Raw genomic sequence first — 1,153,433 nt, 5'->3', positions numbered from 1 at the left:
GCTGGCATTTAAAGGGTTAAAATCTGATTTAGCCAAAAACATACATTTACACCATTGCAATCTCTTGCCAAATTATATACAGCGGTTACATATTTTGTGCAGCACAAATCCGTCCAATCCTCCAGTCTGTGGGACCTTGTTTCGCCCTTCTGGTACATTTTGGTAATTTTGAGCATGAAAGATTCGGCCCAAAATTCCATAACTTTATACACAGATGCGCAATCTCCCAAGGGATGTATGTGCAAAAATGTATGTTTGCAACATTGATACTTTTCTATTTATCCTCAATACTTTGTCCTTTCTGTCCCCAAGGTGGCAGTGAGTTCTATCATGTCTCAAAAGAAAGCACAACAAATTCACGTTTAAACTGTGACATTTTTACAATTATTTAAAGTCTTGCTGCAGAGATAGGAGTTTTTAAAGTGTATTCCTGAAATAGTCGTTGTGAGCAAATGGCAGTCCTCTGTCTTGCCCTGGACCATTTCAGCTGCCACCAACTGTCATTTCCTTCAAAGCAAGGTGGGGATTTCTCAGCTTAATTGAAGTTTTTATTGCCCCTTCATACCTCAGACTTCCTCCCCTGGGAGCTTCATTGTCCGGGTCCCAGCAGAGACAAAGTCTGTTCAACCCCGTAATTATCAGGGGGCTGTCAGTATCTGCTGAGAGAGAGCCCTCCTTTTGGTGCCACCCCTACAAGTAGAAACCCTGTTTTTCAACTTGCAACTCCAGCCACCATTGTTTTAACCTTTAATTTCTGATCTTAGATCCAGAATGAAAGCAAGCCGGTTGCATAAAATAACCCATGTTATACAATCTCACCAGCCACAAACCCCTTCATATTGCCAAAAACGGGTAGGCTTTCATTCACCAGTGTACTGTTCCAACACACAGGCATTTGTTTTTCTTTAGTCTGCAAAAGGCAATTTTTTTACACAGGGTGCAGCTGGCCTTCCTTTTAAATTCAACTTTTCATCTCCAGCAGATTCACACACTGTCTGCAGCTATAGTTATTCTCTTGAAATGCTGGAGTTGGTCTGAAGCATGGATACAATGAAGCAGGCATGGCTAGTTAGAGTCTATCACTGAACAGCTGAGTTTTGGATACTTTTGCAAAGAAAAGGTCCGCGTTCCCATGTGAGTAAAAGTAAAGCTCCTGGTTGATTTTTCTTTAGAGTTGGTTTGACTGGGCTTGTCAATTCAGCATAATGCCTGGTTTTGCTGAGGTACAGTGAGACTCACAGGGCTTGGTAGGGCTTATTAATCACAATGGCTTAAAGGAACAGATGGAATTATCGTCACAGCAGCCTTTTTTAAAGGTGAAAAAGGGTTTCTTTTCAATGGAGATTTTGGCTTTTGCAGCAAAGTAATGCTGCTTTTTCCACTTTATTCCTTTTGTTTATGTGGGAACCCACTGTCAATCTCCTTTAATGTGTCCCCTGGTTTCATCCTGCCCGATGTGTGCATGGCAGTTGTTGCAAATGCAGTTTTGAGCCATGGCGCTCACAGGAGCCAGCGCAACCCTTTTGTGGTTGTTTTGTCATGAGTGCAGCTGAGTGATCTGGGGCAATGCTGTTAAGTGGGTCAATATATCCCACACACCCCCCCCCCCAACTTCTCTTGGGCTTCCAAGTCAGGGGAGAGTAAGGCAAGTGGGATTTCTTCATTGGAAAAAGCAATATCAAGCAGGCATGAGTCCATCTTCCATCAGAGAATGGTGCATCCTGCTCCTCTCGTTGTCTCTGGTCGGAACATGGAACAACACTCCCCAGCTTCCTCTTGGATCTTCCTCTCATGGTGTGGAATGACAGAGAGGCCCTCCTTGGTCTTTAGACAGGCGCAACCAATAGGAATTTATGAAAGAGATCACAAACCGGTTACGACAATTTCCCACTAACTGCCCACCAATCGGGTTGACAGCAGTGGGATACGCAGGAATTCAATGGCAACAATTGATAATGAAGAAAAATACTCCCTGTTACATTATTATACCAAAACTGTATCTGTTCCCTTCTGGTTCTTGTTTTTCTTATTCTCATGTTTCGTCTCCTCTGTTTGATTCTCTCTGGACTCCTCAATTTGTTGCAAAGTGTGCCTACAATGACAACTCTTTAGCTGATTAATATGGACCCATTTCTCTTCTGTCAATTCGCCTTTGGGGATGCAGATTCTATTGGGGACAGGTGAGATTTTGTCTACAATTTCAAAAGGTCCTCGCCAGCTAAGCAAAAATTTGCGCTCTTTGGTCTGGTTCCTTTGGAAATTGTACAAGTAGACCCTGGACCTCATTACGAGTTTGGAGGTAGCCATGGTGCTATTAGCGCCATGGCTGCCTCCAAACTCGGGTCCGAGTTCTTTGAATTAGGAATTACCGGGTCATTCCAACCTTGTAATTCAAAAAAACCATCCCCATAGGGCTCAATGGGAATGGGGCTGGAGCTAATAACAGGCCCGTTAATAACGGACCCCTTATTATCTCCCTGGTCCCCTTGCAGGACCCACAAAGGACGTCTGGTCTGACCAGACATTTTGAGCGGGTCCCGCAAGGGAACCTCCTAATAGGGTGGAATGGATTTACCGGCACCGCCACCATTACCGGCGCCGTTAAACCCATTCCGCCCACCTCGTAATGAGGCCCACTGTCTCCTACTTGGTATTCCTTTTTGGTTGTTTTTAGATCATAGTGAGTCTTCATCCCCTCTCTAGATCTTTCTAGATTCCGCTGAGCATACGCAAAAGCATGTGGAAGGTGTTTTCTTAGGTTCTCAACATACTCATGAGTTGTGGAGGTGTTAATCAGTGTCTGCTCCTGAGTTCTATACAGCAGATGCTGAGGTAGCACCATCCTTCGTCCAGTCATCAGCTCAAATGGAGACATCTTAGTTTCACAAGAAGGTGTAGATCTGATGGCCATCAGGACAAGCAGTAATCGGATGTCCCAACTAGGCCCAGAATCTGCCACAAACTTTTTTTAAATGCTCACAATGATTTTATTGTGCCTCTCAACTCCACCACTAGAGGATCGGCGGTATGTAATGAGAAGTTTCCTTTTTACCTCAAGTATCTCCCACATCTTTGTCATCACTTCACTGGTGAAGTGACTACCTCGGTCTGACTCAATCCTTTGGAGTAGGCCAAAATGCGAGAAGATGTGATTGATCATCAGGGCAGCTGCTGTTTCTGCCTTGCAATTTGGGGCTGGGAGAAATTCCACCCATTTGGTAAACAAGCATGTTACGATTAACATGTACTTGTTTCCCCTAGAGAAGCGAATCACGGGCCACGATGAAATCTACGTGTAAATCTGACCAAGGCAGTGTCATCCCCTCTTCTGGAGGGGAGCTCGGTGTGTGAGTGATGTTGGCTGAAATTGAGCACACACAAGACACCTCTTCAAGTATTGGTGGAGGTCCTGCCCCATGTGTGGCCAGTATGCAACCTCTTGCAAGATTTCGAAATTAGTGTGAAACCCACGATGACCGTCTTTGTCTGCATCATGGGCGTGACTTTTCATCAGGCTTCGGAATGAGGTAGGGACCACCCACTGGTCACAGCCAGATATGGATCTCCTTACCAACAAACTTTCTTGGATTCAGGAAATTTTTGGACATTTCATCAATACCCTGAGGTCCTCTTTCCCAATGCAATCGATATCCGTCAGGGGAAAGATCTCAGGGTCCTCAATGTGTTGATAAAACTTATCAATAATTGGATCCCCTTTTTGTGATGTGATTAAATCAGCATCTGGGGTCTCCTTACTCCATTGGGCAGTTGAGAGTTCATTGTGAGCATTTGTCTGGGACCTAGTGATAGCAGTGACCTGGATTTCCCCTAACAGGGACTCGATCTTAAGGAGCTCCGCCTGGATGGCTGTGGTGTTGGCCAGCTGATCAGCTAGGTAGTTTCCAGTTTTGTCTGGCCCCTCTATTCTGGAATGACCCTTGATCTTCTTCCAGTAGATGGTCATCCCACTAGAGGTGACCAGATCATCAATATTTTGGATGGGTTTGCCATGTGTAAGTGGTTTATTCTTAGCACATAGCATGCCTCTGGTTTTCCAATTAACCAGGTGCTCCAGAAACCCGTTCCGGACATAATCTGAATCAGTGATTATGACCAGTTTGTGGAGTTGGTGTTGGACAGCAGCGAGGATGGCTTGATGAACTACCATCAACTCTGTCACCTGACTACTGCAGTGACTGATTTTTTACCCAGCAGAGGGTTGCAGGGCATCATTCACCCAGGCATTCCCAACGCCGGCCACCAGTTCCTTTTCCCTGTTGTTGTGAACATGGTTGGAGCACCCGTCCACATGAAAGGTGGGCATTCCCTCACACTTGTCTTCTTCATAGACTATGTGCAAGGAATTCAGGTACGCCTCCATGTTGTCCTGGGTTTTGAGACTTTCGTCCTCGAGACAGTTTTCTCTGGAACAATCATGCAAGTCAGACAGACCTTGCGCGAGGGGACTCTTCTTGTTTTGCCCATATCTGACCTCCACTGGAAAGCCTTGCATTGACAGAATCCAGGAAGTAATTCTGGAATTACTCACATTTCCGGCCTGGATTCTGTCACTTTGGAGATATTGCAAAGGCTGGAGTGGAGTCTCCACTATGATGTGTTCCCCCTGGATGAACAGGCGGTAATTTTTCAATGCCCACAGCGTTGCCAGGAGTACCTTCTCACAATCGTTTAATTTTTCCTCCACAGAGGATAAAGTCTTGCTTGCGAAGGAGATGACTTTATTGACCTTGTCATGTTTTTGATATAATACTGCTGTGAATCATGTATTCGAGAACCCTGTCTCCAAGAAGAACTCCTTGTTTTTGACAGGGTAAGCTAGACAAGGCACTTGTGAAAGGCTTCTTTTGAGTTGCTTTACTGCCTCGCTTGTTCTGGACCCCACTCCCACTTGACCCCCCCTTCAACAGATGAATCAGGGGTCTTGTGATCTCTGCATAACCCTCAATGAACTTCCTACTGTAATTAATCAGTCCAAGGAGACTTCTTAGCTCACACAGAGTTGTGGAGCTCTTCCACTTTCTTCTCCTGGGGACAGAGACCCAAGCTCCAAGAAGTTTACACAGGTCCTGCACCACTGTAACTTTTGGACAGAGAGTTTTGCTCCGGCAACCCTCAACTGTGTCAGAACATAACGGATTTCTGTTATGTGTTCCACAGTTCAGCTTTTTATCAAGACATCATCTATATAGGTTAGGTTACCCCTTTCACCTAAGTCAGGCATGGCCTTTTGTATAAATATGTTGAATTTGTTGTCGGAGTTGATGTATCCGAATGGAGTCCGGGTCCAGGTGTACTGCTGCCCCCATGAAGGTAAAGGCCAGCTTGTATGGGTCCTCCCTCCTGACAAGCACGATCCAGTACCCATTGGTCAGGTCAATGACGGTGTATACCTTTGACCCCTGGATCTGGGCCAGACCCTGATCAATGTAGGGGAGAGGCCACTGTGACAGGTGGACCCGCGTATTTATCTCCCTAAGGTCGGCACAGAGTCTCCACTGGCCATTCGGTTTTAAAATCCCCAGCACCGGATTATTAAAGGTGCTGTGGACTGTATGAATTATCTCACGGGACTCAAGGTTTTTGGTTATTTCCGTCAGGGACTCCATGGATGCGAGAGGCAAGCACTATTGCTTCACAAACACTGGAGTCATTCCAGGGTGCGTGAGAATTGTTTTATGTATTTCGGTGTGACCACAGTCATACGTGTCCCCTGCAAAGAGATCTTGAAAATATAAGAAAACTTGTTTCAACTTTTGCTTTTGGTCTGGAGTCTCACAGGCATCAGCTATGATGACTCGCTCTTCAACCATTTGCCTGAAGCTTGGAAAGACTTCTGGTTTTGCTATCTCAACAACCTCCTCCAACTGGGTGGAGAGGTCCCTAGTGAGAGTACTGACCTGGACAGAGGGTTTCAGGTAGGCAAGGCTGTCATTGGGGACCTGGAAGATCACTTCATCCTGCCTGATGTCACAAGTCACCTCTTCCTCTTCTTAAGGGCAGGAAGAGTACACCACAAAATTCCCCCCTTGCTTGGTGAAGATCCGGTCTGGTGGTAAGTCATTGTCACTATCACTGTCAAATCAGTCATTGGCAATTGGTCCTATCAGTGAATTAGCTAGATCCATGGAAAAATGTTGGTCATCAACCACCATTCCAATAATGGTGCCTGCGCCCAGAGTGATACTCCTAAGGTTGCTGTTATCCATCAATATTGGAATGGTGTTGTGTTCTACACTGACGCATGGTGTTGGGTTTAGCCCCAACCCCTGCCATTGGAGATGGGCATTGAGGTGTACATATGCGTCAGGATTTTGCAGTTTCTGTCCTCTTTTAATTTTTAATTCAAGTGGGAATAGTCGTGTCCATCCTGGGATGGTGACCTCCTCTCCAATTTGAACTTCAACTGCATACGGCAGCAGTTGGGCTGACCAAAATGCTTTTTCTGAATCATCAAAGTGCATGGGATTGCCCCCGAGTCGGGACCAGGCTTTGTAATTGATCAAGTCCAAATTAATGGCAAACCGATTGAGAATGTCACTGCCTAAATAGAATGCAGCAGGGTCATCTCACATGACCCAACAATTATGAGCTTACACCTGCTAGGCAGCAGATGTTTGAAATTGGGAGTTTCCAGGCCCATTTCCCACTTATCGATCAATTTAAATGTGGGAATGGCAGGATCTTTTGGGAGCAATCGGAACATGGCTTTGCTGATGTAGCTCTTTCCGTTGTTCACGCACACTCGAGTGAGAACAGATTCCTTCCCCCATTTCACTGAATAGGGATGAATAACTGTTCTCTAATTTTCTGAATGTCAGCTAAACCTTGAGCTGGTTTCTCATCACTTTTGACAATGGAATTGGGATTTTCAGATTGTAAACCAGTATAGAATTTGTAAGTATTTCCTTCCAGTGTGGAATGCCACTTGAAACTGGAAGGAAGGTTTATTTTCAGGAATGGAGAGGAGTTCCCATCACCAGTTTGTTGTCCTATAGCAATCACTGTCACGTGCGGTATCTGAGTGTTCTGGAAATGGAACTCAATATGATCAAGTTTTTGTTCAACTATGTGGCATGTGCCATTTAAACTAACATGGTTGACACTCTGTTTCAATTTTATTGGCCTGTTAGTCTAAGTCCAGAGGACCTTGTTCACACAGTCTATTAAGGGGGACAACCTTCGCAGTATGTCATTCCCTAGTAGACAGGGTGTGCCCTCTGGAGTCATAACTATGACAGGGTGTTTCACCTTATGTCACCCCATTTTTATTTCCAAATCTGCAATCCTTTCGACAGGAATTTCATTCCCATCAAAGTTCTGCAGTTGGCCAGGAAGAGGGGAGAGAGGGATCTGGTATCCCTCCCCCGTTCCTGAATTTAACTGATCAAAGGCCCTTCTTGACAGAGTGGCTTGGGATCCAGTGTCCACCAGTGCCGAAAATGGTACATTGCCCCTGCACCTTGGCCGGGGCATAAAATCTACCCTCCTTCTCCTCCAGAGGGCAAAGATAATGTGCATTTTGGGCAAGTTGGGTCATCAATTTCCTTATTTTGGACTCCGTCACAGGGGTACTTTGGGCATAATTCTGTGTAGGAGTTTGGGAATCTGAAAGAAAAATGTTGCACTCAGAGATTTGAGGAGTGTTGGGCTCCTCCTTTTCTGATTGTGGGCTGCCCCACCTTTTTGGAGACAGCCCACAGAATTGCTTTGGGAAGTTTGGGAACCCTTTTTTTAACATTATGTCTTTGTGATGCTCATTCTGGGGTTCTAGCATGGGCGATTCAGAGTCACTCCCCACTCCCCCCCCCAGTCTTCATCTAGATCACTTGGGACCCATTTTTCTTTGGGAGGATTCCCCACTTCCCTGAAGGAGAAGATCTTTTTCTCAGGATCCTCTAAGGATTCTTCCCCTTCAAATTGGAGGATACTAACCTCCTCCACAAACTGCGTCTTTTTGAGTTCCTTATTTCTCTTACCCCCACTCTGTTCCTTGGGTGGCAGGTTTTCGGGGGCAGGAGATTTTGGTTCCAGTTCCTGGGTGTCCAGGGGCTTTCCACGAGTGAGGAAGGAATCTTAGGGCTTTACACCTCCCTACCCCCGTGCCTCTTCCTCTGGAACCGGTGAGTTGTCAGGGTTCTCGCCCCATCATTGTTCTGAGGTTCCAGATCATTGGTTTGTGGGGTTCTGAGCCGCCATGTTTGTCTGAGAGTTCTGTTGGGCCCTCAACATGCGACCCAGATCCTGGGTTAAGTTCTGGATCTGGCGCTCAAGATGGGATACCTGTTCCGGCTGGTACAGGGGTCTCTGGTCAACCCTAGGTAGATCACGGGAAGGGTAACTATCCCTCCCTCCATAGTACTCTGGATATGGCGAATTTTGGTAACCCTCCACCCTTGGCCTCCCCTCTTCCGAATTGGGTTGTCTGGGTGCCTGAAAGCAGGGAATGAAAGTAGGGTTGTCCTGCATGTTGGGGTTTTGTGGGTATCGGGGAAAGAAGCTTAACCCAGCATTTGGGGAATTCCTGCCCTCCTGCGGGAAGTTAGGATGGAAGTTTCCCAGGGCAGCACTTACCTGGTTGGATCCCCCTCCCCTGGGCCGGGGGAGTCCATACATACCCAAGGATTGGTCTGTTGCCCTTGTATCGGGGGCTGATATAATCAGGGGCGTTCGGGATCCCATTAATGGGATTATCTTCCTGACTGCCACCTGTTTGTGACTGGCCAGAAGGCCTTCTAGTTCTTTGATTCTGCTGACTTTGTGCAGGTGTATTTTTAGGCTCCCCATCTCTAGGTCTAAAATTGGGGCAACCTTCACCTCCGCCACCTTAGCAGCAGCAGGAGTGTTGGCTGGTTTGGGGTTTTTGTTCAGATTTTTATTTTCTGCAGGTTTTTGGACCTCATAAATGCAGGTCGTCTGCTTTATGACCCAGTCCAGAGTTCTTTTCTCGTGGAAGTCACTCACCAGCTGGGTCATAATATACTTGGTGAGTGCATGAAAGAATGTGGTTACAAACTCCTCCTGGCGTACCCTCCTAGTGGTCTGGGCAAAGGTGCTTATTAGCTCCTGCACAAACTCTCGTGGGCCTGATCTTGCCTGCACTGCAGATTGTAGGCAGCTTTGCGAGCCTCCTGGATGTTTCTGTGGGTGGAAAAGTATTTCAAAATGACCGCCCTGTAGGTGGACCATCTTGAGTGGTTCTGATCCTCCAGTCCCGCAAAGAAACTGGAGTATTCAGGGAAAAATGTCAATTTTACATACTCTATACAGTTTTGGTTGTCTTTCAGATGAAAAGTGTCCATCATCTGCTCATAGACCTCCAGGTGTTCCCAAACAGAATATTTTGCATTTTTATGGTAGGGGGTAATGACACCCCTAAGGCCTTAATCTGACTAGTGGGATCTTTGGTCATAACTCGCTTGAGTTTGTTTGCCTTCTTTGGCTTAATCACCCGTGTCCACTCGCTCTCAGACTCTGAGGCGCTACTAGTTGAGGTCCCCTCATAATCCTCTAGGCCCTCCCAATTCTGTGAGCTTGAGAGGGGCTTACAGAATGGTGGGGCCTAGTTTCTCCACACCTGTGGGGCACAGGAGAGTAGTCTTCTGACTCCTCCCTACTCCCAGGGTTGGCAGAGTATTCCCCCCACTGCCCTAGTTGGGTAGAGGTCTACAGGATGCTATTTTTGGGCTTCATTTCATCGGGTTTTTCATTAAATTGGACCAACTGGACCCATGGAAAGTAATGTTTCGGTGGATCTAAATCCCTGACCCTCCCTTCATAGGAGACTTCCTTGTCAGAGACATCTGCCTTAATGTTTGGTTATATATACAGGGACGCACGTCCATCAATTTCTGGGAGAGCTGATCTGTGATTTCCATCATGCTTGGTCTATTGAATTCTGACGGCCTCATGGTTTCTGGCTCATGTGAACCGGAAAAACATGAAGCTGGCAGTGTTCACAGTATTAAATGGGTTGGAGTCCCTTAGCATAGAGGTCCTTATACTATGATCAGGGATTACCCTGTCCCTCTCTACCTGTTCGGGGTCCCACCAGTTAATATTAAATCTAGCACCCTCTTTCTCCAACATTGCTAGTTTCTCCTTTTCAGCCCCTGCTTCTAGATAAGGAGCAAAGATCTGAGCTTTTTGTTCAGCTATGAAGGCATTACTGGCCTCTATGACCCGCTCTTGCGCTGCCACTTATTTGTTGAGCCCATCATTCTTTTCACAGAGAGCCTCATTGTCTCTCTGCGCTTCCTGTATGGTCTGGGAATACTGAGACAATTTCTGCTGCAGGAGACTCACCTCCTGAGTTTTAGCATCTTTGGTCTGGGTGTTCTCTTCCAGGGCACCTTCTACCCATCTGGCGTGCTCCAGTAGATTCCCATACTCTGTTTCTAGTCCATTGAGTTTCTGGAGGGCTATCTCACTCCCCTGTAACCCTATTTTTAATTTGCTGATTTCCTGGCATAGGGCATCTTTCTCCAGATTTAGGATGCCTCTCTGTTCAGCCAGGTCATGCCTTTGTTGCCTGATGATATTGAATTTCTGGCACTCTTCATCAAATTCTGTTTGAGAGTGGAGGTCTCTCAAGACTAACTTATTAAAATGTATTTGTTGATTTTACTTTGGTTGACTCCTTTTCCTTACACTCCTCTTTCAATGCTTCTAATTGGGTCTCTTGATATGCATCATTGTGCTGTTGGAGAGCCAAATCATCTTTTAATTTTATGATGTAGTTTGCAGATTCTACCTCCAACTCCTGGCTCTTTTGTAGTGCTTGTTCCGCTAAACTTAAATCAATCTGGAATGTATTTAATAGTTCAGATTGATTCTGCGCTAGAGTTTAATTTTCCTCCTGGTTCTCCCGCATCACTCCCGTGTGGAGATACAGGTAGGCCGTGATTCTGGCAATTTTGATTTGCTCCTCTTTAATTTTTGGGGTCATATATAGCTCGCTGAGAGCTTGGTGCAATGGGCCACCATCCTACCGTGTATCCAGGTTCAAGGCGGTGACCTTTTGTGTTATTTCTAGCCAAACTTTCTCATCCTGTTCTGGCCACTCACCTCTGACAAATAACTGCAGAAGGTGCTCCCTAGCCATATTAATTCCTACTACGGTCTTTTTGGACATGTTCTTTATTTATTTATTTATTTATTTATTTATTTATTTATGTACAGGTAAACTGTATTCTATTGCTTTTTCTGTCTATTTTGGGGTTGGTTTAGCTTTTATTTTACACACAGTCCTGGTACTTAGAGTGTTTGTTTTGGGAGGCGCTTATACAATGTAACCCAGTATTCCAACCACACAAAGTATTACTGCCTTGCAGGTTAGTCTACTGTGTTAGACTGTCACAGGTGGCAACCAAAAACCCAAAATCCTGGCTTACGAGCCCCCAGGTTTGTTAAGGATTGCACACTGTGGTCTCTGCCTAGTATGTAGCGCCTAACTGAGGTGCTTTTCTCCATTTATGTGGATTCAATTTTGGGATGGTACACCACTCATATCACACCCCCTTTTCAAATACCCTGGGTCACAATGGACCATGAACCAGGTTGGTTGGTCAAATGCAATATTTATTTATTTATTTATTTATTTATTTATTTATTTAAAATTCAAAAGAAATTACACGCTTTTTAATATGGGGCAGCAATCACCAATGGGGTGATAGTTACAAAGGAGAATGTGAGCAATGCACTGGGTTTGACATTTTAATGGAGCATATACATGGCACAACAGGATAGGAGCACTTTTGGTTTAGGACAGATGGCACCCAAGTTAGAATTTCCCCCTGCAATGTTCCCTCAACCCACCAATAATCATTTCTGAATGGATACAAAGAATCAGCTTGTGACCAAGAATAAGAATCTGAACACAGAATCCAAACTGACCTTCCCTCCCCAAATAAGAGTGAAACACGGATTTGAAACCCATGCAATGTTAAAAAGAACACTCAGAAATGGATGAATAAAATAAGGAATGTGTGCAAAAACCTTGAAACAAGTACAGTTCTTCACTAAAGCAACAAGTAAAGGTACTAACAATCACAAGCAATGGATTAGCAAGAGCATACAGTTTTTTAAAAAAACTTTATTTTTGGTATTTAAAACATAGTACAACTTCACACCCACATTAGGGTGGACTTAAACTTTGCGCCAAAACCCAAATCCCTCCCTCCGACCCCCCTCCCCCTCCACCTCTTCTCTTGAGTTCAGTGTCCCCTTTGATAAGTATTGCACCTTTCCAGTCTCTCGGTTTGAGGAAGTAGAGGTGTATAGTTCATGCCTTCACCGAGGTGTACCCTCCGTTTCTGAGGTGTCTGCTGAGGGGTCTTCTGCTTCACTCATCAAGAACAATATCAGCGGGCCCCAGATGTCTGGAGGACGAGCATGTAAGGGTAGTTGTTTAATAAAGTTTGTTTCTACATCCTGCCAATAGAGAATGTCCTTGCGCCAGGCAGCGATTGCCGGCGGGGGACCTGGGCCCCAGGCCATGGCAACTCTCCTACGAGCTAGTGTCAGCAGAACCCCAGCCAGTTTCCTTATTGGAGCGGAAAGTAACCTTGTCATGCCCAATAAAGCTGCTGTTTTATTCGGTTGTATCGCTTCTCCCACAATTGCCGCTGTCGTCTCAAGGACTTGGTTCCAGAAAGGGATTAGTTTGGGGCACTCCCAAGCGAGGTGAACAAAGTCTGCTGAAAGAGTCCCACATCTATTGCATTTTGCCAATGCGCCGGGATGGTGTTTGTTGGCTTTTTCTGGTGTGTGATAGGTTTAGTGAAGGAAGTAGAAGTGGATACGTTTAAGGCATGAATTAAGAGCGACTTTTTGCGTCTGTTTCAGGATGTAGATCCAATCCTCTTCTGAAATGGATATATGCATTGACTTTTCCCACCTGGATTTTGCGCGTGTGTGATCTGGGGGTCGTGCTGGAGATAATGGATTTGTAGATCTGCGACACCAGCCTACCTTTGCCTTGTGCCTGAATAACGTTATGTAACAGTTGCCAGGTTGGTGGTTGACACGGGAAGTCAGGCAGGAGGGTTTGTAGGGTGTAACGAGTCCTGAAGTAAAGGAATACGTCCAGTGCAGTGTTGCCCCCTTTCAATTTTGCTTGGTCAGGGGTTAGAAAGCCATCCTCTGTGAAGAGGTCCACTAGGGTTTTTATGTGCAGTTTTTCGACCCATTGGTGAAACACTTTCTCTGAAGTCAGTGGAACTCCTGGTATAAACTTAACAGGCAAAAGAGGAGAGTATCGTGATTGTACCCTGAGCTTTTGGGCTAGTGTCTTCCAAACTTTGTACGTCGAGAGCATTACATTCTTTGTGGTGTTGGGGACAGGAATCTGGCTAAAGATGACAGCAGACAGTAGGTTAGGCGTTGCCAAGGCTCGTTCCACTTGTACATGAGGTCGGATTACTTGAGTGGCATACCAATGACTGAGGTGTTGTGCTTGCGCTGCCCAAAAGTATTTCTCCAGATCTGGAAGGGCCAGCCCTCCACTTGAAACCGGGAGTGTCAGTGTTGCGTGTGCCACTCTGGCTGGCTTGCCCGCCCAAAGTAGTTCAAGGACCAAGCTTTTCAGTTTTTTCAGAAAGGTTTGCGATAGCAGCAAAGGGATATTGGTGAATAGGTATAGCAGTATTGGCAGGATCACCATCTTGAGCAGGGAGGCCCTTCCCCAAAGAGTTAGTGGAAGAGTCTTCCAATGTGACACTCTTTCTTGAAGGGACTTGACCACCTCTTCGTAATTATCTCAAAACACCTCATGCTGATTCAGTGACATATGTATCCCCAGGTATCGGACCTTGGAAGTTTTCCATGTAAATTGGAAGTCGTCTGTAAACGGCTTGGTGACTGGGGTCAGTGGGAATACGATGGATTTTGTTTGGTTGATTTTTAATCCGGAGGCCGCTCCAAATTTAATGACTTCCCTCATGACAGGGTTCAGATTGTCCTCGGGGTCGCGTATGAACAGTGCCACGTCGTCGGCGTAGAGGGACATGATGAGCTTGTGTGGCCCTATGATGAGTCCCCTTTGCTGACGTTGTTCTCGAAAGTTGGAGGCTAATGGTTCCATTACCAAGGCGAAGGTTAATGCCGATAGTGGGCAGCCCTGTCTCGTGCCTCTCTGAAGTTCTATAGGGGCTGATTTGGCTGTGCCTAGAATAATGTTAGCTCGTGGCTTGGTGTATAATAGAGAAACAAGTTTGATGAAGCGGGCACCCAGTCCCATCCTGGTGAGTACAGTGAACAGAAACGGCCATTCCACCGAATCAAATGCTTTTTCGGCATCGATAAGAACTGCAATTGCCTGCTTTGAGGGGTCCAGTGCCTCGATGATACCGAACATTCTCCTGATTCCGAAGGTCGTATTGCGGCCTGGAATGAAGTCGGCTTGGTCTGCTAGCACAAGGGCGGGCATCAGCGGCATCAACCTTTTAGTAAGCACCGTAGCAAGTATTTTATTGTCGAGGTTAAGCAGGGAGATAGGATGCAAAGTCTTCTGGTGGTTTGCCAGGCTTGTGTAATAGGATGACATTGGCTTCACAGGAGGAGTGTGGAAGGTTCCCCTTCTCCAGTGCTTCCTCGTATACCGCCACCAGGAGGGGATATAGGGTGCTTGAAAATGCTTTATAGAATTCTCCCGTTAGGCCGTCTGGGCCCGGTGCTTTGGAGCAGGGGAGGATCTTTATGGCCTCTATAATCTCTTCTTGTGAGATCATCTCATTCAGAGGTTCACGCAGGGGTTGATCGACCCAGTACAGTTCTGTGTTTTTCAGATATTCTAGCGGGGCGTTTGAGTCTTTATTAAGTTTGGCGCTGTAGAGATCTTGGTAGAAGAGTCTGAATTCCTCTGCTATCCTTTCGTCGTTGTGGATCGCCTCGCCCTGTTTGGTTCGAATCCATTCAATTTGAGACTGTTTGTTGTCGGCTCTGATTAGGTTCGCTAGAAGAGTGCCGGGTTTTTGGCCCTCACCATATTGTCGGACTTGACTGCAGCGACTTAGAAATTTGATCTCACGGTCTGCTGTGGCATTGAATTTTTGCAGTTCCTTTTTCAGAGCGACTGCTATTCTTGGGTCAACCGTGCCTGCGTTCTGGAGCTCAAGGTGTTTTCATTTCTCTTCGCTGGTTGCCAGCTCGCGCCTGATGAGTTTGAGGATGCTGTTTTCTTTGGCGTGGCAAACTCTGCTAATAAAGCATTTTAGAGACTCCCAGATTGAGCCAGCAGAGGGGACAGATCCTATGTTGGCTTCGAGAAACACATTGATCTCCTCCCTTAGTTCGGAGGCAAATACTTCATCACACATCGAGCCTGTCTTAAAGCGCCGCCGCTGTAGTGGCGATGTAGGGTTGGAAGGGGTAAGACTGAGGAATAGTGGGGAGTGGTCAGAGAGCGTTCTTGGATGGATGCAACACCGGCCGCTTGACAAGGGGCTATTTGCTGAGGTGAAGAGGTAGTCGATTCGGGAGCTCGTGTTGTGTATGGCAGAGTGAAAAGTGAAATCTCGTAGTTCCCCATTAGAAACTCTCCAGGTGTCTTGCAGATCGAATGCTTTGCAGATTTCCTTTATTTGGAGGGAAGCTTTGGAAAGAGGTTGTGGAGTGGCTTTCGATCTGTCCCTTGTTGGATCTAATACTGTGTTCATATCACCTCCGCAGATTATGGTTGCCGGGTCTTGAGTGGAGAGCTGAGTTAACACCCCTCCAAAATTGTCAGGGCCATCCACGTTTGGTGCATAGGAGTTGATGAAAGTCATTTTCTGGCCTGCTTTGATACCGCTTACTAGGACCGCTCTCCCCTCGGTGTCGTTCACTGTGCGGACCAGTTTGAAGCTGATCCTCCTATGTATGAGGATGGCGGCGACTCTAGAATAGGAGGAGTATGAGGAGAAGTATCTGTGGCAGCCCCAGCTCTTAGCCCACTGGCGATCTTTCCCTGGGAGTAGGTGAGTCTCTTGAATCATGGCCACGTCCAACTCATATCATCTGAGGTATTGGAGGATTTTCCTGGTTTTGGATGGGATATTGTCTCCTCTTATGTTCCAGGTCAAGATATTGAATGGGTCGAGTTAATCATTATGATGGACCCCTTTTTGTTTTCAATGATCAATATTGATGTGGCTAAGATTAGCCCAGTGTTGGGGTCAGTGCCTGGAGGTAGGGTGCCTGAATGGTGTGGCGTAATCGATAGTGGGCTGAGGGATGGGGGACCAGAGGGCGGCTGGGAACGGGCGGCGCTGAACTTTCCTGGTGTACTCCGAGAGCACAGTCCACGGGCAAACCCCAACAGGCCCGTAACGTTTCTCTCCTTAGTGTGGGCAACCCCCAACTGGCCCACAGAGAGGTCCCTCGTCAACCAACAAGAACAAATGGCAGACCATGGAGTTACCATGCCGACGGGTGTACTCCACTCCAAAAAAACGCAACTTGTGAACCAAACAGTTGCTGTGCTAGGGGCACCTGGGGCCTCCCAAGTATCTCAGCCCCATCTTACATTTATTGTGGATGTTCCGGCATTCTCCGTGAAGTGGATAGACTTGTAGCGTGCCGCCCGTCCCTTTCGTTTATGGTGGATTCCTGTGGTTTCTATCTCTTTGTGGTCTTGGGCAGCCCAATTGGTATAAAAATACGTTCGCTTCGTCCGGGGTTTGAAAGATGGGGACTTTCCCATCGTGCTGTACTCTAAGTCGCGCAGGTAAGAGCATTGAGTAAGCCATTTGACTGTTTCTGAGTCTCTACTTGACGCTGGCAAATGTTTTCCGCTGTGACTGCACCGCTGGGGAGAAGTCGGGATAGAAATGTATTTTGTCCCCCTCATGGAGAAGTTCACCTTTCTCTCTGGCCAGTCGGAGGATGGCGTCCCGATCTCTATAGTTAAGTAGCCTCGCTATGATTGGCCTGGGTGGCGAGCCTGGAGCAGGTCTGGTCGAAGGTACCCTATGTGCCCTCTCTATTATGAAAAGTTGAGATAGTGCATCTCGGCCGAAGAGGGCTATGCAAAGGGACGCCACGTAGTCTTCCATTTTCTCCTGCGTTTGGTGCTCTCTCACCCCAACTATCCGTAGGTTATTCCTTCTTGAGTGGCCTTTTAGGTCCTCGCACTTGGCAATAGTTGATTTCATTTGAGATTCCAGTTATGAGACTTCATTGACTAGGGTTGTTAAGTTATCATCAAGATTAGATACTCTCTGCTCAACATCATTCATGCGTTCAGCGTGGGAGTCCATACAATGTTGCAGGAGGTCGACTTTAGAGGCTAAACCATCCATTTTATTGTTCAAGCTGCCAATGCCAACTTTCAAGTCTAGGAGGATTTCTTTGATCTCGAATGGGTTATCGAATGTTTCTTCCTGGAGTGGACAGACTGACGATGAGGCCTGGTCCTCTTGATGGAGGGGCACTTTTGGGGTTGAGCCACTTTCAAATTTCATCTTCCCCTGGGATTTGTCATTTTTCCCTATCGTGACTGCGGATTTGGGTATGACTGTTGGGTCCGGCGGTTGGACCGTTACACCTAGGGCACTCCGGGGAACCTTCTCTGGGCAGGTCTGTCCGTTGTTCGTTATGATCGGTGGACGTGTAGTCTTGTAGGGCGGGGGTCCGCAGCTATTGTGAAGGGTGGACTCTTGTCAAGTTCTGTTCTTACTTTATTTGGAATGGGTGACCGAGCACGATCGGTACGAACAAAGCTTTTTCGGCTTCCTCTTCCTTCAGGGAGGGGGGAAGCGATGCAGCAGAGGGCTATGGGGCAGGTGTTTGATAAAAAAAAACTGCTTTGTGAAGATGACCGCTGGTTGCTTTTTATACAGGAGGAAGATTAACAGCTTTCAGGTGTTGCAAGTGTGATGAGAAGGGTGGGATCTAATCCTCTTGTGGTATGGCTGGCTTCACTTTTCTATGGCGTTGTTATCCTCTGGGTTGACTGGAGCAATTGGGCCGCCCAGGGGCCTGCGATGCGCCACTAGCGGGGGGACATAGCCAAGAGAACGGCCGCAAAGAAGGACGTGTGTGCCAAGCCCAGTGTGTGTATTTGCGCGTGGGGGGGAGGCCCGTGTTCGTGCCGGCTTTGTTCAAGGATCAACGCGACCTCCCTCCCTCTCCTTACCTCCGCACGCGGCAGTCCTCACGCCCCCAAGGCGGTCGGGCTCTCCTCGGGTGTCTCGGCACTCATGGGTCCCTCGACGTTCCCCCGCCCTCGAACCCGCTGATGGTGACCCGGAGTCCGGAGCAGGCTGGATGGTTGCTGGGGGGGGGAATAGGGGGTGCGGCAACCTGCCTCTCACCCGGTCGCCTCGTATCGTCCCCCGGCCCCAGATGGACAAAGGGGGGCAGGATCCTCCGCCGGTCTGCTGGTGGACGCCTCTTTCCCACCACTCCAGGCGTACTCACTGGGTCACCTCATCTGGGGCTATCGGGCCTCTACAGGGGGCGGCGTCGGCTGCGGGCGGGCCGGCACTCGGCAGGCCTGTTACACGCGGCTCGGCCTCCAGGCCGCGCGGGCCGTTTGTCGTTACAAAAAGGCCGATTTTGCCCCAGATTTCAGAGGATGGTAGCTGGAGTGAGCAGATATTCAGGGATCGGGACAGGGTTTGCAATATCACCGGGAACAGCAAGGATTGTTCAGGATTGATCCGGGGCTGAGCGGGAGCCTAGACCATGGTGGCCATCTTGGTTGGCCCTCTAGCGCCCTCAGCAAGAGCATACAGTTTGAAAAATGAACGGAAGATTTAAAACAGTTTACAATCAAAATGACACGTTAGAAACTTTGCAAATATTTCTGTTTTCTGTGTAAATTTACCAAAACGGTTTCTTTGAAAAATGGGTGAAATATTGTAAATCGCAATGCAGTGCCTTTGTTGGGGGATAGCTATAGATCACAGGTACACTATGGAAGTGAAAGTAAGTCTATAGCTGGTAAATTTAATGAGTTATGCAAGATCTAAGAAGGTGCACTTTGAGTAAATGAAGGCGCGAAAAAGGAAAGGAAATCAGGTTGTGATAAGAATAGTTTTACTCTACACTAGAGTATTCAGGCAAGGCCACCAAATAGGGACACAGTAAGCTCTGGGGTTGATTTGCGAGTTCAACCCTCTCACCCCAGCGCCCACCGTGGCGGAACCAGTCCGATCACTCGAAATAGGATTAATGGTTTAGGATTTCACAAGACAAAATTACTAAAGAGATGGTGCTAGCACTACAAATCAGTGGCAGGGTTGCAAGAATGATTCTGACAGTTTTACAAGTTATCAAGATAAGGATAGGATGACTTAGTGAGTGGGATAAGGACCAAGACAAGATAGTCTATGGGTTTAAATGGGGTGGCAATTGATACTCACAGTCCACTTTTTTGGATTTTGGACAGTCAACGGTTCTGGTCACTACATGGGAGGGCACCTAGCAAACAGCTTGGCAGTTCTGGTTACCGGGTAGCAGTTCTGAACTGGCAATTCTGGTCACTGGATAATATAGGTCATTAGGGTAGCAGGAGTGCAGCAGCCTGCAGTGAGTGGCAGCAAGCCAGGCTGGATCAGGATGCCAAAGGTGCCACAGTTTTCCCCTTGTTAATGGGAAATTTAGTGTTTTTTTTATATTGGAGACCTTGCTGGGAATGGGATCAGCACTGCTTGGGTTTTGCAGTGGGCCCTGGAGTAGAATCAGCAATGCTTGGCCTTGTAGTTGGAGTCTGGATCTGGAAGATGACGGGTACAGGAACGCAGCATAGGAAATCAGGAAGAGTGTGTGTGTGTGTGTGTGTAGAGTCTTGTCAGGGACCCTTTTTTATAGTGCATAATGACATCATCAAAGTATAGTCTGGGCAGGGTTAACTAAGCACACCCCTCAACTACTTGGATTGGACAGGGGTTCTAATCTCCGCCTTGCTCTCAATTGGTTGGGTTTCCAAGGGAATTTTGTCAGATTTATGTGGTGAGTTTTACAATGTCCAAAAACTCCCACATTTACTTTACTTAAAATCCAATTTTGCAAAAAACATACATTTACACCATTGCAATCTCTTGGCAAATGATATACACAGGTTACATATTTTGTGCAGCACATATGCGTCTAATCCTCCAGTCTGTGGGACCTTGTTTCGCCCTTCTGATACATTTTGGTAATTTTGAGCAGAAAAGATTTGGCCTAAAATTCCATAACAAGGTGGGGATTTCTCAGCTTAATTGAAGTTTGTATTGCACCTTCACACATCAGACTGCCTCCCTTGGGAGCTTCATTGTCCGGGTCCCAGCAGAGACGAAAGTCTGTTCAACCCCGTAATTATCAGGGGGCTGTCAGTATCTGCTGAGGGAGAGCCCTCCTTTTGGTGCCACCCCTCCACTCAGAAAACCTGTTTTTCAATTTGCAACTCCAGCCACCATTGTTTTAACCTTTAATTTCTAATCTCAGATCCAGAATTAAAGCAAGCTGGTTTCATAAAATAACCCATGTTCTATGATCTCACCAGTCACAAACCCCTTCATATTGCCAAAAACTGGCAAGCTTTCCTTCACCAGTCTACTGTTCCAACACACAGGCATTTGTTTTTATTTAGTCTGCAAAAGCCCATTTTTTTACACGTGGTGCAGCTGGCCTTCCTTTTTAAATTCAATTTATAATCTCCAGCAGATTCACGCACTGTCTGCAGCTATAGTTATTCTCTTGAAATGCTGGAGTTGGTCTGAAGCACGGATACACTTGAGCAGGCATAGCTCGGCTAGTTAGAGTCTCTCTCTGAACAGCTGAGTTCTGGATACTTTTGCAAAGAAAATGACTGTGTTTCCTGTGTGAGTAAAAGTAAAGCTCCTGGTTGATTTTTTTTTAGAGTTGGTTTGACTGGGCTTGTCAATTCAGAATCATGCCTAGTTTTGCTGAGGCACAGGGCTTGGTGGGGCTTATTAATCACAGTGGCTTTAAGGAACATAGGGAATTAGCGTCACAGCAGCCTTTTTGTAAAGGTGAAAAAGGGTTTCTTTTCAATGGAGATTTTGGCTTTTGCAGCAAAGCAACGCTGATTTTTCCACTTTCTTCCTTTTGTTTATGTGGGAACCCACTGGCAATCTTCTTTAATGTGCCCCCTGGTTCCATCCTGCCCGATGTGTGCTTGGCAGGATGGTGCAGCCATTTTTGTAGTTGTTGAAAAACGCAGTTTTGAACTAAGGCGCTCACAGGAGCCAGCGCAACCCTTTTGTGTTTGTTTCTGCACAAATGCAGCTTAGTGATGTGGGGCAATGCCGTTGAGTGGGTCAATATATCCCACAGTTTGCTGTGTACTCAGCGTATTTTGTATCATTCCATTTCTTCCACGAACATTGCCCTGTTCAAACAACCCATTGCGAGCACAGCGTGAGCCGCGGGCAGATACCTTGAATCATTGCGAACGAGAGAAGGAAAGTGAGCCAGAGCCAGCAGCAGCCCCAAAATCGCTCCCCGAGCTGGAGGGGATGGATAGCATTGCCACCCATCATCCGGGACCAGAGAGCGGCGCATACGAGAGAAATTGAGTGGCCAGGAGGAGGAAGGAACGGCGAGGGAGCCCGGCGCAGGCAGCGACTGCTACTGTGTTGCAAGTAAGTCAGTCCCTGCGGGGGTTACCCGGCAATAGATCCCCATACAAGCACTGTATGAACTTTTGTTTAGAGGTTGGAAGCAAGCCGACACGAAGCAGCAGGTTTAAAGCTATACCGCACAAATACACAATAGCAAACTTAATCGTGAAAGTAATGGTATGGCAGTAGTTCTCATTTCTTAAACTTGGAAGACAATAAAATTGTGCACGTTTAAACCACTCGGCCAAGGCAGTAGTATCATGCTTTATCGAATAGGCAAAACCGTGCGCAGGACAAAACCAAAGAACAGCAAATAACAAGGACCAAATATTTTGGAGGGACAGCCCAAAGCAAATCGGATCTCAGAAGCTACTCGAAGGGGTGTCTGAAATCAAACTTTGTAAGCAACACACTACGTACAGCAGCACTGCTCATGCAGTGCAGAAAGCGACATTTCATTCCAAGAAGACCACACAAGGAGGAATAAAACAGCCGCCATAGAGACTGGGAGAAAGTATGGATCCTCTTCATTCCCACCAACAGAACCCTGAAACGGGGTTCAAAACAATACCTCACAACTAAGGAAAACCCGTACTCGGGAGACCCAGTTGCAACAACACTACTGAGGTAGTGCAACAGAATCAGACCACAGGCACGGAATGGGGCGAAAACAATACGGCAAAAGAGCACAGAAGCGTTCGGGACATCGGGTGCTACCGGTAAGGAGCCATGTGAAGAAGGGAAGACGGCACCAAAGAAACACCTCTGCAAGGTAAGTAAGAGAACACGCACAGAGGGACACCAGAAGACACACAATTTCCAAACCTACCGACGTTCCCACAGCCAGCCAGGGGCCCAAAGAAGCACACACTCGGGCAGACAAAAACAAGCCAGCCCCAAAAACTGCTTAAAGAACTAAAACAAACCACTAAGACAGGACAGAAAATCAAACAGTCAGGTAGCACAGCAAGCAGAGCATTGGCATTTTACATCCGCTCAGACACTGTGTTTCCAGTGTCCAGCACGGGCAGTACCAAACACCACCAGCCTTTAAAAATCAAAAGAGTTATGCGTCACGTATGGTAAACCTGCACAGAAATGCAGATCCGGTCCTTGAGCACAGCAAGCACAGTGCTCTTTTAACATCGACCCAGAGCCTGCCGACACAGTTTCTACCTCCGGCACGGCCAAACTCAACCTTTCACCTCTCCGAGGGGAATAAATCAGTTCCACACGTCAGGGATAATAATAATAATACAGCACTCAGATAGCTAAGGGTCACAATTAAAATGTTTAGCATGGCCAAGACCCAGCATCTGCCCAAGTTGCTCGCACCAACAGCACACATACCAAAAGTGAGAGCCGAGTGAGTATAACAAGCCTGAAACTAGGGAGTCAACAAATAAGAAGCGTTCCAGACCATTTGGGATTTCCCGCGACATGCAGGTAATACACAAGTTTGATGACCAGTTTTCCAGCGGTTAAAGGTGACAGACCACAGCAAGAGCGGGACAGTTTTGAGCCACCCAAGAAAGACAATGAAGCACGTTTTCTGGGCAAATGATTAAAACAGAAGTCACAGATACAAGCATATCCAACCGAGATAGGGTAAGAAGCAGCATCAACACAAGAAAGCAGGACAAACGAGAACAAACTGGGGCCAGAATAAGAGCCCAGGCTTGCCACAATGGGCAGCCAAGGTAACAGAAAGGGTGATATATCTCTAAACATAGTCACCACCCTCACAAACTGTACAGAACAGAAAAGAGGGGGGAAAATAAAAGGGGTACCGGAACATATAAGAGAATAAGGTGTACAGTTTTTAAACACAAAGAGAGGCCATAGCACGTGTGGAAAATCACAAGTCAGGCAGAAAGCACATCGGGATGCTAGATAATAGGGCGACACAGCCCATATGGCAGCAAAAATACTCTGAAGAAAATACGAGCAAGATATAAAGCAACCAAAAGGCCAAAAACCAAGGGCTGGGGGCAGAAAGCTGCTAGTAGCACTGAACCCAAAAACAGGTTTCTACAAATTAATAAGCAGTGAGGAAAAGTACCACACAGCACAATATAACAGGCCAACGCCCGAGGGCCAGGGCCAGGGAGCTACGATTTAGCTCCGAACCTGAATGCGGGTGCTAAAAATGTTTTAACAAGCAATTAAAAAACGGGTGGACCGTCCCATAGGAAACCCGGGAAATTTCACAACAGGTTACCGCACTTTGGGTCACAGGGGGGAGGGAACTCATTTTTATAAGAAAAAGGTTTTGGCATGCTGGAAATATGTACCAGGGCCCATTTTGAATAATTAATTCCAGGACCCCCTAATGTTGATCTCAGTCCCAGTGGTAAAACACCATGTAACACAAAGACAACAGGCCAACGCTGCAAAGGACCGGGGCCGCAAAGCATCTAATAACAAGGGCTGGGGCCAGAAAACAGCTAATAGCATGTATAACCAAAAACGAGGTGAAATATGAGTAAATGGGAATGCAGGGGTGGAACGAGGGGACTCCCCAGGAACAGCCCAAAACACTTGCACAATAAAGGAAGCAAACTAATAAAGCCAAACCCAACCCTGCGAGGGATACAGTGTTGAAAAACCTACACCACAGCAGATGGGCTAAAAGGCCCCTCCGAGCAGGGCTATACGTAGGTACTACATCAAGTAGACGAAATAGAAGAGGACATAGAACTTTTTAAGACCGCGAGCGGTCAGAGCGGGAACCATCCCACCCAAGGGGTAGCCAAGGTCTAATTTTCTTAAACAATCTGGTTTTGATTGTTTTACTAAAAAGAAACACACTTAGACTGCCGTACAAGGGGAAATAGGAGGCCAGCACAAGTCGTTGGGCCACACACAACTACAAGCCAGCAATGTGCGGGCAAATAGTGGGAGAACAGCTTTGCAGCATTAACGCACCCCGTTAAGGATAAGACCAGGTAATGACAAAGCGCTTACAGGGGCCAGTACCAGGCACGCTCAAGGGACTAGCCCAAAATAAGGGGAACAGACAATGCAGCAGGGAAAAAACAAGCAACAACTTTTGGAGGAACCTGGACAGCCAGTAACCCACCCAGGTCGTGGCGGCACAGGCCAGAGGGTAACCTCAGGACCTGATGCCCAAAAGTACAGCATATTATGGTTAGTGTAATTATGATTATGTTTTTGTTATGACCATAACTGTGAAATAAAATCCTGCGGCCTTAACCAACACTTACGCAATGTTTCGTGTACTACCTGGGGGGGGGGGGCAATGGGACGTATTGTCACCCAGGTCAAGTTACCACCCTGCCTGCAATCTGGGACCACTGGTTACATCAGCACAGCTCCATGAATATGCTCGTATCAGTAATACCAGCAGACTGGATTTTTCTTAGGCTAGCATTACTTTGCATGCTGGACATTGTACACTCCCATTCAGGTTGTGTCAAATAAGGCTACTAATATGCTAATTTTGATCAATATGTTACTGTGACATTTTAGGTTGGTTTGTTATGGGGTGTGTCCATGGTTGCAGCCATCTTTACAAAAACAAAGTGTTATTTTACCTAGTGTTTTTACTCGTTTTCAGTTGACTGCCCTGACTGCACCCCAGCCCTGCCCTCATACCCCTTTTGCCGAGCCCACAGTGGAATCCCAGAGTCATGTTGTCCACTAGCAGCACTGACTAAGGGGACATTTTCACATTGTATCCAACAGAAAATATAAGAATGCTAAATATGGCTATTGAGGAAGGGCCTAGAAGCAATGGCTATGGGAGAGAGGAAGACACCTGAATTGTTTCTCTAATTCCCTCTGCCTTGTCTGTCTGTTCCAATGCCGTTCCAACGGACGGGGGTGTGTGGGGGGGTGGGGAATGTGCAGGTGGCGGTGCTTGGCTGCTGTGCTGCACCCCGGCATTGTGCATAGTAGAAGGCGCCTGTGCTGGGCTGCTATGTTGCACTCTGCTAAGCACAGCATGGACTCCTGTAGCTGGTAATTGTCAGATGATGTGGTCAAGCGGTCATAAAAGGCCTGCACAGCCTGGTCCCCCGAGTCAGTCAGATGCCTTAGAACACACCATGCAGGGAAGATAATGCTAAGTAAATATTTTTTTTAAAAAAAAACACGTCAACAACAAACGTTTGCTCAGACCCTCGAAAAGAAACGTGTCTGTTTAATCCCTTAATTTCAATGCAGATATGGTCAGGGTGTGCAATGCTTTCCTATGTAATTCTACCAATGACTCTTCACCCAGAGAACTACACTTCTGCTCCCACGCCACTTTCTTTTCGAATGTATGGCTGCCTTCATCATAACCAGTACTGTAACCAGCACCTTGATGCCCACGGCTTTAGAGCGCTTTACAAATGTAAAAATAAATAAATAAATTCAGGTTGAAAATCTCTATCACCTAAGGCGTTAACCGTACATTTATCACTACCTGTACATTTAGACTCAGCAACATAAAGCAGAACAAAGAGAAAATAGCAATTCCAGAATCAGAGTTCTGGGTGTAAAATGTGTTCACTTAAAATCTCTGCGTATCCTGCGAGCGGCCCCTGGAGCAGGAAATCCCCCTCAGTGCAGGCCTACATACTGGCAGGATGGTACCAGCGTATATAATGTATACATGTGTTAGGATTATGGCGTAAATTACGAGGCAAAGAATGAAGAACAGTACCCACTAGCAGCCCCTGAGCAAGCCCCTCGGAGTGCCTGTCACATCTGGTGTTCACTGTGCACCATGCTCTAAAATGTTTACTCAGAATCGGGTAAATTGAAGCTGATTAGCTTAATTCATGTTTTCACCTCCTATAATTATGATGAGAGCAGGATACTGTATTTAAATGTGAACAAATGTAAAAGGTTGGACAGTTTAAAATGGTTTGTTCCTCTACTGTATGGGAAAAGGCCAGGACACTCACCTCCAACATTGTTATATATGGAACATTCCGAATTGACTGACAGGGAGAGTTTTTCTGAGGGCAAGTGAGTTGTTGAATGGTGAGGCAGTGGCTGACTGACAGGGCGAGAGTGTCCTCAGGAAACTGTCGCTGGACTAGAGCACTCTCTTGGTCCTGCAAAATGTCATACCAACCCCTCGAGGCAGTGCCACAGGCTACCTGACCTTTTGTGGTGTGTGGCGCCTGCAGACTGGTTATTGAGGCACTCGTTTATCAGTGAAAGCAGACTGCCAAATGCCAGAGCGCAGGTGCAGCTGGCGATGCCTAACCAGACACCTGCATTGAGCTGATCCAAGACGTGCAACCACTTCCGGGCACATGAGGGGGAAAGATCAATCAGGTGGGAGTGTCCGGGTTTACACCAAGTGTTTTTCTCAATAAAGTAAGGCAAAACGTAACTCTTTATATAATCTGAAACAACTCAAAGTGTCTATCACCGGTTTGGTTTTGCCAGGAAAACTATATCCCCAACAGGCTGCGAGTCCGCTTTATTTTTTGGGGGGCCTAGATTCCAGTTTTCTCTTTCCAGTTACATCACCATCAGTTTCCCTACACCAAGATGGAGTACAGCAATCATCCCTCAAGTAAAGATGCAAACCCTCAAAGCCCCTCACGGGGTCTAAGACTAAAGGAACTATGGGATCTGAAGTTCTAGGAGTGGGCCGGTGAAAGGGAATCTGAGTGGTACTCAAATGGGAGAGGGAGTGAGGTACCCACAGGCACTGTCATTGTTAAGGGAACCTGTATATAGTTGTTGTGGACATACTTTACCTAGGCTATTGTTCATAGGTGTGAAAAGAGGATTGGTGAGTCACAGGGTCACTGTACCATTCACCCTGGTTAATTGGAGAGCCCTTAATATTCCAAGTGAAGGCACGCCGTGCGTATACACCCGGGGCTTTCTGAAACACTGATGGGTTCAGGTGGTGTGCTATAATTGGTAAAGGCGGCCCCTATCTCATACAGGGGCAGCACCATAGCACGTCCCTCTCACCATCTAACGATCACACACTGGGAAAAACAGAAAAGAGGATAATACCTAATCTTGAAACACTAAAGTTATAACTCTTTGTAATATACAGACGTTCTTTATGCAAACTTATCTTTGTAGAAAAACTTGACAAACCCAGTCGCCAACCCCATGGCGGTGCACAAGCAACTGTCGATTTCAATAGGAAACAAGTTCCTGAGATAATCCCCTTAAACAAAGTGTTAAAGGGGCAATACAGTCAACTGAAAACACCATGTATGACTTTTTCTGTGAAGAAGTCTTGACAACTACAGCCCCACTTATTCACACATCATGGAGTGACCACCTCATGGTGCCTTACATGTTTGACGGACTACCAGACTCACTCCCTACTCACAGAGTACATGCCGCCATTCCCATAAAAACTAGGAAAACAGTCAACTAAAGGAGGTACCCAAGCCAGGCAGGTCAACACTGTGGCACAGGCTTCCAGAGGAAGGAGCAAAAATACTAAAAAATTAGATTCTGGAAGCCCTAAGGCCTAGGGAACAATTCACCACGTCAGACAAAAAACAAGCAGCGCGATGGTTCACCCCTAAACTATGAGCCATGAAAAAGAGAAACTATAAAGTGGGGCATGCACGGCGGAAGCATGACTGTCCTCAAGACAAACCAACAAAGCAGTGACCGAACGTACACTACAAAGAGGCAATGTTACAGTCAATGAAATGACACTGGCCCTCATTACGACCCTGGCGGAGAACCATGGTGCAATTTGCACCATGGTCCATGGCGCTAAGCTGCCAACTCCGCCATGGTGGTTGGCGGACTTACCGCCCCATTCCGACCTTGGCGGGGCGGTAAGTCCCCAATCCCCATTTACCCTTCCCCATTCCCATTTTTGCCCCATAGGGTATAATGGGAGTGAGGAAGGCGTTAATTACGCCACCGTAAATTACGGTGGCGTAATTAACAACAAGTCCCGTAGCGCCATGGATTTTTCCGCCTGCAAAAAGCAGGCGTAAAAATCACCATGGCGCTACGGGAACTCGTACTCAGGCGGAAAGGTGCGCCATGGTTTACGCCGGCGTAAACCCCTTTCCGCCAGGGTCGTAATGAGGGCCACTGTGTGAAAAGCATCACAATGGCAACTCATCCACAAACTAGATTTTGAGCGATGCTAACTCATCCAATAAAATTCCAATATCTACCCAGAAACTACACAATGACATTAACAACCACTTAAAAACAAGAGCAAGAGCATCCAGCAAGCCACAGATGCAGCAAAAATTAACAGGAAAAATGAAATTCCTCACAATAAACTGACTCCATCAATGGTATTGATTAATCAATTCAAAGATAGCATCAAACTTGAAATCTCCATACTAGCGAAGAAGAGCAACAAAGTGGATTTTCCAACTAACCCTTAGACCCCAGAAAACTACAAACACATTCTTGTCAAGGAAACCCTTGCCCTTTTCTACCTCAAACCCATTAATTCATCACTGGCAACAAAAATTGCATCACAGTATTTTAAGGTGCCTACATTAAACCACTCTTCAAAAACACTAATGGAAAGCAGGAAGAACCCAGAAGCTATTGATCAATCTACAATTTACCATTCCCTGCTAACATTTGGTAAAGTTATGTTTATAAGTCATATTCTCGAACACACAGAGTCAAACAACATCCTTGCTGTGCACAGTTATTAGTCAGGCAACTGAGGGGAACAGAATAATCACATGTATCCATTTGGGATGACTGTAAGATTAATATGGACGCCCACATCACCAGGTGCCTCATAATCCTAGTCAAATGAACAGCCTTGAACACTATTAAACATGCACTCTTAATAGAGAAGCTTGAGAAAGCAGGACCTTGCAACACTGCACTGGAAAGGATGAAATCATTTCTCTGTGGATTACCGCAAGGATCAAGCCTATCACCTCTGCCCTTCAGCAGGTTCCTGGCCCCACTCATGATACTCCTCAAAAAGGCACACAGCCTCACTTGTTACGACTATGCAAAAAAAGCACCAATCATTGACTACCAGTAAATCCATAGAAGCTGCCCACACCATCTCCAACCCTCAAGTGAACATTTGTATGGTGGGTAGCAACCGTAATCTAATCTAAACCGACACAAAAAGGATAACATTATTTTGTCAGCAATAGCCACACCAACGGCTGCAATCGCTTGACCTACAGAGATGTGTAGCTTCCCCCAAACCTTAAAAGTGGACAATATTGTAAAGAGTTTGATGTACAGTTGACTAATCCTGGAGCCACAATTTAGTGCTGTAGTAAATAAATAATTCCACCACCTAAGCACTTTCAGGCTAATAATGCTCTTTCTCAACTTCCCACACGGGACTCTTACCAACCTATTGCAGGTTTCATCAAGAAATGACAATGTCGGCAGCGTATACACCGGAATGCCAGATCTCCTTTCTAATACACATCAATGCCTCCAAAACACAGTCACAGTATGTGTACTACGATTCAACACGAGGTAACACATACACCAATGCTAAGGACACACCAATGACTATCAGGCAAAACAATAATCGATTTCAACGCACTCTACATTACCGGCAGGGCTCTTCAGGGTTGTGGCACCAAATTCATCCAAGAGAAGGTCACCTCAAAGCAACTCAAGGAATATGTGAGATCCAGCAACAAAGTACCCCATAAACCTCTGCGATACGTCAGGAAAAGACACAGACTCCTCTAAAATTACAATCACATTCTGGAGCAATGAGAATATGCATAATCCTGTAAATGCTAACGGCCTGCCTTTTCAACACAGCTTCACGAATCAGTCCCCTCCATTCATCTCCCACTGCACAGTAAAGCAGCCCATACTGTGATTCGCTCACTGCGCTCCATCTAAATGTTGCCCATTGTGTTTACTCTCTGGTACCAAATAGAATGAATGCCCGCTGAGGCCCCGCTAAGGCTCCGCTAAGGGTTTGCAGTCAGACACCCAATGCAATGTTTTGCCCCATAGTGCATAGTACTTTTAAGTATCTGCCGAACACAGAACTGAGCCCCCTACTTTTCTTGTAAGTGCATTTAAAGACCAGCTCAGTGTCATGTAAACATAAGTATCGGTCTAACCAGCGCCTATTATAGAATGATGCCTGGGCAATGTCATTCTTTAATAGGCACTGGGCCAGACCGGTTACCAGACATTTGGTCGAAAAAAAATGGTCCACAGGACAATTGGTCGAAACCATTTGGTCGAAAACCAAATGGTCGAATTTTATTTTTTTTTATTTTTACTTTTTTTTTTGGGGGGGTTCCCCCAACCCCCTTTTTTTCTAAAAAAAAACCTTTTTTGCCTAAACGAAAACCTAAAAAATATATATATAAATAAAAAAAAAATGAGACCATTTGGTTTTCGACCAAATTCCGTCGACCATTTGTCTTTCGACCAAAATGTCTTTCGACCAAATGTCCGGACACCGACCAGACCGATATTTAAGTTTACTTGACACTTAGCTGGAGGCAAGACGCCCTTTATTTGCTGCGCTGGGGGTCTGGGGGATGCCCTTTTGCGGCCACACCCTCTGAGCATGAGCACACCTTGAGCCGTCAGTGGGAGTGCATAAATGCTCCCACCTCCTTCACTTCCTCTCATCAGCTTGGGTTTCCCTTAGCTTGGCTGTGACCGAGTGCCTCTCTGGTTCCCTGAGACTCTGCTACAGTGGCTTCTGGTCAACAGAGACTGCAGCACTCAACTGAGTCAGGATGGGATGAGAAACAGCTGGGAAGAGTAGTCACTGGTCAAAGAAGTTCGAGGGTCGGGGGATTTGGGGTGCAAACTAGCTGTTTATTTGCTATGGTGCAAGACATTACCTTTTCTGCTGAGATCACCACAGTGCGAAACAAGTGCAAGGGCTGGGCACCAGTAACATCATGCCACAGGTTTATGCTGTGACAATTCACTGTGTGTGGTGAAGTCACCTGATAGCAATGAATACCAGCAGGCCAGCAAGGCGGATTCCTCACTGTGTCACTCTCTTCCCTGAGTCTGGCCTTCGACTCTTCCTCCCTACTAAATTCATCTGAGACAATGCACAAGGATCTGTAAACACACATGCGTGTGATACCAAATCACTATCACTTGTCAGATGCATCCACAAAGTTATTATTCATTCACACATTTTAAAGACCAGGGGGAATTCGACCTTCTTTTACTCTAGATTTCATTGGGCCTCATTACGACCCTGGCGGAGTGGGTTTACGCCAGCGGTATTCGCGGCGGACCCGTCCGCCCTACTACGAGTTCCCGTAGCGCCATGGAGCGTTTTCCGCCTGGTTTTTCCGGGCGGAGAAATCCATGGCGCTACGGGACCTTGTTGTTAATTACGCCACCGTATTTTACGGTGGCGTAATTAACGCCTTCCCCACTCCCATTATACCCTATGGGGCAAAAATGGGAATGGGGAAGGGTAAAATGGGAAATGGGGATTTACCGCCCCGCCAAGGTCGGAATGGGGCGGTAAATCCGCCAACCCCCATGGCGCTATCGGCAGCTTTCCGCCGTGCTCCATGGTGCATTTTGCGCCACGATTTCCGCCAGGGTCGTAATGAGGGCCATTGTCTTTCAGCTTCCTAACACTCGGTTCACCTTTGACACTCAGTATTAAAGAACATATCTTACCAGTCCTGTAGTGTCTCTGTATGGATTTTTCAAGGCTCCGCAAACATGGTTCACAACTACAATTACCCATGTCACAGTCCTAAGTCTCACAGAACAAAACAAACATTGGTAAGAAACGTACTTCTTCCCCATCAAGCTCTTTTGTTTGTGGACGGATGTGACAATGTCAAGTTTGTGTGTGGCGCTTATGCCGGATGATTCACACGTTGTAGTCTCTGTGGTGCAGGCATGGCCACAGTCTGCATCCAGCTCTTGGAGAGGTAGGATGGCCTGAGGTTTGAATGTGTTTTTTGGCAAAGAGGCTGAGTGAAGGCATACATGATATTGTTGCAAACAATGTTTCTCCCAACCTTTTACATAACTTCTAAAGACACACGTTACCATACATATTTATTCTAGCCCTGCAAAATCTCCTGCCAAATCAAACATTTCCCACAAACCGTGGATCACTATGAAGTATTTCCCACTCTAAACAAAAGTATGGGGACACCATGTGTAGGTGTGGGCCTCCAATCACCTTAAACCAGAGTAATCCCAACTCTTAAGAAGCAAGTGCACATTTTGTCCATAAAGCAAGTTTATTGTACAAACGGCTGGGAGGGGCTAGATGACCCTATGGAGTCAAACCAACCCAAGTCTCCCTGAGCCACACAAGTTGACACATTATATTTTCAGCACTTAAAATACACACATATATTTTATTAGAAGCCACCCCCACACATGATTAGTGAAAACCTATACAAAGAAATCCCATCTTTCTCCAATTACCCCATTCTCATTGGTGGCCGTTATCTTAACTACCATCTTCAGCTCATGTGCAGAACTGTTAAGAAGCACACAATACAAACCACGATACATAGGGTGGCAGGCACTATGAGGGGCCAAAATCACAGCAGGTGCCATGTTTGTCCCTCCTGCAGGTGCAACAGGCTTTTGCAGCCAACACAAGCCAACGGAAAACCCAAAACAAAGCCCACTGGGTGAGGGACTACAATCTCCAACAGCTTTAGCAGCCCCAACACCACAGAAGTGTCACAGCCCAGGGAGCCTGCAAACTCTCTGGTCAACGTCCAAACCAGCGCCCTTACTTACGTGCATGCATGCGTATTGAACGCTTGTTCGCGCTCAGAGCTTCACTGGCACGGATGCACAAAGAGATGCTCCCAGCAGGTAAACTACCTCACAGGGCCATTCCTCTGGCTGCGGCAATACCCTCAGGCCCCGTGGGCTCACAGATAAGTGCAGGGGATCGGGTGCTTGATGCAATCAGAGGGAGCTCAATCTAACGCTTTAGCAATACGGAACCTAAGAGCATGCAGTTGGGAACGGGAGCAGGCACCGGGTGGAGCAATTAACACAGAGCCAATTAACCTGCATGATGAATGTTCGGGGCTCGGACCTCTAGTGTTGCATATGCCTTTGGTGTACCATACCATAAACTAGGAGCACAGTTAGTCCGAGGCATGTACTAACTTCCCCCAGCACAGATGCTGCTAATTCCTTGGTCTAATGCTGCGGGAGCAAGCAGATTACCGGGACAGACTGCGGAACGCATGAACAACTGAATCTAAGTGCAGATTTCTTTGATGACATTACGTAAAGTGTGCAATGTGTAGTTCTCATGGTGTGATTACTTGCAAAGCACTTTATGCTGTGTAGGGTTATGCCTAAAACTCAAGCTGGGTGCTAAGGCCGGGCATCCTGGTCAGAGGTTCTGGTCAGGGACCAAGCTCCAGAATCAGTGTCAAGGGGCTTACCACATGCTCCATAAAACATGAGGGGCAATCACAGAGCACACACAAATGATTTTGTATGGGGTAAACTCAGTGACAGCACAACAGAGTGGCTAACCCCTATTCTGGGTGCAAGCCTGTATATATGTGGGTACTGTGAGTACTTTGCGCCAGAGTGCGCACCTGCAATAAGTCAGCCGGAAGGAGACCCACAAGGCAAGAGCCAACGAACATGTTTTCCCCTAACACCCCTAGCTATCCATAACCTCTCCATAACCCTCTTTCCAGTGTACCCACTTCCTTCTTCCCATCCAACCCATGGACCCTAACCCTCTTTCTCTGTGAGAGTCATGGTGGCTTGTGTTTTCACTACTACAGGCACTAAGACCTTCAAGGGGAGGTAGGAGTTTGTGCTGCCTCTGAGCTGGACCAAGATTCACCTTGACAAGAACACACCTCTTTTAAGAACACACCTCTTTTTAGGTTCTATCTGTAGTAGGTCATAACACCATCATACAGTTATACACTCACATACATACATAATTCCTTACAAGTGACAGCTGGTCTTAGACCTCTTAAACCTAAATGTAATTGGGACATGGTTTGCTCGGATACTTCAAACGACATGAGAGAGAGAACAGACATTGGAAATTCTAATCTAACGACTACCAATTCAGCACGCATGGCATATCCTGAAAACAATCAAAACACAGGGAGTATCAGTGAACCCTGGCCTCAGGCATCCTTCATTTCAAATTTATTGTGGGTTAAAAGCAAATGTTCGGATCCCTCTGCAAGCCCCCATGTACTTAAAAAAGATTAGATCTGCCTTTGCTATACTACCAGGCCATTAAAACCCTGGCTGGTTTGTTAGCTGAGCTGACTGTCTGCTAAGGTCACATTTACTCATTTACCCTTCTTCTGGCGTTTGTGAAACGAAAGGGTGTCTCACCCACTAGTCCCTGGGGATCTCTCTCTCAAGTGGCCAGGGCACGGCCATCACCATCGGATCCAGACCATGGAGGTGGACCAGTGCGCCAGGATAACCTGGGTGAGCGATCTTCGGTGAGTGGGGGTGAGGCAGCCAATGGTGAGAGGCGGTATTCCACCCCTTTTTTGTTCACTTAACCCATCCTATTTCTTAGGATTCTCTGAGCTCCCAGCTTCCCCTCCTCCTTTTTTCCTTTTTACACACACACTGGGCAGAGAAAGAGGGTGACTAAGTGTAACAAGACTAACTCTTATACATTGTACTGAACATGTCTCGCTAATTCGGTCAGGCAAAGTCAGGCACTTGACTTTAAGTGCATACACCTGATACCAATTAGCTCTACCCACACAGATAAAAGGCAGAACCTGGAGACACACTCTGGGCAAGGTGGAACACAAGTATGAGCAGAACTTCTGGGGTGAAGTAAAACCTACTGGAGCAGTGTGACAGACTAAGGGACGAGAGCAGAGGGTCAAAAACCCCAGGAGTGCCCTACCGGAGGTCGTTGCATCCAAAAGGCGGTGAAAGACACATGGAGAAAGTTTGATCGCAAATCAGAAGGCTGCATTGTGTTTGCAGGACACCAGCGACCCTCTGGGGTGAACGGCAGAGTTGTTTAGGCAAGGCCAAGCATGTGGTACTAACCTTGACTCATGAATTGAAAATCAAAAAACCAAGAAAAGAAACGCACACAGCTAGTGAGTTGACTAGTGACCTGAAAGACCAGTTAAAGAAAGATTGAAGTAGCAAAATTATATCGCAAGTGAAGGCTCCGTGTATGTGGATGAGACGCAAAGACAGGCAGACCTGTGTATGAACTTTGAAGTAAGAACAGCTGGGAAATCAGTGATACTAAGTAGCGGAGTGGTCCAGCGAAAGGAAGTAGCCCACTGGAAAGTCTCAGTGAAAGGGACATTGTTTGTAAAGATAAAATGAATGAACTGCAAGAGCGAAGTAAGCCAAATTAACCCTGAGAGAATGGGAGAGTAAATGCTGAGCATTGAACTTTGAATTGGAGTGGTCCGGCGGAGGTCTGTAAAGAAAGCCACACACATTCGAAAGTCTTTGACATCTGAAAACGGTCTGAGCCCGACTGAGGGAGACCCAAGTGTAATAGGTTTGGAGAAGGGAGCCCCTGCAAGTATTGTCAAACTTTGCTGTGAAAGCTCTGAGCGAGACAGAGGGGGACCAAAGTGAACTTTTTATTGTGAAAGATCTGAGCCCGACAGAGGTGGACCAAGGTGAACCTTTTGAGGTCTGAGCCCGACAGAGGTGGAACGTGAACTTGTGTTTTGAAGAGGTTTCAGCCCGACAGAGGTGGACCGGTGTGAACTTTTTGTTGAAACATTATTTGAAAGACCAAAAAAGAGACTTCAATGTGGAAGGCCAGGCGGGCCTCTATCCACATCTTTAACTGCTTTGTATATAAAAACCTGAGCCAGAGTGTGTCATCCTGCCTATGAAGACTACATATGTCCTTTAAACACTTTTTGTATAAGAGGTAGGGCAGGCATTAGGATTTGTTAGTATAGTCTACTTTGATTTGACAGACTCCACTAGGACTGTTTTGTTTATCGTTTGATGGTCGAGACTACTCCCATCTTAGTTATAGGCCAAGGTAGGAGTTTCTCCAAACCCAGAATCTTTAATAAAGGTTTTACAAATTGCACCTTTTAGGTCAGTGAGATATGTCTGATAGCATGCCTCCCCTACAGGCCTCTGAAACTCTGCAAAACCAGTTTTTCTAAGTCACTTAAAATTCATCTTGCAAAACCCTGCCTGCTGAGTTTAATCCATTTATTTAAAAAAAGCCCACTACATGTAGATTTATAATTCCCTGTGTATATATATGAGTGTGCATTCATGTTTATTAACTGTAATGTTTTCTGCACAGTGGGTTCTCTATGACCGGTCCCCTTCTTTGTATGTGCATTATGACACTCCTTGTTGCCCAGCTTCTAGGCACTCCATAGCACATCATATCTGGACAGTGTTTATATTTCATTTGGTGATTTTGACATCTATCTTGCTATGCAAGTGCTAATCTAATTTGCATCAATATTGAAAACAAACTAACACTTAAATAAACACATCCCATTCATATTTAACTACACTTTATTATATATATAAAACTGCAACATCGTGCTAACTTTGCCGCACCCCCAGTCACAAATATGGTGCGTGCAATGTAAACCCCTCTTCATCATTGGGACCGTGCCTGCCCACCCAACATTCTCCCTTTGGTTAGTACTTTAAATAATAAACCAAATTTGTGTACTTTTAAACCATTTTCTCAGGTAAAAACCCTACCATCATCTCTCACATTGGTCCCAATATGGGCATATTCCTTCACTGGACAAACCCAACTCGTCTCCCCACCATTTCGGCAATCTACCTGCTGTTCCACACAATCATCCCAACTTGGTGTCAGACACAAAACAGTGTCTGTCTGAGTACCCATGTGATATGAAATGGTAGTGGTCCCAGATGTGGACAGGGTTACAGTCATCATGGCAGGTGCGTTCGGTACCTGGGCGGAACAACATCGTAAGGGCATTAGACAGGAACAAAAGATAATAAGAAAAAAGACAAAAATAGGTACTAGAATTCTCACAGCTAGGCTCATCCAAAATGGAACCCAAGAAAAAAGAGAGTCCAACCAAGAGTCATCAGTGATTCCTGCTTCATTTTCCATAATCACTCTGAGCTTGTGCAAGGCAGCAATAGTCTGAGTCACAGACCAATTTTCTGGGAGGCACAAACGTACAGCACGTACTTTCTACCCATTTTGTAAGGTTATAAGTCTCAGGGCCCACAGTTCTTCCTTGATGGCACTGAAAGCTGATTCAGAAGAATTGACAAACAGCATCAGTTCATACCGGGTCACCTGGTGCCACTTGGCATTTGCCATGGCTTGGATGCCAGGTGCCAGTAGGGATGAAAAGAAGGTCTCTGTGCGACTAAACAGCCAATACTGTTCAGGGATGTTCATTAAAGCTTTCAATCATGTCGCTGATGTAACGCTCACCTGGCTCCCACAGAGGCGCTGGTCTGGTCTGGGTTGCTGTGGCCTCTTCAAGCGTGATGCGCAGAATTCGGACCACCGATTGAACAGGACCCCCAAATCTTGCTTGTCGGGCCCGAGGATTATCCTTCTGCAGATGAGAAAGGGGATTAACTGTCTGCCGAATAGTGTGCTTGCTCTCCCCTTCCCCCCTTCGTTCTTCTCTGATTCCTCCAAAACCCCCGGTTTAAGCTCACCTTATGGTTTGGAAGGATGAACTCTCCATCCTGCTTCTGGTGCAGGGGCGCGCGTTCGTCCAGTTACTTCACTGGTTTTCAGAATGGCGCTGGCACATCCACTTGACTTTTCTGAGCGATACGCCGTAAGTATGAAGATGCACAAGTTCAAGTGTGAGCCTCCTTTTATGTTGTCTTTTCTGTCCTTTATTTCAGGTGCAGAACAAAGGCGATGCGTTGGGGGTTAAATTGCCGGTGGTAAAATCAGGTGAGTTAGTGATGAGGGCGACCCCTCTAAATGTCTTTATAATTCCCCAGTAATGTCTTTTGTCCTTTCCCCATAGGGGCCGGGGTGCGGTACCTGCCAATGATGCGGCGCTGACCCGAGATGTGGAATGGTTCACCAAGAAAAGCTGGTAAGTAATATGGCTGAAAATGTCCTTTCCCCATAGGGGCCGGGGTGCGGTACCTGCCAAAGATGCGGCGCCGACCCGAGATGTGGAATGGTTCACCAAGAAAAGCCGGTAAGTAATATGGCTGAAAATTCGGCTTTCCTCTTGTGTTCCCTTGCTCACCTTTTGTCTCTTTTTCTCTCCTCTAGGTGCAGAGATGTGGCGACCGGTGCTGAGAGCCGCGATGGAGCCGGGCGGCGTCTCGGGAACAGGTGAGTGAAGCGCGGCGCTGCAGCGAGCAAAGCGGTGCTTTTAAATGGAAGTCTTCCTTCAGGAATGCTGGCGTGAAGATTCCGGATGCAGGTAAGATGGTTGAATAAGTTCTTGGTTTTCACCTTTCTCTTCTCTTATTCCCTTACAGGTGTTCTAGGTTCGAGGCGGGCGTGGCTGGAGTCCAGGTGCAGGAGCAGACACGGTGAGCGTTCAGCTGCTGGGATGCAGAACAACGCAAAGCACGTGTGGCTGTCCGGGCGTGGCTTAAATAGCTTTGGAAGAAGTTCCAGGTGAGTATTCTTCCACAGCCCCACCCAAGTAACAAAATAGTTCCTTCAGAAAAATAGTCCCTCCTAAGCCTCATTTGGCTTGGTTCTTCATGCAGCATGGTCTGCATCAGGTGAGTGTGCAGCATGGTCTGCTTCAGGTAAGTGCACCAAACACTTCCCCTTATGAGCCTGGCGCCTATGGCGCCAGGACTGATGTCCAACATGAGCCTGGCACCAACGGCGCCAGGATAGAGTCCAAAGAGCCCCTATAAAGGGCCGCTGGGCTTTTACCCGGGGGCGTGATGCCTGCTCCCGGGGGTGCTGGGCCTGGCCTGGTGCTCCAGGGGTAGGCATCATGACAGCTGAGATGTAATTGGATCCTTTGGTTTGTCTCAATAGTCCCTCCTTTCCGTGGTTAAACAAAGTTATTGATATGTCCATGTGGTGTGATACAGGGGATGCAAGGGGCACCGGGGACATAGGCGGTACAGATGTGGCTTTGGGCATCAGGTGGGCCAGGATCAAATGTTCCTCCAGAATGACATGGATAGGCACCTGTTATGTGAAACTGCACACACCTTGCCATGCTGGAGGCAACTGCCTTTAGGCGTACTTTCCGCAACTCAAACAAATGTCCAGAAGAGCAGCTGTACCTTCAGCCATGTCTGCGATGTGAAGCGTGTGGCTGCAGTTCCCATTTTTGCCAGAAGGCACTGTGCCATTGCCCTGAAAACAGAGACAAATAGGTAAGTGTCTGTATCTTAACAGGTTTTTCTGGCTCCTTGAGCCATGTCAGATGTAGATAGTTTTGCCACACACTTCCACATTCTTGGTTTATCCGTGCCACCCCTTCTTCTTAGAATCCCCTCATCCCTCCAGCTTTGCAACTCTTAACCCTTAGCTCCCATAGGTTATTGATGATAATAGTCCCTATTAAACTCAATTGGACTCTTTGCGTACACCAACGCTTCTTCTGCTCTTTACGATATGTAGCTGAACATTCTTCATCAACTGGTAAAATGGATGCTGTGACCAATTGTCCTTTGAACTGCCCTCAGACCCTGCACATAGCTAGATGCACTAGACACCTGCATCTGCTAACTCTATTTCATTCAGGCTAAACACTCTTAGGACAGCAGAAGCCTGGGAAATGAGAGAGCAGATGTAGCAAAATCCTACAGATCTCTCTCTCCCAACCCTCCTCATGTGGCTGTACCATACGTTATCTGCTGCAAAACCATGTGTAGCAACTATTGGGTCTACATTTTCATTATCCTCATTATTCAAGAAATCAACATCAATATTCCTTTTTGGCATCAATAATATGTCCTCAATTTGCATGAGACTGGATCCATTTAAACCATTCATATCTATATTGTTTGCCATCTCTGAACATGATGGAAAAAGAACCCACAAAAACATGTAAACAATTATTCTAATAAACATTATTAATTCAAAGATTCCTCTTCTTTTTAAAACAAGGAAATGTAACTCCTGGATTTCTATCCGCACCCCTCCCCCTTTTCCCCTGGAATGAAATGCTAATCCTCAGGGCATACTTAACTTTGAGCCTGCTCTTGTGCCAGTGGAGGGCTACTGGTATCTCTTTGTATATTGCTGATGTGCACCCAGCTTTTGTTGCCCTCCACCTTCACAGCAGTCAGCGCTGCATAAATCACACGATGTGGCCCATTGAAATGCTGCTCATTCAAGCAGCGTACGAAGGTCTGGATGTAAATCCAGTCTCTAGGGATTAGTAGTTGCTTGTGCTGATCGTCAGCTTCCTTGCCACTTCCTCCAGTAGACTGTTGGTGAGAAGACACAACCTGTGAAGATATATTCTTGACACTTTTGGTTGAAGCCCCAAGGTACTCAACAAACTCCTCACCTATCACCTCTTTGGTCTTATGTGCATCTGATGCAGTGCATGGAGGTGAGAGAGATTTGAGTAATCTATACACCATTATGATCTGGTGAGGGATGAGATGGTGCTCTTTCCCTGCCTAGTTTCTCAAATGAAACAACACCAAAGGCAGGCAGTGCACACATGATTTTCTTAAATTGTTGCACATCTTGGCCAGCCGGGCCTTGAGGACCCCGTTCAACCTTTCCACAAGCCAGTTGGCCTGCAGGTGATACATGAATACATCCTGTGCTTCATTGCCAAGAATAAAGTAATTTCTGAGAGCAAGGCATTAAAAAAGTGGATTCCATTGTCAGACTTCAAAACCTCACCAATTGCCCACCATTGAAATAACTTCCTCAGCAGAAATGTGCTGCAGACATAGCATTGCGGTGTCGACAGGGACCAACCTCAAGCCACCAGGAGAATGGACAAACGATCACAATAAGACACTGGCAGTTATTACATTTCATAAGCATATCAACAAAGTCTATATGGAGCTCAGGAAATGGCCCAGAGGACCTCAGCAAAACTCCCCTTACTGACTTCATGGTGTTTTCAGTAATGAATTCCCTACAAACTATACAGTTTCCTACAAATCTACTTACCTTTTCTTGGAGGTTTGGTATAAACCATTCCTCCTGGAGCTCTGCTGCAATTTGTCGTTGAGAAGTGTGCAATGGGTAATGTAGTTGCTCTAGACCCACAAGAAGCAGTTCTACAGGCATTACCAGCTTCCCCATCAGCTCTTGTCTCCACAGCAAATCCCTAGGTGAGACGTTGCCTCCTCACTTTGCTAAAATCTCCTGTTCCTCTTTAGGTGCTTTTCATTGCATTTCTATGATTTGAATCACCAGAACTGCAGTATATGGAGCTGGAAACTGTACTTGCTGGGACACAGCTTCCATTTTCTGGGAATCTGTAAATGGAAAATATGCTGCCTCTTTTGCTGCCCTGTCTGCTCCATCATTTCCAAGTTCTATGGAGTTAGTATACACCCATGTGCCTCTCAGCAGTGTCCTGATTGATGGCTGAGGATCCATCAACAAAAAGTACCTCGCATTTCTCCAAAGCATCCCCCCTAACACTCATCCTCTCATCCTCTTCTCCGTCATATGTTGCACAATCATGCACAATGTCATCAGGTTTCATTGGCTCAGCTACAAATGTCACAGGATTGACTAGGTGACACCATACAGAAAGTATTAATGTATTTGATCAAATAACCTTGTATCCCAAAACTCTTTGAGTTGTCAAAGTCAACATGGACTTTTTGTAAAGACTGCATGCTCCACGTACAATGTCACTGAGTAACCCACAGTAATGGTAGAAGACTTTTGAATTGCAAAAAGGCACTGCCAATAAAGCTTGCTCACAAGGAAATTGTCCCTGCATCACTGTGTCTAGGAGTCTGCTATAGTGTGCTAAAGGTTTATGGCCTAGCAATGTTTGCTGGGTCAGGACTGCTTTCATCACCTGCTCATTCGAGTGAGAGAACAAATAAAGTGGTTGCCAAGACTGGAGCACTGCTGATTGCCACCTTGAGTTCCTAAAGGCAAGTTACCATTTCTTCAGACGATTCTCTTGAACCCTTCACCTTTTGCGCTTCCTTGAGTCCCTGCAGTAAGGGCCGCACGTAACCAGAGTAGTCAAAGATCCAAGATCTACAATAGTTAGAGAGTCCCAGAAACTGCTGCATTTGTTACACCGTGACTGGCTGAGGCGTATTCTGAACTGTGATGGCTCTCTCTGGCATTACCTTCCTTCCTACAGGAGATATCATTTGCCCCAAATATACTACCCTGGCTGGCAGTACTGCAGTTTATCTTTGTCCACTTTGTACCCCTTCTCCACAAGCAGGATGAGGAACATTACTGATGCTCTTCAACATGCTCTTCTGTAGTGATACATGTTAGGCAGAATCCTGTGCAGTTCCCTTGGGGAACACTGCAAAAAGATTAAGACTACAGGAGTAAGCAGTAAACCCAATTGGTAGCAGTCTGCACCACCCAGATTTACCTGGTAGCTGTGGCTGAGCAGTCAGACTTCTCTCAAGAAGAGTAGGGCAGTATGCAGAGTATACACAATAGGGCCAAAACACAGTAGAGCAAACAAACACTGACCAGAGCTTTGTATAAAAAGTATATAATTATTTATTTAAAACACACTTTATGGCATATACTAGCACTCTCAATTAAAAGCAAGTTAAAACACAGTCAGGTAAATTATACACACCTCCCTTAATAGTTATCAGACAAGTCAGGGTTAAAACACTACTATTTGTTAGAACAGAGGTGAGCGCTTAACCAAGATGGCACTCTGATAATGTAGTTGGAGGGAGAGAAAAAGGCAGAGCATAAGAATAAAACAGTTCCCAACACTTTTAAGAGCTCAGAGCAAGGGGAGAAAGGCAGGTTATACTGTAGAGACAAAGTTCATAGGCCAGGCCCACTTTAAATGGAGCAAAGCGAAATGTGCCCAGGATCACATGGTTTAAAGTGCACTGAAAGTCTTTGCAGAGTGTTCAAAAGAGGTTGGGGTGGTTCAAAAGATATAGTTAGAAGGCCTGGAGCCAACCCAGTTTAGAAGCCAAGGATTTAAGGGTCACCTTTAGCAATCTGTAGAAAGGGAGGCCAGGCAGGACACAGTACCTTAAAGAGAAAGTAACCTCCAGCGGGGGCAGTTGTTCCTGGCAGTGGTTGAAGTTCATGGTTCCGACCAGGGGAAGAGAAGATCTCGTCGAGGAGGGAACGTGGAGTCGCTGCATTGCACAGGGATGAAACCAGCCGCAAAGTTCCCGATTAAAAGGTGCGGTCCTTTTATTCGTGGTCAAAAGTGGTGAGCTTGGCTCTCCGGCCGCCGGGGTGCTTGGCATGGGCGATTCGACCAAGAGATGTCTTTGGAAGTCGAAAAAGGGCGAACTGGTTGATCCCACCAGCTCAGGGGAAGAAGACTCGTCCAGCAGAACATCTTCTCTTGTCGTTGGGAAAGTGGTGAGGTGGTTGCAGCAGGGCTTCACCAGTGGTGTCATCATTGCAGATGGCTCAGCGGCTTCCCTCTTCGGATTATTAGGTCCTGTGGTGACTTCTGAAGTTCCAGTCCCAAAGGCCCTGCTTTTATGCAGAAAACCCCCCATTCATCAGCTTAGCTGTCAATCACACATGCTAAGTGGTGAGGCTGGCGGCTCACCACTGGGCCAATCAGAGTAGAGTGTGACTTGAGTTGCTAAGGCAACGCAGTCCAGGGTGCCAATTCCCCCCTCCAACCTTCCTGTGGAACCCAGACAGAGTGGCACCATTTGGAGGGCTTCTGTGGAGAAGCCTGCCAAAATAGTGAAACAAAGGGCTCGACCTTGGTCAGAGTTACAGAGACAGACACAAACACCATTTTAGAATCGAGTTCTGGCAAAAAAACCCAACCGGGGATTTAATATTAAATAAATAAACCAGGGGTATCTTTAACATTGCACCAAAAAGTGGTGCGTTTAAAATCAATGGGAAAATCCCATAGGGAATATTCCGGTGGAATATTTCGTGTGGTAACCACTGCCACCAACCAGAAACTCGACAAGGGGGGACTGGACAGTGCCCCCTTGAAAACAGACCCAGGGGCAATCGAATTACCCCTTACCAGTACTTCCACAATATGATGGTTTGTACTGGTTCTGTTCACAATTTTGGACTGGTAAAGCCAATGGTGACTTTACATGCCCTGGGAGACAGTAGTCATTCCCAGGGTATGGAGTCTATATTTTGGGTCACTGTCACACCCCTGTGGTACTGCACTGAGGGTGCTGTGTACCACACATACAGAAAAACAGATGATACCCCATGGAGGAAAAAGAATCCCCATAGCCCATAAGCACATAACAAGTCAAAGACATACCTCAAATCATGCCTAAGAGTGGGAGTAAAAGAGTCTCACTCTTAGCAGGAGAAAAAAACAAACCCCAAAAATCCAGCAAAGCTGCTGTGGACTGACTAGGTTTGGGAAATTAGCCTTATAAGAGAATTCTCCCTAACAATACAGACTAGCAAAACATCCAGGTACTGTATTACTATACTGGACACATGTAAATTCCCCAAATCCATTTGAACCACCCGGTTGGAAACACTCATAGATTCACAGTACCCCTGGGGCAACCTCATGTGCTTGAATCTCTGACCACGATACGTGAGCGCTGGGAGGTACTGAGAATCGGGGTCTAAGGGGACCAAGAAAAATGCATTCTTCAAATCAATCACTGTGAAGTGGGTCGACCCAATTGGGATATTACAGAGAATGGTTGCAGCCGGATTCGGTACCACTGGAAATTCTGCCTCAACAATATTATTGAGGTGGTGCCAATCCTGGACCATCCTCCAACTGGATCCCTTCACCTTCTTCACTGAGCAGGTGGCTGTGTTACATGGCGATACAGAAGGTTGAATTATTCCTTGCTTCAACAACACCATAATGGTCTCATAAATCTCCTCATCTGCCTCTCTAGACATGGGATACTGCTTAACCCATGGTAATATCACACCAGGTTTAAATTTTATTTGCAATGCTCCAACACTCTTTAGCAGCTCCACATCATGAGGATTGCTGGTCCATAAAGGGTTCGGCATCTTTCCCAAATCCTCCTTATAATGTGGTAATGTATTTCTAATGATGAGCAGGGTCTGTGGTACTTCCCTTTGCTCTAGTGCTTTCTGGCAAGGCACCCCAATCTCACAAAACCATCTGTCCTGTGTCTTCGATGTCTTCGAGCAATTGCTTGTCAGACACATCCCTTAATGATGAGGTCGAATCGATGCACTGAACTGTGCACCACTCTCCGCCTCCATCATCAGTGCCTGAGGGAACCACCCCATTCGTCTTGATTACTACTGCCTCTAGGAGAATCGTAGCAATAGTGCCTGGTGTTACCTCCTGCGGCACAACAATCCAAAACAAAAACTCAATCGGTACCCACCATGTCTAATCTCTAATTGTCGGGACCCAACTCAACAAAACCATTACCCCATAAATAAACAAAGTTCAATGTACAGGCACCCCCCTTATCACGCTGTCAATAGAGTATGCATGCAAACATGCTGCTTCTCTTACCGGATACAAACCTGAAGTAGAGTATACTATAATTTCCTCCGGGCAAGTGATGGACATTCGAAGCTTGCTCGGGAGATCTCTGCCCAAGAGATTTGCTGGGGTATCGGTGCAATACAACAAAGGAGCAGATACATTTTGCGTACCTACCTTAATACATAGATCTTCAATATAAGAAACTGACAGGATAGCCCCAGGGAATCCATGTGTGTCCTCATTTTGCCTGACAAGTGGAACTCACCTTCCTTGATGCAAGATTTTGCAGCACCTGTATCGACCATGAATGAAAACATTTGGTTACCTACCTGCACACCTATCCAGGGTTCCGTTTTCAGATCAGTGCTAAGGAACAGGACTGGACACATCAGAGATCCCTGTGGGCTGTCCTACTCCTGGTACATAGTAGCACCGGGAGCAAAAAAGGATTCCCTCCAAAAAATACTTTCTCCAGTGTAATGAGTGACCGTTTCTTGGGGTAAAGGATTTTTCTCCTATGTCTGTACTGGTGCCTGTGCTGGCATGGTTGGTTGAATCACATAGGTCTGTGCAGCCCTAGTCGCTGGGTTATGTTTAACCCATGACTGCTGCAATTGCACAGACCCTGGGGCACATGGCATGGTTGGGGATTGCATTTTCTGGGCTCTTACATCAAAATACTGTGGTATACTCTGGCAATCCCGTGACACCTGTGCCAGCCTTCTGCATGACCAACACTGAATCCCATACAATCCTCCATAGTTAGTTCCCAATGGCCCATTAAACCAGGGTCCCATTCCTCCAAACCAGCTAAATGACCCACTTCCTTGTGAAAATCCTCTGCTAATACTCAGAAACTGTCTCATTTGCCTAGGACTGGGGGCATACTCATCCATCCAACCCTGTGTCATACCTGATTCACCATGTCCCTGTTGTCCCAACTACCCCTGCTGTCCGTCCATGGAGCTGGTAATCACTGCCCCTTCCAAACAGATTTTCTCAAATCTTTTCTGAACAAGCTTGGCCTCTGCCTTTTGTGCCTGTTCTATGCTCCCCTTTTCCTTCTCTTGCCTTCTTTTACAGAAATGCACAATGTGTGTCTGAAGTTCCAACCAAATCTTGACCTCTACCCTTACTGCTTTATCTAGATCATGCTATACTTCCTTGGGGAGTTCCTTCTTTAGCATGTGGTAAATAATTGCCACATTCTTATCCCACGCTTCTCCGTTCTCTGCCCTCCGCATCTCATGAATTAACTGGATGTGTGAAGCAGGATCATAGTCCAACTTCATTGTTTTGGCTAGAATTGAATTTATATCAGGCATATCAGGATTCATAATCTGCAGGGCCCCCCCATACCGGCACCCTGCAATTATTAAAAACTACTCTATCATTAGCATTTGAATCCAACTAAACTCCCGGATACCCCGCTCTCCTCCAAACCTCTTCTGACCGTTCCCCCATCAGAGCCGTGAGTTATGGTATGTAAGTGTGCATTTGTATAGCACCTTATATACCATTAGTATCATCTCAAAGAGCTGTGGGTTGAACGTCCTCCGGGACTGTAGTCCAGGTCAGTGGAAAGCATAGGGTGACAAGTAGTGCTTGGGTGCACTCAGTATGTGTGCAGCCAGTGCAGTTTACGAGGTGTGTAGCAGCATTTTAATGCTAGGCATGGTGTGATGGTTGTGTGAGATCAGTAGAATATGTGCAGCAAGGCCATAGCCCTCAGAGTCTGTATTCTGACAAGGATGGAGCTTGTGTATGAGATTATGTGCGCAGCAAGGCCAATTATTTTTGTGGGGTATAGCTGCTTTCTAAAGACTTTTGAGGTGGTCATGGAAGTGTGTAGGTATGTGTGCAGCTAGACCAAAATGTATTGTGGGGTATAGCTGCATTCTATTGTTTGTTGGTGTAGAGAGTGAGCATATCAGCATATCTTAGTGTCTGCACGGATTGCTGGGCAACCCCTGTCTATGGCCAACATGACACCGGTGGTGTGTTTCTCTAATGCATCAATCCACTTCCCCACCCCTGCAGTGAGCGAAGGGAGTGTCTTCATCAAATTAGCCTGGTCCATGTGTGATACCTTTCCCGGACCCTTCTAGAGCAACGGAAACTGAGTTGCACCTGCTTTTACTGGGGCATCCCTGATCTCTACCCTGCTACTTACTATGGCCATGCAAGTATCACATCGAGACCTATGACCCCATGGTGTACTCTCTATCAATGCTACTGGAGCGGGAGGTGGGGTTCTATACCCTGCTCTCCCTGCTCAACATCTGATTCCCATTCCTCTTCATCTCCTACTCCTGTTATCACATCCCCTGACACTTCTGCAGGTATGGAAGCATATTCAGCACTACCGTAGGGTGCCGGCTCCCATTCTCCGTGTTACAATCCTGTACCCATAGCAATATTTATGTTCTCCAGGTCCACATTGACATCTAGGATAATTGATTTATCCAACCTATCAAGAACTTGCCCATGTCTCCACCTTCCTTCTTTTAAGTCCTTTGCCTGTCTATTCACTTCTTTCCACTCCTTATTTCTCTACTGCCGTAACAACACTACATCTTCCTCCCATAGCCGCAGTGCATCTTCCAATGTTTCCCACTCCTGTGTCTCTACTGCCATTCACAACCTATCCTCTATCCTAGCAGTAAATGGCATAATGTCCTCATTCTCCCTCATTATCATTCCTTCATCTGCTCTCTAGCTGCCGGCCTCACTCTCTCTTGTTCTTCCACCCTTAATCTTTCTGCTAACGTAGCAGTCAGGGGGAGTTATTCCCTTTCGACCCTCCATTCTCAACCTTTCTTCAGTCCTTCCTCGCTATCCCACTTCTTAGGCATTGTAGCTGATAGAGGAATTACCTGCGCCCATCTTGCAATCGCTGGAGTGGCCGCTGGAGAAAATGGATGTTCAAACTCAAGGTCTGCATACCCCTCTGAGGGCAAAAAGGATAGCCCCCGTATAGGGGTGGTGCAGAAGGAATTTCCGCACCCTCCTTTTTTGGGCCTTCCGCTGATACTTAAACATTATGGGCCTTCCCACCTTTCAGAGATCTAAGATGTTTAACCACTTCTTGTAGTTAAAAAGTATGAACGTTTTCCAATATTCCCTTATCATAGGTCCCCTCAGTAGGACAAGAATTAGTTTCCTGCAGCCATTCCCGATGGTATTTTTAAATCTTCACCTTATATCCAAGAAGTACCTGACACAAATGATTCAGCGGAGTCTCCATACTCCAACCCAATTTCTCTGAAAGTCTGTGGTTCCTTCGTGGTCACCAAAAATGTAGGGGCAGGCCTCCAATCACCTCAATCTAGAGTAGGCCCAACTCTTAAGAAGCAAGTACACTTTTTGTCCATAAAGCAAGTTGGGACTGGTAGGGGCTAGATGACCCTATGAAGTCAAACTAACCCAAGTCTTCTCCCTGAACCACACAAGTTGACATATTATATACATTTTTGCAACAGTTAAAAAACTCCCATATATTTTATTACAAACTACCATCCACACATGATTGGTTAAAACCTATAAAAGGAAATCCCATCTTTCTCCAATTCTCCCATTCTCATTGATGGCCGTTATCTAAACTACCATCTTCAGCTCATGTGTAGAATACACCCCTTTTTAGGATTCATCACTAATAGGTCATGAAATCATCATACAGTTATACATTCACTTAAAAAGATAGTTCATTACGCTAACTTTGCCGCCCCCCAGTTACAAACACAAATATGGCACATGCAACGTGACCCCTCTTCATGATTGGGCCCTTTCCTGACCACCCCAACACATGCAAATGTGTAGAACTCGTTAGGTGCACCTTAAAGGGGTTTCACAGCTAATATTAGTTATTTCTTTTAATTAGGACTTACCCTCCATTTTATGTGATGTTATCAAAAAAATCTGTTAGGCTGGATTAACCATAATAACTGACGGTCAGGAGTTATTAGAAATGAGAGTGGCCAGGCATCATATTACTCGCTCATGCATGCAACCCACCACAGACATGGTCCCATCTTCATCTATGGCCCAAATGCACATTTCCACATGCCATTCTCTCAAGCACCCCACAGGCCCACATTCCAAAAGTCCATCACCCTCATAACCCCAGCGACGTAGGTCTTCCCTCCACAGCCTTGCACAGGCACTCCCCGACCTTGCAAATGTTTCATATGCAAATCCTCATGCCTGTTCCACCCACTTACCCCTGTATGCATATTACTATGCTCTACCCATTCCCCTGATGGCAGTGCCCAGCTCACCATACAACTCCAATACACCAACATAGTCATAACACCACTCTCTGACCACATTCTCACTGCCTCATCCCCCACCCTACCATAAATATTTACCCTCTCGAACTCCTGTACAGCCATATTCCCACACTCCATTCAGCCCCCAATTGGCACAGGCAGCTGCACCTCACATCTAAGGTTCCAGGGGGACCTATCCTTGTCCCCCTACACTGCCCAGCTGACCACAATCACGGGGAAGAGAGGGCATGGAGAAGGGAGGGATATGGAGGAGAGGATAGGAAAGATAAGGGGCAGGAGCAAAAGAACTGGCCAAGTGAAGAGGTAGCCAGCTTTGGAACCATAACATCTGCGTAGCAACATTTTGTTAGTTTAGGCACATTGTTTGATCCCTTTATCCTGCCTGCTTATCCTTTAAATGCAAAAGCGTGCTTAGAAATAAATTGAGCACTCTCATCAAACATTTCATTAAATCAAAAAGACGGACCAATAGATGAGCAGTTTGGATTAATCGCTAAACTGTAGACTTTGAAACAAGAAGGTATAGATTCTAATCATGTCTTCCACGATTGTGCAAAACTGTGTGATCTTGGCATATTACTTTAGCTGCATTTACTCCAGTTTCTCTAGCTCCCAAATGTCTGAATAGTTAGAACTGAACATCTGTATAATTTGCACCGTTAACCCAAAAAGATTTAAGAGCGAAGTGGGGAATGCAGTCTAGCAACAAATGTTCCACCTTTACATCCAGAAGTTCCAGATTCTTGTCCAGGTTTAGGCTTTGAACATTTGACATTGTGAAAATCAATCAATGCCAGTATAAAGAAAGCACAGAATTCACACGAACAAAGACCGGCGTTGAGATTTGTGGTCTAGGAGCTAAATGAGCTCTTGGAGCCAGAAGGTCTGGATTATAGTTATGAGCATCAGTTGGGTGCAGCGGTTGATTCCTATATGTTGCTGTCTTCAACTACTGCGGACTGCTCTGAAATGCCTGTGACCTGACTGCTGGCCTGTTATTTTTCCCAAGGACTTCGGCTTTTGGGAGTTTGATAATGAGCACCACCACCCAACTATTTATGCACATACTGCAGTTTCAGGATTACAACAAATACACTAACCACACCATCTAGGTTCAGGATCATTAGATGCCGCTTTCTGCAATGTCATTGAAGTGCCCATGGTTTTTTGATGTCACTTCCACGACATCAATGATTTTGGTGAAATAATTCTAATCCCAGTTTCACGATTTGCTCAAAATTGTGTAAAAGGTCACAAATATCTTTCGCCAAGTGATTCAGCTTTCATATCTGCAAAAGCAGGAATAGTAGTACATAAAATGAAAGGATGTAAAAATAAGGGCCTAGAAAGGCCAGAAGGGGAAAGGGAGGTGATTTAGTGAAGTGTCAAGTTGCTAGTTTTGGAATCGGACAATCTGGATCCTAATCTCGGCTACTTTACTTGGTCAAAGTGGTATGATCTTGGCAAAACGCTATCTCCCATTGCTTCAATTCTCTTATCGATTAAATATTTGTAATTTTGGCAAATGAAATCATGTGTCCTATTGGCACGTTAACGGGCAACTGGATCCTCTATGTTTCAAAAGTGCTGTTCTCATCTGAGCCTGCGTGGGGGCAGAGATGGACATTTGTCGACTGAGCTCACTCAAAAGCCTGGTCCTAGTCTACCTTTCATTTGATTAAAATCATGGGGATTGGGATTTGTCTTATGCCATGTCTGCGCTCATTGGAAGCCGGTTATCAAAGGGGTGACAAGCATGAAATATTTCCAACAATGTGTGAAAATTCCACACAAACATGGATCCATGGTTGTAGCATTTTCTGCACTCCTGGACTTGATTCACATTTCCATCTGCATTGCAGGACACCAGAGCTACACAGACACATGCGCAGGCACACACAAACACCCACACACACCTCACACCACAAACGAGAGGCAAACCCCAAGCCAAGCGTACATGAACCCTGCTCTCCTTTCAGCGTCTATATCCCCCACCATAGGCTGGATCTGCTGGGAATCAGCTTGCATGACTACGGTCTGATGTAGCAGAGTAGAACGCCTGGCATGCATCAGAGAGTCTATAGAGAATAAAGCTGGCCTGAGGCCACTACTCCTGTGTCCTTCATTGCTCCAAAAAATGCCTGATGATGCCTGCAGGCTTCCGGGGAACTGAGTCCATATGGAGGCAAGATGCCTGGGTGGTGGAGGAAATTAGTTTTTGCTACGATTTTTGTCTTTCCAACCCACTCCATTTCTTCAGAGTCTCCTCCAACAGGCTCATAAACTGGAATAGGAGGGCAACCTTGCAGAAGAGTGGTGCAGCTCAAAACACATGGACACACTTGTGGAAGAGTGGTGCAGCTCACAAGACATGGGCAATCTTGTGAAAGAGCGGTGAAGCTCTCAACACATGGGCCCCCCCTTGTGGAAGAGTGGTGAACCTCTCAACACATGAGCATCCTTGTGGATTAGTGGTGCAGCTCTCATCTCATGGGCAACCTTGTGGAAGAGTGGTGCAGCTCACAACACATGCTTATCCTTGTGGAAGAGCGGTGCAGCTCACAACACATGAGCAACCTTGTGGATTAGTGGTGCAGCTCTCAACACATGGGCAACCTTATGGATTAGTGGTGCAGCTTACAACACATGCGCAACCTTGTGGAAGAGTGGTGCAGCTCACAACACAGACACTGCTGAAATGCATCCAGCTCTTACATCTCAATGAGCCGAGTAGACCTGCTTCCTTCTGTTTGCATGATGCAACCAACTTGCTATGTGTATTTATTGGCCCCAAGTAATCCCTGTCCATCCCTTCACTGTCACCTGTGCAGTGCACAGTGATTACAAAACTGGTCCAGCGAGGATCTATAAAAACTCTCCACGGTCTGCACGGGTGAATTTTGGAAATGGCTGAATTCCCCACGGGCTGTTCCAAGGTTGATGTCGCACCTTAATGAACACCTGTGTTAGTAGTTCCAAAGCAAGACTGAGAATAGATAACTCAAGTTAATGGGAACTGAACTAAACTACTGTATATTGTTATTATTTGTGTCAATTGTGAGGCTTGTAAAAGGGGTGGAGGGGGCGCACTGGAATCTACTGTTTTGTTCTCATCATTTACAGAATGCATATGACGCTGTGTATCCTGTTTCCACACAACATAACAACCCATTGATTTTTCAAGTATTTCAAGGTGCTGATATACAAAAACTGGTAGTCCTTTGAATATGTTTACTTTCATGTAAGATGCGTTTTAAACATGTATAGGTTTTTTTGGCCATAGATAATGCATGTTCGATTTGTGACAAAGGATCAAACGTGCATTGTGCACTATTTGGTAACTCATGTTACAACCCACTTCTAAATTAATAGAGCTAGATTAATGTAAATCGTATCACTGCAAAAGGACTCTGCCCAAAATAACTTATTACAATAGGGAGTCAACAAGAGGAGTCACAACCAAAAGAACTGTGACCATCGGGAATCAACAAAAGGAGTCACCACCAAAATAACTATGACCATCGGGAGTCAACAAGAGGTGTCACCACCAAAATAACTGAGACAATAGGGAGTAAAGAAGAGCAGTCATGACCAAAAGAGACAACGGGGAGCCAACATGAGGAGTCACGGCAAAAATAACGAGACAATAGGCAGTAAACAATAGAAGTCATGACCAAAAGAGCTGAGACATTAGGGAGTCAACAAGAGGAGTCACCGCCAAAAGAATGAGACAATAGGGAGTAAACAATAGGAGTCATGACCAAAAGAAATGAGACAATAGCGAGTCACCAAGAGGAGTCACGACCAAAAGAACTGAGACAATAAGGAGTCAACAGGAAGAGTCATGACCAAAAGAAATGAGACAATAGGGAGTCAACAAGAGGAGTCAACACCAAAAAAAGGAGACACTCCGTAGGCAACAAGAGGAGTCATGACCAAAACCACTGGGTCAATAGGGAATCAACAAGATGAATCATGACCAGAAGAACTGAGACAATAGGGAGTCAACAAGAGGAGTCACAACCAAAAGAATGGGACCATTGGGAGTCAACAAGAGGAGTCACCACCAAAATAACTGAGACAACAGGGAGTAAACAAGAGCAGTCATGACCAAAAGAACTGAGACAACATGGAGTCAACAGATGCAGTCAAAACTAATAGTATGGAGGCAATAGGAAGTCAACAAGAAAATCACAGCCAAAAGAACTGAGACAATAGGGAGTCAACAAGAGGAATCAGAACCAAAAGAACTGAGACAAAACGTTTTTCTTAACCATCATTATTCAAACACTAGAAAAGAGCGACTATAAAGATACATGCTCAAATTCATAAACTCGATTTCTTCCGACTTTTCTCGTTTTTTCTTTTGCTGTTTTTTAACTTTTAAATAAAGACAGGATGTTCGGTAGCATTAAAATTAGTAAGTACTAATGGTAGTAGTATTAAAATTAGTTGCATTGGTAGTTCTAGCATTAGTATTTTGGTAGTAAATACTATTGGACATATAGACATTGTGACCTTCATTAGAAGAATCATTGCACTTTTAGGGAACTTCCAAAATAGCTTTTATTTTTTTTAAACAAAAATCTTGAACAAATTAGTGACCTAGTAGTTTTTGTCCCCTGTAGAGGCAGGTAGTTTCATGGATATGTGGATGCCTGGCTGTTTTCCCTATTGAACCTCAGTTCAATAGATGGATGAGAACTATGTCCAGAACGTTATGCTTCATTGGTATTTAGTGTGCAGGGGTCTTCTAAATCACTGCTCATGGATGTTTTACATCATGCCAGGGATGTTACCATCTGCACCTTTCTTCTAAAAGTTGTTCGTAGGTTACACTTTGAAGCCAAGCATCTATATGCATTGTTCTTCAGGCGATAGCTTTCTCTTCTGTTCTATGTAACACCTATCCAAACACTCCCATTGGTCATTTCCTTCCTGAAGGGTTCTCTTCTATTTTATTGTGTTAAAGGTCACCAAAGTGCCCTTTCGCCTCCCAGTGGGTTGATAGCCGTACAGTCTGATGTCAAAGGAGGTGCAGAGATACACCTAAATAAGATTAAATGACCTCGTCGAGAGCGGATGTTCTCATACTTGGTCCATCCCGCTATATGTGCATCCAGTCATAGGGAAGATAATTTGGTGGTCCAGAAGGCTGCATATTAAGCTCTATGTTTTCTGAACTCTGGTTCATCTGAACTTGCGGATCAGTCCACTTATGTAATCTTTAAATTATCCAAGCGTTACTAATTCTACCCCCAACATCTCATGTGCATATTCCTTAGTTTTTGGTCCTTTGTATAGCTTATGGCTGGAGCAGAACTTTGCTTCCAATCCCGCTAAAGTTCTACTCGCCAGAGGACATCTGCTCCACGCTCTGGATCTGCTGCACTTGCTTGTAAGTGATATTCAATCAACACTACAGCTAAGTCAATGCCTAGTCTGGGATGCTGAGGAAAACCCTTATTGATGTATTTTTATGTCCAATTCAGTACTCTGGATGACAACCCTTGTATAACACCCCCCTCTTAGAATCCCCCTGACCCCACTGAGCCAAGAAGTAGGTCTGTTTTGCAAATTTAAAAGGTTTATTTGGGAAAAATAACAATATATATCTATCACACTTTGATAATAAATTAATATCTGGTAGTACACTGAGACATATGATGTGGATCCACGATGGGTAATGTTGCAGTGGTACACTTGATTACTTAAGTATAGAGGATGAGGTAGCTGAAAATGTTTTATGGTTTCAAGGAAATGCAAGGTGGAATAAAATGCAGTACAGCAAATAAACTTGATATGATTTCAACCAACAACACTGTAATCACTTTTTCTCTGGCAATTCCCCCCCCCTATGCAATGTAAGAAATGGAAGGAGATGGAAAGAGGAGCACACAGTTCTCAGGAATGCAATCAAATACAATACGAAATTCAGTTCCCCCCCAGCAAGCTTAGAGGAAACAGGTAGAAGTTTGAAACACAGGCCCAAAATGCTTTTGAATGTGATGGCAATGGATGGGAAAATGTGCTAACTGATTTTAATTCCCTCTAGAGATTCAGGGTGAGTGAGAGATGCTTGTTGGTATTAGTTCAGGCTCACTTTAGCAATGCTCTATGAGTTATTAGCAGGTTGCAAACGGATTTTAACAAAGGAAAGAATGGAGCGGCTATTTTGACAAGTGGAGAAATTGAGCCAAAATCGTAAATCGGGATTGCAGAATAAGTATAGTGAGTAGGAAATCACAGCTTTAAAATGAAAGTTAAATTTCGTTCCTAGCCCAAACGGTTCCCGAGATACGGACGATTTAATAAAGGTAGATTTTCGGATTTAAAGTAAAACTCTAAATGACAGGTGACAGCTTGCAGCTGCAGAATTGACAGGTGACAGTTGTGCAGCTTTAAAAATGACAGATGACACGATTTCTAGGAGGCAGTTCTACTTAGGTTAAAATAGCTTGAATTAGATTATTTTAACTAAGAGATTGGTTCTGCACAGTTCTGCTAGGTACTCACAATATAAATTTGAAATAGGCCTCGTCACGGATCTGGTCAACACGTCCAGCGGCGGTTCTGTCTGCTCGGCTGGTCAATCAGGCACCGGTTCTGCTCACAGTGATCCGGATCTCTGGTTCTGCTCACAGCGGTCTGGGTCAGCTCTGCTCTGCTGGTCTAGCCTCTCTGGATACAGCGGCCTCTGGTTCTGGATACTGCTCTGCTTTCCGGTCCGGATCAAGTGGATTCTGGATGTAACACTGCTTTCTGGGTACTGGCAAAAGTTCTTGGCAAAAGAATTCAGACAGCTCGCCCGGCTGTGGAATAGTTTGCAAATGATTTTAAGGATGCTGAGGCCTGCTGAGAAGAGTTCTCAGTTTGTGGGTTTAGGCCCTTGCTTTAAGTTCTGAGTAAAGTTCTGGTCTTTGGAGATTGATGGATGTGAAGTCTGGAGTCTCCCGGCAGAGCGTCCGGGAGAAAATGGAATTCAATCTCTCTACCTGTCCCAGCAGTCTCTTTTTATGTGTTTTGGAAGTGGGTGTGTGTGTGGCATAACTGAGCCTGCCCCTCTCTACTTGTCATTGGCCCAATTCTCCCCTCTCCCATTATTGGGGGAAGGAAATGGATTGTCATCATGATGAGGTCTGTTTATGGATCTCCCCTGGTCAATTTGCCCACAAATCTATATTTGATTCAAATACATATTTCCCAGATACACAATTTGTTGAAATTACATGTACACATTATATATTCCTTATGGTCCATGCTTGTCCGCCTCTGATCTTCCTGGAGGCTTGCATTCAAAAATGACAACATTTTGCGCTTTTTGACTGGTTTACCAATATCGGACATTTACCAAAAGTTACACACATGTGCGCAAGGAGTATGGACATTAATTGATGAAGTGTCAGATTTTTAACATGCAGACATTTGGAGTGAGACCCTATTTTCCGCTGGCAACCCCCAGAATACACCACAGGGTCCTAACGCCTCTTAAAACGTGCACAGAAAAAACACAAGAATAATGATATTACTTATATAATTTTGACCAGTCCGCACTATGAGTTATCTATCTTTTTAACTTATGCCCTGGTCAAAAAGGGGTGTGGCTTCCCACATCACATGGTGGAAGAACTGGTTTATCCACTTCCCCCAAGCTCAGCTGGCTCTCACAGGCACTTCTCCTCCCACTTCTCCTAAGAGGAAGCCACTTTACGGCCCCCCTAATATAACATTTGCCTGAGTCTATTGTTCAGTTTCCTGCAGTCCCCAGGTAATTCAATCAGAGAGGTGTCACCTCCTTTTTGTGGGGGCAGCAGAATGCAGCCAGGCCTGGGAACACAGCTGTTGATCCAGTTTCAACTCCTGTCGGGGGTAGTTGTCAGGCAGAATCCAGTTTCATTAAGCCAGGTTTCAGCTAAATGTCACTTTTTGTTCCCAGTTTTCTACATTCAAATCAAACTGACAATTTTTACACATGCAGCTAGAGTGCTGATTCTAAGTTCAAAACGATGACATTTCAACAGTTACAAACTATGTGACACTCAAAAGTAGGTCCCTCGTTTAATTTAAATATTTCGATTTTAGTGGTTTTCAGTTCAGTTTAACTTAAGCTGCTGACCTCCACAGCTCAGCCAGTTTTGTTATGAACATTGTTTTGGGCTCTTTTTCTTTCCAGATTTTGTATGCACACAAAACTTAATTCTGCCAAATGTCTGCTGGTGTTCAGTGAGATTTTTGAATATCCTGCAATGTTTGACATAGGCATTTTTAGCTTGCATTCAGAGAAACCAAGGTGATTTCAAAGGGCTTTTTAAGCTAACAGGCACTGCTGTTTTTCCTTTGGCATACATTCCACTCATGGCACCCCTGGCCCATCACGCTCGCACTGGTGGGTGGAGGGTTAGGCGACCATTTTGGTGTGCGCACAAACTGCGCGGTTCTCCTGGATTCTGGCGCACATGTTGGCTTTTTGGCCATCTTGGATTTTCTAAGCCCACAGCAGCAAATATTGCAGCTTAATGACTCAAACGTGGGTCAATACACCTGACAAAGCCCCCCCACCTGACTGCACTTTGAATTTGAGTCGAGGGGGAGTCGGGTACGAAGAATGTTTTGACCCACGCACTGGTATGTCCGCATCATCTTCTTCCAATTCCGCAAATGGCACAGTTCAGCATCTTTTCCTCCATCCGGTTGGATCGATCGGTTCTCCTCGTCGGTCCTGATGGGAATATTGGGCGGTACCCCGGGCCCCTCGGATCTTTGCCCCCGGTCTCTAGATCGTCCTCCTTGGCCAGTCTCCAGGTTTTCTTTCTCCTAGGACGACAAAGGAAAGCGGCAATACCTATTCGCAGACATTTCTTCCCCACCATTGATATAGTGGGGTGACATATACATTTTATAGTCACAACATCTGCGTTCTTATTTTAACAAAAAACAAGATACAATCATAAGACATTTTTTCTTTCCAAATCATAATATTTTAGAGACTATATGTGGGATATTTTAGGGTTGGAATTGAATTACTCTGGGGCGGTCCCCTCTGGTATTGCAGAGGACTCCTCCAGTTGTTGCAGGTTGTGCCTGGGATGGCAACACTTTAGCTGATTTATATGGACCCACTTATCTTCCCCCTCTGCCAAACTGCCTTTGGGGATGCAGATCTTATAGGCAACAGGGGAGATCTTGTCTATAATTTCAAACGGTCCCTTCCATGTAGGCAAGAATTTTCGCTGTTTGGCCTGGTTCCTTTGGAAATTGTATAGCGAGACCCGATCACTCACCTTATATTCCTTTCGGGTAGTTTTGAAATCATAGTGGGTCTTCATGCTCTCGGCTGATCTTTCTAGATTCCGCTGAGCATAGGCAAAAGCATGTTGAGGGTGTTTCCTTAAATTCTCCACATACTCATGAGTTGTGGAGGCATTTATCAGTTTCTGCTCTTGGGTCCTGTAGAGCAAATGCTGGGGAAGCACCATCTTGTGCCCCGTCATTAACTCAAATGGTGACATTTTGGTTGCAGATGAAGGGGTAGATCTGATGGCCATTAGGACCAGAGGTAGTCGGATATCCCAACTTGGCCCAGAATCTGCCACAAACTTTTTTAATGTGCTCACAATTGTCCAGTTGTAGCGTTCCACTGCACCAGAAGAAGCTGGCCTGTAAGCAATGTGTAGCTTCCTTTTCACCCCCAGTATCTCCCACATCTTTGTCATTACTTCACTGGTGAAGTGGCTACCCCTGTCTGACTCAATCCTTTGAGGTAGACCAAACCGAGAGAAGATGTGGTTAATCATCAGGGCAGCTGCTGTTTCTGCCTTGCAGTTTGGGGCTGGGAGACATTCCACCCACTTGGTAAACAAGCATGTGATGGTCAACATGTACTTGTTTCCTCTAGATGAGCGAATCACAGGGCCTACAAAGTTGATTTGCAAATCTGACCATGGCAGTGTCATCCCCCTCTTTTGGAGAGGCGCACGGTGTGTGAGGGATGATGGCTGAAATTGTGCACACACAAGATACCCCTTCAGGTATTGGTCGAGGTCCTGCCCCATGTGTGGCCAGTGTGCAACCTCTCTTAAGATTTACAGTGTTGTGTGAAACCCCCTATGACCGGCGGTGGCCGCATCATGGGCGTGACTTAACATCAGGATTTGGAATGAGGTAGGGACCACCCACTGATCATGGCCAGCTTGGGATTTCCTTACCAACAAACTGTCTTGGATTCGGAACCTTTTTGGACATTTCATCAACACTCTTAGGTCCTCTTTCCCAATGTAATCGGTATCCATCAGGGGAAAGTTCTCAGGGTCCTCAATGTGTTTTGGTAAAACTTACCAATTATTGGATCCCCCTTCTGAGCTGTAATCAAATCAGCATCAGGGGTCTCCTTACTCCATTGTGCAGTTGAAAGATCATTGTGAGCATTTGTCTGGGACCTAGTGATAGCAGTGACCTGGATTTCCCCCAACAAGGACTCTATTTCTATTAGATCACCGTGGATGGCCCTGGTTTTGGCCAGCTGATCAGCTAAGTCATTTCCAGTTTTGTCTGGTCCCTCTACTTTGGAATGACCCTTGATCTTTTTCCAGTAGATGGTCATCCCATTCGAGGTGACCAGATCATCAATATTATGGATTAACTTCCCATGTTTCAAGGGTTTGTTATTAGCACATAACATGCCTCTGGTTTTCCAATTAACTAGGTGCTCCACGAACCCGTTCCGTACATAATCCGAATTTGTGATTATGACCAGTTCATGGAGTTGATGTTGGACGGCAGTGAGGATGGCTTGATGCACAGCCGTCAACTCTGCCACCTGGCTACTTCGGGGACCAATTTTGTATCCAGCGGAGGGTTCTGGGGACTCATTAACCCATGCATTCCCTACGCCGGCCACCAGTTCTTTCTCCCCGTTGTTGTCAACATGGTAAGAGCATCCATCCACATAGACAGTGGGCATTCCCTCACACGTGTCTTCTTCAAAGACTTTGTGTGGGGAATTAAGGTATGCCTCCATGTTGTCTTTGATTTTTAGACTTTCGTCCTCGAGACAGTTTTCTCCGGCACAATCATGCAAGTCAGCCAGACCTTGCGCGAGGGGACTCTTCTTGTTTTGGCCATATCTGACCTCCACAGGAAAGCCTTGCATTGACAGAATCCAGGAAATAATTCGGGAATTACTCACATTTCCGGCCCGGATTCTGTCACTTTGGAGATATTGCAGAGGCTGGTGTGGAGTCTCCACTATGATGTGTTCCCCCTGGATAAACAGGCGGTAATTCTTCAATGGCCACACCGTTGCCAGGAGTGCCTTCTCACAATCGTTGAATCTTTCCTCCACAGAGGATAAAGTTTTGCTCACGTAGGAGATTACTTTATTGACCTTTTCATGCTTTTGGTATAATACTGCCGTCAAGCACGTATTAGAGAACCCTGTCTCCAGGAATAACTCCTTGTTTCTGACAGGGTAAGCTATGCAAGGCGCTTGTGAGAGGCTTCTTTTGAGTTGTCTTACTGCCTCGGATTGTTCTGGACCCCATTCCCACTTGACCCCCCCTTCAGGAGATAAATCAGGGGTCTAGTGATCTCTGCGTAGCCCTCAATTAACTTTCTGCTGTAATTAGTCAGTCCAAGGAGGCTCCTTAGTTCCCGCAGAGTTGTGGGATCCTTCAGTTTCTGAAGTGCTTCCACTTTCTTTTCTTGGAGACAGAGACCCGGAGGAGTAATCTCATGCCCCAAGAAATTAACATGGGTTCTACACCACTGTGCTTTCTGAAAGGAATGTTTTGCTCCGGCGGCCCTCAACTGTGTCAGAACATAACGGATCTCCACTATGTGTTTCTCAACAGATGAACTTTTGATGAGGACATCATCTACATAAGCCAGGTTACCCCTCGCAACCAGGTCGGGCATGGCCTTATGTAGGAAAATGTTGAATTCATTGCCGGAGTTGAGGTATCCGAAGGGAGTCCGGGTCCAGGTGTACTGCTGGCCCCCAAAGGTAAAAGCCAGTTTGTATTGGTCCTCCCTACTGACAGGCACGGTCCAGTATCCATTGGTCAGGTCTATTGCAGTGAATAGTTGTGACCCTTGAATCTGGGCCAGCCCTTGGTCAATGTAGGGCAGAGGCCATCGGGAAGTATGGACCCGTTTGTTGAGCTCCCTAAGGTCGGCGCGGAGTCTCCACTGGCCGTTTGGCTTCAATATTCCCAGCACCAGATTATTGAAGGTGCTGTGGACTGGACGGATTATTCCCCGGGACTCAAGGTTCTTATTTATTTCAGTAAGGGACTCCATGGATGCGAGAGGCAAACGATATTGCTTCACAAACACTGGAGTCATTCCAGGGTCCGTGAGAATTGTTGTGGTTGGATGTCGGTGCGACCACAGTCATATGAGTCTACCGCAAAGAGATCTTGGAAATCCAAGAAAACTTGTTTCAACTTTTGCTTCTGTTCCAGAGTCACGCAGGCATCAGCTAGGTTGACTCTCTCTTCCACCATCTGCCTGAAGCCTGGAAAGACTTCTGGTTTAGCTATCTCAGCGGCCTCCTCCAGATGGGTGGAGAAGTCCCTGGTCAGAGTGCTGATTTGGACTGGAGGCTTCAGGTGGGAAAGGCAGCCCTCATGGACCTGGAAAATCACCTCATCCCTCCTGAAGTCACAAGTCACATCTTCCTTACCATAAGGGCAGGAAATGTACACCAGGAAGTTCCCCCCATGCTGGGTGAAGATCCTGTCTGGTGTTGTATTGTCCTCACTGTCACTGTCAAAACAGTCCTTGGGGATCGGTCCTAACGGTTCATTTCCTAAATCAATGGAGAAATGTCGGTCATCAACCGCCATTCCAATGATGGTGCCTGCGGCTAGAGTAATACTCTGTAAGTCGCTGTTATCCTCCTCTATTGGAATGGTGTCATGTTCTAGGTTGACTAATGGAGTTGGGTTTATCCTCAACCCTTGCTGTTGGAGAGAAGCATTTAGATGTATGTAAGCATCAGGGTTTTTCAATTTTTGTCCTCTTTTAACTTTCACTTCCAGGGAGAATTGTCGGGTCCTTTTCTGAATCATCAAAGCCCATGGGATTATCCACTAATCGGGACCAAGCTTTGAAGTTTATTAGGTCCAAACTAATGGCGAAGCGATTGAGAATGTCACTGCCTAAGTAAAAGGCGGCAGTGACGTCTCGCACGACCCAACAATTATGGACTATGCTCTTGTTGCCAATGGAGATTTTGAGCATACACCTGCTTGGCAGGAGATGTTTGGAATTAGGTACTTCCAGGTCCATTTCCCATTTGTCTATCAGTTTGAATGTGGGAATGGCTGGATCTTTTGGGAGTTGGCGGAACATGGCTTTGCTAATGAAGCTCTTACCGTTGTTCACACACACTCGAGCGAGAACAGAGTCCTTCCCATCATTTAACTGAACAGGGATGAACAACTGCTCTCCAATTTGCTGAATATCAGCCAGGCTCTGAGCTGATTTCACATCTTTCTGGACTATAGGAGTGGGAGTGTCTGATTGTGGATTGGTAAAGAATTTCAGAGTGTTTCCTTCCAGTGTGGAATACCACCTTAAACTGGAAGGAAGGTTGATTTTCAGAAATAGAGAGGACCCCCCACCACCAGTCTGTTGTCCTACTGCTATTACTGTCACATGTGGAATCTGTCTATTCTGGAAGTGAAATTCTACTTGGTCAGATTTGTGTTCAACCATGTGGCAGGTGCCATTTAAACTAACATGGTTGACACTCTGTTTTAATTTTATTGGTCGGCTAGTCTGGGTCCAGAGGACCTTGTTTACACAATCTATTAGGGGTGACAACTTTCTCAGGAGGTCGTACCCTAGTAAACAAGGGGTGCCCTCTGGAGTCACTACTATGACCGGGTGTTTCACCTTGTGTCGCCCAATTTTGATGTCCAAATCTGCAGTCCCCTCGACAGGAATTTCCTTCCCGTCAAAGTTCTGCAGTTGTCCAGGAAGAGAGGTGAGAGGAATACGGTAATTCTCCCCCCTTCCTGCATTTACTTCATCAAAGGCCCTTTTGGATAGAAGGGTAGCTAGGGATCCAGTGTCCACCAGTGCCGAAATTGTACCCTGCCCCTGTACTTGTACCAGGGCATAATATCTCCCCTCCTTCTCCTCAAGGGGGCACAGATAATGCACATTTTTGGACAACTGGTGGGCTAACTTTCTGGTTTTGGACATTGCTAGTGAAAAGATTTGTGCAGAATTCTGTGGAGAGCATGGGGAATCTGAAAGAAAAAGTTGGCAACTGGAAATGGTTTCGGGTTCTGGGCCGCCCCCCCCCCCCCTTTTTGGAGGCAGTCATCAGGATGGGTTTGACCCATGAGATTTTGGTATTGTCGGTTCTGGGATGAGATGATGGGCGACGGTAGCTCAGTCTCCACATCTCCCCAGTCTGAATTGGCATCCCTTGGGACCCATTTTTCCTTGGGAGGAGTTCCCCCATCTCTGAAGGAGAAGATCCTTTTCCCAGGATCTTCTGAGGATCCCTCTCCCTCAAATTGAAAGACCTGTACCTCCTCCACAAAGTGGGTCTGTTTGGGTCCTTTGTTTCTCCTACCCCCCTCTGCTCCTTGGGAGGCAGGCTTTCAGGGGCAGGAGATTTTGTTTCCGGTTCCTGGTTTTCCAGGGGCTGTTTACAAGTTGGATAGGAAGCTTCCTCCAAGGCTTTAGACCCCCCCTTCCCCTTGTCCCTCCTCCCTGGGAACCAGTGGGTTATCGGGGTGCTGCCCCCGTCATTGTTCTGGAGCACCAGGTCCAGAGTTTGGGGCATTCTGCGGTGGCATGCTCATCTGACGGTTCTGTTGAGCCCTCAGTATGTGACCCAGATCCCGTGCCATATTTTGGACCTGGCGCTCAAGTTGTGAAACCTGCTCAGGCTGATACAGGGCTCTATTTTCTCCCCTGGGCTGATCCCGGGAAGGGTAGCTATCCCTTCTCTGGTAATACCCCGGATTGGGAAGATTTTGGTACCCCTCCACCCTTGGCCTCCCCTCTCCCGGATTAGGCGGTCTGGGCTCAGGGAATTGGGGAAAGAAGGATGGTTGATTTTGGGGCTGGAAATTGGGTGGATACCTGGGGAAAAAGTTCTGCCCAGGATTTGGAGAATTTCTGCCCTCCTGTGGGAAGTTGGGAGGGATGTTCCCTGGGTTAGGTGCTTGGCTGGATCCCCCCCTTGGGCTGGAGGAGTCCACACATAACCCAGGATGGGTCGATTTCCCTTGTAGCGGGGACTGACATAATCAGGAGAGTGAGTGACCCCATTTGTGGGACTACCTCCTTGGCTCCCTGTCTGTGACTGGTCCGAGGGCCTTCTAGGCTGGGCATTATTAGGTGCAGGTAGGTTTTTAGGCCCCCCCATCTCCAAATCCAAAACGGGGGTGACCTTTACCTCTGCCACCTTGGCAGCAGCAGGGGTGCTGTTGGTTTTGGGGTTTTTCTGCGCATTATTTTTATTTTCGATGGGCTTCTGCACCTCATAGATCCGGGTAGCCTGTTCAATGACCCAGTCTAAAGATCTTTTCTCATGAAAATCTCTCACAAGCTGGGTCATTATGTATTTGGGTAAGGCATGGAAAAACGTATTGATAAATTCTCTGCTATCCGTGTGCACCCTTCTGTTGGTCTGCGCAAAAGCACGCTTCAATTTTGCACAAACTCATGTGGGGCCTGATCTCCCCACATTGCAGATTGTAGGCTGCCTTGCGAGCCTCTTGAGGATTTCTGTGCACAGAAAAATGTTTCAAGATGGCCGCCCTGTATGTGGACCACCTTGAATGGTTTTGAACCTCCAGCCCTGCAAAGAAACTGGAGTATTATGGTGAGAAGGTCCATTTGACGTACTGGATGCAGCTACTGCTGTCCTTCAAATGGAAAGTCTCCATCATTTGCTCATAGAGCTCCAAGTGTTCCCAAACAGAATACTTGGCGTTCTTATGATAAGGCGTGATGACACTCCTTATTGCCTTTATTTGTTTCAATGGGTCCTTAAGCAAGGCCCTTTTTGCCTTATTGGCCTTTTTGGTTCGGGTCACCCATTCATCCTCTGACTCCGAAGCACTGCTCCCAGAGGTGCCCGTCTGATCTTCCAGGTTTTCCCGGATTCTGCAAGCCTGGGAATAGCTGGCAGAATGTCGGGACCTGGTCTCCTGTGTCCTGTGACGCTCCGAGGAGTCTTCAGATCCCTCCTTGCTACCAGTATTTGATGGGTACCCCCCCACTGACCTAACTGGGCAGAGATTTTCAGGATGCCCTTAATGGGCCTACTCTCCTGGGGTTCCCCACTAAATTGCACTGTGCTTGGGTGCCCATACCCGGAAGCCCGCCCATCCATTCCTGGGAGGTACTGGGCTATGAGCCCCATACTTCTAGCTGGATAGTAATCTGCCATCCCCGTGGCCCTGGGCTCATGTGCGCGAGGGGACATGGGGGTGGCAGAGTCCAGGGACTGGGAGAGATGAAGGCCTCTGTTACTAGGGCTCCTGAGGTTATGCTCAGGAGTTTCTCTTTCCCAGCGAACCTCATCTCTATCCGCCCCTGTTCCCTGTTGCAATGCAAGAGCCTGCGCTTTCAGTTCCTCAGTTAAGGCCTTACTAGACTCTATCAGTCTTTCCTGCATCGCTACCTGTTGCTGGAGCCTATCATTGTGCTGGCAGAGAGCCTCATTCTCTCTCTGTGCCTCCTGATTGGTCCTGGAGTGCTGGGCCAGTCTCTGCTGCAGGAGGGTTACCTCCTGAGTCCCATCCCTACTGGCCTGCTCCTTTCTTGCCAGAGCCTCCTCCACCCTCCTGGTGTGCTCTAACAATTTCTGGTGTTCTTTTTGGAGGTCACCCAGTCCCTGGAGGGCCAGGTGATTTTCTTCCATTTTCCTTTTTAAGTGGCAGACTTCCTGGCCTAAGGTATCCCTTTCCTGACTAAGAGCCTGCATCTGTGCCGCCAGGTCGTCCCTTTGCCTTTGGAAGGCACCAGCTTTCTGGCGCTCCTGGTCAAACTCTGCCTGGGTATCCAGGTCTTTCAAAATCAGTTTATTGCTTTCCTCTTTTTCCCTATCTAGGTGGCTTTGCAGGGTGACTACCTGCTCAGCACATGCCCTATTGAAATCTAATTGTTGCTCCAGCTTTTTCTGGCTCTGCAGTAGGGAGTCCAAACCTTCTTGGTACTCCCTCTGTAAGGCCAGAAATCTGGTATCCTGGTCAGCCTTTTCCTGTTGCAGCACATCCATATCCTCCTTTATTTTAGTGATGTACTGTCTGCTGTCCTTTTCTGACTCCTGGCTCCTGAGCAGCCTCTGCTCAGAAGAGTCCAGATCAGATTGGGCCTTCTCTAACGTCATCCGTTGCCTATTTGCCAGATCTTGGCCTTCAGCACATTTGTCCTGCATGGCTCCCATATATAGGTATAACTATGCTGCTATCCTGGCAATCTTATTATGTTCATCTTTGGCTTTAGGGGCCATATATAGTTCACTCAGGGCCACATGTAGGGGACCCTGATCTCTCCATGTATCTGACCCTGTTTCAGTGACCTGTTGCGCGATTCCCTGCAACCAGACCGTTTGGTCCTGATGAGTCCACTCACCTCTCACTAATAGCTTATGTAAGAAGTGCTCTCTGGCTATTTTGATGTCTACCAGTGTCGTCATTCTGGAATTTGAGTTCCTTCCTGACTTACAGAAGTTTGTATTTTATTTTTGCAAAACAGACCATTTCCTTAGAGCGTTCCTTTGAGGAGTGCTTTACAGCGTAACACAGCGTGGTGATCCGACCAGATGTATGTCTCCTGTCAGTTAGCACACTGTATTAATCTGCACAAGTGATAGATCTAAGCCAGAATCTCCGGCTACGAGCCCCCACTTTGTAAGCGATATTCAATCAACACTACAGCTAAGTCAATGCCTAGTCTGGGATGCTGAGGAAAACCCTTATTGATGTATTTTTATGTCCAGTTCAGTACTCTGGATGACAACCCTTGTATAACACCCCCCTCTTAGAATCCCCCTGACCCCACTGAGCCAAGAAGTAGGTCTGTTTTGCAAATTTAAAAGGTTTATTTGGGAAAAATAACAATATATATCTATCACACTTTGATAATAAATTAATATCTGATAGTACACTGAGACATATGATGTGGATCCACGATGGGTAATGTTGCAGTGGTACACTTGATTACTTAAGTATAGAGGATGAGGTAGCTGAAAATGCTTTATAGTTTCAAGGAAATGCAAGGTGGAATAAAATGCAGTACAGCAAATAAACTTGATATGATTTCAACCAACAACAATGTAATCACTTTTTCTCTGGCAATTCCCCCCCCCTATGCAATGTAAGAAATGGAAGGAGATGGAAAGAGGAGCACACAGTTCTCAGGAATGCAATCAAATACAATACGAAATTCAGTTCCCCCCCAGCAAGCTTAGAGGAAACAGGTAGAAGTTTGAAACACAGGCCCAAAATGCTTTTAAATGTGATGGCAATGGATGGGAAATGTGCTAACTGATTGTAATTCCCTCTAGAGAGATTCAGGGTGAGTGAGAGATGCTTGTTGGTATTAGTTCAGGCTCACTTTAGCAATGCTCTATGAGTTATTAGCAGGTTGCAAACGGATTTTGACAAAGAAAAGAATAGAGCTGCTATTTTGACAAGTGGAGAAATTGAGCCAAAATCGCAAATCGCGGTAAATTTCGCGAGTGCGTAAATCGCGATTGCAGAATAAGTATAGTGAGTAGGAAATCACAGCTTTAAAATGAAAGTTAAATTTCGTTCCTAGCCCAAACGGTTCCCGAGATACGGACAATTTAATAAAGGTAGATTTTCGGATTTAAAGTAAAACTCTAAATGACAGGTGACAGCTTGCAGCTGCAGAATTGACAGGTGACAGTTGTGCAGCTTTAAAAATGACAGATGACACGATTTCTAGGAGGAAGTTCTACTTAGGTTAAAATAGCTTGAATTAGATTATTTTAACTAAGAGATTGGTTCTGCACAGTTCTGCTAGGTACTCACAATATAAATTTGAAATAGGCCTCGTCACGGATCTGGTCAACAAGTCCGGCGGCGGTTCTGTCTGCTCGGCGGGTCAATCAGGCACCGGTTCTGCTCACAGCGATCCGGATCTCTGGTTCTGCTCACAGCGGTCTGGGTCAGCTCTGCTGGTCTAGCCTCTCTGGATACAGCAGCCTCTGGTTCTAGATACTGCTCTGCTTTCCGGTCCGGATCAAGTGGATTCTGGATGTAACACTGCTTTCTGGGTACTGGCAAAAGTTCTTGGCAAAAGAATTCAGACAGCTCGCCCGGCTGTGGAATAGTTTGCAAATGATTTTAAGGATGCTGAGGCCTGCTGAGAAGAGTTCTCAGTTTGTGGGTTTAGGCCCTTGCTTTAAGTTCTGAAGTAAAGTTCTGGTCTTTGGAGATTGATGGATGTGAAGTCTGGAGTCTCCCGGCAGAGCGTCCGGCAGAAAATGGAATTCAATCTCTCTACCTGTCCCAGCAGTCTCTTTTTATGTGTTTTGGAAGTGGGTGTGTGCGTGGCATAACTGAGCCTGCCCCTCTCTACTTGTCATTGGCTCAATTCTCCCCTCTCCCATGATTGGGGGAAGGAAATGGATTGTCATCATGATGAGGTCTGTTTATGGGTCAGAGGATCCTCCCCTGGTCAATTTGCCTACAAATCTATATTTGATTCAAATACATATTTCCCAGATACACAATTTGTTGAAATTACATGTACACATTATATATTCCTTATGGTCCATGCTTGTCCGCCTCTGATCGTCCTGGGGGCTTGCATTCAAAAATGACAACATTCTGCGCTTTTTGACTGGTTTACCAATATCGGACGTTTACCAAAAATTACACACATGTGCGCAAGGAGTATGGACATTAGTTGATGAAGTGTCAGATTTTTTAACATGCAGACATTTGGAGTGAGACCCTATTTTCCGCTAGCAACCCCCCAGAATACACCACAGGGTCCTAACGCCTCTTAAAACGTGCATAGAAAAAACACAAGAAAAATGATATTACTTATATAATTTTGACCAGTCCGCACTGTGAGTTATCTATCTTTTTAACTTATGCCCTTGTCAAAAAGGGGTGTGGCTTCCCACATCACATGGTGGAAGAACTGGTTTATCCACTTCCCCCAAGCTCAGCTGGCTCTCACAGGCACTTCTCCTCCCACTTCTCCCAAGAGGAAGCCACTTTACGGCCCCCCCAATATAACATTTGCCTGAGTCCATTGTTCAGTTTCCTGCAGTCCCCAGGTAATTCAATCAGAGAGGTGTCACCTCCTTTTTGTGGGGGCAGCAGAATGCAGCCAGGCCTGGGAACACAGCTGTTGATCCAGTTTCAACTCCTGTCGGGGGTAGTTGTCAGGCAGAATCCAGTTTCATTAAGCCAGGTTTCAGCTAAATGTCACTTTTTGTTCCCAGTTTTCTACATTCAAATCAAACTGACAATTTTACACATGCAGTTAGAGTGCTGATTCTAAGTTCAAAACGATGACATTTCAACAGTTACAAACTATGTGACACTCAAAAGTAGGTCCCTCGTTTAATTTAAACATTTCGATTTTAGTGGTTTTCAGTTCAGTTTAACTTAAGCTGCTGACCTCCACAGCTCAGCCAGTTTTGTTATGAACATTGTTTTGGGCTCTTTTTCTTTCCAGATTTTGTATGCACACAAAACTTAATTCTGCCAAATGTCTGCTGGTGTTCAGTGAGATTTTTGAATATCCTGCAATGTTTGACATAGGCATTTTTAGCTTGCATTCAGAGAAACCAAGGTGATTTCAAAGGGCTTTTTAAGCTAACAGGCACTGCTGTTTTTCCTTTGGCACATATTCCACTCATGGCACCCCTGGCCCATCACGCTTGCACTGGTGGGTGGAAGGTTAGGCGACCATTTTGGTGTGCGCACAAACTGTGCGGTTCTCCTGGATTCTGGCGCACATGTGGGCTTTTTGGCCAGCTTGGATTTTCTAAGCCCACAGCACCAAATGTTGCAGCTTAATGACTGAAACGTGGGTCAATACACCTGACATGCTCTCGTTGGTGGTTTGGCTGCTGTTGGAAAGCCTTTTCCTTATCTGAAATGTCGCTTCTAAATACGGCCCTAGCTTTCTGAGAAGGACGTTTGTGAGCTCCCTCCCCCTCATTGAAAGTAACTTCTAAACCGTGTAGTTTTTATTTGGTGTCTCAAGGGCATTGTATGTTTACAAAAAAAGGACCCTCTCCATAGCAAGCCCAGCCAGTTACACTAGGACAGTTGACAGGTCCCTTAAGATCCAACCTAATTACATCTATCACTGTGTCCCGTCAACTGTACAGGAGACCATGTTTCTATGGATCAGCATCAGAATTGTGGGCCGTTCTCATTTTACGCTAGATGTTTGATGTTAGTTAGTGTAAGGCAGTGGAAAAGGTTTAACATTGTCCAAACAGGCACATTTTGTCTAAAGTGTAGCGCAGCCTGCTTCACATACTTGTGTCCACAGCCCAGCCCCAACCTTTCTTCTCTTTTCATCCATCTTCATTTCTCTTTCCTTGTTGGTGTCATTTCTCTCTCTTTCCTCCCATCTTCCATTATCCCCATCTCACACCGTTGTTTCTTCCTTCTCTTCCTATCACATTCCGAGGGAAGGCCAGTGATGTTAGCTGGAAAGAATGGAACAGGCTGTCATAGGTTCTGCGCCCAGAGCTAAGTCCACAGTGTGACCTCTGTCGCCTGTGACCTAGTGGTGCGAATGATTATAGGTTTATCTTTGTCTAACGTGGGTAAAACTTTCAAAATAAGAACAGTGAAACCTAAATGTTATTCAATTTGGTGGCAAGTTTGCACCCAGTGCAATTTCTGCCAGCACTCCAAATAGTTCCGACCCCACCTCTACCAGTGGTGGAGCCAGCGGTGGGGCAGAGGGGGATGCCGCACCCCCTTTGTTCCCCTCTGGTTCCCAGTGCCCCTCCCGCAGCCTCCTGCAGGAGCACAATATTCCCACCCCAGCACCAAAAGCTGCCTCCGCTACTGACCGTTACACTAGTTAAGAAAAAGATAAAGGCAGGTTATTCTGCACTGAAGGCCCTGATAATGGTAAGCCTATCAGCAGGCGTCTCGCGGGTATTTCCCAGAAGGCATTTGCAGGCGAGTGTATCTTTATTGACAGCATTGAGAGGCAGCGCGCGATGCTCATTCTCCTTTTCTCTGTCACTCACAGCAGCGAAAGGTATCTCCTGTAAAACTACATATGAAGTGGCGACCGTCTCCAATACACGCGAGACTCCCGCCTCCTGCCAAAGGGCACCCTTTGTGGCTGTTGCTCTATAAATAGTGTCTCTTTTAGGAAGGTCGCTATCTCCTTTATCTTTCTTGACACAATGCGCCACTAATAGGAATGAAATGAAAGGTCACGAGCTAGGCCTAAGCCTGACAGACTTCCCTCCAGAATGAAAGAAAGCATCCGTTGAAGGTACAGAGCGCCGGCCTTCCCAGAAACCCAAGGGGAAGGGGGTGGCGTGGGATACATTTTCCGTTTCTCTGTATCACACGCACACATTCCCTGGAAATCTCCATTTGCAAGCACTGCACAGGACCGAGATATGTACACGTCACAGCATCCATTGATTTACAGTGGAATCTGTGAAAGGCGAATGTTCTGCCATGGGCGACACTTCATGATAATCCTCTGAACTTTAATTCAAGTGGCCACGGATTGGCTAATAGCAACCCCTCTTAAGGCATGCACTTTGTAAAGTTATATGTTTAATTGGTTATGCATGATTTCATCGCTGGTAATAAACATCGTGGGGCAAACGATATTTTGTTTAACCCACTAAGCACTTTTCCCAGCATATTTTAGGATTGGTGCAATTATATAAACAAACTCCAGTCCTAGAATATTTGGGGAAAGTGTTGGATTGTGGCTTAAAAAATATATTGTTTCCCCCTCAATGTTTATTTCCAGCGATGAAATCACTGGGTACCATTTAAATTGCATCTTTGTCACAGCCAATGGTATCCACCTCTCCAGGTTTGATGGGGACAATGCATGGGGGTGCTACCTAAAGGTGAGGTTGACGGTAAGAAGACCGTATCATATTATGTTATGTTATTGTAATTTGTACAGCGTGCGGTCACCTGAAGGTATCTTGGCGCTAGAAAAGAGTGGAGTAAACCACCATGGACCAGTCACTGTAAACTAAAACAGAAAAGTCTTGACAGCCCTGCTAAAGGCCAAATGATTTGGCAAACTTTTTATTGTCTGCGGCAGGTCGTTCCAAATTTGGGCAGCAACAACTGAGAATGCCCGTCCACCAATGCGTGAACAGCAGAAGGTGGGCACGAAAAAAAACCCCAGCTGTGGCAGAGTGCAAATGTCGAGCTGGAAGATACCGGGTGAATTTTTCCTGCAGATATTCAGCTCCAATTCCATGTAAGGCCCTATGGACAATGCACAGTGACTTGAACTTGATACGCTGCACCACCGGAAGCTACCAGGGCGGCCAGATTTTGAAGACGATGCAGTCGTTGGATCAAACCCTTGGGCTGAGCCAGGTATAAGGAGTTACAGTAATCCAAGACGCTGAGCACCATGGCCGCAATCACCGGTGGAAGAAGGGTAGCCGGTATCATGGTAAGCACCTTTTTTTATTGTTTTAAGGTGAAAATGACCTGCTTTACACACTGCAGAGACTTGGTCATTCATGGAAAGGGAGGCCTTAACAGTCACTCCCAAGTTCTTCACCTTAGTCACTGGGACCGGAAAGGGGGCGGGAGAAGAAGGCCAGAAAGAAGACACCCAAAGTGAAGGATCAGAAGGGGCACCTACCACCATAACCTCCGTCTTGTCTCCATTCAACTTCAGCCAATTTCGGCTCTCCGCTCTCCGCTCTCCAACGGCCGTCAGGCACTGATGAAGGCACAACGACATCTCAGCCTGATCAAGATCTAGGCGGATCAGGATCTGAGTGTCGTCAGCATAAGCACAGCACCTGGCTCAGAGAGTCGGATGAGACAAATCAGATGCCAGATGTAAATATTGAAGAGAATGGGAGACAAGGCGGAGCCCTGCGGAACCCTGCAGGTAAGGTGGCAGGAGCCAGAGAAAAATGGTGGAAGAGAAAGCACCTGGGAACGATCGGACAGGCATGAGGCGAACCAGGCTAGCACCTGACCAGAGACACCAATTTGAGCCAGGCATGTCAGCAGGGTAGGGTGGTCCATGTTGTCAAAAGCCGCTGACAGATCTAAAAGAATCGGGGCACCCACCCCCGCTCCCCCCTGCATCACCCAGCCTATCACCCAGCTTTCTAGCTCTTTTACATACTCTAATGAGGGTTGTGGCCTGGCGAGAATGCTCCCCATCATTCAAAACATTTTCTCCATGTGTTTTGACTGGAAATATAATAACATGACAATAGCACGAGACTAAGGACATCCCAGGTGGTTGCAATGAGAGTACTTTTAAATTAGATACCCTATAGCAGGGATACACAACCTTTGCTTCTCCTGTTGTTTCAGACAGTAACTCTCATCAGACCAAACAACATAGTCAATGGTGAAGGTCCATGGAAGTCGGAGTCCAAAATATCTGCAGCCCCAAATGATGTTGACGCTAGCAAAATAGTTAAGGATAGGTCTGCCCTGCTGCACTTGGCCTCCAAACCCAGGATTCTTCACTAAAGTGTCAAATGTAGGAGAACCGTGCAGGAACCTGTAAGAAAGAGTTAATGCTCATTTGCATGTATATGATGGAGAGTAGTTTACAGGTAGGTAGAGCGCGATCGGGATAGGAAGATTCTATTGCAAGAGATTTGGTCGAATGCAAAACCATGTATTTCTTTTGACCGAATTTGGTTGAAAATATATTTGGGTGGTGGGTAAAGGTAAGAATTAAGGTGGAGGGAGATATGGGGGGGTCTTCTTTCTCTATATATTGACAGCCAAATGGAGTAAAAGAGTCCATCGTCAACTGACTTGTTCATACCAATGTTAAATATGTTGGTTTATTTGTTGGCAGTGTGGTGTATTCATGCAACAGCTTATCGCTTCAGAGTGTGAGGACTGGGAACCATAAGGCTAACAGTCTTGGGAGGAAGGTAGAAAAATTGAGAGTTGAGAGTTCAATAAGGAAGTGTGAAATGATGAGGATTTAGTGACCTTTGCAATGTAACGGTTCCCTTTTACACCCAGGGACCGCGTATGCCTGTCCGCTACATGCAAAATCTTGCATCCCTCAATTTATGCACCGGAGCACCAGCAAAATGAAAAGATGGCCACTGCAGAATCGACTTGCCTACTGGACTCCCAGCCTGCACTGCTGTGCATGATCAGTGATTGGCTGGAGCCCATAACATCCAGAGCTCTGCCTCCAAGCCAGGAGGCAAAGCCGGCCCTCAGTAAAGACCTACAGTTAAGGCCAATGATATTGTCTCTGCCGATCCCCTTTTACACCCAGGGATGGACATATGCCTGCCTGCTAGATGCGAAATCTCGCATCTCTCAATTGATGCACCGGAGCCCTAGCAACTGGAAAGATGGCTGCCACAAAATTGACTTTCCTACTGGGCTCCCAGCCTGCCCTGTCGTGATCTCGATTGGCTGGAGCCCACAACACCCAGAGCCCTGCCTCCAAGCTGGGAGTTAAAGCTGACCCTCAGTAAAGTCCTGCCGTTAAGGCTGGTGGATATTGTCTCTGTTGCTCTACGCCAGCGAAGCATTGTTGCGTCGAGACACATGCACATCATCCTAGATTCTCCACTGTCTGCTGCTCAACCTGCCCCCACAGGTAATCCTATCGTGCTGAATGTTGTAGGAGCCCAGGCTTGGGCATATTTAGGGACGCCCACTCGTTGCATCTCTCAACTTGCTGCGCTGCCTCCATCTACCTCCTTCCTGCCACCGCTCACGTCGGGTCTCTGTAAGTGCAAACCTCAGAACGTTATTGCAGTAAAGCCCACATGCGAATGCAACCTTCCACTGCCCACTTAGTTCCTCCCAACCCTGATTGAAATACAGCCACAGCCTAGCACTTCTGCACAGTCTGCCCTTCCACCAGATGCCACCACATTGCTAGATACCTCCAGCTATAATTCGCAACAGAAAACCCACTCAACCCAATCACCCCTACGTTATGCATATGCAAGCCGCCCGCCCATCTTTACCGCCATATACTCAAACCGATGTCCTTGCCGTCATGCCACTGGATTGCACCTCAATATAACATTCCAGCCAGCTCTGAGGGAGCCCACATCCAAGAGGGTCACTCTCCCCCAACCACACCTTGTGGGAATAAAACAGTCACCTAAAAAAAAAAAATTGAAAGCATGAGAAAACAAAAACTAGGCCCTCCAAGAAGAGGCCTTATGCCTATGTCACATCACACTCAGCACAGCTAACATCCCCACCCTGGCGCCATATCTAGTCATCTTGATAAAACAGACTACAGGACACTATCTCGCAACAAATCTACCCCTAGATCCAGAAGCTCATACCCCCCAAAAATCATAGCCCGGAATGACCACTTGCAATATAGGACATAACCACACTACACACCACTGGAAATCATAGTCCAGAATGCCCACCTGCAGTAAAGGACAACACCATGCTACACACCCCAACCACACTCCTAATCTTCTCATGGGATTACACCCAATACCTCTAAACATTATACACTGCCTAGAACTACACATCTCAACATCCCACACCCCATGGACACCATTATCGGCATCTCACGCCCTTACAACTCACCCTTATGTTGTGCCCTCCCCAACACGAGATCGATCACGGCCCTCCCGCACGATATCCTGGACCTCATCACTGCTGACGACCTAGACATCTTGGCTGTTACCAAGACCTGGATCTCCCCTACAGTGGGCCAAACTCTCTCCATCGCTGTACCTACAGGCTACGCCATCATCTGGTGAGATAGGGCAGAAAGAAAAGGAGGAGGAGTTGCCTTTATCTTCAAAGACTCACTCTTGTTGTACACATCTAATTCAACAATGATCCCTAGCTGTGAATCCCTTTTGGCCAATCTGAAATGCTCACAAAATAACATGCTCATGTTACATCTTATATACCACCCTCCTGACCCTATTGACTCCTTTGAAGAAGACCTTACCCAACTTATTACTACCAACCTCAAACCATCCATACAACTCATGATACTAGGTGACCTCAACCTGGGCTTTAGTGACCCCAACAACACAGACGGTACTGCCATAGCTACCACCCTGTCGGCCTTTGGATGCACCCAAATCATTACAGAACCTACACATTCCCATGGCTGTATCCTGGATTGGCAGCTAGATCACAATTGCAACATCTCCATCCTATTCACCAAACCAAGCCCCTGTTCCGACAACCATACTATCTGATTCACTATACCCGTCACCAGTGAACATACTAAGCCAGCCTCTCTCCTGAGCACCATCATGGCCCATAGTTCTCGCAACTTTACTAGCGTGAACATTATTCCGCTCATCAACTCACCTCCCCACCCCCACACAAGACCCCACAGCTTTAGTGGACCACTACAACACCCTGCTCCACAAGACCATTGACCACCTCTCAAAGCAATGAAATCCAAGAACCCGATCCATTGTAACTCCTGGTTCACCCCGGACCTCCGCGTCGCACACGCTGCAAAGAGAACGGCTGAAGCTACCTGGCAAAAAAATCCCACTCCTACCAATAAAAGTCACCTCTCTAAGCTGTCGCACCAATACAGACAGCTAATCCTCACTTCTAAAGCCTCCATCTACAACAAAAGAATCACTTACACATCATCAAGGTCGCGCAAACTCTTCTCCATTCTCCGTGAGTTAGAAACCCCCCATTCCCTCACCGGATGCCATCCTGAAAGACCATGCCTGGTGTAATATGATCCAAGACACCTTCACAGGCAAAATCACACAGCTACAATCTTAACTACAAGTGAAACAAGCTTCTCTACCAATGGCCTGCCACCCACTTTGCCCATCTCGTGAGGACATACCTCTGTTTATGTTCCAACCTATCAGCAGCACTGCCCTTGCAAATACCATTGCATAGCTTAAACCATCCCGCTGCAAGGGGGATGCATTCCCAGCATCCCTAGTTAAAGAATGTGCTGAACTGATAATCTCTCTCATTGCTGCAATCATTAACTCTTCCTTCACAACCTGCTCCGTTCCATTGGCACTGAAGGAATTCTGGATTTCACTGCTCCTGAAAAAACCCACCCTTGACTCAGCCTGCCCCACATACTATCGCACATCACTACAGTCTGCTTCATCCTCAAAATCATGGACAGAGTGGGATACTTACAAATACAAGCTTTCCTAGAACACCACCACATTTTAGGCTCCCACAAGTCAGGCTTTCGCCGAAACATGGGACTGAAACAACCCTCATTGACCTAAAAAACAGCTTGACCATGCCTATGACATGGGCACCCTCTCCCTGCTCTTACTCCTTGCCCTCTCGGCAGCATTTGACCTTGTAGACCTTAAGATCCTCTGCTGAGCCCTGACCCCGGCTGCCTATTTCTTCCCTGAAGCCACCAAATGGATCGCCTCATTCCTGTCGAACAGAACCTCTAGAGTATTTGCACGGGAGGCCACTGACTCTGCCACACCCAACTACTGCGGAGTACCCCAAGGCTCATGCGTGTCCCCCACCTTGTACAATGTGTACAACAAGCCTCTGTTTGACCACCTCGATGCCCTTGGAATATCGTACACACATTACGCAGATGACACCCATATTCTTATCCCCTCACCAGCGACCACCTGGTAGACACGCTCAGAATCAACAAAATGTACGAAACCATCCAATCCTGGATGGCCACACAAACAGCCTCTACCTCAATGATGAAAAAACTGAACTCTTACTCATTGGGCCTTCTGCCCGCTTGAAGAACCTACCACAGGAGTACAAATCCTTCATCATTGATGGCCACAAGATATCTGTTGCCCTCTTTGTCAAGACCCTGGGGCTCTACCTTGATTCTTCTCTAACTATGACCCACCAGGTTAACCACATTGCATCAGCATCGGATTATGCTATCAAATTGATCAACGCCAGTCAAACCTTCCTCACTACCACTAATCACTTGGAAGTTGCCCGGGCAGTGGTAGGCTTGAAACATGACTTCTGTAACTCCTTACTCTGTGGCACCTCTGAGAAGAACCTCTGCAAACTACAAACAACCCAAAACAATGCACTTGATATTGGCAAATGGGACCATATATCGGATGTAGAAAAGCAGCCCACTGGCTCAGAGTTAAGGACAGACTCAACTTAACAAAATTCTCTCTCTTAACGCATTGTGTTACATTGCGGAAAAACAAAAAAAACACAACTCAGAAAGACCTACAAGAATCGCCTACAGACAATGCCTTGTCATGCCAAGGTTCAAGCGCTCAAAAGCGGGAGGATCCAGCTTCCCAGTCCGGGCACCGTCGCTATGGAACAAGCTTCCCCCTCACTTGAGAGGTGAACCCTCCTACATTGTCCTCCGAAAGCATATCAAGACCTTGCTTTTCAGCTAACCCCCAGCCCTACTGCCTTACCACATCTCCACTTGGTCTGTTTTCCTGTAACTAGCGTCTAGATACCCATGGGCTTTGCGCGCTGCTATAAATGCACAAATAAATAAATAAATCTCATGAAATGTTCTTCAACGCAAAGATGTATCGACAAGGTATTCCAGAGCTTCATGACACAGGCACTAAACATACAAGCTCCAGATCTAAGTTTCATTAAAGTGGGAACTTTAAGAAGTCTGGGGCCAGCCAAACAGATGTTTCTGACCAGGTTGTATTTTGTGATGCAGTTCTGTAGTTAGAGTGGACTGTTTCTGTGGAGAGCTTTTTTGCTGATACACAGTGTTTTGAACAGAATGCGTGAAGCGACCGGGAGCCAGTGGAGGGGCTTCAATGCTGAATTGATATGTTCAAGAAGGTTAATGTTTAGGATCAGTCTGGCAGCCTAACTTTGAATTCTTTGGAGTTATCTTGTAGATAAGGAGGGACGCAGATGTTCAAAGAATTGGTGTAATATATTCTGGATATAGTTATAGCTATAACAAGGAATGCCCAAAGATGTCTTGTGCACCAATATTGACGTTTTAGCAAGTCACAGATGGTAGTTGCAGTTTGTTGTTAGTGTGTTAAATTGATTTGACAGAAAAAGCTTATAATTAAAGATAAATGGCAGTCGATCCAAGCTCTTCGTGACAATGATTTGAACCTTTGGCTTGTACTAGATTATTCTTTCATGTCTCCTGGACAGTAATTGGATGTCTTGGCTATTTGGCTTTGCAGTCTAGGAATGTATTTCCATTCATTAACAAATGACGCAAAAATTCAAACTGACCGACAAATGACAGCATATTTTTGAGGGGATGGCGAGAATAGACCTTTGCAGGAGCAGTTCACAAACACTGCTGCATCCCCAGTGATGTCTGTGGAGCTGACTATCAATAGTGATACCTGGAACATCAACAGAGTGCAAACCCTTAAGGAGGGGAACATTCATGCAATACTTAAACGATAATCAAGTTGCATTATTCTTATACTGGAAACTCATTTAAGAGAGTCAAAAGATATTTTGTAAATTTGAGTTGGGTATTAGCATAATGGTTCATTTTTATTTGGTCGAATTGGTACATTTGATCGAATTTGGCCTGTACTATTCGACGAATAAAAACCAACAATTAGGCTAATACATACCGAACATGTGGAGCGGCAGTTGTGGGGGTGTCCCCCGCTCCCTATGGTTGGTATGTATTAGCCTTGGGGGGTTCTCTGGGGTGTCCCACGCTTTGTCAAAATGGGAGGCTAGGGACTGAAGAAAACAAAAATGGACAATGCAGCGTCGGATTCGACCCGCGTTAGAGGGCCTGATCTGACGCTGCAGGGATGAAGGGGACCAGGCGTCGTCCAAACAGGCAAGTAGGGTTGTGGGGTGGGGTGGGGGGTTGGTTTGGTGTGTGCGCATTTGGTTTGAGCTTTGGTCATCTGTCAATTGATCGCATGCGGGCAGTTTTTTTTCATTCTGTTTACTGGGATAAATTGTCAGACGAACAAACACCTCCAAACCGTGAGTTGTGCATAGGTCCAATTAGAATTGCGAGGATGTAGAGTTTGTAATTTCTCTTCTCAAAATCTAGCTTCATACATGGTTTTTCGACTTTAGTACTCATGCTAAAGAAGACAGATAATTATGGAATTCTGGGTCTGAACCTCTTCTCGTTCAGGCCCATAACGTGGTTGCTTCAGCTATCCTCTAATCACCAATCTGCAGTGACGTGTTCCCATTGTGAGATCCTCACAGTGGCTCGGATGCAGGCACCCAAGGAATGGGTGAGGCAGGGAGAGAGCTCTTAACTTGGCTATGGGAAATCGGTTGCACTAGAATTCTCCAGTTCTTTTTCCATCTCCCAAACAGGAGTGGGGGGAGTAACCTCTCTGTCCTTTTTCCAGATAGCTCAAAGACCTGTGAAATCCATTATTTGTTTATGTATTGAAGCTTTGGCAGGAAGTGAGTGGATAAATAGTAGCCTAAAAAACTGCATGGAGCAGAGCTTCTGTGATACTCTGGGCAATGCACAGTGTGGGACAAGTGCACTTTTACTGGTCGAACTCATGACAACCAACACTGCACGAACAAAGGGCAGACTTTAAAAATGAAGTCTATGAAAACAACTGTTGGTAGGACAGTGTGGGGCAGCATGCACCGCCATGCATTGTGATGTGCCAAATATGATCTGAGCTCCTATGAGTTTTGGACTGTGCCATCACAAGATTGAATGGCCCTCAAATTAGAGGGGCATCATTAGTGTATGTTCTGGACCTCTTTATATCCATCATTTTAAACACCTGATCTCCACTGCTCCTTGAGCTTGATGTCCCCCACCCTTGGTGCTCCTTGAGCTTGATGTCCCCCACCCTTGGTGCTCCTTGTGCTTGATGTCCCCCCCCCTTGGTGCTCCTTGAGCTTGATGTCCCTCACCCTTGGTGCTCCTTGAGCTTGATGTCCCCCCCCCCCTTGGTGCTCCTTGAACTTGATGTCCCTCGCCCTTGGTGCTCCTTGAGCTTGATGTCCCTCACCCTTAGTGCTCCTTGAGCTTGATGTCCCCCACCCTTGGTGCTCTTTGAGTATGAAGTCCCTAACCCTTGGTGCTCCTTGAGCTTGATATCCCCCCCCCTTGGTGCTCCTTGAGCTTGATGTCCCCCCCCCTTGGTGCTCCTTGAGCTTGATGTCCCTCACCCTTGGTGCTCCTTGAGCTTGATGTCCCCCCCCCCCTTGGTGCTCCTTGAACTTGATGTCCCTCGCCCTTGGTGCTCCTTGAGCTTGATGTCCCTCACCCTTAGTGCTCCTTGAGCTTGATGTCCCCCACCCTTGGTGCTCTTTGAGTATGAAGTCCCTCACCCTTGGTGCTCCTTGAGCTTGATATCCCCCCTTGGTGCTCCTTAAGCTTTATGTCCCCCACCCTTGGTGCTCCATGAGATTATCTGCTTCTAAACCCTCATTTCAGCTTTGGCACTTTCCAGGCCAGAAATTTTGCCATCATTATTTAACACCACCTCCAATGGAAATCTGAGTAGCCTGATCGTATAACATCATTATGGCCATGATGGTAGCAACGGTAATTCTGTCCCATTTGTAAACAATGAAAATACAAAAAAGATAAATACAAAAAAGACTTTTACCACCACATAGACTGACCTTGTCATGGCATCGCTTATGGAGATTTTAATCGCTCACTGTGTCCAACTATTCCCTCGAACCTCGGAGAAGCAGAACCTGCAAGGAGACAAAAGGAACATCATTAGCAGCAGCATCTAACCTGCAGTCTTCATCTTTAAACGCTCGCAGCTACTGAGAACAGCTTCCTCGAATCTGCACATCTCCCGGACAGAACGACCTGAAAGAGGAAGATAGAGGCAACATTAAAGAAAGCAGTAGAGACATATACAAATTACGAACTGCTCAAAAGGCTTACCTGGCTGGTCCCCTCTCGGCTGTTACCACTCCGGACATTCCACTTGCGCTGAAGAACACAGCGACCTACAAGGAAGGAAAACACAGGTTAACAAAGGCAAGACTTTGTAGCGCTGCCCATAGCGCTTACTTACCGCATCATAGCGCTCTTAATGCGCCATCATTTACCAACGGGGCTCAACCAAGCCAGTTCGCCGCGCTGAAGCTCTGCATACCTAAGGGAGAAAAAAGAGACATTTTAAACAAAGAAAGGCATGCAGGATAGCAACAAAACTAAAGAACAGCAATAAGACCTACCTGAACAATATCAAATGGGCCGGCGTCAATGGAGTAACTGGACCGCACTCGCCCATGAAAGACAACGCGCCCCTGCAAAGAAGACAGGCCGGAGAGCACGCATAATTCTACCACTAGGCAGAACCTTCCCCGCAGACCACATCAGGGCAAAGCTGAGAAGCATACCAGCGAGTAACCCGGCTGGGTGGCGTCCCTGTGGATACCAGGTGAGCGTAACACACTTTCAGGCTAGACAAAGAATTCCAAAGGGAACATTATTTTCCTGAAGAGACAGCACTTTCAAACAAACAATGGCAAAACCAATAGTTTTGGCTTAGTAACATAGAAAGTAAGATTTTCATATTTTACTGTGTGAGCTTTAGCTTTGCTAGCTCTAGCTCCTATTCAAGAAAATTGGGCTCTGGAACACCAGATAGACAGTAAAGATCCGATGAAATTCATTGGAGTCAAGCACATACATCCAAACACAAGATGGGGAGAACGCAAACTGTATTTGAGACAGGAAGAGGCGAAACATATTTGCAAATTAAAAAGTACTATACCTGAATTAAACAAGGACACAGAAATTCATACTTTCATATGAACAAGGATGGAATGTATGAAGACATACTGTGGTTGAATTCTAACTCTGATCTGATACCGCAAAACCAAATAGGATTTGCTGTATACCACTCATATGACTCAAGATTTCGTATTGATACCATCTTTTGTGCCTTGGGAGACCCACTCTAGTGAAGCATACCAGCGAGTAACCCGGCTGGGTGGCGTCCCTGTGGATACCAGGTGAGCGTAACACACTTTCAGGCTAGACAAAGAATTCCAAAGGGAACATTATTTTCCTGAAGAGACAGCACTTTCAAACAAACAATGGCAAAACCAATAGTTTTGGCTTAGTAACATAGAAAGTAAGATTTTCATATTTTACTGTGTGAGCTTTAGCTTTGCTAGCTCTTGCTCCTATTCAAGAACATTGGGCTCTGGAACACCAGATAGACAGTAAAGATCAGATGAAATTCATTGGAGTCAAGCACATACATCCAAACACAAGATGGGGAGAACGTAAACTGAATTTGAGACAGGAAGAGGCAAAACCTATTTGCAAATTAAAAAGTACTATACCTGAATTAAACAAGGACACAGAAATGCAAACTTTCATATGAACAAGGATGGAATATATGAAGACATACTATGGTTGAATGCTAACGCTGATCTGGTACCGCAAAACCAAATAGGATTTGCTGTATACCATTCATATGACTCAAGATTTTGTATTGATACCATCTGTTGTGCCTTGGGAGACCCACTCTAGTGCAGCTCACAGGCACCTCTGATTGAACACTAGTGACAGGAGGAAGGTATATATTGTTCATAGTATCACTTAGACCATATGCCCATTTTGGGTTTCTGAATTTACAAACCAATGGGATATAAGAATTTGATAAGTTTAGATATGCTAGTCTGAATGAATAATAAACATGAGAAGGAACAATACTTCTGGCACACAGCTGGATTACATACAAGTATGAGTTGGGAGTGGAATTACACAATGTCCTTAGCATAGGTGTGACGTCATCACATCACAACGCGTCATATGATGACAATATAAACTAGTTTGAGCAAGATGTCTCCAAATACGTACTACCCTCACCATATGCCCAATGGGGCTCGATATTCTCACATCCAATGGGAAATACATAATTGAAAATCTTTAATATAATATCAGGCTGAAGAGATGCGAGTCGGAATAATAAATGTCTGAAGGTACAACACTACGGATATTTAGCTGAATTATGTATGAGTACAAGTCAGGAGTAGGAACTGTGAACAAGTAGATACCAATACAAAGCAATCAATTGGAGCACTTAATGCCAATACTCACGGGCGGTCTTATCCGTGCATTAACCATTGTTTACAAAAGTGGCCGTCATAGCGTCATAGCATGTCATAGCTTGACAATACAAATAAGACTGAGCAAGATGGCAGCAGCGTTCCCAAATGCGGGATGCTGCTGATGCCTCGGCTGAAACAATGCACTCATCTACAGGTTAGATTGACAATGAAGATATGACCTTATAGTTGGGCTCTGTTGCCATTGTTGTTTTTGCCACTTACAAAAGTGGTGTCTTACTTGATTTAGATTTCGATGTTTGATGCGAAATTAAACAGGAATACAACTATGATATGCAGATGAAGAAATTGTTTTGCCAGACTGATCTAAGGTACACCATGACAATAGTAGGGTCAACTCTGAGTGAGACTGTAGATTATGAACAGTTTTACTAATTGAATATATTTTGTAATTTTGTAGATTACCATGGAAACTGTAATATAGAAAATAATTGGAAGATTGGATACTATGCATGTATATATATATGGTTGCCTGTAACATAAAGAAATTATATATCACAGGTATATACATTTTGGCCGAACTAAGAGGATTTATCCAATTGGAGTGCAAAATGAACAATAATGTTCTCTGTCATATCACAGGATACAGGACTAAAATTGATTGTCCAGATTTCAGTGGAGTGATCTTAATACATGTGGTATTTTTAAGTGCAAGTAGTGAGGTAAGCAGAGTAGACAACACTAATTATTGATTTGTTTCATAAGCACAGCCAATATTACAAGGGAATAAGGGGTAAGAAGGATAACATTTTGTAGAGTGTCCACTAGAGGTGTTGGTCAGTAGTGTGGGATCCCGAATCCCAAGTAGACAACATGGGTCGAGGATACTAGCAATGTTAGTTTAGGAATGGAATTGGATATGGACAAATGTCAATTGATTTCTTAACACAGACCCATTTTTGCAATGAAATATTGATTCAAAAGAATGTGGATTAATAGGACAGACAATATAGAAATGTTTATGTTTATTATTGTATGTTTAGGTTGACAGTATACTTACAGAAACAAAGTAAAATTGTTAAGAATTGTATTTGGAAGTGATTATGAATTACTGTTAAAGTACACTGCCTGGATAAAGCCCAAATGGGCGAAACATTAGCACATGATCGCTAATGAGTAAATGTTGTTTTTTGTGTTAATTTTTGTTGAGATAAAGGTTTTTGAGAGTCTTGTTCATTTTTGTTAAGATAACCACATAAAACCTTTTGAACCACAGCGCATGGAAGTGTCTGGATTATATCTTTAAAATGTTAATACTGGTTGCTTTTTAGTGTTACAACCACCAGACAGTCATGCAGCACAGGTGGTCAATTGGAAGTAGCTAGATTCCATACTGAAATAACCATACATCTGAATTATAGTCGATATTAGGGGACCACAGTGTCCCATTACTAAACACTTAAGCCAGTTTCTCAATCTCATTAGAGATGAACCTGAGGTGAGACCCATTACCTGAACTCACCTTCACCCAAAGTAACGACCCCAACCTAATAGATACCTTTGGCAGGGCAACCTCGGAAGAACAAGGGCATAGCCAAGCAGGTCCCTTTTTCTTTTTAAAACAGGGGTTACTCTATCAAGGAGACATGGGGAAGGATGGTCTTCAACAGACACAACAGGTGTTTCCCGTAGTCATCTGAGGACAATGTTGGACCTGGCTCACCCCCATCTCACTGCCGCCCATCAGGGAATAGGGAAGACCCAACGGCAGGTAATACCATGGTTTTACTGGCCCGGGGTGTTCGCAGATGTGAAGAACTGTGTCTCCACCTGTGAAATATGCTAAAAGATTGCAGCCACCCCTGTTCCCCAGGTCTCATTACAACCACTTACAAATATTGACGTACCCTTTTCCCGAATAGCAATGGACATAGTGAGCCCACTAAAAACATCTACATTGGGGAATAAGTACATCTTAGTGATTGCTGACTACGCTAGACGATACCCCAAAGCATTTCATTTTAGTAATAATTCTAATCAACAGATTTTAACACACCTCCTTCCTCTCATGAGTGGAATTCCCCAAGGAAATCCTCACAGATTTGGGTACCACTTTTATGTCGACGATCATGAATGAAGTAAAGGAAATGCTGCACATCAAAACTCTAAAGATCTCTGTCTATCATCCCCAAATGGACAGCCTTGTGGGGAGGTTTAATCAAACCCTAAAGAGAATCCTCCACAAGTTGGTCGAGGCTGATGATAGAAATTGGGACATTATGATTCCATGGGCTCATTTGCAGTTAGGAAACCCCCTGAGGCGTCTCTACAGTACTCTTCCTTTGAGTTACTATATGGACGAGAACCTCAAGACGTACTGAATATGTCGAAAGAGACCTTGAAGGAGAGAGACAAAGCCATCCTATCCATTTCACAGACAACTCAGAAGTTAAAATCCCATGTGATTGCTGGAAGAGAAATTGTCAAACACCACCTAGGTAGGGCACAAGAACATCAAAAATCCTTACATAATAGAAAAGTGGTAGCCAGGTCTTTTTCCACTGGGGAATCGTCCTAGTTCTCCTTCCCACATCGGAGTACAAAATTATCTCAAAATGGTACGGTCCTTATAAAATTCTTAGAAAAAAAGGTCCCTTGAATTATGTAGAGGCCCAAACAGATAAACGGCAGAAAACCAAACTCTGTCGCATAAAACTGTTGAAAGAATGGAAGGTCGACCCTGTGGGGGAGACTATGGTGAGCATGGCCACCCTCCTTACAGCAGATTAGAGAACAGAGTCAAAGGCTACCCTTGTCATTAACGCAACGGAGGTCGCCCTATTTTGGCAGTGAAGCTAGATTTGTATATACTAGCTCATAGAGATCACCAAGAGTAGAGATGTCTTAAAACAAAGTTTAATTTCTTACAAAGACAGACATTTAACAATACATATGTGCCTTAAGTGGCACAAAGGGTATGTGTAAAACAAAACAGTATGTATATCCTTGGGTTAGTAAGCAAAGTAAAAAGTGACTGTCATTTCATGCACTGCTATATCGACTAGCAATACGCAGTTATTGTCACTGTCATTTCATGCACTGCTGTATCAACTAGCAATACGCAGTTATTTTTGACACAGAAATGAGGGTGTTTCTGGTTCGGTGAGGATTGGAACTGTAGCAGGGGCTGTATAGAGTAAACAGCACTGGGAAAGCACCGAACTGCCGTCAGCACACTGATTCTGATGAAGACGTTGTTGGACAAAGTATGACGTGCCCCTAGAGAGAGTTAGAGAAGGATGATTTAAAAGGTGATCAAGGAGTAGAAATTCACAGGAAGGGCACTGCAGAAAAAAGGGGGGGTCCTACCTAAATTAGTATGGAGGCGTCATGGCATAGAGTTGTTAGTGGTTTGCCGGCTGTCTTTGCTGCAGATGGTGTTATTTCAGCCTGACTTCAGACTCTGGTATCTAAATAATAAAGATATGTATAAATGCTGGCTTGCAATAAGTTACTGAAACACAGGGATTAGTAGTGAGAACAGGAAAAGCGGTACCTGGGACCTGTTGAATGGAGTCCAAGGTAAGGTAAGTATTGAGGGATAACTTAGCTGAGTCTTCAGAGGTTTGTTCATTCAGGAAGCCAGTGAAGGCTTAGTTCTGCCTGTAATTAGGAGTGCAAAGCTGTAAATAACTGTAAAAAGCGGCTTCTATGTTAGTTAGGACGTGCCATCAGTATTAGTGCTGCAAAATGCATCAACAGTGTGGCTCGAGACAGTGAGGTAAGATGGAGTCAGTGGATGGCAAGGGTTCGCTATATTAGATGTAGGCATGAAAAAGAGTGAATGTTTAGGCGATTTTGGATAGATCGCGTACATGCTCTTAAATGAGGTAGGATCTAAATTGGTGCTGCCTCGATACTTACCTTACCTTGGACTCCATTCAACATCGTCTACATCAGAATCAATGTCCTGACGGCAGTTTGGTGCCTTAACAGTGCTGTTTACTCTATACAGCCCCTGCTACAGTTCCAATCCTCAACGAACCAGAAACACCATAATTTCTATGTGTCGACCATAACTGCGTATTGCTAGTTGATACAGCAGTGCATGAAATGACAGTCACTTTTTACTTTGCTTACTAACCCACGGATATGCATACTGTTTTGTGTTACTCATACCTTTCATGCCACTTAAGGCACATATGTATTGTTAAATGTGTGTCTTTGTAAAAAATTAAACTTTGTTTTAAGACATCTCTACTCTTGGTGATTTCTATAAGCTAGTATATACCAATCTAGCTTCACTGCCAATGTAGGGCGACCTCCTGTGCGTTAATGACAAGGGTAGCCTTTGACTCTGTTCTCTAATCTGCTATTGCTACCTAACTCTCTAGAGTCAGGCCCCCCTTCACTAAAAAGAGGGTGTCGGCCCCTTATTTCTCTCACGCCCTCCTTACAGACCAACAGTTGGTCCCTAACCATCTACCACTCTCCCAACAAGATCCTTGCAAAATGTTAGAACAATTTCCAGAGGTCTTCTCTGAGCAATCCAGTAGTGTGCAGAATTTCTTTCACTACATACGCACCCCAGCTGGGCAAACAGTGACTTAACAAACATTACCAGCAAGGAGGAAGATTATTGAGGCAGAACTCAACAACATTAAGACCTCAGAGAGTCCCAGGTCATCCCCCATCGTGTTGGTTGTAAAACCGGACAAGTCATGGTTATTTTGTATAGATTTCAGGAAATTAAATTCCATCTCCACTTTTTATAATTACCCATTCCCACAAATGATGAGCTTATTGAGAAGTTAGGGTCATCAAATACATATCCACTCTGGAACAAACCAAAGGTTATTGGCAGGTACCCCAAAACCCAACTGATAGGGGAAAGAAGTATTTTCTACCACACAGGAGAGCTTTCAATTTAAGGTACTGCCCTTTGGTTGGCATGGTGCCCTTGGCACATTCCAACAATTGGTGGAAAAGATCCTGAGTCCCTAGTCTAGCTTCTTTGGCATCTAGTTGGTTGACATCATTATACATAGTAAGACCTGGCCCGATCACATGAACCATCTTTGTGTAATCACAAGAGCCCTCTGGAGAGCCGGTTTAACAGACAGCCCAAAGAAATGTCAACTGGCCCAATTTGTTGTACAATATCTGGGCTACTTCATGGGAAATTAACTGATTATGCTTCAGACAGAAAAGGTCAAAGCTGTACAAGAAACACCCGTACCCAAAATCAAAAGAGACCTTCAAGCTTTCCTCAGATTGACAGGCTATTACAGATGGTTCATACCAAATAATTCAACCTTGGCCACCAATCTTACCGCCAACCTCAAGAACTCACACCCACAAGAGCTTGTCTGGGAAAAAGAAGACCAAAGAAGCTTTGGAGGACTCAAACAAATCCTATGTCAGAAGCCTGTCTTGAAGATGCCTGACTTCAACTGAGAGTTTATACTTCAGACGGGATACTGAATCCAGTTACAAAAACAGAGCAAAATCAGATAGCTATCGGCCCTCAGTACAACACAATGAACTCCAGTGTGGTTCAATGTGTTCAGTGAGAGACGCTGTACATTAGAATGCATTGGCTTCTTATACTTTTTGTGAGCATGATGTCCAGCCCCACTTCGGGTTAATATTCCACTAATACATCACCGATCTAGGGTTCATGCCAAGTCTCGCACATCCGCATATAAATGGTTTACTTTTAATACATATATCAACAAGCCTATACGGCAACTGTGTATACTGGGATTTCCCATGTAGGTCTTCTTAAACATTAATACAATGTAGTTAAACAAGAGTTCTACGTTCAGTATTTGAATACATTGTCTTTATTGTATACTCGTGGATTAGTTTCATTGCACGAGTAATCCGTTACACACAGTTCAACGAAGGACAAGGTCTCAGTTCATGACCTCAACAAGTGGCCTGCAGGCAAGTTACATATTAGCTATCTACAGAGGTCAAGACGGCCATGTTGTATTTTGGACTGACATCGTCCACCATTTTAACTCACTGGGTGACTTTTACAAAGCGAACCTAAAATGGCGGATTGACCTAAAATGGCAGCTTACATTGATTCTAAGGTCAGGACCTTGCAACACGGATTCCTTCGCAAGCGACTTACGAGCAGCTTGGCGTAGGCCAATAGACATATATTTATTACATTAGGAGGCACAATATAATTTCTCTTTTGACAAACCCTCCTTTTGGCCTATGCCAAGTGCTAAAACTACTTTGGATCTCCTTGCAAATAACTCCATGCATCATCCTCCATGCACCCCGAATCACTGTCGGAAATATCTATTGCCATTAGGTCATTTGCAAACATTTCTTTCAACATATATTCTTTGGAAGTTTTATCTGGGGCATACACTTTATGTCCTATCGAACCTATCGCTTGTGCGCAACATCCCCCTGGCATCGAACATATACCAGGTAGACACTGAATACAGCAACAAAGACACAACAGGATTCCCAAAATAATCAGCAAGACCGAAAGTACCTTCCAACCCCAAGATTGCAAGAAGTCCCAGAACCAAGCACTAAGATCCCAGTTTCCCTCGGGAACGTGCACTTCTGCACTAAGGACATGCAGATCCTGTATTGCCTTGAAGATGATTGGAGAGGAATCTGGAACGAAAACACAGCAAGCGGACCCCACAAATTTACACACTCCACCACATCTAATGCCATCCGGTTTTGAAGTGCTACTAGTCTTATCGCCTTCTGTTCTAACATCATATTATAGAGTATGTCCGTGGTCCGGTTGATGGTTCTCTCCAGTACTCTCGCTAGTTTTCTGATATCTTCTGAATTCGCTATCTGCCACCAAAATGGCACAACTGATTTTGCTATATCTCCCAAGATTTGTCATGGGGTGTCACCATCCTCGTCCCGCCGTGGATGAGCCTTTGAAACTTCTTTTGTACTAGCTATAAACAACCCAGGTAACAGGATCCCTAAATAACAAGTTCCCTGCCAATCCCTGGGCAACCACGGAAATGCTACATTACCGCAGACAAAGTAGATAGGTTCGCCTACATACAAAGGTCTGTTTTCCCCAGTCAAATTTGCAACGTTGGCACAACCTAGAAAATCTTCCATTGACTGAGTTCCATTCCTCTGTATGCAAAAAGAAACTGAATCGGGGCTATGATTTACAGTGTAAGAAGGAGGCATGGCATACTTATTGCCTATTGGAACCATCTTAAAGGAAATCAAAGATTGGAAAGGACGAGAAAGTTTATCAGAAGGCCTAATAGAAGCAACGTTAGGTGTACTCCTGTTTGCGAAAAGGCGAGCATCCCAGGGGAGTCAAAACACGTTTCTCAAAACTATTCAAATTGGTGCCATCAAAGTTCCCTGAGATGCTATCATTCCAACAGCCAAAGAACAGTACTCTAAGAGAGGCATAGCAAGCAGTTGTCAAAGGTAAAGGATGAATATACCAACCTAGCCCCTTATCCCCGTGTTGCGGTAAATGTGAGCAAACAAAAACAGTTAGACTTATTAAAAATGGCATGCGTAGCATTCATGATAAGTAGTAGAGTATTATTGTGGTACCCTTGTCTATGCTTGGGGTCCCTAGGGGACAGAGTATGCAAATGTACAAAGGGAGTAGGAACAGCAGGTATACTTTCAGTGGGCAACAAGGATTCTAAAGGATGCATTTCCTCAAGGTACCACAATCCTAAGACAGTGACTATTATAAACCCAAATATCATTATAAAAACACAGCAATACGTCTTTGGGGCCCAGGCATTTTGTCCATTGTCCCGGTTGGTCACCCCCTCATTTATAAGTCCCATACGAGCGGTAACAGTAGCAGGCATTGTAGTCTTCAGACGGATACCCTAATGTTCGTTGCTGGCGACCTCCCAGCCGCGTGACTTCTTAGTCCTTCCACAACCCTAGCCAACAGAATCCCCTTTCTCAAATTTGGGCAAAAACAAGCCCTCGATGATCCGTTTCTTCTTGGAATGCACAACCGAACCGTGCCGCAAGTCTATCAGATGCACAGCAAAACCGTGCCGTAAGTCTATTTTCTTGGACGCAGATTGTACCTTACTTTTCCTGGTACTGATTGATCCGGAAACAATATGTCATCACTTACCGTTGGAAGCAACGTGTCGGAAATAAGTGAAGATGCTGAATTTCAAACTGCAGTTTCCGGATGCAAAACTTTTGGAGAGTGTGGAAAAATGGCGGCTTCCCCAAGCCTCACGGGCTCAGAGAGATTCTCCGACACACTCTCGGTGCTACTTACTGCTTTGGGATCGTTGGTTGCCGCATTAGTGAGGGGTTCTGTTTCTTCTGTAACATGTGGTACTGGGTGAGGAAGTTTTTTGACGGGGGACGCGTGGATCCAGTTCTTTCTCCCAGAGACCCGCACCGCTGTTTGGGTGACCAACAGGACTTGGAACGGCCCACGCCAACGAGGCGCAAGGCAGGACGAGCGCTCGAATGCTTTGACGAGCACCCAGCTTCCAGGCCGTATATTGTGGCCCGGGCCCTCATATCGCACAGGTAAAGCTTCTCGTACCTGGTGATAGATCAAATACAGGTTTTTAGTCAACTGACTACAATAGTCTGAAAGTAATACATTTTCAACATTTCGCAATTAATTGCATTTAGGAAGGTTCCAAATATTGGCAGGTCTCCCCATTACCACCTCAAATGGAGAGAGCCCAGTCTTAGTTTGAGGGGTTGTACGCATAGATAATAACACGATCGGTAAGGCGACCGGCCATTTCAGTTTGGTGCTGGCACACGTCTTAGCGAGCTTGTTCTTGATGATACCATTGTGTCTTTCTACTGGTCCGGCGCTCTGAGCATGTCTGGCCGAATGGAACCGTTTGTCAATTTGTAACGCCGCACATATCTGCAGAATTACAGCAGCGACAAAATGTGGACCATTGTCCGACCAGATAACTCTTGGTAGCCCGAACCGCGGGAAGTATTCCCTTAACATGGTTTTTGCAGTAGTCATGGCTGTAGCATCCTTAACAGGGAAAGCCTCAACCCATTTACTAAAAGCACAGATGACCACCAGTACATATTTTTTATTGTCGCATCGTTCCATTTCAATAAAGTCAAAGTGGATAACTTCAAAGGGGACGGAGGGTGGCCCAAAACTTCCCCTTGGAGTTACTGTCTCCTTTCCCACATTGTGTTGTAGGCAAATCATGCAATCCTGGACGTAGCGCTGGGAAATTTTCGAAATGTTGTCATTTAGCCAAACTTTCTTTAACATTTTTGTCATCTTCTGGGCACATACATGCGTAGGACCATGGGCCATGATGACCATCATCATTATGTACACATCAGGGAGTAGCCATTTCCCTTCCACTATATCCACCCAACACCCGTCATCATCAAGTTTCCCCAAGCCTTCAGCCCACCCTTTGGATTCTTCTAACGTGGCATCAGCTTGGATATACCGTACAGACCCAACACCCTCATCCATTGCATAAGCATTTACAGTCTCCCTTGAAACATACATCTCTGTAAGGGGATCGGTTTGTATAGCTATCTGATCAGCGAAAGCATTCTCTTTCGCTATGTCATCTGTAATCTTTCCATGTGCTGCACATTTCATAACTGCTGAGTAGGGAGCGCAAGCGCTGAGAGTAGTTGTACTATTAGGGAGCCATGTTGGATTTTGGTGCTATGTGAAGTTAGGAACCCTCTCTCTGACCAAAGTCTCCCAAAGTTGTGAACCACCCCAAAGGCATACTGACTATCAGTATATATATTTACTGCAAGCCCTTCGGAAAGTTCACAAGCTCGGGTCAATGCTATAATCTCTGCGGCCTGCGCAGAATTATGCGTGATTCTCTTAGTTTACACAACCGTGCTTAATGTGGTGATTGCATAAGCAGCTGTGGATGTACCATCCGGAAGTTTGAAGCAGGAGCCATCACAGAACAGTTCTCCTTGCGGATTATCCAAAGGGGTGTCTTTCAAATCAATTCTACCCTTTGTCTCTTGTTCGTTAGTATACAAACAATCATGTGACTCTTCATCGCCGCAAGTAGTATCTTGCTGGAAAGGTAGGAGTTCAACCGGATTAAGAACACAACACCTCTTAATTTGAATGTGAGGAGCAAACAAGATCAATTCATATCTTGTCAACCGTGCAGAAGTGAGGTGTTGCATTTGGGTTCGGTTCAGTAGAACATCTACAGAGTGAGGCACCATCAGGGTTAGATCATGGCCTAGGACCATTCCCTCACTCTGTTTTACAGACGCAGCAGCAGCAGCAACAGCTCGCAAACATCTTGACAAAGCGCATGCTTCAGGATCAAGGGCGGAAGAAAAGTAACCGCACGGCCTGTTCTTCCCTCCATGTCCCTGCGTTAATACAGCCAAAGCACATCCATCACATTCATGCACAAACAACACAAAGGCCTTTTCATAGTTTGGTGTGCCCAAAACTGGTGCAGAGCATAATGCAGTCTTAAGCAAGTCAAACGATTGCTGGGGTTCCGTTTTCCATGGCAATGGCGAAGAAATGCCCTTCTTTGTCAAATCCAACATCGGTTTGATCACTCGTGAAAAATGTGGGATCCACAACCTACAGTAAGAAGCCATACCTATCAAGGCTCTAACTTCCTTCTGTGTATTTGGGACAGACATGCCAGAAATGTGTTTTATTCTTTCAGATGTCAATCTCCTCCCCTCCTTTGACAGGAGGTAGCCTAAATAGGCAACCTCCTGGCAACAATATTGAAATGTTTTAAGTGAAGCTTTGTGACCATGCTTGGCTAGATGGATAAGCAATAACACAGTGCCCTCCTTACAGGCACTCTCAGAGTCAGCAGCTAAGAGCAAGTCATCAGCATACTAAAGCAATGTACAAGTAGAGGGCAATTCAAGGGTATCAAGTTGTTCTTTCAAACCCCTACTATAAATGCTAGGACTCTCTGTGTACCCTTGAGGTGCACGAGTAAATGTGAACGAGCGTCCCCCTAGAATGAACGCGAACAAGTATCTACTATCCTTGTGTATAGGAATACTAAAGAAAGCATTCTTTAGATCAACCACACTAAAGTAAGTAGCTGTAACTGGAATCATGGTTAGGATTGTCGTTACATCAGGCACAATTGGAAATTGTGGGGCCACAACTTTATTAATGGCACGTAAATCAATTATGAAACGGAATGAAATTGCATTATCGCCTTTTTTGTACACGGGTAAAATCGGACTATTACACAAACTTCCTGAAATTTCCTCAATCACCCCGCGATGCACAAAATCGTAAACAATGCATTTCAAAGCTTGCTCGTCCTCAACTGAAATCTTATACTGGGGAATGCGTGGCAGCTCAATTCCATGTTTCAAAACTATCTTAACAGGTTCAATCTGTAAAATACCGACATCATTGTCGTCAACAGCCCACAAGCTCTCTGGTACATTAATGAATTCTGGCAGCAAAGGTCTAGTCAAGAATTGCGAGACAGAAAATTGCTGTGGTGAAATCGTCAAGCGCACTCCATCAGGAGAACAATAGATCACTGCATTTAATTCTTTTAACAAATTCAACCCCAGCAAGTTCTCTCCATAATTTGAAGTCAACCGAAATGGACAGTGGTCCTTAAAGGTACCCAAAGAAATAGGTACCGGCGAAGAAACCGAACAAACAACTGGTGTGCCAGAAAACCCTACAGAAACATTGTTTTGCCCTGACAGTGGAATGTTTGGAACCCGTGAATGATCAATGGAACACTTCTGTGCTCCAGTGTCTATTAAAAACTGATGTTTCCTATTTCCCACCACCATTTCGACATAGGGACCTTTCTGACTGACGGAAATAGGCGTAGGTTCCAAACCCTGCTTCGGGCAATCCTAACGAAACAGAATGTCATCAAAATGAAGCTCTTCAGATAAATATGCAGCGGAAGGATGATCAAATATGTTCCTGGTGTCCACACTCGAAATCTGATTATCCTGCGAGAAAGGTTGCTGAGGATCCTGTGTAAACTGACCCCTATCAGGGCCCCCTACACCCGGGCAACCTCTGGATCATCTACCCATATTCCCGAATGTGTTATTCGACCTTTGTTGAAGGACGGGGCATTGTGCACGCCAATGACCCTCTTGACGACAATAGGCGGACTGGTTAATGTTCACAGGACCCCAGGGCACATTCCCTTGCGGGACATACTGACCTCTAATCTGAGAACTACCCCCTCTGGAGCCTCTAACAATTTGCTGCAATAGCACTTTAGTTTTCAAATCACCTTTTCGTTTTTCAACTCTATCTTTTTCATTATTGACACAGTTCTCATAGTACTGAGCCATGTGCAGTACTTCTGATTGCGATTTTGCCTGCAAAGCGCTCTCAGAAGACATACTTTGTGACTGGATGTCTGGCAACAATCCATGCACAAATTTGTCCACGAATAATCTTTTTCCAGACTCTGTGCCTAGGTCTTGTCCACTGAAATCCGAGAATACCTGTTCGGACCGATTAAAGAACTCGGTAACACCCTCAGACTTTCCTTGGACACCGGCCGTAAGTTTGTCCCAAATAATTCTTTTCTCTGGAATTATAGTTTTCAATTTTGCAATGATTCTATCAGGCAAAGTTAATATCACCTGAGGCGGTCTTTCACCAGCTGGCCTTTCTCCATCGAGTCTAGTTATATTTACCCATGTATCTCACAACCCTAGCACGTCGTCTATAGTTCTAACGTGTTTCCACAAATCTACGGGCAGGAGTACAGGGAATAACAAATCAATATCGCCTAAGATGAACACTGAGGATTGCAAGACGGACTCTATTTCTTTATAGAATCCTGTCAGATTTTTCCTAATATCAGGAATAATAATAGATTGCCTAATAGTATGCGGGAGATCTGTATTATTTAACTTTCCCCACATTGCACATAACTGAATCCCTAAACCTTCAATAAAAACATTTTTCTCAGGATAATTATCCATATTACAAAGTGTGGCAAAAACATTAGCTTAATCATCCTTCTCCATACAATACTTAGCCCATGCAATTAACTCACGTTTCTTCTGGTACAGTATTGCGAGTGACAACCTTTGACCCTGCACCTCGATCGATTACAAGCGGCTCAGGACCACTTGGAAGAGAGGGAGCAGGCAAATTCAATGGAGGTACTGTAACTGGTGCGATAAGAAGAGGTGGAGGAGCTGGAGGAAGGGGAACATTAGGAGGAGCAGGAACAATGGGAACAACCGCAGGTAGAGCAGGAATAACAGGAGGGAGAGGCAAAGCAGCAGGAAGAGGAACATACGGAGGTGGCGCAGAGACACCAGGCCTACGTTCATTTAACAATTTATCTATAAATTCATCGGAAGCATGGAGGTCTTTGGAAGGATATATTTTTTGAATTCCAAGTGAGAAAGCCCTATCCATATTCCTAGTCAATTCAGAATGTTTATCTTGGTCATACAATAATGCTTTTTCAGCGTTCATCTTATGACGGCGCACATGTTTTTCTCTACTTTTAAGTTGTTGCAACGCTTCTTTTTTCCAATTCTGCAAAACATCAAATGCTGCAGACCTAGCCTTTTACTTTAATAGAATTGACTCTAAATACTCAATACGAGGGATTTCAAAACTACCATTGATTGGCCACTGAAGTTCGGAGGCATGTTTGGTTTGTCTGTGCCAAATGTCATTAAATACTATACTTCCAATGCCATGCTTACAGTACATAGTACATGCTGGTGACCCCTCCTGTGGCTAAATTCTAAAGATTGTCTATCGCTGCGGAACAACGCCCTGAAGCAGGTAGACAATTTCCCAGGCATATCAAATTATTGGTGTTACCTGGTCAATAATTGTGTCTGCAGATACAATGCGCCAAATTCAAATTTTCAGGGTTGAATTAAGAGTCGGGTCACGACTCACCTGAACAAACCTAAGGAGGTCCGATTGGATTTCAAAGAATCTTACCTAACTAATCTTACCTTGTGTATGGTGATTTCGGCAAATCTGCCCGCCTCGATAAGTGGACCCTCGTCAAGATGCCGTCTCGGACCACAAGCTAATCGTCCAGGGATCGGGTCGTGCAGCGCTGCTGAGGTGTCACGTCTCGTTCAGTGGGGCCCCTTTTGTCACACCCTCCGATCCCGGTCCGATAGCGTGTGTCAACCTTCGACAATCGGGCATCAATCTTGAGGGTCCCTATTCGGGCGGCAACTGTGAAAACAAAATCAAAATATCGAGGCTGAGTGCCCCAAAAGGAAATACACCGAACACGAGTTACAAAGGAACATACAAAGTACTTTATTTTATATTGAATCCAGTTACAAAAACAGAGCAAAATCAGAGAGCTATCGGCCCTCAGTACAACACAACGAACTCCAGCATGGTTCAATGTGTTTAGTGAGAGACGCTGTACATTAGAATGCATTGGCTTCTTATACTTTTTGTGAGCACGATGTCCAGCCTCACTTCGGTTTAATATTCCACTAATACATCACCGATCTAGGGTTCATGCCAAGTCTCGCACATCCGCATATAAATGGTTTACTTTTAATACATATATCAACAAGCCTATACGGCAACTGTGTATTCTGGGATTTCCCATGTAGGTCTTCTTAAACATTAATACAATGTAGTTAAACAAGAGTTCTACGTTCAGTATTTGAATACATTGTCATTATCGTATACTCGTGGATTAGTTTCATTGCACGAGTAATCTCTTACGCACAGGTCAACGAAGGACAAGGTCTCAGCTCATGTCCTCAACAAGTGGCCTGCAGGCAAGTTACATGTTAGCTACGTACAGAGGTCAAGACGGCCATGTTGTATTTTGGACTGACATCGTCCACCATTTTAACTCACAGGGTGACTTTTACAAAACAAACCTAAAATGGCGGATTGACCTAAAATGGCGGCTTACATTGATTCTAAGGTCAGGACCTTGCGACACGGATTCCTTCGCAAGCGACTTACGAGCAGCTTGGCGTAGGCCAATATACATATATTTATTACATTAGGAGGAACAATATAATTTCTCTTTTGACAAGGGGAGCCACCTCCTTTGAGGTTAGGGAGGTGAGCACGTTAAGCAAGACCCTTCATAGGGGTATGGGCAAGTGGGACCTCACTGGGGTTGGCTCTCCTCTTGGGGATAAGGACTCCAATTTCGATCAGGAACTCAGAGTCCAAAACACAATCTCTGCATATATGGGTATTGTCATGTAAGTGTCTCCTTGCAGAAAGGAGCACCGGACAGACCACACAACTTTTCCCAAGAGCACCGCCCATATCAAGCAAGTACATTGTGGGTCCAGCAGAACAGGAGGCAGGCAGCACGGCAAGATGTATATGAACTATATGTTTGACACCGTGAACATAGACAAGGGCTATGATAAAGAGGGCCAGGAGTGGGGGTCAGAAGCCAGCAGCCATCCCTTTCATTGGCCAATGCCCCAGAAGTATGTCTTGGTTGTTCTATTGTCTGTTTCTTCTTTTGAGTAGCAAGGAAATAAACTAGGTTAGAATAGGATTTTGGACAGAGGACTTCATTTATATTGAGCCATCCTGACACCCTAACGAGCACCCTTTTGACTTTCTACTCTGTAGAGAAGGGTTTAGTATCACACACTTAGGGAAATATTAGGTCTTTTTACTCTAAAGAGAGAATACAACTGATACACCTTGTCTGTCTCCAGATTCTGACTTACCACATGACATATTTTCACAATGGCATCCACTATCTCCTCATGCATTGAAGTGGATGGATGTAATGTTGAGTTGAGTTGACCATAGTTAGAACTACACCATACCTAGAATGCCTTCCCTGGATAACCCTCTGCAAGAAAAGGTCAACCCATTGAACCCCTGTACAAGGCATTGTGATGCAAAAAGTCATCACACAGAGACAGCTCAAGCACATCAAAATATGTAGATATTAGGAACAGTATGTGTGGCCCCATGGTGCAGTAAGTCATGACATTGTTGAGGGACACCCCTAACATCAACCTGTTGATGGAAATCTCTGTAGTAGTTATAAGGCCTAGCAATCCAGTCACTGGACATAGAGATATACCCTGTGTGGCATGACTTGCAGATACACCCTTGCCTCACTGCCAAATATGTATGTGCCCACTGCTTGGCCCACAGGAGCTCATCAAGAAATGTAGTCTGATTATGATGGAAACACTGCCAGCACCTCCAGAAGGAAAGGTGCTACATGAGGAATATATGCAGGCACAACCAAAACCACAGCTGCCCTTGCCATGGCAGCTCTTGCCCCAGCTGCCACCACCACAATTATCCTGTTTCAGATGCCACTAGCACATTTACAAAAGCCGCCAGTGCATCAGATACTAGAGGTGTAGCTCTGGGTCCACAGCTGCTCGGCAGAACCCCTGAAATGGAAGGAAATTCAGCAGCCTGCTGGCCTACACATTGGCTGCCAAATAGGCATCTGCAACATATGTCCCGATGCACCAACTGAAGTTAGCAACACTCTGCTTCAAGTGGCTTGTGAGTTTCAGGACTCCCTGCCTACTGGTGAGGACATCTCTGTAGTTCCGAAGGAAGAGATGGCAGAGCATACAGAAGAGCCTGAGGCTGGTGTTCCATGGGAGTGCTACTCTTGTCACAATCAACATGACATGGCACCTACAAATGATGATGTTGGGTGGTGCTTATGTGGATCTCTCCTAACCCAGAAACCCCCCTGTACAACACCCCAAACACCTTAGGGAATCAGTCCATGCCAGGGAGCCTTAAGCATGATGGATATCCTCCTCATTCTGGTACCCTGCTTAGAGTTGAACATGCATCATGATGCACAGAGGCATCTTGTGACCTGCTAGGTGGAGGAACTCTGATCCATGAAACAGACACTTGTTTGTGTGAGCCACAAGGCAGAAAGTCATCTCAGTTGTCTCTTTCTGCTGCAAATTGCATACTGTACCACTTACATCAATTTGCAGGACAATGGAGACAACTGAGTCTATATCACATGGCTGTGGAGTGCTCTCAGGAATCCTAAGGAGGATAAAGAAGCAGGGGATATTGGGCAGGATCCAGTGCAGGGGCCTTCCTATGCCTCAAACTAAAATACACACTCAGGGCCTTCACACAGCCATAAAGGGGGTGGGACTACTCCACTCTGTCACCTAATGGCAATATGAAGAGGGAACAGAGTACTGAAGGCTGATAGGCTGTATTAGGGAGCAGGTTATAGTGGGAGTTGGGCTGGGTAGAGAGCATGATAAGCCAATGTGGCAAGAAAGTGTGATAGTGGCAGTTGGGCTGGGAGAAGGTAGGGCAAGCCAATAGAGCAGCAAAATGTGATAGTGGTAACTGGGCTACAGAGGGTCTTAGAGGGTGGACTTCTGTAAAAAGGGGGAAAAAGTGTTCATACAAATATTTACTTCAAACTGTTTTCATTGCTCTGTTCGTGGTATGTTTATATGTGAAACATGGGTGTAACTTATTGACTTTATTTTACCTTAGGAAGCCTTAAAATATTCATAATTTAGAGGCAGAAAATTCTATTCCCCCAACTAGTTCCTCTCCTCTGTCTTCAGAAATAGAATCAACCAGTGAAACATACAGCAGTGGTACAGAACAAGACAGACGCCAATCAGGAATCAGAATTTCCTTTTTTAGAAGAATTCAGAAGGCACAGAAAAGTACCAGATTAACCACTATTACAACAAACTACCTGCAATTAGTGATAAAATGTACATTAGATCCCAATATCAACTCGAAGTTCACACACTCTATTTCTGCGGTTGACTGGAATGCTAATGGCTCAAATACCTTTACTAACACATGACTTTGCTTGCCTTCAGGAGATCTGGTGTACCAATCAGGTTGTATTTGATAGATATCATTGGTTCAGCAGCTTGCTACCTCAAGGAACGGGCACCGACCATCATCAGTGGGCCTCATTACAGCAGTAAGAAGCTCAATCCTTAATAAGATTGAGGTAGTCTTGGAAGTAATTTATGGCTTGTTGGCAGCAAAAGTCTGGCAAAATATTCCTAAATACCCTAATCAGGGATCGGACTGTCCTTTTTTAGAGGACTTGAGAAAGTACAGGCAAAGTACCAGATTAACCAATATTACAACAAACTACCGGAAATCAGTGATAAAACCTGCAGAATGTTCACATGCATCAACTACATATCAAAACACAAAGGAGGGAATAAAGGGGACCATACGAAACACAGGAGAAAACACAACAGGGATAATGACTAGATCACAGAAAAGCAAAGATCAATCTCATGTAGGCAAGTCTTTCATTTATCAAGTATCTGTCCATTCAAATATTTAATTTCAGCTCTCAACAAAGGTCTCACATTCAGCCCAATGCACAACCATGACTATTTTCAACTTAACATTGATATATTCAAATTTTGCAGATGACTAAAGCTCCAAAAAATGTTTTAGTCGCAGCCCGAGTTTCACATGAAAGACAATCCTCAATGGTGAATATCAACCATATTGAATAAGCTAGCAGAAAATGCTGTCACATTGCTCAAGTTAGAAGGAGTTGAAGATGAATATACCCTTGCACATTTCACTGAGGAACGGAAAATTAATACAGATGTCACTGAAGAAAGAAATCTTAAACTGAAATCAAAATATATACCAACGTTACCACTCGAGAATGTCATAGACCTTTTTAACAAAAGTGTACTGCAGGATTTAAAACAGCTGTACCTCAATAATGGCAAATATCAAATCAAACATAATATTTCCTGCAAAGAAAGTAAGGCCTTTGATGAATTACAGCTCAATTAGGATATAATAGTAAAAACAGCTGACAAATGAGGCAAAATAGTTCTCATGGACAGAGATGATTATATGAGAAAAGCCTTGAAACATTTGAATAATTGGAAATGTTATGAAAAGTTGGAACTCAACCCCTTACAACAGAAAATGGCATGAGAGCAGCCTTTTAAATGAGGATGAATACAGATAAATCAATGCTCAATATCCTATTATGGCTACTATACATTTCATACCATAAATACACTAGAAGTACTTGAGACTTCCCACCTGCAGACCAATAATCAATGGGAAAGCATCCTTAACAGAGAGGATTTCTGAATACATAGATATATATTTGAACCCTTTGGTTCTTAATCTAGCCTCATATTTCCTAGACATCCAACATGTAATTCAACAATTGGAATCAATCTTCTGGCAAGACAATTACAGATGTGTGAACATGGATGTAACATCATTGTACACAAGCATACGGCATGAGAAAGGACTACCAACAAATGTGTATTTTCTGAAACAACGCTCCATTTCCTTTTTGAGCAAAACCAAATACCACTGACAATGCTCAAATTTACACTCTATAACAATATTTTCTTCAACTTCAAGGAGTAGCTATGGGTGCTAAATATGCCCTTCTCTATGCTGATCTCTTCATGGGGCATTTCGAATTTAAATTTGCAGGGACACACCTAAAGGTTTAAAACTCAAGATGTACTAAACAAAACAAGATATCAATATACTTTACCATGATGACAATTATGTAAAGAACGAGGTTTGAAACGCAAGAGGTACTAAACAAAACAAGATGTCAGTACACTTTACCCTGATGGCAATTATGTAAAGAACAGAAAACAAATGAATAAGGTTTGGAACATAAGAAGCACAAAACAAAACAAAATGTCAATATATCTTAACCTAATGACAATTATGTAAAGAACAGAAAATAAACCAAAGACCAATAGGCGCCCAGTCTACCAAATGTTGCATTTTTTCCAGCTCATGTCATATATTGGTCAGACAGAATATTCTATTTGGGTTAAAATGAACAACAAAACAATCCTGAGATTGAGAATTATCACCGCAGGATAACGTTTGTCTAGAAACCGAACAGTTCTAAAGTGTATTCCAACATAAACAGTTAACATAAAACATAGTATCCATTCAACAAGTGAAAACCACGTGTGTTTACATTATAAAATCACTTCCATGCACATCAGTTCATATTTAATGATGCCTTTGTACTGATTGGTTGGACCCAACTCTGCAATTCCCAGATGCCCCTAGATAAGTATGAGTAAACCCATGACTTGGGCATGTTGTTCCTTGTGACCTAGTGTTATTTGGTTTCCAGAATCATGATGCAACATGTAGTACAATCAAAGTGTTATAGAGTATGCAATGGGTACTTCCCACCTTGTTTGATAACAGAGGCCTGTCTCTCTATGGGACAAGACACTACAATATAAGAGGATTTATTCAATCATAGCACAGAGTGTAGCTCAAGGTCATTAAAAGCATGTAAAAGGGGGGGTAGCCTGTGTCCTTTTCTCAGTCTGAGGTAGAATTGAAGAGGTAATGGATATTGAGTGAAGGTGGGTGGAGATATGTGATTTGGGAAGGCTACAGGGTTGTAACTCTACATGCAAGGCTAAGGCTAAGCACATCTTTCATGTTGAGTGTGTTTCCATGAACCTCAGAAGGGTACTGTTGTGCAAGTCCATGGGCCTCCTGAATGGGGCAGGACCAATGGCACATGTATACAATTCACAGCTTCAGGCAATTTTGGAAACCTCAAATTTGCGAGATTCTGTTCTCTGCATCATTGTTGACCTCTGGGGTAGTGGTGAGGGAAATGTGCTCCTATTCATGTTTCAGAAATGCATAAAGCGCCTACGCCAGGACCATGTAAAACCCAGGATGAGCTATTCATGTTAGGAAATAGTATTAGGCCTTGATCTCCATGCACACTCTAGATAAACAACAGGTGCTAGCTCATGAATGTAGACTGGAAATTCAGGGCTTAGTGAGGGAACAGATGACAGACTTTCATAGATGTTGCATTAATTTCTTGTTTGCTGCCATGTACTATCAGTGTCCAAGCCATCTATTCAGTTTTTCAAAAGTGCCAGTCTCAAAGAAATGCAACAATGACATTAACAACAGAAATGGGTAAATACATTTGTGCAAGTTGGTTAAACTTTATGTGTCAGGTCTGTCAAAGGTCAAGCGATGAACTGACAATTTGAGAGCAAATAGGTTCCAAAATGCAGTGACTTATTTCGGTAAAAAACCAGAGGCTGGAGTAAGTCTACAGATCTACAAGGATACATTTCCAGAAGACAGTGCAGAGGTTCAGGGAAAGCACAAATAAGTAAAAGGAATTTTCAAACTCTAATTTAGGGTAGGACTGTGGCAGGAGTGGACTGGCAACCAAAGGAGAGCCTGCATTTTATTTTGCAAAAGTTGCCCCATATTACACTGTGCAAGAACAAATAGCATTTTAATTCTGTCTGCTGCATACAGAAATATAAAACATTCTGAGTTCCCCGAGAAATCTGGCCCAAGCTGCAGAGAAACACTGGGAAATCTACAGACTGTAGGCCAGTCGAGCACTGGACTGTGGCCCGGAGTCCAAGTTTCCTAGTCTACAACAGTTCATGGTCAATGGTGTCATCCTGAATGGATCACACTAGAATCACTAACCTTACCTGCAGGTTCCAAGGATTCCAGGGTTCTTCTTCTGTTCTCTGTATCAAGGTTGGCCATCTAGATCTTGTAGCATGGCATCCAGTGATGATTCTCTCATCTCCAATGCCTTTCAGGCACATGCAATGAAAGATGATTTCTCTCTGATCTATCTTAAGCTGATTATCAGACTGCAGTTATTATCATAATGCCTCCCCCAGCCAATGATGTTCATCATGTCTCTGAGCTCACAACAGGTTATCCTGAAGGGAAGCCCTATCACAGGCCTTAGCCTTACTGCATTCATAGGCTTAGGTTGCCCAAAACTATCAATAGGCCATGGTAGGGATCTTCCCTTATCAGAACTCAACAGAATGGATAGGTTCCCTTTCCTCTTAAATCTTGGTTATAGGCTCTCAGGGTTATACAATCTATCCTCTCCCTATGTGTACCTAGCCCTCAGCATATCTTGCTTCTCGTTTTCTTACTTCTCACCTCTGGCATCTTGTATAGGCCAAGGTCAGAGCCAGAATCCACAACTAGTTGTGGGCACGTTTCCTTGCCTGCCATCACAGCAAATGGATGAGTTGTGTTAGTCTCTGTCAGATTTTCTCTTTGCAGATCCTCACTTTATGAATCACTCTTTCATCCTCATCTCTCTTCTCTGATGCCAACCTCCTCCTCACACCTCTGCGTCAATCCCCCTCCTCCTTGATCTTTCCTTCCTTTGGGTCCAGCCTCGTTCACGGCCAGGTCCTTCCTCCACCTTCTTGACTGTTCCCTACCCCAGGTCTAGCCTCTCCCTTTTCCTCCTTCTTTCTTCTTCACACTGTTCGCACAACCTCTCTTCTCTATCCACATTCCTCTCTTCCTCGCCCTGCCTCTGACCTTTTTCCCCTTTTATACTCTGAGCTGCTGGAAATATGGGAGAGTGGGGACTGTGCAGGGAACACATGGGCCACTTATTTGGTGAATATGTGTGATTGAGTGCCTCACTTTTGTACCTTTAGATCTGGTCTGCCAAATTAAGTTCTGATCGCTCCCTACAGATCTGCTGCCTTTTGGGCTTCATTGAGAAGAGAGGGGCCGCCATAACCTGAAACCGCCATGTCCTCCCATGCTCACCCAGGCGTTTCCTGGCTCGCCAGAAGATTCTCCCTTGGCTCTCCCCACATGTCAAAACTGATGCATCTGCGGGCCCATTTGCAGTCCCACTTGCGGGCCTTACGTTCTTGTCTCTTCCCCATGAGGCAATCCATGCCACGCTTGTGATGCTGCTTCCTAGACTGTCACTGTCCCTCATGGCTCTAAGAGTCTTCTATCTTTTATCAACACATACAGTTGTATCTGCGGGCCAAGTCTGCAGGCTGGGAATAAGCATTATGGAGCTGGCAGCATTCCCCCGTCCCAGCGATTCTAGTACCTCTAATTCAATCTGATCACATGTGACGTTGTCAGAGGCCCGGTAAGCTGCCATAGGCCGTCTATTCTGCTCTGTCAAGGAGGTAGAGTGTCATCAGTTGCTGGTCTCTTAGACTTCAGGGTGATGGTCTGAGTCTGGGGAGTTCCGAGTATTGCGTCCTCAGGTTCTTTCTCCTCCTTAGTGTGAGCTGCTATCTCTGCAACTATCTGTTTCCAACTAAGAGCATCAAGAGCTCCTGCAGGTGATGGTTCAGCGCTCTGTTTCTCAGCATGGTGCTCGCGCCGTGCTTCTCACTCCTGTGAAGTGGAGGAGATGGTCTGCACCATGGCTCTTCATGGTTTGTGCTGCTCGGGTGCTTATAATTGTCCTTTTACTGTCCTAATGCAGCTAAGAAGCCAAGAAAACATAGTATTGCGTTTCCAGTTAAAGGCATTATATCTATGATGATATTTACCTTGGTGGTGCTGAGGATGGCCCCCACAAGTATTGTGTTCTAATGTAGCTTGATTTGATTTCATAAGTGGCTTATGTTGTCAAAGGCTCTGCTACTAATATTCAGGCAACCTTTTATTTTTTTTTAATTAGAAAAGGCTGGTGATTTATGACAAGTGCTAACCTTGAAGTGGGGGATACATTTCTTATTTCACTGCCTCTTTTACTAAAAGTATTTTACTGGTTTTACACACTACATTTCTATGAAAAGGACAATACATTTCTTTATTTTCCCAAAAATCATCAAGGTTTTCCAAAGTTTTAGATGTAAACTCAATTTCACAACCAGCCTATGTTGCAATTAGTTTCCCTTTCATTTACATATTCAAATTATGCATGCCATTTTCCAAAATAACATTTGGGATCATTAGGGGCAAAATGCGACGCTTAATTAAGATAATGGTCCTCATCTGGAAGGATTTAACGTTCAATTTAATGGGCTTTTGTGCTCTTCCGCAATGAATCTTGGGGGAATGTGGTGGCAAATGGTGCATTCTAAAGCACGGGAAATTAAGTATTAGCGGCAATGGTGCATTTTGAGTCACACATGGTTAGTAACATTGTTAACATGTTGGTACAGTTTAATACCATTTTATAGAGAAGCTTGGGAGTATCAGCCTTAATGTTTGGAAGAATTTAGCGGCATGTTCTTTAGACCTTATTAATAATAACTGCATTGGATTTTGAACAGGAGTATTGCTAATTATTACATAATTAACCGGTTTGCATGTATTTCACTTATGTGCCCAATTACGCTTTTGCCAGATGGGAAAAATGTCAGAAGATGGCCATTTATTTCACCAGGACGCTGCAATGAGTATTAACATTTCTGACGGATAATCTCTGACAAATAATATGTTGTGGCATCAACAAAAAGCATTGAATGTGCCTATTATCTAATGTTGGGCAGTTGGGAGAGCATGCCACTTAGTGGCACATTTGGCACTTGTCAACTTTGCATAAGAAAAGAAGATTATAGTTTTCAACAGGACATCAGGTTGGGAATTTATGAAACCTATTTTGACTATTAATGTTTGTACCAAAGGGAAACGTATCAGAAAAGTATGGAGTTTTCACAAGGACAGTGCCATCAGCATGTAAATGTTTCGAGAAATGATATGCATTAGTGTGAAAATGTGCAAAACTTGCGTGTACAATACAAGTCCAGTGCAAAATGTTTAATGGTGGACCGTTGGACATTCATGCTGCATATTTGCCCATGAGGCACTTGCCAGACTGCTACAACTCTTTAGCCCTTACTGTTTGAGATTCTGGCCCTAAGATCTGTGGCCAACAGTCCAGTTCCTGGCTTGCTGCAGCAACATTTTGGGCCACCCCTACAGAGTGGGCCAAAGTGGGTTAACCAAGACAGTAGGGGTTGCCGGTGGGTGGATGTCACAGCACTGCTTCAATGTCAAGGCCTTTGCAGGGTTCACCAGGCCGGCCTACTTCTTAGCCCCCTAAATTACCTCAGTTGCCTCATTTATCACAAGGCCTAAGCAGTGTGGGTGTACCAATGACACCCCCAACAACATGGTCTTCGCAAGACCTGCGTAATCTGCAGTTTTAAGAGTCACTTGGTCCACATACTGCCATGCTCCATACAAAGTACACAGTTTCACAACCACCATTTGTGATAGAGAATGAGAAGCAGATTATTTATTATGCACAGACTATCAGATCACTTAACCAAGGCCTCCAATGCAAACCGTATCACGTGTCTCCAGGGTCAGGTCATGCGGATTAGCTAGCCATCCTGCTCTTCTCTAACTCAGCCACTTTGTCATTGCTGCCTCTTCCTCACATCTCCTTCTTGGCACAACACTATTTGGCCTAGAGTCTCCATGCCGGCGATGAAAATGTCAATGGGGTGCGGGCAACATGTTGCTTTCAAGCTACACATTGGGGATCACTGCCCTAGTGGAAATGGGTAAGTCTACCCAGGAATAAGTGTATGCATCTCATTTCATCCCAATGTGGGAAATGTATTAGAGACACAACAAGCATATGCCAAGGTTGGATTCAATGCAGCAAATGCACTCTTGGGGAACTATTTGAAAATGGGGGGTTGCTTCAATTGGTTTGGGTCTATTTGACTTAAAACATTTGACCTAATCCCATTTGATGAAATTACTTTGACCTTTTTTCAGTCTAAAATGCGGGGGAGACCTCCCACAAACCTCTTCTCCACTTTCCCTCAACCTAATCTATATCCTTACCCACTCCCATATGTATATTTAATTAAATTTGACCGAAAAAAAGGTTAAAAAAAATCGATCAAATGTTTTAGGTCAAATGTTTTTAGGTTAATTATGCCAATACCCTTCAATTCACTTCATTTTAAATGTAAAGTCACATTACAGGATTACTTCCACTATCAACATCTAATTTTGTGTGTCCTTGCCTGACATACAAAGAGGCTGATGTCCCCCTACGATGGAGTCCCTTCCCAGTCTCTTTTAGGGTAGAGAGTTGTGTGGCCACATGGTGAGAGATAGCGCCACCTGCTACATGATGCTGGGTATGGCAGAGGTTTGTAGGGTTCCCCTGGCACACCCCGCCACACCACACCACACCACAACCTTTTGGAAGGGGCATGTCATATTAAGCAAGAACATGCCCCTCTTGCTTTAAGGGAAGCTCCAAGTGTGTATGAACATGTAAGCCATGATCACCGATGTTGTGCAACTGATAAGAAATTGCACGCAGTAGGCCCAGGAGCCCCCTGCTAGTCGCCATTACATGCTAATTACAAATCCTGGCAAGGGAACACAGCGGCCGTTGGATACAACGTTTTTCAAGTACTGACTGTAGAGATAAAACTACGACAGATTTACCAAAGCTGGGACGCCAATAGTGGAAGCAGTGCTTCCCTAATTCCCGGTGAACACTGCACTCAGCAAAACCTTCCTTCTGCTGACAGTCCTGCATGGATGAACGGCGGAGTGCTGGTCCGCAGGATGCCAGTGTTTGTGGCAGCAGCACCACTACCAGTTACAACATTACATTTATTTTATTTATTTATAATGTGACTAGTTTAAAATAAAATGTTCACATATACGTTATACAAAAACCAAATAAACACATGTATACATAATCACTTATGGACCGTATTACATTGCTTATGTAACCCCTAAAACCTACACGTTAAAAGATTATCAAAACAATCTATCATACTATCCATTCACAAACAAAATAACTTCTCAAATTCAGAGTTAAAATTCAGTTGCAATTCTTTGGAAACCACCAACCACACCCTGTTTAACGCACAATTCAATGACTTATTTCTAGTTTTTAGACAAAGCTGCCAGAACTCTACACTTTTTATCGTATCGTAATCTCAAACAAAGTTTCCCAACTGACACATAGATGGCTTTCCCATTACTTTACATTCGGTCAAGGAATGCCTAGGTGTTTCCACTATACTTTCAACTTTACAAATTCGACAATATCATTACTCGTCCACTACTTTTTGTGTCAAAGTCCAGCCTAATAGGGCCAGCAGTGGACATTTCGGATGGCCATTGCATTAATATAGAGAATCCCTTGTTTTTTAAGAACCAAAGCTGGCATTGATATCAACCCCAATTCCAGCCTCAGACGGGTGGGGAGATCAGCCAAGTATATTTCAAATAACAGGGGGGAACAGAGCGGCCAACATAGCGGGACCAGAGGGGTTGTGATTGACACCCCCACCCTGTGCACCCACCTTCACTTACACCTGCTTGTTATCATGTAGTAATTATAATAAAAACCCTCAGGGCAACCATAAGTCCCCTCTTCTTTGACAACCTATCCCTATTGACAGAGTTGAATGCTGCCCGAAAGTCAACAAAAACGGCACACAATACTGGCTGATTCCTACACTTAGCTTTCCCAGCCAGGCAGTCCATCCACCTTAGATTGTGGGTAGTTGCAGAGCCAACTCTAAAACCCATTTGAAATGCATTCAGCAATTGTACATTCTCAGCCCGTCCGTGTAGCTCTTTTAATAAGAATGAGGCAAAGATTTTCCAAGTGATGCTTAACATGGACAGCAGCCTATATATAGTTCGAGTGAAGGGTGTAAGACCCTTTTTTATGAATCAGTGTCTATGTGGCTCGCTGCCAAAACAATGGAATAATTCCCTGTTCACATATTTTGGCCCAAATCTCGGGATTACTTTTAAGCACTATATTAGCCAGACCTTTAGGTCTGGGGCCCTTGATATATTTAGTCCACGGATCTTAACTTCAATACTTGTACTATTAATATCATGGTCTATTTTCCCACATCCTTCCCCTCCTGTGTAGGCACAATATCTTCCAGTATCAAAAGTCTGCCTAATATATTCACCCCACTGAACCACACCAATGGGGTTAATCACTATCCTAAGGCCTTTCACAATACCCAACATTTCCCACAAAATTCTAGGGTCTCCTCTTTATCATTGCTAACATCTTTTGCCATCTAGCATTACGTCTGGACCATCTCCACCACTTGATCCAATTACGATATCTGTTCTTGATCAACGTTATCACACCAACCAATGAGGGGTTTGAAACATTAGTTTTAGCGTGCCTTATATCCCTTCGCATTACACGTTTGGAATCCATAATCTCCTTATTGAATAAACTACCCTCATTTTGGCCATCATCAATTAGATATTTTCCTTTGGTCAGTGCGATTCAGGCAGACCATTGAGTCAGCCAGCCCTCTATTTTATTAACACATTTCTTCTATCCCTTGGAAGTGACCATCATTAAGATTCCTCATATATTCATTCACCCTGTTTATATTTTTAGGCGACCAAGGAATTTGATTACCTTCGCCATTCACGTTGACATCCCCGATCTTAATTTCATCTAATCAGGTGTCCAATCCAGTGCACACAGTTAATACTGCATGATCACTAGGGGGGCTTTTATCATACGTCAGGCAATGGACCAATGGTAGAACGCCCGAGCTACCACATGCCCACCTGTGGCAACGTTGGAATAATGTAACATGCTGAGATATCACATCGCAATGACCTCGTACTGAATTTTCAGTGTTGTCAGTATAACATTAAGAAGTGTAGCACTCATTTTCATAAAGGAATCTGCTTTTTATGGGAGAATTAATTAAATAAACAAGCACAAGACCAATTCGAAAAGGTGTTAACCTCGGGAGTATTTGAACCCACCTCTCACAACTTCTCATTCGGAGTGTTGTAACCAGACCACAATCCAACACAATATGCCTGAAGCCTTTCGAAGCATTTGACCTTGATTACCATCAACTCTTTTAGAGAAATGGATGTTCAGTTTGCTGCATTGTACCGAGGGCAAAACGTGGATGGAGTCATTGGGTTCTACGTTAAAATAACGAATTAAAAACACACAGGCCCAAAACACCGAATTTTATTTACTAAAATTCTTACACCCCCGCACCCCAAATCTGAAAAAAGGTGAAAAATTCCTGCTAAAAACGACAGTAATAAAAATGTGGTGTTTTTGTCTGCATTGTTTTTGGATTCGTTTTTTGGGGGGATTATCGAGTCGTTGTACTTGAAGAAGTTCTGCTGCACCTTCACGATGGATCATGTGGGTGTCAGGAAAACCTTGATCCCAGCTTCAGGCTGATTTTTCTGATGGAACAAATGTCCATCCATACATATATATGTGTTATACAAATATTATACTTGAAGGGATTAGGCCTCTTTTTGTGTTCACTATTTTAAATGTAAGTAATTTGCTGCTGATTTTCACATTTTTCATTCACACCTGTGGTCATCTGCCAAAACGCTGAAAGAAATCCACCTTCAGTGGCAAGCATCAAAATGAGGTGCACAGTGTATGTGTCAGAAGTACATGTAAAGGTGCAGCGGGAGGCAGTCATAGAACAGGGCACCTTACAGAAGGACATCAAAACCAGGCCCCGCTCTCAATGTAAAGGCTTTGTTGCGCTTCATCCCCACTAGAACTGCCCAGTTCAACACTTCTTTGTTGAAATCCTCTTTTGGCTGCGGCGGCTGAACCTTTTCCTATGGATGAACAACTGCCACGACTTTCAACCAGGTTCTATTGGTCAACATCCAAGACATCTGCGTCTGCTTTGGAGCTGATTTTAAAAGAGCTTGTAGTTTGGCAGCGAGGAGCCATTACGTTAGCACTGCAACGTAAACGGCCCAGTGGCGCCAAATTTTGGTCATTTACACAGCAGAGTGCAAAAGTGCAGGGCAAAAGGTGGCGTGCAAGTGTGTATGCCACCTTTTGCCCTGCACTCTTTCTCACTACCGTGCAAATGAAATAAACGGCGAATGACATGCACGCATGGCAGGCAGCGTTAATAATGGATCCCTAGAGTCTAAAAACGGCAGGTTACAGGGGGATCCCCAGTATTTGCGCCTGCATGAAAAGGCAGGTGAAAATGCTGGGGTATTTGTATGGTGCAGAGGAAGCGAACAGCAGGAAGGCAAGTTGCATTCCGCCACAACTCTCCACCATACAAATTAAAACATGGCGTAAAAGCCTACCAAAGGTTTTTAAACCATGCATTTACATTACGGCGCAACGAAAATGGGTCCGTTATGCTTGAACCAGTCACTTCCTGTCTGGTTTTACACCACTACAAAAGATAATGATATATACAAAAAGGGTGGCAGACATCCTGCCCCTGCTGGACATTGTGTGCTGATGGCCTATCAGGCTTGTTTACAAAACATAACACGTGAGTAGAATTAGAAGAAATCCACATTTAAAATCAGTCATAATTGCATAGCACATAGGCCAATCCGTTTGGAGAAGAAAATAAATAAGTTAGATGCTTGATGAAAATGCTAGTACTAAGGTGCCATGTTCTTAGCTAGGGGTGCCGTTCTGGTCAGGTAGATCTTGGACACTTGTGGAACAGACTCTGCCAGGGTTTGCCATGTAAGACTGTGCAGGCAGTGATTATGAGTTTTTTTAATGCGTTCAGGGAATTAGCGAGTTTCTGCATGCTGTAAGTGTGTGTTAAGAAAAGCGTCTCGAGGTCGCTGAGTACCTGTTTGTCCGGTTGAAGGTCTTGGAGAAGATGCCAGGCTGTCAGAAGGTCCTGTGGAGATGGAATGACACGGGAAACCAGCCCGACTCCCACCCGAATGAAAACCGGGTTGGAGGTGAACCATCTCCCACCGCCACGGGTGCGCTTTCCCCTGATTTACATGGCCTCAGGACAGTGCAGGCACTGACAGGGGAAGCGTTTCCTGATGAAAGTTCAAAGTCCCTCTCTAGACAGCAGGATCCAGATGATGGCGGAACCACAGGCAATGATGTGGTAATGAGAGCTGATGAGTCCAAAAGGGCAGTGTACCAGGCAGGACAAGAGGCAAGCATGATAAGGCAAGGCAAGGGGAACCCAGGAACAAGGAGCTAGACCTACCCACGGAGGGAACATAAGGGGAACCACCCCAGGACAAAATGGGGCCAAAGAAACAGGAGGGCCACCTTCCCAGGAGCAAGGAAACAAGGAGACAGGACCAGGACAGCACAGCCTGGGGAAGGAGACAGGCAACAGGAAAAACAGGAATCAGGCCAGGAAGAAGAACTGGAGCTCAAGGAGCTCCGGCCTGGACACGATCTGGAACAAACCATGCCGATACACGGTTTGTTCGAATGGCCCGGCTCCTTATAAAGGGAAACCAACACCTGGGAGGCTTGGAACGCAAGCCGTGCTGTTCCCAGGTGTTGGTATACCCAGAGAGAGGCTCGGACCGCAAGTCCGTCTCAGCCCGAGCGCCCTGTGCACAGCGCATGCGCGGAGAGCGAGACACAGCTGTCCGCGCATGCGCATTCCAGCGCAAACGGGAAACCCGGAAGCACCCGGGGACATGGAAATCCCAGGACCCTCCAGATGAAAGCACGGTACATCTGCCAGGATGGGGCACGCCGTAAGTGGAAGGAGGACCCCGAACCCAGGTAAGTGGCATGACACTATGTCCCCTCTCAGAAAGACCTTGGGCCCCAGGCTTCCAAGGATAGTGAAGAAAGAATTGCGAACAATACAGGTGTATGCACATTGCAGCGTGGCTCCCAAGTGCGATCGCAAGCAGGGTAACCTTTCCAATCCACCAAAAACTGGAGCACACCCCGACAAATTCATGAGTCACAAATTTCCTGTACTTCAAACTCAAGGACCCCCTGTACTTGAATGGAGGCAGGACGAGGACAGGAGCGCCCAAAGACATCCACCACAAAAGATTTCAAAAGGGACATATGAAACACTGGGTGTACCCGCCAGGATTGAGGCAACTGTACCCGAAAGGCCACCGAGGACAGGCGTTTGATAATTTTGAAAGGCCCATAGAATCGGGGTGCCAGTTTAGTAGGCAAATAGCACACCGGCAGAATCTTTGATGACAGTCAAACCAAAGCCTCTACTTGGAAGTCTGGTTCTGCGGTCCGGCCCTTATCCGCCTGCCTTTTCATGCGCTCTCGTGCCTCTGCCAAGGTACTGCGTGCCAATTCGGGTTGCCTCTGGATATCGATGACCAAGTGATCGGCAGACAGGACAGCACTGGGTTGTACAGGGCTAAAAGGAACAAGCTTAGGATTTTGTCTGGCGGAACAGTAGAAGGGACTGACACCGGTGGCGGCGTGAGTGGCATTGTTATAGGAAGCCTCAGCCAGATCTAAATGCTTTTTCCAGTTGGATTGAGTGGCATTAGCATAGCAACGCAGGTAATGTTCCAAGGTCTGGTTTGTTCTTTCCATCTGCCCATTGGTGTGCAGGTGGTAACTGGAACTCAAAGCCCTGTGAATTCTGAGATGACTGCACATCTGATGCCAAAAGGAGGAGAGGAACTGGGATCCTCGATCAGAGATGATCTTTTCTGGCAAACCATGTAACCGGTAGATGTCATGTAAAAATGCCAAGGCTATCTGAGAGGAGGTAGGTATTCTGAGAAATGGAATGAAGTGCGCAGTCTTGGAGAAACAATCCACAACTACCATTATGCAAGTGTAGCCCTCCGATGGTAGGAGCTCGACAATAAAATCTGTGGCAATGGTGTGCCATGGGTAGGGCGGTGTTTCAATGGGACGTAGCAATCCCAGAGGCTTTCTTCTAGGTGTCTTGGTCTGAGCGCAGACAGGACAACTCTCCACATATTGGTTAACCCCCTTGGCCCAGCCCAGCAACCAAAATTGTCTGGATACCAACTCCTGGGTAGCTTTGATGCCACGATGACCACCAACCTGTGAATCATGAAATCCGTGGAGTAGGTTTACCCAAATAGAGCTTGTGGGAATGTACAATCTGTTCAAAAAGAAGAGTAAACCATCACGTTCTGTGATCTGGGGCGTTTCAGGAGATAAACACAATCCGGGACAACTAGAGTCTCTTGCAATATCTTCTGCAGGTGAGGGGAAAGCGTAAGTATAAAGTGTCTGGGAGAAATCAGTGAGGTGTTCAAACAGGTGCTATCGTCTTCTTTCTCCAGAGAGTGAGATAGGGCATCAGCCTTTAGGTTCAAAGCACTGGGAACGTAGGTGATATGGAAGTCATAATGACAAAAGAAGAAAGCCCATTGGGCTTGTTGAGTGGTGCGACACTGCAAAGACCGCAATATTGCAAGTTGCGATGATCCATTCGTACTTCCACTGGGAAGCTTCCCCCAAGCAAATGGTGCCTCCATTCCTCGAATGCCGTCTTTATGGCCAGAGGTTCTCTCTCAATGACAGCTTAATTCTGTTTGCTGGAAGAGAGTTTTCGAGAAAAATAAGCCACAGGGTGTTCATCGCCGGATACAGGATCTTTCTGTAGGAGAACGGCGCCAACAGCGAAGTTTGAGGTGTCAGCCTCACCGATGTATGGCATCTCGTCGTTAGGATGACGTAGAACGGGGGCCGTACTGAACGCTGTCTTCAAAGACGCAAAAGCTGAGGAAGCCTGTTGATCCCAGAGGAATGGTATCTTGTTGCTGGTCAACGAGTTAATGGGGCCGTCATCCGTGAAAATTGTGGAATGAAGCACCGATAAAAATTGGCGAATCCCAAGAACCGCTGCAGAGACTTCAGATTGTGGGGTTGTTTCCAATCTCTAATGGCTTGAACTTTGTCAGAATCCATGTGTATGCCTGCACTGCTGATCACATAGCCCAAAAACTCCATGGGCCTCATTACGACCCTGGTGGTAGCTGTGCCCTTATTAAGGGCACGGCACCGCCGGTGATGATTTTTTACTAGGTCCAAGAAAAGGGCAATAACCGGATTATGCCGACCTGGCTGACCCGGTAATTGCCCTTTTCTTGGACCCGTTAAAAATCAATCCCCATTCCCATTGAGCCCCATAGGGCAAATTTTTCATCAATGTAATTTCCGGAAGCCCCATAATCCAATAAACCATGGATCTCTACTGTTTTATCAAGCCACCTCAACTTGATCTTCAAAACCATCATCTGTTTGCATGGGCGGAAGCACAGGACTGGAACTGGAAAGGACTGAAAGCAAGGAAGGACCTGTTGTAGCCTTTCCGGTACACAACAGGTCCTCTAGTTTTCCCCCTTCTTGAGAGGGTGCAGGGGACAGCTACCCAGATAATGACCAGCAGCCCCACAATATAAGCACACTCGCAGACTTCTCATGCATTTCTTTTCCTCTTCTGACAAAGGACCCCTTAAAGCACCCAATTGCACAGGTTCTGGAGTTGAATCCAAAGGTGCCGATGTTCAGTTTGGTATGTTTGGAGGTCTGGGATGCAACTTCTCAACCTGACGTCTCTCTCCTCTTCGCTCGGCCAATCTCTGGTCAATCTGCAAAACCTGTTCAATAAGTCGCTGGAGGGTTTCAGGCTCAGCGATGTGTAACAACTCGTCCTTGTATTCCTCTCTTAATCTTCTTTGAAACAAGGTCTTCTGGGTGATTTCAGGCAATAGAGAATCGGTTTCCAGTTGACGAAAACGACCGATATAGGAGATTAAATCGCTGTTAGCTTATTGAATGTCCATTAGTTGGTTCTACGCTGCAGAGGCCAAATTAGGAGACTGAAAGACTTCCAGGAATGCCTTTTCAAAGTCCACAAAGTCATTGAATATAAAGGACTGTTGGTGACAACCAAAGGCGTTGCCCAAGCAAGAGCATTTCCTGATAGGTTTCCTAAAATGTAACCTATCTTAGCCTTATCATTGTTGAAATGCGTGGATCTGTAGAGGAAATGTATCCTACAATGGTTACAGAATTCACCCATACGTCTAGGGTTACCATTGAACTTGATTGGTGCTGTGTGAGCCATGGTGCTTTCTGCCTGAGGAGCGGGTGCAACACTCTGTGTCACCACCTGACGTAACATTAGATTCTCCTGATGTAGCGCGGTCATCTCGGCACGTAGGGCTTGTACCTCATTCCAAAGATCTTGGTTCTCATCCATCTCCGAGTCTGAAGGAAGGCATCTCAATCTGTTAAGAAAAGCGTCTTGAAGGCGCTGAGTACCTGTTCATCCGGTTGAAGGTCTCGGAGAAGATGCCAGGCTGTCGGAAGGTCCTGTGGAGATTGAATGACGCGGGGAACCAGCCTGACTAACACCCAAATGAATACCGGGTTGGAGGTGAACCAGCTCCCAATGCCACGGGTGCACTTTCCCCTGATTTACGTGGCGTAAGGACAGTGCAGGCACTGACAGGGGAAGCGTTTCATGATGAAAGTTCAAAGTCCCTCCGTAGAGAGCAGGATCCAGATGATGGTGGAACCACAGGCAATGACGTGTTAATGAGAGCTGATGAGTCCAAAAGGGCAGCGTACCAAGGCAAGACAAGAGGTAGGCGCGATAAGGCAAGGCAAGGGGAACCCAGGAACAAGGAGTTGGACCTACCCACGGAGGGAACAGAAGAGTAACCACCCCAAGACAAAATGGGGCCAAAGAAACAGGAGAGCCACCTTCCCAGGAGCAAGGAAACAAGGAGACAGGACCAGGACAGCACAGACTGGGGAAGGAGACAGGAAACAGGAAAAACAGGAATCAGGCCAGGAACAAGAACTGGAGCTCAAGGAGTTCCGGTGTGGACACGACCTGCAACAAACCACGCTGAGACGCGGTATGACGAATGGCCAGGCTCCTTATAAAGGGCAACCAACACCTGGGAGGCTTGGAACGCAAGCCGTGCTGTTCCCAGATGTTGGTATACCCAAAGAGAGGCTCGGACCACAAGTCCGTCTCAGCCTGAGTGCCCTGTGCACTGCGCATGCGCGGAGAGTGAGACACGGCTGCCCGCGCATGCACAGTCCAGGAAACCCGGAAGCACCCTTGGACATGGAAATCCCAGGACCCCCCAGACGAAAGCGCGGATACATCCACCAGGATGAAGCACGCTGTAAGCGGCAGGATGACCCCGAACCCCAGGTAAGTGGCGTGACAGTGTGGATATCTACATCATTATGAGAAATACATTAATAATGCAGCAAAACATGCAGTTTTTTAGAAATACAGCATAGACTATTTCTTAAAATGTGCATGAGTTTTATTTAAACTGTTCCCAATCTTGTTTTGAGCAGGGAAATTCATTATTTTCTGTAGCAGATCATTTAGCTATTGTACAATTTTTAATAATGCACATAAGGGTCTGTATGTACCCTTCAATTCATTACACTGAAGAAAGGGTGTGTAATGGGTTAATTAATGGCTCTGGTCATGGATGAATATCCTCGTTTGATGTAACAATAAATGGAATTGTTCCCGGGTGCTGTGACTAGTTTATTCATCCATGACCAGAGCCATTAATTTACGCATTACACATCGGAAAACTTTAGAGCAGATCTGAAGAGTACAACATTTAGACATAACAATCAGCACTACATAACTTTGAGAACGACCGGAGGGTCAAAACACGTGTTGGCTGATGATCTGAATAAATCTGTGCACAATTTATCTGACGATTCAATTGTATCAACTCTTATTGGGCAGTGCGCGGACTTGCAGTACTTACTTTTAATACAGAACTATGTTACTTTGTGGTAGTTGGGGTACTACCACCTAGTACTGCCACGCAGCCAGCCTTTTGAAGTGATTCTAGGGCGCGGGCGCACCCAGTCATACAGGTACACTCCGGCAAGCTTTCAATCCTAGTTACAGATAAGGAGTTGTATTGGGTAGAGTCAAAATATTGAATACATTCATTATATATAGTGGTTACAATAGATAGACAAAAGGTGGTGCATACATGTGTCTGTGACAGTGTTTGTGTTTGTGAACAGGGTGGAGACGGTGGAGCCGATGGTGTGGTGGGTGAGTGTTGGGTAAGTTTAACTGCAATGGTCTTGTGAGAAGAGCCTGGTTTTGAGGCCTTTGTGAAAGGACCAGAAGGAATCATCGGAACGTAAGGCTAGAGGGAGAGCATTCGCAAGTTTGGCAGCAATCACCGGGAAGCTGCTTCCCCCTGCTTTCTGAAACCTGTATCTGGAGATCACAAGTAGGTGGCAGTAGTCATCCCGGGTAGGTCTGGCTGATTGGGCCTTGGAAACTTTCCTGGATAAGTAGGAAGGTGCAGTGTTCGAGATACATTTGCGGGTCTGTGCTAGCATTTTGAACGTGATACGTTCATGGCCCAAGAGCCAATGGATATTAGGTCTGGCTGAGGAGATGTGGTCTTTTTTGGAGATGTTTAGAGCTGCTCTTACAGCAGCTCTAAACTTGTTTTGGATGATCTGCAAGTTTTTTTTATATTGCGGGTATTGGTGCCTGCATAGAGAGAGTTGCAATAGTCGTTCCTGTATAGTATGAGGGCTCTGGCGAATTAATACAACTGTCAGTGGACAGGAATGGACTGCAGGCATTGATCAGTTTTGCTATATATGCTGCTGCTGATGCAATGGAGTTTGCCTGTCTGTTAGAGATAGCGTGGCGTCTAGATAGAATCCCATGGTATTTACCTCTTTAGTGACGGTGATGGAGTTCCCATTGTGGCAAAGGATTTGTAGAAGTCATTGAGTGTTTCAACGTGGGATTGAGTGCCAATGAGGAGTAGTTCCGTTTTTTCATCATTAAGGCATAGGCCGTCTTGTGCCATCCAATCCTGGAAGGTTTGGTGTAGTGCTTTGGAGTCTGTGTTGTAGTTACCAGAGATGGGTGAGGATTTGGGTGTCATCAGCATAGTTAGTATATGTATATTAGGAAGGATACGGTATAGTGTGTCCAAATGCGCTGAGACAGTTCTGATTTGTAGGTGTGGCCTGCGGTGTGGCTAGTGGTTTATGGCTAACCCTTAAACCATAAAGGTAGGAGAAATACATGTAGTGTCCACTAGCACTTCATGCATAGCCTCTGCTTTCAAAGGCATCAATTGCCTATTGTTTCATAAGACAGTCCTTCAAAGAAGTAGTCCTGATTCTTGAGCGTTTTGGGTGATGCTTTTAATCATTCAAGGTATGTTATTTAGTTCTTGAAACAGCCAACACGTGTTTTGACTTGAGCCTTTTTCAAGGCTGCTTTGAGGTGATTCCGTACAGGACACTCTCCGACTAACTGTAAGTATGGACGAATTGCCAAGCAGAATGATATATTGTTAACTTAAATAACTACAAGACAACAACTATGTTTGTCTGATGCCCTCACTAAAAAGCAATACATATTGACAGGACTTAGGACCCATGAAAGCAACACTCGCCAGTACGGGGAACGGACAACGGTATCTTAGAACTTCAGAAGAGGATACAAAGCCAACTTATTAAGGTATGGACTGCTCACAGCCTTTATGGCAAGAGCAATATATTTGGGAGAATGTGCCATTTTTGTCAATTTAGCAAAGTACTAAAAGCACAATTTAATGGCTTTATTTCAGGTTCTCAATTAGCGGATAATAGATGAGAACTTCTCCACTTCTCCTTCCTCCTTCCCACGCCCCCCACTCTTCACCAACCTCCCACCTTCATTAAATGGACACTTTTGAGAATGGCAAATATAGTTACACCTCACTATATTGACAAAGTTATGTACAATTAGGCGACGATCATGGAATTTGGCTTATTTGTACTTCTTGGAGAGGGCTATAAAGCGCTGTTTGTTTTGATCAGATGGTGTTTATATCCCTATGTTCTCTGCTGCTCTTTTAGAGTTCCGTAAGGTTTTAAGATTGGGGGTATACCATGAGTTGAGGTGAGCACTTGGTTTGGGTTTACGTAAACTCAGAGGTGCTACTTTGTTGATGGCTTGGAGGATGGTTTGGTTGTAAAGGTCGACCAAAGTGGTGGGGTCTGTGTTTGAGTGTGTGTGGGCTCTTATCAGGCGAAGTAAGGGGAGTACGTTGGCTGGAGATAGGTTCTGTGAGTTGTAGGTAATATTTGTACATAATATTACTATCGCATGTGTTAAAATAATGCTATAGAGAGGATCTATTATGATCTTTGAGGATATCCACTTTATAATTATACTTATGAGGAGGGCAATAAGATCATGTAGGGAAATTACCGAACTAAGTTAAAATGTGTAATGTATACTTAGAGAAATACTGCTAGCGAGTATTCTTCATTTAGGCCAGTAGGGGCCATCACATAGAATTTGTGAATCCAGAACATTTCTCTTTTTGCTAATGCAAAGTTCATGTCCCCTCCTCTTGGTGGGGTTTTGTTTATTTCTAATACAACATACCGCTATTCTGCAATAGAATGTCGCATTTCTATGCCTTCTCTTCTCAGCAGTGCCTCACCTGCCAATGGGGCCCCCCTGACTCAGCTACCTGCCCCCATCCTCCAGCACTGCCTCTTGGCCACCCTTGCACTGGGACCTGTTATCTGTACCCTTACAGGTCCCCCCACTCCTCTCCTGCACTTATCAGATGTTATCCTATCTGCACTTATCAGATGTTATCTTATCTGACTTGCCCTGCACTTCTCCCCTCACTGGCTGCACCTATCACTGCTCTTATCACCTTATTTATTCACTTATTTTATCCACTAACTTATATTTTTCCTATGCCTCGCACTTATTTGCCCCCCCCTTTTTCCTTTGCACTTTTCCCCCTTTCCCTTCCCATGCACTTGTGCGGTCTCAATGTCACTAGGCCTAGTAAGGTCGTTTTTGTTTTTGTTTTGCTCCTCTGCTCCCCCTCCCTTTGCCTGGTCGCGCTCTGAAATACCTGTGTATGGGCGCGATATAAATAAAATATCATATCATATCATATCATATGAAGTGTCTGATCACTGGGGAAATCTGATTGTTGGTACGAATGTTGGATTTATGTTCTGTTAGTCTTTCTTTGATTCTGCGAATAGTTTGGCCTACATAGTATTTGGCACAAGGGCAAATTAGGCCATATATTAGAAATTTAGAGTCAGAGTTTGGAAATTGATTGATGCTGATCATTTGTCCTGTGCTGGGATGTCTAATTGGTTCTCCTTTTTGAATATTGTTGCAGTGACTGCAGTGTAAGCACTGGAAGGTCCCAAATTTAGGTTTGCCCAAAAAGGTTTCTCGACATTGGTCTATTCTTTCAGCCTTCGCCAGATCGTCTTTGGAATTTCTTTCTCAGGTATGCGCAATCAATGGTGGTTTCAGAAATAATTTGCACAATTGGGGGTCCAAGCTCGTGAGTTTCCAGTTCTTCTTCAGAAGTCGGTTTAAATGACAACTCTGTCTGGAATACTGCCTCAAATGTACAAAGGGTGGATTCTTATCGTGTATTTTTGGTTCCAAGAGGTTAGTTCTTGTTTGTACTAAGCATCTATGTTTCGCTTTTTCCAATATGTTTTCGGGATAGCCTCTGCTTTTAAATCTTTTGTTGACCTTATCCATGTTCTCGCAGTAAGTCTGATCTCCTGTGTTGAGTCGGCGTATTCTCCAAAATTGGCTGAATTGTAAGTTGTCTTTCAAGTGGTGAGGATGATAACTTTAGTAATGCAACGTGTTGTTCACATCCCTCGGTTTTTGATACGTAGACATTGTGAGTGTATTGCCATTAGGTGTGATCAATACGTCTAAGAAATTAATACTTGGTGTTCCGACTTCCGTAGTAAACTGGATCTGTGGATGTTGTTCATTTAGGTATTTCAAAAAGATATCTAGTTCCTCTTTGGGACCTTCAAAGAACCCAAAGATATCGTCAATGTAACATTTTCATAAGCCTAGTTTTTATTTCCATTGGTGATGTTCCAGTATGTGTTGTATCTCAAAGACATACATAAACAAATTTGAATATGCAGAGGACATTGACGAGCTCATTGATGTCCCTGATATCTGAAGATAGTAATTATTTTGAAACCGAAAGTAATTATTATACAGAATAATCTTTGCCAATTCGATAACGAAAATGTTGTTTGATTGTGCATAGTCCTCATGAAGAAGAGCCCATTCCAGGGCATCCAAACCATCACTGTGTGGGATGGATGTGTACAGACTTTGTACATCCAGTGTAAATATTGTCCATTCTTGTTTAAATTCTGTCAATGGTTCAAGTATGTTAAGGAAATGAGTGGTATCACGCAGGTAAGTTGTGGTTTTTTGTACAATTGGTTGGAGTACTTTATCCACATATCTAGCTAAGAGATCAAATATGCTGTTGGTGGCAGCCACAATTGGTCTCAGCTGTGGTGAATTCAGAATTTTTTAAAAGTCTTGGAAAGTCCATAAAACACTGGCTTGATAGGATAGTTGTTAAGTAAATAATCTTTCGTTTTTTCGTTTATCCATTCTTCATGTAGAGCCTTCAGAAGTACTTCTTCAATCAATTGTTTGATTGTATTTGTAGGGTCCTGATCCAGCAGGACATATGTGTCTTTATCACCTAGAAGGGATATACAACTTTGATTATAGAATTCACTGTTCATGATGACAATCGCACCCCCCTTATCTGCTGGTTTGATCGTGATGGTTGTATCGTTAGCTAGTGGTCTAAGGAGTCTGTGTTGGTGTTTTCTTAAGTTCTGTGCTTTCAGATCTAAATATTCTATTGATTTTCATTCTTTCATCATTGAGTTTTCAAAGAGTTCGCTGAGTTATGGAAGTTTGGATTGAACGTACTCTTAGATTTCATTTCTAAGTAATCAAATGTCCTTGATCTTTCTTCTATAGGAGGTGCTGAATCAGAAAATACTTTCAATCTCATTTTTCTTATCAGTTTGAACATATTTATATGTTCCTCAAAGAAGGAGGTATTGTTGGTTGGTACAAAGGAAAGACCTAGATCAATTAAGTCTAATTCTCAGATTGGAGATGTTGATCACTAATGTGCTGTCTTCTTTTTGGTCCTTAGTCTTCTTGTGTCCTCTTCTTGTTTTTCTCCGCCTAAAGAAGATTCTTGGTTCCTCTTGGTTTATCTGTGGTCCTTTGAGTATCAGCACCTGTGCCTTGGACAGTGTATACTGTACTGCTCTATAGATGGTTGGTATGCAACTGTAATCTATGTTATGTCTAGACCTGTGAGCACACAGGTCAGGCAGATCTGCGCTGGGGGCACCCTGCATACTCTTCAGTTGGAAGAATTGCAGGCTGCATCACGAGTACAAGGGCCAGCCTGAGTGGTGCTGAGGGCACACAACCCACACTTAATGTTGCAGGCATCACCCTTATGGCTGTGGTCACATGGCAAGACCTCCAATGCTGGGGTCTCCCGGACAAGCAGCTGCTCTGTGATCATACAGAGGAATCAGTGGCCTGGAGGTACCTAGATCACACATGCTGATATGTGGGTACCCTAATCAGCAGGGCAGTAGAGCCCTGATCACAAGGTGTCAGCCTGCAGCCCCAACAAATGAGATACAGAGGCACAGTGCCATTCATAGAATCTGCCGCCGTTCTGAGGCACGTGTGTGCGGAGGCTACTTTTATTAACATCCTGTTATGACAAAGTCATGACACATACTTTTAAATGGAAAATACACATTATTAAAAGGGAAACACCACACTCCTCATTTTTCATGACCGACAAACAAAAAAATACCACTGGACATTAAATAAATGAACGGTCAATGGGAATCGTAGGATGAAACAATAACCACATACATTGAGACTCAGGCAGTTACAAACATAAAAACATATACCGACCACTCTGTACTTATATTGTGGGTGACAGTCGGGTTGGTGTACTGCTGGCGGCATGTTGGCAGTTCAACCACATTGTGAGGGAAAATTTAGTCAGCAGGGGAGAACTAAAACTTCAACTAACGGATGACACCATTGTCAGCTAATGGGCCATATTGAACATGCCGACAATCTGCACGGAACAGAGACATCCCTTCTGGACTTAAAAATTCAGATGGAAGAGGCGAAGGACAAGGGCAATCTAGCCATTCTCCTGCTACTTGACCTCTTGGCAGCTTTCGACCTCGTTGACCACCAGATCCTCACAGAACATCTGATGGCTTCAGCTGCTTTCTCCAGTCAGGCAATTGCCTGGGTCCAGTCCTTCCTAGCCGACTGAACCACCCGGGTCTTTGCGCCGGGGGCTTGTGCATCTCGCCGACCTTATACAATATCTTCACTAAGCTATTGTTCGACCGCCTCGACAACCTGGGTGTCACATAAACAAACTATGCTGACAATACCCAGGTTCTCATCACCCTCTCAGGTTGCTATGAAGAGGACTCCATACCGTTCAACAACCTCTACCTGGAGATCCAGGCGTGGATGGCAGAACACGGCTTATCCATTAACGATGAGAAAACTGAGCTCCTTCTCATCAGCTCCCAACCACAGCTAAACAAACTGGACCCCCGTTACGCTTCTATCAACATAGATGGTAACCTAATCACAGTGGCCAAAGAAATTAAAGCCCTAGGGGTTTATTTGGATTCCACAATCTCGCTCAAAAAACAAGTAGACGCCACAGCGTCCTCCACGGCTTACACAAATAAGCTCATCAATGCCTGCAAAGACTTCCTCTCGCCTTCCAGTTGTATTACACTAGCCAGAGCGCTAGTGCTCTCAAAAATAGACTATTGCAATACTCTCCTCCTTGGCACTTCAGAGCGCAACCTGAACAAACTACAGGTGCTGCAGAACAATGCCCTTAGAGTAGAGTAGAGTACCTGGAAGACAAGTGCAACAAACACATATCAGCCAGACCAACGAGATCGCTGTATTCCCACTGCCTATCCATCCCCAAATTCTCCCTAAAAAGAGCAGGCGGCTCCAGCTTCCTGGTCCTAGCTGCCAAACTGTGGAACGCCTTACCTTTGAACCTCAGAGCAGAACCTTCCTTCTGGACCATCAGAGCAAAAACTAAGTCCTGGTTCACCAACAAGAATTCTCCCATTGCCTGACTTACTAGCCAACTCATCACCTCTGTATTCTTCCTGTCTGCCTCTTGATCACCATGTAACCTGATCATTTGCACTTACTGCTATTATCTTGTATGTCTATAATCTGTTGTAACCTGCTCTAAGTCTCCGGCACCCAATTACCTCAGGGTTCGGCGTACGGTATAAATAAACTAAACTAAACTAAACATATCCTTACTGGGACCACTTTAAGCACATCAACGACATGTAGGCTCACAGCATCAAAAATACACATTTACTGAGTCCTCTTTAAGCATTTGCAGGACTGCAGGAAACCAGTTCAAACTTGCACTTGTATCAGTCCAGAACAGTTGAGAGCACAGTTCATGAGCCAGCAAAGCCGCACATGGCTGCATGGGGGGGACACATCGGCCTAGTCCCTTGATGGTGGGGCAGGCAGCAGAACACTGGTGGCAGGGCGTCTGGGCTGCGTCACTTATTTCGCTCCCCCAAGCAGGAGTATCCCGTTACTGGAGTGGCCCCAGCCACTTTTCTCCCAGGGGGTTGTTGGCAAGACACTGGTTGCAGCAGAGGGCGCACAGGCACTCACACGGAGCTGCAACCCTCATGTGCTCTTGCACTGGGCATGTGCTTGGTCTCCTTACTATAGAGATGCTAATTCAGTTCTTCTTTTCCCTTTTAACTCCCATGGCAGAGCACACACCCTTTTTCTTTGTGGGCCGGAGCTGAACAATAGAATGGCTAATCCCCCACACTAACGTGAGATGGGGGTTTAGATTCTATTAAAGACAAGGAGGCGATTATTATGCATTCAATCTTTACTCTGAAACCACAGCAGCAAAGAAAAAAATGTTTACAAACAAAATAGTTTGAAAACAGACCTAAATAGAGTTCAATGTCAATGCAAGGGGGGACTCCCCAATCTATCATGGAGGACAGGTCATGCCCTGCAGGAGACCAATGAGCAGGGATCCTTCCTTATATAAGTCAGTTACTCTAAACCCAACCCCTCTTTCTGTAGCTGTCTTGAACCAGACGTCCACTGCACAGATCGATGATAAACGATGAAGGCAAATCCAGCGAGGCTCCCGTACCACGCACTCCACAACTTGTAACTGTGAGCCACACTTCTGATCAGAATTTCAACTCGTAGCTGTAAGAACAACAAGCAAGAAGGGTGGGTGGATGGGAAGAACAACAAACCAAAGAATGTTCTCTCGAAACACCTGTGCACATGCGTGTCCTAACTGTCACATCATATCAAGGGTTGGTGGGTGGGATAATAATCGCCTCCTTGTCTTTAATAGAATCTAAACCCCCATCTCACGTTAGTGTGGGGGATTAGCCATTCTATGACAAGACAGGAGGCTCATATTATGCAAGTTCAAAGCCCTTGCATCTCATTAGTACAACATGATAAATACAATAGAGACAATAAAATAAAATAATAGGAGAAGAAAAGGTGTTAAATACTTTCATTAGATCAATCAGCTGACCACAAGAGAATTGCCCAAGACTAGGCTGCCCGAATAACTGTCTTATAATGCATAGCCAAATCCACTGCAAGAAAAACAATTGGAAGATGTGCCAATTCCAGCGTTCCTTACAGGCCACCAAAACCAATTGGTTAAAAAGAGGGGGAAAACCCTGAACAAAGTTTTCCTATACTAATAGGGTAGGCAAAAACCCATTGGAATAATAAACTCCTCTGTTGTCCAATCAAACATTTAAACACTTAAATTCATCCCATCTATGGGAACCTAGATAACAAACCAAAGAAGATAAGCACTTAGCTCTCTTGGGGATAAAGAAAAATACTCCTTAGGTGTGAAAGCTTTTTAGGTTCCATCCCATGCGTTAAAGGAAGATATCGCCTTAGAAACAGGGCATGTCACATAACTACATTGGGGAACAAGTGGGAAAGACAAATCTTCATAATAGTAAAAATGGGAGAAAGGTCATTTTATTAATCTGTAATAGGATGACCCATCCTGGGCGGAGCTGAAGCGCAATAGACTTAACACCAATTGTATTCAGACCTATGTGTATACTAAAGTAGGTATGTCTTCTGGAGGCAGAGGCAGAATGGAAGAGAGAGGGCCCCACCTGAAAAGCTAGACCTGCCAAACCGCCAAAACGGAGACCTTGAGACCTCCTGAGCTCTTGAAGAAGAACTCTGCTACCATGACAAAAAGGCAGATATTTACAAAACCTGACCCTTAAGAGACCAAACCTGGCAAGGGGAAAAAATGTATCTTACATCCAATCACTACCATTATAGTGATATCTGAACCCCCTTGTAGATGTGCCCGGTGCTTGAACCTTGTTCCCTCCTCCATGGTTGATAAATCCCCTAGAGGATCATAAACTAACCGAAAGAGGACCCCTAAATTTCAAAGTCTTAGCAAAACTCTAAACTGCAAAGAACTGATCACTAAACCGTAAAAATGAAGTTGTTCACCAGAAGAGGGCTAGCCTCTATCTTAGCCAATTTGAATAACCTTGAAGCTCCCAGTACTCTGAGCTGGCACCTTATTACAGAAACAATCTCGTGTGAAAAACCCCAAAGGTCTACCTGCCATGCAGGTGGCTAGGAGAATCAATTCATTAACTAAATATATCCCAGCCCTCTGGGAATCGCACTGACAGACACCCTCTGATAGTTAATGTAGAGACGCATTTTGATAGGGGGATATTAGTAGCACTCCCAGACCCCTCTATCCCGCCAAGGGATATTGAGTATTTCCAAGGAGGAGAACCCTCCCTTCTTATGTAAGGAAAACCTTGCAACCCAGACGAAGGCTACCCTGAGGACCACACTAAAGCCCCTCTTTACACCCTTAAAATAACTACACACTTGCACTTCTAACCAACCCCCTGACCGTGGAAGGGGCTACGCTTACTTATCGAAATACCAGGAATTAGCACAAAGGAAAGTAAACTGACGGGAGGGAAATGCTCAGTGCGAGCCTGCACTGGTTATGAGCCAGAACTCCTGAAACAGGAAAAACGTAAACCATCGGGTGATACTCCAAGAGGTGTAATATTATGATGCAACCTCCCCCAAGGATGGCGGGAAGGGGAATGAGGGGGGAAAGGACTCTGGGATAAATATCGTACTCTGTAAATGAAAGGTTGTGAAAGAATACTGGGACCTCTGTCCCTTCAAACCCTGAGGTCTGAGTCTCTGCATGTGTGAGAGGCTGACTGGCCACTTATGGGAATCAGGGGAAGGGAACAAAAGCAAAACACATTGCCCATAGCAAAATAGCACTTATATAGTGCTATGAAATCTCCGGTATACGGATGTTGATCATCACTACTACCCATGGAGTGTGGTGAGGGGTACACTTATCGATTGGGGCAGGATGAAAGACTGAGTTAGGCCTCTCCAAATTAAGAACCTGCAGCAATAGGGTCAGTACAGATGTGAAAACCAGCACTCTATTCGCTGTACTATAGAAAAAAAGAAAATATATAATATATAACGAAAGAGGCTAAACAACTCTCTTGAGGGTACAGAGGCCTGCTTGTGCTCCTCGAGCAGAGGAGAAATTTTAACACACTGCTAGGCGGTTAGCAGAACCACAGGTCAAGCTTTGAGGGGAAACCCCTGGGCAGGCGCCAGAAAGTTATTATTTGGCGACTAGTCCCTCTGATACCAGCAAGTGTTTCCAAACACTCCATCCAATTAGAACATCGTTACCCAACCTGCCTTGCAACAAAAACTGAACAGATATCCTCGAGCTGATCTTTTCTCCACCAATAATCCAATTAGTATAATGAATGTCATAATGGGACACATAGTAAGGGAAACACGCCACTCACTAAAGAGAGCATCAAGCCCTGCAGACCTCAAAAGGGGCATAACTCCTCATTCTTTTCTTCCTCATGTCGAGAGAAAAATTCTGCAGCTTAATCGCACAGGTATTGGGTGGAGCAATTGTTATTGGGGAAAGCAAAAACCTAAAGAAAGAACTGAGTTGTCCTGAAACTAACTAAGGTAAAGGGTGACAGAATTTTAACTAAAAGACGAAGGTTAACACTTGAGTGATGGCTAGAGAGGAAGGTACAACCCCCCTACATGGGTCTGTTTATAACTACCTCCAAACACTCTTTTCTTTAAAGTATTTAATAAATAAATAAAATAATATAAATAAAATAATATAAAAATATCCAAGGAAAAGGGGTTACGCCCTCAGAGGGGTCCGAACCCCAACCTCATAGTAGCTGCTACCTACTGAGCTATTCGGGCTACTGACAAGTCCAAAAACGCAAATGTTGTCCAGCCATCACTTAAACAATTTGTTTAGCACAAGAGTAAACTGAGCAAGTGCATCTGAACAGCTCACCCTAGCAGGATGTGGAACCAGCATTAAACGAGGGGTTCACCTCGCAGAAGAACACAGGCAAGCCTGCCACCGAGCAGGTGACAGCACACCTAAAGGGAAGATAATGACAACTACCACATGCAGCACCTAAACAAAACAAAGCTGCCGACTTTTAAGGGAGGTATACACTGAGCAAGTGTACCTCCAACTGCTCGCCCGAGCAGGGCGTGATAACCAGCAGTGCACGAGGGGGTAACCTCGCATTAGAACTCAGGCAGAACCTGAAACTGAGCAGGTTATGGCACACAAACAGTTAAGGTAATCACCAATGCCATATGCAGCACACAAACAAAGTTGCCGACTTTAAGCGAGGAATACACTGAGCAAGTGCACCTCAAACTGCTCACCCTAACAGGGTGTGGAACCAGCAGTATACGAGGGGTCCCCTCGCAGAAGAACACCGGAAATGCTTGCCACCGAGCAGGTGGTGGCACCCTTACAGGGAAGATAATGACATCTGCCACAAGCAGCACCTAAACAAAACTGCCAAGTTTAAGGGAGGAATACACTGAGCAAGTGTACCTCAAACTGCTCACCCCAGCAGGGTGTGGTAACCAGCAGTACACGAGGGGTTAACCTCACATTAGAACTCAGGCAAAACCTGAAACCGAACAGGTTATGGCACCTACAGTGAAGGCAAATCACCTATGCCCTGTGCAGCGCATAAATAAATAAATAAAACAGCAGATTGGCAGCGTATGAGGCTCTTCAGTGGGCGAACTAGTGTCAATATAGCTGAAAATATCAATTTAAAGACAAAATAAAAAGTCACGTTTTTAAATATATATATATAAATACATATACACATCCATATGTGTACACCGCCAATGGCAGAAGCAAAGCCAGGTCCCTCTGCATGGTAAACCTGCAGCCTCCTTATGGAGCCATCTCGCTTATGTGCAGAAATAGAAGCATATATATATATATATAAAGAAAAAAACAGAGGCTTTTCAACCTAAAAGGAGGTTACAGCTGCACGCTGTAGATATGCTCACTGAAAGAGCTTTACCAACAAAAAGAGGGCTGTGCGCCTCTTTAAAAATATAATTTTATTTCATAACACTTTCAGAATGTTGATGTAGGAGGATAGGCGCGAACCCCCAACCTTTCAGGTACAAGTCACCAAGCTTACTGGCTGTGCCACAGACACAATATGTTCCAATAAATGAAAACAAATGAAATGGGGCCACGCACTGGGACTGAAGCATAAGCTTCTCATGGACCAGACCTAGTATTCCCCAGTGTCTCCTAACACAAGGGGCTTCCTGAAACAACAACAAAAGCCTGTGAGCACTGTGTCTAAAGCAGTAGCTTCCTATGAGACCAGTGCCCCCCCCCCCCTATGAGGCCCAGCCTTCGGCACCTGGAATTCCCAGGACAGTAATTAATCAAAGAGGCCTGCAAGTGCCTGAAGAGAAGCAGAAGCCTCCATTAGCTCAGCGTGCGAGCTAAATAAACGAAAAGAAACATTATCAAACAGGCTTAAAAGCCAGAGGCATACCAGCACAAGCTCTACATTGTGAAAAGAAAACACGTTAGCAAAAGTAACGGCTGCACACGCCCTTTCCAGACACAATGACAAAAACCATAAATATTCCTCACATGATAGAGGAAACCAATAAAATTAAGAAATACATTATATTTACACATTTTTAAGGCCTAATGTATTAACAAGGCCCACTACTGACAAACATGCAAGACACAACTGAAAGGGTTGACTTAGCTGTGGTCTCAGCAGCAAAGAAAGAGGGGTTGGGTTTAGAGTAATGGACTTATATAAGGAAGGGTCCCTGCTCATTGGTCTCCTGCAGGGCATGACCTGTCCTCCATGATGGATTGGGGAGTCCCCCTTTGCATTGACATTGAACTCTATTTAGTTCTGTTTTCTAACTTTTTTGTTTGTAAAAGATTTTTTCTTTGCTGCTGTGGTTTCAGAGTAAAGATTGAATGCATAATATGAGCCTCCTGTCTTGTCATAGAATCGGTGGAGTGGGCGTCACCTTTTTTTTTCTTTTTTAGCTCCAGCCTGCGGGCATCTTTCACTGGCTGTTTTTTTCCTCTCTCTCTCTCTCTCTCTCTCTCTCTCTCTCTATCTCTCTCTCTCTCTCTCTCCCTCTGCTCCAACCCAGAGCACTTCATCGTTCAACACCGGTTGGCCCAGGATCACCAAGGGGTGGGGGGGAGACCACCAACACAGCACAGTGCTGGCAGGCACTGCCCCGTGTTAACAGTGATTGCAGGAAGCCTTGACACTCATTTTCCCCTTTTTTTTCCATCCGCCGCACTTATTACACAATGCCGTTACTGCCCTGGTGTCTATGGAGCAGCTGGTGGTTTTCCATCTCAGTGTGTGTGCGGCAGGCCCCGCGCCGCTCCATTTTTCCCCTGGGCAGGATCTAATCACTTCAAACAGCGACTGAAAACCGCTGCACCGCGAGCCGCCACTTCCTCTGCATTTCGGCGGCAGACGCTTCTCCTTCCCCTTCATCCCCGACACCACACACGCCCAAGCAATACAGGGAGTGAATGCCCACTGCTGTGTGGAGGAAGGGCCGCCGGAAGATGGAGCAGCTTCCCACAATAGGGGGTTACTTCTTCACCACCTATGTCTGGATCTGTGAGCACACAGGCCAAGCAGTTCAGCACTGGGGGCACCCAGTATACTCTTCAGCTGAAACAGTTGCAGGCTGGCTCACAGGCACACGGGCACCCAACACGCACATGTTGCAGGGATCACCCTGAGGGCCGTGGTTACATGGCAATACCTCAGTTGCCTATGGGACTGCACGGGAATGCGGATTTACCGTTCCAGCACCTGCCATGATATCCCAGTGGCACCGGGATGTCAGGTGGCGTAAACAGGGTTACAGGGTTGCCGGTAAGCCGCCACCTACTAACAGGTTTTACCAGCAACCCCGTAATGAGGGCAATAGTCTTAAAAGGGGAACACCACAATCTACAAATATTATTTTGTTTATTACAAGGGGTGGCCGCGTTAGCCCTCTGTGTTTCGCATATTCCCATTAAGCACCTATCACCAAATGGCTCAAATGGTAAAGGCCATATCAGGTGATTGCCAATAACCACCATGAGCTACAAGAGCCACTACTGCAGGGGAAAACAGAAGAGCATTAGAAATGGCATGAAGAAAGTGGAATTATGGCATGTAGGATGTGTTCAGCCCTTGTGAGCTAGTGTTTGTGTTCGTGCGACGGGTCCACTTTTCCATACAGAGCTGGATCCAGAATGTGGCGCAGAAGCTCATTCTGCTTCCGCACGGAACGCGCCGCTCAGCACATAATATTAAATCGAAAAATCAGTGCACTAGCTGTTTTATAGAAATGTCACGTGTCTTGAATTTGTCAGAATGCCATTGCGCAAGCACTGCGACGTAGAGCCGACCCACGAGTGTGTCGACGCAATTCACATGTAAAAGAGCTGTGATCATTTCCTGAGACTCACAACAGAGCCAGTGCTAGACAAAAGTGTGACGGTATCAAGAGAATTTGCGGCTTGCTTGTTTAGACTCGTTATTCCCGTGAATTATCTTCAACAAAAAACACATCTGGAAACGAAAGCATGTGCTGTAGCCAATTAAAACTGAACGTGCTGTATACGTCAGTGCGAGAACAGTTTCCGGTACGCCATTTTGTGCATTCAGAAAAATGAGCCCATATGGTACCATTCTGTGTTCAGTCATGCAATGTTTGATGAGCTTAATAATGGATTTACTTGTTAAGCCTGGAAATATGTTCCCGCGATTGTAGAACGCGCAGCCTATCAGACTAGGTAGTTACTGTGTGAAAACACCGCCAAACTGTCAAACCTGAAATCAGAACGGGCTGTCCGCGAGCCCACAGCAGGGGGGGGGGGGGTGCTGCTCCATTGTCCAACTGCTGACAGATGCCGGGCCCCAGGCAAGATAAATATTGCCTTTTAGTGAGCACAACAAATGGAACCTCAGACCGAAGGCATTTAGCTCAAAATTCAGATCCATCACCAGCCCTGGCAAATGTGGTTAGTCCGTTGTTCGATAGAAAATGTATGGCTCGTGCCATTTTTGCAGTTTAACTTGGTTGTGGAGAACCTTTGAAAGATGCTATAGGAAGCTATGAGCTTTCCCTAGCACTGTTCCTAAGGCGGTCGTCCTGAGGAATACGGCGTTCCCATTAGGAAAGCCTCATGTATTTATGGGCGTTAGTGCATGTGGTCCCCGGAGGTGTCTATATGAATGTACCCCCACCAGTGCTGTACAATCATGAAGAAAATGTGGTACCTCTAAAAGATTGGTATTTTTTTGTAATTTAATACAATATGGATTGTTGCCCCACTGTTTAAGGGAATACGTGCACATGAGATAGCCTGTGTCAGCTTCCCCATAATCAGCGACAGGGCGCCCACCCGCCGCCCATTATGCATGAGCCAAAGCCAGCCTAGTGCAAACCTAAGTGCTCCCCCAGCTGCGACGTACAGACGAGGGAGCTCTTCTGGTTGTGGGCAAGCTTGGCGGGACTGCACGGGGTACTCAAGGCAAATGAGCTGGCAAAGGGCGAGGGTGTCTTCCTTCCCCAGGCTTGCATGGCCTATTCACGATGCTGGCTGGGATGCTGCGCCTTGCAAAATGTGTAAGAGGCACTCTTGTGGCTCACCATGGATTAGGAAGTCCTGAATCACTGCCACTCCATGCCCACGCCAGTAACCACAACACCTCACTCTTCTTCATGGTTTCTTCCTGGAGGGTGTACAAGGCCAGCCTTCTGGAACAACAAAGATGTAAGCGAGAACCCAGATCTGAGGCCACAAGCACTGAAGGTAAACACATACCTATTTTTAAAAAAGGTATATTTGTGTATGCATGCGAGGTGCTGCGTGTGTGTGTTTGTGGATATGTACAAGTATGCATGTGTTTGCAAGTGCAGCGTGTATGTGCGTGTGGCAGTATCCATAGAGTGTCAATGGACTGGGAGGTGGGAGGGCTGGCGAATGCGCGAGTGAGCAAATGAATGGCAGTGAATGTGTGAGTGAGAGACGAGAATGCGCAAGTGTATTACATGGGGCTAAATGTACGAATGAGGGAATGGAATGCGGGAAGGTGTGCATGCCTGATGACTGGTGCTGGCAGTGAGGGGCAAAACACGGGCACGTTTTCTTACAGTCGCATTGTCATTTATACCAGAATTATGGGCAAAGCTATTCTGATGAGTGCACTTATGCAGGGAGGGCCAACATTGGTGCAGCCAGCAGGAACATGTTTTCTCACAGTGGCATGTCATGTTTAACTGCTTTCTGGGGAACGCCAATGTGCTGAGCGTTCTTTCTTGAGGATACTCGCCTACATTGGTGCAGCTAATATGGATATGTTTTCTTACAATGGTATGACCTTTTTATTAGTATTATGGGAAAAGCCAATAGAAGGAGTGTTCTCACATCAGGGTACTGGCTAGACCTGGGGGAGTGAAGGAATTCATGGGTAAGGCCAAGCCAGGGCTGAGCCTGGGGGTCAGGCCTGGCTCTAGGAGCCCACCATGGGCTGAACCTGGGAAATGGCCGAACGGATTCGACATTTTTACCATCACAAACATGGCGTTACGGCCCATGGCAGATTCTGTCGCCGGGGCAGTGGGCAAAGTGGTCGTGGTCTGCAGTCCGTGGCGGAGGCTCAGAGCAGCAGCAGATGGAGGAAGATGACCCCCAGGCAGAGGAAAAGCCTTTAAGGTCAGTTTACAGGGTGTTCCTATTACAACTTCCGTTATTAAGCGCTCCTTTTCTGCATATAACGCCTGTGCCAGGCACGTTCCGTGGCAGCAACTCAGCTTTGCTCTTTATTCCACTTCTGCCTCTTTGCTGCGATGCACCGGTCATTTGGTTCAGTGTCAGCGCCATGCAGACAGGATAGGCCATGTTTACATGGACAGGTATCTTTTGTCAAGGCTCCCATGGGCAGAGCACCTGAGATGGCCCTTGCAGGGCTCTGATGAAAAGGCAAGACACACGAGCTGTTATGGGTTATGATGGGCAGGACGCACAACCGTCGTTATTGGCCTCTGATGGGCAAAATTCCTGAGCTGCTCCCTTTAAAGCACTGATGGCCAAGGCTGGTGAGATAAAGGTGGGGAAGGGCACCTGGGGTACAAACTGCAGCATTTTAGTCTGCAGAGGACAAGTGCTGCACATGGAATCGTACATCGTGTGTAACACGAAATGTCCATTGGAAGGATTAGGTGTCCAAGTCACAAGAGATTCCCGTGCCGTGGCAGTCTTAGAAGTCAGAAGGCACGAGATGCCCTTTGCATTGGCACATGAGATGCCAAGGCAGGAGCAGATCAACCCATCACGTGAGATGTATTCCTGCTCTTGCTGGACACGTCTCTTCGTGTGGCAGGGCTCAGATGAGCTGGGCACGTTACAGTCTCATTCTCTCCAGCTCTGCTGAGATATGCATGGCAGGGCCCCAATGGGTAGTGCACATGATATGCCCATGGCAGTAACATGTGAGGATGATGAAGCTGGGAAGCTAGTGTGTCTTGAGGTGTACACTGCTGATCATGGTGCACAAGAATGCACAGGAGGTGAGGAGGTGGCATGGCTGCCTGCCAAGAGCACAGATTCAAATAGCCCAGGCTACGGAAGGCAGGGCTAAGTGGATTGGCTAGCAGGAATCATCTGTTTTGATACAGTTTTTAAATGATGTGGGATGGATATGCACTGTGTTAGCTCTGTGGCAAGTGATAGCCAAGTGTCTGTTGTGACCCAGAGTGCAATGGCTCAACAAGTGTGTGACTCTGAAAAGGTGATTCAGCGCAAAGTAGTAGTTTACCCTACAGCGAGTAATAAGTACATAGTTTCATTCTCTCACACACTGGTCCGTACTCACTCCTACTGGTTCCCCCTCTTTGACCCCCTTCACCTCACTCATGCTCGCTCACGCACACTCATCTCTATGCCTCGGTTGTCTGTACTTACTCGCTTTGGGAATAAGGAGTTGACGCTTTCTTGGGATTGTTTTCAGTTAAATGAACCAGAAGGCAACAGAGTCAGATCAGATGGGCAGCAGGTCCAGCTCACCAAGGGTGCCTAGAGGCTATACAGCCACAGCACAGGGGGCTGCCTGGTCCCTTGAGGCTTCTTGACTATGTGTGTGGCATGGCAAGGCTATGAGGGTTCCTTGGAGGGGAGTTGGGCCCGCTTGTTGTCAGGTGACGCAATGCCGTCATGGCAGCCTCTATTGGTACTATATGTGGGCGGGGGAGAAGGTAGGGCCTCAAGTTGAGCATTAAAGACTCACAGAGGAAAGTTCTGATAGGAGTATGGACAACGTGGAAGACTTTGACCAAGGCAAAGGTCCTCCTTGACAATTCAAAACTTCATAACGGGAGTATGGAGTTCATTGCTACCCCCTCCTCACCAGCTGAGAAGAGAAAAAGCAAGTATTCTAGACAGGGCACTTGGCTGGAATGAGCGTGTACAGTGTCACATGAAAACTGCCATCTTGCCTTTTACAATCCTAAGGATGTGTGTAAAGGAGAGCAGTGCATCGGATGCTCCGAAGGGGCATGTGGGTGATATGATATGATATGTTACCCGTGTTGCTCCGTGTCGTCTTGCTTCCAAGACAAGCACGTTGCCACTGAGCTATCCTCCCGAGACAGTGTGGCACATTGTAGCCTCTCTATTTGTTTAAAGAGTCACATTCCCTCCAGAATGGGGACCTGTTGCACAGCAGCTTTCACAGTTGAAAGCGATCGCCATTGTTAGACATACTGGCGATGCTGATCGCCGACACTGCACCCATTTATCACTGTTAACATAATCCACCCACTGCTGGCCATGTACCCCTGAACCATAGTGCATGGTTACTTCGACCATGTTAGGGTTTGGTTTACTCTCATAGGTCACATCTATATCAACATATGTGTGTGTTTTGCGGGTTTATCGGGTAAGGGTGGGATACGGCGGAAAGGTGTTGCAGGGAACCCCCATTTGAAAAAAAAAAATTCATACGACTTACAAGATTCGACCAAACTGTGGTTGAAGTAACCACGTAGAACCCCCCTAACCATCTGCCCCCTGAACAGTACATGCAATGCTGGCCCTGTCACCACTGAGCAGTGCAACTCCGCTTGACCTGCATCCCTGAACAGTATACCCAGTCTTGCCCTGTACCATACAGCTGATGCTAATCATGTACGGCAAACAGCTGGTGGGGGGTGTGCTGCCGTTGAGTACACCCGTCATGCACCTGGACAGTATGTACTCACAAACGCACAGGCAGTCAGGCAGACACGCTCCTGTAACTTACAGGAGCGCATCTTTTTTTCCAGTTTTTTTTTTTAATGGATTGAGCGAGCCCCTGGGCGGGCTTGTGGCTGGCCCCTGCTTTGGGCAGGAATTGACCCAAGAGGGTGTTTGGGCCAGATCCCTAGGTTTGGGCTCGGGTAGACCCAAGCCCTGCCAGGCTCACCCAGCTCAACTACTGGCCCCTATAAGTGTAGCCAGAATGGACATGTTTTCTTGCAGTGACATATCATTTGTACTGGCATTATGGATAAATCCAAAATGAGAAGTGATCTTATGTGGGCATATTGGACTATAAGTGTGCAGCCAGCATGGGCACGCTGTATAATATCAATACTGGCATTATGGATAAATCCAATATGAGGAGTGATCTTATGTGGGCATATTGGACTATAAGTGTGCAGCCAGCATGGGCACGCTGTATAGAATCAATACTGGCATTATGGATAAATCCAAAATGAGAAGTGATCTTATGTGGGCATATTGGACTATAAGCGTGCAGCCAGCATGGGCACGTTGTATAGTATCAATACTGGCATTATGGGTAAAGCAAACGTAAGTTCTTGCATAGGAAAGCAGCCATATATTGGTGCTGCCAACATGGGCATGGATGGTTGGGTACAGCCAAGTTCATTACACTGTCAGATACTGGCATTTATTATGAGCACAGCCGTCATGAAAATACACTGGAGAATTTAGTGACCTGAAATTTATGAGATGTTTTCATATTTTACCCTACAAAAACGATTGTAAATTGTATGATTCTTTACCCCAACTTTCATAATTATTTATAGTGCACCATTTTAACATATTATTTATTTTTTGTGTAAGATATTTCTATTTGAATTTCAAACAAAGGAGAAGATAACAGTCAGGGAGAGTAGGCATATCAAACAAGAGAACATTTCGTTTGTACAAACATTATAAACCAAGGGACCATTAGAGAGTGACATGCATACAAGTACATCACCAGGGTTAAGTTAATTGAGCACAAAATAAATAATGAGAATGACTTCCACTGTTGAGGTATCTAGACACTATAATCTTCGGAGCTGAGAAACATTATCCAGAGGCGTAGCCAGGATTGTTTAGCGAATGGGGCCTGAAGCTAATGTAGTTGGGCCCACTGCACTGACATAAATATCTGTAAATGCCCACACAGCGCTGCTGAGTGGGCATTTACAGATTTTGGGTGGGGCTTGCCCGCTCAGGCCCTTCCCTGCCTACGCCTCTTTAATTCATGTATCACAAAGGGTAGCAGTGAGCTTCTCAAAGGCATAAATATAGCATATTTTAGCCCACCCCATATTCCATTCTGGGCGATAGTACGTTCCAATGCCGTGAGACTGGGATTGGATAATATGGAATGCAGAAACCCCAATGTAAAGATCTATTGTTCATCCACATCATTTAATAGAATCAGCATGGGGTCTAGCAAGAGTTGGATGCCCACAATCCTGTGAATCAAGTCAATATTCGCTTCCTGCCACCAGATATGGGTCATGGAGGCGCTCTCCCCGCAGCCTCGCCAACAGAGGGAAGAAAGTGTTGGATACATTTTGTGCAGCTTTTCCGGTGTAAGATACCAATGCATTGTATAGGAATTCTCCAGGGTTGGGGTGCATACTGATGTTTTGGTTGCCCTCCTCCATATGGTGCCCCAAGATGCCGGTGCAATTGCGTGCTCCAACTCATTCTCCCATTTCCGCATATAGCTTAGCGTCTCGTCCATATTGTCTTGGATTAGTATTTTATATATGTTGGACATTTTGTGAGTGGAGAGAGTGAAGGATAAGTCACACAGGATGGAAGCAATATAAATAAAAAGAAGAGAATTGACTTCCATAAATGCGCACCAAATTTTAGATGACTGAAAAAGTATGGAGAGAGGGTAGGATGAGTCTCCTACCTATCCCTTAACCTAGATGGGCGTTACACCAGCACTTACTAGGGGTATAACGGCCATTTGAGGGATAGTGAGATTCTTTTCGGGGACATTTAGCCAGATGTAGGTGACTGTAGATTCAGAAGTGGTCACTTAATAACTAGATTCTGTCTGTGTTGTGTTAAACTATATATGGGTTCAGACAGAATGTGCTAGCCCTGTGACTCTAGTTGTAAATTAAGAACTGCTGATGAACAGGTACATGTCGTGGGGGCAGTGGAGGAGGGGTCCTTTATTGGGTCTTCTACAGTGTTAAACTCTCCTCCCAGAAGCAGCTCCCCGTCCACAAATTGGGCAATAATCGGAAAGAGGTGAATTTAAAAAAAGCAGATTAGTGCTCATTGGGGCCATAGATCAAGAAAAGGGTAATAGGCTTGTCTCAAAGATTCCCGACAGACCTATATATCGCCCCTCGATGTCTTTAAGTTTGCGCTTTTTGGTGAAAGGCATTTTTGAGTCCTTTGTTTACAGCCTGAGGAGGTGAAACATTGGTGAGGGAACTTTTGGAAACTCAGTCGCCACTCAGACTTTTTCAAGTGGGTTTGTTGGAGTAACACCACATCTACGTCATGGTGGACGACCCTGTGCAATAAAGATTTCATTTTAAAAGGGGAGTTGAGCCCCTGTGTGTTAAGAGATTTATCTTAAGAGACATCAGCAGTCGTGAAAAGATTGCGTCTTAGCCTATCATTACCAATAGTAACATAGAGATGCTCCTTCCCTTTGAAAACCCCCGGCATGGGGTCTTCCCCCTTCTATCCCTTGACTATGCCCAAAAATACAGGGGATCCCCTCCACCAAATCTCTTTCAAACGAGCTGTAGGTGCCCTCCCGTTAGGAATATAATGTGAGCCAATGTGAAGCCGCAGTGTAACCTGGATACGTTTTTTCTTTCCCCAACCAAGTGTAACAAACAGTGAAACCTTTAAACAACTTGACGCAAACAGAAATGCATTTGAATCCAATAAAATCCGAATTTCCCCTATCATAATTATGTAAGAAGGTATCATCCCTTTTTAAAAGGCAAATATTGCAGGGGGTGGGGTTTAGCTCCTCGTATAAGGGGGAGGATTGGTAATGTAAGAGCATCAAGCAAGGAAGCTTTCTTCTCGGTTTGAAGTGAGGCAATATGTCTCAAAGTGGCATCAAGATACTTGAGGAGACTTGAGGAGTCTCTTGATGGGCCATCCTCAGAAGCCCTTCATCAGGCAGCAGTCTTCAGCCACTTAATGTGCAGGAGGACATTCAGTTTGGCTCTTCTTCCTTCCGCATCTCCAGGACCCTGCGCTGATGTTTCTTTCTCATGTCAGGACCAGTTGGCCTGCACATCCATCATTAGTGGTCGGATGCTTTGGTGAGGCGGTCAGGGACCTCCTCTGTGGGGAACCGAGTTCTGAGTAAAGTAGAAGCCTCTTCCGTGCATGATATCTGGCATTGAGTGTTATCATGGTCAGGGATGAGCTAAACTGGAAAACCCCATTTGTATGGGATGGTCGAAGCCAGGTTGTGACTGGTCTCATTCCTTGCCCCTTCCAGAGGGTGAGCTGTGCCAGGTCCTTGAAAAGGTGAATTTGTGCTCCCCAGAAGGTATAATCTTGGAACCCTTTGGGCTTTTTTATTATGTCATCCTTTACGTGAAAAAACTGGAAGATTTCACGAAATAGGGCCGGCACGTGGGTTCCAAGCTGTGCATCAGTGTTTGTTTGCGGAATGCCACGAAGCCTGATGTTATTGCATCTGGACCTTTTTTCCCCATCTTCAATTTTCTCAAGCATAAGTGCTTGCTGCTCCTCAACCACAGATAGACGCTGTTCAATGCCCACCTGCTCGTTAGATATTTCCATGAACAAGCTCTCGATGTCCTCAACCTTCTTCCCCATTGCATGGATATTCCTATTGATGCCTGCCAGTGCCCGAGCAAAGTCAGCCTTTCCTCCTGCTATGTCGTGTTTTGATTCCTGCAGCATATTGGTTTTAAGATTCTGAAGTAGCAGGACAATATCGCTTTGGTGGCTGGAGTGTGGTCTGGGTCTCCCTCGCCCCTGACATATCGGGGAAGTGTTAGAATCTACTGCTTAGCTCGACCTATTTTGATCTGCCACTGTAAGGAGGTCCTTAATGTCTGCCGAATTTGACTTTGTAGGTTTATTTGCAGCCATGACATGGGTTGCAGACCCTGTAGAGGGCTCTGGGAACACCTGAGGAGCTGGGGCGGTTGTTACTGAGCGTTCACCCGTTGACGTGACTTCTTGCTTAGCTGTCGATCGAGTGCACCACTAGCCATTGCTCTAATTCTAATTATCTAGAGCCGAAAGTGCTCAGCTTCCTCCCACCTGGCCTCTCCTGTGTTCCGGCAACTATCTCTTGTGGTCGATCGGATTCCCAGCCCTGGCAAGGAGTGCAGTCCCCTGCGTAGTAGCAACCCAGATGTGGAAGTTACTGGTTTCCAGGATGTGGCTGAGACAGCCCCCGGAGCCGACCTGGCTGGCTTCTGTGCCTTAGAGCCCTCACAGTCTCGGTAAAGCCTTATTGCTACAAAGAAAATGGGCACCTGTCGCTGCAACCCTCCGCGTTTAGTGCCCCAGGAGCAGCTGGAGCGTGCAGTTACAATACACCAGACAGGGCCTTCTAGGGGAGCTGGTGTGGCTGTTGTTGACCAAGTCGCGGGACAGGCAGCTCATAATTGCTACGCGCCTAGAGGTGAACAGCACACTCACTCACCGGGGTCATCGCCACTCTCCGCAGCATTCCCGGCACACACCGGCATCGCGATCGGGTTCAGTCCATGGGCACTCTCGGCCCAGCACAGCAGCCGAGACATGGCCCAGTCGGTGCCATTTTATAATCTTCTTAGGCCTGCGCCCCTGCATCTCGCCAAACCCACTGCTCATTCGAACGGGCACCAAACCACCCATGCACTGGTCAGGGCAAGCCAGAGGCAATCCCCCACCTAGCGAGACCAAGCCATGACACCCAGGTTAGCCCATAAGGGAGAAATGTGTGGCGTTCTTCCCTTGTGCTCGGAGCCAATGGGGAGAGCGTCCACATGCCTCTCTAGTTTGGCCACGCCCTCTTAACATATTATTTTGAAAACAAAATTCCAAGGGAGGACCGACACACTGTTGTTTGATTGGGACTCCCTCCGTATACTTAGTCACTTGCACACTTTTATGGTAAATGGTAAGCCCCTCCACTTAAAAACATCACCAGCCACTACTGACAACAGCAGTGGTTCAAAACACTGCAGTCCCACACAGACAAAATGCACTGGAGAGTACTGCTCAGCGAATATCTCCAAGCACAAAGTGGGTGAGAATGTAAGCGTCATCTTAGTTATGCTGCTATGCTCTTATTGTCAAGGCACCAGCACTTCTCGGTAAATCTGCAGTTATGTTTTCATTGACAATTGTCCAGCAATTCTCGGCAGATCTGCAGTACCTTTAATGGTACAGTAACAGGCATATATATAAAGGCTGTCATTGTCATCATCACCATATTACATTGGTAAAACGCTACATCCCATCGGGCTCATACAAACACTAATATGTTCCGCAAAGGAAACTCCGAACAGATTGGTCTTAACCAATATCTGAAAAGACAAAGCAATGTAGTATTTCTAATGTGAAAATACCAAATTTCTCAACAAAGCTGTCATATGTTTAATAGGGTTATTGCTTCCACTTCTCAAAAAGGTTAATATACCTTTAATGGGGCTGCAGCTGTCCATTTCAGCACGATTGCTTCAATTCTAATTGCATGCTATCCACAATAGGATTGCTACACTTGAATAGGACAATACCAACACTTCAGCACAGGGATTCTATATACTTCTTTGGATAGAATAAGCACTTCCCCATTTGGTTACTTTAATTTTAATAGAAGAACATTGAAGAGGATGCTGGTCACGTGACCAGGCCCTTCCACTCAGCTGCTCTGCCCACCACCAGCTTTCCCGTCTTCCAGGAAGCTACTTAAGTACTCCAGGCCAGCTCCAGGCATATGGCATTGAGGAGGCTGCTGGGCACGTAACCAGGCCTAGTGACCCAGCTGCTCCCCCCTTATAAATATCTCCCTGTCTTTCTATCAAAGCACCACACGCATAACCCCTTATACTGATCAATGCTCGCTCATCAGTCACTCATGCCGTGGAGATCACCATCCTCATCTCGCACAACTACCTTGATGCCCTCTTTATCCCCAAAATGGGATTCCACCTATCATCCCCCTACATTTTTGACGTTCCCCCACTCCCCAGCTACTGCATACAGCATGCTGATTGACTAGGAAGGGCTGGAGACAGAGTAGCATTTATCTACAGGAGCAATTGGCAATGCTCTATCAGCACCTCTCCCAGAAAAGGCTCAAATCACTTGCCTGCCGGTTCCCTTAATCTCAACAGGAATCCATCACCTTCCACCTCCTCTAGAGACCAACTCACATGAGTGACTCTTTCATTGATGAAACCCCCAACTTACTCTCCTCTGCCAAATTGGCACACGCTAATAATGTCTTTCTCACACTTTTAATGTCCCTGCATCTCACGCAGACAACCACCCTCAAAGCACACTTTTCTCACTAACCGTGAGACCTTAAAAAAATTGTACTCTATCCCATGCACAACAAAGGCAATGCCCTCGAGCTAGTCGTTAGATCATAATCACTCTTCACCTGCAAAGACCCTTTCGCACTCGACGACTGATCTGACCACGCCACCATCCCACTGTCGATCACCCACTAGACCACAGCCCACAAAGGTCTAGCTAAACGGCCCCTCTCTCAGCACTACCTAATCAAACCCTTTCAGATCAATGAGCTAGAAGCTCACAGACTTCCCTCACCAAACGGAATACCTCAGACCTCCTAAAATTATTCAACAACTCCGCTATGAAACTGGGCAGAGTTCTCTCTTCTCTCTCCCCGGACTTTCAAATAACGGCTGCATCCCACAAAACTAGCTCCTACTTTGATGCTATAACTTCAGCCTCCATCATTGACAATGAATAGGTTGGACGCTCAATGCACTCTTCGGCATCATTAATGCCTCCCTCACTGAAGGGTCATTCCCTGAAACATTCAAGACTGGTTTCACATGACCCCTTCTGACATAAAATGACCCTAGACAAAAACGACCTGGCCCATTATAGACCTCCCATTTATTGTCAAATTCTTGGAAAAAGTCGTCACTACACAACTACTTGCCGGAATTGAACTACTACACCTCCTGAATGACTATCAGTCTGGGTTTCGCTCCAAATTTAAGATCAAGACAGCTACTGTCCAGGTGGTGGATTATGCCCTCCAAATCATGGATAAGAGCGCCTCATGCCTCCTCATCCTCCTTGACCTCTAGGTTGCATTCAACACCATTGAACACCATGTCCTCCTCTCCTTCCTCACCAACAGGATGGGATTCTCTGACACCTTCCTGAGTTGGTTTATCTCCTACCTCTCAGGCAGACACCAGGCCTTCCATGTCAACATGTTGCATTCTAACCAACTAAAAACCTCCTACGGAGTCCCACAAGGCTCCATTCTCTCACCTATCCTTTAAACCTTTGGGTGCACTACTCAAAGATTCCAATGTAGCCATCTACCAATATGCGAACCATACTCAGTTATACATGAGAGTAACAAGCCCACAGGGCATCAGTCATCTCTGTAGTTTCCTAGCCATCATCCAGTCCTGGGTGTCAACTTTCTAACTCAAAATTAACCCCTCCATGACCGAATTCGTCCTCATCGTTCCACCCCAGCTAAACAACAACTTATCCAACAATGGGCCTCAATGATATGTGCCTAGAAAGAATTGATCTGATACGCTAAGATTCAGCAAAAGCCCTAGACTTCGCCATGGACAGTGGCCTGTCCTTCCAGAAACACATAGCCAAGAAAGGGCAAACGGCCTGGTTCCAAATCACCACCCTTCGCAAAATCAAATCTTCATCCCACAGCAGGACTTCCAGATTATAGTGCAGGGCCTTGTGGTCTTGCACATCAATGGGGGAAATTCCCTCTTGCATGCACTCCAACAAGCCGCAGGGCACCTTATTACGGGTGTGTAGACATTTGACTAAATCGCCCCCATCCTAAATCACCTACATTGGCTTCCTCTCCAGGCCAGGATACTGTTTAAGACTGCATGAATCATGCACAAAGCAGTCACGAGTAGCACACCAATGTACCTGGTGGCTAAGCTCTACAGATCTGCTGATACGCTCCTCATGCAAAAGAATTGACCAACAGACTTGAATTACAACGTGTCCACAAAGAGAGGACCTGCCAACAATCCTTCTCTTGTCATGCACCCACCCTCTCGAAATCAATCCAGGTATCGACTCGGAATGCCCCACAATTCTGCAGTTTTGCAAATCTCTCAAAAAGTGGCCTTTTTAACAACATCTGATGATTTGTAATCGAAATGGATGCACAGACAGACGCTTAAAAGACACCAGCCCACAGTGGATACCCACACCCTGTAGAGTGCTTCGCTGCTCTCTAGCTATGTCCATGATTTAAACAATAAAATAAAATTAAGTTTAAAAAAATGGAAGAGTGCTGATAGTCCTCAGCAGGAAGACTGCTTTCCTTCAAAAGGACAGTATTTTAACTGCTCGGCAGGGTTGTTATGCCTTTATCTCATTCTCTGTTATAGTTTGACTAAGGTCGTCTTCACCACCAGTGTGGATTCTTAGCACTTTTACAATATCTAAGAGGGTCATTATATCTGGCTATATTGCATTGGCAACAGCCATCTTGTGAACTGCCTGCAGAGTATAAGCTGGTCCCCACGACGTAGAAAAGGAAACTTTTGTCACCCTGCTGTTCTCTGGGGAGTCCACCAAGGCGATCCCTTGCTCCACTCCTTTCTAATATTTACATATAGCCTCTCATAAATCTCCTCCGCAATCAGAATATCACTTTCCAATCCTACGCAAATGATATGTAAATATATCTACCAGTGACCGTAACCATATTCCTTACCCTGTCTAGCAGCCCAACTTGAGGTTTGGAAGAAAAGCAACGATTTACATCTTAATGGTGACAAAACGCAGCATCTACTTCTTGGCACCAAGCATCCATCAGCAAAGAAATCAACCTTATTCCACCTCCTCCTTCCTTGGCTCCACCCTCAACATTTCCACCAAAGTCCAAAATCTTGAAAACATGAGAAATATACTTTTTTTTTTTACTTTTTATGTATTTCCTTTAAAACACTAAACAAACACAAAAACAGAAAAACAAGTTAAACAACATCTCACAACACATTTGCTCCGGCACTTTCGAGTCTGAGTCTATATTGTTTGTCTTCTGTACGGGTCACGGCTAGACCTCCTCCCTCTAGATCGCGTTGTCTCTGTGCTGGCCTGTATGTAAAAACCAGGTGTGGGCGGATCCACCTTCCTCCCCCGCCGGGTCGCTTGAGTCACTCGTGCTATCTCCGTCCTTGCCCCCGAGCAAGTCTCGTACAAGAGCGTTCCATGCCAGTATTCTGGCCCCGCTGTTGCTTTCTCCCCTTTGCGTGGCCCGTGTCCAGACTGCTGTTTCTGCTACTGCCCACTTTTGTAAATCCACCCACCAGCCCTCTATCGAGGGTTCTGCGCTTGCATTCCACGCCATTGCAATGCAGTGTTTCGCCAGTATCGTCATCAAGTCTTTCATCTTTGCCACATGTGTCCTCTGCCTGTCTCCCCTCGGGAACAAGCCCAATATGTAAGATGCCAGCGACCAGGCCTGCATGTGAATTCCCACTTTCGACACCCTTTCCCTAATCGTGCTCCAGAAGTTCATTACTCTCGGGCATGACCAGAACAAATGTACCATGTCCGCTAGTTCTGCTTGGCAATGTGGGCAGCTTCGGGTTTGTCTATCCCCCATGCTTGACATTCTTTTAGGCTTTAGATATGCTCGGGGTACAATGTATATTTGTACATGCCTGAATCTTGTGTTTCTTGAAACTTTCTTTGCGTACTGGAGGGCCCTGTTCCATTCCTCATCCCTGAAGGGTTGCTGGAGCGCCTCCTCCCATTTCGCTCGCGGGTTCAGTGCCCTTGTGTTGATGGTTCCCAGCATTTGTTCGTAGAGCCTGGACACGGTGTGTCCCCCCTCCGAGATGTCATACCACGCGTCCAGCGTCCCTCCAGTGTCTTCCTCCTCTGGTAGGGTCTCCCACCTCCTTCTGATTGCTTGGACCATGCTGTTATACAGTAGGAATTGGCCTCTGTGTACTTCTTGTCCCCCCACCAGGGACTGGAAGTCTACCCATTGCCCATCTTTCCACAGATCCCCTATTTGGGCCACACCCTTGTCTTCCCATTGTGTTCTGAACGTTGCCAGATTTGCGATGCGGGTGGCCACCAGTCCCACCAGGGGGATTTGCCTCGAGCAGGGGTCCCTCGTGCCCTGTGCTTTCCACGCTCTCTTCCATAATGTTCGGCCCAGCTGGATCATGTTAGGGAGGGTTTTTGCCCGGGCGGCGCTCACCCACAAAAGTTCTCTCAAGTAGTATTGCTGGAGCACTGGTCGAAAAAGTATTGCGTCTATAGAGGTATCCTCTCCCAGCCATTGCACCACAAATTGTAGTTGTGCCGCCAGATAGTATCACTCAAAGTCCGGGAGCCTGATTCCCCCCCACTCATAGCCCCTTTGTAGTGTACTCAGTGCTACCCTGTTCCTCCCTCCCCCACAGGAAGTCTCTTGCTATGGTGTGTAGTCTCCTGAAGAAGGACCCAGGTATGTTGTAGGGGATATTGGTGAAGTTGTATAAGAGCCGGGGTAAGACCGTCATCTTCAGTAGGGCCGCACGGACCATCAACCCCAGTGATAGCGTCTTCCAAAATTGCATGGCGTTCCCAATTTTGTCCAGGGCAGCCTGTGTGTTGGCCATGTGTGTCTCAGTGGTATCATGGTATCTGTCCACCCCTAGGTATCTAAAAGTAATCGGAGTCCATGTGAGACCCAGGTGTGGCAGCTGGTCTGATGTCATTTTTCGCAGGCCTGCCAGGGGGAACAATGAAGATTTTTCCCTGTTAACAGTGATTCCCGATAGTCTGCCAAATGCTCCTAGGGCCTCGAGCAGGTCCAGCAGGTGGGTGCATGGATCTCGGACATTAAGCAGCATGTCATCTGCGTATATCGAAATCTGGTGTGTTTCCCCATCTATCACTATGCCAGTGTCCCTGTATTGAGCTCTTAGGAAGGCCGCAAATGGTTCCAGGGCCAGAATATATAACATCGGGGACAGCGGGCACCCCTGCTTTGTACCCCGCCCTATGTTCCACTCCCCTGAGATCTGCCTACCCGTCTTTACCCTTGCCCTCGGGTCTTTGTATAACAGTTTTATGCAGCGTAGGAACCCCGCCCCTATCCCAAAGTGAGCGAGCGCTCCCAGGAGCCAATCCCAGTTCACCGAATCGAATGCCTTGATCGCATCCAGTGAAGCCACGGCGCACTCCCCCTCATCTTGATTCATTCTGTCAATGACATAATGGAGTCTCCGGAGATTCCATGCAGTGTTTCGTTCTGGTACATACCCTGTTTGATCTGTGTGAACCAATGTGGGTATCACTCTTTTAAGCCGGCTAGCTAGTGCCACTGTTAGGATCTTGGAGTCTTGGTTTGGCCTGTAGGACCCGCACTCTAGGGGTGATTTCCGTGCTTTAAGTATTGGAACTATTATAGATTCTGACATGCTACTTGTGTCTCCAGTAGTCTCGGGGCCAAGCTATCTTTGTATTTCTTATAAAATTCCCCTGGTAACCCATCAGGCCCCGGGGAATTTCCCGTCGGTAGCTGAGTAATGACTTCCGCCAGTTCCTCCACCGTAAGGGGGGCATTCAGCATGTGGGCCTGCTCCTCTGTCAGTTGAGGGAGCTTAATTTCCGCAAATGCATCCTTTAGGTCCCCCTCCTCTGCCTCTTGGACTCTGGAGTATAGTTTCTCATAGAATTGCGAGAACACCGCATTTATACCCTCTTGGGACCTTACCACCTCCCCCTGGCAGTTTTGAATTGCGTTTATCGGCTCCCGCTTGGTCTCCTGTTTAGTCAACCAGGCCAGGAGCCTACCGGGCTTGTCTCCTCTGCTTGCAATTTCTGTATATACTTCCCGTAATCTAGCCGCCCCAGCCTCTCCCAAGCTGCATACACTGTTATGAGAAATATACTTGTGTTCTCGTGCCATCACAGAGAGCCACTTGGATGCCCACATGCATTAGCAGGATTTACTCCATGCTAACACAGACATTTTCCATTACAATACCCTGAACTACGCCCAAGATCACAAGAGTGCTCTAGAGTGAGACCTGCCACCTCCACAAGAGATGATTCCATTCTGACCAAGGGATGTGATTTAAGACAGCTGTAGAAACCTTCTGTACAGGGCAGTAATCCAACGAGGACAGTAGAGGCGCTTGCAGTAAACACCGGGTGGTTTTAATCACTCTAACAGCAAACACCTGATTCAGATTTCTACCAGCCTCCCTCACAAGTCCTTCTTATGGAATTATTGGAGGACTGATCCGAAGTGGCACCCCAGTGAAAATAGATGGCAGGTAAAAAGTTCCTTTTTTTATTGTTAATGTGTTTATTAAGGCAACTCTTTCCAAAAATTATAACGCTAGTGTTTTAAATAGCTTATACTATTGTGGGGAAACAGTACTTCATACAGGTAAAGCGTACACATATCAAAACTCATGTCTTTTAAAGGTCCGCCATTGCTATTATGCCTCCGAGCTTTTCCAATCTGAAAATAGAAAGGTTTTGGGAGACAAAGAAAGTAAGCATGGTCAGGACACTCATTACAAAAGTCAAACCTCTCCCCAATGATCTGTTCTCCCGGGTTTGGCCTCATGTTCATATAAAGGCAGGCAAATAGAAAGTAGTGTTGCCAGATCTACATATTATAGGCGATATTGATTTTGTTTTTCCACAATGTCTCCTCTAAGTTGCTTGCCCTGTTTATTTCAACAGTATGTGCCTTTTGGGTTTCGCCTAAAGCCTGACCTCCGATTAAGAACATATGCTGTGCGTGTCAACTGCTTTGAAGGCCTTAACCAATAGGAATGTCCACGAGGCAGAGACTGGCCAATCCCAGGCACCAGAAGTTTCTTAGGAAGTGTACTTTTGTTTCTCCTCGAGCCTGGCAGTACTGGTGGAAAGAAACGACACTAGGCGGTGGGCGCTGGAAGCGCTGGCGGACAATACTACAGAGCTTGCGATAGTTGGCGAAGGGGATGTGTCTAGCAATTAAGATTAGTTGCAGTGTGGGTTAAATTTGTATTTTTGTGGGTACCACTATGCACGGGCCTCTGGGTAAACCCGTAGATGAGCCTACGTGACCGTGAATAATAATTTTTGTGATTAATATAAAAAGCTATACACATAGCATCAATTAGCACCCAGGGTGTGGGACACAGCCAATCAGGTTCCTCGGATTGTGGGCTGAGTCCCACGATCCAAGCCCGCATTCCCAGCAACCTGATGTTTGGTTCCTCTGCCCCACCATCTTCCTCCAATTGTCCCCCCATCCTCGCTTCCCTTAACATAATTTTCCCCGTCCCTCCCACCCTCACTTACCCTCACTTACCTCGTGGTGGTGGCTGTGGCGGCGGCAGCCCGCTGCTCCTGCTCTAGCTTCCTTCTTCCTGCCACCATGGAAATGGAAGAGAGGCTCCGCTTGGAGCCCCATCTTCCAGCTCCGTGGCAGCCCTCTCTACACAGTCTTTTCTATGTATGAATGGGACTCTGCAAGGCATCCCGTTCATTGATAGAAAAGACAGCGCTATCGGCAACCCGGGTTACCGGATTGGCAACCCGGGGCGCTAAGGGTATTAGTAACCCGTTCCACGGCCTATACCGGTAAGTAACGTCCCGGTGCCATTGTTAAAAGACCTCACTTGGCTCGGCCCTTTAACTCGGCTGCCGTGGCGTTACCCCCCGGTATCGGCCATGGAACGGGTTACTAACGCCATACTAGTAAATAAAATGTGGTGAGATGAAGACACATGAGCAGAGTGAAGGTCCGGGATAGGGTCTGTTGTAGATCCTTCAGAGGCTGCCAATATATGTATGCATTCCCAATGAGAAGTGTGCATTGACGGACATATTTGTGCTGGGAAACATGGGGCACCATGTAGCCTGTTGTGCTGATAGGTCCTTGCATGAATGAGGCAGCATGAGCATGTAGCCTCAAGAGGGTACGGTCGTCCGCAAAGTTAATAAAGCAGAAGAACAGTTTTAAAAGCTCTCAAATTTCTCAGCAGCCATGCCTTTGGATTCTGGGACTGTTCGCTTTTTCATTTCCATTTGAAACTCAGGAAGACTACAAGTCCCAGAATTCCAAGCAAAACCAGCACTGGATGGCCACAAGATACTTGAGAGCTCTGAGTTTTTTTGAAAAAATGATTAACCAGTCAAATGTACATCGGAGCGACATCGAGCAGAATTTGTTCAGGAAAAATAAGTCATAATCCGCTGCGAGGAGCAGCAGAGAAGAAGAGGGACCGTTTCAGCGGCTTTTACATCCTGAGACGTGTGATGATTGGTTGCTCTGGAGGGTCAGGACCCTTGCCTGTTGAAAGCCGCCATTTCAGGTTTCTTTTTCAAAACTGTCTATTTGTCTTTGCTTCTGGATGAGCAAAGAAGATAATGCATATTGGAAGCCTTTAGTCTTGACAATCAACTCTTGCTCTGCAAGCACTACCTTATGCTTGGTAATTATGCTTTACGTGCACTTAGTTAATGCTGTCCTTGTTCATTCTATTAGTGTGGATTAGTGCCTTTCACAGCCATATACCGCTATCCTATCTATCCTGCTGGACAAGTGTGTTGCTTACACAGAACAGATCCACAGCTCGACATTTCAGAGTTGGGTGTACCCAGGACTAGCTCAGCCACCAAATGTGGCCACCTTCAGCCCTCTGCCATAAGTGGTGGCGAGAGGTTGTGCTTTCAAGTGAGCATCTAACATCGGCTTTGCTGAGGGGAGTGGTGGGGGGGGGGGGGTGAGGGGGCCATAGCCCTGGGTCTTTTGGTTTCAGACCCGGATAGAAGCTCAGGGGCTACAACCAAACGGCTGGCTAGTCCCGAGTCCCGACAGTCCCGACATTAGCGTAACCCCAGATCTTTTTCAGACCTAGCAACACCTCTGGCATCTTTTTTTATCTTATTGATTTGGCTGATTTGAAGTCATCCTTTCAATTCACACATTTACGAAAGTTAAAACATCAAATATAGATCAAATAAAACAAATCAACATAAGAAAAAGAGTAACACATCAGTGCTTCTTGATTAGTATAAAACCAGCATGTACATATTTACAAACCTCTGGCATCTAACATTGCATCATACTTTCTCATGTCCCTCCCCCTCCCCTTGCACCGCTGCTTAAAACATCTTCTTAATTTTTCTTGTATGCATATTTGAAAATAGTTGAAGTGCTTTACAAGTGAAAGCCCAAGCAGACTACTTACTGACTGAAATAGGTGTGTTAAAGCCATATGCCTCGAAGCAAAACCTCTTTTCCAATTCTACGCCTAATTGCAAAGTGTACATCATCTAAAGGACAACACTGAAATCGTAGGTTTCCCAGCTGCTTGTGGATCTCCTTAATGGCGCCGAGCCCTTGTAATTAGTAAGAATCCATTCTTACCATCACTCCTGGCCAGCTCCACAGGTGTGATGAGGAGGGCCAATTTTCAACTCTTGAACAAATTATCCGGGCATAGTTGTTTGTCATTAGTGCAACGAGGATGAATGTGCTGGGAAAGAGGAATTCTTTATGCGCACATGTTATTGTGTGAGGGAGTTGTCTATGGTGACAAGTCCCCTTTCGAAAATTCCCATGGCCCTGTGCCAGGATCAGTTTCCTCGATCCCACCAGGTTCCAGTGAATGTCGCAGCATATCATTCTTTAGAGTTTATCTTATTCAATATATATATTTTCTCAAAGGTTTGAACATTCTGTCTCTGTGCTAAACACTCGGCTGACTTCTTTAGGTTGTTCGCTGGCACTTTTGATTTAGAATATTCATTAATTGAGCCGGAGCCGCTTAACAAGACATCTCATTAATCTTTCCTGGCATGAACTAATTTACAATCCAGCTGGAGAACAGGCGTGTGAGTGTTTTGACCCTGCTGAGCGTCCTCATTCTCCAGACAGGTTGGCATTTAAACTCTCTCTTTCTGGTGGTCAATGCCCGGTGGGTTGACTGCTGCCAAGTGAAGATGATTTATGCTGGTATTTCATGCGCTCTATTTTTCATTATTTATTGCAGCCTTTTTTCTGAAAAGAAACAAATAACTTTCATTAAAGAATTCCGCAAATGGGGTTTGAGACAATCACGATAATTTCAATGATTTTAGGGTGGCGGGACCCCGTTATCAAAATCATGCGGGTATTACATACCCTTTGACCTCTCTGCCCTCTGACATTACAAAAAGAGAAATTTCATGACCACTAGCGACAAAGAAACTGAAATAAGGTGTTGTGGTCTGGAGAATGTTCACACGCAGGCAGAAAGTTATTGTGATGCTTGTTTATTCACCCTGCACAGCCGGTACTGGATTCACCTCTTTAATGATAATGCTTGCTTACAACATATTAACTATTTACACATATAGGGCCTGATTCACAGAAGCATTTTCTAACGGTGCCATCCCATAGGAACGCGCTCTGCGAATCAGGCCCTACGTTTCTGCTGGCTTCACCTGCATGTCTGGCAATGTAGTGGGCCCGTAGAAAAGGAAGCTGCAAAGGGGAGCGTTGGGTTGCCTTCCTTCTCCTGGCGAGCCGCGCTTGTAATGTCAAAAGCGGGAAGCCTGCTCTAATCTCGCGTTCACCTATCTCAAGACTTTGCACAGGACTTCCTTGAATTCCTTTACTCTACTTACCTCCTTTTGTTGGACAACCTGTTTTACTCCATCTCGTAGTCGGTGTACCTTCCTGGCCTTCTTATTTGTCTCTGTGGTCTACTGCTCTCTGTTTGTCTCTTCTTGCGTTGTTGTACTCTTTTCACTGGCTCTCTCTTGTCTCACTGCACTCCTCTTGGGACTGGCTCCAGCTTGAGATGGTGTCCCTTCGTCCTGCTCCTCTTCATGTTCAAGTTGTTCTCTCGTTGTCGGGTTCTCCTTGGCAGAGCTCTCCTCTTGATTTCTCTGCTGTTGTGTTGTGGGGCTGGGTGCTTCTCCTGTCCCCCTTTCGTATAGCACCACCCTCTCCCAAGTTCCATCACTTCCCATCTTGGGTGTGGATATGGTTTGTCCCTCGCTGCACTACCCTCAATGGTCTGCTGAACTTGGATCTCTATGCAGCATTTTAATCTTTATCAAATCCCCTTTGTTGTGTGGCTTTCTTCTTTCATCACTATATCTCTTCATGTTTTCTTTTCTTTTCTTCACTCACCATACCAATTCTTCCATGTCCACTTTCTCATCCTCTCTTGCATTTGCCAACCATGGCGGGATCAGTGTGGATGCTGCCCTGCATCCTCTGAGGAGATGGAACAGCGATATGTTTGGGACCCCATTGGGGGTAAGGCGATAAGCAGATACTGCTTCTTTGACTGCGCTGAGCGGATCAATACCCACTTCAGTGGCTAACTGCAAGGCTGCCTTAATGAACCTGTTGGTGCGTTCTACCAACCCATTTGCTTGTGGGTGATATAAGGCAGCTTTGATTTGCTGGATGTTGTTCTCCTTCATAAACCTTTACATTTCTCTCAATACAAGTTGAACTCCATTGTCAGTGACCAGTTCTCTGGGCATCCCTGCTCTTTGAAAAATGTTCTTAAGGAACTAAATCACTGTAGTTGTGGTTATGTTGGATACAAAGTCTTCTATGCATTTGGATAAATAGTCGGCTAACACTATGCCGTACTTGTGTTAATGTTCCATTAGCTCTATCGGGCCTATGAAGTCCATGCCCAAGCTTTGCCACACTCCTTCTGGCACTTCTGTGGGGTGTAGTGGTGCTTGTCTTACTTAAGTCGCTTGTCACTATTCACACATTCATGACATCTCTATGTCATTGTCTCTATTTCTAAGGCCATTCCTGGCCACCAATATGCTTCTCTCACTCTCCTTTTTGTCATGTTGTTTCTGAGATGACCGGTGTGAGCTCTGCATATTATGGTTCTTCTCATTGCTATGGGTGGGATGACTTGGTCTCCTCTCATGAGCATCCCCTCACATTCGAAGAGTTCATCTACCACTTTCCAATAGGGATGCAACCCTTCTGGAATTGACTTCTCCTGGGCCACCTTTTCCTGACCCATTCCGTGATTTTTGTTGTGGTGGCATGCTTGGCTGCTTCTTCTTTCCAGTGCCCTTCGCTCATTTTGCGAAATTATCTACTCCTCGTCTCTGAGTCTTTGCGAAATGGCATTCTGGATATACTGTTCCCCTGGGCATTTTTCCAGCCTGTAATGTGCTGTATTTCATATGTGTATTCTTGCAGCTTCGCTGCGATGCAAGTGAGGTGGGTTGTCGATGTTCGGGTCCCTCCCAGGATTAGTGAGTGCACTAGGGGTTTGTGGTCGGTAACTAACAAAAACCTTGTACCCTAGACGTATGTGAGAAAGTAATCCACAGCCCACGCACATGCCAACATCTCCTTTTCTATAGTGGAGTAATTCTTCTCCGCTTGCGACAGTGCTTTGGACGCAAAAGCAACAATGTGTTCATCATCGCCTTTCTTTTGGGTGAGGGTCGTTCCTGTTCCATACGCGCTGGCATCCGTAGTGATCATAGTCTTCCATTGGGGATTGAAAGGCTGTAAACAGGGCGCATGCATGATGCCTTCTTTGACTTCTACAAACGACTTTGCTTACTCTGCATTCCACTGGGGCTCTGCACCTTTCTTGAGCAATTCTCTCATGGGAGCAGTGGTCTCAGAAGCAATTGGCACACATTTTGCGTAATATTCGGATTGTCCCAAGAATGATCTCAACTCTACTGTTCGGGGGAGGTGCCTTCACAATAGTTTGCAGCAAATCCTTCTTGGGGCTAATGCCTGCTTTGGATATCGTGTATCCCTGATACTCTATTTCGTCAGCCTGTAGTACACACTTACTGTAGCATAGCCGCACTCCTGCTTCTTGTAGTTTTGCCAACACTTTACAGAGAGCTGTGTCATGTGTCTCCTTGTCCTCCGCGTAAATTAGTATGTCATCTTGGAAGTATGAGACAGTTCCAATGTTTTTCGAAAGAGAATCCATCATGCGCTGGAACGCAGAGGCCGCTGACCACAACCCAAAAGGCATTCTGGTGAATTGATACATTCCAAATGGGGTTATGAACACAGTGAGGGGCTTGGACTCTCGATGCAAATTGATCTGGTGGTAGGTGTCTCTTATATCTAGTTTCAAAAATACTTTTGTCTCCTTCATCAGTAAAATCAGCTTCTTTATGCTTGGTAAGGGGTAACTGTCTGCCACTACCTCCAGGTTTAGGCTGCGTAAGTCGATACAGATGCGTAAGTCGCCAGTGTTCTGTTTCTTTATGAGGACCATGGGCCTGAGCCATTCTGATGACTCCACCGTCTCTATGGTTCCTTCTTCTAGCATCTTGTTGAGTTTTCATTTTAGTGTGACTCTTGCTGTCGCCGGCACCGGTCTCACCCTGTGCTTGACTGGTACTCCTCCTTGTTTTAACTTTATCTTGTGTACATAATTCTTGATGTGGTAGGCGTGTTTGAAAATAATTCCGGAAATTCTTCTTTGGTGATCGATGCCCCATTCTTGTTTATGGACAATACTTGTGCAGCCACGCTGGGGTCAAGCTTAATTTGCAATTTGGCCTGGTGATCGCAGCCTCATACTGGTGGTCTGTTTTCAGCTAAGTACACTTTGGTTTTGGTGACTCTTCCTTTGAATTCCACTGTCACCCTGATGTATCCTAGGAGATTCACTCTGGCACCCCCATACACCATGAGACTAATGTTTGTCTTGTACGCCTCCACTCTTTCATTCCCCACTATGCTTTTGTACAAGTTCAACAGTAGTATGATGAGGTCTGAGCCCGAGTCCAAAACAACATAAGGACCTAGGTTTTTTTTAGGAAAAGAGGTTGGGATCATGCCCTTGTAATGACCTTAAATATTCAAAAGAGATCCCATTACCTCTTGACTGTATCCACACGTTTCACCCAGGATAAAGAACCACCAGTTGCAACTCTGTCGTCTCTAGACATGCACAGGTCATATAAATTGCATAAAATTACTGACTACAGTGCATTATGAATAGTGTAGAGACGGGATCAATACATTATATCTTGATCCCCAAATTAATAATCACTCATTTATATGTTAAATTCTTTGTTTATTATTAAAAAAAGACATAACATGAATTCACATCAACCACTTCAAAAATCATTAAAGTGACTTGTGCAAAACCGTATACATTGTGCAAAATTCTCGAATTAGGAATTCTGTTTTCTCAGAAGAACATCAAAACAGGGTTAACATCACCCTTAAAAATGGCACTTACACCTGCTAGCATTCAATTAGGTGGAATATATGAATGTCTAACACCTACAAACTTATACAATTGTTGGGGACCTATATTAAGATCCTCAAAATAGACAAAACAATTCTTATTCTAACATCCTGCTGAATTTAGCAGTGAATAGACTCCCGACATGTTTCGTTCTTGCATAAGTCAAAAACAATTTGCAGAACATCTTCAGGGGAAATTCTAATGTCTTATCCAATTTTCTTAAACGTTCAACATATCATTGCTGGATGTCAATTGTCAAGAGTTCCAAGCAGTGGTTTCTTAGTTTTATAAATAAACAAATACTGCTGACTCTTTAGTATGATATGATATGATATGATATGGCATTTGTAACGCGCCTATACACAAGTGTTTCAAGGCGCGACGAGGCAGGGGGGGAACAAGGGGAGAACAGACAACGATCCTACTAGGCCAGGTGTCATTCAGATCACGCAAGTGCAAGGGGGAAGTGCAGTACATGGTTAGTAGAATACAAGATAAGTAATAGGGCCAGCTTGTGGCAAGTGCAAGGAGAGTGCAGTGCATGGTTAGTAGAATACAAGATAAATAATAGGGCCAGCTGGTGGCAAGTGCAAGGTAAGTGCCGGGAGAAGGGGCTGTAGGATACAGAGACAATCCCGTAGTGCAGGTAGGCAGTGCAGGGAAGAGTGGCTGGGCAAAGGACCGAGATCGGTGAGTGGGCAGTTGCAAATTCAGTGCAGGTTCAGTGATTTTAGCAGGGGAGAGAGGGAGAGAAAACAGAGGCAAAGAGGAAGGTTTTGAGGTGCTTCCGGAACCGGAGATGGTTCTCCTCAAGTTTCAGGGAGGCAGGAAGGCTGTTCCAGAGAGAGGCCCCTGCTGGGGTCAGAGATCTACCCCTAGCTCGTTGCTTGGAGAAGCGGCTGACCCTGAGGTAGTTGGAGATGGATGAGCGAAGAGCTCGAGAAGGAAGATATTTAGGAAGAGAGAGTTGAAGGTATTTTGGCCCAAGGCCCCAGAAGGCTTTGTGGACAATGCACAGGGTTTTGAACTTAATCCTCGCAGCCACTGGGAGCCAGTGTAGCGATTTCAGTCCTGGAGAGATACGGTCCCTGGGCTTGAGGCCAAAGACAAGTCTCGCAGTCCTGTTCTGGATGAGTTGCAAAGGGCAGAGAGTAGATGCAGGAAGATTTAGATAGAGGCTGTTATAGTCCAGCTTCGAGAGAACCAGGGCTCTGGAGACAGTGAGCTTCTGGGGGAAGGAGAGGAAAGGAAGGATACCTCTGAGGAGGTGTAGCTGGTAGTGTGACTTCTTAGAGACGTCAGATATTTGAGGAGAGAAAAAGAGTGTGGAGTCGCCTTGCAGGTAGGAGCAGGAAGAGGGCCAAGGGAGGCCGGCCAGAGAGCTGCAGGGAAGGAGGGAGTGGGTGTAAGTAGAATCTCAGTCTTACTGGCATTAAGACAGAGGTCGTTGGCAGCACACCATTCCTGGATAGCAGAAAGACAGTCGGAGATGAGGGAAGGGGAAGAGGAGGCCGAGGGTAGCCTGAAAATGAGCTGGATATCATCCGCATAGCACGGAAAGTTGGGACAGAGAGCGGCGATGCAGTGAGCAAGAAGTGCCAGGTACTGGATAAACAGCCAGGGGGAGAGGTTAGATCCCTGGGGGACACCACAGGTAGAGAAAAAGATGTCAGAGAGGAAGGAACCCAGTTGGACCTGGGAGGGTCGATTGGAGAGGAAGAAGGTCAACCACGCCAGAGCCTGGCCAGTGATACCCAGGTTATCACGGAGACGGTTGAGCAGGATGGTGTGGTTGACAGTGTCAAAGGCAGAAGAGAGGTCGAGCTAAATGAGAACACAAGGGGTGTTAGAGTAAAGGTTTGAAAGCAGGTCCTCAGGGATGTTCAGAAGAGCAGTTTCCGTGCTTCTGGCAGCTCTGAAGATGTACATGCGGTAATAAGGAGCACCTTCTAAATAGGTAACAATCACTCGATCACACTGCAGCCACTGACAACAAGCACCTCCTGACACTTCCATCGAGTCACGTGATTGAGGCATGTGTGAAAACAGAAGAAGGACATCAAATCGGAGCTCGAGTCTGCGATTACTCTTGTTTCATTTCCGTCGATTTTAATGGTACAATAGATTTTTCCCTCATGCTCGTGAAGCTGTTCACCATGAGGAATGTGGGTCATGCATCATCATACAAGTAGGCCTCATCTCTGCCCTCTTTGCTCTGGATTGCCGCCATGGTCTTCCTTCCTTTCCATGTGCACACCGATACAAAATGTCCAAACCTTCTGCATTTCGAACATTCTTTATTCCTTGTCGGGCATTCTCTGCTGTTGGCTAGGTGGCTGGTACTGGCACATCTGTCTGTGACACTTCAACGGGTCACATTTCCCTGCTGCGTCCTCTCCGGCCTTGTGTTGCCCACCATCTCTTCTTCCTCTCGACTGTACCCACTGTACTTGAATTGCTTTATCTAACAATATTTCCTTCTCAAGAATAAACGTATCTTGTACCTTTCTGTTGATCGTGCGCACTATGAGCAGATCCTTTCCTCCGATGTAGCTCCAAAAGCACACAATGCCGCCAACTCTCTTAACTTGACCATGTAGTCGTCGACAGGTTTTGCAGGTTCTTTCTTCCTGCCATAGAATCTTATTCTGTGTAGTACAATGTTTTCTTTGCACGAGAACCTCTTGGCTATTCTCTGTTTTGCCTCTTGATAGGCATCACCGCCTTCCCCTGTTTAGGCCTGCAAAGGTTCTTTGTCCTTCCACGCCCAGCACATTCAGCAACATGGCCTTTTTAACTCCCGCTGGACATCCTGTTCCCCACATTGCTTCTGGGTAAGTTTGGAACAAAGGCTCCCATTGGAGCCATCGAATTGCCGGCTTGCCTGGAACTTGCAAGAACTGCGGTGGTGGCATTGCACCCTGCATCATGGGGTAGTTGGGTCACTCTGGGATCCTTGCTGTCAATGTTGTGTTCTGGAGAATGATCACACCCAGGCAGGAAGTTATGGTAATGCTTGTTTATTCACCCTGCAAAACCAGTACTGGCTTCACCTCTTTAATTATAATTCTTGCTTACAACATATTAACTATTTACACATATAGTCTCTGCTGGCTTCACCTTCATCTCTGGTAATGGAGTGGGCCCATGGCAAAGGAGTCTGCAAAGGGGAGCGTTGGGCTGCCTTCCTACTCCTGGCTAGCCGCAATCCTAATGTCAAAAGCGGGAAGCCCACTCTAATCTCGCGTTCACCTCTCGCAAGACTTTGCGCGAGACTTCCTTGAAGTATTTTACTCTACATAAGGCCACCTGACAAGTAAGTGTTCTCAAACTACCTCAAAACAGGCCTGAAGGCATGAGGATTTTTTTTTATGGCAATTAGAGAAGTTGCCTCGGAGCCCTGTACTTTTTCTGCCAACACAAAGACATGCTAGCAACTCGAGCCTGAGTTTAAGTCTTGTAGTGATTCAAGGCTCTAGCAGGCACCCTCAATTTGCAAGAATGGCATTTAAGCAGCCAACCAAAAGCCTCAAATTGCCAAAAGGAGTCCTAAGGGTTTAAAAGGCCCAGCTCCTATATCTTACCCCTGGCTTAAAGGAAGCAGCCTCTGCCTCGGATATCTCCCCAATCTCATGGTCGGACCCCGATATGGTTACCACCGACATAAGCCTTCTCGCTCTTCCATTTAGAAATTCTTAATGGCGATGCAATGAATCTCTGTGGAAGGACCCTGTCTTTTACGAACAGTTCACGAAGGATATTTCCGAGTACTTCGAACGGAATGATACGGGGGAGGTGTCTAAAAATACGGTTTGGGAGACCGGAAAAGCAACGTGGAGAGGCATACTGATCAGAGAAGGAGCAGACAAAAAAAGAGAGAGGACATTGAGAGAAAATAGGCTCCGGAAAGAGATAGCGATCTTAGATCCAAGCACAATCCGGCAATGGGGATCGGGGAGATAGAATAGACGAGATGGTCCAAAAGATGGAGGAGCTTTGGCGGCTGGAGGAGGGACTAGTTGTTCACAGGCTCCAATTCCTAAAGCAGAAGCAATATGAGAAAGGTGACAAAGCAGATGCGCTTTTAGCTGCTAGACTGAGAGGACAGCGGGCTGAGCACTGGGTCGCAGCTGTAGAGAGTGACCATAACTCCTCACCCATTGACCTCCCCAAAGTATCCCCGAGGCCTTCATGAACTTCTATGGGCACCTCTACAAATCAGAGGCCACACATGGGGAGACAGAAATTGACCACTACATGGATGGGATAGACATGCCAAAACTCCTGATAGTTGAAGTTGAATCATTAGAGTCCCTGATAACACCTGCTGAGGTTGAGAATGCTATCAAACAGCTACCCTTGGGAAGGGCCCCCGGAAATGATGGGTACTGTTGGGTGTCCTGACCCACGTTTGAACTATTATGCTGCAACATTTGGTGCTGTGGGCTTAGGAAATCCAAGAGGGAGGAAAAGCCCACATTTGCGCCAGAATCCTGGAGAACCGTGCAGTGTTGCGCACAGCAAAATGGTTGCCTGACCTGCCACCCACCAGTGTGAGCGTGAGGGGCCAGAAGCGCCATGAGCAAAATCAGTGCTAAGGAATATGGCGCTGTTAAAAATCTGTTGCTATTAATGTCAAAAATGGGTGAAATACTGGCGCTCACCACTACCAGAAAGCCGGCGTTTTAAAACCACCAGACACTTGTGTAAAACTGAACAAATGAACCAAACCAGGCAAAAGTAAGACTTACTAAGAGGTGGATACAATGTAAAACTATATTCTGAAATGACTTGAAGGAAGTAATTGTCTAATGTATGTATTGAAAATAGCTGGGCATGTCAGCAGCTTAAGTGAATTTGGGTTTAAAGTCACTAAAATAAAAATGTTGAGTGTCACATAGCTTGAAATTGTTCAAATGTCATAGGGTCTTGGGCAGCAAAGTAATTCCACGTGTGGACGAGCTAATATACCTGAGATATGAAATCCTAGCTCACCCAACTTCAAACAAGGTGATACACTCCACTCTTAGGAAGACATCAAAAATTATTGCACAAATGAAAAATCTGTATGGAAGATTCTGCAAATTCTCAATAATTCCACTCAAGAAGTTCTACATAGGTAAAGTTGTCCCGGTCCTCCTCTATGGCCTTGAGGCAAAGCCTCTTCTGTGGAACTATGATTGGAGCAAAATAGAGGGCCTTTTCTGGAAATCTTCCCTCTATCTTCCATTGTGCACTCCTCTTGTTTGTCTGAGATTTGAGTTAGGACTAACCTCTTTGAGTTGCCGCGCGGAGTGGAAGCTACTGTCCCTCTATCGTAACATAACCACAGCCAGTATATCCACTCTTTTTTTTTACGTAAACCAACATCTAAAAAAGGCAAAATCAAAAAAACTTCTTGGCTTAGAAGAAAAGGTTGGCTGCATTTTATACAGACTGGAATTAACAACAGAAACTCTCATACAAAATCCTAAGAAAGTCAACAAAAATTAGAAATGGAGGACTGGATTAAAACGATCGAGGGAGTCAGAAGGCTTAACCCTCCAAACCTTTTCCTGAAAGTGGACAGAAAACTTGGCACCATCCCACACTACTTGGAAAAGTTCCCGGACCAAAGAATTAGAAACAACTTTCTCAGACTAAGACTGAACATGGCCCATACGGGTGAAATACTGGACCAAAGAAACCAGGGCGAGAAGGCAATAAGCCTTTGCAAGATCTGTGCCTCTCCGAACTTACAATCCCTCAAACACCTGCTGCTGGAGTGCGAAGGCACATGGGCGATTAGTGTATCATCACTGGGGAGATTTGTAACCAGAGAGGAGAGCCTAGTTCAGGATGCATTTTGGGATAGACTGATCTCTGGCCAAGAAGTAATGCTAACTGCTGCAATAGTAAAAATTTTGGAGAAGCTCACTATCTTAAGGAACTATCAACAAACTAGCCATGTTCTTGAGCCCTCCAGTCAATGGGATCAGTCTACTTAGTTAATCCCTGGTTTCTGAGCCTTCATTTTCACCCTTTTATTTTACCCTTTTATTTTCTGTTTTCTTAAATATGCAGGAAAAAATTGCTTTTTGTATGAAATCTGAACTTTCAATACTCTACTTTTGTAAAGGTTTTCTCATAAACCAAAAACAAATAAATAAAAAAAATTTAAATGTCATAGTTTTGAACTTAGAATCAGTGTTCTAGCTGCATGTGTAAAAATTGCAAGTTTGGTTTGAATGTAGAAAACTGGGAACCAAAGTGACATTTAGCTGAAGCCTGGCTTAAAGAGATTGAATTCTGCTTGACAACTAGCCCCGACAGGAGTTGAAACTTGATCAGCAGCTGTGTTCCCAGGCCTGGCTGCATTCTGCTGCCCCTGCCAAAAGTAGATGACACCTCTATGATTGAACCAGGGAGGAGCAGCTGGGGACTGCAGGAAACTGAACAAAGCACTGTCTTGGGCTCAGGCAAATGTTATATTGGGGGGGGGGGTCGTAAAATAGCTTCCTCTTGGGAGAAGTGGGAGGAGAAGTGCCTCTGTGAGCAAGCTGAGCTTGGGGGAAGTGGACAAACCAGAAATTCCACCATGTGCTTTGGAAAACCACACCTCTTTGGGGCCAGAGCATAATTTTAAAAAGATGGATAATTCATAGTGCGGACTTTTAAAAATTATATAAATAATATCATCATTCTTGTGATTTTTCTGTGCACATTTTAAGAGGTGTTAGAACTCTGTACCATGTTCTGAGGCAAAACCCCATGAATTATGGAGATTTCAGACACAGGGTTCACGCTAGAAAAATGAAAATTTACTGCAATATGTGTAGAAAGGCGGTGTACATTTGTGCCATTTTTGGTAAACGTCCAATATTGGTAAACCAACTAAAAATGAAAATAAGTTGTCATTTTTTAATGCAAGCTCTTAGGAAGATCAGAGTTGACCAAGAATGTACCTTAAGTCATCTGCAATCTGTACATGTAATGTCAACCACTTGTGTATCTGGGAAATATGTTTAGTTATGAAAAGGATTTTCTAAGGTAAAAGCAAAGCGGCGTTTCTTCAATGGACTGTAAGACTCTGACTCACTCTGACTCACTGCTCCCTTCTCAAACCAGGTCAAAGAGAAATCCTTGACCTACCAAATCGTGAGTGGGTTGGGCAAAGAAAGTTAGCATCCACACCCATTTTCAAAAGACATAAAAAGAGCCACTGGAAGCCAGACAGGGACATTCATTTTCCAACCTTCAACTGAATTTCTTGCGGGACGCTTTGCCGGGAGACTCCAGACTTCAAATCCATCAATCTCCAGAGACTACAGAACTTTGAACCAAGAAGGCGTACTGCAAGCAAAAGTATTCTCAGCAGGCCTCAAAATCATTTGCAAACTATTCAACAGCTGGGCGAGCTGTTTGAATTCTTTGCCAAGAACTTTTGCCAGAACCGGTAGCAGACCCAGAAAGCAGTGCTGTATCCAGAGAGACCAGAGATCCAGAGAGACCAGACCCAGACCAGATCGCTGAGAGCTGACCCAGATCGCTGTGCGCAGAACCAGTACCCAGTGGCGAGAGAACCGCCGCCAATCCTGACCCGATCCGTGATGAAGTCGCATTCCTGTCCAAAATATAGTGTGAGTACTCAGCCAGAACTGTGCAAAACCAATCTCTTAGTTTAAAATAATCTAATTTCAACTATTTTAACCTATTGAGAACTGCATCATAGAAATCGTGTCCCTCCTGTTGATTCAAAGCTGCAAAACTGTCATCTGTCATTCTGCGCTTTACTTTTATTTTGAGAATCTACCTTCACAAAATCGTCCGTATCTCTTGAACTGTTTGCGATAGAACCGAGATACTAAGCTTTCCAACAAGCTCTAAACCGACTTGCTACTCCTTATGGTTCCTCCGTAATTGCGCTCCACGCACGCGACTAAATTGCCGCGATTTGACATTTTGTTTCATTTCAGCCACGTGTAAAAATATTTGTCTTTTGCTTCCATTACGGAATTCCGTTTTCAACCTGGTAACCATCCCTGAATCATTGATAGGGCTGGCCTGAACTGATTTAAAGTATCTCTCACTCACCCTGAACCTCTAGAGGGAATCAAAATAATTTTTAGCATATTTTTCCCTTCTTTGCATACCACATTTAAAGTACTTTGCCTGTGTTTAAAATCATCCTTGTGATCTAAGCTTGCTAGGGGGGAATTGAATTCGGATTGTACTGTGATTGTATTCCTGAAGACTGTGTGTGTTACTTCCATCTCCTTACATTGCATAGGGGGGGGAGTGAATTGTCAGAGAAAAGTAATCATATTATCTTTTGCTGAAGTCATATCAAATTATTTCTGTGTTGCATTCTGTCCCACCTTGCATTTCCTTGAACCATATAAAGCATTCTCTGCTACCTTAGTCCTCTGTTCTTATTCATAAGTAACCAAGAACTGTCCCACTGTAGGATTACCTATTGCTGATTACTGCTCATATTCACAAGTGTGTTATCAATTATCAATTTATTTATAAAAGTGTGATATACATCTATTGTTTAATTTTTCAAATAAACCTTTTCAATTTGCAAAACAAACCTACTTCTTGGCTCAGTGGGGTCAGGGCATTCTAAGAGAGGGGCGTTATATAAGGGTTTATCATCCAGAGTATAACTTGTCATAAAAATATATAAATAAGGGCTTCCCTTGGGCGTCCCAGACGAGGCACTGACTTAGTGGGATCGCTGAATTGAAGTCGCTTAACAGAGTGGGGGCTCGTAGCCGGGGATTCTGGATTAGATCTATCACTTGTGCAGATTAATACAGTGTGCTAACTGACAGAATATATAAATTCTGTTGGATCACCACGCCGTGTTACACTGTAAAGACACCCCTCAAAGGAACGCTCTAAGGAAACGGTCTGTTTTGCAAAATAAAATACAAACTTCTGTAAATCAGGAAGGAAATCAAGTTCCAGAATGACGACCTTGGCAGATATCAAAATAGCCAGAGAACACCTCTTACATAAGCTATTTGTGAGAGGTGAGTGAGCTCATCAGGACCAGGCGGTCTGGTTGCAGGCAATTGCACCCCAGATCACTGAAACAGGGTCAGAAATATGGAGAGATCAGGGTCTATTACATGTGGCCCTGAGTGAACTATATATGGCCCCTAAGGCCAAGGATGAGCACAACAAGATTGCCAGGGTAGCAGCATATTTATATTTACATATGGGAGCCATACAGGACAAATGTGCTGAAGGCCAAGATCTGGCAAATAGGCAAATGATGGCATTAGAGAAGGGCCAATCTGACCTGGTCTCTTCTGAGCAGAGGCTGCAGAGGGGCCAGGAGTCAGAAAATGATAGTAGGCAGTATATTATTAAAATAAAGGAGGAAATGGATATCCTGCAACAGGAAAAGTCTGACCTTGCAGAAGGAGTACCAAGAAGGTTTGGAATTCCTACTGCAGAGCCAGAAAAAGCTGGAGCAACAACTAGACTTTAACAGGGCATGCACAGAGCAGGTAGCCACCCTGCAAATCCGACTAGACAGAGAGAAAGAGGAAAGCAATGAATTGATTTTGAAAGATCTGGATACCCAGGCAGAGTTTGATCAAGAACGCCAGAAAGCTGGTGCCTTTCAAAGGCAGAGGGACGACCTGGTGGCACAGATGCAGGCTCTTAGTCAGGAAAGGGACACCTTAGGCCAGGAAGTCTGCCAATTAAAAGAAAAAATTGAAGGAAATCACCTGGCCCTCCAGGGGCTGGGTGACCTACAAAAAGAGCATCAGAACTTGTTAGAGCACACCAGGAGGGTGGAAGATTCTCTGGCAAGAAAGGAGCAGGCCAGTAGGGATGGGACTCAGGAGGTAACCCTCCTGCAGCAAAGACTGGCCCAGTATTCCAGGACCAACCAGGAAGCGCAACACAATGATAGGCTCCAGCAACAGATAGCCATGCAGGAGAGACTAATAGAGTCTAGTAAGGCCTTGGTTGAGGAACTGAAATCCCAGGCTCTTGCATTGCAATAGGGAGCAGGGGCTGATAGAGATGAAGTTCGCTGGGAAAGGGAAACCCCTGAGCATAACCTCAGGAGCCCTAGTACCAGAGGCCTCCACCTCTCCCAGTCCCTGGACTCTGCCACCCCCATGTCCCCCGGCGCACATGAGCACAGGGCCACAGGGATGGCAGATTACTATCCAGCCAAAAGTATGGGGCTCATAGGCCAGTACCACCCAGGAATGGATGGGCGGGCATCCGGGTATGGGCACCTAAGCACAGTGCAATTTAGTGGGGAACCCCAGGAGAGTAGGCCCACTAAGGGCATACAGAAAACCTCCGCCCAGTTAAGTCAGTGGGGGGGTTACCCATCAAATCCTGGCAGCAAGGAGGGATCTGAAGACTCCTCTGAGCGGCCCAGGACACAGGAGACCAGGTCCCCACATTCTGCCAGCCATTCCCAGGCTGGCAGAATCCGGGAAAACCTGGTAGATCAGACAGGCACCTCTGGGAGCAGTGCCTCTGAGTCAGAGGATGAGTGGACCAGGGTTACCCGAACCAAAAAGGCCAATAAGGCAAAAAGGGCCTTGCTTAAGGACCCCTTAAAGCAGATCAAGGCAATAAGGAGTGTCATCACCCCTTATCACAAGAACTCCAAGTATTCTGTTTGGAAACACTTGGAGCTCTTTGAGCAAATGATGGAGACTTTCCATTTGAAGGACAGCAGTAGCTGCATCCAGTACGTCAAATGGACACTGTCCCCAGAATACTCCAGTTTCTTTGCGGGGCTGGAGGACCAAAATCATTCAAGATGGTCCACCTATAGGGCGGCCATATTGAAACATTTTTCTGTTCATAGAAATCCTCAAGAGGCTTGCAAGGCAGCCTACAATTTGCAATGTGGGGAGGATCAGGCCCCACAAGAATTTGTGCAGGAGTTAAAGCGTGCTTTTGCGCAGACTACCAAAAGGGTGCGCACGGACAGCAGAGAATTCATCAACACATTTTTCCATGCTCTCCCCAAATACATAATGACCCAGCTCGTGAGAGATTTTCACGAGAAAAGATCTTTAGACTGGGTCATTGAGCAAGCCACCCGCATCTATGAGGTGCAGAAACCGGTTGAAAATAAGAATCAGCCCAAAAACCCCAAAACCAACAGCACCCCTGCTGCTGCCAAGGTGGCAGAGGTAAAGGTTGCCCTCGCTTTAGATTTGGAGATGGGGGGACCTAAAAACCTGCCTGCACCAAATAATTCACAGCCCAGAAGGCCCTCGGGCCAGTCACAGACAGGGAGTCAAGGAGGTAGTCCCACAAATGGGGTCCCCCGCTCCCCTGACTATGTAAGTCCCCGCTATAAGGGAAACAGTCCAATCCTGGGTTATGTGTGGACTCCTCCGGCCCAAGGGGGGGATCCAACCAAGCTCCCAACCCAGGGAATTTCCCTCCACACTTCCCCCAGGAGGGCAGAAATTCACCAAATCCTGGGCAGAACTTGTTCCCCAGGTATCCACCCAACTTCCAGCCCCGAAATCATCCATCCTTCTTTCCCCACTTCCCTGAGACCAGACAACCTAATCCGGGAGAGGGGAGGCCAAGGGTGGAGGGGTACCCAAATCTTCCCAACCCAGGGTATTACCAGAGAAGGGATAGCTACCCTTCCCAGGATCAGCCCAGGGAAGAAAACAGAACCCCGTATCAGCCTGAGCGGGTTTCACAACTTGAGCGCCAGGTCCAAAATATGGCACGGGATCTGGGTCACATACAGAGGGCTCAACAGAACCCTCAGATGAGCATGCCACCGCAGAATGCCCCAAACTCTGGGCCTGGTGCTCCAGAACAATGATGGGGGCAGCACCCGGATAACCCACCGGTTCCCAGGGAGGAGGCACAAGGGGAAGGGGGGTGTAAAGCCTTGGAGGAAGCTTCCTTCCCCACTTGTAAACAGCCCCTGGAAACCCAGGAACCGGAAACAAAATCTCCTACCTCTGGAAGTCTGCCACCCAAGGAGCAGAGAGGAGGTAGGAGAAACAAAGGACCCAAACAGACCCATTTTGTGGAGGAGGTACAGGTCTTCCAATTTGAGGTTAGAGGGATCCTCAGAGGATCCTGGGAAAAGGATCTTCTCCTTCAGAGATGGGGGAACTCCTTCCAAGGAAAAATGGGTCCCAAGGGATTCCAACCCAGACTGGGTAGATGTGGGGATTGAGCTACCACCGCCCATCATTCTATCCCAGAACCAACAAGACCGAAAACCTCTGGTTCAAACCCATCCTGGTGACTGCCTCCAAAAAGGGGGGGCGGCCCAGAACCGGAACCAGGGGAACCTAAAACCGAGTCAATAGACTGGGTAGATGTAGAGATTGAGCTGTCGACGCCCATCATTCTATCCCAGAACCAACAATACCAAAATCCCATGGGTCAAACCCATCCTGATGACTGCCTCCAAAAAGTGGGGGCGGCCCAGAACCGGAACCAGGGGAACCAAAAACCGCATCAATATCCAGTTGCACATTTTTTCTTTCAGATTCCCATGACTCTCCACAGAATTCTGCCCAAATCTCTTCTCTAGCAATGTAAAACTAGCCCACCAGCTGTCCATAAATGTGCATTATCTGTGCCCCCTTGAGGAGAAGGAGGGAAGATACTATGCCCCGGTACAAGTACAGGGGCAGGGTACAATTTTGGCGCTGGTGGACACTGGATCTCAAGCTACCCTTCTGTCCAGAAGGGCCTTTGATGAACTGAATTCAGGTAGGGGGGAGAAGTACCAAATTCCCCTCACCTCTCTTCCTGGACAGCTTCAGAACTTTGACGGGAAGGAAATTCCCGTCGAGGGGACTGCAGATTTGGACATCAAAATTGGGCGACACAAGGTGAAACACCTGGTCATAGTAGTGACTCCAGAGGCCACTCCTTGTTTACTAGGGAATGAACTCTTGAGAAGGTTGTCACCCCTAACAGATTGCGTAAACAAGGTGCTCTGGACCCAGACTAGCCGACCAATAAAATTAAAACAGAGTGTCAACCATGGTAGTTTAAACGGCACCTGCCACATGGTTGAACAAAAATCTGACCAAGTAGAATTTCACTTCCAGAACAACCAAATTCCAGACGTGACAGTAATAGCAGTAGGACAACAGACTGGTGATGGGGGGTCCTCTCTATTTCTGAAAATCAACCTTCCTTCCAGTTTAAGGTGGTATTCCACACTGGATGGAAATACTCTGAAATTCTTTACTAATCCACAATCAGACATTCCCACTCCGATAGTCCAGAAAGGTGTGAAATCAGCTGAGAGCCTGGCTGATATTCAGCAAATTGGAGAGCAGTTGTTCATCCCTGTTCAGTTAAATGATGGGAAGGACTCTGTTCTCGCCCGAGTGTGTGTGAACAATGGTAAGAGCTTCATCAGCGAAGCCATGTTCCACCAACTCCCAAACTGATAGACAAATGGGAAGTGGACCTCGAAGCACATAATTCCAAACATCTCCTGCCAAGCAGGTGTATACTCAAAATCTTCATTGGCAACAAGAGCATAGTCCATAATTGTTGGGTCGTGCGAGACGTCACTGCCGCCTTTTACTTAGGCAGTGACATTCTCAATCGCTTTGCCATTAGTTTGGACCTAATAAACTTCAAAGCTTGGTCCCGATTAGCGGATAATCCCAAGGGCTTTGATGATCCAGAAAAAGCATTTAGGTCAGCTCAATTGCTACCTTATGCAGTTGAAATTCAGATTAAGGAGGAAGTCACCATCCCAGAAAGGACCCGACAATTCTCCCTGGAAGTGAAAGTTAAAAGAGGACAAAAATTGAAAAACCCTGATGCTTACATTCATCTAAATGCTTTCCTCCAACAGAAAGGGTTAGGGGTAAACCCAACACCATTAGTCAACATAGAACATGACACCATTCCAATAGAGGTGGATAACAGCGACTTAAAGAGTATTACTCTAGCCGCAGGCACCATTATTGGAATGGCGGTTGATGACCGACATTTCTCCATTGATTTAGGAAATGAACTGTTAGGACCAATCCCCAAGGACTGTTTTGACAGTGACCGTGATGACAATACAACACCAGACAGGATCTTTACCCGGCATTGGGGGAACTTCCTGGTGTATACTTCTTGCCCTTATGGTAAGGAAGATGTGACTTGTGACTTCAGAGGGGATGAGGTGATTTTCCAGGACCATGAGGGCTGCCTTTCCCACCTGAAGCCTCCGGTCCAAATCAGCACTCTGACCAGGGACCTCTCCACCCAGCTGAAGGAGGCCACTGAGATAGCAAAACCAGAAGTCTTTCCAGGCTTCACGCAGATGGTGGAAAAGAGAGCCAACCTAGCTGATGCCTGTGTGACTCTGGAACAGAAGCATAGTTGAAACAAGTTTTCTTCGATTTCCAAGATCACTTTGCGGTAGACTCATATGACTGTGGTCGCACCAACATCCACACAACAACAATTCCCACGGACCCTGGCATGACTCCAGTGTTTGTGAAGCAATATCGCTTGCCTCTCACATCAATGGAGTCCCTTACAGAAATAATTAAGAACCTTGAGTCCCGGGGAATAATCTGTCCAGTACACAGCACCTTCAATAATCCGGTGCTGGGAATATTGAAGCCAAACGGCCAGTGGAGACTCTGCGCCAACCTTAGGGAGCTCAACAAAAGGGTCCATACTTCCCGATGGCCTCTGCCCTACATTGACGAAGGGCTGGCCCAGATTCAGGGGTCACAGGTATTCACTGCAATAGACCTGACTAATGGATACTGGAACGTGCCTGTCAGTAAGGAGGACCAATACAAACTGGCTTTTACCTTTGGGGGCCAGCAGTACACATGGACCCGGACTCCATTCGGATACCTCAACTCCGGCAATGAGTTCAACATTTTCCTACATAAGGCCATGCCCGACCTGGGTGCGAGGGGTAACCTGGCTTATGTAGATGATGTCCTCATCAAAAGTTCATCTGTGGAAGAACACATAGCGGAGATCCGTTATGTTCTGACACAGTTGAGGGCCGCCGGAGCAATCTTTCCTTTCAGAAAGCACAGTGGTGTAGAACCCGTGTTAATTTCTTGGGGCATGAGATTACTCCTCAGGGTCTCTGTCCCAAAGAAAAGAAAGTGCAAGCACTTCAGAAACTGAAGGATCCCACAACTCTGCGGGAACTAAGGAGCCTCCTTGGACTGACTAATTACAGCAGAAAGTTCATTGAGGGCTACACAGAGATCTCCAGACCCCTGATTCATCTCTTGAAGGGGGGGGGGGCAAGTGGGAATGGGGTCCAGAACAATCCGAGGCAGTAAGACAACTCAAAAGAAGCCTCTCACAAGTGCCTTGCCTAGTTTACCCTGTCAGAAACAAGGAGTTCTTCCTGGAGACAGGGTTCTCTAATACGTGCTTGACGGCAGTATTATACCAAAAGCATGACAAGGTCAATAAAGTAATCTCCTATGCGAGCAAAACTTTATCCTCTGTGGAAGAAAAATTCAACGATTGTGAGAAGACACTCCTGGCAACGGTGTGGGCATTGAAGAATTACCGTCCGTTCATCCAGGGGGAACACATCATAGTGGAGACTCCACACCAGCCTCTGCAATATCTCCAAAGTGACAGAATCCGGGCCGGAAATGTTTGTAATTCCCGAATTACTTCCTGGATTCTGTCAATGCAAGGCTTTCCTGTGGAGGTCAGATATGGCCAAAACAAGAAGAGTCCCCTCGTGCAAGGTCTGGCTGACTTGCATGATTGTGCCAGAGAAAACTGTCTCGAGGACGAAAGTCTAAAAATCAAGGACAACATAGAGGCATACCTTAATTCCCCACACAAAGTCTTTGAAGAAGACAAGTGTGAGGGAATGCCCACTGTCTATGTGGATGGATGCTCTTACCATGTTGACAACAATGAGGAGAAAGAACTGGTGGCAGGCGTACGGAATGCGTCGGTGAATGAGTCTCCAGAACCCTCTGCTGGGTACAAAATAGGTCCCCGAAGTAGTCAGGTGGCAGAGCTGATGGCTGTGCATCAAGCCATCCTCACTGCTGTCCAACATCAACTCCACGAACTGGTCATAATCACGGATTCGGATTATGTACGGAACGGGTTCGTGGAGCACCTGGTTAATTGGAAAACTAGAGGCATGTTATGTGCTAATAACAAACCCCTGAAACATGGGAAGTTAATCCAAAATATTGATGATCTGGTCACTTTGAATGGGATGACCATCTACTGGAAGAAGATCAAGGGTCAATCCAAAGTAGAGGGACCAGACAAAACTGGAAATGACTTAGCTGATCAGCTGGCCAAAACCGGGGCCATCCAAGGGGATCTAATAGAAATAGAGCCCCTGTTGGGGGAAATCCAGGTCACAGCTATCACTAGGTCCCAGACAAATGCTCACAATGATCTTTCAACTGCACAATGGAGTAAGGAGACCCCTGATGCTGATTTAATTACGGCTCAGAAGGGGAATCCAATAATTGGTAAGTTTTACCAACACATTGAGGACCCTGAGAACTTTCTCCTGACGGATACCTATTACATTGGGAAGGAGGACCTTAGAGTGTTGATGAAATGTCCAAAGATGTTCCGAATCCAAGACGGCTTGTTGGTAAGGAAATCCCAAGCTGGCCATGATCAGTGGGTGGTCCCTACCTCATTCCGAAGCCTGATGTTAAGTCACGCCCATGATGCGGCCACCGCCGGTCATAGGGGGTTTCATACAACACTTGAGATCTTAAGAGAGATTGCATACTGGCAACACATGGGGCAGGACCTCAACCAATACTTGAAGGGTTGTCTGGTGTGTGCACAATTTCAGCCATCATCCCTCACACACCGTGCGCCTCTCCAAAAGAGGGGATGACACTGCCATGGTCAGATTTGCAAATCGACTTCGTAGGCCCTGTGATTCAGTCGTCTAGAGGAAACAAGTACATGTTGACGGTCACATGCTTGTTTACCATGTGGGTGGAATGTCTCCCGGCCCCAAACTGCAAGGCAGAAACAGCAGCTGCCCTGATGATTAACCACATCCTTTCCCGTTTTGGTCTACCTCAAAGGATTGAGTCAGACAGAGGTAGCCATTTCACCAGCGAGGTAATGACAAAGATGTGGGAGATACTGGGGGTCAAAAGGAAGCTACATATTGCTTACCGGCCAGCCTCTTCTGGTGCAGTGGAGAGATACAACCGAACCATTGTGAGCATATTAAAAATGTTTGTGGCAGATTCTGGGCCAAGTTGGGATATCCGATTACCTCTGGTCCTAATGGCCATCAGATCTACCCCTTCATCTGCAACTAAAATGTCACCATTACAGCTGATGACTGGAGGCAAGATGGTGCTTCCCCAGCATTTGCTCGACAGGACCCAAGAGCAGACGTTGATCAATGCCTCCACAACTCATGAGTATGTGGAGAATTTGAGGAAACACCTCCAACATGCTTTTGCCTATGCTCAGTGGAATCTAGAAAGATCAGCTGATAGCATGAAAACTCACTATGATTTGAAAACCACCAGGAGGGAATATAATGTGGGAGACCGGGTCTATCTATACAATTTCCAAAGAAACCAGGCCAAACAGCAAACATTTTTGCCTACATGTAAGGGACCGTTTGAAATTATAGACAAGATCTCCCCAGTAGCTTATAAGATCCGCATCCCCAAAGGTAGTCTGGCGGAAGGGGAAGACAAGTGGGTACATATAAATCAGCTAAAGTGTTGCCATCCCAGGCACACTCTGCAGCAACTGTAGGAATCCTTTGGAATCCCAGAGGGGGCCGCTCCAGAGTAATTCAGTTCCAACCCTAAAATATCGTGCATATAGTCTCTAAAATATCATGATTCTGGTATGAAAATGTTTCCTGTTATAAATTGTTTTTTAAAATAAGACTGCAAGATGTATCCGAATGTATAAAATGTAAATGTTCGCCACACCATTAATAGTGGTGGAAAAATGTCTAGGAATGTGTATTGCCGCTTTGCTTTATCCTCCTAGGAGAGATGAAACCATGGAGACTGACCAAGGAGAACGACCCGGGGACCGGAAGCAAAGATCCGAGGGGCCCGGGGTACCGCCCAATATTCCATTCAGGACAGGCGAGGAAAACCGATCGATCCAACCGGATGGAGGAAAAGATGCTGAACTGTGCCATCTGCGGAATTGGAAGAAGATGATGCGGACATACCAGCGCGTGGATCAAAACATCCTTTGCACCCGACTCCCCCTCGACTCGAAATCAAAGCGCAGTCGGGCGGGGGGGCTTGTTGGGTGTCCTGACCCACGTTTGGACTATTATGCTGCAACATTTGGTGCTGTGGGCTTAGGAAATCCAAGAGGGCGGAAAAGCCCACATTTGCGCCAGAATCCTGGAGAACCGTGCAGTTTTGCGCACAGCAAAATGGTCGCCTGACCTGCCACCCACCAGTGTGAGCGTGTGGGGCCAGAAGCGCCATGAGCGAAATCAGTGCTAAGGAATATGGTGCTGTTCAAAATCTGTTGATTTCAAAAATGGGTGAAATACTGGTGCTCACCACTACCAGTAAGCCGGCGTTTTAAAACCACCAGACACTTGTGTAAAACTGAACAAATGAACCAATCCAGGCCGAAGAAAGACCTACTAAGAGGTGGATACAATGTAAAACTATATTCTGAAATGACTTGAAGGAAGTAATTGTCTAATGTATGTATTGAAAATAGCTGGGGATGTCAGCAGCTTAAGTGAATTTGGGTTTAAAGCCACTAAAATCAAAATGTTTAGAATACATGAGTGGCCTACTTTTGAGTGTCACATAGGTTGAAATTGTTTAAATGTCATAGTTTTGAACTTAGAATCAGTGTTCTAGCTGCATGTATAAAAATGTGTAAAAATTGCAAGTTTGGTTTGAATGTAGAAAACTGGGAACCAAAGTGACATTTAGCTGAAGCATGGCTTAAAAAGATTGAATTCTGTCTGACAACTACCCCCGACAGGAGTTGAAACTTGATCAGCAGCTGTGTTCCCAGGCCTGGCTGCATTCTGCTGCCCCTGCCAAAAGGAGATGACACCTCTCTGATTGAATCAGGGGAGGAGCAGCTGGGGACTGCAGGAAACTGAACAAAGCACTGTCTTGGGCTCAGGCAAATGTTATATTGGGGGTTTGTAAAATAGCTTCCTCTGGGAGGAAGTGGGAGGAGAAGTGCCTCTGTGAGCAAGCTGAGCTTGGGGGAAGTGGACAAACCAGAAATTCCACCATGTGCTTTGGAAAACCACACCCCTTTGGGGCCAGAGCATAATTTTAGAAAGATGGATAATTCATAGTGCGGACTTGTAAAAATTATATAAATAATATCATCATTCTTGTGATTTTTCTGTGCACATTTTAAGAGGTGTTAGAACTCTGTACCATGTTCTGAGGCAAAACCCCATGAATTATGGAGATTGCAGGCACGGGGTTCACGCTAGAAAAATGAAAATTTACTGGAATATGTGTATGTGTTGAACAAGAATGTACCTTAAGTCATCTGCAATATGTACATGTAATGTCGACCACTTGTGTATCTGAGAAATATGTTTAGTTATGAAAAGGATTTCCTAAGGTAAAAGCAAAGGGGCGTTTCTTCAATAGACTGTAAGACTCTGACTCACACTGACTCACTGCTCCCTTCTCAAATCAGGTCAAAGAGAAATCCTTGACCTATCAAATGGTGAGTGGGTTGTGCAAAGAAAGTTAGCATCCACGCCCATTTTCAAAAGACATAAAAAGAGCCACTGGAAGCCAGTCAGGGAAATAAATTTTCCAACCTTCAACTGAATTTCTTGCGGGACGCTTTGCCGGGAGACTCCAGACTTCAAATCCATCAATCTCCAGAGACTACAGAACTTTGAACCAAGAAGGCCTACTGCAAGCAAAAGTATTCTCAGCAGGCCTCAAAATCATTTGCAAACTATTCAACAGCCGGGCGAGCTATTTGAATTCTTTGCCAATAACTTTTTCCAGAACCGGTAGCAGACCGAGAAAGCAGTGCTGTATCCAGAGAGACCAGAGATCCAGAGAGACCAGACCCAGACCAGATCGCTGAGAGCTGACCCAGATCGCTGTGCACAGAACCAGTACCCAGTGGCGACAGAACCGCAGCGAATCCTGACCCTATCCGTGACGAAGTCGCATTCCTGTCCAAAATATAGTGTGAGTACTCAGGCAGAACTGTGCAAAACCAATCTCTTAGTTTAAAATAATCTAATTCAAACTATTTTAACCTATTGAGAACTGCATCATAGAAATCGTGTCCCTCCTGTTGATTCAAAGCTGCAAAACTGTCATCTGTCATTCTGAGCTTTACTTTTATTTTGAGAATCTACCTTCACAAATTCGTCCGTATCTCTTGAACCATTTGCGATAGAAGCGAGATACTAAGCTTTCCAACAAGCTCTAAACCGACTTGCTACTCCTTATGGTTCCTCTGAAATTGCGCTCCACGTACGTGACTAAATTGCCACGATTTGACATTTTGTTTCATTTCAGCCACGTGTAAAAATATTTGTCCTTTGCTTCCATTACGGAATTCCGTTTTCAACCTGGTAACCATCCCTGAATCATTGATAGGGCTGGCCTGAACTGATTTCAAGTATCTCTCACTCACCCTGAACCTCTAGAGGGAATCAAAATAATTTTTAGCATATTTTTCCCTTCTTTGCATACCACATTTAAAGTACTTTGCCTGTGTTTAAAATCATTCTTGTGATCTAAGCTTGCTAGGGGGGAACTGAATTCAGATTGTACTGTGATTGTATTCCTGAAGACTGTGTGTGTTACTTCCATCTCCTTACATTGCATAGGGGGGGAGTGCATTGTCAGAGAAAAGTAATCATATTATCTTTTGCTGAAGTCATATCAAATTATTTCTGTGTTGCATTCTGTCCCACCTTGCATTTCCTTGAACCATATAAAGCATTCTCTGCTACCTTAGTCCTCTGTTCTTATTCATAAGTAACCAAGAATTGTGCCACTGTAGGATTACCTATTGCTGATTACTGCTCATATTCACAAGTGTGTTATCAATTATCAATTTATTTATAAAAGTATGATATACATCTATTGTTTAATTTTTCAAATAAACCTTTTTAATTTGCAAAACAAACCTACTTCTTGGCTCAGCGGGGTCAGAGGGATTCTAAGAGAGAGGTGTTATATAAGGGTTTATCATCCAGAGTATAACTTGACATAAAAATATATAAATAAGGGCTTCCCTTGGGCGTCCCAGACGAGGCACTGGATCGCTGAATTAATGTCGCTTAACAGTACACTGTGGGCTTCTATAGGACCTTGCTCGGCCCCCTCTTCCCTCACATGGTAGACCTGTTCAACCACATTCTACAAAAGGGAATAGCGCCTCCATCTTTTTCACAGGCGCTTCTGTTATTCCCAAATATGGTAAAGATCCCAGACAGTGTGCATCCTATCAACCCATCTCCCTGCTTAATTTTGACGCAAAAGATCTACACACGTGTGCTAGCCGCAAGGCTGGAAATCCATATGCCAGCCCTGATACACCCTGACTAAGTCGGATTTATTCTCAGTCGGCAGTGGGCTGATACCACCCGTAAGACCCTACATTTGATACACGAAGCAAGGAAAATGTTGAGCCTTCCCTCACTCTTGTCCATAGATGCTGATGCGTTTGATAGAGTAGAGTGGGGCTTCCTCAAAGAGGTATTGTGCAACATAGGCTCGGTCCGCTACTCAGAAGAGCGATTAAAGTGGTGTACACATCACCCCAGGTGATGGTAAACTCTGCATACTCTAGATGGTTCACCCTCGAGAGAGGCACAAGACAAGGTTGCCCCCTCTCAGCGATACTGTTTGCTCTGTCACTAGAACCTCTCGCTCAAAAGCTTAGAGCCAATACCCAGGTAGAAGGCTTGAGGGCCCATGGCAGGGAATACAAGTTAGCCCTCTATGCGGACGACATTTTACTTCATATTCATAACCCTCTAACCTTTGTACCTCGTGCCATACAGCTTATTCAGGCTTATGGCTCCTTATCTGGGTTTAAAATAAACCGGTCCAAATCAATTCTATTCCCCCTGCATGAGCCCACCCTTGAGACCTCCAGGGACCTTTCTCCACTAGGCCTGGTGATCGGAGGTGCTACGCTACGTTACTTGGGGATCAACCTAATGAGAAATGTTAATGAAATGTATGAAGCTAACTTCCCGCAGCTCCTCTCGGCGTTTCACACAGACCTGGCAAAATGGAGACCCCTCACGATCTCTTGGATAGTTTGATTGAACGCCATCAAAATGGTGTGTCTTCCTCGCTTCCTATATCCATTCCAGGTCCTCCCCCTGAAAGTACCGGACAAATTCTTCAAGGAAGTAAAGAGTGCCATACTACGCTTCCTCTGTGAGGGAAGGAGGCCAAGAATATCTTATGAAGTCCTTATACTTCTGAAGGATAAGGGTGGGCTGGGCCTCCCTGACATGAAGCTGTACTATCAAGCGGTCCAATTGCGGGTGCTGATTCCCCACCTGAGGGATAGAATTCAGTGGATACAACTGGATAATGACAATCTGGCTCCAGCCCCGTTAGCCGAATGGTTATGGGTTCCCTGGTCCAAACTCCTGAGAAGACTCCGAGATCACCCCATACTCGGTGCCATCTGGGATATATGGAAGGAGGGAGCGGACATGGTGGGTGTCACAATATGGGCCCCAGGGATTCGTGAAGAGATCCCCGACCACTCCAAATATCAGTCATGGTTTAATGCAGGTCTACAGAGGGTCGGGCAGCTCTGGAGGTGAGGGGTATTTTTAACAGTCCCAGAACTTGAAGATGCGCTCCAACTATATCCAATCTCAGTTTTTCTTTACCTGTGACTTAAAGGTGTAATATCTGGAAAGGAATGGCAAATGAAAATCCAGAGGGAACTGACACCATTCGAGAAGCTCCTTGACTTGACTACCGAGACCAAGGGCCTGATTACCCATATGTATCGAACACTCTTAGACACTGTCCCAAACCCGATTACGAAACTCAAACACAGGTGGGAGCAAGATCTTGGTAGGGAACTTGATCAGCATGTGTGGGCTTGGATATGCAAAACTCCCTCGCATGTATCAATTGCCTCATAATACAAACTACCTGCTATTAAACTGCTACACACATGGCAATACGACCCTTACAGGCTAGCTAAAATGTTCCAGACCACTAGCCCTATGTGCTGGAGAGAATGTGGAAATAGAGCCACATACTGGCACATTTGGTGGGAATGTCCCCGGGTACAGATGTATTGGAATGAAGTCTTGGGTTGGATAAAACAGGTTGATGGTATTTCTAGGGAATTAACACCCCTCCTTGTATTGTTTGGCCTGGAGGAGGGTGAGGATGGTGCATCAAGAGTTGGTAGTCTCGCGGCCCCCTAATGCTTGCGGCACAGGCCTAACTGGTGATCAGGTGGAAAGCACTGCATCTCCCCTCAAAAAAAGAGTGGGTTGGAATGACTACAAACATATGGACAATGGAAAGAATTACAGCTGCTCTTCACGGAAAATCGGGCCAACATGAAACGCTGTGAAATGACTTTGCAAACACAATTGACACTGTCTCCGAGAGGCACCCCGCATGAAAGCAATAACTGTTGTTGATGAAATCTGAACCAATTTGTAGCGAATTCAAAATAAGATGCTGCCAGCAGTCTCTACAATGCCAAGTCGATAGATAGGAGCCTTCCTGTGATGCCAGACAGGTCGATTAAGAGGAATACCACGGCCCTGCATGACAAAGGCATGTATGATCAATAATGTGTTCCGATTGCATAATTGCCCTGCCGGAGGGTGGGGGGGGGGGGTAATTGAATTATTAGCCGACGTACAGTATTTCAAGTGAACATTGCAAACCTAAGATTTGAATATGGTTGCAACTTGATGCTTATGCCGAATATGTAATGTTATTCCCTACCTTATGAAAACTAATAAAATCTAATTTGAAAAAAAAAAGAAAAAAGGCCCAGCTCATTTCCTGTTTTATTTGGGGTTTTGACAGAGGGTGGCTTAACAGGGTGAGCTCAGAATTGGATGCAAGAAATTGGGCCTCATTGCGAGGACGGCGGTAACCCGCCGGTTGCCACAATCCTCGTAACACCGAATCTGCCACCTGATATCCTGGTGCACCAGGACATTACAAGTCCCAGCGGCCTGGGATATCAGGTGATATCAGGTAGTGGATTCAGGAAGTCCCCATTCCTGTGGAGTCCTTTTGGACTCCACGGGAGTTTTCTGGTGCCGTTGTGCCTGGCAGGTCAGACCTGTCAGGCGCAACAGCCCCGGATGGCATAGTTGAAGTGTGGCAGTTCCGAAAGGGTGCCGGTACAGTGCGACCGGCACCCTTATTTCCGGACTGCCACATTCAGAATGAGGCCTATTGTGTGGGTAATATTTGTAGAATTTTGTAAGAGTTTTGGGAGACCTTTCTTTTTTTTACACCATTATCTGTTTTGTGTACTTCCTTAGTAAATGTAAAAAAAAAATGTCTGCTCTTTTCTGTTCCCACCTTGGATGCCCGATAGGGCACACAAACACCACAAGTATTCCCTTGTCTCCTGTTTTCTCTTAACGTTTCTTGAGAAAAAAAGCAAAAACAAAAGGTTTTTCCCATTTCCTTTAATGTAATAGTTTTGTGATCCTTTATCCATCAATTGTCTTTGTAGTTGTTTTTGCACTTCGGCTGTTTACATTTTATTTTACTTTAATATTTGGAAACATGTCACAGCCACTGATGGGGGTGAGGCTCTGTTTCATTTTGTGGGATCCATAACCTGTGGGAGAGTACCATGAATGCACTTCTTGTCTTTGCAGAATGATCAGCAGAAGGCAGGGTGGTGAGGCTATTGAGGGTGATTGCTGAGTTGTGCGATGACGACATCCACAGCAACACCAGGTGGCAGAGGCTTCAGAGCTAATTGAGCAGGGCTCAGCACAGAAGGTGGAGGCAGTGCCCTTGGGGTTTCCGGCAGAGGAAGGGGACTAGGCCATGAAGGAGAGCTTGGCTGCACCAGTGCATGGGGGGGCATGACAAAGGAGAAGGTGGGAAATCAAGCAGATGAAGTATTGATAAGGTATTGGGTGAGGTTCTTGCTATGGTCTCAATGCATAAGGAGGCGGCTGTTGCTGCAGGAAATCGTTACCAGAGGTGTCGGTAGGGAGGCTGTTGGGGCTATAGACCCGGGTATTTTGATTGTAGCCCCAGATAGAAACTCAGGGGCTACAACCAAAAGGTTAGCTAGCCCAGAGTCCTGACAGTCCCGACATTAGCATAGCCCTGGACCTTTTCCAGACCTATCAACACCAATGCCCAGTACAGTGTCACTGACGGGGCCCACAACTATGCTGTGCTGGATGTAAACACTAATGAGAGTGAGTGTCAGAATGAGACGGTTGCTGATGAGAAGATGAGAATCCCCAGTATGGCTCTCACATTGAGGCGTGGGTATCAGTGACAGTGGCTCATGTTCATGAGGAATCACCTTCTGTGTCTGCCATTGTAGAGGAAGCAAAGCAGGCAATGTAGCCCATGTCCAAATTCCAGAAGAGACAGTACACAACTCCACCCATCGCACACTCTACATGTTCCTGAGTGTGACAGTACTGGAAACTGCAAGTAGGGATGACTGTACAGAGGGAAGAATCCACTGTCCTGTGCATGCTCTACAAGAAAGAAGTGAAGAGGGATCAGAGAAATAAGATTTGTACGTTGGACATGTCGGCCATATTCAATGATCACATTCACTGTTGAGTCTGAACCCGTAGGCCCTTTAAAATGAGGTAGAACTCTAGCGATGGATGGGGATGCAGATCTTACTCTTGCAATAATAATCAGACCGACTCATGAAGTTGGCAAAACTATCGCTGTTTTATTAACAATAATCGAAAACAGGGAGTACAACGGGCATCAACGGACGCCACACAAGCATTCTCTCGATGATTCACATAAAAGAAACACTGCTTTATAACAAAAATTAATCAAGTGTGATGTCACACTACGTGGCAAAGTAAGAAAACCTATGTGGAGTTGTGATTTGCTTAAGAGGAACCTCTAAGTATACTTTCCATGTAGGGACGGGTTGTGATTGGGTGTCTACAGTCAGGTGGACAGCTAAGCCCACCCCTAGTGCAAGTGATCTTCCATGTCATACTAATACACAATGTTTCAATGACTTTCAAACTATAGGGCTCTTTGCACCGTGGCCCTCTACAATTATTTGGCACGCTTGTACTCTTCTGGAATATTCCACTTGCTGCTAACAGCACGCAAGCTGGTCCCACAGGTGCCGGAGGGTTGGACTTGACCATACCTCCCACTCAATTTCCCAACATCCATCATCACTCCTACTGTGTGCCATTCAATTAGTTCTTTGAGCTCGGCCTTGCAAAGGATCACTCTGCCTGAGAATAAAAGGGAGTGTGAGCAGGCCTTATCTTCTGGTCTCAATAGCTTTCCCAAAGTCTATTTTCATCTGACCATGTGACAGCAGACCACGTTTTGAACTCCTTTGTTGTAGTTAATACTATTAAATGAATAAAATCTGGCGCTTCAAGTGTTTTTCCATTACACCTCAACAGGAGCCTGTCTTGCTTCTCACGTTCATTGTATCACCTCGAATAGATAACCAGTTTCTTGGCTGCCCCAACCCTTGACACTGGGCCAGACAATCCTTCTTGAATCTTCCTTTGCCATCAGCTGTTTTCTTCAACTGCGCCACACTTTCAGCCCTTCTTATTCACGGGGTCCAAGTTTGCTAAAATGTGTCCAGATTATATACACACATATATATATATATATATATATATATAAATATATATATATATATATATATATATATATATATTGGCGGCACCGCCTGCAGTCTATTCACTAAGTATAGTCAGCATTATAATTACTTAGTCTGCTTGCGTTACTGCATCTGTAAAATTATAAAAACAGCTTTTGCATTTTCTTCAGTGCTCTTCACATATGCAATCTTCATTTTGCTCATGAAATGTTGCTCAATTATTTCTTTCGCCATCAGGTTCTACATGGTCTATGTATTCTCTTCATAGGCATCTCTTCTGGGTGTGTCATCCCTGCGTCATGTGACGTCACCAGTCTTCTCTTTCACTCATCTTCACACTTCTTTCGGAATTTGCTTCAGAAGACTGTCCTTTCTTCTCTGGTACATCATGTGAGGTTTTCTCAATGGATACCTTGTTTCAAGGACTCTTCGCGTTATAGGTACCTTCACTGGCATTGTGCATGTCGCATTTTCTGGTTGCCAACATGTAGGCAAAATGGGGCGGGACTTCCGGTAGAGGTACTTGGCTCCTCCTCTACACTGTGCCCTCTGGTTGATTCATCGACCAGTTTCCCATCAGTCTTCACATCTAGACCTCCTCGTGTGAAAAAGTGCTTCTTCAGATCCATATTTTCATTACTCCTTTCAGAGATCCTGCTGATTTTACATTTTCATCAACACTCTAGGTCATGAGACTACATTGTCCATTCAGGTTGCAGTAAATCCATCTTCCCACATACTTCTTATGGTTTCTTGGATACAGGAACTTCATTCCCTCAGGTACATGGATACTGGCTTCTATATACTTTCATGTCTTCATCAGTTGGCTCTTTGGGTCCAAACCCTGACTCAACATCGATCATGATCTTCATTCCTGTTGCTTTCTTTGCTGTCTTCTTGCACTGTGTGATTATAATTCTGATCACACAGAATCCAAACATGGATCATCACTAACAGGGCTCCAGGAAACTTGAAGATATTCGCCATCCATTGTGGAAACCACAAGTAGATCGACACAAACCAGTTGTCATCTGCAATGTCCTCTGTCTCATCTTCCATCTTGATGTGCAATTTCGTCAGCATCGCTATGGCCTCTGTCACGGTCCCATTCTCCTCATCATGAGACAGTATGAATGTGCAACATGATATTCTGATTTTGGCACAAACACCTCCATTCATGTCCATGACATATCTATTCTGGGGAGTCATCAGTCCTATGGCTCTAAATTCTTCCTTGATAGCTTTGAATCCCTTTATGGTAGTGTTGATCATCCGCATGAGTTCGCAGTGAGTGATTTGCTCTGGATCCACAGGCCCAGTAGTGGTCCATTATCACTACTGCTCCATCCTTCATTCCTGGTACATCGAAGATTCAACCACACTGCTGGTTCTCTCCAACTTTTCTTTTGCCATTGTTTCTGAAGCATAGTTCTGCACTGGCCAGAGGCACTATCTGCAACAGCCCTCCTTTGTCCTCAACCCATGTCAGCAGCTTTGCAAGCTTTGGCCAGAGAGGTTTGCATCCCTTTTACACACGATCTGTAAATGGTTTCTGGCCTCTTCCCTTGCATCTTCGTATTTCTTCATCATTTTATCCTTCACATTTGAGCTTTTCATTTATTTCCCATCTCATTTCTGCTCCCTTCATCCCAGGCTGTTTGTATCTTATCACATGATCTCTGGTATGTGCTCTCGCTCTTGTCTTCAAATCTTGCACGTCATCATCTTCTTCTGCAGCTGACCATTCTGTAACCCATACCAAGGATGCTGTTCGACCCCGGAACTGACCTCTTGTATGGCAGAGTGCAAAGTGAATCAGGCAATGAACTGTCTGGACTTCTATTTCTATAGCTATGAATATCTTGGATTTCCCCATGGCATAAGGTAGGAGAACACAAACATCTTCTCAAAGGTTCTTTTTCCCACCTCTTTCATGTGCTGATACCACATGTTATTGCCCAAATGTGCTGTATTGTCTAGATAATTCTTTAACTCATAATCATCTTCCCTTGTACTTCGCTTTTGTCTCCCTCTTGCAAGGTGAGTTTGCGCATAATGATCATGGAGTATATCAAACATGGACCTTCTTACAGGGTGAATCATAGGAACACTTGTCAGAGAAAGGGGTGTCTTTGCATGTGTCACTGTTGTAGGGATACTCACATATGGTCTTGGTCTCTTTGCAAAAGGTAATTCTGCATAAGTCATTGGAGTATGAAGAATCAATGGGACTCCTACCTTTTTGGGACCAATGAAGTAGACAGTATGGATCAGCAAATACTGAAAAAACATAATGAATGTTGAACACGCATATATCTTGCACCAATTCATGAGTTCCCACCATTTTCAATTCTCCACACGTCGCTGAGGTTGCTCATTTTCTGGGACTGCATTACTCTCAATAGTCCACATTGTGGATGTGTACTACTTTTAAGGAAGGAAAACACCTTTTTAATCAGGCAACCTCGTTCGATGCCCAGGAATCTGCAGGATCTGTTCAATTATCACTGCAAGTAACCTTCTAATCACAGGGCCACTTTTAGGATATTGCAGGAACACATGAATATTAGTACTATGCCAAACAAGAGCAGGATAGGCTTGAAGTATGTATATAAAGACAGTGAGAAGTAGTCTATGGGCATCGACATCTGATAGAAACATGAGGTTTTAACCAAAGAGAAACTCAGTGAGGAATGAATCGGGAAACTGCTCCCTTTTCCAATCATCAAACTCAAAGTCTAGATCTGGCATTTTTAGCACATCAACACTTTCTAAAGTCCAATTCAAAGTTTCCTGCAGCTCTAAAATATTCACTTTTGCACTCCTGCTCAAATATCTATAAAGAGTGTCTGAGGTGAGCCACAGTCCAAATGCATACTTGCATTTATTTAATCAGCAATCTTAGCGTCCTTCTTCCTTGTCATAGATTGAGTCTGCACGTGCTGAACTACTTCTTCTTGTCTTGCTTCTGAATCAACAGTTGGGATGCATCGGTCACACCAGCATACGGCTTCATGACACCCAGGTATATCCAGGTGGGCCGTTCTTGGACTTTTACTGCCGAGGGAGTGACATTTTCAACTATGAAGGGTCCACTAAAACGGGGCTTGTGCCACTTCCTTGTGAAGCTGTGCACTAGGACTGAGTCGCCAATGAATATTTTGGGCACAGTTAATAGTTCTTTACAACAGGTTGCTGAATGGTCTTCATCTGTGTCCTGAGACCGACACCCCTTGCTCTTGAGTTGATCTGAAATGACAGTGATACTAGCCGTCGTACAAGTCAAATACCTACACAACTAATTTCCTAACAATTCTGCAGTCGTCTGGGCCTCCATATTTTTCACAGGCGCTTCTGTTATTCCCAAATATGGTAAAGATCCCAGACAGTGTGCATCCTATCGACCCATCTCCCTGCTTAATTTTGACGCAAAGATCTACACACGTGTGCTAGCCGCAAGGCTGGAAATCCATATGCCAGCACTGATACACCCCGACTAAGTCGGATTTTTTCTCAGTCGCCAGTGGGCTGATACCACCCGTAAGACCCTACATTTGATACACAAAGCAAGGAAAATGTTGAGCCTTCCCTCACTCTTGTCCATAGATGCTGAGAAAGAGTTTGATAGAGTAGAGTGGGGCTTCCTCAAAGAGGTATTGTGCAAGATAGGCTCGGTCCAATACTCAGAAGAGTGATTAAAGTGGTGTATACATCACCCCAGGTGATGGTAAACTCTGCATACTCTAGATGGTTCACCCTCGAGAGAGGCACAAGACAAGGTTGCCCCCTCTCAGCGATACTGTTTGCTCTGTCACTAGAACCTCTCGCTCAAAAGCTTAGAGCCGATACCCAGGTAGAAGGCTTGAGGGCCCATGGCAGGGAATACAAGTTAGCCCTCTATGCGGATGACATTTTACTCCATATTCATAACCCTCTTACCTCTGTACCTCGTGCGATACAGCTTATTGAGGCTTATGGCTCCTTATCTGGGTTTAAAATAAACCGGTCCAAATCAATTCTGTTCCCCCTGCACGAGCCCACCCTTGAGACCTCCAGGGACCTTTCTCGACTAGGCCTGGTGATCGGAGGTTCTACGCTACGTTACTTGGGGATCAACCTAACGAGAAATGTTAATGAAATGTATGAAGCTAACTTCCCGCAGCTCCTCTCCGCGTTTCACACAGACCTGGCAAAATGGAGACCCCTCACGATCTCTTGGATAGGTTGATTGAACGCCATCCAAATGGTGTGTCTTCCTCGCTTCCTATATCCATTCCAGGTCCTCCCCCTGAAAGTACCGGACAAATTCTTCATGGAAGTAAAGAGTGCCATACTATGCTTCCTCTGTGAGGGAAGGAGGCCAAGAATATCTTATGAAGTCCTTATACTTCTGAAGGATAAGGGTGGGCTGGGCCTCCCTGACATGAAGCTGTACTATCAAGCGGTCCAATTGTGGGTGCTGATTCCCCACCTGAGGGATAGAATTCAGTGGATACAACTGGATAATGACAATCTGGCTCCAGCCACGTTAGCCGAATGGTTATGGGTTCCCTGGTCCAAACTCCTGAGAAGACTCCGAGATCACCCCATACTCGGTACCATCTGGGATACATGGAAGGAGGGAGCGGACATGGTGGGTGTCACAATATGGGCCCCAGGGATTCGTGAAGAGAATCCCGACCACTCCAAATATCAGTCATGGTTTAATGCAGGTCTACAGAGGGTCGGGCAGCTCTGGAGGTGAGGGGTATTTTTAACAGTCGCAGAACTTGAAGATGCACTCCAACTATATCCAATCTCAGTTTTTCTTTACCTGTGACTTAAGGGTGTAATATCTAGAAAGGAATGGCAAATGAAAATCCAGAGGGAACTGACACCATTCGAGAAGCTCCTTGACTTGACTACCGAGACCAAGGGCTTGATTACCCATATGTATCGAACACTCTTAGACACTGTCCCAAACCCGATTACGAAACTCAAACACAGGTGGGAGCAAGATCTTGGTAGGGAACTTGATCAGCATGCGTGGGCTCGGACATGCAAAACTCCCTCGCATGTATCAATTGCCACATAATACAAACTACCTGCTATTAAACTGCTGCACAGATGGCAATACGACCCTTACAGGCTAGCTAAAATGTTCCAGGCCACTAGCCCTATGTGCTGGAGAGAATGTGGAAATAGAGCCACATACTGGCACATTTGGTGGGAATGTCCCTGGGTACAGATGTATTGCAATGAAGTCTTGGGTTGGATAAAACAGGTTGATGGTATTTCTAGGGAATTAACGCCCCTCCTTGTATTGTTTGGCCTGGAGGAGGGTGAGGATGGTGCATCAAGAGTTGGTGGTCTCGCGGCCCCCTAATGCTTGCGGCACAGGCCTGCCTGGTGATCAGGTGGAAAGCACTGCATCTCCCCTCAAAAAAAGAGTGGGTTGGAATGACTACAAACATATGGACAATGGAAAGAATTACAGCTGCTCTTCACGGAAAATCGGGCCAACATGAAACGCTGTGAAATGACTTTGCAAACACAATTGACACTGTCTCCGAGAGGCACCCCGCATGAAAGCAATAACTGTTGTTGATGAAATCTGAACCACTTTGTAGCGAATTCAAAATAAGATGCTCCCAGCATTCTCTACAATGCCAAGTCGATAGATAGGAGCCTTCCTGTGATGCCAAACAGGTCGATTAAGAGGAATACCACGGCCCTGCATGACAAAGACATGTATGATCAATAATGTGTTCCGATTGCATAATTGCCCTGCCGGAGGGTGGGGGGGTGATCGAATTATTAGCCGACGTACAGTATTTCAAGTGAACATTGCAAACCTAAGATTTGAATATGGTTGCAACTTGATGCTTATGCCGAATATGTAATGTTATTCCCTACCTTATGAAAACGAATAAAATCTAATTTGAAAAAAAAAGAAAAAAGGCCCAGCTCATTTCCTGTTTTATTTGGGGTTTTGACGGAGGGTGGCTTAACAGTGTGAGCTCATAATTGGATGCAAGAAATTGGGCCTCATTGCGAGGACGGCGGTAACCCGCCGGTTGCCACAATCCTCGTAACACCGAATTCCACCACCTGATATCCTGGTGCACCAGGACATTACAAGTCCTGGTGGCCTGGGATATCAGGTGATATCAGGTAGTGGATACAGGAAGTCCCCATTCCCGTGGAGTCCTTTTGGACTCCACAGGAGTTTTCTGGTGCCGTTGTGCCTGGCAGGTCAGACCTGTCAGGCGCAACAGCCTCGGAAGGCATAGTTGAAGTGTGGCAGTTCCAAAAGGGTGCCGGTACAGTGCGACCGGCACCCTTATTTCCGGACTACCACATTCAGAATGAGGCCTATTATGTGGGTAATATTTGTAGAATTTTGTAAGAGTTTTGGGAGACCTTTCTTTTTTTTTGCACCATTATCTGTTTTGTGTACTTCCTTAGTAAATGCAAAAAAAAATGTCTGCTCTTTTCTGTTCCCACCTTGGATGCCCGATAGGGCACACAAACACCACAAGTATTCCCTTGTCTCCTGTTTTCTCTTAACGTTTCTTGAGAAAAAAAGCAAAAACAAAAGGTTTTTCCCATTTCCTTTAATGTAATAGTTTTGTGATCCTTTATCCATCAATTGTCTTTGTAGTTGTTTTTGCACTTCGGCTGTTTACATTTTATTTTACTTTAATATTTGGAAACATGTCACAGCCACTGATGGGGGTGAGGCTCTGTTTCATTTTGTGGGATCCATAACCTGTGGGAGAGTACCATGAATGCACTTCTTGTCTTTGCAGAATGATCAGCAGAAGGCAGGGTGGTGAGGCTATTGAGGGTGATTGCAGAGTTGTGCGATGACGACGTCCACAGCAACAACAGGTGGCAGAGGCTTCAGAGCTAATTGAGCAGGGCTCAGCACAGAAGGTGGAGGCAGCGCCCTTGGGGTTTCCGGCAGAGGAAGGGGACTAGGTCATGAAGGAGAGCTTGGCTGCACCAGTGCATGGGGGGGCATGACAAAGGAGAAGGTGGGAAATCAAGCAGATGAAGTATTGATAAGGTATTGGGTGAGGTTCTTGCTATGGTCTCAATGCATAAGGAGGGGAGATGCAGTGCTTTCCACCTGATCACCAGGTAGGCCTGTGCCGCAAGCATTAGGGGGCGCGAGACCACCAACTCTTGATGCACCATCCTCACCCTCCTCCAGGCCAAACAATACAAGGAGGGGTGTTAATTCCCTAGAAATACCATCAACCTGTTTTATCCAACCCAAGACTTTATTCCAATACATCTGTACCCGGGGACATTCCCACCAAATGTGCTAGTATGTGGCTCTATTTCCACATTCTCTCCAGCACATAGGGCTAGTGATGTGACTGCCCTTGCAGCGGATTTAAAGCTGCTTGCTGTGGTTGCAATGCCTGTTGTATTTGTTGTGCTTGTGCTTGATACATTGTCTGACCTTGATCAAACCCATCCCTATTCTGTGAGCTATACGCTGGAGGATTAGCTGCCCCCCCTCTTGAGAATTGACGATTCTGTGCATACCCTTGGCTCCCACATGTTCACGTGATGTGCCCTGTCATTCCACATGTCCAACATATAGGGGGGCTCTTATGACTAGCCCTCCTTGGTTGAATCCCCCTTGCCCATTCGTATTTTCATTGTGCACATTCTGAAACCGCTTTGGTTATTTTGAAAACCACCTCTTCCTCTGTAGCCCATTCCCCTGCCTTGGTCCATCTGGCGTTGATTATTCACCTACGATGTACTCACTGCTGGCTGCATTCCCAGTCCTCTCCACTTGTCAGTACCGCCCCCTTCTATGGTGTACTTTGACAATTTCTTCTGAATTAACTTTGCTTCCTCAAGTTTTCTAGAATCTTCCTTCTTCCTATTTTTCTCTTGTGACAGCCGACAGTGATGCGCGATAGTCCACTGTATCTCTGCCCATGACTTCGCTTCTATTCCCACTAATTTCTTGAGCTGTTTCTGTACCTGTTCTGGCAATCTGACACAAAATGTGGTAAAATACTGGCACTGATTTCCCCCATGGCTCCCTCATTTCCAAAGTCCAGCATTCCTGAATACTTTGAATATAAGCAAGCAGATCTTCGTCATCTTTCATCTTACGTGCCATAATTGCAACCATTTCTGAAGTATCAGTATACTGTACCCTGTGCACTCTCCAGACATCTGCTCTACAATTAATGGTGCTCTGTCATGAGCTGTGTTCTGTGACATGACACATAAATAGCCTGCTCTCATCCAAATGTCATCAGCACTTTCTCCGAGAACGGTTGCTAGGTGACACTTAATGTGCCCTATTGCTAGAGTATTTCCCCCTGTCATCTTTCCTAGCTCATAAATCCATTTCCTCGCACCCGCTGTTAAACTAGGGAGTTTGCATCTTAAATTATCCTTATTCATTTGTGGCCAGGGCATTTACTGTGGTCTAGCCCCTCTTTTCTCCAAAAAGCGAACTGCGTGAACCCAAATGCACAATTGGCTCACATCGTCTGCCTATCCATAGTAGGGACATTGGTTCCTGATTGCTTTCTTCCTGGCAATGACCTCAGCCTGCTCACTTATGGTGGCGACTCTCTTCTCATTATGAGATCATTCTTTATGGTGCTCTGAATATGCTATAGGATCTGGCGTCCTATCCTTAGGTTGCTCTAAATCAGACCACCTTACGTCCTTTTGTCCCCATCACCCTTATTTAAAATCAAGGCTCTATGCTCGAGAAGTAAGTTGGGGAAAGACATAATTCCCTAAAATAAGGTGTTAGGCGATGCATTGGGACATCATTAGCATTGGATCTGGGGTTCTATGGGTGAACAGGTCGGCAAGGCCAACTTAGCCGTTCAATCCTTCAGGGGTCAACAAACGAGTAGCATAGGCGGGGTGACATCTGATCGTTAGTAGTCTGGGTTTTTGTAAGACGCTACTATGGCTGGGAAGCTTTGGCCTACATAATGAATAGAAGAGAGGAAAAAGGGTCTGTTTAAGGGTAAGAGGTTGGCCCAGAGGCTCTCAGTCGTGAATGGCACTCCCCCAGGCCGTTATTACTCCCACAAGGTCAGGCAAGCCACAGAGGATCAGGGTAGGGGAGATTGGGCCTACATGACAAGTACAAATGGAATTTAAAGGTCAGCTTCTCCCGTCGGAAAGGGCACAAGACCGGGGATTCTTATGGGAATGAGTTTAGCTTGATAAAAAAGGGAGAGGACTCAGTCAAAGGGGAAGTAAGGTCAAGGTGGTGTCCGAAAGTCTAACTAAGTAATAAAAGCTCTACTTCACCCGTCATGAACAGCGCTCTCCTAGCATGGTAACTCCTGCAAGGGCAGGCAGCAAGTATAAGTTGGTTGGGGAGCTTTAGCCTGATAAAATATGGAGGGAACTTACTGCGGGTGCAGTATGAAGAATGGGTTGCCCGGACAGCCGGGTTAAAAGCAGGAGCCGGTGTAAGAGCCATTGCAAAGCCGGAAGGGTCTTCACTCTTTCAGAACAGCGCCTCTTGGGAGCCTAAGTGGCGGGGGAGTATGTTGGTAGCAATGAGGGCTCAGCTTCCCCCCAACAAGCGGCACTCTCTCAGCCCAGGAACACGTGCATGGGCAGGTGGGTCTGAGACAGGAAAGGCTGGGTGAGTTGTGCCTATTATGGACTTTGGAAAAAAGGGGGAAGTAGGTTTTGGGTGGGCCATGGAGGTTTTACAGAAATTGTGCACAAAGTGCACTAAGCACCTGGAGCTACGAAAGAGGAAAGGGGGGAGCCACGGTGGCCGGTAACCCACCTTCGGCGTGGCGGTGTTGTGGCGACCGGTGACAAGAGACAGACTCTGAATGAGCCATTGCACAGCCAGAAGGGTCTTCGCTCTTCTCGTCTTCTCGGACCAGCGCTTCTTGGCAGCCTTAGCAGAGGGGGCACCTGGTGGTAGCAATGAGGGCTCAGCTTACCCTGAACAAACGGTGCTCTCCCAGCCCAGGAACACCTGCAGGGGCAGGCTGGTCTCAGGCACTAAGGATTGGGAGAGTTGTGCCTACTGTGGACTTTGTTGGGAAAAGGGGGAAGCAGGTTTTGGACACGGAGCAGTCGCCGCACCTTTGGAACTATTTTCACAATTGTTTGCTGTGTTTTCTATTATGTGTGAAAATAAATCTGTGGCCTTTTATGCCAAAAAAAGAAGACATGTCTCATTCTACACCTTACTGATGGGGAGAAGAAAGGGACTGAGATGAATGAGCAAGAGTAATGTATATTGGTATAATAATGGAGAAATGCCCAGGTTATTGTTATTACAACCGACATTTTAATACCAATGACGCACTTTTATGTGCGTACCATGAGGCCATACAATCGTATAAATAGCCTAGCACAAGGTTGCTGGCAATAATGTGTCTATCGTTTGCAATGTCAGCTGCCAAATGCTGACATTTAGCACATGCATCTAAATCGCCATCACACCAAATGAGGGGCGTCGAGCTGGCAGTAATGCCAATGTGGCCGTGCCGAATGGGGTTTTGCTGCCACAGTGGTACACCATAACATCCCGCACCAAAACATCACAGCGAAATAGGGTGCACCCAGCAATTTGTTGGGAAGCGCTGCAGCATACAGAAATGATGGATGCCATGGAGAGATGCATATTCCAGCACCACGCTCCCAACCTATAGGTGTTTCGCCATCTTGGGAACGAGTGTCCTCTCTAGAAGATCCAGAGAAATCTGCAGGGTTGGCTGAGCTCTCTGAAACATTGGGGGTCATTCTGAGGTTGGAGGTCAGGAATTACCGGCACCGGTAAGGGTTCCGATGCCGGTAATCCCTTACCTCCATATTCCGAGTTCCCTTTGCGGGTCCTTCCTTACCTCCTGCTTTTAGCGGGAGTAAAGTACGGGACCTGCAAAGGTACTTCGGAGGTAATTACGGTACCGTAATTTACGGTGCCGTAATTACCTCCTTCCCCATTCCCATTGAGCCCTATGGGGCAGAAATGGGAATGGGGAAGGGCAAAAGGTGAATGGGGAATTACCGGTCCCTCCAACCCTAGAATGGACCTGTAATTACTCCATTCACCATGCCGGATTTGGGACGGTTTCGGGGTCAACCATGGAGCTAATTACTCCATGGTTAGTTCCAAACCCGGAATGAGGCCCATTGACAGTGTTGACACACTCTCTGGCTATGTCTCAAAAATTGCAGAAGCAGTTCCACTATGTGGTAAAACCTCACAAACAGCGGGAGAAGCACGTTCTGTGGCACGGTTGGAGGAATTTTGATGGTGAAACGTCATGCGCATGCTTGGAGTTTTAGCTCGGCTCGAGTTGAATGCGCATTACCCGCCCACCCCATGTGTCAATGCAATCAGGCAGGAGACATTGGTCCTTCTTATCATGACTCTGCTGCTCCAGAGTTATCACTGCCTTCAGTGTCAGTACCGCCACTGCTGTGCTTTTACAAAGCAACAAGTCATCATCTACTGAATCGGTGTTGCACCCATTAGCTCGATCTACAAACCGGATCAGATATTTCATTGTCAGCCCACATGTGGAGTCGGCTCATTTTAATACATGTAACGTGTTTGACTTGGTCTCAAGTGGGCACCTCCTGAATTCTAACAGTGTTGACCCTGGCAGCAATACAAATGGTAGCACGAAGGCTGTTCTGTCTTTCAATGGCCTATGGGAAAAGTACTTGGCAGCATAAGGACCAATTACCTATGGAAACCTTTAGGGGACCGTCATCCTTTCCCAGCCCGCATGGCTCATGTGCCTTGACAAAGCCATAAAAACCACTCTGTTCGCCTGATCAACACCTCAGTCCCCGGGGAATACTCGCCACGTCTTTTGATAAACCTGCAAATGTCCCTTCAACTAGTTGACTGTATTAATTTGCAACCAATGTAAAATATGTAAAATGTAAAAAATGTATTTTGTACCTCCCTGCAACTAAGTTCCCTACAAGTAACAGTGCCACGATGCCCATGGGCTGTTTGTGCGCTATACAAATGTAAAAAATAAATAAATAAATAAATATGCATCCACCTCGCAGACTTCAGTAGGCTCATTGTAGTGTCTCGCCATAGACTCTGATGCATTGAGCGTGCTTGAGAGGCGGAGAAGTGTATCCCAAAGTCTCTTCTGCCACCCCTTATCCTCAGCCAGTTCCAGGTGGGAGGGTGCAGGTACTGCCTGATGTTGCTGGCTGTGTTTCAGTGTGCTGCACGCAGGGTGTTCTTCCAAATGCCTCATCAGTGCACATGGGGAGCGAGGCTTATTCTGTGTCCCCTGAGCTCGCCTCACCCACATGCTGCTGGATGTTGTCCACCTTGACTTTAAGATGTTGGTCATAGAATGCCACCAGGAGGTATTTGTTGTGTACTGACTTTACTGTTCATGTAAAAGAAGCGAGAGGCTATGACTGTTATGTGGCTTGGAATCTTGGATGAGTGATGGGGTGAAAATTTGATGGATGGTAATTAGAAACGTGGTTTACCAGTATGCGTTGGTCTGTTAGATGCTCTTATTTATCATATCTCAACTCTGTAATCAGAAATGAACCGAAGGAAAGTTTTCGACATGAGTCTCTTGCATGACACTAGGAAGTGGGATGTCCAGGGCATAACAAATGGCAACATTCTGAACTATGCTGTGAATACCCATCTCCCCTCATATATTTGGTTATAAACGTGCACTGAAAGCAGCTCTATTTATTGATTCTCTTATATTCTAAACCTCTGATTTTGCACTGGTCGAAGTATAGTTGTTTTTTTCTTTGTTTTCTGTTTTGTCAAACGCTATTATGCCTACAGGCTTTCGTCTAGCGCTAGGTTCGCCGAGTCCGCGGGTGCTCTGGGGCCCGCCCCCTGGAAAAGGCCAATTGTGTGAAAGGCCCTATAAAGTCTACGCCCCTGTCTAGCGCTATACAAATAAAACAAATAAATGTGCATCATACCAGATAAGCATTTCAAGCCCAGCCTTGCCTTTGTTACTGTTTTCTAGTACAGTTCATATTGAATAGTGTTGTGTTTAATTAAAATATATATATATATATATATATATATATATATATATATATATATATATATATATATATACATATATATATATATCCTTAATTGGACATTCCTTTATTTTGGACTGCTGTACTATTTTTTTTGTGTTGCTAGTGTCTCACATTCAAACCCTTATTAAGAGTATAGCCTGTACACGACCCACGTCAACACAAAAGTAAAATTTAGGTCAATCTCTTATTTGTGCCTGTTTCACATTTATGATTGGGATCACTGTTGGTTTGTAGTAGTTTGAGGGCTGTGTAGGTGCTTTAGCCACTAATCCTCCTTGTACTCCTTGAGGGCAGTAGTCATTTCATCAGAGTGTCCCTCTCTGTGATGGTGTTCCCTTCTAAAGAACATCTGCCAAGATTGCACTCCGACTCGTTGTTCCCTAATTTTTCTATCTATAGCCCTACTTTTAACTTTTATATCCTTAAAATTTACTCTAATCCTAATCCTAATCCACTGCTATTCTGAATTAATCCCCTTCCCTAAACTCTGAGAAACACTATCACATCTAATCATTTACCAAACGCGTTTGGGTGACGGGGGATAGCCCAGGGGCAATGCGTTTGTCTTCAATGCAGCGCAATACAGGTTTGAATCCCGATTCCACTGTCAGGTATTAAGCGCATTATAAAAGAACAATAATAATAATAATGGCACAGAGTAAACTGCAGGTTGGGGTATCCGCATATATGAAGTCCATTTGCTCAATCAATTGCTACACAAATCTAAAAAATATGCAGAAATGTACCCTGTTAAACTCATTGAAATTCAGGAGGTTTGAGTTTTGCTCTTGTTTGTTCGCCCGGGCTTTCTCAAAGTCCTTGGCCATTTTAGCATCACAGGAAGTGTCATCATCAAAGTGAGTTAATAAATCTACAAAAAGTGTAAAACTGATACCCACAACTTCTCACAGGAGCTAATAAATGCCTACTTTACCCAGCCTTTTTTTAATGAGGGTACACCTATTACACAACAAGGGATGGCCAAAAGTGCCTAGATGTTACCATCACAACATCAAAGGTCTTCAAAATATATCATGATGCTGCGATGAAGTGACAGCGGGTGGTCAGTGTCTATTTGTGTTATTTTGAAATGCCTTGGTGGTGTTCAATCTTCCTGCTCTGCTTCAGTCCTATTGGTGATATGAGACAGATATCATATGCCTACAAAATGCCCAATGTGCCGTGTGTGCTGACATCAGAGGTGTTGGCATTCTGCACTATTCCTTGTATGCCAGGTCGACAAGAGGTAGATTTGACTATCGGTGCAAAAGTTAAACAAAACTTTATTGTGAGCACCTGTCAGGTTTTGCCCATGACAATTTACGGTCTGACAGTCACTAGATTTCGCATTCCCAAGTAGGAGTTGCATATCAGTCTCACAGTATTATTTTAGTGTCTCTTCCTCAGGAGGTTTTAGGAGTATGGACTCCAGTTCCTTCATGCACTGACTTTCTTTGACGTCTCTTTCTCAAGGTGCTCTGAAGTTCTGACTCAAGGATTTGAAGGAGTCGTTTAATGCCTCTCTTGCAGGAAGATTAAGGAGATCTGACGGCACCCAGATACCACATGTGCCTGGATCTCTGTCCAGGTGCTGCGGACCCCTAGCACGTAGTGTGGTCTTTTAAAGTCTGTTTCTCAAGTGGCTTACGAGTCGTGATTCCCAACTTCAGCATGGCCTGCTTCTTTCGATGGGGCTTTCTCAGTTCACTTTCGGTGCCCACACTGCCAGTGCATGCCTTTTTTCAATCTGTCGTTCTCCCTGAGCTCAGCAACACATATTCCTAAATTCCAGCGCGCATCATGATGTTTCAGTCTACCCTAGGAACTTGTACTATACGTTCCAGCATGAAGAGTTTCTTTTGAACCTGACCTAAGAACGTGTGGCATTCAGCCCAGCATACAGTGCCTCTTTCCAGTCCTCCCTTGGAACTGTGCTATTTGTTCCAGCATGTAGCATTTATTTCCTTACTGTTGGGCTCTTCTTCGCAGCATCTGGGCCTTCTCCCCAAACCTTTCTCTTGTGTATGTCTACCTGTCTCATTTCTGGGTATTCTCTGCTTCTCCCTCTCCTCGTCTCCCACTATAATCTTGCTTGTAGGTGCCCCCATAAGTGACTTTGTTAGGCCCCAGCAGTTTGTGTCTTGCATGAACTTTCTGTCCCTGCCTTCTTCTGACAATGCCCAAGCCCACTCCGTGCTAGTAGGCGTTGTACTAGCACCTCTCTATCAGACATATGCAGATTCCACAAAACACGGTCATGTCGCTCCTTTGCATGGAACATCTCTACACACTTCCACATCAGCGGTCCTGGTACTCCGTGATGTTCACCAACTTCCCTTTGTCCACAAACTCTGCCCTCCTAATGCCCTCCTAATGCCATAGACCTTTATTTCTCGCTGTGAAGCTGGGTGCTGGGTCAGCTGACAGTCACCATGGAAAACAAACTCAGATCAGATCTGGTATTACTTCTGTCAAAACCAACAGTTTTGTATGTGTTCCTATGAGCTCTGACTGTGCATTTACCACAGGGCGAGCACCACCGCAGTCATGATTACAGATATGATGCAGCAAGAGCCATGCAGTAACTTGACTGGCTGACAGGAAACAGCAAGCCCGTAAGGCTGTGCGGCTGTGACATGAGTTTCTGCCTTGTGGTCAGGCACACTTGGTGGAACATGACACGCCATAAATGAGGTTGAATTATTTTGCCTGAGGACTGGAATAAGGGTCGCATGGGTTCTAGTCAACAGACAGGTGTATGTATGATGGAGAGGGCCTCTGCAGGCCGATATTGTGTCACGTGGAGAGGCCTAGCAAAATTGTATAGACCGAGCATGGTGCTGTTAAGCGATGCCGCTCAAGTCTGTTGTTTATGTAACCCACTAAATGTATCTTGTATTTCTTTTCTTTGAAACAAATTCTGTAAAGCCCTGAGTAAACTGTGTGCCGGTGCCTGTTTCCCAGACAGAGATACACTGCCGGTTTCTCTGTCCATTTTTGCACAGCTCTATGGAAATAAACATTGCCTGGTTCCGTTAGCGGATTCATGGACGTGTGTCTACACTGCATAGGTGCTGGAGAGCACTTCATAATGCTTGCATTTGCATCTCATGCTAGGGTTGTTCAAGAGAGTACTTTAGTGATGCCTCGTGTGCCATGGGGGAAGAAGCTCTTAAATCAAAAGCAATTGTTCCCAACCCATAATGTCAGGCAACGGAAGATATCAAAGTCATTCGTACCATTGTAAGCACTACAGAACTTTGAGCTACAGTAGATAGATTGAGATTGGCGCCTGCTTCAGTGCGCCTGCCTGCTGACACCTTCCTTACCCCCAACTCCCGCCACTTCTCTTCCCTTAGGTCTTCAACTCCTTACATTCCTCTTAGCTGTTGTTACTTTAAGTGCCAAGTTCTGTGGAGTTTGGGGTCCCGGTACCCTACAGAGACTAGCTGCCAAAAGTGACAGCTGCTTATAACAGCTTCTTGCCTTGCATGTAGTGAAGCTTAGACTGGGCAAAACTGTTGAAACTGTGGCTGGCACATCTTCGCAAAACTGCAAGTGGGAGTAGGGTTGACTGGAAGGCTTCACAAATGTTTTGTAGAACTCAAATCTGCCAGAATCTCTTCCAATGATAATAATCGACTGGAGATTCACAGGAGGGTTTGGGTTTCAGGGTAGAGATTTGTAAAACTCAGAAGGGATGGTGTGACATTGGATTGGAAGATCGACAAGAGTAAATCGGAGGACGGACACACCCCATCCCTGGAAGGTTTCCCCATTGGTTTAGAAAGGTCTTCATCAGGGCACAAAAGATTACTTATAACCAGATCTTTAATCTTCTAACACCTCATATTTAAGGCAGTCTCGTTCAGTAGACAAAAACAGGGACAGGTTTCTTATTTGAAAGCCACTACGTCAGGCCAATATTTCTTACTCATAATGTGTATGGACCATCATTCACTTTCACTGCATTCTTGATTTCAGAGGGCCAAGATCTCGGGTCAAATCAATGTAGCCACACTGCTTCTATGTGTTGCAGTCCTTTAACTAGCCACAATAGGTCCTGTCCCTCGATATTCAAACCGGAACGCTGAATCCTTGACTTCAAGGAAGGCCTTTCAAAAACCATCGGGGAACCTTACCAGGGATGGGGTTTACCCTGGAGCTATAGGCCGAAACACAGTTTGTCGACTTAACATCTTTAAAACATCCAATAGAAATAAAAACCCTTGGGGGTAACGTACATTCAGTACCCCGCAGAAACGAGGAAAAGCAGTGAAGAGATAGGGCCACAAGATTGAACAAGGGCTAGTAGCCTGGTGTAGAGCTGTATGCAATACATGATGAATGAAAACATACTATGCATGTAAAAATGTCTCTTTTGAATTGAAATTATTTTGCGAATGTGCCCCAATCTCTGAGTTTTTCACTTGCTCTGGTGTAAAGACGTTCAGTAATCAATGTGAACTTCGAGTAATTTTTGTAGAATCAATGATTCCATGGCCTAAGAAGTATGCCACTGTTTTGTATACTAACCCATGTAGAATGAGAGTAATTGTTGGCTGTGATTATGAAAATCATGATGTTATTACATGTTTTTTTAAACAATACACCTTGAACGTAGGAAACCATTTGTAAAATAAATAAATGTATAGTGTGAAAACATGCAGTGTTTGAGGGTCTTTTTATGAGGTTACGGCACATTCGGTTTCGAGGTAAAAGGTTCTGGTGAATAACCTAGACTATTGACTCGAGGGTACGGATGACAGAAGTTATGTAAATAGTGGATTCCCTGTGGGTTGGGCATTTTAGCTCGGGTCATAGATGACTGTATCCCCATAAGGTTTAGAAAAGGGAGCTGACCTAGATTGCGGAAGGTGAGTCGACTGATTAAGTCTCGAGGAGACATTTTGCTAGTTAGGCGACGCAACAGGTACACATCGAAACAGAGAAGAATATTGATACACTCGGCTAGGAGGCAGGAAGACAGTTGGGGGGTTTATGTTGGGGTTGAATGTATTTTGTGGGTGACAGAGATATAGCATTGTGTGCACTTTGATTGGTTTCTTAGCACTATCTTCTTTAGTAAATTGGTGACGTCGCCCCCTTAGGTTTGCTGCATAGGACTTGGAGTACATGAGGTGGTGAGGAGGCGTTGTTGGAAAGTTTGCGACTGGCAGACTAGGTTGTCCAGTGGCGGTGCGCAGAAGGCGCATGTGCAAGATTTATGTTATGGTAGGTTAAACCATATGTAAATCGCAAACTCTCACCCCAAGGGGCATCATGGCGCTAAGGAAACACTATACTGAGACAACCAAAGAAAGACAAAGACCAAAAGTTTTAACAGCCCACATAAAGCTAAGATCATCCTCCGTAATACAAAGAGGCGTGGGCAGAGTACCACAACATTGCAGCCACAAAGAAAAGGAACGTTCCCCCACACAGTCACTTCTAACACGTTGAACCAAAATACAAGCTGTATTTGCTGACCTCAAGGAGCAAGCCACCAAATCAAGGCACATCAGAATCTGGGTGTTGTCAGAATTAGAATAACACCGAAACCCAAAGGAGTGTATCAAGGAGATCAAAGGCAGAATATATATATTAAAGAGAAGGGGAGAAAGAGCAGATCCCTGAGGGACTCCACAAGTCAGAGCACAGGGGGCAGAGATAAATGGGGAAAGGAAGAGTGGCTGGGAACGATCAGCAAGGAAGGAAGAGAACCATTTCAGAACCTGGCCGGAGATCCCCACTGCGGCTAGTCACTGGACCAAGATTGAATGTCAACAGTGTCAAAAGCCTCAGAGACATCCAAGGGGATCAATCCCCCCCATATTGACAAACTAAGCCATATCATCAAGAACAGATATCAGGATGGATTCAGTGCCCCGGCTGGGTCTTAAACCCAACTGGAAAGGATCTAAACAGTGAAACCGCTCAAGAAAGGAGCAGAGAAGAGGGGTAACCAAAGATTCAACCAGTTTCATAGGAAAAGACAGGAGTGAAACAGGATGGAAATCAGAAAGAAGAAGAGGGTCCAGATTAGGTTTTTTTAAACGTGGAATCACCAAGGTGTTTTTAAGAGAAGTAAGAATATGGCCGTTCACAAGAGAAAAGTTCACTGCTGACGACACTGAGGCAGCAATAGAGGGAAGAATTTCTTTCAAAGTTCCAAGAGGAATAGGATCTGCCGGAGAAATGGACTTCAAACTGCGGGTGGCCAAGATAACATCTGCCTCTGAGAAGGTAGGAAATGCCTCCCAAAGAACTGAGGCTGCTGCCTCCACAGATGCCCCCATCTCCTGCATATCCGAAGCCAGAAGGTCGGAAATCTTCTGGCGGATAGCTCCAATTTTGTCATGAAAGAAGTTAGACAATGAAGTGCAAAGTTGCATAGAAGGAATGACTATATTTGCAGAGGGCATGGCAGAAAGAGCCTGCACCACTTTAAACAGCTACTTAGAGTAGTTTACAGCAGCTTCAAAATGTCCAGAGCAGTAAACCTGCTTAGCTTAGATGATGGCGATTTGATAAACTATGTGGCTTTGTGAAAAGCCAACTGAGCTAGCGGGCAATAAACTAGCCGCCATTTACGTTTAGCACAACAGCGCTGCTTGCGAAGACCAGTCAGGGCCTCTGTAAACCAAGGCTATGAAGGGCGGGCTCAAGGTTTAAGGGGTTTCAGGGGAGCCTGAGAGTCAGCTGTGGACAGTAAGGCCACAGCCAGAGAATCAAGGTCAACTGAAAAAAACAGGGCCAAGGCCTCCATAATCCCAGCGGCGAACGCAGTGGTAGGAATGTTTAACCAGCGACGAGAGGGGGGACATGGGAGAGCGGAGATATGACCTGTGGGATCAACCTGAATAGAAAAAGGCACAACCTGGTGGTCTGTCCAAAGGATGGAAAAACTGGGATAGACTGTGACCAAAGTAGGAGAGGCAAATATAAGATCCAAAGTGTTGCCAGACACATGAGTTGGACCCACAATCAGCTGCAAAAAATTAAGGTCACCCAGACACGACACCAAGTTAGCCACCACTGTATCTTTAACATTATTGGGTTGATGATTCCCCCGGTACGACAAAGGACTCATATTGTAGGCACAAGTCGGTGAGCAGAGCCACGAAATCAGCCGAAAGGTTGGCATCATAGCCAGGAGAGGAAAGCAAAGCATGCATCGTGCAAGAAGGCGAAGATTCCATACGCAAAAGACATGCCTCCATATCAAGAGCATGTGTAAAGGCTTGCATAGAGCATGGGAGATCCTTGCGGTGCAAAAGTGCAATACCCCCACCTGCCCGTGGGGGAGATCTATAAAGTCTAACAATACTATACTCCTCCGGGAGAGCGTGGATAAGCGAAAACTCGGATGTATCTTTCAGCCAGGTTTTGGTGATAAACGGCAAGTCAGGTGACAAATCCTGCAAGAGATCATAACAATCTCCAGCATGGGCCACCACAGATCTGGAGTTCAGTAAAACACATCTTACCTGTATTTCAGTGCGAGTGGGTTTGAGCTTATAAGTAGCCGAGGTCGAGACACAAGACCAGCTTACCGGGAAGTGGTAGGGGCAAGGGAAGAGTTGTGGGTGTGCCTGAGGAGGCATAGGGTGAAGGGGTAGTGCACGGAGCACGCCTGATGGATTGTTTTTTGGAGCTAGAGAGGCTCGGAGAAAGTTAAAAGAATTGCTATTGTATTGTATTTTTTCCCTAACAGTGGAATGTTAAAATCCTCGATTTGATCTTAGGTAAAAGCAAGAGCAATGCATCAATGGAAGTTTGGGGGTGATACTCTCTTACAGCACCTGTGTAAGACTCTGCCACTTTATAGAGATAAGATTTGTGAATACAGCATAGAATGGACTGAAAGCACAGAGGGAAAGTTAACCAAACCGTGGCCACCATGCGGATGTTTCTCCAAAGATGTGCAGCAACCACTTCTGACACACTTACAGTGTACATGCAAGGGGAAGAAGCTAGCAAGCCATATAGCAGCATTCGAGCCATGGAGAATGTTTCAGGAGGGAGCGGGAGGGTGCAGCGAGGCATCAGTGGAAGCTGAGCCAGCAGGAGGTGCAGGGGCCTGCAGCCTCACCCTCTGTTCCCCCACCCTCTCCTCCAAGCGAGGTCTCATACAGATGATGAGCAGCCGATGTACCCACTACAGGAGGTAAAGGCAGCAGAGGGATATTCAAACCTTGTGTATAAACTGCCAGCACATACCAAGGAAGAGGGACAGAAAGGAACAGGACCGCAGATTGGCGAAAAGATAGTCAGCAGTGAGGTGCAGATGAGCACGGAGGAGGGGCTAGAGGGCATAGCCACAAACGAGTGGGTAGGGAGACAGATTATTTTAAAGCTGGAAGGGAAGACAACGGGGGAGGCAGTGGGAGTGACTAAAGAAATAGAGGGCCTTGAAGGAGGCAGGGAATCCAAGGACTGGGCTGAGATAATGGAAGAAACTGACAGGTGGGAGAGAGAAAGAGAAGAGGGGCTAGGGAGGGAGTGAAGATAAAGGAAGAGAGAGGAAGAGAAAGAACAGGAGAAGAGGGAAAGAAGGAGAAGGGAGCGACAAGAGAATGAGAGACAAAGGGAAGCAGATGAGAAGGAAAAACGAATGTTGATAGAGAGCAGAGGAAGGGAGCGAATAGCAATAGCGCGCATGTCAGAAGAAGGAGGAGGAGCAATGTGCAATCAGGAACATAAAGACACTATGGACAGTGAGAAAGGGGAGTGACAGAATAGGAGGGGACGGACGAGCAAAGCCAGACAGCACACCCACACAGGACACGACCACCACTGTACCAGGCAGAGCTGGCCCGGGATCCAGCTGGGGAGGGGGCAGGCACGACTTATATGACATCGACATGAAGCCTAACACAGACACCACTACTCGGAGACTGAGTTTTGTGGATGACTTCTGTAACAATACGAGCTCGGATTCAGACAACAAAGCAAGGGACAGTGGAGATGAGGGCAGTGGGAGACTAAAGCCTCAGTCCACGAGGACAAGTGCAGACAAATGTGTGACATGTGTATGGGGGACTGGTACAGAGGGAGCTAAGTGACAAAGGGATGACCACATGCCATACATTGAGAGACTTAGGGATCTCCCAGGACGAAAGAAAGGGGAGACAGCTATAGCATGTTCTAGAGAAAGAATCACGGGTGGATCCGACAACTGTGCGCAACTGCCCAGGGGAGAGACAACAGATGTATCCGCTGACATTAGGGACGCCGACAGGCAGATCATGTTGACTAGTGGAGTGAATGGGGAGGTAGGGTTCACCCAACTGCCCCTCGTGGAGAAGGGAGGGGTGACCTCAATATATACCATGGGAACACACTGACAAGGAAAACGTGAGATGTAGGCTACCTTCGTTAACCGCGATTGCAGAGAGATGGATATACGAAATGGAAAGAATGACAGAGGGACAGAGATTAGCAGTGGGGGAGGTAAAGGGACTACTAGTGGCCATCCTCGTAGAGGCCACTGATGGAAAAGGGCGGTATTCCCTGGGGTGACTATTCATTACATGGAGCACAATGGTTCACCATTTGCAAATTGCAGAGCAACCCCATGGCAAGCCTTAAGGACACAAGACCCAGACATGACAGAAATTAGTGCCATTATGGGCTGGAAGATGGGGGAAGATGAAGACCGCTTACACTATATTCAGGCGATCCAAGAGCTTTTGCGCCTTGAAACGCAAGAACTGTGGGACAAAACAGTAGCATTATTTTACCATATATTGTGCCAGGGTCTGCCAGAACCGGTACAGAAGCAACTCGAAAAAATTAGTGGGTATGGAGGCAAAACCTTGGCCAGAAATACAGCTCACAATAGAACCAAAATCAGCAACAGCAAGGGCTGACACCTACCACACGACTGCAAGCACACCAGCCCATGACACAGATGCCACAGATGCACGCACCCATACCACAGTATTTACAATCACCCCAGACTCGAGGCGGCACACAGCAGGTGCCACAGATACACAACAGCATGCAACCAGATGCAACCTCTGGCCCTTCTGCAGCCACCCCTCCTCCCTCCTTCTCTGCCTTTCCCCTTTTCTCTCCAAACGAGGTTTCTAGACAAGTCCGATCTGTGAAAGTCCCGTCGAAACAGGTTCACCCCTGTTCGTCTAAAACTATCAAGGGTCACATCGACTCCCTTGCGCCTGCCCTAGCAGATATCTCTAATCACTCCTTCACCACTGGAGTCTTCCCTTCCCCCCTGAAGCACTCCCTCGTGCACTCTCTTCTTAAGAAACCCTCTGCCGACCCCTCCTGCCTGGCTAACTATCGCCCAATCTCCATCACTCCCTTCCTGGGCAAGCTCCTGGAGAAACTGGCCATCTCCCAGCTCAATCTCCACACTGAATCTGTTGGTTGTCTTCATGACCATCAGTCTGGCTTCAGAGCTGCCTGAAGCATGGAAACTGCTCTCCTGAACATCTGTGAAGACCTGCTCACCAATCTCGACTCTAACACCCCTTGCATTCTTATCTTGCTTGATCTCTCTTCTGCCTTTGACACGGTCAACCATGCCATCCTGCTCAACCATCTCTGTGATAACCTGGGTATCACTGGTCAGGCTCTGGCGTGGCTGCCCCCTTTCCTCTCCGACCGACCCTCCCAGGTCCAACTTGGGTCCTTCCTCTCTGACATTTTTTTCTCTACCTGTGGTGTCGCCCAGGGATCTAACCTCTCTCCCTGGCTGTTCAATCAATACCTGCCACTCCTTGCCCACCGCATCGCCGCTCTCTGTGCCAACTTTCAGTGCTATGCGGATGATACACAGCTCATTTTCAGGCTACCCTCGGCCTCCTCCTCTCCTTCCCTATCTCTGACTGTCTGTCTGCCATCCAGGAATGGTGTGCCGCCAACGACCTCTGCCTTAATGCCAGTAAGACTGAGATTCTACTCATCGACACACCCACTCCCTCCTTCCCTGCAGCTCTCTGGCCGGCCTCTCTTTGCACTCCTCCCACTCCCACCTGCAAGGCTCCTCCCACTCCCACCTCGGGGTCATATTCGACTCTGCATGCTCCTTCTCCCCTCATATCTCTGACGTCTCTAAGAAGTCACACTACCAGCTGCACCTCCTCAGTGGTATTCTTCCTTTCCTCTTCTTCCCACAGAAGCTCACTGTCTCCAGAGCCCTGGTCCTCTCCAAGCTGGACTACTGTAACAGCCTCTATCTAAATCTGCCTGCCTCCACTCTCCGCCCTCTGCAACTTATCCAGAACAGGACTGCGAGACTTGTCCTTGGCCTCTAGCCCAGGGATCGTATCTCTCCAGGACTGAAATCTCTGCACTGGCTCCCAGTGGCTGCGAGGATTAAGTTCAAAACCGTCTGCATTGTACACAAGGCCTTCTGAGGTCTGGGACCGAAATATCTTCAGCTGTCTCTTCCTAAATATCTCCCTTCTCGAGCTCTTCGCTCATCTGCCTCCAACTCCCTTACGGTTAGTCGTTTCTCCAAGCAACGAGCTGGTGGCAGATCACTCTCTTCAGCAGGGGCCTCTCTCTGGAACAGCCTTCCTGCCTCCCTGAAACTCGAGGAGAACCATCTCTGGTTCCGGAAACACTTCAAAACCTTCCTCTTTGCTTCTGCTTTCTCTCCTGCCCTCCCTTGCTGAATTCCTGACTGAAATTGCACTGGTTACCTGGCCCCCCTTTTTGATCTCTGGCCCAGGCCAGGTCAATTACCCACCTGCACTGCCTCCCTGGCAACCCCTGCACTTGAGGACCATTTTTCTGTAACCCTTCAGTCCCCCTACTAGCACTTACGTCTGCACTTCCTTGCACTTGCCACTAGCTGGCTGTTTATGTATCATATTTATTCCACTTCCCATGTACTGCACTTCCCCTCTCCCTTCCCCATGCACACTTTTCCTTTCCCCCCTTCCCATGCACTTGTGCGATCTGAATGACACCTGGCCTAATAGGATCGTTGTCTGTCCTCCCTTTGTCCCCCCCCTTGCCTCGCCGCACCTTGAAACACTTGTGTATAGGCGCGTTATAAATGCCATATCATATCATAACAGATGCAGCCGGGACAGTAGCACACAGAGACGCTATGGCAACAAACCCTGTTAGGAGCCTGGGGGGGGTCACCATGGTAGGGAACAACCCATTTTCTGGGAATGGATGTCCTTATACCCTCAATAGGACAGCCAACACAGACTTGATGTGTTCCATCCTAACGATCACACCCAACCCTGCGGAGTAACCACTCATAGGGGTGTCGATAGGTGGCACAACATTTTCCTTTCTTGTAGACACAGGGGCGACTAGGTCCTGCATTCAAGAGGGAACTTATAGGTTGTCAGGCGATGCCATGAATACTCAAGGATTCTCTGGGGCTATGGAAGTGGTTCCTTTTACAGACAATACCTCCCTTTCTATAGGGTAACACAACTTATATTTGCCGTACTTTACTCTCGACACACACCTGTAAACATACTGGAGAGAGACATCATGAGCAGACTCAACATGACGATTTAATTCACAGACAAAGGGATAGTGTGCTCCACACCAGGGATACACATTTTTTACGTAAGGGAAATCCTTCAAGCCTATTGTGGACGGAAGATACAGAGGGGGCTGCCAGTGAACGAAGAGCTGATCCAATATGGGACTGAGATTGCAATTGCATGGCTCCCAGGGATTCAAGGGAAGATGTGGCAAGTTCCAAATGAGAATTTGTTCAGGCCAGAGATACCATTGGACGAGACAGAAGAGACAATAATACCACTGGAGATAGTAATAGTGATTGTGAAAGATGAGTGGATAGCAGTACATGGGAGTGACAACACGGGAAGTCCATGGCGAGCAGTGATCGCTGTAGCAGAAGGGTACAGTTTGACCACAGTGACAGATAAAGAACTATTCAGAGACGAAAGATCAGAGAATGAGATGGTGTTCGACATGAGTGTGACATATTGGCTAAAGATACATTACAGAGAGGTGCTAAAAGCACCACCATCCTGCTGCAAGGAGGATTTAGCCAAGGTGCCCAGCATTCTATGGACCAATAGTACCTATGATGTGGGGCTTTTGAAAGGAGTGCAAGGAAAAAGGATAAAGCTGAAGACTGGAGCAATTTTAGCCAGAGTCAACAACAATACCCGCTATCAAAGGAGGAAGACGAGGGTATTTATGAGAAAATTACAGCATTAGTGGAGAGGGGCATTTTAATACCATCAGAATCTCCATGCAGCACTGCTGTGTACCCAGTCAAGAAAGCAAAAGGGGGGCATGGCGTTTTATCCAGGATTTACGTCCTCTTAATCATATTGTAGAGGCAGAGTATCCTTTGGTCCCAAATCCATAGACAATTTTATGCAGCATTACAATGGAGGTTGCCTCTTTCATGGTTATAGACTTGAAGAAATCCCTCTTCTCTATACCACTACACCCAGACTCACACGATTTGACTTCCTTTATGTATAGAAACCAGAAGTTTAAGCATACAAGACTTTCTAAAGGGTACTGTGAATCACCCTTCATATTCAATAGGCTCCTACAGATGGACCTAGGCAATGTGCAGATGGAAAGCACGGTCATACAGTATGTAGATGACATTTTGATTTGCAGCACCACAGAAGAACAGTGTAGCAATGACTCAGTACACATGTTGACAGTGTTAGCTGACAGGGGTTATAAGGTGGACAATGACACCCTACAGTACTGTCAGAAAGAAGTGCTATACATTGGACAGATCATCTCACAAAATGGCTGACATGTGATGCCAGAAAGGGTGGAGGCCATTCGCAGGACAGCAAAACCCACAACTGTGAGAGAGATGCCGCAATCTTTAGGGCTATGCAATTACTGCAGGACATGGGTCTTTGACTACAGCACTCACTCCAGGCCTCTAGTGAGTGCTCTGAAAGAAGCACAGAAGGGACCTTAGATAATACGATCGACAACAGAAATAAATGAGGCATTCGATGAGCTAGAAGAAGCAATATGCACAACTCCAGTGTTAGGGATCCCTGACTACAAGAAGGAATTATTTTTGTCCTCACACTCCGATGGGGTAGTGATGACAGCAGCCCTGACACAGAAGACAAGCATGGGGAACAAGCCACTCGCATACTACAGTGGGAAGCTAAAACCAGTGATGAGAGGACACTATCCTTGCAAACAAGCTTTAGCTGCTGCCGCATTTGCAATGGACAAATCAGCGAGTAATACCCTGGGGTGCATCACCAATCTTTACGTGGAGCATGCCCTCTTTGCAATACCAGAGAAAACAAAGAGCACACTAACAACTCAGAGAGCATCAGGGTATGAGGTGTTACTATCAAAACCATCACTTAAAGTGGTGAGATGCAGACTGGTTAACCCAGTGACTTTTCTAGCCGACATCCTACAGGATGGAGACCATGCACATGACTGCTCAGAGAACAAAGAAGAGTTCAGGAGGATGCACTTGAGGGGGGAGACATGTTGTACATTGACGGGTATTTGAAAATTGACCAGAAAGATGGGGTCAGACATACAGGAACGGCAGTGGTGAGGTTAAGAGAGGCTGGAACAAGTGAGGTAGTGGTCAGTGCATGATTGCCATCACATTATTCAGTGCAGGCAGCAGAATTAGTGGCATTAATATTGGAATTAGAGCACAGCAGAATGAAGGAGGTAACAATGTACTCCAGTTCTGCCTATGTGACGTCCACAGTACACTGAGGACTGTCAGGATGGATGAGGCGGGGCTTCAGGAGGGCTGATGGGTCCCCAGTACAACATGCACTTTGTTGGGCAGGCTAGTAAAAGTCGTATAATACCCAGAGCAATTAGCCGTAGTGAAAAGCCAACACAAACGCAGGGGGAGGACCCTGTCTCAAGTAAGAATGATGCTGCAGAGGTGGTAGCAACCTGCGCCACATATTTTGGAGAGCTCCTAGAAATGGAAGTTTCGTCACATGCCTGTGACTATGCGAGGACAATGAATCTAAAGGAGGGATGCAATGTATTGCCAGAGACACAAATAATGGAGTTGCAGTGAGTTGCACCCACGGAGGAAAAAGGCGCATGGACTAGGAGAGGGTGTACAGTCTCCTACAGACGCCTTATGGCAACAGAATAACACAGGGAAAGTGGTCATGCCACTAGCTTTATTGCACACAGCACTAACTCAGTTACATTATCCAGCACACACCGGGAAGGAAGTGTTTGCCGCCCATATTGGAGAAACATGGTTCTGTCCTAATTTGGCAGAACTGTGGCTGAATTCATGATCAGTTGCCTAACTTGTAAACAGTTTACTGCAGGACATACATTGAGAGTGGTGAGAGGAGCCATACCTCACTGAAGTGATCCATTTCAACACCTCCACGTCAACCATGTTGACATGATCCAAGTCTGCCAAGGATACTACTACATGATAGTGGTTGTTTGCCCATTTTCCTGATGAATAGAGGCAGGCCCTTGTTCTCACCCGGATGCTCCAAGAGCAGTGACATTTTTGGTCAGGGAAGTGTTCCGAAGATGGGGCATGTGTGAGCTCCTACGATCTGACAACGGCCCTCACAACGCCGAGATGTTCAAGCATCTTACAACATTACTGGGAATTCAACACCGATTTTCCTGTGCATACCACCCGCAAGCAAATGGAGTGTGTGTACGCCTCAATGGTCTTTTGAAGGATAGCCAAGACCAAAAAGAGTACAAATAAAATCTGGCTCCACTGCTTACCCCCAGCAATGTTTGCATTGTGCAAAAAGCTCAGGTCCGACCACCATTTAACTCCACATGAAGTAGTGACAGGACGACACATGCAACTTCCCCTGACTGCTCCCACTAGGGCGTTAAAAGGTGCATAGAGTAGTGCAAGTGTATTAGGACAGGAAATGTTTGACTACATTACTTCCTTGATTGCTAGTGCATGTAGAGATCTGTCGGAGCAGTTATTTATTTTTGCAAAATAAACACTACATAGTTCACGGGGCTCACAAGTTAATCTGATACTGACACAATGACGCTTACTTTTGCACATTTCAGGTGGGCAACTGATATCCTCAAGCTGCCCAAGGATCCAGCAGCACAGTTAAAGATGTGTGAAATATTAAAAGTGTGCTTATTTTGTCGTGTCTCTTATTCCCAAGTGGGGTATTTGTATTCATATTCTGGTGAATATCGCTCATATATAGTGAGACCACTGTATCCTCTACTAACATTACCCCGACCCCAGCAGGTGGAGCGACCATGTCAGGTGAACAGGAGAGCACTGCAAACATGTTAAGGAGAGATGAGTGCATTGCTGACAGACATGAGGGGAGTAGATATCTATCTCATTGACACTGCTTGAGTGTCTAATATCATGTGGTACAAGCACATGACCAAAGTAGGTAAAGAACCCACCGGGGAGAGCTGTTATATCTACTCATTAATACCCTACGCCATGAGTACCTCCAGGATTTTTATAGCGACTGAAATACCAGCAGCAAGAGCACAATGCCTGATGTACCTGCCTATGTTACCAACTCGAGGAAGATTTCAAGGAAAAACAGCAACCTTGAGATGGATGTCTCAAACAATGTTCCCATATGAAGACAGCTACATAAAGACTCTTGACATGATGAACAATTATTGTGCAGCTAGATCAAGCTATACAGTCCATAACTGTCAGGCCTCAGAAAGGTGACACGAAAACAATAACATTGAAGGAGAAGCCCTTCCCAAAGAGGGGGGTGAAGGAAATAGGTGGAGACCAGGATTTTGGGAGAGACCACAGATGCTTGTATATGGCCAAGTATAAACAGAGGATTGATGGAAAGATGGAGTAGTAGGAAGCAGAGCACACACCCTAGTACAAGCACCAGTGAATACAGTACAAGTAGAGAATGACAAGTGCCTGAAGGAATGGGATGCGAGTGCCAAGCTGATCACCTGGGTTGAGAATTAAGCTGGGCCAATGCCTATAATACCCATGAAGAAAGCAGCATTGTGTTTCAAGAATGACAGTGAAGTTTGAGTTGGAGAGAACACAGAATGCTGTAGCACAGAAAACCACCCAGCAATTAAGGTAGGCATCGCAGTTCTGATGGACCACTACTAAGCATGTGGATCCAAGGCATACGAGAAACTGCTACCCAACTGGGGAGGGGTTTGCTCATTGGTGCACATCAATATTCCATCACTGGTAGTGACCCACAAGGACATAAAACTCGATGACTTCCCAAAGGTCAAAACTAACTAAAGAATGAAGAGGTCAGTAAGAACAGAAGCGAAGGGAAGCGACACAAGGTCAGAGGAAGTGAATAGAGTGAAAAGTAGCAACTATTTCGCAGATGCATTAGAAACAGCTCTAGATGACGTGCCACCACAACATAGGTCATTTGGAAGAACCAAAATGTTTTCACCACAATAGTTCCAGCAGTACAGACATACACAAATGCGGAATGGCTGCAAATTACCAGGTGGGATCTGATGATGACGATAAACTCTACAGTGAATGTATTCAGCGCAATAAAGGAAGATCTCCGAGCAGTAAGGTTGATGGCGCTACAGAATAGATATGTTCTTGATCTGCTCACAGCAATGGAAGGAGGAGTTTGCACAAAAATTGGCAGTTGCTGTTGCACGTTCGCACCTGCCAATGACAGAGAGAATGGTACTCTGACAGAAGCAGTGACCCAACTGTCAAAGATGCATGCCAAAATGGAGGAAGAAGCCAAGGAGACTGGAAATGACCAAAGCTGGACAGCAAACCTCTGGTCGGTGAGGCCCTTGTGGCTGACAGATGGACTGAAAGTATTACTAGAGGCACTAATATTGGTACTAGTTGCACTGTGTGTGATCAAGATCTGCATCACTCAATGCCGCAAGATGACAGAGAAATCAATAGGGATGAAGGGGAAGATGGATGTGAATGTAGGAGAAACAAAAGACAAGATAGTGGAGGAAAGAGACAAGCTGAGAAAGAGAATAAGAGAATGTCCACTATTCCCCAGGATACAATGAAGTAAGACAATCCGTATGATGGCAAGAATTTAGAAGGAAAAAGGGTATGGTGTTGCAGTTACATTACATGGAATTTCGACGATCATGCAAACTACTATGGACACTTCGGAGGGCTGACAAAAATGTGCCTGCCGTGAATTAGGGTAGTACCATTTAATGAAGTGGTTGACAAGTCGACCAGATGGGGGACTGAAGAGAGGGTCCCGGGAATGCCCCTCCTCATCCCCAAGTTCATGACAGGACGCAGAGCCAGGAATGCTCAAAGTCACCCATATTATTTTCAGACGAACCCCAAGTGCACCATTTGCTGACACGTACACAGAAAGGTATCCCCTCAGACAACCATTCCGACCATGTCCAATGCAAATCCTTCCAGATCCAGAGAACCCGATGGAGGCATAGACCCGAATACAATAATGGACTGCCTTGATTAAGCACCACGAAGCCATGATGCTGATGTCATTAGTGATACCACAACATAGTGGCATTAATCATGAAGCACACTCACATTCCTGCACCGCATTACACAAACATACATTTGCATACACGAAGAACATACTTACACAGTTAGAGGATGGGCACATATACATACTCTAAAAGCTTTCATTATTTCTCTCTTTAGCCAAATGCAGTAACAAAGAAATGCAAGGCAACAAGAGATCCTGAGCAAGCTTGCAGATGCTTATGCGAAATCTAGATTCATCGGCTCTCAGATCCACGTGAATGAAATTTAAAAGGTGACAGCCATGACTAACTTCTAATCTGTCAAAATACTCTAGGTTCGGGAAGCCATCCATACAGCTGAGCATGATGACAGAATGATAGAGCCTCTCATTCCGACTGTAACAATAATGATTTGATGCTTATATAGCGCTTTCGCCACAGCGCTGTCCATAGAACATTGTTACATACAATAAAAATCGGTACTCCTTTATCGACCTCGGAAGGATAAAAGGCTGGTTTGGCTTCACCGGGATGTATACCTGCAACCTGCAGATTACACACACATTGCAGCAGTGAGTGCTCAATCCTTTGGGTTAATTTACTGGCTGATGCTGCTCAAAGGTGCAAGAGTTAGGTTGGAACTGCTCACAGCCCCTTTGGTTGGGCAGAATAACTGATATCCTGCTGACTCAGAGAGGCACGAACATTTCAGCCAGTCAGACTATGCAGACGATTTTGGCCCATCGAGGCACTGTAACTCTGCATGTATCTTTCTTTAAAGTTAAGTAGGTCCCCACAAGTATTTGGCTGCCATGACTGAAGCCAATATTTGGCTCGCAAGACAAATCTGGTGGCCATTACAAACCAGGATGTTGCTTGAATTTCTTGTATTCTATACACAATTGATTTCATGAAAGGTTGTTGAAAATGTGATATTCTTGCCTACTCAAATCCTGTTACTCTTAAATTGCTGTAATTCTTTGATGGGAAGTCTACAACCCTAGAGCTACCTGCCAAAAGTTGTTTGCCACAGGAGTTGTCACACTGATTTGCATCTGTAGCTACTTGAAAGATATTGAAGTTCCTACACAGGACAGCTACAACCTCAAACCAATCTGTTCCACAAGATCTTTCCACACAAAACTCTTAGATTTCTGAATATAATTTCCTATCAGAAACAACCCAATAAAAACAGAACCAATCCTCCTATTATAAATCTATTTGCCACTGACATTTTATCTCTTTGTATGACCTTCTGGCAAGTTTGATGACGCAATTCTTTCACTGAAACTATTTCGACAAAAGAACAGCAAATAGCTACATACCATTGCCATCAAGTCCCAGTTGCTCACGTTCCTTCACACCTAGCATCCCCTGAAGAACCAGTCTCCTCACGAAATCTCCTTCACACGCTGGCATAGTCCTAATACCTGGCAGACCTTTCCACCACAATCACTCCACCTTCAAGAAGACCAGTCCTCAAAATGGAATGGAGAACCCTACTATCTCTCTACCGAACCCTTGTTCTCCTGATTATTGACCGGATGCTCTTGCGACGAAACCAGTTATACAGCCACTGCTATTCAGCAAGAGATTGCGGTCCTCGTGCTCTGCAGGACACCCAGTGCCAGGTGGGAAAACCCCCATCACATTCTCCTTTGTGCTTTTCATGCCAGGTACAACTTTGCCTATGCAGCCAGGAGGAACAATCCCTATTTCTCTCTCTCTCTTTCTCTCTCTCTCTCCCTGTCTCTCTCTCTCTCTCTCCCTCTCTCTCGCACTCCTTCTCCCTCTCTCTCTCTCTCTGAATCAGGGAAGCTAACACCAACAATATGCAGCAAACAGAAGTTATCACATACGGATAAAATATAATGAACACAATGTGAATGCCAGTGGGAATCTCTCCCTGTCCCAAAAACAATAGCGGTTATGTGTCTAATTCACAGAACGTTTAGCGCGGAGCAAAGAGTACACGCAGACTTAGTGGTTTTTCTGTGAATTAGGCACATTTAGCGCCGTGCAAAGAGTACTTTTGCAGTGCGGTCACTTTGCTCTGCTCTCTGAATTAGGCCAGTGCAAAGTGTATTTCTTCAGTGCAAAGGCGCTTTGCTATCCGCTAAACGTTCTGTGAATTAGGCCCAATGGGCCTAATTAGAAGGTTGGAGGTAACCATGTCGCTTTTAGAGGCATGGTTGCCTCCATACCGCAATCCGGGCCTGGGTTCCTCGAATGAGGAATTACCGGGCCATCGCAACCTTGGCGGACCCGGTAATTCCCCGTCCAAGGAACCCGGACCCTGTCCATCCCCATTTCCATTCGAGCCCCCATAGGGCTCAATGGGAATGGGGATGGAGCTAACAACGGGTCCGTTAATGACGGGCCCGTTGTTAGCTCCCTGGTCCCCTCGCGGGACCCGGTAAGGACGCCTGGTTTTTCCAGGCGCCCATTGCTGGTCCCGCGAGGAGACCTCGTAAAAGGGCGGAACGGGTTTACCAGTACCGGCACCTTTACCGGTGCCGGTAAACCCATTCCACCAATCTTACAGTGAGGGCCAATGTCTTCTTTTATGACTTTTGGGAGATACGTCTTTGTGCTGCCCTCTGACGCGGTTACTTCCATTCTGATGTTGTGTTTCTTTTTGCTGCAGCCAGTCCCTGTGCAGGTCATATCGTCATCATCAATAGACAGCTCGGGGGTGCGCCTTTTAGTGCCAGTCTCTTGCCTGTTGGGCAGGCAAGGAAAGCACATCTTAACAATTGTATTTGCAATACTATATAAACTCCTAACACTGCCGAGCTCAGCATGTTAACACTTCACATTTTGCCTGCCAATTGTGTTAGAAATGGTTACATGTCTTTAAATCAAGGAAATTTATAACGAATAGCCATACATCGAATCTTTTATCTTGAAAACGTTTATAGTGAATGCATGTTTCTTTGGAGGGCTGGATCCCCCTCCCATTGCCCACCCCTAAAAACCCATCCCACTCGTTTCCCAAAAATATTTAACCCTTTACCCCACGCTGAATACATTCACTATAAAAGTTTTCAAGATAAAAGATTCTATATATGGGTATTCAATATATAGGATGCGATATAAACACTGTATAACGTTAGAAATGACTCGGTCCATTGCTCCTCATTCTGGGATTTTGACCCGTGACCTTGCTGAGTAAATTTTATCTATGATCTGATTCGTATATTTTGCTTTCCATTCCTGGGAACTCATCCATCCTGGGACCCTTGCCGCAGTCATCATAAAATACATAAAGCCCCTTCTTGTTCTCCATGTTTCTCCAGTCGCCCTATCATTCTACCCAATATGGCATCCCCGCTTCCTCGTGCTCTCTTATGCCATGACACTCTGGCTGATTTCAGTTAGCATTTGAATTTCCTCCATTATTTCAGTCTCTGTGCGTGAAATCTCCACGGAGTAAAGAGCATCATATATTGGATGTTACGGCAAACTTTATATGTCATATAACATTGTGAAATACTCCTACCCTAACACCGTCCCCAAGTACATTCAAGCCTTTCTGGACATCACAATATTTCTAAAATTCAAACCTAATCCTACTACTAATGACTCTATCAATTAGGCTGATGGTCCCGAAAACTCATTTTCAGCATCCTTCATGTTGAACTTTCATGCTCAGGCTCTTCACCAATAGGTGAGTGAGCAGCCAAATTTCCTCCATCAAACCTACCCTTCACCTACTCTACCCTTCTGACTAACCCCTTCTTACATTTCACCTGTAAACTTGTCCGAGCACCTTCACCAGACTAACAAGACTGGTCGGATATGAATTCAAAGGGAACCGCTAGCTCTTCGATACCACATTCATTTACAAAGCACGCTACCTCCTTCAGGCTAATGATCTCTCACTTCTTGATGACCTAAATATCACAATTGCTAGCATTCCAAACCAGATTGCTCCCAATTTCCGCAGGTTGTGATTTTTCCACAAAATCTCTCCCCTTCAAACAAGAACTCTACAGGAATGCACAGGAATGGAGGAAGTCCAAATCCAGAAGTGGCAAATAGGATTTGAAAAATGCTCAACACTTCTGCACTTTCAAAATCGAAGAAAGGTCATTGCTTACATTTCATCCATAAGATGACTAATAAACCTAAAGAGCTCTTTAAAGTAGTTGCACTTCAAAACACCCGCATGACAGTCACTCCACGTCACTCCTTTATTAGACTGGTGTGTTGAGATGCAAGACTTTCTCACTTCCAAATTTAGCCACAAGATTGCATCTATCCCCCTAGGTGGGATAACTCCATTGTCACTCACCTACGGCTACCCAATCCATCCTATCCACATTCTGTAAACTCAGGCCTTCAGGTTTGCCATCTGACTATTGGTCTCCATGTTTCAACAAAGAGATCAGTCCTACACTTGTGTTGTTCATTCACACCTCTGTAACCTCAACTTCTCTTGGGGTCCCATCCGCTACAAACTGAAACTGTCCTGGATCAAACTTAGACCTGGGAAGCCTGCCCTAGACCCTAATTATCTTGCTAACTACAAACATGTCTCACTCTTATCATTCTTATTAAAGGTCATTGAGTTAGTCCCCAACAAGCAATTCCAGTGACATCTCAATACATGCATGTCCACAAAACTATGCAGTCTAGGTTCCATTCCAGACATGGAACATAAAACAGCAAGGGTAGCAGTGGGTGAACACTGCTTCCATATGGTAGACACCAGTGGATTTGCTGGCCTGGTTCTCCTTGACCTTTGCACTAATTTCCACACCTTGCCACAACACATCCTATTGGATTGTCTTGCATCAGTTGACCATGGCTGCTCAAAAAAGATTCTAGTTGTTTCTTCACAACATATTGACCAAATTATGTGATGGCCCCTGTGCCGATTCGGCTATTCTGTATACTAAGGCCCCAGCTTGGCTATTACATTCTTCAGTATTTACATGTAAGCCCTGGGCAGCAGGTTGTGGGTTGCCTCTTTTATGCTGATGAAACTCTCATATATATTGGCATCCCAGGGAATGGCTTCCACCAGTTAAACTATATGACCTCTATATGTTACTACCTCTCTAGATATCAGCACATTCTGATTCTCATGTCCTCTCAGAAGTAAGGGCCCTTGGGTTTCTTAGCACCTCTTAGATCCAAGTGCTCTCAGGGTTCTTAGCACCTCTCATGATCTCAGTATTTTCAGCATTGCTTAGGTTCAAGCTTTGTCAAAGTTCTCACTGCCATTTAGGTCCAAGTGTTCTCAGTATTCTCATTGGATTCAAGTGCTCCCAGGGTGTACAACAGCTTCCAGGTCCATGTGCTTGCCTGATTCTCTGTACCTCTCATGTTCAAGTGTCACCATGGTTCTGAGTTTCAGGTGCCTGTGCTCTCAGGATTATCAGTGTCACTCAGGTTCTAGAGATCTCTGGACTCTCTGCACCTTTCAGGCCCAGGTTCTCTCTATATTCTCTTTACCTCTGAAGTTTTATCTGTAAAAGTAAAGAAAAACAATTGTCTTCATTTCAGATTATGATTAAGCAAAAGGTTTCTTCCAGTTTGATGTGAGAAAACAGATAGCATCTTAGTCATGAACTCATTCACAACGAACTAGCTCACCCCACCCTCCAGACCTGCTCTTTTTATTCATTGTGAGATGCTCGTCTCCAAAACCTTGAGGGACATTAAGTGGGCCTTCTAGCATGCTCTTCCCGCCTACCACTTGAACAAAGATCCCCATTGCCCATAGGGACTAGTCCGTCCACAAAGATGGCAGCTGACATGTACTTCTGGTCACATCCTCCTCAGGCGTGGGGCATAAGGCCTCCATCCCCATAACACTTTCCAGCATTTATACGATGTCCATTTTCAGGGCCAGTACAGAACGGCGTGATCCACTGGTCCAAGTTCAGCGGCCTGGCCCCAGTAACCTGACACATGCAGAATTTGCATGCTCAGCAATTTGCACATGCAAAGACAGTATTATTGCATCCTGCAATACCTAGAGCCAATAGGGGCAGAGAGATGCCCTAATCAAAGTCCTCTAAGAAGGCTTAGAGGTACAGGGTTGATGTCATGATGAGGCAGAAAAATTTGGTTTTATGTTTTTTATCTATAAACCGAAAAGGAACCACCCACCCCCAGTTCTGCTCCCTCATTTTATTGTTTCATTCCTCCCCAATGATCTCTATATTATTAATGTTTCATTGGCTGGGGGATGTGCAAAGCTCCTTCAAGCTCCTTCTGTGTGACTCAAATGATGTTTCTTTGTAAGTTGTTGATGCTCTTTTTATATATTTCTCCCCCTCCTTTTGTCCAACCCCATTGTCACATAGGTGATAGACATCTCCATCTTCCAATATGGGTATGGATTCACTATCCGCTTTCAATCCAGAGCGACGTCTCACTCGGGAAGTTAAGTAACTTGCCGCCGCCATCTTGTTTTTCTCTAATCTGCTGTTCTCCTTGTGGGACGTCCACAAGCATGGATTGCCTCCTTTGCACCCCATAATGTGTGCCGCATAACAACGAGGCATAATAGCCAAATGCTTTTTTCCATCTTTTCCATGGCAATGGCGGGTCACCTGGTCCCGAAAGGATCATCATTGTTGGGTATGCAATTCTCTTCTCTGGTGGATAGCGCCTTCAGTCGCACTGGTGCGCTCGAGTGCCTGTCCTTTTGATATCATCAGTTCCTTCTTTCAATTGTATTTTTTTCTCAGAGGGGCGCCATATCAATTGCCCTTTCTGTGTATTAAATCATGATATTGTGTGCCGTCCACACATTATTGTGTCCGACGTCAGAGCAACAGTGTCTGCTTCCAGGCACTCGAGTGGGAGCGTTTCTATTATTTTACTTGATTGCCCTTATCTTGTCTGAACGTTCGCCTACCTTCTACTTGACAGCTTCTGGTCGCACTTTCTCAAACTTCGAGAGCCTTGCATTTCCAGCGGCTTCTCTATCCCACCCTCGTCGTCAATTTGTAATGAGATCTTTCACACCAAGGAACAGGTTAAGATAGTTTATTGGCGTAATTAGAGCTCCGCTGCGTCCCTTGCCTTCCTCCTTGACAGTTGCTCACAGCCCTCTTCCTTCTCGAATCTTCCCACGCATTGGACCTGCTGAGCTGATAAAAAAGATATATGATATGATTGGCAAAAAGAAAAGAACGCTGGGCTCTGAAACACGAGCGCTCTTGCGTCACCACACGCGCAGAAAAGTCACTGCTTGACATTTCAACATAATCGGTGTGTAATCCCAACATAGAACACATTTCGGATGTCACTTGCCGATGCATTTTATTCTGTTTTTGTTGTTGCTGTGGCACAATAAGTTCTTATGATTGTCTGAAGAGTCCATTAAAACTCAGAACTGAACTTCGTGCAAGCAAATATAGACGGCGGCTGGGCTTCCTCGGAGAGGCGCGTGGGGACTCGTAGTGTCGCACACATGCAGTTTCAAAGTCGCCTGCTAAGAAAAGCTGTACTTTCCCACGGCTTAGCATACGCGTCGACGCACCACCCTACCCGGGAATTTATCACCCAGACACTACTGCATGTTCTCTGAGACATCAGCGGTTCCCGCCAAGCCCTCACCAAACGTTGCTTTCTTAAAGTGCCAAGGACGAGGTATCTCGTCCTTTTTGGCACCTTGTTTTGAGCGATCCCTCAAAGCAGGGATCGCTCAAAACTGTAATCCAACCCCCGGGCTATGTGAGGGGGAGGTCCCCCCTCACTGCCAGGGCGCTGGATTACCTTCAGTTTCAAGTCGGCGTGCGTAACGCACGTCGGCGTGAAACTGAAAGTAAATTCCCCGTAGCAGCCATTTTCGGCTGCTGCGGGGAAGAGAGAAGGTAAGAGACCTTCTTTGTCCGCCTCGATCTCCGGCTGTATTTCAAGCCGGAGATCGAGGCGGGTATCGTTGGAAAGGGGAGATTCTCCCCTTTCCAACGATACCCATTGTCTGGCATTGCTGCCCGCGGATTGGGCGCAGGGCGCGCGATCCGCTGGCAGCAATGCCACCGGATCAATACAGATCCGTTTGTGACACAGGGGGAGGAGGGGGCTGCTTACTAGGTAAGCGCCCCCCCTCCCCCGTGGCCCCAAGGCATGGGGCCACAGCGGCAGAGACCCCTGGGGGCAGGTGATCACTGCCCCCAGGGGTGAATACGGGTGGGGAGGGAAAAAAAAAATCAGAGGGAAGGGGGAGGTGGGAGGGGGTTTGGGGCCCTGGGGCCCACTAGACCACCAGGGATTTTGTAAAAAATGGTGTCCTTGGAAAGGGGGGGTACCAAGGACACCACATATATGAGGCATTGCTGGGTTGCATGAGGTGGGGCCCTCCATTTGGGGTGGGGGGCTGAGGGCCACCCCCGTTGCAGTACATCATTCGCTGCCAATTTAGGGTGCCCCTCAGCCCCCCCTAAAAAGCAGCCTATGAATTTGTATTATTTTTTTTTGTTTACCCAACTTCGCTTGGTGCAGATGGCCACATTAGTGTGGCAATCTGCCCCTAGGGTGCCCAAACCCTACTGCCCCATCTATTGGGGGTCCTGCCCCACCTTTTGGGGTGGCCCTCTCCCCCCCACCCCAAATGGAGGTGGGGGTGTACCTCACGCAGCTGTTTGTAGTAGGCCCGGGGAGGCCTGCATGAGGTGCCCCCGCCAGCCGTTTGGGGTCAGGGGGGAGAGGGCCCCCAAAAATGCACAGAGGTCTGACTTGCGCGAAGCGGCCCAGAATTTATTACCCAGAACCCCAGACAAAGTGAACATTGTGTTTTTTCCCCACCAAATATCACATTTTGTCGGGGATTGTGGCTAATAAAAACTGGGGCAATTTGCGCAAGGCAGACCTCTGTGGATTCCCACGGGTGTCCTCTTTTGGGAAATGCATGGGGTTCCCCGTTTCCCTTGCTGGCTTCGACACCCTAGGCCCAAATCTGTAGGTTGCCCACATGAACAAAATGGGCAGTGGCGAATGGCTTGGGGTTCCCAGTGGGTTACCCTTTTCCTTTTGCTCCCCCGGTAGGTGCACCCACACATGTGAGATACCGTTTTCATCGGGACACCTGTGGGAACGCGGGACGGTAGGCCATGTGTTGTTGGGGGCGTGTTTCGATGGGTGAGCCGAGCGAAATGTGCGGAAAATACGTATTTTTTCCCACATTTCGGACTTTGCGGGGTTGTCAGGGTAATAAATTCTGGGGCGATTTGGGCATATCATACCTCTGCGGATTCCCACGGGTGTCCTCTTTTCGGAAATGCATGGGGTTCCCTGTTTTCCTTGGTGGCTTGGACACCCGGGGCCCATATCTGTATGATGTGAGAGTGTGACATTTCAGGTGTGAAAACAGACTTGGGGTTACTTGTGTTTTTGGATTTCCCCTTGGCGGCCAGGTAGGTGGACCCACACATGTGAGGTACGGTTTTCAAACGGACACCTGTGGGAACGCGGGACGGTAGGCCATGTGTTGTTGGGGGCGTGTTTCGATGGGTGAGCCGAGCGAAATGTGCGGAAAATGCGTATTTTTCCCCACATTTCGGACTTTGCGGGGGTGTCTGGGTAATACATTCTGGGGCGATTTGGGCATATCATACCTCTGCGGATTCCCACCGGTGGCCCCTTTTCGGAAATGCATGGGGTTCCCTGTTTTCATTGGTGGCTTGGACACCCGAGGCCCACATCTGTATGTTGTGCCAGTCGCCAGAATGTCTGAGATTCCGCTCTGAAAACAGACTTGGGGTTACTTGTGTTTTCGGCTTTCCCCTAGGCGGCCAGGTAGGTGCACCTATACATGTGAGGTTCCGTTTTCATCGGGACAACTGTGGGAACGCGGGACGATAGGCCATGTGTTGTTCGGGGCGTGTTTCGATGGGTGAGCGGAGCGAAATGTGCGGAAAATGCATATTTTTTCCCACATTTCGTACTTTGCGGGGGTGTCTGGGTAATACATTCTGGGGCGATTTGGGCATATCATACCTCTGCGGATTCCCACGGGTGTCTTCTTTTCGGAAATGCATGGGGTTCCCTGTTTTCCTTGGTGGCTTGGACACCCGAGGCCCATATCTGTATGTTGTGCCAGTCGCCAGAATGTCTGAGATTCCGCTCTGAAAACAGACTTGGGGTTACTTGTGTTTTAGGCTTTCCCCTTGGCGGCCAGGTAGGTGCACCCACACATGTGGGGTACTGTTTTCATCGGGACACCTGTGGGAATGCGGGACGGTAGGCCATGTGTTGTGTTCGTGTGGTTTTCATAACGTTTTGACCCATTTGCTGGTGCCCTTTGTCTCACAACCCTTTCTTTTCCCAAATGTGACCTACATTTAGTCGTTGCTTTAGCCACCATACACTTTTGTAACCTCCACAAGTCACCTACCCTTGAAAAGGTCTGCCTGTGTTCTTTCAAAAAATGTATGGCTGCCGTTCCTCACCACATTGGTTTTCCCAATTTACACATGCTAAGTGCGTCTGGTCAGGCCGTGAGCATAAAACTCCTGTGTACCGTGGCTCAGTGTTTGGCTTGTGGTATTGCTTGTTTTGTAAAAACACTACAAAAATGGTATGCTCTCCTGACTGCAAGAGTCGGGGGAATGTATCGGAGCATTGATTTTCTCAAAATTCATAGAAGCCATTGCCGAACCAAGCCAACCATATCCAACACATACCTTTTTTTTCAGTCATTTTCCCGCTTTTCCCCCATTCGATGGCAGTTTCCCCTACCTAGTTGTTGCCTGACCTATGCAAATCACCCCTTCCTGAACTTGGAATTTTGTCTACTTTTCAGAAATATATGCCTTTCTGTCCTCCAATTTGGCTTTCCTGCCCTTTTCTTCCATTCCGTCCATGCATGTCCAATTGGCAAAAATGGCAAAAATCGCCTACATCTCACAAAACGGTTGATAACCACATCAAAATATTTTTTTTCCATTTCCACTCAACCTGTTCCTGAAAGCCAACACATTGGGGAACTCAGCACAGCAAACCATTTGTTCCTAGCTCTTACAAGGAAAAAACCACAGGCTTCTTTGTACATCATTTTATTGGCATTTTTTGAAAAAACCCAAAATGTTCACACTTTTTCCTTATTTTCTCTCACCCCCCTACAGCAACCTGGGATTCCTGGGTGACGTTACGACCGCCTACATGTGGGAAAAAAAGGAGCCAAATTTGGCCGAGATATCTCATGTAACAAAAAAGTTACAAGCCATTGAATGGCCACATACCAAAATCACCAAAAAATGCCCTGGCACTGGGGAGAAATACCCATGGCACTTAAAGGGTTAAGTGTGACTGATTCGAGATAAACAAGCAACCACATCATATTCGGGAACATTTTGTTTTCCATCATTACAAACCATGATGCACTTACAGACAGAGCTGCAATTGCAACCCATTTGTAGTGAGAAATGGATGGAAATGAATTGCAAAAAACCCAAAATTAACAAAAAGAAAATGATCTGTGCACCAAGGAGATGGACATGGTGGAACCTAAGGCTAAAACAATATGGCGAAGAGACAGAGAGGCAACAGATAACTTTAATCACTGAAGGACCAAATCGAGAAAAGCAAATTGATAGTAGCCCTCAATAAACTGTAACCAATTAAACCAACGATAGCGGTGTATAAGAAACAAAAAGATGGCACTGAAACATGGGGTCAGTGTAACATTGCTAAATTCATTGTAACAGAAAATAGTTTTGAATCAGATCTCAAGGCTACTTTCTTTATTGGTTGTGCTATGGTTTATACCACGTTAAATCTTGTAAATTTTGCGATTGAATATTATGACAAGAAAGTGGTACCCATATGGGGCTGAAACCCTCCTATTTGATTTGGAAAATAATTGGCCAAAGCTAGAGGGACTCTTCTATAGAAGAGTCTTGAAGCTCCCACCGGGGTTTCCAGCCCCTGTTATAAAATATGAATTAGGATTACTCTCTCTCACTGTAATGGTAATTTGAAAAAATCTAAAGTTTCTTGCTAAAATTCTTTAGGCAGAGGAGGGGTCTATTTGGTGGCTTTTGACAAAAGAGGTCCAGGATGCAGAGGCCTACCGAGAAATCTCCAGAGTTCCCAATAGGCCAGTCAGCCCCTACGTCAGGATAACAGCGTTGATATTGAAGACCTGCTGGATGGTAGTCTGCAAATCAGAATGTATGAATGCTTTGAACAGCGATTAGCTTCACGGTGGCTGAGGGGATACACCCCAGCCTGTGTAACATCGCTTGACAATTGAAATAATCCCTCCACGACTCAAAGTGAACAGGTTCAAAATTAAAGAAATTCAGTTCTTTGTTTAAATGTGCTCAATTGGTTTGGGCCACTTTTTAAAATGTCTTTTTTTTAGTTTTGGGTTGGGTTTAGGTAATGGCAACTTATGACTTGACTTTTACATATTCAATTGGTGGCTCTTTACCTAAATGCACACTACTGTTCACCCAGCCTTTTTTCATTTGAATTTCGATTTGGGTTGCATTGGGCGAGGGTGCCCACAGATATGGAGATTTTTTAAATTGTATTTTATTGTGTAAAGCATGGACCTTAGTCGAGAGCAGCAGAGCGCTGTACACATTGTGGGTAGTCAGCTTTTGGGCTGGCATCTTTTAACAGTAGCGCAGTACTGTGAGGTGTGTGCATTGGTATGTGCCTCCAGTGGAATTAGTCCTTGGTCAGGTGTTGTTGAAAGAGGCATGTTTTGAGAGATTTGCGAATTTGGATAATTTTGGGGGCATTCCGAGCTGAAACTGGGATCAAGTTCCAGAGGGTGGGTGCATGAAAAGAGAGGGATTTTGTGCTGGTCCCCTCTTAGCGGATGATTTGTGATTCAGGCTGTTTGGTCGAGTTCCTGCACGAGGAGCGCGTGCCACCAGATATGCATAGTTTAGCCTCCAGGTACGCTGGTGTGCTATTCGTGACTGCTCTGTAGATGATACATGCAGTCCTGAACAGTATCCTGGCTTAGAGTGGAAGCCAATGTAGTTTCCGTAGGATGGGTGTAATTCTGACACATTTCTGTGCTCCCATAATAAGACGCTGCAGCATGGTGGACTGCTTTTAGGGGAGCCAAGTGAGCAGCTGGGAGCTCTGTCAGGAGAGCATTTCCCCCATCAACGTGTGAGACCACAAGGGCTTGCACTACTGTCCATAAATCCTGCGGCGGAATGAAGGGTTTTATTTTTCAAAGGGTTGATATTCTGAGTCAAGCTATTTGGGCCTTCTTGGCTATCTGTTTCTGGAATTACAGATTGCTGTCAATGGTGATGTTGATCTCCTACGGATTGTCTGATACTGCCTCTGGTCTCTTACAAGATGTTTGCATTTTTTCACGTTGGAAGTTTCTGTCATCCTGAGATGAAATGATAGGCCCTGGTTAAGTCAACAATCACTTATTGCCGTTCTTAAGAGGGTACTCCATGAAAAAGTTACACTCAATACTTTTATGCACATTGTGTATCCCTTCTGTGCCAGTCCTAACCCTTTTAAAACTGTACAGTTATTTGTTGTCCATTGCACTTTGAGAACTGCTTCACCTGAGATGGGTGCCAAACAGGAGGGAGAATCTGATGTTGGGTATCCCAATACAGAAATCCAGCAATAGCTGGTCCTTCTTCAGATTTCAATTATGCAGTCTGTCATCTACTACCACACAAGTGAGAAAGCAGACCCACAGAAGAGGGGAATTAGGCGTATAAGTGCATGTGGCACTGTATGCTGTTTCTGGTTGAAGTGGTGTGGAGTATTGTACTTAATATAGTAGGAGGTGAGGTAGATTTTAATGCCAACCACACTTGTTTGTGATTGTAGCTTTCCAATTTGTAGACCAAAATGTTGCTATTCTTCATAGAGTTTTTCTTTCTCATTCCTTTCTGCCATACCATTCAACCCCATGTAAATGCAATGGCATACGTGAAAGCACCCAGAAGCAACTGAGTTTTGCAGAGTGTGTGACACCAGTCAAGCACAAAATGAGGCTGGAATAAAATGTTTCCCCAGAGGGATACGCCAATATATTTTTCTATTTGCTGATACAGAGGAGCTATTTACAAACAGGGGTCCGCCAAACAGGGTATTCAACGATAGATTGCATATAAAAGCATTGCAAGAAAGTATGGGATCTGTAAATCCTGGATGAGGGTACCACCAAATCCTAGTGATATGCCATTGGTTTCCACTAGGTGTCTCAAAAAAAGAAGGCTTTGTTGCACCCAATATGAATTAACCTTGGACTGAGAATGGGAGATGAGGCATTCATACTTCCCTCTTGTGGGCAACCAATAAAATACTTGTCAATGGTATTTGTAATTTGGGCCGACAAACTATACACCCTTTACTCAGATACAAGACACATTAATGGGCCTCGTTACGAGGTTGCCGGTATCCTGGCGGTATTAATGCCAGGATACCAGCAACCTGTAACACTGTTAACGCACTCAGTCCGGCAGAATTTATCATCGGATTACAAGTGCCGGTAAGTGATGTTAATCCCCATTCCATGGAGTCCAATAAGACTCCATGGGGAGATTTACTGGTATTACCGGCAACAGTAATACCGGCTATTTCTGCCGGTAGGGTGGCGGAATTACCTCCAGCTCTTAGGACATTACCGCACCGGCAAGGTTGTAATGAAGGTTTATTTGAAAGTAATGGGATCTCGATACTCTGCTCCATGGTATTGGGTGAAAACTGCCCTGCTCATGCATTAGTTGCATGTTGCCATGAATGACAACTTGCATTAGTTATAAGATTAATACTATATCCGTTTCTGTTTCATAGTTATCTAAGTATTGTTATCTTAGTTACTGTTGTCAGGAATGTTCATCACAAGGTTCAGAGTATGGAATGAGAATGGTTACAACTCTCCATATTCCATGTGAAGGCAGTTGGTGGCTGCTTTCCTGGCTGGGGGTCGTACATCTGAGATCTCAATAAATTGAACCTTAATCCTGCACATCTGTTTTCTGTCTGGATGCATTCATAACATTGGCGACGAGTATGGGATCTAGGCTGGTTGGAGTGACGACCCCCGGCAGCTCCCGGCAATGACAACACTCCCCCTCAAGGCCCCTCTCACGGGCGTTCTTCTCCCCGGTCCTGGTTTGGCAGGGTTGTTACAGTGAAACCGTCTGATTAGTCTAGACGCATGGATAAATTCAACAGGTTCTCATGTGCGATCCTGAGGTCCATAACCCTCCCAGTCGATCAAGTAGTACAGTTTTGACCGGACTATCTTAGAGTCCAGGATGTCTTTAACCTGGTACTCAGGTTCTCCCTCTATGATTTCAGGGTCAGGTCGTTTTTTAATCCTAGTCTCTGGTTTCATGGGTTTTAGGAAGGAAACGTGGAATACGGGATGGATCCGCATATTAGCAGGTAGATCTAATTTTATGGCAGCAGGATTAATGATGGCCTTGATGGGGTAAGGTCCGAGGTCCCTTCAATGGAATATTCTTGGATGCCAACCATACTTTATCACCAACTTGGTAATGTGGGGCTTCCCTTCTATGCCTGTCTGCAAACCTTTTTTGTTGTTCTTTGGCCTTGATCAGGTTCTTGGTTGCTTCCTTAAGTGTTTGAGTAATGGTTTTATGTAAGGTGGTGGTTGCTGGCATTTCTAGTTCATCAAGTGGATCAAAGGAGGATTTCCGAGGGTGCCGACCATTCATGATATAGAATGGACGTTTGTCCTGTACTGGTTTGAATGGAGTTATTGTAAGCAAATTCAGTCAACCAGAGAATGCTTTTCCAAGACCCTACTGTCTGCTGCAACATACATCTTAGTTATTGTTCTAGCGTCTGATTGGTTCTTTCCGTCTGACCATCGGTTTGGGGATGGTGACTCGTGGATAGGCAAAGATTGGTTTGTGCTATTTTACAATATCTCCTCCAAAAAACTGAAACAAATTGAGTCCCACGATCCGACACCAGTACCGAAGAGAAGCCATGTAGTTTAATTATTTGTTCCAAGAATACAGTGGTCAGGGTTGCAGCAGAGGGAAGCCCCTTTAGTGGAATGAAATGTGCTATTTTGGAGAATAAGTCTACTATGACTAGAATTGTGTTGAAGCCGTCGCAGGGTGGCAGATCGGTAATGAAGTCCATGAACAACGTATGCCAGGGTGCAGGTGGTACAGCCAATGGACGCAATAACCCTGCGGGGCTTAACATTTGAGGTTTTTGTTGTGCGCAAACACCACAGGTTTCAATAAACTTTCTCCAGGTTGGCCACCAATAGTTTTTTTGAATTTTGGCCCGAGTCTTGGTAATTCCAGGATGTCCCTCCACTAATGACTCGTGGTAGTTTGCTATCATTTTGTTTTGTATTTCGTTGTCTTGAATATACAGCCTTCCCTGAAAATAAGGTAAATTGTCTTTAATGGAGTAATGGTCCCCTTTAGCTAACCATTCTTGTTGGGCTGTTTGGTCCATGTGAGCTTGGAGATCGACCTTAAAGTCTTCCCAGCAGGCAGTTACAGCATTCAATGATGGGTACTGGTTCAGATGGTATAAATGCGTCTTTGTCCTCTCCCTCAGAGCGTCTGCTTTTCCGTTACGCACTCCAGGTCTGTAAGTAATAAGAAAGTTGTATTCTGCGAAGAAAAGAGCCCAGCGAAGCTGACGCGAAGATTGGGCCTTCGCAGTTTTCAAATACTGCAGATTACGATGGTCTGTGATAACTGTGACTGTATGTCTTGCTCCTAGCAGGTAGTGTCTCCAGGTTTTAAGAGCTCCTTTTATTGCCAGTAGCTCTTTGTCCGTGATGGCATAGTTCAAATCTGGTGCAGTAAATTTACAGGACCAAAAGGCTATAGAATGTAATTGTCCCGTGTCCGGGTCCTTTTGTGGTAACACTTCCCCCATGCCATGCTGGAGGTGTCTGTCTCCACTACATAGGGCAGGTCAGGTCGGGGATGTCGGAGAACAGGTGCTGAGGTGAAGGCCAGTTTTAATTCCTGGAAGGCCTTTTCAGCTTCGGTAGACCAGAAAAACATTTTATTCTTCTTTAATAGAGAAGTGATTGGAACTATCTGAGAAAACCCCGGAATAAAACGACTCTAAAAGTTGGCAAATCCGAGTATGCTCTTCACTCCCTTGGTTGATGTTGGAGATGGTCACTGAAGAATAGCCTCCACTTTGCTAGTGTCCATGGGAACCCCTTGTGGGGTAAGCATGAAGCCCAGAAATTCGACTTCTGTAACATGGAAGAAGCACTTTTCTAATTTGGCAAACAGTCAATGCTTGCGGAGCTTTTCCAGAACTGCCCTTACATGGCCAACATGATCTTCCTTGGACGCTGAATAGATAAGAATGTCGTCGATGTACACGAGACCACAAACATCCAACAATTTGTGAAGTACATTGTTCATGAAGAACTGGAATGCTGCTGGTGTGTTGCATAACCCAAAGGGCATAACCTGATACTTGATGAGCCCGTATTTGGTTCAGAATGCGGTTTTCCATTTCTCGCCCTTTTTTATCCTTACCAAATGATAAGCTCCTCGTAGGTCCAATTTTGTATAGATTTAGGCACTCTTCACCTGGTTAGTAGCTCGGGGATGAGCGGCATAGGATATCTATTCTTGACGGTAATCTGGTTCAATGCCCTATAATCTATACAAGTCCCCTACCTTCTTTGGTACGAAAAAGAGAGCTGAGGAGGCAGGAGACTTGGATGGGCAGATGAATCAGTTGGCTAGGTACTGGTCTAGGTACGTTTTTCAGGTGCTGATTTACTTGCTCAGTCAGAGCGTAAATTCGACTGCATGGGATTTGTGCTCCAGGAACCAGGTCGATTTGACAGTCGTAAGGACTGTGTGGAGGTAGAGTGTTTGCTTGTTCCTTTTGGAATACATCCAAGTAGTCCTGATATTCAGGGGGTAATGAACCAGAGATTCCTAGGATTGGTTTCGCCTTGAGTTGTAGATTTCTCACGTCTCTGTGGTAGCAACTTTTTGCACATTCTTGAAGAAATGTCAGCTCCCTTGTGCGCCAGTCAATCCTAGGGTTATGGGCTTCTAGCCATGGCATTCCTAGGATCATTTGGAATTGTGGGATCCGATAAGATCAAAAGAGATGTGCTCCCGATGACCATGCTGACATAATAGCATCACTTTGTCGGTATGATGCATTACTGGGCCGGAGGACAACTGAGAGCCATCCACAGCCGTGACGTTCTCTGATTGTGGTTTTTGCTGGAGAGGAAGGCCTATCCGGGCGGCTAGGTTTTGATCGATATAGTTTCCTACCGCCCCACTATCAATGTAGGCTTATAGAGCATGTACCTTTGATGGTTGTTGGTGTTGGATTACTAGTACCGGGATAAATAGGTGTGAGTTCTCTACAACTTTCTTTATTTCGCTCAACAAGTGGACCTCTACAGTTTTCCAGATTCAGTTCTTTCTCTTTGTTGCCGTTGTCTGTGGCATCTACTATTTTCTTACATGGTTTTATGGGGCATTCACAGAGGAATTGTCCAGCTTTTCCGCAATATAAACAGAGTTGTTGCTGCCTCCTTTTTTCCCTTTCAGCCTTTGAAATAGGGGCTTGTAATCCCCAATTTGCATGGGCTCAGTGGGTTCATGAGTCTTGGTTTGGTGATCTCGGGGTCACATGTAAACCGACCTCCCTTCGGTTCTTGTATGGTCCATTTTTCGGTCCTGTAAACTATGGTCCACTTGCACCGTCAGATTGATATACTCTGCGCAACACTCGGGAGGATTGACTACTTGAGCTAGCATATCTTTTAACTCACCACGTAGCCCCCGTAAAACAGTTTGGCCCTTTTCTCATCAGCAAATTGACAAGGGGGGTCCTGGGAGTCTCTCTGCCAGACATTGGTCCTGGTTACGAGAGACTTACCCAGAGTCTTTAGCTCACTATCTTTCACAGAGAAGAAATATCCCAAACATATCAGTCTTTGTCCTGCCCTGGGGTAGTCCAGCACCGAAATGCTAGGCAATTCTCCTCTGAACAAGAGTACCAACAGCATCCCCAGACACGTGTTTTGGTCTGGTTGGACCTCATCAGTAGGGAGGAGCTGTGCCTCTCTAAGAATAGTGAGCAAGGGGTCCACGTCTGGATTCCCCTAGTAATTTAGGGTGAGACCCAAAGTTACTTGAATATGCAAATTGACAAGGGGGGTCCTGGGAGTCTCTCTGCCCTTAGCTCACTATTCTTAGAGAGGCACAGCTACACCCTACTGATGAGGTTCAACCAGACCAAAACACGTGTCTGGGGTTGCTGCTGGTACTCTTTTTCAGAGGAGAATTGCCTAGCATTTCGGTGCTGGACTGCCCCAGGGCAGGACAAAGACTGATATGTTTGGGATATTTCTTCTCCGTGAAAGATAGTGAGCTAAAGACTCTGGGTAAGGCTCTTGTAACCAGGACTCATGTCTGGCAGAGAGTCTCACAGGACCCCCCTTGTTATCTGCATATTACAAGTAACTTTGGGTTTCACCCTAAGTTACTAGGGGAATCCAGACGTGGACACCTTGCTCACTATTCTTAGAGAGGCACAGCTACACCCTACTGATGAGGTTCAACCAGATCGAAACACGTGTCTGGGGTTGCTATTGGTAGTCTTGTTCAGAGGAGAATAGCCTAGCATTTCGGTGCTGGACTGCCCCAGGGCAGGACAAAAACTGATAAGTTTGGGATATTTCTTCTCTGTGAAAGATAGTGAGCTAAAGACTCTGGGCATGGCTCTTGTAACCAGGACTCGTGTCTGGCAGAAAGTCTCCCAGGACCCCCCTTGTTATCTGCATATTTCAAGTAACTTTGGGTTTCACCCTAAGTTACTAGGGGAATCCAGACGTGGACCCCTTGTTCACTATTCTTAGAGAGGCACAGCTACACCCTACTGATGAGGTTCAACCAGACCGAAACACGTGTCTGGGGTTGCTGTTGGTACTCTTGTTCAGAGGAGAATTGCCTAGCATTTCGGTGCTGGACTGCCCCAGGGCAGGACAAAGACTGATATGTTTGGGATATTTCTTCTCTGTGAAAGATAGTGAGCTGAAGACTCTGGGTAAGGCTCTTGTAACCAGGACTCATGTCTGGCAGAGAGTCTCACAGGACCCCCCTTGTTATCTGCCTTTTCTCATCAGGCCAATTAGTCTGTGCTACGAGACGATTAAAGGTGGCAATATAAGTCTACAAATCATGGCTTCCTTGTCTGAGAGACAACATTTCATTATCTAAGGCTTTTCCTTGGGTGTGTCTGGCAAACAGTTTTTCCAATTCCCATTGGAACTCCCCGAAGTCTCGAAGTATAGGATCATCCTGATTTACCAATCGTATGGACCAGTCAGCACTCTGCCTCCCAAATAAGAAAGTACAAAAGCAACCTTGGCGCTATCGTTAGGGAAGGCTCCAGGTCGACACAAAAAATGAAGGTGGTACTGGTTCAGGAGTACGGCATATTTGTTGGGGTCGCCAGTGAAACGCTCTGGCGGAGCCAGTGGAACTGCCCCTGGAAGCACCACTTGCACTGGTGGTGATGGCTGCGGCAAAGGAGCTGGTGCAATCCCGGGTAAAGGAACCTGTCCTGCGTGTGCCTGAAGCATTTGTCTTGCCAAATCATCTGTCCGTTCGCAGGCTACAATAAGGTCTCTTCTTAGGTCATTGGTCTCTTGCCTAGAGGCATGCACTTCAGTCTGCAGCTCCCCTAGTAGTTGGGCCAACTGGTCAGTTTCTGAGGTCTCCATAACACCCAGGCAGAGATTCGGAGAGGCTTTGCGTTCTGTTATGCTCACCTGGTCTCTGCAGAACGTTAGGGCACAGTTGGAGCCCTCCCTGGATTTGGTTACCCTGGGACGGTTCTCTCCCCCTGATTCTGCAATGTGGACTGCTCCGGTTGCTGTTACTGCCTCTGAGGGAATACGAGAGGCAATGAGAATGGTGTGATGGTATTGCGATCCCCACCGAATCCTTCGTTCCAAAACGAGATGAGCAAGCGTTAGCCCATGTACGCTCACCTGATTTCTTGTAAGGCTGAGCTCTCCATCCTGCTCCTCATTAGCAGGGGGGCCGTGGATGGACCTAGTTGCTTCACTGGTCCGTGGTCGTGGCGGCTCAGACCGGCTGCAACCGAACACTTGGGAGGTAAGAGTCTTTTAACAATGATTATTGTCCGTGTTCAATCCAATGCCATTTTTGCCATGATTATATTTCGTAATTAGTGCAATGTCTTTTGTCGTGATTTCAGTTTGTAAATTCTTGCAATGTCTTTTCTCTCCCTTATACGCGTGGAGATGACTGCACAGAGTCGCTGGGTTTTAGAGTGGTCCCCGATGGAGCCCAAGAGAATGGCTAAGTTCGCAGGTAGGTGGTAAATTGGCCTTCAGGGTAACACGCGAGGCTCAGGTGTTGCGCAGCTAAGCGTAAATTAGTTATGCAATTTCTAACCTTGTGTGCTCTTTTTCTCTTGCAGGGATGGCCTTGCGTCATCAAGCGGGAATTGCTGTCCAAAGGCCTGTCCACGGTTGCAGGATGGAAGACTCTGTGAAGAGGATGGATGGAAGAAGCTCCCATGTAGCTGGAGGGCCGGAACAGGTAAGGATGAGCTCCAACTCCGATGACTAAGGAACCAGGTAAGATGCGATGCGCTGCAGGCGATGGTGTAGTTGGAGCCAGGTAATGCGCTTTCAGCGATGGTGTAGCCGGACCCAGGTAAGATGCGTTGTCAGCAATGGTAACAATAAACTTTGCACTGTTCCATGAATCATGCTGGAGCAGTGCAAAGTGTATTTTTGCAGTGCAAAGTGACTTTGCACGGCAAAAAGACATTTTGCACTGTTCCGTGCATCAGTGTGTTTGTTGGCAGTGCAAAGTCACTTTGCACCAGTTAAAAGTACTTTGGACTGTGCAAAACATTTCATGAATCAAGCCCTTAGTGTGTCTTTCTTTTCATTGATTTGTTTTGCAATTAACAGGATACAATTAACAAGATACATTTTAATTTCACTAATTAATTGAACACCAAGTCTTTATTTACCTCTGATTTAAATTCTCACATGAATGTCATATGTGTATGGTTACTCGGATTATTTGCAGTGTGTTTAGCAGCGAAAAGGGCCACCACTGCTAAAAACAGAGCACATAATCAGAGTAAGTAAACAAATATGATATTCATGTGAGAATTTGAATCGTAGATACATGAACATTTGGTGTTCAATTAATTAGTGAAATTAAGATGTAATAAGTTTTTCCTTTGTGGAAAACAACACTATTTGTTCATCTTTTTGGGTAGAATATGAAAAGAATTCTGAGAATGGACATCCCGGACCAAGCCGGGTACTTAAGCTAGTACTGAATAAATAAATTACCTGGGTTCTGGTTAGATCGCGGATGACTGTCTAACTTGTGTATGTGACAGTATCATAATGACACCCTCCCCAATGTATCTTTTACTTCATTACCAAGTATTCGTTCAAGCCCTCACGTAGCTTCAAAAAGGGCACCCCTTTCTAATTTACACCACCACCTCCATATAAAAAACATCATTCTGCCTCCTCTTCTGGGTTAAGTAGTCTCCTAATGTGTAACCTACCCTTTCACAGTAACACAACTGTTCTTTTATAGTTGTTTTTCGTATACCACTATTCCTGCGGTCACGTCACCTAAAATAGAAGACAACCTTTTACGCATCTGCCATAGTATGGGCCCAATTCATGGAAAAGTGCGCATAGATCCTGCAAAGTTCACGCAATAGTGACTTTGCAAGTCCATGCGCGCAGAAGATTTAGTGCGTGCTCTGCGCATTCATGGAATGTTATCCGCAAAGTAACCCCCTGTGCAAGTTGTGGCCAAAACACCCTAACACGTCCTCCCTCAAAGCAGCTAATAGCCACCTGTGTGCGCCTAAGCCACAAACGCATGCATCCCGGTAATCCTGCGTGGGGTCCCCTGCGACCAAGCCAGTGCCTGGCGACATTGTGTGGGGTCCTGTGTAACTTTTAACAGCACCTGACAAAATGCGTACCATTTCCCGTAACCCAAGTAATTATCTGGTCAATCTGCGTGCGAACACCTGTAAACCGTGCCTGCACCCCGCTACGCTGCATATGCGATCAGCCCCCCAACTGCATGTAGACACCCCTATATTCCCGATCGGACCTTACCTTTGTGCAGTGAGTCCTATGCGATTCGGCCTTACGCCTGCTTTCACTTGTTGGTGTGATCCAGAGCTTTGCATGCTGATTCCCCTGACATGATGTTGCTCGGCCAGTTCCATGAATACGTTTGGTTGTTTGCAGATGGGGGCGTGCAATATCCTAGCGTGGATCTAACCTTGACACGCCCACATTTTCCCTTATTCTTCCTCAGGATGATACATAAAATGTAAAAGAGGATCCATGACAATTAAACATAATTGTATATGAAGGCTCCGAGGCTAGAACACATGAGCATAACATGGGTACTACTTGATTAAATAGCGGCAAACGAGAAATCCAAGTGTACATTTAGGAAACTAGGGAAAGGAGATATTAATTTGCAAAAAAAGAGAAAGTTGCTTTATTTTATATATTGGAAAAAACACCATAAATTAATTGATAGGGCAATTCAAAGAGGAGTTCTGTGATCAAAGAGCTCACCAGGCCAACAATTGAGTTCTTCTTATCAGGTCACAGGCCTCACTAAGATGACTTGAAATATTCTTTTGACATTTGATAAGTAGTATGTAACCTCTTAGAGTGCATGGTCACACCAGTCCCCCTACGATACACCTTTCTATTGCCACTGAGAGTGCTTTCCCAACTGTCTAGACTGGAGCCGTGGCACTGTCACAGGCCCGCTGCTCTAGAGTGTCGGCAGGGAAGTCCACGCTCAGAAGCAGTCCTCTGACACAGAGGGAGACCAACAGCTGGCAGAGTGCCGTAGGTCGGCTTCTTTGCCACACCCAGCTCAAGCGCTGTTCGGCAAATCTGACACAGGCTTTGCTAGGACGCCCAGCCTCCTGTCCCTTTCTTTGTGTCTGAGGAGTCAAAAAAAGGCAGAGAAAATGTTGCATTAACCTGGCGTGACATCACATCAGTGGAATAGTTCATCTACGTTCCACTAGCGGGATATTACACTAGGAGGAAAATGCATTTAGAAAATAAATAATCGCAAGTGAATTATTATGGAAGCCAGACAAAACACTGGTATAATATACCACCCGCAGGGTCTACTCTGAGAATTGGGGTTTCACCAGCGGCTTTCATATTATCTGCTCCCCAGACAAAGAGCAGATGGGGTCAGAGCATGATGGGCAAGGCATAGTGAAAATATTCAAAATCCCTAAAAATTAACTCTCCTCCTCACGACTGGTGTGCTTGTGGACTCTTAGCAAAGAGATTCCTGGCTTGGTCTTTGGGGATTTAGATTTTTGTACGTTTTTCTCTCCACCTTTGCTATTTAAAATGTTGGTTGCTGGACCCCAAGCCTTAACCTACCTCAGCTTAGCCTCATACAAACGTGACCGCATCATGAAGGGATAGTTATGTTATGTTATGGTAAGTTGATTTATACCAGCCACAGGCAGTCTTCAGGCACTCGCGTGGCTCTGCAAGAAAGGGGGGATGGTGGGGTTAGTGAGGATAAAATGAGGGGATAGGCATCTGTGAGTGTTGTTTTGCATGTGGGAGTTGATACAAGATGCTCAGTTGGCTGCAACCGTATGGGTGAGACACTGTGCCTCAGGTGTGTGCCAGTGTTTGTGTTGTGTGATGGTATGGTGGGCTGTGGTTGTGTGCAATGGTTAGATTGTATCCATAATGGACCCAGAGTTGCAGTGGCTGTTGCTGTATGACTATCTGGTGTCTCTGTGTGTACTTGTGTTGTTGACAGTTTAATGGACCATGTGGCTGGTGGTTCACTCTAGGTGTGCTTCCAGAATCTAAGAGAGATTGTGGGGTGTGATTATTGAATTGATTCTTGGTGTGTTTATGCATAGTGTGGCTAGCGTAAACTTTAGTCTAGTGGCAATGGTTATGTTGGAAGAGCAGGAAGGGCAAATGGGTTATTAAGTCAGGCGGTTTGGTGGGGCCTCTGGTGTGACTCTTCATTTTTCGCTTGATGGTATATACCCACATTCTTGGTTGCGGTTCGTCAGCTAATCTCGCCTCCTCTCCAGGTCTGGGTGGACTTCCCTTGAGGTTATGGTCACAGGTTGGTGGTTGAAGCCTAGTGTGTTCCTAGTTGTGGTCGTAGTAAGTTGTCGAGCTGATGTCTGCTCGGTTCGTGGAGTGGTGCGTAGCTGGAGTTCTAAGTATAATGGGGATGGTGCTCTGTCAGGTGGTCCATCATTATACATCATGGTTGCCCTGGTTGTGTGTGGGCTAGTTGGGGGGGGGTACTATGATTTCATGGTTTATCTGTCTGAATTTCTTGGGGTATAATTGGGCATGGTGCTATGCCTAAAATGTTTTCTTCAGTTGGTCTACAGTCTTTCTTAGCTCTGTCTAGTTGTTGGGACGTGGGCAAGAGGTGGGGGTGGTGCCGTATCCTGGTCCTCTAAGTCATTGGCATTTTTATCTGTGAAACTGAGACCCTTAGTGTATTTCATTTTGGTCTGTGATGTTATTGCTGCCGTGTCCCTTTTTTTCGGTTGTCATTGTCTGTTGAATAACCAGATTTTGAGTTGTTTCCTGAAGGTGATGTGGTCTTCTGTGGTTCCAATTTCTTGGGGCATGGTGTTCCAGAGGTTTTCAACTAGACATGAGAACACTGTTCTGCCGAATTTCCTTTTTTCATAATGTTTTATCTCTAGTTGTAGGTTGTTGCTGGATCTTAGATCCCTTCTTGGGTGGTACCAGATGATCTTGTCTTGGAGGAATTCAGCTCTTTGGTTGTGCAAGGCTTTGTGGGTGATGCAGAGTGCTTTGAATATAATGTTTTTTTTTAACTAGTAGGTAGCCAGTGTAGGCTTTTCAGTGCTGGAGCGATGTGGTCTCTTTTGTTTAGTCTTAATAGAATCCTGGCTGCTGTGTTCTGCACCCTTTGGAGTTTATTGGTGAGCAAGCAGATGGATCCTGAGCAATGCATTAGACTTCTTGCTTCTTTTGAGCTGCAAAGCTTAGGAAGCTCAGCCTGTGAAGCGCTTTTCTTGCATCTGGGATCAGCATGCAGTTCGGACTTTTGAAGCCATTCTCCTTAAGTTGTCAAATTGCATAGCATTTGAGTGGGTAACAATAACACCTACTATTCCAGTGCTTAGCAGCAGGAGAAATCTACCATGGCGTTATATATCAAAATTGCTTAGACTCGGGAGGAATCTGGCGGAACGTTTTATTTAAAATTTGGCATCATTATAATATTAATTGCGTTGATCCAAAATGCTTGGATAGGTTGCATACTATATTTATGTGCAAACGTGAAATCCGAAAGCACATTATTGAAAAAAGTTAATATAATCCACAATCAAAAAGAATTGCAAGCAACAGTGATTTAGCAATGAAAAATGTAAACACAATAACATGGCACTGCCAATCATCCTGCCCTAGATTGCAGATGACTTTTTTTAAATTATATTTTTGAGAGTTTGGGTAATAAGCAGGATTGACAGTGCAGCATACCAGTGTATGAAAACAAACATTTTGACACTTGTCACGACATTTTACGCTTGAAAACAAGTGTTTCTCCTAATCAGAACAGACACCAGTCTGTTCTGATCAACGCTACACTCCCTATGCGACTCCACTGTACAAGGCATCATAATTTAGAGTAATGCACCCTCCTTTCCACTGTCCCTGAGCCAGGATCTATTACTGAGGTCGTTTGTCGCATCTGGACAGTTGATTATGCTGTTGGTGTAGGACAGTTTATTAGGTCATCTAAATTCCAGGGGACTACATCATTTTTTAAAAATGCATTACGCCGGTTCCAATTTATTATAGGGGGCATACATGACATTTGTTAAAACTACAGCCAATGCATGTGATCAGTTACGAGCCACACAGAAGCGATCCCTTGTAATAGAAAGCAGCTCAGTTAGCTAAGTGCTTGGCCAGAAACTTAGAAGCCGCAGGTTCAAATCCCTGCAGATTTATCTCAGCCTTTAACCTCTCAACTGCCAGGCTATTATGCAAGTCAATGCAAAAAAGATGAGCATACTCGTCCTTGGCACTCATCTGGGGTTAATGATCAAATGAGCAACATTGAGATGGATGATAAAACCTATTATTCAAACAACTAGTTATGTGCTCCCCTTGTGACAATGACCTTAAAACCTACAATCACAACATATTTATCTCCATTATCATTGAAGTGACCTTAAAGCATTCAATTGCAAGGATTCATTTGGTATCTGGTCATTGCATCGAATGCAATAGCATTGAATGCCAAACCAGAGGAAAAAAAGCATTGGGAAAAAAAGCATTGAATGCTTTTTTTTAAAGGTAAAGGGTTTAGTTTAATTAAAATGGGTTTTAAAGGTTAAAAAAGGGGCTTGGGGAGAACCCCCCCCATTAAAAAAAACATGAAAAAATGCATTGATGCTTTTTTCAATGCTTTTTTTCCCTCTGTTATGACATTTGATGCTATTGCATTCGATGCAATGACTATAAACCATTCATTCATGTGTACAGGTCGACCAATCATAATGACATTCGCATCGCACCATATATCAATGTATTAAACGACTTCTTTCGGTGGTGCATACATTACATTTAATAAATTAATATCTGCGAACCACACCGGTCCCCATCCACCATCATGTGATAATGTAAAGCATTCTACTGCACGATCGCCCTAGGGTTATCTGCCCTGGCAATAATCATAGGGCATGCCCCACTATGTGACATGAGCAGCTGCGAATGCAAATCAATGGCCCTTGTCAAAATGTTTGTGCACGATGGAGACAAACGTCCTCTGTACACAATGCATTCGCGTGTCGCCATGGAAATGTGCAAGATGCCTCTTTGTTTAATAAATATAAACAAGCCCTTTCTCCCATGGCAGTATTATTGTTTTTCATTGCTTCGTGTTTTTTAATGTATTTCTGAGCTACAATAATCTTAGTCTGTGGTATATTCCTACTCACTCCTCCACCGCTTCAGTTTACTTATGTGTTTCTGCTACTGCAAAGTGCTCTCTTCTATGTGCTTATAAGTCAAATGTTGTACCTTGTGTAATTGCTTATGTCTTTGCTGATTTCTTATTTTCACCACGAGCTCACTGAACATTTGTAACTTTATTTAACAAATAATGGATTTTCGGTCCCTTTGACTTAATCGTGGTACTACACCGTTTTTTTAAAGCAGATTGTGAAATCAAATTCTCTTCTTTTCTACAGTTTTTTCTTTCTGGCTTCATTCATCACCTATCATGGCTGGTAGTCAGGGGTTCATGTATACATGGACGAGGAAATTCTTTCAAGGTAATCCAGCAAGGAATCGGGGTGATGGTTGGTATTGGGGGCGAAGATTCTCCAGATCCCGAACTTACTCTAATGGAAGAAGTTTCCACTTGGTGTACTTGCTATTGTCAAATGATGCCTTTGACATCTACCCTTGGCGTCTACTTAGATCCAACACTATCCATGTCTAAACAAGTAAGCACATTAGCCTCGTCCACTTCCTACAGCTCCAAACTCATCTCCCTCAGCCGTAAATTCCTCTCAGCCAATAACTGTGTTACTCTAGCCAGAGCACTCATACTGTCTAAGCTAGACTATTGTAATAGCCTTTTCCTTGGCACTTCCAAAGCCAACATAGCCAAACTTAAACTCATGCAGAACAAAGCCCTCAGAGCAGCTTTAGGCATCAAAAAATCTGAACATATCTCTAACACCAGAAGAGACCATCACTGGCTCCCATCCAAGCCAGAATTCTATTTAAAACCCTGAGCATCACTCACAAATGCAGGGCTAACAAAGCTCCCAAATACCTCAACAACACAGTCATGATGAAGCCCCAGACCAGACTCCTCAGGTCCAACAAAAACGCATACCTTGAAACCCCCAGATACAAAAGAGAGAAAGCAGGGGGTAGTAGCTTCAAAACACTGGCCCCCAGACTTTGGAACGCGCTACCCACCCACATTATGAACGAAACCTCCTTCCCTAAATTCAAAAGCTTCTTGAAGACTTGGCTCTTCAATAAGTTCTAACTGAACCAGAGCACTAATCTGCTCCAATTAACTGTACATATCTGACTGCTTTGTATATTATTGTATATTATTGACTGCTATTCCTGTGTACCTCTGTGTTCTTCCTAAGATTTCATTCTCCCATTGTCTCTAACTACGCAGTGATACCCCCGGGTCTGGGCGTATAACAAATGTAATAAAATAAAATAAAATAAAAATAAATAAATAAAATAAATGTCGAGTTTGATAGAAAATACCTGTTGCTGCAAACACCCCACCTGTATGTTCTACATATCTGAAGATGATCTTCCGCCACTGTACGCGACTGAGCAAACAGACTTCAGGCCAGCGTGCCTTGATCATTCTGTTTTTAGAGTGCTGATGGTGCTTACCCACGAATCTTGTGGCACTACTCGTCCATGGGCTCCCACCGATGAGTATCATGTGTGTCCCCTTTAAGGAATAACATTCTTGAAATTGCTTTGAAATGACTGTACAATCCAGATGTCCAACAATCTCCAGGGTTCTCTATATTTATTAGAGCACTAGGCAGACAGGGCAGACTGGGCCCCTGCTTGCCATGGTTTTGTTCTGCCAAAGGGGGAGGAGGGCAGGGGCAGCAGTGGGCTGGAACACACCTGCAGCCTATATTTGCCTAATTTGCAGCAAAGCTGCAGTGAAGCCCAGTCTAGCACTTTGCATATAGGGCAGACTGTGCCCTATCTTGTCATTGCTTTGTTTGGCCAAACAGGGAGGAGTGGGGAGCAGGCTGGAACACACCTGCAGCCTATATTTGCCTCATTTTCAATGAAGCCACTGCGAAGCACCATGCAGACAGGACAGACTGGGCCCCTGCTTGTCATTGTTTTATTCTGCCAAAGAAGGAAGACTGCCGAGCCGGGAGCGGGCTGGAACACACCTGCAGCCTATGTTTGCCTCATATGCAATGAAGCCATGGCAAAGCACGGTCAAGCGCCACGCTGACAGGGCCCTTGCTTGTCATTGCTTTGTTCTGCCAAAGAGGGAGGAGGGCAGAGAGGGGCTGGAACACACCTCAATCTATAGTTGCCTCATTTATGGCAAAGCGCGGTCAAGCGCCACGCAGACAGGCAGACTTGACCCCACCTTGTCATTGCTTTGTTCTGCCAAAGAGAGAGGAGTGCAGAGCCGGGGGCGAGCTGGGACACACCTGCAGCCTATATGTGCCTCATTTACGGTGAAGCCATGGCAAAGCACTGTCAAACGCCACTCAGACAGGGCAGACTGGGCCCCTGCTTGCCATGGTTTTGTTCTGCCAAAGGGGGAGGAGGGCAGAGGCAGCAGTGGGCTGGAACACACCTGCAGCCTATATTTGCCTAATTTGCAGCAAAGCTGCAGTGAAGCCCAGTCTAGCACTTTGCATACAGGGCAGACCGTGCCCTATCTTGTCATTGCTTTGTTTGTCCAAACAAGGAGGATTGGGGAGCAGGCTGGAACACACCTGCAGCCTATATTTGCCTTACATATTGTGAAGCCGTTGCAAAGCGTGCCATAGCGCCAAACAGACAGGACAGACTGGGCCCCTGCTTGTTATTGCTTTCTTCTGCCAAAGAGGGAGGAGTGCAGAGCCATGAGTGGGCTGGAACACCCCTGCAGCCTATGTTTGCCTCATTTACAATGAAGCCGCGGCAAAGCACAGTGAAGCGCCACGCTGACAGGGCCCATACTTGTCATTGCTTTGTTCTGCCAAAGAGGGAGGCTGGAGGAGGGCGGAGCTGAAAGCGGGCTGGAACACACCTGCAGCCTATATTTGCCTCATTTCCAGTGAAGCACAGTCAAGTGCCACACAGACAGGCAGACTCGGCCCCAGCTTGTCATTGCTTTGTTCTGCCAAAGAGGGAGGAATGCAGAGCCGGGAGAGAGCTGTAACACACCTGCTGCCTATATGTGTGTCATTTACAGTGCAGCCACAGCAAAGCGCTATCAAACGCCACTCAAACAGGGCAGACTGGGCCCCTGCTTGTCATGGCTTCCTTCTTCCAAAGGGGAGCAGTGCAGAGGCAGCAGCGGGTTGGAACACACCTGCAGCCTATATTTACCTCATTTGCAGCAAAGCTGCAGTGAAGTGCAGTCAAGTGCCATGCACACAAGGCAGACTGTGCCCCAGCTTGTCATTGCTTTGTTCGGTCAAACAGGGAGGAGTGGGAAGCAAGCTGGAACACACCTGCAGCCTATATTTGCCTCATTTACGGCAAAGCCGCAGTGAAGCGTGGTCAAGCGCCATGCAAACAGCGCAGACTGGGCCAGCTGGTAAGCTGAATTCTCATTTCCTCAACTGTGGCCCAGGTCTGTGCTTACCGTCCTTTCTGCACTGCCAGTTTCTTCTGTCTGGCCAGCTTGGTTCACAATACCAGTTTTTCCCAATGTTCATTGTGTTCATGTTGAAAGCCCGTCGATCTCGACACTCTTCTTGGCCTGGCTGTACGCAAATTTGATAGACTGGTGTTCATACTGCAATGGCTGTGAGAGTAGTGTCGGACTATAGTCACCCCTCAAGCGATTGGGCGTTCCTTCCACCCACTGCGCCTTACAACCTCAGATTGACGCTAGGTTATGGAATGACCCTCTGGTACCTTTAACCCTCCACATGCACTGGCTGTTAAACTGCCGATTTACAGTCTCTGTAGACTCTGCAAAAGCTTGTACATAGCAAGCCTACTTGACATAAGATACCTCGTTTTCTATTAATCGCTACATATGTGCTTTATTATAAATGTTGCATTTTTGTTATTGAATGCCTAATAATGTATTTATAAGGTTTTTATAGTGTACAAGCAAAAATTACCCTTTCTCTGAACAGGTTCTGTGGACATACATGACAACACTCTCCACAATTGTTGAATAACAATGATTCTGTAGGTCGCTGTTCCGATTCGCTTGTCGTTTGATGTACTTTGCACTATGAAGTAAACTGCACTGAGAATGGGTGCGTGTGACGGGCTGACATACCCCAGAGCAGACATTGGGGGGGAGTGCATTGCTGTGCAAATATCTGAGAAACTGGCATCCTACCGTCTAGTTTTATTCCTCATGTCGACACCGCTCCTTTACGACCACATTGATGTTTTGCCGATTTTAAGCAACCGTCTCATGTGTGAAGGTGCTTACATTCAGGGAAAGGGGTGGAGTGTCGAAATGTTATGTAGCCAGTAATGTCTGGAAGGTCCTAACAGTTAACTATGCAAAATTTGGTGCAGAGTGATGCAACTGTGTGGAATTGTATAAGGAACAACCCTTCGCCAAGCCACAAAACCTCAAACAAATGTAGAGTTTTGATGAAATCCGGGAAAAGGTTTGGGGTGTGCAAATGTCATGTTGCCAGTAATGTCCGGAGGGTCCTAACAGGTAACTATGTAAAATTTGGTGCAGGTGGTGAAACAGTGTGGAATTGTATAAGGAACAATGCTTTGCCAATTCACAAGCCCACAAACACATTTTGACTTTTGCTGAAATCCAGGGAACGGGGGTGGGGTGTTCAAATGTCTTGTAGCCAGTATTGTCCAGAGGGTCCGAACAGGTAATTGTGCAACATATGGTGCACATTGGTGAAACAGTGTGGAATTGTATAAAGAACAACGCTTCGCCATGCCAAAAACAAACACACACATTTTCACTTTTATAAATACAGATTAGGATCATAGACTCGCTGACCTGGATATTTAATTAAGGGTTTTATGTATTGTCTGCACTATAAATATAACCTGCTAAGTTCCTGGACTTTTGCTTTTACATACTTCAAATTTTCAACAGTGGAACGTTTGCACTTGCAAAATACTTTGCACATAATCTGCACTGTTAGCACTTCTGCACTTTATAAAAGTTTTTGAGATTGAACTAATCGGAGTATATACTCTACCTATTTTCTCTGACGTCTCTGTATTTTAGCCAAATCAACCTAAATTCAACATATAGTTTCATCTATCAATCCGAATTTTTAATTTAAATTAATCATTTATTCTGAGTAAAAGATATTCATAAAAAAATGAATAAAACGAATTGTAAAACACGAATTGCTTGTTTTTTTAATTGCTGCTATTCATGTTGTAGAGGAGGAGCCAAGTACCTCTACCGGAAGATCCGCCCCTATTCGGCCTACATGTTGGCAACCGGAAATTGCGACATGCGCAAAGCCAATAATGGTACCTATATCGCAGAAAGTCCTTGAAACAAGGTATCCATTGAGAAAACCCAATATGTATCCTCGAAGAAATTACGATCTTCTGAAGGAAATTCCAGAAGAAGTGTGAAAATGAATGAAAGAGAGGACTGGTGATGTCACATAAATCAGAAGTGATGTACCCAGAAAGGATGCCAATGAAGAAAGAATATAGACTGTATAGAACCTGATGACGAAGTAGTGAATGAAGCAACATTTCAGGAGCGAAATGAAGATTGTACGTGCGGAGAAGCACCGAAAAAAATATGCAAACCCATTTTACAAATGTACAGACGCAGTAACACAAATAGATGAAGTAATCATAATGCTGGCTACGTAGTGAATAGATTGCAGGCGATGCGCCAATGTCTATATATAGGGATGTATAGAATCTTGATATTCCATGACGCATTTTAGCAAACTTGGACCCCATGAACGAAAGGGCTGGAAGTGTGGAGCAGCAGAATAAGGATAGCTGACGGTAAAGGAAGATTCGAGTAAGGCTTGTCTGGCTCAGTGTCAAGAGTTGATGCTGCCGAGAGCCTTGCCATGTACTCGGGAAGATACATGAACGTGAGAAGCAAGCCAAGCTCCTGTTTGAGGTTTAATGGATGCCAAGACTTCTTCATTTAATAGTATTAATAGTATTAAATACAACGAGGAGCTCAAAAACGTGGTCTCCAGTCACATGGTCAGATGAAAATAGACTTTGGGGTGAGCTACACCGAGACCAGACCATACTTTCACTCCCTTTAATTCTCAGGCACAGTGTGCCTCTTCAAGGCCGAGTTCAAAGAAGTTAATTGAATGGCAGACCGCAGGAGTGATGATTAATACTTATTTTAAAGAAAAGATAATTACCATTTTAGAGAATATAGAACAAGGAAGGATCACCAGATGTGAGAAAAAAGTTGAGAAAGATAGAGAACAAGAGGAAACTAAACAAGAAGAAACAGTCTTCTAGTTCGAAATGGTGGACAAAAAGATGATTTGCACGCTCTTGAGCCAATTAAAACCCACTAATGATTTTTCGTGTAGGATACCAGCATACATGACAATAAATTTAGCAAATGAATTGGCACCCTTTATTAGGACTTTCGTGAATAAGTCTTTACAAGACTCCCAAGTTCCTAAAGCTCTAAAAAAAGCACTAATAAAGCCACTCTTAAAAAAATCCAATTTAGACCCAGAAATAATGAAGAATTACCGACCGGTGGCAAATTTGATGTGGCCAGCAAAAATATTGGAAAAAGTGGCTTGTTCCCAATTCCAAGCATTTATAGACAAGGAAGAACTGTTAGATAACCTTCAGTCGGGCTTTCGACCAAATCATGGTACAGAGTCAGCATTGCTGGCCGTACAAGACGATTTGTTAAAGGCTGCGGATGGGGGAAACTCAACAGTATTATTAATGTTTGACCTATCCGCGGCCTTCGACACCATGAATCATAAGATAATGGCACAACGAATAGGGCAAGTGGGAAAAGCATCCAAAGAAGTGGTGAGATGGTTTGAATCATTTCTTCAAGATAGATCGCAGAGAGTTATATTGGATGGATTTATTTCCCAGTTGGTTGAGTTGGAATGCAGGGTTCCCCAGGGTTCCTCTTTATCTCCTCTCATCTTTAATCTGTAGTTCCATCCAGTCTTTCGAATGTTTAAAAAATATGGTTTGTTGTTTCACTCATATGCAGATGACACACAACTTTATATGGAACTCCAGAATAGTGAGGACACCTTCGAAAGAATTAATCAGTGTATGGAAGAGCTCAAGGAGTGGATGACTGATAACCTCCTACAGCTAAATGCAGCAAAAACAGAAATCATACTATTTAGTCCGAAGAATGAAATATCACAAGAAAGACAACATTTTCCTCCACTGATTTTAGGGTATTAAGCTTTGAATCACCTTGCTGCTCATGCGCCCTCATACCCTCGGGTCTGGTGCGCAATACAAATGAAAAAACTACAAACTACAAACTACAAAGGGGAACAACTGCAGTATGCTAGAAAAGTAAAAAACTTAGGCTGTTTCACTTTGCATTGCGATCTTTGCAGAGTATACTGCCTTATATCCCAACAGAAGACAGGGCAGCTGTGGTAGGGGCAGTGACTAACCCCCACCTAGATTACTGTAATAGTCTGCGGGAATCCCGCAAAAACAGATGGACAGACTGCAAAAAGCGCAGAACGCAGCAGTTAGAGGAATTGGGAACCTCAGAAAACGAGATCATGTATCAACTATGCAGAGATCCACCCACTGGTTGATGGTGGAGGACAGAATTAAGTTTAAGACAGCTTGCCTAGTCTGTAAATGTTTGAAAGGGCATGCACCCGCGTATTTGGCTGACAAGATCACATTATATCATCCTAAAAGGAACCTACGTTCAAAGGCGAAACTCTGGATCTGTACCCCTCGAACTAAATGTGCATCAAGAGGAAACAGAAGCTTCGGTGGCCCAAAAGTCTGGAATGAACTCCCACTTGAAATTAGAATGTGCGAAACACTGGATATATTTAGGAAGAAACTGAAAACCTTCCTATTTAAATAAGGAGGAAAGTAGTAGAACTAGAGTTCTACTTCTGCCCGTACTCTGTAGTCCAACATTTCAGTAATAGTTAACATCTGCGCCCGAATACGGTTCATTTTGTCTGGTGTGCTTTATAAATGTCTCAAAATCCCAAAAAAAATAAAATGATGGATGTTGGTCTAATTGTGTGGGGAGGCATGACCAGGCCAACCCCGAAGCACCTGGGGTACCAGCTTGCGTGCTGCTAGTGAGGGGAATATTCCAGAAGGGTACAAGCAGGCCAACCATTTGTAGAGGGCCACGTATTAAGGAGCCCTATAGTTTGAGAAGCCAATAATACATTGTGTATTAGTCTGACACTGAAGATGACTTGCAATTGGGGTGGGCTTAGTTGTCCACCTGATCGTAGAGACCCAATCACGTCCCTTTATACTATAGAAAGTAAATGTAGATGTTCCCCGTAGACCAACCCCAACCTCTAGTAGGTTTTCTATTTGCCCCGTAGCATGACGTCACTTATGATGAATCTTTAGTATAAAACAATGTTTTTTATGATATGTTTTCGCGAACTTGTTGAGCGAGCTGTGCAGTGTCCGTCGATGTCTGTTTTACTCCCCGTTTTAAAGACTTGTTATTAAAACCGCCTTGACTTTGTCAGTTTCCTGAGTCGGTCTGATTATTGATGTATGAGTAAGATCTGCATCCCCATCCATCTCAGATACTTTTACCTCATCTTAAAGGACCCGGTCCTCGGTTTCACTTGGTAGCAGGAGAGGATGGTTTTTGAAAGACCTATCAACATAGTAGGCTTTTAGAAATTCAGATTATCGGGTGTCCTGCGCCATTTAGCTGGACGATTACAAGGCTTCCTGTGGAGAGCGGCCAAAATAGAAAACTTGCAAGTAAAGAAGATAAAGGTGGGAAGTGTCCCTCTTTCATGAAATCCCTCCTGGTTTCCACAGGCGCTGAGCAGACTGAAGGCGAAGGTAGTCATTTGGAGGAGGAGACGATCCCGAGTGCCAGGAGCCGAAAGGCAAATGATGAGTGGATTGTGGGGAATGGCAAATAATGTGGGAACAGGGGATTGTTGTAATAGCAAAGAGTAACGGGGGGTTGGTTGATTAAATAGTATATGGCAAAGAAAATTGAGACGAGGAACATCTAGATAAGCCCAGAGTCCTACACTCAAGGAGCGTCTAGAAGGAATTATTCCAAAACCCAATGTGGGTATATTAGGTGGCACATGGACAAGGTCTGTGAGAGGGAATAACTCAAACTCCTATCGGAGTAGTTTAGGGGCAAGTAATAGCAGCGAAGAGCGCTGAGGAAATACATGTTGAAGTCGACTAGTCTGTCTGTGTATTTTATGTATTAAAGTGAAGTGTTTAGTCATTGTCAGCACCGGCTGAATTAGGTATATTGGAGTAAATTGCAAACTAGAGGCTTTGAGTGGCAACTGTTGGTGCACGCTCATATTTGTTATTTTTCTGAACCGTATTTTGTGTAAAATAATGGTCAGTATTGACAGTCAATTAAGACTCGTTACAATGGGGGATGTTACTCCACTGATGCATCTTCGTAAACAACTGCCAAAACACGCACCTAAGCTTAAACAGTGGAGTGCGGAATCGGTTAAGGGTACAGCAGACAGAATGTTCATGCCATGGCCACAGGGGGGGTTGCTGTCAAAAGCGTTTTTGCAACACTTGACCACATACTTGCATGCCACGTACACAGTGAAGAAATTGGAGAAAAGGTTAGCTAGGTTAGAGCTTTGGAAGATGTACCAGGAGGAACGGGAGGATCTACCTCCTGAGGATTGGATGCTTAATCAGTGCATGGTGGGGTGAGCCTTCTGCTCACCCCACCGCGCCTGAAGTAAATGGCGATAGCACAAAAGATGAAGGACTGTATCCATTAAGGGAATTAAAATCAGCGACAGGATATAGTAATCTGATACATGAACCACCTGCTTATAGCAATGATGAGAGCCCAGAAAGAGAAAGAACTAAAGGAAAGGAGGAGACCTTTAAGGTTCTACAAGACAAAGAGGAGAAGAGCGAACAACCAAATGTATCTTTAGATATAGAACAGGAAATTAAGCGATGAAAGGAGAATAAGATAAAGTTGACGAGGTTATGCTGGCACAGAACGAATGGATGGGTGGAAAGATATTGCTCAAACTCGATGGGAAGTATTGAGGAAGTAAGGCAAGGGGAAGATCAAGACGACAGGATAGAAAAGACAGATAATGAGAGAAACGATTGAAAGAGGATGAGCATAAAATGAAGAATAGACAAAGGCGAGAGCAGATGTATCAGAAGGAGCAACTTAGAACGGAAGAGAGGGCAGAAGAACAGAGAAAGTATGACAACAGGCAGAGAGCAATCAAATTATGAGACAGTCTAGAAAAGAATAGAGAAGAAGAAGAACAGAAATTATGAGATAAAAGAATTCAAAGACAAAGAGACGAAGAAGTGTGTAGAGCAAACGAAAGGAGAGAAGAGAAAAGACATAAAGAGGACAGAGTTAGATGGGAAGCGAAGAAGCAAAGGGAATTAGATGAAGAAATGGAGCAAAAAAAAGGAGACACAAGGCACGCGATATTGATCGCATTGAGAAAGAGCTGATTGAACCAAGTCCAGTAATATCATAGGGCGGCATAGATGAGTTTCTCCCATCGTAAGGAGCAATACCTGGACTGTCTAGGGTAAACCTAGATGAGAATTTTAAGATAGGAAGCATCAGATATATAATCGATAAAGCTTATCAGAAGATGAAGACAAAAAGTGAATCGAGAGGCAAGGGAAAAGAAGAGCGATCCATAGGTGTTTAGTCACGAGGTAAAGAAAGAAGCCTGTTAGTCTTGAGCATAGAGCCTTGTCTTTAGACAGGCAGACTTTAAACAGAAATGAGAAAGATGAAAGCCATACTAGTTGGGGACTAGATATGTCAGACGAAGACAGAGAAACCATCTGTGAGGAAGAGGGAGAAAGTGCATGCGGTCCTGAGGGATGTCTGCAGACGGACAAGGAAGTAAGATGGTCGGATTTAGACCAACCTAAAGATAGGATGCCAGACCCCATGGTGTACCCGGAGCGACCTAAAGGATGATTGCATAGTGAGAGGGGGGAATCGCCACCATAGGTGAACAGGTTGAGGTCATTGCCAGGTAAAGGGCAATCAGGAACCATTGTCCCCACTATTAGTAAGCAGATTATGGGAGCCAATTGCGGATTTGGGTTCACGCAATTCCCCTTATTGGAGAAAGGAGGGGCCAAACCACAGTATATCCCTTTGCCCCAAATGGACAAGGATAATTTAAGATGCAAACTCCCTAGTTTAGTGGCAGGTGTGGGAAAATGGATTTATGATTTAGAAAAAAATACAGGAGGAAATACACTAGCTATAGGGGACATTAAGGGTCTCTGAACAGCCATTCTTGGGGGCTGATGACATTTGGACAAGAGCAGGTTACTCAAGTGTCACGGCACAGAAGACAGCTCATGATGGAGCACCATTTAATAATTGTAGGGCGGCTGTTTTGAAAGCGCTCAGGGTACAGTATCCTAATACGTCAGATATGGGTGCAATTGTGGCATGTAAGATGAAAGATGACGAGGATCCGCTTGCTTAAATTCAAAGCCTTCAGGAACGGTGGACCTTGGAAATGAAGGAGTCATGGGGGAAATTAGTGCCAGTATTTTACCACATTTTGTGTCGGGGGTTGCCAGAACAGGTACAGAGACAGCTCAAGAAATTAGTGGGAATGGAAGTGAAACCATGGGCAGAGATACAGTTGACTATTACGCATCATTGCAGATTGCTGCAAGAGAAAAATAAGAAGAAGAAGGATGCTAGGTAGCTTCAGGAGGCGAAGTTGGTCCAGAAGAAACTGTCAAAGTACACCATAGAAGGAGCAGTACTGACATGTGGAGAAGGGCTTCGAACGCAGCAAACAGTGGGTATGTCACAGGCGAATAATCAACGCCAATCGGATCAAGGAGGGAATGAGTCTGTGCCAAGAGTTTGAGGAACGAGTTTCAGAGGAAAAGGTGGTTTCCAGAATAATCAGGGTGGCTTTCAAAATAACCAAGGTGGGTTTCAGAATATGCAGAATGACAATCAAAATATGCAAGGAGAGCAAATGTGAAGACTCCCTCCTATATGTTGGACATAAGGTATGACAGGGCACATTGCGCAAACATGTGGAAGCCAAGTGTATGTACAGAATGGGCAATTCTCAAGAGGGGGGACAGATGTAACGCTCACCTGGTATCCATGGGGACGTCACTCAGCCTGTTCTGACCTCTTACGACCCCGAACCCTTCCCTGGAGTCCACTCGACTGGAGACTGGGCCTGAAACACAGGATTGGTAGAGTTTAACTCCCTATTGTCTCTGTGTGCTTGAACCCCATCTTCCCCGGGGTCCAACCCTTCCCTTTGATCCACAGCTCACCTTGTTTTCTTGGGAAGTGTGCTCTCCGTCCTGCTTTCAGCACAGGGGCGCGTTGATTGATGCTGGCTCGTTGCTGCCTAGTTACTTCACTGGCAAGAGTCCGACAGGTAAGTACAATGAGTCTCTTGAACAGTTCTCTAACTTCATTCCTTTCCTTCCTTAGATGATGGCCGGCGTCCGGGGATGGCAACGTGCTGCTGAGATGAGTAGCGCTGAAGGTGAGTGAGAGCGCGATGCACGATGCGACCCTTTCGTATTTGTATTGAACTGAGTTCTTTTTCTGTGTCTTTTAGGTGCCACAACGTTTTCAGCGTGGATGCCGGTTATGAAGAATAAATTCGGTGAGTAAGTGCGGTATGCAGCGCCTCTAGATGTTTCCACGCTAACCTGGAGTGTCTTTTCTCTCTTGCAGATGGATGAGAAGTTCCAGAGACAGAGTTCCCCCAGAGCGGCTGGGATTCAGGTAAGCGTTTGAAGCTCGTACAGTCTTTAAAAGTAAGCAAAGATTTGCTGAATGCTTACTAATGCCTTTTTCTGTTATTTTCCCTTTTCCTTAGGAAGCGGCGTGCCGGGATGGGAATGACACTGCCGAAGATGCCCACAGAACAGAAGAAGTGATGAATGATGGGCAGAAGCACCACAAGGTAAGGCTGTTCCTAACTGTCTTCTTGTTCTTGCAGGAGCTGAGCGCAGAAGAAAGATGCAGGCCTACTGCAGACCGATCCGAACACAGTGAGTGTCACGCTGCAGGTGCAGAAAACACAAAGCATGTTTCTCAGCCTGGGCGTGGCTTAAATAGTCCCTGGGTATCCCAGGTGTCTCTGGGCTGAACCACACCCAAAAGACTAGACTGCACATGCAGTTCTGGGAACCGAAATATGGGGGGGCATCCATCTTGTCCCCATCAAAGCACTACAAGTCCAATCCCCTATGTTAACCTATGGGAGTGAGTGAGTCTGGTGCCACAAGCGCCAAGTCTGACTCCAAGTGGGTCTTTGGAGGGATGGAGAGGCCCTTGAGGGCCATGTAGGTGATCGTGGCCTGGCTCCAGCCTGACATCTTGGAGGGCTGGGGACATGAGGGGCAGGAATCATGACAACAGCTTATCCTCCAGTATACAGCTCACAAAATAGGGACAGGTTTGCCCAAGATCAGACAGTGTATCAAGCACAAGCGCCGGAAATGCAACAGGCTTTGCAACCACAGCAAGCACCACTGAATCCACTGCAAGGGCTGTCACAGCATGTACCCATGCAGATACAGCAGAGTGCAAACATGGAACAGTTATTGACTCCTAGAGTAGGGGGTGTCACTGTCATGGGAGGAAGTCCTTTTACAGGCACGGGAATGAGCATGTACCCACAATAGTACAGATCACAGGGTGTCTTGATGTGTTCAGTACTATCGGTGACACCGAATCCTCAAGAGGATCCAAGAGGTGAGGGTACCATGGGAGGCAAATCTTTTTCTTTTTTAGTAGACACTGGGGCAACTCGCTCATGTATACAAGAGGGAAAATTTTCCGTTATAAGGAAATGCCATGAATGCGCAAGGCTTTTCTGGAGCTACAAGTAGAGTTCCTTTTACTGATGAACTGCCAGTCTCCATACGAGAGTGTGATATCTCTGTACCTTTATTGTATTCAAGGCAAACACCAGTTAATATTCTGGTACGAGATTTAATGATGAAGCTAAATGTGACAATTTCTTTTACTGATAAAGGCATAGTGTGTTCCACACCAGGGATACATTATTTTAACGTGGGCAAATTTATCATGGCGTATACAGGGCAGATAGCTCTGCGAGGAATGTCATTAAAGCCAGAGGTCTTTCTTTATGGGGTATGCAGGTACCCGGCTTGGTGGGAAAGCTTATGAGGATACCTGATGAATTTTTGTTCAGGCCTTAGATACCTATGGGCGAAGAGGGGGGACTGATTTTTCCCTAACAGCTGCAGGCAGCCATAGTGCGAGGGAAACTGGCCATGCTTGAAGGATTTGATGATGAGGGCAGGCCATGGAGAACGGTAATTGGCATTGGGGAAGGGTATAGATTGACTGACGTCACAAACGAAGATATATTTAAGGATGATCCATCAGACGATGAATTAATGAGTATTACATATTGGATCAGAATAGAGAAGGGAAATCCCACAGCAAAGGGTGATAGTGCGGCAGTGTCCCGCATTTTTTGATGAAGATCTGGAAAAAATGCCAACCTCTTTATGGACTAGAGGTCCTTATGACGTAGGCCTATTGAAGGGGTGGGAGAAGTTAAGATTAAGCTGAAACCAGGAGAAATTTTACCTCGAGCAAGGCAGTACCCAATGTCTCGAGAGGCGGATGAGGGTATTTTTAAGACTATATCGGCTATGATGGAACAGGGCATCTTGGTGACGTCAGAGTCACTATGTAATACTGATGTGTACCCTGTAAAAAAATCGAAAAGGGGGTCATGTCGTTTAATTCAGGACATGAGACCAATTAACCAGATTGTAGAGGCAGAGTTTCCTTTAGTTTTGAATCCTGCGACTATTTTATGTAGCATTCCCAAAGAAGCATGATATTTCACAGTGATTGACTTGAAAAATGTGTTTTTCTCAATCACATTGCATAAGTACTCCCAAGACCTTACGTCATTTACTTTTCACCAAACTAAGCTAAGAGAGCACTCGTTTGCTCCAAGGGTATTATGAGTCTCCATCGATCTTTTTTTATAGGGTCCTGCAAATGGACTTAAGCAATATTTAATTGAAAGGTGTTGTGCTGCAGTACGTAGATAGCATTTTGGTTTGTAGCACAACTGAAGATGAGTGCAGGCAAGACTCAATTCGGCTAATGACTATCTTAACAGACAAGGGATACAAGGTAGACAAGGAGAAATTACAATATAGCCAGGAAGAGGTGTTGTATATAGGGCAGTTAATCTTGCATGAGGGAAAGAAAGTTACACCTGAAAGAGCTGAGGCGATCATGAAAACTCCAAAACCGCTCACAATAAAGCAAATGCAGCAATATTTGGGATTGTGTAACTATGTTAGAGCATGGGTATTTGATTATAGTTCATACACAAGACCCCTTTGGCAGGCTTTAAAGAAAGCCCAAGTGAACAATGAGAAAATAGAGTGTATTAAGGAAATGGAAGAATGGTTTGAGGAGTTGAAGAAAGCAATTTCTACAGCTCCAGTTTTAGGAATTCTCAATTATTCTGAGGAGTTCTTCCTGTTTTCACACAAATGGAACTGTTATGACAGCAATGCTTACACAGAGGACCACACTTGGGTATAAACCTCTGGCATATTATAGTGGGATTCTAGATCCAGTTATGAGAGGACACTTTCCTTGCGAAGAATCATTGGTAGCAGCTGTGTTCACTATTGAGAAGTCTACAAGTATCGTGATGGGGTGTTCCATGACTTTATTTGTTGAGCATGCTGTGTTTGGCATTTTGGAGAAACCTAAGTGTACATTGACATCTCGGAGGGCTTCTGCATATGAGGTAGTTATTTCAAATCCAGCAATTAAAATAGTGAGGTGTAAAATAGGGAACCCTGCCACGTTTGTTGCCGAACCTGTGACAGAGGACGAGCAAGTGCATGATTGCTCTAATTACGAGGAGTTCCATGACGAGATCCCAAGGGTAAAGGAGAATGCTCTAGCGCGGGGTAGGTTCTCTTTATTGACAGGTCGTCAGAAATTGATCAAGCTGATGGGGGAAAGGCATTCAGGTTCTGCTGTGGTAAGACACTGAGCTAATGGAGAATTTGAAGTGGTAGCAAGTGCAAGCCTACTGTCTCACTTTTTGGCATAGGCTGCAGAATTGGTGGCGCTTATTGTCACGCTCGAGAACCACGCAGGGCAGGAAGTGACTATGTACAGTGACTCCGCCTATGTGACGTCAACCGTGCATTAAGGGCTAGCACGTTGGAAAAGGAGGGGCTACCTCAGAGCAGACGGCACTCCAGTGCAACACGCTGCCTTATTGGACAGGTTTATTAAGGCACTACAACTCCCGGTAGCCATCGCAATAGTTAAATGCGCAGCACATACTAAGAGAACTGATTTTATTTCATGCTGGAACAAAACCGCAGACGAAGAGGCCAAAAGGGTTGCATATTCAGCTGATATTTCAAGTTTTGATACTCCTAATGTGAAGAAGAAATGGTCACAATTATTATTGTAAATAAAGGATTTAATCATTTGTTAAGAACGCAGTTGATGGAGGTTCAAGGTAGTGCTCTGCCGGAAGAAAAGGAGCTATGGACACAGTGAGGGTGTTCTTTATCCCCCTCTGAAACATTGTGGCAACAGGACAGCACTGGTAAACCAGTGATGCCTGTAGCCTTATTAAGGGTAGCGTTAGAACAGCTACACTACACTGCACATAAAACTAGGGAAAGCCTCGCAGCAACTATTGCGGAGGATTGTTTTGTACTAAACTTGTTAGAACATGTTGCTTTTTATGTAGTAAATTGCATCGTATATCAAAAGTTTACTGCTGGACACACATTGCGAACCATTAGAGGAGTGATTCCTCGACCAAATGCTCCTTTTCAGCACTTACATATCGACTATGTATGTAGTGGATATAGGTATATGATAGTGGTGGTGTGCCCCTTTTCAAAATGGATTGAAGCTGATCCATGTACACACCCTGATGCCTCTTATGCTGTGACGTTTTTAGTCAGTGAAGTCTTTCCCAGATGGGGAGTATGTGAGGTGCTGAGATCCGACAATGGGCCCCATTTTGTTAATGAAGTGTTTGAACAAATCAGTATATTGCTTAGTATTAAACACATGTTTTGTTGCCTGTCCTTTGCATTATATGCATTGAGGAATCAGTCCGGGTCGGACCACCACCTCACACCCCATGAACTAGTCACAGGAAGGCGATTGAGAACACCCCTGTCAACTCCAACGAGGAGTAGAAGTGATGATAAAACAACTGCAGAATTGTTAGGAAATGAGCTATGTGCGTATTTAACATGTATGACCGCTAGTTTCTCTGTCATTTCAGATCAACTCAAGCGTAAGGCATGTAGGTCTCAGGACACAGATGAAGACCATTGAGCAACCAGATACAAAGAACTACCTGTACCCAGACTATTCATTGGTGATTCTGTCTTAATTCGCAACTTCACTAGGAAGTGGCATGAGCCCCAATTTAGTGTACCATTTATTGTGGAGAACATTACTCCATCTGCAGTAAAAGTTTAAAAAAGGCGTGCCTGGATCCACTTGAATGACGTGAAGCCGTATGCTGGTGAGACCATAATACCCCCAACCGATTCGGAAGCAAGTCAAGAAGAAGCAGTTCAGCAAGTGCAGACTCGATCAATGACGAGGTAAAAGGATGCTAAGATTGCTGATTAAAAAGATGCAAGTTTGCATTTGGACTGTGGCTTTTCCTGGACACTCTTCATAGATATTTTAGCAGGAGTGAGAAAGTAACTGTTCTTAAGGCACAGGAATTAGTTAGAATTGGACTTTAGAAAGTGTTGATGTGAAGAAAAATGCCAGATCTTGATTTTCTTTTTGACAATTGGAAAAGGGAGCAGTTCCCTGATTCGTTTCTCACCGAGTTCCTCGATGGTCAGACACATGGTCCGGTCTGATGTCGATGTCCATAGAATCCCTCTCGCTGTCTCCATACTCAGAGCTTACCCTGCTCTTGTGGGGCGTAACACTGACGTCTGCACTTTTGTGCAGGATCCTAAAAATGGCCCTGCGATTAGAAGATTATTGGCATCAATAATTGAGCAAATCGGCAGCTACCTGAGTATTTAACGAGGCTGTCTGATTAAAAAGGTTTTTTCCTTCCTTAAAAGTAGTACACAGGTACAATGTGGTCTATTGAGCATAATGCAGTTCCAGAAAGTGAGCAGACTCACCGACGTGTGCAAAGACACCTGTGGGATGTTTTAAACCACTAGTCCATGCCATGCAACCTCACTGTGCGCTGTTTGCATCAGAAACAACAGAGTGGCCGCCAAAAGATCTTTGCGCTAAAAATCTCTGAAAGTGCGCAGGAAAACCTGAAAAATAGGCCGCCAATCCATCTTGCCTATGTCAGTGGTAACACAGGAGACCACTGCCAAAACCTATCATTTGGCTGCCCACAGAGGAAAATGAAACTACTTGAAAAAGCAGTGCTGCATTGCAAAGGAAAACCCAGAACTGCTTTAAAAATCCGTTTTTTCCTTGGCTGTGGAAAGTGCAAAAATCATGGTTTTCAAACCTCACAAAAGATCCAACATCCTTGTTGGGTGTTAAACATCACTTTATTTAAAGAATTCACTTAAGCACAAGGTCAGCAGAAACATGTTTTATTAGAAGAAAATGCACATTCAATGATGCTTGCTTGGAAAAATATGTAAAAAATGGGCATAATACCGCCACTCGCCTGTGTCAGAAACTGCTATTTTCTCATACTGTCATTTAAACTTGTGCCTTAAAACCAAAGTATGGAAAAGAAGAGATTTTCCATCAATAGCAATATAGGGTGACAATTCAATCTCTATGTTTTTAAAAAAAAGGCTGGAAAAGATTTGTTGCTATATTTGTAAAGATGTAAATTGTATTTTAGAGAAAGACTATTTTTAAACATTGTTTCAAAAGTAAGTTAAAGCCAGCCACACTGAGCTTCAAAGACATTCCACAGTTTCTCCCCAAAGGAATCTTCCCCCCTGCCCTCTGCTGAAGAACTGGCAGGGCGGTGTGAAAGGAAATGGGAGGGGACTTTGGCCTGTTGCTCTGACAAGAAACAAAAGGCTCCCTTGACTGAAAGGAAAATGCTAATCTGGGTGTGACAGAAAACAACTGCTGGCAGGAAGAAGCCTGGGACTGTTCTGGCCCAGCCCCAAAACCTTGGGGGCGGAGACAGACAGAATGTTTATTCAGAGAGCACAGAAAATATCTTTTTGAAAAAGACTCATGGAAAACTGAACAAAATTGGTAAAAATCTGTAAATATAGTGTTGTTAAAATGAAAATTCTGGTCATGTTTTAAAACCATTCTGGAATTTGTGCAATATTCGGAGATTGAACTACGAAAATGTGGACTTTGTAGCAGTTGTGATAATGCTAAAAATATGAAACTTCACAGAAGTATGCCCAGATGTTATGTGCATGTATCTGTAAAATTTGGTACAGATCTGACACTGGGTAACCAACCGAAAGCGCGAAAAACTGTCATTTGTGAACCGAAACTCTTAGGAAGATGAGACTTTGATGGATACATGCCTTATTTAATCTGTTATGTAAATATGTATTATTAGCAAGTGGGTGCTATTGGTAATGTGGTTTATATGAAAAACAGATTTTCTGTATAGGAACAAAGGGGAGGTCTCTCCCTGGATTGTAAATTGCCACATCACTATGACACATTATGACACACTGTTTCCTTCTCAAATCAGGGGAGAGGGAATACCTTAACCAATAGGCTTCTTAAAGGGTTGGGCATAGTATAATCAGCCTACCCACCCCCTTGAGAAATACAGAAATAGGGACTGTTGAGGACAAACCACACACACACATTCACCCATCAACTGATTTTACTGGTGAAGCGCTCTGCAGGAAGAACCCAGACCAAGACTCCAGAACCCAGATCAAGACTCCAGAACCCAGATCAAGACTCCAGAACTCTGAAAGCAGAAGGCCCAATCCAAAGCTGAACCCTTCTCAGCTGGATTTTAACCCCAAACTTCCAAGGGGCACAACCAATTCAACAGATTTGGTACAGATCTGACACTGGGTAACCAACCGAAAGCGCGAAAAACTGTCATTTGTGAACCGAAACTCTTAGGAAGATGAGACTTCATAGCCTCCCTTAGTGTTAAGAAATCCTTGTTTGTAATCTTCAAAAGCGCATCTTCATTTGAAATATTGACTCTTTTCTAACAAAATCGACCTTTAATAAAACCTCTGTAACTTTTGAACCGTACATGCTATAAACGAAAATTCGAAGGAACCCAAACTCACATTCAAACTCCTTATAGTTTTTCTGTAATCGCATTTCTCGCGCACTGAAAAGTTTGCCGCAATTCTGCATTTGGCTCAATTTCATCCCATATAAGACAGCTATTTTTTTGCATTCAACGTCTGAATTCAGTTTCCTATCTACCAGTCATTCAACCATCCTTATTAGTGTTTACCTGAACCTATCCAAAGCGGCTCTCACTAGTTCTGAATCCTATTTAGCAAATGAAAGTCATTTTTCAGTATTTTTCCATTCATTACAAAACCACATTCAAAGCATTTGACCTGTTTTAAAATCATTCCTATTTCTCTCTAAAGCTTGCTTGGGGAATTGGGATTGAAACTGCATTTGTTGAGTGTATATTCCTGAAACCTGTGTTCCCTCATTCCATCTCTTCATACTGCATATTAGGGGGGATTGAGTAGTATCAGGGGGAAAGAGTGATTACATTGCATTTGATTGAATTCATGTCAAGTTTTATTTCTGTGCTGCATTAATCTCATATCATTGAATTTCATTGAACCCACACAAAGTTTATTCTATGCAACAGTATTCTTTTCATCCCTACTCCTATTGATTAAATAGATTGTTGATTATTGTAATACCACCCAACGCTGATCAATGTATAAATATTAATATTGTGATATCCAGCTATTGTTCATAATTCATAAAAGTGTGATATATATATATATTGTTCAAGCCTTCAAATAAATCTTTTTACTTTGCAAAACAAACTTCTTCTTGGTTCAATAAGACCGGGAGATTCAAAGAGAGGGCCGTGATATAAGGGTACATTGTTCAGAAATAAAAGAACTTTTGACATAAACATATATAATTAAGGGTTCCAGCTGGGCATCTCACGCAAGGCATTGACTTAGCTGGAGTGGTGGGTTGAAACCACTTACACACCAATGGCGTTGTTTTATGTATTGGTGCATACTTTATGTGTGCATAACATCTGTCATTGTTTTTATATTTCTGCTAATGCATGCAGCTTACCTTCTTGGTTCTAGAAAGATAGAAAGTCCCTCTGATTCTCCCCACCCCAGTTACCTATGCAGAGTTAGACGTTGGCCATATGCCATTGTTCCTACACATGTGACACATGTGAAGTCAATCATTTCTCTGACCAGTGTTCCTATGATTCCACCTGTAGGAAGGATAAGGTCTGATGATCTTCATGAGCATTTCGCACATATTCATTTGGAAGGAAAGAGGCCCAAGAGAAGTGAAAGGGAAGATGATTATGAGTTAAATGATTATTTGGACAGCACAGCACATTTGGGGAATAACATGTGGTATCAACACATGAAGGAAGTAGGAAAGAGAACTTCTGAGGAAGATTGCTATGTGGATTTAAATTAGGCACACACCCAGGTCTCGCCTAGCAAGGTAGTGTGCAATTAAACCCTTATTTATTTTTGTCTATAAGTTCAATATTCTGAATGATATACCACTCATATCACACCCGTCTCAAAATACCTTCTTTCACACTGAACCAGGAATCAGGCTAGTTTGTAAAGGTAAATAGTTATTTTATTTATTTAATATACAAATGGCACATAAGTTTACGATATATATATATATATATATATATATATATATATATATATATATATATATATATATATATGGGGCAGCAACAGCGATAATACAATTCAGAAAATAATCAAAGCAATTGAATTCACTTATAATGAGGCATGAGTAGAAAACACAGGAAAAGGAACAGTTTTGTTTTGTGCACAGATAGCGTTTAGGTTAATATTCCCCCTGCAAAGTTTTAAAATACAAATGAGCAATCCTACACATATGTAAGTAATCAGCATGTATTAAGGATTGAAAGACAAGGTCTAGAGTTTATAGGCACTGCTTCCTCCCCAAACAAGAGAGAAAACCGTTTTTGGAAATGGACTCTTTTAAACTGACAGGTGAAAAATGGCTTTGTGAAATAATGCAAAATGGTGCAAAAATGCTTAAATGAAGAAAAATTCTGAGGAAAGCAACTCTAAACAGGTCCTAACTCACATGAGCTATAATATAAACAACAATACACACTTCAGATCAGGATGGGATGGAAGAAGCACTTTGAAATGGAACAAAGACACGTGTAACTTTTGAACTTTGCAAATTTGCGGCAAACTTTTAATATGCAATATTGGAGAAAAACGGGTCAAATACACTGTTCCGCAATGCAGCTTTTAATTGTTGATGTAGCTAAGGGTCTTAGGTATCAGAGAGGTTTGAAATTCTGTTTCTATCTTTAAAATTGAAGAAGTTACAGAGGTTTTAGTGAGAGGCATTTTTGCAAAATAGGCGCGAAAATGAAAACAGGAATTCGGTTTTAAAAATGACAGATAGGTTTTCTTATACTATATTAAGGACTATGAAAAAGAGGATGACACACAAGAAACTTCCCAGCTACGTTTCCAGCGCAACCATTCTGTGGTGGATACTCGATTTCTGGTATTTGCTTTAGTTATTCAAAATCACTAGGGAGTTATGGTTTTGTAATACAGATGAGAGAAAATCAGCGCAAGAAGGATTCTAGCAATACTATGGTTCTGAATTAAAGATGGGTTGGGTGTAGATTGGGATAATGCAGTACAGATATGCTATGGGTTGCTGTTTTTCCTTTTATACTTACAGTCCTTTATAATTAAATTGGACCGTCAGCTCTGGTCACTGGGTGGATCAGATCTACCAGCAGCAGGGCACCTCCGGAGTGATTGGATCAGCAACGCGGTTCTGGACAATTTTGGACTGCACTGTTCCGCAATGCAAATTTTAGTTGTGGATCTAGGTAAGGATCTTAGGTAACAGAGAGAGTTGAAATTTTGTTTCTATCTTTAAAATTGAAGAGGTTATAGAGGTTTTAGTGAGAAGTGTCTTTGCAAAATAGGCGCGAAAATGAAAACAGGAATTTGGTTTTAAAATGACAGATAGGTTTTCTTATACTATATTAAGGACTATGAAAAAGAGGATGCCACACATGAAACTTAACAGCTACGTGGCGGGCGCAACCAGTCCATGGTGGATACTCGATTTCTGGGATTTACTTTAATTATTCAAAATCACTGGGGAGTTATGGTTTTGTAATACAGATGAGAGAAAATCAGTGCAAGAAGGATTCTAACAATACTATGGTTCTGAATTAAAGATGGTTTGGGTTGAGACTGGGATAATACAATACTGATATGCTATGGGTTACTGTTCTTCCTGTTATACTTACAGTCCTTTATAATTAAATTGGACCGTCAGCTGTGGTCATTGGGTGGATCAGGTACACTGGCAGGAGGGCACCTCCGGAGGGATCGGCTCAGCGACGCGGTTCTGGTCTATTTTGGACTGCACCTCAGACTGGATTAGGATGAGCCCTTCTGGTTACTGGACACGGTAGATGACAGGAGGCAAGTTTCAGTGGGCAAACCTTAATGGTAGCAAGCCAAGCTGAATCAGAATTATTCTTTTAAGTTTTGGAGGTTTGCAATTGGGTCAAGCTTGCAATAGTTCATCAATGCTAAATCTGGATCTTCAAAGAATTCTGGAGTCAGCTACAAGATGGAGAGTTCTGGAATAAGGTGCTGCGCAGACATCTGGATGGGTTCTGGAAGCAGTGTGCTATGTGTTGTGCAGTTCCTATATTTATACAGTCAAATGTTCATGGCGGGGGCAGAACTTCAAAAACACCCCCCCATGTCTGTGAGTGGCTACAGGCACATGCTTTTTCCTGCTTGGTGATCTCAACAGAGCTGTCATCATTATGACAGGATTTAGGCACTCCCACATTGATTTTTACCAAAACATAACATTTGCCCACATGTACATTTCTAACATTATGTACCCTAATAACATTGGACACATATATTTTATATTCGATTGTCTACATTCACATTCACTCCCCGTCCTTGTGTGAGCTGTCTTTCTCATTCTACAGATTTTTATCAATTTTACCCATAACAGTTTGGATTAATAATTTCTAATTCGGTACATCTCTGGGCGCTGATCAGTGGATCAAGTACAAACAATTTTAAGCTTGCAACATTAATAGTTTTGCCACAATCAGTGTTTCTTATGTAATGTTAATGTTAATGTTAATGTTAATGTTAATGTTAAAGGACATTTGTACCGTGCACTATCACCACCAGAGTGGTCCCCTGGTGCTCTGGCGGCTCTGAAAGAGGAGGGGAGGTTAAGTTAGTGGGAGGAGGCAGGAAAAGTGCAAGAGAGCAGTGATGTGCTGTTGGCGGCCTCAGCCTGGTGGGTCCGTTGGCTGGGCCTGGGGTGTTTGCGGCCGGTAGTCGTTGTGTAATGTTGTGCAAGACTATGCGTGTTTTGCTTTGTTGTTGCAATGTAGTGAAGTTTGTGCGGTTTGTTGTGCTGTAGATTTTGGTTGTGTTTGGTTTGGAGTTTGAGAGGTGTATGCAGAAAGGGAAATTGTTAGTAGGGTTGGTTAGTTTGCGTCTCTATGCTGAATTCAGGTGCTCGGCTTGCGCAGTCTAATCCCTTTTACCTTCCCAATGGACCAACCCCTGATCCGTCACAGTTCTCAGCAGCTTGGGTGGGAGGGTGGATGTCGCTGCTGCCAGGGCTGGATGAGAGGACTTGCTCTCTCGGCCCTGGCTATTTAAGTCCCCGGGGGTACAGGCCATTTCCGGCCGGAGCCCCGAGGGCACCCTGACTGCGTCCTCCCTAGAGGAGGCGAGCCCACGCAGGGGGCGGCCAGAGGGGTGGCCCACTATGTGAGCTGTGCCTCTAGCGCCCCCTGTGTGGGCTGGTGCATCTGCTTAGCGGGGCTAACCCCTACTCCTTGGCCCCTTACATCATATTGGTAACATACATAACATCTCCTGCTTGATTGCCCCAATGATAGAGTTAGAGACATTCTGAAAGTTGGAAACATATATAACATTTTATTGGGAAAACATATGGTCGCATAATTTGGAGTCATCTTTTGAGGCCCCCCCCCATCCCAGCTCAGGTCTTATGCCTGCCTGGCACCAACCATGGTCCTTAGCCGGGTGGCTCCGCCAATCCCGCCTTACTAAAGTCCCATGTCCAAAAGCCTGTGAGCCATCTCACACCTTTCCGTTGTTGCGAGAACAGCCCGCCCTGGATTCTACTGCCAGTTCAGTCATTCCTCCAGAGAGTATGGAGCGAATAAGGCCACTGCTTCGGTTGTTGAAGAGTCCCAACTGTCCCTAGTGGAATCAGCGCCCGTGTAACCCCATCCTGCCTGAAGCAGCCAGTGGTTGTAGCTCACGGACCAGACTGCAGCGTGCCTCCTTCTCTAGGACCACCCTCGCAACTCTGCCACGCTTTGGGGTGGCCCCCCGTGACCCCAAATGCCCCCACACCAAATTCCTCTTCCTGCTAATCCTCACTAATCCCTATTTACACCCAGTTCTTGCCATCAGTCCCCATAGACCTAAATTGAAATGGCCCATCCCGTGCTCTGAAAGATGCACTCCATCTGCTGCAAAATCAATTGGTTTCCCTTCGCATAATTCCAGGTTTCTGACAAAAAACAGCCCTTCCTGCTTCATGAAGCGCTCCATGCTCCTGTTCACCCTCCTCCTAGATCTTTCTATTGCAGCGTTGGATTCTGCTCCTCGCCCTACCTTCCTTGGGATTAGCTCTGACCAAGCTATTTCCACAGCAGGCAGCATTCTTGCTAAAATCCTAATGCCCTCCTGCATTACTCTCATTAATTTGCCCCTCCCTACATCTGCAAGGTCATTCCCCCCAAGGTGCACTACCAACAACCTCGGGTGATCTGTCTGCGCAGTGGGGGGAGAAGTGAATGCCAACGCATGCCCGGGGTGCCTAACCACACCAGCTTGGTGTGCCAAAAACCCAAATTGGCCCCCCGCACCGGTTTCGTGCGGGCACATTGCTCCGCTCTGCTGATAAACGAGTGGCCAATTATCCAGATGGTACTCCCAGCTGTAATAAATCAAAATGCATACTTGTTAAAACCTTTTACCCTTCTTAGCCCCCAGACCTCCCCACCCCCATTCTGTTGTCCCCCTGGGACATGACCTATACCGCTGGAGGGGTTGGGTTGTCCTGCCCACCTGGGCGAATGTAAAGTTTATACCTGTCGGATTGCCATCTACCCAACTTCTGGATTGCTCAGCCATGCATCCCAGCTTGAAATGCTGTAGTTGCTGCCCCTATCCGGAAACCATGCGTGGACCATCCTTTCCCATGACACCCTGCTTTCTTTAAAGCCATGGCCAGTACCTTCCGAAATTGAGACATTGTCAGTGGAGACCCGTCCCTGTGTATTAAGAGGTACTTCCCACCGGCTGGCCTCATTGTCAGGTAGTGGGACAGTAGCCACGTGGGACAGCTGGACTGTTCCGCTGATCTTCGCAAGTTGATTAAGGAGCCCTTCCCGGCCTGATCGGTCTTTGATCTCCTGACCTTCACCATGAGGCCATCCTCTGTGAATGTGACATCCCCTGGAGCCAGTGCCTGCCCAGAGTCATCAGCCTTCCCTGTTGCCACCAATTCACTCACCCGGAGGGCCCCAAAGAATGCCAATGCAAATGCCGCCCTGAAGAGCCTGCGCTCAAAACCGTCTATGCATACCCCTTCCAATTCCACAAGTAACTTCCCCAGCACTTCAAAGTTAATGGGCTTACGGACATCCTTCCTGTATCCTTCCAGTTTCCCCCAACTTTTGACTGCTGCCTTTACTGAGAATTCCTTAGTTGGATCCCCCTCTCCTTTCAGTTTGGAATGGAACGCTACGGCGACTAAATGGCTTGTGACCCAGCTCCTGCTCTGCCCCTGGTTGTGTACCCACACAACAAACTGCTCTACCTGTGCTGTAAGACCCAAGTTTGTTTGCCCCGCTTCCTGCATCACCCTTACAAACTTACTGTAGCCTTTCTGATACCGGGACCGCACTCCTGGTGAGAGCGACTGCTCTCCAAGGTTCCACAGCGTCAGGTCCACGACAACAGTTGCCACCACTCCCTTTCCTTACCACAGATCTTTTTTCCTTCTTCCTTCTAACAAACCACTTCTGCTGACTTTACCTCGAGATATCCGCTGTGATCTGTAAAGTACACATAGTAGAACTCCTACCAAATCTTCAACTGTCTAGCATGAGTTCAGATTTATAAGTTTCTATTTTTCACTTGTCTACTTATTTTGTCTGCCATGTTAAATGTCATTAAGTTCTGAGGCAAAAATAAGTAATTTCCATTCAAAATCCAGGCCAGGTTTTTTTTTCTTACTTCCCATGTGAGCAAATGGACATTCCACATCCTGCCTTTCCTTTAGGACACTGGGTGTACAAGCCTTCCATTGTCCTTGGCTCAGCCAGAAGACAAATGTCTGAGGCTCTCTTTGTTTTCATTATGCAGGAACCATTAAGCCGCCATTAGCCTTCCTGTAGCAACTGAGTGTGAAGCTGAGATGTGAATCTTCCCAGGCTGGGCTGTCAGATCAGAATTAAATAGTTGATTAGCTCCAGACTGGGTTCCCTTACATTAAAGCCTTTCCATTTCGGGGCTCTGGCCCTTGCTGATTTTTGCAGCAACTCCTTTGCCTCAAGATCCTTCCCCTCCCCTCTGATGCACTCCCTTGTGCATCCTCTTCTCAAGAAACCCACAGCTGATCCTTCTTGTCTAGCTAACTATTGCCCAATTTCCATTATTCCCTTTCTGGGAAAACACCTGGAAAAGTTGGCCGTCTCTCAGCTCTCATTCCAATTCTGTTGGCTGTCTCCATGACCACCAGTCTGGCTTCAGAGCTGCCAGAAGCATGGAAACTGCTCTCCTGAACTTCCGTGAAGATCTGCTCTCCAACCTTGACTCTAACACTCCCTCTGTCCTCATCCTCCTCGAGCTCTCTTCTGCCTTCGACATGGTCAACCATACCATCCTGCTCAACCGTCTCCTTGAAAACGTGGGTATTGCTGATCAGGCTCTGGCCTGGCTGACCTCTTTTCTCTCAGATCGACCCTCCCAGGTCCAACTTGGGTCCTTACTTTCATCTATCTTCCTCTCTACCTGAGGTGTTCCCCAGGGGTCTAACCTCTCACCCTGGCTTTTCAACAAATACATGGCAACTCTCGCCCAGTGCATTGCCACTTGCTGCTCAAATTTCCAGTGCTACGCTGACAACACTCAACTCATTTTCAGGCTGCCCTCTGCCACCTCCTCTCCCTCTCTCATCTCCGATTGCCTAACTGCCATTCAAGATTGGTATGCCACCAATGATCTTTGTCTGAATGACAGCAAAACAGAGATCCTCCCCATCGGCACACCTTCCACATCCTTTCTCCTCACTCTCTGGCCGGCCTCCCTTGGCCCTCCTCCTACCCCCACATGCGAGGCTAAGAACCTCGGGGTCATCTTTGACTCCACCCTTTCCTTCTCCGCCCACATCTCTGAGGTCTCTAACAAGTCAAATTTCCTACTGCACCTCCTCAGAGGTACTCTGCCTTTCCTCTCCGCTCATGGTATACCAAGCTCTGGTTCTCTCTTTGTTGGACTATTGTAACAGCCTCTTTCTAAATCTACCTGCCTCTACTCTCCGCCCTCTGCAACTAATCCAGAACAGGACTGCGAGACTTGTCCTTGGCCTCAAGCCCTGGCATCATATATCTCCAGCTCTGAAATCTCTCCATTGGCTTACAGTGGATGCAAGGATTCAATTCAAAACCCTCTGCATTGTACACAAGGCTTTCTGGGGCCTGGGTCCAAAATACCTTCAGCTATCCCTCCGCAAATACCTCCCCTCTCGAGCTCTTCACTCCTCTACCTCTAACTCCCTCAGGGTCAGTCGTTTTTCAAATAAACGAGCTGGGGGTAGATCTCTGTCTTTGGCTGGGGCCTCCCTCTGGAACAGCCTCCCTGCCACTCTAAAACTTGATGAAAACCATCTCCAGTTGCGGAAGCACCTCAAGACCTTCCTCTTTTCTTCTGCCTTCGCTCCCCTCCCCCCTCTCCCCTGCTGATCTGTTCTCTCTTGGCACCATGCACCTAGCCATCCTTTGTCTTCTGGGCCCCAGTACTTGCTCACCCTGCCACCCTCCTGCAATGCCTCCGGGCCACCCCTTGCACTGGGGTCTGTATCTGCATCCATACAGCCCCCCTTTTTCTTCCTGCACTTATCAGACCTACCCTGTCTGCTGCATTAAACCTAGCACTTGCAAATTGCTTTCTGAACTACCACTGTTTGTTGCTTTTATTATTTATTTATTGTTATTTATCTGTTTCTCCTCTGCTTTGCATTTTCCACTTCTCCCCCCTTCCGTGCACGTTTCCCCTCTCCTTCTCCCATGCACTTGCGCATTCTCAATGTCACTGGGCCTAGTAAGATTGCTGTTTTGTTCTCCCCTGTTCCCCTCCCTTGCCTTGTCGCGCTCTGAAACACTTGTGTACGAGCACGATAGAAATAAAATACCAATATCAATATCAATATAAAATACAAGCACAGTTTATAAGGGATTTGGACATTTTAAAACAATTAGCCCTTCACAAACATGCTTTCGATAGGTGAATTTTGCCATATTAATCAGGAAACCGAAATACTTTTAAACTGGGTTTGACAGCTAATTTTCTGAAGCAGCTGTCAGTCATTGAGGCCTGGATTCCTCTGACTGCCTGGAGAATCCATGATTTCAGCACACTTTCCTTTCAATAATTCACTGGGGAAAATGACTGAATGTAGTGCCAAAACAGCACTTTGAAGGTTGCCATTGATTAGGAAGCTGTATTTAAGGGCATTTTCGGATTTTAGCCCACTTCTGTGGCATTGATTTATGTGACAGATGACAGGTGACAGCAGTGATTCCTGTTTTTATACCAGCTTTGCCTGTGTGTGCGACAGAGTGTGCAGCTCTTTTGTGGTTTATGAACCATATGCAATTTTTTAGATTTTAATGTGCACAGGGGTTATCGCCTCAATATTTGTCTGTTTTCTTTCCCCATTGGCAAAGGGGTGCAGTCTGGCGCAATATAAATATTCCACGTATCCCCCCCGACTCCATCGTGATGTCCAGCCGTTGGGGAGTTGGGCAAGTGGGATTATTTTTCTTTCGGTCCATGTGAAGAAATGCGGTTGTTTCTCCCATTAGCGGTGAATGCGACACGCTCTCCATGCTGGTTCTGGTTGGAAGTGTGGAGCGACACTCCAGGCTCTCGGTTCTTTTTTTTCCGGGCACCGAGGAGTCCTCCTTGGTGATTAGATGGTTCTTAGTTCCAGTGCTAGAAAACAGAACATAGCACTGTTATGGAAATTTCCCCACTACTGTTCCCCGAGGGGTGAAGTGGGGCGGATGCATGCATTGAATACAATTTACAATATTCCCCGCCTATATTTAATAAAGGTCTTAACCCTCTTTCCTTGTGCGTACTCAATGAACATGTAATAATTCTTTTTATGTCTCCGGATTTTACCCTTCTGGGTTTTCGGTATGCTCTTCTATTTGCTGCAAAGTATGCCTGGGATGGCAACTCTTTAGCTGTTTTATGTGGACCCACTTGTCTTCCCCAGCAAGTTACCTCTGGTAAGGTGGATTATATAGGTGAGGCCTGGGGTGTTGACCTGTACTCCATTTCTGAAATTCCATTTCCTACCGTAGCACTAGTGCCAACGGAAGGCTTTCTTTAGGTCTGCCAGGACCCTGAGATTTACTCTCCAGTTGGGACCGGGCTTGGCAATAACTGGGGTCCAAATTAATCTCCAGTTGGTTGAGGAGGTCACTGCTCATATAAAAGGCAGAAGAAACGCCTCACACAACCCAACAAGTATGTACTATGCTTTTGTCATCCCTAGACATTTTGATCATGCAACTGCTACGCAGAGGATGTTTTGAGCGGGTTGTTTCCCGGCCCCATACCCATGGCTGCACTGACTCTATGGCGGGTATGGTCTGGTCTTTTGGGAGTTTTTTAAATAACACTTCGCTGATGAAGCTTTCTTCGCTACTCAAGTCAACTCGGGGGAGGACAGACTCCTTCCCGTCATTTAACTGAATCGGGAGGAAGAGCTGTTCGCCCCTCTTCAGAATGCCAGCTAAGTTTTGTGCTGGTTGGATATCAATTTTGGCTATGGACTGGGGATTTTCTGATTGTACATTAGTATAAAATTTCAATGTATCCCCTTCCAGGGTGGAATGCCACTTGAGACTGGAAGGAGGGTTAATTTGAAGAAATGGAGAGGAGTTCCCATCACCCGTTTGTTATCCCACAGCTATGACGGTGACGTCGGGTGTGTCATTGTTTTGAAAGTAGAACCTGATTTGGTCCGGTTTTTGTTCAACCATGTGGCATTTGCCACATGTTTGACACTTTGTTTTAATTTAATTGGCCTGTGAGTCTGGGTCCAGAGTACCTTATTCACACAATCTATTAGGGGAGACAGCCTGCAGAGGATATCATTCCCTAATAGACGGGGGGTTCCCTCTAACACCACGACTAGGACGGGGTGCTTCATTTTGTGTCACCCAATTTTAATTTCCAGCTCTGCAGACCCTTCAACAGGAATTAGCTGTCATTTTGTGTCGCCTCAATTTTTGGCATTTTTCTTTCCCCATTGGCAAAAGGATGCAGTGTGGCACATTGGCGTGGATAAAAATATTCCACATAGTGCTCTCCTACCTTATGCGATGGGAAAATCTAAAATATTCATAGCCATAGAAATAGACATCCAGACAGCTCATTGCCTGACTCAGTTGCCAAGGAAAGACGGATGAAGAAATACAAATATGCAAGGAAAGAGGCCAGATGCAGATCTGGGGAATGGTACTTTCTCTAGAAGGCTGGGAAGAAGGCATAGTCATGTGCAGAGCAGTGGCAGTAACTGGACATCATAAAACAATTATAGATTGTGTGGGAAAGGGATGCAAACCTCTCTGGCCGAGTCTTGCAAAGTTTCTAACATGGGTCGAAGACAAAGGAGGCCCATTGCAAATAGTGCTTCTGGCTAGTGCAGAACTGTGCTTTAGAAACAATGGCACACAAAAGTTAGAGAAAATCAGCAGTGTGTGCGTATCTTAGATGTACCAGGAATAAAGGATGGGACAGTAGTGATAATGGACCACTACTGGGCCTGTGAATCCAGAGCACACATGAAGCTGCCCAGAGATTGGGGAGGACTGTGTTCTATGGTGATTGTTCATGTTCCAACATTAGTAATTCCAAAGAGTGATCTGAACATTGGTGAGTTTCCAAAAGCAGATGCTCGCCAGAGAAAGAAGAGATCTATTGGACTCCCTGATTGAATAAAGAGGGAGAACTATTTCTCAGCCAAATCAATAATAGCTTTCAACTCTATATCATATGAACACTGGTTGTTCAGTGAGACTTCAGCAGTGCTTGCCATAATCTCTATGCCAGGGATCCAGATGATGGCAAATGCCAAATGGTTACAGATAACCAGATTGGAGCTCCTGCAGACGATTAACACTACTATAAAGGGATTCAATGCCATCAAGGAAGAGCTGAGAGCCATACGACTGATGACTCTTCAAAACAGATATGTCCCGGATATGATTACAACTATGGATGGAGGTGTTTGTGCCAAAATCGGAGAATCATGTTGCACATTCATACCTTTTTATGGTGACGAGAATGGCACTTTGACAGAGGCCATAACGATGTTGACAAACTTGCACGTGAAAATGGAAGATGAAGTGGAAGACATTGCTGATGACAGTTGGTTTGCGTCACTCTTCCCATGGGTTCGAGAATGGATGGCGAATATCTTCAAGTTCCATAGAGCCCTGTTAGTGATGATCATGTTTGGATTCTCTGTGGTCAGAATAATAATCGCACAATGCAAGAAGACTGCAAAAAAAAGCAACATGAATGAAAATCATGATCGATGTCGAACAGAGAGGGGTCGGGGAAACTCTCTACCAGCACGAACACAGCCCATTGAATTGTTCTTGGGTGGATTTCCCCTGGGAGAGTCTCAACCAAGTATTTACTTCACTGTTCTTTTCATAGAGAAGAAATGTTCCCGCATATCAGTCTTTGTCCTGCCCAGGGTCAGTCCAGCACCGAAATGCTAGGCAATTCTCCTCTGAACAAGAGTACCACAGCAACCTCATATATGTGCTTTAGCCAAGTTGGGCATCATCAGTGAGGTGAAGCTGTGCCTCTCTAAGAGCAGTGAGCAAGGGTTCCACGTCTGGATTCCCCATGTAACTTAGGGTATGGGGTTGCTGTTGGTACTCTTGTTCAGAGAGGAATTGCCATAGCATTTTTGTGCTGGACTGCCCATATGGGCGGGACAAAGACTGAAATGCAAAAGGATACTTCCCATCTGTGAAAGGTACAGTGAGCAAAAAGTGTGTGCTGCAAACTCTCAGAACAGGTTATCATGCCATGTTCTCTCTGGAGAGGAGCGCCTGCTACCTTTTTTGAAGCATGATCGATGTCGAGTCTGAGTTTGGAGCCAAAGAGCTGACAGATGAAGAAATCAGAGACTATTTTGAGGCCAGTATTTATGCACCTGAGGGAATTAAATTCCTGTTTCCGAGAAACCCCAAGAAGTATGTGGGAAGATGTATCTACTGCAGTCCGAATGGTCATGCAGTCTAATGACCTGGAGTGTTGATGAACATGTGAAATCAGCAGGATGCCTGAAGGGAGTAATAAGGATATGGACTCCAAAGAAGCATTTCTTGATGAGGATGTCTGAATGTGAAGACTGATGAGAAAGCGGTCGATGAATCGCCCAGAGGGGGGGAGTGTAGAGGAGGAGCAAGTACCTCTACCGGAAGTTCTGCCCCTATTCTGCGTATAAACATATACATATAAACATTTTCCGGTTGCCAAAAGGCAACCGGAAAATGCGACACGCGCAAAGCCAATAATGGTGCCTATATCGCGAAAAGTCCTTGAAACAAGGTATCCATTGAGAAAACCCTGTATGTATCCGTGAAGAAATTACGATCTTCTGAAGGAAATTCTGGAAGAAGTGTGAAAATGAATGAAAGGGAGGACTGGTAACGTCACATAAATCAGAAGTGACGCACCCAGAAGTGTTGCCAATGAAGAAAGATTATAGACAGTATAGAACCTGATGACGAAGTAGTGAATGAAGCGACATTTTGGGAGCGAAGTGAAGATTGTACATGCGGAGAAGCACCGAAAAAAATATGCAAACCCATTTTACAAATGTACAGATGCAGTAACGCAAGTAGACAAAGTAATCATAAGGATGACTACGTAGTGAATAGATTGCAGGCGATGCACCACTGTATATATACATATATAGGAATGTATAGAATCTGGATGTTCCAAAACACATTTTAGCAAACTTGGACCCCGTGAATGAAAGGGCTGGAAGTGTGGTGCAGCAGAATAAGGATAGCTGACGGCGAAGGAAGATTTGTCTGGCCCAGTGTCAAGAGTTGGGGCCGTCGAGAGTCTTTCCATCTACTCGAGAAGATACATGAACGTGAGAAGCAAGTCGAGCTCCTGTTTGAGGTATAATGGAAAACTACTGGAAGTGCCAATATTATATAATATATGTCAATAGTATTAAATACAATGAGGAGCTCAAAAACGTGGTCTCCAGTCACATGGTCAGATAAAAATTGGGGCGAGCTACACCAAGACCAGAAGATAAGACCATGGTTTCACTCCCTTTTATTCTCAGGCACAGTGAGCCTCCGCAAGGCCGAGTTCAAAGAAGTTAATTGAATGCAGGAGTGATGATGAATGTTGGGCTAATTGGGTGGGGAGGCATGACCAGGCCAATCCCCCAGCACCTGGTATACCAGATTGCGTGCTGCTAGCGAGTGGAATATTCCAGAAGGGTACAAAAATGCCAACCAATTGTAGAGAGCCACGTGTTATGTTGTGTTAGTCTGACATGGAAGATGACTTGCACTTGGGGTGGGCTTAGTTGGCCACCTGATCATAGAGACCCAATCACGTCCCTGTATCCAATAGAAAGTATATGTAGATGTTCCCTGTAGACCAACCACAACCCCTAGTAGGTTTTCTTATTTGCCACATAGCATGACGTCACTTATGATGAATATTTAGTATAAAACAATGTTTCTTATGTTATGTTTTCGTGAACTCGTTAAGCGAGCTGTGCAGCGTCCATTGATGTGTGTTGTACTCCCGGTTTTAAAGACTTGTTATTAAAACAGCCTTGATTTTGCCAACTTCCTGAGTCGGACTGATTGTTGATGTATGAGTATGAGTAAGATCTGCATCCCCATCCATCTCAGATACTGTTACCTCGTCTTAAAGGACCCGGTCCTCGGGTTCAATGTTCTTTCAAATTACTTGTACTATCAAGTCATATGAACTTCATAGTATTGCTTGGTAATTTGTTATACAACAAAATATGTTTTCTCGCATACACCAATGTATACACCAATGCATATAATGACATGTAGGATGACTTAGAATAACCACACTGATCATATTACAGATCCTATTACTTATGGGACTCTGATTTGTTTACAATGCTTAATGAAAACCATATACATCTCAACATAAATTGGGTCTGAGTAAAAGTGCTCACCATAGTAACGTTGTCTTGTGTTTTAAATAAATTAATTTTGAAAATTAAAGATCTATAAGCGATTACAATCATAAATGGATAGTGGAAGACACCCCAACCATACCATATAAAAGGCCACTAGGAGATGCTGAATTTCAAATGCAATATTATTTCTCCATTATACTCCATATGCAAAAATACCATTACATGGCCTCTTAAAATGAATGGCTGTATAGGTCCATTTTCAACTATAGGTTGTGTCACTCAACATGGGTTTGTAAGATCAAAATGAAGGAGGTGTTCTTTACGGTGACTAGAAGGGATACTGATAAGAAGGATGTAGTGTGGATGAGTGCAGGTATTGTGTTGCTTAGTTATTCTGTACTTGGTTCAATGTTTGTAAAATCTTTTACATTTTGTTCGTATTGAGTAGCCAAACATCAGATATTCTATAATGTTTTTGTGTCGTCAGAATATGGTATGGTATGGTATTGTTTATTTGTAAAGTGCCTATACACAAAGCAAGTGTTTCAAAGCGCTCAAGGAGGGAGGGAACAAGGGGAAAAAACAATAGTCATTCAGAGCCCTTGAATTTCTGAACAATAAAAGTCAGCACGGGCAGAGTGGGTGCATGGAACAAGTGCATATAATACAATTAACGGTGCAGATAACAGCAAATAGGTCTGACAGTGATTCTGACATTTTTCTAAGTGCATTGAGGTGCCACCATGCAAGGAAGAGAGACAAGGGAAAAAACAGACGATCTTCAAGGCATGGTGCATTCAGATCGTGCTAGTGCGCAGGCAGGTGCAGAAGAGGGGAGGGGGACAAGTGCAGGTAGTGGGAAGAGGGGTTGGGGGAGGGGACTAAGTGCACCTAGTCGGTCAGAAACTGGGGTAGGTGGTGAGAGATGCCACTCTCATGGGTCATTGACCAAGTGCAGTAGCGATGAGGCAAGTGCAAGGCCCGGAGGCAAGTGCGAGAGAACTGGCGAGGGTGCCACTGACCTGTGAGACTCTGAAGTACATCAGGGGGCCAGTCAGTAGTCTGGACGGAAAAGGAGGGAGAGAGAGATAGATCAGAGAGAAAGGTTAGCTCAGAGAGAAACGTTAGTGGGGTAGAGGGAGAGAGAAAGAAGAGGAGAAGAGGAATGTCTTAAGGAGTTTCCGGAACTTAAGGAGATCAGGCTCAAGTCAGAGTGTGGCAGGGAGGCTGTTCCAGAGGGAGGCCCCTGCAGAGGATAAAGATCTCCTTCCAAATCTCTGCTTGGAGAATCATCTCACTCGCAGAAGGTTAGAGGTAGATGAGCAGAGGGCTCGGGAAGAACAGTATTTAGGTAGGAAACATTGCAGATAGGTATGTCTTGAAATTGATCCTTGCAGCTACAGGTAGCAAATGGAGGGATTTCAGCATTGGAGAGATGCAGTCCCTGGGCTTGAGTCCAAGGATTAGTCTTGCTGTTCTGTTCTGGATGAGTTTTAGAGGGTGCATAGAAGAGGCAGGGAGGTTGAGAAAGAGGCTGTTGCAGTAGTCCAACCTTGAGAGAACCAGGGCTCTGGAGACATTGAGCCACTGGGGGAAGGTGAGAAAAGGAAGAGTACCTCTGATGAGGTGTAGCTGGTAGTTGGACTTTTTAGAGATGTCCGAAATGTGAGTGGAGAAGGAGAGAGTGGAGTCGAAGATGACCCCGAGTTTTTTTTTGCGGGCGCAGGGCCAAGAGAGGCCAGCCAGAGTGAGAGTGGGAAAGCAGGAGCAGGAGTCCCAATGCGAACAATCTCAGTTTTACTGGCATTGAGGCAGAGGTTGTTTGCAGCACACCATGACTGAATTATGGACAGGCAGTCAGATATGAGCGAGGTAGAGGAGGTGGCTGAGGGTAGCCTGAAGGAGAGTTGCATGTCATCGCAATAACACTGGAAGTTAGAGATGAAAGTGGCAATCACATGTGCAAGGGCAGCCATGTAGACATTGAAGAACCAGGGGGAGAGTTTAGAACCCTGGGGAATGCCAGAGGTTGAAAGAGTGATGGTAGAGCGAAAGGACCCAAGTTCCACCTGGGATGGACGGTCACAGAGGAAGGAGGTTAACCACGCCAGAGTCTGACATGTGATTCCCAGTCTGTCATGCAGACGTGCGATCAGGATGTTGTGGTTTATCGTGTCAAAGGCAGAGGAGAGGCAGAGGAGAGGTCAAGAAGAATGAGGACAGAGGGAGTGTTAGTGTCGAGATTTGAGAGCAAGTCTTCACAGGTGTTCAGAAGATCCGTTTCTATGCCTTGGAATGCTCTTAAGCCAGACTGATGGTCATGGAAGTAACCAGCAGTTTCAGTGTGGAGGGTGAGCTGAGTGATATTCAGCTTCTCCAGGAGTTTGCCCAGGAAAGGGGTGATAGAAATAGGGCGGTAGTTTGCCGGAATGGAGCTGTCAGCAGAGGGTTTCTTAAGTAGAGGGTGCACAAGGGAGGGCTTAAGAGAAGTTGGGAAAACTCAAGTGGCAAAAGAGAAAAAGAGATTGCAGAGATCAGCCAAGGCTGGGCTGAGAGAGTCAATGTTGTCCTTAATGGTTATGGCGGGGCAGGGGTCCACCAGTTTGGATGAAGCCTTCATAGACCGGACTTGTCTGGCGACCTCATCAGGTGTGACAGGAGTGAGAGAATAGAGGAGAAGTGGTGGAGGGGCCAAGGGAGGCGCCTGAGGTGTTGGTGAATGAGGTGTTGTGGAAGAGAGAGAGGAAAGGGTGTCTTGGATTTTTGCAGTGAAGGGTGCAGCCAGGGCAGAACAAAGGTCCTGGGTGGGTGTGACAGAAGCGGAGACTGCTGCAGGATTGACCAGCTCCTTACAGACTTTGAAAAGTTTGGCGGTGCTGTTTGATGCCGCAGAGATGCAGGCTTGAATAAAGACTCTTTTCTTGGTGTGGATGCAGAGTTGATATTGCATTTGAAGGAGGCGGCAGGCCAGTTCGTCAGAGGGTCTGCCGATGAATTCTATTTCTGCTCAACTGCCCAACACTTGCGTTTAAGGGCTGCCAGATCGGAGTCGAACTAAGAATTGCACTTTTTGGAAGGCTTCAGTCGGAAACCTCATGACAGGGGCAGTAATATCAAGTGTGTTAGAGATAGAGAGGTTGACGTTAGCGAGGGCTGTGTTAGGGTGGGAGTCAGCCACAGTAGTAGGAGGTGAAGAGTATGTGGAGGCAAAGGCTGCCGCAGTCACTCTTTTCATGGGTCTGGTGACTTTGAGACCGAGTGGCTGCGCTGGGTGTTCCGTTGCAAGAGGAGAGGAGAGCTTCAAGTGTGATGAGAGAAGAGAGTGGTTCGTCCAAGAGAGAGTGGTAGTGAGAGAGATAGAGAGAGGGATGTCGGTAGAGATGAAAGCATCCAAAGTGTGGCCCGCAGTGTGCATGGAGCCAGAGGGTAGGATAGAGAGGGAGAGAGAATCGCATAAGTTGCAGAAAGGTCCTGAGGAGTTAGGAGATTCCAGATGGAGGTTGAGATCACCCAGCAGGAGGAGTTGAGAAGAGGAGGAAAGTAGAGAGGAGGCCAGGTCAGCCTATTCCGAGAGGAAGAGAGTGGAATGTCCTGGTGGGCATAAGGAGAGAAGATTTAGGAGAGAGTGAGAGCCTGCAGACTAGGCACTCGAAGGAGGAGTAGGCCTGAGTAGGAATGATGGACCCAGGTATCCATTCTGGGAAGATCAAGGCCACTCCCCCTCCTTTCCTGTTGGACCTTGGCACAGAAAGGATCTAGTATCCTTCAAAGAGGAGTGTGTCAAAGCTTGTGACAGAGCTGACCTTGAACCATGTATCTGTCATGGTGAGCACATCAAGATCCATGAGTTCAAGGAGGTTGCAGATGTCAGACGAGTGTTTGACAGCAGAGCGAGAGTTAAGTGTTGCAATATGGAGCAGCTTACCATCTTTGAGTGTCTTCCGCGGGAGGCGCAGAGGACAGTGGTCCCCCAAGGGTAGCAGAAAAGCCAGATGGATAGTGGAGGATGGCAGAGGAGCCAGGACCAACAGTGTAGCCGGAAGGAGAGGGAACCTGTGCGGAGGAGGAGAGCACAGTAGGCAAGGGAGCCTGTGCAGAGGAGGAGGAAGGCACAACAAACCAAGGAGCCTGCGTGGAGGAGGAAGAGGGCACTGTAGGCAAGGGAGCCTGTGCAGAGGAGAAGGAAGGCACAGCAGGCAAGGGAGCCTGTGCAGAGGAGGTGGAAGGCCCAGTGGGAAAGGGAGCCTGTCCAGGGGGAGAGGTAAGGTTTGAGAGGCGAGGTAGGAGCCTGCCAAAGAGCAGAAGGTTGCGTTGAGGACCATGAACCTTGATGGTTTCATTCCGATAGACATTAATGATGGCCCTGGAAAGGGCAAAGAGGTCGAGGAGAACCTCCCAGTGGGTGCCATCATTAATGGGAGAAGAGGCGATAGGAGAGAGAAAGGCAACCATGTGGAGAGTCCACAAGTTGGGTGAGAGAACGACAAATAGGATGTCTGTGAGAGTCTCTCTGGAGGAAGCTATGACATAGCTGTCTGCAATAGGAAGGCCTGGGCTGGAGCCCAGTATATCCTTTTTAAGTTTCTTCCGGCCAGATTTAGTGATAGGGGAAGGACAGGAAATAGAGAAGCAGTTAGAGAAGATAGGAGAGATAGATAGCGACTGAGCTAGCTGTGGTGGTGAGGAGAACACTTAGCAGGCTGATGTACTCAGGAATAAGGAGGGGGCTTTGCGGGGGAAAACACAGGGGGTGGGAGCCAGTGGGTAGGGGGAGGCACAGAGGACAGTGTAGGACGTTAATGCAGGATGTACTCACAGCAAATGCTATTTTTAAAAGTAGTAAGGAAACAGTTGTGCACCCAGCAAAAAGTGATTTAAAAATAAAAATGGTAACAGCCAGTACACAGCCGTGTTCGATTTTAACAAAAGCAGAATAAAGCCCAACGCAGCATGTGCACACAGCTGAGTTCGATATCAGGCACAGCGGAATGAAACACAGTGCAGCATGGTGCAAGGGAAACAGAAGAACCCACATTCGAATTAAGCATCACACCCCAAACACGTTTTTAAATGCAACACTGAATGCAGATGGTGCACAGGGAAACAGAAGCACCCAAATTCTAATTAAGCAACACAGCACAAAAAAGTTTGTAAATGCAGCAACACTGAATGCAGAGTAGCACAGGGAAACAGACGCACCCAAATTTGAAGTAAGCAACACACCCCGAAACGTTTTTAAATGCAGCAACACTGAGTGCAGATGGCGCACAGGGAAACAGAAGCACCCAAATCTAAATTAAGCAACAATGCGCAAAAACGTTTTTAAATGCAGCAACACTGAATGCAGATGGCGCACAGGGAAACAGAAGCACCCAAATCTAAATTAAGCAACAATGCGCAAAAACGTTTTTAAATGCAGCAACACTGAATGCAGATGGTGCACAGGGAAACAGAAGCACCCAAATTCGAATTAAGCAACTCCATAAATAAACAATCACATTGAAAAGTACTAGCCATTGAACTTGGGTCAACAGGTACGTCCACCATGGGCACGTGCTTGTCTGAATCCACTGAGACCACCAAATTAATTGTACTGTATACAGGGCGGGTGCACCAGTTGATCTCTAGGAACTTAAGAAAACACAGAGTTAATCATTCATTGACTGCATAAAACAATACAGCAAATATCACCCAAACATCTCCTACAGGTAAAGTGTCTACAGTTGGCCCTTTGAAATCTGTCCCTGGGAAAGGGCACATGTCAATTCTGTTGCCGCCACTATTCCCTCACCGCCAAACTAAATGTTTGCCAGTGAGGTTTGACTGATTTACCTGCAGATAACAGCTGGAGGTAAATTGGACCCCCGCTGGCAGAATACAGGCGGTAATACCTGCAACGGTATTACTGGTGCCGGTAATACCAGCATTCCCCCATAGGACTTCATGGAATGGGAATTTACCTACCGTTTCTGGCACCTGTAATATCCCGGAAAATCTGAGATATCAGGTGCCGGTAACGGTAGGTCCAGTTGCCGTGTTCCTGCTGGATTTACCGGCGGCATACGGGCAAACCTGGAATGAGACCCATTATCTTGATACTCCCCCCCCAAACCAAAGGTCATGCTGACTTTAGCCAACCTCTGACAATGGGTGTGGGCCACTGGTCATGCAGGATGCCAGAAAAGCCCCACTTCCGAAGATAATGTGCAACAAAAATTAATCTGGCATCATATGTCTTTGTAAAAATAGCTGCGACATATGAGGTGTGAAGAGCTTGTACTTTGAAGGCTGTCCTGGGGAATAAATATGTCACTGGTCATGACGGCTGCTGGAGATATTTCTGATCACATCCTCTTGACAACAAGCCCCCAAACCAAAGGCAAGAGTCACTTTAGCCAGCCTCTGACAATGGGTTTTGGCCACTGGTCATAGATGATGCGAGAAAAGCCCTATTTACTTTTGTGAAGTGCTTTGCTGGGTGTCTGGAATGTGTGAGATGAGAGAGAATATTCTGAGGTGAAAGTGTTGATGTATGAGTGAGGTTATGCTGGTGTTCCAACCCAGGCAGTTGGAAGAGGTAGCGTGGGTGCTGGGAGTCAGTGGGAAGTATCCTTTATCACACTGGCGACGAGTTGATCTTCATGTCTGCAGGAAGTGGATCTCAAAGTCAAGAGAGATCCAGTAAGCTGCTATGGAGGGTTCAGGAAAAGAGGACCCACTGCCCCCAAAAGTAGTGTTGCATTAACCAGGGCGACCCTCCATAGCAGACCTCAGGAGTGATAAAAGAATTAAGGAAGGTCCTGCTACAGTTTAGTACCTGTAACCCAGGGATGAAGGGTAAGGGTGTTAGGCCTTATCGGATTGAACACAAAGGGCCTCATCACGAGTTGGGCGGTAACGCCGGCGCCAACCTCCAAACCCCCCGGTGCTAACAGCGCGGGATCACAGGTTTGGCGGAACGGGTATTGCCCATTCCCCACTGAGCCCATTCGGAATTCCCCATTTCCCATTGGGCTCAATGGGGAATTTTTGTGCTCTTACCGCCGGCGGATTTCCCGCCGGCGGTAATAGCGCGAAATTTCGGCGGATTTCCGCCCAGCTCAGAGCTGGGGAGAAATCCGCTGAAGCCCTGATTTGGCAGACCCTTAAATCTGGCAGTAATAGCGCTACCGCCGGATTTAAGGGTTACCGCCAAACTCGTGATGAGGCCCAAAGAGTTGAAAGGAGATACCTAAATAGGAATAAAGGCCACTGAAATGGGCCAGGGTCTGATAAGGTGCTGTATGTCTGCCTAGATTGTGATGCATCCAGCATGTTTGAGGAAATGGGCGGAGAGCTCGTCAGGGTCAAAATGCTTTTAAATATTGGACTGAAAAGAACAAGGGCAAGGCGTGAATCGAAGTCGGCCGGTTCCAAAAAAACAAGCATTAGCAATGGCAACAGTTTGGAGTTTAGAAAGGGCTCTTACGGAGGCACAAAACTTTCTAGAGCCCTGGTTTGCTATTGCTATAATCTCAAAGCACTGGAGGGTCATCAAAGAGTGCTGCCTGGCTTTCAGGTCAGATATATCCAGGCAAAGCTGAAGGAGCCAGGTGTGGTCTCTGTCACAGGCAGAGGTTCGGTAGGAGAGGAAGAAATGTGTGCGCCTGGAAGAGAGCTGATGTGGAAACAAAATGATGCGACACCGAAGTACAGTGACCTGGAAGACTATAGTAAATGATTATTAACAGGTGGACGTCCATGTCGATTTCTGCATTGGGAGTGGAGGATGACCTGTGCTGGTTTGACAGTGTTGACAGAGTAACGCCTGGAATGAGCGGACTGTTGTTGCTGCGTGTATATGATGACACGCAAAGCATGCGATGGACATTGCTTTGTGGAAATTAGATGTGCGAACTGGAGTAAATTAAAAGCACTGCAGGATTATGGAAAAATGGGTAATAACCACTGAACAGATGCACAGAAAAAAAGAACCTTTGCAGAATGCATATAGCAACGCACATATTTACATGCCCATTTCAGTATGTTTTATTGTTTGCATATGTTAGGAAATAGGTTAAGCTGTGTTTAGCTAGGTGCGTGAGGTATTGATATGCAGTGCTCTTTATTGTTCAGGTGGGACATTTTTGGGCCTGTTTTTTTGATTGCCGCCAACACATATTCTTGAGGATTTGCAGGATTCGAGCTACTAAATGCAGTATGGACTTCTAGGAAAATGTATGTGCTATGGATATTTATGGAATTGAATATAGCACATATATGGTGCAATGATGTTTAAGTGCAGTAAGGACTTTTGGGAAATGTCAATGATGTATTGATAGGAAGGGTATTTTGTTAAGTAGACATGTTGTACTATGGGATTGGGTAACAATGTTGAATTGTTTTGTTATGCTATGGATAATTATATGATGGGTGTTGGTGTGTACTTTGAGGTGCCGGCAAGTTTGGATGTGTGGCATGTTGCCCATGGTTTAGAGCTAAGTGTATGCTCTGGGAAAAGGTAATGACTAAACTTGAGGTGGGTCAAAGGTATAGGTTGGAGCCACACTTGGAGGTGGGTCAAAGGTAAACGCTGGGCTACACTTGAGCTGGGTCTAAGGTCAAGTTGGGGCCTCACTTGGAGGTGGGTCAATGGTAAAAGTTGTGACTGCACTTGGAGGTGGTAAAACGGTAAACATTGGGATTACACTTGGAAGTGGGTCAAAGGTAAAAGTTGGGCCTACATTTGGAGGTTGTCAATAGTAAAAGTTGGGACTACACTTGGAGGTGGGTCAAAAGTAAAAGTTGGGACTAGATGTTAGAAGGGTTTGAAGGCATGTGCCTATGCCCAGTTCTATTTACAGTGCTACAGTGCTCTTTAAAAAGTTATGAGTGAGGAGTGGTGTGAGTGAGTGATCAGCATGTGTCAGGTGAGGTTTGGAGCGGAGTATGTGAGTGTGAATTATATGTGCATTTCAGGTATGATAGGATATGATATTTTATTTATATAGCGCCTATATACAACGTGTTTCAAAGCGCTGCATAAAGAAGGGAGATGTGTTGTGATGTGCTTTGAGTGTCTATGTTTGGTAAGGAAGGGAGGTGTGTTGTGATGTGCTTTGAGTGTCTATGTTTGGTAAGGAAGGGAGGTATGTTGTGAAGTGCTTTGATGGATGTCTGGAATGTGGGAGGTCAGAGAGAATGGTGTGAGGTCAGAGTGTTGACGTAGCGTGAGGAAATGCTGGTGTTCTAACCCAGGCAGTTGGAAGATGTAGCCTGGGTGGTGGGAGTCAGTGGGTTCGTCCTAAGCAACTTGATGTAACAGCAATAAAGGAATTTATGAAGTAACTTACCATGAAGTGTCACAAAGTATTCTTTATAACACTCTCAAAGATAATATACAACGCAAACCAATCTAGCTTCACATGCCATTGACCAAATGGGCACTGCAGATGCTTGTGCATTGAAGGCTGTCCTTGGGAATATACACATTTCATTGGTTTACCAGGCCACCAGAGACATTTCTCCTCACATCATCTTGATACCCTCCAACTAAACAAATTCAGGGCTCACTTTAGCGGACATCTGACAATGGGTGTGGGCCACTGGTCAAAGAAGGTGGGAGAAAGGCACTACTTCTGAAACTGTCTACAGTTAGTACTTGGAAGGATGTACCTGGGAATAAACATGTGTCACTGGTCCTGCCGGCTGCCAGAGACATTTCTCCTCACATCATCTTGTCACCCTCCTCCCCAACCAAAGGCGAGGTTCACTTTATACATTCCTTGACAATGTGTGTGGGCCACTGGTCATGGAGGATGCGAGAAGGGCCCTACTTCCAAAGGTAATGTGCAATACAAAGGATCTTTGCTTAATTTGCTGTTTGTCAAATGGCCACCACAGATGCAGTGTCTACAGCTAGTACTTGGAGAATAAATATATGTCACAGATCCTGCCGGCAGCCGGAGACATTTCTCCCGACATCATCTTGACATCCGCATCACAACCCAAATGCAGGCCTAAATGTATCCATCTTCTGACAATGGGTATGGGTCATTGATCATAGAGGATGTGAGAAAAACCCTACTTCCGAATATAATGCACAACACAAAGAAATCTAGCTTCCTTCCGCATGTTGGGTGTCTATAGCTAGGACTATTAAGGCTGTCCCTGAGAATATACATATGTCATTGCTCCTGCCGACCACCAGAGACATTACTAATTAGATAGTTTTGACGCCACTGCTATGCCCCTGGTTCTAGGTTTCGACATAGCATATTGTCATAATACGTCAATGTGTTTCCAGACCCCAACAAACAATATTCAACCAATTCAAAGAACAGGAATTTCTGAATCTGCACCTATTTCACAAATGAATCCCTTTTACCAAATTTATAAAGTGAACTTCTAATCCAATTTCTAATCCAAAAGAAGACCTTTTTTGTACTTTGGACTATGGAAAATACCTCATCCAGAACTTTGTCTTAAGTTTCTGAATAAATCTTTCAATCTTCTGCAGACAGGCATTTCCTGTCTTATTGTCTCTATGTTCTGTTCATGTTCAATCCTGCAAAAGGTATTAATATTAATTTTATTATGTTCTCTGTCCCTAAAGTTTATCTAAATCTCAAATTGTTTTTTTCGTATTTCAGAGTTTAATTGTTGTTTTTGCTGTGTAACAAGTAGATTGTGTTCAATATTCAGCTTCAACTTTCAAATGAATTGTTTTGTCAATCACTTACTTCCATGCAAGTTCAGTTTTCTTTCAAATGCATTTTTGTCAGAACTTAATTCGTCTAATAGGATGCCCTCCTGCATTGTCCGAACTTCAGTCATGCCAGGCTCTCAGTACAGTGCTGCAGATCTTCCTGAAAGACTTTTCATTGATAAGACAGCGGTTGCTCATCTGTGGCTTCTTAGATTCAGAGGTTGATAGCCGTCCTTATGCTGTGTTCACAGATTTAAAGGGAAATCACATCCACATGTGTAGCATGCGTTTTTCATCCAAGATGTACACAATTCACCAAAAAGGGCCGTCCAAGATCGACTGGCAAGTTACTGTCAGATGCTGTTCCCACTGTCTTCCAGCATGCACACTGACAGGTTAGTATAAAGTTGAAAAATGTTTCAATGTATTTCGCTTTCTTCCTTTCCTATAATATTCTACATGGTTTCTGAAATATTCAAACAAATACACCCTGAAATGAATGGGGGAGTGGGGAAATGTACTCCTCTGCGCACACCACTCTACATAAGGTCCTGTTTAGTTTGCTTGTAAATGTACCATTAGACCTCCTAGCTGCAAGGATTACCAATCTAGACTCCCAGCCCCCTTATGAGTCTACACCAAAGATATACAACAAACTACGTATTGGTTTATCCACTGCGCATAGTCCATCAATTAAGCTTCAAAAGCTGTTACTCAGTGTTCAAATTCTCATTTAGATGATTGAGTTGAACCAAAAAACAGCAGGCCCTGCAGGCTACAGGAATTATTCTGGATGTATATTAAAGCATAAAATGATTGCTTTCACATCAGGATTAATTCTTGACCACACAACACCACCTAGGAGCACAGGTATTAAATTACAAGATGGCTATTAATTATTTTATTGTGTTAAAAATTACACACCAATTTAAAATGTATATTAATTGTTTATTTGCAGTTGCTTGTGAGAAGATTTTATCATAAAATATTCTTTAATTACCTGCAGTCAAATTTGTAATTTGTAAGAGCAAGTGCATGCACCAACGCAGCCGTGCATGTCCAAACAAAGCGTAACATACTCTGTCAGTGTACAGAAAGCAATTATTTAATTATAGTGTAGAAACATCTAAAGTGCCAAAACTGCAAAACATATGCCTAAGCCAATGATTGCCTAAGCCAACATGTGTTTCGACCAAACATGGTATTTTTCAATGCTGTCTATTGGCATTTAATCTTGTTGGTAAGTGATCATAATATATATGTACAAGTAAAAGATAAAAAGTCCTTAATCAGACACAATGCAATGCAAAGAGGCTGGATAAAGAGGCAAAAAAGAGACACATTAGACATAAATAAAATATCTTAGATGGCTAAATGCATGAAATTCATGGTATGCAGTTGCAATGTAAATTAATTGTTCATGTTGGTAGAGAGACACTTTTACTCCTTTAGTTTTCAGTGCACTATAGAGTAAATAATGCAAAGAAAACCCTAAAAGGTTCATTCTATACCATCACAATTGAGATGCAACTAAAGACAACCATACCTCCATTGACAAATAGTGTATCAAAGAACAATAGAATAAGTGTAACGACCCACATACCATAGTGCACAACACAAATAATTGTCGGGTGAAGTTAAGACAGAACATGCTATAGCACTATCACAGCAAAAGGTGAATGCTCAGCTATTACTCTTGATATACCTTCTATATATATCGTCACGAAGGGAGAATCGGAATCTCAAAGCAAAATTGCTTCTAAAGAAGAGTAACGTACGGAAGATTTATATAATCCATAGTTATGTAGAGAAGATATTCATAACAAAACCACTGGCCTCAAAATAAAGTGGAAATATGCTTGATCATAATGTCATACGGCTCACTTGCTACAGCTATGACAGCATCTGAAGATATTAAGAGCCAGAAATGAAGTACCAGATAAAGTGTAGCAGTGCAAGCATACCTGAGTCTCAATAAATGCGACAACTATGCAACAGTTACTTACCCTGAGATGATTTGGAGTGGCCTGTAAGGGCCCGCTTAGCCTCTATTGGCATGCTGCGCGTGTTCACTGCAGCTGGCATCTTATTTTAAATGGGTGTATCGGTGAGGAAACAGGTAAACACGAATGACGTCAAACGTCATTATGTCACAGTATTCGATGTACATTTGTGTTATGAATGTTCAGGAGTGCAGTAATAGTAAACATTAAGTTCAGAGTAAGAGGTTAGGTAGAACACAGCAAAACAAAATGCTGTAGATATACATCCCTTGTGGTCATGCGTGGAAACATTTTACGTCCGGCGTCGTCACGTCGTGGCATACATTTTACGTGCATGTATTGAAATTAGTACTTTGTTCGTCAGTGCAATAATATTGAGAATTGAGTTCAAAGTAAGTGGTATGAAACCCTATTAATGGGTGTAGATATCCTACCCTGGAAGTCATACATAATACTGTGTGACATTGGACGCCATTACATCATGCCAACCTTAGTAAGTACAATTTGTTGAGTTAGTATTGCAGTCAGAAGGTATGATAAACCACCCCATTATAAAGAGATACTTGTACTCTACAGAGTAGATGTGAGTCTCTAGTTCGATAGCCACTTTAAAGTGTGTATCATCAAATGTTGATGCTATTGAACTGTAAGCAATGCATTGTAAAGTGTTATTAATATAGCCATATAATGCACATTTTATGGGAACAATTCTATTAAAGACTAATTTGTGTGGTGCTGTGAAGTTATATCAACTGCTATTCGAGCCTGTGCGTGTAGCGAGAGACCCTTGCGGTAAGAGCTGCACCTGCTCTCGGTTGCCAAAGCCTTTGCCCCACTGCCTCCATTTTGTTTGTTTAATCCTTCCTTGTAGCACGCCATCCCCTCCCTGCCCGTAATTCCTCCTTCTCCACACTGCCTGCCCGCCTCCCGCTCCCACTGATTGGTCAGTGACACTTGTCACGTGACCAAAATCAACATTTTGGCAGGCCCTCCCAAAGCTACCGGCAAGGGGCCACAGGCTAAGGGCAGCTCCGTAGGCAGCTCCCATCCCCTGTTTGCCCATTCACCAAGGGCACCTAAGCCAAACCAAACAACCTGCTGGAACACTAAGTATGTTCCCCCAAGAACTGTTCTTCCACTGACCCTTCTCCACCACCGAACAACCTCGCCAGCCAAACTGCCCAGCAACAACACCTGCATTAAAAATGTCAATCACCCCAGAGCTCACCCCTCTTGCAAACACCCTACCACAATGCTAGAACACCTTGCCTCACCTCTCCCTGGCATCTGAGTAGAATTCACCCACACACATAGTCTCTCCCACTAGCTGAAACCAAAGTGATTGCCATACCGGTCAGTTGAAATTAGATATCTCACCCGTTTTGATTCCTGGTACTTCCTAGGCACTGTTCATGTTTTGAATCTAGCAGCATTTCAAGCACTGTTCATGTTTTAAATCGAGCTGCATTTTTCAAGCACTGTACATTTTTCAGGTATTGTTCATGTTTTGAATCTAGCTGCATTTGTAAGCTACTGTTCATTGTTTCGGTACTGTTCATGTTTTGAATATAGTTGCATTTTAGGCACTGTTCATGTCGAGACTGTAGCTGCATGTTTCAGGCACTGTTCACTTTTCAGGTACTGCTTATGTTTAGAATCTAGCAGCATTCTCAGTTACTGCTCATACTTGAATCTGGCAGCGCTTGATGCATGCAGCTTTTCAGGTACAACTAAAGACTGTGAAACTGCTGCACTAGGTACATTGATTTCCTAGTCTGTTCACATTAAGCCCATTGAAACTCTGTCTCTAGCATACAATTAGGGTACTTCTATCTTAACTCTACCAGTATTGAGTATCACAGCTGGCATGAATCATAGTCCTACTTGAGCAGCTACAACTCCACTCCCTCATATTCCTCCCCACAGCAACCTCTGAACTTTTCCACTTCCCTGCCTATGCAGCTCACATTCTGCCCCTTTCCAGGACTAAGTACGCACAGAGAACCACAGCCCCTAGGAGTCGCCTCAACTATTTGAAGTCCTCAGGCAGCTTCTTTCCACCATGCCTCATAGCTGACAGATGAGAGCTGCACGTTGAGGCTCCAGAAACCAGACCCCTGGACCTCTCTGCAACTCCACCCTCCTCCCCTCCTCTCCTTACACATCTGGCCCCCTACATGCACACCCCTCGCCCCCCTCCACCCTAGCCTATCGAACACTACTCCTCCATCAACCTTACACACTCATCCACTCTTCCCTCACCCAAATTTCCCTACCCTAAGCATAGCTCCGGCCACATTGGCTAACACCACATTCAAGTTGAACCAAAACAAAACAGGCCCTGCAGGCTACAGGAATTATTCAACTGCCCCTCTTACACTCACACACACACACACACTACACACCATTGGCTCCCAGACACCTCCCTAAAGACAAAGGCCACATCCTCTGCAGGACATTGCACTAAGAATCCTCTCCTCTTCTCCATACAAGACTTAACCCTACAGCCCACTAGTATACCATCTTGTCCTCCCCCTCAACTCCCAACCCGGTCCAATCTCTCTTTGCCTACCCTCCAAAATCTCCCAAGCCTACCCGTCATCAACCCGAACCACCCTCCACCAAACAGAACCTCCCCCCCTTTCCTGCCTTCCCCCACCTGCTTGCATCTGCCTCTCCAGCTCACCTTTCTCCCTCACTTCTCTCTTCTCCTACCCAACCACACCCCTCTGCCCCCTCTCAGATAGACCTCGTAACCCCTACCCTCCTCTTCTCCCCTTAGAACCTGTCCTTCACAAGCACTCTTCCCCATCAGCTGTAGATCTCCCCCTGAATGCCCCTTGCCTTCCTTCGTTCCCCTTCCTCACCCACCTGGCACACCTCTCCTCCCCCCCGATTCCCACTCTGGGACTGCAACTAGAAATTCACAACCCTTCCCCCTGAACTCCCACTCATCCTTTCACTCCAAGACCTACCCACCCTGTGAACCCCACCTGCTCCCTTGCACCCTAATCAATAACAGATCTGTCACCAGAAACAAACATCATCTTCGACTTTATCTCTGATGAAAGCCCAGACATCCTCTTCATCACAGGCTCTCTGATGACTTTGAACCCATCACACACAAGGCTTTCCCCTCTGGTTACTCCGTGATCGTGCACAACAGGCCCAGCAGAGATGGAGGATTTGCCATCCTCCAAAAACAACATCTCAAAGTCTTACACTTTGAGAAATAAATCCTGCAACACTGACTGCGAATCATTGCTTGTGGAATTCCAAATCACTCCCACCTTCCCTAGGCTTCTTACTCCTTTACATACCTCCCTGCTACAGCAGAAATGTGCATACTCCCTTAGGGACTCCCTATCAGCCATCCAGATCCTGCATCTGTCTCTCACAAGGTTAGGAGTCTTCAACATGATGTCCCCTCTAAACCTATGACCAGTCCACTCATTGATAACATGGAAGCTCTCAACATAACCCAACTGATATCAAACCCCACCCCATAACGGTCCACCCATTACATGTCACGCAACTGATACATCTTACTTGCTTCTTCTTCATAGGCACATTGCCACTGTTTCAGCTTCACAGTGGTGCTTGAATTATTCTCATTTCACATCCTCTTGATGCTTTATCACTGCTTATTTTGCCACCATTCACTTCTTGCACCTTTGCATATTCTCAGGGTTCTTGCCACTACTTATTCTCTCGTTGCACAGTTTTTTGGATTCTTACGGCACTTGCCAATGCTTGTTCTCTCAGGTTACACAGCTCCCTTTTATCAGGGAATATTACAAAACTGCTTTCAATCAGATCATTAGTCAAAAAGGCTTTCCTTCATTAAAATCAGTCACTTTGTAGAAACCAACAGTTTTCTCTGGCCTCTCCTGGCCTGGCAAAAGCTTGCTAAACTCACACCTTCATTTATTCAACCCTGGGATTTTGCTCGGCTCCAGATTAGCCTTCCTTTAATCTCTTTCACAGTTTGATATTCACAAATCCTTTTACTCTATTTACTTAGCAGATTCCATACGGTCCACATCAGGGTCCCAGAGTCACTCAGGCTTCTCTGACTCACCTGGTACGCTGTCTCCAGGTGCTCTTCTCCATGGCAACAGGCACGCTGTGGCTGTCTCTGCCCTGTGTGCCTCTTCTACAGGGTTTCCGCTGCCTCGTCTGTACGGAGAGGGAGTCTTACTGACTCAAGGAGGTATGGAAACCAGCTCTGCTACCAGAGATTCTTGAATTCTCTGGCAACACTCAGTTTCTGCTGCAATGACTCTGCAGCTCATAGGAACTCTGGGCAGACATCTCTCTGGCTTCACCGCCAGCCTCTCCAGCAAGTGTTCTACGGACGATTCTTTTGGCCTCACCTGAGTGGGCCATTTATCCCGTCCCTTGACTTCAGGTGCAGGCAATGTTCATTCATTACATAACGATCTTGGTACTCGACATCCCTCTTCCTCGCCCCAGTGCCAGAGTGGTGTCTATTTGTGTAAGAGTCCAAAAAGAGAGGATGTATGGCTCTGATTTGTCTCTTCCTTGTCCAAATACCTGAGTGGTGTTTACTAGGAGATGATTTACTGGAAAGATGGGGATGGGAATGGTAATAACCTACAAATGCCTGGGAGATATTGGACTAGTTAAGAAAGAGAAATTGGGGATACTGTGTCTCACCCAAGGGTGACTCATCCCCACGCCGCAAGTCTCCTCCACCCAGGTGATCCTCCCTTGCATATCCACCCCCAGGGTCAGGATCCATAAACAACTGCATTTCCCTGGCCCCCTGGGAGGTGGATATATTCAGGAAAGAAGTAAGGACACCACTAGGTTCCTCAGTCTCTTATGCTAGTCAGATCAGTGCCTATAGGATCGAAATTGGGAAAGCCAAAAGATCCTATTATGGAAACCGAATAGCCAACTCCTGTAACGCTAGCAGGGAACTCCTCAAGATCATCACAGAATTCCAGACTGCAAGCTGTTCCACTCCACCCTCCCCCACTCCCAAGCACTCTGCAATGCCCTGTCAGACCACTTCTTCAACATCGCCATTGAAAGACAACGCTCCATGAACACCAAATTAACATCATTCATCCCCCCTCGTCTCCTACTTCTCCTTTCTCCTCCCCACCTCCTTCCACACACATGGTCCTCTCCTTCTTCACTGCTATCTCCCACCCTGAATCCCTGAAACTCTTATCCCAAAGCCACCCCTCTGTTTCCTCTGGAGACCCCTACACCCCCTCACCCTTAAAGAACCTCCTATCCCCAACCTGTGCACATCGCAAGATCTATAATTAACCATTCACTTGCATCTGGCATTTTCCCCAAAGTTTTCAAAACATCTGACATAAAGCCCCTTCTTAAAAATCCCACCCTCAATCCCCTCCTTCCATTCAACTACCACCCTATCTCTAACACCTGCTTCATCACCAAACTCTTAGACCGCACAGCATACACCCAGCTCTGCGTCCACACAGAATCAAACTGCCTCCTCGATCCTACCAAGTCTGGTTTTAGACCCCTCCAATGAATGGAATCCTCCCTTGTCTCCATCTGGCAAGGCATGAAAAGAACTGCAGACTCGGAAGGCTGTGCTGCACTTATCCTCCTTGGTCTTTTTGCTACCTTTGATACTATTGACCACTCCATCCTCACGGCAGACTCCACTCTCTAGGCATCAGAGATTCCGCTCTAAAATGGATCTCCTCCTTCCTCTCCAACGACTCACAAATCATACTGCTCCACCATTTCTCCTCCCTCCCACCCTGTCTCCAAAGGGGCCCCACAGGGGGCCTACCTGTCCTCCTCCTTCTTCAATCCCTACCTAAGCCCCCTCCCCATCCTCAACTGCTCTCATAACCTAACCTGCTACAACTACACTAATGATACTAAGATCATTTTCAAGATTCACAAGTCGCCTGCCTCCTCCCTTCCTGACCTCACCACCTGCCTCTATGAAATCGACCACTGGATGACAGCTAACCACCTCCTCCTCAATCCTGGTAAAACCAAAATCCTAATATGCAGTACATCATCACTGTTCTGCCACCCCACCCCCTGGCAAGATTCTCTAGGACCCCCGCCCATGGCATCAGACTCAGTAAAGAACCTTGGATGTACCTTGGACTCGGATCTAACACTCTCTCACCACATCAACACCATGTCCAGAACATGTAATTTCCACTTCCTCATCCTCAAATGAATATTCCCAATTACCTAATCAAAATTAACAGCATACCTAGACTTTTTCATAAGCAAAATAATGTATTCAAGCAAAACCTTTGTAGCCTTTTGTGACAACTATGAGAGAATTGTGAAGAAGCTACTTTGGTGTAACAAAAAAACTCAGTGTGCCAAAATATCACACAGGTTCCAGCTTCTAGGGATGATTTTGCTCTACCACAATTTAAGCTGTATCACAAAAGCAAAATCTTGCACCAGGTTTGCAGCAACTTTGAGACGCCCTCAACAACGTCCTAACTAGGTAATAATAGAATGTGGGCCTCATTACAAGTTTGCCAGTACAGTAACAACGGTACCGGTAAGCTTACGGTACCGTTGTTACCGTACCAGCAAACTACGAGTTCTACTTGCGGGTGCCTTTTTTTTCGCCCACCAGGTCTGACCTGGCAGGCGGTCCGGCACCCGCGAGCAGAGCATGTCGGATGCACCGGCACCATTCAGAACGGTGCCGTTGCATCCTGCCTCCCCATTCCCATTGAGCCCTATTGTGCTCAATGGGAATGGGTTGCATTTTTTACCAGCGCCCGAGAATGGCCAATCACCGGGTCCGGCTAGTAATTGCCCTTTCCCGGGCGCCGGAAAAATGTGCACGTTCGGCGGCTGCCTGCCGGGTTTACAGGCAAGGCTACCGCCGAACTTGTAATGAGGCCCTTTGTGGTGTTTGCATGGAGAACAAGGAACCTGCTACACACTGTTTGTAACCTTACTCAGAGTAATGAGCCATACTATCTACTGTACTAACAGAGTAGTATTAAGGTGAGAAAGGAAACGCACCCTATTCGAATAGCTGAAAACCTTGCAATGTGCCTCTTAAAACATGCACTGCACTGGACTAAACCTTTCATCACTATTAATGGAAAGCCACTAAACTAGAAAGCATTAAACAACTTTGTGATGACAGACACATCAATTCATTCATGAAATTTCTCAAAAGCTACTGGCTACCATGCAACTGCGGAACTACTTTAATCTAAAAGAAATATCTTTAAACTAACAGCTAGTTAGTAATTCCAGTTTTTTGGAACAAATAGATTAAAACAGCACAGGCAGTGAGCAAAAAGGTTAATCTCAGGAACTGGGAAAAGGAAAGAGTAGACACCTGCAGGTGGAGGACCAGAATGAAGAACAAACCAGACTTATTATAATGGAGAGGGTGACCTCTACAACTAGAGAGAATATTGAGGTCTTTGAGAAAATGTGATAAACTTTTGGAAGGAAATTATGGATGCGATCATTCAATGTTCAAATTCAATACTATAACCCTCTTTGAATTGATATCTTTCAACTAGCTGCTAGTAAGTAATTCCAGCCTTTTGGAACAAATAGATTACAAAAGCACAGGCAGTGCGCAAAATGGTTATTCTCAGGAACTGGGATAAAGGATTTCTTTTAATGGACTAACGCAAAGCAATATGCATAGATGGGATAATGAATTAGCGTTAGAAGCCCAATAGACTTCTTCATCAGATGATGCAGAGTAAAATGGTTAGTTAAGAGAAACCTAGAGGAGAGTTCATTCTCAAAGCAAAGACAAACTTCTGTGGCTGAAGGTACAGAATGTGTCACAGGCAGGTATGGAATTTCTGTCTGATCTCAAATACCACAAAAACTCCTAAAAGCAGGGAACACATGTAATCATTTGAAAACAACCCACATTTCTAGCTGGGAGTGGTATTTTAAGAAAACAATTGTTTTTCACATGTCACTGTTGAATATAATATGTTTTCAAAGTTAGGGGCAGGTAGTCTTGATTACTGATGTTATTCTTACCATATCTACCTGAGTGTTGAATTGTGAGAAAACACGTCTGGTTTAGATGTAACTGTTGAATGCAATTGTTTTCAAGATTAGGCACACACAACCCCCATTAAGTTCTCAAAATGATCTGATTAGTTTAAGGCACATGTTGAAGTTAAAGTTTTAAAACATACAATTGGAAGGAAGGGTCAGTATTGCATTATCCTCACCTAGAGTGTATAAGTGTGTTTGTATCCTCTATGTAGTGTGAAGACATTGAAGTGAATTTAATACAGTTGCCAAGGCTTCCTGGCTGGTAAACCATGTGACACTCCAATGCTCTCAGGGTGTAATTGGTACAGTCTCCAATGTTACATCAGTATTGCTCAAGCTTTACAATGGCTTCCCCACTTGCATACAGAATGGCCATTGTGAAATATGTTACCCATTTTTGAGCTGTAAAATGTCTGCTGTAATCTCGCTGTGTATAATGCTCGATAATAGGTGTCAACCATATGTGCTTAGATGCCCAAGATATCCATTACCAGTGCCCTGTAACCTCACCCATTCACAGTAGTGTCAAAGAGCTGTTGGTAAGATATGGCACTGGAGGGTTATCTGCTGACGTTGTTGATGGGATTGGATGGCTGGATCTGGTCTCAAAACTGGACATATTTTTTTATAAAATGAGGATATATGTTCAGACCTCTTAGGTTAAGCCCCTTCGGGTATTTCATCTCCCATGTTCTTTTGTGTGTGGTATACGAGAGGTCATCTTTTAATAGTATCACCAACATATCCTTCAATATGTGCCCATCCTGTGTGAAGTGTCGACCCACTGGTGTTTCTGTTTGGTACTTCGAGATGGTCTATCTCTGTAGGTTCATCCTTTCATGCAGATCCTTGCAGGCCTCACCTACATAGTATCGTTGCAGTTATTTCTGGCATTGAATGAGGCATACAACATGGTGTGCAGTCTGGTGTCCCTCTTGTCTCTGGTGCAAATATTTTGGCACTTTTTGCATCACATTACTTTGAATGGCTACATTCTAGATCTTCTTCTTTCTTTATCTTGTGGAAATGTATTCCTGGTCATATAATGTGATGGGGTTCTCAGTTGCTTGTATACAATGAGAGCATTTTTGGAAAATATCTCTCAACTCATCATCCCTGCTAAATATTGGTTGAAGGTCCTTAACACTATTCCGTTGTGTTAATGCTGGTTTGTATGTGACAATGAAAGGTATTTGTTCTGTAACTCTGCTATCTATGAATTGATGCAGGTTGTCACTGGGAGGTGACCCTTTTGCAAGAAGAATGTTCGGATTGCGGCAAGATGATTGGATGGAAACTTTCCCTCTGCAAGTATACTTTACTGTCTGTGGGTTTCTTGTATACAGCAGTTTCTAGGTGGCCATTTCTTCCAACACAGATAGTTGCATCCAGGAAGTCGATGCTCTTAATGGCAGATTCCAGGTTGAACTTGATGCATTTTTGGAAGCCATTTAGTGATTCATGCGCTTGTTTAATGTAACACAGGGATTGGTTTCAGGGATTACCATTGTAAGAACCCTTGGTCGAGGTTTGCCATAAAGGGTTACGCATACTGAGTTGCCATTTATGTGCCCACAGCTGTTCCATTTTAGGAAGCACATAAAAAAGTCCCAGGAGTTGGATTGTTTGATATGAGATGTTGGAGATGCTCCTTGGTGCTGCTTGGTGTGGATTTGATGATTTGTTCCAGAGTTTGTTTGTACTCCATGGGGAATTATCACTACGTTCCTAGTAATCATCTGTGTTACGATGTTGCCTGTATGTCTGTTGACTTTATTAAAATGAAATTGCATGCTTCCCTCTGCACTGGTTCCATAAGTTAGCATGGGAATGACTAATACAGAGAAGGTTGCCCATATTTATCAGCATGTGACAACATAATCAAGAACCGCTGCCGCTCGTAATACATTTGAAACCCTCCAATGGCGGGTATACATCTATAAATATATTTACAAGCTTTTGTAGAATTCAGCCTGAGTGACTCTTTAAGACCTGTCATGCATGATTGTGCTCCAAGCACCAACATGGGTGCTGGGAGCCAATGGCTGCATCAGTGTTGGGCCTGGGAGCCCAACACTGATGTATTCAAAGGGGCCAGGCTGCTCAACAGTGGCGTAGGGTCCCCCAGAAATGCGCAGTAAAGCTTTGTGAATGAGTTGACCTATGCTTTTTAATGAATCATGCAACCCAAAAATGTGAATCACCTGGGGTGATTTTGATGTACCCTATTGTTTGTGAATATGGCTCAAGGTATCAATAGAAATTTCAGGGACTCAAGGATTATCAGCAATCCCCTACAGGGATGTCATTGGCAGACGCATTACTAATAAGGAGAGGCTCCCCAAATTAAGGCTTTGCCTCTGGTGACTGTGCACTGAAGATGCTCCATTCAATTTCACACTGAATTGTGGGTTGAGCCACATGGTACACACATGTGGCATTATCACAACTTAAATAAGCGTGCCTGTATTGGGAGGACCAGATTTTCAAAATTAAAAGAAGCAGGACAGGGCACCCACATAAAAGTAGCAATACTGTTCAGCAGTGGGAAAATGGGGTGTTGGGGAGAAGGGGACTTCAGGCATTCCCTTGGCTTTATAAACGGTGTGGGTTTAGCTGGAACTGAACAATATGCTAAAAACAAAGGGTATTTTGCTCTGGTTGGTATTCCAGGCTTGGCTATGAAAGCAGTCTCTGTGTTGCAATCGTTTAATGCATGGGGTGTTAACTGAAAGGTGGGCAGTTCATGTCCATTCTAGGATGCCACAGACCTGGTGTAAGTGCTAATGTAAAATTGCTAAACTGTTACAATTTGTGTCTGTTGAAATGTTGTTTAACGAGCATTGTGCATGCAGATGTCAAACCCCTCTGTAAAGTGCAGCTGGGATTCTGCCAGTGGCCCATTTGCCCAAAACGGGGACACTGGTTTCTAATTATAAAAACTCTCGGGATGGGGGACAGAGGGCCCAATTTGAGCACAGTCCTGTGAGATATATTGACCCACTGAACGGCATTGCCCCACATGACTAAGCTGCATTTCCACAGAAACAACCACAAAAGGGTTGTGCTGGCTCCTGTGACAATAACAAAAATGGCTGCACCGTCCTGTCAGGCACACATCGTGCAGGATGGAACCAGGGGGCACATTAAAGGAGATTGCCAGTGGGTTCCCACATAAACAAAAGGAAGAAAGTGGAAAAAGCAGCGTTGCTTTGCTGCAAAAGCCAAAATATCCATTGAAAATAAACCCCTTTTCACCTTTTAAAAAAATGTAGCTTTGACGTTAATTCCCCTTGTTCATTAAAGTTACTGTGATTAATAAACCCTACCAAACCCTGTTTGTTTCACTGTGCCTCATAAAAACCAGGCATGATTCTGAATTGACAAGCACAGTCAAACTAACTCTAAAAAAATCAACCAGGAACTTTACCCTTATTTACACAGGAAACGCGTTCATTTTCTTTGCAAAAGTATCCAAAACACAGCTGTTCAGAGAGAGACTCTAGATGAGCCATATCTGTGTCAATGTATCTGTGCTGCCGACCAACTCCAGCATTCAAGATAATAACTATAGCTGCAAGTGTGTGAATCTGCTGGAGATGAAAAGTTGAATTCAAGAAGGAAAGGACAGCTGCACCACGTGTGAAGAAAATGGGGCTTTTGCAAATTAAAGGAAAACAAATGCCTGTGTTTTGGAACAGTACACTGCTGAATGAAAGCCTGCCAGACGTTGGCAATATGAAGGGGTTTGTTGCTGGTGAGATTATATAACATGGGTTATTTTATGCAACCGGCTTACTTTAATTCTGGATCTAAGATCAGAAATTAAAGGTTAAAACTATGGTGGCTGGTGTTGCAAGTTGAAAAACAGGTTTTCTGCTTGGATGGGTGGCACCAAAAGGAGGTCTCTCTCTCTCTCTCTCTCTCAGCAGATACTGACAACCCCCTGATAATTACGGGGTTGAACAGACTTTTGTCTTTGCTGGGACCCTGACAATGAAGCTCCCAGGGACGGAAGTCGGAAGTGTGAAGGGGCAATATAACTTCAATCAAGGGAGAAACCCCCACCATGCTCTAAAGGAAATGACAGTTGGCAGCAGTTGAAGGCAAGAAAAAAATAACTGATCCAGGAACAAAGGAATGGCCCTTTGTTCCCAAAGACTATTTCAGGAATAAACTTTAAAGACTTCTATCTTTGCAGCAAGACTTTGAAAAATTGTAAAAATGTTGCAGTTTAAAAGTGATTTTTTTTGTGCTTTCTTTTGAGACATGATAGAACTCTCTGACACCTTGGGGACAGGAAGGTCAAAGTATTGAGGATAGTATCAATGTTGCAAACATACATTTTTGTACACACATCCCTTGGGATAATTCGCATCTGTGCATAAAGTGTTGGAATTTTGGGCCGAATCTTTCATGTTTAAAATTACCAAAATGCATCAGAAGGGCGAAACAAGGTCCCCAGACTGGAGGATTGGACTGACATATGCTGCACAAAATATGTAACCTGTGTATATAAGTTACTAAGAGATTGCAATTGTAGAAATATCTGTTTTTTGGCCAAATCGGATTTTAAGTAAAGTAAATGTGGGAGTTGTGGGACATTGTAAAACTTACCTCAAATCTGACATCATCCCCTTGGAAATCCAACCAGTTGAGAGCAAGGCGGAGACTAGCACCCATGCCCAATCCAAGTAGTTTAGGGGTGTGCTTAGTTAATCTTGCCCAGCCTATACTTTGATGATGTCATTATGCACTATAAATAAGGGTCCCTGACAAGACTCCAGGGACACACTCTTCCTGATTTCCTGCGCTGTGTTCCTGTACCCACCATCTTCCTGATCCAGATCCAATTACCAGGCCAAGCATTGCTGATCCTACTCCAGGGCCACTGCAAAACCCAATCAGTGCTGATCGCATTCCCAGCAAGGCCTCCAATATAAAAAAAAACACTAAATCCCCCATTAACAAGGGGAAAACTGTGGTACCTTTGGCATCCTGATCCAGCCTGGCTTGCTGCCACTCACTGCAGGTTGCTGCACTGTCATGATGCCTACCCCCGGGCATCCGGATCAAGCCCATCAGCCCCGGGAGCAGGCATCCAGACATTTACAAAAACCCCAGCAGCCCCAGCTAGGGGCTGTCTGGGTTCAGTCCTGGCGCCGTAGGCACCAGGCTCATAATAAAAATCAGTCCAGGCGCCATAGGCGCCAGGCTCATAGACATTACTTACCTCATGCAGACCATGCTGCAAATAAATCCAAGCCAAAGTGAGGCCTGGATGGGACTATTTTACTACAGGGACTATTTTTTACTCGGGTGTGGTCCTGGGGAATTTCTTTCCTGGGACTACTTTGGAGGCTATTTAAACCACGCCCGAACAGCAGCACATGCTTCGTGTTATTCTGCATCCAGCAGCGTGACTCTCACCGTGCCTGCAGCCAGCATCCAGTCTTCTGCCACGCCCGCGTGCCTTCAGCCAGCATCCAGTCTTCTGCCACGCCCGCCTCGAATCCGGAGCTCCTAGAATAAAGAGGAAGAAAAGGACAAGGTTAGAAAACGAACTTATTTCAAATTCCTCACCTGATTCCGGATCCATTTCATCTCCCGACCTTGAAAGTACATCAGTCCTGCACGCGTCGCATCGCCAGCTTCAGCACGGCGCCATACTCACCAGTTCTCACAGCATCTTTCGATCCGGCACTGTCTCCATCATTTCTTCACCGTACTCCGGTACCTAGGGGCACAAGAATAACAAGGTGAGCCAAGGGAATCAACAAATACCTCTTACCACCATAGACTTACCTGATTTACCACCGGCGGTATTATTCTCCATATCTTCATATGCCGCATCTGTAAAGAGGGAGAAAAACAACACGTTAACGCATTCAATAGTTACCGGATAGCGTTGGGTAACACAGACTCTTACCTGAACGCCAGCAGCAGCTACAAGACCTTCTTCTCACGAACTCAGTTGCAACTTAAGGAAGGAAGGGGACAAGAGTGAACATCAGGCATATTGAACTCTTTGAACTTGATACTTACCAATCCCGCCTGGGACTTCAGAGTCAATGCTTACCGGAACTCTCCCAACGCCTTCAAACCAGTGAAGTAACTGGTATCTAAGCGCCCCTGCAAGACACGCAGGATGGAGAGCTCATCTTTTACAAACATAAGGTGAGGTTACTAGGGGATATCGGAGGTGATTAGTGGGGGAGAGAGAGAACAGTTGGGAGGCCATCACTAAAATCCACAGGTGGCTAATCCCTGTCTCCACTTGCAGGAAAATACTTCTTCGAGTCCAGCAGACAAGACTAGGCGGGCCAGTCCAGACAGTCATCTCTGCACTATGCATCACGTTGACGGAGACCGCAGCTGTCCGGGTCCGATCGACACCCCTGTTGGGTCCAGGTGAGCCTAACAGAACACGAAGACTTTCTAAAAATACCCACCCGGGTGTTATGGAAACCTCGGAAACTGACCAACTAGCCAAATTATTGGGGGAACTTAGGGCAGAAGTACATGCCGCTCACCAAGAGACTAATGCCCTCAGGAGAGAACTGATTGTCTCAAAGGAGCGCACTGATGATCTGGCTAGGCAAATACTGCAAAACCAAGCTGGGCAAACGCCCCTACCTGGATATGGGGGAAAACCAACCCCCGCTTCATCAAGCAATCCTGTGCAAGTGGTTTTACCAGGAAATATTCCATTAGCTCCACCCGAACGCTTTGCTGGGGTCCCCAAAAGGTTTGCCGTGTTTATGAACCAATGCCGCTTTCACTTTTTATGCAGACTAGGAGCCTTTCCAAATGACCAAGCCAAAGTAGCCTTTGTATTGTCATATCTTAGTGGCAGCGCAGCGGATTGGTCCATTCCGTTAGTCAACCAGGATGATTCTCTTCTCCGGGATTTTCAGGGTTTTCAAAGGAGCATGGAAAAACTATTCGCCAGACACTCACAGGGTCAAGCCCTGGACAACAAACTTTTATCCTTACGACAGGGTAACCAGGATCTGCTAACCTATATTGCAACCTTCAATAGGTTGGTGGTGGAAACCGGGTGGCCGGAGGAAAAGCAAATTACATTGTTTCATCGTGGACTTCGGGGAGAACTCAAAGACGTCTTGGCTCAAGTTGTGAACCCACCTCAGGATTGCACAGAATTTATAGACTTAGTGGTCCAGCTAGACCACCGACTTCAGAACCGAAAGACTGATCGAGCTAAGTTCGAGAATCGGGTATTGGTTAAACCCAACGTTGTCCCCGAAAGGAACAGATGCATCTGAACCTATGCAGATCGGGGGGGTTAAAGCACCCTTAACTCAAAAGGAAAGAGAAAGAAGACGACAGATGCAGTTGTGTCTGTACTGTGGAACCTCAGGACATTTTCTATGGGATTGCCCTACAAAACCACCCAAGAAGGTGGTAGGAGTTGCTGATAAAAGCCACATAGAGCCTGATTCGGGAAACGACCACGCCCGACAAGCGTAGAGGTCCGCTTGCCGAGCTTAAAGAAGGACACTCAGATCTCGCATCTGTTCATCCCAATGGTCCTACTTGATCCCAGGCAGCCATCACGTATGCACGCAGTAAGGGCATACATAGATAGCGGGGCCGTAGGAAACTATATGGACCACGAATTGGTGTCAAGGATGAATCTACCTCTTTGCAAAAAGACCACTTCGGATGTCATCACCACAGTTGATGGAACTGAGATTGCCTCGGGGCCTGTAACTCATTCCACTACAGAGATGACACTGTTGAGTCAAGATGGGCATCGAGAGACTATTGTATTTGATCTAATCAAAGCCCCACAGTTCCAGATAATACTGGGGATGCCATGGTTGGAAACACATAATCCTTGTATAGAATGGCGAGAGAAGAGAATAACCTTCCCGGATTGTGCACACACCTGTTACCCGGAGAAAACTTTGAACAAAGGCCTGGCTACAGTCGTTAACCCAATCGTGCAGTTACCTCAGGAATACCAAGAATTTCAGGATGTTTTTCAAAAAGAACAGGCCAATACATTACCTCCTCACAGATCATACGATTGTCAAATTGACCTCCTACCCGGTGCACAACCCCCATGCAGTAGAATCTACGCCCTCACGGAACCTGAAAATCTTCACCTACGGCAATACTTGGACCAATACCTTGCTAATGGCTTTATTCGTCCTTCCAAGTCTCCGGCAGCCTCAGCTTTATTCTTCATGCCAAAAAAGGAAGGTGAACTTAGAACGTGCATAGATTACTGCGCATTAAATCAGATTACGGTAAAAAAATGATACCCATTGCCTCTGATCCCCGAATTACTAGACCAAGTAAAGGATGCTTGTATCTACACTAAGTTAGATCTCCGAGGGGCATATCATCTGGTACGTGTCAAGAAAGGCGACAAATGGAAGACTGCCATTCGCACCAAGTACGGATTATTAGAATATCAGGTGATGCCCTTTGGGTTGTGCAATGCACCAGCAGCCTTTCAGTATTTTATGAACGATGTCCTTCGTGAACTCATTGACGTCTGTGTCGTCGTATACATAGATGATATTCTAGTGTACTCCTCCTCAGAATCAGACCATGTTAAGCACGTGCATGCAGTCCTTGAGAAACTACGCCAGCACACGTTATATGCAAAATTGGAAAAATGTGTTTTTCATGCTACGGAAGTTGAATTTCTTGGATTTATCCTGACTCCAAAGGGAGTCCGAATGGACTCTCGAAACGTGGACCGAAGAGGCTGAAAAGGCCTTCCAAGAGCTGAAAGCAAAATTCACATCAGCACCTGTCTTAAAGCATCCACGCCCTGAGCTTCCATACATAGTAGAAACTGATGCATCCAGTTTAGCCATGGGAGCTGTCCTGTCCCAGAAGGATCCTGAAACCGGTCAACTTCACCCAGTAGCTTTTTGGTCCAGAAAGTTCTCAGCACCTGAGTTAAACTATGCGATTACCAATAAAGAGCTATTAGCTATCAAATCCGCCTTTAAGGCTTGGCGGCACTACCTTCTTGGTGCCAGGCATACCATTACCGTAATCACTGATCACCGGAACCTGCAGTATTTAAAAACAGCCAAAGCCCAATCATCGTGACAACTTCGATGGGCATTGTTCTTATCCGAATTCGATTTTGTGATCACTTATCGACCAGGCCGCAAAAATGGCAAAGCAGATGCCTTATCCCGAATAGGGATGGGAGAAGCATATGCAAACCCGGAACCGGTGCCAATAATTCCCGAGCAAAGAATTCTTGGCATAACTACTCAACAGACACTAGAAGATATTCATTCAAAAATCCAACAACTCTTCGATCCAGCAACCCTGCAGGACTGGGTAAAGAAAGGCCCGGACTACTCAGTCGTCAGTGACCTACCTTACTATCAAGAACGGCTATTTCTACCACACAACGAAATACAAGAACTAGTCATCTCCAATTACCATGACACCCTGATGGAAGGGCACCCAGGTATCGCAAAAAAAGAAGCGAAAATTAAGAGACAGTTCTGGTGGTCCACTTGGTGAAAAGACGTAAAGTCATTTGTGATGTCTTGTGGCATTTGCGCCCAAAACAAAAGCCAGAAGAAAAATCCTGCTGGCCTTTTACAACCTTTGGATATTCCACCTACACCATGGCACACCTTGCCTTTAGACTTTATTACAGATCTACCTCCATGTAATGGATTTAACACCATCCTAGTTATTGTGGATCTTTTTTCCAAGATGGCCCACTTTATTCCTTTAAAAGGATTACCTTCCGCTTCAATTTTGGCCATGGAGTTCCTCGAAAACATTGTTCGAATACACGGATTTCCTTCCGTATTGGTCTCTGACCGAGGCAGTCAATTCATTTCACTATTTTGGAAGAAATGTTGTCAATTGGCGCAAATCGACGTGAGGTTATCAACCAGTCACCATCCCCAGACCGATGGTCAGACGGAGAGGACCAACCAGACCCTTGAACAGTACCTACGTTGCATGCTGCACCAGACCGAAAGCAATTGGAAGGATATTTTATGGATTTCCGAATATGCATACAATAACTCAGTAGTTATTAGTACATAATAGTACATTCTGGAACCGGACAAAGCTCCTTCTATACCATATACGGACATCGCCCTCGAACCTCAGAACTCGATTTGCCTCAGCACTTAGAAATGCCTGCAGTTAGTCATTTACACTCTACTATTACACAAGCCTTTAAGGAGGCAACAGAACATTTGAAACAAGCGAAAGAGAAATATAAGAAAAATGCTGATCAACATAGAAGTGATGCTCCACGATATCAGATTGGTGATCAAGTTTGGCTGGCTACAAAACACATACCTCTAAAAGGAACTCAGACTTTTAATCCTAGGTATTTGGGACCTTACACTATTAAGGCCATTATCAACCGGGTGGCCGTCAAGTTGGAATTACCCTCTAATATGCAGATCCATCCTGTCTTTCATGTTTCACTTCTGAAACCAGTTCAACCCGGGACAAGACTTGCCAAACCACCTGACCCCATCCTAATAGATGGAGAACCTGAATTCGAGGTAAAGAATATCCTGGACTCTAAGTTGGTTAAATCAAGACTTTTTTATTTAATCGACTGGAAAGGTTACGGACCACAGGAAAGGTCATGGGAGCCTAGTGACCACGTTCATGCACCTCGGTTGGTGAAGAAATTCCATCGGAACTTCCCAGACAAACCAGGGCCAAGGGGAAGAACAACTTTAGGAGGGGCCTTGGGGGGGAGTGCTGTCATGATGCCTACCCCCGGGCATCCGGATGAAGCCCATCAGCCCCGGGACCAGGCATCCAGACATTTACAAAAACCCCAGCAGCCCCAGCTAGGGGCTGTCTGGGTTCAGTCCTGGCACCGTAAGCACCAGGCTCATAATAAAAATCAGTCCTGGCGCCATAGGCGCCAGGCTCATAGACATTACTTACCTCATGCAGACCATGCTGCAAATAAATCCAAGCCAACGTGAGGCCTGGATGGGACTATTTTACTACAGGGACTATTTTTTACTCGGGTGTGGTTCTGGGGAATTTCTTTCCTGGGACTACTTTGGAGGCTATTTAAACCACGCCCGAACAGCAGCACATGCTTCGTGTTATTCTGCATCCAGCAGCGTGACTCTCACCGTGCCTGCAGCCAGCAACCAGTCTTCTGCCACGCCCGCGTGCCTGCAGCCAGAATCCAGTCTTCTGCCACGCCCGCCTCGAATCCGGAGCTCCTAGAATAAAGAGGAAGAAAAGGACAAGGTTATAAAACAAACTTATTTCAAATTCCTCACCTGATTCCGGATCCATTTAATCTCCCGACCTGGAAAGTACATCAGTCCTGCACGCGTCGCTTCGCCAGCTCCAGCACGGCGCCATACTCACCAGTTCTCACAGCATCTTTCGATCCGGCACTGTCTCCATCATTTCTTCGCCGTACTCCGGCACCTAGGGGCACAAGAATAACAAGGTGAGCCAAGGGAATCAACAAATAACTCTTACCACCATAGACTTACCTGATTTACCACCAGCGGTATTATTCTCCATATCTTCATATGCCGCATCTGTAAAGAGGGAGAAAAACAACACGTTAACGCATGCAATAGTTACCGGACAGCGTTGGGTAACACAGACTCTTACCTGAATGCCAGCAGCAGCTACGAGACCTTCTTCTCACAAACTCAGTTGCAACTTAAGGAAGGAAGGGGACAAGAGTGAACATCGGGCACATTGAACTCTTTGAACTTGATACTTACCAATCCCGCCTGGGACTTCAGAGTCAATGCTTACCGGAACTCTCCCAACGCCTTCAAACCAGTGAAGTAACTGGTATCTACGCGCCCCTGCAAGACACGCAGGATGGAGAGCTCATCTTTTACAAACATAAGGTGAGGTTACTAGGGGATATCGGAGGTGATTAGTGGGGGAGATCGAGAACAGTTGGGAGGCCATCACTAAAACCCACAGGTGGCTAATCCCTGTCTCCACTTGCAGGAAAATACTTCTTTGGGTCCAACAGACAAGACTAGGCGGGCCAGTCCAGACAGTCATGTCTGCACTACGCATCACATTGACGGAGACTGCAGCTGTCCGGGTCCGATCGACACTCCTGTGGGGTCCAGGTGAGCGTAACATGCACTCCTGCTACCCTGATGACCTATATTATCCAGTGACCAGAATTGCCAGTCCAGAAGTGCTACCCGGTAACCAGAACTGTCCAGCTGTTTGCCAGGCGACCTGCCGTGTAGTGGCCAGAACGCTGACGGTCCAAAAATCCTAATCAAAAGTGTACTGTGAGTATCAATAGAAATCCATAGAAATCCATAGTACATCTAAACCCATAGCCTATCTTGTCTTTGTTCTCATCCCATCTCTAAGCTATCCTGTTCTGACCCCAATATCTTGTTAAAATTGTCAGCATTCTTGCAACCCTGCCCTTGATTTCTAGTGCTAGCGTCATCTCTTTAATATTTTTGTCTTGTGAAATCCTAAACTATTAATCCTATTTCGAGTGATCGGACTGGTTCCGCCAGGGCGAGCGCTGGGGCAAGAGGGTTGAACTCGCGAATCAACCCTAGAGCTTACTGTGTCCCTCCTTGGTGGCCTAGCCTGAATACTCTAGTGTAAAGTAAAACTATTCTTGTCACAACTGATTTTCTTTCCTTTTTCGCGCCTTCATTTACTCAAAGTGCACCTTCTTAGTTCTTAGATCTTGCATAACTTATTCAATTTACCAGCTAGAGGCTTACTTTCACTTCCATAGTCTACCTGTGATCCATAGCTATTCCCCCAAAAAAAACTATTACGATTGCGATTTACAATATTTCACCCATTTTTCAAAGAAATCGTTTTAGTAAATTTACACGGAAACCAGAAATAATTGCAAAGTTTCCAACGTGTCATTTGGGTTGTAAACTGTTTTAAATCTTCCATTCATTTTTCGAACTGTATGCTCTTGCTAATTCATTGCTTGTGATTGTTAGTACCTTTACATTGTTGCTTTAGTGAAGGACTGTATTTGTTTCAAGGTTTTTGCACACATTCCTTAATTTATCCATCCATTTCTGAGTGTCCTTTTTAACATTGCAAGGGTTTCAAATACGTTTTACACTCTTATTTGGGGACGGAAGGTCGGATTTGCATTCCGTTTTCAGCTCCTTATTCCTGATCACCTGCTGCTTCCTTATATCCATTCAGAATTGATTATTTGTGGGTTGAGGGAACTTTGCAGGGGGAAATCCTAACTTGGGTGCTATATGTCCTAAATCAAAAGTGCTCCTATCCTGTTGTGCAGCGTATGTACTCCACTAAGAAGTCAAACCAGTGCATTGCTAACATTCTCAGTTGTAACTATCACTCCATTGGTGATCGCTGCCCTATATTAAAAGTGTGTGATTTCTTTAGAATTTTAAATAAATAAATAAAAATTACATTTGACCTACCAGCCTGTTTCATGGTCCATTGTGACCCCGCTGTATTTGAAAAGGGGGAGTGATATGAGTGGTGTGCCATCCCAAAATTGAATCCACATAAATAAGGAGAAAAGCACCTCAGTTAGGCGCTACATACTCGGCCTAGACCACGGTGTGCGTGTCGCTTGATTGAAATCCTTAACAGTCCTACCAAAGCCAATTTGTCTGGCCATCCTAGCCTGTGTATACATGGCAGTGATTCCCCTTCTGAGGGTCGCAGATGATGCCATGTAAAGCATATGTGCTCATGGGGAGCCTTATATGCATGATAAGAAGCTTGGCATACTTGAAATAATGCCATGCTTCTGATGCTGCAAGCTGCTGTGAATTTTAATAAAAGTTGTTTTCCATAAATTAGCTACCGGAAAGTCCTATTTGTTTAACACTATTAATGCCAAACAAAAATAGTGGCATCCCATTTCTAGTGATGTACTCTTTTTATGTGTATTTCTAGTTTGGTTACAATAATGTTCTTGTGGGCAGCATCAGCACATCAGCTGTCTTTGGTGTACATAAGCTTCTTGTACCCCATAAGTGCACACTTTTTTCTTGTATTTCTAGCTGGGCCTCATATGTTGGACAATTCAGGCAAATAAATATGAAAGATTGTGACTGATAGGAGAAAGGTTCAGCTGGCTCTTTCCTTTGGTTGAGACCCGTCTGCACATGTGGTGGAGACAAATCAATGCATCAGTGCATGTATGCAGAAAAGGGTGTAGAAACCCACAATACATCCCGGTTTGTAGGGCGTTCAACACACTTTGCCAGTGATCGCAGAGTGATCTCCACAATTTGTGATTGTGTAAAACAGAGATCAGCAATGACCAATGCCATTGCAAAAATGGCACTTGTCATTGCACCATTGTGACAGTGGCGTAACACAAAATGTGGGGGCCCCCCTGTGAGCCATGCTGAGGACCCCGAGCCATGCTGTGGCTGACCCCCAACTCTGAGACAAATCACGGATCATGCCACACTCTGGGCCAGCTTAGATCACCACGGTTGCGCAATACGCACAAAGGTGCAGCTGCAGGGGTACGCTGCAGACTTCACCAGGAGAAAGATATATAAATATGTGTTTGAATGCATTATACAGCACACTTTCAGAGAAAAAGTGTATAAAAGGCCAGAGCGTTTGCAATTTCTTTGTAGGGTAACACCAACCCAAAAATCCAATACATGCAAGTCACAAACACACAAATAGGTTTTCCCCTCCCCACTGCCTGTGTAGTTAGCACCTATCTCAACATTTTAAGAGTTAGCCCCTGCCCCTGAAATGTAGGTTTAGTTGCACCCCTGAACACAAGCACACACACCATTCACCATACACACACATGCACACCTGTCCACCCATACATTTAAGTGTGTACATTTTCACCATACAGGCACACACAGGCAGCCACACATACATATAAGTGTGCACCCTTTCACCATACAGGCGCACACACACACAGGCAGCCACCCATATGTTTAAGTGTGCACCCTTTCACCATACACTTGACATGCACACGCAGCCACACATACATTTAATTGTGCACCCTTTCACCATACACTCACACAGGCAGCCACCTGTACATGTGCACCCTTTCATCATTCAGGCACACCCAGCTAGCCACCCATACATTTAATTGTGCACCCTTTCACCATACACTCACACAGGCAGCCACCTGTACATGTGCACCCTTTCATCATTCAGGCACACCCAGCTAGCCACCCATACATTTAATTGTGCACCCTCTCACCATACACTCAAACAGGCAGCCACCCGTACATTTAAGTATGCACCCTTTCACCATGCACTCACACACGCATGGGGGTTGAGGGGATCCCTATTACTTCAAAAAGAAATGGTTCCTTTTTGAAGTCAATCCGACTTCATGAAGAAATTATTTACGTTAAGGAATGAACCATAATGGAAATAATTTCTTTATGAAGGCAGAGTGACTTCAAAAAGAAATTATTTCTTTTTGAAGTCAGAGATCCCCCACTCCATGACACGGAGGCCTCCAGCCTAGGGGCTTCCATGTCATGGGGTGGGTGGAGCCCTCTGACTTCAAAAAGAAATAGTTTCTTTTTGTAGTCACTCTGCCTTCATAAAGAAATGTATTTATGATGGCAGAGTGACTACAAAAAGAAAAGCATGTTTTTAATGTTTTTATTTTTTTAAAGTCCAATGGGGACCCCCCCTCTGAGGACATGTGGTGGCGGGCCCCCCTGCATTTTTTGCACTATGGAAATGTTTGCTCTAGTGCTGATTGCACTTGCGCCGGTGCAAAGTTTCTTTAATAATGTGCTTGGTTTCTATGAATTGTGTCTGGTGCAATAAACGAGGACCGTCCCCCGAGGATCGGAATGGAGAGCCTCTGTAGCTTGAGGATACTTTTTTACAAGTGCCAGAATGCCGCTTGGGTTCCGCCACTGGCGTGGGAATTCCTCCAGCCAATGCTGGAAATGGGTACTGAAGGATGCAGTGGAGAGATACATAAGCAGGTATTGCGGTGATGTTCTATGTATCCTTCCGAGGGCCTCATTTTCAAAGGGGCGCTGCATGCGATGGAGGAGTAAAAGCGAGGCATAATGCTGACATGCTTACATTCAACACTCTGCCCATTCCCGGAGCAGTGATGAGGCGGAGGAGGGGGAATAACATTCCGCTGTGCTGACATCCTCCATCTCATCAGCACGTGTGGATGTGCAACGACCGGAACCCTTGGAATCCGCCTTGCTTTTGCACCTGCTCAAAACATGTGGATCCTATAGGAATCCATTAGTAAACGCTGTGTGCAAAGTATAATTTGCAGGCCTTGTTTACTTTTTCACAGGACAGAGAGGAAATGGAAGAGTAAAAGAAAATTTGCCTCATTTTTACTGTTTCTACTTCCCCTCCGCCTCGTGAACGTTTAAAATTGCATGCAGGGGACCACGCAGCATGGAAGTGCTCACCTTGGTGGTCCCATCCATGCAATTTGGGTTTTTCATACAAAATTTGGCTGAAAATCAGAATGACATTTGAGCATTTTCTTTGTGGATTAAATTATAAGCAGCCTGATTTTAATGAAAATTATTTTCTTTCCAAGTGAACAGAATTGGAGTTGTGTCCTGTTACCACAGTGCCTCTCCATTTCGGATCCGACGACAACAAATGCCTGCGAACCCCTACTCGAAGTGTGTCCCTGTCAGCTCTATTGACGTGTGACCACCTAAGGCTTATTTGACTCATGTCGCAGTAAAAAAAAGGCCCTGGCAGTTGACGTTTCAGGCACGTGCAGATATTACAAATTCATTGTTCCTGAGGTAATCCAGCGTATCATCATTGGGTCTCATGCATGCGTACGATTTCAATAGGCAGTATCCAGTCGTGACCAAGATACTATGATAATGCAGTAAACGGTAGGCAGTTAAACTCTCTGAGCTAATTACTGCGCCATGGGGGGAGGGAGATGTTCAGATAAACAGCCGCATCGCCCGCCCCCACTGTATAGCGGTTTTTATTTCTGAATTTTGACACACGAAAAAGGAAATCTAGCAACACAAATACGTACATTTATGCTTGAATAAAATAGCTATATGTGGCCGCGAAAAGCTACAGAATGGCATCTCTAGGGCCAGATTACAGAAACTTTGCACCGGTGCAAGGGTAAAGTTGCACGGTATTAGCACTAAGGCAAAGTTTGCCCTATTTTTAAAAACACTAGGACATATTAGAAAACTACTGCACCATGACAACTGCACCTTAGCATTGTATAAGCACCTGGGAAAAAATTGCTCTCTTGCAAGAAAGATACATTTTGGATGTGTTTTTTCACCAGGGCAAAGTTTGCCCTAGTGCTAATACCATTCCGTATTAGCACTAGGGCAAACTTTGTCCTGTTGCAATAATGTCGGGAAAATCTATCTTTTTTGCACAAGACTAATCTTTGCCCTGATGCCTACACCATGCACTTGTCATGGTGCAATAGTTTTCTAATATGTCCCAGTGTTTTAAAAAATAGGGCAAACCTTTCCCTAGTGCTAATACCGTGCAATTTTGCACTTGCACCGGTGCAAAGTTTCGGTAATCTGGCCCCTAATGTCCTTATTGCGCCTCCAAATTGAGACACTCTCTCTCAAACGAAGTTCCTTGATGTGGTGATGGATTAGGTCCAGTGGGCACTGGGTATCAGAAAGTGACATGGATTTGTCAATCAGACTAATTACAAAAGGTGGCAGATGAGTGGAATGCTATATTGTGTGCCTTTTTAGGACCTCGTCAAAAATGTTGCAGCACATTTAAAATGACACATTGTGCACTTTTTCTTTGCGTGAGCAAAATCACAGTAAACTGGTTGCCTGGCTAGTGGTACTCCTGACATGCGCTTTCCAACCGTGCGGATCTGCATAGCTCCTAAACAATGGAATTCCCTACCAACCCACCTAAGAAAAATGGATTCACACACTGCTTTCAGGAAAGCCATTAAAACATGGCTATTTGCATAACCTGCCCCCCCCCCCCCCGGCCAACCTTGCTTGTTCCTCTCTCCTTTTTTGTATGCCAACACCTATGTAACGTTAAACCTCCTTCTGTTGTTTGGTAGAACTATGCGTAAATCATGCTTCTTGTAACCCACGAGCATACCCATTTTCTCATGTAACTAAGACATTTGCTTGCAACAGCGTCTCGATGCCGTGGGCTGTAGCGCGCTTTACAAATACAAACATTTTTTAAAAAATAAAAAATAAAATAAACCCTGCGCGGGAGGTAGCAGAAATAGAAAGGGCGCAACAAATAATCCACGTGCTTCCATTCCAAGAAGCCCTGTGGTAAAATACAGTGAGCTTTGACCGTGTTTTTATGCGGCTGTCAGCGTCTTCTGGGCTCCTGAGAATGTTGGTAAGCTGCAAGAAAAACAAATACACGTGTTTCGAACATTCCTGCTGTATTGTCCCAGTGACTTTCAGGGAGGGTGTATGGAGCTAGTGCAGCCTGTGTGTGGATATAGTGCAGTCTGTGTGCTGCTTTACGCCAGGCTACTACAGCCTGGGTTCCTGTCAATAGGCCTGACATAAACACAGCAGAGAGGCACCTCTGTAGAACGAGCATAACATGCCTGGCCCAGCAAGGGGAGCGAGGGCGAACATCCACGTTCTTTTCAGAGGCGGGAGAGCCAGAAGGGGTTCGAGCAAGCTCGGGCTTTGTGGCTGACCCCAGCCTGACCCTAACTACGAGTCAATTTGCCCTAGGGCCCGAGCTGAGACCTGCCTGTTCACCCCACTTGCCACCTGCACCTCGAGGAAAGATCAAGAAGAACAAAACACAGGGAAAACAAAAGTCTCGTTTCGTCTGGGGGGTGGGCGGTGTCTGCCTTACACTCAGTGCCCCCAGCAGGAGAGCTGCAGCCAGTCTGTACAGCCTGCTCCTTGCCCGCCTGTCGACACCCATGCGGCTGCTACCTGTGGCCCATCACGGCGAAGACCCTGTGAAATCAGCCCTACTGTGACAAATCCACACAGATCCTAACCCACGACTACACACTCAATCAGAGAAGATGGAGTAATGAGGCTCATGCCTCGGTATCCAAAAATCACAGCTGATGGATAAAATCTATCAGCAAGAAGAACACACCATGCTTTCAGCACCTCCTTGTTAATAATAGGTGCAGCGGGACAGTTTCGTATGCATATGAAAGGCTCTCCACACCTTCCTTCCCAACTCAAATCTTACTTTTTAACCTTGGTTTCTATCCCTCCAAACTATAGGCTGGCTTCAGGCTCCCCTCTCCCATGACTCCCAGAGAGTGAGCGTGCGTGCGTGTGTGTGTGTGTCGTTTTGGGAACATAACATATTCTCCAGGACATTGCCGTGGTAAAGTTTTGATTTTGTGTTGCTTTCTTGAAGGCAAATAATTGAAGCTGTTAGTTATCACGTTGCATTAGGGTACCTGTAGTACTCATTCAACTGAGGAAACTAAAAGCTAGAATCGTACTGCGACCTATTTCACTGGCTGGTGTATAACCGGGCAAGCACTCATTTAACTCTTAAAATCCATAAATGAGCACATATTTGCATACATGCTAACATGCTCTTTCCATTGACTCGTCCCTAGATCAGCGCAGTTTTTTTTCCTTTGCATCCTGTTACTTGAAGTCCTGGATTTCACCATCAAACATCTAGGATTAAAAGTCTGAGAATAAAAACAAAAAAAACACGGCTGGACATCTTCAAAATGGAATGGAGCATGTTGGCCTGTATATGATGTTACGTTAATTGACATTTGTGTAGCATCTACTGCCAATGATGTGGCCCAGACCAGGAAATGGACCGGAACAAGCTCGAGCGGCGCTCTGGTAAAAAATGTCTTGCCAGAGCCCTGATTTGTCCTCCAGACCCAGGGGGTCTCAGTCACGACTTTCCCAGATCCTGTGCCTCAGCGATCGGACTGCTTTCAGGGTTCGTGCTACCGCTGCACAACCCAATCTTCAACAAGCGTTCCAAACACTCAGTACTGGAGCCTGCATGCAAACTGCCGAAGCCTCACATAGAAAACCTTTATTTCTTTTTGTAATGCAAGCTCCTGGGCTGTGGCCAGCACCATGTGGCTCTTTACTTCTGGAGTGGCTGGCTTTCTTGTTCAGGCCCCTTTAAAAAAGAAGAAAAATAAGAACAGGAGTGCCACAAGTCCAACACTTTCAGCACTGAACCTAAATTAGAACGAATAGGAATACCAAATAATGTGTCTTTCTGCAATTCTATACAGTAATTGCTAGACTCATTAAAGGTTTATTTCAGGCACACTTCACGGGGTGAGTCACTGATTTAGTCTGTTCTTAAACCCATCAACTCACCCTTTCATCCTTCTGAGGTCGATAAATGAGTACCAACACAGGTTGGGTGATATTGGGTGTATATTTTTTCCATATAAAGTGCTTAAGCGTAAGTGCAATATAACAACACATCATTATCATTTGGACATGACGTCTGCTTGCATTCACAGTAATTTGGTAATATGGGCCTATACACACTGATCTTAACGATACATATGGCGATCCATTCTTGTATGAAATGTACATCACATTATAGTGATATCGTAACCATATTTTTTGTAGTGTACAATGCTATGTGATGCCACATCCTGTTTTGTCAATGGGTGAAAGGTTGTGTTCCATCACTTCCCCCGATATCACTTTGGGGTGGGGTCAAATGACATCACTTCCTGTGATGTCATCAGGGGGTCAAGGGTCATGTGATGTCACTTCCGCTACTCCTGGCAATTTGGTGAAATTATGTCCCTGTGTGTTGCACAATCTGTCCGGGTGCCATGCCCCTTTGCCCCACCGCCTCCTTCCCAAATGCCTGTCCCCTCATAAGAAGTGACGGTTCCCCCGATACAGGTTTTCCATTTCCAGCACTGCTCCCCAGGAAATCTCTGGCCCTCCCATCTGTAGTTCATTTAGTAAAAATGGGAGGGGCTGCATTGTGTCCTCGTAGAGGTGCTTTGTATTGCTGCTATCGCACTGCAAGTGGAGTAATTATAGAAAGAACAGAATCAGTGGCCACAAGCTCATGTTTTAGTTCCATACATTCGGAATTGGAACCTTCCTTTACAGAGAGTCTAATACAACTGTAAAACAACAAGAAATTATTTCATCGCAAGATATACATTTGACAGGTTCATGAAGAATCTTTCAGCTGTCCACCCCATGGAACATGAGATGGTTTGACCAAGATCACAAGGCTTACCTGCAGCAAATCCCTCAAACCTCACAAAACACAAAAGCACAAAATACACTGTTTACCCAAGATCACAAGGTTTGAATGCATCCAATATGATGTCAGAAACAGATGCAAGGAGACAACAATAATGAAAATATTGCATCTATCAAAGAACGCGCACAATGGTACACGTGCACAACATTTTTAGGATAGTGTACAGTTTTTGACCATAGATTCTTTGAATGTGATTTTGGTGAAGCAAAATAAATAAGTTGATGGTCTTTTGCTATCCTAATAATTAGTATTACCAGTATGTGCACAGCTTTAGCATGCAAGTCAATTTATGTTGCTACAAGATCCATTTCTTCAAATGTTTCTATTACCCCCTTTTTTTCGACACACCAGCAGTAAAAACTAAGTAACATTGTTTGGTAGTTGAAAAAAAATAAAAACCTATAATAGTAGATCCAGAGGATGCCAGCACAGCACTGGGTATATTAGACTGTCACAACTTAAACCTCTTTACCATTACATTTCCTAATTGCTTAAGTCCCCCAGAAAATAAGATTGAATTGCAAAGGACTGTGGGCATGCATGACATTTGCATGCCTGAATGGATCTGCAAAGCCCTTTTCATAGTGTCGGGGACATGCTTATATGCAATGCTACATCCAGAGCCGGTCTTTGTGTCAGGCAGATCAAGCGACTGCCTGACGTCAGTCAGCCTCTAAGGGGCGCCCTAACAGCAGTCTGCTAGTCCGCATTTCATGAAAAAAAAGAAGTTAAAATTAAATTAGCAAAAAAAAATTCATTCACTGTTTACCATCCGTACCTTTTTATGACACACATGCTGGCTGCACCACATGGCACCACAGGATTTAAACTTACTAAGTGAAGGTTTGCCCCATGTCTGAGCCTCAAGTGCTTAGTTAATTCACAGCTCGCAGTTAAACTACATGCAAATATTTGTAAAAGTGAAGAAAGTGTCCCCTTCAATTAAACTAAATGGTTCAAGGAAGCGTCAGCTCAATTAAGTGCTATTTATTTTGTATTTTTTAAAAATAAGCACTAGCTGCAGTTTTTTTTCTAAGTTTTCCGGGCTGGAGGAGCCCGGAAAACTTAGAAATAAAACTGCAGCTTTAAAAACGTATTTATGTTTGCGGTCGCTTTTGAAGCGACCGCAAACATAAATACAACGTTATTGTGTTGGAAAACGCTGCGGTTTTTCTTTCCAAGTTTCTCAGGCTCCTCCGGCTCGGAGGAGCCTGAGAAACTTGGAAAGAAAAACCGCAGCGTTTTCCAACACAACCGCGTGTGTTTCTGCCTGCTGTGGCTATCACTTTGGGTCTCCGGTGCTCCCAGGAGCACCGGAGACCCAAAGTGAAAGCCACAGCAGGCAGAAACACAACGCGGTTATGTTTACATGCCGCGTAGTGTTTCTACCTACAGCTGATTTCCCATTTGGGGCTCTCGGGCTCCCAGTCGGGAGCCCGAGAGACCCAAATGGGAAATGCTAAATGCTGCGTTGTGTCTGCCTAAATCTGCTTTCCCATTTGGGGCTCCCGGGCTCCCCGTGGGGAGCCCGAGAGCCCCAAATGGGAAAGCAGATTCAGGCAGAAACAACGCGGTTGTTTTCCGCAATACCGCGTTGTTTCTGCCTGAATCTGCTTTCCCATTTGGGGCTCTCGGGCTCCCCGGGCCGGAGGAGCCTGAGAAACTTGGAAAGAAAAACCGCAGCGTTTTCCAACACAGTAACGTTGTATTTATGTTTGCGGTCGCTTCAAAAGCGGCCGCAAACATAAATACAACGTTTTTAAAGCTGCGGTTTTATTTCTAAGTTTTCCGGGCTCCTCCAGCCCGGAAAACTTAGAAAAAAAAACGCAGCTAGTGCTTATTTTTTAAAAAACAATAAATAGCACTTACCGAGATTCAGCTGCAGCTTTCCTGCTCTGGTCTCCGGTCCCCGTCCTCCGCCTACAGCACTAATGAAGGGAAAGCCACCCAGCGGTAGCTTTTTTTTACTACAGCTGGCTGGCTTTTCCTTCAATAGTGCCGCAAAAGCAAAAGCCAGCACAGGAGGGCCTCCATTTCACAAAATGGATGCGCCCATGTGCTTGCTTTTGCGAATTTTGAGCTTGAATAGCTCAAAATTTTACATAGGAAGTTTAAAAACGGAGAATGCTAGTATTTTTTTTTATGTTGCCTATCTATTTTTTAAATAAAAATTTTTACTAGACCATCCCTTTAACATTTGTAAGAGGAGTCATTGCTTTGCTGTATGTTTCCAATCTGAAAAAGGAAACACTCGAGGGGTGACTCGCTGTCCCTTCCAGAAGGAAGGCACTAGCTGGCAAGCCATTGCATGTCACATATGATGTCTTCACGCAGCTCTAGAATTTTAAACTATCTGCACTCGCATTTCTGTAGTTGTCGTTTTCTATTTCCCATACGTGTGGATCTGCAAACACATGCCTAAAAAGACAGTACCAACTAATCTGACATGACGGGTCACAGTCATCATTTCGTTGCTTTAATTTTGCGGACAAGTTTTCAGCGCTCCTATTACTCTGTACTGAAGCCAGCGTAGACCACCAGCTCGGCACGGGAGTGTGGACACTGAACATGGAGAGTGGAGGAAAGGGAAAGGGAACAGGGTCACGAAGAGGGAGCAGGGTCACGGTTACGACGACGGAACAGATGGTGGTTGACAAACCATTGGGGAGGGGCAGTGACTGCGAGAATAAGTGGAACTAAGTCATTTTCTGTGGAAAAATGGCGCATGGAAGGATAACCTTGATCTCTCATGAAAACTTAATAGGTTTGATTTTGTGGCATGAGACACCTCTAAACCAGCAGTCATTCATCTTGATTGCTGAATCTTCATTTGACACCCTAGGTCTCAACAAACCCGGCCGGCCTACCACCACCAGTCATACAGGGGGCCAGTCTGAGTGGTGAATGCACGCAAGAAGAGACAGCAGTCTTTCTCTGCATAATTCCATCTCCTGCAGGCACATTCATTTTAATATAAATTAAAATGTATTGCTATGCTATTGTACCCTAAATGCTATCCACTGTCAAGGTGTGCCAAGATGCGGCAGTTCGCTTCGCTTACCTGAATGTTGAAATGGTGTCAATAGGGTGCCGTGGCCGAATGCTGTCTCGCATTTGCCTATACTAGAGTCTTTGCATATTTGTTGCAGGCATCTAATGTATGTCCTATTGCCTTCACTGAGAGTTTTTGAAGAGCCTGCTCTAGATATTCACCGGTTTAGTCTCTGCCTTTCCCTTGGACAGTGGAACTGCTGGGTGCAGCCCGGGAGCTCTAATATTTGGTAGGAAGGAAACAGTTGGCACACAGGTTTTCACGAATCTACCTCGAATTGTGATAGCACTTCAAAGTTTGAATCCCCGGCAGGGTAGACCTGCCCTACATCATTCTGATGTCGATACATTTGGTACCATTAACATAGGTATAAATTACATCCTTTATTATTGCGCTTCATAGTGGGAGGAATTTGCCATGAAGCGCTATATAAAAAAAGTGGTATATTATTTTGGAAGGATCAACAACGGTCAAACATTTTATCTTGCAGTTCATATGGACACGGTCTGCCCTTCAGCAATGGAGGAACAGTGAGTTTGTTTAAACTTCAAGTGCAATCAAAAACAGACGAATGGCAATTAACCCCTGCCAGTCTCCTTAAAGCAAAGTTGTTTTTGGGAACTGCCACACACCCTCAAAGCTGAGCCACTTTAATCATCAGCTTTGGATCCATTAGACTCTAACTTTGAATCGTGTTTGATTTCAGGTAGTGCTTATGTCCTTTGACTGATGCAGAAGGCTAATGGGGTAGAGGCCAAGAACATTTTATCATCGCATCATACAGCAACATTATTAAATTCAACTTAAGCAGCACATTTGGTGCAGATTTAAGCTCGGCTCAAATTCCTCCAGAAGACTCACTTTGCCAATTGCAAGGGTGTGAGCTGCCGAATATTAAGAATTCTTAAAGCATGGGAATTGGGAACGACTGTAAACAAAAGCCTCCTGCCCCGTGCTCGTATAAGTACTAAATGGGTTACAAGGCATGTAACGTGTCGTGTGTAGGAACGCACCAGCAGCCTTTCAACTAGGGCAATTTATAAGTGATGCTCATTTAACAAGCCATTCTTTGTATACAGTATGTGCTTAACATTTCAGTCTTAAGAACTGAACATGGGGCATTTTTATTCACCATGGGGCATTTCTATTCACTAGGCCAGCACAAGTATCAGTTAGCTGATCAAACCTATGCATTCTGCAAAGAGAATTAACATGCCACACAGAAAAGTTTAAAACTATTTCCTTTATTTTCATGTCTCTTTATTTGATACACCGAAACTTATTTTTTTCCTATATTACTTTTTAGTTACATCTGGAGCATACCTGGGACGGTTAACTGACATTTTTTATTGTAGTGTCTGCTTTGGACTAAATGCATCAGCTTAGCAACAAAGGTCTTTTAATTTTCTAAACAAGCCAGAGCCAGCCAATGGCTAGCACACACACCATATGGCAACCCAATGTGACTTGGCACCTTGATTAGGAAAGCAGGGTTTATTGTGTTACTGTGCAGACCATAGACCAGTGGTATTCAAACTGTGGGTCGCGACCCCCTAGGGGTCCGCGGGTGCATCCCAGGGGGGCCCTGAGAGCTCAGCATGAAAAAAGATTTTTTTTTTTTTTTAGATTGGAAGAAATGGGCAGGGGTGGCCCACATGGGCGGGCTGAAGCATGAAACTGTCTCAGGCAACAATGAAAAAGTGGCCCACAGTTGTAAATGGATATTCATTCCTTTAGTCACAGACTGGGCCTCATTACTACTATGGCGGACCAGTAACAACGGTGCTGGTAAGCTACCGGCACCGTTGCTACCGTTCCGCCATAGTAAGAGTTGTGCTCGTGGGTGCTTGACAGCCCCCGCCAGGTCTGACCTCAGCTCGTCGGATGCACCGGCACCGTTATTAACGGTGCCGGTGCATCCGAGCTCCCCCTTCCCATTTGAGCCATATGGGGCTCAAATGGGAATGGGGATCTACCGGCACCTTCGAAAGGGCAATTATCATGTCCGCCTAACTCGGCATGACCTAGTAATTGCCCATTCGCGGGTGCCAGACCCGGATGCAACTCCAGTGGCAGCCGTGCCGGTTTTACCGGCACAGCTACCGCCAGAGTAGTTATGAAGCCCACTGTTTCAATAGTACCCAAAGGGGTGCTTTGTGTTAAAATGTAAGTAAATTGTGATATATTCAGCAACAATGGTCAACATTACTAACTGCATAGTGGCCCCTCACCCATTATGGAGGAGCTAAGGAGCCAGCCCAGTGAAACAGTGAGCACTCCCTCAGCTGCTTTATCCAGCTAATGGAGTGCTCCTGGGCTGGCTGAACTGTCAAAGGGAAACACTGTTTCCCTTTGACAGTTCAGTTTAGTTCCCCAGCCGCACATGCTCACTGAGCCATGCAAGTGCTGGGGCGTTTTGCTTCGCCAGCATTGCATAGCTCATTGGAAATGCTGGCTGGGGCACTGCATGTCTGTATGTCCGAGGGGGAGCTCCTGCGCCTCCTCGCACATACGGACAGAGCAGCTGGAGCAGCACCCACACACAGGCCAATGCAGAAGGTACGTTTATGTTCATTGTTTTTATTTAAACATGTGTATGGATGCGTTATGAGTGAGTGTATGGTGATGGATGCTCATGTGAATGATAGAGTGATTGCTGTATGAATGTGCAGCGCCTTGCATATACACATAATCATGTTCATTGTGTTAGGACCAGTGGGGCCCAGGGGACAGGGATGGTATCTTTTTACCGGACATCTATCATTCAAAACCCTCTGCCTTGTCCACAAGGCTTTCTGGGGCCTCGGTCCAAAATACCTTCAGCTATTCCTCCGCAAATACCTCCCCTCTCGAGCTCTTCACCCCTCTACCTCCAACTCCCTCAGGGTCAGTCGTTTATCAAAGAAACAAGCTGGGGGTAGATCTCCGTCTTCGGCTGGGGCCTCCCTCTGGAACAGCGCCCTGCCACTCTAAAACTTGAGGAGAACCATCTTTCTTCCTGCACTTATCAGACCTACCCTGTCTGCTGCCTTAAACGTAGCACTTGCAAATTGCTGGCTGCACTACCACTGTTTGTTGCCTTTATTATTTATTTATTGTTATTTATCTGTTTCTCCTCTGCTTCGCACTTTCCACTTCTCCCCCCTTCCATGCACTTTTCCCCTCACACTTGCGCGTTCTCAATGTCACTGGGCCTAGTAAGATCGCTGTTTTATTCTCCTCTGTTCCCCTCCCTTGCCTTGTCACGCTCTGAAACACTTGTGTACGAGCGCGATAGAAATAAAATATCAATGCCTGCCCCCTGGACTCCCAGCAACAATTGCAAACTGTTTGGCTATTTACCCATTTTTTGTTAAAAGTATGCTCTACAATGCAACATTTTAACCTATTATTTAAAAAACAATTCACAGGGGGAAACCCCCCCGAACCTCCCCTTAATGCCCCTCCACTTAAAAAAGATTCACCAGCCGCCACTGGCCCTCAGACTGTGTTGGGAACGGGATGGGGGAACCGAGGGACTATGGTGGGAGCACAATGGGCGGGAACCATGGGATAGTGATGGGAGCAGAGTGGGGAGAGCCCTGGGTGTGTGATGGGGTGGGGAGAGACCAGCGACTGGGTATGAGTGGGATGAGGGAGCCCAGCGACTTTGATGGGAGCAGGTGACGGCGCGCAATATATACTGTCCATTTGGCATTTCTGGGGGGTCCCGACCTGCCCAAATTTTGCTCAGGGGGGCCCTGGCCAAAAAAGTTTGAAGACCACTGCCATAGACCGTGGCAAATCAGTGCAGTGATATGTGTGCAGCACTGATTTGTGTACTGCCCAAGTCACCACCCTGTTGGTTAATGGCGTCTATGTGGCACTCCCGCATGTAACAGCACATACCTGTTGTTGTCTGATGTGCCCAATGTCCATACTATAGCACATTTGAATGTTTTGTGTATGTGACTCTGACGAGCATGCCATACTGTGCCCACATGTAAACACATAAAGCAATCAAAGAAGTTGCCTCAAATTGTACATCCACTAGGCCAAACGCCCTTTCTACACTGCCACGCCATGATTTTCACTTGCTGAATGTCAGCGCTAATAAGAGATGCTAACGCTCGCTCGGATAGATCATGCGCCTGCAATTATTTGCCAAAATAACTCCTGAGGCCTGCGTAATAATAAGGAGGTAGTGGCTGAGGAACTGTGGACCCTTTACCATGCATTAGAAACCAGTTTTGTTAAAAACGCTTCATCAGCTTATTACGGGTCAGACTAAAGTTTGTAAGAGGTACAATCCTTTCTGTGTAGCCTTTCTGTGCATTGTTTATTGGGTCTGTCTTGTGTGGTATCCTGTACTGTCTGTAGATATAATTCCCTAAAGATGTTTCTGTATTGGGGGTTGGGCATGCCCACAGTGAGACCCAGCCCTTCCTCATCTAAAATTCTTCAGAAAAAAGAAGCAAAAGAGCCCTTGTACCCCATTTGAGTGTCTGATGTTGCAGCCATTTAATACTCGCATCAAACAATTTAAGCTGTCCAAATGAGCATGTATGGTTCATGGTTACAAACATTTTAATGTTAGGGTGAGTATTGGGAACTGTGATGTGAGCACCAAGCCATGCATCGGTTATGCATTTAGAGATTCACACATACAATCCTTTTATCAGAGACTTGTTTATCAAATGTAGAGATCTCTGATCACTCTTATAGTCCTGACATGCTCTGTGATTTAATGCAAAGCATAGAGGAACCCTCATTGGTGCTGTTTGTCCCCTTTCCCACTCTCAGAGAGGTATTTTGTAAGAGTACAATAAGAGTGTACCAGACTGTCCATCTTGGAATGAAAACCTACTATCAGAAAATTGTTCATATGGTTAGTGTAGTATTGTCCCTTGTGAAATACATGTGAGGTGGTACGAACAGAACACCTGCAAAACAATGCCAGTGATCAGTGGGCCCTCAGACCCCGGCAGGCTGGTCACACCGCAGTGTGCCAGTACAGACAGTTTGAAACTGCATTCAGGCAAGGCCTTCACCAAGAGCAGGTGACAGAAAAAACATTTACTTGGGCAGAAAAAGCTTTGTTTTCAATTTAAAATTCTCCTGTAAAGTACTTGAATTACAATGTAATGAAACTAGCTTAATTTATATAGCAATTATTTATTCATAATGAGGAGGGGTTTTGTTGCCCGACAGAGGTGTAGTTTGGGAGTGACGTGAGCCAGTCGGGGCTTGGGGGGCGCCAACGATGCTTCCCGCCTAGGGTGCAATCTGGTTTAAGACCGGCCCTGGCTACATCTTATTTTTTTAAGGGGGTACAGATGTCCCTTTTTCTAGCCCGCACTGGGAAACAGATCCTGAAACTGAGGTGGACATGGAACGACTGTATTAGCAGTACCGCTTTCTCGAATCCCCATCACTGCCAATGCATACCCATTTAGGCGCTGGGCAGTCGTCGGCACCGCAGCTCTCCGACCACATGGCACTAGTGACCAATGTAAATATGAGTGTCGGGAGCATGCATGGCACCTACATGAGCATGCAGGCGAGAGGCGTGGGTTCCATGAACTTGCAGTCTGCCCCTCCTCCTGCACATGCCCTAAAATGAATCTGTGGTCTTGTGGGTAAGAATCACTGTGCTGCTCCCATTCTGTCTCTATAACCGTTTGAAAATTGGGTTCAACATTTCAGAAATATTTAAAGGGCTGAAAACTGGGTAAGACAGAGAACAGGTTTATTTCCACCAAAAGCGGGTGGCAGCAGCTTGCCAGTGACCGCAGCTAAATACTGGAACGCCATGCCTCTAGCGCTGAGATCAGACCCATCCCTCTGGTCCTTCCGGAAAGAACTTAAAACTTGGCTTTTCAATCAAGGGGACAAGGTACGATCGCACAACTGTATAACCCTTCCTGAATTGGCATCCCAGTGTATTTTCTTGTAACCATGTCTCCCTGTATGACCAATGTATCCTAAGTTAACCACTGTAAATCCTTTGCAGGGCTGTAACCATAAGCAACATAAGAAACTATCTGTAACCATCATGCTTCAGTAACCTGCGTAACCAATGTAACTAGGATATCCACTGTAAATCCTTTGCAAAACTGTAACCATAAGCAACATAAAAAACCATCTGTAACCACCATGCTTCTGTAACCAGCGCCTAGATGCCCCAGGGCTGAGTGTGCTTAACAAATGTCAAAATAAATAAATAAATCGCTGTCGTTAACCCTCATGCTATGATGGATCACCTAAGGTAATTCAATGTGCTGTGCCCGCTTCAACTATAATGGTCTCCCAGTGCTTAGGCTTGTCCAAGTGCATGGGTGATGAGGCCCGCATCTGGAATGTAAAGACTTGAGTCTGAGCTAGGAGCTGTCAAGGGATAGGTATTGGCTGAAAGGATGGAGCGTGAGCAGAGGCAGTTGCAGAAGGTTGCAGAAGGTAGAGGAAGATTATGCGAGCAGGAGTGAAAGTATGAGCACAGGCATGTGTCATTTCCAGATGGTAGTGAGATCGTAGTATGCTGGGTGATGTGCCAAAAGAATGCTGCCTAGTGTTATTTGGGCAAATATTTGTACTTCATTAAGTAGTATTCGAAGAGTATTCATAGTCAAGCGATGGGCTCAAAATGTGCTGAGCATTCCAGTGACCTAAGGCAGCCATACTGAAGATGTGGAGTAACTTGAAATTCACCATTAATCCCCAAGTGAAAGTCTTGGGTTTGCCAAAACTGACACCCCCTAAAGCAGCTCTGAGTGGTGGGACAGGCTGGAATACTAGGATGCTAGCATTGCTGTTAGGCAGAATTACATGCAGTACCCTTTGGGAACACTACACACAATTAAGACTACAGGTGTAAGCACAATCTCACCTTTGGTACAAGCCTGTACTACACAGTTATGTGGTAGCAATGGCTGAGTAGCCAGACATATCTCATGAGTAATGTGAGCAGTACAAGAAGTTACACAAAGGACTTGCAATCACAGTAGTTCAAACAAACACTATTCAAGGTTTCTTGGTAAAAGAATATACAATTATTTACACAGTCAGTTGGAAAACATTCCACTAATAAGAAGCAGCTCAATATCACAATCTTAATACACTATAGTACACAACCAATACGTTTCTGAACAAGTTAGGCTCCCCTGAAGTGGGAGCAAAACGGCACTTCAGTAACTTCCAAAAGGGGTAGAAAGACAAAGGTTAAAAGAATTAAAGCACAATTACATTCATAGGTAGGGCATATAGTTTCAGTTCAGTACAACTGGTAATACAATTCAATAGGCCTAGGACAAAAGCAATGGTTCAGTGTCTTGGATAGGATAGCACAGTTGTGGTAGTAAACAGTTAAGTCTATGCCAATGTTCGAGGAAGTAGTTTGCCAGAAATAGAGTTATATGTCGGTTTAGGAGCGAACAAGTCTCCAAAGTTGGAAAGTTTCATAAACTTTCACCGTGGCAGAAAGGAATTCCACACCGCGTTCGCACAGTACCTTATTGATGAAGAAAAGCTGTAGCTGAGGCAGTTGTTCCTGGCAGTTCCTGCAGATCTGCAGTTCCTGAGCTTCAGCCGTGGAGACAAGAAGGAGGGCGTCGGGAGGTTCCTGCACCGCCCAGGGAAGAGGCCACAACATTGGCTAAGTGTCGGTTTAAGGTGTGAGTGCCTTGAAGTCCACAAACTGGTATCCTTCTCACTGGCTATCCGGGTTTCAACAGCACACTGAGGAAAATTCGACCAGTATGGAGACTGTGTCCAGGTGGCTTACGAGTAGGTTGTTCCCACCAGCACAAGGGAAGAAGTCGTCCTTGAAGGAGCTTCTCTGTCGATGGAGTTTCCGGCAATTCGGACCTGCAGCAGGGCTTCACCGGGCGAACCAATGGTCCAGGAGTTGCAGTAGTCATCTTCCTTCAGCTCGTCTTCGGTTCTTTCCTTCCAGTGGTCGACTCTGCCTTCCAAGTCCCAGAGACCTGCTTTTAAACAGTTTTCTCCCATTCATTCCAGCCTAGATGTCACTCACCCAGCAGGGTGGCTGTCCTTGCCGGACAGTCAACCAGCCAATCATGGCAGAGTGCATTCAGGTCTCCTAGGAGACTAAGCACATGGAGTTTTGCGCACCTCCCTCACATCCTGTCCACCCCAGACACTCAGACGCCAGAGGAGGGCTTCAGCACTGAAGCCCGCCAAAGGGTATCGAACAAAGGGACCAAACCTGGTTTGGCGCGCATAGTTAAACACAAGAAGGACCTTTCCTAAAAGAAACAGCGAAAAAGGATGACCGCAGTCTGTTTTTACAGAGGGGTCTTGGGCGCCATATTGAAAAACATGGCTCACCCGATTTTTAGCTACTGGTGTTTGCGGTCAGAAAAAATCATGGTAGTTTGTTGTAAAACCACTGCCACCAGCCATTTCAAGAGGACACAGGGGATGCTAGGCAACCCCTCCAGCACTCTATAGGAGGATAGTGTGTGCTGGGTCTATGATTTTAAAAGGACTAGTAAAGTCAATTTAACTTCACATGTTCTGGGAGATGGTAGTCAGTCCCAGAGAAGGTATTTAAACCTTGGGGAGTCTGAAAGACACCCCTGTGCCACTGCACTGAAGGTGCTTTGTGACACACAAGAAAATGATGATGCCTATGGAGTTTGTCTAAAAACTCCATATCCAAAGAACACAAAAGTAAAACACACATCAAAATACATGAAAGAGTGGGAAAAAAAGCTCAGACTCTTTCCAGGTAAAAATGAAAATCCTAGAAATCCAGCAAAGTTTCTGGGTTCTCAAAAGGTAAGGGAAAATAGCACATTCTTGAGAATTCTCCCTAACAAGGGCTGACCAAATAACCTAGGTGATGCCGTAGATCATGACCCAGCCCCACTGTGGGCATTTGAAGGCCTATCATTGATCCTCTCACTTTGGGTAAGAGTCAAGAGATTTATGAAAAGTGGATCATGAATTCAACCTCCATTGCCCATCTATGGGTACAGCTCTTCCCATTGATGTGCCATAGAGTAGTGGTCTGAAAGGCATTGAAGCAGGCAGAACTTTACAATTTAGCAATTCTGGTGCACAATAAGGGGTAACTTAGTTGAAGATTAGTAGTTTAAGTGAAAACATAATTCTCTTGTAGAGATTTATGTAGTACACACTCTCGTAAAGGTAGAGCAACCCTACATTTGAAAGCTATGCGCTAGTGTTAAATCATGAAGGTAGGGTAAAAGTCTTTTACAGTAAAGTTACACAAATTACGGTACTGACATGCATTATTTTTAATGGGCTACTTAACAAATTCCATTTCCTAATAACTGATTTCTAAAGGTGGGCTACATCATCAAATATTGATGGGGAAATGCTTGACACGAAGCTAAGTAGCATCAATATAAGGTGGACACTGAAGTTGATGGTTAAAACATTCTGATTTATTAGGGAGTGTTGCAAAGGCGTAGGTCAACTGATGGGAATGCAACTCCACAACTAAATATCCTTGCCTTGAAGTCCAAAGAGTAAAGTCCAAAGATTAAAGTGTCTGTGATCAACAAAAGTCTCTGAATGCATAAAATTCCATGGGTTCATCCAAATTCACTGGGGTTTCATAATCCTCAATCCAGAGATCCCTCTCCTCCACTCACACCTCTTAAAGTGATGGTGTGTTTTCCTCCCCTACAACCTGAAGGTCTTCCCCTCCAGTCTCATCTTTCTCCTCCTCTTGCTCATATATTTCTCTGCCTCTCCTTGCATTACTTTAACATTCCTCCCCTGATGTTCCTCCGAACTCCTCATACTGACACTTCTCCACCTCTTCTTCACTCCTCTGATGTTCCTCCTCAGTATGGCCTGGATCTCTTTCCTGGACCTCACTCCTCTTCATAATCCTCCCTGCCACTTCCATGTTTGCTTTTAACTCCTCCTTGCTCTTCCTCATAGTCCTCCTCTCCATCCCCTTTAGACTCCCGCTGATATTCCTTCTCTCCTCTTCATCGTTCCCCTTCACTTCCTCCTCCATCCTTCTGATATACTCCTCTGCAACCTCTTGTTCACCATGCCCCCCACACGTCTCTTGCACTCTTTGGCTTGCCCCTTTTGTTCAAACTCCTTCTGCTTGCCTCTGCAACTCCATTGAGTGTCCCTTCTCTGCCTCCAAACTCCCAGACCGCTCCTTTCCAGCTCTGACCTCCTGAGCTCCTGATATGCTGGTCTTTACATCGGTCTTGGGTTGAATGGCTCCCTCCCGATTGGCTGGAAGGGTCGTATGACCAGTCTGAGCATGCTCTGTCACTGGTATTTCTTCAAGTACAAACTCTTGAGGGAATGTTTTCAAGTAAAACAGTCATCATCATGAATCTCTTTCCAGCATGTTCTACCTGATGGATAGACTACTAATGCTTCTCCTGTCTCTGTCCCTCCCTCTCTCTCTGCCTCCCTCTCCCTATCTCTCTCTCTGCCAGTTGGTGGAATCCCCTCTGCCCCCGCCATTTTGTTTTTGGACACTTTCTAGCAAGCAGGCCAGTATCTGTATTGTGAACTGCTATTAGGGTGTGGGAAGTCTAGAAAACTGCTTCCCTTGTGTAGGTTTGCTGTCAATGTTTTATTTCATTAATATTAAAGAGGACGGGGCTGCAGGGGAGTCTCGCACTAACAAGGTTGTACCTGTGAGGAAGACATGTGCTTTCCACACAATTACTTTCCTTGTCGTGTTGGAAATAAGTGTTCTCTCTCAGTCTCTGGTTGCTGCATGGCTGACAGCTGTACTTTCTTCTGCCCGATTGGGTATTAAATGGGCAAGGGATCAAGAACCCTATGACTTTGAGGGAAGAAAAGCACTTTTGTGGGTTGCCCAAGATCTCCAGAGAGTCTTCCTGCCCCCATATCTGCAATTTTGTTTCCCTAATTCTCATGTTTGGGTTTCCCTCCGAAGCAGAGTTGGATTATGAGAGATATAGATCATCACAGGGTAGTTTGTTAGCAATGGCCGGATCACTTGGGCTTGGATCATGTTCTTCTAAGTTACTACTGGCCTCATGGACCTGACACAGGTTTCTCCATAGCCCTCCTCCTGTCAAATCCGAAGTTGACTCTCCCAGATCTGTTCCAGGCTTTCCTTCCAACATAGAGGGGAATTATTGAAGATGCACTCCTGGCTCAACAACATAGGTGGGGAGAAGAGAACTGGGAATGTAGCTCTTCCTGCAGTCAGTGGCTTTGAGGATCTGGGGGTGGCATTCCCATGTCCATGTGATGATGGCCATAAAGTCACTTGTCAAACGCTGCAATTACATTTTCACAGGAAGAAGAAGACTTCTGAAGGTTCCTGTAATGGAGATGGTTCAGGCATCCGATGCTGATAATGATAACACTGATACTTACCTAGAAACATATATCAGAACATCTGTCATTAGAAAGGGCCTTTGATGTGTCACAGACAAAAAATTCACTAATTCTGGGAATGACATTTACAACTTACGTCATGCTAGAAGATCACCCATGGGAAGAAGCCATGGTTTTCATGGCCGTAAAGGATACAAACTAAAAACTGATCATGTGTAAAATCTTGCAAAGAATGTTCCATAACCATGTGAACCCAGATAGCTTCTCTGTTAGATTCCCGTACCAATGCTAGAGGAAATTCAGGGTTGCGGGATGCAGGCTGTGGTCCTGCAGTGGTATCAACAAATGTTAGATGTGATTATTGGACATAAACACAATGATTTTCAATAGAAAAGACAGCAGCAGGGATGGCCTTGCTTTGGACCATGCCATCACAGGTGGATTATACAGATCAGCAATGAAAATTAATATTCTGTCCTATAGACAAAGCACACAGCACAAGACAAGTTGGAGCTGCCACAAATTAATCTTTACAAGAAATGGGTTGATAGTATTAGCCAGGTAATGGCTTGCAAATACATTCTGTTATAAAAAGCCAACTGCATATCGAAGTGTAAGGCGCTATGATTTTGTGATTTTTCCCATGATGTCTAACTGGGGATAGATTACAGACACTTTGCACCGCTGCAAGTGCAAAGTTGCACAGTATTGGCACTTGGGCATTTTGCCCTATTTATAAAAACACAGGGACATATTAGAAAACTATTGCACCATGACGATTGCAGTTTGGCATGCTATAAGCACTGGGCCACAAATTGCCATAGTGCAAAAAAGATACAGAGTCCATTGCAGAGTCCCAGTGATGGCATAATATTGCATACTAGCATAATTACAGCACATACTTTCAGTTTTAGCTTGTGAGGAGGTATTCGTCCTACAGCATTACACTCTTTAGAGACTGAAACGTTGAGCCGGTAATAAACTGTTAATTGACACTAGAACCGTCTTGCCCTGTGTGAAAAGCAAGGGGCGTGGAACTGAGTAACTTCCGAAAATCGTGCTCATTCGGTTTGTTGAAATGAAATGATAATTGATGTTGATGTGGGTGCACTTTGCCATTTGGACATCAGAGGGCAACCTAACACTCATAAATTGCACCTCACGCTCAAACGGTAGCACCGCAGATCCTGGTAGATACCTTGGCCTATTGTAAATATCTGTAATACCTGTAAATACTGTACATTGCAAATTATATCACATACTGTCTTCTATGCAAATGTAAACATTTCTGTAAATGTCTGTCCAGCACCCAGACACCCACGGGTTAGGCACGCTTTACAAATACCAAATAAATAAAAAATAAATTCATATATTGAAATGATAGTTGTTGTTGAAGTGAGCGCACTTTGCCATTTGGACTGCAGAGGGCAAGCTAACACTGATAAATTGTATCAGGTGAGTATGGAAACATACCTAAGCGTTTTATATATTTAGATGTTTGTGGTGGTTGTGTAGGAAACCACAGCAGCAGCACACAGCTCCGGCAGTAAAGAAGGTAAGATCACTTGGATCTCAGAGAACACCTTTCACAAAGGAGTAAGTTTCTTCCATCTGTACCTGGGCCATGAAACACATGGGAAATAGGCTAATTTGCAAAGCCTTGTATCTTGTTATTAGGGGGCAAAATGCTCACAAAGGAAGAAACATCAGCTTCCGGTTGATGAGATATGAAATGTTGGATGTCTCTAAATAATATTTCGTTTTCAAATGTATTTTTAAAGAAATGTTATGTTTTATTTACCCAACTTTGTTAACCTAACTGAATGAATAGTACAAAATAAGATTGTTGGCAATGTTTAATGTTATGTGATTTCTAATGGCCAGAGTGCTGTGTGCAGATTGACTTTAAATACAAATTAAAGAGAGATCTATTGTTGCTAAATTATTAGACTGGACCATTCTTTCTATTTCTTGCTTATTTTTAAGTTGATTACCTTGTTCATTTTATAAGAAAATGAAATTTATGTGGCCTCCATGATTGATCCATGAATTGAAAAGTTGGTATTTCTACTGATTGGAGATTGCCTTTGGTGCAAACTATATTCTACTGCCTGAGACATGGTGCAACACCTTTTAATAGCTGTCCTTCCTGTATTTACGTGCATTTCGATTTGAAAATCCAAAGTCAAGGGAGGCTTCAAACAGATCACCCTCAACCCCCTGTATATTGAAATACATTTCCCCCATAATCAGCCATCTTCTCATCTGGTTCGACCACAACCTACACCCCACTCAGTCATTTTTCCATGATTAATCAGAGGCTCAGCACTGTTTACTATCTTCAAACCTTACTGATCAGTTCTCTCAAATATTTGCTGCAGTTGACCTCAAGAAATGGATGTATGTCTTTACTCCTTCAGCATTCACTTTGCCATGTATTCGCTCTGGCACATTTACCTCTTCAAACCTTTATTTCTTCTGTCTTCGAATTCTTCTAACATTCATTTTCTCATGACAGGAGAAGACCTCCTGTGCCCCCTTCTTTTCTAACCCATATTCTTCCTCCTTTCCCCCCTTGACCCCAACCCTAAACTTACAGCTAACCTCCCATATCCATTGCTACCATGACAATATGAAGATGCAGATGAAGTAAATGTGTGAAGAAGCAAATGTGTGAAGAAGTTAATGTTAAAGAGGTAAGTGTTAAAGACTTTCTTTTGCGAAGTAAATGGGGATACCCAAGAAACAGCATGGGATGCGTGAGCTATACTTCTATGGAGGGGACAAAGCATGGTGGAGCATTGTGGTCAGGGTTCTCCACATGCTTCCTCTGGTGATTGAGTTGGAGAAATGTTGCCTGGAGTGATGAACTCTCTCTCTTGAATGGTAGGTTGTCATTGTTTTTCCAGCATGCAACATAACTGTAAGACAAAAGTACCAAAAAAGAAGCAAGTTTAAATGCTCTTACATGCTTCCCTCTGGCTCAGCGTGCTGCACCTGCCTACCCTGCAATCCATTCAAGGGCATGATGAGTGGAAAGTAGCCAGAGAACATGGGTAGTGCACTGCTGATGCTCTTTTAAGGCTCCACTGTATTGATAACAGAGCACTGATCATTCTAAGGACATCTGATGCCAGTGTGTCTCACTATCCTCCTAATGAGAACCGCTACAGCATTCTCTCTCATCACAGGGTAGAGTAGTATACCCACATGCCAATGTGGACTGTGTCCTGTGACAAATACAACTAGCGGTGTAACGGTAAAGTGATGATATGAAAGGTCCCACAGATCCCTGGGAAGGACAAGCTCATTAGAATTATCTTACCATCATGGTCTGTTTCAGGGTTGAACACTCTGCACTTTGTATAGGACTTTGACTAAAAACAGTGATGAAGCGGTCAAAGGAATTAGGGATCACAGGTTGTCCCAGCAGCTGTCTTTTTCACGAAAGTATGTTTGAGTAATTGTACAGTTGAACACGCAGACATTCCAAGTTTAGAAAATCTATTCCTAGGAGGCCATTGTTACTCCATAAATTCAGAAATGTCATTTGGTGGTCAACAGGGGTTGCAGTTGCAACCTCTGAGGTTTCCTTTGCTATCCCTGTGGTCGCCCTTACTACCCCTAGAAAAAACCCTTTTTTTAAAAAAAACTTTTTTTTTTCTAACTTATACTTTTTTTTAGATTTGAAAGCTCCTGGGCTGTGCACAGTGTCATATGGCTCTTTATTTTTGGAGTAGCTGACATTGTTGTTCATGCCTCTTAAAAAACCGGGGTTCCACAAGTGTATCACTTTGAGCAGTGACGCTAAATAAGAAAGAATAGGAATAACACATCATTTGTCTTTCTGGAATTCTATCCAATATTTGATAGACTCATAAAGGTTTATTTCCAAGCACACTTCAGGTGGTGAGTCACTGATTAGCCTGTTCTTAAACACCTCAACTCAGCCTTTCACCCTTCTGAGGTCGATAAATGAGTACCAACACAGGTTGGGTGATATTGTGTGCATATTTGATCTATATAAAGCGCTTAAGCTTAAGTGCTATATGATAACATATCATTATCATTTGGCCTTTGACGTCTGCTTGCATTCACAGTAATTTGGTAATATGGTCCTATATACACTGATATTAACGATAGATAGTGTGATCTATTCTTATATGAAATGTATATAACATTATAGTGATATCGCAACCACATATTTCGTAGTGTACTTAGAAACAATATGTGATGTCCCTTCCTGTTTTGTCAAGAGGTGAAAGGTTGTGTTCCATTGCTTCCCGTGATGTCACTTCGAGGTGGGGTGGTCAAATGACATCACTTCCTGTTATGTCACCAGAGGTCAAAGGTCATGCGATGTCACTTCTGCTTCCTCAGGCATTTTGGTGAAATGACGTCCCTGCATAAATTAACACTTCTGATCATTTAAAGGATATTTTGGGTAATGTTAGACAGTTATGGGAGATATGAGTCTCCTTACAGGGAGAAGAAAAATAGGTTTGAATTTCTACATCAAACCTTCTCACGGAATGCTTAATCCAAGAGCAGTATTTAAATCATCAGTGAAGACTAGCACCAAAGGTGTTGCCACACAAAATTATGTATTCAAAAAAATCTGCAGCCCAGAAAAACCTAGGGGCATCTTCAGTGAAAACTAGCACGCAAGGTGTTGCTTCATAAAAATGTGTAATTAAAAAAATACTTCAGTCCAGTACACCTAACGGATCTTCAGTGAAGACTAGCACCCAAGGTATTGCCTCACACAAATGTCTGTTAAAAAGTTTTTAGTGTAGGACACAGAGGAAATCTTCATTGAAGTCTATCAGCCAAGGTGTTGCCTCACAAAAATGTGCATTTAAAAAAGAAACTTCAGTCTAGGACACCTCGGGGGATCTTCAGTAAAGACTAGCACACAAGGTATTACCTCACTAAAATGTTATTTAAAAACAAAAACATCAATCCGCACACTTTGTCAGTCTAGAAAAATAGATACCTCTCACGACCAATGGCAATGTATCATATTGCGACGACCAACCGTCTCATGCACTAAACGTCAGAAATACAGACTCATAAGTTTGACCAATGTGTGGCCATTTTGATGTAGCTAGAATCGCCATTTTGTTCTCTAACATTTGCTCATTGCTTTTTGTTCACAACTGCTTAGCCGAAAGCTTATTCTGCTTATTCTGCTTCACTGATTACTTTGTTGTTCAAAGCGAAAGAGAAAGGCCGCGAGGCTGGGAGTTATTCATTGAAACAGAACGTAGGCAGCCCCAGAGAGGAACGCCCAATCCCCTCCCGCATATAGCCTTGGAGGAGAGCAACACGGCATTTAATCATTTCACTGATGCCAGCCAGTCTCGTTAATATGGTAGAAATGCTAGAAAAAAACAGCTAAAGGCTTGAATTATGCTTTTCTTATGGCCCCCCTTTCCTAAGCCCAGCAGAGCGTGCTGACTCCCAGGACACGAATAGCAAATAGGAGATAGCAAGGCCTGGAATGCGACTCTTCCCCCGTACGCAGCTTGCCTGCATGAACAGAAGCACTGTGTTCTGTTCAACAAAGAAATATGTCTTTAGACTCGCAATGTTGCATATTGTTGCTAAAATAGATGGTTGAAAGTGTCATATTTGTCGAAATTGTCAATCATTAGACCCAGTTCAAAGAAACTGTACAATGGGCGTAATGAACATGTCATGACTGATTGCAGGTTGTCCATTTTGTATATATGTAACTGATGTACGTTATTTGCTCTCTTGCGTCCCTCGAGGTCTGGAGACACACATCGTGGGGCGTGAGACCAAATTGGCCAACTGAGACTATTTGCTTTGCAATAAACCCTAGCTTTTGGGAATACAACCTCGTGTCTGCCGTGTCAGTTTGTGTGTGGTGATTTGCCTTGTTTCCATTACGCGAGGGTCCCTTAGGGGCCCCTTCAAGATGGCACCCGAATAGGGACCCTCCCCCACTTGTTTCATCGTGTACGTTGTAAGATAAGAAAGGCGGAGAGAACGGTGAGGAAGGGACGATCGAGCTGGGATCAAGAGGTGTTTGGGGCGCCCCTGTGTAAGCGATGAGACTCCTATGCAGATCTGCACACATCTGATCCCTGATCGACGTACCCGACCAGAGAACAAGGAGGCGAGGGTCCCGAAACGAGGCAGAGCCAAGAGACACAGACACAACATCATTGGTTGCATCAGTATATGGACGAATTGTGTCTTGGAAGACAATTTGACTTATCAGGTGAGTCATACCCCGATTTGAAATAGCCCTGATATTGGTTGAGAGTTGACTTTGCAAAATCAAAAGCCCAGTGTAAGGTTGATTAGCCGAGGGTAAGGTTAAAACATGCCTGTGGTATTGTCCACCCTAGCAGGATTTTTCCGCTGCGGTAGACAATCTTTGGAAGAATGCCAAGTTGTGCCACCTGGGGAAACGCCGGCGTACGAGATGTATGTAAAGTATGGTATGGGTGCGATAATATTCTGTGAGATTTGGCATAAGCAAACCAGAAACCAAGAAGATTTTCAGTGGCTGATTAATGGGAGTTTTGAGATTAAGAGAATAGATAACTTGGAGAAGGTGTTGATAAGAAAGAAAGCACATCCCGCAGCATTCGATATCCTTAGGGACTGGAGAAGGGAAGCTATGCTTCGTTGAAGAAGTAGAGAGAAACATGCGCGCAGGCATAAATCAAAAACTGAAATAGCGGAAGAAAAGGAGGAGGAGGAGTGGACTGAGAGTCTGAGAAGGACAGGTAGACGCAAACAGTTGAACATAGAAAGAATATACCCACAACGAGAATTGCATATGGCAGATGATTTAATAGAAAAAATGTTGACCGATACAAAGCGGGGTCCAAGACCAGAAAGTAAGACAAATGCGTCAGGAACCACTGTTCAGCCCCCTCCTATTGCCCAAACCCCCGCACCCCTCCCAATTGTTCAAATCCTAGCACAACCGCAGACTGCGCACATAGCACCTCCCATTAGCCAGCCAGTACCACAACAGTAACTTCCCGTTCCTCTTATCCCATCCGCACCACCCACCCTAGAAACAGACACAGTCCTGTCCGTCCCACCCGCGGTTGAACTTGAAACTACGGAGGCGAGAGATGGGACTGTACAAAGAGGATGCACAAGAGTGACCCGCAGTGCGATCAGCAAGGAGAGGAAGCGGGAATTGCAAGTTCAGGCAGAGATGTATATAGATGGGAACGATGGGATGACAGCATTGGCCTCGATGTATGACTTCCGAAGAAGCAATGAAAGACAGGTAGTATTGGAATGCATGGGTGAATATTTAGTGGGAAGATGGAAACAGTTAATTGGGAAATTACCACCACAACGATTGTTAGATTTGAATGCATTAGCACGTTGTTATAGAGAAAGAGATGAAGAAGTAAGGGAACATGTATATGGACGTTTTGAGATTAAAAATGAACTTGATAATGAATATGCTGAAATGTTTACCCTACCTGGGTATATAAGCAAGGACGTTGGGAAAGGGAGGACGCAAAAGGCGATTGTTGATGAGTTATTATTGTTAAAACAGGTGGGGGAGGATTTGAGAGCATGCTTATTGAAGACGAGAGTGCTACTTCAGCAAGTAGCGGGACACAACAGAGGGAGGGGGAACGCACAAGGAAGGAGTAATTCAAATATGCATGGAGTGTCATGATGCCTACCCCCAGGCATCCGGACCAAGCCCATCAGCCCCAGGAGCAGGCATCTCGACATTTAGTAAAACCTCAGCAGCCCCGAGTAGGGGCTATCTGGGTTCAGTCCTGGCGCCTTAGGCGCCAGGCTCATAGTAGAAATCAGTCCTGGCGCCTAAGGCGCCAAGCTCATAGTCATTACTTACCTCAGGCAGACCATCCTACAAATGACTCCAATCCAACATGAAGCCTGAAAGGGACTATTTTACTACAGGGACTATTTTTTACTCGGGTGTGGTCCTAGGGACTTCTTACCTGGGACTACTTTTGAGGCTATTTAAACCACGCCCGACCAGCAACACACGCTTCGCGTTATTCTGCATCCAGCAGCGTAACGCTCACCGTGCCTGCAAGTCAGCTTCCAGACCTCTGCCACGCCCATCATCCGTGAATCCCAGAGCTCCTAAAGAGGAAGGAAAGTAGAGGCAAGGTTAGAAAACAAACTTTATTCCAGTTTCTCACCTGATTCCGGAACCATCATGTCTTAGCACCTGGAAAGGACATTCTTTCGACACGCGTCACATCACCAGCTGCAGCTCACTAGTCCTCACAGCACCTTTCGATCCGGCGCTGCCTCCATCATTTATTCGCCGGGCTCCGGCATCTGGGGACAAAAGAAATAACCAGGTGAGCTGAGAGAGCCAACAAATGCAATCTCTCTTACCACCATTGACTTACCTGATTTACCACGGAGGCATTATTCTTTAACTCTTCACATCTTCAAACATCACATCTGAAAACGGAGAGAAAACAACACGTTAAATACATGCATCATTTATCGGACAGCATCGGGTAATAGAGACTCTTACCTGAACTCCATCTACCGCCACAAGACCATCTTTTCTGGAACTCCACTGCAAGATACGAAAGGAATGGGACATGAACATCAGACATATTGAACTCTATGAACTCTATACTTACTGGTCTTCGCCAGGAACCTCAGAGTCAACTCTCGTCCGGAACTCCCCAACGCCTTTTTCCAGTGAAGCAACTGGTATCTACGCACCCCTGCAATCCACGCAGGATGGAGAGCTCATCTTTCAAGAATATAAGGTGAGAGTACTGGAAGGGGATTTCGGAGGTTATTATTGGGGAGAGCAGGGAGGTGCCATCACTAGAATCCACGGGTGGCTAAATTCCTCTCTCCACTTGCAGGAGAATCCTTCTATGGGTCAAGCTGACGAGATTATGAGGGCCAGTCCAGTCTGTCATCTCTGCACTAGGCATCACGTTGGTGGAGGCCGCAGCAGTCCGGGTCCGACCGACGCCCCTGTGGGAGCCAGGTGAGCGTAACATGGAGGACCGTTGGGACAGAATCAGTGTGCACACTGCAAAGAGGAAGGGCACTGGAGAGCGCAATGCCCACAATTGCAAAATAGAACTGGGGGTGGTCAGAGAAGACAGCACCGGTGCACCCAGGAGCAAATGGACCGAATAGAAATAATATGCAGCAGCACCAAAGTAACCAAGGAGGTCAGAATCAAGCTCAGCATCAGAACACTACCAACCAGAGTCAGGGCCAGAGTAACCAACAACATGGGAATACCCAGAATGGGGGAGCTAGAGGGAGGGATGGGAACATTTTTGATACACAACAAAATGCGTATTACAGCAATAGCACTGATTACACATCGGACGATGTGTTATTCCCTCAATAGGACAGCCCAAGACAGGCGTCGGAACCAGTGTCTATTCCCGTGAACCAGAAGGACCCTATGTAGAGATGAGAGTCGGGGATACAGAGCACCGTTTTCTTGTAGATACGGGAGCGCAGAAGTGTTCAATAGATCATCACTTGGTTCCAGATATACCACTGTCAGGGCAAAAGGATGTTTCTGTAGGGTTCGCAGGTACACCAGTAATTAACCCAGTGTCCCAATCAGTCCCAGTAACAATAGGTCCATTCACTGAGCATTGTCCATTTCTCTTAACAGATAATTGTGGAGAAAACCTTTTGGGATTAAATTTATTGAAAAAACTAGGTGCAGTTATTCATTGCACTCCCGATGGTGCGTTTTTAACAATTTGGCCACAAGATGCACAGGTGTCTGAATTTTTGTCTAAACCCTTGCCAGGAGAGTTGAGTAAGGTGCTAATCTGTATATGGGCAATAAATGACAGTGATGTGGGATGCTTAAAGATAGAGCCAGTAAAAGTGATTTTGAAAGAAGGGGTCACGCTGCCGCGTATTCCACAGTACAGAATTTCAGCTGACGGAGAGCAAGGATTGAAAAGGATTGTTTCAGATTTGGTGAAATTAGGGGTAATTGAGGAAATTGCAGGTAGTACATGCAACAGCTCCATTCTTCCGGTATACAAGAAAGGAGATAACGAGGTACCCTATTGTTTCATAATTGATCGCGCGTTAAACAAGGTAGTCGACCCTCAATTTCCCTTAGTGCCAGACGTCACCACCATTTTGACAATAATACCTGCATCAGCAGAATACTTTAGCGTGATTGATTTAAAGAATGCTTTCTTTAGCATTCCAGTGAGCAAGGACAGTAGATATTTGTTCGCGTTCACTTTAGGAGGACGGTCATTCACATTCACGTGCATTCCACAAGGATACACGGAAAGTCAGAGTATTTATAGCAGGGCATTGAAGGAACAACTAGATATGCTAGAGCTACCAACAGGTTGTGTATTGCTACAATATATAGACGATTGTTGATCGCTGCAGACATAGAGAAGATTTGTAAAGAAAGTACCATTTTACTATTAACACACTTAGCAGTGCATGGCCACACAGTCAGCTTGAAAAAATGTCAGTATTGTCGAAAGGAGGTGGCGTATTTGGGTTACTTACTTTTGGAAGAAGGGAGAAGACTAATGCCAGAGCGAATAGAGAGCATTTCTGGCATGCCTATTCCAAAAACACAGAAAGGAGTCAGAGCCATAATAGGCATGGCTTCTTATTGCCGGCAGTGGATTGGAAACCTTGCGTTCATTGTGAAACCAATGGTGGCATTGACGAAAAAGGATGCTGTGATGCCTTTGCAGTGGAATGAAGAATGTCAGAGAGCATTTGAGTTGTTGAAAATTGCATTATGTTCTGCTCCAGTTTTGGGCACACCAAATTATGAGAAGATTTTTAGACTGTTTGTATGCGAAAGTGAAGGATGTGCATTGGCTGTTTTGACACAGGAACAAGGTGGAAGAAATAGGCTGTGCGGCTGTTTTTCTTCCGCGCTGGACCCTGTAGCGCGCGCACTGCCACAATGTTTGCCAGCTGGTGCAGCAGCTGCTGCATCAGTGAAACAAATGGAAGGGATGGTATTGGGGCACACTTTTATTTTGATGGTGCCACATGCCATAGACGTTCTACTAAATAGAACACAGACGCAACACCTCACCTCTGCTAGAGTGACTAGATATGAAATTTCATGGCCCACATCCAAATTATGAGGTGTAGCGCTTTGAATCCAGCAGAATTAATGCCACTGGCCACAGAGGAACTTGGTGACAACGAATCACCTCCCCATGATTGTTTAATGGTTACTGCGGAAGAAACGAAGGGGAGAGTTGATTTAAGTGACACCCCACAGAAAGAGCCAGATGGAGAGTTATTTATGACGGCTCTTGTTTTAAATTACCTGATGGCACATCAACTGCCACCTACGCTATCACTACCCTAGAGAGCATTGTAGAAAGCAAAAGAATCCCCTACAACTCGGCACAAGCCGCAGAAATAATAGCCTTGACCAGAGCCTGTGAGATTTCTGAGAATTTAAACGTGAACATATATACTGATAGCCAGTACGCCTTTGGCGTGGTTCATAACTTTGGCCGACTCTGGGCTGAGAGGGGTTTCTTGACATCACATGAGGCCAGAATCCAACATGGCCCTTTGATTGTATGATTGCTGTCGGCACTCACGTTTCCAAAGCACCTAGCAATAGTGAAATGCGAGACGCATAAAAGAGTGACATGTAAAGTGGGAGAGGGAAACGCATTTGCAGACAGGATTGCGAAACAAACTGCCACTGATTTAAATACCAAAATGATGACAGTACAGTCTGAGGAAGTGCCTTGCATGATAGAAGATGGGATTGCCACTGTCAAAGAAATGCAGGCCGAAGCTACTGCTGATGAGATACAAGGGTGGGCTGAGGGCTCTGCTGAATTAAATTTGGAGGGTTGTTGGGTGGACAAGAGAACTAAAAACTGGATGTTGCCAAATTCCTATGTAAATCAATGGTCACAATGGCCCACAGCCCTATCCACATATGTGCCAAGAAAATAATCCAGCATCTAGCTACGGTATGGGAGAATGTAAACATAAAAAAGAATGCAGAGAGGTTGGTCCAGAACTGCATCACGTGCTTACAGCACAATGTAGGAAAGGGAACGGTGACTCCAACAGGAAGTTTTGGCCCTCCCTCTATGCCTTTTGAGGTAATCCATTTTGATTTCATAGAAATGGAGCGATGACAAAACTTAAAATATGTTCAAGTGGTAATATGTGCATTCAGCAAATGGGTGGAAGCATATCCTTTAAAGGACTGCACGGCAATGAGCACGGCAAAAGTAATGCCAAAGGAATATTTTTCAGGGTTCGACCTGTCCCGTGTCATATGGTCAGATAACGGTCCACATTTTGTGGGCATAGTGATATTACAGATATGTGCAGGTCTCCAGATTGATAAACGATTCCATAGTTCGAGATATCCGAGTTCGGCCGGTCTTATTGAACGCCATAATGGAATCTTAAAATCTAAGATCAGTAAGATATGTGCAGGAATCAAGTTGAGTTGGGTGGACGCATTACCATTAGCGCTATTGTGCATGCGCACGTCAGTACAGGCAAGGACTGGGCTCTCCCTGTACGAAATTGTCATGGAGAGGCCGGCGAATGTTTGGTGCGCACCTCAGCCTAAGCGGCTTTGCGAAGTTGAGCATCCTGTGCTTAGTACTTATTGTGGCCTTTTAATACAAAAATTGCGTTTGATTCATCAGAAGATGCAGGAGGCTTTATCCGTGAGGTATACTGGTCCGGGCACGCGCTGGATCCAGGAGACTGGGTGCTACATAAAAACTTCAAACGAAAGACATTGTTAGCGCCCAGATGGCGTGGCCCCTATCAAGTACTTCGGCAATGCAAACGGCGATTCGTGTGGATGGGAGGAAGGCGTGGATCCATGCCACGCATGCTAAAAAGATCCCACCGACGCTGAAAGACTTGCCTGACCGAGACGACCAGAAAGAAACAGCAACTCCAGAATCGAAAGAAACTGTTGCCAGTCCCTTACTACAGAATCTGCTAAAACCTGAAGTGAAGCTTGAAGCGAAGCCTGGAAGGATTGCTATAAAGGAGAAAGGGCAAAGAGTGCCCCAACGTTGGCCAGCTGAATCTGCATCACTGCAGGTCGACACAAAGCGTGTACCACTTTGGCGCCCACCAGCAACTGCCATTGTGCCACTGCCTGAAACAAAATGTGCATCACCGCTGCAGCACCCACAGCCACTTGTTATTGTGCCACAAGACTCCGAGTTTGAGTCTGGGAGTGCACCGGCACTATTCATTGACCACACTGTACCAGGAGCTAATCGGTACAATCTGCGGCCTCGAAAGAAGGAGTGATCGGATCTGCATTTCATTGATCTTTCATCATTGCCTCTGGTTCCCATCACGGATGAAGAAGGAACTTGAGGTCTAGAGGAGAGAAGCGTGAGAGTTGTGCAAATCGGGCAACTCAAGACTCGCGGCTCCTCGGTGCGATCATAAAAATCCATGTGTCTGGAACCCGAGTGAACAAGCGGGGCGCACATGGTACAAAGGCAATTGATAAACTGCTCTGGAGTTCTTTTGAGCAACATGCAAATCCATAATGATCTTGCCTAAACGAGTAAGCAATCCAGGCTGCTAAGAACTGGCAGAATGAACTGTTGACATTTATCGAACTTATTGACATTCGGACGAGTGCCACAAGGAAAGATATTCACGACGACCACTGCGGAAGAAGAAGGACTGTGAGAGAGAGAATGCCAGAACCAGCTTTAGCCTCCTCCTGCACCGCTGCTGATAACAAATTAGGTATAAAGACTGAAAAGTTAGAAAAAACACATTGCCAAAAAAACTGTATGCTGATCTTAACGATAGTTATGTGTTATGAGTATGTTTGCACCAATAATGACGGTGTTGATACTATGGTACGTAGAAGCAACGCACCCATTGAATATGCTCTTGTTGGTAATTAATATCTCCACCACTGAAAGCCCGGTTCATGTAATTACTTACACCTTGTCCCCAATGAAGGAGAGGCACAGAAAGGGATATGGGAATAATACCCTATTGCTCATAATGAACATGACACATGCAATTTTAAAGAAATATAATTGCTGGGTATGCACCTAATTAACGCAGCATGCTGGGAAGGGAATAGGTTGGTATGTGCAGCCATTACCATTAAGTTCTGCATGCAGTGCATCACTGAATGCATTATTTTATGGGAAACTGAATAAGAGTGATACGGGTCAATTAGATAAAACAAACATTAATGAATTTGAGGAAATAATTATGAGACCCGTAGGCTGTTCTATATTTCATAAAGCACGAATGATAATCCAAAAACCTACGCCTAAACCTGTACGACGAGATAGATTGTCTCCACCATCCAAAACATCAGTAATCACGTTTCGTGTTAGAGCAGAAGAAAATAAAGATGCAATGCCTCCTTCCTATACAGTGAATTATAGCCCACGAACTGTCCCTTTTTGCCTAAAGAAGAAAGGCTCCTATTCAGTAGGAACGTTTACTGGTTGCATGAATACAGCGGTTCTCAAAAGAGAAGTAGAACCAGTGTATGTAGGTGATCCTGTTTATTTTATATGCAGAGAAAAAGCGTATCCCTGGTTACCCAGAAACTGGGTAGGCACATGTTATTTGGGTCTACTGTTCCCAGGAGTGTTCCTCTTGGAGACAGCAGACGTAGTTAGGCTATCCAGATCTAGGCCGCGAAGAAGTACCGAAGGCGCTTTGATTACAGAAGACTTAGCAAAATCATTCGTACCATTTCTGGCCCAAGCAATAAATTCCTATAACATAAGGCAACTGTCCAGAATATTAGAGAATACAATAAACATAACAACAGATATACTATAAAACATGACGCTAGAAGAAAAGGGGATTAGATTAATGATGTTGCAAAATAGAATGGCTCTTGATGTAATCCTGATTGATCGTGGGAGGTTTGCAAAATCGTGGGATCAGCATGCTGCATATTCATAAATGGTCCTCCCCTACGATTTTTGAAGCGATAAGAAAGTTACACGTCCTGAGTTCTGAACTCCATACCATGAATGGGAACTGGGAGGCAGGGTCCTGGTTCTGGGGGATATTACGTGCGTGGGGATGGAAGTTAAGCGCAATACTAGTAGTAGTGTTCGCAATATTTATGACTTGCTGTTGTTGCATACACTGTCTGCCCCTAGTTTGCACTGAGTTAAGTGAAGAGTGTATGCATATGGTAACCCAAAAACAAACATATGGCCAAGATCATAAAGATACTCATGAAATGAAAACAATAGAAGAATTCATGGCCATAAATATTGGTGAGAATGAAAACGCATATAGTGGCATGCAAGATTCAGGTTCAAATTCAAATTCAGATACTTCAGACACATCATCAGAGGAGGATGCAATGTATGGATAAGGCGTTTAGCAATCGGCCAAAAGGAGGGGTTTGTCAGTCTAGAAAAATAGATACCTCTCACGACCAATGGCAATGTATCATATTGGCCGACGACCAACCCTCTCATGCACTAAACGTCAGAAATACAGACTCATAAGTTTGACCAATGTGTGGCCATTTTGATGTAGCTAGAATCGCCATTTTGTTCTCTAACGTTTGCTCATTGCTTTTTGTTCAAAACTGCTTAGCCGAAAGCTTATTCTGCTTATTCTGCTTATTCTGCTTCACTGATTACTTTGTTGTTCAAAGCAAAAGAGCAAGGCCGCGAGGCTGGGAGTTATTCGTTGAAACATAACGTAGGCAGCCCCAGAGAGGAATGCCCAATCCCCTCCCGCATATAGCCTTGGAGGAGAGCAACACAGCATTTAATCATTTCACTGATGCCAGCCAGTCTCGTTAATATGGTAGAAATGCTAGAAAGAAACAGCTAAAGGCCTGAATTATGCTTTTCTTACAGCCACCCTTTCCTAAACCCAGCAGAGCGTGCTGACTCCCAGGACACGAATAGCAAATAGGAGATAGCAAGGCCTGGAATGCGACTCTTCCCCCATACGCAGCTTGCCTGCAAGAACAGAAGCACTGTGTTCTGTTCAACAAAGAAATATGTCTCTAGACTCGCAATGTTGCATATTGTTGCTAAAATAGATGTTTGAAGGTGTCATATTTGTCGAAATTGTCAATCATTAGACCCAGTTTAAAGAAACTGTACAATGGGCGTAATGAACATGTCATGACTGATTGCAGGATGTCCATTTTGTATATATGTAACTGATGTATGTTATTTACTCTCTTGCGACCCTCGAGGTCTGGAGACACACGCCGCGGGGCATGAGACCGAGTTGGCCAACTGAGACTATTTGCTTTGCAATAAACCCTAGCTTTTGGGAATACAACCTTGTGTCTGGCGTGTCAGTTTGTGTGTGGTTATTTGCCTTGTTTCCACTATGCGAGGGTCCCCTAGGGGCCCCTTCAACTTAGGGGATCTTCGGTGAAGACTAGCACCCAAGATTTTGACTCACAAAAATATGTATTTAAAAAGAAAACTTCAGGCTAGGACACCTAAGAGATGTTAGTGAAAAATAAGTTCCAAAGTATTGCCTCACAAAATAAATTGTATTTAAAGACAACTTTAGTCCAGGAGACCTACGGGATCTGCAGTGAATTAGACCAATCTCCAGCTGAAGGCTACAAGAGACTCCTCTAGGAACACCAATCAGGAACAAATCATCCCAGCAACACCAGGAACAACATCAGAAAGACCAACCACTGATGGATTAGGCATTCAGGTGATGAGATCATGTGACATCACATCTAAACGCCCTAGGGACGTCTAGCCAGGGGTGTCCCAGTTAATGGTGGCACAGTGAAGGGTGAAAGCCAGCTGTTGAACAGCCTCTTTGCCTATTAGACTTTTGCTTTGCTGTATCCTGATACTTGTCTGTAAGTATCCATTATTTCATCTCAGCTTCAGCCTCACCATGCGCTACTCATGCCATCTCTTCCTTTCCCTTCCACACCTTTCTTCACTCTCCTCCATTCAAAACCATCTCAACTCTCTTGCAATCCCTATCATTGCTTCTCCTCGAAGTCACCTAAGCTCTCTAGTCACAAAACCTACTGGAACCCTCACTTGCATTACATTTCCTTTTCTCGCATTTACCCCCAGTACCTCTCGATTTCTCAGACTCACGTCGCTATGCTTCTACATCTCACTCTCTTTCTATTGCTCTTTGGAATGCACAGCCTGTCTGCAATAAAACCTCCCTTACCTCATTCAAATACACTATCTCCACAATTGCTGCCACCCTATGGCATACATATTATCTCTCTCCACTGGCCACCTGGTCCAGTAGGTCAATTCTTCGACCACATCCCCCAACTAATTGACTCTCTCCCTCCTAATCACCACCTCATTGTCATTGGTGATTTCACCCTCCCCTCTCTCTATGCTGCTCTATCCACTGAGGATAACTCTCTTCTACCTAACCACTCACTCTCTTCTGTCCACTCTCTGCCCACCCATTCAAATGGAAACTCTCATGACCTTATTCTCATTCCCTCTGAACACTTTGCCTCTAATATCTCCACCGCTCTTTTTCCCTCGGATCACTCTATGGCCTTTGACTCAATCTCCACTCCTGCTTCATCCTCACTCTCCCCATCTACTACAACTATTACTAAGGACAATTTTCCCTCCTCCAAACTCCCTGACTACCTCTCTGACCTACATGACTCTCTCCCCACCTACGCTGAACTCACTGTTCTGTGCACTGAAAAAGCCTTTACTAACTTTAACACTGCTCTTCGTATGCCCTTCTCCTCTCACTACCCTCTTACTACACTCAGTCCTCAATCCTCCCCTCCATGGCCCTGGATTACACCTCTCATCCACACCCTGAAAACAACAATGTGGAAAAAGCTTTGCAATTGGAAATAGAGAAGACACTCATCTGATCTCCAACTGTGTCTCATGGCTCTTCAAAACTACTCCTCTACTATTGACTGTGCCAAATGTGACTTCTATCTCTCTCTCATTTCATCTCAATCCTCCCAACCTAGGCGCCACCAAAAATGTCTCAACTCAAATCTCCCACCTCCTAAACCCACCTCCATCTCCTCTACTCTTTCTGCAAATGGTCTTGCTCCCTACTTTGCTTCTAACATTTCTACCATTCACAATGCCCTTGCTACTTACCTTCTATCCCAAGCTCCTGCTACCTTTTCTCCACCACTCCTACCCTCCTCTCCAGCTTATATGTCATTGTTTGTCCCCACCCACCCTGATGAGATTTTTGCTCTACTCCTCAAGGATAACCCTTCCTGTGCCCAGATTGACCCACCGTCCCTGCACATTGTGAAGCACATAGCTCCCTGTGTTTTGCTCCACATTTAGCTTTCCTCTTCAACTCCTCTCTTGACAATAGCACTTTGCCCTTGTCCTATAACACAGCTGCTGTCATCCCTCATCTTAAAAAAACTTGTTTAGATCCTAACTGTCCTGCCAACTTTCACCCTGTCTCTCTTTTACCACACTATTCCAAAATCCTAGAGTGAGTAGTATTCAATCGACTCACTGAATTACTTGATAATCACAACCTCCGGGAGCCTCTTCAATCTGTCTTCCAACCCCACTATTCTACCTAGACAGTTCTCCTCAGTGTCAGCAACCTCATCTCTTCTGCTCGTCATGCAAACCTTTCATCTATTCTTAATCTTCTCAACCTCTCTGCTTCCTTTGATACTGTCTACCATTCTGACCATTTCTCTACATTATCTCTCCTTGGCATCAGAGATAAGGCCTTCACTGGGTTTTCTTCATACTTTAACCCCAGACCTTTCAGCCTTACCTCCGCACTCACCCCTCTTACTGTTGGAGTTCCCCAAGGGTCTGTCCTTGGTCCACTTCACCTTTTACTGACAACACTCAGATCGTCTCTTTTCACTCCTTATCTGACAAGCTGTTGTCAAAAAGTTCAAACTGGCTCTCCGCCATCCAATATTGGATGGTGTCTCAGTCGCTCATGCTCAACTCCACTAAGACTGATGTTCTCTACTTCCCAGCCAAACAGGCTATCTCTTCCTCTCCCCCTCTTCTTCTCTTCCGACTACCTTTCTTACCATGCTTCTGCTCATAAACTTGGTGTCATCTTCGACCCATCACAAAACTTCTCGCTCTAGATCTCCAAACTGGACACTGCAGCCAAACTCAACCTCCTCAACAGCAGAACCATATGTCATCTTCTTCCTTTCAATGCTCCTGAACAGCTAATCTCCTGCTTAGTCCTTTCTAGATCTGACTATTGTGCCAGTCTCCTCTATGGCCTTTCCCAACTATGCTTTTTCATCACTGAACAAAGTCCTCATCTTCGCGGTCCACACATTTTTGAACTTTTCTTGCTTTACCTCTACCTCCTCTGCTAGTCACCAGATTGGCTGGCTACCTATAAAACAAAAGGCTGAGTATAAACGTATTCTCATCATCTTCAAAACTATCGATGGACTCTCACCTCCCCAGCTACCTTTAGCGCTTTAGTACCCAGAGGACTTTTCGTGTGTGGCTCTTTATAAATATTGGAACAAATATCTACTCATCTCACTCCCTACTCGCTCCTCGCTCGTTATGATCATCCTTGGCTCACCTCCTTGCCATTACTCGAGCGCTCTCTCTCGTTTCCGTGCTCTCCCTCTCGTTGATCCCCTACTCTAGCATGTTCCTCCTCTCTCTCTCCGTACTGCTGGAACTCTGCCACTATTTTAATCCAATCTCAAAGCCCTCCTTCTTTCTGAAGAATCTGTTTTCCTAGAAATAAACGCTACTGCATCACCCCATTATCCTCTCTCCCTACCCTTCATGGACAACCCTACAGCACTTTTCCGTCACCCCTCGATCCCTAATTCAGCCATCTTCAACCATCCTGTTCCTATGTCATTCTGTCATGTTAACGTCCCTGGTTTATGTTTCCTCATTCCCCTGCAACAACTGTTCAAGTCACATTCTCTCACCCCATTGTAAAGGACCCATGTCCTCTATGGCACATTTTTTAAGTGTTTTTGTGCCAAAGATGCATTGTTTTCCCAGGGATTCTTATAAATAAACTCTTAGGTGATGTTTGTGAAGACTAGAACCCAAGGAGTTGCCTCACAAAATTATGTATTTTAAAAAAAAACTTCAGTCCCAGATACCCACCAGTTGCTCTTCACAAATACTCCAATAATTTTTCTAAATGAATGCATTGGCGATAGTTTGGAAACTACAAGTGGTCTCTAATGGGCCCATCACCCATTAAAATGTCATTCCTGGTAGGGCGACTAGAAAAATTAGCATGTGGTGAATTACCGATTATTGTAAACATATCATTGGGCCTCATTACGACCCATGCGGTAACCATGGCGCTACTAGCGCCATGGTTGTTGGCGGTATTTTACCGATTCCGCCATGGTGAATGGAGGAATTACTGCCCCATTCCAAGGTTGGCGGGGCGGTAATTCCCCATTCACCATTGGCCCTTCCCCATTCCCACTTGTGCCCCCATAGGGCTCAATGGAAATGGGGAAGGCGGTAGTTACGGTACCGCAAATTGCGGTACCGTAATTACCTCCAAGGTCCCTTTGCGGGTCCAATCCTTAACGGCTGGTAAAACCAGCCGTTAAGGTAGGAACCCGCAAAGGGACCTCGTAATTAGGCAGTAAGGGGTTAACGGCGCCGCCACCTTTTACAGCGCCGTTAACCCCTTACCGCCTGGGTCATAATGAGGCCCCTTGTCTTCGTTCATGGTTTTACCCCATGTACAGAATGTAAAAAAATGCAAAACGCCCTCACATGCGTGTTCAGGGGATGGAAATGCATGCAAAGGCCCAGGGGCATGGGGCGTGATATAAGTAGTTAAATACAATTTTTAAAAAAATAAAGGTAGGGCAGCAGTCATAACGATGACAATGAGGAGCTTGCTTTGGTATTTCGGTAGAAAAACGTAAATTGCCCAGAGGGGATTGCTTATGTCTGCAAACAGGTCCCCTCTGGGCAATTTCTGTTATTTGCACTGCAGAGTGCAAATGATAAGTGTAAAGATATGGGCCCTCATTACGACCCTGGCGGAGATCATGGTGCAATTTGCACCATGGAGCATGGCGGAAAGCTGCCAGCACCGCCATGGGGGTTGGCGGATTTACCGCCCCATTCCGACCTTGGCGGGGCGGTAAATCCCCAATCCCCATTTTGCCCTTCCCCATTCCCATTTTTGCCCCATAGGGTATAATGGGAGTGGGGAAGGAGTTAATTACGCCACCGTAAATTACGGTGGCGTAATTAACAACAAGGTCCCGTAGCGCCATGGATTTTTCCGCCCGGAAAAATCAGGCGTAAAAGGCTCCATGGCGCTACGGAATCTCGTAGTAAGGCGGAAGGGTACGCCATGATTTACGCTGGCGTAAACCCTCTCCGCCAGGGTCGTAATGAGGGCCATGGTGTAGGCCACTTTACACTTCTCTATTTGCACTCTGCAGTGCAAAGAGAGTAAAAGCCGCTTGCCATGTACGAATGGCAGGCAGCGTTTACAATGATTTCCTATGGAAACCATTTGTTTCATGCCAGCATGACAATCTCTGCTGGCGTGAAACCAAGTCGTTTGGCGGAGTTGAAGGTGGAGGGCTAACATGGGCTACCGGCAGGGAGAAGGGAGAAACGTAACTCCTGTTATGGCCTCACCCGTCGCCATCAAAACAATGGAAATTCCCCGGAGCATGAATGGAGGCGTTAACACAGGCATAGCACTCTCCGCCTGACGGTAGCACTTCCATTTACAGTCCAGGGGAGTATAAAAGGAGCCCCTGAATGCTGTTCCAGGCATTCTAACGCGCATCCCGTTCGCGACTTGGGGAATGCACACAGGAGTTACTTGCCTGTAATACCCCCCTCCCCCACTCCCTTCCCGCCCACCTGTCTATTCACATTAAGGGAGAGAAAGGGTTTGGGAAAGTGCCCATCTATGGTGCTTGCCTTATGGTGTCCATTGTTTACAGTGGGCCTCATTTTCTTTCCACAAATTATCACATCTCTCTTTTTGGGAACCAGCAAAAAACGATTTTACCTCCAGCAGTTTGGTGCAATTATTATGATTTTGCAGTGTTACTTCCTCTCCTAATAATCAAATATTTACCTCATGCATTGTTCCTAACCACTTGGTACCGCTTGGTGTACGTACCGCATGCAGCCCCAACTCGTACTGGTAAGTGCCGGTTAAAACAGTCGGTAAAACTATAATATAGGTTTTCTGCGACACACTCCTGGTGGCCTACTAAAACATAACACAGCCACAATTATTGCTTGAAATAGTTCTGTGTTTATTGCCACAAAACCGGATTCCAAATATTGTTGAGCAGAGGTGGACTCATTCCAAGTTTAGCTGTGCAGGAAAAAAGAGACTGGAGATAAATCAGGCCCCGAGTGGGAAAAAACTGCTGGTATTACCGCTGCTGGTAATACCGACAATCCCAGGACCGCCGTTACCAGCAGCTGGAATATCCCGGTAATACCGGCGCTGGTAGCGGTAGGTCTGTTTGCTGGTATACTGGCGGATTTACCGACAGGATACCGGCAAACTCGAAAGTGACCCCCTTTGTGTGTTCACCGCAACACTGTGCACATGCAGACTGCTGTCTGTCTTGGATTCAGGTCGTGGGAAGCGGCGAAACTGCAAGCCCAGTGCTGACAAAATGAATGCGAATTCTCTATGTGAAGGGGTTTATGAAGTCTCTCGCATCTGCTCGGTAACATTCATAAAACCTTTTATCACAGCATCACTTTTATTCTTTGAACCTAATCCTGACATGGCTTCTTATGTCTTAAATTACAATCTGTTCCTTACCTGTCTCTTGCGATCAGGTTTTCATTAATTTCGAAAACCTTTGCCATGTCTGTCCTGCTTCCAAACATTATGCCTCTCATTTCCTGCCTCATAAAAGACATTACAGAGGTGGAAAGGAGCATCACTTTATGGCCCAGGAATCTAAAAAAAGGTGCACAAGTTAAGAAAGTAAACCATGCATTTAGAATTGAGATTTGTGTGGGGGTGGGGGGGATAGTAGTACAAAGGGATAACTTATGTAAAATGTGGCACAATATTGGTCCCTAGTGATGTGACCCTAGCTTATGAGGCCCAGACTTGGAATGGCATATAGGGCAATAAGAGCAATGCCTGAACCCAAAACGCAAAATGATAGTTCGTGCCAGTTTATTGGGTCAAAGTGAGCCACCTTTTTTGGGCTATGTGGGCCATTTTGATGAGTTACTTCACCATTGCGGCTACTAGATTTGACCCCTTTGGGTACTACTTAAACTCTCTGCTACAAAAGGAATGAATTGACATTTGCAGCCGTGGGACACTTTTTCATCAGTACCCTAAACAATTGTATGCCCCAGTACGACCCTGATATAGCATGACCCCTTTTTAATTTATTTTTGATTTCTTCTTTATATCTTTTTTATATAAAATATATGTAATTTTCATTTGTTTTGATTTTTTGTATAACTCATTAAATTTCTTTTTAGTTATTTATTTATGTTCATTTGTTTGCCCTAAGATAGAAAGTATCATGGTTGTACCCCACCCCGGAAGACAGAGTATGTGCGACAAAGATGAGTGAGCAGTCCCCGCGTGCTTGAACAGCTGCCACCTCAGTGGTCATTCCTGGGGTGTGTCCAGGGACCAGTCAGTGGTCAATAGGGAATCCAAGCCCGTGACATATCAAGAAAGGAGGTTTTGTGGTTGGGGTTCAAGTATGTTGTGAAATGTATTTTGTTTATTGAAAGACCTTACCAAAGATGGCACTTTTGTTTAAATATTTATAAAAGCAAACAGCCTTTTATATGTAAAACACTACCTTGAAATGAAAACACAGATCAGCGGCTGTCCATATATATTGTTCTTTATTAAAAACAAACAGGTACTTTTACACACAGGCACAGGTATCTGCATCATAACCAGAGCCAACAGGCCAGATTAACAGTATTTTTTTCTTGGTGGGTACTACGTTATCAGGCCCATCTTCCAAGAGGGACATTTACAGGAAGTAGGGTGAGGTGCAGATCCTTGTGTGCCAGCCTTATGGTGTCCACAGATCTAAAGAGTCCAGCTTTAGTTCATCCAGGTGTTCGCAGTTGGCAGCATTACCCACCACTGTGAAGGGGACATTCAGTTTAGCCACCGCCCTCAAGAACAAATCACAACCTCTTGGTATCCTCTTTCTAAGTAAGGCATGACTCTTCCTCAGGCCCCATACTAAATTAAGCATGATGGAACTGTATTGAAACAGAGGGCAAAGAAAAATAGCCCTCTAACTGGTATTTTTCAAAAAAGACAACACAGAGTGGTTGTTGTATGCCAAATGCAAGGTAACCAAGTTTTATTGCATTAGACTTGGGGGAAAAGCAAGATTAAAAAGCCAAGCTCTTACTCCAGAATTCTCTGCAGCTCAACAGGAAACATGTTTTATAGGAAATATGATTACTTAGCTACATATATAATCCTATATGGCCCCAACTAGTGATTGGTCACCCTTATCTAAGATCCCACCCATAAAAGAATGTGCTACTCATCATACTTGAATAGTATTGGTAAGCCTTAAATTACTTCTGCAGTGAAAAAAGGCATGTGCTCATCGGTTAACAGGAGCTCTCATTCTCCTTGAACTGGCTGCATGATGACTTGTTTTATGTAGATTAGAGGAGAGGTAAGACAAGCGTATTGCCTTTGTTTTTTAATTAAATTAAACAGGCTATGTTATCTCCCCTGCCATGGTCGCCGAGTCTCAAGGACTACTTCTTGCACCAATATTTGTGCCATCCTGTTCTTGACACATTTATGAATAACTTTTTTGTGAGTCATGCTACTTCCACCCTATTAAGATTTCATCACGGCAATTAGTTGTCTTTTTAGTCGCATTTGCGTTCCTCTGTCATGCGTAACCAATCGCAGAGGCAAATCTGCCAACTACATATGACTTCCTGGGATGTTCAGTCCCATAAAATTGAAATGGTCTGCCACGTTATCATAACTTAATTTACCTCGACGGATGGATGCACACAATGGTATCTTGTTCCGTCATTTAACCCTCCCCTACAAAACCTTGGGTTTTGAGATTCCTTTGAGGCAGCTACAATTTAAATGTATTTGTTCGAGCATGCTTAACTGGGCTTTTTTCCTTAAAGCTGTAGAGCTCAATTCTCTGCTGTGCTGATGCAAAAAATGGCAGCAGCTTGTCATGTTATGTTCCTCTGCAGGACACATTTACTCTGCCTTTAATTTGCTATCTACCAAGTCCAGGTGCATGCCTGGCACATGATACCTCTAGCTATGGGTAAGCTGCAACATAACCCTACCTATAGCCCTGCTGCCCTACTTGTGTAGTGAGCCCCTATCCTGGGGACACGCCTCCCTGTAACCTAGTGTATTCTATTTAAAAACACACTAATTGTGCTAGTTAATGCCTTTTCTGTCCCCTACTTGTGTGGCGAAACTAACTATTCTTTGTGCCAGCTGCATTTCCAGGAGAATTTAAAGTGCAGTTTCAAATGTGTCCTTTCTGATTTTATATTCTGTTTCTTCTGAAGAAGGCAGGGGGCACATGCTCTCTAGTCAATAACTGCCACACCACAGTATACAATCTGTCCCGACTACACAAGTTCCCATGAAGCCACATCATTAGCACTCCTCAACTTGGACATCAACAAATTAGAATTCACTTTGTAATGATGGTTAATATTGTCTACCAACAGACAATGAGGGACTCCAAGCAAAAAGGTACACCCGGTCGTGCTTGGAAAAAACATGTATATATATAGAAAAACTAGGAGACCGAGGTATTGAATCTTGTTTAGGTGACCAGACAAAGCTAGACCATAAATGAAGCACTAACCAAACACTACCACTGGGAAAGTGCAAACCACATCACAAAACAGGAGATGAAAAAATTCAATTCACATCCTAAATTTAATAGAAAATTCTCATTTAATTTCATAAAGTGTATCATAAGATTTTTAAAAACTCCTAATGTGTAATAAAACATTGAAGTCATAAAATACAATTCATGGAAAGAGTTAATACATGATTGTCAAAAACAATTATTCAAAACAATAAGCAATACATCCAAACCCATACAATTCACCAATCACTCCATTCATACTAAATTCATACATATCTACAATTCATACCACAAAAACAATGGTGAAAAACACAGACTATACATAAACGCAGGTAAACTGATTGCACAAAATATTATAGCACCATGTTCAAATTCTAGTAAGTGGCGAGCACTATATTGCTAGAATATCATTAGAATGTCCTAACATTAGAGACCTTCAAAAAGTCATATTAATTGACAATTTTAGCCAAATCAATGGTGGACAATTTAAAAAACCGACATGTTTCTTTCCATCTTCATAATTAAGTTAATTGTGTGGAAATTCATCCGGGTGACTTAAGAATTGAAGTCATCAATGATCGATGGTGCTGGAGTGTTGCAAAGTTCAATAGGCCAGTCTCGTGCTGACACCTTAACAAGAAATGGGAGGGACAGAAATTACTCATCTCAAATCAAATGAATTTGGGAGTTCAGAATAAATCTGTAACATGCTCAATCAATGAGCGTGAATACAAGGTCACATGACCTGTAGAAAACACCAAAGGTGGGTCACAAGCAGCTAATGAAAGGACCAACAGGGTATGGTGACTAAATATATTAGGTACCGCCCCTCTGTACAGTGCAAGAGAGTGAATACCAGAGTGAGAACTATCTAGTTTGGCAATCTGGTGAAAAGCAAGCAATCCACATATAGTTGGTAATTCTAAGGCAGTACACCCAGGGTGCCCCTAGGTAACCATGGCTGGTCAGAGCCCACAGAGAAGATAATATGCTTTTAGCAGAAGTGATCTGGAATACTATAAAGAATGTTAATTACATGTTACATGTTACATTGACCGTAGCTCTGAGACTACGGTCAATGTAACACTTACTCTGCTGTATACCAAAGTGCGGCATACACCCCAATAGTTGGATCAAACAATTCAGACCAAATGCAATGTAACCAAACAGAGATCCTGTAAAAGTGTGCCCTATAGAAATGAAGCATAAAATCAAATCAAATGTGACAAATGGTAAATCAAAAACCAAATACATTGGCTCAAATGATATATCTAATCATACAGAAATTAATAGAATGAGGAAAAGAAAAAAAAAGAAAACGAGAACCGAACACCATAAAAACTTACTTGGATGGGTAGGTGTCGGCAAAACCTTGTATAGCAGTTTAAATTATGACGTACATCATCACATTGCCGGGGTCACATTCGTGGATGCAGAGATGGTCGTAATAGAAGCATCCCGTCACAAGTTATTTAAAGCATCTGACAAATGGAACCGTAAGAACAAACGTTGTTAGCAAGTTAGACAACCTGTAAGTGAATGTGCTATATAGATACACATATACTCAAGCACGAGTGACTCTGCACCGTATGATAGAAAAAAATACATTGCGAGTGGCGCATCTAACGAACGCAGAGGAACAACATGCACCCAGAAGACTGCAATAACAAATGTAGTTCTGTGCCGAAGCGAGCATGAAAACCCGTAGGCGGCGCATATCGTAGGTGTGTGTTAGTCAGAATCAAACGAAGTAAAGCTAACACGCAAAGTAATCCGTTTCACCAATACTATAAGGTAATACCAGTGATGGTAAAAAAGCAGAAGAATGGAGCCCCAAGAGCTGCACCATAGTTAGAAGGCAAAAAATAATTGTGTACAACTGGTATCTGCAAGTAAGAAATACACTTGAATGCTTACCGTGTGCGGGAGCCTACGTCGGGTGTCCATGGTGGAAGTAAACTCAGTCTCTTCAGGAAATGGAAGAAGGACTGTAAAATGAAAATGACAGCTCCATATATGCCGTAGAGTATCACGGTACTCATCACGTGTGGCAGTGCATTCAGAGTCAATGGATGCGGCCATATTGGAAAGGAGTCACTATTAACATAGCAATGCTGTGAATGATATCACGATTAATACAACAAACTAAATGGGCGGAAGAATACGAAAGAAAGAAAGAAAGAAAGAAAGAAAGAAAGAAAGAAAGAAAGAAAGAAAGAAAGAAAGAAAGAAAGAAAGAAAGAAAGAAAGAAAGCAGATGTTAACACAATGAAATAGAAATAATCGTTAATATTGTCCAACACTTCTCAAACATCCACATCATCTGTACTCAAGGCTGCTGGCTGGGGTAGTGGAGGGGCGAACTCAGGTTTAGGACTGAAAAGAGTCAAGGCACTTTACTCCTGCTCACCGTGGTGTACGTAGACTACATCCTTCTGCAGAACAATTTTTATAAAGGGACAAATTGTGATATGTATTTATATTCGTGAGGATGAGCACCACAGTCTTCTAGAAAACCAACTCTTTTGTTTTCATTTTTACAAATCAAATAACACACTCATCATCCGGGGTTGAACAGCATAGATTTTGATGCTGATGTCTGGAGACCAGGTACTACTTGTGTGCTCCATCACTTGTTTGATAAAAGATTGGTGATTAGTGGAATAGCTACGTCCTGCAGTTGATTTTAGAGGATGTCTTGTGTTACTGAACTTCTTGACACAGAGCTAATTTTCTTTTAAAGGTTTGTAAATGCTTGGGAAATAATGGTAGATTGCAGTTAAGGAAATAGAGGGAAATCTCGGCAATGGTGTCCATCATGTAATCAGAGGCAGGCCAATGGAGAACCTGTGTCTGCTCCAGGGAAGCAGTGACCAGTAGGCATCAACACCAATGTTTCACCGCAGGCATCCTGACATGTTAGGACAGCAAATTAGCCAATCATGAATGATACATTTGTGAGTGGATACATTGCTTGTATAACTAACCTGTGCTGCTTAGAGATGCATACAGCAGGAATGTCAGGAAAGTAAAGCACTGTGTAACGTCTCTAATCCTCTACAGTTATGGCTCTTAACTCAACTAATGATAAACAGAGCATTTTGGTGGAGTCCGCAAACGTTTCTAAAAAGAACAAAGGTTTGGAGTGGGGCATCTGCCTAATAAACACACTATTCTGTAATCTACAGGGTTTATTAGATAATATGGCATAGTAGCTGTTAAGGTTAATAACTCTGTCTAAAGCAACATCCCTTCTGAAATACATTTTGTGATGGTTAGGATATGACCAGGCTCCTATGGAGTACATATTCTGGGAACACCTTTTCGATCTCAGGATTATCGCAGACCTTACCCAGCAGGTCATGTACTGTCACCAGGTTCAGAAACGTTTGGGGGGAAAAGGCCATTGTCATTAAAAGTGGTAGGCAGACCCTCAGCAAATGTAATAAGCAGCATCCTGGTCAATACTTTACTATACATCTTATGCCAACACAAGTATATTCGAGTACGCCAAACTATGCTAACACAAGTATATTCTAGTGTGTCAAACTATGTTGGTTGGTGGATGCCACAGAATAGTTGCTGCATTGTCTAACATTTCTGGATAAAATATCTTTTACCAAAGTTAGACGGCTCCACCAGGATGCATGAGAAAAGACAGTCCTTGTTAAGAGGTTTATGAGCTGTACAATACTAACATCATCGATACCCATAAGGGAGCATATTTAGCTGTGTTTGAGTACTCTTTTATTATTAAAAAGAACATGTAGGGTTAAGTGTAAGAGTTGTATTGTTATCTGCCATTGTTCTTTACCTCTGGTCGATGTTAGACCTTTCAATATGTATGGTTTGTGAGATCCCTGGTGTATTCACTGACCAGCTGTATTAAGCTATCAAACTTTAGAAATGTTTAAAGTGATCCCTTAACATCCATAGAGATTTTACTGTTAGAAGTAATCACTTGGTGAGAGCTGCTCAAGATACAAAGAAACGTTGTTTATATGAAGTAAGCTTGAAAACAATGTGATATTTAAATAACTCCTGTTTTTAGGTCTTTAGGACTTCCGAGGCAAATTCCACAAGGGAGTGACAGGGGGAAAGCTTATTAATCCCTAAAGTGCTAAGGACGAGTTTGCTCGTCCTTTTTGCATAAACTTGAAAAAACTCAGCAGTTAAGTTAATAAGGGCATCCAGATAGTCTCGTAAGAGAGACTCATCCTCGGCTGCCGCAAAAATAACAGACTCTGTATCATGATATATGCTCCTGTCCAGCATCCACGGGTTGTGAATGTTAGCAAATGCCACACTTAGGACTGTGAATGTTAGCAAATGCCATACTCAGATAGGGTTGTGAATGTTAGCAAATGCCACACTTGGATAGAGTTGTGAATGTTAGCAAATGCCACACTTGGATAGAGTTGTGAATGTTGGCAAATGCCACACTTGCATAGAGTTCTGAATGCTGCCCAGCGGTGCATCGAGACAAACTGTGGATGTTAGCAAGTGCCATGCTTGGATAAGAGTTGTGGAGGTTGGCAAATGCCACACCTTGATAGAATTGTGAACACTGAACGGCATCGCACGCGACATAGCTGTGATTGACGGCATGTGCTACACTTGGAAGGAACTGTGAATTGTTGCCAAGTGCCACATCTGCTTGAATTGTGGGTATTAGCCTGCTTCACATCAGGGTCGGGCTGGGACAAGAAATAGACCCGGTCACCCAAAAAAAAGTGGCCCACCCTTCGCCTCACAACCCTTGACCTCTGATGACATCACCAGAAGTGATGTCATTTGACCCCACCCCAAAGTGAAAGTGACATCCCGGGAAGCGATGAAACACAACCTTTCACCCCTGGACAAAACAGGAAGTGGCATCAAACAGCAGTGTTCCTAAGTACACTAAAGTACTGTGAATCCAAGCAGACTTCTAAGACCAAATGATAATATGTTATATATAGCTCTTTTTTATAGAACAAATATGCATACACTATCACCCAACCTGTGTTGGTACTCATTTATCGACCTAAGAAAGATGAAAGAAACATTTTTTTTTCTATTTTTTTTTTCTTCCAATCCGGCCCAGGCATGGGCAGAAACCGGCCCCCACTGCCCAGGGACGATTAGGCCGAGGGGCCAATCTGACCCTGCTTCACATCCACTCTGCAGGATTCTCAAATCCAGGTGTAGCCTCCACCTTTGCCTATTGTATGCTGAAATGCAATCTACTGTGAAGCCTAGGCCCCTCTCCCACCTTACAGGATTCTCAATCTAGGTGCAGTACCCATTTCTGTCTATTCCATGTTTAAACTCACTTATTGTGGAAGCTAAGCCTCTCTCCGACTATACAGGACTCTCAAATCTAGGTATAGCCTCCATCTTGTCTACCAAATGGTGATACGTAGTGCATCGTTAAGCCTGGGCCGCTCCACCACTTTGCAGGACATTCAAACTTAGACAGGTCTACATCTTCATCTATTGTAAGGTGAAATATATTGTATTGTGAGACCTGGGCCTCTCCACCCCATACAGGATTCTCAAATATAGGCACTAGCCATATTGCGAAGGTCAGTTACGTGACATATAACCCACTAACCAAGGAGATAAACATTTCTGCATACTTAACTCACACAAAAACCCACACAACCACCTCTCGTACAGCAAGCCTCACGCACTTCACCACACCACAACAACAAAGATACAACACATAAACCGCACCAACAGCACAAGAGGACTGCCATTGTTCCGATACTCGCACCAAAGCTCAGCACACGGTGTAAACCGAACTGAAGCTGCCAACAGGACACCACGTCTCTCACTATCCTACTCCTTCTTCACCCTACTAACCCAACTCGCCTTCTTGTTTGCAGATCCGCCTGAGTGCCTTTAACATACATAACATCATATAGTTCCAACTGCGTGTTGGTAGTTGCGAAGTGTCAAGGGTTTTGACCCTCGTTGAATTATTAGACTGGGTAGATGTGGGGATGAGCTGTCGCCGCCCATCATTCTATCCCAGAACAAAACTAAATCAATAGATTGGGTAGATGTGGGGATTGAGCTGTCGCCGCCCGTCATTCTATCCCAGAACCAGGAGAACCGCGCAGTTTTGCGCACACCAAAATGGTCGCCTAACCTGCCACCCACCAGTGCATGCGTGATGGACTGGAAGCGCCAGTGGTGAAAGGTGGTGCCAAAGGAAAAATAGCAGTGCCTGTTAGATCAAAAGTGCCTTGAAATCACTGCTGTTTCTCTGAAGTGAAAGCTCAAAATGTCCATTTCAATGTGTTCAATGTGTTCAAAATCCTTTTTTTAATTGATGTCAACAAGTTGCTAAAATCAGGGGCACAAGACCACTCTAAAGATTCAACCTTTCTGAGGGGGGTTCCACATCACCACTCTACTGTAAGGATGCCCATCAAAACAATGGCAGCAAGGATTAGAGCTGTCAAGCAAAATCCTCCTGTCAAATTCAGGACAACTCTGAAAAAAATAGGTGCAGCACCAGCTTTGGACGCTAGCGGTCTAAACTCTGACAGTAGAACTGTACTTCAGGAGTTGCCAGCCTCCTGAGACAGCTGAAAACTTCAAAGCCTTTTTGGTTAATTAAAAATTTAAACACCTGCTGTTCCCTGAAGACAGGCTGATTCAATTAACATTGCAAGAGGCCGGGAAACTTTCTCACCTCAGAACTAGACACAAGAAGCCAGGAGATCACATGGACATGCTAACCACATGCAGAGTGGCCCCCTGGCCTGCTGACCTCAGCCGATCCAATAGACTCTTTCAATTGAATGGAGTATGCTGATTTGAGTGTTGACTGTAAACAGAGCTCTGCCTGGAAGAAGAGACATGTGATCCCTGACTCCCAAGTTTCTGGGGGCAGACCCAAACACTGAAGTGAATTGAATTGAAGGCAAATATATGTTTTATAAAAACACTGATAACTAATTGTAACCAGATGACAGAAATGTACAACTTTGGGATCTTTAAATTGACACATTCAATCCCAGTTCAAAACTAGGCTGGTCGCTCTGTGATGTTCTGAGCCAGAACCCCGCTAATTATTAATACTACAGACACTGTGTTTATGCTAGAGACCTAGTAAATTAATGGAATATGGGTAGAAAGGCGGTGTACATGGGTGCCATTTTTGGTAAACGTCCGATATTGGTAAATCAACTAAAAACGAAAATAAGTTGTCATTTTTTAATGCAAGCCCGAGGAAGATCAGAGTTGGGCCAGAATGTACCTTAAGTAATCAGTAATATGTACATGTAATGTCAAACAACTGTGTATCTGGGAAATATGTGTAGTTATGAAAAATGATTTCTAAGGTAAAAGCAAAGGGGCATTTCTTCAATAGATCGTAAATGGCTGACATCACTCTGACACACTATCCTTTCTCAAATCAGGGACCAAAGAATCCTTTGGCCTATGAAATCTTGAGAGGGTTGGGCATGCAGAATTAGCCGACCCACCCATTTTCAAAACACATAAAAAGAGCCACTGGACGCCAGACAGGGACATTCAATTCCCATTTCCTCGCGGAGCACGCTGACAGATTACTTCACATCCAGAGATCCAGACTTCAAATCCATCAATCTCCAGAGAACGTTGCCTGACAGACCCAGAGAGCAGAGCTGACCCAGATCGCTGTGACTTCAGAACCACCCACCAGAAGACCGTCCGTGGCGCGGGAACCGCAGTCCAAACCTGACCAGATCCGTGACAGAGGCCCATTCCTTCCAAAATTAGGAGTGAGTATCCTTAGGACTGTGAAAAAAACCCAATCTCTTAGTTTAAAATAATCTAATTCAAACTATTTTAACCTATTAGAACTGCATCATCAGAAATCGTGTCCATCCTGTTGATTCAAAACCTTCCAAAGTGCATCTGTCATTCTGAAACTGTAATTTCAATTCTGAAAATCTACCTCCACAAAATCGTCCGTATCTCTTGAACCGTTTGTCCTAGGAACGAAATTTAACTGTCATTTTAAAGCTAAAGCTAAGTTTATGGGCTTTCCAACGAACCCAGAACCGACTTTCTATTCATTATACTTTTTCCGTAATCGCGCTCAACGCACTCGGAAAAAGTGCCACGATTTGCGATTTGGCTCAAATTTCTTCACGTGTCAAAATAGCAGCTCCTTGCTTTCCTTTGCTGAAATTCGTTTGCAACCTGACAATCATTCATAGAGCATTGCTAAAGTGATCCTGAACCTCTAGAGGGAATTAAAATCATTTTAGCATATTTTTCACTTCATTGCATACCACATTTAAAGTACTTTGCCTGTGTTTAAAATCATCCCTGTTGATCTAAGCTTGCTAGGGGGCAACTGAATTGGGATTGTACTGTGATTGTATTCCTGAAGACTGTGTGTGTTACTTCATCTCCTTACATTGCTTAGGGGGCAGTGAATGTCAGAGAAAAGTAATCTTATTATCTTTTGCTGAAGTCATATCAAATTATTTCTGTGTTGCATTCTGTCTCATCTTTGCATCTCCTTGAAACCATAAAGCATTCTCTGATACCTTATTCCCCTGTTCCTAGTCATAAGTCACCAGAACTGTGCTATTGTAGGATTACCTATTGCTGATTACTGCTCATATTCACAAGTGTGATATCAATTATTATTTTATTATAAAAATGCGATATATATATATTGTTTAATTCTCAAATAAACCTTTTAAATTTGCAAAACAAACTTACTTCTTGGCTCAGTGGGGATTCTAAGAGAGGGGTGTTATATAAGGGTTGTCATCCAGAGTACACAAACTGGACATAAAAATATATAAATAAGGGCTTCCCTTGAGCAATCTTTGACAAGGCACTGACTTAGCGGGACTGCTTGATTGGAGTCTTTAACAGAAGCATGCAATGAATGTACTGACATTGAGGGAAGCATAGGACTTTCTTTAGAATTCTTTCAACACATGCTCACAATATCAACCTCTGAGATATCGCAACTACACACATCATAGGCCATATCATAGAGGTATTTGGAAAGCATATCAGGATCAGCATTGCTGGCTGTGTTTTGAAAGTTAGTCCTTGGTATAAATATGCACCAGAGAGTTTTAAGACACAGTTTAGCAAGCCTATGCCAAACGGGGTTCCATTCTATCACTTCAGCTCTTAAAAGTGCACCCTCCTTCAAATAGTGCCTTCAAATATATAGCACTGCTGTGGTGTTGCTGACACACCTATAGTAGTGCCCTGAGGACTCTTGTTTTTCATAGAGGAGTAGTTTGCTATATTGATAAAAGAGTTCCACAGTCATCAATATCTATTGGGTATCATTTTTCAGGGCTAGCTCCAGCCTGGTCATATACCACTTACCATTGAGAGCACTTTCATCATCAGTATGTCCACAACAGCGAGTTTCCTTACACTCACTAAAGGTACGAACGGTGTAAAAAGTAATTCACTTTCCATCCATAATGGCAAAACAGGATAGGAAAGCTGTCTCCGAGGAAACGCCTGGCATTTTACTAGGCCAAAGTACTGGGCAATGCCTTTGAAATCCTTGTACATGATGGAAGGGTAGTTTATATCATACTTCTTTGTTTTGTTGATGAAAGGATAAAGATTTGCCAAGTCATAGTAATATATTTTTTAATGGTAGCTGTTTCTTAATACAATTTAGCGGTGCTGGTGCACCCACAGTTAAAGGTGTCTCATGGCACCAGAGGCTCCAAAAAAGGATGCAGTTCAATCTGCTCGCATAACACAGGGTCTGCTTTTAACAGTGTCCCCACAATGTGTGTGCGTCATGTTCAGGTTACTCAATTTCTTCACAGTTCTGTAGTACAGATGTCTTGTGAGTGTTTTCTTTTTTGTGGGCAAGCTCCCTTTGTGCACGCCACATCCTTGTTAGACTATCTGTATGAAGTTACTGTCACAATCCTCTACGAACATAAAACATTGTAAGGACAGTTTTGTGTAACGTTTTGAGTACCATCGCACAGATGTATAGGTAGAAAGGTGATGGTCCATTTAAAAAATACATGCTAAATGTGGCCTAGAAAATCGCTCTAGAATGTTATGGTGTATTACAACGCCTGAACTGACACACCATCTCTAAAGAGTTTAAAGGCTGGCCTCAGGATGTTAAACTCCTGTTGAGAGTAGGAATATTGCTCCCTTTCAAAACCCAAAATATCAGAACTGCTGCTATGTGCCATTTGAGAAAATGGGATTTCACACCGGCCATCATCTCGTCCATGGCATACACATCTGCATCCTCCAACAGTCCACGTAGTCATGGTTCTGCGCAGTATTAGAAAAATTGAGAAAATACCCTTTGCCCCCTTCAAATCCTCAATTGCCAGTAGTTTGCTCAAGATCACTGATAAAAAGTTTAGAGAAGGAATGATACTGATCTTTAACGGAACCCATAGTCGACATCATGATCTCACGACCAGAGTTAAAATGGATATGTCAGTGTTGTCCTTAATCACCTATATTGTATTTGTGCTCTGTAAAAGTGTAGACCCACACATCGGTGCCTGTGAAGGGGCTGATGAAATTATGCACGTAACGACTGCCTATGAACTCCCAAAAATAGTTGTTTCATAGGTGTCTGGGATACCTAGAGTTGAGCACGCGCACACCCATCTCCTGACAGTATTTACTGTCAAAGACAATGTATGATTCAGTTTTGGGAGAAAGTATTTTATGAGTCATGTAGCACTTGTGCGTCATTATTGCAATAACATCAACTCTGAAAATGGCACATACCCTTCCTTTACATGCATGATAGTGTTCACATACACATACATGCAGGGATCTCAAACTATCTCCTTGTTGGCAGCCTTCTGCATGTGTATTTCAAAACAGGCTGTGGATCTGTAGAAAATGCCATAATGCTTATGTTTTACCCATCTGTGGGGTTTTACAGACGGTTCGACGTCCATTCATCGTCGTTTTGTTTTTTGCTGCATTTTCTGCTGCAGATTTTTTACAGCAAAAAAAACATCAAAAAATGGGGGGTGGGTAGAGAGATATACGTTTTCCTTGTGTTTCGGGACCAGATTCCAAAACATGTTGAAGGGAGTTTGGGGGGGAGTAACCCCCCCCCCAAAAAATCAATGAGGTTTTGCGTCAAAAAATCCTTGAAATAAAAACGGGCGATGGAATGACATGGAACCTTACAGACAACCGTTTGTTTGACAATGAATGCAGCAATTGAGACATTGCTGTGTATTTTTAGTGTTTAAAACCTTATTAGTTAAGTACCATACATATTTAGTGCAGAGAAAACTTTCAGTTTCAGCTTGCCTTAGGAATTCTTCTCTAGATGTGCAAGCGCACTGTTTTTGATCTCCGAGGACCCTCTGTCACGAAGGCTATCCACTTGTGATCAAAATGCAGCCCCTTAATAGTGGGCTCCAAATACAATTCAAATGCTGAACCATCACCGGAAGACGCCCCGCCATCAGCCTTTCGGTGAGCATGTGCTTTTCCAGCCGAGGCCAGTAAGAGGGCTTTGCTGGCTTTCAGGGTTTCCACGCAGCTTTTTACGCTTGTGTATAGACATACATTACCCATTCCATGGGGGAAATTGAGCAGGAATGTTGGCTTCCTGCCAATGACCTTGCTAACATAGACGAGGATCTCAAAATCACTCGGTAACATTTCCTGAATATTGGAGAGAAAGCTTGCCACATCTAAAAGTATCTGAATGCCTTCTTGTGTAAATCGTGTTGTTCTGAATGCCTTCTTGTGTAAATCGTGTTGTTCTGAATGCCTTCTTGTGTAAATCGTGTTGTTCTGATGATTCCCTGCGCTCAATGGAACTGCTACAAAATCATTAGGACCACTTCTTCAGGATAAGTCTGCTTAGATGACCCTGCATTAATAGCTGCTATCCCACTGGCACATTATATTATCCTGATAAATTACCAAAACAAACTCTTTAAAGGTTTCTAAGGCCATGAATATTTTATGGATGCAGTGGTAACTGCTGACACTCTCTCTTCGTGCCTACAAGACTACCATCACCCAGGCATGATGTTACTGGAGCGCTGCACTGGAGTTCTTTTCTGAATAATGTTCCTCACTTTTGCTCTACATAGCTTTAACTTGGTGCCTAAATCACGACATACAAAACAGCTCCTGACCATTTGTGACGGCCTTGTATTTATCCAAGTCTGTCCTACAAATCATGTTAACTTTAGGAACCACTGTGATAAAGTGTTCAGCTCTACATCTATATGTTTTTTGACTCAAGCGGTTTATTTGACTCAGGACCTCGCCATTTCTTAACAGTCTCGAAAGAACAGGGCACAGTACTTCCTACACCCTTCATCCTATTTAAAGGTATTGCATTCTAAATTATATTAAAACTGTTCTGTCTTTTGGGAATTTGTCGCTTCTCGCTAACCAATGCTAGTTTTCACTGTGAAAGCCTTCCAAATAGTTCATCAAACGCATCTAATGGCTGTGTATTGTAGGATGTCTAAGAATCTATGGATACCATGGGCAGTGACCACTTAGGGTCCTTGATGTTCTAAGAGGGTTAGCAGTTTAACCACTGTGTTTTTTTAACTATAAATAGTTATCTGGATTACTTCTTTCTACACAGGCATTAAGAGTGTGATTCCCATTGTGCATGCAATGTTCCCTGGCCTAGGGGGTGTTTGTTGATATGTAATGTGTCTCACATAGGCCGATAGCATCAGGGATATGTACTCGTCTGAACTGGTGGGGGCGTGGCCAGCAGCCATGCAGTAAAGATGTACTTCCTTTGCGATCCTGCATGATCCGTTCAAATATATGCCTTCCAGTGGAGTTTGTGTAGATCCGATTGCATAATATTGAACCAGAACCAAACAGGAGTTGCTGCGTGAAGTATGGACGCTGGGAAGCTGCCAGTAGCGGAGCGTGAGCTGCTTGTCTCCGAAGCGCGAAATAAATCTGAAATGGCGCCTGCTGCCTAACCTTATGGGGGAGGACTCCTAGCAGGGTGTGGTGGGCATGCTGCCAGCTGGATGGTGCGGCGCTGCAGAGGGCCTGTGGGCGGCGTATGGAGCATGTTTTCGTTCGCAGATGTTTCAGGAGTGGTGCGCTCCATGCAGCAGCAGAAGGTAGGGAGTAAAGGAGGAGGTGCTGTGGCTCTGAACGGTATCTTCGGAGGGAAGCTGACACAGCAACGTGGTGCAGTGTGGGCTGGAGCACGAGCCGTGATCCCGGCAGGCACGCCACCCATACTGGGAGCACAGCAGGAAAATCATGCACATAACAGAAGGGAGCCGCAGAGCGCTGCGGACATGGCAGGCCAGAATCTGTGCCCCTCAGGGTGCATCATGCTAACACGAGCAGCTTGAGGTTGCCGATTTAAGTGTATCAGGAGGAGTAGTGTGCAAGATCTAATCAAAGAAGTATAGTGTGCATGCTCTCATGGCCAATCACCACCAAAATAAGGCCAAGCAAACCAAAATGGAGGCATATGCACATAATGAAGCGCACAAACCCGCAGACTGACCTGAAGACAGTGTGACACCTTCGTCCAGAGAACATCCAGAGCGGGAGAACCAGATCCTGACAGCTATCGTCGCACTGCAATCAACGTTGTAGCAGAAGATTGACAAGGTCATGACTGACATAGGCCTTCTCCAACAGGATGTACAGACACTGGCAGAACAGCTGAAGGCTGTGGAGATGCAAGCAGAAGATAATAAGAAGTGTATCAAGGATACTCAGATGGACGTGAAGGACTTGAAAGCTAAGGTGAAAATATTGGAAAATAGAACTGAAGATGCTGAAGGCAGGGCCAAGAAGGACACTTTGCGGAATCTAAGACTGCCAGAGGGGGCAGGGAGTATGTCCTGACGTCATACATTGAAAATATGTTGCTGTAGGCAGCAGGCCCCAGCACTCTGACACAAGGCTTTACAGTCGAACGAGCGCAAAGATCCTTGACAAGAAATCCCCTGCCAGGTTCCCCAAACCCCCAGCCCCCAAGACCAGTGATAGCCAAGATACTGAATTATAGAAATCAAGAGAGGATACTGGAATTCTCAAGAAGTGGAGGAGTCCTTCAAAGGACCTCTGCAAAACTTGCGGTGTACCCTGATTACACTGTGCAAGTCCAGAAACAGAGAGTGATGTTTGGTCACACTAAAGAATGGCTACGAAGGGCAGGCATGAAATATATGTTTATATATCTGGCTAGGCTCAAGATACTGCATAATGGCAAATCTCATTTCTATGACAATACTGAAGATGCGCACTCATGGTTGGACTCAGATAGAGTGGCCCGCTTGAAGAGACATACGTTATTGGCACAGATCAGATCTTGATTAGTATATAACATGGTGTCTGATTGGACAGTATGGTACTAGAAGGCAGTATAACACTTTTCTAGCAGGGCGAGGGATCCCAGTAGTGTGTTGAAACCAGCACAGAGTCTCGTGAATTTGCAGCCGGCGTTTCTGGAACAGACCACATCTGAAAGATACCTTTTTTTATACCAGTTATGTGGGTATCCAGCTGCTGTGTGCCGCCCTAGTGAACAGGAATCTGGGGGTGGGAGGGCAGGAGAAGTAGTGGCGCCTGAAATGGCTATATGCTATTGGGCAAATGTTTAACTTGTTGTTGAGTGTGTGGCTAGATTGCTCTCTGCGTGGCTTCTCGGCGTATTCTCATGATTATACTGAATACTTCTTGTTGTATGGCTGCATCCAGTATTGGAACTGGAGAAGGTAACATTTTTGCGTATGGCATCAAATTGGGTCAGCTATTGGCTACATGGCCGGGTGACAGTGATGAGCGCTTTTAAACAAGTGTGATGTCTAGGAGATTGGGGAAGAGGTAGCGATGAGAACCGCCTTAACGATTGTCACTTGGAATGTCCGTGGACTAAACAGCTTTGTTAAGCGAAATAGAGTACATACATACTCGCGTCAGAAGGGCATTGAGATTGCGCTGCTTCAGGAGACACACCTCATGGCAGAGAGACAGATCACGATAGCCAGGAAATGGGGAGGCAATGGATTTGGCTCTACTTAATCTACTTATGCTAGAGGAGTATTCATCTGGCTCCATTAGTACCCTTTAAGTTGCTGGAGACCAAACATGATGAGGGCAGGTTTGTCAAAGCCCAATTGTTTTTGGAACACAGGGAGGTTTGTATCATGAACACATATGCACTCAATTATGATGCTGTCTCCTTTTTCAGATCATTGTACCATAGATTACTACACACAGAGGCACCCTATGGATATGGGCAGGGTATTTCAATTGTAACGTAACTCCAAGACTAGCTAGGTCAGACGAGAAATATTAGAAACCAGTCCCGCCGGCAAAAGTGCTTGGATCCTTGTTGATAGTCATCCATCTAGGAGATATAGGGAGACTAATTAATGGTTCTAGAAAATGGTATTCATATTATTCCAGTTTGCACAACATACACACAAGGGTTGATTATATGGTCACAGGGACAGAGACTTTGGGCAAGTTCACGGAGGCTGAAGATACTTGCGCTTGAGTAGCTGGCGAGACTGGATACAGATGACTTACCACACATGAAGCTGAGTTGGGCAGCAGAAACCTTCCTCTATTTAGGAGTTCATATATGGCATGACCCACAGAGGTCACACAGCGAGAACATGATAGGAGCCTTTAATCAAATGGTAAAATCCATGGTCCAGACTGCCCTTGTTGGTAACTGGAATAGCTGAAATACTTAAAATGGTGGCATTGCCGCCTGCTGTACCGTTTTGTGAACATACCATGTGACATTCTCAAGGCATTCTTTTGCATTTTGGATACTAAAGTGAGGGAATTCTTATGGGGTGGCAATAGGTGCAGAATAGCACTGAATATATTGTGCAGAGATTATAAGAATGGGTGAGAATCCTCTCACACCATGCTCCACATGTGGTGCGTTCACAGAAAACAACAAACAGACCATCAATCCCTGCGTGGAGGCTGCAAGCAGAAGCTTTGCTAGATGAATCCTTTTGGAACCATATGGAGGATAACATTGAAGAGTTCTTTGATTTAAACAAAGGTAGTTTTGATAGTCGGGGTACATTGTGGGAGGCTTTTAAAGTAGTCATCAGGGGAGAAGCAATAGGCAGGATGAGAGAGAGCGGAAAGAGTTACTAGATCGCCAGTCCAAAACGGAGGCAGACATAGAGAAGATGGAAATACTTCCGTACTGGTGGGAGCGGAGGAAGGGAAGATTCTTAAACTGCAACAAACTTGTATTGCAGACTGGGATAGGTTAGGCAAGTATGATTATGTTGAATGCACAGATAAGCTCGACAATAGAAGGGATAAACCTTGTAGGACTTTAGCATGGTTGTGCCAAAGTAATGCAGAGAGGGACACAATTAGTGCCATCAGAGATTAATGCAGAGAAACATAGAGGGCCCAAAGGGAAATTAATTACACGATCAGTAGATTCTATAAGCATTTGTATGGCATAAATACAGCAGGTGATGCAAGGGATATTGAGGATCCCTTTTCACAAATGACATTGCCTACACTGGGTGCAGAAAAAGCAATGATACTGGACTCCCCATTCTCTGAGGATCATTTGAAGACAGTCATATTATCCTTGCAAACTGGTAAAACCCTGGGAGCAGATGGACTCTTGGTGGGATCTTCCAAGGAATGCACCAGCAAATTAACACTCCAACTCCTCCAAAAATTTTAGGAGGTATGCGAAGTCGGCCAACTACCACAGAGTATGACGGAGTCCATCATAGTGTTGATTCTCAAGCCGGGTAAGTCTTCGCTGGAATGTGGCTCATATAGGCCCCTCTCCATGATGAACCAGGACTGCAAAATCCTTACTGCGCTCCTGGTGAACAGGCTAAAGTAAGTCATATCAACACTGATGCACCGGGATCAAACGGAATATGTTCCTGGAAAAAACACCTTCCAGAACCTACTAAGGCGGCACCATGTTCTAGACAGGACCAAGATAGATAATGCACATTATGTGGTTGCTTCGCTTGATGCGATCAAGGCTTTTGAATATGTCAGGTGGGACTGGTTACATGCATCCCTGCAGCATTTTGGCATGGGAATGACATTTCATAACTGGGTGCAATTGATTTATGCAAAACCGGTGGCCCGGGTGAGAACAGGCAAACAGACATGAGCTAGCTGGAACCTGCGAAAGGGCACAAAACAAAGATGGTCATGGAGTGGATGGACCCCAGCCGGCCCATAAGACTGGGAGTCTCCAAACAGCCCTTTAAGATGAGTAGCAGCACCCTCGAGATAGATGGGGATGCAGATTCATACTCTTGCACCAAATAATTATGAAAACTCAATAGTTTGGCAAAGGGAGTCCGTTTGATGACAAGCACAAAAACGTGGAGTTCAATGAACATCAGCAACTGCTCAATCTTCCTTCTCGCTTAAACTCCACTTAATTTCATAAAAAACACAGCATTTATATCAAAAACACGTCATCACTGAAGCGCAATCTTAAAAACCTAACATGCAACGTGATTGGTTATAGGAAGAAACTTTAACATAGGTACTATAACTGTATGTGGTAATGGGGAGAGGGGATTGGATAATCAATGTCAGGTGGGGCCCTTACTTCAAAATGGCCACTATAAATGTCACTAAAAGTACGACGTCTCATTGGTTCGACTAACTATAGGACCCTAGATTACACGGTCCACTATGATTGGATTGGCATCAACCCCACTCATACTTTTCCACTTGCGCCTAGCAGCATGCAGAATAACCAGCCAGGTGCAGGGAGTTAGTCTGCACCCCAGCTTTCCTCCAATTATTGTTACAATCATTGATCACCTCAGCGGTCATGTGTCAATTACTTCCTTGGAGTTTGACCTCGAGTCTGCTCTTGGTCTGGGAAAATTAAGGAGTTTGGGTATGGCAGGGATCCATGCGTAGGTGTGAAAGTCTCATCCCTTCCTGCCTGCCTTGTCACGTGATTCAGACACCGAGAAATCGGCCTCTTCTTCATGCATTGTAGTGTATTTGATTTCATTCTGCCAGTCTTCTACCATCTGTGGCTTATCTTGACCTTTCTGAACAGGATACTCTGATCTTTTTCTCTTTAATTGTATACACTGTTGGCCAATTCCAGCCCAATACGACCTTGGCTTCTTGGCATGGTTACCTTCAGCTGGGTTTCTCTCTGTCTTAATTCTCGAATTGTTTGCTGCAGCACTCTGCTCTTGAGACCTTTAGTAACCTTTGATCAATTCTGCTCATGTGCGTAGTGGATTTACACTCATCTATAACGTGCTTTTGAGGTATATATATATGTATAGTTGGCACTTGCCGCAATCTCTTTTACTACTAAGCATAAGCAAGCTTCACAATTGCTTTGCTTCTTGCGGTTTCTTGCATTTGTACACGTTTAAACTAACTGAATATCTTCATCATGTATATAGCATAAGTTTCTGCATCTTGACATCAACTGATTCACCGTAGGCTCAAGACGTCACTTATCCATGGTATTTTGTCTCTTTGTCAGTATTTTCAGGTCAGTATATCTTCTATATGTGTGTCCATCCGATTTCTCATGACGTCACCATTTGTCTTCAGTTAATATCTTCTTGGCTACTTCAGGTAATCCATTCTGACAAATGTCCTTTTGTCTTGCCTGTAGATATGGTTTTCTCAATGGTACCTTACTGTCCAGTTTTTCTTAGGTGTTGGTACTTCAATGGGTGCTGTTACTCTGTTAGGCACTGGGCAGAGCCGAGCTGCGGCTCTCTGCTGGTTTATCTGTTCATCATACGTCACATATTTTGGCCTGAACGTACCTGGCACTTCAAAGGGGTTGGTTCGAGTGCAGATGACACTTGGCACTTCCTCTTCAGTCACTTTCCCCTTTGTAATTTATTCTCACTTTGGAACCACTTTCCATTTTCCTTAGGTCAGAGTTTGCAGGAGCTGGTATAAAAGTGGACAACAATGTGCATGTCATTTCGCTTTACGCAGATGCAATGCTGCTTCATGTTCAGCACCCACCCAGATAATAATTTACCATACATTCTAGAGGTATTAGACAATTTTGCAAGGCTCTCTGGAATAACTATCAGCAGCGATATGTCATGCCTGTTCCCGCTTGCGGAACTGGCGGGACTGTATCCAGATGACTTACTACATATGGAGCTGTGGTGGGCTTCAGAAACCTTCTGCTATTTGTGGGTTCATATATGACATGACCCACAGAGGTCACACAGCAGGAATATGAAAGGAGCCTTTAATGGAATAGTAAAATCCATAGCCTTCTGGTCGAGACTGCTCCTGTTGGTAACTGGAAAAGCTGCAATGCTTAAAATGGTGGCGTTTCCCCGCCTGGTGCATATTTTGTGAACATTCCATATGGCATTCCTAAGACATTCTTTTGCATATCGGATACTAAAGTGAGGGAATTCTTATGGAGTGGCAATAGGTGCAGAATAGCGCTGAATACACTGTGCAAGGATTACAAGAATGGGGGATAAGGGTCCCACACATTGAATTGTATTATTTGGCTGGGCAGTTACAATTTGTGATGAATTGTTTTGCAGACAAAGCCATGCTGGAAAATGAAACTGCTTTAAGCTTTAGTTCGACCGCACCACTTAAATGACACATTGTGGAACCTGGGTAGGAACATTTGGCATATAACCTGGAAGCTCCTGCATCTAACAAATCCATACTCCAATAACATTCTTTTGGCTGCAGTGTATGGGTGATCTCACTGCAAGGTTAATATGATTATATTACATTGAGGATCTAAAGGAATAATAACTGTAGGAGACCTATTTAAATATGAAATATTGATGGGACTTTCGGAATTAAAAGCTGAATGGGATATATCTGAAGGCCAATTCTGTATGCATATGAGCATTATTCAAAGCATGGTGATTAGATTGTCAGATTTCTGCACAGACAAAGAGAATGACATGGCGCTGACAGTTCTGTATGATCTGTCCGAGGGTGGGCATGTGGTGGCTCAACTCGATGACCTACTACTGGATAATGCTACGGAACTTAAGATCTGGGAAGAGTTTTCATGGACCAAGAATGGTTGAACACACTAATGTGCATGAAAAGGGTGTATAGAAACGCAACGTTCAAGCTGACAAAATTATATGTTACGCATAGGGCATACATGACGCCTCACATGAGTTAACGGTTACGGGGAGCAAGTGTGCAGATTTGCTCTAGATTTGGAAGTTCTACAGCAGATATGATTCAAATGTTTTGGCAATGTATGGGGATCCAGGGATTCTGCAGGGAATATCAGACAAGATGGTTGGAAAATGATTGAAGTTTCAGGTTTGGTTGCTGGAGGCATGCCTTTTGGGGATGTTTTTCACGTAGCCGCTCAGTTGCACATCTCACCAACATGAAAGACATTATATGTATATTAGCCAAGCGCAGGATTGCACTAGCATGGAAGTCAACTACAGGCCCCAGTACTGAGGCGTGGTGTGCAGATTTTAGGGGATGGGCAATGGCGGAAACAACTGTTTGGTACCAGGCTGTATACAGGGGACAAAGAGAGGTTAGTCATGATTTGGAGGTGTGCAATGCACTGACACAAGTGATGTTTGCCCCCTCTGCTGACTTGCCCCCTGTAGAGAACAGATTGGTCCTGGTTGTTCTAACTAGGTGGAGCAATGTGTGCGAGCATAATTCTTAGTAGGGTATTGTTTGTTTGGGTTGGAATATAGTTGTTGTAAAGAAGGTATAAATTAGTATGGACTTTGAGAAGGATGCTTGCCAGCTCTAGCATGGTGTGACTGAGTGAAACAACAGTGAACTATTTGGAAGGAGAAGAGGTGGATTGTAAGGATTGTACTAATAATAAATCACGCAGCAGTGTTCTATCTTGATGTGATATCATGATTGTCATGATGTTTGGCTGTATTCAACGTGTTGTAAAAACCAATAAGAACAGTCAAAAAAACAACTGTGAAAAGGTTAGTATCCTAACTTTGTAAAAACAAAGAGGTGGTGGCAGGGAGGTTTAGAATTAATCTTTTTGTTTTACATCTTTATTTGTCATTTTCAAACAAGTATATGCGAGAAATTATAATACAAAGTAAACATACTATTAAGCAGACATTCTCTATCTCAGCATATACAGATATTCAGTGTTAAACCTATCTCAAATTTTTATTCACAAACTAAAAACATGCTTATTCTGACATTAATACCTAATCTTTATAACATTAAATAGTTAAAAACAAGAGTCACCCATATTCCCAAAGAATTAAACAAGAAAAAAGAAAAGAAGAAGAAAGAAAAAGAGAAGAAAAAAAATGAAAGACCAAAAACAAACACCCACACACACAAATGACAACAACTACACCTCATCTTTGCCGCCATTTTATCACTTAGATCAATGAGTGATTCATTCTGATGTTCCATTACCATATAAATCAATACAAGGTTGCCATAAAATCCAATAAGCTTCCTCCTTACCATTCCTTTGAAACATAACCAATTAAAAATCAGATAATATCAGTATATCATTAATCCAATCCTCAACATGTGGCTTTTTCCTGGATTTCCACACTTTCAATATCGGTTTAACCGCAATTACTAAAATTCTATCTATCCAAGACCCATACAATTGAGCCGTTAAACAACGTTCACTATTGGCTAACAGTAAGACAGTAAGACCTGTAGCGGACCTCTTGGGAATTTAATAGACAAAGTCACATCCAGCCTGTCTAACACCTCACAACAAAAGGTTAAGACTCTGAGGCAGAACCACAACATATGGAGTAACGACCACTTCTCTTTACCACATCCCCAACAAATATCATCAGCTACTAACCCCGATGTACACATGCGTTCTGGTGTCCAATACAATCGTCCCAAACATTTTTGGTGAATCAGTCGTAGCTTAAGATCCAGTTTACTGATGTGCCCAATCCGCCACACATGCCTCCAAACTTCATCAGTGATGATCAAACCTAAGTCTACCTCCCATTTAAATTTCAGGTTACTCCACAATTCCAAAACTGAAGCACCCTCTGGCATGAGTTGCAAATACGTCGAGACCTTCTAATTCCCCAAACCTATTCCTTTCTCTCCCACTAAAATGAAAAAGTCTTTGGAGCTCCTGGAAGGGCATTAAACATCCATCATGAATAAAATCCCCTAAGGACAAGATTGCCTTTGAAATCCAGCTATGCCAGTACAGAGTTTTATTCCCTATCTGCAAGGCAGGGTTATGACAAATAGAAGATTTAAGGTTTAAAAGCATATTCCCATTAAAATTAAGTAGCCACCAGGTCATCAAGTTTTTAGTCACCTTAACACCTTAACAGTTGGCAGCTCCCTTAGGTAGGTTTCCCATTGAAAAAATACTATCCAATCGTAATTGGGATAGAGCATCTCTCTCAATTGCCAACCAGATTGGTTCCTGCTTTATCCCCGCTGTCACATAAAGGGCCGCCTTCTTCAGGATAAAACCCCTCTAGTAATTTTCAAAGTTTGGATATCCAAACCCCCCCTCTTTAGCATCTTGTAGTAAACTTCGGAATCTTCAGAGTCTTTTTCTCTCCCCAGAGAAAATCTTGAAAAACCCGATCAATTTCCTTTAGCAGCACCTTTGGAAAATTAAGGGGTATTGATTGCATTATATATAAAACCTTTAGCAAGAGTGTCATTTTAATTGTATTAATCCTTGCCCAGATGCCCAGATCCCTGGACCATTTCCTAATATCTCTCCTAAGAACGTCTATCAATTAATCACATTAAATTTAACCATCTTTTGTATATCTTTAACAAGGTAAATTCCCAAATACTTTACATGTGTCTCAGTCCACCTACAATTCCATTCAGGAAAATCCCCCCTTCTTACTGCTGTCGAAAGCGGGAACACCTCCGTCTTGTCCCAGTTGATCTTATATCCAGAAAGCCTGCCTATTCTTCGAAGGAGATCTTTAAGAACAACACTTCCTTGTCCTAGTTTGAGAGTACCAGCACCATATCATTGGCATAAGAAAGCACCTTTACTTCAGTCGCTCCAAAATTTAGGCCACTGATCCTCTGTTCACTCCATATCATGGACACCAACGGTTCCAAAGCAATATTAAATAGAAATGGCGATAGAGGACAGCCCTGCCTCGTCCCTCTAGTAAGATCGAAAGCATCAGATAATTCATTATTAACCCAGACACATGACATAGCAGAGGATTGTAGACAATTAACCATCCCCATAAATCAACTTCCAAAACTTATTTTCTCCATTGCAAATCTTAGACATGCCCAGTTTACTCTGTCAAACGCCTTCTCCACATCCATAAAAACTAGAGCGGCATTGACAGGTTCATTGTGGTGAAGACTCACTATGTATAATAATGTCCTGATGTTATCATATCCAAATCTATCCTTCATGAACCCCACCTGGGATTCATGAATTATTTTCCCAAGACAACCACTAAGTCTATTAGCCATTATTTTTGTAAAACGTTTAATATCTACATTTAACAAAGATATAGGTCTATAATTCTTACACTTTTTACTGTCTCTCCCTTCATTTGGTATCAATGTAATCAAGGCCACCTTCATTAATTGGCACAGACCTTCCCCTTGTAGGAAAGAATTAAATAGTTTACATAAAATTGGGGATAAAAAATAAACAAATTTCTTATAAAACTCCAGAGGCAATCCCTCTAAACCCGCAGATTTCCTCAACTGGAATTGTCCTATTGCTAATAAATCCTCATCAACATCAATATCTGTTTACAACACCCTATTATCCTCCGATGATAGCCAATATCAATATGACTAAATAGGTTCTCTAGATCTTGCCGCAACACTGTTTCATCCTCCGTATACAAGGTCTTATAATAATTCCTAAAGCTTTCACAAATCTCAGCATTCTTCCACACCAACTGATTATCCTCATTCTCAATTCCCTGAACAAAAGACCTCCCATTCATAGCCTTCAATCCATACGCCAATAAACACCAACTTCTGTCACCAGTTTACCAATATCTTTGTCTCATGAAAAATAAACCCCTCTCTGCCATCAAATTGATCACATATGCTAGTGTTTCCTGAACGAGATTCATTTCCGACCTATCATTTGCTCTTCCCAACCGGAGCATATTTTTGTTGCAATTCTGCCAGTTTTACTTCCAGCGCACCCAGATCATTCACGGATTTCCTCCCAAGCCGAGAAGTCCAATCAATCAGATGACCTCTGATAGTTGCCTTAAAACTGTCCCATACAATACCGTGACCAGCAGATCGCTCATTGATCTAAAATAATTGGGTCATTCTAGACCGTAAGCCTTCTACTACATCCTTATCCTCCAATGTCCTTGTCTGTAATCTCCATTTCCTAAAGGATGGTGCTTTTATATCAATCTGTAAACAAAGTCCAACCAGCGCATGATCCGAGATTTCCCTTTCCCTGAAGTTGACAGTTTTTGTGATCAATAAATAGTTGAGTCTATAGAAAGAATTTTGCACTGGAGAAACTAAATCAAATTTCTCAAGAAAAAAAACAAATTCCTTACAAGTACTCACATTAGTATATCTACATAAACGAACTCTATCTAACTTATGATCCTGAACACAGTTAAAATCTCCCCCAAAATAATTGTCTCACCATGCATTTCACACAAAAGTCTCGAAATATCCTCAAAAAAGCCCTTACTAGATGAGCATGGTCCATAAATACATCCTAAGGTGATCAATTTCCCCATGAATTCGACATCCACACAAATCATACGGCCCTCTCCATCCTTTACCACTTTTGCTATCTTATATTTTAAACCTCTCCTAAACAAAATACTTACCCCCTTTGAATTGGTAGAGTAACAATTATACAGATCTTTATTATAACTTGAATTAGTCAATCCTTGCCTAGCCTCATCCGCTAAGTGTGTTTCCTGTAAAATAACTATATCAGCCTTAGCCCTCCATAATCTCGCCATCACTTTTCTTCTTTTCCTAGGACAATTCAAGCCCTTAGCATTCAATGTTATGTAGGGGAGGAGTGGTCCAAGGGACCCCCCTGGCCTACATCTCCACCCCAGGTGAGGGCCATGGCTCATCGGGCGTCCCCTCCTTACCACCCGGGCCCAGGTGGTGGATGGCTCACCTGCTGAAGACATTGCCCACACGTATTGAATTTAGCTAGGCCTCAGAAACCCTTTTGTCTAATAAAGATGGTGTGAGCGTAGCGCACTGTAGCGCGGCCCCCACCCTTGGAGAGTTTCAATTATCCCTGTTGCCGCAGCACCCTGGCAGATCCGCTGTGAGCACGTTCCCACGAACAGGACGGACATGAGCTAGCATAAGATACTAACACTGTAACATTTCACTGTCCGCAGTGTATCACTGCTCCCAGAATGACCCGGTCAGTAAGGCCTGGGTGATGGGAAGATCTGTAGAATGGTCATCTGATGAAAGCAGAAAGGTACCCAAATATGAATGTCAAAAACCACTTTTAACACATGTATCCTTTCCATACAACCACTTTTACTAAAGAAACCTGTAAAATTGTGTAATTATTGTACATGACACCAGCCATGAAGGACCCACACCCCTGCAGGGGTGTGCAAATGATAAAAGCATTCCGGGGGAGTGTACCTTATATGTACACCCCGCGGTCCCGCGCCATAACTGAACTAATGCTGCTAGAGTACACAAGAAAACAAATGTAACCATACAGGGGGCACATGTGAAGGGTGTGCGAGAATGCACTCGTCACGCGTGTATGTCTAAGCCCCTTACATGCCACCACCGTCACATACGGTGGCGGGTCATTTTCTATGTACTCCACCAACCTCAATACTACCTCACTTACTGCAAATGTATATGCATATAGCTAAATACTGTAATTGTTGAGACATAGTGTACGAATAAGGTGCTCAGACTGGATATAATTGAAACGCCTCTAGCGAAATGAAATGTATGTTTTCAAGTAATTCAAACAAATATTATGAAGTGTTCTAATGATTGTGATGTTTTCGCCTCCAAAAACCGGCAACACGCGAGGAAGATACCTTTGTAAATATGTGCAAGGCCATTTCCCCTCACACCCTGCGGAGACTGCCAAACATGAGAGCAGAGGCCGCGCTGCGCTGCCCCACCTCCCCCAACTAGACTGGAGCCGCTTCAAAGATGTGTAGCCCCCTCTGCAGCACCCAAGGCCACGGGCCGCCACCTGCATTATTTACAGCACAGCAGTAAACCTCTGCCTGAACCCACACTTCCAAAGGCGCCCCCTCGTAAACCCCACAACCCACAAGATCATCTTAGACTTATGGCCCTGTGCAATCAGGACACCCAACACTGTGGCAACACACAGCGGCACATTTATAACCACATCTAACAAGACAGGGAGGCTTGTACCGTCCGTCCCATACCCTGAAGCTTAGCCCCTCAACCTATGGCTCCGGTCAACAGGACGCTGGTAACCATGCCCTGACGAATGACCATTAGACCCCTCACAAGGTGCATTCCTCCTGTGTTGCATTAACCTGTAGAATAACCTATTGGAAGATTTACTAAAGAAGATAATATTGCAATGACTGAATGACTGCGGTGTGCATGGCCTAGGGCAAATAAGTCAGGAAAAGACATTCATCTCTGACACTGGCCGCGATGGCACAACAACACCGCCCGGATGAACTCGGCCAACCTGTCAGGCCCAGCCCAACCCACGAGGCTGACCAGTGACGCTCTCCAGCCACGACCAACCACATCGCAGCAGCACCTATAGTTAGTCATCGCCACCCAATCCCATTGGACTTGTGCCCCCTATAGTATGTAGGTTCTTATGACGTTTTTTGTAAATATATACGCCTGTCTTTGCTATTGTCAGACAGAGCGCTCTCGGAGTTTGCAGAGTTCTTTGCATGCCATATTCTGATTGATAAACTCCCATTTAAGCTCACCCGCACTCTGTCTTGCCGTTATTCCCTACTTGGGAGAGTCCTTCATTGTCTCTCATTGTGGGGAGGATCGTGCTGGCTGGGGACGCTCGCCTTCAGTGGTGACCCCGAAAGCGTGATTATTACTATTATTTTTTCCCGATCTAACATTACCGTCCCCTTTTGGCACGAGAATCTCTGGTCGAAAAGGGATACGCACGGTGAGCCGGCTCCGGGAGGCTGGCCGCCAACGGCGACCGGTACACTAAGAAGTGCGCACTCAAAAGAGAGAGGGTACGGGATCCCAGTTGAAAAATCCCCTTTTAGTACCGCTCGCCGGAGCCGGGGCTGACTGTTGAGCTGACGGCGACACTGCCTGGACGGACCCAGTTTCGGAGACTATCGGTTCAAGACGGGCACGTGAGTATTGAGTGCGAGCGATTGTAAAGGGAGTGGGGGAAGAAGTGTAGGACAGGGAACGAAGAGGGGGTACGCAGATCTACTAAGGATCATCCTAAAATTTCCTTGCTTTTTCTTTGCATATGGCCATTAGGATTAAGAGGTGAATAAGAGATAAAAGTGACGGGAACCTAGCTAGGAAAGGGGGTGGAAGGCGGCGCCGCATAGTGCTATCTTGACTAGTACTGGGAATATATGAAGAAGTGGAATATAAGATAAAAGTGTCCAGCAAAAGGGGGCACTGAGAATATATTAGTGACCGCTATTACTTCTTTCTTTTCTTTTCTTTAGGGTTAGGGGGAAAATAAAAGTGAGATTAGTACAAAACATAGGGAGAAAGTACGAGAGAGAGAGTCCTACTAGAAGAAGGAAGAGCAGACCAATATATATATATATATATGCACATCTATATATATCCGAATAAGATGGACAGGGACAGCCGGCTAGGGAGGAAAGGGAGGGCAGCTTGAATTGTGAATAGAGTGTTACCGGGAGGTGTGTGCACCTCGTATGTGTCAGACGACAATTTGATGTTGTAAGTGTGTAAAATGGCTATATATGTATAGAAATCGAATGGTCATGGTAAGTGTGACCGGATAGAACTTTTTGAAGAGAAAAACGACAAGATGGAGTGAGTGTGTACCTATTTGATTTCCGGGTTAATGTCGTCGAAATAACTGATGGTGAGAAGAGAAGAGAATAGAGACTGTGTACAGCCAGGTTTGTATTGCGCAGGCAGGGGGCAGAGCACAAAGGAGCCCATTATTGAATGTGAGGTAAAAGACGAAACCCATATTGGTAAGAGGTTTACATTGTAATTGTGGACACACAGATAGAAACAAGTACTAGGAAAATACACAAGATGGAGGCCGAAACACCCTTATCACATATTTGTAAGAACCTACCAGGCTACGCGGAGCGAATTAAGAAATATCATGACCAATGGATAACCGAGTTGAAGGGAGAGCGGTTACCCCAGATATGGCCCGAGGGAGGGTCATTTGATAAAAGTGTTCTGGATATGGTGGCCACATGCATTTGTTTGAAGTACAAGGGGAAGCAGTTGCAAAATAGGAGAGAAGTATTAGATCTCTGGAGGTTATTTGAGGAGATACCACCGCCTAAAGCACCAGCATTAAATCCTGACCTCCCGTCCACCACCGACAATCCACTGATGATACAGAAAGATGTTAAAGAATTGTCAAGTGTAGCGCCACCAATAGAGGTAATAAGTTTGTACCCGATATTAAACAAGCCTGTGCCTGCAGAAGGGTACAGTGACCCCACTTACGTGCCTCCCCCGACAACTACTACACCCCGCAGGCCCACGGCACCCCCGCCATATGAAAGTACAAGGGAGCGAGCCCAGGCAGGTACACAAAGGGTGGACATAGAGAAGCTCACAGATGATTTACAATCAAGACTTTCAATTAGCAAAAGATGAGCTCTCAAGGATAAAAGACATATGTGAACAAACAGCACTTAATGCGGCTAGATCAGGGCGCACGTCTAGAGCACCAGGTGAGAATAGAAAACCTGAAGACGGGTGGAAAAAGGGCGAGATACTGTTCAGAATTGAAGAAGAACCAACACGAATAATAGAAGTAGGGACACGAGAGGGAGATATTGATAATGAAGAAAGGCCTATGGGGGACAGAGAGGAATTACTATGTGATATAAGGGACAAGTTAGAAGAAAGCGACAGGTTGAGCATGGCAATGGGAGGGGGAAGCGAAGGGGGGTATGGTACATGTTCAATGAGAACATTGGATGATGAGTGGACGGGGCGATTAAGGAACAGGGTGGGGAAAATGGCATCACTGGGAACATCAGCAGTCAAAACAGGTCCAGATGTAACGACAAAAGGAAGGCTACAGCTCCCATTGATACATAGGGGACGAGGGAGGCCGAATTATATCCCATGGGCTCAGATGGATAAAGCCAATTTATTAAAGCTATTGCCCCCGTTATCGGGAGGGGCAAGTAAGTGGATATACGCCTTTGAGAAACACACTGCTGGGGTACCCCTAGCGATAGGAGATGTGAAGAGCTTGCTTGTATCAGCAGTGGGGGATCAGGCTGAGAGAGTATGGGTCAAGGCCGGTTTCCCGGGAGTAACATTAGACTGCGACCGCCATGACGGAGCCTCCTTTAACACAGTGCGTGCAAGGGTGTGGGATGCCTTGCGAGAAACGTTCCCAGATACGCCAGACTTACAGTCAGTAATGCAGTGTACAATGAATGATGGGGAGGAGGCTATGGATTACATTTTTCGGGTCCAAGAGATGTGGAGAGCAGAAACGGGCACGCCCTGGTATCAATCGACATCTTTATTTTATTTCATTATAAAAAGAGGGCTCCCCAAAGAAGTGCAAAAGGCGCTCGACAAGATAGCAGGTATTGAAGCGAAGGGATGGCCTGAGATCCAGAGCATAATAGTACACCATTGTAAGAGAATAAAGGAAAGGGAGAAGGAGGTGGCGCAGAAGAGATTGGCAGACGAAGCAAAACTAGTGCAGACAAAGTTGGTGAAGGTCGCAGCGGCTGTAGCCGCACTCTCCCACAGCAGGGAGGGAGACGAGGAGGGGGAGGGGCTGATAGCAATACAAGGAAGGGTGGCAACTAATTGGGTTGGAGCAGGACAGCGGCAGTGGAATGAGAAGGAGCAAGGCGGAGGTCCGCAGTGGAAAGAGTGGACCCCTCGAGGGGGACGAGGTGGGTACAGGGGCCGAAGAGGAGGTGGACCAGGATACGGGGGAATGGGAGGAAATGGATGGCAGGGCCCTAGAGGTGCACAAGGGAGTTGCTGGAACTGCGGAAGATGGGGGCATTACTCTAGGGAGTGCAGAGCCAGACCCAACAACGTGTTCCAAGAGGTAGAACAATATGGCCACCCCCACCCGGGGAGCCCATATGGCCTTCCAATGGGACAACAACAACTGAGAAACCCAGGCCAAGGTAACAATGAGCAGCAACAGGGGCACCAGTATAGAACACAGAACCACCCACAAAATAATGACAATATGCAGTACACGCCAGGCAACCCTTTCGCAACAACAGCAAAACGGGCCCCCGCACCAGCACCCTACAACGGCATGTCAGTGGTTTCAGGAAATGTCTTTAATCAGGGGGGGACGATGAGACACCCCGCATAGGACAGCCCACAGAGAACACTTGCGTGTCCAGTTCTATCTACAACCTCCAATGCAGTAGGGGAACCATTGGTAGGGGCGCAGATAGGAGACAAGCAGTTCATATTCATGGTTGATTCGGGAGCGGAGAAATCATGTATCCGGGAGGGCCGGTTCCCGTTATCTAACAGGAAGTTAGAGACGCAGGGGTTCTCTGGGGCTGTAATTGAAGTTCCTTACACAGAAGCATTGGATGTAACAGTGGGGGGTAAAACTGTAAAGACACCCTTACTGTATTACGAACATTCACCAATAAATTTATTAGGGAGGGATCTCCTGAGTAAACTTAACATGACCATATAATTTACCGAGAGAGGAATAGTGTGTTCTACACCCGGGATATGCCCCTTGCGTGCAATGTTGGTAGTGCAAGCCTACACAACCACACAAGAAGTACGAGGGTTGCCGGAAAATGAGAAAATGTTTATTGAAGGGCTAAAGACATTGGCCCTCATAATTCCAGAGCTAAGAAGAATGGACTGGAGGATTCCAGCGGAGTTCCTCTTCCGCCCCATAGTGTGCCCCGACACAGCACCAGGATCAGCGGTATCATTAGACTTGCACGCTGTACAGGTATCAGCGAAAAGGATCGCTGTGATTGGAGTGGATAGGGAAGGATGTGAGTGGCGTACAGTGCTGTGTACAAATGCCAACATCGCCCTACGAGAGTTAACAGATGAGGATCTCTTTTCAGACACAGAAGGGGATGGTGAGATAGTAATGGAAATAGCGATGCCCTGTGACATTTTGATTCAAGCCAGGGAAACCCCCGTCCAACTGATGGCAGTGGTAGGGGCACCGCCTCATTTTTTGATGACGACATGAGGCTCGTACCAAATAGTTTGTGGACAACAGGCCCCCATGATGTAGGGCTGTTGCATGGAGTACAACCTGTGGTAATAAAGCTAAAGCAAGGGGCAATTTTACCCCGAGTGAAACAGTATCCATTGTCCCGTGAGGCTGAAGAAGGGATAAAAGAGACCATAAATGCACTACTAGCGCAAGGGATAATAGTGCCTTCAACCTCCCCATGTAACACATGTATTTATCCAATCAAAAAAGCAAAAGGAGGGTCTTGGAGGATGATACAGGACTTACGCCCCCTAAATGATGTAATTCAGAAAGAGTTCCCTTTGGTCCCGAACCCTGCATCCATATTATGCAGCATCCCGAAACTGGCATCACATTTCACAGTAGTAGAATTGAAAAATGCATTTTTCTCAATACCCCTGGCTGAAGAGAGTAGATACCTTACAGCATTCACACTGGGGGGTAAAAGGTATGAACACTGCAGACTACCACAGGGATACTGTGAGAGCCCGAGCATATTCAACCGCATATTGCATGAAGACTTGGGAAACCTATCAGTTGTGAGTACGATCATTCAGTACGTAGACGATTTGCTAGTGTGTGCACAAGACGAAGAAGCATGTAGGAAAGATTCAACAACGCTCCTGACACTATTGGCCAATAAGGGGTACAAGGTTGATAAGGAGAAACTACACTACTGCCTGACAGAGGTCTTATACTTGGGACAGCTGATATCAAAAGACGGAAAAAGAATAATTCCCGACAGGGTAGAAACTATAAGATCAGTAGCGGAACCCACAACAGTGAAAGAGATGCAGAAATTCTTGGGAATGTGCAACTATTGCCGAGCATGGATATAAGATTATGCAGCATACACAAGACCCCTACTACAAGCACTCAAAGAAGCACAACAGGAAAATAAAAAGATCGAATGGTCAGAAGAAATGAGCACGTCATTCAAATCATTAAAAAGGTTAATTTCAAGCGCTCCAGTGCTAGCCAACCCTGATTATGGACGCGAATTTTACCTATTCTCACACTGCAAGGGAACACTCATGACAGCTGTTCTGACACAAAAGACGTCCCTAGGACACAAGCCCTTGGCTTACTATAGTGGTACGTTGGATGCCGTAATGCAAGGCCATTTCGCGTGCGAGCAATCGCTCGCTGCAGCCGCGTTCGCGGATGAGAAAAGTGCCACAATAGTAATGGGTTGCCCTGTAACATTGTTTGTGGAACATTCATTATTTGCAATCCTTGAGAGGTCAAAAAGCACACTGACAACACAGCGGGCAACAGCTTATGAAATCATATTGTCCAGCACCAACATCCATGTGGTGAGATGCAAAACAGTAAACCCCGCGACATTCATTACAGAAGCATGCACACTAGAGGACATGCAGGACCACGATTGCACAACCTACACAGGGGAGAGAGGGGAGGACACAGTGGTGTGTGATAACGCTCTGAGCGAGGGGGAGGTGTACTTCGTGGATGGGTCTGCATCGATTGATGTGGACACGGGAGAAAAGCATGTTGGTATGGCGGTGGTGAGATTAGAAGACGGTGAGTATGAAACATTAGTACAGTACCGCCTCCCATCACATTACTCCGCAGAAGCAGCAGAACTGATTGCGCTCATAGAAGCACTTCATGCAGCAAAGGGTTGCGCGGTGACAATATACACAGACTCAGCTTACATGATGACGACAGTACCTGGAGGTCTAGCGAGATGGGGCGGAGGGGATTTCGACGGGCAGACGGAACACCAGTACAGCATGCAGAATTGTTGAAAGAGTTAATTGAGGCTCTACAAAACCCTACTGCAGTAGCAATAGTTAAGTGCCAAGCACATACATCCAACACAGACGTTGTGTCTTTGGGGAACGCGGCAGCTGACGCTGCCGCCAAGGAGGCTTCCTATTTTCAGAAATATGAAGCAGGTGAGTACATGCTGCAGCACAAGACAAACGAAGAGCCCCCAGAAGGGTACAACATGATGCCCATATCACAAATACTAGAATTACAAGAAGGAGCTAGTGAAGACGAAAAATTGATGTGGACAAAACGAGGGTGCAGCAAGTCGGGAACAGACTTACTGTGGCGGCAAAATAACTCAGGAAAAGTGGTAATGCCAATCCAGTTACTAGAAATTGCGTTTCAACAACTACACTTCCCTGCACATAATACCAAACAGCACATTGCAGCAGAAATACAAGAAGAATGGTTCGTGCCCTGTCTCCAGGAGCACGTATCTCGATTAGCAAATGAGTGCACAACATGTCAAATCTACAATTCGGGAATGACATTACGCACGCTCCGGGGAACAATTCCCAAACCCATTGGCCCATTCAGAGAACTGCATATTGATTACGCGGACATGGGGGAAAGGTGTAATGGCGCACGGTACATGATCGTGGTTGTGTGCCCATTCTCAAGGTGGGTGGAAGCAGGACCATGTGCACGACCTGATGCCAAAAGCGCTGCAAAGTTCCTAGTGAGGGAAGTGTTCCCGCGCTGGGGAATTTGTGATGTGATTCGCTCAGACAACGGCACTCACTTTGTGAATGATTTTTTCAAGGAAGTGACTACATTATTGGGAATAAAACATAAATTGTGTTCGATTTATCATCCTCAAAGTAATGGCGTAGTGGAAAAGATGAACGGACTGCTAAAGGGCAGGTTATCAAAACTATGCTTTTCATTGAAGAAGAATTGGATCTACTGTCTGCCCCTTGCGCTATTTGAACTGAGAAATCAGCCAAGTAAAGATCACCATTTGTCCCCGCACGAAATCGTGACTGGGAGACGAATGCACAGAGCGCACTCTCCACTGCGAGAACACTCAGATGCACACAGGAGCGCCGCGATATTAGGAGAGGAATTCACAGACTATTTGAAAAAATTAACAAGGGCAGTGCGCGCAATATCAAAGCAGCTCTCCCCACCCTTCACTAGAGAGGAGGGAAACACAACAGGGTCTGTCACAGAACCTGAGCAACAGCTACAGCTAATGGCAAGCGAATTAATTTATGTCAGGAGTTTTGTGCGTCAATGGAATGCACCACGGTTCCACGGCCCATACGAGGTAGTGTTCTGCACACCCACAGCTGTAAAAGTGAAGGGCTTGAGGTACTGGGTACACTTGACAGATGTGCGAAAAGCATATAGCAATGTGCAAGAGGAGGCAGATGAGGAGGCACAGACAACAGCAACCGATTCAACTGAACAGAATGTCTGAATATTAACTTGTGTTTGTGCGTTAGCAATGAACGTGAATGGGAAAGTGACTGATGAAGTATTCCTGCATTCTCTTTTTATATATTACTGGGAAAAAAAAAAAAAAGGGAAAAAAAAGTTTTTTTTGGGACTTATATGTAATTAATGAAGTGATCAAATTATGACATGTTTACACCCTTGTCTGTGAATACCCTTCCCTACAACCCTACCCACTTCCATTACCCATCAATATATATTGGCACTAATGGTGCCAACAAAATGTTTACATGCATGCACTTAATGCACTTTTATATCTCAAACAGGAACTACCATGGCATCTAACAGGCAGCCTGCAACGGATAGAATTAGTAGAATGAGAGAATTATTAAATGAGAGATGCAAATATTCGTATGAGTGCGGATTATCTGTGTGCATTACGATGTTTTTTATGCTAATGTTTGGTCTGGTTACATATTGGTTTTTAGCGTTCATCTCTATCGAGATGAACGAGGGTGGAGGGATTAACAGCACTGGGATTAACAGCACCACTGGGACCAATGTAACTGCAAGTGTCAATATGAGGGAAGGTAATTTCTGGTATGGGATGGAACTAAACTTGTATGGGGTTATCACACCACACCATCCAATGCTGTTATATCAGAAAAGAAAGAGCCACAGGGTGGAATGCAAAACAACACAGTGTCTCCACCAGTGATGTACAGGTATAATGCTCGCAGTTTAAATGACCGAAACCCGTCTGCCATATCGTGGTTGTATGATACCCCCACCAGTCAACCTGCCCCGTCTTAAAAAACAACCTGCAAGATAAACTCAGGGACGAAAAGGAAAAGATGCTAGCAGCACACGAAATTTTATACGATGAATGGGCCAAGGGGGGCGGGAATGAGAAAGGGGGGTCTATTCTTTCTCTCGCCCAGGAGGCTGGGAAGTACATGAGGAACAAGAACAACAGACGGAAAAGGGAAACCGGGAGGAGGAAGTATGATGAGTATTATGGGTTAGGATTAGATAAAATGGAAGACCCACGACACCCCCACCAGATAAATAAGTGGTATGCAGATATGAGTGCCACAGCAAAACAAACAACAAATGAGAGCTGTTATGTTTGCTCTCTTATTCCTCATGCTTCAGGTACACCCAAAGTATTGCTACCCAAAGAGTTGCCAATTATAGATGCCCAATGTCTCCTTCATCTCACGTTGTGCAGGATTAAGAACACCTTCCAGGCACATGAAGTTACTTTTAAAATGCTGCAGGACGAGAAAACTTGCTATCCAAAGACGGCAGGGGTGGTATGTCTGGAGGAACCATTTTTTGTAATACAAGGGACACTTTTTTCAGACAACAAGTGGAAGGATGAAGAAGTAATGTGTAAAGCTGAAGCACTGAGAGGTGTGGCACCAGAGAAACTGCAGTGGATAGAAGAAACATGCACACCAGTATGGAAGGAACACATTTCAAAACTAACGTGGGTAACCGCCATTGAAAAACCCTTCAAACTACAGAGCGAAATAGACTATGAACTATGTTTCAAAGGAGAGGGGAAAACCACCATGGGAACAAACAAGAACAGTAACAAGACCCTCACCATCCCAGATCTGAGAAAAGGGACAGCGGCCCTAATGGACACGTACTGGGTATGCGGCAATCAGGCATACCTGCACCTTCCCCCATCATGGAGTGGCAGCTGCTCAATGGCCACTCTGCACTCAGCCCTAATGGTAATACCAGAAAGCCACATAGATGGAAGCAAAAGGACACAGGAACGCATACAACAGAGTGCAGCCCAGCCGACTGCGGAGTCACAAATGTATGTCCTGTCCTCCGGAAACAAGGGAGAGGTGCTGACCCGTAACAGAAGAGCATCAAATTACATATCAAAGGCATCATCAGAACTGTTGGCTCAGATCCCAGACAGATATCGATTATTCAGCTCAGCAGAAACATTCTTCGCCTCACTCATCTCAAGTGTCCAAGCAAGGGCAAACGCAAAATGGCTCCAGATAACACGTTGGGAACTGATTCAGCTGGCCAATGACACTGAAGAAGGGTTCAACGTAATAAAAGTGGAACTAAGGGCTTTACGGCTGATGACAATGCAAAACAGGTATGTCTTGGACCTGTTGACGGCGATGGATGGAGGTGTTTGCCGAAAAATTGGAAGTGCCTGTTGCACTTTCGTACCTTCCGAAGATGCAGAAAACGGCTCCCTGTCCCATGTGATCGAAGCAGTGCACAACCTAGGAGAAAAAATGAAAATGGAAGGTGGAGCAGAAGACAGTACGTGGTTCGATAACATTTTCTCCTGGGTCCCCTCATGGCTTGGAACAACTGTGACATTTTTGATGCCAGCTGTGGTGTTCCTCAATTTTATTTTTTGCCTGTGCCAGGTGGGTCTTCGATGTTGTGCTAACGCAGTACCTAATGGTGCAATGATGATGGTGACAATGGGCAACACTCGTGGGACAATGCATAACATGCAGGAAGTGCAGGTACAAACAGGAACAGATAACACACCAAGATATCAGCTGGTGCCTATCTATCACGACAAAGATATCGTAGATAAAGCATGGCACACCACCATTAGAGAGCCCCGTGTACTAGAATGGTACCAAGAGGTGTGGGTAGATCTGGCGGGAGATGGCGGATGTATATACCTGACTTGTACCCCAGATGAATATGCCAGAAGAGGGGAAAGCTTACGGGGGTTGTGTAGAGCATGGATGCCCATAAAAGGCACACCTGCATGGGATGAGGCAGTGATGGACGAAGCAGAATGCAGAAGGCTGGAGGAGTTAAAGTATTTGTTACTTAAGTAACGAAAGGGGGGAAATGTAGGGGAGGAGTGGTCCAAGGGACCCCCCTGGCCTATATCTCCACCCCAGGTGAGGGCCATGGCTCATCGGGCGTCCCCTCCTTACCACCCGGGCCCAGGTGGTGGATGGCTCACCTGCTGAAGACATTGCCCACACGTATTGAATTTAGCTTGGCCTCAGAAACCCTTTTGTCTAATAAAGATGGTGTGAGCGTAGCGCACTGTAGCGCGGCCCCCACCCTTGGAGAGTTTCAATTATCCCTGTTGCCGCAGCACCCTGGCAGATCCGCTGTGAGCACGTTCCCACGAACAGGACGGACATGAGCTAGCATAAGATACTAACACTGTAACATTTCACCGTCCGCAGTGTATCACTGCTCCCAGAATGACCCGGTCAGTAAGGCCTGGGTGATGGGAAGATCTGTAGAATGGTCATCTGATGAAAGCAGAAAGGTACCCAAATATGAATGTTAAAAACCACTTTTAACACATGTATCCTTTCCATACAACCACTTTTACTATAGAAACCTGTAAAATTGTGTAATTATTGTACATGACACCAGCCATGAAGGACCCACACCCCTGCAGGGGTGTGCAAATGATAAAAGCATTCCGGGGGAGTGTTCCTTATATGTACACCCTGCGGTCCCGCGCCATAACTGAACTAATGCTGCTAGAGTACACAAGAAAACGAATGTAACCATACAGGGGGCACATGTGAAGGGTGTGCGAGAATGCACTCGTCACGCGTGTATGTCTAAGCCCCTTACATGCCACCACCGTCACATACGGTGGCGGGTCATTTTCTATGTACTCCACCAACCTCAATACTACCTCACTTACTGCAAATGTATATGCATATAGCTAAATACTGTAATTGTTGAGACATAGTGTACGAATAAGGTGCTCAGACTGGATATAATTGAAACGCCTCTAGCGAAATGAAATGTATGTTTTCAAGCAATTCAAACAAATATTATAAAGTGTTCTAATGATTGTGATGTTTTCGCCTCCAAAAACCGGCAACACGCGAGGAAGATACCTTTGTAAATATGTGCAAGGCCATTTCCCCTCACACCCTGCGGAGACTGCCATACATGAGAGCAGAGGCCGCGCTGCACTGCCCCACCTCCCCCAACTAGACTGGAGCCGCTTCAAAGATGTGTAGCCCCCTCTGCTGCACCGAAGGCCACGGGCCACCACCTGCATCATTTACAGCACAGCAGTAAACCTCTGCCTGAACCCACACTTCCAAAGGCGCCCCCTCGTAAACCCCACAACCCACCAGATCATCTTAGACTTATGGCCCTGTGCAATCAGGACACCCAACACTGTGGCAACACACAGCGGCACATTTATAACCACATCTAACAAGACAGGGAGGCTTGTACCGTCCGTCCCATGCCCTGAAGCTAAGCCCCTCAACCTATGGCTCAGGTCAACAGGACGCTGGTAACCATGCCCTGACGAATGACCATTAGACCCCTCACAAGGTGCATTCCTCCTGTGTTGCATTAACCTGTAGAATAACCTATTGGAAGATTTACTAAAGAAGATAATATTGCAATGACTGAATGACTGCGGTGTGCATGGCCTAGGGCAAATAAGTCAGGAAAAGACATTCATCTCTGACACTGGCCGCGATGGCACAACAACACCGCCCGGATGAACTCGGCCAACCTGTCAGGCCCAGCCCAACCCACGAGGCTGACCAGTGATGCTCTCCAGCCACGACCAACCACATCGCAGCAGCACCTATAGTTAGTCATCGCCACCCAATCCCATTGGACTTGTGCCCCCTATAGTATGTAGGTTCTTATGACGTTTTTTGTAAATATATACGCCTGTCTTTGCTATTGTCAGACAAAGCGCTCTTGGAGTTTGCAGAGTTCTTTGCATGCCATATTCTGATTGATAAACTCCCATTTAAGCTCACCCGCACTCTGTCTTGGCCTTATTCCCTACTTGGGAGAGTCCTTCATTGTCTCTCATTGCGGGGAGGATCGTGCTGGCTGGGGACGCTCGCCTTCAGTTACTATGGTCAAGTTATTCATACCCACTCTCAGCCTATCTCAAACACTCATTAAAGCTTAACCACATGGCTGTCATAATATCCTACCCCTCCCCTTTTCACCTATAAGCGATGTAAGACTTATCCCAAAAATATAGGCCATCAATCTGTAAGGGAAAACAATCAGAAACTCTAAATGCAGCAAAATAATAATAAGTGAGGTGACCATGTAAGAACACAACTTCAAGACAAACATATAAATCACACATACACAGGACAAAACCTAAAATACAAAACAAAAGAAAGAAATAGCAAGATGAAATCCTGAAAAGATCTAAAGATCTTCCAGCAGACAATGAGTACCAAGCATCTCCGTACCTCCTACATTCCAACCCAATCCTTCCAAGATTGTACCTGCTGTATATACTACAAATATACATTTTATCGTAATCCCTCCAATGCCAATAACACAAAAAGTATGGCTAACTAAAATTATTGTAATAATCAATTAATATATAAGTGAGGTTATCAGCAACCAAAACTAATCAAGCTACTAGTAAGTACCCAAAAGAAAGCCTAAAATAACACCCACACATTTGCTATCACCCACTAATCCACTTCATTCCACCCCCTATAACGTTATCTACTAAACTATACACTACATTTTACCAATTACTACTTCCTTATCCAACACTCATTCTGAACACGTGACAGCGTATTAATCTCCAAGTACTAACAGACCACCTAAACGTGTATGTAGGATTATTTAGCGTGTTTCTTTAATGCAGCGCCACTGCATGGGTTTAATATATTGCTATAATGCGGTACAGCAAGCTATGTGTTGCCAGTGCAACATGGACATGTCAATGAAGACAGGATACTCAATCAAAAACACATCCATTTTTTTCCACATTCAAAATGCAAATGCACACCATTTTTTTTCACCTGAAATGCCTCTGTTGCAGGAGACACATTTGAGGATTAATGAACTAATATAATTAACAGTAGTAACATGATCTTAACTTGTTAATATCATAATGTGTTCTCCAAGTGCAAAATGAGGCAGGCTGAAAGTCATTTTAAACGGACATTCAGAATTTTTTTTTCCTTTCTCTTTCTCTGTGCTTGCCAAAGAAACAAAACTCGAATAAGCAGGAAATTAGTGGATACAGTTTCTTACTGAAAAGTGAGCTATTGTTTGAAGAAGGAGGGTATGACATGATAGATTTTTATTGGATGCACGTCACATGAAGGGCTGTAACAGAGGTCTCTTGGTGCATTTCGGGGAGGAAGAAAGGCAGTGGACATTTTTACACAGCTTGGGTGAGAAGCCTGAGGGGAGTTCCTATGGGGCTGCCTGATTGAGAGGTGTCATCCCAGTCAATTGCTGACTTTCCCAGGCTGGAGATTCCAGTCAATAAGCACCGGCTTGAGAGACTGCAGATCAGAACAGCATGTCCTCGCTGGGGTGCTTTGAAGGAAAGCCTTGAGCCATTTAAAGAAAGCGACCAGTCCGGGGAGTTCGTGTGCTGAACAGCTACAATTTGCTGGTAATTATCTTGTATAAAAGTGAGGGTGCGGTATGTGCATGAGACCTATTTTAGACAGGCAGTGTAGCGATAGCTTTTCACTGTGTTTAAATGACACATTTTAATGTTGCCAGCTGAAGGCAAAACAAACGATGTAATTTTTCTCTCTCTTGTGCAAATATGAAATGAAATTCGTAGTGTTCTTGCATTTTGTCTTTCTCACGTTTTTATTTCAGAGAGGATGTCTCACGGATGGTAATGTATCATTTTAAAATGAAATTGTGATAACACACAGTCTGCCTAAGGATATTCTTGTTTCTGTTTCATTTGGTGTCTAAAAAAAATATTATGCCATAGAGGGAATGATGCTTAAAGCGCCAAGTTTCTATGCAGATAAAGTAATGTTATGAGCAATTATAAATAGCTGTGTGCGTGGTTCCACTCAGTGTATATATGTGTGTGTGATTTCTGAGTGGAACATAATGAAATAGTTTGCTGGACGTATATGAGTCAGCAGAAAGAGAGGCCTCTGGAAATAGTTTCACTGATGTAAATAAATTAGTGATAATACCACAGGGGTTGTGAATACTGTATGTGAAAATTGTGGTATCCATAAGATGTAGGCCTGAGGTCTCTCTATTGATCACACAAACTGATTAAGTAAGGAGAAAGGGGGTTCTGGATATTGGGGCCACAAATAAAACAAAGGAATTATGCTCACCAAAAATACCACCAACTAAATATATCTGTGTACTGAAATAATGCATATCCACGATATTACCATAATACCAAACCCAATCTGACTGCAAGAAGTGATTATTGCTGAATGACTTTATTTTTGGCGGTAAGAAAATACCGCTAGGCCCCAAATCTACACAAAATACCCTACAGTTTACTACACAGTGCTCATGTTACCCTCATGCAGATAATGCATTTCCGTCCTACAATATCCATTTGTGTAATATCTCCCCTGGATATTGTAAAGTCACTTATCAGAGTCAGTAACCCCAACTTCCTGACCCCTATCTCCAGCCGTGCTGAAATATAAATTATGAAATACTTTGCGCTCAGTGTTAACAAGACACAAGAAATATCCTAAGCCTAATGCCAACTGAACATAGACATGTCAAAGGGCTGGAATTACATTTGGTGTATTCTTCGTGTGCAATTACCAATTGGACTTACTTTTGGATCAGTCAGCGCCAGACATGTAGTCATGTGAGAAAGTTTCCCCCACAAATGTTGGGCAGTTTGATTATATTACATAGTATATAGGCCAAACGCGGCAAGCACAGCGTGTCTCAACATTCTTTTGACATTAAGTATGGCCTCCTACCTGTGCGAGGGCCTTCAGCACCTGATCTCAAGGGGTGGGGGATGAGGGGATAACACGTCTTGTGGAGTAGACAGTGCATTTTTCATTTTTGCATGTTTTGCCATGCATTGGACGCCTAGCAGAGTGAGGGACGCTGATTTCTTCCCCATGGCATACCAGGAAAGCAGTGAGCAGCGATGTCAGATTGATAAGGAAACAGTATTTGCCCTTGCACCTGAACCCTGTGCGCTTGCAGTCATGCCTATGGATTGCCCCTGAAAGCAGTGATTCCAGTCAAAAGCAAAACGTTCGAAGAGGAGATTAATTGAACATTTGTGAACATGCTGGGTTGTGTCTGTGATTTTGTCTGTACAGAAAGCAGTGTCTCTTCACTACCCACAACATTGCTGTAATATCCAGTTACCTTCTAAAATGCCCGCGTGATCCAGGCATTCACAGTCTCTCAATAAGAACAGACAATGCAAACATAGATATCTGAGGAGACATTTAGAGAAATCTACCCCGAAGTTGCCCGCATGGCTGCATACCCTAGCCCTTCCACCCACTCTTCCATAACATGAGAACAGCTTGAACAGATGAGTGAATGGATAGTGAAGGCACTTTCCATCCAAAAGCCCTTCCATTTCATGTTTCGTTCACACCATGTTTTTTAAATCACGTTTTGTAATTATAAAACGTTGAAGGTAACAAACCCTATGGATGGCTACAGTCATAAAAAAATGACTGCAGCCATAGTTATGTTGACATAGGAAATCATTTCTATCCGCTGTCACAAAAGGCCCATATCTTCCACCAAATAGAATGGGCGAGCATTGCAGAGTTATTTGTTTCCTGCCACTTAACCGATTACAGGTGCAGCCAAATGCTACTCTGCATGGCTCAATATAATAGGGTCCGTGCAGTCAATGGCTGTTTTTAGATAATTTAATGACTTCAACAACAATTCGATGTTCGTGCCTTAAATGAGAAGGGGCAAGGATAACGGCCCTGGATCCTTAAAAGAATGAGCATAACTTCAGTTTTAAAACGAAAGCTGAACGCACAGCTAATATTGTTATAAAGCAGCTGATGTAGGCACGGTCAGTTTATAAACGCGCCTCCTGACATTTACCTTTTCACATGTGGTGAAGTGAATTCCAATAAAGACAATAACAGCTGACATGCCGGGCCATGATCTCACATGGATAGAGCTCCGGTCGTCTGTCAGTCGCATACAAGTAATTCACCCCAATTTACATTCAGGGTTCCATGAGCACCCCCAACCCACGATTACAACTGTCAATCTTACTCTTATTGCTGTTAAGACCAGCAATGTAAGTTCCATCAATAGTCTTTTCCTTCACACAGTGAACGCGTAACGGGGACCTCCACACGGAAGTTCCAGACTTCACGCTGGCCACGTTGTTTCAGATTGCTGTAGGTTCTTTCCTCAATTCACTACAACAATGCTATCTAATACGATATTACACGGGCACAGTTTAAATAAAAGCCAAAGTAAACGAATATTTTGGCACCTAGGTAATCAATGGCAAAAATCAAAGAATAATGAATAAAAAAAGCCAAAAAAGCTGACAAAATAAGCATCAATTAAAGTAAAACAAATAAATCAATTAAAGTCAAATTAAACCACGAGAGAAAAATCCCATCATCTTTTCTTCTTGGAAACAGATCCTGATCTCTGAACAGGCGCCTACTCCATAGGGTGGTGATCCAAATCTCAGAGGAACGCCTCAGCCCCGTGGTGATCAGAGGAAGAGTGCACTGTGCCATTAAGAACCACTCTCAGTATTGCTGGATATATCATGTAGTACTTCAAGTGCTTTCCCCTTGCTTTCTCCTTGGCAATATTAAAGGCTTTTCTTTTTTCCAAAACATCACGACTCAGGTCTCCAAAGATCATGATTTTATGGCTTCCCCATGTCAAATCACCTTTATCCCTAGCCTTTCTGAGCACCAGCTCACAGGAAACCTCAGAAAATGAATGATGAAGTGTTGAGGTCTATGTCCAGGTGACGGTTTAGGACCTAGGGACCTGTGTGCTCTTTCAATCTCCAGGGGAGTTTTAGGGTCAAGATTGAGCATTTTAATCAAAGCCCTTTCCAGGAACTCCATAGAACAACCCTGCTCAATAATTTCCGGGTATCCAGCTACAAGGACGTTATTTCTCCTTGAAAAATTCTCCTGATCAGAGCATTTAAAAGATAATTTCTCTACTTTAGCCTGCAAGTCCTTTATCTGGATAGCCGTGTTCTGGGAGTCATCACTCACTACTGTTAGATGAGTTTCCATGATGGTAACCTTTCCAGACAATTCATTATATCTGCTTTCAGAAGCCACATGGGAGGCCTTAATGTCAGCAATATCCACAGTCATTTTGAGCAGCAGTTCCATCAGTTTGTCTTCTCTTTGTTCAGAGTAGACCTCCTCCCCTTTCTGCCTCTTAGATGGTTGTACATTTCCTGAATTGTCCTCAGCCATTGTAGTGATTTCAATGAGGGATAAGGCAGGCACAGGAGCTCAGCCTTCAAGCATCCATCCCTGGAGCAGCGGGTTCTAGAATCTAGAATGAATCTTAACCTCTGGCATTGCTCTTGGCAACACTGTAGACCATCGTTATTCGCCAGCCAAGCGATTACAGAAGGGGAAAGACCATTTGCAAATCAGGCTTTGTCCCACCCTAAAAGGAAGAGTCCAGCCCGAACTGCTAGGTCACATCCCTTCTGCACGAGACCACAAGCATCCCCAGACATGTTTTGGCCTTGTTGAGCCTCATCAGTGAGGAGTAGCTTGGGTCTCTAGGGCCAGCAGGCACAGTACCCACATTTGGGCATACCCGTCCCACTCAGGGTGACAAAGCAAAAACAAAGAGGCGATGGCTGGAAGGTTTAGAATTAATCTTAACCTCTGGCATTGCTCTGGGCCTCATCATGAGTTGGGCGGAGCAGAAAGAGTGTGGCGGTAACGCTATTACCGCTGCATTAACTGCTGTGTCCATTCTCGGGTTGGGCAGAAAGAAACCCCTGTTGGGTGCAATGGACCCAATGGGAATGGAGATTAACTTCCCCACCGCAACTCAGGATCCGGCGCAAATTGCGCCAGACCAAGTTGCGGTAACACTAATAGCGTAGTGTTTGGAGGTATCCCGGCGCGATTAGCGCCAGGATACCACCCAACTCATGATGAGGCCCCTTGTCAAGAGGCGATGGAAAACCCTCCCAGTGTGTCAAGGCAGGCCAAACAGGGAGAAATCCAGTCAGTCCTAACCCAAAGGGGTGCAGTGGCAGATGGAATTACTTTCCCTCCCATCTCTTTATGTGCAGTACTAAATTGCTTCACCCCATGCCTATGACCCAAAAGGCTGACAGTGGTTTCTCTTTTCTTTTTGGAGGATCAACAGATTCAGGAAAAGAATAACCATGAGACAGAAAACCAGCAGTGCCCCATGCCAACATCTCTGCATGCTCCAGCGTGCGAGTGAACTAACAGGAAGAGAGACGGAGACCCTGCACTGCCCTCAGAAAGACTATGCTAACGATGTACACAAAGAGACATGGGATAGGATGAAACAGAGATTGTAGCCAGTGCTTGTCACAAGGCAGTAAGTGAAGCTGCATACCCCATGCCAGCGTCACCCTACCCAGGGAGGAGAGCAGGTCCACTCCCTTTAACCACCAGGGACATGCAACAATACCCCAAACAAAGTGTGGACTTACCTTAAGGGGGACAGCCAGACACCCACTAACACGAACTACAATACTGTACAAATGCCAATGTTGATCTCTGGTGGCCCTGCACAGAGAAAGGGCAGGGATTAAGGAACTATATAATGATACTGCTGTATGTTACTCCTCCAGGGTGGGGAGGACAGATTGGCCAGGTACAGCAGACCAACTAGAGGATAAAGGGGGCTTTAAAAGAGACCCCAGGAAGCAGGTAGCTGTGGGTTGTTAGTGTGAGGACAGAGGAGGAGGAGTTGGAAGACCAAGAGACCAACAGGAAGGAGAGTGGATTGTAGAGGTCAGTTTTGGACCAGGTTAGGTACTGGTTGGTAAGTGCAAGAGGTACTGTGTGGTGAGTTCATGTGAAAGAGTGGCAAGTGAATCGGAATTGCTTGTGTGGATGAAAGGTGGGGGATTGAGTAAAGGATGGGTGGCGTAGTAGTGTTAGTGGGCAGGAGGGAGCAGTAGTGTGGAGGGGGAGTAGAATTGTAGAGGAGGAAGTATAAGTAGGAAGGAGAGTGTAGAAGTGTCATGGAGGAAATAGGAACATGGAAGGGTGGAGGCAAGGCTTAGAAGGTATGAGTGACATTCGATAGACAAAGGAAGACGTAAGAAGTAGAATAAGAGAAGAGGGATAGAGTTAAAGGGAGGAGAATAGTAAAGGGAGAACATCAGGAAGTAAGAGGGAGAGGAGTATGTGGGCGTGGTAGGGGACTGAATCCAGCAGAGTGTCTGGACGGCCTATTCCAGTAGCCATATTTAGATCACTAACCACTAGATAATCTGGTGGCAGTCTAGGAAGTCCCTGAAGGAGATTAGTCAGATAAGGGATTCTGCCTTTAGGCCTTCTCATCTAGTACATGTGAGAATAATTACAGATAAAAAGAATTACATGTGTGGGCATTTGTGAGTGTCTTTGTGTGTGTCCGTGTGTGCTGTTTTCTTAATTGTTGAGATTATACTTGCTCATGCGATTTGTTTAGTGATGACCCTGCGTCTTTAATAGAAAATGGTATTCTCACACAAACACACAGTGCGTGTTATAGATAAAGCAATACATATGTGTGGGCATGTGTGTGTGCCTGAGTTGTTTTCTTCCATTTTGCCTTTAACAAGAGGTATCCTGTCCTCAGCACTACGTTTGCAGTGCGCCTTTTAAGCACTTGGGTTTGTGTGACCGCTGCAGCGTAATGATCACACAAACCCGAAATCCAATCCCCCAAGCTATGTGAGGAGGAGGTTCCTCTTCACGGCCCTGGGGTTGGATTTCATTCAGTTTCAAGCCAGTGTATGTAATGCACACAGATGTGACACTGAATGTAACTTCACTCACCTTAACCATTTTGGCTGCAGCGAGTGAAGGAGAAGGTAGGTTTGTCCCTCGATCTGGGGAATTGTCATGCCATTTTGATCAAGGGAGATGTCATTGGAAAGGGGACAGCTGGGGACAGTTGACCCGCATGGTCGGGTGATGTCCCCGGCCTTTGTCGCCTGTCTCCCATGTTGGGCTACCATCCCCAGGTTCATAGGGGGGTCACAGTGAGCCCTGGCAGTGTCCCCATCCCTCCCTGGAGGGAAGGCCTGTAACACAACCTAGCCAAAGCTCCAGGACAGAAGGGGGAGAAGTCCCCAGCCTTGGGCGCTGTCTCCCATGTGGGTCGACCGTCCCCAGGTGCAGTGGTGGTCCCAGGGAGCCCTGGCGGCATCCCTGTCCCTGGCCCGTTACAGCTTTTCCCTCTGGGAATGGACGGGGACCAGCCATTGAGCTTGGGTGCTGTCCACCCAAATGAGAGAGAGGCACCCAAGGCCGGAGACATCCCCCACCCTCTTGGAGCTCTGACTGCACTGCGTTAGAGCTTTTCCTCTGGGTAGGGATTGGGACCCTACCGGGGCTCCTTGGAACTGAGGATGCACTTGGGGTTAGTCAACCCACATGGCAGACAGCCGCCCAAGGCCAAGGACATCACCCCGATCAACCTGGAGCTATGGCTGCGCTGTGTTACAGAATTTCCCTCCTGGAAGGGATGCGAGCGCTGGCGGGGGTTCCCTGGGACTGACGCTGAACTTGGGATGGTCAACCCACATGAGAGACATACGCCCACCTTCCCGGTGCTCTGGCTGTGCTGGTTTACAGCTTTTCCCTCTGGGTAGGAATGGGGACCCTGCCGGGGGTCACTGGGACTGGCGCTGGATTTGGGGACGATCGATCCACATAGGAGACAGGTGCCCCTAGCCTGAGACATCAACCCCAACCATTGTGGTGCTCTACCTGGGCTGGCTTAGAGCTTTTCCCTCTGGGTAGCGATGGGGGCCCTACAGGGGCTCCCTGGGACTGCCGCTGGACTTGTGGACAGTCAACACTTTTTTATTTCCACCCATGTCAGTGCACCCACAGATGTGAGATACTGTTTTCAACAGGAAACCTGTGGAAACATGAGAAGGTAAGATATGTGTTGTTGCCGGTGTGTTTCGGTGGTTCCTGGTGGCAAATATCCGAAAATTGAGGTTTTGTCCCTAAAATTTTGACTTTGCCAGGCCTAAGGGGTAATAAACTCTAGGGAAATGTGTGCAAGTTAGACCTCTTTAAATTCCCACTGGGTCTTCTTTTCAGAAATGCATGGGGTTCCCTGTTTTCCTTGGTGGCTGGCGGGTTGGCTCTGCATTGTTCATTGGGCATTGCACAATCAAGGGGAAGAATACCCACAAACTAAATGTACCTGCTATCTCCCAAATCGCTCATTGCAATCAGCTTCAGCAGGTTTACTATGTGTACCATCCTTCCGGTGCTCTCACATTGGTGGTCAGGCCTTTTCGGTGGCTGCTGCTCAACTACGGAATGACCTCTATTTGGCAGTGAAAAATCTGCCATGTCACCTGGCATTGAGAAAGGCTTTAAAAGCATATTTGTTCTAGATGACTGATGCTGCTGGGTTGTGGATCTTTATTTCTCTCTCCAGCGCCATGATAGCCCCGGGTGACCGTGCACTTTACAAATTACTTTAACATAACATAACATGATCCCAGGCCCAAATCTGTGGGCTGTCCACAAAGCCAAATCCAGTCTTCCCCAGGGCATTTTATGTACAAGTGGTTTAGCCTTTTCCCTTTGCTCCCAGGTAGGTACTGTTTTCGTTGGGACCCTTGTGGGAATGTGGGAAGGCAGGATATTTGTTATTGCTGGCGTGTTTCGGTGGTTTCCTGGTGGCAAATGTCTAAAATTATCATTTTTTTCCCTAAATTGTGTACTTTGCCGGACCTTGTGGGTAATAAATTCTAAGGCGATTCATGAAAGTCAGACCTCTTTGGATTCCCATCGGTGTCTTATTTTCAGAAATGCATGGGGTTGCTTGTTTTCCTTAGTGGCTGCGACACCCCAGCCCCAAATCTGTGGGCTTTCCACAAATCCAAATCCACTCTTCCACAGGGCGTTTGATGTACCAGTGGTTTAGTCTTTTCCCTTTGTGCCCAGGTAGGTGCTGTGCAGGGTTTTGACCCATGCTGAATCAATAGACTGGATAGACATGGGGATTAAGCCGTCGCTGCCCATTATCCTATCCCGGAATAAAAATAAATCAATAGACAGGGTAGATGTGGGGTTGAGCTGTCGCCGCCCACATCCACGCCAGGATCTAGGAGAACCGGCAGTTGCACACACCAAGATGGTCACCCAAGGTGCCACCCATTTTTGCCTATGTTGTGAGCACAGAAGGTCACAGAGCCTAAAACCATTGTAAAAGGAGCAATGCTGATTGCCAAAAGCAACCCATAACTGTTGGGAATTCGTTTTCTTCAGGTCAAACATGGCTAATTTATGGGCACAAAATTATTTTACTGCAGAACTACACCAATGCCATTTGTTGAACCTGGACAATATACTTCCATGTAATATCTCTTGTTTGAAATGCTTGAATTCAAGACTGATCCAAAAAAAATGCATGCAGTACCCGCTTATGACTGAGGGCGGCGCTAGCGGTCTAAACTCTGACAGGGAAACTGCATGTCAGGAGTTGCAGGAGAGGCCTTTACATCAAAGGCTGGGAGTTAATTAAAATCTTAACCACATGCTGTTCCCAGAAGACAATCTGATTTAATTAACATGCCAAAGGCTGGGAAACCTCTCACCTCCAGAGATTCACACCAGGAGTCAGAATCTCACATGATCTCTTGATTGATAGAAGTCAGACTGGCTGGCAGCCTCCTGGAGACCACACAATAGGCTCTTGCACTTGAATAGAATATGCTGATGTTGACTGTTGACTGTACACAAAGAGCTCCCAGCAGAAGACACATGTGATCACTGACCCACCCAAGTCTTGGAGGCGGACTCCAACACTCTGAGAACTGAATTGAAAGCAAAATATATATTTTACAGAAATACTGATAACTCTTTGTAATCAAATGACAGGAATGTATAACTTTGAGAGCCTTAATTTAAAACATGTACCTTCGATTCAAGCCCAAACTCCAATTTGTGTGATGTTCTGGGGCAAAACCCCGCTATTTATTGACACCACATACTCTGTGTTTAAGCTAGAGATATGGGAATTTACTGGAGTAGGTATGGGCAGCCTGTGTATATGTGTATAACTTTTAATGAAGAACCAACTAACCCACTAAAATCGAAAATAAGTTGCCACTTTTGAATGCAAGCCCCCAGGAAGAGCAGAGTTTGAACAGAGTATACCTCATGTGATATGTGATGGGTGCATGTAATTTTAAACAAATGTCTATCTGTGCAAATATGTATTTGGGTCAAATATAGATTTGTGTGCAATTTGACAGGGGAGTGTCCTTTCTGCAGACCATAAAACAGCATCACCATGACACACATTTCCTTCCCCCAATCAAAGCAGTGTGGAGCGCTTGACCAATGGGCAGTTGAGAGAGGGGCTGGCTAGTGATGCTGCACACACACCCACTTTCAAAAGACATAAAAAGAGCCACTGGAAGACAGGTAGAGACATTCAATTCCATTTGCTGCGGAGCATGCTGACCGACGACTTCACATCCAGAGATCCTACACTTAGACTTCCAAGCTAAACAGAGACTACAGAACTTTGAACCAAGAAGGCCCACTGCAAGCAAAAGTATTTGTCAGCAGGCCCAAAAAATCATTTGCAGACTATTCACAGCCGGACCCAGCTGTTGATTCTGGCCTGAAACCCTGTGCCAGAAAGATCCAGAAGCAGTGCTGTACCCAGAGAAAGCAGAGCAGTATCCAGAACCAGAGGCCAGAGTGACCCAGACCGCTGTTCGCAGAACCAGAGAGCTGACCCAGATCACTGTGAAGTGCCGAGACCAGAACCGGAGTCCAGTCCAAAACCTGACCAGATCCGTGGCAAGGCCTATTTCAAAAATATATTGTGAGTACCTAGCAGAACTGTGCAGAACCAATCTCTTAGTTAAAATAATGTAATCCAAACTATTTTAATCTAACCAGAACTGCCTCCTAACTGTCACCTGTCATTTGCAAAGCTGTCACCTGTCATTTTGACTTTACTTAAAATCCGAAAAACTACCTTTATTTAATCATCCGTATCTCCAGAACCGTTTGGGCTAGGAACTTGGTTTAACTTTCCTTCGAAAGCTTAGAATCTAAGCTCTCCAACAAGCCTAGAACCGACTTCCTACTCCTTATGCTTCCTCCGCAATCACGATTCACGCATTCGCAAATTTTGCCGCGATTTGGCCCGATTTCTTTACTTGTAAAAAGATAGCTGCTTTTGCCTGAACTGCTAAATTTCGTTTGCCTCCTAAGAACCATCCCTGAATCATTGCTAGAGTGAGCCTGAACTAATATTAACTAGAGATACCAATCACCCTGAATCTTAGGCCAGGAAGTCTGCCACTTAAAAAGGAAAATGGAAGAAAATCACCTGGCCCTCCAGGGACTGGGTGACCTCCAAAAAGAACACCAGAACTTGTTAGAGCACACCAGGAGGGTGGAGGAGGCTCTGGCAAGAAAGGAGCAGGCCAGTAGGGAAGGGACTCAGGAGGTAACCCTCCTGCAGCAATGACTGGCTCAGTACTCCAGGACCAATCAGGAGGCACAGAGAGAAAATGAGGCTCTCTGTCAGCACAATGATAGGCTCCAACAACAGGTAGCGATGCAGGAGAGACTGATAGAGTCTAGTAAGGCCTTAACTGAGGAACTGAAGGCGCAGGCTCTTGCATTGCAACAGGGAGCAGGGGCGGATAGAGACCAGGTTCGCTGGGAAAGGGAAACTCCTGAGCATAACCTCAGGAGCCCTAGTACCAGAGGCCTTTATCTCTCTCAGTCCCTGGACTCTGCCACCCCCTTGTCCCCTGGCGCACATGAGCACCGGGCCACAGGGATGGCAGATTACTATCCAGCCAAAAGCATGGGGGTTATAGGCCAGTACCACCCAGGTATGGAGGGGCAGGCATCTGGGTATGGGCACCCAAGCACAGTGCAATTTAGTGGGGAACCCCAGGAGAGTAGGCCCATTAAGGGCATCCTGAAAACCTCTGCCCAGTTAGGTCAGTGGGGGGAGTACCCATCAAATCCTGGCCGCAAAGAGGAATCTGAAGACTCCTCTGAATGGTACAGGACACAGGAGACCAGGTCCCCACATTCTGCCAGCCACTCCCAGGCTCGCAGAATCCAGGAAAACCTGGAAGATCAGACAGGAACCTCTGGGAGCAGTGCCTCTGAGTCAGAGGATGAATGGACCAGGGTTACCCGAACCAAAAAGGCCAATAAGGCAAAAAGGGCCTTGCTTAAGGACCCATTCAAACAGATTAAGGCAATCAGGAGTGTCATCACGCCTTAACATAAGAACGCCAAGTATTCTGTTTGGGAACACTTGGAGCTCTATGAGCAAATGATGGAGACCTTTCATTTGAAGGACAGCCAAAGCTGTATCCAATATGTAAAGTGGACATTCTCCCCAGAGTACTCCAGTTTCTTTGCGGGGCTGGAGGACCAAAATCATTCAAGGTGGTCCACCTATAGGGCGGCCATATTAAAACATTTTTCTGTTCACAGAAATCCCCAAGAGGCTCGCAAGGCAGCCTACAATTTGCAGTGTGGGGAGGATCAGGCCCCACAAGAGTTTGTGCAAGAATTAAAGCGTGCTTTTGCGCAGACCACCAGAAGGGTGCGCATAGACAGCAGAGAATTTATCAATTCTTTTTTCCATGCCTTGCCCAAATACATCATGACCCAGCTCGTGAGAGATTTTCACGAGAAAAGATCTTTAGACTGGGTCATTGAACAGGCTACCCGGATCTATGAGGTGCAGAAGCCCATAGAAAATGAAAATAATGCGCCCAAAAACCCCAAAACCAACAGCACCCCTGCTGCTGCCAAGGTGGCAGAGGTAAAGGTTGCCCCCGTTTTAGAATTGGAGATGGGGGGGCCTAAAAACCTGCCTGCACCAAATAATCCTAAGCCCAGAAATCCCTCGGGCCAGTCACAGACAGGGAGTCGAGGAGGTAGTCCCACAAATGGGGTCCCCCGCTCCCCTGACTATGTAAGTCCCCGCTACAAGGGAAACCGACCAATCCTGGGTTATGTGTGGACTCCTCCAGCCCAAGGGGGGGATCCAGCCAAGCACCTGACCCGGGGAACTTCCCTCCTAACTTCCCCCAGGAGGGCAGAAATTCTCCAAATCCTGGGCAGAACTTTTTCCCCAGGTATCCGCCCAATTTCCAGCCCCAAAATCATCCATCCTTCTTTCCCCAATTCCCTGAGCCCAGACAACCTAATGCAGGAGAGGGGAGGCCAAGGGTGGAGGGGTACCAAAATCTTCCCAACCAGGGGTACTACCAGAAAAGCTACCCTTCCCGGGATCAGCCCAGGGGAGAAAATAGAGCCCCGTATCAGCCTGAGCGGGTTTCACAACTTGAGCGCCAGGTCCAAAATATGGCACCAGATCTGGGTCACATACTGAGGGCTCAACAGAACCCTCAGATGAGCATGCCACCGCAGAATGCCCCAAACTCGGGACCTGGTGCTCCAGAACAATGACGGGGGCAGCACCCCGATTACCCACCGGTTCCCAGGGAGGAGCCACAAGGGGAAGGGGGGTGTAAAGCCTTGGAGGAACCTTCCTTCCCAACTTGTAAACAGCCCTTGGAAAACCAGGAACCGGAAACAAAATCTCCTGCCCCTGAAAGCCTGCCTCCCAAGGAGCAGAGGGGGGGTAGGAGAAACAAAACACCCAAACAGACCCACTTTGTGGAGGAGGTACAGATCTTCCAATTTGAGGGAGAGGGATCCTCAGAGGATCCTGGGAAAAGGATGTTCTCCTTCAGGGATGGGGGAACTCCTCCCAAAGAAAAATGGGTCCCTAGGGATTCCAATTCAGACTGGGGAGATATGGAGACTGAGCTACCGCCGCCCATCACCTCATCCCAGAACCCACAATACCGAAATCCCCTGGTTCAAACCCATCCTGGTGACTGCCTCCAAAAAGGGGGGGTGGCCCAGAACTGGAACCAGGGGAACCCACAATGGCTCTGATCTCCAGTTGCCAACTTTTTCTTTCAGATTCCCAAGGCTCTCCACAGAATTCTGCCCAAATCTCTTCGCTAGCAATGTCCAAAACCAGAAAGTTAGCCCACCAGTTGTCCCAAAATGTGCATTATCTTTGCCCCCTTGAGGAGAAGGAGGGAAGATACTATGCCCCGGTACAAGTACAGGGGCAGGGTACAATTTTGGCACTGGTGGACACTGGATCCCAAGCTACCCTTCTGTCCAAAAGGGCCTTTGAGGAACTAAATGCAGGAAGGGGGAGAATTACCGAATTCCTCTCACCTCTCTTCCTGGACAACTGCAGAACTTTGACGGGAAGGAAATTCCCATTAAGGGCACTGCAGACTTGGACATTAAAATTGGGCGACACAAGGTGAAAAACCCGGTCATAGTAGTGGCTCCAGAGGGCACCCCTTGTTTACTAAGGAATGACCTCCTGAGAAGGTTGTCACCCCTAATAGATTGTGTAAACACGGTCCTCTGGACCCAGACTAGCCGACCAATAAAATTAAAGCAGAGTGTCAACCATGTTAGTTTAAACGGCACCTGCCACATGGTTGAACAAAAATCTGACCAAGTAGAATTTCACTTCCAGAACAACCAAATTCCAGACGTGACAGTAATAGCAGTAGGACAACAGACTGGTGATGGGGGGTCCTCTCTATTTCTGAAAATCAACCTTCCTTCCAGTTTAAGGTGGTATTCCACACTGGAAGGAAACACCCTGAAATTCTTTACTAATCCACAATCAGAAACTCCCACTCCTATAGTCCAGAAAGATGTGAAATCAGCTCAGAGCCTGGCTGATATTCAGCAAATTGGAGAGCAGTTGTTCATCCCTGTTCAGTTAAATGATGGGAAGGACTCTGTTCTCGCTCGAGTGTGTGTGAACAACGGTAAGAGCTTCATCAGCGAAGCCATGTTCCGCCAACTCCCAAAAGATCCAGCCATTCCCACATTCAAACTGATAGACAAATGGGAAATGGACCTGGAAGCACCTAATTCCAAACATCTCCTGCCAAGAAGGTGTATGCTCAAAATCTCTATTGGCAACAAGAGCCTAGTCCATAATTGTTGGGTCGTGCGAGACGTCACTGCCGCCTTTTACTTAGGCCGTGACATTCTCAATCGCTTTGCCATTAGTTTGGACCTAATAAACTTCAAAGCTTGGTCCCGATTAGCGGATAATCCCATGGGCTTTGATGATCCAGAAAAAGCATTTAGGTCAGCTCAATTGCTACCTTATGCCGTTGAAATTCAGATCAAAGAGGAAGTCACCATCCCAGAAAGGACCCGACAATTCTCCCTGGAAGTGAAAGTTAAAAGAGGACAACATTTGAAAAACCCTGATGCTTACATACATCTAAACGCTTCTCTCCAACAGCAAGGGTTCGGGGTAAACCCAACTCCATTAGTCAACATAGAACATGACACCATTCCAATAGAGGTGGATAACAGCGACTTAAAGAGTATTACTCTAGCTGCAGGCAACATTATTGGAATGGCGGTTGATGACCGACATTTTTCCATTGATTTAGGAAATGAACTGTTAGGACCAATCCCCAAGGACTGTTTTGACAGTGACAGTGATGACAATACAACACCAGACAGGATTTTCACCCGGCATGGGGGGACCTTCCTGGTGTACACTTCCTGCCCTTATGTTAAGGAAGATGTGACTTGTGACTTCAGGAGGGATGAGGTGATTTTCCAGGTCCATGAGGGCTGCCTTTCCCACCTGAGGCCTCCAGTCCAAATCAGCACTCTGACCAGGGACTTCTCCACCCAGCTGGAGGAGGCCGCTGAGATAGCCAAACCAGAAGTCTTTCCAGGCTTCAGGCAGATGGTGGAAGAGAGAGTCAACCTAGCTGATGCCTGTGTGACTCTGGAACAAAAGCAAAATATGAAACATGTTTTCTTGGATTTCCAAGATCTCTTTGCGGTAGACTCATATGACTGTGGTCGCACCGACATCCACACAACAACAATCCCCACGGACCCTGGAATGACTCCAGTGTTTGTGAAGCAATATCGTTTGCCTCTCGCATCCATGGAGTCCCTCACTGAAATAATTAAGAACCTTGATCCCGGGGAATAATTTGCCCAATACGCAGCACCTTGAATAATCCGGTGCTGGGAATATTGAAGCCAAACGGCCAGTGGAGACTCTGCGCCGACCTCAGGGAGCTCAACAAACGGGTCCATACCTCCCGATGGCCTCTGCCCTACATTGACCAAGGGCTGGCCCAGATCCAGGGGTCACAAGTATTCACTGCAATAGACCTGACCAATGGATACTGGACTGTGCCTGTCAGTAGGGAGGACCAATACAAGCTGGCTTTTACCTTTGGGGGCCAGCAGTACACATGGACCCGGACTCCCTTCGGATACCTCAACTCCGGCAATGAATTCAACATGTTCCTACACAAGGCCATGCCCGACCTGGGTGCAAGGGGTAACCTGGCTTATGTAGATGATGTCCTCATCAAAAGTTCATCTGTGGAGGAACACATAGCGGAGATCCGTTATGTTCTGACCCAGTTGAGGGCCGCCGGAGCAAAACTTTCCTTTCAGAAAGCACAGTGGTGTAGAACCCGTGTTAATTTCTTGGGGCATGAGATTACTCCTCAGGGTCTCTGTCCCCAGGAAAAGAAAGTGGAAGCACTTCAGAAACTGAAAGACCCCACAACTCTGCGGGAACTAAGGAGCCTCCTTGGACTGACTAATTACAGCAGAAAGTTCATTGAGGGCTACACAGAGATCACCAGACCCCTGATTCATCTCCTGAAGTGGGGGGGGTCAAGTGAGAATGGGGTCCAGAACAAGCCGACGCAGTAAGACAACTCAAAAGAAGCCTCTCACAAGCGCACTGCCTAGCTTACCCTGTCAGAAACAAGGAGTTCTTCCTGGAGACAGGGTTCTCTAATACGTGCTTGACAGCAGTATTATACCAAAAGCATGACAAGGTCAATAAAGTAATCTCCTATGCAAGCAAAACTTTATCCTCTGTGGAGGAAAAATTCAACGATTGTGAGAAGGCCTTCCTGGCAACGGTGTGGGCATTGAAGAATTACCGCCCGTTTATCCTTGGGGAACACATCATAGTGGAGACTCCACACCAGCCTCTGCAATATCTCCAAAGTGACAGAATCCGGGCCGGAAATGTGAGTAATTCCCGAATTACTTCCTGGATTCTGTCAATGCAAGGCTTTCCTGTGGAGGTCAGATATGGCAAAAACAAGAAGAGTCCCCTCGCGCAAGGTCTGGCTGACTTGCATGATTGTGCCAGAGAAAACTGTCTCGAGGACGAAAGTCTAAAAATCAAGGACAACATGGAGGCATACCTTAATTCCCCACACAAAGTCTTTGAAGAGGACAAATGTGAGGGAATGCCCACCGTCTATGTGGATGGATGCTCTTACCATGTTGACAACGACGGGGAGAAAGAGCTGGTGGCTGGCGTAGGGAATGCATAGGTGAAGGAATTCCCAGAACCCTCCGCTGGATACAAAATTGGTCCCCGAAGTAGTCAGGTGGTAGAATTGATGGCTGTGCATCAGGCCATCCTCACTGCTGTCCAGCATCAACTCCACAAACTGGTCATAATCACAGATTCGGATTATGTACGGAACGGGTTCGTGGAGCACCTGGTCAACTGGAAAACCAGAGGCATGTTATGTGCTAATAACAAACCCTTGAAACATGGGAAGTTAATCCAAAACATTGATGATCTGGTCACCTCGAATGGGATGACCATCTACTGGAAGAAGATCAAGGGTCATTCCAAAGTAGAGGGACCAGACAAAACTGGAAATGACTTAGCTGATCAGCTGGCCAAAACCGGGGCCATCCAAGGGGATCTAATTGAGATTGAGTCCCTGTTGGGGGAAATCCAGGTCACTGCTATCACTAGGTCCCAGACAAATGCTCACAATGATCCTTCAACTGCCCAATGGAGCAAGGAGACCCCTGATGCTGATTTGATTACAGCTCAGAAGGGGGATCCAATTATTGGTAAGTTTTACCAACACCTTGAGGACCCTGAGAACTTTCCCCTGACGGATACCGATTACATTGGGAAAGAGGACCTAAGAGTGTTGATGAAATATCCAAAAATGTTCCGAATCCAAGACGGTTTGCTGGTAAGGAAATCCAAAGCTGGCCACGATCAGTGGGTGGTTCCTACCTCCTTCCGAAGCCTGATGTTAAGTCACGCCCATGATGCGGCTACCGCCGGTCATAGAGGGTTTCATACAACACTTGAGATCTTAAGAGAGGTTGCCTACTGGCCACACATGGGCCAGGACCTCAACCAATATTTGAAGGGTTGTCTTGTGTGTGCACAATTTCAGCCAACATCCCTCACACAACGGGCTCCTCTCCAAAAGAGGGGGATGACACTCCCATGGTCAGATTTACAAATCGACTTTGTAGGCCCCGTGATTCGCTCCACTAGGGGGAATAAGTACATGTTGACTGTGACATGCTTGTTTACCAAGTGGGTGGAATGTCTCCCAGCCCCAAACTGCAAGGCAGAAACGGCAGCTGCCTTGATGATTAACCACATCTTTTCCCGTTTTGGTCTACCTCAAAGGATTGAGTCAGACAGAGGTAGCCACATCACCAGTGAAGTGATGACAAAGATGTGGGAGATACTGGAGGTCAAGAGAAAGCTACACATTGCTTACAGGCCAGCTTCTTCTGGAGCAGTGGAACGCTACAACCGGACAATTGTGAGCATCTTAAAAAAGTTTGTGGCAGATTCTGGGCCAAGTTGGGATATCCGATTACCTCTGGTCCTAATGGCCATCAGATCTACCCCTTCATCTGCAACCAAAATGTCACCATTTGAGTTGATGACTGGACGCAAGATGGTGCTTCCTCAGCATTTTCTCTACAGAACCCAAGAGCAAACGTTGATAAATGCCTCCACAACTCATGAGTATGTGGAGAATTTAAGGAAACACCTTCAACATGCTTTTGCCTATGCTCAGCGGAATCTAGAAAGATCAGCCGAGAGTATGAAGACCCACTATGACCTGAAACTTCCAGGAAGGAATATCAGGTGGGGGACCGGGTCTATCTATACAATTTCCAAAGGAACCAGGCCAAACAGCGAAATATTTTGCCTACTTGGAATGGACCCTTTGAGATTATAGACAAGATCTCCCCTGTGGCCTACAAGATCCGCATCCCAAAGGCGGTTTGGCAGAGGGGGAAGACAAGTGGGTCCACATAAACCAGTTGAAGTGTTACCATCCCAGGCACACTTTGCAGCAACTGGAGGAGTCCTCGGTAATCCCAGAGGGTACCGCTCCAGAATAATTCTATTCCAACCCTAAAAGATCCTACATATAGCCTATCAAATTCTGTGTTTCTCAAGTTTATGTGTTTCTGGCTCTTAATTTAAAAAAATGTGCATGTTCATATCTGTTGAGTTCTAAAATATATATGCCACCCCACTATATCAATGGTGGGGGAGAAATGTCCATGAATAGGTATTGCCGCTCTTCCTTTGTTGTCCTAGGAGAAAGAAAACCTGGAGACTGGCCAAGGAGAATGATCTGGAGACCGGGAGCAGAGACCCGAGTGGCCCGGGGTACCGCCCAATCCTCCCATCAGGACCAGCAAGGAGAACTGATTGATCGACTGGAGGGAGGAAAAGATGCTGAACTGTGCCATTTGCAGAATTGGAAGAAGATAATGAGGACATACCAGCGCAAGGGCTAAAAACCTCCATTGCACCCGACTTCCCCTTGATTTGGATCAAAGCGTAGTCGGGCGGGGGGGATTTGTGCAGGGTTTTGACCCATGCTGAATCAATAGACTGGATAGACATGGGGATTAAGCCGTCGCTGCCCATTATCCTATCCCGGAATAAAAATAAATCAATAGACAGGGTAGATGTGGGGTTGAGCTGTCGCCGCCCACATCCACGCCAGGATCTAGGAGAACCGCGCAGTTGCGCACACCAAGATGGTCACCCAAGGTGCCACCCATTTTTGCCTATGTTGTGAGCACAGAAGGGCACAGAGCCTAAAACCATTGTAAAAGGGGCAATGCTGATTGCCAAAAGCAACCCTAACTGTTGGGAATTCGTTTTCTTCAGGTCAAACATGGCTAATTTATGGGCACAAAAATTTTTTACTGCAGAACTACACCAATGCCATTTGTTGAACCTGGACAATATACTTCCATGTAATAGCTCTTGTTTGAAATGCTTGAATTCAAGACTGATCCAAAAAAAATGCATGCAGTACCCGCTTATGACTGAGGGCGGCGCTAGCGGTCTAAACTCTGACAGGGAAACTGCATGTCAGGAGTTGCAGAAGAGGCCTTTACATCAAAGGCTGGGAGTTAATTAAAATCTTAACCACATGCTGTTCCCAGAAGACAATCTGATTTAATTAACAGGCCAAAGGCTGGGAAACCTCTCACCTCCAGAGATTCACACCAGGAGTCAGAATCTCACATGACCTCTTGATTGATAGAAGGCAGACTGGCTGGCAGCCTCCTGGAGACCACACAATAGGCTCTTGCACTTGAATAGAATATGCTGATGTTGACTGTTGACTGTACACAAAGAGCTCCCAGCAGAAGACACATGTGATCACTGACCCACCCAAGTCTTGGAGGCGGACTCCAACACTCTGAGAACTGAATTGAAAGCAAAATATATATTTTACAGAAATACTGATAACTCTTTGTAATCAAATGACAGGAATGTATAACTTTGAGAGCCTTAATTTAAAAAATGTACCTTCGATTCAAGCCCAAACACCAATTTGTGTGATGTTCTGGGGCAAAACCCCGCTATTTATTGACACCACATACTCTGTGTTTAAGCTAGAGATATGGGAATTTACTGGAGTAGGTATGGACAGCCTGTGGATATGTGTATAACTTTTAATGAAGAACCAACTAACCCACTAAAATCGAAAATAAGTTGCCACTTTTGAATGCAAGCCCCCAGGAAGAGCAGAGTTTGAACAGATTATACCTCATGTGATATGTGATGGGTGCATGTAATTTTAAACAAATGTGTATCTGTGCAAATATGTATTTGGGTCAAATATAGATTTGTGTGCAATTTGACAGGGGAGTGTCCTTTCTGCAGACCATAAAACAGCATCACCATGACACACATTTCTTTCCCCCAACCAAAGCAGTGCGGAGCGCTTGACCAATGGGCAGTTGAGAGAGGGGCTGGCTAGTGATGCTGCACACACACCCACTTTCAAAAGACATAAAAAGAGCCACTGGAAGACAGGTAGAGACATTCAATTCCATTTGCTGCGGAGCATGCTGACCGACGACTTCACATCCAGAGATCCTACACTTAGACTTCCAAGCTAAACAGAGACTACAGAACTTTGAACCAAGAAGGCCCACTGCAAGCAAAAGTATTTGTCAGCAGGCCCAAAAAATCATTTGCAGGCTATTCACAGCTGGACCCAGCTGTTGATTCTGGCCTGAAACCCTGTGCCAGAAAGATCCAGAAGCAGTGCTGTACCCAGAGAAAGCAGAGCAGTATCCAGAACCAGAGCCCAGAGATCCAGAGTGACCCAGACCGCTGTTCGCAGTACCAGAGAGCTGACCCAGATCACTGTGAAGTGCCGAGACCAGAACCGGAGTCTAGTCCAAAACCTGACCAGATCCGTGGCAAGGCCTATTTCAAAAATATATTGTGAGTACCTAGCAGAACTGTGCAGAACCAATCTCTTAGTTAAAATAATGTAATCCAAACTATTTTAATCTAACCAGAACTGCCTCCTAACTGTCACCTGTCATTTGCAAAGCTGTCACCTGTCATTTTGACTTTACTTAAAATCCGAAAAACTACCTTCATTTAATCGTCCGTATCTCCGGAACCGTTTGGGCTAGGAACTTGGTTTAACTTTCCTTCGAACGCTTACAATCTAAGCTCTCCAACAAGCCTAGAACCGACTTCCTACTCCTTATACTTTCTCCGCAATCACGATTCACGCATTCGCGAATTTTGCCGCGATTTGCGATTTGGCCCGATTTCTTTACTTGTAAAAAGATAGCTGCTTTTGCCTGAACTGCTAAATTTCGTTTGCCTCCTAAGAACCATCCCTGAATCATTGCTAGAGTGAGCCTGAACTAATATTAACTAGATACCACTCACCCTGAACCTCCTGAAGGGAATTAAAAGCATTTTCAGCATATTTCTCACTTCATTGTCACCATATTCAAAGCATTTTGCCTGTGTTTCAAAACTCCTATCTGTTGTATAAGCTGCTGGGGGGGAATTGAACTGAATTCTATTTTATTGCATTCCTAAGAACTGTGTGCTCTCCTCTTCATCTCCTTACATTGCATAAAGGGGGGGTGAATTGTCCAAGAAAGTGATTACATTGTCTTTTGCTGAAATCCTATCAAGTTATTTTCTGTACTGCATTTTCATTCCACATTGCATCTATTTGAAACCATAAAAGTATTGTTGCTATCTTATCCATCCTATACCCACTCATCATTGATTATAAAGAAGTGTGCTAGTGCCAGACTATCCATTATTGATTACTGCTCAGATTAAGTGTGATATTCAATTATTAATTTATTATAAAGTAAAGTGTGATATATATATTATTTACATTCTCAAATAAACCTTTTAAACTTGCAAAACAGAACTACTTCTTGGCTCAGTGGGGTCAGGGGGATTCTAAGAGAGGGGTGTTATATAGGGGGAGTCATCCAGGACTTATGAACTGTACATAAAGATATATCAATAAGGGTTTCCATTCCGTACCCCAGACTAGGCATTGACTTAGCTGTAGTATTTTTTTTTTTTTTTTAAATGTATTTTATTTTATAACGACCACACAGTGCAACAGAACATAAATAGAACACATCAAGCCACAACAAAGGCCAAACAACAGATATGAAAAAAGAAAGGAAAGAAAAAACAGAACAAAATTAACTTAACAATCCCCTTCCCTCCCCCCTATGAGCCTGTAGGGTGTCAACCATCATTGTCCGTTCCGTGTGGTGGGGTTCCGTCGCTCCCAGATCCAGCCGAGGTCGACCCCGTACTAAACAGTTCAGCCAGTAGCACCTTCCATGCCATGAGGGAGCTCACCTCTTCCTCCCCTCCCGCCCTGCTGGCCTCCCACCATGCTGTCGTCTCGGCGGCAGCCCATTTCTGGAGGTCACGCCACCATACCTCCACCCGTGGCCCTTGACAATTCTTCCATCCCATGGCTATTCTGCGTTTGGCAAGTGTATAAGCCAAATCTTTAAGCTTCTCCACGTGCCGAAGCTTGCGCGCCCTGGGGTACCCTCCAAGCAAACAGGCCCAGGCCGAATCTATCTTAAGTACAATGCCCCTCCCTGCCAGCTTCTGCGCCACTTCACTCCAGTAGGTTGCAATCACAGGGCAGGCCCAGAACATGTGAATCATATCAGCGTTCTCTGTGTTACACTTGGGACACGCCTGGCGCCCAGCGTCTCGAAATCTGGAAATTCTCAGGGGGGTCATGTATGCCCTATGCGTGATATATAGTTGTATCTGTTTAAACCTGGCATTCCTCGATACTTTTTTGTGGTACCCCAGGGCGCGCTCCCACTGCCCATCCGCCATCGGGGCCCCCATCTCTGTTTCCCATTCCAACCTCAGGTACCCCAAATCCTTCCCAACCTTTGCCACCAGCATCTCGTACAGCCTGGAGACCTCATGCCCGCCCTCTGATGCGTCATACATAATCTCCAGCGTCGCATCCGGCTCGTCAGCCAATACGGTCTCGGGCCAAGTGCTCCGGACCTCCCTGACCACTCTGTGAAACGTCATATATTGCCCCGCATGCAGCCCCGCCCCCGCCTCTAGATCTGCGAACTCCGCCAAGGCCCCATCCTGCCAAATGTCCCCCAAAATGACCAGCCCCACTGACTCCCAGTATGTTCGCAGGATGGCCCTAAGCTGTCCGTCTTCCCCTGCCAAGGCCACTAGCGGCAGCTGCGGCATGCACGGCAGGGGATCCCCCATCATCCGGCAGGCTCTTCGCCACATGTTCCTGCCCAACGCTAGCATCTTAGGACGCCCCCTCATCCATGTGCTGGATACCCAAATAATCTCTCGCAGGTAGAAGGGGGAGCAGTCCTTTCCCAACAGTCTATGTTCCGGGGTTTCGTCGTCCGAAAGCCACTTGGCCACGTACTGCAGCTGCGCTGCCACGTAGTAGGCCTCAAAGTTCGGCAGCCTCACGCCGCCTTTCTCATAAGCCTTCTGCAATTTCCACAATGCGACCCTATTACGCGTGCCCTGCCATAAGAAATCTCTACATACCCCATGTAGTCTAGCAAAAAACCCCTTGGGTATCATGTATGGAATGTTATTGAAATAATGCAGCAGCCTAGGTAGCACGACCATCTTAAGCATAGCACCCCGGCCCATCATCGCTAAGGGTAGTTTCTCCCAAAACCTCATGCACTTCTCGATCCTCCCCACTGCCAATTCAGTATTGTGCCTGTGTTCCTCCCCGGTCGTGTGATATACGTCTATGCCAAGGTACCGAAAGGTGCTTGTCGCCCATGGGATTCGCAATACTGGCAACCTCTCAGCCGGTATCCCCACATAGCCGCCCAGCGGGAACAGGGTGGATTTCCGAGGGTTGACCGCTATACCAGAAAGCCAAGCAAACCTCTCCATCACCTCCAAGACATATTGCAAGTTCTCTTCAGGGTATTGGAGGTACAACAGCATATCGTCGGCATACAGGGATATCAGATGGCTCTCCCCCCCACCTCTATGCCCACCGGGTCATACTGTTGCCGGAGGTAAATTGCCAAGGGCTCCAGGGCCAGGATGTACAACATTGGGGACCAAGGACATCCCTGCCTGGTGCCTCTACCTAACTGCCACCTGTCCGACACTACCCCCGTACGAACTCTGGCTAGAGGCGCGCTATATAATAATTCGGCCCACCTCCTGTACCCTGGCCCCATTCCGAAGTGATCCAGTGCCGCCAACAGCCACGGCCAACGAACAGAGTCGAACGCCTTGACCGCATCCAGCGCCACTATCGCCGTTTCGCCGTCTTTGCTACATCCCCATTCGACCACTCTGTGTAGGCGTCTATGGTTGTGGGTAATGTTCCTGTCCGGGACATAGCCCGTCTGGTCAGGGTGAATCAGCTTGCCTATCACTCTCCTCATTCTAGCCGCCAAGACAGCTGTTAGGATCTTGCTGTCCTGGTTCAGCATTGACAAGGGTCGATAGGAGCCGCAACCGTGTCCCGGTGTATTGTGCTTGGGGAGTGGCACTATGACCGCTTCCCTGAGTGATTCTGGTAGCTGTCCCAGCTCAAACGCCTCATTAAACATGTCCAGCATGGGTGGGAGTACCTCCTCCCCATACGCCTTATAAAACTCGCTGGGGAACCCGTCCGCCCCCGGGGCCTTGCAAGTGGGCAGCTGTCGCACTATTTCTCTGAGCTCTTCCAGAGTGATCGGAGCATCCATCTCCTCTCGCTCTTCATCGCTGATTCTGGGCAGGCCTATATCCCCGAGTACTTCCTCTATCTCCTCTCGGCTCCCCCCTTCCCGATCTTCATACAATGTTTGGTAGTATTCTGCGAATGCCCCATTTACCCCTTCTTGCGTATCAATCTCCGCACCCCCTTCGGTGATGACCGATCGGATCGGAGCCCTAGGGGTTTCGCTCTTATATAGCCAAGCGAGGAGCCTGCCTGTCTTGTCCCCACCCGCATGCAACCTCTCAATGTACTTCGTATAATTCAAGTTACAAAGTCTGTCCCAATGCCCGGAGCACCGCTGCTGCAGCTCAGTAACTACTTCCATATCGGTCCCACCCTTCTCCAATTCTTTTTCCAGCTCGATCTCGGCCTCTCGCAGGTCGGTCAGGATTCCGCCCATTAATCCCTTGGACTTCGCGATAGCAACTCCCCTCATCACCACCTTAAAAGCCTCCCACAAAGTACCAGCCGATTTGACACTCCCTGTGTTCGACTCAAAGTACGCGACTATCTCCTCCCTCATGACCTCCTTGAATACCGGATCCCGTAGCGCTTCCGCCCGAAGGCGCCATGTTGGAATCCGTGCACGTGGGGGGCGCAGCCGCCAATGCATGATTAGGGGCGAGTGGTCCGAGAGGACCCTCGCCCTATAGTCAATCTGATCACACTCCGTAAGAATGTCTGGAGTGGCAAAAAAGTAGTCGAGCCTCGTGTGCAGTTGATGCGGAGCCGAATAGTGCGAATACTGCCTCCCACCCGGGTGTCTCGCTCTCCACACGTCTACCAGGCCTAGATCCACTAGCAGCGACTGCAACACCTTGGCCGCTGGGCTGGGCCTAACCATTTTGTCATCGACCTGTCCTCCCTGGGGTTAAGCACACAATTAAAGTCTCCACCCCAGATTACTGTGCTCCCCATCCCTTCACCGAGTCTCGCGCACAGTGTCTTGAAGTAAGTCGCTGTGTCCTGGTTGGGCGCATAAGTGTTTATGATACAGACAACTCTACCTTCCACAATCCCCCGAACCATGGCCAGCCGCCCGTCCGACTCCACAACCTCCCCCAAGAGCTTGAACGGGACATGTGGTGCGACCCAAACCAGCACACCCCTGGCATACGCAGAGAATGTGGATCCAACCACTGTCCCCCTCCATTTTCTCCGCACCATTTCAAGTTTATCCCGTGTCAAATGCGTCTCCTGTAACAAGGCCACGTCTATCCTCTGCCTCTTCAAATACAACATGACCTTATTACGCTTCAGGTAGCTATTCAACCCTCTAACATTCCATGTCAATACCTTAAGGTCTCCCATGATTTATCCGTAGCTCCCACTTCCCCCTCTGGTCCGATCGCCTCCCCCCAGTCCCGACTACATCCCTTCTCAGTTTCTTCCCCAGGCTCACATAACAACTAACACCCCCCACCCCCCTAACCCAACCAACCGCCCAGCTCCATCCCTGGATCTCAGGCATCCCCGTGTTCGGTTCTCTACGGAAGCCCCCGCAGAGAACCCGACAGGGTGTCACACCCCACACACAGTGAATAACCTAACCACACACTGGGGTACGAATGAAACGGCCCTCGGATGCCCCCTACACATTTATATCCGCGCTCGCGGACCATGTTCGAAACAGTTAAAAAGTGCATCCCCATCACAAAGTGGCAAAGACTATATTCCAGTCCAAATGTTCAAAGTCCGCCAGGCCCACTGTTTCACTTAACTCTCCCTGCTCCGTCCGCCATCCGCTCATCAGGCTCCTGAGGGCAGTTCTGCGCATCGAGCCATTCCATGGCCTCCTCAGGGGTGTCGAAAAACAGCGTCTTAGCCTTGAAGAAGACCTTAAGTTTGGCTGGGTAGAGTAACATATACTTGAAACCGGCCGTCCGCAGGCGCCTTTTGACCGCCCCAAAGTTCATCCGACTGCGCTGCACTTGTAGAGTGTAGTCGGGGTAAGCAGTGATGGTTGCCTCCCCTCGCCGTATGGTGCCCCCTTTACGAAAATGTTCCAGAATCTTCTCCCGGTCTTTGTAGTTGAGGATCTTGGCGATCACGGGCCTGGGCGGATTACCCGGCGGTGGCCTTCTGATCAGGGCCCTGTGTGCCCTCTCCACTGCGAATCCCTGCGTTAGGGCACCTCCGGTGATCTCCTGCAGCAGCAAAGTCTCAATAAAATCTGTGGGATTCTGGCCCTCAGCTCCCTCCGGTAGGCCCACAATCCGGATGTTGTTTCTGCGGGCCCGACCTTCTGCTTCTTCAGCCCTGCTTTCCAGGTTGCCTACCCTCTGCACCAGAGCATGGATCTCTCATTTGTGCGCGGTGCATTCCGCCACAGTCGGGCCCATCTCCTTCTCCAGGGTCTCTGTGCGCTCGGCCAGGGTTCGCACATCTTGCCTCAGGAGGTTCACGTCCTCCTGTACCGCCCCGACCTGAAGTTCCATCGCAGTTTTCAGCTCGGCCACCGCAAGTTGGAGTTTGGTCTCCCATGTCGCCTTCAGATCTGCGATCGCTGCCAGGACCTCCTGGTTCGTTCCTCCTGCGGCCATCTCCTTGGGCTGGGCCTTCTCTTTGCTCCTGGTCCCCTCGGTGCCAGGCGATGTCTTGGCAAATTCGTCGAGCGTGGGCTGTTTATTCTTCGCCCTCAGGAGCTTGCTCGTCATATCTTCGATCAGGAGCGTCCCTTCGATCTCGCTTAGGCCCCAGGCCTGGGGGCACTATGTCCCCCCGTCGCCACACAGTTTCAGCTACCTCCAGTCAGGCTTGCTTTCGCTGGATCGCGCTGAACGTGAACTGAGGGAATCGCCTCCAGAATCCGGTCCCCGATCCTTTGTCCCAACATCAAGCGACGGCAGCCATTTTGTCTGCCGGCGAAGCTCCGGCCCAAAAACTTCACGCGGCTCCTGAGTACACAAGCGCTGCACAATCCCGTATGAGAATGCATCCACATGTGCAGCCGAGCTTCGCATTTACAGTCATCACCGTCTATGCCACATCGTAGCGGCCGTTGCGCGGATTCAGCCGGATAATGTTCGGATCAACGGGAGCTCCCGTTCAGGCACGTCCTTTCACATGGCGTCCAAGCCACGCCCCCCGACTTAGCTGTAGTATTTAATTGGATCTTCTTACAGTGCACCCATATATGTTAGATACTGTTTTTGTCGGGACACCTGTGGCAATGTGGGAAGATAGAACATGTGTTTTTGCCGGTGTGTTTCAGTGGTATCCTGGTGGCAAATGTCTGAAAATTGAGTTTTTCCCCTAAATGTGGGACTTTGTCGGGCCTTGTGGGTAATACATTCAAGGGCGATTCGAAAAAGTCAGACCTCTTTGGATTCCCAAAGGTGTCCTCTTTTCAGAAATACGTGGGGTTGCCTGTTTTCCTTATTGGCTGCGACACCCCAGGGCCAAACCTGTGGATTGCCCACAAAACCAAATCCAGTCTTCCCCAGGGTGTTTGATATACTAGTCGTTTAGTCTTTTCTCTTTGTGCCTAGGTCAGTGCACTGACACATATGAGGTACCATTTTATTGGAACTCCTGTGGGAATGTGGGAAGGTAGAACATTTGTTGGTTTCTCTTGGTTTTGATAACATTTTTATACATTTGCTACTGCATTTTGTTACATAACTCTTTCATTTCCCAAATGTAACCTACATTTAGTCGCTGCTTTAGGCACTGTATGCTTTTGTAACCTGCACAAGTCACCTATCCTTCAAAAGGTCTCCCTGTGCTCTTTCAAAAAATGTATGCTTGCCATTTCTCACCACATTTGTTTTCATTATTGTCAAATGCAAAGTACGTCTGTTTAGGCCGTCAGCATAAAATCCTGTGTACCATGGCTCCGTTTTTGGCTTGTGGAATTGCTTGTTTTGTGAAACATGACGTAAAATGTGTGATTTCCTAAATAGAAGACCCAGGGGAATGTAGCGGTGCATTGCTTTTCTCAATATTCACAGAAGCCATTACCTTACAGGTCCAAACATGTCCAGCACATACCTTTTTTCTGTCATTTTTCCATTTTCTTCTCCAAACTATGGGAATTTTACACACATAGTTTTTGCCTGACCTGCACAAATGACCCATTGCTGAACTTGGGATTTTGTCTACTTTTCAGAAATGTATGCCTTTCTGTCTTCCTATTCAGATTTCCTACCCTCCTCTTCCATTCCGTCCAACCATGTCCTATTGAAAAAAAAGGGAAAAATCGCCTTCCTCTCACAAAACTGATGCTAACCTTATAAAAAATATGTTTTTTTGTTTCGACTCAACCTGTTCTTGAAAGATTTGAAAATTGAAATGGAGAACAGCAAACCATTTGTTGCTAGCTCTTACAAGGAAGAAACCACAGGCTTCTTTGGACCTCATTGTATTGGCTTTTTCTGAAAAAAACACAAGATGTAGTCACTTTTTTGTTATTTTCTCACACCCCCCTATAGCAACCTAGGAATCCTTGGTGGCATTCTGACCGCCTACATGTGGGAAGAAAAGGGTGCAAATTTGACCGGGATATCACTTGTAACAAAAAAATTACAAGGGATTGAATGCCAAAATACCGAAATGTCCACAATAGGACCCAGCAGTGGCAGGTAAAACCCTCAGCAGTTAAGGGGTTAAAATAGAGACTTCACATGCTTTTGCAATGGGTTGGTGATGACCTTGTGTTTTTAATAGCAACTGATATATCCAAAAACTCACACACGGCATACGTAGTTATAGATATACCAATACCTGTGTGTGTGACATTGTGTATACATTCATTGTGCAAATTCCTCGAGCAGCGCAGTCAGCGCACTGTGAGCAAAATAGAAAAAGGGACAGGGTTTTATGTACAAACCACTGCTGTTTTAAAATCGGGCATTATGATTAGGACCCGTGGGGGCGATACATCTCTGAAGCAGCATAGAGGCATTCGGACATGTTCTTGCGCTTGTTCCATCCGATCATGTACTGAGAAAGTGCATCTCTCTAAAGTCATTGTACTGTGAATGATGCGTTTATCTGTTCAATATCTTTTCAATGCATAGCAATGAACAGGCCTGATACAGAGACAAGATGGCGCGCGTACCGCTTGGTGATTTCAGAGTCTCTTGAGCCCGACAGGCTGTGCTCCAAGGTTCGAATGCTTGAATGGTTGGGCCGACATTGGAGCTATCAATAAGAAAAGACAGAGGCCATCATACAGATACACAGCTAGGCGGTGTTTGCTTGGCTGATGTGTGTTGATGACAAAGGTTTAGGCATGTCCATGATAGCGTGTCTGGTAACTTGCCTGAGACAAACGCACTCAGAAAGTAATTTTTCATATACTTATTTTGTGAAAGCGCATTCTTTGCGCTGTTTCCATCATGTTTGTAATCAAAAAGCAGTTGATGGTTGCAGTTGATTTCATCAACATTAGAGTGCACTGTGAATACCACCATAAAAACATGGCTGGCAAAACCCATCAAAGCTTAGCGCTAAGCTCTCACCAGGTCCCAGGTGCAAAAACATTCACCCATCCGAGATCAATACATTGAGAGCCACCACATTGTCACCACATAATGGGCCTCATTACAACTCAGGTGTTAAGGGTTAACGCCGTTGTTAACCCTTAACACCTGATTCCGATTTTAACGGCTGCTTTTAGCAGCCGTTAAAATCCATGGCGCTAAACCGCCTTGGTGCTAATTACGCCACCGTAATTTACATCTTTGCCTGTGGCGTAATTAGCGCCTTCCCCTCTCCCATTATGCCCTATGGGGCAAAAATGGGAATGGGGAAGGGTAAAATGGGAAATGCAGATTTAACGCCCCACTCACCTTGGAATGGGGCGGTAAATCCGCCATCCACCATGGTGTAAACATAGTTTACACCATGGTGGTAAAGTTGGCGTACTTAACGCCTGGGTCGTAATGACCCCCAATGTAGTGCTTAGAAGCAAGGAGGAATGAACAAGTGCTATCTGTACCAATAGTTACTTTTCCACTCAAAAACTTGGCATTTGAAATTGAATAAACCATCTCAGCGTGCATTTAGCTTGCTAGACACCAGGTTACCTCATTATTTGTCGGGGGCTTTCAATCAGACCTCCCACTATTGTAATGAATACATTTGAATACATGCACACACGACTTTAGGAATACTGAGGCTGTAATATTGAAAGTCATGCCAATAACACATTCGCCCTTGGAACACAGGCCTGTAAAAAAAACGCTTTCGTTGGTATGTACGCTGTTTTTTTTTTTTTTCATTCTTCTCAATTCTGAAAGCAGTGCACAAAACAAGGGATGCTGATTTTATGCACAGTCTCTGCTGTTCTCGTTACGGGAGGGTGAAGGTTTTATGTATAGCTTGGCAGAATAATGTTGAACCGTTATTTTGATGTTATCCACTTTACAGTTGTCATTTGAATGGTTTATAGTCATAATGTAGAAAAAAAAATGTCTATTTACAAAAATGTAGAAAAAAAATGTAGAAAACAATAATGTCGAAAACCTATACATATAATGAAAAGAGTCAATTTTTTGTAAAAAAAATGTCGAAAAACAAATGTCAATTAGCACTATCAATAAATACATAAACAAGAAGAGTATCATTTACTAGGGGGGGGTCCCAAAACCCCCAACCCCTCTACCCCCCCACCACCCTCTCACCCCTCATACTCAACACATTTTAATTAAATATATATTTTTTTTTTTCTTCAAAAAATTTGAAAAAATGTAGAAAAAATTCGACATTATTGGTTTTTGACATTATTGTTTTCTAAAAAAAATGTTCGACATTTTGACTGTCGACATTATTGCATTCTACATTATGACTGACCACCCATTTGAATAACACCAAATCTGCGCGACACATTTCTGAAGTATACATCTTTGCCTGTAATTATGACACGTTCATTAGCAAGATGAGGGTGGATGGCTACAAAAGTGAAGCGCTGGCCTCTGACACGAAGACAGATTGCACTTTACAAGTTTGAATTCCAGCGTGTGTACCCTGCAGGCAATGCATCCAGTGGTGTTGAAATACTGATAGAGATTTGCATTCTAGGCTGGGACCTCACAAACAGCTTATATGAACGGTTCTCTAGCACCCATAAAAAATGTGGACCAGGTTCCACCCCTGGTTTTACTTGCAGTCCTTGGTCTATTATGCCATCCTGAAGGGCCATTATCAGTTCTCTGGGGGAGAAAGAGCAGTGACAGTAAGTCAGGTTGGGGGTGGGGTGTTTTGTATATGGTGATTCTATAGTTGCCTTTGGTTGAAACTAGATCACAACACGTGGGATTCGGATCCATTCCCTGTAAGAACAAATCCATCTTTAACTTCCTGTTTTTTTAAAATTTATTTTTTAAAAGACTTGACCGGATGTAATTGTGTCTAATTCAAGGGGACAACCAACGTGACTGTTTCTGCCCCAGTCGTATGTGATGCCACTTCCTTTGATGGCATTGGGGCCAAAGGTCATGTGACATAACTTCCTGTGATGTCATTTGGTGTGGGGTTCAAATGACATGACATCACTTCTGGTGATGTCATCAGGGAGGTCAAGGGTCATCTGATGTCACTTTCGCTACCCCTGACATGTTGGTGAAATTATGTCCCTGAAATGGATCCCAATTCATTTTGTTAAGGGTATCCCTATTTGCACAGATGTAGCAGCACTACACGCCAAGATGAAAAGTATAGGGTTGAAAGCATGTGCTTGTTGCTGATAAGTTACCACACCTACTGGTTCCAAGCCTTTTGCAGGTATCCTAGAGTAGCGACTGGCTAGTAGTCACTTTCAACTAATTGGTACCAGAGTGATGCAGAAATATTATCTTGCTATGCCTAGCAACTAGTATAATCAACTCCCTGCACCGCATATCCAAGCCTTAAGCTATGACCTAGAATCCATGCCTGCAAATGATTCCCACCCAAGGAAAAGATGTCCTCTGTCCCGTTCATGCAGTGACCACCTGCAACCGACCCGACGTATGGGAGAGATGTGCTGTACCCTATCATGTGCCCTGCAACCAACTCAACACCTACAATTACTCTACACTGAAAGGCTGCTCTAAACTGCAGTTTCCTGCCCTGTGCCCCGCTCTTAGTGTGAGAACATGCTTCTGACATACATGTAGGTCCTTATTCTCCTGAGAAATTGCTCAACCCTACTGCCTCCACTGTTGGTGACATTTCCGGGTGATTCTCCTCACAATCCACTCCCCGCAGATTCCTAACGAGGATTCACCAGATTCATGGAGTGAATCCCTGAGAAGATGCCTAGGAAGTGGCACCTTCACAAGGGCCACTGCCGGTGTCCTGCTGAATTGTCAGTTTCTCTCTGAGTGGAATGTTGGGCAGAATGTGTACGGCAGTGAGATACAAGGGAAAATGTCTGTGTGCCAGGCATCCATCCACCTGTTCCTACCAATACCTGCACCACCCCACACCACAATCCACTCCACTCCAATAACCATTAATTAAGCTCATAATGGCCTGACAAATGCTTATTCATGTGGGCAGCGAAGATCTAGGTGATGCAGAAAGTCCTTGGACATTACACAAGTATTACAAAGGTAGCGGGCGCCCCTCTCTCGCAAGAACAGACATGATAACCTGTTCAGTGGTTATTAACCACTTGAGAGTTCGCAGCCACTGCTTTTACTCACTGTGCCTTTCACAGATGGGAAATATCCATTTGCATATCAGTCTTTGTCCTGCCCAGGGGCAGTCCAGCACCGAAATACAATGGCAACTCCAATCTGAACGAGAGTACCACCAGCAACCCCATACACGTGTTTCACCCTTGTTGGGGATCATCAGCGAGGTGAAGCTGATGCCTCTCTAAGCACAGTGAGAGGGAGACCACGTCTGGTTGCCCCCAGGAGACCTAGGGTTACCAATCCCAGGTTCCTTAAAAAATAGTTTTTACAAAGGTAGCGGGCGCCCCTCTCTCGCAAGAACAGACATGATAACCTGTTCAGTGGTTATTAACCACTTGAGAGTTCGCAGCCACTGCTTTTACTCACTGTGCCTTTCACAGATGGGAAATATCCATTTGCATATCAGTCTTTGTCCTGCCCAGGGGCAGTCCAGCACCGAAATACAATGGCAACTCCAATCTGAACGAGAGTACCACCAGCAACCCCATACACGTGTTTCACCCTTGTTGGGGATCATCAGCGAGGTGAAGCTGATGCCTCTCTAAGCACAGTGAGAGGGAGACCACGTCTGGTTGCCCCCAGGAGACCTAGGGTTACCAATCCCAGGTTCCTTAAAAAATAGTTTTACAAAGGTAGCGGGCGCCCCTCTCTCGCAAGAACAGACATGATAACCTGTTCAGTGGTTATTAACCACTTGAGAGTTCGCAGCCACTGCTTTTACTCACTGTGCCTTTCACAGATGGGAAATATCCATTTGCATATCAGTCTTTGAGACTGATATGCAAGCTGGTGGTACTCTCGTTCAGATTGGAATTGCCATTGTATTTCGGTGCTGGACTGCCCCTGGGCAGGACAAAGACTGATATGCAAATGGATATTTCCCATCTGTGAAAGGCACAGTGAGTAAAAGCAGTGGCTGCGAACTCTCAAGTGGTTAATAACCACTGAACAGGTTATCATGTCTGTTCTTGCGAGAGAGGGGCGCCCGCTACCTTTGTAAAACTATTTGTTAAGGAACCTGGGATTGGTAACCCTAGGTCTCCTGGGGGCAACCAGACGTGGTCTCCCTCTCACTGTGCTTAGAGAGGCATCAGCTTCACCTCACTGATGATCCCCAACAAAGGTGAAACACGTGTATGGGGTTGCTGGTGGTACTCTCGTTCAGATTGGAATTGCCATTGTATTTCGGTGCTGGACTGCCCCTGGGCAGGACAAAGACTGATATGCAAATGGATATTTCCCATCTGTGAAAGGCACAGTGAGTAAAAACCGTGGCTGCGAACTCTCAAGTGGTTAATAACCACTGAACAGGTTATCATGTCTGTTCTTGCGAGAGAGGGGCGCCCGCTACCTTTGTAAAACTATTTGTTAAGGAACCTGGGATTGGTAACCCTAGGTCTCCTGGGGGCAACCAGACGTGGTCTCCCTCTCACTGTGCTTAGAGAGGCATCAGCTTCACCTCACTGATGATCCCCAACAAGGGTGAAACACGTGTATGGGGTTGCTGGTGGTACTCTCGTTCAGATTGGAATTGCCATTGTATTTCGGTGCTGGACTGCCCCTGGGCAGGACAAAGACTGATATGCAAATGGATATTTCCCATCTGTGAAAGGCACAGTGAGTAAAAGCAGTGGCTGCGAACTCTCAAGTGGTTAATAACCACTGAACAGGTTATCATGTCTGTTCTTGCGAGAGAGGGGCGCCCGCTACCTTTGTAAAACTATTTGTTAAGGAACCTGGGATTGGTAACCCTAGGTCTCCTGGGGGCAACCAGACGTGGTCTCCCTCTCACTGTGCTTAGAGAGGCATCAGCTTCACCTCACTGATGATCCCCAACAAGGGTGAAACACGTGTATGGGGTTGCTGGTGGTACTCTCGTTCAGATTGGAATTGCCATTGTATTTCGGTGCTGGACTGCCCCTGGGCAGGACAAAGACTGATATGCAAATGGATATTTCCCATCTGTGAAAGGCACAGTGAGTAAAAGCAGTGGCTGCGAACTCTCAAGTGGTTAATAACCACTGAACAGGTTATCATGTCTGTTCTTGCGAGAGAGGGGCGCCCGCTACCTTTGTAAAACTATTTGTTAAGGAACCTGGGATTGGTAACCCTAGGTCTCCTGGGGGCAACCAGACGTGGTCTCCCTCTCACTGTGCTTAGAGAGGCATCAGCTTCACCTCACTGATGATCCCCAACAAGGGTGAAACACGTGTATGGGGTTGCTGGTGGTACTCTCGTTCAGATTGGAATTGCCATTGTATTTCGGTGCTGGACTGCCCCTGGGCAGGACAAAGACTGATATGCAAATGGATATTTCCCATCTGTGAAAGGCACAGTGAGTAAAAGCAGTGGCTGCGAACTCTCAAGTGGTTAATAACCACTGAACAGGTTATCATGTCTGTTCTTGCGAGAGAGGGGCGCCCGCTACCTTTGTAAAACTAAAAGACATTACACAAGTAACTGGCAACTCTGCTCACAACAGAATCAGCAGGTCATCTGTGGCATGCGATGTTCTTCAATGTCCCAAATGCTGCAGCAACTCCTTATTAGGAAACACTCCCGCCCACATGAATGTACAGATATGTAGAAAAAGCGCAGAAAGCCTTTTCACATATGTCGCTCCACATCTGTGAGAATGAGGGAGCAAGGAAAGAGGTCTACCGAGCACGGTGCAGTGCCATGCACTCTGGGAGAACCTATGCTTTCAATCTACACTCAGTGGCGATGTCAAGACTTTCTGCTTAGTACAGTATCATCTGATGGGTCTGGCTGGGTGTGTCTCCAGTTTGCAAAATAGCTCCACTAAAAGCGCAACAGAAGCTCTTTTCTTTAAAAGAGAAAGTGTTAATGTATTGTTTTATGAGATGTGTATACTGTAGATAGAACAGCTCATAATAAAGAATGGTATTTATATAGTTTTAGTGATTTAAAAAAAGAAAAGAAAATATATTTATATAGCTAACTGTCCTCCTCAGAGATCATCACTGGAGGGTGCAGTATTGGAGGCAACCTGGCTGCAGTGTTCTGCACTTTGGGTGGTGTGGGTGCATGGGTTGGGCCTGTGGTTTGGACTTTGGCTACATAGGAGGCAGCATTGGGACCTGTGACTTGGCTGGCAGGTTTGTTGTCGCCTTGCATAATGTCTGCAATTTTGCAGGTTTGTTTACCATTCCAAGATGTCTGCTGTAGTTTGTTACATTGCCATTCCTGTAGGATGTCTGAGAAGGAGCCCAGACAATCATGGCTAACATGCACTCTTTTCCTTTTAGTTGAGGAGCGGGCATTAGCACCTGTGGGCGTGGTAGCATACAATCTGGAGGCAAGAAGTGTGGACTGTACCTATCGGTATATATGCCTGCTTTCCATTCCTGCCTCCTGCACCACTCTGACGGGCTACCATGGTGTTTTCAGCTGGAACCCAGGACACCAGATGACCCCATGTCACCACCCCAAAATACCCCACTCCGAGGCACACACTCACCAGCCCGCCGTCACCCTTTCACTTTCTTCCCTGATGGTATCTCCTGGACCTCATATGTTTGGTGGTATCTTGATGGCAAATCCATTGAGATACCACTAAACTGAATTACTGTTACCCCACTTGGTCTGGTGGAATTATTGCTAGATTACAACTGGTCGTAGGTGGGGTAGTCCCCTGGACTCCTTGGGGATTTCGGCAGTAATTCTGCCGATTTTGCTAGGTTTCTGGCAGATCGTTGGCGTATTTCCTCGACCTCTACGACACGGAGCAGGACGATTAGGCGCGGCCAGTTCGGCGCGGGCCGATTCGCCGCGACCGATTCGGCGCAGGAGACAATTGGGCGCGCCCAATTTGGCGCGCCCAGTTCGGCGCTGCGACATTTGGGCGCGGGGATGTTTTGGCGCGGGGGTGGGGGGGGTGGGAATTGTCATTGTTTTGCGTCGTTCAGTATTTTTTATTGTGAATTGCCCAAAAAAAATAATACAGCATTTGATATGATATGATAGTTTATTTATATAGCGCCATGAAACACATTGTCTATAGGCGCTATATAAATAAACTATCATATCATATCAAATGCTTTATTATTTTTTTTTTTCTTAGACTGTTCAATCATGGGAGTTAAATATGTAACTTTTGCTGCCCCAGGCACAAGGCCAGTTTGGTCTTGTGGTTAAGTTCCAAGCCTCACAATCTTGCAGGCCATGGTTCGTGGCTGGGCTAAAGCTTTTAATTTTATTCTATTTGCAAAATATCACATTATTTTTTTTTTCAAATAGAATAACATTAAAAGCTCTATCCCAGCCACGAACCATGGCCTGCAAGATTGTGAGGCTTGGAACTTAACCACAAGACCGAACTGGCCCTGTGCCTGAGGCAGCAAAAGTTGCATATTTAACTCACATAATCGAACAGTCAAATAAAAAAAAATAGTAATAAAGCATTTGGGAAAATCACAATAAAAAATACTACACTTCACGCCAGTCACTTGACCCCAAATTATTTTCAAATGCAACAAGTTGTCAGGCACAGTTCCTGTCAACGTGCTGCATTTGAAAATAATTATGCTTTTAAATTTGGCGTGAGGGAGTTTAGATGTGGCTGCAATGTCAGCCACGTCCAAACGTCCCTCGCGCCAAATCGGCTGCGCCAGAAAGGCTCCCGCGCCGAAATGGGCGCGGCCAACTGGCCGCGCCGAACCGGCCCGCGGCGAAACGGCTGCGCCAAAAGGGGGTGTACCCCTACGACAAACTCATAGTACGGTGGTGCAGTAATGAGGCAGTAACATAGCAGTAATTCAATTACCACCAATTTTTACCACACTGCCGTACTTGTAATGAGGCTGGGTTCCAGCCCACATATCATGGCCTTAGAAATAGTAAAAGGATGCCCTCCCTTTACTGTTCGAAATGCTAACCATATTTGTTTGTTGTTCTTTTGAGGGAAATCAAGCGTGCACAATATGTACAGAGACAATTCTCTTTTAGGAAATTCTCTATTAGCACCCTAAATAAAGACTTGGGGTGCTAATAGTGTTAATCCTTCAATCTGGAAGCACAACCCAGATCACTTCAAATGCCCCTGTGTTTGGTACGCGCAACAAGAAGGACAATGGAGAGATCAGAATCATCCATTGATCCTGACACACATGAAATGCAAATATCACAAGAACAGACATATTTAAAACATTTTAGGATGATTCACCTAGGCCAAAGTTGATAAAATCATGTTCCCAGATAAGGCTATAAATGATAATACAATTCTATCATAAATGCTAGAAATGATCAAAATTATTCGTGATGGGTGTCGTATATCAAACAGAGGAATTGAACTAATGCCGAAAAAGGTATTCTAATTGCAAGACACCATTAAAAGAAAACATATTGTTATAATAAAATATTACAATTTCAACGTAATCCATATATAATATACATTTTCCCACACTGGGACTGCTTTGGTCCTCGCACTTTTGGTTTTCTATGGAGGGACTAGATAAACACCATACTTATAAGGATCGAGGCACTTTAGGGACTGGTCCTCATAATGTATTTGATTATATAAAACGCATCCTGTGAAGCCCCTGTGAATACACTTTGCACACTTCCATGAATCAGGGTTTGTGTCGGCAGTGCAAAGTCACTTTTCAGCAGTGCAAAGTCACTTTGAACCGTGCAAGACATTCCATGAATCGGGCCCATAATCTGTATACTCGTCTGCCACTGAATTCAACCTCCACTATCGAGAGCACCTGTGAACAGCTGTGATTCTGAATGCTGATGCCAGCAACTGCATTCCATCAGAAATATTTTTAGATACATTGCAGGAATATCTTCATACCTATGCCATGGGAGAAAAGGCACATCACAAAAAGGCATTCTATTGCCATCCACCCAGGATTTCCATTTATTTCGTTGATTGTAAATAAGAACCGTTTAAGGCAAGGTGACATTCGGTGGCCTCAGAAACACTGCCAGGAGCGAGGGGATGGGGGGAGGGGCTGCTGCCCCCCCCCCCCGACGCAAACCCTGGTGCCCAGTGCACCCCCAGCCTCCCGCAGGCACCTTATTATATGTCCCCCCTCTACTCCTCCCCACGCACCAGCCGCTCAGAAAAATAATCATGACGGTCAGCTTGGAAGCGAACAACTGGCCGAGACAGTATTAGCAATTTCCTGGATATTCGGCGAGAGCGATATGGCGCATCTATGCACTCTGACGCAGTAGGGCACCATGAGAGGGCACTGCGGAACTAGCCTTGGGGGGGTGCGGAGGGCTGTGCGCTCATCTAGTTCTCAAGGGAAGGAAAAGGCGCAAGTCCTTTGTACCTTGAAAAAGCAGCGGAGGGTGGCTGTGAAGACTCCTGTAGTGCCACAATATATCAGTGGCTCATAAAACGGGGTCTGCCAGTGACAGCCAATGGACCTGAGCTGGCAGGATCTGGAGTTTGTGCTTCTACATCAGAAGCTTCTAGAGAGTCTTTTCTCATTTTCTAATAAGGGCCAGAAATAAGAATGCTCCGGAAAGTGCACTGTCAATGAATGCCAGATTGGCTTGCAATGGGGGCAATTCATCGCAAGTTGCAACACATCTTTGTGAATCATTGCACGCCATTAGTGAGTCGGGCGGGGAGTGTGGGGGAGGGGAGGCTTATGGCTCTGTGATGTGCATGCACTCCCTTCAGCTGTGGATGAGACTGTAGGGCAGCACATGTTTGCCACATGGTGAGCACAAAATGACCAGTCGTCAACTAAAATGGTACGTCGTTTTGTTCCACTGACTAATTATCCACAGCCTACCTCAGTACAACGATAGGAACGGCATGTCAATGGGGACCTCTGACCTGGGCAGTGCTCTCCTCTTCTCTATGGCAGTCATGCTTACATTGTGACCCATCCTTTAAGGGACAAGACTCACAAAACTCAACGCTTTGCACCATTGCACCATGATTTTCAGGACAGGCCTACCATGCAGGAGGAAAGTACCAAACAGGGACTCATGATGCAAATGTGGTGCCAATAGATCTTCCATTCACAACCTTGTAATCAGGGTGGGCGGCCATTTATAGGATGATCAAGTAATGGGACGGTGTGTTTCCTTGGTCCGTGGCAACTGGTGTACATTTCTACTGGTGGGACCTAACACGTGGCTCCCACCCACTGTTCCAAGTTGTGCCCACTGCACCAAATGTGCCCTGTTGCCCTGCAAATTCCAACCGCTATCATACACACAAATACACATATAAACACATATGCAATGCATGTTCACCCAAATGCCCATACACACACAAACATTTTTTATTCAGGCTATCGCTCAGCTCAGCACACGAGTCGGATAATGCATCTAAGGTAAGCCCCATTGGGCTATGAATTGATGAAAATCCTGAAGTAAAAAATGCTTCCTTTCACGATCCCATAATATTGACAAGCCCCCTAGGGCTCCTAGAAATTATTTTTGATTTCCCCAAAACAAACACAGTCACCGCCACTGCCAGCCCTGTTGGGCTTCTCGACTTGATTCCAACGCCATTTCTACATTGTAAGATGGCCACCACCATGGTGGGGGATGAACCTAAACCAGGAGTCCTGCTGACGCGCCCTCCTCCTCTCGGCTCAGATTGACCGTTCCTCACAAATATTACCCTCGATCCTAGGAGCGGGCAGGCAAAACCGGCTCCACACAAAGCCCTCACACAAAGGCCTACTAACCCTGTCTGCCCAGGACACTGTTTTCCCTGACGATGCACAAGCAACATCCTCGTAAATGAAGAACCCTGCTGCCGTCCACCTGCATCTACTACACACAAGTCGGATAATGCCCCTAAGGTAAGCCCTGTTGGGCTAAGTATTGATGAAAATGATGAAATTGAAAACGATTCCTTTCACAATGCCGTAATATTGCCAAGCCCCCTAGAGCTCCCAGAAATTATTTCTGATTTGCCCAAAACAAACAAAGTTGCTGATGTTGCCAGCCCTTTTGGGCTTCTATACTCGATTTCAACTTCATTTCTACATTGTAAAATGGCCGCCACCATGGTGGGGGATGAGCCTAAACCAGGAGGCCTGCTGAATGGCCCTCCTCTGCTCGGATTGGCTGTTCCTCACAAATATCACCCTCGACCATAGGAGCCGGGAGGCAAAACCGGCTCCACACAAAGGCCTCACACTAAGGCCTGCTAATCCTGTCTGTCCAGGACACTCTGTCCCCTGGAGATGCACAAGCAACATCCTCGTAAATGAAGAACCCTGCTACCGTCCTCCTGCGTCTACTGCACACAAGTCGGATAATGCCACTAAGGTAAGCCCTGTTGAGCCACGAATTGATGAAAATGTTGAAATTAAAATTCCTTCCTTTCACCATGCCATAATACTGCCAAGCCCCCTAGTTCTTCCAGAAATTATCTCTGATTTGCCCGAAATGAAAGAAGTCACCACAACTGCCAGCTCTGTTGGGCTGGTCGACTCAATTTCAACCTAATTTCTACATTGTAAGATGGACGCCGCCATGGTGGGGGAGGAGTTTAAAAATAAGGAGGCATGCTGACTGGCCCTCCTCTGTTCCACTCAGATTGGCCGTTCCTCACAATTATCACGCTTGACCCTAGGAGCTGGCAGGCGAAGCCAGCTCAATACAAAAGCCTGCTAACCTTGTCTGCCCCTGTCCGCAGCTGGATGCAGCCCTATGCCTTACACACGGCCTCCCCATCGATTCCCACATCATTCCAGCATCAGTCGCGTGCGAAAACGAAGATGCCCATGTGACCGCAGTCTGCGAAAAGCAAGGTAATGATTCCTCGGATCTTGTGCACGTTATCCTATGCGACAGCCCTCCCCATTGCCGAAATGCTCCCAGATTACCGCCACCTACCCTCTTTCAACTTCTGCTTGTCTTCGGTAACGCTACTGGATCAGAGGCACAAGGCACTCTGCTGCGTGCTGAGACTCTCAAAGTCTTGCCTGCCCGCAAGCCCACGTTACATAAGCATTTTACTGCTACACTCACCAATGGCACCCATTCCACGTACACCAAAACATATGGACTGCAGCCCGCTAACGCTATCCCCGCCCATTGCAAAAATACACTGGACACACCCTCCTCACCAGGTTTCAGACTCAACTGCTCCACTAACTCCGAGCATAAACTCCCTGTGCATTTTGGGACCACCACCAACACTTGCCAATCCACCAACATCGGACCATGTCTCTCTCCTAGGCTCACACCCGCCTTGCCCAACACTGTTGCTTAGCAGTTACCTACTCTCCCCCTCTCCCATTTCACTACCATTCCCAAACCCATGCCCACCACCGGCCTCCCACCACTACTAAGTGCCATAACAGCTCTAGGCCCTCCACGGCTACCTACCACGATGCTCCATGTGGCCAGACCTCTAAGCAGCTCGCTGCTATGCCAACCACCCCATACCTGCCAACCTCACTGCTGCTCCTCGCTATGCCACCTTCAGCACTTTACCTTGCCTAGGCCATTCTAGACTTGAGTGTCTACCCACACGCACTCTAACAGCCACTGACTCACCATGCTGTGGCCCCTCCAGAAATGAGCGACTATATGCCCGTACCAGCCCACCACTGCCTCCTCAAGCACAGCTTCCCCCTTCACAGTCCTCACCCATCCCACAAGAACCTTCACCTGCTGAGCCTGTGCCTGCATTAATGCACTCTCCCTTTGCGCTTATGCACAAGACATATTCGATCTGCTACTGGAAAATAACTTCGACATACTTACCATCACTGAAACGTGGCTGGGCGGTGCTGCCTGCCCCTCGCTATCTCTTGCCATCCCCCCTCAATATACCATTCAAAGATCTGACAGACCAGCTTAACCTGATGGCAGAGTCGCTATTGTCCCCCTTCTCCTCACACCTCTTATCAAACCAAAAACCAAATTCCTACTTCTTGGTGATTTCAACCTCGGTCTAAACGGCACAGCTGACACTAAGGCTACAGCCCTCACTACTTCTCTACAAGAGATGAGTTTTGCTCAAGAAGTTAGCTCCCCCACACACGTCAAGGACTGGACCCTTCACTGGATCACGCACCTCAATATGCCTATCGTGGTCACTGCCATTTTCCTCGTCCCCTGGACAGACCACCCCCTGATCCAATTCCTCCTACCAGTGGAGTCCTCAAGCGCATGCAAAGACACTATTTGACTCCCCATAACCTCCAGACACACTTGCAAACTCATAGTTTAGATGCTTGAACCTACCATCTCGTCCTATCCTGCTACCCCACCTTATTACAATGACCCTGAAACCATCCTCGCTGCCTACAATACCCTACTACTTCACACACTTGTCCTAAACAGAAGCACGCTGTATCCCTATCAGGTGGTGCTATCCCTAGGTTTGTGGTGGTGTGCCGCCTATCTAAAAGAAAATGGAAGAGACGCTGTCCCTCCACACAACAATAATTTCGTATTATATTGCAAAAGACTAAACAGTCTGCAGTAAAAATCCAACAGGTATCTTACTTTACCAAAATCTGAACATTCCAGAGGGGAAATTAAGTTCCTTTTATTCACCCACAGTGCAGTGTGTTCAAGAAACAAGGTGCGGGCTGGGTGTCATTAAACGGAGCAGTATCCAGAATGCTCAATGCACCACCCCAAATGGGGAGTGCAAAACTTAATACAGTATCCTGTGCTGCTCAAGGGATATTGAGACAGGAGAGGTTGATTATTCGGTCATCATCTTCAGGACCAGGAGGTTCAGAAATGTATTATTCACGATGATCCATGATTCCATAGATTTAGAATCTGGCAGCCATCCCGTGACCTCCCTTCCAATTGCTTGTGGAGGTGCTCTGAATAGCAACAGTAGGCGGCAGTCTCTAGTCTGTGCAACGCCTGTCTTCCATTAGGATTCTTTTCAATTTGTGCTGCATGGACCACTTCGCTTTAGTAGCTTTTAGTCCAATTTAATTCTACAACAATTTGTACTTACTTTTTCTCTTCTCCATACATCTCATGTGTGTTATCGATAGATCATATTTACGATGGTGGAGAAGGCAAATATATTTTTAATAGCTTTTTCCCTGACTGTTATATGCTTCACACACTTGACCTCCACGCACCTCTCAAAACTACATTGCAAAAGAAATTCTCCATCCACAATTGGTTCACTTCAGAACTTATCTCCCTACGCAAACGCCAACGTGCCCAAGAAGACCTCTGAAGGAAAAAAAGTCCATCGATCACAAAGAAGTCGTCCTCGCTGCGACTAAAACCTATAAAGCTTCCATCACATCCACCAAATCCTCTATCTACAATTGTAGAATTTGTGAGGCCAGCTCCAACACTAAGGAGCTCTTTAAAAGCTTCACGGAACTTGAAGCCCCAACACCTCCTATTGTCAACTTCCCCAAGTACAAAATATGGCGCACCACTGTCCAATCAGCACTGACCGACAAAACCACCAAACTGAGAAAAACACCTATCCTCAAGAAAACCCTGATTTCCACCAAATATGCCTTGCCTACTCTCCCAGAAAAACCCCTACCCTCCATCACCCCTGTTCCACTTCTCCCAAGTCTCTCCCTCTGATGTCCACACCATCATCGAACACCTTAAACCTTCTAATCACATGGGTAACCTCTGCCCTTCCCACATAATCAAAATGTGTGCTGAGCCCCTAGTCATTGTGACTCTAATAGTACAAGAATATATCCTTTGCGGGAATGAGATCGACTTGCTTAACCAGCATCATCTGCGAAGTTACGCAAAGGACGCTGTCGGACTTGACATAACCTTTAAAGGGCGTCCTCACCTACAGGAAGGATTAGCCACCATTAGCTGATGCTAAACCCTCATATGGGAATCCTCGTTATGATTACAGACTCATTCCCGCAAAGGATATATTCTTGAACCATCAGAGTCACAATGAAAACTGTAATTAAGCTCAACTAATTTTAGAGCTAACACAAAATCTGTCCTAATTCCTCCTGATGAACTAGCATTGCTGTTGTTGGAGAAACATGTGTAGAGGACCCAGAAATCAAGGACTATTTACTCAAACTCTCATCAAGACTCTTTTTACTGAAAATATATTCAAATAAACGAAGTTAAAAAAACAAGTGACCCAACCATCTTCTTTTCTTTTCAAAGACAAATACATGGACTACATGTCCAATTGCAGTTTGCCACAATAACTGTTGCTCTTCTCTCACAACGTTCCTTTTAACCCTTATTGGGCAGACATAATATCTGGAGCAGTAGGTCAGCGACAACAAATATATAAAATCATAATAACGATGTTTGCCAGAGGTTTGAATTATGTCTACAAATGCATTAGTAATCTATCCTAATGGGATTAGGTATGATCCAATTATCTTTAAAGCATGCAGAGCAATGTTGTGGGTGCACTTGAAGAGAGCACATGCCTGTTAACAGAGAACAGTAAGATCTGTAAAAAGAAAGGGTACCGTTGGGTACGTTTTGGAAATAAAAGTGGCTTAATGTTAAAGTAAAGTGCCAATTAAGATCCATTGCACTCAAGTGTAATGTTTAATGATATTAAAAAGGAAGCAACGTAGTACAGGGTAGCTTGGAAGAATTTGATAGCAACAATGCAGAGACTGCTGTAACAATGTTCATGCTGCGAGCGACCCACATCTCTAAATGGCGGTAGAAACGCTGGGGAGGTAGGAGAGGACTAACCGTCAGAAAAGAGAGGGTTGTAGAGCACATATAATTGAGGAGAGGCCACCTGGCCCATTCCGTTGGTTCTTCAGATGACCTCTCAAGGAGAGAACAAATAAACTAAGCAAGTAACTGAGTTTCAACGGTGGATCTAAAATACATGGTATTCTCATTCTAAGCACAACGTGTGACCCTTGGCAAACACAGTCTACTGAATGTGCCACGCGTCCCATAGTCGATGTGCCTCAGTTGCCTTAGCTGCTTAAGCAGGTAGGACTTACACGGTCGACATTACTGGATAAAACGACGCTTGAATAACTGGAATACACATTCATGTGCTGGATTTGAGCCGGGAGAAGGTACTGTAGGCAAAGAGAGATATCTGAATAGGGTGTTGGCCTGCCAGACACATTCCATTTCTGCATCAGCAAGTAAAACATGAAACACTTGTGTATGAGCGCAATACAAATAAAATATCAATAAAAGAGGCTTCCTTTGTTTCAGCGGGCAATATTTGAGCTAATGGCCATAATAATATAGGAACCTTAAGAATGGCATATGAAAATATCTCTTCACCTAGAGGGTGACAACCACATGGAACTTTGCAAGGCTGACCACTGGTCGATGTATTAATCATAACCATTGGCAATGCTCTGGGAACCTGTCCATTGCATCCTTTTTAAGGCGGGTATGCCATTGCAGAAGGAGGGAAACAAAATATCGGAATTGGGCGCGGATCTACCCCGATAGGGGAAGCCCAGAATCAACGGCTACGTAGGTCACATCGCTTCTGCACAAGACCCCAAGCAGCTGCAGGCATGTGTCAGCCTCATTGCGCTGCAGGTCTAGACAACTCAATACCAGGACCCGCAGCTGGGCATACCAGCCCCAATTAGGGTGACTGGTGCAAAACTGAAGAGCGATGGAACTGCCTGCAGCAACGGAGAGGAAACACGTGGCTATAGTAGGGATGCTCACACATTCACCTTCTAAGGCCGGCATTTTTTGACAAACAATCTACTTTTTGAAGCCTTCAGAGTACACCTGAGACTAAATACGTTGTATGTGACATTGGTAAGGCATATTCTTCCGTTCCAATATGGCCGCCCAGGTTCCACGAATATTAAGGGACATAAAAGCAGGTCTACTGAAAAGTTTTTTGAATGTGTAGAAGCACATCTTGAGTTTTGGTGCTCTTGTTTATGAGCTGATGAAAGTATCACTATCCTCCACATTTGCTAGACAAACCCTGTTTCAGCTTTTTCCCAAGTTATTACTGAGACAGTGCTCTCCTCGTCATCGCTGCATTCCTATGCGTAAGTAATGTACTTTCTGATGATCAAATCCCATTTATATATGTTGGACATTATTTATAAAAAGGTGATAACCCACAGTGCATCCCTTTCTGTTTATGTATATTATTGAGGCAATTCTGGGAATCACTTTTACACACTGTAGCTGCAGCTACCAGATAAATTGGTTGCCCTTCAATGTACATCAACGTATTTGTTCTTCTGCTTGAAGCTATGTCCTTGGTTTCTATACATGGTTTGAGTGGGTGAACAATCTCTTTATGAGGGTTGCATAAGTGTTGCACAGTGTATAACTAGGGGGTGTGGTAGCCGCCGGTTTTGGATTAGAACATACCTTTAATGTTGTATGTTATATTTTTCTGATATATCTTGATCGGTGTTCTAAGGAATCGCCAATGACCCAAAATGAGAGTTTTTTTTATAGTACTCACATGCAATAGAGTGCTGAGGCTAGTTTGGAATAAATCACAGTCCTATTCATAGTCTCATGGGTATCAAAAAGTGCATGAATTTAATTACATGTTATAAAGTAAAATGGTAGTAGGACAATTAAGGTGATACATATCATTTTGCTAAGAAAAAGAAAGGCAAAAACAGTATGCATATGTCTGAAGATCTACATCAAGATTGAGCATTGGTCTCAAAATTGTGTGACATAAATGATTTACATGCAAACAGAAAGGACATTACTTTACAATCAAAAGAACCATCCATTGAGTCCAAACAAATCAGAGAAAATAAATGAAAATTGGGCTGTTGAGGTGCATTGGTGAAACTCAGTAACAGCAGTTTTTCGAAAACAACAGAGAAAAAAGCAAAATACAAACAACGTAATAATATAATGATGAACAGCTTCCATCTGTTAATAGTTCTAGAAAGGAGGACGTTCAAAGTGCGGAGGGGCAGGCAACAAAGTTGTTGACTATAGCATTGATTCCTCTTTAAGAAAAGAGAGGGGTGTTTCACAGTAGTTTAGTAATAACCAATCCTTGGTCTACTTCGGAAAAAAGCTTCCCAGATTTAGCAGCCAGCAGGCTGGTGATGGGGCCTGATTCAGGGACGTTTTCGGCTTCCAGGTATGGTGCCTTCTTCTGGGCCTCTGGATTGTGTCACCCTTGTGCTTTTAGATCCGGACTGTGAGTGGAGAAGGAGAAAGGAAGTGCAACCATTGGGGTTGTCAGTCTCCCCAATAAAGGACAGCAGGTGTTCTTAATTCATGATGCTTCTGATAGTAGCCATGGGGAGCCTCTGCATAGGTGAACCTCAGCGCAAGCTAATCCGAGGTCCACGTGACCATCAGTGGACTGTGTGCCGGTAGGCCGGAGGGCTTAACAAGTTTGACTGCCGTTTTGGCTGTTAGCAAGTGTGTTCTGATGGAGTGTTGGGCAACTGCTGGGCTATATCGCAACTGGAGTCTTACATTTACATCTCGCAAGTCAATCAAACATTGTATAGTGTTTTGCAGGTACTATACTTTCGAGAAGAACAGTGGAATGAAGTTGCCCACCAATAACGACTAGGCAAGTGGGTCTAGGGTGGTGGCTCCTATTTCTATGGTAGAGAGTTAGGAAACATGAGACGTATTTCTTTGTTCTCTCATTTACTGGTGCCCTGGAAATAAAGGCAGAGGATGTATTCCTCCCCTTTAGAATACGTCCCCATTACAAATTGTATGTAAATGTTCTATGTAAAGCGCTTTGGCGAAAGCGTTCTAAGAATATGAAGTCATTGTCATTATCATTAACTCCAGAATATGCAGATATCTTCCTGGGTTGTCCATGAAAAAAATCGAATGGAGAAATTACAGTTTCTTTTAAATTTATTTTTTAAAATGCACTGGGAGATCCCCGCTCCATCTGGCCGTAACTATTACCCTTACCCCACCCCACACCTATATTTTAGTTAAATATCCCCAAATTCTGAGCAAAATCAGTAAAAACATTCAGGAATTTCTCTATTCGATCTTTTCAATTTGATAATTTCTACGGATACCATTTTCCTGTTGTTTATGACTATAGAGGATGCATGTTAATTGAGTGGTCATCCCTAACAGTGCCAAGATTTCTTCATTTTCAACCTAGCTCACCGCATCTTGTCCCTCTTACTGATTAGATCCCCCTGAAGAAGTTTCACATTGACCAGAACAGAAACTGATCTGGGTTTGTCCCCTTAACTGCTTGGCTGCTATGCATGTCTATTGACAAGCATACTCGTCCTCAGCACTTACAGCTGTTTTTATGTACATGTGGTGTGTTGGGAATTTGTATATGTTATATATTTAAGTATTTTGTTTCCTCTACTAATATTTTAGCAATGTTTTGCATTTTCTTTGTTGTGATAAGGACAGGCCAGTGGAGAGTCAGGACATTCGTAGGAACAACCACATTTGATAAAACCATAACGAGGTGTCTCTAAAGAATAAAGGAACTGGTGTGTATACATTATGAATTATTTCTGGCTATGTTTTAAGAAGACTTGTAAGGTGAAATAGTATTATTGTCGTGACCCTTGTCCCCTTCTTTTATGCCCTGTTTCTCCAGGGTTGCCATCTGTGCTTCCTGGGTGTGGGTAGATGAAACCTATAGCCTAGCAAATTCTTCACCTGGTGCAAAATGGTGGGTTGAGAGTTCTTCCTGCTTTATTTGTGTTTCTGAGTGTAGTTGCACACATTCTTACCACATCTGTCATTATGCACATGTGTTTGCATATAAAACGTGTGCATCTAACGGATATGCCAAAAACACGCGCATTGCGTCAGATGTGCCATTAAATGGCCACTTGCCCGTTCATATTCTGTGCAAGAAATTGTGCTGTCTGCTCATATTGCATTTTTAGTGTGTTATATGAGTCTTCATGAGTCGCAATGAGATGTGCAATGGCGCAACCGCATCTTCGTGCGATTGGGTCTCCCAATGAGATGCACATGTGTTTGAGCATCCGTCCAATTGTGTTGAAAGAATCAAACAATCTAGAAACGTCATATTGTGAACAATGCAAACTTCTCACTGAATTCCTCTATATTGCAACGTCTATCCATTGAAGCCAGACTTTCTACAAACATGCCATGGAACGTAGCTACAGTAAGTGGGACTGCCTTTGGAACCGTGTTTATTCTCAATGTGCAGCATTGCCCATAAGAACCCGTGAGGCTTTTTAATACTTGCTGTAGCCTGCGTCCAAATGCTGAGGAACAGCCCAACACTGATTACAAAAAAATCCATCAGTGAGCGACTGAAGGATGAGAGGAAGCAGAACAGAGAGATAAATTGAAGGGCCGCTGCGAGAGTCACATCTATCAAAGATGGTCAGGCAAGCAGTTGATGGAATCTGACAAAAGGGCTGCGCAACGGAAATCCATGACCGGCGACAGGGAGGCCTGGCAGCCGCATGCGCCTATAGAAACCCATGCATGCGGCGTAGAAGATTAGCATCTAGCTATACAGAATTGCGCTTTCGTCACACAGAAAGATCCTTATGTCTTCTAAAATTGTATTCTTAATCACCTTGAAATATATTCATCCTGAAAACAGACTTCCAAAAGGTCAACCCATGGGAGAGGTGTGTTCATTGGCTGCTCTAAAGCTCAGAAAGAAATAGCAAAGGGAACCAGGTTACCTGCATGATTGTCACGTCTCCCTATCGGGTGGGACTCGGATCCCATGGTGTTGCTAGGTCTGGAAAGATTTGCGGCTACGCTTATGTCAGGACTGTTGAGACTCAGGGCTAGCTAGCCTTTTGGTTGTAGAACCCTGAACTTCTATCCGGGGCTACAACCAAAAGAGCCGGGGCTATACCCCTCCCAGACACTCCCTCGCCCCTCTATAAACCTGTATAATAAGCAAAATAAGGCATTTTACTTATCAATGAGCCCGCAGACTCCCCTAGCCCCTCGAGAACTATATTGCATGCAGGTCACAATGGTTTAAATGTTCACTAACGTTAGGAGGGACCTCACTTGAATAACTCAAAGGTGGGGGGAACTGGCTGAAAGGAATCCTTCCATTATAGCCCATTGATTGCACGGGGCATTGCAGCAGCTCTGGGAAGCAGAATGTGTTCATGTCCTCCCATTATCACCGCTTGAATGAAGAAGGTGACCGTGGACCTTTGGAAACAACATTAAAGGTAGGACTAGTCGCGTTATGCTCTCCATTCGATATCAATTGAGTGCCCCAAAGAGCAGACTTCATCACACTAAGAGAAATGGTGCTGATTGGCTAAGAACAATACAGGCATCTACAGTATCGTAATTCTCTCTGCAGAATGTCTTACCAATCCTGGTATCAGCTCAGGTATTGCAATACCTACAGCTAGTTTTGCAATCACACCGAGGTGTCAGAATTTCATATCTCTAAGGAGGATGCGCCTGCGTGCTGACGAAGCGGGTTTAGGCTAGATCTGCAAGTGAGATCTTAAGAGTTTGTATCCTCCCAGACAGCATCCATTTTCAGGGTATCTTCATTTCTCCTCCTCACTCTTCAATAAGCGTTCTCGCTCCTCCGTCCTCCACTGCTATTCCTTCATTTCTTTTCCACGTACCTTACTCATCTTCCTCCCTTCTCCTCATCCATACATAATGCACATTTAATAATTTTACCATGTCTTCATCCCCTCTAAACTCATTTCTCACTCTTCACTGCACACTCCTCATTCTTCATGTCTCCTCATCATTCCTTCTTCGCCCTTTCTCGTCAAGCTCCCTTCCTTACTTTATTAACATACTTCTTCCTACTGACTCCTGCTCTTTCACTCAATACATGCTGACTTATTCTTCCTTGCTCTCCACTTCTACTCTCCCGTCCGTTTCTCCTTCTCTGTATTCCTTTACTCCTGCTCCCTCTCCCTTACAACTCACCCTGCATCCATCATCCCTCACTACTCACTGCACACCACCAGCCATTAATCCTTAATCCTTCTTACTCGTCTCTCTCTCCTCTTCCCTCATTGATCTCCCCTCCTTCCTTGAACGCGTACTCCCCTCCCCTATCATTCACTGGTCTCTCTTTCTTCCTCATCCCTCTCTACTCATTCCTCACTTCTCATCCCATTTACCCATCCCACATTCCTCACTAACTTATGCCTCGACCCTCACTCCCCCTCTTTAAGTCCTCCCTACTTCTGCCTCACCACTCGCTGTCTCCCACTCCCTCATCCTCACTCCTTATTCCTCACGTCTCATTCTCAATCGTCACTCTTCATTCCCCACTTCGCCCCCAACCTTCCATTCTGCTCCACCCTCGTTCCGCGCTCATCCTTCTCAGACCTCATTCCTAATTCTCTTTACCAATTCTCAATATTGTGCAAGGCTCCCTTCATGTTGATTGTCTGAAGTCAAGCTAGTGGGTTGCAATTTGAAACAAGATTGGTCTCATCTGCACACAGTGTGCACGCACATCGCACTGCTCACCCAGCCACACACTGACACTTACAGAATGGAAATAACTGCTGACACATGGTGGCACTCGTCTGGCAGGACCATAACATGGTTGCGGAATGGCCATGGTCCACAGCCAGGTGCATGCACACTACATATTGTTGATTTGTATAGCACAAATGTGATTGCAGTTGTTTTGTGACACTTCGAAAAAAAATAGAGGGGGGGCATACACAACAAAACACAGAAAATGAGGTTTCACATGCTTTGGATGCAATTCAGATTTGTAAGTGTAGAGCAAGGGAAAGAAGGAAATACCAGCAGGTGAGAAGGAAAAGGAAATTGCCTAGTGCAAGGAGAGGGGATGCAATGAGGGCCAACGCAATCACGTTCAGATGGGAACAATGAGAGGGTGCAACATGGGCCAGTACAAGCAGCAGTGTGTGGGACCAATCCCAAAAGTGCCTGAATTCCATCAGTAGCTAATGGGAAGTGTTGAGAAATATGCAAGCAGGTAATGGGAGGGATGTAGAAAGGCAGAAGAATGGAGGCTGAGGAAAAGACCAGGTGTGGCGATCAAAATAGATTTTGAAGAGAGGAGTCTTCATTCTCTTTCCAAAGTGCAAGTGGGTTTCTTTCACCCTTATTGCACCTGAAAAGGAGAATACTGAAAGCAAAATTCTCAGGTCAATATGAAACTTGCATTGGGGATTTCCTTTGGTTATAGTGAAAGAGAGAAACTGTTGAAACTGACATGGGCAGTTTCTCTGGGCAGTGTGCAATTGGAAAATAACTTTGCAGGTGTCAATATGGAATTCGGCCTGAAAATGTGATTAACAGGTGCCCTGTTTAAGCACCCTGTGAATGTTCTGGTTTCATAAACCTACCTGGCCTTTGCAGGAACTTCATAGACCCCCCAAAGGCACCCCACATTCTCCAGTTTGTCAGCGAAAGTGGAGTAAGTGGCTGGAAATTAGTTGATGAGCTGATGTGCCCGCTGGTTGGTCTGTCGCAGCATATATAGCCTTTCAGGTGAGTGATTTTGGGGTCAAATGGCAAATGGTAAAGCATCTCAACATAGCTTGTCCCTTAATAGGAAAGTGTGTACCATGGCTTTAAGCTGAAACCACACATGTCTGTAGAGAAACAGAGGGTGGGTGAGGCGCACACTCTAGTTCCCAGTGTTTAATACCTGCTGCATTTCAAGTTGCTGTTCTCCTCCAGGCGCTTTCATGTCTCTAACAATCTTCAGGACGGCTGTCTTTTCAGGTGACTGGGAATCAGGGTGCCCGCCTCATCTACATTTCTTCTTACAGTGTTTCAAGAGTCCCGGGCTCAAGAGGCAGCAGCACCAGGGTCATCATGCCTTACTATGAAGAGGCATAAACATGGTTTTCCCCCTCACCCTATCAAGGGTAGTTTTTGTGCTTTGTAGGAGACTTGGTTCCTAGTCACCTGCATTAAAAAAAGCGTGCGACTACATGTACCAGAATCATTAGAGTCTTTAAGGAGAATTAACCAGACACACAGGAAAAGGAAAACAGCCTCCCTGATGAATGATAGAGTCAAGAAAACGTTTGGAGGAGAAGACTAACTGTTGCTTTAGCAGGTAAATCTGACTGGAAATCAGAGTGCCCGCCTCATCTCCATTTCTTCTTACAGTGTTTCAAGAGTCCCGGGCTCAAGAGGCAGCAGCACCAGGGTCATCATGCCTTACTATGGAGAGCCATAAACAGGGTTTTCATCCTCCTCCTATCAAGGGAAAGATTTGTGCTTTGGAGGAGAGTTGGTTCCTAGTCACATCCATTGAAAAAAGTGTGTGACTACATATACCAGAATCCTTAGAGACTTTAATGAGAATTACCCAGACACACCTGAAAAGGAAAATGAAAACAGCCTCCCTGATGATTGCTAGAGTCAAGAAAACGTTTGGAGGAGAAGAATAACTGTTGCTTTAGCAGGTAAATCTGACTGGGAATCAGAATGCGCGCCTCATCTCCATTTCTTCTTACAGTGTTTCAAGAGTCCCAGGCCCAAGAGGCAGCAGCACCAGGGTCATCATGCCTTACTATGAAGAGCCATAAACAGGGTTTTCATCCTCCCCCTATCAAGGGAAAGATTTGTGCTTTGGAGGATAGTTGGTACCTAGTCACATTCATTGAAAAAAGTGTGTGACTACATGTACCAGAATCCTTAAAGACTTTAATGAGAATTAACCAGACAAACCTGAAAAGAAAAAGGAAAACAGCCTCCCTGATGATTGATAGAGTCAAGAAAACGTTTGCAGGAGAAGACTAACTGTTGCTTTAGCAGGTAAATCTGACTGGGAATCAGAGTGCGCGCCTCATCTCCATTTCTTCACACATGTCTGTATCTGTTCCATGGTCTCGAAACAGTTGCCAAAAACCCATTAGGAATGATTGTTGTAAGGGCAAAGGTCAACAAAAATTGCCACTTGACTTAGCCCATTCCTGGGATAGTCCATACAAATACATTACTCACGGCTTCACTTGTTTATAAATCTGCTCAAGTGTTATGAAAATATAAACAAAAAACGTATTCAGAATCTATTCTGAGATCAAAGGTCAAATTAAATGGCCAATCTGACTATCTAGAACATTTAGAGCATATACCATAACCTTTACAGTGATACCCCACTCATCAAAATTAAATCAATGGTTGCTGAGAAATTACAAAAAACAATGTCAAGAACAACTCTTCTTGGATCCAAGAGTTTTGGGTACAATAGGACGGATATCATTCCTTTGATGGTTGGTTAAAGGTCTTAAATAATTTTACTTTTATCTGTGCTACTGGAAAAACCCATTTATCAAAATGGGAAATGTCACTACCTAAGATCAATGGTGTAGGAAGATCAGGTATTACTGCCACTAACACTGATATGGGGTTTCCCAGAATAGTGATCTCAATTTTAGTGAAGGGGTGTCGTTCTGTCTGTCCATGGACACAGCCTATAGTCTTTTGACTTATACTTTCCCAATGTGGTGGAGGAATATTAGCTTGTACCACAGAGCCTTTGCTCTCTGTATCCAACTGAGTCCAAATAGTTTTGCCCTGCAGTATTACACAGACCCGCTAACTATTCCTCTTTCCAGTACACAACATTACATCAGATGTTCCTTCATAATGGGTTTGTGGGGATATTGTGGGTGTTGTACTCTATTCATAAAGCTCACACCTTCCCTCACTCCACTCATCCCTCAAGGCACAAGGGATGTGTGCAGCATTTCGGTATAGAGGATCCTCAAACATCCGCATTGTAAACAACTCAGATCATTGGAGACATGACTTTCAGAAAACCTTGGGTCATTACATTCTATATGGTTTGTATCCTCAACGGACTCAGCCATTGCTCTCTGAGATGTAGTTAGAGATGGGGACAACACTTTATAATATTCAGGAGATGAAAAAATGTCAGGGTTGACTGGCATACGTTTCTGGTTACCTTTGATTGTATCATAACCAGGCTGTGGATTTTTAGATTCCATAGTAAGGTCCTCGTCAGCTTCTGAACCCCACGAGACATCTAATTTGTCCTTGTTCAAAGATTTAAGGTGAGGGCAAGAATATTCTTCCCTTGTGGTGGGACTCTTTTCAAAACAATATAACATATTTTCCTCCATTCTTTCCTGTTTAACTGACCCCCGTTTTGCTTCATCAGTTTCAAATTCAGAAGTGATCTATTTTAGCCTATATGTTGTATTTAGCGATCTAATCTCTTCCTGATTCCAAGATGCCCAAGCAACATTATATTTAACCTCCCAACTCTGTCTACTCTAAGTATCTCACTAGGAGTTGTCGAAAGATTTAAGATCATAAACTTCAGCTCCTTACTGCTAGAAATTAGAGGATATACTTTGAACCTTGGTCTCTGATCAGGCATGATTTGGGCAGCTATATACACAGGAATCTCTACCTCTAACATTAAAGAAATTAGAAGTTTATCCTTCCCAGGGATAATAAAACTCTGGGGAAAGAATAGATGATATGTATTCCCTTCTACTGGTTGTCTTTTTGGAGCAATGGCTTGGCCTGAAAGTTTAACAAAATGTAGCCCCAAATTAATTTTAGGAGGCCACTAATTACAGGGTATCTCTCTTATCCTCCTGGTTCCTTTGATGGAAAAAGAACTAGAATGAATTTCCTCCCTAGTAAGGAAGGCATCAGAACCATGGATTTCAGGGGATGCATACATTTTAAGAAGAGGGGGGAATGACCATACCAATCTTCTTCTTACTCAATCTCTGTTTCATTAGAATCTGCCATATACATATTGGATCCCCAGTTTGTATCAGCTGATTCTGATCGCACTACTGGCACCATATATGAGGGGTCAGAAATGTGAGGCGGACCACTTTGTGAAGTTTTCTCAACAAATGCCATTTTATTATATTCAAAGGTTGGATGAATGCCTCACTGTCCCTACCCTGAAGAGGCTTTCTCTGCCTAAAATAAACTAAAGGAAACACTCTAACAAAAGGATATTTGTTCCTCACACTGTTACATATAACAAATGAACAAGGAAATATATGGCAATTCAAAGCAATAATGATTGAGTTTGCAATGTAACCACAGTCTCTCTTCATAACCTGTGCGAATTGCCTTGTGCTGGTTTAAATGCGATTCTGCTTCACAGTTCAAGACAAGAAAAAAAGGGAATCCTGGTTTGCAACAAAGTTCCAACACAGTTCGATGCAACTCCAATTTGGCAATAGAAAGTTCCAACACAGAAGATTCCTCTTCCTAAAACATATTCCTAGTTCATCAATAGCAACAATAATTATCTTGGTGGGGATGATTCGCCACCATTGATAACTTTGAGTTTCTGTCTTTTTACTTTTAAACCTGTTTGCTCCTTATAATATTCTTTAAAGGAACATCGTAAGGATTAGTCATTGGCCTTAATTGAAAATGGAAAGGCAATTCTTTTAAGCCGTGGTTATTCACAAATATCCTTTCACTGCACCTTTGGGTGTTAGGGAGTTCTTCAGCTTTACAAGTCTCATGAATTGTAGAAGGGTTTTGATTTCTCCCAAAGCCTAAGAGATTTTGATTGTTTTCACTCCTATTTGGATTTATATCTTGTGGAACAGCAAGATGATTATTACAACAAGCCATTATATACTTTGGCATTGCAGAGCCATCCTCCCTAGAGGAAGACAAATACCTTGTCTCATCCCACAGATTCCTCTCATTCCACTGCACCTTTTCTCCTCCCATGTTATCCTCTTGCAGAACCCCACCCCCAAGGTCAGGATCAGAAAGAGTCAGCATTTCCCTGGTGACACAGGAATTACTGAGGAGTCTGTAGGATTCATCAAATAGTCTTCGAACCATAAATAAAGTTGGTGTTCATCATCAGCTACCACATCTTTGCCTCCTGTGATCTGTAGTTCACCTTATGACTGTTCCTCAAGAATTCTCCTGGTCATTGCCTTTGCAACCTTCTGCATCAACTATTCCACAGATCATTTCAATGAACACCCTGCTAAGGCACTCTGCACATCCCAAAAGATGCAGAACTATGCTTCCCACAAAATTCTTGGACGTTGCTACCCTAGTTGCATCACTCCAACCATGATTGCTCTACACTGGCTTCCAAATGCCGACTGGTTGTGTACACTAATGCACTTCACAGGATGTATTCCCCAAATTACTGTAGTCTTCTGTATGTGTTTCTGGGCAAAACAGCTTGTTCCCTCAATAAATACAAATACATAAAATAAATACTTTTTAAGGCACTTCACAGCAAAGCCCCTGATTATCTCTCCTAAATTTCACACCTTTACATGCTGACTGGACACCTATGGTCAGCACTGGAGAACGTCTTAACAATCCAAACTAAATACAATCATTTCAGCATCAAATCTATCCTCTCTCAAGACTCATCTCTCTGGGATTTCACCTTTCTACATCTCCGTCTTGAAAAAAACATATTGAATTCCACCAATGCCTGAAAATGCATGTGTTCACTGCTGTCTGTGGACTGCTCATGCCATAAATGGTCCAACATGTCTGATCTGGAGCAGTTTGGACGCCAGTGGCAGCAACAATAAACTGGGCCCTAACTTGTCTGAGCACTGAGTAACGGTTAAAAGGTGTGACAAGGCCAGGGTCATGATCCTGTCAGGGGCAACGGAAACCTGCTGACCTCAGTCAGGAGACCTACCACCAACCTACCCCCTACCAAGTGTGCTTTGTATGTGACTACTGGTACAGCTGTCCCTTCCACAATGATTGTCAACCTCTCTTCTAGAAGTAATGTGCATTGATCTTTTTCAGAGCTGCAACTCCTAAAATGCACCTGAGCACAACAGAGAAAACCCCGACTGGAACCAGAGGAATATCATCAATGCCAGCAATTGAATGGACCTGGACTTTTCTTGCCAAACATAAATGAGGCATCCAATCCCAAATGGATTGCAGGGGAATGGTGGGGCAACAGAAAACAAAGTGAGAGTGAGAATAGACTGCAGGGGATACACAGGAATCCTCACAAAACCCAACTGGAAATTCACTAGAAACGTATCTGCCTGAGCACATGGCTGCCACCCTGCAAATGGAGACTGAAAGAGGGCAAGGCTAAAACTCTCTTAAGTCTTCAAGAAGAAGTCCTAACCCCCAGAGGGATAGCTTAACTAGAGACTGGCCAAGGAAGGAGCAGGTGATCAGTGACACCAATGGGAGCCAGTAGGAGCTTTGGAAAGGGGGTGGGCTGGGCTATAAAGACCAAAGCTGCACAACAGAGATTGAAAGATGTTTGGGGGCAATCAGGTGGAGCAGTGGTGGATCAAGAAAACAGGCAGAGGGTGACCAGTGGAGTGCTGAGTAGACTGTACCATTGTTCTGAGAGAGAGCAGGTAAGGAATTGGGCACTTGATAGAGTAGTACCAGTTGTGTGTAGTGTACTGAAAGTGGGTGTGAAAGATGATTGAGAAAGAAAATGAGAGATAGAGACAGAGAGTTGGAGAAGTGTAGAGAGGGATAGAAAGGGTGCACAAATGAGAGTAATGTATGGAGAGTGTTTGGCCGGAGAATGAGGGATAGAGTGTAAGATGATATAAGTAGTAGTGGGGAGGTGGGAGAAAAGGTGGGGGAAGGTATGTAAGATCAGGAGATAGAGAAGCAAACAGGAGTCATTGAGGGAGAGAATTGAGAGGAGGTTGGTGCTGGTCATGAGATGGGAGAGTGACAGGTAATGTGAGCATGGTAGAAAAGAGGGAGAGGAGAAGGAGAGGGCTAGGGAGAGAAGTGCGAGGAAAAATGAAAAGTGGTACAGGTGGAGTGAGAGGGAGGTGAGGAAGATCTTGTGGAGACAAAAGAGCAGACCGAAATAGAGGGAGACATAGAGACTGAGAGAGACAGAGAGAAAAAGAGAGACAGAGAGAGAGAGAGACTGGAGGAGAAAAGAAAAACCCTGGGACTATGAGGCTGTCAAAACAGACCCTTAGAAAGCCCTGGAGGGAGATAGAAAGGTCCATGGAATGTATGTTTCCCCTTCAAGATTAGAAAAGACCTAGACAGTATGGGTTACTATGCTTTACAGTAGATTAAGGGACATTCTAGGATTGGTGACACCTGGGTTAGGTTGGAGGGGGCTCACATGGAGGGCAGGTGAAAAGATCCCCTAGTTTCAAGCAACCCAGTCTTCCGATACCATTTGTCTACAATTTAAATAAAGCACAGTCACGTTACTCCTTTGTCTGTGGATTATTGAGGTCATCAGACTACCTCCCTGACGATGTGAACAGCACAGAAAACACTTGGAGGAGAAAATATGGGACTGGGAGAAGGGAACCAGTGTGTACCCCTCTCCTCCTGTACTGTTATTTACATGGAGTCCTGGAAGGTGGAACCTCCAGACTCCAAAAGGATTCTGCAAAGGGAGGGATTCATGCCCGACTTTGGAGTGCCACCCTGTGGACTACCCCCTACCACCCTACTGTGGGCGATTGAGGGTGAGCTGGTGCCCTGCATCCGGACAACTACAGCTGCCAGAAGTCCTTGCAGCATAATTGACAGTGAATTATAACACCTGCACTGACTGCTACCTGCAAGCTGAGAATGCCCCCCTGATGATGTAATGAACACAGAAGACGTTTGGAGGAGAAGACCAGTGTCTGAGAGTTCTATTGAGAAGGGAATCAGTGTACACACCTTCCCTCCATTACTGGTATTTATATATACATAAAGTAGGAGTACATATATAATTATATATCGATGTACACACTTCCATCTACCTACGTATCTCTCTGCTTGTCAAATACTGAATGTCCTAAACAATTATATGCATGCATTCATGATATGAACCTATGAACACTTTAAGCAAGTAATGATTGTTGCACCTACAGGTGGATGGTCAGATCCTGGCAGTGCCAAACAGCCCTTTATCCTTACAAAGGTTTGATACATTGAGTACCTCTCATTTGGTTAAAATTATTAAAGTTTATTAATGCAGCACTTTGAAGTGGGAGGAATCCAGCATGAAGCTCTCTATGAAACATAATAGTATTACTTATTTACAACATATATCAACATATATCAACAATGAACATTAATTCATACTAGTCGTGCAATAAATCGCACTGTAATATTCTTATTAGTTACTTACGATCACAAAGGACATATGAAATCAAAATATTTTGAGAATAATGATCAGGTAAATGACATCCATCGTTTCCTTGTGCAGAGGCATTTAAAAGCAGTGACTACTAATGAGCTTGGAAATGGCTCAATATCATGACATTTAAAACACATTGGAAGTTAGCTTTCTTACTTCTCTAAGAGTGCCGTTTTCTTTGAGTTGGTGAAATGGGCAATGTTATTTCTTTTAAATGCATACCACCTCTGTTACTTATCAATTGAAAGTGAACAACGATTGTCCCTTACAGCTATACAGGTGTATCCCCAGCCATCTATGTCACAGGTTGGACATTTGGGACCAAGCAGTATACCAACACCAAGGTGCTCAAAGTGAAACGTGTTTTTTTTATTATTAGGGACTGTATACAGGGATGGACCAGCTTAAATATGAACAGGATCTTCCACCAAAAAAAATTAACAAAACATAGGATTGCCTTCTTACAAAAATGTTTCTGACGATGGAGTGCCAATTTCAGGGTGAGTGGTCAGGTTTTTGAATCTCAGCTGGCACTGTTCCAAAGTTCCAGAAGAGGTACCTGACTCCTCCCTAATGATACAGGCTCCAGGATGCAGCAAGCACTCCTTCTGCACCGTTGAGACTCAGTGTAGGTTTTCCAGGGTCTTGTTCCCCAAGACTAAGCCAATCCTTAATATTCTACAGCATCCTGCTACTGGGGTCAGCCAGGAGACAGAACGCACTACATGCCTCCCTTCCTGAATATGTTCTCCCCACCACCTATCTCTGAGCCCTGCTGGGACCTCCTTCCACCTTTTAGAGCAGCCCAGAGCCTGACCTGGCCCCGCTGAACCTCTATTTCTCCTCTACACCTTGTCCTCAGTCTCCTCACTCTCGCCTACCCCCTCTGTCTGCTGATCTGTCAATGGCTCCGTACTACCAGCTTGGTCTTTTACCACTGTATCTTCATTTTCTCTTGATTGTACAGCCTTTATCCACTCTAGTCCAGCCACCTACTCGACATGTTGTACTCATCGCCTATTTCCTCCACTTCCTTAGTTACAGTTGCCACCTGCCACTCCACTCTGGATCCTACTTCCCCCATCCAGCTGTGTTATGTTACTACTTCCTTCAACTCCAATCCAGGTTTTAATTCCTCCTTCCTTCCCTCTGCTCTTGCCTCCTCCTGCCACTCCACTCCTGGTTTTGCTTTCTCCTTCATTCCCCCTGTTCCTACTACCACCATTCACTCCATGTCTGCTTCCTCCCTAGTTCTCCTGTTCCTACTACTCCCTGTTTGCCTCCTTTCTCTACCCTTTAACTCTCACCTTTAACTCTCACCACTTTCTTGTTTTCTGTAGAGATCACCTCCTCCCTCCTGCTGCCAATCTCCAGCTCCCCTCTGCAGCACACTCCTGTCTCTGGCCTTCTCCAAAGTCTCTGCAGCACATCACCTCTCTAGCACTCTTTCCTCTACAGCCTTCTCCAAACAGGAGCCGCCTGGTCCTGCTGTCCGCCACCACAATGGACTGAACTGCCTGGTTTATATAGTAACCTCCTCCCCTGATTTGAAATAACGTTAACCAGGTAGCGATAGCTGATGTTCAAAATGTGTTAACCTGGCTAATATCAGCATTACCGAAGGTGGTGAACTCAAATTGAACTTTCTCACTGGTATCATGGAATTGCAGAGGTTTTAAGCATCTATTTGCCTCGACAGGTTCTCTCCAGCTCTTAACTGAAAACACTTGTATATGTCTGCAAGAGACCTGGTTGAGGACATCCATTATCCTTAACGGTTATTCAATTTACCAATCTCCTGCGATGAAGGGAAGGAGAGGGAGACCATATGGAGGACTGATTATAGGCATCAGAAACACTGTTAAATCTAGACAGCTGGAGACATTATCCAGCGATAAAGTGATTGCAGTGGAAATGGAGAGCATAAGTGACGGAGGCAAAGAAAACATACTTATCATCAACCTATATAGCCCACCTTGTGGAAATGGAACCGAACCTCTTCAAGAAGCAATCCATGAACTACTAGCAGCATGGGTGATTGATCCGACTAATAAATCGGTAATTATCTCTGGGGACTTTAATTGTCATATGTCAGGCGTAGTTGGTTCTACGAATAATCCCCTGCTGAACCCATCAGATAATATGAAACATAAAATTAAAGATCCAATTGGTACCTCTTGGCAGACATTTTTTAATGAATGGGAAATGGAGATGATAAACGGTAGAACCCCAAGCGACAATCCTGGAAACTATACCTGGCATAGTAGGAAAGCAAAAAGTGCCTTGGATTATATATTTGTGAGCCCGCAGATGGCCCTGAAAGTAAGAGACCTAAAGATCACCACAAATGATTGGAGCGACCACTCTACTCTCGTGTTAATGTGTAATATAGGCATGACAGCTACATACACTAAACCCATGGGGGACATGTCATCTAATCACTCGGGCACTCGAATACGCTGGTCGGACAAAAACATTGACGCGGCTAGAAATTCGGTACAAACCATGGACGATAACATTCTGTCCCAGCTCCAAAACATGTCCCTAAATGAGGTGGAACAATGGGCTGCAACTTTTTCCTCTCTACATGCGACATCTGCAGTAAACCAAATAGCGACAGAAGATAAAATGTCAGTAATATACGACAAAAGTATAAGAGATGCCAAACGCAAGTTGAGAGCTGAAATTCGACAGGCTAAATGGACTAGCAAATCCTTTGGAGAATATCACAGAGTATGCAGAACCATAAAAAACAAATACAGAGGGTGGATTAAAACCAAAAGAATTGAGCAAAAACTTAAGCAATGGCAATCAATGGTTCAAATCATATGCTCCAAAAACTCGAGAAGCATATGGTCTTTACTGGGCCAAGCAAGGGGCAATGGCTGTAGGGATCTGATCAACCCGATAAGTGCAAACGAATGGTCAGACTTCCTTACGTGCCGAAATATCCCCAATGAAGAGGTGGGTAAGCCGGTAGAAAAGGTGACACCAAGGTCCGTCCCATTCAACTTAACAAATGAACATTTAATTTGTAAAATTAAAAAGCTTAAATCATCCAGGGCTCCTGGGCCCAATGGTCTCTCAAATGCTGTACTGAGGAGCCAGCCGGAATTTTGGGCTAAATTTGTAAGCATATTATTTGGTAAAGTACTAGCAGTCGGGAGGATTCCTAAATCATAGCAACATGCCTATTTAATCCCAATCTTTAAGAAAGGAGTCAAGAAAGATCCCTGTAATTACAGACTACTTTCAATGTTAGACTGCACAGGGAAACTCTTTGCAGCACTTCTATTGGAGAAATTAGAAGAATGGGCGTCTAAAACTGAAATATTCAACACATTTCAAAGTGGCTTCCGGAGAGGATATTCAACAACCCATAATATCATTATCTTGGACACCCTGCGCATAAAAGCAATGAGGAAAGGAAATCCACCTCTATATGCTCTGTTTGTAGACTTCAAAGCAGCCTTTGACTCGGTTCGTCGTGAAAAACTATGGGCAAAACTTGAACTATTAGGTTGCCCCGAGATCCTCCTGTATTATCTAAAATTACTGCATGAGGACAACACAGTGGCCTGCAGACTTAGTAATCAGGGGGACTTCACAGCGAAGATCCCACAAAACCGAGGCGTCAAGCAGGGTTGTGTGACGGCCCCATTCTTGTACAATTTGTTCACATATGATCTACCAGGTGTCATTTTAAGTGAACATAATTGCCCTCCTGTTGTCGGTACCATCCATTGTGCGGTACTAGCGTATGCCGATGATCTGATTATTATGGATCACACATTTAGTGGTTTAAGGAGGTCCGCACTGAAGCTGTGGGAATATGCTACTAACAACGATCTAATCATCAACCAGGAGAAAACTCAGGTGATGGCTTTTTCAAATAAGAAGATAGCACGACCCAGATTAATTTTGCATGAAATAGAAATTAAATATACCCAACAATATAAATATCTAGGGGTCGAAATAGAGGCCAAGTTGGGTTATAACATCTGCATTCAAACAAGAAAACATCGGGCAGCACAAGTAACGTCATTGATTAGCCAATTTGCAAGGCAGAACTGTGGAATGTCACTATATGGAATCCGTCAAATCTACACCCAGGTACTAACCCCAATGGTGGTCTATGGATTGGAAGCGCTATTACAGATGGATTTAAGCTGGCTGCAAGTGATAGAGGGGAAGTTCTGGAGAAGAATCCTAGGTCTCCCTCAATCCATCCCAATGGCATTGCTAAGATTGGAAGTTGGGGTTTCCTCACTGAGGTCCATTGTTCTGAAAAGGAGAGCAGAACTGTACTTAAAGATGGCTAATCAACCAGAGTCTCGATTATTAAAAGAATTTAACACGGAAAGTACAAAGGAATCCACCAAATGCCATCTGAAAAAGGAGATTGAAGCCCTTCTAAGGACAATATGTTGGACTATGAGTGGAGAGAAACTTACTGAACCTCAAAAAAAAGCACTTTCTAAAAAAATCGACCTTTGGGACTGGCTAGAAAATTATGCACACCTTGACAAGCTTCCAAAATACAAATTTATTCACCACATGCTCTATACATTTAAACAAATGCAGCCATATCTATCCCTCAGTCCCTCTAGTAGACTTAGACGATTTCTACTTCTACTGAGGGTTGACAATCTACCGCTGCTGACTAACAAAAGCAAACATAATGGTTTGACTTCTACAGAGAGATATTGTAGACTTTGTAAGAATAAAGGATGCAAAGAAACAGCTTATCATGTACTCTCTAGATGTGTAAACATGATGGATACTTACATAGCAAACTTTGGCAACTTTGTCCATGATACGGAGTTCATAAGGGAACCTGCCTTCTGGCAACGCCTCATGAACACTCAGAGCATGCAGTTGCAGATCGCAACTTTTAGAGTATGGTCGGAAATTGAAAGATCTTTGAAGATCTCTATATGAATTAGTTAAACAGCAGGTTATAGACTGTGGTAGTGGATCATGATCTCTGTTATATGTGTTTTAGTATTTTTAGTATGTGCAATCGTTATTAAGTTTGAATGATCTGAAGAATTGTAAGTGTAATAAGTCCTAACTATGCTATGTTTAATGGTATTTTAAACATTTTTTTTTTATTCTTTCTTTTTATTTGATTAGTTGATTAGCTGATTAGAAATAATGTGTAATATGTAATAAGTAATATGATGAATTTATATAATTTATCAGTATGTGTAAAGTTTAAATATAAACTGTAACACATTATTAATAAATAAATAAAAATAAATAAATAAATAACGTTAACGGTCTGCAGCTGTTGGCCTAATAAATGTGTGATTGTCTTGTAATTGGCTAGGCTCTCTCACTTCCTGATGGTCAGATGAAGCTGAAAGGGGCCCTTTTGAAACTCTGTGTGCATGGAGAGGTGGAACCAGTGTGGAGGATATTCTGCTGCACTGCTGTTGTGAAGGCAAGTGTGTTAGGGGGGATACAGGGGTGTTTATTTTCCCCCGAGGGTGTTCCTGTTCTTCAGGGGTTTTCCTATGTCCTGGATGGGATCATTTCATTTGCATGATTCATTCTGAGTTTTCCAGTTGGGAGAAAAGGGCTTTGGGATTCCTGATGTCCTTCCTGGCTTCAGTGACCTGACTAGGTATTTAACCAGGTTTACCCTCTCCCCAGTCCTTAATTCCTCTGCCCAACACGTCCCTGTAGCTATGACTATGGCCCTCTGCGTGTGTGTTTGCCCAGGTCAATGTGGCTCCTCTGCCCTGTTTCCTGTCTCTTTTGAGAGTCACACAGAGCAGAAGCCAAAGCCTTTATGAGGAAGAGTCATTCCATTTTTAGTGACCCTAGTTTCAGTGCACCCGCTGGATTGAAAATAAAATAAGCCTTGTGTCACATCAGGCCCCAACTTACCATCAGGGCTCTAAGAACGTCCGGTTCACTGCAGGCTCTGCGCCCAGCACTGCACCAGCCTTCAGCGCTCCAAGGAGGGAGCTGTGTGTGTCCCTGCTCCAGGATACCTCTGCAGCACTGACGCTCCAGTGTCAAACATAGAAGATTGACAGTTCTCTGGAGCCCGCCCTTTCTCTGGACCCACATATATATTCTGGCAATTTCTGTGTTTTGGATGCTCCGGGCTATGGTGCCTGCTATCATTGGCAGTGCTGCCTTCTTGCAGTGTGAAACAAAGAGAAGATAGCCATAAGCTGTGCAGTCACCAAACGTGCCTCATGGGGTTCCATATAAAAGAAAGAAGCCCAACAAACTCAGGGCTCCCAGCAGGGAGCTACGTTGGCTCCAATGAAGACAACTAGAGCATGTGCAGAAAGTGTGGATTTAGGAAAAGAATCACTTGCCTGCAGCCCATGTCCCACGGTGTTCCAGTCTGTCTGCATGCTCTGCTCCATGCAGTAACATAGAACATGAACTAGGAAAGAAACCTCACTGTCTACACCGTAGAGGGAAGAGTGGTGTGTGTGTGTGTGGGTGTGTGTGTGGGTGTGTGTGTGTGTGTGTCTGTGTCCATGTGCGCATGTGTGTGTGTGTGTGTGTGTTTAACCCATCCCCTCCAGCCTCCTCATTGCTCCTAAACACTCCAGCCACATTGGTGCTCCTGGGCTGGTGAAACAATAGCCAAATAGGGTAAATAGTGACACAATGACAGAGCCCCACATGCTCAGCGGAGGGTTTGTAGTAGTAATTAATCACAGGACAATGTAACAATCCACCCCCAATAGAATGCCCACAATTATCAACATTTATGTTAAGCTCTTTGTACGAACCTGGGAAGCCCTGATATAATGATCTTAACGCACAACAATGTCACCCCCACATTCTGGAGCAAGAAACAGGATGGTTTGTAATAACAATCGATTTTGTTTCAAATGTAGGATATGGAATTTGTTGGTGATCCCAACACACATCTCAAGAGATGTAACCCTGATATTCTGCTGGAAAAACGAGCTCACCACAATACGTTAATGAGTAATACATTCAGTAAGGCTTGTCATATCAACTAAAAGGTTGAACACTTTAATTGAATTAACATAATGTATACTAAACAAGCGCTGTATAAATAATACACAGGTGGACATTCAATTTGTCAAAATTCAATGGTCACGAGGATAAGTGACATGTGTTTGGATTTACGAACTCTAACAGACTAAAAGCATTACAAAATAGTGGGAAATCAGTAGAACCATGTGCCTATGAGATATCAAATGAAAATAGAATCTACTCTTCACTAACTATTCGGTAGCAATGTTAACCTTCGGTTCACATCTTTATTTCTGTGATCCTTCAAAATGCAAATATGCCTGAGGAAATAGTATTTCATGACAATAATGTATTCCTAGCTACTCACTCAATGATGCTTCTAAATATTCTCTAAAACGTTAAGCTGTTCAAATACATAAAATGTATTCACAAAATCTGCTCCAATGATACCTGTGAACAGGGAGCCCTAGTTGCGTTGTCATCTTAGTGACTCAGACCCCTTTTAACATCAGTACCCACACATCGATTGGTTTGTCAGTGAAACAGGATTCAGTTACCTTATTGGCTATGGCATTCACACTACATCAGATCTCTAAGGTGCCACTCTCAATCTGTGTGTCCATAGCTACCAGATATTGCCGAACGCAGGCAACGATCCTCCTCAATGTGTGTTGCGTTCAAATTCACCAAAGGCACATTCACTTTGGAATATATTCAGGTTCCATTGATACGAAGGAATCAGGGTTCCCCAAACATACCCTTAAATATATGAGTGATATGAAATGTACTTCAGTTCCATAGGAAATAAGTATAATTCCTCAGAGCATCGATATTCACTTTGGTTCTCTCTCTCTCTCTCAAACTGAAGCTGGCAGGCAGGGTCTAACAGCTGATACCAGATAATGTTCTCCCTGTTAGAGCAGCAGGCCCAGGATATGTCTCCCCTCAGACTGGGCACTCCGCTGCTCTGGAACCCTTTCTGTAATCAGTACCCCTGGATAAGGTGTTGGATTCAATCCAATCTCCTATCTTCCACACAATGCTGTCTTCAGTCAATCCAGGTGGCTCCCAACTTTAAGCCTATTCTCCTCTCTTCCACAGGGTTGTGAGATGAAATACCCCACAAACCGTGCCCAAATACGACTTGGGCTCACATCTAATTCCCATTGAGTGTGCTATCTTATTCATTGCTCTCCTCAGGATGGCAAAGCTATTGAAAACTTCCCCGTTTTGTCATTTGACATCTTGGCTGAGAAGGTCGACAGGGTCAGTTCCCAAATCTTATTTGTAATATTATTGCTCCATAAGATGCCCCCGCTGACTCTGGTGACCTCATCCAGCTTTAAACTGTTATCAAATATTTGGGTTCTCTAGAAATGTGAGTTTCAATTGCCTTAAAAATCTACAAATAATACACTCATACGTTATTCAGTTTTGGTTACTAAATGCAAATTGGCTGGGCATTTTAGCATGTGAAATTACCAAGATATTGATTTTCATCATTTTATAACTTGCAACGAGGTTGAAATCACATACGAATGATATATTTAAACCATGGTGCTCCGTCTGAACAGGGCAATAGCTTTGGTTTTCAAATGTGAGTCTCAGAAAAGGTGTTATATTACATTTATTTAAATGTCATGTTTTGAAATGTTTAAAAAGCCTTATCGGAATAAAAATGCATTTTTTACCATTCAAAATGTGAAAACCCTTAGCTCCACTAGTTTCGATTCTCCTGAGTTTGTGAAGCCACATCTGCATGCTTTGTTGGGGTGGTCAGGAAACGTCCCAATGATGAAGCAGGGTTCACGTTGTGCATGCCATATTTGTGACTGGGGGTGCGGCAAAGTGGATGTGATGTTACAATCTTCTATGGGTCCAGTGTAGTTAAATGTGAATGGGATGTGTTACTTCAAGTTTTACTTTGTGTTCAAGATTGATACATATTACATTTGCACAAGCGTAGGAAGATAAACGGCAAAACCGCCAAATGAAATATAAAACACAATCCAGATATGATGTGCGCTGAAGTGCCTAGAGGCTGGGCAGCAAGGGGTTTCATAATGCGCATGTGAGGAAGGGGACTGGTAATGGAGGATCCACTGTAAAGAAGAGACGATATTTATTAAACATGCATGCACACTGAGATACATACACTGGGACGTTATAGATCTGTACGTTGTGGGCTTTTATGAATTCATTAAAACTCTGCAGCCTGGAGTTCGCGGGGTGAATTTGAAGTGACTGGAAATCTAGTTCTGCAGGGTTGGAGGCCGGAGGAGGAATAATTATTAACTGAGCAGATCAGCAGCTAGCAAACTGGCCAAGGGTTTATGGCCCGGTAGATTCGCAGCTTGTTTAAGTGCATGAGAGCTTGCTTTTGACTAACAATAAACCTGGGGTGAGCTGGCGCTTGGGGCCAGAGTGACCGATACTCTCTATGTTTCGATTGTTTTTTCAGGATGTGGCCAAAGGCCATGAGTGTAGAATTGGTAGTCATATAAGTTAGAATGTTCTAATGACGCCAGAGCGCCGGGGTGGATGGGATGGCTATCAACAGATAAAACAGAACCTGTTTATTCTGCTCTCTCGCTCATGTTGTTTGAAGTATCCATGCAAACCATGTGCAATTACATTTAGGATTAAGTATGCGCTCAAGGTAACTGGGTTCCTGTCCATTATTGCTTGAGAACCAGGGGCTAGCCAGTCAGATGTCATCTCAATTCTATGTATTCACACCGCACGCCCTTTCTTACCAAGAGGCCACTATCGCTAGCCAATAGCTAATGGCAGGTGCTATGCTGTTCCCCGTTGAGACCGAACCAGTCTGTATTTATTCTCGTTTATGTCCTCCTCTGCTCATGCTCCCTACCTAAGACACCCAACAATATGAGGACTCTAGTGTACGTGTAAAATGTGCAGTGACGGTACAAGTAATCTTGATTGGAAATTCTAGTAAGCCCCTCCCTTCGAGCCACACACCCCGTTGCTGGTATGTTCAGGGCAATTGTGGCATTTTGTATGGGCTATGAGGGAGCATAAAAATACCACCAGACTTTGGAGTGGTGTAGGGGAGGACTGGTCCAAGACGACCCCCCTCGCCTGCACTTTCTCCCCAGGTGAGGACTATGGCTCTCTTGGGCGTCTCCTCATGCCACCCGGGCCCAGGTGGTGGAGGGCCCACCCACTGGAGACATTGCCCGCATGTATTAATTGCCCACGCGTAGTAAAAATTCAGCTAGGCCTAGACACCATTTTGCCTGGTAAAGATGGTGTGAGCTCAGCGCACTGTAGCGCGGCCCCCACCCTCGGAGAGTTTCAGTCGTCCTTGTTGCCGCAGCACCCTGGTAGATCCGCTGCGAGCCCGTTCCCACGAACCAGAAGGACATGAGCCAGTGTAATGCACTAACATTGTAACAGTCACCTTCCGCAGTGTATCATATCATCGCTCCCAGCATGACCCGGCCAGCAGGCTTAGGCAAAGTAAAATGAACAGTAAAATGGTCGTCACAGGCCTGACAATCCTCGTATATTAATGTTTAAACTACTTGCAAAGGATGCGTTCCTCTAATAAAATCCCTTATATTATAAAAGCCCCCATGATATAAGCAACAATGAGCATACACCATTGCAGTTGGATGCTAATAATAAAGAAACGCACCAAGAGTCTATTTGTTACGCGTATTACTGAGATACTTACACCCCATGGGCTCGCGCCATGACTGAACTAATGCTGCTAGAATACACGAGAAAGCGAATGTAACCAGACTGTGGAACTCATGTGAAGAATGCGCAAGAAATACACTTGTTTTGTATGTATGTCTAAGCTTCTTATGTGCCACCACCATCACGTGCCGTGGCGAGTCATTTCCTATGTATTCCACCAACCCGACTACTACCTCACTTACTGTATATGTATATATGCATATAATTAAATACTGTAGTTGACAAAACATAGTGTACGAATACGGTGTACAGACTGGATATAATCGAGACACATCCAGCAAAGTTGAAATGCATGTTCTAAAAGGATTTGAATAAGTATTATAGAATGTTCAAATGTTTGATGTTTATACCTAACTCAGCAACACACGAGGGAGATACCTTTGTGAAATACTTGCAAGGCCATTCCCCCTCCCACCCTGTGAGGGCTGCCAAAGGCATGAGAGCAGAGATCGCGCCGCGCTGCTTTACCTCCCCCAACCAGACTGGAGCCGCTTCAAAGATTTGTAACCCCCTCTGTAGCGCCCAAGGCCACCACCCGCCACCTGCATTATTTACAGCACAGCAGTAAACCTCTGCCTGAACGTACGCGCCCCCTCGTAAACCTCACAACCCACCAGACCACCTCAGACTTATGGCCCTGTGCAATAAAGACACCCAACACTTTGACAACACACAGCGGAACATCCATAACAACTTCTAACAAGGCAGAAAGACATGTACCGCCCGTGCCAGGCCCTGTAGCTTAGCCCCTCGACCTATGGCCCCGGTCAACAGGACACTGGTAACCATGCCCTGACGTATTGCCTCCAGTCCCCTCACAAGGTGCATTCCTCCTGTGTTGCATTAACCTGTTGCATAACCTATTGTAAGATTTACTGAAGAAGATAGTACTAAGAATGCTTGAATGACTGCGGTGTGCATGGCATAGGGCTAATAAGTCAGGAAGAGACATTCATCTCTGCCACTGGCCACGATGGCCCCACAACACCGCCTGGATGAACTCCGCCACCCGGCCAGGCCCAGCCCAACCCACGAGGCTGCCCAATGACGTCTTCCAGCCAAAGCCAACCACATCACAGCAGCACCTATAGTTAGTCGTCGCCACCCAATCCCATGAATTTGTGCCCCCTATAGTGTGTAGGTTCTTATGACGATTTTTGTAAATATATACGCCTGTCTTTGCTATTGTCAGACAGAGCGCTCTCGGAGTTTGCAGAGTTCTTTGCATGCCCAATTCTGATTGATAAACTCCCATTTACGCTCACCCGCACTCTGTCTTGGCCTTATTCCCATTTTGGGAGAGTCCTTCATTGTCTCTCATGGCGGGGAGGATCGTGCTGTTTGGGGACGCTTGCCTTCAGTGGTGACCCCGAGAGCGTGATTTTATTTCTTCCTAAACCCATTATAACCGTCCCCTTTTGGCACGAGAATCTCCGGTCGAAAAGGGATACGCACGGTGAGCCGGCTCCGGGAGGCTGCCCGCCAACGGCGACCGGTACACTAAGAAGTGCGCACTCAATGAGAAAGGGTACGGGATCCCGATTGGAAAAAAATCCCCTTTGAGTGCCGCTCGCCGGAGCCGGGGCTGACCGTTGAGTTAACGGCGACACTGCCTGGACGGACCCAGTTTCGGAGACTATCGGTTCAAGACGGGCACGTGAGTACTGAGTGTGAGCGATTGTAAAGGGAGCGGGGAGAGAAGGGTAGGACAGGGAACGAGAAGGGGGTACGAAGATATACTAAGGATTACTCTAAAATTTCCTTTCTTTTTCTTTGCATATGGCCATTAGGATTACGAGGTGAAAAAAGAGATAGAAGTGACGGGAACCTAGCTCCGAAAGGGGGTGGAAGGCGGCGCCGCATAGTGCTATATTGACTAGTGCTGGGAATATATGACGAAGTGAAATACAAGATAAAAGTGCTCAGCAAAAGGGGGCACTGAGAATATATTAGTGATCGCTACTACTTCTTTTTCTTTTTCTTTAGGGGTAGGGGGAGAATAAAAACGGAATTAGCACAAACTTGGGAGAAGAATAAGAGAACAAGGGTCCTACTAGAGGGGGGAGAAAAGGTTAAAACCTATAAATATATGCATATGTGCTAAGCAAGATAGACAGGGACAGCCGGCTAGGGAGGACAGGGAGGGCAGCGTGAATGGTGTACGGAGTGTTACCAAGAGGTGTGTGCACCTCGTATGTGTCAAGGGACGACTTTGATGTTGCGAATGTGTAAAACGGCTATAAATGTATAATTGTCAAATGGTCATGGTAAGTGTGACCGGATAAAAACTCTTTTTGAAGCAACGCTGAGACAGTGACGTGAGTGGGTACCCTTTGATTTCCGGGTTGATAGTGTCAAAATAAATGATGGATTGCTCTTGTATGTGTCCCCCGAAGAGAACAAAGTAGAAATTGTGTACAGACAATTTTTGTATTGGACAATTAAGGGAGGGAGAGCCCAACCGAGCATAACACTGGATGTGAAGTAGAATACAAAAAACAATATCGATACTACAGTAACATTGGAGTTGCAGACATACAGAGACACATAAGCACTAGGAGGGCACACAGAGATGGGGCCTGAAACACCATTATCACATATTTGTAAAAGCCTTCCAGGGCACGCGGAGCGGATTAAGAAATACCACGACCAATGGGTAACCGAGCTGAAAGGAGAGGGGCTCCCCCAGATATGGCCAGAGGGAGGGTCATTTGACAAAAGCGTTCTAGATATGGTGATGACATGCATTTTCTTGAAGTACCGAGGGAAACAGCTGCAGAATAGGAGGGAAATATTAGATCTTTGGCGGTTATTCGAAGAGGTGCCACCGCCTAAAGCGCCAGCACCAAATCCTGATTTCCCATCTACTACAGACAATCCACTGGTATTACAGAAAGATATCAAAGAATTGCCAGGTGTCACACCACCAGTAGAGGTAATAAGTTTATACCCGATATTAAAGAAACCTGTACCCGCAGAAGGATACAGTGATCCAACGTATGTACCTCCCCCGACAACTACCACACCCCACCGGCCCACTGCACCCCCACCTTATGAAAGTACAAGGGAGCGAGGCCAGGCGGGTACACAAAGGGTGGACATAGAAAAGCTCACAGATGATTTGGAATCGAGACTGACAATAGCAAAGGATGAGCTCTCGAGAATAAAAGACATATGTGAACGAACAGCACTAGATGCAACTAGATCAGGGCGTACGTCCAGAGCGCAAGGTGAAAATAGAAAGCACGAAGAGGGGTGGAAAAAAGGCGAGATTTTGTTCAGAATTGAGGAAGAACCAACGCGAATAATAGAAGTAGGGCCCGGAGAGGGAGATATTGCAAGCGAAGAAAGGCGGGGGGGAATTAGAGAGGAGTTGCTGTGTGACATAAGGGACGAGGTAGAAGAAAGCGACAGGTTGAGTATGGCGATAGGAGGGGGAAGCGAAGGAGGGGAAGGTACGTGTTCGCTGAGAACCCTGGACGATGAGTGGACGGGGCGACTAAGGAACAGAGTGGGAAAAATGGCATCACTAGGGACATCAACAGATCAAACGGGTCCGGACGGAACGACAAAAGGAAGGCTACAGCTCCCATTGATACACAGGGGAGGAGGGAGGCCTAACTATATCCCGTGGGCACAGATGGATAAGGCCAATTTATTGAAGTTATTGCCCCCGTTGTCAGGAGGGGCAAGTAAGTGGATATATGCCTTTGAGAAACATACTGCTGGGGTACCCCTAGCCATAGGAGATGTGAAAAGTCTACTGGTATCAGCGGTAGGTGACCAGGCCGAAAGGGTATGGGTTAAAGCCGGTTTCCCGGGAGTAACGTTAGACTGCGACCGCCATGATGGGGCCTCCTTTAACACAGTGCGTGCTAGGGTGTGGGACGCCTTACGCGAAACATTTCCAGACACACCTGACTTACAGTCCGTGATGCAGTGTGCCATGAATGACGGGGAGGAGGCTATGGATTACATTTTTCGGGTCCAAGAGATGTGGAGAGCGGAAACGGGCACGCCCTGGTATCAATCGACATCTTTATTTTACTTCATTATAAAAAGGGGGCTCCCAAAGGAAGTGCAGAAGGCGCTTGACAAAATAGCAGGTATAGAAGCAAAGGGGTGGCCAGAAATTCAGAGCATAATAGTACACCATTGTAAGAGAATAAAAGAGAGGGAAAAGGAGGTGGCACAGAAAAGATTGGCAGACGAGGCGAAGTTGGTGCAGACAAAGTTAGTAAAGGTTGCAGCAGCAGTAGCCGCGCTCCCACACAGCAGGGAGGGGGAAGATGAGGAGGAGGGACTGATAGCAATACAAGGAAGGATGGCAACTAATTGGGCGGGAACAGGACAGCGGCAGTGGAACGAGCAGGAGCAGGGTGGAGGTCCGCAGTGGCAAGAGTGGACCCCTCGAGGGGGACGAGGTGGGTACAGGAGCAGAAGAGGAGGTGGACCACAGGGGTACGGAGGAATGGGAGGAAGTGGATGGCAGGGTCCCCGGGGCCCCCAGGGGAGCTGCTGGAACTGTGGGCGATGGGGACATTACTCCAGGGAGTGCAGAAGTAGACAAAACAACGGGTTCCAGGAGGTGGAACAGTATGGCCATCCCCACCCGGGAAGCCCATATGGCCTTCCGATGGGACAACAGCAACTGAGAGACCCAAGCCAGGGTAACACGAGCCAGCAACAGGGACCCCAATACAGAACACAGAACCACCCACAAAACATGCCTAACAACGACAGCATGCAATATACACCAGGCAACCCTTTCGCGACAGCAGCTAACGGGGCCCCCGCACCAGCACCTTATAACGGCATGTCAGTGGTCTCAGGCAACGTATTTAATGAAGGGGGGACCATGAGACACCCCGCATAGGACAGCCCACAGAGAACACTTGCGTGTCCAGTTCTATCTACCACCCACAGTGCAGCATTGGTGGGGGCGCAGATAGGAGACAGGCAATTTATATTCATGGTTGATTCGGGAGCGGAGAAATCATGTGTCAGAGAGGGCCGATTCCCGTTATCTAACAGGAAGTTAGAGACACAGGGGTTCTCTGGGGCTGTAATTGAAGTTCCTTACACAGAAGCTTTGGATGTAACCATAGGGGGCAAGACCGTAAAAGCACCCTTACTGTATTACGAACAGTCCCCGATAAATTTGCTGGGGAGGGATCTTATGAGTAAACTTAACATGACCATATCATTTACCGAAGGAGGAATAGTGTGTTCTACACCCGGGATATGTCCCTTGCGTGCAATGTTGGTAGTGCAAGCCTACACAACCACACAGGAAATACGAGGGCTGCCACAAAAGGAAGAGATGTTTATTGCAGGGCTAAAGACTTTGGCCCTCATAGTCCCAGAGCTAAAAAACATGGATTGGAGAATTCCAGCAGAATTCCTCTTCCGCCCCATAGTGTGTCCGAATGCAACACCAGGATCAGTGGTGTCGTTGGATTTGCACGCTGTGCAGGTACCAACGAAACGGATCGCTGTGATTGGAATGGACAGAGAAGGATGTGAGTGGCGCACCGTACTGTGTACAAACGCCAACCTTGCCCTACGCGAGGTAACAGATGAGGATCTCTTTTCAGACACAGAAGTAGATGGTGAGATAGTAATGGAAATAGCGATGCCCTGTGACATTTTGATCCAAGCCAGAGAGATCCCCGTCCAATTGATGGCAGTGGTAGGAACACCACCGTCATTTTTTGATGACGACATGAGGCTAGTACCAAACAATTTATGGACAACAGGCCCACATGATGTAGGACTGTTGCATGGGGTACAACCTGTGAGAATAAACCTAAAACAAGGAGCTATCTTACCAAGAGTTAAACAGTATCCATTGTCCCGTGAAGCTGAAGAAGGGATAAAAGAGACGATAAATGCACTACTAGTACAAGGAATAATAGTGCCTTCAAACTCCCCATGTAACACATGTATTTATCCAATCAAAAAAGCAAAGGGGGGATCTTGGCGGATGATACAGGATTTACGCCCCCTCAATGATGTAATACAAAAAGAGTTCCCTCTAGTCCCGAACCCTGCATCCATACTATGCAGTATCCCGAAAACAGCATCACATTTTACAGTGGTGGACTTGAAAAACGCATTTTTCTCAATACCTCTGGCTGAAGAGAGTAGATACCTTACAGCGTTCACACTGGGGGGAAAAAGATATGAACACTGCAGACTGCCACAGGGATACTGTGAGAGCCCGAGCATATTCAATCGCATATTGCATGAAGACTTGGGGAACCTATCAGTAGAGAGTACGATTATTCAGTATGTGGACGATTTATTGGTGTGTGCACAAGACAAAGAAACGTGTAGAAAAGATTCAACAACGCTCCTGACTTTACTGGCCAACAAAGGATACAAAGTAGACAAGGAGAAGCTACAGTATTGTCTGCCTGAGGTCCTATACCTGGGACAGCTCATATCGAAAGATGGAAAAAGAATAATTCCCGACAGGGTAGAGGCAATAAGATCGGTAGGAGAACCCACAACAGTAAAAGATATGCAGAAATTTTTGGGGATGTGCAATTATTGCCGAGCATGGATATTAGACTATGCAGCATACACCAGGCCCCTCCTACAAGCACTCAAAGAAGCACAACAGGAGAATGTAAAAATAAAGTGGTCAGAAGAAATGAGCACATCGTTCAAATCACTGAAAGAGCTAATTTCAAGCGCTCCAGTACTAGCAAACCCCGATTATGGGCACGAATTTTACCTATTTTCCCATTGCAAAGGAACGCTTATGACAGCGGTGCTGACACAAAAGACATCCTTAGGACACAAGCCCCTAGCTTACTATAGTGGTACTTTAGATGCCGTGATGCAGGGTCATTTCGCGTGCGAACAATCGCTCGCAGCAGCCGCATTTGCGATTGAAAAAAGTGCCACAATAGTAATGGGATGCCCTGTGACATTGTTTGTGGAGCACTCATTATTTGCAATACTTGAAAGATCAAAAAGCACACTGACCACACAGCGGGCAACAGCATACGAGATTATACTGTCCAGCGCCAACATTCACATAGTGAGATGTAAAACAGTGAACCCCGCCACATTCATTACAGAAGCGTGCACAGTAGAAGATATGCAAAATCACGACTGCGCAACCTACACAGGAGAAGGAGGGGAGGGCACAGTGGTATGTGAAAACGCTCTCAGCGAGGGGGAAGTGTACTTTGTGGATGGGTCCACATCAATTGATATGGACACGGGAGAAAAACACGTTGGCATGGCGGTAGTGAGATTAGAGGAAGGTGAGTTTGAAACATTAGTACAGTACCGCCTCCCGTCGCATTACTCTACACAGGCAGCAGAACTGGTTGCGCTCATAGAAGCACTACACGCAGCAAAGGGCTGTGCAGTTACAATATACACAGACTCAGCTTACATGACAACGACCGTACATGGAGGTCTAGCAAGATGGGGCCGTAGGGGTTTCAGAAGGGCAGATGGAACACCAGTGCAGCATGCAGAATTGTTAAAAGAATTAATTGAGGCCCTACAAAACCCTACTGCCGTAGCAATAGTGAAGTGCCAGGCCCATACCTCCAACTCAGATGTTGTGTCTTTAGGGAACGCGGCAGCAGACGCTGCCGCCAAGGAGGCTTCCTATTTTCAGAAATACGACACCGGTGAGTTCATGATCAAGAACACAACAACCAAAGAACTGTCAGAAGGGTATAACATGATGTCCCTATCACAAATACTAGAATTACAGGAAGGAGCTAGTGCAGAAGAAAAACAAGGACATGGACGAAACGGGGATGCAGCCAATCAGGGACAGATCTACTATGGCGGCAAAATAACTCAGGGAAAGTGGTAATGCCACTGCAGTTACTAGAAGTTGCATTTCAACAGTTACACTTCCCCGCACACAACACCAAGCAGCACATCGCAGCAGAGATACAGGAAGAATGGTTTGTGCCCTGTCTCCAGGAACATGTGTCCCGATTGACAATGGAATGTACAACATGCCAGATATACAACTCAGGAATGACATTACGCACACTCCGGGGAACAATTCCCAAACCCATTGGCCCCTTCAGAGAACTGCATATAGATTATGCAGACATGGGGGAAAGGTGTAATGGCTCGCGGTACATGATCGTGGTAGTGTGCCCATTTTCAAGGTGGGTGGAAGCGGGACCATGTGCGCGACCTGATGCCAAAAGCGCCGCCAAGTTCCTAGTAAGGGAAGTGTTCCCGCGCTGGGGAATTTGTGACGTAATACGCTCAGACAACGGCTCTCACTTTGTGAATGAACTTTTCAAGGAAGTTACCACGTTATTGGGTATCAAACATAAATTATGTTCGATTTATCATCCACAAAGTAATGGCGTAGTGGAAAAGATGAACGGCCTGTTAAAGGGCAGATTATCAAAACTATGCTTCTCATTAAAGAAAAATTGGATTTACTGTCTACCCCTGGCTCTATTTGAGTTGAGAAATCAACCAAGTAAAGACCACCACTTGTCCCCACACGAGATCGTGACTGGGAGACGAATGAACACAGCACACTCTCCACTGCGTGAACACTCAGATGCTCACAGAAGCGCCGCAATATTGGGGGATGAGTTCACAGACTACCTAAGAAAATTAACAAGGGCAGCGCGCGCAATATTAAAGCAACTCTCCCCACCCTTCACTAGAGAAGAGGGAAATGTAACAGGATCTGTCACGGAACCAGAGCAACAGCTACAGTTAATGCCAGGCGACTCAATTTATGTCAGAAGCTTCGTGCGTCGGTGGAATGCACCACGATTTCATGGCCCATACGAAGTAATATTTTGCACGCCCACAGCAGTAAAGGTGAAGGGTTTGAGATATTGGGTGCACTTAACCGACGTACGCAAAGCATACAGCAATGTACACGAGGAAATAGACGAGGAGGCACAGACAACAGCAAACAATGCAAATGAGCAGGATGTCTAAATATCGGCTTGCGTGAGTGTGTGTGTCAACACTGGACCTGAATGGAATAATGTCAGCACTGGAATTGAATGAAATAATGCCTGACAAGAATATCAAAAAAAAAAAAAAAAAAAAGGGTGTGTGTGTGTGGGATTTCTTCTTTTTTTTTTTTTTTTTTATCTAGGTGAGTGATGTATAATTAGTGAAATAATAATATTATAACTTGTATATACCCTTGTCTGTGAATACCCCTCCCCCGCACCCCCACCCGCTTCCATTCCCCGTCAAATGTATTGGCACAGATGGTGCCAGCAAAACGTTTACATGCATGCACTTAATGCACTTTTATATTTCAAACAGGAGCTTCCATGGCATCTAACGGGCAGCCTGCAACGGATAGAATTAGTAGAATGAGAGAATTAGTATATGAAAGATGTAGATATTCGTATGAGTGTGGATTATCAGTATGCATCACATTGTTTTTTATGATAATGTTTGGCTTGGTTACATATTGGTTTATAGCGTTCATCTCTATCGAGATGTACGAGGGGGGAGGGAGTAACAACACTACTGGACCAATTAACAGTACCACTGGGCCCAATACAACTGCAGATGTCAATACCAGGGAAGGTGATTTTTTAATATGGGACGGATCTAAACTTGTCTGGGGGTATCATACCACACCATCAAGTGTTGTGACCGCACAAAGAGAAAAGCCACATGGTGAAATGCAGAGCAACACAGTGTCTCCACCAGGGGTATCCAGTTACAATGCCCCTAGTCTCAACGATCGAAACCCGTCTGCCATATCATGGTTGTATGACACCCCCACCAGCAAACTTGCCCACATTCCAAAAAACAATCTGCCAGATAGCGTCAGAAAAGAAAACGAAAAACTACTAGAAATGCACGAAATACTATATGATGAATGGGCCCAGGGGGGCGGGAATGAGAAAGGGGGGTCTAGTTTGCCCACTGCTCAGGGGGTTGGGAAGTACATGAGTAACAAGAACACCAGACGAAAGAGAGAAACAGGGAGGAAGAAGTATGATGAGTATTATGGGCTAGGTCTAGATAAGATGGAAGACCCACGACACCCCCATCAAACAAATAAGTGGTATGCAGACATGAGTGCCACAGCTAAACAGACTACAAACGAAAGCTGTTATGTCTGTTCCCTCATCCCCCATGCATCAGGTACACCCAAAGTATTGTTACCCAAAGAGTTGCCTATTGTGGATGCCCAATGTCTCCTTCATCTCACGCTGTGCAGGATTAAGAACACCTTCCAGGCACACGAAGTGACTTTTCAAATGCTGCAGAACGAGAAAACCTGTTACCCAAAAACGACAGGAGTAGTATGTTTGAAGGAACCATTTTTTGTGATAGGAGGGACACTTTTTTCTGACAACAAGCGGAAGGATGAAGAAGTGCTGTGCAAAGCGGAAGCACTAAGAGGTGTGGCGCCGGATAAATTACAGTGGATAGAGGAAACATGTACACCAGTATGGAGAGAACACATTTCGAAGCTAACTTGGGTAACTGCCATTGAAAAGCCATTCAAACTACAGAGCAAAATGGACTATAACCTGTGCTTTAAAGGGGAAGGGAGAACCCCCATGGGAACAAACAAGAACTGCAACAAGACCCTCACCATCCCAGACTTAAAGAAAGGGACTGCGGCCCTCATGGACACGTACTGGGTGTGCGGCAAACAGGCATACCTACACCTCCCCCAGTCATGGAGTGGCAGCTGCTCAATGGCCACTCTACACTCGGCACTAATGGTGATACCAGAAAGCCACATCGATGGGAGCAAAAGGACACAGGAACGCACGCAGAGTGTGGCTCAACCCACTGCAGAGTCACAAATATATGTCCTGTCTTCTGGAAGCAAGGGAGAAGTGCTGACCCGTAAAAGACGAGCATCAAATTACATATCAAAAGCATCATCAGAACTATTGGCCCAGATCCCAGACAAATATCGATTATTCAGCTCAGCAGAAACATTCTTCGCCTCACTAGTCTCAAGTGTCCAAGCAAGGGCAAATGCAAAATGGCTCCAGATAACACGCTGGGAACTGATTCAGCTGGCGAACGACACTGAAGAAGGATTCAATATCATCAGAGTCGAACTAAGAGCTTTACGACTAATGACCATGCAAAACAGGTATGTCCTGGACCTGTTGACAGCGATGGACGGTGGTGTTTGCCGAAAAATAGTGAGTGCCTGCTGCACTTTCGTACCTTCCGAAGACGCAGAGAATGGCTCCCTGTCCCATGTAATCGAAGCAGTCCACAACCTAGGAGAAAAAATGAAAATGGAAGGTGGAGCAGAAGCGAGCACCTGGTTTGACAACATCTTCTCCTGGGTTCCCTCATGGCTTGGAACAACTGTGAAATTTTTAATACCAGCTGTTGTGTTCCTCCTTCTACTTTTTTGCCTGTGCCAGGTGGGTCTTCGAGTCTGTGCTAACGCAGTACCAAACGGTGCAATGATGATGGTGACAATGGGCAACTCACACGGTACAATAAAAACAATGCAAGAAGCACAAGTACAAACAGGGATAGATAATTCGCCCAGGTACCAACTGGTGCCCATATACCACGATAAAGATATTGTAGATAAGTTGTGGCACACCACCATCAAAGAGCCTCGTATGCTAGAATGGTATGAGGAAGTTTGGGTAGATTTAGAAGCAGATGGTGGGTGCATATATCTAACATGTACTCCAGATGAATATGCCCGGAGAGGTGAGAGCTTAAGAGCAGTGTGCAGGGCATGGATGCCCATCAAAGGAACTCCGGCATGGGATGAGGCAGTGATGGACGAGGCAGAATGTAGGAGGATAGAAGATTTAAAGAATTCGTTACTTAAGTAACGAAAGGGGGGAAATTTAGGGGAGGACTGGTCCAAGACGACCCCCCTCGCCTGCACTTTCTCCCCAGGTGAGGACTATGGCTCTCTTGGGCGTCTCCTCATGCCACCCGGGCCCAGGTGGTGGAGGGCCCACCCACTGGAGACATTGCCCGCACGTATTAATTGCCCACGCGTAGTAAAAATTCAGCTAGGCCTAGACACCATTTTGTCTGGTAAAGATGGTGTGAGCTCAGCGCACTGTAGCGCGGCCCCCACCCTCGGAGAGTTTCAGTCGTCCTTGTTGCCGCAGCACCCTGGTAGATCCGCTGCGAGCCCGTTCCCACGAACCAGAAGGACATGAGCCAGTGTAATGCACTAACATTGTAACAGTCACCTTCCGCAGTGTATCGTATCATCGCTCCCAGCATGACCCGGCCAGCAGGCTTAGGCAAAGTAAAATGAACAGTAAAATGGTCGTCACAGGCCTGACAATCCTCGTATATTAATGTTTAAACTACTTGCAAAGGATGCGTTCCTCTAATAAAATCCCTTATATTATAAAAGCCCCCATGATATAAGCAACAATGAGCATACACCATTGCAGTTGGATGCTAATAATAAAGAAACGCACCAAGAGTCTATTTGTTACGCGTATTACTGAGATACTTACACCCCATGGGCTCGCGCCATGACTGAACTAATGCTGCTAGAATACACGAGAAAGCGAATGTAACCAGACTGTGGAACTCATGTGAAGAATGCGCAAGAAATACACTTGTTTTGTATGTATGTCTAAGCTTCTTATGTGCCACCACCGTCACGTGCCGTGGCGAGTCATTTCCTATGTATTCCACCAACCCGACTACTACCTCACTTACTGTATATGTATATATGCATATAATTAAATACTGTAGTTGACAAAACATAGTGTACGAATACGGTGTACAGACTGGATATAATCGAGACACATCCAGCAAAGTTGAAATGCATGTTCTAAAAGGATTTGAATAAGTATTATAGAATGTTCAAATGTTTGATGTTTATACCTAACTCAGCAACACACGAGGGAGATACCTTTGTGAAATACTTGCAAGGCCATTCCCCCTCCCACCCTGTGAGGGCTGCCAAAGGCATGAGAGCAGAGATCGCGCCGCGCTGCTTTACCTCCCCCAACCAGACTGGAGCCGCTTCAAAGATTTGTAACCCCCTCTGTAGCGCCCAAGGCCACCACCCGCCACCTGCATTATTTACAGCACAGCAGTAAACCTCTGCCTGAACGTACGCGCCCCCTCGTAAACCTCACAACCCACCAGACCACCTCAGACTTATGGCCCTGTGCAATAAAGACACCCAACACTTTGACAACACACAGCGGAACATCCATAACAACTTCTAACAAGGCAGAAAGACATGTACCGCCCGTGCCAGGCCCTGAAGCTTAGCCCCTCGACCTATGGCCCCGGTCAACAGGACACTGGTAACCATGCCCTGACGTATTGCCTCCAGTCCCCTCACAAGGTGCATTCCTCCTGTGTTGCATTAACCTGTTGCATAACCTATTGTAAGATTTACTGAAGAAGATAGTACTAAGAATGCTTGAATGACTGCGGTGTGCATGGCATAGGGCTAATAAGTCAGGAAGAGACATTCATCTCTGCCACTGGCCACGATGGCCCCACAACACCGCCTGGATGAACTCCGCCACCCGGCCAGGCCCAGCCCAACCCACGAGGCTGCCCAATGACGTCTTCCAGCCAAAGCCAACCACATCACAGCAGCACCTATAGTTAGTCGTCGCCACCCAATCCCCATGAATTTGTGCCCCCTATAGTGTGTAGGTTCTTATGACGATTTTTGTAAATATATACGCCTGTCTTTGCTATTGTCAGACAGAGCGCTCTCGGAGTTTGCAGAGTTCTTTGCATGCCCAATTCTGATTGATAAACTCCCATTTACGCTCACCCGCACTCTGTCTTGGCCTTATTCCCATTTTGGGAGAGTCCTTCATTGTCTCTCATGGCGGGGAGGATCGTGCTGTTTGGGGACGCTTGCCTTCAGTGGCCAGTTTGAGACTCCACGTTCTGGCCTTTATAGAGGGAACGTCACTTCCACAGCCATCATGTACGCAAGCACTAGATCACGATAAGCACACCCACCTCAATCAATGAAGACTGCTTCCCGAGGGCTTTCAACCTACCAATGCTTTGACATCATACCAATGATACATAAGGAACTATATAAATTCCAAGTAACATAACATAACAACAAACATAGTTGGTGGGATCGGTGAACGAGGAGAGCAAAGACGCAGTGGGCATTTTGCTACGTCATGAGCAGACAGGCAGCAGGAGGGGGTTGGGGGTGTGGAATGTTCCGGTGTTAGTTTGAAGCAACCGGTGAGTAATTTGTACTGATGGAAAGAGTATAGCTAGAACGACATTTTTGCCTGAAGGCTGTCAGAGGTTGACGCGGTCCCAGTTGAAAAAGGCCACTGATAGTCTCGGGTAATTCAGAGTCCTCCCACCCCTACCCCCCCTTCGGATACCTATTTATGCTTGGCTTAGTTCTACTTTAGGGGATCTGACTTGTTACTGCGCTCCTTTTCTAGATGGCTTACTTACTCTGGGTTTTTGCACCAGAACCCTCGCCTCCTCTTTGGCCTGGCTACTCAGCCTAGCTTCTGGTGCCTGCATCTCCTGTCTTGAGGAATTGATCTACTGGAAGGACGAGTCCCCGTTGGCCCCTCTGGCTGGCATCTACTGCTCAGCCTAGCTTCTGGTGCCTGCATCTCATGTCCTGAGGAATTGATCTACTGGAAGGACGAGTCCCCGTTAGCCCCTCTGGCTGGCATCTACTGCTCAGCCTAGCTTCTGGTGCCTGCATCTCATGTCCTGAGGAATTGATCTACTGGAAGGATGAGTCCCCGTTGGCCCCTCTGGCTGGCATCTACTGCTCAGCCTAGCTTCTGGTGCCTGCATCTCATGTCCTGAGGAATTGATCTACTGGAAGGACGAGTCCCCGTTGGCCCCTCTGGCTGGCATCTACTGCTCAGCCTAGCTTCTGGTACCTGCATCTCATGTCCTGAGGAATTGATCTACTGGAAGGGCGAGTCTCTGTTACCCCTCTGGCTGGCATCGCTCTACTCCTTTGTTCTGGTCATGCCTCCTCTGGTCTGGCGGATGCCCATCGCTGATGAGCAGCTTGGTCTCTGGCCTAAGACACTGCAGCTCATTATGCACATGGCAATGCTGCCCTATTCTTAAGGTGGGGGGAGGGTGGGTGCTATTGTGGGTCACTTACTGCCTCTTCTGGCAGCACCCCGGGGCATTTTATCTATAGTTCAGAGCACCAGGCTTCCAACGTGGTGGCTGGCCTTGTGCTGTCAGAGCGCAGAAGGGCACTGAAAGATTTTGGTAATGTCTATTGTGTTACCGATTTTTCGCAACATACTATTGGAGCTGGCCACCTTAATGCAGGCTTGACTTTCTTGGTTTCAGAGTTTCGTTTCGTTCCATTACACCCCCTCCCCACCCCCACGACGGCACCTTGTGTCACTTCCCTTTTAAAAAAAATGTTTGTGGTAGTATTTTTGCTCCCCACTCCGCTGTTTATATTTTTGGGAGGATTCTCTTTTTATAGAGGAAAAAGGGGCTAATACACCCCTTTATCTGGGTGGCTGGTGGGCAGCAGGTAAACGTGCCATGCAAGAAGTGGCATTAGTCTGGCAGTTTTACTTGGGCGTGATGCCCGCGCCTGCGCTGCCGTGCCATGTAAGTGTTACTTAAGTGCCAACGCAAACAAATTACATTCAGAGGACAAACTACGGTGCTTTCATTTATACATCCTCTGATATAGATGGAAATGTAATTCTGCTACTTGTTGGCTGGCTCCACGTGCCATATCTGACTGAGGCAGATGGATATCCGCCCTCCAGCCCTGAGATGTAAGGGAATTTGAGGCAGAGGGGCGGTTGAGGCTGAAGGCCCGCAGGTTGCTTGACTACCCCTGCAATGGAGGAATAATTTGCAGAGCTGCAATGCATTGTGGACTGTGTAATCCAAGGCCTTGACCGTCAGTGGGGTCATGACATTCAAAGCAGCCTCTGCATTGCAACCTATCCACTTTTGTTTTGTTGGGGGGGCGGGGGGGAATCTGACTAATAATTGTCAATGCTCAGAATCTCGCTCTGGGTTCTCCTCACCTAACGGTGCGCAACCACCTTCGAGCGCGTCAAGGAATCCGTGGGCTCCTCAATGCGCTATATATATAGAAGTGTCTGTAACCCCATCCAAGGCGCTTCCAGGGCGCTCCAGCTTTGCGGTTGGATGTAATGTAATGCGCATTATTATGTGTTGCGTTTCTGTCTTTTGCTCGGTGGTCAGGAGCAGTGATTTATTTTTTTCGTGTTTACCATACCTCTACTTTTTACGACCATATTCTCTATAGAGGACTGGTCCATTCATGCCCCTATGCAAGTGTACCGTTGCAATGGGAGCCTTCGTTACTGGTCACTTGGGACCATTGCACTGCCCCCGCCTTGCCACACACTGCACTAGGCTTCCATCTACCCTCCCCCCCTGCCGAGACCATAGTTCGACTACTTTTTTCAGTACACTGCTTTTTGCTTTTAGTCCACAGCTCTTAGGTGCCTGGGTGGGCGTGTTTGGGAGCGGGCTAGTCCCCCGCCCTTTCACGCAATGCTTGTTGGATCTGACGCATATAGCAATTTACTGCTGTAGGGGCTCAATTACATTGGAGAGATGTTTTGAGCCCAAATGGCGTTCTTTGGGAGGGTGGGTCTGTTCCTCTATGAATCTGTGTTTTCAGTCCTGTCCAAACTCTTTGTATATTCATGCCAACTGGATCCTCTTTAGCTAGTTATTTCCTGCCCTCCATCTTTGCTCTTGCACTGACGCACCGCTTTTGCATCATCCTTGTGTCTTGCAGTGGCACGTCATTGCTTTTATCACTGCATTGACTTTTTAAACCTTGTGTAATAGCCATGTTAGAGGCTAGGTCTGAGTCTTGTGCTGCCAGTTTACTTTGCCTGTGCCCGTCTACTGTAACTTTCTTTTTTGTTTCTTTTGTGCTCAAACACGTTCTAATTCTATTTTGAAAAGAGTGGGAGATGGCCGGACTCGTGCATGGCGTCTGGTGGTGCCCACTTGAAAGTGGTGGATGGAGATTAACTAAAGACCTGTTGTCCCGGGTCCTTTCTCTCCCCCCACCTCTCTCCATATGTGGTGTCCCCCAGGGCTCTATCCTCTCACCCTGGCTCTTCAATGTCGATCTGGCTCCTTTGGTCCACCTGATCCCCACCTTCTGTTCTAACCTTCAGTGTTATGCGAATGACATTCTGCTGACTTTCAGGCTTTCCTCAGCCTCCTCTCCTCCCTCGCTCATTCCTGACTGCATATCTGCAATTCAGGATTGGTGCGCCTCCAACAAACTTTGCCTTAATGCCAGTAAGACACAGATCCTTTTCATTGGGATTCCTGTTCCCGCTTTGCCCTCTCACTCTGGCCATCCTCCATGCACTGTCTACCCTTGTCTCATTGCGAGGCAATGAACCTTGGCATCATCTTCAACTCCACCCTCTTTCTCTCCTCACATCACAGACCTTGCCAAAAGGGCCCACTCTTCCTCAGAGGTATTCTCCCTTTCCTCACTTTCCCCCAGAAGCCCACTGTCTAAAGAGCCCTGGTTCTCTCCAGGCTGGACTACTGCAACAGCCTCTTTCTCAATCTGCCTACCTCTAATCTTCGTCCCTGTGCCACTCATCCAGAACAGGACTGCCAGACTTATCCTGTCGAGTATGTTCCTGGAAGATTGCTTTTGGTGACACAAAATTTGCAGGATGTGGAAGATGACGAGAGTGAATGTGTTTTGACTAATAAGCAAATGATGGGTTCAAAAGCTGAATCGGGTGTCCATCTGGAGGAAGAGGAGGTGCTGAGAAGGGTTCAGAGGGAGATGATGGAGCAGGATCTATATAGCAGCAACACATTTGGTAGGAGTATTGCCCATTAAGGAGGAGTTTCGAGTCTGGGTGTTCTGAGAATTGATAGAATAACACCTCCTCATTGAATGAGGAAGAGAAATTAGCAAGTTTCCCATAAGGGTCATCGGGCCTCAATAAAAGCGAACGAATGTTCGTGAGAGCATGTGGCCTGGGTGTGATCTGGAGATGGGTGAACCCGAGGTCCAGGGAAAGTCCCATGCCCCTCGTGCCCCTGGAGAGGGTAGGTATGAGTATAGTTGGACTTGTGCAAAGTCGAGGTCTGTCTCAATACTGCGTTGTTTTGGTGGACAAGTTTTCAGAGCGCGTGGAAGAAAAGTCCTAGATTTCATGAAGGAAGTGGTTAAATGTGACGGTGTTCTGACAGAGTGCTGACAACCAGTCTCTGCAGAGAATGGCATTGCACAGAAGCCTTGCTCCCCCGGCAAACACACCTTTGCAACTTTAAATGTGTGCATTTGTGATGATCTATAAATTAAACATTAGGAGACCGCTATATGACATTAAATTCGTGATCACAGTGGACAAAATGATTATTGCATATTATGTACAAGTTAATTTGTAGAACGCTATGGACTAGCGCCTGGTTCCCCATTGGTAGCTGCTAGTCACTGGTTAATGCTGGATACCCAGAAGCTGTTTTCAGCTCCCGCTCCTATCTCTGAAATAGGGTAGCTGGGCAGGTTGTGTGGAAGTGGTGAGCTGGTGGAACGGCTAGGAATTGCAGTGCGAAGGCTTGGAAGGCTGGTGAGGGGTCCTGGACATCTTGGGGGTGATGTTGTGTATGGCTTAGGTGGGGAGGTGGGTAGTCTAGCAGCTGCGCTGGCAACAGAGAGAGGATGTACCGCAGGAACGTGAGCGGTGGCGGTCGAGAAAGAAGAATGGAGGGGATGGTGTTCTGTGTGCCTCTGCTGGGGGCATGGGTGTAGTTTTGGGGGTGGGAGGACAGGTGTGTTTGTCCCCACCCCCCCAGCTTTGGTGGCACACCATTTTGTCCACATTAGTTTGGCTGGAACACTTTTTCTTCAGATTTCATGTTACTCCACTGGCCTGGGATGGGGGCGGGGGGTAGGGGAGGCTTTTATAGTACAATACTAATACTGCAACTTCTGTTTGTGGTGGATACCGTAGCCAGGCATTTTATTACCCGTGCTCCTTCCCATCACCTTTTATTTCTGGTCTTCAATATTTCTGCTGAAGAAATGGTCAGGGCTTTAACTACAGGGGGTGCCCCACAGATCAGGGGTGCATCAGCCACTTGTGCTCGCTCAAAATAGGCAAATACTCCCCAAAAATTAAGTGGGAATAAAAAATACTCCCAATAAATAATGGGGAAACAGGTACGTTGGGCCTTGCGCCCCTGCTGTCACCCACACTGATCCATGCATGTGTTTGGACCAGCAGTGAACGCAGTGCCACAAGAAGTAATATTATTATTACTGCCCAATTGAAAGAAGTAAACGCGTATCTTTTAATGGGGATGAGTAACCTGGGGCCAAACGAATTTTATTGCAGAAACATTTCCATTTTCCAGTGGAAACATTTGTACTCCCTTATAAAATGCTCCCATTGGGAATTGAACTTAATTTTCACTTACAATTTTTCCTATCTGGTGCACTGAGTGTAGGGCATACATGCTAAACGGTCTCCTTCGCAACCTGGGAGGGGAATGCTGAGTCCCCCCTCTCCTCCTCCCCGCTCCTGCGTCACGCGTGACTATTTACCATCCAACATGCCTGGGTTGGTTGGCAGGTGAGTGTGCGGCCAGGAGTTGCGCAAGTGTCCGCGTGGTGGAGGCTGGTGACGTGGCCCAGCCTGAAATGTGCACCCGGTGCCAAGCTGCCTGCTGGGAAGATGAGGTCACGCCATGAGGGACGGCAATGCGTTTAGTAAATCGGCGCTGTACTGGGATCATGTCCTGGCCAGGCTGCAGGCTCAAGTACCACGCCCTCTCCCAGTGAGACCTTGGTGGGAGGGGGGGGGGCCCTGCCAGTTTCACAGCTTGGGGCCCAGGATAGCCCTGTGTGTGGCATATCCAGCACGGAGTGAGCAGACCCTCCGCGGGTGTGCACTATCCCCCGGGGTGGGGTACATGGAGCTGGTACCTAGCGATGACGGGCAGCCCCCCTCCCCCCATTCAAGATTCTGTGATTACAGAGGCACTGGGCGTTTGCAGTCAATAGCCGCTTCAGTGCGCTACTCCCGCTCTAAAGCTGTGTGTTTTGTGCAGTCACGAAGGCCTCCCAAGAATACTCTTGTGTGCTGGGTGGAGTGTGGGTGCTCTAGGGGGACCAAACTTCCCGCGTTTGCCGGGATTGTCCCGGAATTGGATGCTCTGTCAAGTGGAGTAACTTTGCTGAAAATGTTGCGGGGGTGGGGGGGAACAAGGGTGGACATGACATCTGGTGCCGCAGCCGGACGTGTGGGAGCAGGATGGTGTGCCATGGAAGTTGGGGGGGGAGGGAGAGAAACACCCCTGCCCCCCTCCACCCCCAAAAAAGAGGGACACCCCTGTCCCTCTTTCTCAATATTATGTTTCCATTGGAAAATGCAGGGATCCCGGTTTTTGGTAGGGTGTGCAAAACCATTGGGGGCGCACTTGATGGCAGCGACCAGGGAGAAGATTCAGGCGGGGGAATTTGTAGAGGTCTTTAAATTGCTCCATAGGGAAGTGAGAGCAAAGGAGGGGTCTAAGGAGGAAGAGAGGGAACTGGCTTCACGCCCAAGGGTCCCGGTGACTATTGAGAATTGGACGTCGGCGTTTATCATTTATGCCAGTGTGTACTGTGAAAAATTCCCGGAACGTTGCGTGGCCCTGCTTAAATATATGGACGTAATTAGGAAGGCTTTCACGAGTTTTGGGGGTTTTGCCTGGGTACGCTATGATGAGGAATTCAGAGCGAGAATGGCGGAGGACAGTCAGGCGGTCTGGGGGGAGATAGACATGGATCTTTGGCTGCAATGGATGGCTCCAACGAGGCCTGCCCCGACATTGCACACAGCAAGTGGGCTGCCTGTGCCTTACCGGCCCTTTCTTGGTCGCCCCGCCCATGAGGAGGCGGGGGGAGGAGGCGGAGGACAGCCCTCGACAGCATGTTGGGCATTCAATAAAGAAGGCTGCACGAGGTGGATGTGCAAATTTAAACACGAGTGCAGCAGGTGTGCGGGTCGGCATCCGGTTACAGATTGTTTTCAGGCAGGGGACAGTGGGTCAGGGCGAGGAGCGGGGCAAGGAAGTGGGGGGGAAGGACCGCATGCCAGGTAAATTGGGGTGTGCTGGTAGGTCGGGCTCAGTTTAACGTAAAAGCAGGGGGCACAAGGTTTGATGAAAGGTTTTTGGGGGTGACCTGAAGGGGGTAGGAGAAGGGTGAGGATGAAGAAGCGTAGGTAGGGGAGGGCCGCAGGGGGGATGTAACTGTGGAAATTGTTAAGGGGTGGTGGCTGTCGTTTGGAGGGCATGGACGACGGCGGCGAAGCCCTCATTCTTGCCGCACGACAAGGTGAGTAAGCTTCAGGCTGCATGGACGGAGGTGCGGGAGCGCCTCTGGTGCAGCAAGGGGAAGTGATGAGCTGGGTCTGCATGGACGGGGGTGCACTAGGGCCCCTGGTGCAGCTGGGGGAAAGAAGTGGAGCAACGAAGCAAGGTGCTGGAAGAGGAATTTATGTGGAATGGACTGCATGGACGGGGGCACAGGTTTGGCCCCTGGTGCAGCGGTGGAGAGGAGTAAGGAAGAAAAGGGGCCTGCATGGACGGGGGTGCACTAGGGCCCCTGGTGCAGGTGGGAAACAGGTGGTAATGGATGCAAGGATCTTGAAAATTAGTTATAAGGAAGGGACTGCATGGACGGGGGTGCAGGTTTGGCCCCTGGTGCAGTGGCGAGAGGAGCAATAAAGTAAATGGCCTGCATGGACGGGGTGCACGTGGGCCCCCGGTGCAGGGGGGGCAATGCAGGGCCAATATTAATAAGGTGATGGAAGGTGGGGGGGCAAGGGGGAGCAGGGGGGTAATAGTTTAAAGGAAAAAGGGGGTCTAAGTGGGTTTAGGTGTATTGTTTAAAGGTTAGGTGAAAGGGGCGAAATATAGGGGGGCGGTAGGAGAAGACCTGAGGTGGTTTCGGAGAGGGTTAAGGAGATGGCCAGAAAGGATAGGGTACTGAGGAGGTGTTACTAGTGGTGTGGGAAAGGTTAGGAGGTTGGAACTCATTCATTTAGGAGGGGTGCAGCATCTGAAAGTAGCAGGCTGGGCTATTAAGAAGAGTAGGTGAAAAGGTTGGGACGCTGGGAGTAAGGGAGATACAAAGGGTATGTCAGGGACCGGGGCAAACGGAATGTCTTTATAGAATTTTTTCAGTAAGTAGCAGGAGTGTTGCATTTATTAGGATGTTGTTGATTTGTAAGTGATTTTGTAATTTCTTTTTCAGATGCTGCTAGGAGGTCCGGTCAGATGTCAAAAATCTGGTTTTTGGGACATTCTAGGGTTAAGTGGGCGGGGAAAGAAGTTGAGAAAAGGGTTGTTGGCAGGCAACTGGGGTGCAACTATAAAGATGTTGTGGTAAAATGTCCGGGTTTGGGGGGCTGGGATGGGATTAGTTGCTTCCTATGTTGGCTGGGGTGAGGAAAGCTATGGGCCTCCAGATGGGGGGGATTAGTCTTGCTGGGGAAAATGAAAAGGGATTCAGGTGTGGCTCTTCTTAGGTTCTGGGCTGGGAGACTGGGTAAAAAGTTTGAGGTAGAAAAGTTTGGGGGGTGGTGGGGCAGAAAGAACTCCTCGGCGGAGGGTTTTTCTGGTGCCGGGGGCATGGCCCCTTTTGATGTGGGGGGAGGGAAGCACAATGGGGGAATGACACGGGAAAGGATGGGGTGGCGCTGTTTGCACAAGCAGGTCACCGCGGGGGAACGGGTATTGAGCCTGGAGGGGCATGGCCCCTGGGAGAAAGCGGGATGCCTGGAAAAGGGGCAAGGAGACGGTAGGATCCAAGGGATCATTAGGGAGGAATTGGGTTATTTAATTATTTAATTGTTTGGGGAAAATGAAAATGAAAATGTTTAATTTATTTAATTGGTTGTTAAAATATTTCTTTAGTTTGTTAGGCCATGGAGCCAGTTAAGCGTTTGATTGTAAGCTTTGGCCTGTCACATTAAAGCGACCTTTTCCACTTTTAAATGAGTCTGGGTTTTTGTGCAGTAAGCCAAAAGGGGGATCCCGGGGGGAACGCAAAGCGTTTCCCCCCGGGGAGTTTTTGGCGCTGCACACGGCCAGCGAGTGGCCGTGGGGGCAGAGGGCCTCCCGGGGGGTATTTAAGGGCTCAGGGAAGGTTCGGGAGGCAGGCCACGGTTAGGACTTGATGATTGTCCCGCCCTCCCACCCCTTTCATTTTCGTTTTAGGGTAGTGTCTGGTTATGTAATATGGGGGGGTCCATTGTTCATGGGATTATGCGGGGGGTTTTTAGATGACATGGCGAGTTTTTTATGAGTTTAGGGGTCTGTTAGGAGGGTAGGGGTTGGTAGTTTTGTGTGACAGGTCAGGGCATTGTGAAAGTGTGTGTAATATATGTTGCTGATGTGGCAGGTCAGGCTGGCTGCAGGTCATAGGAAGGGGGAGTTTGGTGTAGAGGGGAGTTTGAAGGGTGTTGAAGTGGGTCGGGGCGCTGGGGGCATGGCCCCTTTTGATGTGGGGGGAGGGAAGCACAATGGGGGAATGACACGGGAAAGGATGGGGTGGCGCTGTTTGCACAAGCAGGTCACCCCGGGGGAACAGGTATTGAGCCTGGAGGGGCATGTCCCCTGGGAGAAAGCGGGACGCCTGGAAAAGGGGCAAGGAGACGGTAGGATCCAAGGGATCATTAGGGAGGAATTGGGTTATTTAATTATTTAATTGTTTGGGGAAAATGAAAATGTTTAATTTATTTAATTGGTTGTTAAAATATTTCTTTAGTTTGTTAGGCCATGGAGCCAGTTAAGCGTTTGATTGTAAGCTTTGGCCTGTCACATTAAAGCGACCTTTTCCACTTTTAAATGAGTCTGGGTTTTTGTGCAGTAAGCCAAAAGATAATCTCACACAGAAGACACGCTGCATTTTACGTGGTGATTTGGGATCACTTAATTACAATAGGTGTTTGTTCCACCCGTAGCACTACAACCTAGTGCCTTGACAGCCACTTCCAAGAGTTAGTCCTACTTTTATGTTATTGCCCTGCCCCGGTTTTTTTTTTACTTTAAGTGCTGGGTAGAGTGTGGTTAAGTGGAGTTTCTGAATGGATATGACTGGTGAACATGGAAGACGGTTCTTGGCTAGTGCCAGGTGTGAGGCGCTGGAGGTCTGGGCTGTTCATCTTTGCTCTATCACTCTCTAGCAATTTAAAGTGCTGCCTGGCAGCGTTTTCAAGTTATGCTGGCATTTGTACTTGCCTGGATGTGACTTCGTAATGTGGGAAGTCTTGAGCCGCCATTTTGTTTTTCCCCATAGCCCTCTTCAGCACTGGGTAACAGCTATTGGCTGTGCTGGGAGCTGGGCCGTCCTACATGATGGCACCGTGGCCAGCCTGGTGACCTCCTTTGTGGCGCATGGCATTGCTAGGGCAGGAGCCTGTCACAGCCCCTCCCCCACCATCCCCTCCCCACCTTCTCGTTCCCCGCCTGCAGTTTGCCCACACCTGCAGACTCGGGCTACCCTGCACTTGCTGGCACCTGTGGCTCTGTTGGGAATGGAGGTGGGGCCAGGGGCGAGGGGGGGGTGACTCGGGCTACCCTGCACTTGCTGGCACCTGTGGCTCTGTTGGGAATGGAGGTGGGGCCAGGGGCGAGGGGGGGGAGGGGCGGCTGTGTCTTGGTAGTCAATAGAGGCAGTCTCTTTATGGAAATTGCATGGACCCGCTCTGCTTGTGATTAGAGATGAGGAACTGGGGGGGAGGGTGTGTGTGTGGGTGTGTCTGTCTGTCTCAGGAGGGATGTGTTGCATGTTTACTGCGCTGGTGCGGGGTGGGAATTGCAGAAGTCCTGCAGTTGGAGGCGGTGCGCATTGCTATGGTGAGATGCTTTCTGTGCTGCATGACCTAGTGCCAAATATTCCACCCAGAGCACATTTGGTGGTGTGCTTGAAAGTGCGTTGAGGGGTGTGTACATAATCACATTTGTATTTGGAAATAGCTCTATTGAACTGTAACACAATAAACAAAATAATCGCGTCACACTTGGACTTGGGGGTGAGTGCGTAGAGGGGGTGAATGCGTAGTACGTGTGAGGGGGTGAGTGCGTAGAGGGGGTGAGTATGTGTGAGGGCATAAAGCAGATGAGTGCCTGGAGCGAACGAGTGCCCAGAGTGAACAGACATGCTGCGTAGAGCGGACGAGTACATAGAACGAACGAGCAAAGATTGCATCCAGTACTGATGAGTGCGTAGAATAGATGAGTACGTAGAAGTGCTGAGTGCATGCATGGGGCAGACAGGAGTGCATGCGTGGGGCAGACAGGGGTGTATGCGTGGGGCAGACAGGAGTGCGTGCGTGGGGCAGACTGGAATGCATGAGTGCGTGGAGTGGACCGGAGTGTATGGAGCAAACTGGGGTGCGTGGAGTGGATAGGAGTGCATGGAATGGACTGGAGCACATGGAATTGCGTGACGTATATAGTATGGTTTGGAATGCAGAGAACGTTTGAAAGAGCATATAACCCATCATATCACACCACCACGCTTACTCTCTCCTTTACATCACCACTCAACTAGAACACAGAGATACTATGACGCCATTCAGTATAACTGTTCTCATACCAACATCCGCCGCTCACTCCACATCATTCTAAGTAAACACTGCTGGTAACACACCCCCCCAGCCAGGCGTTCTCCTCAGGCCTAACGCAGCCACATCCGGTCTGGATAAATCCTGCCAGAACGAACACATACTCCTGATCTCTCAACCACCAGAAGCAGCTATTACACGAATACAGCACGAGCTGCACACATACCCGGTGCTCACACGCACCTTTTGACTCCCTCTACTCTCTCTACTGATCTGAACTTCGGTTCCCAAGGGCGTTCAACCTACCAGCACCTTCAGACCATACCAATGGTATATAAGGCACTATATAAATGCAAAATAACATAACATAACATAGACCAATTGAGACTTGTAATGAATTATGTTTTTATGTGAGTGTTTTACTGTGGGATGATGTTATGACCTGTCATGGACAAATCCAAAAAAGGTATGTGCTATGAATATGATCTAAAGATAGTAGTTAAGATAATAGTTACCAATGGGAATGGAGGAATTGGAGAAAGATTAGACTACTTTGTATAGATTTTGACCAATCATGTATGGTTGTAGATAGTAATAAGATATATTGGAGGGTTTTAACTGTTGCAAAAATGTATATAATGTGTCAACGTATGTGGTTCGGTGAGATGCGGGTGTTACGCTCACCTGGTATCAGTGGGGACATTGGGGCACATTTGTAGCCCTCCCGGGAAATAGGATCGCCCGTTCTGCTTCCTCTCGCTGCAAATAGTCTGTGGGCTGCTGCAATGAATTGGAACCCTGCTCCTGCGTAAATATGAGAGGACGTACGTTAACTGGCCTGTGAGTGAATTCCCTCTCAAAACCTTCCTCCCATCGTGTCGTGAGCATGCATCGTCCCATTAAGGCTCACCTGTAGATTATTAAGGGTTAACTCTCCATCCTACTACTTCTGGCAGGGGCGCATGTAGAATGAGAACCAAGTTCCTTCACTGGTCCTTTATACGCGGTGTCCAGTCCAGCTGTGATGATTCCATGCCTTTCTGGTAAGTGTCTTTCTGTTTTCTTTTTGAAGTATTGATATTGTCTTATTCTCAGCCTGTTGTCAGCTCTGTAACAATGTCTATCTTTCTCCCCACATAGGTGTGATTGCGGTCCAGCAGAGTAACAGAGCCCGAAGTGGCTCTAGATGAGGAGCAGAGGATCCCGCGGCAGTCCGGCAGCAGGTAAGTGTGCTTATAAGGACAAGCGCAATGAATTTTGCAAGCGCGACCTTAAACTGCAGGTTCGTATGTCTAACCTTGTCTTTTGACCTTTTACAGGGTCCACCTTCGTGGAAGAAGAAGATGTCATGCTGCAGAGTCCAGAGCTGGAGTTCTGCGTGCCGGAGATGAAGAAGATGTCGTGCTGCGGTGCCGGGAGCTGGAGTTCTGCGTGCCGGAGATGAAGAAGATGTCGTGCCCAGAGCTGAATTCCTGCGATCCGGAAGATGAAGAATATATACCAGGCTCAGCGGTGATGGATACAGGTGTAAGCTGACTCCAGGAGGTAACAGGAGACTGGATTCCCAAGGTAAGTGCTAGTTAACCCAGGCGGCTGTGAGTGTTACGCTGCATGTGAATGCACTCGTTCCTTAAACAGTGGTCCTGCTTTGTGTTAAGGTGGTTAGGGGCCCATCCAAACATCTTTATGAGCTGATTTGAAGCCCCATTATTGCTTCCCTCTCCTTAATTTAGGGGTTTGTGGTTTAGCAATTCCCATTATTCTGTATCTGGCAGAAGAGGCCTAGGCCTTGCAGGCCACTTTATACAATGAACACTGGCTCTTAAAAGGCACTTACTGGATGGTGAGATTTCTGCTATCAGCTGCAATGGACAGTTAATTGCCAACCATTAGCGTAGCTATATGTCATTGCATTTATTGTGAGTTAAACACCAGCGATACAAACTATTATGGTGTTCTGCTCTCAAACAAGCTCATAACGAGCTAATTACACGTTTCACAAGTCTTGGGAATGATTATCCCTAACAGGCACAACTTGTAAAATCATTATTTATCCAGTGTAGTTGTAAAGAGGAGGAACATATAATTTTTTGGGCAAAACAGCCCTCAATGGTTCCTTGTGGAATAGAAAAGTTCAAACACAGGATACATGTTACTGAAGTGAAAAAATCTACATTTAATTTAGACACAGTACATTTATTAATATGAGTGAACACTTAATTCTGATATAAGAAGGATGCAGCTGAGGTCTAATTTGTTTAATGAATTGCCCTTTTTTTATTTAACGTGTAAACAAATCATTTCCTACCTACATTGTTGTGAATCATGTTCATGTTTTGTCTTGCACAACATCAATTTATTGTTAGTATTCATTTGGTGGGAATGTACTTTTGTATGTATGTATATCTAATGTAAAAGTAGTTTGAGGCCATACAATCATTGGGTTCCTGTAACAGGAAGAAAAACCAATACTGAAAATAAACAGGGCCCTCGCATGTTTGTGCAGTCCCCAGTTTAAATACAGAAAATAACCTGAAAAGGGGGTCAGACCAATTACTGTGCAAGTGTAATTATTTTAATACTAAAACGTAATGATAGGTGGCAGTTTTGTTGGCACATGTGTGTGTTTACTTGCGTTTTATTTACATGAGGTACCGGTAGTTCACCCACCTCTCATTCCAGGTGCAGACCCCTTTACTTTTTATTCCATTCCTTTACACGCCCTTTATCCCAACCAAGTACCGCACCCACACTGCGAACAAAGGTACTCTCAAGAGCTCAGGGCATACTCTTTATGAGAAAGGTGTTGCGCATGTGCCATGCCCTCTTTGGCAGGTTGCTTTAACACACATGCAGTCATTTTACAAAAAGTGGTGGTTGAAAGGTGGGGACCACCAACATGAGCATTTATGTGCTGTTGGATCCCATTCATGCACTTTTAATCAATTGCAAAACAAAGTAAAAAAATAAGCAAGTGTAAAAACAAGCAAAATAGCCTTTACACCTAGCTTTTGCACTCCAATTTGCAAAAAGTGTAAATGCTGCCGGCCTTTTACAAATAGCAGGCAGCATCTAGAAATGATTCCTTTAGATATTTGTCTGCATATGGCAGGTGGCAAAAAAAGTGGGGATTCTGTATCAATGCACTGGTATTACAGCAGAATGAAAATGTCATGCTGATGTAAAACCAAGTGTTGTAGGCCGAAGCCAGAGGTTTTTGATGAGCAGTCCTTTCGTAGGAGATGTTCCCTTCTGCATTGTGTGAGAAAGAACTGGTCGTTGTTGAGCTGTCCTTGTTTTTTCAAAAGCTTCATCCTCTTCATGTTGATGCAGTATACTGTGGTATCTTCCATATTTTGAGTTCATTTTTCTTGTACGTATATTCCATATTTTGAGTTCAATTTTCTTGTACCGTGTAAGCCATGGGTAATATAAAAAATGGTGCTCCAAAAAGGAAAACAAAACGGTACCTTAGTTAGGCTAACAAAGTCATTTATTTACTGTGGACAGCCTCAGGCACTCTGCTGGTGCCGCACTATGCCAATCTATTCATGGCACAACTACAAAATGATTTCCTTGCCGCCTCTGACTGAAGACCACTAATGTATCTGAGATACGTTGATGATATCCTGCTTATTTGGATCACTGGGTACCAGGGCCTTATACGCTTCCACAGAGGATTCAAGTAATTCCATGCAACTATTAACCTCAAACTCTCATAGTACATTTCTTTGATACCACGGTAACAATAATATATGGCCACATTATATCGCCAACCAACAGACCGGCCCAGCAATTTGAAGAGTGACAGCTTCCACCCATTGCATACCAAGTGTGACATAATATTACGCCAGGCAATAATGTACAACTGAAAATGCTCAGACACAAGAGGGCGGAATAAAAACATACAAGCTCTGAGATCTCGGGAGGATAGCTCAGGGGCAACGTGCTCGTCTTGGAAGCAAGACGACACAGAGCAACACAGGTTGGATCCCCGGGTCCGCGCTTAGAAACCTCTGGGTATTAAGCGCATTATAAATGACCAATCATATCATATCATATCTTACTTCCTAAACCATGAATGCAATGGAAGAATTCTGGACAGAGAGATCCACCGAGCAACTAGGATCCCAGGCAGAAACATCCTGCAATACTGAGTAAATGAGGCACAGAATCGAGTCGCAGTGGTTGTCACATACAGAGTTGGAATCCCTCCACAGGATTTCTCAAGAAATGCAACCCATCCTAGAAATAGATGAACATCTGGGTGAGGGATTCCCTGAAAGACCCCTTCTTTCGTTTCAGACAGCCAGCCAATCTCAAAGAAATTATGATAAGAAGCAAGTTACTTCCGCACCGCACACAAAATGGAAAAAAGCCGTGCAATGCCAATTGATGCCTGACCTGTGCACATATCTACAGTTCAGATACAGTCAAAATACTCCACACAGAGCAGGATTACAAAATCACGGGATGTTTCACATGTGCATCCAGCAATGGTGTGTCTATGATTATGTGTATGAAATGCCCCCTAAGGGGCTACTAAATTGGGGGAACTGGCCATCAACTCCATAAGAAGATGGCTCTACACAGACAAAATTTTGGCAAGGTCCTGCGGACACCCCCTTTAGTGAGCACTTTTGGAATCAAATCACGCCCTCAATGAATTAAAAATCGCAGTACTGAAAGGTAACTTTAGAACAGAAAATGCACGAACAACATATGAATACAAATGCATGCAGATTTTCAACACACTTGAAAATGGTTTGAACAGACATTACGCCATCATGAATCAATATCCTTAATAACGCATCCCCATTACAAATAAAATAGACCTGTTATTTCGTATAACATTTCCTATGGCTCTTTACTGACACTTGACTGACACATCCCCAGCCCCATCTGCTTCTCTGAGCCAATGTTCTGTTGCTCGACTCGGTCCGGCCCAAGCCCTACCAGCTCTTTAGACGTCCTGCCCCACAAACCTCTGATCGTTGTTTTTCTTTTTCCCACCCAGATGTAGATAGGAACACTCTCAATACAGCAGTATCCTTTTCACACAAAACCACAATTCTCAGAGACCTGGCTATCTCCCTGGCCCTGCCAGGTAGCAACACACATAGAAAAGCAAGTTGGTCAGGGCACTGACCAACCTGCTTTTGTATATCCTTTTGACACTAGCCATCACAAACCAAAGGGCCAAAATATGACTAATGACTCCCGCTCCTTATTGGCCTTTTAGAAGCACATGCCCAACATGTGGATGGCTGTTCCACCACCAATTACGCTAAGGGATCAGCGCAACACATGGCTTGCTCTATTTCAGTCTAGTCAGCCTTTTAGAGTCCATACTGAAAATGTGACCAACAGCCTGAATAATTTTCTGAAAAAAACTGTACAATAAGTGACTAGCTGCATTCAGGGATGTCATTTAGGGGTCGCCAGAGGTCGCAACTTGCGACCTCTGAGGTCTCCCTTGCAACCTCTGTGGTCTCCCTTGTGACCTCTAATGCAAGCTCCTGAGCCTTGGCCAGCACCATGTGGTTCTTTTGGAGTGGCTGGCTTTCTTGTTCAGGCCCCTTAAAAAAAAGAATGAAGAAAAATAAGAACAGGAGTGCCCCAAGTCTAACACTTTCAGCACTGACCCTAAATAAGAAAGAATAGGAATGCCAAATAATGTGTCTTTCTGGAATTCTATACAATAATTGCTAGACTCATTAAAGGTTTATTTCAGGCACACTTCAGGGGGTGATTCACTGATTTGTTCTGTTCTTAAACGCCTCAACTCAGCCTTTCATACTTCTGAGGTCGATAAATGAGTACCAATACAGGTTGGGTGATATTGGGTGTATATTTTTTCTATATAAAGCGCTTAACCTTAAGTGCTATATAATAACACATCATTATCATTTGGTCATGGACGTCTGCTTGCATTCACAGTTATTTGGTAATATGGGCCTATACACACTGATCTTAACAATACATATGGCAATCCATTCTTGTATGAAATATACATCACATTATAGTGATATCGTAACCATATTTTTCGTAGTGTACAATGCTATGTGATGCCACTTCCTGTTTTGTCAATGGGTGAAAGGTTGTGTTCCATCGCTACCTGCGATATCACTTTGGGGTGGGGTCAAATGACATCATTTCCTGTGATGTCATCAGGGGTCAAGGGTCGCATGATGTCACTTCCGCTACCCCTGGCATTTTAGTGAAATGACGTCCCTGGCTGAATTTCCTATCCCAAGCTTAAATGTAGGTGGGCATGGTGGGCAAAAGGCTGACTCTAGATGGACATACAATTGGCTATGTCTAAAACATATCGGCCTTCAATGTGATTACACACACAATAACCGCCACTACCTCATGCCTTCATGACTCTTTAAGACCAGCCCAGCAGTGTTTCTTTCTCTTGCCTGCTTGCATGTCATTTTCAGTGATCCAGTTAAATCTTTGTAACTGGAACGTGTGGGGGGACTTCTGAAGTGCAATGCTCCTTGCGAAGGAAACAAGTCAGAAGCAGACACAAATATATAAGACATTCCAAAGGTGAATCCTTGAGCAGTCCCAAGTGACTCCTCCTTCCTCTGCCTGATGAAGTAATCTGAAGATTACGAAAGCTTGCAAATAAATGACTTCTTTAGCCTAACTAAGGTATCATCTTATAGTCTTTTTTGGAGCAACACTTTTTATCTCACTCCAAGATGAGTGTCGAAACCTCTTGCGCCCACAATGGCAATAACTACTGCCAGTCATAAAATAATGTGGAACCATGCATACAAGGAACGCATATATGCACATAGGTTTCGGAAATCTTTAAGCAGTCAATGAGAAGCTCTGTTCTAGGAGGTAGATGTGTCCCGTGGTGAAGACCCAGACATTAAACAAAGGTGTTCATTGGTTGGCCCTTTTTATCATGTGAGCAGATCAGTGGCGTTACAGGCCAGACAAAAGCTGCCGGGAATTCAGAGGAGGTTTGTCCTGCTAGAGCACAAAAGCTGACGATCAGTGCGGGCTGAAAGACAAGAGGATCCTGCTTGAGCAGAAGCGCAGCCGCCCAAGATGATAATGGTGCACAAGGTAGGTGGTATTGTGCACAGAGAATTCTGCCACACCAGATCCCTTAAAGAAAAAGAACCCCAAATAGGATCCATGCGACAAACCCCCAACCTCACGAGCACGGTGAGGTGCAGCGAGCAAGGGGCTTTTCCCAGAAGTTCTATGTTGCTTAAAGGAATCCAGGTTTCTTCTCCTCCCGTGTTTCTATTTCTCTCCTCCCCTTCACCTTGCCTAATTGGGGAATTTCTCCCAATGGCGCCTGGTATTGCTGATACAAATAACATTAGGTCCCGGGAGTGTAAGCAACCAATCAGGTTGCTCAGATTGTGAGCTTTTCCAGCCGGGTAATCCTGAATTCGGAAGAAGCAGTTGGCTTATCATTAACCGTTCCCCACTTTCCTCATGTCGCCCTCCTCCTTCGCCCTTAACCCATATCAAACACCACACATATTAACATTATTCTGTGCACTTACCATACGGAATCTGCTGCCGCCTCTATGGCCTGCTGAACGCTTGCATTGCACTCCTCACCGGCACATACTTCCACCATGGAAGAAGGACTCCACATGAAGCTGCAGCTGCATTTCAATGCCATCTATTGCAGCTATTTGTTCTTTGAGTGTAAAAACAGACAACATAGATCCCGCACCCTGTTTTTGACCCTCAAATTGATTCTCCTGCTGTAACCCTGGGATGCTAATACTGAAAACCCCAGAGTTGGAAGACTGTGCCAGGCGGTTATGGCCCATAGACCTCAGTAATGGCCCTTGCCTTTCTCTGACTGTAAACCCAGGCTTGTTGGTGAATACTGGATGGGAGAGCCTGCCACCTCTGGATTGTCCATCATGATAAACATTCTGATCCTACCATTGCAAGAAAGAGTCTTTTGTAAGCTAAATGTATCAGTCGTTTATGCATGACAACACCACAGATCACAGAAAAAGTGTATGGGTTTCCGGCATTGAGTCTAAAGTTCACAGCATAGGTACAGTTACCAGGTGACTCCATGCCACTGCGCTCATCCTACTCCTGTCCTGCTCTTTACCGTCACTTCCCTTTTAGTCAAGTCTCTTCTGTTTAATTGAAGTGATCCAACTCCCAGAGTGCAAGTGAAAACTCAGGGCTTGCGCGTGATGTACACAATGTCAAGGAGTCTTCTGGTAACCTTAAGAATAAGCAGCAAAAGATTGTAGAGAGATGGTAAGGCAGGCCTGAGTACCACCGGGCATAAAATATTGCTGCCTCATATCTGTTGCAGGCATCTGCTACTGGGGGCCAAAGGCATCTGCGATTATACATCTATTGAGCCTTTCTATCAGTAGAAATGGAACTCAACTAAGTTCCCATCAAGGCCGCCATAACTTCAGGCAGACAAGAACCAAGTGCTCTAATGTTTGTCTCCCCTTAAGAATCACTCTGACTCTAATGAAGTGAGAGCATTCCCTCACCCAAATAATAGCCCCTGGTCAGAGAGGGTGAATATTCATGTGCATACCAGTCAGGGCCAAAAAGACTCAAGCCCCTTCCCCTCAATCAGGTCAGAACCGAGGGGGGTGCAGACTGTCTCATCTGGGTTAGATCCAAGAGGGAAAGGCCATAAGTCTATGAAAGAGGGGAAAGTGGTAGCAGAGGAACATGGCAAGTCTGTGGTGGTTGGAAAGGAATCTGGGAGATGAATTGTGCATGCCTGTGAAGATAGGCGACATTGCAGTTGGTGGAAGTGCCCATTTTTCAGACAGACCCAGGAAGCTTTAGATACGAAGCGACAGGGACTACAGACTGGGTGATTAACCGATTACCCTCCCAATGTGAGTCCCATATCTCAAGATGAGGGGGAAGGAAGAGCAGATCCTAGCCAGCTGTCAGCCTTAGGGCCAGATATTACAAAGTGCCGAACCACAATGCCACACAGAGCCAAGCGTGCCTCTCATGGCTGAGAGAAGCGGGATGGAGGGTGAAGTGAGCCATAGCCAACTGAACGACCAAGGCGCAAGACATGAGGGAGAGCTATGGCCTCCACCATCAGCAAGAATTGAAGGTGAAAAGCAAAGGTGGGGTATCCGCAGTCCATTAGTGAAAGGCAATGGGAATATGGATGTTTCTTTTTTTGAAAAACAGCACTTTGCATATGTTCCCTGCTGTGGTAGGCACAGGGAGTGGCCTGGGGTGGCACTTGATACCCCTGGAATCTAATTGGCCACTACACGTGCCACTCTGTTATCCTAAACTATGATCATTATGGGTGTGCCTTCTTGTACTTCATGCCATCCCTGCATACGTCAGTTCCCCACTTGGGCCACCCCAGTCACAAGAGTCTGGACACGCCACTGGTTCCCTGGCAAAAGGCATAGGGATATGATGGTACTTTTCTGTTTGGTCTCCTGATGGCAGTGCCACGAAGAGCCCACGAGGATCTCAGGGTCAAGTTTAGTCCCTGGGTAGTCATCCTTCGTTTCTTGCCCAAGCGCAGATGAGGATAGATGGGCGCAGAGACCAGAGATGTGCAGGGCATTTACATTTGTTTCCCTTTTCTGCTGGTGAGGGCCACTTACAGGTTGGAAGGGCAATGTTGCTCGCCCCAATGATAACTCCGAATAAGTGCGGAGTAATACAGAAACGTACAGGCCTTCTTCAATGTCTACCACGGTGACAAACAATGATGTGGTGAACGAAACATGGAACTCAAACTGTTCATTTAGAGCAAAGAAGCAACAAGAGACCTTGCCCCACCCATTTCTAAACTTATCAATGCCTCCTTCACAACTAATATGGTCCCAAGTAACCTAAAACAATCTTGGGTCCTACCATTATTTAAAAAAACAGACTTTAGATCCAACCATCCCAACTAATTACAGGTCAATCACCACTATGCCCTTTCTTTTAAAAATAATTGATAAAGTAGCATATATGAAAATACAGTCTTACCTTGAGGCCAACCACCTCCTAGGTTCTCGTCAATCCGGCTTTAGGGCTCAACATGGCACAGAAACGGCTCTAATCGATCTTAAAACCCAAATAGACGAGCTCAAGGACAACGGGAAAACAGCTATGCTCCTCCTCCTCCACCTGTCTGCAGCCTTCGATTTGGTAGACCATGAAGTGCTATGCAGACATCTGGCATCAGCTGCTCAGTTCTCCAAAGATGCAATTGCCTGAGTAAAATCATTCTTCAACAATAGAACGATGAGAGTGTTCTCCCCATCGGCATCTGCTGACCCCATTCTAACCACATGCTGCGTGCCACAGGGATCCTGTGTCTCACTGACTATGTATAATATCTTTACCAAGCCTCTGTTTGACAAATTGAACAGGCTGGGTGTCACCTATACTAACTATGCAGATGACACCCAGATCCGTATCCCTCTTTTGGGAAATTACTGTGGCGACTTAGCCCTGGTAAATAAAATCTATCTCCTCATTCAGGCATGGATGGCAACCCATTGTCTATGCCTGAATGAGGACAAAACAGAGATCCTGATCTTAGGATCTGCCACGAACCTAAAAAAAACTGAACAACAACTATTCGGTATTTAATATAGATGGAAACACAATCAGGGTTATGAAAGAAGTACAAACATTAGGTTTCTACCTTGATTCTGCCCTAACCCTAGGCAAACAAGTCAATTCCCTGGCTTCCACATCAGTTTACACCTGCAAGCTAATCAGGACCTGCCGACCCTTCTTATCTAAGGCAAGCTGTACTATGCTCGCCAACGCATTAGTATTGTCTAAATTGGACTATTGCAATACCCTCTATCAGGGAGCCAAAACTCCAAATTCTACAAAATAATGCGCTAAGAACTGCTCTGAACATTCCTAACAGAGAATATGTGTCAGACATCAGAAGAGAAAATCGATGGCTGAAAATATATGATAGAATCCTGCTCAAAACAGTGACACTAACTTACAAGTGCTTGAACAATGCAGCACCCCCTTACCTCACAGAGAGAATCGTAAGGAAAACTTCTTCCCGACCGTCCAGAACGACCAATGCATTTTGCTTAAACATTCCCAGAGTTAAATTCAAAAAAGCTGGAGGAACCAGCCAATGAGAGCTGCCCAAGTCTGGAATGCCCTTCCCATCCACCTGAGAACTGACCAATTCCGTCTCAGCTTCAGACGGAACACTGTCAACTGGCTGCGATCCAAAGATTATTAACCTGTCCCACGCTACTTAGCTCAACATTCTGTGCACTCTAACTTACTGTATACAGCTCTGCTCACTCTTCACTTACGTTTTCTGTATTATATTAACTACATTTGTATCCTACTTGATGCCTTCAACCTATGTAACATGTCTTCTCTGTAACTAAGCTTTGAACTCACTTGTTATGCTATCGTGCGCCCAGTTACCTACGGGTTTGGTGTGCACAACAAATAAATAAACAATGCTTTTTAGCAGATTCTAAGAAAAGGTTTATTTTTCATGTATTATTCAAAGCTGTTGGGCTGCAGAGATCAAACATTTAAGCAGAGAAGTGTGTGTGTGGGCGCACCACGCGTGAGTGTGTGTGCGCGCGCCGCATGCTCTTTTTGTTCTCTTTGAATTGTATCTTTCTAATTTAGCTGTCCTCTACATTTCACTACTAGGCGTTTAAGCCCCACGTGTACATGCTTGCATTTAAATGCACATTTATGAGCGAGGTTGCAGTGGGAGACACAGTTAGCTGAGCATTGTGGTACAGTTGCTGAGAACATGGCACATGGGGCTGTACTGCTAAACCGTTCATTAGGCAAACAATAGGCAGGAAGCCATTTACATAAACTAAATAGAACTTATTAGACGGTGGCTGTTGACAGACACTAATGTGAGCAGGCAATATGCAGTCACATTCTTTTTAAATTGCTGTGTGGGTTTTCAGCAGGTGGAAGCATGCCTACTTCGAGGTGGCATGTGCCAGCTGTTGTCTAGCATCTCTGGCATGCCTTTAAAGACTTCTGGATCGTGCGGCCTGCAGTAAGCACACCAGGACACAGAATAAATAACTGACTTGGTGTCTTCCCAAAATGAAGAGCGTTTATTTGGTCTGGATGAAGATATGGAAAGCTATTGTATCCGAAAAAAAGAAAACTGTCAGAAAATGCCACTGGCACTGCAAATAGTAGTCAAGTGATACCAGCAGAAGCTACAGCAGTGTCTATTGGTTGTTTAGTGTGTCTGTTTCAATGGAAGGTGGGATGGCAGAATGAAGCAGCCAATCCTTTCAAGCCCAGGGGCTGCCTACCTCTTCCTGCCTGTTAGGTCGTCTTCTACCCCGCCTGCTACTATCCCCTCGGTCCCCCAACCTACTCCCTTCGACTCAGCCAATGGGTGGCTGCCTGGGTGGTATTATGGGCAGGACTGCGAGGACGGTAATGCCTGCGATTTAATTTGCAGTTAACCTTCTTACTCTGTAAAACAAGTGCATTATGGGCGTGTTGTCCTGTTGAATATTTATGCTGATATATACAGTGAGGTCTGGGATACAGGCGCATGGAGCGTCTGTGTCAAGAGGGTGGAATAATTCAGTGATTAACGGATGGAACATTCAAGGCAATTCCCACCAAGAAGAAGAATCGATCTCATTTAGGATGCCCACAATGAAAACACTACATACCCCTGCATGTACTACACTGCTCTGCTGCAGGACCGGGAACCAGAATCGGACCATTTCGGTTCTGCATCCCACACAGCACAGGTCTGGTCTAATGGAAGTCCTGGGTCCAGATCCAGATCCGGCACCTTTCAGCTTTACATTCACCAAAAGGCTCTGTGTGGCTACAGTGGGAGGCCTGGAACTGGATCCTGTACTTTCCGCATTGCATTTGGCTCAGTAAACTGTGCCATTTTACTTACAGGCCTTCCACAGTTATATTTCATCCGACCGAAATCCTGATGCTGGTTTCCGGGAAGAGCCGAGACACATGTATTCCATTTTGAAACGTCCTGGCGTGATGTTGCATACCACGCAGCCAAAAACGACTTCTCATGCAAAGCCCTCTACTGAACCACTTGAAGACCTTGTAATGAGCATTGTTCAACCTTCCCAATGCTATAAGGCTAGATAACATGACGCCAGAACTACATCTCCCAAGATGCCACCTACTGAGTTACTTAGAATTATGAGGTTGATCCAGCACTTCAAAAGATTTCAAGAACCAGGTCGAAGCAATATCCAATGAAATCATTAGATCCAGGAGGCAGTGGCCCTAGCACGGTTCTTTCGGCTTGTTAAAGGTTTTTTAAGCCTTCTTACAACAGGTCATGTGCCCTTTGATTCCTGATCTAAGAAACTCTAGGAGTGCATTTTGCCCCTACAGGTTAAAACGGGCTGACTTAGTTAAACAAAGGAAATGTGGCAGAGAGAAAGGAAGACAGGGTCATCCTTTGCTGAAGTACCGCAAGATCCAATCAAACTGTAAGGACATCTGCAAAAGAGTAAACTCCGTTTTGGAAACAGCCATTAGCCTTAGGCAGACGCAGAGTCTTCTTTAGTGACCTAATTCAATCGGTTACTCTTACTCCAAGAGAAATGGTACACCACCGAAGGCATATTGCAGCAGGGAACAAACTAGTGTTGGAGAACTGGACCAACATAAACCACTCCAGGTCAAGGGCTGGCTCACTGGCAACCGTGAAGAGAGTGGCTTTTTCAAGGAGGCACCTGGTACAACTCACAGGTGGCCAACACATCACCAGCCGTTTACCTAAAGTCTTCACTGCTTTTACATGGGTAGTAGGTGTTGTGGCTGCACTTATAACACACAACACAGGATGAAGAGTTAAGTGCTTTATTGTTGCTCCACAATCGAGCACATAAATCAACACTTCTACTATACGTATAATTGTCCATCAGTCCATGTCCTGTACTTGCTTCACTACAGGGAACACAATTGATTTAAATGGCAGTCTTTATTCTGCAGTGTTATAATCAGGAAAGCAGAAGCCTTCACACAAGAGGAGCGCCGGGAAGCGGCATGTTCCTCTGGTGGTCGCTCGCTTCTCTTGCAAACCATGTGGTAAACCTCATATATCCGTATAGCAGTGCGCAGGACCACAGCGCGGGCCGTGATCGCGCAATGCTGCGTCTCCACATACATCCTTCAGTTCAGCAGCCTGGTACTACTCCATCACGGAGTCTTGATACCTTATCGGTCTTCTCTTCTTGCGCTGGGGAAGACTCACCCATCACTGGTCTTAGGGGTGTAGTCTCTGTCAGTGGCGTAATGCAACATTTCGCCCCCCCACGAGCCATGCTGGGGAGTCCCTCAACTCTGCAACAAATCACTGGTCGCGCCACACTCTGGGCCGGCCTAGATTACCACGCTTGCATAATACGCAAGAACGAGCTGCTGCAGGGTTAGGCCATACACTGTTATAGGAGAAAGATATAAATATGTTTTTTAAGGCATTATAAAGCACACTTTCTGAGAAAAATTGGATAAAATGCCAGAGCATTTGCAATTGTTTTGTAGAGTAACACCAGTCCAAAAATCCAACACATGCAAGTCACCAACAGTGCACAGGAACATTAATGCTTTAATTAATGTAATACTTTGCTATAAAAAATGTCATGCCACAATGAAAACATGTCCAACTGGCTGCACAATGTAGACCAGTCTAAACACGTAATAACATATTACAGTAAAGCATGCCAGGCCACATTTAGACATACCTAGACTGGTTGCACCAAAATGCCAGTCCAAGCAATGACATTTATTATGGTTATTTTATCACAGATGCCGCAGAAAGAAACCGCTAAACTGGCTGCACCCAAAGGCCAGTCTAGCCAGGTAATTACACTTAGCAGGACTGCTTTACCAGATCTGCCCAGTTAAAAAAAAGTCAAGCCAAGCTAAGAAATTACTAGACTGGCTGCACCAAAATGCCTCTCTAGCCACTAATACCACATATCATGCCTGCTTAGCCTGGACATGAATGACCATTAGAATTTATTGCACAATACCTGTCTCACCCCACCCAACCCACACATCCCCTCTCCCTCCCACCCCCTGCCCTAACCCCCAAAATCAGCTTCTCTGCCCAGAATTACCTCCACGTCCCTTTTCCTTGACCCAGTGCTCATGTATGAGGTTCCTTACCTCATAGGTTTGTACGGGAATGAGGAAGAGTGGGACTAGGAGTAATGTAGATTACGGGTAACTAAGCCAGGCATTAACAAGTACAGGGATGAGGAAGAATAGGGCTATGAGTAATGAAGATTACCAATAAGTAACCAAGGGATTAAACACAAGCAATGGTGCAACACCATTGAGCTGACTGGTCTTCAGTGCCCCTCCACCAAACCCCATCCTGAAATTTTGGGCTATGTTGCCACAACCTGGCTGGCCTACCGAGCCGTTGGCAGACAGAACAGGACACAGATGGTAAATGGCACCTGGGTGTCGCTGTTAACAAAGGCCCTTCAATTACTAACGTGAGCATTTCACTGTTAGTACCTGCATTCAAATGCATAATTCTTTAGGCAATTGAAATCTTGATGAGGGTGTAGTACTTGCATGCCAGGGAAGTGATTGGAAGGGTAGAGAGGGGGTAGGAGACCACTTATTCTCACAGCAGTCCATACATAGGTGCTTTCACACTTAAAGGAGAGAGTTAACTGCTTGTAACATTGCAGCTACACTAGAATAGTCACATTAGAAAACACAAAGAAGTTAGATGCCCCCACACAAATATGTTTGGCCCTCCCCCACCGCCCATGAAGTTAGAACCTCTCCCAACATTTGAAGGGTTAGCACACCCCGAAATGTAGTTTTTGGTGCGCCCTTGAATGCAAGAACACATATCATTCACAATACACACTAACACACATCCAGCCACCCATACATTTAAGTGTGTACTCTTTCACAATACAGGCACACACAGGCAGCCAACCATACATTGAAGTGTGCACACTTTCACCATACAGGCACACTCAGTCAGCCACTCATACATTTAAGTGTGCACCCTTTCACCACACACTCACATATGCAGCCAGCTATACATTTAAGTGTGCACCCTTTCATCCTTCAGCCACACCCAGGCAGCGATCCATACATTTAAGTGTGCACCCTTTCACAATACACTTGACATGCACACCCAGCCACCCATACATTTAATTGTGCACCCTTTCACCGTACACTCACACAGGTAGCCACCTATATATACATTTAAGTGTGCACCTTTTCGCCATAGACTCACACAGGCAGCCACCTACACATTTAAGTGTGCACCCTTTCACCATACCCTCACACACGCACATGTCATGGGGTTGAGAGGAGCCCTATTACTTCAAAAAGAAATGATTTCTTTTTGAAGTCACCCCGACTTCATAAAGAAATTATTTCTATTAAGGACCAAAACTTAATGGAAATAATTTCTTTATGAAGACAGAGTGATTTCAAAAATAAACAATACATTTTTTAAGTCATAGAGCTCCATGACATGGAGGCTTCCAGCCTTTCATGTCATGGGGTGGAGGGAGCCCTCGGACATCAAAAAGAAATAGTTTATTTTTGTAGTCACTCTACCTTCATAAAGAAATTACTTCTGTTACAATCTTTATGAAGGCAGAGGGACAAAGAAAATATATATATTATTTTAATTAAAGTCCAATGCGAACCCCCCCCTGTGACAGGGCATGTGGTGGTGGGGCCCCCCTCACGCCAGTGGTCTCTGCTCCACTTACTCCTCCTCTGCCATGCGGTGACGTGGCTATTACACTCTGCATTTCTCTTTCATCCTGGGTGGTAGTTCTGGTACCTCTCTCCTCCCAACTCTCTTTCGAAAGGCTCTCTCCACCCATAGTCTCTTGTACTTGTTGCAGTTCTGGATCTTCTGATGCTGGTTCTGTAGTGGATGGTTCGTCCAACTCAGGACACCGCTTCCTGAACATGGCAACTCTTTCCACATTACACTTTTTGCCATCTCTAGTGCATATATGATTTGTGCCCTTTTCTACGACGCTCACCAGTTGGCTATACCTGGATCCTGTTGCTTGGTCCCTGTGAGGCCATTTTATTTTCACTCTGTCCCCTTCATTTCCCTCTCTTCCCCGGACCACTCTGCGAGTGTCCCTTTGTGTTTTCATCTGGTCTTTACTCTTTTGGATTCTCCAGCCAACATCTTTCTTTCATGTTGACCATGTCATCCTGTCTCACCTTGGATAATCACGGGGGCACCAGAGTGGAAGCAGCCCTCCTCCCCCTTAGCAGCTGAAAGGGTGACACCTAGGAAACTGTATTCCAGGATTGGCGATGAGCTTCTATCACTTCTTTGGCTGTTTTGTAAGGGTCTGTTCCTGAATTTGTAGCTAATTTTAAGGCTCTTTTTATGAACCCATTTGTCCTTTTGACTAATCCATTAGCCCGGAGATGACAGAGGATAGCCTTGATTGGCCTGATATTATGATTCTGCAGCAATTCTTCAATTTCTCTTGATATGAGCTGGATGCCATTGTCTGTTACTATCTCTTTGTGTAGGCCGTTCCTCTGAAAATACTTCTATGATGGTAGCCGTGGTGATGTTGGGTACAAAGTCTACCTCCACCAACTTGGACAGGTAGTCTACCATCACCACTCCATAATTATGGTCAGATGACATGGACTTAAGGGACCAATGAAATCCAGTCCTAACTTGTGCCACACACCTGCAGAAATCTAGGTGGGACTCAACAGCGCTTGCCGCACTTTGAGCCTCGTGTCACTGTTCATGCACTTGCTGCATCTTTCAATCATTATCGTGATGTCCTGACACATGCACAGCCACCAGCATGATTCTCACACTCTTCGCCTGCTAATATTACAGCCAATATTTCCTGAGTGTGCCCTGCATAGAATTACTTTCCAGATACCCGTGGGAGGTATTACTTGATTCCCTCTCATCAATAACCCCTCGGCTTCATAAATGTCTTCACTCACTTTCCAGTATGGTCTCAGTCCTTCTGGAATCGTCCTTTCACTGGGCCACCCATTCCTAGCCCAGACTACAACTCTTCTCATGGTAACATCTTTGGTTAGTTCTTACCTCCAGTGGCTTTTGCTAATTTCTAAGAATTCACAACTTCTCAGATCACCCAATGAGGCTATTTCACATTCATCTTGAAGGAACATAGAGACAGGTTCTTCATGCTCCACAGGTTTGACATGCAGTCTGCTTGTGCATGCTCCCATCCAGCTATGTGCATTATCTCATAGATGTATTCTTGCAGTTTGGCAGCTATCGTAGCCAGTCTCGGAGTGGATGTCATTGTGCCACCTGGGCTTAGCATGTGAATTAGAAGTTTATGGTCTGTGACCAGGTGAAGCTTAGTGCCCCACACGTATGTCCGGAAGTACTCCACCACCCATGCACATGCAAGCATCTCTTTTTCGACAATGGAGTCATTTTTTTCTGTATCGCAGAGTGCTTTGGATGCAAACGCCACACCATTTGCTCGAACGTCCCTTTCTTCTGGGTCAACGTGGCTCCCAACCCTTAGGCACTGGCATCAGTGGTGAAATATGTTTCCCACTTTGGGTTGAACGGTTTAAAACAAGGAGCATTTACCATCCTCCTCTTAACCTCATAAAAAGCTGTCTTCTGCTCTCGACACCATTCGTGGACTGCCCCTTTCCTAAATAGTTCTCTCAATGGGGCCATTGTCTCTGGAAGCGCGGTAAAGACTTTGCAGAATACTCTGAGTCCAAGAAAAGAACGCAGTTCAAACCCTCAACTTGGTTGCTGAGACCTTAACTTTGTCTCGTAACAAATTCTTCTTTGGTCTGACACCATCCTTTGAAATTTTGTACCCCAGATACTCAGCTTCCTGTTCTTTTATCATGCACTTTTCATATCTCAGTCGTACTCCTGCATCTTAAAGTTTCTCCAGCACTGCCCTCAAAACTCTATCATGGGTCTCAGCCTCTTCTGCATAGATAAGGATGTCATCCTGAAGGTATGATACATTTCCCATGTCACGCAATATGGAGGCCATCATCTTTTGGAATGTTAACGCGGCTGATGACAACCCAAAGGGTATGCGGATGTATTGATAAGTGCCAAAGTGTGTGATGAGCACTGTAAGAGGTCTGGACTCTCTATGTAAGCTTATTTGGTGATAAACACCTTGCATGTCTAGTTTCGAGAAAAATGTTGCTTCTTTCATCATAAGAATGAGTTTGTTAATACTGGACAGTGGATAAATGTCTGTTATCACCTCCATGTTCAGGCGGCAGAGGTCAATGCATACTCGGATATCGTTAGATTGCTGTTTCATAATCAGTACCACTGGGCTCAGCCACTCAGAGGATTCCACTCGCTCTATGGTCCCTTCCTTAACCATTTTCGTTAGTTGAGCTTGCAACACACTTCTTGCAGTTGCTGGCACAAGCCTTACTTTGTGTTTAACTGGAACTGCATTGGGCTTCAGACAGATTTTGAGGAGGATGTTTTTTATTTTGCCTGGCACTTCAGCAAACAGGGCAGGAGTTCTTCTCTCGAGCCTGACGTTCCTCCTGATTTAATCGAGAGTACTTGATCATCAGTGCTGAGAGCCAGTCTTATGTTTAGCTTGTGCTGGTCATCCCACCCCAATGCTGCCAGACCTTCTTCAGAAAAGAATACTCTGGTTATCGTCTCTATGCCCTTGAATTCAATGTTTGCATTTACGTAGCCCAACAGGTCCACTGATGCTCCACCAAACACTGTGGGTTTGTGCCCAGTTCTTCTGACCTCCACTTCACACCATCCCACCATATCTTTGTATGCTTGAATGGGCAAGATGGTCGAATCAGGACCCGAGTCGGTCATCACTTGAGTTTTGCTACCGTCCACTTTTATTATGCAATGTGCTTTCGCCCTTCTCACTGTTGAGCTGTTTACCATGATGACAGTGGGTCTATCGTCCTTGCCCTCATCTCCGCTCACATTGCCCTCAACTTCAATGCAGGTGACCTTCATTCCCCGCCATTTGCAGGCTATTGCATTGTGACCGGATCTCCTGCAGTTCGAGCATTCTTTGCTTCTTGCAGGACATTCCAAGTCATTAGCTCGGTGCAGCATGCTGGTACATCTGTGACATTTCTGTGGCTCTCTTTTTCCCCCTTCTATCATCAAAGAAGTCTCTTCTGGGTTTGTAACGCTGCCCTTTGCATTGTACAACGTTTACATCGGTGCCCAGCGTTTTTCCCAACATTTCCTTGTGCCTGCACAAAGCCTCTTCCTCTCCTCTGGCGATTTGGATGGCCTTGTCTAAGTTCAACTCTTTTTCTAGAATATATTTGTCCTGCACCTTCCTGCAGTTGGTATGTACCACTAACATGTCACAAATCATGTTCTCCACATTGTGGCCAAACCCACACAATGCAGCTCATTCTCTCTTGTTTCCTGGTATAAAACTTCAGTCGGTGCAGCACTACATTCTCCTTACTTGAACATCTTTTCACAATCCCGTAAATTGTCTCTTTGAAGACATCATCATCATCTCCCTCTGCTGGTTCAGGCTTCAGGCCCGCAAATATCCTTTGTCCTTCAACCACCATGGCATTGAGCAACATGGCCTTCTTTCTTCCTTTGGCATGCTCCATCCCCCCACAGCCTCCAAGTGTGTATTGACCAGGGGTTCCCATTGAAGCCATGGTATCACAGGCCTACCTGGAGATTGCAGGAAAGCTAGAGGGAGTGTCGCACCTTGCATTTCGGAGCTGGCCATTATCTTCCTTGATCCTCCTCGCCAATTATGTTATGACTGCACTTATAACACAGCACATGATGAGGAGTGAAGTGCTTTACTGTTGCTTCACAAGCACATAAATCATCACTTCTACCATAAGCATAATTATCCGTCAGTCCATGTCCTGTACTTGCTTCACTACAGGGAACACAATGTTATTTAAATGGCAGTCTTTATTCTGCAGCTTTATAAACAGAAAGGCAGAAGCCTTCACACTGGAGGAGCGCCGGGAAGCATCCTGTTCCTCGGGCAATCACTTGCTTCTTTTGAGTGCTGCACAGGAATCCTCATACATCCTCATAGCAGTCTTGTGAGATCACGTGAGTACCAATTTGCAAATAAACCCAGGCATGAGTAAGCAGTGGCGGCTTGTGACTTTGAAAGGTGATGGGCCCTACATCTCTCTGTGTGAAATTTTTTAGCGAGCGCGCGCAGCGAGCGAGCCCAACCCACATCAAGGTGGGTGCAGGGTGGTTCTCCCCAACACCATTGTTGAAAAATGGCTTCCAAAATGTGCAATTTATTGTCAAACCCAAAGAAATATGACATAAAAAGCATCAAGTTTTACATACTTATGGTGGTACATATTCTTAAGGATGCAAGTGTGATGGTGTATTTTACAGCAGCTTGTATTGAGAATGGCTGGTATTATGGTGTATGCATAAAGAAATTCATTATATACATAACCAGTAATGATGGAATAATATCAGCCATTGACTGCCCATGGCCAGTCCCACCCACTTCCTGGACTTCCCCATGCAAAACACATCCACCTGGGATCGCTTTGAGCTAGCTTTTTCAAGCATTAACATCAAACTGTGTGCTCGAAGTGCCTGCCAGTGCTTTTTCAAAGCAGTCTTCTGAGAGTTAATTACTTAATTGGAGCAGTAAACACACTACCGGTGTTATAGAAATGTCTTAACCAGGTCTGCCTTCAGCCGATTTATAAGCACTATGTGTGTCTTTCACTGAAGTCCTGTTAAAAACAAGCACAAAGCCAACAGTTTTGGCTAGTGTAAGTATTAGGCATGCTTCAGTTCGGGTATACATTGCTGGAATATAATAATAATACACAGTTGCTCACAGAGCAAAATTATCACAAAAACATTGGGTATAAAGTAAGCATTACTGGGCAAAAGGAAAGGTAGTGGGTTCCTTGTGGCCAGGGATGGGGCAAGTGGCATTCAACCTTTCAGCCACATGACGCCGATGAGGGACCAGCATGGTGGAGTCGGCTGCTCTCCAAACCCTAATCTGAGCATAAAATGTCTGTGCCGCCCTCCTCGATCCTGGACATGACATTGGCCGGCGTAAGATTCCCTGTGCTCCCTGTGGGCCAGGCCTCTCAAGGCCCACCTACGGCTCAGCTACTTTAAGCAACCGTAGGCGGCACCGTTATGCGAAGACGAGACTAAGTCGATTATTTTCAGATCAAGGTAAGCGGGTTTCGGAGGTAGACTGTAAGGCAAGCAGCCCTGCAGCCCCAGCCTAGCATCGAGGCCCGGCCGCCTGGCTCTAGACGGCATTCCCAAATAGGCCCTGCATTCCCCAGGGCAGGGCTCCAGGACAGTCCTGGAGCCCTGTCCTGTGGCTTGCAAGGCCAGGCTGCAGGCTGCAACTAATTGGTTAAGGACGGTTATCTTTACTTGCCGTAAATGCCACGGTCCGGTCCGAGTCCGGAATAGGGTAGGCGTATGCACGTGGGAGCTGGCCTAGGCTCTGCAGCCCTTCAGAGTCGACCCACTCAGTCAGCAGCACTGTCACGACTGAAGTGAAAAGGTGTTGGCATGCTGCACGGACCATGCGCCCATCACCCCACGTGCCACCCATAATCAAATGTCATTGGCTGGCAAACAGCCAATGATGTTTAGTAGAACTCTGTTGCTTTGCGTAAGCAACAGAACTGATCAGAGTCCCTAGACTAGTGTGCTTTTTGCGCACCGATTAATACTGGCAGGACCACCCCTCTAACACCTCACCAGCCTCCTAGATTCTGATGGCTACGTAGAGAGCGTGGAGCTAACGAGCTCCATACATTTCACTGTACAAAAACATGCGTAAAACGGGACGCGCCCCCAGAGGCCCAGAGAAGATAAGAAGACACAACATGTGGCGGCCGGCACTGCAGATAATTATTTATTTATATTGCCGCAACGCCACACTGCTGAATGCAGAAGAGAACAGAATCGTCTTCTGCGCTGTTCTCTCGCGCAATTGGGGGCCCGGTGGGTGAAGGGGTGTCACTCCCCGCCCTATGGAAGCGGCTGCCACTTTGAATAAGCAACTCACGTCTGACATGGAACTGGGGAGAGCTATTGCCAAATATCTTAAGAAACACAAAACAAGCTTTCAGAAGTGTTTTAAAAAGCAAAGCATGACTTTGAAAATGTACAACTTTCTTACTTCTAAGAATGTGGTAGGCTTCCTGTCAATGTCCCACTCTCTGGGCTAAAAATGATATTTGGCAGTGCTGTCCACAGTCCCACAAGTAAGCGCTTTTTTCATTGTCATCTTCCCCTGTATTGATGGTGAGATCCATGACTGATTGCTTAATTAGAACTACCTGTCAGAAAATAATGTTTCCCTCCATTCACGTATTTGCATCCACGTGGGAGGAAAAAAAGCACTTTATAATTACTATGGGAGAGCAGTTTTTATTTGATCTTGTTTAAATTCTACATTTGTGCATATTATGTTAGCCGACGTCGCCAGATAGTTACATTTTAATTGTTGGGCTAGCTGAGATATTTGACAGTAAGTCACAACTTTATACCCCATCCAACTTAGTTAAACTTCAAAAATAGCAACAGGGGGCCCAGTACTTATTTAAAACCATAAGAAGTCGCTTTTTCTTCTGTAAAGCGCCTTGAAACACTTGTGTATAGGCGCGTTATAAATGCTATATCATATCACACAAAATTCTAAAACGAAACGCAGTTTATGTTTTCTAGGTTGCATACATGTGTTTACTGGTGCAACTTCCCATATTCATAACTATTTGCACCTCTGCACGATGCGGAGCAAGTCACAACCTGCACTGTGCACGTAATTGTGGTCTTACATTTGTAATGAGATAGTCTAACACAACTACAAGTTAAAGTGCTCAACTCACCCTGTGTCGGACGGGAGAAGCATATCCAGTCCTGATTTCATTCACTGAACATTGGTAGTTGTAGTTTTGCTTTATACATCATAAATGCAGGAATAATTAGACATTTACCTTTAAAAAGATTGGGATTCTTTGTGCTTTTGGGTTCGACCCTCTCTGCCAAGTCCAGGGGAAAAAAAGAAGAATACTGGAAGAACTGAGCCTGCCTGACTTGGGTCTAGTTGAGAGGACGGACAGAATGCAAAGAAAGGCCGCCAGGACTTGTACGGAGCATGAGAAACTAAAGCGCTTCAATGTGATCTCATCGGTTTTATTTCATTGATTTTTTTATATGACATTTTACAGTACATTTATACAGGGGAGAGCCCCGGCACCACCTCCCAAACCCTTCCCCACCCCTTACCTTTATTATTATGCTAACCCACTCCCACTGACATTTGCGGTAAAATGCAATGAAAACAATTCGACAAATTCTCCCTCGATGGAATAACCTGCGATGGAATCTTCGTACTCCACCAAAACGAGTATGTCTTCAAAATAACAGCTTTCTGCCCATGGTCTGCTGCAAAATACATGTCCATTTACTGGCTTTCAGAGACGGCCAAGCAAGCAGAACAGTGTACGTGGGTGCTTCAACCATAGTTCTTAATTCTGCTGTTTACTTCTAAGAGTTTTAAAATTCTGAAACGTACACACACACAAGTACAAGGAGCTTAGGCTCAGTGGGGACACGGTTTAGTTCCCCAGGATACACAGTGAACAACCCAACACTATACTACAAATCCTCCACAGCACTCGCGTTGTTCCATGTCAAGAAAAGTGCTTCTTTTTTGCATTATCTGACTTGTGGTCCTCCATAGAATAAGCACAACTACAAGTCTCAGAATGCAAAAGAGATAAATGGCTGCTCAAGCCTGACATTGAACAACTTCAGAGGGCTGACGTTCTAGCTGAAGATTGACCTACTTCTCAGCCAAGGCTTATGCACCTGAAACAATAAAAGCACATCCAAAAGTCTCTGCGGTACCAAAGAACAGCCACGTGGTGCCAGGTGATTGATTGCCAGGTGCAGAGTTTAGGTGGTGATTTATTGGGCGGCTATTGCCCTTTACAGTGACATTTGAACATAGTGTTTTCTTTCTCACCCAGAACAGCTGTTTTATCAACACATATCACTACTACCTTGGCCCAAACAATCTCCCTGACGTGTGGCTGATACAGTTTGGTAAGGTGCTGCCTGGGGGTCGGCATCTACATATCTCCCTATCATTCAACAAAGGTCGTCATGCTCGCACCTGCATGCCGTGTCCACAACACAGGTGGCATATAGTGCCGTATGTGCTTACAAGCTTGAACACACAACATTCCCAGAGCATCGCTCGAGCAGAGCTTGAAACACTCCTCCGGAAAGCGGGCAGCAACAGGAACTGTGAGCTTGATCCTCCCCACCAGTGCTCTCCTATTATTTATTCCAGAGCATCGCTCGACCAGAGCTTGAAACACTCCTCCGGAAAGCGGGCAGCAACAGGAACTGTGGGCTTGATCCTCCCCACCAGTGCTCTCCTATTATTTATTCCAGAGCATCGCTCGACCAGAGCTTGAAACACTCCTCCGGAAAGCGGACAGCAACAGGAACTGTGGGCTTGATCCTCCCCACCAGTGCTCTCCTATTATTTATTCCAGAGCATCGCTCGACCAGAGCTCGAAACACTCCTCGGGAAAGCGGGCAGCAACAGGAACTGTGAGCTTGATCCTCCCCACCAGTGCTCTCCTATTATTTATTCCAGAGCATCGCTCGACCAGAGTTTGAAACACTCCTCCGGAAAGCGGGCAGCAACAGGAACTGTGGGCTTGATCCTCCCCACCAGTGCTCTCCTATTATTTATTCCAGAGCATCGCTCGACCAGAGCTTGAAACACTCCTCCGGAAAGCGGGCAGCAACAGGAACTGTGGGCTTGATCCTCCCCACCAGTGCTCTCCTATTATTTATTCCAGAGCATCGCTCGACCAGAGCTCGAAACACTCCTCGGGAAAGCGGGCAGCAACAGGAACTGTGGGCTTGATCCTCCCCACCAGTGCTCTCCTATTATTTATTATCCTCGGCCCAACGTTCCTGCTTATCATTTTTTGTCCAAAATAAAGAGATCTCCAGTGATCTCCAAAGTAAGGTCCTTAACATACAGTACAATATAGTAGTCATCGACTACTTATTAGCCCCTACCACCCATTCTGTATTCTTATTTATTTTCGGGAGACATTTGCCTAAGACGTTCTGCAACTTCAAGCCTGGTATTTATCATGGGCAGATAAGAAGTATTACTTCTTGCTGGACAAGAATGGGATTGTCCATTTTGTCATGTGGATATGTGATTGCAAGGTGATGCAAGGTCATTTCTAGCAGCTGCAGTGCAGAAAGGACTCCAGTCTCTTGGTGATAGGTCTGTCTTTACCCAGCCACCTGCTCACCAATGCTGCCTGGCAGTGGCACGCCCTGGATCGGCTATTTTACTCTCTATCTTGAAAGCAATCAAGGGTACTTTGCACTTTCATTGCATCATAAGTAGAGGCTACCAAGGGGAACATGACAATGCCATAGCATGATGCCACAAAACAAAGAGGTGGGTTTCCCCTACTTCGCTGGCAGAGGGGAAGCAGTGATCAATATAAATGAAAATCCAGCCGCTGGCTAGATTTTCATTTATATTGATAGCATGATGCCACTGCAAAAGAAAAATAATTGGAACATGTCAGCCATTTAACCAAATCTACAATAAGAGCTCTGTTACATTGAAGCACGATAACATAAATGCTATTTTAAGCCTGATACAGTAACTACATAAAAACAGACATTCTAGTGTCTAGTGCTCTGCAGGGCATCAGTGGTCTAATGGACCTGGACCTGACTGAGGCCGTAGAATGTCATCACCAGCCTACGCACGTGCATTTCCCCAGCTCAATCCCTCCCACGTGCCAAACTCTGTGCATTCCTTCCAAAGGTGCCATGTCCCCTGTTAGTCCTTCCTAGACAACCAATGACATGTTCTTTGTGTGTTGTGCAACTCTGCCAATCTGTGTGTTAAGATGGTGTTTTCTGCCTTGCCCCCCCTGAAACTGTAAACATCCTCCCTGATGCAGTGGCGTCAGTGTGGCCCGCCAATTAAGACTTGCATTATCACAGCCACTACTTTCCACTGGTCAAATATTGGCCGCCACCAATGTTCTTTTCTTTTATGTATTTCTTAATCACACCCACTTATCGGCGTCAACTGGTAACTTTGGTATCAAACTTTTCCGGTATATTTGATCAATGCAGATATCACATCCCTGTGCCTTGTGAGCTTTTTCTTATGTTAGATATGTCAATCATGGTGTCCATGCCCTATGAAAAAAAGGGAGCAAAGGTCTGAACCTAGCTCCCTTGACTGCTCCCTTAATAACGTTGGGTGTCTGACCCTCTAGGCCATCAACGCTCTGGTCGCAATGCTTCTACAATCGCATGTGATCTTAGGAACAGAGCAGAGTCCATCAGCACATCGGGTGACGTCACATCTCTGATTCCATTTTATTTTATCCTATCGTTTAATCACAATGACCAATAATGTCACCACAAATTACCTGATGCCTGGTTGCAGACAGGGCTGTTTCATGACCTCAAAAATAACATTTTACTTGCTCCTGGAGCTCCTTGTTGTATTTAACTTTAAAAGTAAAGCGTTATTTGGTACCACTCAGCCAAGGGCCATCTATTACTTGAAACATTATTATGTTCATATTATTATTTCTTCTGCCGATTGATCGAAGTCATTCTTAATATATAGGTGAAGCTTTGTCAGCCACGGGAAATTGCTTCCTGGATTGCTGCAAGTAGTCCTTCTGCAGGTCAAAGTTCAGTCTCCTTAAACCACCAATGCTCTTTTACCTTTGTTGTTCCCCTCTTGTCCTTCTGTTGTTTTGAAATGCTCTCTTTTGTTGGCTTCAAATTTCTTTCAATGCTGAAAAAGAGCATTTCTGAATACCAAAAGGAAATTGACATTAGTCACCTGTGGGGGGCTTTGTTTTCATATATGGCCTTGCATAATACCAGCCACTTGGCAGGTGGTCACTTTTCATCCGAGAATATAAAAAGCAGACTAAAAGAATGCAGCTTCAAATCGAGCTCACAAGAATGCACCCTGTTCCCACAGTCGAGTGCCTGATCCTCTACACTACCAACGCTCTGCTTCTGAAAGCCATACAAGTGTATATAGGCTTGAACACAGCCGGGTATGGCACTATGTGCAGGGGGTTCCATTTAGTGACTAGTCTGCAGAAGCGTTTGAAAGGTGAGCATCCACACACCCTGCAAGAGACCAGAGGGCACACAGCCTTAATGCAGAGTGATGCATGACTCATTTCAATTATGCATGCTTATAATTAATTCCCTATCAGCTGGCAACCCAGTCAATATTAAGTAGCACCCAAGGAAGACATCACATCAAGGCCATCCACCCCTGGCCCAGCTGTAGAATCACAGTGACCCGCCCATACATTTTTTTATTTATGAAACACATTCATAGTAGAAATTTTTACAGTGCCAACCACGGCAGGAAAAATAAATGCAGCCCACAGCCAGAGAGGTTTGAACCCAGTTCTCAAAGATGCCACTTTTTTCGAAGTCAGATGTCTAATCCTCAATGCTACAAGTGTATACATGCTTAAAAACAGCATGGTACATAACAACGTGCTGGGAATTCAATGACTACACATGTCAGGACAACGCATGATGCAACATGTTGCTTAGTGCTAAACCTCCCGCATGTGCCGTGTAGTTTGCATCTAGCGCCACCCAGTGGAGCGAGTGGAGAGGTGCGGTTAGTTTCCTTCAGGTATATCCACGATGGGGCAAAATAAATACATGTGTGCGTGTGTGAATGATTGCAGAAATGCAGATTATTGTTTCGAGGTTTGATTGTTTGTTTATTGATTTGTATAGCGCACCAACACCGAAGGTATCTGGGCACGCTGCATAGAATTACAAATTTACAAATTTACATTAGCACAAATTACAGACAATATATACAAAAAAATACAGAGGAACATACAGTATAGTACAGAACAACACACAATGACAAAGAAAAGCATCAGTTAAAGCAACATAACATTCCGTGAGCATTTGACAGTAACTCAGAGGTTATCCTAGTATAGGGAATAGGGTAAAACACATTGACACATGACATGGTTGAGAAGGCAAGAAGAGGTGGCCAGCTTTGGCCGGAACCTGATCAATCACATTAACTCGATATATTACAAAAGGGGCTCCTGACATACCCCCGCTAAATGACACTGTCCCGATTGGGGCGTTCTCGCCCCCCTTCCTCCCCGCTCTCCTCACCTGACGAGATGATCTCTAGGTCCTCCGGGACAAAGTTCCTCCGGGTGCGGTAATCTCTCTCCTTCTTTAGAGGTAAAGACCTGCCGTGAAGGAAAGCCACAGTGACCGCTAGATGTACATAGCAGTCCTGGGACCCCGCTTCCGCAGACAGGCGGTTAAGAAAGGGAAAAAGCCGGAAGGCGTAAAAAACCCTTTCGTCTGGATCGAAGCCTCATAGAGGATGTTGTGGAGGTTCCGAGGGCAGGTGTGGTCCGGAGAAGAAAACCTCCGACAGCCAGTCGGACGGAGATTCCGAGAGGGAGGATGATAGAAGTCAATGCAGGAGATTCCACAAAGAGAAAGGGGCGAGGAAGGGTAGGAATATGCTGGAGCAGGATCCCGGCCAGAGAGAGAGAGAGAGAAGAGACTACTCGGAAACGGTAGGCAGCGAAGGAAAAAAGTACGAGAGAAAGAGCGAGGGAGCCAACCCAGCAGGGCGCGAAAAGAGTAGAGGCAGGGAGCGGCACAGAAAAAAGGCCAAAGAGGAAAAAAACGTAGCGTCTTACCCAAAGGAAAGCAAGGCAATCTAAAGGGGTTGCAACGCAACGGCACGCCGGAAGTACACGGCATATATACTTCCGGGTAGCCGTTGGAAGCAACAACTAGACCTGTAAGCGGAGCTAAAGCCGCATCCTACCATGGCGCAGACGTCAATGCGGAAGTAAGCCCCATCCGACGCGGCGGATGACAGTATGCCCCCCTCCAGTGCGAAGGCAACCAGGTTTACCAGGGTGAAGCCTATGAAAACGACTCACCAAGCGGGGTGCATGGACATGAAAGGCAGGTTCCCAAGAGTCCTCCGACTCGGAGTACCCCTTCCATGAAACCAAATACTCCAAACGTCCCCGGTAATACCGAGAATCTCGGATGTGTGAAACCTCATATTCGTCCTGTCTGCGAGTCTGAGTGGCGGATTGATTGGGAATCCTCCTTCGGAGGTCATCAGGGACATAAGGCTTGCGAAGAGAAGAGTGGAAGACCGGGTGAATGCGTTGGAGGTAAGGAGGAAGGTCAAGCCTGTAAGCAACAGGACTGATCTTAGAGCGAATGGTAAAAGGACCCAAGAAACGAGGTGACAGTTTAGAAGGATGCACCCATCTGGGCAGATATTTGGTAGAAAGCCACACTTTATCGCCTCGCCCCCAAATAGGACAGTCCTTGCGGTGCCTGTCTGCTTGGTTCTTGTTTTGTCTTCTACTTTCCTCCAGGCATATTCTAGCAGAACGATGAGTCTCGCGAAGAGATTGAAGAATAGCTTCGGCTGTGGGAGAATTGGTAGGCCCAGGAAGAGAAGGAAGAAAAGATCTGGGGTGAAACCCATAGGTACAAAAGAATGGAGAGTAACCTGTGGCAGAGTGCCTAGAATTGTTATAAGTGAATTCGGCAGTAGGTAGTAACGAGACCCAGTTGTCTTGGTATTTGTTGCTGTAGCATCGTAGATACTGTTCTAAAGTGGCGTTTAGCCGTTCAGTCTGGCCGTTTGACTGAGGGTGAAACCCCGAGGATAGTGCTCTTTCGATACCTAACCGAAGACAAAGGGCTTTCCAAAATTTTGAGATGAATTGACTTCCTCTATCCGAGATGATCTTCTCAGGAAGACCGTGGAGTCAAAATATATCCTTGGCAAAGGTCTCAGCCATCTCGGTAGCAGTGGGAAGTCCTGGTAACGGGGAGAAATGAGCCATCTTGGTGAAAGTATCGACTGTAACCATGATACAGGTGCAACCATTGGACACCGGTAAATCGACTATAAAGTCCGTCGATATGAGGCTCCATGGACGAGTGGGTATCTCACTTTGGGTGAGTAGTCCTAATGGTTTACCTGAGGAGTATTTAGCAGTGGCACAAATTGGACAGGCTTTGAGATACTCCTTGACATCTTTTCTGAGACCAGGCCAAAAGAATGATCTAGAAACAAGATCAGTAGTGTTCTGTTCTCCTCTGTGTCCTGCAGTTGGCAGATCGTGACACCAACTGATAACCCTACGCCGCCATACTCCGGAGGGAATGTACAATCGAGCTCCGTGAAAAAACAGACCCTCCTTCTCGGTGTAGGCACCGTCTTGTTGCCGTAATAATCGAGGTCTTTCGATAGCGAGAGCAGTCCTTATTTCCTGAAAAAAGGTTGCAGTAACCCCAATATCCTGTTTCTTTGAAATATAGGCTCCCGATGGGAAGTCTCTTCTTCTTTAACTGTCATCTTTCTGGACAAAGCATCGGCAACTTTATTGTTAGCACCAGGGAGGTAGGTAATGAGAAAGTTGTATTGAGCAAAGAAGTATGCCCATCGTGCTTGTCTTGAGTTTACACACTCCATATTTTGTAGCACTCGTAAATTCTTATGATCAGTGCGTATGAGAAACTGGTGGCGGGCATCCAGAAGTAGATGTCTCCAGTCTTCGCATGCCTGTTTGATGGCAAGTAACTCTTTTTCTAACACTGAATAATTAAGTTGACTGGGTGACAGTGTTTTGGAAAGGTAAGCTACAGGATGTTCCAAACCATTGTTCTCTTGAAGCAGAACAGCTCCTATGGCTGAGGCAGATGCATCAGTCTCAACTATAAACTGTAGCTCCTGATCAGGATGTCGAAGAATGGGAGCCGAACAAAACATCTGTTTGAGCAAATTGAAGCTGCATTCTGCCTCCGGTGACCAACAAAAGGCTCCTGCACTCTTCTTTAGAAGACTTGTGATGGGTAATACAATCTCCGAGAAATTTTGAATGAATCTCCTGTAGTAATTTGCTAATCCCAGAAACCTTTGAACCTCCTTTATGTTTGTGGGTGAGGCCCATTCTATGATTGCTGATACCTTGCCTGGATCCATGGAGATACCATCCTTGGAGAGGATGTAACCCAGATAGGGTACTGAAGACACAGCAAACCTGCGTTTTTCAGGTTTGACAAGGAGCTGGTAGTGACGTAGACGTTCCAGGACTTGCTGAACATGGTGGGTTTGGTCCGCTATGTCAGATGAGAACACCAAAATGTCATCAAGGTATACGATAACGGAAACTGAAAGCAGATCCGAAAAAACCCAGTCCATGAACCGCTGAAAAACCGCTGGAGTGTTGACTAGCCCAAAGGGCATGACTCGATACTCGTACAACCCGAATGGGGTACGGAAAGCTGTCTTCCATTCATCGCCCTTGGCGATGCGTAGCAAGTGATAGGCGTTCCGGAGATCGAGCTTGGTGAACACCTGGGCGCCTTGCACCGCTTCGATAATTTCAGTAATCAAAGGCATGGGATAGCGGTCACGTATGGTGACCTTATTGAGGCCCCTATAGTCGATGCAGGGCCGTAATTCGTTGGAATCCCTTTTTTTGATGAAAAATAAGGAAGCACCTGCCGGGGATCTCTAAGGTCTGATGAGACCGTTATGTATGTTCCTTTCCAAGTAGTCCTTAAGAACCTGCTTCTCTGCTTGCGTTAATGAAAACATGCGCCCAAAGGGAACAAAAGCGTTTGGCTCTAAATCAATAGTGCAGTCTTCTGGCCTATGAGGAGGCAAAGTAGCAGGAATCTTCTCCAGGAACACTTCTTGATAGGGAGCGCAGAACTGCGGCAAGGCATGTATGCCTACAAGATCGCTGGGGATAGTCTCAATACTAAGGTTGTCTTCTTTAGCTGTGGCTGGGAAACAATGCAGTCTGCAGTAGGGAGAGCTGAAACTGAGCTGATTGTTCATCCAGTCTATCTGAGGATTATGTCTTCTAAGCCAGGTGACTCCAAGGATGATGGGGAAATGTGCAGCTCGGATAATGTCGAACTTGATGGACTCTGAATGTTGGAAAATGGTGATTGTGAGTACTTCTGTAGTATGTGTGATGAGTCCCGACGAGAGGGGGGAGCCGTCCACTCCTTCCACCTTTTGATTTTGATTGTGGGCCATTCGGTGAAGACCTATCTCCTCTACCCACAAAGTGTCCACAAAGTTTCCTGCTGCTCCACAGTCCAGGAGGGCTAAGGATTCTATGGATCTAGCGGGTAGCTTGATGAGCACCCGAATAACCATCAATCTGGAGTCTTCTTTTGTGTTAGGAGCTGTAACTGAGAGTGAAACATAGGGACTGAGTGAGTCACAAGGTGTACCCCGGTACCAAGTCCCTACTGGTACCGAGGATGACCGTTTCCCTGCCGCTTAGTTGGGACTTCCTGACAGTCCTTGATGAGATGCTGCTCCGATCCACAGTATGCTCACAGTCCCTTCTCCCTCCTTCGTCTCCTCTCAGCTGCCGACAATGGACCTCTGGCGGAACCGATTTGCATTGGTTCGACGTTGGAGTGGGAGCAAGAGGGTGTTGACGTAGGTGCAGCCCTGGACTCGGGAACATTGGTAACGATACGGTGTCTGCGACGTTCCATACGCCGCTCTTGTAACCGGTATTCTATTTGTAGATCTGAGGAAAGCAAATCAGGGAAAGTGGGAGGTCTCGCAGATCTGGCAAGCTCGTCTTTAATCTCTTCCCGCAGACCTCTTCTGAATATGGCATATTGGGCCTGCTCTGGCCAGCCAGCGCCTGAGCCAAAGTCTTGAAGTGTGTTATGTATGATAGAACGTCAGCAGCCTCTTGCCGTACATCCAGTAGATCTTCACAGGCGGTAAACATTAATTCTGCCCGCTCAAACGTTTGTTTCAACAATGTCTGAAACCCTGTGAAGTCAAGCAGGATAGGATTTGCATTGGTGACCAGAGGTGTAGCCCATGACAGCGCGTTACCTGTCATATTAGAGATCAAAAACCCCACCTTGGATTGGTCCGTGGCAAACGACCGGGGTCTAAAGGTAAAGTACACAATGCACGCTTCCAAAAACTCCTTAACTTTTTTGGGTGAACCATCGAATTTCCCAGAGGGAAGAGGCATAGCCGGTAATTCCGCCGGATGACCCTCTCGTGCAGTAGCCATCTGTTTAAGGATGGCGTTTTCGGCTTTGACAGTCTGTATTTCTTGTGAACAGCCTTCCACAATTCTTGAATCTCTTCTTCTGCAGACATCTTGTATTGGCGTTGCAATCTGTCCCGATTGGGGCATTCTCGCCCCCTTCCTCCCCGCTCTCCTCACCTGACGAGATGATCTCTAGGTCCTCCGGGACAAAGTTCCTCCGGGTGCGGTAATCTCTCTCCTTCTTTAGCGGTAAAGACCTACCGCGAAGGGAAGCCACAGTGACCACTAGATGTACATAGCAGTCCTGGGACCCTGCTTCCGCAGACAGGCGTTTAAGAAAGGGAAAAAGCCGGAAGGCGTAAAAAACCCTTTCGTCTGGATCGAAGCCTCGTAGAGGATGTTGTGGAGGTTCCGAGGGCAGGTGTGGTCCGGAGAAGAAAGCTAAAGCCGCATCCTACCATGGCGCAGACGCCAATGCGGAAGTAAGCCCCATCCGACGCGGCGGATGACACTTACTCTCAATAAACCTAAGTCAATGTATTACTGCAGTAAAACACAAAGATACAAAACATACTATTTATTTTTGGAATGCGATAGGACACAATGTGCAATACATGCTCATACTTAATTGTGTTCATTGACAATAAAAGTTCAATGGTCCAACTAATGTGGCCACACATTTTCACTGGAACAATCAAGTATTTAAATTACCTGTGGTCTAGTGTGAATTTGCGACAAGCAACATTATTGCATCAATAATTAGTACAGTGCATAATGTCCAAGTGCAAATACATACAGTGCAATAATATCTGTGCAAATACTCAGAGCATATTATTATCAAACAAAGACATCAATCAGCATTCAAGATATGGTGTTCTTAATCTGGACCTCAAAATGTGTTATAAAAACAGCAGATATTCTCCCAAGCTGTAATAACAGCCTATTTACATGAGAATGCTATTTACCAGAGGCTTAATAAATGCCCCACTGCTGAGAACACACTTCCCTGTTGTTCACTTTGATCCTCCTACACACAACAATGTCATTATTTGACAACTAAATACATTGCTTCCGACTGTGGCTGTATGCAGTACCCAGTGTTTACTTCCAGAACTATATAGGCCTTAATCAAATTAATGTGGCCAGGGAGGGTACCCCAGGGGGCAACGTGTCTGTATTGGAAGCAAATCCCGTTTGAATCTCGTCCCACGCTTAGAGACTGGTCTTCGGTATTAAGCTCATTATAAAAGATTAATTAATTAATTGTAACATTTTCTGCTTAGCTCCTATGACACCTTAATCCCAGGCCTCAACCAATCTGGGTCTGGATGGGTGGGTTTAGGAGGAGGACTGAAGAAGTGAAAACATTGGAAGTGGCTTGGTGTTACCCTTCAAGTGAAGTGCATCATGGGAAATGTCCTTTCCCAATCCACAGTGAGGTAGAGTGCATTGGACTGGTTGCAGTCCTTTTGGGGCTCCTGCCGTTCCTGGGAAAGTAGTTTTCTGGGTCTTCTTTCTTGAGTGGGGTAGAGTGCATTATTGAATTGGCAGGCCCCTAGGTGAAGTGTGTCGAGATATGTAGAATTAACTATGGACGTGTATTATCATGCACACTTCTATACTGAGTGAGGCAGACTGCTTTCTGGGAAATGTGATCCCTTGAGGACATTGTAGATTGCGATGGAGTATTAATTACAGCAATTCGTGGCATACTCTTGTCGTTTGAAGCCCCGCCTACATTCAACCTTGATTATAGATTTACAATCACGCAGGAACTCCGCAGTCCAGAAGATTCCCAAACAAGCCCTATAGCCATACCAATGTTTCGAAACCACCTCAGAGGTGTCAGATTTAGGGTGCTGGCTTCGGTCCTGTGCAACACCCTAAGCCTCATCTCCCGCATGATCTCAAAACCTACCTCTTTTGCCTCTTCTCGTGTCTCATTTCTCTTTTACATTTGTAACACATGCAAGTCTACCTCCTCTCCGTCGACACCTCTACCTCCTCTTCCCACCCCATGCATCTTATTCAATTATCCTGCCTCTTGCTATTATGTGCTCTGAAGTGCCAAGTCGCACTGCATAATGTCCACTGAATATGAGATTGTAACTAGCAACTGATGATGACAATACATGTGGATAGATGCTTGGGCCTATGCCAGGGACTCTTGTACACGCCTGCGGTGAGATATTGTATCACTGCACAGATCGAGCCCGTCATCTCAGTTCCTATGGGCATATACGGCTTCAAATGGCATGTATTGGCAGTACCTGTTAATATGAGGCTGCATCTCTTATAATAATTTAGCATTTATATAGTGCTACGAACCCTCAGGCATCAGAGCACTGATTTTTATTACCCACGGTGTGTCCTCGGAAGGATGAAAGGAAATGTTTAGCCCTGTCGGGATTCGAACCTGCGTTAACAGTCCTTGCACAGATGTCAAAGCGAGCGCTCTACTCGCTGTGCTATCGGACCGGGTTAACGTTGGCAATATGAGCCATGGGATGTATGTACCTGGACATAGGAGTCTGCACATGGCTTTTTTAAAAAGAAATCCAGACCTTCTGATTTTGTTAATGCGCGCTGTGCATGATGGAAAAAAGAAAGCAAAATGCTGCCATAATCCATCAGGCTCGTTGCCAAATGGAATTATAGGCAGGCAGCTGTCTGGCTCATCTGCAGTTCAACCCTCTATTTAGCAACACGCCTGCCAGGAGCAATCCCGGAAATACCTCGAGCTTCATTCTTACCCTTCTCTAGTCAGAGAAAGACCCGGAACTTTAAGATCACATTTTTCATCCCTACCTTTCGAAGAGAATATTTAACCAGGATTTGAACGTGTATCAAATTGCATTTATCCTGTTGCACTTTAAAATGAAATTTACAATTGCTAATGAAGCCTTGCACAGTGATTTTATTTTTTATTTTATTTTATTTTATTTTAATTCTTGATAACGTGTTGACATGTTGCTATGTACTTCACTGTACACATGCATGCACAACGCATATATTCGTGACAAACAGGGTAATTCATAGAAATTCGCACAAAAGTGGCGCACGCGGCTGGCGCACAGCGTTCCCGTGCGAATATCTGCGCCAGACGCGTGCGCTAAAATCGATTTCCGCAGACAGCGTATTCATGGATTTTAGCCTCCAAAAGCAGCCGTGGCGCAGAGTGGCGCAGCGACCCTGCAGCAGCGCCAGTTATGCCCCCAAGAACGCCCTCGCTCAAGGAAAAGCCATCAAAATCCCCAATCCAGCGCAAAGGGCTGCGCCAACCCTGGACCAGTTTACCGGACTGCCAAACAGCAAACGCCAAGCGGGGAACGTGTATTACGGGTTTCGCGGTAACTTCCACACGTGAAAGGGCCTGTGCGAGTGGTGTACGTGTATAACTGTTGTTCGCGTGAATTTTTACACGCGATTGGCCTGGGTACGTGTATTCCAGGGGTGCGCGGGAAGTTTCACACGCGATCAGGCCTGGTTGAGCGGGGTACGTGTATTTCAGGGGAGCGCGGCAAGTTTCACATGCGATTGGCCTGGGTACGTGTATTCCAGGGGTGCGCGGGTAGTTTCACACGCAATTGGCCTGGGTACGTGTATTTCAGGGGTGCGCGGGAAGTTTCACACGCGATTGGCCTGGGTACGTGTATTTCAGGGGTGCGCTGGAAGTTTCACACGCGATTGGCCTGGGTACGTGTATTTCAGGGGTGCTCGGGAAGTTTCACACGCGATTGGCCTGGGTACGTGTATTTCAGGGGTGCGTGGGAAGTTTCACATGCGATTGGCCTGGGTATGTGTATTTCAGGGGTGCGCGGGAAGTTTCATACGTGATTGGCCTGGGTTCGTGTATTTCAGGGGTGCGCGGGATGGTTCACACGCGATTGGCCTGGGTACGTGTATTTCAGGGGTGCGCAGGAAGTTTCACACGCGATTGGCCTGGGTATGTGTATTTCAGGGGTGCGCAGGAAGTTTTACATGTGAATTGGCAGTGTGGGTCCTCCCAGGTGTCCCCTCTACCCCCTCCAGGGCCCCTGCAGGCAGCCCACACCACAGGGGACTACCCTGCACCCCTGGTCATGTCCCGCAGGCAGCCCATCCACCATGGGCATGCCCCTCAGCCAAGCCATATGTCACGTTGCAATATGATCACCAACTCATGTCTCCCAGCACCCCCACCCCCCAGCAGTCAGGGGCACCTGCCAGCAGGCCCCCACTCATGTCCCACTCATGTCCCCCAGCACCCCCACCCACCAGCAGTCAGGGGCACCTGCCAGCAGGCCCCCACTCATGTCCCCCAGCACCCCACCCCCCAGCAGTCAGGGGCACCTGCCAGCATGCCCCCACTCATGTCCCACTCATGTCCCCCAGCACCCCCACGCCCCAGCAGTCAGGGGCACCTTCAATCATGGCCCTCATGTCCACCAAAATCCCACGGCACGCCACCCCTGCCCAAATAGCCCACCAAGCATAACATACACCCCACATTGAAATGCCCATTACATGAAACAACCCAAATGGCATGTATGTACATCAGCACATGTCCGTCACACACACACAATGGGTGCCAGTGAATGTGAACACCCACATCGTGACATGCATGAAACGAATGAGAGAATACCACACATTGAAGTACGGGAACAAATGTATTGAACAAAAAATGTGGTGAAAGAAAATCAAATACCAAACAATGGACATAAGGAAAACAATGCAGAATGTCACATAATGATAAAAAAAGGAAATCAGAATCCAAAATATATGAAATCAAAAATGTCTCCAAAGTCTCTTTCCAACAAAGCAAATCCAAACCAAAATAAAAAGTAAAATACATTGCTCCATGGAAAAATCAAAAAAGAAAAAGACGACAAATGCACACTCCAACTATTTACAAGGATGAAATCCTGGGTCCATGAGCCCAACTGTCCAAAGGAATCCTACAAAAAAGCCTACAGAATAAACAACTATATACAAAAATGTGGGGCATAGTCCATGCGCCCCAAAGGGAAGAAAAAACTTAACACTAATGAACTATATACAATGGTGGCGGGCAAGTCCAACGGCTCACTGGTTGATGTCATGGGCCAGGGCATCATCGAACTCCTGTTCAATGGCTTGGAGGCGGGCATGTTCACTGGCCCCGAGGTCTCGCAGGGATAATGCGGTGTCCAGCTCCAACTCCCTGCGAATACCCTCGAGGCACTCAGCCTGCCTCAGTGCCCTGCGCATGGAGTTCTCCGCCCTGACCATTGTGAGCCGTTCCTCCTCCGCCCGCTGCCGCTCCGCACCTATCTGCTGGCCCAACCGCTGCCGCACGGAAGACACTCCCATTCCAGGGTTCTCCTGCCCTCTGGCCGATGCCTGCCCCTCTGATGTAGATGGCCCCGAGCCATGATGCCTCCCACGTCGAGCCTGCCGCTGCCTCCGACGCAACTGCGTCTGCCAGCACGGCGGCATCCAGGCTGATGGAATCCACCGACGCCGTCGTGCACGTGCCCTGCCCAATGATGCCGGCACATCCTCCATCTGCTGGGGTCCAGTTGCTGGTGTGTCCACCCCTGCTGGACCTCCGACTCCCGACTGTGGCAGGGATGGGAGCCCCACTGAGCTGGCTGCATTGGTCGGGGCAGGTCCACAGGGGGCCCTGGTGGCATATGGGCCAGAAGACAGCATGGAGAACGACTGGCGCATAGCCTCCACAGAGGAGGAGAGGGTCGCCAGAGTGGCCGACACATGTACGAAACCCCCGACCATGGTCGCTCCCAACTGGGCCATGTTGGCACGCTGCTCTTCGTGATGATGTGCGCGTGCTCCCCCCGGAAAGCACGCACGTCATCACGAATGACACCCATGCGCAACGCGACACCAATCAGGACCTTCTCCATACGGCCAAGGGTCCCCTCGTCCGCAGGTAGAGGAGTGTCAGATGACATGGACATCCCCCCTACCTGCGGACGGGCCTGGGATGGGGCATCCCTGCTGGTGCATGGTGGTGCAGTCACAGTGTCAGGGACAGTGACATGCACAGGCCCCTCCACGGCGACCTGTGCTGCCTCCTGCCCCTGGACTGCACCACTTGCACCAGTGGTACCATCCCCACCAGGCCCCATGTGCAGCTCAGTAGCGGCCTCGTCCTCCTCTGTGGAAACCACCAACCTGGATGGCTCCACACCATCTTCCGCCGTTGCAAGCCCCTGTGGGGGCTCACCCAACCCTTCCACTGCAGCCGTGGGGGCATCCCCACCGCTTTGTTCCACAGCGCCGTCTCCGCCCTCTTCTTCACTTGCCGCTGTGTAGAGGGAGACATAGAACACAAGCATCAGGGTACTGTACAATGGTCCCCTAGACAGGAAGCAATGGCAGATGAGTGGCACTGTCAAACATCACTTCCATCATGTCCCTCCACAACACATGGGTCAGTGCAGGCAAAACACATTCAGTAACAGGCATGGCGCATGCAATGGACAATAGCATACATGTCCAAGGGACTCTTGAAACATACAATGTTGGTTTGAAACTCACATGCATCATGGGTCATGCCTATCACATGCACACACTTCACCGTAGTTTCATCCATCTGGCCTCGTACACCCCAGACACAGTGGATACAAGGATGACTAGGCTGCATCAATGAATCTGAACATTGTCACAGACATTTGTCATGCATCCATGGCATTCACAAGTCACAGACACGCAGGTCAGACACACAGACATGGACACCATACATGTACATGGCATCAGCACCCATCCCTCACCCCCACCCATGTCCAGGAACAGAGACTGGCATGCTCTCATGTGTCCATTCCGCATAGAGCTCCCCATGTTGCATTTAAACACATGCACCAACCCATGTGGTTCACACATTACTGGTCTCACATGCATGACCATGATGTCCCTGCACACACACATACGTACATGGCCTATGTCACACATACAGGCAAGTATCATACAACCAGCACACTGCAACATGCCCTGTCTCACACAGCAATGCTTGGCCACTTACCGCTCAACTCCAGACGGGTCTGCTTCTCAAGGATCTGGACGTGGAGCGCTGGGTGTATGCGTTCCAGGACCCTCAGCTGGGTGGTAGCTGGGTGGTACTCATGCGGCCCTGACCCCCCTCCACGAGGCACCGGGCCTTTAAAAGGGTCCTGGACCTCAAGTCCTCCCAGCGCTTCTTGACTTGCTTGATGTTGCGGGTTGCCACCCCTTCCGCGTTGATGGCAACCACAAAGTCGTCCCAGATCCTGTCCCGTCCTTCCTTGTTGGCGCGTGATGATCCGAAGAGGGCATCGTACTGCCCCAGGACAAGCTCCACCAGGACACCAACTTCCTTCTGACTGAAGCTGATGGCCCTCTGCCCCTCTGGCTGGGGGTCGCCAGTGGTCGCAGATGGTGTTTGCCCCGACATGGCGACACCCGAGGCAGGCGTGGGTGGGCAACTGGGTCCTGGGGCTGGGCTGGGCTGTGGAGCGATGGTATACCAGTCGGGAGTCTTCTGTTCCAGCAGGGGTGGACACAGCAACTGGACCCCTGCAGATGGCAGATGTGCAGGCACAAAATGGCAGGGCACGATGGCAGCAGGCAGGCAGGCAGCAGCAGATGGCTCGTGGGAGGCTGGTCAGGGCTCTGGGGGGCAGTAATTCAGCCTTTTGGGCAGGAGCGTGATCTTCCGTGTGTTTTCGCGTGGCCAGCTTGATACAGAGTGATTTGGCACGTGAAATTCTTGCACGTCAGCGTGTAATTCTGGGAAAGTCCCTTAGCGCGTAGGCGTGTCAGCACGCATACGCAATTTCATTGGACCAAAGGCCCTCAGCGCGTAAGCGCATCTGTGACGTATCGCGCACGGGCCTGTACATGCTTTTCGTGGGGTGAGGTGCGTGTGTTTTCCAGGCATTGGGGTTCACACGCTATTACTTCACAGCGGGTGGGTGTTGGTTACGCGTTCTTCTACACGCAAGGCACAAAACTTCACGCGCACCCCTGGAATACACGTACCCAGGCCAATCGCGTGTGAAACTTCACGCACACCCCTGAAATACACGTACCCAGGCCAATCGCGTGTGAAACATCATGCGCACCCCTGGAATACACGTACCCAGGCCAATCGCCTGTGAAACTTCACGCACACCCCTGGAATACACATACCCAGGTCAATCGCGTGTGAAACTTCATGCGCACCCCTGAAATACACGTACCAAGGCCAATAGCGTGTGAAACTTCACGCGCACCCCTGCAATACATGAACCCAGGCCAATCGTGTGTGAAACTTCACGCGCACCCCTGAAATACACATACCCAGGCCAATCTTGTGTGAAACTTCAAGCGAACCCCTGTAATACACGTACCCCGCTCCCCCAGGGCAAATAGCATGTAGAACTTCCTGCGCACCCCCGAAATACACGCACACGCTATTTTTCACACAGCAGGTGTCCGTGTTTGTCGCATACCCCTTTGCACGTCATTTGTCCTAGAGGCCCATAGTATGGGACATTCTACATAGCTGTATATACCTGCTTTTTGTGGGCGCACATTTTGGTGCACATTTTTTTCATGCGCAGGGACGCGATCGCCTCCCTTCGTGTGGTGGACGTGTTTGGGCCTGTGCGCGTCTTTGCCCGTGCGCTGTTTTGCCCTATTCCATTCCATGAATACGTGTTGTAGGCGAGCGTGTGGGCGCTCCGCGCACTTGCCTCCTGTACTTCCCCCGTGATGCCCACATTTTCACGAGTTGTTCCCCATTCCGCGTGTCACTCCCCGTGTTCCGCCTACTTTTGTTATGTGCGCCACGCTATGTGCGCTTTCGCTGTGGCCTTAGCGCACGCCGTTAGATGACCTGTGCGCTGGCGTGCGCCGCACACTTTTTCAGTGCACATCTCAGATTTTACTCGCGCACGGACTTCCATGAATAGATGTGCGCTGGTTTCCCTGCGATATTCGCCTTGCACTGCGATTTTCGCTCTTTCACTGCAAATCGCACGTTTTCGCACACTTGTGCTGATATTTTCAGGGCACATTATTTCCATGAATCGGCCTGTAAGTGTTCCAATAAATAATGCTATTTGCACGGACTTGTTTTATATGAACCGCGATTAACAGCCCTTGCACTTTGAAAGTCGCGACAGACATGCACTGCCCAAATCAGAGCAAGTGACAGAAAAAGGCAATCATGGCCATCCCTCCCAGTGTGGTTTTGGGGGAGGTACCCCAAGAACATATATTAAATAATGCACTGATGCAACAGTGGGCGTTAGAACACATTTTTAACACATACATTGGATAAAAAGATATAGCTGTTTCTGGCAATTCCAAAAGGGAACATATCAGATATTCCAATACTGAAAAAATGACAAAACTGCTCGAGTACACAGAAGCACTTTACAGCGGCAATTAATTAGGTGGCATTCAGAAAACGGTGCACCTGACAGAAACGCTAGATGCATAGGACTAGGCCGAAGCTGCCACCCTCTTGCTCGAACTCTCCTCTGTATTTGGTATGGTCAACCACTCCATCCCGATCTTTTTTTAAACATTTTTTTTATTGTATATGGTTTACAAAAGAAACCTTTACAGAGAATTAAAAAAAGGAAAACAAAACATTAATTGCAACTAAATTTCATTTATACAGACAGTTTTTTTAGAGTAATACCTTAAAAACATAGATCCAATTTCCAGATTTAAGACTCATAATACAAGCAACATATTTTAAAAGATCCAGTGCAATTAGAATTCAACAAGTAATTTAGAATTTAAAATACCTCTTCAAATAACTAATAAACAGCTTTTACCAAAGATATCACAGAAGTTTGAAATTTCATGTAAACAAACATAATCAGGCAAGGGGGGCGTACAAATCTAGAGCTTTAATAAAACCTGCCACAGCAAGCCCATCCTTAGTATTAGTAATAGCAAGACACTGTGACCAGATAATATTATCAGCCCCCAATTGGCCCAGTGTGTTAAATCTAAGTATTTGTCCCTTAGACTTTTCAAAGCAATGCATTCTAGAAAGAGATGGTGAGAAGACTCAATCACCCCCGGAGTTTTACAAAAGCGGCAGGTAGGGTATAAATCAGAAAACTCCTTCCTTTTTTGTAGAACTTCCCTGGTGGGAAGGAGATTCCATCTAAGTTTAAGGAGAAGTGAACGGTAATAGCGATTAGGGAATTGAATCAGAATAAAAGACAGCAAGCCTCTTTTCTTATGATCAAATTGTAGGCCACTGAGAGAAGGATAGGTATGCAATTTTTCCAGTGTATTGCTCCAGTCATGACTAAATAGACACTCCTTAACCTTATTGGGATTTGTTAACAAAGTATCCCTGTCAGTAGAAATATCTGAAAGGGTCTTATCACAAAGATCACTGAATCTATTGAGATATAGGTTACGATCCATAGGTCCCTGTGAGAAAATCGTATGGCCCACATCAACGTAGAGGGTACCAGGTTTGGGAGAGAGAAAAGCAGAGAAAAGAGTAAGGACTCTCCAGAGAATCCTAGCTTGCAGTGAAACTAACCCTAGTTCGTATTTTATGGCCACAGTTGGAACAGAGTTCGGCAGTTTCAAAATCTTCCTCCAGTAGATACCCTCAAGAGAATCCCAACATGTCAAAAGTGCCAAATAATGGAGTTCCATTCCATAAAGTAGCTTTGGGGTAACCTTTCCCTTGAAGAAATGTACTACAGGTTTAAGGGAGAACATGCAGTATTTATTGTCTAATCTTATGGATTGGGAGATGAGCGGGAGCAATTTGTGTCTAAGAAAATGTCTTAATTCAATCGCCGACGGTTGGGCCAGAATAAGAAATCCCAGATAGACGATTTTGTGTGCTCTGATGATATTTTCACCACCTATTTTCCACACTTTGTTATTCCTTTTTCTCCCCTTTGAAAGGACCATTGGGTTTTGCTCGGGTTAATCTTCAGCCCATTAAGAATGGCATATTCTTCGAATTTGCAGATAAGCCTCTGCAAACCAGCTTTGGTATGATCGAAGAGAAGAAAATCATCGGAATATGCCAACCATGAGAGCCTGAGATCCCCCAATTTAGCCCTCACCATGCCTGTATTTCCCAAAAATTCACCAACATCTGCCATATAAAGGATAAAAAGACAAGGAGCTAAGGAGCAACCCTGTCTCACCCCAATACGGGTCCTTATCCTTCTAGAAAGAGTTCCTGCCAAATCGATCCTAATATGGACCCCCGAGTTCTCATATATTGCCATGATAAGAGTGAGAAGACCAGCCGGAATACCCCATTTGGTTAACTTTTCCCAGAGTCTTGACCTAATTACCAAGTCGAAAGCATTTGACAAATTGATTGGAGCAACATAGAGAGAACCGTCATATTTGCCCCAGATAGAGCTTTGTAGGGGAGTAATAATGAAGCCATTGAGATTAGTTGAATGACCAACCCTGAAACCAGTTTGTTGTTTCGGGAGAATATGATTTTCCTTAATCCAGACATTGAGGTGGGAAAGAAGCATAGAAGCAAAAAGCTTGCAGTCCGCATCAATAAGACAGATAGGTCTATAATTTTTGACCAAAGTACGAAGACCTCTCTTAAAAATGGGAACAATATGAGCGGTCTGCCAGCTAGTAGGTACATTACCAGAATTAACAACATCTTGAAATAGTAAGGAGAGGAGGTTTGCCCAGAGTTCTGGTTCAGCTTTTAATGTGTTGTTAGTTAAGCCATTAGGCCCCGGAGCCCTGGATTTCTTAGCTTTAGAAATAAGTCCAAATACTGTCTCATAATCAATTACAGGCTTCCAGGAATCCTTTAACACATTCTTCCCCAAAAGACGTAATTCCAACCCCTCTCCCCCTATATCGAACAATTCAGTGTAATGCTCTACCCATTGAACCTCTGGGATAGCATTCAACTGATCAGCCTCCGCCACATCATCTAGGCTGGACAGAGTAACCCAGAATGCCCTCAGGTCTCTTTTCATTAATACTTCAAGCATATGCTCCGCATTGTTTTGTAGCATAATAGCTTTTCTTGACTTGCAGTAATTTTTATATTTTTGACGGATGGCTTTAATTTTTATTTTTTTATCTTCCCTCTCAGTGTCCAGAGCTTGGACACCTCTAATGAGTTTCCGAGTGTGGGCCTTTTCATTAGCCAGCTCTGGATCAAATCCGTGAGGATGAGATTTTTTGGAGACGCCCTTCCTAAGCAGACCATAGATACTGCTATGGAGAGCTTTAAGAAAACTGTCAAAATAGACAGTATTGAAAACTGCTAATTTCCAAGAGAAAGAGGTATGATTAAAGGAAGAAATCAGTTAACAGTTGAGCAAGCTGATATTTGTAGGTGACCAACGTACCCCTGTCCCTTGTCCCACAGTTTTAAGGTGGCATGGCCCCCCAGCGGGCAGAAACTTAATGGGAAAAGGGTATAGAAAAGAAACCCGCAGAATACCATGGTCACTTCATGGGTTAAAGAAGACCTCGACTTCGGACGAAAGAGAAGTCAGGGAATGATCTACATAGACATAGTCTATGGTAGATGTTGACAGTGTTTTACGGCATGTAGGAGATAGTGAGGAAGTAGCATCATAATAGCCATTAAGACATATTAGACCAACCAAATCCAAAGCAAGATTCCAAAGACAACCCCATACAAATTTCTGACCCAAGCGAGAGTCATCCTCCATAGCCAGACCCCGATCATCATATGTGGATTCAGAAGAGATAGAGCAGTCAGAGTTAAGATCACCAGCCAGAATCAATTTCCCCCTAGGGTGTAGAGATCTCCAAGAAAGAAGCGTATCCGTTAGCCTTTCCAGAAACGGCTCAAGTGCAGCAATGCCCTTGTGCCAATATACATTGATCAAAAGGAGGTTAACCATTTGATCAAGAGAAGTAACCTCCAAAGCCAAGATACCAAAAGGCATATCCCGAAGAACCTTATTCATAAAACCAAAGGAGGTTCTAATTCCTATAAGAAGACCCCCAGAAGCCCTCCCTCCCAGACTAGGTTTAGCATTTTGAGAGTCGATATCAAATCCGTCTAAAACAGGAATTGAAAGCATCCAGGTTTCCTGTAGTAAAAAACAGTGTGAAGCCCTAATCATAGTTACAGTGTCCGAATTCGTAAATAGATGGGAATTACCTCTGAAAATCCAGCAAAGAAACGCAAAGCTATTCAAGGGGAGAACCTTAGTAGGGAGTTCAGAGTGATTAGGAAAGTACTCATTTCCACAGACCTGAGGTCACCTGGGCCCAGTTTCGAGCATTTTCATTGAATCTGGGCGTGAATTGCCTCCGTTGGTGCTGTGGAGCTCTTTCCGGATGATATACCATAGTAAGGTTTCCCCTATACTCTTCATACCCTCCATTTTTGCCAGAAAACTGATTGGATACTAATAGGTTTACTTCAAAACCAAGCTGCTTTAACCCTTCTCTGTGCCCCATAATCAGTTCCAATACCACTCTTGATTTAAGAACAATATTACCCACACCTACCCGACCCTGAATAGGAAAGAAAATTCTTTCCATATCATAGCTAGAAATAAGTGAGAGCCATGGTAGTTGGTGGAGAATTTTTAGAATATTACCACGGTTAAGACAGATTGGCATATCTTGACCCCAAAGACTAGTAAGCTGCAAGATATCAAGGAGATCTTTGGCCTCTGCTGGTTGAGGTAGAGAATCAGTAATCTTTTTAGTGAACTGACTTAAGCAGTCATCCTCCAAATCAGTGCCCCTTGCACCCCTTAGTATAGTCCTATTTTGGATTACGTTAGGACCCACAGTGAATCTTTCACACGATTTGAAAGAATTTCTGTATTGGGCGGAATCAGGCCCAGGACGAGCACCTTCATGGCCCGTAATAGGGCCAACATTTGACATACTAGAATGAACTGAGTTAAGAGAGTTGGGTGCATTGAGACCCCCCACTGGTCTGACTCCCATACCACAATCCCTCATTGTAGGCTCAGTATTGGTAGAATGACCCTCAGAAACGAAAGAAAGATGGGGATCCATAGATAAAGAGGAAATAGATGGAGCCCCATCCTGAGATGGAATTTTAATTGAATGAGACACCACCCCATTAGCAGTTTTAGAAACAAGTAGCTGCTGAAATAGATGTTTAACCATATCAATATTGACCAAGTTTGCCGGAATCAGAGAAATAGTGATCTCTCGATGGAGCGGATCTACCCCAGGTAAAGAGTTACATGGTATAATTAAAGATTCTACGGCCAAGGAGGATTCCTGCGGCTTGATAACAGTATTGATGTTCGATTCATCAGAAGCATTGGTAGAAATCGGCTCTAGTAAAGTTGAAACTATTTTTGGAGGGCAAGAGACAGAAATGTCCTCAACCCCCACAAAATTAGGCACCACTACTAGAGGGACAGTATTAATGGTGATAGAACCGTCTACCGGAGCGTCAGGTGGACCGGGTAGAGCTAGCATAATAGGAAGTGTATTAACTTCGACCAGAGTGGCCACCATATTAGGAATAGAGGTCATAGAAACTGCTAATTAAACAGGGTTCACAGTCCCCTTGGAAGCGAGAGAGGGGGTTGTAGGAGCCGAAGAATTTGCCAAAAATAGATTAATTGATTAGTAAATAAAGTAATTTTTTTCAAATTCTTCTGATTTTTAGTTTTCTTTATTTGCTGATTACGTTTTCTTTTTCCTATGCAGACAAAAACTTTTTGGTGTATCATTTCTTTAGTAAGGTCAATAGGATCAGATGGATTCTCCAAATTGGGAACGGATATAAGATCCACAGAGGAGGCAGCATAATCTCCCTTAAGTGGATCGGCCAGCTCTAATGTCATCCCTACAGAGGGTAATCGCTGAGGGATAGGATTAAGAGGATAGCCGGTGGCTCCCTCTTGGACTTTCTCCTCTATTAATTCAGTAATGAAATTTATATGAGGGATAGGGAGTTTTGCCTCCATGCCAAAAACCTCTGGAGCACCCACAGAGGTCATTGAAGGAATCATGGGTGGATGATCACATATATCCTTATCCGAGCAACGAGGGTCAGTGATACCCGAACCCATATCTAGAACTTCCCCTTGTATACTCGACATTTTCCCATTGAGAACTTTTTTAACCAAATGGATATCAGCAGTCGGTTGGTTAGAAGAAATAGGATCAGAGCAGTGTGTTGGCATTAAGGGATTATCTTCCTTAATTATTTTACTAGCTCTTCAAATCTATCAAGTCCCTGTATCCTAGAATAGATTTCAGAGAGTAGAAGAGAGTGTGATCTAACCTCTGACCATATATTGTCATACAGGCTCACAAAAGAACTCAAAACCATATTCAAAGCAGAGAGTGTAGGTTGAGTAAGTTTTATTCTGACATCCGCCTCTTTAAGAGTATGATGCAGAATAGACTCGCTACCATAATCTTTTTTTAATTCTGGGAGTAATCCCCTTTCTCTCAACCAATTTTGTTTTTCTGTATACTCATCAATAAAATTAATGACATCAGATGGAGAGCCCACATAAGAATCATCACACATTTGCAAGGTGACATTATTTGTATTAGTAGAGTTGAGACCCAGATGGCTATCAGCAATTGCCTTATCAGCACATTCTATGATATTGATGTCATCAATATCATGAGCTAGGGGATCTTCAATCTCTAGGTTCTTAGCTACATCTACAAGATGAGTATGATCCAAAATGGCCACTATTGGAAGTGAATGTGAAGATTTGACAAGGGTTCTAGTTGCAGTCTTCTTTCCAAAAAAATTAGAATTCTTTTTCCCTTGGATAGGTTTACCTTGGGTACCCAGATTAGATTTTATTTTAGGTGTGAGATTTGAAGGTTTATTAAGTGGAGTTTTAAACACAATAGATTTCACTGTAGGAGTATTGGGATTCCCAGCGAGGTTAGCAGAAAGATTGACATGAATAGAGGAGGTATGGTTTACACCCCTGACAGAGGAAAAAACCTCCGGCGAAAATTTAATAGGGGGAGTGCCATAGTTCCTATTACCCCCTGGGGGGGAGAGTTGACGATCAGTAGCCTCTTTTGTCAGACCCGGAGATTCTGTAGCATTGGCTGCAGAGTCATCCAGCATTACAGGGGGTAGAGGCAGCCTAGGATGTGATTGAACGGGGGTTGGGAGCACAGTGTGAACCATAGAATTGTTAGGGTGATCCATATGTACCCTGGCCCTTGGTAGACTACTGCATTCCTCGAGATTAGAGGCTATAGTTGCTTCTACATGCTCTTCCTGTGCATCTATGGATATGTCTTGTTTTCCATTAAAGATGCAACTATTATTGGCAGGGGTGCGTGGAATAATACCATGTTATTCAGTACCTCAGACCTATCTCTAGAATGAATTTGGGCCTGGGCCAAAGCTTTTAGGACAGAGGAGTCCTGGGAACCATCCACTGATAAATATTGTGGATTGCCCGGGGCAACAGGGATGGAATTAACTGATAAAGTACAGACTGGCGAAGCATAGGGGAGATCCCCTTTAACAGAGGGAGTAGAATCAAGAGAAGCCTCCATAGCTGCCTGGCTTCGAAGTCCCCTACGTGTCATTCAAACGTGACAAAACCCAATAAAGAAAGTGAGGCAACTTGAGAGATGAAATAAACTTAAGATTAAAAAAAATGTAGCAAAAAAATCAAAGACTGATTTTCAATATGTAGCAGTTCCAATAGAGAAAAAAAGAGCAGTCTTTGAGATAACAAACACCAATATTTAAAAAATTGCACTGAATACAGGGAGCAGCTTAAAACAAATCTAACACTGCCCCAAAAGCACTCTTAAATAAAAATGCAGATAGATATGGATCTCTGTCCGACAATTGAAACATTGTAAGTACAGGTATTATATAAAATGTTTTTTTGTTGTTAAAAGAATGTCCTTTATTCCATTTTAGGATTAAAAAAAATAGCTTCTTTCATCAGCGAAACCCAATGGTGCATTCAGTCTCAGGGTAGGGAACACCCGACAGCTTGTGGAGCTGCCAGAGTCTGACTCTCCACCCCTTACCCTGAGAACTGGAGGTGGTAGTGCAAGATAAGTAACAGTTTAGGACCCAGGACCGGGATACTCACAGGGCCCAGGCACAGGTCACAGCCGAACAGCAAAACAGCAGCTCCAGCCCTTACTGCCTCCAGGGCTTAACGCCGCAAGGGTGGTTGGGCCGGCACTAAATGCGGGCTGAGAGTCACGTGATTCGTCACGTGACCGCGACGAAGTCCGCCTCCTCCAGGAAGCCAAACAATGTCCAGCAAGAGCTCCGCTCGCAGTGCTGGTAGTACGATAAGTGCTGCAGGCAAGGTGAGTATGAAGTCACCAGGGCACTCTTTAGAAAGCAAATGAAACACGCCACTCGGGCGGTTGGGCCCATACTAAATGCGGGCTGAGAGTCACGTGATTCGTCACGTGACCGCGACGAAGTCCGCCTCCTCCAGGAAGCCAAACAATGTCCAGCAAGAGCTCCGCTCGCAGTGCTGGTAGGACGATAAGTGCTGCAGGCAAGGTGAGTATGAAGTCACCAGGGCACTCTTTAGAAAGCAAATGAAACACGCCGCTCGGGCGGTTGGGCCCGCACTAAATGCGGGCTGAGAGTCATGTGATTCGTCACATGACCGTGACGAAGTCCGCCTCCTCAAGGAAGCCAAACAATGTCCAGCAAGAGCTCCGCTCGCAGTGCTGGTAGGACGATAAGTGCTGCAGGCAAGGTGAGTATGAAGTCACCAGGGCACTCCTTAGAAAGCAAATGAAACACGCCGCTCGGGCGGTTGGGCCCGCACTAAATGCGGGCTGAGAGTCAGGTGATTCGTCACGTGACTGCGACGAAGTCCGCCTCCTCCAGGAAGCCAAACAATGTCCAGCAAGAGCTCTGCTCGCAGTGCTGGTAGGACGATAAGTGCTGCAGGCAAGGTGAGTATGAAGTCACCAGGGCACTCCTTAGAAAGCAAATGAAACACGCCGCTCGGGCGGTTGGGCCCGCACTAAATGCGGGCTGAGAGTCACGTGATTCGTCACGTGACCCCGACGAAGTCCGCCTCCTCCAGGAAGCCAAATAATGTCCAGCAAGAGCTCCGCTCGCAGTGCTGGTAGGACGATAAGTGCTGCAGGCAAGGTGAGTATGAAGTCACCAGGGCACTCCTTAGAAAGCAAATGAAACACCCATCCCGATCCACCAACTCACTTTGGCCGCTTGTGACGTGATCCCTTCTTTTCTCGCTGTGATTTCCCTCCCCTCCTGAAATTCCACTGAAGGGACGTCATTTGGGGGTCACCAAGGGTTGCAGCTGCGACCCCTAAGGCCTCCCTTGCTAACCCAGTGGTCTCCCTTGCTACCCCTAAAAAAGAAACGAAAAAGGTTTGTAAAAAAAATAATACAAGGAAGCTCCTGGCCAGTGCCTTGTGGCTCTTTGGTACTGAAGTGGCTGGCTTTCCTGTACAGGCCTCTTAAAAAAACAGTCACCCTAAATCAGAAAGAATAGGAATAACAAATAATTTGTCTTTCTGAAATTCTACAGTGTATAAAGTGTGGAAATTCGTTACCCCTCCCTTACACAATCACAATTATTGTGATAGTCCTGGCGTATCTCAGTGGTTTAATCAATACCAACATAGTACACTAGGGAATCATTTATATCAAAAATGTCATTGTTTAATTATTATCCAATATTTAAAAACGGATTGTTCTTGGTATCTCACAAACTTAATACATACTTAACATACTCTTATATAACAATGCATCAATCATCAAAAGGGAAACATTCTAAGAGCTTTGAAATGTGTGGGGTTAGTACTCAGTGACTTTGAAAAGTATCCAGTACCCCGTTTCTGACAGATGAGTTCAGACAACTTATTTCAATTGTTTTTTATCAGGGAAAACAGAAAAAAACCTGTTCACTGCTATACTCCGTGCTTCCGTTACGGAGATAGAATAACACAAAAAATGTACTGATCACACGAATGACCGATATGGACATTTCACAGATGAAGACATACAATCGATATGGAACAAGGACTTTGTTGTTGCAATGTCCTCTTGGAGAAAAAAATGGACTATGTACAGATATATTCTCTAGTTAATTGTCGACACCTGTTTCGCCCATGTAAATGGGATATGCTTTTTCCTAGTGTTCTCAAACAGGTGATGCTAAGGCCTTCATCAGGACGGTAACTTATTTCAAAAAGAGACTCAATCTTAGGTACCCCAACAGTTAGAAACCAACCTACAAACAATGGAGATACAACATAATGTTATTTATATTAAAAATATGACTTTAGTCTTTTCTCTAGTGTTTTCAACTATCATATACATGTGGTCTATGAGAGGTGGAGGACAGTACTAACCTTAGTGTTAGTGCCAGGTGTGTATAGGGATTTCATTTAAATGCTTCGTTCTATTCAGCAGTGGGTTGACGAAGATTTTTTCTACAGCAGGAAGAGCAAAACAGAAGAGTCGTTTTTAATCTTCTAATGACCTCTCCATTTCATTTTTGAACATTTGATGTTGAATATATGTGTTGGAGCAGTTTTACACATGCTGTTGATGTTTAAAAGTAATTTCTTCTGCAGCAAACAGGAAACGTTTTCCTTTGGATCGTTTCCTATTTATTAACCCCTTAAGTGCCAGCCTATTATTGAAGTTTAGGTAAAAAGGACGAGCATAAATCTATTAGCATTTATTTGTCTTACATTTCAAACATAAGAAAAATTTAATGTTTCAAAAAGTAGTTGGTTAACTAAATCACTGGTACTTGCTCAGGAGGTGTGACTCAGCGCTCAATGCTGCCTGCGCTTTTCAGAGGTGGAGATCCCCCTCTCCTTTAGGTGCATCTATTCCAAAGCACGTTTTCATATTGTGTCATTTCTTCTGCAGAAATCGCACTGGTGGGGGAAAAAAGGGACACGGACGAAGCGTTCAGGTTAACATCATCACCAAACCTCAAAGAAAGAGCGAGAGAAACACACAGGGGCGCAGCGTTTAGTTTAACATCATTACGATGCCTCAAAAGGCATATCTGAGACTACTATATTGCGCAGGGAAATTAATCAACCCTGCAACTCTGAAAATGTCTGAAATTCTATACAATAATTGCTAGACTCATTAAAGGTTTGTTTCAGGGACACTTCAGGCGGTGAGTCACTGATTTAGTCTCTTCTTAAACACCTCAAATTCACAATGCAAACACAAACATACACAAAGCATTTCGAATAGAAGAAGCATCCATTTCGGACTATGTATTTTGCTTTTCACAAGTTGCAGTTATATCATGTTTTTTTCTGCCGTTGTCTCTGTTACGATCATCGCAAGATATTCCATCTCAGTGTCCTCGGTCACATGACAAAATCCATGTGCCTAAAAGCTTGTGTAGAGTATAGAAATGTTTGACCATAGAACATAAAGTGGCCCTTGATTTCATCCTTCTGAGGTCGATAAATGTGTACCAACGCAGGTTGGGTGATATCGTGTGTATATTTGTTCTATAAAAAGCACTTAAGCGTAAGTGCTGTCTAATAACACATCATTATCATCTGGCCATGTACGTCTGCTTGCATTCACTGTTATTTGGTATTATAGGCCTATACACACTGATATTAACGGTACATATGGTGATCCATCCTTGTATGAAATGTATATCACATTACAGTGATATTGTAACCATATTTTTCGAAGGGTACTTAGGAACAATGCTATGTGATGCCATTTCCTGTTTTGTCAAGGGGTGAAAGGTTGTGTTCCATCTCTTCCTGTGATGTCACTTCAGGGTGGAGTCAAATGACATCTCTTCCTGTGATATCATCAGAGGTCAAGGGCCGTGTGATGTCACTTAGGCTACCTCTGGCATTTTGGTGAAATGACATCCTTGAAAAGTCAAGATACTATCACTTTCACTTGGCAGGAGGTTTTTTCCTCCACTTTACCACCCAACGAATGAAGGAATGACCACTGGTGAAATCGACGGCAGCAGTGATTCATCGCAACCCCAATGGATTTACCTCCAGTTTTGAGGGGATTTTATGGCAGTGTTTGAATATGTCAGCACTGCCATATTCATAGTTCTAAGTGTGACTTGACTTATGCTGAATCTAGTGAAAATGCTGTTAGTAGAGAGTTAGTGCAAGTTGGTTCAGCCAGACCTTATCGCTGACTATAGGAGGAGGAGCCTCGCCTAGTTCCCAAAAGCGCACAACCCTTCTATGACCTTGCGCTACTGCTCCCCTACGGACCATAAATACCGCAAGAAAATTCACCCACACGCTATGATTTCCTCTGACACTGTGAACCGCCTACTGGCAGATTTGTGAACTCTAAACCGCTTCAAGTGCAGTCGCCTCTCTATTTCCTGCTTCTTGTGCAGCCTGTGCCAGATGCTGCCCATCAGAAAGCTCCAGAGGACACTAGCATTGCAAATACCTAACGCTCCATCGCAGGGTTCAGGCAAGAGTCCTCTGACCACCACGATAAAGTAGTGATCGCCAGAATTTGTAGCTTTCATTTTGCATGTGTATTTATTGGAGCTAGCAGAAGCGTGTGTTTACAATAAGGGCACTATACGTAGAGCAAAGAAGGAATGTGCCACTGCCATTTCTAGGTGCCATGCAAAGCGAGGGAGCGATGAGGGAGGCTAAAGGAACGAGAAGATAGGGGAAGCTCTCATGGATAAATGATGGCAGTGCAAGAATAGCTGGAGGGGTGCTTGCAGAGGAGAGGCGTACTCGAAACCAGCCCTGGAGAAAAGAGGTTGGGGCATCCAGGACCAGCACAGGGGAGGCGTGCTAGAGACCCAGAACCCTGGCAGGGGCGAACAGAGGAGGAGGGGGACAACAAAGAGCCACTCACAGGGAGGATGCAAAATGGCGGATGCAAAGGAGACTAAGGTTGATCCGCCACGTGCCTACTTAAAGGGATGCTAGAAGCTCACGACATTTACAGTTATTTGACACAAAGGGCCCCATTACGTGGCTGGTGCTCCCGTAATGAAGGGTGCCGGTACAGGACCGGCACCGTTCATTACGGGATGCCTTATTACGAGGTCCCCTAGCGGGACCCGCACAGAACGTCTGGTCAGACCAGACGTCCTTAGCGGGTCCCACAAGGGGACCAAAGAGCTAATAAAGGGCCCGTTATTAACAAGCTCCATCCCGTTCCCATTGAGCCCTATGGGGGCTCAAATGGGAATGGGGATTGGTTTTGTGAATGAGGAATTACCGGGTCCTCCAAGGTTGGAATGACTCGGTAATTCCTCATTCACAGAACCCGGTATTGGAACCCGGTATGTTGGCAACCATGCCCTTATTAAGGGCATGGCTACCTCCATACTCGTAATGAGGCCCATAATAGACTAGACTGCTCACAAGTTTTTAGTCAGTTATTCGGGACTTAAGTCCAATCCTTTAACCCCTGAAAACTGAATGGACACAGTCCTCCCAGTCACAGGGCTGCAAATCTTACTGTAAAGGAAACATGCCTACTACTGCAATGGGACCACATTTCCAGTAAATATATCGAATACAACCAGAGGCGTAGACAGGGGGTGTCCAGTCAATTGGTCGACAGCAAACTGGTCGACTGCAATTTGGTCGACACCATTTGGTCGAATGCCAAATGGTCGAATTTTTTTTTTTATATATATATATGTGTTTTGTGGGTTTTCGTGTGGGGAAAAAAAATAAAAAAGAAAAAAAAGGGGGTTGGGGGGGGGACCCCCCAAAAAAAACAAAAAAGGGGTAAAAAAAAAAAAAAAAATTCGACCATTTGGCATTCGACCAAATGGTGTCGACCAGTTGTCCAGTTGACCAAATGTTTTCGACCAATTGACTGGGAACCGTAGACAGGGTAGGACCTGAGTGGGCAAGGCCTGCACAAAATCTGAAAATGGCCACTCAGCAGTGCTCTGTGGGCATCTACAGATGTTAATGTCACTGTTATTGTTATTGTTATTTTGCATTTATATAGCGCCTTATATACCATTGGTATGGTCTGAAGGCACTGCTAGGTTGAACGCCCTTGGGAACTGAAATTCAGATCAGCAGAGAGAGTAGAGAGAGTCAAAAGGTGCGTGTGAGTACCGGGCATGTGTGCAGCTCGTGCGGTATCCGTGTAATAGCTGCTTCTTAGCGGTAGGTGTGGTGGTTGAGAGATCAGGAATATGTGTTCGTTCTGGCAGGATTTATCCAGACCGGGTGTGGCTGCTTTAGGCCTGAGGAGAACGCCTAGCTGGGGGGTGTGTAACCAGCAGTGTTTACTTAGAATGATGTGGAGTGAGCGGCGGATGTTGGTATGAGAACAGTTACCGTGGTGGGCCCACTGTGATAGTGGGCCCACTGTGATAGTGGGCCCACCACCTAGAGGGGTTCCCAACTACATAAACGTCAGGCCCCACTTGTGAGACAATCCTGGCTACGCCTCTGAATACAACCATAACATGCAACCACTTTACATGTACCAACACTCTGCAAATCTCAACCGAATGCATTAACATATGCGCCTGGAATATAGGGTTGTCAGTGATTTCACCAGATTTACTTCGCCTAAAGGTGAAATCTTTGATTTTATTTTCTTCACATTTGTTTTTTATGCGGGTGGAGACCCACCCCACTTCCCCCTGCCTTATCCTATCCTCTTACCGCACCCCATCTATGTTTTAAAACATAGTCTGTCACAAAAGGAATGAGTTGCCATTTGCAACTATGGGCCACTTTTTCATTGGTGGCGAGACAATTTTATGACCCTGTCTGGCCCTGAACACAGGTCACAAAAGTGAGTGACTAGGAATAGTGAGTGACTAGGAAGAGCGAGTGACTAGGTTAGGAACCAATTACAGGACTGAAATGGACACAATTTGACAATTGTGAGGTAAATTGATGGCTGAAAGCCTGCATATAACAGATGCTTTCTAGGGGGAAACAGAATATGTCGCAGGAGTGAGGGGCCTTCTTTGAAAGACCAGGGGGAAGGAGCCCCCAACATACAACACAGTTAGAATCCTGAATTTCATGGCTTTCTGTTTGTCTGGTAGCTGTTCAAGAGAGCAAATGCTTGCAGTTTAACCCGTGTATAGACAGGTAAACCCCGCCCCCCGCACCACATAATTTGCCAAAAATCATCTTCTACACTTACCTCTTCAACATTAACTTCTTCATAAATGTACTTTTTTGTACCTTTACTTCGTCTTCATCTTCATATTGTCAAGGTGGCAATGCATATGATAAGGTTAGCTGTAAGGTTAGGGTTGGGGTCATGGGAGGTAGAGGAAAGAATGTGGGTGCGAAAACCAGGGGGTTACAGACTGTGAAGAACATTTGCATCAGTGATCTCTGTTTGGAAACTGCACATGAGGTATGCAAAGATTAACTTTCACGAGATCAGTAAAATGTGTTAACAGGGAACAAAGAGAGTAGATTATGTATGTGTGCAGATGTGTGGTATTCAGAAAACCCCCAAAGCAGTCCTTTATTGGAGGTCTTTTCCCAACTCGCCATGTTGAGTCCCAGCAGACTCAAACTATATTTATTTGGTAGCTGCTGGTTCAGACTGCCCTTCTGATGCTCCTGTCAATAGTGGTGTTCGTTTCTAAGCACTACCCTAGTTATACCCCATAAACATCCCACAGGTGCTCAGTGCTATTAGTGATGTTATGTCTTAGCATGTAATTGAGGTTCCATCACTGGTGCTGGCTGAAGAAAAGTAGTCGTATTTTTCAAGAGATGACCTATCACCACTTCTTAGAGTGCCTTCTCTGTTGCTCTTCGATCAATCCAGCATTACATTGTGGTGTTATACAAGTAGTGGATTACTGAATGTGAAAGATTTTCTCTTAGGTGATGTCGTGTTTATACAGCACATCGCTGCCATTTTCATGGCCTCCAGGCGCTTTGGAGGATCAAGAAAGAGGGGTACAGGGGTTTGTTAGTGGGAGGAGAGAAAGCGCAAGAGTGCTTTTGAAGTTCTGTTGGTAGTTTCAGTTTGGAATAAACAGTGTGTGTTGGGTTTGCTTCTAGATGGTATGGGTTGGTGGGCATTCAGGTGTCTGAATCTGCATTATGTTGTTTAATGTTCCTGTGGCATGGGGTCATGGTTGAGCGTGTTGTGATTGAGTGAGTTCTAGGAGGAGGTGTGCATTGTGCTATATGATTTTAGAGTTGGTATAGTGGTAGCCGTGTGTGCATGTTGTATTTGGTAGGTGTGTTCTGTGTTTACAGGAATAGGGTGAGTTTTAGTATAGGTAGATGGTGCATACGTACATTGTTTGATGTTTAGACTGAAATTCCTCATGCGTTGGTTAGCGTTATTACGTTTTCTTTCGCTGGGCCTACCCAGCTTGGTTTACTTTACTTGACCAGGGGATCCTGTGTTGAACCGTGGTTTGACCTTAGGCCGGTAAATCATAGAGCCAGGTTTTTAGTGATTTCTGAAGATAAGATGTTCCTTTTTGTACATATTTCCTTGGGGAGTGAGTTTCAGAGTACCTAGAGGGGTTCCGGCTATTGGCTCCCCTAAATCGGGATTCATCCAGGAGGTGATGTGGGAGTACAGGTCTAATGCAGATTAATGAAACTGAACTTTCTTCTCATGTTTATTCTAAACCTGTGTATAGTTGCACAACAATTTATAAATGTGTTCTTAAGCCGGCACTGCATGAACAAATGAGCCATTGACACATATATATTTATGTCTGTCATCTCTGTTATAGAGTTTTATTTAATGTTAAATTGCCTCGCTGATTTGTATATTTATTTTTTTATTTTCTATAGTGCACTATTCCCGTTGCTGGTATTGTGTTGCTGCACAAAAATCCATTGTCAGAGAAAACAACATTAAAGAAACTGTCTGATGCTAAACAAGGAAACTAAAGGGCTAAAAAAGACAAGCTTTGAAATTGGCCTTATGTTCCAATTGGTCATGTATTGAGGTCCTACCAGCCCTACATGCATGTAACCTGGCAGGTGGGGTCATGTTCCACTATATTCGCCCTTCAATGACTCGGGTGACCCTGATTGTTCACCTCTCCTGGTCACCGGCAGGTAAAGCTCCTTAAATGCCCCGCCAGCCACGTGGGAGCTATTCAAGGAACTCACAAAGGGGTTTTCAATATATTCTGAACCAAGGCAAGGAGAGTGGGCATCTATTTTATTCTGTTTCCTCACTAAGGAACAAATAATGCTTCTCCGCTTCTCCAGTGTGAAAGGTTTCAGGCAAAATCTGTTTCTTTTCATACCACACAGAAAACATAGTACAAAGCGAAACTGTTATATTTTTATCTCATTGAAAAAACATCTGGATAATACGAATTACCGGTTTGCTCCATTCCATATGCTGTAACAGCAAAACTCATGTTACGTGCATTTTCTCGATTTTTTGCACGGGTGCAAAGGTGAGATCCTTTGGCCGCGTGTGCAGTGAGGGACGCAGTTGCGTTTCAGCAGTGCACTTTCACAAATGCCTTTAGATTTAGGGTGGGACAGACGATGCTGCCACCGCAGCAAGCACGTGCTCACATGGCTGGCAGAAGAGAAGTGTAGTGGTGGCAGTACTCACTCTCCACTGTCATGAATAGTAGTGCATGCAGTGGATGATGCCGGAGGCGGCCTTATTTACCAAGCACTACGTTGGATATTAGCTGGGAAGATATGTACATGGGACTAGAGGATTGGGTATAGAGAACACATGGACCCGCCCACAGCCATTCTGCGAACAGTAGTTACCCGTACACTAAAACGTGTCTTCCAGAAAGCCTTGCATGGTATCTCCACTTAGGTGTGACGGGATACATGCTTGCGTGTAGGAATGATGCCTGGGATCTAGCATTGCCCAATTGAGTAGCCTAGTGCCATAGCCAACGTTTGCAATCCATACATGCTAGCCATAGAGAGCACATGTATAGTTCTACAGGGAGCCAGTAAGTGTTACGCTCACCTGACTCCCACGGAGGAGCTGGCCTGGTTCGTGCTGCTGACCTCTTCTAAGGTGATGCGCAGGGTTCGGAAGACGGACTGGACCGGGCCCCCAAATCTGGCTTGTCTGGCTCGCAGAAGTATACTTCAGTAGGTGAAGTTAACTGTCTGCGGGGTAATGCAATCGGCCTCCCACTTTCCCCTCTCACCCTCCTCGAAACCCTTCTGTGATTCCTCGTAGCGTCTCACCTTAGGGTCTGGAAGGACGAGCTCTCCATCCTGCTTCTGATGCAGGGGCGCGTTGGTATCCAGTTACTTCACTGGATTTTCGGATTGGTGAGAACCAAACTTGCTTAGCTTCCAGGTAAGTTTTTTGATAAGAGGTTCCCCTTGTGTCCATGCATTAATGTACTAATGCTAGTGTCTTTTTCCCCATAGGGGCCAGGGTACGGAATGCCGGAGAACAGGCACCGACCCGAGATGAGAGGTGAAATCCTTGTAGAAATCAGGTAAGTCTTTAATGAGTGTTTTTTTGGTAATGTCTTTTCATTCGCTCATTAACGCTGATGTCTCTTGAAGTGGGAGAATGGAACAAAAGGCTCCCACCAATCCCCTCACGCCCCTGGCCTAGAGGATCGCGGCCCAGACACCCGCCACGGGAGGAGTTTGCCTATCTACCAGACGACCAAATACCCTGGTACAGGAACATATGGATGTGCCCACCCTGCCCTGCCCATGCCGACACCTGCGGCATGGATGAAATCGAATGAACCATTCAACAGTAAATGAACACATCGTTAGAGATGCCATGACGACCTAGCCAACGGTCAGCACACCCGTGCAAACATGCACACTGGACACTCCCACACCAATCCACACGAAGAACATATTCAGTGCTATGACGTAGGTCACGGGCACACCCACTGACGCGCATCTTTATTATTTTTCACATAGCTTTTCAAAATGCAGAAACGCAAGACGCACAACAAACTCATCTAAAATGCTTGCTGACGCTTCTCCTACCCCATGCATTGCAATGAGAAATATAACGAAGACATGATACTGGGGATAAAGCAATATGGTACCATAACCTAAAGCACCGTGCATCAAACGTCAACGCCTATGCACCAGGCCCAAGTAGGCCGCAAGCAAGAGCCCCCATGAACATTGAACGAGCAAGAATACAATTGCTGACCCTGCAGAAAGCGCCCGGCAAGAGCAGACAGTCAAGGGCACAATGTTGCAAACTCGCATGCCACAAGCCGAAGCCAAGGTCACACCTGCAAACTAAGCCAGGCACACAGTGGAAGATGCAATATTAAATGTGCAGAATTCTGCCTCAACCACAGTCTCTCCTCACATGACCAAGCCGAACCTGACAGGGTGCCAGGCCCAGGAGGAGGGAGGCGCCTGGATACCACGTTTTGAGACACAGGCAGCAACAATTAAGCGACTCAATGGACATCTGCGGCAGTGGGAGTAGTCTGCCCTCCAGCATATGAACAAATCCTCGCATTGTCTGCACATACCCAGTTATACATTGTTGCAAATGACAGGTGCACCGCGAGCTGGGAACAGCGATGGTCCCAGACTGGGAGGCTCGCGAGTGGACCAATCAGAACATGGGGCTCTTATCACTGACGCCATTAACATTAGCCAATCCCCAGGGGTCTTCATGTAACAATTTTCATGTATCTAATTGAAGGGACAACCCAAGTATACCACGTGACTGACCCTCAACCACTAACAACGTTCTCTATATGTATGCTATACTAACCCTACCACTCGAGGAACCAATCCAGAATGGCGATAGGTTTTTTGCTAACTTTCCCAGGTGACGCAAGTAGCGCGTCATACTAAGGTAAAAAGGGCCTGCGAGCCCCACGGAGAGGAAGAGTGTGTCGGGACGGACGCGTACGATCCTTGACCCATCCCTGCCGTTTGTTTAATAAACAGCAGAATCACCTTGCTTCTTACGTGTGCCTCATACTCATTTTTGGGATACTCGGGAGGAGTTGGGGCCTCCCTGCCCGGAGGTCCGCAGACGGCCCAGCCGGCCCCGGGAGAATTTCCCCCCGACAAGTTGGAGGCACTGCTGAGATCTGTTTAAGATCTGCTTTTATTTTATTTTTCCGAGTGCTCCCGTTGTGAGGAGGCCCGGCGGCGTGGCCCCCTCTGCTGCTGCCCCCTTTTGAGGACTACAGGACCATCGCGGAACTGCGAGACGACCGGACAGCGCAATCCGGATATTGGCCTTCGGGAGCCGGTTGAGAAGTATCCCGCCTGCGGTTGGCGAGTGTCCAGACGTGGTCCAGACGAGGGGAGGTGGCGAGCCGCTTGGAGGGGTGCACGCAGTCGAGCGGCCCCGCATCAAGAGAACTTGGTGAGTATGCCACACCCAACAAGCAATGTGAAATTGTGAGGGAGGGGGGAGGAATAGAATACGGGAGGCGGGAGGTGTTACACAGGTGCGCGGCGAAGGTTTGATAAATTAGTGTTGACGGTGAAGTGAATGGTAGCTGGACAAGTGCGAGAGCAGTCTGCTACATTACGGAAGAGGAGGGGGCGGAGCACGAAAACATCACATGCGGCCGCCCGTAGACACTGATTGGCCTAGGTCGCGACCACGTGTAAGGGTGTGTGTGTGTGCGGTTTCCTACGATTTGGTGATTATTGATCAATGAGTAGATGAGGATCCCTATTGATCGAGCAGGAAACTCGATAGATAGATGACGTTTCCCTGTAGGCGGTAGCTAGCTGGTTGCCTAATACGGAAGATAATTGGCTGGTTAAGCCCTCCTGTCGAGGGGCGTATCACACGCGAGGCGACGCAGCGTGCGCAGTCCGATTATATTGTTGATTACCTTGTTCCAGGCGTGACAGGAAGACAGCTGTGGGGTTAACGGGGGTAGATTACAAGCGTATTTTGAACTTTTAAAAACATGAAAAGAACTTACCAGTAGTTTTGGAAGAAATCGGTGACGTCACCAGTAGGGCTTTCATTGGATATCTCGAACACGAGGCATTTTTCGGAGAGTGATGGGGAACAGAGTAATGGTAAGGGAATGGAGACGGAGATAAACGATAACGAGTAGATCGGGGTAAGGTGAAAAGGGGGACGTAGCCGCGCACGGATAACGCCGGCCACGACAAGTGAAGAAAGAGGAGGAGGGGTAAGAGAAAGTGGGACGGCTGTACAAGAACGTCACACGGGGCACGCAGCCGCAGGGGACCGTAAAGGTGTTCGGTAAAGGAAGAAAAGAAAAAAAAAAAAGGAGTATACAAATACAAATGTTATATTTTACTATTTTTCCTTAGCGGACAATCGCAAGTCCCCAAAATTACGGGGCCAGGTAAAGATCTAGGATTGCATAGCGTACACTGTTAGTAAGATAACCGCTACCAGATAGGGAGAATAACAATTGAAGTGCTACTATGTCACACGGGACAGGATCGGGAGGGTGGGGAAACACCCTCACTACCCCGCTGCAGCATATATGTAAAACACTGTCACCCCATAGGGAGAAACTGATCAAATACGGCATAGAATGGACACAGGGGACGGACAACAAAATGAAGACACCATGGCCGCCTAATGGCAGTTTCGATCCATATACCCAACATTCACTATTAAACTATCTGCATAACACATACAAGGGGAAGAAGTTGACACACCACATGGAGGTGTTTAACTTATGGAGGATGTTCCAAGGGTCCCAACCAGGACCAAACGGAATGTTCATTGTGGGGGAAACAACGGAAGAAAAGGAGATTAAGGAGGAAGGAGAGAATGGGGAAAAAGGGAGTGAAGGCACACAGAACACGGGGAACGGACAAGAGGGAGGAGAAAAGAGTAACAACTCAAACGAAAATGAAATAAAAAAGGAGCAGAGCGACGATATACCCCTAGCGAAGGTAGTGAAAACGGAGGGAGGGGGGTTGTATCCTTTAAGAGAACTAGGAGAAATAGCAAGAGAACAATTAAGGGCGGCTGAGGGGTACTCGAACCCGGCATACAGCCCACCACCATATACAGCTACAGGTGGCCACACGGGAGGGGAGCGGACTAGTACGACGGGATCAGCTCATAGGAAGATGCCTGTAGGGGGGGGAGGACTGGAGAAGAGCAGATCGCGGAAATAGGACATGATGAGTGGGTAGCTGCGCAGGTACTATTAAAATTACGAGGCTCATTAACAGGAGAAGAGAAGGAGGTAGTAAGGAAAATGGACGAGGATAATACCAGGGAGAGTGAAATGAAAGGGGAAGAAGGGAAAAGGAAGGAGGGAGAGCTGTTACGACAAAAGGAAGAGATTTTGGAGGAACGATTAGCAGAATTAAGGGATGAGCAGAATGCACTGATCAAGCAACTCGAGAGAGAGGAAAGAGAGAGAGCACGGGAAAGGAAAGAAAGTAAGAATGAGTTGGACAAAATGAGGGAACGAACTGAGGAACAAAAGAGAGAAGCCGAAAGGGTAAAGGCAGTAGCAGAAAGGGAATCTAGAGCAGCACTGCATGACAGGAAAAGAGAGGAAGAAGAGAAAGAAAAAGAAATGGCAATATGGAAGAGGAGATTACTAACAGAACCGACAAGGAAATACGAAGAAGGGAAGATGATAGAGAGTATATGAGAACGGGAAAGGGCGAGATGGGAAAGGAAAAAAGAAGATGAAAGGATATTGGAAAAGATGAGTAGTGAAGTAATGGAGGAATTAAAAAAGAAAAGAGAGGAAATTGGTAGAGTAATAGCTGAGAAAAATGAAGGGGAAAGAGAAGATAGGAGAGGGGAGAGTGAAATAAGGAGGTATGTACACAGAGACACAGAAGTAGCCACAACATCAGCACAAAGGGGAGCAATTGGTAAAAAAGAAACGGGAGGAACGGATCTAATAGACTTAAAAACAGTAACGATTAGGGGGGAAAAGACAGATTGGGGGTTGCCATTCACAAATGACTTTTGTAGTGAGGAAGAAGAAGGAATGGAGAAGGAAGGAAGAAATAGTGAAAGGGAAAGCCTAGATAAATTATACATCACCCGGACAAATAGAGACTCACCATGGGCCTGCAGGAGAAAGGAAGAACTGAAAGGAAGTGAGGGGGAGGTGCAAGGAATGACGGGAAGGCAGACACGTGCAGCTACACCCTCATCATCCCGTCCAACATGTTCCACCACCCCACACTCACTACGTACAACATGCCCACCTAAACTCGCACCCTTCTCCCACGAACTGACACCCTATGCAAGTAGGCTTAGAGACCTCCCTGGGCGCAGGCAGGGAGAATGAATACACACGCCCACATTAAATAAAGGGAATGATGAAAGAAGGGGAACAGATGGAGGAGAAACAGTTACGAGCAGGGGAAATATGGACGCAATTTACGATGTAGAAGAAACGGAAGAAGAGGAGGGGTGCGCGGACTCAATTTTGTGGAACCCAGGGGGTCACACAGGACACAACTTAATGCCACTTCTGAAGAGGGGAGGGGTTAGACCACAATACGTCCCTTGGAAGCATGCAGACAAGGAAAATATAAAGTGCAGGCTCCCATCATTAAGTGGAGGTGCGGGAAAATGGATATATGAAATGGAAAAACACACCGCAGGACAGAAACTGGCAGTGGGGGATGTAAAGGGCCTTCTAATATCAATATTGGGGGATGCAGCAGATGACATCTGGAAGAGAGCAGGCTTCCCCGGGGTCACAATAACAAACACATCACACATTGGGGCACCATTCGCAAACTGCAGACATTCATTATGGCAAGCGCTGAGGGTACAGTACCCAGACACATCAGACATAGGAGCGATTACCTCACGCAAGATGCGTGACAATGAAGATCCTGTTGATTATATCCAGGAAATTCAAGAGAAGTGGCGTATGGAAACTAGAGAACAATGGGACAAAACACCAGCAATATTCTATCATATATTAATACAAGGGCTCCCAGAAGCAGTTCAGAAACAACTGAAGAAGGTAGTGGGGATGGAAGCAAAAGCATGGCCAGAAATACAACTGACGATAGTACATCATTGTGGGACATGGCAAGAAAAGATGAAACAAAAGGAAGAAGATAGAAAAGCGTAAGAGGATCAATTGGTACAGAAAAAACATGCTAAATACACGATGGAAGGTGCACTAATAACTACACCTGCAACAATGACTCAAAACCCCACACAAGTAGTGGCTGCACAAAATCCCTCCCAAATACAATCATCACAGATTGTAGCACAACAGCTGCCACCACCCCAACCATACACGACTAACATGGGAGGAGGATACTCAACGCCAGGAGCTGGATATTATAATTATAACAGGGGAAGGGGAGGAATGATGAGGGGAAGGGGATACGGCTATAACACACAACAGCAAGGGGGAGGATTAAGAAATTTCTACCCCACCGGGCAACCAGCATACCAGGACAATTCAGGGAGCTTTCTATGGCAGAACAGGGAACCACCGGTATGTTGGATTTGTGGATTACTAGGGCACATGTCACGCACATGTAGAATGAGACCCGGGACACCATCATGGGGAGAACAGGGACAACAAGGGCTTACACAGGAACAGCAGGGCATCCAGCAACAGCAGGCATTGCAACCGGGAAATGGGCAGCAACAACTAGTAACACAACAACAGCCACAGAAATATTCACTGCCACAACAACAGGTAGCGATAACACAACAACCCCAAGTGCAGGCAGTACAGCAACCTGCCCAAATTCAAGACCATAACATAACCTCCACCAATACACAACTACAGCAAACACAACTGGGAAGGGTGACGGTCCTGGGAAACAACCCTTACACAGGAAGTGGTCAATCATTATACCCACAATAGGACAGCCCACAGACGGCCTTGGTGTGTCCCATCCTGTCGGTAACACCCAATAGTGCGGAGGAACCACGCATAGAGGTAACGATAGGTGACAAAAAATTGTCATTCCTTGTTGACACCGGGGCGACCCGGTCTTGCATAAGGGAAGGTAAATTTAAGATGTCAGGTGAAGCCATGAACACCCAAGGATTCTCTGGGGCTAGGGGGTTGGTTCCCTTTACTGATAACATTCCCTTATCAATAGGGGATTATGACATGTCTGTCCCGCTTTTATATTCTAGGGCCTCACCAGTAAACATACTGGGGAGAGACATAATGAGAAGGTTGAATATGACGATCTCCTTTACGGAGGACGGCATAATTTGCTCCACTCCAGGAATAAACATGCTCACTGCACGACAAATTATGCAAGCATATTGTGGACAGACAGTGATTAGGGCTGAGCCAGTAGATGGCGAGCTATTCCAGTACGGAACAGACATGGCATTTGCATGGATGCCAGGAATAGAAGGAAAGATCTGGAGGAGGCCAACGGCCTATTTGTTCAGGCCAGAAACACCAGCCAATGAACCAGAAGGAAAGGTGATTTCAGTGAGCATGGAGAGCATTATAGCAACTGCTGATTACATCGCAGTACACACCCAAGACAGAGAAGGAAGAGCATGGAGGGCAGTGATAGCCCTAGCAGAGGGATGCAGGCTCACCCAGGTGTCAGACGAGGAGCTCTTTTCAGAAGAAAAGGAAGAAGGTGAAATGGTATTTATGATGAGTGTAGACATATGGCTAAGAGTGACATACAAACAAGTGGCACAGAAAATTGCAATGGCACTTGAAGCACCCACATCCACCCCAGTTCCCTTCTTTGAGGAGGATATGGCAAAAGTACCAGCATCATTATGGACTACTAGTCCCTATGAAGTGGGGTGCATAAAGAGCATAGGGGGGGTAAGAATAAAATTGAAAAAAGGTGCAATACTCCCTAGAGTGAAGCAATACCCACTATCAAAAGAGGCAGATGAGGGCATATATGAAACAATAACGGCCCTTATAAATAATGGCATATTGGTACCATCAGAATCACCATGTAGCACAGCTGTATACCCAGTGCGCAAAGCTAAAGGAGGGTCTTGGCGTTTCATCCAGGACCTCAGGCCCTTGAACAACATAGTGGAAGCAAAATATCCCATAGCAGCAAACCCGGCCACAATATTGTGTGGCATTCCAGCAGAAGCATCACGATTTACAGTGATTGACCTCAAAAATGCCTTTTTCTCAATACCCCTGCACCCAGACTCAAAAGATCTAACAAGCTTCACGTACAGAAACACAAAATGGAAACACACCAGATTGCCACAAGGGTACTGCGAGTCACCCTCAATTTTCAACAGAGTAATACAGATGGACTTGGGTAACATTGAAGTGGAAAGCACAGTGTTGCAGTACGTTGATGACATAATAATTTGCAGCACAAGCAAAAAAAGATGCAGAGAGGACTCATTGAAGATGCTGACAATATTGGCTGAAAAGGGTTACAAGGTAGACAAAGAAAAGTTACAGTACTGTCAGGAACAGGTACTATACATTGGTCAGCTCATATCCCAATACGTAAGAAAGATTGCACCACAAATAGCACAGGCCATATCAAAAACGCTGTTGCCCCAAACAGTGAGGGAACTGCAGCAGTTCCTGGGACTGTGCAACTACTGTAGAGCATGGGTATTTGATTACAGCTCATACATAGGACCCCTACTTGAGGCATTAAAATAAGCTAACAAAGGGGAGAAAAAATTGCGGTGGACAATGGAAATGAAAGAGGCCTTTGATGAACTGAAAGATGCAATATCAACTGCTCCGGTGCTGGCCACCCCAGATTATGAACGACAATTCTTCATATTTTCACATTGCGACTCAGCAGTAATGAAAGCAGTGTTGGCTCAAAAAACAAGCATAGGTTACAAACCAGTGGCATTTTACAGTGGTCACTTGGATCCTGTGATGTTAGGACATTTCCCTTGCGAACAAGGTCTCGCCGCAGCTGCCTTTGCGGTAGAGAAAGCATCATCAATCTCAATGGGGTGCCCAACCACACTATTTGTGGAACATGCACTATTTTCAATATTGAACAAGCCTAAGTCCACACTAACCACACAGAGGGTGTCAGGTTATGAGATCATCTTATCTAGACCAGAATTATCAATTGTTAGATGCAGCACAGTTAACCCTGCAAGGTTTATAGCGGAAGTAATTGAGGAAGGAGACTATGCACATGATTGTACACAGACTACCGAAATGTACTCATGTACTAGAAAAGTTGAAGAGAATGCACTAGATGGAGGAGAGCTCTTGTTCATTGATGGGTCATCAACAATAGACCAAAGTGATGGGATAAGGAGAACTTGGGCAGCAGTGGTAAAAATGACAGAGGAACCGGTGTGTGTGGCGGTGAAATGTGTACAATTACCACAACATTACTCTGCTCAAGCAGCAGAATTGGTCGCACTGATCTTGGCGTTAAAGGAAAGCTTTGACAAAAGAGTGACTATATATTCTGACAGCGCATATGTCACGTCTACTGTCCACTCAGGATTGTCCAAATGGAGGAGAAGAGGGTTTAGGAGAGCTGACGGCACCCCAGTGCAACATGCTCTCTTATTAGCTGAACTAATTGAAGTAATAAATGACCCACAAGAATTAGCTTTGGTTAAATGTACCGCACACACTAATGGAGGAGATCATATCTCAAAAGGAAATGCAGCAGCAGACGCACATGCGAAGTATGCTGCATATTTTGGTGAGATATGGAACCCCCCAGAGTCAGAGAGAGGGAGAGGGAGGGGGATAGCTAAAGAGATGTTGATAAGAGAAGGGTATACCCATCTCCCAGCCACACAGATAATGGAGTTACAAGTGGCTGCACCAATGGCAGAAAAATAAATATGGGTAAAAAGAGGATGTACAATGTCACCAACTGATGCACTATGGCGCCAGGGTAACACTGGAAAGATGGTAATGCCATTGGCACTATTGAACACCGCCCTGAGCCAACTCCACCACCCAGCCCACACAGGCAAGGAAGTTATTGCAGCACGAATTAGGGAAGATTGGTTCTGTCCCGAGTTAAATTCCCATGTGACAAATTTTATCAGCAATTGTCTCACATGTCAACTGTTTACGGCCGGTCACACGCTGAAAGTGATAAAAGGTACTATACCCCGGCCAGAGGGACCTTTCCTGCACATCCATATTGACTATGTTGATATGATCAACGTATGTCAAGGAAATAGGTATATGATTGTAGTGGTATGCTCATTCTCCAGGTGGATTGAGGCAGGACCCTGCTCACATCCAGATGCATTTAGAGCAGCCAAATTTCTAGTGAGGGAGGTTTTCCCCAGGTGGGGAGTGTGCGAGGTACTGTGGTCGGATAATGGCCCGCATTTCGCTAATGAAATGTTCCAGCACATCACATCCTTACTGAACATCAAGCATAAATTTGCATGTGCATATCACCCACAGGCCAACGGTATATGCGAACGCCTGAATGGCCAACTGAAGGAGGCAATTGCAAAGATACAGCAAACAACAAAGAAGAGTTGGTTGTATTGCCTTCCGCTAGCTCTATTTGAGCTGAGGAATAGACCAGGCTCCGACCACCACCTCACTCCTCATGAGGTGGTGACCGGACAACAAATGCGCCTTCCTCTAACGCCAACATCAAGGGCATTCACAGACTATGAAAACACTGCAACTGTTCTTGGTGATGAAATGTACCAATATGTGTTTTCTTTGGTTACTAGTGTAGTGTTTGTGTCTCAACAGCTCGAGCGCACGCGGGGCGGGTCTAAGATTGATCAACAAGAAGACGCGGATAAAGAATTGGAAAAGGAAAAACTGTGCAAAATTGCTAAAGGTGATCACGTGCTACTACACAATTTCAATAGAAAGTGGAACAGCCCACGCTTCACTGGCCCCTACCTGGTAGAGGATGTATCTACGAGAGCAGTAAAATTGCAGGACAAATGTGCTTGGAATCACCTACACGACGTAAAGATCTGCAAACTCCAGACCTGCCCTAGCGTCACCGACAGGGCCATTGGAAGAACAGCAACAGCGTCACCCACGGAGGAAGAGACTTCTACCACAGCTGACGACCTAAGTGTCTCCATACCCTGACACCCCCCAGATTCCCCAGAGACAACTACTGAAACTGGTAATTCCTATACCGCCCACCCCATGGCCACACGATCAAAGAGTAAAGAACCTTCCGCCAGCTGAGCCCAAACCCTCTGCCCATCCACCCCCTACCCACTGCAGTAACCACCCAATTGAAGGACATTGTCTTGCACATATACACATGTAAACACTTGAATGTTCTCTTTTTCTTTCTCGCACATGCAGGTACCGCGTATTATTGTATTGCTAAGAAAACAGATAACTAACAAAGTTCATTGCCCAGGAGTAGATGCTACCCTCAGACGATAACTACCCTGAAGAGCTATCACACCAATTTGTCTATCACATAAAAAGGCCAAAGTACCTGAAAAGAAGGAGGGTACGTGTCTACTACACAGCATTTATCTTGGCCATAGAACAATGAATGCCCCATCTTCACCAACACTTGCCTGCCCTAAGAGATAGATTGCTTAGATTGGCGTGGGAACAGCTCTTCGCCTGGGCACTGAACGACTACTTGATAGGGAGAGCTTGAAAACAACAACTAACACTAATAACAAGCCTATTGAGAATTTTCAGGCGGGCAACTTTAACGTCGCAAGAATAAGCTGCCGGACCGCAGCAAGGTAAGAGCAAAATGCCGGTGAGACTAGCTTTTGTAATAAAGATGATAGGGATTTTGATGATCACCGGATTTTTGGCTGCCTCTGTATGGCAGAAAAGTTATGCTATCAATATTTTGGCTGTACCCAAACCTAATATGCCCCCACCGACGGCTGCAACAGGTGTCACGTCAGGTGGTACTAGCAAGATCCCACATAAGGGAAATAGAGTTAAACGCAGCACATACTCAGATAATAAAGGTATTGATAACTACATAACAGATTCAGCACACGTCTCGGACAACATGTGGTACCAACACATGGCCCAAATAGGTAAGCAGACAACAGAAGACAGCTGCTACGTATGCTCATTGATCCCATACGCCATGAGCGCTTCTCGAACATTCGTTGCCACGGAAATAGATGAAAAGACAGCACAATGTATAATATACTTGGCATTGTTCCAAACGAAAGGGAGATTTCAAGGGACGGTGGTGAACCTGGTATGGAAAACGCGAGACACATATCCATACGAAAACAACTTCCTCAAGACTTATTTGAGTTACCACAAGACCAGTTTGCATGCTGAAGCATTCAGGTACATGACAAGTGGCCCTGAAAAGGGAGAAACAAAGAAAGTAACACTACAATACCTACCATGTGACTGGTACGCCACTGAAGTTCCTAGTAAATAAGGATGTTGGGAAAGACCACTGGTAACAATAACAGGGAAGGTGTACATGGACAACAAATGGGACATAGGAGTGATTGGCAGCAACATGGTAACAAGAGAAAATATTACAACTATTAATGAACACAATAACAGATGTTGGACGATTTGGATCAAGTACGTACCCATGCTAACGTGGATAGAGAAGGATGAAGACCCAATAACCATACTGCCGCTGTCTGCACCTAAGGTATGCTACCAACATAGAGGAGAAGTGGACGTGGGATACAACACCAACTGTGCAAGCGTGATGGAGTTACCTGAGGGGGGAGCAGGAACAGCAGTATTAATGGGCCATTACTGGGCCTGCGGAGACAAAGCATACCACACACTGCCCCCCTGTGGAATGGTGTATGCACAATGGTACACGTTAATGTACCATCACTAGTGGTGCCCCAGAAAAATGTGAACATGGCGAACTTCCCTAAAATGGATGAAGGAAACAAGAGAAAGAAGAGATCTGTAAAACCTCAGAAGGGGCTAGAGAACGAAGAGAACAACAACAACAATGTCCTGAATAGAAAGAAAAGACAAGGAGAAACTCTGACAGGAAATTACCTATGGGGAAGGTCGGAAACAGCACTCACTTCAATCCCACCAGAACACAGACTATTCAGCAGAGCAGCAATGTTCTTCTCGTCAATAATACATCCGGGACTACAAGCTTACGCAAACGCAAAATGGCTCCAGATAACTCGATGGGAGCTAATGATGACAATTAATTCTACAGTAAATGGATTCAACGCAATAAAAGAGGAACTGCGAGCAGTGAGGATGGTAGCACTACAGAACAGATATGTACTGGATCTCCTTACAGCAATGGAAGGAGGAGTTTGCACAAAGATAGGACAATCATGCTGCACATTCATTCCTGCTAACGATGCTGACAATGGTACACTGACAGAAGCAGTATCACAACTGGCCCAGATGCACTCCCAAATGATGAATGAAAGTAAAGGAGTGAAGAAGGATGACAGCTGGGTTTCACTGTTATGGTCGTGGATGCCATCTTGGCTGTCGGACGGACTGAAGATTATAGTTGGATGCATAATACTGGCTGGAGCTGTACTGATCATAATAAGATTCTGGAAGGCCCGGAAGGCACGCACCAAAGACGAAATTATCGAAATGATTGGTATGCACCCCTTGATGCCGGCAGATGATGGCCAGCACACAGGCACAATAATAAAAGAGAGAGAAAAACTGCGCAAACAGATCATCACCAACCACCTGGACCCACCATCTGTGAAGCTCGAAAACCCAAGAAACCCAAGGAGCTACATAGGGAAAGGGGATACTGCACACCTGGAGGAACCTGTGTATATATGTACTGGTCATTTGAAGACCATGTCAACCACTATGAGCATTTGGGAGGAGTAACTAAAATATGGAGAGTAAGAGGAGATAAGGAAAAAGATATGTTTGTGGTCGACAAGTCAACCAGAGGGGGGACTGAAGTGGGAGAATGGAACAAAAGGCTCCCACCAATCCCCTCACGCCCCTGGCCTAGAGGATTGCGGCCCAGACACCCGCCACGGGAGGAGTTTGCCTATCTACCAGATGACCAAATACCCTGGTACAGGAACATACGGATGTGCCCACCAGCCTGCCCTGCCCATGCCGACACCTGCGGCATGGATGAACTGAACCATTCAACAGTAAATGAACACATCGTTAGAGATGCCATGACGACCTAGCCAACGGTCAGCACACCCGTGCAAACATGCACACTGGACACTCCCACACCAATCCACACGAAGAACATATTCAGTGCTATGACGTAGGTGACGGGCACACCCACTGACGTGCATCTTTATTATTTTTCACATAGCTTTTCAAAATGCAGAAACGCAAGTCGCACAACGAACTCATCTAAAATGCTTGCTGACGCTTCTCCTACCCCATGCATTGCAATGAGAAATATAACGAAGACATGATACTGGGGATAAAGCAATATGGTACCATAACCTAAAGCGCCGTGCATCAAACGTCCCCACCTATGCACCAGGCCCAAGTAGGCCGCAAGCAAGAGCCCCCATGAACATTGAATGAGCAAGAATACAATTGCTGACCCTGCAGAATGCGCCCGGCAAGAGCAGACAGTCAAGGGCACAATGTTGCAAACTCGCATGCCACAAGCCAAAGCCAAGGTCACAACTGCAAACTAAGCCAGGCACACAGTGGAAGATGCAATATTAAATGTGCAGAATTCTGCCTCAACCACGGTCTCTACTCACGTGACCAAGCCGAACCTGACAGGGTGCCAGGCCCAGGAGGAGGGAGGCGCCTGGATCCCACGTTTTGAGACACAGGCAGCAACAATTAAGCGACTCAATGGACATCTGCGGCAGTGGGAGTAGTCTGCCCTCCAGCATATGAACAAATCCTTGCATTGTCTGCACATACCCATAGTTATACATTGTTGCAAATGACAGGTGCACCGCGAGCTGGGAACAGCGATGGTCCCAGACTGGGGGGCTCGTGAGTGGACCAATCAGAACATGGGGCTCTTATCACTGACGCCATTAACATTAGCCAATCCTCAGGGGTCTTCATGTAACAATTTTCATGTATCTAATTGAAGGGACAACGCAAGTATACCACGTGACTGACCCTCAACCACTAACAACGTTCTCTATACATATGCTATACTAACCCTACCACTTGAGGAACCAATCCAGAGTGGCGATAGGTTTTTTGCTAACTTTCCCAGGTGACGCAAGTAGCGCATCATACTAAGGTAAAAAGGGCCTGCGAGCCCCACGGAGAGGAAGAGTGTGTCAGGACGGACACGTACGATCCTTGACCCATCCCTGCCGTTTGTTTAATAAACAGCAGAATGACCTTGCTTCTTGCGTGTGCCTCATACTCATTTTTGGGATACTCGGGAGGAGTTGGGGCCTCCCTGCCCGGAGGCCCGCGGGAAGGCCCAGCCGGCCCCGGGAGAATTTCCCCCCCGACACTCTTTTTCCCCTTAGGGGCCGGGGTCCGGAAATGCCAGGATGCGGCGCGGACCTGAAATGAAAAGGGAATGAATCAACAGGTAAGACTTAACATGGAGATTTAGCTTTCCTTATTCCCTTCTCTCTCTCACCTTTTGTTCTGATCTTTTTCTCCCTATGTCCTGGGGCATGACTGCGAATCCGGATGATCGCTGCAGAACATGGAGGCGCCCTGTAAAGGTGAGTGGAATGTGGCGCTGCAGCGATCGACGCAATGAGCTTTTAAATAAAAGTTTTCCTTTTCAGGATTGTCGGCGAGATTTCTCCGGGATGCGGTATTTAGCAGGTAAGGACTTTTCCTTCTTCTGTTCTCTTCTTCGCTTCCTTTGCAGGTGATCCAGGGTGCTGGCAGGCGTGGCAGAAGTCAGAAGGCAGGAGCAGACACGGTGAGCGTCCAGCTGCTAGATGCAGAACAACGCGAAGCACGTGTGGCTGTTCGGGTGGGGTTTAAATAGCCTTGGAAGAGGTTCCAGGTATGTATCCTTCCTCCAATCAGGTATGTATCCTTCCCCAACCACGCCCGGATGGTAAATTAGTCCCACAGGTAAAGTAGTTCCTTTCAGGCCTCAAGGAGGCCGGGATCCTGCAGCATGGTCCGCATCAGGTAAGTGCACCCAAGCACTCCCATAATGAGCCTGGCGCCTATGGCGCCAGGACTGATGTCTTTTATGAGCCTGGCGCCATAGGCACCAGGACACTGTCCAAAGGGCCCCTATATGGGGTTGCTGGGTCCTTCCTTGGGGACTGGATGTCCGCTTTCGGGGACATAGGGCTTGAACCGGCTCCCCGGGAGCGGGCATCATGACAGTAAGTAACCACAAGAGCCATAAGAAAAACGACAATGAACAGGGCTCTCAAGTTGCCTTCTACTCCTGGTCCCACTAAAGCCAGTTGTTTTGTTTCGTTTCTGCCATTGGCTAGTCCTTGGACTCTATCCACTAGAGAACCATAGAGCCTTCGGCTATCAGTCCCATAAAGTCATGCCTGACCAAAGACCCTCTTAGTTTGAGGCCACACCAACTCCAAAAGCTCCCTTACCGATGCCTTACAGAACCAAGAAACACCTCACAAAATAACAGTCTGCAGAAGAGCAGCCACAGCAGCACTACCACTGCAAGAAGGCTAGAAAAGAGGCCCTCTCGGAGCCTGCCATGAAACATGTAGCTCTAAAAATTAATCTAGAGAGCCAGAGAAGCAAGCGTCTTCACTGCTTGGCTTCCCTGAAAGATATGAGAAGTTATTTCATGAGGCACGCAAGAAAGCACAAGGAGGGACGTTGTCGCTAATTGACATTGCCGGTCATTTCCATCAGTTCTAGAAGAAAGTCCAACGAGAATAAGGAATTCCAGTGCTCCATCTCCAAAGGGGAAATCATGTCACTATTAGATCTGGCCCAAACTCAAAAGGGGTCTCTGACAGCAATGTGGGAAGGCCCCTGTATTGGTCTGCTTTTACATCAACACTCTTATCTTGGAAATCATCAAACTACAGGCTCCATTCTTGGAGCGTAGCCTCTAGTTTACTGAGCTCCAAGATAAGAGTGCTGATGTACAGGGAACCCCCAGAATCTTATTTTACGATCATTCTAAACTAATGAGATCTTCATGTCCCGTAACTTCAGAATCATCCTAAGTGGCCCTCAGTGCCTTGTCTTTCTAGATCCCAAGGGCCAGTTTGATCGCCTAAATCCCAATAGGGTTAAAAAAGCCCCACTGGGCCAGCCCCTGTCTAGAAAGAATGCAGGGGTTCTTTTTATTCTGGGAGTTCATGCACTAGGTCTTGCTGCTATCGATGATCAGCCCCTTGAAGGAACAGAATTATTGAAATACATGAATTTCCTTTTTGAGACCAGTCAGAATCTTGACGATTATGGAAACATCATTTGCTAACATTAGGAATCCCCGTTTTTCTCGCCGTTCTTGGTGAAATATCATTAGTTTAGAATTGTAAAGCACACCCGTCATCCCTTTGAGACTAGAGCTAAATCTGCGGGGTGTTAAGTGTGAGGCCAGATTGTGAGCATCTGTCTATTGGCGTGCGTTACGGTGCCAACCTATTTTTGATCCATTCCAAAAAAACGTTGATTGATTGTCTGGCCTTGCCTGGTGGAAAAGCTCTGCCATGGCTCAGCCATATTCCTAAAATATCAGTTGTGCTAAACTAGGGTTGTTCACCTCCAAGCCTCAGGGGCTGGATCCTTGTCAGGTTTTCAGAATACCCCTCTTTAATATTCATGAGATACATTTGCATATAATGATTCTAAATGTATGCACATTTTCCCTCATGAATATTAATGAGGGATACCCTGAAAACCCATCAGGATCCTGGCCCTTGTGGCCTGGAGTTGGACAATCCTGTAGACATCTCCGTTATTTGTGACCACACCAAGCTAATTTCATATATAAAATTGTCAATTCTTAAGACACTTATCAAGAATGGACTGCTCAGTATTCATAGCTTTAAGTCGCATCTAGACACCAACCGCGAATTTGGTGCTATAATTTATCTTGATCCAATGGCCTCATTTCGTACGGAAGTGCTCTTTACCAAAATTATTATGTGTGCCTTAACATTAGCTTAGTTTACCTGGAAGTGGCCGTAGAGGTCTGTCAGGGAGGTGTTACTATTGAAATAATACCAAAAAATAAATATATGGGGGTTGGTGGCAAGGGGTTAAAAATGTGGGAGGGTGGTTCGGGTGGTGTTAAAAGTCTGGGGAAATGGTAGATTTGGGGAAGCTGGCCCCCCAATGTTTTTTTCAAAAAGTCCATATTTTATTTCTTCTCAGTATTATTATTTTTTTTTAATTTGTTAAAATCACAAATAACCATTGAGGGCTTCTTACAATTCCTTCTCATCTGTCCTGACGTCCAGAGATACAGAAGGTTGATGTTCTGACCAATTTCTTTTTATTTTTCAAGGCATCCAGACTCCTTCTGAAGCCCCTCAATGTGTGTCTTCTTGGAGAAAATGACTGCATTCCTTTTGGTGGCTCTAACTTCTTGTCGGAAGCGCGGAGATAGAGGTACAAACTCATAAAGGTCTGATCAGAGTCAGGTCCTAAAAAAAAAAGTGGGGGGACTCATTAACATACCAGTTGAATGTGGTGTCACCAGAAATTAGCATATCAAGGTGCCCCAGTGAAAAAAGTGGGGAGAGTTCTACAAAAAGTGGGGGGACTCCGTCCACCCGCGTGCACCCTCGACTTGGGCCCTGGGTCTGATTAACAGTTAATGTCATTGCATCTTTGTGAGACTTGTAGGATGTTACCCAAAGGGGAAAGGATGCTTTCATTGATGATATTTTCTCAAATTGTGTTTTTTGTTATCTCGATTGCACTGAACCTTGGATGTGTATTCACTGTGGTCTCCATTCCTACTTGTGAGTCTTAACTCTGACGATCTGCATATTGTATTGTTATGAGGTGTGTTTAATTGTGATATGTGCATGCGTGTTGCGACGCATTATGGATTTTTCATGGCCTTTATAAACAAACTGGGACAGATTTTCAAAATAATTGCTGGCACAACAGAGGAGATGCTTGTCCATCTCATCACGTGTGCCAAATAATAAATACGCATCCCCTTTGCACAAAGGGCATTTGAATGTGGGCATCCTTGATTCAAACGCCCTCTTGTGCCCCTTTGCGCCCTTGCGCAAATAAGGGGGATTTCCGGTGCATTTCATGTTGCACACCTCTGCGCCCCAATGTAGCAGGAGCAGGGGCAAGTGCAACGCCCGCCAGGGCCGTTGCCGACCCTTTCATGCATGTTTGCAAGTGGCTCAGTATCGAAGGAACCATTGCGGTCCCACTCACATCTCTATCCCTCAAACAGGCATTGAGAGGCGATTTATTTCGGCTCATGTCACAGTGGCACGCGCAGGAAGGCCTTCAATACATTCGTGTCGGCAGCGCGTTCCCAGCACAGGTGACCTGCACATTTCTCAAACATGTGCATATGAAAAAGGCGCATTCGCTGCATTTTTATTATTTGCACTTGATTTTGAGTATCTGGCCCTCTGACTTGAAGAAGGAATCTTTTAAGACAGGTTAGGAAAGCAATATCATGTCTAAAGGGAGCTGGGCAGGGACTCTCTCCTGACCCAGACAAAGGCACCCTCTCCGAGGAAGAACTAAGGAGACAGGCTCAGATAGGGTGTGAGTACTTTCATGATGCACTCGGAGAAAAAGGGAACATCAAATCCTGTGGAACTGCTTTAAAATGACAGGATTCGAAGATCATTTCTAAAAACTTACCAATAATGAAAACAAGCATTGGCTTTGGAGGACATGCATAGTGCTTACAAATAGAGTGGCTGAAGCCAGGCCTGGTTAAGCGCAGTTAGAACTCCAATTAAGTCATTCACTCTAAGAAGACTGCTTGGAAAAAACACTGGCAGGCACTTTGAGTGCAAAGTTTGATGGTGTGGTTTGATTGAATCAAGCTCGAAGATTTCCCATGAGGAGCTGTTTTAGGCAGACAGGGACAGGAATTGGGTAGGAATGGCCATAGGGATTAGCATGACCATGGGCGGTCAATTGGTGCAGAAATAACCAAACAACACCTACACGCTTTGTGTCCCGTCCTCATATGCCATCTGTGCGGTAATGCAGTAGTTTCGGCTTATAGGTGGCGCTTACGTGCCACTTAATAGCCAAACTAAAAAGGAGCAGGCTGACGTGGAAAGGCCAAAACAGACTAAGTCAACACAAGCAGCAACGCCAAACCAACATGGACGACTGTATGCGCAAAGCAGCGAGGGCCATTTCAATGCAAGATTAACAGCCGAGGCAAGGGCTTTCACAAGGATATGAACCGTTCAGTGACTATCTAACCCTAAAGGGGGTGCACTGGACAGCTACCACACAAGCATAAGGCCATGTGCAAGATACCATGTTCCAATACCCAGGGGCGGGGGAGACTATTGTAGTTCTCATTTCTATATGTGTCAGGCTAGACAATGCCCTGACATCAAATGTTGAGAATCCAATCAGTTCTTCAAACTGAGCAATACAGAGAGCAGAGGGCTCTGTGCCTGCTACAAAATCCATTATATTCAGGGGACAGCAACATATGGTTACAACCATGTTACAGTCATTCCTAATTATTAAACCAGTTGAACTAAAATATCAACAACAAAAAATGTCCCTACACCCTCTGTTGCCCTGTGCAAGGAAGATCTCCCACTCTTAATAGACAAAACATTACCCCCATTCAACACCATTGATTCCAGTGTGCCCAAAGACTGGCAGAGATGCCACTGTAGGAACTGAGAAATGGGCCATGCTAATAGTTCTTCTCTATAGGATTTGAAAAGTGCCACCAAGGTGGATGTCAATGGGACAGATGTGGAAATTGAGGTGGCGTTTTGGATAATCAGACTGGTCCCACTTTCCGATGCATTATTCTTAGTACATGATACCGGGTTAGAAATCACCAACATGGCTCAGTCCTACGAACATCCCTGCAGACCGATGTTTCCTTATTAACTGAAACTTGTATTACTAAGTACGCCGGCCTGATCTTGCTTCTGGCTATCCACCCTCACCATAAGATCATTCACGCCGATCACATTCTCTAAGTTGGAGGAGTGGAAATTATTACTTAAAATACCTCATGTCTGATAGAATCTACATTACCACTGCAATTATAATTCAAGTTTCATCGACTGAGTCTATAAGCTTCCTGGTTATTGTTACGGGCCTATGCTACCGCAGGGCTCGTGTCTCCTTAAGAGATTGCAACCCTACCACGTGAGAGATATCACGTGGGAAGTACGTCAGAAGGAGGGGAGGAGCTTGGGGTTCAGTTGGTACATGTATGAGAATAAAGAAAGACGTGTATTCTCCATCGGTGTGTCTGTCCTCCTTTCAAAGGCCCAGTCCGGGCCTAACATTTGGCGACGAGTTGACCTACCAGACCACCGAATCCTCCTCCTTTGCGAGCAGCGATCCCGCTCCCTTCCGCGCCGCGGGCACCTTCCAGCCCGGCGCACGTGCCTGATCCCAGGCCCGCCTCCTTCTCACCGCGTCGACTGCATTTCCGCACCGTGGCCTACTCCACGCCCGGCGCCCAGCCTGATCCCAGGCCGGCTTCCTCCTTGCCGCGCCCGGCGCCCAGCCTGATCCCAGGCCTGCTTCCTCCTTGCCGCGCCTACAGCGCGTCCGCACCGCGGGCGTTTCCCGAGCCCGGCGCCGAGCCTGATCCCAGGCCCGTCTTCTCCTCACCGAGCGGACAGCGCATCCGCGCTGCGGACAAGTCCGCCTCCTCCACCCAGGTGGTTCCAGCGACGTTTGCCTGATCCCAGGCCTGCTTTCCTGCAACAGAACCGCGCCACCGCGCCACAGAAAACCCACGTGCCAAGCACCACGCGGCCCACGCTGAGTGCACGACGACCCTACAGCAGGCGCAACGGAAGCCTGGAAGTCATCAGAGGTGGGCCAGACAACACATAATCAGAGACACACGGTCTGCTGTATAATCCCTCAGAATGAGCTCTCCTCAGGCCCAACCACCATCAAATGCCCCAGCCCCTGCAAGGAACACAGCGACTACAGCATGGCGCATGCCTCCCCCATTTTCAATGATGCCACAAGCAGACAAAGGCCCAAGATGGACTGATTGGCTGGAGGACTTTAACACCTTCATCGATGCTGCCGGGGAAGACAAGTCCCCTCGGCTACGTAGCATGTTCCTAAACCTGGCGGGCAATGACATCAAAATCCTTACCAAGACCATTCCCCCCGCTGAACAAGCTGACTTTCCAACACTAATAGCAGCCATAAACAGAAGATTAGTAATTGAACCCAACAGAGACTATGAAAGATACATATTCAACCTATGCACACAGAGAGTCGATGAAACCATTGATGAATTCATAACCCGCCAACTGGGGCCAACTGCCAATTTGAAGCCTTCTCACTCGACGAAGCCATACGGTTGAGGATTATTGAATGCTGTTTGTCTCAAACCCTAAAGAAACAACTCCTCAAAAAACCTATCACCATAGAGGAAGTGAGCCAGATGGCCAGAATTCTAGAGAGGGTTGAAAAGCAAGTGTCCCAAATCTCGAACACAGCCTCGACGAGACAAGAAAAAGCCGAAACCGTCGAAGCCAAACAGACTAGCAATGCAAGACAAGGGGATAAGGAGGTCAACCCCAACTATTCCACGACGCTGAGGACCCAACGCCAATGCTACCGCTGTGGAATGTCTTTCCCTCACGCGGGAACCTGCCCCGCCATTTCACAGAGATGCGGCAACTGCGGCAGAGAGGGACACTTCCAATCAGTCTGCAGGGAAGGCAGACCGTTCCCGACACAAAAGTTCCCAATCGCCGCTCAATTCAGAACGCCGGTCAGAAACCCCCTAACCCAGGCTTACCAACCACGTCCATTCGCCCAAAATCCACGGAGGTACGTCAGAGTAGTCGAAGAGGTGTACCCCATGGATGACAGTCAAGAGCCCGAGGGTGAAGAGCAAGTGTCTCACATCAGAGACGAATATGATGGACCCCCGGAACAATTCTCACCATATGAGGGAGGATCACAAGGGGGCCAACAGGAATTCGACCAATACAATCAGTATTCACATGACGAATATGTGAATCTCATCATGGATGAAGGCGAGGCCCGTGAGGCACCCAAGATTCCTGTTGACATAGCAGGACAACAATTCTGTTTCCTTGTAGACTCGGGAGCCACCGTCAACATAATGGGTGAGAACGAATTCAAGCAGATCCCTAACCGGCCGCCCCTGACACCCTCAAACTCCAAGATCTACCAATGGGGGGCCACAACTCCTCTGCAATCGATTGGATTCTTCAGCCGCCGACTCATCCATGATAACCACTCCACCACGACGGACATCCACGTCATTCGCAGCCCTACCAAAGGCAGATGCCTGCTCAGTTACAGAACAGCGTCGTGCCTGGGACTCATAGACATACACGTCGATGAAGGGGACAGAATTTGGTCGACGGACCCAACACTGGAGGCGCGGGAGAAAGTGTTCTTCCTCACATCAGCGCTCACTCAAACTGGAACGATGTCGCGCGATGACATCCTAAAAGAGTTCCCTCTTATCTGCAAAGGCCTGGGTCAACTGAAAGGACCACCTGTGAAACTCCACATAGATCCTACCGTCCGACCTGTACCACAACACCCGAGAAGAGTTGGGTTCCATCTTCAGGCCGCAGTGTCGGCAGAACTCAATCAACTCCTAACTGACGGGATAATTGAACCTGCCACGGGTCCGACCCCATGGGTATCCCCGTTGGTAATAGTACCAAAGGAGGGTGGACGCCTCAGACTCTGCGTCGACATGCGCATAGCCAATACAGCAATCCAACGTGAAAGGCATCCTGGACCACGAATTGAAGATATGATAGTTCAATTGAATAAATCCACCCTCTTCTCTAAACTGGACTTGAACCAGGGTTACCACCAGATGGTACTCCACCCGGAATCCAGAGGGATCACCACGTTTGCCACACACGACGGGTTGTATCGGTACAAACGCCTAAACTTTGGCATCTCGTCAGCTGCAGAAATTTTTCATGAAGCCATTAGGCAACTCATACGTCCGATCAAAGGCACGCTGAACTACAGCGACGACATACTGGTATTCGGGTGCACCCGTGAAGAACATGACACAGCCCTTCGCGCCACGTGCAAAGCCATCCAAGACGCAGGCCTCACGTGGATAAATGCAGATTCAGCAAAAGCAAGTTAACATTTTTCGGTCACATCTTCTCAGACGACGGGATGACACCGGACCCCGACAAAGTGGCCACTATCTTCAATCTGCAAGCCCCAAGACAGATAGCCGACGTCCGTTCCTTCCTGGGCATGGCTGGGGATTGCGCCCGATACATACCCCACTATGCCACCATCACGGAACCTCTTCGGAAGTTGCTCCAGAAGGACATGCTCTTCGCCTGGACTGCCGAATGCCAGGAGGCGTTTGACTCCATTAAACAGTCCTTAGCAGAAGCGCGGAAACTGGCCTACTTCGACCCGGAGTGGCACACGGAAATAGTGGTCGATGCGAGTCCGGTGGGTCTAGGTGCTATACTCGCCCAGACCAACGGCACTGACGCTCACCCGAGGCATGTAGTGGCATATGCCAGCAGAGCACTTGCGCCCCCCGAGGCCGCATACTCCCAAGCGGAAAAAGAGAGTCTAGCAGCAGTCTGGGCATGTGAACATTTTCACAACTTTATCATTGGGAAAAGATTCACCCTTGTAACGGATCATCAGGCCCTCCTGTCGCTGTTTGGGAACCCACAGACAAAAATGCCCCCCAGAATCGAACGATGGGGCATCCGGCTCCAAGAATATGACTTTCACATCATTCACCGACCGGGAGGTGAACACAATCCAGCCGACTATCTGTCGAGACACCCCTCCGGACCGTCAACGCCAAGACAAGGCGACATGGAATACATAAGCTATGTCACCACCAACGCACTACCTCCGGCAATGTCACTGGAAACAGTGGCACTCGCTACAGCAGCGGACCCATCCATGGCTTTGGCGATCGAACTCACAGAACACAACAAGTGGAAAGACTGCAAGAGAGTACTATCAACACACCCAGGGGCAAACCGAGACGAAGTGGAAAGGATTGCAAGAGTTCACTCAGAGCTGGCTGTACAAGACAGCAACATACTTCTCAGAGGGTGCAGAATAGTAATCCCAACAGCCCTGAGGTCTGAAATAATCAAGACAGCACACGAAGGGCACAGAGGCGCAGACAACACCAAGCGTCAACTACGACGCCACGTATGGTTTCCTTTCCTCGATGCTTTAGTTGACCGATGGGTAAGAAACTGCGTTGCGTGCCAATGCACGGCCAGAGAGGAGGCACCTGCACCTCTACAAGTGACACAGATCACGGAACGCCCCTGGGAAAGGGTGGCGGTAGACTTCTACGGGCCCCTAGAGTCCGGAGAATACCTACTCCTGTTCATTGACGAACACTCACGGTTCCCCATTGTCAAAAGGTCATCATCCACAGCCTTTGCACAAGTAGCGGCAATCTTTGATGAAGTAGTGAGTGAATGGGGCATACCAGACGTGATCAAGTCTGACAACGGACCCCCTTTCTGCGGACATGATTTCTCAAAGTTGGCAAAACACCTGGGGTTTAAACATCAGAAAATGACGCCACTATGGCCCCAGGCGAATGGCATGGCGGAGCGGTTCATGTCATCTATCAAGAAAACAGTACAAAGAGCCAAGCTAGAAAATGTAGATCTCCACCAAGCTCTGTGCAGAATGCTTCGGGACTACAGGAACACGCCGCATGAAGCGACAAACAAGACCCCGGCTGAACTGATGGTAAAGTACCAAGTTCGCACAAGGATCATACAACACCCGTTGAACAGACCGGACATAGACACACAACTCCTAGAGAGAGACGCGCAGAGTAAAGAAAGGGCCCCCACCCAAACCGATGAAAAGCGGCGAGCACGTCCGAAAGACTTTCAAGTAGGAGACGAGGTTTCCGTCCAACAGCCAACGGTAAAGAAGAGCGACCCTAGATTCTCCCCGCAGACACTGCAGGTCACGGCCATGAGAGGAACAATGGTGACCGCCGAAAACGAAGAAAGAGAAATCACAAGGAACTGCTCAAAGTTCAAGTTGGCGACAGCCACAGACTCCGAGGGACTCCAAGCCCCAGACCCTGAAGCGATGATAGTGGATGGGCGAGACACACTGTGGACGCCTCCAAGGTTCTCTCCTCGGCCTGGAATCAAGAGAACTGAGAGACCTGAAGAAGATCCTCAAGAAGGTACCAGCACCCGACCTCAACGCGCTATAAAGAGACCAGCTTGCCTGGTCGAAGAGTGTTGAACTTGATGTAAGGACATTTCGTCCGGGAGTGATGTTACGGGCCTATGCTACCGCAGGGCTCGTGTCTCCTTAAGAGATTGCAACCCTACCACGTGAGAGATATCACGTGGGAAGTACGTCAGAAGGAGGGGAGGAGCTTGGGGTTCAGTTGGTACATGTATGAGAATAAAGAAAGACGTGTATTCTCCATCGGTGTGTCTGTCCTCCTTTCAAAGGCCCAGTCCGGGCCTAACAGTTATCACCAACCCTATCCCAACACCACATTGACCAAAGCGTCTACCGGTCTCAGAGCTGATCTTACTTTCGTGCTTATGCTAAACTCATTGTGGATGGCGATTTCAGGTTATGGGGGAGCATGCCTGGTCTCTCTCATGTCGACTGCTTAGTGGCTAGTAGGGCGATGTTGGGGCTCCAGCAATTATTCATGGGCATACCTCAAATCTTTCATATGCTCATGGCATCTTCTGTTGTGCTCCATTTAGGTTCAGGGATCTGGTCTGCACACTGATCTGGTCTGAACACTCTCCGCCTACAGGGTGGACTAGATTTGCAATATAATCACCCACAATTTGTAAAGTGTGTACAGGTCATACAACAGTGAAGGGATTCTTAAGGGCTAAAGCAGAGCACTGAAAACAAATGAAGTGCCGTTTCTAGGGGGCGGCACCTATGGGCCCCCTAGATAAGCTCTGCACCTATTCCTGCCTCGACAGTTCACAAATTGTTATTCCGCTTTGCTGGCAATGTGCCTCTGCAGGTCAATACAGTGTCTAGCCATTGGTTGTATGATATATAGGTCGCAAATAATGTTCTTTCCATGTGGCCTCTTGACCTGAGAGCTATGGCCGTCGTTGCTTTACTCTCCTCCCAGTGGGACTATGGGAATGCCCTGTATGTTGGCCTCCCCATCTTTCTGGAATGCCCTCTCTGCATAGTTCAGAGTGTGGCGGTTCGATTGTCTCTAAAACCTGGTGGCTTAACGAAGGAACCTAACAACTCAACTCTTTGAATCCCTTACTGACCTTCTCTAGCTCTCCTCAATACCGCTCCTATTCTCCTTTGGCTGTTCACCAGGTCCTTTGCACTGTGAAGCAAAAATGCTTTGCATATGGCTATGAAAAGCTAATAAATAAATAAAATAGCGATAGAACAGCTCATAGGTAGAGGTTGGCCTCTGAGTGTATACGGGTAAGCAGAAACAGCCTCCAGCTTCATGGCTTGATAGGTGAATTGACCTCTTCATCTCTGAATTTATCATTTGGTTGCGCTGCTCAGGGAGACAAAGAGAAGCAAAGGAATTACTGGCAAGATAATGGGAGGAGAGACCCCGCAGCTTCTGTCATTACTAGAGATGATCTCCGAAGTGACAGCCATATCAAAATAATGTTGCCACTGATGTACTCCAAATAGCCAGGGGCGGGGGCTGGTGGGAACTGTAACTGCCAGAGGTGGGAGATGAACTCACAGACTTTCCATATCACAGGAGAGTTCAGATCAAATCAGGGGATATGAAAGATGCAATTGTTATTGCGAAATATCCTTGGGCTTTCACCCCCACAAAGGAGGCAGTGGAAGAGCTATCAATCCACAGGCACAGGCTGTAGAAGAGAATTGTGTTCCAAAAATAGATCTTTCCACTGTTTGTTATATTGTGCGTAGCGCATTCTGAAAATGAGTTGCCTCTATCCGATGAAGTAGCATCAAAGGATTGATGTCACAAGATTGATGCTGAGGCAGTAGCAGAACGGATGCTTGGTTGCAAATCACAAGCGCTGATAGTGAAGGGCTGCTAGGAAGACGGGCCATTAGACTCAGGTGGTGGGAAAGCATAGTCACACAAGTCCCTGGCACCTGTTTCAGAAGGGCAACCGAATGCAGAGCTGTAAAAGGTGCCACACGTGTCTGTATTCTTGGTACCGTGGGGTAGTGGTGCACTGTGTGATGCTTGCCCCTGTACATCTCCGCTTAAGACGTCACCAGTGCTTTGCTGCGATTCCAGCACAAATCACATTTTAGGACTCTTAAGTCCTAAGCATCATCAGGTGCCCCCCCCCTCTACCCCGCCCACACATCAAAGCATCCGTTCAAACCATCAACATCGACCATAGTGAAGTGCTCCACCCTGGCATCTAGGCCCGCACACGCTCCACTCCCCACCCTACCCGAGACTGGGTGATCTGCTCCCCAATGTTGCCTCCCCTGGTTGCTTGTAGATCCCCTGCTGCCAACATGCAGCCCTTGCCCCAATGCTTCCTCCTATGATTGCAAAGCACTTCCCAAAGCTAGGTCCCCGCTCTAGGGATATAATAATAAGAAGAAGAGAAGTGCTCATTAGGGTATTACAAAAAAAAGGGAAAAGGCTTATTTGTGTTGCAAAATACCTGACTCCCTTCTTTGGTTGCTGATTGCTTGAATCTGTACCTGCTTGTTATGTAATGTGTTTTGTGGGAAGGGGAGAAGGGCGCTACTACCCGGCATTGGAGATCTCAGGTCTAACAACTCTTTTGGAGGTACCAGTCACTCTTATTTTAACTGTTGGTAAGTTATGTCACCTGACATTTAGTGGCAAGAGCAGTTTGGGAGTGTCCTTCTGAACATGTCAAACATGGCCAACTACGCAAGCAACAAATGTGCACAGCCGCTGCAGCAGCTGATAGGTCTCAAGGAACAATTTTTTAAATATCATTAATCTAGAGCTGTGTAGAGTCTCATGGACCCGTTATGGGCCTTGGTTGGAGATTGTTGCGTGTCGGATGGGCACACTACTGAAAGCTGCTGTCACATTACGCCATGTTTTGCTTTGAAGGAGTGGTTTGGCACAAGATCGAGGCAGAGGGCTAGGGAGGGGCAATGCTCACAAGGAGAGTCCGTGACTGGATGACAATCCAGAGTGTTTTCCGCAAGCTCTATTGGCAGCTAGCAAGTATATGCTCCGGCATTCCGGTTTCGGCATCATTGTGTAGGTCACCTGTCAAGACCAGGGGCCTCATTACACGGAATGCGGTAATGGTTAACGGCCACCGTTAATGGTAACGGTGACCGTTAACCATTACCGCCTTACTACGAGGTCCCTTAGCGGGTTGGTGCTCTAACGCCTGCTTTTTGCAGGCGTTAAAAACCAACCCGCTAAGCGACCTCGGAGCTAATTACGGCACCGCAAAATTGCGGTGCCTTAATTAGCGCCTTCCCCATTCCCTTAGAGCCCTATGGGGCAGAAATGGGAATGGGGAAGGGCAATGGCGGAAGGGGGATTTACCGCCCCACCAACCTTGGAATGGGGCGGTAAATCCCCTTTCCGCAAAGGCGGTGCCGGTATTTTACCGGCATGAGCCATGGCGCTAATAGCGCCATGGCTCACCGCCTTCCGTGTAATGAGGCCCCAGGTCTTACCTGGAGGCCTTTTCTTGCTTCGTTCTGTTTAATGGGGAACAGCCAAACCTATTTCAGCATCACTGCGCTGCCAAGTGAAACTGAGCTGAGCTGATATTGAACACAAAAGTGGAGTTCAGTCCTGGAGGCTATCCCTCAAGGGTGTAAGCCTCCAACCGCAGCATCCCAGGAGACGTTAGCGCAGCGTTCTCTCGTGCACAAGTCTTTACAGCCATGATGGGCAATAGTAGCAGCCAAAATGAGGGCGAGACACAAGGTTCTTGGACGAATCAAGAATCTGAAGTTAGAGCAAGACCAGAAGGAACAACAGGACCAGGAAGGACAAGGACCAAGCTGGAACTCATGCAAAAAAGAAGACAAATGGATAGAGACAATCATGGAAATGGGGAGTGCCAGGGGCGTTGCTAGGGGGGGGCAAAGGGGGCTATAGCCCTGATCTTTTGGTTGTAGCCCCGGATAGAATTTCATGATCTACAGCCAAAAGACTAGCTAGCCCCCAGTCCCAACAGTTCCGACATCAGCTTAGCCCCGTGTCTTTTCCAGACCTGGCAACTCCCCTGAGGAGGGCTACACTGAAAGCTGAGGATTCATATCTGAGAAACTAATAGAAAGAGCTTTGTTTATTTAACAATAATTTTTAGCAGCAGAGCAAATGGAATTCCTAAAATTGTGCTTGTCATTTAAATAAAATACTGAATTTAGCAATTCTGCTATGGAGGGATGGGAGTTATTGGGGAAACTGTATGAACTTTCCTGGGTACTGGTCACCAGATTCTCTATGAAAAGAGTGACATCTGATCCGCCCATGTCAGTGAAGCATGAGATATGGTTTGATGGAAAAGAAGAAAGAAGTATGGGCTTCCTGGAAGTCTTTGCATGCCCTACAGTATTGCACAATGAGAAAGCAAATTCCTAAAAGCTCTGTGAAGGTTTTATTAAAATGAAAAAGGCACATGGTCTACAGCAATGGGGCTGGTTCAAATGTGGTTAGATATTCCCTAAGTGTACTAACAGTGGCCACCAAGGAACTGATACTTGCACCTGGGGAAGGGTGCATAGCCAATCAGGTGGCTGAAACAGCAGGCAAGAAGACACATTATCTGCCCGCTGTTTCCAGCCACCCAAGGCCCCGGGTGCTGCCATTCTTTTAAATGTGGGGAGTCAACAGGGAATCTGTAAAAAGGCTATTACTGCGATTTAAACAGACCTGAGATGTTATGCTTCAGATTCTTTTTACAGTTGCTTACGAACGCTTTAGCGGGCATACCCTCGTCCTCCCCGACATCAGTACTTCAAAATACTATGGGCCTCATTACGAATCAGGCGTTAAGGGGTTAACGGCGCCGTAAATGGCGCCGACCCTTAACGCCTGATTCCGAGGTCCCTTTGCGCCATGGTGAGTTTAACGCCTGCTTTTTGCAGGTGTTGAAATCCATGGCGCTAAGGGACCATGGTGCTAATTACGTCACCGTAATTTACGGTGACGTAATTAGCGCCTTCCCCACTCCCATTATGCCCTATGGGGCAAAAATGGGAATGGGGAAGGGTAAAATGGGAAATGGGGATTTACCGCCCCACTCACCTTGGAATGGGGCGGTAAATCCGCCATCCACCATGGTGTAAACGTAGTTTTAAGGGTACGACCCAGGCGGTAACTTACCTCCTGGGTCGTAATGAGGCCCTATACGTCTTATTGCCATTCTTGGCCTCATAGGGAGTACTAATTTCAGTATCCCTTACCCTTTCCAAACTCCTTACAAAGACAGGCAGGAAATTCCCTGATGTTGTCTACAACTGAGTGAACGGTCCTTGATTGATGTTGCGGTAAATTCCCTGGATAGAACAGTTTACTTAAAAAGTGATTAACAGCAACAAGAATCCGTGGCAGAGGACAAATTGGATCAGTTAGTGTGTGTAGAGAGTCGACGTTACAGTGTACCCCTTGAACCTTTAGAGGTAATGTCCCCCAAATTCTCTCTTTACTGAGAGGGGGTTTAGTTACACCAAACTGGACTCCACCTGAGTGGATTTAGGTAGTCCTTGATTGCTGAACTTGCACACAGCAGGGGCAGAGCAGTCAGATCGTTGCAGCATTTATTGCTTAAACCCAACTCCTGATGCCTAATTGCAGTTCAAAACTGACATCCTGATTCTGTTTGAGTAGATGACGTATTACAATTACTTTGAACTTCTACTGCTTTTACGGGCAGAATTTCTCAACTGGTTCCCTCAAAGATAGCACAGTGTTTAGAATCAGTTTGTGCTCCCACATCAATTTGCCTACACATTCCTGCCGCACCACCGCCCGCACATAAAAATTGAAATACTGCAGGCAGCCTCATCAAGGAACGACATCACATTGTACTGCCGTTTTAGAATTAAGATCACATATATTTTCTTCTAGAACAGGAGTCACAGTTCGCGTAGGCCATTTTTTGCCAACATGAATTCTGTTCATTGCCTCTGTGATAGTCAGATTTCTTAAAAACGTATGGGAGGATACATTCCTTTCTTTGAGCAATTTTTGCTTTTAGGCTCTTTTTGTCTGTTAACAGATTCTGGTGAAACATCTCTGGTAAACCAACCTCCCCATCAGTACTCATTATAGGTTGAACAAGTGCATTCTGTAAGTAACTCATGGTGCCAACAATAAAGACAGACACAAGTGGTCACAGAATAAGGGTGTTCATTAAACTGTATAAATGGGTTGGAAAAACACCTAATCTAAACCTAAATCTAAGATGGGAGCAAGCTACGACCATCAAATAATAATAAAGCAGTCCAAGTGGCGTCTTATCAAATAAAAGTACCTATACTAAAAAATAACTATTGCCAATCCTTAAAGTTAATTTCACAAAGAGTGTGGGAAAATGTTCACAAGAAAATAAAAAAGTGTTCACAAATGATAAGTCAGGATGTTATAGCCGGGGGTCTCCTTTCCCTGCATATTTAGCACGGGACAAGGCAGGACCCTTGAGCACAGCACACTCCTGTGCCTCACCAGCACGAGGTTACAGTTCCTTTAAACAATGGCAGGACCTTCTGGGGCCAAGTCTCTTTCCGGGAGGTCTCTTGCCTTAGAAGGCCTACTGAACCATAAACAATAAACAAAACAAAAGTTCCTTTGGTAATCTTTCACATTGGGCGATTGCTCTTCACCCCTTCGATCCACTTCAGCCGGGCTTCAATCCTTTTCTTTCATTTTGGGCCCTCTCAATCGGGTTCAATATGGCCTTTCAATCAAAAACGTACCATTCAACAGTCTCAATGTCTTTTTAACCAACCATCCATTGTGGACATCCCCCTGTCGGGTTCACATTTGCCAGTTTCCAAGTTCAATCAGTTTTCTCCAATGTGTCAAAGACTTTCGAGTGTAGGAGGGGTTTTGCTTGACACTCGTAGGACCAATTTGACACTTAACACTAGCCTCTCCTAAGGCCTCTTGTTTTTTGTAGTTTCAACAAAACAACACAACCCAAAAAAGGCTTCCGCCAGAGTCCTTCGAATGAGCGTCCCCGCGGTGCCTGACCACTCTGGTTCTGAACCTTTTACCAGGGTTCCTTTAAAGTTCAATTACACAAGTTCTTTGTTTAACACGGTTGCCGCCTGCAACCTTGGGCCCAGCACAGTTTGGTTTTACTATGTCTTCTCCGACTCAGCGGCTGTGCTGAACTGTTGGAATTTCTTGTCTCGGGAGGAAAGGATGGCACCATGGCGGCAAGCGCTTCTCCCCGCTTTGCCGATCAGCGTGGGAGGGCCCCATGTGCCACTGACACCTGTCACACTACACGTCAGCTGGACTTCCCGGTCTTATGCTTTACCTTTGGGAGGGTTCGCAGATCTGAGTTGTAAAGGGCAAGGGCAATTCCCTCTTCGTCGTTTCTCCAGGTCTCTCTGCCTTTCTTCTCCGCTTGAACTGCCGGTCTGGAATAGCTGCTTCTTCGTGCATTCGTCCTTGCTCAAAGTGTGCTTTTGTGCTCTGCCTTTTATCGCTGTGGGGAAGGGAAAGGGCTGTCAGTTGTGTATAGTTATTGTAAATTGCCTAACGCTGCCTGACCCTTGTGTTGAGACATGTCAGGGAAACGGCCTAGTGTGAATAATTTGTCTGTCTCGGTGTAGGAAAGTGTTCATGTTGGAAAAGGGGGGGTTAGAACATCTGAGTATCCTACAAGGTAGGATTGGGGAAAAGGTGTTATAAGAAAGGGGTGGTGAGTCTCACCCATCGGTGTCCCACTTCCACTTCCCAATGACCCCTCATCCAGGTGATCCCCCCGCATTGGTCCGCCCTCAGGAACTGGATCCAATAGCGATGGCCTTGTCCTGGCCACCTGGATGACAGATCCCTGGGGACTAGTCAGGGAGACACCTTCAGGCCTCTCCCAGTTCCCAGCCACAACAATCAGAGCTATAACCACCACCCCATTGTTTTCACATAGGTTGCTGGGCTCGGTGAAGATTGTTAAATTAACAATTTCAAGCACCGAATCATTATTTGGTACTTTCTGGGGAGGAACTAAGGCAGATGTTAAACTTTTTTTAGGTTTTTGTGAGTCCCGAGCCAATTGCTCTATGTTAAGTTCCAGATCTTCAATGTGCACATTAATAGAGCTTAAAATCGTTGTAAGGGCCTTAACCTCACTCCAAATGTTGTCATAAAGATTTACAAACGAGCCGAGGACCATATCCAAAGCGGAAACTGTGGGGGAGGTCAATCGAATTCTTTCACAAACCTCCCTCAGAGTATGGTGTACCTGGCCCTCATTAAATTCATTAGATTAATCTTCAACCTCAATAAAAGCCCTCGAGGAGAGGCTACCAAGTCCGTGACCCATAATGTCAGTCAGTTCCGTTGGGCAGCCTATTAACGAGGCATCGCATGTTTGCTGAAAAACACTCTCCAAACTCTGCCATCAAAGTTAGCCATAGCGGAGTCAGCATGATCAATTATACTGAAGTCATTTACTTCATTCATTTGTGAGTGATCAAACCCGGCTAATCCTCTAATAGGTACAATAGATCTAATCTCTGTATTGGTACCAGTCGTTTTCTTGAAAAAGTCAGTCATTCTCTGGCCAGCTATTGGTGACGTCATAGATTTAGCAGGGAGTTTATTAGTTTTAGCTATGGGCTTTTTTCCCATTTTAGTTCTTGAATCACTTGGCTTCTCTAAAGGGCTTTGATTGTCCACACATCCTGGATCATTGTCGCCTAAATTGTGCATCAGAGCTGCGACTAGTTCCGCTTCTTGGTGCAGAAGACCTCTCATCCCCCCGTCCGCACCCACAGATTGGCTTCTCAAGTCAGTGCGTGAAGTCATTATCATTTGATACTATGGATGTTATAGGTAAACTATCCTTACTGCACAAGGTGCAGAGATGCAAGAAATGCTAAGATTCCATGTTCCGTATGGCCAGGGCTAGAAAAAGGTCCATCTTCAGGGTTCGCAACAGGACCAGTATCTCCAACAAAAAGGCCAACTCCTACTAATAGAGTTTGCATCAAATGGCAGTTAGAGAGAAAAAAAAAGCCCCACAGTCGCCAAATTCACAAGAAGAAACTTCCCAGGGGTGTGCCCTGGCTCAAAGGGCTGTTAAAAATAAAAATCCCTGCAGTCACCAAATTAACAAGAACAAACTTCCTAGGAGTGTCATTTGAGACAAAGGACAAAACAAAACCTAATAATAATGATCACCCCCAGGGTGCAGGATACAAATAACTCTGGCAGTAATATTTTTAAAAGAATTTGCTGCAAACAGTTATCAGTTATCAATAAGCAGTTATCTAATGTAGTATCCGGAAATCAAGGACTACATCGGAGCAGAGTGAAATGAATTGCGTGTGCTGCTGCTGCTGTCTCACTTCCCAAAATTCCAAAAGTGCCTCAGAAGTAGTCGAAGTCAGACAACTGCAGTAACCGCACCAGATTAGAATAAATTGCTTGATGAAAGAATTGGATGTTTCCTTTGATTTCTGGAGCTTAGGTACTTTTAAAATGCACAGAGGTTCTTAAGCTGAAGATTGGCACAGCAGCACGTTTTGGAGCAGAAGTATCAGTCTACTCTGGTGTGGGCAACCTGGAAAAAAATTAAAAACTGGTTTCAGGGTTTTTTATGTGCTCTTAGTTGCATTCCAAAGTGGAATATTATATTGGAAGTAGGTCTGTAACCCGTGGCCGCACTAGCTCGAACAGCATCTATAACGTTTTTTTTATTTTATAAAGGAGTCCTATAGACAGGTAAATATTCATCTTAAAAATGTAATAGTGTTTAAAAAAAATATGTGTGATTTCGCCCTGCTGCGTTGAGCTAGGTATCTGTCCCAATTGAAAAAGTAAGGCGCAACCGGCCGACACACCCCTCACCTTAGGTTCCAGAACAAAACTGGGCTAAATGTCAGGAGAGAGTCTCACGTTGCTTTGAATCTTGCACAGAAACATTAATCAGCCAGAAATAGAAAAAGCAGCTTTACTTAAATTCACATATCGAGGTGACAGAGCAAGACAGCACATACACTTACTTCATGCAGGGGCTGCACTCGACGCTCGATACCCAGATCACCACAGACCACCAACAAACACGCTTTCACCCACACAAGAAGCTGCAGCTGAACAAGCAAGCTGGGTAAATAAAATTGAGTTGGATCTCACAGCTCCCACCAGCAAAACGAATCCACTGTTCAGAATACCAGAGCTGATGTGAGGATGGAACGCAAGCGTCAGATGTGGTGCATAGAGGAAGGCTGGCCTGATATAACACTGACAGGCTAGCAACAGAGAGGAACCCTTCCGCGCCAGTCACCGCCTTTCACTGACTTCAGCTGATTGTATGCTCACCACTGCGCTCCGCACTCAAAGGGGTGTTCCAATCAAAGCAGTCCCCACACAACTCCAAATGGCCAAATCGAAGTTCCACTGCAGCTGACCGTACGCTGTAATTGTAGAACTTTTGCAAGCATGTTGCAGGTATAAATATCACAGGCTGCAGTATATTTGCACATTAGGCACATGTTGGGTACCCCTGGCAAGAATTCAAATGGAGAACCAAAATTTCATAAGTAGCAGATTGGAGGGTGGATGGTTGGTTAGTTGCAAATACATTAAGATCTTTAATAATGTGAAGGTTGATAAAGGATCCTCTGGAAATCGAAGTCTATCGAACAAATATGAAATCCCCAGAGAACATTAATCACTGGTACAGGGTGACATGCTCCAGGGCTGTGACACCCATTGTGCTGGAATGGGTCAGGGGGGGCAAGGTATGTGACTGTGAATTTGGGTGTGTGGATGATTTGCCCCCTTGTGGCTGTCTTGCTTGAAGAACACTGAGTTCAGGAATAAGTACATAGCTATGGAGTCATGAGGCTTTTTACATGAGGACCCTCTTGGCTTTTATACAGCTGGGCACTTCTGTATAGAGGAGGTACTTTGTTTTAAATTTACATTAGTCATGACGAGTCTTTTGGTGGGGTGGTTTTATGCATCAATCCCTGTGTTTAGGATTTATTGGCATGAAACCGGGTTTTATCATTATTTATGAATTGTACTTAATGGTGGAAACCAAATAAAGTTTTTTTTCTTTGAAATATTATTCAAATTAACTTTTCTTATCAGTGAGCTAGGGCAGAAAGCAGTATATGAGTGAAAGTGTCTTTATAAAAGTTTCTGTTTCTGTATAGCATGTATGCTTGCTTCCTTCACTTCAGTTTCATTTTACAGTGAGAACTGGCCCCATGCACTGGGACGCCGCTCATGTACACCTGAATATTTACTTTGTGAATACACTCTCATGACTGTCTCTGATGCCAGGATAGTCATCCCCTTTGCCTCACAGGAGGCTAGTTTACAGAGCCCTTTTTTTGGGAGGTGTGGCTTCCTCTAGAATCAGGGGAGCAATAGAGCTGAATGTAGGTGGCACATAGTGGATCCTCTTTTGGAGGATTCAGATTTAGTTTATTTCCATCATATACCTTACCCTCCTCCCGGATAGTCAAGGCAGGTACATTACTAATCCTCATATGGTGCGTCTCTACCCCAGTCAAATCTTCCTGGGTTGCAGAGACCTTGGATGGTATTTCTCAAATGGAGCTTCAGTGAAAGTGCTAAGTGCAGAAAGGCTCTGGTGGAGCTTCAGTGATAGTGCTAAGTGCGGAAAGGCTCAGATGGAGCTTCAGTGAAAGTGCTAAGTGCGGAAAGGCTCAGATGGAGCTTCAGTGATAGTGCTAAGTGCGGAAAGGCTCAGATGGAGCTTCAGTGAAAGTGCTAAGTGCGGAAAGGCTCAGATGGAGCTTCAGTGATAGTGCTAAGTGCGGAAAGGCTCAGATGGAGCTTCAGTGAAAGTGCCAAGTGCGGAAAGGCTCAGATGGAGCTTGGTTCATAGGAGCTCGGGTGCTTTATGGTGGGAGTGGAAATTAGATAAGAACATAGTCCCCTGTCTCCTGTTTCTGGTTTGAATATATATTCTGTCCTCGACAAAACTAGATGTATCCATAAGGTGACATGTTTAGCCTCAAATATGCTGCCATTGCAACAAAACCGATCACCTTAAAGATAAAATACGAACAGGAAATGTAGTGTGTGTGTGTGGGGGGGATGTCTGGAGGTCCACTGCTGCATGATTTCTCGGTTGCCAGCATACTCTTGTCTTCCGACATTGAATTAAAGGAAAGACACTACAATGCATGCAGTGCTATTTGCAGAGATGACTCCTGCACTTACATTCCCTTTTCCTGTGTGCATTTGGGATACGCTGCATGTTCAGTGATCGGTGGGAAGTCACGATGAAGCATAACACGCTTATCACAAGCGAGGAGGCTTCTGTTCCATAGCACAATGCTATCAAAGCCCACCTTCTAACTAGTCGCCACAGGTAGCTGACCAAGCATTGCATAGCCCTAAGACGAGACAAAAGGAATCCACAGTGCGCTCTCTCCGACGCCCCTCCGCACACTGCATATTCATTACTATGAGTGTCGGTAAATGAGGGCATCTCTCTTGGAGAGTAATGCAACCTGTTCCCTGTGAAGAATTTGTGGCTGGTTAATGAATTGCTTCATATTACACTGTGGGTTAAGAAAATTGTTTTTTGACAAATCTTTTTCAGATAAGCGGCTACCTGAAGCATCTCCTCATTAGAGGCAGAAATAATTGAAGGCAGTGCTTTAATTATTAAACTAAGAAGCTATATTGTGCACATTAGTCAGGCGCATGCAAGACATATCCGCCTGGCTCACCCCAAAGCACTTGCATGGGTTTCAAATGACTTAGCGTAAACAAAGATATTGATCATCTACTCCTAATTTGTATACTTCGATAACAATTTATTTTTGGGTAAATTAATTCTGCTATTTTTATATTTAGAAATAGCTTTGACCTAGAAATAATCCAAGAACATGGGAAACAGAAACCGTGACTGCAGTGACTGCACTATGATGATACAACAGGGAATGGGTCATCTGAGGATATGGGGATTCTGAGAAATCTAGTGCCAAGCTTGAAAACTTTGCCAAGGTCACCCGTTAACTACTTCCTGGGAGTCCTTATGCCTATTTGGGTAGCCTCCTACTGTCTCTCTCCATCATATACCTCTTGCAAATTTGTTTTGTACATTTATTTTGTCCCTTCAGAGTGTTTCAAGTGTATATATGAGTTGTATTGCTATTGCCTCTTCATTATTTGTAACTTTGTGTTTATAGGATGTACAGGCTTTGTCCACAGTTGTCCTATTTTGATTTGATTTAAATGAGCAATCACCCAAGATCATACAATCTCAACAACAGAACGGAAACAAGAACACAAAGCAGAAACACTTGTATATGGATGCGTTATAAATGCCATATCATATCAGAGAAAAGATAATCATTTATGTACAGTTTGCCACAGATAGAATCACCAATGATCCAGCAAACCAAACCTGGTAGTGGAAAAATCCATTAGCAGCTGCTTAAGCTCCCCATCAAGAACATGTACACGATAATACTTCAGCAAAACCACAGAATCTGAGTGAAACAGTGGAAAACAGCATAGATTGATGCTTATATCTACACAATTGGTCCCTGCACATTAAGTGCCACCTCAAAAGAATCCTATAAAGAAGGCACAGGCACCCAAAAAATTTAAAGTCATCACAGTAACTCTAGTGCTGAAACAAATGCATTCCAGATCAGGAATGGACCTTCCAAGGGGAGCCCCAGGGCCAGCATTGTCAGTAGCACTTTCCCAAAAAGAATGGTCAGTCCCAGTCACTATTCAGTCACCCATTCCTCAGTCCACATTTACCACAAAAACTAAAGCGGTAACCAGGTGAGATGCTCGCTATTCCTTCAACCCATACGCTCACCTGCTATCCTCCCTCCTCCATTCTGCAAGTCCCCACATTGCGCGCGCTGTTCGCAGCCTGCTCCCCTCCTAGCCATAGCACAGCCTGATCTACTCAAGTGACTCTCTTCACTGCCAAGCAGAACGCAGCCAACTACATGGCTGTGGGCGCATCCCCCCACTAAAGAATCACCACCTACATCAACCCATGCCCACATGCTAAACGAAACTCTACCAACGCAATGAACCTCTAAGGCATCCAATGCTATCGTGCACAGAACTGAACTACACCTTGCATTTTGGACATGCTAGTTTGCTCATGAAATGTTGAGCACTGTATCTACAGCTAAACATTCCATGCCCTGCCTCGTCGTTGATGTTTAAGTGTTTTACCTGCTCTGTTGTCTTACTGGCCAATCCTTCCACTCCATTGCATATTTGCCTGCATCCACATGGTGTGCACCATAGAAATGATCATAGACATTGTATCAGCATACTTGTATTCTTTGAATCTAGGCATTGTGTCAGCTCATTTTAAAATTCGAATCTAGGCATTGTGTTAGCTCATTTTAAAAATTGAATCTAGGCATTGTGTCAGCTCATTTTAAAATTCGAGTCTAGGCATTGTGTCAGCTTACTTTGGAACTTGAATCCAGGCATTGTGTTAGCTTACTTTTAAATTGAATTCTAGGCATTGTGTCAGCTTACTTTAAAATATGAACCTAGCCATTGGTCCGTTCACTTTAAAATTCAAATCTAGGCATTGTGTCAGCTTACTTTAAAATTTGAATCTAGGCATTGTGTCAGCTTACTTTGGAACCTGAATCTAGGCATTGTGTTAACTTACTTTAAAATTTAAACCTAGGCAATGTGTCAGTTCACTTTATAATTTGAATCTAGGCATTGTGTCAGCTTACTTTGGAACTTGAATCTAGGCATTGTGTCAGCTTACTCAAAAATTTGAATCTAGGCATTGTGTTAGCTTACTTTAAAATTTGAATCTAGGCATTGTGTCAGCTTACTTTAAAATTTGAATCTAAATTTGAATCTAGGCATTGTGTCAGTTCATTTTAAAATCCGAATCTAGGCATTGTGTCAGCTTACTTTAAAATTTGAATCTAGGCATTGTGTCAGCTTACTTTGGAACCTGAATCTAGGCATTGTGTTAACTTACTTTAAAATTTAAACCTAGGCATTGTGTCAGTTCACTTTAAAATGTGAATCTAGGCATTGTGTCAGCTTACTTTGGAACTTGAATCTAGGCATTGTGTCAGCTTACTCAAAAATTTGAATCTAGGCATTGTGTTAGCTTACTTTAAAATTTGAATCTAGGCATTGTGTCAGCTTACTTTAAAATTTGAATCTAAATTTGAATCTAGGCATTGTGTCAGTTCATTTTAAAATCCGAATCTAGGCATTGTGTCAGCTTACTTTAAAATTTGAATCTAGGCATTGTGTCAGCTTACTTTGGAACCTGAATCTAGGCATTGTGTTAACTTACTTTAAAATTTAAACCTAGGCATTGTGTCAGTTCACTTTAAAATGTGAATCTAGGCATTGTGTCAGCTTACTTTGGAACTTGAATCTAGGCATTGTGTCAGCTTACTCAAAAATTTGAATCTAGGCATTGTGTTAGCTTACTTTAAAATTTGAATCTAGGCATTGTGTCAGCTTACTTTAAAATTTGAATCTAAATTTGAATCTAGGCATTGTGTCAGTTCATTTTAAAATCCGAATCTAGGCATTGTGTCAGCTTACTTTAAAATTTGAATCTAGGCATTGTGTCAGCTTACTTTGGAACCTGAATCTAGGCATTGTGTTAACTTACTTTAAAATTTAAACCTAGGCATTGTGTCAGTTCACTTTAAAATGTGAATCTAGGCATTGTGTCAGCTTACTTTGGAACTTGAATCTAGGCATTGTGTTAGCTTACTTTAAAATTTGAATCTAGGCATTGTGTTAGCCTACTTTAAAATTTGAATCTAGGCATTGTGTTAGCCTACTTTGGAACTTGAATCTAGGCACCGTGTTAACACACATAGCATCTAAGCTTTTTATTGTGCAAAATGTTCCTACCAGGCATCTACTCAATACTGTTGAGAACTATTCTCCACCTTATAAATCCTATATGTCTTCCAAGCTCCAACCTGAGCTCGGCCACCATAGGCACCATCTCACCACCCCCCACAGAGCCCCACGCCAAAACCATACTGCTCCAATTCTCCCTACCATGCAGCTTCTCTGAAAGAAATACCAGACTACGGTCCAGACTACCCAAACTGCATGAGCCTCGAGCCAGGGACTCTATCCAGTCCAAACTGACTAACCATTCCACTACCATTTGCACCTGTGCCAACCTTGATCCGGAAAAACCCAAGTCCATTCACTTACTCTACAGACCTCCCGGACGCTTAGGATCCTTCGAGGAAGACCTCAGCACCATCCTCACCAATAACCTAAAAAACACCTCCCAGAGCCCCCTCCTAAGGGACTTCAACTTAGGTTTTAAAGACCCTAAAGATCACCAGGCCACCCTCATCAACAATACTCTCTCTGAATTAGGCTTTACCCTAAAAGTATCTGGCCTCACCCATAACAAAGGGAGAACCCTCGACTGGGTAGCGAACTACAACTGCACTGCCTCCATCACCGATTACTTCCCTCAACCACGGTCCGACCACCATCTCCTCTTTTTTACCCTCAAAGCCTCAAGCCCCAGCATCAACAATACGCTAGCCTCAGCCGTCCCCACGAGAAGCAAATAAATCTCACAGTGGAAAAACTGATCCCTCTCATCCTCCCCACACTCAACCAACTCCCTGCTACCTCCAACCCCTATGACCTTGTAGAAGGCTACAACAAAACCAATGCACACAGCCTAAGACTCCATTGCACCATTAAAACTAAGAAAATGTAAACCGAAAAAACATCTTAACCTCAGACCATAACAAAATATTGCTCAATAAAATAACATCCATCTACAAAAAAGAAATCATAGCTGCCAAAAAAGAATCTTACAACCAGAGAATTGCACAATCCAACTCCAGCACTAAAGAGCTGTTTGCGATCATTAAAGAACTGGAAACACCTGTGCTAACTCCAGACACTTGTGTGAAGGACAAACAATGGTGCACCAGTGTCCACATTGCCCTAAACAATAAAGTCACAGGCCTACAAACTAAAATTAAAAACAAGAAAGATTCCATAGCTCGACCAACCAACCCTACCAATACGACCCCGCGCCCCAGACCCCAACACCCTCCTCCCAACCCCAATCGCTTCAGCTTCTCCAAAGTCTCCACTCTCGAAGTGGAAAAAATCATTCTCAGCCTAAAACCATCTGTCAGGGCGACCTCTGTCCCCCACAAATTATTAAAGATGCGACAAGAGACCTCTCGCCATTCATCACCAGACTCATCAACGCCTCCTTCACCTCAGGTACCGTCCCCAGCAACCTCAAAGAGTCATGGGTCCTCCCCTACTCAAAAAGCCCTCTCTTGACCCCTCCACCCCCACCAACTACAGACCTAATACCACCATCCCATTCCTGCTCAAGATATTAAACAAGACAGCCTACCAACAAATCCAAAAACACCTTGAAATAGACCATCTCCTCGGTATTCGGCAATCAGGCTTCAGACCCCTCTAGTTGATCAAAAAATATTATGCAATCACCTGGATTCAGCTGCCCACTTTTCCCAAGAAGCCATCGGCTGGATCGAGTTATTCCTCAGCAACAGATCCATGCGTGTCTTCTCCACCACAGCTGCTGCTGGCCCCATTCCCATCACATGCGGAGTTCCCCAGGGCTCATGCGTTTCCCCTACACTGTACAACATGTTCACGAAGCCCCTGTTTGATGATCTAGATGGTCTGGGTATCACCTGCACTAATTATGCTGATGATACCCAGATCCTCATCCCGTTGACGGGAGATTACAACCATGATTTGGCCTTGGTGAACAAGGTGTACCTCATCATCCAGGCATGGATGGCAACTCACAGTCTATGCCTGAATGATGACAAGACTGAACCCATCATACTTGGCTCCACCGCAAACCTAACTAAATTGGACCTTAACTACACCAACTTCATTATAGACGGGAACCCGATCAAAGTAGCCAAGGAAGTGAAATCCTTAGGAATATACATTGACTCCTGCCTCTCCTTCCATAAACAGGTTAGCTCTATGGCATCCTCCAAGGCCTACACATGTAGGCTTATAAGAGCAGCCAAATCCTTCTTATCCACCCAGAGCTGGATTACGTTAGCCAGAGCCCTTGTATTATCAAAACTAGACTATTCTAATCCCCTCTATGTAGGAGCTAGCAAATAGGTTACTAACAAAATACAAATGCTACAAAACAACACTTTCAGAGCAGCGCTTCGCATCCCCAAGAGAGAACACATCTCTAACATCAGGAGGACCCATAACTGGCTCAACACTACAGATAAAATCCTACTCAAACACTCACACACAAATGCCTCACAGGCACCCAAAAAATTTAAAGTCATCACAGTAACTCTAGTGCTGAAACAAATGCATTCCAGACCAGGAATGGACCTTCCAAGGGGAGCCCCAGGGCCAGCATTGTCAGTAGCACTTTCCCAAAAAGAATGGTCAGTCCCAGTCACTATTCAGTCACCCATTCCTCAGTCCACATTTACCACAAAAACTAAAGCGGTAACCAGGTGAGATGCTCGCTATTCCTTCAACCCATACGCTCACCTGCTATCCTCCCTCCTCCATTCTGCAAGTCCCCACATTGCGCGCGCTGTTCGCAGCCTGCTCCCCTCCTAGCCATAGCACAGCCTGATCTACTCAAGTGACTCTCTTCACTGCCAAGCAGAACGCAGCCAACTACATGGCTGTGGGCGCATCCCCCCACTAAAGAATCACCACCTACATCAACCCATGCCCACATGCTAAACGAAACTCTACCAACGCAATGAACCTCTAAGGCATCCAATGCTATCGTGCACAGAACTGAACTACACCTTGCATTTTGGACATGCTAGTTTGCTCATGAAATGTTGAGCACTGTATCTACAGCTAAACATTCCATGCCCTGCCTCGTCGTTGATGTTTAAGTGTTTTACCTGCTCTGTTGTCTTACTGGCCAATCCTTCCACTCCATTGCATATTTGCCTGCATCCACATGGTGTGCACCATAGAAATGATCATAGACATTGTATCAGCATACTTGTATTCTTTGAATCTAGGCATTGTGTCAGCTCATTTTAAAATTCGAATCTAGGCATTGTGTTAGCTCATTTTAAAAATTGAATCTAGGCATTGTGTCAGCTCATTTTAAAATTCGAGTCTAGGCATTGTGTCAGCTTACTTTGGAACTTGAATCCAGGCATTGTGTTAGCTTACTTTTAAATTGAATTCTAGGCATTGTGTCAGCTTACTTTAAAATATGAACCTAGCCATTGGTCCGTTCACTTTAAAATTCAAATCTAGGCATTGTGTCAGCTTACTTTAAAATTTGAATCTAGGCATTGTGTCAGCTTACTTTGGAACCTGAATCTAGGCATTGTGTTAACTTACTTTAAAATTTAAACCTAGGCATTGTGTCAGTTCACTTTATAATTTGAATCTAGGCATTGTGTCAGCTTACTTTGGAACTTGAATCTAGGCATTGTGTCAGCTTACTCAAAAATTTGAATCTAGGCATTGTGTTAGCTTACTTTAAAATTTGAATCTAGGCATTGTGTCAGCTTACTTTAAAATTTGAATCTAAATTTGAATCTAGGCATTGTGTCAGTTCATTTTAAAATCCGAATCTAGGCATTGTGTCAGCTTACTTTAAAATTTGAATCTAGGCATTGTGTCAGCTTACTTTGGAACCTGAATCTAGGCATTGTGTTAACTTACTTTAAAATTTAAACCTAGGCATTGTGTCAGTTCACTTTAAAATGTGAATCTAGGCATTGTGTCAGCTTACTTTGGAACTTGAATCTAGGCATTGTGTCAGCTTACTCAAAAATTTGAATCTAGGCATTGTGTTAGCTTACTTTAAAATTTGAATCTAGGCATTGTGTCAGCTTACTTTAAAATTTGAATCTAAATTTGAATCTAGGCATTGTGTCAGTTCATTTTAAAATCCGAATCTAGGCATTGTGTCAGCTTACTTTAAAATTTGAATCTAGGCATTGTGTCAGCTTACTTTGGAACCTGAATCTAGGCATTGTGTTAACTTACTTTAAAATTTAAACCTAGGCATTGTGTCAGTTCACTTTAAAATGTGAATCTAGGCATTGTGTCAGCTTACTTTGGAACTTGAATCTAGGCATTGTGTCAGCTTACTCTAAAATTTGAATCTAGGCATTGTGTTAGCTTACTTTAAAATTTGAATCTAGGCATTGTGTTAACCTACTTTAGAATTTGAATCTAGGCATTGTGTCAGTTCATTTTAAAATCCGAATCTAGGCATTGTGTCAGCTTACTTTAAAATTTGAATCTAGGCATTGTGTCAGCTTACTTTGGAACCTGAATCTAGGCATTGTGTTAACTTACTTTAAAATTTAAACCTAGGCATTGTGTCAGTTCACTTTAAAATGTGAATCTAGGCATTGTGTTCAGCTTACTTTGGAACTTGAATCTAGGCATTGTGTCAGCTTACTCTAAAATTTGAATCTAGGCATTGTGTTAGCTTACTTTAAAATTTGAATCTAGGCATTGTGTTAGCCTACTTTAAAATTTGAATCTAGGCATTGTGTTAGCCTACTTTGGAACTTGAATCTAGGCACCGTGTTAACACACATAGCATCTAAGCTTTTTATTGTGCAAAATGTTCCTACCAGGCATCTACTCAATACTGTTGAGAACTATTCTCCACCTTATAAATCCTATATGTCTTCCAAGCTCCAACCTGAGCTCGGCCACCATAGGCACCATCTCACCACCCCCCACAGAGCCCCACGCCAAAACCATACTGCTCCAATTCTCCCTACCATGCAGCTTCTCTGAAAGAAATACCAGACTACGGTCCAGACTGCCCAAACTGCATGAGCCTCGAGCCAGGGACTCTATCCAGTCCAAACTGACTAACCATTCCACTACCATTTGCACCTGTGCCAACCTTGATCCGGAAAAACCCAAGTCCATTCACTTACTCTACAGACCTCCCGGACGCTTAGGATCCTTCGAGGAAGACCTCAGCACCATCCTCACCAATAACCTAAATAACACCTCCCAGAGCCCCCTCCTAAGGGACTTCAACTTAGGTTTTAAAGACCCTAAAGATCACCAGGCCACCCTCATCAACAATACTCTCTCTGAATTAGGCTTTACCCTAAAAGTATCTGGCCTCACCCATAACAAAGGGAGAACCCTCGACTGGGTAGCGAACTACAACTGCACTGCCTCCATCACCGATTACTCCCCTCAACCACGGTCCGACCACCATCTCCTCTTTTTTACCCTCAAAGCCTCAAGCCCCAGCATCAACAATACGCTAGCCTCAGCCGTCCCCACAAGAAGCAAATAAATCTCACAGTGGAAAAACTGATCCCTCTCATCCTCCCCACACTCAACCAACTCCCTGCTACCTCCAACCCCTATGACCTTGTAGAAGGCTACAACAAAACCAATGCACACAGCCTAAGACTCCATTGCACCATTAAAACTAAGAAAATGTAAACCGAAAAAACATCTTAACCTCAGACCATAACAAAATATTGCTCAATAAAATAACATCCATCTACAAAAAAGAAATCATAGCTGCCAAAAAAGAATCTTACAACCAGAGAATTGCACAATCCAACTCCAGCACTAAAGAGCTGTTTGCGATCATTAAAGAACTGGAAACACCTGTGCTAACTCCAGACACTTGTGTGAAGGACAAACAATGGTGCACCAGTGTCCACATTGCCCTAAACAATAAAGTCACAGGCCTACAAACTAAAATTAAAAACAAGAAAGATTCCATAGCTCGACCAACCAACCCTACCAATACGACCCCGCGCCCCAGACCCCAACACCCTCCTCCCAACCCCAATCGCTTCAGCTTCTCCAAAGTCTCCACTCTCGAAGTGGAAAAAATCATTCTCAGCCTAAAACCATCTGTCAGGGCGACCTCTGTCCCCCACAAATTATTAAAGATGCGACAAGAGACCTCTCGCCATTCATCACCAGACTCATCAACGCCTCCTTCACCTCAGGTACCGTCCCCAGCAACCTCAAAGAGTCATGGGTCCTCCCCTACTCAAAAAGCCCTCTCTTGACCCCTCCACCCCCACCAACTACAGACCTAATACCACCATCCCATTCCTGCTCAAGATATTAAACAAGACAGCCTACCAACAAATCCAAAAACACCTTGAAATAGACCATCTCCTCGGTATTCGGCAATCAGGCTTCAGACCCCTCTAGTTGATCAAAAAATATTATGCAATCACCTGGATTCAGCTGCCCACTTTTCCCAAGAAGCCATCGGCTGGATCGAGTTATTCCTCAGCAACAGATCCATGCGTGTCTTCTCCACCACAGCTGCTGCTGGCCCCATTCCCATCACATGCGGAGTTCCCCAGGGCTCATGCGTTTCCCCTACACTGTACAACATGTTCACGAAGCCCCTGTTTGATGATCTAGATGGTCTGGGTATCACCTGCACTAATTATGCTGATGATACCCAGATCCTCATCCCGTTGACGGGAGATTACAACCATGATTTGGCCTTGGTGAACAAGGTGTACCTCATCATCCAGGCATGGATGGCAACTCACAGTCTATGCCTGAATGATGACAAGACTGAACCCATCATACTTGGCTCCACCGCAAACCTAACTAAATTGGACCTTAACTACACCAACTTCATTATAGACGGGAACCCGATCAAAGTAGCCAAGGAAGTGAAATCCTTAGGAATATACATTGACTCCTGCCTCTCCTTCCATAAACAGGTTAGCTCTATGGCATCCTCCAAGGCCTACACATGTAGGCTTATAAGAGCAGCCAAATCCTTCTTATCCACCCAGAGCTGGATTACGTTAGCCAGAGCCCTTGTATTATCAAAACTAGACTATTCTAATCCCCTCTATGTAGGAGCTAGCAAACAGGTTACTAACAAAATACAAATGCTACAAAACAACACTTTCAGAGCAGCGCTTCGCATCCCCAAGAGAGAACACATCTCTAACATCAGGAGGACCCATAACTGGCTCAACACTACAGATAAAATCCTACTCAAACACTAACACACAAATGCCTCACAGGCACCCAAAAAATTTAAAGTCATCACAGTAACTCTAGTGCTGAAACAAATGCATTCCAGACCAGGAATGGACCTTCCAAGGGGAGCCCCAGGGCCAGCATTGTCAGTAGCACTTTCCCAAAAAGAATGGTCAGTCCCAGTCACTATTCAGTCACCCATTCCTCAGTCCACATTTACCACAAAAACTAAAGCGGTAACCAGGTGAGATGCTCGCTATTCCTTCAACCCATACGCTCACCTGCTATCCTCCCTCCTCCATTCTGCAAGTCCCCACATTGCGCGCGCTGTTCGCAGCCTGCTCCCCTCCTAGCCATAGCACAGCCTGATCTACTCAAGTGACTCTCTTCACTGCCAAGCAGAACGCAGCCAACTACATGGCTGTGGGCGCATCCCCCCACTAAAGAATCACCACCTACATCAACCCATGCCCACATGCTAAACGAAACTCTACCAACGCAATGAACCTCTAAGGCATCCAATGCTATCGTGCACAGAACTGAACTACACCTTGCATTTTGGACATGCTAGTTTGCTCATGAAATGTTGAGCACTGTATCTACAGCTAAACATTCCATGCCCTGCCTCGTCGTTGATGTTTAAGTGTTTTACCTGCTCTGTTGTCTTACTGGCCAATCCTTCCACTCCATTGCATATTTGCCTGCATCCACATGGTGTGCACCATAGAAATGATCATAGACATTGTATCAGCATACTTGTATTCTTTGAATCTAGGCATTGTGTCAGCTCATTTTAAAATTCGAATCTAGGCATTGTGTTAGCTCATTTTAAAAATTGAATCTAGGCATTGTGTCAGCTCATTTTAAAATTCGAGTCTAGGCATTGTGTCAGCTTACTTTGGAACTTGAATCCAGGCATTGTGTTAGCTTACTTTTAAATTGAATTCTAGGCATTGTGTCAGCTTACTTTAAAATATGAACCTAGCCATTGGTCCGTTCACTTTAAAATTCAAATCTAGGCATTGTGTCAGCTTACTTTAAAATTTGAATCTAGGCATTGTGTCAGCTTACTTTGGAACCTGAATCTAGGCATTGTGTTAACTTACTTTAAAATTTAAACCTAGGCATTGTGTCAGTTCACTTTATAATTTGAATCTAGGCATTGTGTCAGCTTACTTTGGAACTTGAATCTAGGCATTGTGTCAGCTTACTCAAAAATTTGAATCTAGGCATTGTGTTAGCTTACTTTAAAATTTGAATCTAGGCATTGTGTCAGCTTACTTTAAAATTTGAATCTAAATTTGAATCTAGGCATTGTGTCAGTTCATTTTAAAATCCGAATCTAGGCATTGTGTCAGCTTACTTTAAAATTTGAATCTAGGCATTGTGTCAGCTTACTTTGGAACCTGAATCTAGGCATTGTGTTAACTTACTTTAAAATTTAAACCTAGGCATTGTGTCAGTTCACTTTAAAATGTGAATCTAGGCATTGTGTCAGCTTACTTTGGAACTTGAATCTAGGCATTGTGTCAGCTTACTCAAAAATTTGAATCTAGGCATTGTGTTAGCTTACTTTAAAATTTGAATCTAGGCATTGTGTCAGCTTACTTTAAAATTTGAATCTAAATTTGAATCTAGGCATTGTGTCAGTTCATTTTAAAATCCGAATCTAGGCATTGTGTCAGCTTACTTTAAAATTTGAATCTAGGCATTGTGTCAGCTTACTTTGGAACCTGAATCTAGGCATTGTGTTAACTTACTTTAAAATTTAAACCTAGGCATTGTGTCAGTTCACTTTAAAATGTGAATCTAGGCATTGTGTCAGCTTACTTTGGAACTTGAATCTAGGCATTGTGTCAGCTTACTCTAAAATTTGAATCTAGGCATTGTGTTAGCTTACTTTAAAATTTGAATCTAGGCATTGTGTTAACCTACTTTAGAATTTGAATCTAGGCATTGTGTCAGTTCATTTTAAAATCCGAATCTAGGCATTGTGTCAGCTTACTTTAAAATTTGAATCTAGGCATTGTGTCAGCTTACTTTGGAACCTGAATCTAGGCATTGTGTTAACTTACTTTAAAATTTAAACCTAGGCATTGTGTCAGTTCACTTTAAAATGTGAATCTAGGCATTGTGTTCAGCTTACTTTGGAACTTGAATCTAGGCATTGTGTCAGCTTACTCTAAAATTTGAATCTAGGCATTGTGTTAGCTTACTTTAAAATTTGAATCTAGGCATTGTGTTAGCCTACTTTAAAATTTGAATCTAGGCATTGTGTTAGCCTACTTTGGAACTTGAATCTAGGCACCGTGTTAACACACATAGCATCTAAGCTTTTTATTGTGCAAAATGTTCCTACCAGGCATCTACTCAATACTGTTGAGAACTATTCTCCACCTTATAAATCCTATATGTCTTCCAAGCTCCAACCTGAGCTCGGCCACCATAGGCACCATCTCACCACCCCCCACAGAGCCCCACGCCAAAACCATACTGCTCCAATTCTCCCTACCATGCAGCTTCTCTGAAAGAAATACCAGACTACGGTCCAGACTGCCCAAACTGCATGAGCCTCGAGCCAGGGACTCTATCCAGTCCAAACTGACTAACCATTCCACTACCATTTGCACCTGTGCCAACCTTGATCCGGAAAAACCCAAGTCCATTCACTTACTCTACAGACCTCCCGGACGCTTAGGATCCTTCGAGGAAGACCTCAGCACCATCCTCACCAATAACCTAAAAAACACCTCCCAGAGCCCCCTCCTAAGGGACTTCAACTTAGGTTTTAAAGACCCTAAAGATCACCAGGCCACCCTCATCAACAATACTCTCTCTGAATTAGGCTTTACCCTAAAAGTATCTGGCCTCACCCATAACAAAGGGAGAACCCTCGACTGGGTAGCGAACTACAACTGCACTGCCTCCATCACCGATTACTCCCCTCAACCACGGTCCGACCACCATCTCCTCTTTTTTACCCTCAAAGCCTCAAGCCCCAGCATCAACAATACGCTAGCCTCAGCCGTCCCCACAAGAAGCAAATAAATCTCACAGTGGAAAAACTGATCCCTCTCATCCTCCCCACACTCAACCAACTCCCTGCTACCTCCAACCCCTATGACCTTGTAGAAGGCTACAACAAAACCAATGCACACAGCCTAAGACTCCATTGCACCATTAAAACTAAGAAAATGTAAACCGAAAAAACATCTTAACCTCAGACCATAACAAAATATTGCTCAATAAAATAACATCCATCTACAAAAAAGAAATCATAGCTGCCAAAAAAGAATCTTACAACCAGAGAATTGCACAATCCAACTCCAGCACTAAAGAGCTGTTTGCGATCATTAAAGAACTGGAAACACCTGTGCTAACTCCAGACACTTGTGTGAAGGACAAACAATGGTGCACCAGTGTCCACATTGCCCTAAACAATAAAGTCACAGGCCTACAAACTAAAATTAAAAACAAGAAAGATTCCATAGCTCGACCAACCAACCCTACCAATACGACCCCGCGCCCCAGACCCCAACACCCTCCTCCCAACCCCAATCGCTTCAGCTTCTCCAAAGTCTCCACTCTCGAAGTGGAAAAAATCATTCTCAGCCTAAAACCATCTGTCAGGGCGACCTCTGTCCCCCACAAATTATTAAAGATGCGACAAGAGACCTCTCGCCATTCATCACCAGACTCATCAACGCCTCCTTCACCTCAGGTACCGTCCCCAGCAACCTCAAAGAGTCATGGGTCCTCCCCTACTCAAAAAGCCCTCTCTTGACCCCTCCACCCCCACCAACTACAGACCTAATACCACCATCCCATTCCTGCTCAAGATATTAAACAAGACAGCCTACCAACAAATCCAAAAACACCTTGAAATAGACCATCTCCTCGGTATTCGGCAATCAGGCTTCAGACCCCTCTAGTTGATCAAAAAATATTATGCAATCACCTGGATTCAGCTGCCCACTTTTCCCAAGAAGCCATCGGCTGGATCGAGTTATTCCTCAGCAACAGATCCATGCGTGTCTTCTCCACCACAGCTGCTGCTGGCCCCATTCCCATCACATGCGGAGTTCCCCAGGGCTCATGCGTTTCCCCTACACTGTACAACATGTTCACGAAGCCCCTGTTTGATGATCTAGATGGTCTGGGTATCACCTGCACTAATTATGCTGATGATACCCAGATCCTCATCCCGTTGACGGGAGATTACAACCATGATTTGGCCTTGGTGAACAAGGTGTACCTCATCATCCAGGCATGGATGGCAACTCACAGTCTATGCCTGAATGATGACAAGACTGAACCCATCATACTTGGCTCCACCGCAAACCTAACTAAATTGGACCTTAACTACACCAACTTCATTATAGACGGGAACCCGATCAAAGTAGCCAAGGAAGTGAAATCCTTAGGAATATACATTGACTCCTGCCTCTCCTTCCATAAACAGGTTAGCTCTATGGCATCCTCCAAGGCCTACACATGTAGGCTTATAAGAGCAGCCAAATCCTTCTTATCCACCCAGAGCTGGATTACGTTAGCCAGAGCCCTTGTATTATCAAAACTAGACTATTCTAATCCCCTCTATGTAGGAGCTAGCAAACAGGTTACTAACAAAATACAAATGCTACAAAACAACACTTTCAGAGCAGCGCTTCGCATCCCCAAGAGAGAACACATCTCTAACATCAGGAGGACCCATAACTGGCTCAACACTACAGATAAAATCCTACTCAAACACTAACACACAAATGCCTCAACAACGCTGCCCCCCGCTACTTAGTCGACAGAATAAGTAAACACACCACCAATAGACCTACCAGAACCGCCAACGCTAATCTGCTCACAGTTCCCATGTCCAAACGCACTAAAATGGGTGGCAACAGCTTCCAAATGAAAGCAGCCCAACATTGGAACTCCCTACCACCCTCTCTAGGGACTCCTCAAACCTACACACACTTTAGACGCAACTACATAAAATGGTTAAAGAACAATGACCGCTAATACCATCCAACCCACCCCACCGTTATAAACAATGTAAATGTGTACCTTTGTAAATCTATAAACTCTTGCCTTTATCTTGTCTGCTTCAACCATCTATTATCCCATTGTAATTACTGTAATAAATTGTAACATGTAACCAAGCTGTGAATAACCTTGTTGCTCCTACGCCCTCATACCCTCAGGTCTGGTGCGCAATACAAATGAATAAACTAAACTAAACTAAAGCCCTCCTTGAAATCCCAGAACTCTTTTCGAACCGTGGGAAAACCACTGCATCACCGAGTAATGAGAGCTGCAGATATTATGACTACATCAAGGAGAGCAACCAATACAATTCCAAAAAATGGATCTGTAAAATTATCAAGTGAATGTCCTTCTATCAAAACAAGACAGCATGAGCAGTGAGAATGACATGTTTTAGATCAATCTCTGGGTCACAAACCTGCCATAGGAGCCGAAAAGATTGTAAAAACATAAAAATAAGCACAAAGAACCCAGTGTCAAATGTACAAACAAACACTGGTATCGAATGTGTCAACATGGGTTCTATTTAGCGACCAAGAAACAACAACCATCGCAGAGGTAGGAAAGAACTCATTACAGGCCTCAGACAAGCTTACTTTATTCTTATCACCTATATCGTCACACAGACTATCTCCAGTTTAAATATTTGAGTCGAGATAAAATAACAACAAAAAAGCGCAATGATAAAGCTGGCTTAGAAAAAGCTATTGTTTGAATCTGAACGCAGCCAGTTCAAGCAGCCAGTTCAAATCTACACAACAAAGAGAATGCCTGCCAGCTACCACAAATGGGCCAAAAAGGCCACCAGCCCATCGTCATGCACTGTCCCCTAACCTTTACACCCAGTGGTAAGAATACACAACGTCACACCAACGCAAAACCCTAAAGAGAAGAATAGAACAAACCATTCTATCTAAATACAATTGTTACCTGTCATGGCATGCCTGCTGTGAAGGATTCATGGACATTTTGTCTGTGCCTTCCGTGGACTGAATCTGCATAGGGTCTCTTTCTGATGAGTGCACTCTCAACGTCTATCAGATGCCTGCGAGGACTTGAGGACTAGGCTGGTCCGGCTGCCCAGTAGTGATCCTGGTATGAAGAGAGAAACTGTATGGATGAGGACACTCATGCGCATGAAGTGTGATGTCATTTATCGGGGATACCAGCTGGACAGGGCTCATGTGTTTATCAACTTTATCAAAGTTTTCTGGGCCCAATGCAAGTCTGTTCTGATTAGGGTGTTTTGGACCTCTCACCTTTGTTCACTGCATTTAGTGCGATTTTGTCTGACGGCAGTCACCCCAGACGGCGGTAGATAAAATGGATAGCACACCAGACGTTTCCGGGCGATATACTCCCACCCTGTTCTGCCCCTTGCATGGACAGTCCATGCTGAGGCCCCTGGCAGATGGGTGGCAACTCTCCTGTGTGCTGTCTCTCAACCAAACCCCAGAGCCCTGTCCCTCGATTAAACCCGTGAGCCGAATGTTACCATAGCCAGGTGGCCTGGCTACTCCCCTTGCTGAGGTATCTTGTAGGATTGTCGTGATGTGTGTACGGTGGGGTCACAAAGGCAACTGTGTCTGAAAGACTGTTCAAACTGGCAGTTTGTGGGATTTTGCTCATTTCAAAAGTGTACATTGGCTCTGGAAATACCACAGCAATACAACGGCCCCTAAAACGTCGGCCATCTTAGAAGCCTTTGATTAACGCCCTGCCTCCTTCTGTCCTGAGATGGTAATTACAGTTCACATCCGCAGCGGGGATCAGGCATGGAGTTTGATTTTGTGTCCAGAAGCCAGGTTCTGTGGAAGCAGCAGTGGGGCTCCGTCTGCGCTTGCCTGCACAGTGCTTCACAGCCTTTCTCTAAGTTAGCATGTGCAGCATTCTGCAGTGTTTCACCATCTGAGTGCGTAAAAAGCTTCTCAGAGGTTCCTTTTTTCAGCTTTATGGCGCTAAACTGTGGTTCTCTAATATTCAGCACTTATGATGCTCTGAGCTTATCTTAAACCATCACTGCCATCGGCAGCTGCCTACATTTTCTGTACGCTCACCTTGCAGACACTGTTTTATAATAATAATTTAGCATTTATATAGCGCTACAAACCCTCAGGCATCTGAGCGCCGCTTACTCTTACCCACGGTGTGTGGTGCTCATTTATCGACCTCGGAAGGATGAAAGGCTGAGTTTGGCCCTGCCGGGATTCGAATGGTGCTCATTTATTGACCTCTGAAGGATGAAAGGCTGAGTTTGGCCGTGCCAGGATTCAAACCTGCGTCAGCAGGCTCTGCATGGATACCAAAGTGAGCGCTCTACTCGCTGTGCTATTTGACCGGAATGGATTTCAACAGAATCTGCCTGATCATAAGCTGGTGCTAATGAGATGTGTATTCATTGGAATCCTTTGGTTTTATGGCTGTGTGAAAATCTCACAGTGATCTCTCCCAAGCCGCAGGAGGAAAGCAAGGAGGAGACGCTCTCTCTACTTTTCTGCCATTCTACGCCTCAGGATATGATATACAATGAAGTAGAGTGTAAAATGAAAGCACAAACTGCTTTTACGATTTCCTTTTTTGGAATGACCCCCTCATTTTAAATAAGTCTTTTATATTAAATGAACATTAATGTAAAACATTACATATGCCTTCAATTACATTAGCTACAAATACACTATTACCTGCATCATTTAAATGTGCTCGAAAAATATTGTGATTGTTACTTCTGATATTGTAGTGAAATATGCAACACGGGATAAAGTGGAACAAAACATGTGAAATACATTGACTTACTGTAATGCACTTCCTCGCATCTAGGTTTTACATGCAGCTGTACGGAAACACTATTTTGTTTCTTGGAAACAAATTGACTAGTTAACAAGTCACTTTTATTTTTTGACCCAGCTCACTTCCTTTCCTGCAGCAAAGGTCATTAAAACCAGCGTGTGGCAAACTCACATCTGGTATTTTGTCACTTCTATGATAATTAAGTACATATTCATTTGCCACCATGATGTCCATGCCACTCAACAGCTACATTTTTAAATGGTACCACTGTAAACACTTGCTTCACATAGTGTTCAAGAAAAAAGATCCACGAACCTCCAATAAAAACGGTTTCTTTGGCTGCATGTAAAACATACAAATAAGTATCATTAATTACGCCATATTCCTTCACGCAGTTAATTGTGCAAAACACGTGTAAAAATATAGCATGCATTTCTACTCTTCCATGGCACAATGCAAACAAATGCAAGCAGTGTACTTTTACATACGGCACTTTTGTAAAACGTACCTCTTCCTTTTAATGCACTGCCATGCTAATGTTTACAAATACAATTTCGACAACACTGGATGTCTGATTTAAACTTTTTATACAATTTCCTGTTATGTTTACTTTTCTATGACAGCACGTTCATTCTAAAGCGTTAACAAAAGTGTCCATGTACTGCTAATATCCCCACTCACTTTTACAACAAGCCTATTTACTTTTGCTGATGCCTACTCATTTCATCAGTAAGCAACACTCCTGTGCTATTTCACTCACACCCAAGCACATGTCCTTACGCTTTAACAATTTAAAATATGCTTTGCCCTACATATATTTACCAGAACTGTGCCCATGTAATACACAACATACTGCACTGCACTCTGTTTAAACACATGCATGTACAAACGTGGGGACACTATGCCTACATACTGTAAATCACGCCCATGACGCTGTATTCACACCCAAGCACTTTGCCACAGTGCAGAGGCTGTTTAACAGCAAGTTAAATAAGAACACGTGCCTGCTGAAAAGCCAGCCAGTCCAGATAAATACTCAACAACACTTCTTTTTCAACAAACTCACGTGCCATGCACATTATAATATGCATCACATTAACATCAACACAAACTTATTTTCACAAATAACAGTACTTTAAATTAAAATCACAGAACATAAAGATCATAGAAGATACAAAGTTGGCCATTGGACAGGATGCAGGTTGGGGAATTTATAATGTTTCCAGTTTATACTTACAAGTGGGTAAATGTTCTACATTTTTCGGTGTAGCTTAAACTTTCCATAGAACACTTTCACTTTAAACTGTTCACATTTCTTACTGCAAACACAGTACACTTGTAATTTAATACTAACTGAATGCATACAATATGCGTCTAACTCTATTTATAGGGTAAAATGCATACACGCATGCATTAAAATGCAATGTTTACAACTGTGCACATTCTGCAAAAATTACAAATCACCAATAATGTGCTGTATCACATTGTGGGAGTGCCGCCCGATTGAGCCATCCGAAAACAATCTTGTGGCTTTTATATGCAACTCATATGGGTGTCGGAGGATACTTGCTATATAAGTACAGCAAAATCATAGATAGAACCCCAAGAGCCAAGTCCAAATCCGCTAGTAAATGGGCCAGGGATCTAGACATGGACATTCAACCTAATATTTGGAGTAAGAGGTGTGCTCTGAACAAGCAAGTGTCGCTGAATTTTTGATTCAAACTAATACAGTTTAAAATGTTGCACATGTTGCATTATATGCCGATTGCACTCAAGAAAATGTACACAGACATGGAAGGCCTGTGCCTGCACTGTGGGTTGGAAGGGGCTGGATACTTGCACGTGCTGTGGGATTGCCCCAGGATACTAAAATGTTGGTGCCATGTGTAAAATGTTCTGTCGGAAGTGTTAGAAGTACAGTTGGAAAGATCGCCCACTAGTGCCATGTTTGCTATCTGAAATTCAGTCATGGACAGGCATTAAAGGTCATTTTTAAATATAGGATGTATGATAGCCAAAAGATGCATCTTTAAAAAAATGGAGCGGTTATCGCCCTCCACTGGGGAAGGACTGGCTGAGTCAATGAATGTGAAGGAACCGTTATTTTGCTGCAGCCTGTGACATCCAGGCCTAGGGATATATGGTCTAAGTCCCCTGTGTTTCTATCTCATAACCAAACCGACCAGTGATTACACTACTGTAAGTGCTGGATAGGTAATTTCGTATATATGTTCCGCATCCTGATAAATGTGATATCACTGTTACTCTTGTTTTGTGTGTCTACCAAGCTTAAATAAAGTTGTTTTAAAAAGAGAAATTGGTCCCCTAGACATCTATAAAAATGGTTGGATGATCTTAAAGCAGAAATAGACTAGTTTAAAGACTATACCACAAGGGAGAGAATCAGAAGAATGAACAAGAATCTTGCGAATTGTAGTCACAAAAAAGCATTCAGATCCACCCAAAAAAATATAATCCCAGTTTTGGGAAAGAATCCAACCCACAAGAAGGCAATAAGAAAAGAGCGAGGTTCAGGAAAACCTCTTACAGCCCTAGTGAAGATAGTACGAATGAGGATGCTGGCTTTGGCAATAGAGACTGTGGACCATCAGGTACCTTGAGGAAAGAGAGGGAACACCAGACATGGCAGGGGTAGAATATGTAATGCTGATCCACGTTGTTTAGAGAGAGACCATCAGAGACAAGACTGGGAGTACGAGCCCAGAATCACACGCAGCATGAGAACCTTGTGGTGAATCTATCTGACTATACTCTGACACAAGAAGAAAACAATGTGTTAGAGAAAGGATTAGGATGTGTCACCACTAACACACTTAACGTGTTCTTATTTAGACAAGAGTTTAATGAGTTGATACGCAAAATGCATATGAAACAATGTTTCAATAATATGGAGATGCATACTCCCTTGAATGAGTCAGGCTTACAGAACCAGTCTACATTTTATCCCCCAGCTCAGAGTCACAGACCAGAGTCTCTACTTTCTGAAAGCAGAGTCCTACAGGAAGTACAGAAAGTATAAATTCCAGGGTGTACCAAAACAGAAGTAAAAAGGAAAGAACTGTTCTGAGGAACATGAGGATATAGTGCTTATAAAGGCATGCAAGTATGAAGTCACAGTGATTCCTGATAGAAATGTGTTTATACAAGAGTGTGAAGGACAACTGAATGATGAGATGTACTACTTAAAATTAGAGGTTGATCCCACAGAGAAGTTACAAAAGTTAATCAATAGTAAAGTAAAAAAAAAAGCCAAACAAAGAGAGTTGATCTTGAAAAAAGAGGCAGACTTGTTGATGATAGAGAAACCTTGGATACCCCAGTTGTATATCTTACCAAGGATCCATAAATCAATAGAAAATCCACCAGGATGTCCAATTGTTTCTGGAATAGACTCTGTCCTTGAAACCCAGTCTAAATTTGCAGATATATATCTCAAACCACTAGTTAGAGAAATTAAATCTTTTGTTCAGGATGCGACACAGGTATTCAAGCAAATCGAGGGATTAGAACTCAATCCAGATGAAGAACATTTAATAGGATTATACATCGTTTTGCTGTATACTAAAATCCCACAGGCAGCTAGACTAGCGATGCTTGAACAACGACTTTATTTACAACAAAGAACAGGTATGACCCCCTAACTCATTCATATTATGGTGCACAGACATGGCGCTAACAGAGAACTATTTCAGGTTCAACAAGATATGTTATAAACAAACCCATGGGACAGCAAGGGGAGCAACACAAGTGCCAAGTGTTGCTAACCTTTATGTGAATCCCTTGAAGTAAGTAAGATCTATTGATATTGATATTTTATTTGTATCGCGCTCGTACACAAGTGTCTCGGAGCGCGACAAGGCAATGGAGGGGAACAAGGCATAACAAAAACAACGATCTTAATAGGCCCAGTGACATTGAGAACGCGCAAGTGCATGCAGAAGATAATCCGTATAAGAACAATATCCACTTATGGATGCAGTACATTGATGATATTCTGGTAATTTACACAGGAACTAAGAAAGAGGCATAGAATTTCATTGAGTGCTTGATCACATGTGACAGGTATCTGAAGTTTACTTCTACAATGAATAACATTAGTATTGATTTCCTTCATATTAGTATTGTGATGGATGATACATCAAAGAACTTAACATTAAGTCTATTTCACAAGCATACAGATCTCAGTTCCTTACTTCTATTCCTTTTTTCCTGAGCATGAGCGAGATGCTCCCAGCTGACTTCCTGATCGCACGCCTGTAGGCCGTGCCTTGCAGTCAAATCATTCTTCCACAAAGGTAGGAGGATACCTTTGTACTGAGAAGCGTTCCAACATTTCTGCTTCTGTTAAAAAAAAAATTGGAAAAAAGGAAAAAAGAAGCATCTTTATTTTCGTGCAACATGGTGTCACAATTCATGCATCCTGTGCGTTTTTGCTGTGCTTTCCTGCATATTTTCTTTGGTGGACCTCAATTTCGTTTTGGTGCAAGTACTGGATTTTGATGCACTGGGGTGCTTTTTCAAAATTATACACATGGTAATTCCATAATGACCACTGCATTTTTCGTCCTGTGAAGGCAGCCTGAGTGCTTCCCTGCTATCTGCTTACCTGCATGCCCATTTGTGATTGGGCTCCATAAAGTATCCTATTGGTGGCCGACAGGCTTTAGCCGGCTCCCTACTTCCAAGGCCCACTTCTAAGGCCCCTGTCAGCTTCCTGTCCGCTTTCAGGCCGCTAGAAGAGTGCTCTGCCACAGCCCAACCCTCACTGAGGCTGCTACCCCTGGACTATTGGACTACCATGACTCTCCTACCTTATTCTGCATGGGTTAGTTCCCCCCTTCTTGATTTCCCTGTACTTCCTTTATCAGCGGGTACTCTCAGCTCTCTCTGTTATGTATCATTTTGAAGCTGTTCTGTACTCACCTTTATCATCTGATGGCCACTATCAATGTATTAACTACCTGGCCCTCATTTATGAAAGTCAAACTTGGGTGTATTCTGCATTTAACTTGAAAGTCAAACTTGGGTGTATTCTGCATTTAACTACAAAGTCAAACTTGGGTGTATTCGGCATTTAACTTGAAAGTCAAACTTGGGTGTATTCTGCATTTAACTTGTCCATTGATTGTAACCTGCTAGCCCAGTGACTGTTCTGTACCGCTGTACTTGCTTTCTCCCCTCTCTGTCCCCTCTCTCCACACTCATGGCGCTTTCTGTTACTCCCATCTATTACAACTGCTTCTCTATCAACTATCCTTCCCTTCTCACTAAGTCTGGTAAGAAGAAATTTAAAAAGGATATCTTGGCTTCCAACCCTGGCCTCCCTATCGTTGATACCTATACCAGCGCCTCTTCCAGACAGACCCTCACTGACATCCTCTTTGTTGTTCCTTCGCCGGATCTATGGACCCCCCCTTATGATCTCTGTGCTCTGTCCTGTCTCCTCCTGTCCCATAAATGGTGGCACTCGCTGGGATGTCCTAATGGCTTCTTTCGACTCTTCCAGAATCATCCTTAATGTCTACCTAAATGGCACCGTCATGGTCCAAGGTCCTCAGGCCAATCACCTCCTCTTCGATAGGCGGTTACCTCACCTCATCAACCTCCTTTCATCTCCGGCTGTCCCCTCCTCTCATTCCTCGGCTACCTTGCCCACTCTTCCCTCCTTTGCCCCTCTACAAGCTACCGTCACTACTCCACAGGGCAGACCTCTGATTTGTACCCCTCCCCGGAAAGTCTTTAAGGCCAGCAACCTTCTTCATCTTGCCACTCTCAACTCCTGCTCTGCCGTCAAACACTCTTCTGACATCTGCCACCTCCTTGAAGAACTGGACCTTGATGTCCTTGGTCTTATGGAGACATGTTTCACGGCCAGCTCTCTCACAAGCTTTGACACTCTCCTCCCTGATGGCTACAAGACCCTCTCCGCACCCAGATCCAATCGGCCTGAAGGGAGTGTAGCCCTGATCTTTCCTGAGTGGATTCTTGCCACTATCATTCCCACTCAGACCTACTCGTCTTTCGAATGCCTTGTCTGCAGGCTCTCCATCTCTCCTAGTCACTCTATTACTGTTGCCACTCTCTACCGGCCCCCTGGTCAAATCACCTCTTTTCTCTCTGAGTGGGCTGACCTCTCCTCCTCCTTCCTGGCCGCAACAACTAAACTCCTCCTCCTTGGTGACCTAAACATCCACCTCGATTCTCCCTGTCCCTCATCTGTGCTCTTTCGTGACCTCTGCGATTCCCTTTCCCTCTCTATCCTCCCCTCTGGCCCGACGCACTCTGCAGGACACACACTTGATGTCTTGATCTCCTCTGGCCTCCCTCTCTCTATCCCTCTGACTACTCCTCTCTCGTGGAGTGACCATTGCCTTCTCTCCTCTCATCTCTCACTCTCTTCCCACCTAGCCAAGCCCACCCCAACACTGCCACCCACCTTCTCGGACATCTGACCTACGAAGCATGTGTCAGTTGAGGCTTTCGCTGCCACCTTCTCCCCCCCCCTCCTCCTCTGGCTGACTCACACCCTGACATAGCCCTGTCTCTACTCTACCCTTCTATTTCTGATACTCTTGATGCTCTTGCCCCTGTCATGAGGATCCACTTGAAGTCCAAAGCCAAGTGTAATTCCTGGTATGACTCAGACCTAGCTACACTTACACGTAAGTATAGGGTGGCTGAGAGGAAATGGAGGGCTTCTTGCTCATCCTCTGACAAACTGACCTGTCGCCTGCTCCAAAGGCAATACCAACTCTCTGCTCGCACCAAGAAGAGAGTCCACATTCAAGCCCGTGTCTCTTCGGCATCTAACAACTCGGCCGAACTCTTTAAAATCTGCAAGGAGCTGGCCAACTCTGTTGCACTCTCTACCCCTCCACTTGCCTCCCAGGCTCTCTGCAATGCCCTGGCCTCTTACTGTATCTCAAAAACCCAGGACATCCTATCCACCCTCCCCTCCCTTCCCCCTCCCTCTCCTATTCCCTCTGAGTCTGTGCTAGCTGACCCCCCCCTTCATCACCCCTCCACGCTCCTTCTCATCCTTTCCTCTTTTCTCCCCTGATGAGGTCGCTAGACAAGTCCGATCTATGAAAGCCTTGTCAAAGCAGGTTCATCCCTGTTCCGCTAAAACCATCAAGGACCACATTGACACCCTCGCTCCGGCTCTTGCCGATTTTTGCAACCACTCTTTTGCCACAGGATCCTTCCCCTCCCCCCTGAAGCACTCCCTTGTTTATCCTCTTCTCAAGAAACCCACAGCTGATCCTTCCTGTCCTGCTAACTATCACCCAATTTCTATTACTCCCTTTCTGGGCAAACTCCTGGAAAAGCTGGCCATCTCTCAGCTTAACGTTCATTCTGATTCTGTTGGCTGTCTCCATGACCATCAGTCTGGCTTCAGAGCTGCCAGAAGCACGGAAACTGCTCTCCTGAACATCTGTGAAGATCTGCTCTCCAACCTTGACTCCAACGTTCCCTCTGTCCTCATCCGACTCAATCGCTCTTCTGCCTCCGACAAAGTCAGCCATACCATCCTGCTCAACCGTCTCCGTGATAACCTGGGTATCACTGATCAGGCTCTGGCCTGGCTAACCTCTTTCCTCTCTGATCGACCCTCCCAGGTCCAACTTGGGTCCTTCCTATCATCTATCTTCCTCTCTATCTGTAGTGTTCCCCAGGGGTCTAACCTCTTGCCCTGGCTTTTTAACCAATACCTGGCAACTCTCGCCCACTGCATTGCCATTTTCTGCTCAAATTTCCAGTGCTATGCTGATGACATTCAACTCATTTTCAGGCTGCCCTTGACCACCTCCTCTCCCTCTCATCTCTGATTGCCTAACTGCCATTCAAAATTGGTGTGCCACCAATGATCTTTGTCTGAATGCCAGCAAGACAGAGATCCTTCTCATCGCACACCTTTAACATCCTTTCCTCTCAATCTCTGGCCAGCCTCCCTTGGCCCTCCTCCTACCCCCTCCTTGGAGGCTAAGAACCTCTGGGTCATCTTTGACTCCACACTTTCCTTCTCTGCCCACATCTCTGAGGTCTCTAAAAAGTCAAACTTCCTACTGCACCTCCTCAGAGGTACTCTGCATTTCCTCTCCTTCCCGCAGAAGCTCACTGTCTCCCAAGCTCTGGTTCTCTCTAGGTTGGACTATTGTAACAGCCTCTTTCTAAAACTACCCGCCTCTACTCTCTGCCCTCTTCAGCTAATCCAGAACAGGATTGCAAGACTTGTCCTTGGCCTCAAGCCCCGGGATTGCATCTCACCAGCTCTGAAATCTCTCCATTGGCTCCCAGTGGATGCTAGGATTACATTCAAAACCCTCTGCATTATCCACAAGGTTTACTTGGGCCTGGGTCCAAAATATCTTCAGCTATCCCTCTGCAAATACCTCGCCTCGCTAGCTCTTCACTCCTCTACCTCTAACTCCCTCAGGGTCAGTCGTTTTTCAAAGAAACGAGCAGGGGGTAGATCTCTGTCCTCAGCTGGGGCCTCCGTCTGGAATAGCCTCCCTGCCACTCTAAAATGTGAGGAGAACCATCTCCGGTTCCGGAAGCACCTCAAGACTCTCCTCTTTGCTTCTGCCTTCGCTCCTCTTCTCCCCTGCTGATCTGTTCTCTTGGCACAGTGCACCAGGCCACCCTCTGTCTCCTGGGCCCAGGTACCCGCTCACCCTGCCACCCTCCTGCACTGCCTCCTGGCCACCCCTCGCACTGGGGTCTGTATCTGTACCCATACAGTCCCCCATACTACCATTTCTTCTTTGTCTGCACTTATCAGACTTACCCAGTCTGCTGCCGTAAATACAGCACTTGCCACTTGCTGGCTGCACTACCACTGTTTATTGCCTCAATTATCTATCTATTTATTTTTATTTATTATTATTTATCTGTTTCTCCTCTTCCCCGCACTCTCCACTCTCCCTCTTCCATGCACTCTCCACTCCCCCTCTCCCATGCACTTGCGCATTCTCAATGTCACTGGGCCTAGTAAGATCGTTTTTGTGTTCTCCACTGTTCCCCTCCCTGCCTTGTCGCGCTCTGAAACACATGTGTATGAGCGCGATAGAAATAAAATATCATATCATATATATTATATCCTTATTCAAGTTTCCATCTGAAGCATATGCGGGATAACCTCCCATTGGGACAGTTCCTGAGGCTAAAACGAAACAGCACCAATAAATAAGAGTTTTCTGCAGAAGCAGAGCAGTTGCAAGAGAAGCTACACAAGAGAGGGTACACGCGGAAACTAATACAGAAAGCTTTTAAAAGGGCGAAAAACAACAGAGAAGCCCTTTTGGGGTACAATGAAACTAAAAGAATAAGAAGCCAGACTACCTAGTGTTTGTTAGTACATTTACTAATCTTTCAAACAGAATCAGTAAAAATAATTAAAAAGAATTGGCGGATTTTGGAAGGTGGCAAGTGCCCTTCAGATAAACCAGTCTTCGTATTTAAAAAAAGTTAAAATATAAAGGATCAAATCATGCGGAATGACATTAGCTTAAAAACAAGAAAACAGCCTACCATCATAGAAACGTGGGGTTTGCCAGCAACTATTGGACATGCGCATGCTGTAAGCAAACATGCAGAAGCACAGAGGTAGATGTGGGCATCTCAAGACACTGGAAACAGAATTCCTTGACTAACTGCACGTCTAAGATGGTAGTTTACATCATCCGGTGTCCGAGTGCTAAACTGCATGTAGCCAAAATGGAAAGGAAATTTAAAACCAGGATTATGGAACATAAAAGCTGCATAAAGCACAACATAATTGCTGTGCCTCTGGTGTCACATTGTGTTGAATTTACACATAGTTCTGAAGAGCTACGATGAACTGTTTTATATAAAGTAAAGATTGGAAACGACGTTAATGCAGATAAAAGGAAGCTGGTCAGGAAAGGACAATAGTTAATCTACATCACTCGAAGTACTGAAAAAGGTTTAAATGAGCAGTTTGAGTGGCATGAACATTGAGGCCAAGATGAGTTATAAAAGTGTCTCGCTTAATAAGGTTCAAAGTCTAACTTAAAAATGTGTGGTGGGGAACAATCTATACCATGCTTAAGAATGACCTGTAGCATATTTAAGTGACTGTCCAAGAGTATTACTTCCCTCCTGTCCAAAAATAAAATGACAAACAAATCTCTTTTATAAATATGACCATCACTACTGAGATGAGGAGACACGTGTAGGATGAATAACACATCTGGTTAGAGGAATATTCCTCGGGACGTGCGTAACGTGTTGACATTCGCTCTGGAAATAACAGACCAGTTGAGAATGCTGAGCAGGATCAGAATGGGTGTAGAGAGAGCACTGTGTCATGAACGCTGCTGATAGAAGGTCATTTTTTGATTAATAGCCCAGGTTATAGGGTGTTTCTTAGCAGTATACGATTGTATAGCGTCACTGTACTAAAAGGGTATTTTTGTTTTTGCGTCCAGTTTGGTAGTGGTCGTTAGGAAATACAAAATGTACTGTGTATAAGGCGACAAGTGGGAAATTAGGAATTCAGGTAACTAGATCAGAAGAATCCAACTGCCTCATTTCCCGCCCACCCTTTTAGCCCTGCCGCTTCCTTCCTGCTCTTAACTCTTAGATCAAGGGCGTCTCTCGCCCAGCCGTCCAAACCAAAGGGCACTCAAAGTAAAGGGTATTTCCTGTTTGGACCTGTTCGGACCAAGAGGATTCAGGGTCCGACCCCCTGCTAAGACAGCAGGTAAGCATGCACCAACATGTGTTTACACCCTATGTCCCCACGGGCCATCCCACCCTCTCTGGTCCCCCTGTGTTGTTCGCTTGTACCTCCCCCCTTCCTGCACAGAGGAGTCTGGCCTGATAAATTCTGGTTTCACCATCACCGTCTTGTGGCCAATGCTGGATTTTACTTTTACGGACTTCATCAATTCACGGTGTGTTACCCTTTCTGAACTCTCATGCTGGACTTCCTTTGCATCTTTTACTCATGGTGGCCCTGAATCATGCTGTTCTCATCTTCATCTTGTTTCCTGGCTTGCAACATTATGTGTTACTTCTGACTTCTGCAATTGTATTCGCTCTCCCCTCTTGCTTCTCCACTCTTTTTGACTGCTTACTCTCGGTTCTCTCCTCCCCTCCCCTCTGCCTTTTCCTATCTCCTCCCCTCCTCCCTTTACTTTCTTCTATGCACTTACTCTATCAGAATTGTCCCTGGACCTAGTATGACAGTAACCTTGTCTGTCGCTACCCCATCCCCTTACTGTTCCCCCCCACTCCCTTCAGCACTATCTGAAATGTTTTCAGGCCTAGTACGATAGTCGCTTGTTTTGTTCCTCCCCTCCCTTTCTGCACCCCTTTCCCTTACCTTTTGTTTTTCTCCGGCTCTACCAGAAATGTCGTCAGGCCTAGTATGGTAGTAGCCTGTCTGTTTCCATTTCCTTCCCACTCTCTCCCTCCCTTCCGTATCTATGTCTTAGCTCTTGCACTATCTGAAATGTCGTCAGGCCGAGTATGATAGTTAATTTCACATCCTTATTGTTCATGGCCTGTAAGAATGTCATTGTATTTTCCCTTGTTCCTTCCCTTGCCTTGAAGCGCTTTGAAACACATCATGTATAGGCGCTATATAAATAAACATATCATATCATACCAAGGTTTAAGCTCCAAAAGGCAGGTGGCAGAAGCTTCCCATTTCTAGCAGCCAAAACCTGGAATGCCCTACCTCCTAGCCTTAGAGTAGAACCCTCCTACCACAAATTCCGAAAGAATGTCAAACCATGGCTCATTTATTTATTTATTTATTTATTCGGATTTGTAGAGCTCACGTCAGCCCGGGGGCATCGTGGCGCTTGTTACAGACATATCTTAGTTACATAGAATACATTATTCACATACAATACATTATTTACAGTGGCAGATATGATATTTGTACAAATTTGCAATGCAGTGTATTACAGTGTATTCCGTGGATGAAGCAATGCTCCTGCTCCATCCACGGAAGATGGCAAAGACCCCAGGCTCAGGACAGGAAGGAGCCTTGATCTCGCGGGCCTTGCTCGAGAGAGGCCGGCTTCTCCTGCCGGTTCAGGATTGGCGGATAAATGTTAGATGGCAGCCAATCGCAGCTCGGCTGTGGGTCCTGCAGCTTTTAACTGCAGATGGGCCAGGCACAGGATACGGGCGGCCATCTTGAAGAGAGTCGATCTTGTGGTCGTCAATGGCTGAGTTAGGCACAATAATGTGGAGGCTTTGCCCCAAGGTTAGTAGGCTTCACAGGATAAGGCAGGGCGCCTGATGTGTACGCACAGGTAATTTCAGCTAATATGCTCTGAGCAGCGGAGCGACTACGAAAATAATGCGAGGGGAAGCAGGCTGGATTGCCATACCTCGCAAAGTGCAGTATGCCAGTAATCACTGCTCCTGCAGAGATAGGAGGGAGCTCCTGCTCCATCCACGGAAAATGCCAAAGACTTTTTGGACTAATGAAGCCTAATTACTAACCTGTTTATATATGCCTTCATGTAAATACTTGCTCACAACTGTAAATGGTTTTGTGCATTGTGTGAATAATCTTATTGTGTAAATAATCTCATTGTAACTGTTTCATGCAAAATGTATGATGCCTATGTAACTATGTAAGAAACGTACCCAGATGCCCAAGGGCTTGGCGCACTATATAAATAAATACAATACAATAGTATGGCGACAAGGGTCTCTTGGATATACATTTAGTTAGTGCATCATATCCTGTAATATGTAGCATTTCGACTCGCTGCAGTATGGTGTGCAGATGCAGAATGCAAAGACACAATGCAGGTGACAGTGAGAAGGGTGATACGTCTTTACACGGAACAAGTCATTTAGCAAGTCTACTTTTGTGCCCAGAGAGAGTAACATTAACTCTATTTGGAGTATTCTTTTTAAATTTACAATTATACTAAAAGGCCACGTGTTGTTATCCTTACAGATGGCGCTGTGCAATGAATAAAGGAGTAATGTGACCCGATAAGATCACCTGTGCTTTGGAAATTTGGCAAAGCAATGTAGCGGGAGGACTAGATCACCTTTCTATGGGGACAAATATGGTCCCGGTGGAATTTGTACAATATAATGTGGTGGTAGAGAAGGCACACGATATCCAATGAAATTGGAAACATACTTTGGTCAAAGTTATAATGTGTCTAATAAGTCAGCTCTCCCCTGAAGAATTCCTGTGAAATGTTTTTATTGAGGATGCGGAGTGAAACATGTAGGGTGTATGTGGATTGATAATGTGAAGTTTAGTGACTGGGGGGCCTATTCTGAGTTGCGTGCAAATGTAAGAACACTTACAGACGCCTATTCTGAAGAAGAAAGAATGTGCTGCTTGGGCATGAAAGCTTCGGCTTTTGCATGTTTTGCTGATTTATGGCTTGACAACAGACCTAGCAACCGTCAGCAATGCAGGGCAGCCACATGGAGGGGATTCTCCTCCCAGCAGCACTGGATTAGCATGACAGAAAAAGGAGTAGAAATACGGTACCTTTGAGGTGCCATTAAACTCCACTGCACACTTTTTCCCTTTATAAATAACGCATTTCTTAGACTGCAGCACCATTTATCTAGTTTAATGAAAGGTTAAGAAAACTTTCTTAAACTAGAAAAGTGGCAGTCTATTAAGAAATTCTCACAATGTCACTGGAGCACATGTTTCCCCCACAACCTGTGATTTGAGCAGCTTTTGCTGCTTGGAAGCACAACGGGCCTCATTACGAATATGGAGGTAGCCATGGTGGTATTAGCGCCATGGCTGCCTCCATACCGGGCTCCAATACCGGGTTCCTGCAATGAGGAATTAGCGGGTCATTCCGACCTTGGAGGACCCGCTAATTCCTCCTTGCAGGAACCCATCCCCATTCCCATTTGAGCCCCCATAGGGCTCAATGGGAATGGGGAGGGAGCTAATAACGGCGCCGTCAATAACGCCCCGTTATTAGCTCTCTCTTCCCCTCGTGGGACCCGCCAAGGACGCCTGGTTTTACCAGGCGTCCTTGGCGGGTCCCGCAAAGGGAACCTCGTAATGGGCGCTCCCGTAATGAAGGGTGCCGGTCCCATACCAGCACCCTTCATTACGGGAGCGCCAGGGTTATAATGAGGCCCAAAATCTCCCCTCCAATATTTCCACTCACTTTTATCACAAGCTCAGAATCTGGCCCTCGTGTGCTCATCCATTGATTGGCTACTTGGGTGAGTGCAAGAACAAATTGCGGGATTTATTGTTCATAGCCGACTTGGTGAATCAATTTCCCATTGTCAAAATTTGATGATGATATGTATATAAATCTATGAATATATTTGTTCTAATAAACAATATATATATTTTCTCTAAAGATGTTGCAGTAATTATGTTGAACGCAACCTGTAAGGAAAACTGTGAAGGGGCTAGTTGTGTTTCTATTATATATTTAAGGGCACTAAATGCAAGAAGGGCAAACTCACCGCCTTTCTTTTTAGATCGACTCAAATGCTGATGCAAATTGCACCTGGCAAAATGTAACCAAAACAGTACATAACAAAACCGTGTTTCTGTTAAGCAAACAGAGATCCAGAGTGAAAGTTATGAGTAGGTCAGATAGGCTGAACGTCCAGGGTCGGGCAGAGTGACGGTTCAGAAGGATGCAGTGGAGTGTAGAAGTAGAGCTCTAGGTTCATAGGTTCATAATGATATAGCAGAACCATGAATCAAAATGGTCAGACTAGTGCTTTGTGGCTGGCACAATTTTACAGAATATGAGCAAACATAGTAAAGTGGCCATCCCTCGGACCAGCAATGAGAATGTGCAGGTTCCAATCTGCATACAACAAAAATTAAGCAACACCCGAGAGAAGGCTGTGAGCTAAAATGGAGCATGCCATTAGACACCACCAAATCAACAACATCTTCAGCATCTGCGCTCACCTGAGAGAACAGGTGAGGTAGGGAACCAACCAAGACGGAGCATGCCCATTAGAGACTCCTCAATCAACATGTTCAGCTGCTTCGCTCATCTGAGAGGAGATTGTGAACCAAGAAAGAGCTTGCCCATTACACACTGCTCAATCAACATCTTATGCAGCTATGTTCACCTGAAAGAAGGTAGTGAACTAAGACTGAGCATGCCCATTAGACACTCCTCAATCAACACCTTCAGCTGCTCCTCTCCCCTGAGAGGAGGTAGTGAACCAATACAAAGCATGCCCATTAGAGACTCCTCAATCAACATCTTCAGCTGCTCCTCTCCCCTGAGAGGAGGTAGTGAACCAATACAGAGCATGCCCATTAGAGACTCCTCAATCAACATCATCTGCAGCTATGTTCACCTGAGAGGAGGTAGTGAACCAATACAGAGCATGCCCATTAGAGACTCCTCAACCAACATCTTCAGCTGCTCCGATCACCGGAGAGGAGGTAGTGAACCAAGAGAGAGCATTCCTATTAGACACTCCTCAATCAACAACTTCAGCTGCTCCTCTCCCCTGAGAGGAGGTAGTGAACCAAACAGAGCATGCCCATTAGAGACTCCTCAATCAACACCTTCAGCTGCTCCGCTCCCCTGAGTGTAGATAGGGAACCAATACAGAGCATGCCCATTAGAGACTCCTCAATCAACATCTTCAGCTGCTCCGCTCACCGGAGAGGAGATAGTGAACCAAGACAGAGCTTGCCCATTACACACTGCTCAATCAACATCTTCCGCAGCTATCTTCACCTGAAAGGAGGTAGTGAACCAAGACTGAGCATGCCCATTAGACACTCCTCAATCAACACCTTCAGCTGCTCCTCTCCCCTGAGTGGAGGTAGTGAACCAAGACAGAGCATGCCCATTAGAGACTCCTCAATCAACATCTTCAGCTGCTCCGCTAACTGGAGAGGAGGTAGTGAACCAATACAGAGCATGCCCATTAGAGACTCCTCAATCAACACCTTCAGCTGCTCCTCTCCCCTGAAAGGAGGTAGTGAACCAATACAGAGCATGCCCATTAGAGACTCCTCAATCAACACCTTCAGCTGCTCCTCTCCCCTGAAAGGAGGTAGTGAACCAATACAGAGCATGCCCATTAGAGACTCCTCAATCAACACCTTCAGTTGCTCCGATCACCGGAGAGGAGGTAGTGAACCAAGAAAGAGCATTCCTATTAGACACTCCTCAATCAACAACTTCAGCTGCTCCTCTCCCCTGAGAGGAGGTAGTGAACCAATACAAAGCATGCCCATTAGAGACTCCTCGATGAACATCTTCAGCTGCTCCTCTCCCCTGAGAAGAGGTAGTGAACCAAACAGAGCATGCCCATTAGAGACTCCTCAATCAACACCTTCAGCTGCTCCGCTCCCCTGAGTGTAGATAGGGAACCAATACAGAGCATGCCCATTAGAGACTCCTCAATCAACATCTTCAGCTGCTCCGCTCACCGGAGAGGAGATAGTGAACCAAGACAGAGCTTGCCCATTACACACTGCTCAATCAACATCTTCCGCAGCTATCTTCACCTGAAAGGAGGTAGTGAACCAAGACTGAGCATGCCCATTAGACACTCCTCAATCAACACCTTCAGCTGCTCCTCTCCCCTGAGTGGAGGTAGTGAACCAAGACAGAGCATGCCCATTAGAGACTCCTCAATCAACATCTTCAGCTGCTCCGCTAACTGGAGAGGAGGTAGTGAACCAATACAGAGCATGCCCATTAGAGACTCCTCAATCAACACCTTCAGCTGCTCCTCTCCCCTGAAAGGAGGTAGTGAACCAATACAGAGCATGCCCATTAGAGACTCCTCAATCAACACCTTCAGCTGCTCCTCTCCCCTGAAAGGAGGTAGTGAACCAATACAGAGCATGCCCATTAGAGACTCCTCAATCAACACCTTCAGTTGCTCCGCTCTCCTGAGTGGAGATAGGGAACCAATACAGAGCATGCCCATTAGACACTGCTCAATCAACATCTTCAGCTTCTGCGCTCACCTGAGAGAACAAGTGAGGTAGGGAACCAAGACGGAGCATGCCTATTCGACACTGCTCAATCAAGACCTTCAGCTGCTCCGCTAACCTGAGAGGAGGTAGTGAACCAATACAGAGCATGCCCATTAGAGACTCCTCAATCAACATGTTCAGCTGCTTCGCTCATCTGAGAGGAGATAGTGAACCAAGAAAGAGCATGCCCATTACACACTGCTCAATCAACATCTTCCGCAGCTATCTTCACCTGAAAGGAGGTAGTGAACCAAGACTGAGCATGCCCATTAGAGACTCCTCAATCAACACCTTCAGCTGCTCCTCTCCCCTGAGAGGAGGTAGTGAACCAAGACAGAGCATGCCCATTAGAGACTCCTCGATCAACATCTTCAGCTGCTCCGCTCACTGGAGAGGAGGTAGTGAACCAAGACAGGGCATGCGCATTCAACACTCCTCAGTCAACAACATCTTCAGCTGCTCCGCTCACCTGAGAGGAGGTAGTGAACCAAAACAGAGCATGCGGATTCGACATTCCTCAATCAACAACAGCTGCTCCGCTCACCTGAGAGGAGGCAGTGAACCAAGACAGAGCATGCGCATTCGACACTCCTCAATCAACAACATCTTCAGCTGCTCCACTCACATGAGAGGAGGTAGCTTCTCCACTCAGTATTTGTAGTCTGAATGATTGTAGCAAAATAGACACAGATGATTATATCTGCACCATTTGTATCTGTGGGCAGAATCCTTAATAATCTGAGGATTTCCTTTCACAAAGTGTCACCTGCACTCTAGCAACCAGTTAAAAAGAAAAAGAAGAAGTCACTCTGGATATCTTTAAGCAACCTGAGGTCACAGGTTTCAATTCAATCCCAGAAATGTTGACCTTGCCCATGAACATTCAGAGGTCCCCAACTGAGTAACATTAAAAGGTGGTAATAATGTCACATCTACTATTAGAGTAATACGATGTGGGAGGAATCCTGCAAGAAGCGCTATGCTATATAACAATTTGATGTTACTAATATGCATGTGATTATTATGTGGATTTTGAATCTCCTATTTACGGTGTGCGCATTGTCTGGACAGCATTTCCATTCGCAGCACAGGCTGCAGAGTGCAGCAATTTCAAAGGTGCCTTGATAATAATTCTGAAAAAGGGTTTAAGTATGCCACAGTCTGACAATAAAATATAATAGCCTTGTTAAGTGACACATTGTTATCAGTCTTATTATGGCTTTTTTATGCCTGTCAGTGGATTATGGTAATGCTTTTAGTCATGGGTCTAATCAAAGAGGAAGGAGCTCCTGAGCCACTGACAGCTCAGGCGCGAAGCACCCGCATCGCAACCGCGCACTGTCAAGGAGTTCTAGCGCAGACATAAATGTCACCATGCCCCTTTCCCAATTAAAAGCAATGCAAACGTTTCCTGAGAAGGTTTTTATCCTACACTTCAAGGGGAAGGGTAAAAGTGTTGGGGCACTGGTGTTTTTAAAGCTTTCAAAAAGGTTGTAGATACATTTTTGTAGTGGTCTGCATTGGTGGCAAAATGGCATACTGTATTAGTGATAGCCATGCCATTCTGGAGCGTTACCCGCGTCCTATGGGCAACATTATGAGCACGCCTTTGAGAGCAGCTCCCTCAAGAGGTTGTCCAGGTACTGTGTGCTTCACTGTGGACCAGTGATATTATCTGCAGGGCTTACTCCCTGATGTGATTTTGCTGAGACCAATGGATTCATGGACAGGGCTCTCGTTAAAAGGGACAGCAGGATCGGTTCTCCTCTGAGAACTTGATCTGCGTTCTTGCTTGCACTGCCAAAGGTTGTGCATTGATCATGGTAGAGATGGATGCTCCAGCATCCCGATCACAAATCACTCGCCATTCCGACCGCGATGAGGGGAGTTCTGCACACCGCAGGGGCTGGTAATATTACAAATGTGGTAGGTGTACATAATGCTAAGATAGTATGCATATCTGACACCTATTACACAACACACAACTCGCACGTGCATCTGAACCTCACCAAATCAGTCACTTTACCAAGTAGGATTTCTGAGTCTCTCACCTGGCCTTGCTTAGACTAAAACCGTAATCTGTACCCGTTATCATCAAATCGAACTGAACCCCTTCATTACCTCTTGCCGCACCCCTGAGTTTGGGCCCACATGACTCAAATTGTTCCCCTCCACTTCAACATGTACACACTGCAGGTGGTGGAAGTTGTAAAATAAATTCTCGCGCACTGCCTCTCAAAAGTCCAAGTAGCACTGCTCTGGTCCTACCTACTAACTTCAACAGGAAAAATCAAGGGGGATCCTCACTCTCAATACTGGATATCAAACTATGGAACATGTTACCTATGCATCTTCGCATGAAACTGAAGCATGTGACATGCAGAAAACCACTCAAAATATGGCACTTCTACTAATTCAGTTGGATAAACCACAACAAACATGACTTACATAACAGTAAATATGGTTTGCCGTCTTTATAACTAAAATGTTATGAAGAATGAACATATATCGAATCTTTTATAATGAAAAATGTTATGATGAATGCACTTAGGGGTGGGTAAAGGGTTAAATCGTGTAGGGAAACGGTTGGGTGGGTTTTTAGGGTTGGGAAACATTTTATTATAAATGTTTCATTATAAGTGCATTCTTCATAAAATGTTTTGTTATAATGACATGTAACCAGGAAATATCAGCTTGCTTATGTCTCTGTACGTCCAGACACTAGGCACCTGGAATGTCATCCAAACACACGCTATCATGGAGACTAGACTGCTGTATCGCTTGCTCAAGGAAACATAATACCAGTCAGGGACATGTAGACCAGATGCCCATCTCCTCTCTTTGACACTCAATTTCAGACCAGCATCTCTGAAACAAAGAGAGAAATCTACCACAATACCTGAAAACGTCTTTGGAGCACCGTCCCCACTCCTCACTGCAACAAATGTGTTCAACCTTATTCCATATTAATTCCCCATCAGATGACCAACAAGGTCTGCTGTGCACTAAACCCAGATTCCTACCCTGTCCTATTGCTATGAACACTCCTACTCCAATGCACCCATTACTGCTCTCTTACGGCTAACCCACCCAGCACGTGTGTCCCGGCCATGTACACATATACCCCATCCCGGCACATGGTTAACAGGTGCTTCCAACCTGCACACATCAACATCACAGATTTCTGAACCCGCCTTCTCCACTATCTCATTAACACCCTCCACCCCATCCATTTTCTTTTTACAGAACCTTTGCAGCGAGGCCCCCATTATTGGCAAGAGGGCTCTCTCTCAGACCACTTCCCTGCCCTTACCTTATTCATAGGCACCTGCCATCTTACCCTGCACACTGCAAATTAACTTTGCGTTTTGTATGATTGTGCTGCAAGCTACCAATATATGAAACAAATATATATACAACTTCATATTTACAGGCCACAGGCCACACACTACTGGTTGTCTGAGTTAATTCAAGAAAATATGCTGGCAAAGCTTGCAATGAAAGCATTTAGATCATTATTTTAAAAATGGGAAAACTGATGTCCTTAATTGTATGGACAATGCAGTTCTGAATGTGATTTGGAGGGATACTGGGTATGTTAAGAAAACCACAAAAAAGTACAACACCAGGAAACTTGTTTAAATTCAGAGAGATCAACCAGAGACTCTGCACAAAAGAGACAGAGAAAATTGAAACCCGTATTGCCCTTGTCCACAGCTTATCAAGGCATCAAGTAAAGGCATGCCCTTGTTAGATGTGAGTATCAATGCGACAGGATTCCAGATTGTTTGGTGTCACGAGGGTTGTTGATAAGCTCTTAGTAATATCTGTTGTTTAATTATGGCCAAGTTCCACCAATTGGTTTAGGCCCTAAAGATGATAGCAATGCGCTCTTGAGGAGAACATGTCACTACCTAAGTAGAGAAAGCAGAACATGGAGAATTGGGAGACAAAAGTATAAATAGCACTCAGGGCCAGAAATGCAGCCCACACAGCTCTACCGCATTCACATATAATGTGGCGACCTATGTCAGCATTTTGGCATGTATTTCTTTGCAGAGGACACCCGTCTTGTCACTGTTAACACCAAACATGTTACAAGGATATTTTAAAAAAACAACATGTATGAGAGAAAAAAGCCTGTCTGATGCAAATTTCGGGGGGCCTTTACCTAGATTAAGAAAGACAGGAATCCCAGCTGGCTTCATAGGTAATGGGAGGGGTACTTGATATAGTGCTTCCCAGATACCCTTCACGATTACAGGGCTAATAAGTTCTCAAATGACTCATTACACCTGTGGCTATCCCAGCAGGGGGTAGATTTTTTTATTGACTTAATCTCAGGAACAGGTATTGAGGATTCCCACTTTTATCCCTGTTCCTGATATCATTTGGGAGATACTCTTCCCGGAAAAAGTGATATCATGTGTCCTCTATCTGGAGTAGGAGTTAGCGAGTCTACCATTAAGAAATATTTAGCGAAAACATTGTGAATCTCTTCTTGTTCTTTGATCAGCAATCGATTGTCACCTGGAATAGTAGTCATATTAACAGAATGCTAGCACACATGTAAATCACCAAACACATGTTATTTATTATCCCACGCTCAATATTTGAACTGTTGCAATCCTTCCATGTGACTAACATGCAACTTCCTGGCTGCTGTCAAATGTTTGCTGTTCAGGGAAAGGATCAGTGAAATTCTCTAAGGATTGGCTCATAGATTCATGACCCCAAGTCTTGTTATTGAGAGATTTCCTTACACCAGTACTCCTGGAAATGCAGTAGCCCCTGATTTCAAATATTGTCTGATGCTATACGATGGGCCATCATTATCTTAAAAATGTTGACTAATATGCTTGCCTGAAAGCTATATTAATAGCATCTCAACATGAATCCTCCGTTGGGGAATGTAGGGGCAGTATTTCAGCCATGTATGTTTAGCAGTGACTAGAGAATGTTCAGATATCACTCTTGCAAGGTAATGAGATGGTATGACCTCCTTTCATCATCTGCCTGTTCATCCCCAGGCTTTTTAACGTGCACATTCCATCGAATGGGCTCATCAAACTTTTTGGGAGGGTTGGGAAAGGGTAGATAAGGGTTTGGGCGGGTGGGCAATAGCAAAAAATAAATGGGGGAGGGGGGATTGGGGGTATCCCCCAAAAAACAAAAAAAAATTATGAGCACATTCGATGGAATGTGCACGTTAAAAAGCCTGGGGATGAACAGGCAGGCGATGAAATGACATGGAACCAATGAGATAAGTCTTTGGTGATACAAATATAATCAATGCGTGTGTGTACCTCTGGGTGTATGAAGAGAAAACTCGGACAGGTATGATGGTACCCATCATCCCCAGGTGTACTGCAGAGAGCTCCTGTGGGGTATGTGTGGTTTTGGATCTATCCACATGCGTGTTGAGTGGACATTTGCAGTCCTCAGCCAATATAATGAAGTTACCCACTGCTTGTGCACAAAGGGATGCAAGGTTAGAGAAAAATGATCTCTCTTAAAGACCATCCAGCAATCAGGTAAAGCAGCCTTGTCTCACACTACGATCCTCAGGAGCTGCTGGAGCAGAATCCTGTTCAGTTTCCCTGCAAAGGTAAGCCCTGCAGGGCCTTACTATCATATTTGTCTGTGAACAGCATTTTTTCACAATTAGTAATTATCCCAACAAAAAAACTAAAATAAGAAATTAAGATAAGAAGACATTAAACAAGAATTTGGGCGAGTGCATACATCGTGCTAATTTAAACTAGTGTGCTCCACTGTGCTTAATGTGCAAGTGTTTCTTGCAGGGATGACTTTAGGAAGCTTTGAAATGTTTTGATGGTGCTTTTGCTGTTCGTCAACAAAGGGAGTCTTCCTCTTTCCAAGATGGCTGGCTGTGTCACGGTTGGCACTCTGTTAAGTGTGGCACAGGGCACCCAGGTAGGGTTTGGGTGGTTGTGCTGAAGTAAGGTGAGCAGACAAATACACACACAGCAGAAAGTAAAAGATAACAAAGATTAGGCAAGTGTAGCAGGGGAATAAAAGTACAAACAACTGGATTCCCTCTTGGAGTGTATGCAGAAGTGGGAAAGAGTGCTCCACGAACCTTAGGAAAAACTCCAGCCTTTTGCACAGATTGCTATAACAGAGGCCCACGCTGTTTGCTCATGGCTGGGAACAACAGCTGTGGGTGTCTGTAACACAGAAACGAGACAAGGGAAGGGGCAGAGGTTGCCTGCCGGAAACCAACAGACAAACTCTGTAAAAAGGGGTCTACAATAATACAAGAGAATACAATTACAGACAAATCCAGGAAAAAGGAAGTCGATGAGCAAACTAGCAGAAGGAAATGAAAGGAAAGCAGTATAACTGAATTGGACAGGGATAAACAACAGAGCTTTGAAAACAAGGAAGAAAGCAATGAAGCAGCAGTCAGGAAACAGGGGGGGCTGCAATAACTGAAAGTAATAAATGCAGGTAAACTGTTGTGGATTGCAGAGGACTGTAGGGTGCAAGGTAGAGAGCTCAGAGGAGCAGGACAGCAAGGAGCCGGGCTGTAAGGAAGGGAGCCCAGAGGATAAGGGCTGTAGGCAGCAGAGTGAAGCAGGCTGCAAGGCAAGGAGCCCAAAGGACAAGGGCTGTAGGCAAGGAGCCCAAAAGACAAGGGCTGAAGGCAGAGGAGTGTAGCAAGCTGCAAGACAGGGGTTCCAGAGGACAAGGGCTGTAAGCAGCGGAGAGATGCAGACTGCTAGGCAGGGAGCCCAAAAGGCTAGGGCTGTAGGCAGCAGGGTGCAGCAGGCTGCAAAGCAGGATGCCCAGAGGAGCAGGGCTGAGACAGGGAGCCCAAAAGGCTAGGGCTGTAGGCAGCAGGGTGTAGCAGGCTGCAAGGCAGGACACCCAGAGGAGCAGGGCTGAGGCAGGGAGCCCAAAAGGCTAGGGCTGTAGGCAGCAGGGTGTAGCAGGCTGCAAGGCAGGACGCCCAGAGGAGCAGGGCTGAGGCAGGGAGCCCAAAAGGCTAGGGCTGTAGGCAGCAGGGTGTAGCAGGCTGCAAGGCAGGAAGCTCAGTGGACTAAGGCTGAAGGTAGAAGGCAGCGGAGCGAGATCGGCTGCAATGCAGAGAGCCCGGCAGGGCACTGGAACAACAGCAGGAGTAAGCAGGAACTGTATACAAAAATTCGTAGCTCGAATCAAAAAGGTGCTGGAAGGACTCTTAATGCAAGAGACTGAGCCCCTGCAGGCAGCAGCTTTATACCGCCCTGCCCAGCACAGAGGCAGGCTAATTGGCCGCACCTGGATCAGCACACCTGAATACAATCTGCCTCCTCCCTCTCTGTTCCTGAGCTGGTGGAAGCAGCGCTGATCCCTAGGGCTTCTGGGGATTGTAGTTCCGATGATGTCGAACAAGAATGGCCAGAAATAGATAGTTATGGCAAAGTGCATTGTGGTACGTGTAGTTAGTTGGGTAAAATGAAAAAGCACCAAAGTCTCGCAAATGGGAAATAAGGTCCAAAAAGTGAATAGGGGTTGATCCAAGAGATTTCTGTAGATAAATGAATAATAATTAGTCCATAATGGTCGCCAATGTATGCGCCCATGGCGCAGGCATGACAGTATGCCCCTCTCCTGGCCCCTCTCCAGGCTCCCTGAAGACTGACCAACAAGAAGAATGTCTGTCACACCGTGAAAGAGTCTTAATCCAAAAAGACACATCATGAAGCACCACAAACTGTTTAAGGTTGCAAGGTGAGAGTCTTGAAGGGAGGAGACAGTACCAATGTTCTGAACGTTTGAGGTAGAATTCAGAAAAGACAAAGTCTTTGGAGCACAAAACCCAACAGTGTGTTCATAAAGTGAGGAACTGTGAAAATCTGCTGCAGGCTTCATGGCAAATTTTGCTTTGAAAGTAGTGGTCTTCCTAAGGGCCGGCAACAGTATAGTGTTGAAAGGTGGAGCCAGAGAAACAGCTGAGTTGGTTGCTCTAGGAAGGTTTTCCAAGGCGTCAGAAGCAGCAATGGCAAAGTCAAGATTAGCCGCAGAGAATTCAGGAGTCACAGCAGCGGGTTCTCCATGATTTGTAGGAAGTTCAGAAGCCACAGCAGCAGGGAGATCATGAATGACTGTTGATAGTTCCGGTGCTGTAGCAACTGGGAGTGTAGGTGCAATAGGAGAACCAGCGGGTAGGGACGCACCTGAGACGAGTAGAGTCTGGTAGTTTAAGTGCTGCAGAGGCACCAGCAGGAACAACCGGAGATGTAGTTTTAAAAGAAGAGCTGTTAACTGGCTTAGAAATAGGTACTGTCCTTGCAGACAGAGAGGAAGGGGGTGCTTCTACTGCAGTAAGAGTGATGTGAGATGCTGCATCAGTAGCAGATTCAGAAGTACTAGCCGGAGAAGCAGCAGAGATGGGGCTAGCAGATACTGTAACAGGTAGCATGACAGATGTGGGGCCAGGATAGGGTAGGCGTTCTGATGACTGGTCTTCAAAGTCTGGTGTGCTCAGATTGCTAGGTGGGTCAGGGGTATTGACTGTTGGAAAGGCTGGGTTCCAGACAGGTACTGGGTATTGTTCAGAATCTGACACATGGTCTGGTGTACAAAAACCCTTTGAAGCAGAGTACATTTCTGATTTGGTCACTTCAGTAGAGGCTGTAAGTGTGAGTAAAGGACAGTAGTCAAGGGTAAGAGCGGAACCATCCTTTGACTGAGAAGGATCTCCAGTCAGAAGATTACACTTGATTGGTGGTGTAATGGCAGTGTGAGTGATTTGGCCCACCGAAGGGGTACATTTTTTACTATCTGTACAACAACCTGAGTTACTGTGGCTGGAAAGTGAAAGAGCTGTGTCAAACTTTAGAAGGGATGCATATGCTAAATTTAGGTCTTCCATCTGCATGGTATAAGTCTGTATCTTTTTTTGCGTAGCAATTCCAGGACTTATCATGTCGATCTCTAAAGACAGAATGTCGGGTGTTGGACATAGTGTCAGATGGTCTGGTAAATTGTGTTCCTTCGTTAAATTCTTACTATGCAAATAAACAAATTCGTCACAGAGGTCTTCGGTTTGTCTTTTAAGGCGTAAGAGTTGTTCTTGTAACAGGTATGTTCCATTAGCCTGATCTAAAGCTTCAGTATCTGGTGTAGCAGAAAATTCAGTTGTTGCAATAGGAAGACTGACCTTAAAGTTATTATGGTTAGTAGATACTGGGGAAGCATTAAGACAACCGATGGTCAGTATTGGTCTTTTGTACCCAGGACCAGCTGCACTAACCTCAGGATACTGAATGCCTTGTCCTGTTAAATGAGGGTTTCCAGCATTCTGGGGAGCTTGCCAAGCTGATCTTGAGCATATCACTCTGGCAACAGCGTACTCTGGTTGAGAGTCTCCCACAATGAGTGCAATATCCTTGGCTGTAGCTGTGTTAGAAGAAATGTCAGAAGGAGCAGGAGTGTTTTTCACTGTTTGGGCTAACAAAATCTGTAAGAATTCATTATCTTGCTGTAGTTCTTCAACAGATAAGGACTGCGGATCATAGTCGCAAATGTCATAATAATTATACATGGAAGAAGGGTCAGCAAGCCAGTGAGTGTAGTACTGTGCTTGTAAATCTTTGTTTACTAAGGCGAGACTGTCTTTTAAACTAAGGTTTTTGTTTGCTGTCTTTAGGGAAACTTTAGATTTTTGCAAAGGTTTCTTAACCCGAAAGGAACGCATCCTTGGTCTGTGTGTGCCTTTCCTGCCTATGGAACAAGACATTTTTTGCTCTTGCATTCTGTCACGGATGGCACTCTGTTAAATGTGGCACAGGGCACCCAGGTAGAGTTTGGGTGGTTGTGCTGAAGTAAGGTGAACAGACAAATACACATACAGCAGAAAGTAAAAGATAACAAAGATTAGGCAAGTGTAGCAGGGGAATAAAGGTACAAACAACTGGATTCCCTCTTGGGGTGTATGCAGAAGTGGGAAAGAGTGTTCCACGAACCTTAGGAAAAACTCCAGCCTTCTGCACAGATTGCTATAACAGAGGCCCACGCTGTTTGCTCATGGCTGGGAACAACAGCTGTGGGTGTCTGTAACACAGAAACGAGACAAGAGAAGGGGCAGAGGTTGCCTGCCGGAAACCAACAGACAAACTCTGTACAAAGGGGTCTACAATAATAAAAGAGAATACAATTACAGACAAATCCAGGAAAAAGGAAGTCGATGAGCAAACTAGCAGAAGGAAATGAAAGGAAAGCAGTATAACTGAATTGGACAGGGATAAAGAACGGAGTTTTGAAAACAAGGAAGAAAGCAATGGAGCAGCAGTTAGGAAACAGGGGGGGCTGCAATATCTTAAAGTAATAAATGCAGGTAAACTGTTGTGGATTGCAGAGGACTGTAGGGTGCAAGGTAGGGAGCTCAGAGGAGCAGGACAGCAAGGATCAGGGTTGTAAGGAAGGGAGCCCAGAGGATATGGGCTGTAGGCAGCGGAGTGAAGCAGGCTGCAAGGCAAGGAGCCCAAAGGACAAGGGCTGTAGGCAAGGAGCCCAAAAGACAAGGGCTGAAGGCAGAGGAGTGTAGTAAGCTGCAAGACAGGGGTTCCAGAGGACAAGGGCTGTAAGCAGCGGAGAGATGCAGACTGCTAGGCAGGGAGCCTAAAAGTCTAGGGCTGTAGGCAGCAGGGTGTAGCAGGCTGCAAAGCAGGATGCCCAGAGGAGCAGGGCTGAGGCAGGGAGCCCAAAAGGCTAGGGCTGTAGGCAACAGGGTGTAGCAGGCTGCAAGGCAGGACGCCCAGAGGAGCAGGGCTGAGGCAGGGAGCCCAAAAGGCTAGGGCTGTAGGCAGCAGGGTGTAGCAGGCTGCAAGGCAGGATGCCCAGAGGAGCAGGGCTGAGGCAGGGAGCCCAAAAGTCTAGGGCTGTAGGCAGCAGGGTGTAGCAGGCTGCAAGGCAGGAAGCTCAGTGGACTAAGGCTGAAGGTAGAAGGCAGCGGAGCGAGATCGGCTGCAATGCAGAGAGCCCGGCAGGGCACTGGAACAACAGCAGGAGTAAGCAGGAACTGTATACAAAAATTTGTAGCTTGAATCAAAAAGGTGCTGGAAGGACTCTTAATGCAAGAGACTGAGCCCCTGCAGGCAGCAGCTTTATACCGCCCTGCCCAGCACAGAGGCAGGCTAATTGGCCGCACCTGGGTCAGCACACCTGAATACAATCTGCCTCCTCCCTCTCTGTTCCTGAGGTGGTGGAAGCAGCACTGATCCCTAGGGCTTCTGGGGATTGTAGTTCCGATGATGTCGAATAGGAATGGCCAGAAATAGATAGTTATGGCAAAGTGCATTGTGGTACGTGTAGTTAGTTAGGTAAAATAAAAAAGCAACAAAGTCTCGCAAATGGGAAATAAGGTCCAAAAAGTGAATAGGGGTTGATCCAAGAGATTTCTGTAGATAAATGAATAACAATTAGTCCATAATGGTCGCCAATGTATGCGCCCATGGCGCAAGCATGACAGGCTGCTTTTAATCTGTGTCAAGCCACTCATCCAGGGCTACTGCCCCATGCCCTCATTGGTTGTGTTTACTTCATCTTCCTATCAGTGGTACCGGGAGGCGTTAGCCGGCAACACACCAAAGGCCCACAACGAGGCCCTGTTGGTCTAGCAGTGCATCCAGCAATCAGGCAGAGCAGCCTTGTCTCACACTGCAATCCTCAGCAGCTGCTGGAGCAGCACTCTGTTCAGTTCCCCTTTAAAGGTAAGCCCTGCAGGGCCTTACCATCATATTTGTCAGTGAACTACATTTTTCACAATTAGTAATTATCCCAACAAAACAAATGAGAATAAGAAATTAAGGTAAGAAGACATTAAAAAAGAATTTGGGCAAGTGCACACATCGTGCTAATTTAAAGTAGTGTGCTCCACTGTGCTTAATGTTCAAGCGTTTCTTGCGAGGATGACTTTAGGAAGCTTTGAAATGTTTTTATGGTGCTTTTGCTGTTCGTGAACAAAGGGAGTCTTCCTCTTTCCAAGATGGCCGACTGCTTCTAATCTGTGTTGAGCCACTCATCCAAGCTACTGCCCCATGCCCTCATCGGTTGTGTCTACTGCATCTTCCTATCAGTGGCACCGGGAGTCATGAGCCGGCAACACACCAAAGGCCCACATCAAGGCCCTGTTGGTCCAGCAGAGCAGAGCATCCAGCAATCATGCAGAGCAGCCTTGTCTCACACTGCAATCCTCAGGATCTGCTGGAGAAGTATCCTGTTCAGTTTCCCTGAAAATGTAAGCTCTGCAGGGCCTTACCATCATATTTGTCCATCAACTACATTTTTTTCACAATTATTAATTATCCCAACAAAAAAATGAGAATAAGAAATGAAGATAAGAAGAAATAAAAAAAGAATTTGGACGAGCGCACACATCGTGCTAATTTAAACTAATGTGCTCTACTGTGCTTAATGTGCAAGTGTTTCTTGCGGGGATTACTTTAGGGAGCTTTCAAATGTTTTTATGGTGGTTCTGTTGCTGTGTGTGAACAAAGGGGGTCTTCCTCTTTCCAAGCTGGCTGACTGCTTCTAATCTGTTTCCAGCCACTCATCCAGGGCTACTGCCCCATGCCCTCATGAGTTGCCTCTACGTCAACTTTCTATCAGTCGCACCAGGAGGCAGAATCTGGCACCACACAGGAGGCCCTCATCGAAGGTCCTGTCTGTGCCTTACTGGGCCTGGAGGGCCTTAACCCTCTCGAACTATGCTCCATTCTCCTGATTAACTACTTCTCCCACGTCCATCAACTGTGCATTTCACTTCTTCTTTCCACGCTGCAATCAACTCTCATCTTCCATAAGTGCACTTATGACTACTAGGTACGTCAGATTAGGTGTGTTTAATTCCATCTGTGCTTCCTTTTTAAAATCGAATTAGGTGTGTTTAATTCCATCTGTGAACCTCCTGCATTTCACTGTGTTGTGCCTCCATATTTTAAAATCAGATTTAGGTGTGTTTAATTCTACCTGTGAAACTCCTGCATTTCACTGTGTTGTGCCTCCATTTTTAAAATCGGATTTAGGTGTGCTTAATTCCATCTGTGCTTCCCTTTTAAAACTGGATTTAGGTGTTTTTAATTCCATATGTGCCTCATTTTTTAAATCGGATTTAGGTGTGTTTAATTCCACCTGTGAAACTCCTGCATTTCACTGTGTTGTGCCTCCATTTTTAAAATCGGATTAGGTACATTTTATTCCATCTGTGCTTCCTTTTTAAAATCGGTTTAGGTGTGTCTAATTCCATCTGTGCTTTCTTTTTAAAATCAGATTAGGTGTGTTGAATTTAATCTGTGAACCTCCTGCATTTCACTGTGTTGTGCCTCCATTTTTTAAATCGGATTAGGTGTGTTTAATTCCATCTGTGCCTCCTTTTAAAATTGGATTAGGTGTGTTTAATTCCATCTGTGCTTCCTCTTTAAAATCGGATTAGGTGTGTTTAATCCCATTTCACTGTGTTGTGCCTCCATTTTTAAAATTGGATTAGGTGTGTTTAATTCCATCTGTGAACCTCCTGCATTTCAGTGTGGTGTGCCTCCATATTTTAAAATTAGAGTTAGGTGTGTTTAATTCCATCTCTGCTTCCTTTTTAAAATCGGATTAGGTGTGTTTAATTCCGTCTGTGAACCTCCTGCATTTCACTATGTTGTGTCTCCATTTTTATAATCGGATTTATGTGTGTATGAATTGCATCTGTGAACCTCCTGCATCACTCTGTGCTGTGCCACCGTTTTGACGTACCCTACTAGGCCTCCTGGTGAGTTTAGCTAGAACTGTATTGTGCAGCCACTCCTCTCTCTTTCCTGTCTAAACCTCTGCTGACCTATGGCTTTCTCCATTTCTCCTATATTCTCCAAATGGAACACTATCACCTATCCCCCCTCTCTCACAATGTCCGGCAGAAAAAAGCACAAAAAGAAATCTTGAGTGCAAACCCTGGATTTCCCACCGCAGACACCTATGTAAGCGCTTTCTGTAGAGAGGTTTTCACTAATATCCTCTTCTCTGTCTTCAAATCTTGAGCTGGCACATCATATTTCGATTATTGTGCTTCTGATTTGGTCTGTCATAAACTAATAGTTATAGCATGTGAGTGGGGTGCAAAATTGTGAAGCTGAACGATTAAGACCTAGGCTCAATAGCCTTTGGTGTGGGTTGCACACCCGAACGTCCGTGGCCTATTGTTATGGTGGTATTGCTAACTCAATAAACACTGCGCAGCTGACTGTATTTGTAGCTCCTTATGCCCTATGTTTCTGTCCTACTAGCATACTCACAGCCATATTACTCCAAGAAATACCACTAAACCAACCTAGTTATGGACATGTTTCATTGCCATGTACACCTGTGCACGTCCCTATAGCTTGCATGCCTATCTGACCTGAATTGGTTGTTAGTGCTTTACTCACTATCTGCTTTAGTCAAGTCTCCCAACCATACCCAATGTGTTTATGTACTCGCATGGATGCTGTTACGCACGGCTGTGCACCGTCATAACTGTGTTGCGACTTATGGCTCCACACCTGGTGACCCATACCTGCCTTATTTATTGACTGAACCCTTGCTGTTCCTAGGACACATCTGCCATTTTGATTGTGCCTTTATGGTTCTAATTGCGACGCTCAGGTCACCATATGTCTGATTATATCTAGTCATTACTAGGCACCTGTACTCATTGTGCCTGCTCAGGTGCATCCTTTGCATGGATATATACTAATTCAGCACCCGCATGTGTAGACAGGATACGGTCATAGATACCCAATACAGAAAGTAATTTGATTAAAATCCACACTTACTGCCCAGATACTCTTAGCATTGTCTCATGTGTCTCTAGCCTCCATTGTATGCATGCTGCTTAGAGAGCTATAGATGCATTGTAAATGTACCCTCTCACCCATATAAGTATCACTACTTGTCTTGCCTCAAGGTAGCTATACTCTGGATTTTAGTCATTGTTTGATAGCCATATCTAAGTGCCCTTACTCATTGCATTTTAGCCTTGTTGGGACTGGTGCATTTGGGTGCCCCCTATGCTATGTATTTTAGTCATTGTTTGATTGCCACATCTAGGTGCCCTTACTCATTGCATTTTAGCCTTGTTGGGACTGGTGCATTTAGGTGCCTCCTATGCTATGTATTTTAGTCACTGCCTATTCGTGCCCCACAGATTTGTGCCCTACTAGTGAATGGCATCTAGACTGCATACATTCTGCCACACTTGGTCAAATGCACCTAGCATTTTAACGTGCCTGTTCTTAGTCATATAGTTATCTGACACCTAGTAACATAGACTGCCTGAAATTCTAGTCTGCTCACACTAAGTGGCATTGCTAGCTACCAGGGATAGCTTTGCACTATGTCAAGCTTACTTAATATCTATATTATAATGGTCATGGCCACGCTTCATGCCCCCAGTACCGAGAAGTGCCATACTGAAGCTCCCCTATGCAAGTCAGTTCTCGCGCCTCCTCTCCCACCCATCACTCCCAAGGTATTCAACTACTCTGGCCATACCAACCCCTTGTACCAGGCCATACCAGGCCAACTAGCCTATATCCCTCAGCCTATTTCAACTCACGAGAGAAACCTCAAATTACGCGCCAGACTTAATAAACTCTATGAACCACTTAGAAGATCCCTTCCCGTTATAAAGCGTACATTGAATGGCCAACATACCAGGATATGTAATGGTCCCAATCCCCATCACTCCCTACCAGTGAACATAAATACCCAAACTTTCAAGCTCAAGACAAATACTAACTCATCAAATTCTGCCCTAACTAAAATGGACCCTGAAGGACATTCCTTTAAGGGAGCACTCCTTAATGTAAGATCCCTAGTGGCACACGCCATCGACCTAGCTGACCTTATTACAGAAGCCAATCTAGACTTTATTGCCATAACCGAGACCTGGTTACACAGTGTGGCAGGTCCATCACTCATGTTGGCCATTCCCGACGGTTACACTATATCCAGGCAGGACCGAGAAGGCTCCCGTGGAGGTGGAATCACCATTATATCCAAAATAAACCTATCATTACGACTAGCCCCTGCCACAACCATGCAATCTTGTGAAACTCTCACTGCGAAAATCCCCATAAACAATACCCAAACTCTATCCATTTACCTAATTTACAGACCACTGGGTCCACTTGGAACTTTCGAGGAGGATTTGCACAACCTTCTGTCCAACAATACCAAAACTACCTCACAATTGCTGATACTAGGGGACTTTAACCTTGGCTTCAATGACCAAGCAGATGCTCATGCATCTACTATTACCAACACCCTGAACACCTTAGGACTTACCCAAAAAGTCAACACCCCTACCCATGTGAAGGGCAGAATACTTGAGTGGATCGCTGATTCCAACTGCTCAGCCATAGTCTCCTCTATTACGCCCCTATCCTGGACCGACCACTCCCTGGTGTCCTTTAACCTACTAACCACTAAACCACCCATTCCAGTCCTACAGGTGGCTCCACCCTGCCCCACAAGAAACAAAAAGAATATTACAGTGGATAATATTATTCCCCTGATCCTTCCAACCTTAAATGCACCGCCAGACAACCTCGACCCTAGTGCATTGGTCAACGAATACAACAATATAATGCGTACTACTATGGACAAAGTCGCCCCACTCAAAATGCGAACAAGCAAACCTAAGGCACATTTAAACAAGTGGTTCACGCCAGAACTTAAGGCCCTGCGCTTAACAAAAAGAAAATGTGAATCAGACTGGAAACTATGTCCAACTGAGGAGAACAAAGTTAACTTAACTAACATCTCTCGGCACTACAAAAATGAGATCTGCCTAGCAAAGCGCAATTCTTACAATGTTCGCATTGCCAACTCTAACTCAAGCATGAAGGAACTCTTCTCCATCCTGAAAGAACTTGAGTCTCCCATTGCCACACCAGATACCTGTATTAAGGACCAGACCTGGTATACAGATATCCAAACTGCCCTAGCAAATAAAATCACCACACTGCAAAACAAAATCCTACTAAAAAAAGAATCCTTAAACCTCACAAATAAGCCGCCACTCAACGACACCACCAACGACCCTACCAATAAATTCTCCTTCACTAAAACTACCATCTTAGAGTTAGAGAAAACCATCCTTTCCCTCAAACCTTCGAATTGCAAAGGTGACATCTGCCCAGCACAATTAATAAAAGACACTGCCAGAGACCTCTCACCGTTCAGCTCCAAACTGATAAACGCCTCCTTCGCCACAGGTAACATCCCGGCTAATCTAAAACAATCATGGCTGCTCTCACTTCTCAAGAAGCATACTCTAGACCCCCTCATCCCCACCAACTATCGGCCTATTACTACGGTACCTTTCTTACTCAAAATACTAGACAAGGTTGCCTATACACAAATTCAAAGACACCTTGAACTACATAATCTATTGGGAGCTAGACAATCTGGCTTCCGTCCACTCCATGGAACTGAAACTGCCCTCATTGATTTAAAGACCCAAATAGATGAACTGAGAGATCAAGGTAAGACAACACTCCTCCTCCTACTTGATCTCTCAGCTGCTTTCGATCTAGTGGACCACAAGGTCCTTTGCAAACACTTGGACACTGCTGCACACTTCTCCACTCATGCCACTAAATGGATTGAATCCTTTTTGAGCGAGAGAACAATGTGAGTCTTCTCCCCTTCGGCAGCAGCCGACCCTTCACCAATCACGTGCGGAGTCCCTCAAGGCGCTTGTGTCTCACCGACCCTATACAACATATTCACTAAACCCCTCTTCGATGATCTGGACCTTCTAGGTATCACCTACACTAATTATGCAGATGATACACAGATTCTCCTCCCGCTTTTTGGGGATCACAGCAAGGACAGGGAGTTGGTGAATAGGGTGTACCTCATTATTCAGGCATGGATGGCATCCCATGGCCTCTGCCTGAATGATGATAAAACCGAGCTGATTATCCTGGGCACGCAGGCCAATATCAACAAGTTAGGCAAGGACTACTCCATGTTTAACATAGATGGCAATAGCATTAAAGTTTCGAGAGAAGTAAAAACACTAGGTTTCTATCTCGATTCCACCATGTCTTTCACCAAACAAGTTAACTCCTTAGCTTCCACTACAGCTTATACCTGTAAATTAATAAGAGCAGGTAAACCTTTCTTATCCAACGATAGCTGCATGATCCTAGCGAGAGCCTTAATATTATCCCGACTTGATTATTGTAACGCCCTTTACAGCTGTGCTAACAAAACTATCACCAAAAGGCTACAAATCTTACAAAATAACGCCCTCAGAGCTGCTCTAGGCATAAATAAAAGGAAACATATCTCCTCTGGCAAATACCAATACAAATGGCTCTCCACCGACAATAAAATCCATCTAAAAATGTTCTCCTTGACGCACAAAGCCCTCAATAACACTGCTCCTAGTTATCTGATGGACAAAATAAAAATAAAAATCTCCAGTAGGCCTACAAGAACTCCCAACTCCTACTGTTTGGTAATTCCTAGATTTAAACTTGCTAAAATTGGCGGCACCAGTTTCCCCGTGCTAGCCGCTAAATGGTGGAATGCCCTGCCACACAACTTGAGAACAGACCAACCTTTCTCACACTTTAGAATGAATCTTATCAAACACCTCAATGACAAAAATATGTAAGGTACTGATAGACACTTGCGTTATGCCACTTTATCTGAATTTATATATGTATTATTAGAGATGTATCACAATTGTAAATAATTATAGTAACATTGTATATAACTGACCGCCTCACTTTATAGCAATGCCTCAACCTCTTGTTCAGATATGCTCCCTGCTAAGTCTGTACATACCTTTCTCCTTATCACTGTAAATTATGTAACATTGTAATTCTATGTAACTTTGTAATTCGTTGCAACACTGTAATCCCATGTAACACTGTAAGCTTTGCATATTCTCTTCACTGCGCCCGGTTACCCTTGGGTCTGGCGCGCATTACAAATAAATAAACAAACAAACAAACAAACAAACAAACAATGTAATTGTGTGGTTCATCATTCACTTGGATATGTCGATGAAATTTGCATATTATTGACAGTCTGTTATCAGATGATAAATATAGACCCCGAAGAAGGACCAATATGGTCCGAAATGCATTGGTCTGACCAAGCATCTGCATAATCATTTTGAGAAATTAAAAGATATAATAATCTGAACCGTAGGTTTTGATCATCATCCTTTTTAACAAGTATAAAATCTCAGCAAAAACTCAAAAAAGTTTACAAATGAGGAAATTTACCACATAGTGGACGTCAGGGTGTGCAACCCACACCGAAGGCTTTTGAACCAAGGTCTTTTCATTCCGCTTCATCCTCTTCTCTGTCCCCTCTCCAAATCTTTGGACCCCCATCTCATCTCTCCCTCCACATGCTCTTCCATTAACGGTGGAACCAAGTGGGAAGTCCTCTGGGCATCTTACCCCCTCGCTGCTTAGTTAATGTCTATTGACATGGCACTATCCAGGTTCAGGGTCCACAACCCAACCTCCTCCTCTTTGATCAGATCCTGCCTTCTCTCATTAACTTCCTTCCTTCTCCTGCATCTCCACCTTCTTTTCTCTCCCCCCCTCCTCTGACTGATGTACCACACCTTTGCACACCACCTCAGAAAGCCTTCAATGGCACAGACCTCCTCCACCTGACAACTTTTAACGCCCGCTCAGCCAACAAACACTCCACTGACATCTGTCTCTTTCTTTAAGTCATTGACCTTGACGTTCTCGCTCTTACCAAGACAGGGTTAAATGACAGCTCAGTCACTGCTTTTGGCTCCCTCTTCACTGATGGCTTCAAGATCATCTCCAAGCCTTCGACCTCACTGCACTGGTAGGGGGGGTTGCCTTAATCTTCCCTGAGTGGGTTCCTGCTTCCATCATATCTATCCAGCTCTACTCTTCCTTTGAAATCCTGCTTTGCAAGTTGGTCATCTCTCCTATCTCCACCCTGACCACTGCCGGCATTTACAGGCCTCCAGGTGCCACCTCACTGTTCCTCTATGAATGAGCTGACCCCTGCTCTTCCTTACTTTCATCCACATCCAACCTCCTTCTACTGGGTGACTTCAACATCCAACTGAACTCCTCAGGCTCCGCATCCAAGATCTTCACTGACCTCTACACCTCGCTGTCCCTCTCCTTTCTCCCTTCTGGGCCAATCCACTCAGATGGGCACACTCTTTCTTCCCCCCACTAGTCACCCCTCTCTCCTGGTCTGACCATTCTCTGTTCTCCTCCCACTTGAGTCCCCTTGGTTCCCTGACCGCCCCCGGAAAGACTCACCAACCTCGTTCGCTAACATCCGCCCGATGAAACAAGTGACTGTGGCTGCCTTCGCTTGAGCCTTCAACCCTCCTCTGCCCCCCACCTCTGACTCTACTGCTGACTCTGCCCTCAGCAACTTCCACCTTTCCATCACCAATACTCTTGACATTCTTGCCCCAGTCATGAGTATCCGCCTGAAACCTGCCTCTAAGCGTAACACCTGGTACAACATCTTACTTGCAGCTCTGAAACATAAGTGCAGGGCAGCAGAACGAAAGTGGCAAACCTCTGGCTCATCCTCTGACAAACTGGCCTGCCACCTGATCCAAAGGCAATACACACACTCCAGCTGTGCCAAGAAAAGAACGCACATTCAGGCACAGATTTACGGTGCATCCAATAATATGGCTGAACTCTTCAAGATCTGCAGGGAACTAGCCAGCCCCTCCTCAGTGTCCTCCTCCCCTTCTCCCTCTCAGGCCCTCTGCAATGCACTGGCCTCACACTTTGCCTCCAAACCCCAGGACATCCTTACCTCCTTTGCTACTCTCTCTCCAACCCGTCCCACATTGCCTCACCTCCATCCCCCCTCCCTCCTCCATCCTCCTTCTCCACCCCTGTCACACCTGAAGAAGTTACCAGAGTTGTCCGCTTCATGAAGGCCTCTTCTAAGCAGGTTTCCCCCTGCTCAACCAGGACCATCAAGGATAACATTGGCTCTCTTGCCCCTGCTCTTGCTCTTGCTGATTTCTGCAATCACTCTTTCATCACAGGATCTTTTCCCCCCTCCCTTAAGCATTTCCTTGTGCACCCACTCCTGAAAAAACCTCCATCAGATCCTACCTGCCATGTCAACTACCGCCCTATGTTACTCATGCTGATTGGAGCCTGGGTAAGACAACCTCTCGGAGGGAGGTAGGATTTAACAGTTTTTGGTTCATCCTCCAGGATTCCAGCTCCCCTGAATTCTGTGATTCAGGCTTCCTCTAAGAGGGGCTCTTTTCTACGATGTACCTCTCTGCCTTTTAAGTAAAAACCAGCAGAGATGTCTATCGCCTAAAAGAGCGGGAGAACACGCACCGCCAATAACCAATGCTGCAAAGAAAACACAGTATGATTAGAAGCAATCAGGCAATATGGAGTTATTTAGACAATTAGAGAATTCTCTAAGTACCTAGACAATGGTTGAGGTGGTGTTGGACCTTAATAGATGAACCTACAAGAAAACCCAGGACTATGAGTATGCACAAGTGATAACCACAAACTCACTATGACTGATACAACCCCAACAGACCTGATAAGTGGGATTCCTAGGGAAAAATGGGTACCAGTTGAAAGGAAAACACCGGCAAGTACAAAACAACAAATGGGAAGGTTAGTAAAGAAGAATAAACCCGGGCGGCACAAGGGTCGCACTAGTGAAGGGATGGTGCATACACTGGAAAACGTCACTACTATGCACTTGGTTGATGTAGAAAAGGTAAGAATAATTGATATAGTTCCAGGAATCCACACGTATGAGAAAAACTGATGAATTTCAGGTAATGAACAATACAAGAGAAATGGATGGATTTTACCTTAATTGCACAAACATAGGCCAAGTTGGTGAGGCAGTCTTGTAACGTGCAGCGTGGTACTCCGCGTAGGAAGATAGTTCAAATTGCGTAGAGCGGCAAGAAAAAGTAATCTCACCAGACAGGCGAAAAGCACAGTGGGAATCCAGGGACAGTCCTAGTTCGGCAACAGGGTTCACCGATCAGAATGGAGGAAAAAGCAAAAGCAATCCAAGGAAAATCCGAAGTCGGAAACAGAGTTCAAAATCAGGTTGAAGGAACAGGCAAGGACAATCCAAGTAGACAAATGTGGGTGAAAGAACCAGGAAGTCAATTATCAAGAGGAAAAAGGGTATAAGCACTGGAACGGGATGAAACGGAAGGAACGTAACGCCACAATTAGCAGCAACAAGCCGCTGAGTCCCTTCGGCTTTTATGGTGCAGGGGGGCGGAGCCTCCTTACGCGTTCTCTGCGCACGGGACGTCTCAGCTGATGCAGCGTTCTCTGCTGGACGGCCAGACGCCATGGCAACCAATACCGAAGCCACAAGGAAGTTCTGGAACGCGCCTGCCCCCGTATGTGGCCACAAGAAACGGGAGGTACTGCAGGACGGGGCTGATATGTAACAGCATCCGCCCCCAAAGACACCGGCCACCCCCTGGCGGAATGGAATTCCCTCAAAATCTTAGGACAATGTAAATTAGCAACAGGCTCCCAAGTACGATCCTCAGGACCAAAACCCTCCCAATCGACCAGATAAAGGATAGTACCTCTGGATAACCTATAATCCAGGATGTGAGACACCTCATATTCTTCTTCACCATCCACCACAACAGGGGGTGGACGCGCTGGAAGCCTAGTGGAAGGAACAAAAGGCTTAATGAGGGAAACGTGAAAGACCGGATGTATACGACAGGATCTGGGCAATGACAACCGGACTGCAGCAGGATTGATGACCTTATTAATGGAAAAAGGACCCACGAAGCGAGGCAACAACAAGCATTTTCCGGCAATCCGTAAATTACGAGAAGACAACCACACCTTCATGCCAATCTGATAGGTAGGTGCCTGCAACAATGTGCATCAGCTGCCTTCTTTGCACGGTCTTGGGCGCTAAGGAGATGACATCGTACATCTTTATGCACTTGATCCAGATCGTGGACGCAGTCACGCACAGCCGGAATGGAATCTGGCAATGATGGATCAATTGGTAATGTTCTGGGATGACATCCATAAAGGGCAAAGAAAGGAGAAACTCCAGTGTAGGTGTGCATAGAATTATTGTACGCGAATTCAGCTTGTGGCAACGCCGTAAACCAGGTTTGTTGAAATTGGAGACAGAGACAGCGTAGGTACTGTTCATTAGTAGCATTAACCCTTTCAGTTTGCCCATCTGTTTGTGGATGGTAAGATGAAGAGTATCTATCATCGATTCCAAGAGAAGCTGTAAGAGCTTTCCAGAAGCGTGAAGTAAACTGCGTTCCCCTGTCAGAGACGATGACAGATGGTAGCCCAAAGTAGCGAAACACATTAGACATGAACAGCCTGGCCAATTCGGGTACTGAAGGCAACCCGGAACAAGGCACGAATATAGCATACTTTGTAAAGTAGTCCACTACTACCCAAATTGTGTCCTGTCCTTGTATCTCTGGCAATTCGACAATGAAATCCATTGACACCACCTGCCAGGGTTTATATGGAACTGGTAAGGGGTGTAATAACCCCACAGGTTTGGTTCTGGAAGTCTTGCATTGAGTACATATGGCACACGTTGTTATGTAGTCTTGTACATTGCGTGCCATGGACGCCCACCAAGTCCAACATCGTAATGCTTCCAACGTTTTCTGGTTACCTGGATGCGCAGCAACAGGTGAATCATGAGACCACTGAAGGACTAAAGTGCGAGCTTGACCAGGCGGAATGAAAACATGTCCCTGAATGAATGGTAAACCTTGCACCAGATCCAAGTTCAGTTCTGCAATCTCATTAGGATGACTAGAGGCCCAATCCGTAATAACGGATCGCAAGGGGGGTTGAACAGAACAGCCACATATGACTCTGTTTGGTAGAAGCAGCTCATGTTCCGCCTGTATGAGCCGGTCACCCGCACAAGAGCGAGAGAGAGCGTCAGCTGATACTTGTGCCTTGGCAGGACGATAGGTAAAAACAAATTGGTATTGTGAGAAAAACAAATGCCAACGTGCCTGCCTGGCAGTGAGACATTTCATGGATTTGAAGGCCAACAAACTCCTGTGGTCTGAATAAACGGTTACAGGGTGTCGAGCACCAAGAAGATGATGCCTCCATTCCAAGAAGGCATCCCTGATGGCCAGAAGTTCACGTTCTGTAATTGAGTAATTTCTCTCATATGGTGTCAACTTGCGAGAGAAGTAAGGGATGGGATGTATGTCGCCCGAAAGAGAGCACTGTTGAGGTAAAACAGCACCAACTGCATAACCTGAGGCATCCGCTTCTACAAAGAACGGAAGATCTGGGTCTGGATGCATAAGAACAGGAGCAGGAGTGAAAGCAGATATTAATTGATCAAATGCTTTCTGTGCCTCTGGTGACCATACATAAGAGACTTTGGCACTAGTCAGAGAGGTCAAGGGAGCTGACAGATCAGAAAAACCATTCACAAAACGTCTATAAAAATTAGCAAACCCTAAGAAAGACTGTAGGGCCTTAACTGATTTAGGTATAGGCCAGTCTAAGATAGCCTTCACTTTGGATTGACTCATCCGAACCCCATGGTTAGTTAAATCGTAACCTAAGAACTCCACTTCGGAGGCATGAAAGATACACTTTTCTGCTTTTACGAACAATTTATGGTCTCGCAGGCGTTGAAGCACAGTTTTGACATGTTTGACATGTTCGGTGAGATTCTGTGAGTATATTAGAATGTCGTCTAAATATACCATGACGTATTGATCCAAAATGTCATGGAAAATGTCATTCATGAAAGCCTGAAAAGTGGCCGGGGCATTGCAAAGCCCGAAGGGCATCACCAGGTATTCGTATAGACCATACCGTGTTTTAAATGCGGTCTTCCATTCATCCCCTTCTCTCATGCGTACCAAGTTGTACGCTCCTCTAAGGTCAAGTTTTGTAAATACCTGCGATGAACCTAACTGATCGAGGAGAACAGAGATCAACGGAAGGGGATATTGGTTCTTTATCGTTACCGGGTTCAGGGCACGATAATCAATACAAGGAAGCAGGTCTCCTTCTTTTTTGGAACAAAGAAGAGAGGAGAAGCGACTGGAGACTTTGATGGTCGTGTAAAGCCCATAGCAAGTGCTTTGTCTATGTTCTCCTTGAGTATGACATCTTATTTGAGAGTGAGGGAATAAACTCTTCCAGCTGGTATCCTTCCCCCTGGTACAAGATCTATTGGACAGTCATAGACCCGATGTGGGGGTAGTGTTTCTGCTATTCCTTTGTCGAAAACGTCCATGAATTCTGCATATTGAGATGGGACCACGGGTGTGGAAGACTTAGTGATCGCCCCAATATGCATGGAAGGAGAGGCTAGCGCTCTAGCAGGACCATCTTGAGTTATCCCAAGCAATGAAGTGCATTGGGTATTACAAATGGTTGACGGGAAATGGATCTGATTAGTTGACCAGTCAATGGCAGGGTTGTGAAATTGCAACCACGGAATACCAAGAATGAGTTTATAAACTGGAGCCTTGATAATGTCAAAGGAGATTTCTTCTGTATGTCCATCCTCACTACTCATAATTAAAGGAACCCTCTGATAGGTAACCTGGCCAGAAGCAAGAATAAAGCCGTCTACGACATTGACAGTTTCAGGGTGTTTTTTTGCGGAGTAAGGGTATTCCTGACTCAGAGACGTAGCCTTGATCAATATAATTGCCTGTTACACCGGAATCTATTATCGCCGTAGCTTTTAATGACAATCCCTGGTTCAAGGAAAAATCAACAGGGCGACGAAAAAGCTGAACAGGATCCTGCAAAGGTGAGTCCAGAGTAAAACATCCCGACGTAGGGACTCTATCACTGTCAGGATTTGGCGTTTCCCGCCTTGCGTTTGGGTTTTTTAGGACACTCGGGTAACAAATGATCTGAGGCTCTGCAGTACATACACAAGTTGTGTGACCTGCGATATTCCCGTTGAGCAGGCATCAGCAGACCCCTAACCGCTCCTATCTGCATGGGTTCAGGGGCAGGTAGGTTTGTGGACGTGACTTTAGCTGCTGCCAGGCCGAACACAGTTGTTCTTTTTTCCCCGTGTCTTTCAGCCTTACGGGCATCAATTTGGAGGACTAAATCAAGTAATTCTCCAAATGCAGTGGGAACGACTGGAACAGTGGACAAAATGTCCTTCAGTTCATCAGATAGACCTTGATAGAAGAGTGCTGATTTCTTCTCTTCAGGCCAGTTGGTTTCGGCAGCCAACTGATTAAAGCGGGCTAAATAAACCAGTAGGGTGTTATTCCCCTGTCAGTGTTTCAGCAACTCCAGGTCGGTGGCTTGAGTGGTGTATCTCGTATCAAATACTTTACTCATCATGGTAAGGAGGGCATCACAATTATAGAGCACATGACTGTTAGACTCCAACAATGGGTTTGCCCAAGGGGCTGTAGTACCACCTCGGAGTGACAACACAAACGCGGCCTTAGTGGTGGAAGAGGGAAAAGAGGCCGGGCGACAGAGGAAGTGCAATTTGCATTGATTGACGAAAGTTCTGTATTGCTTGGGATCACCCAAAAAACGTTCTGGGGGGGCAGCGGAAATTGAGAGGTGAGCATTACCGGAGCTGATTCCTGACTGGGACCTGCAAACCCTGACCCCGAAGCCGTAGCTGCAGTGCCACTGGGTTGTGAGACTGGAGTAGTCACCAAAGACTGAATAGCGTCCACCCGTTGACGCAATGCCTCCTGTGCGTTGGTCAAATCAGTACGTAGATCCGTGACCATTTGCACAATCTGATTCAGGGCATTGGTTGTCTCTGCAGACATTTTTAAGGCTGCTAATTCTGTTACTCACAGCTATGTATGCTGATTGGAGCCTGGGTAAGACGACCTCTCGAAGGGAGGTAGGATTTAACAGTTTCGGGTTCAGCCTCCAGGATTCCAGCTCCCCTGAATTCTGTGATTCAGGCTTCCTCTAAGAGGGGCTCTTTTCTACGATGTACCTCTCTGCCGTTTGAGTAAAAACCAGCAGAGATGTCTATCGCCTAAAAGAGCGGGAGAACACACACTGCTAATAACCAATGCTGCAAAGAAAACACAATATGATTAGAAGCAATCAGGCAATATGGAGTTATTTAGACAATTAGAGAATTCTCTATGTACCTAGACAATGGTTGAGGTGGTGTTGGACCTTGATAGATGAACCTACAAGAAAACCCAAGACTATGAGTATACACAAGTGATAACCACAAACTCACTATGACTGATACAACCCCAACAGACCTGATAAGTGGGATTCCTAGGGAAAAATGGGTACCAGTTGAAAGGAAAACAATGGCAGGTACAAAACAACAAATGGGAAGGTTAGTAAGGAAGAATATACCTGGGCGGCACGAGGGTCGCACTAGTGACGGGATGGTGCATACACTGGAATGCGTCACTACTATGCACTTGGTTGATGTAGAAAAGGTAAGAATAATTGATATAGTTCCAGGAATCCACACGTATGAGAAAGACTGATGAATTTCAGGTAATGAACAATACAAGAGAAATGGATGGATTTTACCTTAATTGCACAAACATAGGCCAAGTTGGTGAGGCAGTCTTGTAATGTGCAGCGTTGTACTCCACGTAGGAAGATAGTTCAAATTGCGTAGAGCGGCAAGAAAAAGTAATCTTATCAGACAGGCGAAAGCACAGTGGGAATCCAGGGACAGTCCGAGTTCGGCAACAGGGTTCACTGATCAGAATGGAGGAAAAAGCAAATGCAATCCAAGGACAATCCGAAGTCGGCAACGGAGTTCAAAATCAGGTTGAAGGAACAGGCAAGGACAATCCAAGTAGACAAAGGTGGGTCGAAGAACCAGGAAATCAAGTATCAAGAGGAAAAAGGGAATAAGCACTGGAGCAGTATGAAACCAAAGGAACGTAACGCCACAATTAGCAGCAACAAGACGCTGAGTCCCTTCGGCTTTTATGGTGCAGGGGGGCAGAGCCTCCTTACGCGTTCTCTGTGCACGGGACGTCTCAGCTGATGCAACGTTCTCTGCTGTACGGCCAGACGCCATGGCAACCGATACCGAAGCCACAAGGAAATTCTGGAAAGCGCTTGCCCCCGTATGTGGCCACAAGAAACGGGAAGTACTGCAGGACGGGGCTGATATGTAACAGCATCCGCCCCCAAAGACACCGGCCACCCCCTGGCGGAATGGAATTCCCTCAAAATCTTAGGACAATGTAAATTAGCAAGAGGTTCCCAAGTACGATCCTCAGGACCAAAACCCTTTCAATCGACCAGATAAAGGATAGTACCTCTGGATACCCTAGAATCCAAGATGTGAGACACCTCATATTCTTCTTCACCATCCACCACAACAGGGGGTGGACATGCTGGAAGCCTAGTGGAAGGAACAAAAGGCTTAATGAGGGAAACGTGAAAGACCGGATGTATACGACAGGATCTGGGCAATGACAACCGGACTGCAGCAGGATTGATGACCTTATTAATGGAAAAAGGACCCACGAAGCGAGGCAACAACAAGCGTTTTCCGGCAATCCGTAAATTACCGGAAGACAACCACACCTTCATGCCAATCTGATAGGTAGGTGCCGGCAAACAATGTGCATCAGCTGCCTTCTTTGCACGGTCTTGGGCGCTAAGGAGATGACATCGTACATCTTTATGCACTTGATCCAGATCGCGGACGCAGTCACGCACAGCCGGATTGGAATCTGGCAATGATGGATCAATTGGTAATGTTCTGGGATGACATCCATAAAGGGCAAAGAAAGGAGAAACTCCAGTAGAGGTGTGCATAGAATTATTGTACGCGAATTCAGCTTGTGGCAACGCCGTAAACCAGGTTTGTTGAAATTGGAGACAGAGACAGCGTAGGTACTGTTCATTAGTAGCATTAACCCTTTCAGTTTGCCCATCTGTTTGTGGATGGTAAGATGAAGAGTATCTATCATCGATTCCAAGAGAAGCTGTAAGAGCTTTCCAGAAGCGTGAAGTAAACTGCGTTCCCCTGCCGGAGATGATGACAGATGGTAGCCCAAAGTAGCGAAACACATTAGACATGAACAGCCTGGCCAATTCGGGTGCTGAAAGCAACCCGGAACAAGGCACGAATATAGCATACTTTGTAAAGTAGTCCACTACTACCAAAATTGTGCCGTGTCCTTGTATCTCTGGCAATTCGACAATGAAATCCATTGACACCATCTGCCAGGGTTTATATGGAACTGGTAAGGGATGTAATAACCCCACAGGTTTGGTTCTGGAAGTCTTGCATTGAGTACATATGGCACACGTTGTTATGTAGTCTTGTACATCGCGTGCCATGGACGGCCACCAAGTCCAACGTCGTAATGCTTCCAACGTTTTCTGGTTACCTGGATGCGCAGTAACAGGTGAATCATGAGACCACTGAAGGACTAAAGTGCAAGCTTGACCAGGCGGAATGAAAACACGTCCCTGAATGAATGGTAAACCTTGCACCAGATCCAAGTTCAGTTCTGCAATCTCATTAGGATGACTAGAGGCCCAATCCGTAATAACGGATCGCAAGGGGGGTTGAACAGAACAGCCACATATGACTCTGTTTGGTAGAAGCAGCTCATGTTCCGCCTGTATGAGCCAGTCACCCGCACAAGAGTGAGAGAGAGCGTCAGCTGATACTTGTGCCTTGGCAGGACGATAGGTAAAAACAAATTGGTATTGTGAGAAAAACAAATGCCAACGTGCCTGCCTGGCAGTGAGACATTTCATGGATTTGAAGGCCAACAAACTCCTGTGGTCTGAATAAACGGTTACAGGGTGTTGAGCACCAAGAAGATGATGCCTCCATTCCAAGAAGGCATCACTGATGGCCAGAAGTTCACATTCTGTAATTGAGTAATTTCTCTCATATGGTGTCGACTGGCGAGAGAAGTAAGGGATGGGATGTATGTCGCCCGAAAGAGAGCACTGTTGAGATAAAACAGCACCAACTGCATAACCTGAGGCATCCGCTTCTACAAAGAACGGAAGTTCTGGGTCTGGATGCATAAGAACAGGAGCAGGAGTGAAAGCAGATATTAATTGATCAAATGCTTTCTGTGCCTCTGGTGACCATACATAAGAGACTTTGGCACTAGTCAGAGAGGTCAAGGGAGCTGACAGATCAGAAAAACCATTCACAAAACGTCTATAAAAATTAGCAAAACCTAGGAAAGACTGTAGGGCCTTAACTGATTTAGGTATAGGCCAGTCTAAGATAGCCTTCACTTTGGATTGTCTCATCCGAACCCCATGGTTAGTTAAATCGTAACCTAAGAACTCCACTTCGGAGGCATGAAAGATACACTTTTCTGCTTTTATGAACAACTTATGGTCTCGCAGGCGTTGAAGCACAGTTTTGACATGTTGGACATGCTCGGTGAGATTCTGTGAGTATATTAGAATGTCGTCTAAATATACCATGACGTATTGATCCAAAATGTCGTGGAAAATGTCATTCATGAAAGCCTGAAAAGTGGCCGGGGCATTGCAAAGCCCGAAGGGCATCACCAGGTATTCGTACAGACCATACCGTGTTTTAAATGCAGTCTTCCATTCATCCCCTTCTCTCATGCTACCAAGTTGTACGCTCCTCTAAGGTCAAGTTTCGTAAATACCTGCGATGAACCCAACTGATCGAGGAGAACAGAGATCAACGGAAGGGGATATTGGTTCTTTATCGTTACCGCGTTCAGGGCACGATAATCAATACAAGGAAGCAGGTCTCCTTCTTTTTTTGGAACAAAGAAGAGAGGAGAAGCGACTGGAGACTTTGATGGTCGTGTAAAGCCCATAGCAAGTGCTTTGTCTATGTACTCCTTGAGTATGACATCTTCTTTGAGAGTGAGGGAATAAACTCTTCCAGCTGGTATCCTTCCCCCTGGTACAAGATCTATTGGACAGTCATAGATCCGATGTGGGGGTAGTGTTTCTGCCACTCCTTTGTCGAAAACGTCCATGAATTCTGCATATTGAGATGGGACCACGGGTGTGGAAGACTTAGTGATCGCCCCAATATGCATGGAAGGAGAGGCTAGCGCTCTAGCAGGACCATCTTGAGTTATCCCAAGCAATGAAGTGCATTGGGTATTACAAATGGTTGACGGGAATTGGATCTGATTCGTTGACCAGTCAATGGCAGGGTTGTGAAATTGCAACCACGGAATACCAAGAATGAGTTTATAAACTGGAGCCTCGATAATGTCAAAGGAGATTTCTTCTGTATGTCCATCCTCAGTACTCATAATTAAAGGAACCCTCTGATAGGTAACCTGGCCAGAAGCAAGAATAGAGCCGTCTACGACATTGACAGTTTCAGGGTGTTTTTTGCGGAGTAAGGGTATTCCTGACTCAGAGACGTAGCCTTGATCAATATAATTGCCTGCTGCACCGGAATCTATTATCGCTGTAGCTTTTAATGACAATCCCTGGTTCAAGGAAAAGCCAACAGGGAGAGGAAAAAGCTGAACAGGATCCTGCAAAGGTGAGTCCAGAGTAAAACATCCTGACGTAGGGACTCTATCACTGTCAGGATTTGGCGTTTCCCACCTTGCGTTTGGGTTTTTTAGGACACTCGGGTAACAAATGATCTGAGGCTCTGCAGTACATACACAAGTTGTGTGACCTGCGATATTCCCGTTGAGCAGGCATCAGCGGACCCCTAACCGCTCCTATCTGCATGGGTGTAGGGGCAGGTAGGTTTGTGGACGTGACTTTAGCTGCTGCCAGGGCGAACACAGTTGTTCTTTTTCCCCGTGTCTTTCAGCCTTACGGGCATCAATTTGGAGGACTAAATCAAGTAATTCTCCAAATGCAGTGGGAACGACTGGAACAGTGGACAAAATGTCCTTCAGTTCATCAGATAGACCTTGATAGAAGAGTGCTGATTTCTTCTCTTCAGGCCAGTTGGTTTCGGCAGCCAACTGATTAAAGCGGGCTAAATAAACCAGTAGGGTGTTATTCCCCTGTCAGTGTTTCAGCAACTCCAGGTCGGTGGCTTGAGTGGTGTATCTCGTATCAAATACTTTACTCATCATGGTAAGGAGGGCATCATCATTATAGAGCACATGACTGTTAGACTCCAACAATGGGTTTGCCCATGGGGCTGCAGTACCACCTAGGAGTGACAACACAAATGCAGCCTTAGTGGTGGAAGAGGGAAAAGAGGCCGGGCGACAGAGGAGGTGCAATTTGCATTGATTGAGGAAAGTTCTGTATTGCTTGGGATCACCCAAAAAACGTTCTGGGGGGGCAGAGGAAATTGAGTGGTGAGCATTACCGGAGCTGATTCCTGACTGGGAGCTGCAAACCCTGACCCCGAAGCCGTAGCTGCAGTGCCACTGGGTTGTGAGACTGGAGTAGTCACCAAAGACTGAATAGCGTCCACCCGTTGACGCAATGCCTCCTGTGCGTTGGTCAAATCAGTACGTAGATCCGTGACCATTTGCACAATCTGATTCAGGGCATCGGTTGTCTCTGTAGACATTTTTAAGGCTGCTAATTCTGTTACTCACCGCTATGTATGCTGATTGGAGCCTGGGTAAGACGACCTCTCGAAGGGAGGTAGGATTTAACAGTTTCGGGTTCAGCCTCCAGGATTCCAGCTCCCCTGAATTCCGTGATTCAGGCTTCCTCTAAGAGGGGCTCTTTTCTACGATGTACCTCTCTGCCGTTTGAGTAAAAACCAGCAGAGATGTCTATCGCCTAAAAGAGCGGGAGAACACACACTGCTAATAACCAATGCTGCAAAGAAAACACAATATGATTAGAAGCAATCAGGCAATATGGAGTTATTTAGACAATTAGAGAGTTCTCTATGTACCTAGACAATGGTTGAGGTGGTGTTGGACCTTAATAGATGAACCTACAAGAAAACCCAAGACTATGAGTATACACAAGTGATAACCACAAACTCACTATGACTGATACAACCCCAACAGACCTGATAAGTGGGATTCCTAGGGAAAAATGGGTACCAGTTGAAAGGAAAACAACGGCAGGTACAAAACAACAAATGGGAAGGTTAGTAAGGAAGAATATACCTGGGCGGCACGAGGGTCGCACTAGTGACGGGATGGTGCATACACTGGAATGCGTCACTACTATGCACTTGGTTGATGTAGAAAAGGTAAGAATAATTGATATAGTTCCAGGAATCCACACGTATGAGAACGACTGATGAATTTCAGGTAATGAACAATACAAGAGAAATGGATGGATTTTACCTTAATTGCACAAACATAGGCCAAGTTGGTGAGGCAGTCTTGTAATGTGCAGCGTTGTACTCCACGTAGGAAGATAGTTCAAATTGCGTAGAGCGGCAAGAAAAAGTAATCTTACCAGACAGGCGAAAGCACAGTGGGAATCCAGGGACAGTCCGAGTTCGGCAACAGGGTTCACTGATCAGAATGGAGGAAAAAGCAAATGCAATCCAAGGACAATCCGAAGTCGGCAACAGAGTTCAAAATCAGGTTGAAGGAACAGGCAAGGACAATCCAAGTAGACAAAGGTGGGTCGAAGAACCAGGAAATCAAGTATCAAGAGGAAAAAGGGTATAAGCACTGGAGCGGTATGAAACCAAAGGAACGTAACGCCACAATTAGCAGCAACAAGCCGCTGAGTCCCTTCGGCTTTTATGGTGCAGGGGGGCAGAGCCTCCTTACGCGTTCTCTGTGCACGGGACGTCTCAGCTGATGCAACGTTCTCTGCTGTACGGCCAGACGCCATGGCAACCGATACCGAAGCCACAAGGAAATTCTGGAAAGCGCTTGCCCCTGTATGTGGCCACAAGAAACGGAAGGTACTGCAGGATGGGGCCGATATGTAACACCCTATCTCATCACTCCCTTCCTGGGGAAACTGCTGGAGAAGTTGGCTTTGCCCCAACTCAACTCTCACACTGAACTTGTTGGGGATCTCCACAGCCATCAATCTGGATTCCGAGCATCCAGAGCCACAGAAACTGCTCTTCTGAACACCTCTGAAGAACTGCTTGAATCTCTGGACTCCAACTCCCCAGCTGTCCTTATCCTTCTCGATCTATCCTCTGCCTTTGACACAATGAACCATTCCATTCTCATACAAAGGCTCCACAATACCCTTGGTGTCTCAGAACAGGAAATGGACTGGTTGACATCTTTCCTTACTGAGTGCTCTTACCAAGTCATCCTCTCCACTTTCTCCTCTCCTACTTCCCTCTCCACCTGTGGTGTCCCCCAGGGTTCTATCATCTCACCCTGGCTCTTTAACATCTACCTTTCTTTGCTTGCACACCTCATCTCCTCCTTCTCTTCAAACTTCCAGTGTTAACACATAGCTCTTTTTCAAACTCCCTGCGGACCCCCTTTCACCCTCCACCATCCCCAACTGCCTATCTGCCATCCAGTCCTGGTGCTCCGCCAATGTTCTCTGCCTCACCACCTGTAAAACTGAGATCCTTCCCATCGGGACCCCTGCTCCCTCCTTCTTCCCTTCACTCTGGCCTTACTCTTTGGGCTCTCCCCCTGCGCCCTCTTCTGAAGCCAGAAGCCTTGGTGTCATTTTCAACTCCTCTCTGTCACACGCAGGACATTACCAAGAAGTCCCGGTTTCAGCTCTTCCTTCTGAAAGGAATTCTACCTTTTCTCACTTTTCCCCCAGAGGCTCAATGTGACCCAAGCCCTGGTTCTCTCTAAGATTCACTATTGCAATAGCATCCTCCTGAATCTACCATCTTCCACTCTGCGACCCCTCCAGCTAATCCAGAATAGGGCAGCAAGACTTTTCCTTGGCTTTAAGCCCAGGGCCTGCTTCTCTCCTGCACTAAAAAGTCTTTACTGGCTCTGGTTTCTGCGCGAAAATCCCTCTGCATCATCCACAAGGCTGTCTGGGCCCGGGACCACACTATCTTCAACTTTACCTTACTAAATACTCCCCCTCTAGAGCACTACGCTCCTCTGGCTCTACTTCTATGTGTGTAAGGCGTTTTGCTAAACAGAGGACAGGTGGTTGTTTCCTTTCCTCAACTGGGTCCCTCCTATGGAACAGCCTCCCACTCCCCCTGCGCCTTGAGCAGGATCTTCTTACATTCCGGAAGCTCTGGAAGTCTCACCTCTTTACCTCCTCCTTCCCTTCTTCTCCCCCTTGCTGATTCCACAGTTGCTTCCGATTGGTGTCCTGGTGGCTCGTACTCACAGCCCTCGCGGCTCCTGGCCGTGTAACACTCAACATTCCTAGCACTTCATTTGTGGCTCACCCGTGAGCTCAGACTCCACAGCACTGACCCCTGCCTTCTTCCTTGCTGCACTTGCCCATTCTGAATGCTCACGAGGCATAGTAGGTTCATCCTGTGTTCCTCTTCCCCCAATGCTGTTATATGTTGTGTTTTTATGTATTTTAATGTATTTCCCACTCCTGCTCCCTCCCTGCTCCCCCTTTGAAACAGTATGTCTTATTGTATAAGCGCCTAACAAGCAATCCAAAAAATAAAATAAAATAAATTATGCATATAGATTAACTAAACACACATGTTGGTCATTCAAACTTCTGTAGATAATCATGTTCGACCCAGTCTAATCTGTCAAAGCATTATCAATTGCTGAGGGAACATTGTTTGAAAACCAAGTCTCCACACCTCAGCAATAGTTAAAAAAGGTTGTGTACAACACTACACCACCCCATTTCTTTCCCAACTCATTCACTTTGGTGGTACATAGATGGGACTCTTGTAACATTTGTATTTTGTGTCATCGTAGGAATAACCATACCTTGCAGCTTTTGACATAATTCCCCAGCTCACGTGCATTCCATTATAAGATCCCTGCTTCACTAATTCAACTCAATAGATGCAGAATTTAAACTTGAGTCAGAACTCTCATGTAATCAGGCAAATCGAATCACAGTTATGTCCAAAAATTAAACCGTGTCTCAACAACCCCTTAGCTCCATCACCTCCGCAGGGATGTCATTTCACCAAAATGCCAGGGGGTAGCGGAAGTGACATCACATGACCCTTGACCTTTAATGACATCACAGGACGTGATGTAATTTGACACCACCCTTAAGTGACATCAGGGGAAGCGATGGAACATGACCTTTCACCCCTTGACAAAACAGGAAGTTGCATCACATAGCATTGTTCCTAAGTACACTACGGAAAATATGGTTATGATATCACTACAATGTGATATACATTTCATGCAAGAATGGATCACCATATGTATCATTAATATCAGTGTGTATAGGCCCATATTACCAAATTACTGTGAATGCAAGCAGATGTCCAAAGTCAGATTATGTGTTATTTTATAGCACTTACGCTTAAGCGCTTTATGAAGAACAAATATGCATACAATATCACCCAACCTGTGTTGGTACTCATTTATGGACATCAGATGGATGAAAGGCTGAGTTGAGGTGTTTAAGAACAGATTAAATCGGCGACTCACGCCCTGATGTGTGCCTGAAATGAACCTCTGAGTCAAGCAATTATGTATAGATTTCCAGAAAGACACATTTTGTGTTATTCCTATTCTTTCTTATTTAGGGTCACTGCTCAAAGTGTTACACTTGTGGAACCCCCTGTTTTTTTAAGAGTCCTGAACAAGAAAAATAGCCACCTCATAAACATGGAGCCACATGGTGCTGGCCACAGCCCAGGAACTTATATTTAAACAAAAAAAAAGGATATGTTTTTCTTCTTTTGTTAGGGGTAGCAAGGGAGACATCAGGTGCGACCCCTGGCGACCCTCAAATGACATCCCAGTCCATAGAAGCATGAAAGGAAATGTGTAAGGAAGGTCAACTACCCATCAGCAGCATTCAGACGATACTATCACCACTCGCAATCAGTTTAAAAATGTGTGCCAATGCAAGCAGGCTCTTACACGTGATCGAGCCTGTGTCCACAGCATTGGCAGCGGAGCTCTGCACAACCTGCTGAGTGCATGAAGTGTAACACTCGGGAGAACAAACGCTCATTGGCTATGGAATGATGAGTTCAGCTGAGCACACTGCGCTCCATTGCACTTTTGCAGCAGACACGTCCAAAATATTGCCCTGCCCTGGTAGCAAGCAATAAATCGTCCAGCCCAGGTTGAAGCAGGAGCTACAGGAGCGGTCTCAAGTGAGCAGGCTCGTACTTCAGCATGGTCAAGAAAGTGACTCCATCTTGGGTGTAGAGTCCGATGAGGGAACACTGAGAAACGTCTCCTGAAAAGCTCAGACAGAATCCAATTCTAAGTCCACTGAGAGAGTCAGTATCACTGAGGCTCTTATATAGCTAACTGTTCGAGCGGGGTGTAGGGTGGCCAAATGTCCTGTATTTTGTGGGATTGTCCCATAATTGGGCACTCTGTCCCGCAGTTTGCAGAGGGCTATGCGGGGCGCAGGTTGTCCCGACTTGCTTTGTTCCCTGGAGTGTGACTCTCGGGACACAGCAAGTCCGGACAACCTGCCTCCAGCACAGCCACTCTGCAAACTGAAGTGGCCGTCTACACACCACGGTGCTGCCACCTGCTGCTTTCTTTCTCTGGGCGGCTCTGTGGCACGGCTCCTTTAGAGCCAGCAGGTCGAGCTGCTAACGCTCTGACACCTGTCTTCATTCCAATGCTAATGCTTTGTTCCTGGGGTCGTGATGGTTATGTTTGCAGTTAAAAAACGTGACCATCACCTCCCAAGCACAAACCATTTGCATTGCAATTAAGCCAGGTGTTAAGAGCCATTAACAAATTTACATTACAAATGAGGCAGAATGGTGCTGTGACGTCATCACCGCAATGTGGGCAAGTGCCCCGCAAAAGGATATCAAAAGGTTGGCCACCCTAGCGGGGTATGGTATATTTTGGAAGGCTTAAAATATGGGGAGACCTGAGCTCTATGCAAGCATGTCTCTGTAATACCACAGCTGGCCTCACCCGAAGACAGCAGCAATATAATACATCAAACAGCTGACCACATAGTCCCATTTGGGGTGCTGAAAAATAGGTTCCTGTGCCTACACAGGATGTGTGGGGCCGTGATGGTCAGACCTCACAAGGTAAGCCTCATATTCGTTATGTGTTGCATGCTGGACAACTAAAGGTGCCCATGCCCGATGGGGATAAAGATGACAAGATGGCGGTGCAGATGGACATGATATGCACAGACGTTGGCCTGTACACTAAGATGGCGACAAGGTAGTTGGGCTATTACAGAGTGAAGAAATAGTTGGCAATTTCCTCCAATAGAGTTCACTTTATGACCATTGCATTTGACATACCTACCCTCTACTTGTGTTACGCTCACCTGGTATCCCCGGGGACGCCACCCAGCCAGTTGGTCATTGGTGCCCTTTTCAATGATTCCCTGGTGCGGTCCTCAGTGGAATTCCTCCTGGAAATGAAGACTGTGTTTAGGACTGGACAGCCAAGGTAAGCCTTCCCACCTCCCTTGTGATTTCAGTCCCTCCGGGTTCTCTTCTCACCTTGTTATTGAAGTTGGTGGGCTCTCCGTCCTGCTTTCTGGGCAGGGGCTGTTGTCTTTCGTGGGCCCGTGCGGTACAGTTACTTCACTGACAGCGGCCCAAGTAATGTCTTTCAGGTAGGTCTTATTGCGGTTTATGGAGTTGTTATTCTTGCATGCCTTTTCTCTGTTTGATAATGTCTCTCTTTATCTCCCTTAGGTGCGCAGAGCGTCTGCTTGGCGAACTGAGTAGGCTGGTTCTCGCCAGTAAATGATGGCGCACAATAGCGCTATGATGCAGTAAGTAGGTGCTTTGCGCAGCGCAGTGATGTCTTGTCTTTACTGACCTGTGTTTTCTCTTTTTTGTAGGTCGGGGTGTGCTCCCAGCACGATGGAGTTCCAGAGCTATATTGGTCGAACAACCACCAGCCAGGTAAGTCTGTAAGCAATTTGTGATTGAAATGTCTCTACTGCCTTCTTTAATTATGTCTTTCTTCGTTCTCCGGTACTTCAATCCGGGTGGCGAAACATCCACACGGAGCTGCCCAGGAGCTGTGAGCAGTGAAGGATGGAGATTGCAGGTAAGATTCTGCTGCTAATGATGTTCTTTGTTGTTTTCTGCAGGTCCGGATCTTGCCAGGCTTGTGAGAAGCTGGACACGGTGAGCGTCACGTTGCTAGTAGCAAAGTAAAGCGAAGCGTGTTGTCTTGTTCGGGTGTGGTTTAAATAGTCTCTGCAAAGTAGTCCAGGTAAAGTAGTCCCTAGGCCACCACACCCAAAACACTATAACACATACCTTAGTTCTAGGAATCAAGCTATGTGGATGCCTCCATGTTGGCTGAAAGCCTGAATAAAGTAGTTCCTTTAGCTGATGTCTTTCCCTGTTTATGAGCGGCGCCCGGACTGGCCCCAAGAGGGCCTGTGAAGCAGATGCCAGGCCTTATTTGCGATCCGAATTCTGATTCCACCTGGCCAATGGGCTTGCCAGTGGGGATCAGGGCTGAGGGTCGTGACACCTTGGCCCACAACTCTCAGTGCAAAAAACATAAATCAGAAATAGCATAAATACGACTCTAAAATAACAAGAAGGGTATTGAAGTGGGAGAAGAAGGGGATCACAATGTAGTACATGAAAATCAGTGCAGAAATATACTTTTAGAAATGCTTCCATTGAGAACATCCAGTCGTCCTCATGGAGGATAAACAAACGACCCCTCTCCAACAAATACTATGTTGTTCAAAGGAGTGTTAAAAACAATGTCAAGGTGCAAAGAAGGGGCGACAGATAATTCAAGTTCCAAAGGGGAGGGTGAGAAAAGAATCGAAGATCCAAAGGAGGAGTGGAAGACTAGTCCAGGGACAATCTAAAAAGGAAAAAGAAATCCAGGAGCATAAAAGTGAAGCCATCAGGGTGGATCTAAGACTAATCCAGGGGCTTCACGGCACAGCAATGCGCTTTGGCTGAGACCTGAGTAGCACATGCAGCAGCGTCCGTCCGAGCTGCCGCACCCTCCTCCTGTGACCCTTATCCCTCCCATCATGGATCCTGGCCCTCCTCCATCAATTTCATTCTAAGGAGCGCATTTCACATTGGAAGGACCAAGGTTCCCCTCTTGATAACATGTGCTGTAGGTTTTGTGATGGCAGCTACAAACAAGAAATCCTTAAGCAGTGGGTAACTGTTTGCCCATACTTTCAGGGAAATAGAGAGCGATCCTTTAAACAAAATGCTCCAGGCGACCAAGATTTTTCCATCAATCTCTTTTGGTCTCATCTAATGTGGGGTCGCAATCTCTCGCTTATTTTATCGCTGTGTCAATTTTTATTGTGTTTCTCTGCGTATTTAGTGAAGTGTGGTTGTTTTCTGCTTGTCCTTTTTATTTTATTTTTTATTTTAATGAGAATATGTGTATTTACATTGTATTCTTTCTGTATTTGCCCTGTTCTATTATATTTTTTTTTCTACTTTGTGTAAGGTTGCTTTGGTAACTGAAAAAAACAATAAAAAATGTTTTTAAAAAAACAAAGAAGAACAGACATGTTGTCATTCATTGCCATGGCCGATTGCTTAGCAAATGCCCTACGGCCATTCTGTGGCCGACAATCAGTGCACCCAAGCCCCACTCCTCCTACATAACGGTAATTCTGCGTGCACCAACTGAGCTCAGGATACACAACAGACGCAGTCAACAGAAATCACCATGTCACAAAGTAGTGCTCACATATCCTTCAATCAAATCACGCCATGGCTTATTAGTTTGATTCACTGTTTATTCACATTATTTGAAAAATTCCATCGATGTTTCAATCAAATTCGATTCTTCACATTAAGATGAAGCTATCAAGATGAAATTATAGCCGGGAAATCCCATCTGCTATATTTAGTGGTGTGGATGACGTATGAAAGGTGGAGAAATGAAAAAAAAGAGGTGCCCAGGCACAATTGATCGTCGTGGAGAAGAGAGCATCGTGATGAAAGGCGAGGAAGACTGAGAAGAGAATCCATATAAACCAGCTGCTACCAATACAGTGGCCAGTTCATCCAAAGAGCTGAAACTAAACAGGACTTTCATTATTGCATTGAAAATAGAATATATATGATTGTTCCAGTCTGCAGAGGTTAATTTCCTGCCTAATCCAGGTTCATCTTTTTCAATGTAGCTATACAACATGCATTATAACGTTTGAGTAGACATAAAAGCCAGCAGACATTAAAAGGAAAACGTACACACACATGTCATTGTAAACTACATGAGCTATTTGAAAAGTGCCTGTGTGCAGATGGTGGAATCGCAGGGGCACTTGAAAGACGCAATAGTGTTTTAATTCCCGCACATGCCCTTATGTCAAATGCAATCAAATTGCTAAAACATCACAAATAAACACAATTCAATATGTATTCCTTATACACCGTGACCAGATCTCACGTTTAGATGCCTTGACGTGTTGCTAGGTAATGGTGTGTGCGTGGTGTGTAGTGGCACATGTCTCCAATCCCTAGATAGGTGAAGGCAGTTCATTTACAGTGGGATGCTGTGCGAAGCAGAATAGAGCCTCATTGGGTTCAGAATTCCCACTGCAATCCATAGTGCTCGGGACTGCACTGCTGCCTCATCAAAGGGTTTACAACAAACTAGCCCTATTCTCTGCATTGATATGACATGATATGATATATGATATGATGGGTTATTTATAACGCGCTTAATACCCAGAGGTTTATAAGCGCGCACCCGGGAATCAAACCTGTGTGCTTAATACCCAGAGGTTTATAAGCGCGCACCCGGGAAACAAACCTGTGTTGCTGCGTGTCGTCTTGCTTCCAAGGTGAGCACGTTGCCGCTGAGCTATCCTCCCGAGACAATGGCATTTAGAACGTGCTTGTACACAAGTGTTTCTAGGTGCGAGAAGAGAGGGAGGGGGAAACAAAGGGAGGGCAAAATAACAATCTTACTAGGCCTTGTGTCATTCAGATCGCGCAAGTGCAGGGAAGAGGAAAAGGGTGAAGTGCCAGGGGCGGGGGGAGTGCAGTTAACTCACAAAGTGCAGCCAGCGGGTGCCTCATAAGTGCAAAGAGAAGGGACTGTAGGATTTCAAATACAGACCCGTAAGTGCTGGGGAGCTCGAAAGCAGTGTGAGGGCAACTGGACATGCAGGAGCCTGGGCCCAAGTTCAGAGGGTGACCAGGTGACCAGTGCGCAGAGCAGTCAGGTGCATCAGCGGTGGGAGAGAAAGAGAGAAAGCAGAAGCAAAAAAGAAGGTCTTCAGTTGCTTCGGAACCAGAGGTGGTTCTGCTCAAGTTTGAGAGAGGCAGGGAAGCTGGTGCAGAGGGAGGCCCCAGCCGTGGAGCTAGATCTGCCCCCAACTCTCTGCTTGGAGAAGCGTCTGACCCTCAAAGAGTTGGAGGTGGATGAGCGGGGAGCTCTGTTCATTGTGCAAACTCTGTTTTGGGGTTTTGGCACATTTTTGTGGTGCAAAACTCCACCATATGTGGCAAAAACTTTGCTAACCAGAGGGAAGAGGTGCTGGAAACCAGAATATCTGGTTGGCTTTGCAAATGACAACGCTGGTTGCATGAAATGGAAAAATCACATTATATTAATGTATATGACCTCTAAATAAGTGGCTGAGAGCCCAGACCTACAGGAATGCTCGACCCTGCTTCCCCTCCACCAATCCCCCACATTCCCTGCCCATAATCGTACAGTCATTTTTCCTGAGAGCGCGCGTGGGATGAACCCAAACCTTTCACGCTGCTGTCCCAAGGATTTTTTTTTTTAAAAAACATACCTGGTTTCAATCGTGACTGTCACACCATTGTTATTTTTTCACACATATTGACGGTCACTTTGTAGTGTTATGTGGGTTTTCTTTGAGCAAGCCCATATTCCCTTAGCAAAAAAACACAAACACATGTACAAATACATCAATGGAGAGGGTCGTGATGCAAACACATGCTACCAGGCAACATTTATTTTTTTGTTTCTCCGGTCACAGAGAGGAGGGATATTCTTCTGTGGAGGTTTGGTGCCAGGTAGGAATGTTTTGCTGTGTGAAGTCCACCACCACCCAACTCCATACGACACCAATCCACACCTCCACTTCACAGCACCATTCTACACCAACGCTCTACACCACCTCATCCCTACACCACTACACACGCCTACACTGCCACACCCCAACCACCACATCCCACTTCACACCCCCATTCACCATCATTTCACACCACTGCACACCTCCACATGACTTCACACCATAGCACAATCACAACTCTACACAAACACTGTACACCACCACTCCACGCCCATACACCTCCACACCATTACACCTCAACACCTGTACTCCTCCAGACCAACATTTCCCACTACCACTACTCTACACCACAATGCTGCACTCCCACTCCACACAACCTCACCCCCAAACTCTTAGCCCCCACAACCCTTAACCTCCACACCCCTATAACTGCAGACCATTACACTCCTACTCCACACCACCACACCAACACTCTACGCCACCTCTCCACATCACTCCACCCCTACACATCACCACCCCACACTGCTACACACATGCTCCTTCACAACTCTGTAGCTCCCAACCCCTATGCCTTCACAAACCCAAACACAACACCCACCACTCCATATCCCCACTCACCTCCACGAATCCACACTACACCACCACACCCCTCCACAGCACTGCACCACCTCTGTATACAAACATGCTATACAACCGCTCTACACCTTTATGCCATGCCACCAATCTTCACAGACACTTCATACCAAAACCACACCACACCACCACTCCAAACCATCATTCCACACCACGGCCCCACACCACCATCACACTTCCACACCCTCACTTCACAACACCACTCTACGCCATTCTACAACAGCACTCATCTTGACCACTCCACATCACCACTCCACTCCATGTCATCATACCAAAACTCCACACCACAAATTCACACCTCCATACTACCTCCATTTCCTCACACCTACGCACCTACACTTCACACTACCACTTGACACGACCATTCCACGCCACTCCTAAATGTAAAATGCAATAAAAAAACTGCAAATATCAAAACTATTGTCATAGCCAATCCTTGTTTGTTTTTCTTTCATTTATTTCAAAAGAAGCAGAGTGTGAACTCAAACATCTTAGCAACTTGGCCTTTAGCTATGATTAACTCCCTTAAGTCCTTAGTGAATAAGTAGCATTTGTTTTCTAAAATGTAAATGTTACATACAATTGTTAAGACTTAGACACATTGTTTTACTTGGGGCGATGCTTTCGTATATTTTGCTGCATGTACTTTTTCATGATTTTCCACAAACTGCAACTTGACAGAACAACTTTGCTTTGAATGACTACTTTTGTCATGATTACTGTGTAATATTTAAGCTTCATTAGTTGAGGGAGAGAGGTCATGAGAGTGGGATAATGACCCGGTTTCAAGTTATTGCCTGAGGCACAGTAGATGGCTATAGGTTGGGTAAGATGAATTAACCCGAGTGATCATGAAACCTCCCGAGTTCTAAAAGGCTCTTAGCACATGGATTTTATTCTACTGCTCAGAATGTTTGGCAGGAGTTCCATACCAGAGATTATAGACTGCATTGCAAGCATTGTGATTGCCTGCAGGCGTGGCATTACAGCCAGAAGCTGACCTGTGGGCTTGAGTGAAGCACTGGCACTGATGGAGACCCAGCAGCAGCAAGCTATAATGCTATTAGCTAGCACACGGGCACAGTGAAGGATGCCAGTGGGAGCACGTGACTGACTGCACACACAATAAAGAAGAGGCCATTCCAACGCTCGGCAGTCTTCCAGAGGCACTATGTTCTCTGTGTCAGTGGTGCTGCAAAGCTGGGTCGGAGGAGCACTAACAAGTGTGGCCCTGACGGGGAACAAGGTGGGCCTAGCAGGAGGGAGGCGAGAGCAACCAAGGGTAGGAGGGGAGCGGAGGTAGCTAGCAGGGAGAGTGGCAGCAGGTACGTGAGATACGGCTGGATCATAAACGCAAGGAAATAGTTATGGGTTCCTCTAGGCTAGAAATAATAGCAGCATGCCAGCGAATACTGCCCAGAGGCTCTGGTCCCTGATTGACTGAGAGGAATCCAGTGTCCTACTCCAGGGGGTAATGTTATCCCTTTACAATCCTATTGAACGGGTCAAACAAGGGATCTGTGCCATTTAGTTACTGCATATGTAGACGGATTCCTGTGTTTATCTTAAACCCCAGGCCTGCTAAAGCAAATTAGCACATGGAGATAATTGTCCTGCCCTCAGCCAACCAGAATGTTTATATTGCAGTCAATAACTACTATTATGACCTGCATTCGGAACATTCTGGGCCTCATTCCGAGTCGGGCGGTAAGGGTTAACGGTCACCGGTAACGAGACCGGTGCCGTTAAACCCTTACCGCCCTATTCCGAGTTCCCTTTGCGGGTTGGAACTTAACACCTGCTTTTTGCAGGCGTTAAAAAACCAACCCGCAAAGGGACCTTGGAGCTAATTACGGCACCGTAATTTACGGTGCCGTAATTAGCACCTTCCCCATTCCCATTGAGCCCTATGGGGCAAAAATGGGAATGGGGAAGGGCCCATGGTGAATGGGGAATTACCGACCCCGCCAACCTTGGAATGGGGTGGTAATTCCGCCATTCACCATGGCGGAGTCGGAATGATAACGGCGTCAACCAAGGCGCTAATAGCGTCTTGGTTAACGCCAGGGTCGGAATGAGGCCCTCTTCTTCTAAAGTAAACAAGGAAACAACGATGCAATTTCCAGGCAAGGTGTTATTCAAAAGGACACTTCCTTTCTCTGATGAGCATTTTTTGCTGCAACATCCTGTTTAATACAACAAAGACAAAGCTAACACGTCGGAAATTATTCACTTTCTTATAGAGAAATCTTTTACTTTTACATGACACCTAACGCATGCTCTTGTCAAACCCCTTCCATTATAACTAAGTTTGCAATTTAAATGTTTAGCTTATGAAGACAAACTTATTCAAATATACAAAATAAAAACACATTTAATTTACTAACCCAGTTTGTCCATTTTCTCACTATTAAATTAAAGTTTTTACTTCACCACAAACACTCCAAAACATGTATTGCTGTTACCACTATGTGCTTGTCTTATTAAATTCAGTTTTTACATTTGTGTGCTGCTTCTTTGACATGTAATCACTGTGAGCATCCAGATTCGTACTGCCATCACCATTAGGACAGTACGTGAGAAGAAAACAGTGCACGTATAATGTCCTCCCAGTCTACTTCAATGCATTCCCTTACTCAAATGATTCAATTCCAGGCAACATTGCCCTTACTAAAGAGTAAGGGCAATGTTTTGTTTGTTTTGTGATCTACTTGGTGTTTTATCAAACTCTGGTGTGAGTGTTTGGCTCATGTTCATTGACAATTGTGAATTTGCCTGATTTCGATTGGTTGCGTAGTACAATCGCTGTCCTCAACATTAGTAGAAAAAAAACAATTTCTCCATTCTCCTGGCAGAAATTGCCACTCCTGATAAACATTTCTGTAACGATCTGTCAATATCTAGGATTCACCAAATTGTCGATTGACTTGAACATAAATTTGCGCGAATAGAATTACTCCAGTATCCCTCTGTTGAAATATCGAGGCCCAGATTTGGATCATGGCCTAGCACCAGCAAATATTAGCTCCTAATTGCTGTTGAGGAAAACTACCCTCAGAGTCATTTTTCTTGGTCTTGTGCTGCTCTCCAATCTATCAAAGGGGCATCCTAAAAAAACATTAATGTTGGCGTAAGCAGTGGACGTGCTGGATTTGGCTCGTGTTTGCACCAAATTTCAGGTCGCAAATATTGGAGGAAAAGTACAGTAGACAAGAGATAGCATATTTGCCACAGAGTTTTGGACAGAAAGCAAACGTTTTGTGGGAACGTGAAATGCAGGTGAAGAATGTTTGTGACAGAGAACATGTTCTAGTGTTCGAGGAGAAAGTAGTTCTTTCTTGTAATGAAGTAGATAAGGTGGGGGTTAGTATGCCGCCGGCACGACTTTGGCATTCCTCCATGCCAGCGTGATGCTGCCAGCATTCTAAATGCTGCTTCCCTTTCCTAAATTGCAGAAGGCTGGTGGGTCTTGCTGCCGCGGATGCTGCCTTTTTGCCATCTTTGCATTCACTGCGAACCTCTTACTAACAAGCTTTTTCTCCACTCACCCCTACTCCCCCTCTCCACATCCTACCTTGTGTCCTCTTACTCCAGGGTTGTCCAACTCCAGGCCTCGAGTCGAGGGCCAGAATCCTGATGGGTTTTTTCTGGATATCCCTCATTAATATTCATGAGAGAAAATTGCATACATTTAGAATCAGTGTATGCAAAGTTATCTCATGAATATTAATAAGGGGTATCCTGATAATCCGACATGTTTCTGGCACTTGAGGCCTGGATTTGGAACACCGATTTACTCCCTCTATTCTGTTCTCTGCTATGCTCTGCCAGCCTTCCTGCTATGGTTTCCCCAGTGTGGCATGTCCTGTGCGCCGTCTTCCTGCATGCTGTCCTCCTTTAAGTGGAATTCTGCATGCGGCGTGTAGCCACTGGCGTACAGACCTAGAACAGATGGATGATGCTTAAACCCTTGCATCAATAGATAGGATAACAGAGTAAAACCTCTCAACACCATCCACAGTCCCCCTTTCTGGAAAGGCATTGTTAGACACTTGTGAATAGCATGGGGCAAGCAATCATAGCTCCTCGCCTTTGGGAAGATCTTTGTTGTATTGGGGGAATTCTGTGGCTTCAAGGAGCATTATTTCCCTGGTTGCAATGGCTGTAGATGCTGATGGGATTGCTGATGTGGATAATACTTATGAAGTCTCTGATGTAGCACCAGCATAAATTGTGGAAATTGCTGTGAGGGCTTTACCAAAATGAAAGCATCATATGAAAGAGGATTTGCATAGAGTTGATATGTTTTCAATGTGGGCGGCACCAGCCCTTTTGAATTTTACAGGCTTGATCATGAATGCAGAATTTTCCTGTCGGAGACAAATTGAAGGAAAACATATCACACTGCAATTCCTCCTCTTTTACATTTCTGTATTATTTATTAATTCCAAGGCACTTTAGCAATGTTTGCTGGCATGTCGCAATGAGCATTCTTGCTGGTCATGCAACAGATACTGAATGTGATGATGTGTGAGATGAAAAAGTACATTCAATTCCATACACAATAAACAGAACCTAATGCCATCAAAGAAGGATGCCACAGGCTGATATGTTTCCCCAATGAAACTGGAAGCATTGATTGTACACATGTATGTTTGGCACCTTCGTGTGATTGGGAGCAAATATTCTAACACCGTAGAATACATTACTCCTTAAATGCACAAACGATATGGACTGTTGGCCTTATCATAAAACAATGCTATGCAAATATTCAGGTATCAGAAGATGATTCTTATATATTATGAATCAGAAGAATCCAAAGGTGTAAAATGGCTCATCAGAAAGCTCATAACTTGCTGAGTGGTAAGTGTTACACTTTTCATCACGCCATTATAATGCACACGGCTGATAAAATGGTTGGAGAGGCTTGTGGTAAACTGCAGTAGTGTACAAGCAAGCTTCCTATAAGGACCCTCAAGGAAGGAGTGGGGTCCATCAATTGCTGTGATTTTGTTTGCCCATTGGGCAATTCTGACTTGCAATGCTAAATGTAGTGCACTTGCAAGTCATCAACTGACAGAAAGTTTTACCCAGTTATGATGTAGTGTTGAATACCTGTTTAACTTACTATGTATCTTTTCAGGGGACAGTGCTAATCCTTCAAGACATGACTACTTACCCCAACATTAAATGCACAGAAACACTATGAGGAATGTACAAATGTGTGCATATTTGTATGCGAAAGAAATTTGAAAGACGGTTTGGGCTGATGAAGTCCTGATCAAGTTGCCTAAATAGAAGAGGTGAACAGAGCTGCCAGAAGCACGGAAACTGCTCTCCTGAACAACCGTGAAGACATGCTCTCTAACCTCTATTCCAAAACACCATGTGTCCTCATCTTACTTGATCTCTCTTCTGCCTTTGACATGGTCAACCATGCCATCTTGCTCAACCGTCTCCGTGATAACCTGGGCATCACTGATCAGGCCCTGGCTTGGCTGACCTCCTTCCTCTCTGATCGACCCTCTCAGGTCTAACTTGGGTCCCTCCTCTCCTCTATCTCTATCTCTATCTCTACCTGCAGTGTTCCCCAGCGGCCTAACCTCTCTCCCTGGCTGTTCAGCCAATGCCTGGCACTTCTCGTCCACCCCATTGCTGCTCTCTGCCCCAACTTTCAGTGCTATGCGGATGACACTTAGCTGATTTTCAGGCTCCCATTAGCCACCTCTTCTCCCTCTCTCATCTCTGACTGTCTGTCCGCCATCCAGGAGTGGTGTGCCACCAATGATCTCTGCCTTAATGCCAGTAAGACTGAGATTCTCCTCATCGGCACACCTGTTCCCTCCTTTCCTGTAACTCTCTGGCTGGCCTCTTTTGGCCCTCTTCCTGCTCCCACCTTTGAGGCCAAAAAGCCTGGGGTCATCTTCAACTCCACACTTTCCTTCTCTCCTCATATTACTGATGTCTCTAAGAAGTCACACTACCAGCTGCACCTTCTCAGAGGTATTCTTCCTTTCCTCTCCTTCCCCCAGAAGATCACTGTCTCCAGAGCTCTGGTTCTCTCTAGGCTGGACTTCTGCAACAGCCTCTTTCTAAATTTGCCTGCCTCTACTCTCCGCCCTCTGCAACTCATCCAAAACAGGACTGCGAGACATGTCCTTGGCCTCAAGCCCAGGATCATATCTCTCCAGGACTGAAATCTCTGCACTGGCTCCCAGTGTCAGCGAGGATTAAGTTCAAAACCCTCTGCATTGTCCACAAAGCCTTCTGGGGCCTGGGACCAAAATACCTTCAACTCTCTCTTCCTAAATATCTTCCTTCTCGAGCTCTTCGCTCATCCGCCTCCAACTCCTTAAGGGTTAGTCGCTTCTCCAAGCAGCGAGTTGATGGTAGATCTCGTTCTTCTGCTGTGGCCTCCATCTGGAACAGCCTCCCTGCCTTTCTGAAACTTGAGGAGAACCATCTCCGGTTCCGGAAGCACCTCAAGACCTTCCTCTTTGCTTCTGTTTTCTCTCCCCCTCTCCCCTGCTGATCTCCTGGCTAATCTGAAACTGCACTGGTTACCTGGCTACCCTCTGCTCTCGGGCCCCGGTCCCCCCTCGCCAGTTGCACACCTGCACTGCCCCCTTGGCAACCCTTGCACCCGGGGACTGTTTCTGTATCCCTTTAGCCTCTACTAGCATTTGAAAGCAGATGTCTGCACTTACCCTTGCACTTGCCACCAGCTGGCTGCACTTTTATTTATTGTCTTTATTTATTTTACTGTTATCCTATGTACTGCACTGCCCCCTCCCCTTTCCCCCTGCACTTTTTTCCCTTCCCCCTCCCCTGCACTTGCACGATCTCACTTTCTCCTGGCCTAGTAGGATCACTGTCTCTGTCCTCCCTCTGTTTCCCCCTTGCCTCATCGCACTTTAAAACACTTGTGTATAGGCAGGCACGTTATAAATGCCATATCATATCATATCATAACATTTGAAGTATTCCCCAATTCCATGTGTGAGAAAACTATCCAGTCTGGGTTTTGTTTCTTGGGATTCTGTGACTTGTATATTTGTCTTTTCCATATCAAATTTATGACAAAAAATATCAAAATTCCCAGAAAAAACAGGACTTGATGGCTTTCTCACAGATGAAATTTGACAATTTGAGAGCTCTGGGTATACCCCGGATAGGGTTTGCAGAATAGTAGAACTGTTTTGCCTGGTGCATAATGTTGCAACCAATCAGAATGTCCTCTCCCTAGACAATCTCCAGGACATCTTGGAAAATGGCAATGACGAGATACTTGTTACATTCGGAGAAGACCATGATATAGTGAACGGTGGATGTGTGACACAGCGAGAAGTTGTGCAATTAAATTGTTAATGAACTATGTGACACACACCTCAAAGCAACAGTTGCAATCATTGATTCCGTAATTTCTTCTCATTAAGCATGTGCGTCACTGTTCAATTTACAGGTGTATCTTTAGTTACACATTTTTCAGCAAGTATACATATGGTTTTCAGTAACACTACTTACAAAAGAGCCTTAATAACTTTATGGTTACCTCTGCACTTGCACGTTCTGAACACTCACAAGGCATGGTGGGTTTGTCTCCCCTCCCTCATCTCATTTTTTGTACTATTCAATGTTTTATCTTTGTTGTAATTCATTGAGAAATGATATGCCTACCTTCCCTTGTCCCCTCCCTGAAACTTAGGATAACCAGCTTGACAATGCTTACAGCAATACTTCGGTCATACGTGAATGCTAAGGCACGCCGTGCAGTACACAATACATCCGCTTGAACCCACACAGTGACATGAAATGTTCCATTTTGATATGAACACTGAATAGTAATTAGGACCAGATGAGTTTGTGAAGTTATTGTACGCCAGTTCACCATTAGAATCAGATGAATCTAGCCTTGAAAACGACGGAAGTCGAAACACGTGTCGGCGGACATTTTGAGCAATAAATAACTAGTCAGAAATTGTGTTTGGCTGACATCTTATGCTACCACCAAGTATTCTAAATTGAATCTCATTGAACTTGCATTGCATTAATACAATTGAAGGGGAGAGCGTGCAGAACGTGGCATAGCTAATACAGTCCAATTTGAAATCAATTTGTGCTTTCTTCAATAATTTACTCTGGCAAATTCGCATGTTCCTGTCCGAATCTGACAGAGCTATGATTGCCGGTGCAAACATCAATACAAAATTGGATTACTGCAACAGTCTTTTGTTGAGTACATCTAAAACCAATATAAATAAGTTGCAGATAATCCAAAATGGTGCCGTTCAGACAGTTTACGGACTGAGCTGATGCTCAAAGATTTCAATGGCCAGAAGGAAGCTATGTTGGCTCCCCGTGAAACAGAAGATAACATTTAAAGGCTTAGTTCTGTTGTATAAATGCCTGTCAGGCAAGGCACCTTGTTACCTTGCCAACAGGATTAAAGGAGTACATGCAAGAAGGACTCTTTGCTCCAATAGTAATCAGCTATTAGACCAGCTGCGTTTCTCCCTCAAAAATATTGGTGGCACCAGTTTTAACTTCTGGGCACCCACTATTTGGAACCCCCTCCCTCTGGACCTGAAAAATTGTACAACAATTTCCTTATTTAAAAAAAAACTTAAGACATTTTTGTTTGATGAAGAGATGACGTAATTCCTCTCTCTTCCCGACTGGCTGTCTGAACTTTACTGGACTCTCCTTTCCTGACTACTCTGCTTTTTGTTAATTGTCTGATGTTTTTTTTGTCTATGTGAGCGCCTTGAGGCCTAAGGGCGATATGGCGCTATATCAAAAATAACATAGATAGATAGATACAGCTGGTGGTACACTAGTGCATTGAAAGAATATGTTTTTGGAATTGGGACCGCTTTTTTGCCATAGCGCTAATATCATGCAAAATTGCCCTTTCACCTGTGCAAAGTTTCTGTAATGATGCCCCATGATTATCAGAAGAAACATGCGACTGTCAGAAAATGCTAGTAAATTGCACGATGAGATGACAAAAAAGACAGGTTATGCCCTGATTACTTGGAAAGAGAAGTGTGATGAACCTCTTGGGAGTATAATCTCCTCTGTTGACGAACTGTTTTCTGACCCAAGAAAAACAAAGCAAGAACTGGTTAGAATGGGCTCGATTTTAAACAGGGATGTTTTATTAAGTTACGGTTGTTTTGATGACCATTTTAATTTGTCGATTAAAGGTTATGATGTTTTAGCATTGGCCAATTAAAGGTTATAATGTTTTAGCACCCTACCCGATGAAGCACCCATTGTGTGAGTTTAGGAGCTCTGTTCTGAGAATAAAGCTGAATTGATACCTAAGTGATGTTTTAGGAACTAGAGTTAAAATTATAAAAAAGACAGGAGACGCTGCTGTTTACTGTTCTGTGAATATTGAAACTCCGAAACACCTTTGTACTTAATGTTCTGGTTTAGCAGCGGGTCGACGTTTTGAACAATTTGTGCATAATGTTGATGGGGCTTCGGCTCCTTGGTTTTGGATATGCATTTTGAATACAAACGAAATCTCACTAACAGTCTCTGTATTGGAGTTTCTTAATGTGATTTTTTTATTGTAATTCTATTGTGATTTTATTTGAATTTTTTTAATGTGATATGTGTGAAAAGTTTTGATTACAAACTATATTGCACAATAAATAAATACAAATACAGTGTTTTGGACTACAACTCCCATCAGTGTGCCAACTTAAGTTGGGTGACATTGTATGCATAAATGTTTTATGTGAAGTGCTTAAGCGTAAGTGCTTCATAAATAACACATCATTATCATTATCATTATCAATATCATTATCAGCCCTACCCAGCATAGTCAATGATGTGGAAACATTGGAATCATAATGCACAACATCTGGAAAACCGCAGGTTGCAGAACCATGCATTGGTCGATCAACTGACATCCAAATATACAAGGTGCCCATTTGTCAAAATCTGCAAGCTAAGACCACAGCAGGAAATAAAATCAACCATAACATTTTAAAAAACACATCTAGACAATGGAGGAGAAATACACATGCTAGCGCGAGTGGGACAAGTGACAAGACGCGCGGTTGCGTTTCACAATATAAGCCAAGTCCATTGATATGTTATTGGTTTCTGTGCTACTGGCAGGTAAGCTACTTTTGCTCATTGGACTCTGCATCGGTTTCCTGTGGTTGATGCGTGATAGGGGAATGCTGTACCTGATTTTTGTGAGAAATAGAAAAGTATATAGTATTCTTTTTGCTGCTGTTGCAGCATTTGTTGTTCTTGCTTTTGTAGAAGAGTGTATTCCCCTTCTTGCTTCTTCAGTAGTAATGTGAGGATTGTCGATGCGTAGATGAAGTGTGTTTGACAATAGGGTCCATAATGGCTGCGCATAATGCTGGACATGTACAGTCACCCTGGTCACGTTGGTAGCTTTGTACCAGCTTTGTGAGGAAGGGTTGAGAAGGTCCATACAGTTTTAATTGAGGTTGACCATTAGCTTGAATTGATATTCAGCCCTATGCAGGAAGCCAGTCTGAGCAGTTGCTGTAGTTGTGTGCTTGCTTTTTGATATATATCTACCTGACTTTGTGCTCACATTATCCTGTGTTGTGTTGTGCTGCCTGCAGTCCTCCATTCAAGATGGAGAATATAAAGTTAGAACCATACTCTTTTTGGTTAACATAATTCTAGAAGAGTTTCTTTATTTCCTCTTCACATTTCTTATCATGATTGGGGAGTGTATACATCACTTCTTTTAGGGTAGAATGTGTGATCTCCTTATTTATGCCCTACGCCATGTCAGGTTGTGCACGCAGCACCAAATAAGTATTGTCCTGACGTGGGTATAGCATTGCGAGCAGGTCTGGCAAGCGCTGCCTGTCTGTGAAAGGGTCTTCAATGTCATCAGGTACCTTTTGCTGCGATGCACATTTGCATCCTCTTCCTCAAGCATGATTGAAGGACCTGAGAACAGAGAAAGGAGAGTGATACAACATCGCATGCAGCCCAATCTTCAGGCTACTTGTGTTGGGCAGCACATCCTCATGCAATGTAGATCCATGATGAACGTGCTTTGATTTTGAGCAGCACTTGCTTTGTCGTCTGGGTCCTTCCTAGGGGTACCCCTCCATGCCAATGCTAGCTAGGACTTGTGCCTCTATGGTGAGCCCCAGCTTGGCTTGCTCGTGGGCCATGATAGCTCTCTGTCTTGGATCATGTCATCTCTTCTTCAGTTCATCTATTCCTCTCCTGCCAACAGCACAGATATGCTTTAGTATTGTCTTCCATGTGCTGTTTATAGCCTGAACAGGTGTTTTGCGAGCCTTTGCCCCATTGAACTGCGAAGCTTGCCTGGACACCAAGGACACAAGCACCTCTGGTGTCCTCTCTAGGAACCAGATCAGGGTTTACAGATAGGCCAGGCCATGCGAGACCAGGCCCCTCCCCTACTTCTAGCACTCTTTTTCATCCGCCTCCTCAGCCGCCACAGCTCCTCCTGCGTTTTACAGTGTTCAGGGTAGCATGGTTTCTTTTTTCCCTAAAGCAGCACCCCTGACTTTAATTACATGCTGGCACCGAGCAATGGGATGAGCCAGGGAGTAGAAGGATGGGTGAAAGTATAATCACAGATCACAATGCAAAGCCGCATGTAAAATAAAAGCGAGGGCAATGGTGGGATTATTGGGGCACCCAAAAGGGTTTGCTTTTTGGGGGGAAGTTCAAAATGTCATCAATGAATATATAATAAAAAAAAAGCAACATACGCAGTTTTTCATTTCCTTTTTTGTGAGCCTGCCAGGAGAACAAACACTGCAGCAAACGCGGAGCGCGCGGTGTGCGCACTGTGTTTTGGTGTTCTGGTGTGAGGGAGCAAGGGGGAATTGCTCGCCTGCCTGCAGAGTTAGCTGATTGGGACCTGAAGAACTCCGGCTCCCTCTCCTGCACCCGGACCATTTGCAGCTTTGCCGGTAAGTGGCACTGTCTTCACTCGTTGACTGTTCCCTTCCGGTGCATGAAAACATTGGACTCCATGATCTTTTGAGCCTGTGTCTCCCCATCTCTGCGAGCCTAATACAGGCTAAAACTGAAAGTCTGCCCTTAAAAACGCCAGATTCTAAAAAAAACATCTCACCCTGGCCAGCTCAGCTCCACCTAATTTGAACCTGAAGAGTCGAGCCACTACAGCAACTGCCATGCGAGCCGCCAAACGGGCCGTGTTGGCTGATCAAGGAAACATTAACTCTCTCTTGCAGTCTGGCTCACAGATAACAGAGGTGGTGTAACTGATGAAACGGATGCTACAAATGTAACAGATTCCAACCCAGACTTCAACATCTCAGGCATTACGAACAACTTAAATAAAATCCTTTCGGTTCTGATTGTAAGCAACTAACACCCCCTGCTATTCAGGAAAAAAGAACGAGAGGCTCTGCACGAGCATGCCTACAACGAACGGTGAAGCTAATTGATAAGTTGGATAAAAAGAAGCCTGCTGTTACCATGTTACCTACGACTGACTAGTTCTCGGCACAGGACCCTAGGGAACAGAGTGAGGTGATCGATCTTTGCTCTGATCCTCGCTCTGACTTAGCAGAGGAGCTCACTGATGAGTTCACTGAGGAGCTTACTGCAGCAGTCCCTTGTCTTGGCTCAAAGACCATTGAGACAGTCTTAAGAACCTTGACCGCTCCTAACAGGAGGAATAACTTGGATCTTGTAGCATCTGCTTCCAGCATACCCTCATCTAGTGACTCCTTCATCTTTCCCTCTCCCTCCTCAAGGAAGCCCCAAGATGAACACAACGCTCATGAAAATAATCAACCACAATCAGTGCAGGAGGTGGCTACTACTACAAACATATCAAACAGCATACAAACATGCCTCAACAAGCTCTTTCTTGGATCTGTGAAGAACAGGTAATTTGAGGGTGAGCCTGCCGCCTGTGGAACTACAATGGTGAGGATGGTGATGATGAAGATGGAAATGCCAGCAGCTCCTCAGCTACTATGTTTTCAGTACTGGATTTCCTTCTGATGCAACTATCTGACAAAAGTGACACCACTGACATCAAGTTAAATAAGCTGTGAACCAACTTTCAAAAGGTTGCAATGTCACTAAACAGCCACTTTCATCAGCTTAATTGACAAAATCAGCAAAAACACCAGCAATTTGGTAAGCATTTCCCAGATGCAAGTACAACCATGTGTACCCACAACGATCCACAATGGGACGGTAAGTGGGCCAGACACGGATCCGATTATCTGGTATCAACGGTAAAAGAGAGAAAAGTGGCAAAGCAGGACACAATGTATGAACACTTGTCCGACAAGACTAAAAGACCAAAAAAACTGTTGTAGACAACACATCTTGAGGCTGGAAACACTGAGCCTCCAATGAATAATCTGGAGATAAGAAACATCGAAGGCAACTCCCCTCTGCTTCACTAAGGTGAGTATCACACTCCCCCCTATCAGTAGAAGATGATTCCTCTACCGCTAGAGTCGCTGGTGCAAAGACACAACTGCAGCCGGTAGATCTACAGTTGGACAAACAAATATCGCAGCATAATTTGAGATTTCACGCACCAATGAGGAGCCCCCAAAACCGGGAAAGGATGCAGTCATCAAAGTCACTGGTACAACGACTCATCTACCGACAAGGGGCTGGGAGAACACTAATCACATCGGACTCAAGCCCTCAACCACAGTGGACACTGTTAGGGCCTTGAAGATCAAGACTGTCTTCTGTAAAGGTCAGAATTTCTTCCTTAACCTGTCACATATAATAGACCGCCTGCACAACATTATCCCACTACGACATATTAACAGTGGTTATGGCCATAGTTGGCATCCGAGAGGATGTCAGTCATGCTACATCAATAGTTCACCTCTTTACTGAGAATACTCTTCTTTATGCCTTGGAACACAGTCATTCTTTCTACAAATTGGGCTATGAATGCTCTAGGATTGTGACAAAATACCCCCACTTATATGGGCCACCCGGGATGGTAAGCAGGACCACTAACAAAAAAGGCTGATCAATTGCGCAATCCAACTTTGTTACAGAATCCCACCCTAATGCAGCTAGCATTGCACCAAAGATACCCACAACCTCACTACCAACAAGAACCAGTACAAACACAGAGGAGATCAGCAACAAAGGTGAACCATCCGTAAAAGAGTCGCATTGGTCGTGGTTGGCTAATATGGTGGCAAGATCGTGGGCGCTGCGATCCTAACCTTGGCTTTGCCCACCAGTTTCTCCTGATAAACTGGAACGCCCGCTGCTCCACACACTTGTTTAGTGAAGATGGCCTATTGGAACACATAGATCGACTGAGCATAATAGCTTTACAGGAAACTTGGTTGACTGACCCCCTTGTAGTGGTTGGATGACATCTGATATCTTGCCCTGCAATCCATGGTATTAGAGGGCACCCTAAAGGAGGACTGGTCTTGGGAGTCAGCAGACCCATACAAATGGAAGAGGTCTCCTGCCCCCCGCCAAAAATTCTAATAGGGAAAATCACTCTTCCCCAAGATGATGCCGAAACCACAGCCCAAGAGATTTGCGTACCCCTGTACGCCAAGAGTCACTGTGTGGTGATAAGGGAGCTAACGGAAGCACTAGAACATCAGAAAACCATAGGTATATTATTGATCTGTGGTGACTTTACCACAAATATTCCCTCTATTTTGCAATCTGAGGACTGTGACATGCTGTGCTCAGCTCCACTACTGCCTAGGCCCAGACTGAGCAGAGCCAAACAGGGGTTAAAAAGGAGCTGTCTGATGGCAGCGGTTGGGCTTTCTATGGTCAACGGAGCGGCTCCTTCTTACTCTCCCGCTAACTTTACCCGTGTCAGCGTCACCGCAAGTAATATTCTGGATTATCTATTTGCCAATAATAACGCAACAATAATCGAGGATATGTGTGTGTCGCATCGCCATGAAAAAGTTCCCTATCCTCTTATAGTCAGGCTAATTCTTCCAGGACCCTACATTGGCAACACACAATCTGGTCAACTCTCCGTAAACACAGCTTTTATCAGATCTCGTGGAAGAATACAAACCTTGAAAAGGCGCAGCCAGTAACCAGACATGCCATAAATGGTTTTTTAGGGGTGTTCCAGGAAATCGATGCCTCAAAAAGTGTTGAACTCACAACCTCAGCCCTTGATGCATTTGTGACCACGGTGGAGAATATTAGCGTGTGTTCCTTGGTCAGAAGTACGTCAGTTAGCAGGGTTGGTATCACTAGTAATGAAAAACATAGACATTCCTATGACAGGGCTATACGAGGTTGCAAACAAGCCCTAAGGAGTGACCTACACACTCTCATAATGACTGAACTAGATCTCATTGATAATTGTCAAAAAACGGATATTCCAAATGTTTGAAATGAAATTCTCCTAAAACGAGGTCTGATTACAAAAGATCGGAGCTATTGTCGTTTTTGTAAAGATGCATCCACAACTGAAACACTTGTTCACATCTTAATGTATTGTAATGCCTTTGTTTCACAACGTCTCAAATTGGCAAAATGCATGACATGGAAATATGTTAACCGCACTCATGATGAAATATGGTGTGATATTTTCAGTGCGAGACAAATTTCAACAAGCATTGCTGCAATACATTTGCTTGACTCAGCATTCCCTTATGAAGGGGAGAAAAAAAAGGGGAAAAGTTTGCTGAGTCTGTGACACTAACAACAAATATGGAATGAAATATTCTGTTAAAACCGAATGCTGTTTATCTATCTATCTCATGTTTTATGATCATGTTTTATATAATGTTTTATGGAAGCAACTAATGTTGCTTTTATTTGTATTATATAAATATTTGTAAAGTTGTAATGTCAACTAAATCAAATAAAAAAAAAACATTTTGAGATGGCATAAGTACCTGATCAAATGTAATAAGTGGAAAGCTTTGCTCTTTGCATCTCAATCTAATGAGTCCCGTGAGTTTTGGCTTGGCGACTCATCCGAGAAGGGGCTTCGAACAGTAAGGAAACTAGGGACCTAAATGGTGTCTCGGAAATGGTATGGAAGCTGCACATTGAAAATGCACTTGGGTCTGCCCAGGGCGGTATACAGAGTGTTTACGACTGACGCACCATCTGGTCATACTGCCTCACACCTAGAGATATTACTAGCCAAATCAGAGCTTCGAAATTCTCTAGGGCACCAGGACCCGATGGCATTTGCAGCTCACTAATTAAATCTGCCACCAACATTTGGTCTGAGGCCCTACATGTACTCTTCTCCACTATTGGAATCACTCAGAAAATCCCTTCATCCTGGTGCGATAGCATTGTTGTCCCTGTATATAAGAAGGGCAATCCAGATGTTCCCGCTAGCTATCATATACTGGCAATGCTGGATGCCCTGGCTAAGATCTTTTCCAGAGTACTCTTAAAGGAACTAGAATCATGGGCAGAGGGCTGATGTAGACCTTAACCGTCTTTGGGGAAAGCTGACTGGCTGGGGCATCCTCCCTGGCCTAGGGAGCATGATTATCTCCCTTCACGAGAACACCCGAGTCAGAATCCAGATGGACCAACATGGAAGAACCACTGCATGGATAGACACACATAGAGGCCTTAAGGAGGGTTGTAACCTTGTGCCCATAGTCTTCAATATCTATCAAGCTGATATGGGCAACGCTTTGATCAGTCCGGCTGCCATCCCCCCAAAGCTGCGCTCATTTGCAATGAAATGGCTGGGATATGCAGACAACATTGCTGGACTTGATTCCACGGGGCTTGCTGGCCACCCTGAACAACCTGAAGGGATACACCGACTGCAATTCTCTGGTGATTAATACATTGAAGACCAAAATCATGGTATTCTGCCCGCCCCCAGGAAAAAGGTAAAGCAAGCAAAGGGCGCAAGACAAATCGGAATGGTCAACAACTACAAGTACTTAGGTCTGCACCTTGATAACAAGCTACGAGGCACAGCGCACCTAGAGTAGGTCAGCACCAGAACCTCCATCCTCATTGGCACCATTAACTCTCTAGCCAATAAAGCAGGGTTCTCAATCCATGCATTGCCCAAACTTTAACAAGCTAAGGTGTCCTCTACTATCCTGTTTGGAGCAGAACTATGGGCTACACAAAATTTTGCAATGGCTAGTAAACTAGAGCGCACCTTGTTAAAAAGGCTATTAAGACTACCACAGCATGCTACCAATGATATGGTCTTCCTTGAATATAATGTGTTGCCCATAGCCCTAAAAATCCAATCTAGCTGCCTGGTTACAGCGTGGAAACTCCCAAACGCGCCAGCTCAAACACTCATGTGCCTTATACATATGGTCATATGTACGCAAGCAGCATTAATGCCAAAGAGCCACTTGGCCGACATAAACACACTCACCAACCATTGGCTACAGCAGGGCAACCTAGCACTGGGCATGAAATTCAGCACATTTAAGCACCGACTCAAGGAAACGCTGAACGAGAATAGCTTAGAGCAGTCAATGGTTAATCTAGTGACTAAAAACCATGCAACTGAATTCTACCGGCATATCAAAGATCGGAACATACCACCCCCATATATCCAACCCCTCATTGGCAATTCCTTTGAGCGGGACTATATTAAATTGAAACTCAACACCATCAGAACTAGGGAGATTGAGGGTGCGTGGTATGGTATCCGTAGGGAATGCAGGCAATGCCGGCTGTGTTGGGACAGGTATCCTTGAAGCAGTAAAATATCTTCTGTTTGAGTGCGAGGCTTTGGGGATATTGAGACAAGCTACACTGGCTGGCTATGGGTATGACAGATGCAGAAAGGATGAATGGAGGAGGGGAGCTGTTTTTAAGTGCGAAGTGTGACGCGTGCATCATTTACTTCACACTTCTGTGGGGAAAGATACCAACTATCCTGGAAATCTACAGATGAACTGTTTGTTACCTCTGGACACAATAACCAGAGCTTTTACCTTCTTAATACTTTGATGTATTGTAGTATTGCTATGCAATTATTTTATGGATGTATGCATTCTTTTGATTTCGAACATGAATGAAACTTCTAAGTTGTGTGAAATGTGTGTATCAAACTATAACACAGTAAAGTATATAAATCAATAAAGGCAACATGCCTGTGTTAAACTGACTACAGGCACGTGGCCATATAATAGGGTATCCTTTGTCGTGCGTCTTTAAGTTTTTAATGTATATTTGCAAAAGCTAAAGAGTTTTTTTAGGCTGATATTATGTTATGTTGTTGTGCCTGTTGTCCTCCATTCAAGATGGAAAAAATAAATGTACAATCATACTCTGTTTGGTGAACATAATTCCATACGAAATCTTTACTTGTCTAGTTAGTTTATTAATATTGTATTCCATTGTGCATTGTTTATTTCAAACCTCATACATCAGACAGTTAAGAGAAATTCAAAATTTTCATGAATAAAGTCGGACAAACAATAGAAAAAGAAATTAATAATTTTCTTCATTCACCACGACCCTTTAGAACCCGAAACAAAATTTAGAAAAAAGGAAAAAGAAATAGCTCAGCGATCAACATTATTACAATCGAAGACGACCTTTCACTATTCACCATCATTTTGTTAATCCCACTTCTTTAAGGAATGGTACAGTATTAATCAGAAGTGGAGTATAGGCTCCTGCTAGTAAATATTTCCAGAAGGTTTCTTCACTCAGTGTATTTGGATCGTGGACATAAATACTAAAACAATTCCAGCTGAGCGTCCGAAGTCCCGGACACATAATCATAAGGTGATTTAAAGATTCAGTGTCAGTTCCACAGTTTCGACAGTTCCTATTTTCTACCAAACCCGGTAGAATAAACCCTAAGACGTGCAGGTTAAGACGTGTTCTCATAAATGTCTCTCTATACCTACTGTCTGCACATTGCATCAGATATTTAAGCAGAGAGTCCCTTTTCCCGGCCTCTAGGCTTATTTTGCTAAAGGACTTATGTCTCGTCCTTTCTTCACAAATATCTATCCAGCCACGATCCAGGAGTTTCCTAGTCGTAATGGAGATCTCATACAGAGACATTATTTCCTCTGAAATTTTTTTAAAGGGGGCAAATGGCCTTTCCCCATAACCTGCCGTCTGCTTCCCCATCAGGACGTATAGAGCATTTGCTGCACTCCCTACAGGTTTTCGATTAGTAGGAGCTTTTTCATGCGGACTAAGCTATTCATAGAATTTGAGACCAGTTTGAAACGCAATATGGAAACTGGGACACAGTTCGGGAGTGCAAAGACTTTTCTCCAAATGAGTCCCTCTAGTTGGCATAGATCTAATTTTAGCAGCCCATTCCCTGTTTCCAGGCCATAGAGCAGGTTTGGTACTACTTTGGAGACATACAACTGGAGTAGCGGGTGTGTGGTAAAGGGGCACTATTTCCTCTTACTATGAGCTATTTGTGTTGCAAGTTGCCCAAACAACTTCCTTTCGGGTTCCATGATTTGGTGGTGCAACCAAAGCTGTCCCCAGATACTTCACTGTTTGTAGTACATGCTGTGTAGATGCCCCCATGTGCCATTTGAATTTAATGGGATTTTTCTTTCTCCCATTATAGCATAGGATATTAGATTTGGAAGGATTTGCCACAAGACTATTTACCTTTATGTAATCCTCAAACATGTTGAGGAGCCTCTATAGTCCGACTCGTGTTTTATCTAGTAGCAGCACATCATTTGTGTGTACTTACCAATTACATTCTTCTTCTATCCTAGGTGGTGCAAATGATGCTTCTTCCAGTGCTTCCCCCGGGGCTGAGAAGTACAAGTCGAAAAGGCAGACGGTACATTTTGCGAAAACTTTGCTTTCTACGTCCAGCGGGGCAATCAGTCTATAGTTCACTGGGTCTAGGTGATTCCCCTTTTTGAAGATGGGCACAATTATTGATGTATACCATGAGATTTGGAAGATTTTTGGTTTCTACAATACTCTGGAATAGAGTATGCAGGATCAACACCCATAGGTTGATATCCTGCTTCAATACTAGGTTGCAGTGACTATTTGGACCTGGTGTGCGGGAATTCGAGCCTGATGGCATAATGTCTCATGAAGTCTCTAAAGAGATTGTCCCTTTTATAAAGACTTTGTAAATATCTACACCACGACCCTTCTGGTACTGGATTTGTCATCTCATGGGGTGACATATCAGGGATTCTATTCTGAAGACCCCAAAAGTTCTTACTCAGATTTCTCCTCACTACCTCCATCATCAATTCCCCATCTCTTTGCATATGGAGGTGTCTGTTTGTTATGGACCAGTTTTTATAACTTGTCTTTGCCTTTTTGCTTAACATCTTTTTTTCAAAGTCTGTGCTAATCCTGCTTCGAACTTCTTTGCGAATTTGCGCTTTCCTCCCTTGTACTTCTTTCACATAGGTATGCGGCCTTTGGCTCCTAGGGGTTATCTTTTGTGGACCACATGCATGCATTAACCCCATGTACCACAAACAGGGGGAAGTGCTCTACTGACAAAGATTTAAGTGTGTCAATCAGTGGTGTCATCTAATAAGCTCTTATGTATTCACCCATCTTGACAAATGACCTTGAGTTCCAGTTAATTCGATTCTTTTTTGCATTTATTGCAAGGTTTCTACAGACCAAGGTCTCTGGTGTCTTTGTCCCACAGACTAGACAGATGGTCAGAATTTCCTGGTCACTATGCATATTACTTATCACATTGAGTGCTTCTAAAGTGCAAAGTAGACCATCTGACACTACTATGTAGTCGATCCATGATCCTGAGTCATTCCTATGCCATGTTGGCTTTGGAGGAATGTTTCCTGATACCTGACCATTCACTTTATGCATTCCCCAACTCTCCCAAAACTCCCTCCACTTTATACCTTGTTGGATTTGTCGTGTCTCATAGTCATTCAATTGCCCTGGATTAGTTAATTTACAGACATTTAATGGAAGACAGTGTGAATTCAGGTCTCCTGCGAATACAATTTCAGATATTAGGCATCTCGCTTTGTAGGGTCCTGTGATATCTTCCAATTCCCCCAAGAAGTTGCTCAGCTCAGTGTGGGTCTGATGCCAATATATATTTATCACTAGAATATGTTTCTGTAGATGGGTAGGTTCTAATTCTACAGCTAGTTCCCCCTAGTCTCATGGGAGATCCTGCTTCCCTAATACCTTGTTTAATTGCTATACATAGGCCACCAGATGGTCGGCCCTCATTCATTCTTGTGGCTACCTGGGTGAACATATGATGACTATCTCACAACAGGGTTTCCATAGCTGAGGTCTCATGCAGGCATACAACAGAATATGTGTTCAGAGTTTCTAAGAGGGAGGAATCTCGTGTCAATTTCCCAAATCCTCTGATGTTCCAGGATGCTAAACAGAATTTCTGGACACTTAAGTTCCTAGAAGGTCTTCCCTGGGCATCTGGGTGAGGCCTAATAGTCTCAGCTTTGGGTCCAGGAGGGCTCTGGTCTTTCCCATCTATCATCTCTCTTGGATATCTCTCTTCTTGGTTCATGAGTGCTCACATCCCTTCTCTCCTGAGACGTTTTTTCGATCCGCCCAAGTCAGGGACTTCCCTCCCCTCCTCAGTTTGTCAAATAGCCCTGCACTCCAAGGACCCCTGAACTCTTCGGCATTACATTTCTGGCAGGGTCTCATTTCGAAGCCCATTGTTTTGAGTAGTTCTCCCTCCTGTAGTATGATCTTATATACAATCTTTGAGGGTACCTTTATCGTGGCAATGTCAAATCTAGATTTTACATGAAATTTGACCTGATCAATATCTTTAGAATAGATCAGAGACAATGCTGGGATTTCATTAATTATCGGAAGATTAAGACTAGACCTGGGTATAGTCTCGAATTGAGGGTGTACTCCATGATCAAATATGGCGAGTAGTCCTCGCTTCTGTCTGGTATGTTGGAGTTCCGTTTCTCCCTGCATTGCTCCCCTTTATCTGTTGAGGTCAAAGAGGACCTATTAGTGCCCAATGCTAGGGTTCTTCTCTTCTCTGAAGCAACATCTCTATCTCTTAACTCATTTTGCATAATAGGGGTGTTTTTGTGCCTATTTCCTGCTAACGTTTGTTTTAGACACCCCTCCCCTCCACATGTGTTGCAGGCCGGACAACTCTTAAGTTGGTTTGGAGGCTTTGAGCTTACCCATGGTGCTACAGGTACCCTAGACACATCGAAATCGGGTCTCTCATTTGGGGAGCTATCACACATTTGCATGTTTGCCCCCCCCTCATGTTGATGGGAATTTCTCTACTACATTGAACATACTTAGGTTACACACATGGATCTAATACAAGGTCCTCAACTGTATTCCTGCTAAGAGGCCTAGAGTTCCCCTGGGGGGAGTTGCAACATGCTCTCTTCATTGTGCACCTGTCCTCACGGGGTGTTATGGATAATACTTCTGTTTTTTGTATTAGATGTCTTCTCTGGGGGATGTTGTTTGCAAATTTGCTGACTTTGTTTATTGACACCCTCTCCCACTTTTAGGTGTGATTTTGGGCCACTGGTTACAGATTTTCCACATTGGCAATTTCATTGCCTTAGATGTTGGCGGGTTATGGGCCTTAGTGGGGGCTACATTACTTGGACCCACTATATTTGATCCCAGTTGGCCGTGACTCATTTTCTCCAGTTCGGTGTCAATAGTCTTCAATGAGCCCTTTCCCAAGGCTCCCCCCAAGATCTGGGTTTGGATGCTTCCGTCGCATTTAGTCAATATGCAGTTTAGTTCTCTATTTGAAGGCTCTCCTCCCGGTACTTTTAGTTTGTGTTTAGGTTTATCTGATTTTTTGTGCTCTGTTGGGGTCTGTATTATTCTTATTTCTTTCAGGAATGTTATTGTTCACTTTGTTCTAGGGTGAACAGACGTCCCTGTTTTGCCAGGACTGTCCCAGTTTTTGGTGCTCTGTCCCCCATTCTCAAGATTATGTTTCCATTGGAAACTGCAGTGGTCCCGTTTTTTGGTAGTCGGTCTTTATAGCTGGCAGGCACAGCTTGCAGAGAAGAAATGCTGCATTTTGCAACTTAAGATAGTGTTACTTTGTGATAAATTAATTATAATATGTTTATTTGAACAGTAACACTTAAACCTCATTCTTCTCCAACCTCAACTGAAGTGTAGTACCTTAACAGCCACTTTCAAGATGTAGTCCTACTTTTATGTTAGTTTCTCTGTCCCGTTTTTTTTACTTTTTAAATGTGGTTACTCTACTTTGTTCACATGTATCCGTGGGCCCAATTGTATAGGTGTGACTTTCTTTTTCTCCTCCATACTTTTCCTCTTACTGGCTCCTGGTTTGAGTAGCTTCAGTTTCAGGGTTCCCGGAAGCTTCGCTGTGTTTCCCGCAGTCTGAGACATTCGTTGTTTTTCTGTTCCATCATTGAGCATCAGAGGTTTTGTGTGGGGTTTCTGACGTTCCTTTTTGGCACTCTCAGGCCTTTTGACAGTGCATTTTGTAGTCCTCCTCCCCTGCCCGCTTCCTACAACGGTCCGATAACATACAGACCGTGGGGCTGTCTATTAGGATGGCACAGTGTTTCTCAAGAAACTCTAAGGACTAATTAGTTTATTCGGATTTGTGTACTTTTCAAGTCACTTCTATAAAACATAGAATAATTGAAAACCAAACTTGAACGCACGTCTACTAACTCGATATGAGAAAAGATGTGGCCATATCCCTGGTCTGAAATGTCAGCTGCATCACTTAACTAAAGTGTGTGATCCTGGGCAAATCATCTTAGCTCACTGTAACTTATCTCTCCTACTACTACTTGGAACTACTCAAGATCTTTTTTTGCACAGAACAGAGGAGGCTCTAATAATTAAACAGAATGAATGAGTGAGTGTGTAGTTGTTAACAAAACAGCAATACTTACAGTATGTTTACAGCAATGAATATAAATTAAAAATGCTGATACTAATTTGCAATCACTGCATTTATGTTTTTTCCAGATTTCTCCATACACAGAAATGGCTGTTTGCTGTGTGAGTGTGTATAGGAGGTGGGTGTGTTTGCTGGCAGAATTCTGCGTACTAATGTTAAATTTTCAAATGTAATCAGAAATGCTCGGATGGGGATGAAGGTGGGATGTGGAAGGCAATGCATGTCTTAATGAGAAACTGTGCTTCCACGAAGTGGGGGGAATGTGAGGGGAGAGGTTGTAATCATGAAGTGCGAAACTGCATATAAACAAGGGCACAGGCCCCTGAAATGGGGCATAGGGCAAAGGTCATCATGGAAAACCCGCCTCTATTTTATTAATAACTCAAATCTAGGCTTGATGGGGTGGGAGGTTATTATTAAGGTGAAGACTGTGTGTCACTAAAATAAATGTAGGGCCCTGTGCACGTTCCTGACTTTGAAACCCTATAGAACTGAACGTGTCTTTTGCATTTTGTGCTCAGAGGGAAACAAGCACTCAGGCACAACATCACCCGAACGGGCTGGCACAATTATGTTCCTAGGTAGATGAACACTCGCCACATTTTACTTGCTTCTCAGTGTGCCTCTCTTGGTGTGATTTCTCTTGCCCTTTAATCTAGCTCAATAATACTTGTATGTAGAATAAAAGGTATGTAGCTTTAATTCTTAGAGCATGATTGACATTGAGCTCCCAGGTTATTGTACACGTTCCGCTTCAGTTTTTAAGTTTGGGCAAAGGTAGTTTTGCCCAGTGGGAGTGGGAAGAGGATGTAACAGAAAGTGGGGAGGAGATATGGGAGAACGCAGGAAGCTGGGGTTTGGAACCGAATTAGAGAGTTGGAGATTTTGGAAAGAGGGAGCATGTGATTTTGCAAGGGGAAGGGGTGAGAAGATGGAAGGGGAGATTGCATTTCTCACTTGACTAAATTGTGTGATCCTGGGCGACTCTCTATGTCACGGTACTTCACATCACTATTAGGCCAACATTAGAAGGATATCAAAATTGGTTAAATCTTAGTGTTGAATGCTAGATAATTACTCCTTTGTCTTTTGTGCTTGCAGTGAAAAAAGACACACACATCGCAAAGGGTAGGGTTATGCCCTGAGAGGTTTCCAGCACTAGTTGACGTTATTGCACTGTACGATTTACAGGAATATTTCCTCATGGTTTTGCATTACTGTGAAAAACTGCCGTAAATGTGATTAGAATAACATATGGGTTCTTGGCGGACCCTTGTTTCTAGGAATTAGATGGGTGATCGTGATAAGCTGTAAGGAGTTCTCTGGACTGGCCACCACCTTGAAACATACATATTTTCAGGCTTGATTGTCAGACATTACTTGTCCTGCCTGACACTATTCTCAGTACAACTTAATGAGGAGACAAAGCTGTTTGCAGGCAAAGGGTCAGGACTCTAAACACACACCTACAACAGTAAAAAAGAGAACAAACTGAAAATGTACCCTACAGCCTATAGCCGATTTGGCAACCACTGTGAACTCCACCCACCCTAAACCCCGCCTGCATAACCCAACTAGCCAGGGCCTTCTGTCAATCCTGCCCACGGGGCCCCTTGTCTTAAATCTGCCACTGCTGAGAACCCCATGCATGGTGGATGCTGGGACCCTATGCTACGTCTTGTTTTATATCATGGATGCACATACTGCAAAGCTAGCTTGAAAGAAGCAGAGCAGTGTCCAGAATGTGGACGGACAAGTACAGTGCAACAACAGTGGAGTGGGTGGAGGGGCCATCCGAGCTGAGTGCTCAGTCAAGTGGGGTTTCCATACGAGGGTCGTCTTCTCTTTTCTGAAGTGCATAAGGAGGGAGTTGGAGGGTCTCATGTGGGTGGGTATGCTGTCCCACAGACTCAGGGCATAGCAAGTGAAGGATAGTTTTCCTGTTTGGTCTTGTTTACAGTTCTATGTTTCGTATCTGGATATGGCTTCTCTTGTTGTGCTGTGCAGGCTCCTGCCAGATTAATGAATGAACCTTTTATAGCGTGCCAGTCTCTAAGCGCAGAACCAGCATTCGAACCTGTGCTGAGCTACGTTGTCTTGCTTGCAAGACAAACACATTGACTATGGAATCTCCTCCCTGTCAGCATCAGACTCCCCCCCACACTCCTACAATTCAGAAAAGAACTCATGGCACGCCTCTTCAAGGAATTTCTCTTCCTCATCACCTAGGCCCTCACATCACCACTCACGCCACCTGCCTCGCTAGACGCTGCCCGCCCAACTCCTCCCTGCTACCCGGTACAGCTGTACCCCTCCTCTGTCCCCCTCGGTATCCTACCCCCCACTGTGTATCTATGTTCTTAGATCGCCAGAGTTTTTTGTCGAAAATGTTCAGTTGTAAAAAACTAATTTAATTTTTTTTCAAATATTTGGGGGGTTCCACTCCTAAACACCCCTTCCCTGTTATCTAATCCCAATTCCCCACACCCCACTACTGCTTACCCACCCACCACCCATATTTTCTGTTCTGTTGTTGCCACTGAAAAGCGCTCCGTTATGCATCTGTATTGGTCTATACCTCTGTAAAGCTCTCCGTTATGCATCTGTATTGGTCTATACCTCTGTAAAGCACTCCGTTATGCATCTGTATTGGTGTATACCACTGTAAAGCACTCCATTATGTATCGGTAATGCTGTACACCTCTGTAAAGTGCTCTGTTATGTATCTTTATTGGTGTATACCTCTGTAAAGCACTCTGTTATGTATCTGTAATGCTGTAAACTGCTGTAAAACGCTCCGTTATGCATCTGTAATAATGTACACCTCTGTAAAGCACTCTGTTAGGTATCTGTATTGGTGTATACCTCAGTAAAGCACTCCGTTTTGTATCTGTAATGCTGTACACCGCTGTAAAGCGCTCCGTTATGCATCTGTAATGCTGTACACCTCTGTAAAGCGCTCCGTTATGTATCTGTATTGGTGTATACCTCTGTAAAGCACTCCGTTATGTATCTGTAATGCTGTATACCTCTGTAAAGTGCTCCGTTATGTATCTGTATTGGTGTATACCTCTGTAAAGTGCTCCGTTATGTATCTGTATTGGTGTATACCTCTGTAAAACACTCCGTTATGTATCTGTAATGCTGTACACCTCCGTAAAGCGCTCCGTTATGTATCTATATTGGTGTATACCTCTGTAAAGCGCTCCGTTATGTATCTGTATTGGTGTATACCTCTGTAAAGCGCTCCGTTATGTATCTGTATTGGTGTATACATCTGTAAAGCACTCCGTTATGTATCTGTAATGCTGTACACTGCTGTAAATCGTTGTGTTATGCATCTGTAATGCTGTACACCTCTGTAAAGCGCTCTGTTATGCATCTGTACTGTTGTATACCTCTGTAAAGCACTCTGTTGCTTCTGGAAGCTATGTCTGTGCTCAATAAATACCATAATAACAACATTGCCGCAGAGCTATCCCACTGGCCAAGATGGCCGCCTGTAGATGGTCAGTTTTTCCGCCAGGTAGGATGGGGCATTGGTAATTGTAATGAAGGCTGTCTGTGTGTCTAACACAACCATGGCATGGGAACCTGGGCGCATCGTGGTTTGGCATATGGAGCATGTGGTTGGATATTTGAGGAGCTAATGGCAGTAACTGGGCATTGTAACCGTGGTATTGAAATCAGAAAGTGCTGCCCTACAAAGGAGAAGTTTAATAATCAGCCCATGTGGTCACTTTAGGGAGTGCAGAGGTCTGCCTGCCTCTTTAATGCCGAGTTCAGAGGCGCTACCAATCCCCTCTCAAGTGGAAACCTCGACCAAGCGGTTCCATTCTAATCTCGATCTGACATCTCAAAATTGACTCGATAATCGCTAGTACAAGTTACTGTGTAAGTCTTTTTAAACATATGCGTCCATGCCCCACCAATTCACAACATGGCACCATCGCAAGGGCAAACGTTGGTGCCCAGCTTAAATATAGCAATGCCAATCATAAGAGTGTTCATGAGATGTTTAGAAAGGGGCAATAATGTTGCCAGCACAATTATTAACTCACCATCTTACTCCAATTCTGCGCCACCCGTATCGGTTGCCTGTTGAAGCCAGAATCAAGCTTGCCAAGCCTGGCTCACAAGTGCATCTTTGAAACTGTAGCCAAGCATCTCGCTAGGAGCCTAAAACCATATAAAGTGGAAATACCTCTGACGTCAACTAATGTGACCCCTACTCCCGCTCCCAGATTCAACAGTTAAACTGCCGGTGCAAGCAGTCTTTCCCTTGAATCCGCCTTCCCTTCATCTGGAAAAGGCTCCCAGAATGTTGAAGAGTCTGTTTCAGCAATATCTGCACACTTGAGTTTGCCCGTTTCTTTCCCGCAGTCGATTCTCCTTGTCGATTTTCCGCACTTCGCTCTAATACCTCTTGGTTTGTAGCTCTTTCCGGGAATATTTATATTGCATAACAGAACCTTAGTGCTTGCGCACAACATGATTAATAATTAAATGCCATTTCATCGACAGCTGTTGTGCGTTTTCTCTTGCATTTGTCACAAATGATCGTGGAAGGGGCATCTCTCCCGTGGGGGATCGTTTTCGGGCTATCGGAACACGGAAGAGATGCCTCTTCCCAGACCATCGCAGGTATCACTCTGTTAGCCCACAAAAATGTCAACAGTAGCCAACGGTCTTGAGAAAGCTCTGCCCATGAGAAAACGCAGCAGTCGATATAATCATTAAATATTTATTTAATAGTTTTTTCATATTCTAAGCGTGGGTCCGGGATTTGAACCTCTGTTGTTCTGTGCAGTCTTGCTTCCAAGACTAGCCTCTTGCCCCTGTGCTATCCTCCATTCAATGTGCGCTGGGCAAGCAGTAGGGTGCAGGACTCTCTCATTATATACATCACCTGCAGAGGGTAGGTAGTCCACACTCGGCTTTGCAGCTGGAAACCCAACAACAAACCAAGATCAGACCACAATCTAATACACTACTGCAGCAAAATGGCGAGGCATCATCCACCACACCACCTGGGCCCCAAGTCAACGCATTTAATTATTTATTTATTGGTGATCTGTGTGGCGCCAACTCCTGCCACAGCCATTTTGCGTCACTTCCAAGATAGGGAAGGGGAACAGACAAGTGATCTTCAGAGCCTTTGGAAGGATTCAGATGAGCAAGTGCAGAGAAGAGGGGAATGGGCAAGTGCAAAAGCACCGACATGCAACGGTAAGTGCAGGTGATAGGAGGGAGGGAAGTTCTGCACGAGCTGAGCAGGTCCTGGTGAAGCAGGGCACGGAAAGGGCGAAGCGAAAGTAGAAGGAGGTGAAAACGGCGAAGCGAAAGTAGAAGGAGGTGAAAACGTGTCTCAAAAGATCGATTAAGGTCAAGTTCGCAGTCAAAAGGCTTTTTTTAAAGAAAAGCATCTTAGATCAAACGTGTTTTCCCTCCCTCCTTAGATCCAATGAGAAGTTGTTCCGTAGCAACTTGAAAGGAGGTTTCTCTGAGCTTCTTCCTCCTGACTGGAGAAACAACTTAAGCCTACTCTGTGGACGGTAGACCGTGAATTTATAAGGCAAGATAGCTCAGGCGAGAATCCTAAAAGGTTTTGGGAATGACACAGAGCACTTTGAAATTGGTGCAGGTGGTGACAGGGATCAGTGGAGGGGCATCAAGCCTGGACTGATGTCCTACTAGGGCTTAAGGAGGAGAAACAACATGGCCTCCTAGTTTGGATGATCTGGAGCGCCTGGAGGAGGTGTTTAGGCATCCCCGGGTACAGGCTTTTACAACAGTCGAGCTTTGAGATATCCATGGCACTCACTTGAACTCTTGGAAAGGAGCAATGTGTTTAAGGAAGTGTAGCTTGTCGTGGAAACTCCTGGTTATCGCCTGGATCTGAGGGGCGAGGGACAGCAGGATGTCAAAGATGTTTATGAAGCTTTCCATAGAGGCAGACAAAACAGGTGGCACATCTCGAGAGGAAGGACAGGAGGAAAGGGGATAATTAGGCAGAGAGGAGCCTAAGGAAATGATTTCCTTTTTTGATGAGTTGAGACAAGGGCAGTCGCGCATACACTTGCATGATAGCATGTGGGTGGGAATACCGGCTCACTGACAAACGACTGAGTGAATGCAGGTGTATGTGAGACATACATTTATGCATAGGGTAGGAGTAAATATGCATAAGAAAGTACACAGCCCGCAGCGCACAGTTGCATAACGTAATCCACTTATTTTCAAAATATAGATATTAAGCTCACATTTATCCCAAATTACCCAAAAATAAAGGAAGGAATTCTTAATGGCTGGGTCATGGTTTTTGTTCCAGATTGAGTAAAATATCTTGTGTTAACATGCTGCATAACAAGAAAGTGATCGGGAGCGTATTTACAGACTTTTTCAATTCTAGGGAACTCCTTGAACTAGAAATGGATTTAAGCTTGTGTAGGACTGGAGCAGCGAGTAGGTGCATCAGACAGAAAAAGTACACCCATCTCCAGCCCCAGCTCGGTATTCTAAACTATATTAAAAGATAAACCTAATTGTAAGACTACTCCTGATGCTTTTCATGCAGACATCAATGCTATGTAAAAACAGAACTACCTTGTCCGAAAAGAGACAAGCACGGTTTTAGCAAAATACTGTAATTGATCTGGCCAGATTCTACACATATTTACTGTAACAGCCTTCAAGTAAATAGATACTTCTGAACAGAGAAGCCAAAGAAAACTGATCAAGCAACCACTCAGGAGAAGGCACCGGATGGTGCCACAAGGTCGCGCCTGTGCTCTTAACCCATTCATGCGCCACCTATGTTTCTGTAAGCTTTCTTATAAGAAGTAAGGGAGATTGGAGATAATCTTTCTGTGGCTAAAAGTAAGCAGACAATCCCTTCTCTGATACCTACTTCCGGTGTGCGGGGCTGCTATATCCTTCAGAACGCCATGAAATGTAAGGCATGAGCTGCATTGCCTCCACAGAGCGTGGGAATGTGTGTTTCAAGATCTGTCAATGTTGGCTCATCAGAGCCATGAACATGTTCAGAAACTATCCACAAATGTGGCCCAATTGATTCTTGGTTATTTCTTATTATATAATCAGACTTAATCTGAGGATTCTAAATATCTGTTCATCCTCCTTGCCTATTATTTCTGTCAGATAAATCAAACATGAGGTGTGGCCGTCACTAAACTAGTCCCAACTCCACACAGGTGGTATGTTCTGTGAATTGCCAATAACAGTGGGGCACTGGTTTTTTAAGTATTTTTATTACACATAATATGATATTACATATTCAAAAGGGGAGAGATCTTAGGTGGCGATGTTTATTCCAAATCAACAAACATATGTACAAATAAAATCTATATTTTAATGTACATGTGCAAATCAGGCTTCCTGGTGAAAACACTTTATTTGAGCCTGACATATTTTAAACCTTAAATCGGTGTTCGTCACTGTTTACTTAACACCAACAGGTGCTTTGACAAATATTATGATATTCCTTTGTTTAAATGGGAGAGGTCATAGGGGGTGATCATTTAGTTTAATCCAAATCGACAAACATCTTTAGAGAAAAAGCAATATTTAAATATAGATATACAAATCAGGGTACATGGTGAAGTTACTTTTTTAATTGCAGCTGTCGATGAAGATCTTTCTTTATTACACACAACTACACACATCTGCATCATATCGCTATGGAGCCGATATGTGACAAGTTTATTTTATTCACAGGCCCTTTTGCTATGAACACTGATACTGACACTGGACTGGAGACCTTTAATTCGGCTCTCCGTGCAGCGGTCGCTGACATTGCTCCTCTTGATAAAATGCCGGCCCTGAGTAGCCTAAGAGTGCAATTGTTTCCCCATGAACTCAGACCCCTGCACCAAGATTTGTCATAAAAGCTGTGCTGATGGTACCAGAAGTATGATGACCTGGGAAATAGAAAACTTCTGGGAGCAAAGCAATATGTTATCACTCTGAATATTATCTCCTCACGAATTGCCGTGCTGAACATCCGCAAGGTGCAAATCCTGATTCACCCAGATTGTGAGTACAGGATGCATCTACTGAGGAACAGTGCTGAACATCCGCAAGGTGCAGATCCTGATTCACCCAGATTGTGAGTACAGGATGCATCTACTGAGGAACAGTGCTGAACATCCGCAAGGTGCAGATCCTGATTCACCCAGATTGTGAGTACAGGATGCATCTACTGAGGAACAGTGCTGAACATCCGCAAGGTGCAGATCCTGATTCACCCAGATTGTGAGTACAGGATGCATCTACTGAGGAACAGTGCTGAACATCCGCAAGGTGCAAATCCTGATTCACCCAGATTGTGAGTACAGGATGCATCTACTGAGGAACAGTGCTGAACATCCGCAAGGTGCAGATCCTGATTCACCCAGATTGTGAGTACAGGATGCATCTACTGAGGAACAGTGCTGAACATCCGCAAGGTGCAAATCCTGATTCACCCAGATTGTGAGTACAGGATGCATCTACTGAGGAACAGTGCTGAACATCCGCAAGGTGCAAATCCTGATTCACCCAGATTGTGAGTACAGGATGCATCTACTGAGGAACAGTGCTGAACATCCGCAAGGTGCAGATCCTGATTCACCCAGATTGTGAGTACAGGATGCATCTACTGAGGAACAGTGCTGAACATCCGCAAGGTGCAGATCCTGATTCACCCAGATTGTGAGTACAGGATGCATCTACTGAGGAACAGTGCTGAACATCCGCAAGGTGCAGATCCTGATTCACCCAGATTGTGAGTACAGGATGCATCTACTGAGGAACAGTGCTGAACATCCGCAAGGTGCAGATCCTGATTCACCCAGATTGTGAGTACAGGATGCATCTACTGAGGAACAGTGCTGAACATCCGCAAGGTGCAAATCCTGATTCACCCAGATTGTGAGTATAGGATGCATCTACTGAGGAACAGTGCTGAACATCCGCAAGGTGCAGATCCTGATTCACCCAGATTGTGAGTGCACATCCGCAAGGTGCAGATCCTGATTCACCCAGATTGTGAGTACAGGATGCATCTACTGAGGAACAGTGCAGTGAATTCAGTTTTCCTTTTCACAGGACAAGATTGCAATGATACGTGCATGCATCAAGCGACTGTTGATTGTGAATAATAGCCTCAATAGTGCCATGAACTATAACACCTGTGGATTAGATCCTCAGTCAGCAGGCTTCCTAAGGGAGACACATGAACAGATGCACGCTGGCAAACCGGGCTCACAAATAGTACACTAAATAAAGGAGGGGGCCAAAGCCCCTATTAAAAGACATGCACCCCCTCCTGTAAAGGTGTCACTTTGATGTTAATGCTATTTCTAAGTATCACCTATTTCCAATGCTCCTCTCTTGGGTACATTTTGAGCAAGTTCGTTTTCTACCAGTTACAAGAATTCTTAGGAGAGTGTCCTCTTGGACAGCTATCCTCTGATTTTAGAGCCAGCCACAGAACCTAGTCTGGTCTCTAAGGTGGATGATTTATGTATGGACATGGACAGGTGTTGTTTCTCAGACTTACTCTTTAGCTATTGCTTATGTAACATGGAATCCTGCAGGGTTCCATGTTCCACACACGAGGAGGGACAGTTGAAGGAGCCAATGGAGCAATGACAGATGAACTATAAATCTGCTTAATATTAACTGTGTAAAGAGTGATCATTTAACTGGCAGCGAGAGCGAATAAGGTGCCGGTAACGCCACAGTGAGTAGCCACACCGCATGTGCGACCTCGGAACGGACCTCTTTCTGAAATGTCATTCACTGCACTCCACGCGCTGTGTTTTACAAGGTAAGACTTCCAGCAGCAAGCGGAAGCAGAAACAAATAATAAAGAAGATAGAATGAAACGAATTAGGAGTAACGGATGCTGAAAGCTGCACGCGAGTTTCTCTCTGGCTTAAGCTGACTGTAAGTGGCGTAGTGGACTTCAGGAAAGGTAAGAACCTTGCTGAGCGCACAAAAACGTGTCACATAACAATCAACAACATGCCTGCCAGCCACAGGGATGGCAAGGTAACGTCTTGTAGATATGATTTTTGGAACGCAAAATAAAGGAAAATACAGTGAAAGGTGTTTATCTGGTGTGCTCTGAGACCCCGAACCGGCCCATAGAGACGGGGTTTGCTCATAAGCACTTTAAGACAAGATAGCAGCACCCGTGAGATGGATTGGGGAGCAGATAAATACTTCAACACCAAATCAATAATGACAAATTCAACGGTTTGGCAAAGGGAGTCCGTTTTAATGACAAGTACAAAAAACGGGGAGTCTCATGAATATCAGCGGATGCATGATCTTCCTTCTCGCTTCACAACTTCAACAAACTTCATAAAAAACATAACATTTATACTAAAAACTCGTCATCATTGACGTGTAACACTAAGAAATTGTCATATGATTCTATTGGTTTGGAAAAGGTAACATTACTATAGGTACTATATCTGTATATGGTAACAGAGTAAGGGCATTGGGTAAAAACTGCCAGGTGGGGCATCTAAGCCCTACCTTCAAATTGGCTACTGCAGACGTCACTAAAAGTATGACGTCCCATTGGTTCTCCTAACTATAGGACCCTAGATTACTTGGTCCATTTTGATTGGGTTGGCACCAACCCTACTCATACTTTTCCACTTCACTTAGCAGCACGCAGAATGGTCGGCCAGGAGCAGGGTGCCCCTCGGTTCCCCCGGCCTTCCTCCAATTATGGTTACAATCAATCATTACTTTAGTGGCCATGTGTCAATTAGTTCATTTTGGTTGGCCTTGAAACTGCATCTCCTGTCTCGAAGAGTCCTGATATCTTCTCCTGGCCTGCTGCCATGTGTATGTGTGAAAGTCGCACTGCTGCTTGCTCGGCTGGACATGTGATTCAGACACTGTGAATTTGCCTTTTCTTCATATAATTTTTGTATTTGATTTTCATTTTACCCACCACCTAGCTCCAGTTTCTTATCTTGACCTTCCTGAAGCAGGATATTCTGTTCTTTAGTTCAATTAATTGTAGCTACTGTTCGTCTATTCTACTGATACGGCCTTGGTGGTCCTGGCACGGGTAGCCTCAGCTGAATTTCGTTTCTGCCGCCTTATTCTTGGTTTTGCTAAATACGAAACTCTCTCATGTGGCCTCTAGTAACCTTTGCGTTGATTCTGCTTCTTGTGCAAAGTTGAAATGCACTTATATAATGTGCTTCGTTTGAGGTAGATATGTATAGGTGGCGCTTGCCGCACTATCTTTCTACTAAGCATAGCAAGCCGCACGATTTTGTTAGATTTCTTGTGGTTCCAAGCATATAAACATGCTTAAACTGGTCGGCTATCTTCATCATTCTTGTGGTTTAAGCTTCTTACATTTGACATTGTCCTTCCGCTTTGGGTTCACAATATCCTTTATTCATGGCGTTTCGTCACTTTACTTCATTCTCTGGTCGTCATTTCTTCAGGGATTGTACTCAGACGATCTTCATTTCGTTTCATTTGTTGATATGGTTTTCTTAATGGATACCTTACTGTCCATGGTTTGCTTGGCATCGGTACTTCAATAGGTGCTGTTCATCTGATAGGTACTGGACCGAGCCCCACTGTGGCTCTTTGCTGGTTTATTTGTTCATCATACGTCACATACTTCGGCGTGAACGTTCCTGGTACTTCAAAAGGGACGGTTGGAGTGCGGGCTGCATTTGGGACCTCCTCTATACTGGCAAACCAAAATAAAGGGAAAAAAAGAAAACAGGAAGAGAAAAATATGAGTAGATACAATATTTTCTACAATGTCAGGACAACAACTTCAACAACAACAACATTTACAAATGGAACGCAGCATATTGATAACTTATATCAATGCACTGTGTACCACTGCCTAGCTTTTTCATTGAAATGCAAGGAGAACCCCAGGTACCTTGGAAACAATGGAAAAAACGCTTTGATCATTACGTACAAGAGTTACATGGACCAAAGTATTCGCCTGAGCATAAGAAATCTTTGTTAATACATTACGTTGGGAATTATGCCAGGAGTAATTTCAAAACCTTCCAACATTGAGTCAAGAAGCATCAGAAGGTCTGGCAGAATATGAAAGGTGTACATAAATGCTGGATAAATATTATGACAAAGTAGTCAGTATTCTATAGGAGCAATATCATTTTGGTGAATGGATACATGAGCAAGGTGGAACAATCAAACATTAGATCACTGCACTCCGGGAACTGGCCACCTCCAGCGAATTTGGTAAAACACTAGAAGAATGCCTCTGAGATCAATTCATGCTAGAATGAACTGATGGGAAGGTGAGGGAAGCGCGACAGTCCAAGGGAAACCCTTCCTTGGTTGAGGTCCTCAGAGTGTCCAAGGAAGTAGAACACACTAGTAAATGTGTGAAGGTGCTATAAAAAAAAAAGAGAACAGTCTGAAGTAAAACAGAGCGAACCATCAACATCATCCGAGATATTAGCAGTGCAAACCAAGGAGTATGAAAAGAAAAAGCAATTAGTACGAAAAAAAAAGAATTCTCAAGGAAAAGAATTGAAGGAGAAGAAAAGAGGACATGTTTTAGGTGTGAAAGCTTATTTCATCTATCCAACAGTGAAAAGTGTCCAGGGCTCGTAAAGGGCATTTCACCAATTGCTGCAGGAGCAAAAATAAAAATATTGATGATGTAGATGAGCTCTGCAAGGAGTAAGAGTCTACATATATAATTGAAGAAATGGCAGAGTCTATCATGCTGATTCAAGGCGATGATGCCGAGTCAGAAAAACCAATGGCACAAATAAGACTGCAGTGGATAGTGGTGGACATGTGGATCGACTCTGTTGGCAAGCACACGTGTATGCCGAAGAAAGTATTTAACAGAATATTGATGGAGACTACAACACTAAGCAAAATAGACATAAATCCTCTAGCATATGGAGGCAAATGCATTGAACGTTTAGGGTGGTTTTGGCCCGCCATGGAATTCAAGAAACGCGAGGCAAGAGGAAAAGTATATGTGTCGACCAAAGGAAATTTGCCTCCCCTGGGCTGGTCACAAAGACTAAACATCAAGGTAGATCCAGTTATATATAGAATATCCCAGGAGCTGGATTGCTTGTTATCAGATGTTGGAGGTGTTCCTCAATACTTCTTTGCATGGACATGGTGATTTGTTCCAGAGTATTCTTTTGTACTCTATCATAGGGTCATCGGTATGGCACTGGTGATAATAAGTGGCAAGGGATTGTCTGTGGCCTCCTATTTATATTTCAGTGAATCCATGACTGCAAGAGCATCACATGTGTTGGCTGCTTTTATTATGACATCCATGTATGCTTGAAGAGTTCTGATTACCCTTGCCTCATAGAGGTTAAGGTTATGTCCAGTTACATGTTTGTTAAGCATGTCAGATCATACATGTTTTCTGAGACAGTTGATGTTGGTTTGAAGCTTTGCACTATGGCTATATGCAGATGTCCAGTCAGCATTTTGTTGTACCTACATAATCGGAGCGAGCCCTTTGCTCAATGGTCTGCCAAAGGAAGTATTCCTTGAGATGTAAGCATTACATGTAGTCTTTAATTTGCCTGTAAAGTTGATTTCCATGAAGTTCCTGTCTGAGGCAGCATGACATCCACTTGAAGAGTACAGACTGCTCAGTACATGCAGGTCTGTGCCCAAAGAAGCTAATGACAAATGTTTGATTTGTGGTAAGGTCTCCCAATGGGCCTACAGTGTTGGCTCTATTTAGTGCATCTATCACTGTATTATCACAGAGTGCTATGATGAAAGACTTGTGGAGGGTTCAACAAGTCTGTGGGCATCTGTTGTTCTGCATCACAGAGTGCTGTGAACCTTCCCTGTATCTGAAAGGTGCCTTGTGTCACCCTTGTAGGCCATGGGATTTCCGTTTCATGTCCTTTTGAAGAATTAAAGAAATGAAAGATATTCAGTGTTTTTGATATTTCTTTTTGAGCTCATAATCAACTTGTGGTGCTGTCTATTTATTTCAGTAGTTTTGTGGTGAGGTTATTTACGTCCTTCCGTACTGTGGTTCTCTTGCAGTAGAGTTGGCGTATGGATTGTCCCTTATTCCTTCAGATGTTTCCCACAGGTGTGATCAGTCTATACTGCGCTGTGGGTGGTCCTCAGTCAGTGAAGTCCCTCTGGTATTAGATTTGTTTTTCTGCAAGCAGTAAGGACGTAAATGTCACTATCTAAATGTATCCAGCTGCCCAGCCCTGCGCCCAGAGTCACACTAATGCTGCCCTTGTTTTAACCTTGTTCATGGATTTGCTGCCCTCTTGTGGGTGGTATTAACAGTTTAATTAATATAGTTGAAACTTCCTTATTTTTTTTAAATGTTGTATTAAATGCATATGGTTGAAAAAACCTTGCACACTATAAACTAATACATTTAAAACATCCATCACACATTACATGTCATATTGAATGAAAAATAAGAAAGAAAAAAACATCAGAGTCAACAATTAAAAGGAAACAGCAACAACAAAGCCCCACTTGTGAATAACACTAGCCACCGACACCTTGGTTGACATTTCTCATCATGTCTATCAAAATCTTTCTTGTAACATGTTTGGTCACTCCTTAACTCACTACTTTGCTTTAAAGGGGATTTCTGTGTCATGCTGCTGGCTATTGATCCAATCATGGCGTTGATGCATTTGTTTTAACCTTGCAGGTTATGCTGTAAAAAGAGACCAGTCTGTAACAGAATTCAGATTTGGTGCTAATTCCCAATGGTGGATGGTCCAAAGTCGCCTATAATCATCCCAGAGGAAGCTTTGCTTTATCACCTTCCCATCTGAATTCAGTTATATGTCTGTCTGTCAGGACAAATGCTTTCTTTGGAACAGGCTTTCCTTAAAGTGAATAAAACCATGAATAGGATCATCATTTTAATTAGGTTGATTTTAGCCCATAGGTAGAGGGACCCGCTGGTACATGCCCTTGTAGATTGACTCGAGAAGAGAGGAAATGTTCATCGTTGCCATCTTTCCCATTTTATTTGGAAATTTATACTGAGGCATTTCACGCGTGTTACTGCTGTTTGGAGGTCATTGTCATCTAAGTAATTACTGTGTATATGAAGTTACATTAGCATTATACCAATATCTCCCTATTGATGCTGTAGCCTTTGGAAAAAGTTTTGATGATGCTGAAAATTGGCAAGGGTGATTTCTCTGGAAGGCCTACAGAAAGTGGCATGTCACCTACAAGTAGTAGGGCTTTGTAGTGCAACCCTGTACAGTGCAAAACCCTCATATTATGAACAATCTGTGAATTCTCTATTCAGGACTTCTAAGGCCATATTAGACCATACTGGTGATACGTGGCAATCCTTCTGCCACCTTTAATCGTGAATGCATCAATTTAAGCTTTATTGGCTACCACCGTTCTCATTAGGAGTGTGTATTGGTCTAAGAAAGATCTCTACAATTAACTGTATATTAATAATCCCATCTAACACAGTTTAATCTAAACCTTTCAGAGACAACGCTGAGTACTAGGATGAATATTATCCCTCTACCCCTGATGTGCAACATTTCTGAAATTTGTCGGATGTGGTTCTGTGTCTAGCGTCCTTTTGTGAATCTAGCCAGGTCTGAGTGGATTTGTTTTTTGGATATCCGTCTTTAAATGTTGAACTTCTCTGGACTTTCCCAGGTGTTTGGATGACATTGATTTGGGGCTGTAGGCGTTGAAGGGAATATTCCATATTCATGCTGCTGCGGCATGTGTGGCATGCAATCTGCATGATGACAACTCTGTGGTCATCAGGAAACTCCCCAGAAAGGGAATGTCCCTGTTTGAACACTTTTGATTGATTTTCTTTTAAAGTGGATAATTATACAGACTCTCTGTCATCGTGCCGAGCAAAGGATTATTTAAGATGTTCGTAGACACCGACATTTGTCCAATGTTTGTTTTTTCCCTTGTAAAGGTCATCAAATGATTCAATTTCCTCCATAGTCCGTTTATCGTGTGACGCAGCTTCAATATTACTGGTTCAGAATGGTTGGATCTTGTTTCTATTGGTAAGTCTCCTTGTTCTGTGTTCCAGCAAGTGGGCACCTGTCTGGGTTGTCCAAAAAACATTATTGTAGAAAAGAACATTGCTACACGGTATCATATTTGTTTATTTTGGATTTGCAGTCGAGGATCCTTTATTTTGTGCCACTGTCATTCACTGCATGTATGAGCACATTCTTCCTGCAGTCTCTTCAATTCTCGCCCCTTTCCTTCCAGATTGTTCTGCCTGTTTTTGCATCCTGCAACATACCCAAGGATAATACTTCTAAAATGCTTTCAAGGGCTTCCAGGACATGTTGCTGTCCTTAACAGAGATTCTTCACAGAATCTTCAATCCAACCTTTTGTTTCACTTGTCAATTTAGCATTTGTCATAAGTGATGAATTTATACCCCCCACGTCATTCCGTTTGTGAACTGCTCATCCAACAGTCCCATATATTTACTTGAGAGTGATCTGATATGTGAATGGTGTCTAAATGTGCATTATCTGTTCATTACTGCACATTGTTTGACAACAAAAAGTAGTCTTTTCAGGAGTATGTATCATAAGCCTGTGCGTAAAGTGTGTAGTCTTTAGGTGATGAATTTGGTATACACTATTAACTCATTAAAAATAGAAAGGATAAATTAGCCCAGCCAAAGATGCTAGACCCTGCAGGATCAGTGGTGTGTCACTTATTGAAAAGGAAAGGAAATGGACACTGCTTCTCATTCCCAGTTTGCTGGTTTTGCACCTGTAATTTGTATTTGTATTTATTGTATTTATATAGCGCCTTAATCCGAGGCGCTTTACAGGCCCCTCGGATTAGGAGTTTACAGTTTAACAACAAGAATACTTCACAGTTTAACAATAAGAATACATCAAACATGGAACAGTAGAAGCAACAATATACATGAATCAAACCAAAAAACAGTATGTAGAACTATTTGCATATGAGAAGGAGGAGAAGAGGAGGGGAATGGGGAAGGAAGGAGGAGGGAGAGAGATTAGGGAGTAAAGTAAATAGTAGGAAGAGAGGTCATAGGGAAGAAGGGGTGGAGATGAAGAAAACTAAGATGGGGTACTAGAGGGAGAAAGAGAGAGAGAGAGAAAGAGAGAGAGAGAGAGAGAGAGAGAGAGAGAGAGAGAGAGAGAGAGAGAGAGACAGAGAGAGAGAGAGAGAAAGGGAAATTCTGTGGACATACCTCCATACTTCATTTCCATTACTGCCACTCAGTCCAGTGGAATTACTGCTGGTTTATGAGTGCTGGCATGCCGTAATAATCCCTATTATTTGGCAGATATACTGCTGTGGGCGCTAATTCAGCATTGGCACTTCTGGCCGTGGTGTTTGGCATGCTTGCCTGCCACTTACAGTGCTGATTCCGCCCGAACTCGCCCCATAGAAAGCAGCTGCTTCTGATGCAAAACAGAATGCTTTGGTGAGTGTAATGGGCCCCTACATCACATTGGGCCTCATTACGACCCAGGCGGATTTCGCGGTGCTAAATGCACCGCGAAGCATGGCGGAAAGCCGCCGATAGCGCCATGGGGGTTGGCGGATTTACCGCCCCATTCCGACCTCGGCGGAGCGGTAAATCCCCAATCCCCATTCTGCCCTTCCCCATTCCCATTTTTGCCCCATAGGGTATAATGGGAGTGGGGAAGGAGTTAATTACGCCACCGTAAAATACGGTGGCGTAATTAACAACGAGGTCCCGTAGCGCCATGGTTTTCTCCGGCTGGTAAAACCAGGCGGAGAAAACCTCCATGGCGCTACGGGAACTCGTAGTATGGCGGAGAGGTACGCCATGCACTACGCTGGCGTAATACCCTCTCCGCCAGGGTCCTAATGAGGCCCATTGTGTTTTATTGCAGTGGAGCAATGTTGTTTCTGGATGCAGTGCCACATTGTAAACTATTAGGTTGTTGGATATGTTCCTCTTCATATAAGTCTCAATTCTACAAGAAATTACTTTAAAATGGATTTTAGAAAGCTAGCATGCTGTGCTCCTCCTAAGCAAAACACATGAAAGGTAACTTTCACAGACCCATTGACTGTTTCCTCTAGAACAGGGCACTGAAAGGTCTCCAGCCTTAGTATTCAGTCTTGTTGAACGCACCAGGCCATAAAACGTTATGAATGTAGCACTTTGTTTTACATTTGCACATGCTTAATATAACATATAAAAGTTTAAACATGTTAAATTGTCACAAGACCCCAACCCCAAATGGACCTCTCATCAGCGGTACTGTACTCTGCACCTGTGGGTTGGCTAAGACGCAGGGGTGTTGCTAGGTCTGGAAAAGATCCGGGGCTACGCTAATGTCGGAACTGTTGGGACTCGGGGCTAGCTAGCCTTTTGGTTGTAGACCCTGAGCTTCTATTCAGGGCTGCAACCAAAAACCCAGGGCAATAGCCCCCTCAGCCCCACCACCCAGCAACGCCTCTGCTAAGACGAATGGAACCCCCCTGGCACCTAATGCTTTATAAATTAGACACTGAACGTCATGTGTCGTCATGTCTAAATGTCTATCACGGTTCAGTAGGTCACTGCATGATACCCTGAGATGTGCCCAGGGACCCCTGTTCCCCCAGACCCAACGTAGTGGGTTACATGAAGCGACTATAAACAATATGGTTAAAAAGGGCCGAGAAAGTCTTGTGGAGTTGCAAACATCTTATTAAAAGGACTAATTGGCCTAATATTTGTTGTTTTTTGTCTTTGCTGCTTTTTTATGACTATGATGCTGCCTTAAATTTGCGTACAAGCTCGATGACAAACCAAAGCATGCGGTAGAGCTAAAAAGAAGGCAGTGTCAGCAAACAGAACAGTTCCCCAGAGGAACTCTTCTAAGGCCTGTAACAAACGGTGACTGAGGGGGCAGCCATGGGGCTGGGTAATTACATATACAGCATGATGTAGGGGTCAGCGGAGGGGGGAGGTCACGCCATCATCACTGGCCACTTGGTAAGAGACTGTCACATGGCACCTAAACAAAGCCCCAAATGTGTATAGTATGTCCAACACACCAGCACCCTCAAACTGCATGCTTCCCCTAAGTTCTGCTGAAAACAGAAATAGGGACTTAGTTGTGGGTTCCTTAAGATAGTGGTAGCAAGTGTTGTTTGCTGGTGCTGGAGGAAGATTTCTGCTGTAATTGCTGTTACTGGACCTTTAAACTCCCCTGGAGGTGGAGTCCTACACCACATCGTGTTCACCACATAAAACCACTTCCTCCCGTGAAAGCAGAGCGAAAGTAGTAGCAAGTGGTGTTTGCTGGTGCTGGAGGAAGATTTCTGCTGTAATTGCTGTTACTGGACCTTTAAACTCCCCTGGAGGCGGAGTCCTGCACCACATCCTGTTCACCACATAAAACCACTTCCTCCCACCAAAGCGGAAGCAAGTGGTGTTTGCAGGCCCGGCTCCAGCAGAGGGGGCAGGGGGGCCAGGCCCCCCCAGAGCCAGCCCCTGCCCTCCCCCTAGAAAAGATGCCATGTCAGTGGTGTAATACACCATTAGTAACCAAGGTAGTGGAGGGTGGATGTCACTCTAAACATTCATCAGCAACCTCAGAGACATCATTCGGAGAGGCTGAACTGCAGGAGGCCCAGCCAGGATTTGTTTTCTTGCCCTAGACAATGATTTATGCCCCACAGCTATGAAAGTACAAATGACCCAGGAGATGGAGGGCCATTCACAACTCTAAATGAGGTAGCACACAGATTCAAGCAGGCTGCCTACAACTATTTTCTCAAACCTACAATCACAATGTTGATTTCTGTATTTTAAATTGTGTTTATTTTTTGTGAGAATATAATGGTTTTTCACATCATGCTTAATAAAATGGTTAACTGTATCAAGTTATATAAATGACAGTTAAGATGCTTGAACACAGATTTCTGCAGAAGGTGCGTCAACTGACTGGTGGCTCTTACAAATTAAATTCAAAGTATATATTCTGCTGCATTAACTACTTGAGTACAAGTGAATAGATAAGATTGGTAGTAACACACATTTAATTCTGGAGGGGAAGAGTGTAGTAAAATCAAAGTGATAGATGCAAGGCTTTGAATTAAACATTACCACTACCGTTTCTCTGCACAACATTCCATGCCATAATTCTCTAGTATGTATGTACCATTACAGAAGGGGACAAGCCATTAGCAAATTATTTTTGGTGCTGCCACCAAAATGTGCAGTTCAATATCAATTGCTAGGCTGTGTTCCATCTGCACTGGAACACAAGTAACCACATGCATTTTTAGGCCCTGTGGTCTAGCAGTTTGCGACGGGCTTCTGATATTAGTGACAGGGCCAAGGCTGATATGCAAAAATGGTATGGAAGGTTGGCCAGAGCAATGACAGTGGTTATAATTGATTGAGAGACGTTTTACCTGTTAGGTGCAACCAGAACACATGCTGTGAAACACAGATAGGATTGCAATAAAATGTGAGGAGAAACACACACCCTATGGGCGTGTCTGGTCATTTACCCACCTAATGACTAGCCATGGCTATGTTAATGCCTCATCACCAACCCCCAACCTTTCTAGAACTTTTTGAGCAAGCTCTATCACAAACTAACACCAAATGTGTTGCTGTATAGGGCCTGCCAGTGTTATATCTAAGCATTCTTTTGAGTGTTTAATTACTTAATTGCCTCTGTAAATGAACTCCTGGTTCTCTTAATGCGTGTCTTCAGCCAGTTGATTTTCAATATATTTGTCAATGGCCCTCATTACGACCCTGGCGGAAAGCGAAAAACGATGGCGGAAATGCAATACCGCCATCGAATAGCGCTCGGTGCGACTATGACCCGTCACCGTAAAGTACGATGCCATTAGCGACACCGTAGTGAACGCCAACGCTAACTGCACCAAGTACGCGCGCGCGCGCCATGCCAAACCGTAATTAGCACCATGGCGCAAGGGTACGCGAATTCCGACCCTAGCGGACATGTACCTAACGCCATCAAGCACGGCGGAAAGTACCATTCCGCCATGGTGAGAAGTACGGCATCGCGAATCAACCGTAAACGGCCCCACTGAGTGCCTGTACACCGCTTCCTGGCCACATAGTACAACTCCCCGTAGGTGCAACGAAGTCACAATGCAACCAGTGAAATGTACAAGTCACCCATGCATGCCAACGAACAAAAGAATCACAAGAGGGGCCAATGGGAGCTGCAGGGCACAGATGGCACGAATACAGAAGCTATACCAATGGACATGACCTCAGTCTCCCACCAAGAAACGCACGCAAACACAGGCAGCATAATTCCGATAATCACATCATTCCACCAATCCACCTGGCTGACCGGCATCTGTTACACAAAACCTACCCCCCGCCCCTGAGCATGACATCATCCAAACAGTCATATTGGCAGCCCTCACCCCTGACCTCACTGGGCTTCGTAGGCAAACGCGCCCAGCACAGTACCACGCAACTATACTCCGAAGCTGGAACCCAATGCAGATCTCCTCACAATACATCGCTCCCCAAATAGGAATATGCCACATCACTTGCAAAGAAGAACGCTACACGGCCCATATCAGAATAGAAATTTAATGCACAACAGATTCACCAAGCCCATACAGCCATTAGGCCATGAACTCCAAAACACATTTCACCATTGTGGGCTGCATCCGCAAGAAATGACCAGCTACTTCCTGTGTGACGCCCTGTTCCCTCATGGTACACAGGGGCTACATTCCGTACGAAAAGGCAACATGGAAGCGCCTAGAACCGCAGGGCCGTCCCAATAGGGAGGCACTAGTCCAGCTGAAAGGCCGAAATGTTGCTCCGAGCCACTAGTACTGCGTAAGGGCATGTGGCCCATTGGCGATCGTCCCATAAGATCGTAATGCTGCTCCACTGATTAACACGAAGCAGCAGGTGTCGGGAGTAAAACCCATCTGCAGGAGTGGCATACAGATGGCAGTGGCAAAAGGGGAGGAGATACCTGTCAACCAAAAGAAAAGAAAAAGAAAAGAATGGCCATCAGAACTACATTCGAACAACTCACTTCAATGATCACACTAGATCCACAGCCATATGCATGCTAGCCCACTCCAAAGGATCATCACCACCCCAAAACCACTTGCGACTCATAACTATCCATATCGAGGAGAAAACACCATCACAAACGAGTGTACCTGTGCATGCGTCTGTGAAAACAGAATCCATCAGATGGGATTGGTAACGTGCATGGACACAAGTGTCTGAAGGCGCGTCGAGACAGGGAGGGCTCAACAAGGCCAGATAGACGATGGTCCCACTATGGCAGCCCTGCATCACATAGCGCAGGGGAGGCGGACAGATTCCAAGAAGCCCTGTACATGGCAAACACCGTATCAAATCATCTGCCCATGCATCCATTCATCATTCCCTCATCCCGTAATGAGAACGCCTGTTTCCATACTCACATAACATGTGAGAATTCAATTGAATCTGTGCGTTATGCAGCCTGCAAAATCCACTGTGCCCCAGCCCGTAATTCCAGTGTTGTGAAGTAACATGTATTTGGGAACGTCCGGCCTCATCATCCACTTCGCTATTGCGCATCCCAAACTATTCATATCAATCATTGCATCCTCGCCATGGCCCCTGTCCCAAGGACACTGAACAATAGAACGTTATATTTGCAGTCAGACCTGTGGGCATCTCCTCGCCGCTAGCTGAAAACCGAAAGCGCCGCCCTCCGAATTCCTCATTTGCAACATCACGTCGAAAAGGCATCTGTGGCCGCTTGAAACCACAAATTAATCCATCTAGTGCGGCTGTGTGTGAAAATGGCAACTGCCTTCACCCACAAATGGGACGCCCCGCCCGTCGGTGCAACTCGGTACAGTGATGCATGAGGGCCCACCGTTACTCGAGTACTACGTTCCACTGACCCTTCACAAGTCTGTTCGCGACTGCAAAGAATGCACGTGAAACAATGGGACCATGGCCGAATGAACATATCAACCAATGTTACACGGCCATCGGGTACTAATACATGATTGCAATAGCAAGATGCCATTCCTCGAATTGCAGCGTTGTGTGCGGGACGTGCTCGCCCAAAGGGGAGAGCAGCTTGCACAGGTGGAATGAATCACCACAGGTGGAGGCCATACAGCCTGCAAACACATAAATTGCACGCCCAGTCTCCTCCCACAACCACTCCGAAATGCTACCGGCCGGACTCGCGATGTTGGCCCTGGGGGACCTGATAGCACTGCAAGTACTCCAACTCCAAGAAGAAGACGAACACCAACTACAACCGGCCGCACGGAGGAGACGCAGGAGGAGGAGGAGGGCAAGGCATGGCCAGCAAGGGCCGCCAGCACAGCCACTACCACCACGCAGGCAGCCCGCAATCCCACGCCTCCGAGCACATCCGTTCAACCTCACTGATGAGCAGATCCACACCCTCTACCGTTTGGACCAGGACACCATAGCCGCCATTGTGGACATGACACAGGCTGACCTTGTCAGCATGATAGATAGCCCAACCGCCATCCCACCCCTACTGAAGGTGGTGTCTGTACTCCACTTCCTGGCCACAGGCACCTACCAGCACACAGTCGGACAGTTGCATGGCATTTCTCAGCCACTGTTCTCACGGACACTATTGCAAGTGCTCGATGCCCTCCTGCAGCACGCAGACGACTACATCTCTCTACCACGCTCGGAGCAGGAAATTACCAACACAAAAGTGGGATTCCATGCACTTGCCGGCATACCGGGTTGCATTGGTGCCATCGACTGCACCCATGTGGAATTGGTCGTCCCACATGCCATGGAGGCCCAGTACCGCAACCGAAAACAATTTCATTCACTGAATGTACAAATGGTGTGTGACTCCAACAGGATCATTACACATTGTTGTGCCCGATTCCCTGGATCAACCCATGATTCTATGGTCTTGAGGAACTCTACAATACCACGCTACATGGAGAGACACGCAGGGAACAGATCCTGGCTACTCGGTGAGTCTCATTTCATGCATGATGATGTGGGGTATGTGATGCGGCAATGACCTGGCAGGAAGGGGGGGGGGGTGCGTACGTAGCAATGGCATTCCACATAATTCGTTTATCGTCCACATACAGGTGATGCCGGATATCCACTGAAGAGATGGCTCCTCACACCAGTCCGGAACCCACGGGACCAGCATGAGGAGGACTACAACCATGCCCACTCACGTACCCGTGTAGTCATTGAACAGGCATTCGGCCTACTGAAGAACCGTTTCCGGTGCCTCAGCAGGTCTGGCGGGGCACTACTGTACCGCCATGAGAAGGTTGCAAAGATGGTGATGGCATGTGTCATGCTCCACAACATGTGCGTACGTAGAAATGTGCCCATGCCCCCTGACGCAGAACTGCAAGCACCTGAAGATGGTCATGATGAGGGTGGGGATGTGGCAGCACCTCAAGGAGTCTGCGAGGCACAGGAGGGCCGTGAAATTCGTCAGCATCTCATAGATGCATGCTTCTAGCACTCACGCCTGGTGGCTGATACATGGACACGGGACTCGTGGCACTGTGTGTGTCTGGTACATGCACAATATGGACTGTACGCCTATGATGGCCTAGTACACAAAGATCATTGTCCACACATCTCATTGTTTGATCGTGCATTGTTTATGGCATATGTGATATCATGTGGAACACCCTATCGACCCGCCACCCAAGTGAGCCCAACACACCCCCTCCACCCTCCTACCTCCCCCCCGAACACCAGTGTCCAAAGATGCTCATTGTCAGTGGGCAGTCGCCATTGCAAGCCCCCTCTGCGGGTATCAGGGGCACCCCTGCCTGTGGAGCGCAGGTTCCACCCAGATCTACGTTGGGGGCTGCCCTGGACGGAACTTGCAACGGATGATGTCTCTGCCTGCTCACATCCATGCATGTCCCTAAGGGTTTGTGAGAGCTCAGTGAGCACACGGCGCACTGCGGCAAGTTTGGCACATACGTCTTTGGACGTCGCATGCAGTTCCCCCCTCAGGCTCTCGGTGCTTCTCTCCATTTGGACTCTCAGGCTCTCGGTGCTACTCTCGATTTGTGCCCTAAGTGTCTCAGTTGATGTTTCTATGTCTGCCTTAGTGCCCCCACATCCATCGGCATGGTCCTTGAGGAGCGTGGCCAGTTGCTGCTGTTGCACGATTAACTGGTCGAGGGACTGTTGCCTCTGCTGGGCCATGGCCATTTGCGGTGGTGTCACAGAGGGGCTGTTCGCCTCATGTTGCCCTGCCACAGGGCTTGTGGGGGATGGCCAGTCGTCGTCTTGTGGGTGCCCCTGCGTGGTATCCTCATGGTGTACGGGATGGAACAGACAGGGGGATTCGGACAGGTCATGGATGGATCTGACTTCGACATCCCCGTCTTCTGTGTCGGAGCATGCTGCCATTAATGGGGTGTCACCTATGGTGCTGCTGCCACCAGAGGCAGTACCTTCTGTGGCATCCATTGGGGGGACCTGTGGTGGTGGTGTTGTGGGCATGCTGGCTGCTGGGGTGCCTGTTGATGTTCCCTCCTTGTGCTGCCACTTGATATGTGCTGCTGCCGTGTCTTGATGCGTGCAGCTGAGGTGGAGGGTCTTTGGCCGTCGGTCTTGGCCCTCTTTGCAGGTGTGCTGGTAGGGGTGTCCTGGAGCTCGTCGTTTGGATCGGACCCTGTGGTGGAGTAAAGGAGGGCGAGCGTTATTAATGGGTCTGTGGGAATTGGAATGGCAATGTATCACATGCATTGGGGTGGTACCTGAGGGTGATTTGGGTCGGGGCCTTGGAGGTGCTTTCATTTGTGTGTGGAGTGAGGGTGCAGTTGTTTGGCAGCCTGCAGTTAGGGTGTGCCTGCTGCACGTGTAGTGGGTGTTAATGGGGTTTTTAATTATTTATGTATTTATTGTGGTTTTAAAGTGCGCTATCAGGCCAATGTGTGTGGACGTTCTCCTGGCCATGTGTTTCTGTTGCACTATGTGGGCACGTGGTACTTCACATGATTGTACATTGTGGTTTTGGCATTGTTTTATTTGGGCCACCTACCTGATTCTCCGGATGTCTGCACTCCTTTCTCCATCCCTCCGACTCCCTCTATGCTCTCCATTCCGATGGTGGAGGCACAGATTTCTTCCCAGGGGGTCAGCTTGATGGGTGATTCCGACCCTCCCCCGGTGGCTGTGGCAATGTTGCGGTTGGCAGAAAGTATGCTACGGACGCGTATCCGCAGGTCGTCCCACCGCTTCCTGCATTGCTGTGGGTTGCGGGGTGCGGTCCCCACCGCACTTACCCGCTGTGCCACCAGGGCCCATATGGCCTTCTTGTTGGCAAGTGCCGCCCTGGTCATTTGCGTGGAGAAGACGGCGGCGGCATTCTCCTGGAGGGTCTCTGTTAGCACGGTGAGTTCCTCACGGGAGAAGTGGACCTGCCGCTTGCGGTCGCACGCTTTCTTCGCTACTTTTCCCATTTTTCTTGGTTTCACTAGGGTGGATGACGGGTTGGGATGTGTCTCAGGGTGGTGTTTTTAGTGGTTGTGTGTATTTTGTGGTTTTATAGGTGTACGGGGTGTTGTTTCCCGTTCCGGGCCCATGTTTTTACTTCCGTTTCTGTATATTTACGGTCACCGTACTTTCCGGTTGGCGCTCACTGCGGTGTCCGCTATGATGGGTGGCAGTATTGCACCTAGGGCGCCGTACGGCGGCGGTGTGGGCAGTTTTGGGGTCATTTCCGCCATCGCGGACTTTGCACTTCCGCCATGGCGTGGTGCTCGTGCCCGATGGGTCGGAATGGGCCGCACTTTGCTCCATCGTGCAATGGCGGAAACGCTATTTACGCTGTGGCGGTCCGGTCAGTCACTTTCCGCCAGGGTCGTAATGAGGGCCAATGCCTCAGTGACATTGCACTAAAGTCCTGTCTTAAACAAGCAATCACATTGCATCAGTTTTTGCTTGTGCATAGGTATTAGCCGACATTTGCCAGGCATGCAATCATATGCTCAGTTACTGCCACCAGTTTCCTGCTGTTGCCATTTATGGCCATTTGGTACCCGCATGTGGTACCCTTATGGCAGTGCCTGGCAAATGCCTATCCATGCCTAATCAAAATCCCAAGCTGTTGGCTTTGCCAATGCATGTTGGCTACCGTTTGTTTCCCTAAGTGAATGTGTATATGCCCAGATGTGGGTGTCTTGCTATGCCTAGGGAATCAAACTGCACCTCACTGTGCTGGTCCAACAAGGCCCTACCTGAAAATGATAAGGCTAGGTTGGCAAGTATTGACCAGTTTCAGATTTTCTCATGCATACTTACCAGTGGGGCTGCGACTTAAATAGAATGTATCTTTGTTCTTAGCCTAATCTATTCTGCCAGAATGTTTCGTGATTCAAACTGATAGGTACTGACTTGATAACCTCATTCTGTTTGAGTAACTTTACATAATTTGCATGCAAACAGAATATGTAATGCTTGTTGTGGGATTTGTTTGGAAAGCATGATGTAAATCCTGGGTGCTAGGTGTTTATGCAGTGCCGGAAATGAAACATGAACACCCGTAAAATAACATAAAAGAAGAGCGTTTTCTATAATGTTGCTGGCAAAGTATAAAAGGTGCACATCTTTTATAACTAAAAAGCAGTATTTCAATATTTTCTAAAGAGTGCCATCAGAGGTGAATTTAACATCTGGACAAGGTTAAAATGCCAATGCCCCCCACCCCCTGTTCTACCCTCTCCCCTTAAATGCAAATAGCATGGCTGAACAGGCCCTACCATTGAGATTGTTTCTTTTTAACGTGCCTCAGAGGCAGATTATTTACAACAGGAAGTGCTATGATATGCTGATGATACTGTGCCTTTTCCCTTTATCAGATGACCACTCCAAAGACACTGAGGTCATTAATGCCACATACAGCCAAATCCAGCTGATGCTGTATAATGGCCTAGCCCTGAATAACTCAAAAACTGAGAATATTATCCTGGGCACCGGCCCCAAGTGGTGCCAGCTTGATCAGTCCTATTGATTCTTTCAAATTGTAGACAGTCTGCTCCCCACTTTGAAAAAAGTAAAAACCTTGGGGATCACTATTGACCAATAGTTCTCAATGAGGTCCCATATCGGTGGCCTAGTGTCTAACTCAACCTACTACATTACACTTTTGGCACAAATCAGACCATTCCTTGAGGCCTCCAGTTGTACCACCCTATCCAGGGCGATCATTGGGAGCCGCCCGGACTTCTGTGCCAGCAGTCTACTTGGGGTAGGCAAAGGAGCATTCAATTGTCTGCAAGTTGGGCAGAACAACGCAGTGAGGGTCGTTATTGGTATGCGTAAGACAGATCATATTTCAACAGCACGCAGAGCATTACATTGGCTCCCCATTAGAAAGAGAATCAAGTTTCATACCCTTTGCATTGCACATGCTTGCATGTATGGTCTAAGCCCTTCTTATATGGCAGCACATTTGAAGTGGCAATCTAACAGGCGTCATCTAAGATCCAATAACACTGGGTTGCTTTTCACCCCAATGGCCAAGCGGGTACAGGTGCAAAATGAATGCTTCCCAGCCGCAATTCCTCACTTGTGGAATACTCTTCTGCCTGATTTGAGGCTGTGCGCCACTCTTCCCATGTTCAAACGTGTCCTCAACACCTTTCCTTTCAAGTAAATTGATCCATGGCCTCCAATAGTTTCCCTCAGGTTTCTCCTGAGGCCTCTCTGAGCTCTATGTTTTTATTGTATGTAATGTCAGCGCTCTTATGCCTCCGGGGCCACTGTCCTAGCGCTTTAGAAATAAATTAAAGATGAAAAAAGGTAAAAAGCCAGGGACCATTGCTGTGGCACATTAAACAAAAATAAATATATAGGGTTTTAAGAAGCTGTTTGGGTGATTAGTAATTAAGGGGATACAGAACAAGCTGTGTGAAACAATAACCTTGTCATGCATTTCATTTCACTTTGTGGCTGTATCAGACTTTTTGTAAGTTCTCATTAATTGCTATGCTGGAGCTTATAAGCTTCCATTCAGGATGGGTAAAATAAAGCTACAGTCATAGGGGATTATTTTCCAGGTCAAGCGGAGTGGAAGAAATGGCACTAAATGCATTTAGCTCCACATTTTATAAGCTGTAGGATTTTGTATGATTTGATAGGAAAAGTTGGAGAGCAGATCAAACTTAACAAGGTCCCCCTGACAAATCCGATTGGTATTGCACCAGCATATATTTTTAAGTTGGCAGAAAATCAATGGATTCCTATGGGATCTGCCTGACCTTTACACCTAACAAAATTGGTCAGAGTCAAAAGGAATCCATTGAGGATGGCTCCCACAATCAATGGTCGAAGTGTACAAAAAGAAGTATGGGAACTATGTTCCTTGCTGGCCTGCACCCACTCCCCACAAACCCCATCATCACGTCCCCTCCCACACACAATACACACCACCAAAACACTTGCACCTGCTGTTTAAGGGAACTTTCAGTGCAGTGCACTGAAAGTGCAAGCTGCAACGTCTTCCTACACTTTTATTTTAAAACGAAACCGTTCCGGAACGGTTTCTTTTTCAAATAAAAGTATAGGAGCTGTAAAAGGTAATTTAAAAAAGTAGAGGAGCACCGCTCCCGACTGCTCCCTCTCACTTCGACCACTGCCCACAATCGTTAATTGTGGAAGTGATTTACACTTTTCCAGACACGTAGTGGTAAAGTAAAGAACAAAGGCAATTTTCGCCTGTGTTTTACTCTTTACTTTTCCAGTACTTGGTGGAAACAATTAAAATTAATGAATGGCCCCTTTTGCAAAAAAGTGCAAACAGGAGAATTCAGCTCCCCCCCTTACTTTGAAAATATCCGGGCCACTTTTATAGAACAAATTTGTATCAAAGCAAAGAGACATCATGGACAATTGCATATTATAACCAGTGTATAAACAGTATGTTCCAGACAATGATGTACAGGGCCATGGCAGGGGAGCAAGGCCCTCTCCTTCATGCCACGCCCCACCAGGTGCGATACCAGGATGCCGGAAACCCCTCAACCAGCACCGTCTGCCTCCTGATGCAGCCCTAGCACTGTCTTGCACTCTCAAATCAATTAAAATGTGTTGAAAAAATGCAACAAAATCTAACATTTTGTGTTTAAAATGTAATAATTTTGGACATGAATCATTGATGGGAAACATTCAGAATGGGACTACTGTAGGGGATCAGTTGGAAAGGAGGGGGGTTGTTGTGGACTGGGTGGGTGAAGGGAGGATTGTATACATGTGTATGCTATTGGAGGATATGTTTTTGTGCTCTAAATATTGTTAAGATCAACAAGGCTACATGTATTGATTGGGCATGGTATGTTCCGTTCTTGAAATAAAAAGAAGTTTGTAATTTTGTAGGAAATAAAATCTCCTATTCCTTGCTTCAGTATTCTGGGGTTTAGGGGGGTATATCTTTCACAACAAGATGGAGGGAGCACAAGCATCTCCTCCGGTGTCTGCTGGGAGTAGCCACAGTGCTCAGGAAGGTTTTGTTGGGCAGAAACCATCTGAGATGGTACAAAGACTGGGGGCCTCACTGCTCATCCTCTCAGAGGAAGATGAGGAGGCATCACACTCAATTCTCCCAAGCCAGGCCAGGAAAGGTGTGCTGGGTGCTGTTGTGAATAGGTGGGAGGGTAGGTAAATGGGAACGGTGGTTAGGGCAGCTGTAGGAAGGTGTCTGGACGGTGAAAGGTGAAGGAGGATCAGATATAACAGAAAGGGGAGAGCAGATGGGAAGGGAAGATAGGTAGATTGAAGTTGCAACACTATTTGCCTTGCTTCTCTTTTACTATCTACTGTTTTTTATAGAGCAGTGCAAATGGGAAATCTGGATTCACACCAGCACTTTGATTAAGGTACTCCTAGACCCACACCCAATGAAATGTCGGCCCCCCTGGTCAGAACCCTGGCCCACCCAGATGAAAATTCCTGGAGCTGGGCCTGGGTGTTTGCTAGTGCTGGAGGAAGATTTCTGCTGTAATTGCTGTTACTGGACCTTTAAACTCCCCTGGAGGTGGAGTCCTGCACCACATCCTGTTCACCACATAAAACCACTTCCTCCCGCAAAAGCGGAGCGAAAGTAGTAGCAAGTGGTGTTTGCTGGTGTTCGCTGGGGGGGCTATTCTTTACCAGAGGAGCTGCACAATGTCCACAACATCCATTGGGACAAGAGGAGCTGCACTACGTTGCGTGCCCAGAGTGAAGGTCTCTGGGGAGCGCGAATGAGAAAACAACTTTTGTCAAAAACAAAGCCTGTCCATGAAATGAAAACCGAAGCCAGCAAGAATGCGCAATGAGGTGAGAAAACGGCTGACCACGCTCTCACAATCAGCCGTATCCCCATTACCCTGCTCCCCCTCTAACCATGCACATTTACAACTCACACCCAGTGAGGATGAGGGGGGAAGAGGCAGCTGCAGAAGCGATTGGAGAAAATAGACTATGGCAAGAATCTGTGAGGCACAGTGCAGACATTAATGCCACCCCGTGCCGCAAGCGGAAGAAGCGGAGGATGCTTTAGCTGACTCGGGGGTGAATGCTCTAACAGGAGAGTTGAGTCTGCTGATGGCAAACCAAGGAAACAGAGGCTTGACTGCGCCGGCAGGGGTAAAGTCAGCCGATTGCCAACAGCTGTTGTCGCCGAAAAGTATTGAGAAAACTGGCAACCCAGATGGGCTGTCGGATGGAATGACCGCTCCCCTAAGTGCCAGCCCACTATGCCAGAAGGGGCAGTGGTCCATTCCCAACAAGGAAACTCTGCGGACCGCCCTGCCTGTGGACTTTGAGGAACTGGCGGTGGGGTTGCCGGAAGCAGAAGGAGGGAATGTGGTGGGGATGCTAGGAGCTGAAGGAGGTAAAGAAACTGTGAGTACCCTACCAGTAATTTACAGTCCAGCCCACTACCATCAGTGATGCCAGTCCCTATATCTGAGGATGATCACCCAAGAGAGGGGCTAAACATTGATCTAACTGAGGATTCCATTACAAACCGAGAAGCTGCTAACAGCCCGCCACGGAAGGGGGACATATTGGTGGGCAAATACACAAAGCCCAATTTGAAAAGCTCGAAGGGGTCTACTGGCATTGGCTCTCATAAGGACCTCCATACAAATCCAATGGGCCTGCAGGGTAGCTTAGATATTATGGATAAACAACATGCCAGATTTTTGCATGAATGCGAGCTCCAAGGGATGCAGACAAATTTTGCTCAAACAGGGCTCCTACTGGTGGAGCGCCATCCAACTCTGGCTCCTACCTTAAGGACCATGAACCTCCATCCAAAGGTACGTGGAATCAATGGAAATGATAACTCCAATTGGGAAGATCTAGACGACTAGAAGGAGGATGCAGAAGAGGTATGGATAGAAAAAAATCCTAATAAGTGTGAATCGGAGTTTGTCATGATGCCTACCCCCAGAGCACCAGGCCAGGCCCAGCACCCCCAGGAGCAGGCATCATGCCCCCGGGTAAAAGCCCAGCGGCCCCTTATAGGGGCTCTTTGGACTCTGTCCTGGCGCCTTTGGCGCCAGGCTCATGTTGGACATCAGTCCTGGCGCCATAGGCTCCAGGCTCATAAAGGAAGGTGTTTTTTGCACTTACCTGATGCAGACCATGCTGCAAGATTCAGGCCTCCCTGAGACCTGAAAGGGACTATTTTTTCATTGGGACTATTTTGCCACTCGGGCGTGGCCAGGGAAGGATACTTACCTGGAACTACTTTGGGGGCTAGTTAAGCCACGCCCAGACAGTAGCTCACGCTTCGCGTTGTTCTGCATCCAAGCAGCTGAACGCTCACCGTGTCTGCTCCTGCATCTGGTCTCCAGCCACGCCCGCCTCGATCCTGGAACACCTGTAAGGAAAGAAGAGAAGAGAAAGGTGATAACCAAGAATTTTATCAAACTTCTTACCTGCATCCGGAACCTTCACGCCAGCGTTCCTGTTCCTGAGAAAAGACTTTCATTTAAAAGCACTGCGTTGCTCGCTGCAGCGCCGTGCTTCACTCACCTGTCCTCTGGAGTTCTTCTGGCTCCAGCGCAACTGTCTGCACCGGTCGCCACATCTCTGCGCCTAGGGGAGAGAAGAAGAGACAAAAGGTGAGCAGTAGGAACATATGAGGAAAGCCTATTTTTCCGCCATAACACTTACCGGTCTTCTGTTGGTGGACCATTCCTCATTTCGGGTCGGCGCCGCTTCGTTGGCAGGTACCGCACACCAGCCCTATGGGGAAAGGACAAAAGACATTACTGGAGGAATATAAAGACATTAAGAGGGATCGCCTCTATCGCTAACTCACCTGAGTTTACCATCGGCAATTCAATCCCTCAACGCATCGCCTTCATTCTGCACCTGAAATAAAGGACAGATCACAGGTTAGGAAGGCAACAGAAAAGGAGGCTCAACACTTGAACTTTTGTAATCTTCATACTTACGGCGTTCCGCTCGGAAAAGTCAAGTGGATTTTGCCAGCGCTATTCTGAAAACCAGTGAAGTAACTGGACTAACACGCGCCCCTGCACCAGAAGCAGGATGGAGAGTTCATCCTTTCAAACCATAAGGTGAGCTTCAACCGGGGATTTTGGAGGAAGTTAGAGAAGAACGAATGGGGGAAGGGGGGAGCAAGCACACTATTCTGCAGACTGTTCATCCCCTTTCTCATCTGCAGAAGGATATTCCTACGGGCCAGACAAGCAAGATTTGAGGGTCCTGTTCAGTCGGTGTTCGGAGTTCTGCGCGTCACGCTCGAAGAGGCCACAGCAACCCAGACTAGACCAGCGCCTCCGTGGGAGTCAGGTGAGCGTTACAGAGTTGGAAAAAGAAAAGCTGTGGGACTCTTTTGAGTCATCGTCTAATGATCTCCCACAGGTTGCTGAAAATCACAAAGGAAAATCCAATCGGCACATAAAGATCAAAGAGGCAGAATCTTACTCAAACTCCGCTCTAGCTGAGAAACTATCCCAAGATATAACAGCGCTAACAGGGAGAATCGCTAGAGAAAAGCGAAAAAGCCTGTCTTTTATAACCGAAAAAATTGCCTCCTTGGACGAGCTAGAACTCCAGAAGTCGGCAAAAAAGTCTGAAATGCCAGCAGGATGCCAAAGAGCGAATGGAAATACTCAGCACCATAAGAGCAGCCAAGTCCTGCCTGACCTGCATCAAGTCCTGCCTGTTCCTGTATGCCAACAATGGAAAGTTCCTGACTGGGAAGCCGAAGTCCAGGGGAATCGAAGCCTGTGTTCTTTGGCAACGCTGTCAGACAGGCTGCCGGACAACAAAAAGGATACTGAGGTGGACCCAGCCCATATACAGAACACTGTGATGGCGGCCCTGACCATCTCACTTTCACTGTTTGTAAAACTGTACGAGATGTTAAATACCTCACTTGCAGAACTACAAACCGGCAACGATAAGATCAACCACCATCTACAGAATTTGGAGCGTTTCACAGAGAGACTTGAAGTGAGACTAAATGGTGAAACCGAGCGGGCTAACAACTGGCAAAGCCACCTATCGGAATTGCTACTGAGGGAGACTAAATGACAAGTCACAATTTATGGAACTCATTATTGAAGATTACAAATGTAAGAGACAAAGTCGGAATAAAACTGAGAGCACCACCAGCTCTGCAAAGGAATCCAATGATAGACCAGTGGTAAGCTCTATCGCAGAGGAACAGATGACCGCTGCAAGATTAGAATTCCAATGGAAGGATCAAGGCTCGAGGAAATCATCAAGCCATATGAAAGCCCAATCCTCAGTAATGAAAGTGCCAGACGAACAGGATTTGATTCAGCTAGACATGGATGAGAATGATATCGTCCCCAGTGGGGTCGATCCAGTTGTTCGCCCTAAGTTACAAGAGGTGAAAAAGAACACAAATACAAACTTTCCCATTTTTCAAAGTGCTACTGGCCCTGACATATTGGCAGTAACTATGAAAAAAAGTGGGCCCAGGAAGGAAACAACTAGAGTTAAAGAATTCGAAGGAAGCGGAAAAGAAAGACAAGAATATGAAAATTTCAAAAAAAAAGTCTAATGGCTCGCGTGTATTCCTTAGGAATATAAGAACTCCGCCTCAGCTGGATTCGATTCAATGTGTGAAGAAGGCTAGAGGCGAAATTGTCATTGGAAGCGACTCAGCTTTGGGCAACAAAAAAGAGAATTCAATAGAAATATTGGATGTAAGCCTCGACATTGACCCTACTGAACAGAAGTCGTGAGTGACCTACTGGAAGCCTTCAAAAACAATAAGGAGGAGGAGGAATGGAACGATCTGAACTCAGATGAATGGGAAGAAATAGAATGTAATGTCTGGAAAGAGCTGGCAAAACCTCAGGCTAAAGAGAAAACAACCCCCCAGATGAAAAACCTTAAGTGTGACAGAATACAAGAGCCTAAACCAAGAGAAGGTGATTGAAGGAGAAGGACAATAAGTTGACGGAGTTCGCTACCCTGGAAGAAAAATTTAATAAATATGCACAACTTGAAAATAAGGCCCGCCCGAGGTCGGACTCGATTCCGATAAGAACAAATAGGAGAGAAAGCGCGAATAAAAAAAAGGAAGACAAATTACCGGCCAATAGCCCTTCTTGATTCAATAGGGAAGCTAGTTGCCTCACTGCTGCTGCAAGACCTTAAAAAATGGGCAATTTCATCAGGGATTCTCAACAAGCGACAACCCGCTTTTACAGCAGGAGTGGGAACTTCGCTAAACCTTTTTCTCCTGAATCTTCTAAAACTACGAACGCTTAAATCCAACAGCAAGCTATACTTGGGATTTATGGACTTGTCCCACGAATTCAATACGGTAAATCGAGAGTATCTTTGGGCCAAATTAAAAAAGTGGAACTGTCCGTCGGATCTGGTGGAAGCCATTCAAAGTTTGTATACAAATACATCTATACAAGTACGATTAACCAGAGACGGTGCCCTCACGAAAAAATCAAAACACATAGAGCAATAAAGCAAGGATGTGCCCTAGCACCATTCCTCTTTGTATTATACATGGCGGACCTGGGGGTTTCACAACAAGAGATCCGTGCTTTCCCTCCGAAGTTAAACGAAGGGCTAATACCCTGGATCTTGTATGCTGACGACCTGGTCTTTGTAGACCAGACAGTAATTGGTCTACAGAGACGATTGGATGCCTTCAAACGATACCTTGATGAAAACGATACGTGGGCTAATGAGAACAAGTCCAAACTTATGATAATGCAAGCAGCTCAGAAGAAAATCAGAAAAGGGAATACACCACGATGGTTCATCAATGGTAAAAGATTGGAAAACGTGACTCCATTATCTATCTGGGAGTTCTAATTAACAAAAATATTAATGAACAAAGTCAGCTAAACTTACTAAAAGATACATTTAAAAAAAATAAAATAATTGACCAACCAAGGGAAAGCCATTCACTTATGGTACGGGAAGTTTTCAATAAGCCCGATATGGACCTTCTACAAGAAAAAGGTGGTTGCAGTCCTGGTGTATGGCTCAGAATCACTTTTGAATCTCTCCTGGAAGGTATGGGAAACTATGGAAACGTACTTCTGGAAAAAGGTTCTGAGACTGCCCAACTCAGTTCCGGCGTGTATGCTCAGATACGAACTACGTCTAGAATCGCTAAGATCCATAGCTATGTGGTGAACCCTCTGCCTGTTTGAGAAATGTATGAGCCCCACTCCAGCAATTCCCTTTGAGATTTTAAGTATTATGGGAATCCCAAAGGATAAGCTGCTACAAGCCTGGGGATTACGCTGTACCGAATATTTAACTGCGAATGAGATGTATACAAAAATGTTGACAGACAACCCGACCAAAGTGAAAACGAACCTACAAAGGAGGGATTGGATAGAGACACTGAGGGAACAAAGTAAGACCGGTTTTGTCCCACGTTGGTAATGGAAAGCACTGAATCAATTGCCCAAATATTTTGCAAAATTCCCATCTCCCTTTTTGCGGGATTTGCTTTTGAGATGCCGACAGAATATTTTGCACACGAGGGAAGTTCAATTGTCGAGAAAACAGATCTCCCCGGACAACGCTTTCTGCCAATTTTGCAACAACCAAGATGCCCCCGAGACACTGATACATATGGTATTGAACTGTTGGAAGTTGAGCGAAAGACGAAAGCTCTTCTTGAACAAATATAGAAGCTTCTTCGATCAAAAAACGGACGATGATTGTTGGGAAGGGATACTGGCAGTACAAAAGTTGGGATTGACACTGGCATCTCTTCAACTAGTTTCCCCACAGTGATAGGCATGTGCGTTGATGTGGAGCTGCGTCAAACCTTTTATTGTTATCTGATGGGCTACCACTAATATTACCAATGGTGTCTCCAATGTGAACTCTGAGGTCTCTGGAATGTGAGGCAACCAAGGAGTCTTTTACTCTGGAGCCTTGGCGACATATTCATCCAGGCTAATTTTCTTTTACGTGGCAACTAAAGAGATCTCATTGGCTGGGAGCTTTGTGCAACTGAGCAGTCTCCAATGTTTATTCTCTTTACACCTGTGTTACATTGTTGTCAGTTTGGGAGCAACATGTTTGTCTTGGAAGCAAGACAGCGCAGAGCATCATGGGTTCGAAACATGGTCCAGTGCTTAGAGGCTGGTCTCAGGCATGAAGCGTGATATAAAAGTGTTGTAGGGTCCTTCCCGGTTCTGAAGTTCTACGTCTGAACACTTGAGTATGATAAGTGCCTTTATTGTGCCAGGTACAAGTAAGTAAGTACCAAATATAAAACCACTGGCATCCAGTACCAAGCCAGCTCCAAGACTAACTGTCACTCTGAGGAACCACACAGAGGCCAACATTCCATATTCCAAGCATGCACACCAACATTCCAACACTCAGACATACAGAAGACTAGTAACATGCAAAGCAGAATTCTACAAAAAGCTCATTTTTACATTCAATTATCATTCTTTGCCAAGGTCAGGAAGTGCCTTGATGTCCTGGAGACAGAGGCTGGTCAATTTGATCTACTTCTATAACTAATGCAATGTTTTGCTGACGTGGGACATGTGTATTAAATGTCTCTTGAACCTAGCATACATGAAGGCCAGCTACCTTTCTCAAATGTTGCTGGCTATTCAATGGGAGTGCCTTAATTTTGACTGACGCCCTAAATCTCTGATAGGAAGGAAATATCAGAGAACAGAGAATTAAATGCTGGGTCTGGAGTTCATCTGTTGGTAGTTGATTGAACATCCTAGGTATTTTCCTCACTGTGAATTTTAGATATTGTTCTGTTTTGATAGCTTTTTTCGCATTTTTCTTTGCTTTGACAAGTTGTAAGTATTTATAGAATTGCATGACATTGCGGCTGGTGTTGGACTTGCCTGCATAATGCCCGGCTAGTTGCCTGTGTTTTCATCAGCTGTTCATGCTTCAGAATACAGTTTTTTTGCTTGACGTTTCATTAATATTTTCCTGTTTAAGCTTTCTGCCTTTTAGACATATTTTCTTTTGGTTCCGTGGTGTAGCTGACAATAGAAAGCAAAAAAGCTTAAAATCCTTCATTGCCTCAGCATTGACCCAAAAAGGTAGCTAGTAACTCATATGAATGAGGCAATTAGCCAATCAACGAAATAGAGGTTTTCCCCCATCTTTCAGGGAAAAAACAGGGGAAAGGGCCAGCTCACACATATAAAACATAAACGTCTCTAGCAGAAACATTCACATTCTCATAAATGGGAAAATGCTTTGTTGAAACAAACCATGATTTGTTTTTGTAGTAGGTAGCTTAGCGTGTGATGACATTCTCAATGTTCTCTAGAAGTTCATCACATGCATATTGACGGTTGGAAAGACTGTGGCGGACTCTGCTGATATTTGCAGCTGGGGTCACTTTATTCACGAATAAGTCTCATTAATTACTACATATGTGGCGATGAGGGGGTGGAGTGACACCAAGTGCGTACGGCGAACAGGCTGCCAACATTGGCTTAATAGGATGCCCCACAGCTCCTGCAGTGCATGGGGACACAGAGGCCTCCAGATCCTCTGCAGATGACGGGAACAAGCTATCCTGGCTGGTTCAGGGAGCTGAAGGTCTCATTCCCTGGACCAACGGTTTAAAGGTAAGAAAATGTATTTTCTTTAAATGTGTGTGCGTGCATGTAAGTGTGTGTGATATGATATGATTGGTTATTTATAACGCGCGGACCTGGGAATCGAACATCTGTTGCTCCATGTCGTCTTGCTTCCAAGGCGAGCATGTTGACGCTGAGCTATCCTCCCGGGACTGTATTACACAGCCACAGTAGTGGCTGTGTAGTTATGGTTAAGTTGCTAATCCCATAGGAAGAGCACTTTTTGGGAAGCTTATAACTTCGCTCCCCCTGGACGAATCCTCACCAGACTTTGCAAAATAAGTATATGGCCCACTCAGAATTTTTTTGCAAGGTTTGGTTGAGGGGGTGTAAAGTTATAGGGGTCCCAAAACTTCTGCTTTTCCCATAGACATAATGGGGAAAAACTTTGCTCACGCCTACAGCCCAAACCGCTGGACGGATTTTCACCAAATTTGCAGCAGGAGCAGTGGCTTGGTCCCGAAAGTGGGTTTTTGTTAATTTAGTGTAAATTCGACCAGTAGTTTTTTTTTTTTAAATGACCAAAACGTAAGGCAAACAAATTAGTGATATCTATGTCCGCTCCATGGACACACTTCCCTGTCCGCTCCGCGGACAAGACACAGATTGGCCAAGCGGCTTGCGTAATGTCTGCAGACATGTGACGTGCTGTCTGATTGGCTGGGGTGAAGCGTGAAGTGCGTCAGATTTTTGGAGACGCCCGCCATCTTGGATTTGTGTCCGATGTCCACTGACATCGTAGTAAAACATATAAAAAAACACAACTTTGCAATCGTCAAACTTATCAAATAATCTTTGGGGAGGTGAAGGGTGATGAGGATGGGATGGAATATGGCTGCAAGAAGCAAAAAAACTTGTTAACTAAAAAACATCTGAACACGAAGAAAGCACGAAACAGTGTAGACCACGCTCACGCATAGAAGAGTTCACGTGGTAAAGCACACATGCACAACTACTTTACCCGCTCTTGACGGACACGTGTTGAAGAAAACACACAGAAATGATGACCGCACACAGGAGTTAACGGAAAACACATAGCTGCGAAGACTGCACACACGCGCTGTAGATAACATGTAGCTGCAAAGATCACGCGCACGTACTGTAGATAACACATAGTTGAGAAGACCGCGCACACTGATCGAAGGAAGCACATAGCAGTGTATCTTTTTCAAAATCGCACGCGCTCTCTTAACAGATGAATCCGATCTCACACGCGCCTTATCTGAACACGCACAGGCGTTGAAGAAAAACACGCAGAAATTCGATGAATCTGAGCTCACACGCGCCTCATCCGAACACACACATGCGCTGTAGAAAACACAAAGCTGAGAAGACCGCTCACACGCGCTGTAGATAACACGTAGCTGCGAAGAGCATGTGCACGTGTTGTAGAAAACATGTAGCTGCGAAGACCACGCACACGTGTTGTAGAAAACACGATGCTGCGAAGACCGCGAACACGTAGCTGCAAAGACCACGCACACGCATGGTAGAAAACACGTAGCTGCAAAGACCGCACACAAGCGCTGTAGATAACACGTAGCTGCGAAGCACATGCACATGCACTGTAGATAACACGTAGCTGAGAAGACCACGCACACACGTTGAATGAAGCACGTATCAGTGTATCTTTTTCAAACTCGTACGCGTGCTCTTAACAGATGAATCCGAGCTCACACGCGCCTCATCCGAACATGCACAAGCATTGAAGAAAAACACGCAGAAATGATGACCGCGCACAGGCATTAATGGAAAACATGTAGCAGTGAAAACTGCGCACACACGCTGTGGAAAACACATAGCTGCAAAGACCGCGTGCATGCGCTGTAGAAAACACTTAGCTGTGAAGACAGCGCACATTCGCTGTGGAAAACACGTAGCTGTGAAGACCGTGCGCACGTGCTCTAGATAACACATAGCTGTGAAGACCACACACACGCATTGTGGAAAACACGTAGCTGCGAAGACCGCGCACACGTGTTGAAGGAAGCACGTAGCAGTGTAGAACATGCTCGCACATAGAAGAGTTCATGTTGCAAAGCGCACACGCATAGGACATTTCACGCAGCAGAGAAGTCTGTGCACATGCGTTGGAGTCAGTGAAGACCGCAGCAGAGTTAGTGACATGAGCAAATGAAAACCACGCGTGCGCGCAACTACTTCACCCACTCTTAGCAAAGTTTGGTGGGATTCTGTCAAGAGGGGCAAAACTAGAGGGGGGTCCCAAAATTTTTTAAAAGCTTATAAATTATGTGCCATTTGTCGAATCAACACTTAATTTGGGAAACTGATAATACCTATAGATATACATGAATTTGGAAATATTGGTGGGATTTTGTCAAGAGGGGCAAAATTAGAGGGGGGTCCCAAAATATTGTAAAGGTTTATTAATGTGGTGCCATTTGACAAATCTACACAAAGGTTTGCAAAAAGATTATAGATCTAGATATAAATGTTTTTGTAAAGTCTGAATGGATTTTGTGAAGTGGGGCTAGGTTATATGATGATTGTTTGTGCATATATTTGACACTTTTGAAAAAATAAAACAAGGGTGGATTTCCAGCAAACTTGTGTAAGGAGCATTGAGAAGGACCTGAAAGCATGGTTTTGAAAATGTGCCCATATTTTATTTTTTGACCAGTGTCATAATGTAGGTACAAAAAAGTATATATATGATATACCTTTGGTGACTGAGGTGTAGCCTGTGGCCATGTTAAAGGGATGTTATGATTCCAAGTAAAACTGAAAAACCCCTGAAATTCGCCAGTTATAGTAAGCTAAGCAACCATGACTCGCACCACCACCGGACACTGCTAAGACTAACACCCAGGAAATCAACGATGACATCACAAATATCATTGATGGCATCACTGATGACATCACATGTCTGGCTCACTCTTTTTTCCTTTACTGATATATCTAGGCCAGTAACAGTCAGGAAGAAAAAAATCAAAAAGTACTATATTTGTAGACTTATGCTTCAAATATGTTCTTACAGTAATTCACTTAGGGTCCACTCAAAGCATATGAAACATATACATAGGGGAAAACACAGACTTGAAAGACAGCAATGCTTTGTGTGTATGAAGAGAATCAGTAAGGTTATCAACACTTTCTTATAGTTCTGCTGTTTTTTTATTACTGTACTTTCCCTGGATATGCTCATATTTGTATACATTGTATACATTGTACTCATACTACTTTCCTTAGGGTCCAGTCACATCATGTGATAGTTATACATAGGGAAGTAGCAGCTTTGTAGCGGAGCAATCATTTCTGTGCATGAAGATAATCAGTTAGGTTATGAAGATTGTCGGGTAATACTGTTGTTTTTTGTTTACTTCACTTTCCCTGTATATGCTCATATTTGTATGTGTTGTTGTCTGTTTGTGTTTTGTGTGCAATAATGCAATAATGCAGAAAGTGGGTTTTATTAGGTACTTATTAAATGTTTCACAGTATGCAAAACTCTAATAAGAAAGCATTTATGATTTTAGTATTTAACATGGTAAGATTATTAATATTGCATCTCCATCATGTCTGCTGTACACTATGCCTATGTTACTACATGTGTACCTTAGTATATTGGAAAAAACTTCATAATACAATGCTATTTGGATTAATGCATTGCTTAATGCACTACGTACCTCATGATATTTATTCCAATGATCCTTGACACTTTTTTATTAACATTACAATAAGAATCCCTTGAACAGACTTTTCATGAAAAGTAAATGCATATGTGATGCCATCAGTGATGTCATGAATAGCAATCCCTCTCTTTCGTAATTTGTATATGTGTATACAATAATAAAATATTAAGTGTGTTGTAAGTATATTCCTCTGTGTCTTATTTATTTTAAAAAGGCAGTTAGGGTGTACTTGGACAGCGCAGTTGTCCGGGATGTCCCCAATTATCCAAAATGGGCATGTCCTAAGGAAACTATACCTGTTCGCACTGTTCGCAATCAAAATGGAGGTGTCCTTAGGACACACGAGATGTCCACCTGTCCGCAATTAACTAAAATGGGGGTGTCCTAAGAGCACAATACCTGTTCGCACTGTCCGTAGACAAAATGGGGGCGTCTGCAGAACACTAAATCCGTCTGCATGTCCGCAACTGTGCAAATTAGGGTGTCACAAGAACATTCCCCCCATTCGCATTGTCCGCAACCAGAATGAATATGTCCGTAGAACACGTAGCACGTCCGTCTGTCCGCAAATGTGTGACGCACTTTTATTTTGATTGAGGACCTCAACACTGTCCGTAGGACACCCGCGCACATGTGTATCACACTCTTGGGTCCTACGAACATTGTGCCTGCCTGAAACTGTCCGCTGCATGTGTGTCGCAGTTTTAATTAGTTCGAGGACAGGAACACTGTCCGTTGAACACTCGCACGCATGTGCACAACCGACCACGCGCATTTGATGTCCTATGGACAGCCATCCCATTCACGAACGTGTCCGCGATGTCATCATGTGACCGCACCCATGCTGAGCGTGGCTCCTTGTTCACGAACACTGTTCGGGCCCCCGAACATTTAAAAAGTGCTTTTTTGAGCAATCCAAGGTATTTTCCAATTCACCCTAGCACATGTTCCAGACAATGTCCCTGGCGATCTATATACTTTTAGGAACTTTTTTAAGCCCTTTCTTGGTGTTTGAAGTGTTCGCAGACAGTGCGGGTGTCCGCGAAGCGTGCCCCAGCACCCCTATAAAAGGCCAAACCCTAGAATTGCTCCTCATTGTGCTTCTGGCTACCTGACGGAGCATTGCTCCTGACCTGCATTCACTGCATTGCTGGTGACTTCTGCCTGCTGTCCTTCAGATGGCAACCATGGCTGATTCAGCTTCATCACCACCCCCACCCCCTTCACCACCACCACCTCCCCAAGTGCCTGCAGAGGAGAACAGGCATGAGGATGCAGAGGAGAGTCATGAAGAAGATGAGGTAGTGGAAGTCCCTACTACTAGCACACATCGTGAATCTTGGGTGTGGAGGTTATTTACCACTTTTGATGGAGCACCAAAAGCATGTGCAAACAAGATGCGCTGCACTCAGTGCCAGTTGGTGCTGAGTCGTGGCAAACCTGGTTTGTATAACTATGGTACTACATCAATGAAGTGACACCTAAGGGCGTTCCACGGTAGGGCTATTCGTAAGGTTGTATCTTGTGATAAACATAGTAGGTTGAGTTCCCCTGCAGCATCCTCAGTTTCCACTCCTGCCACCACACGAGACACTCCTGTGGGGCAGTGCATCCCTCCAGCTGCCTCGCAGGCCATGCGTGATGCTGTTGACCCTTACCTTTCGAGGGTCACAGTATTGTGCATGTAGTGTGTTGCAGTACTCTGCAGGGGGGAGAACCTTTGAAGTGCTTTCGAGGCTGCGGTCAAGGAGCATGAGAAGGAGACTGCCCACTACCTGAATAAGGCCCACCCTACATCTTCCTCTCTCCTCCTGCCCTTTCTTATCCCCATGGTGGGTGTCCCTTCCTTACCCTCCTTTCCCCTCCTTTCCTTTTGTGTCGTGTTTAAAAAACCAAAATAGATATAAAACAACAAAAACCACAAATAAAAGGCTCTTTTTAGAGCCGCCTTTCACAGTTTAAAAATAGAAGTGGCAAATAAATAGTGCAGAGCCCTGTGCATTTTTAGAAGTCTGCGGACAGTCCGCGGACTTCTAAATTTTTTGGGGTGCTGCCCTATCAGAACCATTGCACTTTCCTCTGGGAGGAAGTTGTGGCTCGGCTCTGAAAAGAGCCTTTTTGTGATTTATTTTGCGTTTTGAAAACTTCAAATGGTCAACACCTATTGCAAAATGAATAACTATGATTCCAAAAAGGGTTCCAATGCTTTTTGTATATTTTGCAGAAAAATCTGATTGCCATCATAAGTAAGATGTACTCCATCTCTGCAAAAAATGTGTGTGCTACGAAACATAATATTTTCATTGTAAAAAGAGGACATGCCAACATCTCTCAAAAAGGCACAAATAGCCTTGTTGACATTACGCCTCGCATTCTCCATTTGTGGACCAAATGAAGAAGAACGCAGCCACATTTGTCACTGCGCAATACAAGAACAAATGTATGACTTTCCCAATTGCAAAGAGATTCCACACACATGTCCTAAACTGTTCCCTCCACAATGAATAATAATGTCTGGATGACACTGTGTCACCAAAGTAGTACAAAGAGGTACCAAACCTAGCCACTTCATTCCACACACTCCATGGCAGTGCACTTCCACATGAGGGAATCCAAGATGTGCAGCTACTCCACAGTTATCTGCATGCATCTACAACCAATTTATTCACAAATCTCCCAGAATCCAAACAATCTGCTTTCTGAAACACACAGCCATAGCTATCTACTCTCCTCTCAGGAAAAAGACTTTCTGACAAATTCTCTCCTTACACATCACACCCAGTAAACCTTATTGACCAATCCCTTGCTCTGCTAAATCTCATTTGCATACCTCTCAACCTCAAAATCCCCATATGTAATACGCGCTGTCCGCGGACAACCGCTGTGTCCACAGACAAATCGCAAAATCTGAGATAGGGAATGAACATTTTAATAGTGTGCCCCATTTTCCCTTTGATGTTGGCTCTGAAAAGAGCCTTTTTTTCTAAGATGCCTCAGAAACACCTTTTATTTTGTATTTTCTTTTCTTATTTTCCTCCACAAATATTCACATTAGCTCCTCCAAAGCAGTCCTTATGTTCCAAAACAACAAACCAGCATGGCATTTCCCATAAAAGATAAAGACATTCCATCTTCTTTAAAATAATCAACATTACCAGAGTCAATGTTGTCAATGTTGCAAAAGAACATGCCAGCCCTAAGCATAAAAGAAAACATGCCTTGGTTGATTAAACACCTAGCAATATTTTGCTGAGGACAAAAAACAGAACTATCGTCCCATATTGCCCTAGGTACCAAACTGGAAAAAATTACCTTGGCATTTGGAAGTAGTTTCATTATTGCCAGAAACATGTTTTCTACGTCTTTCAACAAAGTAGGGGCACTGACATAGCCCAAATGCAAAGCACCACTGTACAGAACAACCACATCTGGACTGTTCACATTGCCCATATCTTCACAAACTTGTACAATTGCCTGCAAATTGAAACCAGGCACAGTGCTCCACACCACCTCCACTCCTTTTACATCAAAATTGTTTGCACATTCCTACATTTAGCACACTGCTCGAAACTATCAACAATATCTCCAAGCACCAACACCCTGACTTTCTCCACCTCTAACATCTTCACTACACACAGCCTCTTTCAATGCAAACCAGAATCACAACACCTGATTGGCTGATCCCTACAGTCCTTTTTACCATGCCAGATATGTTGAGAAGCCCCGTATGTGGCACGACCTGTCCGCGGACAACCACAGTGTCCACAGACAAATCGCAAAATCTGAGATGGGGAATGAAAATTTTAATAGTGTGCCCCATTTTCCCTTTGATGTTGGCTCTGAAAAGAGCCTTTTATTCTAAGATGCCTCAGAAACACCTTTTATTTTGTATTTTCTTTTCTTATTTTCCTCCACAAATATTCACATTAGCTCCTCCAAAGCAGTCCTTATGTTCCAAAACAGCAAACCAGCATGGCATTTCCCATAAAAGATAAAGACATTCCATCTTCTTTAAAATAATCAACATTACCAGAGTCAATGTTGTCAATGTTGCAAAAGAACATGCCAGCCCTAAGCATAAAAGAAAACATGCCTTGGTTGATTAAACACCTAGCAATATTTTGCTGAGGACAAAAAACAGAACTATCGTCCCATATTGCCCTAGGAACCAAACTGGAAAAAATTACCTTGGCATTTGGAAGTAGTTTCATTATTGCCGGAAACATGTTTTCTACGTCTTTCAACAAAGTAGGGGCACTGACATAGCCCAAATGCAAAGCACCACCGTACAGAACAACCACATCTGGACTGTTCACCTTGCCCATATCTTCACAAACTTGTACAATTGCCTGCAAATTGAAACCAGGCACAGTGCTCCACACCACCTCCACTCCTTTTACATCAAAATTGTTTGCACATTCCTACATTTAGCATACTGCTCGAAACTATCAACAATATCTCCAAGCACCAACACCCTGACTTTCTCCACCTCTAACATCTTCACTACACACAGCCTCTTTCAATGCAAACCAGAACCTCAACACCTGATTGGCTGATCCCTACAGTCCTTTTTACCATGCCAGATATGTTGAGAAGCCCCGTATGTGGCACGCCCTGTCCGCGGACAACCACAGTGTCCATGGATCTTGTAACAATAGGACAGCCCTTCTACCCTTTCCACTTCACTCGATACACCATTTCCTCATTGGCTACTGTTAAGCAGTCAAACAACCATCCACCAATAACATCCAAGAACTCTACATCTAACTCCATCATGACAGTTCAAAACTTTAGATGTACTAATGATCACTCTGAGGACAATTGGACTGTGATTGCAAAGCATCTACAGCAACAACTACTATAAAACTCTCCAAGATTTCTACTTGCAGATTCATGCACATCCATATGCATGAATACAAATTACAGGTATGAATATTTTCTGCACAGTACATGTACGGCTCCTGTATAAATGAATATAAACAGAGTAACTTCCACTTACCCTGTATAACCTGAAAAACAAACTTACTGTCATTTCTCCCATCTGCTATGATCAAGTGTCACTTGCAAACCTGTCTGCTCTCCACATTTTTGTTTACACACACAGCTATCTAAAAAAGTGTCATTTCATATTAAAAGATGGGAGAAATAACAGTATAATTGTGGAAAAAGGCTTTGTAGTGTGTTATAAAATGACACGCAGCCAGGATGAGTACATGCATCTTTATTCATGCACACAGATAGACAATGGGCCTCATTACGATTCGGGCGCAAAGGGATACCGGGCACCGTTAAGGACATCGGTGCCGGTAATCCCTTTGTGCCCTACTACGAGTGCCCTTCCTTAACGCCTGGTTTTGCCAGGCGTTAAGGACGGGACCCGCTAAGGGAAATCAGAGCCAATAACGGTACCGCAATTTGCAGTACCGTTATTAGCGCCTTCCCCCTTCCCATTGAGCCCTATGGGGGCTCAAATGGGAATGGGGAATGGCTTTGTCAATGGGGATTTAGTGGTCCCGCAAAGGTCGGAATAGACCAGTAAGTCCCCATTGAACCAGGGCGGACTTGGTACCAGTATGGGAGGTAGTCATGGCGCTAATAGCACCATGATTACCTCCATACTCGGAATGAGGCCCAATATCATTTGAAAGGCTCCCAGCTGAAACAACACCACTGCCTCTACATCAAATCCATCTGCTTTATTTCTCACACCTTCACAAATGCATAAATTGCATGCTTTTCTGTACAGTTCCTGCCATTTACCCTGTAAAAATAGCAAAAAAAAGCATATGATTATTTCTTCTATCTCCTAACATCCAATAACATTGCCTTAAGAATCGAAGTGTGCTCTATGCGCTTATTATTGTACTCATTCGTAAAGCACGTTCAACAGATTCTAAGTAAAATATACAGGATGCACATAGGCAAAGGAAAGTGCATGTACATACTATGCTCAGTTATCAGCAAGCACTATTAATGCAAAAACAAAGAAATCAATATCTACATTAACAACAGTGCTATTAACAGACATATTTACTAACTTCCTTCTTTTACAATTGCAGTGAAGACCACTCTCCTGAAAAGCAGCATCCTCTGAAGTACAAACAAGAATTCAGAAGAAACCTACTTTTTCCTTACAAAAAAGTAAGTGCAATACTACCATAATGTTCTAACTGTTACTCAAACACAGTAGAATTCTAGTATTGTAGAACAAAAAATTGTATTAACCCTGTAACATTAAATTCACTATAACTGCTTCCCCTCACCAGCTGCATACCTTGTATTGCCATCTGAACCTCAGTATAGTAACACACAAATACAAGAATAGCCTTCCCAACATGATGTAGCTGCCCATTGCACAATCACACACCTCCACATACATCCTTACCATCATATGATATATGATATTTTATTTTTATTTGTAAATAAATCATACTCATGTATCATGTATCATACTCAGACACTCATGCACAAAGCACACATACACTACACAACAGCCGAACCCACACTTTCCTTTTTTCTCCAACAGACCCCAAAGAATGCCTACCAAAAAGCAACTCCATAGAAAGCAATTTCAAAAGTAAACAAAATCAAAATGAAACTCTCCAAAATAAGCATCCACCTCTAGCAGAATTTGTACAAAAAGTTCAAACAAACCAGCTAATACAGCATTAAGCGAAACAAAACAAGCTTCCAGTACAGAAACTTTGCCTCCTCTTTCAAAATGTAAAACGAAACAGAAAGTGATTAACAAGACTTCAGCTACCACCACTGCTAACACGGCACCTATAAATCTTGATGTAGTGGCAAGAAAGCATACCAGAAATATTATTTTACAAAAAATGTTCTGCCACAGAGTCCTTCAGAACCTTATAAAACAGCAGAGAAATCATGCACAACCCTTAAAACCTACCATAGCAAATTAATCATAGAAGCTCTCATAGACAGTGCAATCCTTCTCAAAAGGAAGTTATTTATTTTAGTTTTAAACACAATGAAACCGCTAACAAAACTAAATTATTGAGGATTACCATCTACACAAGCTGCGCTTGATAACTATACAGAAACCACTGGATGTAAAAAAGGATGGGGAAGTGGTCACAAATATGTTAAGCTGGTTTTTTATTCAGAGGAAAACTTGTACATTCACAGAAAAGGTGACACACATCCAATGTGTTGGTTCTATCAAAATTTGAACCCAGTATACACCTGTGTATACACCGTTGAGTTTAAACAATTGTAAGAGAAAGGGTTTATACTTGAGACATAATATATTGCAATGTAATGTCTAAACACATTGTTGAAACAGGCTATATGCCAGGTAGTGATAAACAACCTGAATTACTACAATTGCGAAAAAATGCTTTATGCAAACAAAGTGCCCTTAATACTAAAGAAATGCCAACACGTGTTTCAACCAAAAAGGCCGTCCTCAGGGCATACAAATACATATGCAGCTTGATAATTAGTCCAAAGACAACTAAAATGGGGGGTAGTGGGTCAAAGCAAAAAAGAGAAAGAGGAAACAGGAGAGAAGAAAAAATAAAAACATAACGTTAGGATAATGCGTGCAGTTAGTTCATCTATTTATTAGTATAGTAGTCAAATCAAGTCATACCTTGTTGTGATTGTGCTTAGTTAATTCTTGGTTATGCTTTTGATAGTTGAGGAATGAGTAATTCTCAAAAGCGTAGCTGGCCAGGTCTGTAAACTGTAAAGCCATAAAGTAAAATAGTGTATATTTAGCCCAAAATTCCTGCACTAACGGTTTATTAAACAGTAATCACGTATTATTTGTAAATAGTATAAAGGTTATATTTACCGATCTTACAGTCAAGCCGTAGTTGTTGCTCGACTGGTGTGCCGCTGATGCAGCAAAAATGAAGTATAGCGCACGTGTTTAACGTGCTTTCCCTTTAATACCAGCCGTAATCTACAAGGTAATCATAACAGCGGGTTTACGTGATTTGAAAATATAGACATGCTGAATCAACTTCGCACGAAAGAGAAGTAAGGGGCAACCCTGGCTTACCGGCATAGGCTCCTGATGTTCGTGTGCACAATGGCGGGTTGTTTCTCCAATGCTGAAGGCATCGGCAGTGACCAGGGGTTACTATAGTAACCTCCACAGGATGGGTCAGGTGACATAGTCACGTGACCCAGTTGCTTGGAGACAGCTTCCAAGCCGGAAATAGTGGAAATGCTCATTTGTTGTGCGTTTACTTTGCAGAGATGCACTAATTTGGTGGAACCGCATTCGCCAATAGTGATATGGATGCCTGATAAGATCCGACACTCAATTCTCAACATGACATGAGAAATGGAAACGATCATTGTCTGCACGGTATACGTGCAAGAAATGCAATAAGGAGGCTTGATATATGCATGTATTTGGAACCTGGGCAGTTCACTGTAAGGATATATATTAACAGTTTTGCATACCGCAATTAACTGGTATGATACCAGAAAGATCATGATTTATAGGCCGATAGTAATTAGAGGTATCGACAGGCATTTAATTACCAGTTAAGAAATGACGATAGATAGAATCTGAAGTTAGGTTCATTAGACTATGTAGAGGCGCCTCGGGCATAGCCGGTAAGCCCTCTTAAAGATCATAGGCTAGATAGCATATGTTTAACATTAGCTTAAAATTCTCGAAATTACCTCTGGGTTCCCATGGTAACATGACCCATTCCGGCTGGACGGGTGATGCACGACCACTGTAGCTAAATAGTTAAATCATGAGCAAGTGCAAAGGTCAAATTCATCTGGCTGAATCTAAGTATGAAAATATCATGTGCAATAGAATTAATGGAACTGATATAAAATATGAGCCTGTTGGAAATATTGAGTAAAGGTCAGAACATTCAATATTATACAAACTAAAAGAACACCATCATTGGTACGAAATGGCAAAAATACCCTTGCAATTGGTAAATGGTACTTGGCATACAACTGGTAGCAACATCATATACTGAGCAAACAGTTTCTGTGTCTAAATCTATTAAAAATAGTCACATTGCTGAGTACACCAAATGCGGTGGATTGGTCAAATCTGTAAGTGCTGTCAATATTAGCTAAACTTGTAACGGATAGGTTCAAAGTTGTCATTCAAGGTAAGTACTGGAAACTCCTGACATTGGTAAATTGTACATATATGATCCATGGTGTCTGTTACCTGGAGGAACCCAAGGTATCGGAACAGTATGCAACCAATTGGATTTTCACAATTTAAAGAAACTCATTGAGTTCATGGTCTTGGTTCAAGCCAAGTGACAGGCAGTGTAGTTTGCAAATCATTCTTGCTTCCTGCTGTCGTAGGGTCAATTCTTCTCTCCTGTTTCCTCTTTCTCTTTTTTGCTTTGACCCACTACCCCCCATTTTAGTTGTCTTTGGACTAATTATCAAGCTGCATATGTATTTGTATGCCCTGAGGACGGCCTGTTTGGTTGAAACACGTGTTGGCATTTCTTTAGTATTAAGGGCACTTCGTTTGCATAAAGCATTTTTTCGCAATTGTAGTAATTCAGGTTGTTTATCGCTACCTGGCATATAGCCTGTTTCAACAATGTGTTTAGACATTACATGGCAATATATTATGTCACAAGTATAAACCCTTTCTCTTACAATTGTTTAAACTCAACGGTGTATACACAGGTGTATACTGGGTTCAAATGTTGATAGAACCAACACATTGGATGTGTGTCACCTTTTCTGTGAATGTACAAGTTTCCCTCTGAATAAAAAACCAGCTAAACATATTTGTGACCACTTCCCCATCCTTTTTTGTGCAAATTTACCACATCCAGTGGTTTCTGTATAGTTATCAAGCGCAGCCTGTGTAGATGGTAATCCTCAATAATTTAACTTACTTTAAGGTGATAGTGGTAGATCACCTCACCACCTACACGACAGCAGCTCAAACTTTACTTACTTTCTTTTGAATATTTCCAGTTGTGCGCATTCCTGTTTAGGGCCCTACTCCCACAACCTCCTTTCTTCACCACTAACAAAACTAAGTACTAAACTACAAAAAAGACTTCTCAATAAATGGAATATCAACAAAAATAGCTTCTCAAACATCTGAATGGAGTCACACCACAAGCACAGAACCATATTTCAATGAAGAAGCATACAAACAAAAGCAAACAAACCCAATTGCCATGCATAGCAGTGGATGAGGGAATGAAAAACTTAATAATACCATTATGGAACAAAAAACGCTGCTCATATAATTATCCCCAGAAAACTCAGTATCACCTCTCCATTCCACTGAGCCAATACGTCCAGTCTACAAATGGGCGTGCACATCAATGTGTAACATTGCCAAAAAATCTTTCAAATTTTTACGCCAGTTCCTCAATTAGTATGTGAAAGGCAAAGACAAATTCAAAATGAAACTACTACAAAATATGGATACCTGTCCAGTGCGATATCAACACATCATTCAACTATAAGAAATCTGGTCCATAAACTCTACTATGCTAAAAGTCCTGCTTTAACACTACCCAATTTAAATAACAATCGTCTACATGATACGGCCAAACAACTACTCGAAGAAATAGAGCACATCCAGAGAAAATATTTTGGAAGTGAAAGCCTCTTACAAAATGCAATAGCTTTACAACAAAGTAGCAACAACTGTACAGATGGTAACCTTCTATTACACACATACAAAAAAGAAATACTAAAGTTTAAAAGTACATCCGCTGAAGTACCAAACCATGCGGGTGTTGCCACAGGACTTTTCATAAAAGTAGCACAAAAGCTGTAGACATAACGTACAAAATAGAAGACAATGAAGATTCCAAATGGTTCCAATTAGCTCTCTTTATAGCAGAAAACAAATATGAAATGACTGACCCCTTAATACTTTGCAGTTACTGCACTGCAAAACTTGACAAAAACAAACACCTTCAAGTGCTAACACAAATAACTTGGAATTATTCCCACTACCAAAACCCCTGCAACAACTCAACTTATATGAGAGCATCATGATTCAAACAGTGCACCCATTTCAAGCAATACTATGCCTTCAACCAAAAACAGCAAAATTACCTCCCTCTGAATTAGTGAAAGGCATTTGTGGCAAAGTAGTTTATTTACCATTAGATCTCAAAGAAATTGTACACACTCTGGGAGTGCAAAGTCCAACAGATCAATCTTTAATTGTCTTAGTAAATGGCATACCTACAAAAGACAAAAATAGTTGGCAACAACTCGTGGACTAAGATAAAGTTAGATAAGTCCTGCAATATTTAAAAGACAACAATGAATACTACAAATAAATTAATATTGAAGAAAACCTGAGGGAAACCATTGAAATAATTCAAGAGTCATCAGAAACTAGTCAATTTCAACTTGCTGATGATTTTGATTAAGAATGTTTTGCCTGAACCAGCTTCACCACTGATGTATAGTAGTATAGGTTTGTAATTTTGGCAGGTACATTCTTTATTTTCATGTTGTACACCATGTGCAATTTCTTTTGTTACTTCTTGAAAAATGGTAAGCTACTCTTTGTTCAGTTTTGATTGTAGTACAGTTAAGTCTTCTGTATCTTCTTCAAAGTGACACATGGTGTTCTCTACTTCTGTCATAGCAAATTCTGCCTCATTTTCTATTAGTGGCTGTCCCAGTGGTTCTTGACTTCCTGTTACAGAAGGTTGACTACTGTCGGGAGTGTCCTTATCTAGTTGGGCCTGGAGTTCTTCTTCGTGTTGCTGTTCATTGGGGTTTTCTGAAATATACCAATAAAAAACAAGCTAAAATTAGTGAGGCATTGGAATTAAAGTGTTATTTCTGTACACATTTTTGATCCTTCAAGAATTATTGCATCGTTATTCACTTATGGGGTTTTCTACTTGTGTTGTTTTAGTATATTGTATGTGTTTTATGTACTATGAATATTTATATGATTGTTTTATAAAATGTATTGATTCATGACTAATAAATGTTTGTGATAATTAGTTCCACTTGATGTGGGAAGAGTGTAAGATGACACCCAATAGAATATAGGACGTTCTTTTTGTATATAGAATTTATATGCTCACAGAGAAAGAAGTCTGTTGATCCCTATCTGTGTTTCAGAACCGTGTTGAGAATATAGCTGTTCATTGTGCAACATTGTTTTGTACTGCATAAGGTTTATATCGGTGATAGTGCTTTCATTTGCTTTGAAAGCGTCTTCATATGAGTCATAGTTTTCTAGTATCTCTTCTTCTTTTCTCCATGGTTTAAAAAGTTGTAGCAGGGACATGTAATATAGTTCTTTATGTTGAGGAGTTTTTAATGACAATTTGATATGATTAATTAAGCTTCATTTGGTAAGTTTCACTAAGCTGCCTTCACAATCTGTCACTCTATATCTACCTTGTTTTTCATCGGGTTTTATATTATTTTTGTATGTGAAGTTTTGGGCTATGTGGTATAGGCACATGGTTTCCAAAGTGGTACTCCTGTTCGGGTAGTATGTGTCTAGTAAATAGTTTTTCAAAATTTCTTGGCTGTTGGGATCATTTTTGGCTAATGTTTCTATGTCCTCATATGATTTGAGAACTCTTTTTCTAGATTTTGCAGGACCAAGACTTAGCCATACTATATTTTCAGATTTTCCATATAAAGCATTACCGGTTAAACAATCTGCAGCTTCATAGGAGCCACATTCTCTATGAGTGAGCATTTTTATGCCTAAACCGTACAATTTCTGAGATAGTGTTTTGTCTGATTATAGGTCATTCCAGAGGTCTTGAAGCTCTGTTTTTTCCTGCTTATGTTAAGCGGCTGTAACATATTGTGCAACTGCAGTGGAATTGTCTGCAATGTACTGCACATCTATGTTTTCATTCCATAAGAGGGCAATGATTGCATTGTAATCATTGATATATTTGGATTATTCAGTTTCTTTTCTGTAATAAGTGTTCTTAGGTGATTTACCTTTAACACTATGTCTAACTGAAGACATGAAGTGGTTCAACTTTCCTGTTTGTGTAACTGGTCTAGGGAAACTAAAGCGGCATTTGGTGTAGTATTTCCCTTTGTTTTTGTATTTGCTGCAACAATATTTGCCACATTTGTGTCTTTGAAATTGTACAATTTGTGCATGAAGATCACTATTTGTTGCTTTTGATGGAATTTCACAAGTGACATATTTTTCTATAAACTGTAAAAGTGGAATCACTGTCTTGACCAAATTTAGGAACATCTTTAATCCATAAAAGCATGTGAATATGTGGTGCTCCTCTGGCTTGGTATTCTTTTCTCCAAAAGAAGTGTTGCACTTCTCCGAGGGGAGGAACAGTTTTATTACAAATAAAGTGTAGCATAGCAATGAAACGATGATGGAAATATCTTGAAACATTAACAGGATCTAGAGAGCAAAGTTCTCCAGGTGTTAGTATATCTATGTTTGTTTTGTTTTTGTTTGATGTGCGTAGGAAATCATGTAAATCTTCTCATGCATATTCTGCACAACTTAATGTAACAAAACAAGTGGGTGGGCCAAGGCTTCTTATCATACAACGTACATCTTTGTGATGTTGGAACCAGTACTCTTTCGTACCACGCATGTTTGCTAACAGATTTGTAATGCTTGATTGTAAAACCTCATCTTTTTCTTGCACTTTTTATATTAATTGCGTAGCTGACATATTTTGAAAGTGGGCTCCTGATTTCAATATGTGTGCAACTCTGTAACGTAGAGTTCCTAGTTCACTTTCAAAGAGTAGGTGGAATATGTATTCCACATTTTGCCTAAATCTGGGATCTTCAGAATACATTCGTAACAAGCGGTATTTTGATGCTGTTATCTGAGTGGGTCTATAATCGTACCTTCCTCCTTTGCCAGTAGGAAAGAGTAGAGGAAAAGCACGTGCTTCTATAATTTTTTCCCATATGCTGGTTGGTGATCCTTTGGTTTTTCGCATTGGGAATGTTTCTAGTGCATCATCTATGGTGTCATTATAGTGTAATGGTCTAAAATATTGGAGACTGTAGCAGGATCTAGAAGTTCAAATTGACCAGTTTCTGGTGACTCTTGAATTATTTCAGTTGTTTCCCTTAAGTTTTCTTCAATATTTATTTCTTTGTAGTATTCATTATTGTCTTTTAGATATTGCAAGGCTTGTCTAACTTTATGTAAGTCTATGAGTAGTTTCCAAATTATTTTGTCTTTGGGCAGCTACAATTAGTTGGGAAGACTATTCTTCTATTTGAAAGTTACTAAACTGCGGTTCAGATGAGAGTAGAAAGTGAGCTGGTGGTGAGGAGAAGCATTACTAGTAAACCTAATGGTATACAATTAAAACAGTTCTTTGTTTTGTTGTGCTAACATTCTAAGGGTTGAGTATGTTACTTGTGTTCCAAAAAAACGGGGATTTGTGTGCCATTCTGCCTGCTAATCCCTGTTTAATAAATGGGGATTTGTGGCACAATGGTTCAGAAATCGCAGTTGTTTTTGGTGCGCAAATTACATGAATGAACCACACAATGTGTTTGAGGAACAGTAAGAATATTAAGGTAGTATTGTACTTACTCTTTGTTTGTGGAATGAGCAGGTTTCTTCGGATATGTTGTTTGCAGTTCAGATGCTGCTGATTTTCAGGAGAGTGGTCTTCACTGCAATTGTAAAAGAAAGAAGTTAGTAATTTTGTGTGTTTATAGCACTGATTTTAATGTAGATGTTGATTTTTATTTATTTGTGGTAGTATTCTTGTTTGATATCTGAACATAGTGTATGCATGCATTTCATTTGACTATGTCCAGCCTTTATATTTTATTTACAATATGTTAGGTCAACGTGCTTTGCAAATGAGTAGAATTTTAAGTGCATGAAATTCACTTGGTTTTTTAAAGCTTTGTTGTAGATAGCAGACAGGTTTGGAAGTAACAGTTGATTATAGTAGATGGGAAACATTTCAATAAGTTCATTTTGTAGGTAGACATGCCAACAATCGGGAGCCCCTGAGAGGGAGATTTCACCACAGCAATTGGGAACATTTATTTTCCCACAGGATTGCATTGGGATTAGCATTAATTTAGGCAGGAGACAGTAAAAAATAGTGTGATTTTTCAATGAAAAATCAGAATTCTCGCACTTAAATCAGGAGGGTTGGCATGTATGTATAGGCTATGCTGGTTTAGTGGCATTACTCTGTTTATATTTGTATTCATGCATGTGGATATGAATGCAGCTGTAAGTAGAAATCTTGGAGACGTGTAGAGTAGTTTTTGTAGTAGGTGCTTTCCAATGATATGAGACTTGTACTCAGAGTGTTCAACAGTACATTTGAAGTGCGGAACTCTGATGATGGAGTTAGATGTAGAGATCTTGGATGTGATTGGTGGATGGTTGTGTGACTGCTTAGCTGTATCCAATGAGGGATTGGCACCGAGAGTGATGTGGAAAGGGTAGAAGGGCTGGCTAAGAGTTACGCGCCGCGCGGACATCATGGCTGTCTGCAGATAGGGCGTGCCACATCCGGGGTTTTCCAGCAAATCCAGTATGGAAAGGTGACTGTAGGGATCAGCCAATCAGATCTTGACGTTGTGGATTTGTGTAGAAAGAGAGTGTGTGTAGTGAAGATGGCACAGGTGGAGAAAGTCAGGGTGTTGGTGCTCGGAGATATATTTGTGCATGGTTTACAGCAGTATGCTCAATGCATGCATGTGGCAAACAATTTCGATGTTAAAGCAGTAGAGGTGGTATGGAGCGCTGTGCCTGATTGCAATGTAGAGCGAATTCTACAAGTTTGTGAAGATATGCGCAGGATGAACAGTCCCCATCTGGTAGTTTTGCACTATGGTGCTTTCCATTTGGGGTACGTCAGTGCCCCTACTTTGTTGGCAGATTTGGAACAGTTAGTTCAAGCAGTAATGAACATCCTTCCAAATGCGAAAGTAATTTTTTCTGGATTACTACCTAGGGCAATATGGGACAATAGTTCTGTTTTTTGTCCTCAGCAAAACATTGCTAGGTGTGCAATCAACCAAGGCATGTGTGCTTTCATGCTTGGAGCTGGTATGTTTTTCTGTAATAATGAGAATATTGATTCGAGTAATGCTGTTTATTTTGACGAGGATGGCATTTCCTTATCTTTTTTGTGAAATGCCATGCTGTTTTGGAATGTAATGGTTGCTTTGGAGAAGGTTATGTGAAGATTTTAGTAGTAAAGTAAGAAGAAAAAAAAACTCAAAAAATACAAAATAATAGGTGTCTCTCAGGCATATGCAAAAAAAAACAAATCAAATAGCTCTTTTCAGAGCCCACGGCAAAGGGGAAATGGGGCACACTATTTAAATTTACATTCACCACGCTCAGATTTTCGATATGTCCGCGGACATGGCGGTAGTCTGCGGACAGCACGTATTACATACGGAGATTCTGGGATGGAGAGGCATGCAAATGAGAATGAGCGGAGCTAGGGATTGGTCAGTAAAGTTTACTGGGTGTGTTGTGTAAGGAGAGATTTTGTTAGAACGTCTTTTTCCCCTGAGAGAAGAACAGATAGCTATGGCTGTGTGTTTCCAAAAACAGATTATCTGAATTTTGGGAGACTCATGGATACATTGGTTGGAGGTGCATGCAGAACGTTGTGGAGTAGCTGCAGATCTTGGATTCCCTCATGTGGAAGTGCACTGGCATGGAGTGCATGGAATGAAGTGGCTGGACTTGGTAGCTCTCTGTGCCACTTTAGAGACAGAGCATTATCCAGACATAATTATAATTCATTGTGGAGGGAACAGTTTAGGACATGTATCTGGAATTTCTTTGCAATTTGCAAAGAAAGAAGGACTTGAGAAGGTCATGGACATGTTTCCAAATTCCCAAGTAATTTTTTCTCGTATTGCGCAAAGACAAATGTGGCTGCATTCTTCTTTATTTGGTCCACAAATGGAGCGAGGCGCAATGTCAATAAGGCTGTCTGTGCCTTTCTAAGAGATGTTGGTATGTCTCTTTTCACAATGAAAATATTATGTTTCGTAGCACATACATTTTTCGCAGAGATGGAGTCCATCTTACTTATGCTGGCAATCAGATTTTTCTGAGAAATGTACAAAATGCATTGCAACCTTTTGTGGAAATAGAGTCATCTATTTTGCAGTAGATGATGACAATTTCAAATTTTTCAAACACACAAAACACCACCAAAAGGCTCTTTTCATAGCCACCACTTCCTCCCAGAGAAAAGTGCATTGGTTTTGCTAGGGCAGCACCCTAACATTTTATATGTCCTAGGACTGTCCATGGACTTCCAAAAAATCCACAGGGCCCTGCACTGTTTATTTGCCACTTCTATTTTTAAACTGTCAAAGGCGGTTCTGAAAAGAGCCTTTTTTGGGGGATTTTTGTTGTTTTATATTTTTTTTTACACACGACACGCTAGGAGAGGAAGGGAAAGGAGGGTAAGGAAGGGACACCAACCACAGGGATAAGAAAGGGCAGGTGGAGAGAGGAAGATGTAGGGTGGGCCATACTTAGGTAGGTAGCAGCTCTTCTGGTGCTCTTTAACCGTAGTCTTGAAAGCACTTCGATGTCTCTCCCCCACTGCAGAGTACTGCATCGCATTACATACACAATATTGTGACCCTCGAAAGGTAAGGGTCAACAGCATCGTGAATGGCCTGTGAAGCAGCTGGAGGGATGCGCTCTCCCACAGGAGTGTCTCTTGTGGTGAGAGGAGCAGAAATGGAGGATGCTGTAGAGGAACTCAACCTACTACATTTAGCACAAGGTAAAACCTTGCGAATGTCCACACTGTGGAACGATGTTAGGTGTCGCTTCATGGATGTCGTACCAAAGCTGTACGAACCACATCTCCCACAACTCAGCACCATTTTGCACTGTTTGCAGGTGACCTTGTTTGCACATGCTTTTGGTATGTTGCCATGAATTGTAAACAACCGCGACTCCCGGCGAGTGCTGGTAGTAAGGAGTTCCTCGACCTCATTCTCTTCATCCTTGTTCTCTACATCCTCACGCCTGTTCCCCTCTGCAGGCCCTTGTGGAGGTGGTGGTGGTGGAGGGTTTGGGGGTGGTGCTGAGGCAGATGTAGCAACAGCAGCCATGCATGCCATCAGGGTTGATGAGATAATCTCAGCAAGAGCAGCAAAGGCAGCAAAAGTGAATGTGCAACAGCCAGAAGTACAATGAGGATCAGCTCTGCGGTGTGGCCTTTTATAGGGGTTCGCTAACAGATTGAACAGCCAAAAAGGTTCAAAAAGTTCCAAAAAGTATGTGGAAAGTCAGGGTCATTGTCCGGAACATGTGCAATGGTCAATTTTTACTGTAAAGTAATTGGGATTGTCTGAAAAACTTATTTTAAACTGTTGGGGAACCGGACAGTGTCTGCAAATTAGGACACACGCTCAGCGTGGGTGCGGTCACATGATGACATCGGGAACACATCCGCAAAGGGAACGGGTGTCCACAGGACACCAAATGCATGGAAACGGTTGTGCGCATGCGCACGGGTGTTCTACGGACAATGTTCAGGTCCTCAAACAAATTAAAAGTGCGACACATGTGAGACAGACAGTTACGGACAGGCGCGATGTTCGGAGGACTTACGGGTGTGGTGCGCATGTGCGTAGATGTTCTGCAGACTGTACGGACAGGTATAGTGCCCTTAGGACATCTCCATTTTGTTTGACTACAGACACCCCGGACACCGCGTGTGTTCTTAGGACAGTTTCAACTTGGCTGCGGACGGTACGGACAGATATAGTGTCCTTAGTATTCCCCCATTTTGTTCAGTTACGGACATCCCGGACACCGGGTGTGTTCTAAGAACAGTTCCATCTTTGCTGCGAATGGTACGGACAGGTATAGTGTCCTTAGGACACCCCCATTTTGTTCATTTGCGGACTTCCCTGACACCGGGTGTGTTCTAAGAACAGTTCCATCTTTGCTGCAAATGGTACAGACAGGTATAGTGTCCTTAGGACATCCCCATTTTGTTCATTATGGACAGCCCAGACAGGCATGCTGTCTGTGGACATTTTAACTGCTTTTTAAAAAAGAAAAAATAAGACACAAAGAATTTCATTAAAAGAAACATCATATTTGTTATTATATACATATACACAATTTATAAAAGAGAGGGGGAAGCAGAAACTGATACAAATACAGGGGAATTAGGGGATTCGAGAGGATGGATGGGAGGAGATGAAGGGATGGAAGTCTCATCAAAAAGTTTTTCTTGGTGTTGAGGGTTTGGGGATGGTTGACTGGGACATGGAGAGGGGGAACAGGTACATGTGTGACAATGGTATTTAATTTGTTCTTTTATGTGGTCCTCCACAAACTGTTTCAAAACATTGAAATTTTCCTTGAGCATGTCCATTTTCTGTTCCAGGCGTTGCAGAGTCTTTTCCAATGTGTCTTTTGGTGTATTATTTTCAATGTTTGTATGGTCTGTTAAAAATAAATATATATATGTTAAGTACACATAAAGTAATGATTATTAATTTGCTTACAAAAAAACTGCAGTATTACCCGACAATCTTCATAGCGTAACTGATTATCTTCATGTACAGAAATGATTGCTCTGCTTCAAAGCTACTTCAAAGCTACTACTTCCCTATGTATAACTATCATATATTGTGACTACACCTTAAGGAAAGTAGTGTAAGTGCAATGTGTACAAATATGAGCATATCCAGGGAAAGTACAGTAATAAAAAAACAACAGAAATATAAAACAGTGTTGATAACCGTACTATTCATCTTCATACAAAGAAAGCATTGCTGTCTTCCAAGTCTGTGTCTTCCCCTTTGTATATGTTTCATATGCTTTGAGTGGACCCTAAGTGAATTACTGTAAGAACATATCTGAAGTATAAGTCTACAAATATAGTACTTTATACTATAGTATAGTCAATTTTTAGTTCCTGACTGTTACTGGCCTAGATATATCAGTAAAAGAAAAAAGAGTGAGCCAGACATGTGATGTCATCAGTGATGTCATCAATGACATTTGTGATGTCATCATTGATGTCCTGGGTGTTAGTCTTAGCAGTGTACAGTGGTGGCGCGAGTTATGGTTGCTTAGCTTACCATAACTTGCGAATTTCAGGGGGTTTCCGGTTTTACTTTGAACCATAACGTCCCTTTAACAAAGTTTTTTTACTGAATTTCATAGGTTTTTATTAACGCAACTGAACCATAACGTCCCTTTAACACATTTCTTTTACTGAATATATATATATATATATGTATATAATGTAATGTAATGTGCACTCATGAGTGAGTGCATGATACAACCTGGGTATGCCTGTGTGAGTGTATGGTGAAAGGGTGCACACTTAAATGTATGGGTGGCTGCCTGGGTGTGCCTGTATGGTGAAAGGGTGCACACTAAGTATGGGTGGCTGGGTGTGTGTGTATGTGTATGGTGAATGTGTGTGCTTGTATTCAGGGACTCAACAAAACCTACATTTCGGGGCGTTAACCCTTCAAATGTTGGGAGAGGCGCTAACTTCAGGGGCGGTGGAGGAGGGGCAAACTTATTTGTGTGAGGGCATCTAATTTCTTTATGCAATCTATTGAGACTATTGTAATGCAGTTTCAAAGTTACAAGTAGTTAACGCTCTCCTTTAAGTCCGAAAGCACCCACTTATGGACTGATGTGAGAATGAGCGGTGTCCTGTCCCCTCTCTACCCTTCAAATCACTCCCCTGGCATGCAAGTACTAAACGCACATCACAAGTTCACCTGCCTAAAATCAAACAGTGAAATGCTTTACGTTAGTAATTGTGGGCCTTTGTTAACGGCAAAACACAGGTGCCGTTTAACATCTGCGTCCTGTTCTGTCCGGCAGCAGCTATGTAGGTCAACCAGGTCGAGACAAGATAGCCCAAAATGTCAGAGGGTGGTGGAGAGGACTGAAGCCCAGTCAGATAAATGGTGCTGTGCCACTGCTTGTATTTAATGCCATGATTACATATTGGTAATCCTCATTACTCGTAGCTCCATTCTTCCTCGTCCCAGTACTTGTCTATGAGGCACCTTGCCTCATAGACAAGTACTGGAATGAGGTAGCAGGACATGGAGGTAATGCCTGGCTCAGTTACCTGTAATCTGTATTACTCCTAGCACCACTCTTCCTCATCCTAGTACTTACCTATGAGGTGCCTCATACGTCAGCACTGGGACAAGGAAGAAGGACGTGCAGGTAATTCTGGGCTGATGTGCTGATTTTGGGGGTTGGGGCAGGGAGTTGGAGGAAGAGGGAATGTGTGGGAGCGGGTATTGAGCAATAAATCATAATGGTCATCCATCTCCAGGCTGAGCAGGCATGGGATGTAGTATTAGTGGCTAGAGAAGCATTTTGGTGCAGCCAGTCTAGACATTTCTTAGTTTGGCTTGACTTCGTTTTTACTGGGCATCTCTGATAAAGTAATCCTGCAAAGTGTAATTACCTGGCTAGAGTGGCATTTGTGTGCTGCCAGTCTAGCCATTTCTTACTGTGGCATTATACATGTGTCTGGGCATCTGTGACTAAACAACCATGATAAGGGTTTTTGCTTCGACTGGCATTTTGGTGCAACCAGTCTAGGTATGTCTAAATGGGGCCTGGCATGCTTTACTGTAATATGTTATTATGTGTCTAAACTGGGTCTATAATGTGTAGCCAGTTTGGCATGTTTTCATTGTGACATGGCATTTTTAATAGCAAAGTATTACATTCATTAAAGCATTAATGTTCCTGTGCACTGTTGGTGACTTGCATGTATTGGATTTTTGGACTGGTGTTACTCTACAAAACAATTGCAAATGCTCTGGCATTTTAGCCAATTTATATATATATGCTCCTCCTAGTACAGTGTGCGGCGTTCCCGTGAAGCAGCACGTTTGTGCGTATTGCGCAAGTGTGGTAATCTAGGCGGGGCCAGAGTGTGGCGTGACTCGTCATTTGTTGCCGAGCTGGGGCGGGTGCCTCAGCATAGCTTCCGGGGGGCCCCCAAATTGTGTGTTACACCACTGATTAGCATGCAGATATTGGCACATATATGCAGCCAGCATACGGATGGTACTTGCAATTGCATTATTAGCTATAGGGGTAAAGCAAACAGAAATGTGTTGTTAACGCATGGACACTTGCATGTATTTTTTGCATCATGAAAATGAGTTGGGGAACAATATATGTGGCAACAAAGGGTCTTCTGGTTTGGTGACACCTGGGGAGACTAGGTTTGGAATTAAACCCAGGTAGGAAGAAGCATGTGAGAGCTGTTATGGCGAACTAATGTTTGCAAAAGAAGTAGGGTAAAACTTCAGTAAAGTCTTTACTAAGGATAGGGAAGCTGAAAGGATACTGTCACCAAATAACGTTAAGGGCTGGAGCTGTACCATGTGTGCACAAAGTCAGGTCAGTTCCCTTGGGGTACATAAGGTGGGGGCATAATTAGAAAGACTATGCCAAGCTGGAATAATTCAACCAATTCAAAGTAGTGAATGGCTATCCCCAATTGTGGTTACCTAGCATCCGCGTTGGATGTATAAGATTATGTGTGGATTTGAGAGACCTGAACAGGAGAATATGGGTGGATACATATCCATTAACTAAAGTGAATGTAATTTTGATGACCATGGCTGAGGCATGATGGTAAAGCACACTAGATTTGTCATCAGCATACCATAAGGTGGAATTACACTCAGCGTCATAAGCTTTGACAGCGTTTATTACTGGGTGTGTACCAATATAAGAGAATGCAGTTTGGATTGGCATCTACATCAACAGTGTTCCAAAGAGTGATGGAAGACTTGTACAGGAATGTACCCATGGTGAATCGCTTTTAGGACGACATCCTATTTGAGACCAACAGTGTGTATGAATTGTTACGCATACTGGAAGAGGAAGGATTTACAGTGAAAATAAAGAAATGTCAATTTAAAGTGGAGCAGGTTTCATATTTAGGACACGTGTTGACAAAATATGGTCCTAAAACACGCCCCGAAATGGTACAGGCCAATCGGAAAGTAAAGGCTTCCTAGAATTAAGACGAGTTGAGATCATTCCTTGGATTGATTGAATTTTATGCAAAATGTGTTGGGACCTTTGCAGCTAAGTGCTCAATTGTGCAGGAGTTGTTAAAGGAAAGGAAGGAATTTGTATGGGGGGAGGAGAAAAAGAAGGCATTCAGTATTATGAAGGATGAAGTTGCAAATACGGCCATGTTGTACAGGTTTGACGCTGTGGCAAAGACGATAGTTACTGTTGATGCGTGTATGCAAGGGTTAGGAGCAGTATTGGGCTAGATTAGAGAGGGTGCAGAGGTACTGATTGCATTTGCATCAAGTGTGTTGTTCGAATATGAGACAAAATATTCTTCCATAGAGAAGGCAGCATTGGCATGCTATTGGGTCTCAAAATACTTAGGACATTTTTGTGGGGTGTACCGTACACCATCAGAATTGATGACAAACCCCTCATGCCCTTATTCACCACAAGAATATCAGGGTTGGAAACCCCAGGAATAGTGAGGTGGATAGCAGCAATGCAGGAGTACAATTTTAAGGTGGAAGATATCGCAGGGAAGTGCAACCATGTGGCAGATTGTCTGTCCAGATCATCAGGTGAGGGGAGCATGAGAGTGGGCGATGTGGGTGAGGAATGAGTTGCACAAATGGAGGCGACTGTATATAACATTTTAGAATGGTCAGCATGGGTGAAGGAAATGGTAAGAGCAATGATACACATAAAACGAGGGTGGAAAACTGAAGGGGCAAAAGCATCGCCATTCTATAAAGTAAGAGAGGAATTAAGCAGCTTGGAGTTTGGAGTAGCAAGAGGAGAAAGACTGGCACCTCCTACAGTATTTAGGAAACATCTAATTAGGTTTGCACATAATGGACACATAGGGAAGAATTTGACCAAAAGGAGGCTGAGAGCAGAATTCTGGTGGGCAGGTGTGGATACAAGGGTGGAGGAGGAAATGGGAGCATGCGTTCCATGTGATATGAGTGACAAATCCTTGAAAACACAAACTCAGGAAGCAGTTAAAGTCGTGAAGCCTGATCGAGTGTGGGAGAAAGTTGCAATAGATTTGATGGGTCATAATCAGGAGAGCAGATTTGCAATTGTATTAGTAGATTATGCTTCCAGGCAGTTTCAAGTCAAGTTTGTTGACAGCATAACAACGAGAAGATTTATCGAGTTCATGGAAGAGATACTTGTGAGGAAAGGATATTCCAAAGTCATAGTGTCAGACAATGGGGTGAAGTTAGTGTCACAGAAAATGTAAAACTAAGCGAGGGAGAATGGCATAGGGAACCACAGGACTGTGTTTTATAATCCGAGAGCCAATGGATTGGTAGAGTGAGTAAATACAATAATTAAGGAGTTTATACATTTGATGTATGCAAATGGAATCGTTTGGAAGATGAAGGTGTGATGAATGGTGTTGGCATACCGAGATCCACCCCAGGTCACAACAGGTGTAGCACCATTTGAGAAAATGAGAGGGAGACAAATACGATCAAAGGTGCACACACAGGATGACAGTAGGGGAAAAGATCACAACTGAAAGGAAAGGAAAGAATGCTAGTAGTAACGAGAGCTATGGTGACTCAGTTGGAAGGTGTACGTGAAAACCAGTCTTTGTGGGTGAGTACCTAAGGGTTGTTTGCAGTATTACGATCCCATTGGAATAAGCAACGTTGGGAAAAGACATATTGTGACAACTGAGAGAAAAAATTGAGTAAAGATCATGTGGCTGTAATGAGGAATGAGGAAGCTGCAAAATGTGCCTCTGTCGAGGCAGGCAGCAATGTGGAGGGATACATGGAAGATGAATGGCTAAGGAATAGGAGTGTGCAAATTGGTTCCTGCAAACAAACACAGGGAGATGAAGGATGTGAGCAAGAATTACAGAATAGATATATTAGGGAGCATATCCAAGTGGGAAGTAGGCGAGAATGTGAGGGTGGTGAGACTGCAGCTCAAGAGCATCATAATAGGGAGGGAGGAGTTTGACTTTGTGTCAGAAGCAGCTGCGAGTGTGTTTCCGAGAGCTCCCTGTGCAGTGCTGCTTGACACAGCAACGTCTCTAGGTGCGCTCTTCTAGCTTGACGGAGGAAGGATTGTTGGCTTTTCGGCTTGTTGGAGTGCTGTGTGTCGTGGTGCTGTGGGGGTGTCTAGCAGCAGCACCGCAGTCTCAGTGGCGCACGCCGAGGATCGCACCATGTCCGGGGCATGCCGTGCCAGAGCTGGCACTAGTGTTTGCTGCGGCCAGACGCTTTGACAACTTGGCTAGGGATCTCTCGGGAGGGAGGGGCCCTGAGGTATTTAGCCAACCCTCAATTTTGGGAAGCGAGTGTGGTGGCTTTGGACCGCTAGCCCCCTCATATCACCACCATCTTTTTGGGATGCTTGCAGGTTTTTACCACGCTACTGTGCTATTGTGCTAGTGGTGAGAACAACTGGGCTAATTATCTAAAATATCAAAAACCCTCTGAGTGGATGTTATATATGAAGCAGAACTCTGCTTGGATGAGATGAGACATAAGAGCAACTGGTGGTCATTACCTTTGAGCACTATATCATTATTACTTTTGCGCTGTAACGTTGTCTCCTGGAAAACTTGTGTTTCCCTACTTGAATGTACCCTGGAAGCACAAGTGGAGCCAAATGATCTTTTGGTCTTGTGGGCGAGTGAGGCGTACCATGCCTACGCTATTCCAATATCAGCTTCACAGTAAGCATGGTGCTGTTTGACTGTTGTGTGGAGTTAGTGTCAGTACTCTTCAGACTATGCCCATCCCAAAGCTTAAGAGCGAGAGACTGCTAATTACTGAGAAGGGTTTAGATGACCTCAAAGAAAAGGAGACGGGTAAGGGACTGGCCATTTTAGAGGGCAGCACAATGCCCAGTGGGGTGTTATCCCAGTTCTAGAAGGAAAGGACGCTCACCCACAATAGAGGGAGAGGACGCTCATCCACAATTTCTACAAAACGTCTCCCCTCCCTTTTCTCTCAAGCAGTGGCCAGACCTGTTTCAAGTGCTGGGTCCCTCAGTTTGCCTACTGTACAACCTCAAAAGGTGACAACAAGTCCCACCCATATCTACCTGACACCAATGGGTTAAACCATTGTGCTACTCTCATGGTGGAACTCCACTCCCCTGAGCTTGGATCTAGGTCTGCGGCGGAAGGTGGGAGGCCTGTGGCTGGATCATCTGGGACAAGGGAGCCTCCTGAACACTCTGGGCTGCATGCTCCTCCTTTGACTTCCTTGAACCATTCCATGATACTGGACAATTCCTTTGAAAGACTCTGCGAAAATGTAGAGGGGATAACTAACAGAGGCTACAGGTCCCACTCTCTGGGATCTAGACCAACTGCTCATTTGAAGGGCCTCCACTTAAGTCCGCCTTCTTCAGAAAACCCCATCCCGAAATCTATTCTTAAACAGCCCCTAAACGGTGACTTCTTCACGCCCAGCAATATGGAAACGAGGAGGAATTCTATGGTAATACCACAGATAGACTTGTTGGGGCCAGCATCGATTTTGGCACTCCAACTGATGCTTGAATCCATCCTCAGGTTGTATGATAAGATTAATGACATTGTTCAGGACAATTCAAGGAAGTTGTGCAAGCTTGACTCTAATGTTACCCTACTATTAGAAGGTTCCAAACTACAGTGATGCGCCTCTTCTCACCAAAACCCACAAATGGGGCCCCTAATTCCTGAGTGCGTATGTATTGATGAGGATGTCTGGGAAGTTCCTGAACTACATCCATCGGAAAAACTATCATCTTCTAACCTGGAATAAAGCGCCACGCCAGACACCCCGGCGGTGCTTGTGGACTTCCAACAACGGGAGGAGGCTTTATCGCAGGTTGCAGGCGATGGTCAAGTGGGAGTCATCAAGGTGGAGCAGCAGGTTGCTGCAGACTTGCCATTCCCTAATTACTACGAGGTCCCACAACAACAAAAGACAAGGAAACAACGTAAAAAAGAGCAACAGAGGAAAAAGTTGAAAACCTTCCAGCTACCAACTTGAAGAAGCGGAAAAAGGTTTTAAAATTGATAAGTACACTCTCAGGAGAAGACACAGTCAAGGACATGGCACTTCAATCTTTGACACCTTCCCTGATGGCTCAGGATACATCAGGGGACTCTACTCCCCAACTGCGTAGTCCAAAGAAGACAGCCACGAAACCAAGTGAAATAACATCATTCCTGGGCAACTCTATTCCATCTAACTTAGCTCAGGAGCAGACGAGCAATGTGGTTCCCATTGCTTCCACAAACTCGTTGGCTATTCATCAAGGCACTTTGGAACCTATGGCGCTGACACTGCAGGCATCGACTTCTGGTGAGGTGCTTATGTCTTTACCACTAGAGCCTGTGTTGATGTCACCTAAGCACATTGGCTCATCCGATACAACTAGGGCTGATACTTTCCAGGGGACTATTATGGGGTGAGACTTTGTTTCACAGGCTAACGTTCAACAATCCATGAACAGATCACAGATGTTGAGGGGTTTTCAGGAAATCCTGTCCTTGCTTGCATTGAGATCTGATGACATCACACGTGTGATTTTCCCCAAATCAGGAACTAAAAGATCTGTCTGCCATTTCAAGTCGAACCTAATAGCACAAACAGTGTGGAAGGATCGAGAAATGTTGAAGGTCGTAGGCTATGACCTTTTAGATCTTCATGACCAAACAACACTAGCTGACTTCTTGACTCCTAAATCCATTTTCTCTGATCTTGTTACTAACTCTCAGAGTTCAAATTAATTGTCCAGCTGTGGCCTTGGAAGACTGGTCATGGCTGGAATCTGCAGTACTAATGTTCCCCAAGGTCAGGCAGTCAAAAATGTGCTCTAGGATGAGGAGTGCAAATTTGTGTCATGGAATGTTTGTGGATTTTCTATTTTAACCAGGGGGCTACAATCATGGGTGGGGGAGACAAATATTCTGTTTCTCCAAGATATGATGGCCATGAATTCTTTTGCACTCCAGGGTTTTTATACTTACTGCAAGAAGGCAACTAGGGGGTGTAGAGGTGTAGAGGTGTAGAGGCAGCCACCTTGGGGGTCTGGCCATCGTCATTGATTTGGGGGTGAAGTGTTGCCACTGTGAGGTACCTACTCCCCTGGAAAGTCTTTTGGCAGTGAATGTTACAATTAAGGATAACCCTGATGATTTTATACTGGTTAACGCACACTGCAATCCCGCAAAGTGTGCCCAGAAGTCCTTTTTAGAAGGCATGGATGGGCTATTGGGAGGGTGGCTGGCGGAGACCAAAAGTGGCATGATCATTTTCGGGGGCGGTGGTGGATCTCAATGCCCATTGTGCGGAGGGTTGCAGACCACAAGACCAAGATAGGTGGTCCCTCAGCCCCCAGTTTGTAGACCCTTCCAGTACCTGGCTAAATCATCTGTTTAACTGGGATTTGTGTATTTGTCTTCCCTCAGAAGAATCAATGGGTTCCTTTTTTACTTGGTCCAGGGGTACCAAAACCTTGGGGATTGACCATTTCTTTGTCTCTTCCACTTTGCTAACCTGTTGTGTACTCCTCATGAGGGATTTGCCCGATCATTTACCCCTTTGTTTCACTCTGCATTTACGTCTGGAGTTCGCTCCGATTGAGTTAGCTACAGCCTTCACTTTACCAGCCAGAGGTGGCCGGTCAGTTAGATGGAATGCCTCAAATTGTAGGAATTTCCTCAACATTCTTAATCAAACAATAAAGTCAGGGGGTGCTTGAAGAGGAGCTTTTCAGTAGATTCCTTCAATTCTACATTGTACACTTGTCTGGCCCGCTCGGCAGTCAAGGGTAAATTTAACTCCGACAAAAAGCATACTCACCAATATGATGGCTCCATTGTTTGGGTAAAGAATCTTAAAAGGAAGCACTTGCGATCCCTTCGATCGGCCTCTCTTTCGACATCACTATATGTGGCCGAAAGAAGAAAATCCAAGCCCTCTATAACACAACGGTCCCCCAGCACATGTAGCAGCCAACCAGGGGATATAAAAAACACTGGCAGGTAACAATTATCCAAACTTTTGGTCGACGGTGAGGCAAACCTCAAATGGTTCTGCCACGGACAAGGGTTGTGATATACCAGAGCACACTTGGCTGGGTTACCTTCAGCATAAATGTGCTCATCCTAGTGACGAGCGTGAATGTTTGTCCCTCAATATGGGCCAGAAGGACTGGGGGGGTCTGTCCTTGGGATGAGGGGGATGTACGGTGAGCCATAGGGAGAGCAAAGCCGTCTGTAGCCCCGGGCCCCGATGGTAACCCACCAATGCTCTTTAAGCAGGACCCAGAGCTATGGGTGGGTCCTTTGTTGACTCTATATAAGAGTATTTATCAGGAGGGTACTATCCCAAATACAGGATGACATGTCTGAGCCGAAGAACTTCAGAACTATCACCCTTTTAGATGCCTCCAGCAAAATCTTTGCTTCTCTTTTGCTGAGAGACCTCTCCCAACACATAAAGGATCTCAAAATTTTTTCTGAGCATTAGGCAGGGTTTTGACCTGGTATGGGGACCTCCCTAAATGACACCATTATCTCACACCTCTCGGCAGCTGTAAAAAAGGGGGTGGTGTGCCAGTCTATATGGCCTTCATAGATATGTCCAATGCTTTCGATAGGTAAGTCGGGAGACCCCCTGGAGTAAACTCCTACAGCGGAAAGTGCCACTCAAAATGGTACAGATCCTGGCATTGCTGCATAGCGAATCATCTCTAAGGGTCAGTTTGATGAGGGAGGGGCAACCTCCACCACAGTCCTTACCTTTGTGCCGTTAGGCAGGGCTGTGTGGTTGCTCCAACCCTTTTCAACCTTTATGTCTCAGAGAGTGCAGATTTGTGGGAGACGGGAACTACAAATCCGGTAAAGATGGGCAAACTAATTCTAAACTGGCTGGCCTTTGCTGAGGATGTTAGTTTTTTATTTGAGTCTGCAATCGTCCGCCATAGGAAATTCACCTTTTTCCATCACTATGCTGTCCAAAATAATCTAAAAATGAATGGGCAAAAATCCAAGGTCCTTATTTTTTCCACAAAAAACCTTTATTTGGAAGGTGGCAGATCAGTCTTTGGAAAGGGTGTCATCAATGAGGTATCTGCGATTTAACCTCACCAATAACCTCTCTAAGGGGGCCTGCACAACTCTTTTTAGAAGGGGATTTACTATCTTATTGGCCAAAAAAAAGCAAATAAACTTACACCTACAACTATGTCGCTACTCCTTGGTACCCCTGATCAGGTTCTACCTACAGAACTTTGAGCCCGTAGTCCTATATAGTCTTGGTATTCTCCCCTTTGAACTGGGGTACTCACTGAACACACTTCAGGGACTACTTTGGAAGAGAACTCTATGCTTGAACAACTCTGTGCCCAATGCAGTTGTCAGACACGAGGAGGGACTCATTTCTTTGGCGGACAGAGCCTTATGGAGGAAGTTGGCTGAATGCACCTAAATGTTAAACTTTCTGAACAACTCCTTGTACCAATCCTTGGGTGAGTCATCATCAATCCAATCAGCCTCCACTCTGAATCAGTTTAAGACTACCATGTGTGAGATTCTTAGTCAGATTGGGTCCTCTTCTTAGGAGTTTAGGGTGGTGCCTGGGGTTGTAAAGCAAAAACTATTCACATCAGACTGGGCTGAAACCTCAGATCTATTGGATAACTTCTCCTTTTACAGGGAATATGCAAAGTTTAGTAGGAATCGATCGGAGCCCCTGATGTATGTGTCCTTATTTCCTTTTCCAAACATTTTGTGCGTATACTTGCACTTCGGTTTGAATCATTTTGCGACTTTGAAAAGGATGTAAAAGTGGGACAAGTCAGTAACCAAGACTAGTTGCAGGTTTTGTAAGGCTACCGTAGTGGAAACACTTAAACACATCGTCCTGGCTTGTCCCGTGTTTGCGGAATCGCGGCTACGTTACCTGGGTGCAGCGCTACTGACCGAGATGTTCTGGGTTGGGGTCATGTGGGGCAATGTGGTGAAACTAATTCTGCCGTTATATGCTTTTTTATGTGTTTTCTTGGGGAAAATAGCTGAATTTAGAATTCTGGTTCATGGATTAATTCAATTGAACAGCTTGTTGTATTTTGATGAAATGCGATTAATTATTTGAAGTATTTATTTTGTCCTGTTTCTTTGTATTGTAAGAATTGAGGACTTTTTTACTTCTTGCTTTGTTTTATATGATAGTTTTTTGTGAAAAGCAAATTTTTGTAGGCTAAACACAAAAAAAAACAAATAGGGAGGGAGGAGTGGAAGGTAGGAGTGATTGTGGGGGCCATTTGAGGAAAAGACCAGCTAAGTTCATCAAATATGTAATATATTAGCATGGGTATAGAAATTCTATCAGATGAGGAAGTTGAACTAGTACCATTCTCAATTTTACAAGTAAAATTGTTAATGTGTTAAAAGCCTGTTGCTGTTGTTTATAAGGAGAAGCATTTTAAGTAGTGGCTAACTTAGCATGTGTTGACATTCCCAATGTTCTATGGAATGTCATCACGTGCAAATTGATGGTTGGGAAGACTATGGCGGACACTAATGATGTTTGCAGCTGCGGTCACTATATTCACAAATAAACCTACCATTACATGAGACACCAGCTCCTTCATTACTACAGTTTTACTACGCAGGCAACACACAATGGGTCCCATTATGAAGCGATATGTGGTTGTGCTTTCCTTTCGCTTCAGGTTTTTGGTTAAGGATATTTTCAATTCAACTCAGTACAAACCTGCGCTTCAAAATAGCTACACAAAGGCCTGGCCTCATTAAGAGTTTGGCAGTAATTCTACAGTATTTCAGCACATTACTACCAAACGGTGTCTAGTCAAAGGATCGAATCCAAAGGGTCAACAGGTCAAAGGATTGACACCAAAGGGTCGACAGGTCAAAGGATCGAATTTTTTTTTAAATTATATATATATTTTTAGGTTTCCGTTTAGGGAAAAAAAGTGGTTTTTGGCAAAAAAAAGGGGGATGGGGGACCCCCAAAAAAAAAAAAATGTGAAAAAAATAAAAAAATCGATCCTTTGACCTGTCGACCCTTTGGTTTTGATCCTTTGACCTGTCGACCCTCTTTCACTGTCGATCCTTTGACCTACAACCCTACCAAACGTGTTTACAGTTACACCCAGTTCTGTGTGTTTACCGTAGGATTACAAGTGATGGTAAAGTGGTGATAATCCCCATTTCTGGTGTCCAAAAAGGGGATTTTGTCAGAAATACTGCCTGCCTAATTGCGCTGTGGTACATCCCATGATTATTGAAGGTTAAATGGTGCGTCCATCTCGAAAGACAGAATTTGGAATGCGATTGTTACCAACAAAAAGGAGTGGCAGTAACGGAATTACTGACAGAAATGTGCTGCACTGCTGACCTTGTAATGAGACTGATTTCTTTCTACTAGCAACATTTCTATGTGCTGTTTAACAACTATCCCCAATTCAAAGAGAGTTCCTGTATCTTTGTGGCTAGCATTATCAACTCTAGCAGGACACAAGGGGCTCTTCTAGACGTCCATCTCTAGGAAGAATTTCCACAAAAGATCATCCTAAGCTGCTAGAATCAAATGGGTAGGCATCTCAAGCTCAGAATAATATTCATGTTCTATAGATATTGCATCCACACTCAGAATCTATTCATTCATCAATAAAATAAACATCTTCAATAATAGCTTAGCCCTCAACAGTGACACAGAACATTTATTTTCCGTTCACCAGTTTTTATTGTTCAGAAAAAGACACTTCAAGAGGAGATTACTTCACTGAGACAATTACTGCTGGCACTTCAAGGTAATATTAGTAGATATGATATAGACATCAATAGGCTCTGGCAGGTACAGATATCAATATAGGCATGTCTTCCTCCCAATATAATTAGGTGCCTGAGTGTCCAACAACCATCATATCACAAGGTCCTGACAATCAGTTGGGCCTCATTGCCACTGTGTTGAGCCAAATAGTTTGTAAAAACAGTAATCCTGGTAACAATGAGTACCTATAGAAGATGCATTAATGTGTTTTTTATTGTGCAATCTAGTCTTACATATGGTTGTTAGCCCGGCAAATTCAGAGATTGCCAACTGTTTGGAAATCAACATTCCTCCATTGGAATTTCACCAAGTAACGTAGTTTTATTGCTAATTTTCAAATTAGATTCTTATTCTGAAGAACCAAAATAGGGAACATTGACACGCGTGCCATGGGCAAGGCCAACTAGTTTGCTCATGGCTGCAGGATGGTAAAATTGAATCTATTACCATCATTAAAATCAATCCCAGTGACCTCTGCTGTGAACAATGCCAGTCAGGCTGCCTTCAAGAGCGTGTGCTCAAAGGACCCAGTTCTGCCAGTGACTGGCACCAGGAGGTTTATGTAGCTACCACCAAGTGGATTATCCTTTTCTGGTATTTATAAACCAGGGCATCCAATAAAAGCTCTGGTCCCGATGTCATTCCATTGCACCTCTTTGAGCATATTCTTAACCTCTGGGTGCCTCTCCTGGTCATACTTTATGACAATATCTGGCATTCAGGAGAAATCCCCACTAGTTGGTGGACACACTTGAAGGTATCAATTCATATGAAGGGAGATAGAAATTAGCCCAAATCTTATCAACCCATTTCCCTTCTTGGAGCCTCCTCCAAGGTTTCTGGGCGATTTCTCAATCTGCGACTCTCTTTGTGGGTCAAGGAGAACACAGTATACTGGCTCAGAGTCACAGTGGGCTGAGAGAGGGCACTGGCACCGCAGAACAGGTTAAGAATCTTTATCTGTTGCTAGCCAAATACCACAGACCTGACCTCGGTCTTGGATAAGCTAAACAGGCCGAGGTTATGGGACATTTTGAAGGCTTTGATGATCCCTTTGCCTATAATGGACATCCTGCAACTCCTGCATTGGGATAGAAAGGCATGCGTTACATTTGGCTTGGGTGGAGAATCCACAAACTAGTCTCTAGTGGTGAGGGATCGCCGGCTGTGGTGTGTTCTGTCCCCCATTGCATTTAATTTGGACACTAATTCTGTCAGATAGATTTTTATTGCTGTAAATCTTGATGTCCCATCTGTAGGAGTGGTGCATGCCCCTGATTCGGTCTCATCAGCCAGAAGGCCCCGGTCCTCACAATGTTTGCAAAATGTACATGGTGCCTTTATCAAGGATAGCGAGCATCCAGTATTTTCCTCGAAAACAATCCTTTTAATATTAGGGAGAAAAATAAATGTTCTTGCCATGTTCTCCTTAACTGAGGCAAACTGGAGAAAGTTTTTCAATTCTCCTGCTTGGGTTTAGTATTTTCAGAAAATGTAAGGAGCTGCGCTAATAAAACTAAGCAAGAACTCTGAATGGATCAGGCCAATGGGCTATTGCACAATCGATTAATTCTTTAAATTAGCAGTTGTTACTGAAACCGTCTGTTTTTAATGAATACTTCTCAAAATCTAGTGCAATTGTTTTATTACCAGTCTGATCTGTGGGCATACAAGTATTATTAGCAAATTAAGAAATCAGCTGATTGCTGTTTTAAGCACATTTTTGACTTACTAAAATGAGCTCCACTTTTTGCTCTTCATAATGTACTTAAACGGTAATATATACTTGATGCTATTAGATTAAAACCTGACTGTTTTTTTTATCTCTGTGTGTAGTAACCCACCATCACACCTTTCTCAATCTAGTCTGTTGGATATTTGCCCCAGAAATTGTACACATGTGAATACCATGGATTCAACATATGTGTGGCAGCTTCTAACCTCAGTAAACAAGGCAGAGAGAAGGGTAGTTGCTTCTATGAACAAACTGTTTTTAGATGTAAGAGAATATGATTAATTCCTCTGGTGCAATTGAGAATTATCTCACATGGATCCCTGAGTATAAAACAGGGACATGTTTAATTCACATGAGATTCGACATCCTGCCTATGGGCAATAATGATCTTGGCTGCCCGTTTCCTATGAACGTGGAGCAAATGCTGCTGTAGTTCCTCTTTTTGTGTCCTAAATACTTACAGAGGTTTAGAAAAGATGGCAAATCACATTGGGCATGTTACCTATTTTAAATATGCAACACACAGATAGCAAAATGAATGTGTACTGTATATAAAGGTCCATTTTAAGATGGCAGACAAGTTTATTAGGTAGCACAGAGGGGTTTGTGTGAGTCAACATGGAAGAGGGACTTAATGATTACACTGTTATATTTATTGTGGTGGTGCACAGGCTCTAGCTTTTCTGAGAAAGCCTGTGTGGGTGAAACGCATTAGTTCAGTCTGTCGGAGTCCTTTTACTATGTAATAAAAGGAAAAAAGAAACGGCGAAATACGGAGTGAGTGCCTAATTATTTTATACATGAATAATTGTGGCCCCGACGAATGCTTTGCCAGTAGAGGTTTCCCTACAGAGTGTGTAAATATATATGTATGTATTTATTTTATTTATTTAATAATAATATACATGCAGTCACACATTGACTTTATATATAACAAGCATAAAACAAGAAATAAATAACAAAAATGTAGCATGTCATACTTATTGACATATTGCACTATAAAACTTCACCTCAAATATTCCTTCTGATACATTTCTTAAAACCTCTAAGCATACTGCATAGAATTTGATCATGTGATTGTGATTAAAAAAATAAATGTCATTGCCCTCCATCAATTTTTGTCGCATTGTACTTATATCTTCACAATCTGTTGTTAAACGCTTTTAAATACTTTGCCCTCAGGAATTTTAAGCTCTTATATTGGCACATAATATGTATTGCGGATTCAATGACATCCTCACGCAAAGTCTACACCATCGGTCAGAACATGCAATACCCAATTTGGCGCCCGTGATCTATAGAACTTTAGAAACATTGAATTTCAGGAGCAGGTATTGTCTTATTGTGGCACTATTGGGATAGGCCCTGATGTATCTTGACGCCTCTTTTCGCTAAAGCCACTGTATGATAAACCCACCATGTTTACATTGGTTGACAAGCAAACAACATCACTTTCCTTGCCTTGGCTATGTATTTTTTTCTTTAACCACCCTTTTAGTATCGGCTTGGTGTAGCTCAACATTTCTTGCTCAATCCCTTGCAACCATTTATTTTGTTTTGTCCACAAATGTCTAAGCACACCGAATCTTTTATAATTACTTATACTCTTGTATACCTGGAAAATATCCACCATAATTGTTCCATTTTCCATGTTTATCAGGCTTTCAAAGCTCATAACTAACTTATATTCCATTGTATCAGCTATTTTCATCATGTTAAATTCAAGTGTTAGAAATTCAACTGTGAGCCTTTTAGGCATTCTGAACAGGATGCACAGACTTTTTGCTTCGAGCTTAGTCAACTCCACTCTTAGTTTGGAACCCCATACTTCGATTCCATATGGCATGCATGGTACTGTCTTTGCTGTAAATAACAATAGAATGGTCTTGATTCAACACCCTCTTTGGTTCCCAATGAAATTGCTCATCGCATAAGTCATTTTCATGCATTTGATCTTATTTTGCTCCTATTGTGTGGTCCAATTCAATGTATAGTCAATGTAAACACCCAGGTATATGTAGCAGGTTACTGTTTCCACAAACCTTTTGATCTAGTTTCAAGGCCATACGATTAGCCTTTTTAGCTTTTTCTTTACCCATGAATGCCAATTTTTTGTTTTTGTCAATATGGATTTGTAGCTTATTCTCTTGCGTATTGACCCAAAATGTCTAATTTAACTTGTAGGCCATTTGGGGTATAGTCCAACAGCAGCAGATTATCTGCATAGCCAAGCCAATTTATTTTCACTGCTCCAATCTTCACAGGGCACGTCACCTTACTGTCCATAACCTTTGCTATATCTGCTAGATATCTGTTGGAGCAGTGCACAATACGGTAGGTGTATTTTTGCAAGAGAAAAAATGCTATATTGTAAATATGGTGGCTTCAAAAGCTACTTCCTTCCGTATATGTCAGATATAAACATATAGGAACCATGCTGAAAATGTCTTCAACTGCCAGTGGGTGTACCGTGCACAGTCTTTCAATTTAATGAATGCCCCTCCGTTCTCCTTCGACTGCTCTAATCGGAAGTTCTCATAATTTAAAAAGGAGATTAAATCTCTGCCCTTCAGCGGCCTGTAAATCACAGAGGTATCTTTGGGTTTCCTTTTGAGTTGCAAGGAGGTACAATGTCCATATGTGTCAGTGCCCCCGTTAATAAAATACAATACGATCTTCCAGAGAAAACAGACTACCATCTAAGTTGCTAGTATATGCAAAGGTGCATCAACCATATGCAGCATTATTTCAAAGTACATTCGGTTATTGCTCAAATAGACCAGGGACCTCAATAATTTAAATGTGTTGCCCATATATTCCAGGTATACTGCTGCTATCAACATGATGCTCAAGCTGAGAACCTCCCAGGGGTTGTGTTTGAACAGCTTACAGTACTTTCAAATATATCAAAGTGCTACTTAAGATGCCAGCCTGTTTATTTAAATATGACCATGCCAATTTCAACATTACCGTGCAAGTTTCAAGACTCCCCCATTAATCACATATTAACCTGCCAGTTGAAACGGTGGTTGGAATACCAGAGTAGCCAGAGGGAAGAAAAATACAGATTGTTGTTTATAAAAACATTAAAAAGAACGCAGGCTCAAAGATGAGGCTTCATGAGGTCAACTCATACTTTTGTCACGATGAAATATGCTTCCCTCTCAGCCATTGGCTATCTTAGTTTTTTGCCATTTGCGCCGTTGCTTTAACCCCAAGTGAGCAACAGGCCGCTGCACCCCACTGGCACACCATCTCCCCGCCCCTCCGACACTCTCCTTTGGTTTAAATTATGGTGGTAAAGTCAAATAATTCCCTGAAATGTGTCAAGCATAGCCACCATCTATATACAGTGAGATATCCATCATATAATCTACTAGTCCCCATATATCTCACAAGCAGTTCCTTTGTTAGCGATCCCAAAGATGTTCCTCCTATGGAAGCCAGGCAGACAGGCCTCTATTTGGCAGCCGTGTCCTTGTTCAAACCAATACAAATTTCTAAAAAGCAGGTGTCCCTACTATACAGACTCAGGGAACAATTATGTGACAATGGAAAAAAGAATCTGGAGATAATTAATAAAAACATAAATAAAGAACATGAAATATATTTTTTGTAAATTTTAAAAAGATACATATTCTTTCAATAACTATACAAGTTTTGTGTAAAATAATTAACACATCATAATCAAATTATTAAACATACACAGAGCAGTGAATTCCATCAAATCATCCACAACTAATCCACAATCACACAACATACAGCTAACGGCATACACCATTCAATCCACAACTGTAACAAAAAAAATGATTTGAAAATTAATCTAAAATCTGGCCCACAAAAGGGTGGGAGACAGTTACGTATTTTGAATATCCATCTTCGGGCCACAGAGACAAACACTGACCGGTTTCGACATTACAAATGATTTCTAAACGTCTTCATCAGGGGATTCAACTACCTGACAAAAACATATACAATACATTTGAATAAATCGAAAACGGCCAACTGATGACTGCCTACATGAACAAGTGAATAATTGAATACTCACAGGCAAAAGGGCAGCAATAGAGAATGTCATGGCCTGTAAATGAATCAAGGATGACATCAAAAATATTGAAATCCCTGAAGGATTTTGCTGACAATGATAAGTGCATTCCAAGAGGTGGGCGCTCACAAAGATGATAGTGAGAAAACCGAGGGGTCGTCATGAGACAGTGTGCTTATTCAATGCCGCCAGTGACAGTGGTAAATGCAGTAATCAATGAGTAGATAGAACTGCTGCGCCGGTGCACTTCAGTGCCTCTACCACATTTATACTACTCTCCATCTGTGATACTTACCACCTGACTATTGGAATGGATTCCTTCTATCTCTCAACGTGATTTCTAATATTCATTTGCCAATCCAGCCATCTTAGTTATCATTGGACTACATCTCAGGATTCATACCTTGACAACGACTTTGTGGGTCGAAACACGTGTTGGCTGATCTTACTTGACATATGACAAACACTATAAAGACTTTATCTGTTACACAACTCGAGTTGATGTGGAAATGAATACGTTTTCAAAGAATGTTTTGACCATTGTACTGTACATTACCCAGGATCTGCGCGTTGGTTTTGCCTTCATCTCTGTAAAGCTCACACAGATGAGGTCATAGGAAAAGGGTGAATCCAAGCTCACTAGAACCCATGAATCAAGAAGGTCTTAGGGTAGAGGGAAACCTGCGGTCCCCACAGTGCCACCAACAAGACATTGATACTTAGTGAGCACCCTAAACTAAAACTAAAATTACCTGGCGATCCACTGAATGGCAGTGTCGTGTATGTACTTAGAGGAGGATGTTCATGACTTCAACTGAATAAAACAAAAATTCAAAATATAATGACTGCCAACCTGTGGTAAAATCCATACTTAAAAGTATATCAACATAAGCCACGAATAAATTGAAGCCTGCTTTACATGGTTTAAATGCAAAGCAACATTCCTCGTGACAAACGAGAAAGAGTTGCACTTTGACCAGACGAAGACAAGTGAATAGTTGCTGCTGATGTCGCATGTGCCGCTCAGGGGGGTCCCCTCTGCAATATGTAAATAGTGCACTGGTTGTTTTAGCAAGTAGGGGACAGAATGGAAGCCCGGTTCAAAACAATTGCGACTGGCAAGGACACTGCTTCAACGCAGGGCAGATATATTCAGCCCTCGTCATGAACTACAAGGAACATAGAAAAGAGAATGAAGGCGAATGAAAGAAGCACAAATGATGGCAGCCAGCTTAGTATGGAGGAAAAGCTTACTTAGACTGACATAAAAAGGAAATCTGGCTTAACATGTAATGAGCTTACATTGGACCTAAAATGAACAGGCTATATGAAGCGAAGTTAGATGCAGGCCTCCCAATCTTCTATTGAATTTAAACCATATTCAGTGGTTTTAAGATTGTAAATCCACAATTGTTCCTTATAGGCTAGTTTCCATGCTAGCCTATCACTGTAAATTGCGCACATTTTCTCCACGTAAAACCAAGAGAATTCATCCAATACGTGTCTCAAATCAACATAGTGAAAAAAGACCGGGCCAATAAATGTCCTTGTTAAAATTTTTGAACAATATTCATTGATCCTTAAATTAACTGGTTGTGTAGTTTTTCAAATACAACATTTCTTCAATGGGCAATAATTGGCATATATAAAATTTTTACTTTGCCATTTGGTGAAAGAACGTAGTTGCCAGGATTTGCCATTGCTTTCTAATGACTGCACTTTCTTAGAGATTGGCAAGCCATATAAGATGTGCAAGGGTAGTGTCCTACCACTAAATTGTTGGAAATATCTACAGTGCTCAGTGGAGCCTCTGTATTTAAACTAGCCTTTACCAACTTTTGTTTAAGGCACTTGTGCTTTGTAAATGCAAATAATGTTTGTTAGAATGTCACATGGAATTCAATGCCCGCCGGTTTTTTAAAATGTCTCCTCGAATGGCTTCTCTAAATTGACAGCATGTGGTTGCACAAATTAGCCAATCTGTGTGTCTGCTGGGCTGCTCAACAGAAAGGAGAGACTCGCAGTCAGCATATCTTGTTCTTTCATGACAATTGCAGACCATCTTCTTGGAGTAATCCTGCAAAATTAGCCTATTTTGCAAAATATCAGCAAGTGCATTAAAGTTCATGATGGCAGTACAGTTACGTCTAAGATGTAAGAATATGATGTAAGGAAGATTGCTTAACAAATACTTAGGGTGCTGGCTGATGAAATGTAATGTGGTGTTTCATTCTGTGGATCTCCGAAAATGTCAAGTCTCTAAATGACCTCAATTATGGAAAATGGTCAAATTCAAAAAGGAGATGGAAATAGAGGAATTCTTACATGTGAAATCTAAGTCTGGATCTAAATTGCCTGTAAATCCATGCCACAAATTCGAGCAGTCTTGGCACAGTGTCATTCCAAATAAATAGAACGTCATTGATGTACCATTAATAAAAGGAAATCGGCTGTCCAAAAGGATTGATGTTAGTCAAAATATGGTTGTCTACAAACAATGCCATGTATATGATGGCCAAATTGGGTGCAAAGGTGCAACTCATGGCAGTTCCTTTACATTGAAGGAAATAGTCGTTCTTCATAGGCTGTCAGGAACTCGGTCGACACATTGTGGGAAATGGGCCGTCTATGCAACATAATCTCAAGACTCAAGATGGCTTTCTCTTGAGAGATGTTAGTATAAAGTGCCTATGAGTCCATTGTCAATAATAGTTGGCCAGCTGGATTCAATGACAGAACCTCAACTCAAGTGATGATAATCCTTGTGTCCAAAAGAAAGGTGGGTTCTAAAATCAACCCACAGCTGAAAACAATTGGGTGACTCAGGTATTTCAATGCATTCTTATGAATTCTTGGAAGAATGCAGAATAAGTGGGTCCGCCCAACTGCATTAATATACTAGTGTTCCCTTCTAGAAAGAAAACCTTCTTGTAATCCTCTGTCACTAAGTTCCCAAATTTTGGATTTTATTTCAGGGGAGGGGTCATGCCTAACCCTGATGTGATGCCCTGGAACCAAAAGCAATCTATACACCTCTAAATCTTATTTAGCTGCATCACAGATCACAATGCCGCCACCCTTGTCGGCAGCCCTGATGACTATGACGGTATCTTTCACAGGAGAATCAATAGCTTGGAATTCGGCAAGCTTCAAGTTGGGATGGAATGCTCGAAACTGTGTCTTGTTATCTTCTCAAGGTCAGATAAAACCAGCCTCTCCAAAAGTGATGACCACGACTGGGTGGGGGGCGCTAGTAAGCCCAGTCAAGATGGTTGCAAGCCTGTGAGCTCCCGAGCAGCCTGAAATATGCGCTACTTATCCTGAGCGACTCATACTGTCGTGGTCATTATTTGAGTTTCACATGGTGCATACAAGCCTGGGGGAACTCTGTGAGAAATCTGGAGTGCTGGAGCAATCTACGCAAAGGGGCACCAACGCTCGCTCCATCGGTGTATGACGACAGAGAAGGCCCCCCTGGGTGATCCTAATATTGCTACGCAGATCACCATTACGGCTCTGACAGAGAACAGAAGACTACCCCCTGAGTTACCCATGGGGAACACGGGCATGAACCATTTCCTGCAGCCCCGTGCAGGGGGTGATGACCACCGGAACCCAACCCCAGACAACAGACGAAGATCCGGGCGAAGGAGTGTGGGCCGCCATTGGCACTCGCACAGGCAGCGACCCTCTGGGGTGATTGAGGCCAGGACCGACGAAAGTGCCATCCGGAGCAGTGAGGCGGTGGTGGCTCCAAACCCTGTCAGTCCCCGCAGAGACGCAGGTACTGGTGCGGCGGGCTGTGGACGACGCTCCGGCTGCAGTGGGCTGCAGGCTGTTGTGGACCACTCTACCCCATGGGGTTGCTTTTGCCTCCTCCGACTTGAGGAGTGGAGTACATCCTTACACTCGGGTCGGGTCCTCCATCTGGTTTGGCAACCCGCAAGGGCGTCCCTGCATGTTGCAGTGGAGGGAGCACTTGCGGTGACACTTTGGCTGGCAGTGGAGGCTGCAGCATACTGCCTAGAATCAGCCGAAGAATACATTCACGCTCCTGCCGCACGCCCAAGAAGACGTGGAGCCCCGGGTCAGGTGGTGTCCCTGCGGGGGCCTGGTAAACAGTGCAGTGGAGAGTTTGACTCTCCACAGACAAATATCGATCTCCATATGTGAAACGAGGCCGGAAGTTGGTAAATAGGCTGAGGACTAGAGGGTGCAGGCTGGGCACTCAGAGTGTGTAAGCTAACGGTTGGTCCAGCACCTCGTGGTACCCCCACTCAGTCCCTTTTGGTGTAATGAGGAGCAGGGATTGCTGAGGAGCAGGGCCTCTGGCAATATCAAATTGGAGTTGGCAAGGCCCACATACAGGGCAGTGGATTACAAAGTCGAACATGAGGCGCTGGGGCACCGGGGTGTGATAAAGTGAGGAGTCAAGCACTTCGAGGTGACAACTGAGCGGAGCAGAGAGTGCTGCTTTGGGTCGGGGGAAATCCCTGGTGAGTCCTGCAGCTGCATTACAAAGTCGAACTAACCTGAACCAGCAAACGCTGTTATGTCGAAATCACAGAAGTCAGGGAAACAACAGTCGAAACTGCACTTCGACGCCCCAGTCCCGGCCAGACCATCAATGCCGGGGGAATGTTCCCCTAAACAGCGCTCTACAGCCTGCCCTATCAGACCCGGGTGGGGCGCTCTGTGACATCAAGAATATGTTAGGGCAGGTACAGGCAAGCATACAATCGCTGGATGGCAAGATGGACACCTTGACTTGCAAGGTAGATCACATGCAAGTTAGTCTGGACAAACATGGAGATCGTCTGTATGAAGTCGAGGGTCGAATGTCGACGGTCGAGGATGAAGCCAGTGCACTGTGAGTGACCTGGTTACAATTAAGAGCGCGATTAAGGAGTTGACAGACAAATAGGACGTTCTCGAGTTCCAATCACAGCAGAAAACCTGACGATTGTTGGGGTGCCCTTGGTGATGGACCAGCGCAATATGGAGTTATTGGTGGAGAATCTATTGAGAGAGGTCCTGGGTGACGTGGAATTTTCAGTGGTGTTCATTGTGGATAGGGCCCACCATATACCCAGCGGGAGGAATCCAATACCAGGAGCGCATGCTCGGCTACTTATCGCTCGATTGCTGAACTATCAAGATAGGGACCTGGTCCTATGGCAAGCCGGAGAAAAGGGTCCCCTGGTGCATCACAGCGCATCAGTCTGTTTGTTCCCAGACTTCTTGGATAATGTACTGACATCTAGGAAAATATTTATTGATGTTAAGTTGAGACTCAGAGAAAGAGACATGAAATACACTATGCTCTTGCCTGCCAAACTAAGAGTGGAACACGATGGCCGTGTGCTCTTCTTCCAAACTCCGGAGGAGGCAAATTCATTTCTCGAGTCACTGCTCAGGGTGCCATGCCACACAGGGAACTATGGATAAGGGGGGAACTCCTAATGTACCAGGTACTATGTAGCATCATCATTTTTCAAATAGCTCGGTCTGCTACACATCGGCAGTCGGGACGATACCTATCGATGAGGGTTGCCTGGATGACTGGGACCTGGAAGACCCCTGAGTGTGAGCATATGATTGTTTTTGTGAGGAGGGGGTGGGGGAGTAACCTGCAGGTTGGGGTTGCTGGTGGAGGTGGGGGGGGGCTTGTGGTGGGGTTCACAGTTTGGGGCGCACAGTGGAATCAGGGGGAGCTCTGCCTCGAGGTTCTGTGGACCATAATTACATTACAAACTATTTATTGGATGAACACTGAGGTCGTACAGATGCTACAAAGACGCTATGGCCAAGTCCCTTAGATGCATGACGTGGAATGTCAGGGGCTTGAACTGTACGTCCAAGTGCCGCAAAGTACTATTATTACATGCAGCTGGTGGATGTGGTGTTCCTCCAAGAGACACACCTGACACCGGGGGGAGAATTGAAATTTGGGCGGAACTAGGGATGCCACAGCTATTTCTCATCCTACTCATATTCTGGGGGGCTTGGGGGGGGTTTAGTTTAGTTTGTTTTTTTATAGAGCGCGTCCAAACCCTCGGGTAGCTGGGCGCATAATAATGTGGACAACATAGTTACATATCGTTGCGCGCAGCAAAAAGAAAGAGTACATACATTCAATGGTACAAAAAGAGGGGTACAGAATGTGGCATGAGATAAATACAATAGATAATAGAGGACCTGGTTACATGGTGGTCCGCTTCAAGGTAAAGTTAAGACATACGGTAGTAATTGGTAGAGTGAAGAGACCTGGAGGTGAGTTTGTAGCAGAGTCTTAGGCAGAGAGCCAGGATTTCACCATGGCTCTGAATGGCCAGAAGGAAGCTTCCGATCTGATTGCAAGAGGGAGTGTGTTCCAGCATTGAGCTGCAAGAACTGGGAAGCTGGAACCTCCTGCTGTTTTTAGATTGAAATTGGGGACCTTGAGTTGGTGCAAGTAGGGAGTTCTGGTGGGTCTGGTAGTGCTGTGTCTAGAGAATTTGTCCAATAGGTAGCACGGGGCAGTCAGTGACAGGCACTTGTGTGTAATGACAAGAGTTCTTAGCTTGATTCTGTCTCGGATTGGGAGCCAGTGGACATCTTTGCTGGCCGTGGAGATGTGAGCCTTGCGCGGGAGATTAAGAGCACATCTTAAGGCATTATTTTGAAGAATCTGGAGTCTGTTCAGAATTTTTGTGGTAGTGCCGAAGAAGAGTATGTTACAATAGTCTAATTTAGACAATATCAGCGCTCTGGATAAGGTGAGGTAGCTGGAGGAGGATAGAAAAGGTCTACAGGCATTGATAAGTTTGTTGGTGTAGGTGGTTGATGATATGGTAGCATTTATTTGTTTTTTCAGCGATAGGGTGGAGTCGAGGTACACACCTAAGTTTTGACCACTTTGGAGACTTTTATGATGTTGCCATCAATGGTGAATGATTGGTACGTAGAGTTCAATTTATTTAGGCGGGCCTGGGAGCCTACGATAAGCAGTTCCGTCTTATCGTCATTGAGGCAGAGACTGTGTGTTGCCATCCAGGCTTGGATTTCTAGGTAGATTTTGTTAAGCTTTGCAACATCTTCTTCATAGCAACCAGTGAGTGTGATGAGGACCTGGGTGTCGTCTGCATAATTAGTGTAGCTGACACCCAGATCTTCAAGACTGTCGAAGAGAAGCTTAATGAAGATGTTGTAAAGTGTGGGAGAGATGCAGGAACCTTGGGGGACTCCACATTGGATTGGGATAGGGTCAGCAGCTGCTGAGGGTTCTCTGTTGGGTTCTGCCTGACTACCCAGGCTAAAGACCAGGAAGGGAGAGGTCTCTTGGTACATGGATCTATTCAGTGTCAGAAATTCACTTTGGATAATTATTATGGCCCTAATCAAGATTCAGCTGAGACCCTGGGCTGGATCAGCCGTCAATTGGAGGGGATATCACCCAGGGACGTCTTATGGGCTGGGGATTTTAATGCAGTCATGGAACCCAATCGAGACAGAACTGGGCGGTCCCATTGGCAGTTACCAAAGGTGACTTGCAAACTATGAGTCATGTGCTGTCCATGGGAGGTAAAAGATATCTGGAGAACTAGACATTCGGCGAGGGCAAAATACACATTCCACTCCTCGGTCCACAACTCTGCCTCCCGATTAGACTACTTTTTGATCTCTAACGCACTTGTGGGTAGGGTCTCCGAGGTGTCCATATTGGCGTGCACACTGTCAGACCATGCCCCAGTGTTACTGGCTATGGAGAAACCTGGTCGAGAGGATGGATGTCCGCCCTGGGTGTTTAAGAGTGAGGGTCTAACAGATGGGGGGGTTCGCAAAGGGCTTTTCAAGGCTATTGATACCTTTTTTGAGCTAAATATGGGGTCATTGAAGTCATATGTGACACTATGGGAGAGGTTTAAATGTGTGAGTAGAGGGGAATGCATCTTGAAGGAAGACTGAAGTTTGCATACAGCAATTACAAAAGTAAGCATCTATACCCACGACGGCAGAGCAGGTCCAGATTAAGGTACAACTACGTGCAATTAGGGAGCTAGCACAGAGGGAAGTGAAATTTCTTCTGGGGAGAACTGCAGTAAGACAGTATGGGGAGGGGCAATGCCCTGGTAAGCAACTAGTGAAAGCCACGATGATGGACACGAATAAGGGCTGCGTTATATAAGTTAGAAACAAGCTGGGGGAAGATACATTTGGAGATTTTGAGATTGTCCAGGAATTTTGCACGTTCTATAGTCAACTATACTCCTCTCAGATACGAGTTTCGCAACAGGAGATAGATCATTATCTGGATCAAGTGGCGCTGTACTGGTGCACCGATGAGGAAAGGCAATGGCTGGGACATCCTCTATCATTGGAGGATATCCTGTCAGCAATCAAATCTCTATCATCAGGCTAAGCCCCCGGTCCGCGTGGGTACACATTTGAATTTTATAAACACTTTGCTAGGGAGCTGGCTCCCCATTTATTGGATGTATACCACCAGTGTTTGAGAGACAGTGCCCCATATCCCTTATGAACCTGGATAATACGATTCTGGCCAAAATACTGGTGTCCAGACTAGCACCACTAATGTATAGATCAGTGAAAGTGGACCAGTTGGGATTTAAATCAGGACGTTCCACTTCTTATGTGCTGCGTAGGATGTTTGATCTAATGTTCGCGTTGCGGCAAGGCAATTCCATAGTGGTGGCACCAAAGCATTCGACTCAATAGAACAATAAAACCTTTATGTTTGCAATAATATGCAGGATGGGGATGTGGGAGACTTTATTTCCCTGGTTTCACTGTTGCATACATCACCCAATGCCGGGGTTAGAGTGAATGGCCAACACACAACCGTTGTTATTCGCATTGGGGAGGGGCACAAGACAAGGGTGCCCCCTCTCACTGTTGTTATTCGCACTGGCAATTGAGCCCCTGGCTCAGATAGCCAGAGAATGTCATCTCCATATGGGAGTGAAGTTGTGCCGACACAAAGTGATTGTCTCCCTCTACGCGGATGACATGGTGCTTTACATCAGAGATCCACAGCGCAACCTGGATCTGATCATGGCGGATGTGCTGTTATTTGGGGATTTCTCTGGGTTAAGAGTCAATGCCACGAAATCAGTTCTCTTCCCACTAACAGATAGCACCAAGGGCTTCGTGGACAGATGGGGCTTCCAGTGGCATGGGGCACATACACGGTACCTAGGTGTAACCATTACACGGATCCCAGGGGAATTGTACACACATAACTATCATTGTGTGTTGGAACAGGCTAAAGCTGTGGTGGACAGGTGGATGGACCTCCCGCTTAACCTCTACAGGAAAATATCCCTAGTCAAAATGGTGCTGCTAACGCCCTTCCTATATGTGTTTCCTAATGTGCCCTTAGAGCCACCCAAGAAGTACGTTTGTGATCTAAAATCAGTGACACTGCAGTTTATCTGGGCAGGCAAACAGGCAAAAGTATCATGGGAGAAATAAGTGACGCCCCTAGATGAGGGAGCGCTGGCACTCCCGGAGTTCTTAATTATATTACAAGGTGGCACAGGCGGGGTTCCTCCTTCACTGGTTTGAGGATAAGGCAGACAGAAGACATGTAGAAGTAGAAAGAGCTCTGGCGACTCCTTTCCTTTTGCAGCCTGTCATACTGACAGCACCCAAGAGGGCCTCTAGGGTAACAAACATGGTGGAGTTCACCTGCAGAACATGGAGTCGTATAGAGCAGAAAACCAAAGGGGAGGTGATATATTTGCTGGACCTCCCGGTCATCTACATACCGGGAATACTGCTGACCAGTGAGAAAAGTTATGTAAGCTGCATTAAGTGCATAAACATAACATGCTTTCGGGACCTCTTCCCAGATGGTCAGTTCCTAGATGCAATGAAGAATAAAGGGGAACTTACACCCCTACATAAATTCTTATACTTTAGGGTGAGGGAATCGCTGAAACAGACCACTGCAACCTTCCCCAAAGAACCAGAAGCGATACTACACAAAATGCTTAGAGTAGCTCACAATGATAAACTGGTTTCTATCCTATACAGCATGTGCTTGAACACTAGAACGAAAGGGGGTATATCTTCTCGGAGGAAGTGGGAAAGATCATTAGGATGTGCGGTGCCGGACGAAGCATGGAACTATTGCTATAGGGAGACAAAGAGAGTGGCTCTCAATACTAGATATAAGTTGATCCACTTTAAATACCTGCATCAATTCTACTATATGCCCACCTTGTTGCACAAATGCTTCCCAGACACCTCGGAGAACTGCATACATTGAATTAAATTGTGGGTGAGAGAGTAGACCCTGATACAATGACCACATTATTGGAATACACTAACCAAATCCCGAGTAGAGTGAGGAAATTGGCTGGGCTGCTTCGACTCCTGGCCAAGAGGCGGGTGGTGATGGTGTGGGGAGGAACCCAGTCCCCGAGCATGGAAATGTGGCAGGAAGATATCCTCTATTGCAATGAAATGGAGACATAATATGGTAGGCTGACACATCCCCTAGTTAAACCCAGAGATATCTGAGGCCATATCTAAGTTTCCTCATTACCCGAGCCCAAACACTGCAGGAGCATGTATAGAAACTGCACCTGACATTAGCATGTACCCTTCACGGGAATACTGGGAAGAACTGAATGGAGGTGAAGGGCATATCAGGGGACTGAAGCAGTAACCCATTACCAAGCTGGGCCACCTCTGGGTACTAAGTACTGACTGCACCGAATCACCAGATGTAATTTGTGAATATAGCCAGGGTGTACAGAGGGGGGGGGGGGGGCGAGCATTGAACTACTGTGGTGTTTGCGGTTTTGAGTTTTTCATATTTGTGGTTTGGCTGGTTAATGTTATTGTAAAATTCCAATAAAGGAGTAAAAAAAAAAGAGATGACCTCTGGCAAAAATAAAAGTAGACTGAACAGAGAATCCTGTGATATCCTGCCAATGATGGATATCTCTACTGGGGAAGAACATTTTTAATCTTACTTTATGCAGAAATCTGCTGCGCTATCCAGCTCTGCACTCAGATGGCTCATGTGAGGCAGAAGATATGTAGCTGTTCCAAGATATTTTGCTTAAACATCGCTTCTGGGAATGATACCAATGAACTTATTTTTTTTTAATGTAGTTATTCATTCACAGAGAAGACAATAAAAAGATGGAACTAGCTAAATTTAGAGCAGTGAATGGAAGAGCGAAAATCTCAGTGGAAGGGTCGGATTTTCAGTTGTCTGCGGAATGACGGATGTTCCTTCAATAGTCTCAGGTCTAATGGAAGGGGCTTCCATATTTCTTCAGCAAGAATGGGGAAAGATCTTCCTAGGGCATTGGCAAGCCTGAAGTTTGGGTTTTTAACCAATGCTAATGCGGAAGAGCGTAGCTTTCTTGAGGGCTCGTTGGGATGGACCACATTTTTAATGTAGGTTGGAGAGGTGCCATATAAATATTTATGGACAAGTATTGCTGCTTTAAAATGTTGACAAGGAGTAATAGGGAGCCAGTGTAAATCCTGCTGACTACAGGAGAAATGCTCTCTCCTGGACTTCGCCTTAACAATGCAGATCCTGTAAAAAAAATTTGAGAGCACCGGTCAGGAGGGCATTACCATAGTCCAATCTAGACAGAATAGTTGGCCGGGCGACCGCTGAGGAGTTGGACTCCGATAAAAAAATAGGGCAGAGATTCCTCAGAGGTCGTGGATAGTAGGAGCAGCTTTTTACCATCTGGTTGACATGTGTTTCATAGATGAGGAGGGAATCAAGATGAAAGCCTAAGGTTTTAACTCTCTTGGAAACTGGGAGACAACAGTCATGGGTGGAGAAAGACTGGTATCTGGGGTCCATTTTAAGTCTGGCACGAGCAGAGCCAAATATCAACAAATCGGTCTTGTTCCCGTTAAGGCTGGAATTCATCCATGTTTCAATGTGGCTACAGATGGATTGCACACTGATGATGTCAAGATCATAGTCCCCGAAAGCTTCAGAACTATCTCAGTATCATTGGTGTAGTTAGTGAAAAACATCTTCAACTCATCCAGGAGGTCACAGAGCAGTCTGATGTACAGGTTGAAGAGCAAAGGAGATAAACAAGCCCCCTGTGGAACACCACAGTTGATCGAGGCCGGTGGGGAGGTGGCACTGCCCCAACAAACTCAGGAAGTACAGTGAGATAGGAAGGACTCCACCCACTTGATGGTGTTCAGTCTACATAGTCCAATGTCTTTCATGGTGATGAGGTGGCAGTCATGATCCAGAAGATCAAACGCCACCGAAAGATCTAACAATATGAGTATTCCAGAGTGTAGGATGCTAGAGGATTCTACAAAAGACTGGAATTGAATGGTTGAATGGTGACACTATTATCCAGTATTTTTAACAAAAAGTTGCATTTGGAGGTGAATTTGGAAACCTATTGAGTGATGATCCAACCAGATGCGTAGTGTACTGTCAATCTGTACTGATAGGTTCCTAGCCACTACCCACTCAAGGGTATTCCTTTTGTCATGAGTGGGTGCGTTATTGATTACGCAGTAGTCAGTGTTGATCCAACCTGTTTGAAGGGCTCTCCCTTCATTATCGGAGCTATTATTTAGCCACCGCTTAAAGTCCCCTGCCAGCAGCATCGAGCAGTTTGGTCCATGTAGTTCACTTAAAATAGGAATAGGTTCTTCATTGAATTTTGACATGTCTATAGGGTTGAACAAAGTTTATGCAAGTATGAAATGTAGGGGTAATTTTAACATGGAGGATTTCACAATTTGAGATTTCGCAAAGGTACTTGGAAAAGGTTCTGATTTTTTTGGCAATAATGGCAACTCCACCACCATGGCCAGAGGCCCAGTTTGGGCAGGTAGTGGCATAGCCTTCGGGGTTGGCCAAAGCAATCAATGGGCGATTTGCATCTGTAGTCCAAGTCTCTGTGAGGCAGATTAGGTCCACGTCCAGTTCTAAAATATAATCGCAAATGTTTAATGTGTGCTTGATGTGGGAACGCGTATGAAGCAGGGCACTCTGCAACAACGGCTCTGGCCCCCAAGAAGGGGTCGGCACGCTTTCCACAATGTAATGCAACGTAAGTGTAGGGAGTGAAAGTTGTGGATTGTTAAAACATTTACTTCTTCCCTTGACTTTTGAGGAACGGTTGTAACTGAAGGGAAGGTGCTTAAGTGAGGCAGCCGTACAGGAGAGACAATATCGTGAACCTGCTCAATATGGGGTGCGTGTTTAACCACGTCAGCTAGTTTCCCTGAAGTGCATAAGTCTAGATTAAGTTCTCGTAAGGGGTATTTGCAAGGAGAAGGCAATGATTGCTCTAACGAGGTGCTAGTTAGCATGTCAAGTTTCATACCAAGTTATTTGTCCACAATAGTTAGTCATCTAGCTTTCTCGGCAGCAACTAAGAGATGAATGGTATCGAGATAGCCCATACGGAAAAGAGGAAGGTTCAAAATAGGTCGGGGGGAAATATCCTAACAAAGAGGGTTTCTTATTGGAACCCTGTCAGGAGCACAGTAGCAGAGGAGAGTGGCCAACGTCTTACCGTTTTACCGTCAGAAGCACCAGGACAACCAGTAAGTACAACCCAAGGTGATCTGGGTGATGTAGTCCACACGACTGCAGTTGCAACAAGATGAAATAAAAGTTACTAAAGTTACAAATGGAGAACGTGAGAGTACTTTTTCTCTCTGCTCGAATTTCCCAAGGTACAGGGTGCATACACAAACCGCAAAATGTTTTTAAAGGCTGAGAATCAAAATCGAAATCTAGGCAGTTCCACAACTTCACACTCAACAGTGTCAGTATTTCACTTCTGTGACAGTTAACCTTGACTGCCTTGAATATCTGATTGGGAGAGTATGGTTAGCTTGCCCTGCTTTCTGCTGTTTGTGTACATTACACCCTCACATCAATAGCACAGGCCTTATAAAAATGGACTATATGCTATAATTAGTTGGAATCAGCCGAGCCTGGATAACTGCCCAGATTATTCAGGATTGAGCCCCTCCCCCCTCTGCCCGTACGACCAACTCATACTGTAGACATCTGATAAGTGATTATCCGAAGGAGTGCACAGACGCGATCAAAGAGACTTTTCCCCGGTACCAGAAGTACGTGTGGTGGCAAGAATAACAGTGGAATCGAGCTTGCAAGATAACTGAAAAGGAACGTGAGACAATGATGTATGCATTTGGATCTACCCCATTTAATCTCACTTCTCCTTTAACATTTTTCATTGTTGTTTTGCATAGTGAAGATCATAAAATGTCTTCTTTGCAAGTTGGTTGATTAAAGAACAAAGTAATCTTTGGCTCTGGGCTTCCAGTGGTAATTGCTTGCATGGCTTGTGGCATGATTTCACCACTGTGATCATTAATTTGTATTCAGCGGCTGTTCTGTTTTCACTCCTTTCCCTTAGATCCGCAGACAAACTTGTGGGAAAAGGCAATACAGATCAGTGGCTGAAGACAGTCATTCTTTCCAAAGGATAAATCTCCCATTAATCACTATCTTTTTATTACACCACAAGAATGGTGAGAAGAGTCTTGATGGTTTGGCAACAAGTAGAAATACAAATTCTCTTAGGATAGGAGGTAGTTGGGTACATTGATTCTGAATATCTAGAACTGGACCAATTGAAAATATAAAATAGATCCTTAATTAAAAAAAAGGCAAATACAACCTCCATCTGCACCATTAGCCAAACAGAGGGTCCATCATTGTCATCTGGAAGGAACCAATGGCGTGCTTGTTTCAAAATAAAATCCTTTTGTCCAGAAACCTAACACCTTCATCTTCATATATAAAATTACCAGGGATAGCATAATTTGAATGGACTCAAGGCAAACTCACCAAATTAGATATAATGATGACCATGAAGCCACTGAGTTACATAGTCTGGTTAATAATGTGTTCATATTAAGTGCAACTGTTTCTGAAATTGAGGATTATTTGAAGATCGCTAAATGTTTAATTGAATTTTGGCCCCATTCAGCCCCAAGGCATCTAGTTCATGCTTAAAACTAGTTTCTAATTTGGTAGGTTTTTGGAATAGAGAATCTATACATCTTTTTTCATTTCCTTTTTCATTTTGCTAACATATGAAATAATATGCTCTGTTAATGCTGTTTGATATGTATCCCAATTATGAACTGGAGAAGTATCCTCTTCTTAATTATTATTAAAGCTCCAATTGCAGATATTTTTATATTTTTATGGTTCAAAGTAGTGATTACCAGGGTATGATCTGGCATGATAACACTTTCCATCCTCGAATCCACTACAGCGGTAGACAGGTATTTAGAAATACATATATAATCAATACAAGAAAGTGTGTTACGAGGTATTGAGTGAAAGATAAAGTCAAAATCAGTAGGGTGAGCAAGACATCATGGCCCTCATTACAAGTCCGGCGCTGAACCATGGTGCTATTGGGGGCGGTAATTCCCCATTCACCATTTGCTCTTCCCCATTCCCATTTTTGCCCCATAGGGCATAATGGGAATGGGGAAAGGCTCTAAGTACGGTGCCGCAAATTGCGGCACCATACTTAGCACCAAGGTCACTTTGCGGAATGGGTTTTAACGCCTGCAAAAAGCAGGCGTTAAAACCCGGGATGTCTTAATCAGGCGTTAAGGGTTAACGGCGCCGACGGCGCCGTTAAACCCTTAACGCCTGACTTGTAATGAGGGCCCATGAGTTAAATGGACCAGTTTCCAAAATACCACGAAAAATTCTTATATGTGTTTTACAGCTCTTAAATAAACATTCGACTTTCTGTCTAGAAAGGGGTCAATAATGTTATTAAAATCACCACAAACCAAAGGATTTGGTCAATTTTATTTGAAAATATTTTTTTTTTGTGTTAGACCAAATTTCAGTATGTTGGTTTATTGGACCATACATATTGAGTATAGAAATGGCAACTTAGCTAAAACCCATCTTCCCTTGTCTTCAGACTCCCTGTTCAAAATTTAGTAACACTGTCCTTTATGTATTAATAAGCTACCTCATTTCGCTTTCCATCAGCTTGACAAGATATGACCTCACCAACCCACAACTTTTTCAGTGTCATTAATTTCTGGAAATCCAAATGTGTTTCCTGAATACACCCTATAGAGAATTTATATTTATTTAAGTCCATCAGTATGTTTTGCCTTTTGACAGGATTGTTGAACCTCTTAATATTCCAAGTGATGCACTTAAATACCATTAAATAGTATGTATATCGTACTTAGACACATTTCTTGCAACCCATAACATTTTGAATTGCACTTGGATGACTATCAAATAAATGATAACATAGGAATAAATATTGTGGCAATAAAGATGCGGATTATCACATATAACAACACAAAAAGGGTAGCAAACAAAAAGAGAGCTGTAGGCACCAAGCAACTGCAACACTTGAAATAGTAACACAAAAAATATAAAATCATAGCAATGAAATGTCAAAATTGAGGAAAACATTAATATGAAAAGACTGCCTCAAGGAATCTTTAATAGAAAACCTATTGTCAGGTTTGTAGAAAAATTAATCTGGGAGAAGTGCCAGGAAAGTCCAAAGGAAAACTATGCAATTTTCTCTCATCATCACTGTAGCAGTATTTGATAAGCAAATACCGGCCGATGCAAAAGCAATTCTCCTGAAAAATAGAGAGTTATATAGCTGCTTTAGAAGTTGAAGGCTTCTGACTAGTTGAAGGTAGAGACATATCCACCACTTTAAGAGATCTAATAAAGGGTTTGAGATCTGCCAGATCATCAAACATGGAGGTTTTCCCATTAAAAGTGACTTTGAAAATGCATGGATGAACAAGTCCAAACCTAGCATTGTGCCGTCTAATTGCAGAGTGGTATGTTAAGAATTCCTTTCTAGGCTCAGCGCTTAGAAACATTTTGAGAAATATTCATTCTGTAGCCATTCCAAATAAGTTGATTCATTTGTGTCATGCCCCGCGTTCCTGCACACGGACGACTAGGGTCATCTGTTTCCATGTGGAAGTTGCCTTGGCGACTATTTCCAAGTCGCGGGACACGCCGCACTACATTTCCCAGCATTTCCCCTTTTTGCAATCACGTGACACGCCGGCAAAGCGTCTCACATCCTGGGAAAGATAATCGTACTTAACTCAGCTTGTCCATGCAACGGGTGCTCCTAAAACTAAGCAGTTAGTTAAAGTGCCCGATTCTCGTTATCCTGTTTTCTGAATCTCCTGGACCCGGCTCATGCTTTAAGGACTATTCCGTACGTCTCCTCCCTTACCATTTCTGGCGCCAAAACCCTCGACTGTTTTCCCTTTGGTAATCGAACTCCTGGCTTTGTATACGGATTGCTCTCTCCTGCTCCTGTTTGTTGTGACGCTTTCGGATTTGCTTCCCCATCACTGAACTTCCAATTAAGCTCTGTTTATCCCCTCTGGCTGCTATCTTCACGGACTTCCTAATTCCCCTTCATTATTCTACTTATTCTGGATTGTTTTAATGGTACTTTTCATTTTGTCACAAAACACATCACTCCACGCATCAACGTGACTATATGAACGCTCTCCTGATTCTACTGGTCACTACCTGGATTGCTTACCTTCACTTCAGGGACGCTTTGCTGAATTGAATAAGGGATTGCTTTTTGGACACTAGCTGCGCCCTCGTGCCGTTCGGGTTAGGTGAATCTCTGCACTAACTTCTACCAACTGGGACTTTCTTCCTGCATCACCTGGTTGCCGTGGTGTGTTTGGACTTACATAAGGTTGTGGGATTTCTTTCTGGCTAAGCAGGTAAGAGAGGGTAATTGTGGGTGGCTGGTCGCTGCATTTTGGGTAACCTTAGTTACTCTTTTGAATCATTGTTTTGTTTGCTCCCTTAGCTATGTTGTCGCTGCTCCTGCCTTTTCGCTCAAGCCCCTGGCCTGTTAGTTATAGTTAAATTCCTACAGGCTATGCCCTTGGGGGGGAAGTCTTGTTTAGCATCACGCGCAAGGTGTCCCGGAAGAATCTGGTTCGCTGCACGTTCAAGATACCCCAGAGCGGAAGGGCTCCCCGAAAGTGGATGCTGACTGTATCCTTTACGCGGCTGTATCCTTTTATAAAGTTTGTCTAAACTGTGACAATTTGTTTCACTTTTTAGAAATAATTTGTAATTGAGTATATTCAAGTAGAGGGAATATCATTGTACATGGAGTAGATGTTTTTTGGTTTGCATGATCTTTCAAACCTATTTGGTGGCCCTGTTACATCTTTGATTCTGAAGGAGGCTAGAATTCGAGTAGATTTGGTAGCATTTTCTCTACGAATCGAATAGAATAGATTCCTTCACTACCTTCTGGCAGGCCAAAAATGTGCGACCTTTGTTTTCTGATTCCTCATTATGCTTCTGGAGATTTTGCATAGATTTTTCCAATAGTGCTATGCGCAGTGAAACATATTCCAACCTACTAATCCTTCTCTCTACCGCCCCCACCCCACCCCTCTTGGTCTCAAAAGGGGACCATCTGTCATCTAATTGCTGGAGTTATTAGTGATTTCCATCAATGTTTTAGGGGCCTCAACTCCAACAGAATGACTTTCATACTTGGATCCAAAAGGAAGTGAGGTGTCGGGGTAGAGTCCATTTAAGTAGTAGAAGAGGCAGAAGCTGCAGAAGATTCTTTGCATTCTGAAAATGTTTGTGTATTTGTTTAGAACAGTGGTATTCAAACTGTGGGTCGCGATCCCCTAGGGGTCCGCGGGTGCATCCCAGGGGGGCCCTGAGAGCTCAGCATGAAAAAAGATTTTTTTTTTTTTTTTTTAGATTGGAAGAAATGGGCAGGGGTGGCCCACATGGGCGGGCTGAAGCATGAAACTGTCTCAGGCAACAATGAAAAAGTGGCCCACAGTTGTAAATGGATATTCATTCCTTTAGTCACAGACTGGGCCTCATTACTACTATGGCGGACCAGTAACAACGGTGCTGGTAAGCTACCGGCACTGTTGCTACCGTTCCGCCATAGTAAGAGTTGTGCTCGTGGGTGCTTGACAGCCCCCGCCAGGTCTGACCTCAGCTCGTCGGATGCACCGGCACCGTTATTAACGGTGCCGGTGCATCCGAGCTCCCCCTTCCCATTTGAGCCATATGGGGCTCAAATGGGAATGGGGATCTACCGGCACCTTCGAAAGGGCAATTATCATGTCCGCCTAACTCGGCATGACCTAGTAATTGCCCATTCGCGGGTGCCAGACCCGGATGCAACTCCAGTGGCAGCCGTGCCGGTTTTACCGGCACAGCTACCGCCAGAGTAGTTATGAAGCCCACTGTTTCAATAGTACCCAAAGGGGTGCTTTGTGTTAAAATGTAAGTAAATTGTGATATATTCAGCAACAATGGTCAACATTACTAACTGCATAGTGGCCCCTCACCCATTATGGAGGAGCTAAGGAGCCAGCCCAGTGAAACAGTGAGCACTCCCTCAGCTGCTTTATCCAGCTAATGGAGTGCTCCTGGGCTGGCTGAACTGTCAAAGGGAAACACTGTTTCCCTTTGACAGTTCAGTTTAGTTCCCCAGCCGCACATGCTCACTGAGCCATGCAAGTGCTGGGGCGTTTTGCTTCGCCAGCATTGCATAGCTCATTGGAAATGCTGGCTGGGGCACTGCATGTCTGTATGTCCGAGGGGGAGCTCCTGCGCCTCCTCGCACATACGGACAGAGCAGCTGGAGCAGCACCCACACACAGGCCAATGCAGAAGGTACGTTTATGTTCATTGTTTTTATTTAAACATGTGTATGGATGCGTTATGAGTGAGTGTATGGTGATGGATGCTCATGTGAATGATAGAGTGATTGCTGTATGAATGTGCAGCGCCTTGCATATACACATAATCATGTTCATTGTGTTAGGACCAGTGGGGCCCAGGGGACAGGGATGGTATCTTTTTACCGGACATCTATCATTCAAAACCCTCTGCCTTGTCCACAAGGCTTTCTGGGGCCTCGGTCCAAAATACCTTCAGCTATTCCTCCGCAAATACCTCCCCTCTCGAGCTCTTCACTCCTCTACCTCCAACTCCCTCAGGGTCAGTCGTTTATCAAAGAAACGAGCTGGGGGTAGATCTCCGTCTTCGGCTGGGGCCTCCCTCTGGAACAGCGCCCTGCCACTCTAAAACTTGAGGAGAACCATCTTTCTTCCTGCACTTATCAGACCTACCCTGTCTGCTGCCTTAAACGTAGCACTTGCAAATTGCTGGCTGCACTACCACTGTTTGTTGCCTTTATTATTTATTTATTGTTATTTATCTGTTACTCCTCTGCTTCGCACTTTCCACTTCTCCCCCCTTCCATGCACTTTTCCCCTCACACTTGCGCGTTCTCAATGTCACTGGGCCTAGTAAGATCGCTGTTTTATTCTCCTCTGTTCCCCTCCCTTGCCTTGTCACGCTCTGAAACACTTGTGTACGAGCGCGATAGAAATAAAATATCAATGCCTGCCCCCTGGACTCCCAGCAACAATTGCAAACTGTTTGGCTATTTACCCATTTTTTGTTAAAAGTATGCTCTACAATGCAACATTTTAACCTATTATTTAAAAAAAAATTCACAGGGGGAAACCCCCCCGAACCTCCCCTTAATGCCCCTCCGCTTAAAAAAGATTCACCAGCCGCCACTGGCCCTCAGACTGTGTTGGGAACGGGATGGGGGAACCGAGGGACTATGGTGGGAGCACAATGGGCGGGAACCATGGGATAGTGATGGGAGCAGAGTGGGGAGAGCCCTGTGTGTAATGGGGTGGGGAGAGACCAGCGACTGGGTAGGAGTGGGATGAGGGAGCCCAGCGACTTTCATGGGAGCAGGTGACGGCGCGCAATATATACTGTCCATTTGGCATTTCTGGGGGGTCCCGACCTGCCCAAATTTTGCTCAGGGGGGCCCTGGCCAAAAAAGTTTGAAGACCACTGGTTTAGAAGCCATTATAGCAGCAGCAAACAGCAAGATCAAATATTTATAAATTACAGTACACCAATATGCTCTGCATATAGCATGCAAGGAAAGCAATGATCACTCGCGACATATAGATGCTTTATATACAAATGCCCATTATTGTTGGTAGGTGGCAGCTCATTGTAAAATCAACTCATAGTTGACAGCAGATAATAATATTTGATTGTATCCAAGTATGCAAATGGAGCCCCGAGTAATGTTACTTGATAACGAATTAGACTTTTAAATAAATAATCCTGCCTACTGCACTGAAACATTTGTTTTCATTAGAGGGCGCTACATCACCCGCATCTTTACCTCAGAAACTGGGGCAACAGAAGAAACACAGCTGCACGCTCTGAGGCCATCATCCAAACACAGACCTCCTGGGAAACAAACTCTACAAAACATCACCCATAAATTCCCTTCCTTTCACCTTCCGTATTAACGAATTTCAGCACCAGTAAGTGAAACTTTCATCCTTTGGTCAGGAGAGAGACAGTTAAGCAGCGATTTCTCACAGCGGCAAGCTACGATCCCAAAACTGTTGTCTTTCTCAATGCTTGTTGTGAACCGGGTCACAGTGCAATGAAAATATATAAATGAAGTGACTGAACGCCCAATTGGTTAAGACATTTTTACTACACAAGTAGCACATTTACAGCTGAAATTAAGCCATAAACACCAAGCAGACTGCTTAGAAATAACACTGAGGCAGGCTGAGGATTATTGTTACTGCTTGATAGAGCTAGCTCAAGGAGACCCCATGAAGATGTGTTTTGTGCAGAGGGAATGGACATGAGGATTTGCATTCCATAGGCAGTCAATGGTTGGGTAAATAACCAAACGACCCCCACGAGATGTGTGTTTCTCTTAACATGTCATCTCCCTCCAAGCTGTACTCCAATGAAATAGATTTGGCTTATAGGTGGCACCACCTGACACCCAAAAATAAAAGAAGATACCTGCCATGCATGTACTGCATCTTTAAAAACGTACCATTCAGCCTACGTATATGTAAAAATTAGACAAGTTATACTAAAACAAAAACTTGTGAATGCCTATTATTTTAGATGGCTGCGTTCAGGTCCATTCACAAACACAAGCGCAGTTATAAATGTTATAAAATACATTTATCTATAGCTCATTTGAAATAACTTTGGATATCAGACAACGTTCCATACCAGACTGATGATGGTCTTTAAATGCTGCAAACCTTTCTCTGAAGTAGTTCCAAAGTGGAGGATCTAGTCTGGATATGTTGTACCGGGCATTTTGGTGGAGCACAAAAACAACCCAGCACCCCCTTAAGTCAGGAGTCAGGGCATTACCGGATCAGCACGGAACACCATGAGATGACTTCCTTGGATTAGTGTGGTTTAGAGACAGTGGGGATCATCAGGGAAGCTGATGCTGTGGATTACTCAGAGGGGTCTGAATCATGGCCTGATGACTGTACTTAGGCAGCATGATATTCCTGGAGAACTCCAGAATGGAAGACAGGCAGAGACTGTGGCTGACAGGAAGGAACACCCACAACAGAAGAGGAGAGAGCTAAGAAGGACTGCAAAGCAAGACAGGTAAGAGGCTAACCAACTGGAACTGGTAAGGGAGAAAGGAAAGGGAAGCTGGTTGGTAAAAGGCCTCAGGGAAGGCCTGGGTGCAGGAAGTGACAATGAAGACCAAACGCCAACAACTCTTTGTAATTTGTTCAACTCGGTACTAACACCCCTCCTTGGTAGGAAAGGGCAGTGAATGTCCTGTCTGGAACCACTCCTTTCAGAGCAGGGAAGTAGATGAATTGTAGGAGACGAAAGTCTGCCTGCAACCCCCTACTTCAAAGGAGACCCATGTTGTAATCAAGCGCCACAAAGGGCTCAGTTAATTAGAAAGACACTTTGATGTACAGCAGACAGGAAGATGGGTGGGACTTAGAAGTATTTGTTGTCATTCTTTTTTCCCCTGTCTGTTGCCAAGCACCCTGGTTCTGACCTTAAGCATCACTGAAATTGTTGGTGGAGACCCAGGATTGGCTCACTTAAGTTAGGCTTTGCAGAAGCACTCATTTGAACCCAAACTGAAGGTACAGTCTACCTTACAAATTCTGCCAGTGAAGTAAGACCAGGAGTTTCAAGAGGGAAGCAAGATCCCTCCACTAATCATCTCCCAGGGAACAGAGGGATATACCAGACTCAGAGGACCCATCGAGCAGCTCCAGAACCGGTACCTGGCAAGCACACAGCGTGCCCTGCTAGGTTCTGACAGCAAGCTTCCTAGATGGTAGTGTCGGAGAGTCTCTGGAGAAAGGACAAGGCCGTTGCCTGCTAACACCCTCCTGAGCTTTAGGCTGTCCCCATTGAAAGGACACGAACCCTGCGAAGAAGCTAGGAGGAGTGTCACACAAATATCATCCGTGTCCATCTTTTTAAGGACTATTTCGAGACAGTCAAGTCCTCAAACCGCATCCGGCTGCACCGCTGCCTGTTGTCACAATGCAGTCACCAGAGCCATCCGAGACGCCTCGACCAGCATTCCAGATCTGCCAACCAGCACAGAGTCCATGATTCTTGGCCCCAAGCTGCCACACCGGACAGCCTGCAGACGTTCGTCCAGCCTCGCTTGCCGAATTGCCTGCCGCTGGGTACCCACAGCTGTCTCCCGCCACTAACTCTGTCTCACAGGCTGCGAAGCACCCTGGAACCACCTTGACGCTGTCGAGCACCAAGAACTTCTTCAGCACCATGTACATTGTGGTTCTGCCCCCCTGGTCCTTCTCAGTTACGACCCTTTGCCCCTATGGTTTTGAAACCAAATAACCTTGAACAGTAAGACTGATTGCTTTACCAACTACCCTCCTGTCAGTATCCAGAGTGCATCCCTTTCCTTTGTGAAACTGTCTGTCCTCTGAGTTCCTATACCATGTGGGTTGTAATTGTAGTGTGCTAGAACGTTCTGTTGTAGTAATAATAAAGTAGATATGTGTATACAACCTTGACTGGACAGTCCCTTTTATCATTGGGTAATAATTGTATTTTGGCTGTGTTGCAACTAACCAACGATCCACAACCTTGCGGAGATAAGCCTGCCGTTCCGTCCACGTTACCCAAATTGGACAAGGGGGTTAATTCACTTCTATTCCAATCTGTTCAGATCCCTTCTGGTGTGTGAGGTTTATTGATGGTTTAGAAACTGATATTCATCCCTGCACCACTGGTGCCCCAGTTGATTTTATAGATCCTGCTCAACTAAACCGAGTCCACGCGCTACCGAGCAGAACCATGTATGCACGAAACTCAGGGGCCAGGCCACCCCACATGTGCGGTACAGCCAACATTGCAATGCCCTGTGGGGTCAAGCTATGACCGCATTCGTATACACGTGTGGTAGGGTAGCACGTTTCCCTCCACTGTCGGAAATACCTCAGAGACAAGCAAAAATGGGGTAAATGCGCAAGCAGGGGCTGCACCCCACAAGTGAAAGACTGCGCGCGTGCCGCGCAGGGAGCGTAGCAAAAGCTTACCTTGATTACGGATTAGATAATATACTGCACAGTATATCTTTCAAGTATATCAACTTCACAAATTAGCTCGGCTCTCTTGCAAAAACTCCATCAACAAAACACCTATTGTATGGCTGAAGTAAGCAACAGAACTCAAAAGCTTGCGAGACGCACTGGTTCTGGGGCCCGCGTGCCGACCCTCAACTTGCCAGTGAATTTCCCTTGTAGTTGCATATAATGTTCTCACGATATAACGTTCTGACTTGAGGTCTTTCATGGCTCTGATAAAAGAGTCTCTCTATATGCTATTAGCTGCTCAGCAGCCTCAGTGCCTTGATTTAATCATTCCAATTCTGTTGTTTTTTTTTGTTTTTTTTTTTAAATGAAATTGCTGTAGAAATGTTCTCAGTCTGGCAGCGGGTTGCTTGTTGTTTGTTTATTTTTTTGATTAATATTTGCGAGTTTCAAGCAGCAAATTGTTCAACAGATCACAGAAGTACAAAGTATGGGGTGGTGTGCGAAATGCAAACTCAAGGATAAACATTTCCCTTTGAGATACAGCTGGAGCGCTTTTCAATTACATCCTTTCCCGGAGACGTGGACTAATCTGCATAATTTGAAGAGCTGCCGCGAGATATTTCTACGCCGCAGTCACATCTTTACACTGCTCACTTCCTCTTGAACCCGGCTTTCATATTCCCTGTTCTTGCACTGAGATAATGGAGGGAAATAATGAACGTGCACGAGCCATTTTATAGAGATTTTCACACTCACCTTCCTACTTGCCAGTCTGCCTTTGTGAAGGAAAAAGAACGGCCAACACTTGGTAGCACCATGTTTTCTCGGGGTAGATTTCGGACCCATATGTGAGTTGTGCGCAAAAATCATGATTAACATACAGCGATCCCTGAGCAGAGACGTTTTTATGGGAGGGCAAAAAGGGCACTTGCCCAGGGCCCCCACCTTGAAGGGGGGCCCCACAAGGCTGCCTGATCTGAAGAAGTAAGATTTGATTGTTCACTAGTCTTAAACAGCACACGTCAGGATATTTGTTGGGGTGCTGCTGAGGCTCTTAACCCATTGCCTTTCTGTTTTGGCAAGTACATTCTGCCTTGATCAATTCATCATGTATTGCTTTCTGTGTTCACTGTGGTATACATAGTTTGTGTGTTCCTTACGGCACAACTCTGTAGCATTCTTTTCTTCCTCTGGGAATTATGTTGATCATGTGCAATAGGCAACAGTGAAATGCATATTGATAAATGGAGTGCCACGATGGTTCAGAAGTTAGCTTAGTGTGTGAAGCACACATTGCAGAGATATGTGTTCATATGCAAAATTAGAATATCGCATTCCAGCAAGGCTGGCTGAGCCTTTCCTATGCCTGAAGTTTATAAACCTGCCTGCATATGTACTTGGTTTTGCAGAACAACATATGCTATTATCTGCAATGTACCGGAACCAGATAGAGGTTTATCTAAAAAAAATGAACATATCATCTGAATAGTGAAGGTCTAGAAATTGGTTTGTTCAGATGGGGTTTTGTAAAACCTAGGCAATCGCCTCCAACGATGGCATACACTGTTAGTCCAAGAGGTGAATAAGTATCCAAATTCAAGACTATGGAACAAAAGCGTTCATCCTTGTATCCTGAATTTGCCAGCAGACGATACAGTGATCCTGATCAAATCATCTAATATATCTTACATTACCGTGCTGTCTTTGTGAGATTTTCCTTCTTGCATGCTGTTGGTGTCGTTTAGCCCATGACTTCATATTTCTTCTTATGTAGGCCATTTGGGTGGAAGGGTTGGTAGACAGAATAGAGCGGACCTTGTGTTGCAGGCCACAGGCAAGCATATGTCTGCTTGTTTGACACAAAAACGGTTTGTTTTTTGGTAAAAAATCAAAGGTTTGTATGCACGTTTATAAATGAAAATGTCACAAGCCATTGTGTCACAAGCCATTGTTTTGGAAGTATTTAAAGCTTTAAAATACAAAAGGCGAACCCAGATTAAATTTGTTAAATCACATATATTTGTATGCTGGTTCTTATATACTTTCCTTGATGATGGAGAGAATGAAGGTAGAACCATTCCCATTTTGCATAACACCCTTCTATAATATTTTGTTTAAAACTGGTCATGTTTGGTAATGTGACGTGTGCACTTTTCAAGTTCGTTTTTATAAAATTAGATTGTTTTAGCTCATGGTAAGAACTGGAAAAGCAAGTGTTCAAATGCAGAAATTGCAGAGTTGGCACAAATCCCAGCTTCTCCCCTTCACCCCTTAACCAACATGTGATCCTAGGCACCTAATTTAATCTTCTACTGCCTAACCTCTCAATATTGCTAGTCCCTAAACCTTTCAAAATTGTCAGCCATTCAGAGTGATTTCCTTCTCATGGTATGATCTTCATAAAAGCCTTATTCATGGTTCCACTGTGTTAATAGGGAGCATATGTATATCGCACACCACAGGCATTTGTTCCTTTGATATAAATGGCAACACTATTTAAAAACCATATCCCACTTCTAATCTCAGTTTGTCTGGATAAAGACACCTTCCTGGTAGCGTGTATCTGCCTCCACTATCCATGCTACGGTATATGTAGTGTTCTCCTTACTTCCAATTGGTGGGCTCCAACCATGCATGAGCACTTTTGCATTCTGTGAGGCAGCTAATGTGAGTTCTCTGTCATGGGTTACATGTACCTTTTACTTACAGCCCTGCATTAATACTACAGGCTGCATACCTTCCTGGATGTTATTGATAAAGGGTATCATGTAAGTACTAGACCAGTAACCTCTACTTAGACTAATGGTGGTCTTCACATGCTTATTGTTTATCATTCTGATTGGAGCAAGAATGAAGAGGGTAAGGGGACTTAAAGGGAGTAAATGTGCTTCTTATGCTGCAAGACAGCATATCAATTTATAAGTTGTGAGCGCTGCGGGTGGGCGGGCACGACCAGTATACTTGATCCCTTGATTCCTTTCGTTTGGTTGAGGGGGGTCCCAAAGATGTCCGTGCCCTGGGCTCCAAAGGTGTTTAAGATGGCCCTGTCCCTGAGCATAGCTTATCTATAGTGGGCGATGGGGCACCATCTACGATGACCAGATTAAAAAAGTAAAAAACCGGGACAGGACAACTAACATAAAAGTAGGACTAGCTCTTGAAAGTGGCTGTCAAGGCTCTACACTTCCGTAGCCTTTGGAGGATTAGGGGGTTTAAGTGTTGCTGTTCAAAGAAACACATATTATAATTAATTTATCACAAACTAACACTATCCTAAATTGTAAAATGCAGCATTCCTTCTGTGTGAGATTGTGCATTCCTGCCTGCCAGTTATGAAGACCTGCTACAAAAAACCGGGACCACTGCAGTTTCCAATGGGAACATAATTTTGAAAAAGGTGGACAGAGCACCAAATACTGGGACAGTCCCGACAAAACCGGGATGTCTGGTCACCCCAGCACCATCCTGCCACCCATTATGAACGAGCCAGCCGAGTGTAACTACTGAGCATGTCCTCTGCAGCTTGTTGCAGCTGACAATGTGTTCCTGAGTTGTCCTTCACAGTACTAGTACCCCAGAGCGTAACCCCTACTGGGACATGAAAGGCTAGGGGTGTTTGGCTTCCCCACCCTTGCATGGCCCATTGGGGATGATGCAGGCTGGGGTCGTGCAGGGCCGGCTGTGTTTCCTTTTGCGTGTTAAACGAGAGCCGGATGGCTATTGCGGCAATGAATGCATACATGCAAGGGTTTCTGTCTGTAGTTGCATGCGTGAGTGAGAGAGTGGTTGTTGTTTTAGAGCGCAAATTAATGAGTCTGTTGTATAGGTTTGCACATGAATTAAAGAATGTATGAATACTAAATGAGTGTGCAGTGGGGGGATGATTTGGGTGAGTTCTATTTGTGCAGCAGCAGCCCGCCTGGGCCTATTTTCTTATAGGGGCATGGAATTTTGTACTGGACTACACAGGAAAAGTCAACATTATGAGTATTCATTCATGGCTGTATTGGCCTATATTGATGCAGCTAATCTGGACATCATTTCCTACTGTGCAATGGCATTTTGTTACTGGCAGATCACTTTCTTAGGTGGGGATACTGGCATATATTGGCAGAGCCAGCATGGACATGTTTTCTTATAATATCATTACTGGCATTATGGGCAAGGTCCTCCTGGTCCTCTTACCATCTTCTGTGTCAATATTGATGCACTACTTGGAGCTGTTTTACCTTGCTCTAATTCCTTCATACTTCTGGGCGATGTTAATCTTCATCTTTCCTCTACTCATGTCTCGATTCCATGTCTAGCTATTCTTGATTCCTATCATCTCTCTGCTCTTTCCACTCCTCGATCTCATGTACCCGGCTCCTGTCTGGATCTTATTTTTACCTCATCTTTGACTACATCTGTGGTCTCTTATCATCCTGCTTATTCCTCAGACCATCATCTGCTTTTCTTTTCAATTCCCCCCTATAATAACTGCTCACTCCTTTTTTTCTGCACTCACTCCTTCTGATTTTCATCGCAATCTTCATGCTTTTAACATTCTTCTCTTTATATCGTCTTGTATTTCTCGTCTTCCATCTCATTCAGCTTTTCTTGCTCTTTCTATGGATGAGGCTGCTTCGGTCTTCTCCACTTCTCTTTCTTCGTCCCTTGATACATTATATCCTACTTCTTCATTTTGTCACCCTTGAAAAGTCCCCCAGCCCTAGATTACACCCCAGCTTCGCTCGATGCCAAGAGACCTTCGGTGCCTTGAGTGGCGCTGGTATAAGACCTGTTCTGATGGTGATCGTATATTATTTTCTACTTACCACACCATCTACGATGAATCACTCCTGTCTTTCAAGTGCTCTTATTATTCTGATCTCTTGCAATCTCAATCTTCTCATCCTGAACGTCTTTTCCAAAGACTCTCTCATCTTCTTTCCCCCACCCCTTTCCTAATCAGTTTCTTCAGCCGAAACTAACTGCTCTTGACTTTTCAGCTTACTTCACTTATAAAGTTGATAAAGTTGATACTCTTTGTGCTGCTATCACTCCTACCTCCTCCCTTTCTTCCCTTTCTTTTTTTTCTTTTTCATTATCTATAGTAATTTCTTCCTTCTCCCCTATCTCTAATTTGAACATTTCTTTGCTCCTTTCACAGGCACATCCAGCTGCCTCCCCTAATGATCCTGTTCCCTCCCTTATTCCGAAAACCTATCCTTCTCTTAATTCTTATCTCACTACTCTTTTTAATATTTCCCTTGCTACTTCTACATTTCCTCTACTATTTAACCATGCTATTATTCCTCCAATTCTGAAAAAAAACCTTCTCTAGATCCATCATCACCATCTAATTTTCATCCAATGATTCACTGTTTTCAGCACATTACTCTAAACACTATTCTGTTCTTATACTCTTAGATCTATCTGATGCCTTTGACACAGTACATCATACAATACTCTTACACTCTCTTTCTTCTTTAGGTTCTCAGGCTCTGTATTATCTTGTTTTCATTCCTATTTATCTAACCGTACTTATTCGGTCTCATGGGCCGGACCTGTTCTGATGCCTTTCCTCTCACTCTAATGGTTTCCCACAGGATTCTGTCCTTTGCCCTTTTATTCATTTATTGCATTTGTTACTCGCCCAAACCCTTAGGTATAAGGGCGAAATTACAGACATCTTATTAAGAAGATTTGTTGAATAGGCCAATATGGTGCAGTTACAGTGGTATTTATAGCAAAGCAGTCGTACAGTCCAAGAAAATATTTTCTTTTCTCTCTCTACACTTCTCCTCTTGCTACTATTATTTTTTCCTTTGGGTTATCTCATCACTTTTATGCTGACAATACCCAACTGTTTTTGTCTTTTTCTTCTTCACATCCACTATTCACATGAATCTCTTGGCCTGTCTCTCTGCTATTAAATGCTATTAAAACCTGGGTGTCTGATCACTTTGATGTTCTTAATGCTTCAAAAACTGAAGTACTTTTCTTCCCAGCTTGTACTATTCCTCCTCCTTCCCCTCCTTCGTTTGTCCTGTTTCCACCCTCTGACCTCCCTATTTCTCTTGCTGGTCGCAATTTTGCTCTTCATCTCATTACTGACCTATCTTTCACTTATCATATTTCTATTATCTCTCTATTATCTTTCTATTATCTCTCACACCGGTCGATTTCACCTTTTCAACATCCATAAAGTCAGAGTCTTTCTTACTTATAGCGCTACTAAACTTCTTATATCTTCACTCATCTTCTCACAGTTATTTTACTGTTCTGCATTACTCTGTGGTCTTCCTGCATCCCATCTAGCCCACCTAAAGTCTATTCTATGTTTAACTCTTCTATTCGTCTTTTGTACTCGCTTTCTCCTCATGACTCCATCTCCACTTCTTTATCCTCTCTTGGATGGCTATCTTTCCACTCTCAACATAAATTTAACTTTTATTTGTATTGTATTTAAGTCTCTTTATGGCCTTTCACTGATCGAGCTTGCATCCCTTGTGTCTTTTTATGAACCCTCTCATGCACTTCACTCTCAATCCTACTTTTTATTATCTGTGCCTCGTGCCTCTTTTATTATCGCTCCTTCTCCCTGCTTGCTCCTCTTCACTGAAATGCACTTCCCCTTTCTCTTCGATTTATTGATTCTTATTCTGCCTTTCGTGCTGCCCTGAAAAGTCTTCTACTTCAATCTTAATTGTGTACTTCACTAATGCTGTCACTGAACCTCTTTATCTATTGTCAATAGACAATGTATCATCATTACTGTACTGTAAATTGGCATTACTGTACTGTAAATTGGCATATGTACAGGCGTAAGGCGCTATATAAATAACAAATACAAATACAAGGTGAACATCAGTATGTTCTTATAAGGGAATGCTGACATATATTGGTGCAGCCAGCATAGGCATGCATGGGCACAGCCAACATGAAAGTGCTTTTTTATACTGCCATATATTGTGAAAATGCACCTGTGCACTGCTGGTATCCTGAAGGTATTGGATATTTTGATTTTACCCTACAAAAGCAATTGCAAACGGTGGCTTTTTTCAGAATTTGTCACAAAATGTGTGAAAAATGCACAATTTGAATCTATTATTTTAAAAGCTTGCCCAGAGAGATGGCCCATGAACCCTCCTTGGTTGGTTCGGGCCACTACGTTAAGCTTTGTCACTCCAGCATGATTGTGGAAAACATTTATGCGCCTCCAATAAAAATAAATTCACCAGCCAGCACTGCTTGAGCTTAAAACATCCTGAATCACGAATGTAATCTGGACAGTCACCATAGCATGCTATGAAAATAGCAAACATTTCACAGCAAATCACGTATGCATCCAGGGGGTGGCAAGGATGCAGCAAGTAATTCTTCCGAATTAATGCACATTATGATAGGAGTTTAAAATTCCGGCAGCTAACCTATGCTTCCCTGGATAGCGTACAGACCATGATACAGATTAGATAGAGCTCCAGAGGTTCTGGACTTCACCTCCCTTCAGACGAACCCTAACAGCAAGTGGTGATGGATCATAGGAGTTGTAGTCCAAAACATACACTGTATTGTGAAGTGGTTGGCACGCAGCCTCTGAAAGTGGAGCCAATGCCTTTTGGCAAAAAAGGAGATTCCAAATTGGGGCTAGTACTGCAAGCTGAAATCTAAACACGATACAGCATTTGTCAAGACCTCAGTTCCAACATCTACAGGAAGCAGGCCAGGCCACACAAAGTGTTGTAGCTCATAGATAATACACAGGTAAGGCTCGAGTCCATGCGCTCCTTGACTCCCAAGTAAATTGTAGAAAGGCCTGAATTTGGTGAGTTGGTTATAAAAACCAATAATAGTCTAAGTCCCTACTTATCAATTGGTGCACACAAGGGATGTGTGATCAACACAAAATACTTATTTATGATCACACTGGCATGTGTTTCGACCCCCACAAGGTCTTCATCAAGGCTTTGTGTTTAGTCCAAGGATGACAGTCCATCTAAGCATTCATTGATCCAGCTGGATTGTTTTAAATAGATTAGTCTGGATAAATCTGTTATACTCTGCTGGTGTCTGGTTATGTCCACAATAGTACCAGTTTCACAAAATCATTTTCCAGAGTTGCTTCTTGATTTTGTTTTATAAGATAGTAGATCTGTAATTATGGCCCTCATTCCAAGGTTGGTGGTAGTCATGGCGCTATTTGCGCCATGACTGCCACCAATAACGGGTCTGGCACGGTATAGTTCAATGGGGGCTTACCGATCTAGTCTGACCTTTGTGGGACCATTAAGTCCCCATTGAAAATGCCATTCCCCATTCCCATTTGAGCCCCGATAGGGCTCAATGGGAATGGGCAGGGCGCTAATAATGGGCTCGCGACTTGTGAGCCCGTTATTAGCGCGCTGGTCCCTTAACCGGTCCCGTCCAGAACGGCTGGTCAGACCTGCCGTTCCTGGTTGGACCGGCTAAGGGACCTTGTAGTAGGGCGGTAAGGGATTACCGGCACCGGTCTCCTTACCAGTGCCCGGTATCCCTTACCGCCCAACTTGGAATGAGGCCCTATGTATGGTGTATGTAGACCAAAGTCTTGTACTCCAATTGTAAATTCGGCAGTAATCCGCCGTGCAAAAATGTTTGTGACTCAATTATACATTTAAGTGTGGTTAGTTCCACACCAATACCATGATCGGGTTCCGCGTGCAAATGCAGCTAAACTTCATCAGCTCATAGATAAACTGGTTTTAGAACATGAAATGCCTTTCATTAAAAAAATGAAATAGAGAATGCTTACTGAGGACAAGGCAGGTTCATTTGCCAACTTTTGGGAATATGTAATAGATCCTGCAGGAAATTCCAAGCATTAGGAGTTATTTCCTGATTTATTTGGTAATATGGCTGGCAGTGAAATACTCCTTCAATTTAGTGCACAGCTCAGTGGCAATCATTTCAGTCTCTGAGCAGAAAAACGGTTTTAAATAGCATAATACCTCAATGCCTCACTAGATGCAAATGCACAGAGTAAAGTGAAAGCGGCAAACCTGTCCCTAAAAAGAGAGCAATAGGGCTGGACGGAGGGAGGCACATGGCACTCTGCCATCTGGAGTTAAAACGTTGAATTGTTCCATTAATCACTGCATTGTCCACAGCGATAAAGCCTGGGTGCTCTAACTATCAGGGCCATTTGACTTTTGCATCCAGAGTAGATATGAATTGCCCCTCTGCCTTGTTGTGTCAACCAGACTATTGCCTGCAGCAAAACCCGAAAAGGACACTGTACCTTTCCCTTTCGTCTTTGGCATAATTTCATACAGTGCTTTGTTTTAAATGTAGCAAACATTACCGAAAATCACGTGACATATGAGTTTGCCTGAACTCTTCCCATGATGCCAGTAAGACTGAGATTCTACTCATCGGCACACCCACTCCCTCCTTCCCTGCAGCTCTCTGGCCGGCCTCTCTTGGCCCTCTTCCTGCTCCTACCTGCAAGGCAAAAAACCTTGGGGTCATCTTCGACTCCACTCTCTCCTTCTCTCCTCACATATCTGACGTCTCTAAGAAGTCACACTACCAGCTGCACCTCCTCAGAGGTATTCTTCCTTTCCTCTCCTTCCCCCAGAAGCTCACTGTCTCCAGAGCACTGGTTCTCTCCAAGCTGGACTACTGTAACAGCCTCTATCTAAATCTGCCTGCCTCTACTCTCCGCCCTCTGCAACTCATCCAGAACAGGACTGCAAGACTTGTCCTTGGCCTCAAGCCCAGGGACCGTATCTCTCCAGGGTTGAAATCTCTACACTGGCTCCCAGTGGCTGCGAGGATTAAGTTCGAAACCCTCTGCATTGTCCACAAGGCCTTCTGGGGCCTGGGACCAAAATACCTTCAACTCTCTCTTCCTAAATATCTTCCTTCTCGAGCTCTTCGCTCATCCGCCTCCAGCTCCCTCAGGGCCAGCCGCTTCTCCAAGCAACGAGTTGGGGGTAGATCTCTCTCCGTGGCAGGGGCCTCCCTCTGGAACAGCCTTCCTCCATCCCTGAAACTTGAGGAGAACCATCTCCGGTTCCGGAAGCACCTCAAAACCTTCCTCTTTGCTTCTGCTTTCTCTCCCCCTCTCCCCTGCTAAATTCCTTACTGAAACTGCACTGATTCTGCAACTGGGCCACTCTCACCGATCTCTGTCCTTGGCCCAGCCACTCTCCCTTGTACTGCCTCCCTGGCAACCCCGCACTGCGGGACTGTCTCTGTATCCCTACAGCCCCCCTTCCCAGCACTTGTCTGCACTTACCTTGCACTTGCCACCAGCTGGCCCGTATTATTTATCTTGTTTTTCTTCTACCCCTGTACTGCACTTTCCCCTCTCCCTTTCCCCTTGCACTTTTCCCTTCCCCTCTACCCTTGCACTTGCGCGATCTGAATGAAACCTGGCCTAGTAGGATCGTTGTCTGTCTTCCCTTTGTTCCCCCCTCCCTGCCTCGTCGCGCCTTGAAACACTTGTGTATAGGCGTGTTACAAATGCCATATCATATCATATCATACCTTGTAGAATTGAAAACACGTGTTTTGTACTGATGAAATCTTCTCTTGACCATGCAGTCAAGAGAAGATTTAATCAGTACAAAACACGTTTAGTACAGCGTATGTACATAGGATATGGTCAGCGATAGGGACCGTGAAGGAATGATTTGATTGGACTAGCCATTTTTTAAATGCTTGTAATTTTCTCACCATTCTAGGAATCTTCCCAAATCACTTATGAAAAAATATAGACGACCCAAACCTCATTCATCTCGAACGTTTGGTGAGGTGGAATCCAGGGTGGAGCAAAATGATTGGGATGGACCCTAAAAGCAGTGTTTCCTACGCATTTTTGGAAAGGGTGAGACTGGATCTCTCCTCCACCCAGCAAGTCCGGATGGATTCGTGGCAAACATGTGCTAAGACCGAGCCTCTCGTCCATAAATCATGCTTTCGTCTTTGGCATAATTTCATCCAGTAGTTTGTTATAAATGTAGCAAACATTACCGAAAATCACGTGACATGTGAGTTTGCCTGAACTCTTCCCACACCCATAGGATTCTTTTCAGGGTGCCGATCGAACGTTTGGTATGCATGGACTTGCAAAAGTCTGCAAATTTAAAATGGTGCAACCACATCGGCTAGCTGAAAAACGGCCAATCTGATTAGTTTGGGGCTTGAAATGTTTTCCAAACAACCATTCTTGTCGTTTGCAGCCTTGGGGTGTAGTCCTGCAAACCCTGTGCATCCTAGGGAAGGCATAACGCAGGCCCAATGGCTGCTTTGGCCAGTTCACACAACAGGTCTCCTGTAGGGGGAGGGGGGGTGGGGGGCAGGGCCTGGTGTAAGGGAGTAGTCCCAAGCATGTAGCTTACAAGCAAAATGTAGCGCATGGCCCCTTAAATGCCACCGGCCAGTCCACAGGGCCTAATAAAAGTAAAAATGTTCACTGCACACTGATGCCAAGAAGAACCTGAGAACGAGGGGTGGAGACTCAGGGGAGTTGCTAGGTCTGGAAAAGACCTGGGGCTAAGCTGATGTCGGTACTGTCGGGACTGGGGGCTAGCTAGCCTTTTGGCTGTAGCTCCTGAGATTCTATCCGGGGCTACATCCAAAAAGACCATGGGATATAGCCCCCTTAGCCCCTCCCCGAGCAACACATCTGGGTGGAGTGACATAAAAACTTACTCCACGAACAATCATTAGGGCCATTAAAAAAGATCCTGGCAGACTACGCTGTCTCCTCAAAAAGGTAGCTCCACATGCTTATCAGGGCACTGTGCTTTCACCGTGGAAATAAGCAATGATTTCCTGCAAAATATACATTGAAGAATTTAGATTGAACAATCATACGGAAACCAGTTGGAACTATTGATGAAGATACGTTTGCTGCCACATAGCCAAACATCTTGGGTATTTGAGAAATCATTGAGGAATCAGTAAATTAGCCATAAAACGGATCATGATGTAAAGATAGGATGAATTGTTTAAGAGATGTGAAGAATGTGGATCTGCGTGATTTTTCAGTTGAGTTATGTTCCACGACGGAAAAATTTGCATGAGAAATGTGCGAACCACAAAAGGTTTGCACATTTCCCAATGCGAACACGTTTTCAAACCGCCTACATACCCACACCCACAACATACCCACAACACTCCCCCACCCACACCCTCAACACACCCCCACCCACACCCACAACATAAACAAACCCTACGTACCTTTTTTACACGCTGAGTCCCTGCGGCGCCAGTTCCCTTTCACTTCCGTAATCGGGAACCGGCGCCGCAGGGTCCTTTTCTTATTATTTTTGGGGAGCTTTAGGGGTGTCCCCCGCAGCCCCTCGCACTATACCACACAGTATAGTGAGCGGGGTGTGGCGGGGTACTCCCCCGCAGCCCCCGCAGTCTTTTTTTTTAATACTTACCTACAATGCTACCACCAAAGATTCGAACTTTTGGTGTTCGAACCTTTGATGGTAGCATTTTTTGGACTTTTTGTACGGTGGGACCTTTTTTCGGTCCGATCGCACATTTCCAAGAATGTTATAATATGCCTTCAAAAAGCTCACTAGAGATTACAAATTATAGATCTACCCTCTAAGCAAAACACTTGTTGTCAGCTTCGAGGTTGTAATTTATTGAAAGGCAGCATTTAGGCTCTGATTGATGGAAACTTGTGATATAGAGTTTTGTATTTTGTGTAATTGTGTAATAGCATTGTAAATGTATTTTAGACAATCAAGTCCATAATGATGGATATCTGTTAATAAATATCTTGAAAATATGTCCATTTCGGATCGGTTATCTAATGATTGCATAGAAGTAAAGGCGCTCGGTTGGGAGTGTTGGTTTAGAAAATTGGTAAGGTGATTGATCCTACAGGGGTACCATAAATTTCCAGTGCAGCAGTTAACTAAGATAAGGAAAACAAGCAAAAAACGATTGCTTAAATTTGTGCTAAAGTATTCTTAAAAAGTTTTGCGCAAGGTGGATCATGCGAGGTACCTGAGGTATCATTGTTGTTAATCTTGTGCACATATTCCAACTCCATAGGAGTGCCTCCTGGGTGCATTCGAGGGGTAACAGCAACGTGGACAGAGGCTCTGGGGCCACAGTGGGGGCGTTATGGAGACCGGATAGCTGGCCCTCCCCCCACACACTTGTGATTTGTTAGAGCAACTAGAAGTTGAAGGCAGCTGACCTCAAGCGCCACATTAAACTGAAATAATATTTCACACAGAGGCTTTAGGAGAGTCTAGAGGGGAGGAAATGAAATGCATTTGCTTGCATAGACCAATACATGCAGTACTGATGTGCGAGGGTTAGATTTTAAGAGGAACTATAGATATTGGCGTTGTGGTGCATATAATGGGGAATTTGATACTTTTGACTTTAGATAAATTATTAGATGAATTGTGGCTAGGAGGATAAAAGAACAGGATGGGATAGTTGATGCTAACTGAATGATTTTTATGGAAAGATGGAATCTTTGAAATGTTTTTTACATGTGCATAATGTGGTCAAGTGTAAAGGTTTAATATAAACCATCTGTACTGAAATTGGAAAAAGATTTTAAAAAAAGATTATTTCTCAATACATATTTTTATCATTGGATCAACATAAAGTATAATTCATGTGTATGTCACAGTGCCTACACAGCCAATTACGGAGTGTGAAGCTCTGGAGGAAAAACACAGACTGCCTTAAAACGAATACATTAGTTTGATTGGACACCGGCCATAAATTAACTTGCCACAAATAATTGCATTCGGTGAGATAAAGCTTGCTGTGCTGGTTCTGCTTGGAGAATTCATGAGCATACCAATGAAAGGATTTGGCTACTTGGGCATTCTGACTTACATATGTGCCTTCCTGCCTGCACCAATCACCGAAGCAGTTTACTGCCTAAACAATATATTGCACCAATAATCTAATCGCAAATTGATGTTCCCAGGATACTAACAGACAGTGCACATATAACTTGGCCTCCCATTTTATAAAAGCATTGGGTGGTGGAAGTGATATCTGAAAGCATTTGACATCCAAAGACATCAAAGAAAGTGCCATCACGTGACCTTAGACCGGAACTTGTTTTAAAACAACTTTCAGGGAGAAATCGAAGCTGCAGAATGCTAATAGCGATTCATGAAAGAAGCAATACGCTATTAAAACTAGCAGGTGCCAAAGGCACAATTACTTTACACATTTTAGTGCTCAGGCTAGTAAAGTCACAGGGATTGCAATGCAGTTCACAGAGGCTGCAAGTAAAGCTGATCAAACCTCTGCCCAGAGTTGCTGGTGGATCAATCAAAACACGCACCTTGATTTTCAAGATCCCGTTGGATCCGCCAGCAGACAATAAGGGTCCCTTAATCGCCAGTGAGTCTGAGTCAGGGACAGAGTTCTGTTAGCCGCACCAATCATTATCACCAAATCACATGGAGAGATTTGGTGACCTCAGGAATGTTTGGGAGATCCACAAAGGACAACATCACTTCCAATTTCTATTTGTGTAATTTGTTAAACTGTAGGAAAAGGTGTAAACAGGGAAGGCCCATATCACCACATTTCTGTGAAATTTAAGCAGACATCCAACCCAACAAACTGGACTATTGTGCATCACTCAGACTAAACTGTAAACAGAGCATCTCAAAGAGGCATAAACCCCAAAGCGCAGACATCCAGTGCCTGCCAAGTGTCTGTCCACAGAATAGAAACAGCAACTGACCAACACAAGTGCAACCAGAAGACGATCAGAGGCTGCACAACTTCATGCTTTTACACTTGGACAATATGCGCAGGAATTTTCTTACCAATAGTGCACTTTGAACTATTGCACAGCAGCCCACTCCAGCCGGTCACCCGGAGCGTGAATATCCCCCAACCATTTTCACCACTGGCCCCCCACCATCCACTGTGAGTCCCTAAGGGCAATCTATCCACAGCTTTAAATATCTGGCACCCACTCCCGCCCTCCAAACCCTTCAATGACTTGCTCCAACACCTGCATGTGTACACAGTGCTACCCTCCAGCAACTTAAGTCTCCACCATTCTCCAACACCACCAACCTCAAGCAAACTAGCAACTTAAGTCTCCAGTACCCTCCTTCAACACCCCAACAGTGTGGTGTGAGTCTCAATTACTCCCCTCAAACATCTTGTGTCTCCATTCAATGCATTTCAACTCTCTGACAACACATTATGACCCAAACACTATGAACATCTGTAAGTCACTGGTACACCTTCTTTAGTGTCCAGTACCAGCCTCAATAACACTAAATAGATAGAGGGGAAGGATGTGTTGCTGGTCAAAGTAATTGCAGGTGTTCTTAATTTTAAAATATAAACAGCAACGGCAGCTCCATGACATAACCCCTAGAAAAAGGCAATTTTATTATTTTTTTTTATCCTTTATATCTTGCTTAATGCCAGCCTCCTTCAGCTTCTAATCACTGGAACAGGAACTGAACCCATGTTGCACTGCCTCCTCTTGTTCCCAATGCAAGTGCATTGCCCCGGAGCTATTCTTCCAAATATATATTGAGGAAGCAACTGATGGTTTACTTCAAAGGTGGCGGGCAACTTCATGTACATTAATTATCTCACCTAGCATCTATCTGTAGTGTGCCTGTGATGCAGGTCTGGCAGATCTGGGTCAGGTCACACAGGATTAGTGGCAGAAGCCACTGGGGCACACCCCTCATCAAAGGCCCTGTGACTCTCTGGATGGCAAAGCAGACAACGAGAAACACTGGTGAGATGTGCGTTCATGCTGTGCTGTCACTGAGTACTGCAGGCTGCTTTTACCTATTCCCAGCTAGCTAGACCTAGCCCCCATACCCTTCCTGTTGCTACAGTACTGGGTATGAGCTGCACAGAAAGCCCTGCCTCTGAACCCAACCATTCAGGCATTCTTCACTAATGGACTGCCAACCTCTTAGTGATGGCGGCTTCATGGTTTTTCCTGCATCCCTGTTATTTCTCCAGCTAATGAGATCTAGATTCCAGGTGAAAAATGCTGAGGCACATTAAGCTGCATTTACAACCACCCTTTTCAGGTGCAACATATCTGCTCTTGGCACTGCCTCTTTGTCCTGTGGGCATATGGTTGCAACAACACGTCTAAGGCTAGTAGATGGGGAGCCAGGGTAGCAGCTGCTACCCCTGGCAACCCCCAAATGATGTCACTGGCTCTTGGACTGTATGCCTTGGTTGAACAATGGCAAGTCTCTTTTCTGTCCCCTCACGCTAGATAGGCGGTTTACCACCTCTGTCAATGCATAGACCATTCCTAGGAGTCAGTAGGTAACAGTTGGAGGGCCCTTTAGGCTATTGGTGAGAAATTTCAGAATGACAGATACATGCATGATGGACCTGTACCTTGTGGGAGACAATTAAAAACTGAATTTGCGTGTTGTACATAGGCCTGTCGTAAAAGAACTGGCTTGTTGATGAATCCATCCTGGCTGGTACATGATGAAAGAGAAAACATATATATCAATTGCTGCATCTTTGAATTTTCTGTGTTAGCAGAACCTGCATAAGAGATTGTGTTCAAATGTGAAAATATAGGGAGTACATCTAAAACTCTTTTGCTTATGCTGAATAGCAAGGTTGAAGCCCAATTATATTATACTGACCGAGCATACCCCTACACAAGCTACATGTTTATCTACTTACAAAGTATATAGTCTTGAGTGACTAGCAATAGAACAAACCACAATGTATTAATTGCATTAAAACATTCTGTAGAGGAGAAGCTGCATGCCTCTGTGGGAAACCCTGCCCCCCTACCTCCCATATGTTGGGGAGCTGAAATTGTGCCGTTTTTGACACCAGCAGTTGTGGCAATACTGCAGCGTGTGTTAGATAGAAGATACCCATTGAGACAACCGTACCGAATGTATCCCTGAAGTGATGACAATCAAAGGGAGGAACTCCATGAAGGAATATGAAAAAGAGCAAAGAAAGAAACTAGTGATGTCACAAGAGACATATCCGACGTCCTGAGATACTGGCTGGAGAGGATGTATGGATCCTACAGAAACTAATGATGAAGTGAAGAATCAAGAGAACCTTTTAAATATAAAAAAGAAGATTACACATGCACGAAGTGCTGCAGAGAATCAACCGTTCAATAATTGTACAGACGCTGAAACGCAAGTAGGCTAAGTCATCATAGAAGCTGGCTATACTTAGTAAATAGAATGCAGCAAAGCCACCATTGTATAGAAGCTGGACATCGGTATCATGAATTTATTAAGCTAGGACTCATGAAAAGGAAAGGGGAAAACTGTGTTGCAGCAAGAATAAGCTGAATCGGGGAGCTGCATGGTGAGGATGTCCTGCCTGGAGTCAAGACTGAAGCAGCCAAGGTCCGCGATCTATTCTGGAAAGGAGCGAATGTCCGAAGGATGAATCATCCCTCGTTAAGGTGCAAAGAAAGAGCACCAAGAGTGCCATGTTTTATTCATTTAGAGCATTTAAAACCTGCAAAATGGACCACATCGTGGTGTCCTGTCACATGAGCCAAGGATGAAAATAGAGTTCAAACTTGGAGTCCCAGAACACGATAGTGAGTGCACACACTCTAATGTATTCTGAAGACAAGGAATATTTTGCAAGGCCAAGTTCAAAGACAATCTTCATTGCAGAAGGCATGGGTGATGAGAGATGCTGGGCTAATTGGGTGAGGGGGTAGAGTCAGGCCCACCTCCAAGCACCTGGGTCTGAGCTTACGTGATGCTAAGTGAACTGAATGTTCCAGACCTGGCACAAGCATGCCAACCAATTGTAGTGGTCCATATAACGAAGGACCTTATAGTTTGTCTTCGGAGGATAGCTCAGGGGCAACATGCACGCCTTGGAAGCAAGACGACACAGAGCACCACAGGTTCGATCCCTCTGGGTATTAAGCGCGTTATAAATAACCTGTCATATGATACCAATAAGAAACAGTGCATCTAAAGTTTCTGAATGTTTTAGAAGTAGGCATATATTGTCCACCTGACAGTGGGCAGCCAATCACAATCCTAGTTCCTATAGGTAATATACTTAGATGTTCCCCTTGAGCCTATCCCAACCCTTAATCGGTTTTTCATTATTTGCCACGTAATATGACGTTACCTCTGACGTGTTTTTGATATATAAACTATGTTTTGTGAAAAGATTGCTGAGAGAACCTGATCGTCCGTCCGTTGATGTTCGTTGTAAACTCCCGGTTTTAGATAATTGTTAATAAAACAGTACTTTGCCATCTTCCTGAGTTGGTTCGGTTATTTGGAGTCTGAGTGTGATCCCATCCATTACATGCACATTCCTAAAGCCTCTTAAGCTCACATGATAGCGGTGCGGATGGTTCAAAAGATCCAAACTAGTTCAGCTCCAGATTTTCAGATGATGGACATCCTCTGCCATTAGCTGGAAGATCTCTGAGTTTCCTGTGGAGAGCGGACTAATAGAAATAAACTTGCAAGAAAAACCGAGATGGTGGCAGGTCCGCGGGCGCTCTGTGGACGGAAGGTGAAGTGGTCGGATTGAAGGAGGAGTCAATACAGAGGGCCTCGAGCCGATTAATGAATGGTGAGTAGATTAAGGGGAATGGAAAAATAAAGGGACAGGGTTGTGATCATTTTGAGTAACAGGAAATAATTGTAGAGATAAGAGAGACCGCCTGAAGATTCCTAATTCAAGGGAATTAGAAGGAGGCATTTCAAACTCCAGTGGGAGCAGGGTGAAATATAAAATGCGTGTCAGGATTGTGTAAGGTAATGTCCCAAACACTGTACAGGGTAAAAAAACAAGGGAAGAAGTGATTAGGGTGTTTTATAAAGTATAAATGTCTAACTAGTCTAAATGTTGTCTGTTGAGTAAAATATCGAGGAGCGATAGATATTGTTAAGAGTTGATAAAGAAACATTGAGTAAAGATAAACTGTAGTAAAACGATTGGCGCCAATCAAAAGAATAGATAGGCCATTGAAACAAGAGGACAGAGCAGCGATTGATGGTGATTGCTCATATTTATTGTTTTAAAACGTTGAAAAGTGGCAATTTAAGCCAAGGTAAAAGGTTCATTTAACAGTCCAGTAAGTATCGACAGTCGATTGAGACTTGCCATTATGGGGGATACTCCTCTCATGCACCTATGTAAGACACTGCCAAAACATATGCCTAAGCTCAAACAGTATAGTGCGGAATGGGTAAAGGGCACAGCAGATAAAATGTTCATGCCATGGCCACAAGGGGGATCATTGTCAAGAGCAGTATTGCAACACATGACCATATACTTGCACGCTGCATACACAGGGAAGAAATTAGAGAAAAGATTAGCGATTTAGAGCTTTGGAAGATGTATAAAGAGGAAAGAGACGACCCGCCATCTGAGGAGTGGATGCTTAATTAGCATAAGGGGGAAGGCGCTGAGCCCTCAGTTCCCCTTACCTTGCCTGAGGCAAAGAGTGTTGCTAAGAGAGAGTTAAGTGTGTGCATTAAAGGAATTGAGAGCAGCGATGTGGTAGAGTAATTCGATATATGAACCCGCTGCTTACAGTAGCGACGATAGTCAAGAAGATAAAAAATGAAAGGAAGGGATTTATAAATTCATACAAGACAAGGAAGAAAAAAGTGAGAGGTCGAATTTGTTGACAGAAATAGACAGGGAGATAAAAAGATGGAAAGGAGACAAAGATAAGGCTGACGAGGTAGCGCTCCTACTGAATGAATGGATGGGAGGACAGATATTACTCAAGATAGATGGGAAAAGTATTGAGGAAGTTAGACAAAGAGAAGATAAGGACGAACAAGAAAGGAAAGATAAAGGATGAGGGAAAAGACTAAAGGAGGATGAGCAGAAAAGGAAAAGCAGGGAGCGACAAGAGCAGATATATCAAGAGGAGCAAGAGAAAATTGTAGAACCAGCAGAAGAACAAAGAAAGTATGACAATAGACAAAAAGCGATTGAATAAAGGGATAGAAAGGCAAGAAAGAGAGGAGGAAGATGTGCAAAGATGAAGGGACAAAACATCACAGAGACAAAGAGAAGAAGAGGCTAGGAAGGAAGAAGTAAGGAGAGGACAAGGGCAAAGGCAAGAGGAAGAAAGAATTAGAAGGGATGCAAGAAAGTGAAGGGATGTAGATGAAGAAATAGAACGAAAAAGGAGACAGCAAGGTTTTGATGCCAGTCTCATTCGTAAAGAACAAATTAGGCCGAGCCAAGAAATACGATGGGACAGAGTCGAAGAGATTCTTCCAATAAAGGAAGTACAGCAGGATCTATACTAGCGCTAGAAGAAGATAGATTTGATGTGGAAAGCATTGGATAAAGGATTGATAAGGTCTATCAACAGTTAAGACGAGGTAGCGAATATGGAACTTGAGGGAATGGTGACAGATCCCCAGTACCTCAATCACGAAGTGAGGAGGGAAACCTGCTCAGTGATGAACATCGAGCATTGTCTTTGAGCAGACTGAACCTAGACACGCGTGAGGGGGATGATGGTCACACTAGTGGGGGACTAGACATGTCAGACGAGGAAACAGAGTCAGGTCTTGGGGCAGAAGGATGGAGCGTGGGCGCCCCTGAAGTAAGCCTGCAAATGGATAAGGAAGTGAGATGGTCGGATTTGGAACAACCTAAAGATAGAACGCCAGATCCCATAGCATATCCTGAACATCCCTGAGGACGATCACATAGTGAGAAGGGAGTGTCTCCACCATATGTAAGCAGGTTAATATCATTACCGACAAGGAGACAGGGACGATAATCCATGCCATGGATAGACCAATAATGGGATCTGACTATGGGATGTAGTTCACACAGTTCCCCTTGTTAGAGAAGGGGGGAGCAAGACCTCAATACATTCCATGGCCACAGATGGAGAAGGATAACTTAAAATGCAAGCTCCCTAGTTTGACTTTGGGGACTGGGAAATGGATATAAGAATTAGAGAAAATGACAGGTGGACATACGCTGGCCATAAGGGACATGAAAGGTCTCCTGGCATCCATTCTTGGAGAGCGGGCTGATGACATATGGAGGAGAGCGGGATATTCAAGTGTGACGGCACAAAACACAGCGCATGATGGAGGGCTGTTTAATAACCGTAGTGCAGATGTTTGGAGGGCTCTCAGGGACAGTATCCTGACACATCGGTTATGGGTGCAAGTATGACACGTAAAATGTAGGAAGATGAAGACCCTATTGCTTATATTCGGGATATTCAGGAGAAATGGCAACTTGAAACTGGTGAGCTATGGGAAAAAACAGTGGCATTATTTTACCACATTTGATGGCAGGGGTTGCCTGAGCCAGTACAGAGGCAGATGAAAAAACAATTAGGGATGAAAGTGAAGCCTTGGATGAGATACAGCTGACAATGGTGCTCCATCGTCGGTTATTACAAGAGAAAAACAAGAAGATGTATGAGAATAGGAAGATTGGGGAAGCCAAGTTAGTTCAGAAAAAGTTGTAAATTTGCCATAGATGGGTCGATACTAACAAGCGGAGAGGGATTGGGAAGGCAGGAAGCAATAGGTACATCGCAGGTGAATAATTTGCACCCGATGGACCAAGGTGGATATGGGTTTACGCCACGAGGCAGATGTATAGGTTATAGATGAAGAGGAGACAGATTTCAGAATAATAACGGTGGGTTTCAAAATACACAGAATGAAAACCAAAGTGCTCAGGGAGGATATAACCAAGGAGGGATGAACAGGAAGGTTCCCCGAGTATGTTGGAATTGTGGAATGACAGGACATATTGCACGTGTATTGTAAGTGATTTCAATCCAGCACTTCACCTAAATCAATGCCTAGTGTGTAATGAACAACTGAAACCCTTATTTATTTGTGTCTAAAAGTTCTTTGGTTCTGAACGATGTACCACTTGTATCACGCCCCTCTCTTGGAACTCCCCCGGTCACACTGAACCAGGAATCAGGCTGGTTTGCAAAGTTAAGTATTTATTTATGTAGTTCACAATAAAATCACACTATGTTTAATGGTTATACAATAATCACCAAAGGGGTGAGGTAACACTAAGCAATCTCTTAAATCACAAGGAGTAATAATGAGCAAAACAGTTCAGCACAGAAATAATACTTTTGTGTGGTTTCAAATCAAATAGCAATATGGTTACTACTTCCCCCTGCACGCCCCTCAACCCCCCCCCCTCCTCAATATGCAATATAAAGAGATAGAAGGAGAGAGAACAGGTTTCAGGAATGCAGAATTCAAGCAAGGTATCAATCCCAATTTACCGCCCCCCCCAGCAAACACAAGAGAGAAACGGAATTGATGGGCAAACTGTCAAAATGGTTTTAAAGGTGTCTTATAATGGTTTGGTTAAAACACTAAAGATGGGCCAAATTGCTGAATTTGTTTAAATTCTAATGGGAGCCGCATTAGAAAGTTATAGACAAACACTAGCAATGATTTGACACTAAGAATCAATGTGCAGGTCGTGTGAAATCAAAAGCTGTTTTACACGGGTAATATTTTGGCAAAACGAAAGTTTGTGGCAAACTTTTCCGTGCACGGTAATCGCGATTGCGGGAAAAACATATGGATTTGAGATGTGGTTTTTGGTTCTATGGAAAGCTGGGGATGTTAGCTACAAGCAGACGTTTAAAGCATACAAATTGAAGAGGCTATGGACGTTTTAGTGGAGGTCGTATTTTTCAAATAGGCATAAAATTGGAAAACAGGGAAGCGCTTTCAAAAGACAAACAGGATTTCTTTAGACTAGGGGATGACTATGAAGAAGCAAATACCATACGGAAGCACAGCCACTAGACCAGGGTGCCACTGGATAAGGGCGACTGCCTGCCGAGAAGCTTGCCTTCTTCAGATGAAATATATCAGCGCAAAGATATGTTAACAATACTATTACAGAAGGAAGATAGTAGGGATAATATAGAAAGTTCAGGCAATTCAAAAAAAGATTTCTAACAATGCAGGTTCTGAAGACAAGATAGGATGGATTTAGATAGGGATAGACTATGGATAGTACATATGCTAGTGACACAGTCCTATACTATGGATACTCACTATATATGTTTGAACAGAACCATCAGGAATTCTGATCCATCAGGATCAGGGATTCTACTCAGAAATTCTGCTGGGCACACCGGACTGTACAGCAAGGCGCTCTGGTCTGCACGGCACAGCACGACTGGACTGGATCTGCAATGGCTCTCTGGTCACAGCACAGCACGGCACAATTGGATTGGGTCTTTTGATTCTGGTAATAATTCTTTAGCAGGAAAGCAGTTACAGCACAGCCCGGCTGTTTCTTTTGTTCCCCTTAGGTGTCTGGGGTAAATTCTGGTTTCTGGAATTTGAAGGCCTAGATGAGAATGGTTCAGCTATAGAATGGGCCTTTCTGCTTGCCAAGTTTCTGGAGTCTGAAGCAAGAAATATGTCTGGTCCTCTCGCAGGGCGCGCTGCCAGCAATTGGTTAGTGGGTGAATCTGTGTGTGTTCTCTAAGTCCTCAACTTTCTCTATTTATGCATATCATAAGGGGGTGTGTATGCTGGCTTATCCTAAGCGCGCCCCCTATGTAGGCTATTGGCTAGAGTCTCCTCTCTCACTTGATTGGAGGAGAAAACAGAATGTCACCATGATGATGTGGGTTTTATGAGTCAGAGAATCCTCCCCTTGCCTTTTGAACATAAAGTCTACTTTTAGTAGCATACATATTTACAATTGTGCAACCTTTATAACAATAACATATCTAGATCACATATTTTGTGGAGCAGATACTCTTCCAAGCCCCATCGCTGTAGGATCTTGGGTCTGCTTTTCACAGAATTTCGCCCTTTTTGTCCTGAACACATGGTCCAATTTCAGAGCAAATTTCCACAAATGTGCGCATTGTATATGGGCATAAGCGTGTGAAGTTTCACGCTTTTGACATAAATACATTTGGTATAAAACCATAATTTCCACTGTTACTTCCCAGAACATAGCACCAAGCTCTGGCGCCTCTTAAATGTGCAGCCAAAAATTAGGTTCAGAAGTCTGGGGTTTACATATTTTTCACAATTGTACACAGTAAATTATCAGTCTTTTTAAAAATATGCTTTTTGTCCTTGTGGATCAACAAATGGTTGTCTGTCCCCGCCTCCTTCCTCTTCTTGCAGCTCAGGAGCAATCTCCTCCCATTTCCCTCTGGCAGAGGCCATTTACAATCCTTCCTAATTAGCATTTCCTTGAGTTGGAGGGAGTCCATTGTCCTCTTCCCACAGCAGCCCAATTTCTCCTCCCACCCCTTAATCATCACATGAGTGTGATATCCTGGTGAAGAGAGCAGAAGGGAGGTGCCTGCCCCTGTGGGGGAAGTTGTTCTACCGGTTTGGTTTGGAGTGAGGCTTAATTTAAATGTCATTTTGTTACATTTTTTTCTTGGTTTAAAACAACTTGCAATTTTCAAACAAGCAGCTACAACACTTATTTTAGATTCTAAACCATGAAATTTAAATAGTTACAACCTAGGTTACTCTCAATAACAGGTCACTTAGATTTCAAACATTAGATTTCAGTGGCACAAGTTTACAGTTTTAATGCAGGCTTTTGAAAACAGTCTTTCTGGCGGCTAAGGGTACTGCGCCCAGATTTTGACAGATTTCACAGGCAGGCACATTTTTGCTGTGAATGTTTTGATGACAAATTTAGCTTTTCTGGACATTGTCTGTTCATAATGATTTCTTGAAGGGAGTGACTTGTACACCCAGCAAGAATATTGGATGTTTGATGGTGTTTTATACCGGTATTCTGTAATTTCAGCAACCAAGAAAAGATTTAAAAACAAGATTCTGGATTTCTTTTGACAAAGCATTGCTTTTCATGCAGGCTCCATTTTTACTGGTTGTGCAGCCCAGTGACATGTTTCAGGAGTGAGGTCTCCGTTCCACCACTGACAACATGCATGGTTGATTTGGCAGCCATCTTTTTGTGCTTGGTAGAGCGCAATTTTCATAGGTTTTGGCACGCACGAGGGTTTTGCGACCATTTTGATGATTCTGACACCACCAGGACACAGTGATGCCGCAGGGCAGAGCATAAGTGGGTTAATACATCCCATAAAGCGTGGGAGTCAAGAGAATGTACAAAATGGGCAATTTTCCAGAGGGGGAACAGTTTATCCTCTGCCATACAGCACACAGACCAGAGATGGCATTGCCCAAGATCACACATCTTATCAGGCACAAGCACCGCAAGTACAGAAGGTGCAACAGCAGGGACAAGTACAAATGAATCCACCACAAGAGCAGTTGCAACAAGCCCCTATGCAGATACAGCAGTATGCAAATACAGGACAAGTATTGACACCTAGAATAGGAGGTGTCACTGTGGTAGGAGGAAATCATTTCACAGGGATGGGGATGAGCTTGCATCCACAATAGGACAGCTCACAGGGTGACTTGATGTGTGCAGTACTATCAGTGACAACAGACCCCCAAGAGGAACCAAGGGTCTATGTGACGATAGGAGGCAAATCCTTTTCTTTTCTTGTAGACACAGGAGCAACTCATTTGTGTATACGAGAGGGAAAATATCCAATGTCAGGTATTGCCATGAATGTTCAAGGGTTCTCTGGAGCTACGAGTCGAGTTCCTTTTACTGATAAGTTACCAGTCTCCACAGGAGAGTGTGACATGTGCGTTTCCCTGTTATATTCACAACAAACATCGGTTAATATTTTAGGAAGAGAGTTAATGACGAAACTTAACAGACAATTTCATTTACTTACCAAGGAATAGTGTACTCCACTCCAGGAATACACTATTTAAATGTGGGAGAGTTCATATTGGCGTTCACTGGGCAAGTGGCTCTGCAAGGTGTTCCAGTAGATCCAGAGATTTATTTATATGGAGTAACCATTTTACTGACATGGCTATGTGGCCTAGTAGGAAAGATTGAGAGGATACCTGCTGAGTTTTTATTTAGACCACAAATACCTTTGGATGAGGAGTGTGGTCAGACTATTCCTGTAGAGTTGGAAGCAGCTACATTACGAAAAGAAATGGCAATGCTCGAAGGAGTAGAAGATGAAGGTAGACCTTTGAGAAAAATGAGTTTTTCTCGATCCCATTGCACAAAGACTCACAAGACTTGACTTCATTTACGTTGCGCCAAAGAGACTAAAACATACCAGGCTGCCTCAAGGGTACTGTGAGTCCCGGCCAATCTTTAACAGAGTCCTACAGATGGATCTAGGCAATATCGATCTTGAAAGTGCAGTGATACAATACGTAGATGACTGTTGATTTGCAGTAAAGCAGAGGATGAGTGCAAACAGGACTATATCTGATTAATGACTATTCTAGCAGACACGGGTTGTAAGGTAGACAAGGAGGAGTTACAGTACTGTCAAGAAGAAGTGTTATACATTTCGCATGAAGGAAAGAAAGTGATACCTGAGAGAGCTGAGTCAATCATGAAAACATCAAAACCAAACACAGTGAGACAGTTTTTAGGTTTGTGCAATTATGTTACAGCCTGGGTGTTTGATTATAGTACGTACACAGGGCCACTTCGGCAACCATTAAAGAAAGCACAAGTTGGTCAAACAAAACTAGGATGGACCAAAGAAATGGAGGAAGGATTTAAAGAATTGAAAAAGGCCATTTGTACGGTCCCAGTTTTAGGAATTCCCAATTATGGCGAAGAATTTTGTTTTCACACACAGGCGGGTCAGTAATGACAGCAGTGCTTAAACAAAAAAACGCATTGGGGTACAAACCTTTGGCATATGATAGTGGGATTTTAGACCCAGTTATGAGAGGACACTTCCTTTGCGAACAATCTTTGCCAGCTGCCGCGTTTGCAATTGAGAAGTCCACAATTATTGTCATGGGCTGCTCTATGACTCTTTTCGTGGAGCATGCTCTATTTGCCGTTCTAGAGAAAACCAAGGGTCTCATTGACATCCCAAAGAGCTTCTGTTTACGAGGTAATGATTTCTAACACAGCGTTTAAACGAAAGATGTAAAATAGTGAACCCTGCCATGTTCATAGCTGAATCCGTAGAAGAAGGTGATCATGTGCATGACTCTGCCAATTATGTTGAATTTTATGATGACCTACCCCATGTGAAGGAGAATGCTTTAGCGGGAGGGGAGTTTCCTTTTATTGATGACTCTTCAAAATTAATCAGACTAGTGGGGAAAGAAATTCAGGCGCCAGTGTAGTCAGACACAGATTAAATGGAGAATTTGAGGTTTTGGCAAGTGCAAGGCTATGTCTCACTTTTCAGCGCAAGCATAAGAATTAGTAACGCTTATTTTTGCACTTGAGAAACATGAAGGGCAGGAAGTGATGGTGTACGGTGACTTCGCCTATGTGATGTCAACTGTACACGCAGGATTGGCACATTGGAAGAGGAGGAGCTACCTACACGCAGATGGCTCTCCAGTGCAGCATGCTTCCTAATTGGAGAGACTCATTAAGGTACTAAAACTCCCAGTAGCTATAGTGGTATGCCCAACGCATACTAAGTGAACGGATTTTGGGCCTGATTCACAGAACCTTTTCCTATGGCATTGCGCCATTATAAAACACTTCCATGAATCAGGCCCTTTATCTCTTGGGGGAACGAAGCCGCAGACGTAGAAGCCAAAAGGGTTGCATATTCTCCAGAAATGTAGAGTTTTGAGACTGAGAGTATTGAAGAGAACTCAGTGACAACTATGTTAGTGCAAGAGGGGTTTAATAAGTTGTCAATAACCCAATTAATAGAGATTCAGGGAAGTGCACCACAGGCAGATCAAGAACTGTGGAAATTAATGGGGTGTTCTTTATCCCCCATGGAAGCATTATGGTGATAGGACAGCACTGGAAAGCCAGTGATTCCAGTAACCTTGTTAAAAGTCACGCTTGAACAGCTGCATTACCCCACGCATGTAACTAGAGAGAGTCTTGGTGTTAGTATCGCCGAAGACTGGTTCATTGCATCATGTGTCAAAGGTTTACTGCTGTACATACACTGAGAATGATCAGAGGAGTAATACCTCGACCGAATGGTCTGTTTCAGCATTTATATATCGACTATGTCGATATGGTGTAGACATGTAATGGATATAGGTATCTATTAGGGGTGGTGTGTCCCTTTTCTAGGTGGATTGAGGCAGGTCCATGTAGAAAACCCTGATGTCACTTGCGCAGTGCAGTTTTTAGTATGCCAAGTATTCTCGAGGTAGGGTGTGTGTGAAGTACTTAGATCCGATAATGGGCCACATTTTGTCAATGAGCTATTCGTACAAATAGGGCTTTTATTAAGAATAAAGCACACATTTTCCTCTGCTTATTACCCGCAAGCAAACAGGATATGTGAGAGACTCAAAGGCCTGCTCAAAGAAAGGATTTCCAAGATTAAATTGACTTTGAAAAGGGGATGGCTGTATTGCATACCCCTGGCCTTATATGCCCTTTGGAATTCGGCAGGATCAGACCACAACCTCACCCTGCCTGTGCTAGTTACAGGACATCGAATGGGAACGCCCCTTAGACCTCCATCTAGGATTAGGAGTGATGCCCAGAGTGTAGCCAAAACTTTAGGTGATGAGATGCATGACTATTTGACATGTATGACTACCAGTATTTCTTTCATTTCAGATCAAGTCAAGCGTCAGGGGGAAGGTCTAAGAATACGGAAGAAGATAATTTGGCGACCAATCCAAGTGAACTCTTACCACCACCTAAATTATATGTTGGGGGCCTAGTCCTGATCAAGAAATTTACCAGGAAGTGGCATGAGCCTCACTTTCATGGCCCATTCTGTGTTGAAGAAGTGTCCCCTTCTGCAGTTAAGATACAAGGAATAAGAGTGTGACTCCACTTAAACGATGTAAACATTTATAATGGCGAGACCCTGCCTCCCACCTTTGCTTATTCAGAAGTAAGACAAGAAGAAAAATGTCTGCGTGTGCTGACCCAATCGATGACTAAGAAGAATGACGACAAAGCAACAAGTGATTAACACGTACTTTAATTGAAATGAAATTCAATAGACACTCCTTATATATATTTTAGCTTGAAGTGCAAGGACTTGTGGGGAATTCCAGGAATTTTGAAATGAACTTTTAGAAATATATTGAAGCAGAGAATAATGCATCATAGTTGTGCCTAAACGTCAGCTCTTGATCAGAAATTGGAAACGAGGTCAGTATCCTGATTCATTTTGTGGAGAATATTTGTTTTAAGCGATAAAAACACATGGTACCTGCCGACAGTGATGTCCATTGGCTTGTGGTTGCTGTCTTTGTGTTCATACTCCAATATAACCCTGCTCTTGTTAGAAGAGATGTTACTATTCACACCTTTTACAGGATCCTAATAACAGTCCAGTGATAAGAAGGCTCCTTATTGCTATAATTGAACAAATTATACAGTTGCAGACTTAAAGGAAACTTGATGATTGTATTAAAAATGATTAATGAAGAAGATGGCATGACCATAGAGAGTGAACAGGTTCAGCAAGCAGTAGGATGGCGCGAGAAATGGTTGTCCAGATTTGTATGCATGATATATATTTGCATGATTGTTCTCGTTGTCTTTCTGTTCCTCATCTTTCACAGTCTCTTTCCTCTCAATGTTTCTACTGAAGAAAGAGCTCTTATGGTTCTCCCTAAAATGAAAAAGAATCATGACAAATGACTTGATCTCTATAAGTACATTGGGAAACATATAAGAGATGCAGATGAAGATAATGAAGGGATAAATACATATCTGGATAATGCAGCTCACCTGGGGAATAACATGTGGTATCAACACATGAAAAAGGTGGTGGAAAAAACATCTGATGAGAGTTGCTATGTCTGCTCTCTCATCCCCTATGCCATGAATACAGTTAGGACTTTCATTTCGAAGGAGGTTTCAGCATATAATGCGACGTGCCTCAGCCATCTTGCAGCATGTACTACTCAATGACAGTTTCAAGGATGTTTGACGACCCTGCGATGGAGTTCAAAATGGTTGTTTCCATACCAGGATGACTATATCAAGACCACACAAATGGAGAAGGAGCCTGGATGGAAGAGCAAGATGCTTCTATATCCTGCTGCAGGACAGGATGAGGTGATCATTGAAGAAATGAAGAGAATGAATTGTCCTGATGTGACAGAAATAGCAGGATCCCCTGAATATTGAGAACAAACTCAAATGTTGATCTATGGGGCAAGTGCATACGAAGAAAGGATGGGAAGAAGGAATGGTGTCCTGTGCAGCTCATCTTCTGAAGAAGGATTACATGCAAGTAGTGCAGAAAGTGAATGATGGATGCTTAAAGCAATGGGCCAAGCACTCCAAACTACTGACATGTGTAGAAGATGAGTCAGGACCAGTAGTTGTAATCCCAATGGTTAATGCGACACTGTGCTTCTGAAGGCATGGAAGAAACCATGTGGGATGTAACAAAGAACGCAAGACCACAATTGACATTCCCAGACTGAGAACGGACAGTCATCCTTATCAATCAATATTGGGATTGTGAATATAGAGCCTATATGAAGTTGCCCAAGGATTGGGGCATGGTATGTTCCCTGGTACTCATCCATGTTCCAGCATTAGTGATTCCTCAGAGCAATTTGAACATTGGTGAATTTCCAAAGGTGGATGCCTTGAACTCCTACGGATAAAAAGAGAACATTATTTCTCAGCCAAATCAATAACAGTGTATGACACCATTCCAGAGGAGCACAAGTTATTTTGCAAGACTGCTATGATAATGACAACCATATTCAACCATATTCAAGGCTGGAATTCAGACAGTAGCAAATGCCAAATGGTTACAGATCACCAGATGAGAGCTTTTGCAGACAATCAATACTACCATAAAAGGATTCAACGCCATTAAAGAAGAGCTGAGGGCATACGACTAATGAACCTCCAGAATAGATATGTCCTTGATATGATCACAGCAATGGAAGGAGGAGTTTGCGCCAAAATCGAGCCATCATGTTGCACATTCATACCATCTCACGATGACCAGAATGGAACCTTGACAGAGAGCATAACGTTGTTGACAGACCTGCATGCCAAAATGGATGACGAGATGGATGACATTGAAGATGGCAGCTGGTTTGCCTCTTTGTTTTCATGGATTTGTAGAGGAGGTCCCAAATATAGCCTGCACTCCAGCCACCCATTTTGAAGTACCAGGAACGTTCACACCGAGATATGTGACGTATGATGAGCAAATAAACCAGCAGAGAGCCACGTTAGGACTATGCCCAGTGCCCATCAGAAGAGCAATGCCTATTGAAGTGCCAATAACCAGACAACCATGGGCAGAAAAGTATCCATTGAGGCAACCCTACCAACAAATGACACGAAACGAAGAATGCTTAAACACTGTCCCAGAAGAAACCCAAAAGGCCTTAATTTAAGACAAATGGTGATGACACAAGGGCCCAGACAGACTCACAGATGGATGAAACGACAACCAAAAGATGACACACAAAGATGAAATGTCATGAATAAGGATATCATGAACTTAGAAGGAGAGACGATGTTGAAATATAAAGAAACTTAAACTGTAAAGCAGGATGAAGATATTCAACCAGCTAACGCCTGTACATATGCCTGTAACCGCAAGAAGCTAAGAAAACAGTGCGGCTTGCTATGCTGAGTAGAAGAATAGAGCAGCAAGCGCCAACTATATATCTACCTCAACGAAGCACACTTTATAAGTGTGAGTCCACTTTATACAAAAGCAGAATTAACCCAAGTTACTAAGGGTCAAACAGGACAGGATTCGTATTCCAGCTAATACAAGAAAAGAGACGGTGGAATCAAAACTCAGCAAGAAGCAGCTCATGCCTGGGAAATCAAGGTCAAACCAAGAGAAGGAGGTGGACAGTAGCTTCAGAGAATCAAAACTTAAGCGCAGACCAGCCTGCCCCGTGATTGTCGAGATAAGGAGGCCTAGGCAGGTGGCAGGCCGCAATGAGAATTAAATCTACAATTAGAAGGAAAACAAAGCAGATTCACGGTGTGCTAACACGTGACCTGCCAAGTGCGAAGAGGCACCAACGTCTGATGTCACCCGAAACAGGAGATACCATAACTTTTCCTGACAAGAAGCTACAGTTTCGAAGCCGACCACAGCCAACTAATTGACACATAGCCATTCGAGTACTGATTGTTGGAAGGGAGGCTGGGTGAATCTTGGGGCATTCTGCACCTGGTTGACCATTTGCGTGCTGCTAATTAAAGTGGAGGTTTATGCTTGGGGTTGTAGCCAACCCAATCACAATGGGCCAAATACTCTAGGGTCCTATAGATAGTAAAACCAATGGGACGTCGTACTTTTAGTGACGTCTACATGAATAATGTTAGAGGGAAGGGCGTATACGCCCACCTGATAAGGGTTAACCAATCTTCTCACTCTGTTACCATATACTGATAAAACACCTATACTTAAGTTACCTTTTCCAACCAATAGAATTGCATGACAAATTTATGAGTGTTACACATCAATGATGATGAATTTTGGGTATAACTGTTACTGTTTGAATGAAGATTGTTGGGAGTTGAAGCGAGACAGGCTATCGCATCACTGTTGATTTCCATGTTTCCCTGTTTTTTGTACTTGTCATTAAACAGACTCCCCTTTGCCAAACCATTGAGTTGTCCTTATTGATTGGTGGTGGAGTAAGAAATCCTGCACCCCTTCCACCTCAAGGTGCAGCTATCTTGTCTTATAAGTACGACAGAGTGAGCTCTGACTCTATGGGCCCGTCAGGGGTCACTCCTCAAGTACAGATTCCACAGTGGTTGGTGAACATATTTAAGGTTCTTGGAGTAATACTGGTGTTAGTAATGTTTGGATTCTGTGTAGTTAGGATGGTGATTTCCCAATGCAAGAAAATGGCAAAGAAGGTGGTAGAAATGAAGATCATGATCGATGTCAAAGCTGAACCAAAAGCCAAGGAGCTGACTAATGACGCTGTCAGGAAATACATAGAGGCCACTATCGTAGCACCTGAGGGAATGAAGTTCCTGTATCCAAACAATCATAAGAAGTATGTGGGACGATGGGTCTATTGTACCCCGAATGGACAATGGAACTACATGACCTGGAGTGTAGATAAACATGTCAAATCAGCAGGCACCCTAAGGGGGGTGATGAAGATATGGACACCAAAGAAACACTTCTTCAAGAGAAAATACCAGGATGTGGAAACGATTGAGGAGGTGGTCGAGGACTCGACCAGAGGGGAGAATGTAGAGGAGCAGCTGCATGCCTCTGCCCCCCTACCTCCCATATGTTGGAGACCTGAGATTGTGCCATTGTTTGACTCCAGCAGTTGTGCCAATACTGCAGCGTGTGTTCGAGAGAAAATACCCATTGAGACAACCGTACCGAATGTATCCCTGAAGTGATGACAACCTAAGGGAGGAACTCCCTGAAGGAATATGAAAAAGAGCAAAGAAAGAAGCTAGTGATGTCACAAGAAACATATACAACGTCACGAGATACTGGCTGAAGAGGATGCATGGATCCAACAGAAACTAATAATGAAGTAAAGAATCAAGATAACCTTTTAAATAGAAAAAAGATTACATGTGCACAAAGTGCTGCAGAGAATCAACTGTTCAATAATTCTACAGACGCTGAAATGCAAGTAGACTAAGTCATCATAGAAGCTGGATATACATACTAAATAGAATGCAGGCAAAGCTGCCATTGTATAGAAGCTGGACATCAGTATCATGAATTTAGTATGCTAGGACTCATGAAAAGGAAAGGGGAAAACTGTGTCACTGCAAGAATAAGCTGAATCGTGGAGCTACATGGCGAAGTTGTCTGGCCTGGAGTCTAGACTGAAGCAGCCAAGGTCAGCTATCTATTCTGGAAAGGGGTGAACCTGGGAAGGATGAATCATCCCTTGTTAAGGTGCAAAGAAAGAACACCAAGAGTGCCACGTTTTATTCATTTAGAGCATTTAAATCCTGCAAAATGCACCAGATCGTTGTCTCCTGTCACGTAAGCCAAGCATAAAAATAGAGTTCAGACTTGGAGTCCAAGAACACGATAGTGAGTGCTTGCTCTCCCATGTATTCTGAAGACAAGGATACTTTTGCAAGGCCAAGTTCAAAGACAATCTTCATGGCAGAAGGCATGGGTGACGAGAGATGCTGGGCTAATTGGGTGGGAGGTAGTTTCATGCCCCATCTCCCTGCACCTGGGTCTGAGCTTACCTTACGTGCTGCTAAGTGAACCAAATGTTCCAGACCTGGCACAAGCGTGCCAACCAATTGTAGTGGTCCATATAACGATGGACCTTATAGTTTGAAAACCAATGAGAAACCATGTATCCAATGTTTCTGAAGATGACATGTTTTAGAGGTAGGCATATATTGTCTACCTGACAGTGGGCAGCCAATCACAATCCTAGTTCATATAGATAATATACATAGATGTTCCCCTTAAGCCTATCCCGACCCTTAGTAGGTTTTTCATTATTTGCCACGAAGTATGACGTCACCTCTGATGTGCTTTTGCTATATAAACTATGTTTTGTGAAAAGATTGCTGAGAGAACCTGAGCGTACGTCGGTTGATGTTCGTTGTAAGCTCCCTGTTTTTAGATAATTGTTAATAAAACAGTACTTTGCCATCTTCGGGCATCTTCGAGTTAGTTCGGTTATATTGAGCCCGAGTTATTCTGTGTGATCCCATCCATTACATGCACGCTCCTAAATGGCCTTAACACAATTCAATTTCAAGATGTTGCACTGATGGAATGGATGTTTCTAGCATATTCTTGTATTCCATTTTGTGAACATAAAATATATTTAGTATATTTTTAAAAAAGGGCTCTTGAGACTCTTTTGAATTTACTGGTGGAACTGTTGGATTTTCAATCTGTATCCCACCTACAGCGCTCTTGGTGACTGAATAAAGTATTTCTATGATTTAATAATATAACTGAAATGTATGTTCTTTGCCTCTTTTACATGACAAACCGAAGGGCTAACAGCAAAGGTCAAATGACATAATACATTTATGCTCCCATATGACATGTACCTCCCCTCACCATGGACTGGGTTGCATCCACATACTTCCACTTCCCCTCTACACATGTGCAGAGTATGACCCCATATCTGCAAACAGGTCAATGGGTTCACCCGACCCCACTCCTATTTCAAAACAAATAGCTTCATGGATCAGGGAGCAAACGAGGTTGGCAGTGCCACTGCCAGCAAGGGGGAAATAAACTTCATCCTAGAGACCACCATCCAACCTGAGGGTATCCTCACTTCTACTCCCCCTGGATCCTCTTCTAAGGTGGCCAGGGAAAGGCCATCAATGTTGGATCCTGACCCTTGAGAAGCGAGGGAGCATCACCTGGGAGGAGGGTCCTTTGGGATTTGGTTTGGGGTGCCCACAGGCAAGACATGGTATCCCCCTTTTCCTATTGAAGACGAACCTAACCCTCCCTTTATAGGCTATTGTAAAACCTCTCCCCTCATTTCCCCACATTTAACCTCTGACAGTACTGAGACGAGGAAGATGCCTGCCGAGTGTTATAAAGGTCATCCATGTCCCTTTAACTATAGTCGGGCAAACCCAATTGAGAGTCCACACCTGCAACCTATCAGTGGTTGTAGGTGTATAAAGGGACACCAAAGGAACAGCAAAAGTGGCAACAGGGAGGCCTGTGTGGGAGAGACCAGTAGTGGGCCTTTCTTGTGAGGAGGCAGCCATGGTAGGTCCTGAGGAGAAGCCAGGACTCTGGCAGATGTTCCAGAGATCATGGGAAGCCCAAAGTGTTTTGGGCCGTTAGGCTGCCACAGGTATGGAAGCCTCCGGGGTTAGGGGAAAGCAGCTGGAGCTGCAAGCAAGAGAGAAGGAGGAAAGGATGCTCCCCGCGTCCGTAGAGCAGAATTAGAGCTGCCAGTGTGTGTCAGGAAGCACCCGGATAGCAAGCGGGCTCACAGAGACCGGTTTGCCAGCCTGTGAAGCTGACTGGAAGCAGAGTAGCCACATGCAGAGTGCCCGTGATTGCAAGGGAAGCTCCTAGCGGGCTACGCATAAGCACCGAAGTGCCGTATGAATTATATTGAACCCCGAACTGAATGAAAACCTGAAACAAAGTTAAAATACGCATATTGAATCCCAAACTGAATGAAAACTTGAAGAAGAGCTAAACCACGCACATTGAATGCCGAACTCAATGAAAACTTGAAACAAAGCGAAATTAAGCATATTGAATATCGAACTGAATGAAACTTTATGGGCAAAAGCTGGTGAAAGCCAAAAGTGCTCATTTGCAAACAGCCTATGGAAAAGAGTGCAATTGTGAACGAGTGCGACAGAAAGGCGGGGTATATATAAAACCACCTTAAAGTGAACGTTTTGAATGTATACAGTGTGGCAAGGCCAAAGACTGCCATAAAACGTGTGATACATTATGGCAAAGCCAAGAAGCTAACTGGGAGAAGCCAGGAGAGTGTAAACTTGCACATACATCCAATAGGCCGACAAAGAGAAGTTAAGTGAATGTGAATCTGTACACAGGGGCAAATACGGTAGAACCAGTGTGGGCTGAAGAGCCTAAGGTTCCTGGTTGTGTGACCTGTGATGCGTGGACCGTGTGGTCTGACAACCACGCCTAGACCAGGGAGCCCTGAATTGTGAAAGCCAAAGACCTTGTGAAATAAGCCCAGACGGAGCAGTGTGAGTGAAATGGTAATGCAAGCAGGAAGGAGGGTCAAGTTGACCTAGATTTGTGTTGAACTTTGAAAGATTGAAACCAGTACAGTTGTTACGTTGAAGAGTTGGGGAAGGGAACTCTAGACTTGATGGACTGCAAATACTGTCTTGAGGGCGTAGCCTCACAACACCTTTTTGTTGGAACTGTGGTGCATTGAACTTGGGGAAGGGAACCCCGAGGATTGTGTGGAACTATATTGCCTTCAACTTGGGAAAGGTAATCTTGAGACTTTTGTGGAATTGTCTTGAACTTGGGGAAGGGGAGCTGAAGCAGAAGCTCAGAGCTGGAAAAAGCTCTGAACTTTGTGTTGATAACCACTTAATGTATTATTGACATCCTTGCACATTATTTAGCTTTAGTTGTGAGGGCAAGGATAGGTTTTGGACACAGACAGACTTTTAAGTTTAACTTTTTGACTCAGACTTTCCTTAGTTTCTTTCAGGTAGGGAAATCAAACCTTACCATAGGGCAAGTTAGGAGTGCTACCATCCTGACATTTGATTTAATAAACAATTTTATTTTGAACTTTAAATCTGTTGTCTGTGTCTAACTTCATGATGCCTTCAGCATTCACACTAGAGACATTGGGGCTCATTATAAATTCTGCAGTATCCCGCCAGTAATTCTGGAGGGATATCCGCGAACTATCATACCGCCTCTGCCGCCTGATATCCTGGTGTTACTGGGACATTACGGGCGCCCGACACGCTGGTAACTCCCCATTCCCATGAAGACTCATAGGACTCCATCGGAAGGGGATGCCGCAATTACAGGCACCAGCAATACTGATACCTGTGATTGTGGCAATTGCCTGCTGTTAGGGGCCTGAACTACCAACAGGTCAGGCCTGCTGGTAGGTCACAGCCCCTATCCGCAGACTTGGAGTTTGCCAGTCCAGAAAGGTGCCAGTACACTTTGTTACTCGCACCTTATTTCAGGACCGGCAAACTCCTAATGAGCCTAATGGAGTCACCCCCTGATTGTAACTCACTCAGGGGCATGACTGTGTGTGTAACTGCACCAACATAGTGTAGAGTCGTATATTAACATGTAGCAGGTATATTCTGCAGACACATTGATTGAAGGGCACCCCCACTTCCTCCACTCACATGCACTGCCGTCCCCTCTGGGAAATGATCATTCTCAACGCTTTGAAGTGCTAACAATGAATATAAACGCAGGCAGAAGCACGCTTCACTACACCATGAACAGCTTGTTGTCAAAACAATTGTAAGTCTGCCCTGCCATTTGTTCAGGGTGGGAGGCAATTACCATGCAGTCCAATGGAACACCTGATCTTTTCACAGCTGTCCAAAGCTGGCAGAATAGAAGGAAACAGAAGTATGTTTGCTAGCATGGAAAGTGCATGCAGTGGTACATGCATTCATTTTGTACAGACAGAGCCAAAGGTTGTTGCTGCCCACAATCCCCTTGTCAAACACAATGCAAGAGCTGCAAAGCGTGTGGGAAACCATGCAGATGCCCTTTGCACCTGTTTGTATGCACTTTAATTCTCTGAGGATGCTGAAAAGAAGTGCCAGTGTTTCTCCATGAGGAAAGCCATGCCGTGTGTCCTTGTGCCAGACGTGTGATCTTATAAATACACCTACTACGTTAAATATTGACTGCGAAGGAGAGGTGAAGTATCAGCGTGCCCATCTATGGTAACCATGCCAGTACATATCCTCCTTGCATGCTGTAGACATGATGTGTATGAAACACGCATCACCTCTCCGGTATTGCCACATCAGCATGACCATAGAGCTGCTCCCAGAACACTTTCAACACAACGGTCTCGAGCCCTGCAGCTGAGGAGAGGGAAGTGGAAGGTGCCCCATCAACGGTCTGCAATCCTGCCTTTGAAGACAGGTGGTGGGGAAGAAGAAAAAGACAAAATGTCCGTTATGTCCAATCACTTCAGCCGTGTTACAAAAAATCATGTCTACATGGACACCAGTTATACAGGGAACGCACAACGCTGCAGTTCTCATGTTCCATGCACACTCTGAAACACGCAGATTAACCATCGTTTAGTCACAGCTCCCCACACGCAGAGAAGTGAACCCCCGTTGCACAGATAAAAGTGTAGCCATTATGGAGGGGTATGTGTGCTGGGAGGTGAGCTTACCACACCGCCCGCTCCCATGGTGCCTGTGACACCACTGTGGCATGCTAACATTTGCCCATCTGCTTTTGAAGAGACCTTTAGAAAAGCTCGGGGGTGTGTGAGCTCCATGGCAATTGCATAGGCGTGTCTGCTGGAGCAGTGGTAGCTGCCAGAATGGGCAGCAGATCTTTAGGCCTATGGGACATTGTCCATGACCTTCTCACCCTATACACCCGTTGCTTTGTGGGCTCCCAATGTTTGCATAGGCGTATGCTCTTATGCCACTTCAGTGTCCATATTCAGTGCACTCAGTCATTTCTGATACTCACACAATTATGTCACGATGACGGGGCATTACTGTTACTCCAACAGCCTAGCATGAAGTACACAACAGACATTGTAGACCCCGATTTGATGCAGAGTCTGATTGTTGACATTTAAAGTAGTATGTGAGTTTAGAAGTTCTAAAGAACAGAAGCAGTGATAGCATAACATTGTAGCTAACATGTGCTCTAACACTATTGTTGCTGTGCTTCCACAAATATATTTTATTTTATGACAATATTTGTTTTTAAACGGTATTAATTGTGTTATTATATAACGATGTATTAAAACTTTTGTTATGTTTATAAAAATAGTGTATGGCGATTTAATGACAAAAACATACACGTGGTCAGATGCAGTAAGAGCCTGAATACAGATATTCACTTAACTACCTTTTGGTTCTGTGATACTCATATATACATAGGGGGATGATTCCCATAGGTTGTAAAACTTCCCTCTGGTCTCTTTTGTGTACTAGTGATGAGGACGTGGACCCCAATACATGTTGCATGTCGTCTAATGGAGATATGATCATTGCCAATGTGGCATGTTCAGGAGTGGCAGGGAATGTCTTAGAACATGCAGTTGGAAAGAATACATCTTTGGGGGCTCATGTATCTGTTGAGAGAATGATAATAGCCCACCTTGGTTTTGGCCAAGTTGGAACGAGACGAGGAGTAACTAAGAGGGCCGGCCAGAAGAAAGGAAGGAAAGGCTGAATGGAAGGACTAAATTGGATGATTTCGGTGTTAGATGCATTTAAACAAAGGCTGTTGGCCATCATCCAAACATGGATTTTTAGTAGGTAAGTGAAAGTGAAATGTCACGGGTGACCAGATATGTGTTTGTGAATTTTGATGCAATCTGAGTATCACCAAGCCATGTTTAGAAGGCATCTGAGAAGAAAGAGATGATGTAGGTTAGGGGTTGAGGTGGACAGGGTAGAGCCTTGAGGAACCCCGCCGTTGGGAGTTCAAAGAGGAAGTGGGCAGCATGAACACATGAATATGTCTGACAAAACCAAGGGAATCCAGTTTAGGGCCAAACTGCTGATGATAATAGTGTATTGAAGGCAATTGAAGGATGACAACGAGTCCAGGAGGATGGAACATTTTTGTCTGGAGCATTCAGAATGTCATCAGAAAAGGAGGGAAATGGGAGGGACTGGGATGCATGTTCTTTATTGGGACCTATCATGGCTGAAATCCACTAGTCCATTGAGCATGTCCAGCAAGAGTTGGAGCCAGCCAACCAGCTCAGGGTTGACTTGCTCTCGAGGGTATGGGCCACAAGACAAGAGTGGCTGCTGCTGCAGAGTCCTTGGCTTTGGCTTCGGCTGTGGAGGATGCCCGATTGCCCGATTGGCATGATTGGCCAGGAGCAGACATCAGCTGTTGTGGCTGCAACTGCAGCAACTGCTGCAGATGCCTACACTAGGTCCAAGGAGAATGCCTGATTGGCCAATGAGCAGGTTTCTGCAGCTGCAGAGGATTACTCTTGGTCTACAGAGAATGCCCAATTGTCCCAAGACATAGCATCTGCTGCCCCGGCAAAAGCCCCTCTTCCATGGGCATATATGACAACTGGGGGGAGTCTGACCTAGCTTGGGTACAGGCCTGCAGGCACAGTCTGGCTGCTTGCAGTGCTGCCTGTGCCACCTCCTCTGCTGTGCACCACTTTGCAACAGCAGTGATTCCCTCTATTGCTGGAGGGGGGAGCCCAGTCTTCAGCATTCCCAATTGTAGGTTGCCTTGACTGGGCAGCTGAAGAGGCACAAGCACGCCCTTTCTCTCGTGCACCAGAATGAAGACATGGAATCCACCCCAATGTTTACCTCCTCCCTGTCCCCTTCTGCACCTACATGAGCACAGCATTCCACTGTATTTCCTCTTCCCTGCCATGACCACCGTGCTTGCCCAGCCACATATGCCAAATAAACAGGGCCTGAGTTGCAAGTAACCATCGTGGGGTAATCCACATAACCTCTGGTTTGTCCCTGGCCAATTCTGCTTTCCCTTCTGATTGTTGCCTTTTTCTATTTTTCCATTTGTTGCCATATGGACAGTATCTCCCCCCGTTTCACCCTGGATTTATTTTGTTCCAACCTGGACTTCAGGGATGGTTGACTCACCCTGGACATTTGCGTGCTTAGAACTTGCCCTGGAGATGATTTAAATTGATGTTCCGACCTCACACCCAATGGGCCTGAAGCAAGAGTCCAAACCTTCCCTATTCAATTAAATTCGGTCCATGAGAAAGTTGGTGTTGCAATTTCTTTTATTGCAATTTAAGTGGAAGGGCGTGATGAGAATGGTGTTATCCTTTCTTAGTGATGCACTCACTTCTGTCAAAACAATTGTTGATGAGTGGAGCAAACCTTACAAATAGAGGGCCTTGTTCACACCTGTATATCCTCGCCTTCTTCTAGAGACAAACGCGGGCTTTGCAAGCCCTGCTTATCAATAACAAGGCTGACACTCTGATCTCTGGTTCAAGAACACAGGGAGTGTGATTGTAGGGGGGAGCAAACTCTAGAAAGAGAACCCAAAACACTGGGGGTCATTACGACCCTGGCGTTAAGGGTTTAACAGCGCTGTAAAAGTGGTCGGCGCCGTTAAACCCTTAACGCATGATTACGAGGTTCCTTTGCGGGACCCGACCTTAACGGCTGATTTTACCAGCCGTTAAAGTAGGGTGCCGCAAAGGGACCTCGGTGCTAATTACGTTACCGCAATTTTCGGTACCGTACTTACCGCCTTCCCCAGTCCCATTGAGCCCTATGGGACGAAAATGGGAATGGGGAAGCGCCATGGTGAAATGGGGAAATACCGCCCCGCCAACCTTGGAATGGGGCGGTATTTCCCCATTCCACCATGGCGGACTCGTTACAACACCAGCACCAACCATGGTCTTAATAGCGCCATGGTTTAGCGCCGGGGTTGTAATGAGGGCCACTGACTGCTCCAGCAGAACCTAAAACTGATATTATGGGCCAAGAGAGAAACGTCACAATGAACTCTGGCCCTTCCGTCCTGATTTAAGACAACACCTGGAAATCAACGGGAACAGCATGGAGCATGGTCCTAGGCCACTTCCGGGTTATAGTGTAGTTTTCCAAAGAAAGCAAACCTTTGAAACATGGCACTGCTGCGGCATGCAAAGAGGTCTGTCACACATGGCAAAATGCATGAAATGGCAGACAAAAGTACAGGGACGGTGAGAATAGCTCTGTTAAGTTTGTCTACTGCCACCACCAGCCCCTGTCAATGAATTCTCTCAGAGAGAGAGAGGTTCCCTTCCGACAAACAATGAATAGATTCGGGCAAAGTTGAAAGGCTCTCAGCTTTGGTCCACTGGACTAGTTATGTAAGACCATGTAGATCAATAGCAACACCCTCCTAAGGAAGCAGGAACTCCTGAAATATCACATACGTTTCCCTCCATTTAGAGGATTTTGAATTCTGCCAATGATCATATCCTTCAAGCAGAACCCTTTTTCCAGTAGCCAACTCAAGACTCTCATTTCTGTTTTTATAATCTCTACGTCGGGGTGCATTGGTGTGCCCCAGGATAAATGCTCTAGAACAACTACCCTTGCAGACAGTCTTTGCCGGTGATCGATACCGAACCATCAGCTCAAAATCCTGTAAACATGAATCACAACCTTGCAGCTCACTGTTCACCAGTTGCTCCAAATGAAAAGGAGCCCAGGGGATTAGGAAATGTGTTGCATCCGCATCCCCTTAAATTCTGAACCATTTTTGCCAATGCTTGATGTGGGAGGTGACAGCCTTTTAAGTGATCTCTGTGCTTTTGGGAACTGGCTGGAGGGAAAGACACCAACCCAATTTCAAGGGCTGAAACTGTCCATAATGAAGTTAAACCTCTGGCCTCGGTGGAGGTGTGGCTTCTTTAGGTTTATTAGAAACTCCACCTGACACACTGGCATTCAATCTTTGATTGCTTCGTCTAGGTTGGGGGCCAGGTTCAACCAGTCAGAGGAATGCCCTCCAGATACAGAATTCTAAGTATCAGACTAGCACCTTAGTGAACATTCTCAGAACAGTTGTCAAGCCAAATGGAAAAACAGTGCTATGACAATTCCGCCATGGTACGGCAAAGTGGAGAAACCTCTGATTCTGCGGAGCACTGAGAATCGGCCAATGTTGATCAGCGTTCCTTAAATCAATAATTAATAATCTTGCACTTAACAGAGAAATAACACTCTGAAGAGTCTCCATCATGATGGGAAGTAATGGAATATGCTTGTTCAATGTCCTTACATTCAAATAAAAAATCAGACATCTGAGATAACTTCGCTACTAGAAAGACTTGAGAGTAAAAGCCATTTCGCATTTCTCCCAAGGGGACTTCTGGAGGGGGCTGCTTTTACAGTAGGCCCTTCTAGATTTTGGGTTTTGAATGAGAATCCCTAGGAGTCTCCATCCAGACTTTGGATGAGTCCATTGGGGATCCTGAAACCTGCATGCTCGCTTCTTTCTTCAAATAAGCTCTTTGAGAATATCCGCCACCAGCATTTGTGTATCCATGCTACTTTTGAAACATCTCCATCTCACTGGTGCCCACCGTGTTTCGAGCCACTTGGCTTGTAGAATGTGTGCGGTGGGAAAACTACTGATTTAACGAATCAACCTCTAAGTGCGGCTTATTAGTCCACAACGCGAACTGCTTATGGTTAATTTCACATTACTCCGTTCCTTGTTTTAGAGTGCGCGCTCATTGCAATATATCTTAAAGTGCAAAAAATGCGTAAATTCTCAAGCAAAACAGCTTCCAAAGGTTGTTTGAAAGGTCAGTCGATGGATGTATGAATGAACTAAAGACTTTTTCGCGCATCCCTTTGCTGCAGATTCCTTCAACTTCTAAGCACCGCAATAATAGCTACTATCATTACCCAACTTAATTGCACTCACTTTATCAAACTTAGAAAGATGTAGGGCCGAGTCTGCCATTTTGGGTTCAAACTTGCAAATTGTGGTCTGGCCCAGGAAAGCAGCAAGCAATTAGCTTGCTGAGCTCTCAAAAAAAATGTGTGAAAATGATTTAGGAGGGCCACTAAGAATTGAGTGCAGTGCATGCAAAGGACTACAGTTTGTACTGAATTTTGGTGTAAAAGCAGCATAATGGATTTCACAGAGAAAACACTGGCATGGCATTTTTAACTTGTATCATAATATCCTGGGTCCAATAAGGATTTGTCCCTTCATTGCGCCCAGAACATTGTGAAGCTAATTTAAAAATGCCCCTGTGTGTGCCCCTGTAAAACACATTCTCATGCCGGTTTATACATTTCCAAGTACACTCTCAATATAAATGTGTCTCCCCCAAAAAATTGTCATGCTAGTTTAAAGTGCTATGATATTGTTGCCCCAGTAAAACAAATAATCAAACCACCATGATATTAAATTGTACTGGTGCCACACTGGTGTGGCATTTTTTAAATGGCCACATAATTTTCTGGTGGCACTCTAGACACTAGCACAAGACACGAGCATGATCATATGTTTCACTGCAGCAACACTGGCATTGCTTTCTTGACACTGGCATCACAATTGTCTGAGGGCATTGTAAACACAAGCATCATAACAGGGACAACACGTGTTTGCCATTTCTAGTTGTGGCTATTAGGTGGTGCTAAATAGTCACCTATAAACTGGAACTATTGAATTGGATTCCAGCTACGAATTAGATGAGATATGAGGAGGGACACACTGCTTGTTGGTGTTGTTTGGTTATTTACCCACCCATTGACTTCCATGGTAATGCTATTCCCTATGACAATTCCCACCCTCTTTCTACCCTTCGCTGCCCAAAACGCTTCCTCCTGGGATCTCTGAACTAGCTTTATCAAATAGTAACTTCAAACTTTGTGCTTAACTTGCCTCCCAGTGTTATTTCAAAGGAGTCTACTGTCAATTAATGCCGAGAATATCGTCATGCGTATGCCGTGTACCTGAAAAGTGGTCTCCAAGGTGGTCCACGATGACTATCCTAGATCTCCTCCCGTGTGCAGAAGCCACATCCCACCAGTCTGGGGAGGACAAGACCAGAAATAGAACAGATCAGGCTCCCACCCTCACTGGAAAGACACCTCTCTATTTGCATGTGATGGCGACAGTGCAAGCACTGAAGGGAGAGGTCTGATGGATATCTAGATAGGTGGCTCGGAGCTGTTGAGTATCTGCATGGAGAGTCTTGGGACCAGGCCGAAGCACATGGCAGAAGGGCAAAGGAGTAGAAAGTCAAGCCGGATGCCACACTCTCAGAGCCAGAGGGCAGAGGTGAAAGTAGGTATGGTAGAACTGGAGGACAAGGGCAGAGAAGAGGTACAGACCAACTGGAAATAGGAAGCAATTAAGGACAAGGGTCAATGCAAGCAAGGAACAAGCATTCAGAGTCAGTCAGCAGGGCTACCGAGGAGCACTGAGATGCGCCCTCCCACAATGCACTCTGTTTAACAGAGCTGCTTCCTGCGTCCCCATCACCACGGGAAACATGTAAGCATGATCAACCATGCATATGCAGGTCACTAGGCTGGCGTGTTGAAGGAAACATGGCAGTGTCGTTCCATCCTCTGACCCCTCTGCCTTCCACACTGGTCCTGGGCAGAGACCAGGGATTTTGTCCCAACTGCCAACATTGATGCTATTGCTGGCAGGCAAGGCAGCTAAGGTGACTGGATTGGGGGCGGGGGGGTGGCGCATGTCACACTGGCGGCATGGCAGTTAATGGCTTCATTAAATGCACTACTTGTATAATACAAATGGTCTTATTTTAAGCAAGTAGTAAGCATATTGTGTATTCTTGGACTAACGTCCTCTTAAAAACAAGAATTGGCCAAGCCGACAGTTTGGGCTTTTATATAGGTATGAGGCATTTATCAGGAACTGCTATTCTATGACCAATTAATACCACTATGGCAGTTGCTGGCTAATGCCTCTCCCAAACGTGCACAAAAGCCCAAACTATTGGAGTTGCTAACGCTCGTTCAAACAGGCATCAACATTCCTCGACATCTTGTTCTGTAAGCATATGTTTCTGGGAACATTTGGGTCACAGAGCTTCATAGGAGTCAACATAAAATTAACTCCTGGGACCCCATCTCTGGAGCAGAAGCCTTGCTTGAACACATGGGCCCTCATTACGACCCTGGCGGAGGACCATGGTGCAATTTGCACCATGGTCCATGGCGCTAAGCTGCCAACTCCGCCATGGGGGTTGGCGGACTTACCGCCCCATTCCGACCTTGGCGGGGCGGTAAATCCCCATTTCCCATTTTACCCTTCCCCATTCCCATTTTTGCCCCATAGGGTATAATGGGAGTGGGGAAGGTGTTAATTACGCCACCGTCAATTACGGTGGCGTAATTAACAACAAGTCCCGTAGCGCCATGGATTTTTCCGCCTGCAAAAAGCAGGCGTAAAAATCACCATGGCGCTACGGGAACTCGTAGTCTGGCGGAAAGGTACGCCATGCTTTACGCCGGCGTAAACCCCTTTCCGCCAGGGTCGTAATGAGGCCCATGGTGTTTATAAAGTGCGCACCCGTTTCTTCGTTGTGCTTATAGGAGAGGCTGACCAATAGAACGAGGGTTCCGTGCTGTAGTCTGAGTATCCCAGCTCTCAGGCCGCACCAATCAGGTGAGGACATGGCCACATTTTGAATAAACCAACCGCCTACTTTTTGTTCAAGTCTTCTTTGTAGGTGTTGCTCACAGGAGCCTATATTACCACTTGGATGTCGCCTCTGCTTTTGAGGTCATTTACATGATCTGGCCCCTGAAATGCAGTATGTGTGTAATTCATGTGTATTTTCTTCGAACTTCTGATACACATTTTTGTGACTCACGTGCAAATTCGCTGCGCAATGATTGCACGTGCACATGTAGTTCGTCGTCAAATACAGCAGGTCCTGCCTTTCCCTTCACCTCGCCAGTGTGTGGGTGGAGAGTGTGTGTGATGTCATATGTGATGTCAAGGCCACGTGTGGTATCATATGAGTTGTTATATGTGGGTTCATGAGCAGTGCATGGATTTGGTGAGAAGTTATATTTGGGGAGCTAATCATAACTGCCACATTTCAATGGATTTTCGTTATTTGTCGTAATTATAACGTCCATTCAAATGCAAATTTGCGGGCAATGTTAATGTTTTTAATATTTAATCACTTTATTTAAAGATTTGAACAACAAACAAAGAAAAAACGATCTCCAGTACATTGCATCATGTTCAAATCGTAAAATCTTGAAAGAAACTTAGAATAAATGAACAGAAAAATGCTGAACACATGAACCTCGATAATAATTGCAAAAAACAAATACAATTCGAACAAAAATTCTTGATACTCAACAATTAAGACAGACAACAAGAAACCAAAACATATAACAAACACATAACGGAACAACTCCCCAACTCCAGACATACCAAAGCATCCCCAACTCAAGGAAGGAATTACCCCCCCAGGTTTAGATCCCAACCTTCAGCCAAATAGATCATTGAAAGGTCCCCAAAGTCGAGAGTAACGGTTTTCTCTACCTTGTCCAATGAGCAAAACTTTATCATAGTTTGACAATACCTGCATATCTGTTAACCACCCATCCACACTCGGCTTCTTCCTTGACTTCCAGACCCGTAGTATTTGTTTCATTGCTAAAACCAACCCTTTATTGATCCATTCCGTACAGTCCCTAGCTCCGTCTCCTCTACCTCTGTTGGATAACAAAATAGTTGAAAGGAAGGAGCGAGGAAGATTCTCTTCTAATACAAGGTCCAGTCTATCCAATACCCCAGTCCAGAAATCGGAAACTCTCGGACACATCCATAACATATGCATCAAAGAGCCCACACCACATCCACAACCCCAACATGAATCAGTGTCCGATAGACCCAATCTGACCATCCTGGACGGAGTCCAATATAGTCTAAAGAGGATCCTTTGCCTGATATAACGCAGTTGCAAATCCATCTTTGCCTGCACTCCCACATGAAGTAAATATGTCCATTCCCGAACCGAGATGTCCACCCCAAGATCATCCACCCAGGCCTGGCGAAGCTTATCCCAAGCTCTCACATCACCCTCATCTGCCGGCATCAGTTTCAGATAAGTTGAGACTCCATACGATGCTGATCGGAGAAGTTCACACAATGCAGGTCTCTCATTCATGCCTTCATCCAGCATCCCTGTCCTTTCAGTCAAGAGCATCTTTAAGGCCACATAACGATTTCTTTCTCTAGCTCCAATACCAAAAGAAGTTCTTAACTGTTCAAAGGGGATCATGTCACCATTATGCCACACATCACGGACTCTAAGAATGCCCCTACCTATCCAGCTTTTCCAGCATAAGGGCCTATTATCTAATTGTAAACATGCATTTTGCCATAAAGATGCATCATAGTGCAACCCATCATTTTCCTCTCCAAAGTCCAGAAAGCGCATCACCGCTTCTCTGGTCGCACTCATTGTGGGCAGCTTCTGTACTGAGGCGGGCAATTTAGACATTGAATAGAAGTCTCTCAACGCATAAGGCGAAAACTGATGACTCTCAATTATATACCAATTGGGAACATATTCATGAATCTCAGAGAAATATGGAGTCGATTTTTTCAAGAGAAAACCTGTGCAATAATTCATCAAGTTCGGGAATCCAAATCCTCCGTCCTTCACTGGACCGTGCAAAATAAATTTAGGAATCTTGGGCCGTTTACCTTCGCCCCAAAGAAAATCCCGAAAAACTTTATCAATAGAAGCAACATCTTTCTTCGTAAACTTCAAAGGAATGGACTGCATGATATAAAGAACCTTTGGCAAAAGGACCATTTTAACAGCATTAACCTTGGCCCAAATTCCCAACTGCAGCCGGCCCCATCTCAATATGTCTCTTTTAAGCACCTCCAGTATCCTTGACACGTTGAAAGCGGTCATTCTCTTCAAATCCCTAACTAAATGTATACCCAAGTATTTCATAGTTCCCACCTCCCAGTGACAGTCCCAAGAGCCCAAGACATCACGCGGGACACTAACATCCAAAGGGAAAGCCGCAGTCTTCCCCCAATTGATTCTATGGCCCGATAAACGTCCCACCTCATCGAACATCTGTTTAAGTAGTACACATCCCTCAGCCGGATTAGACAATATCACTGTCATGTCATCAGCGTACCAGAGAACTTTCATTTCCGCATCACCAAATTTAAGCCCCCGAAGACCTTGCTCTTGTTTCAAGTATAGGATGAGAGGTTCCAAGGCCAGATTAAACAGATACGGGGACAATGGGCAACCCTGCCTAGTTCCCCTAAATAACAAGAAAGAGGAGGACATAACCCCATTGACCCACACCTTTGCACTAATATTTTTAATATTAACATTGGCCCCAACCTATCCCAGAAATATCGCAAGCCTGATTAATAACACGCCTCGCAAAACCCATAAACAATGTTTCTTAAGGTCTAGACTGAAAAAAACTTTAAAGATCCCAACTTCACAACTCAGGCCAATGTTGGAAAATGTTTGCTTACGTCTTATATTTGCCGCCCTTCATTCCTTAGAGGACGGGTATGCTCGTCCTATTTGCATAGACATGCATAATAGTCCAGCAGTTAAGGGGAGAACGCTGCCGCCTGTGAGAGAAAATGTGCAATGCGCAGACACCTTCCCCCCTGTATATCTGCGTAGGAAAGGATGCCCCAGTAGTGGCCATTTTGAAATCTAGCAAGTCAATAATCGAAGTATTGTGCCGGAACATGTTGGAGATACGTGGTTTTAGTAACTGTATGTATTTATTTAATTGCAGTGGCAATTGAGCTATGACCACGTGACCTCCCACCTGCTTCAAAGCCCACCAGTGGCTGCGAGGAAGTTGGTCCATTCTGATGGGCAGATGGTGGCGCACTCTGTCTTTCAGGTCTGCGCCAGCCTGCTTGGTGGGCAGGAGAGGTATCAGCTCTGGTGGGCTGCGTCGATTACCTATTGGTTGATGGATCCTTTGTGGTGGCATTTCCGTGGGGCATAAGGATAAAACAGAAGGCAGGACCTATTCACCCTAAGAGTGACTATGGTCCCACTGATGAGAATACTGGTCGAAAGTTTTTCTGCAAAGTGTTGATTTGAGCTATTTTCTGAACCTCTAACCGTTTCATGCAGCTCTGAGGACTGGCCAAGGTTTTCCAAAGCACATACTTTGAAACTTTAAAGTCTGAACTGAGTATTTATAGATTCGTGCTGCATGTTGGCAGGCTAAGACTGAGTGCTTTGATCTGGCAGTCCCCATGGGGGAATCCTGGGGTGACACTCTAACAGGGAGCAATGCTTGTACCCAGGTTAATAGACCCCAGGCTTATAGTCTCTTTCAGATATAACTTAGATCAGCCCACTAGCAAGCATCCACATTTCACTCCAAGCCCCTCCACAGATGGATGATATTCCTTACTCCGGATTGGGATCTGGGAAGTCCGGAGATAGGTGGGAATTCTTGAGTGGCAACCATTTCAGGCTATTTGCTGGATCATGTTCAAAGCCCATGTTGTCTTTCTTGGAAATGCTTGGATAATGTATATCTTCTTTCTTACTACTGTTAAAAAAAAGTACTGAGCTCACAGACATGAAATGAATTGAGATGACACAACTTTAGACACAACTATGTTATTGACCACCTGTTTAAAAATAAAGAAAAAGCCGATATCAAGATCAAATCAAATGGAAGAGCTGCCTTGGTCGCCGGGTCCACTGTGACTCTTCGCACTCTTCACACGGCCAGTGTCTTGCTCCATCTCTGTCCACAGTCTATGTAAAACACAAACCGCTTTCATCACCTGGCCATCCGTCAATTATCCACTGCTTAGCTAAGCTTTTGTCTGGTGCCTATCACCACTGTAGATGGTCTTACAGCGCAAGGACTGGAAGGTGGCATAATGTACACCCTCCCAGGCTAATGAGTGGTATGCTGGGTGAAAGGAAGAGAGACAAGATGAGAGGCAGGGGAAAAGGAGGCATAGGATGGAGGACACAGGCTATCAGGGGCGTTCTTTGATTTTGAAACTAGGAACGCATGGCTAGTCATTTTCAGTGGATCAGATGGATGGCTGTCAGAAGAAAGGAAAATAACAGTGTCTCGTGATAATGATCATTTTCTAGTGATGGCAGATTATAGTGTAATGCAGGGTGGTACTAGAATTAGTCTAAGCATGGATGTGTGATGGTCCTGTGATGTGCTCGAGAAAGCCCTTGAAGCGCAGAGGCTTGATTGTCAGGTAACATTTTAGCCGTCCCCTGGCCTTGGAATCACTTAGGGGATGTCTGGGACTGGCGAGCCAGCTGTCAGGGGTAAAGGACACAATAATTGGCTGTGTAAATAGGCAAATTCAGGGTACACAGAAGGAGACCAGCAATAGGGGTGAATCAGCAATCCAAGAGCCATTACTTGTATTTAATGCATTTGGTGAGTAGGTGAAGTAACTTGAAGATACTGGGCGAAGTTGTCACCTTGATGATACGTTATGTTACGCCCCAACGCCTTAACACTGTGCCCATACACCATTGCAGTCTTTCCAAAGTGCCAAAGCTGGTCCGAGTGTAAAGTCTGGACTAGAGGCATTGCTAGGGGGGATGAGGGGGCTATACCCCCAGATCTTTTGGTTGTTGTCCCGAATAGAAGCTCAGGGGCTACAACCAAAAGGCTAGCTAGCCCCGAGTCCTGACAGTCCTGAGATTAGTGTACACTCGGATCTTTTCCAGACCTAGCAACACCCCTGGTGTGGTCGTTTCAGGCCTATCGTCCCAATGAGATCATCCTCCTAGACTGTCAGCGATCCATGCTGATATTACCAAGGCTCTGCAACCTGTAGTTCTCCTGGCATTTTGGACTACGACTCCCATGATCCCTGCCTATTAATGATGCTGGCAAAGGCTGATGGGAGTGGTAGTCCAAAATACCTGTATGCTCTCTTGCACAATGTTTAACAGACACTAAGACCATTTTTAGCACTTGTAGGAATGAAAAGAGGTAATGAAATAAGAGCACATAATACAAATTAGATAACATTAGATCACAGTGCCCAAATTCAAGAGGGTGAAAGCTGGAGGACGAAGCTTCCCGCTAGTTGCGGCCAAAGAATGGAACACCCTCCCACTAGCTATCAGAACGGACCCTTCCCACTTTTCCTTCCGCAGAAAGCTCACGTCCTGGCTTTTAACACTTAATCAGTAACTGCGCCTCTGGCGCTCCTCAGCCATCTCTCCTATACCCCTAGCACTGCCTTTATGCGCCATCTATCCATACTGTATATGTTGAATATCACGTACACACATATGTATATATTGACTACCATGTACATACTGTAAACCTGTAAATATACATAACTATATTTTCTACTGTGCACCTGTATATCACTCGCCTGTCCAGCGCCCAGATACCTACGGGTTCAGCGCGCTCTTCAAATGTCAAATAAATAAATAAATGAACCTAAGGATAACAGTGTCTACCATAACCACGGTTTGCAATTATAAAAGGGAAACAAGTTGTGCAGCACATATGCTCAGGGCAAAAAAGGAGCATAGGAAACATCTGAACGACAATGTATGCATGAAGGGGCATGTACAATAGACAAGGCATTCAAGTTTGCATCTCGTGCACAAGTGAGATGTGTGGTCTGCTCTGTACGAGCGGCTCATTCCCCAGAGCTAGTCCCTGCCTGATACCCGGGAGTCTTTTTAAATTTAAGGATTAGAGATAGAAGCAATGCCTCTTGCATTAAAAAAGGAGGTGTTTAAGAAAGGCCAACATCTCCATGGCAGAGGTTCGTTCTTTCATTGTACTGGGTTGGTCTCTACTGTTAGTGCACGGGCACATGTGGCCGGCAGTTCTTCACGCTTATTCTACCATCTCATCCATTGATAGGGACAGATGTTCTCGTAGTCATCACTTCATAGTGATTATTTATCAGCGTCCCCTGTGCACCAGTCCCACCACTATCTCCATCAGCTTCTCTGTACTAGAGGGCTGACACCTTTTAGGAAGATGCCTGTCTCAGTGGCCAACCACTCATCATGTATGGCCTTCATTGCCTGCCCTTAATTCTCCTTCACTTGCACCAGTTACATGTGTGATTAACATGATGCCATGGGCTGGCACCCAGATGAGTTTTCACCCACTCCATGCTTGCATCATCCCTGGTGGCATTATTTCGGCGGCAGATATCAATGGTGGAATGGTGTTTTGTGTTATGAATCTTAGGAAAGCTTCAGCCGTGGTCAAGGCCTCACATCTTTCCTTGGTTTATGGATAATGTGGTAATCATATTCTTGCAGACATACGGCACCTCTCATAGGCTGGTGGCATCGTTCCTGTGAGGTTTCCAAAGGTAGCAAAGTGAGCCTGGTGATCAGTGGCAACAATAAACTGTTTGCTGTACAATAAGGCGTGCTCATATCTGAATACCCTGACCACAGCAACGCTCTATTTTCTTGGCTGTAAATATACCCTATGTCTATTAGACCGCTGCGGGCATCCGGTGTGCATATAATTCTCTTAGGATGTCTGTGCATTAAGAACTGAGCAGTTGCACAGCCATTCCTACCTTGAGACCAGGCTAACATTTTGCATGGGCAAAGGTATCATTGTCTATGGACTCCAGCAGATTGACCGATGTTGCAGCCATTTTATCCGCATACAAACCATGTTAGGATCTGTCTGTGTTGTCAAAAATTAAATGACCACCAAGCCAGTGTGCATTATGTACTTAGTAATTCAAGCATCTAACCATTTTAACAAAGACATATTTGTCAAATATAAAGGAATGTGTTCCTTCCTAGGTTCCCAAAATGCTCTTTGATTTTTGGCAAAGTAGTCTGAACCCATCACTAATAATAATAATAATAATAATTTGGCATTTATATAGCGCTACGAACCCTCAGGTATCTGAGCACTGCTTATTATTACCCACGGTGTGTGGTGCTCATTTATCGACCTCCGAAGGATGAAAGGCTGAGTTTGGCCCTGCCGGGATTCGAACCTGCGTTATACCTCCTGGTGCACTATACCTCCTTCCCTTTTCTAAGAGAAGTATTTCGAGAAAGGGAAAAAGGAGTGCAACAGTCTGTCCATCTTGGATTGATAAACTTCTATCATAAAATAGTTTTATGGTTATCCTAGGGTTTGATAATGTGCTTTGTATTATAAGTGCAATATATCCTGGTGATCATTAGAAATAAACACTGAACAACTTTATTTTTAAAGTCACTTTAGAATGCAGGTATAATTCATTTCCGTTTTTTTTAAATATCCAACCCAACACAAGAGCATTTTATTTTTTGTAAAACTGTCTGCTTTCAAAGTTCAAAAGTATAGAATAGAGCACTACCAGAGTTCCATGAGTCAAAAGAAATTGACAATCCATGAACTTTTATAATTTGTATAGCAAATGCCCGTGATTGAAGGGGCATATTCTATACAAATTATTGAAGGGGGAAGATGTGGAGGGGAAGACGGCCGGCACCTGCGGGAAGTGGAAAGAAATAGTAGGGAAAAGGGTTATGAATGGACAGAGTATTCCTAAACTGGGTGAGGAATAAGGTAAAGGCCCTGCTATAATGAAAGACTGTGGATTGTGGAACTCAAAACACATATTACAGGCCTAAATGGAGGGGACAATTTTGATGAATTATTAAGTATGGTTTGGGAAAACATATCAGCATTCACTCCTCCATGTTTCATGTATCTCTTGTTAGGAATTGCAGGGGTGTGGTCTACAAACCAAACCACTATTGTCTTCTGCATACTGGTAGATGGGGCTGACCAAAAAATCCCCATGTGGCTCAGACTGTGCTCCACCCTTTCTGCTGCCTTCTACATTAGATGTGGCATGGTCTCCCACTGCCCCTCTACTTATTACCCCACCACATACATCTGACCTGTCACAACAACCTTCCTACCCTAAGGTCTGGCAACTGAATGGGGAGAGATTGGTAGACAAACTGTACCTGCTCATTTCTTTTCCTAACTCCAAACTCGCTCATTCAAGGCCCACTCAGCCCCATTCTGAAAAGTGACAGCAATGGTTTTTGATATATTGTAGCAAGCAGAATTTTGTTAATGAAAATCCCAACCTTACAGTTGGTCCAAACAGGATCCCACAGTGATGCACTATCCCCTCTGCCCTCTACCCCATGTTCATGCTAATTATACTGCACCACTGCCCCCCCCTCATCACCTCCCTACTCAGCTCGCCACTGGCTCATGGACCGGTCTGTCTCTCTTCTCCAGATAGAAGAGGGAATCCAGAGTGGCTGGGAGCAGTGTCAAAACATGCACTTGGTATAGGGATGGTAGGAGCAACCAGTTTCAACTGGGCCTTCATCTTCTCACTCCTGGTGCCGCTTTGAAAGTCTTAAGCCTAACCCTTCCACATCCTGGTGCACACAAGAGCTCAATCACAACAAAAGAGCCATGAGAAAACAAGAAAAGACTTGGAGGCAATCCCACAGCACAGCTGAGCTTGCCCTACTCAAGGTACTGTGTGGTACTCGCAGACGTTTGATTACCACTGCCAAGGCCAACTACTAACAGAACACCATATGCAAGGCCAACAAAGAAAGCAGAGCCATCTTGAAAGCCATCTAGCATTGCATCAACCCTCTACCTGGCCCACCCGTACCACACTCCAAAGAACAATTCACTGTCATTAACTCTTTCTTCTTCACCAATCTCATAACTACTCTTCGATCTCATCCCAGAAAACTCTCCGCAACTCTCCAGGCCGTTATGGCTCTTCCTCGCCGTCGTGCTATCACCTGTTCCCCATCTTGGAATTAATTTGCCCATTGCATCTCCTATGAAATTGAATATCCTTCTCCTCCCCCAGTTCTTTCTTCCCCGCACAACTAACTATACCACCTCTTTCCTTCCATTCTTCATCCTAACCTCTCCTGGTGATTTGGCACCTATCCTAAGGAATGCAAATCCCTTCTTTGCTCCCGCGTACCCATCTTTCCGAAATATGTCAAGGAACTGGCATCCATCACCTGATTTTATACCCCCTCCCTCTTCACCCTCTGGGTCTGCTTATGAATCTTTCCTGCCTGCTTCAAAGCAGCAACTGTGCAACCAATCTTTAAGAAGCTGTCAGCTGACCCCAACCCTTCTTTCAAGTATTGGCCTGTATTACACCTCTCTCACTCCTCTACAAATGCTTAACTATCATGTCTATAATTGGATCTCCTCTTACCTGAACACTTACAGCTTTTTGGACCTTCTCCAATCTAGATTTTACATCTGATGTTCGACTAAATCGACCCTCACCAGTTTTCTAACTTTCTGACCTCTTACTACAACTGTAAACTATCCTCTATCTTAATCCTGCTGGACCTCTCAACTGCCTTTGAAATGATGGATCACTCCTCCATTCTCTGCAGCCTCTCTGACACTGGAATCCAGGACAGTGTTCTTGACTGGTTCACCTCCTACCATTCTCATCAGTCCTTCTAATCTCTTGCAACTATGCCACTTCCGATCCAACCTCCCTCCCTATTGCATTCCCAAAGCTCATTCCTTGATCCCTGACTCTTCCCCCTTAATACAACCTTCTTTGCCCAGCTGCTCTCCTCTTTTGGGTTCTCCTATCACCTCTTTGCGGATGACACATTCTTCTCCTACCCTACTGTCACACCTGACCTCACTGCCCGCCTTTCGGCCTATCTCCCTGGTATCCATCACTAGATATCACTTTGTTTTCTTAGACTTGACTCCTCCAAGACTGAATTGATATGCCTTTCTGCCCCCACAGCCCACTGTCCTTCTTTGACCCATCTAATTTCCACCTGACATACTTTCTAACACCCCTAAGGCAAGTAACCGTGGGATCCTTTTTGATAGTGGCCTCAACCTTCACTACCTCACCTGCATCCAGGATAAACTTACTCAATGTCAGAAAACTCTGCCCTCTCCTCACCTATAACTCTACCGAAACCCTGATAGAGATCATAGTAATCAGATGCCTGGACTAATGTGCCAGCCTCCCACTTGGTCACCCTCTCTACTGCTTCTCCTCACTTGTCAAATACCTGCATGAGCTTGCTCCTTCCTACTAGGCGAACACAATCTCCTAATACCATCAGCTCCACACCCTCTAACCTAGATAATAATAATTTTGCATTTATATAGCGATACGAACCCTAAGGTATCTGAGCACTGCTTATTATTATCCACGATGTGTGGTGCTCATTTATCGACCTCGGAAGGATAAAAGGCTGAGTTTGGCCCTGCCAGGATTCAAACCTGCGTTAGCAGGCACTGCACGGATGTCAAAGCGAGTGCTCTTTTTGCTGTGCCACTTGACCGGCAGATGACTCCACTATCTCTCCCTTCCCCAACCATCCTTTACTTTATCTTGCTGCCTCTCTTTCTCTCTCCTCACCCTGCACCACTGGAACTCCCTCCCTCTTCATATGATAAACAACTCTACTATCCACTCATTCAAATCTGCACTAAAGCTTCATCTTTTTTAACATTGATGGAGGGCCCTATTTACATTTCTTTGTATTTATTATTTGAAGCGTGGGCCTAGATCAAGGGCAGAGGAGCGCTCCACACGGTGTAGGTAGCCAGCAATTGGGCTGGCATCGTAAAACAGTAGCATACCACCGCAAGTTGCTTTCTGCGCATTAGTCAGTCTGTGCATCCATCGGGATTAGTCCTTGGCCAGGTATTGTTGAAAAAGCCACATTTTCCGAGCTTTGTGTAAATGGAGAATTGGGGGCCATTCAAAGCTTATACAGGGATCAAGTTCCAGAGGGTGGGTGCATGACAAGATAATAATTGTTTGTGGGTCTCTGTGTGGGCGAGTTGTGATTCAATTTGCTGTGCAAGGAGTATGTGCCAACAGATATGTGGAGCTTAGCTGACAGGTATCTTTGCTACTCGTAACTGCTTTGTAGATAGTACATGCCGTCTTGAACAGTATCCTGGCCTGGAGAGGAAGCCAGTGTAATTCACAAAGGATGGGGTCATTCAATCAAATGTACCCACAATGGGGCATGCTGTGGAGTTGTGCACTGCCTGTTTGGAAGCAAGATGAGCAACTGGGAGGCCCATCAGGAGTATGTACTCCCATCAATGTGTGAGACACAAGGGCCTGACGCCCTGTAGCAGGATGAAGGGTTTAACTGTGTGAAGAGTGGAGATTTAGAGCCAGGCCATTTTGGACTGCTTGGCTATGTATTTCTGGAAAGGACATGTTGCTGTTGCTGTTGATGCTGAAGCCGAAGGATTTTGCTAAATGCAAGAGTTGCGGATCAAATCCTTCTAGGTGCATATCAATGAGTTATTGTTGAACAAGTTGTTGTTTTGTGGTGGGACGGATGAAGATGAATTTGGTCTTGGAGGGATTAGGTTTGAGGTAGGCAGTCGACATGAGGACTGGATGATAGCTAGCCAATCGCAGAGATGGCTGATGTGCTGTGGGATTTTTATTTTGATGTATATCTAAGTGTCGTCTGCATATTGGTGGAGGACTATATCAGGATCTTTGAGGAGAGCGCCAGTGAATCCCATCCTGTTGGCGAGGATGGGGTGGTTGACGTTGAATGTAGCCGAGAGGTCAAGGAGGACAAGGAGTCATCAATCCAGCACTTGGGGTGGAATGCCAACTGATAGACATGTAGGACATGATTGTCCAACCATATTGCTGTGTGACACGTCTTGCAATACTAATCCACTGTTTGTAAGCTCATCTCCTCAAGTACTGCATGCCCCTTATGCTGCCTTAACAACGTGTTGTGTACTCCGTTATGCTACCGGTACAACCTTGTGTACCGCAAGTTGCTTCAATACGATGGCATGTGCGTCTTTGAACATAATGTACACTTTTTCCAAGTAGCTTCTGTATAACGATACCTGTGTCTCTGGCACACCGCATGATTAATGCAGCCCGGACAATCGTACACTAATTGTACCATCTTATTGATTGTCCAACCATATTTCTGGGTGACACGTCTTGCAATACTAATGCGCTGTTCAAAGCTCATCTTTTCAAGTATTGAATGCCCTTTAGGTTGCTAACAACTCGCTGTATACTCCTTTATTTGACCAGTATAACACGCACTGCATGCACCTTAAGGCTGCCTGCACTATTTGCATTGTCTCCATGTAATAACTCTGATACGCACACGTGGCATTCGACCAACCAGCATTTGTCACTCCTGCATTACTCATCTGGCCACACAACGTACACTGAAATACTAGGTTGAGCCCTAATCTCCCCCTCTTCTGGCTAACTGCAAATTGCAACCCGCAACCAGGATCGTAACTGCCCTGGTCTACCTCACCACTCAACAACCCAGGTCCTGTGCAACTCTGGGGCGCATATATATGTTTCCTCCCTATTGTGACCCCTTCACCACCCCATCATGACCGCCATCTTGCCCAACGCCTGGGACATCACCCCTACCACATTCCTCCCCAGCTTTCACAACACTCATCACATTACGGTCACCTCAAACCTGCCCATACCCTCATCTAAAATCCCCTACCCACTGAGTTATAGGAACAAATATCTAGCATCCTGAATCCCCTTCCGCCTCTGGCAAGCATTACCCCAGCACTTGCAGCAGCCACAGCATTAATATAGGGCACACCCGAGATTACCCAGCTTAACAGAAAGCGGAAATAAACGCCTAGCTTCCCGATTCATACAGACCCCACCTCAAATTCAGATGTACACCCCCTCCATCATACAGAGTAACCAATGCCTCAACCTAAGAACCACAGCCCCCACAATACCCCCAGAATCATCTTCTTGGTACACAACACCATCTCCGCCTGTGGGTCCCCACCCCATTAAGACCACAGATATCACCACCTTTAACATTTCCATCCCCAAAATGTTGATAGGCACTCAGACAACCTACCCCTATGATCCTAGTACTTTAACTACCCCCTGGATCAAAACTGCCAAGCCCAACCCCCCTGTCCTCTCCGCTCCCGCAACTACTCAGCTAAAAGGTGCCCTCATTAATGCCAGATCACTCAGAGCTTGTGCTCTTGACATTGCTGACACCATCTCTACCAACAACCTTGACTTCCTAGCAATTACGGAAACCTGGTTGCACCCCAAAGCGGCCCGCACTCTCCCTGGCCCTGCCAGGAGGTTACACCATCCTCAGCAAAGACAAGGACACATCCAAAGGAGGTGGATTAGCCCTCATCACAAAAAACAACCTCCGCTGTAGGGCTATACCCAACGCAGAATTTCACTCTAGTGAACTGCTATCACTCAAGATATCGCTATCCCCCAACTCCACCCTCAACCTGCACATCATCTATCGCCCGCCAGGACCATTGCACTCATTTGGGGAGGACATCGGTCAACTCCTATCATCCAACACCAAACCCTCGTCCAAAATCAACATCATGGGAGATTTCAATCTCGGTCTTAACAACCCTGCAGATGCACAGGCACTTGCTATAGCAAACATGCTAGAGACACAAGGTTTCCACCAACGAATAACTAGCCCTATGCACGACAAAGGTTGCACTCTAGACTGGCTGGAAGACTGTAACTGCAGCACGACCATCACAACTAACAGTCCATGCCCGTGGTCAGACCACAATCTCATACTCTTCACCATCGATGAACTCTCATGAGAGATAAGCACCCCCTACCTAGTCCAGCCCATCTTATCAAGGAATCCTCGCAACCTCACCCGACAACTTATTCCCACTCATTTTTCCTCTTACCGCAGGCCCCCCCACCAAACTTAACCCCAAGGATATGGTCACACTGTACAACAACACCATCCTTGATGCCATCAACAAATTTGCTCCATTGGGCATGCACAAACCCAAGCACACCTGCTCAACTCGTGGTACACCCCCCCAACTCAAAGCCCTACGCCTTAAAAAAAGAACAGCCGAAAACACCGGGAAAAGAACCCCCTCACTCGCTAACAAGCAGCAATTTGGCACATCGGCCTCAACTTACACAACAGCTATGCTCCAAGCTAATGGAAACTTTTACAACCAAAGAATCTTGGAAGCCAAATAGGAGTCTAGAGAACTCTTTCTGATCTTATGGGAGTTCGAATCTCCAGCACACCCCCGCCTGTGACCACTGCACGAAAGACTCACAATGGTGCATCAATATCCAAGAAGCCCTCCTGGGCAAAGTCAGCACACTCCAAAACAGGATTAATATGAAGAAACCCAAGCTAGCGCCTCCTACCAAGCCACACTGACCAGGCCCAACCTACCCTACGCCCACCTCTCCCTAAATTCAAATACACCCCCGTAACCATTGCCGAAACCATCAAAACGATCCGTGGACTAAAACCATCCAAATGTCAATGCGACATATGTTCAGCATCCCTCATAAAAGAATCAGCAGAAGAACTGGCCCTTTTAATCAAAACTCTGATTAATAATTAATTTGCCTCAAGCGAAGTACCTGAAAATCTCAAAGAGGCCTGGATACTTCGGCTCCTCAAAAAACCCACCCTCGACCCCAACATCCCCACAAACTACCACCCAATCACCACTGTACCCTTCCTCTTAAAAATATTGGACAGAATAGCCTATCTGCAAATACAAATATTCCTGGAAACACATAAACTCCTAGGCCTCATACAATCTGGCTTCTGTCCAGGCCCTAGCATGGAAACCGCCTTCTTGGACCTAAACATCCAAATGGACTCAGTAAACGACAATGGTGATATGGCTGCACTGCTATTACTAGACCTGTCGGCAGCCTTCGATCTTGTCAACCATAAAATATTGTGCAGACATCTAGCTTCAGATGCCCACTTCTCAGGCCAAGCCATATAATGGGTGGAATCCTTCTTATCCCACCGCACCATGAGGGTCTTCTCCACCTCAGCGGCAGCACCCCCTGCCTCAGTCACCTGTGGAGTTCCCCAAGGGTCCTGCGTCCCACCCACCCTCTAAAATGTATTTACCAAGCCTTGGTTCGACCTCCTAGATAAACTGGGAGTCATCTACACCAACTATGCAGATGATACTCAGATATTCCTGCCTATCACAGGTAATCACACACATGACAATAACACCTGGAACAAAATGTACGCAACCAATTAAGCCTGGATGCCTCACAACAAGCGTTGCCTGAACGACGACAAAACCGAGATTCTCCTCATTGGCACTCAATTTAAGATCAACAACCTATTCAACGACTACAAATCCTTCACTATTGACAGCAACACCATTTTCACATCCAAAGAGGTTAAAACACTAGGAGTGTATCTAGACTATTCTCTCACCATGACTAGGCAGGTCAATGCCATTGCATCGGCAGCAGCCTACACATCTAAACTGATTCATGCCAGCAGACCATTCCTGACCACTGATAACTGCATTACACTAGCCAGAAAAGTAACCCTATCAAGGATCAACTACTGCAACTCATTATTTGCAGGATCCAATTCCAAAAATATAAAAAAAACTCCAAATAATTCAAAATAATGCAATAAGAGCAGTGCTCAACATTCCAAGAAGAGATCACATCTCTGCAGCCAGATGCAAACTCCACTGGCTGCCAATACAGGAGCGCATAATGTTCAAAATCCTATCCCTTACACACAAGTGTCTAGCTAACATGTTATGAGATTCCCCATACCTCTCCGGAAGGCTGCGAGAGTTTATGGGTGAAAATAAAAACCTCCCCACACACCACTCTAAATATACTAACAATCTATCGCCCACCTAAAACCATGCCCCTATTCGAAGAACAGTTAAGCGATCTACTGGCCCAGATCTGTACCACTAAAGGCCCAATTATCATTATGGGTGATTTCAATCACTGGGCTAACAACCAGCAGGACAAAGCAGGCACTAAGCTGATGGATACCATGACCTCTCTTGGCCTTACTCAGTGGATGAAGTGTCCTACGCAAAATAGGGGTCACACTCCGGATTGGCTTCTGTCCCAAAATGCCAATATTTCTAATATTTCGGCCACACCATGCATCTGGTCTGACCATTTTCTTATTCAAGCCAAGATTTCACTACCATCCCCTCCTCTAAAACTCAACGCCCACCCACGTATACAGAAAATGTCTCGCAATCTGAAGAATCTAAAAGCTTCTAATTTTACCACACTGCTGTCTTCTAAACTTCAACCCCTCGATAACTTCACGGTATCCTCTGAACTTATCAACCACTTGTCTAACAACATCAAAGAAACAGTAATCGATCTTGCCCCACTAAAAATGAAGACAATAAAGACTGAAACCATAAAGAACACCTGGTTCACCAATGAAATTCTTGTAGCCAGACAAGAAAAAAGAGCACTCGAAAGAGCCTGGAGGAAGGATCCTAACGACAATACACAGGCTAATTACAAAAAATCCATCCTTAATTATAAAAAACTCATCACAGAAGCAAAGGCCACACATTACAATGCAAGAATAGTGAATGCTCAATCTAATACAGGGGAGCTTTTTAAAATCCTAGCAGAATTCCAAAGTCAGCCCCCAATCACTCACAACATTATCAAGGACAATAAATGGTGTCAGAGTATTCATGAAGCTTTTTCACTCAAGATTGACTCTCACAAGGAAAACATAAAAAAAGCCCTAGGCAATGTAACATCCACGCAAAACATTACTGACACCACCTCGCCCAGCAACTCTAAAAACGATATTCCTCAATTCTCCTTTAAACACTATACTGAAGATGAAGTATTTAAAATCATAAAAGACCTCAAAGACACGTCCTGTCCTGCGGATGACTGTCCCACAAGCACTCTTAAAGAGTCTCTAGAAACTCTAGTTCCATGGATCACTAAACTGGTTAATCTCTCTTTTGATGAGGGTCTGGTGCCGGAACTGTTAAAGTCGGCATGGATCACACCCTTGTTGAAAAAGGAGAACCTCGATCCAGCGAATAACGACAATTACAGACCTATTAACAACGTGCCTTATGTTCTTAAAATAATCGATAAATTTGCCTACTTACAGCTACAGGCCCATGTCGAAAAATATAATATCCTGGGCACCCGTCAGTCGGGCTGTAGGGCACGTCACAGGACTGAGACAGCTATGCTAGATCTCAATTCTACCTTAGCTAGCATAGCTGATAATAATCAAGCTGCCCTGCTCATGTTACTTGACCTCTCCGCAGCCTTTGACCTAGTTGATCACAGCTTACTGGTGTCAAGGCTCGGAGAGGTCGCCAAGTGCTCCGCAAATGCATCCAGATGGATTGCCTCCTTTCTGGGTCCCAGAATGGTGAGAGTTTGCGTGGGCGATAGCCAATCTGCTCCAATTTCTCAGACATGCGGAGTTCCGCAGGGCTCCTGTCTTTCGCCCTTGCTCTTCAATCTTTATATTCGTCCCCTTCTTGACCTCTTAAACAAACTAGGCGTACAATATACGAACTACGCCGATGACACACAGGTGGTTATACAGCTGAGTGGCTTATATAGCAGCGATTCTGCAACCATCAACAAAATATACAAAGCTATACAAGATTGGATGGCCTGCAACTCTCTTGCCCTTAATGATAAAAAAACTGAAATCCTCATCGTGGCATCTAAAAACATTAGGGCGAAACTAGATCCCAACTATGCTAGCTTCCATATTGCTGACAACACCATTCTCGTCCAGAAGAAGGTCAAGACTTTGGGAGTTGTTCTCGACGAAGATCTGTCAATGAAATTTCACGTTTCCAGCATTAAATCAAGCTGTGGTCTCATAAATAAGAGAATAGGGTACATTCACCCATTCATATCACAAGAGAACTGCGCTCTTCTTTCCACCGCACTAATTAATTCTAGACTGGATTACTGTAACAGCCTCCTTGCGGGCACCACAGCTCTCAATATCCAATCATTACAAGTGGCTCAGAACAATGCTGTGCGCAATGTTTTCATTCAGTCCCGTCGCACACACATTTCCAATTTCAGGAAAAAACTTCATTGGCTCCCTGTCAAACATCAGATAACCCATAAGATATTAACCACGACCCATAAATGCCTTAGTCTCAGCAGTCCCACCTACCTGTCAGACCGCATAAGCAATAAGCCAAACGTCAGGAACCTTCGGTCATCCTCGGCTATTATTCTCAAACAGCCAAAAACCATGACAGCTAAATTTGGAGGTACTACTCTTGACGCACAGGGACCCCTACTATGGAATAAACTTCCAGCCCAGATGCGGCAGATACAGAACTACAACGTATTCAAACGCGCCGTAAAAACACACTTTTTCAACATGGAATAATTTCTTTGACTTATCTCCTCCTCTGCTCTATACTGGTTACTCTATATGTTTGTCTGTCCTGTTAAGTTTCTATGTGCGCCCTGAGGCCTACGGGCATGTTGGCGCGATACAAGAATTAAAATAAATAAAAATAAATAAATAGTGCCCGTGCCCCCAGCTACCTGTCTAGCCTGATCACCAAGACCCAGTCCTCGAGGCCGACCAGAGATGCCTAGACATACCTCACTTCAAGTGGCTAAAAGCGAGAGGCAGCAGCTTCCCAGTAGTCGCAGCAAAAACTCTGGATTGCCATGCCACTAAAATTGAGGTCTGACCCCTCCCTCTGGTCATTCCGTAAAGAACTCAAAATATGGCTCTTCAACCAAGGGAACAAGATGCTCAGTAATTCTGTACCACTTCACTACACCGGCTGCTCACGTACCACAGACCCGACTGTTGCTATAATGCACCTTAAGATATCCACTGTAATGATTTGAATGTAACCATAAGCAACCAATGTAATAATGTACAATTTTATACCCATCATAGACTCTGCATGTAACCATAAGCAACTGATGAAATTATCTGAAATCATTACGCTTGTAACCAGCGCCTAGATGCCCCTGGGCTAAGTGCGCTTAACAAATGTCAAAATAAATAAATACATAAACAAATAGGGGGTGTAGTTGTTCAATCAATTGTAGTGAGCAATTATGCAGCAGCTCCTTTAGTCAACATTTTTCCGATGAATGGGATTTTTATAATGCACTGGTAGTTTGCCAAGTCCTCTGGGTCTAGGGTCCTTTCTTTCTAATTAGACGACTCTTGATGGTGTCCAGGAATGACCCTTCAGTGAGGGAGGTATTAATGATGCAGACGATAGCATTGAGCACCTGCTCCATCAATTGTGTAATGATGGATGCCAGGATGATATCATCAGAGTAGGAGATAGGGTTGAGGGTGACAAGCATTTTTAGGAGGTCCAGGGGGTAGAGAAGAGAAACTTCGGTCCAGATGGGCAGTGTGTCTGCTGGTGTGCAGGGCAGGGATAACGCTAGGGAAGATTGATTCGATGACCGTGTACATTTTGGGGTTTTTCAATTAAAAGGTTGTTGGTTCCATCAAATCTTTCCTCAATTGCTTGCGCCTCAGTGTTGCGTGAGGGTGTAGTACAAAGATTTACCACTTCAAAAAGGGCTTTTCTCCTGTTAGAGGCTGCCATGGGGACGAAAAAAGCAGTGTTGGCCTTGCGGATTCGAATCCTGTGGTTGGCACTGAGAGATTTATGGTTGGTGAGATCTCCAATGTTATGATTTTTGCGCCATGGTTTTCTAGGGCTCAGATTGAGTGTTTGTTGTGGGTGTCCCAAGGGGTGGATTATTTGGACTTAAGATGGCTAGTTTTTAGGGGGCCATGAGTGTCCGCCAATTTCATAACTGAGTTGTTGATTAATTGTTGAATAGTTCTAGGATGACCACTGCATTCCCTGTGCCGGGGAAGTCTGTAAAGTTTGTATCTAGCTCATTGGCCCGGAATTGAATGAGCAGCACTGAGTAAAAGAGCATTTAACCTGACCTTTTGGGGGGCATGTTTGAGTGGGTGATCAACAGTGGGATGGCGATGTGGTCATTTTCAGTCAAGTGAAATAAGCTCTGCTCAAGTGATGAGGGGGGATGATGTAAAGACTAAGGGCCTCATTACGACCCAGGCGGTAAGTTACCGCCTGGGTCGTACCTTTACCACCATGGCGTAAACTACGTTTACGCCATGGTGGTTGGCGGACTTACCGCCCCATTCCGAGGTTGGCGGGGCGGTAAGTCCCCAATCCCCATTTACCCTTCCCCATTCCCATTTTTGCCCCATAGGGCATAATGGGAGTGGGGAAGGCGTTAATTACACCACCGTAAATTACGGTGGCGTAATTAACATCAAGGTCCCTTAGCGCCATGGATTTTAACACCTGCAGGTGTTAAAACCTCCATGGCGCTAAGGGACCTCGGAATCAGGCGGTAAGGGTCGGCGCTTTTTACGCCGCCGTAAACCCCTTACCGCCTGAGTCGTAATGAGGCCCTAAGTCTAGGATATTGCCTTTGTTGTGGGTCAGGGACAACATAATTTGCTTACGGTCCATGGATCTGGTCAGTGCAAATAATGTGCTGCAAGTGTGCTTGTCGACATGCAACAATTGGACATTAGAATCTCCAAGAAAGACATTATTAGTGTGTGCTAATTTGGCAGAGGAGAATATGTTGGAGATGTGATCAATGAAAGAGCCGCTGCTGTGAGGTGTATTTAGTCTGTAGCAACTATAGCGAGCTACCTAGATTCTTAAATCATTTTCTTACTAGTTGTTGTGTTTTTTTGTTTGCTGCACCTGGAGCTTGTGACACTGCGATTGACCAGTGCCCAATTTACTGGCCGATTCATGGAATTAATGTGCGCCGAAAATTCCGGCGCAGAGGTGCCAAAACGTGCGAATCGCAGTGCAAGTGCGAAAATCGCAGGGAAACCAGCGCACATCGATTCATGGAAGTCAGTGCGCGAGAAAAATATTGGATGTGCGCTGAAAAAGTGCGCGGCGCACACCAGCGCACAGGTCTTCCAACGGCGTGCGCCACGGCCACAGCGAAATCGCACATAGCGCGGCGCACATAACAAAAGTAGGCGGAACACGGGGCGTAACACTCGGAATGGGGAACAACGCGTGAAAATATGGGCGTCACGGGGGAAGTACAGGAGGCAAGTGCGCGGAGCGGCCACACGCTCGCCTACAACTCGTATTCATGGAATCGAATAGGGCAAACCAGCGCACGGGCAAAGACGCGCACAGGGCCAAACAAGTCCGCCACAAGAAAGCAGGCGGTAGCGTCCCTGCTCCTGAAATAAATGTGCGCCAAAATGTGCGCTAACAAAAAGCACCTATGTACAGCTATGATGAATGATCCATACCGTGGCCCTCTAGGACAAATGAGGTGCAAAGGGGTACGCGACAAACACGGACACCCGCTGTGTGAAAAATAGCGTGTGCGTGTATTTCGGGGTGCGCGGGAAGTTCCACACGCGATTGGCCTGGGTACGTGTATTTTGGGGTGCGTGGGAAGTTCCACATGCAATTGTCCTTGGTACGTGTATTTCGGGGTGCGCGTGAAGTTTCACACGCGATTTCAGCAGGGTACGTGTATTCCAAGGTGCGCGGGAAGTTTCACACGCGAATTTGCAGGGTACGTGTATTTCGGGGTGCGTGTGAAGTTCCACATGCGATTTCAGCAGGGTACGTGTACTCCGGGTGCGCAGGAAGTTCCACACGCGAATCCAGCAGCCCACGTGTATTTCGGGGGTGCCGGGGAGTACTACACGTGAATTGGCCGTGTGGGTCCTCCCAGGTGTTCCCTCTACACCCTCCACGGCCCCTGCAGGCAGCCCACACCACAGGGGACTACCCTGCACCCCTGCACATGTCCCGCAGGCAGCCCATCCACCATGGCCATGCCCCCCAGCCAACCCACATGTCACCTTGCACTGCTTCCCACCAACGCATGTCTCCCATCACCCCCACCCCCCAGCATCCAGGGGCACCCTCCACCAGGCCCCCACTCATGTCCAACTCATGTCTCCCTGCACCCCCACCCCCAAGCAGTCAGGGGCACCCTCCACCAGGCCCCCACTCATGTCTCCCAGCACCCCCACCCCCCAGCATCCAGGGGCACCCTCCACCAGGCCCCCACTCATGTCCAACTCATGTCCCCCTGCACCCCCACCACCCAGCAGTCAGGGGCACCCTCCACCAGGCCCCCACTCATGTCTCCCTGCACCCCCACCCCCCAGCATCCAGGGGCACCCTCCACCAGGCCCCCACTCCACTCATGTCCCCCCACCCCCAGCAGTGCAGGGCACCTGCCAGCAGGCCCCCACTCATGTCCAACTCATGTCCCCCTGCACCCCCACCCCCAGCAGTGCGATTGGCCTGGGTACGTGTATTTCAGGGGTGCGTGGGTAGTTTTACACATGATTTCAGGAGGGTACGTGTATTACGGGTCCACGTGAACTTCCACACGCGATATCAGCAGGGTACGTGTATTACGGGGTTCGCGTAAACTTCCACACGCGACTGGGCCTGGGAGAGTGGGGTACGTGTATTCCTGGGGTGGCCGGGAAGATTTACACGCGACTGGGCTTGGGAGAGCATGTTACGTGTATTTCTGGGGTGGGCGGGAAGATTTACACGGTCGCCTACAACGCGCCAAAAAAGACGGGCCAATCCGGAAACACGTACACCAGCATGAAGCAGGCGCACGTCGACTCGCAGGAAGCAGGCGTACGTCGACCCGCGCAGCATAAAAGTGTGCGCAAACAACAAACAAGCCCAGACGCCCGGATGAATATACCATTCCTAGCAGCAGTGGCCGTGGGATACCGCAGGAGGAGGAGGAGGATAGTCAGGGCCAGAATCTTCACACCCGGAACTAGCCTTTTTGGTATGCCTGATGACCAGGTGTATGGGAGGTACAGGTTTCCACCTCACATAATACTCGACCTGGTCAGTGAGTGGGAGGATGACCTCACATCACCCACCCTGTGCTCCCAAGCACTCAGTCCCCTGGAGAAGGTCCTCAATGTACTGCACTTCTTGGCTACCGGATCATTTCAGCGGACAAGTGCCATAGTGGGGGTGGGGGTGTCACAGGCCACGCAGTCACGGTGCCTACACCAGGTATTGGCCATCATCACTGCACGCCCATCAGTTTGCAGGCACATATACCTGCCCAGAACACCTGCAGAAAGGCAGGCTGTCAGCCAGGATTTCTACAGGGTGGCACAATTCCCCAAAGTGCTAGGTGCCATTGATTGCACCCATGTGGCTCTACGTCCCCCCAGGGCATCTGAGCACATCTATAGAAACCGCAAGCACTGGCATTCCATCAACGTCCAGGTAGTACGTGATGCCAAGGGAATCATCACCTCAGTATATGCCAACTATCCAGGGTCCACCCACGACAGCTTCATATACAGGATGTCAACCCTAAACCGGGACATGGAAGCTGGGCGGCATGGCGATGCATGGCTGCTTGATGAGTATAAATGCCACTGCACACGCATGCATGTCAGATACAGAGTAATGTCACTACCCCACTAATGATACCCATCACCACCTCCCCAGGGGACAGTGGCTACCCTCTGAGCACCCACATGATGACGCCAATTCGGAACCCCATTATGCCTCCCGAGGTAAGATACAACACAGCCCATATTGCAACCCGGGGCATAGTGGAGCGCACATTCGGAGTGCTCAAGTCACGCTTTCGCTCCCTTGACCGTTCTGGCGGGCAGCTGTTATACACTCCCCCAGTAGTGTGCAGGATCATACTGGCAGCATGTGTCCTGCACAATGTTGCAACATGCCGGGGCCTGGCAGTGGACATGGTGGTGCCCCCACATCCCCAACCACACACACGCCCGCTGCGCATGGGAGGGGAAAGGGCACGGGGTGAGGCAGCCAGTATGCAGCTGGTGGCTAATTACTTCACATAGAAATCACACCCCTGTGGAGTGCACACAGCCCTGGCACATACCATCTGACAATCAATGATGACTCAATCTGACAATTATGATGAATGAAGGGACAGTCAACTGTCAGAACCATAGCAGCCTGATATTCTTCACCTGGAAGTGTCACAATGTGTGCATCCCTACCTACACAAACACCACCAATGCAGTGTCATCAAAAGACACACTTCTATGCAGCAAAAATGAATACCCACTTGCAAAATACAACATGAGAACAGTGCCATGTCACCCAACCCCTCCCCGGCACCGCCACACAACACACCATGGCATGTCATGCTATGTGAGAGCAAACAAAGTAATCCCCACAACATGACACAAGTGTCACAAAGTACAGTGTCCCTAATGGAAACTGGCCACACATGAAATGCTCACAGTAATGCAGGACCAACAACACACATTACCAAATATTTAGCAATAATACAAATCACCTACACAACCTCAAACCTACCATAAACATGGCAGTACGGATTTAAAAAATTGGTAGTCTCACTACCTGATAATGGCAGCACTTCGACCACTTCCAACTGTACAGTGTAAGCGCCACGCAAAAGTGGATGTGCACTGCTTACAACATGGACTCCATTTCCAAAGTAGACCGCCTTGTGAAGACATGAGGAATGGACCTGCAAATTAGGAGGATGAGATGGATGCAGAGGCGCATATCAATACACCATGCAGTGTACAATACAACAACAATATGCACTAGGAATGGAATGTATACACAGTATTGACTACAGACTGCCCACACAGCAAATGGGAGTCCAACGTCACTGTGTAAGTCAATGGGCCTCATTACAACCTGCCAGTCCGGGACCATGCAAAATCCGTGACGGCGGTAAAAACGTTTCCGTGTCCGCAAGGTTGCGGAAAAACCGTCCGATTACACGCTGTCGGTCGCGCGCACCACACGGACTCGGAAACGTTGTTACCGCCGTCACGGAAAACCCCACGGAAATGGAAATAACGCAGCCACAAGTGGCGCAAAACCCGTGTCCGCCTCCGCTGCCACAGACACGGAACCGGAAATACCATGATCGCCAAAACAGGAAACAGAGAGGCGGCCATCATATAAAAGCACAATCCATTGCCATCTAGAGTCAGCACAAGCACAATCCTAACTCTGAGAAGCCAAAAGGGACCACCAGCATGTCTGCCAGGATTCCTGCTCAGAGGCAGCGCAAACAGCGCTTCAGCGAGGCGGAGCTAACCGTCTTGGTGGAGCACATTGTGGACAATGCGGAGATGCTGTTCAGCGCCGACCAATGGCATGCCACACAGCAGCAGAGGAAGGAGGTGTGGGCCGAAGCTGCACGCAAGTGCACCGCTGTGGGCGTGACAGTGAGGAGCGTGAAGGACTGCCACAAGCGGTGGGACGACCTGAGGCTGAGGGTACGCAACCTCATTTCCACGCACCGCCAACGCAGCAGTGGGACAGGCGGAGGACCGCCTTCCCCACTGAGGCTGCAAGCATGGGAGGAGTGTTGCAGCAGCGTCCTCCACCTTGAGGGAATCCATGGGATCGGGGAGGCTGAGGCAGGAGTGAGCCCACCTGCAGATGCCGGTAAATGCCCAAACATGAATGCCACATGAAAATATGCAGTTGTGAGTACTGGGCCAAAGGACCCATTAACAACCCCCCCCCCGGCAGCGCATGTGTGGGCCAAAGGACCCATTAACAATGCCCCCCCAGGCAGTGCATGTGTGGGCCAAAGGACCCATTAACAACCCCCCCCAGGCAGTGCATGTGTGGGCCAAAGGACCCATTAACAACCCCCCCAGGCAGTGCATGTGTGGGCCAAAGGACCCATTAACAACCCCCCCGGCAGTGCATTTGTGGGCCAAAGGACCCATTAACAACCCCCCACCCCCAGGCAGTGCATGTGTGGGCCAAAGGACCCATTAACAACCCCCCCATGCAGTGCATGAGTGGGCCAAAGGACCCATTAACAACCCCCCCAGGCAGTGCATGTGTGGGCCAAAGGACCCATTAACAACCCCCCCAGCAGTGCATGTGTGGGCCAAAGGACCCATTAACAACCCCCCCCAGGCAGTGCATGTGTGGGCCAAAGGACCCATTAACAACCCCCCCCTCCAGGCAGTGCATGTGTGGGCCAAAGGACCCATTAACAACCCCCCCCAGGCAGTGCATGAGTGGGTCAAAGGACCCATCATGATCTGTATGGCAACCAATATCACAGAATGCATACACCAGCAATCAGATGCATGTGACTAACACTATTCAATGTACAATCTTAATGACTCATGTGATGCACCCATCTGCCACCACAACAACACTAATTGCATGCCCTTTGTGTCCCCACAGCCGTTTCAAGTGACAGTGATAATGCACAACAGGCCAGCCAATCTGCACCGGCAAGTACACAAGCCACCGCCACCACACAGGAGGATGCTGCCGGCAGTTCTGCACCTCTGGCCACATTACCAGCTACTACAGATGTGCCGCCCACCACCACCACCGACATCCCCACCGTCTCCACACTGCCTGAGTCTAGACAGGTGCCACGGGAACCTATCATCGCCACCCAACACAACACCGAAGGCAGCAGCGCTGCAGAGGGGGCGGCCTGCAGTGATTACAGTGCCCCGCAAGAGCACTCGGAAACGGGGCCACAGGGGGAGATGCCCACATTGGAAGACCTGGGCTCCTTCCATGAGCTGGCGTTCAGCCCCACATCACTGAGGAGTCCCATGAGGTCGCCCACCCCATCCATGGCCGAACTGAATGCCCGCATGCAGGGGATGGAGGAGCAGCAGGCTACCCTCACCCAGCTGGTGGAGAGGCAGCTAGAGGAATCCAGGCTGCAGAGGGAGAGCTACAGCGCCTCAGTGCGTCGCCTGTCGAGGTCCATCGGACGCTTTGCAAGCACTATAGTAACCCTTGCACGCCATGTGCGGGAGGGCAACGACCATGCCTCCAGGCTTGTAGAGGCCATGTTGGTTGGCCAACAGGCAAATCTGGCACGGATGCCCTCAATCCCAGATTCTGCGCAATCAAACACAACCACCCCATCCAGCGCCACTACTGCCAGTCCAAGGAGGCGCTCGAGTAGGCTAACGGGTCCCTCGGGCAAGGTTGCACAGGCACAGAAGCGCACACGGAAGTGATGGCATGTGTGTGGGGCAGAACAGGACACATGTGGACTACAAGGGTGTGAGAGGGGTGGGCACGTTTGGGTGGTGGGGTAGGTAGTTTTGGGGGTTTGAACAATGGGGCCTGGGTGGGGGCGGGCACGTTTGGGTGGTGGGGCAGGTAGTTTTGGGGGTTTGAACAATGGGGCCTGGGTGGGGGTGGGCACGTTTGGGTGGTGGGTGGCCCCGGGTGTACAGCTTCCCTAACCAATGCACCTCCTTCCCTGTTGTTATTACATCAATACATCACCATTTCGAATCAAGACATACATGTGTGGACATTGATCATTTATTTTGCAGTGCAACTATTAATTAATTGTCGTCACCATGTTCGTGCATTTCTGTGAATGTGCTGTGACTCAAAAGTAAATGCGAATCAGGGCATCCCGTGCTCTCTGGCCATCATGTGGACCCCCAGGGGGAGGCAGTGCCATCCCATCCCCATCTCCATCCCCATCCCCATCCCCATCTCCATCCCCATCCCCATCCACATCCCCATCCCCATCTTCCTCATCTGCGTCTGGTGGAATTGGGATGTTCCTGCGCAGGCATTTATTGTGCAGCATGGCACATACGAGCGTGATTTTACCCGTCTTCACTGGGCTGCACAGCAGTAATCCGCCAGATCTGCTCAGACAGCGGAAACGGGCCTTCAGCAGTCCAAATGTCCTCTCAATCATTCCACGTGTGTGGATATGTGCCCTATTGTATGCCTCTTCATGCCTGTTCCTTGGTCTCCGTACAGGTGTCATCATCCATGGCGTGAGTGCATATCCTGCATCACCTACATGGGATGTAGATGGGGGAACATGTCAGTGTTTGTGGCATCATGTCCTCATCTGCTGCTGTGCAATCTTGTATCATCATTCATTCATGCATATGTACCATGCAGTGTATGGAGGTGTGTTTTGGGCATCACGATGTATGTCGCTAACTGGATATGGGCCTACACATTAACTTGCATGTTTACTGTGCCCTGCGGGTGACATTTGATTGTGTGCATGTCACAGTGCAGTGCTGTCCACACATGGCAGAGTGACTCCACTGTACGGAGGTAGTAAATACACGTCGTCTCATTTACATGCCTCTCATGCCTTTTGAGGCAGTGTTTCAATTGAGGGTGGGTTTCTGCAGTGGCACAAGGTTCATGGGACAGTGACAGGATTGGCTGTGCCAGCGTGTGCACGGGCACATTGTGGTGCCCTGTCATGTCTTCCTTCATGATGTTTGGCATCCGCTGTGTATTTGGTAGATGGAAGGGGGGTGATGCATGTGCGGTCACAGCGGCACACTCACAATGATCATTGGCCTGGACACACACACACCACTTCAACAGGGTTGTAGCATTATCAGCTGTACTCACCCAATAGCCATGTGCTTTGTCCGGCATAGCGTTCCATGTACCGTGGCAACGTGGAATTCCGCAGTACCATTGAGTCATGTGATGAGCCTGGGAAACGTGCGCAGCAGTGTGTAATCAGTTGCATGGCATCACAAACCATCTGGACATTCAAAGAGTGATACTGTTTCCTATTGCGGAACACCACCTCAATTGCACGCGGTACTGTCAGCTCAACGTGGGTGCAGTCAACTGCGCCTATGCAATTTGGCATGCCTGCTATGGCATGGAAGGCCTACTTGGTGGCAATGACCTCGGGGAGGGTGCGGGGTAGGGCTATGTGTTCCGACACATGGCGCAACAGGGCATCCAGTACCTGTACCAGGAGTTTTGAGAAACAGGGTTGTGATATGCCGCGCAGCTCACCAACCGTGTGTTGATAGGTGCCAGTGCCAAGGAAATGCAGTACTGAGACAACCTTCAAGGGAGGGGGGGTGGCGGTGGGGGTGTTAATTTGGCTGCTGATGTTGTCCTCAATCATGGCGGTGATGTGCAGGATTGTTACACGGTCCAGCCGGTATAGTGTGTGAATCTGTCCTGGGGTGAGGTTCCAGGGTGAGGCCCTGATGCGTGGTATTGCTGGCTGGCGGCGGGGTCGGGCTGGCTGGGCAATGGGGTTTGCCATAGCTGCAGGGTTGGCTGGTTGCCGCCTGCGCCTCCTCCGCCTACGCCTCCTCCTCTGCGCCATTACTGCCACCATTTGCAGTGCTGCCTGTTGGTTGAGTAGGCCCAGTCCCAGTGCTACTAGACCTGCTGCCTGCATGGTTCTGTGTTGTGTTGGGCTGGGTGTGGCCCTTTGTAGGCTTCCAGTGGCCTGCTAGGTCCAGCTGGGCTGATTTGGTGCACCTGTGCCCTGATTCAGTTCAGCAGGCAGTGTATAACGCCATGTTCGCGGTGGCGGCGGTTCCGCAATCGTGATCACGGTATTTACGCCATTTTTTTGCCGGTATTTCCGTGTCCGCGCTAGTTGTGATGCTCACTGTGTTTCGTGTTGACGGTAACGGAGGGGTTTCCGTGCAGACGGACTTAACGGGACCCCTATTTCCACGGTGGCGGTTGAGGGTGGTGCTATTACCGGGGCCACGGGTCATGATTGGGCGAACATGGAAACAGTGCCGGTATGGTTTTACCGGCAGTGTTAATTCCGGACCGGAGTATTTGTAATGAGGCCCAATGTCACTTGGGCACACCCTTTGTAAGCCCATGGAAACGGGAAGCAGGAGGGGTGTGTGTCACACAAACCCAAGCATCTAACCCAAATTCAGGACAAGCCTTTATGTGCCCAGCCACAATACAGCGTATGCCCACGGGAGACACACAAGGCAACACACTGTTAAAAAAATTCAAAAATCAAAAATGGCCATGTATGGGCCAGGGGGTGTGGGGGAGGCCACCCAGGAGGTCCGAGGACAGGGTGCACATCAAAACCCACCTGTGTGTATTTTGGGAAAAAAAACACCCCCATGGGCTCATGGCCTGCACGGCTACCCTATTGTGAGAGAATCGCTGCTGTCGCTCTCCTCACCCTCTGCAGCTGCATCAGGAGGTGGTGGTACTATGGGAGGCAGCCCACGTAAAGCCCTAGTCTGGTCCTCCATGGCAGCAAGCATGCAGGTGTGGAAGGTATGGTTCTGGAGGATAATCGTGCGGAGGTCCCCATGCAACAACTCACGGGATGCCCGGACCTCCTCCCAAGTTGCCTGCATCTCAGCTGAGAGCGTACGTGTGAGCCGCTCCAGCTGCTGTTCTGTACTCGTGTCAGTTGAAGCCTCAAGCTCAACAAGAGTCACCCTGAGCTGACGGAGTTCCACCCTCAGGGCTTCCCTGTGGCCCTGGGACTCAATAGAAATGGCTTCCCGCAGAGTCTCCAGTGCCGCCCGTCTGTCCCTGTTGGACGCCAACATGTTCTCCCTGTGTGACTGGCAAATGGAGTCTGTTGCCTGCTGTAGTTGTTCCATCGGCCTTTCTTGGGGGACAATGGAAGTGGCCACCCTATCCGTGACCTGAGCCATCATCTCAGATGATGCTGCCTGTTGGTTTGCCATACCGTATATGGACTGCTCCCATGCGGTATTGCCAGGTGGCATACGGCCACCGCGTCGGCGGGCACCACACCTGTCTGGGGCAAGGCGAACTGCGCCTTGCTGTGCCGGCACTGCCTGAGGCTGCAGGACTGCATTCCCCCTCTGATCTGCTGGCCCAGGAACAGGACCAGATGTTGCGGCGTGTGACCCTGCATCCGTAACCACCAAAGGCAGACCTACCAAAACTGACATCCCCATTGAGGGGACAGTACAGAATCCCTCCCAGAAACACTTACCTGCGACGGCACATAGGTCTCATCATCCGAATCGACACCTAAATAGAGCTTGGGGGAGGTGCACCCAGAGACACCCCTTGAGAGAATGGTCTGCAGCAAGTGTGGGTTCTCACCCACCACCACACCACGTCCCTCACTGGTGCCCGGTCGGGCCTGAGACCCCTCCTGGGTCTGCACCATCTCCACAACCCCAGCGGTATCAAGTGCGTCATCCCCTGCAAAGACATGAAAGAAAAGAAATGGGAACAGGCATTAGCACCATGGCACACAATTAGGGCTGAGAAGCAACAGAACCAGTACTTCATTGACACATGTCCCACATGACTATAACCCTCCCATGCATGCACCGTCACTGGTATGAAGGGGAGGCAAATGGCACTCATTGATTACACCAAGATGGAAGACCAACACATTTGCTGCATGCTGGCTAGCAGTGCCATCACACATTGGCCTGTGATTGGCATGTCCAATACACATACATGACACATGCCATCACACAGATGGCATGTACCATAGCCATGTCACACATGTGACAATAGGACTGAGAAATGCCTAGTGAAAGTGGTGGAATGCAAACAATCAGCCTGAATGAACACAGAATAATATGCAACAATGTTGTGGCAAGATGACACTTCAAGGGCAACTGGCGTGAGGTTGGGCTAAATGTCTACTGTTGCCACAAGGGATACTGCAATACCCAAATCCTGGTGCGCAGAATGTATTGGATGAAGCACATGGGTGACCCAAACCACTCAGGCACACACACCCTCACCTGGCACTCAATCAGAAGCCCTCACACACACACCATGCACATGGATGACACACACATGCATGTGCACTCACCGGACAATGCCTCGTAATCTGGCAGGTCTCCCATGCCTTGGATCTGTCCCTCTGTGACGTAGGTCCCAGCAACATACTCATGTGGAGTGAGTTCAATGTCCTCTGCTGGAGACCCACCTCCAGTCACTAGAGTAGCGGCATGACTTGAGGCCAGCTTTTTCTTTGCCCTGCGCTTCAGGTCATTCCAGCGCTTGTAGCAATCATTAGCTGTGTGCCTCACGAATCCAAGGGCACTTATGATGTCCGCGATGGTCTGCCAGTGTGCCAGACGTTGTGCAGGTGTGGTCTTGCATCCTGCAGTAATCACCATTTCGCTGTCATATGCAGACACATACTCCACAAGTGCATCAAGTTCGGCCTGATTGAAGCTGGGCTTCCTTGGCGGGCCGGACTGTGTAGCCGTGTCTGGGGCATCAGCCTGTACTGGACGAGCACTCTTTCTCTTCCGCTTGGAAGGTGGTGGGGATCCTGAGTGTCCTACGCCACTCTGGACACTAGAGGCAGGAGCCCCGGTGGGCTGTGGACTAGGAGTGTGGGAATGAACACTCACCATGGGACTTGGTGCAGGCATTAGCTGAAGTGTGATGTAGTCAGGGGGAACGTCAGCAGGATGGACTGGGACCGACACTGTCCTGGCTGGGAGACTCAGAGCTGGGGTGGATGGAGCCGCAGCTGCCCCTGCAGCCTCCCCACCCTGCCTACTCAGGGCAGCAGATGATATAGCTGCCCCTGATCCACGTGGCCTGGTGACACCAACGTGCACCACCACACGTGGCCTAGACCTGCTGACCTGGAAGTCAGCCATGGAGTCACCCTGTGCCAGGTCTGGTGCCACAATGGGCTGGTCCAACAAGGGCTGAGCAGGGATGGTGTCAGCCACGTTACCCTCAACCAGGGGGGGGGGGCATGGGTGTCCCTGACTGGTCATCCACACATGGGGGACTAGGGGCACCCTGCAAGTCCCGGCCACGTCTCCTACCGTATCCACCACGCCCACCTCTTGAGGCTCGGCCACCTTTGCCACCCTTACCGCATGCACGCCTCCCAACCATGGCACTGATGTAGTTGTGCGTATGGGAGTTGCAGTAAACTATTGTCCTGGGCAATTGGGGGTCAAAGGGGTAGGGTACTAGATGGAATTCAGACCCTAGTGCTCTAGCAAGGCTGTATGTGACCCCTGGGGGAAGATGACGGGTCACGCAACGCACAGGCACCCCAAAAAAGGGAGATAATGTGCACGCAACCCCTCCTAGACCACGTGCATGGAAAAATAAACCTGCACTACGCTGTGGCACCCAGAAACACAAAAATGAATGTATGCGTGTCACACGCAGCCTAGAATGACCTCTGAAGGGGTACGCGACACACGGGGCAAGCACAGATGTTAAATACGTGCGCGACTCACCGTCTGCCTGGAAAAATAGCGTGAAAAAGACGCGCGTGTGCGCGTTGGCAACACCCCCGTCAAAAGAAGAATTGTACGCTGTCTGAGGAGACAGGATAACAGAAGAAGTGAACGCTGTTTGAGGAAACAGGCCCAGGAAAAAGACAAAAAGAGAAAAAGCTGTCAGAGGTAACAGGGAGTATGAACTTGGAACGCCGTGAAGTAAATTGCGTGTGAACCGACAAGAAGTACAGATTTCACCCACTTGCTCTCCACGAAAAGCACATACAAGGAAATGGCGTTCTACATGTACCTTTTAAACATGCCCACATGTCCAGCGTCACTTCCGCGTGTACGCGCTAAGGCCCTATCATCCGATTACACGAGCTGACACTCTGACGTGCAGTCATTGGACGTGTAACATGCACCCGTGTACAGGGAAGCGCCCGCGCACGCACGTCACAGACGCGCATACGCGCTGAGGCCCTTTCCACCAATTACACGCTATAACACTCTGACGTGCTTATTTTTTCTACGCGCCATGGAAAACGCACGTGCGCGTAACATCATAGACGCGCCTACACGCTAGGGGCCTTTGGGCCAATTAATTTGCGTACATGTGCTGACGCGCTTACGCGCTAAGGCCCTTTCCTCGAATTACACGCAGACGTGCTGGATTTTCACGTGCCAAATCACTCCGTATCAAGCTGGCCACGCGTAAGCACACGGAAGACCACGCTCCTGCCCAGAAGGCTGAATTCCTGCCCCCCAGAGCCCCGAGCACGCTCCCACCTGCCATCTGCTGCTGCCTGACTGCCTGCTGTCCACGTGCCCTGCCATTTGCTGCCTGCACATCAGCCAGGGGTGCTGTTGCTGTGACCACCCCTGCTGGAACCGAAGACTCCCGACTGGGATTCCATCGCTCCACAGACCAGCCCCAGGACCCAGTTGCCCACCCACTCCTGCCTCTGGGGTTGTCATGTCGGGCACTGCAACATCTGGCACCACTGGAAACCCCCGGACAGAGAGGCAGAGGGGCACCAGCTTCACTGCCACCGAAGTTGGTGTCCTGGTGGAGCAAGTCCTGGGGCAGTATGGTGCCCTCTTCGGAAGTTTGCGCGCCGACAAGGAAGGACGGACTCGGATCTGGACGGACATCGTGACTGCCATCAACGATGCCCGACTATTCCATCATGTCAAGAAGCGCTGGGAGGACTTCAGGTCCAGGACCCTCAACAAGGCCTGGCGCCTCGTGAAGGCAGCGGATGCTAAGGGGCGCCGGAGCCACTTGTTGGAAGATCAGATGAGGGTCCTGGAACGCATATCCCCAGCGCACCACGTCCAGGTCCTTGAGAGCCAGACCCGTCTGGAGTCGAGCGGTAAGTGTACATGCATCCTGATTGTAAGCTGTGCGTGTGGTGGTGTGCCAGTAGTGTGCAGGTTGCACATGTGTTTTTATGGGGCCAAGTATGGGGGGGGGTATACAGGGCCGTGAGGCTAACACATGCGAGGGCTCTCATGTGTGAGACATGGATGGTGCTTGTGTGTGTAGGCTTGCATGCCAAATGCAGATGTGTGAGCACTCATGTTTGAATGAATGTGTATGTAAGTAGGCATGTTCGTGATGTCACACATGGATGTTGGTTTCAGCTGCATGTATCTGCACTGTGTACATGTGCATGTGTGTGTTTTTTACAAGGGTGCAACAGTGATGCAACATGGATGCATGTGACACCGGGATGTGGAAGCCTGATTGGCAGATGTGACATGGATGCCGATCTCAACACTGCGACAGTTGGCAGAGGTGTACACATGCATGCAAGTGTGGTGGTGTGTGTGCATGTGTAGTGCACTCCCTGTGTTGCATGTGATGTCTGGCTCACCTTTGCCTGCTCATGCTGTTGTATGTGTATGGATGGTGCTGGCTGTTGCGACTTGGCTGTGGTATGGCTCATGTGTGCGAGTTGAAATGACATGTGTGTTGGCGATTGTGATGCCATGTCTGAGGTTTGCCAATGCCACTCATGTACAACTGTCATGTGTGTATGTGTCCATTGTACCGTGCCCTGACGCCTGTGTTTTATTTCTCCCTGTCTGCAGCGTCAACTGATGAAGAGGGCGGAGAAGGTGCTGTGGAGCACAGCGGCAGGGTTCGCACCGCCAGCCAGAGACGCAAGGCCCGGCTCCCCTCCCAGGTTGTCATCTCGTCGGGGAGTGAGGAGTCCGGTGCCGCGTCCCAGGCCGCAGCTGCCGGGGGGAGGTCCAAGAGGCGAAGGTCGGAGTTGGACTCCTCGGCAGCAGAAGGGGCAGCTGGGACCCCAGAGGGAAGATGGCACGGAGTCATCCAGGTTGGTGGGGGGTTTGGTGGAGGAGGAGGTCGTGCAAGCGACAGAGACGGGGTCTGGAGGTGGGGATTCCACTGGTGCTAGTGGTGCAGTACAGGACCAGGGACAGGAGGCAGCACAGGCCGCCGCGGAGGTTCCTGTGTGCAATCCTTTCCCTGATCCTGTCACTGCATCATCTTGCACCAGCAGGGATGCCTGCGTCCATACCCGTTTTCAGGCAGGGGATGAGCTTACAACAACTGGCCTTCCTCTGCCTGCGGACGTGGGTATCCAGGTACGGGTTGAGCCTGTCCTGACTGGTGTGGCGTTGCATCAACGGGCCATGCGAGGTGACCTGCAGTCTTTTCATGAGGAGTCTGCACGTCATCTCCAATGGCTTGTTGACCGCGTCGGCCTACTGGGACAGGTCACCCAGGCCGGATTCCTCCATTTGCTGGAGCTTGTTCCGACCCCCTCCTCAACTGAACACCCTATGCGCCAGTCGTCCTCCGTGCCATCTTTCCACCCATTTGTCACCTGGGTGCCCTGTGGAGCTGCCTCTAACGGTGCGGCCAGGCTGGTGGAGGACACATCCCTGCCACAGTGGGGAGTCGGACGTCCAGCAGGGGTGGCCACATCAATGACTGCACCCCGGCCGGTGGAGGATGTGCAGGCAGCAGGAGCCAGGGCACAGGCACAGGCACAGCAGCAGCAGCAACGAGGTGGGAGCCATGATGGCTCGGTGACTTTGACATCGGAGGGGCAGGCATCGGCCGGAGGGCAGGAGGACCCAGGACGGGAAGTGTCTTCCGTGTGGCAGCGGTTGGGCCACGCCATAGATGCGCAGTGGCAGCAGGCGGAAGAGGCACGGCTCACGATGGTCAGGGCGGAGAACTCCATGCGGAGGGCCCTGAGGCGGGCTGAGTGCCTCGAGGCAATCCACAGGGAGTTGGAGGAGAACATGTCATCATCCCTGCGGACCCTCGGGCCATGGAAGAGGACCGCCTCCGGGACATTGAGCAGGAGTTCGATGATGCCCTGGCCCGGAACATCCAGAAGTGAGCCGTCGGACTAGCCCGCTGCCCTTGTAAAAAGTTCTTTAGTGTTAAGTTTCCTTTTGGTTTTGTTTTGTTTTGGGGTGCTTGGACAATGCCCCAACTTCTTGTATATAGTTCTTCATTAGGTAGGATTTTATTTTATAGGTTTCATTTAAAGGATTGGGCACATGGACCCTGGATGTTCACTTTGTACATAGTTTGACAATGGATTTGGATTGTTGTTTTTTTTTCCCATGTATCAATGGTTTTTTATTATTTTTGCACCTTGGATTTATTTTCTCAGACTGATACTTTGGAGACTTGCTTTTGGATTGCTTTTCATTTGGATTTCATGCATCTTTTTCATTTATTGGACATGCTGGCTTTCATTTTTTATTTCCATTTTCTTCTGTTCCATTTCATTGCCTTGCTTTTCTGTTTAATACATTATCATTTGGTACTTCAATGTGTGGTATTCTCTCTTTGGTTTCATGCATGTCACAATGTGTGTTTTATCATTCACATGCTGTCATTGTGTGGGTTTGACGGATATATGTTGATGTGCAGACTACCCATTTGGGATGCATCATGTGCTGGTGATTTCTTTGTGGGGTGGATGTCATACCTGGTGGTGTGTTCGGACTGGGGTGGCGTAGGCAGTGTATTGAGGGGGCATGGGGGCCATGATTATGGATCGTCATGAGGTGTTGGGGGGACATGTATGGGGGCCTGCTGGTAGGTGCCCTGCGCTGCTGGGGGGTGGGGATGCAGGGGGACATGAGTTGGACATGAGTGGAGGCCTGGTTGAGGGTGCCCCTGACTACTGGGGGGTGGGGGTGCTGGGAGACATGAGTGGGGGCCTGCTGGCAGGTGCCCTGCACTGCTGGGGGGTGGGGGTGCAGGGGGACATGAGTGGGAGCCTGGTGGAGGGTGCCCCTGACTGCTGGGGGGTAGGGGTGCTGGGAGACATGAGTGGGGGCCTGCTGGCAGGTGCCCTGCACTGCTGGGGGGTGGGGGTGCAGGGGGACATGAGTGCGGGCCTGGTGGAAGGTGCCCCTGACTGCTGGGGGGTGGGGGTGCTGGGAGACATGTGTGGGGGCCTGGTGGAGGGTGCCCCTGACTGCTGGGGGGTGGGGATGCAGGGGGACATGAGTTGGACATGAGTGGGGGCCTGGTGGAGGGTGCCTCTGGATGCTGGGGGGTGGGGGTGCTGGGAGACATGTGTGGGGGCCTGGTGGAGGGTGCCCCTGACTGCTGGGGGGTGGGGGTGCTGGGGAACATGTGTGGGGGCCTGGTAGAGGGTGCCCCTGACTGCTGGGGGGTGGGGATGCAGGGGGACATGAGTTGGACATGAGTGGGGGCCTGGTGGAGGTTGCCCCTGGGTGCTGGGGGTGGGGGTGCTGGGAAACATGTGTGGGGGCCTGGTGGAGGGTGCCCTTGGATGCTGGGGGGTGGGGGTGCTGGGAGACATGAGTGGGGGCCCGCTGGCAGGTGCCCTGCACTGCTGGGGGGTGGGGGTGCAGGGGGACATGAGTGGGGGCCTGGTGGAGGGTGCCCCTGACTGCTGGGGGGTGGGGGTGCTGGGAGACATGTGTGGGGGCCTGGTGGAGGGTGCCCCTGACTGCTGGGGGGTGGGGATGCAGGGGGGCATGAGTTGGACATGAATGGGGGCCTGGTGGAGGGTGCCCCTGACTGCTGGGGGGTGGGTGTGCTGGGAGACATGAGTGGGGGCCTGCTGGCAGGTGCCCTGCACTGCTGGGGGTTGGGGGTGCAGGGGGACATGAGTGGGGGCCTGGTGGAGGGTGCCCCTGACTGCTGCGGTGTGGGGTGCTGGGAGACATGTGTGGGGGCCTGGTGGAGGGTGCCCCTGGATGCTGGGGGCTGGTGGTGCAGGGGGACATGAGTGGGGGCCTGCTGGCAGGTGCCCTGCACTACTGGGGGGTGGGGGTGCAGGGGGACATGAGTGGGGGCCTGGTGGAGGGTGCCCCTGGATGCTGGGGGATGGGGGTGCAGGGGGACATGAGTTGGACATGAGTGGGGGCCTGCTGGCAGGTGCCCCACAGTGCTGGGGGGTGGGGGTGCTGGGAGACATGCGTTGTTGATCAGTAGTGCAAGGTGACATGTGGCTTGGCTGGGGGGCATGCCCATGGTGGATGGGATGCCTGCGGGACATGAGCAGGGGTGCAGGGTAGTACCCTGTGGTGTGGGCTGCCTGCAGGGGCCATGGAGGGTGTAGAGGGAACACCTGGGAGGACCCACATGGCCAATTCACGTGTAGTACTCCCCGGAACCCGTGAAATACACGTACCCTGCTGAAATCGCGTGTGAGACTTCCCGCGCACCCCGAAATACACATACCCAGGGCAATCACGTGTGGAACTTCCCGCACACCCCTGAAATACACGTGCCCTGATGGAATCACGTGTGAAACTTCACGCGCACCCCTGGAATACACGTACCCAGGACAATTGCGTGTGGAACTTCCCGCGCACCCCTGAAATACACTATCCCTGCTGAATTTGCGTGTGAAACTTCCCGCGCACCCCGAAATACACGTACCCTGCAGGATTCGTGTGTGAAACTTCACGCGCACCCCGAAATACACATACCCAGGACAATCGCGTGTGGAACTTCCCGCGCACCCCTGAAATACACATACCCTGCTGAATTCGCGTGTGAAACTTCCTGCGGACCCCGAAATACACATACCCGGCAGGATTTGCGTGTGAAACTTGACGCGCACCCCGAAATACACGTACCCAGGACAATCGTGTGTGGAACTTCCCGCGCACCCCTGAAATACACGTACCCTGCTGAATTCACGTGTGAAACTTCCCGCGCACCCCCGAAATACACGTACCCGGCAGGATTCGTGTGTGAAACTTCACGCGCACCCCGAAATACACGTACCCAGGACAATCACATGTGGAACTTCCTGCGCACCCCTGAAATACACGTACCCTGCTGAATTCGCGTGTGAAACTTCCTGCGCACCCCGAAATACACGTACCCTGCAGGATTCGCGTGCGAAACTTCACGCGCACCCTAAAATACACGTACCCAGGCCAATCGCGTGTGGATCTTCCCGCGCACCCCGAAATACACGTGCCCTGATGGAACCGCGTGTGAAACTTCACGCGCACCCCTGAAATACACGTACCCTGTTGGGATCGCGTGTGAAACTTCCCGCGAACCCCTGAAATACACGTTCCCCGCTTGGCGTTTGCTGTTTGGCAGCCCTGTAAACTGGTCCAGGGTTAGCGCAGACATTTGCGATGAATTAGGGATTTTGATGGATTTTCCTTGCGCGAGGGCGTTCTTGGGGGCGTAACTAGCGCTGCTGCAGGGTCGCTGCGCCACTCTGCGCCACGGCTGGTTCTGGAGGCTAAAATCCATGAATACGCTGTGCGATGAAATGGATTTTATCGCACACGTCTGGTGCAGTGTATCGCACGGGGACACTGTGCTCCAGCCGCGTGCGCCACTTTTGTGCGAAATTCAATGAATTACCCTGTTAGAGTTTAAATAATAATCACAAGAACTCCCTTCGATGCGCTCCAAAATTCAAATTTTATATCATGCAATTATAATCATATTCATCATCCGTGAACAAACCATTTTCATACCAGTCGGTGCTCATGATATTCCATTCTTCCATGATTGATGTCAAGGAATTCTCCTTTAGTTTCTCATAACATGTCTGGTCATTGAGATGACTTTCTGCCATTTTTATGTAGTCTGTTATGTTAAGCAATACTATCTTGCCTCCTTTGTTTGCCTCTTTTACCACAATTTCATCATTTTTTGCTCAGATCATATATCGCCTTTCTTTCTTTCTCATTTAAGTTGTATTTATTCCATTTTGTGGTCTTGTTCTGAATGTAGTTGTTTCTTAAATCTTTCTGAATGGCTAATACAAAAATGTCTATTACATTCTCCATTGAGGTTTGAGGTATGAAGGTTGATTTCAGTTTCAGTTTGGATGTTTCTATTAGCCCGGTGTCTATATTCAAATCTGACACTACTGTCTCCATTATATGTGCCTCCTCCATTTCTCCGATATTGAGTAAATTGACAGTATGTTCTGTGTCAAGAACTGTTAGTTCTGATGCTTTTAGTTTGTCTTTTTGTGGGTTTTTCAGTTTAGTTGTTGTTGCAAAACATTTAATTTTAGAAGTCTGCTGAATTTGAAGAGATCTAGGTTCATTTGGAAGAACTTTGATTGGTTAGTGGGGCTAAAGGATAATCCCTTGTTCAATGCTGATAACAGATCCTTTGATAGGTCAATATTTGTAAGATTTAGAACTAGGTTCTCTTCTGGTGGGTTTTTTTTTTGATCTTGTTAGGAATCCCTCCTGAAGAACCATCTGGAAAGATGGGGAAACATGTGTAGAGGGGAATAAACAAGGAATTAACAATTTATGACATGCAAATACAATTTTTTGTTTGACCAAGTATTTGAAGATAAGGCAATGATAACCAATTGCAAGACCTGGAATGAAATGTTATGTCATGGAGAATAGTATTTGAAGATTTGATGATATTATTGGACACATGTCAATGAAATATAATTGCATGATATAAAATTTGAATTTTGGAGCGCATCGAACAGAGTTCTTGTGATTATTCTTTAAGCTCTTGTGAGGTGGTGTGTAAATGAGGTGGAAGGTGATTGACTCCTTTTGTGATAAAGGGAACTGGCAGGCAAGTGCTTACATTGAGGCTGTTCTGTGAGAGGGGATGTTGGAGCATGGCCAGTGGCTCCTGTGGATGATTGTCACTTCAGCTCCTGCCATTCCTAGCCCTTCAGCATGTTGGATGCAGCAGTCGCAGGGTAGAATGAAGTAAAAAAACATGGGGGGACAGGGAAAACCATGTTTCGGTAAAGAAGAGGGAGTCAAGGTTGTTGTACAAGGTGAGGTTGGCAATCTCGGTGGTGTGAGCGACTGCTGAATGAGCATTCATTAGCATCAGGGGGCGTGTGCGTGTGGTCTGTGGGTTTTGGATAGGGGCAATTGGGATATTGATGAGGTTCCCCAGGGTAGTTACCACGCCTTCCCTGGGCCCTGGGCCATTCGAACCCTAGCAAGGGTGGGGATGGGCACCCTGCACTTAATCCCACCTTCCTCCCTGTCCCTCCCTGCCTACCTTGCAACTAACTGCACTGTACATACTGTACATACTACCTTGTATCTATCAATTCCCTTTGGAATAATGTACTATATCTGTCTTGCCCCCTTCCCAATATCTCTGTTCTATGTACTCCCATTCATCCATCTGCCAGTTGATGAATATCTCTCTAACGTACGTAAAGCACCTGACTCTGAATTTCCCATTCAACTGTTGGTTTCTTTTTGTAAGTGTTTCTGATTGAAAAAGGTTGCACCCTGAATAAATGAATACAAATAGAACTATAAAATACCCATTAGAAAGAGTACGAACACTGCTAACTCTACTGAGTAATGTTTATATAGCCAGAATCCTGGCTGCTGGGTCCATTTAAATCCTATGTACATTTTTCATTCTCTCAAGAATGTTTCAGGGCTATGGACCCTTTTCCTTTTAGTCCGGGGATCTAGTCAGTCATTCCTATAAAGGCCATCCTGGTTCTTTGTGTGCACCGGGAGTCTGAATTACTCCAGAGGTGCAGAAATCTCTAAAAGATCCAATTTGTTCCCTGAGAAGACCTCCACCATCTAGTACATTAGAGACATGCAATCACAGTTCATGCTGGATTGCAGAGCATTCTCCCTTACCACAGGTGAGGACACCATAGGGACCCTGAAATAGGGACCCATATCTGGATTTGTGCTGTGATCCATGGTTAACTGATGGAACAAAGGCTCCCTTTGGTCTTGTTATCCACTCTCTAACTGCTCTTCTTACTCAAAGCTCTAGTATATATGATGCCCCCGGTCATTAATTTCTCCCAGGGCAACAAACGATCCTGGCTTCACCTACTGCAATGCAGCCAACATTATACAATCACAGGAACCAATGATTCATTCAGAAAAAGAATGCCCGTGCATTTCACAAAAGTCTCTAAACCTCATTTATATTCTGTATCAGATGTATTTAATTCGTAGCCCAGTCAAGATACCAAGCTAATCTGGGTTTATCTGATCCTTATCGTAATTATTATTATTATGACTATCATTATTATTACGGTATTTATTGAGCACGGTCCTGGCTTCGAGAAGCATTGGAGTGCTTTACAAAGATAAACAACAATACAGATACATAACAGAGTGCTTTTCAGAGGTAACAACAGAACAGATATACAGCTGGGGGTGTGATAAAGTGGGCCACAAAAGAGGGGTACAGCTGTACAGGGTGGCGGGGAGGAGAGGAGAGGGTGGGCGGCATCTAGCGAGTCAGGTGGCGTGAGGGGTGATGTGATGGCCTAGGAGTTGAGACTGACAAATTCCTTGAAGAGGTGGGTCTTGAGTTCTTTTTGGAATTGTAGGAGCATGGGGGCGAGTCAGATGCTGACGGGGAGGAGGTTCCATAGTCTTGGGGCGTAGGCAGAGAAGAATTGTTTTCTGGTTCTTTCCTTTTTGCAGCAGCGGATTTCAAGTCTGTACTTGTCCTGGCTTGTGGTAGGCTTTTGCCCAGTAGGCTTTTCTAGGGGTGATGTCGTGGAGCTGCTGCTTACATTTCAAAATAAAAAACCCTGCAATTACTGTGAACTTGAACACATTCTTCCCCTCTATCTCCCATCTAACAAAAAAAAAATCTGTGAGTTACTTATCAAATAAGCAAAACAGAAAGGTGATGGCTGGAAGGTTTCAAATCATTCATAACCACTGGCACAGCTCTGGGCAACCCTGCAGACCATCGTTTTTCTGGTTCTTGTTGTACTTGTGTTGGTCAGTTGCTGTTCCAGTATTTGTTGCCAGACACATGGCAGGCACTGGATTTCTGCACTTTGGGGTTTCGGCCTCTTCGAGATGGTCTATCTGTTTACAGTTTAGCCTGAGTGATGTCCAATAGTACAAGTTGTTCTGTTGGATGTCTACTTACATTCACAGTAATTTGGTAATATGGGCCTAGACACACTGGGCCTCATTATAAGCCTGGTGGTAGCCGTGCCGGTAAAAACGGCACGGTTGCCGGCGCAGTCGTTTTTTTCCGGCGCCTGGCAATGGGGAATTACCCATAGTCAGGCGCCGGAAAAGATGTGTCCCCATTCGAGTCCCATAGGACTCAATGGGAATGGGGAGGGCAGTGCCGTTGCTTCCGTCAAAGTCTGCGAGCGGGCGCGGTACAGCCCGCCAAGTCACATCTGGTGGGAGGGATGGCACCCGCCCGCAGGACTCGGAGTGTGCGGGTCCGGTAACAATGGTGCCGGTAACTGTTGTTACAGCACCGGCATACTCATAATGAGGCCCACTGAGATTAATGCTACATATGGTGATCCATTCTTGTATGAAATGTATATCATATTACAGTGATATCGTAACCATATTTTTCTTAGTGTACTGTGAGAAACCTGAGTTGTTTCTCCCAGGCTATTCCTGGGGATCCTTTGTTCAGTTGGCCAGGGGAGGGTCATCGCTCTTGGATCCAAACCCTGGGGGCGGACGAGCGAGAGAGGATCCCCTGGGTAGAGGGTCCTTGGGTATTATGCGAGACACGCCCTCAGGCGAGACATGGTATTCCTCCTATTCTGATAAACCCCTAGCCGACATCCCCTCAATTGTTAGGGGATATTTTCCCATCATACTCCAGTACCTTTCTGTAAGAAAAAGGAGAAAGCGAATGGGGAAATTAAAACCCAGTAGAAATTCCATTCACCCATCACAATACATTTACCCCCTTCATCCGCACGAAAACCTACAAGTCCCACAATCCCTACTTCCATTCTAGAAGTCCAACTACTGAGACGAAGAAGAGGCTGATGCGAGTCATAAGGATTGCCCATGGGAATCAATAGGGAATAGATTCCCACGTGCAGTGTCCATGTTGTCCCAATAATGAGGTCAGGCAGAGGCAGGTAGGGAGGGACACATACTCACACCTGACACCAATCAGCTCTTTCAGAGAGTATAAAAGGTCAGACACCCAGGCACACTCTGAACGAGCTGGGGATTCTGAAGGAATTGTGAAGACCAGAAGGAGAACTCAGCAGCTGGGAGAACCTTGGGAAGCCAGAAGGCAGGATGAACTTCCAAGATACTGAGACCTGTGAGTACAAAGGGGGCTACAGTGTGGCAGGGGAGGCGTGCCGCAGGGAACCAAAACTCCAGCTACACTTTTCTGGTAGTGTTTAAGTCAGTGCCTGCTCCCTGGGTGAGTTCCAGAAACCCAGGTAGTTGAGGGGCAAGTGCTGGGACCCTGACCTCAAGTGAATCCCCATTGAAGACCCGCTAACACCTCATCACTGAGAGTAAACATTTGAAACCTGTGATTCGAGGGAAGCTAAGGCGAGATAACCTGTTGTGTCAAGAACTTTGTGTAAATCCCAAAAGTGCCTGTAACTGGCAAAGGGGGAGAAAAACCTCAGATGCGCATTCTGGGACTTGTAGTCCAAAAGAGCAAAGCTGTGAGACAGAGTGGTCCGGCACTGCGTGTGTGCCCAATCGAAGGTCTCTGTAATGTATCCAGCTGAGAAGTACCAAAAGTGAAAGTTAAAGAGTTGTATAGAATTGTAAATCGAAGTGGTCCTGCAATGGGTCAAGCAAAATCCCTTGCACCGTCAAAAGTCTCTGATTCTGGTGTCAAAAGGGATCTGAGCCTGGAAGGGGGGATCCATGGTCTGAGCCCGAAAGAGGGGCATCCATGGTCTGAGCCTGGATGAGGCAGACCAAATTGTGTACATTGTAGAAAAGGGGCCTGATACTGGACGAGGGGGACCTGTGGTCCGAGCCCGAAGGTGGGTGACCAATCATTAACTTACGAAAGGGAGAATCTTGACAAAGGAAAGTAACTTTTGTGTTTTGTTTGCTACATCAGACACTCTGCAGTAAGAGACTTTGAATGGCAAAGAGACTTTGGCACAGAAGATCCTGATACTGAGATATTGAACTGTACGAGTAACAAAAGGAACTACAAGTACCAGCAGTCACTGGGAAAGAAGGTAATACTGTGTGTTTTGACAAGTAAAGTGAACTTCTGTTTCAAGGTGGAGGAAGCCTGTGTTTTGACAAGAGACGTTTCTTTTGAGAATACTTTTTTGTTTCTTAAAGACTTTGCCAGAGTGGTGTGAGACCAGTTGAACCATTGAACCGTGTCCTCGTGCCGAGGAAGCCAGAGTTCGCACGAGGCTCGAGCGTGCTGCCTTGTCCCGTGCTGAAAGCATGGGGAATGGAGGCCAACTGCTCAACTGTCCTGACATATAGTTTCCTGAACACTTTTCCTTTTTTGCATACACTACTGTCCCACACTCATTTATATTTAGAACTAAGGATTGGCAATAGTTTTCTTAGCATAGGCCCTTTTATTTTGACAGACTCATCTAGGACTGTGTTATTATTATTTGGTGGTTGTAGCTTGCTCCGATCCTTAGATTTAGGTTTACATAGGCATTGAACCAACCCTTTAAAATTCCATAAACATCCTGGAACTGTGTCGCATTTTGCCGGTCTTCATTGATGATACAAAGCCTTTCCTTACAGTACTGAGGAAAAATTCTATGTGATGCCACTTCCTGTTTTGTCATGGGGTGAAAGGTTGTGTGCCATCACTTCCTGTGATGTCACTTGGGGAGTGGGGTCAAATGACATCACTTCCTGTGCTGTCATCTGAGATCAAAGGTCATGTGATGTCACTTCCACTGGCATTTTGGTGAAATGACATCCATGTGGCACAACTGCAGCAACATATCGACACCAACAATCTCCTCCAAACCAATGAATCAGGGTTCAGACCCAGCAACCATACAGGTGGTCGATGGCACCCTCAACATCCTTGATGATGGCCACCCCTGCCTCCTGTTTCTACTCGACCTCTCAGCCGCTTTCAACACAGTACACCACCAAGTGCTTACGGACACCCTACATCAGTGCATGGGGATCAGCAACCTTGTCCTACGCTGGCTCAAGTCCTACCTTGCCAACTGCCAGCAGTTTGTTCAGATGGACTCTAGATTGCCAATGCTACCTGTCACCTGTGGAGTCCTGCAGGGTTCCATCTTCTCACCAGTGATCTTCAATTTATACATGGAGTCGCTGGGAGCCCTCCTAGCCACACACAACATCTGCATCCATCAATATGCCAATGACACACAGCTATACTTCAAGATCGACTCTATCAAGGACATCCATAGGCTCAAAACCTGCCTCTCGCTGATCCATTCTTAGGTGTCCAGTGCACACTTGAAGCTCAACACCTCCAAGACAGAATCCCTGCTCCTCACCAACAACACTGAACATCCAGACATACAGACCTGGCTATCAACCATGAACTCTGAGGGATTCACATATGAACTCACTTCCTGTGCCAAGTCCCTTGGGATCCACATCGACAAACACCTCTACTTCAAGACACACATAGTTATTTCTTTATTTAATTTTTTTTTTATGACTAGCCTAATACCATACGTGAGTTTGGTTTCTAAGCACGGATCCGGGATTCGCACCTCAGATGCTCTACGTGGTCGGACAGCTTTAGATCCACTGTACAAGCACTGGTCCCATCCCACCTGGATGGGGGCAATGTACTCCTTGAAGGCCTCTCATCATCCTCCCTTGTGCACATAAAAAGTGTTCTACACAGCCGCATGCCCCATCAAGGGTCTACGCAGATATGGCAACATCACCCCGGCCCTCATTGACCTTTATTGGCCTCCACTGCATGTATAAATCACCTTCAGGTCTTGCTGCATCAGCTATAAGGCAGTCACCCTCAAGTCACCCAGTTCCCTTGCAGAGAAACTCAGCACCTCCGGCAGACAGGCTAGGCTACTTCTCAGTCATGATGCCCATGACCATGATGGGGCTGGAACATGTCTGAGGATGCTTGTGGTCTCGTGCAGAAGGGATGTGACTTAGCAGTTTCAGCTGAACGGCCCCTTTTGGGGTGGGACCAAGCATGATTTGCATATGGTCTTTCCCTGTCTGTAGTGGCTTGGCAGGCTCGAAAATTATGGTCTGTAGAGTTGCCCAGAGCTGTGCCAGTAGTTATGAATTATTTGAAACCTTCAAGCCATTACCTTTCTGTTTTGCTTATTTGGTAAGTAACCCGCAGTTTTTATCTTAGATGGCAGATAGAGGGGAAGGATGTGTTGCATGTGACAGTAATTGCAGTTTTAAAAAAATGTAAACAGCAGCAGCAGATCCATGACATCTCCCCTAGAAAAGACCCATTTTCTTATTTTCTGTGGTCCTTTGTAACATGCTTAACGCCTGCCTCTTCCCGCTTCTAAGCACTGGAACAGGAACTTTTGCACTGCATCATATAACAGATGGTTTACTTCAATGGACGAGGGCAACTTCATGTCAATTAATTATCATCTCACCTTGCGTCTATCTACAGTGGGCCTGTGATGCAGGTCTGGCAGATCTGGGTCAGGTCACACAGTGGACAGGCAGGATTGGTGGCAGAAGCCACTGGAGCACACCCCTCTCATCACAGGCCCAGTGGATCACTGGATCTGCAAAGCAGACAAGAAACACTGATGAGATTTGCGTTCATGCTGTGCCATCACTAAGCACTGCAGGCTGCTCATACCCATTCCCAGCTAGCTAGACCTAGTCCCCATGTTGTATGGCAGGGGCGGGTAGTGGGTTGACACTGTGCTTGACTGTTTTCAAGAGGTCCTTTTATGAATTTGGTGCAACCTACTGAAAAGACATTCCCTGGGTAGATCAGAATCTTATCGTGCTCCATTTCCACAAAGCAGAATCAGAACCCTTAATAACTACATGGGAGTGTTACAATACTCCCCCCAGCTTCCCCTGTTACATTACAGTTTCAGCCAATTATATCATGCGGCTGGAAGGGCCACTGTTGCTCCAATGTGCCTTTGTCTAGGCCGGGAGAGTTTCTCTGCTTACCTTTCATACTCCCAGCATTCCAAAGGTTGGAGGTGTGCATGGGCGTAATTTTAGGGGGGGACGGGGGTGTTTGTCCCCCCCAACTTTCATGGCACACTATTTTATCCCCATTCATTTGAATGGGGCACATTTTCTTCAGAGGTCATGTCCCCCCCAACATTTTCAGCAAAGTTTCTCCACTGGAGGTGTGTGGTGTTCATCAGTCTTAGACAGTCGAGCCTCTCTCCATGAGTCCCTCTTCTTTGGGATGCGCCTGGAGGGCCCATTGGACGCAAGAGGAGGAGCACAACTTTCGTCCCGCTTAGGCAGATTTAGCCTCACTGGGTGTGGTGCGCCTGGTCACACAAAGTGGTGGTGTAGATGGTCAGCAGCCTCTGTGCTTCTTCCTCATCAATAAGGTAGGCATCAATAAAGAGACAGGGTTCTGGCCGTGATGTGGATGAGAGGTGACCAGATGCAGTCATCTCCCATGTTGGCGGAATGAGGCGTTGTGGGCCCACCATTTTCAAACCAAGCTCCCACTTTTAATTCCAGGGGGGCTCCTACACTGTGACCGGTTTCAGTGTCAGAGTTCTGAGGCTTTGCAAACCACTCAATCATGTGGGTTGCACGATTAGAGCTGCAAAGCCACTGGGGTGGAACATATTAACCGTTAAGCCATGCGTTAACCTCTGTTGATATATTTGTGTATGTGGATAGCAATTCTTATATGTTGCATATGGATTCTATTTAAGGTCGCAGCTCAGCAAAAACAAGGACCTGATTATGCTGCTGCCAATTTCCCTTGATTTGCGACCTTCAGATTCGTGTGTGCCCTTCCCATAGTCAGAGGAATAATTAACCTGTGTCTGAAACTACTTTGCCACTGTAATTTATGTTGAATTGCTCTCTCACAAAACCCCATTTACATTTCAGGTAAACAAGGCATACATCTGCATAACATCAGTCAACTAGTTTTACAGCAGACAATGTTTCTGGATAAAACGTATCTCCATAAAACAAACTTTGAATTTAGGCCTCCTTTTGGAAACAGTGCTTGACAAACAGGCTTTGACACAACTGAGGATACTAAAAATTTGTCAATCCTATCTTATTCGGTTAAAACCAAGAAACAATAAACAAATTCGCTTCCGTCCATTTCATCATCCGATGTCAAAAACACAATAAAATACACCTGACTTTTATCTACCCCAGAACAGGTTTTCCCAGAGTAAAACCCAGTGCTCCAAAATGATCATAGAATGACGCCTGGTGCTCTACAGAACACCTTGATAACTAGATTGGTGCTTTGACAGGGTATTATCACTGTGTTCTCTCCCTTGTCCCGTTCTTACAACATGTGGGCAGAGCTGGCCAGAAACAAGCTGTTCCCGTTGTTCAAGCTGGGCGGCTGGCGGATGGGGGTTTACGGGGTGACACCCATAATACTCAGAGCGGGCTAGACCAGTAAGTGATTGAAGCAGGGACGAGAAAAAGAAGACCCTTGCATCATGGTGGACTCAGCGAGCACGAGAACATGCTCAGCTGAGCCTTGCTGAGTTGGCGAGTTCTAGGGAGGCACACAGAGAGAAACAGAAGGAGTTCAGATGACAGGACGACAGAACGGCTGCACGGGGTGAGTGATTGCGAGGTCTGTTTGCCCAATAATAATACCTCCCCACCATTGATATTGTAAATGTCACAGATGTTGGACACCGTACCTCCTGGGGAATAAGAACACATTCGCTCTACTATCCTCCCTCAATGGCCAAACAGGAAGGCTGTCACTAAGACTGCACTGTAGAGTGAGGCGACTGCAGGCTTTTTTCCTTCGAACCTCCTGAATTTTAAAAGGTTGCGGTGCCGTTAACCCCTTAACGCCTTACTACGAGGTCCCTTTGCGGCTCCCGACCTTAACGGCTGGTCTGTACCAGCCATTAAGGTAGGGACCCGCAAAAGGACCTTGAAGGTAATTACGGTACTGCAATTTGCGGTACTGTAATTACCGCCTTCCCCCTTCCCATTGAGCCCTATGGGGCAAAAATGGGAATGGGGAAGGGCCAATGGTAAATGGGGAATTACCGCCCTGCCAACCTTGGAATGGGGTTGTAATTCCCCATTTCACCATGGCGGATTCGGTAAGTTACCGGCGTTAACCATGGCACTAATAGCACCATTGGTTAACGCCAGGGTCCTAATGAGGGCCATTGTATGCAAAAACAACAGAACAACAAAATACCAAGGATTACCATTAAGACTGAAAGAAGCTTCCATCCCCAAGACCGTAAGAAGTCCCAGAACCAAGTGCTAAGATCCCAGTTTCCCTCGGGAACATGCACTTCTGAGCTTAGGACGTGCAGATTTTATATTGCCTTAAATAAGGTCGTTGAGGAGTCAGGTACGATAACACAACAAGCGTACCCCACCAATTTACATACTCCACCACGCTCAGCCAGGATGACGTCTAACACCATCCGGTTCTGTAGAGCCACAAATCTAATTGCTTTCTGTTCTGGAGTCATGTTGTAGAGTATATTGGTGGTCCGGTTGATGGTTCTCTCCAATACTCTTGCCAGTATCCTAATATCCTCGGAATTCAGGATCTGTCCCCAAAATGGTACAAAGGATTTTGCTACATCACCTATGACTTGTGAAGCAGTATCACCGTTCTCGGCCCGCCTTGGACGATCCCTAGAGACCTCAGTGGTACTAGCTACATATGCCCCTGGTAGCAAGATGCCCAAATAGCAAGTACCCTGCCAATCCCTAGGTAGCCACTGATAAGCTTCATTGCCACAAATGAAATAAACAGGATCACCTAAATACAAAGGTCTGTCCTCGCTGGTCAAGTTTGCAACATTGGTACAACTGTTACTTACCACTCCGTATGCTGATTGGAGCCTAGGTAAGACGACCTCGCAGATGGACGTAGGATTTAACAGGTTCGGGTTCAGCCTCCAGTATTCCAGCTCCCCTGAATTCTGTGATTCAGACTTCCTCTAAGAGGAACTCTTTTCTACGATGTACCTCTCTGCCGTTTGAGTAAAAACCAGCAGAGATGTCAATCAGATATTTCTCTAAGTACCTAGACAATGGTTGAGGTGGTGTTGGACCTTAAACGATGAACCTACAAGAGAACCCAAGATTATGAGTACGCACAAGTGATAACCACAACCTCACTATGACTGATACAACACCCAGCAGACCTGATAAGTGGGATTCCTAAGGAAAAATGGGTATCAGTTGAAAGGAGTACAACGGCAGGTACAAAACAACAAATGGGAAGGTTAGTAAGGAAGAGTATACCCGGGCGGCACGAGGGTCACACTAGTGACGGGTTGGTGCATACACTGGAAAGCGTCACTTCTATGCACTCGGTTAGGGTAGAGAAGGCAGGAAATTAATGAGATTGTTCCAGGAATGCGCACGCATGAGAAGGACTGATGAGTTTCAGGTAATGGGCAATACAGGAGAATTGGACAAGCTTTACCTTAATTGCACAAGCACAGGCCAAGTTGGCGGGGCACTCTTGTAATGTGCAGCATGGTAATCCGCATTGGAAAGGTTGCTCAAATTGGATAGAGCGGCAAGAAGGAGTAATCTCACCAGACAGGGCGAAGGCAGAGGAGAAATCCAAGGACAGTCCGATGTCGGCAGCAGGGTTCATGGATCAGGCTGAAGGAAAAAGCAAATGCAATCCAAGGACAGTCCGAAGTCGGCAACAGAGTTCAAATTCAGGCTGCAGGAAAAAGCAGTGACAAACCAAGTAGACAAAGGTGGGTCGAAGCGCCAGGAAGTCAAGTAATCAAGAGGAAAAGGGAATAAGCACCAGAGCGGGATGGAACCTAAGGAACGTAACGCCACAATTAGCAGCAACAAGCCACTGAGTCGCTTCGGCTTTTACGGTGCAGGGGGGCGGGGCCTCCTTACGCATCCTCTACACACGGGACGTCTCAGCTGATGCAGCGTCCTCTGCTGCATGGCCAGGCGCCATGGCAACCGATACCGAAGCCACAACGAAGTTCTGGAACGGGCTTGCCCCCGTATGTAGCCAAAGGGAGGCACTGCAGGACTGGGCCGATATGTGACAACAACCCTCGAAAGTACCCATCGACTGAGAACCATTCCTTTGTATGCAGAAGGAGACAGAGTTGGGGCTATGATTGATAGTGTAGGAAGGTGGCGTGGCATTGCGGTTGCCTACAGAAGCCATCTTGAAAGAGATTAACGATTGCAAAGGTCTAGATAGTCTATCGGAAGGCCTAATACAAGCAACATTAAGCTTGCTCATATTTGCAAAAAAAGAGCATTCCAGAGGCGTCAAGACTCGCCTTTCAAACTCATTTAAATTAGTCCAGTAAAAGTTCCCTGAGATGTTATAATTCCAACAACCAAAGAATAGTGCCCTTAGAGAGGCATAACATGCAGTAGTTAGAGGCAAAGGATGAATATACCAGCCAAACCCTTTTTCCCCATGCTGTAGCAAATGTGAACAGATCCAACAATTCGTTCTATTCACAGTCGCATGAGTCGCATTCATTATTAACAGAAGTGTTTTGTTGTGATTGCTTTGTCTGTGTTGGGAGTCCCTAGGAGATAGAGTGTGCAGGTGCACGAAAGGTGTAGACATAGTGGGAACATTCTCAGTAGGCAAAAATGTTTCAAGTGGACGCACTCCTTCAATGTACCAAAACCCAAGAGCAATTTCTACTGTAAGACCGGTTAACAAAATTACAAGAAAACAATACGTCCTCAAGGACCATGTATTTGTCTGTCCGATGTCTTTGTTAGCCACACAATCGATCGGTTGCTGCGTACGAGTAGAGACAATGACAGACATTGTTCCTCAAAGCTCTTTCCCGAAAAGTTCTTGAGAAAAAACACTGTAGTCCATTTGCTTGTGATCTCCTGATCATGTGATTCTTGATTGAAGATAGCTTTTTCCGGTCCCCAGCCACTTGCTTATGTTTCAGCGCAAAAGTGGCAAAGGACGAGCTCAGCAGTCGTTTCCTGTAGGCACAACCATGCTGTGCAGTAAGTCTAGTGCAGTGGACGCAGATCGTACCTCAAGACTCCAGGTACTGCGTGATCTGCGAACAGTGTGCCGTTGCTTCCTGATGGAAGTGGTGAAATAGCGACAGAATCATGCAATGGTGCAGAAAGATCCAAAGAAGAGTTCAGAGACAAAGCAGCAGTCTCCCCAGGCTCCGCGGGCTCAGGAAGTGTCTCTGAAACACCCTTGATGTTGTACAAGACTGATTGATCGTCAGAAACAGAGCAAGTAGTTTTCTTCTTTTCTTCTCCGTCGTGTGGCAAAGGGCAAGGTATCCTCTCGACATGCATAGCGTGTATCCAATGTGGTTTCCCAGCTACTCGTACGGCAGTCTGTGTGGCCAACAGGACTTGAAATGGCCCTCTCCAACGCGGTGCGAGGCTGGATGCTCTCTCAAATGACTTTGTAAGCACCCAGTCGCCGGGTTGAATTCTGTGACCTGGCCCCTCGTATTTAACTGGGAGGGCTTCTTGCACCTGTTGATAAATCAAATACAAGTTTTGAGTTAACTGGTCGCAGTATTCAGAAACAAGCAAATGCTCTACATCCTTCAAATATCTAGGCTTGGGCAGGTTCCAAATGTTAGTTGGCCTCCCCATGATGATTTCATATGGGGAGAGCCCAGTTCGAGTCTGTGGGGTTGTCCGCATGGACAGTAGTGCTATAGGTAAAGCGTCTGGCCATTTCAAATTACTACTGGCACAGACCTTAGCGATTTTATTCTTTAAAATACCATTGTGGTGTTCTACGAGTCCAGCACTTTCAGCGTGTCTAGCCGAATGGAACCGTTTATCGATCTGTAATCCTGTGCATACTTGCAGAATAACAGCAGTGATAAAATGTGGACCATTATCCGACCAGATGACCCTTGGCAAACCAAACCTAGGAAAATATTCCTTAAGCATGGTTTTCGCCGTTGTCATTGCTGTGGCATCTTTCACAGGGAAGGCTTCAACCCATTTGATCAAAGCACAAATGATTACCAGGACATACTTTTAATTATTACAGCGCTCCATCTCGATGAAGTCGAAATGAATTACTTCAAAAGGCACAAAGGGGGGACCAAAACTACCCCTCAGTGTCAACGTACCCTTCCCCGCATTATGCTGTAGGCAAACCATACAATTCTGAACAAAACGCTCAGCAGTTTTTGAGATGTTAACATTTTCCCAGACACATTTTGCAGATCTTCCTAGCATATATATGAGTGGGACCATGGGCCATTGTGATCATAGCGGTGACATATGCATTGGGTCACATCCATCTTCCTTTTTAATTATCTACCCAACACCCTTCTTCATCCAACCTTGCCAAAGCCTCAGCGCATTGTTTAAGTTCCTCTAGAGTGGCATCTGCTTGAATATTCTTTATCGAGTCAATCCCTCCATCTATAATACAAGTGTTTGTGGCTTCCTTTGTAGCATACATATCTGAGTATAGATCAGTAGCAGTCTGTTTAGCTATCCTGTCAGCGAAAGCGCGACCTTTTCCTACATCATCTACTACTTTCTGATTTGCTGCGCACTTCATAATTGCTAGTTGAGTGGGAAGCGCAAACCCTGAGAGTAGCTGAACTATCAAGGTGCCATGTTGGATTTTTGTTCCGTGTGTGGTCAAGAAACCTTGTTCTGCCCATAGTCTACCGAAGTTTTGAACCACCCCAAAGGCATACTGGCTATCTGTAAATATATTTACTCTAAGTCCTTCAGAAAGTTCACAAGCTCGAGTCAGTGCAATAATCTCTGCAACCTGCGCAGAGTTATGCGAAATTCTCTTGGTCTCCACAATCGTGCTTAATGTGGTGATGGCATAAGCAGCAGTGGATGTACCATCCGGAAGTTTGAAGCAGGAGCCATCGCAAAACAGCTCCCCTTGTGGATCATTCAAAGTTGTATCTTTCAAATCAATTCTGCCTTTAGTTTTTTGTTCTGTATTATAAAGCAAGTCATGTGACATTTTGTCACTTCAAGCAATATCTTGCGGAAGAGGTAACAGTTCAGCCGGATTCACTACGCAACACCTTTTAATTTGAATATGCGGTGAAAGCAAGATCAATTCATATCTTGTTAATCGTGCAGAAGTAAGGTGTTGTGTATGCATTCTATTTAATAGAACGTCTACAGAGTGAGGTACCAACAAGGTTAAAGTATGACCCAGGACCGTACCCTCGCTCTGCTTTACAGACGCAGCAGCAGCGACAGCTCTCAAACATCTCAGCAAAGTGCATGCAACAGGATCAAGGGTGGAGGAAAAGTAACCGCACGGTCTATTCCTCTCCCCATGTTCCTGCATTAACACAGCCAAAGCACATCCATCACGTTCATGCACATACAACTCGAAGGCCTTATCATAATTTAGTGTGCCCAAAACTGGTGCTGAACACTTTGCAGTCTTGAGCAGATCAAAAGCTGTCTGATGTTCCAAGTTCCACGGTAATGGCAAAGAAATGCCCTTCTTTGTCAATGCCAACATTGGTTTGATCACTAGCGAAAAATTAGGGATCCACTGTTTACAGTAAGAAGCCATTCCTATCAAGGCTCTGACTTCCTTCTGTGTATTTGGGACAAACATGCTAGAAATACTCTCAATCCGTTCAGTGGTCAATCTTCTTCGCTCATTTGACAGGAGATAGGCTAAATAGGCGACCGCCTGACGACAATACTGAAACTTTTTCAATGAAGCTTTATGTCCATGTTTTGCTAGATGGATAAGCAATAACACAGTGCCTTCCTTGGAAGCACGTTCTGAGTCTGCAGCTAAAAGAAGGTTGGCGACTTATTGCAGCAATGTACAAGTAGTATGTAACTCAAGTGTATCAAGCTGCTCTTTTAAAGCTCTACTATAAATGCTCGGACTCTCCGTGTACCCTTGTGGTGCACGGGTGGATGCAAACGAGCACCCCCCTAGGGTGAACGCAAACAAATATCTACTATCCACGTGCATAGGAATGCTAAAGAAAGCATTCTTGAGATCCACAACACTAAAATGAGTAGCAGAAGTTGGAATCATTGTTAATATTGTCGTTACATCAGGCACAGTTGGAAATTGTGGGACAACCATCTTATTGATAGCGCATAAATCAATAATGAAATGGAAAGGAATTGCATTATCCCCTTTCTTATACACTGGTAAAATTGGACTATTGCACAAACTTCCTGCAATTTCTTCAATTACTCCACGATGTACAAAATCAGAAACTACACACTTCAAAGCTTGCTCACCATCAACTGAAATCTTATAATGGGGAATTAATGGCAACTTAACTCCTGGTTTCAAAACAATTTTAACAGGCTCAATTTGCAAAATACCAACATCATTGTCATCAATCGGCCATAAACACGCCGGAACTTCACTAAATTCTGGCAGCAAAGGTCTAGGATCCTGCAATTTCTTCAATTACTCCACGATGTACAAAATCAGAAACTACACACTTCAAAGCTTGCTCACCATCAACTGAAATCTTATATTGGGGAATTCGTGGCAACTTAACTCCTAGTTTCAAACAATTTTAACAGGCTCAATTTGCAAAATACCAACATCATTGTCATCAATCGCCCATAAACACGCCGGAACTTCACTAAATTCTGGCAGCAAAGGTCTAGTCAGAAACTGTGAGGCAGAAAATTGCTGTGGTGAAATCGTCAAACGCACTCCATCCGAAGAACAATGAATTACAGCATTTAATTCTTTCAACAGATTCAACCCCAACAAATTCTCTCCACAGTTCGTTGTCAAAAGAAACGGACAGTGATCTGTAAATGGACCCAGTGTAATCGGTACCGGCAAAGAAACCGGGCTAACCACTGGCCTACCAGAAAATCCTACAGAAACTTTATTCTGCCCTGACAGTGGAATGTCTGGAACCCGTGAATGATCAATGGAACACTTCTGTGCTCCTGTATCTATCAAAAATAGATGTTTCCTATTCCCCACCACCATCTCAACGTAGGGACCTTTCTGATTAACGGGAATAGGCGTTGGTTCCAGACCCTGCTTCGGGCTGTCCTAACGAAACAATATATCGTCAAAGACAAGATCTTCAGAAAGATAGGCAGTGGAAGGATTATCAAAGATATTTCTGCTACCTACACTAGGTTGCTGATTATCTTGCGAAAAGGACTGAGAATTTTGAGCAAACTGACTTCTACCAGGACCCCCTACCCCAGGGCGGCCTCTGGATCAACTACCCATGACACCATATGTGTTATTCGACCTTTGCTGAAGGATCGGGCATTGTGCTCGCAGATGATCCTCTTGTCTACGATAAGCACATTGGTTTGCGTGTACAGGACCCACCGGCACATTATTTTGTGGAACGAACTGACCTCGAAACTGTGTACTACCCCCTCTAGGCCCTCTAACTATCTGTTGCAATAAGACCTTAGTTTTCAGATCCCCCCTTTTCTTTTCAATCCTTTCTTTCTCATTATTGACTATATTCTCACAATACTAAGCCATATGCAATACTTCGGACTGTGATTTAGCTTGCCAAGCACTCTTGGGAGGCATAATTTGTGACTGGATATCAGGCAACAATCCACGCACAAATTTATCCACAAATATTCTTTTTCCTGACTCAGTGCTTAAATCCTGTCCGCTAGAATCTAAGAATACTTGTTTGAACCGATTAAAGAATTCGGTAGCACCTTCAGATTTTCCTTGGGTACAAGCAGTGAGTTTGTCCCAGACAATCCTTCTCTCGGGAATTAAAGTCTTCAATTTCGCTACTATTCTATCTGGCAAAGTCAGTATCACCTGTGGTGGTCTTTCACCAGCCGTCCTTTCTCTATCTAGCCTAACCAAGTAAACCCATGTGTCACCTAACCCCGCTGCATCATCTACAGTCCTAATCTGTTTCCATAAATCAGCAGGTAGGAGCATGGGAAACAACAAGTCTATATCACCCAGAGTAAAAACTGATGAATGCAAGACAGATTTTATTTCCTTGTCAGATTTTTCCTGATGTCTGGAATCGACTGTCTGATAGTATTCACTTCCTGTCTTAATAACAGGACATGAACAAACTATGATACATAATGAGCTTTAATAACATAGGCTGCCGCACCCATTGCAGCATTAGCCGGAACCTCAACTTTGGGAACAAATGTCAGAGGAACCTCTCTCATAGGCAACTGAGAAGTAGGAAACTCTGAACACTACTAAGCAACAAAGCTAAATCGAGCGCTAAAGTGGTGGAAGCAGTGTCAGACGCAAAAGCTCTCTTATAGATATTCAATAATTCTGCGGGACAACAAATCTTTCTCTTTATACATTCATCCTGCAGGTATTCTAGCATTACCTGTATCACTTTCCTCTGCATTTCTGGAGTATACTGACTATACGTATCATATACTTCTACGGGAGATATCGACATATCTGAAATCCATCTAAGTGCATCTCTTGTGCAAATTTGCGTTTCTTCACTCATCGATTTACAAAGAGGAAGGAACCGTTTCTGTACGTAAAAAGCATCCAAACTATCACCATCTATTTCATCATTCTGCAACCTTTCTAACTCCCTTCTAAAATCAAAAAACCTCTCAACATGCTCATGTACTTTTTTCGCAGTATCTCTTGAATAAGCTAAAACATTCAAATCCCTCAACCCTTGTGGGACATCTGTATCCATCAGTCTATTCCACATTACAATCAAATGTATTCCCATCCCTTCAATAAAGACATTCTGATTGGGCATACTTTCTAGATTAGAGAGTGTAGCTAAAACAGCAGATCATTCACCTTTCTCTATACATTTCTAGCCTATGCATTCAAGTCTCTCTTTCTCTCTTTGGAAACTGTATTTCGAGTTACAACTTTTGATTCAACACTCGCTCCTTTATCAACTACAAGCAGAGCAGAACCGCTTGGGAAAGAAAGTGTAGACAAGTCCTGTAGAACAGGTAGTGGAGATACTATCACTGACACCAAAGAAGGATCTATTGGAACCGTAACAGTCGGTAAAGGTGTAGATACAGACGGAGGAACAACAACAGGAAGCAGAGCAATAACTGGCAGCGGAGGAGCAACAGGGATAGCAGGAATAGCTATGGGAGGAGGAACGACAGCAGGAAGAGGTAAGACAGCAGGAATAGGTACATAAGGAGGTGGTGCAATGGCACCAGGCCTACGTTCATTTAAAAGTTTATCAATTAGTTCATCTGATGCATGAAAATCTTTAGACAGATATATTTTCTGTATACCAAGTTGAAAAGCCCTATTGATGTTTCTAACAGACTCTGACTGTTTTTGTTGATCGTACAATGATGCCTTTTCAGAGTTTGACATATGCCGACGTGCATGCTTCTCTTTACTCTTAAGTTGCTGCATAGCTTCCTTTTTCCAATTTTGTATTACATCAAATGCTGCAGGTCTAGCTTTTTTCTTTAACAATACGCATTCTAAATACTCTATTTGAGAAATCTCAAAGCTACCATTGATTGGCCACTGAAGTTCGGAAGCATGTCTAGTTTGTCTGTGCCAAATATCATTGAATACTATACTACCAATGCCATACTTACAGTACATATTACATGCCGGCGACCCCTCCTGTGGTGCCGGATGGCCAAATTCTAAAGATTGTCTGTCTCTGTGGAATAACGCCCTGAAACAGGCAGACAATTTCCCAGGCATATCAGATTACTGGTGTTACCTGGCACTGATTTCGCTCGCGAGAACACTACTACAACCAAATATCAGAATACTAAGGAATCGGGGCACGACTCACCTGATTCAAAGGACAAAGGGAGGTCGATTGGATTACAAAGGACAACAAAGGACCCTCGTGGTTGGATTTCATCAAAACTGCCCGCCTCGATATATGGACCCTCGACAAGATGCCGTCTCGGACCGCGAACTCACCATCCAGGGATCGGGTTGTTTAGTACTGTTGAGGTATCGCGTCTCATCCAAGAAGGGGCCTCCTTTCTCACCGTCCGATCCTAGTCCGATAGCCGCGTCAACTCTTCAACGAGATGGCATCAATCTTGAGAGTCCCTATTCGGGCGCCATCTGAAAGAACAAGGAAATATCAAGGCTGAGTACAACAAAGGAAATACACCAATCACAGGCTGAAAAGATTCACAGATCTTTTATTACTGTACAGTTTACAAAGCAACACAGATAGCTATCTGGCTCCCAACACCCCGCAATGTGTACCAGCCCGACAGAGAGAGGTGAGAGAGTGCTGGACGTCTAAACATTCATGCTTTTATACAATCTAGAGTAATATTGTCCAGCCTCTTTTCACGTTAATAATTTGTGGTATAGAGTTCGTGCCTAGTTCACATATAGATTATACAATATTATGCAAAGGATTACAGAGGTTTGCATTTCCATGGAGGCACAATGGTGATGTATGTTCTCGGATCCCGCGGTAAACCTTGTGTAACATCTCCTTACAATTCTATTTGGCCTAGATATACGCTTGAGGTTTGTTCTTCATTGTCCCAATGTGTATACAAGGATGAGTCTTGTGAGCGCAGACAACACTTAAACAACAGTTCATATGCAGTGCAAGGTCTCATTGCCTAGTCTAAACAGTCGGCTCTCGGACAGTCTAACATTAACAGGACTCAAAGGTCGGGAGGCTTGGTTGCAAGTTTGAAAACATAGTCCACCATTTTAGAATGAAGAACACACAAATAGGAATAAAAATGGCGGATGAATCTTAAAATGGTGGCGAAGTTAACTCAAAATCAGAACTTTGCTATAAGGTTTTCCGTATAGCGCGACTAGGCTTTGACCAATATAAATATTAAGGAGGCACTATATAATTACTGTTTAACAGTATGTAACTAGCTTTAGGATTTTTCACGCACCTACACTGTGTTGATGATTGACTGTTCTTTATAAACTTTGCTTTGTAACTCTATGTAACCCAAGATGCCTTCGGGCCAGGTGCACTTTACAAATAAAATAAATAATAAAACTAGGGACTTGTGATTACCAGTTGTCCTGAAGGCTCTGAGATCTATTCCTGGTTCTGCTACTAAGATGTCTCCTTTTGAACTCATGACTGGCAGAAAAATTGTCTTGCCTCAACATCTGTTGTACAGAACACAGGAACAGACATTGGGCAATGCCTTTAACACCAGCGAATATGTATAAAGCTTATGCAAGCATCTCCAAAATGCTTTTGCCTATGAGCAGAGGAACCCAGAGAAGATCGAACACATACTATGGTATTGAGACCTCCAAAAAGAGCACAAATTCGTCCCATCTTGCTGAGAGTCATTTTCGAGATTAACAGATACAATTTCTCCTGTTACCCACAAAATCAAGATACTTAAAGGAGAACAGACAAAGGAATACTTGGCCCATGTGAACCAGCTGAATACCTGTAATTCCCAGACTGTCCTGACTTGGATAGAGGAATCAATTCCTCCTCCCAATGAGAAGAACTATGAAAACTACGAACTCTGCATTAAAATGGTAAGTACGAAAATTTAAGATGAAAGGATGAATGTTTGTGCAATGGTCTATTGAATGAATAGACATGTTTAGTTATATTTGTAGCATTGATATAGAGATTAGAGTAGCAAATAGTATGTATAAAGGAATATGCATGTTCGAAATGTCATGATGTCATTCTAAACCAGCCATTCTACCCCCCTCTCTTAGTTGAATAACTTGAAGTTATTTCCAGGATGAGGATGAAGGGGGAAAGTAGGAAGGATTTCAAATCCCTCACACCAACAAAAAGGAATAGAGGAGGTGAGTATCGCAACAGCCTCGCCTCGAAGACATGGGGCCTCATTACGAGTCCGGCGTTAACCGAGGCGGTAAAACCGCCTGGTTAACGCCGGACTCGTATTACCATTCCGCCTCCGTGATTCCCGGAATTACCGGGGCATCACAACCCCGGTTTTCCGGGAATCACGGAGGCGGAATGGTGTAAATCCCCATTCCCATTGAGTCCTATGGGACTCAATGGGAATCGGGATCATGGAAACACCGGCAGCATCTTGTAATGCTGCCGGTGTTTCCTCGTCCGCCTGCAGGCGGGCGGTGTTAAACCCGCCAGGTCAGACCTGGCGGGAACATCACCTCCCGCCTGCAGGGGTCGGGATCAGGCGGTCCGGAAACAACGGTGGCGGCGGGTTTACCGCCACCGTTATTTCCGGACCGCCACAGTCGTAATGAGGCCCATGGAGTCTCAAAAAGGAAACTACAGTGTTTACGGTCGAGAATGTCAGTCAATGTCATGTAAGAAGAAGATGTGGGGATACATTTCCTTTTGGAGGGAAACTTTGGATCGCTTTCAAAGAAAAGGAGTCACTCAGTTCTTCGTAGAAACTATGTCCTTCCTCTTGAGACATTGGTCCTGGGGCTGGAGGTTGATTTGTTGAAAGAAAATGATGAGACATGGAAACTGAATCAACTTAAAGAGAAGCGGCTACAAAATAATGCATTGCTTTATTCATGATTTGTGCTTTTACCAGATACCACAAAAATGGTGCACTTATGTGATGCAGTTAGTTACATGCTCTACTGAAAGACATCACTCCTGGGAAATGGCCCAGGGACTGGGTTCTAATCAACTGTAAATGTAACAACAGGAAATGCCAGAAGCCCCAATTAAAAATGGAACTCTCTGCATTCATGAAAAATGGTGCCTCTGTTGCACTAAGACAATGTACATTACCGGATTCTACAAATATGAAACATTGTTGAAGGGTAGAGCAGCATTGCATTTCATTAATAATTACATCAGTCCTTAAAAATCATAGAATTGCATATCTAAAAATGCTGAAATATCCAGTCTATCAAAAATCTTCTTGTGTAAAAGTTGGTTAATTCTTTCAAGAATATATACATATTTAAAAGACAACAGTAATACTTTATAAATGTACGTAGAGACCCATTGTGACTGTACAATGATTTGTTTGTGCAATATTTAAGAAAAATTGAAAACATTATTATTTGAATGTGTGCGACATCAATGGTTTTCTAATATGGGCTTTTGGGCAATGCTGATTAGCACTCCAGTGAAATCCCTGACAACTTAATTTCTTCTGTTTAGCCCTGCTTACATGTTCAAATGGGAGAGGTTTAAATGTTCCAGGAGATTTGGTTGGGCCATGTGGAGTAAATATGCTGTGTTTGCTTCAAATCCTGAAGAAATTGGGTTTGCAGAACAATAAGCCATCTGCACCAAGATCCCTGCGTTAATGAGGTACACCCACACTTGTAAGCCCATTTCAAGCGAATATTCTAATAAACACATCTTAAAATTCCACCAAGACTGAATTTACCGAGACCTAAGCTGATAAGAATCCGATTTGCTCACATGACAATATACCCTGTTCTCCTAATGCCGGCTTCAAAGAAACATTATTGCACTTGGAGTGTCACCTTTGACATGAGTTAAGTGCATTTAATGAATATTTATCTCACATACTTATGCTGCATGTCTCAACGTTCGTGAATGGCAGGTATTTCAGAAATCCTGGTGTCATCAATGTGGCATGGTTCTATGATGAAATCTGGAATAAACATTATTTTGCATACCAAAATATTAAGCGCTTACTACACCCACCATTTTTTCTTTTCATATGTATAGAATGATTATCAGCCTATGAAGAATGGGGGGTTGTATTATCTGGGAAAGTCTGACTATTAAGTAAACCAATGAAAATGTTTGACCCATAAGTGTGACATAATGATGACAAACTGTGGGAAGATCACATGGGATACAAAGGGAATCACTCGGGTAATAGGGAGCTGTCTCTGGAATCAAAAGGTGCATAGAAGAGACAACACCTGTCCGAAATGAATGAGAGGTGAGCCTGAGTAATACCTGGATGATTGGGCCCTATCTATGAGGAGACTATTACCTGGACCAGACCTACTTGCCAAGAGGAAGGAGAGGCTTACTGAGTTTCTTGTACACTCATGAGGCTCCATCCTGGTTTTGAAACATAAAGAATCATTTTGAAGTAAGAATAAATACTCCCTGCAAATGTAATTAGATAGGTCCCCTAATATCATCAACATGTTAAGTCATTGGAGTGGTAGAGAACTGGTGAGGTGATGCCTCTAGGGTGCACCCATTTCCCATACAATACTTTAATATTGTAGTGAAGAAATTCACTGTGCTTCTCACTATATTTAAAGCCAGGTAAGATTTAATTTAAATGAAAATGAATAGCATTTTTGTACTTTGTGCCCTGCGTAAACCAAGGAGCTCTTTCCAGTGCCGACAGTGTGATATTTTGTAACTGTGAATCCTGCTGTATTCACAGGTAAAGTCAAACACTTTAGGTTGTGAATAGGTGGAAAAGCTGTATAGCCTAAATAGGGAATGTTGTGATAGTTTGCAACCTGTGAAAAACATAAATATTTAAAATGTGAATGGCAAGGTGAAAGGGACTTTACCCATCCTAATTTCATTCCCACGCAAAATGATGCCAGTATACATAGCTCCTCTCCTCTCTCTTGACATTGCACAGTAGGGGGAAGGGCTTTGCAAGTGTGGGACCAGATTAGTGAAGTGAAGTAGGAGGGGTACTAATCCTTGTATTAAAACATCTTTAAAATGCTTCCTATATTGAGTGGGTGAGCCAATAATAGGTGCATTCTAAATTAATAATGCTGTTTCCATAACCCAAACCAGCAGAGTTAGATGAGACTCCTTATAGCCTGCATTCCAATTGCATGCACATACTAGTAACCCCCAGCAGCATATTTACATGGCGGGGATTGATTACTATTGAATGAGAATTTCCTTGATAGGCATCCAACCATTCTCTGGTACCAACACTTGTTTTTGATACCAAATAAAATATTCTAAGCTTGCTGATTAATGTATATAAATGTTAAGTGAAGAGATTTTGAAAATACTTTCTAGTAACCACCATTGTAATTATGAGCTAATCTTGTGTGTTGAAGTTAGATTATTTTATTATTATGTTGTGTGACTGAATTTGTGTATTACATTTAGTGAGACTGCCGCAGAGAGACCAACTTCAATTCAGTAAATAATGTGTATCTTATTGTGGTGACTGCCCCTGTATACAGTAATGGGACAACCTTTGAGTTTCTTTTATTTAAATAAATTCAAGTTTTAACAATAGGTAAAGCAGTGTTCTTGTCCCAGAATTGTGGGGTGAGATTGTATACAAGGGAGCATTAGATTAGTGATTGCCACTTGGTGGAAAGACCAACATATTGACAAATATTTCAAATATTTCAACAATGGCCATTTACTGCAATTATGAATACACAACAGCCGAAACTGCTGACTATGCCAATTCTAGTTTCATTAGTAGACATTGATGTACACTCTAACCTGTTTTCAAAGATCATTCGTACTAGTAAAACATTGTTTTTTTTCCGAAAGGAGACAGCACAGCAGAATTTGCATATTCAATAAGAAAGACTTTATTCTTACGTCAGGTTTCTTTCCGTAACCAGTAGGCAATACCCCAGCCCCTTACAACACGAAACAGCTTATATCTCTGCATTATAAAAATAAACATATAAATGAGTTAATCCGGTGCCGCGGACAAAAGAGACATATGGGCCACAATGTGAAGTTCAGTCAGATATCTTTGGTACCATGCCTCTATGCTCCAATTAAAGTGACCAGAAGGAAACAGATACTAAGAGAAGAAGATGAGGAATGCAGAAGAAACAAACACTGCAGGGAGATGGAATCATTGTATATAGCTGTCCTCAGGAGGGAGGACAGACTGTTGAAATTAAAAAGAATGTGGTCTTCCTTAAGTAATTAAGAAATGTACAAATGTGTATTTGTGACTTCAACAGCAGATAATGGAGCCCCTATACAAAGCAGAATATGGGAAGGTGAAGACTGAGACACTACTAACCAGAAATGACCAATGAGATTCTTAACTAGCAGAACTTTGTAAGAAAAGAAAGGGTGATAATGTAACAGAAACATTATAACCATTGTCCCGAGTATCTTAAACTGGGACATGTGCGCAACCAATGATCCGATTAATGTGGTGCTACCCAATAATGCGAATGACATATAAATCAAGGGCAAACAAAGCACATTGGTTTTTAGGAGAAACTGACTAAGTAATGCCCAATTCAGGCAAAGTGCTTTGCAAGTTTAGATTCAATTTTTTTAAACATCCTACCCACAAAATGCAGGCATGGGGTATGCCATGTGAGAGGCTTTCTCAAATTAAATAGCATCCTGTTTCACAATAGGATGTACTTTGATCTGCGGCATCCCTGTTCCTCTTTCTCCTATGCCTTTTCTCCACTGTTGAAAGGTAGGCGCAGGGGAATGTGCAATGCTGCAGATGGCGTTTTCAGACTCCTCAGTCAAAGCCTGTTCATTACTGGCACTACACAGAGGGTATTGGAGCATCTTACAAGTTCAAAGGTTGAAAAGGTTGATGGTGAAACAGAATGTTTTGAGGATAGGATAGAAAGATTAAGTTATGCAAGTGGTAGCAGGGGGTGGCAGGCGTGGTTATGTGTGTCACAATAGGCATTTTCTGAGGCTCTTTCTGAAAATGCCCATAGAGGTTGAGTGCAGATGTGAAGAGGTGGGGTGTTCCATGCCTTGGGTGTCCACTAGGTAAATACTTGTTTTTGTGCACATGTTAGTTTGTAAAGTGGAATGTGAAGGAGATGCTGGCTTGCTTGTCTGGTGAAAGTGGAATGTGAAGGAGATGCTGGCTTGTTTGTCTGGTGTTTGTGTGCGTGATGGGGTTGACTTTGTCATGAAGGTAGGATGTGGTTTTGTGATGAATGGCTTTGAAAATAATGCAAATACTGTGTAGGGAGGACCAAAAGACTCTGTTCTATCCCCATTGCTCTTCAATCTCTACTTACCGATACACTAGAGAATTTCTCAATCCCATTCCAAATGGCTGCAGACGATATGCAAATTGCCCTGCAGCTGCGGAACATGAAAGTTACTTCTCTTAAATTTTGCGGCCTCACTCAGAACCGGATGATCGACAACCACCTTACTCTCTGAATGCCCAGAGATTATTTTGCTCCAGATAAGTATAATGTGTACTTGTGACTGACCAACCATAACGGGCTCTGTCACTGATGTAAAAAACGTAGATATCTTCTTTAACGAGACCGCTTAGCGGACAGATATCGGAACCTTCTAAAGATTACCTCTTATGCCTGCACAAGCTTAAGCAGAACGTTCCATTCGTGCACATGCACCACAGGGCAATGGTGACTAGAGCTATGGTGCCAGCAAGAATGCAAAAGTTTTTTTTTTTATCAGGGCCTCCTGCAGCCCCTCATCCACTTCCTGAAATTGACTGATATAAAATAAGAATACAAGGCACATATCTTGAAGTGAAGAACTTGTGATCATATCACTCAAGCAATCAAGGATTGCCCTGGAACCTATTTGAGAAAGGAATCAAATGCAAATCCCTGTGTATCGTTCATAGGGCGTATAAGGGTGGAGACTCTGCATATCTCATGAGCTTCACCAAGAGGTATGCCATTCATGAGCACCAAGATCTTCACAGCTAGAAGACTCTCAATAAAAGGTTGCATTTCAAAGAGACTAGGCCAATGGTTGATCAGACCACAGGGTACCTGTGGATCAGCTGTCTGAATAGTAAATTGAAAGTAAATCACTTATTATACAGAAAACAGTTTAAACTTACTTTTGCAGTCAAAACCATTCCTCTAATCCAATAATTGCATCACCCTAGCAAGAGCACTTGTTTTATCCAAACTAGATTACTGCAATGCCTTATATGTAGGGAGTAAAAAATACATCACTAATAAGATCCAGACTCTGCAAAATAATGCCCTGATAGCAGCCCTCAGTATTTCCAAGAAAGCCCATATATCCGACCTCAGGAGATCCTATAACTGGCTCTCCACTAAAGACAAAATTCTCCTTAAAACAGCCTCCCTGACACACAAATGCCTACACCAAGCGGCCCCACAAGACCTCACTGATAGATTCTTAAGACAATCCTCTAACCGCCCTGCGAGAACAGCAAATGCCAATCTCCTACAGGTGCCTAGATTTAAATGCACGAAGACTGGTGGAAGCAGCTTCCGGTCAGAGGTGCCCAATACTGGAACTCACTCCCACCTACCTTAAGGGAAGTCTTACCATATCCACGCTTCAGATCCAACCTCATTCATTGGTTCAAGGAACATGACATCTGACTCTCTACCATACTTTCACCACATCATCTGCCCTGTTTGCACATATTGTATATAACTGTATCTCATCGTTCATACTGTATATAACTATATGTTGGGTTTTATTTTAGATCTTAATTTCAATTGAACATAAATAATAAACATTACACATTGTAAAGTTCCGGTTGCAGCACATCCAGGGAAAATCCGCGGTATTGTCCACTGTCGCTGGGGAAATGTTGTCTAATGGCAAGTACCGCACAGGCAGGTATTACTCTCCGAACGCGGTGTCCGAGCCTCCCGTGAAGCCACCAAGTGAAGCAACGATAGGCCACCAGCCTGTACCACCTGTGAAAAAGAAAGATGCAAACTGTATTAAAATGAAAAAACTTTCTTATCACTGTCGATTCAGGTAAAAAATGTCATTCTGCTTTGAAAAAAATTCTATCTACCATGAAATAGTAGTGGCATCACTGACATCAAAACCAGAGTATACTTACTCGTTACTCGGATTACGAGGACGAACAGTGCCGCGAAGTTCGTGCATAAGCACCATCATCATCCTCAACACGGTCCGTGAGAGGCAGGCTTCCCTGAACTCTGGCAGCTTGGTGATGCATTGCGGACTTGGCTCGCCTTCCGAAATGTAGGCCAAGCACCCGGAATTTTCACAGCAGCAGCAGTTCTCCTCCTCAGTTGGCATTAGCTCGCACCGATTGCACGTGCACCAGGTGGAGACGCCGTCCATGCGACATGGTCCAGGCTCTTCATCCGTTGACTGGTCCTCCCAACTGCCGTCCGAATCCCCATCGTTTTCGCGTGCTTGCCTTTCCAGTAGTTCTTCCTCGGTGTACTCGGGCTCGTACATATACGGCATTATTGTAGCCATTGTGTGGTAAAGAAAGTAAAATAATTTACAGAGATGGTACAGGTGTTCACAAGGCCTAGAAGCGGCGAAGGTAGCTGACCAGAGCACAGAAACGAGTCACAGAATACTCAAAGTAACACAGAGAGAGTAATGGAATCGAAAATCTGCTGCTGTGTGTTGTGAAACGGTGTGTTTATACTTATTGAGGAAAGAGGCGTCCTGCCATTTCCATGGCGACACTTCATTAGCTGAGGCGCAGCGATTGTTGACACGAAACGTGCTTTGGTGTTGCGAAATGGGCGGTACGCGTCTGCTGATGTCAGGCTCAGGGGCGGGGGATTTGATTTAGTGCCGCAAAAGCAGGTGAGCCAGGGCGATGGGGGGAAATGGTAGGATTATCAGAAAATGGCGGCTGATTTCGAGTGCGTTAATGGACGAAAAGTCGGGTAAGGTCCATAGGAAAGTTTTCTACGATCTACCGATGTATGCTTAAAAACACATGGCCGAACCGTAGGGACAATAAAAAAAAAGTCCCGGAACTTTCCTTTAACTTAACTCCTGGTTTCAAAACAATTTTAACAGGCTCAATTTGCAAAATACCAACATCATTGTCATCAATCGGCCATAAACACGCCGGAACTTCACTAAATTCTGGCAGCAAAGGTCTAGGATCCTGCAATTTCTTCAATTACTCCACGATGTACAAAATCAGAAACTACACACTTCAAAGCTTGCTGACCATCAACTGAAATCTTATATTGGGGAATTCGTGGCAACTTAACTCCTAGTTTCAAAACAATTTTAACAGGCTCAATTTGCAAAATACCAACATCATTGTCATCAATCGCCCATAAACACGCCGGAACTTCACTAAATTCTGGCAGCAAAGGTCTAGTCAGAAACTGTGAGGCAGAAAATTGCTGTGGTGAAATCGTCAAACGCACTCCATCCGAAGAACAATGAATTACAGCATTTAATTCTTTCAACAGATTCAACCCCAAACAAATTCTCTCCACAGTTCGTTGTCAAAAGAAACGGACAGTGATCTGTAAATGGACCCAGTGTAATCGGTACCAGCAAAGAAACCGGGCTAACCACTGGCCTACCAGAAAATCCTACAGAAACTTTATTCTGCCCTGACAGTGGAATGTCTGGAACCCGTGAATGATCAATGGAACACTTCTGTGCTCCTGTATCTATCAAAAATAGATGTTTCCTATTCCCCACCACCATCTCAATGTAGGGACCTTTCTGATTAACGGGAATAGGCGTTGGTTCCAGACCCTGCTTCGGGCTGTCCTAACGAAACAATATATCATCAAAGACAAGACAAGATCTTCAGAAAGATAGGCAGTGGAAGGATTATCAAAGATATTTCTGCTACCTACACTAGATTGCTGATTATCTTGCGAAAAGGACTGGGAATTTTGAGCAAACTGACTTCTACCAGGACCCCCTACCCTAGGGCGGCCTCTGGATCAACTACCCATGACACCATATGTGTTATTCGACCTTTGCTGAAGGATCGGGCATTGTGCTCGCAGATGATCCTCTTGTCTACGATAAGCACATTGGTTTGCGTGCACAGGACCCAACGGCACATTACTTTGTGGAACGAACTGACCTCGAAACTGTGTACTACCCCCTCTAGGCCCTCTAACTATCTGTTGCAATAACACCTTAGTTTTCAGATCCCCCCTTTTCTTTTTCAATCCTTTCTTTCTCATATTGACTATATTCTCACAATACTAAGCCATATGCAATACTTCGGACTGTGATTTAGCTTGCCAAGCACTCTTGGAAGGCATAATTTGTGACTGGATATCAGGCAACAATCCACGCACAAATTTATCCACAAATATTCTTTTTCCTGACTCAGTGCTTAAATCCTGTCCGCTAGAATCTGAGAATACTTGTTTGAACCGATTAAAGAATTCGGTAGCACCTTCAGATTTTCCTTGGGTACAAGCAGTGAGTTTGTCCCAGACAATCCTTCTCTCGGGAATTAAAGTCTTCAATTTCGCTACTATTCTATCTGGCAAAGTCAGTATCACCTGTGGTGGTCTTTCACCAGCCGTCCTTTCTCTATCTAGCCTAACCAAGTAAACCCATGTGTCACCTAACCCCGCTGCATCATCTACAGTCCTAATCTGTTTCCATAAATCAGCAGGTAGGGGCATGGGAAACAACAAGTCTATATCACCCAGAGTAAAAACTGATGAATGCAAGACAGATTTTATTTCCTTGTCAGATTTTTCCTGATGTCTGGAATCGACTGTCTGATAGTATTCACTTCCTGTCTTAATAACAGGACATGAACAAACTATGATACATAATGAGCTTTAATAACATAGGCTGCCGCACCCATTGCAGCATTAGCCGGAACCTCAACTTTGGGAACAAATGTCAGAGGAACCTCTCTCATAGGCAACTGAGAAGTAGGAAACTCTGAACACTACTAAGCAACAAAGCTAAATTGAGCGCTAAAGTGGTGGAAGCAGTGTCAGACGCAAAAGCTCTCTTATAGATATTCAATAATTCTGCGGGACAACAAATCTTTCTCTTTATACATTCATCCTGCAGGTATTCTAGCATTACCTGTATCACTTTCCTCTGCATTTCTGGAGTATACTGACTATACGTATCATATACTTCTACGGGAGATATCGACATATCTGAAATCCATCTAAGTGCATCTCTTGTGCAAATTTGCGTTTCCTCACTCATCGATTTACAAAGAGGAAGGAACCGTTTCTGTACGTAAAAAGCATCCAAACTATCACCATCTATTTCATCATTCTGCAACCTTTCTAACTCCCTTCTAAAATCAAAAAACCTCTCAACATGCTCATGTACTTTTTTCGCAGTATCTCTTGAATAAGCTAAAACATTCAAATCCCTCAACCCTTGTGGGACATCTGTATCCATCAGTCTATTCCACATTACAATCAAATGTATTCCCATCCCTTCAATAAAGACATTCTGATCGGGGATACTTTCTAGATTAGAGAGTGTAGCTAAAACAGCAGATCATTCACCTTTCTCTATACATTGTCTAGCCTATGCATTCAAGTTTCTCTTTCTCTCTTTGGAAACTGTATTTCGAGTAACAACTTTTGATTCAACACTCGCTCCTTTATCAACTACAAGCAGAGCAGAACCGCTTGGGAAAGAAAGTGTAGACAAGTCCTGTAGAACAGGTAGTGGAGATTCTATCACTGACACCAAAGAAGGATCTATTGGAACCGTAACAGTCGGTAAAGGTGTAGATACAGACGGAGGAACAACAACAGGAAGCAGAGCAATAACTGGCAGCGGAGGAGCAACAGGAATAGCAGGAATAGCTACGGGAGGAGGAACGACAGCAGGAAGAGGTAAGACAGCAGGAATAGGTACATAAGGAGGTGGTGCAATGGCACCAGGCCTACGTTCATTTAAAAGTTTATCAATTAGTTCATCTGATGCATGAAAATCTTTAGACAGATATATTTTCTGTATACCAAGTTGAAAAGCCCTATTGATGTTTCTAACAGACTCTGACTGTTTTTGTTGATCGTACAATGATGCCTTTTCAGAGTTTCACATATGCCGACGTGCATGCTTCTCTTTACTCTTAAGTTGCTGCATAGCTTCCTTTTTCCAATTTTGTATTACATCAAATGCTGCAGGTCTAGCTTTTCTCTTTAACAATATGCATTCTAAATACTCTATTTGGGAAATCTCAAAGCTACCATTGATTGGCCACTGAAGTTCGGAAGCATGTCTAGTTTGTCTGTGCCAAATATCATTGAATACTATACTACCAATGCCATACTTACAGTACATATTACATGCCGGCGACCCCTCCTGTGGTGCCGGATGGCCAAATTCTAAAGATTGTCTGTCTCTGTGGAATAACGCCCTGAAACAGGCAGACAATTTCCCAGGCATATCAGATTACTGGTGTTACCTGGCACTGATTTCGCTCGCGAGAACAATACTACAACCAAATATCAGGATACTAAGGAATCGGGGCACGACTCACCTGATTCAAAGGACAAAGGGAGGCCGATTGGATTACAAAGGACAACAAAGGACCCTCGTGGTTGGATTTCATCAAAACTGCCCGCCTCGATATATGGACCCTCGTCAAGATGCCGTCTCGGACCGCGAACTCACCATCCAGGGATCGGGTTGTTTAGTACTGTTGATGTATCGCGTCTCATCCAAGAAGGGGCCTCCTTTCTCACCGTCCGATCCTAGTCCGATAGCCGCGTCAACTCTTCAACGAGATGGCATCAATCTTGAGAGTCCCTATTCGGGCGCCATCTGAAAGAACAAGGAAATATCAAGGCTGAGTACCACAAAGGAAATACACCCCGCAATGTGTACCAGCCCGACAGAGAGAGGTGAGAGAGTGCTGGACGTCTAAACATTCATGCTTTTATACAATCTAGAGTAATATTGTCCAGCCTCTTTTCACATTAATAATTTGTGGTATAGAGTTCGTGCCTAGTTCACATATAGATTATACAATATTATGCAAAGGATTACAGAGGTTTGCATTTCCATGGAGGCACAATGGTGATGTATGTTCTCGGATCCCGCGGTAAACCTTGTGTAACATCTCCTTACAATTCTATTTGGCCTAGATATACGCTTGAGGTTTGTTCTTCATTGTCCCAATGTGTATACAAGGATGAGTCTTGTGAGCGCAGACAACACTTAAACAACAGTTCATATGCAGTACAAGGTCTCATTGCCTAGTCTAAACAGTCGGCTCTCGGACAGTCTAACATTAACAGGACTCAAAGGACGGGAGGCTTGGTTGCAAGTTTGAAAACATAGTCCACCATTTTAGAATGAAGAACACACAAATAGGAATAAAAATGGCGGATGAATCTTAAAATGGCGGCAAAGTTAACTCAAAATCAGAACTTTGCTATAAGGTTTTCCGTATAGCGCGACTAGGCTTTGACCAATATAAATATTAAGGAGGCACTATATAATTACTGTTTAACAGTATGTAACTAGCTTTAGGATTTTTCACGCACCTACACTGTGTTGATGATTGACTGTTCTGTATAAACTTTGCTTTGTAACTCTATGTAACCCAAGATGCCTTCGGGCCAGGTGCACTTTACAAATAAAATAAATAATAAAACTAGGGACTTGTGATTACCAGTTGTCCTGAAGGCTCCGACATCTATCCCTGGTTCTGCTACTAAGATGTCTCCTTTTGAACTCATGACTGGCAGAAAATGTGTCTTGCCTCAACATCTGTTGTACAGAACACAGGAACAGACATTGGGCAATGCCTTTAACACCAGCGAATATGTATAAAGCTTATGCAAGCATCTCCAACATATTTTGCCTATGAGCAGAGGAACCCGGAGAAAATCGAACACATACTATGGTATTGAGACCTCCAAAAAGAGCACAAATTCGTCCCATCTTGCTGAGAGTCATTTTCGAGATTAACAGATACAATTTCTCCTGTTACCCACAAAATCAAGATACTTAAAGGAGAACAGACAAAGGAATACTTAGTCCATGTGAACCAGCTGAATACCTGTAATTCCCAGACTGTCCTGACTTGGATAGAGGAATCAATTCCTCCACCCAATGAGAAGAACTATGAAAACTACGAACTCTGCATTAAAATGGTAAGTACGAAAATTTAAGATGAAAGGATGAATGTTTGTGCAATGGTCTATTGAATGAATAGACATGTTTAGTTATATTTGTAGCATTGATATAGAGATTAGAGTAGCAAATAGTATGTATAAAGGAATATGCATGTTCGAAATGTCATGATGTCATACTAAACCAGCCATTCTACCCCCCTCTCTTAGTTGAATAACTTGAAGTTATTTCCAGGATGAGGATGAAGGGGGAAAGTAGGAAGGATTTCAAATCCCTCACACCAACAAAAAGGAATAGAGGAGGTGAGTATCGCAACAGCCTCGCCTCGAAGACATGGAGTCTCAAAAAGGAAACTACAGTGTTTACGGTCGAGAATGTCAGTCAATGTCATGTAAGAAGAAGATGTGGGGATACATTTCCTTTTGGAGGGAAACTTTGGATCGCTTTCAAAGAAAAGGAGTCACTCAGTTCTTCGTAGAAACTATGTCCTTCCTCTTGAGACATTGGTCCTGGGGCTGGAGGTTGATTTGTTGAAAGAAAATGATGAGACATGGAAACTGAATCAACTTAAAGAGAAGCGGCTACAAAATAATGCATTGCTTTATTCATGATTTGTGCTTTTACCAGATACCACAAAAATGGTGCACTTATGTGATGCAGTTAGTTACATGCTCTACTGAAAGACATCACTCCTGGGAAATGGCCCAGGGACTGGGTTCTAATCAACTGTAAATGTAACAAAAGGAAATGCCAGAAGCCCCAATTAAAAATGGAACTCTCTGCATTCATGAAAAATGGTGCCTCTGTTGCACTAAGACAATGTACATTACCGGATTCTACAAATAAGAAACATTGTTGAAGGGTAGAGCAGCATTGCATTTCATTAATAATTACAGCAGTCCTTAAAAATCATAGAATTGCATATCTAAAAATGCTGAAATATCCAGTCTATCAAAAATCTTCTTGTGTAAAAGTTGGTTAATTCTTTCAAGAATATATACATATTTAAAAGAAAACAGTAATACTTTATAAATGTACGCAGAGGCCCATTGTGACTGTACAATGATTTGTTTGTGCAATATTTAAGAAAAATTGAAAACATTATTATTTGAATGTGTGCGATATCAATGGTTTTCTAATATGGGCTTTGGGCAATGCTGATTAGCACTCCAGTGAAATCCCTGACAACTTAATTTCTTCTGTTTAGCCCTGCTTACATGTTCAAATGGGAGAGGTTTAAATGTTCCAGGAGATTTGGTTGGGCCATGTGGAGTAAATATGCTGTGTTTGCTTCAAATCCTGAAGAAATTGGGTTTGCAGAACAATAAGCCATCTGCACCAAGATCCCTACGTTAATGAGGTACACCCACACTTGTAAGCCCATTTCAAGCGAATATTCTAATAAACACATCTTAAAATTCCACCAAGACTGAATTTACCGAGACCTAAGCTGATAAGAATCCGATTTGCTCACATGACAATATACCCTGTTCTCCTAATGCCGGCTTCAAAGAAACCTTATTGCACTTGGAGTGTCACCTTTGACATGAGTTAAGTGCATTTCATGAATATTTATCTCACATACTTATGCTGCATGTCTCAACGTTCGTGAATGGCAGGTATTTCAGAAATCCTGGTGTCATCAATGTGGCATGGTTCTATGATGAAATCTGGAATAAACATTATTTTGCATACCAAAATATTAAGCGCTTACTACACCCACCATTTTTTCTTTTCATATGTATAGAATGATTATCAGCCTATGAAGAATGGGGGGGGTGTATTATCTGGGAAAGTCTGACTATTAAGTAAACCAATGAAAATGTTTGACCCATAAGTGTGACATAATGATGACAAACTTTGGGAAGATCACATGGGATACAAAGGGAATCACTCAGGTAATAGGGAGCTGTCTCTGGAATCAAAAGGTGCATAGAAGAGACAACACCTGTCCGAAATGAATGAGAGGTGAGCCTGAGTAATACCTGGATGATTGGGCCCTATCTATGAGGAGACTATTACCTGGACCAGACCTACTTGCCAAGAGGAAGGAGAGGCTGACTGAGTTTCTTGTACACTCATGAGGCTCCATCCTGGTTTTGAAACATAAAGAATCATTTTGAAGTAAGAATAAATACTCCATGCAAATGTAATTAGATAGGTCCCCTAATATCATCAACATGTTAAGTCATTGGAGAGGTAGAGAACTGGTGAGGTGATGCCTCTAGGGTGCACCCATTTCCCATACAATACTTTAATATTGTAGTGAAGAAATTCACTGTGCTTCTCACTATATTTAAAGCCAGGTAAGATTTAATTTAAATGAAAACGAATAGCCTTTTTGTACTTTGTGCCCTGCGTAAACCAAGGAGCTCTTTCCAGTGCCGACAGTGTAATATTTTGTAACTGTGAATCCTGCTGTATTCACAGGTAAAGTCAAACACTTTAGGTTGTGAATAGGTGGAAAAGCTGTATAGCCTAAATAGGGAATGTTGTGATAGTTTGCAACCTGTGAAAAACATAAATATTTAAAATGTGAATGGCGAGGTGAAAGGGACTTTACCCATCCTAATTTCATTCCCACGCAAAATGATGCCAGTATACATAGCTCCTCTCCTCCCTCTTGACATTGCACAGTAGAGGGAAGGGCTTTGCAAGTGTGGGACCAGATTAGTGAAGTGAAGTAGGAGGGGTACTAATCCTTGTATTAAAACATCTTTAAAATGCTTCCTATATTGAGTGGGTGAGCCAATAATAGGTGCATTCTAAATTAATAATGCTGTTTCCATAACCCAAACCAGCAGAGTTAGATGAGACTCCTTATAGCGTGCATTCTAATTGCATGCACATACTAGTAACCCCCAGCAGCATATTTACATGGCGGGGATTGATTACTATTGAATGAGAATTTCCTTGATAGGCATCCAACCATTCTCTGGTACCAACACTTGTTTTTGATACTGCACCAAATAAAATATTCTAAGCTTGCTGATTAATGTATATAAATGTTAAGTGAAGAGATTTTGAAAATACTTTCTAGTAAGCACCATTGTAATTATGAGCTAATCTTGTGTGTTGAAGTTAGATTATTTTATTATTCTGTTGTGTGACTGAATTTGTGTATTACATTTAGTGAGACTGCCGCAGAGAGACCAACTTCAATTCAGTAAATAATGTAGACAGTTGTGTATCTTATTGTGGTGACTGCCCCTGTATACAGTAATGGGACAACCTTTGAGTTTCTTTTATTTAAATAAATTCAAGTTTTAACAATAGGTAAAGCAGTGTTCTTGTCCCAGAATTGTGGGGTGAGATTGTATACAAGGGAGCATTAGATTAGTGATTGCCACTTGGTGGAAAGACCAACATATTGACAAATATTTCAACAATGGCCATTTACTGCAATTATGAATACACAACAGCCGAAACTGCTGATTATGCCAATTCTAGTTTCATTAGTAGACATTGATGTACACTCTAACCTGTTTTCAAAGATCATTCGTACTAGTAAAACATTGTTTTTTTTCCGAAAGGAGACAGCACAGCAGAATTTGCATATTCAATAAGAAAGACTTTATTCTTACGTCAGGTTTCTTTCCGTAACCAGTAGGCAATACCCCAGCCCCTTACAACACGAAACAGCTTATATCTCTGCATTATAAAAATAAACATATAAATGAGTTAATCCGGTGCCGCGGACAAAAGAGACATATGGGCCACAATGTGAAGTTCAGTCAGATATCTTTGGTACCATGCCTCTATGCTCCAATTAAAGTGACCAGAAGGAAACAGATACTAAGAGAAGAAGATGAGGAATGCAGAAGAAACAAACACTGCAGGGAGATGGAATCATTGTATATAGCTGTCCTCAGGAGGGAGGACAGACTGTTGAAATTAAAAAGAATGTGGTCTTCCTTAAGTAATTAAGAAATGTACAAATGTGTATTTGTGACTTCAACAGCAGATAATGGAGCCCCTATACAAAGCAGAATATGGGAAGGTGAAGACTGAGACACTACTAACCAGAAATGACCAATGAGATTCTTAACTAGCAGAACTTTGTAAGAAAAGAAAGGGTGATAATGTAACAGAAACATTATAACCATTGTCCCGAGTATCTTAAACTGGGACATGTGCGCAACCAATGATCCGATTAATGTGGTGCTACCCAATAATGCGAATGACATATAAATCAAGGGCAAACAAAGCACATTGGTTTTTAGGAGAAACTGACTAAGTAATGCCCAATTCAGGCAAAGTGCTTTGCAAGTTTAGATTCAATTTTTTTAAACATCCTACCCACAAAATGCAGGCATGGGGTATGCCATGTGAGAGGCTTTCTCAAATTAAATAGCATCCTGTTTCACAATAGGATGTACTTTGATCTGCGGCATCCCTGTTCCTCTTTCTCCTATGCCTTTTCTCCACTGTTGAAAGGTAGGCGCAGGGGAATGTGCAATGCTGCAGATGGCGTTTTCAGACTCCTCAGTCAAAGCCTGTTCATTACTGGCACTACACAGAGGGTATTGGAGCATCTTACAAGTTCAAAGGTTGAAAAGGTTGATGGTGAAACAGAATGTTTTGAGGATAGGATAGAAAGATTAAGTTATGCAAGTGGTAGCAGGGGGTGGCAGGCGTGGTTATGTGTGTCACAATAGGCATTTTCTGAGGCTCTTTCTGAAAATGCCCATAGAGGTTGAGTGCAGATGTGAAGAGGTGGGGTGTTCCATGCCTTGGGTGTCCACTAGGTAAATACTTGTTTTTGTGCACATGTTAGTTTGTAAAGTGGAATGTGAAGGAGATGCTGGCTTGCTTGTCTGGTGAAAGTGGAATGTGAAGGAGATGCTGGCTTGTTTGTCTGGTGTTTGTGTGCGTGATGGGGTTGACTTTGTCATGAAGGTAGGATGTGGTTTTGTGATGAATGGCTTTGAAAATAATGCAAATACTGTGTAGGGAGGACCAAAAGACTCTGTTCTATCCCCATTGCTCTTCAATCTCTACTTACCGATACACTAGAGAATTTCTCAATCCCATTCCAAATGGCTGCAGACGATATGCAAATTGCCCTGCAGCTGCGGAACATGAAAGTTACTTCTCTTAAATTTTGCGGCCTCACTCAGAACCGGATGATCGACAACCACCTTACTCTCTGAATGCCCAGAGATTATCTTGCTCCAGATAAGTATTATGTGTACTTGTGACTGACCAACCATAACGGGCTCTGTCACTGATGTAAAAAACGTAGATATCTTCTTTAACGAGACCGCTTAGCGGACAGATATCGGAACCTTCTAAAGATTACCTCTTATGCCTGCACAAGCTTAAGCAGAACGTTCCATTCGTGCACATGCACCACAGGGCAATGGTGACTAGAGCTATGGTGCCAGCAAGAATGCAAAAGTTTTTTTTTTTATCAGGGCCTCCTGCAGCCCCTCATCCACTTCCTGAAATTGACTGATATAAAATAAGAATACAAGGCACATATCTTGAAGTGAAGAACTTGTGATCATATCACTCAAGCAATCAAGGATTGCCCTGGAACCTATTTGAGAAAGGAATCAAATGCAAATCCATGTGTATCGTTCATAGGGCGTATAAGGGTGGAGACTCTGCATATATCATGAGCTTCACCAAGAGGTATGCCATTCATGAGCACCAAGATCTTCACAGCTAGAAGACTCTCAATAAAAGGTTGCATTTCAAAGAGACTAGGCCAATGGTTGATCAGACCACAGGGTACCTCCCTGTGGGTCCAGCTGTCTGAATAGTAAATTGAAAGTAAATCACTTATTATACAGAAAACAGTTTAAACTTACTTTTGCAGTCAAAACCATTCCTCTTATCCAATAATTGCATCACCCTAGCAAGAGCACTTGTTTTATCCGAACTAGATTACTGCAATGCCTTATATGTAGGGAGTAAAAAATACATCACTAATAAGATCCAGATTCTGCAAAATAATGCCCTGAGAGCAGCCCTCAGTATTCCCAAGAAAGCCCATATATCCGACCTCAGGAGATCCTATAACTGGCTCTCCACTAAAGACAAAATTCTCCTTAAAACAGCCTCCCTGACACACAAATGCCTACACCAAGCGGCCCCACAAGACCTCACCGATAGATTCTTAAGACAATCCTCTAACCGCCCTGCGAGAACAGCAAATGCCAATCTCCTACAGGTGCCTAGATTTAAATGCACGAAGACTGGTGGAAGCAGCTTCCGGTCAGAGGTGCCCAATACTGGAACTCGCTCCCACCTACCTTAAGGGAAGTCTTACCATATCCACGCTTCAGATCCAACCTCATTCATTGGTTCAAGGAACATGACATCTGACTCTCTACCATACTTTCACCACATCATCTGCCCTGTTTGCACATATTGTATATACCTGTATCTCATCGTTCATACTGTAAATAACTGTCTTTTGATGCTTTCTGCTACAATGTGTAAATAATGTATGATATTTTACTGTAATGTAACTGAATCTTAACAACCCTCTTCATGTCTTTTGCGCCCTGATACCCTTGGGTCTGGTGTACACTATAAATAAATAAACAAACAAATAAACAAACAAACAAGATCCTTCCTTTATTGTCCCCACACTGAATTCTTTAAAGAGCTCCTTTCACAAAGGCTGCCAGAACCGCTGAATGTGCCTGTGATGCAGTAGCGGGTGGTCCTCCAACTTACCCCCAGGACTCAATCCCTCCTTGTGACTCCTTTCTGCTTTTCTTTGTTCTTGTGCCTGTGGGATGCTGGCACATTTAGCACTGATGCCGGCAGGCAGCTGCTGATTCATGCTTCTTTATGCGGCACATCTGTGCTACTGTAATACGCAAGCACATGATACCCATGCCCCTCCCCTCTTACAGAGAGGGTCTGCTGGGTAGGGTTTGTGGTCCTCCTAGTAGTTGCCTGCTTTGCCTCATTTCTGTACCTGTTGCGGCCGGCTCTATTGAGCCCTTTTCCACCTTCCTCGCACTTATAGTGATTTCAATGTACCAAGAACTATGAATGATGAGATTTCTAACTCCGCCTCCTTGTCTTCGTTCCCCTGAACACCACCCTGCACACATCCAACTCCCTCCATTGGCACCACAAAGCAATTTTAATTTGTGTTGGGGGGTTATACCAATCAACAATACATAAATAGCATCCCTATCTATGTTTTACCATCCTACCACTGAGATGGAAGTAGAAATGTAAAAATGACATTTGCAGTAACGATTCTTTGGACCCATCACTGCACATGTCCATCCTGACCTCGTGTGGACATGGAACTGGCCCCAGACACCCACCTAGGGGGCTGAGTTAGCCACATCATATCTAGGTGTAATGAGAACATGGTTTGAACCAGCGTTGACATGTTGAACTATAGGCACTATATTACTGGCAGCCATTACAGATTTTTGAAACAATGGGGATGCTCCATGATGACTGCTGGAGCAATCTATCAGCAGAATTCTGCATGAGCCACAGTTTCTTTGGTTTTTTTGTAATGTGCTCAATGGAGCAGTCTTAATGAGTCTGCAAAAGGGACATGGGCCCAAGGTCTCTACCCTCAGTGGGCCCTTTCCTGCTGCCTGATACAAAGCAGTCAGTGCACATTTTTTATATGACATAAACATCACGTCAAGCTGTTGTATGGTGCCCTTCTGAGCCTTTTAGCGTGCTGCCTGACTGTGGTTGATAACGAAGGTCTGATGTAATCAATGAATACTATAATGCATTCTGTGTTCACGGCAGTAAATAAAGTTTGTGCTTTCACAATTCGTGCATCTTTTTCACTTTTCTTTGGGCTTTGTATTGATCAAGTGCAATAACCAAAGTTGAAGTGCATTTTGATAAGCTTGAATGCAACAATGGTCTTGAAGATAGCTCATTGTGTTAAGCACTTGTTACAGAGATTTGCATTCATACAGCAGATTGCAGTTCCAAATCACGCTAATGAAGACTTAGGGCCTCATTACACGGAAGGCAGTAAGGGTTAACGGTCACCAGTAAGGGTACCGTTGACCGTTAACCCTTACCGTCTTACTACGAGGTCCCTTTGCGGGATCCGACCTGAATGGCTGGTGTAGACCAGCCGTTAAAGTTGGGACCCGCAAAGGGACCTTGGTGCTAATTACAGTACCGCATTTTGCGGTACCCTAATTACCGCCTTCCCCATTCCCATTATGCCCTATGGGGCAAAAATGGGAATGGGGAGGGCCATGGAGAAAAGGGGAATTGCTGCCCCGCCAACCTTGGAATGGGGTGGTAATTCCCCTTTTCTCCATGGTGGTACCGGTATGGTACCGGCGGCAACCATGGTGCTATTAGCACCATGGTTTACTGCCTTCCGTGTAATGAGGCCCTTAGCCTTTCCTTACTCTGAGGTTGAGAAACTCGAGTATGTAAACTTGGGTTATTTTAACACATACGGTTCTAAAAACCAATGTTACTTGCATGATGGTTATGAAAACTATAATGGAATCAGTATGGTGCAGGTCAGGTGTAGAGCTTGTTGACTGCAAATGAGATTTGTAAAATCTGGGCAGCCACTTCATAAAGTATTAGTCAGAAGAGGTGATAAGATAAACTTAAGACAGTGAAGCCAAAGTGTCAGGGCCCAGGCATCACCTTTGTCACCAAACGTTACTGTGTTCCTGGACAAATTCACCTATCCCATTGTATAGTATGCTAATTGCAGCCTGCTTCTTTTCATGTAGGCAATTTCAGTGGGAGGGGGTCATAGACAGGAACGATAAATGTTTCTTGCAATTCTCGTGGCTAACTGCATTCTTCAATGATGCACGAGCTGAGTGATCCACCGCCAAGAGTCACAGGCATCTTTTTTTTCCAGCCGTCGGCCGAAACCTGCCGGCGCAGGAGAGACTGAGGGGAGGCAGCCCCACCCATGCCGCACACGCAGCGGGAAGGCCCAGCACCCCTTCCAGCTTCCCCACTTGGCAGTCAGCCAACACAATCGAGGTTTTAAAGCAATGGGTTGAAGGCACTCAGCCTGGGAAGCCCACCTACCATCTTCTGCGGCGGCGCGACAGGGCTTCCCATGGTGAAAGAGATAGGCTGCTCTGTCGCTGGCCCACCCGACCGATCCACTCATCCCTCGACCGTGACCTCCTGCTCCCCTTTCAGGGGGACAGAGAGAAGGGCCAAAGGAGGAAGGGTGGGGGTCGAGTGGGACTGCTAGAGTCTTCAAACCCCAGCCCAACCGCACAGGGCTGAGCTCCAGGTACCTGGATATGAGGGTATGGTTGCCTGCTGCAACAGCGATCCTGGCCATGGCTCACTCACGCCCGCCCATCGAGTAGGCCCCTGTCCACATGAGGATCTATCCTTTGAAAACAGACCAGTTTCCCTCGACTCCCGGCTGCCCCCATTCAGGACTTCCCTTGTGACTGGGCGGCCCCCGTCAACACCCGCCCACTGGCGGGTCGGAGACAGGAGCACCCGGCCAGCACGGCGGCTCATGGGCTGGCTCGGAGAGGAGGTGGGTTCTCTCTCTGGTGCATGGTTGGGGATGTCCCCTCAGATAAACCCAACCCTGCCGGACGTCCCCCTCTGTCTGCTGGGTCACAGACCCCTCCAGTGGAACGGATCCTGCTCCCCAGCGCCTGGTAACCCCCATGCTCCCCAGCCGCTGATCTCTCTGCTGGCCGAACTGTAGTGCGAGGGGCTACCCCGGGCTGTGGGTGTGTGTGCGTCTGGGACCGAACCGAGGTACTGCCATGTTTAAAACAAGCTTAAGTAGTTTTTACCCTCCCAGCTCCAAACTATAATTTGTCGCTCCTCTCACCTGCCACTGGCTCCTTCCCTTCACCCCTCAAGCACTCCCTTGTGCACCCTCTCCTATAAAAGGATCTGTGGACCCTTCCTGCCCGGCTAACTACTGCCCTATCTCCACTACCCCCTTCTTGGGAAAACTCCTGGAGGGGTTACTCATATCCCAACAAATACATCACACTGAATCTGTTGGCTGCCTTCACGACCCCCAGTCTGGCTTCAGCGCAGCCAGCGGTACGGAAACTTCTCTCCTGAACACCTGTAATGACCTGCTCTCAAATCTCGACTCCAACTCTTCTTCCGCCCTTATTCTCCTTGATCTGTCCTCTGCCTTTGACATGGTCAATCATTCCATCATCATAAATTGGCTCTTTGATACCCTGGGCATCACAGGCCAGGCACTGGATTGGTTAACCTCTTTCCTCTCAAATCGGCCCTCCCAAGTTCAATTGGGACCCTTTCTCTCCTCTACCTCACTCTCGTCGCTCAGGGCTCTATCCTCTCACTGTGGCTTTTCAACATATACCTTGCCCTTTTTGCCCACTTAATCTTTACCTGCTCTCCTCAGTGTTTTGCTGACGACAAACAGCTCTCCTTTAAGCTTCCGTTCTCTTCATCCTCTCCTTCCTCTCTCATTCCCGACTGTCTGACTGCTATTTGGGCATGGTGTGCTGCTAATGATCTCTGCCTTAACGCCAGTAAGACTGAGATCCTCCTCATTGGGACCCCTACTCCCCCCTTCCCTCCTACATTCTGGCCACCCTCCTTGGGCCCCAGCCCCTCACCCTTGTGTGAGGCTAAAAACGTGGGTGTCATCTCCGACTCCTCTCTCTCCTTCTCACTGCATATTGCTGACCTTGCCAAGAAGGCCCACTATCAGCTTCACCTCCTCAGAGACATTCTCCCTTTCCCCACCTTCCACCAGAAACTCAATGTCTCCAGAGCTCTGGTTCTCTCAAGGCTTGATTAATGCAACAGCCTCTTCCTTAATCTGCCCCTTTCCTCCCTCTGCCCTCTTCAACTAATCCAGAATAGGACTTTGAAACTTATCCTTGGCCTCAAGCCCAGGGACCGCATCTCTCCAGCCCTAAAATCTCTCCACTGGCTCCCAGTGGTTGCAAGGATCAAATTCAAGTCCTTTGATACCTCTAGCTCCAACTCTCTGCAGATCAGACGTTTCTCCAAGCAGAGTGTGGGGGGTAGATCTCTCTCTTTCGCAAGAGCATCCCTCTGGAACGGCCTCTTTGCCCCTCTCCAACTTGAGCTGGATCTCCTTAAGTTCCAGAAGCTTCTCAAGACCTTCCTTTTCTTCCTTTTCTCCACCTCCTTCCCTCTCCCCACCCCTGCTAGTCTCCTCCTGCCACTATAACTGCATGCCTGTGTCCCATTTTAAGTCTCTCCGGGGTCAGGCCCTCCTTTGTCCAGTCTCCCCTTCTTACCCCTCGCACTACTACCCTCCTGCCTGGCCACCAGGGCACTTGCCCTCCTGGGCACTGTAAGGCAGGGTCAGATTGGCCCCTCAGCCATTTGGCCCGTGGCCGGGCCTAAATCGTCCCTGGGGAGTGGGCCCCGGTTTCTGGCCATGCCTGGGCCGGTTTGGAGAAAAATAAAATAGAAATAAATATATATTTTTTTTTCCCAAAAAACATTTCATCCTTCTTAGGTCGATAAATGAGTACCAACACAGGTTGGGTGATATTGTATGCATATTTGTTCTATAAAGAAGAGCTATACAATAACATATTATCATTTGGCCTTGGACGTCTGCTTGATTCACAGTAATTTAGAGTAACAATGCTATTTGATGCCACTTCCTGTTTTGTCAAGGGGTGAAAGGTTGTGTTTCATCGCTTCCCGGGATGTCACTTTGGGGTGAGGTCAAATGACATCACTTGCGGTGATGTCATCAGAGGTTAAGGGTCGTGAGGCGAGGGGTGGGCCACTTTTTTTGAGGCGAGGGGTGGCCCACTTTTTTTGGGTGAACAGGCCTATTTCGTGTCCCAGTCCGACCCTGCTGTAAAGAAGGCATGGTATCAAGAATAGACAGACACAAGTTATCACAGTTCAAGGGTGTTTATTAAACTGTATAGGTGGGTTGGAAGAATGTCTAATCTAAACCTAAATCTAAGCTGGAAGCAAGCTACGACCATCAAATAATAATAAGGCAGTCCTAGTGGCGTTGTGTCAAATAAAAGGGCCGATACTAAGAAAAACCAATTGCCAATCCTTACGCTAAATACAAAAAGAGTGTGAGATAGTGTTCACAAGAAAGAAATAAGTGTTCATGAATAATATGTCAGGATGTAGTAGCCCGGGGTCTCCCTTCCTCACCTTTTGAGCATGGGAAAGGTAGGAGTCCTGAGCACAGCACACTCTGGAGCTTTCCCAGCACGAACTGACAGTTCCGCTTCACATATCAGGACCTTTGGTGCTTAGGTCTCTTTTCTACAAAAAAAGTCTTTTGCCTCCAAGGACATGATGGGTTCCAAACATAACAAACAAAAAGAAGTTCTGTTCCAAATGAAAATTGGTTGATGACTTCACACTAGGTCCCCCTCTTCCGGGCACAGAACCCTCACGAATCTGAGACTCCCTTCATCGGGTTTACTATGGATTTTTAGAACAACCTCCCCTGTAACATTCACAGCTCTTAATGTCTTTCTAAACAGTTCATTGTGGACATCCCTCTGCCAGGTTCCCCTTTTGCCAACACACGGTTTGTTGGGACTTTCGACGTCGCCCCTCTTTATTGGCAACCCTCCCTCAGGTTCACCCTTGCCGTTTCACAATTCCTTTAGCATTCTTTTGATGTGAGATTCACTTCCCTTGCGCTCTCAATGGTTTGTCGGTCAAAGACTTTAGACTATGGGTATTTTGCTAGACCTCTGTATGATCACTTTGACATTTTCCTTGCGGCTCCCCTAGGGCCTTCTGGTATCAGTAGTTTCCTTCAAACATGGGATTAACCAGAGTCTCTCGAGTGAGCACCCACATGGTTCTGGACCCCTCTGGAGCTGGTCTTCCCTAAACAATTTACAGTTCTTTGAACTTTCCTCAATGTGCCACTTTGCGACTTTCATTCAACACAGTTCGGTTTCTTTATTGGTTCTCCCCTCAACTCACCGGCTGTGATGAACCGCTTGGCTTTCTTCATATCGGGAGTCAAGGCCAGTACCACTTGGGTTATTGTTCGCAGTCTTATGATTCCTTCCACGCAGGTCTCACGGGCCTGGGTTGGGAAAGGCAAGGTCACTTCTCTCCTTGTCAGCCTTTCTGTTCTCGCCACCTTTCTCCTCCTCCTAAACTGCCGGGTTTGGATTGCTCTCTCGTTGTGTGGTCTGCCTTGCTTGTATTGTGCTCTCCTGCTCCACCTTTTATCCCAGTGGGGAAGGGAAAGGACGTCAGGTGGGTGTGATTCTGGTCAATTGCCTGACTTCGCCTGACCCTTGTATTGGGACATGTCAGGTAAACGGCTCTGTTCTTAGTCCTTTGTCTTTCGTGGTGTGCGAAAGTGTTCATGGAGGAAAAAGGGGGTGCACTGTATCTGAATGTCCTACGGGGTAGGATGGGGGAAAGGTGTTAGAAGAAGGGGGATACCTGCATCCCACCCGTTGGTGTCCCACTTCCACTCCCCGAGGATCCCCCCTCCAGGCGATCCCCCCGTACTGGTCCACCACCAGGAACTGGATTCAATAGTGATGGCCATTTGGTTTCTCACAGCACCCCTTGGGCCCTCTCCCTCCAGCACTTCTCCCTCTTTCACCCTCTCCCTATCCCATCCCTTTTCCCTAACCTGCCCGCTCCCCCAGCAGTCGCACGATCTGAATGTCACAGGGCCTAGTAGGACCATTATTTTTGTTCGCTGCTATGTCCCCCCTCTCCTCTTTTGTCTTGTGGCACCTGGAAACACTTTCTGCTGTATAGGCGCCATATAAATGTTCAATAAATAAATAAAAACCAATAGTTGGAGTCCTGCTTTCCGCAACCCCCTGCACAAATATAAGCATCACAGTATTACAGCACTTGCTCCACTGGACCACACAATTTGAGGTAGTGCCCACATAGCCAGTAATGCTGTTGTAAGAATGCATGTCCATTCTGGCTGGGTCAATATGTACAAGTATTGCCCCTGACTTCTGGCACTATTGAGTATGCATCCCCGACCCCTCCATCTCATACACATTCATTTACCAGCTTCCCTCCCTCTGGCTTGTAAACATTCTATGCAATCACCCACATTCATTCATGCAGTCACGGAACAGTTACGCATATCCGGCATTCATTGATATACTCCTCCAAAAATATCTGACTTTGTCCTCATTTGAGACTCATGGAGTAAAATGTCTGCACACGTGTATGCTCCCAATATTGGACAGGATGCCTTTCTTCAGAGATCTCTTGCCCGCTTGAGGGACTTTGCCAAGGGACGTATAGTTTTAACTGGGGATTTTAACATGGCCTGGGACCCTTCCAGGGATAGAAGCAAGGTTATATGGGGTTCGGCGGGCGGGCCCTCTGGGGACCTTAAAAAGAAAATTCAGAACTTGGCTTTAGTTGATGCGTGGAGGGAAACACAGGGGGCGGACAGGGGATACACATTTTATTCATATGTCCATAGATCCCATTCCCGTATCGACTATATCTGGTCCTCGGCCCTTCTCCTGGGATTTATTACTGAGGTCTCCCTTGGGTCCATAGCGATATCAGACCATGCCCCCATGACATTAATCCTGCGTAGACCGCGGGGACCCCCTGGATTGTGGAAATGGCGTTACCCCTCGGCACTGTTTAAAGATCCGGTTCTGATCCGGGAAGTAGACCAGAGGCTCGAGGAGTATGCGGAGAAGAATACTTGGGAGGATGCTTCTCCGCTAATATGGTGGGATGCACTCAAGGCCACGATAAGGGGGAACATCCTGGCAATTAAAGCTAGAAGGGAGAGAGAGTTAAGGCTTGAGAAAGAGAACTTGGGCAGGAAACTCAAGGAGGCAATAACAATACTGGCCACCAAACACACACCGGCTGCAGCTAAAGAAGTCCGTATGCTAAGAGGGAAATTAAACCTTGTTCAAACTAGAGCGGCCGAGCGCAACTTATTACGCCTGCGCCAAATGCATTACATTAAGGCAAACAAATCTGATAAGCTGCTGGCCCGAATGTTACGTAAGAATGAAAAGCGTAAGATGATCCTAGCTATAAAGGGGGAGGGGGGCAGAGATTTACGAATAACAAAGCAATAGAGAGGGAATTCCGCCAGTTCTATGCCTCCTTATATACATCAAGTAACCCTGATCCCATATTGCAAAAGGCTTACCTGCATAGTCTTGATCTCACGGCCCTATCGAGTGACGAGCGGGATCAGTTTGAAGGGAAATAACTGCTGATGAAGTCAGGAAAGCGATCTCTGCACTCTCCCGAATAAAGCCCCAGGCCCCGATGGCTTTATGGTTGAGTTCTTTAAGAACCATAAAGAGTTTTTAATCCCTCATCTAACTAGGCTTTTTAAATACGTCGGTTCATGTGGTGTCCTCCCTGGATCCATGGACGAGGCCAAAGTAACCCTCATATATAAGCAGGGCAAGGATCCAGAGGAGTGTGGATCTTACCGACCGATCGCACTCATAAACGCAGACGCAAAGATTTATACAAAGCTCTTGGCGTCCCGATTAGATTCCCTCATGCCCAAGCTGGTGCGACGTGATCAGGCGGGCTTTATAAAGGGGCACCAGACCACTGATAATGTGCGGAGAGTGATCCACTTGGTTGAGAAATCCCAGATTAAGGGGATCACAGCTCTTCTTTTAGCGGTTGATGCCGAAAAGGCTTTTGACCGCGTGGAGTGGGGCTTCCTGTTCGCCACTATGGTCAAAATGGGTTTTGAGCGCAAATTCATGGCTCGAGTAATGGCTTCTTATCGAAGCCCATCCCTTCGCTTAGTAATCAATGGCCGGATCTCAGAACTGGTGCAAATAGAGAGGGGTACAAAGAAAGGATGCCCCCTGTCTCCGTTACTCTATGCACTTCATTTGGAACCTTTTTTTGAGGCGATAAGAGTGGACGGGGGATAAAGGGTATGGTGTTAGGTGGGCAGACCCATAAAATAGCCGCGTTTGCGGATGACATGTTACTCACACTAACTGACCCTGAGACATCACTATCAGCGCTGAACGAGGAGGTGGATCGATTTGGGCGAGTTGCTGGCCTGAAGGTGAATACCAATAAGTCGGAGGTCCTAGGCCTGAACCTGCAAACAGCCTTGGAGCAAGGTATTAAGCGAGACTACGCTTTCAGATGGGCAAGCGGGGGGCTTAGATATCTAGGGATCTACCTTACTAAAACTGTGGAGGAACTGTATCGGGTGAATTACCTTCCTCTGCTGGAGAGAATTAAGTCCAAGCTGGTAGACTGGGGTCCATTGTACATCTCGTGGGTGGGGAGCATTAATGTCCTTAAAATGGCAGTGCTGCCGCGGCTGCTGTATTACTTTGCTTCCCTTCCGGTAGCAGTTCCCAACTCCTTCTTCAGAACCCTTCATAATCTTACTAACCTATTTATTTGGAACCGCAAATGGGCCAGGGTGGCCGCAGTTCTTATGAGGGCTCTTGCCGGCCAGAGGGGCGTGGGGGAACGTGATTTTAGAGTTTACTACTTGGCAGCTCAGGTGAGGGTTCTTCGGGATTGGCAGAGAGACGACCAAGACAAGCCGTGGAGGCCAATGGATAGGGCGGTGGTAGCCGGAAGTCTGGAGGGAGTGCTTTGGCTCCCGAAAGCGGATAGACCCCCTCAGATGTATAGGAGCCGAATCACCTCGGCTGTAGGGGAAGCCTGGGACGCAGCAATCAAGAGGGCACACATTACTACATTCCCCTCCCCTTATACACCTCTTTTTGATAATCCGCAATTCTCGCCGGGTTATAAAACTTCGGCATTTGATGACTGGCACCTAGGGGGATGTCGGATGCTTCGGGACATGTTTGTGGGGGATAAGGTAAAGGACTTTGAGCAGTGTAAATCAGAGTTCGGACTGAAGGAGACCCACAGATATGGATATATACAACTAAGGCATTGGCTGTCCCATCCGGATCAGAAACAGGCAGGCACACGTCCCTTGACCTTGTTTGAGAAGTACCTGGACACACATGAGGGGGACAGGGGCCTCATAGCATCCATCTACAAGTTTATTAAACTGGGGGATGGTCTCCCATGTAGAGCTTACATGGAGAAATGGGAGGCTGCCACGGGCACTGTAATAGATGAGGGAGAATGGCAGGAACTGTGGAAACAGATTCCGAAACTCACTAGATCTATCCAGATCCGGGAGATGTGGATGAAGTTAATCCATCAGTGGCATTTAACCCCAGTCACACTTAATAAAATGTTTGAGCGCTCATCCCCGCTCTGCTGGAGGAACTGCGGGGAACGGGGCTCATGGGCCCACATCTGGTGGGAATGCCCATGGTTGGTTACTTTTTGGGGTGTTATCCATCGAGCCATTGAACGAGTACTGGGAATCACGCTGAGTGGTAACAGAGGTCTTTATATGCTAGGCCTAAACCAAGTCCTGATGGACATCCCTACGAAGTCGGGTCGTATAGTGTATGTCACTATGATGATGGCTGCAGCAATGACACTGGCGCACAGGTGGAGGTCGAAGGAACCCCTGCGAGAGCATGAGTGGGTGGCAAGAATGTGGTCGATTGTGGCCATGGAATGGCTCTCACACGCCATGCAGGGTCGACATGAAATGTATATCCGGCTGGACTCCCTTGTTGAACTTTTTGAAAGAGGGATCACGTAGAGCTTGGTGCCCTAAAAGCATGGAACTACTTGGCATCATACTCCCTCAAGCAGACTCTGATCCAGGAGAGGACTAGAGACTAAAGGGAAATCTGATTGAACTTGGAAAAGATCTCAGGGTTCTACCTCTTCTGGTTATCACTCTTCTGCCACACAGAGGATACGGCTTTGTCACTACTGCTTCTGAAATTCCGGGGGGGGAGTGGGAGTTGGCGGGAGGGCAGGAGTTCTTTCATTTCGTTACTTGTTCTTGGTTGTTTGAACTTGATTTAATTCTTTGTTGTGTTAGATCACTACTTCTTGTAAAATGTCAATAAAAATCAAATATAAAAAAAAAAGTCTGCACACTCATGCCAGGCATCCAAGCACCTTATCCCCCCTGATGTTTAAACTCTACCTTGAAGCTGTCGTCACTGCTTTTTGCTCCCATGAGCTACATGTATGCTGAAGACACAGACATCCTCCCCATATAGGAGGGTGATCTGAATACAATCACATTTGGCTTTCATCTCTGCATGTAGAAAACAACTTAATGGATTCATACAAACGGCCTAAAATGTAATCACACAAAGACAAGGATCATTAGTTTTGGCTCCAAACCTGATCTTTGGAATAATTTTTTCTGTCCTGATACATTCGGTCATTGCCCTATTTTGGTGCACCAGATCCGAAAACTTGTCATTAACTTGGACACTGAGGGCCTGATTCAGAGGTGCATGTTACAATGAAAAATTGCTGTGAGGCACTCTTCAATGGAGACATGCATCCAATGTATTATGGTAGTGGTGGCAATAAATGAAGCCTGCCACTACTGAAAAGCCATGATTTACGACAAGGCAACAGCCTTGCCAGCCACCTCACATGCAAGGGGCTGCATTCAGAGGCTAGAACACCCTTCCTGCACCAGCCACAAAATGTGGACATTAACAGTACCCTTGGAGGTGCCATTAAAACCCACATCACACATTCTCAAATTATGTACATAGAATTTCTCAAACTGCAGCACCACTTTTCTTGTTCATTGAAAGTTTAGGAAAACATTCTTGAATTAGAAAAGTGGCAGTCTTTTGAGAAATGTTCGCTAAACCACTGTACCACAAATGTGTCCCCTGAAAAGATAGATTTTAGCAGTTTTTGTGGCTGGAAAGCACAACATTTCCCCTCATATATTTCCACCCATCTCAGAATGATGCTGTTGGAAACTGGAGGGGAGAATGTTGTCTTTCCATGCAGTAAAGGAGGCATGGTATCACAGGTATGACATTGACACAAGAGGTACACGTTTCAAAACCTGTATTAAGTTCTTGGGGTTTGGAAAAACTCCTACCTTTCCCTATAGCTATGATGGGAGTAGTCTCTACCATCAATTAATAAGGAAAACACAGTCCTAGTCAGTCTATGTCAAATTAAAATGGCTTATACTAAAAAAAAAGAATGCCTGCCCTATCTCTTATACAAAAAGTGTGTAAAGGGGAATGTGTATGCAAAGGAAAGTCAGTGTTATAACATAAAGTATCAAGATGGCTGAGTCAGCCCTCCCGACGTTGGACAGCATGGAGTAAGGCGGCCCCTGTAGACAAGATGACACACTCTGGCTCAGTCTATCAAAAAAAGGCAGTTCAAAACGTGGGTCAAGGCCCCATTGCCCTTCCACATTAAAGTCACTTAAGTTCACAAAAAAATCTTTCAAGATTCAACAAAATTCACATAGGTCTCCCTCTGTCGGTCTATGACCTCTCACGGTATCAATAGTTCACGTAGGTTTCCCTCAGATGGGCTCGGACCTCTAACAAAAGTACCTGGTGCAATATAGATCTCCCTCAGCCGAGCTGGAACCTCGCAATCATGGCACTTGTTGGGGTTCCCTTACCGAAGCTTTATTCACATTCAACAAAAGCACGCGATTCAGCGTAGATCTCCCTCAGCCGGGCTCAGACCTTGCAATCCCAGCTCTTGTAGGGGTTTCCTTTCCCAAGCTTTATTCAAATTCAACAAAAGCACCTGATTCAACGTAGATATCCGTCAGTCGGGCTCAGACTTCACAATCACAGCACATGTAGGGGATCCCTTCCCCAAGCTGTATTCACATTCTTTAGGCGGCTCCCTTCCCCTAACTTTATTTACATTCTCTAGGTCTCCCTCGGCCGGGCTCAGAGCTTTCACTGATGTCGAAGACTTTCAAATGTGTGCAGCTTTTCCACAAGCCTCTACAGGACCACGTCGCTTTCCCTTCAGCTCTTCCTTACGGTGTTTGTCCCAGTGTCTCTTGATCTGGGTAGTCCAACAACATAATCCCCAAAGTTCAAAGAAGTCTTTCGCTTAAATCAGCCACCTTTTAAACTTCCCCTTTCATCAGGGTTATTCTTGATAATCGGGTAGTTCAAAGTTCATTCACTTTGTTGCTTTATAATAAACAAACATTTTGCGCAGACTTTCGAGTGGGTTGTTTCCTTTCGCTGGACCACTCCGCTACTCTGTATCACTGGCTTCATAGTTAACAGTGACTTTAAAGTTCAGTATAGGTTTGCTTTCTTTTGCGACTCACCGGAATGCACGCAACCTTCAATTGTGAGATACACTGTTGCTATTTCAATCTTTCCTTGACACAAACCGGCCTTTCATGTCTTTTGCTAACTCACCGGTTGTGTGCATTCTTTTTTGTTCTCTGCTGCTTTGATTCTCGAGTCAACGTTAATACCACAGTCTTGGCCCCACCTCCCCAACCCTGCCGTTCACCCGGGAGGGTCGCTGGCATCCTTGAAACGCAATGCAGCCTTCTTGTCTGGGTTTTGGCTTTCTCTGCTTATCTCTCATGGTTTTTCAGAGGCAACAACCTCCTCCAGGGATGTTCAGGGTTTCCCAGCCCCTCACTCTAGTCCCTCGATCGGTTGTCCTCCTCCAATGGGTTCGCTTTTGCCCCAGAAGATCTGCTCCTTCTCGTGTTCCACCTTGCTCAGAGTGTGTCTTCATGTTCTGCCTTTTATCCGTGTGTGGGGAGTTAATGGGTATCAGATGTATGTGATTAAGGCCAAGTGCCTATCTTTGCCTTACCTTATTAACGGGACATGTCCAATGGGATATGTAAGGTTTAGCCTCTTTTCTCTCAATCCTCCTCTTCCTCTGGCCGAGTATTTGTGTAGAAAGGGAGGGGGTTAATTGGGATGTTGGAGAATCCTATAAAATCGAATGGGATATGGGTATGGGAAAGGGGGGGATACCGCGTCTAACAATTGCTTGTCTCACCCCCACTCCACGAAAATACCTCACCCATGTGATCCTCCCGCACTGGTCCACCCCCACGATCTGGATCCAAAGGCGATGGCCATGCCCTGGCCACCTGAGCGAGAGATCTCCGGGGACTAGCAAGTGAGACCCCCTTTGGTTTCTCATAACGCTATATCTAGCAGAGTCTCTGAATCAGGCCCCAAATAGTCAATGAGCCGTCAGAAAAGTAACCTAGTAAAAAATTGCCTTTTCTATCTCCTCACATTTTCAGTAGCACAAAGAATCATTCTACTGAATATCTTCATATCTTCCAGAGTAGATTGCTGTAACTCCATATATCGGGTACTGCCAAAAATATGAACGGGCCTGTTTTAAATGGATCCAGAAGAATGAATCATTCCTTATTGTCTCATCCTGACAAAGAGAAACAATGCATGTCGAATTCAAGGTATTCTAGTACATCGGCCTGTTAAAACATTGGCCCGCATTTAATTTCTTATTCCCAACCAGCCCCTTCCCTCATTCAACCTGAAGCTGTTATCGGTCCTCCTGTAACACTGCCAAACTTTAGAAGGAGAAAGATTCTGCTATTTAGCAGCAAAATTGGGGAACGCTCTCCCTAATCAATGATCACAAGACTTGTGTATTGTATTGTTATCCTGTCTCTTCCCTGACCAACCATCTTCCAGAGTATATGACTGCCCAGAGTATCCAGTCTACCTTTAGTATCATGTTATCATCATCATAATAAGTTTATTAGGAAACAAATTATCCATAAACCACAAAAACAGAGTAAAAATGTATAACAATTCAAAATCCAATTCAACATTTTAAAAGATCCATGATATAAGTTTACAAACATTATATATAAAAAGAGAGTTTAAAAATGTGTATGTGTGTAAGTCAATTAGTATCCAACAGAGACGTCTGGACAGTTCGAAAAGTTTTCAGAGTTCATTCAGGTTTTGGGCAGTGAGTTTAGTTCTCCAATACCAAGCCCTTCTCAAATAGTCCACTGTTCCCCAGGCCACTGGCATTGTAGCAGCTGAAAGCAGATAGAATAGAGCAGGCCTGGCCTGAGACATGCCAGCGAACCTGAGTAGTGGCAATAGTGTTTTCCGTCTTAGATCTATATAGTGTGGGCAGAACAACACAAAGTGTAAAAGATCCTCCACCGGCCACTGACAGCAGGAGCAGGCTGTGGGTTGTACATTGTGAGTCCAGCTTTTTGTTCGTGCCCCTAACCATAGGCAGTCAATGCGTGCTCGAGTCAGGGCCAAACGGTCTGAAGGATTGTCACTGTGGAGTAAGTACGGCTGAATAGCGTCTGCAGTTGTTAATACAATGTGCATTCTATTTGCCAAAATGCCCAAGGCAGCAGACTCCCTGTTTGCCACAAGGATGGATTTTAACATTTGCTTATATGCCCTTACCGCACACAGAGACAAGAAGGTTAAAGGGCATGAAAGATTAGCACAATTTAACTGTCTAATACATTTCTTGATATACATAAGCCAGGAAATTTTCTTTACAGCTGAACTACTCACCAGGGTTCTTATAATCTTGTGTGAGAGAACGGCTTTCTGGTTTGACCATAGGGCCAACCAGTGCGAAATTCGAGCCAGTAATCACTCATCCGCAATGTGGGGACATCCCAATTCCAAGTGTATCCCATAGTTTGGAGCAGACTGTGGTAGCCCAAGAAGTTTTTTAAGAAAAGAGTTCTCCACATTTTCAATTTTTGGAATCCTTTCCATACCCCACAGTGCTGCCCCATAATTAGTGGCAGTTTTTGTTTGAGCACTATATACTTCGAGAATTAGTTTGATTGGGCGCCACACACAGTTATATTGAAAGCGGGATAGACCCCCAAGCGCCTGTCTCATCTTAATGCATTGCTTATCAACATGACCAAACCCTCGCCAATTCTCCGTAAAACAAATTCCCAGGTATTCAAAACTAGTGACCCTCGGGATGGGTTCACCTCCACTCTATAACCTGCGCATCTTGAGGTGTCTAACGCCCGAGCTCTTATATGCCATGACGGCTGACTTTTTTGAGTTCACAGTTAACCCATGGGAAGCCATGAATTGAGTGTAAACATCCACCAGGCATTGTAAGGCTCTAGGGATACGAGCAATTAGAACCATATCATCAGCATAGCCTAATACTGGGAGGGGGACACCACCCACCTTGATATAGTCAGTGTGGGAATTGACTAATGCCTGACAGACACCATTTATGTAGAGGGCAAACAATACTGGTGACACAACACTGCCCTGGCGAACGCCCAAAAAAGTCTCAAAAAAGCTGTGCACTGTCCCTGTTCCCCAAATCTGACACAAGTATGTTAATGAATTATCTGGAGGACCTTGACCAGATCCCCCGGGCAGCCCATGAACCTCAGCACCGCCCAGAGCTTAGCCCTGTCTACTTTGTCAAACGCTGTGCTCAGGTCCATGAAAGCTAGATACAATGGCTCACCCCTCACGTGTATAGATGTAGCTCCCACCAAATACAAGTTCAGAGCCTGGTCCCTAGTTCCCAGGCCCGGACGAAAGCCACATTGAGTCTCTGTAAGGACCCCAGAGTCAGAGATCCATTGTTCTAGCCGTGCCAAAACCGGGCGGACAAAGATTTTAAAAGAGGTGTCAAGCAACAAAATAGGTCTATAGGAAAGGGGACTACTAGGATCACCCTTCTTGAAAATGGGAAAAATTATTGCCTGCCTCCATGTTGCCGGGTAGGTACCAAGCTCCAAGAAAGCATTGAAGCACTTGGTCAATATTGGGGCCCATAGGTCCACCTCATTGCAGAAAATATCCGCAGGGATGGCATCTGGTCCGGGAGCTCGGTTGGGGAGTTGCTTATTAATGGCCATCTCTACCTCTTTTATGGTTAGTCGGAGAGGGGAACCACTGGGCCCACTATAGAGAGTTGAGGGATTAGCTCTATACAGGGTGCTAAAATGGTTAGACCAGGCCAATGCACTTACATTGTTCTCTTTGTGTGTTTTTGCTCTTTTGTGGGGAGGCCCATTGGCCACAAATTCCCAATATGTTTTGGAGTCCTTTGACTGTACAGCCTGGATGAGATCTTCCCAGGCTTGCTCTTCTAACTGGGTCTTCCTTTTAGCCAGGACACGTTTGTAATGCGCCTGGGCAGTAATTATCTTGCGTCGGGTGCTGTCTTTTCCCTCCAAGATACCTTTAAGCTCTTTCTGTCTATCCGGCAGGGTTAATGAACCAGGTTTCCAGGTTCTTATTCCCATTTTTAAATTCCCTTTGAAAAATGGCAGACATAGAGTTCCACATTTTTTGTGATGCTAAAATTATGGAGCCTGTGGGGATCCATTTGACAAAATAGTAGAGAGTTCCACTAATATTTAGTTTGCAAATGGACGATTGAGTGTCTGCAGGGTTCAGTCTAGCCCATATAATTTGCTGCTTACACAGTGGATTGATTCCACATTGATCCAATTGGGGAAAATTAACAGATGGGACCACTGACGGGTCTATTCCCATAACCAACCGGAGTGTGTGATGATCACTCCGTAGGTTCTTAATTACCTCAAACTCCTTAATCAGATGCCAATCCCTCGCGTGGGCACAGAAGAAATCAATCATAGACGATCCCTGTGTGCCCACAAAGGTTGGCCTCCCAGGCCGGTCTGCTTCCACGCGGCCATTCAGTGAACGAATACCCCACTCCAGAAACCACTCACAAAACTGCAGGCCCCTTACACATAATCTTTCATCCTCCAATTGTGCGGGAGCAACCCCATGCAAAAAGTCTTCACCCAGATCTATATTCTCTGTTGGAATTCCCACCCCCAATTTCGTGTTGAAGTCACCTCACATAATTAGTAATAGGGCCTGGCTCCCATTAGCAATGCCATATTCTTCTATCAAGTCTCTCAGTGCCCCTGGCCACCCCTGGTTAGCAATGTGTGGGCTATTGTAGAGATTAACCAAAAATAGGGGACGACCCCTGGCAGAGCATGCAATAACACATTGTATATTCTGATTTTTAATTTCTCTCACTGTTGGGGTTAGGGCTAAAGACGCCTTCACCAGGATTGCCAGGCCACTAAAACATCTCCCACGTTTTCCCTTTTCCGCTAAGTCACATTTTGCAACATATCCATTAAAGCAAATTGGGGAGAGTGCCCAAGTTTCCTGGAGGAATATGATATCGTATTCCCTCAGGGTGGCGGCTATCTCCCTCTAAGAAAGCTTAGACTCTGGACTAGCTATGTTCCAGCATGGAAAGGACAAAGAGGGGGACAGCTGTTCATTTAAAAGGAAATTTTGACCGGATTCCACTCCTTTTCACAGTTTGTCCTGTGTCTGGACCACCACCCCCCTCACCAGCTGGTCAATACAATTCTTCTATTTCCCCAGGGCCTGAAAACAATTTGTCAAATCCACAGTGGCTACTGGCATCGTTGGTGCTAGCAGACCCCCTCCCCCAGCACCCTCCTGAGCCAGACGCGGCTTAGGAGGATTAGTGTTGCTCCGATGTTCAGACAGAGAGGGGCTTGCGGGATAAAATGTTCGATGGGGAAAAAAGGCACTGTTTGATGGAGAAGAAGTAAGCAAACGCCACACAGGGCTATTAGAGGAAACCACATAATTAAGCTTAGCTGGGGCAATCATGGACACCACCACACAGTCCCTCTTTACCCATTTGGGTTGCTTCCCCACCCATGCAACCCTTATGGCCATAAGAATACCTCTAGGATTCACTTTCATCCCTGGCAAACGAGTATTGATCCATTGTGCTGTTTTGTTTATATGGGAGGATGTGGTTTCCACCTGACCTGGATCAAGTTGGGGGAGCGTCGGGATTACTCCGACCAGTGGGGCAGCTTCTGGTGGAAGGTTGAGCACTACTTGCTCACCAAAGGGACATTTCTCCTTTAGTATCTTGTGGGAACCCACGGCTGAGACCACCAAACTGCTCTTGGTCCCCTTCCACAAAGTGCCCTCCAACATGGAGGCATTATGGCATATTGGAAGCAGGAGTGGTGCACCAGAGTCTGTGTATTATGAACTATGGTCTCACCCATATGTGGGTTATTGGGGATATGTAAAGGATGGTGAGCTGGCTTTTCTGGGACAGTCCCAGACACTACTATCCCTGCTCGCTCTACAACGAAAGATTTCATTTCCAGAATATCTTTTTTGAGACCTCTTATTAGGTGATCCATGATGCAAAGAGTTGTGCTTAGAGAAGTTTTAAGGGTGCCTATTTTATCTAAAACTGGTGCGAGTTTTCTGTCCAACACTGCGTCCAGGATTTCAAAATCGCTAGACGCTGACTCCATGGAGTCATCTAGAAGTACCACCAAATTGGGATTGGGTCCTTTATCCACTAGGTTGTCAGAAGGTACAATTACTGTTAGCTCTTCAAGTGCAGGATCCCCATTAGGGGTCCCCACACTGCCACCTCCCGATTGATCCCTTTCTGGGGGGTTATTGTTTAATGTGGTTTCAAGGCATTCAGCGAGACTGGGGAGTGAAGAGGGTAAAGCGGGCATTCTTTTTTCACCAGTTGCACTAAATTGTAAACTAGCAACTTCGATGGCTCTTTCTGTGTGTAGGATATGCTCTTCAAGTTTCCCTGCCATTTGTTTCAAATATTCGTTCAGGGTTGATTGTCCTGGGGAAAGCAAGGCACCCTTACTTTTTCTGACCTTTGGTTTGGAAAAATTACCGCCTGGGTCAGAACCACCCTGGCCACCCAGTGAGCTGGGTTTGTTTTTTTTTGTTTTATTGGGGATGAGGCGGGCGCTTTGGCCGTACGTTTAGACATAATTTATAAGTGTTCAGGGTAACACCTACTTAACCAAATAGAATGTGCTGAAATATTGCTTAATGGGTGTCAGCCAGAGAACCCCTATTGGTAAGGAGAGTGTAGGCAGATTACTTAAAGTGCAAATGTGGAGCAAGTATTACTGGAAAGGATGCTCACAAAGGTCAAAATGCTGAAAACACACATGCAACAGGTTGCGGGATAAAAAATCGAATACAAAGTTTCGAAATGCAATACTTTCGAAACAAAAGGACTGAAAAAAAATGCACTTTTTTTTGGGGAGGGGGCCCCCCCACAAACCCGCGTTTTATGGCCAAAAACCTCTAATTTTACCTATACCAAAACAACAACAACAAAATACATTCAAAAAATGGCATTCAGTCTTTTTTTTCAGTCCTTTTGATTCAAATGTATTGCATTCGATCCTTTGGAATTCGAAATAATGACCGGACACCCATGCAACAGATTAATAACAAAGATTAAAGGACAGGGAGTAAAAATAAAATCAAGCAATGCCTAATAGAAATGGACGCAATACAAAGGGAATCTGTGTTATCTATGGACAAGACCTTACACTTTATAAATGATAACCAAATACAATATTTGCTCGGGGAAAGAGAAGGCAGTAACAGAAGAAGCATATACTCGCCTTTCCCGAGACCTTAGTCCACAATTGCAGGCGAACTTCTATGGAGTAACTGAAACAGGATATAGCATTATAAACCACGGAATGTGTCTTTATCACATGATAATGGCCAACAGCATCCGGCCATGAGTTGGGGAAGGGTCATTATTCCAAGCGATCATGGCCCCTACAGATATCTATAAGGTTCTTAGCGCATGATGGTAATAGCAATATAGGCTTGAAGTTGTGGTTGCAAAGTAAAACCATTGTTTAATAGTGAGTAAAATAAACATCCAATGTAAATTAAAAATCAATTGTGCTTTTATTTTCTAACATTTAAATAACAAGGTCGTCCACATATGGTAAGCATTTTATTTGTAAAGTTTGTTGGACTGGAAGAGTTTTAGCATGTGCATGCAATAGGTATGAAGTAAAAGGGACCCGTTTCTCTATTAAAAAGTAAAAGCATTTGCCCATATTTCAGCTTTCAGTTTGGCTTTATATTGCATGCTACTGTCATGCTGAAGAAGCAGTGAGAAAAAAGTGTGTCTTTTTAAAGAAATCTTGCTGAGAATTTGCATTGCTGTTTCCTGAATGCAGAGAAATGATTGATGGTGTTGTCCAAAGTACATTCTACGTCGAAACCGGTGAGCTTACTCTCCAGGGATGTGATCTATACAACATTTTTTCTTCCTAGATCCACTCTTGCGATAGATTGGTTTTAATTATTTCTATTGTTGTTTGTATAACAACTTTAAATACTAAAATAATCAAATGGGATGTGAGGAATGTTTATCCCACCTTCTACTGTTAATCAATTTTGTCATGTTTTTTAGCAATTGTTGTTTGGTTGAATGTCACTGAGTGTGGTGTATGGTCTGAATGTTGCTCTATGAATGGTTGTTGTGATGGACTAATTTTAGCCAGCTTTTATGTATACCCATGTTGTCGTGTTATGTGATATAATAATGTAATGCAAAGAAATATGTCATTAATTGACTTTCTTGAAATTTTTTGTATCATGGTGAATATAATTTGATACACCTTTGTGGTTAATATATTTTTGCTCTCTGGATAGCTCTTCAGATTTGTGATTTATAGTAATACTCTGGTCCAGAGTACAGAGTCTTCCTGCTTCTTTCTGTAATTGTAGTAATTTAGCCCGTGGCTGTGCAGGTTAGTCCTGCTTTGTGACTTAATTGTATCCCTCTTTTGGGAACCACTATTTCTCTTCTTTTGGTTTCTACAGGGTTTTCCAGAGCCAGTACTGTGAGCCCTTGAGCAGTGCTTGTCGGGTGCACCATGGCAGAATCTGACACCATCTCTTTCTCTGAAGCTCAAATAGCAGAATTGATAGAGGGCCCCTTGTTTCTTTGAAAAACTTCAATTGCCCAACCAAGACAATAACATCTCAGGCGATGCAGTCCTTAGACTTAAAAAGAAACAATTCTGCACGGAAATGCATGGCCATGTATTGAAGGAATATCTTAAGTCTAGCATTATTCCACAAAGCCTACAGGTCAAGATCATTCCTTGTTTATTCCTAGACGATACGGAATATAAAGTAGCTTTTAGTCAATTGGCAACCAAGTATAGTCGTGTCTTACTAGTTCTTACCATCACTACTGCCCAAAGAGTGAGCCAAGAAATTATGGAAACTGTACTTGAACAAGAAAAGGTATTTTTGCCCAATCCTCCTATTACTGAAGCAAAACAAAATCTTGAACAAGTGGAAAAATCGTTTCTAGAGTTTAAAAATATAACTATAGAAAAAAACTTAAAAAAGACATTTCCATGTTTAAAAAGGAGATTGCTTATCCCTATTTGGCAGACAATTTCAATCCTCAAGTTTTCTGGAAACAACATGGCAATCAGCTAATATATATATAATAATGTAATGCAAACTAATATGTCATTAATTGACTTTCTTGAAATGTTTTCTATCATGGTGAATACAATTTGATACACCCTTGTGGTTAATATATTTTTGCTCTCTGGATATCGCTTCAGATTTGTGTGTTTTCCTGTCTACTTCAGAAGTCAGATTGGAATGTAGTCAATACCACTACTTGTTGACTGCATTCTGTGCATTATGATTGGCTGGGAGGCAGTCAGTAATGACCTCTATGCGCTAATTTTGTAAAACCACTTTGTGTACCTCACTGATCTCTCCAAGTGACCTGAAAGAAACATTCCACTATGAATGTGAGAAAGAAAGCCCTAGAAAGTTTGGAGACACATCTATTAGGAACATTAGTAAGAGACAATCCAAAGTGAATACTTGCTCACACTGGATAGCATTACCTTCCAGTTTGTTTTGCCTCTGTTCTTTACACATCTTTCCTCTCTCTTCCCTTCTAACCTCCTGTGTACATGTTTAATGCTAAGTGATTGCTAGAGGTTCAGTTGCTTGCATTGTGTTTTTCTAAAGTGCTCTCACATAGGACTTAGACTTTGTTTTCACGGTTCTCTTAGAAACAATGACACCTGCCAGCTTGTCTGATGTTCAGTGTTTTCTTTTCTGTGAATCTTCTGGCCTTTTTATACGTTCCATGGTTGCAATGACAGCTGCTATTTTCTATAATTGTCTGCCATAGTCTGCAAGAAGGTAGGTTTGAGAAGTTTGACACAGCTATAATTTCCCTAAGGAAATATTGCTTTTTATACTGGAACCTGTAACTCTGTCCACCCTTATATCAAGTTGGAGTCAGACCTTTCCACCTCAATTGCGCTCATCTGTGATCCCTGGGTACAACAATTCACAGACTTTATTTACTTTGTTTGGTGTTTCGGTCTTTCCTTAGTGCACCGTCCCTGTGCCGCTCATTTTCAGGCATTGCGGTTTGGGCTCTTGAACTAAAAGTAAAGACCGAACCTGTGATGGTCTATCCCCACAGCAGCAACAGAGGACCACTCCCCTGCTGGGAAATTAGAACACAGACACCAACTCTGCACGTGCAACCTTCTTTAATCGTAACATTAACCTAACTACCCTTGCCCCAGAATCCCCGGCCAGACTACATGTTACTTCCAATTACCATGGCCCAAACGTGGCCACTCCACTTGCACAATGACAGTGATGGGCTGTGCAACAATGCACAACATCACATCTCCCCCTTTTTAACACATTAGAATAACATTGATACCCCATCTCTTGAATCAGTCTTCAGTGTTTTATGCGACACCAGTGAGGGTGTCTCTCCTGTCCTGATGGTGCTTCCTCAGGACCAAACCTGAGTCTGGCTGTCTCCTCTTCATTTTTGGTCATCTCTCCATCCCCTGGGTATGAATCATCTGAGTCTCAGCCATGCTGGTCTGCCTGGGTAGGGTACCACAGTCCTTGAATGCCCGCATTTGCTAAAGTGCAAGGTGTTTCGGGTGATTATCTTTCGAGACCCTCCTTGAGCTGTTGGCATTGTTTCTCTTTTGTCTGTTAAGACCAGCCGCTCCGGTGCAACAGTGGCATACTCCTTCCGAACTTGAAGCTATCGCACTACCAGCTGGTCTCCCTCTTCTATATTGCTGTCCTTAGCTCCCTTCCTGGTATCTGCCCTGCCCTTCATTTGCTCATTTTACGTCTGGTCACAAACCCTGGCTTGTTCTTCTAGCGGGCTCTTGGGATGCGCAATCAGGCCCTCTGGTAGTCAGGTGCATACGGCTCTAATGAACATGAGATCTGCAGGACACACTCCTGTGTGCCGGTACTCCCTGAACAGCTGGTATAAGGTATGTTCTAATGGGCTGTTGGTAACATTAACCACCTGCAGAGACTGTTTGACATTTGCCATGAAGCGTTCTGCCATTCAGTAGGCTTGTGGCCATAGTGGTGTGATTCATCTATGTTGAAAGCCCATGTACCTTACAAAGTTTGCGTAGTCCTGGCTAGTGAATGGAGGACCATTGTCAGATTTGATTACTTTGGGGATATCATAGGCCAATTGGTAGCAGTCTGTACCACCCAGATTTACCTGGTAGCTGTGGCTGAGCAGCCAGACTTCTCTCAAGAAGAGTTAGACAGTATGTAGAGTATACAAGATAGGTACCAAAATACAGTAGTACAAGCAGACACTGACCAGAGCTTGGGTATAAAAGTATATCATTATTTATTTAAAAACACACTTTGTAAAATACACTAACACTAATATGGCAAGCAAGTTCAAACACAGTCACTATTAATCTATATACATCCCTGATTACTTATTGAACAAGTCTTAGTTAAAACACCACTTATTTGCAGACAGAGGTGAGCGCTTAACCTAAGATGGCACTCCAATAAGTTAGTTAAAAAGGGAGGGAAAAAGGTAGAATTAGGAAAATACACAATACCAACACTTTAAGAGAACCAGAGCAGATCAGAAACGGCAGAGTCTACTGAGGAGCAAGAAAGTCATAGGCCAGGCCCACTCTTGGAGAGAGCAAGGCGGAATGTGTCCAAGATCACACAGGTGAATAGTACTTTAAAGAGTCTTTGCAGATAGTTCAAAAAGGGTTGGATCAGTTCAGAAAAAGTTAGTTAGTAGGTCCCAAGTCACCCCAGGATAGAAAGTCAAGGATTTAGGGACACCTTGAACAGTCTGTTGCAAGGGAGATCAGGCGGGACACAGTACATGAAATGGTGAGAAAGCTCCAGCGGGGGCAGTTGTTCCTGGCAGCGGGTGCAAGTTGGTGCTTCATCCAGGGGAAGAGAAGATCTCGATGTGGAGGAAAGCTGGAGGTCGTTTCACTGCCAGGGAAGAAACCAGCCGCAGAGTTTCCCGGTTAAAAGGTACTACCCTTTTATTCGCGATAGTGGTGAAGCGTGGCTAACCGGCCACCGGGGTGCTTGGAACGGGCGATTCGACCACGAGACAATGCAGGAAGGCGAAAAAGAGGGCGAACTGGTTATCCCTACCAGTTCAGAGGAAGAAGACTCTCCGGGATGAAGATCTTCTCTGTCGTTGGGAAGTGGTGAGACGGTTCAGCAGGGCTCCACCGGTGGTGTCATCGTTGCAGGTCGGCTCAGCTTCTCCCTCTCCGGATTCTTTGGTCCTTTGGCGACTTCTCAAGTTCCAGTCCCCAAAGCCCTGCTTTTATGCAGAAAATCCCCATTCATCAGTCCTAGCTGTCACTCAAACATGCTAGGTGGTGTGCCGGGCGGCTCACCACTGGGCCAATCACACAAGAGTGCGACTTGAGTTGCCGAGGCAACTCAGTCCAGGGTGCCTAAACCCCCCTCCCACACATCCTGTAGACCCAGACAGAGTGGCACCACTTTTGGAGGCTTCTGTGCAGAAGCCCGCCAAAAAGTGGAACAAAGGGCTCGAATTGGGTTGGAGTTACAGAGGCGAACACAAATGCCATTTTAAAACCGAGTCCTAGCAAAAAGACCCAACCGGGGAATAAATATTAAATAAATAACCCGCGGTATCTTTAACATTGTAACAAAAAAAGTGGTGCGTTTAAAATGAATGGGAAAATCCCATTGCGTGGTAACCACTGCCACCAGCCAGAAACTCGACGAGGGGGGACTGCACAGTGCCCCCTCGAAAAACAGACCCAGGGGCAATCTAATTACCCCTACCAGTACTTCCACAATATGATGGTTTGTACTGGTTCTGTTCACAATTTAAGACTAGTAAAGTCAATGGTGACTTTACATGCCCTGGGAGACAGTAGTCAGTCCCAGGGTATGGAGTCTATGTTTGGGGGTCACTATGACACGCCTGTGTTACTGCACTGAGGGTGCAAAAATACATGAAACCCTATGGAGTAAAATACCCCATAGCCCATAAAACACATTACAAAGTCAAAGGATATCTCAAATCATGTCTAAGAGTGGGAGAAAAAGAGTCTCACTCTTAGCAGGAGAAAAAAATAAACCCCAAAAATCCAGCAAAGCTGCTGGGGGACTCACTAGGTTTGGGAAATTAGCCTTAACAGAGAATTCTCCCTAACAAGTATGACACAGGTGGGAGAGGTGGATGCAATTATCTGGGCATCCGAGAAGAGGGAATGTTCATCAATCAGCACTAACACGTGTGACCCGTCCCGCATGCAGCCCACCGAAATCCATGGCCAGTTCCTTTCACACTCCTCGGGAGCTGGGATATGTGTAAGGGACTGGGGTGAGGCAGTGGTGCTATGATACGACATGTGGCGCAGTCATGTACCATGGCCTCCACCATGTCGTCCAGCTTGGGGAACCAGATCTTCTGATGTAGCAACCGCTTCGTGGACACCACCCGCCAGTGCCCCTCATGAGCGAGATGGACAACTCTCTGTCAGAGCATGCTGGGAGCATTACGCTACATCCTTGCATAACAATGTGATCCTCCATCACCAAAGATTCATTCTTCACCAGCTCCAGGCTGCATACTTCGTCCAGCATGGCCGCGGCCCGACTCTTCATCTACATCCTGGCATGTTTCATTTTCCCCTTGGGAAAACAGCTTCAATGATGTGCAACGCTGGATCACATTCTGATTCACTCCTAAGGGTGACTCAGTCCACAGGGAAGGGTTGCATGTGGTGCACCACTTAGTTGAGGTAAGTGTCTGCGATGGACAGGCCTGCTCACGCTGGTCCCTTTTGGTGTCTGGACAGGTAGTCAGCCAGGTTCACCTCTTTCCCTGGTCGGTGAACGATGGTGAATTTGTAATCCTGCAATCGTAGGCCCCACCTTGCAATTCTCAGAGGCATTCTAGCCTTTGGGTTGCCAAAAATAGCCAGCAGCGCTTGGTTGTCAGTAACAACCCATGAATGCTTTTCCATACAGAAACACATGAAAATACTCACAGGCCCATACAACGGCCAAGCTCACTTTCTCAGCCTGTGAGTATGCTTTCTCTGTGTGCGTGAGGCTCCGGCTGGCGTATGCCACTATGAATTGGTGGTGTGGATTGTCTTGGTTCTGTTGTGTCAAGATGGCACCCAGGTCGACTGGGCTAGCCTCCCATATGTGTCACGAAGGTAGTGATGTATCTTGATTTGAGCAATTTCTAGCTGGTGATACCCCTTGGTGAGGTCCAGTTTTGAGAATACCTCAGCTCTGCAAAGCAGGTGAATCATGTCTTTTATTCGAGGCACCTGAGGTCTCTCTCTTTGTATGGACTCATTTTCCCTTCTCATGTCTACACATAGTCGGACGTACCTGTCACGAGATGACACCCTGAAAGGAGAGGCACAGAACACCCAGGAAGGGTTTCGGGTGGTTGTGCCGAAGTAAGGTGGACAGAATAGTACACACACAGCTGAAAGTAATGAGAACGAAGAGTAGTCAAGTGGAGCAAGGAATAAGATACAACAGAATGGATTCCCTCTAGGGGTGTATGCAGATATAGGAAAAGAGTATTCCACGAACCTTAGGAAAAACTCTAGCCTTCTGCACAGTTTGCTATAACAGAGGCCCACGCGGTTTGCTCATGGCTTGGAACAGCAGCTATGGGTGTCTGTAATGTAGAAACGAGACAAGGGAAGGGGCAGAGGTTGACTGATGGGAACCAACAGACAAGCTCTGTACAAAAGGGTCTACAAACAGTACAAGAGAAGATACTTACAGACAAATCCAGGAAAAGGAGGTTGATAGCAAACTAGCAGAAGGAAATGAAGGGAAAGTCGTGTAACAGGATTGGATAGCAGAGTACAGTAAGGAACAAGGTTGAGAGCTCAGAGGAGCAGGAAAGCAATGACCAAGCCCACAGGAGCAGGGCTGTAAGGTAGAGAGCCCAGAGGGAAAGGGCTTAGGGCAGCAGAGTAAAGCAGGCTGCATGGCAAGGTACCCAGAAGGGCCGGGCAGCAAGGAGTGAGCCCTGAGAGGCAGGGCCGCTGACCGTAGAAGGTTGCAGAGGACTGTAGAGGGCTGCTAGGCCAAGAACCCAGCGGAAAAAGGTAGGTAGTAAGCAGCGGAGCGTGATCAGCTGCAAAGTAGGAAGCCCAGAGGACAAGGGCTGTAGGCAGCCGGAGTGAGGCAGGCTGCAGAGCAGGGAGCCCAGAGGATAAGGGCTGTAGGCAGCCGGAGTGAGGCAGGCTGTAGAGCACGGAGCCCAGAGGACAAGGGCTGAGGCTGGAAAGCAGCAGAGCGTGATCAGCTACAATGTAGAGAGCCCGGCAAGGCAAGGGCGGAGGCTGGAAGGCAGCAGAGCGTGATCGGCTGCAATGTAGAGAGCCCAGCAGGGCAAGGGCGGAGGCTGGAAGGCAGCAGAGCGTGATCAGCTGCAATGTAGAGAGCCCGGCAGGGTAAGGGCTGAGGCTGGAAGGCGCAGAGCGTGATCAGCTGCAATGTAGAGAGCCCGGCAGGGCACTGGATCCAAAACCGGAGTAAGGAGGAACCGCAAACAAGTTCCGTAGCTCAAAGCAACAAGGCGCCGGGAAGACTCCTAATGCAAGAGACTGAGCTCCTGCAGGCAGCAGCATTTATACCGCCCAGCCCAGCACAGAGGCAGGCTAATTGGTCGCACCTGGCTAAGCACACCTGTAGACAATCGGCCACCTCCCTCTCTGTTCCTGAGCTGGTCTAAGCAGAGGAGATCCCTAGGGCTTCTGGGGATTGTAGTTCCGAAGATGGCGAATAGGAATGGCCAGGAAAAGATGGTTATAGCCAAGTGCATTGTGGTAAGTGTAGTTAAAGCCTCGCAAATGGGAAATAAGGTCCATATTGTTCGTAAATGTATGCGCCCATGGTGCAGGCATGACAGTATGCCCCTCTCCAGGCTCCCTGAAAGTTGACCAACAAGAAGAATGTCTGTCACACCGTGAAAGAGTCTTATTCCAAAAAGGCACATCATGAGGCACCAAATACTGTTTAAGGTTGTTAGGTGGGAGTCTTGAAGGACGGAGACAGTATTGATGTTCTGAACCTTTGAGGTAGAATTCCGAAAAGACAAAGTCTTTGGAGCATGAATCTCAACAGTGTGTTCAGAGGAACTGTGAAAGACTGCTGCACGCTCCATGGAAAATCTTACTTTGAAAGGCAACAGTAAGGTGTTGGAAGGTGGAGCCAGAGGTACTACAGAGTTGGTTGCTTTAGGAAGATTTTCCAAGGCATCAGAAGCAGCAATGGCTAAGTCGAGATTAGCCGCAGAAATTTCAGGAGTCACATTGGAGGGTTCTCCATGATTTGTAGGAAGTTCAGAAACCACAGCAGCAGGGAGAACATGAATGGCTGTAGATTGTTCCGATGCTGTAGCAACTGAGAGTGTAGGTGCCGTAGAAGAACCAGTGGGCAGTGACACAACTGAGACTGATAGAGTTGAGTCTGGTAGTTTTAGTGCTGCAGAGGCACCAGCAGGAACAACCGGAGCTGTAGTCCTAAAGGAAAAGTTATTATCGGACTCAGCAACAGGTTCTGTCCTCGCAGGCAGAGAGGAAGGGGGTGCTTCTGCTGCAGAAAAAATGATGTGAGATGCTGTAACAGTAGCAGAATTTGAAGTTTTAACAGGAGGAGCATCAGAGATTGGGTTAGCTGATACAGTAACAGGCAGTATGACAGATGTGGGGTCAGGATAGGGTAGGAGTTCTGAAGGCTGAACTTCAAAGTCTGGTGTGCTCAGATTACTAAGTGGGTCCGAGGTATAAGAACCCTTAGAAGCAGTGTACATTTCTGATTTGAGCACTTCAGAAGAGGCTGTAAGTGAGAGTAAAGGACAGTAGTCAGGGGTAAGAGCGGAACAATCCTTTGACTCAGAAGGATCTCTACCAGAAGATTACACTTGTCTTGTGGTGTAATGGCAGTGTGAGTGATTTGACCCACCGAAGGAGTTAATTCTTTACTGTCTGAACAACAACCTGAGTTGCTGTGGTTTGAAGGTAAAGGAGCTGTGTCAGACTTTAGAAGCGATGCATATGCTAAATTTAGGTCTTCCATCTGCTTGGTATAAGTCTGTATCCTTTTCTGCGTGGCAATTCCAGGCCTTATCATGTCGATCTCTAAAGACAGAATATCAGGTGTAGGACATAGTGTCAGAAGGTCTGGAATATTGTGTCCCTTCATTAAATTTTTACTATGTAAATAAACAAAGTCATCATAGAGATCTTCGGTCTGTCTTCTAAGGAGTAGGAGTTGTTCTTGAAGCAGGCATGTACCATTAGCCTGATCTAAAGCTTCAGAATCTGGTGTAGCAGAAAATTCGGTTGTAGCAATAGGAAGACTGACCTTAAGGTTATTATGGTTGGTAGATACTGGGGAAGTATTAAGACAACCGATAGTCAGTATTCGTCTTTTGTACCCAGGACCAGGTGGACTAACCTCAGGATACTTAGTGCCTTGTACTGTCAAATGAGGGTTTCCAGCAGTCTGGGGAGCTTGCCAAGCTGATCTTGAGCATAACACACTAGCAACAGCGTACTCTGGTTTAGAGTTTCCCGCAATGAGTGCTATATCCTTGGCTGTAGCTATGTTAGAAGAATTGTCAGAAGACACAGGAGTGTTATTCCCTGTTTGGGCTAACAAGATCTGTAAGAATTCATTGTCTTGCTGTAGCTCTTCAACAGATAAGGACTGCGGATCATAGTCGCAAATGTCATAATAATTATACATGGAAGAAGGATCAGCTAGCCAGTGAGTGTAGTACAGTGCTTGTAAATCTCTGTTAACTAAGGCGAGACTGTCTTTTAGACTAATGTTTTTGTTTGATGTCTTAAGGGAAACATCAGATTTTTGTAAAGGTTTCTTAACCCGAAAGGAAAGCATCCTTGGACTGTGTGTGCCTTTCCTGCCTAATGAACAAGGAATTTTTGGCTCTTGCATTATGTCACGAGATGACACCCTGAAAGGAGAGGAACAGAACACCCAGGAAGGGTTTCGGGTGGTTGTGCCGAAGTAAGGTGGACAGAATAGTACACACACAGCTGAAAGTAATGAGAACGAAGAGTAGTCAAGTGTAGCAAGGAATAAGATACAACAGAATGGATTCCCTCTAGGGGTGTATGCAGATATAGGAAAAGAGTATTCCACGAACCTTAGGAAAAACTCTAGCCTTCTGCACAGTTTGCTATAACAGAGGCCCATGCTGTTTGCTCATGGCTTGGAACAGCAGCTATGGGTGTCTGTAATGTAGAAACGAGACAAGGGAAGGGGCAGAGGTTGACTGATGGGAACCAACAGACAAGCTCTGTACAAAAGGGTCTACAAACAGTACAAGAGAAGATACTTACAGACAAATCCAGGAAAAGGAGGTTGATAGCAAACTAGCAGAAGGAAATGAAGGGAAAGTCGTGTAACAGGATTGGATAGCAGAGGACAGTAAGGAACAAGGTTGAGAGCTCAGAGGAGCAGGAAAGCAATGAGCAAGCCCACAGGAGCAGGGCTGTAAGGTAGAGAGCCCAGAGGGAAAGGGCTTAGGGCAGCAGAGTAAAGCAGGCTGCACGGCAAGGAACCCAGAAGGGTCGGGCAGCAAGGAGTGAGCCCTGAGGGGCAGGGCCGCTGACCGTAGAAGGTTGCAGAGGACTGTAGAGGGCTGCTAGGCCGAGAACCCAGCGGAAAAAGGTAGGTAGTAAGCAGCGGAGCGTGATCAGCTGCAAAGTAGGAAGCCCAGAGGACAAGGGCTGTAGGCAGCCGGAGTGAGGCAGGCTGTAGAGCAGGGAGCCCAGAGGACAAGGGCTGAGGCTGGAAAGCAGCAGAGCGTGATCAGCTGCAATGTAGAGAGCCCGGCAAGGCAAGGGCGGAGGCTGGAAGGCAGCAGAGCGTGATCGGCTGCAATGTAGAGAACCCGGCAGGGCAAGGGCGGAGGCTGGAAGGCAGCAGAGCGTGATCGGCTGCAATGTAGAGAGCCCGGCAGGGCAAGGGCGGAGGCTGGAAGGCAGCAGAGCGTGATCGGCTGCAATGTAGAGAGCCCGGCAGGGCAAGGGCTGAGGCTGGAAAGCAGCAGAGCGTGATCAGCTGCAATGTAGAGAGCCCGGCAAGGCAAGGGCGGAGGCTGGAAGGCAGCAGAGCGTGATCGGCTGCAATGTAGAGAACCCGGCAGGGCAAGGGCGGAGGCTGGAAGGCAGCAGAGCGTGATCGGCTGCAATGTAGAGAGCCCGGCAGGGCAAGGGCGGAGGCTGGAAGGCAGCAGAGCGTGATCAGCTGCAATGTAGAGAGCCCGGCAGGGTAAGGGCTGAGGCTGGAAGGCAGCAGAGCGTGATCAGCTGCAATGTAGAGAGCCCGGCAGGGCACTGGATCCAAAGCCGGAGTAAGGAGGAACCGCAAACAAGATCCGTAGCTCAAAGCAACAAGGTGCCGGGAAGACTCCTAATGCAAGAGACTGAGCTCCTGCAGGCAGCAGCATTTATACCGCCCAGCCCAGCACAGAGGCAGGCTAATTGGCCGCACCTGGCTAAGCACACCTGTAGACAATCGGCCACCTCCCTCTCTGTTCCTGAGCTGGTGGAAGCAGAGGAGATCCCTAGGGCTTCTGGGGATTGTAGTTCCAAAGATGGCGAATAGGAATGGCCAGGAAAAGATGGTTATAGCCAAGTGCATTGTGGTAAGTGCAGTTAAAGCCTCGCAAATGGGAAATAAGATCCATATTGTTCGTAAATGTATGCGCCCATGGCGCAGGCATGACAGTACCCTTCTGCTGACTTTTTGGGGAATAGTACGATAGAGGATACCCAGGGCGTGGGCCCTACAGCGAGTTCAATGACTTGTTGGTCCAATATTTTTTTGAGTTCATCCTCCACATGTCTCTGTATGTTGATCGGGATGCCCCGATAATTTTGGGCTATCAGCTTGTTATTAGGGTCTATGTGAAGTTGAATTTTGCAGTTCCTGAGCTTGTCAAGCCCTTTGAATAGTTTTGGGAACGCCTTTTCGATGTCATCACCTTTTGCAAGATATTTATGTGCCATCAACTGGTAGAGGGCGTGTACCAAACCCATGTCTACTGCGGTCTTGAAACCGAGGACACACCCACTGTTGGTCTTTGTCTTGTGCACATGGAGCTGGAGACATGCTGCGTGTGACTTATGTGAGCAAACTGCAGAAATTACTCCTCTGCACGACAGGGGTGTGGTGGTCCCATACGGGTAGATGGCTACGGTCAACAGTGTCAGCTTTCAGGGTTGCTGGAGACTGTTATACGCCTCCTCACTCAGGATGTTTACTGTCTCCCCCATGTCGATGAGGAACTCAGCGGGGCTGTCGTTGACATTCATGATCAGCATCAGGCAGTGCTCCTTGGCCACATCACTGTTCAGTGTCCATATGTAGCCCTTCTTCCTTTGATCATCCGTAGACGATACAGAGTCGCTGCTTGATGGTGACCAAACCTCTATGTAGTGGACCTGTCACCTGGAGTGCCACTGCCCTTTGCTGAGGGGGGGATACGATCTGGTGCTTTCAAGGTACTTCATCCTGTATCTTCTTGACTCACTGCCGGCCATTGCTGCGCTCAGGCTTGTCTGTGCAGCTTTCTGTCGCTCTTTCAGCATTCTTCTCCCTTGTGGCGGTAGAGGGGCATTCTTGCAGACGGCTCTTAAGTGATCTTCACCACCACAGGCTGCACACATTTGTACTAGCGCTGGGCACACGCCTGCGTGGGGATATTTGTAGCCACATTTGAAGCACGTGGAGTTGCTGCGTTGGAAGGCATTGCTCATGGCTGCAGTGTGTTTGTTCACACTTTCACCTGTGCCTGTTGGGGCTGTATGGTCACTTTGTTCATGTTGTCCATTTGTAGGTCAATGGCATATTTCATGCAGGCAAGTGCAAGTATTTGTTCAAGGGATCTTGTTTCTGCAACAATTTATTTCGGAATGCCTGAGATTCAAATCCTGCGATGATTTGAGATCCCAGCGCTTCATTGTTGGAATATCTGTGGAATTCGCAATGTTTGATCTGGATATGAAGTCTCATAACAAAATTGTCAAGCGTTTCGGCCTTCTCCTGGCGTGTCATGTAAAAGATATGCCTCTCATAGTCCACATTCGTGTGGAGTGCAAAATAATTGCAAATCGTTTCATCTAGGTCTCGGAACAATGGCGTCTCTGTGTCATTTAGCTCTCCTACAATATCCCTCACTGCGAGTGAGAGCATATTCTTCACCCTGGTATCATCGCTGAGAAGCATGGCCCCCACATGAAACTTAAAGTCTCTTAGCCATTGCACAGATCTTGGTCCCAAATTGCTGGTGTCGCGCAGGTCAAATTCAGGGGGCAGGTGCATAACTTGCGTCTCACCTGGTGTTTGTTGAAAGGCATCTTAGGGCCTTGCTGACACTGTTGCTGGTACCTCTCTGTCTGACATGGTGAGATTATTCTTTACTGGTGACGTGAAGCACATGGTTGACTTATTGTATGGCACTTCCCTTTGTCTCTTGTCAAACAGGCTGCACAGCCTAGCTGGGGAGTGTCTTCTGGAACACCAACAGCGTTTTCCTTATTTCTTTTCCTTTTGTTTCATTTATTTACTTTTCTTTGTAGTTCTGAGCCTCTGCAGCAGTGTTTAAATGTGGATTCCCAGCAGCCTTATATGCTTAGCCACACGCTAATGTTTATTTTACGGTAACCGTGGGCTAGTAGTCTCGTCTGCTTCACTTCCCCGGGTGGCGCTGCGTATTATTAACGTTCCTCGGGTGGCACTTTATAGACGCTGGGCCTTCGCACCCGCTGCCGGTAATGACAAGGAGAGAGATACTATAGAGGGTACACCGGCGCGCTCTCATTGCTGGACTGCACCCCCTCCTGATGCACTGCATGCCTCCCTCAACCTACCGGTGAGGAACAGGGCACACTCATGCAACGGCACGTTACTGGACAATGCTGGCCCTGCTTACGCGGTATCCTGGGGCCCTCCATGCCACCTGGGTGTGCACAGGTCATGCAGGCTGGGAACCGTTGGGTGGGATTTCCTAATCATCGCCAATGTGATGGTCTAGCCCCACAGCAGCAACGGAGGACTGCTCTGCTGCTGGGAAAGTAAAACACAAACACCAACACTTCACGTACAACCTTCTTTAATCATAACAGTAACCTAACTACCCTTGCCCCGGAACCCCCCCCTAGCCCCACGTCTCTTCCCATTTCCTTGGCCCAAACATGGCCCCACCCCTAGCCCAATGAAAGTGATGGGCTGTGCAACAGTGCACGACTTCACAGAACCTTCTTCTAAAAAACTTGTTGTAGAGATCCAGATGATGGTTCTTAAGGGCTGTTATCTGTAACTGTGGGTTGTTTTTCTTATGCACGGGTTAAAATCAAAGCCCATATGTAGGTCTTCCTGTGAGGTCATGAGATGTGGCACTCGCCCAGAATGTCCATCAAACACAACCTACTACATTTCCACGCTTGTTGACGATAGCTGTCAGTTTTCTGTGATATTTTTACCAAAACGAATCATCATTTCCCACTAAAGTTAGCATGAGAAATATGCTTTGTTGCTAGTTGCAGCACAGATTATTTTATTTCTTTGCTAGGCCACGCTCAGACATCATTATCATGACGGCTTGGCAAACTTTGTAATATTTCCTTGGGATCAAGATGTGGCTGATGTTCGGGTGTGAGCAAATCTTGTCAGTCGAGTAAGAATATAGCTATCACCCCTGACTTTTCGAGGGGTGTAGAGGGCGGATAATGGCTGTAAGGAACTCATGGTGGCCACTGTAAAGACAGACACAAGTGATCATAGTTCAAGGGTGTTTATTGAACTTTATAATCAGTGAGATAAACGGCTATTCTAAACCTAAATCTAAGATGGGAGCAAGCTACGACCATCAAATAATAATAAGGCAGTCCTAGTGGAATCTTGTCAAATAAAAAGGGTCTATACTAAAAATACCAATTCTTACCACTAAATTTACAAAAAGAGTGCGGATAAATGTCAGGATGGTATGGCTGTATCTCCCTTCCCCATGTTTTTTGGCATGAGACAAGGCAGGACTTCTGAGCACAGCACACTGCTGAGCCTCTCCAGCACGAGGTTCACAATTAAAGTTCAATGATACCAGGACAGGACCTTCAGTCTCTTTACTACAAAATATCTTGCCTGAGAAGGCCTGCTGGTTCAAAATAATAAGCAAACAAAAGTTCCTTTGGTAATCTTGCACCTTGGGTGATTGCTCTTCGCCCCTCGGATCTCCATACGCCAGGCTCGGATCCTTCTTGCAACTTGGACCTCCCTCCGTGGGGTTCACTACGGCCTTTCAGACAATGCAGCTTGCAATATTCAAGAGCCTTAAATGTCCTTTCAAACAGCTTCCACTGCGGACAACCCTCGACCAGGTTCACTCTTGTCAACACAATGTTCACGGGTATATTACTCTTCACCCCAACTCGAAGGCATCCCTCCACCGGGTTCATATTTGCCAATTTTACAGTTGACTTTGCTTTATCGTGATACAAGATTTTACTTTTCTTTCTTTTCCCCTTGGCTTCCCTCTGTCGGGTTCACATAGCCATCTTTAATACAGTTCATGAATTACTAACACAGTTCAAGATTTACTTATCTCATCAGAAAGCGTGGTTTCTCTTCTCCTAGCTTTCTTCTAACATTCCTCTGTCGGGTTCACACTTGCCTTGTTTCACAGTATTTACAGTTTCATCAGAAAGCTGAGTCTCCCTTGCCCTAGCTTTCTTTTGGTAATAGGTCAGAGACTTTCGAGTGTACAAGGGATTTGACGTGACCCTTGTAGGACCACTCCAACACCTCACGCTGCCCTTTTTGAAGGGCCTTCTAGTACTTGTAGATTCAACACAATAGGGACAGCGAGAGTCCTTCGAATGAGCACTCCTATTGCGCCTGACCCCTCTGCAGCTGGCTCACCTCTGGGCATTCACATAAGTTCACAAATAGACATGTTCTTTGTTCTCAAGTTCTTGTGTTAATCTTGTGTTGCCACTTGCAACCTTGGATTTAATAAAGTTTGCTTTGATATCAGCTTACACTGACTGACAGATTGCACTGAGTCTGCTGGCTTGGATTGCCTCTAGAGTCATGGGCGGTACCACGGTAGCCAGCGTACCTCTCTGCCTGCGTTATCAATGTGGGAGACCCCTGTGCACCGTTGACATCGGTCACTCCACACGTCAGCTGTATTTCCCGGTCTTGTATTTCCCTTTTCGGAGGCTGTGCATATCTGAGTTGAAAAGGGCAAGGGCAGATCCCTCTTCGTCGTCCCTCCAGGTATTGCTGCCTGTTTTCTCCGTTTGAACTGCCAGTCCGGTGTAGCTGTTTCCTCATGCATTCGGCCTTGCTCGAAGTGTGTTTTCGTGCTCTGCCTTTTATCTCTGTGGGGAAGGTAAAGGGCCGTCAGGTGTGTGTGGTTATTGTCAATTGCCTTACTCTGTCTGACCATTGTGTTGGGATATGTCAGGTAAACGGCTCTGGTGTTATTCCATTGTCTGTTACGATGAAGGAAAGGGTTGGTGTCGGAAAAGGGGGAGCAGAGCTTCTAAATATCCTACAGGGTAGGATGGGGAAAAGATGTTACAGGGAATGGTGGTACCTCGTCTGGCCCGTCGGTGTCCCACTTCCACTCCCCGCAGACCCCTCGCCCAGGTGTTCCTCCCCCCACTGGTCCATCCCCAGGAACTGGATCCAATAGCGATGGGCTTGTCCTGGCCACCTGGATGACAGATCTCTGGGAATTAGCAGGTTTCTCATATGGCCCAGAGCTCAAGACCAGGCAGACCTGAGTGAACCGAGGACTTCGGTGAGGGCTCAGGCCAACAACTAGCTCTGTATGACCCCCTGACTCAGCAGTGATAGCTATTTGCACCCGGGGCTCTGTCTGGGGTGGAAACCGTTTTAATGTTTTTTTCATGTGTTTTCTCTTGAGGTATGATCGGTCCAAATTGCGTGGACCCAGTCTCCCCTGAAAAAAGCAAGATGGCCATCACCAAAGGAAAAAGAAAATGACCATGGCAGGGGGCAAGGATGGAGCAAAACAACCAGAGAAGAAACCACAGAACCATCAGGTAAATGGGTGGGGTAAGGGGTGCAGGATGTCTTGCTGGTTATAGGGGAGGGGGGCTGGCAGAGGGAAGGAAAAGGGAGAGCCTGGGGACCAATGAGTAAAATAATATGGTGGTGCCTGTGCAAGGGGCTCACGTTGCTGGTGGAATGCTAGCAGGATACTGGCATTTCTCGTCTGCATTTCCAGACACCTGATTGACTGAGCTACCTACCACAGGTGCGAATATCCTAGAACCAAGTTTTATTCCAGCGACCACAGGTAAGAGACCACTGGCCCCAGCCTTCCTGACCTTGGCTGCATCCTAATATTCAAATTGTTTTTTTGATTCTCAGCGCCATCCGCGCTTTCTCTGTGCCTGCCCATCCCTTATTCAACTTCCTAGTTGCTATCCCTTCCCTCGGACCTCCCAGCCCGCCCACCTCCCCTCATTGGCTGATGTAAAGCTGTTCACATAAGGCCTACCCGCAGCATTCACAGCCGCCCGTCACTTTGATTCCAGCGACCACAGGTCAGAGACCACTGGCCCCAGCCTTCCTGACCGTGGCTGCATCCTAATATTGAAATTGGTTTTTGTTTCTCAGCGCCATCTGCGCTTTCCGTGTGCCTGCCGTCCCTTATTCAACTTCCTAGTTGCTATCCTTTCCCCCTCCCACCTCCCAACCTGCCCACCTACCCTTGTTGGTCTTCCACCGGTCTTAACTGACCCTCCCAGGGCAGCCCTCTGCCCGGCAGACCCTGTGGCTAAGGGCCTGAGGCAAAGGGCTGCTCCCACTGAGGCGGCTCCATATCGTGTTTGCAGGTGTCAGCAGGGGTAGCCAGTGGCCAGCCGCCAAACAGCAGCAACAAGTCCGGTAGGAGTGTTCCGGGTTAGGGATAGAGCTTCACTCTACCCTGGATACCCTGCCACATAGCAACCTTGCCCACACTTGACTAATTACTGTGATTATTAGCCTGTGCCGCGCTGGAATAGCGCTTTGACATTCGTGAAAGTATTTAAATTGCATTGTGAAACCTAGGCCATTCTCCCACTTACAGGACTCTCAGACCTAGGTGTGTTTTTATTTAACTGCATTGTGAAAGTATTTAAATTGCATTGTGAAACCTAGGCCTTTTTCCCACTTACAGGACTCTCAGACCTAGGTGTGTTTTTATTTAGCTGCATTGTGAAAGTATTTAAATAGCCTTGTGAAACCTAGACCTTTCTCCCTCTTACAGGACTCTCAGGAATAGTGCTTTGACATTTTTGAAAGTATTTAAATTGCATTGTGAAACCTAGGCCATTCTCCCACGTACAGGACTCTCAGACCTAGGTGTATGTTCATTTAACTGCTTTGTGAAAGTATTTAAATTGCATTGTGAAACGTAGGCCTTTCTCCCACTTACAGGACTCTCAGACCTTGGTGTGTTTTTATTTAACTGCATTGTGAAAGTATTTAAATTGCATTGTGAAACCTAGGCCTTTCTCCCACTATACAGGACTCTTGGACCTGGGTGTGCTGTCTTCATTGTTAAACTACATTGTGAAAGTAGTGTTGTCTTTTGTTTTGCCTTCTCAGCAAAGTGTTCACCTAGCAAACTGTTCTACTACTGTCTGAGCCCTTGTTGTCTTGTTCAACTGTCTACTATTGTCTTGTCTCTCCTTGTCTCATCTGCTTGTACCCCTCCCTGCGTCCTTCCCTAGTGTTCTCCCCACCCCTACCACCTCCTCTCCCTGCCCTTCCTCTTCTCTCCTCTCCCTACCTACTCTATGGTAACTGCTTCTCTATCGACTATCCTGCTCTCCTCACTAAATCTGGTAGGAAGAAGTTTAAAAAGGGCATTGTGGTCTCCAACCCAGGCCTCTTTATCGCTGACACCTATACAAGTGCTTCCTCTAGGCAAACCCTCACCAACATCCTCTTTGTCGTTCCCTCGCCAGACTTATGGACTCTTCATATGGTCTCTGTGCTTTCTCCTTTCTCTTCCTATCCCATTAATGGTGACACCCTGTGGGAGGCTCTCCTGGCCTCCTTCGACTCCTCTAAGGTCATCATTAATGTTTACCTGAATGGTACTGTCTTGGTCCAAGGCCCTCAGGCCAATCTTCTCCTCTTGGATAGACGCTTCCCGCGCCTCATCAATTTCCTTCCTTCTCCTACTGTCCCCTCTCTTCCCTCCACGGCTTCCTTGCCTCCCCCTGCTGTCTCCTCCTTGGCTACCTTGCCTTCTCCTCCTTCCTCTTCTGCCACCACTTGGGCTTATTCTGCATCTCCACAGGGTGCACCTCTGATTTGTACCCCTCCCCGGAAGTCTTTCAAGGACGGCAACCTTTTCCATATTGCCACTCTAAACTCTTGCTCATCTGTCAAACACTCCTCTGACATCTGCCGCCTCCTTGAAGAACTCGACCTCGATGTCCTTGGTCTCAGTGAGACATGGTTCACCGACAGCTCTGTCACGAGCTTTGAGACTCTTGCCCCTGACGGCTACAAGACCCTCTCCGCATCCTAGGTCAAGCCGTTCCAGAGGGGATGTAGTCCTGATCTTCCCTGAGTGGTTTCCTGCCTCTGTCATTCCTACACAGGCCTACTCTTCTTTCGAATGCCTCCTCTGCAGGCTCTCTCTCCTAGCCATTCCCTTAGTGTGGCTAGCATCTACGGGCTACCTGGTCAGATCTCCTCCTTCCTTTCTGAGTGGGTGGACCTCTCTTCTTCCCTCCTGGTCTCGACCACTCAACTTCTCCTGCTTGGAGACTTAAACATCCACCTGGATGCTTCATGTCCTTCCTCTGGACTCTTTTGCGACCTCCGCAACTCTCTCTCACTCTCTATCCTCCCCTCTGGCCTGAGTCACTCTGTAGGGCACACTCTGGGTGTTCTGATCTCTACAGACCTTCCCCTTTCCATCCCTCTCACCACCCTTCTCTCCTGGAGTGATCACTTTCTCCTTTACTCCTAGCTCACCCTCTCCACCCCTCAGGCGAAACCAACTCCAGCACTGCCACCTACCTTCTCGGTTATCCGACCCATGAAGCGTGTGTCATTTGAGGCTTTTGCTGCCACTTTCTTACCCCCTCGCCCTTTGACTGACTCACACCCTGACACAGCCCTCTCCATGCTCCACTCTGCTGTCTCTGATACTCTTGATGTTCTTGCCCCTGTCATGAGGATCCGCTTGAAGCCCAAAGCCAAGTGTAACTTCTGGTACGACTCACACCTTACCACCCTTAAACGCAAGTGCAGGGTGGCTGAGTACATCCTCTGACAAACCGGCCTGCCACCTGCTCCAAAGGCAATACCGGCTCTCTGTCTGCACGTAGAAGACAGCCCACATCCAAGTCTGCGTCTCTGCGGCATCTAACAACTTGGCCAAACTCTTTAAAATCTGCAAGAGCTAGCCAATCCTACTGCAGTCTCTACCTCTCCTGTCCCCTCCCAGGCCCCCTGCATGGCCCAGGCTTCTCATTTCATCTCTAAAACTCAGGACATCATGTCCTCTCGCTCTTTCTCTCCCCTGCCCCCTCTACTCCCTGTTCTTCCTCTGGCCCTTATTTGGCCACCTCTCCTCCCTCCTTCTCTGCCTTTCCCCTGTTCCCCAGATGAGGTTTCTATACAAGTCTGAACTATGAAAGTCTTGTCAAAACAGGTTCACCCCTGTTCCTCCAAAACCATCAAGAACCACATTGACACCTTGGCCCCTGCTCTGGCTGACTTTTGCAACCACTCCTTCACCACTGGGGTCTTCTCTTACCCCCTGAAGCACTCCCTTGTGCACCCGCTTCTTAAGAAACCCTCTGCCGACCCGTCCTGCCCGGCTAACTATCGCCCAATCTCCATCACTCATTTCCTGGGCAAATTTATGGAAAAGCTGGCCATCCCCCAGCTTAATCTTCACACTGAATCTGTTGGTTGTCTCAATGGCCATCAGTCTGGCTTCAGAGCTGCCAGAAGCACGGAAACTGCTCTCCTGAACATCTGTGAAGACCTGCTCTCCATTCTCGATTCCAACACCCCCTGTGTCCTCATCTTACTTGATCTCTGTTCTGCCTTTGACACAGTCAACCATGCTATCCTGCTCAACCGTCTCCGTGATACCCTTGGTATCACCGATCAGGCCCTGGCTTGGCTGACCTCTTTCCACTCTAATCGACCCTCCCAGGTCCAACTTGGGTCCTTCCTCTCTTCTATCTCTATCTCTACCTGTTATGTTCCCCAGGGGTGTAACCACTATCCCTGGCTGTTGAACCAATACTCTCTGCCACAACTTTCAGTGCTATGCGGATGATCTCAACTCATTTTCAAGCTCCCTTCCACCACTTCTTCTCCTTCTCTCATCTCTGACTGTCTGTCTGCTATCCAGGAGTGGTGCGACGCCAATGATCTCTGCCTTAATGTCAGTAAGACTGAGATTCTCCTCATCGACACACCTGCTCCCTCCTTTCCTGTCACTCTCTGGCCGGCCTCTCTTGGCCCTCTTCCTGCTCCCACCTGTGAGGCAAAAAACCTCAGGGTCATCTTCGACTCCACACTCTCCGTCTCTCCTCACATCTCTGATGTCTCTAAGAAGTCACACTACCATGTGCACCTCCTCAGAGGTATTCTTCCTTTCCTCTCCTTCCCCCAGAAGCTCACTGTCTCCAGAGCTCTGGTTCTCTCTAGGCTGGAATACTGCAACAGCCTCTTCTAAATCTGCCTGCTTCTACTCTCCACCTTCTGCTACCCATCCAGTACAGGACTGCGAGACTTGTCCTTAAGCCCAGGGATCATATCTCTCCAGGACTAAAATCTTTGCACTGGCTACCAGTGGCTGCGAGGATTAAGTTCAAAACCCTCTGCATTGTCCACAAGGCCTTCTGGGGCCTGGGGCCTCAAAACATTCAACTCGCTCTTCCTACATATCTTCCTTCTCGAGCTCTTTGCTCATCAGCCTCCAACTCCCTCAGTGTCAGTTGCTTCTCCAAGCAACGAGTTGGTGGGAGATCTCTTTCTTCACCTGGGGTCTCCCTCTGGAACAGCCTCTCTGCCTCCCTGAAAGTTGAGGAGAACCATCTCCGGTTCCGGAAGCACCTCAAAACCTTCCTCTTTGCTTCTGCTTTCTCTCCTCCTCTCCCCTGCTGAATTTTTAGCTGCAACTGAAACTGCACTGGTCACCTGGCCACCCCCTGATCTTGGGCCCACGTCCCCTCCCCCGTCAGCTGCACACCTGTCTGCCCCCCTGGTAACCCTCTCACTTGGGGACTGTATTCTCTATCCCTACAGTCCCCTACAAGCACTTGAAACCTGATGTCTGCACTTACCCTTGCACTTGTCACCAGCTGGCTACACTTTTTACTTATTGCTTTTATGTATTCTATATTTTTTTTTACTGTCAATCCCAAGTATTGCACTGCCCCCTCCCACGCACTTTCCCCCTTCCCCTGCACTTGCGCGATCTCAATGTCACCTGGCCTAGTAAGATCGCGTCTCTGTCTTCCCTCTGTTCCCCCTCCCTTACATCGCCGCGCCTTGAAACACTTGTGTATAGGCGCGTTATAAATGCCATATCATATCATATCATATCATTTGAGAGAGGTTTGGCTCTCTCCAAGAGTTATTGCATGCCAATCTTAGAGGAATAGTATTATCAATGGTATTCAGTGAAATGGTTACCAACTAAAATGTAGTCAGTGAAAAAGACATGCTGTAAATACTGTGGCAATAAAAAAGTCACCTGGCAAAAACTATTTAAAAAATGCATTTTAAAATAAGGCAAACATTCAGTGACACTAGGATAATGATTAGGGCTAAGAAGGTTGAGGAGGGCTTGCGATTGCCTGGTTTATGGCAAGTGCAAGGGTAGGGCTTAGTGTAAGGCTGGGGGTCAGGTTTAGAGTAACGATTTGGAATAGAATTGCGGTAATGGTCATGGGCAGGACGGTTGTGGAGGGATGGTGATATTTGGATTTGAGTAGGGGTTAACGTAGTGTAAGGGTTAAGGTAATTATTAGGATTAGGGTAAGAATAGGGTTAACATTAAGTAAGAGTTTGGTTTCTTGATAGGGAAAGGCAGAGGGTGAGAGAGGTTGGGCAGGGCTGATGATGTTGGGAGTTCGGGTACGGTAAGGATTTAGGGTCAGACTAGGGATTAGGGTAGCGTAAGGGTTACAGCAAGTGTTAGAGCAGAGTAGGGCTAGGGTTAGAATTCGAGCAAGGGTTTGGGTTAGTGTTAAGGAAAGGGCTCGATATGTAGTTCGGTTACTGGTAATTTTCTATGTATTTATTTGGTTTTTTGTAGCATGTCACATGCAAACAAGAAGCTTTAGAGCACTGAAGTGTTAGGGTTAAGGAAAGCCTAAGGGATAGGGTTAACATTAGGGTTGTGGTTAAAGTTAGTTTAAGCGTTAGGAAAGGGGTTACAGTAATTGTGGAAGGCTTGTGATTGCCTGGTTTTTGGAGGGTTTGTACCAGAGTTAGGGTTACAGCCTGTAGGGGAGGACTGGCCGCGAGGCCCTCCTCACCTGCAGCCTTCTCCCCAGGTGAGGACCATGACTCGGTGGCCGTCCCCTCATGCCACCCGGGCCCAGGTGAAGGAGGGGTCACCCGCCGACGACATTGCCCACACCTATCCGTTCCCTGCATATACCCAAATTCAGTTAGGCCTAGAAGCCATCTTGTTTAGCAAACATGGCGTGAGTTCAGCACACTGTAACGAGGCCCCCACCTTTGGAGGACCTTTCATGCATCTCTGCCGCCGCAGTAGCCTTGGTAGATCCGCTGCGAGCGCGTTCCCATGAGAAAGTCGGATATGAACTAACCCGAGATGCTAACATTGTAACATTATTCTCATCCACAATGTAATATCGCACCCTGCATGACCTGGTCCGCGAGGCCGGGGTAACGGGAAAAAAGCTGAAGCATCACTATCTGAAGAAAGTAGAAAATAATTCAAGTATTGGCATTCAACAAACTACCTCGGGTTAAACAGATCATGTAAACTGTGAATAAACCATAAAGATGTAACGATTACATGATACCACCCTAGGTCTGGACTAGTGCTGCTACAACCACAGAGAAAGATGTCGGCCAAATGTATAGCCTTTACTTACTCATATACGTTTCCTTAATCACCTAACGCAACGAGCATCAATTTCTGTAGGCCATAACCTAGAACGACCTCGTGTAACGTATAATGTACATAAAATAATCACATCATGTAGTAAACATAATGTTAGGTAACGAAAAGGTACTCGGACCGACTGTATTAAAGAAATGTGTAACGAAATGGAAATATATATGTGTGTTTAAATGACATCAAAATAAGGCGGAACAGTATAAAAGTTCTGCATTTAAAAGTTAGCAACGCACGAGGAAAAAACCTTTGTGAGTATATGCAAGGCCATTCTCCCTCCCACCCGGCCAAGCCTGCCAGATAAGGAAGCTAAGGCCTGTGCCGCGCTCCCTCACCTCCCCCAACCAAGCTGGAGCCGCTTCAGAGAGTCAGAGGCCCCGGTACCGCACCCAAGGCCACAGCCCACCACCTGGGTTATTTACAGCACGGTAATAAACCCACGTTTTGAATCCTCTGATCTACCAGCACCCTCTCGTAAAGTCCACAACCCTCCCCCCTAGACCACCCCAAGAACGACCCCCATCACTGGGACAAGACACAGAGACCCATTTGTATAATAACTTCTAACGCGGCAGACAGGCATGTACCAGTCGTCTCAGGCCCCAAAACTCAGCCCCTCGACCTAGAATACCGGTCAATAGGACACAGGTAAATCTCACCCTAACCGACAATCACCGGACCTCTCAAGAGGTGCATTCCTCATGCGTTGCGTTTATTGTATAAGACAAACTGCTGAGCGATTTATTGATGGACTTAGATGTCGTTTCTTGAATAACTGCAGTGTGCATGGCCTAGGGCAAACGAGTCAGGAGAGGTATTCATCTTTGTCACAGGCTGCCCCAGCATACCAACACCGCTCGGATGACCTCAAGCTGGCCTGCCAGGCCCAACCCAACCCATGAGGCTGACCAGTGACGTCCTCACGCCAAAGACCAACCGCGCTGCAGCAACACCTATAGTTAGTCGACGCCACCCAATCCCAATTAACTTGTGCCCCCTATAGTGTGTAGGTTCTGATGACGTTTTTTGTATTAGAAATACGCCTGTCTTTGCTATTGTCAGACAGAGCGCTCTCGGAGGTTGCAGAGTTCTTTGCATGCCCTATTCTTTGGATAAACACCCACTTACGCTCACCCGCACTCTGTCTTGGCCTTATTCCCACTACGGGAGAGTCCCTTATTGTCTCTCATTGCGGGGAGGATCGTGCTGAAATTGGGGGCGCTTCCTTTCAGTGGTGACCCCGATAGCGTGATATCTCCAAATTATTTTTCCTATCTCCTTTCTAACGACCCCCTTGTGGCACGAGAATCTCCGGTCGAGAAGGGATACGCACGGTGAGCCGGCTCCGGGAGGCCGCCCGCCAACGGCGACCGGCACAATAAGAAGTGCGCACTCAATGAGAAAGGGTACGGGATCCCGATTGGAAAAAAATCCCCTTTGAGTGCCGCTCGCCGGAGCCAGGGGCTGACCGTTGAGTTACCGGTGACACCGCCTGGACGGACCCAGTTTCGGAGGCTATCGGTTCAAGACGGGCACGTGAGTACTGAGTGCGAGCGATCGTAAAGGGGAAGGGAGGGGAAACGGTGAACAGGAGAACGGGGACAGGTAGAGGAGAAGAATATCGGGGGTCTACTAAAGACGGGTCTTGAAACTTTCTTTATCTTTTTTTTTTGCATATGGCCATTAGGAGTAAGAAATAAGTGAAGTGGTAGAAGTGACGGAAACCTAGCTCCGAAAGGGGGTGGAAGGCGGCGCCGCATAGTGCTATCTAAACTAGTACTGGGAATATATGAAGAAGTAAGAAATAAGTTATTGGTGTCTGGCAAAAGGAGACACCGGGAATATTTTTTAGTGATTGCTATTCTCTCTATTTCTTTTTTCCAATCCACGGGGCAGGGGAAGAAAGCGAAAAGGGTATAAGATAAATATACTTGTAGAAGGACTATAAAATAGGGAGCACATTTTGACGAGTGGGGGCTAAGTAGTGGCACGTACAGACGTGAACGGAGCAACTTTAGCAGAAAAATAGGGACAGCTGGCCAGGGAGGAAAGGGAGGAAATAAGAAGAAGTGTGAGTGGAAAGGCATTGTGATGGGTGCGCGCACCGTGTGAGTGTTGGAGATGATCGGTTGACCGCGAGGTGGCGCCAGAGAGTGTTGACCATAACTAGTACTTGATCAGTTGTGAGCGGAATCACACGAGAGTGTATGGGAATGGAAAGGAAATGAGCTATGGTAAGTGCGAAAGGATTTGTGCAGTAAATAAACTTGGGTGATAAAATTTGAGACGTCCGCTCTTGTCTGTGCCATAAAGGTATACATACATAGATCTACACCTAACTAAACGTAAAGAAGGTGGACACGGCTGTGAGAGTGATTTAGAAGATGGGGGCCGAAACTCCCTTGTCACATATTTGTAAGAGCTTACCGGGATACGCTGAACGAATAAATAAATATCACGATCAATGGGTAACAGAATTGAAGGGGGAGGGTCTGCCCCAGATTTGGCCCGAGGGAGGGTCTTTTGACAAAAGCGTTCTTGATATGGTACGAACATGCATTAGCCTCAAGTATAAGGGGAAACAATGGCAAAATAGGAAGGAGATATTAGACCTCTGGAGATTGTTTGAGGAGGTACCCCCACCCAAAGCTCCGGCCCCAAACATTGATCTACCTTCCACCACAGATAATCCATTGATGATTCCAAGAGAGGACAAGGAACAGCTAAGTGCAGCACAACCTGCGGAAGTGATTAGTTTGTACCCGATATTACCTAAACCAGCCCCCGCAGCAGGATACAGCGACCCTACGTATGTGCCTCCCCCCACAACTGGTACACCACAAAGACCAACAGCCCCCCGCCATACGAAAGCACCAGAGAGCGAGCCCAGGGAAGCACACAGAGGGTGGATATAGAGAAATTAACGAATGACTTAGAGTCGAGGCTTACTGTGGCAAGGGATGAACTCTCAAGGATAAAAGACATATGTGAGCGCACAGCGTGTGCCCCCACACAATCAGGACGCACGTCTAGAGCGTCGAGCGAAGGTAGACAGATAGAGGAAGGATGGAAAAAGGGGGAAATACTGTTCAGGATTGAGGAGGAGCCGACACGAATAATAGAGGTAGGAGCAGTAGAAGGGAGCATTGGTGATGTATCACGAGAGAGAGGGAAGTAGCACAGAAAAGGTTGGCAGACGAGGCAAAGTTGGTACAATCAAAACTAGTGAAGGTTGCAGCAGCGGTAGCAGGACTCCCACTCATGAGGGAGGGAGAGGAAGGAGAGGAGGGGCAAATAGCAATACAAGGAAGAATAGCAGCAAATTGGGCAGGACAAGGACAACGACAGTGGACTGAGCAGGAGCAGAACGGAGGTCCAATGTGGCAAGAGTGGGCCCCAAGAGGGGGAAGAGGTGGGTACCGGGGCCGAAGAGGAGGACAAGGGTATGGAGGAATGGGAGGTAATGGGTGGCAGGGTCCCAGAGGTCCACAGGGGAGCTGCTGGAATTGTGGGAGATGGGGGCACTACTCAAGAGAGTGCAGGAGCAGACAAAACAACGGGTTCCAGGAGACAGGACAGTACGGTCACCCCCACCCAGGAAGCCCCTACGGCCTCCCCATGGGACAATATCAACAACCAGAAAATGTAGGACAAAGAAGTAACGCACAGCTACACGGACATCAGTACAGGACACAAAACCACCCACAGAATAATGACAACATGCAATACACGCCAGGTAACACTTTCGCCACAGTAGCTAACGGAGCACCTGCTCCTGCACCTTACAGCGGAGTGTCAGTAGTTTCGGGGAACATTTTTGATCAAGGGGGGGCAATGAGACACCCCGCATAGGACAGCCCACAGAGAGCACTTGCGTGTCCAGTACTATCTACGACCCACAATGCATCAGAGGAACCATTGATAGGAGCGCAGATAGGAGACAAGCAGTTCATATTCATGGTGGATTCGGGAGCGGAGAAATCATGCATTAGAGAGGGCCGGTTCCCGTTATCTAATAGAACGTTAGAGACGCAGGGGTTCTCTGGGGCTGTAATTGAAGTTCCTTACACAGAAGCATTGGATGTGACAGTGGGGGGTAAAACAGTGAAAGCACCCTTACTGTACTATGAACACTCTCCCATTAATTTGCTGGGGAGAGATCTCTTGAGCAAACTAAACATGACAATATCATTCACAGGGAGCGGTATCGTATGTTCGACGCCAGGCATATGTCCTCTCCGCATATTAGCAGTAATACACGGCCACACAATTATGCAAGAGATCAGAGGGTTACCAAGAAACGAGGAGATGTTTGTTGAGGGCATGAGAGCATTGGCTCTCATAGTACCAGAACTAAAAAGGATGGATTGGAGGATTCCAGCCGAATTCCTCTTCCGCCCCATAGCAAGCCCCGACACTGCTCTAGGGTCAGTGGTATCGTTGGATTTACACGCAGTACACGTGTCAGCAAACAGAATATGTGTGATTGGCCTTGACATGGAAGGATGTGAGTGGCGGACAGTACTGTGTACAAATGCAAATATCCCACTGAGGGAGCTCTCGGACGAGGAGCTATTTTCAGACACTGAGACAGATGGCGAAATAGTGATGGAGCTAGCAATGCCGTGTGACATTGTAGTTACAGCCAGAAAAACTCAAGTTGAATTAATGGCAGTGGTAGGAGCACCACATGCATTTTTTGATGACGACATGCGGTTAGTACCCGATAACATATGGACAAATGGCCCCCATGACGTGGGGTTATTACATGAGGTTCAGCCTGTGGTAATAAAACTGAAACCGGGAGCAATTATACCCCGGGTAAAACAATATCCATTGTCACGCGAAGCAGAAGAAGGGATCAGAGAGACACTAGATGCACTGCTAGCACAAGGAATAATAGTGCCCTCAAACTCCCCATGCAACACATGTATTTACCCGATTAAAAAGGCGAAGGGAGGTTCATGGAGGATGATACAGGATTTACGCCCACTCAATGATGTGATTCAGAAGGAGTTCCCTTTAGTCCCGAACCCATCAACAATACTGTGCAACATTCCAAAAACGGCATCCCACTTCACAGTTATTGACTTAAAAAATGCATTTTTCTCGATTCCCTTAGCTGAGGAGAGCAGGTACTTAACAGCATTTACACTAGGGGGGAGGAGGTTCGAACACTGCAGACTACCTCAAGGGTATTGCGAGAGCCCAAGCATATTCAACAGGGTACTACATGAAGATCTGGGGAATTTGTGTGTAGAAAGCACAGTGATTCAGTATGTTGATGATTTATTGATCTGTGCACAAACTGAGGAAGAGTGTAGAAAGGACTCAATAACACTCCTGACATTATTGGCCAATAAAGGGTACAAGGTGGACAAGGGGAAGTTACAATACTGTCTGACCGAGGTCCTATACTTGGGACAGCTGATATCAAAGGACGGCAAGCGGATCATACCCGACAGGGCACAGGCGATTAGAGCAGTTGGAGAACCCAAAACAGTAAAAGAGATGCAGAAATTTTTGGGTATGTGCAACTATTGCCGAGCATGGATATTGGATTATGCAGCATACACAAGGCCCTTGTTACAGGCACTAAAAAAGGCACAGCAGGAAAACAAACACATAGAATGGACAGAAGAGATGAACACAGCATTTGACTCACTAAAAGAGCTGATATCAAGCGCTCCAGTACTGGCAAATCCAGACTATGGACGCGAATTCTTCTTATTTTCACACTGCAAAGGAACACTGATGACAGCAGTATTGACACAAAAGACATCGTTAGGGCACAAACCACTGGCTTACTATAGTGGCACCCTAGACGCAGTAATGCAAGGTCATTTAGCGTGCGAACAATCTCTAGCTGCAGCCGCGTTCGCGATTGAGAAAAGTGCCACGATAGTGATGGGCTGTCCTGTGACACTGTTTGTGGAACACTCACTCTTTGCAATATTAGAGCGATCAAAGAGCACATTGACGACACAACGCGCCACAGCATACGAAATAATATTGTCCAGCGCAAACATCCACATAGTAAGATGTAAAACAGTGAACCCAGCAACATTCATCACAGAGGCATGCACCGTAGAGGATATGCAAAACCACAACTGCGCTACGTTCACAGGTGACGAAGGTCAGGATCAAGTGATTTTTGAGAATGCCCTGAACGAGGGAGAGGTGTATTTCGTAGACGGGTCAGCATCAATAGATATGGAGACAGGAGAGAAACATGTGGGTATGGCAGTTGTACGATTAGAGGAAGATGAATACGAGACACTAGTGCAACACCGCCTCCCATCCCACTATTCAGCCCAAGCAGCAGAACTAATTGCGCTAATAGAAGCATTGCATGCCGCCAAGGGGTGCGCAGTGCCAATATATACCGACTCAGCATACATGACAACGACAGTACACGGCGGGTTGGCACGGTGGGGGCGGAGAGGGTTCCGACGAGCAGATGGAACACCAGTTCAGCATGCAGAACTATTGAAAGAACTGATTGAGGCTCTGCAAGACCCCACGGCAGTGGCCATCGTAAAATGCCAAGCCCACACCACAAATACAGATTTTATATCTTTGGGGAACGCGGCAGCAGACGCCGCTGCCAAAGAAGCTTCGTATTTACAGAAAGGTGTAGTAGGAGAATACATGTTGCACCACACAGCACGCCAAGAGGTCCCCACAGGATACAACATGATGCCCACACAGGAAATAATAGAGCTGCAAGAGGGAGCTAGTGCAAAAGAAAAATTGCTGTGGACTAAAAGGGGATGCAGCAAATCGCCGACTGATTTGTTATGGTGACAAAAAAGTTCAGGAAAAGCGGTAATGCCAGTCACATTGTTAGAAATAGCATTTCAACAACTACACTTTCCCGCACATAACGCAAAGCAACACATAATGGCAGAGATACAAGAAGATTGGTTTGCACCTTGCCTCCATGAACATGTCACAAGACTGGCTTTAGAATGCACGACATGTCAGATTTACAACTCAGGCATGACATTGCGCACACTGAGAGGAACGATACCCAAACCAAATGGCCCATTCAGAGAGCTCCACATTGATTATGTAGACATGGGAGAAAGATGTAACGGGGCTCGCTACATGATTGTGGTTGTATGTCCATTTTCGAGATGGGTGGAGGCAGGCCCCTGTGCGCGCCCTGATGCGAAGGGTGCCGCGAAGTTCCTAGTGCGGGAAGTGTTCCCGCGCTGGGGGATTTGCGAAGTTATTCGCTCAGATAACGGCACGCATTTTGTTAATGAACTATTCAAGGAAGTGACTACCCTATTGGGAATAAAGCACAAATTATGTTCAATTTATCATCCTCAAAGTAATGGCGTAGTGGAAAAAATGAACGGTCTGTTAAAAAGCAGATTGTCAAAACTGTGTTTTTCCCTTAAAAAGACCTGGATGTACTGCCTGCCTTTGGCCTTGTTCGAGTTACGAAATCAGCCAAGTAAAGACCACCACTTGTCCCCGCATGAGATCGTCACGGGAAGGAGGATGCACACAGCGCATTCACCTCTCCGTGAACGTTCTGATGCACACAGAAGCGCAGCGATATTAGGAGAGGAGTTCACAGAGTACTTGAGAAAACTGACACGGGCAGCGCGCGTAATTGCAAAGCAACTAGCCCCCCCCTCTACAAGAGAGGAGGGGAACACAACAGAAACAGAGACAATGCCTGAAAAACCATTACAACTAATGCCTGGTGACCTTATATATGTCCGAAGTTTTGTGCGAAGGTGGAATGCACCACGTTTCCATGGCCCTTATGAGGTAGTGTTTTGCACACCGACAGCAGTAAAGGTAAAGGGCCTACGATACTGGGTGCATTTGACAGACGTACGCAGAGCTTATAACGCCGCGGAAGGTGAGGTACAGGACGAGGCACGGACAACTGCGGACAATGAAATTGTGCAGAATGGATGATGGGAATTTTGTGTGCATTAAGTGTTGAACACTGAACACGAATGGCGCACGACATGCGTACTGAAATGAACATGTGTATATACATATATATATATATATAATTTTTTACAACTTTTGAAGGTTTTTGTCTGGTCCTTTTTGGGTTTTGGAGAAGTTTTTTTTTTTCCCCTCTCTCTCTCTCTCTCTCTCTCTCTCTCTCTCTCTCTCTCTCTCTCTCTCTCTCTCTCTCTCTCTCTCTCTCGACTTTTCTCTTTATGTATGAAATAATGTACTGATAGTAATATTTGTAAAGTTACCTTGTCTGTGGACATACCCCCTCCTTCACCCACTCCCATACTTTACCGAAAAAATTTCACAACGTTCTAAATGTTTACATGCGTGTACTTAATGCACTTTTATGTCTCAAACAGGATTCACTATGGCATCGGATGGGCAGCCTGCAACTAATAGATTTGTTAGATTTAGAGAAATGTTAGTAGATAGATTGACGTATTCATACGAATGTGGTTTATCAATGTGTGTTATTGTGTTCTTCATCTCAATATTCTGCCTAATGACACATTGGGTCATAGCGTTCATCTCTACTGAGATGAACGAGGGGGGAGGGGGGAGTAACACCACCCTTGCCCCTGGCACGAATTCAATTACAAATATGAATATTAAAGAAGGTGATTTTTTGATCTGGGATGGATCCCGCCTTGTATGGGGTTACTACACTGCACCACCCACTGCTGCCCCGTCACGATCAAAAGACAAAGGTATGAAAAATGACACAATGTCCCTACCTGAAATATATAACAGCCCCACTACCCTTCCCGCCCCGATACAAAACAGCGACTTGTTGTTTATTGAGGAAAATGGAAAAGTAATTACAATGACAGAACACAAGTCCCTACATGAAGAATTGGAAAAGGGGGGAGGGAATGAGAAAGGGGGGCCTATTATTACATCTATCGGAACTGTAAGGTATAGGAGGGGGGAGAGAAGTAGGCGAAGAAGAGAGACAAGCAGGAGGGGGTATGATGAGTATTATGGGTTAGGATTAGACAAGATGGAAGACCCACGACATCCCCACCAAGCAAATAAATGGTATGCAGATATGAGTACAACAGCTAAACAGACAACTAATGAAAGCTGCTATGTCTGTTCGCTCATCCCCCATGCATCAGGTACACCCAAAGTGTTGTTGCCAAGAGAATTGCCCATTGTGGATGCCCAATGTCTCCTTCATCTCACACTGTGCAGAATAAAGAACACCTTTCAAGCACACGATGTCTCTTTCAAAACAATACAGGACAACAAAACGTGCTATTCAAAAGCGTCTGGAGTGGTCTGTCCTAAAGAACCTTTCTTTGCAATACAAGGGACGCTGTTTTCAGAAAACAAATGGAAAGATGAAGAAGTACTGTGCAAAGCGGAAGCACTGAGAGGTGTCCAACCAGACAAGCTGCGATGGATGGAAAAAACGTGCTTACCAATATGGAAAGAACACATCTCTAAACTAACATGGGTAACAGCGATGGAGAAACCCTTCAAGCTACAAAGTGAAATACAAAACGAACTATGTTTCAAGGGAGAAGGAAAAGTGGCAATGGGAACGAACAAAAACTGTAACAAAACTCTCACCATCCCAGACATGAAAAAAGGAACAGCAGCACTAATGGACACATACTGGGTGTGCGGGAATAAGGCTTACTTGCACCTTCCCCAGGCATGGAGTGGCAGCTGCTCAATGGCCACTTTGCATTCGGCCCTAATGGTGATTCCAGAAAGCCACGTTGACAAAAATAAAAAGACGCAAGGAAACATGAACAAGGACGAGACGTCTCCCACTGCAGAAGCACACCTCTATGTCCTGTCCTCCGGAGGGAAAGAAGAGGAGCTATCACGGAACAGGCGAGCATCAAACTATATATCACAAGCGTCATCCGATTTATTGGCACAGATCCCAGACAGGTATCGCCTGTTCAGCTCCGTGGAAACATTTTTCGCCTCACTGGTTTCAAGTGTCCAAGCAAGAGCAAATGCAAAATGGCTTCAGATCACACGGTGGGAATTGATTCAGCTGGCCAATGACACTGAAGAAGGATTCAACATAATAAAGGTGGAATTACGAGCTCTGCGACTAATGACCATGCAGAACAGGTATGTTCTGGACCTGCTAACAGCAATCGATGGAGGTGTTTGCCAAAAAATAGGAAGTGCGTGCTGCACGTTCGTACCTTCTGAAGACGCAGAAAATGGGTCCCTGTCCCACGTCATTGAAGCAGTCCATAACCTGGGAGAGAAAATGAAGCTGGAAGGTGGGGCTAAAGACAGCTCATGGTTCGACAATATCTTCTCCTGGGTTCCCTCCTGGCTTGGAATGACGATGAAATTATTGATACCGGTTGCGGTGGTCCTCCTCGTGGTGTTCTGCCTGTGCCAGGTGGGCCTTCGATGTTGTGCTAACGCAGTCCCTAACGGTGCGATGATGATGGTGACAATGGGCAACTCAGGTGGTACAATTAAGGCGACACAAGAAGTACATGTACAGACAGGACCGGATAATACTCCCAGATACCAGTTAGTGCCTATGTGCCGTGATAAGTACATAGTAGACAAACTATGGCACACCACTATCAAAGAACCCCGAGATGTGGAACTGGAATGGTATGAGGAGGTCTGGGTGGACTTGGAAGAGACGGGTGACTGTATATATTTAACCTGTACCCCAGATGAGTATGCTAGAAGAGGTGAGAGCTTGAGGGGGGTATGCAGAGCCTGGATGCCTAGAAAAGGAACACCTGCATGGGATGACGCAGTGATAGAGGAGCAGGAATGCAGAAGATTAGAAGAGCTAAAGAATTCGTTACTTTAGTAACGAAAGGGGGGAAATGTAGGGGAGGACTGGCCGCGAGGCCCTCCTCACCTGCAGCCTTCTCCCCAGGTGAGGACCATGACTCGGTGGCCGTCCCCTCATGCCACCCGGGCCCAGGTGAAGGAGGGGTCACCCGCCGACGACATTGCCCACACCTATCCGTTCCCTGCATATACCCAAATTCAGTTAGGCCTAGAAGCCATCTTGTTTAGCAAACATGGCGTGAGTTCAGCACACTGTAACGAGGCCCCCACCTTTGGAGGACCTTTCATGCATCTCTGCCGCCGCAGTAGCCTTGGTAGATCCGCTGCGAGCGCGTTCCCATGAGAAAGTCGGATATGAACTAACCCGAGATGCTAACATTGTAACATTATTCTCATCCACAATGTAATATCGCACCCTGCATGACCTGGTCCGCGAGGCCGGGGTAACGGGAAAAAAGCTGAAGCATCACTATCTGAAGAAAGTAGAAAATAATTCAAGTATTGGCATTCAACAAACTACCTCGGGTTAAACAGATCATGTAAACTGTGAATAAACCATAAAGATGTAACGATTACATGATACCACCCTAGGTCTGGACTAGTGCTGCTACAACCACAGAGAAAGATGTCGGCCAAATGTATAGCCTTTACTTACTCATATACGTTTCCTTAATCACCTAACGCAACGAGCATCAATTTCTGTAGGCCATAACCTAGAACGACCTCGTGTAACGTATAATGTACATAAAATAATCACATCATGTAGTAAACATAATGTTAGGTAACGAAAAGGTACTCGGACCGACTGTATTAAAGAAATGTGTAACGAAATGGAAATATATATGTGTGTTTAAATGACATCAAAATAAGGCGGAACAGTATAAAAGTTCTGCATTTAAAAGTTAGCAACGCACGAGGAAAAAACCTTTGTGAGTATATGCAAGGCCATTCTCCCTCCCACCCGGCCAAGCCTGCCAGATAAGGAAGCTAAGGCCTGTGCCGCGCTCCCTCACCTCCCCCAACCAAGCTGGAGCCGCTTCAGAGAGTCAGAGGCCCCGGTACCGCACCCAAGGCCACAGCCCACCACCTGGGTTATTTACAGCACGGTAATAAACCCACGTTTTGAATCCTCTGATCTACCAGCACCCTCTCGTAAAGTCCACAACCCTCCCCCCTAGACCACCCCAAGAACGACCCCCATCACTGGGACAAGACACAGAGACCCATTTGTATAATAACTTCTAACGCGGCAGACAGGCATGTACCAGTCGTCTCAGGCCCCAAAACTCAGCCCCTCGACCTAGAATACCGGTCAATAGGACACAGGTAAATCTCACCCTAACCGACAATCACCGGACCTCTCAAGAGGTGCATTCCTCATGCGTTGCGTTTATTGTATAAGACAAACTGCTGAGCGATTTATTGATGGACTTAGATGTCGTTTCTTGAATAACTGCAGTGTGCATGGCCTAGGGCAAACGAGTCAGGAGAGGTATTCATCTTTGTCACAGGCTGCCCCAGCATACCAACACCGCTCGGATGACCTCAAGCTGGCCTGCCAGGCCCAACCCAACCCATGAGGCTGACCAGTGACGTCCTCACGCCAAAGACCAACCGCGCTGCAGCAACACCTATAGTTAGTCGACGCCACCCAATCCCAATTAACTTGTGCCCCCTATAGTGTGTAGGTTCTGATGACGTTTTTTGTATTAGAAATACGCCTGTCTTTGCTATTGTCAGACAGAGCGCTCTCGGAGGTTGCAGAGTTCTTTGCATGCCCTATTCTTTGGATAAACTCCCACTTACGCTCACCCGCACTCTGTCTTGGCCTTATTCCCACTACGGGAGAGTCCCTTATTGTCTCTCATTGCGGGGAGGATCGTGCTGAAATTGGGGGCGCTTCCTTTCAAGCCATGTGCTTTTTTCATCTAAAAATAGCCTTTTGGGGGATCATATCGATGCCAAAATCTTCACACTTTAAATTGCTTACGTAAAAGTAATACATTCTGAAAACCACTTCTTTGCTGATGGCTTTTTCATATGACATCATTTTCCTGTCAACATGTTCAAGTAGCACCTCCTCTAGTTCCTCCTTCAGCCCCTAATGGTGATGCATTCACCTGTACAGTCTAAGTTATGGCTGCTGTGGAAATTATCATTTCCAACCCTTTCCCCCGGAAGTCAAGTGACCTACATCAGCACCTCCTCCTATTGGCTTGTGGACCTTCCTCAATCTGCCATGTGCCAGCCTGGTAGTGTAGTGCTGGGATATAGACAGCCGTGGGAATGCCCATGTAAATGCCTCATCAATGCCTTTCTTGCAACTTCCTCAATGCTGCAAAACTGGACACTAGAAACACAGCTAGTCTTTCAAACTTGATTATAAAAAACGAGGACTTGATTCACAATTAGAAAACATACTAGTCAACATATCAGACAATAAACTAACATATCAAAAGTCATATACATTCAGTTACACATCCGACTATCAACCACAGCAGGCGCAACTTGGTCACACCATCAACCTGTGGATAGGTTTTTAACCATAAGGTACTGAATGCCAATTCCATCATTTTGTTTTTTTAACTTTTAGTTCACAGTTTTTACTGTATTAGTTATTTATTGCTAAGCTCAAATTCTGAAAGTGAAGATGTTTCTTGTGTTCTTGTAATGTGTTTTCATTTCATGTATTGGGCTCAGCTTATTCTGTGCTGCATGCTTCCCTTTGCCTCCTTGACCTCGGTCATCTCAATAGTGATGTTCGTGACTAGCCAACAATATTCAATGTTAGTAGTACAATGGGGTACCCCTCCTTTCCATGTTAACATTTTGACAGGTGCCCCGCCCACCATTTCCGGTCTAAGACACGCCCCTTTGATATCCATTTGATATAAAGTTAATATAAATGTTATATAAAAAATGCTCCCAACAGTTTTTTATTTTTGAGCACAGCTCCACGTCACTGATGAGGCCCAACAAGGCTGAAACACATGCCTGGGGTTGCTATTGGTACTCTTGTTCAAAGAAGGTTTGTTTGGCATTTCAGTGCTGGTCTGCCCTTGTGGGCGGGACAAAGACTGATATGCAGATGGATGGTCCTCTTTTGTGAAAAGTACAGTGAGCAAAAAGCGATGACTGTGGATTATTAGGATTAGGGTAAGAATAGGGTTCAGTGGTAAAAACCACTGAAGAGGTTATCATGTCGTATTCTTTCTAGAGAGGGGCGCCTGCAACCTTTTTTATATTTTTTCAAGGAACTTGGGGTTGGTCACCCTAAGTTACCTGGGGGAACCCAGACGTGGACCCCTTGCTGACTGTGCTCAGAGAGTCACGGCTCTACCTCACTGATGAGGCCCAACAAGGCGGAAACACATGTCTGGGGTTGCTGTTAATACTCTTGTTCAGAGGAGGTTCCCCTGGTATTTCGGTGCTGGACAGCCCGTGTGGGCGGGACAAAGACTGATATACAAATGGATATTCCTCCTTTGTGAAATGTATAGTGAGCAAAAAGCAATGGCTGCGGACTCTCAAAGTGGGTAAAAACTACTGAACAGGTTATCATGCCATGTTCTTTCTAGAGAGGGCCGCCTGCAACCTTTTTTGCATTTTTTCAAGGAACTTGGGGTTGGTCATCCTATGTTACCTGGGAGAACCCACACATGGACCCCTTGCTCACTGTGCTCAGAGAGGCACAGCTCCACCTCACTGATGAGGCCTAATAAGGCTGAAACACGTGTCTAAGGATGCTGTTGATATTCTTGTTCAAAGAAGGTTTGCCTGGCATTTTGGTGCTGGACTGCCTTGGTGGGCGGGACAAAGATTGATATGCAAATGGATATTCCTCCTTTGTGAAAAGTACAGTGAGCAGAAAGCGATGGCTGCAATCTCTCAAATTGGGTAGAAACCACTGAACAGGTTATCATGCCATGTTCTTTCTAGAGAGGGGCGTCTGCTACCTTTTTTGTATTTTTTCAAGGAACTTGGGGTTGGTCATTCTAAGTTACATGGGGGAACCCAGACGTGGACCCCTTGCTCACTGTGCTCAGAGAGGCACGGCTCCACCTCACTGATGAGGCCCAACAAGGCTGAAACATGTGTCTGAGGTTGCTGTTGGTACTCTTGTTCAAAGGAGGTTTGCCGAGCATTTGGGTGCCGGACTGCCCTTGTGGGCGGGACAAAAACTGATATGCAAATGGATATTCCTCCTTTGTAAAAAAAAGTACTGTGAGCAAAAAGCGGTGGCTGCAGACTCTCAAAGTGGGTAAAAACCACTGAACAGGTTATCATGCCATGTTCTTTCTAGAGAGGGGCGCCTGCTACCTTTTTTGTAGTTTTTGATATTTTATTTATTAAAAATGTATATAACATTAATATATTTATATTAATATAACATTTTGATATCAAATTAATTTTATTCTCTCCAAAGATGTGATAAGAACCCCAATTTTATTGATATAATTTAGATATAAAATGTATATTTATTTATTTCTGTAGTATACAGTTAAACAATGACAACTCTTAATACAGCTCAGAACCAAGTGCTAGAATCCATTTCCAATTAAAAATTCAAATATACACAATGAAAGTACCAAAGGCCTATCTTAAGCTAGTATTCCTGGGATCTTCCACCCAAAAATCAGTGAAGAAAATAATTCATGCTTCCTGATTACTACACTCGAACATACCCTACAAGTCGTCTGCCAAAGAAAGCCCCATTAGACCTGCTGCTTTAAGGGCAGTCAGCCGAAAACTCCGCAGGGAAAGAAAATGTGTCAAAAGATGTCTGACAGATTCCAGACAGTCTTCCCCACAAAGGCGACATTGTCAGCGTTCCATCGGTATGCCAGACCAGGCTCCCACTATCTTGTTGGTCATTGCAATGTTAAATTTCAATTTGATGTGGTCCCAGACCAGCGTGTTCCCCACGAAATTTAGGATATATCTCGGCGTGGATTCCCGATCCTGAATGTACTCCAAAAACTGTGCTGCATGATTTGTTGTGGCCAGGTCAACAATTAACTGTTCACGATTCTGCAGGGCCAACCTGACCTTCATGTACTTTTTAAATTTGCCAAGAGACCAGCCCAAGGCATGGTCAGCCATTAGGGGAAGCCACTTGGCAATTGAGGACCAGATCATCCCTACATTGCTAACACTCACCATTGGCTGATCCAGTGCAGATCCAACGGGGGCACAACTGGACTATGGATGGCATGTTAAAACAAGGTGAGCAACTCAGTGACAAGTGAAAATATTTCCAGTGGAATAAAACCATAGAAATAAACATAAATCCTAACATTCATGTTTATTCTTTTAAGCAAAGTCAAAATGGTTTTTGTTTTTGCACCCACCCATGAGAATTGGCCACCGTTCATAAACTGAGAAGGCAGTTATTCTGAGCGCAATAAACACAGAAATGGCTTATAATGCATCACTGTTACCTGGTACACACCAATACAAGAAAGCCAGACGCTAACAATCATTACTAAACTACATGATCAAATGAACCCCCGCAGAAATGTTTTAAATCCTATGGCGTGTCATACAATTTATCTAGAATTGTGTGGTGTAAAATGTAACATATCAACCTTTTATTTTTAAACAGGTCTTGGGAGGGAGATCCCCTCCAAATCCTTCGTAGTCATTTCTGACTGGCTCACTTCACTGCCTCGCTTTCACTTATTTGCAGAAAAATATTTCTACCCCACTGCTTAAAATGTTCACTGGCCACCCACCACTATGTATTATTATGCTCTTTATTTTCATAGATCCTATGGTGTGGTCTGCAAGAGGTGGTTTGGAATCCAGCCCGTCCGACTATGCAAATGAGTCAGAAACTCCTGCCCTGAACACTTTTCTCTTCAAGCGTGAATTCTAAGCAAATCTTACATGCCGCACTCTGAGACTAAAGATCACTAAATTCTCACTGCTCTTTGCAGCCTTCTTAAAGCAATATGCGGTTTTCAGATATTGTTGAAAATGAAAGTCTGGGAATTTTGGAATCGGTGGTGAAGGCTTTGAGATTCCCAATATTCCTTTGATTATCGGGTAGTCCCTTTGTGTGCTAGTGGTTGAAGTAGGCAATGATGCCCCACTTGTTCATGGAGACTTATGGGAAGCGGACTCTCATTAGCCAAGCACACGAATGCTTGTGAATGTGTTCAAATGCTGTACGAGTAATCTAGTACAAGCGTTCCATACCTTAAACGTTTGCAAAATTAGCTGCCCTGAAGTGTGCAGTTTGCACAACACTGTTCATTCCAATCCGATCACTGATAGATCCCTTATGTTACCATTTTCTAGATTTTCTTTGCAGGTTTCTGTCAACAGACCCAAGACAGACTGTCACCAACACTCAACAGCAGAGATTGCAGAAAATACACCTCTATGACCCTTTCTCAAGCCTCTTGTAATTCTTGATATTGAGGTCATTTAAAAGGCAGGTTACCACAGTAGGTCACTACTTCTAACTGGACAAAGTGGCTTCATCGCAAATCATTCACGATAATTCGCAAAATTCATAACGTTAAAAGAACAGGCCGAAAATATTTGATATTGTCTAATCTCCAGAGGGTCTATGAAAATAGGTGGGGCGGAAACAGTGTCATTTAAAAGTTGCTAATGTTATTTGTCATTTAGCTTCATAAGCGAAGTTAGCCTAGGTTGAGTTATGCGCTTGGACACCATTTGAAGTGAGTGAATTTCATTAAGGCATCCATGGGTTAAAATCCTTTCAGATTCTAGCGCGCACTCTCCTGAAATAAACTGGATTTGGGAGGGTATGTGCAATTGTTAATGTAAATTTAAACATTTTAAATAGCAGTATATTAAAACATTTCTTTCAGGAACGATGACCAGTTGTGAAAGGGTGACAAGTTTTATCAGTTGCCGTCAGTCACTCGTGTCTAGTTAGTCAATAATGGTCCAAAACTGCTCTTCTGTTTTGTGCAAGAATATTGGCAATGGAAGAAGTGAGCCATTGTTTAAAATAAAATAAGACTTCTTCTTGCTTTTGATGGAGGGTGTGGCTGCCTGCTGGGGGTCAAGAACTCGCCAGGGCCTTCAAAAACAATTTGTATGTTTTTAATCACACTGTGTAAGTTAAGTCACTGGGTAGAACTGTTGCTCTGGCGTTTCAAATGTTGGCTTTTTTATTTACGCAGTTTATGCTGAAAGCTCTTAACACCCTTGTTACGTTATGCTAATGCAATTTATAGTGCGCAATACCACCCAAAGGCATCTTGGAGTGGGGACGATATAGGCCATAGCAGTGACGCTAGAACAATAATGTTTTCAGGGCTTTCCCAGATGATTTGCCATGGCTCACAAGCCAGCGGGTAGCCCATTCCAAAGTTTGCTGGCTGCATATGAAAATGCCCGACCTCCTATACGAACCTACGTATTTTTGGGACGGCCAGTTAAAATTTGCATTTCCTGACCGCAAAGATCTGCCAGGGCCATATAGAAGAAACTTGTCCTGCAAGTATTCAGGTCCCTGTTTAGAAAAGGCATGATGTACTATGCACAGAGCCTTAAACTGAATCCTCTTGGCTTCTGGGAGCCAGTGAATTGACTGAAGTACCTGACTTATATGAGCGCCATAAAGAGATGCTCTGGCCACCCTAGCCACCAAGTTCTGCAACAGCTGCAGGTGGTGCACCAACCCCAGAGGTTGTGCCAGATAGATGGCGTTGCAATAAGCAAGATGACTTGTGATGAGAGAGAACACCACTAATGGACGCAGATGTTCTGGCGAAAAAGGCAGAACCTGGCGTAAAACCCTACGAAGGAAGTGACCAGTCTTGCAGACTGCATTAGCCTGCGGTAGCATATCAGATGATAACAGAACCCACAGATTCTTAACCACCTTCACCGGAGAGGGACAGTCGCCCAAAGTAGAATGCCAGAAAGCGCCCAACCATTCCATAGTGACGAGAGAAGAACCCACCAACAAGACTTCGGTCTTGTCCCCATTCAGCTTCAGCCAATTCGCACTCATCCAATTTCTGCCTATCGTACTGCCGATAGACAGTCCAGAAAAAACAGGGGCACAGTACCAGGATCCTGATCCAAACGGACAAAGATCTGGGTGTTGTCAGCATATGAGTAACAACGAAAACCGCAGGAATGGATCAGGCGAATTAGCAGCTGAATATAGATATTAAACAACATGGGGGACAAGGCCGATCCCTGAGGAACCCCACAGGATAGAATCAGAGAAGAGGAAAGGAAAGGAAGTAAATGAATAGATCAACCCAGATCAGTGAGAAAGGAAGAAAACCAATTTAGGACAGGCCTGAGAGGCCAGCTTCCTGTAGGCGAGCTACCAGGACGGTGTGGTCAACTCTACCAAATGCTTCTGACAGATCTAATAATATCAGGGCTCCCATACCGCTCTGGCCAGCTAACCCAGTCAGGTCATCAACCACCGATATTAAGACACTCTCCGTGCCCCGACCTTGGCAGAAACCTGACTGAAAAAAGGTTGAAAAAAGAAGATGATTCAAGAAAAGAGGAAAGCAACGGGGCAATTAAGGACTGCAGTAACTTCATGGGGAATTAAAGCAAGGAAATAGGACGAAAATTAGCCAGTAGCGACACATCCAATGATGGTTTCTTCAGAAACGGGATCACCGTAGCCTGTTTTAGCTCCGGTCGAACATCACCGTCCCGGCAGGAAGAGTTGATCGCCTCTACTATCGAAAAAGTCAAATCTGGCAAAATCTTTTTAAGGATGGTCAACGGAATAGGGTCAGAAGGGGCAGCCGATTTCAAGAGCCCCACTGTCTTGTGGATGGCGGCGGCCTGAAAGACTGGAAAAGTATTCCATCCACTATTCTCCAAAGGTAACGTGCCTCCAGCGGGAGTGGTAACCATTTCCTGGTCATTCCCTGGGATTTTAGCACGGATATCAGCTACTTTTGTGTGGAATAATTTAGATAACGAGTGGCTCCAAGCCTGAGAGGGGGACGCTTAGGGATAGAACCGAGAAGCCGAAGAGAAGGATCTAACCACAGAGAAGAGCTCCTTTGATTGACTAAGAGCAGATTCCTCCATCCATGTAAAATGTTTGTTTCACCAAAATAACATCTTGATGATAGCCTCTTGAGAGACAACGAAATAAGACCTTCTCGGCTGCTCCATAAGCACGGTACCGTTTACGCTGTGCATGTTTAATCAGCAAGCGGGAGGCTTTCAGAGCCTCAGTGAACCAAGGCTCAGAGGGGTATCTCCTAGTTTGAACTAATTTAAGAGGGGCCCTTCCATACCTTTCAACACCCCTTTGTCAGAATATATTTTCGGCAGGTTCATGCCTACACATGTTCACCCATAACCGCTGAACATAAAGACACAAACAGGTATTATATATCATAGATTGTTATTAACATTTAAAACAGCCATTTATATTCAGATTGTATTCACATTAGTTTAGTTTAGTTTAGGTTAGTTTAGTTTATTTATTTGTACCGCGCGCCAAACCCTGGGGTAACTGGGCACCGGAGACTTAGAGACAGTTACAACATGGCAAAAATATACAATACAGACTGTGATAAAACAACAATAGGTGTAGCAGACCGGGTTACAAGGTGGTCAACGGAGACATGCGGAGAGGAAGTACATTAAGCAGCGTTTTTGTTGGAAAGCCATGTTTTTGTTTTGTTCTTCCACAGGTACCACAATGCACCATTCTGAAATTGTGAAAAGAATGCTAATAAAATATAGTGAGAAAATAATGGTCAATGAAGAAAACTAAAGTTACCATAATGCACCATTCCCAACAGGAAACTGTCTTAGGTATACATAATATAAAGGAAAAAATAGTTACTCCTTTAACTTTAATTTTTGTAAATTTGGACATAATAATAAGTAACAGATCAGCCGCGCAAGATAAATACGGAAGTTTAAATTCAAATCAATGTTACACTAAACACAAATGCAACAGATCATTTTAAACATCAAAAAGGAAAAAAGGACTTACGTACTAAAACTCAGCCCAAAGTATGGCCGCCGAACTTTGTAAATGAACAAAAGGAAAGAGGGACTAGCAATCTGTAACTCTTTATGAACAAGGATTTGCCAGAACCAAAACAGGACTCCCGATGCTTGAGGCATGAGCAAGAGAATTTTGTAGGTAAGCGCTTTTAAGGGGTGGAAAGACCACCGCTTCAAGCATGCTCAATGTAGAATTCAGCATGCTTGATGTCGAGTGGCATAAACAAAATATATTTTGGTTGGGATTTCAAACTCACGCGAAAGGGTGTTTTGGTAAACATAAATGGGGAGCAAATCAGTTACCAGTCATTGTAACTGAAAAAGTAATTCCTAGTGACCGCTAGAGTAACAGAATGCATGAGACCAAGGATATGTAATGCGATTGGAGGATTGTAAATATGAATAGCACTTTTTACACAAATGCAATGAGAAAGATGTTACTAGTCATGCTTACTAGAGTTTAAAATGTGTCTAAATATATGCTAGGGAATCATGCATAAAGAATCAATCCGATAGAAGGTTAAAAGGCTAATGTTAGCATAACAGAACAACCAAATTTGTTCTAGGTGGGATTTAACCCTGGAACTACCGTGATACACTTCAACTAAAAACTAATTCCCGGAAATAAGGAAAGGGAGATTCGCATTACATTCAATAAGGGTAAGAAAACAAATTCACATGCTTTTCTGACAGCCAAAAATTGTTAGGTCCATGCCATCCCATACTTACTTCTTTTTCGGATTGCACAAATTTAATTTTAAAAAACTAACATAGTCACTGTAATGGATTTATTTTTAACCATTTGAGGTAACTAAGAGGTGCTGCACTTTTAGGTGTTCATGCAATTTGAGAATGCTAAAAGGATATACTACACAGCCTAAGTCACTATTCTAACTACTAAATGTGTTATAAAATATGCTAAAATGCTATTTCATATGTTATATTTTGTGTTTTGTTTTATTACATGTTACGCTTGCATTCAGCCCGGATTTGAAAAAGGCGCCAATGGAACGCCGAAACACGTGTCATCCATATGGGCAGAATATATATCAAATAAATTAAGAAAATATACTTGAAGAAACTTGACTACGTACTTTTATTCATTTACATCAGAAATTTGGCGCAAAGAGGTGTAGGCACAAACAAACTACTGCATGTTTTTGTTTTGGCTCTAAAAGTCCAAAATGAGGGTTTTTGGAATTGAAATTGTTTGGGTTATCAGATGCTGCATGATGATCCTTTTGGCTACAAATTCCACAGTATCAATGATTACTTCATAGACAGACTGTCTTTGACCGCGTCCATAAGTAAACATGCATAATAAAGAGATGACTGACAGAAATCCATAAAGCTCCCTGTCAAAAAGCCACAGTCTTTTAACACATCGGAAACTCTGTTGCATGTTGGCCACCTTCCGTCTCAATGAGGGCCCCACAGGCGACCTTAAATCGCCGAAACCCCCTTTGTCATGCTTTTTAACTGTCCAGTAGAAGGTGGCTGCTGCTGGCGCATATCTTTGAAATACATAGAAGATTGTTACATTCACAACTGCAGTGTTTCCAGATAACACTACATCCTTGGACATATAGTACTTAGATGCTCTTTAAATAAACCCAGCAATAACTGTTGTACACATCCAATGGCAGGTGTCACATTATCTTAATTGCTTTCCATTGTGGTGTTTATTTTTTATTTCCTGTTAATAGGCACAAATTCACATGAAAACATCTACAGACTCAATGCTCTTAGGTCAGTTTACAGAGCCCCATGCATGTTGTAATATGGAGGCAGTCATGGAGCCAAAGGAAGGGTGCTGCACTGAAAAAGAGAGGTGTCCACATTGAACCTACCAATCTATTGATGAGCATCCTATACAGCAGTACCAAAATGCACATCCAGCAGATCTCCCCCCGGATATTATCTGGATGACCTTTTGTAGTGTGCAACCATATGTTTGGAATGCTTTAAATCTGATGAGACAATTAGAGCTGAGATCAGTTTGGTATTCCCCAAATGTATGAGAACAAGATATGTAATAGAAAAGTCCCCATCACTTTTCGCACCCTAGGAGACAGCTAAGATCACCTCTTATACATTCAATATCCCCATATCCAGTAAGAGTGCTGGACTCATTGCCTTTTCACTGAACAGAGGATTCAGGAAGACACCTTGTTGGGAATGGTACCTTGTATTGCGGAATATTTATGCCCACAAATCTGTGGTCATAGTATTCTATAACAGTATTCAGCACAACATCATACACAATCACGTTTTTGAACCTACAACCAAGCTCTCAATGGGCTGATGTTTGAGTTAAAACTTTGTTGAATGTGTGGTGAACAGAAGTTTCCAGAAAACTGGTATGTCACGTTGATAGGTTTTTGCTTAAGCTGTTGTTTAAGAAACAAACTCATTTTTGTTATTGAATTTCCATCTACAATAGGCCAAAAGGACAAGTTACTTTCTTACCTGGTAACGTTCTTTCGATGGGATGTTCCGACGACGTATTCCACATCTATGACAGGTAATCACCACATCTGTGCTGCTTTGGAACATTTTCGGTGTCTGCGTCCTGCGTCGATGACGTCGATATGCTGTCCTCGAGGGCCTCCGTCGAGCCAACGTCACCGGATGTTATAAGTAGGATGCACGACGCCCGTAGCCTCAGTTGTAGTTTTTTCCCCAGAACGTGTGGCAGCAATCTTCTGCCAGTATGACTACAGAAAGCCTTGCGGAAATGAAAGCTGCAATCGCATAAGAAATTCTGTAGAGGGGCAGGTAGGGAGGGAGCGATGTGGAATACGTCGTCGGAACATCCCATCGAAACAACGTTACCAGGTAAGAAAGTAACTTGTTCTTCGAACGGATTGGTTCCTCTGATGTATTCCACATCTATGACAGACTACCAAAGCAGTACCAACGTAAGGAGGTGGGAAAAGAATTTTGAATTTTAGAATGCCCAATTAAATTGCAGAATAGAGGACCGCCTTGCCAAAGGCCAAATCTTGCCCATGGATAGAACCCAGGGAGTAGTGTTTTACAAAAGTTTGGACAGAGGCCCATGTGGCTGCTTCCCAAATGTTACGAATAGGAACACCTCTCTGCAGGGCAGTAGAGGCGGCCACACCCCTAGTAGAATGGCCCCCTAAGCCTACCGGAAGGTCCTTACCCGCCAATCGGTAACATTCAGAAATTGTCAAGATAATCCATCTAGACAAAGTCTGTTTAGTAACAGCTTGTCCCAAACACCTTCCAGCGTATCCTACAAAAAGCTAATCGTCCACTTTTACCCCGGACATGCATGAGATGTAGAAACTTAAAGCCCTCCTAGGATCCAACCTATGGAGCCTCTCCTCTTCCTTACCAGGATGCGGAGGAGGATAGAACGCCGGAAGAATGACCGTCTGGCTTAAATGAAATTCCGACACAACTTTCGGAAGAAAAGAAGGACAAACCCTAAGGACAACCCCGTCCTTATTGAACACTGTGAAGGGTGGCTTAACGAAAAGTGCCTGCAACTCACTCACTCTGCGAGCGGAAGTGACCGCAACTAAAAATATAGTTTTCAAGGTCAACAGTCTCAAAGGACAAGAATGTAAAGGCTCAAATGGAGCTCCCATTAGGAATTTTATAACCAGGTTCAAATCCCAACCGGGCACCTGGAAAGGTGACAGTGGGAACACATTAGTGAGTCCTTTCCAAAACTGAGAAATCAAAGGAATTTTAAAATAAGAACACTCCTCAGACGAGCGCTTAAATATGGACAGCGCCACCAGGTAACCTTTAATGGTACCCACTTGCAGGCCCTTGTGGGCTAACGAAAGCAAAAAAGACAGAACCACAGGAATGGCACATGAAAAAGGATCCACATTCTTAAGCATGCACAAGTCGCAGGACTTCCTCCAACGGCAACGGTGCAGGGACTTCGTTTCAGGCCTTCTGGCCGAAAGCAACACTTCCATCACGTCTTCAGGGAGGTCCCAATCCTTATACCTCAAATACCTCAACCTTTCAGAAGCCAAGCATCGAGGTTGAGGGACTTGACCTCTGGATGGAGAACCTGACCCCCCCTCCCGTGAGAGCAGATCGCCTCGGTAGGGAAGAACCCGTTGAGGGCAGATGGACATGTCGAGAAGGTCCGGGTACCACGTTCTCCTGGCCCATGCCAGAGCAATGAGGATCATTCGGGAACCTAACCGACGTAACATCTGCAGCACTTGTGGAATGACGGGGACTGGAGGAAACGCGTACCGCAGTTGGAAGGACCAATCCACTACGAACGTGTCCCCTAACGCTCCTCTTGGAGGAACTTCCTGCGAGCAGAATCTTTTGCACTTCCGGTTGACACTGGTGGCGAAGAGATCCACTTGTGGGGTCCCCCAAAGGGTGAAGATCTCCAGGAGAATCTCCTGAGCCAGCCCCCACTCGTGAGAGACCGTACTCTGCCTACTCAGAGCGTCCGCCGCTGCGTTTTCATCTCCGGCCAGATGAACTGCCGAGATCGAAATTTCCTGCTGGATGGCCAAGAACCAGAGCTACATCGCCTCTCTGCACAGAGGGAGAGACCCTGCCCCCCCTTTTTGTTGAGGTAGTGCATGGTCACTGTATTATCCGTCAGAATCAGGACATTCTTCCCCCGCACAGAGGGCAGAAAAGCCTTCAGGGCTAGCCTGACAGCCCTCAGCTCCAACAGATTGATATGGAGTCCGGACTCCGACGGAGACCAACGACCATTGACTGGCAACTCATTAGCATGAGCTCCCCATCCCGTGAGGGATGCGTCCGTCACGATCGTCACCTCCGGCCAGGGTAGCCAAAATGGAGCCCCCTTCATCAGATTGCCTTCGACAGCCCACTACAGAAGATCCTGGGCGACCGAGGGCGGCACCTGATCGGGATCCGACAACCTGCCGGAGGACTGTGACCACTGCATCTTAAGAGCCCACTGCAGAGATCTCATCCGCAGCCTGGCCTCTGGCACCAGGAGAATGCAGGATGCCATGAGGCTGAGCAACCTCAAGAACTCGAACGCCGGGAGACTATGGGCATATTGAAACTTGTTCACCATCTGCAGAATGTGATGAGCCCTCACATGGGAAGGAAAACACAGCCCCGGGGAAGTGTCGAGCACTGCTCCGATGTACTGGAGCCGCTGGGTAGGTGTCAAGTGGGACTTCATTAAGTTGAGGGAGAAGCCCAGCCTGTGAAGGGAGTGGCAGGTGACTGACAGATGATCCAGGACTTGCTCAGGAGAGCGCGCCCTATCAACCAATCGTCCAGGTAGGGGTAGAAGTGAATCCCCCCTTTCCTGTCTCCACCACCATGAGCTTGGTGAAGACCCTCGGGGTGGAGGTCAATCCGAACGGCAGGACCCGAAACTGAAAGTGCGAGTCGCCAACCGCGAACCTCAGGACCTTCTTGTGCTTGGGAGGAATCGGCACATGAAAGTAAGCGTCCGTGAGGTCGAGAGACACCAACCAGTCCTGAAGTTGAAGGGCCTGGAGGACCTGAAAGAGAGTAACTATCTTGAACTTGTCCTTCCTGAGGAGCTGGTTCAACCCATGCAAGTCCATGATGGGTCTCAATCCCCTGTCTTTTTTCGAAATCAAAAAATAAGGGGAATCCCATCCCTTGTTCCTCACCGCTACAGGCACCAGTTCTATGGCGCCTTTCTCCAGCAGGGATTTGATTTCCTGCACAAGGAGTGGATCCGGACTCTTCAAAGAGAGATTCCCTGGTGGATTGTCGTGAGGCCTCTGCCGGAAAGGAAGACAGTAGCCGTGAGCTATGATCTCCAGAACCCACACATCTGAAGTAATGGCCCACCATTCTACAAGATGCTGCGCCAGCCTTCCCCTAACCGGCGAACCATGGGACATGGCCTCAGGACTGAGCTGAAGCGGCTGCGGCAGTGCCTGAGGGCAAAGAGGCAACTGCCCGAGCAGCTTTGGCACCTCGAGTACCTTGTTTTCCACCACTGGTACTCATACGTTGGCCCTTTGACTGGCCGCTCCCCTCGATCTACCAAAAGATGAGTAGTATCGAAAGGAACCTCCCCTCCATTGCTGTTCCCTAGGACGAAATGGTGGAGGATGGCGGACTGCAGCGCTCAACGACTTCGCTGCAGCCTTTGAGGTCTGCAACATCTCAAGGCTCTCGTCAGCCTTGCTTCCAAAAAGATGTACACCATCAAAGGGCATGTTGAGAAGCCGGGCTTGTACGTCAGGAGCAAACCCCAACTTCCGCAACCACGCAAATCTCTGCATCACGGTGCTCGCCGCCATGGACCGGCTGACACAGTCTGCCATGTCCAGACCCAACTGAATGGATTCACACATGGCATCCTTGCCATCCTGAACGAGGGCAAGAAAACCATCCCGTTCTTCCCCTTCGGGAATATGTTCAGCCGTCAAAGAAACACAATTCCACAGAGTGTGAGTGAAACGTGCTAAGGCACACACATAGTTGGCTGCCTGTAAAGCCATACCCCCTGAAGAAAACACTTTCTTCGCCCAGCCATCAAAACGTTTGTCGTCCCTATCAGGAGGGATGGCAGGGTACAACGCCTGCTTTGCCGGGGCCATAGCCGCCTGCACCACCAAACTCTTCGTAGTGGCGTGCGTCGTCAAGTAGCAGGGGTCGCTACTGACTGGACGGTATTTTTTCGCAACGACTTGCTCACTGCCGGGAGACTCTCCAGAGCAGTCCAAGCTGCCGCCACCCTTCTCTGTAAAGTCACATGAAATGGCAGCACCGGGTCAGTGGGTGGACCTTGGTCAAGGATATCTGTCAGGTCATCCTGCAGAAAATCCACTGGTGGCGCAGACCACCCCAAGTACTCCATCCCCCGCGACATGAGTGAGTCGCCTGTACCAAGATTCAGCATGCGTACCAGGCTCAGGCCTGCCAAACTCGACCTCCGGGGAGGTACAAGACCACTGGCATTGTGCAGACTGACGCAGGTCTTCCAACTGGCTATGACCAGATAACAGGTCATCAGCAACCTCATCACGAACCAAACCTTCCTCAGACCCTTCATCCACCTCAGAGATATAATCCAGAGGCTGGAATAAATCCCTGGATGAGGGCACCGAAAAAATCTCAAATACAGGTCTCACTGACTTCTTCAGAGCCTTCCTCTGGGTTTCCACCAAAGCACAGGGTACCTCCGATAAAGCATCCTCGAAAGGTGTCGACAGAATCAGTGTCGATGTTGAGCGTGGCGCCGATGGCTTTGACATAGGCCTCGAGGGTGGAGCCCCGAGCGTGTCCTTCGACGGCCTCGGCGCCGATGGCGTTGACGTCTTCTTCAAAGACCTCACAGGCTCCGACGGTCTTGATGGCATCAAGGACCAGGACCTGGAGCGGGCATGGCTAGGGCGATCCACCTTGTCCGATCGGGACCTCGAAGGTGCCCGATGATCGTGCTGACCACCCGAGCCTGAAGGCGTGCCAGCGGTTGCCCTAGCACGTTCTCTGCTAGCTTCTTTCTAAGGCGCGGACGGAATGGAGCCCTGCGACTGAGAAATCACCATCATCTCCGTACGAAATGCATCCCATTCCGCAGGACAAGAGTGCTTGTTGGTACAAGCAACCCGCCGACGGGTGGAGTCCTCGGACGAGGACGGGTAAGGCGACCGGTGATGTCGCTTCCGCGAGTGCCTCGAAGAGACAGAGGAATGGCGGGAACCACTCCGGGACCGAGACCCCCTGGACTTTCGTCTCTAAATTCGTCAGTCGAAAGCCCAGCGGAATTCAACTTTCGGGGCTTGGAAACCCTACCGACAGAAAGCTTCTTCTTCCGCTCCCGCAAGGCCTTCGATGTTAATGACTGGCAATCGTCACAATCATCCATGGCGTGGTCCTCACCGAGGCACCAGAGGCAGGCGTCGTGCGGGTCCGTAAGCGACATGTTGGAACCGCAGTCCCGACACTTCTTGAAACCTGGCCGCGGGTTAGAAGAAGACGAAGACATGATATCTTCACAAACGAACAGGTTCGTAGAACTGATAGAATAGAACCGAGGCGCGCCGAGATCTCCGAAGCGAACACATTCACGGAAAAAACGGAACTGAGGCTACAGGCGTCGTGCGTCCTACTTATAACATCCGGTGACGTCGGCTCAACGGAGGCCCTCGAGGACAGCGTATCGACGTCATTGACGCAGGACGCAGACGCCGAAAATGTTCCGAACAGCACAGCTGTGGTGATTACCTGTCATAGATGTGGAATACGTCGGAGGAACCAATCCCTTCGAAATGCAAAGTCTCAGACAGAGGAGAGCACAGAAGGAAGCCTACCATCAGAGCAGAATCAACCTCATAACAACCATGTTTCTGATGGCCAAGGGTGGACTGGCCTATTGGGAACTCTGGAAATTTCCCAGTAGGCCTCTGCACCCTGGGCCTCTTTTGTGAGGCCTTCCAAATGTTACCATAGGAAAAGGGTTGGGTTTGCTGAAAATGTGTAATATGGGGCCACTTTATTTCCAGGGCCTCTTTTGGTTCCCAGTACACCACTGCTGACGGCCACCTCTTCCGCTGCCCTAAAGGTTGGATCCATCCGGTGCAATAGTAAAGAGCCTTTATTCAGGCTTACTGGCTACAATACTTCATCACCCCATCACCCCGGGAGGAAGTAAAGTTTTAAACCTTCACCCAGAAGTCATGAATGAAGTGCCTTGGTTTTGCTACTCCCTGAGGATCATTCTCGTTATGACCAAACAACCTGCAGACTTCATCTGCTCTAAGTATTAGACTGCCTGTTAGTTGGTTCCCCAGAAGGGCTTGGACTTATGGAAGACATAACTTTGTGCACTAAGAAAATGTGAAGAGCAGTTTCCCCTCATGTCAGAGGTCAGACTGTAGCTTGTAAGTTATCCAACACCGTGCATCTTACTGCAGGTCACAGGGTCCTGATGTTATGCAAGACTAGAATTATAGTATCCAGAGCACCAACATGGAGAGGTAGGAGGACTTCGGCATTCTGGACGACGTATTCCACATCACTCTTGGCAAAAAGAGGGACCTGAAACACTGAAAAGAATCAACCAGTAGAACAATGCCACAACTCTACTGATCTATCACTTTCTCTGCAGAGCCCAAAGTGAACGCCGTTTCACTATCACAGAAAGATTTAAGCGCAGCATGCATGAAGCATCCCTGAAGACCAGTTGTTATGCATGCCCACAGGCACAGTGCCTTTTTCCCAAATAAACATGGATGCAAATTGTACTTATGTACTACTCATACCACGCATTTCATACACATGCATTGTCTACAATTGCTCTGGTGAGTTCAGAAATCACAGAGCCTTCCAAACCCCCAATGTGCTTCAGATGCAAGGCTGCAGTGTTGTATGCACTTCGTGAGTATGAACTGGGCCCTACACCACATGTATGATGAGGCGGGGCTCAATATGAAGTACCTTAGTCACCATGCCTCCAAATCAATGCTACTGGGAAACAGGGCTTGGTTTATCACAACCACGCTGCCCTCTTCCTGTTCTTGCAAGTCTGCCTCATAATGCACCGTAAACTAGTGCATCATTCATCAATACAGATGGGGCTCCTCGCATTATTAATGACTGAGACTCTGCACCAGCTCCGTTTTGAGAACAGTGACACAGCTGTCCACAAAGGCAGTCTCTTACCTTCGCCTGTAGGCAGAGCAGTTCCTTGTTCCAGGTTAGGTTGCTCTAGTAGAATCCTGCAAATGGACCACGTCCACATTTGGAGCTATATACTCATTCCTCTATATGGCCTCACCCTGCAGGCACTCAGGGGATAGTTCCCGTCTTCCAGTGAGATCCTCACCCAGCAGGCCCTGCCGTGGAAGGGAACCTTTACCACAGTGTTTCATAAGCCCTGCAATAAGACGATTTCCTCTGGCCTATTGACGGCATTCATCTGGTCCCTGTCTGGGAGACATGCAAAGGTTTATATAGGGAAGTCTGGGTTACTGGTGGTGTGTGTGCATTAGTAGTAGTAGTAGTTGGTAGCAGTTGGTAGTAGTTTTTGCCTGTGTTCTAACATTTAGTCCTGTCTCTCCTTTATCCAGAGATTAAGCTAGAAAAATATCAAGGTGACGGACTGAGTCTAATACAATGCATGGGTACTCATCCACCTATCCCTATTTACTTGTGGGCATTAGCCTGTCCCCCCAACCTATTAATCTAACCAGTAGCCGTGTGTTGTACCGGGCACAGTCCCTAACCTTGATATTTTTCTGGTTTAATCTCTGGATAAAGAGAGACAGGACTAAAAGAATCACAGTTATAACACAGGCAAACACTACTACCAATACTACATATCCAGCCCAAATCTCCATCCCATTTCAGCATATTCCCTAAACACATCCCATCCCGCATTGTCCATTCCCTGGTCCCAAACAGGACCCTTGGTTCCCCGTGCAGCTTTGCATGCACTCTCACCTGCCCCGATCTCCTCCTCTGGAAGCCCCCATGGAGATTTTCTAGTAGGTCTCCTACCTTATCATTTCAAGCACTTGTGGGGGTGTACGGATGGAGGTTCTTGGGTTCAGACAAAAGGACTCAGGAGTCGTATTGGAAATGGGCAAAGTAAGACCTCCTTTATTGCTGGTTTGCAAACCATACAAACAAAATAGCACCATATCAGCCCACTGCCCAAACTAGCCCAACCCGCCTCTAAGTCACCTTCTCCTTATGTTGCCCCATGGTCTGGTCCCTCATAATATAAGTCGCATCTGTTTGAACTCCCCTGCCTGCAAGCTATAACAATAATGTTCATTGTGAACCCTTGTAGTCCGTCTTTTACTTACCTCTCATCTCCCGTCATCACGTGATCCTTCGCTTCTGGGTCAGTCAATCTATTCTGATGATATTATGCATGCATTTATTTGTTGGGTATTTATTAAGCCAGTGCAATCCAAGATTTTGGCCCAGGTGATTTCACCCAGTTCACAGAGAGCCTTTGAAAGCGATGTTTCAGCAGTTCTTCAGTACATGTCTGTTTTAGGGAGCTCTCATGGCAAATATTGCCTAAAGCCAAAGTAGTGGTGATATCCCTATCCATTGTCTGTAAAGAGAAAAATAACAATCTCTTGGGCACATATATAATAAGAAATAACACTACCAGTATCCTTTATGAACAAAGTCATCTTATTCACTTTCTGGTGTCATTACAACATTAATCTTATTCCTCCACCCCCGGGGGTCATTAGTGTTTACAGTGTAGATAGAGGAAACAGCTGGAGGAACATTCCACCATCTTGTTTCATGCTGCATCTATCTTTCCTTCCTGTCCCCTCTTATTTAAGCAATATTCCCGAGCTGCAGGGGCATTACCGAGTCAGGTAATGCCCTGAAACCCATAGTTATAGGCCAGAGCGAAGCATTACCTGCCTCAGTAATGCCACACGGTGAGGGGCATATTGCTATTAGTACCCCAGCCCGTAAGACCGGGGTACAAATAGCATTATTTTCTGTTCCGAAACGCTGTTTCGGGACAGAAAAGAAAAAAAAAATGTGAAAGGAAATGGCCACCGAGAAAGGGAAAACAAAGTCCATTTTCCCTTTCCATGGCGGCCATTAGGAGCGGACGCACTGGGAACAGAAGTGTTCCCAGTGCGTCCGCTCCCGAAAAGCATAAATACGAAGGTAAGTGGGGTTGGGAGGGTGGGGAGGGGACAGTGTGCAGGGTAGGGGGGAGAAAAAAGAAAAAAGAAAACGTTACCTTAACCCCCGCCGGGGGACGATGGCAGGCTCCAGCCGTGTGGAGCCTCCTCATTGGCTGAGGGGATGCCACGCCCCCCCAGCCAGGAACAGAGGAGTGGAATCCCAGCTGGAGGATTCCCGGCTTGGTAAAGCCCCGGTGAGGGCCAATCAGAATGTTTGTTTAATTCTGGTTGACCCTCGCTGGGTACTAATAAACTGTATAGGTTGGGTGGAAAAATGCCTAATCTAAACCTAAATCTAAGATGGGAGCAAGCTTCGACCGTCAAATGAAAATAAGGCAGTCCTAGTGGAGTTTTGTCAAAATAAAAGGGCCTATACTAAAAAAACTATTGCCATACCTTACAACTAAATACGAAAAAGAGTGTGGAATAGGATTTACAAGAAAGAAAGAAGTGTTCACAAATGATAAGTCAGGATGTGGTCTCCCTTCCCCACGTTTTGAGCACAGGACAAGGTGGGACTCGTGAGCACAGCACAGGCTCGAGCTTTCCCAGCACGAGACAACAGTTTCGATTCAGGTATCAGGGCTGTCGGTGGTTAAGTCTCTTGCCTCCGAGGACCTGATAGGCTCCAAAATAATAAACAAAAAGTTCCTTTCAAATATACACTGGGTGATGCCTTCACCCCTGGGTCTCTCTCTTCCGGGCGCAGGCCATTCTCAACTGTCTCCCTCTGTCGGGTTCACCCTGGCTTTTGCAAAGATATTTTCTCTTTGGCATTCACAAATCTTAATGGGCCTTATTACAACTCTGGCGGTAGCTGTGCCGTTAAAAACCTCCCTCTGTTATAAACGGCACGACTGCTGCCGGAGTTGCATTTTTTACGGCACCCGCGAATGGGCAAGAACCGGGTCATTTAGAGCTCTGCGGACCCGGTAATTGTCCATTTGCGGGTGCCGGAATCAAGGGCGTCCCGATCCCCATTCTGCCCCATAGGGCTGAATGGGGATGGGGACATCGGATACACCGGCACATTCAGAGTTGTGCCGCTAATCCGACATGCTCTGCTCGCGGGTGCTGTTAAACCTGGCGGGTGAAACGGCACCCGCAAGCACAGCACGTATTATGGCATGCTTACCGGTACCATAGTTCCCGAACCGCCATGGTTGTAATGGGGCCCAATGTCTGTTTAAAAAGTTCCCGTGGACATCCCTCTGCTGGGTTCACTTTTGTCAACACACTGTTTCTTGGAACTTTAGACTTCACCCTCTTTCTTGGCATCCCTCCTTCGGGTTCACTCTTGCCACCTCTCAATTCCTTTTGCCCTCTCTTGATGCAGGATTCACTTCCCTTGCATTTTCAATGGTTTGTCGGTCAAAGACTTTCGAATGTACGGGATTTTGCTTGACCCCTCTGTGACCACTTTGAACTGTCTTGACGGCTCTCCTACAGCTTTCTGGTATTAGTAGTTTCAATCAACACAGGATCAACCAGAGTCTCTTGAGTGAGCACCCACGTGGTGGTGGTGCCTATCCCATCTGCAGCTGGTCTTCTCTTAACAATTTACAGTTCTTTGAAGTTTTCTCAATGTACCACTTTGTGACTTTCATTCAACACAGTTCAGCCTCTTATCGGTTCTCCCCTCGAATCACCGGCTGTGATGAACCGTTTGGCTTTCCTTAGATCTGGAGTCTAGGCTGGTACCATGGTAGCAGGTGTCTTTCTCGATCCTGCTTATCAGCGTAGGCATGCCCTGTGTACCGTTGACATCTGCTGCAACACACTTGAGCTATTGCTCGCAGTCTTATGATTTCTTCTACGGAGGCCTCACGGGCTTGGCTTGGAAAGTTCAAGGTCGCTTCTCTCCTTGTCACCCTCTCGGTTCATGCCATCTTTCTCCTCCTCTTCAACTGCTCTGCTGGATAGTTGTCTCGTCAGGCGGTCTGCTTTGCTCGTATTGTGCTCCACCTTTTATCCCTGTGGGGAAGGGAAAGGGCCATCAGGTGTGTGTGATTCTGGTCAATTGCATGACTTTGCCTGACCCTTGAATTGGGACATGTCAGGTAAATGGCTCTGGTGTTAGTCCGTTGTCTTTCGTGGTGTGCAAAAGTGTTTTTGTTGGAAAAGGGGAGGCAGTGTTTTGGAATATCCTACGTGGTAGGATGGGGAAAAGGTGTTGAAAGAAGGGGGATACCGCGTCTCACCCATCAGTGTCCCACTTCCACTCCCCGAGGACCCCCCATCCAGGTGATCCCCCAGCAACCGGATCCAATAGCGATGGCCGTGTCCTGGCCAACTGGATGACAGATGCCTGGGGACTAGGTAGGGAGACACCTTTGGGTTTCTTACACCACTTCCTGTAGCAGGAAGCACTTTGGGTGAGATGTCAGAAGGGAATGCCCACTGATTCCAAGGACAGGGATTGGACCTTTTAAAGCAGGCTAGCTTTAGTCCACTGATCTGTGGACGTTTACCTTCAAGAGGTCTCCCACTCCTTCTTTGATTCACTTTTGGACAAACACTTAAGGAATAATGATTAGGCCTCTATTGGGAGAGATGATCCTTCCAAAGTCCTCTGCCAGTGAGGTGAAGAGGTGAGCTCTGTTCCCTAACCATCACTAGATACCATTGGGGGTGAACTGGTGTTGGGACAAAGGCTTGCCTCTCTGTCAGCCACAATAATGCCCAGGACCTGACTGTGCTGAAAGACCTCTGCAGTTGTGTGCCAGCCTCCCCCATGTCTGGGAGCTCGTGAACAAGGACTAATCTGCTCCTTGAATCCCTTCATAGGAATTCACAGCAACCTCACAGCCAAGACAGCTAGGATCCCAGTTTTCATTACTTTGAGCCGGCCAAACTGATTTCAAACCAGGTTCCTGGCATTTCAAACCACAGAGCCCACTGGTTCCGCCTTGGGCAATCAACTGACCTCTTCAAACCAGTGTGCTTGCACCTCTAACCCTGCATAGCCCATCACCTACCTGGCTTGAATCTAAAGCTCATCGCTGGACCCTGACTTGAACCACTAGAGCATCACTCGCCGACTCAAACCAGCAGTTACCAAACTATGTGACCTGACTTGACCTCAAATTGCTGCTTCATCCAATCACAAATCAGAGCCTCAGGATCACCACTTCAAACCATCGTCGACGTATGACTTGAATCGCTGGAGTGTCACTCATCAACCCTATCCAGCAGTTACCCCACAGCTCTAACCGGCTCAACCTCAAAACAATCATAAGGAAATGATATCCGAAAATGACTAGGTTCATTCTGTCCCTTAGACTACAAACTATTAAGATGCTGGAAAATAGGGGAGCTTGGAGAGGCATCCCAAAAGAGCAGAAACTATGCAGATTATGTGGGAGATACATTGAGACTGCCAGACACCTTTTAACCCAATGTGAGGAATAAGGGGTTGCATACAAGCAAGCGTATGAAAAATACAGCAATCCCAATACTGACTTGTTTTGGAGTGAGTTGTTTGCAGCCAAGTCATCAGTTTTAAGTCATGCGGTGTTCCATGTGTGGAAGATAATCATCAAAAGAATAGACGAAATGGAGGACATTTATGGAAAGTGATTTTGAGTTTGTTTTACATGGTGAATGGTATATTTTTGTTTATTAATATTAATAGGATTGTAACTATTTTTATATGTTTTAACATGAAAATGCGCAAAAGTGTATATTCTTATTTTTACAAGTTGTACTATGTGTGGAAAGTGTGAAAAAGATGCTAGCCATCAAAAAACGCACTATAAATAAATAAATAAATAAATAAATAAATAAATAGATAAGAAACAATCCTGGTGAGCTTGCCACCGGAATCATTTGAATGCCACCTTCCAACAACTCTGAGCCACCGTATTCGACCCGAGTCAACGCCAGCTCGCCTCTTGGATCAACATGACTTGTTGCACCTGGACTTGGCTCAAATTGCTCGCACAACAGCTAGAAGCTTGGTTTTACACTGTTGAACGACCCACCAGTCACTGCAATAAAGTATTATTGACTGCTAACCACAAGAGAGACTGGGTGGGTCACTTTGATCCCTTTTACACACAAGAACATAGTGGCTTTTACTTGCCTTTTACCCCACATTCATTACCCAGACTGCTGCATCTTGCTATTCTTGCTTATTCTGTGTTCATTCCTCATGGGTTGGTTTTGTGCAGTGTTTTCTCTTTAGATATTATTGCATATGGGGTGTTTAATTAAAGTATACATTTTTATAGAAACTTGATTTGACATTCCTTTACTTTGAACTGTTATACTTCGCTGTTTGGGTTGCTACTGAAGAATATTTGCACCCCCCCTCCCCTTGAGAGTATAGCCTACCCTCAGTCCACGTTACCACAAAAGATGAAGGAGGTACACCTGTTAACTGTGCCTGTTTTACCTCTATGATTATATTGGCTCTTGGTTTGTAGAAGTGTAAGGGGTGAGTAGGCGCTTTAGCCTATACTCATATCCTTGTACTCCTGCAAGGCAGAAGTCAATTTGTCACAGATGTGGCAAGCAGTGTGTGCTAGTTGGGGGGAAGAGATGTTTTCTAACTGAATTTAGGAAGCAATCCATGCTTTATCCTTTTTAGAAATGCTGGGGTTGCTTCCTAAATAAACCTAAAATGTGTGAGAGTGTGGTATTACAGGGATTTTAAGATTTGGGGATATGAGATTATCAGAGAAATCTTTTATTTGTAGATCACAATAGAAAGAAAAACGTGAGTGTTGCTGATACATGTTTTCAATATCTTTTGTTTTGATTGGAAAATTGTTTCACATGATTTAACAATGAAGATCTTGATTTTTTTAACAATCTCTATCCTCACTGGAATCTAAGATCTTGATTGTCTTCGAAGTGCAGGTCAGCATTGAATATCTCGATCTTCATATAAGGCTCAGGTACACATACATAAAACAGTCATTTGAGATTGTATGGATCAAAGAACTATGTAAGGAGCATTAAAGAGAGGTAGGGGTCAGGTCAGTTTGGAAATCGGTACAGTGAGAAGGGAAAAAATGATGCACTATTTTTTCTAAGATCTAGATTCCCATTGAGTAGCAAAAGAAAAGAGTAAATACTTCACAACTATAAAATAGTCTGATGTGGTAAGCCTGATATATGCTAGTTGATGGGTAGACAAGTATTTTACGTGAATTGGAAACAACAATGAAGATATTGATTGTTTTATGGCAATCAGCACTAAAGCGGTTGATTCTTATGTAATGGATAAAAAAGGTTTAAGTACTTGATAAACCCCATGTTGCAAAGCTTAACAACACGTATTGATAACAAGGCATATGATAGCAGTTATGTTATCAGAAGAGAAAAGGTAGAATTACACGTGGTGGGAGGTTTAGCATAAGAAAACGCTTGAAATTCAGTGAAATAACTTCAGTTGAAATTGTGTTAAGGTGATGATGTAATGCAACAAACCCCCTGAAATACAGCAGGTGTTGGAACCTACTGAAGTAAAAATGGCTCGGACGAATCTCTCATGAAGAGGTAAGGCTTTTTTCTTGATAAGACATGCACGTATGCGGTAAAGGCAGTGTTCCCTCTGCACCTTCTCTGGCTAAAGACAAGGAGCGTTCCCTCTCTCTCCCCAGCCCTTGTATAGTGGATACCAGTACTTCAAACGCAGCCCATAGTACTGTGGGACGCTATGATCGAAAAAGGCTACAGAGCTATCAATGGGTGGTCGAATCTCCATCTACCGGCAATTTAGCATTTAATAACAGACGTTTTAAAAATATCATGGATTATATCTTAATCCCTATGTCATATTGGACATACATTACAGAGTTTGACATCCTTGAACATTGTGATAGTGACCACTACCCATTATCTCAGTCCTGCTCCTGGGGTAGTCTTCTGGCTTCTTAACGTTGATTTGTACAACCCTGTCCAGTTGGCTAGATGTACCAATGGACTTCCATTGTGCTGGAGGCTGGATTTAGCAATGGATTAATGGGGGAAGCCGAGAAAGTTTATGTGGATTATATAAGGAATTTTTCTTGACCCCAACACTATCCCCATATGTTTTCTAGGGCCTTTGATGATTTTATTGCCCTATGTGGTGGAATATTCAGGACTAAGAAATATAACAAGCATCAGGCTAGGGGAAATCGTCATACCTGGCTTTCTACTTAGTGCAAGAGGAAACAGAAAGCCCTCTTGGGGTCCCTTACAACTAATTACCTGGCTATGTCGCTGTTCAGGCAAAAACAAATTGAATATCTACAGGAACTAGCCCTGTGGAAGCAAGCAATTGCGAGGTCCCACTGGTAAACTTTGTGCGAGGCTGCTACATGTAATGATAACAAGAGCTTTTGGTGGACTATCGCAAAGAATTCACAAAACTGAGATCTGAGTTTCTGCGACACACCAAAATCACACCTCAATCAACAGGACTAGGTTGGCCACTTTATTGTACTATATATGGTGCTGGAAGTGATGATAATAATGACAGGCACCTTACCCATGGCAGTATCATTTTTGAACCTCTCACAATTAAGGAAGTCGGACTAGCAATAGGCCGGCAGAAATGCCTCGAGGCACCTGGGGCAGACGACGTACCGAATGACCTTTTTCATTCGTGTACACAGCTGTGGGGCACTTTCCTCACTCAGGTGTTTAATGCACTGTTGTCTATTAACACTATCCCTGAGAGCTGGAAAATTAGAACCATTGTTCCTATATTCAAAAAAGGAAATAAATTGCTGCCAACCTCGTATTGGCCAATCATACTGCTAGACCATACTATTTTCAGGTGTTATTATGAGGAGATTGGAGGAATGGGACTCTGACCACAACATTCTTTCTGTCACGCAGCTGGCATTTAGACCAGGAATGGGCATGATTAATCTGTGTGTCAAGCTTTATTTAATGATCTCCAAATATATCACCATCTAGAGGGTTCCTGTCTACGTGGCCATTATGGATCCAAGCTCTGCATTTGACCACATGGCCAGGAACCTCCTTTGCACATCCTTGGATGAAATGGGGAACCCCGACGACTGCTGCGAGTTCTGGAGGCTCGACAGGCAGATACAAGAGTCCATTATGACAATGGTGGTAAGGCTAGCGAAAGTAAAATTGTGAGAAAGGGTGTTCACCAGGGCTGTGTCCTGGCCCCATTGCTTTTTAATTTGTATGTTAACAGCCTCCCCCAGCACCTGGAGAGATTGGGTGCAGAGGTTCCTCAATGTGAGGGGAGAATGTTGTCGGTCTTGAGTTATGCAGATGACAATGCTCTCTTAGCTAGAACACTGCTCTCTTAGCTAGAACACCCAAGTCCCTGCAGACACTAGTGGAGGAATATGTTAATTGTATTACCCTACTAGGTATAAGGTCAACCAATAGAATGTGTCTGTATGTGTTTTTCATCCAGTAGGCAGCAAAACCCAAGGATTTTCCTACAGGAATATAGATGTACTGTTGCCGGCAAATCAAATACCTGGTATTACCTTCAACAGCCAGTTTACATGGAAAGAGAACACAGATGCTAGGGGACTGAAGATGAAACAGGCTTCAGGTAGCTTCTTTAATTTTGCCACAATCCTACACTATGCCTCAGTTCCACATCTGTTGAGTGCGTACAAGGAAAAGGAGGTGGGAGCAGGGGTCTATGGTGGAGAATTTTGTGGAACAGGTAAATCGGAGGAGAACGTATTTCTTTCTTGCTTACTGAGCGTGCCTGTTTGACTGCAGCATATATTACCTACCTTGAGACTGGGAAGACTTTTATATCTGATATTTTGCACCTTGAAATTATCCTTTTATATCATTCCCTGTGTTGATCAGATGGTGAATGTCTCACCAAATTTCTACTGAAACATATATTTCTCTTGTGTAACTATCAGAAGATTGAATGGCTGGCATACATTAAAAAGGCTCTTGGATCTGTGGGCATGGGTTCTTGTTTTAATAATCCATCAAGCATTGTGACCGTGTATATTCTAGTACTGAAGTCAAAACTGCTGGTGCTTTGGTCTAGTAACAGAGAGGATCTTTGCATGATTTACTGAAGGGTTCTGGGCTCCAGCAGTGGAGACCTGCCTTTTTATCTTTACTGCTCTTAAGAGATACAACCAGCAAGTTTAGGTTTGCCTGTTTCTTACAACATGCCTGGAAGTGAAGAGCCTGCATGATAGATTAATTACATGATATTGTCAAGTGACAATTGGATTGTGCCTTTGGATACTTTTTAATGTATTATTGTTGTATACTGTGGGATGTTTGAACCCACTCTGCTCTGCGGCATCACTGTGTGCTGGTGGCACCAGAATCAGCAAAATGGCCGCGAAATCCCATGCGCGCCAAAACCTAAGGAAATTGCGCTCTACCAAGCACAAAAAGATGGCTGCCAAATCTACTTGCCTGTGTCAGTGGTGGAACGGAGACCTCACTGGTGAAACATGCCACTTGGCTGCCCACCAAGTAAAAATGGAAACTGCATGAAAGGCAGTGCTTTACTGAAGAAAACCCACAAATTGTTCTTAAATCCCTTTTTCTTGGTTGCTGAAAATATAAAATACCGATCCAAAACACCACAAAACATCCAATATCCTTGCTGGGTGTTACCCGTCACCTCCTTTAAGAAATCATTATGAACCTACAATGTCATGAAAAGCGGAATCTGTCATCAAAATATCCACAGTAAAAAGTTTGCTTGCCTGTGAAAATATGTCAAAATATGGGTGCAGTACCAGCGACCGCCTGTATGACAGCTGTCAGTTTGCATGAGAAGTTTCAAATTGTGCAATTGAAATCAAATGTCTGGAAATTGAGTGATCTGTTATTAAGAGGAACCAAGGTTGTAACTATTTAATTTCCATGGTTTAGGAGCTGGAATAAGAGTTCTAGCTGCTTGTGTGAAAATTGCAAGTTTTGTTTTAAACCAAAAGAAATGTAAGAAAATGACATTGAATTTAAGCTGACTCAAAGCCACCCAACAAGTTCCACATCCTCCCCCCAACGAAAGGCATCTCTCTCCTGCTTCCCACCAAGGCCATGAAGTCATACCTTTGTGAGTATTAAATCAGGGGAGGAGATCTTGGGCTGCACCAGAAAGAGACAATGGACCTTCCCTGGCTGAAAGGATATGCAGATTGTGAAGTGTTAAGAGTGGCCTCTCCCAGAGGGAAGGGGGTGGATTGCTTCAGACGTGCCAGCAGGAAAAGGAGGCAGGGACAGACTGTAACTCTCACCTGGTATCCACGGGGACATCACTCAGCCTGTTCTGACCTCTTACGACCTTGAACACTTCCCTGGAGTCTACTCGACTGGAGACTGGGCCTTGTTTTCTTGGAAAGTGTGCTCTCCGTCCTGCTTTCAGCGCAGGGGCGCGTTGATTGATGTGGGCTCGTTGCTGCCTAGTTACTTCACTGGCAAGAGTCCGACAGGTAAGTATAATGAGTCTTTTGAACAGTTCTCTAACTTCGTTCCTTTCCTTCCTTAGATGATGGCCGGCGTCCGGGGATGGCGACGCGCTGCTGAGATGAGTAGCGCTGAAGGTGAGTGAGAGCGCGATGCGCGATGCAACCCTTTCATATTTGTATTGAACTAAGTTATTTTTCTGTGTCTTTTAGGTGCCGCAATGTTTTCAGTGTGGATGCCGGTTATGAAGAAGAAATGCGGTGAGTAAGCGTGGTATGCGGCGCCTTTTGATGTTTCCACGCTAACCTGGAGTGTCTTTTCCCTCTTGCAGATGGATGAGAAGTTCCGGAAACAGAGTTCCCCCAGAGTGGCTGGGATTCAGGTAAGCGTTTGAAGCTCGTACAGTCTTTAAAAAATAAGCGAAGATTTGCTGAATGCGTACTAATGCCTTTTTTCTGTTCTTTTCCCTTTTCCTTAGGAAGCGGTGTGCCGGGATGGGAATGACACCACTGGAGATGCCCGCAGAACAGAAGGAGCGATGAATGATGGGCAGAAGCACCGCAAGGTAAGGCTGTTCCTAACGGTGTTCTTGTTCTTGCAGGAGCTGAGCGCAGAAGAAAGATGCAGGCCTACTGGAGACCGATCCGAACACGGTGAGTGTCACGCTGCAGGTGCAGAAAACACAAAGCATGTTTCTCAGCCTGGGCGTGGCTTAAATAGTCTCTGGGTATGCCAGGTGTCTCTGGGCTGAACCACACCCAAAAGACTAGACTGCACATGCAGTTCTGGGAACCGAAATATGTGGGGGCATCCATCTTGTCCCCATCAATGCACTACAAGATCAATCCCCAATATTATCCTATGGGAGTGAGTGAGTCTGGTGCCACAAGCGCCAAGTCTGACTCCAAGTGGGTCTTTGGAGGGATGGAGAGGCCCTTGAGGGCCATGTAGGTGATTGTGGCCTGGCTCCAGCCTGACATCTTGGAGGGCTGGGGACATGAGGGGCAGGAATCATGACACAGACAGTCACTTGTGGATTCACAAGCGCTGAAAGCATATTTTTGAAAAAGACTGATAAATGACTGTGCGAATTTGTAAAAATTATACAATTAATAGCATTGTTAATGTGATTTTTGGGTGTACATTTTAAAATATGCCAGAACTCTGTGCAATGTTCTGAGAAGGCACAGTGAAAATTATGGTTTTGCAAATGTCTTTATGTCAGATGCATGAAACTTCACACACTTATGCCCATAGACAATGCGCACATATCTACCAATTTTTGGATGAATTAGATATTGTGTCTCGGACAAAAAGTGCGAAAGTCTGTCAAATCCAGATCCAAGATCCCACACCAACGGGGCTCAGAAGAGGGTTTGCTCCACAAAATATGTGATCTATGTATGTTATTGGTATAAAGATTGTACACATGTAAAGATGTATTATACCAAAAGTAGATTTCATGTTTAAAAGGCAAAGGGGAGTATGTTTTGACTCATAAAACCACATCATCATGGTGACACACTGTTTTCTACTCCAATCAGAGGAGAGAGTGGATTCCAGCCAATAAACTACCACTGAGCACCTTGCTGTCCAGTCTGGTGTGCCCAGCAGAATTCCTGTCCAGAAATCTTGACTGACCTGAATCCCTGACGGTTCTGTTAAAACCTATGTAGTGAGTATCCTTAGTATAGGACTGTCACTAGTATATGTACTGTCCATAGTCATCCCTATCCAAACCCATCCTCTCTTAGATCCTGAACTGCATTGTTAGAATATTTTTGATCTGCCTGAACTCTCTATCGATTACCGCGCGTGGAAAAGTTTGCCGCAAATTTTTTGTTTTCGCAAAATCTATAACGTGTAAAATAGCTTGTCATTGCACCCGACCTCAAAATTAAGTTTTCCCATTGCTTTTTGCTCTCAATCATTGCTAGTGTTTGTCTACAACCAGATAAAGCGGCTGCCATTAGAATTTCAACAATTTCAGTGATTTAAGCCCATATTTAGTGTTTTACCTCTACCATTCAAAGCCAATTTAAAATCAATTAGTTCTGTTTCTCTCTTGTGTTTGCTGGGGGGAAATTGGGATTGATATATTTGCTTGAATTCTGCATTCCTGAAACCTGTTTTCTCTCCTCCTATATCTCTACATTGCATATTGGGGGGATTGAGGGGTGAGCATGGGGAAAGAGTAACCAGATTGCATTTGACTGAACATACCCAAAAGTATTATTGCTATGCTTCATTGTTTTTGCTCATTATTACTACTTATGATTAAAAGAGTGTTTAGTGTGACATCACCCCATTGGTGATCATTGTATAACCATTAAAAATAGTGTGATATATATTGTGAAATATCTAAATAAATATTGTAACTTTGCAAACCAGCTTGATTCCTGGTTCAGTGTGACCGGGGGATTCAAAGAGACGGGCGTGATATAAGTGTACATCATTCAGAATAAAAGAACTTATAGACACAAATAAATAATTAAGGGTTTCAGTTGTGCATCCCACGCTAGGCATTGACTTAGGTGAAGTGCCGGATAGAAAGCACTTACAATACATTGTTTTTACAAATATGATTTTATGAAGTTTATGTATTTTTCCTAATGTTTTGTGTGTCTTATGGAATATATATATATATATATATATATATATATATATATATATATATATAATAAACAATTTACAGCATGAGTGTGGGTAAGGTTCACATTGCTTCCTTTCAATGTCACGAATGAATGAGGTTCCCAACTTTCACAACTCTGTTCATATTCAACACTTGCCCCGCTTCATTCCCTACGGCCCCTCTCATGACTTTTGTCACCCTCACAGGTTATGTGTACAGCACGCCACCCTTTCTCTTCATCCTCACCTTCCGACCCTTGCCCACATCTGCCTTTTCTCCCACTCTCTCCACACTGACCTTCCTTTGTCTGGCCCACCCCAACAACGGCAGACACACCTTGGTGTGAGAGTTGGTTCCCCACATTAACTCAAAGGGAATTTCTCCCACAGTCGTATGTGGGGACCACCTCAGAGCAACTACCCTGTCTAACACAGCAGCCCTCCTTTTGATCCCACATCCACTGCCTCAGTATGGCGTCCAACAAACTCTGATTTACATGCGCCACCATCCCATTGGTCTCTGGATGATACAACGCCATCCTTTTTGTAATTGTAATTGAAATTGTAATTGGTTATTTATAAAGTATTTAATACCCAGAGGTTTCTAAGTGCAGACCCGTGGATCGAACCTGTGTTGCTCCGCATCATCTTGCTTCCAAGGCTAGCGCGTTGACCCTGAGCGATCCTCTGAGCTATTTGTGCTTGATACCACATTTTTTCCAAAGGCCCACAAATATCCACAGCAAACTCCTCCCACACACCATTCAGAGTTTGTGACACACACATGGGCCTGTTCCTTACTTTCAAATGTGTCCCTGACTCCTCATTCTCTGCAGTCCTTTAACTACACCTCTCTAGTTGCATCAAACTTTGGTCATCAATAATCCAGCCTCAACACACCCTTCGTTCGGGTAATACTGATATCACCCGCGTGCGCTATGACAGTTAACTTCAATCTGATCCCTTTTGGCATCACAACCTTTCCAGCACAATACAGAATCCCTTCTTCCACACTGAGCTCTTAGTTCACCTACCACATACTCCTCTGCTCTCCCACCAATGTACCTTTCGCTGGCCACCCTCCTGTCACAAAGAACATCACAAACTTCATATCCCCATCACTCTCAACTGCTCCCTTCCATTCCTTCTTTCCAATAACACCATTGTACGCTAGAAACACCTGCTCCCCCTCTCTACTTCTTCAGGTTCTTTCCTCACTTAGTCTAGATAAGCGGTCAGCAAACATATTTTCCCTACCTGCTACTCCCTCAACTTCAAAATGGTGATACTGCATATTTGCCACCCATCCAGCTATCTTCCTCGATACGCTGCCTGTACCCATTGATTCCAATATTATGTTTAAAGGCTTGTGTTTGGCCCTTTAATAAAACACAGAGACCCAAACAAAGGTGTTGTACTTCTCCACCACCCAATAGCATGTCAACGTATCCTTCTCAATGACCGAATATTTCTCTTCAGTACACTTGAGAAGCCTCAACGCATGAGCTATTACAATCTCCTCTGCATCATCTCCTTCCTGCGTTAACACAGCCCCTAACTCAAAGTTACTAGCATCTGACGTGATTGTTGTCTTTCTCTGCGTATCATGTTGACCCAACGGAACAGCAAGAACAATCTCTTCCTTTATCCGTTTAAATTCCATGGTACAATCATCTGACCATTTGAACTCAACACCTTTCTTGACTAACCTCCTCATTGCATATACTTTGTGTTTGTTCCTTAAAGAAAACACAGAGCCCCACACAAACGTGTTGTACTTCTCCACCACCCAATAGCATGTCAAAGTATCCTTCCCTATAAATGAATATCTCTCTTCAGTTCCTTATGAATTTTTGATAAAATTCCATCATGCCTAAAACCCTCAACTCCATTTTGCTCTTAGGTTCTTCCACATACAAGATGCCTTCTACCAACTCCATTTTTAGTTTGACCCCAGATATTGAATCCCAAATAATCCACTACTGCCTTATGGAAAACACTTCAAAGTGAGCCCTCTTTCTGCTAACACTTTCAAACTTGCACCCAAGCTTCATCATGTTCTCTCAAAGTTTCTCCACACACAAATATGTTATCCTGGAAAATATTTTACATTTTACATTCCCCAAAGAGTTTGAACACTGTCTTTTAAAATACAGACCATGGTGATATCAGTCCAAATGGCATTCTTTTAATCTGAAACGCCACCTAATGTAAAACAAAAGCAGTCAATGCCTGCGATTCCAGATGGAGCTCCACTGTGCGCCCCTACCAATGGTGACAACCAATACATTGCTCCTGTCTGCTCATTCATCCCATTTTATATAACTTCAACTCACATTGCACACCTTCCCTTAAAGCCAATGGTGCACATCTCAGCTTTGCTGCCACTGAATGTCTTCCTTCTCCCAAATGGGTCTGACATACAAATACCTTCAACCTCTCAACCACTTCCGCAAACAATTCACCCTTGTTATAACATCCCCGTGTCACTTGTAGGAGTTGTTCTTCCGTATTTGGATTGAGTTTGATATGCAGTTGCTCTCTTCACCCAAACAACTAAGCACCCTGTCTCGACACATATATTTTGCCTTTCACTTTCCTGCCTTTGAATTTCAACCACACCGCCATATAACCCAAAACCTCAATATTATCTATATTGTAACCTCCTGGCCTTATGTCAGGAAGTTTTAATTCTTCCACATATACCTTCACCTCACTTCACCTCCTTAGATATCAGAGTGGTTTTTGTCCCCAAATCAGCCATCAACACCCACCCCTTCCCATTCACAATCACGGTCGTTATGGGACTTTCACACTCATTCTCCTCCTCTATGTTCCCCGCACAGTGCCCTATTACTTGCATCTTGATCATGTTCACAGTTTCCACCTCATCATCTTCTGATGACTCCACCAAAACCCCTATCCCCACCATTGTTACCGCTTTCCACGGTCCTCCACGAAGGTTCCGGCAATAGCTTGTGTAGCACCTCCACCTCTTGCATTTACTACACATTACTTTTATCCCCGGGCACATATTTAATCCCACCAAATGATGCTTGCCCCACAATTATAACTAGGTCTATCAGAATTTTCCCCTCCCGCACTCTCATTTCTCTTACAGTCTGATACACCTCCTTCTCTACGCCCTTGTCCTTTTGTCCCTTTTGGTTTCTTCCCCCAGCCCTTTGTCGATTGACAAAACTTCCTTTGGGACAGTCTATTTCTTCACATCCTTACCACTCTTGCTATTCCAAGCCACACACGTCATGGAATGCTCTACTTTCTTAGCTATGTCAATCACTTCATCCAGCGAAGGGTCATCCTTTAACCATAACTTTTCCCTGATCCTGTCATTATAACAGTGAACCATACATTGATCTTGCATGTGTTCATCCAATGACGATCCAAAGTTGCAAGTGAGGGCTAAATGCTGTCATGCAGTTACATACTCCTCCACCGATTCTCCATCCTCCTGAACCCTGGTGGCAAAATTGTATCTCTCAAGTATCGTACTTCTTTTTAGGGTTGAAGTAAAAATCTAACTTTTTGAGGATCAATTCATGCTCATTCAACCCATCCCCAGCTGGATCTCCATCATTTAAATCTGGCAAAGTATCTTAAATGCGTTGCCCTTCATATCCTAGGCAATGCATCAGAAGTGACACTTTCCTGCCAACCGCCACACCTGTGCCAAACGTGGCCTTAGGATAGTGAAGGAACCCTTTTTCCACTATGCCGACTTTATCTTCACTGGTCCTGGGCATGCCAGGAAGATCACAGAGCTGGGTACATTTTGCATTGCCATGATAATGGTGGAGTCTCCACTAACTGCACTCCGAAGTGTGCGCTGTGTTTTTGTGAGTTGCACACGTACAAACGCTTCTCCAGCAGACAAATCACTGGAGTCCTGTAGCCAGCAGATCTCTGTATTGATGCCAGTCACTTTTGGTAATCGTGTTACCTTACGCACTAAGCTTTCCTTTAGCATGCACACACATGGTATCACTTCTGCGCAGCCTTTGGTCAGTTAACCTCCTTTCATCCACCATCCCTCGCAGGCACATATGCTCTGTGCGCTCCTCTTAATCTTTGCTTTCCCCTCCTACTGTCTCCAGGCCAAACACTTGAACGGAAACTCCACCATGCCGTAGACAGACCTCCGGTCACGCAAGGGAGTCTTTCTCTGCCCCGTCGCACTGTCTGGCTCCTGTACATAGGGTCTTGAAACGCCAGCCCCCATCTCATCGCCAGTGAAGTAACAATGGCTTGGATGAATCTCGCATAAACAAAGATTAAGAGGAGCGCACAGAGCATATGTGCCTAGGAGGGATGGTGGACGAAAGGAGTTAATGCTGTATTCTCGACAAGACATGCAAGTAAATCGGTAAAGGTGGTGCTCCCTCTGTACCTTCTCCAGCCTCCCTTCCACTCTCTCCATTTTCCCACTTCGGAACATTCTCTCTCCATTCCACAGGGTCACCTCACCTGCACCAGCACAAGCCATTACAACAGCTACTCCACCTTAATTAAGAGGGCCCCCAATGCGCAGCCCCTAAGCACACCAATGAAATCAAATATCTCATTATTTAGGATATCTCTGATGCCATCAGTAATGACATTATATGTGAAATCAATTACGACACTACATATTACCTCCTGAATTACCTTCGTGATAAGTACTAGCCTTGAGGAAATGGTGTACCTGAAGAAAAAGGGTGCATTCTATCACAGATACAATATACCCAGCCCTTTTTCAAGCTCCAAAAACATTTTCAAGCATTGTAAATAATGGCAGGATAATTACAGAAGGTTTGTCTTGCACATAGCAATTTAAAATGCAATACAGTGGGAGTCTGCAACCTTTGGATCTCCAGAGATTTTACATAACGACTTCCACTACCCAGCATAGGCAATGATGAGGGATCATGGGAGTCATAGAACAAAACATGTAGTGATATGCAGGTTTCGAACCCATGCATTAAAAAGATTACAGATATTGTCTGCTCAATACATTATCTACTCTAGCCCTATTAACCCTGTGTCCTCGCAACATGAAACAGTTTTCCACATGTTTGACCTTTGCAGGCCACCTGCCCTAACCTTTACTGTTTTACATAGTAAAGGCCTACCTTTCGATTTGTTATACTGACAGTAATTGGTTTGTGATATGCCGATATGATGATTGGGGAACCTGTTCCTTCTCATGTATGTTGTAATGTTTGGTGGTCTGGTGCAGTCATATTTGTACTACTCCAAATGTCTACTTTGCATAGGGGACATTTTTTTAGAGCAGAGTGATACAGGTACTAGAGTATCTCTTTGTGGTAAATGTCAATGACACAAAGACTGAGCTTCTCATCATGGCCTTTGGTCCACGACTGAAAAAGCTCAATGGTCAGTTTGCCCAGTTTGCGATTTCCGGTAGCATAATTGCTGTGAGTAATTCAGCAAAAACACTGGGGGTCATTCTTGTTGCCGATTTATCGATGAGCCAACATGTATCACAGACTCGGTCATCACGTGGACACATGATTAAACTGCTCCACCAGATTAGGCCCTACCTTTCTATAGAGAATAGATCACTTCTGGCAGCTTCACTAGTGAACTCACAACTAGACTATTGTAATAGTTTACTGATGGGTACCTCAAAGGGAAATTTACATTGTCTCCAGACTACTCAAAATGGTTCCGTGAGGGCCGTGTTTGGATTGTCTAGGCGTGATCACATCACTGCTTTTAGTAAGGAACTGTTTTGGCTACCAATCAAGCAAAGGATCAGACACAAGGTCTCGTCCCTTAAATATAAATGTCAGAACCTGATTGCTACTCAATATCTTATTAAGAGGCTCTCACTGAAACAATCTGGCCGGGTGCTGCGCTCCACTGACAAGCATCATCTTAACCAACCCCGGTTTCACCTAAAAAAAATGGGCAATTCTAGCTTTAAATTTCATGCTCCAGGTGAATGTAATGCCCTTTCCCCTTTTATCAGATTGTCTCAAACTTTGACAATGTTTAAGAGAAGTATTAAAACTCTACTCTTTAATTTGGATAATTGTTCTCTTTCCGCTCGGCTCTGTGATTCCCCCTGGCTTCTTGTTTCCCTGCTGTTCTGTCGCTTTGGTGCGCTCTGAGGCCCACGGGCAAGCAGCGCCTTATTAAGAATCAAAAGAAATATAAATAAATGAATAAATTAAGCTTCATCAAGGAGCCATTGTTGTCAAACAAAAAGTAAGACTCGTCTCAATCATTGTGAGGGAGGAGCTGAGCTGCTAAAGAAACTACTGTCTGAGGGAACCATAGACAGTTGAAGCGATGGAATGGATTAGCCGCTGGTGCTCACAAAACAAAAAAACAAAACGCCATCCCAACAAATGCACCTTGGAGTGGACATCAACAAGGAAGTTGTTACAAATGGTTTCTCACTCAAGAGCATCTTTGAACTCCTACTGTTACGCGATACCAATATGTTTTCCAAATTGGATGCGAGATGTCTACCATCAGGTAAAATTCCACAATTCCTCTAAATGCCTCACAGAATTTATACTGCCTTTTGGAGCATTCCAATATACAGGTATGCGCTTCGGAAATTTCGCCTTGCAGAAATAGTCTTTCAGAGAACCATGGAAGTATTGCTGAGGGATGCACCCAACGTTGCTTACTTCCACAAAGACATTCTGATATACAGCAAGTAAAGGGAAGATCACAACACCACGCTGAACATTGGGCTACACAAGGAGAAAGGTGCATTTCAGCCCAACATGCTAGAGTACTTGGGTTACTCCATATCATCCAGCGGCATCAGGTCCAAACAAAACATTGCTAAGAGCCAAAACGAATGCCCTGGCACCCAACAATAAAGAACCAAGTTTGTTCCCTGGCCTCGCTGAATATTACGCCCAAGTTAGAGTCTACATTCATGGAAATTCTTTAGCAGCATTCTCAAGGACACCTAAAATAATTCTAACCCCAACGTACTCCTATGGGAAAATGTATTTCTCTGACTTTCTGTGACAAAATCTCCCTCTCAGGTGCTTCAGAATGTTGGCATATATGTTTTCTGTCCCCAGGGTGGGTGAAAACAGGAGATTTCCTTTTTGGTGGATGTCAGCAGGTTAAGAGTGTGGCCGGTGAGTGTACGGATTCCATAGTGGGTCATGGTGACACCTGAGTTGGAAGGTCTGGGATGGGTAGAGGTAGCAGAACTCTTCAGGAGTAATCTGCCACGACCAATCCAGAATTGAATGCTGAGAATGGGTACCACATGGGCATCTTTAAGACCACACAAAGATGACTTCTTAACCTCCAGACATGAACCAGAGGATTGCTCCGTCTACCCTGAGAATGTCACTGCACGGAAAGTCAAGATAGAGAAAGGTTGCATGCAGTCAGTGGCGCAAACCCCATTGAGCTAATCCGGCTCCACCCCCCTGAAATGTGAGTTGAGGGGCCGGGCTTCCACACTTTCTTTTTGCTATGCAGAGAGGGGAGGAAAGCCTTTCCTGAAACTTGCCGATTTCAAGGTTTCCCCCACCTCACTGCATAACAAAAAACAAGTGCGCACATCAGCCCCCTCCCCTCGGATGTGAAAGAACATATAACATTGTTAATCATTGGCTTGCATCCGTGGGAAGAGGGCTGCTGATGTGCGCACTTGCGAGAGGAGTGAAGTCTTTCCTGAAACTGTTGGCATTAAAGTTATATGGTGTTTGTGCAGAAAAATGTATTTGCACAAACGTGGCAAAACTAAAAGCTGCTAGTTGCCCTGCACTTCAGCCTTCCCCTGCTCTTTGCGCTGTCGTGCTTGCATGATCTGAATGACACAAGGCCTAGTAAGAGCGTTTGTCTTTTCTCTCTGTCTTCCCTCCCTGGTCTTGTCCTGTCTTGAAACACTTGGGTACAGGCACATTATAAATGACATATCACAATGACATATCACGTAGTTTCAGGAAAGGCTTCCCTCACCTCTTTGCCTAACAAAAATCAAATGCACACATCAGCCCCCTCCCCACGGATGCAAGCCAACATATGGCAACGTAGGCTGATGTGCGCACTTGCTTTTTGTTAAGCAGAGAGGGGAGGGAAGCAATGTTGTATGTTAACTAATCCCATTACAACTAATACCATAATAACAAATTCCAAAATAACACATTTCTTTTTTGTTGTTTTTGGAGGAGGGGTCCTCCCCAAACCCTGCTTTTTTAATGCTCCTAATACTTTCCCCGACCCCCTAAACCACTATTCCCGCTCCCAACCCCTTTTTTAGTTTTTTTTCCAAATTCGTTATTTTGGAATTAGTTATTTTCGGTTCGTGGTAATTGGATTAGTCCTTTAGTGATTTGTTATAATCACTGCATACTTAGCTCAATATGTATGTATGCATGTGTGCAAGGTATGTGTATATGTATTATGTAATGAGTGTGTGGAGTGGTGAAGAAAGGGGCCGGGGAGCGCTTGTGAATGAGCGAGTGTATGGTGAATAGGGGCGCAAGTGAATGGCATGTTTAAATGAGTGAATATTGTGTGAATGTGCAAGTGTGTGTGCGTGCACGCTTATGTGGGTAGAGGGTAGAAGTAGGGAGGGTGCGGGGTGGTGGCACACTGTACTATCCTCTGGTCCCCTGGTGGTCGCTTTTGCTTAAAGGGTGATGTCTGATCAGATACCTGGGCTTAAGTTATCAATGCAACTAAATGGGTATGTTATCTTTATATCCAATCACTTGGTCATTCTCACTGGCATACTGTGCTTAACCCCGGACAGCCCTGGGATTGAATAGAGGGGGCAGAGCCTCCAGGTTGCCCCACCCAGTTCCTGAAGTGGCCTCTCCCATCCCCAGTTAGTCCCCCCAAATGTATGTTTTGCAACGAAATTGCCTGCAGATATAGGACAGACTACTACAGAGTCTGACACAGAAGACATCTCCAGATGTCATGCAGGCCATCATTGAGAGCAGGGTGGAAGTAGAAAAAAGGAACTAGTGGTGCTCTGGGTACATCCAAAAAGGAGGGAGTGGGATGGTTGAACAGACAGCAGGGAGGGTGGGGTATGTCAAGTGGGGGAGGTGACCAGGATCACAAACATTGGCTCAAATAGTTGGATTTCAAGGTCTACATTAATAATGTCTTATAGAGTTTACTCACAAAAAAAACTAATTGCACAATAAAGCCACATTACTGCATGTAAATCCTTATTGCAACCTATTAAGCCATTTGAATATCATTGAGGCTTTCATTTTCACATCCTGAATGGTATACTATACGTCCCAGAATGCAAGATAATGCCAGCCTCAAAAATTTAGTTAACCTTAAGGTTAACTAGGTCAGTGATTTAAGGCATGTGATAAAATAAGTTTTGTAATAAACAAAAATAGATATGCAGATTCTTTTCACAAACTTTCAGCACGATGTTATTCATGATGTTGAAAACATTTGATTAGTGACTTTATTGTTTTGCATATCAAGTTAATAAACTTCATGGATATAAACAAATCTTTAAAAGGGCGCTTTGTGTTGCCCACTTTAACTAACACAGGTTTGCAAGGTAACTGGTGTTTTATGAGCTCTTGTAGGAAATGGTCCATCATGCATTTGAAAGGCTCTGCCACTGATACAAGAAAAGGAGTTTGCAACCTGAGCACTAAACGACCTGCAGAGCCACAGACGATGTGTGTGTCTCCCTAGCTGAGACTTGGCAAACTGGCAGTGCTTGAATGTCTTGCCTAAGACAATTCTACAGCCTTTGAAAATCTACGCTCTGCAAAAATTACAAGAACTAGTAGTAGTTACCAATGATTTATATTACACTCCCATTTCTGATTGAGAGCAGTGTGGTGCTGCCCCCTTAAGGGACGCGCACTCGGCGGCGTGACGTTGCACGCCGGCGCGTGCATTATAAATAAAGGGGGCGTTACCGGCCACGTCAGAGCGACCGGGGAGCCGGAACTGAACGGACATGTGTGTGTCTACCTCTGTGGGGTTGGGGGCTCACGGGGACGGGGGCCAGCAGCCATACCCTCACCAGCTATTGGAGACCCCAACACCTCACATATGGCCCCCAGAAATGCAACAGAGACCCCAGCAGGCAGCCACATGTTCCAAACTGCGTTTATTTCTGGGCAGCAAAAAAGAAAAAAACACACAGAGCGTCGTGCACATCGAGAGTTCAGGCGCCGTCTCCCCCCGGGGCTGGCTTGCAAGTCAGCTTTGTAATCACACTGCAGGCTGACCTCACAGAATTGGATCAGCTCCCAGAAACCTATCTCCTCCTGTTATTGGCTGCTAAGTAATAGGTTACCTATGTAGCCCTTATAGAGAGCCTGATAATTGGACATTAGAGTTTTGCGTCAGTGGGTTGGTTTAGCTGTGCCAGCCCACCATTACCTAATTCTAGCTTGTTGCATTATGAATTTGTTCCCATAACTTTTTAGCTGAAGCAAGCATTTCGCACCTGAGCTCTGAGCGCTCATTGGTAAGGGCTGAGCCATTCTTGTTACAATTATGTTTCAAATGTTGTGCGAGTCTTTGCGAAAATGTCTTTTTTTCCCATAAAGAAAAGAAAAAACACACTGGGTTGCCGTGGCTTACTCGCATTAGTGGAGAATTAAAAATTGTTTGTCTGCAGAAAGCAATGTTATCTGACTGCGCGACCTTGGCTGCTCGTGGGTTTGCGAGGAGTATTGGTGAAGGCATCTGCAGCTAGTGTTCAGTGAGAGAAATGAACTTGGCTGTAATTTTCCTGAAACATGGCTTTACACTGTGCAATTAGACCATGTTAATTTATATAGGCATTTGCAAGCCTTTAAACAGGGATTTTTGTGTTTGTAGATTGTGATATTGCTGCATTGATTGTAATGTAGCATGGAAGTTGCACTGTTGGTGAAGTGGGTGTCTTTCAGCATATTTGTCACCCATGGGTGCGCTGGGGCCTGGTTCAAATGATAAGTGCGCTCCTTATTCTTCCTGCTGTTCTTCTGTATATGCGCCTGGGATGAGGGGGCATGGGTTTGATCTCGATTTCCCCTCTTCAGTCCCCCCTCTGGTCGACTTTGTCGACCACACCACCAAGCAACATCCACCTCCTTCCGGTCTGCATATCTTTGTCAATTCCTTGAAGTGTCCATAATTGTTTACATTGTTGTTGATGAACAGTACATATAGGAGTGTTCTCCTTCTGTGTTCCACCACACTCACTTCCCTTTGTACTTCCTCTGATCACAGGGAGTGGCCACCTTTATTACTGCTGGAACCATGTCGCACACCGCTATCTTCTCCTTTAGTCCGGCTCTTCCTTTCACCATATCTCTTATTTGCATTCCGATGTCTTCTTCTGTTGTTCTCTCACATCTTGTAAAGTATCTTGATCTTGCACAATGATGCTGCGCTCTGTAGTAGTGCTTCCGTTACCACCTTCAATCGACCAGCCAGTCATGATGTCATCCATAACCATGCAAGCACTAACCAGTTCTTGTCTTTCTCTGTTCAGATGTATTTTTCTGCTGAGCATTCTTTTGTGTGCTGGTACTTTATCCTATGTTGCTTCTGTCATGCACGACAAGCAATCCCCCCCTCTTTTCACTCCTCTGTCTGTTTCTCGTCTTCCATTGTTTTCCATCTTGGGGAATGTGTCATTCTTCACATCTTCCTTGGACATCACCAACAAGGGCATGCTGATGCGCACCAACGAACAGTCTCCTCCCCAATTCGGTGGTAGTTTCTCTTGATCTTTAGATGCATGTGCTCAATAGTAGTCCTTAAGCAGTGATGTTCCTGCTCTCATCTCCCAACTTCTCTCAACCTTCTTGCATCCAGCATGATTGTCCACTTCTTGTCACTGTTGTGCTGGTAACATAAGGCTGGTACCTTCACAGTATACGCCCTTCTTCATTCTCCACCCAAGTGACCATCTTCGCTCTTTTGTCTCACTCCGTTAGGCACTTATCATATTTTTGTCTCTTTTTTTCTTCTTCTCTTTTTTGTTTTTTCTTTCTTCTTTTATTATTTTTTTTTCTTTTTTTTTCTCTTGCAGCTTGCTCACTGGTGCATTTGCTCGTTGTTTCTTCTCTTTATGTAATCATCTTCCATAGGGGATTACCCCCTTTTAATTTTTTTTATCAATCTCAATGTTGCTGTCTTCCCTTGCAATCTTCTTCACACCTTGGGATACATGGGCGTCGTGCTCTGCTGTAGTAATTTCTGTTGTAATCAATTCTCTCACGGCATATTTTAAAGAGCAGTCAGGACAGCTCTCTCCAGTGGTGTCCCTACCAATTTTGTACATGTGTGCATGTTGTTGGTCACTTCTGCTATGTGTGTTATGTGTATGTTTTACTCCCTTTGTGTCTGCCCTTACCTCGCCTTACTTTAGCAGCAGCTTTTCCTCACCCACTGACGCCGTAACTCTTCCTGCTTAGGTTAGGGAATGTTAGCAGGGGATACAGCGGTAATGCTCACTATTACATATAATTTTCAAATTACCACCCCCAATATTTCGTTCATCATTAATAGTCCCATTGTGAAGGTAAACGTCCTTATTTGCTTGCCCATAACCACTTACGCTGCTGGGTCCTTACAGCTGATGTGATGATAAAGTTGCCCGCCTGAAAATCGCAAGAAAGGCGTTAATACGTTAGTACTTGTTAGTAACCTCAAGCTCCGCGAACTTAACAATCACTAAGGCAAAAATGAAACCTCCCCCTGGACATTTCGTGTTTTCAAAATTTCTGAATATGGGTAGGGAAAATCTTGGGTTGTTTATTCAATGGAAGCAAGGACATATACTTCAGGGAAACGTGCTCTAAGGGGTCTGAGGTTCCTGATAGGGTGGGCAATTGAGTGGGGAATGCTTCACGATGGTTTAATTAGTAGGCCTCAGGGTTACTAATGGAAGATAACATTAAGGAAATTTCCTTCACATTTCTAACAGCATACATACGCAACAACCTGCATGTGCGGGGGAAAAGAGAAGGAACAAAACAGTGTTACAGCTGTAGGTGCACAAAATGTAATATGAAACTCAATTAAACTTTGGACATGGGTGTGTTGGTCCCTATTCTAGTTGCTAGTGTGCGTTGGACCATAGGATGGCCATGTTTCCCTAACTCGGGAGTGTTCGTGCTATTTTGCAGTTCATGAAAATCTCTTGCGTTGGCCCTGTTGATCGTTGTGCCCTCGTTGCCAGGGTGGCCACCGCTTTGTAGGGCTTGACGCCTCACACATCTAACAAAGTCTGTCAGGAGGGGAAAATGTCCCACTGTAGTCCGTAGCTATTGGGTGTTAGTTGTCCGTTGTCTTCAGGCCTGCCCTGGGTCCTTTATATCTGGCGAGAAATGAAATGGAAGCGCTTGAGACCTGAGCATTTACATATTCTTCAATTTCTTGACCTAACCTCTCTGCACTACTCTTGCACTATTCAGTGTCCTAGTGGGAGGAGCCAATGGTACATTTATGCACCATCCTGTCACCACCTGGTGGTGTTCAATGACGGTCTGACCGTAACTTGTTGCACTATTCGAAATGTACCCGGAAAATGGGTAGGCACTTAATTTATGTGAAGATACTCATTACACACTTGGATCATATATACGCAATTTAGTTGCTAGTGTACAAATGGGCCTTTGGATCTTTATATTTACTGTGCTTTTGTTGTAAGCTATTTATAGTGCGTGCCTTTGTCCCATGGGGCATCAGGCACTGACAAGCTAAACAGGGAAACATCAGGGTGGTAAATTTGTCAATTAAGTGGACCATGTTACTTAGTTAAGATAATCGCAGGGTTTTTAAATCTTTTTTTCTATGGCTCCTCTCTCAACTTCTCAGGGCGTGTCTCACAGTGAACTGCAGGCACTTTAAGCTGGTACTAATGAAATTCGCTACCAATTATTCGCTACCTGTCCCTCCCCCCTCTTTGTATTTATTTATTTATTTATTTACTTCCTCTTTTCTTTCAAACCCAACCATCACAATTTACTCCCATGCTCTCTATCCCACCCCATGTCCACTTGTTAAACCCTATCTACTCTGTTAATTACTCATTTAAGTCGAGTATTTTATCACTCCACTACTTCCATTAATGTTAAATTTAAACAATATATTTCTCCCCCCATTATCTGCTCTCAAATTTTAATACAACCATTATTCTCCGGTTCGTGCAGCAATTACCTCTTTCCCTATATGTGTTGGATAATGCATTTGTGACAGTGCTGTGTTCAAAAGCGCTCCTGCCATTACCATTTGCACTGTGTTATTTTGTTGCCAAATTGAGTCTGTTGGGAACATGGATCATCCACCTTTTACCTCTATTTCTCCCCTCCCGTGGTGAACCGTCAATGAAATGTACGCCCCACCTCAAGTGTACCTTCGTCCACCTTGTGTGTCTCATTTAATAGCTGTGTTATTCGTGTATGCATGAGCCCACTCTCCTCGCTGAAAGATGTGTGCTCAGAATGTAGCTAAATGTACTCTCTTGTTATGCGCTATCTCTATGCACCCCCCTCTGTACCGTGCACCCCCACTATTCTTAAACAATCTTCCTTACTTTCAACAAGTGTATGCCTGGTGTTTAACAAGTTATGGCTTTCTCTACTAATAAGGTGTTCATATCCACATCGCTCATGATGTCACAAATGTCTCTTCCCTAATGCATGGCCTAGTCGCCCCACTGTCACCCAGAAAAGAAAATGTTTTGATACCTATCACCACCCCTATGCAATTGTCCTCTGCATTATTGAGTGTGCGTGAGTGTGTGTGTCGGCGTGCGTCTCGCCCGCTCTGTCGGGGAGGTGGAGCATGAGTGTGTGTGGCAGAGTAAGTCAAATCAAGTTTGTCTTGGGCTGTCCTATTAGGGGTATAATGTCAATCTATGTCCTTTGAAAGGTTTGTTCCCCATCAGGAAGACCCCTCCCAGTCATGTAACCGGTACCGTTGCTATTGTGTCAGTGTTCTGTATGGGTGCTTACTGCTGTGCAGTGCCCCTGGGTTGTTATTCTTGTCAGTCATGGTGTAGTGGTGCTGTCATTTGTTGTGTCTGTACATGTAGTGGTGACAGTGCCTGCATTGGTGCTTGTGGTGTCTGCTGAAATGATCCCGTCCTGCCCCATGTATCCTCTTCACATGGGTGGTGTATATTGTGGTGGTTGTTGACACTGCTATTGTGATGCTTGTGTGTGTGTGTCGAGGCTGTTTTTAACTGCCCCTCCCATTGCATACTTTAATAATTTATTTTGTGCCTACTTGTCCTCATCTGCCTTTCTCTGCTTCTGCCGTTTTATTTATTTATTTATTTATTTATTTATTAACCGTCTTCTCTTGCCACAATCTACAATGCACACAGTCAATGTCTAGCGCGCTATCCTTCCTTCCTCCCTTCCATAACCCCATGCATGCTGCACCACCCCTTACTGGTCCTCTATCATGTTTGGCTGTGCTGTCTCGTTCAGTCCTTCTCTCCTCCTCCAATCCCTTTCTTCCCTTTCCAGTTCCCCCTCTCTGTTGCTATTGTTACTCCTTGCACCTCCCCCGTTATCTTCCCTTTAAATGTAATTCCTCTGTACCTGTGCCTTCAAATCTGCTTCCATGCACTGCAGCCCTCCCTTGCTCGCTCCTGTGCTGCTAGTGGGTTGTTCTGCACCTTCCTGTTTGTTCTCTTTAGTGTATTGTGATTGTGTGTGTGTGGTGTTTAAATGTCCTTCTGCTGTTTTCAGTTCTCTCATGCAATTCATTCCTTGCTTACCATCTGTGTCATCAAATATTACACTCCCAGAGGTGCAGAAGGGTGCGTCCCCTCTTCCCTCTGCTCGTGCTGGTTCAGTCTCTGCTGACGCCTTGCCCCTTCCCTTCCCTTCGTGTACACCGTTGAACTGTAGCCAGGTGCTTTTAAACCTATTCCCGTGTAAGTGCTGTGTATGTGTGTCCTTAGCGATTGCTGTACGCTTCTGGAGAAGCCGCCTATGAGCAGCCATGGTCTTTTTTAATTTACCTTCAGTACTTTTGAATCTTTGCACACTATGTTTTACTGACTTATTTCGGCATGGAAGCTGTGTGCTACACAACAGGTGAAGGGGAGTCATTTCTGTATTGTGTGATACATTTTACCTCTATTCAATTTGAACATTTCGATAGTCCGCTGTTCAGGGAGCAAAAGCAAAAGTTAGAAGATAATTGAACATTTTTCAACTTCTGTGAGCCTCCTTGGCTCCGCACCTTAGCCAGTGCACTCCACGTGCAGCCCATCTTCACCAAACCATTGCCTTCTCTGGCACACACCCACAATCTTGCGCATGTGTCTTCCACACACCGCCTCTGGGTCACCTATTCTCCAAATCCAAAACCACACCACTATCTCCTCACCATCAAAACTCTGTGTCCTATGCATCAATCTGAAGGTGACGTCACCAAACTAAAAACACAGTGCAAATGAACAGACAAATGTGCATACACAGAACAATAACCCATTTCTCCCAACCCCACAAAAATCCCAAAATAAAACCCCACAATCCCCACAGCTGTCTTCCTGTCTCAACTGGAACAAGGTAAACCACAATAAAAACTCTTATAATTGGACTGCGCACGCTGCGTCGCCTCGCGTGTGATACGCTCCTCACCAGGGGACCTTAACCAGCCAACTATCTTCCGCACTCGGGAACAATCTAGCTACCTCCTGCGGGGAAACATCATCCACTCACTGAACTAAAACGCTCAATTAGCAGTGAACCTCATCTACTCATTGATCTATAACGCCAATTCATAGGAAATCCAGACCCCCGTACATGAAATCGCCATCCAGACCAACCAGCGCGGCACTCCTGTCCTATATGTGGGGAGTCACTACCCCGCCCAATAGGCTCAAAAACACAAGAAGGGACCACTGCCACCGCCCCAGTCCCAACTACAATTCACGTGCCGATCACCACCAATTCGCTGAATTTTGCGACAATGTACAATCTCCCAACACCCAATTTACAGTGCCTCCCCCCAGTTTCTACCCAAACAAAAGAACTTAAAATATCTGCAACATACTGATCAACAATACATCATGATACTTGAAACATTTGCCACAATCACACCCTCCCCTCAAAGCCCATGTTGCTGGTTAACTTACATTTCCTATGCTGCACTGGCACTTGCTCTGCTGCTGGACACCCCCTCAAGGCGCTTCACCGGACCCCTTCTTCTGCAGGGCTTTCTTTCACCTGCCCTCAAGCGGGGTATTTCCAAGTGGCCCCCGAAGCCTTTAACCTGTTACGCGTTTTCCGGTGGTCTTCAGGTGCAAGCGAGGGTCCCACAGCTTCCTTGAGTCGGCGGCAGGGACTGCAGTTCAACGCAGGGCTTGCGCAGGCAGTGCTCATTCACCCATGTTACAATGAGCAATGAGCCTCACAGAGGGCACCAACTTGTTGGGGAGAAGCTGGACCCCCACCAGGGCAGTGGGGGGCCAGCAGCCATACCCTCACAAGCTATGGGAGACCCAACACCTCCCATATGGCCCCCAGAAATGCAACAGAGACCCCAGCAGGCAGCCACATGTTCCAAATTGCATTTATTTCTGGGCAGCAAAAAAGAAAAAACACGCAGAGCGTCGTGCACATCGAGAGTTCAGGCGCCGTCTCCCCCCGGGGCTGGCTTGCAAGCCAGCTTTGTAATCACACTGCAGGCTGACCTCACAGAATTGGATCAGCTCCCAGAAACCTATCTCCTCCTGTTATTGGCTGCTAAGTAATAGGTTACCTTTGTAGCCCTTATAGAGAGTCTGATAATTGGACATTAGAGTTTTGCGTCAGTGGGTTGGTTTAGCTGTGCCAGCCCACCATTACCTAATTCTAGCTTGTTGCATTATGAATTTGTTCCCATAACTTTTTAGCTGAAGCAAGCATTTCACACCTGAGCTCGGAGCGCTCATTGGCCAGGGCTGAGCCACTCTTGTTACAATTATGTTTCAAATGTTGTGCGAGTCTTTGCGAAAATGTCTTTCTTTCCCATAAAGAAAAGAAAAAAAACACACTGGGTTGCCGTGGCTTACTCGCATTAGTGGAGAATTAAAAAATGTTTGTCTGCAGAAAGCAATGTTATCTGACTGCGTGACCTTGGCTGCTCGTGGGTTTGCGAGGAGTATTGGTGAAGGCATCTGCAGCTAGTGTTCAGTGAGAGAAATGAACTTGGCTGTAATTTTCCTGAAACATGGCTTTACACTGTGCAATTAGACCATGTTAATTTATATAGGCATTTGCAAGCCTTTAAACAGGGATTTTGTGTTTGTAGATTGTGATATTGCTGCATTGATTGTAATGTATCATGGAAGTTGCACTGTTGGTGAAGTGGGTGTCTTTCAGCATATTTGTCACCCATGGGTGCGCTGGGGCCTGGTTCAAATGATAAGTGCGCTCCTTGTTCTTCCTGCTGTTATTCTGTATATGCGCCTGGGGTGATGGGGCATGGGTTTGATCTCGATTTTCCCCCTTCAATGACATATCACGTAGTTTCAGGAAAGGCTTCCCTCACCTCTTTGCCTAACAAAAATCAAATGCACACATCAGCCCCCTCCCCACGGATGCAAGCCAACATATAACAGCATATGTGCTCTTTCACATCCGAGGGGAGGGGCTGATGTGCGCACTTGCTTTTTGTTAAGCAGAGAGGGGAGGGAAGCAATGTTGTATATTAACTAATCCCATTACAACTAATACCATAATAACACATTCCAAAATAACACATTTCTTTTTTGGTGTTTTTTTGGGGAGGGGAGGGTCCTCCCCAAACCCTGCTTGTTTAATGCGCCTAATACTTTTCCCCACCCCCTAAACCACTGTTCCCGCTCCCAACCCCTTTTTTAGTTTTTTTCCAAATTCGTTATTTTGGAATTAGTTATTTTCGGTTCGTGGTAATTGGATTAGTCCTTTTGTGATTTGTTATAATCACTGCATACTTAGCTCAATATGTATGTATACATGTGTGCAAGGTATGTGTATATGTATTGCAAGGTATGTGTATATGTATTATGTAATGTGTGTGTGGAGTGCATGAAGAAAGGGGCCCGGGAGCGAGTGTATGGTGAATAGGGGCGCAAGTGAATGGCATGTTTAAATGAGTGAATATTGTGTGAATGTGCAAGTGTGTGTGCGTGCACGCTTATGTGGGTAGAGGGTAGAAGTAGGGAGGGTGTGGGGTGGTGGCACACTGTACTACCCTCTGGTCCCCTGATGGTCGCTTTTGCTTAAAGGGTGATGTCTGATCAGATACCTGGGCTTAAGTTATCAATGCAACTAAATGGGTATGTTATCTTTATATCCAATCACTTGGTTATTCTCACTGGCATACTGTGCTTAACCCCGGACAGCCCTGGGATTGAATAGAGGGGGCAGAGCCTCCAGGTTGCCCCACCCAGTTCCTGAAGTGGCCTCTCCCATCCCCAGTTAGTCCCCCCAAAATGTATGTTTTGCAACGAAATTGCCTGCAGATATAGGACAGACTACTACAGAGTCTGACACAGAAGACATCTCCAGATGTCATGCAGGCCATCATTGAGAGCAGGGTGGAAGTAGAAAAAAGGAACTAGTGGTGCTCTGGGTACATCCAAAAAGGAGGGAGTGGGATGGTTGAACAGACAGCAGGGAGGGTGGGGTATGTCAAGTGGGGGAGGTGACCAGAATCACAAACATTGGCTCAAATAGTTGGATTTCAAGGTCTACAGTAATAATGTCTTATAGAGTTTACTCACAAAAAACACTAATTGCACAATAAAGCCACATTACTGCATGTAAATCCTTATAGCAACATATTAAGCCATACGAATATCATTGAGGCTTTAATTTTCACATCCTGAATGGTATACTATACGTCCCAGAATGCAAGATAATGCCAACCTGAAAAATTTAGTTAACCTTCAGGTTAACTAGGTCAGTGATTTAAGGCATGTGATAAAAGAAGTTTTGTAATAAACAAAGATAGATATGCAGATTCTTTTCACAAACTTTCAGCACAATGTTATTCATGATGTTGAAAACATTTGATTAGTGACTTAAAGCTACTTTATTGTTTTGCATATCAAGTTAATAAACTTCATGGATATAAACAAATCTTTAAAAGGGCGCTTTGTGTTGCCCACTTTAACTAACACAGGTTTGCAAGGTAACTGGTGTTTTATGAGCTCTTGTAGGAAATGGTCCATCATGCATTTGAAAGGCTCTGCCACTGATACAAGAAAAGGAGTTTGCAACCTGAGCACTAAACGACCTGCAGAGCCACGGACGATGTGTGTGTCTCCCTAGCTGAGACTTGGCAAACTGGCAGTGCTTGAATGTCTTGCCTAAGACAATTATACAGCCTTTGAAAATCTACGCTCTGCAAAAATTACAAGAACTAGTAGTAGTTACCAATGATTTATATTACACTCCCATTTCTGATTGAGAGCAGTGTGGTGCTGCCCCCTTAAGGGACGCGCACTCGGCGGCGTGACGTTGCACTCCGCCGCGTGCATTATAAATAAAGGGGGCGTTCCCGGCCACGTCAGAGCGACCGGGGAGCCCAAACTGAACGGACATGTGTGTGTCTACCTCTGTGGGGTTGGGGGCTCATGGGGACGCCGAACGGGTCACAGAGGGACCCCCAACAGTGGCAATGAGGTCAGTGCATTGCCCGGCGGTGAAACTCTTGCTATTTTTTTCCCGAAGCGGATTACTTTGAACATTCGTTTCATGCCGTAGGCCGTGCAGACGCCACGCGGCAGGCGGCCATTTTAGATTCGCGGCAGGGGATGCTCACGGAGCTCCTGTAGGGTCCGTGAGGGACATCCATGCCTAATTTTTGGAAATACTGGTAGCAGGCAGCTATACCTGCCCACAGATTCTGGGATTTTTGGGCGAAATACATTGACTGAAGGCGAGGAAAGGGGGAAAGATGCCAAGGCCTGCTTGGCCCTTATGCCTCCCTGGTTCAATTTTTGGGACATCCATGCTGGGACACTCACATCATAGCTGAGGACTCTCATCATCATTGTCTGCTTCATCATCATACCCAGCTGCTGTGCATGTGTGTGAGGCACACTGTTGGTCTGGAGTTCTGCCACCCATCATCAGCATCATCATCATCAGGTCTGGACTTTGTGTTTCCAGTGTGTCCGGACTCGTGTCAGCCAGGCCCCCTAGTGGGAACTGGACTGCGTTGGTGGGGTGAGTTGCGGCCCCCAGTTCACCCTGAGGGTGCCTGTGCGCTCTAAACCATGAATGTGCTTGATGATCAGGACGGTGGGCAGCCAGCAGACCTGCAGCAGCCTCAAGCCCAGCCACAGCTTCAAGCTCAGCCCCAGCCTGTGGGGCAGCCTCAGGCCTAGCAACTACCTCAAGCTCCACCCGTGGCACAACCGATCATGCAGCAGCCCCCTCCAGTCATGGCGCAAATGCGGGCTCCGGCGGCGCTACAGCCCATTCTGGAGTTCGATGTCTCAGGCCCGCCATCCAGCCTGGGGCCCAGGTGGAAGAGGTGGGTGGACCGTTTGGACATATATTTCAAGGCCACTATGGAAACGGACGATGACAGCAAGCTTGTGACACTGCTGTATGCGGCTGGACCTGTGGTGCAAGAAATCTTTGAGTTCCTTCAACCAGCCAATGCCTCCTATGCAGCGGCAAAGAATTCTCTTCAAGATCATTTCCTGCCAATGATTATGAGAGGTTTGTGATGCTGTCAGCACGGCAGAAGGAGGACGAGACGCTGGACACCTTCTATGGCCGCCTCAGAAGGCTGTTGTTGGCATGTGCCTGGGGTGATGCAGAGGACATGATCAGGACTATGCATATTCAGGCCTGCTCGTGGGGCAAACTAAGACGGCAGGTGCTGAGGGAACCAGGCACTACACTTGCCCAAATCCTGGAGCTGGGGCGGTGTCATGAAGTGTCGGAGGCCCGGGCGTCGAGAATGGGAGCTGGATCGCGCCCGGTGAAGACAGAGGAGGTATGTGCCATGTGGCGGGGTGGCAGAGGCGTCAGAAGAACAGGAACTGGCCCCCGTGACAGGGGCGGGAGAGCTGGTGAGTCATGCCAGAAGTGTGGATATGACTTACCCCACCCTGCTGAATGCCCTGCGGCGGGGAGAACCTGTGGAAGGTGTGGCCTCGCCGATCACTACTCCTGGGTGTGCAAGGCGGCCCTGCCAGTGATGGTGCCCAGAAGCCCGGTTCGGTCGGGGTTCCTACGTCAAAATCACCCCCCGAACGTGGCCCAGGTCGACCAGGGCGAGAAGGGGCCCCCGCGGAAGAGGAGGAAGAGGAAGAGAACATCTTTTACGTATCTAGCGTGGGGGCCCTAAAGTCAAATAACAGACGCCAACCGAGGTGTATGGTGGAAGTGAACAAGTCACCAGTCCCGGTGCTTGTGGACACGGGGGCCTCGGTCAATGTGATGGCCCGTGGACACTATGACGCGATGGACACACCTCCCAGGCTGGTCAGTCCGAAGGCCCACATCTTTGCTTTCGGAGGGTTGGAACCCATTCCTTTGGACAGTGCTTTTGTGGCCAAGGTGGAGCATGATGGCTGCAGAGCCACGGACGATGTGTGTGTCTCCCTAGCTGAGACTTGGCAAACTGGCAGTGCTTGAATGTCTTGCCTAAGACAATTATAGAGCCTTTGAAAATCTACGCTCTGCAAAAATTACAAGAACTAGTAGTAGTTACCAATGATTTATATTACACTCCCATTTCTGATTGAGAGCAGTGTGGTGCTGCCCCCTTAAGGGACGCGCACTTGGCGGCGTGACGTTGCACTCCGCCGCGTGCATTATAAATAAAGGGGGCGTTCCCGGCCACGTCAGAGCGACCGGGAAGCCCAAACTGAACGGACATGTGTGTGTCTACCTCTGTGGGGTTGGGGGCTCATGGGGACGCCGAACGGGTCACAGAGGGACCCCCAACAGTGGCAATGAGGTCAGTGCATTGCCCGGCGGTGAAACTCTTGCTATTTTTTTCCCGAAGCGGATTACTTTCAACATTCGTTTCATGCCGTAGGCCGTGCAGACGCCACGCGGCAGGCGGCCATTTTAGATTTGCGGCAGGGGATGCTCACGGAGCTCCTGTAGGGTCCGTGAGGGACATCCATGCCTAATTTTTGGAAATACTGGTAGCAGGCAGCTATACCTGCCCACAGATTCTGGGATTTTTGGGCGAAATACATTGACTGAAGGCGAGGAAAGGGGGAAAGATGCCAAGGCCTGCTTGGCCCTTATGCCTCCCTGGTTCAATTTTTGGGACATCCATGCTGGGACACTCACATCATAGCTGAGGACTCTCATCATCATTGTCTGCTTCATCATCATACCCAGCTGCTGTGCATGTGTGTGAGGCACACTGTTGGTCTGGAGTTCTGCCACCCATCATCAGCATCATCATCATCAGGTCTGGACTTTGTGTTTCCAGTGTGTCCGGACTCGTGTCAGCCAAGCCCCCTAGTGGGAACTGGACTGCGTTGGTGGGGTGAGTTGCGGCCCCCAGTTCACCCTGAGGGTGCCTGTGCGCTCTAAACCATGAATGTGCTTGATGATCAGGACGGTGGGCAGCCAGCAGACCTGCAGCAGCCTCAAGCCCAGCCACAGCTTCAAGCTCAGCCCCAGCCTGTGGGGCAGCCTTAGGCCTAGCAACTACCTCAAGCTCCACCCGTGGCACAACCGATCATGCAGCAGCCCCCTCCAGTCATGGCGCAAATGCGGGCTCCGGCGGCGCTACAGCCCATTCTGGAGTTCGATGTCTCAGGCCCGCCATCCAGCCTGGGGCCCAGGTGGAAGAGGTGGGTGGACCGTTTGGACATATATTTCAAGGCCACTATGGAAACGGACGATGACAGCAAGCTTGTGACACTGCTGTATGCGGCTGGACCTGTGGTGCAAGAAATCTTTGAGTTCCTTCAACCAGCCAATGCCTCCTATGCAGCGGCAAAGACTTCTCTTCAAGATCATTTCCTGCCAATGATTATGAGAGGTTTGTGATGCTGTCAGCACGGCAGAAGGAGGACGAGACGCTGGACACCTTCTATGGCCGCCTCAGAAGGCTGTTGTTGGCATGTGCCTGGGGTGATGCAGAGGACATGATCAGGACTATGCATATTCAGGCCTGCTCGTCGGGCAAACTAAGACGGCAGGTGCTGAGGGAACCAGGCACTACACTTGCCCAAATCCTGGAGCTGGGGCGGTGTCATGAAGTGTCGGAGGCCCGGGCGTCGAGAATGGGAGCTGGATCGCGCCCGGTGAAGACAGAGGAGGTATGTGCCATGTGGCGGGGTGGCAGAGGCGTCAGAAGAACAGGAACTGGCCCTCGTGACAGGGGCGGGAGAGCTGGTGAGTCATGCCAGAAGTGTGGATATGACTTACCCCACCCTGCTGAATGCCCTGCGGCGGGGAGAACCTGTGGAAGGTGTGGCCTCGCCGATCACTACTCCTGGGTGTGCAAGGCGGCCCTGCCAGTGATGGTGCCCAGAAGCCCGGTTCGGTCGGGGTTCCTATGTCAAAATCACCCCCCGAACGTGGCCCAGGTCGACCAGGGCGAGAAGGGGCCCCCGCGGAAGAGGAGGAAGAGGAAGAGAACATCTTTTACGTATCTAGCGTGGGGGCCCTAAAGTCAAATAACAGACGCCAACCGAGGTGTATGGTGGAAGTGAACAAGTCACCAGTTCGGGTGCTTGTGGACACGGGGGCCTCGGTCAATGTGATGGCCCGTGGACACTATGACGCGATGGACACACCTCCCAGGCTGGTCAGTCCGAAGGCCCACATCTTTGCTTTCGGAGGGTTGGAACCCATTCCTTTGGACAGTGCTTTTGTGGCCAAGGTGGAGCATGATGGCTGCAGAGCCACGGACGATGTGTGTGTCTCCCTAGCTGAGACTTGGCAAACTGGCAGTGCTTGAATGTCTTGCCTAAGACAATTCTACAGCCTTTGAAAATCTACGCTGTGCAAAAATTACAAGAACTAGTAGTAGTTACCAATGATTTATATTACACTCCCATTTCTGATTGAGAGCAGTGTGGTGCTGCCCCCTTAAGGGACGCGCACTCGGCGGCGCAACGTTGCACGCCGCCGCGTGCATTATAAATAAAGGGGGCGTTCCCGGCCACGTCAGAGCGACCGGGGAGCCCGAACTGAACGGACATGTGTGTGTCTACCTCTGTGGGGTTGGGGGCTCACGGGGACGCCGAACGGGTCACAGAGGGACCCCCAACAGTGGCAATGAGGTCAGTGCATTGCCCGGCGGTGAAACTCTTGCTATTTTTTTCCCGAAGCGGATTACTTTGAACATTCGTTTCATGCCGTAGGCCGTGCAGACGCCACGCGGCAGGCGGCCATTTTAGATTCACGGCAGGGGATGCTCACGGAGCTCCTGTAGGGTCCGTGAGGGACATCCATGCCTAATTTTTGGAAACACTGGTAGCAGGCAGCTATACCTGCCCACAGATTCTGGGATTTTTGGGCAAAATACATTGACTGAAGGCGAGGAAAGGGGGAAAGATGCCAAGGCCTGCTTGGCCCTTATGCCTCCCTGGTTCAATTTTTGGGACATCCATGCTGGGACACTCACATCATAGCTGAGGACTCTCATCATCATTGTCTGCTTCATCATCATACCCAGCTGCTGTGCATGTGTGTGAGGCACACTGTTGGTCTGGAGTTCTGCCACCCATCATCAGCATCATCATCATCAGGTCTGGACTTTGTGTTTCCAGTGTGTCCGGACTCGTGTCAGCCAGGCCCCCTAGTGGGAACTGGAATGCGTTGGTGGGGTGAGTTGCGGCCCCCAGTTCACCCTGGGGGTGCCTGTGCGCTCTAAACCATGAATGTGCTTGATGATCAGGACGGTGGGCAGCCAGCAGACCTGCAGCAGCCTCGAGCCCAGCCACAGCTTCAAGCTCAGCCCCAGCCTGTGGGGCAGCCTCAGGCCTAGCAACTACCTCAAGCTCCACCCGTGGCACAACCGATCATGCAGCAGCCCCCTCCAGTCATGGCGCAAATGCGGGCTCCGGCGGCGCTACAGCCCATTCTGGAGTTCGATGTCTCAGGCCCGCCATCCAGCCTGGGGCCCAGGTGGAAGAGGTGGGTGGACCGTTTGGACATATATTTCAAGGCCACTATGGAAACGGACGATGACAGCAAGCTTGTGACACTGCTGTATGCGGCTGGACCTGTGGTGCAAGAAATCTTTGAGTTCCTTCAACCAGCCAATGCCTCCTATGCAGCGGCAAAGACTTCTCTTCAAGATCATTTCCTGCCAATGATTATGAGAGGTTTGTGATGCTGTCAGCACGGCAGAAGGAGGACGAGACGCTGGACACCTTCTTTGGCCGCCTCAGAAGGCTGTTGTTGGCATGTGCCTGGGGTGATGCAGAGGACATGATCAGGACTATGCATATTCAGGCCTGCTCGTCGGGCAAACTAAGACGGCAGGTGCTGAGGGAACCAGGCACTACACTTGCCCAAATCCTGGAGCTGGGGCGGTGTCATGAAGTGTCGGAGGCCCGGGCGTCGAGAATGGGAGCTGGATCGCGCCCGGTGAAGACAGAGGAGGTATGTGCCATGTGGCGGGGTGGCAGAGGCGTCAGAAGAACAGGAACTGGCCCCCGTGACAGGGGCGGGAGAACTGGTGAGTCATGCCAGAAGTGTGGATATGACTTACCCCACCCTGCTGAATGCCCTGCGGCGGGGAGAACCTGTGGAAGGTGTGGCCTCGCCGATCACTACTCCTGGGTGTGCAAGGTGGCCCTGCCAGTGATGGTGCCCAGAAGCCTGGTTCGGTCGGGGTTCCTACGTCAAAATCACCCCCCGAACGTGGCCCAGGTCGACCAGGGCGAGAAGGGGCCCCCGCGGAAGAGGAGGAAGAGGAAGAGAACATCTTTTACGTATCTAGCGTGGGGGCCCTCAAGTCAAATAACAGACGCCAACCGAGGTGTGTGGTGGAAGTGAACAAGTCACCAGTCCCGGTGCTTGTGGACACGGGGGCCTCGGTCAATGTGATGGCCCGTGGACACTATGACGCGATGGACACACCTCCCAGGCTGGTCAGTCCGAAGGCCCACATCTTTGCTTTCGGAGGATTGGAACCCATTCCTTTGGACAGTGCTTTTGTGGCCAAGGTGGAGCATGATGGCTCGCAGATCACGGCACGGGGGTCACAGAGGGCCCCCCAACAAGCAGTGTTTCTTGTTTCCACCTTTTATTGTAATTTGTTATAATAAACCTGCACGATCCATCAGAAAAGATCATGGTTCTGGCATCTTTTTTTTATTGCTACATCACCACAGTTTGTGGCAAAGTGAGTAATATTCCGATATTTCCGTTCTGTAATACTCTGGTGGGACTTTGTGCTGGCGTTACTATGTATTTATGTATTGGCAATATATAAAAAAGCGCCACCTGTAACTGCAGCATCTTCATGGCGCCCCAAAACGCTATTGCCAAATACTGTGTTCGTCCCTCGCTTCTTTCGGCTACAGATCTACTCTGCGGAACTGACTTCCAAGTCAATAATTCTCTGGTTGTTGATTTCGTCGTACCTTAATTTGGCAGGTCTTAGCTTGAAACCAAGCGACTGGGCGACAGATGAGCAGGAAGTGCGGGCACGTGTAGTTCTATTGCTGCCACCAACACGCTGAGGTGCGGGGAAAACGTGCAGATCCTGACTACGCTTCCCAGACTGCTGTGCGAGAAGTTAGGTCTCGCTTGTCCATTGCAAGTCGCAAAGTAAAGATGGCAGCGCCCGTGTCACCTTGTGAGCTTTGAGGGCTGCGCAATGCTGCTTGCCCAAACTGCTGTCTCTAGGCGCTTTGGCGGTATGGCCGCTTCGGTGCAAGTTGTAAGAGGTGCACGATGTGCAGCGCAGCCTCTCTACCAGCAGACCGGCATTCGCGTGAAGACTAAAGGGTACACACTGTTTTTTTGTGCATGATGTCTGGCAGTCAATGTTCATTTTATTGGTACTATAAATGAAGAGTCTTCTCGATTGTAGTGCAATCTCTGAAAATTAGGACTCTTTCCCCAGTCGTAATGTTTGCCATTGCATTTTTTATAGAGGCACGTATTGACCCAAAGCTCTCTGAAAGTGATGGCCACGATAAGCGCTTTTGAAACGTGTGCTGTCACGGTCATGAGATGAAATACATTTTGATTGTGTTTATCTTAAATGATAACTTTTTAGAATGGGTGCGTTTCATGCCCCGCGATGGACTTGGGGTTTTATTGCTTCCTAATCGCGCGTCAGGTAGCAGCTTTGGCTTATAAAATGTCCATTTATACTGGGTTTCGTTTGTGAAATATGGTGTATGATGTTGTGTGATCTGGGGCAGCAGCAGGTAACCGCTGGTGGCACTCTCTGTCCATGGTGATGCCGCTGCTGTTTTAAACTACCCACTTTCCTTGTTTCCGCCCCACCTCTATTTTGATAGGCTGCTGATGCATTTTTTCAATGTTGGGGTAAACATTTCCTAGTAATGAGAGCGAGTGATCTAGTGTAGGGAGGGAGCATACACCAACTATAAGCGCTTCCGAGGGGGGTTCTCCCCTCAAATAGTTTTTAATAATGGTAATCCATGGTCCATTTTCCAGTGCACATTTTTGGTAAAACGCTGTAAAATTTACAGTCGAGGTCTGTAGGTTGTCACATGGAAAGCATACTATAAATGCCAGGCGACTAACAGTAGACATAGGCATTTTCCAACACATTTTTTAGAATGCCTGTGCCCACAATCTTTGCCAGCATTGACAATGTAAGAATATAATAATGTTGACTGTGTTCAGTTGTACTACTCCAAGACGACGTGTACATGCTGGCTGTTCCAATATATGCTAGTATTGCCACTGTAAGAGCGCATTCTTGTTGGCTTTGTCCGATAATGCCAGTACTACCACTGTATGTACACACAAGTGTTGGTTGTGCCCGATAATGCCAGTATTTCGACCGTAACTTTGCACATGTTGGCTTGGCTCAATAATGGCAACTTTGCACAGACATTTTCATGCTGGCTGTACTAACATACCAGTTCTGCCTCTGTAAGTACACACTTGTGCTGGCCTTGCCACCATTTGCTGGTGAATTTTTGCAACAGTGGGCTGGAAACATTTCTCTGTAATGACCACAGAGAAAGCAATGGTGGTTCAGGAGGGGTTCTTCTACTGAGAATTAAAAAAAATATTAGGTTGAAATTGTGCATTTTTAGTAAAAAGCCATACAAGTCTCAATCGGTTCTATAGAGTAGCACATGAAAAAGTCCTTTAGATTCCAGGCCCCCAACAGTGCACACAGGAATATTTTGCAACACATTTTTAGGATGTTGGTACCCGCAATATATGTCGGCAATTCCACTGTAAGCACATACTCATGTTGCATTTGTTCAATAATTGCCAGTACTGTAACTCTTAAGAACACATTTATGATTGCTTTTCCCAAAAAGGCCAAGACTGCCACTGCAAGAACACACCCATGCTGGCTTTGCCCAATAAGGGTAATTCTGCTTCTGAAGAATACATCCTTTATGGCTTTGCCCAATTATTCTAGTATTGCGCCTGCAAGAACACACTTGAGATGACTTTTCCAAATAGGGTCAGTATTTTCCACTGTAGGAGTACACTTATAAATGGCTTTGCCAAAAAATGTCAATACCTGCCACCTGGAAAAATACACTTGTGTTGGCTTCGACAAATATTTTCAGTGCTAGGAAACAAATAAAGGAGTTTTTGCATTCCCACGTCAATTGTTGTTAGTTAATGTAGTCACTCTAGTTTTCAGAGGCATCATTTTTTCGGCTCTGCTTGTGACAGGATGCTATTTTCCTAGGAATAATGATCTGATTACTTACTGGCAATCTTCATTACTCCTAGCCCGGCTCCTCCTCGCCACAGTACTTGCCTGTGCGGTATCACACTCCTCTGACAGGAACCCCTTTTCTATTTCTTTGATAATTCCCCTGCCATATACGTGGGAGTATAACACTCCCCGACCCCCAGCATGCTGTAGTTTCTTTCCAAACACCACCAAGATCTCAAGACTCATTCAGGAGGGAGAGGCGGGTCGTACATACTGTGACGAGGAAGAGCAGAACCAGAAGTAATGGATATTACCACTAAATAACTAGATCATTACCTCCATTTCCCCTTTCCTCGTCCCAGTACTTACTTGCAAAGCAAACCAAAGCCCTCCCTAGAATGGGTTGAGGAATCGGACTCCGACCAGAAAGTATGCTGTGCGCACACCACCATCAATTTATTTTAGGCATAGCCCGAATTCCCTCACACAATACCCCTGCACTCAGAACACCTCTGCCAAATTAACTTGCCCCTTCGCTTTGTAGATTCAGTCGATAATGTCTTGTGAATGTGTTTTGGCCTGCCGAGGTAGCAACCCTACAAATGTTGTGCAAGTCCACCCCTTGGGCCTCTGCCCATGATGCAGACACCACCTTAGTGGATCTTCTCTGCATTCCCTTAGGTAGAGTAACCCATGAGGGTTCAAAAGTAAGCTTAGTCCCTTCTCCGATCCATCGACTAATGAAGCCTTCCTCCCAGGAGTAGAGCCCCAAAAGTGATGAATAAACTATCCGACTTCCGCACAGAGGCAGCCTTGTTCAAGTACATCAGCACTCCACATCACACGTCCAGCAAGTGCCATTGCACCGCTTCTGAATGAAGTACTATTTCCTGAGCCAAATGGTACTTGGACACCACTTTTGGCTGAAAAGCTGGATCACATTTTAGAAAGAGCGCTTCTTCCTGTATCACTAAGTATGGAGATTTACATACCATGGTTCCGAGTTCCCCTATCCTTCTAGACATTGTGATGACTACAAGAAACCCAGTTATCAAAGTCCAAACCATTGTCAATACCACCCAGATGTTCAAAAAGGGCCTCCTGCAGTATTTCGTGGTGGAAGGCCCGCCACCTGAACTGGTCTGGAATTTGCAAGCCCTTATTTGCATTTTATTGATGAGATTTACATTCTCTGACCTCCCTTCCCACAGGTCCACAACCACTCGGATGGCAGTCCATTGTGCTCTTACGGTAGAAATGGCCAGTCCTAGTTCCAACTCATCATTAAAAAACTGCATGATAGCTGGAGTCAGAGATTGTAGTGCCTGCCACCATTCTTGTGGCAACATTTGGAAAAATTGGCCTACTAGCACTTTGCGGTCTTTGAGCTAATTGCGGGGAAAATCCTTGTCTATGCAACCCCTCCCTTTCAATCTCCAGGATCTCATCTCGTCAGTCTCCAGGCCCACAAAAGCAGAACCTGGAACTTATTTCCCCTGGATTCAGAATGAATGCACATGGAAGAGGTAGGTGCCCATTAACCAGGGCTATTGCTATTTTCATTACTAGAGGTAACCAAGTTCTCTTTGGCGAAAAGGGAGCTAAAAGAATCTGATCTACTGCCGAATCCCAGATCTTAACCATTTTCTCAATCTACGGGAGCAGCAGGAATGCTTATAACGGGCCTGCTGGCCACTGACTACTCATGGCCTATATCCCCCATGCTCCCTGGCATGGGAACCTGGAGCAGCAACTCTCTACCTTCGCATTGTGGAGGGAAGCAAACCAGTCTACCAGAGGGGTCCCAAACTGTTGACTTATCAACTGAAAAATAATAGGTGATGGCTGGAAGGTTTATAATTAATATTAACCTCTGTGTTGCTCTGGGCAACTCTCCAGACCATCGTTCTTCACCTGCCAAGCCATTACAAAAGGGGAAAGAGCATTTGCAAATCGGGCTTGGTCCCACCCCAAAAGGGTCAGTCCAGCCTGAACTGCTTGGCCACATCCCTTCTGCACGAGACCACATGCATCCCCAAACATGTTTCAGCCTTTTTGGGCCTCATCAGTGCGGCCTAGCTTGGGTCTCTAGGCCAAGTAGGCACGGGATCCACGTCTGGGCATACGCGTCCCACTCGGGGTGACTACAACAAAACTAAAGAGGTGATGGCTGGAAGGTGAAGAATTAATCTTAACCTCTGGCATTGATATGGGCAACCCTCTAGACCATGGTTCTTTGCCTGCCAAGCCATTTCAAAAGGGGAAAGACCATATATCGGGCTTGGTACCAGCCCAATTGAGGGGTCAATCCTTGTCTATGGAAACCCTCCCTTTCAATCTCCAGGACATCATCTTGTCAGTCTCTAGGCCCACAAACGTGGACACCAGAACCTTTTTCCCCTGGATTCAGAATTAATGCACATGGAAAAGATAGGAGCCGGATACTACAGGTAACCAAGCCCTCTTTGGCGAAAATGGATCTAGGAGAATCGCATCTATTGCTGAATCCCAGATGTTGACAACCATTTTCTCAATCAACGAGAGCAGCTGCAATGCATATAACAGGCCTGCTGGCCACTGAATATTCATGCCATCTTTCCCCCATGCTTCCTGGCATGGGAACCCAGAGCAGAAACTCTCTACCTCCGCACTGGGGAGGGAAGCAGACCAGTCTAGCAGACAGGTCCCAAAATGTTGGCCCATCAACAGGAGCATCTCCTGACATAGTTCTCATGAGACTGAAGCAAAGACCCTGCTCAGTTTATTGTAATATTACCCCTTTTGATAAGATACAATCCTGCCTGTTGATATATGCTGTAACCGAGGTGTTGTCTGTTCTGATAACACCTGCCTTACCATGGGGAATAGAAGCAAATGGCTGCAGATCACTTCCCTCTGCAGCAAATTCCTTCCAGTTGGAGGGTTCAGCTGATTCATGGACTTCTCACTAATTGGGAGAGGTGGGATCTCCTACAGTAGCTCCCCGTCCCAGCTTGCACCCATTGGTGGTAATAATGATTGCCAAAGCTGAGTCAGAGGAAATCCCTTTAACACATTTCCCATCTGCAGCAATCATTGAAAATGTGCCTTTAACTTTTGGAACCAGAGCAACATTTCAAAATTCTGTGACTCTACCACCCAGTGTCATTGCAGATGCGAGAGCCGGGGTCTGTGTAGCTTGGCCCATGGAACCAAGAATACACAGAAGGCCATGTGAGACTGAATTTGTACAAAAACATAGAAAAATGCCTGAGAAGACTACACGTGCCATTTCTCCTTCAATAACTCCTCCTGTGATGCAGCCCTGAGAATCCAATCTTCGAGGTATGGGAGTGTCTGGATTTCCAGTGCATGTAGAGATGCTAACACTCAGCCCAAGACCTTTGTGAAAACTCTCAGAATGTTCTTGAGCCAAAACGGAAGCGCTTGAAATTGTAAAATGCAGATTTCCAATTGCAATTTGCAGACATTTCTGATTAGACTTTCAAATAGGCAAATGGGAGTAGGTGCCATTAGATCCAGGGAATGTAAAAAAATCCCCCTCTGATCGTTGGTGTCATCTTCTGTAGATTCTCCATCATGAACTTCTATTTGCATACCTGTATGTTAAGTTGCTTTAGATCCTGAATTTTCCTGATGGCTTTCACACATAAAATAAAGTGAAGCGCCATCCCCTTCAGCTGCCTTGGCACTCTTCTGATCACCTTCTTCTTCAGGAGATCCTGAATATTCTCCTTCATCGCCATTCCCTTGGACGTGCATCTGGGCAGTGGGCTAATTTTATTTTTATCTTACTGGTAAAGCACAGACCTAGCTCAAGAGCAGCAGAGCGCTGTACATAGTGTGGGTAGCCAGCATTTGGCCTGGCATCTTGTACGGTAGCGCAGTACTGTAAATTGAGGTTGGTGTGTCGGTATGCGCGTCCATTGGAATTAGTCCTTGGCCAGATGTTGTTGAAAATGCCATGTTTTGAGAGATTTACGAAATTGGAGAGTTATGAGGGCATTCAGACCCGACACAGGGATCGGGTTCCAAAGGGTGGGTACACGACAAGAGAAGCATAGTTTGCGGGTCCTGTCTTTGTTAACGAGTTGTGATTCAAACCGGTTGGTCGTTTTGCTCTGTGAGGCCTGTGTGCCATCACATATGTGTAGTTTAGCTGCCAGTTGCGCTGGTGTGTGACACGTTACTGCTTTGTAGATGATGCATGCAGTCTTTAACAGTATCCTGGCCTGGAGATGGATTCAATATAGTATGTGTATGACAGGTGTGATTGGGTATCCATAGTAAGACTTGCTGCAGCCTGGTGGACTGATTTTAGGGGAGCCAAGTGAGTAGCTTGGAGCCCTGTCAGGAGAGCATGTCCCCCATAGATGTGCAAATCCACAAGGGCCCGGACTATGGTCCAGAAATCCTGCGGCGGGATGAAGAGTTGAATTGTTTATTTTTTAATTTCTTTTTTTAAGTGTGGCGATTCGGTGCCGGCTGTTTGGGCCTTCGTGGCTATGTGTTTCTGAAAGGACAGGCTTTTGTCAATGGATTCCAAGAGTTTTGGATCAAATCCTTCTAGGCACATATCATTGAGCCATTGTTGGACAAGTTGTGTTTTAGCAGGCGTACCAATGAGGACAAATTCAGTCTTGGATGGGTTTAGTTTTTGGTAGCAGTTGACATCCATGATTGGAAGATGGCTAAGTAATCACAGAGATGAGTGATGTTTTGCTTGCTATTTACTCTCATGTACAACTGTGTATCGTCCGTGTTTTGGTGGATGGTTATATTGAAATCTTTGAGGATAGTGCCCAGAGGCTCCATGTAAAGGTTAAAAAGGATGGGTGAGGGAATGGACCCTTGGCTAGAACGCAACAAGTTCATCTGGGCGGCCGCCTGATGTCTGCCTGAGAGGAAGGATGTAAATCAATTCAGGTTAGTGCCAGAGAATTCCATCCTGTCGGCAAGGAGGGAGAGAAGGATGTGGTGGTGGACCGTGTCTAGCGCAGCCGAGAGGACGAGGGGGCATGAGTTGCCCGTATCCATGATTTGGAGAGCATCACCCACCACCTGGATGTTGAATGTCTTGATGCTACACTTGAAGGAGTGCCCTCACTGATGGTCATTTAGCACGTGGAGTTGTTAGTTTCTGATGAGTAGTTGTGTAGCGACAATTCTTTTCCAAGATTTTGCCAATAAACAGAAGGTCCGTAATGGGCCAGTAGTTGGCCAGGTCGTCTAGATCCAGGGTTGGTTTTTTCAAGAGAGTTCATATGAGACCAGTCTTGAGGGTGTCTGGGAATTACCCTTCTGTGAGGGAGGCATTAATGATGCTGAGTAGCGGGTTGAGCGCCGGGCCCATCAATTATTTAATGATGAAGGCTGGGATGATATTGTTGGATTAAGATGTAGGGTTGAGGAAAGCAGTCATTTTTAGGCGATCCGGGGGAGAGACCGGAGATAATTCAGTACAGATGGGCAGTGAGTATGCCTGGGTGGAGTGGGCGCTGAAGCTGTGAGAGGTTCATTTGATGGTGTCTCGGATTTTGTCTATTTTTGGGGTTTAGAAAAGTGTTGATTCTGTTGCATTTTTCCTGAGTTGCTGATACCTCTGGTGTGGGTGATGGGGTTGGTACAATGCTTTACTACTTCAAAGAGTGTTTTGCTCCTTTTTAGAGGCTGCCGCAATGGTGGTGGAGTAGTAATCGGCTTTGGCCTCACTAATCAGAATCCTACAGTTGGCGTGCAGAGATTTTGAGGTTGGTCAGGTCTCCTGGGTTATGGTTTTAGTGCTGACGCTGTTTCTCTATGGCTCTAATTGAGAGATTGTTGGAGCTGTGCTCGGGGGTGTACCAGAGGGCAGATGGTTTGGTTTTAGCCCAGCTGGTTTTTAGGTGTGTATAAGTGTCCACCACTATCATAGCACAGTTGTTGAATGAATCTAGGAGGCCTGAGGCATTCCCTGTGGTGGGGAAGTCTGAAAAGTTTGCTTCTAGTTCATTGTCTGGAAATGTTTGAAATGAGCGACACTGAGTGAGGGGGTATTTAGCCTTATCTTTGTGGTCCGTAGTTGGGTTGGTGACTGATAGTGGGATGGTGGTGTGGTCAGACCGGTCAAGTGGGATAGGGTATGTACAGGTGAGAGGGGGGTGATGCGAAAACTAAATCTAGGGTGTTGCCTTTGTTGTGCCTGGGGAACAATTTGTTTAAGGTCCATGTAGCAGGTCAGTGCGAAAAGCGTGCTTCAAGTGCGGTTATCAGCCTGTGACTCGGGGACGTTAACATCTCTGAAAAAGACATTATTAGAATGTGCTAGTTTGGCAGAGGAGAGTAAGTTGGAGATGTTGGCAATGGAAGAGTCAATCCAGTGAGGTGTTCTATAGATGAGGTGGAAGGTGATGGATTACTTGTTCGATAAAGGGAAAACACCATGTGAGTGATTCGAACAAGCTTGTTCTTGGAGAGGGGAGGATGGAGCATGGCCAATCGCTCCTGTGGATGATTGCCACACTGTCTCCTGTCCTTCCTGGCCGGTCAGTCATGCCTTGCACATTAATGAAAATACCACTAGATCTGCAAGGCAGGTTCCTTAGTTTGCATACTCCACTTAAGAGAAATGCACCTGCCCCAAGGTGACTGGTCACAAAATATTTACCAGAGCTTTTTGTAAAATGGTGTATGTCACCATAAGCCCACTTCATATTGGTTGCAATGCTGCCAAGCATGCACATTGAAACCTGCATTTACCAGTTTCTTCAAACAAAGTGTGTTTGCAGTAAATGCAAAATAAGTTTCTAACATCCCCATTCTCGCCAGCAAGGTAAACCATGTTTCAGGATCAACAAGTTATCACGGTTGTTGTGCGAGATGAGGTCCACAATCTCTGTGGCGTAAATGACTGCTGAGCGAGCATTGATGAGTGGGGGTGTGCATGTTCTGTGGGTGTTGGATTGGCCAAGGTTGATATTGATGTGGTTTGCTAGGGTAGCTTGCCGGGGCCTGCCAGGGTACTTGGAAATTCGAACCCTAGCAATAGTGTGGATGGGCTATGGAGGGAGGAGACACATGGTGATGTCGCTTGGTTAGTAGCGACTAGTTTGTAGGTAAACACCTACTCCTAAGAAGGACTGGTAAAATAGGAGGTGGGTGGGCCTGGTAACGTGACCAGAAGCCTACTCAATGCTGTCTGACTGCAGCTGGTCTACAGTCCTTATGTAGATGTCAGGAAGGTGTGAAAACTGGATAATGATTGTCTTGGCTGGGGGACTGGAAGATGAACACTCTACTCTGTTTCCTTTCTTCACAACTAGGTTCACCCAGTCATCTGAGGACAGGGCCTCGCATACGTCCTTAAGTACCAAAGCCTTGCCCCCACTGGCCTGCCATTAGGACTTCTGAGTGTGAACTGGCAAAGGTGCTTTCCTCTCCTGCCTTGGTCAATTGTTTACTTGCCCCAGTTCTTCCTAGAACCTTGTACACTTGCTGTATTCTATTGTACTGCCTGTACGTGACTTAGGATTGGGATCTTGTTTCTTACGTCAGTTCATCGCATGCTTATCCACCCTTCAGACTTTAGGAAGCTTGACCTCCAAGTCCTCTCCAAAGATCTTTTTCCCTTCATTTGGTATCTTCAGTGCTATAGCTATCTGTTGGGAATCCATATGCCAGTCCCTCATATGAATGTACCTCCGACTTGCATAATTCTTCTGGCATCTGTGCCAGTGTCTTAAAGGAATGGTTCGGTCAGAAATGTTATTGTCCCTATGGTTCGGCCATGTGTTTTTAATATTAATGCGATCGATCGTACAAACATTTCCTATGCACCTTACCTGAGTTTTCGTCTCTTGAACACAAGCCAAATCAGGCAGCAGGGCGCGGCCAACTTGTGATAATCTTATCCCTTGCCGAGTCGCTCTGGGTGACCTGCATTTGCGGCACTAAATCATAGCCCCCGCCCCTGAGCCTGACATCATCAAATCATTGATATTCTCTGCCTCTCTCTGTGACGTTACTGGGCAGCGTAGCCAAACGCGCCCAGTCGTCACCTACGCGACTAGACGCGGAACCCAGAAAACAACACACATCGTCTCACTGCACAGCGCGTCACTATTAGGAATATGAAACTGTACTTTAAAAGGAAACAACAAGTTTCAATAACATTCGGCGTCTGACATAATCAATCGAAACAGAACTTTGTTTCTTTGCTCTCGTTCCGCAAATCCGCAAATGTTTATCGTCAGTCGCACGCTGTTCCTTTTGGGTGCACAGGGTGTTCCTTTTGTCTAATTGAATCACTTTGGTCGCACAGTGAATTGCAAAGCTGGTGCATGAACTCGGCACTATACCACCGTAAAGGTTGTTATGTTGCTCCTGATCGCTGGGACCGCATACGGGCAAATCAAGAAGATCCAGTGATTGACATGTAGCAGCAGCTGGCGGTTGAAAACCCCATTGGTCTGGGTATGGAATAGATGACAGTCGCGGAATGGCACGATGTACCTGTTTGCAAAAGATAAAAATAGAAATGTGTCTCAGTAGCCGATCTTTATTACAGTTAATCATTTTCTTTATTAGCGCAGTGGTGACACAATGTGAACCAAGAGAATACAACGTGGAATACCATAGTACCCCGCTATTTGCTTCCGAGGATAGCGCAATGGAGTATGTTGAGCTCTAAACGTAATGCGTAAACTGGGGCAAGAATACGAGGTACACAAACTATGTAATGATTTATTAACGTAGAACCAGGGAGAAACGAGCGGTGGCCTACATGCATCTTGATGCTGGCCTGCCTGCGTGCACAGTAGATAGCCCAGCACACAAAGGTTGCACTAGCACTTCATTGCAATATGCAACACAGAACGAACAAGTACAATGTGACCCGGCAATAACGGTCAGCTATTCGTATTTAGACTAGTTCTGGTATGAAATCATCTAAAGAGAAACTTACATTATATTCGACATTTCCATTCTCTTTTTGTAATGCAGACCGTTATGCAGACTCCTCCGTTCGAGTCAACGATTTTTCATAAACTGAATTTATATGTAACTAGGTGCAGTTTCGGAATGGACAACCTTATCATAGAATACGTTATTACACCCCCCTTCAATTCAACCCCTTTCGGAATGGTCCCTGCCTCTCAAGGTCAAAAAACAATAGAACCTTATTCTGTGTGCGGGACGCGTGGGCCACCCAGCTCCCAAGCAAAAATTCAAAGCTGGTGACCTTCACTCACAATGAACATACATTTTTACTTTGCAACATCCCGTGTCAACGCATCCTTGATAACATGAATTTCGAAGCATAGGCACAGGAAATTGGGGGCTGTCGCTGCTCTTTGTTCATGGCGCTGCTGACCTTTAGGTGAAATTTGGCAATGAGAGAATGCCCCCTATTCCCAAATTATAGTCGGTGTAACAAAAAACGGAGTCAAAATGTGTCTAGTAATAGGGCCACCTCTGCTTATCTCATGGCCTCCTACCCCATGGAATGTTTTCACAGTCAGTACTTCTTGCGTGTCTAGAATGTTTTGTGGCCTAGGTATAATACCTTTTCTAAAACGAGCAGATATTCAGGTTTTTGCAGGAACTTTATGTCAAGGCAAATGCCAAAACCCAAAGATTCTAACACACTGTTATCCATTGGTCATTAACACGAAAAATGAATGCCCCACAGTAACTCGACTAAACTGTGAAATGTGAAAGCAATCGTAATAATTGTAAAAAATGTTTAATAAAATGACTAAGAGGATAGATTTCAAAAGTCAAATCGCATACTTTATTTGTACAGTTTATAAAAACATTTTTGCAAAAATAAAAACAAATGTTAATCATTTATACCGTGTTTTGAACGATTTAACAAGCTCTTCTTTGGGTGGACATGGCACGTTGGCAATGTTTGGTGCAAATGTATGTGTGCTCTGAACAGATTTGAGCGCAATTCCATGAGTATGCATCTCGACGACATTAACAATAAGATCTTTCACAAAATTGAATTCCATTACCTCATAAACTGGTTTGACAACCCATTTTTTGCTTCTTTTCTTAAAGGCCATATTGTAGCGGAGCATCCCTAAGTTTCCTGCAGTCCTAGATTGTTCCCGGCCTACATTCCCGTTATGCGCTAATACGTTAGTAAAGTCCTCGCTTTCATCTCTTGGATGCCGAAATACAATCTCTTTGGCCTGTACTTTAGGCAGATATTGTGGAACACCTCCAAATCTCCAGTGTGACAGAATTCTGTGAGTCTCTTCAGATCTCTTGATAGAGTTTTATCAAACACAATCTTCTTAAGGGCTTTGTGTGGAGGTGAAGATGGGATCAACCACTTCTTCTTCCGTGCCTGCTCTGGAGACAAATGGCCATGTTCACATTGGTGGAAATGTTGGTTTTCTGTCCAGTGGTGAACGTTGGAACACTGGTGCATTAGAGAGCGCCATTTTTCCAGTAGAATTTCCACAGACCCATCACATGTTTTGGAGCTCCACCAAAGATGGTTGCTGAAAGACTGGGACCATTGTAAAATACTTTCCAAACCTTTTTTTCCCTGCAGGCGAGATTTATTTATTTATTGATTTGGCAACATGACATACATCAAATTGATGTTTAATATTTGGATACTGCTCTCTCATTGTCTTGGCTATTGAAACGTGTCTGTGGCTATGAGGTCGATTTGCATTCCCATCGATTGTAGATCTTCCATTGATTTTATAAAATCAAGTTTCTCCATGGCCACTGATGATTTACATTGGGACACCTGCACGACCACCGAACTCACAATTTCCTTGCTTTCCATGTCCTGAAAATGGTAGGTGCAGTACTTAGCAGAAATTCCAGGGCTGTCACACTGTCCATCGCCGACTAGCCTGAACCGTCTGTCGGAGAATGTACTTTGAATAGCCAATTGTTCAATTTTCCAAGCTTCACTAATGGCAGGCAATAGATATTCACGTTGGTATTTGTAATATTGCATTTTAGAAATTAAATGTAGTCCCACAAACTGAAAGAAACTGGATAACTTCATGAAACTAGAGCCACTGAAAAGTAAAGCTGATGCACACAGTAGATTGCCAGCTCGCAGTTTCCCCAGCATCGGTTGACCGGACCACGAAAATGTTTCATGTGACTTTTCACAGGTGGCATGTATTTTGAGGTTACTGCCTTTTGTTAGACGAGTCACGCTCACCAATGGCTTCCCACATACTTCACCTCACACTGATTGCACACAGTTCAGCATCTTTATAAGCTCCATCAAGCTGCTGTCGAATACTATGTATTTGGCCTCTTTTATTAGACTGTCATCCGGCAACACTGTTGTTTCGGACGGAACCGTTGTGGACATATCAGCCAAACTGAACATACTATAGTCGATATCTTTGTCTGTTTCGTCGGTCAATAGTGTTGATGCTTCAGTCTCTGTCATTTCAACATCTGTTACTTGACCACGGATAGGAGAAAACATCAATGTGGACTGTTTTTTGGGGGGCATTTTTTTGGCGGGTATCGATTGTGTCAAGTGCTCATCTAGTAATGTTAAACTATCATCTATAAATTCAATTTCACCTTCCTCTGGCGGAGCTGGCGCATTGTAGCAATGGTCCAAATACACTTTGCGGGAATCGCTGGTCATATTAAATTCATTTTCTGGCCATTAGACTTAGGCATCTCGAGTGTGAACACGCCGCACCTCAATTAATAGTTCCTCCATGGTGAAAACAGTTTGCCAAGCAGCATCTGTCATTTGTATCGCTGTCTGTGTCTGCATAGTCCGTACTCCATCGGGCAACTACAGGACAGATGGGGAAAGGGATGTTCATTGTAAATCCTACATACAGTGTTGTACAATTTATATTAAAAAAATACACATAATGAAGGCCTCAGCACAAAACAATTGCCATCAATATAAAGTGTTTATAACTAAACTTATTTTTTATTTCTTTTCTTTGAAACTTTCTTTACGCTAACATCAACATCAGCAAGCTGGCGCACCGACTCAGATCCACGTGCCTCAGGTTCAATATACAGATCTTGTATACATCCCTACAAAAAATAGTATCCATACAAAAAAAGTCATTTGCATTACACATACAATTAGACCGACTTTCTTTCATTAGATGGCACTGTCAGTACGCTTACCTTTGGCTCCTGATCAACTGTAAGGTCTGGTTCCGGAACAACTACAAGGGATAATGTAATTGTATAGGACGCCTCAGCATCTCCCTGAAACATAGTACTTGCATTTGTAAGGACGGAAATACTGGAAACTGGACACACAATTTGGAAAGACGGAAAAGGTACATATCAATAGTAAAGTACGAATGAAACATTTGGTAAAACAATTACACGATATGTAAATACGATCAGATTATCTCGTCCAATTGATCTGTGAAGACCCATACCACTGGCACCAGATCTACTAAGAGGGATGTTGTTATTGTAGTGGATGCTTCAGCATCTCCCTGAAACACAGTACTTGCATTAGTAAGGACGAAAATATTGGAAACTGCACACACAATTTGGAAAGACGACAAAGGTACATATCAATATCAAACCACAAAAAACATTTTGTAAAGCAATGATACGTTGCGAAAATATGATCAGGTTATCTAGAATTCCGTGCTTAAAACCAGTCTGCAACAGAATAGCTAGGTAAGATTACCTGATACGCACTGGAAGTGGTTGATGACTCCAGGCAAGACATGGATGTTGAATCGTGTTGCTTCATATTCGGTGGATAGTCATGGAGTTGTAAAGGGAAAGTATTATTCAATTTAGAAATTCCAACATTAAAAAGTGTCATGTAAGGAGACTGAATACGAGAAAATTATGCTTATGTAAATGCATAATATAGCATGGTTATCTGTCTCCATAAATCAATTTTCAATGTGGGTTCAAAAAAACAAGGACTGATGTTTAGCAAAATAGTCATTATTTAAACAGCTATTCAATCACATAAATATCGGAAGTATTATAAGTGATATTTACACCGAAAATCTTGGCGTAAAGCTACATCCGGAAGCGTGTCTCACCTCTGGCGGCATGCGAACGGATATAGTCGGAATAGCATTTGGTAGCAATTTTGGAGTTCTTCTCAGTTGATTCCTCTTTGTGTAGATGGATGTGTCGTACATATCCGGGTTGAAGTGCAGGCTGCAGATGCGGTATCGATGACCCCTCTTGTCCTCCAAGATTTGTTTGACTATACTTTCAAGCTCTTCCGGTGGTTATCCGCAATGTCTGACCCATTCTCTTATTCGATCAACAGTCTTAGGGAATACATGCATTGTAATGCCTTTGGATTTTTCATGGGTCTTGGAAGGGCAACCAAAAATATAACATGCAGGCATTGTTGTAAATTCTGCAAAATAAAGGTCAACATTATTCGAAATGTATTTTGCATAAAAATGTGAGAAAGAAGGAATTGGACCATACATTGTTCATTGCACGCTTTCTTTTGGGCAGCACAGCAAAATCAGTGCAGCGTGGGCCGCTGTATTATAGGATAACTTTCACAAACAATTAATTGATGTGTTGAAAATCGGAAAATGTTACTCGTCCCTTGAATGTTCTATCGTGCACAAAAAGGAAACGTGCTTATACTGTAGACACGCTACGTGAAGGATGCAATACCATGCCAATTGACTTTGATGAAAATTGATATATCGATAACATAACAAAAGATACTCAAATCAATAGCAATGAGACAAATTTGAGTACGTTACTTCGAAATAGATATAAAATTTACAAATGAAGGAGATATGATTAGGATACATGCCCTTACCTTGACCAACCAACAGTTAGATTCAGCAAGCAGAGTAATTAGTGGCAGGTGAACAGAGCTGTTCACACGTAGCACACTGACAAGTTCACTCCAAGTGGTCACAGTAGCACGTTCACGAGTTGACTTGCAGTGCTCAAAGATGTTCTCATGGTAAATAGCAAGTGGTTTATAAAGAATAACAAAAAGGGGTGTTTTACTGAATGAATGACCTGTATATGTCGTGGTATTAATTGTATTGCAGGGGCACGGTCTGCTTGAAGGGGAGCCTGCCTGGAGACACTGGGTCTGAGGAGGCCATGTGAACAATGGCCCCTGGGCATAAGATACCTTTTGAAGTGTACATGTTGTTTGGCACCTTGGCCGTTCGCGCCCCTGACAGCACCCCATTACAGCGCACATCCACTGGTGCGAACTGCCTTTGATAGTGGGGGGTGGAATGGATGGGCCAGGAGGCATGCAGGCAAGGCACCGTAACACTGCGGAATGGAGACACACTTGATTCACTTAAAAAATGAAACAACCATTGATAAAAAATATGTTGTGTTTTATTTGGTTTCTTATTTTGATGGCATAAACATACTAAACATTGTAAAGGTCTGGTTGCAGCTCAGTGAGGGAAAATCCCCTGTACTGACCGCTGTCACTGGGGAAAGTTTGCCTAATGGCACCAACGACACAGGCGGGTATTACCGTCGAACGCGGTGTCCAGGCCTCTTATGAGGCCACCATGTCTACGAACGATAGGCCACCAGCCGGTCCCACCTGTGAAAGAGAAAGATACAAACTGTTTTTAAATGACCACGTTAAGTGTATTAAACCTAAGTTGTCAATGACAAATCTTGTATCAAATGGCATTATTGCCAGGACAAATGCCAACTAGACACTGCACAATATTGAATGACTTTTATGCGACTTTTACTACAGAATTACAAGACTAAACTGATATGACAATGATATATTGAAGTTCTGAGAATATAAGGGACAAACATGAAATAGTAGTGGCCTAACTGACATCACAACCAGACTATACTTACTTGTTACTTGGATCACGAGGCCGAACTGTTGCGCGAAGTTCGTGCATAAGCACCATCAAAATCCTCAACACGGACCGTGTGAAGCAGACTGCCGTGAAGCCTGGCAGCTCGGTAATGCATTGCGGCTGTGGATCGCCTTGCGATATGTAGGACAAGGATCCAGAGTTTTCTCGGCAGCAGCAGTTTTCCTCCTCGGTTGGCATTAGCGCGCACAGATTGCCAGTACACCAGGTGGAAACACTGTCCATGCGACTAGGCCCAGGCTCTTCATCTGTTGAAACGTCCGCCCAACTGTTGTCCAAATCCCCATCGTTTACGCAGCTTTCTCTTTCCAGTAATTCCTCCTCGGAATACTCAGGCTCGTACAGGTAGGGCTTTATTGTAGCCATTGTGTGGTAAACAAACTAAAATAATTTATAGCGGTGGTACTGGTATCTGTTCACACGGGCTACAAGCAATGACCAGAGCACAGAAACGAGTCACAAAATATTCAAAGAAATACAGTGTGAGGAATGGAATAGAAAATCTGCTGTTGTGTGTTGTGAAACGGTCTGTTTATACTTATCTTGGAAAGAGGCTTCCTGCCATTTCCATGGCGACACGTCATTAGCAGAGGCGCAGAGAATGTTGACACGAGACGTGTTTTGGCGTTCTGAAATGGGCGGTACGCGTCTAGTGATGTCAGGCTCAGGGGCTATGATTTAGTGCTGCAAACGCAGGTCACCCAGGGCGATGCGGCAAGGGATAAGATTATCACAAGATGGCCACGCCCTGCTGCCTGATTTGGCTTTTGTTCAAGAGACGAAAACTCGGGTAAGGTGCATTCCCCTCTCCCTCCCTTTTCCCCATGTCTCCAATTTTATTTATTTCCCACTCTAATGTTTTTGTATTTCTTCTTCTCTCATTCAAGCGGTTCTGTTTCACTGGATAATGTCCTGTAGTTTTCCCATTGGTACTGGGACGAGTTTCGCTTAACTTATGAGTCCCGCTTGGCGTACTGTTATTCCCATTCCCCGTTTTACCTTCTGAGTTCTAGGGCAATGTCGGCCGTACCTTCAGGCCCTTGGATTCTCTTTCCTTCTTGTTGCTGCCCCACGGCATGCTTTCCATTGCGTCTCCTACCTGGATGTGCGTTCTTGTCTTTGGGACATCACAGGGATCTTAACCCGGACTGGGAGCTGCTTACTCCCATGGATGGTCCCAGTGCTGTTGTACGGTCAGATTGCCCATCACTCTGATTCCGTGGTCACGCCACCACTGCGCTTTCTCCTCTGCCCTGCTGGCTTTCTTCTGCTCTTGCGTGGTGGTTGGTCAGCGTTTCTGGTCCCGTGCTGGAGCGGGTCTGTCGCATGTCAGCTCTGCATTCTCCCAGAGCCCCACCTCCTTTTGCTTCGTTACGCACAGGAAGCTTTCCCAGCGTCTCTCGAGTCCTCGCTCTCTCTCTCCTGCTACTTGAAGCCTATGTACCCCGAGACTTGCAATAGCAACCTTGCTATTGCCTCCTTGTGCAAATATTTTCCTTTGGGATCCTTCTCTTATGGATCTGCATCCTCTGAGAAGGATGAGGAAGAGGAGGAGAAAGATGGGTCCCTCTTGGCTCTACTTTTCCTTCTCCCTTTCTCAGGGCTTTCTTGAAAACCTGCATCATTCTGTTTTCAGAAAGTCCTTTTTGCCTTCTTTTCTTTGTTGCTGTTTCCTCCCTCCTTGAAAAGTGGTAATAGCAGAGGAAAAACTCACCTCCAAATGTTTCCTCCTTGTGTATCATGCTCATTGTGTCTCCACCACCCGGGTGAGATCAGACAGATTGGGTTCTCAGTGTCCGTAGGCTTCATCAGATGCCTGACACTGACACGCATGGAATGCAAAAATGGGAATGGCGCGTCCTTTCTACGTAGCTTAACGCTCAGATGTGGCGGTGCTACACCCTGGGCCAGACGAGCCATACTGACCACTGCCGACCACCGGCCTGTTCCTCCTATCGCTGCTCGTTGCTCTCTGCCTGGCCCTCTCTGACAAGCAAGAGCCCTCTGCAGACCTTTTAGCACTATACCAATCATCTGTCGTCTCACCTAGCAGGCCCACAGTCTGTAATCCACATTTCTCAACCACAGCTCCTCGCTCCACAGGAGCCCAAGGAGCTGCTGTACCCGAGATCCAGACTGGCAGCCCTTTCTTGGGGGAGCCTGGAACCGTACCTCTCTAAGCCTAGCAGAGATCGTATCTTGCAAGGGAAGGCATAGTCTCTGACTTCAGGCAGAAATGTAAAAAAAACGTTTGCATGCTGTTGAATGGGAAGTGCTGTACTCCCATGTAGAGGGAGGGAGATACCTCACACGTACTGGGACGAGGAGGAGGGACATGGGGATAATGTTTTCCTCTGCTCATTGTCACAGAGTTGACACCGGAAATTCAAGTGAACTTAGCAGGACTCAACATTTGGACTTCCCACTAGCCACTGGCTAATGATAATTGACTCTTGGCAAGTAAGAAATTGTGTGCTTTCTGCATATGTAGATTTGAGGTGGGGAGTTTTATGGCTGGCTAGCACCCTGCAACTTGAAATATTTACCCCTGCACGTAGTGTTGCAGTCATGATCGGTTTTCCTCGTTGAATATTGGGGCACCCTTTAAATACAAATAGTCCACAATTCAGTCAAAGAACCGACTAAACTGTTTGCCGTGCCTGATTGTTATTAATTAAGGTAATAGGAGCTAGTGACAGCTGTGAGGGTGCAGAAGTAAGGCTCAGACACAAAGGTGGTATGTTTTTGGGCAGAAATATTTTTTATATGAAGAAGGGTTAGGAAAATGCCTCTCTGTCCCCCCCTGCCTCTAGGAAAACGCATTTAACTGTCAGAATGTCCACTTTCATGAAGTCCGTCCCTGTTGTCTCAAAAAATCTACTTCTGTCCTTAACACCAATAACATAAATTAGACGTAAAGAAATGTTCAAAACTATACTTTTCCAAGCTTAGGATTATGAACCTTTCCCCTAGATTCCTTGTTCAATGTGTTTTTTGCCCTTTGGGGGCTCTCAGACCTATAGTTGCTTAAATGCAGGTCAATATTTAATTCACCATAATATCTTCAATATTCTTTGCTAATTTATCCTAGCAAATTAGCACACTGGTTTTGCCAGGTACAAGACTTGTTGTACTGTCTTTTCTCCGCCTGACTCGCAATATAACTGCTGGGTTCACCCTCCTTCCAAGCAGTTATGGATGCGGGTACCAGAGTTGCGATACTCTATTTGCCTTGGTATACTCTCCTGCCACGTCTTCGCCCTCTCAAGGAAACTGTGAGTCCCAGACTCGCAACATTCACTGTTGCTTGGTCTATTCCTCTGCCAAGCAACAGTTCCAACATGGACTCTCTCTTTTTGGGTGCGGGTCCCAGACTCACAATGCTTTTATTGGTTTCTGTTTTGGATTTTGAAATGGATGCGTTTCCCTGACTTGCACCCGGTTTCCAGGGTCCCAAACCCTCTTATTATGGCATCTGCCCTCTCGTTCCCCTGGACCTCCTGCGCTACACAGGTCACCTGCATACCCATTTGCTTCTCTCTGGAAGGTACCAGCGTTTTCCTAGTGGCTGGAGCTTCCCTGGAGGCTCTGGTCATGTTCGTGGCTTCCTCGCAGTCGGCAGTGGCTTTCTTGTCGTCTGCTTCTTTTTGCTGGCACATCCTCTCTCATGGCCCTTTTGCCAGTGCTCAGGGAGGCTGGAGGTACCGGACGGCAAGAACTTGAGCGGTCCTAGCTCCTGGGACCTTGCTCGCTTTCTACTCCTCTGCTTTTGGCTTCCCTCTAGCTCGCTCTTGCAGTTCTCGCTGCTGCCTGGTGTGTCAGTTTCCTCCTCGGAGGATCGTTCTCTTCCATCAAGTCAGCTGTTCCATGTTTAAACTCCCACGGTGGGAAAGGGAGTTTCTTTGAACCAATCACTTTGAATAGAACACTTTAATCAAACTCTAAGGATGACAACCACACCCTGTAATGAAATACACAGATTTGCAGACTTTTGTTTAAAAGCAACACTCTGGGTATAAAGATGACGGTATGCAGGCGATTGTCCTTGCAACAATGTTTAACTTTAAGTATATGTTTTTTCTAAAGTTATGGGTTGGGGTCTTATTTGTCACTAATGCCCATAGAACTAGGCCAGGGTGACAGAACCATTATGGTATAAATCTTCTGGGAACTAGACAGCATGAAGCTGGCTTTCTGCGCACTTTGTGCAGGGTCGATCAGTGTTGAGGCCGTCGAGTTGGTTCGACCGGAGGCAACCACTGCACACTTCAACAAATGGCAATCTTTTCAAGACTTGAAGGGAGCTTGTAAACAGGTGATGTGTAGATCTCTGTGGTTAAAAGTTTTCTCGTGTTGATTGAACTGTGGTGGTGAGTTAGTTCAACTTGGTCCAATCACACAGTACAGTATTACAGCAGCAATTGGGTTGAAGGCATTGGCGTACAGGCAGGCAAGGTAGAGTTGAAAGCTTGGAGTGGGTACAAGCTGTTTGAAAAGTGTAGAAGGTACGAGGCTGCTCGGTTGGGTCTTGTAATTGCTCAAAAATGAGATGGGAGCAGTCAAGTCAGCTCAAAAGCAGTACAATCTAGGAAACGGAGCCCAAAACTGCCCCCTTTGATTCTGGTGTGCTGTTGGATCTTGTCCAGGGTTTCAGAGAAAAGGCAAGTCTTTCTTCTGTGCTACCCAGCCAGGAGGTTTGACAGAGAATACTAGCAGGGGTGCTACTTATAGTGAGCACATTCTATATACCAGTGTTTCAGTAGCAGGAAGGCTTTTCCAGGCCACTCCAAATGTTTCCCTGAAGTGGATGGGGGTGGTCTTGTTCCTTCCTTGGAAATCCTCATTACCCCAGTGGAAGAGGACACTCCAATACGGTTCCAGTGAAATCCTTCTTGAGTCCAAAAATAATTCAGCTAAAGGGGAGGGTGGGTCGCACCTCTCATTCCTTTTTGTATGAATGAGGAGCTTGCCAAAAAGGTTGGAACTGCTGGATTGTACCAGCAGGCTGTGCTTCGGGAGGAAGAAGTTTACCGAACTATACAACTAGAAATATTATTTGCAACTTCTAAGCAACAATGTGTGCCAGTTAAGGAAGGCAGTGAAAACGGAGCATGGGGATGTGGCTGCACTGATCAAGGTTTAAGTAGGGGCCCTATTGGGGGCTTTTTCTATACAATAGATACTGGGGTGTTTCATGAACATTAAAGAGACTATGAACCCAGCCCCAGCATTACATGACTTAACCTCCCCAGGACACCAGCACCCTTCAATGTCACTGCCATCGCTCTGTGAACTGCCTGTGTCTCCTACATGCCTTTGCCAATCATCATTGTACCCCGTCCTCTCCTCAGCAACTTGCTCACCGGGCATGACTGTTGTTCCCCTCATGTTAACTTTTCCCTTCAGTGCTTAGCATATCATAGCTTTTCCCACATGACTACCCCCACTGTACTGGGCATTGGCTACCCAGTAACCCGACCTCTGTATATAAGCCCCAAGACCTGGATGGTTCCCCTTGTAGCACAGACCCCTCACTCCCAACCCATGGACCCAAGGAAGACAAGCACAAATGTTTTGTTTTCTAATTACCCATTGCGAGCCATTAATCCCATACCATAGGTGAGCGGATCATTGTTAGCATAGGCAAACACTCTCCAGATAAAATGGTCAGCCTTCTGTTCAAACATTTGATCACCTTTGAACAGTATCAAGAATGCTTTTAAAAAGTAAACTTTGATGGACTGGACAAGTCGCACCTGCCTCTTAACTTGTGTGTCACAGTTATGTCCTTAGCCCATGCAAGAGTCATGAAGGATCACACCCTGCGCACTCTTGCTCTGTTCAGCTCCCCCTTTGCCCCTTGATCAAGCGGATTTCTCTCCCATCCACCTTGGACCAACACAACAATATTCCTCAAACCTCTAACAACTCTACCGATTACATCACTGACCAAAACCCCCACCCAATAAATGAGGTCTAATTTATTCTTGTATTTATTCATGTGTATATATAACAATGATCCTTTGTAAACAGTATCTGCAAATGAAACAAACGGAGCACACAATACATCTCCTTGTCTATCAGTGAGCCAGAGTATTGGGGGTGGGAAGGGATTGCAACCTGCAGGAAAACATACAATGTCATGTGACAAGGTTAGTAAACCGACCTTGTCAAGAGGAGAGGGGTACCCCTCTCGGTATTGGGTGGAGGACTAATGGAGAGAAAATCAATGCCATTTCTACCACAGAGGGGAATATGGCAGTTGAGAAGACCCTAATTCCTTTGCTACCCTTGTGCCAGTCTGTTTCTATCCACTCCACAATTGTCTCTCACCATGCCCCTTACAACAAATACTTGCCAGACTCTTTCTGTTTGTTTCAGTGTGAACAAAGATATCCTAAACGAAGAGCAAGACCCCTGAAACTACCGGAGGCCGAGACCGACATTGCAAACAGCAATCCTCCATACTTTCGTACTACTGTGTCCCTGACTGGGATAGAGTACACAGGCAGAACACGCAGTAGGTGGGAACAAGCAGAGCTGCGCAGTGCTCCCCAGTGCCAGCAGAAACACATAGCCTGTCTGCCCCTATTCCACCATGGCCAAAAACCATGGAAGCCCCACCAACTATGGAAATTACGTTTGGGGCAGAAAGAACAAAGCCCCAAACACAAACTAGAACACTCAGCTTTTCGGTCGCTATTGTTGTTCCACAGCAGACCTGTGCGGATTAAGTGGGTGGGACTTAGCCCCCTATTTATAATCTTGGTGGCATACAGCACATTCTAGGTGGGGAATACGGGTCAGTTGGCCAGGCACAAAGCGCCAACTATTGGGAAAATTAAGAGATATGGAGGCTGCCTCAATTTAAAGTGAAGAAGTGCTAGAATGATACATTGCTTCATTCATTAATGCTTTTCATCAGCTACCATGACAAGAGTACACCATGGATGCAGGTAGTTACCTGTTCCCCCCCCCCCTCAGACATAACCCTACAAATGGCATGGCTTCCCATACACCAATAACATTGTTGTGAACTGGTCCAGGGACTGGGCTTTTGCCAAATTCTGAAAACCCCAGTTCAAAATGGAGTGGCAGCAGCAGAGGCAGTTCCCGCAATGTTCGAGCGGTTTTTGGTTGCTTTAATGATGTGTGAAGGCAGATCGTTTTGGGTGCATATGAAAGACGCTGGAACACAAGCGGCAGCAGCAGAGCCAGTTCCCCCAGGTCTGTGTGGGTAAAGGGGAGCTGGCCCGTTCCTAGCAAGGGCCAAGATTATGTATAATACACAAAGGTAATTTACATTTCTTAAGTCGGAAGCGGTTTATGGAGATCCTGTCAGTGCGGCTTGACCCACCAGCCTGCCCTGCTGGCCTGATTTGACAGGCCTTGCTGCGGTGACGATCGAAGTGGGATTTTGAACCAGCGATTGAAGGTGCAGAGGAGTTGCAGCTACGGTTATCAAGTCTAAGATAAGGACGGCTTGAGGAGGAGTGAGTACTCGGCACTATCTGAATTATTTGAACCAGTCAAATTATTTGAACCACATTTTTAATTTGATTCAACCTGTTTTGCTCTTCAAGCTTCCTGAGGCTGACCGGATTAATCCAGATGACCAGTCTATAGAGAGCAGCGTGGAGGTGAACCCTGGGGAGTGTTCGGCCCATAATGAAGCTAATAATTCTGTGCTGAAAATTCGATTAGAATAATGTAACCATATTGTCACAAGGCGGTCTCTGGGAATAAGGACAGTGTCATGATGCCTACCCCCGGGCATCCGGATCAAGCCCATCAGCCCTGGGAGCAGGCATCCAGGTATTTAATAAAACCCCAGCAGCCCCGGCTGGGGGCTGTTTGGGTTCAGTCCTGGCGCCACAGGTGCCAGGCTCATAGACTTTACTTACCTCATGCAGACCATGCTGCAAATGAATCCAAGCCAAAGTGAGGCCTGGATGGGACTATTTTTCTACAGGGACTATTTTTTACTCGGGTGTGGTTCTATGGATTTCTTACCTGGAACTACTTTGGAGGCTATTTAAACCACGCCCGAACAGCAGCACATGCTTTGTGTTATTCTGCATCCAGCAGCGTAACGCTCGCCGTGCCTGCAGTCAGCATCCAGTCTTCAGCCACGCCCGTCTCGAATCCAGAGCTCCTAGCAATAGAAGAAAGAAGAAGGAAAGGTTAGAAAACAGATATTATTTCAATCCTTACCTGAATTCCGGATCCATCACGTCTTCAAACTTGAAAAGGACATTATTCTTATGCGTCGCATCGCCAGCTGCAGCGCCGCACCATACTCGCCAGTCCTCACAGCATTTTTCGATCCGGCGCAGCCTCCATCATTTTCTCCACCGAATTCCATCATCTAGGGGACAAAAGAAACATAAGGTGAGCCGAGAGAGCCAACATATACAACCTCGCCACCATAGACTTACCTGATTAACACCCGGAGGCATTATTCTGTAACAAACCGCAACTTCTTACGCCGCACCTGTAAGGAGAGAGAAACCAGCAATTTAAACACATGCATCTTTTGCCGGACAGTGTTGGGTAATACAGACTCTTACCTCAACACCATCAGCTGCCACAAGACAATCTTCCCTTGGACCCAGCTGCAACACAAGAAAGGAATGTACAAGAGTGAACATCGGACATATTGAACTCTTTGAATTTTATACTTACGGGTTCTCGCCTGGAACCTCGGAGTCAATATTCATCCGGAACTCTTCCAACGCCCTCAAACCAGTGAAGTAACTGGTATCTACGCGCCCCTGCATTCCACGCAGGATGGAGAGCTCATCATTTACAAACATAAGGTGAGCTTACAGAAAGTGAATATCGATGGTGATTAGTGGGGAGAACAGTGGGGTGCCATTACTAAAATCCACGGGTGGCTGAATTTCTTTCTCCACTTGCAGGAGAATATTTCTATGGGTCAAGCAGACGAGATTAGGCGGTCCAGTCCAGTCTGTCATCTCTGCACTACGCTTCACGTTGGAGGAGGTCGCAGCTGTCCGGGTCCGATCGACGCCCTTGTGGGAGCCAGATGAGCATAACAGACATACACGTATGTAGGTAGTCACCAACAGCTTTTATTTAAGTCTCTTGCCACTTCTAGAAGTCTAGGGTTGTAATTTAGGACACCCATGTGTGCATGTAGTCACCAACAACTTATTTTTAACTGTGCTTTGCTGCTGCCAGGGGAGTCTGGGGTTGTTGCTTCACAACCCCCTGCATTTTACTGGTAAGAATCCATGGCAGGGGCCAGCCCTGCCCCTCACCCAGGTGGTCCTGAGACAGGCCGTCACTCCACGAGCCCCTCTGTGCGGGCGCCTGGCCTTTTGCAGGCATTCAGTCTCTCTATCTCGTTCCCCGATGGTGCGGATTCCCCATGTCGCTGCACGTCTGTGCAGGAAACAACTTAACTGGCAACAAGAAACTGGCTCGGTCCTCAACGCAGTCTGGTAACTATCCGCATCTCAGCGGATACCCTTCAACCTTTTGACTCTCCGCCGAGACTCCCGTTCTCTGGCGTTATTCTTTCCTCTCGCCTACTTCTAATACACCCATACAAAGCTCCTATTTCAAGAACAATAACCAGTTAGTCCCTCCTTCCTCTGCTATTCCTCACAGTCCCCATCATACCCCTCTGCAGTTCTCCTATCCGCAGTGAACTCCCCCTCTCTATGGTTACAGTGCACTCTGCTGCCTTCACCCCCTTTAGTTCGTATTAGCTCAGTTGTTCCTGTCTGGGCATCTCTGCTGTTTCACTGATCCTGGATATTCCTCACTGGTGTTCTGTGCCCCGCCTGCAGGCATAGGTGTATGAACCCGTGACTACTAGCAGTGGTACTACTGCTGCCCCGGAATATCAAACATTGTTGGAATATCATGGGCCGCCTTCTCGTACTGAGGTTGACGGGATTAATCCAAGATGACCACTCTATAGAGGGCTGCGTGGATGTGAACCCTGGGGAGTGTGCGGCACACAATGAAGCTAATCATTTTGTGCTGAAAATTCTATTTGAATATTGCAACCATATCCATGGTGAAGTGCAGAAACATAGCCTTATCTGGGAAGTTCTCGAAAAGGAATTGCTGACCTGCCCCAGAGTGAAGTCCCGAGACAATTACGGGATGAATGAAAATCAGAACATGGCCCCTCTGGAGGATAACTTCGATGTGATGGAAATCATACCGCATATTGAATCAAAGCTAGTTGAATTTACAGTGGCATCAAGAGGAACTTTTATTTGATAGTCTTATATCATGAAAGGAACAGAGGAACCATGAAAAGAACAAAGGAAACATAAGAAGAAAAGAAGATTAAGAAAGTTGATGATAATGCGCCCCAACCCCAGTCTGAGGATATCGATACTAATCATTGCTTGCATGAAAACAAAACTATTTGAAAAAAGGCTGGCCAATGCTTAAAACAGGCACAAAATAAAACTGAACATCTTAGAAACTGGCTGCTGAGGATGGAGAGGTCAACAAAGAAAATTGGTAATCACGTAATGTCACACCTTGATTCATCAGGATTGGGAAACGGCAGTATGGCCTTCTCAACTGCTGGTGAATCTATGGCTGAAATAGACCTAATCCCTAACTTAATCCCTAATAAATCTGTAGATACGAAGGGGAATGGTAAAGCCATAGAGACATTAGCCTGCCTGTTTGCTATAGAGAAATCCAATAGGAACAATTGTTTTGTGCACTACACTACTAAATTACAAGGAAATATTATAGTATGATGCACTAACTCAGTCTGTTAATCAAATTGAGAAAGTGTTTCAGGTGCAGAGTGGGAAAATCTGCAGCCCTGGCACAAAGGCTCTACAACAACACGAAGGACGTACGATCCTAAATGTAGGGATTCCCCAGTCCCCTGCACACTAAACTAGGCTACTATTGCCAAATAATTCTGGAATTAACTCGAATCAAATACATAATATCTATTAGAGAACATTGTAAGAATTATATAAATTAGTAAATTATTCCAAATTCCAGTTGTTTCTTCCAGTGAACTAGTTTATTTCTGTAAAAGTGGCAAGACCCAACGCATTTTGGGCCAACCATCCCTTCTTCAGGAGCAATATCAATTTACAACTGTGACGTTAATCAAAGTGGACAAGCATCAGTTGTATTGTTAAAAAATCAAATATTCAACTAAAAAAGTTCAATATAAATAATTTCCCTCTTTTTTTAGTTCAGGGAAAAAATCCCAATCAAATCACATAGTTTTGAACATATGCATCAATAAGCCAATACAAATCAAAAGTGTTTGAAATCTAAATGAAAAGGTTTTGAGAGACCCATGAGGAGATTATGTATAAAAACTGAAAAGTATATTTTGGATGACAAATACCCTACCTTGTGGTATAAAATTGTGGAAAGTGGTCAAATTAGGTTGATTCTTGACAAAAGATCTGAAAGACAACCATATGGAATAGTCTAAGGTTCGATGAGAGCCCCTACGAGCAGAAGACAAATAATAAAAATATCCAACATCTGTAGGAGCATACCTTTAAGGTTTAGTTGGAGAGGTGATTATCAGGGAATGCTTACAACCTAAAGAACTGATACACCAAGATTACTGTACACATCCAAAGTTGGCACATTTCCTTGTCTAAATTAACAACATTGTGGCAATATCATTAATGAAGATTCCATTAGATATCCTCAGACGGGAACGAAGATTAAGTTTCACCATTATGACACATGTGATACTGGTTACGCCATTTATACCATACAATGCCTGTGTGGTCAATATCATGTGGGTCAAACAGGGAGAAAAGTGAAAGAATGCTGGACAGAGCAGAAGTCCAACATCGGGATCGCAATGAAAAATTCACTGGTCTCCAGACACTTCCATGAACATCAACATACAATAGCACATATGAGGTTCGTGGTGCTGGAAGTGGCTCATTCGTTTTCAAGAGTTGGTGACAGACATCAAAGGTTATCTCAGAGAGAGTTTTTCTGTATACACTAGTTGGACACCATGAGTCCTCTTGATATGAATGAGGACTTTTACTTGGGTCCATTCTTATAGATTTACACTGGTCATTGCAACTATATAGGATTATGACCTGGGTATCTACTTCATGCAAGTTTACGTAATATGACAGTTGTATGTCATCATGGATTGTGTTTTTCTAACGGGGAAACCTTGTACGACAAGAGTTGAACCATAACACCATTTCAGCCTGTTGTGCTTCAGACTTTTATTTTCTCCACAAGAAGTCGAATGCAATGCAACATTGTTTTGAACACATAATGTCCATCTAATTTGCTTTTACTTGGGAATAATAGATCAAATGTCTATAATTTGTATTAAATGGTTATATTATCAGAAATGCCTTACGCCATCAAAAATGCATAAGATACCACATACATCCTTAAATAGATGGTCGTAATTTTTCCACTATAACAATGCATTGATTTGTAACATTCCATTGTATGGTGCACTGTATCAGTTTACTGCGCTGCATGTAACATGTAAGTTAGATGGGTAATGTTATTCTCATTTCAGTAGGGTCCTGGACTGTGTCTTATTTAATTATTTTTGTATATCTATGCCGAGAGGATTTATACATTCAGTTAAGAATACTTTGACATGATGTACACAAGATTCAAGAATTATGTTGAATGCATAACCTTATCAATTTACATGTACAGTTCAAATGGCTCATTTGACCCTATAACTAATTCCAAATATAAGTTTACATTCAGGGGATAAATCCCCCCAGGATACGTAGACGATTTCCGGATTTGTTTTCAAATAATCTAAAATGGCACCCGACATGAGACGCATGCACTAGTTATTTAAATACTGGCCATTTTGATGCCACGTTCACTATAACTCCATTATATCTACTGCGAGTCAGATGTACAGCACTCTGGTGCTGGCTTGCTCTCCAGGTAACTTAATAGAAATAATTGTTTTCATATCTAGCATCCTTTATTTCTTATGGCAGTAAGGAAAGCAATGTTTGCATTTTTTGAATATACGTTTTTAGGTTGTAAGCATTCCCTGATTATCACCTCTCCAATCAAAGCTTAAAGTTATGCTCCTACAGATCTTGGAAATATTTACTCTTTCTCTTATGCTCGTATGGGCTCTCGTTAGACCTTAGACTTCTCCATATGGGTGTCTTTCAGATCTTTTGTCAAGAATCGACATAATTTGACCACTTTCAAAGATTTTATTCTACAAAATAGGAAATGTATTTGTCATCCAAAATCTACTTTCCAGTTTGTATACAAAAACTCCTCATGAGTCTCACAATATAAAATAAAAGTTTTCATTTAGATTTCAGGCACTTTTGATTCTTATTGGATCATTGATATGTTCAACACTATGAGATTTGATTGGGGTTTTTCCCTTGAACTAAAAGAGGTAAATGACTCTTATTGATCTTTTTTTAGTTGACGATTTGACAATACCAACTGATGGTTGTCCGCTTTGATTAACTTCATCAACGTAAATTGATATTGCTCCTGAAGAAGGGACGGTTGTTCCCGAAGAAAAAGAAATTAAAATAGTTCACTGGAAGAAGTAACTGGAATTTTGCATAATTTCCCAATTATATCATTTTTTTCTTAAAATGTTCTCTAATAGATTTTATGCATTTGATTTGAGTTCATAATGGAATTATTTGGCAATAGTGTGCAGAGGACAGGGGAATCCCTACCTTTTGTAATCCTACTTCTTTCTTGCTACAGATAATCAACCACCTTTGAACCGAGATCGGGTGCTACAGTTGTTTGACCATCTTCCAGCACTTCTTGTGCTGAAGAGCTTGGATTTAGAATATGTCAAACAGCTGGTAGACCAGTCTCCTCCGATGGCAAGGGTTCATTGTTAAGTATTACACAGAGAGGGCACCGGTTAAAATGTGCAACGTCCCGGCTCCAAACAAATACTTAACACACAAATATTTGCAAATTTATTTTGGGATAATAGTCGGCACACCTTACATATTTAAATAATTGAATTCATTATTTATTTTTCAAACGTTGCATTTCAAAAAGATGTTGTCTTAGCCATTCTCTGCACATTACAATATAATTGTTAAATATATCTATTTACAACCTGTATGAATACACTGATTAAAATATCTCAAAAGTGAATGAATTGTATGTTTTTACACCAGTCATTTTAAGTATGTCGGAATTTGTATTTGTATTTATTATGTTTATATAGCACTTTACACCAAAGCGCTTTACATTATAACAACAAGAATACATAGAATATGATAACAATAGATGCAAATTACAAACTTGAAACAAACCAATTAAACATTATGTAGAACAATTTACCTAGGTCAATAAACGAGAAAAGGAAGGGGAGGAGAAAGGGGAGAGATGAGGGAGTCAGGACGGGGGAATAAAATGAAGTTATGAGGGGAGGAAGCATAAGAGGAAACGGAGCAGGTAGGGAGAGGTAAGCGGGGGAAAGAAATGAGGGAAGTGGGAGAGAAGTAAAGGGAGGTAATAAGGGGTGTCAGGGTGGGGAATGGAGAAGATGAGATTTCAAGGAGGCACGGAAGGAGGAGTAGGTGGGGATGGAGCAGATAGAAAGAGGTAGGGAGTTCCATTGTAGGGGGGGCAAGGAGCTGAAAGGAACGGAACCGGGAAGAGGCACATGGGGATGGAGGAACAGTGAGTAGGAAGCGATCAGCGGATCAGAGGGAGCAGGAGGGAGTGTAGAATGAAAGGAGAGAGGAAAATTAGGAGGGAGCAAGATCGTGAAGAGATTTAAAAACAAGACAGAGGAAGTGACATTTAAGTTGGGAGTGAAAGGGAAGCCAGCCAAGGTAAGAAAGCGAAGAGGAAATGGAGTCATGAGGAGCGAGAAGACAAAGGGTACGGTTGGCTGAATGGTAGAGGGATTTTAGGGGGGGCAAGATGAGAGGCAGGGAGTCCAAAGAGAAGAGTAGAGCAATAGAAAGACGAGAGAAGATGAGGGAAGAGATTAAGAGTTTAGAGGCATGGAAGGTAAGGGAGACTTTATGAATATTGAAGAGGTGGTAGCGACAGGCGCAAGAGGTAAGAGAAATATGGTGGGTAAAGGAGAGGGAGGAGTCAAAGTGGAGGCCTAGATTGCGAGCATGGGCAGAGATGGGGAGATTAGAAGGGGAAAGTGAATAAAAGGAGGGGGAGAGAAAGGGGGAAGCGTGTTAGAGGGAAAGAATAAGACTTCGGTCTTATCACTGTTGAGGGAGAGAAAGTGGGATGACCTCCAGTTTTTGATGGCAGTAAGACGGGAAGAGAGATGAAGGTGGAGGTCTGGAGTGAAAGAAGAGAAGGAAAGGAAAAGCTGGGTATTGTCAGCATAGAAATGGTGAGAAATTCCGAAGGAAGAGATGATAGGGGCAAGAAGGGAGGTGTAAAGGGAGAAAAGGAAAGGGCTTTGGGGAACGCCATAGTCCTAGGGGAATTGCTGACACATGTTTCATGTTCTTAATTTCTTTCAACAATTCATCAGAGCAATCACTTGTTGATGAAGAAAATGGCATTTGCCTATGTATGGTCATGCGCTGTGTAAAGACTGGAGGGGGGGTCTGTACTTCTGCTCTCTATATGGTAGAGCAGAGGCACAGAGGACTCCAGCCAATATTCTCTATTGTGGTAGCAATCAAGGCCTACCTTCTCTGGAGGTGATGCAGACTGGTTCTTCAGTACAGTGTAGTCCCCAAGCACCCACAAAGGAATGTTCACACACTGTATTAGTTAAAACACAGTCTTTATGTAATTAATGTTCAAGGTTATGTACAATATCACTATTACTCACTTTGTGCTCGGTTATCTACAATGACAAATATACAGTTCTACATGGTACCACTATTACTATTAAATCTCATTAAAGTGCATCATCTGTATGGTTAAATGTCACACAAATCAGTTTGTAAAGGAAACCAACAATAGATATAGGAGGAAAGCAAGATGATAACAATAGGCAGAATACTGGCCTCTACCGTTAGACACAGTTCCGTGTGGAGATCCCCCCCCCTCCGCCACCTGGGCAACCTGTAGAATAAAGATATATCACAAGCCCAGTCCATATATTGTTCACAAGAATCTTTCCAATAGTTCAGCAACCCCAAAGTATCTGGTGTTGTAGAGTTCCTCGTCGGGAAATTAACGGCCCTTCTTGAGTGCACTCCCTTTAAGGCAGGAGCCACGGGTCGTTGAACGTCCGCCGATGAACACCGTGAACTACGGCGGTGAAGTGGCAGCTTCGTTCCTAACGGTGCTCATCGACGGGTAAGCATAAACGTCCTGCAAGTGAGAGGCATGCGGGGCACCTCAATGTCGATTGTTCTGGACCACAAAGAATTTGAAGAACTGTGGCCCAGCAAGGGCGTCGAGTCTTTGGCGTCTGTGGTCTTTGGGTGGCAGGAAACCCACCGGCGGATGCTCCTTGGTGCGTCGACGTCCTGGCCTTCTCCGGAAGGATAAGGCGGGCTGCGGTGCACATAGTCGTGTCCGTGAATCGAAGGTTCTTAGGCAACGGGAGCACGGCGGCTCCGGTCGGCGACAGCGGTCTTCGACGGTGGAGGACAACAGTCCGGGCGCTTCTCTTTGGGATTCCGCAGCAGTCCCCGTCTCCGGTCGGCAGCTGTCGTAGGCAGCCAGTCTGTCTACCAGGGAGCTTTGGCAATCAGTTGGTGCACGATGGTCCCTCGTAGCTCGGGAAGAGGGCACCTTACCGGGTCATCTCTGGGTCAGTCCTTGGAGACACAGCAGCTTTCAGATTGATGAAGTAGAGCAACAGCAAGACTTCCCTTCTAGCAGGGCTTCACGGTTAAGCTTCAATTTCAACTCCAGTTTCTCTTCAGCTTCTGAACACGAATTCTAGCAGTGAGAGGCCCCCAGATATACTAGTTGATCTCCCATTCATTCTGCTGGGTCACACTCAGGCAACCAATCGGTCAGAAGGGCATTCATGCAGGCAGGCATCCAATCGGGTCCATAGTGCATTCAGGCCATTCACTTCTCTCCAGACACTCACAACAATTTGTGTATTGAGACAAGTACCCAGCCATTCAACACTCAATTCATACCAGTTTCGGGCAGGGCTGTCTCAGTCATTGTGTCAAACACCAGATATTGACATCCACAACACAGAATGAGTATTCGTCACACGCTCCATTCACCCAGATCCCACCCACAGGGTGTACCCACAACATACAGTCACTGGGAAGGCTCCAGCCAGTCTGGCCTGGACTTCACAACAACCCCATATATGGAACATCCACCCAGCAGCCACTCGGGGAGAAGGGACAGAGTCAGGGCTTCCCAGGACTTTGGGAAAACAAGGTAACAGGCAATAGAAAGCAAGAGGCCCCAGGGGCCATCTTGTTTCCTATCGGGAATCAAATGATTCCAATGACAGGGCCTGTATATCCCAAAATGGAGGATACTCAGAGCACCTGGCAAATTCAGCATGGAGCTGCCACCAGCCCATACCCTGCTCTGTAGGGCACACACAGGTGCCGAAAAACATACACTCGGGGCACAGGGTTGTACCCCCACCCATGGGTGCCATAAGGGTATCCCATGAGTCTGTACACTAAACCAAAGGAGAGCTGCACCGCCAGGAGTCCCACATGAACCCCTGCATGGGAAACATGACAGAACACACGATAAAAGGCAGTAAAGGACAAGGGTACGGAGGCCCTGTCCCTCTGATGCATTTCCAGCATCACACGCTGCAAGGCAAGATAACTTACATTATTGCCTATGAACAGTATTTCTTTAATGCAAAGGTGTGCTGACCACAATGCAGTGACACATTTGTAATACAAATCCCAAAATAAATGTGCAACCATTTGTGTGTTAAGGTTTCATTGTTATACATAAGAGGTGGTATCTTTGATGAGATTAAATGTCTGTTCTTTATTAAAGTGGGGCTATGATATTGGCTTACCAGTCAAACATGCTAATAACTCTAATACTCCTATGACTGATGATATTGTGCCTTTAGAGGCTGATGCGAGATCTCTTGGAAAATCAACTGCATCCAGTGCTGTGCACGTTAAAACATGTGATGGACACATTAAGGCGCATTGGGATTGGTTACTTTTGCCCCTCCCCTCATCCCCCTTACAAAGGCAGTCCTGATGATCTGTGACTATAAAATCATGGAACACTAGGCGTCATTCACATTTATTTAATGTAAGTAATAGATGTATGGAACTACTTAGCTCAGCAGACCTAATATTAATGCAGGAAACGTGGCTGATGGAGAAGGCTTCTTTTGACGGTTACTCTACTTATTAAAAGGAAACTAGGAAGGGGAAGTAGGGTCACCTGTATGGTGGCCTGATGACCTTATGTGCTATTTGCTATAAGTCCTATGAAATGACTGGAGAGGAAGAGAATGATAATGTGCTGATAACTGTTGAAACATTAAGTGATCACAGAAGTATATTAACATTTATGAGCCTCCTGATGGTGAGTTCACTGAATCCTCCCACTTGTTTATTTATTGTGTGATTATGGCATCTCAAAATTATGACGTTATTTGGTGGATTTTGATGGGCGGTGATCTGAACGCCAAATGCATTCATTATGATATAGTAAAGGGTGAGGTAGTGTTAAGATCCCCGGTCCAGGCTATGGGTGAGACGGCTAGATAAATCGACATGCCGATGGGTTTAATTCTTTAGTGATCTTGAGGTTGTTAGGCTTAAGGTACAAGAAGTGATGGGAGATATCCCTGTGGCTGTGACCTGGAGGCGCGGCATTACAGCCTCCACAATTGATTACTTATGCCAGTGCTGATTTATTTAACACCCAGATAGACATGGACTTGTTTTTTTAACGATTATAGTCACTACGCTATATTATCGCTACTCGTGGATATATAGATACCCTGCCAGAAAAAGCTTTAGACTGGATTGTTGGGGGCTGAAGACCAGAATTGGATGGACTGACCAGAATTGTAATGCCATTACTAATTATATGAATGCATTGGATGTTGATATTGAGGTAATGGATTCTACAAATGCAATTGATAACTGGGTTTCTTCTATGATGACACACTTTCTTCCTATTTCGAGACGCTGGTCCCACTGCTGCTCGCCGCGACTCTGTGCAGGGTCCTCATCTATGAACCCTTTCGCCCCTTTTGTCTCTACATTTGGACTACAGGGCGAATGAGACGGAAATTTCATCCGAGCCACCCAGCCCTGATGACTTCGCTCCTGGCTCACTTGTGACTCGGCCCCCCTCCTGTTTTGGGCTGATTTCATTAATTAGCTCCAGGTTCGACTTTCGCGGACCTCCACCGGTCCTCGCACCCAGCTCCAGGGGTCCCTTACCTGCCGCCCATGGGCCGCCCGCCCACATTCCGGCCGCCCCCTCTACCAACGCCCACACAGGCTATTCCTGTTTCTCCATCTGTCCTATGATGAAACCCTCTGAGTTCATCTGCTCCAACTGGACGCACGACCAGTGAGTCTCCTGACTTTTTTGGCCCCAGAAGAAGGCTATCATCCATTCTGCCTAAAAGTCAGCAGCACATCTACCCAGATTCCTAATGGGCTTTTACTTTGTGCTGCATTTCCATTTCTAACATCATACCCAGACGTAGACCAAATATGAGGTCAGACTATAGCCGGGCATAGGAGACCTACTATCAACTTCTCCTCCATTTGCACTTTCATCTTGTGTTCTCTACACCCAATGGCATGGAACATTTCACTTACAAACAAGTTGTCTGTTAAATGTATAAGTGATTGACCCACACCCCATGCCATTTGTAATTATGTCGTAGCGAATCCTTAAACTATGTGTTTGTTTTCCACAATGGACATCATGTAATGTCATGTATAAAAAAAAAAACTAAATATTTTGCATAAAGAAAAAAGCATCAGCTAACTAATAATAAAATGCTGAAATTTTTATATGGATTTGAGATATGTTTGGCAGCAGCAAGCATGTTGTTTCTAACAACCGATGCCCAAATTGCACGGGCACCCAAAAGGGTCTAAAAACCAGTGTGTACTGTATTCATCTTGCGCACCCCTTAGATTCATAGAGGGTAGGACAACCCCCTTGTTATACACTTTCTTCCTATTGGCACACGTAAATGTATAAAACATGATGAGAGAATTGTTCGACCTTATAATAAAACTATTAAGAATAAGAAAAAACAACTTTGACAAAATCTGAGAAGAATATGTAAAAGTAATATGGATGAATGGGATAAAAGAAGATGGACTATAAAGTTGAAAAACGTATATAGGAATTGGATCAAAAGATATGATGTCTCTGCTAATAATCAGGCATGACAACAAATGTACAAGACCATAAATGCCAGTAATCCCAAAAAATGATGTTTAGGTCTTTGAAATAAGAGGATTGTAATTCTATCCGTGATATTATTAATGAAGACCCTTGGTCTATGTTTTTAACCAGGAAATGTAAACCGAATATGCAGAGCAATCCTCTGACTGGATCTAGACTTCTACCGTGACAGTATTATTGATATGATTCACGGACTAAAGCAGTCTAGAGCTCCTGACGACGATGGGGTCTCAAATGCAGTAATGAAAGCAAGCCCTAAGATTTGGGCTGACATAATGTGTATCCTGTTTGAAAGGGTGATGACATTGGATGAGATTCCTAACTCGTGTAACTGCTTATCTTATACCTGTATTCAAGAAGGGCAGTAGAACTGACCCGGAGAACTATAGGTTTTTATCCGTACTTGATGGAATTAGCAAAATGTTCTATACTCTTAAATTGTGACGACTCCATACTTGGGAACAACATAGACAATTACTATGCCCTTTTAGACAGGATTTCCCAGGGGCCAGTCGACGGCATTCAACATTCTGATCTTAAACACTCTCTTGTACATCAGGCTAGGGCAAAAGGAGCTATTCCCTTATATGACCTATTTGTTGACTTCTCAGCAGCGTTTGATTCTGTTGATAGGGTAAAACATGAGGGCCAAATAAGAGCTGCTGTGGGTCCCAGAGGGTTTATGCCCATGCAAATTGCTGCATTATGATAACATAGCTATAATTAGATTAAATGGCATGGGTGAAATGTCCTCTCCTATTAAAATAAGAAAGTGGGTCCGGCAGGGGTGTGTGTTGCCTTCCCCCCCTTTCTTTTCAATCTGTTTGTATCTGATTTGTGTGAAGTGGTAACTACATTTAAGTCATTCCTGCCCAAGTTGGGTCCTACGAGTATAGGTTATCTTGCCTATGCGGACGATGCCGTAAGTTTGAACCGTACCGCTATAGGTATTGGCAGGCGTGCACAAGCAGTGCTGGATTACGCAAAAAACAATGGATTTACTGTGAACATGGATAATGCTACATTCATGTCTTTTGAGAAGGCTAAAATAGATAAGAGAAAGTTCTATACTCTGCAAGGCTCTATTGAAAGGGTCCCTAATTCTGTTTATTTAGGGTTTGATATTGATGAAAAGAAGAGCGATGGGGAACATTTGTGTAGAAGTCCCAAGGCAATATCAACGATGCTTATGATCAAGCGATTCGTTCAGCATACTGCTGTGTATAGCCTGGTTGGTATTATTAGGATGTATAAACAGAAATTGGTGGCCGGAATGTGAAATCCATATTTAATTAATGTGCCGTATTGTTATGAGAAGGTAAGTGATAAAGATGATTTGAATTCAGAATTACGAAAGCAGGCAGCTCCCACCTTTTAAAGACTATTCCAAATGGATGAGTGTTGATATTCGATAATATCTGGAAATGGCAAGGCCTTGTCCATGACAGAGCATGTAGCAGATTTAAAGGAGTCTGCCTTTCTTTCCAAGAGGAAGGAGACCAGGAGAGTCCAGCTAACTTGGAATTGCCTGGGAACATGTGAGGGTCCCTTCTGTCTCAGGGTCTTAATTCAAAAGGGAGTATGAACATTCCCCAAATGTAATTTGACATAGGCCCTCTAGGATTTGTTCTTTTTGCTAAATCCCAGAAGGGGGAGGTGGTTTCCACAAAGTGGAGATTATTTTAAATAAAATATCTTGATATTCTAGTGTGAATTGCACTCTACTTTTACACTGTATTCAATGGCAAGCAAGATATAATTACAATAAGAGAAAATAGCATTTTCAGCGCTGTGTGTTCATTGTATTATTGACGGCAATCTCTGCAGCTAAAGCACAGTCCTTTTGTTTTGTTTTTTTTATTTGTTTATGACTCAGAGTCTTTACAAAACATAAGCAAACAGACCAACAAAACAGATTTATATACATTTGAATATAAAATAAGTATGAGAAAGAAAAAAAATAATAATAGCAAAATAAATAAAATTAAAAAAAAAAAAAAATGTAAATAATAAATCCAGCCAAAATTGACCATTAAAATATTCCAGCCAGTAGGGTTGCTCAACAGAAGTGGCTGTCTTTCTAATTCCACTTTGCTCCCCAGTCCTTTTATTGGTACCAGATGTTCTCTAGTCAGATTGATCCAGATTTCCCATTCCACACACAATTCATCTAAACGTCAATTTTACAATGTATTAGCACCTGAATTGCAGCTGCAGCAAGCATAATGTTTGAGCCTGAGATGATTCTGTCCCATAGAAATTCTGAAATGATGTCATTTTCTTTTCGAACAAAATTTCTAAAAAGTCTAAGGCGGTATTTCCATGAACCTTTGCAGTCCATTAGCAGGTGCCTTAGTGTCTGTTTGGCCGGATTTATACAGATCGAACATAACCTTTTGGCCCTATGACCCTGATTTCGTTTCACCAGCACTTCCCCACAGCAGACTAGATTTAGTCTCATTCTGAGAATATTTGTGCGAAGTTTCCTGTCTGGAGATTTCATCAGATATTTTGAGAGACATCCAAGATTTTTTTCTCCCCTTAGAAATGGGTTTGCAACTGGAACCTTTCTTACTTTTTCTATTGTCTCTATCCAGTCTAGAATTTCAAGTTCTTTTTTGACTTTGAGTGGATTTGAGACCAATGTTTCTATATCAAGTTCGGTTTTAGCAAATGCTTTAATTACAATTCCCCTTAGGGTTGAGAGGATGTCTGATTTGCAGCTTACCATATGTTTTCTCATATCACTGTACGAGCTGGTTTCTTTTCCTATGATTATCTCTCTGTAAAGGGTCATTAGTTTCCAGTTTGCCATACATCTTAAGGACTTAAGTCCTAGTTCAAATCTCAGGCTGCTGGTGGATGTGCAGTTCGGCAGACCTAGATTTTTTTTCCATAATCGCCCCTCAAAGTGCTCTCAATTTGCAGACCATAAATTTGGTTTTGCTTCCAAACCGTATAATATTACTGGAACTACTTTGGTTAAATAGTACCTCACTAGTGGTATGATGGAAAATTTGCAAAGCTTGTAGTTTAATTTGATCATCTGTGATGCTACTTGTGTTACCTTGGCCATAACCTCACCCTCTACCTTGTATATAGCAGGATTGGCATGTATATTGTAGCCTAGATATTTTACTCTTTCTACTACTTTAACTTGCTCTCCACCTAGTTTCCAGCTGATGGATTTCACTTTTTTCTACGGGTGTTTAAAGATGAGAATGTTTGTTTTAGCTGAGTTGATTGAGAGTCCATTGATCTTAGCATACTCATTCATTCTTGTTAGCAATCGCTGAAGTCCTATTGGTGTTCTGTCTAAAAGTAGAATGTCATCAGCATAGGCCAACCAACAGATTTTCCTCCCGTTCAAAATGGGGCTGGCCAATGCTGATGATTCAATAAAGGGTCCTATATCTGATAAGAGATTGAAAAAGAGCGGTGCGCCCAGACAGCCCTGTCTTACTCCTCTATTTACCTCTATGAGTTCAGACAAATGGCCTATTTCATCTAAGCGAACTCTGAGATTGGTATTTTTGTGCAGTTCCACCAATATGGATAACAGCGTTTCTGGTATGCCCCAACTTCGCAGTTTTTGCCAAAATAAAACTCTTTCAACTTGGTCAAACGCTTTTGACAGGTCAATCCATGCTCCATATAAAGGGGGAGAGTTGTCTTTTTTTGTCTGTTCATTTAACAGGTTTAGGGTCAGACCATTTATTGTAGTCGACATTCCTTTTCTAAAACCTGTTTGATAGCGTGAGAGTATTTCATGTTCTTCTACCCAATGTAGGATATGGTTTAAGAGGAGCTTCATGAAAATTTTGCTCTCTATGTCGAGCAGGGCTATTGGTCTATAATTGGCCGCTGCTCGACGATCTCCATTTTTGAAGAGTGGTATTATCAGCGCTGTTTTCCAAGAGATTGGAACTGTTCGCTTCCTCAGAATTTCTCTGAAAAGACGTGACAATAATTGTGACCATAGTTCTGGTTCATTCTTGAGTGTTTTATAAGTTAGGCCATTCAGGCCTGCTGCTTTAGAGGTTGAAGCATTGGTTATGATCTCCTGAATTTCTTTTGTCTCAAAATCTAGTTTCCAGGGTATTTCTTGGTTTAGCAGAAATTGTTGGGTGTTTTGGCTTCTAAACGTTTCTGTCAGGTGTTTCACCCAACCCTCTTCCGGAACCAGATTACATAAAGAGTTGCCTGTTCCCCCTTCTAGATGACTAATCGTTGCCCAAAGGTTTTTTGTACTGTATTCTGTTAGGGTTTTTAGGACATGCTCCCCATCTTTTTGCATTCGGGCTTCTTTCTGCAGGTATGACCAAGATTTATAGTTGGTTTTCTCTTTTTTTAGTTCTATTTTATATGACTCATCCGAAAGTCCCAAGGCTCTAATTTTTCTTATGGCTTTCCTATGTTCTCTTTTTTTCTTTTGAGTTATTTCATCGAATGCGTGTAGATGTTTTTGCTTCTCTGTACCCAATAATTCGCTTGGGGGTAGGGTTTCCCAAAGAAAATTAGTGAATCTCTGTGGGTTGCATTCTGCTTCCCAAATGTAGTTTGGAATTTTTTTTAGTTGTTTATTAAGCTTTGTCCCTCCACTTTTATATTTCACAACCCTCACCTTACCTTTCATATTCTGGAGGTTCTGGTTATTTACATTTGGTACGCCACTGAGAATATTGGGAAAAGTAAGCTCCAATCTACTATGATCACTGCCCCCATCTTGCTTTATTCCAAGGACTAGAGAAGATGTAAATAGTTTCTGAGAAACAAAGATGTAGTCCAAGGTGGAAGCAGAGTTTCCTCTATGCCATGTCGCAACTGGTTCTTGGTCTACACCTGTGGATCCATTAACCATTTTCAGGTCCCAGTGTTTCATAAATTCTAGCCACAATCTTCCCCTTCTTGATTTCTCAGTTGTGGGAGAGTTCAGAGTATTTTCTTTTTGCTGAGTGCAATTTGCATTGAAGTCTCCAGCTAGAATTATGTGACTACAGGTCGATTCTATTTTTATTCTTTCGAGAAGGAGACCTAGATTTTCTAAGAAGTTGATCAGTTTTGAGCTAGCAGGGTTCCAGTAAATATTAATAAAATTCCATGTTGAGGACTTACCCTCTAGAGCAGTATGTGCTTTGCATGCTTGAATACCTAAATGGTTTTCCCATGTTGGGACTATATTTTTGAATATATGATTTTTTAGAGCCATGAGAAGGCCACCTGAGGGTCTTCCCTGTGCCTTTTGAGATGCTGAAAGGCAGAGTACTGTATACCCTTCGATGTTGAGTGGATTAACTAACCACGTTTCTTGTAATAAGATAATATCTCCATGGGTAAATAGATGTGCACGCATATTTTTGGCTTTAATATTACTGGGACCCCGCGAGTTCCAACTGATCACATTTAGGTGCTCTTTTCTAAAGTTGCTGCGAGCCTAGACCTAGTTTCTGAAGTACTTGGGAGAGGATCTCTGGGAGACTGGAGAGTACACTTTCCTGTATCTTCACTTCTTGTTCTATGGTTCCCCCCTTGCTAGATTTCAGAACATTTGAGATCTTCTCTTTCTCCCGGTTTGAAGCAGAAGTTTCCATAGAAATGACGTTCTTAATAGTGGTATTTCCAGAGTCACTAACTGAAATTTCAAGTCCATGGGTTTCTAGTTCTATTGATTCTTTGAGCACAGCTTTCATTGCATTAGATGAACTGAAAACTAGTTCTACAAAAAAGGGATCCTGTGACATTGGGAATATTACACTGTCTATATCTTCTGATGAGAAAGAATATAGATTTCTTATTTTCTTTGTTATACTTAGTATAACAGAGCGACTTAACGATTTGTACTGTTTGGTGTTTGAGCAGAGTCTGAGCCATATTCTGGGAATTGCGTAGTCCTTGGTGTTATTTATGTTTAAACTCTCCATATTTTTTAACAGAGCTTTTACTGTCAAATTCGTAATCTCTTGTTTGTCCTGATCATTTAAGGATACAAATTTTCCTTGTCCATTTTGTATCGAATCTGTTTCCAATTGGCTTATTTTCTTAGGATCCATGATTGTATCCAACATGCGTATCTTATCAATAGCCGGATCTTTTAACCCCCCCTTGCTCTTTGGTGCTAGGAAAATCGGGGCTATTTTTACCTTTAGGTCATCATGTGTCGATAGGGGAATTAAAGATTTGTTGTTTTTATCCTTTGATTTGGGGACTTTTTTTAGAAAAATCGGGGCCCATTTAATTGCAGTTACTGCAGAGTTTTTGGGGAGAGCTTTTGTGACTCTTTTTGGGCTCTCCAAGTTGTTAAGGTTATTTGGGTCCTCTAAGATGCTCTGTTCTATGTTGCTTCCTGATTCGCTTCTGCACCTTGGTTTACCATCAGTTTGTAATCCAATGCTAATTTTCTGCGGTGTGATGGTTTCTCCTGATTCCTTAATAATATCTATGTTGCTTTTTCCACTAATCTTTGTGTTTTTTTTTATTTTTCTTGTTTCCACTTATCACATTTCTCTTTGAGGTATTTGTTACTTCTCGGGATTCATTGGTTGTGTTTCCCATATCCTCATTTTATTTTTAGTGGTTTTGGGAATCGGTTGATCTTTTAATTTTTCCATCGTGTTTTTATTATAAGCGTTTCTTTGTTCCCCTTTTTTTTTCCAAGATCTTTCTTGTTCTGGAGTGCGCTTTTTTTGTCCTTTCTTTCTCCGCCTGGCGCTTTCTCAATTTTCTCCTTCCTCTAGAGGTTTGACTGTGTCGGGGTAGCCAACCAAGGGGTGAATATTTTTGCTTTTCTATAGGGGTTTCACGATTGCTTTTGGCTATCATCTCAGGGATTTCCACTTCTTCATCCACTACATTGGCCAGTCTCCTAAATTCCTCCAATATAGAGTCTGACAGTGGTGTATCATCAAATAAAGACTCCTGGGTATTTTCATTTCCTCGATTTGGTGGATCTGTCATTGGATTTCCTCTCAGAAGGTTTAAAGTCTCTTCTAAAAGCTTGCTGTTCTGTTCTTCCAATTGACTTCTTTTGTTGAGGATACACTGTATAGAGGAAATGTCGAGACCTTGTTTTGTTATTTCCAATCGTAGGTCCCGAAGAGGCAGAGTCATATTGGTATTAATGGCAGACTCTAATCCCACCAGTGTTGATTCACACAAGGATACTTCTTTTGTGACCTCTAACAGTGTACTGGTTTGTGTCTGTACCTCCATCTTAAGCATTTCGAAGACTGATACTAATGAGTTCAGGACGAAATTCAGTGCTTTTAGTGTATCTGTCTTCGGATCTATCTTTCCCATGGAGTCTTCACTCGCTACTGAGTTTTTTAGTTCTCTTGCGTTCTCGTTTGAGTTTGGAAATGATATTTCTTCCTCTGCGCCTGACAGGTTGAGACCAATCCCTGTCTTTTCAAGCAAGAGGGGGATTTTTGTGCTTGATAATGGTACTTGGGGGGATTGTGGATTTTCCCAGCATATAATTGAGTCTCCTTCCACATCATTATGGCTCTTGTGTCTTTTTTTGCCAAAATGGTTGTTAATTTTTTGCTGGATCTTTTTTGTAGTTATAGTATATTCTAGTCCCCGTTTCCATTTGTTTGTCAGTATGATGCATGGATTTTTCTTTGTGCTCATGGGTGTCATATTTCCATTTGCTTCTTCAGCATGTATTTGAACCTGAATTCACTCTGGAGTGTTTAGGTATACAATATTTTGAATTGGCTGATTGATGGTTGCGTTGTCAACTTGGTCCTCCCCCAAGTATGACCCATCTTTCTCTCCCTCTATTCCTTTTGTGCTTCGCAGTCTCATTTCTGTCATCCAAAGGGATTACCTCTTTAAATAGACGAGGTCTAGACAGTGCTCACGAAGCAAAAACCAAGTGCAATGGTTATTTCTCCTCACAATCTCATTAACTGTTATTGGGTTCTGAAACTGTGTTCAGCTGGTGTAAAAGGGGGTTTATCGTCCGTGCCCGACCAGCTGGGTTTTATGTTTTGGAGCACTTGCTCTGATCTGGGTTTCTATTTCAAATAAACACCTCTTGTGTTATTGCTCCCTTGCAGTGTAACGAAAGGAGAGAAAATTAAGGGGGAGGGAGGGAATAGACGTGTATCATTCACAGGAGCAGTCACTGTGCCAATACAAGCTTTTAACAGTTTCTGTGACAGTCTAATCTGTTGGTATAGTGTGGTGGGATCAAAGGAGAAACCTCCTGCAGTCTCCCGCTTACACCACAAAAAAAATATGTTTAAATCCTACCTTCTCAGGCCGTGCTTATTTTTATCCAGCAATCACAGTTCAGCGTCTCAGCACGGCACGACACGGCAGCTGAAAAGGGCTTTTGTGTTCCAGACTTTAGCGGAGGCTTTTTGGAGAGGCGGCGGGGGGTGTATAGGCGGGGCACACGTTACTCTGTTTATAATTACTGAAGTGCGCCAGCCCCACGTGCAACACAGATTTATTACACTCCTTTCCACGGAGTAGATCCGTACGCCCCTTCGCCAACCAGAGCCAAACAGCAGCTCAAACAGCGTTGAAAAAAGACGAAAAGCACCGCCCTTTACTCGCACACGGGCTTCACGCCACAAGGGTCCTGGGCTCTGTTTTTTATATCCGAGTTCGAGGTCCGAGGTCCAGGGGGCGTGGCTGAACACTCAGTTCACCTTAAAGCCAAAGGCACTGGCTTTGCTGGTAAATGTCTATACTGTAATGGCCAACAGTAGGCAAAAGCCATAAAACGTTGTTCCACAAGGTAGCAGCAGCGCCTCGAGATGCAATTGCAGTTTCACAGTATCAAAGGAGATTCTCCCAGAGCCACAGCAGCTCAAACAGCGTTGAAAAAAGACGAAAAGCACCGCCCTTTACTCGCACACGGGCTTGTTGATTGGATCCAATCGAATTGTGCCCCAGGTGGTTTTACAGGCTTAGTCAATTGCTAAACCCATGATTCAGATGGCCACAGTCAATAGCCTGACTGAGAATTGCTCGATAACCTGCGAGCCATAGATATTTAAAAAGTGGTGTTGGGAGATGAAGGGATCTTAGTTCTGTCACTTCCTCACCCATGTAAAATGTAAAATTATGCCAAATCTAAATTGCAATCTGCACAGTAGGGAAAGGACTTGACACATGTTGGACCCGATTTGTGAAATGGGATGGGTACTCATTCCTATATTAGGAAATCATAGAACCATGTTCATGTGTTAGGTGGGTGAACCAATATCGTGTGCATTCTAAATTCATGTCACTGCTTCCCTCATCCAAACCTGCAGAATTGGATGCAACTCATTGGAACCTGAATTTAAATGTCATGCACATACCAGCAACCCCAAGCACCATATAAATAGGGGGGATAATTGATTTCTATTGACGGATAATAGTGGTGATAATTATGGCACCTTTCTCTGGTACTAATACTTTATTGATGCTGGAGAAAATAAAATGTTCCAAAATTGGTGATTTAATTATAAGGAAAATAACCCAACTGCTTAAAATATTTTAATATATTGGCTGGAAAGCAGCAATGTAATTATGAACTTAGATTGTTCTTAGAAGTTAGATTCTTCTATTAAAATTGGAATCAGAAATATAATTAACTGCTCTAATTAGGGGACCGCGTTTTTGGTTTTGTTTTATTTACATATGTTGAGTTTTAACTATAATTGCAGCCGGTTTCTGGTCCCATAATATTAGGGTGTGAGTGTGTACCAGTGTTTATGAGGGAATGTTATATCTGGGATTGCCACTTAATGAAAAGAGAGATGTATCAGCAAATGCCTCAACATAACCCAGAAAGGGGGAAGAATATAAAAGTGGGCCTTAGGAAGTGTGGGTTGTGCGAGTGAGGTCAGAGGAAGTGAAGTTAATGGAACAAGAGACCATCAGGAGGAAGGAAGGCGCAGCAGATTGTGGAGGCAATTTCTGGAGAAAGTGATAAATTGGGTAGTGAGTGCAAGTGGCACCTCAGTGGGAATTTGTGTGCTAGTGTGGTGCGTGAGTTTAGGATAGATAGCGTAAGGAGTGACTGTGAAGTGTGTGGTACTGAGAGAAAGGAGATTGTCTGAGAAGTAGAAGAGTGGAGGTGGAGTAGTAATAGTGTGGAGGAGGGTGTAGTAAGATCAGAGAGAAGTGGAAATATCATTGGGTGAAGGCAAGACCCAGAAGGATTGGAAGACATTGAAGGGACAAAAGAGGGGGCATTAGGAGAGGCAGGTGTAGTTGACTGCAAAAATGGGCGCGAGAGTGAGCGTGGTAGAAGAAGTACTGAATCCAACATGGTGTCTGTATGGCACAACTTCAATATTCCAGTAACACACTAACAGCTGGATAAAGTAGGGACAGTTAGGAAGTCCCTGAGTTAGTTTAGCTAGGGAAGGAAATGTGCTTTTGATCCTCATTTTAGTATAAGACCGAATCAGACAGTAGGGGTCAATCTTCTGTAGAGAGCAGATGTTAAATGTTACGAGTGAGAGAGAGAGAGACGGCTGTAGGCCCCACACAAATATAAGTAAAATCCCTTGAACTGTCTCTGAAAGCTGAAATTATTCTTTTGCAATCTGTGAAGCAGACCACTTCACATTATTAAACATCGGGGGTATATTGGCAACCTCTACACAAAATGATCACATGGGAGCTGTGTGATTGACACCCCTTTGCCACCAAGAGAAATTGGACTCTTACTATCACTACTCATTGACTAGAGTTGATGCGAGTTGTAGTAAAGTTGGCAGTTACAGGCTAATCGCCATTCCTCTGTAGATCTGCAGTGGCCAAATGACCAGACATAGGAAGGTATAATGCAGCAAGAGCCCTGCACCGTGTCCATGCATGCTTCACAATCCCTACACAATATAAAGCAAGGTGACTCACATATTGTGAATTGTCTGGGCACAGTTGCATAATAAAGGTGTTGCTTATCAGAATGATTGTGGTTTATGGGCAAACTATTAATTGCACTTTGTGATGAATCGTTGGATTCAGTCGCTTCTCCCCAGGGGGTCCTTTCCTTGTGAGCCCAGTGAGGTGAGCCTGCCATGCTATACCCTCCCTAAGGGTCGAGGCACGCGAGACCTCGATGTGAGAGACTCCAGCCCGGCCATCCAGGGGCACAGGAACTCCCTTTACAATCTTTGTGCATTTGCTGCTGTGATGCCCTATCTAAAGATAAGTACCTGTGAGGGGGGGGTGAGGGGGTGGGGGGGTGAGTGGGGGGGTGAGTGGGGGGAGTGGGGGGGTGAGTGGGGGGGGGGGGGGGGGGGGGGGGGGGGGGGGGGGTGTGTGTGTGTGTGTGTGTGTGTGTGTGTGTGTGTGTGTGTGTGTGTGTGTGTGTGTGTGTGTGTGTGTGTGTGTGTGTGTGTGTGTGTGTGTGTGTGTGTGTGTGTGTGTGTGTGTGTGTGTGTGTGTGTGTGTGTGTGTGTGTGTGTGTGTGTCACCCATCTCCGCGCTGATACAATTTTACAAGATGCACGCCGAAGCGTGTCAGAGGGAGAAGGGAGAGAAGTGGTGGCTGAGACGGGGGGAGAGAGAGGAAGTCCCTCTTTAGCCATTGCCACCTAGCAAGAAGCACACCGAGGGGAGCCAAGCACACAGACGGTCCTGACCAGAATGAGAGAAGCGAAGAAGGGGAACACTGACCCGGTGCGCAGCCCCAATGCAAGGAAACAAACAGGGAGCAGGAGCCCTGGGGAGAGAGGCAGCGATAACGATTGGGGTATTAATAATCACCACAGTCCCAAGAATGAATATAATGATTGGAGTAATCGTACTCGTCACAGTAATCTGCAAAGTGATATGAAGAGTGAGACTAAGTACTGGGCTCACCAAATTCGTCCCAGTGAAATACAAAGCTCAGAGAAGAGGGAACGATTTTACTGGTCGTATCATACAGGTCTCAGTGGAAAACCGAGTGAAAAGAGGACCACGGCTGATGCTGAGGAGAATGCTGTTTGTAAGACTCATAGTATATGTTTGAAGTTAGACAGGGAGAGACTTTTTCTTTCCTGCAAGAAGGACACAGTGAAAGGACCTTAAGATATCGGAGCAGCCATACAGGTGTGGAAAAGTACCATTCGAGAAATTGAACGAACTGTTGAAAGAGATGGCCAAGAACTATCTGGAGATTCTATATTGCTAGAGACTTGCTTATAAAGCACCCCAGGCGAAGGGAGCCATTCTTCGGGGCTTTAGTTGTTTAACATTAGTTGTAGGGTCAGCGCAGCTTAGTTTTTGGACGGAGGATAGACTTGATTTGGATTTCACAACTGGCGACGAGCACCCTAGTTAGTTGTGTTAGGTAGGCAAACTCATAACTTGGGGAAAGTTCAGTATTTCTTTCTTACTTTGAATAAACCCATATTGGAAATGGCAATGTCTATTCTGTCCCCTGCTTCTGACCCGCCACAACTTCTAAAGTCACATTGGCAGCTGCACAAGTAATATTGTGTGGTACACCCCATCGGCAGGCACAGTAATCCTGCAAAATAGATGGCAGTAGAAGGCATAACTATAATATTGGACAAACCTGTATATTGTTCCTATGAAGGTGATCTATATGGTCTCTAAATAAATAAAGCCATGCACAATATAGGATGGTAAAATGGCGGGGGAGGGCATGCTATCTTTAGCTGGTTCAATAAGAATTTACAAACTGCAAAAACAGAAAGTCTTTGCATCTTGCAGCTGTGTGCATCTGTCTGTACATTACCCTGAGTAAAAAGGTTACGGTACCACATCCCGCCATATACTTGATCACAGAAGTGAGGACTTCACTTTGCACGGCAGAGGACCACATTTGAGTATTTTAAGTGGGTTAACAGGGTGCATAATTGTGAATTATTTATTATCAACCAGGCCAACATGTCTTTTAATGTGCCCCAATGCCTGGATTAACACAATTGTACTGTGGCTTTTATCCTAGGGGCCACATCATGGCAGGTTGTGGGAGGGCTGCACCCACAGAATGATGTATATAAATAGACGTGCCACTTCGTCATGTGCACTCCCCTAGCCCTCTCACTGCCCATCACGCTCTATCTCTCCCCCTGCAATGTTTGGAGACTGCTGTTCATTGCAAGGTGTATTTTAATTTTTTTTAAATGCGTTCATTAGATATATAAAATATACATTTTTTGTGATTTGGTTTAAGTTTAAATTAAGCCTTGCAGGGGGCGTGGCTTGAGGCGCCGGCAATGCGGACGCCTCATTAGAAGCTCCGTCGGACGCCTGGGATTTAGCCCTTAAATGCCCGCTATAAAACTGTAATCCCAGATCGGAGTCATCCCAGCAAGCGGCGGAATCTCCTCTGATCCGGCCATCCAAACGCCGAACAAAATCAGAGAGGTTTTCCCACCGAAAAGCTGTATTCTGCAAACGGCGCCGGGGCCGAGTCCCCAGAACCAAGATGGCGACCTCCTAACAGCGCCGGGCCGGGAGTGAGGTACTGATTCCTGTGACGAGCTCTTGGTGCGATTATTTCCCCCCCCCCCCGCCCCGGCAGCGTTCAACCCCTGGCCTGCGCCCACCCACCATTTGCTGGAGGGGCCCTGACGACAGATTCACCAGGCAAATCGGCCTGGAGGCCCCAGCAGAGCCCTGAGCCCCCAGCAGAGCCCCGAGCCATAGAGGCGATGGCATCGGCGGACCTCGAGCAGGGACCATGGAGGGGCAGGAGGCCCCCACCGCACCAGCACCAACCCAACCTTGGCCGCCCCCCTGTGTGAGCCTGGAGCGTAGGGGGTGAAGAGGGGCCCCGACAACACACCTCAAGCGAGCTGTGGACCCGCATAGCGACTGCTCCGGGGAGATGTGGGGGGTGCCTGCCCTCTGCTCCACCCCGAGGACCCACAAGGCGCTGCTGGCTGGCAGGAAAGAAGTAGCCCCGGCACCCGCTCCATCCCACTCCACCCCACAGGGGAGTAACGCGGGCAGACGAGACAGCACACGCCCCCAGGAGCAGCAGGGGAACTCGAGAGTCCCGCCGGTAGCCCGCCTGAGAACCCGGTAACTCTCTGCTGGGAACCGTGGGTGATCTCGGCCCCCCCTCGCCACCAGCATGAGCCTTCCAGGCCCTGTGGGGGGCAGGGAGACTAGTGGCCCACACGCCTGCCGGCACAAAGCCCAGCTGAGCCCTCCCAGCATCACCGCAGCGCTGCACCTCCAGGTCTGGGACAATCCCACACGGCTGAACAACGGCCTAGAGAGGCCCTGGGCTGCCCCCCAGCCTCCACCGGCCCATTTAACCCACTCCACAGCGGCTCCCCGCAGACCCATACAGACACAGCATCTGAGAGCCGGAGGGACACAGCGCCAACCCTATCCCAATCATACGCCTGAACCAGCTTCTCCGGTTGATGGAACTGCCTGAGTAGCCCCCTCTGCATTAATAGAAATGCCAGAAGGACAGGGAACCAGCAGCTCGAACAGGCATGTCTGGACGGGCCCCCCCACCCCCGGGCCCCCCCACCCCCAGGCTTCCCCACCCCCCGAGACGCCCCGAAGGTTCCACACATCCATCCAGCAAAAAGGGACTCGCAACTGGAGCCTGAAACCCCCCCCCCCCCCCCTCGCAGCAATAGCCATCTCACACGGGCAGACAGTGACCCAGGCACCAGAATGTCCAGGCAGAAGGGCCCGAGGACGGCAGACATAGCCAACTTGCTCCACCTGAGGGAGAAATCCCAACCCCCGGACCCTCCTCCGACCCAGCTGTCTTCACCCACAAGGACAATGGGCTACAAAAGAAGACATTCAGGGCCTCCTCCCCGACATCAAAACTGAATTCTGCAACTGCATGGCAGAAGTCACGACCAAGAAAGACGCCCTGGACACTCGCGTTGAGGAGGATCAGGTCCTGGAGCACTCAACCCAGATTGCAGAGCTGCAACGGAAAATCCAATCTCTAGAGGATAACGCAGAAACCACACAATGCAAACAGGACGACCTGGAAAACAGGACCCACAGAAACAACATCCGTATCAAGGGGGTCCCTACCTCAGTCCCAGACCAAGCTCTTCCTGCCTACATTGGAGACCTCTTCCAGACTCTTCTCCCTGATTGCGTCAGGTCACTCTTGCTACTCGATCGCACTCCTAGACTGCGAAGCCGCAGGAATTCCCTATCAGCAGTCAACCCTGAAGTGATCACTAGAGTTCACTTCTTTTCGACAAAACAGGAGATCATGACAGCAAGCCATTCGCAGGGTGACCTGACGTACCAGGGAGCTGCCATACAGCTGTTCCAGGACCTATCCGCCCCTACGGTCCAACAGCGGAGAGCCTTCCGACCTCTAACGGCCTTTCTGCAGGAACGGAAAATCAAATACTGCTGGCTTTACCCGGCCTCGCTGCAGTTCACCTTGGAGGGCCAAACAAGGGTAATCCATGCCCTGGAGGATGCAGGCAGCATTATGGGGTGCAAGCCCTCGACACCCGAGGAGGACACAACCACCTCTCTGAAAGACAAACCCCGCAGCTCAACACCAAAGGCCCAGCACAGCCGCTGGATGAAGGTTCTAAGGGGAGGGAAAACTCATGCAGCACACGAACAGTAACTAATCTTCAGTTCTCCGGGCTGGAACCTGCACTATGGGATCCCGGGCGTCCCACTCAATGCCCCTGCCGAGTGGATGGACAGTCACCTCGGCCCGAGTCCCGCCAGGGCCAGTTTGGTTATTCTTTGTTCCTTCCGTTATTTTGGTTGGGCTGGGCTCACCTGCATCCCCCATGGTTACCAAGGCCCGGTTGGCCCTAAATTGGATATAGTTAAAACTTGGTTGTAGCTGAATCACTCTGCCAGCGGTGCCCTGAGAGTCCTCCCTGGGCGCAGGATCACCCACCTGAACCCTAGTGGCGCCCCGCCGGCCTCCACCCCAGCGCACACCAAACTCTGCTTTACCTCACTAAACGTCGGAGGCCTGAACTCTCCCACAAAGCCTAAGTCCATCCTCTGCCGCCTGCAGGATCTTCAGACCTCGGTGGGTTTACTCCAGGAGACCCACCTCGTAACAGAGGACTTCACTAGGCTACAATCTCGAGCATTCCCAATACAATACCTGGCCGCCGGCCCCAACAAAAAAGGCGGCACTGCAGTTTTGCTAGCGAAAGGTATCCCCTTTAAAGAAAAGGAGACCCTGCGCAGCCCAGATGGCAGGTTCGTGGCGGTCAAGAAGGACCTCTATGGGCAGCTTCATGCGCTGATTACTATCTATGCATCGAACGATGGCCAGGAGGCTTTCTATACTACCCTAGAAACCACCCTTCTGCCCTTCCTCGAAGGTCTGGTGGTCCTGGGTGGGGACTTCAATGAGGTTCCCAACCCCTCACTGGACAGGTCTGGACCCTCATCCAGCAGGGACTTCAGGTTGGCTTTTGGCCTCTGCCACCTGTTCAAGACACTGAAAGTGGTGGACACCTGGAGGGTTCTCCACCCGGACACTGTTAGACTACTTTCTTCTCCCACGTCCACCGCCCCTCATACCCGAATAGACCTCATTTTGGCCAGCCCTCAGTTCCTGCAGTTCACAGACAATGTAGTAATAGCCACAAGGGCACTGTCGGACCACGCGCCAATCCTCCTCACTGCAAGGGTCTTTGACCCGGAGCCCCCAGAACGACGTAAATGGTCCCTATATGAACCAATGCTACATGATATGGCGGTACGTGACACCATAGCTAAGGCGATCAGCAATTACTTTAAAGATAACCCCCCCGACCTCACGTCTACAGCAACAAGATGGGAAGCCATGAAAACCGCAATTAGAGGGGAACTTATAGCGCAGGTGGCTGCTCATATGAGGAGGTGACCCATGCTCAGAAACCAACTAGAGAGGGACAAGAGAGAGGCAGATAAAGCCCTAGAAAAGAAGTGGTCCCCCAGGGCTGCCAAGATGGTCAGACTAGCTCGCACAAAGATGGAGGCCCACTACGCCGAGGACACTGCCCAGACCCTGATCCAGACAAAACAAAGCTACTACGCACACGGCAATAAAGCTAACAAATACCTGGTGAACAAACTCGCCAAAGCCCGCCGACTGAACCACATCACTGCACTGAGGGACCCGAAGGGAAGAACCGTATAGGAAGACGGGGTGAAATTACAGGTGGCGGCTACCCATCTAACCAACATCCTGACTGTGGCCCCATGTCCACAGTCCCTCCAAGAGCAATACATAGCAGACGCCCGGCTCCCACATATTTCAGAAGCGAACAGAGCAGCCCTGGAAGCCCCGATCACACCCGAGGAGGTGGAGGAAGTAATCAAAAACCTGAAACCCAGAGCCCCTGGCCCACACTGCTTCCCACCAAAGTTCTACAAACTTTTTCACCCCTTGCTGCTGCACCCAATGACAGAGCTATTTAACTCCTTTCGGGGGTTTTGGGCTCTATCACACCCTCTGTGCAAGAATCCACCACAATCCTGCTATTGAAACCCGGCAAGGACCCAAAGGACTGTTCATCGTATAGACTGATAGCCCTGCACAACGTGGATGCTAACACATACTCAAATGTTTTAGCCAACAGGCTGGCGCAAATCCTCCCATCTATCATAGACCAGGACCAGGCGGGGTTTATTAAAGGAAGAAGCATCACAGACAACATTCGCCGAGCGATTAATCTCATCGAAATTGCGACCCAAGAACGTCGGGGCATGGCAGTCTTGGCTTTAGATGCCACCAAAGCATTTGACAGGGTGGACTGGAACTTCATGCACCTCACCATGGAAGCATTTCGGATTGGCACAATATTCCAGAAAATGGTGCTAGCAAATTACAAAGCCCCGAGGACATCAATCCGCCTAAATCAGAAGACTTCACCTCCGATCCAGCTTTCGTGCGGGACGAGACAAGGCTGCCCGCTCTCCCCACTAATCTTTGCCATGGTCATGGAGCCGTTCGCCCAACGCACACGAGCTAACGAGAACATCGCTGGTCTAGAAATAAATGGCGAACAATTCAAGATCTCCCTATACGCCGATGATGTGCTGATCTCCTTCACCAACTGCCATATCCTTGCCCACAACCCTAACTGAGTTAGAGGCGTTCGAAGAATGGCTGGATTCCAGGTGAATTACTCCAAATCAGAGGCACGAAACGTCAACCTGAGCGCTCCCCTTGGAGCAGATCTCCAGGCACTCTGCCCGCTAACATGGAGCTCCTCCTCAACATCCTACCTGGGAGTCCGCCTCACAGCAGATCCTAAAATACTGTACAACGTCAACTTTCCCCCGTTGTTCAAGGAATTGGAAGAAGACCTCCGAAGATGGGACAATCAAGAGATCTTGCTATTGGGACGGGTCACAGCGTGCAAAATGAATCTTCTCCCCAGGCTGCTGTACCTGTGCTCTGCTCGTCCGGGCCACCCCCCCCCCCAACGTGGGCCTTGGAACAGCTACAAAGGAAACTAGCAAAGTTTATGTGGAAGGGACGCAGAGCCAGGATACCTATGAGGGTCATGACGGGGGCTGCGAAATGGGGCGGATTTGGTCTCTCCAATCTGATGAACTACTTCTTGGCGGTCCAGTTAGCAAGCGCAATGGCCTGGATGAGTCCGGAGGCCCCCCACAAAACGGTCCCGCATAGAGCAATCCAGATGTCGGCCACATCTACATTCCCTGCTACATACCCCGGGCCCACACCGAAGCCAGGGACTGCAGATGCTAGCAGCCACCAAAGCGACTCTTGAGGCATGGGCACGGGCCCGTCGGAGGAGGAAGATACCCAGGGCCCCGAGCCCGCTCTCCCCGGTCATCTGGAACCCTGACTTTCAACCAGGAATGGAAGCAGCTCGCTTCCACCGATGGACCAAAGGAGGCCTTCGAACCTTCTCCCAACTATACGAAGCCAACGACCCACTTAGCTTTGAGGAATGCAAAGCCCGCTTTCACCTGACAGAAGGAGAGAGGTTTACATACTTCCAACTTCGACACTGGATCTCGCAGCCCGCAGTCCGTCGGGGAGGCACCCGGGACCTCCATCCTCTCGAGCTGGCTACAGAAGAAAGCACAGGCCGAGGTCAGGTCACCAAACTGTACCGACTCCTCCAGGAGGACATGCTAAAAGTCAGACCTCAATACATGTCCGGATGGGAAATGGACTTGGGACATCCCATAGAAGATCAGACATGGGTGGAGATATGGTCCAGGATCAGCTTGACATCCAGGTGCGTTACAAACAAGGAATGCGCCCTGAAGCTCATGCACCGGTGGTACTACTCGCCGGTCCGCCTGCACCACTGTAACGCTGACATTGATCCGAGCTGCTGGAAACGATGCGGCGAACGAGAATCCTTTTGCCACATGTGGTGGGAATGCCCGACAGTACAAACCTTCTAGAGGGAGGTCCTGCTGATCACGGAGGACATCACTCAGCGCAGACTCCCGATGGACCCGGAGGTCATCCTGCTTGGGGTGGCGAGCCCGGATTGTTATCCCAGAGTTGGCCGAACAGCCAAACTGCTCACACATCTACTGTTAGCAGCCAAAATCACGGTGGCAAGGAAGTGGAAGGCCCGGGAGGGCCCGTTGCTGGCCCTCTGGTGAATAAAGGTCTGGGAGATCCTGTGGCGGAGAAGGTCACAGCAGCGAAGGAATGGGCCCTCCACCGCTTCACCGACTGCTGGGCTCCAGTACTGGACTACCACTGCCGTTTTCCAACCCTAACATTTCAATCCCGCCTGGTAGCGAACTTTCTGGGCCCTCCAAAGCCCTGATGGGTCGCCTACCCATCAAAGCACCACAAACTAAAGGGGAGGGGGTGGGACCAATGGGAGTGGGCACAGAGCAAGCTGCATGCATATTAGATGTGAGGAGTGTTTTGTGGACTCATGTAATGCAGAGATAATGCTGTAACCGAAATAAATAAAGTTGTTAAAAAAATTAAGCCTTACAGGTATTTTAACAAGCACTCATATAAAACGCTCAATCCTTTAAAACAGTAATACATTTGTTAAAAAAATGATTTAATTAAATATTTGGATAAAACGAAAATCCCCAATCATACACATACCAAGGATTAATATACAAGTTGATTATTCCCAAGCTAAAAACAAATGCTAGTTAAGAAGACCTCCAATGCCACATACCAGAGAGTTTTTCAGCCCAATCAATATCATTGGATATCCTAGATCCTCTTATCCTCACACGTTGCTCTGCAAAAACTCTTACATCAGTTGGTGCTCTAAAAATCAGGGGTTTGTTGGTCTTTGCATTCTGAGTAGAGAGAAAGCACTGCTTGAAAAGGTTTAACTCCACAATTTGCAAGAGGCCACAGGGCACTAGACCTCATTGTACTAGCAGGCGCTGGGCAGGATGTTTATATGACTCCATATCAGCCGCCCGCCACAGTCCTTATATGGCATGCATGAATGACATCCTAGCTAGAACACCAGGGCCTGAGACAACACAGACACTGACCCATCGTGCAAGACATGGATCCTGCCTGCCCTTATGAAACGTATGCAGGCGTATGGTAGCGTGGGTTGGGCACAGCACCCATGGTTAATAGTTGGGCATCAGAAACTGTTGAAAACACTATTTGTTTTTACAGTACCACAGATATCATTAAGTGAGGCTGTACCTTGAGTCGTTTTGTTGGCTAATCGTCCATGAGGCCTTCTGTTTGTAGATGGAAAAACAGAACATTTGGAGGTGCCGAGATTTGAACCCACATACCCGAATGCTCCCTTATCGGAGGGCAGTGTTCAATCAGTTATACTAACAATGCAGTGTATATGAAGCTCGGCATATCGCCATACACTCTCCACCATAATGGCTAATCACAAATACAGCAGCACCCTTGGCGTTTTTCTACTGAATGCACTGTGAGACATATAGCCCTAAATAATTCAATAAATGAAATTCAATCATTCAGCTCAAACACTAGCACACATCTCAATAATGCAGTGTGCTTTTTATTGGTATTCATTTATATAATGCAATACTGTTTATTGAGGTAATTAAAGCTGCCTCGGTCGTCAAGCGATTTCGAGCTTCAATTTATTTGATGCTGAGGTAGATCACGTGTACCTCCCAGTTAGATTGGGAGATCCATTTATCCATCAGGATGTGATGCGAATAGCTTTCAGAAATAAAAAAAAGATGCAGTACAGTTCATTAATTATTATTTTTGTTTCAGTCCAACTGGTTGATCAAAGAATTGTTGTAATAGTAGGCCTTTGTAGGCTAGTAGAAAAAAGGGACTTAAAGTCCAGATTCAAACTCTCCTCCTAAGCTGCCTGTTTTTGGAGGCTAGTTCTCAAACACCTAAGCTCCAGTACAAATGCTGTTCACATGAAGTCCCTACTAGCCCAGATAAGGGCAAGTACAGCTCCTCATTATACATCACCATGCACTCGCCCAAAACCTTGCACATGGCCATGGGCAATGTGGTTTCCCTCTAGCGACACGCGGGAAGCCATTGAAGAGGTGCTATTAGTTTCCCTTTAGCTCTGTCTACTATAGAGGAAAAATAAATCTGTTCCCCGAAGCTACTCTTAAAACAAAAGGTCTTTTAATAATTAATCATCTATAAAACCGGAGACTGACCGGGATTCAAACCTGTTTTGCTCTCGCATGTCAGCCAGTGCTACAAATATCACTTAGAAGTGTTATAAAATTGAAAGCATAAACATTGCATTAGTCTTGAAGAATTTAGGTAGGGAGGGATATGTGCAGTCTAATATATAAATGGACAATGTTTTATTTCTAAAACATGTATAGCTGAAAGAAACAGCATGGGGCTTTACACATTTTGAAATTACTTCAGTGAAGTATCTTCTCCCTGAAAAAGTGTCAAGCGAGGTTAGTGAGTTGACGTTTTATTTTTTATAATAAAGATCCTGTACAACTCTTCCCCCTTGATGTCCCACTCCTACTGTCGTCCTCGGGAACCAGTCCCAGTACCCTGTACATTTCTAGATCCATTGTGCCACATAAAAGAAGAGTTAAACACAGGAGGGGGGCTAGTGTGTTTACTACACATGGATGAAGATGTTACACAACCACAACACTGATGAGAGGGACCCAGATTTAAATAAGAGTTGTGAAAATAAGCCTAAACTCAAAACTTAAACAGAAGGACCCTTAGTAACAGTTTACATTGGCACCTATTTTCCTTCTTGATTTGCTCTGTAGGATTTCCCCAGTTCTGCACGTATCTATCTCTTAAATTTGACATTCTTCAGGGACTAAAAATAATGTGAACTTGGCAAAAAGTACATAACGAGTAAGCGATCTTCAAAATAATGAACCTGCTCATCAAACACCAGATTTGCACATTCAAATTGAGTGAGATGGCCTCCATCCATCTCCATGAATACCTCACTGGTCCGGTATTGTGCTGACCCACTTTGAATTCTAAATTGAATTTCTGTGATTTGAATAGCAATTTGTTATGCTCTTCCCTAAAACATGTAGCAGTTTAATTAACCCCCTACGAGACCTACCGCCTCTGCACCACTTCTCTTTTGAAGCCACTATCGAAATATGCAGATAACATAGCAAAAGGAAATAATTTTGATCAAGAAAAGTATTGACGGGATTAGATTAGATGTAGAATTGCAATATAACATGATTCCACAAAGAGGAGCGCTTTTGGTTATTTGAGAGCATTTGGAGACACATCACTTTGCTTTGAATAAGTTTAAGAAGGAATTTGTAGAATGGTAAGCCTTTATGACCTGAGCGGAATTTCTTCAGGTTTGGTGATTAGTACTACTGCCAAATACATGGGCTTTTCACAGTTGCCCCTAATGTAGCTAAAATGTATATAGAGACTTTAGACCAGGCCCATATATAGCCAGAGGGCCATGTCTTTCAGAGACCCATAATTTTATGGAAGAGATACATTGATGTTATTTACATCATTTGAAGGGTTCACAGAAGGAGGCATCAGCAATCTGTTCACTCTTTAGACCCAAATCTCAGTTTTCTACACACAATGAGCCAGAGTGAAATCACGTTTTTCGCCGTTATGATTTTTTAAGCAGGAGGTCACTTACAGGTCAAACCCTACAATAAACCTTCAGTAAAATAAAACGGTTTACTTAGATTTGATTCATTCTCTGCCTGGCTGTAACGCTCACCTGGTATCCACGGGGACGTCACTCAGCCTGTTCTGACCTTTTACGACCTCAAACCCTTCCCTGGAGTCTACTCGACTGGAGACTGGGCCTTGTTTTCTTGGAAAGTCTGCTCTCCGTTCTGTTTTCAGCGCAGGGGCGCATTGATTGATGCGGGCTTGTTGCTGCCTAGTTACTTTACTGGCAAGAGTCCGACAGGTAAGTATGAGTCTTTTGAACAGTTCTGTAACTTCGTTCCTTTCCTTCCTTAGACGATGGACGGCGTCCGGGGATGGCGACGTGTTGCTTAGATGAGTAGCGCTAAAGGTGAGAGAGAGCATGATGCGCGTTGCAACCCTTTCGTATTTGTATTGGACTGAGTTATTTTTCTGTGTCTTTTAGGTGCCGCAACGTATTCAGCGTGGATGCCGGTTATGAAGAAGAAAGAGTAAGCGCGGTATGCGGCACCTCTAGATATTTCCACGCTAACCTGGAGTGTCTTTTCCCTCTTGCAGATGGATGAGAAGTTCCGGAGACAGAGTTCCCCCAGAGCGGCTGGGATTCAGGTAAGTGTTTGAAGCTTGTACAGTCTTTAAAAATAAGTGAAGGTTTGCTGAATGCTTACTAATACCTTTTTTCTGTTCTTTTCCCTTTTCCTTAGGAAGCGGAGTGCCGGGATGGGAATGACACCGCCGAAGATGCCCGCAGAACAGAAGGAGCGATGAATGATGGGCAGTAGCACCGCAAGGTAAGGCTGTTCCTAACAGTGTTCCTAACAGTGTCCTTGTAGGAGCTGAGCGCAGAAGAAAGATGCAGGCCTACTGGAGACCGATCCGAACACGGCGAGTGTCACGCTGCAGGTGCAGAAAACGCAAAGCATGTTTCTCAGCCTGGGCATGGCTTAAATAGTCTCTGGGTATCCCAGGTATCTCTGGGCTGAACCACACCCAAAAGACTAGACTGCACATGCAGTTCTGGGAACCATGTGGGGGCATCCATCTTGTCCCCATCAATGCACTACAAGTCCAATCCCCAATGTTATCCTATGGGAGTGAGTGAGTCTGGTGCCACAAGCGCCAAGTCTGACTCCAAGTGGGTCTTTGGAGGGATGGAGAGGCCCTTGAGGGCCATGTAGGTGATGGTGGCCTGGCTCGAGCCTGACATCTGGGGACATGAGGGCAGGAATCATGACACTGGCTGATGGTTGTGGGGTTTAATGGAGGCCCAAAGATCCAATGAACTGAAAGGCTCTGTTAGGCCCAAAATGTGCAGAAATACCTTCTTGTAATGGGAAGGTGCACTGGCAAACTGAAAAGCCAGCATCAAAAAAATGTCAACACTGCTAATGTGCCTAGTGAATACAAATGTATGTACTTCTGTAGTGGAAGCAAGTAATATGTGAAAAATGACACCAGGCTGCAGAAGGGAATTGGGAATGCACATTGTGAATGTTAAACTGAAAAAGGCAGTATTTCGTTCACATCTGCTAGATATTAAAAATGCTGTTTCAAATAAAGAGAAATCCACATACTGATTGGGCCTTGCATGTGATTGATAAAGGTAAGAAAAAATAAAGGCTTATTCTACAGGGAAAGCATTGCATTTGCAAACACAAAATAACCTTCACAAATATAAGTGTTTCTGTTTTCCTGAGAAGGGATCAGATTATATTCAGAATACTCAAGTGACCAGGAAGGAATTTTATTGGGGCCTGTTCTCTGAGATAAGCAACAGATCACCCATTAGCCTTTGGAGAAGAAAGGCTGACTTTACACCAGACTAAAATCAACAACTAAGCAGTAGAGACTGGAGCAGCTGCTCAGAGGGGAAATGAAACATTGACAAAGAAATTAAACTTAAAGTGCTGTTTGATGCTCAGAATCACATGTATGTAATTATGTTGCCATAGGTTTATATTAGGAATCACGTTTTGCCCATTGACTTTGGAACCTTGATACTTACAGAAATGGGACATGTATCATTTTAAAGCTTATCCCAAGGCCTTTTTGTTGCAACAACAATCATTCAAACGGGGGGGGGGGGACGAGTTACAACCTAAAATGTATTTCCAGCTCCCCAGAAAATGTGACGAGATTGAAAGTTGGGAAGGTAGTAGCATAGGGAATCATTGGGTGTAAAGTTTGGTGATAGACTTTTTTATTATTTGTGAGTAAAGAGTGAAATGTCGGACGTGCAACCTCCTGCCGAGACAGGAGTTAGTTCATTACGAGCAGCATGAGGAAAAATGTTAAAGTGTAAAATGAAAACTCCCCTGGGTCGATTCATCCCTCCTACACAACTCTGAGGGCCTATCCACAGAGGGGGGCTGGTCTTTCGGGGTGGAGAAGACGGTAAGGGTCCAATTAAAATGCATGGCTAAGAAGCTAGCACCTCCTAATGTTAATATTTCAGAGGTGTGGCTTTGAGATTAAAAAGTGGTTTTATTTATTTTTCACTTTAGGCGCAAATACTGTTTCAAAGCGCCCACAGGGCAACAGGGAGGGGACGGGAATGATGGACACTGTAATTACAACAACGATAAATAATAAAGTTAATTGAATACAACCAAATGAAGAGAAGCTGGGGAGACCACCCTACTACGCCTTTTGAGTGTTCAGAACATGCAAGTGCATAGGGCAGAGGGGTATGGGATCGGTGCGTTGGTGCTCATGGTGAGCAGCAGGTGAAGTGCTATGAAGAAAAAGGCAAGTACCGTCTCCAATGGGGAGGTTGAGCTAAAGCAAGTGCAGAGGATGGACAACTGCTGAGATGATAAGATGTGGGAGGTCAGGGCCCTGACGAAGAGGGAGGGGGAGGCTATTTCAAAGAAGGGAGCCTGCTGAACAAAGCGATCAACCACCTGCTCTCTATTTAGAAAACCACTTCACACGCAAGGAGTTGGTGCCAGAGGAACGCAGGAGTCTAGAGGGGGAGTATTTAGTCAGAAGGAGTTGCAGATAGAGTGGTCCCCGGCCCCAGACATCCTTGTGGATGATGCAGAGGGATTTTAATTAAATCTGTGCTGTGATTGGCAGCCAATGGAGACTTTGTAGGGCAGGAGAGATGTGGTCCCTGGGCTGGAGGCCAAGGATAAGTCTTGCTGCCCTATTCTGGATTAGCTGGAGGGGTCACAGAGTGGACGAAGGTAGGTTATGGAGGAGGCTGTTGCAATAGTCGAGCCTAGAAAGAACCAGAGCCTGTGTAACATAGACTCTCTGGGAAGGCGAGGAAATCTCTGCTCTTCCTTCTCTAAGGATTCTAAAGTGGGACTTCTTGACAATGTTCTGAGTATGAGGGAGGAAGAAGAGGGAGGCATCGAAGATGACTCCAAGATTCCAAGCTTCTGAGGAGGGAGCAGGGGGAGGACCCATGGATGAAGGCCTGAGTGAAGGGAAGAAGTAGGGTCCCGGGGTCCCAGTAGGGAGGATCTCTTGTTTTGCTCACGTTGAGGCAAAGATCCTTAGAAGTGCACCAAGCCTGAATGGCTGAGAGGCAATCGGGGATGAAGGGCACCTGTAGGAAGTTTGAAGAAAAGTTGTGTGTCGTCAGCATATCACTGGAAGGTTGGGGGAGAAAGAGGAAATGAGGCATACCAGCAGAGTAAGGTAGATGCTACAGAGCCAAGGCAGAAGAATGGAGCCCTGGGGAACGCCACAGGTCGAGGAGGAAGTAGGGGAGGAGAAGGGGCCCAGTATGACTTTTGAAGAGAGGTTGGTTAGGAAGGAGGTAAGCCAGTCCAGTGCCCGCTCTGAGATACCAGGGATGTCCTGGAGCATTTTTATGAGGATGGAGTGGTTCACTTTGTCAAATGCAGAAGAGAGATCAAGTAGGATGAGGACAGCAGGGGAGTTGCAATCAAGGGATGTAAGCAGTTCTTCACAGATGTTCAGAAGAGCAGTTTCCGTGCCTCTGGATACTCAAAATCCAGACTGATGATCATGAAGACCGTCAACAAGTTCAGTGTGGGGGTTAAGTTGGGGGAGGGCCTCGGGTGAAGGACATGGGTCGATAGTTGGCTGGCAGGAAGGGTCTGCTGATGGGTCGCACAAGGGAGTGCTTGAGGGAGGATGAAAAGAACCAGTGGCAAAGGAGTGGTTACAGAGATCGGCGAGAGCAGGGACGAGAGAGGAAATGTTATCCTGGTTGGTTCTGAGTGAGCAAGGGGCAACTTGTTTGGTAGAGACCTTCATGGAGTTCACTACTCTGGTGACTACTTCCGGAGAGAAGGGGGCAAAGGAAGAGAAGGTGGAAGGAGGAGGGTGAGTGGTCAGGAGAGGCAAGGGGGAAGGGATGGGTTGGGAGAGTGCATGACAAAGCTGATCAGTATATCCTGGGTTTAGGAGGTGAAGTGAGTGGCAAGTGCATTGCAAAGGGCCTGGGATGGAGTAGGGGCAGAGAATACTGCTGACTGGTTGGCAAGTTTCCTGCAGATTTTGAAGAGTTCAGCTGTGTTGTTGCATGCGCCAGATACTCGTGCCAGAATGTGGGCTCTTTTATTGGCACGGATAGAGTCTGTAATACCTTTGGAGCAGACGGCAGGCCAGTTTGTCAGAGGGCGAACCTGAAGTTTCCCACTTATGTTCTGCAGCCCTGGACTTATATTTTTGGTCTGCGATTTCGGAGTCCTACCAGGTGTTACGCTTGGATGCAGGTTTCAGACGGATCCTCTTGACTGGGGCAAGGATGTTTTGATGCCTAAAAGTCATCTGGGTGAAGACTGAAAGAGGATCACAGAATTTAACCTTGCAGGACAGCTGCCTGGAGTCATCTGTGTGGAACTATGTAAATTTAACATTGCCTGGGAGACAGCGATTGGGAAAGACTTAAGAGACTGGGATATTTGCAAGGAGAGCAAAATAGAGGGATGAATACTGGTGGCTATCCATGACTGAGTGCCTGATCAGATCCCTTGTTTCGCCAAGAAAGGGTCCTGAAACGCTGATGTCTTTCCTGAATCCCGAACCCAGAAATTCAATGTAATAGTTTGTCCAACCGAACCAAGTATGGGGATATGTTTGATTTAATACCTTCCCCTTAGTTAATGGGTGGGGTGGTAGGGAAGTAGACCATTATTTCAATGAATTCCCCTACAGCTAAAGAACATGTGGTGATTTTCTTTTTGAAAATAACAAAACTCACGCCCAGTGTGAATAAAAAGTAAAGTCTGTTAATGTAATCGGGTACACCTGTTTTCCTTGCCAACCACAGAGTTCCCTAAAGGGATGGGGTGACCTTATCTAAAAACGAAATTCCTAACTGTCACCATTCCTCTGGGCTGGCCTTTAAGCAGAGGGGAGCTGAATGTAACTAAAGGTCTGGGTTTTTGGTGCTGTGTAGGGAGGTGCTTTGCTAAATGAAACAAAGATGTGTTCCTAATTGGAAAATGCACACTCCTGCGTGTGAGAAAGTGACCGTGATGGAAGAGAGATTTGGTAGTGCTACAAGTTGTAGGAAGAAGGATTCTAACAATCCAAAATATTATCCAAAGTCTGTGGAGCTTTCAAAACTGCTAGAATTTTCAAGTGTGCAATTAAACATACAAAGTTCTGCATGTGTGAAATTGCTTTTGAAAATAGAAAAAGGTTGCAAATGGTTTAAATCTAAACCTTATCAAGGAATGCTAATGCTCATTATCTTGTAATGTTCCGCAGTATTGTTTAATTTTGACATTCATGGGTTTTGTGGGACAGGAGGGTTGAACTGTTAATCATGTGTTCCATGTACATGAGACCCAAAAGTGAAATCCCAAAGAATTAGTTTTTGTATTGAAGCTTTATTTTGTGTCACAGAGAAGGTGGCGTGTGTAATCATTTGGTGCAAATATTCATTTAACCTATTATTTAATAAACATATTTTCTTCCTGTACCCTGGCCTGGTTCTTGGCTTATTGATGGCGCACAGGAATGGATCTACATGGCTCAATGAGAGTCATAGACTGGGCTAGACTGAATCAGACAAATTATATATTGTGTGGCGCTTTAACTGGAGGGACAATGAACTCCCCATGTTGAGGGTAGTCTCTAAATATATTGTGACATGTTGCTGTGGGTTGCAAGGAGCTGGGTTGCTGGTCTTTTGTTTCTGATTTCTTTCATGTCTCTGTGCATGTGAGACCCCCATGTATGGCTGGGTGGCGCACTTGCGAACTGTTGTCTTTTATTGTGCCTGTGTATGTTGTGAGATTTATGGAGACCTGCTTTTGTGGCTGTGCAGACGTGCAGCCCTTTTCTTTAACTCTGTGTTCCCCATCAGTTGACATCTTCGTATACAACCACAGAGTGTCTAGGACCAATGTTGCTAGGCAAACGAGGCTACATGATGGCTTGGGAGAAGTGCTGTATACCTTCTCCGGTTCCTGCGTCATGGAGCGAGCAGCGACCCACCCCCTCACAGCGTTCCCCCAGCTTCATTCCGAAGTGTCCAGTGTCTGGCTTAATCACACTAGTTAATTAAAACACAGAAAATGTTTGAACACTGTTCAGTTAAATCTGGACACTGTGCTGCATATTTGTATTGCAAATTAAGTGAAAAAAGAGTTTGCAAAAGAACTGGAGTACTTTGGCTGGATACCATAGTCCTTGATTCTTCAAAACAGAAATGGCAAAAAATGTGCTTGGTGGAATCTCAGTTGTAGAATGTTTTGTTTTACCCTTGTTACTCAAACCATAGATCATTGTGGAACAAAATTGGGGCATACAGGTTTGCACTGACTAATAAATGGTGCTCTATGGAGATTTGCAGCGCCATTCTTATGCAAATGCCTTTCGAATGTAAAACAGGGAACCCATTCTGGAATACTGTTCATGAAATATGCAGTCTACATCACTGACTAATAAATGGTGCTCTATGGAGATTTGCAGTGGCATTCTTATACATATGCCTATCGAATGTAAAACAGGGAACCCATTCTGGAATACTGTTCAATAAATATGCAGTCTACATCACTGACTAATAAATGGTGCTCTATGGAGATTTGCAGTGGCATTCTTATACATATGCCTATCGAATGTAAAACAGGGAACCCATTCTGGAATACTGTTCAAGAAATATGCAGTCTACATCACTGACTAATAAATGGTGCTCTATGGAGATTTGCAGTGGCATTCTTATACATATGCCTATCGAATGTAAAACGGGGAACCCATTCTGGAATACTGTTCAAGAAATCTGCAGTCTACATATAGCCGTCTCAATTTCTTTTGACCCTGTGGTGGGTTGGAGGGAGAATTGGGGGTCGGGGGGAGAGGCATGCATCACTTAACAATCTAAATGCACATAGAATGTCCATCAGGGGTGCCTTATGTGGATTAGCGCATAGGGTCTTCATATTTAAATGGAAATGTCCGAATAAAAATTGTTTAGTGCAAATGGTGAACATAGGTGCCTAGTGTGAGGCTTTGCAGCATACTGTACATCAATGCTAGAATGTGTAGAGTGACCCAATCTCCATCCAAAGGGGAGGTAATCAAACAAGGTAACTTTACACGGTGGCAGTCACAGCACATAACCGAAGGCAGGTGCGCTAAGCCATTGAGCTAATCAGGCTCTTTGCACAAACACAGCAATTCTTTAAAGCTGCTAGTTTCAAGAAAGGCTTCCCTCACCTCGCTACCTAACTAGGGTGACCAGATATAAAAAAAGAAAAAGACAGACCATAGACCTAGAAGTAGGACTGCAGTAAAACACAAACAGGACTCGGATAAAACTGTAGTCCTACTTCTATGCCGCTGCCCTGTTGCAGGGGGTGTGTTCCAGGCACACTCCTCTCCTTGGAGGGGAGTAACCGGGGAGGGGATGGGGAATGGGGGATGAAATGAAGGTGTGAAAAGCCTTCACGCGTGGTAAGAGTCGCGCCAGACCCCGATTTCTGAATTGGATCCGGCAAAAACCGTGACGGCAACCACCAGCCAACCAATCCAGGGACAGGGTTCATTAAATTAAAAAAGTCTCAGAACCCCAGGTCAAATGGTGATTTCCCCGGACTGTGCCGGGAAAACTGAGACGTCTTGTCACCCTATACCTAACAAACGTCAAATGCACACATCAGCCCTCTATCCACGGATGCAAGCGAACATAGAACAACGTTATATGTTCTTTCACGTCTGAGGGAAAGAGGCTGATGGGCACACTTGCTTTTTGTGAGGCAGAGATGTGAGGGAAGCCTTTTCTGAAAGTAGCAGTGTTAAAGAGTGTTGGGTTTTATCTCATAATGTGTGCAAGGAGTGTGAATGTAATGTATGAGTGTGTGTGAATGAGTGTATGGCCCTGGGTGCGCTTGAGTGAGTGTATGGTGAATGGGATGTTTGAGTGAATGTTTAATTGTGTGTGCCTATGTGTAATACTGGACTACTACCATTTCACACCTTGACCCCCATGCCAGATAACCCTTGGGGTTGTACAGAGGAGGTAGTGCCTCCCAGGTTTGCAACGCCCAGTTTAGAAAGCCCATCACCAGTGTGATGCTGGAAATGCATCGGAGGGACAGGGCCTCCGTATCCTTGTCCTTTACTGCTTTTATCGTGTGTTCTGTCGTGTTTTCCACGCAGGAGTTCATGTGGGACTCCTGGCGATGCAGCTCTCTCTCTTTTGGTTTGGTGAACAGACCTATGGTATACCCTTATGGCACCCATGGGTAGGGGTACAACCCTGTGCCGCTAGTGTATCTTTTTGGGCACCTGTGTGTGACCCACAGAGCAGGGTACGGGCTGGTGGCAGCTCCGTGCTGAAGTGACTGGTGCCCTGAGCGTCCTCCATTTTGGGATGCCCAGGCCCTGTCATTGGAATCGGTAGATTCCGGATGGAGACAAAATGGCCCCCATGGCCTCTTGCCTTCCATCACCTGTTACCTTGATCTTCCCGAAGTCCCGGGACGCCCTGCCTCTGTCCCTTCCCCCTGACTGGCTGTTGGGTGGAAGTTCTGTATATGGTAGTGTGGGGATGTGCCGACCAGACTGGCTGGAGCCTTCTCAACGACCGTATGTTGTGGGTACGCCTGTGGGTGGGACCTGGGTGAATGGAGTGTGTGACGAATATACATTCTATGTTGTGGCTGTCTAGTATCTGGTGTTTGACACAATGGTTGAGACAGCCCTGCCCGAAACCGGTATGAATGCAGCTTGGAGTGTTGAATGGCTCGGTACTTGTCCCAATACACATAACTTGTTGCGAGTGTCTGGAGAAAAGTGAATGGCCTGAATACCTTGTGTGCCTGATTGGCTACCTGCCTGCTTGAATGCCCGTCATCGTGATTGGATGCTTGAGTATGACCCATCGGAATGAATGGGAGATCAACAGTATATCTGGGGACCTCTCACTGCTAGGAATCGTGTTCAGAAGCTGAAGTCCATTACGACGAGTAACTGGAGTGAAGCTTAACCTTGAGCCCTGCTGGACGAGAAGAATTGCTGTTGCTCTGTGCTTCAAGAACTGACCCAGAGAGGACCTGGTAAGGCACCCTTTTCCCGAGCTACGAGGGACCATCGTGCACAGTTGATCTTTGCCTAAGCTACCTGGTAGACAGACCTTCGAGAGGCTGCCGACCCGATACGGGGCCTGCTGCGGAACTCCAAGGAGAAGCACCCGGACTGTTGTCCGTCACTGTCGTCGACCGCCGTCGCCAACTGGAGCCGCCGTGCTCCCGTTGCCTAAGAAACTTCATTTATCCAAGGACGCTCTCGTCCGCATCGTCGCCGCTGTATCCTGCCGGAGAAGGCCTGACCATCGACGCGCCGAGGAGCATCCACAGGTGGGTTTCCTGCCACCCAAAGACCACAGAGACGCTGACGACTCGACGCCCTTGATGGGCCACAGTTCTTCAACTCTTTGCAGTCCAGAACTACCGACACCGAGGTGCCCTGCACACCTCTTCCTTGCAGGACATTTACACTTCCCCGTCAACAAGCACCGATAGGAACGACGCGGCCACTTCACCGTCGTAGCTCGATCTGTTCTCCGTCGGATGTTCGACGACCCGTGACTCCTGCCTGAAAGGGAGGACACTCAAGAAGGGTTGTCGATTTCCCCGACGCGGAACGCTACAACACCAAGGTACTTTGTGGTTGCAGAACTATTGGGAAGTCTAAGGGTGAACAATATATGGACTGGGCTTGTATCTTTCTTCTACAGGTTGCCCAGGTGGGGGGGATCTCCACACAGAACTGTGTGTTAGGCAGAAACCTGTGCAGTTCCCTCTGGGACCACTGCAAAAGATTTAAGACTACAGGTGTTTGGCAGTAAACCCACTTGGTAGCAGTCTGTACCACACAGATTCACTTGGTAGCTGTGGCTGAGCAGTCAGACTTCCCTCAAGAAGAGTTAGGCAGTATACAGAGTATTCACAATAGGTCAAAAGAGCACAGTAGGACAAGTAAACACTGACCGGAGCTTGGTGTAAAAGAGATATAATTATTTATTTAAAACCACATCTAGTAAAACACACAGGCACTAAGGTTAAGCAGTTAAGAAACACGGTCACTGAAAGATATACACTCCCTTAAAAGAATATTAGACAAGTCTTAAGTAAAGCCCCACTTATTTTCAGACAGCGGTGAGCGCTTAACGCAGATGGCACTCTAATAATTTGTTTTAAAAAGGGAGAGAAAAGCAGAGTATAATTTGAAACAGATCCCAACACTTTCACAAGAACACAACAAGAGAGGAAGGCAAAGTAAAACCGTGAAGTTAGAGTTCAGAAGGCCGGATCCACTGTAAGAGGATCAGAACGAAATGTGTCCAAGGTCACACGGTTGCAGTGCACAAAAGTCTTGAAAAGGTTCAAAAAGAGTTGGACCAAAGAAAGGGACCAGTTAGATGGTCAAGGCGGCCAGCCCAGTCCAGAAGGTTAAGGGATTATTATTACCTTGTAGCAATCTTTAGAAAGGGAGGCCTGGCGGACACGGTACCTTAAAGTGGTGAGAATACTCCAGCGGGGGCAGTTGTTCCTGGCAGCGGATGCAAGTCGGTGCTTCGTCCGGGGGAAGCGAGGATCTCGTCGGGGAGGAAGATAGGAGTCCGTTGCACTGCCAGGGAAGAAACCAGCCGCGGAGTTCTCGGGTAAAAGGAGCGGTCCTTTTATTCGCGGTCCAGTGGTAAGTGGCTATCCGGTTGCCGGGGTGCTTGGCACGGGCAATTCGACCACAAGACGTCCTGGGATGCGAGGAAAAGAAGGTAAACTGGTTGTGCCCACCAGTCAGGGGAAGAAGCCTCTCCAGCCGGGAGATCTTCTCTGTCGCCGGGAACTGGTGAGTCGGTTCCGCAGGGCTCCACCGGTGGTATCGTCGTGGTAGGTCGGCTCAGCTTCTCCCTCGTCGGATTCTCAGGTCCTGTGGCGACTTCTGAAGTTCCAGTCCCCAAAGCCCTGCTTTTATGCAGCACACCCCCATTCACTCAGCCTAGCTGTCAATCAAACATGCTAAGTGGTGAGCCGGCCGGCTCACCACTTGGGCCAATCACACAAGAGTGCGACTTGAGTTACCAAGGTAACTCAGTCCAGGGTGCCTAAACCCCCTCCCACACCCCCTGTGGTACCCAGACAGAGTGGCACCACTTTTGGAGGCTTCTGTGGAGAAGCCCGCCAAAAAGTGGAACAAAGGGCTCAACTTGGGTTAGAGTCACAGAAGAGAACACAAACGCCATTTTAGAATCGAGTCCTGGCAAAAAATACCAACCGGTGAATTAATATTAATTAAATAAACCGGCGGTATGTTCGAGGCTATGAGAATTAAATAATTAAAGTTGGTAGCCTCGAACAATGGGAAAATCCCATAGGGATATATTCGCGGTCGAATATAAAAAGTAGTATCCACTGCCACCAGCCAAAACTCGATCAGGGGGGACGGAGACGTGCCCCCTCGACTAACAGACCCCGGGGCAATCGAATTGCCCCAACCAGTACGTCCACAATATGATGGTTTGTACCTGTTTCTGTTAATAATTTGGGACTAGTAAAGCCAATGGTGACTTTACATGCCCTGGGAGACAGTAGTCAGTCCCACGGTATGGAGTCTATGGTGGGGTGTCACTATGACACCCCTGTGTCACTGCACGGAGGGTGCTGTGTAACACACATAGTAAAAACACATGAGACCCTATGGAGTAAAGGACCCCATATCCCATAAAACACATTAACAGTCAAAGGAACACCATAAATCATGTCCAAGAGTGGGAGAAAAAGAGTCTCACTCTTGGCAGGAGAAAAAAACAAACTCCAGAAATCCAGCAAAGCTGCTGGGGGACTCCCTAGGTTAGGAAATTCAGCCTAAAGAGAGAATTCTCCCTAACACTGTGTCTAGGTAATGGGACCAGTATTCTGCCTATTGCTCAACCATCTTGCTTTCCTTCCTTTCCCTACTGCTGGTTTTCCTCTTTATTTTGATCTGTGTCATTCTGACCGTATGCACTTGAATAAGATCTAATAACGTTAGTGGTACCACTTTAGAATTCTACATATTTACCATTATTGATTTTCGGAGTACAAAGTGAGTTATCGTGATTGTGTATATGACCTTAAATATTAATTATATAAAGACTGTGTTTTAACCGATACAGTGTGTGGACATTCCTTCGTGGATGCTCGGGGACTACACTGTACTTAAGAACCAGCTCGCATCACCTCCCGAGAAGCTACGCCTTGATTGCTCGGCCACATACCAATAATAGAGAATCTTGGCAGGGGTCTCTGGGCCTCCCCTCTACCATATACAGAGCGGAAGTGCAGAACCCCCCTCCGGTCTTTACAACTAGTTAAACTCCCGTCCCCAAAATGTAGCTTTCGTTGTGCCCCTCACGGAAGGTGACCAACCCTGTGTAGTGACTTAAAGGCATGGTCTAGTAAAAAATTGTATTGTCCCTACGGGTCGGCCATGTTTTTTTAAGCCTAAGTGGCTCGATTTTAGAAAACTTTCCTATGGACCTTACCCAAGTTTTCGTCCATTAAACGCACGCGAAAACAAGCACCAGGGAGCCGCCATTTTCTGATAATCCTATCTTTTCCCCCATCGCCCTGGCTGACCTGCTTTTGCGGCACTAAATCAATTCCCCCGCCCCTGAGCCTGTCATCAGCAGACTCGTACCGCCCATTTCCCAACGCCAAAGCACGTCTCGTGTCAACATTCGCTGCGCTTCAGCTAATGATGTGTCGCCATGGAAATGGCAGGACGCCTCTTTCCTCAATAAGTATAAACAGACCGTTTCACAACACACAGCAGCAGATTTTCGATTCCATTCCTCTCTCTGTGTTACTTTGAGTATTCTGTGACTCGTTTCAGTGCTCTGGTCAGCTACCTTCGCCGCTTGTAGCCCGTGTAAACACCTGTACCATCTCGGTCAATTATTTTACTCTGTTTACCACACAATGGCTACAATAATGCCCTACATGTACGAGCCAGAGTATACCGAGGAGGAACTACTGGAAAGGGAAGCACGTGAAAACGATGGGGATTCGGACAGCAGTTGGCAGGACGAATCAACAGATGAAGAGCCTGGGCCTAGTCGAATGGACGGCGTCTCCACCTGGTGCACATGCAATCGGTGCGAGCTAATGCCAACTGAGGACAAGAACTGCTGCTGCCGAGAAAACTCGGGATGCCTGGCCTACATTTCGGAAGGCGAGCCACGACCGCAATGCATCACCGAGCTGCCAGACTTCAGGGCAGCCTGCCTCACACGGGCCATGTTGAGAATAATGATGGTGCTTATGCACGAACTTCGCGCAACTGTTCGTCCTCGTAATCCGAGTAACGAGTAAGAATACTCTGCTTGTCATGCCACTCCTATTTCATGTTCTTCTACTATATCCAAAATTACATCTACATATCATTGTAACGCATGTAAGTCGTTCAATAGTGTGCATTGTCTAGATAGCATTTGTCCGTGCAGAATGCCATTAGTTACAAGAATTGTCATTGACAAAAAAAGTTTATTAAACTTATCTTGGTCATTTAAAAACAGTTTGTTTCATTCCTTTTCACAGGTGGTACAGGGTGGTGGCCTTTCGTTCCTTTACATGGTAGCTCCACGGGAGGCTTGGACACCGCGTTCGAAGAGTGATACCCGCCTGTGCCGTTCGTGCCATTAGAGAAACGTTCCCGAGTGACAGCGGTCAGTACAGGGGATTTTCTCTCGCTGTGCTGCAACCTGACCTGTATAATCTTTAAAGTCTTGTATTTTTGTGTCATGAAAATAAGATACAAAATAAAACACCACATATATTTTAACGTTTGTTTTGATTTTTTTAAATGAATCCAGTGTGTCACCATTCAAGGATGGACGTCAGACATCTGTGCTCCGAATGGGTGAAGGTCTGGTCGCTGTGAAGCAGGGTGGTCACTATCTATCTAAGCTAACATAACATATTCTCGATAATGCATGCACTAAATAACACTTGTTCAAAGTCTTTCAGTAGGTTATGTCTCTATAAAAGTCACACATATATCTATACTAACAATTACCATTGGATTATACAGGCCTTAGGGTCTTGACCACTATAATACACCGGTTGAAGTGTGGGTCTGTGCTCACAAGAATCTCCTGTATGTGGCATTTGTTATTGATAAGCAACGATATACTATCATTGATATAAAGGCGATATACTATATATTGATATAAAGGCGGTTCGCGCTGGTGGATGCGCGCTGGCATGGGGGGCTGTGAGGGGCGTGAAAGGCCAAGGTGCCAAACTACATGTACACTTCAAAAGGTGTCCCACGCCAAGGGGCCATCGGTCACATGGCCTCCTCAGACCCCGTGTCTCCAGCCAGGCCTCCCCTTGAAGCAGGCCGCCCCCCTGCAATCCACATAAGTGTGTCTCCATTCAGCATTTTTCCTGTGCCTTATCTGCACGCCCCAGGGCCATCCATCCCACCCCCCTGTATCAAAGGCGGTTCGCGCTGGTGGATGCGCGCTGGCATGGGGGGCTGTGACGGGCGCAAACGGCCAAGGTGCCAAACTACATGTACACTTCAAAATGTGTCCCACGCCAAGGGGCCATTGTTCACATGGTCTCCTCAGACCCCGTGTCTCCAGCCAGGCCTCCCCTTGAAGCAGGCCGCCCCCCTGCAATCCACATAAGTGTGTCTCCATTCAGCAGTCTTCCTGTGCTTTATCTGCACGCTGCAGGCCCATCCATCCCACCCCCCTGTATCAAAGGCGGTTCGCGCCGGTGGATGCGAGCTGGCATGGGGGGCTATCGGGGGCGCGAAAGGCCAAGGTGCCAAACTACATGTACACTTCAAAAGGTGTCCCACGCCAAGGGGCCATCGGTCACATGGCCTCCTCAGACCCCGTGTCTCCAGCCAGGCCTCCCCTTGAAGCAGGCCGCCCCCCTAATACCACAACATACATACGTCATTCATTCACAAACACACCCCAGTTTCTAATACTTTAAAAACCACTCGATATGTCTCATGAGAACATCTTTGTGCTTTGCAAGTCCACTCCTGAACGTGCTACCTGGGAACCACTGAGATCTATGCTAATCTGCTCGTTGTCGTGCTATCCGTGAACTTCTGTGACCGCTTCAAGCATACCCATCAGTGTGCTACCTGTGGCCATCCACCTATTCTCGCGCAACATACTGCTCTGCTTTCTGAATCCAACTGTTTGTTGGTCAAGGTAAGGCCATGTATCTTGGTCATATTTTGCAGATTTTTAAATTTCTATCTATTTGCGAGTAGAGTACCCAATAGTGCTATGTTCATTGGTCTCATTGCTATTGACTTGAATTTCCATTGCTATGCTATCAATAGATCTATTTATTTTCATCTGTGTCAATTGTCATCGAATTGCATCCTTCGGGGGTCCAGTCTATGATGTAAGCATGTTTCCTTCTCGTGCAATACAGAACATCCAAGGGATGCGTCACATGTTCAGTTTTTAGTCACATCATTTATACATTTCTGCAACTTATGCAAATACTAAGCCGCACATAATGAACTGGTATAGTTCCTGCGACCAAAACAAACCTTGCATTGATCACTGTATGATTCATTTACTTTTGTATCAAATCTTTATTCTTGAAGATTGTATAATAATGTCGATATTTACTTTTCAGATTTATCAACAATGCCTGCCTGTTCGATTAGCGGTTGCTCTTCGAAGACCCATGCGAAATCTGAAGGCACTACAATGCATGTATTCCCGAAAACTGTTGATCGAATAAAAGAATGGGTCAGACATTGCGGATATCCACTGGATGAGCTGGAAAGTAGAGTCCAACAAGTCTTACAGGACAAGAGGGGTGATCGATACCGCATCTGCAGCCGGCATTTTTCCTTGGACATGTACACAACATCTTGGGTAACAAAGAAGAATAAACGGCGAACGACACGAAAATTGCTCAAACGCTATTCCCACTCTATTCGTCCACATTCCGCCACCGGTGAGTCAAGTGTCCGGATTTAGCTTTAGGCCTTGCGGTAGTGTGTAGGTATCCGAACTGATTAATTGATATTGTAGGTGTTTTATCCCTTGTAATAATTTCGATAGTGATATGATTGTATAGTTTTTTGAATAATGACATTTACCAATATATTCTTTTTCGATTTCATAACCCACAAACGCAATGTATATATATGGGAACAGGGAACTGTGCTGTATTGAGCATTTTACAAGTATTCTGTCACCTTACATGGCTATTTTTAATATTGGCATTTCATTATCAATCATTAATTTACCTTTACAACTTCTTGACTATCCCTTCAATCTGAAGCAAGAACATTCTACATCCTTGACGTGGTCGCAGTTATCAACCACTTCTAGCGCGTATCAGGTAATCTTACTAGGCTAATCCGCTACAGACCTGTTTTATGCATGTCAAGTAATATTTTTATTTTATTGTGTAATCATTTTACCGAATGTTTGGTTAGTGCTTTCCAATTGATATACACCTTAGTTATCGTCCACTGGTGTTTGTTTTCGGTTATAATTAGTGTTATCCATACTAGTGCAAGTACTGTCTTTCAGGGAGATGCTGAAGCGTCCGCCACATCTACAACATTTCTAGATGTTCTTCAACAGCAGGAGGTATGGATACTGACGGCTCCATCGAGCGTCATCATCAGAGCTGGAATTCTTGTCGTTTGATTGTTCTACACAATGTTTCATTCGTGGTTAGCCATTGATATGTACCTGTGTTGTCGACCCCAGGTGTGTGTTATGTTTTCACTATTGTAATCCTCACTAATGCAAGTACTGTGTTTCAGGCAGTTGATGGAGCGTCAACCCCTGCACTTGATGCAGAGCCTGACATTCAAGTAATTCCAGGGGAAGTGGAAGCGGGACCATGCGTATACGAATCGGCGCAACAGCTTTCGGAAGTGCGCACTACATTTGCAACATCCATAGATATTCTTCAGCAGCACGAGGTATGGATAATGACAGCTCCATCATGCGTGATCATATAACGTGATTCCATTTGCTATACTTTCTTCCCTATTAACGCAAGTGCTGTGTTTCAGGGAGACGACGAAGCTTCCACTACAATCACAACATCCAATTTAGATGATGCAGATGTAAATAAATCGGAGAAATAAGTCGATGAAATGTGATCATATTTAGATTTTCCTTGATTCTTTTGGACAATGCATCATTTGCGGTTATCTCTTTATATGTACCTGTGCGTTCGACCCCAAGTGTGTGTTATGTTTCCAATATTGAAAACCATACTAATCCAAGTACTGTGTTTCAGGGAGACGACGGAGCTTCCACCACAATCACAGCTCATTTAGATGATGCAGATGTAAAGGAATCGTTGAAATAAGTCGATGAAATGTGATCATATTTGGATTTTCCTTGATTCTTTTGGACAATGCATCATTTGTGGTTATCTCTTTATATGTACCTGTGCTGTCGACCCCAAGTGTGTGTTGTGTTTCCAATATTGAAAAGCATACTAATGCAAGTACTGTGTTTCAGGGAGATGCGGATGCCTCCTCTCCAATACAACCATTCATGGCAGTCCATGCAGAGCCAGAGGTATGGATACTGACAGTTCCATCGAAATAGATCATCACTGGTCGAATACTTGTCCTTTGATTGTTGCACACAATGTTTAAATCGTGTTTGGCTATTGAGATGTACCTGTGTGTTCGTCCTCACGTGTGTTTTATGCTAACAATATTTTGATACATAGTAATGAAAGTACTATGTTTCAGGGAGACGATGGAGCCTCATTCCGTGCTGTCTATGCGGATACAGAAAATATAGTCGTTGCAGCGCAAGAGGAAACGAGGACATGCGGAAACGAATCGGAGCTACAGCGTGCAGATGTTGAAGGTTGAGTCAAAAAAGTTGCAAAGAAAAAAAACAAAAAAAGTTTAGTTACAAACAGTTCATAACTTTAAAAAAATGTTTGTGCTGGGGACTATTTTATGTTTTTTTCCAGTCAATTCTACTACACTCCATCTTGTGTTTAAACTGAACATCCCTTTTCCAATCTCTCCTCCAGTTACCCGTGGGTGTCAGAACTATACACACACAGACAGTGAAGCGAATGAGAGATGTGGCTTGCCAGACCGTGTACACTATGGAGGAACTATTAATTGAGGCGAGGCGTGTTCAGGCTCGAGATGCTCATGTCCAATGGCCAGAACATGAATTAACTGCGTTTGGAGACTACGGCAAAGTTGCATTGGACCATAGCTACAGTGCGACCGCACCACCACAAGAAGATGTTATTGAATGTATTGAAGATAGCTCTGAAGTAGTTGCAGATCAATTTACACAATCTACACCCGCCAAAAATTTGCCACCAAAAAACCTGTCGACATTGTTGTGTTCTCCCATCAATGTTGAAGTAATAGATTTCAAAATGACAGAGAATGAACCAGCCGCAGCATCCATAGACACATCAGAACTTGATATCAGCGATATTACTTTCCAATGTGTTGAAATCTCCACAACGTCACAGGCCGAAACAACGTTGACGCAGGATGACAGTCTAATGAAGGAGAGCAAATACATTGTATTCGACAGTTGTTTGATGGAAATTATAAGTATGCTCTAATGTGTGCATTCCATTAGAGGGAAAGTATGTGGGAAGCCATTGATTAATGTGACTCGTCAAATAAAAGGCAGTAACGTCAAAATTAATGCCGCCTGTAGATTAAATCATAGGTTCTCATGGTCTGCACAACCGATGCTGGGGAAACTGCCAGCATTCAATCTACTGTGTGCAGCTGCATCACTTTTTAGTGGCTCCAGTTTTAGAAAGTTAGAGGCTTTCTTTCAGTTTGTGGGACTCCATTTCATTTCTAAAGCGCTGTACTGCATATACCAACGTGATTATCTGTTTCCGGCCATTAGTGATGCTTGGAAAATTGAACAATTGTCTCTAGCAAGTACATTCGAAGGCAAACGATTCAGGCTAGCCGGCGATGGACAGTGCGACAGTCCTGGAGTTTCTGCCAAGTACTGCACCTACCACTTTCAGGACATGGATAGTAAGATAATTGTGAGTTCGGTGGTCGTGCAGGTAACACAATGTACATCGTCAGTGGCAATGGAGAAACTAGGATTTATAAAATCAGTGGAATGTCTACAATCAAGGGGAATGCACATCAACCTCATAGCCACGGAAAGACACATTTCAATTGCCAAGACAATGAGAGAGCAGTTTCCACATATTAAACATCAATTTGACGTATGGCATCTTGCTAAATCAATCAATAAGAAAATCTCGGCTGCAGGGAAAAAAAAAGGTTTTGAAAGTATTTTGCAGTGGTCACATTCTATCACCAACCATCTTTGGTGGAGCTCAAAAACTTGTGAGGGGTCAGTGGAAATACTACTTGAAAAATGGCGGTCACTGATGCACCACTGTACCAACGTTCACCGCTGGACAGCAAATGAACATTTCCGCCAATGTGAACAATGGCCCTTTGTCCCCAGAGGAGGCACAGAAGAAGAAGTGGTTGATTCCATCTTCACCGACACACAAAGCCATTGAGAAGATTGTTTTCGACAAAACTGTATCAAGAGATTTGAGAGGACTGACAGAATTCTGTCACACAGGAGATTTGGAGATGTTCCACAATATATGCCTAAAGTACAGGCCAAAGCGCTTGCATTTTAGCTTTCGGGGCATGAAACATCGCACTCTACTAGCGGTCTTGGCCCATAACAGCAATGTCGGACGTGAACAATCTAGGACTAGGGGTAAAGTAAGGATGCCTCGCTACACTAAGGTGTTTTCAAAACGAAGTAAGCATTGGGTGATCAAACCAGTCTATGATGAAATGCAGTTCGACTTTGTGAAAGGCCTTATTGTTGCTGTGTTAGAGAAGCACAGATATGGAATTTTGGACGTTTCTGTGCAGAGCAGTGATCCATTGCCACCGAACATTGCGACTGTGCCATGCCCACCCGAAGCACAGCTGATTGTGAAGTACAAATCCCGGTTTAAATAATTGCAATACGATTGTCTTTTTGTAAATAAATGTTATTGTACAGAGGACCTGTAAACCTAACCCCTACCTTCACCATCATGGGTGGCGAACAAGCTGGGTGTCATCTTTGAATTCTCTCTATTCACCTCACATATGTGTATGTATATATTTTTCTCATGTCTCATCTCATGTAAATGTAAATGCTGCACACTGTTAACGGAGGGGAGGCTTGTGTATTGCAAATAATAAAACAAACAATAAATCTCACTTTTAACTTAACTCCTGTGGTACTTTATACTTTCCCTGACCTTCTGCAAAAAATTAAATGTCTCAATTTGGGCTGCAAAGTTTGCAGACAACGGGGACAAAATTGGGGCAATTAGAACGCGCCAGCCAAGCGGGCCGTGGCATTTGGGAGAGAAGCCAGTTCGCATTTGCACATTGAGGCGCACTACATAGACGGATTCTAAACTTCAAGTTCTCACAGATGCCTATACTACGTGATGTTGCAAATAAAGAATGCGAAGGACAGCGCCCAGATGAGGCCCACAAGTCGCACTGGAAGTATAAGGGTCTATTGTTTTTTTACCTTGAGACAGGGACTATGCCGAAAGAACTACATTTGAAGGGAGTGCGCAATAACGTAAGAGACGATAAGGCAGAAAATTCAGAAACTAGACCGAGTTTCATTTTAGTTCAGTATACGAAAAATCGTTGTCAAGAGCACGGTCCGTTTTACAGACTGCATTAGAAAGAGACACAATGGAAATTTCAAATATAATGTAAGTAAATCTTTACACGCTTTTATACCGGAATGAAGATTTAATGAATGGATGCATGAATAAATTAATAGCTAGGAAAAGCAAGTAAAACGTATTCGTAGTGGGCACATGGGCATGCAGGTCCACTGGTCTCACCGATCTCGGTCCTTGGCCCAGCCACTTTTCCCTGCACTGCCTACCTGCACTACGGGACTGTCTCTGTATCCTTCAGCCCCTTCTCCCGGCATTTACCTTGCACTTGCCACCAGCTGGCCCTATTATTTAATTTGTATTCAACTAACCATGTACAGCCTTTCCCCATGCGCGATCAGAAAGACACCTGGCCTAGTAGGATCGTTGTCTGTCTGCCCTTGTTCCCCACCTGCCTCGTCACGCCTAGAAACACTTGAGTATAGGCGCGTTACAAATGCCATATCATATATCATATCATTCCTCACGCATGTAGACTAACTGTCGTTTATCATTGTGTGTTTGCCTCGATTTATCTCGTTACTTTTCGCATTGATTTTAGAGACGAACATACTCCATTGAACTATCCTTGCAAGCAAATAGTTTCTGATCGGCCGTAATAAATAAAATGAGTAATATTAATGAAGTTCGGCTAGCGAGACTAATTATAATTTTTTTGTTTTCATAACAGGTATTTGATCCCATTCTGCCACTGCCATCTGTTTGAGACACCGGTGGATGGATTCTTCAGCAGACACCTGCAGCTTTGTGTCAACAACTGGAGCACGATCACCATATTATGGGACGATCGCCAAGGGCCCACATGCCCTTACGCTGTACTAGTGGCTAGAAGCAACATATCAACCTTTAGGCTGGACTAGTGCCTAGTTGATGGAACAGCCTTGCGGTTCACCGTGCTTCCAAAGTGATTCTTTTTACGAAAATGAACACCCTGTGTACCATAAAGGAACAGCGCGTGACTCGAGATGAAACGGAACAGTTATTGCGGATACAGATAAAAGAAAATAAATGGCTTTCGGAGTTCATATGGCAATTGCTGAATATTCTCTAAACATTGAATGTCAAATAAATGTACTTTACCAAATGTACCGTGTTGCTGTTTCATTTTAAAGTACAGTTTCATATTCCGAATTGTGGCGCGCTGTGTTGTGAGTTGATCTGTCTTGGTTTCCGGGTTCTGTGTGGAGTCGCGCAGAAGACGACTGGGCGCGTTTGCCTACGCAGCACAGTAACGTCGCGGAGAGAGGCGGGGAATATGAATGTTTTGATAATGTCAGGCTCAGGGGCGGGGGAATTGATTTAGTGCCGCAAAAGCAGGTCAGCCAGGGCGATGGGGGAAAAGATAGGATTATCAGAAAATGGCGGCTCCCTGGTGCTTGTTTTCGCGTGCGTTTAATGGACGAAAACTCGGGTAAGGTCCATAGGAAAGTTTTCTAAAATCGAGCCACTTAGGCTTAAAAAAAACATGGCCGACCCGTAGGGACAATAAACATTTTTACTAGACCATGCCTTTAAACAAGAAACATCCTACCAGACCTCAGACTGAGTCTTTCTCAATCCTGACCTGCAAATAACTGAAGCTTTGGCACCTATTTGTGCAGCACTTCTTCCAAGTGAATGATGTAACCCAATATTGGCTTCCGGTGTTTGTCACGGTTGGTATTCTCAGGTTGGTTGTTATGCATCGTCTCATTATGTAAAGAGGTTTCATAGCTGGCTGCTTATGTTTCATGTAAGTTTTCTTCCCTAAGGAAGACCTAACTGCATAGTTTCTCGTTCATTTAGGCTGATACTTGGAAGTAATGTTTTTTGAGGGAAACTCAGCCGAAACACATAATTTTGTGTAGATGAGGGTGTGGGGGGGTTCGCGGTGGCCTTGACAGAAGAGTCTTATGGAAAAACTGGGATGATTTGTTGTCATTCAAAATGTGGGGTACTGCTTGATCTCATTGGAGGAATTGGGTCTGGCAATCACTGCTGTTATCTCAGTGTTTCATGTAAGTTTAACAGTTAGATAAAGACAAAAGATTAAATAAGACATAACACAACACGAGGGGCAACTAACGATTTTAACATTGCAAACATATCTAAGCGCCTTGATGCCTTGGGGCCTTTGTCCGCGCTTTACAAGTACCTCATACATACATAAAGCAATTAAAAATGGCATATCAACTAGACTTACGAGAGCCATATGGCTGTTTTTTGTGCCTGGGGGATTTCCCATGCAGCCCTGGTCACTCTCGGTGCTTTCTTAGATCTGTGCGTATAATTCAAAGCTGTGTTAAATAAACTCTATCTTCTTTCCCACATTGCAATTATTATTTGAAAAGCACCACTAGGATTTCCCAAAAGGTTTCCTCCAGGGCTGTTGTATCCTGTTTGGAGAACCACTGTTTGGTATTTGTGGATTTACCCTGGTGCACGTCCATCAAATAATCGCTCTGAATCGCCCATAATGTGTCGTTTTGCTTGTAATAATTAATTGGTCAAAATAATATGTATTCTATGTCACGACTCGGAGGCTCCGATTATGCTCAGTTCTACTCTTTACTTCTCGAGCAGCCAGCAATAAAACTGAACAACAAACTGACAATGAACTACATAGACCAAAATAGCATGAGTGAATCTTTAGTTTGTGCTTCATAGGTTTATTCCTTCCCTCTAGTCCAATCACGTTCCACAGTCCACCATCAACTTCCTTCATTCCTCCTCTTTCTTTGCTGCTTGAGCAGCTGAGTTAAGTGACATTTTCAATGTCTTTATTTATGTGCGATTGTGATTATATAGGTTATTAAAGACTGAAAGTGTGTAAAAAGTGCAGTGCGACATCGGACGCGCGGCGCTGATACTGTCTGGTGGAGCTTATCCACATTGTGGAACGCAACGAACAAAAGCTCTGGTGTTCTAAGCCTCGGTAGGAGGCAGTGCTGCACGGAAGTTTACGCCGGGCACGAAGGGACCTCAGAGGTTCTGGCGCCATTGTGAACTTCCGTGGGCATAGTGTAAGGAGCATTTAATGCGAGCTGAGGATCGCAGAGGACAATTTTAACTAATTGAGAGAGCGGAGAGCTCTTATAGCAATTATACATTCCACAGATCACGGAGGAACACATTTGGCAGAATGCCATTTAGTGGCCACAAGAGCACACAGCAGCATCAACTGCAACAGGTGCAGGGGGAGACAGACTGGCACAGTCCCAAGAAAAACTGCAAAACAAATAATTGCCCCAAAGAGGAGGTGAGGCTCTATATATTCTGACAGGCCCAGTCCCAAGCAATGCCGGGAAAGTTGAAATTAGACCCGCCTAGCTACAAAGAAAAAGGGTATTGACGGGGGCAGCCCAAAATAACTGCATAAAGACAAGGCACACGGCACAGCAGCTATGGAGTAGATACTCTGAGGAAGACTCAGAAGGCCAACACGTGAGTAGCATGAGGATGAGTCGGGCAGTACAGAGAGTACTGAGTGCCAGCAGGGGCCCCAGGAGATAGGATGAGGGCATTATGGAAGACTTGGTGACTTTCACTCTGGGCATGGCGGAACTGAGGAAAGCATGCAGAGGGACAAAGTGGGCAGAAAAAAGAAAACCCATTCAGGCTCGTAGCACCCATGCCCTCACCCCCCTGGTTCGCCACGTAAGAATAAGGGTGCCAAAAGAAAGGTGAGGTCAGGAGCAAGATATGACGATGATGGCTCAGAGGACACCTCTGATGATGACTGCATGAGCAGCGAAGAGTCGGACGAGCACAGTTCGACAGAATCGCGAACCACCTCCTCGAGTGAAGATCGAGAGCCCAGGCTCAAGAGAGGCAAACCTGCTAATGAGGAGCCTCGGGGTGACGAGTTCGACCCAGATGCTTTGGTACACCCAAGGTCATCAGAATGGGACTCCCCAGAGAGTATTACAGCCTACTTGAAAAAGCGACTTGGAGCCTCACTGAGTAAAGGGACAGGAGCAAAATGAGGGCGGAATGCCCCAGACCAAGAGTGCCAGACGGGGTGGCAGAGACACCTGAAATCGATGAGCGGATATTAACCTTCATGGGGAGCTATGGCAGGGATGTCAAAGGCATAGACCATTCATGGAGATCCCGCCAGGACAAATTACTGAACGTGGTTGGACAGATCACGAGAATATAGCAGCTAGCAGAGGAGGCTAAGCAAACGAAAGAGGCTATTGACCCAGAGATGCTTTCCGGGTGGGCCCAGAGGGCAATATGTGTTCTGGGAAAGGCGAATAGCTCGATAGCCACAGAGAGAAGATTGATTTTAATTAAAATAGACTTTAAAGCTAGAAGAGCTGGCACCATTTGAAATGGCAGCAGCAGCCAAAGACAAATTATTTGGGGAGACTTTCATAAAAGACATGGAGAAGTTTGTCAGCACTTAAGCCTCTAGGGACAAGGCACAGGCCTCCCTCAAGAACATTTTCGGGAAAACATTTTTAGATAAGGGTGGCAGAGGCAACGGCCGCTCGGCCAGCTGGTACCCATATCACAGGTCCTCCCAGTTATAGAACACAGTGGAGAGAGAGCAGGAAGACCAACGGGCCAATCCTTTCTTCCCTTCCAGAGGCAGAGGTTGGAGAGGCAGCGACAGGCAGCAACAGCAAAATGGCACAGGTGAGAAGAAAAGGTGCGCTAGCAGAAGCGTTAGAAGCTGGATGCATCCAGTGGGAGGGAGAGTGGCGCTGCACCCGCAAAGTTAGTTAGAAATATCCTCAGACCCGGTGGTTCTGCAAACGGTTCAGGGTTTCCGCTTGGATTTCTGGCAAGAACCAATACAAGAATTCCCACCCAAACAGATAAGGTTCAACAGAGAAGACGAAGTACTACTAGACAAAGAGGTAGAACAGCTGGAAATAAAAAAGCCAATCAGTCCGGCCAGAGGAGACCAAAAGGGATTTGTAAGCAACTTGTTTTTAGTGAAGGGCAAACACAAAGTCAGGCCAGTGATAAACCTCAGAGCACTGAATTTGTTCTTGGTATACAGACGATGGAAGAAATCCATCTACTGAGGGACATTCTACAGAAAGGAGACTGGCTAGTGAGGATAGATCTCAGGGATGCTTACCTGACGATACCGATCCATCAGAGTCGGAGGAGGCTATTGCAGTTTCTCTGGAAGGGACAGAAATGGGAATTCACAAGCTTACTTTTCGGTCTAGCTTCAGCCCTTGGTGCTTCACCAAACTGATGAAGCCGGTGGTGGGGGCACCTCAGAGAACAGGGAATCAGATTAATTATATACCTGGACGATATATCCATAATGTGCCAAGACAAGGAAATGATAGTGGAACAGGTCAAGATAGCGACATAATTGTTGCAGCGGCTAGGATTTCTGATCAACTGGGAGCAATCGGAATTGGATCCGGCCCCGTCAATGGAATTCTTGGGTTTCATTCTGGAAACAGTGCAAGGCACCCTCAGTCTACACTTAGAGAATGTGAACTCTATCAAAAGAGAGATAAAGAATATGATGACAAGGGATATGATTTCCCTGAGAGAGATAGCCAGACTAGTAGGCCGACTGTCCTCTTCGATTCTGTTTTTCCAGGCCCTCTGCATTACAGGACATTGCAACGGTTGAAGATGGAACATATCGGGAAGGGATTATCCTACGAACAGAGGGTACCCATTTCTCAGGAAGCAAGAACAGAGCTAGAATGGTGGTATCGCCACGGTTTCATGTGTTCATATCCCTGCAAAAATATTGCTATACAAAAATATCGCCATATTTTTTATGGTGATATTAAGCCATGGAACCTAAGGGGGACACCCCCGCAACCCCTGGTCCCGATAACCCCCATACATTTTCCGCACTAATATTGCCTATGGCCTTATCCCACGACCATATATATATATGTTGATGGGCTTAATATTACCTGATACCATCACCACATGGAAGCTTGGAATGGCAGGGCTAAATTTGGCACCTCTCTGGACCTGGTAATAGAGGTGGACGCCAGCTGCTGGGGCTGGGGAGACTGGTGCGGTGACCTGTCGACCTGGGGGAGATGGTCGAGCGAGGAACTAGACCTCCATATCAACTGTCTTGAACTGTTAGCAGGATCCTTTGTAGTCCGTTGTTGGACTTGGGAAGGAGCGAGATGCGCCATCGTGCTCAAGATGTACATCGTCTCAGCAGTCGGGTACATAAACCAACTGGGAGGGACGAGATCCAGAATGCTGGCGTAGATGGCCGAGGACTTTTGGCACTTATGTCTCCAGAGAGGAGTCCACGTAATGGCGGAACAACCTGCCGGGGGACCAGAACCAGACTGCAGACTGGAACTCGAGACTCTTGAGAGACTTAGCGATTGCCAGCTGGAGGAATCGGTCTTCCAGGAGATCATGCGTCAGACAGACCTGTTTGTTTCGAGGCTGAACAAGATCATCTCCAGGTTTGGGGACAAGTGGCGGAATACACATTCTCACCGTTTGCCATGATAGCATGAACTGTGGCACAGGTCAGGAGACTGGGAGCGACAGTGATTTTATTGACACCTGACTGGAGGGGGTCAAGCTTGGTTCCCAGACCTACTTGAAATGTCTTACAACATTCCAATTCTACTGCCACACAGACGGGACATTGTGCTGGGCCCGTCAGTAGAACATCACCCACTGGTTCAATCAGGGAACTTGTACCTGATAGCATGGGCGATTGCAGGAGATCCTGGGCCCAGCCGTGTCTTTTGGGAACAACTCAAGAATTCGTCAGGAATTCGTCAGGGGACCAGGAAGGCTTACAGAGTGGCATTGCTCAAATGAAGTAATAGGTGCATGGAGAGGGAAGTGCATCCTGTACGAAGAGATGTGATTCACATAGTGAATTCTTTGGCTGGTCAAGCGGCAGAAGCCAAGGCATATAGAACAATTAATACTTACTGATCGGCGATATCGGCCGGTCATGAATATGTAAAAGGGAAACCTGTGGGGGAACACCCCTTGATTTGCAGATTACTGAAGGGAGTTGGATGTATGAGACCACTGACTCCGAAATATTCCCGCCTCTGGGACGTGAGTGTGGTGTTGAGAATGTTCGAGTCCTGGCAGGACAATGAAAATCTATCCAGGAAATCGCTCTGGGCAAAATTGACTACGTTATTGTGTTTAATTTCTTGTAAGAGAGTGTCAGAGGTCAGAGCTTTGGAAGTGGACAAAGTCCTTTTCGGCCACAGGGGTTATATTTTATATAGAAAAGAGGACGAAGACGGGTATTAGACGGGTATTAGAACCGTAGAGTATGTGGCTTTCCCAGGAAGACCCAAAGTGTGCACGGTTAGGCATACAAGGCCATGGCAGAACAAGTCAGGCTGCTAATAGCGCTGAAGAAGCTGTTTAAGCCGGTGGGGTCAGCCACGTTAGCAAGATGGGTCAGATGGTGCATGGGCTAAGTGGGCATTGACTTGGGTCAGTTCGGAGCTCACTCGACTAGAGGGGCAATGGCATCTATGGCCTATAAGCTAGGAGCACGCCTAGAGGATATTTTGAAGGCGGTAGACTGATCAAATGAAACTACTTTTGAGAATTTTTATTTTAGATCAGATAGCTTCATTGGTGGTAAGTAAGCTTTAAACTAGCATAATCAGAGCCTCCGAGTCTTGACACAGAATACATATTTTCAACACCTTTTTTAGAGAAAGTCATGATTCTATTAAAGACTCGGAGGCAAAGGATTATTCCACCCATTCAATCGCTAGAAAATGGTATGAAGATGTTTATCAATGTATTGGTGATGATACTGAACATGTCACGTATTATTATATGCGATTGCCCACCCACCCAGGAATAGTCGTTTCATTGATGTTATATATATTTTGACAGGGGCAGAGACTAAACCAGCGGCTTCATGAAGAGTGATCAATGTGTTGGAAAGAGATAAGGCGTCTCTGGTTGGGGTGCAAGTTTTCAGTTGTCCATCAGCTGCAGAAAGAGTAGGAATGAAGGAAGTGGATGGTGATTATGGTGGGCTGTGGAACGTGATTGACTAGAGGGATCGTGTGAAGGAATAAACCTATGGAGCACAAACTACAGATTCACTCATGTTATCTTGGTCTATGTAGTTCATTGTCAGTTTGTTGTAAATGCAGTTTTATTGTTAGCTTCTCGAGAAGTAAAGAGTAGAACTGAGTATAATCCTTTGCCTCTGGGTCTTTAATAGAATCATGACTTTCTATAACGAATGTGTTAAATCTGTATTAAGCGAACTTCAGAAAGTTTAAATTGTCACTTCTGGTGAGCCTGACAACGATTAAAAACTTCGGTAAGCACATATCTTAGTCTTTTGTTGGCTTATGAAACGACTTTTCCTATTGAGTGGCTATAGTTGAGGGCGAGGGCCGGACGTTGCAAGTGAATAGGCGCAGTGTTGCAATGATGGCCCGTGCATTGTTTGGGGTGCAGCACCTTTTTCGGGCAGTGGGTGAAGAGGGGGGCTCTTCACGGACTCGGATACAGTTCAGTGGATACACGAAGCACTTCATTCCCAGTACTGCCACTCGAGCGTATTTTACGAGCTCGGAAACTCATTATGTTTAAATGAGATGGAAAAATATGATCATGCTTGGTTGATCAGTAATCGACTGCCGGCTGACGTTGGGGCGCGTGCACTTCTGGAGCATCATTATGCTTTTATGATGTTATTTTTTGTAATTTATACACCTCTCCCTTTTTTCTGGCTGCGTCACGTGTTTGGGCGAGATTTATCTGTCCCATTACTGTCGTCCCAGCACGGCGACTGTGGCCCGTTTCACAGGGCCGGGAACAGAGCTCCATTGAAATGTCATCCTGCTTTGTGACTCGTGCTGTGTCTCTAAAATGAACCGCTGTGAGTCTCTCATAATGGAAACATTTTGCAACCCATCCCACTATGATAGACACCTACTGTAAATCGGGCTGACTGCATCAGGCAACAGTACAGGTTTGCAAAGACGGGGGATTGGTGTCCTGCAGCGCTCTCTATACAAAGCCTTTAGCAAACAGCCACAGAAGAAATGGGGATTTGGCTCTGCTCTTTTCCGCCAAGGGAAATACGCAGCTGACGTGAATGAAACGCGCAATGACAAAGCCAATCTCTTTGGATGTTGTAGTGGCATTTGCCTAGTTTGCATTCCAAAGAATGATGTGCTGTCCTGACTCCTGGGCCTTCCTCAGGGCATCGGGCCTCCATATGCCACACCTGTCAATCAATAGAGACAGCTGAGCAGCTGGATTGACAAAAGAAATATAACTATATTTCATATTTGAGGGCATCATGAAAGTCAAAGGTGGGGAGGAAAGAAAACACCACTCTGAGGTAAATTCCAATAAGAGGTTCGTCAGAAGTTGGCAACAGAGTAGGTGCTAACCAGAGCAAAATATTGACTGACTGGATTTGTGTGGCACAGATTTTTATATGGAAAGCGCATGAGTGAAGAAGCGTGAAACCTGGAAGCAAAGATTGGCTGTAGAATATTTGGTAAGGCTATATCTAATATCTGACTAGTGTGGGAAATTTGCATGGCGGGCATTCCATTTGAGAGCGGAAAAGGAGCTCTGTGCTATCATGACCTGCTGTGAGCACAGAGCATGAGTGATGTTAGGCTGTGGATGAAGGACCGACTGCTGGGTTGATGCTTGGGAGCTACTGGGCTTGAAGGATAGCTCATGGGCAATGTGCTGGTCTTGGAAGCAAGACAACACTGAGCAGCATGGGTTCGATATCTGGTCTGCGCTTAGACGCTGAATACAAGCCTCTGAGAGTGTTGTGTGAATGATGCATGAAGCAGATGAAGATGGAGCCATCTGGCATGATGTGCACTTACCTGCAACTGAAGAGTGCATTCCTTTTGTACTTCCGTTTGTGGCTTACCTTACTGCAAAATTTTGCAGGCAGAGTGGGGTCTCTGATGGAGGGAAACATGATGGTTAATTGGCGAAATGGTGAGAACCTTACATTGGGCCTCATTACGAGGTGGGCGGTAAGGTATTACCGGCACCGGTAATCCCTTACCGCCCTACTACGAGTTCCCTTTGCGGGTTCTCCCTTAACGCCTGTTTTTTCCGGGCGTTAAGGACGGACCCGCAAAGGGACTCTGGTGCTAATAACGGTACCGCAATTTGTGGTACCGTTATTAGCTCCATCCCCATTCCCATTGAGCCCTATGGGGGCTCAAATGGGAAAGGGCCCTGGTGAATGGGGAATTACCGGTCCCGCCGACCCTGGAATGGACCCTTAATTGCTCCATTCACCAGGGTGGAGTCGGAACGAGTTTGGAGGCAGCCATGGCGCTAATAGCGTCATGGCTGCCTCCTACCTCGTAATGAGGCCCATTGGCTCTTTTTAGGTAAAGACACCCCACTTTTAATATCTGACAGGGTTTGAAAAGTGAAGCGCAGTGATTGGAACATTGTAGCAAGTGAATGATTTAAGCACCATCTCTATGGAATTGTCAAGCACGTGTGTAAGAAAACATAACACATTGTATCTCATGTCAAGGAAAATAGTGTTTTCAATCGGGTATTTCTTCTTTTTAGAGGTTTTACTTGCCAATTTTTTCTATATTAATCGGCGTGGCACAATTTCTTTTTGTGTAGTGCAGGTGTGTGTATCTGGACTCCTCAGAAGAAATGTCAATTTCTGTCTCTGTCCAAATTCGCAGAATACAATGGGGCACTCGTCACCTGACCCTTGGGCAATCTAGAAATCTGCTATTACGTCTTCCAGGAAATGTATCCCACTTCTTGCCAAAAAAATGAACCCGTTTATTCTCTGTAGGTCCTTCCTCCCTCTATATCCGCTGCTGCTTATAATATAATATGACAACTTTTCATCTGCCGATCCCAGTCGAGAGCCGGAGGATTTACAATGCATGACGACTTCAGGTCCCTTTTCAACAACCTCTTTGTGCTCATCGTTTGTATGTCATGTGCCACATACCTTTGTTGTTGGCCCAGCTACTCTGTCCAGACAGCGACCTGTAGTACAATTTGCATTGGGCATGTTTGTTCGAATGAGTCAATAGTCCGAATAAGTATTGGCAAAGCCAAAATAGGGAAAAAAGCCCTAAGAAATTCCATAGGAAAGATAATTATTCCTCGTTCTGATCTTCTTGCTACCAAGCGGCCTAGGAATCCACCCCCATACCACCCTGCTGCTGCCACCTGCATTAAGGTAAACCCTCTGGGCTGATCATGGGGGGGTTAGCCCATTTCGGATCTAACGCCGTCCAGAATTACACTTTATTTTTTAAACTTTGAAAAATGCACAGAATTGCGCTTTATTTGGGAAATTAAGAAAAATGCATTAAATAGTGCCCACACCGGCCTCTATCATCATGGCCGCTGCCTTTGTCTGCTGCGATGTTCGCTTCAACTGCCCTTCGCCAGGCTGCCTGTGATTGGTGTTTGCCCACATCTTCTGCACCAATCAGGCGAGCCGGCAGGCGAATGCCAGCCCGCCCCTAGGGCCTGCGAGGTAAGGCCCCTGTCTACTCCCTGTCCACTACCGAAACACGAAAGGGCGAGACGCCACAGGTTATCCAGACTCTGCCCTGCCTATTTGACTCTTGTCTGTGTGATGCTGCCGCCCTGCATCATGGGGTAGGCTACATGCAGGTTCCTACCTACTTGATTGTATCTGTGTGGTCCAGGCACCGACTCACTTGTCTCAATCTTTTGCACTTTACATATGATGTATGCCGCTGCATGTACCTCAATGACTGTAAGTACATTATGCGCTTCCGCTCTGTAACCCGAAGCACTGAAATTAAGCACAAGCGCCTAGATACCTCCGAGTTTTGCACGCTATACAAAATAAACAAACAAGCAATGCAGTGGAAATAGGCAATATATGATGTCATACAACTGGAGAAATTTTATTCTGGTTCATGATCAAAAATCCACCCTCAAGCGACATTCCCCTTCTCCCTTTCGTTCAAATATTTGTTTGTTTTATTAGCTAGCCTTTCCCACGACTTCAAAATGTTACTCGGAATCCCGTGTTACATGATGTTCAGGCTCCACAAAGCAGGGTTATCCTAGAAAGATGTTGTAGATGTACTGGCGATCATTTATGTATGTTTTCAGGATGTTTCTGAGCGCTTTTTCTTAGTTTGTGTTAGTTTGACCCTAACGGGTTTGCTGCTTCTTTAGCTGCATTCCATGTTATAGGACCCATAGACAGGCCTATACTTCTGAGGTTTTAACAGAGAACCTTTTGGGCAGATCCCTGCATTAGTCTCATCCGAGCGTCTTAAATCTTTTTGATTTAGCTGCAAAGGTGCACTCAATGAGCCAATCCACATATATTAAATCCGGACTACACGTGCTTGTGTCTTTGTTTGACTA

General features: G+C 45.4%; 1 protein-coding gene across 1 annotated transcript in view; it reads left to right on the top strand.

The window, feature by feature from the left end:
- The first annotated feature begins 1,059,521 nt into the window (after positions 1-1,059,521).
- The window catches only part of GATB (glutamyl-tRNA amidotransferase subunit B), a 1,295,211-nt gene continuing 1,201,299 nt past the window's right edge, over positions 1,059,522-1,153,433 (top strand). The window contains exon 1 of the mRNA XM_069631274.1: positions 1,059,522-1,059,890. Within this exon, the coding sequence (XP_069487375.1) occupies positions 1,059,760-1,059,890 (131 nt within the window). The 5' untranslated portion in view covers positions 1,059,522-1,059,759. The remainder of the gene's footprint in view (positions 1,059,891-1,153,433) is intronic.

The sequence above is a fragment of the Ambystoma mexicanum genome, chromosome 6q (genome assembly GCF_040938575.1).
Source record: "Ambystoma mexicanum isolate Mex_15411 chromosome 6q, UKY_AmexF1_1, whole genome shotgun sequence".
Classification (NCBI taxonomy): Eukaryota; Metazoa; Chordata; class Amphibia; order Caudata; family Ambystomatidae; genus Ambystoma; species Ambystoma mexicanum.
Note: the sequence above shows the minus strand (reverse complement) of the source record. Positions and strands in the feature narration are given on the sequence as shown.